The 818739-nt window shown below is 43.3% G+C and overlaps 16 protein-coding genes and 1 long non-coding RNA gene across 20 annotated transcripts in view; 8 read left to right on the top strand and 9 right to left on the bottom strand.

Annotated features, from left to right (window-relative positions):
* The window catches only part of med13a (mediator complex subunit 13a), an 84626-nt gene extending 30955 nt beyond the window's left edge, over positions 1 to 53671 (top strand). Inside the window, exons 4-30 of the mRNA XM_079356324.1 lie at positions 15843 to 15988; positions 22464 to 22664; positions 22755 to 22949; positions 23034 to 23196; positions 23886 to 23996; positions 26643 to 27392; positions 29848 to 30064; positions 34013 to 34043; positions 34421 to 34542; positions 35407 to 35497; positions 36836 to 37047; positions 38336 to 38532; positions 42060 to 42982; positions 43376 to 43543; positions 43897 to 44120; positions 44741 to 44930; positions 45156 to 45555; positions 45741 to 45972; positions 47196 to 47387; positions 48164 to 48387; positions 49110 to 49252; positions 49347 to 49505; positions 50375 to 50563; positions 50931 to 51061; positions 51238 to 51402; positions 52075 to 52178; positions 52419 to 53671. Of these exons, the coding sequence (XP_079212450.1) occupies positions 15843 to 15988; positions 22464 to 22664; positions 22755 to 22949; positions 23034 to 23196; positions 23886 to 23996; positions 26643 to 27392; positions 29848 to 30064; positions 34013 to 34043; positions 34421 to 34542; positions 35407 to 35497; positions 36836 to 37047; positions 38336 to 38532; positions 42060 to 42982; positions 43376 to 43543; positions 43897 to 44120; positions 44741 to 44930; positions 45156 to 45555; positions 45741 to 45972; positions 47196 to 47387; positions 48164 to 48387; positions 49110 to 49252; positions 49347 to 49505; positions 50375 to 50563; positions 50931 to 51061; positions 51238 to 51402; positions 52075 to 52178; positions 52419 to 52551 (6013 nt within the window). The 3' untranslated portion in view covers positions 52552 to 53671. The remainder of the gene's footprint in view (positions 1 to 15842; positions 15989 to 22463; positions 22665 to 22754; positions 22950 to 23033; positions 23197 to 23885; positions 23997 to 26642; positions 27393 to 29847; positions 30065 to 34012; positions 34044 to 34420; positions 34543 to 35406; positions 35498 to 36835; positions 37048 to 38335; positions 38533 to 42059; positions 42983 to 43375; positions 43544 to 43896; positions 44121 to 44740; positions 44931 to 45155; positions 45556 to 45740; positions 45973 to 47195; positions 47388 to 48163; positions 48388 to 49109; positions 49253 to 49346; positions 49506 to 50374; positions 50564 to 50930; positions 51062 to 51237; positions 51403 to 52074; positions 52179 to 52418) is intronic.
* A 3668-nt stretch (positions 53672 to 57339) lies between these two features.
* Positions 57340 to 77009, top strand: ints2 (integrator complex subunit 2). Of its 3 annotated transcripts, none has more exons than XM_079355545.1 (25): positions 57340 to 57633; positions 58395 to 58703; positions 59211 to 59349; positions 59940 to 60042; positions 61052 to 61165; positions 62017 to 62147; positions 62719 to 62889; positions 63102 to 63322; positions 63473 to 63598; positions 63787 to 63858; positions 64449 to 64563; positions 65030 to 65098; positions 65605 to 65739; positions 65837 to 66013; positions 66421 to 66535; positions 67240 to 67344; positions 68456 to 68620; positions 69390 to 69591; positions 71612 to 71737; positions 72126 to 72327; positions 72711 to 72992; positions 73567 to 73674; positions 73832 to 73937; positions 75086 to 75262; positions 76307 to 77009. In XM_079355545.1, exons 2-25 carry the CDS (start codon positions 58411 to 58413, stop codon positions 76486 to 76488), a joined length of 3636 nt encoding a protein of 1211 aa, XP_079211671.1. In that variant the 5' UTR covers positions 57340 to 57633; positions 58395 to 58410; the 3' UTR covers positions 76489 to 77009. The 3 variants fall into 3 exon arrangements, with proteins under 3 accessions (XP_079211671.1, XP_079211670.1, XP_079211672.1); XM_079355544.1 differs by lacking the exon at positions 57340 to 57633 and adding an exon at positions 57652 to 57972; XM_079355546.1 differs by lacking the exon at positions 57340 to 57633 and adding an exon at positions 58016 to 58165.
* A 5920-nt stretch (positions 77010 to 82929) lies between these two features.
* On the top strand, positions 82930 to 101577 carry LOC306831894. The gene is made up of 3 exons (XR_013780148.1): positions 82930 to 83422; positions 100900 to 101175; positions 101313 to 101577. It is a non-coding gene; the product is annotated as an uncharacterized lncRNA (long non-coding RNA).
* Positions 101578 to 106380: 4803 nt separating this feature from the next.
* Positions 106381 to 547473, top strand: auts2a (activator of transcription and developmental regulator AUTS2 a). Its single transcript, XM_079356142.1, is given in 21 exon segments — positions 106381 to 106473; positions 107518 to 107582; positions 228010 to 228732; positions 302563 to 302784; positions 363795 to 363896; positions 433385 to 433414; positions 510329 to 510377; positions 532429 to 532820; positions 532822 to 533036; positions 535205 to 535500; positions 537689 to 537927; positions 538945 to 538989; positions 540113 to 540208; positions 540336 to 540407; positions 541312 to 541341; positions 542320 to 542391; positions 543495 to 543636; positions 544085 to 544165; positions 544265 to 544348; positions 544493 to 544736; positions 544880 to 547473. Coding segments are annotated over 19 exon segments (3948 nt in total). The 5' UTR covers positions 106381 to 106473; positions 107518 to 107582; positions 228010 to 228444; the 3' UTR covers positions 546129 to 547473.
* Positions 547474 to 567155: 19682 nt separating this feature from the next.
* On the bottom strand, positions 567156 to 616535 carry cxadr (CXADR Ig-like cell adhesion molecule). Its single transcript, XM_079356156.1, has 7 exons — positions 615946 to 616535; positions 588111 to 588280; positions 581126 to 581330; positions 574733 to 574888; positions 574532 to 574654; positions 572224 to 572362; positions 567156 to 570297 (listed from the first exon to the last, which is right to left on the bottom strand). The coding sequence occupies exons 1-7, from the start codon at positions 616097 to 616099 to the stop codon at positions 570015 to 570017; spliced, it is 1230 nt and encodes a 409-aa protein (XP_079212282.1). The 5' UTR covers positions 616100 to 616535; the 3' UTR covers positions 567156 to 570014.
* A 1007-nt stretch (positions 616536 to 617542) lies between these two features.
* btg3 (B-cell translocation gene 3) lies at positions 617543 to 620626 on the bottom strand. The gene is made up of 5 exons (XM_079355543.1): positions 620533 to 620626; positions 618796 to 619001; positions 618549 to 618686; positions 618243 to 618435; positions 617543 to 618079 (listed from the first exon to the last, which is right to left on the bottom strand). Exons 2-5 carry the CDS (start codon positions 618966 to 618968, stop codon positions 617882 to 617884), a joined length of 702 nt encoding a protein of 233 aa, XP_079211669.1. The 5' UTR covers positions 618969 to 619001; positions 620533 to 620626; the 3' UTR covers positions 617543 to 617881.
* Positions 620627 to 623447: 2821 nt separating this feature from the next.
* On the bottom strand, positions 623448 to 645014 carry cUnh21orf91 (chromosome Un C21orf91 homolog). The gene is made up of 5 exons (XM_079354995.1): positions 644836 to 645014; positions 641860 to 641993; positions 628772 to 629254; positions 627681 to 627743; positions 623448 to 626145 (listed from the first exon to the last, which is right to left on the bottom strand). Exons 2-5 carry the CDS (start codon positions 641984 to 641986, stop codon positions 625955 to 625957), a joined length of 864 nt encoding a protein of 287 aa, XP_079211121.1. The 5' UTR covers positions 641987 to 641993; positions 644836 to 645014; the 3' UTR covers positions 623448 to 625954.
* Positions 645015 to 653733: 8719 nt separating this feature from the next.
* On the bottom strand, positions 653734 to 666873 carry ripk4 (receptor-interacting serine-threonine kinase 4). Its single transcript, XM_079356039.1, has 8 exons — positions 666496 to 666873; positions 663131 to 663422; positions 660840 to 660988; positions 660176 to 660225; positions 658180 to 658338; positions 657850 to 657965; positions 655518 to 655758; positions 653734 to 655428 (listed from the first exon to the last, which is right to left on the bottom strand). The coding sequence occupies exons 1-8, from the start codon at positions 666675 to 666677 to the stop codon at positions 654182 to 654184; spliced, it is 2436 nt and encodes an 811-aa protein (XP_079212165.1). The 5' UTR covers positions 666678 to 666873; the 3' UTR covers positions 653734 to 654181.
* Positions 666874 to 670643: 3770 nt separating this feature from the next.
* LOC306831862 (PR domain zinc finger protein 15-like) lies at positions 670644 to 675101 on the bottom strand. The gene is made up of 3 exons (XM_079356108.1): positions 675022 to 675101; positions 673229 to 673450; positions 670644 to 672109 (listed from the first exon to the last, which is right to left on the bottom strand). Exons 2-3 carry the CDS (start codon positions 673421 to 673423, stop codon positions 671573 to 671575), a joined length of 732 nt encoding a protein of 243 aa, XP_079212234.1. The 5' UTR covers positions 673424 to 673450; positions 675022 to 675101; the 3' UTR covers positions 670644 to 671572.
* Positions 675102 to 680513: 5412 nt separating this feature from the next.
* Positions 680514 to 695075, bottom strand: prdm15 (PR domain containing 15). The gene is made up of 24 exons (XM_079355723.1): positions 694961 to 695075; positions 694331 to 694370; positions 694149 to 694242; positions 692888 to 693041; positions 692632 to 692784; positions 691916 to 692024; positions 691468 to 691542; positions 691173 to 691379; positions 690423 to 690653; positions 689308 to 689402; positions 689142 to 689229; positions 688870 to 689037; positions 688666 to 688760; positions 687760 to 687891; positions 687097 to 687237; positions 686741 to 686904; positions 685747 to 685826; positions 685375 to 685494; positions 685102 to 685233; positions 684434 to 684517; positions 683676 to 683851; positions 683521 to 683601; positions 682810 to 683031; positions 680514 to 681751 (listed from the first exon to the last, which is right to left on the bottom strand). Exons 2-24 carry the CDS (start codon positions 694359 to 694361, stop codon positions 681215 to 681217), a joined length of 3369 nt encoding a protein of 1122 aa, XP_079211849.1. The 5' UTR covers positions 694362 to 694370; positions 694961 to 695075; the 3' UTR covers positions 680514 to 681214.
* Positions 695076 to 697056: 1981 nt separating this feature from the next.
* Positions 697057 to 717554, bottom strand: c2cd2 (C2 calcium dependent domain containing 2). Of its 2 annotated transcripts, XM_079354992.1 has the most exons (14): positions 716516 to 717554; positions 714947 to 715042; positions 712213 to 712338; positions 708773 to 708874; positions 708473 to 708589; positions 705069 to 705177; positions 702514 to 702622; positions 702358 to 702422; positions 702159 to 702274; positions 701891 to 702059; positions 700880 to 701121; positions 700510 to 700777; positions 700266 to 700302; positions 697057 to 699121 (listed from the first exon to the last, which is right to left on the bottom strand). In XM_079354992.1, exons 1-14 carry the CDS (start codon positions 716780 to 716782, stop codon positions 698935 to 698937), a joined length of 2010 nt encoding a protein of 669 aa, XP_079211118.1. In that variant the 5' UTR covers positions 716783 to 717554; the 3' UTR covers positions 697057 to 698934. The 2 variants fall into 2 exon arrangements, with proteins under 2 accessions (XP_079211118.1, XP_079211119.1); XM_079354993.1 differs by lacking the exon at positions 700266 to 700302 and having other exon boundaries at positions 716516 to 717552.
* Positions 717555 to 718189: 635 nt separating this feature from the next.
* atg101 (autophagy related 101) lies at positions 718190 to 720089 on the top strand. Its single transcript, XM_079356467.1, has 2 exons — positions 718190 to 718814; positions 719196 to 720089. The coding sequence occupies exons 1-2, from the start codon at positions 718563 to 718565 to the stop codon at positions 719598 to 719600; spliced, it is 657 nt and encodes a 218-aa protein (XP_079212593.1). The 5' UTR covers positions 718190 to 718562; the 3' UTR covers positions 719601 to 720089.
* Positions 720090 to 722950: 2861 nt separating this feature from the next.
* zbtb21 (zinc finger and BTB domain containing 21) lies at positions 722951 to 732573 on the bottom strand. Its single transcript, XM_079356125.1, has 2 exons — positions 732441 to 732573; positions 722951 to 728550 (listed from the first exon to the last, which is right to left on the bottom strand). Exon 2 carries the CDS (start codon positions 728546 to 728548, stop codon positions 725495 to 725497), a length of 3054 nt encoding a protein of 1017 aa, XP_079212251.1. The 5' UTR covers positions 728549 to 728550; positions 732441 to 732573; the 3' UTR covers positions 722951 to 725494.
* Positions 732574 to 735246: 2673 nt separating this feature from the next.
* On the top strand, positions 735247 to 750018 carry umodl1 (uromodulin-like 1). Its single transcript, XM_079356140.1, has 17 exons — positions 735247 to 735564; positions 735813 to 736055; positions 736315 to 736473; positions 737141 to 737271; positions 737429 to 737612; positions 738387 to 738527; positions 739906 to 740166; positions 740681 to 740938; positions 741333 to 741445; positions 741563 to 741782; positions 742406 to 742543; positions 742635 to 743950; positions 744099 to 744259; positions 745028 to 745264; positions 745565 to 745721; positions 745809 to 745893; positions 747783 to 750018. Exons 1-17 carry the CDS (start codon positions 735489 to 735491, stop codon positions 747968 to 747970), a joined length of 4068 nt encoding a protein of 1355 aa, XP_079212266.1. The 5' UTR covers positions 735247 to 735488; the 3' UTR covers positions 747971 to 750018.
* A 3898-nt stretch (positions 750019 to 753916) lies between these two features.
* map6a (microtubule-associated protein 6a) lies at positions 753917 to 775289 on the bottom strand. The gene is given in 7 exon segments (XM_079356132.1): positions 753917 to 754633; positions 757213 to 757323; positions 760869 to 761083; positions 761208 to 761421; positions 774094 to 774161; positions 774164 to 774465; positions 774468 to 775289. Coding segments are annotated over 7 exon segments (1374 nt in total). The 5' UTR covers positions 774784 to 775289; the 3' UTR covers positions 753917 to 754485.
* Positions 775290 to 781985: 6696 nt separating this feature from the next.
* mogat2 (monoacylglycerol O-acyltransferase 2) lies at positions 781986 to 794209 on the top strand. The gene is made up of 6 exons (XM_079355366.1): positions 781986 to 782006; positions 782087 to 782265; positions 791340 to 791544; positions 792125 to 792299; positions 792464 to 792663; positions 793857 to 794209. The coding sequence occupies exons 2-6, from the start codon at positions 782242 to 782244 to the stop codon at positions 794009 to 794011; spliced, it is 759 nt and encodes a 252-aa protein (XP_079211492.1). The 5' UTR covers positions 781986 to 782006; positions 782087 to 782241; the 3' UTR covers positions 794012 to 794209.
* A 9649-nt stretch (positions 794210 to 803858) lies between these two features.
* Positions 803859 to 817122, top strand: dgat2 (diacylglycerol O-acyltransferase 2). The gene is made up of 8 exons (XM_079355365.1): positions 803859 to 804039; positions 805697 to 805825; positions 806102 to 806209; positions 807981 to 808051; positions 811204 to 811408; positions 813496 to 813670; positions 814854 to 815056; positions 815620 to 817122. Exons 1-8 carry the CDS (start codon positions 804000 to 804002, stop codon positions 815772 to 815774), a joined length of 1086 nt encoding a protein of 361 aa, XP_079211491.1. The 5' UTR covers positions 803859 to 803999; the 3' UTR covers positions 815775 to 817122.
* The last annotated feature ends 1617 nt before the right edge of the window (positions 817123 to 818739 follow it).

Genomic DNA, 818739 nt, shown 5'->3' with positions numbered 1-818739 from the left:
CACTCTCCATTAGCATCAGCATCTACATGATCTGCTACGTACTCCAACTGTGCTGCAATCAGGAGTGTTGGATTACTACTCCACTGTATTGAAATAGTCTGTTGTTGTCTGGCTGAAAGCATCATTAACAAATCAAGCTGTTATGAAAAGAGGCCAGCGTGCATCAGCTCACATTACAAGAGCCAATCATACTCAATGAAAATGCAAAAGCTAGTCAGTGATGACGGCGCCCTCGTGCACAAACGCTGCACTTTTTCTGCTGGACCGTGTGGTCTGCAGCCGAGCACGTTCCTCCTCTGTTGCCTCGGCCCCGACGTTGGGAGGTGAACGTGTGAGTCCTGGTGCGCTGTGGCAGGCGGAAGCAGAGAGCGGCACTCTGTTAAGTAGGACAGTGCAGGATAAAGGGCCACTGCCTCCAGTCTGGGGCTAAAGCGCTAAATTTATCCCCTCCCTGCTCCCAGCACAACACACACACACACACACACACACACACACACACAGGGAGCCGGGGCACACACAAACATGCTCGTCAACAATCGGCATGCGAGCCAGTCCACACCGAGGGCGGTGGAAGAGCTGGCACGAGAGCTTTTTATTAGAATTATTGATGTAAGACATAAGAAATGCAGCCAAACTGAACTGAAGAGTGCATTTGGGTTTCTGCGACTTTAAATAGAAACCCTGGACCTCTCCGGAGTACACCAGCCGTTACACTGTGCCCTCTAACCCCCGGGCTTCCCTGCACTTCATCACTCTCTCTAGCAACAGGAGCTAGAGGGAGGCTGACCAGGCGCTGGGACCATGTGACGCGGCGCCCTGGATATATCATGTTGCTGGAGAGATCCTGTCCAGCAGATAAATACCACTCTTAAAGGAGAACACCAGATTTTTTCTTTGTCATGGCTCATTTCCTAAATTGCTGCACATTCACACATTATTAATTGCCTATTTCCCATTGCATGTCTTTAGAGTTGTGAGCGATGTGTTTTGCATCACTGACCTTAAAAGACATTTGTCCTGTTTGTAGCTACCTGCACTCGTTAGAACCACATACTGATCTGTGAGCTGTAAGTCAGGCATGACTCTAACCATCACGTTTGCATTATTTTATTTACCAAGATGTCAAATCAAAATATCAGGGTCAGAGCACTCAGTGTTTTAGCGACAGTAATCTAAGGCTGTGATTAAACTGTTATTATTGTGGAGGACACAATGTTATGTTAATGGCAGTGTAAAATAAAAGAGAGTGTCTGTGATGGAGTCAGAGGATTATTGTTTGAATGAAACAGAAAAGCCAGAGCGAATCATTAAACCTTACATAATGTTTGTTGGGGAGGTGAAGCGTGTGAAGATACGTCCAAGACGTCCCAGTAAGCAGATATGCAGATGATGAAAAGAGTAAAAGTTTCACCGCTCTGTGCTCAATAAAACGTTTTGGGTTTGATATCAAACTCTTATTTGCACAGTCAGACATGTTGTGGATCTGTTCCTTTTGAGCGTTAATGTTTTTTACATTTTAAAATACTTCATCAATCCGGAGAGACGGAATCACACACGTGCTCAAACGGGAGCTGTGGCCATGTGGAGTCAGAGTGGGACTGCATCAGAGCCTCGCTCCTTGTCACCTCCACGCTACTCGAGAAGTGCCCTGACACCTCTCCAGCTACCAGACCAACATCCGCATTTTGGCCCGTACCGGGACTTGAACCGGCAACCTCATCGGTATCCAACCAAAGTCCCTACGGACTGAGCTGCTGCCGCCCCAAAACTCAGAAACGGTTTCTTTACGTTCATGTTTATTGACTTCCCTCAGGCTGCACTTGAAAAAGCTATCATCAGAATCAGCAACATCCCAGTGTAGAGTTCTTCCCCTTAATGTATCTGGTGACACTTCATGTACATTTATAAATATGTCAAACAGTGTGAAAAAACATGGCTATCAGGAAACTCTTTACAAGATCTTTTTACACCAATTATCGCTCTTTCATGTCTTCTGACGCCAGCTCGAGGCCGCCACAGAACAAAGAGCGCGTCTCTCATTGCTTATGTTGACGGGCGGCGGCGTCGGTTCATGCATCGAGGAAATGCACGTGTGTCATCGGCGGCAGAATTCAAAGACGACAGCAGCCGAGTGGAGTACGTCATCGTTCATGTAGGAGAATCCTGTGACTTACATTTCCTCTCCGTGCTCTCAGGCCTCACAGCCTCCAGCATCCTCCAGCGCTGCACCCAGCATTCCTCCCATTCCTCCTCCCCTTGTGACCAAAGAGCGGCACAGCAGGCCAAGTCAGGGTCTGAGGAAGTCGTCATAGTTAATCTGTCAAGCGTCACTTGACCCTTTCCTCCAGCCCCCACTCTCGCTCCGTCCCTCTACTTTTCTATGATTCCTATGGTGCAGTCTTTAATCCACACGTTGAGGCAGATGGCCCCATTTAAAGCTAATCCCTTATATGGTGTCAGACCTTTCACCTCTGCTCTGTAGACTACACTGTCCTGTCCATCCTATTACAGAGAAGCTAGAGACAAACATTCCTCCAAACAAATGTGAGCTTTGAGCTCACTCCGTGGACCTAAATGCATCTCAGGGCGCCGTCTTTGTTTCGTTTGGCGATGAGCGGTCATCAGCCCAGACAACTCACAGCTCATCCTCTATATTCAACGGCCAATTGGTTTAACATGCCTTATTGTCAGGCTTTATAGGAGGGAGCCTTTGTGTTAAGTGTTTTTAAGGAGTGAGTAGAGAGGCAGCAGAACAAACCATACAGCACTGGACTACATTAACTGAAGGGAAGAGGAAGGTTGCTGGGTTTAATCTGGTGAGCACAAAGTCTGGAAATTGGTCTGTTAGCTGGAGAAGTGCTAGTTCACTTCCCGAGCACTGCTGAGGTGCCCATGAGCAAAGAACTCCCCACCCCACACACACACGCACGTACACACACACACAGATCATAACCGTTTGTCCGCTTGGGAAAATTTGGTGTAGCACATGACCACAGATTTGTGTGTGGCTTTATAGTTTGGCTTTGATACACACTTAGTCACACTGGCGTTACGCTCGTTTGAATAAGTTGGCCGAAGTAGCTTCACTACGTCAGACGCCGCCCTGCCCCACTGAATCTGTTGAGCGTGAACACAGCCATGACCAGCTGTACACACATCACAGGAGAACTACAAGATCACAGGAGAACTACAAGATCACAGGAGAACTACAAGATCACAGGAGAACTACAAGATCACAGGAGAACTACAAGATCACAGGAGAACTACAAGATCACAGGAGAACTACAAGATCACAGGAGAACTACAAGATCACAGGAGAACTACAAGATCACAGGAGAACTACAAGATCACAGGAGAACTACAAGATCACAGGAGAACTACAAGATCACAGGAGAACTACAAGATCGCAGGAGAACTACAAGATCGCAGGAGAACTACAAGATCGCAGGAGAACTACAAGTTCGCAGGAGAACTACAAGTTCGCAGGAGAACTACAAGATCACAGGAGAACTACAAGTTCACAGGAGAACTACAAAATCACAGGAGAACTACAAGATCACAGTATATATAATATATTGTATATAGAATTTGACCAGACCCTCTGTGCATTTCCTTGTCTGAGCTCAGGTTGTGATATTTTGGAGCGTGCCTGCAGCGGACTCGGTTCAGAATAGACTTGCAGCGTGTTTGAAACGGAGCGGAGCGTAGTGGTGCTGATGTCACGCAGCTCGCCGTGGAAACCTGATCGACTGGAGTAGCAGAGAAGTACGGGGCGGTGCGTGGCACTCATGGAGCGTGTGAGGGAGTGAAGTCCTTACCATTCAATGTGAGCTTGGCCTGAAACATGCTTACCTCGCTGTTCTTTACATGAAACCACTGTGCTTAATGTACTTTCCCTCCGGAGATGTGGAACACTAAGGAAACAGGGTGGTCTGTGAGATAGGGTGTTGTCAGAATAGAGTACATATTTAGACATTTAAACACACATCACACTGCAGAGGCTCTGACGAGGAGGAGCAGATGTGGCGTCAGGACAATGTTGTAGAGTGATTATGTGAACATGGTAATGAGGGTAATTACTAAAAATATTTTTGTCTGCAGAGTAAAGGTATCTGGCTCAGATTGAGACAGACTGTGTGTGTGAGACAGACTCTTGTGTGTGTGTGTGTGTGGGGGGGGTGAGCGAGAGTTATGGGGGCATTGTCTTCAGTCTGCACGTGGACACGATGGAACTGCAGAGGGGTCAGATTTCTCCTCTTTTTATCGACATGCCATTCAATCTCGTTCAGTTTTTTTTTTTTTTTGTCTCGTCTCTAAGTTTAATCCGACATGTCAGAAACGTCCCACAGAGGGGAATCAAGTCAAAGCGAGAGAGCCTCCATGAGAGGATGTGCCGGCTTTGACATGTTCAGTGTTTTCTCCAGCACTGTGAGCAGAGGCCAGAGCTGGTGTGTGTGTGTGTGTGTTAGTTTGGCAGCAGACAGTGCTGTTGTGTCCCAGTGGTCAGGTGGCGAGACAGTGGGGAAGATTATATCGCCCTGGAAATGTGTCCTCTAATTCGCTGCTGTTTTCACCTTGATTCTCTTTCATCTCCACTTCCTGCTTTATTTGTTTTATCTCACTCTGAAGAACACAACAAGGCACCTGCTTATTCCATGTCAATATGAACCATGACTAACACACATGAAGGTTTGTCATGCCATCAAATATTATGCTGACCATGCAGAGGTAATAAGCTTTAGCACGTGTTAGTTGTATTGATGTATTGACTTCTTGAACCCTAGCAGGAAGAAAAGCCATTTTCCTCCCTGTGATGAGGCAAAGCGTCCAAATATGTGGTTTAAATGAGCAGTTCAATCAAGCTGAAGTTGACTGCAACACATACATGTAAAGTGTGTAAGATCAGGTTCATGTGACAAACACTGAGTAAATCAGGATTGAGGTTTCTCCTCTGTGAAGTGTCTCCTGTTCAGTTCTGTTAGAAAATCACCAACGAGGAGAAGGACGACGACAGGTGAGGAGGTTATCGGGTAAAGACAAGAGCTGTCCTCCAGGTGGATCACTTCTTTTCTCTGCCTCCATCACTGAGCTTGCTTTGGTCAGAACTTGCCTCGTTAAGTTTACCGACCTGTCTCGCTCTCGCGTTGCTCCGTGTGCAGTGACACAGCTGAGGGTGAAGCGTGTTTGGGCATTGTACGGATTGCCTTGTGTGAGAGCGCCTTTGTAGACATGCTAAAGGTTCCTCCATGAACGCTCTTACACATCGTGAGAAGAGGCTCAAATAAGGCTTTGTCTACTATTGGCTGCCAAGAAAGTCTAATGTTGTTGACTTTTTTTTTAAGTTTGAAAATCTGGTTTTGCGTCTGCCCCTAACTATATCCTGCTGAAGGTCACTGAGGGGAGGAGGGGCTTATTGCATTTAAAGAGACGGAGCGTTCACAGAGAGCTACAGGATCACAAACCTCCTCTGCTGCTTCATGTTATATTTGGACCAAAGATGCTTTATTTAGAGCACAGGGGACAGATTTAAAAGGTGGATGATATGTCCTGGTGAATGTAAACAGTGATGAAACTTCATTTACCACGTTCGCGTTTAGAACAACAGTCTGCATGCTCCTTCAAAGAAAAGCCGTCACAATGGTTTGTTGGCTCGTGTCTCTTGCACCAGTGTTCACAGTCCAAACAGCCCGTCCTTGTTCATGCAGCAGCTGATTGTTATTGTAAGATTTAATTCCAGATACATTGTTTAATGTCGTGGTGCCAGAGACTGCAGCCCTGCCAGCACGCCGTGTCACTGCAGCAGTGCATGACCAGTCAAAACATGTTTACACGCCCTGGATTGTAACAACAAGCTGCTGCACATGGCACGCGTCCAGGTACGAGACTGACAGAGGTGACTGCTTCGCCCAGTCAGGAAACAAACGGCTGCAGATGGAACAGAGACTCTCTCCAGTGCGTGGGACACTTGCTCCTGCTCCTCATGCTGCTGCTGCTGCTGCTGATGATGGTGTTGTGCAGAGGAAGTGTACACAGGCCAAACGGAAGCTGGGATCTTACAGCGTGGCCAGCCAAGCCCAACAAACATCTGAGGAATGTCACAGAGCTGCAGCCTCCTCCCTCTCTCTCTCTCTCTCTCTCTCTCTCTCTCCCTCTCTCTCTCTCTCTCTCTCTCTCTCTCTCTCTCTCTCTCTCGCTCTCTCTCTCGCTCTCTCTCTCTCTCTCTCTCTCTCTCTCTCTCCCTCTCTCTCTCTCTCTCTCTCTCTCTCTCTCTGTTTCTCTCTGTCTCTCTCTCTGTTTCTCTCTGTCTCTCTCTCTCTCTCTCTCTCTCTCTCTCTCTCTCTCTCTCTCTCTCTCTCTACAACATTTTTAAAGAAGTGCCACATTACGCCAACCTACACTTAACCCAGCCTGTCTCCGCCAGAGGTGCTTTAAAGGCTGAAATGAAGAGATCTGATTTCAGGCTTCTTTTTTCAAGTATTGAGTAAACTGGCTTCTCTCATCAGAATCAGATATACTTTATTTATCCCCGACGAGAGAGGTTGGGTGTTGCTGTTTTATACTGAATATTCTCTTGAAGGAATGTAGGAAGTATGTAAAATATACAAATATATGAGAAGAAGAATACCGACTGAAGGAGTGGAGTAAAATGTTCAGGGTGTCATTTTTAAGAGTGTGTCTTAAAAACTCCAATAGCAGCAGGAGGGCATGATGAGGTAGTTTGGTCTTATTTATTAATGAGCAGATATCACAACAATGCTAAAAAACAAACGACAACCTTGTCAGTAAGTTTCTGATTAGTTAAAGGCTGTATTCACCTTAAAGGATGTCACAGTCACGTCACCTTCTAAAGAGCAGAAACAGTGACGGCTGATAAGATGCTCCATCCAAGTGCCGCTGATGAATCTAAAGATTGGCAGGAACACAACAAGTCCTTTGATAGAAAAATCTGCCCGAATGAATGCTTTCTCCCCGTAGAACGGCTCTCTGCTGTTACAGGAGTAAATGCACACACACACACACACACACACACACACACACACACACACACACACACACACACACACACACACACACACACACACACACACACACACACACACACACACACACACACACACACACACACACACACACACACACACACACACTGTAATGAGATGGTGATTCTTAAAAGGTCACAGCCATTGTTTGCTGATAGTTAAAACGTACAAAGTTGTTCCAAGCTGGTCAGCTGACGTGCAGGACGTTCATGTTTCAAACAGCACACATTAGCCTGACTCAGATGAACGCCCCTGCGACTCATCGCCTGCAGCCTGAACGTGACAGAGGTGTAACAGGGGGACCAAATGATCCTCACAGTGAAGCGAACAGGTCATGGAGGCGACGCTGCTTCAGCAGAGCCGTGTGGAGCTCCCGCTGTGACGTTCTGTAACATTCAGATGGAATTCACAGAGCTGGACACCAGACTTCCACCGTCACCGGATCAGTACGAGTGCGACGGTGTCGGTCTCTGCTGGTACAAATTAAATCTGTTATGCTCAGACTTTTTCAATGTTAAAATGTCTAAAATAAAAAAAAACGTGTGTGTTAAAGTGGCTGATGATGGGTTTTTGTGCTGCACAGCGGACCTTCCCTGTGACGCTGATAGAGGCTGTCAGTCCCACTCGGCTCCCCGCCGCCGCACAGCTCGCCGCTGCCCTTTGGCACCTCATTTCCATTTGATGCCAGCCGAAGGCAAATATGCCCACCTGCCCTCCTTTGTATGTGGCCCCGCTTCAAATCGTCACTGGATTATCTTATTGTCTCCACGCTGAGCCAAAGGCCATCGGCCATTTGCATCTGAGAGGTGGAGCAGGGGAGGGCTCCAGTGAGGAGTGTGAGCGAGGGTGTCGCTGTGTGTGGTGAAGAGGGAGGGAGAGAGAGAGAGAGAGAGAGGAGCAGATCAGAGAGCAGCCCTGTCTATTTGCCAGTTAATAGATGAAGAGCAGGAGGAGAGGGGAGAGAGAGAGGGAAAGGTGGAGACAGAGAGAGAGAAGATGATTAAAAGATCTTGTGGCTTTTTGTCAGCTTACAACATCAACCCTCCCTCTTCAAGTCTCCCTGCAAACATGACACAGACAGACAGAGAGAGAGAGAGAGAGAGAGATAAAAGATCCTGCTCATCTCGTTAATGAACATGATACGCCAACAACATCTTGTTATTTTGAAGGTTTTTCACTAAACGATGATTCATTTAATTAATCATCAAGCAAACAAATAAGTTGAGAAACACTCGCTTGCTCAGAGAAGAATATGCATGTCCATTAGCTCACTCTCCGTGAGCTGCTGACTGCTGATGATTTAATCACTCGCAGTATCTTCTGCTACTCAACGCTGGCCTTGGGGTTCAGCCTCTTTTTAAAGTGCGAGCAGTGTTTTGCTGAAGGGAAGATGACTCTTTAGAATCACAGACAGACTCAGAGCAGGTTGGACTGACTTTTAATGGACACAGTGTATCATGGTGAAGTGCCCCCCGTGGGGTGCCTCGGGGCGGGGGGGGGATCTTTACTAAGATCTATCTAAATTGAGACTTTCAGCTTCAAACTTGTGATCCTTAAAGTGTCAGCACTGACTGCTTTCAGTATCATCCAATAACCAGTACGGTGCTTTCTTTAACTGCATGCCAGGCTCTTTGGGCACACTCACACTGAGCACGCTTCACCACTACAGTCCGGTTAGTTTGGACTCGTGTGGCGGGTGCTTCCATCCGTGCTCCCGCATCAGACACTACCTTCGTCCTGGCACGCTTCAAAGCGGTCTTCTTCATGCACGAGCACAGCGCGGTGTTATGGCTACATCTGACGATACTCGGGACAACTTTGTCGAGGTCCTGCAACCAAGACTTAGAGCACGGCGTTTTGTCCTTTTCACACTCTGCTTTTCATCGGATTTAGCCAATGAGATCCAACATGCTGAGTAATGAGCTTAAGACCTGCTGCTGGGTAGATGTTGTTTGTCGTTGACGGAGCGAGGCGTGTCGTTGTTTATGCTTAACTAAGCTTGTGTAGTGTACTTTCACTACACGCACACACACACACACACACACACACACACACACACACACACACACACACACACACACACACACACACACACACACACACACACACACACACACACACACACACACACACACACACACACACACACACACACACAGAGAGAGAGAGGGGCGTGGATGTTTGATCTGCCTCTCAGGGAGGATGTGAAAGTTAATATCTCCTAATTTGTGGAACTGCTCTTCTCAGATCGCACTTTATAAAACTCATCTGGGTCGAAACGTATACCGTAAATTCCGGACTATAAGCCGCTACTTTTTTCTCACACTTCGAGCACTGCGGCTTCTACTCCGGTGCGGCTAATGCATGGATTTTTTATGGGGGACAATGAGCTTCTGCCGCAAAAACATTTGACTTCGTCACGTCGGATCTTAATATCAGTCATTTTGCGCTTTATGCACGCACCCTCATGATGGAAAACACACGGAGAAATACATATGATGCAGCTTTCAAGTTAAAGGCGATCGACCTGGCTGTCAAAGAAGCTAACAGAGCTGCTGCACGTTAAGATGACACTGACAGCGACAACAGAGACTGAGGAAGTGAGTAATGAAGTCATTCTGAGGCAGTGAATGGATGGACTTTTTCTTGTGAAATATATTACGGTCATCTTTTTCATCAGCCGTGTTACAGACACCGTCGGCTAGGCTTCGTATTGTAACGGTTCATGTTGTAAAGTCAGTAGTTGATAATGTGTTCATAATTCCGATTATGTGGAGAGTCAGTGAATGCACCAGCGAGAACGTGTTGAGTGGCTGTATGAGAGAACGCTGGGGGAGAGAGTTGGATTGTTACGGCAAGTTATGTGTTGCTCTCTGCTGTAAACGGCGTGGTCACGGCCGACAGTGATCGGGTTATTAAAAGTTATTATTTGAACGCTCTTGTCGTCCTTTAATGTCCGTACGGACGCTACAGTATTTGCGGATGTTACCGGTAGCCTACGTCTGTGTAAATAGCTCTTGTTATAGCGTGGACACCTGCGGCTTATAATCAAGTGCGGCTTATATATGTACAAATACATTTATTTACTTATTTTTAGCCGGTGCGGCTTATATCCAGGTGCGCTCAATAGTACGGAATTTACGGTACTTTCTTTTTCTGGAACAATCAAGCAGTCTCCATACTAATATAACCACTTATCGAAAGGTAATTGTTGAATCCTTGTTCCCACCACAGCAGCTGTTTGCAGCTTTTCTGGTTTACTTCCCACATGCTGGGGTGTCAGGACGCGCGCTTGCCTCACCAGCAGTCACTGGATGTTTGCACAAGAATGGGATTTGGCACACAATGCGTGTTTGTGTACGTCACATGTGTGGACAAGACAGTGAAACCTCCCGCACGCCCACACACAGACACATCCAACAGGCTTGTGCAGCATTTTGTCACAGTACAAGCTTTACTAAATCCTCTTCCTTTTGTTGTGCCCGTGTGTGAGTCAGTGAGCGAGCCAGTGTGAGGTAACATGTCATGTGCCGTTGTTGTTGTTTTCATTGATGTCGAACGGCCAAGTGCTAAACTCGCACCTGTTGAAATGTGAGCCGTCGTCTCTGGGCGTTGACTCTGCGACCCGATGTCTCAGTGTTCAGTTATAACTCCATTAGATCATTAAAGCATGCAGGATGACTCTGTAAACAATACGACATTCATGCTCGTTGTGTCTACAGCTGGACAGGTTGAAGATCTGTGAGCTCATGTTTTCATTGGAGACGTCGAGTCATCCCGTTCGTCACTGCTGCACAGAAATGTGATCTTTGTTCACCGACGTATCATCTGAGAATCTTCTGAACCAATCATCTGACCCTGTGCCGTCCAGTCCGTCATAACGATAATCATCTGTGATGTGCTGTGATTTGTGTGTGATGTCGTTGTGTGTGTGTGTGTGTGTGTGTCGAGCCCTCTACACGTGCTCTGCAGACACAGACGTGTGTGAATGTGTGGTGTCGGGTTTTTCCCTACGTGTGAGACGAGACGTCTGCAGAGCTCGACAACATGTTTAGTTTGTGTTTGTATTTTTACCTTTGCTTTCCTTCACATATACTTAAACACACCACAGTGTTGGCACGATGGCCTGACGGTTTGCTTCTATACCGTCGTCATGGCAGCGCTCTTTACTTCACCACTGGTCAGTTGATTAATGTCACAGAAAAAACCTTTCCCCCCCTTACAAGACGGCCTTCATGAAGTGGGGTTGTAGCAGTTCGTCTGTCTTGATCTATACGTAGATAAAAGAAGAACTGATCAATGCTTTTATTTTGAAAATGTAACCAATTCTAGTAAAACTCAAATGATATTGATCCGTTTTTTTGATACCAAATGAAAACAATCCAACGTCGTGTACTTTCTTCTTTTTAACTACCAAGGCGAACTTCTTCAAGCTTTGATTCTTTCTTCACTATTAGTTTTCACTGCATCAGTTTGAAACAGGTTTTTTATTTATTTATTTATTTATTTTTTCATTTTTGTTATGCCTGCATTGTAGAAACAGTACAGCGGATGGAGCCTGAAATCAAGGGGGGGGATGTTCTGTGGAAAAGGAGCCGAACCCGTGCCGTCCTCTCTCAAGGAATGAAGCCTCTGTACATGGAGCACACGCACCAGTGTTAAATCATTGAAAATATAGACGAGCGTACATCCATCACAGTCCCTAATTTGATATTATCATGTTGACTAAAGATTCCTGATGAAGCCGTTTGTTGACGACACTTTGAGTTCCACCTTTGTCATAACCCCTCAAACAGTTTTTAGTCCATTTCAATCAAGGTTTGCCACTTCTTCTGGTGTTCTCCTTCACGCTGGGCTCATGCGGACTCCTGCCTGACTACCTGCTGTTTCTCACACACCCTCCTGTTTGTTGGTGTGACATGCCTTGCCCCAGGACTGGAGGGGGTTTAACACAACAAACGGCAAACCTTCAGAAGCACAGTGCAGTCAGAGCTGAGGACAGCTACGCTCTCAAGTGTTCGCTGTTCATATGCAGAACAGACAAACACATTCAACAAGGCACAACATGTAGAATAGCACAATCAATGAGAAAGTCTTTCATGTTAGCGAGCAGTACTTCCTCGTTCAGCGTGCTCACCAAACATGGGCCGAGTATAATCCTGCTTTCACTCCTTTGTGATGCGTTCTTAAAAATCAGCTCGTCTCAGATTAATTTAAAGAATTAAAGGAGTGATTAACTCTGACCTCTAGTGTTTAAAATGGGTACTGCAGTCCAAATTCTAAAGATTGTAGAGAGCTGTCTCCTGCCCCCTCCTGAGTGGATGCTCACACAGGTTTCCAGGTGTGGTGGACACTGAAGCTTCAGTGTTTAGCCAGCTCTGCATCGGTCTGTAAACCTTTCTGCGTTCAAACCTCTCAAAAGCATTCAGGAGCAGAAAGCTAGGAGGAGGACGTACAGGCTGCTGCATTGTTTTCGGATACCTCATTCATCACAAACTTTTTTTTCTCTTTTTTTTTCTGCAGATATTTTTTGTCTTACAAAAGTCCTTAATTCTCATTGAAATGATGATTTGTAAATCTATTTAGTTTGGTGATTATATGCCTAAGGCATCTGCCATAAGCTGAGCTAACAGCCTCCTTGCAGCAACACAGAGAGGACCTGGCACTTTCACTGCTGGACGACTCTGCATTATTTAGCCTGCTGCATCAACAGAGTGGCCTCAGTGAAAGGAGGGAGGTGGCCGTGTCTCTTCACGCAGTGCTAATGTCTTCAAAATGTAGCCTCAGACAAACCAGGTTTCTTCGGGTGAAGTTCCCTTTTATGTTCGGCTTAGTGAGCGGACACTGTCTAGAAACATAAAGAGGCAGTTTTGTTGTAAGAAGAGCGTAACATCCGATGAGAACCGCTTCATTTGTCTTATTTAGTCTGTAGAAGTGTTGTATTAGCTTCTGCCAGACGAGAGAGCGCCTCGCTGAATGCTCAGTAACTCAGACTGCCGGGACCTTACGTGAACTCTCCAATAAATTATTTTGCAGGGCCAGTGCTGTAGATTGTGTCAGCCAGTACTTACATTGAGGTGGCTTTAAGAAAAGCATTGCAACATGGCTGCTATACACAGAGTTAAATGGCTCTGTGAATGTGCATACAGAGCTGTAAGGTGTGAGAGAAGACAATCTGAGCATCGCCTCAGATTTCATGGCAGCAGCATCTCTGTGCAGGTTTAGGAAGCACTGCTGAGGATAACAAAGTGTCTCTGTTCCTCTGACTCACCTTCATTAGCCTGCTCGCCTCCAGCTGTAGAATATGGATATCATACATCCACAGCCGTTTCCTAACTAGCACCCACCACCTCATCTTTACAGAGTGTAAGATGAATGTCAAGCTCTGGGGGGCTTAGGGCATCTCTTCACTACGTAGGTGGTATTATCTTCTTGAAGTGCTCTCTCTCTTCATCTCTCTATCTGCCTCACTCTCTCTCCTCTCCTTCTCTTTAATCCTCTGCAGAGTAGGTGTGCCAGAGAGAGAGAGAGAGAGAGAGAGAGAGACTGATATTTGCTTAACCAAATCCTCGGAGGAGGCAACCCTCTTTGATCCACTTCCAAATTCACAGCGTCCTCTTCCATTTGGTCATCCGTCACTTGTGCGGCTGTCTCTCACGTTCTCTCCATTTGTGCGACGTGTGTGTGTGTGTGATTTGAAGTGAGTGGAAACCCTGCAGACAATGGCCTGCATTTTTCTCTGGAGCCCTTCTCTCCTTCTGTCTGCCTCGTCCTTGCTGGCTTTTTTTTCCCCGTTTCTTTTTCAACTTGTCACTTTTGTTGGGTGGCGTTGAGGTCAGACTGGCACGGACAGGCGTTGTTGGTTAGCAAAGGAGCTGTTGTGTGTCTGGTGTGTGTGTGTGTGTGTGTGTGTGTGTGTGTGTGTGTGATTGAGAGAGAGAGAGAGAGAGGAACTGATGTGGCTCAGCGGGTTGACTAGAAATCCCCGGGTTAGTCAGGGCTCACCCCTTTGTCTCACTCTCTCTGAGCAGAGGATTCTCACCCTCACCACCTGTGAGCACCGTCAGGTTCACACACCTTCGTCCTCAGATTGTCTAATCCTCCAGACTCAGATTCCTCACCCATTTGTGGCTGATAATCCAAACCCTATCAGCATGTAGACACTTAATTAATAAGTGGAGCAGTGGATGGCGAGCTCAGAAAGGATGGCAGACAGAAGCACAGTATGAAAGACACGGTGATGACAGGGACAGGACGAACCTGTTGTTGAGGATCAGAACACTTTGAGCGTTTGTTTCCAGCTATAGAAACATCTGAAAGCCTGTCAGCGGAGAAAAAACAACAAACGTGATGAAAAGACAAATCTGTCTGCAGCTTTGTAGCTTGTAGACTTAAAGGAACAGTGCGTGCCATGTCACACCTAAACACAGCAGAAATCAAGTTTATCGCTCACACTGGGCTCTCTGCTCTGGTCCTCACCCACAGAGTCCAGTTCATTTGAGGAGTGGGAGGACAGTAAAGTTCCCTGGTCCCGGCACCTTTTGGAAGAGGTGTGCTTTAGTGCGCTACAGTTCATGCAGGAGCTCGGGCACACGGCGACGACAACCTTCATCACAGCTTTATCTGACTAACATGACTCGCAATAAGTCATGTTCTCTGCTCCCATCCGTCCGTCAATTCAATGAGCTTTATTAGAAAAAAGGTGGTTAAAAATAAAATACAAAATGACATATAATTTAAGAAAAAAGAAAGTTTCTTATTATTATTATCACGTTTCTTCTTATTATTATTATTACATTATTATACAATATTTTACTAACAGAGCTGTGTAGGTGTACCTCGTTTTTTTATACAAGAAAAAACAAACAAAATAATTGTGATTTCATTTAACTTTTTTCATATATACAGATAAATAATTTAATAAACAGAGATGTGCAGGTTTATGTTATTGTTATTTCTAAATATAAGAAATAAATAAATAAATAAAATAAAATAAATCTGTCTCTAAGCACTCTTAATGGTCACATAAAGACATACCTGTCCTTTATTATGACGAGAGCTCTGCACAGTGTGAATGCGCTCAAACTCGTCATTGCAGGAGTCCTCCACTCTACACAGAGCTCATATAGTGAGCAGCAGTCCTTCTCCACACTCTGCTTAAAGTCATCAACATGTTTCATTATCATTAACAAACTTAAAACACGGTGTTATAACAACGTTACCACGTGGTAAAGCTTCATTTGAAGAGTTTAGCCCGGCTCATGCTCCTCGACCATGCAGGGTCCTCATCTTCGGATTTGTGATGGTTTTTTTTTTTGCCTTGCTCATTATCCTTCATTTCTGAGTGCAGCTTGTTTTCATGAATTGGACTTGTTAGCCATCTGTATGATTCGCTCCAGCTTATGAGGCGTCTCTGTATCACCGGAGGGCGTCGGGATTACTGGCTTCTTCTTTGTCTATCTGTTGCTGCATCTTCTTCCTATCAGCAGCGTGTGTCATGTTTGAAGCAGAATAACAATGTAAGGAGAGGCTCTATTGTAGCCTTTGACAAAAAAAAGACGACACCGGCTTCTTTCTATTCACACTTTCCCTCTCCCTGCAAACTCTTCTTTTCTCTCTCTGTGTGTGAACAAAACATGAGGCACACTATCTGATCTTTCCCCCCCCCACAGCCGCCACTTCTCCAGCTCACACTCTATTGGACTTATTCATTGCAGACAGAGCTTCTTTTCAAAGGTGCATATTAAAGCAGTGTGATCCCAAACCGCTCATCATGTCCCTTTTCTGTTCCCTCTCTCACAGTGAGCACCTATCCTGCGCCTTCACCTTCTTCTTGCACGGTGAGAGCAACGTGTGCACCAGCGTGGAGATCAACCAGCATCAGCCCGTCTACCACCTGACGGAGGAGCACCTCACGTTGGCTCAGCAGGCGTCCAGCCCCTTCCAAGGTGGGTTCACTAATCACTCCACGTGGCAGACGTTCTGAGGTACAGTTTCAGCCTGAGCGAGCCAATGAGAGCGGATCCTGATTGACCTCGGGGTGTCTTCATTCTGCTTCTGAATCACACTATTCCTTCAAATCTGTATCTGCTTAAACAATCAGTGTTGGATCTATGAGGTCACTTGGTGTTGGAGCGCCATGAAGCTTTGGTGAGACCAATAATGACCCTCGAGTCGAGTCTAAATCTGAGGATTTTAGGTCTCCAAAGAGCTGCATGTGATGCACAAACACACAGACCATCTGATTCTAATGGTTCATTTCTATATCTGTGTTCAATCTTCTTCTTGGAAGTCTTCGTTCCAAAAAATGAACAACCCTTAATGATTTGTAAGAACCCGGCAGAAGCCTCCTGATATTTGCACGTTTGCACACATGCCTGTAATTTCATCACTTTGCGATCGCTGCAACACCTGTCGGTTTTTCTGTGATAACTGCTCTCACATCTGGCGCCTCAGATTTTCAATCTTTTGTTAAAACAACTTCCCTCCACGCTTTCCTTTTGTGAGTTTATGACCTGCATGTGTGATGTTTCTGTTGTTGCAGTGTCCACCTGCTGTGTCTTATTCTGAGCACCAGCATCGTTTTCAATGAGCGCAGAGCGTTTGCAGCAGAAAGCAGCCGTTTGGAGGAAAAGTGCAGAGACATGCTGCTTTTTTCCTTCTCTGTGCGGCTGATCTGAACGCTCCAAATCTTTCAACTTTTTTTTTTAGAAAGGTGCTGTTGACATCACGTCACGCGTTCTTTCCCAAATGTAAGATACTCCCTGTAGTTTTGCCTCCTACAGATCATGTCTTGTGTCCACATCCTCCTCGCTCCGTGTCTGATCGGGAAATGAACATCAATTAAAAAAACATGCAGGAAAAAGTAACGGAGCCTTGTCGGTCGCACAGCTGCTGTCGTCCTAGAGACAGAACAGATGACAACGCTTCATGCAAGCACTCCCTTGTGTACAGCCAACACTTTTCTGCCCGTAAAAAAAGAAAACGCCACTTGGATACGGTTCCCACGTCTTTAAGAAAAGCTAAATAAAAAAACCTGGCCGACTCGAATCAGCTCGTGAAAGAGTTCTTTTATGAAGACCGATGTGCGGCAGATTCCGGGACATTCGGCCCGCATCGTAACCACGATACAAATCTCTAAAAAGTTTTTTTCTGGACACACATTTCAAGTTGTGATTCTGAGAATTTATTTGATCCACTACCACACAAGTTAATCTTCAAGGTTCAAAGACTCTCTCTGGATCTGATAACTGCAGGCTGTTTGTTGCCCCGTGTAGATAAGGTCGAATTCAAGGGGATAAAAACGCTCTCACTAGGAGTTCAACTCTTTCTTTTCTTGTAAACATTCAGTGCTGTGTACGTTCACTGATCTATAATAGTAGCTGTACGTCTGTGTTATTGGGCTCCGTCGCAAAGATAATACTAGTTCAATCTTCTGTCAGGGTGCCGTTCATTACCGATTGGCATGCAGCCAGTAAAAAACAGGAAAGCCTCTGTAGGCGCTTTGAATTATAGTGTCGTAAAATGTGCAGCTCTAATGATAATCCATCTCTGGCTTTGAATACATTACGCAGCTGTGAGCCCAACACTTTGTATTGTTTGCATTTCCAATCCTAATAAAGTTATTTTATGCTTTTATTTATAGTGGACAGAGTCAGAAACCAGAGGGAGAGAAAGAGAGAGAGAGAGAGGTTGGGTTGGAGCGAGGGCCGCCTGCGCAGTATTCATGTATCCTATGAGAAGATGCTGTATTCCTCTTGGTGGGCGGCCCGGGTTCGAATCCGACCTGTGGCTCCTTTCCTGAATGTTACTCTATCAACACTTTCTGCAGTGTAGACTGAAAACGTGACTTAACGAAATATGAATACTTAAAGGCAGGGTTGATAATTTCCTCCAGATAAACGTTTTGAGCTTTTGGTTGAAATTGTCTTTAGGTCCTGATAGTAATTAATAACTCATGTTCTCTGAAAAAGAAACGAAAACAAATCTGTTGCAGCTGTAAAAAGCGTAAAAACTTCGACCAATGTTGGCACTCGGAACACGTTTTATAAACCAATCAAGCCTCTCTACCCCGTACATGCACGAGCCCACACTTAAAGCATGAGCTGAAATCTGCTTCTGGACCAATGGAGCTCGTGCATGTAAGTGAGGGGGCGTGGCTTTAGAGGGAGCACAGAGGGGAGGGGATGGGTGAAGACGGAGCACTGAGAGGATGCTACTTTCAAAATCACGTTTGTTTTCTGAAATGATCAACTTTGCCTTTTAAAGGAAGTATGTGCAACTTTATTTGATCCTCTACATGTCACACCTGAGCACACGCGTGACGACACCTCCACCATCCTGAAGGCCCCGCTCTCCTCCAGCGACTCACCTCCGGCCCCCTCCCCTCACGTCCACTCTGAAGGACTTATCAAAAACAACACACCATAATAAACACGATTAAGTGCAAGCTATGAGCATAAATGTGCTCTGCTCGAGCTGCTACAACCTGTGCCCTGCATTGTTGTTAGCAGGCTAATGTTAGCGCTCTTTAGTTAGCTCGTAAAGCGTGATCTAAAGACTCTGACGTGACCTCCAAATAATCAGTGAGTATGTTCCTCTTCTTCTTCTTTCTAGTCCTTGACTAAAACAGTTTTTATACACAAGGGGAGGAGCCTGTTATCCCATCTATGTAAACACAGCTCTGACAACAACACAGCCAGCGGGACTCGAGCTTCTTCCTCACTGTAGACCAGGGGTGTCCAAAGTGCGGCCCGGGGGCCATTTGTGGCCCTTGAGTGGATTTTTTGTGGCCCTTGACTTCAAATCGAAGAATCAGAAGATTTTGGCCCCAGGCCTCATCAGATGGCATATTTCATTATTTTTTTCTTTTTCATGTTAGCGAGGGAGACCTATAAAAGCCTGACTATTCTTTCCAAAAAATTAGAACACAACAGTTTCCCACTGCAACTAGTTATTGTGTATTTACATTATTTTTTGATGTGGTCAAAATACTAAAAGTTCCTTCCAATATTAAAAAAAAAACAAAACAACCCTGTGGCCCGTGAGCGACTCTAACAACCGCAAGAAAAAAAGTTTGGACACCACTGCTGTAGACAGTCAGGACTCAGAGACACATTCACACAGGAGAGACTGGATTTCTGATGTTTTTACGTTCATCCTTTAAATGCTAAATATTCAAGGCAAAGATCAATACCTCCACAAACCAATCAGATTGAAGTGTTCCTCTTTTCTCCTCACCTTTGTTTGGATGGATGGGTTTCCTGCCCTCTCTGTACTCCCCCTCCTCCTCCTCCTCCTCCTCCTCCTCCTCCTCCAGTGTAATAACACTGATCACTTCCTCCATTCGCCTCAGTAATTCCTGAATAACCGACCCCTTTACTGTCTCCAGAGCTCTCCTGGAGGCTCATGATAACACCCTGGCTAGTTAAAAACCTGTGCTCGAATCAAATAACATGAATATTGAATCTTGTTGTATGGATTGCTTAAAGGGATGTTGATGGCTTCTGTTAGTCATTTAGGATGATCATATTGCTCCCCAGCCATCCACCAGTAGATTCTTACGTATGACTCATTTTATTGGTCAATGAGAATGCCTTCTTTCACACATTTATCATTATTTCTGTTTTCCTCTGCATGTAGCTCAGGTCTACTTAAAATTATCAGCGGATACACACACACACACACACACACACACACACACACACACACGTCCTCCGTATCCGCGATCAGATAACATTGCTTCAGTTAAACTGCTTACCATTCTTGTGGATAATCTGCAAATTGAACTATGAAAGTTATATTGATTCTCATTTTAGCAAAACAGCCTCAAGTGCCTCGTGTTCAAAGCCGCAGATTTATATGAACCTCAACAGGATTGTCTCGACGGCGTGTGTGTGTGTGTTTTACGATCAGCGCAGACTGCGTGTTCAGTCTCTGAGCACGGTGGACGTCGACATGCAGGTGTGTGTGTGTGTGTGTCACCGCCGCAGTGCATCTCCTCCTGGCTAACCAAGCGTACCGTCGAGGAAGGGTCCGACTTCCATCCCTCTTCATATAACCCCCCCCCCCCAACCTCCGCCGAGCACGCTTTACTGTGCGGCAGAACGCTCCGGCCGGCTCCAGGATGTGACCTCATAAAAGGGCGCAGAGTGAATGTAATGAACTCTCAGCCCATTACACTGATCTGAGCACATTTGACATGTCTTCAGGGAGCCGCAGATAGACTCGCAGTCAGAGAGAGAGAGAGAGAGAGAGAGAGAGAGAGAAGAAGAAGGGATGCAAGAGAGGGTGCGGCGGCGTGGTGATGGAGGGCGGGGGGGGAATGTAAACCATTTCAGTAATTGTGCAAAATTTGATCTCTTTTGCGCAGCTTGCCTCAGGTCTGAGGAGTGTGCGTTGCAGCCAGAAAAGCAGAAATGAAAGGAAATAAGGAGCGGAGTTGAATTTAATTAGGGTTAATATGATCGACCATGGCTGCATGTCGTTGTGTACCGCAACATAAATAACCTTTTGTGCTTCTCTCGGCGGGGTTGTTTCTGCTGAGGTTGTGTGTTCTGCAGGCGGAGGGGAAACTTCAGTCGGCTGGGCGTGCAGGATGAAGTGAGTCTAGACTGCACAATGAGTCATGTTTAAAGTATGAAAAACGCTTCACCTGCGTCGGGTAAATAATATTAGACCTCTAACTTCTCGTACTAATGCTCGACAGTACTTCAACTCCTCAGACCTTGGTACTTATCTTCCTCCACCACCTGCCAGGTGCTGCCTGAGACCACCAAGAAGAGTTGGATATACTGAATAGATGTGTTGAACCAATTTCCTCCAAACCTCCACGTTGAGTCGTCATCCTTGAAGATTTGGGTCCTGATTGATTTGGTGACCTGCGTGTTTACCGTGCTAACGGGTGCACAGGGCAGTGCTAACGTGTCACAAACACAACAAAGGAGCAGCTGGGATCTAATTACAGCACACACCTCATCCTGCAGCGGGGCTCTGATTTGATTTTACATGCAGCATGGTCATTTGATCCAAACAGACGGACAGCGTGAAGTTAGCTCACTCGCAGAAAAGTTGGAGGAATTCTTCCTGCAGCCGTTCAGCAAACGGCAAAACATATAAACATCTATCGAGTGCCCTGCTGATAAGTCACGGAGCATCAATAGGTTTCATTTCATGACCCAATCAAAAACCGCAAATGCATCTCATCTTCTCCTTTTTCATTTCTTCTCCTGCCAATATTTTTCCATCCTGGAGACTTGTCTTTGGTCCAGCCGCAAGATCAATACCTGAGGACAGAGGCCATCCAGTGTCGTAATGACCAGACAGACACACACACACACACACACACACACACACACACACACACACACACACACACACACACACACACACACACACCCTGTCAGCATGTTCCAGAGAGTAGCTCCTCATCTTCACATGTTTGATACACTCAGAGAAAGAGAATGCATGCATAACAAGCTGACAGGTTGTGAGTGTGTGTGTGAGAGAGTGTGTGTGTGTGTGAGAGTGAGTATATGCTTGTCAAATTGATATGCATATGGTTTCTGTGCCCACATATATGCATTATGCATGTTGTTTTATGGTCCAATCTGCATTCTCTGATGGATGTAGGCCTGTTCTATAAGCAGACTCGCGGGCTCTCCGTCTGACTCCCATATGTCTGTGCAGTCGAGTGTGTTTGCCGAGGAGTGGCCCCCTTTTTATAAGCCTCTGTTTATGGGCTCTGAGAGGCCACTGCTTGCCAATAATTGGCGTCTGGATTGCTCTGTAAGTATTCAGCGAGTCAGCCGGGACCGACTGGGTCCAGCAGTGCTCAGGGAAAGGTCAGAGCGCCGATGGTCGGGCCTGGAAGAAAAATGACATGGGGAGAGGAAAGCATGCAGGAGAAGAAATAAAAGGACCAACAATCAAGAATAGAGACATTAGATTGTTCCAAGATTGAAAAAAGATGATGGTCAAAGAGAGAACGCATGAACAAAAAGGATTAAAGGAAAGGCTAGAGGAAGAGGACAAGAACAAATGTGTAAGACATGACATTTTCAAAGGGGATTAGAGGACAAATAATAAGAGGAAGAACACGTGACAAAACATGAGAACGGTTAAAAACATTCATAAAAAAAGCATTTAAGGAAGAGGCAAAAAAAGAAAGTGGAGGAAGAATTAAAGAATTGGAAGTAAAAAAATATCAATGTGTCAAATCAGATCCTTGTGCCGACGTATGAGACGTAAACCATTGAACTGCTCGAGCCGTATATCAAGGATTAAAAGGAGAAAGATGAGTTTGAACAGCTGGTTTACCTCGCCGCTGCTTCACGGCTCGTCATGGTGACGCTTCGATGATGTCATCATTCTGATTCACACCATTGACTCTTCCGCTCCTCTCGTTGCTCTGCTTCTCTGCAGTCATCCTGAGTCCTTTCGGCCTGAACGGGACACTCACCGGCCAGTCGTTCAAGATGTCAGACCCGCCCACGCAGAAGCTGATTGAGGAGTGGAACCAGTTTTATCCCATCAGCCCCGGCGCCAAGGAGCGTGCGTCGGAGGACAAGGCGGAGGACATGGACTGGGAGGATGACTCTCTTGCCTCCGTGGAAGTCCTCGTAGGTGAGTGGTCTTAATCTTTGTGAGCTGACCCGCCTTCAGTTAAAGCTCCGGATCCTAAACAACCTGTGTGTGTGCGTTTGTGTTTTACAGGTGGTGTGCGGATGGTTTACCCAGCATGCTTAGTGCTGGTGCCCCAGTCAGACATCCCCGTTGTGGCCCCTGTGGGGTCCTCGCACTGCACCGCCGTCTACTCGGGTGGCCACCAAGTGCCTGCGTCCCAGCGAGAACCCGCCATGTCTCTGGTGACCCTCACCCCTCCCACGTCGCCTGAGGAGGCGCACACAGGTAGTGGTACAAAGACTCTCGTTAGATCCCAGTGTGACGCTGTGCTCTTCGTTATTCAACCTGTCGTCTTCCGTCTCCCTGCAGTGGACGCTCACTCGGTCCAGAAGTGGGTGAAAATGCCTTCATCGACTGATGCGTTCACTTTGGACAGAACGAGTCATCATGGAGGAAAGATTCCTCGCCGGCTAGCCAGTCACGTGGTGGAGCGCGTTTGGCAAGAGTGCAATATCAACCGAGCCCAGAACAAGTAGGTCTAACCAAGACACGGATGCATGATGCTGTAGATGAAACAGGCTAGAAGTTTGGGTAGTGTTTGAATAAAATAAAAATAATTACCTCCTTTTAAGTTTCTAATCTGTTATATTGTTTGTTTTTAACCCTGCATGTGGCTGCTTTGTAATTCTATGTTTTATATGGTTATCTTTTTAACTCTGCTTGTAAAGGTCTTTGGGTTTTTTGAAAGGCGCCCAGGAATAAAATGTATTATTATTATTATTAATTCGTACACTCGACTACCAGAAAGTCCTCGATAGATGCAACAATCAGGAGTAATTAAAGTGCGGGATAGTTTCAGTTGTGACCCTTTGGTCTGTACTTTTATTCACCATCAGTGAGTCTGACACATTGGGAGCACGCCGGGATCTGCTGCCTCTTGACCAAGCACAGACTGTCGGCTGGAGTTAGCCGTTAGCTCGTCAGCCAAAATATTCCCGCTCCAGGCCGGGGTGATGAAATCAGCCTCAGCACAAAGCTTGTAGCATTCACCACTGTGCAGCAAAGGATCATGGGAAAGTGATGTGCTCAGTTAGAGGATTTTAAATGTGTATTTTAAATGTACATGAACCGGTTTATTTTAAATGAGGTCGTTGCTACGCTTTGTGACTTAAAATCGCCCTCAACAGAATCACGTCTGAAACCTTTTCTTCTCCTCTGCAGGCGGAAATTCTCCGCAGCGACCAACGGTACCTGTGAGGAGGACCTGGCGGAGAAGGTGGGAGCCTGGGATTTTGTGGAGCCTTCTCAGAGGTCGTACTGCAGCTGCTCCAGGTCAGTCATTTCCCATGTGAGCGTTCAGCCAATGCAGCTATTGCTCTGCTCGTGCTCAAAGTCTTCTCAAAGAGGTCCGCCAGAGTCCTCGGAGCTTTAAATACCGGCACAGACGACTGAAGTCAGCGAAAATATCTGCAGGTTTTATCCACGTCTAGACCTTGACAAGCATATTATTCTTCATACTTTTCAATTTATCACTATTTTGTAAATGACAGCTGCGGCCAGCTGAAACCTCCGCTCGGCTCTTTTGTAAGTCACGCAGTTTTATTCCCACTATAATTGGAGGCAGAAGTAATAGTTTGACCTCTGATGGAACGCTCGAGGGAAAGTGTGCTGCTATGAGGATGCATGTTGAAGCTCTTAACTGTGACAAATGAAACATGTCCAGTGAGTTCATATGTGTCGGCTTAAAGGGCAACGCTCCCCTTTAACGTTCATGAAGGGTGCCAGGACGCACGGAACAGGAAGAAAACTTTGGAGCTGTGACGACCAAGCGACACTCATGCAAGAGTTGATAAACACGTTTATTTTTTCAAAAGCATTGAATTGTTTGAACTTTTTAACAAACCTAAATATCAAACATCTGCTGTGATGCACTTTTAATCAATGATTTTCTGGTTTATTCATAAAAGATTTTTAATAACAGAACGACAAAGAACAAACTGGAAGTTTTCACTTTGAGCCATTTTCAGACTTGTTTCTACTGAACTTCTGTAAAGTAAAAGATTCACCCTTTTTTTTTTTTTTTTTTTTCCATTTTAAAAGTTGGCTGTTTTTTATTGGTGCAATTAATGCTTCAATATGAAATGCTGACAAACGCTCTGTCCAAACCGTGAGTGCAGCCGCCACATCACACTGCATGAGCAGTTTGAACGCTCACATCCATTCATTGTTGCTTGCAGGATGTGAGGATACAGAGTGATGCAGATCAGGCTGTCAGCGCCATCAGCTCATCATCAAGCAGAAGACTGTGACATGGTGTTTCAGTAAATCGAGCTTCCGTCAGCTTTTCACTTAGACACAGTTGTGACCATCAGATTTCTTCAATCTGTGCAGACTTGAGACCCAGTGAGCTGAATGTTTGACTCCACATGGGAAGCCTGAACCAGTCTCCTATGATACACTACCAGTCAAAAGTTGCATGTTATCATCATTTTCATCCAATTGTTTGACATGTGTTTCCTGTAGAAATAATGAAGTGGATACATTCAAAGGCATGCACTTCTTTCCAAAACAAAAATCTCATTGTTTCATTTTCATGGTTTAAATATCTACTCTTCTAAAATGTGTATAATAGTCAAAATGAAGAAAACCCTTCTGTTCAGAGACGTGCCCTCGAACCTGTCGATCTTACAGCAGCTGTATTTTAATAATATGTAACGTACTGTATTATTGATGATATTCTTACTCTTGTGTGTCCAAACTTTTGACTGGTTGTGTATCTATAGTAATATCTGAACTCTGACTGATGGTGGATGAGAAAGATCTTGTAAAGTTTTGGTGTGTTTTGATTGGTTGGCAGCTTGTGCGTTTGGGCATATTTCCACCGGGGAATCCTTCGCACTCAGCTTTTTTTTTTTTTTTCTTTTTTTTTTTGTCCACCTAGAGGAGAGGAAAGCCGACTTGGACGGCAGACGAGAGCAGAGTGGATTGGGCCAGTCAGCTGGAGCATGTTAATTTGTTGGCAGACGGCCAACACTTTGGCGACACAGAAATGGGAAGCTCTGTGCGTTGCCAGTTTTAATGGCCATTAGCTTTGTTTTGTAGATGGAAGCCTTCCATATGTCTGCTTATCTTGACATCTGATTGTCAGGACACGCTAGTAACCCTGCTATTAAAGAGACACAGCATCCTCGTCAGCACCTTAATGTGGAGCTGCAGCAGTTAGCGGAGTGGTGAGATAGAGACCCAAAGATAGACGGCAGTGAGTGAGTGGTTACAAGAAGCAGGAGAGGAGTTCAACAGATCTTAAAACCTACAGTTGGCTTCAGATGACAGACTGAAGTCACAAACTAGATCAGATCTTTCTATTTTGTCTGCCTCCCTTTTTATCTTTATTGTGTTTGCAGGGGTGGATAAAGGTCTCCCCTAAACACACCAACTGCAGCCTTTATGTGAGGAGGAGATCACTCTTACCGTTTGTACAAACAACACTCAGATTGGTCTATTCTCACCCACTTCCTCCCCCTGCCTGTCTGCTCGATGTGCAGTTAGCATTAGCCCTTAAAGTGTGCGGTGTGCGCTGCGTGTTTGAAAGCAAACAGCTGAAAAGTCTCTGTGAACATGCATGAAAAGGGCTGAAGAGTCAGAGAGCAGGACACAGAAATATAACCTCGTCACTGTTTGTTTACGTCTGACTTGGACTTAACTTGTATTGCTCATCATGATGGTTAAGAGTCCTCAGGTCATATGCTTGCTACTTGATTTGATAGGAATGATTTGTGCTGCCATGTCTCAGGTGACAGCTGTGGGTCGTGTTGATGGTTTTTAGTCGCAGCAGATGTTGAAAGGATTTTAAGTGAAGCAGCACAAGATCTCTGTGCATCATGAGAGTGAACCTGCAGCCTCTCTAACTGCTCCCGCTCTGTGTTGTGTCTGCCATGCCTTAGTCTCACCGCATCTCCTTCTTTTTTTCTTCTGCAGATTCAAATCAGTGAAGCAGCGAGCAGGCAGCACCCCCGGACAAACTCAGTCTGCAGGACAACCGTCCCAGCTCGCGACCAAGCACAAAGCCGGGGGAGAGAAGCCGGAGAAAGGTGACAAGCAGCAAAAAAGACCTCAGACGCCGTTCCATCATCGCAGCCTGGCCTGTGACGAGGCCTCACTGGAGACGGAGACGTCAGCCGGACAGAGGTTAGCCATGAGAGGCCAGGACGGAGGAAGGTTCACTACGATCCGATCAACGGATGTCTCGACCATACAAAAAGCCCCCCAGCTCCACAGTGGGGGGGTCAACACAGGAGCATCAGAACAGGCCAACTCCCCACAACCCCCGCCACTTAGCCCTCACCCCTGCGAGCGTAGCGAGGAGTCAGGAGAGGGCATGAAGAACCCTTCAACCCCCAACAGTCAACACTTTTACCAGCCGCCCCCGGAGCCCTGCCTGGTCGGGTTGAAGGGTGGCGGCGAGGATCCCAGAGGGCAAGAAGGTCTAAATCAGCACTTCCACTCCCATCACTCCCACCCTGGAGGTTCCACCTACTCCGATCCTCCTGAACCCACCGTGTACGTGGGCACGGCGGTCAACCTGGAGGAGGACGGCTCGCACGCCCCGTGGCGGTTATTCAACCTCCCCCGCAGGAAAGAAGCCGAGCTGCAGACGCCGCTGCTGCCAGGGGACAAACTGAGGGAAGAGGCCTTGGCATCGCAGGACAACTTGGTGTCCGTTACAGAGTGAGTGACACACACTCTGTGATGCAAAGTGTTTCTGTTTCACACACACACGCGAGACGGCGCACACTCACAGAGTGACAGAGCAGGAAGACTCAGCATTTCAGCCGTGGCCACTGTCGACCGTTCACTCCGGGAGCTTTTAATGTCATTCTGTGCTTCATGTGCACATGCTGAATCAAGGTAGCTGTCGAGTCTGCAGATCTTTTCCAATCCAAACCTCCTCCATAAAAGCTAACAACGTCGGTATCGAGGACGGTCATGTTGGTGTTTTGTCGCTCGTTTGTATCTTCGGTCATGCATACAGCTACAGCAGCTTAGTTTGCACCATCATTCATTCTGTCTGTCTGTCTGTCTGTCTGTCTGTCTGTCTGTCTGTCTGTCTGTCTGTCTGTCTGTCTGTCTGTCTGTCTGTCTGTCTGTCTGTCTGTCTGTCTGTCTGTCTGTCTGTCTGTGTGTGTGTGTGTACTCTCAAGGCTTGTTAGGATTGTTTTTTACGAGACGTGTGACATACTCATTTTGAATATCATAGTTATGTTATCTTGAGGATACACATCACACACTCGTCTTTATGTAGAAGAAAAATGCTCACTGCTGTGAGAGAGTCAGACATCCGTCTGGCTAGTGGCTAATGCAAGCTAGCAGCATGTTTTCTGATCACACACGAAGAAAGACTGGCTCCTTATGAACGTTTGGATTCTTTCTGTGTACTGAGCCAGTCAAACCGTCTTTACGTATCAGAGGCTCAAGTGAAGATATGGAAATGAAATCTGAATGATTGGAACCTTTCAAACCTGCTTGAATAAATAATAGTAATGATAATTGATTTGATCCCAGCCGACTCCCCGCCTTCACTCCTCGGTGTCAAAATGTACCATCGTTGCACGTAGCTGCACACAGCATGTTAATCTCTCGCTATGTGCCCTTTGACATCATACATCAGCAATGTGCAGGGCCAGCACTACTCATCGATCCCCAAACACACACACACACACACACACACACACACACACGCACCTCGGCCGGGAGAGAGTAATGGTCGGATTAGATAAAGGAAAAGCCTCGGCTATTGTGATACAGTTGAAGCTGAATGTTGTCTGCAGGCTGTCAGTTTGGCAGGCACAGAACAAAGACTGGCACCAAGCAAGGAGGAGGATCACAGACGGGGGGGGGGGGGGGGGGGAGGCTTGTCCAGTGTGAAGACGGGCAGAGTGACCAGCAGGCCGTAGGGTGGCCGTAGTGGGAATTAGCAGAGGGGGGTTACGCAATCCCAAGGGGCCAGCCGCATGGAAGGGCTATTCTAGTGAGCTGTAATCCTCCCGGCCGTGCCTCTGAATGGCGGCTAATCTCTGGGCCAGGCCACTGCGCACCATCACCTCACATCAGAGCTGCACAGGCATGACGAGAGGACAGAAGTCCAGAGAAATACAGGAGAGCAGGGAGAGCACCAAAGTTGGGTCAGTCCCTCCTCTCCTCTCCTCTCCTGAGCAGCCAGCGATTCTTCCTCTCCCTGCTCTGTCACATACATGGAAGAAGTAGGCCACAGTCGGAGCCACAGAAGAGGTTTTCATGTCCCAGTAACAAGTGATGAATGCGTCTGTCTGCGAGTGTACGAGCAGTCAGTGTGGCAGTCTGCACGTCTCCATAAATCTGCTAGAAATGTAATTGTCTGACAACAAACATGATGCGTCCACTTCTGCTGCATGACAGCTGTCACCATAGTTTGCAATCGCTGCCATTTCTGTTTCTGCAGATAAATATGGCAGCTACTATGACATATGAGATCAGGCAGCGCCGGCTCCAAAACAGAGGAGTTGAGGAAATGTGCTTGTTAGTTTTCTACTTCTCCACTCACGTTCCTCTCTCCTTTTATCTCATCTGATCAAACGATAATAAGAATGCTCTTTTGAAGCAGTCGCTAAAAATGTCCGAGATGTTTTCATCTGTTCACTATAAAGTGGAAGTCTTGATTGTTACTAAGGTCTAAGCATCTTTCATGGTTTAGGTCTACTCTCAGACACCGGAACTGAAAAGTTTAAAGGGAAAGACGACATGTTTGACATTAATGTTTCACTCCTATTGATGCTTCTAAACTTGGCTCTAACTTGGGCTTAATCTCTGCTCCATCCAGCATCAGGCAGCTGTCTTGTTTATCAAACTGAGCCCCTCCGCCTTTCTTCGTGCAGACGCTCCGAGTGCTTGTAGTTGTAAATCTGTTGATGTCACAGACAAACTCGACAAAACATATTAAAGGCTGTTCCCTGTATGTTCTCTGTGTCGTGTACCAACATCCTCCTCGCTCTGTGTCTGATCAGAGCCATGGTAGCGAGGACGTCATTTTTTATGAAACTCATCATCCAGACATAAGTAGAAGTGCAAGCATCCCATGCGGTTTCCACATGCACACATGATGACGATGCTGACACCTCCTCACACCTCCTCTGCTCCCGCTCCTCAGGGTGATGTCCACGTCCAAATGGCCTCTGAAGGTGTCTGAAGAACGGGTCCAGATGTATCGAGCCAGGAGGAACCAGTACCTGTCTGCTGCCATCACCGACGGCGATCACGAGCCCGAGGTGGACCCTTACGCCTTCGAGGAAGGAGATGTGAAGTTCACATTCTCGAACAAGAAGGATAAGGGAGGAGGGGAGCGCGAGCCAGGAAAGAAACACAAGGTAAGGAAAGGCAGGAACGGGAGAGAGCTGGATTATCGCTCGTCTTTTAAGATGCTCGGGTTATCCTGTGCACAGATGGAGGTCACGCAACATGTTCTGCCATGGTTCCGCTTTTATACTTTGTCCTCCATATTATCAACTGAATGTTGTGCAGATGAAATGAAAACAGGTTTTGTAACTTGTTTCCATAACAACAACCTGCAGTCTCTTTCTATATTGGTAAATATTACCTAACATTCAAACATCTGACTGCATCTCCCCCCAAACACTCTTTCATCGCTTCATGCACCTTGTTCACTTTTTACATGCATGCATATGTTTTATTTTATGTTCAGTTACTCCCGCCAGCCTTCACGTCGGTGTTTTGGTGACAGAATTTTCAAACTTAAACTATGACTGAGACGGTAAAGCTTTGGAGTAGGGTTGTCCCGACACAACTTTTTCACCTCCAATCCGATACCGATATTGCAGCCCTGAGTATTGGCCGATACAGATATTGATCCGATACAATATCAGCACGAATCACACATACTTTCATTACTTATTTTGTAGTGTGGAAGGTTAGAAAAGGCAACGATCCAGTGATGTGACTCAAACAGAGAACAACAGTCAGCAACAGCAGATATGAGAAAAACTGACCCATGTATTAACTAATTGTTTATTTTTAACTTCAATATAATATCTACAAGTGAATAAAATAAATAAAAAATAAATTAGAAGACCCTGAAAAATCACCTAAATAAATCCAATAGAAACAAATGATACTTTTAAAGTTTGTTAAATGGTCTGCTTATCGGAGCGCTTATGTCAGAGATTTTAGATGCAGTTTGATAAAATCCAATATTTGTTTTCTGGCTGATATCGGACCAGTATCTGATATCTATATCGGATCAGGACCCCCCTACTTAGGAGTGTGGCGTGGCTCCTCAGCCCAGCTAAACAGCAAACAGGGGGTCTTTGGGGAGGGGGGAACAGTGAAAACCAGGCCTGATGTGTTCGTCACTGAAGTACTATTCCAGTCTACAGCCATGGATTGTACTTCAGTCGTTTTCAGCACAAAGATTCGATTTTGATTAGTCACCAAAGAGCTTTACTTCCTGTTGGGATATTTATAACGCTTGGCGTCCACTTGACGCTCTGACATCATTTCTTTGTCGTGACTAGTTGAGCTGAAAACAGTCCTCGTCGAACTTCACTCCACCTGGAAATAAGCCCAACACACACGCTGGGCCTTTTAAGTTTGGCTGCGAGCGATCCAGTTTGCAGCCACACCCCATTGGATTTACTGCTCGGTGCTATGTAGCGTCCCTAAAAGGCAGCACGCAGGGTAACCACTTCATCCATCTTTCCTCACAAGTTGCCCGAGGGTAAAAAAAAAAAAAGATCAGGGAGCAGGCAAGGTAGAAAAATAGGCCATCAGCATCCTCAGCAATACTGCACTAAAAATAAAGCTGCAGCCGCTTTCCGCACGCATCCGCTTTCACTGCCCAAGTCGAACAGAACAGGAAGCTATTCCTGAATCACCATTGTTAGTGGAGCCCAGAGGAACACCAAAATGGTTAGCTTGTCCAATTTCCTTAAAGTTGTTTTGTTTTTCCTGTTTGATCTGCCCTCTCCCTTCGCAGTCCTCCGCTCTGCCTCTGAGGTTGTTGGCTCCGGCTCCAGACAAGGGCCACCTGTTAGCTTGGGATCGCCCCCAGCATTGAAAGAGAGACTGTGTGTGTGTGTGTGTGTGTGTGTGTGTGTGTGTGTGTCTTCACACAGCCTGCAGTCGAACCACGGCAACAAACTTGGCTCACTGGACCATTAAGCTTAAAAAGCACACTCAAATATTGTGCTTCTCTTCCGTCCCTGTGGTCGGTGCTGAAAAGTGAGGGTGAAGGAAGCTCCCAGTGGAGAGGAGAGTCTCTGAAGATCAGTCTGTGCAATGGAGCCGTTCCACTGTCTGCTTTATGTGCAGTGTGTGTGTATCCACCATGTGTGTGCAGGTCTCCCTCACAAATTTTAATACCTTTGGGTTTTGGCCTTTTATGAGCATCTTTTACTCTCTGCAGCTGTAGGAGGCATAACCTCCTCCCCGTCTGATGTGGAGTGTTTGCTCTTTATAGATAACGTCAGTGAATAAAGATAAAGGTTTGGATTCCTGTATGTATCCCGGACCTTTTCACCCTTTCTATTGCAAGCAGGTCCGTACTTTTAAAGCGTCACAAAACAAAGTGCGACGGGCTGTCCTGACTCAAAACTTGACGATTGAAAAGGATTTTGCAAAAAGGTTTGGTTATTTATTTTAAGCGACACATATCCAAAATCTAAAAACGAGTGTTGTGTTTGAACTGTAAGAAGCTCAGTGTCTGATGTTGAACACATGCACTCTCTGGCTGTGTCGAGTCGCCTCACCCTCGTTTAAACTCAGTTAAACAGATACAGGTGAGAAGTGAGCGACATGTTGGCATGCAGCCGCTCACATGTCACTGGGTCCCTGTGTTTGGATCAACACGTCTGCAGCTGTTTCAGCACCTGAAGGAAAGTGGTGTCCAGTTCACAGCCAGCCGTGCTCTCCCTCCTGTATATGTATAAGAAACAAACGTGCAAAGACCGGATTGACAATATATCAACAGGCGGGAGGGGGGGGGGGCCTTGTGTGAACCGTATGTACGCATCTTCCACAATCAGTCTGTAAAATCTTCTCGCTGGAGAGTTATTGACCTCGCTGCAGGCCATGTGACATGAACTTCAGAGGAGCATTAAGAACACCATCATACAGAAGCTGTACATCTGTGTCAGCGGCTGAACGAAGTGAGACTGAGGATAAAGGTGATTTGTTGCTTTCACGCCGGCAGCATTGCTGTCTTGCAATAGTACAGTACTCATCATTAAATCTACCCCTGGCTCTTCTTTCATTCATATATATATATATATATATATATATCCTCCTCAAGGCCTCTGTATTGATAAGGGGTTAATGCATCATTAGCACCTATAGATTGTGGCCTTGCTGTGGATTTTGTGCACCGCTGTGGATCGGTCCTTAAAGGGAGGAGGATTAAAGTCTGGGTTACTCTGAGAAAAGCCCTGGAGCGTAATGAAATCAATGGCCGGGACATAACATTCCTGTTCCCCAGCTAGGATTGCTCAGTTCGCAGTGTGCCACACAACCCATCACACACGCGCGCGCACACACACACACACACACACGCACACGCACACACACAGAGGGCCAGTCCTCCCACATATTGACGTCTTGGTTGGAGCCTAACAGGCCATTCCTTGGATCATGATTTCACTCTGATCCACTCTGGAAATCTCATTTGCTACAGTGGAGGCAAACAGACTCCTTTCTCTGCCCGGCTCTCTCTGTCCCATTTTCTCTTTCATTATTGTGATTATTTTTTTTGTCATTATTTCTGCTTCATTTCTTCAAAAGAAACCACAGGTTTTTTTGGGGGGGGTTTTTTGCATGGTTGTTCGAGGTTACTTATTTTCTGTGTATTTCCTCCTTCTGCTTTTTCTCCCAACTCTGCTCCATGTGTTTACATCGATCTTTGTTTAAGCAGTTCGACCATTTAAAGTGTTTAAATCAAGAAAAGAAAGAGTGGAAATGGGACTAGAGTTCAGTCATTGTATTTTGATTGAATATAACAAATGAAGATGTAATAGATCTGTGGACTCAGTTTCATAATGCTTTGGTTGCAGCGTACCTCAGAGTAACGTGATGTTTGTCTGCCTAACGTGGGTGATATGTCATTCTGTGAAAGAGAATCCTGATGAGCAAAGTGCACACAGGGAGGAAGAAGCAAAGTTAAATAATTTGGAGAATTAAGACGGCGTAATCCAGGCATAGATCGAGGTGCACTTTCATATGAGTGAAAACACTGAGAATGTATCTGCATCGGGAGCTTCGATTGGTCCGTCTGAATCTGACCCTCTGAACTTTCTGTGTCCTCACAGGGTGAAGATGGAGGAACAGGGCCATCGGATGGTAAGCTGCTTCTTCCTGCTCTGATTTGGCTTCTGTGAGAGAGAAAGTGAAAGTCAAGTTGACATCCTCAGAGCTGCAGAGCGAGTTACGTCTGTGTACCTGCAGAGATAGAATTAAGAAACACAACACACAATTAACATTTACTCTCAATAAGTTTTAACATTAACCCCATGGAACGCATCCGTCATGCTGTGGGCATTTTATTAATTGAATTTAGAAGCCAATCAGCAGCCTGACTTGATTGAATAGAGATGATTGAAGCCGCTCCTGGTGACCGGCTTTCACAGTTTTATGCCTTTCAATTCTCGAGCACTCAAACTGTAGACAAGAATTCAAACCAAGATGTCGGAGTCTGAACTGTAGACGTGTCTGTGTAGATGCTCAGCGGGCAGCAGCTCACAACCGCATGGCCTCCACCAGCCTGATCCACGAGACGGACCTGGTCGTGTCCATAGACGACCTGGACAACCTCTTCAACTCGGACGAGGACGATCTGGCGGTTAGTAGACTTTGGCTCACGTATCAATCAGTGTCTGATTACATAGAGTGGTTTGGCACATTGTGTGTGTGTGTGTGTGTTTGAGTGTATTTGAGAGAGTGAGAGAGAGACTATGCCCCCCCTCTGTAGTTAAATGTCACGTGTGAGACTGCCATGCAGCCCCGTCAGGTGAGAGGATTATAAACGGGGTCGTATGCTGTTCACACATGCACAAAAACAAAATAATGTGGTTCAGTTCGTAGGATGAGCTGCACGTGTGAACCGAAACAGCAGAATTGTTCCTCTGGAGTTCTTCCTGTCAGCCCTTCAGTAAAATGTCTGCAGGAATTCGTTTGAGCGGGAAACAGTCCGGACGATGCAACGCTGTCGAGCAGACGGAGATGATGACATATATAGTATATATATATCACTGTACCTGTGGGTGAGCGATGACATCACTGTGATCATGACGGAGCAGCTCCACACTCCTATCTTCTTCACACTGTTTTGTTTATAACGTGTCCAATAACATGAAGCATTGATAAAGATGGAGAAAAACTTCATGCTATGAGGGACAAGTGTGAATAATACATTTCAAGAGTGGACTGACGTGAAATTTTCCAGAAATGTTCGGGAGTGCACGCATGACAAACAACTTTTTATGCCTTTCATTTTTAGAGCGATAGGACAGTGGATAGAGTCAGGAATCAGGGAGCGAGAAAGTATAAGGAATAACATGCAGGAAAGGAGCCACAGGACGGATTCAAACAGCCCCCGTAGAAGGGCAGCGTGCACTAACCACGAGAATACCAGCGCCCTGTTACCTGACTCTAAGAATTACCTGAATGATCAGGTGATAATTCACTTTGTTTCTGTCTTTCGCAGCCCGGCTCCAGACGAGCGGCGAATGGAACAGACGAGAAATTTGGCAGCAAGGAACCTAAGCCCTCCACGCTGGACCCGGTCTCCTGCATCAGTATGTGTCTCAGCGTCTCTTTACACTACAAGGAGCCTCAAGTGTTAAACTCAATCTGATCCCTGTGAGCCTCTTGAACACACTGAGTGGTTGAGATTTTTCCACAAGTCACTTAGATTTAAACACAGTATTCCCCACGCTCGTAATTTCATTTGCTAAGTGTAATGGCTTTTTATCCTTTATATCCACTAATTAGAACTGAAGCTTCTAATACTAATGCATCACTGCTGCTCAGCCTGCTCCTGGCCCCCTAGTGGTGGAGAGTGTGCGTCAGAGTTTGGAGCCAAGTCTTCATTGAGCTGCTGTCATTCATTCTTCTTTGACGCTTTCTTTGCTCACCCTCCTCTGGCCTCAGAGTAGCATCCAATCTGTTTAAACACACCTTTAGCAGACAGTATCTTCAGTATTATTTTCATTTACTTATTTATTTATCGGTGCTCGGGGACTCTCACGGAGAGCTAAAGAGAATTTAAGCACACTCTATATTTTACTGAGAAGCAAATTGGTCTCCCATCAACCCTTTTGCTTCCCTTTTATGAAGCGATACTGTGCAATCCTGACTCATTTAGCATGAAGACGGTTTGTTAGGCCCCTGGAAGCGTCTCGTAACTACACAAATGATTGGCCGTGTGTATTCCCAATATGGTGTCTTTTTATAGAGAGTGGAGTTGGCTCGTGAAATATAAGCAGTATAAAAAGAAGTCTGCCTTTACTCCTCTTTGAACTTTGAATAAACATCTCTGACAGGCACTGTAAAAATTCTCACTAATATGCATCTCCAAAGCTACGAACAACGATTCAGCAGACATGGGCAAGATGCCTGTTAGACCCCAAGCCGTCCAGGATGTATCCAGATGTTCTGTATTTACCTGTAAAATGATACAGATATTTGAAGGAAAACCTCGACAGTCATACCTGCTGAAGTAACACATCTTATACTGCTTTGTTATTTGAATCAGTGCTTCTCAACTGGTGGGTCGGGACCCAGAAGTGGGTCGCAGAGCTGTTTCAGAGGGTCGGAGAGAATCACTCCCATGATTCCCCACCAGCCTCGACGTCATCTTTTATTGTTTTCATTGAGAGCCCTCTGGTGATGGCATTTAAATATTCTGCATTTCAGATAATAAAGCCAAATATCTTTAAGTTCAGGCTCTCTCATGATCATGTAAAGCAGTGTTATAAGTGTGTAGGTGTAGTGATACACCTTCAGAAAGCTGCATATTGTCTTTATTCTCACAAAACACTTCTAAGCGTGAGGAAGGGAGAAATTAAAAAATGTGCAGTGCGTCTTTGTTGCGGACTGATCGCTTCTCTTTTCTCTCCCCCCCTCCCCGTCAGGTTCAGCAGACCTGCACCAGATGTTTCCCACGCCGCCCTCCTTAGAGCAGCACATCATGGGCTACTCGCCCATGAACATGTGCAGCAAAGACTACGGCAGCATGGAGCCCAACACGGGCATGACCATGCTGGACGGCACATCGGCTCTGGGTGGTCACTTCAAGATCGAGGTGGAGGAGAGTTTCTGCAGCCCCAAGCCATCTGAGATCAAGGTGGGTGCAGCGTCTCTAAATCTTCCTGGTAATATAGAAGCGTAAATAACAACTGATTGAACCGACGGGGTTAGATTTACAGCCAGAGCCAGTTCATGTCCGAGTGAGTGATTATTGGTTGATGTATGTTCAGAGTCAACTTCAGCCGGGGTCAGACTGCACGATTGTTCACTGTGTCGGATTAGAAGATCACAGAGCCATATGTTTAAACTGTGACTTAACATGACAGTATCCGACCAATGAAGAAAGAGGGGCGGGGCTAGAAGACAAGGAAAAAGAAGATTGTAAGCAAAATAAAAACCTTATAGTTGCTCGAGCTTGAGAAACATTTCCTCTAATAGTCCCCTCTGGCAGCATCGTCTTCACCATTCTTCTTTCATGTCTCTATTTTATTGTTTATGCTCGTGACTTTTGAGCGTGCGGCACTGTTCTCATTGGTCAACCTCACTGACGTATCGTAAAACATCGAAGAAGGCAGAAAGAAAATCCAACATGTTCAGACTTTCTGTCAGGAGGTCGTGAGGCGTCAAACCCCACAGCTGCTGCATCAGCCGGTCGTCGAGCTCATAACAGGAAGTCTGACCTCGACTGAAGACTGTCAACCATCATACCTGCAGATCCTTACAAGTTTGTGATATGAGAAAAAGACGTGATTTAAGATAACATTGTTCAGTATTGCGACGATGATGCGACCTGTTAGTGTCTCATGTTTCACATAACAGCTGTGTTTCCAAGATGTCCCTGAATCCAAAATCCAAACAAAACATCCTTTAAATTTGCTCCACTTTGAGAGCTGCTGATATCCTGCTTGAACTTCATCTGACTGCATCCAAATGTTGTGAAATCATGGCGATATGTTCAGACTCCTGCAGCGTGCGTGTTGCCTGTGCAATGCTCATGTCTGGTTGCTTCAGCTCTGACTGAAGACCTCCAACAGTAGACCTGAGGACGGTGAAGGTTTGACGAAGTGTCCCCTTGAAGTTCAGGCTGCAGAGCTTTCAAATGCTCTCACAGTCACTTTGTAAAGGTTGCCATGTTTAATTATTCATTTATTTATTATTATTACATTTTATCATCTGAAACAGAAGGGACAGGCTCAGCTGAGACTCTGCATCAGGCAGTAGTGATGGACTCTTGTGACTGAGGTTAAAGTAATGATTTATCTTGTGTGTGTGTTGCTCTGTTCACCCTGTGCGTCGCGTCTCTGATGATGTCACCTGTCTCTGTGACTATCACTACAGGTATAGTTGTTTCACTACCTTTTTTCTCTCTCTCTCTGTCTCGGCAGGACTTTTCATTTGTGTTCAAGCCAGAGCTGTGCCAGGCCTTCGTAGGCTGCTCCATGTTCGCCCCTCTGAAGACCTTACCCAGCCAGTGTCTCCCACCCGTCAAAATACCAGAGGAGTGCATCTACAGACCGAGCTGGACCATGGGCAGGGAGATGCTCAACCCTGTGCCTATCATGACCTTCCTCAACAAGGACAGGTATGTAGCTGTTATTCTTCTCCCAGGCTTTTAATGAGACGTCGTTTTATTCAGAGAACTCCTCAGGTGTTGATCTGTGTGTGTAGGCAGCAAACACTGAAATAATCCAGTTAAATCACAGCTGAACAGAGATGCATTAAATGACTCCAGTGGTATCAATACTGAGCTCTCTTCTGCATGCCTTCTTTCTATATATAATGGCCTGATTTAAACTTCTTTCCTAATATTTATCTGCTTGAATAAGTAACTCGCTCCCATGAAGCCGATGCTGTGGTGGCTGCTTTTCGTGCCGTGTGCAAGGAAGCGTGCGCTGCGACTCTGCTCCCTCTCGGTCCACACACACCCTCCGGTCTCTCCCTGGACACCCCCTTTAGCAGGCTGCTCAATTTCCCATGCATGGCTGCCTCAGGCGGAGCCGAGAAATGAGTGCAAAATGCCTTCTTGGTGGAGGAGGAGGATTATCACTGGAGTGGCGAGATGGGGCCCCCACAGCGGCTCCCTGCCAGCTCGCCGCTCAGAGCAGCTTGGAGTCTCTGGTATATCTGTCGCTGTGCCTTTTAACGACACACAGCTACACCTCTGCTGCCGTCCACACACACTCCCACGTGGGAGTCTCTTATCAGAAAAGTCCCAAACAAACCTTTGAGTTTGTGCTTTTCTCCATCTCAGGCAGGTCACCTCTTATTATTGTAACGTCGACCTCTGTGTTGTTGCATCCAGTCCTTGGGAGCACTTTCTGTTTCAGCTTTGAGCTTTGTCAACTTGACTTCACATGTTGACATTTTTTACATGCATGAAATTCTTAATGAAACAATGCAGGTTAACTGAAGAACACATCAGTCTAAAAACGAGCCGCTGCCAGGCTGCTTTTTGGGCAACAGTGACGTCACTAAGCTCAGCCGCCATCATATTGATTCTGTTACGGTGTTATATTTGTGTCTGTAAGTTCACATAGTGTTTTTGGCGTTTGGAAGGCACGACACAGCGGGGGCTCCACACACACACACACACACACACACACACGATGCTGCGCTCCCCTGCTGGCTCAGCTGAAAGCGTCTCCCTTCTGTTACTCCTCCTGGAGTTTCTCCTGCGAGACCCCGAGAATTTTTTTTTCCTGCAGCAAATCCAAGTGTGCTGATGTGAGAGCGCAGCAGGTTATTATCAGGAAAATTCACCTCCAGCTAATAAGAGGAGGTGGGGATGTCTGCATGAAGCGGCTAAGAACTGTGAGCACGTAATGAATCTGCTGCATGATGTTTATCTGCAGTACGTTCTTCTCTGCTCGTGCATGTGTGAAAACAGCTAACTGACCAATGACTGAAAGTCTTCCCATGAAATGTGTTAAATTGATTGTCATTGGGGCTGTGCTCAAACAAACATTGAAACATGTCCTTTAAGTTAAAATGAACAGAGATCTGTTTGTTAAAACCAAACGGTGAACTCTGAGCTTGGAATGAATCCTGCAGGTTCATGCTGAGCCGGCTAATGTTGACTGACTTTTACATAAGAAGGTTTTTTTTTTTTTTTTAGTTAATTGCAACTGGGGGGACATACTTAGGCCTGGTGATTATGAGGATTCTTTTTATAACATTTCACTGTTATTACCGTACACTGGAGCATGACAGAGAATGTAGAGCACAACCAGCAACAAAGGTGGTCCAATAAAAAAAGCAAATAATGAGCCCTACTCATATTAAAGGTATTAAGAAGTGGAGTGTGTAATTGGAGTGCTAAGCCTGGTAATATGCAGGGAGGGAGAGATGTCCGCAAGCTTGGCCAACGTCCTGAGAATCATGAGGCGAATATCTTCTAATGTTATGTTTGTGCAGCTTTAATGTCTGCATCCAGACTTTAGGGGCGTGCTCTGGCTGCAGGAGAGAAAGTAGTGCTGGGACTTCCTTTTTAATGGGTCCGTGCCAGGAGTTGTTCCCCACATATAGCCAGGGACACGATGTGCTCACCCTCATCCCTGCTCTCTAATACTCTCTCTCTCTCTCTCTCTCTCTCTCTCACACACACGCACACGCACACACACACACACACACGCTTCCCCTCTGCTTCCTTACTGTGGCTTGCCAGCCCAAAAATAAACCTCACCTCAGAGGGACGCTTGTTGAAATGTTTATTGAATGTCTCTCTCACTCGCTCCTCCTTTCCCCCCCCCCCCGGTCTCTCTCTCTCTCTCTCTCTCTCTCTCTCTCCCTCTCTCTCTCTCTCTCTCTCTCTCTCTCTCTCTCTCTCTCTCTCTCCCCCCCCCCCCTTTCTCTCTCTCTCTACATCTTTCTTCCACATTCTTGCTCTCTCATGTGTAAGCGTGCAGTTGGAGCCCACTCTGTTTTTCTTTTTTTTTTTTGCTTTTTTGTTGTGGCCGTGCCCCGCTGCCTTATTGCTCAAACTGTCTTTACAAATGCAGAAAGACAGTTGGATTATTGGTACATTGTTATTTGAAGCAATGTACCAAACGTTGCTTTTCAGGGAAGACCTGGAAAAGCAGCTTCCTTCCTTCCTTCCTTCCTTCCTTTTCTTGTGCTACAATTAGAGGAGGAGTGCATCAGGACCTCTGGGGAGAGCTTTCTCCAAGAGTTTGTTACAGGAAATTATGTGAATTGACACTGGAAGCTCTGATTACAGACCTTAATCTTATGCACCGGCCATTAGGGATCACTTCTAATCGTCCACATGGCTATGTGGGGATCACAGGAATCCTCTTAATGACCCCTGGACTCTCCCCGGCCCTCATTTAAAACCCCTAAACAGTGCCGCTGGCTTCCTCCTGTCCAACACACTTCCTAATGAATGATGAAAGAATTTTAAAAAGTAAAGAAAAGTATTGAAAAAGAAAAGACAAGGCAGTATGGGAAATATATGTTCCAATCTCTTCAGCCCCCCCTCCTCCCTCCAACTACTATATATAAGAAGTGTTTGGCATTGCATACATCGCACAGTCATTCATTTGCATTGCATACAAACAAATGAGCAAATTGTGTATTCACAGCTCAAAGATGTATCCAGAGGAGTCGTTAGTCGAAAGGTAAACGGTCCAGCTTGTTCTGTTTCTGTGTTCAACATGTCAACAACGTGAAGGGAACATAAAACAAGCACAGCTAACGAGACATTAGTGTTGTAGTCGGGACCACACCAGCCAAAGACCAAGACATACCCGAGACCAGAGTGCTTCGAGACCAAGACCAGAGTGTTGAGTGGTCGTGTCACTCTCAAAGACGTGATGCCGTAAACACGGGGGGGATAAAAATCCAATCCTTCTTATCACAGTAATGACGTATCAGTGCTGGTCTTGACCTGTCCTGATTAAAATACAGAGGTCGCCCAGAGAGCGAGACCAGACCGAGTAAAGATGCTGCGTGGACGGCCCGTGTCAACAGTTTGACATTAAAACATCTAGTAAACATGAAACGTCTGTTTGTTCTCTGCTGTCAAACATGTTTGAAAGAGAAACTGTGAGTCCTGCTCGTCGTACTTTCCCTCCTCTAATTCATGTTTGTTATTGTTCCTGTCTTCTGCAGTAACATCCCCAGTGTTGGCAGCGCCTTGGATCAGGACTACAGTCAGACCTACACCCCTCAAACCCACACGCCCTTCATGTCAAACAGTGCCCCACCAAGCAACAGTGGTGCGGGCATCCTGCCTTCACCCGCCACCCCGCGTTTCTCTGCACCCACCCCACGCACGCCACGAACACCACGCACGCCTCGAGGCCCCTCCAGTGTCCAAGGATCACTCAAGTACGAGAACTCGGACCTCTACTCACCAGCGTCCACGCCCTCCACCTGCCGACCGCTCAACTCTGTGGAGCCAGCCACCGTGCCCTCCATCCCCGAGGCCCACAGCCTCTACGTCACCCTCATCCTGTCGGAGTCCGTCATGAACCTTTTCAAGGACTGCAACTTCGACAGCTGCTGCATCTGTGTGTGTAACATGAACATCAAAGGAGCCGACGTCGGCGTGTACCTGAGCGAGCCCGTCGGCGAAGCCCAGGAAGCCTGCAGCTGCGGCTTCAGCGCCGTGGTCAACCGGCGATACGGCAACGGCTCGGGCCTCTTCCTGGAGGACGAGCTGGACATAATCGGCCGCGGCTCGGACGTCAGCAGGGAGGCGGAGAAGCGCTTTGAGGAGCTGCGGCTCTCGTCGCTGGAGAAATCCGGAGTTGGGAGGGGCGACCGAGTCCCAGACGAGCTGATTCTCCTCCTGCAGGATCAGTGCACCAACCCCTTTTCACCCATTTCCACGCTCGAGCATGACATCGTGACGCGAGGGCCGAGCTGGGCTTCCGGACCGGCCTGCGTGAGGGTGGAGGAGAGGGACTACCACAGCGACTGCTACATGGCTCTGGAGCACGGCAGGCAGTTTATGGACAACATGTCAGGCGGCAAAGTGGACGAGGCGCTGGTCAAAAGCACTTGTCTGCACCACTGGGACAAACAAAACGGTGAGGAAAATAGATGTGTAGCTTTTTCATGTGGGCCAAAAGTGTGTGAATATTTATGATGCGACCTGCGAGTTTGACTTTTTTTATGCTCTGTTGTATTAAAGCGTTATCACACTCGAGGTTGAGATGTTCTGAATATCAGCACTGCGGCCGAGTGCCTACCTCCAGTGTGATTACTTAATTATTCATCATAATGTTCTTGTGTTTTTGAGGGTAAACTTTCACTAAAAAGTTTCTTAAAAAATACACAAGAATGATGAACTCGAACTTAATGAAGGACCTAAAGATGAGAAACTCGCCTCCACGTCTTCCCTCGTGGAGTTTCTGCAGCCGGAGGATGAACTTCCTCATGTTGTCATTAATCTTTAGCTTCCTGTTTCCTCTGTCCTCCAGCGGTGGACGTGAGTGCGCTGTGCTCTCAGGACGTGCTGCGGGTGCTGATGTCCCTCCAGCCGGTTCTCCAAGACGCCATCCAGAAGAAGAGGACCGTCAGGTCGTGGGGCGTTCAGGGTCCCCTCACCTGGCAGCAGTTCCACAAGATGGCTGGACGGGGCTCTTATGGTAAAGCTGGGGGCAAACTTAGTTTAGGTTTATCATCCAGTTGGATTGTATTTAGATCAAATCAGTGTTCTTTCGGATGAAGCTTTTGTGTGGATGACCACCGGGGTGATAACGTGCACGCTGCATGACTCTGTGTCTTTTTTGGGTCGTAAAACTGAGGATATTGTCGGATCAATAGGCAGTGTGGTCCGTCTGCTGTGCTCCAGATGTCAGCTCTGCTGGGAGGAGCTGTCACGTCGTTTGGTGACCTCACAGTCTGATGAACAGCAGAGGGTGGAAGAATCAGGGAGGGAAGCTGACACTTTATCTCTCATCAACACGCCTTCTCCTTTCCTCCCTCCTCACCTCCTCAGGCACAGACGAGTCCCCCGAGCCCTTGCCCATCCCCACCTTCCTGGTGGGTTATGAGTACGACTTTGTGGTGCTGTCTCCGTTCGGTCTGCCCTACTGGGAGAAACTGCTGCTGGATCCTTTCGGCTCCCAGCGGGACGTCGGGTACCTGGTGGTTTGTCCTGACAACGAGGCTTTGCTCAGCGGCGCCAAAAGCTTCTTCCGTGACCTCACAGCTGTTTACGAGGTAGGACACTTTGACGAAGGGTGCAAACACGCCAGTGTTGGTGCTATCCTGATATGACACCGAGGCACCTCTCTTCTTCTCTGCTTTGGTGCTAAACTGAGAACTGTTCCTCCTGTGGAAATACCTGGAAATCAAACACTTTATTTCTAGAATGGTTTTTTTATCCCAAGCTAGTGTTTATGTACAGTAAGTCAACAAACAATAATATTACCTTTAATTAAGAACCGTTTCAGCGCTCCAAGTATTTACACTCCAGACTTTTCTTTTTATTTTATTAGCATTGTTTAACGTGTTTGCATAGCTTATTGTGATTTAATTTCCAAATGCACAACCTCCCTAAACACCTGCACAGCCTGCACGTCAGGTCTGGATGCAGGATAGCCTCGAGGTTATGTCGTGTGTCTCATGTACTGAGGCTATAGTCCTCGTCGTGTCCCCCCCGAACATTTCCTGTCTCTCTTCACCTGTCCTGTCCATCAAAGAGCTCTCTGCACATGGAGATATTTATGAAATACTTATAAAATAATTAAATTATTATTATTATTGTTGTTGTCACTCCTTTGTACAATGTAACTGCACTAGGTCACACTTTCATCGTCTTCACCCGTGTTTCTCTGCAGTCGTGTCGACTGGGTCAGCACCGGCCCATCTCCAAAGGTTACCCTGATGGCATCGTCCTCGTCGGTGGCAGCGGCGCCAAGAGCCTCGTGGATCAGCCAATCAGTGAATGGTTTCTAAAGGCAGCCAGCGGCAACAGCGACGCCTTCACTAAACTCAAACTCTATGCACAAGTGTGCCGCCACAACCTCGGTACGTCATTTACAGTCTGCTGAATGTCCTCCTTTGACTCCACTCAGTGAAGTTCTGAAAAGGCTCGCTGCAGAGGGCCTTGACTATTTGAGCACACTTTAATTCTCTGAAGGTGAAGTAGATGTGGTTTGAATAGAATGTTTTTTATTACCACCAAACTTGTTCATTAATAAAAGTCTTTTATTGCGGTTTCTCTCCCTTTTTTTTTTTTTTTTTTTTTTATAGCTCCATACCTCGCTTCACAGCCATTGGACAGTTCCCTCCTCACGCAGCCCACTCCCCCAACCTCATCCAGCCAATCATCATCCACACAACTATCTAACTCCACCTCCAGCTCGGTCGGCCCGGTCAACTCTGCGGGCTCCTCAGTTTCCAGCAGCAACAGCGGCTCCACAAACGGCTCGGCGTCATCCAACAGCCTGGTGACCTCCTCGGGCCAGCCTGGCAGCGGGATGCCGCCTGCTAAGCCATCCTCCTTCCCCCCCTTCGGGAGCATGAACAGCCAGGGCCAGGGAGGAGCCCCCCAGAGCGGACAGCTGGGGCAGCAAGCTGGTACTCAGAACACCGGCACCTCAGGGGACAACTCCAGCAGCCAGGCCCAGGGGCCCACTGAGCCTCCTGAAAGGTACTTCAAGTCTGAACACCTTCCATTCAAAACCAGAGAATCCCTTCATGAAATCCTATCAGACATGTTTAAAATGAGATGTTTACGCTCTTAAAGCTGTGTGTACACTGGACCTTTTGAGTCTTGACAAACGAGGACAAGATTAGTTTTTCATACTTTGTGTCCGCGTGATGTCATGTTCTCAGCACTTTGGAGCGAGAAAAGGTCGGCGTGCCCACAGACGGGGAGTCGCACGCCATCACGTATCCGCCTGCCATCGTTGTTTACATCGTGGACCCTTTCAGCTATGAGGAGGCTGACGGTGGTCAGGGCCCCGTACCCGCCCACTCCAGCGTGTGGACGCTGGGTCTGCTACGCTGCTACCTTGAGATGCTTCAGTTCCTGCCCCCACATATCCGCAACTCTATCTCAGTACAGGTACGTGACCAACCCCAGAGAGCGCCGTTTTTTTTAATGCCAACCTCTTTTTGTTAGCTGCAAGTCGATCGCTCCGCAGTGCTTAAGAGATAAATGGTCAGTGGCATCATTAGACTTAGACTTCCTTTGTTGTCATTCAAATTTGAACTTTGAAGTACAAATGAGAACAAAATTTTGTTGCATTAGCTCGATGTAGTGCAGGATAAAAGAGCAGCATCAAGTATTTTCATAAGGAATGTTGTACATACAAAATAAGGTGCAGATATAGAGTCATGGCTTATAGCAATAGCTGTCACACCATCATCATCATCATCATGAGCAGTTAAATAGTTTCTGATGACTTACTTTGTTTGTTCCAAACTCCTTCACGGCAGTGCTTACATTTTTCACGATGTAATTAAATAATTAACCCAATAAATAGAGAAGAACTCGTTATTTCTATAAATATTGCCAATGCTGCAGTATTCAAGCTCTCCTGTGGGCTTGAGTGGCACCAGGTCGTCAGCATTTGAATGGATAACTGTGCTGTGACTCGTCGTCTCTGACACTGTCCACATGGTGTCAAATGCTGCCGAGGTTCTTTTGCAGCCATTTAAGGTGGAAATTGAAGAATTATCCTCTGATTTATTCTATGATATAGAGAAATCAAACAAACAGAATTTCAGAGCCGTTTTGCAAATTGCCCTTGAAGCAAAATTTTTCAGACTCAGGATTTATTTATTTTTTTTTCACTTGAAGCCCTGCTTCCCGATGTTCGACCCCGTGACCACCTTGACTTTTTACCAGGCAGAAGAAGCGCTGGCTGTGCTGAGAAGAAAAGAAATTGGTGCTGTGACATTCAAACATGCACACGTCCCAGACAAACTTCTGTTTGTCACAAAATGCTGATTTACTTAGAAGTAACACAACTCTCCCCTCTCCTTCATCACTTATCCATGTACATCACGGTTGTCTCAATGACTCTGTTGATCATTTTATTGTGACTCTGTTTATAATGGCAGAGCAGAGGGAGTGCAGTGATTTGTCTGACAGGATGAGATTTTACGCAGGGAGGCTTCTCGGCTGTATTTCAGACAATCAGTGTTTTAAGGGGCAGCCCTGAATTTAAATGCAGAGAACTGTGATGATGAAGGTTATTGTACTGTATATGTAATGGATTTCTAGAAATGGTATAAGCTTGTTTCCTCATGCCTTACATCTGTTGTTTTTTTTCTGTCCCTCAGATCGTCCCTTGTCAGTTTCTGCTTCAGCCAGTGCGAGGGGAAGACCGTCACATCTACGCCCAGCACCTCAAGTCTCTAGCGTTCTCTGTTTTCGCTCAGTGCAGACGGCCACTGCCCACCTCCACCCACGTCAAGTCACTGACGGGCTTCGGCCCCGGGCTGGCCATCGACACGGCACTGAAGAGCCCGGAGGTCTGTAATCTGACCAGAGTTTTAGAAGTTTCATGCTCAATTGCTTTTGACAAAACTCCTGTAAATCAGAGAACGTGGTCAGCCTGATGGAAAGGTGCAGCTCTTCAGCGTCCTTTCAGGCGAGAGTGTTAGCATCAGCATGCTAGCGTTGTCCTCTGATCGATAGCCATACAAACAGAGCCTGACACTGCGGCCTTAGCAGCAGCCTCTCGGTTACTTTCAGCTCTCCCGCCAGACATGAAGCTGACCCGGCATGACCCAGCCTGTTGCCCCGGCTGTGTTCAGTCTGCCGCTGAAAACAAAGAAGGCAAAGAGATAAAGAGTTCTCAGTGCTAACCATCCTTGTAGTTTCTTCTGCTGGAACATGACCGAGGGAGCTCGTAACCTTCTGCTACTCCAGAGTTTTCTTTCCATTATCTGCTTGGCTAGCTCCCTGAAACCTCCATAATGGGATCTTGACTCCTGGTTTAGACAAAGGGGTGCTTCAGATCAGGACCTCATTCTTGCAGCCAGTGTTACTGTTTTATTTGAACACATTTAAAAACCTCTGGACGGGACACTGGGAACAAGACAAAGGACAGGTTTGGCCATAAAGTCAGTGAGGATGTGAAGTGAGCTGTAATTACTGATAAAAGCAAAGATTTCCAGCAGCCTGTCATGCAAGTGTCACATCTGGCTTTCCACACATTTCTGTTTTTTTTAAATGTATTTGAGTAGAAAGGTTGAGCATTCCTCCCTCGTCTTTTATCCTGACGTCTTCACTCTCCAACCTGCAGAGGCCGGAGTGTCCGCGTCTGTATACACCTCCGTTCATCCTGGCGCCGGTGAAGGACAAGCAGACGGAGCTCGGCGAGACGTTCGGGGAGGCGTCGCAGAAATACAACGTGCTGTTCGTAGGATACTGCCTGTCACATGACCAGCGCTGGCTCCTGGCTACGTGCACTGACCTGTATGGGGAACTCCTGGAGACCTGCATCATCAACATCGATGTTCCCAACAGGTACCCCCTCCAGCATCTGCACAGTGTTCACACCTACGAGCCTCACTGACACTCCCCACGTTATAAGAAAGTCTTTGGGGCTGTGTTATGGAAGTGTCCTCGCATGTTGTTTATGGTGCAGATATTTTTGACCTTTTTGTCCTCTACTTTTGTCTGAAGACGAGATACAGTAAGGTGTGGCAGAGATTCACCGTGAGGGATGTTTGGCTGTGAAAAGACAAGAGGGAGAGATAGAAGGCCCTGCTTTGTACTCGGTGTTTACCAACATAGACGTAAATAGAAACCTTGTCCCATGGACGAGGCCTCGTGGAATGAATCTGTCATCTCCTCGCAGACTGAAGTTACGAGGAGCAGCTGATTGAGGGCTATGAATTGTTTCCTCTCTGGTTCGACTTCATCGTACTCTGTCACTTTAAAGTGTTGTGACAGCTACTTGATATCATTTAATCTGTGAGTCCCTCAAGTTCAGTCCCAGCTGCACCACAAACGTGTGTGACCTTACTAAAGGTGTGGGACGGCTGTCATCACCGCTGGGGAAAGTGTCTGCTCTGTATCAGTATCATGCTAGTTGTCAGTTGACACTTGTCGCTCAAGTTGAAATTAAGCCCGAGTGTAGCAGCACACGACTGTCAGTCGAGAACATAAACCCGCATGCCTGACTGATTAGACTCCTGACCTGAAGTGCATGTCTGAATGTCTGTTTGTCCGTGTGTGTTCCACAGGGCGCGGAGGAAAAAGGGCTCGGTGCGACGCTACGGCCTGCAGAAGCTGTGGGATTGGTGCTTGGGCCTGGTACAGATGACATCAGTCCCCTGGAGGGTGGTGATTGGCCGGCTGGGCAGGATAGGGCACGGAGAGTTAAAAGGTAAGAGGGCCGTCGTGCTGGCAGCTTTCTAAACTGTGTCCACAGTGTTGCTCTTTTCTTCACCCCTGTGGCTCTCCCTCTCCTGATGTTTCAGACTGGAGTATTCTGCTGAGCAGGAGGAACCTCCAGTCACTGAGTCGCCGTCTGAAGGAAATGTGTCGCATGTGTGGCATCTCCGCCTCGGATACTCCCAGCATCCTCAGCGTGTGCTTGGTTGCCATGGAGCCCCAGGGATCCTTTATCATCATGCCCGGTACAAAAGATTATATCCAAACTTGGAATCTTTTTTTTGAACTTACACTTCTCGCCTGAGTCAGATTCCTCCACTGAGAAGGCAGCGCTGAGGTGTGAAGGGTCTGTGTGTGGACGTGTGTGTGTGTGTCTTTGTGGGGACGTGTGTGTGTGTGTGTGTGTGTGTCTGAGGTCTTGATTGATGGCAGCAGCATATCACAATGCATGTCCCCTCCTTGTCCGGATCAGATTGATGGCAGGGGAGATCATGTACCTTTCGCTCATAAAGCACTCCCTCTCAGATGGCCATTGATCTGAGCGCGCTGTGATGGAGAGGCGGATCAATGGGTTTATTTTGGGAAACGAGTGGGGGGGATTTGTCGGCGCATCATAGCGGGATTGTGTTGAGCGATGCTGGGCCGAGGACATCTCCTTCCTGATACGCTCTCCGCGCTGAAAGAGATTAGCAGGGCTGTGTTAGCCTCAGATGACTGTGACTGGAGGGGGTTTACATCACTGTAAGAGGGAATTTGAAAATGGAGAGGCTTGTTGGCTCTGAATGTAACAGCTGTTTTAACATTTAAAATGTAATTTATTCATTGATCATGCAGTACATACTAAAACACTACTTTCTCATCTTCCTTCTTTAGCGCTATTTGTTCTTTGTTTGGTAACGCGTCTCTGAGTTTTCAGAAAAGTACAATAAAATTTATTATTATAAGTACATGGAGCGATTTGTTTGGCAGCATTACTAACTCTCCTGTTTGATGTGAAAACCCTTCAAAGAGGCAGAAAAGAGTTTCCTCACACTCGATCCAAAAATACTTTGACACGGATTCTCATTGAATGGATTGTTTGCTGACCCTGCCCCTCCTTCTCTTCTCCTTTCAGACTCGGTTTCCACGGGCTCGGTGTTCGGCCGCAGCACCACCCTGAACATGCAGACGTCCCAGCTGAGCACCCCACAGGACACCTCCTGCACCCACATCCTGGTCTTCCCCACCTCCGCCTTCGTCCAGGTGGCCAGCTCCAATTACACCAACATCGACCCCAACATCGACATCCTCAACGCCACCACGGGTCAGCAGCGCTCCCTCATCTATCATGCAGTCCTTCTCTCCATTTGTGTTTAATTCAGTGTGGCTCAGCCTGTTTGCTGGACTTTAACGTGCTCACTGATGTTAAAGGGAAATGCAGCGATTACTGAATCTGAAAGTCCCTCCTGTTTTTACTCTCCGGTCTATAAAGAGGCTGTTTTTCTTAAAGTACCTGCTGAAATACTTTGTGCATTTAGAGCACTTTCAGACATTTGCAGCCTACCCCATTGTGCAAACATGTTTTTTTGCACCAGAAAACTCAGTAAAAAAAAAAGACATAAATCACAGAATAGCATGGTCGCTCCGTTGTTATTCCTTCCAGGGCTTATAACCCCTCTCCTTCTCCTCAGATGCTATCGGGATCTTTGACCTGCTGGATCAGGAGAACGAGTTGGACCCGGACATCATCAACATCTCGCCCAACACTTCACCTGTGCACTCGCCTGGCTCTCACTACCACCATGGAGGCGATGGCAGTAAGGTGGGTTAAATAGGTCCTCCTCGTATAACTGCTTGTTGCAAAAACAAACTAACCTCAGATGGACGTCAAACGTCAGTCTCCCGTTCCCTTGTTATTAAAGGCGTGTGATAAAGCAACAACAGTGTGATCCCATTGTTTAATGTGTCAGCTGACGTTGAGCACCCTCCTTGTTTCAGGGCCAGAGTACGGACCGCATGGAGTCTCATGAGGAGGTTCCTAACCTCCTGCAGCAGCCTCTCGCCCTGGGCTACTTTGTTTCCACGGCTAAAGCCGGCCCGCTACCCGACTGGTTCTGGTCGGCGTGTCCGCAGGCTCAGAACCAGTGTCCACTCTTCCTCAAGGTACCAGCTACTTTTTAAATGTGTATTTACAAGTTGTTGTTTTTTTATTGTCGCCTTTTAACTTAAGAGCACAGTGGCAGGAAAGAAGGTTCTAACATAGACTTCCACTTTCTTCAAACTTGAACTTTACAGTGCAGATAAAAACAACATTTTGTTGCATTGGCTCATAGTGCAGAATAAAAAAACAGCAGCAAGTCCAGGGATTTTATTTCCCCATGCAGAAGTATTAGAATCCTTTTTAAGGAGAAATGCTTTCAGACATGATTGTGTTTGTTCAGTCACGTATTAAGACATAGCCTGATTAGCTTAGCATGAAGCATGAAATCAGGTAGAAGCGGCACCTTGACAGCACCCTCCTGTGTTTCTGCTGATCACCTGAAAGTTAGCTGTGCCATAATGGTTTAAGAAAAAGGACATTGGTCATTCAGAGACAATGAATATGCTGAAAGTAATATCTTTGTGACTGCTCTGCTGCGGCACGAGCGACAACCTTGTTTCTGTTTCAAAAAGAAGAGTGCACCCATATCCCGTGCGTTTGGAGTTTGGCTGCAGACTCGCTGCTCCTATTCCTGCTCTGTATAAATCAGCTGTAATCATTGAGATGAGATGTACAGGTAATAAAAGGTTGATAAGATGATTGTAATGTCATTGACCCTCCCCTCTCTTTCTCAGGCCTCTTTGCACCTCCATGTGTCTTCAGTGCAATCAGAAGACACACTACTGCCCAGCAAACACTCCCACCCCCTCGACTCCAATCAGACCTCAGACGTACTCAGGTAAACAACAACACCACACACATCTGGGGGCTTTTAAAGTGGGGCTTTTATTTTGAAACAAAGTTCAAAAAAAGCAATGCCAATGTCTCATTTTGAATCATTCTGCAAGATGTACTTTCACAGTTTGCCTCTAAAGGGTTCAGTGTGTTTACACCATCCTTTGTTAGCTGTCTCAGTGTTGGAAAAGCAGCTCATGAACAAGTGATGGAATAAATGCCTGTGCTCTGTGTGCCTGCATAGATATGTGCTGGAGCAGTACAACGCCCTCTCCTGGCTGACGTGTGACCCGGCAACACAGGACCGACGATCGTGTCTCCCCATTCACTTTGTGGTGCTCAACCAGCTGTACAACTTCATCATGAACATGTTGTAACCAACGTTCACAGGGAGGAGGGGGTGTGTGTGTGTGTATGTGTGTGTGTGTGTGTGTGTGTGTGCGTGCGTGCGTGCAGTGCAGGGGAACCATTTTCAGTGGAGAGGAAATCGAAGACTCTGAAGGGGGTTTCATGGACACTGAAGAAAAAACTGCAAGAACCAGACCACATCACCGAGCTGGATCCTGCTGCACCCAGACAGGATTTAGACGGCTGTTTTAAGCTGAGGCGGTCCTGCCCCCCCCCCCTTTCCCCCTGTGGCTGTTACTGGAGGAGACAGTCCTGTCTCTGTGAATTTAGAGACATGCACGTAGAGACAAGGGAATAAAGAAGACGGGGAAATAAATGATCGTGAGAGAATGACAAGTGGGTTGTCATGATATGTAGCATGGCAGCACAGTCCCTGGCCAGTCTGTGTTGGAGAGAAGAGTCTATCTGTAAAGTCATCGGAAGAAAAGGGACAAGTGTGATCAAGGAAACACTCAAGAATGGATCTTTAGATTTTAAGATCGAAAGATTCCTTTTTATTCCTTTGGATGAAATAGTATCCAAAAGAAATGCCTGCATCTATCTTATTTATTGTAAGTTTTTAAATGTATCATTTGTCTTATTTCTTAACCTCTTTTATATATATCTATATATATAGATATATATCTATATATATAGATATATATGTATGAAATGGAGAAGGTTTATATCACCTTCGGGCTTTAAAGCAATTGGTCTAAGATATATGTAATCGTCTTAATTAAAAAACAACCAGGAAAAAAAAACAGAAAAATTAACTACGGTCCCAGTAGGTTGCTTTTAGAGTATTATTTTTTGTAATGGAGACAGAATATTTGTATTGTTACCATGTACAGAAAAGTCAGAGTGGAAAATTATGTTTTCATGCCTTTGAGCATGACGGACTTACAGCAAAGCTGTAGCTACAGAGGACTTGTACAGCAATGAACTTCACTGTGTTCAAATAAAGAGGTACATTGTTGTATATAATATTTTATACCACACATTTAGACACAAAAACCAAACGGCAATATATATAAATAATTATATATGGACGCCATGCCAGCAGCTGGTGGTGTGGCTTCTGTTTTAGGAATAAAGTGCGTCAACTTATTTCCCTGTGCTTGTGGTTTTTGAGTTTTTGGGAGGGGGACTGACTGATGTACAATCGCACAAAGACGCCCACAGAGGAGGAGAGGAAGCTGACGTCAGGTTTTTAAAGGGGAGAAAGAAAAATTTGAGCCAGTGTCTAAAAGCAGCCGTCTCTATGGCAGACGTACCGTCACCTTTTCAGCACATCCTCTGGATCAGTGGTTCTCAACTAGTGGGTCGAGACCCACCGAGCAGTTTTCAGTGGGTCGCTTACGTGTGCCTGGAGGAAAAATGCAGTCAAAAAGTCTCTGAAGCACTTTTTTTCCACATTTTTATTTTCGTTCAGTTACTTTCCTCTATCATTCTGTTTATCGCCTGAGCTCCAAACGGCACAATTTCTCTTTAAATAAATCTGATTGTTCGAAAAATATGAGAAATTTGGTGACAGAGAACCACTGCTCTAGATTTACAATACCTCTCCTGAATCTGTTCTGGATATATTTAAATCAAATGTGTGGTGTGAATAGACTTCAACCAGCTGTGGATGCTGTGAGCTGTCTGGATGTCTCCTGTTGAGAGGGAAAGTGTCAAAACATTGCTCTTTACATTTGAGATTTGCCACGACTTGTTGGCTTGAGAACCTGACCACCATGTATTTGGTCTTCTCTTGAGTGTAGATAAAGACATTCAATATTAAATAAAACCTTGAAAATCGAATGTCAGTCCAGTGCTCTTTTTGGAAATCGTGGTTGTTTGCAGCTTCTACTTAACAGTAACTCTGCAGGCTTGTTACCACGCTCAATTCACAAGTGGGGAGAGCATTAAACTAACCCTGCATAAACGTGGAAGTCAAACATCGTACTTGTAAATTGCTAAGCTGCCTTGGGGTCTTGTACCAGTCGTAGTGGTAGCAGATGGTCATTTATTCATTTGAGATACTTTTGCATTTTCCTCGCTGCTAGCAGCCTTTAGATGCACGGAAAAGTCCCGCTCCGTTCGCTTGCTCTCTATAGTGCCCTCAAATAGGGTGGGGAAGTCAAACTGAAGACATGTTAGAGTCTTAAAATTTAAGAGACGATCTGTGAAAAGTGTTTGTGGGATGAATGATAATGTTCAACCCACCATGCTGGAGGTGCAATGATAATTCACTGTATAGATTAAATGAGCTGCAGAGTAATCATCACCAAATAGTCTAGGTCATCAATGATTCCTTTTCATTAAAGCTGGTGATATTTCAACACAATTAAGCACAAATTTTATACAACAGAGTAAAATCTAAAATTTCAAGATTAGGTCATAACTTTGCAAGAATAAATTTGTACAAATTTAAGAGTATAAAGTTGTTGATTTACAATAATAAATTTCTTAATTGATTTAAATTCTGCTATTGTTATAGAGGACATTCTCCCCCGTCACCACCTTTTCAATCAGTCCTCTGTGATCTAAATTAAGTTGCTGTGCTGATCTTTGGTCCAAATATATAGCATGAATCAAGCCCCAGAGGAGGTTTGTGACTCTGTGGAATTTATTTATTTATTTGACCAGAATCCCACTGTGACATCACAAGTGGAGAACATTTGAAATGGAGCATTTTTCTCTGTTTTGTAGAACTTATGTAGACCACAAAAAAAAGGCCTGGACGGGTTTATTTTACATTTTGTGGGTAGATAGACACTCAGGTTACCCAAATAAATGTTAAAAAACACTGTCAAAGGGGATTTTTCATAATACGTCCCCTTTAAAATTATTGTTCTCAAAGGTTGTATCAGATGAGAAGCCATCCATGATGAAAGATGAACAATTGAAGACATTTCTCTGCTGCAAAAGAGACAATTCCCTCCAAGTCAATGTTGTTCTTTCTTTGGAAAAGCCCCAGTATACTGCAACATCCTTTACAACTTTGATCTTGTAAATTTACAACTTTAATCTGGAAACCTCAGATTTCTTCCTCTCAATGTGGCCCTAATAGTCCTTTGAACATTTAAAGATTAAATAATTTTAAGATTTTGTAAATGCAAAATGGGAAATTGTTCTTCTAACTACTTGTCAACATTTTAAAGGATAGAAAATAAAATATATATATACTGTTACATTCATCGCCAAATAAAATAAGACCTTAGTCACAACCATTGAGCACATTTGATTACGTTGCAAGTAAACTTTTGTTCATAATTAATTGTTTAAATTACTGCAGGATAATCAAATAAATAAAGTAGGCCTCGGAAACCGGAAAGATCAGATACAAGAGGTGTTTACATTTTCATTTCATTATCAATAAAGGACAGAAGAGGATACTGTCCAAACATGGGGAGTAAATAACGAGAGGAGAAAGTTCTTTTTTCCTATTATGTTTACTTGAGAAAAAGTTTAAATTTAAAGAGAGAAGATAAAATACAACTCAAGGACAAATTTGAAATTAAACTTTCTGAAGTTTCAATTCAGTTCTTGACATTTTGAGTTTTTCGCACCATTTCTATTTTTCTCTGAAAGTGCACAATGGAAAAACCTTCCTTGTTCATGTGCACACAAACTTCAGACCACCCCTGCACAAGTCCTCGTCAAACCACTTCAGTCCAAAAAGTCTGGACACGCCCCTGTCCCAGAGATCTCCCTGTGCCCACTAATTAAGACCCCTATCAAAGTATTTTATGACACTGGCTGCTCTCTCCATATTGAGAAAGTAAAAATGCTCTACCAGCCATGACTCTTTAATAAAGCACACACAAGCTTTCTATTCAAAAGCATTAGTCAAGCATCACACTCATTCCCATAATGTGTCATCTCAGACTCACAGTGCAGCCTGAAGTCCAGGCTGCAGAACTGGACGATGGTCCTGCAGAGCTGGACAATGGTCCTGCAGCAGCAGAGCTGGAGGATGGTCCTGCAGAGCTAGAGGTTGGTCCTGCAGCAGCAGAGCTGGAGGATGGTCCTGCAGCAGCAGAGCTGGAGAATGGTCCTGCAGAGCTGGAGGATGGTTCGCAGTAGCAGAGCTGGAGAATGGTCCTGCAGCAGAGCTGGAAGATGGTCCTCCTGCAGAGCTGAAGGATGGTCCTGCAGAGCTAGAGGGTGGTTCGCAGCAGCAGAGCTGGAGGATGGTCCTGCAGTGCTAGAGGATGGTCCTGCAGCAGCAGAGCTGGAGGATGGTCCTGCAGAGCTGAAGGATGGTCTTGCAGCAGCAGAGCTGGAGGATGATCCTGCAGCAGCAGAGTTGGAGGATGGTCCTGCCACAGACCTGGAGGATGGTCCTGCAGCAGCAGAGCTGGGGGATGGTCCTGCTGCAGCAGAGCTGGAGGATGGTCCTGCAGAGCTGAAGGATGGTCTTGCAGCAGCAGAGCTGGAGGATGGTCCTGCAGTGCTGGAGGATGGTCCTGCAGCAGCAGAGCTGGAGGATGGTCCTGCAGAGCTGAAGGATGGTCTTGCAGCAGCAGAGCTGGAGGATGGTCCTGCTGCAGCAGAGCTGGAGGATGGTCCTGCAGAGCTGAAGGATGGTCTTGCAGCAGCAGCGCTGGAGGATGGTCCTGCTGCAGCAGAGCTGGAGGATGGTCCTGCCACAGACCTGGAGGATGGTCTTGCAGCAGTAGCGCTGGAGGATGGTCCTGCCACAGACCTGGAGGATGGTCCTGCAGCAGCAGAGCTGGGGGATGGTCCTGCTGCAGCAGCAGCAGCTTGCCTCCAGTCAGTGTCAGTGCTTCAGTCAGTCAACACCCTCCTCACTGTCACACTGATTCAGTCATTCCTGCTAAAGTAGGCCCACGTGGGTATGCGGGAATCATAATAGACAGGAAGGCACAAAAATATCTAGACATTTCTATATATCTGCCAGAAACAGCTTAGCATAGAGGACGAGCTCCTTTATGCCACTGACTTAGCTCTCCATTATAAGGTTAGCTGTTGTCGGCACACATCCGAGTCCGAGGTCTGAATGCCTCCATGGTGACACTTTCTCTTTAAAAAAAAAAAAGACTATCACCTTTATAAGTGAGGTAAGATTATTATCGTCCATTTCACTCATTTACATTAACTGTTTTTTATCCAGTAGAGGTGGACAAGGGATCAATATTGTCTGTCGAGTTAGCCTAGCCTCTTTTGCTAAAGCTAAGATAGCTTAGCCTACTTGCTAAGCTAGGCTAGGCACCTAGCATGCTAAGAGACGCTATCGGTAAAGTAAATAAAGGCTAGCATCGACCAGTTAGCTTTTAGCTTAGCTTCCGAGGCAGTGCCGGCTTCATCTCGGGTCCTTGCTTTCGCGAAGGATGACCCCTTGAACATTTCCGATTTGTACTTGTTGCCTGCTATCATATTTCAAATCAATTTAACACAATGTAAGTGAAGGTTAAGTCACGATTTTGATGCAGACTAGTAGTCTATTAACTATTGGCTAACTTTAGCACAGTTAGCATCAGTGTCACTTCCCCGTTGGTTAACTGGTCGGTTGTTATGAGAATAACCACTTTGATATTATGAGCTTCTGACTAACCAAACTTCTTGACAAACCCACTATATAATTATTGTTTTGTGAGTGTAACATTCTAAATGCATTGTCGCTTTGTAACTCAGTTTTCCTCTGTCAGTGGATCTCTCTTTGGCTTTCACAGTTTGTGTAAAGTTTCTGCAGCTTTTTCTTCATGTTTCAAATCATTTCATCCTCTCAACACCCACACTGGATGTCTGCCTACGTCTTTTGCAGTATGCAGTCTCAGATTAATCTCTTTTAAACGTTGTGTTTTGCCTTCTTCCCTCGCAGGTTTTGCTGCAGAGAGATGGCAGACAGTGCAGGGCTGCAGTTTGTCAGCCCATACGCCTTTGAGGCTATGCAGAAGGTGGATGTGGTGCGCCTGGCTGCTCTCAGTGACCCAGAGCTCAGGCTGCTGCTGCCCTGCCTGGTGAGGATGGCTCTATGTGCTCCAGCTGATCAGAGCCAGTCCTGGGCTCAGGACAAGAAACTCATCCTCCGCCTGCTCTCTGGAGTAGAAGCTGTGAACTCCATTGTGGCTCTTCTGTCTGTGGACTTTCATAACTTGGAGCAGGATGCACGAAAGGAGCAACAGCTGAGGTATACTTACTTGAACGCTGTTCTTTATTAAAGACGTGCTTTCATTTTTTGATTATAAACTATATAAACTAAAAATTAATTACTAATTACAGCTTGATTGTCAAAACCACCAAATGAGTTAATTTTATATCATACAGTAGTTGTTCTTCAACCTCCTGGTAATGCCTGAAATGCAGTATTGATGATTACACTCACTGATATAGTGCAGGGTATACGCAGGTATACCCACTTCCACATAATAACCGAGTACTTGAATTGCAAAACAAATGCAAAAAATATATTTTTAGAAACCACTGTTTAGGCACCAAACAAATACATCATTTATTCTACCTATACTCTTCTTCAGAATAAGAAGGACTTGAAGGCATGGAGCTGATTAACAAGCTTACAGTACTTATACTTTCGAGTTGGATTGCCACTGTTCAAGCCCATGCAGACATTTCGGGATCAAATTCTGTGTTTGACCTTCTCCAGTATACTCACCATGCTCCATCACTTCCCCTCCAGGCACAAAGCAGGCGGCTCCAACGGGGAAAGTATCCTGGTGTCCCAGTTACAGCACGGTCTGACACTGGAGTTTGAACACAGTGATCCCCTCAGAAGACTCCGTCTGACCCTCAGTGAGCTCCTGGCCATCATGAACAAGGTAAAGTCAAAGGTCCCAGTGGTAGCCAGATCATCACTGACATCATGGTCTAACTCAGATTGAATTATACATGCTGGTTTTATTCTTACATGAAATACACATCATTGCAAGATGACAAGAAAATTAAGAATCTGTGCTGGAAGAGGCAAACTGATGTCATAAATAAAACTTGACGTTGAAGCAGTTGCCTGTTGTTTTATACAAATTTGGAAGAGATATCTTAAAAGCTTAAATGTTAAGAGACAAAGTTGTCAAAGTACTAAGACACTAAATTATAAAATAACTCAATATTTCGAAGGGTCTTTCTTGAGAAATGGATATCGGATGACAGAAACAGGTCAGCACAGAGTTCTTTATTTCATATAGCACTCTGTCACTGGTGATATGCATGAACCTACGTCACATCTAAAGTCGAATTCTGTTAATTATTTTATCTGTTAAGTGTGAAAATTAATGAATTTAATGAATTAATAAATTTCTTCATGCATCAAATCACCTCATTCAAATCATTAAAACGTAACATTTCAGAAAATGCTGCTTTCAGAATGATGTGATTGATTCAAGTTGTGTGTTTCTCCTGTTGTTTCCAGGTGGCTGACTCAAATGGAGAGTTTTTCCTAAAGTCGTCCGAACTCTTTGAAAGCCCCGTGTACCTGGAAGAAGTTGCTGATGTCCTTTGTATCTTACAAGCAGGTACTCGACTCATTTCATCGTCTTATATACGAACATGCTCATAGCAACAATCTGTCTGTCATATGATTTATTTTATTATTGGCTTTGGTGCTTGACTCCCTGTCTATTCTCCTATACACAACAAAAACACCCGGCAGTGCGCAAAACAGTAAGATGACTCGCGTTTTAAAAAGTTCCACTCGATGGTCCGTTTTTACATCTGCTGATCCACACAAGAAGTGTTCATCATCCTGAACTATGAGTGCAGGACAGCATCGACAGCTGCAGGAACAAAGAGGGCATCAGTAGGCTGAGAAGCCTCACTTCAGTCTCTCTCTCTCTCTCTCTCTCTCTCTCTCTCTCTCTCTCTCTCTCTGGTCTGTGGTCTCGGTGGTCTGCCTTAGCATCATCTGTGTGGGAAACATTGGAACTAATATTTTTTGGTCTTCATATTAATTTTATTTATTTATTTATTTATTTGCACCAAAAAAGACAGTTACACAAAAAAAGAAATCATTAAACAAGAATAATAAATGTGGGAGAGGTTAAAAAACCCAATATGGGCTTAAAAAAGGACTTCCCCAAGGAATATAGAAAATAAATCAATGATAACCATAAGAGAAAGCAAAAAAAACAACTAATAACAATGATAATAATTAAAGAAAGCAATACAAGTGCCATTTTAATAGCACACACTTAAGTCAGAAATAGAAACATAATTGGATATGTTCATTTATAACTTGCAATACAATTCAATACTCTGTTGAAATAAGGTAAAAATGTAGAAATATACAGTCCATTGAGGTTTAGAAATAGCTACAGTCAGGTCATCTGACTCTGTCGTGAGCGCTGCAGAAACAGCAGTATGACAGCCTTAAACTTTGGGAACGCTGTGAGCCAGGCCGACAGAGATGATCGGCGTGGAGGACAGAGTGTTCCTCGTAGCTGGAGGCGGGGCGGTCTGTTCGCTGCTGATACACACACTCTGCTCACATGATGAAAGTCCTCACGGTGCGTCTCTTCTCCTCAGAGCTGCCGTCCTTGCTGCCCATTGTGGACGTGGCAGAGGCTTTGCTTCATGTCCGCAATGGAGACTGGTTCCTGTGCCTGTTGGTTGCCAATGTCCCAGACAGCTTCAATGAAGGTATTTCATCTGTTTCCTAACACTGCACATGCTGTCAGCTGATGATATGAGACCAGAGCTAGCCTCACATATGTGGAGGGGAATGCAGAAGCTTTCTCTGATAGGTGAGTTGTCACTTCAGAGACATTGTTACTGAGTAGTCATCGCACATTTCCTCTGAGTTGTGTCGTCTCTGCTCTACTTCCAGCCGTGCCACACTGGCCCCAGGGGTGCATGTATTTGTCTCTGATTGATGATGGACATTATTGTCTCGCTCTGACTCACAGAGTGCACCGTCTTTGCTTTCAGAGATGCATTAGGAGAAAAGGCCTGTTGTCTCCAGTGCCTCCTTATCACACAGAGGGCCTGAGCTAAGTCAATAGCATTTGAGAGCGTTTGTGTGCGTTATGTGGCAGTCGACATCAAGGAGTCCTGTTGGCCTTGTTACAAGAACATACCTTGTTTTGATGAATTGAAAGTGAAATGAATTGATTTAAAGGGTGGCGTGTGGGAAATGGTTCTGTCTGGAAGCATCAAGGTTTGTCATGTTGAACCGGAGCTGGTCCCCAGACCTGACTCCAATCACTCTGTTAGGCTGTGCCCCGAAATATATATATTTATGGGTGCTACAAACTGCATGTTATTTTCACTTATTATCTTACATGCACTCTATTGCACCTTTCATACATTTTGTGTTTTTATTATTTTTTATATTTTACATTTTTAAATTCTATGTTATTTTGTTATTTAAGCTCTTGCTAGTTTCATTTTGCACCGATACACCAAGTTAGATTCCTTATATGTGTAAACGTACTTGTCAATAAAACCCGACTCTGATTGTGATGTCTTATGGAGCCTTTGTGTCTTCGCAGTTTGTCGAGGTTTGATCAAGAACGGAGAGCGTCAGGACGAGGAGAGTGTCGGTGGTCGGCGTCGGACTGAAGCTCTGAGGCAGCTGTGTCAGATGAACCCCTCGCAGGCCCTCAACATCAGAGCCATGGTGGTCAGTTAAACTGTTGAAATGATCACGGGATACTAAACTAACAGCATCATTACACCTAACTCAGAACAAGCCAAAGTTTGTCCACTTAAACCTCAGCGTTCATCAAAGCAGCTTCATTCTGAAGGGAGCACATTACTGCAGAATTAATTCTGACTCTTTAATTATTCATGAGTAAACTGAGACTTGTTAGCGCAGTTTTCACGTCCTCATCACTCGCTGTGAAGTGCTTTCATTTTAGGATGTTTGTGTTTCACGATGGTTGTTGACAAGTTGACTGATAATTTGCAGAAACATGTTTTCATAAAAACAACATGCAGAAGATGTAAGATAGAGATTTTTATAATAACAGTCTATCAAGTGACCGTTAATAGCGAAAATAGCGCTCGTGCTAATATGGAGCACCACGCTGTCAAAGAGTGCGACACCAATATTACACCAGCGCGTCAGCAGGACTCGTACTCGTATTCAAAATGTCCTGAGAGGGGTCAAAGAACACTTAAATACAGAGCTTAAATGAATCCATCCATTAGACTCCTCATGTTTTTGTCATTTGTGCTTGTTTGTTTCCCAGGTGGAGGAGTGTCACCTGCCTGGTTTGGGAGTGGCTCTGACTCTGGACTATAAACCCGATACAGCTGATGAGGCAGTCAGTCCTCTGGTCTCTTATGTCAGCGGGCTATTGCTGGGTACCAACAGCAAAGTCCGTACATGGTTCAGCATGTTCATCCGCAATGGACAACAGGTGAGGGGTGAAGGGACGACAACTAAAATAAGTTAGAAAATGAAGCTCGATGAATAGTCTATATGCACACCTAATATTAAGATAGATCGGGTCCCCGTGTGGGGAACACTGCATTTACTGTGCACATGTGCTTAACCCTGACCGGTTGGAGTCTTAATGTAAGCACAGGTGTGGAAGCACTTGACATCTAACTGTCCCTTATTCCCTCTCAGAGGAAGCGAGAAAGCAGCTCAGTGCTGTGGCAGATGCGCAGACAGCTGCTGTTGGAGCTGGTTGCCATCCTGCCCCGCTCACGTAGCACCCACATACCTAATGACAATGGTATGGGAGAGGACGGCGGCTCGGGGTACTCGGGCCTCAGGGAGGAGCATGTGGTGAAGGCCAGCGCTCTGCTGCGGCTCTACTGTGCCCTGATGGGCATAGCAGGCCTCAGGTAGGTCACAGATCAGCCTGAGCCCTCCTGATAGTCCATGTCATTATAAATCTGATATCTGAGTGTTAGCGTGGTTTGGTTTTCTAAACAGACCTTGTAAGCTTGTTGAGAGATGACATCGATAATATAAGCAGTGTGATTTCCCTGCAGACCTACAGATGAAGAGGCGGAGCAGCTCCTGCAGTTGATGACCAGCCGGCCTCCAGCCACTCCTGCAGGTGTTCGCTTCGTCTCACTGTCATTCTGCAAGCTGCTGGCCTTCCCCACACTGGTCAGGTACGTAAAGCCAGTCGTACCTTCTCCTAGGTAGCACAAGTCTTATTTAGCGAACAGAGGAGTTAAAGGTAGATTTGTCTGCCAGTGAATTTCAGCTGCCAAACTTCTGCATTTAATACCGCCGTTTAGTTCCAATAAGTGTAAACGATATCCTCTCTTTGTGTGTGTGTGTGTTTGTGTGTGTTCAGCACTCCAGAGCAGGAACAGCTGATGGTCATGTGGCTCAGCTGGATGATCAAAGAAGAGGAATATTTTGAGAGGTAAGACACAATGCTGATAAGCTTTAGGGAACAGACTTAACTGTGTGAATAAACTGCTACGTGAGAATGTCAGCCCTTCATTTTGCTCCGTTTTCACATCTGCACTCCTCAAAATGTCTACATCATTTCTGGAGGATATTCTCCTCAATGCAAAAAAAAGAGAGAGAAAAACCATTGGGTCTGTCGGGGGAAACTCCAGGTGAAGTCTTGAGTTCACACATACAGCTTTTCCTGGAAATATCAGGAGATGTTCATGTGTGAAAGCATCATCAGATGCTTTGAAAAGAGGAGCTGATCAACTTAGCAGATTGTTTCTATAGTGTATTTTAAAATGAAGTTATTATGAGCTGTCTTAGAAAGAATTTATACTTGTTTAAGTCCACTCGAGCATAAATCCTCTCAGAGGCTCAAAAGATTGAATCTCTGACTAAAGGGACTCTTATATATATGTGTGTGTGTGTGTGTAGGCTAATGCGACTGGAGTCATCGCTGTGTTCAGTTGTTCAGTTTCTGTCCTGTCGTATGCAGGATTGATGACAAGTCTGTTTATTCACTCGCCCTGCATGCATATGTGTGTGTCCTCCTTACAGTGCTGCGGGCGTATCTGCTTCTTTTGGAGAGATGCTATTACTGGTTGCCATGTATTTCCATAGCAACCAGCTCAGCTCCATTATCGAGTTGGTGTGCTCTACTTTGGGGATGAAGGTAAGGTGGTAGGTGGGAGGGAGGGGGTGATCAATACATCAGTCTGGCTGACCAGCTGCTCGCCCCACTCCTCCTCTGCAGCAGGCTCACAGAAACACTGTATCCCTGATGAAACGTTGCAGCATGCACATATCTACAAAGACACTCCATACCCCGTGGCCAATTTGTTGTTTTATGACTTATTAAGTGCACTATTGTTTCCTGCCTGCGTACTAAGTAGTTTGCCTGTCTCAGTGTATTTTCCACTAAGATGTATAATGTAATTGGATTTAGAGCCTGTTTTGTTTCCTCCCCCGGGGCAATCCTCTCAATTCAACGTTGAGCCTGCCATGTAGAATTTTCTAATAAAGTATGAAATGGAGGGTGTACAGAATGCAGCTCTGTTGCCTTCAGGTGGTTTTCACTCACAGTAGGCCCCACCATTATTGATGTTCTCCTTCTTATTGTTGCCCATGTTCACTCACAGATTGCCATCAAGCCCAGCTCGCTGAGCAAGATGAAGACCATCTTCACACAGGAGATCTTCACAGAGCAGGTGCATACGTTTGGACTTGAGCTTGTATATTGCTTCTGACTACTTAATGTGCACTCCTACACAATCACACCCTGTTGGTAGAGGCTGCCGTGTAAAGACACAATTAGAAGCAACTCATCCCATTCAAACACATTCATACACCGCTAACGAAGCAGCATCTGATCGTGTGACAACATGTGTATACATCTTAAGTTCAATTCACATAAATGTAGACGACCATCGTTGTACACAGAACAGTTTGGTCTCGTAACTTCTGTAGTTATACAAGTGTATTCATGCACTATTGGTAGAGTCCATCATATCCCAGAGGGCATGTTTATATCATTGATATAAAATGTAAACACTGTTGTGAGAGATTTAAAAAAACTTGAGAAGTACGTCTGTTTATTCATTCATTGACTTCAATTCCTGAAAAAATCCAGGAGCGCAGTTTAAAAAGAGATTTAAACAGTTCTGAATGTGTTGAGGGTTAGCTCTCTTTTTTTTCTAATATTTGTGCTGTGTAGGTGGTGACGGCGCACGCTGTGAGAGTGGCAGTGACCAACAACCTGAGTGCAACCATCACAGGCTTCCTCCCCATTCACTGTATCTACCAGCTGCTGCGGAGCCGGTCCTTTACCAAGCACAAAGTGTCCATCAAGGTAGGATCTGTGCAGTTCATGAGAAATAACTGCTGGGTGTGTTGTGACTGCGTAGAATATTTATTTCGCCCTCTGGTCCTCGTGTGCATTTTTGCAGGATTGGATCTATCGACAGCTCTGCGAGACCACCACACCCATTCACACCCAGCTGATTCCTCTCATCGACGTCTATATCAACTCCATCCTCACTCCAGCGTCCAAAGCCAACCCAGAGGCCACCAACCAGCCAATCACCGAGCAGGAGATCCTCAATGTCTTCCAGAGCTCCACTGGGGTGAGTCAGCCTTTAGTGCTTTATACAAACTATATAAGCCTGAGCAGTTTCATGCAATCATGGGTCTGTTTGGCTTTAACATATCTTATCATGCTTCCAACCAGGATGCAGAAAACCCAGGCAGAGCAGACGTTATCATGAAAACTTTAATTGACTGTAAAATCTGTGATATTCTGGAATTTGCCTGACGTGAAAAGTATTGATTGACTGATATCTTGAATATTTTAAGAAGAGATTCATAACATAGCATTTTAAAAAGGAAATAACCAGGATCCCATTGCCAAGAAGTTAACCAGATGTCTAAGGATGATCGATGTCCATCACTCGCTGATGATTCAGAGCTCCTCTGAACTCTTCTTCTCTGACCTCTTGTGTTCTCTTGGCTTCTCTCACTCTCATTCGGTTAGCAAGGGGAGGCTAGTCGAGGAGGACGACATCGCTACTCCATCACCACCCAGCTCCTCATCCTCTACTACATCCTGTCTTATGAGGAGAACTTGTTGGCGAGCACCAAACAGCTGGGTGTGTACACAACAATAAATGTGTTTCATATTACTCTGGGCTTTTGGCTCGCTTTCTCTCCATTTCTTATTTCCTTATCAACTGCCTGTCTAAAGTGCATCCATTGTCATCTCCTCCACTGAAGGAGGCATTGTGTTCGCGATGGAGTGAATTAGTGAGGCGGTTAGAGGAGAGACGCAGCTTTTTGTCCTCTGTGAAGTTTTAGAAGATGCTCTCACTCTGCATGTGCAGCCATTCATCCTTTTTCTGAACGTCGGCCACTTCTTTAAGAGTAAATTGGACGGCTGACAAAGAGCCAAGCACAATGGCTGCTGAGGCTGAGCTAACTAGGACAGCTGTAGGTTAGACTGAGCATTAGCAGTTAGCCTAGTCAGTGTTTGTTCTCTCCCATGACGAGCTCTCCTCTTGCCCTTCATTAGGCCAGATTTATGTGAGGGTTTATGCCCATCTCTTTAATTGCTCTGTTTACCCAAGTGCTCCCGCAGCCTTCAAGGAAGGAGTAATGAAGCCCATCAGCAGTGGTAATGAACCTACGTCAATGAAAAATCACCTCTGCTGCTCTAAAAGATGGTCACAGCAGCTCAGGCGTCCTTAAAAACACTCATGCTCTGTCTTATCCTTTTCTTACTTAACGCTCTCACCCTCTTTATGTCCTGTCTCATAGTCTCTTCACTTCACTCACACTTTTGTCTCTTTTAACGTAGCCCTGATGCAGAGGAAGCCAAAGTCCTACTCAGCAGCTCTGATGGACCAGATCCCCATTAAGTACTTGGTTACTCAGGCCCAGGGTCTGCAGCAGGAGCTAGGAGGTAAGTTAGGTTTCTTTATATCCAAGTTTGAATGTAATAATGTAGTGACGTCTGCAAGTATCAATCACATCTGTTACTGAACGAGATTGAAGTTGTAGCCTCTATGCTTTATACTTAACTTGTATTTGTAAAGGAACCATGTGCAATATTAAACATAAATGTTGCCGTTTGATGTATTGCACCAGAGTTAGCTTAGAGCTAGTTTACATCTGCAGCCCCTCGGTCACAATTAGAACATCACATAGTAATACAAAACATAAAACATGTCTGTAACAAACATAGCAGATTATACACACACACACACACACACACACACACACACACACTACATTTAAGTGTTACTGTTTCTCTGCAGTTATTAATAGCATCGGGACCTTAGAGACAGCTCTCTCTAATGTTTTTCATGTGGACTGCAGTACTAATTTTAAACACTAGGTGTCAAAGTGACATACTGCTCCTTTAAAGTGCATGTAGTAGTCACACATGTTTTGTCAGTCTGGACTTAGCTCTGTAAAACAGCAAAGAAGGAGCAACCGCGCTGACTGAGAGAAACTCAAAATGACCCTTCAAAACAAACAAAGAACACAAATTAAAGAGTGACTCACGAGGTCTCACTTTCTCTTCTGCTACTAACTCAGCTCTCTGATAAATTAAGATCCTGATGAATGAAGTCTTAACACACATCGGTGTCTATGATTGGACTTGAAACAGTAAGAAAATAGTCAGCTGAAAAGTTGTATAATCGTGCCAACAGCCAGCTTGTGTTTTTAAGGTACAACAGGAGACTTTTTAAGGCTGGATTTAATAAAACAGAAATTGGACTTTTTTTGGAGGGTGGGGGTGGGGTGCAAAACAATTTCACACAAAAGAAAGTTGAACTCTAAACCACACATTGTATAGGCGTTGTAAACTTAAAGATAACTCTCTCTCTCTCTCTCTCTCTCTCTCTCTCTCTCTCTCTCTCTCTCTCTCTCTCTCTCTCTCTCTCTCTCTCTCTCTCTCTCTCTCTCTCTCTCTCTCTCTCTCTCTCTCTCTCTCTCTCTCTCTCTCTCTCTCTCTCTCTCTCTCTCTCTCTCTCTCTCTCTCTCTCTCTCTCTCTCTCTCATTTCAGGTCTGCACTCTGCCCTGCTGAGACTGCTGGCAACCAACTACCCCCACCTGTGTCTGGTGGAGGACTGGGTGTGTGAGGAGGAAGTGACTGGTACTCTGCCCCTACTGAGGAAGATGATGCTCCCCAGTAACACCTGCAGATACACACAGAGCCAGCTCCACCAGGGTAAGGAGGGAACGCTACAAAGATCTCATTTTGATGTAAAGCAGCATCTGTGATATCAATCTGATGCAACGTGTGTATCTTTGCCTGAGTGTTGATATCAGTCTCTTAACATTCAGAGATCTTAATGTTGTGTAATTCATTTATTTTCCCTGAAAGAAACCCTGTGCTTAATCCTTCAGGGGTTTACAGGATTATGCTGTAATTGGCTTCTTTGATAAACATCCTTGAAAACAGCAAAAGTGCTCCAGATAATCATTAGGAGACACCATTATGAACATTAAAGCACCAAACACACACCCTGTATACACATTTGTATTTTATAGTTTATGTTCATAAACACAACTGTTTGGTTGAAATGCATCCAGGGGGTATTTAAAGGCTCACGGTTGCATTACAAACGTCTTGCAAAAAGGTAAATAACTGAATTATTAATGAAAAGAAAAGTATCGTATGGATAGAACATTATCTCGTCTGCATTTTATTAGCAGGTGTACAGGGGCTTTCATCTGAATTAAAAAAGTGTGTTTAGTTTTTGCAAAACTTTCTTTTTCCCTTCTGCACTTTCAACATGTCTGTTTTCAGCATGTATTGATCTCTAACGTAAAAGGAAGATGATTCTGTACTCTTATATTCGCCACCATGCAGCATAGACAAATGTTCCTGATGTTTCCACTGTTGGCACCTGAATAATCTCTCAGGGGTTGGCAACACAACAACGATCCTCCAATCATGACTTTAAATAATCATCTTTTTCTCTCTCGCTTCACAGCCTTCCAGAAGTTACCATCCAGCAGTCCCAGGCTGATGCGGATCCTGGAGCACTTAACGCTGCTGTCCCCTGGAGACCTGATCCCTTATGCAGAGGCCCTCACAGCCAGCATGGCTCTGCTGCTGGAGCCCGCTGTGCCTCGACGAATACTGCAGACCCTTAACAAGCTCTGGATGGGACTCAACACCGTGATGCCTCGCAGGTACGCGCTCTGGACGAGGATGGAGAATGCTACTGTGACAGCGTCCAGTGGGGACACCATTAAATGTCACTTTGGAGTTGTACACTGTGGTATTAGGATATTTAAGTTGTTTACATTGTGACATTTTATAACAGAATGGAATGATTTAAATGACGAGTAGATTTGTTATATCAGTCTTTGAGGGGTATTTGTACTTTTTCAAATCAATCAAGAAACAGTCAGTATCTTGTCTTTGCTTTGATCCTGTATTTGATCATGTCTATAAACCCCTCTATTTCAGCCCTGCTCAGAACAGCCTGTTTCTGTGTCTGTAGCTTTAAATATGTAAATGAGCTGTCTGGCCACGCCCCCTCTCTGGAAGAGCTTGAGTGTCAGAGGCTTTCTCGCTCCATGTCCTATTGTTTACGGTGAGAAGGCAGACTCAGAGGGCAGAACAAACGCTGCGCTGTGGGAGTGTCACCCACCTGGGGGAGGGGCTACTGCCCTTTGTGATGTCATCTCTAAAGGGCCTGTTTGAGCACACATTCTCTGAAGAGTAGAGCGAATTAACTTTTCTCATCATCATCGTCAGAGAAACATGGTGAAGTGTGTTTGCATAAAATGTGACCTTTAACCTTCATTTAACCAGGTTTGTCCCATTGAGATTAAGAACCTCTATCCTAAGGGAGACCTGGCCTAGTCAGGCAGCAGCAAAAACACAAAGTTACAGACAGAGACACAAATGGAGACGAAGCACAATTTAGAAAAACACTGACATTAAAAGAGAACCAGCTAGGAGTCCAAAACGGGAGTTATTTGTTGAAGCAGTCGAGCTAAAACCAGCGACATCCTGTAGAATCTGCCTCCAACTCTTTTATTTTGGATTTAAAAACACTGTGGGACACCAGCTCCTTGAGTTTAAAGTCAACAACAGAGTCCAGGCTGAGGCAGCAGAATACCCAGAAGCCCCCTGACTTCTGTGTGCATGAAGAGAACCTGAGAACATAAAGAACACTGACCTGTACTTTCCTGCGTGTGGGAGCAGACCCAAGGATTGCTTTACTGTATATAATACATACTTCATAATATAAAATGATTTCTAGCTGATCATATTTCAGTTGGTTTCACTTCGAGTAGCACTTGACTCAAGACCGGGTAGATTTCCTGGGGGGCCGAGTAAACGGATTAAAGGAAGAGCTGTGGAACAAGACGTGTTGCCCTTGACCCCGGGCTGCTTGCTCAATGATTATTGTGTGAATAGATCTGAAGTATTGAGCCGGGCTACTGTGTCATTCTGTGTGAACTCCCCGGACAGGAGAGGGGTGACCCTCCCTGTGCCCTGGGGTCCACAGAAACATAGTTACCAAAGCTCTGAGCAGACATGCCATCGATCTGAACCAGAACTGTAACAAGAAGAGGTCAGGGCGGCAAAACTGAGAAAGACTTCATGAGGGAGCTGCAAGGGACTGAGGCCTCCTCCTTCTCTTTTCCCCACTCCCTCTCGTAGTATTGACTGATGCACAGGGCTGGAGCAGAGCCTCTGGTGGATCATCTGTTGGAGGAGGGCACAAGTGCCAAATTTCACACAGATCTAGTGATTGATGCGAGCAGCAGGAAGGCTAAGAGCTCCAGGAGTACCCTGCTGTTTATAGTTTAGTTATGCTCTGATAAGATAGATGAGGGAAGCTGCCACGGGCTCATTTATGTTCAACTGAAATGCTGAACTCACTGGACCCGTCCTGAGGTGTCCCGTGTAACGTTTCATTTGATCTTCCAATACAATAAATCCATCGTGAAAAGGTGGGCAGTTATTGATTGGATCGGCTTGTTTATAGATTGATTTACCTCCCTGTGCTGCCAGTCTTCTTCTTTATTAGACTTCACTGACGTTTGACATCTCTACTTTTAAAGGGTTTTTTTTGTTAAGAATTAAGTTTTGATCTTTGTGGCCACAAATGCAAAAGATAAAGCGTCAACCTTTCCCGTCACTTATGGACAGTGTGATGTGAATGATGGCTGAAGCGGTGCGTCTGTGTTGCAGGTTGTGGGTGATGACGGTGAACGCCCTCCAGCAGTCGGCCAAGCTGCTCCGGCAGCACACGTACACTCAGAACGACCTGATGGTGGACCCTCTCATCGTGCTGCGCTGTGATCAGAGGGTGTACAGGTAACGAGTCAAACGGCTTGTTCACGCACTCGCTGGAGTGTGCGCCTCATCCCTGTGAAAGAATGTTTTTGTACAATCTGTGAAGACGTACGCAGTTTTGAACCATATCTACCCACACAGATTACCGCGGTTATGACTGAGAAAAACAGGAGTAACAAAAGTGTGAAACCTCGGGAAATAGTCAACTTAAAAACACTTTTCATGGTTAAATGGCCAAAAGGAAACAAAGTGAGATACTTTAATAATCCATTCATGGTGCTTAAAGAACTGAAGCCCCTGTGTGATCATCCTCTTTATTTATATCCTGCACATAGATTATTTTAGGCAGAGCTCAGATTTAACTTTACAGCAAACAAAATGACAGATTTCTCTTCTTTGTGTTTCCCAGATGTCCCCCTTTGATGGACATTGTCCTCCACATGCTTAATGGCTACCTGCTGGCCTCCAAAGCTTATCTTCACTGTCACCTGAAGGAGACGGCCGACTTTGATCGTCAGAGCCTGACCGTCTCAAACCCGGGCGCTCCCGGGCAGCCAGACACGCCAGAGGTCACCAGGGAGGAGCTAAAGAACGCCCTTCTAGCTGCACAGGTATTTTTTATCGCTAACAGACAAGCAGTACCGCTAATAAAAAAAAACATTTTAAAAACTCGTGCTGCAACGCATCGTTTTCCTGAGTTAGGAACTTCTTCGTCAGTTTACAGATTTGATTTAGCTAATCCTTTAAAGTCATAACACGGACACGACAGAGCGATTGTGTTGTTTGATTGCTCATAGCTGGAGCTGGTCACTCTAGGAGCCTTGCAAAGCCTTGTTGTCTAACTTAATTTAGACAACAAATGACATGTGAGCACAGCATCCATTTTCACAGCATGAGGTTTGTTTTGCAATAAAACAGCAATAATTGAATTCAATCATATCAAAGAACAGGTCACACCTATGCATTGTAATCGCTCGTTTCTCTCTAACCCCAGGACAGCGCAGCGGTCCAGATCCTCCTGGAGGTGTGTCTGCCGAACTCTGAAGAGCAGCAGCTGGGGGCCAACGCGGAGAGCCTGCTAAGGAGCATCAGGGGCTCCGCTCCAGGAAGATCCAAACAGGGAAGCCTGGGGCCAAGAGCCACGGGGAGCTTGGAAAGCCGAGAGCCTGAGGGATGCCTGCTCAGCGACCTTCGGGAGGTGCAATGTCTCATCTGCTGTCTGCTGCATCAGATGTTCATCGCCGACCCAAATATTGCCAAGTTGGTGCACTTTCAGGTAACAGAGTGAGGACAAGATCGAGACAGTGTGAAGGCCGGCAGGTTCACAGATATCAGAGTGTTTTAAAAAGAGGCTTGATACAGGACCAAAAGGGACATGTGCGGTTCTTGACCCTTTGGTGTTTTTCACAGCCTCTCTGACATTCATGCATGACTACATTTTCTTGCATCCCTCCAAGTTTTGCCCATTAGAAAGTAATGATATCATGCAAATGCCCTTTCTCCGAGTAGTTGAGTTGATCGTGCCATATGGCTGAAAATACCTCCCAGTCAGTTATTCGAAAAAAGAGCCAAGTCATGCTGACCCCATTAGTCATCACATTCTGCCATGGCTTTAGTGGTGAGTGGCTGCAGCTCTCCCAGGAGTAACAGACGGCCATATGGTGGACTTCATCAAACCAATCCCTCCTCTTTCACACTAATCCGCCCTCGTCCAAGCACAAGCTGCTGTTTGCATTCAGCACACTGGTTTAACGTAACAAACGTACACTGCTACATGATTGTTTATCATTCTTGGGTTTTATGTAAGATATTCATTTCCTGTTTCTACCCCTTTAACTCTCCTCTGTCAGGGTTACCCTCAAGCTCTGCTGCCTCTCACTGTGGCAGGCATCCCCTCCATCCATATCTGTCTGGACTTCATCCCAGAGCTGCTGGCCCAGCCCCAGCTGGAGAAGCAGGTGAGCACCTCCCTGCTCCACTAGCCTCCTCTCTCATCTCCTCTTTTATTCCTGGCTTTCAATCACAGACTTGCCTTCCTCTTGTGCCAAAGTATCTCTTTACACTGGTGTGTGGTTGTTGTTTTTTTTAAGAAGATGTGAACATGTGTCTCTGCAGATCTTTGCCATCCAGCTGTTGTCGTACTTGTGTACACAGTACGCCCTGCCCAAGTCTCTCAGTGTTGCCAGGTTGGCGATCAGCGTCATGGGGACCCTCCTCACAGGTCCGTGATTTTGTCTCAACATCTTTTACACAAAATATGAACACACACAGAATCTTAACTCCCTGCTAATACAAGGCAATACACAAACCTCAGAAACTGTGGACATTTGTACCCGAATGTTATCTTAAAGAGCTGCCACACAGCAGACGGGAACAACAGCCGATGAACCTGATCATGTCTGAAGACCAATCCCAAGAGTATCAGATAGCCACAGTTTAACCTGAGACGGCTTCATTCATGGTTTTAATTTGCAGGTATTTTTCTCCTGGAGACGATGAAACCTCTTTGGATAATTATTATTATTATTATTATTATTATAAACATTTTGAAAGAGGGCCCAGAATAAGAAGCGGGCATCTTAAACACACAGTATGTAAATACCGCCATTAGGGGGCTTGCAATCGAAACAATAGCAAAAGATGACGTTTAGGCTGGTGGGGAATCATGGGAGTGATTCTCTGATTCTCCCTCACCCCTGTTGAAAACAAACTGAGTTAAAGGCGAGCGGGCGAAACCGACCTGAGGAAGAGAAAATGTTTACAGACGAGCTAACGTATCCGTGTGTAAGTGACGCGATGTTTATATCAGAGCAGCACAAACCGCGACCGTGCGGCAGCTTTGAGGAGCAGCTCACGCGGTCTTTGATCTAACATCCGATGTTTCCATGGCAACGATAAACATGTCATATCTGTCATGGCAGCCGCCAGATAATACACGGGGCATTAAGGCTCTAAAATATCAGATTTCTCAGTGTTTGATAACTGTTGGAAATATTTGAGGTAATGTAAGAACTCAAAAACAAAAATATACATCGAACATATTTCAATAATTTAGATGTTTTACTGTAAAATAATGAACCTTAAACTTCCCGTTAGTGCTTATTTATAAACCCTTCTTCATTAACATTTAACTCAGCAGCATCATTATGACGTTATGTAAAACTATGTAAATGACTTAACGGATCACTGAGGGAAGAAAGACAGGGAGTCTCTGTTAGAGGAGGTTTTCCTCACATTCTGTCCTGATCCTGTATCCCTTTATTGGGCTGCCCTCCTCTGGCCTCTGACTGTTATTACATCATCCTGTGTACAGTGTGTACCGGCCTGTCTGTTGTTTATGTCCCTCTCGTGCGTGTTCCTGTCTCTCAGTGCTGACTCGGGCCAAGCGTTTCTCCTTCTTCATGCCCATCCTGCCGTGTCTGGTGGCGTTCTGCCAGGCGTTCCCTCCTCTCTATGATGATGTGGCCGCTCTGTTGGTGCAAGTGGGCCAAGTCTGTGCGTCGGACGTGGCCACCAAGGCCCGGGACATCGACCCTCTCGTCGCTCGTAAGTGCTGTTTGCTCATTTTTTAATGTTAAAAACACCGAAAGCAATCACTCAGTGAGGCTTTCTAACAGTATGTGATACATTAAGCACATGCTTTACAACACTTCCTTTGATTGAGTGATCTATTTGACTACCAGAGTAAAAGCATGACATGTTTGTGTATTTATCATGGAGATCAGGGAACAGTAATATATTTGAAATTAGTTGAAGCTATAAAGGAAAGCTGCATTAGAAACGGTAATAGATCCATATTAAAAGTTAGCCAGTGACTCATACTGACATTGACATTAAATGAATGTGGATTGATCAGATCAGCACGGCGCCTCTGTCAGATCCCCGTGGAGAACGACGTTTCAGCAGCAGAGTTTTGTTTTTGTCCTTGGCCACCAAACCGATCATTCTTGTAAATATTAAAAACTCTCATTTGGGAGTTAGTTTCTGATATCACAAAGCCAACAAACACACAGACTCCAGTCAGTAACAAACTCAGGAGAGGGGGCCGTAACAGTCCGCGGATCTGAATCATTCAGATTAAACACAGCTCCAGTCTGTTTTTTTTTTTTTTGTTATTTTCTGTTTCTCAGAGTGAAGCCTGTTCAACATTTAATAAAGCTTATACACCCGAGGTCCATTTTTTTGGTCATTAAATAAATTAAAGGAAGTCACTTTTTTGGGGACATTTATGCCTTATTTAGATAGGACAACGGACAAGAGACGGGAAACGTTGGGAGAAAGGGTGGCTGGGATGATTTAGATTGGCACACCCACGATGGGATGGATGACTGATCTCATTTAAATACCTGTGTTTTTTTACCTGTGGAAGGAAACATTCTTTTAGTTATTTATTCCTCTCCATGGTGACACCTTGTGCAGGAACATTCTGGTTTTAATGTGTACTTGGTTGAAAAACTGCCAATAAATACAAAGTGTAGATAACTAGATTAATCACAGTTTGAAATGTTGATTATAAAAGTATACTTACAATAAATGATCAATGTTGAAACAGTAACGTGAATAAGAAGTGTGTCCTTCCTGCTGCTTCAGGTCTGCAGTATTTGAAGGAAAAGCCTCAGGGAGCCGTGGCGTCAGGAGGAGCATCATCCAAGCTCACATTGCCCCAGAGGACGGCGGAGGAGCTGGGCGGAGCTGACCCGGACGTCCAGCTTTGCTACTGCGTAGAGGCCACCTTCATGGACATCATCAGCTCCACCCTCCACGGACTATAGAGCAGAGGGGATTATTATTATAAAGGAAGAGGACAGACCGGACTTACATTAACGATGAATCAGAGCCTTTCACTGACCGCGGTAACGCTTCTGAGGTCAAGGTCAACACACAAAGGTCATCAAAGGTCAACACACAGTCTGACCTTCATCAAGGCTGTCAGACTCATAATGTGCACATGATTCCACGTGCTGTACTGGAAACTCTTTGTGAGCTCTGTAGTCCGGACTGAGGTCACGCACTGACCGCCATCAGGCTAACTTCTGACGCCCTGTAAATAAACTGTGATTGGCTGTTGAATTAGAAAACCTTGGTTAATAATGGGCTCGCTCACAGTTTGTAGAAAGTAAAATATTGAAAATGATTGAGGTCCATTTGTGTTTTTACCTCAAGGCATATTTTTCTAAGATCTACATGTCGACCTTTTCATCAGCCGATGAAAATACAAAAGGAAAAGTTGCCTTCTAATAATATGTAGAGCTTTTGTACTGTACTTGTTTGTAATAAAACAAAAAAACAACAACTTTGGAGGTGCGCAGTGACGTTCAGATGTACAGTGTGAGTGCCCTCTCGTACGACTGTCCCAAGTTTATATTGGACTGTGTCCCTTCCTGTGCATGTACAGTAAATAAAGACAGATACTTGACTGACTTATCCCGGGGAAACGTGACCTCAGGGAGGGTAATACCCTGCGTCTCTAATCTTCCTACAGTTGAGCGTGCAGCCTTGATTGGTTAAGTAGCTTCAGATGAAACACTTTAGACTTCATGGTTCAACACAAACAGTGTGAGAACTCGGTCAGTTATTAGTCCAGGATGAAGTCAGTGACATGTTGAAATCAGCACCATGGACAGCGCTACACGGCAAACAACCACATGAACCACAGCAGCAGTTATTCTGCTCTGTCACACGTGAGCAAACATTCACTATGTAACACTAACCATGTCGACCCACAGCTGAGCATGACAGACGCAGGAAAGCAATTTACAAGAATCAAACAATTTACACTATTAGTCTGCATTAAGAGGAGGAGAGTGACTCGGCCTACTTCATTGATTTATTACATCATACCTGGACTTCAGCTTGTGTATTTCTTTTCTAGTTCTCTGACTACTCAAAGTGCTTTTACTCCCCAGGTCACTCGCGCATTCACATTCAAAAGTGACCAACAGAAGTAGCTAATCCATTCATACGCTGCTGACGAAGCAGAGGGAGCAACTTGCCGTTAAGTGTCCTGCCCAAGAAAACGTCGAACATGTTGCTGCACGAGCTGGGGATCGAATCCCAGACCTCCCAGTTTAAAAACCCCCGTCTCTACCAACTGAGCCACAGACACCCCTACTTGAAATTTAAAACACACTCTATGCTTCTATATGTAGGCTACAAGAAATTCAGTTTCTTTTTCACATAAAATGCTGTTGATATTTATTCTCGTTCAACCCTTCAAACTGCAATAACAGTCAAAGAGCCTTCTCCCCTCTTATACCATCAACTTCCCTCAGTTATTACTTCACATTCATCCATTTTTACTGCTGCTGCACTCTTTATATCCTCACAGACATTTCCCAGTAATTCACCAGAGGGCAGTCTTGCCATACTTAAAGCAGCAGATCCATCCTGTCGCGCTGACAAACCTTCATTAAACCTACGTTTAGAAGTCAGCAGTGAAGAATCGGAGCACGCTGCTGGACGTTTGCACACACTGGATTCAAATATAACACGGTAGAACAATACAAGTCATTATTTAAATGAACTTCCTTCTTTGGCCTCGATAACAATGAATCACTTCTGAGTTAGCAACCAGTGCAATGATAAACATCAGAAGGAATTAAAACGGGGACAAATGAGGAAAGTCAGAATTATGTAAAATCGTTCTCTCGTAAAATCTTAAAAGTCATTATTACTAAACAGAAGCTCAAACTCAAAATGTTATGTATTCTTATATGAGAAAAATACTTGAGTGACTTCCTCCTCATCCCCCCCCCCCCTCTGTTTTTCAGACAAGCTCTGCATCAGTTTGTTGTTCCTCTGCTGCAGTTCCTCGACGCTGCGAGTGATGCCTGGAGCGAAGTACGGGTGAAATCACAGAGCAGTTTTGTTTTCTGTGGCGCTGCCGGTGTGCTTCTAACATCGAGCACCCAAAAATAAAAACCCTTTAAAAACAAAAACCCTGAAAGAAAAGGATGCAGAGGAGGAGGTAGAAGAGAGTGATGTGTTTGTCTCTGTTTAGTATGAAAACAGGAAGAGGGCAAGTTCAGGTGATGTTCAAGATTTCTGCAGGTTTAACCAGGAAAATAAAATCTGTTACACTTGGGGTTTTTTATGTGACGGCTGCAGCAGTTTATTTTATGATGAGACACAAGCTGTCAAAGCTGAATGCTCCATAAGCAGGAGGATGTGGTTTTAATTCAGCAAACAAGCTGAGCTGCTTGAGTTGAGAAAGTGACAGAACTCAACACTGATTTAAAAATAATCTCGTTCAGGGATTCAAACGTTGAAAACTACATTTTGGTAGTTAAGTGAATGTTTGTATTGAATTTAAAATGAAATGTTGTTTTCATTTTAGTTGTATACTCGGGTTTGTTGTGCATTGTGGTGCCCGTGGGACTGTGGTCTTGCTGAAGTCTTTTTCAGGGACTTGCACATTTGCCAAAGATGTGTAAACACCAACCGTATTTTTAAAAAACAACTTCGCAACAAGGCTAGTACGTCTTTGGAAATCTCCAGAGGGAGGCACTTTAAAGGATTTCTTAACGCACTTAGTAAGGTATACACTAGCTCCAGCTTGTTTTGAATTCACAGCGGAGCTCTCCCTGCTTCTGTTAGCTGGCTCTTAATAAAAGACGAGCCCTTCAGAGCTGGCAGAAAACACTACTTCAGCCTGTTTCAAGAGTCATCGAGGTTAACAGAGGATTCTTCTCCTCTCGGCCTCAGAGGCTGTTTGACTTTAAAAAGGTACTTCAGGTTTAAAGCAGTGAAACACACACTCACTACTGCTGAGCTTTCTACGCATCCTGCGATTCTCTTTCTTCCACTCTCTGAGTGTTTGACTTCTAACACCTGATGCTTGAATTGAGACCAGAGGTCCTTCAAACTGCTATTTTAACCCAGGACAAAAGCCCCCTAAAGGCGTTTTCACATCTGCACTCCTGAAAATATCTACCGGTAGATCATTTCAGGAGGAGAATATACTGGAGACAGAAAAAGTTCATCAAACAAACACTTTAAAACAACGGGCTGTGGATGCTCGCAGAGTCATATTTGTTGTTAATATCTCTTAATCTTATCAGACGACATGATTGTTTTGCTTGTAAACGGATGCATGTTGTCTGAGAGGGGGAGACGTTAAAGCACCGTGTGTATGTGTGTGTGTGTGTGTGTGTGTGTGTGTGTGTGTGTCGTATGACAGTGCAGTTGCACCCAGAGACATTTAGTGGGCGCCGAAGAGCACCCAAACCAACTCCCTCAGTTTGTAGCTTTGATCTAAAATAAGTACAAAGACATAGACCTGTTTTTACAAGGCTTCCATGCACAACAGTCGTGTGTGTGTGTGTGTGTGTGTGTGTGTGTGTGTAGGTGTGTGTGTGTGTGTGTGTGTAATAAAAGACGTGTAGGATCCAAAAATAAAGTTAAAGCTGAAATGCCCTCCTCATTATGTTCCCTCAGTGCTTGAGGGCGTTTAACACAGCTGTTTTGGTTGATATAGTTGTTGGCCTTACACTTGTTTCAGGCAGGAGGTCAATGCTCTCCGACCTTTCAACAACATCACTGACCACGTTAGTGAATATTTGTTCTGCATGGATGAGTTTGTTCTCTCTTCCTCTAAATTTCCTCGGTGTGAACAGCAGCTTGTCTGGCTGATCAAAAGAACAAGCAGAGACGAGTGAGACGCTGCGTTTCTCTCAGATCTTCCTGCGCCTCGACTTCGTAGCGTGTAGAAGCTGAGGGATTTGATTACACGGAGCAGGAGCACTTTGTCAGGCCTGAATGCATTTTTCACAATGTGTCGCTGGGAACAAAGGGACTCTGTAAAAGCTTTCATAACACCCTCTAAAACTTTTGATTTCCCCCTCGGTTGAGCAGAAAGCGTCAGGAAGACGGCGGTTTAAAAACTAATTGGCGGCATGTCAGCGGCGTATTTACATTTTGTTCTTTTAAAGATGCAATTAATTACAAGAGATGAAGAAGTCTGCAGGGGGATGAGATGCGTCACATTGGTTGCCTTCCTCCCAGCAGACTGTCTTTTTTTTTTTTGTACTGATTTAGGCAGGCGTGCCAATTAACCACAGACTAAAAAAGACCCAAAGCTGCCGGTTTCAGCAGGTAAAAGAGGCTCACATTGAAAGCGTCTGGCAAGAGATGCAACACACAGACACACAGACAGACAGAAGAATTTGGTTTGAATACTGTACACTTGCTTTAAGCTACACCAGAAAGATTAAACAGAAATGTTTTCTTTCAAGAGTTTTGTAACTCCTGGAAACTATTGCAAATTTAGACGAAGCGACTTAATAAACTCTAAGTGCTCAGTGCAATAATCCAGGAGCGCTCTATGCTTCTGGTTTTATTGCCAAATCATCTTATCTCAACGAAAAGTCCGTCTTTCATCCCCATCATCAAGCAAGTAGACTTTTGGACTCTTTTTTCAATCACTGAAATGACAACAAACCGGGATTCAGCCCCAGCGTCGAGTGTAAAATCCTTAAGTGCTAAATGTTCTCTCCTCTCCAGAATCAGAATCAATCTTTTAGGACAAGTATGTTTGCATACATGAAGAATTGAAGTTGGTGCTTATCAGTATTAAAACCATAGTCGGTAAATGAGAAGAAGGTAAATAGCATCTTACTGTGAAGACGATTGAAGCCTCTGGAATCTCAAAGGTACAATCGCCTCCTAATCGTGTTATTCACTAAGAAGGTCCACGCCAAAACCATTTACGTTTAAGATGCGATATGTAATGATAGATTGTATGAATGATGAGACAGATGAATATATGCTATGGTAATGATGATGATGGAGGAGGACGTTGTAGGTAGGCTGGTCTGGAAGGATGAACTGACTGCAGAGTGGGGGTTCTGTCTCAGGCGTGGTTCTGCCCGAGCTGATCATCGGCCCCAAAAGAGTCCGATTTAAATGTAGCTGAGTGTGAGACTAAAGTACATCGGTATCGGTACGGTTGTTGGAGTGGGAGTGAAATGCCTGAGATGACCAGGGTCCAAGGACTTGGTCGAGAAGCTTCCTCTGGCTTCTGTTCGCGCGGCGCTCATGAGGATGGAGGGAGAGAGTTCGGAGGAGTGCCTGAGAAGTGCAGGACTCTGTGAAATTGTCTCTGGAACAGAGGGGAAAGCTGTTTTCCTGTCTCAGTGAGTGAGAGCGATTTGTGAGGTTAAGGCCTGAGCTGCCTGCCTCGTGTTGATACGTTTGTCAGAGGTTTGTATGGATGAGACAGGAGCTGAGGCGAAAGAGCTTCCCAGCTGATCTGTTTTGTTTTGACAGAGTGTGAATGCGAGAAACTAAAGTGTGGATGTGGATGTCGGAGGATGAGAAGCCTGAACACAACGAAGGTCAGAGATGAATGGAAGAAGCTTGACGGCCATCGGTTCCTATTTTCTTTTGTCTTGTATGTAGTAGTCTGTAATTACTTGTTTATATTTGAGTTATTTGTAAATATTTAATGTTTACGTTGTACAAAGACAGCGAAGTCTATGGAAATCAGATTCCTAAAACCTTTGATACAAGGTTATGTAGGAATGAAAGACAGAAATCGTTGCGTTGTAATGACAGGTTTGAATAAGGAAGTTAACTCGGCTATGTGAGTTAGAATAATGGAGGATTTATGGATGGTTGGGCTGGTTGGACAGGCTGAGCATTGGTCGTAAAGTTGCAGATGGAGGCGAGTCCAGCGAAGGTGGTTCTGAAGAGCGATATGTTTTAAGCATTTCCCGCCAGTTAGCTAGGCAGGTGATGTACTGGGAGTGAGACTGTTAGGAATGATGAAGCACTCAGAGGATCTGATTTGAGGATTTAACTAATGTGGGGCCGAAACCGTGAAACTAATGATAGATACACATCGGACCTAGAGTGTCTGAATTTATGAAAGGAGAAAGAGGCCATGTGTTGGCGGCGGCATCATGGTAACCCGGAATGTGGGCTGCTCTGAGGATGAAGAGTTGATTAGTCTGAGCAAGATCTGCACAATGGAAGCCCTGTGACATCACATCTGACGTTGTCAACAGTGGCTACTGTGATTGTTGACTTTTACTAAGGTGCTTTAACTGTGATGGATCAACCATGTCTTTGTACTAAGGATTGAATTTAACTGTAGTCGAGCTTGTATGAAAGAATGAAGGAAGGGTAGAGGAAAAGGATGAAGGGTGCAAGTGCTCAGGGATTTTGTGAAGCCTCCGATTGCTACTGCTGCAGGTAGTGACAGGTGGTGACATCACGCGCAGCGCTCCAATGGACCGGAAAGTGCGGGATCCTTGAAGTTCCCGGTTTGTTTATAGATGAACAGTATTGGTGGAAATCCTAGTTTTATACCGTTACGGTGGATTGGAAGCCCTTCGTCTTTGAGCAGCAGTCTAGTCCCTGAAGCCGAGCTCGTTTTATAAACATTGAGCCGGCATATAGGGCACTATGATGGACAGCCGGCTTCTGCAGAGCGCGAGGAGGAGATCATTGGTTACAGGTGATGTGGCTCTACAGGGCTCCGGTTTGGGTGTCCCGCTGACGGTGGAGAAGAGGCCGGGGACCCGCTGGGAGTTGGTGAGATGATTTCGGGAGGTTTGAAGAGATGGAGGAGCGGCGGTTTGCTGGGCACGGCTGTAAAACGGATTTACATAATACTGAACTGCTGCCTAGCTGGATGGTAACCGGATTGGACAGCTCGTCGTGCAGGTCTTTTCGGAGTCGTGTGACTGGAATTCGTAATCCATGGTGAGTAAGCTCTTTCGTTGTTTCAATGCGGTCAGCGTGCTGCTGGGTCTGTCTACGTGTAGAACTGAGACAAACTGTGTGGAGTAGGATGCTTAGAAGGCAGGCTTGTGGTACTACATTATTGTCACTGAAGTTCACAATCAATGAAGTACGAAAAAAGTATCCGTTTTCATATACTGCCTTTTCATGTGGTCCCCATGTGTGCAAAGTCTGATGTGATTGGCTGGCCTCATCTGCTGTGTTGTAATTGGGAATGCAGACTGTTGCTCTGAGTGGAGCAGCATGTGAATGTTCTTGCTAAAACGAGCCAATGGGCTTGAATCAGTGACATGTGATATCACACTTCACTGGAAATACACTGAAGAGCATATAAAACCAGAGAAAGCAGAATATGGGACCTTTAAAGTTTCTTGAAATGGATTCTTATTTAAGACAATTAGCATGCGTGATACTTGTGCTCATGAAAAGCCCTTCATTGCATTTTGCTTGTGAAATCTCGAAATAAGAATCTCATTTGGTCTTGTCAGATGAATGTGGTTTATATGAAGTGCAATGCCACATTTTTGACTTGATATTGGATGGATACACCTGCTTGATTTGAGTTTTAGTTGTGCTGTCTCTGAACATTTGTATTCGTTATTAAAGACACCCAGAGTATCTAAATGAGACTTTACTCTGACATGAGGCTCTTCTAGTATGTCAATGTATATGTGCAAAAGCTTTACTTAAAAAAAACAAACAAACAAGAATATTTTCAAATTGGGTCGGCTGTGGCTCAGTTGGTGGTGTCATCTCAACTGGAAGGTCGAGGGTTCAATGCCCAGCTCCTGCAGCCACATGTCCGACGTGTCATTGGGCAAGACATTTAACCCCAAGTTTCTCCCGCTGCTGTGTATAAATGGGATTCCTTTACCGTTTAGCATAAAACATGGACAATATATCAGTTGAAGGTGAAATGACTAACTCTCTTCCCTTCACAGTGAACCTAATAATAGCCTGTATGTACCTGTGCCTCCGGCGGCTGGCCTCCCTAAACTTGCACAGACTGACTCGTGTCACAACAACACAGCTATATTAGCCCCTGTCATTCCTTTCATACTAAAACAGAAAGTGAAGCTGTCAGAAATATCCTGCGGTAAAAAAAGGATTTTTCTTGGTTTTCTTCCTGTCCCTCTCCCTCCAGCAAACACTGCAGCTGCACAGCTTCTTTAAAAGCAACATATGCTTTTGTACGTTGAATACATTAGTCATAAGGGGAAGGAAAGAGAAGCCGGGGCTGAGACTGAAGTTTCTGCAACAGCATCTCGAATGCCCCACATTTCCTCTCTGGCAGCAAGTACGGAAAAGTTTGAGAAGAAAGGAAAAGTTTGAAGTGGGAACATAAAAAGGAATAATGCTCGATACCTCGGGAGCTTGCTCGCTTCTTGCGTTCCTGTGAAGAGCAAAGAGGGCCTTTTAAAAAGCTTGTATAATTGATTCCACCCAGCGGTAACCCAAGGCAATCACCTACCTACCGCACCAAAAGCTGTGTGTAAAGAGAGCCTGTTTTTATGCCATCTTTTTTATTGGCTTTCATCTGCGAGTGTGAATAACCGCCGAGTGAGGCGAAGCTGAATAAACACTGTCTGAATAGGTGATTGATGGATCAATTTGGGTCCCCGCGTTTCCTCATGCTGCTGGTGGCATTCACCATGATTATGTTGCCTGTGGTCGCCGGCCAAAACACAGTCCTTGAAATGAGAGTGTGTGTGTGTGTGTGTGTGTGTGTGTGTTGGAAAGCATCCAGTGCCTCCTCAGCCAAACAGATGGCTCCCCATGCTGCAGTCATATCCATATTAATGGCGTGATTACAATGCATTACAATCCAGAGATCTTGTCATTAACGGTGAGATTTAAAAAGCAATTATGGATTTTGATTATCCTCTGCTGCAGCTATAAGGTATGTGCGTTTGTGTGTGTGTGTGTGTGTGTGTGTGTGTGTGTGTGTGTGTGTGTGTGTGTGTGTCTCCTCAGCTGAGCTCTGTATTTAGCCTCCTGTCTGACTGTCATCTAATGAGATGAAACGGTTTCTGCATAAAGTTGGACGGGAGAGAGAGGAGAATATTGCCACAGCTGTGTGTGTGTGTGTGTTTTTCTGTGTTTGTGTGATATTATATTTTTAATAGAAGAGAAGCAGAGTGTTTCCTTTTCCCTGCTTTAGGTCATTCACAGAAGAATTATTAGATGTTCGCCATAAATGAAAGATTATAACCTCCTTCATTAGTTGCAGCACTTTCATACCTTTTTGAGGAAAAATTTCACCTGAATGCTCTTTGATATATCACAAACCAAGTAGCATCCTCTAGTGTTCAAAAATGAGACAGAAAACTGCAGTTCCTAGAGTGTCCACATGGGGCTGGCTCCGAAATCTGAGTCTCCATTATGAGCCGAATGAAAGTGCCCGTTTTACAGCCTGTATAATGTGTAGGTAGTCACTCATACCGAACATGATCTCAAGACAAAACGCAGGTGAAAGAGCTGTTTGTTTGTTCAGACCCAACATGGATCCATCATGAGCAGCATTTAGTAGAGGGACAGTGGAAAGACTTCCTCGTGCAGAACCAGACTGATGATGAGCAGACGTCTGATGAGAGTGCTGGCCTTGAAAGACGTCCAATAGAAAGAGATGCAGGAAGAAGGAAAGGGACAAACACAACAACAACAACAACAACAACGAATGAGATATATTTAGAGCTCCAGTGTCTGTGATGACGGTAACAGTATGTGTTGTAGTAACAGTCACATGTTGAATAAAGGGCTTTCACGCCAGCAGAAGACCCCTGAAAAACTCCCTAAATCCAAACAAAGGTCAAAACTGGGCAGGGAAAAGCCAAGGAGGGAAAGACAGGAAGGCTTGAAAACACAGAGGAGATGATGACAATCTGACAGAGGGCTCTACACTGTATATACAACATATACACAGGTGTGTTGGGACAAAAGGCCGGAAACAGACCAATGGCAGGAAGTGAGAGCAGAAATGATACAAAACAGGAAGTGAACACAAAACATAAATAAGTAAACAGGATATCACAATGTCAACTTTTTGTTCAATAAACTTATTCAATCCCCAACTATTTTATCCAACATACTAAACAAGTCAGTGTTTAAATGATAAAACATCAGAATTTATTCTGCTCCTATCATCAGCCTTCACGCCTCTTCATCTTTAACCTTCCTCATGAGAGAAGTGACTCCATGTACATTCTGGTTCCCTGACATTCAACAAAGATAAAACCCAAATGTAGACGCACCAGCCCCCAGTTTGTAGAGGGATCTGATAAAACCCATATCTATTAAAGTCCTTGATAAGAGAGCAGCACTATTAAGACTCCATCTCACCACATCCAACATAACTAAAGGGAGAAAACGGAGCGTAAGTGGAGTTAAGTGAATGTTTGACTCTGTGTTGCTCGTTTGAAGAAAGTGTAAGTTTAAGACCTTGTAAAGGGCAACAGCGTTTTACTGATGAAGAGAAGCAGATGGATAGCTGTGTGAAAATCTGATCCTATCTTTTACCTCCGCTCTGTTATTACCTCAGGTGTGAAATCCTTCGCCGCTCACATCGGAGAAGCAAGCGGGCGTGATCAGCTGTGAAATTGTATTTTTTTCTGCTCTCCTCCCCCTTCCCTCTCGCTGGCTCAGCCCCCCCCCCCCATCCTCAAGAGGGATGGCAAAACTGCTTTTTTCCGTCGCCTTGAGAGTAAAAAAGTGTCTCTTCCTGCTGCGAGGTAACTTACTCGGTCGCATGGCTAAATAATTTCTGCCCGGCTCTTTCAGCTAATAATGAAAGGATCAGAAACTCCTCGACATGGCAGCAGACGTGCTCCTCCTGTCATCAATCAAGACATCTGACTTCAAACGGCACCGGGCGACTTTGCTAACGTCGTGCTGTAAGAGCCCAGAGAGAAAATGAATCAAACAAAAACCTGAAAAGCTCCATCAGGGGACATTTCAATTGAGATGAAAGAGCAGCTAAAAGGTGCCATCTGTTAACATCACATGCTAGTTTGAGCACATTTTAAAGTGCACTCTGTTGCAGTCAGGTGTCTTGAGGCCTGCTCATCTAATCCTTTGCAGATCCTCTGTGGGGTTCCCCCGACACAGAGACGCCGTGTTTCCTCTGTGGATTCCCCAGTGAGAACGTATCACTCCTCAGCACCTCTCACCACTGCCAGAGGGGCGGGAGAGCGGCAGTTTGCCTGCAGATTTATGGCTCTTACAGTGCAGGCCTGAAACATGTAACAGTGCTGAATTACAAAACCCAAAGGATTCCTCCTCACATACCTGAGACTTGTTTTACTCTTCAGTATAATGACTTTGATTCCATTTGAGCTGAACGCATCGGAGATTGTAGGAGAATTTCTCCAGGGGTTGGGCTTTCAATTTCTAACACCAAAGGTGAACGGTGGTTCTCAATTGGTGGGTTGGCACCCAAAAAGAGAGTTGCTGAGCTGTCGTCATTGGGTCGCGAAAGGTTTGCATGGGAAAGAAAATAGAAGTCTATAAAGCACCTTTAAAAAACATCTTTGTGTTGTTCCGTTTTTGCTCTGTCACATGTTTTGGACTGTGAAGTATTGAACCATTTTGATTGGTTGAGAGATTACAGAAATGTGGGTCGTTATTACTCATGGATGAGTTGTTGGTAGGTCCTGAGGCCGGACCAGTCGGGACACGTTACTTTTCCCAGTCATGCCCCTCACAGACTGGGATGTTTGAGCAGTGTGGTAAAGTCAGCGTAAAAAAGGTTTCATAGACAAGAAAGCTAACTTTTGTTGTGTGACTGCTTATCTGTGTGTGAAAACGAAAAACTAAAACACTCTGTAACTTACAGTAAAAAGCAAATGAGGAGTGTCGGCCATACAGCAACCATCGTCAGCTCTATTCTTTTAATCTCAGCGCCCAAGCACTTCAGTGTGCTCGGTGGGTTCCAGAGCACACAGTCAGCACTTCTATGCTAAAATCAAAGGAAACAGCAGGTGGACACAGGCCCTGCTGATCCCTGTGTCGTGTGCTCACATCCTCCTCGCTCGTATTCCGTGTCTGGTGGGAGACGTGGTAGCGAGTCAGTCGCCATTGTTAAGCTCATCATCATGACAGTCGGAGGGAAAGGCTGCTCTGTTTAATTAAACATACATCGCAAATATAAAACATACAGTGAAATGCTACGGAGCGGTGTCAGACATAGCTACCTTTTTTAATAAACTGTTGTCATAGAAACCAGGCACCGCTGCATCATATTGTTGCTTTGATTGATTAGTTAATAAAGCATTGAGTAGACATTTATAACAGAGTGTAAGAAGGTGTATTTCTGGAGATGTATGGACCACAGTGTTTTTAAAAGAGCTTGTTGTCATGGAACTCTTAATCATCATCACAAAGATGTCATAAAAACACAAAACACCTGAACAGACCGAGCTTCGAAGTATAGATTTTCTGTAGAGAGTCTTAATAAAACTGAGGCCCAACCACAGGATCGTTGTGTGTGTGTGTGTGTGCGCGCGCGTGTGTGTGAGTGAGCGAGTGAGCTTAAGCCATTGGTGAGTCTCTCATCCCATCTGGGATTTTCTTCTTCTTTTGCAGCATAAAATGTTGGAGAGTCAGACGGCCGGCAATAAATCTCTTCCACATGAAAATGTTTCTCTGTCCTGCAAGTGCAACATGAAAAGATGTGATGTATTAACACCAGCAGGGACACATTCACGGGATTTCAGGACATACACTAAATATGAGGACTGAATCCATCCATCTATCCATCCATCCATCCATCCATCCATCCATCCTTTGCTCTGAAGTCAGCAGAAGACTCTTTTCTTTTCTAAATTCTGATCTAAATAACACCAAACTGTGTTTATGTAGTTCTGTGGTTTTGTCTAAGTGGTGTTAGCTGTGGAGTTAGTGTGTGTAACATCTATACCTGTACATTACATGTCTCCGTGGTCGACTTCATGGTCTCCTACTCCTTTCCCACTTCCAAAAATGGAGGCCTTTGACTTCAAAGATCAAGATGAGATGATTAAAATGCAAAACAAAAGGATGTCCATGAACCACTGGGTCTCATTATATTACTGCTTTCATTCAGTCTTTGCTGTAGGAACATTGAAATCTCATGAATCTGCTACAAGGTGCATTGAACGCATTATCCTACACATTTCTGCTAACCATATTTAAGTCAAATGTCTTGGTGTCTTGAGGGGCCGGTGCCCCACACAGCCTTTATAACAAATAGCGACCGCTCCAATATGATCTCTGAGGACCTCACAGCAATGCTGCTCTCCTTCTGCTGCCACCATTACTGACACTATTGATTATGGCCCTGGGAGTGATGATAGCATTTGCCTCCTTCCCTGAAGCGGAAGCCACAATCACACCGCTGTGTTTCCCAAATGATAGACTGTTTGAAATGAAAGCGGAGGTGAGGGAGGGAGGGAGGGAGAGAGAGAGAGAGAGAGAGAGAGAGAGAGAGAGAGGAGGGTTTAATACAGCATGGTTATTTCTTCATAGCAGCAGAGGAATGTAACTTTGCTGTTGGCTGTATTAAGACACAGGGTCATGGTGTCAGAGTTCTGTCAGAGGCAGCAGTGGAAACACGAAATTGGTGTAATTGCCTCTTTGCCTGTTTGAATTACTAACAAGGTAGCCTGACATTTTCAAATAGTCCTGATTGCAGAGAGCTAGCGACACCCAGGCAGCCGAAGCCCTGTTAGCCGCTGCTTTAATATGATACAAGGGACAGCCTGCTTGTGCACATGGAGAGCATATTAAAAAAAACAACTGAAATATCATCTGGAATGTCTCATAAACAGGAGAGTGAAGTTAGCATCCCTGTAGGACGCACACACACACACACACTGCACACCAGGTGGCTCCTTGACTTAACGAGCACAGTGGAGCAACAATTAGCTGCAGACCTGAATCAGATGGTGCTTTTCATAATGGCAGATTGGACCAGTAGGACCGTCTTCTCGAGGGAAGACAACAGATCACAGTCGCAATATAGAAGGATTATTCGTCAGCTTTACAGCTTCTCACCACTTCCACAACTGGGTATATAGCATTTATACAACATTTCAAATATGACTTCAAAAATCTGCTGCAGAAACCAACAAGTGATGGCAACGAGACTTGTTCCATTTTTATATAAAGTCAGTGAAAATTGATTCACTTTGTTTTTGATATGAGATTTATTGTGAGTCTGAAAGACATGATTAATATATATATATATTTTCATTTAAAGTTCATGTTAGAAGAAGTGTGTGTGTGTGTGTGTGTGTGTTATCCATCATCTCAAAGACAGCTGCTGAGCCAGTGAGGCCCTTCAAAGGCCCAGATGAAAGGCTCGGCTCAGCAGTCCAAACACTGACATACGCTGCTGTGCATATGTAAGTACTGCCGAGCGAGCAGATGGAGGACGGCGTGGACAGGTAGCATCGGCAGTGAAGAGTGTCCATGTGTGAGGCTGAGGCACGGTCACTGCTTGATCCTGAGAACTTGAATGTGACTTTAAGCTCTCTCTTTTCACACGTGCATTTTCATACACATCTGCCACGCCGAGCTGCTGAGTGTCCAGATGTTCAGCACTGCACGAGAGCAGCCCTCTAATGAGCACAGCTGATGCACCTCCGCCTGTCATGGAAAGAGTGAAGTAATGAAGGGCTATTTGGTGCTCCATCGCTGGTCACCACTTACTGACCAAATCAGACCAAAGAAAAAACGTCTCGGCCTCAGAATGAGTAGCTTACTCAATAACAATGACTTTACTTTGAACTAAAAGGCCAATCAACATGAAAGATATTGTAAAAGAATACCTGACTGGATCAAGCTCATGGGCTCACCTGTGACCATAGACTATATGAAACATGGATGTTGTCTCAGTGACATCACCCATAGCATTTTGAGGCCAAATGATGGCTGTTGCTGCACCAGAAATACCATCACAACCAAACCATAAATCAATATAGCAACAGGAAAAAAAGGTTTAATAGTTTTGGGCCTGATCCTCCTGACAAACAGCTTTCATTTAGTACCCACCTTTCCATCAACACAGCTGCACTTAATATTATGCAAATGTGCACAAATGGCCTTTTTGGGGGTTTTAAAGGTTTCTTTACTGGTCTCTGCACTAGAAAGCCCAGGGACCAGTCTTCAAATCCTGTGTTGGAAGTTTGTGTTGGAAACGCAGCTTTTGATTGACAGCTAGCGATGGCGTTTTCCTGGCATGTTAACAAACACAGTAACATCTTAACTTGTGTAATCTCATTAAAAGCAGAAGCATCGGCTGCTGGCTTCCTCCCAGCTCAGTCAGAGCTGCAGGAACATAAAGATGAAGGAGGCAAGATTACAACAGCTGAACACACTCCGGCGGAAAACTTTCAGATGAACAGACAAAGCTGAGATAATCACATCGGTGGCTACTTCTATTTACATAGCTATCCATCTTCGATGGCTGCAGCGTTGCTTTGTTTTGACCAGCAGAAGTGAAAAAAATCTTCTCTTTCAAACACAACAGTTGCTCTCTAAACATAACCAATTAAGATGACGGATGACTTGCGCCTTGGCGAACATCCCACGAGAGACACGAACATGCAGCTCCAATGACAATACAAACAAAGAAAAACAAAGAACAACATTAGAGAGCAAAGTGGAACATCTTTCATCCTGGGAATTTTGCCGCTTTGATTCCCTCTCCATGGTCGATTGTTCTTTATCACGCCTGACACTCAGTTCTATTTGAAGGGATTTGTAGCCAGGGGTTTGATGCATAATGGATGGAGGCTGTGCCTTATGGGAAGATGAAGGAGAGCCGGGGAGGGCGTGCCGCTGAAGCTGATTGCCTCTTATTGAGCACAGGCGCCCTTGGGATCGTGGTGATGAAGCGCTCAGCATGCAGAAGCACTGCACTGTGCCATGCAGCTCACTATGACCTATATGAGTAACATGGCGTGCTTCAACAACATTCATTGTTTTCCCCCAAAAATGTATCGGCCTTATTTACGGCTCCATGACACACATCGCATTTTCCTTCCCTTACTTCCTTCTTAGCACATAATCTTTCTTTCTTTCATCATTGGAGGGTTGTCCAATTTTTTAATAACCAAAAATTCTGAGCGTACTCTGCACATTGTTTAAAGGTGAAATATGTAGAATTTGGTTGCTAATTTCTGACGTGTAGAGAGAATCACTCCCATGATTCCTCGCCAGCCTCAGCGTCATCTTTTCTTATTGCTTTGATTCAAATCCCCCTGGCATCGTATTTTACACACCACAACATTACACAAAGGATGCCAATGTGTTTGTGGGATTTAGACAGCATCACATCACATCCACTGTCACCTGTACTCTTTGTCAATTTGTAGAGACAAAAATAACTTTTGCATCATTATTAATGCAAACTATTGCCACTAGTGCTCCGTAAGAACATTTTTATTAAATAAATAAAATGTGAATTTGTGCAGCTGAAAGAACATCATCATCATCTTGACTTCCACCAGCACCCTTAAGTGACTGACTTCGAAGCCTATTCAACAGTCACCAAATAATGTGTCTGTAGCACTGTATCGATGGCATCGGCTCTGCTGTAATGCCACTGCAGCTTTGTTTTCTTCTCTTACATATGTGCCTCTTCTCCTTCTTTGCCCTTTTGTGCTTGCAGGTTTAGGAATTATTCTGCCTGGGTACATTTTTAAGAGATGCCTGAAGGACGAGAGAAACATCAATATTTAGCAACCTATGATTTCGAATGAACCATGTTTGCACTCTCTCTTTCTCCTGAGGCAGCTTTGGGTTAAAAAATGTATCCAAAGAGAAAAAGGTAATGACCCCTGATGATTTTATGACTTATCTTTATCTTTCTGACATTTTTGTTGTGACTTTGTTCTTTGGGACTTTGTCACCTTTAATGACAGCTGGAGAGAAACAGGGAATGTTAGGGGGGAAAAGTAGAGGGGACGACATGCAGTAAAGGGCCGAGGTCTGATTCTAACCCAGGACTTCTGAGGTGTGGACTCCAGCCTGGTGCGGGACAAAACCACTAGGCAATCACTGCCTCCAATGTTTAAAGTATTCAAAAAATAAAGCTCATTATAATCATTAAAACAAATTAAGCAGTTAACAGTGTTGAGAAGAGCTTCAGGAAACCGAGCCTTGTATTGATTAAGCCTTTAGCAGAGAAAGTGAAGAAAACTTAATGAAAATAGACTTGACTGAGTATTCTTTCTCCTGAGGACGAGCAAGCAGAAAATCTAACATCTGATTTTATTTTTGTAAATGTATATTATTAAGTGATTATTCCAGGGCCTCACATGTGGGGCCCCTGACGGCTGACAAAGCGGGGCCCCAGCTGACAGCACTCACTCTAAGCATGGAATGCATTATTCCTGTGAAGTTCAAAGTTCGTCAACAGAGATACATGAAGATGATCTATCTGTCTATAGGAGAGAAAAATAAACGGGAAGAAAGAGGAAGAGGAGGAAGCGTCAGGACACTTGCAGACCTAAAGGTAATGAATGCTGGTTGGAGGGCCCCCCCCCCCCAACTGATTGTTGCCCAGGGGCCCAACAGAATAACCGCTGCCTGTTGACTTCTGGTTTCCTCCTCTGCTGTATCTTTTCATGGCTGTTCTACCTCACACAAACATCTTTGAATCCCCACTCTGCTAAAATAAACAAAATCAAAAGGAGTTATTTTCAGTGGTGGCAATAATTGATTTTCAATTTCCTCCGCCATGACTGCTTCATTTCCTGTGACTTAGGCAATTCTGTGTCCATGACTGAGTCTGCCGGCTGCTGTAGATCAGGAGGATGACAGCTGTCTTCACCTGAGGCCCTGTTCACTGACATCAGGGAGAAATGTGCTCTGAAGTAACTCCTGGGCTTCAGAGAATTCAACATTTTAACCCTTTAAATAATTAATGATATGCACCTAATAGTCTGGGTGTAGTTTTGTTCAAGCTTTCATTTCCTTTTTTTGTTTTACTGTGTGACAAGAAGGGCTGTCAGGGATGATAAATAAAATGTGTAAAATATGGCAGATAATGCAGAGAGATGACGACTAAAGCAAAACAATAAAGACAGAAAAAAATAACAAAGACCGAAAGACAAAAAAGAGCAAGAAGATCAAACAAACATAACAAAATCTAATAAATAAATGAGAATTGATACAGCTCAAATGGTCACAGGCTGGCGTACAGTAAGACTGGATCTGAATGTAGGTGCAAACATGCAATGAAGAGGCTGGTACAACAATAAAAAAAAGATTAAGGAACCAAGAACAGATGAAACGGCATGAGGAACCCACAACCAGTGGCGATTCTAGAGTTGGGTCCTGTGTGTGTGTGTGTGTGTGTGTGTGTGTGTGTGTGTGTGTGTGTGTGTGTGTTGGAAGAAGATAACAGGCTTTTATAAAGGCAGCTAATACTTTAGAAAACCAGCAAACAGACAGAGTATCTCTGAGGCCTGGGTGATTTTATAAAGACATCATGGTTGAAGTGACCGTGCAGGTGAGGAGTTAAACTGGGTCTCTGTAGGGTGACAGGAGCTCCTATTAGGCGTGGTGTGGCGATGGAGCTTTATCATGGAGCTGCTGCAGAGGGATAAGTGGGAGGCCATTTGTCAGCTGTAATGCATGGCTCACAGCAGTTTTAATCAAAGAGCACTTTGTCCTTTTGACAAATGCTCTACTGGAGAGGGATCAGCACTACGCTCGGTGGCCGTGTCAGATGGCAGGATTAAATTCAGGTTTAGTTACAGTGAGACTGAAAAGTTTTATATTTTCTGTTTCTCTTGATTTTCTGAGAACATGAGAAATGTTTGGACGTATCACATACGCTGCTGCTCTGTAATGTACGCATTTCTAGAGTTTGGAGAACACATTTAAGGATGTTTCTGGGAAATGCAACAACATCATCACTGGTGCAGGTATTAAAGAGTCAGTGTCTAAGGCGTGCTACACACTCGAAAATTTTATAAGCTTAAACAATTTTTAAAAACCTGCCATATCACAGACATGTTTACATTATAATCTTCCAAGTCATTTCCATAAATCCACAAGCTGGTCTTAATATTTTACTTGGCTCAGGGCATAGTTGTGTTCATGTTCTCTGCCATGTTTGTGAGCTGTAAAAGGATGCAACATCTGATTGGTCGATGCTCCCCGGCCTTCTTGCTCTCATTGGCTCTCACACCCACTTACTCACTCACACACTGATGGTAGAGGTTGTATGTGTCCATAAATGTTAACTAATCCAGTCATACAGAGGAACTTGGGGTTACGTGTCTTACCCAAGGACACATCTGACATGTTGCTGCAGGAGCTGGGGATTGAACCTCCGACCTTCCACCACAGCAATAATTCTCCAAACTGTTTCTGTTTTTGGCTTCATGAAATTTTCTTCTAATATTTTCAAGTAGTTTTAGCAGAACAGAATATTTGATTTGTCTGTTGTGGAGTGTGTTCTGCTTTTTGTTACTGTGGCTTTATGTACTCCATTGGTCAGGCTCTATGTTCTTTATGCATTTATGATATCTTTTAAACGGCCTTTGAAACTGCGTCCTATTTCCGTTACCTCTCTGGGGTATCTCAATCCATCTTTGCCATTATCCAAAAAGATAAAAATCTCCAATGAGGTGGTTAATCGTTAGCGTACTCTTCATCAGTGCTTCGAGTCTGACTGAACGAGAGGCTGTCCTCCGAGTGTCTGTGTGCTTTGTGGAGGTCCAGCCTGTGATTAAACTGGAAATGGTGAGTGTGAGAAATCAATATTTGAATTCATCTTCCAGGTCGCAGGAATGTATCAGGGGTTGTTAAACTAATTGTAGTGAAAGCGGCACAGCAGCTTTTCAGACACATAAAATGAGTCATTGTTTAAATGGTCCTTTTAGTGGTGCGTCTGCAGCAGCCATTAAACGCTGCAGACAGTCATTAAGCTGTGTCTCATTTCTTGTCAAATGGAGGTGTCGATACCTCTGATTTAAGATGAAGACGTCAGCTGATAGAAAACACAAAGGGGTCTCAGCCGTTAAGAGTAAGGGGCTCTGTTGACCTGATCTTCCCCTGTCCAATTCAAACACACAGAAGACCGCCGACACAGACTTAAACTGTAGTCCATGCTCGGTATAACGACGGGAGGTTTCATATTCTTCTTCATGATCTACTGCAGTGTTGTTGTTTCTCACTGCTGATAAAGGAAGTGTGTTGTTCGAAAGGAACAGCAGTTTACAGGATCATTTACATGCGTTTCCTGCTGAGTGAAGCGTGTCCTTGGCCACATGGTGGGGATGTTTGCTTGTAAATAATCTCTGTAGCACACATGATCACTGGCTGCTCAGATGGATCTCTACCTCTATGAAGGGCCTTTTGATCAACTTCCTTCATTCACAGAGACGCTGGCTCAGTGAATTAGCATAATCCTTTGCACCTGAGAGGCTCATCCGCAGTGTAAGAAAAAAACGACACCATGTTTAGATGACGTTTGGGAGTAATGGTAGTTCCTCGAGTGAAAAACCTGAATATTCAATAACTACTTTTCCAATCTGGGATTTTATTTTGCAACCTGTGGCCATTTGGAATCGATGTCTTGTTTTTTAAAGGTCCAATCAGTAATTCACTAAGTACTGAAGGAAATGACAAAGTGTCCCTCCTCCGTGATCAGACGTAAAGAAAAACATGCTATGTTGTTTCTAATAAGCTCCACAGCAGAAACCTGCTCAAACGAGGATCAATAATTAGAGATGCTTTATGATTTGATTTACAGAGTGATGCAGAGCTGGCTAAACACTGAAGCTTCGGGGGAGACAGCTCTCTACAATGTTTTGAATTTAGACTTTTATACACTAGGTGTCAGAGTTATATATTGCTCCTTTAAGCTGTTGAGGAAAAAACATCTCTATCTCACTGGTTTTCTTCAGTTTACAACAATAGGAAGAAGACACTTTTTAAAAAACTGGACTAATTGAAAGTCTTTCCATCAATCGCTGAGGGACACACTGTGAGATACCTGTTGTTAACAAAAAGATACACCGTCCCAAAGGATCCCCATTATTCTCCTGCCTCCTGTGTTTCCATCGTATCAGAAGCAGCTCTGCAGTCTTCAGCCCCCTCTTTGTCGATGATGCAGCCTAATTGGCTCTTTCTTGTGTGGCGACAGGCCCCTCCGTCTGCTCAGAGCTCTTACATAAAGCATTTACTAATGCAAAGAGGGTTTCCTTCAGAAGTGTCTCTGATGCTCCTCAGGGTTCAGTTCAATGGGACTGTCGGTGCAGGAGGACATCAGGCCCGTAAAAAAGACTTCCTGTCTCTAATATTCACTCATGCACAAAAACACCAGTGGATAAAAAGAGAGATGAAGATAGCCTGGTGGTTATGACATGCGCTCCATGTACAAAGGCTGTAGAGCTCGTCACAGGGGACCTTCAGTCTTCTATGAAGGGAACTAAAGGTGCAGAGATTTGTTATAACAGAGGGTCAGAAGTGATCCTTTACAACTGGAAATAGCTGTTCTTCTCCACGAGTATATGTCCCTATATGTTCCCCTCAAACTACTGTACTGCTCTCCTTAATCAGTTCAGAATGTAGCCAGTCATCCGTGACACGGTCTCTTGCAGCTACTCTCAGCAATTCACATGAAGTTCTCTTTATTTTAATTTAGGCAGAGCCTGATTTGTTTGAAAGGTCTACGTTAAGTATTTCTGGTCTTACAGAGAAGTTACAGTAAAGGAATATGAATGCCTTGGCCCCAGAGGAAAGCTGTCCAATCATAGAAGAGGAGTACTGTAGCCAATTGTTGTCCTGTATACCACGGTGACTGTGCCCACCAACTTCCTGCCACAACTAAGCAGGTGTACATGTAGCGGGAGAGCGCTAAGCTCCAGAAAAGTAATCACAGCTCAGCCCCATCAAAACTTAGATTCAGACATAGTGTCTCCTCATAGGCTGGTATACTGCACGTACAAGCAGAGAAATGTTCAACATGAGCGCTGCATGGTTGTTTGATGGGCATACACCGCTCTTCTACATCCTTCACAAGTGTCTCACTTGAACTACTTGCAGCTTGGATTTTTATATTTTTAAGCAAACTCTCCTTTCATGTCAGGAGAGCAGAAACTCTTTTGCCATTTTACATTAAGAGCTAGTCCACATGATTTTGAGGCAGATTTTTTTTGTTGTTGAGATATACACGTTTTCTTCCATCCGTTTTAAAAAAGAATGCCGTCCCACTTCTCAAAAACATCCTCATTCAAATGAATGTTATAGCTGTCACCAGCACGCCAAGCAAAGAATGATGTCCTTGACTTTAGTACCATCGGACTGTGTCGTCCCTCAACCTTCATGCACGGCCTGCTCCGACCTCCAAAGGACGGGTAGACAACTGAACGCGAGGAATACAAAGGAGAAATCCGTCCTCCACATTATCCCATATGCTCCTTTTTAAAGTGGCTTGAGATAACACTTGTTATGAATTGGCACAATACAAATAATGATTCATTGATTGATTGACATCATTGACAATGACCTGTTAATTTTCAGAGTAGTCCATTCAGGTGCTGTCAACTAAAAACTAAAAATACTCGTCTCCGTGTGGGCGAGGCTGAAAACTCTTTTGTTCCAGCTGCGTCTTTCTGCATTAAAAAAACAAGACAGTAAAACTTCACTCTTTCATTCTCTTACATTTTTGTTTACACTTGTTGGCCTCTCTCCTTTCTTGATGAAGTGGGTTGTACAAGGTTGAATGCACTTCTTGTAAGTCACTTTGGATAAAAGCTTCAGCCTTAAAAAAAAAAAAAAGAGAGAGATATATCTCTTCCCACCTCACAGAATCCAGCTGTAGTCACAATTAATCACTTGTCCACAAGCTGCCAGTTTACACTAACTCTGCTGTTGCCTCGAAATAAATTGAGTAATGACTTATTGATGCTGTAAAATGTTACACACAGCACGGCAGCTCTGCAAGCAGCCAAGCAAGGCAGGAACAGAGCGCTTTACAAGCTACAGAGGTTTCTACATCCTAATTAGAATCTACTGCGGGGCCTTTGCTCAATAACAAAGCTTCTCTACCTTTGAGGGAAAACACAGCTTCCTCTTCCTTCAAGGCTCTTTAATCTCATCCTCTTGTTTCTGTGTTGAAAGGTGTCGCGGAGGAAGATGTAGCAGCAGCGTGACAAATACAGAGAGGGGCAAAGATGTTGACACAGGCAGCTATCAAAGACAATCACATTGTTCAGACAGGAAGCGTGTCACCTCATGAGGCACTCTGCCTTTTATTTGTTCACCATGACGCCTCTCTTTGTCTCAGAGAAAGCAGCACAACAGAACGTCACCTTGGCGTTTAACCTAAACTGTTGTTTCACTAACAAACACCATCCCAAGAAAGGTAGAGATCCAAATAGGTGAATCATAACACGCACGGCAGAGACTGAAATGATGACTGAGGTTGGATGATGGAGAGATGACGATAACGAGGAGGATAAATGAAGGAGATGAAGATATAAGGACGAGGGTCAAAGGATGTGGGACCAAGGTTAGAGATGAAGTATGAGGAAAAGAGTCCAGAAATGGAGGATGAAGGGATGAAAGGGTCGGGAGGTCAGGGTTGAGGGATTAAGGTATAAAGGAAAGGATAAATGAAAATGGGGTACAAGGATACGGATAAGAGTCAAGGGGTGAATTAAAGGTCCAGGGATGACGGGATTAATAAAAACACAAAGTGCTTTGATGTACACATAAATGCAAACACCAGTTATAATATAAGACAGTTTACAGCAGGCGGTTTACAAGACCATAAAACAATTTTAGTGAAGAAGAAAAAGACGACATCACATCAGTTTATAAAATCAGAAAGTGACTCAAAGTGGTGAAATAGAAGAAAGCTGGTAAGAATACACAGTTAGCAACGGTCAGAAGAGTATAAGACTTTTTAAGATGGTTAAGAATGTATGAAAAGAATAAGAACAATACAATGAATAAAGGAAATAAAACGTTTATAAAATGTAAGGATTAGCCATTAAAAGAAGGGTAAAAAGAATAACAATAAGAAAATGAATAAAAGAAGAGAAATATTAATTAAAAGGGGGGAATGACACAAAAGTGAGTCTAATAAAGTGAGTTTTAAGGGGGATGTGGGTAACAGGGTTTGTTTGTGAACCTAAAGCTGTTTAACTGTGAGGACTAATGTAGTGCTTTATCTGTCATATTTTCCAAATCATATTCTAGTATAATGATTGTATGTAACTGTAATGTGTGTTTAATTTAAAGTGTCAAACAAGCAGATGAATGGAGCGAAGATGGAGACATATGTTCAGCTTTTTCTCTTCCCCAGATTCCCGAGTGATGAAGTGTGAGACATAAAGGAGACGTGAGCTGATATTCTTAGATATTGTGGGGTTGTACAGCTGATTTATGCGTCCTCAATCCTTTGAGATCTTCCTGATGTCCTATTTTCTATTCAGGTCAGCTGGAGACGGCAGGTGATGGATGTCAAGCTCCTGACCGGCTGGTTGACTGGAATGACTAAAGCGGGCAGATTTAGCTGAAAGTAACTGTGGAGCAGCAGCAGCAGCAGCAGCTGATGCTTTTTGGGGTTGTTTTTAGTGGTCTCCAAACTGACTGAAAATGTGTGGCTCTCTCTAACAAACAACAGCTGAAGTATAACCTTGCATAAATAATGTCGTCTTTGTAGTTCTCTGCAGTCAGTGAATCTTAATGAGCTGTGTGGAGACTCTACAGTAAGTTTCCCTCTGAGTCTTTAACTGTGAGTTAATTATCTGATCATACAGTTTATGAAGTCCCTAATAAGAGGAATCAAATCACCAGTCATTCTGAACATAAAAAAACCCACGTTTTGTTTTCCTCCTGAATGCAGCCTGTTGGAGCTAAAGACATGAAAGCTGGATTCAGATACACGTGCAGAACCAGGTTGAGCTTTTTGAGTTAACGCTGACTTTATTCATAGTTTCTGCTGCCAAACCCCAAGTATTTCTTTATACTGAAACTCAGAATGAGCTGATGGATAATATCAGACTTCAGACTTTAATTCCCTGTGATTGGTGCAAAGATTGTCTGTCGAGCGACCGCTACGATCTCCGTGCACATAAATAAACTCCTGCATCAGGATGTCTGTTCTTCAGTATTTCATTCCCACCCTTTGGTTAATGTTGTGATTCTGCTTAAATACACATCTTTAAAATAAAGGCAAATATGCTGAGTTATAAATAGTAGAATCTGTTGCTTTGTCCGGCTTTTTCACCTCATAAGACCTCCCGCCCCCCCACCTCTCCGACCCGGAAAGGTTCCCACTGTGTGTGAATGACAATACCGCAGGATTTTAGGGGCAGTCTTCCGGAAATTCTCAAGAAATTTTTTCAGGAGTGCATTTGTGAAAACAGCTTTAGTCTTGTCAGATTCATCAAAAAAGCAACAGCTATTGTTGCTTTATTTAAAAAAAATGGTGTTGTTAAAAGTCCGACACACTTTCTAATGGCTGAATCTGTTTGATTTCCTTTCTAACACCCACATTAGACGTTTTGTGTAACTGCCTTTCTTGGTGAGACAGCAGCAGAGAAAATGAAGGCAGAGCAGACTGTCACTCACTGATCAGCTCACTGCCTGTCTTCATCTGCAGCCTAATGATTTCCCCCTGGCAGCTGATTGCTTTTTATTACATGCTGAACACTAATAATCCTGGAGAGAGCCTCCTCACACAAACACGAATCAAAGAAAGATGTCTGTTGACGTCTGACAGCTGCGTTCCTCTCAGGATCACTCCACCATGTTGAGTTTCTGCCAGAAGAAACAGAAAGAAAGCATTTGATTCTCATGCAGCGTGGGGAGGGGGGGTGGGAGGGGGGGTGGAGAGGGACAGCAGTGAAATTCATTAATTCCAGCGATTTGCCAGTCAAAGCTTCTCATTTTTCTCACCCGGACCGAACATAAACAAACACAATCATGTGCAAATGAGTCCAAATGAGATGTGACAGTTCTATTGGGCTTAATTTATTAGCAGTGATTATGCAGGCCTGCTTTCCACTGGCAGCCGGCAGAGACGAGAGAGCGTAAATAAAAGAAATCAGCAGCTTTATGGAAAGTGGATATTATTAATAGTGATGGCTAAAGCTGCTGGCATGATGAGATTCATTAAAGCACTGATCTGCTCAGTATTTTATGAAAAGAAATTACAGTTTTTCACTCCTGGAGAATTCAATCCACAGTCGAAATGAGCTTTTAATGTCCGGCCCCGGGCGCCGCCGTCACAGCAGGAGGTAGATGTACACTTTGAATTCTTCAGGTTTCTATATACAAGCACTTGACAGAAGCTTGATGGAGAGTGGGCGATAAACATTGTAGTGTAGACATTGTTTGTACGTGACTTCACCAATTTGATTTTGTTGAATCAGCAGAGCTCGGCTTCAATCAATATTTAGTTTTATTCGATCAGCAGATCAGAGAAAACCGTAAAGCCGTTTTCACGTCTGCACTTTTTGATCATTGGAGGAGGAGTGCTCCGGATATTCTCCTGACCTGGCTGTTCACATGCACCTCACAGAGGGATACTATCCCTGACAGTTGGGGGGGGGGGGGTAGTTCAACAGAATCACACTATCAACAGAAGAGTGGAGAAGAATATACTGACTAACAGAAAACATGATGCAGCTGTTTATTACCTGCACGTCAGACAGTCTGCACCATGCAGCAATGCAACTCAACTCAGCTTTATTTATATTGCACCTTTCAGGTATAAAACATGCAGCCCAAAGTGCTTCAGTATAGAACACACAGAACAGCAATTATTTGTATTGACAAAAAAAAGAAAAAAAACAAATAATAGTAATCCCCCCCCCCCACGCTGTCTAGAGATGAATTCTCCTGATAATATTCTGCTGCGTTCTCACATCAGCTCACTCGGACATACTGGGGGTCTGGTAGGAGAAACTTTAGGTGAAGTCAGAGCTTAAAATGTGGCTGTTTGCGTTCACATATCCAGCCTCACTGGGAAATATCAGGAGTTTCTCAGGTGTTTTCTGCCAGTCTGAAAGCCCGATATGCAGAGTTGATTCTAGAGCACAGGGGGGCACTTTTGGACAACAGCAGTTGGGGGGGGGGGCATCTGTCCTAAAGACGGTATTCCTCTTCATTTTTCTTTCATTGACAGATTTTGGTTTTCACAGCAATAAAGCTCGTAGCAGAGCAACAAGAGAGCATTATAGAGTGAGAGCTGTCAGACGGGGCCTCCTTAGGGAGGTTTCCTACTGTCATTAAGCACTTTGCACACTGCGCTGGTTTGTCAGCCCTCAGGGGCCCCTATACTGGTCCGGGGTCAAAGCACATCTACCTATATGTCTGTAAAAGACAACTAATGAAGCACACAGATTTAAAACGATCTTATTATCATCCCACAGTCGAACAGATCGAAGACATCTTGATCTGTGAATGTGTTTATCCAGGTGTTGAATTCACCTAATTAGCATGAAAACACAAACATCAAGCAGAACAACTCTTAAAGAGCTTTAATTAGTGGTGTGAAGATTCACAATACAACACACAGTGTGCTCTTGTTCCTCTGTGTTCACATCTGTTCAAGCATTACACAGTCAGCTACATTTGAGGATAATTGTCGAGCTTTAACAAACAGCGCTTTACAAGCAAATCTGATCTGTGTCTTATTATCATGAGCCACACAAAAAAACAACCTCAAAGCTTTAAATAATGAGAAAATCAGACTCTGAGGGAATCAAATGGTAATTGAGATGTTTTTCTCTGAAATATCTAAATAAGTCTTAATGTTCTAACAGCACTGGGTATGCCTTCATTTAGGCTCTTAACTTACTGTACAAAAAAACGTTCATTTGTCTCCTTCCAAAGGTTGAAAAATGATTAGTGTTAGTTTATGGACATTTGATGATACAGGTCATTATTTTGACCTGCAGAAAACGACCCTAATAGGGTTTGGTTTCAGGGACAATGTCCTATTTAATTTTGGGTTCAGGCTGTAAATGTTCATTTCTGTTCTTTGTGACTTCATGCAGCCAGCCTCAAGTGGACGCTCAATGAACTGCAGGATTTTTTTTAGCTTTTTGGGCTTTGGCTTCATTTTTTAACAATGAAGGTTGCCGCTTGAACAACACAGCTCTAAAAAAAATTATTGTCATCCAAAACACAAGTGCCTCCAGTCCTCTACAGCAAACCCATTAAATCTGTCCAGACCTCCTACTATGTTTGCTCTGCATGTTTCACAGTAGATTCTAAACTAGCTGAAGGGACCTCTTCCAATTAGTTTAGATCAAAGGAAAATTCTCTTTCTGATAGCTAATGACGACCTTTTTGGATCTGTTCACAGTCATTGAGTAATGAGCCTGTAACCAATGCCGTAAAATCCATTCCATGTTCTGATTGTGTCAATCTAAGGCGCTAATTGAATGCTGTCCTTCAGCCACTTTTCATCAGTGAAGAGCCCATGCTGCTGGAGTGATTTGGATATAATTTGCACAGCGAGAGCTTCAATCACCAGAGACAAACATTTTCCCTCTCATTAAAGAGCACATTAAAGATTATCTTCTCTAGTTGCCACAGTGACTCTATCTAATATAATTTGCTGGAAGTGTGCAGAGAACAATTTCCCCGTGTGATCCTGCGAGACTTGTATTTTTCTCCGCTCTCTTCTCTCTCCTGCTCTCTCTTCTGCAGTAAGTGAGTCTAAAGAGACCTCTTTGATCTCGTCTCAATACTCCAGACTGCATTTAAATCACAAGGCGGACTATTTTAAGAACAAAGCTGCCATCGTGCTGAACAAGGGAAAAGTGGATCTCACTTTTATTCCTACCGTTATCCTGTCAGAATTAAATGTACTGGAGAGCAAGGGGAGGCCGGGCTTATTGCAGTGTGTCATCGTGATGCTTCATTTGACACATTAAAGTTTGACTTTTGGACAGACAAAGAGACAGAGAGTAAAAATGATTTAGAGTGTTTGAGACTTCATCATACCGTTGAGTTGAACTTCATAATCTGAAGGTTGCCAGCATAGACTGTAAATAAAATGGATGAAGCCTGAGGTCTCCCTCCTGTTATTGCAGGGGGCTCCGGAGGATCATCGGCGGCAGCCGCCATGTTGGAAATCCTGTCTCAGCCTAATTTTCAGCTAATCTAACGACAGGCTGAGAGCTGGAGCTGAGGCGGGTTTTAAGCCTCTTGATGAACCGTTACATCACCTCAGCTATGCACCTTACTGTGGATAACAGGTATCGTTCATCATTCTAAACGGAGCTGTTTAAAATAAATTCATCCCCCGTACAGCATGATAATAAATAATCAGACTTACTTCCTGTTTTCTACCAGGCTGTAAACATGTTTATTTATGCTGTAACAACGGCTGTTTTGCCAGTCATGTGTATGTGACTTCCTGTGTTCCTGCAGCAAGCCTCAAGTGGACGCTCAGGTTTGGTTCTGTGTTTCGTCTTGTTTTAGTTTTCATTCTTTTCTTACTGTTCTATGTTTATGTGTCCCAGTGTTGATTGTTTCCCCTTGTGTGTATTAAATGGTAAATGGACTTGAGCAATTCGGGGGTTAAGTGCCTTGCCCAAGGACACATCGGACATGTTGCTCGTAGGAGCTGGGGATCGAACCCTCAACCTTCCGAGACGGTTACTGTGTTTCCCTGTGTCCTCCTATGTTGCCTGTCCTGTGTTGTGTTTTAAGGTTCCTGGTTTAGTGTTTTAAATCTAGTCTTTAGTGTTTCCTGTTTTATTTTGTAATTTCTTGTTCAGGTTGTGTTTTCACTGTCAGGTTTTACATTTGTACTTGTCCTCAGTGTTCCTTGTGTTTCCCACCTTGTTGATGACCCTGATTAGTCTCACATGTGTCATTAGTCTCACCTGTGTCTGATTACCTCATGTCTATTTAGTCTCTGTCTTTGTTACCCTCTGTGTCAGTTCATTGTTTGTAGTCGGTCTGTGTCGTTTGTTTCCCTTTGATCCCTGGATTAACTTTGTTTTTCTCCTTGTGCTTTTTGGACATCTTGGATTATTATTTAAGTGAGTTTGTTTTTGCCTTTTGTGTGAATAAATCAGCTCCTTTTGTTTTACCTGCGTTGGGTCCTCCCTGAATTTCCCTCGGGATCAATAAAGTATCTATCTATCTCTATCTATCTATCTATCTATCTATCCTCCCCTGTTTTTCTGCCCGCACCCGTGACACCTAGTTACAGTTACAGTTATCAAAAAGCAACTGAGTTCCTAATTGACTTAGTGCATGATAAAAGTAATGTAAGCTATGCTGTACTTAATATGCTTTTCAACCCTCAGCTTAATGTACACATTATTTACTGTGGCTGATTTGAGCTGTGACAACTCTCACAATTCAAAGAACACTATAGTCATTCTCAGTATGTAGGTATTTGACTATTTAAGTCCCTGAAGGCAACAGACTGAACTGTTGTAAAGTGCTGTTAACATACCCATCTATAGACAGATCCTAGGTAACAGTGTTTGGAATCTACCTATAGAAACACAGGCACATACTACAGACACGAGTAACAGCATACACAGTGAATCTTAAATATACCTGTATCAATACTAGAGTTCATCAGGTAACAACAGGACACTGAGTCTAAAAACATAATTTACACCAAATAAAACTCCTCATGGTCACTTTACATGGTTGAGGACGCTGTGAGATGAGGGACACACTGTAAGATGTCTCTCGCCTTAGCTACCGCTCTCTGACTGAAGGTGGTTCAGGTAATTTAACCCCAATGATCTTACTAGCACCTTTAATGATGTGTTGCAACCCATTTTTTTTGTCTCCTATTGAGAGATTACAAACCTGGTGATTTTAGGCCAAAAGTAAGAACAGACTCAACTATGGAGAAAAGTGTCATATGAAGTGTATTTTAACTAAACTACATCTCAGCAGTCTATGAGTGACACCACCTTATCAAAGGCACAACATCTTTCCACCAACCTTAAATAAAGGTTGTAATAATAAATAATTTGTGAAACTCACCTGAACTAAATGCACTTTGTTGTTGATCCTGCTTTTTAAGATGACATTTTTCTGTTTGTCCCTTTTTTCCTCAGCTCATAATGAAAGCCAGTGTCCAGGTGAAAACTGTCTCAGTGCTGAAACCACCTTCAATGCTCAGGTCAGTGACATTTATTTATATCTCAGGGTTAATTGGGAAAATGTTTGCTTTGATTGCTAAATCCATAAAAAGTATGAACTATATATAAATACACACTTTTACATGAAAAACTCTCGTGTACCCACGTTGATCAAAATTCTGAATCATGTTTTATAAGGCTGTAATGTCACGGTGTGTCAATATGTTTCTACACGTTGCATTATGGGTAATGTGCAATGTATGTTGTGTGGATTTGCATCGCTGTGTGCCTTTCTGTTGACATGTGGATGTGTTTTTATTTGTTGAGCTGAATGTCTGGCCCTTTGACTCACATAATGATCCTAACTTGTGTTCTTGATAACATTTCTGGATGTGTTGACACATCCCCCCCCACTGATACCATTGTTGTGTCGTCTCAGTGAGCAGCAGTCTGTATTCATGTTCTCATCTGCTCAACATGCTTTACAAACATGGTCACCATCTGAAAAGCTTCCTCCTCTCTGTTTTCTTCACGGTTGCCCTTTCAAAAAAAAAAAAAAAAGAAAAGAAAAGAAAGCCAGCAAATATGCCATGAGAAAGGTCACAGGGATCTGAATAACATTGCAGACTTTCAGAGCCTCTTTCCTGCTCGACTCCACCGCTCAAAAATCAGTCTCTTCCTCTTCTGCACCTCTCCAGGTACAAAACGTATCTACAGTGAAGTGGGATGCTTGTCTCTCCTGTCTATTCATCACACTCACACACTCTTGGCACTGTTCATTTTGCTGACTAACTGACTGCTGGCGGAGGCTTCCTCGCTGTAAACACGGAGGGGGTTTGTTTAAACTGGACGAGGGATGGAGGCTCAGAGCCACAAAAAGCCTCGCTCATAAAGATGCAGGTGTTTAACAAGGAGAGTCATGTAATGGATCTTTGCTGGTAGACACACTGAAGGCTGCCTGGGGAGAAGAAGAGACGCAGAGCACATGGGGGCAGTGTTGCACCACCTGTCACACTTCCTTCCTTCCAGCCTCCTCCTCCCTCCTCCCTCCTCCCTCCTCCTCCTCCTCCTCCTCCTCCCTCCTCCTGCTGACGTGCTTTTTATCCACCTTGCTGCAGAGCCATAAAGCGTGCATCATCCACTGTGGATACAAACAGCTGTCATAGATAACTAATAAAAGATTGTAGACATTATACTGATGAAATGCAGGTTTATGTAAACTATCATAATAAAAGGTTACAAACAATGGAAAACAAATTGACCAATATTTAAGATTGTTCACTTTAAAAAAAAAATATCCACAGATAGATTTGAGGAAAAAAAAAACATAAACTCAAGTAAAACCCTCCTGTTTAGAAAAATGTTGCAATAATATGTAACATTTATTTGAAATTAAATTCTGAATTTGCCGACACTTAATATACAAATGATAAACACCTCACACCGCACACCTGAGTTCATTTGGGAGCAACATGCACCAACAACTAATTATTCTTACACACAATTATTAAGACTTTTCACTAAATAAGATTTTGTCACTTGCTGGTACAGGTACACTAAACCTTGGTTCATGGATGTGTTGCTTCAGTGCATGCTTGATGGGTCCCTTTAACAAAGGTAGGTAGGTAGGCTACTATGCTTGTTATATGTTGGGGCGGCAGTAGCTCAGTCTGTGGGGACCTTGTGTGGGATCCGGAGGGTTGACGGTTCAAGTCCCGATGCGGCATATATGTGGGCACAGAAACCATATGCATATCAATTTGACAAGCATATACACACACACACACACACAACCTGTCAGCTTGTTATGCAAGTGTGTGTGTGTGAAAATAACCACAATTAAAAAAAAGTAGGACACTACAGATACTTCAGAAGAAGAAATAAACCTTTCTGTACCACTTTCCTTCTTACCATCCTTTCCGTCTTGATCAAGGCCAGGTTGCCGGTCTCCCCCCCCCCCAAAAAAAAGCTGTAAACAATCCATACAGCCTGTCCTTACACACGTCTCTCCCACAGGTGTTGTAGTCTGCTTTGGTGTATCACAGCGAGCGACTCTTCTGCCTGTTTTTAGCCATTGATTTGTGACCTGAAGCTGTGCTGTTCCCCCAGCAGTCTGAGGCATTTCTCTCCTCCTCGCTCTCTCTTTTTCTCTGCTGCTTACTCACCACGAGCCGGGCAGGAGTCACCCGAGGACAACCGCTGCGCCAGAAGACGGCAGTCGGCGGGAGGGGGGCTGTGTGTTTCATTAAACATGACCTCAGCTCTCTGTGAAAGAGGCAGTTCAAACCCACGGCATGTACATTCATTTTGCTGCCGCTGCTTCAGAGATAGAGACACAAATTGATTTAAAAAAAAAAAAAAAAAGCTTCAACAGCTGTGCATCTGGATGCTAATGAGAAATGGGATGTTTGCTAAATAAACTCAGCAGGAAATATTTCTGGCTGAATATCTCCTGGAAGCCTGTGATGAATTTCCTCTTCATCATATGCTTTTAGTTTACATCTGACTCGTAAATATTTCTATGAAGAGACCCCGGGAGAAACTAATCCTTAGATTCATGACTACATGGAAGGTAAAAGAGCCGGCGTGGGGTTGCTTCATGTAAATCCTAGCTTTGCTTAGCACTCACTTTAACTTGTGTCTTTGTGGACTGAAATGTAATGCGACCATTGACCTCTCTGTCTCTGAGACATCCCTGAGGGAGAAAAGATTCATCACGGAGCAGGATTAGAACAGACGGCTTACAGCCAGCTTCAATGAAAGGGATGACACATCTGAATCACATTATTATATATACTGTATGTTCCCAACTGGACAGAGCTGTGTTTCGACAGAGTCTTCTCCCTCCTTATGTTCATTCTTTCACTCTGTCACTCAGTCTGTGACAGCCCGCCTCAGGCTGCTTCATCTCAAGGGTGGATGGATTTAAAGATACTGAAGGATGAGGGAGCCGGAGGACTTGATTTAAAGGCTGCATCATGTCCCAACAGACACAAAGTGAAGATAGAAAGAAGTCTTTCTGAGCAAAACATCTAATTAGACTGATTACGAGACGCATTCACCTGACAAGTCCAGACACACATCTTATTTTAAGATATAAAAATATATGAGGCTTGAATTGTTTGTAAGAAGAAAAAAGTAAATAAAGAACATTTATGTGTCGAGTTTCCTGAAATATGTGACGTATTTTAGAATTTAGACATTTCAAGAAAAAGTCAAACATTTCCTCGACCTGTGGCAGTTTGTTTGTCACACTTCTTTGGGTCATATCAGATGATACATATCAATCAGACTTGAGCTTGTACAGTTCTTTTCAGGTCACACTGACACATTCACACACTGATGGTCGAGGCTGTTGTGTAAAGAGTCCAATAGAAGTAACTAATCCATTTATTAACATTCAGACGTCGGCGGCTCAGCAGCGGGAGAACTTTAGGGCTTCAGTGTCATGCCTAAGGACACGTCGGACATGTTGCTGCCGGAGCTGGGGATTGAACCCTCTATCATTGAGCCACAGCCGTCCAGAAAGTAAATGTTTTTTTAAATGAAGGACGTCACACTGGAAAATTGTGGGACCAAATTCACAGCCAAAAAGTTCAAACTAAAAAGCTCCTTTTAAGTTCTAAAACCTCCATAAGAGATTCAGATTGTAGAGAAAGTATAATGATAGTTCGACTTTACTCTGAACAAATATGCAGTAGAATATACTATAGTAATGGTTAAGGTCTTTTTACCTGCTTTTCTTTAATGTTAACAAAGAGTGAGGTCCTCTACCTGCTTTTTGTAAAGTGTCTGGAGATAACACTTGTTATGAATTCACACTATACAAATAAAGATTGATTGATAAAGATTGATACTTAAACTGGAGCCTCTTCTACTGATTCATGCACCGCCTCGATCTGATGTGTGTGATTTTCCTGTTGGAGTGTTTGATCACCTGCTCGGGTCACTTACCGCCTACTTAATCCTCTCTAATTAAAGAATTAGAAGGTGGTATGAAAACTAACAGACCTCTCACTCCTCCAGGACAAGAGACGTCCATCTGTTCCATCAAGCTTAGCCCATAAAGGCACAGAAACTCTTTTATGATCTGCTCCCACTCCTACTGTAATATAAATACAGCTGTCGGCTTGAACCCTCCTTTTTGCTGTGGTCACCCGTAATTAAACAAACAGCATTGGCTCGTTACATGACTTTGATTTGGGAAACAGTAGGCTGTTCACGTAGGTGTCTCTGCATTCAAACTGCATTCAAAGATTACGCGCCGTGCTTCAGCTGGAGTTTGTGGAAGAGAGCGGTCGACTCTTTTAAAAATGAGCTGATTTGCACTTCAAATTTTACTTCTCTCATTTTCCCTGGCACCTCATCACCAGAAGGCTTCACAGGATGTTTACACTGCATTAAATATTGATCGTAACAAGTCATTTAGTCTCTCTTAAATTACTTCTTTTTTTTTTTTAACGAGCGTGCCAAAATCTGCCAGTGGAGCGTGATGATTGTGCTTATTTCCACAGCAGTTTAACATTTTCAGAGCATCTGAAGATCTTAAAATGAAGATTTTAGAGATTTATAACTCTTGACCAGAGATGATCCTTGAAATGAGTTTTAATTTGCTTTGGAATAAAGTAGAATTATTTGGACCAGCTGGCTCTCCTCCACTTGTTTCCTTCAAAAATAAAATTTTAATACCCAATGTCAGAGAGAGAAACTTTGTGCAGAGTGAATACACAGAAGTGACGACGTGTTTGTCTCTGTATTCCTCTCAGGATGTCTCCCCTATCTCTTTTTGCAGTGTTTTGTCCAGAAAGCCAATTTTTTTTCTCTCGGATATAGCAGCTTCCGAAGTCCAAAGGAACATTTCCTAAACCTAATATCTCACACCTCCAGGGACAGCCAGTTTACAAGTTGAAGCAGCTTGATCTGAAAAAGTCCCTGCAGGCTGTGGCTGGATCTCCGTACGTCAGCACAACACACTCACAGCATCGACAAAATCCTCACCTGCAAACCAGCGCTTTGCATTTCAAAGTGTTAAGGATGCAGTTCTGTTAACTTTACTGGTGGTTTATAACCCAACAATTATTTCACTTTTGGTACAGAGTCCAAGACTTCACACTTCTCCTCCTCAGTTAGTTGTGGAAACAAAATGATGGTGCAAATTCTGTGTTCATCCACTTCAGAAGAATACCGGTTGCTCTCCAGACAGAGCAAATATCTCCCTCTCTGAAAAGCCACAGATCAGTTCAGAGAGCAGACTTTTCAGTAGCCTTAACCCTTCAGTGGGCTTTTCTTCAGTCCACCTCAGTAGACTGAACGTTTCAACATGGATGCTAATTTCTGGGTTTTGTGCAGTTTGGTTCGGATGCTTCCTTTCAGTAAACGAATGTTCAGTTGTTAATTATTTACATGCAGTGTGAAGTTTTGTATTATTTACTGAGCCTAATAAAGAGTAGGTCCTAACAGGACAGGCTGTGCAGCACCCTCTAAGACTTTGGGTCACAGAAAGGCACATGTCCTGAATGGGGAGCATTTTGGGTGGATAATGGCTGTTTTTGAAAATTCCTTCTCTACTACTAGTATATTCTCAGTTGGACAACGTGCTGAATGCAGTATATTTGTTCAATAGCAGTATGCAGGTCTGACTTCTGTGGTTATTTTGCAGTATTTGGCTAAGCTGGTTTTCGGTCTGAGGAATGAGGAAGTAGCCCAGAAGATAGCAAACACAGCGACAGTCTGAAAAGGCTGACGAGTGATTTATTTAGATTTTCATGAGTTAGAGAATCAAAAAAATGTAATTGGTGGTATCTTTGTGTGGTTGATGAATTCCTCTGTTATGATCGACGTGGCTGTCCGTCATTTCCATCTCTTACTTTGCATTTCTGTGAAACAATATGTAAAGGGAGAATAGTAAGATGCAGACCGTAAACTTTTTCATAATCAATACGACATCCTGTTTTTTTTTTTGCCATACAGCTGATCTTGCATTTGCTCACCTACTGCATTCTACTTACTGTATGTACTTGTAGTATAGGAGGCGGTTTTGATAAAAACAGCCTGCGGTCAGTGAGAGAGCCTCTCCATCTTCAATCCCTCAGTGCTTAAAGGGCTTTGAAGACATTTCATTCAAGCCTTGAACCAGTCTTGCAATAAGTTAGTTAGTTGACTGCAGTTAAGATGAGTAGCATGATGCAGCAATTTTGAATACACACGTTCTTCTTTACAAGTATTGCAGACAGACAGCGTGATGTGATTGCTTCTCTTGTGGAACAGTAGGTAATTAATCAGCAGGAGGATTCTCCATGGCATACATGCTGCTTACTGTCTGAGACGTGCTGTAATCATATGAGACGACAATAGAAAAAGACTCATGAATATTCATTAGATAAATGTCATCCACATCAAGTGCATATCAATATGTGTGAAATTAAACTTGACATTTTCTTGTAAGCATCCATTAACAGTGGATCTAAGGAGTCAATTGGACAGGGACACGTCTCGTACTTTCATACATTCGATTTAAAATCAATCTCATTATAAAAGGAGGATAAAAAATGTGTGCGTCAGCCACTACTTGCCCCCCCCTGAGAAACATTTTGCCCATAAAAGCCCAAAAGTGGTCTCTTCAGTGCCACTATTCTATCAATACTCTTATTTTCAGTGAGTGTGCTTATTAGCCAATTAAAATGTTCTTGATATCTTTAATAGGAGCATTAGCAGAGGTTTCCTTACATGAATGAAGCTGCTGTTTGTCAACTTCAAGCAGAGTATTTTGTGCCTGCTCATTTTACAGTCTCTCCTGGTCGCTCGCCTCTTACGTGTTTCGAGACGAGAGGACACCACTGGGAGTCAGCGTCCTTCATTAACACTCCCTCTCTAACTCACTGAGCGGGGTCAAAGGTCAAACGACTTATATGCTGCGTCAACAAGTGCTGCCATCTGCCTCTTCATTAGCTCGGACACTTAAACTGTGAAGTGGGGTCACTAAGGAGCAGGACGAGAGCCGTGTCTGCTCACAGAGTTTATAGAGGGCTGAACTTATTGTGTGGGCTGCATGAGCTTATAAGACAAAGACAACATATTTCAGCTCTGCATGTCTCTCTTTGCAGTCATAACGTTTAACGTTTAGCATGTAAAAAACCCAGCTTGTGTCCATTTACATCATTTCTCTCGCCTATGTCTGAACAGCATGTAGACACAGTGGTGATAGTTGCAGAATGCTGCATCTGTGGCTCAGAGGTAGAGCGGGTCTCCGTCCAAATAAGACCAGTAATTTGATCCCCTGTTCCTGTTCTCGCTGAAGTGTCCTTGGGCAAGATAGTGCAGCTCGAATTACTCCCAAAGGGAAATCTACAATGTGAATAAGAGGCTGTGCATAGCGTGCGAATCCGTACATAAAAAGGATGAATGTGATATGTACTGCACGCTGCCTTCGGTGGTTTGAAAAGTGCCTTTTTTAAGTGCAATCTATTTACTGTTTCAGTGTAGAATTGAAATAAATCAGACGTGATGGGCCGGGCACTGGTCAGCCTTAAGTAGCCTGAAGTGACAGTGGAGTAAATCCAGACACAGTCTCTGGGGAAGGCAATAAAACACACCCAGCTGTGTGCGCCTCTGGGTGATGAACCAAGACAAAACAAGACTGGCTTATTTTCCAAATATGAAACTGTGTTGTACTAAACCAAATCAAAGGATCCGGCTGATACTTTTGCAAGCAGCCCAAAAGACATCAGCCCTACTTGTAATAGTAATGTATGTAAGTATACCTTAATTCTGAGGTTAATGCAGGTGTGTATGTGGGCACCTTCTTATGCACACACCTGAACACTGAGTCTCTCTCAATTTAGTAATATGCCACATTGTTTCCTTCACTGGCGTTGCTTTCTCGGCTCTCAGCTCCTCCCAGCGAAGAACTGAGGGAGAGAAACAAGGAAGAGACGTGAGGAGGCAGGAGAGGAGTTTACCAAATGCTAAATCCTACACGTGCTGGCTTCACCTGCATGACATCACTTATTCATGATGAACTGACATTAACTGACATTAACTGACTGTCAAGGTCATTTAATTTAAAAACAAACTATCTTTGTATCCATCCGTCTTTGCATCCTTCCTCCCTCAGAAGCCTCCCCCTTCCTTGATCTTTGACACTGGGTAAGTTTAAGGTATTTGAAGATCCGTCCTTACAGTGGAGGGCGAACAAATTCAGGACAAGTCGTGGAGAATGTCTGCAAGGATGCACAAATGAATGTAACGAGAAGCACCCATGAAGAGCTCCTTCTGTATGCCAGCAGTAAGGCCACATTATCAGACTGCAAACACAGGATATATCTGTAACAGTGGAAGAGGTGAGGCCGACAATTTACTGCTGATACAGAAGCAGGAAGGGGGGGATGCGGTTTTTAGAAGTTGACCCAGCGTAATGGCCTTCACCCCACCACCTGGCCTGATTTAACAGAGTCATGGCAAGGTGAGAGAAAGAGAGAGAGAGCGAGCGATATTTCCCTGCCTGGCAGGACATGAGTGATGGGGGATGAAGATAGCGCTGATGGAGGGTAATGATTGTGATCTCTCCTTCTCTCTCTGTCCTGCTGAGTCTGTGTCTGGGTTAATGGGAGTCAGGTCAGAGGGGGTCCAGGGCCTCAGTGTGATGGTCATCTGGTTATCTGGACTGACTCATGGTGAAAGGTGTGGATGTTATATAGATAAGGTGGTCACTGCATTACTCTCTAAGCTGCAGGTGGATGGAGGCGATGCAGAAAAGAGACAAACCCGGAAATGAAAAAGTTAAAACCATCCTTAATGTGGAAAGGGAATCTCGCTCAGCAACAATCATGTATGTGAGTATAAATGTGTAAAATTGCATTTTAGCTGCTAATCCAGCGAAAAACAAGACAAAAAGACGCTAACTTAGTCACAAAGAACACGAGCAGAGCAACTTTTCTGTGCCCCATTCAGCGTTTTTTTAAGGTGCCATTGAGCAGTCCATTTTAATCCTAAACACCAGATCTCACAGGACACACATACAATCAAACCTCTCAGTGCTCAGACAGAAAACATCTCTGTCTCTGTAAATATGACTCTAGAACACTTTAACATATCAATGTTAGAACAAATATCTGAATGACCTCAGATCAGGTAACGATTACTTAAAGTGCTTTAAGACTGCAGGTCACACCTGTTCACACACTGATGGGAGAGGCTGCTGTGTTAAGTGAACATCAGAAGTACAGTAACTAATCCATTTACACACATTCACACACGTCTGACGAAGCAGCGGGAGCAACTTGGAGTGAAGTGTCTTGCTCAGGGACACATCGGATGTGTAGCTGCAGGAGCTGGGGATCGAAGAACCGGCTCTACCAACTGAGCCACAGACGCCCCGTCTCTGCCATACTCGGGTGAGGAAATAAACTGTCGTCATAGGCTGAGGGAAGCACAGGTGTAAATGCAGTTACACTGGTAGTCGAGCAGAAAATCAGCCCTCATTCTCACCGTGTGACTGCCAAGCTCAGAGGCCGTGTCACCTCGATACTGCTCCACTGCAGCACGTCCAGCATTCCTCTCCTGTCTTATGTCATTAGGAAAACAATTACTCTGCTCCACATTCCTCCTCTGGACCTACAGTCACAGCTGCCATAAGGCTGCACATGACCAACACGTTGATTGAAGTCTGCAGGATTGTTTCTGTGCACATTCAGTAATTAATTCAGTTCAATCACTTTCATCTAGGAAGAAAACGCATGAATTTGAACTGTATGCATGCGACCTTTTTCATTTAAGTTAACATCTAAACCTAAACCCCATTAATGAGTCCATGCACAGAATTTCACTTGTTTAGAGTAAGTTTGGGACTGCATGTTGGTGCATTGGTAAGCTCTGTTGCCTAGCAGCGATGAGGTTCCTGGTTCAAGTCCTCTTTGCTCAAGGCTTCTTTGAGTGGAGTTTACATGTTCTTGCTCGTTAGGTTAACTGGTGATTTTAAATTGCCTGCAGGTGTGAATGTGTCTGTTAGCTCTGTGCTTTACAGTCCAGGGTGTAGCTCCATCTCTCGCCCAATGACCGCTGAGGTTGGAAAAGCGTAACAGATAACGGATGGACGAGTCGAGTAAGTTGGACCGCCGAGATTTGGCTTCAAAACGCTCAATAAAAAACCAATGGGTGACGACACTGAGACTACTTCCATTTTTTTATCTATCAGCCCTGACACATCAAGCAGACGGCAACAAACTAGTGGAGGCCAAGGCTGCCTGTGGCGTTGTCTTGGCCAAAGACTGCAGCCGACGGCCAACCACCACGTACGTTCTGCACGTGTAAATGCGTAAAGTAAAGATTCCTCTCACTGACCGCTGACGTTGATCCAACATGTCAAATCAGCCAAAAAATAGGCAGACGGGGTCCAACAGATAGCAGATCTCAGAATCAATCAAAAATAATCAGCATTAAGATATTTGCTCTAATCAAGCAGGACTGACACCTCTGTCCTCAAAGGAAAATGTGACACGAGAATGATGAGTGAAGAGACAAATAGACTTTTCTGATCAAAAGTCAGTTCTAGTATAATGCTGAACATTTAGCCACCGTCACTCTCGCTCAGAACCCGACTGGCACAGATGTGTGGTGTGTGTCAAAGTGAATCAGAACATCCTCAGCTCCTGATGGGGAGAGCGGTGTGGACTGTCAGGAGGCTCCGCCACACCCAGTGAGCGTGCAGGTGTCAGAAAGCATCTCGCTCACATTAGGAGCATGAAGTGTCACTAAAGTGTCTCCCTGAGGCGGGAGAGCGCTGAATCAGCACAAAGCTGAGAAAGATCTGAGGTGAACTCTCCAGTGATCAGGAGCTGCTACTGCTGTGCAGTCAGCTCTTTTATACTTTCTTTCTTCCATTTTCAGATTTATGTTTTTAAAGAAAAGTTAGAATCTTATATTGTGACACGAGAAAGTTTAGTGGAAAGGGGACGTAGCAACTTGTGTTGTAAAACTCAAAATCAATGTTCGTCTCGAGATCACTTCTTAATGATCTCGTCTCAAAATTAAAATCATTTTTCCTAATGTGATTTCATCTGATGAGTTTTTATCCTCACTGGCACAAACTGTGAGTTTGAAAAGCGGCTCCTTCTAGACGTTGAAAACGATACGTGATTGACAGGTGGGTGTGATGTAATTGGTTCCTCTTTGCTCCGTGACTGATCAGGGAAATAAACAACCTGAAATAAAACAGATTCAGTAAAAAGTAACAGAGCAGTTTGGGTCGTCTTGCTGTCAGACTGTTGTCATAGAGACAAGACGGATGTGCAGCGCTTTTCTGCTCCATGTGAAGGTTTTTGAGCACACAGCGAGCGCTTTTCTTCCTGGAAAAAAGGCCAGGTAGACACAGGCCTAATGTGGTAATCAGCCCTAATCTGCTTCTATCAAACCTTTTTCCTCCAGTAAGACGTCAGTGGAGAGCTTGAACCCTCGTCTTTCTTCTTCTGTCTTCATTACTCAGCCTGACTGAGACGAATAGGAATCTGAAACTGCAGACTCAGCGTGAAAGGAGATATTTTAATCACCAAATTAGAGTCATTTAATTAAAGCGCAGCTCTGTTTGTTCGCTCAAACAGGCAGCATTACACAGGGCTGTGGGAGATTCGTTTAATTTGACCTTTGAAGCACTTAATAAACTTTCAAAATCATGAGCTTGAAAGGAAATGAGATATAATTGAAAGTCAGCACTAATAGTCATCAGACTGAGGATTTGTTATAAAAGTGGATCTCTGACTGAGGATCAGTTCACTCAAAGAGTCGAGCAAACAGTCAACTATGGTCGTGTCCTAAATCACACACTCATTCCCTACATCCTTTTTAGAAAGCGCTCTGTAGTGGGCTACAGTGCACAATTACAAAAACCCATTTTGGACACTCCTCTGGCCACCGATAATATCATTGATGTCGCACAGCTAAATGTGCAGCATGACGACGGAAAAAGTAAAAATAATAACGGCATGAAGTTCACTGATCAATAGTTATTGATGAAAAACGATTCTAGAGGCGACACCTGCGAGCCAGTTCAGCCTCGACAGCTTGAGCTGCACTGATTTCACACCTTACCCGTCATTATCCACAATCAGCAGATAACACCTCCATCCACCTGGCTGTTTTTTTAAGATGTATCTCCCTCTCTTCTTTTATTGCTTGGCTCTGCACCAGTACTGCACTCTTGCTCAGTCCGACCACCGACAAGCCCAGCATCCATCTGACTGGGGGGTTTAGGGTGCCATGCTGTCACTCCATCATCCCAAGGGCGGGCGTGGTTCATTAGAGTCAGCTTCCTGAGAGACAACAGACTGCTCCTGCAGACGTGTGTCCGAACACGGCTCCCACTGTGTCGGCGAAGTATCAATGGGATGAGTTATCAGTGTGTAAATGTGTAGATGTGACTTGATGTGAAAAAGACTAAAAGCGCCTTACAAGCTCAAGTAGTACATCTAACATTTACCATGAACTCCTCAAATGTCTGCATGTAAAATAACACTTGGAGTGAGATGGTCAGAGCCTCGACGTCAAACGGAGACTATCTTCCACTGCTGAAATAAATAATGCAAACAAATGCTAACCTGACATGTCTGATCCTGAACAGGCTGATTCCCAGCTTATTCAGTTTGTGACGGATTTAGAGTTTCTGAATAGCTGATTTGGATTTTGGCAGATTCTGAAACATTGTTACTGTAACTATGATTAACGTTTATAAAACGCTTGTTTCAATTACAAAATGATTTGAAACTTAAACTTCTCTCGTTGGACGCTTTTAAGAGGAAGTGAAATTACTTGGAGGCAGAGACATCTGGCTGTAGATGTTCTTTGATATGTTTGTTGATTACCCTGAAAAACATGTTATTTTTGACCTTTAATTGCCTAAGGATATATTTTTGTGTTTGTATTGTTGGCTGCTTGTTGTCTGTCTGAAACTCTGTTACTTGTGTTGCTGCTTGTCTTGTCCAGTTTTTAACATTTCCTGGTTAAATAATAAACAGACAGCTGTTAATAATAAACAGCTTAACTGGTAATTGTTAAAACTACATGAACATAGATGACCATCTTTGGCTCAGTTGGTAGAGTCTGTCATCTCTTGGGAAGGTCATGGGTTCGATCACCAGCGCCTGCAGCAAAATGTCCAGCGTGTCCTTGGGCAAGATACTTCAACCCAAATCACGTCTTACTGAATGTTATTTGTAAATACATGACGTCTTCATCTGTACATCTGTTCATTTTCAGTCAGTCAGAAGCTATAATGTTTCCTGCAAAGGGATTCAACTCACAATAAGTCAAACTTGTTACTTATAAGCACTAAGGGTTTATTCTTATTGCTCGCTCGCCCAACCCTGGAGTGTATTAGAGAGGAAGAGAGAGAGAGCGTGTCTGTGTCAGAGGGACGCTCGAATACGTATGGCCCGTGTGGATGTGAAACAGAAACGGGTAGATGTACTTCACTTGACTTTAATCGGAATGACTGGAGTTTATCCTCCAGTAGATTAATGCTGTTTCGCCTCTGCTGCTTTAGCTAGTGTGTGTGTGTGTGTGTGTGTGTGTGTGTGTGTGTGTGTAGCTGCCGCATTAGTGTCTGACATAGTTTGGAGGTCCAACCGTTCACTGATCAAGGCCAAACAGGTTGAAAATCGGCAGATTCCAGTTACCAGCCAGTCAATCGGTACACCTCTAATTATCATGGACTAGAGTTTACACTCTCTGGCAGTGTGTGTTCGGTATTCATGGCGAGCTGCCGGCCCATTGAACTACAGCTTACAGATGGCTGGCCCTGAGCTCTCTGCTGGCTCCTGGAGCTCCCTTTAACTGTGGTACTTAATGAGCGGTCCTTTAGCCCCTGGTGATGCTCTGACCTGAGAACAAAGTTGATGGTAATTGGCTGACTCTGTGGTGGCTGCATACCAAACACAATCTGATTCTTAAATTGGCCTTTTTGAAACAGACTAAGCAGAAGTTTGTTTACAGATTTGCACACATTAAACCAAATGAATGTTTTCTTGCTTTTGAAACTGTGTTTGCAAAAGAGGTCCAGATGAAGGGCAGCCATAAAGCTAGTACACTGTATCATTAGCTGCAATCAAAATATCCCATTTCCACTTAGCTTTTGCTGAGCTCTCAAAGTTCCAATTCCCAAACCACAAATTAAATATTCAGTAATGCTTTCAACTCAATTATGAGCGCTGTGCAAATGTAGTCCACGAGGTTTTGGTATCGCGTGATTCCTTGCAGATTCAGGTCCTGCCGTCCCTCCTTTTCCCTGCCTCATGTTGACAGTAATGCCTGTCAGCCCATCCGTCTGTCACACAGGGTCGACTCAGACCGCCGAGCTGAGAGGATCTCTCCTCTTACAGGGCATCAGAGGGGGAGAGAGAGAGAGTCTCCCTCCGATCCTCCAAAGGCTCATCAGATAAGACACGGGTAAAGACACCGGAGAGTCTCTCCCCGGTGAGAAGAGATTTCAGCTTTCTGTGTGAACCGTCTCTCTTTCCTCTTCTGGTTTATGCTTTCTTTATCCTCTGTGTGTGTCTCCTGCTGGCTGAGGGAGAATCCTCTCCTCCCTGGGGGAGATGATGGAAGGGGCCTCAGTAGTTCAGAAGATAAACAGCAGCTGTTAACATTTGAGACTGCAGGCTTTTGGACTTTAACGAGTTCATTGTGTGAAGAAATCTGCACCGATAGTAAAGACCTGTGTTTCCACGTCTACTGATCAGGGTTCAATGTTATTAATGCTATACAAGAAGTAATTTGTATAAGCACAGTGCTGGTGCAGTACAGAGAGTCCCAAATGGGAGCTACTTTCCATCAGAAGTGAACTCATGGGGATTTGTTCAGCATATGTTGGAGTGTTTGTTGCTGAGCTTTACTGCAGGATTAAACTGAACATCCTGCACAGTCTTTAACGAAGCTCCAGCTTTTAGATCATTTACAATCTTGGAGCTTGCACAGCAACACATGATGTTCTATTTTTAGAGGGTTTTTTTCTCCAATCTATTCAAAGGCTAAATAGTGTTACATCTCAACATCTAAGAGCAACGGGTCTTTTTATTTTCTGTCCAAACAAGGAAATTGACAAATAGAAACCAGCTTTTAACCCCTTCACGCCTACTGTCGCGAATTTGCATCAAACAGCTTCCGCCATCCTCCACTGTTGGTTGATGCACTTTCAATACATACCTAGGATCCTTTTGCAAGCATTAGTTTGTCATAGGACCAGTCGGAGACAGAACAACCTCCGTTCGATGTGCTGTGTGTGTGTGCTATTTTTATGTACTATCTATTTGTGCTGTTTTCAAATAAACGTTCTTAACTTAATTTAACATCTACTTGTGAGCAGAAACATGTGTAAAAAAAAAAGTTTTAATATTTGGAAACAAATTGAGGTGTCAAAGGGTTAAAAACATCTTCTCATTACCGTTTATGTCCAAAGAGGAAGAAAACCATGAAATCTGTTACCGCAGTTCTGAAAGCAAGAGGCTGATCACTTAGAAAGAGTCACGATCTGTTATCATTGGATTCATACTGACCAGCTCCAAGTTTTCTCCTGGGATTTGAACCTTTTTGTTGTTGTTTCTAATGAGATGCTTGGCACTTTGTCGTCTCTTGCTTTCTGCTTCCAGTCCAAACAGATCTATTGATTTTTTTACAGTTGTATCTGACTTCAGCTTTTTAATACAGCTGATTGGCTGATTGTTTTAGCCTGTAAGAAGCCAGTTAGTTTCTGTTTTTCGTGTGGTAGCTGTGGCTCCGTTAGTAGAGTCGGTCGGGGGTTTGATCACCAGCTCCTGCAGCAACATGTTCGATGTGTCCTGTGTGCAAGACACTTAACCCTGAATTGTTGTTGGCATGTGCATGCTTGTGAATGGATTAGTCCATACAGATGATCCCTTAACACAGCAGCCTCTATCATCAGTGTGTGAATGTGCAGGTGTGACCTGCTGTGTAAAAGCTCTGTTATCAGAATACTGGGAAATAAAACTCCAGCCTCAGGTCCATTTACCGTTTACCATTTGTCCGGCTTGTGTGTGACCTAGTGCTGTAAAGCCATAAAAAAGAGAGAGCATGATCATACTGTATTCTGTCTGTTAAAAGTTGTTGTTCTGTTAAATTGACACTAAGAGGGGGGTCGTGAGTTATATTAACATAAAACATTTAAAATAGCATATATCAGTTTAACAGGTTATGTGTGTTCTGCTTCTTGCTTTTCTTTTTTTGTGCTGTTCTAATGCCACATTTTGACGCACTGCATATATTTCAGGTAAGGTATAAATAATGCTTCGTCCTTCAGAGTCAAGCAAGTGAAGCATTTATCACAATTCAGGAGAAGAAAACCCAAAGAGAGAGGATAAAGTTTTTGCAGCGCAACAAAGAAAGACTTCAGCATGTTCGGGTATCCAATACATGAAAAGAGACGGGAAGCATTCCGAGTCGACAAAGCCTGAGAGTCTTATCCTGAAAGTTAGAAGAAAGGATGTAGCTTAGTCAGGTAGCAGACAGGGAAACAAACAACTCAAAGGGAAACGAGGCTGTAGCTGTCATGTCTCTGCCCAAGGCACTGACTGGATTTCTGCAACTGCTTCAAATAAAAACAGGATTGGTTTTCTAACCAAATCCACTTTGTCACACTTCACAGAAACATCTTTTTTTATTTTTGGACTATCTCAGTGTTTTTGGGACACAGTATTAAGATGCTTATTTTTCTCTCTCTCCTCTGACAGACATGTTAAAAACCTGCCTCTCTCTATGAAGACCATTTGGGAAAACCACAGGATGTACCCTAACATTTTTTTTGCAAAGTGCAAAATTAGCCATGATAGCATCACGGTAGTATTAATCCAAATATATATGTTATAGCAGGAGCGTGATCTTTTCCTTTTTTCTTCTATTTACAGATTCTTTATTAAATGTCAAATCTGCACACACAGATGGAGATATTTCAATCAGGAGACACAATGACATGAGTTTTATTTGGTGAACTGGTGTAGGTGTAAACAGATGAGTGGCCAACTAAAGCATGCTTTGAAACATGAAGTGAGAGTAACCTGGGAGTCCCTCCTCCATCTGTTCAGATCAGTCTCATTAAGCTGAACAAGTGGCCGACTGCTCCTCCACTCAGTGAGCTCTCTATAGCTCGCAGCCGACCGCTGTACCGGGCCAATGACTACATGAAACCTAGCCTTGTAGAAAATGACTTAAGAGAATGCAGAGCTATGGTAATGGCTCACTCGCTCGCTCTCCGGGTTGTCACTTAACCCCAGTCCATCCTGAAAGAAAAGGCTGTCGTGTGCATTCAGTACTTTTCAAATTGTTTGCTTCCTTATGGGTTGACTAGCCATGAATACACAGCAAAAGTCAATAAACAAATGCCTGACCTCTTATATATGTATACCTTGTTTTGGCAGCCGACTTTTATGGCGGCCTGATTAAAATAAATAAGTAAATAAGCCTGACAGCTGGCAAGCCCACTGCAAGACGTTTGTGTCAAAGGGCTGGTTAAAAATATCTATTCATCAATGCATTTCAATTATTATTTTACTGATTCAATATGGACTCAGGGAAATTGATTTGTTTTTCTTTGTAATGATGCCCCTCTCCGCTGGGATTATCCCTGATTGGTACAAAACTTGGACTAGCTGGCTGAAAAACTGACTTCAGCTCAAAAAAGGCAGTTCATTTCTTTAAAATATTACCTGTTTCTAATCAGAAAAACACGCTGATGAGCAGAGGTGAAAATGTTGGGAGTTAAGGCCATCGCACAATGAATCTGTAACTCCTTTAAAATATGTGGTTACACTATAGAGAGCAGCGTATCAAACTGGACATCCTGAAATACACCTGGAAGTAATCGGCTCTTTATGAACAGGAGAAACTTTCCTCGCTTGTCTTGTTTTCACATGGACGGACCCTGTTGTTGTTTTTTTCAAATAGTGAGTGAAGCACAAAATCATCTTCATGCTCGATCACTCTGTGATGTGTTTTTCCCCCCATACCGTGTATTTTCTGAATTAACACATCAGACTCAGTGTGCAAAAAGATTGCATGATCTTGATCTCTGTGTGCAAGGATCCAAAAACTGCGTCGGAGAAGAAACTGACTCAGTGTGCCTTTAGTCATGGAGCATGTTTGGAAGAGATGTATTTGATTAAAGGCAAAGTCCGGCGTGGATGATTGGCTCCCTCAATGAAAATGAGTGTTTAAAGGGGTCAGCGAGGGATGTGGATGACGTGACTGTCCTCAGAAGCCAGAGAGTAAACTCCGAGTAGACGGGATGTGGAGAAGAGTAAAATGACGTTATTGGAAATGTGATTACAACACCGGTTTTTCATTGAAAACACATTTCTTTTTCTTCGGCCTTTCTCCCTAAAGACACGACGGCAGGGCGGAGGTTTGCTTTCTCAGAGGAGGGAAACCTCAGCTCAAGTTGCCTCCACCCTCCTGCACTTTCTTTGAGAGCAGGGTGTTTGGCGATCATTGAGAACGACTGCAGGAGTGTTGCAGGAATGGCAATGAGAAAAGCTGCCTTTCTTCTCAGAGTCAGAGGAGCTTTTCTTAGCCGTGTTTTTTTTTATACTGCTTCTCAGCAGGTGGGTGAAGTAAAGGCTGGTTTCAGAAAAGTCAAACTTTTGGTTATGGATGAAAATCACCAAGACTCCTCACTGCAGTCAGGCTGCTTCCTGCTTTCAGATAGTTATGAAGCTTTGATTTTTATTATTTATTTATTTAGTTATTTTTATCGTTTCAGTGAAATGTTTTCCCAAAGCTTCAGAGAGATTAGCTGGTTTGGCTTGACCAATACCAAAGACTTCCTTGCCACGTGGAACAGGTTTATTTTAACACCAGCTGTGTAAAATAATACACACTTAGTGCAGCAATTTCATGCCGTGCTTCTACCTGCACATCTTCAAAGGGCAAAAAAAAATACAGCGGACCACATGGATGCTCGAGCTTAAAGTTTGCCTATAGCCTGCACAAAGTGCTGTAAGTGCTGTCAATTTTTTTAAATCCTTTAACCGAACAGTTATGTTATTAAAAGGTCTGTGAGCCTAACACAGTAAAGGTTTTAACAGTGTATGAACAGGAGCACAGGTAAACACTCACCTCTCCTCAGCAGTCTAAGGAGATGTAGCGCAAAACAACAGGATGTGACATCATCGAAACAGACGTAAAAAAAAAAAAAAAAACAAGCTCCCAAATAAAATATAAAAACGCTTATAGACATGTTAATACGGGAGAGAAATGTGGCAAAATGTGAATTAAAGGACATATTTTTTGGTGAATTATAAATCATTACGACACACCTGTTACATCAACACTTGACCTCACCTTTGTGTTGTCTCTTTGATGATCATGTTCAGTAGATGAGGCTTTACTTAAACACCTTAAACATAAAATTGCAAAGGACACTTTACAAGGTTTTTTTGGTCTTCTTTTTTAATATATGTTTTATTCATCCATTTTCAGTTTTATAAACACACAGCACAATAACAATAAAATGCCCCTAAGACAAAGAGGAAGGCTTTTTTACTTCTTTGGAGAGAGCGGGGAAAGACCTGCAGCAAAGGCACCATAGGCCGGGATCAAACCCGGGCACTCCGTGTCGAGGACCTCAGCCCCTGCGTCAACCACCATCCCATCAGCACTCCACTTTACCATGCTTTTCTTTGTTAATGCACAAGAGCACAACCTGCACAATTACTTCTGTATAAAAGCATCAACCAACCCGTCGTCCTTTACTGCTCACCTGATTCTTCAACAGGCTCACTGTTAAAAACAAATAAATTCACCCGTACCACAAATATTGCTTCAAAAATCCTAAGCCTTCCTACCCAGAAGCTCTCACAACTCCACTCCAGAGCCCTGACTCACAGAGCACTCACCATAGCCCCCTCTCGCCCACTCCATCCACTCTTTTTATTCCACCATCGGGTTGGAGATACAGAACCCTGACCTGGAAGAGGGCATACTTCAAAAAGAGCTCCATCCCCTCAGCGATTGAAGCCCTGCAAGCTTCCACGCTGTCTGGCCCCTTCGTTGTTATGTGTTTCTTCTACCTGCTGTTACATGTTTTCTTCAAGTGTACCAACTGTGCAGAGCTGTGAGAACAAATTTCCCCTTGGGGGACAATAAAGTATTGTACTGTGTTGAGAAAACTGCAGCCATTTTTCTGTCCCTGTTTCTTCTCTGTCATGTCTGTGGTAGAGTGATTTTGTAATCATGGTTTAATTAGAAAGGGGAAGCTCGGCGTCTCCTCTCTTAATGATCAACAAAGCAACTAAATTGTCAAGCCCGTGGAGTGTCTAATGGGAAAAGTTGGAGGGCCTCTGGGTGGCAATGCAGCCAATGAGCCGACGGCGTCGAAAGAGAGGATCATGAATCTTCACTCTGAGGCAATTACAAAAGCTGCCAAAGAGGACATTTCTGCTTTCAATTGACTTTGTGCTGGAATGTCATCATGGACCCCCAAAACTCCTTGAAATGTGAGAAAGTCAGAAATGATAGGGTGAAGATAAAGACAAAAGCACACAAGGATTCTCCACTATATGCTTGAGGAGCCGCATGAAGCAGTGTGACAGATGTGGCTGGAATGGGGCTAATATCCACTGAATGCCATTGCACTTTGGGTAATGCAAAGCAGCTTGACATTTAGGGAGCTGAGGCTGTGTGTAATTGGAACTGTGGCCTTTCGTTGGCTACTCTCCTCTCATTCTGTCATCACAGAGCCAAGAGGGCACACCAAGAAAAATACTGAGCCGTCCGAAGAAACAACTGAGAGCCAAGTCGGGACAAATTGGTCACATCTAATACCTGCTTTTGAAGTGGAGAGGGGAGAAGCAGACTCAGTTTCTCAGTAATGGGCAACAATCACACAGAAGTCCTCTAATAGTCCAGCTATCCTCTTTCTGTCAACAGTTGTTCAAACTCTATTTCCCTGCTGCCTCTTCTTATCTATGAGCATCTTCTGATGCATCCAGTGCTTTTCCTCTTACGAAGAAAATATGAATGCGTCTTATCTGGCAGCCTGTCGTGTGTACAACTAAAGCTGCTTTCACACATGCACTCCAGAAAATATCGAGATCATTTCAGGAGGACTGCTCCGGAGATTCTCCTGACCTTGCTGTTCACAAATGCTCCTCTATCCCGAGACTATCAGATGGGATATAATATATACGTCACTCCCCCTTCTATTGGCCTGAGGAGAATTCTCCAGAGAATGTTTTTTCACATCAGCCCACCCCTTACAGATCAGTGCAAAACAAGCTGTCATTAAAACAGTCATAGTCAGACCTGTTGCTGTGAAATAATCCTGGAACTAAACTGTCAATGTGAATGAACACATTATTTAATTTAAATGATCTATGCACACTCTATAATATAAATTATATGACTACCTCATGTTCACTTCATCATCCTTTTACACTACTCACCACTGCACTATTAGCCTTGTATATATTAGTCCTAAATTACTTGTTTATATTTTTATTGAAATGTTAATATTTAATGTCTGCATTTGACAGCACAGTCTACCAAAGTTGAATTCCTTGTGTTTTAAACATACCTGGCGATAAAGCTGATTCTGATTCTTATTCTGAAACTCTGGATGAAGTCTGAGCGATAAATGTGGCTGTTTATGTTCACTCGTACAGCTCGTCCGGGAAATGCCCTGAGGTTTTCAAAAGACTTCTGCACGTGTGAAAGCCCTAAAATAGATCATGTTTAGGAGGCACAGTTGGTCGAAGGTTCTCCACAGATCGTTAAGCTACAGTTCTCTGTTGAAGCGTTCAGGTGAGCTTACAGTGCGTCTGAAAATAGTGCTGTGTACTGTAGGGCACAACAATGTCTACTTTTTATTAGATTATTAGTTAGCAGCAATAAGCCCAATCAAAATGAATGAATTAGCCGATCAACTGTACAGCTCAGAAGATGAAAACAGGGAAGTGACAGTTATTCTGAGTCTTGATAATGTTCAATCTTCCAACATTTAGAATCCTTATTTTTCCTGCTTTTATTGCAAGCATTGTTGTAAGCAGTTAACTAATAACTAACTTGGGCTGCTGTGGCTCTGTGATAACGTCGGTCGACTCTCAACTGGAGCGTCGGATGTTTGATCCCCAGCTCCTGCAGCCACATGTCTGATGTTTCATTGGGCAAGACCACTAACCCCAAGTTGCTCCAGCTGCTTCTTTGGCAGAGAATGCATACGTGTATTGGTGGATAGAATTAACACTGATGGTCACTTTCCATGACAGCCTCCACCATCAATGTGTGAATGTGTAGGAAAGCGCTTTGAGTCGGCTTTAACTCGAACGTGTGTGCTGCACAAATTTGGATTAATTCAAACAGTGAAGACACAACGCCTTGATAACGTTTGGGTTAAAGAAAAAAGACATGTTTTTAATCAGGCAGCATGAGTCCGAAAAAAAAAAAAAAAACACCATCTCCTCCATTCTGAAGTCATTTTTGTGAAGCAGCACACGGAGCAACAACACCTCTTCATTTAGCTCTGTTCAGTTAAATGTGTCCTCTCAAAATGTCAGAAAAGTCATTTTAATAGCCTCATAAAAGGGCAATAAAATGACATGAAACTGCATATTCTTACATGATCCCACCCATAAACGATCATGTCGTTTAACTGCCCCCTCTCCCAGAGATGAAAGGGCGAGGGGTAAAAAAGGATTTACTGCCTTAATGATCCAAGTGACAAAACGCTGAGTGTCTGGAGGCCGCCACCGTCCATATGTCATCTCTGAGGAGATGGACCATTTTAAAGAGAGAAAATCAAGGACAAGGAGGACGATGAGGGCTAAAGTAATACACACTTGCACACGCCTCCGAGCCTCAAGGCTAGTGTGGGCAGGAGGTTTAAAAAGCACCCATCATAGCAAATGAGATGACGTCAATCGATATTGTTATTGCAAAACATCAAGCATGAGTCGCAAAAGCCATGGCAGCTCAAAGATTGGGAAATTTGTCCGAATAACCCTTTGAGTGAGTGGTGGCGTCGATAAGTTTATATTTACTGCTTCTGACCAAGTCGGAGCCTCGCCCACCTCGGCGATTTCAGGTCGGCCTTTCTGCCCTCGACAGAATACTTGTAGTAACCAATAAGAGCAGCAGACTGGATGTTGCGTCCAGCTCATAAAATCATGTTAGCAAACAAACACTACTGTGCCATAAGCCAAGTGGAATATGAAAAAAGATGACCAGCTCGTGGAATTATGGCAACAGCACGAGTGCCTTTTATAAAGCCGATGATATTCCACCATATTTGTTTTTCTTCTGTTTTCACGTCAGATCACGTTAGAGATCGTGAGGCCTGGTTCATATGTCTTTAAAATGATTAGATTAAGATTAGAATACTGTCTAATATGCAATCCCCTTTCTAACATTTTTTGACACTGGCTTGACCTCTTTGATTTAAAACCTCCAATAAAATAACATCAGTGGATGTTAGTGTTCTGCAGAAAGTTGCTATCAAAGCTCAGAATCAAACAGTGGAGGTTTTGTTCTGTATAAATATTTCAACTCCTCCGCCTGTTGGCTTTCCATCAGTCGTCTTCACTTCCGCTGAAGGCACTGGAGCAGCTCTGCTCACTGATGCTGTGTGAAACCGCTGTGTAAAATACACAGTCATTTCCTCCCACTGTCTTGGATGAGGGTTGTTAGAGTCTATGACCCTGTAATTCCCCCTCTCGCTCTCGGAGCGGCCCACCCAATCACACTTTTACAGACTGCTCCAGACTCCCGTAGCTTGGTTCAATTCTTCTCAATTTCCCCCCCCGTCTGTCAATATGAATTGAGATCCTACGCAGATGGCCCCATTGTGGCAGTCAAAATGATATATTATATTCAACGTGTGTCATATCAAATTACCTGCGGGGAAACAGCTCATATAGCATGCCAATGAAACGTTGACGGTGCCCAGAGGCTGTCACTGCAATGAGTCCAAAGGGACGCTGGTGGGAGGACAGACTGGCTCTGATGATGAGACGCTCTTTGTATAAACTGTAGTAATCACAGCACGGTGTAGCCGCCACATTGTTACACCTCCTCTCTATCAAATCTAATTGCTGCTGGCTAATAAATTAAAACAACAGGGGGTGAAGGCCCCCCCCCGCCCCAACGACTGAATCAATAGTGTCCCCTCTTGGCTGACAGCTTAATCGCCTGTACTGCCTGACCCAACAAAATAAAAAGCCCATTGTGCTGGCCCAGCACATTTTCTCCTCCCTCTCTCCCACTCTGACCTTGCTAAAGCCAATAGACTCCTCTCCTCCTCCTCCCTCTCCTCCGTTGGTTTCTCATTCAGACGACGGAGAGCAGATAACACATGTAATAAGCGTGTCCATCCTCTCCATCGACGGGACTGCCGATCCAAACTAGTTGTTAATAAAGAATGGGTGCTTGACTGAGGCCGGGCAATGATTTTCACCCGATACAGATATTGATAAGAAATTCAAAAGAGTCTGTTGTCGCTACAAATCAGGCCCAGTGCTGGTCCATTGTTTGTGTGGGATTGTCTGTTGTGCTTTGGCTGGTTGCAGAACAAGGAGTGACCCCTGTGTGAAATCGATGCAGCTTTCTGAGAGCAAAGCTGATTTTTCACTTGGCTGCCTTTTCAGACCAAACAATCCAATCTGGCCTTATTGGTCTCACGGTTGGTGTTAAGGTGATTGCAGCTGATCTGGTTTGTTGGGTAATGGAGCCAATAACATAAAGCTGAAATCTATGGCCGTCGCCATGTTCAAACCGGAGGAAAGATGTCAATACTACACATACAGGGTGGCTGTTGCTTAAACTTACTGTGTATGACGTGATCCGTCAGCGCCACACAACATGCTGTAGTTCACTGCCATTCTAGTCGTTGTGTTTCCAAAGTGAGTGCTGCAGTCCGTCTCTACAGCGTGCCACTGTTTTAAATGGAGTGTGCTGCAGGTTCGCTGAGCTTAAAAAGTATGACAAGCCAGACAGGAAATCACACAAGGAAACGCAAAGAGCGTCTGGTCAATTTCAAAATAAAACACAATATACGGACTCATGATCATATTTTTCAACACTTTGTTAACATTCTGTCAACACATGAATCAACATCACAAGAAAAAAGCAGCACGATGTGCGTTTGTTTGTTTCTTTATTCCCTCGTGATCTTGTAGTTCTCCTGTCGTGTGTGTACAGCTGATCACGGCGGCACCCCACTTTACTCACGTTTGGGGGGCATCTGATGTAGCTGAACCATGGCGCTGACAGACTGCGGCATGCACAGAGTATCTATGTCTCGATGTTTCAACCTCAGACTTTCAACACCCTCAGCATCCAAAGTTTTTTGGTACTGCGTTCAAAGTTGCGCTCACAGTTCACAGAGTTCAGCTTTCGAAACATTCCTCAATGTCACTTCTCCCTCGCTGATAAAATCAAAATCACGAAGAATTGGGAGTTATGATATGATCATTTTTGACAACAGCAGAGGAGAGAAAACTACTCTGACTCGTCTTTTCAAGGTAAAATTTCAAGGTCTCTGCTGCCAATGCCAGGACACAATTCTTTTCAATGGTTTTATTTGTGGTATTTCCCCAAAATCAATACAATTTTAAAACAGACATAATGGTTGCTACCAAGGGATGTGGAAGTGCTGTGAGCTTACTTTTGTAGCATACTAATCACTGGTTCGTGTTTGCTGCCAGCACAAAAGAAACCAGAGACATATGAGTTATGCATGTTCAATCTCCCATAAATGCAATTTGAGTGGTGGAAAAATAATAATTCCTCGGGTTCCCAAAGGATCCACATTGTGAGGTCAGAGCTCAGGGCCTAATATGTGGACACGGGCCATCAGGTCTCCACTTAGAGTTGATGATAACAGAAGAAACATTGTCTCTGCAGTTCTCACAAGAAGAGGCTTCATTATTTGGATAAAGATTTATCACATCCTTCTACCTTCAATACTATGATGCACGCGGAGAAGGTGACCAATGCTTGTGTTCTTGCTGTTTGTTTTAGATGTCCCTCGAGATGCTTTGAAGTGTGATGGATCAACACGACTTGTGAATGCAGTCGGCTCTCCTGGGTCCACAGATAAAAGCGTAGTCTGATTAAACATGTTTACTCTCCTGCGTCTGTCTGCACACCCGCCTCTCTCTGCTTGTTCTGCTTCAATTAATGCCCCGCTAATTCTATAAATATAACAACAGCTTTAATTAGGCCTGCCTGTAATCTCAGCAGCGTGGAACAGATTGCCACAGGTAAAGAAACACTCCATACAAAATGACACTACAATCTGCCCGGGGGGGGGGGGGGGGGGAGGGGGGGGTTGAGGTAGGAAATGAAATGAAATGGAGCGATAAAATTGAAATGCGATCCCGACGGAAATTAGCATGCTGAAATGGGCCTGAAAATATTTATGATCCCGCTGCAGCTGTTTGTTTGTTCATCATTTTTAGTTTTTTTAATTACTGCGGCTGCCTACAATACCTCATTCAGGAGGGCATTACACATGTGTACTTAGGTGTTCACACACACACACACACACATACACACACGCAAATGAGAAGATGCACAGCAAGATGCATGGTAGCTTATTAGCAGGGGTGTAACAAAAGAGAATAGAATGAGATATGAGATGGGGGGGCTTTGTAGTGTTGCCAGAGTATTGCATGTTTCTTAGAATGAATTAATGACATTGTGAGCTGCGATGTTGTTATCGTGGCGTATTAGAAAAGCTCATAAGTTTGACTCTAAATTAAATTAAGCTCATTGAATGACCAAGAAATTTGAAATAAGTAATATTCAAAGTAAATTTTTTGGTCAATTTCTTCTGATAAAATGAAATTTTTATGCAAATGTTTTTAAATGTCAGATAAGATGTATAATGAAGTTTTGTGTGGAGAATTGTAAAAAAAAAAAAAAAAAAGGTCCTTCTTCAAACACAAATGTTGATTGGTAAAGATTGATTCGTATAACTGATGTGTAACATTTTTCTATTGTGGTGATTTGATGTGCAGTCTGACCTAAAAGCACACAACACGAGTAACCATCAGTGATTAAATCAGCGTGTTTCTATGATTCCTATTAGAGTATCCTTACTGCCTTTAAGTGACAACGCGATCTGACACATTTCTATTTTGTTTCTGTAACTCTCATCGATGGACGAGGAACAAGGGGGCTCTGAAACTCGCTTTTCTCACTCAACAGAGTTTGTAGGTTCATTTGTGGAAATAAATGTTAATTAATTAATGACATCCACATCTGTGATTGAAATGTTAAGCTTTGACTTGTATCGACCCTGGATAAAAACTGCGAGCTGTCTATGAACAAGCCTCTGAGCGGTGGGATTTAACGCCACACTTCTGTTTGTCCACCTTCAAAATAAAAGCACCAGATGTCACACTGAGTGCGAGAGGAAACAGAAATTCACAGAGCAGAGAATTAATGGATGCAATGTGGACAAAAGCGTGTGATCATGTGCAATGCAACATATTAGCCAGCACTCTCAAACAGGTGATTAGATAATCAGGGATTGCATGATATTTAAAAAAGTTCAACTTTTGTACTCCTTGAGCAACAATATCCAAGCTGCCAGATTGAACAAACTCCGATAAGGGAACAGTTTGGAAGAGAAGCAGATGGTGAACGATGAAATAATTACCCAAAACTATTCCATGTAATCACCTGACACGCAACAATTCAAAACTAACCCGTTTGATTTCCTAACTCCACATGTTGATCTACGTGTCAGTATTAGTTCCCAGATACTGAGGAGTTTAAATACATGGGTAGCTAATGCGAATAAAAGGTCAATTATACAGAATACAGGGGTGGATATGACTTTGGACCCGTCAGCTGAGCTGTCTGAGAGTTTGTTAAAAGGAAAATGAGACATTCAAAGACACAGCAGTGTCCCTCTTTTACATCACTGAGACAACAGGGAGACACTGAGGACGACTATCTACGGGGAGCCTGAAGGGACAAAATAGCAGACAATTATTCACAGAACTTATTCACATTGCAAATAACACGTTAACGTAATCACTTAAATATGAGCACTTCAAAACCTCTCATTCGATGACATATTTTGTTAATCACTAAAATGAATTACACAACACTGACTAAAGTCTCTTTCAACAAGTGATTTACTCAACACACAACGTTTGAGAACAGAATGTTTTGGCAGTTTTCTTGTTGGCTGAACGCAAACATGCATATTTATAATGCAATGTGTTGTTTGATGATAAAAGAGAATATGTGTGCTGAGAGAGGATGTCGCGCTGCGGATTAACTTTAGTTTGAGTACCAGTATGTAAGATTTCTGCTGAATGAAATGATAAAGTGAGCTTACCATATGATCAGACATGAAGGAAACATGCTGTGTTGAAGTGCTGGCTTCTCTGACAACGATGCAGCAGCCAGTATGTCCTCCTTCTAACTTTAGATTCTGCTCCTGAATGCTCTGGATTTGTTTGGCCATAGAAGGTAGGCGCTTTGAAGGCCCCCCTCCCCACACACAGCCGTTTTGGACGCCCCTGGGTTTGCCAGATATGAGATCAGTTATCAGGTCAACAGGTGTCGCAGCGATGGAAGTGGGCAGTGGGCAGTGGAACTGCTTCAGATAGAAGTGATTGTACCCGAGCTAAAAAGCCTCTGCATGTTTCTAATAAGCTCCAGCAGCAGAAAGCTGCTCAAACTAGGATCAATGTTGGAGATGCTTTTGAAACATGGAGAGAGGTTAGAATGCAGAAAGCTTTAGAGACCGATGCAGAGCTGGCTAAACACTGAAGCTACAGTGTCCACCACATGGCAACCTGCGTGAGCATCCACTCTAGAAAGGAGGGACGGGGGGAGACAGCTCTCTACAATGTTTTTTTTATGTGGACTGCAGTACCCATTTTAAACACTAGGTGTCAGAGTTACATATTACTCCTTTAACTGTAGTTAAACACTTAAAAGTATCCTGCAAAGTGTTGAAATGCCCGACTTATTAGAGATGTGGTTTCCACTTAGATCCAACTAAATACCATTCACATTCTTCACATCTGTTTATGTAACTTATAAACAGCAGCACAACCTTCACCGATAGAGCATCAATGTTTGGTCAGTGACATGGAGCATCCTGGTGGAAGTACGAGCAAGTGCACTGTGGTTGATAAATTTCCTACCATAATATGATACAGTGAGGCATTCAATCTCGGTAAAATCTTTACTGCCAGTCAACTGAAATGACTCCATAATGGTTCGTCAGACATGCAGAGTGCATGCCCTGTGCTATCACATTCTCCCGTTTTCTGCCCAAACCATATATTGCATATTCATGTTAGGATTTGCAGTCATCTCTCAGGAATATCTCTTGAACAAATTACACTCTCTCCCTCTCTCCTTCCAGCCGAGCTGCTCAGTCCACATTGGCTGAAAACACAAAAAGGAATTTTCATATCGCACGAGCCCTCTTTGCTCTCTGCATATTAATTCACCAAGGTCACAGAAAGTCTGTAACATGTTACGTTACTCTTATTCAACACTCCTCGAACCAGAATGGCCATCTTTAGTAGGGTAAGCTCAGCTCTGGCGATCATGTGGTGATTAATATTCATAAGTACAGAGAGGAAAGGAACAGCCTCGTTCTGCCTGCCAGCTATTTCACCTGATCCTACATGGGTTTTATGTCAATGTCTCAGCAGCTCCGTATACATTATTGAGATCAACTGGGAAAGTTGGAGGACATGTGTTCCCCCACAGATGTTGTAAGGGCTTTTAGCAGTCATGCTTCAGGTCTTTTGCCTGTATGTAAAAATACTTTCTTATCCGCAAGTTTCCAGCTCAGTAATCTTTAGGTGATATTTCTCTTAAGGAGAGGCTTTTTCTGATGTGTGCCACTTAAACAGCCAACCAATCACTTGTGGGCACCTATTTGTCACTCCTAAAGTGGCAGATCTCTCCATGGCCTGTCATTTTTCAAAATAGGATGTTGTGTTTCCCTCTGGTGTTATTTCTGGAGCATATCCTCCAAATGTTTTTTTCTGAATTGGCATTGAATCCAGGTGACTGACTATCATCTTTGGGTTCAGCAGTAGCTGTCGTTTGAAGTGCAGACGTGCCCACAGAAATGGCTAAATGAGCCTTATATGTTTTAATTGAAATAACGTATAGTAGTTGCATTTGATCCGCAGTGTTAGCACTAGCCTCCATATTAGCTCCCTCTGCTCAGCTCCCACTGGCCTTTGCAGCCGACTGAAATAACTCTGTTAACAAGTTCTGCTTTTTTAAACTACTTAAACATGAGATCATGTTTGTGTGGAAACCTGCACTGAATAACTCTGATTAAATATGTCTGTACCACTGCTGCGTGACTCATTCAATGAATAGTTCCAGTTATGTGCGCCAAATGATGAAGAAAAATAAATCCTGAATACTAATTGGTGACCACTTATTGGCCAGGAGGGGGCGCTGCAGAGGCAAGCTGCTAACAAAAGGGATGCTTAGCAAGTGATGCATAAAAAAGGAGACACGGTCTGAAGGTTATTGGAGGTGTACAGCGCACTGTAAATCATTTGGAGAGTGTGTATGTGCACAGCTCTGTTCAAATATTAACACACCATCTCAATAGCTATCTTAATTGCATGAAATATTTCATGCTGGCTCTTAATAAGACATTCATTTTTTAAATGAATGGTAATGGCCTTCGGGCATAGACCTGAACCTGTCAGCTTAAAGTCTACTACACTCTCCTTCGTGATTCATAGCGTGTTTCATTTCTGCAGCTTTATAAAAATCAGTATGCTGTAGAACATCATTACTGCATGTGAGCTGATATGTTTATGGCTTGTATTTCTATGAAGTTTGAACCATATTACCAGCATTAAACTCAGCATGATCTCTATGTTGTATCTAGTCTTTCTTAACATTCTCCAGATGGTAGAGTAAGTGCTGATGTTATCAGAGCCTCAAGCCACAGTACTGTATTCCTGCCAGTCTACACACACTGACAAGAAAGCCCATTAAGATCAGTATCAATGTCCTGGCAGCCCAATATCCATGCAACAGCCTTTGTTAGGAGTCAGCTGAGCAAACTTTGAGCCATCGCTTTGCCTTTGTTGGACACGCCCCTCACCATCATGTCAGTACTCATTGGTCTAACCAACAAACCCAACCAGCCCACATTAGCAGGTGCCTCATTGGCTGATATATAACTATATTAGATTGGTTATGCATTTTTATGTATTTGTTTACCTTTTTTGTGCATTCACGTCATATTGCTGCATGTTGTTAAATGCAAATCTCAGTTACTAAGCACATCTTTTCCTTGGAGCTCCTGAGCTCTCTTAGGTTCCTCGGGATCATTGGTGGACTTATTATCAGCCCTTCTTAAGATCATATTTAAGTTATGTTTAAAATTCACTTCTACAGTGTTTTTGAACATTTATTTTGGTAACCTGCGTGTCTACTGACCCACAAATTGTGAAATAAATCCACCCAGTCCTATGCTTTGTGGTCAGCATAAGTCTTAAAACAGAGAAAAATGCTCAGCTTCTAATGTTCTCATTTTGTGACATCACAAGTGGGATTCTGGTGGCCTCTCCACCCCCATCCTCGAGAAAAACTTTTGCACTCGTCCGCCATTTTTACTCTCACTATTGAAAGAGTGATGGGGTGGGAGGATTGCATTTAAAGAGACACACATACCCAAGTGGAGCGTTCTGAGAGAGATCTGGTTTCTACAGCACCTCTGGTGCTTGATTCATGTTATATATTCAATTTATCTATTTATTAGAGAGGCAACATCTTCCATCTGGACATGTTATACATAATGCAAAACATGTTAGTGTCAACAAGAGTCAACTTTTCACGTGGTCGGTCAGTGTTGATTAACACGGCAGGTGACACACTGTCTTCCACCCTGGTTACACGCTTCTATCTCAGACTCCTTCGTTGAAAAGAGGGTCATGCCGCATGGCCATCAGCAGCAGTTAACAGCATGACCTGGCTCTGTACACATCGCATAGTTATGCATCTCTGTCACCCTGGCTCCTCCACCACTCCAGCCCCTGTCATTTCCACCTTACATCTCCCACTGAGTCTCCTTATTAAAATGCTGAAAGGGCCACAGGAACATGGCTCTGCTCAGAATTCGCTCTCAGTCAGATGCAGGCTTTGAATTCCATGTGCGCCACTGGGTCATCTCTTTTGTGCCATTCCTTTGGGTAATAAGTAATAAAACACAAAGAGATAGCATTTGGCCTCCTCTCCGTGTAACAACCTTCTCTTTTCATAGCAGAGCCTGTTATTCTCTCACGGGTTTGATCCATTGTTGGGGCATTGTTGTGTACCGCACGCTGGGAGTGCTTTTACACTGATTTGCAATTGCAGAGTCATTTTCATGCTGGATTCTGTTTGTGTGAGTGTTGATGCTCTGGGCAAAGAGCTTATTGGTTTCTGAGTTTACACCAACAGCTCTCTTGTTGGTGTAGGGAGTATTTTTTTTCCTTACATGGTGTTATCCAGTCTCAACGATACACAAAGAAGCTTAACAACAGTTGAAACCTTTTTAGTTTAGGGTCTATGTAACAACATTTGTATGTTTGAGATTACTGGGAAGGAGACACTTCGAGCCTATAGCCAAGCAAAGCAGAGTAAACCCAGAGGTGAGAAACACTGAAGCCGATAATCTGGTTCAACACAACTCAAAGACTGATTCACAGATTGCAGTACAGCGAGACGCAGACAGATATGGCTTGTGTATCATTGTAGGTGTGTATCATTGTAACAGACACTGTGAAAACTGTGTGTCTGTGAAAATCACATTTTAGCACTACTAAGAAGGTATCGTTCCCACCTAGTTTATTGGCTTCTAGCGTGTTTTTTATACTGCAGCAAATTGTCTGTTTCATGCAGCCTGTGCATGAAAGACAGAATCATTTCATGTTTTAAAATAAGATCTGTACTAACTCATGAACCCCCTAATGAATTAGCCCTATATATTAAAAAGCTTTGATCAGTTAGTGTTTTCAAGCCTGCTGTCAAACCCTCCCTACGTGCCACCCTCTTCTCAGAATACAGTTGACGTGTGGCCACAAAGAAAACAACAAGCGCACATAACAAACCAGTGGAGAGAAGAAACGTGTTAGTGAGTTCGTCTTGCAATCTATGGTTCAGAGTGTGTTGATGTTCATGTCTTATAGAAGAACAGTGTGTAATAATTACTTGATTCGTGACACTTTGTATAGATAAGAAATCCAGATTGACTCAATTTAACCGCCTCTGTCCCTCCCTTCATTATGTGCATTACTAGCTCTCCTCCGCCGTGATAAAAAAAACTCTTTGAACTCTAATGGCCGCAGTGACACTCAGATCCGGTGGCAGCCGTCAGATACGGGCCACAGACGAGCAGTCAAGGCTGACATGTTTGGTTCATATCTGGAATCCTCCAGCACGGCGTGTTCGCTTTGCATCAACAGTGCCAAAGTCATAGCTCATTAGTTCGGATTATAGAGCTCTGCCAGAGAACAAGTGCCTCTCCAATGTTATATGACTACTAATACAATACTGAGAGAAATGCCAAGGCTTATTAAGGACACTGCCAAGGCAAGATGTCTTCATTCAGTTATCCAATGCAAGGACTTTGGAATATGTTTTTGCAAGAGAAATCCCTCAGTGTGTTGTTTTTGCTAAACTGCTATATCAGTGACTAATATTTGCCTTGCAAGCAGTACATGCTTTGTGAGTGTTATAAGCAGGAGTAGGCAGAACAGATGGCTTGCACAAACATTATCTGAGGTATGATGAAGGTTTTTAATTTCAAACTTGAGTGAACAGTTATGGAGCACAAGGCAAATCCATACGGCAAGAAAATCACCCTGTGTACCGACAGTTAAGAGTCTCTGTTCTGTTTGTTCAGTCAGTGAGATAAACAGAGCAATGATAGGAGAAGCATATTGGGCTTGTTTTTTGGGGGGGGGGTTTTGTAATGAGGTGTTTATGTATTGTCGTCAAGAATTTAGTGGAGAAACAGATGACAGCAGATCCAAGATCTGTTTGGATCACTGCCCATGGTTCAGGTTGCACAGGATCATCATGTTGTGTAGGGACTTTGACTCCCTGTGCAGTCTCAGTTTAAGTTGTGCATGCATGCGCCATAGAGATCCGATGTACAAATGTGATGCTTATTCAGACTTTTTTAAAATGGGCTTATGAAAGTCGACATGTACTCTCAAACCTCTACAGATGATGCAAAACACAACAGCATAACTGGTCTCCAAGCTATCCAAAAGGGCACGTCACCCCGCTGTTCATCTCCCTCCACCGAGGCTCCCAGTTGCTGCTTGCATCGGATTTAAACCTCTGCTGCTAGCTTAAGAAACAGCAGCACAGACTGCTCCTCTTTACCTAAACTCTCACATCCAGGTCTGCACTCCCTCCCGCCCATTATGCTCTTCTGATGAAAGGCGTCTGATCCTGCTTTTACAACAGGGCCCTAAGTCGCTAACGAGAATCTTCTCCTCTGTCGCCCCCCCGGTGGTGGAATGAAATACCAAACTCCATTCAATCTGCAGATTCCCTTTTCACCTTTACCAAAAAGCTAAAGATCCAGCTTTGTATAATGACCTACCACTTTAATGATAGTGATGATGAGGATCGGGGTGAGGATGATGATGATGGTGTTGATAGTCAGAAAAACACAGCTCTGCCTCTGTGCACCACCTGTGTTTCCAGTCAGTCCTAAAGCTGTTCGTTTGCACTTCCCTTGACGTCGTCCCCTCTTCTCTAGATCGTTCCTTTTGTTGGACTACCCTCTGATGTTCCTCACTTTAGATAAAAGCATCTGATAAAGTGAATATAAAAAATTACACCGGTATATCTTTAATGAGTTATGATAACACAGGTCAGATGTTTTGGTTCTGTCCTGGATACATTTGTAAAATAGCCATTATAAGCAGCCAGATTCCTTGTTTTCCAAGCAGTTTCATTTCACCAGTTTAATTTCCCCCTGCACCTCGACATCCAAGGACTCATGAAAGCGCTCTCATTAGTGGCTGAGTTGCTTCCAACAACACTTTCAACACAGTTTTTTTCTTGGGTGGTGCTTTCTTGTTACACTGAGCCCTGGGTTAAAAATAATGATCAGCCTAGTGCTGCTTCGCTCTGTATTTGCTAACAAAGAACTTCACACAGCGCTCTAGGAAGTACTGTGCTTCGCTTTATTACACTTTTGAATACGATGCTGTTGAAAGTGTAGCTCGATGCTTTTTTTCCCCTGCAGGGCATGTTTCTACAACAACCGAACATGCAGTAAAAATAGCACATGAACTCTCACAAACATTTACCGTGACAGCCATTATGATGGAGGAGCTTGCGGGCGTACTTGATGCGTTTTTATGACCCAACCCCTGGCATCCAGTGCATTGACGGAGGATTAAAAGAGGCATACTGCAGTAAGATGCAGATTGGTGCAAGCAGCTGGCCAGGCCCCTCGGGTGCTGTCTCTCCACCTGGAGTCTCCTTCAGGCTTCACCTGTTGTTCCCGTGGAGAAGAAGAGCACTTCCCCACTTATCGACTGTCATCGAGCTTCGTGTAAAAAGATCCAAGTTTGTTTGTCTGTCTATAATAATCATAATTAAAAATGTTCTTTTAAATGTAAGGTGCGCTACAAATAAAATTTATTGAGAGTTCACTCAACATAAAGGCCAAAAACCCCACATTGTGATCATGTAGATTCTAACAGCTGATGTTTTTGGAGACTTTTGAGGGGAAATGAGCATAAAACACACAAAAAGAAATGAAAAGAAACTAAAGTAAGAGATGAGATACAATTTAAAGAAACATGATTACTTTAAAATATGAAATGTGTCGCCTTCGACCGCAACACTCTACTCCCCCCCTTATCTCACATAAAAAGGTTTGTTGTGATTCTGCTTTTTGAAGAAGACTGTTTTAGAAGAGGAGCGACTGCAGAGGAAGAGGTGGAAAAGGTTTTTTTTTAAAGTTCCCATAGACAACTCTGTTGAAGTGTACCTCCAGTGCAGAACTGTAGTGTACCGGAAATGGCAGAGGACTGATTTTATTCTATGTTGCTGGTTTTATTAATCTAATTGAACTAAGTGATTGTACACCTACTGTTTGGTAAATTCAGTTTCTCATGGAGCTCTGAAAATGGCCTTAAGAGCTGCTTCGGACAGTTTTTCTCATCTTCATTTAACGCCTAAACGGTTTTGGCAGTGAATTTCAATATGGTCACAGAGGGGTTTTCATTCCTTTGATTTTGCAGACTACATGGATACCTGAGGACAGGCACGGCAAAACAACGGGGCAACAAAACTGGTCCATTTCAGATTTTATAGAGCAGCTATTGTTTTATATTGTATTCCATTATCGCGAGGGGTGGGGGGCGGGGGGGCTTACTTTAGTGGCTCAGCGAGCGCTGATTTTCTGCCCATGCACATCACATTCAATAAAGTCCAGCTTCCCCTCCTCCCAGATAACGACAGAAAACCTTTCTCAGGGCTTTTAAACACTTCTAGGAGACTTATCTATAGCCCTGATGGCCCGATACTCCATTTCAGCTCTGCACCCCCCTTTTACCTTCTCATTGATAAAGTGCTAGTCTTTTATTAGACCTGAAGCTGGCAAGGCAGCTCTTACGGGAAATATCTTTTTTTTTTTTTTAAATGGGTTTAGAGGGTACAGAGAAAAGCCATCTGAATTATACAAGCTTTCATTTCATAAACTAAACATCCTCCTCCTCGTCTCTGGTTCCCAAACACCGTCTAAGCAGACAGCGTTTTTAAATGTGCCTAATAAAATTCTTGTTTAAGTTAATGTTTCATTAAATTGAAATATAATGGTTTAAACAGTGTCATTTTCTCTGCTGTCTTGAAGGAGCCCGAGCTGCTATCAAATTGTGTGTGTGTGTGTAGAGTGGGTTTATTGACACTTAGCCTGAGAGGAGTAATTGGAGCGCTGAAGAGAAATGAGAGCGAGGGAGACGGAGAGATAGAGGACAGAGAGATGAGATAGAGGGTCTAATCTATGGGGTGTCAGCACCAATGCCAGATGAAATCCACCACTGCTCTGATGAGGAAAGGCCTTGAGGTGCAGATCTAATAGGAGGGATTGGGAGAGAGAGATGGCTCCAATCTGCAGGTCAATCCTTCTCAGGATTCCTCCACCACTGAGAGGACCGCAGGATGATAAGAGAAGCAGACTCAGGAGATCCTTCTCAGCTAAAGCTGAACTATCACGAACCATGTGGACTGTGAAGAAGATGCAGTCATGCCTCTCTTTTTTTCTAAAACTGAAGCCAATGCAACACCTGCCATGGTTGTAAGTGTTATTTAGATTTTAGGTAAATTCTGGATGTCATGGCGGCTCCGTCTAGTTCTCACAAACTGGAGCACAAATAGCCAAATGGTTGTCTTGTGCACCCCATTTACAGAGGCTGCAGTCTTTGTTGCAGCAGCTGTGGCTTCAGATCCGACCTCGGCCCTTTGCTGCAGGTCATCCCACTCTCTCTCTCCTCCCTGCTTCTCCTGTATCTCTTCCGCTGTCCTCTCTAATAAAAAACCCAACAACTTTAATTCTCCAAAAAAAAAAAAGCCAGAACATAGTTCTCAAATCCTTCTGTGTCATTTGAGGTTTGGAGGATGATTTGGGATTATCGAGAAATGTAGACATTATTTCATTATAAACCTGTCATGTCTATGTCAGCGTGAGGTTACTGCAAGGGGATACATGGAGGATGGATGAGGATGGAGAGCGTGTACAGAGCAGGCCGTTTGCTGCATCTTGAAGGAGCTAATGTTGTTATCTCAGGGAGAGTACCTGTCACTAATCTCATTGTGGTCCTTTCATTCTCCCTGTGGCAGATTGATGTTGAATAATCAAAGACGGTGGTGCCCAGACAAAGCATGAGGCCACAGGGATTAGTTCCCGTCTAGGAGACATTGATTTGGTTTTAGTGCCCACAAATATTGATGGACTGCTGAGTGAGGGGACCAAAACACATGACTCGGTTTTCTCCCATAACCAAAGCTGTTTATTTTCCCCTCTGGAGTCCTGTGCTGTCGTTCAACCCAAGAAGAATAAAAATCATCAGTGCTGTGGATTAATCATAGCTGTGCTGTTTGTGTGTGGCCCTGGCAGGCTCCGGAGAAGTTGGTGTGCTGCCATGTTTGCACACTAACTGGCAGCGCAGAGGGGCTGAGGACCTTTGATGATCAGTGGAGAAGAAAAAAAGCAGAAAACCCTCTGAAGGAATGGCTTTCATCCTCTCTCTCTGTATCTCTCTATCAATCTCTCATGATGATGATGTGCAGAAAGCAGCAACACAGAATCACAGAGGAGAGCTGTGAACTGCCTTCTGCAAAGAAGAGGGTTTTGTATTCCCTGCGTATACAAGCTGCACATTCAGAGTGCTCAAGCAGATCACTCATTCTCACTACCTTACCTTCAGGCTATGCCTCATTGTGCTTGTTTATGTGCTCGCTCTGCATGTGGTTGTATGCAAGAGTGTTTGACGCCATTCTCAGCTCGTGTGTTGGAAAAACTGCCAATCTGCCTGGGGAAGCTTCAATAATTGGAATATTAGAGTGATTCCCTGGGAAAATCAGAGGCTACATTGAGCGAGGTGACTGTGTCCTTGAATCGCAGCATTCCTCTGTTGTCCTCCCACCTTTCCCCAGAGTCAGTTCAACACAGGAATCACATAATACATCCGAGCAAAGCCTGGGAATAACATACCTCAGAGGACATGCTAGTTAAACCTCCAAGGAAATTAGTCATTACTGTGGACTCCCCTTCCTTCCTCCCACTTGCAGGTTTAATGTCATTACAGTTCAAACCTGGGCTTCATCTGCAGCCTGCTCTGTACTGTGAACTGCCAGTCTCTCTCCAATGGCATCATCGCTCAGCCTCAACGGTTGGCTGATTGAGTTGCAGCGGTAATGGCAGATGCCTGTCAGTCTCACCGAGGCTGACGGATAGGGTTCAACTTCAGGGTTGGCACCCACCAAACAAAGAGGTTAGAATAACTGAACGCGACTGTTAGGAAGTATAAGACACTAACCTGCACAGAAGATTGACACTGCATTCAATGAAGAAAAGATCTATCTTATTAAATTGCAGCTTTATATCTTCCGGCATCTGGCAAAGAGTGTTTTCAATTTCATAGCCAGTGAATTAACATAAATGTTCCTCAGGTATAACTGTGTGGGGTGGATAAGATGGAGTACAAATAAAGTTGAGCCAAATTACAATGAATCTAGCTCCTTCAAAACAAATAGCTAATTAGGTCCGACCTGAGTGATGCATCGCTCTAGTTTTGAATTATAAAGACTAAAGCCCAGTTCTGATCACTCACGAGCAAATCTGATCACATTATAGCTTTCTTTTTGGCTCAAGAGTTAAGAATCTGCTGTTGAGTGAAGAAAACCCATTAGTTAACCTTGCTAGGTAAATCATAATGAAGCATTGTATACCAATACCACTTTCTGATTTATCCTCCACCCATCAGCGACACGGAAGCATCCGTCACTTTAAAGACAAAAATGAACTTACACAGACGCGCTGTGCAAAAGCAGGACCTGTGGACAGGCAATAATATTGGAAAGATGTCAGAGTGCAGCGACTGCCCCCACTGGGGCACTGCCTGAGCTGGTGAAGGTTCAGTGCCTTGCTAAAGGGCACATCAACAGTGCTCGAGAGGTGGTCTGCCACCTCTCCAGCTACCAGACCAACTTCCATAATTTGGTCCACATCAGGACTTGAACCAGCGACCCTCCGGTCCCCAGCCCAAGTCCCTACGGACTGAGCTCCTGTCGCCCAATCCAACCCATTTGAATCCAACCTCTGTCCTTTGGTCCTCCCCCCTCTCTCTCCTACAAACCTTTTCTGTCTCTCTGCAGTTGTTCTATCCAAGAAAGACAAAAATACCCTAATAATAAACTGAAACTGAGGTCAACAATATGAGGCCATGATGAAGTTTGTGGTATTAATGGCAAGACTTTAAAACTTACTTCACTCCTGACATGACCTCAGTATTTATGTGTTTGAAAGTATGCAAGAGTTATTTTTGTTTTTATTAAACCAAGACAACTTTGGACTACAACATGCAGCACAAGTGCAAAAATAACTGTCAAAGGCCAAAGCCTCTAATGGGTAGCTGTCGGTTCGACATGCCAGGCAACTTTGACTTAACTAGCGGGTTTCTTTCTTGTCTTCTGTCTACCAGGGATGGCCTGAAATAATGAATGCTTTATCTAACATCAAGGAGAAGAAAAAGCTTATGCTGTAGTACTCATGCCCAATTTGTTTGAAGATATAGTTTCCCTGCAGACCTCTAAACTGCAGGAACAGAAACATCCTTTCATTCTTGTTCAAAATGCTTTCACGTATCGCCCTCATCTTTGGCAGGCTTGTTCATTTTGTTCCTGACAGATAAGAGGGCATTCATCTTTTGTCTTTGTCGAGTAATGAAATGATTAAGTCAATTGAAAGCCAGCCAAGTTTCATTATGTTAAGAAAAAAAAAAGAAGAAGAAGCTACCATGCCATTAAAATATGAATCCTTTGTGCTCTCTCTCTATCACAAGAGTGCACAATTTATGAGATGACACTCAGTCTTGCACTGACGAATAAAGAATATAGTAAAGGAGGATAAACCTGGAGACAATAATATATTCACCAACAGTCCATTAGGATCCATGTACATGTACCGTATTGGCCCTGGCAGGGGCATGGATACCAACTTCTGTCTGGCCTGAAGTTGTTGCATACACATGAATTAATCTAATCTATCCATACTAATGACCTGTATTTGTAATTGACACAATGCTGCAACACATCTTCTTAGCTTCCTTCTTTGAGGACACAAACTTTCTCACACTGTCTAATTTACAAAAATACTGCCAATGTTGTGGTGCCAAAAACATTGCTACTCAGTGCTTTGCAAGCCAAACAGTGTGCAGACAAGAATTTCCTTTTCATTACTTTAAAAGCTAAAACAATTCTTTCAATCCAGAATGATACAGAACCTGCAGCTTACTTTAGCCTCTCTGGGTTTTTCTCGAGGAGTTCTGAATCGTAATTTGACTGCACAACTGTTTGAAGGGCAAGATCATGGATCTCCATTTACTCGTGCTTTCATTGGACAGCAGCAGAGTCATGGTGCCTTCGTCTTCCCCACAGCAACCAGGTCAGTCGTGTCTGGAAGCACAATTCTGATACAAAAAAAAATCCTTAAAACAATTTTGCATGTTCTGTATTTAAAGTCTAGATTTAAAAAACAAATCAATCAAACAAGAAAAAAAAAACACACCAATTCTACCTTCCCAGACAACAGCTGTGAAACAAATTGGTTTGGATGAACAACAAACGTGTCATTTTACAAAAGGTCATCATCAGCCTCCCAATTATGTAAAGGTCCACTGTTCTGTTTGTGTGTCAGTCGCTCAGCCTTGGTTCAGTGACACAGACAAGGCTGGCAGCCATCACTCCAGATGACATCCAAACCCATCTGTCCCCCTGCTCATCATTAACCCTGCTGGCTGCGTCCCGGCCGCTGTGCTGACACAAGACAGATGAGCGCTATGGATGAGGCTTCCTTCTAAAATAACTCGCTGTGTGTTGACGTATCCTCGCACAGACGAGGGGTGGCGTCATAGCTGTGCACGTTTCATGGTCAGCAGGAGCAAAATACTTCTTTTGTGTTTTGTTTTTTTCTCATAGTGCTTCACTGTCACAGCCTGTCGAGGACGTCTTTAGGCTGGAGTGATATTTCTGTGAGGGATGATGGGAGGATTTTTCTCTACAGCGCCGTGCTGTGATGATGAAGACTGCAACATGATGAGCTCGTTCTAATAGGTTTTACTGCCATATGCTGGGATTACACGTTTGCACAATCACACATTTCACAGTCATGCAGCCATTATACTTCATTATCTATAATCTGCTTGAAATCTAAATCTGCTGTAAATCTTATTCAGTTTATTTCTATGTTGAAATCAATCAAGCAGCTACAGCACATTTCATCAGCCCTGTAGAGTTAAGCTGTTTGTCATCCATAAATCGAATGCAAATTGAACAAACTTTATACAATTATAGAGGAAGAAAGCACAGTAGAGCCTACAGGTGCAGATGCTCTGCTGGTGGAGGTGTTGTTATTGGGGCTGAGCAATAGAGCAGTAAAAGTGCCGGCAATGATGGAGTATTAAGACCACCATCTTAATTAGACCACTAATTGCAAGGAGGTGTTGTCAGGTGTTTGTGGATAATGATGCATGTCAAGTGTGAAATCAGTGCAGCTCAAATTGTCTCTCTGAACTAGCTTGCAGGCGTCGCTTCATTAGCAGACATCAAAACTAAACTAGACCGAAACTGTAGCCCAGCAAATCACTGTGATTGAATTCAGTAACCCTCCAAAGATATAGACAATGTCCTTTGTTTTTGTGGCAGCTCTGCGACATGATACAGTACCTCACTGGGGAACCTGTATGCAGATCATTAACATAACAGTATTTATTACCTGAAACTGCTTTACTGAGTGATTTTTCAGAGGGTAGCTTTATTTATTCATTCTAAGTAGAAGACGTCTTCAGATAATTTGCTAGAAAATCTGAAAAAAACGGAACAATGAACACTCAAATAAAATGTTTTATTAAACTAGTTGAGCTTCTGGAAACTAGCTGTGGTTGTATTAGTGGCAGCTTGGATCTCTGGATGAAGAGCTTCACGGACATGTACTGAACTAGCTAAAACGGCTCTTCCTGTGGTCAGACACAGCTCATTTACATATTTAAAGCTACAGACACAGAAACAGCCTGTTCTGAGCAGGGCTGAAATAGAGGAGTTTATAGACATGATCAAATACAGGATCAGAGTGGATTTACAACAAGACACTTCACACGTGTTTTGAAGACTGACACTTATTTATGCTGGTTGAAAAAAAGGACAAAATGTCAACTTTGAATATCATGATGTAAAAGATATTATTATTTAAGTGTTGGCCATTATCTAACATGAAGATTTCCTGATAAAAAAGTAAGTCATGATGTGAAACACAAGATTGATTTGTTTGTTCTTAATAAAGAAAATATTTCTTCATCCATCATCAGAGGCATAGGATTAGGAAAACAACTTTGAATTTGATTGTTCAAATATGCTAATTAATTAATTTTAACTGATTTGACATCAAGGACATGTGACAGATTCATGCTGGACGACACATGAGAAAGTAGGTGGACCATTTCTGCAGATTAATTTACAAACTAAATCCAAATTAAACTAATTATCTTAATGTGGAACAGTGTTGCAGAAAATAAAACGACTGAGAGGAAGAGCGGCAGTCTAATGAGGAAAGCCTGCCACCAACCCTCAACATTTTATAAACCACTGACGAGGATTCTCCCCAGGTGTGCTCTCAGCAGGAGTCTACTGATGGCCTAAATTGCCAACAGGTGTGCTGCTCCTCATACACCCAAACATCCACCAGATGTGTGTGTGTTGCATGTCTGATAGAGCTCCGTGCTCCCAATGATGTATGTGGTATAAAACAGTTATAAACATAACAACAAACATGCAGTTATTGTTCCTAACTTCAGAGGCTGGATGAGGTGGCTGTGCTTGGATTTGTTTCCTTCTTTTAGGTTTTTGGCTTCTATCATGGTTATGCATTTTCATATTTTGTTGACTTAGTACATTGAAATACAATCTAGTGTTTTACTCTGAAAATTACACATTGGGACAAACCCTGCATGCACGTAGTGTTGGACACATTGTGAAAAGGGGTTTCTGGCTTGGAAAATGAAAAAGAAAGTTAACACTAGAAGTCGGGAAACTAGGGAAATAATTTTGTGTCTGACTTGCTGATTTGAAATCATGTTCATCATCACATGGGGGGTAAAAGACGTTTTGTTAATTTCAAGGTACTTATGAGACACACATCTTCTTCATAACATCTAAGCTGTTTGATGTTACAACATTCAGACTTTACAAACTGGGAGCATGTGAACACTGAAGTCAAAACTCAGAAACTAGGTCCCTCCGAGGAGGACATGAATGCAGCACATGTAACAACTATATTACATCACTCAAACACTTATTCTTCCACAAAACAACAGTGAGTGACTCATTAAAAATGCAGCAAAAAAGGGAATAAAAACGATTCATATTTGGTGCCATTTCTAAACGAGCAATTTTCTGTCGTCAGTTTTTCGTTCAGCCTTTAAATGAATACGAGGAGTGAAAGGCTAACGGAGAAAAGGTAAAGAGAAAAAGTCCTGGGAAAGAAGAGCTCGTCTGACATGTAGAGGGAGTGGTTAATGGTGAGAGTGCTCGAGTAGAAAAACGATCTGCCATTGACAACACGTTACTTTCAAGAAGCTGTTCAATAAATGTCAGGACAGTATTACAGCTGTGATTAAAGACATTTAGCATGTTCAGACAGATGTATTCGAGCAGAGCAAAAGAGGCCTGCCCTGACCCCACTCTTCACTATCCACAGAACTCTCTTCCAAATGTCATGTAGTTGTAACTGTCGAATGAAAGACAGAGTCATAATATGCAGGATTTCAATCTTTCTGAAACTGTTGAGAAATGTTGATATGAGGATTTTACTGAAGTACAAATGCAGACTTGGTTGTGGACATTTACATCAGGGACCAGAACCCACAAAATAGTGGGCAATTGCTGTTGTGCTCCGCAGACAACATGTTTAATAACAAAGGTTCTAGTGTAACAGAATTATGAGCCTGACTGATTAGTTAAATAGCATTTCATTTGAGTCGCTCTCTCTCTCAGATCGATCATAGATATCGGACGATATATCAGTATCTGATTTCACTTCCTAATAACAATATCGGTATCAGCGCCAATAATTCCATATCAGTCGAACCTTAGCTAAATAGATACATAGAGTTAAACACTAGCATACTTACATTGTTGTTGTAGTTCAAAATGCGGAGTCAACTCTCTCCGAGTGGCAATTATCAATGCCTCAATTAAAACTGACATTCTGTATCCCTATTCATACGGAGCCAATTACTGTGTGGCTTCATTCTTTGAGGAGCGTTTTGTAACCCACATCACTTGCTGCCTTTCATGTGAAAGGAATGCTTTTATGCTGATAATGGCGATAAACGCGTCATCCTCTTGTTACTCCTCATTGAGTCTAATTCACACATTCACCTCATTCCACTAACTGGCAAGTCAATCTCTCCTGCACTCCTGCTAAGTGTTGTTGATCTGTTCAAGAGGCAAACATGAGGAGGAGGATTCACTTTAGCTGGCACTGCACTGATGGCCAATCAAGGACTCTCATCATAACAGGCAGTGCTGGTTCATCCTCTCACTGCTTATTTTTTCACTCTAGAAGAAGTGAAAGCTGAGATTCAACACGACACATCAATGACTCAGTCTTGATGGTAAAGCTTGAAAATACAATGCGTGGGTGAGAGAAAAAAACAGGTGTTGAGACAGACGTACGGTAATGGAAGCTTCAAGATAGAAACTCTTGAACAATATAAACATCCATGAAGAATTCTTGCTAAGAAACATCTCAACCTTTAAAGGTCCAAAATTAAGTAAAACACACTTCATCATGTTTTTACAAACACTAATGTGTCTCGAGTCTTTCTACAAACTCACTAAGTATTATAAAAACTTTGTTTTATTTAAGCACTTGTTATTTTAGCCTTGTTTTTTTCTTTCGCACCAACATTGCTCGTATTCCTCGTGTATGTAAATGCACTTGGCAATAAAAGCGATTCTGATCCTCAAAAAGTCCATACTCTTCTGCCTGCTCCACTTTTCAGACAATGTGCTCTCAAACAGGCTGTTTGGAGATGTTCCCTTCATGATATCACAAAGGGTAATAGCCCCTCCCCCCAGGTGGGTGACACCCACACAGCTAGGTGTTTGTTCTGCCCTCTGAGTCTGCCTTCTCACCGTAAACAATAGGACATGGAGCGAGAAAGCCCGAGCCGCCCAGAGAGAGAGATATATAGGCATGATGAAATACAGGATCAAACTATGTTCACTGTAAAATGAATCATCATACGTTTTCCCTCCGAAGACACTCATGTGGCATTTAAGTGTCATTACAGCACAGTAGCATTACTTAACCTCGCTGAAGTGCACTTAGAAGAAATGCCTTACGACTAAGCCAAGAGACCATGAGTTGACCCAAGTGCAATCTTTGCTACTGTGAATTCGAACAGTCAGAAGTGAATGTCTGATCTGTAGAAAAAACATTTTTAGCCTTTTGCAAGTTCCTCTGTTGAGCCCAGTTGGCTCAGTCTGCAGCCCTGAGCTGATCGCTGTAATGACTTTGCTAAGAAAGTGGAGCAGAAATCAATATGATGGCCTTCGGTGCTTATAATGTGTGGATGCACTCTCTGGCCTCTGGTTTACTGAGAGCGGAAACACTTGCGGTGTTCACTTATATGATTGTATCCCTTCCAGTCTCAGAAGAATTTCCTATTAGTTATGTAGTCTCTTCTTTTACTTTTTAATCTCTGAAAGATTCTCATCACATCGAGTGGATCAAAAGTTGAGTGTATACATAATGAAGCTCTAAACATTCAATGCAGACTGAACTGGGAGAAATAGGTTTACACTGCTTGACATTTTGCATAAAGTAAGACGGATGGATCTCATCCAGTCTCCATCCAAAGAAACTCCAACACTGTGGACCATTGTGCTCAAATATAAACAGGGTGAAGGAGGTCAGCAGACTGTGGGCGAGAGGCCATTAGAGACAAGACAGTAACAGTGTTTTATTTAATCTCACAGTTTTTATCGTCTAAACCATCCATCCGTCCTCAGCTACCTCATAAGACTTTTGTTTTTTCACAAAGTTGTAACATGAGACGTAAAGTTTAGCTGTTCAGTTAAATTACGTTTTCATATAGGTTTTAAGGCCCCCCCCACATGGCCGTTTTTGACCCTCCTTTGCTTTGGCAAATAGCAAATCAACAGGTGTTACAGCGATGAAAGCAGGCAAGAGAACATGTCCATATATAAGTGATTGTACCCGACCTTCGGTTAGAATGGAGAAAGACTTACACAACGATGCAGAGCTGGCTAAACACTGAAGCTTCAGTGTCCACCACATGGAAACCTGTGTGAGCATCGACTTAGACAGGGATGAGACGGCTATCTCAAATATTTTGAATTTGGACTGCAGTACCCATTTTAAAAACTAGGTGTCAAAGTTACATATTGCTCCTTTAAGTTAAACATTTGCATGACACTGCATTTTACACTTTTGCTTCCTCTTCTTGGTCTGAGTTACAGGGTCAGATGCTCTCCCCCACCCCCTCCTCCTTCAATTAAAGCCTTTGATCACTTTAGATGTTTAAAACTTGGATTAAGGATTATTTGACCAGCGTACAAACGTTGGCAGCTATGAGACTGTATGGACATGGGTTGGAAACCAGAGGCTCCCCAGTTCAAGTCCTGGTGTGGATCAAGTTTTGGAATTGGTTTTGTAGCTGGAAAGGTGGTATTTCACTTCTTGAGCAATGCTGATGTGCTCTTGAGCAAAACTAATATTCCCAGTTGAACCAGACAAAATGTAAACATAAGCACAAGCAAACACCAGTGCAGTTTTTTAAAAATGGAGAGAGGTTTGAACGCAGAAAGGTTTACAGATTAATGCAGAGCTGGCTAAACACTGAAGCTTCAGTGTCCACCACATGGCAACCTGTGTGATCATCGACTCAGAGAGGAAGGGGCCGTCAATAAAAGCTTTTAATGTAAGTTTTACGATAATTTGATTCAAACCAGTTTCAGTTAAACAGCAGACAGACTGTAACAATGTCTTCTCAAGACAATATATTATGAAAGTGTACCAGTTGGACTTGCATGTTGAACTAAAAAATGGCAACATCTCTAAATTCACTCTCAGCCTTAAACTTCAGAAAAACTCATTTGGATGTAAACTACACCAACACAGTCCAAACGGTTTCTGAGTTTTCATGTTAAATGGCAAACTCTAAAGAGTAACATTAGATTTCAACATTGATTCCATTCTTGACAGGCTCAGAGAGACTGTGGGAGTGTTTCCTGTTTGTGGATACTGGCATTATGTCAATAGTCCTGGGCAAAGGTCAACATTTAGTTTGATTTTTTCTGGTAAATGTTTCCTTTAAACTGCAAACCATGGCAGCTACCAAGAGAGAAGAGAGATTAATGGCAGCAAGAGCCAGAACACCAACATATTACATCCTGGAGTGCTTGGGGAGTGTGTGTGTGTGTGTGTGTGTGTGTGTGTGTGTGTGTGTGTGTGTGTGTGTGTGTGTGTGTGTGTGTGTGTGTGTGTGTGTGTGTGTGTGTGTGTGTGTGTGTGTGTGTGTGTGTGTGTGTGTGTGTGTGTGTGTGTGTGTGTGTGTGTGTGTGTGTGTGTGTGTGTGTGTGTGTGTGTGTGTGTGTGTGTGTGTGTGTGTGTGTGTGTGTGTGTGTGTGTGTGTGTGTGTGTGTGTGTGTGTGTGTGTGTGTGTGTGTGTGTGTGTGTGTGTGTGTGTGTGTGTGTGTGTGTGTGTGTGTGTGTGTGTGTGTGTGTGTGTGTGTGTGTGTGTGTGTGTGTGTGTGTGTGTGTGTGTGTGTGTGTGTGTCGTATTGGGTGAAGAGGGTGGAAGAGATTTCATTCTCCATCAGCTCCATCTTAAAGTTCATGTCCACCTCGGTCGGGTCTCTGATCAGTCAAGCAGAAATAGAGGTGCAGTGGATTCAGAGTGAGTGAACTCAGTGCAGTGATTTCAGTATGCTGCACAGATTCTTCAACACAAGCCACAGTATGTTAACATATTCTGAAAATAAATGGTTTAACACCCCTGACAAAATAAAACAGATTTGTATAAACGGCTCAGTCAGAAAAAAAGACACAAAACAATCCATTGCAGAGAGTGAGTTTAAGGCTTTAAAACAGCAGAAAAGTTTACTTCCTGCTGAGTTTATTCCTTCCAGTGCCCTCTAGCAAGATCGAAATGTGCAGTGATAATCTTAAACAAGATTCAGGATAAGACAATATTCACTGGTCAAAAAATAAAGGGAACACTAAAATAGTACAGCCTAGATCTGAACGAGTGAAGTATCCTTATTAAATACTTTGTTCTTTACATTGTTGAATGTGCTGACAACAAAATTGCACTAAAATGATCAATGGAAATCAAATTTATTAGCCAATGGAGGTCTAGTTTTGGAGTAACGCTCAAAATTAAAATGAAAACCAGGATTGAGGATTATTTGACGTGAGCGGGAGCTCAGTCTGTACGGACATGAGTTGGGGACCAGAGGGTCACCGGTTCATGTACCAGTATGGACCAAGTGTAAAATTGGTCTTGTTGCTGGAGAGGTGGTGGTTCACTTCCTCAGCACTGCCGATGTGCCCTTGAGCAAGGCTAATATTCCCAGTATTCAAACCAGGCTTAATGGAAACATAAAACACCTCTGCAGCCGAGAGTGAAAATATTTACAAGACACTGAATGTTTCTCAGAATATGAAGCTTTGATGTTAAAATCAGACAAGCAGAACAAAACTCATTTTAAATAACATCCTAGATTCTATGTTCAATCAGCTGAATTATTCATTTAATTTATATGATATGCTGTTATTTTAAGGAGTAGTATTTTATCCTTTCACGTTCAGATTACCCACTTCACACACAAGGGGTAAAAAAGATGTTCTTTTCTCTCTGCAGGCTGTTTATTTCGATTTGTGCAATGGTGTTGTTACCGCAGAGACAAACTGCACCACTGGCTCCTGATAGAAATGAACTGATTGATGTAAATAATGCCCTGTCCTCTGACTGAACTTGTGCACACCGGAGGATGTCAATCATTCACGTTGCACAATATAAAGTACTGAGAGAGAGAGAGAGAGAGAGAGAGAGAGAGAGAGAGGTAAAGAAACACAGCAGCGTCTCTGCAGCCATGAAGAAGTCTTATACTGAGCCCGAGTTTCATAATAATGCAAACAGACTGCGGGCTACATATTTACACAAACAGGGGCCATAAAAACAGCTCTCCAGAGTCATTTGTGCTCAGGGCAATGTGCTCTCAAGGAAAAAGATTTATTCAGCGTCATTATGTTTGCATGGCGAGGCTGCTGCAGCCATCATTTCTATTAGACACTTTTCTGGCCCATTAAACCTCATTACATATTGATCCTGTTCCTCAGGATGATCATGTGCCATTTATTTCCATCAGTTCCACTTCCACCTCTTTATTCCTTCATTGGTCATAAAGAGTCATTGAAGGAGCACAGAAGCACTCATTTGTTCTTTAGATTACAAGATAGACATTTTGTCTTCACGATGCTTGTCACTGCTTGCGTGCCACTTTGAGTTTTTTTACAACCCGTGTCAGTCTGTGCTTTGTTGACTTTAAATTATCCTGCAGTTACAACTGAACAGATACAACAACATAATGTCGATGTTTCTGCTTTGTGAGAATATCCAATAACGATTGTTTTCTATCCTCATTCCCAAATATGATTCTCTGATTTATAGTGAGGAGCTTATTCAGAGCGTATTTCCCCCCACGAGATGCAAGAGTGCATTTTGATTCTCTCCTTTTCCCCCACAGTTATTGGCTATTGGACAGTTGCCTTAAAAGCACTATTTATAAAATATGCATTTTACATATTTTCTCTTGCTACATTAATGCCATCGTTACATCTGCATATGGCCAGTGCAGCGCTTTGCATCTCTGAGGAATACAAATAAGTTCTGTTGTGTTCTGTAGAGGTCTACTCCTACATGTTGTCCAATGTTATGCCAGTTTGTTCCATTACAGCAATAAAGACTTATATATATCGTTTAGCATCATGCAGATACAGAGGCTTACTGTCCACACTGCTTTGTTAAATATCCAATTCTCAGTGAAGTTTAGTTTCCCCTTTGTAAACCCTTGAAGGTGGAGAGACAGAGGTGTGGTGCTGAGGCAAAGCACAACGTTAGCAAAACAAGATAACAAGCTATGGTGAGGATGAAAAGACAAACAGACCTATCCTGTCTGACATTCCTAGCACAATGTCGAGCTCTCTTCTTCCTCATGTACCGTTAAGGACACTCCAATAGGAAACAATGTTGTTAGGACATGCATGAAACAAGCTTGATTCCACTGTTTCCAACCGGACCGTCTTACAGCTAGCGAGCAACGCACTGCGAAGTAACGAGTCATTTTGACCTCCAAACCCATTTTCTCTTTTCTATCGCTCGCACAGACGCATGGTAGAGGAATGAGGAATAAGAGAGCTGGACGAGATGCTGCAGCGGAGAAAGCTTTTTTTTTTCCTTCTTCAATTGTTGCTTTTATTGCTCGCCAGAGTTTGTAAGATTTTCATGCAGAGAGGAGATTTGGGGGTCTCAACAATATTCGTATACTTGACTATAATGTTGTACTTTGACTTGTTTCACCTCTGTCAACTCAAAGCACGTCTCTGTTCCTCCACCACATCACTGAATAAGTAATGAGTACACTGCAGACAGCGACTACTGTATCTGCAACATGCAAAATCTGACAATCCAGTGCTGTTAGGGATTGGAGGGTTTTTAAAGAATGTGCACAGACATGTTAAGATTTTAGATTTCATAAAGGTAACTTTTATGAGATGAGACACTTTAACTTTCACGTGAGTGAACTCAATGTTATCCGAGGGACACAAATGTGCTGACTGGTTCACACAGCACGATTTAATCAACTGGTTTTATCGCGCCATGTGAAGTGTATTTAAAGAGCACATTTCAAAAAGTGTTTCACTCAAGCATCATGACATAAGGATAACGACATGTAATATAATTACATTTTAAAATCCTTTCTATTTCAGTTCTTTGATGACAGCCTTGGTTTGAGAGCAGGAGAAAAAGGGTTTTGACTGCAACATTATTCGCTACAAAAACTTTTTAATAAACGTATTACAAAAGTGATATTACGTGCCAAAGATTAACACTCCTTGAAACATCTGCCGCAGCCGCCTGAATTTTAAAACATACAGTAGTCTGCATCATGTAATCATCCTGACCTCTGGAGCTGCAGCTCATCTACACCTCCTGTAGATGTGATACCTGATGTTGTTGTATTCAGACACATTCCAATCTGTAAGAAGATACATATTTGCACATCTTTATCCTCACACTTGTAAAACATCTCGGTACAGGCACCAAGAGTCTGATTTATTGAAGCGACTGTATTCACTGTACTGCTCTCTGCTTCTTGCCGCCACTTATTTGTGTCCAGTCCTCGATTTTCTTGATGGGGTTTTTCCTGCACTTTTTCTCCTTTAGCAACCACGCAATTTCCCTTCGGGATCATTAAAGTTTCATCTCATCTCCTCTCCTCCTACATAAACCTGTTTTACGCCACATCCCTTTTTTTTATCAGGTGAAACTCTCTTTACTCTCGTCTTGTTTTCCTGTGGACGGACTGAGTTGTTTTTTTTCAAGGAGCGGAAGAAGCACAAAATCATAGCTTGGCCACTCTGCGTGATCTACGAGGCATTTTGCCTTATACTCTGAATTTTCAAAATTAATAGAAAAATGTGTTTCAGTTTCAGTGTGCAAGGTGCCTTTGTCAATGTTTGTTTTTTTTTTTTTTCAGAATACAGATCCAAAAAAATGGCCTCAGTGTGCAAAGGCCTTTCATCTCTCTCGAGAGTGTCAGGGGTGATGCACATACTGTACATACTCTCTAGTTGAGTACCATCTTTTCAAAGTGTTAACTGCATGTGAGGGATCAAAGCATATCTATATCGATCTATCTCTAAAGAATGAACACATACCTAAGAACGACATGGCCTCATATATCGGTATCAGATTTTTCTCCCCAAATATCCCATGTCAGGCCCTTGAATTGCCCTCCCAGGGACAAATAACGTTTTTTGAATTGACTTGAATTATGATGGACTCATTCTTAGAGAGCCACGAGAGGCCATTGGAGAAATTTCAGTTATTGGCACTTGAGAATTTGCTGCAATATTCCACAACACCAAAAAAGACAACAGTGAGAGGTCTATCTGACCACTGAACACAACATCTGGAGAGAGATCTCATATGTAAGATATAAGAGGACTTTTACAACTCATAGTGTAAAATGGTAAGAAGACCTGTCTTCTGCTGAGTTTAATTATTTAGTCTCAACCTTTGTAGTCTGTTGGCCACATGATCAGCTGCCCACAGCGCGGCGTGCAATGATTTTTTTCTGTGCATGGCAGGAACATGAACACTGTGACAAACCCCTCATCGGTCGTTGTTGCTGTCAAGGTCTCTGTCTGATGCCACCTGGCTTCTCTCAGGGGACATAATTTATGATGCTAATGAAATGTGAGCATGCATAGGCCATCGGAAAAGTAGGTGATGAATCTCCCGCACTGAGCTCGTCATCCATCACAGAGTCCCCCCCCCCCCTCACCAAAGGAGCCCACAGGAAGCCTGGGCCTGTTCCTCTCTGATTAATGTTCAGACTGATGCACCTCCAAGATTATCTCCTCTGATCGTGTCATCTCTTTGTTATTGCTGCTGCAGGCTTTCTCTGATTAGATCATGGACTCAGGGCTCTATTTTAATACAAAGTCATTGGGAGACATATTTGACTTTGCCTAAAGGGGAATTAAATCATTGAGCAAGAATAACACATGTACCCGTGCACTACAAGACTGTTCGACAAACCAGATTTTTCTGCTGCTATTCCCTCATTTGACCTGGCTTTTTTTTTTCCATTAGACAAAAGTTTAGTTACAAGCAGTTATGTCAGATAACTTCTATTGTTTAAATGCAGATTGGATCCATTCATATTCACTCAAAGGCTGAACATTTGAAGAGACAGCAGGGAATTTTGCAATTACATTTTATCTGAGAATGTCTGTTGCTTTGTGCACTGGAAAGTAATTTTGGTCAGCGGAGATTTGCAACCGGAGCCACGGCTGCTGAATTTAAACAGTGTTTTTAGTCGTGTTTATTAAAGCTGAGCAGTGTTTATCTGCGTGAAAGAAGTTTCACCCTCCAGAAAGGCTGCTTCAATGAAAGGTGCTTCAAATGAATGCAAATAGATCCTCCCTCTCTCTCCGTCCTTGCCTGTCTGTCTCTGGACACATTTCATTTTTCATGCAGAGGGAAAAAAAGATGTAAGCAGAGGTTCCAGATGGCTCTGTGGTGCAGGATTTGTTTATTCTTAGCATTGGAACCACGCACCATATTTTACACAGCCATAGCTTCAGAAGACTTTATGATAACTATCATAAATAAACAGTAAATTACAAGTTAAAAAACTTTGGTTAGTCATTTTACAATCAATGAAATGTTAATGTTTACTAGTTATAAGTAAGGTTTACTCACGCTGGGCCCATTCCACCCCCCCCCCCCCCCACCCCCCCTCGGCCTTACCTCTGTACATAAGATCGTCATACAGCACATGCTTGGCTTCGGAATTATGAAGCGTGCTCATTTTACTAAAAAGACAGGCTCAACAAAAATTAAATAAAAGGGACGCAAGGTCGAGTCTGCACATCGGTAACAACACAGAGAACATAACAGCGACTTTACTGACTTAGTGTGGGACTTAGTTAGAGTCATGTTTAGTCAGATACACTGACTAAACACTGTGGAATGTCTGCTTAATGAAGGCTGTCCACGTTGTGTGTTTGTGCTCGTGCATGAACTGAACCGTGCTGAGACACACCTCTTCCAAGTGTGCCAGAGTCATCTGACTCTAATTAGTCAAACGAACTGGACTTTGTGGTCGAAGCCTTCAGATTGCCTAGTGTGAGTGAGCCCTGAATGATGTGATTTTTGTTATATTGTATAAAAGCTACTAATAGACATCAAAGATGATTACGTACTAAACGATTAATTGAATGTTTTTTTTATTGCACACATCGTAACACTTGATTTACTGTATTAAAGGTATGTGTAGAACTGCACGCTAGTGTTTACATTAAAAATATCTCATTTAAATTAATAATGGACTAAACCTTTGTCATATGTATTATTACATTAACATTGCATGACCTCTGATTTTTCCAGAAGTTATCAAAGGCAGAGAAATCCATCATTTTGTACTTGACGTGCTTTGTAGGCGGGCGCCATGACAGACAGGAAATGTTGATCATTTTCAAGGAAACACCGGATGCTACGCTAAAGACCGCTGCATAAGCTAGCTCTAGCTGCTGCGATAAGAATATAATGTAACTTATACTTGGATACATTGAATATGTTTCAACACTGAGTTTTTCACGCCCAGGCCTCAGAAAAAAGGTTTTTGTTCTTCAGTGTTTCATAATTTACTTTGTAGTCACGTTCAGTGTTGTGTCAATCCTGCCTCTGTGAGTGCAATCAGATTGACCCTCCTATATACTTTATCTTAACCCTGTGAAAACGTCATGGGGTTAAACTCAAAAGGCTAAAACTAAATCCAAAATGTCAAAAAACTTGGGGAGCTGCGAGGAATCACAATTAACAGGAGCATGGAAGATACAACAAGAGTCACGCGTGATATAAGACAATAACCTGAACAGAATGGAAGAAACACTGAGACAAGTAGACATGGGGGTAATCAGACACAGGTGAGACTGACGACACAGCTGCAGATAATCAGAGTAATCAAGACTGATGGGAAGGTGATCCAAGTGAAGTATTCCGCTATCTTATATAGCCTACCTTATATTTTTATTCACACCTCGTGGTTATTCGGATTTTTTCACCAGTAAGAAGGCACAGGGGAAATATTTTTAGATGATGATGTCGGATTGTCAAAACGAAGCCATCGCCGTTCCCTAAGTCCTTTATGAATTCTCCTAACACCTTTCCTTAAATAAATAATTTTGTCGTTCCTGAAATTGGGTCCTCCTCTCTGTTTTTTTCACAGCTCCTGAAAGTTTTTTTGGGGGATGACGTTAAGGCTGGCTGAAGAGCTGATGTATCCAAGTATATGTACATGACTTTTTTATCAGAGTATTACAAATAGCAATAGAACGGCAGCTTTCAGTATAGCAGCTCACACTTCCTTATGTATTGCTCCTTGACGTAATATCTGGTGTTACCACGGTAACAATAAACACTCTTTCATGGTGGCTGCCGACAAGACACACCTAACTGAAAATAAAGAATTTCTCAGGTTTGGATAACTGTTAGAAATATTGTTGATGTCAGTACTCAACCCAAAAAAAACCCCACATGGGTTTAGTTTTAATTAATTGAGATAATTTTGTGTAAAACTACACTAAAATTCTACATATTATACCTTCAAAGCATCTATAATATTACTTACATCACTAGTTATGTCAATAATACGCTGTTATTGGTTTGTAAGTAATCTATAATTAGACAGGGATGCCTGTTTGACACTAAAAATGAAGCTCTGTTTAACGCTGCATATTGATCTGCATGTGGGATGTGTAAGGATCAGTGTTTGCATATCTAGATATTTTTCTATTTAACTAGCTAGTGTTTCAACATCCTTCTCCTCACATCTGTGTTTACTGTTATCTGAGCTGCTGTCCTCCAGTTTCCCCCCGACACCTTGTCTTTGCATGAAAAAGAAACACCGCTAAGCTCTCCTCCTCCATTCCTCCTCCTCCCTGCCGCTGTCACCTCCAATAGCTTTTCCACCTTGGCGTGATAAAGTGTCGGGCTCTGCCCCCGCTGCCCTCCCTTCATGAATGCAGACTGGTGAGGCAGCAGAGGAGAGGGGGGGGAAAAAACAGGCACAGCTGGTGAGCGAAGAGAAGAAACACTTTCTGCACACACTGTGGAGGAAGAGCTAGTGTGCTGCACAGCAGAAAAAGTAAACCACTCGGAAATTAATTAGCTGCAGTCAGAATGGTAATTAGTTTGAAAGTGCCAGGGATTTACTTTGTGTGAGATAAACGGGGGAGGAAAATTGAAATCAGTGAAGGAACACAGAGAGCTAAAGGAAGCGAAGGAGTTGTCTTCACTTTTCTCTCAGACAATGTCGTACATGCTCATCTTCAATCTTCTGCCAGTCTTGTTACAAGGTTGGCCCACATTTCCCAGTTCTGTCATGTCGCAAACTCTTTGTACTTGCACAACTATGCTAATATTGTTTCTGAAGATACAACGACCTTGAGGCTGACACGAATTAAAGAGCGTGAGGAACATAAAACAGCCGTTCCCTTGTAAACAAATTTAAATGAATTCCAGTGGAAATGAGACGTGAAGGGGATAAATCTCTCATCATTAAGCACTTTCTTAAAGCCGCGTTTGTCGATAATGCAAACAAGCAGTGACTGCAAAGAAGGAAATAATTACACACTCGGTGATTGGAGCTACAATGATTTGCAATCAACAATCATTGAAACGTTAATAATGTTTACTAGTTATTTATTTATAAGGTGCTCTCACACTATGCCCTCAGGGTTTGAATAATTGGTTCAAATCCTGAGGGCTCTGCAGACCTCTGACTTCACTTCACCCAGGGTGTCTGTGGCTTATTTGGCTTCCCTAAATGTAACAAAACACAAAACACTCAGCGGTCACACCCCGCTGGTTATTAACTTGATAAGTCAACCGATGGTTTTCATATGCATGTCTTTTTTTTTTTTAAACTCTATTTGTCCCCGTGGGGCAATTGCGCACCAAGCGTTCGGCCACAGGAGCAGCGAACTGCATACACCCTGACAGAGCAGGGGGAGAAATTCAGGGTTAAGTGTCTTGCCCAAGGACACATCGGACATGTTGCTCGCAGGAGCTGGGGATCGAACCCTCGACCTTCCGGTTGAGAAACGATGACTCTACCTGCCCTGCAGTCTCCATACAGGAGCAGAGTTTGCAGAATATATCAATGACAAGTATGCACATGACTATTAGCAGCAGAGTCACATTGATTAAAATCCTGAAGAAAATATAAAATCAATTAACACTTTATCTTAACCGAGTAACACCTGAAGCTGGACTTCCAGGAACATTAATACTGACAGTGAAGATGATAACGTAGCCTGTATTGGTGTATGCTATTAATTTAAGCTGCTGTTCAGATGTCATGAAATGAAGACTTTAAAAAGTCTAAATCTCATGTCTGACACCCTCTCACATCTAAACACAATGTGTGAAGACTGGGAATCTTGCAGACTACAACGAGATACCTTTTGAGGTTCTTTGCCATGATGCACCTGGTCATCATTCACAACGACAACCTTTGATTGGAAAACCAAATAGAGGACGCAAGTGGAGAGAGCAAGAGTTCTCTTTGACATGTTTTCCCTTTTGTACCAGGAAAGAAGACTGAAGAACACAAATGTGGACCGGAAGATAAAGATTGAGTTCTTATTCCCGGTCATAACCAGTCCCCAGTGAGTAAATGACTAGACTGCTTTTTTGTTCTTTACCACTGTCTGATGGTGCAAAGGGGAGGACATGTCAAAGAGACGCTCTTGCTCTCCACAAGATTCTCCTCTTTTCCAACAGACCAGGATATCTGCATGCTCCTTTTCCTCCCCGCGACCTTTACAGGTTTTCAGCTTCCTGTACGGTGCTTGCGACACTGCTCCTATTGGTCATTGACAATGGTCACATTATTGATCGACACAACATTATTGCATCAACATGACTAAAAAGTTGCATTAGAACACATCGCAAAGACTACAGCTGACTGCCATCACCACCTATGTTCTGCACATGCGTGAGAGGAGATAACTCTTCATGCCTGCAGGCGTGATTAGCGTAGTCCGGTGTTATGTTACCAGACCATTTTCACAACGCTGTAGGTCCCTCTAATCTTGAATACTGTCTGTGAAAAAGTCGTATATGGTACGAGCGTTGTCAGCCTTTGTTCTTTGAGTGGACAAATAAAAGAAGAGACAGAGGCGACAAACAAGGAGAAACCGCACTAATGTGTGAAAGCGTTACAGCGGCAGGCTCAAGTTGCTTTCCTGAACCTGGGTCAAGATCTGAAGATAAAGGAAACCTCCGAACAGCCAATCAGAGAGATTCCTCTCAACGACCACACTTGCCCTGTAACATTTAGAAACAGACAAAAAATACAAGGCCAAAGGGTAGCGACAGAGTCGGAAAACCTCAGGCGACGACCGCTCACCCATGGTCCAACTCGGAAGCCAACGATCTCCTTGGTGTGTCAGGGCCTTGAGGCCTAAGGCAGGATAGCCTTGTTCTTTTAGATGGCGTTCCCACAATGTTGAACAAAAGTTACAGCAAATAGAAAAGTTGAACATAGTTTACTGCATGCAAGCAACAACAAGCTGTGTCGACTTGGGCACACTGATTGAAATATTGTCTTCACCATGTTGTACCAGCCTTGCACTTCTACACACGCTGTTTTCTCCAACCTCAGGATGTGGTTCATGCAGTCTGTCAGGCAGCCAGCTATTCACAAACGCACATTATTGCTGTGTGGGTGCTTACATAGAAATTGTACTCACAATGACTGGTGGCATAACTCTATTTTACAGCAGTCAGCCCCAGCCTGTCACCTCGTACAGAAGGAAATTGTAAAAGTGAAAAGTATGCTGCTTGCTGACACATTCATAACCACTTCAGCTTTGAATAGCTGTTGCAAAACACATCATTTATCAGTTACTATACAGCTTACACAACCACTTTTATATTCATTCCCACCACAACCCCCTGCTTGTAATTCTTGCAGCCGGCAAAGCTGTTCCGTAATCATTGTAGTAATTTCTCATAAATGCTTCTCGAAGGAGTTCTTGTGAAAAGAGGGAGTGCTTGGTGACATTTTTTGCAGACACCAATGTTTGTGCATGAATGTGTTTATAGATTACTTTGCTGTGCAAAAACATCCTATATTCAACGACAAATTAATCATGACTAACCTCTTTATTTGGTAAAAAATGTGATTCAAAGACAAACCCCCTCCCTGTCCTCACTTCTTCTTCTGTCTTATCTGAGCAGCACACAGACATCATCTCTCATCATATTCAAGGATAGAAACTATGAATCCATTTCTTACACGTTCTAAATGAATAACCCATCGTGCATTATGTGGTTTGTTATTGGGTCAAGTAGACAGACCTGGACACAGTTATGATCAAAGACTAGAGCTTGGTCGTTTTCAAAAACTGGCATGATTTTGAAAAGCAGCATTTCCTCCGTGATCTCTCAAAAGCCACGCCTCTCACCTGCAGGAAACAGGGAAGCGTGATTGGTTCATGAGATCGGTACCTCGTGGCAGACATCGTTTTTGTACAGAGTTACAGCTGCTACAGATGATGGATTTTCTTTGTTCCTTTTTTTCAGAGCACATGAGTTATCAGTTTCTTTCAGGACCTAAAGACAATTTCAACTAACAACTCTGAAAGTGGATCTGGAGAAAACAACCAACCCTGCCTTTAAACACCAGCCTGTTTTCTGTGGCAATAATACAAAATTGAAGATAGTGCAGAGAAGTAAAAAAAAAAAAAAAAAGCACCTGAAGTAAATGTGTCAGTGTGAGTGAAACCAGCCAGCCAGCAGCTGTGACAGAGAGTCAACACAGACCAAACAGAGACGAGCCTCTGCAAAAGGACTAGCACAGCCATATGACACAATACTTAGATTCCACATGTGATCATATTGTTCTGTTCATAACTGTTTCCTGTCATGGAGGAGAAATGTTCAGTGCAATGGAAACTATAAAGCTCGAGTGCCACATTGCAGAGTCCAGAAATACGCAGCCCTCATGTGGTCAGCCTGATGTCACTAAAATGATTGGATCTGGTTTTTTTTCTGTCCAGTCCGGATTAGGAGCGCTGAATACAAAGAAATGCATTTCAGACCTTCGTGATACACACGCACGCACGCACACACACTATGACATGACAGCATTAATGCACTTACTGTGTAACCCTGATGGATGACACAGGAGAGTGGAGTTTTTTTTCTGTTTTTGGGAGAGCCTATCTTCTGCAAATTCAAGTGAAATCATCGCAAGCCTTGTTCACACTTTCACAAAACTCCTGAAACACTGAATTACTGGATGAAGTTTGAGTTGCATATCTGAACACAAACTGCTGAAATTTTCTCTCAGATTTTTCCCTGCAAGCTCCTCCAAGTATGAGTTAGCTGATGTAAGAGCACAGCAGATTATTGTCAGGGGGAGGTGACTGTGACTGATGCACGACCGTAGACTGTCTGCACACAACCAACACGTTCTCCATGCACGTAGTTAGGCCGCTGCATTACATTTCCGGTCCACTCTTTTGTTGATATTGTGAACGTGTCAAAGTGATGATAGCATCGATATAAAGTCATAACATGCATGATGTTTTATATTTGGTGTTGTTTATGTTGTATTAGTTACCTGCCAAGGGACTGCAGTAAATTAGTAAGTAAATTAGCCATAGGCTTGCTCTGTTGCAATGCTATAAATGGGAGCATTTATGTTTAAATTGCACATGGTCCCTAACAAATAAAGTTACATAGAAATATTCTCAACTGCAACAGGCAGATTTTTAGTTAATTTTCTTAAAGTGTGAGTGATCACAAGCAGAGCAGCAATATCTCTGCTCATTATCCCAGTTTGTATGCTGCCTTTGTTCACATTGTGCAGTAAACACTCCTTCAGTGTTAACCTCTCCCTGCTCCTGCCTCAGTTGTGTTTTCCCCTCTCTCATCCCTGCCTCTGTATTACAAGCCTCCTGATTACTGACCTGGGTTGTGGTTAAGAGGAAGTGACAGCATGATGAGTTCTAGACAACACGTAGCATTCTGGGTAATGCCTGTATTTGTAGCCCAGCGGGCCGAGCTATAACACTTACCATTTAATAAGCAACGGCCTGCAGGGAGCCCTGGGCTTATTCATCCTCCACTGGCTTTCTGCTGAGCGCACGGCACTCTGCTGGGAGCCGGAGCGGACCAGTCAGCTGTGAGACTCTGCTGGCCAAGGACATAATAACAGAAATGGACTGGACTGGGGTAGCAGTGTAGCTTTCTGTATGATGTGAATCTCTGGTTTCAGTCATGTGTGAAACATGACATCATGTTTAATACAACGGCAGTCACTTTTACATGTGCTGAACGGTCTGTTGAGCTCCTGTTTAAACAGACTTGAGGTTAACACTGTCATGCATGTCTGATCTCTAAACACTTGTTTGCATGAATAAACCAGCAGAGTGAGCTCTGCTTCCTTCTGCACACAGATAAAATGTTCGGAGAGGAAAACATATAAAACGTATAAATATGAAATATTGGATGCAGCGTACTGAGTAACTTTTTAGCTCAACTCAACACCTCTTCAGATTTGGATGTGCAGGTTTTCTCCATTGTTGTACACTGTACTGAATAAAGCCCCATGTCCACCTAGCTTTTTTTTTTTTGTGAACCACCTTTTTTTTTTTTCTACTGCTTTCAATGGTAGAGAGCGTTCACAGCAGAAAGCGGTCACCTGAAAAAAATGTACAGCACCGAGCACCTTTTTTTTTTTTACAAGTACTCTGCAGTTAATGTGCGGGCACTCCGAGCACTCAAGCTGAAGATCCTTCAGCTTTTCAGAAAGTTGTGTTGATGTCACTGGGGCAGTTTCCAAATGGATAATATTCTCTGTATTTTTGCCTCCTCATTGTATCTTGTATCAAAATCCTCTTTGCTTCATGTCTGCTGAGGGGGGGGACAAAAATCTCAAAGATAAAACATGCATGAAGAAGTGACGGAGCAGTGTCTAACCGTTGTCATAGAGACAGGGTGGACGAGCAGCGTTTTTCTTCTCAACGCTCAGCCAGTGCTTTTCAAAACTAGGTGGACACACGACCTAAGACAACTAGGATTTATTTGTGGTCTTGCTACAATATTTTTGCAACCTAGTTTTTGTTGCAACTTTTTAGATCTGACCTGTTTTCTTTGTCACCTCGTCTTTAGCCTCTCCTTTTGGATACCATTGCCTGGGGTTTTTGGATTTTTGTGTACCGACCCTCCCTGTATTCAACAGATTTCTAAACTGCCTTTTGTCTCCCGAGTTTAAATCTTAACCTTGAGGCCATGTCCATGTCTTCTGGCTATGAATCCCCAAATTGACTTTCACATGCATTGATGAGTGAAGTGAATGTAAACCAACCGGTTAAGTGCTGGAAAACACTATCTGTTTAGTTACAGCTTTTCTTTGCCGTAGAATTGATGGCATGAACAGCGAGCTATTTTGGGAGACTGAAGGTTTACCCCAACATGTTGCCTTGGTTAAGCTGCCAGATGATGCTCAGCTTTTAGCCACTCAGTATTCACAGTAGAGAGTCACCCTGGGAATCCCTTTTAGTCATCGCCCATTTTTTTCTGCTCTGATGTCTCATCTCTCCTGCTGTCGTCGCTTGATGCCGCCTGTCTTTTCCTGTCCATCCTCTGTTCTTTCGCCCGGGGCTACACCTCTCTCCTCAGACAGAGATGTGATGGCTTCTGCTCGTGCGTAGCAGAGTGATGGAGCTTTTTGGCGGCGCGGCAGATGTAGAGTAAAAGCAGCTTGTCACACCAGGTACTTTCCCCTCTTTCTCTCGAACAGATGGCAGATTTGCTATCACACGCCTTTGTCTTCATATCTGAGGGAAAGAGACGGCTCTCGTCAACCACCCAGAAAAGGTGACAGCCAGCTATTGTCTCTTTTCTCATCGGTGATATAACATGAAATCAAATTCCACGGCATCATTGTAATCATCTGCTGCAGAAGTACATGTTTTTCTTACTGACTGCTGACAGGGCAGAGTTAGTCATCCCTTTGTCCCGTCATTTATCCTCCTCTCTATTTTCTGGTTTAAACTACACGGGCAGATAAATGCTTTCCACTTCCATCTCGGCTAAAACTCATTACATAAAAGCTGTTCTTTTGCACTTTCCCTAAGGCCTGTTTCCTCTTCTTTTCTGAGAGTACTAAGGACAAAGCTCTGCGATGAAAAATCCTGCAACACCATGACTTACAGGCCATAATCCTCTGCTCATGCATTGACAAGACATCCTCTAATACACAGTGTTTCTCTCTCTATGTAAAAACGATGTGGAGAATGGGGCTGAATTTCTTAATGCCTTTTATCCTTTGTTCTCCTTTAAGTTTTATTTTCCTCGACAGACTCTGGCATGCTGTGCTTCTCCTCTTGTAGCTATAATTAGATTAAGTTCTTATCAGATGAAGTCTGTCAGTGGTTCACCTTGTAAGCAGGTCATATCAGACGTGATGAAAAAATTCTTTCAAAAGCAAAAAACTCTCCAAACAAAGGTTTGGAAATATCTCAGGTAGAGGTTAAGTAGATGGAGGTTTTACCAAAGGCTTATGTCTGAAATGTATTTGACCTGCTAAACCCGACAGTGCTCGGAGCTCACTTCCTGTTTATGATCAAAAGGCCCAGGAGTGCCTGCCATTTTTTTTTAGATCCTTCCCATTATGACAAAATGGAAAACAAGCTCTTTGTTTATTGTACTTTGAGCCTGATTGTATATCCAAGACATCCACTGCTTTGTCACTACACTTGTTTGTGTATTGATCCCAGCTGTCATTGGGCAAGAGGCGGAGTACACTGTACGCTAGTCAATCACAGGGCTGACAAACAGACACAGAGAACCAGTCACTACTTGTTTTTATTCAACCTAACAAGCATGTCTTTGGACTGTGGGAGGAAGACGGAGTAAACGGAGGGAACCCATGCATACGCGGGGAGAACATGCAAACTCCACACAGAGAGGCTCCAGTCCCACAGGGATTCAAACCAGGAACTCTTCACCGTGAGGCAGCATCGTTAAAACTTGCACAACCGTGCAGTAACCTTAAGTGTCTTTATAAAAAAACACCAAGAAGCGCAAAGAACTGTATCTAGTTGTACGTTTATAGGGCGTGTAATGTTGAATAAATACCAGAAGTGTCCACTTGGGGCAGAGGAAAGGGAAGATGGGCCAAACAACAACATCAGAACTCGTCCAGTAGATGAAAATCAAACTGTGTATCAAAGGGGTTATAAGGTGTAAGAATACAGGGCCGCAGTACGGTTAACAACATAGTCCCAAAGGAAAGGGCTGTTCACGCCATGGTGAACTGGTGGAAATATCCATGTGCTTTAGATAGATAGATAGATAGATAGATAGATAGATAGATAGATAGATAGATAGATAGATAGATAGATAGATAGATAGATAGATAGATAGATAGATAGATAGATAGATAGATAGATAGATAGATAGATAGATAGATAGATAGATAGATAGATAGATAGATAGATAGATAGATAGATACTTTATTGATCCCGAGGGAAATTCACCATATGGATATTTTTTTCACCAGAACGCTGCAGGGCTGCCAGCAGAGGGCTGCTCTCCAGTGCCAGGAGAAGAGAACCAATGTAGAGGCTTGAAGCAGTCCAGTAAAAATGAGTTTCTATATGAAGTCTAAAAAGATTTTTTGTTGCGATGCAGATCCGGCTCCAGCGTGGATAACAGCGAGCTATAAGCGATTGTGAGTTCTTTTTTTGATTCTTTCACATGATCCTGTTGTTAATGCGGGCCCAAATAAAAGTGAATAAAGAGGACGGAGCACTACAGGTAGACTCCACTTCTAACTCTTCTACTTCGTTTGCTAAAGTAACAAACAACTTCCCCATTATTTCTGACAGTTGAGTCAAGCCTACAGATTTCAAAGAGACAGCGACACTTCACCTCCGATGATCCAGCGTAAACTCTCGACGAGAGTTGAAACCGAGGATGAAATCTGAATTGTCCTCAGAGGTTTTTCAAGGTCTCGTTGCACTATTTTGTCACGTCTTCATGAATGATTGCTCGACTCTGTCTGAGCTGAAAGAGATTGAGCTGAAAAGACTCTCTGAATAAACCTCTGACAGAAACATACACCAGCTGTCTCTTCCATTCAAAGAGACACCGAAACGACTATAAAGGTAATAGGCTGCTTTGATTATTCTGAATAGACCCGTTTTGACTTTGATCGATGGGTTCTTTTTAAAACAACAATGACACGTTCCTCTTTACAGGACTCTCCTCCTGACAGCAGTTAGTGCGGCTGTCACTGCACTTCACCACAGGTCTGTCTTATGCAGTGCAACAGGCTGAAATCTTATCACAGCGAGCCGGGCTAGAAGGAGACTCTGCAAAGATTAAACAAGGATACAGCGTCTCTGCCTCTGACACTTCACAGGTTTCTTTACAGCAACACAGTTCAAATACAAGCTGCATCTATTGCAACAATATGGCAACTTATTGTGGGATCAAATCAAGCATATCATAAAAACAACCAGCCAACTATTTACAGTAATATTGGGCTATAAAGATGGAGGAATTAAAGAGAAGAGGAAATCATGTTCCAGGGATTTATATCAAGAATCCAACCAGCTGTTCCACTACCTTAAAATATTGCTGGGATCAGAAACATGATCCAACTACATGATCCGGAGATGTGGAACTCTTACATGCATATGTGTCAATTCTTCTCATGTTTCTGAGACAGCAAAATGCAAAACTCAACCTCAAGGTGTCCTCTTTATATGCAACTGTGTCCTTTTGACCAGTGTTTGTTGAACATAATCAGTCGGTTAAAACAACATGGTTTGTAGGTCTGTCTTGGGACATACATAATAAGCTGCACATGCGCATCTGCTCAGCAAGAAGCTTCGACTGAACCTGCAGAAGATGGAAAGACTTAAACTGATCTCACAGAGTCATGATGAGAGTTTAACGCCGTTGGGAAATTAATAAGGAGTGTGTTATTGGTGTGGTTCAAAGCTGGAATGAAAAGCCATTTTTATCTTCATAAATCACTTTCTGAATGATCAGTCATAAATTTAATCAAACAATACTGAATAAATATTTGGGAGATTTGATCAAGCACCGTGCTGAACCAATTAATTGAACATTTCTGGCTCCGAGTAGATACAGTATTACTGTAGATGCAGGCAAAGATGCACATGTGAGAGAAGACAAATACAACCACAACTACACACACACACGCACACATGTCCTGAGCAGCTGATTAATAAGAGCACAGCCGGAGGCATTTACCATCACTCCATTATTCAGTTTGATTATCTGGAGGAAATGATAGAGTATTAGAGCTTTTAATGACTTTGCTATCCCCTTGTGTATTACTTGCTGATGAGGACAGTTTTAATCATCGTGCTGCGCTAACTCTGTCCAGCATCAAAGCAGCATATTAATGCAATGTGTTACAAACTGTACACAAGCACAGGTTAAAGGGCTTCATAAGCAGGAAAGGAGCGACAGGGGGATGCAGGCAAATTAAAATCCATGATTAATACGCTGATACTTTGGAGGGGCTGGGAATTCGTGCTATTGGACCTTTGGCTCTGTTGGCAGGGAAAATTACCGTTCCTGCAGGGTAAATAAGATAACATGTGCGGACATCGTTTTCAATCCCTAAGGTGTGACAATTAATTTTGTACACAAGTGTAAAAAAAAGGACAACACAGCAGTCTAAAACACAAGAACATGACACGAGCGGAAAATGTGCTTTCTGTCTTGGCATGGGAGTTTTTGGAGTCTGCTGTAAAAGAGAATTCGTCGAGGATTTTTTACATTGTATTTTGGAACATTGCAGAAAATAAGCTCTGTCAAACACACATTTCTGATGGGTAGCTGTTTTGTTCGGCTGGATGATCTTCACGGATGAACATCATTTATATGATGTTTGAAGCGTTAATAAAGCCAAGAGAAGTAAAAAGCTAATGTTATGCTACAAGCTAATTTTGACGTCATGACCGTTATGCTTCATCGATCTGTTCAGCGGTTTTGACAAGCTAGCTAGACCGTAGCGTAATAAGTTGTTAATGAACCAAAATTTGCAAGAGCACTGAAAAACATGACTACAGGCTGTAAGGTCGTGAGAGAGTTCCCAGCGTGATGACATTTAATCTCCCCGACAACCACTGTAGTCTCATTTAGCCACTTGTTAGCAACGGCCATTTTAAGTACGCGTAAAAACTTTAAAATTCACAAGTGGGGTCTTAGCTAACGTAGTTTATCTTGTCTAATAAAACGTCAACATCTCTTTAGCTTGTGTTAACCACAGACCTTATTTCAGGCTTCTAACCACAAACCCATTTAAAATCCACATGAACTTTTAGAGTTTAGACACCATGGCACTAAAATGCTAACTCACTTCCTGGTTTTAGGACTCATGTGCCAGTCTATGAAACAACCGAACTCAAACCTCTGAAATAAAACATAAACAAAACCAAACCATGACACCTCCATCACTAAACATTAATTACTGATCGATTACTGTGAGCTTCAAGACTCTTTCATTTCAGCAGATTTGTTTGGTTTCTCTTTAGACCTTGGTGGAAACGCAGACAAGAATGGGCTACAAGACACGCCTGGACATTTTAATGAGTATATTACAGCAGTTTTGGCTGCAGTACTTAAATTAGTGCATAGCTTAAGTTAGCATTCATAAAAAACTATTGACATGTATGCATGTATCTAAAAAGCCAAACCATCTGAAAACATTCAAAGTTGCAGTAAAATGATTCTTTTTACAGCTGTTGGACAGTCATAGAACCATAACTGTAATGTTAGTTATTACTTAAATTGCCGCTATAAAAGCAATCATGAGCTCCTCTATTAGCTGGCCCAATAAAATAGCAGCTTGCTGTAAAATCCTGGTCAGAGGCCAAAAGTGTAGAAAAGAGACTCGTCGCCAGCAGAATTTGCACTAATGGGTGCAGGGTCATAAGGCCTGCTGTGAAATGAGCTGGAAGAGAAGTACTCAAACTTTAAATCCACATTCTGCTCATTTCCATGCACAATGTTGGACTTGATGAGATTCATCTGACCACGAGGGAAATTATTCACTGTCAGTTAACCAATATGATGATTTATGTGATCAATGTTTTAACAGTTGGATCGTAGGTAGATAACAAGGATTTTGCTTAAATTTATGGTGAGCCAGAAAGCCTCCTTTCAGAAAGAAAAGGCACAAAAAAGAGGAGACACAAAGAAAGAAATCTCCTGCAGTTAAACATTTAAACAGTTTAAATGAAAACAAATATATCCATGAGAATTTAGAAACACATTCGCCAATTTAGCAAGAAATGAGCAACTAACTGAGAGCAAGCAGTCCCTGGTGTTTAATAGACGTGGGCTTGTGCATGCATGGGATAGAGAAGGAGCAGGGAGACAGGGAGGCGTGAGTGGTTCATCAGATTGGTTCCTCTGGCAGATACTGGTTGAAGTTTTTACAGGCTTACAACTGCTACTGATGATGGATTTTTTCATTCCTTTTTTAGGGCACATGAATTATTCATTTCTGTCCGGGCATAAAGAATATTTCAACCAACATCTTAAAAAGTGTATCTGGAGGAAATGACCAATCCTGCCTTGATTAGACAGAAACTGAAGGAACTTTTCCTCTCGTGATGACCCGTGTCCCGTGTTGCTACTTTGTCCTTCTGTTGCACATCCTGGTCAAGCCAGGGTCGTCATTAGGGGATGAGCTGCACCTGGTCCTGGTGTAGTTCTCGTCCATATAATCTTCAGACACATGTTTTCTCACATCCTGTGTGAACATCGCTCCACAGCTGTTTATATTTTTTTACAATTTTATTCATCATGTTGGAGATAAACTTTGTTTTTGGTTTTTTTTCTGGGATACCTACTGTAGTCTTGGACCACTATATTTCTTGCAGCATAAGCCCTCCAAACGTGGGCTTAACAACTATTCATGCTACATTTTACAAATTGGCAACAACCTCTTGTCTCTCCTGTCACAGGTTGCGTCTGAATTATAACCACCTGATGGAGCTGAAACAGACTTTCTTAGACTCGGCTCAATTGGTGTTTTATTTTATTCCAGGTACGTGAACACTTTCCTGACACGCCATGTTTTACACACTTCATCTTGAAATAACTGCGCACAGGGAGAATATGACTCCAGCTCTCTCTTTTTATTCTCCTGCTCATAAAAAAAACACACACGCTGCGGTGCTTCACCTCAGGCGTGTGTGCCATCATCATAAACATATCTGAGCAGCAGCAGAATGATAATGAAGCCCCGTACTGTAACGACACACGGCGTCCTCGTCCCTCTGCCACTATGATCTCTGACTATTATAATGATGGAAATCTGATATAATTGACTGAAGGATCATTAGACTGCCTGAATGTGACATCCATTTACACAGGCGAAGTGATGTAGAAGGTCATTTTGTCAGTTCAGTCAGGTGGATGTGTAAGCGCCCTGACAGCGGCGCCATGAGAGGTTAATCTGAGGCTCCCTCACTGGGACAGAAGGCCAGGAATTAATGTGACACCTTAGTGACAGTGGTTTCCTTAAATTAAAAAAAGGAACCAGAATCAATTTTCAATATGCAGCAGCCTGGTCTGACCTACACTAACAGGCTGCACCCCTCCCCCATCCTCCTCGCTCCCAGCAGAGTGTGTTAAATCCAGTCCAAGCGCCCGGCTTGAATAAATCTGCATTCAATTAAGGGATTAGCCTCTGTTTAAACATGGCTTCCTCTCTTTTCCAACTAATCCGCCAAGTGGGTGTCTGTGAATGACACAACGCAGCGATTCAATCCGTGTGTTTGAAATGGTTTGAAGACGATTTGAGGGACGTGTCCCGTGTGTGTCTGAGAGGGGAAATGAAGATCTTTAGTGGTAATACAATGAGGAGGAAAATTAAACAGGTGTCATGTTTCAGGTGTTCTGACAGGAGAGGGAAGAAGGAAACCTAAATGTGTTGAATCTGCAGGGTAATAAATCACTGTGGACAGCCTGGATGTAAAGTAAAAGAGCTGCCTGAGTCCCAGCAGCACATTATGTTCGGTTAGGAATAAGGATGTCAGACTCATTTTTGGTTGGTTTATGTTTTTCCACATCTCCATGTCTCTCTCAATAGACTCAAGCAGTTTTCTTGGCCATGTGTACTCTCATCCTCATTTCACCTTCTGATGTGGAGACATCTCCTTGGGAAATGAGTTCACTATCATTAATTTGTACTCCTGACCTCATCTTTTCAGAGAGCTGACGAGCACCACAACTGCATGGCCTCAGCCTGTCTTGTGTCCCACATTGATCCATCAGCCCGTTTCCTCCTGCTGCCTATTGATCAGATATTACAGTGAGGCCCCCCCCCCCCCCCCCCCCCCCAAACAAAAGGCATTAAGAAATTACTTTTCGTTGTCGGTTAATGAGGTTTTTTTTTTTAGGAAACCCTCAAAGAGAAAGTTCTGATTGTCCCTGAGATCTTGTGTTGTTAGGTTCTTGTTGTTTTTTAAAGGTTGATTTTGTAGCTTTTTGTGGCTCGATTTAGAGACGGGACAGTGGATAGAGTCAGAAAACCGAGAGAGAGAGAGAGAGGGGAATGACATGCAGGAAAGGAGCCACAGGTCTCCTGTCTCACCGTGCACAACAGATCTGCAGAGTACAGGATGAACGGTGAGAACCTGTTGAACTTTCCATAACTGCGAGTGTCAAAGCGACAAAACGACACAAGACTCTGTTCTACTGTGCCGACCTTACCTACCTTTAGCAATGCATTGATAAGTTATAAGGCGTGACATGAACACCACAGCTTCTTCAGATGATCCTGACTCTGTCACCTGCACCAAATGCGTGCGCCTCTCTCTGGGGGTATTTTGGATTCATTTTTGTACAATGGGAGGAGGCTGGGACGTGATGTCAATCTTCATGTAACACACAAAACACCCAGACAAGTGTTTGCTTTTTGTGCTGTGGTAACAGCCGGAATCACTTTTAAAGCAACAATTGTTCATTGTAAAAAAAAACAAAAAAACGACCCTTTTGAGTGTTTAGAGCAGGGGTGCTCACACTTTTTCGGCATGGGAGCTACTTATAAAATGACCAAGTCAAAATGATCTACCTAATAACATGCAAAACATATATTTATTTAGAATTTAGCTCTATACCTTTATATTAAGTGTTTGGTATAGGTTGTGGAGACACAGAGAGAGAGAGAGAGAGAGAGAGAGAGAATGACTCTGGCCTTTGTATGTAACTGGGTCCTGGTCTGTCTCATCCTCTGTTGAATTTTTTAAAATCAAAAGTCCAAGTATACTACTGAGTCATGATTACTGATTACTTTAACTGTAATGCCATGTTTAGTTACATTATTACTTAATCCACCCAAATAATATTATTGATGGATAATTCATACTGTGACTGAACATGGCCTTGAAATATTCCGATTCATTGCATTTCCTTTAGTTTTCCAGCCTAAGCTACATTTACATCTATTTTTTATCTGTTTCATCTGTCGGCTCCTTCACTGTTTCTCATTCTCTTAGCTTATTACAGTTCTCACCTTTCCTCCTCTTTGCCTGATGATCCTCTGCCTTTCTTGCTACAACAAATGATAACTTGACTGACGCAGCCTTTTAACACTACGTTACACATTTTAATATTCATTCAGCAAATACAGTCACATCGCGACCGTCTCTACTTTGGGTTTTAATGAAATGAAGCTTAAGAGGAAAATACGGAGGCGCAGAGCACTGAGCCGTTTTTTTTTCATAGTGAGGACGGACGATAGGCTGACGTCTACTTTATAATGCTTTGCAATCTACCCACACTGCCTTCGCGATCCAGTCGATCGCGATCGACGTATTGAGCACCCCTAGTTTAGAGGATCGAATAAGAAAGCAGCTCTGAATGTCAACACGTTGGATCACCATGGAGCAAACCAGATAGCGATAAAGAGGGCGAAATATTAGCTATTGTTTTCAGGATCGTCAAACAAATTTGAAACAACTTTGATGTGTGAGTGTGTGTTTGAGTGTGTGTCTGTGTGTAGGAGTCTAATGGATGAGATTGGGCGGTTGGAATCCTTTAATCACCGTGCCAATATTAATGGAGCCTGCTGCTTTAGGCCCCGCTACAACAGCACTTCAGCTTTCCAATAACAGCTAATTAATAGAGCCCCTATCTGTGGAGTTAAAAGAGTGTCACACTCGATTTATTTCTTCGATACTACACCCTATAGTGTGAGGAACTGCGCCTGCACAGTGCCCACTCAACACACACACACACACACACACACACACACACACACACACACACACACACACACACACACACACACACACACACACACACACAGACAGACACACAGACACACTCATACTGCAAGAAGAACAAAAGAAATGTCCAAATGTCCCATTCAAGCCCCACATTGGCATAATGACACACATATGTTGACACATTTCCATGCACTATTGGTGTGCAGCCGCAGCAAAAAATAACATACATAGAGTAGATGGACACACACACACACACACACACAAACACACACACTGACTTGTCCTCATGGAGAAGACAGATCTCTTGAGCCGTAGCCGACATCATGTACTTAGCGTGTCATACAGATGTCACAGCGATGTCTGCCGCCCAGAGGGTGCAGCCAAGTATGAATGGCAGAGCCTGCAACGAGTTCCTCCGTCTGCCACAGCCAGTGGACCATTTCAAACCCCCCCACCCCCCGTGAGTTACTGAGATAAGTGCCTTCAAAAGCCTTGAACACTTCTGTGTGTGTGCGTTTAGCTCCTCGGCTGGACGAACACTACATCAGACGGCTGTTGATAAAAGATGTTACATATTCATTTACACACCAAAAAAAAAAAAAACAAGACTATCCTCAATTTATTTCATGTCAGGAAACGTGTGGTTAATTTGAAAATGTGTGTGTCAGACACAGTAAGAGAAAGAGAGGGAGGAAATTAGTCAAGCCAAGAAACATTTTTCAGCGCTCCTAAGTGGCCTGAAGATCTCTTGAGCACTTAAATTCACCGCTGACATTCATCTGTATTCAGCTGAACTTCTTCATCCTATTAACTTATTCATGCTGTAGAGCTGCCACAAGGCTCGCTCTCATTTCTCTGGCATTTTCAGTCCCCGGCTTTGAGAAAAAAAAAAAAAAAAAAAACATTCCTCAAATTCTGATAAATGATCGCCCTGACAGCGCCAGACAAATTGCTCTAAGACGACTCGGAGCAAAAACAAAACACAAGAAATGCTAGGAGTCATTCAAGGAGTAGAAAAAAACAAAAGGTGTTCCTCTGAGTAAGTGGCAGAATGAAAACAGTCACTTTCCTGCTGCAGTCGTTGGCATGCACACAAGTGTGTTGCAATGACACTGTAATGGGACCTAATGAACCATTATCAAGGGAGATGATGTGCAGCCTGGATGTGGTGTTAATATTGATGACAGAGGTGAAGGTAGCCACAACAACACATCAGACCACACGTCACACCGCGCTGCCCCCAGAGGCAGGAAAAGACCAATTAATTACTGACTGTTGGTTCAATGGCAATTAGCCTGCTTGTAAGCTGGTTTCCAATCCACTCCACACCATTAGTTTCCTCCTCTCAGTGCCTCCATGCAAACCTACTTCAAGAACACTGAAAACCACAAAATCACTACAACGTCACTTAAGGGTCTTTATGTTGTTAATGGCAAGGCACTGGTTTCATATTGTTGTAAACTTTAATGGTATACGTTTTAAATAGAGCATGTTAAAGCTCAGGTACATTTATGCAAGTTCCTTAAGTGCAGTTCCTCGAGTGTCCACATGAGGCTTGCGCCCAAAGGCAAGTTTGCAAAGTTCTGCTAACTCTATTAGCGTCTTTTGGCCTAATATATCAAAAACCGCATTCAGGGAGCAGCTCAGCTAAGGCTCTTTGGGAAACGGATCACAGCAGCTACCTGACCAAAAAAAAACTATCTGCCAGGCTTGTAAGGTACTTTTTGATAATAATAATAATAACAATAATAATGAAGTATTTCCAATAGCTGTTGCTGAAAATTGTCCAAGCTGGACTTAAATGCACTCTTGGAAAAGCTATGTAACCATGGGTTGAAACTGAAGAACAGAAATGTGGGAACAGGGAGAGAAACTATGCGCAGAGAGAGGTATAGGACGCCAGAGGAAATGAGACTGGCTCGGTATTAAGGCAAAAAAAAAAAGCAAAGAAGGAGATTCAGTCATCTCTTGGCAGAGCCTCAGTGGAAATGATTCTGTGGAAGTTTCCTGTAGCATTAAGATACATCACAGGGAAATATCTGAGGCCAAATATAATGAAATCCTACTGCGGTTGTCTTTTGTTGTGGGTTATAAAAGCCATCCTGTGTTTATGTGGCGGATTACGGACTCTGGTGCAGTATCTGTCTCTGAGAGCCGAGCTGAGCAGCTTAAACAAATCAAGTCTCTTGTCAACAAGACCTCTGGTTCGTCCCACCTTCACCTCAGAGAGATCTGTGCTAATGAGACACAGGGAGCATTACACTTGTCGAGGAGCTATTCCTCAGTTCATTTGAGTTCACCAGCAAATGGAGCCTCAGTTGGTGATATCCAGATCTGCAGGATAAACCCCCACTGTGGATCTCATTAGATTTAACTATAGAGCTAATTAATCCCAGATTGTGAGCTTTTTTATAAAGGCAACAAAGGGATCTCTGAGCACGTCTTTCTTCTCAATAATAAACAATACTGACTTAAAGACTGAGTTTGAACTTTTGTCTCGCACTGGCTCAAGGGTAAAAATGTCGTCGTCAACATATGAAAACTCTTTAGAAAAATGTTTACAAGTCTGCATCATCTTTTAATGCACCAACACAATAACTGGCCTCGTTCTTTTTTCTTGAATCCAACATGCAAATTTTTGAAGAAGATTCTGGGATTCATCATGACACTTTTGTCACTCAAAAGTGTCACACTCTTACTTCACATTTGAGTACTTGGACAAAATTCTAGAAAAATCTAAATTAATAACATACGTGTACATCAATTAGTTTCTTGCATCCCATGCATCTTTTTGTGTTCCTGTGTAACCATTACTCACACTGCTGATCTCCTGCAGAAGTACCTGTTCTTCCCAACTTCTTCTCCAATAGAAGTCCGTTGCTAAACTGGCTCTTTTTTTAGCGCCCTGTTGGGCAACTCCACAAAAGGAGAAATTGTCCAACACTTAAAGAAATCCAAAATGAACTTTTCATTTGCTTTGTTTTCTTGTTAGAGGTACAGTAGGTAGCATATCATGTGGCATCATCATGACATACAGTGTTAAGAAGAGGTAGTTTGCTTATTGAATTTTGTGAGACCAGTTTGCATCTGCATCAATCTTGAGGCGTATTGTCAGCCGTGTCGTTCATGTACTTTTGTCTCTCACCTCCAGCCCATTGATAGTGATCGAGCGTCTGTATCTGTGTGTGAACCACGAGCTGCCGAGTGCTGCAGATGGTCTGTAATCTGTGGCTGTCTGACTGTGATGACTGAGGTGCAGACCCGTTTGATCCATCTCTCCCGTGGGTGCTGGTTCCTCTGGGAGGCTCCATAAGGCCGGCCTCTTATCATCTGGTTGAGTCAGAGCATGAAGGACTTCATTAATCCTGCACAGAGAGCTCCCAGGTGTTGGATCAACAGGAGGAGGCGAGACTCGCACGCCGTTACCGAGGACACAGGGGAGATGTGTGTCCCACAGGTGTTCACAGAGGACACCCAATGGATATGTAGAGAAATGAGTCCACACAGGAAAAAGAATGGGTATTTGATGTTTTTTTTTTGTTTTTTTTAATAAACACCAGCTGCAGGATAGTACTGAACATCAATGAAAAGATTTTAAATAGGCTACAATGAGCCATACTGATAATTCATTTTGTATCAGAATCCTCACGTGTGTACTCTCTGCTGGGTTGCAGCTACTGTAACACAGGTCGTACTTCTCTGTACTTCCCTGACAAAAAGCTGTTTTTGTTAGGCTTTTATTTTGAATTGTGTTTCTTAAAGGAAAAATCTGCAACTTTTAGATCCAGTAGATGGCGCCCTTGAGCACCAATGTGAAACCAAAACTAACTGCTGTTTGGTCACTTCTCCTCCGTACTGAAGCCTCCGCTTTCTTCAAGCAGCACACCTCCAACCACCCTCCCCTCGCGCTCGCATGTAGTCAAGCACAAGGCTGAGAAAATTGTTCCCGGCCCGTGTTGTAATTACCTCAGGCCGACATTGTTGTGTTAGCAGGCTAATGTTAGCACACTTGAGTTTGCAGTTCATAGCTTCACGCTGCATTGACACAGAATAAGCGTGAATTAAAAGCACTCCTGTAACATCCAAATAATCAGCCAGTATGTTCTTCTTCTTCCCTCTAGTCCTTGACTAAAACAGCTTTTATACACAAGGGGAGGAGCCTGTTATCCCATCTATGTAAACACAGCTCTGACAACAACACAGCCAGCAGGACTCCAGCTTCTCCCTCACTGTAGACAGTCAGGACTCAGAGACACATTTCCTGTGGATGTGCTTGGTTTATGACATATTTATGTGTTAAATGTTGAACATTCTGCCTTTTAATGTGAAAGGTTAAAACACTCTAATGCACTAATGTTGGATCTCAATCACATCAGAACCAACACGTTCATACTGACAGCTCTTGAGAAAAGAAATAGTTTTGGATTGGGCTTGTCGAAGAATCGTTTTGTGTTTGTCTAAAAGAAAAGAAAAGAGAAACCATTCTGATGTCATATAACATGCATGATGATCAGCTGTCTTATTAAAAGCGTGAGAGTGGAGTTACCATAACAGCAGCTACGAAAATGACTAATGTGTCCACGTTGGGTTCACATGTGGCTACAGGTTGTACAAGACACTTTTCTATCCCACAGACCCTTTGACAGCACACACACACACATGTTCCCGGTAATGAAGGCACTCTCATGCCTGTGTGTGTGTGTGTGTGTGTAAAGCTCTATGTGTGTGCATGCTGCGTTTGAGCTGAGTAGCATGGTGATGTATCTGGGCCGGCCACCTGTCTGAGAGGCTGACAGGGGTGTTTTCTAATCTGACAGGTAATCTGCCGGTGACAAACGACTTCCAATGACACCCCCCCACCCCACCCCCCACACACCCCGCCGCTCCAAACCAACCTTCCTCGCTTCTCAGGCCAAAACTGAATCAGTCACACGTTCGAATCATCTGCAGAAACTAGCCGACATTTGATCGTGTAACAAGGAGCTGCGTGTGCACCGAGCAGCCTCTGAAGGCCTCTTCACCGTGCAGCTAAACATCCCTCCTGATAACAGCCTTATTAAGCTGAGCCTGTCATTATTTACATGATGTCTGATTTATATTGCCTGCATCTTAAAGGGAATGCTACATCAAAAGTCCCAGGAGGATATTTTTCGTTAATGTAAACTCTAATAATATTTACACACTGATGGTTATAAAAAGCCTGTTTCACTGGGGAGTCGATCCCAGTGTTTCTCTTCTCTTTAGATCTGTCTTCATGGTGTCTCTTCGGTTATATAAACAGCCTTTACATTTTCCTCCTGTAGTTTATTAAGAAACAATGATCTTCCTTCACTGTGTGATTGACGACTTAAAGACAACACGCTGCGTGTCCTATACAGCATGGTGGCGAGCTCGTGAGCAGCCTCTGCGTGACTCCTTGGGGAAATGGGAAGCTATCACACGCAAAGAAAATGGAACAAGCGAGCCACCGATTCTAAATGTACTCCTGCAAAGGTAAATTGCCCTGGGGAGGTGAACCACCACCAGTTCATTCATCCAATTATGAAGCGGCTAGGCAACAAGAATCTTCTCTAATTTTTTAGTTTAATAGCTGCTTGAGGTAGCTGTGGAGGGTTTTGTAGGAACTGCTAAATACTGTGGATCCCCCTAACGCCTGAGTTCAGGCCATGACTGGTAAACGGTTCATATCTAAGTTGTCCTGTGAGAGTTTCTTTTTTTTTTCTTCACAATATCTGGCACAAAATGTAAAGAACATGCAATTGAAGAACATGCTCTGGTGCTATTTTCTTATTTATGGGAAATCGGAAAGATCTTTAGGTTTTCTGTCTTTGGTGAATATGTGGGTGTATTGTGAACAGAACATGCAGCAGGTACATTTTAATGTTTTTGGGAGGAAACTACAACTCCCATTGCCGACAGAATTTGGGGAGTGTCATTTCCTCCCCACACTACACTACAGCAACAGTAAATAAAAAAAATCTGGGATCTCATGCACACACCTCAAGTTTAGTATTGCACAGGCTTCAATGGGAGGGAGGTGTTTTGGACAGCCATACTTACACTAAACCCCTTTATAGAGTAACCCAGCCTTGAACATTCAACAGAGCTGTTGTGCAAAAGACAGGATGGTTGGCAGCGAGTACCTCTTGTCACACATCCTCATCATGTTGTACGTTTATTCCTGTTTTAAATCACGAAGCTGCGTCTCACACAGACGGGTTTAATCCACCAGCTCATTTATGTAGAAGCCATTACCAGATGTGGGCTCGCTGCAGCAGCTTGCCCTCTCTCTTCCCTAAATCTCGTCAGCTTTGTCTGTAAAGACTTTTGTGTTGATTCTCTCTGTGAACACTGATTTTCAGAGGTGACTATCTGATGTAGCGGAGTGAAACTGCAGGGCTGTATTAGCAGCCATTCTTCTAACAAAGCATTCCCAAGTGTTCAGACAGAGCTCAGCTTCATCTTTTCAAGCAGCCTTAAATATTTCTTTCCTTCGCTTTTGGCTTTGTAAGATGGCTTATTTCATTTACATATATGGCGAGCAAATGAGGCGGTGAAATTAGAATAGAGAGAGAAGCCAAAGTGGTTCCAGGTGGTGCACTGTGATTTTAACAGGGGTGGAATAATTGGATGTATTATGAAATCATAAAAGATTCATTATAGCCGTTATGCAGGAAATGGGATGAGAGCGAGGCTGTTTGTTCTCTGTGCTGTGCATGTGCAAATCAGACGGCGCACACACACACAAAGACACACACACACAAGGATGTGTAACACAAAGGAGGGAGTGCGAAGCGGTGATGTGACCGTTTGTGTTGAGTGGATCTTGTAAATAAAGGTTACTTCTTCTGACTCCATTATCGCTCTTATTACCAACGTTGTTTTCACTATTATGTTTACCTGAAGCTAACACGAGGAAGATTGATACGGAATTATTTTCCTCTTTTCTTTGTTGTTTGTAATAAATAACGTCACACAGAGAGCCTGTGTCCACTGACAGTGATGTTTGCTCTGGCTGCACTCACAACCTCAGGCTCACAGCGACTCTCACCAGCACTCACTGTTGCTAGGTGAGGGAAACCAGCTTAAAGTGCTGTGTATGCTCAAAATTGGCTTTTATTTCTTTAGATTTCACTCAAAAATCATAAAGCGCCCTGCTGCTGCATTGGCATGAGCAGCAGCTATAAATCTAAAAAGAAAAAAAAAAAAGAAAAAAAAGACAACTGTATATATTTATTGAATCAGTTTTCACTTTACTCACCAGGTTTTCATTTTCTTTTCAAACTATTTAGGTCATTTAGGGTGCAATGTTAGCATAGTGGTTAGTGTGTGCGTGCCACATTTGCTGAGGCTGTGATCCTCCAGGCGGGCGTCCCGCCTCCTAATAACGTCCTGAAGTTTGTCGTTTACAGCCTTGCTCTCATCCCATGTGATGTTTGTGCCACGTAAACGCAGTCCCGTCTTGGTCCATAACATCGAGACGTAATGCTCGTTCATCTGATTAGCGTCAGTTCAACAGTAGAAGTCACAGCCGCTTCTCTCTGGCTCAATCCAGCGCTGTGAGCCAGAAAATAAAACGTGTTTGTGTGATTTACTTGCAGCGGTTTGTGTAAAATGTTTGATGAAGAACAGTTTGCTCTCGTTTCTGCAGACATCTGTTAATTATGAAAAGATCATCGTCAGATTATCGTTGATGGGAGTTTGAAAGACAAGAGCTTAAATTACGTCTGTTTTTGACCATACAGATTATTTTCTGTATATACCGAAGCCTTCAGGCATGCCATTGGTCAATACTGTTCAGTCTACAGTTTTAATACAAACGGAAATATTCACTCCTCACTCCAGCGTAAGTTCAGTCAGGAAGACTATTGTCGAGAATTTTCCTTGCGGTCGGGTCTATCTCTATCTCTATTCTGCGCCTGTCATTGGGCAAGGCAAGTTTATTTATATCGCGCTGTTCAGACACAAGGCAATTCACAGTGCTTTACAGACATAAAAACATAAAAACAGAGCTTAAGGAAAGAATGCAACAAAAAAAAAAAAAGAAACAAGATAATAAACAGGACAAAAGAAAGATCATAGGTCATAAAAAGACAGAAGAATGTAAAAATACTCGATAAAGGAACAACTGTTACAATCAATCAATCAATCTTTATTTGTATAGCGTCAATTCATAACAGGCGTTATCTCGAGACACTACAAAAGCAGGTAAAGGACCTTACTGTTTGTCTGTTAACATTAAAGAGCAGGTAACAAGACCATGCTCATTGTTATGTTTACAAAAAGCAGGTAAAGGACCTTACTTATGGCTATATTACAAGAGCCCAGCTTAATCCGTCATAGCGTGGCAAGAAAAAACTTTAACAGGCAGAAATCTTCAGCAGACCCGGGCTCATGACGGAACAGCCATCTGCTAAACTGATAAAACTGATACAACTGTTGAAACTATTAAAAAGCAAGAATGTGTTGCAGTAAGGCAGTCAGTATATTTCTGATTGAAAGCCTGAGTGAATAAAATAGTTTTAAGGCCTGATTTAAAGGAGCTGAGGGTAATCAGCTGTCCCATCAGCCGTGCTCATCTAACCGATTGCATGGCATTCCTGCGTCATTGTCAGTCTATCAACGGTCTATTCCTCTTTTAAATATAGTTCCTTCATGCTGATGTTTCATACGCCCTCCACCTCCCCATCACTGCCAATCTTTGCAGGATCATCATCCATCAATTCTTCACCCATCCTGTCTCCGGTCTGAAAACATTTCACATTTCCATGCAGAATATGTAGACCTGCAGGAGTCTACACACATTCAGGAGTGCATGCGTGAAAACTGCTCATGGTCAGCTTAAATAAGGGTCATCCATTAACTATCAATGATAAATACAATTAATTGAAAGTTAGCTCCATAAGCTTTGGTTAGATCCACCAAATCTTCCTGTGTTAGTTTCCGTTTGCTGAACACACACAGGCAGAGAACAAGATTAGCTTAATATATGAGACCATTGTGCATCTGTGGACTGTGAAGAATTTATGAAAGCTAATTAAGTCTTGTCGCTTTAATAGGCATGGAGTATGTTCATCATTAGGAGACTCATCACATATTAATTTCCGACCTAATTGTGTGTCTTGCTTCCAGCTTTGGTCCAAAAAAAGATCCTTGATAAAAAGTGCAAAGCTTTTATCTGTGCTGTAGCTGGTGTCTCGTCTTATGGTGGCATACAGTAAATGAGTGTTATAATGTAATTTGGAGAGTCTTGCACACAAAACCGTAACAGCACAGAAATCGTACAGGAAGAACACGTAACAGTTGACACATACATTTAGCAGAAATCAAGTACTTTTTCTGTAAATGTGTCTCTGATTCCTCACTGTCTACAGTGAGGGAGAAGCTCAGGTCCTGCTGGCTGTGTTGTTGTCAGAGCTGTGTTTACATGAACAGGTTGGCCGACTCCTCCCCTTGTCTATAAAAGCTGTTGTTGTCAAGGACTACAGAGAAGAAGCTACGAACGAACTCAAGTGTGCTAACATTAGCATGCTAACACAGGACATAATCGCAGATAGAGTCGAGGACATGTTTGTCTTCTGTCACTCCTCTGTGCGAACGTGAGTGGACTGAAGTTGGAGGAGAGCAGAGTCTTCAGTGTAGAGGGGATGTGGCCAAACAGTTTGTTGTAGTTTCATGTTGGTGATCAAGGGCTCTGTCTGTCTGTCTGTCTGTCTGTCTGTCTATCTATCTGTCTGTCTGTCTGTCTGTCTGTCTGTCTGTCTGTCTGTCTGTCTGTCTGTCTGTCTATCTATCTATCTATCTATCTATCTATCTCATTTTTATTATCATCTGATCAGTAAACAAGCTTCTATCAGGACACAACACAAACCCTCTCATTGTTATGTGCTCAGTATGACTGCAGGCCAAAGATGTGCTCTTGCTGTGTGCTGAGACAAACAAACGTTTCTGAATAAAACCGATGATCCCTGAAGAGGTGCGGGGGGTTGATGTGGGATCTTGCTCACGTCAAACAACCTTTAAATCCCGCCTCCAAGGCAACTTAAAGCTGAACACATACGGGGGCTCGACAATCACCCGCAGCTCATTGATTCCCAAAGTTCCCCTGAGCTAAGCATTAAGAGCCCCTCTTTAATATGCTGCTGAATTATCAGACCAGACGAGTGCAAGTGACTCTACACATGTATTCTAATCCTCAATTTAAAAAATGCATTTCCTGGGGCACCGGCAGCTTAGAGGTTAGTGTGTGCGATTTCTGACTCTATCAACTGATCCATCTCGAAATTGAGGCAAAACCCAAAATAAACTTTAAAAAAAATTAACGATATAATATTGGTATTATATTTTCAAAGCACGCCCAGTTTTCTTAAGAGTTTTTTTTCTCACCTGTTAGAAAAAATATATTTTCTTGCTTTCATTCAGTATTTTTACAATACTGTTTCACCTGTCACAACACCTGGCCATGACATTCATTGTTCCGTGAGTGTTGACAAGAAAGGGCTCCATGACGCAGATTGTTCGCCTGTCACACTCACGCTCAGCTTCTCACAGACTTTCTCTTCCATGTTACCATGTCGCAGTCTTTCCTGATAAAATGGATATTAAAAGGGTCTCATCTACTTGAAATAGTTTCACGGATTATTGGACTTCTATACAATGTGTTACTGGAGATCAAAAGTTATATTAGAGGAGGATTTTTGGCTCTTGTCTCAAATTTGGTGTGCAATGTCACAGGCTTGACCTAGCACTGTATAGAGCGTCTAACCACAGACCAGCTCGAGACTCATCCAACCATAACTGTGCATGGCTGTTCAAATCCAAGACCTAGATTTCTGTGGATTCATCTAGCTACAGTCCCTTTACACATGGTAAATGCTATATGGACTCGAGCTTGTCTCCCTCTTTCTCGTCTTCTAACTACTCAAAGCGCAAAGTAATTCATTAAGTGTTTTGCCCAGGGTACATGTGGCTGCAGGAGAGGGGGGGGACTCTCGACCTTCTGTTTGAGAGACGACCGACTCTTCCAACTGAGCCACAGCCGCCCCGAGCATTGTTGTGCATTTACGCTGCAGCTTTATATGGATGCACCTGTGGAGTAAACCACATGCACAGGGACTCACAGTGCATGCCTCAATCAGAGCCTTTTGCACCTGAAGAAAGTCCAAGATGGACTAACATGTAACTATTTTATAATTATAAAATTGTGATTTTATTCTAACAAGAACGACCCACACAAGACTTCTGTCTTTTATCTGTTATCATTCTTTGTGTGCGGATCCTCTTCTGCTTCACCTGCTGTTCTATGGAGCTCATCGTTAGCACCATGCTGTCTCTTAAAATGGTATTAACTCCTTTGGTTGCATTCTTTCTTTTCTAATTTGCACCACCACACACATCTGAGCTCTTCCATCCAGTACACCTTTACTTAGGATGCAACCTTGCCAGCTCTGATATTTACCATTAACATTCTGAACACAATCATGTTTTGCTTTCTGTCTGTTGGCCTGCAGTGGTGCCGTTAGATGCCCCTCTCATAACTCGTAACATTGATATGTTGGCTCGCACTGCTCGTCTGTCTTTAGCTCTGGCTTGTGGGGGCCATTAGGGGCCATGTGATGAAGTAGTTTGTATCAGGCATGTCAATACCTGGAGCTAGCATGAACGATCTGTTGAAGGAGATGATGCTGTTTGGGGTTGTGGCCATTGGTTCCCTCTTACAAAATGCCTTCAATCCCCTTTTACTATACGATGTCAAATAGCAAAAATCCAACTGACAACACTTATATAGGACCTTATTTTTTATAAACAGTCTTATGATTTCTTTATCATATATTTTTTTCTCTCACTCCTTCTTCATTCATTTGAGTTAGTTTGTCTGCATAGAAATAGAAGGTATAGATTTCCACATGCATTGATAAGATAAGAGATAAGGGAGAGTCTGCAGCCAAGTGGTTAGTGTTTGTGGCCCTGTGTGCAGAGGCTGCAGTCATGCAGGCAAGAGGCCCGCGCTCAAATCTGCCCATTCTCCCACGTCTGACTCTATACACTGTCCTGTCCCTACATGTAAAAAATGTCTTTAAAAAGACATTAAATTGTTTTAAATACAAATCATATCAAGGCTCCATGACTCCTCTAGGGTCCCCTGCAACCCCCCCGAGGGGCTGGGCCCCCACTATGGAAAAAAACTGGGTTAGATATACCAACAGAAAAAGGAGGAGGGCACAGAGGGAGAGATTTTTTCACTGAACCTTCATGGGTTTTTTTTAAGGCAGCAGTTACATGTTTATTCTATACACGTTTTAAAAAGTTTAACCATTGAGTGATTTCAAATTACAGCACGTTATTTAATAAAGAGTTGAACTCCTTATAATCAGACAGTTTTTAAAGCAGCGTCTTCTGAGAAATATATCTGAAACATCTGCGATGGAAGATAAAGCTTCTCCTGACTTCATAAGATGTCGCCTCTCTCACGCGGCAGGATTTATGCTGTTCAAGTAAAGTACCAGGAATTGATTAAGTGAACATTTCCCAGATAGTGCTCAAGTGTTTTCAGGGTGGCGTTGGAGAAAAGCCAAGTGTTCATGACACCTTTTTATAGCTTTTACAGATTTCTGCACAGACAAGCAGCCGTAAACATATGACAGAACCAGCTGCTGTTTTTCACACACTCACATAAATCCTCTTCATGCGCTCGTTGATGTCGTCCTGCTGCAGCGTGCATGTATTAAAGCAGGAGGTTGAATCTGGACCGCGCTTGCTGTTTTTGTTTCCGACTGATGTTCACACATTTGTTTTCCTCTCCATTTATCATTGCACGAGTTGTAGGACAACACGAGAAGCTTTCGCTGCGGCTCGACGGCGCGCAGCAGGATTTCACCGGCTGTAATGTAAACAATAACTTTGATGTGGTGCTGCTGGTATAAATAATTCATTTCATGAATGAACGCACGGGGGATGGTGAAAGGTCAGGGAGAGTTTACGCAGCAATATGCAGCAGATGGAGGGCAAAAAAGCAAGAGTGAATTATTTAAAAGGGGAAGTGACAGTTTAGTGACAGAAGGACAATTCAGATTTAATCCAGTCTACCGAGCGCGTCCGCCGTGCAGCGTATCTCACACGTCTTCAAGGACCCGAGAGGCAAACTTGATTCAATTTAACCTTCTGTCAACTTTGTTTAATTCACTGTTTCAGCTCAAGAAAACTGGGCCTGGCGGGAAAATGTAATATTGAGATTAAGGACAATATATGGAGTTAAACTTTCTGAATCTAAACAATAAGAAAACAGAAAGTGTTCACAGTGTTCTCGGCCCATTCACCTCCAAGAGTTGTCCTTGTTTCAAATATCTTGTTGCCCAGAAGTTTGCTTTGTTTTTAAAGAAGAGATGACCCAGCATTGGATGCCCAGGCCTTCTATTTTGTTGGTTTCGATCAGATATCGATGTCATGCAACTAAACCTAAGGGTACTTTCTTATAGGGCTTTGATGCATCTGCTGCCTGTGGTATAAATGCTTATGGCTGCAAAAGCTAGAATAAGGCTAATAGAAGACCTAACCTGTTGCAGCATTTGCTTCACATGGCGATGTGTCATTGCCTGAACCAACTTACTGTGCTAGCTACCAACTACAGCCCAACCGATGAATCGGCGAGACGACATTAGCATATCAAATGACTACCAATATTGACTAACTCTATCACAGATATGCTGTGATATTACCAGATTTATTCACAAGATAAATGTCTTTCTCCATCTGTCACCAGCAGATGGCGCTATATGAATCACAAAAAGCATCATTCTTCATTCTCCGGAGTGTTGAGCGGTGACACACGTACATGCACAGTTATTTTCCAGTTCAGTGACCATCTTGTCTTCATTCTTCTTGTCCTATCTTTTCCACAAGTGATAACTGCATTTGAGGGATAAACACGTGTATATCTATATCTATGTCTCATACAGATCAATCATAGATGAAAGAAGGCCGATTGAAGAAGACTACAGGCCGATTTAGCCTTATCTGATTTTTTCTCATCCAAATATCAATATTGTCAGCGGCCCAGAAGATTCCATATCTCACAGTCCAAACATTTCCTCCCTGCTCACCTCTTCACCTCGACTAATCAAAACGGTGGCTCCCCATCCAATGGGTGTCCGACAAGTTAGGATGGTAAAACAACTGACCATCGACGGTGCTAGAATAGTATGGGGTCTAATATTCTGTTATTGTGACAGCCCTAAAGCATTGTGGGTTAATGATAATGAATGCTTTAATTACATGCCAGACAGAATTTGAAAGCCCTCGAGACAAGCTTTGTTAATTTGCATTGTCCCCATAAATGTAAAGTAAAATTCAATTCAAAGGATAGGACCCGTGCATGTATAAACACAAACATGCACAGCTGCTGATGTAATCAACAGTTTGCATAATGACTGCTTAGCAAGCCACACAGTGACAAACTGCAAATGTGATATCAATAGTGGAGGAAGTAATGACTAAACCAGCCTGCCGTTGAGCCGGCAAAACAGTTATCAGACAAACACAATCTCCACTTGATAGCAGGATTGTGAAAGCGAATTCCCCATTGATTTCCACTGACATGACCATACATACTGTAGCGCCGAGAAGAAACAAAGCTGTCTGTCATGCAATTAAATCTATAGCAGGGGATCGATTCTCCACGTCGGCAGAGAGGCTGCACAAGAATAACAGAAGGTGCTCTCTTCCTCCTTTCTCATAAAGCAGCGTAACAAAACCTCAGCAGTTCACTCGATTGCTCCCAGTGTTCACTTTCTCCAGGCCCTTTAACCTGGAGGGAAAGCTTGTTTTTGTGCGTCACATGAGTCTGTATACCTGCATGTGTCCTTGTCTGTCTGCTTCAGCTGCGATCGTGTGCCTGTAACTCAGAAGAAGAATTCTGGACACATGTCAAGTCGTTTCATGTTTTATGAGGCTGAGGGCTTGTTCACAGTGTGAGCTGAAGGCACAACAAGGGTACCTGTCACTTGATAGCACACCTATTGTGCTTTCATTTCTCCCAGTCATGTTTCAAAGAGGAGCCCTTAAGAGATGGAGGGAGCAGGGAAGGAGGAGGAGGAGGAGGTGGATGGTCTGAGGGAAGAAAAGTGGAACCACCTTTCATCTCTTCAATGACAGCCAAAGCGAATAATTGACAGTCAACGCTCAAAGTGAATGAAGGAATCATTTGGATTCACAGCGTCTCAGGCAACTAAATTTATGTCAAATGTTAAGATCCTCTTTTGGCTGCCCCTTGGTTCATCTTTTATCACTTACATTAAGATAGACTTTAACAGTGGGCTCCTATTTGAACTGAATTTTTCCTTTAAGAAGAGACACATTCCCACGACATCTGAGGACTTAACACGCATTAATAACGTCATTTCTGCTGTTCTATATCCTGCATGAGATTTTACAGTATTTGTTGTCACCAGCCTGTAGCGTGACTTTCATAAGTTTAATGAGTAAGTGTTAAATCTGCTGTTCCTCCAGTGGCCACTTGAGGATGGTTCCAGGTTCGAGTCAGTCCCTATAGACGTCAATGTTAAAGAGGCTGAATTAACAGAGAATTTGAACATTTAAAACAGTTTTGGTCCTCAAGCCTTATGATAACTTATTAACACTCAAATCAGCAATGGTTAGCTGCTCGCTGTGATGTGTGACACGTCTCTGCTCCACTTTATGGGATGACAAGGCGCTTGTGCCTTTGCTAACTGTTCCTAGTTGCTTTGCTAATATTACCCTTGCACTGATTCATTTATAAAGACCCAGACTTTGGAGTCAAGAGTTTCTCTTCTCTGCAGAAAGACACAGCCGGCCTTACTGATTTAGATAGTTATTTTAAGAGACCCATTTTGAGACCTTTTTTTCACGGCAGGTGAAGGGAGAGTTCCCACTCTTAACTCCTTTAGTTTAAGAAATCATGATCTTCATTTGGCTCCCACCAGTAATTAGCCGCAGCCACAGGCTATTAAGCTTTGATGACCTGGCAATAAAAAGGTTAGTCAACTAACCCTAACCCAACTGGTGACATCAAGGTGGTTAGGTCCAATATTACAGCATACGACTCATACAGGACAGTGGAGAGAGTCAGAAATCAGGGAGAGAGTATAAGTATAATAATGGAGCTCAATCGTCGTACTTGCATACTCTATAATGCATTATATCTCTTCATGCAATCCAAAAGCACAAATCAAGCAGTGGTTCTTGCTGTAACATTATTTTGTGAGCTTCAACTTTAATTTGATAGTGATAAAGACAAGCATGTTTCCCATAATTACAGCCATGCAGGAAGGTCTCACAGCCATCGTGTTGAAGCTGTTTATTTCACCTCAGAGTTGTTTGCATGTACTTGGTTTCATTTACAGGGTGATAATAATGAGGGGCTATAATAACAGCAGGTTACCGACGCTAATAAAAACAAGCAGCTCTTGATCTTGTCGAAGCTGCCGTTTTGATGTCAGAGAGCCCTGAAGAAGCTAAATGAACCAACATTTCAACTTTGATCCTTGATAAACACGACCAAGAGTCTACAGCTATGCTAATGACTGTGAGAATCCATTTACAGAAACAACATGGAGCTGCTGTTAATGACAATTTGGCATGAATTCAAACAACGTTTACGCTTAGAACATACAATTAACCCCCAATTCACACAGTCACGGAGTGAAATCGCAGCAAATTATTCAAACATGCCTGTAAACGCTGCCACAGGGTAGGTGTCACCCCTTACCCAGGAGTTCCACCAGATGCGTTTACATTGCGTGTAAGCTTGTTGTCCCTTGTCCGTCAACACCGGCAGGCTGCGTTTTTCGAGGGCACAACACAGAGCAGCACCGTCAGACGGCTGGAGTCCCGAGACAAATGAGTTTACGTGGCAATAACCGAGTCAAATGTGTGTGAAAATACGATCTATGTGAGATAAATCCAGTAAACACAAAAGGTCATTGTTTCAACCATCGAGACGGAGGGTTTTATTCTGAAAATAAATTGGATGATGTAGTGTTGTTTTGGGGTCTGACTTCCTGTCCCACTTGATCTGCTTGGTTGTTAATTGATGCTCCGTGCTCCGGCAAAAATAGAAGCCTCTTGTATCTGCTGCAGAGGGCTCCAGACTGCTGGATCTGGGGCAGAGCTGGGACGCAGCGAAGTGGAGCCAGTGAAAGCACACACATTGACTGAAGTAAAAACCTTAGACCAAAGGCAATCCATATTTAGTTTGAAAGATGTCTGCTCATAATTCATAGAGCTGAAAAACTGGAATTTTGTTGGTGGCACTGGATGAAAATCTGAAAATTATGACTTAAGGACATTATTCAGCAATCCTCCTTGAATGCATGAACTTTATATCTGTGTTCAGAAACTTCAGTCTGGACCAAAGTGCTGGACTGACAGGTTGCCCGACTTCTACACCCCCAGAGCATTTTCACAAGCAGTTCCCTTTATAATTGTTTTCCATTCTGAATGAAGTCACCAAAGTGTTCAGCGGGGTTCATCGCAGCTGTTGAACGGTTATTCACAGCTATTTGCAAACATCTGTCTGTTCTTTTATTCATGCAAAACATCCCATAACACATTCTTTTTAGTTTGACTCTCTTCTTTAGAGATCATCCGAGACTCCATATGCCCACAGTCAGCATCTGATGAGAACCGCGTTGTTTAAATGACGAATCATTGTGACATCTCACTCATAAACTGACTGACTATACCAGCGTACGCGTAGAGAAAAAAACCCCGACTCCCCTCCAGAAGCTTGGAGGCTGACCTGAGGGCACATGAACAACATGCTCTACATCCCTAATACCCTCTGAAGGAAGAATGAAGCGATCGTCTCCTTCCCTGCGTTCGTGCAGAAGACTTAAAGCTCCTTAGGCAAACACTGAACACTTATTAGGAAAATAAGTAGATGACATTGATAAGGCACTCAAGGGTGCTTGCAAAATCCCTTGACATGTGTCCTTGTTCTTGTTAGTGCATTAGACAGTCGCAGCTCTGTATTATCTTGTATCAAGAGAGAACCTGTAATGCTGGAAGCTCATTTGCCTGCTTTTTCTCCGGCCTAACAGCACATTACAGGCCTTGAAATATAATATGCACGCGTTGCAGAGGGCTCTTGTTGCAGCTCCCTCCCAATTGTAATTTAATCCAGAGTGCTTTAAAGCCTTTATTGCAAATCATCCGCTTAGCTATTAGGCCGAGTTGTAACTGCCGTATTTATGGATCATAAACAGTGTTTTGCTTTCAAACGCTAATGAGCATTATGCACTATTAAAACAAAAGGGCTGAGTACGTTTTGGCACCGCTGCAGCCATAGATGGTAGAAGTTGGAGGATTATTCAAGATGACACAGAAAGCCTACTTCTTGCTTTGTGTTCACATCATAAGTTCTGTTTGCTCTTTATGTTAGACGACTGCGTGGCATGAATAATTCATCAGTTTGATTTCATGAGCGATGCGTGTTATCCATCATGAGGCACATAGCTGACCTGATTGACAGGTGGGCAGGATGTGATGGTTCGTTAAGAGGTTTAAAACCCGCCTCAGCTCCAGCTCTCAGCCTGTTGTTAAATTGACTCAAAGTGAGGTTGAGACGGGATTTCCAGCACGGAGATCGCCATCGATGGGACTCTAAAGATCCCTGAAGTAACAGATGGATGACATACTCAGGCTTCGTCTTTTAACTATGGATTAAATACAGCAAAAGGTTCTTTATACACATCATTTTTTATATGTACATTAATATAAAAAAAGATTATTTTTTCAGTTATAATTGAACCTTTTATTACCTAAGTTTAGAGAATTGATGCATCTTTAACACGATGAACATATTTCCTGATATTATAGCTTTCATGTGTAAATTTACATCAGCAGCTACGATACTTGGGTTGTTTTGATCTATTTTGACGTGCTGTTTCACGAAAACAAGATTGATCTTGTTATATTGATGTCATCATGTAGATTTAAAGACATCAGCTAAACACACTTCACGGTTATTAAAACCATCATTCACCCACTTTAAACGGCACTTTTAAATCATCCTCCCCGCCCCAGCATGCTGTCTGTCAGTCTGACAGGCAGAGTGTAGTTCTCACTTAAATGCTGACAACTGTAACACAGACACATTTTGGATTTATGGCTAATGGCTGAAATATCGCAGAGAGCTCAGTGCATGCATCATCTCTGCACATCCCTGAAAACACAGGAGCAGATGACTTTCAACTCCAGGAAGCAAGTCGGGGAAGAGAAACAAGCTCTTAGCATCCTCTTTCATGCAGCGACGAGGATTATTTACAGTGACAGCAGCATATTTCTCTTCCTCAGTCGCTCATTTTTCTCAGCTGTTCGCTCGTCAGGCTCGGCGCTGTATTGTGGGTGAAAAGCCTGGCGGCATCAGGATCTGTGTGAAGCTTCACAGAAGTCAACAGGGAGCGCTGAGTGATCTCCTGGAAGAAGATTTAAACTGTGAGCTCTTTAATGTGTTTCTGGGGAAGGCAGGCAGGTGGGTTTACCGGCCCCATCGTCTCCCCTCCTGAGACGATGGAGATGGTGCTTGAGATGTGAATAAATTAGGAGTGAGGCACTGTGTTGATGCTCCAGGAGATAACCTGGAAAAGTGGGGAGAGATTCTTCTGCAAATAGTTCCCTTAGGTGGGAGCCAGGTGAGCAAAAGCAACCCATTCATCTTTGCGCGTTTAAGCAAAGCATGGTTGTGATCTGAGCCTGGGGCACTGCACTGGTGATTTATTTTCATCGTCTTCCCTTTGGGTTATTTCTCCTTTTCGCTTCTTCACTCGATTGCTTTAGGAAAACTCCAGCTTTTGAAATGCAGATCCAATAAAGCTCAGTGTCAATACAGGAGCTCTGAAGTTAATTTGATTTAGCTAAATTGCTTATACGTTGAAAGTAAACATTGATATTTCGTCCAACCGCCAAAATAAAAGCCTAAATGTCTCATTAAAAAACAACAGCAAAAATGCAAATGAAAACCATCTCGGAGACTTCATCAATAATTCATGAAGTGTTCCCTTTAGCAACAACAAATCAATAGTATTCCCCATCCCCATTGTGATCTCAGGGAGCCGTGTGTTTCTGCAGAAGCAAACAAAACATTAATCCGCAGTAAGAGCGAGTGAAGGGACATGCATCAACTTCTCAACAACATCTGCAAAGATCTTTTTTTGGTTTCTTCCGCGAGTTGACAAATCAAATCCTCAGTCATAGAGGACCCCAAAGATCAAATTCTTCCATCACATCGCTACGCTTTCGAGCTTTCGCTGTGTCACTGCACACACAGCAATCCACCAGGAGCTAACGGCTCGACAGGCCGTAAACTTTAAGAAACAAGTCTCAAAAGGACTCTTCAGTGTTCATCATTTATGAGGGTTTTTTTTGCAGGAGTAGAATTATCCACAGGGGTCTCCTCTCCCGAACAAACAGAGCCTGTGATTAAAACACAAAACAAAGACTGAAAGCCGGAAATAATCTGAATTTTCGAATGCGCTACTCTGTCAGAACAAAGTAACAGCTAGAGCTTTTATCAAACGACCAAACCTGATTCGACTGATAAGGCAGTCTTTTGACTATGACAATGTGTAGCCCTAACTTTTCAGGGCCATCATTACTCTTCCACAAGCTGATTTTTGACAGAGATCGGCTTGTTTGGAAGTGATACATCAGCCTAATATTAACAGGGTGATGCTGGCAGAACCATATGCTTCAGACGCCTCATCTCGAGCCGTGCAGATGTTTAGTATGCATGATCTCGCAGTGGAAGAGTGATAGCCGTCTGCCTCGGGCCTTTAAAGCTTTTTACAGCCTCCTCCTCCTCTGTGCATCCCTATCATCCCTAATGATTCACTCCGGACCTGATCTGAAAACCAAATCCCGATGCAAGCTTCTGAATATGCCATTAAACAAGCAACAACACATTATGCCCAGGGTCAGTCAAAGCCATTAGTGGAATTGGATCAGTTTTTAGGTTCATTACCTCTGTGTGAATTGGATGGCCTCATTGGAACAGTTTGCTCTGCAGTCTGCTCCTGTTTAAGCCAGACAGCACAAGTGCTTTGGCCTATTAAATACATACTGTACTACACACGATATGTGCTAAAAGCATTAGGATTAATTAGATAGTGGGCTTTACTTTAGCCCAGAATAAGGAGCCTTAGATGATGCTATAAAAATTCACCAATTACACGTTAGCACAAACCTTCACATAGTCTGAAAATTTAAAAATTATATATATTATAATTTTTTTTTTTACAAGACGGTAAAACAACAAAGTTGTTTCCTTCACCAGCTGAGATTTTCAACATCATTGCATGTTCCCACTTTCATAATCTTTAATACATCAAAGAGAAATGACACATGGATCAGCGTCTGCAACACACGGAAGAGACACTACAACAATGAAGTGATGTACTTAAACACGTGGCTTAAAGGGAGGATTTTTTTTTGGGGGGGGGGGGGGGGGGGGGGGGGGGGGGGGGAGCCCGGGTTCGCGTCCGGCCTGTGGCTCCTTTCCCGCATGTCTCTCCCCGCTCTCTCCCTGATTTCCGCCTCTACCCACCTTCCTGTCTCTATAATTAAAAGAAAGGCCAAAAAGGCCAAAAATATTAAAACAAAAATGTAATTTTTCAATTTATGGGAGACCAATCTGTGTTGATGGTGAATTTAGTTTAAGAACCTCCACAGAGGGAGGATAAATTAAAGTTAAACAACTTCAATAACAGAGTGGATCACATGCAGATGTGTCTGTGCACCATGGCTCACTGGTGAGTATTATTCTGCAGAATTTACTGACACCAGATATCAACCTATGAACACGTAGAAGTTGGAACAAGATTTTCGACTGGGCTATCGACGAGAATGATCATAACACCGAATATTATAACGTACTGTAAAACTCTGAAGAAAAGCCCAGTCCCTTCTACTAGCCTGGTGTAGCCGCACGCTTTGACAGCAGGTGCCAATTCCAGGTCCCTATGCATGCAACTTCAACTTCAACATGAGTATCCCTGAGGGGATTTGGTTTGAAGGGAGGTGGAAACAAAGTGCTTCTTACAAGTGATTCAACCAGGTGGGAATGACACTTCAGGCTGTTGAGTTGCATCATTCGTCCAGTCTTTTGTATCGAACAACAAATCCATCCTATTCTGTTCAGACTATTAATTTTTTTTGTCAAGAGGCATAATTAGTTTATTTATCAGTGTGAGATATGACAGCTTGTAAGTGCTCATATCAGACTTTAAAATCTGCAGGTTTGTTTTATTGGTGGCAGAGGGACAGGATTCCTGATCCCCCATGGGGCGCCCCGCCTGTCCCCGCCTGTCCCCGCCTGTCCCCGCCTGACGCAACACCAACTGTATGCATTGGCTAATGTAGCCTGGAGCTGCTCTGTCTTGAGCAGAATTGAGGATTAGGTTACAGAGATTTAGTGAGCTAACTCCTCTCTAACTCCACACAGTCACGGCTTTCTTTTCGTCTCCAAACTTGCAGTCTTCAGATCCACTCGATGTTTGTCAGATTCTTCACATCTCCCTCTGGAGCTTCAGCCTTTGCACACGTTTTCTCCCCCTCTGCAGTCGTACTCCCGAAGACCTGTCAGCTGACTCTGAAAGTCGAATGGAAAAGGTTTCCCCTTAAATACTGGTTGTTGAGAAGAAGCTCAAAGTCATCATTTAACGAATCACAAAATGACCCACTGTCCGCTCACTTCTTAAGGTGCAATCAGTGATACTCAACAACAAACGCTGAGAACTGTTAGACATCAGTGACATCATTGTTCACTCCGAAGCTGTCAAAAATGTGATCGCTCAGATTTATGATTGCGTGGGTGTTGAAGATTTCGTCTTTAAAAAGGCGTCTGAGGGGGGAAACGTGTGGATGCAGGCCCAGCTTCACATGAACATTATGTTGTTTCAGTTAATCTATGCAGAGCGATTCACGCGCTGCAGCTCCAGCGATCCGCTCAAATGCACAGGCACTTACAGAAGCATCAGTCTGGAAACACACATCAACGTGCTCACATGAGCTGTGTGTTGACTGTATCGCTGGAGAGGGAAGGATGATTATTTTCCAAAGGTGTTAATTCTCCCAGACAAGCCATCACTGGAAGACTGATGCGTCCCCATGGGTGCTGCGATGCCTAGAGTTTACAGTGTACACGTGTGAAGATGTACATGGAGGACTGTCTGTCTATCACACATCACAGCAGGGGAGCTATCAGACTGTTTAGACACATGCTGTGTTTATGGTGTAACTCAACATGGTTAACAATCAGTCGAGGGAACATGAAGAGATTTCAATTATACTGTGGACAGTTACGTCCACCTCTCATCTCGCTTTGTGATGAATCACCTTAAAGTTCTGGTGAATAGTTTTTTAATGAAACAGACTGAATAACATACTGATGTCTCTGTAGTACCTAAAAAAGGAAACAAGACCATCAGCAACAAGATTGATTATTTGGATATGGTTATTTTATTTGTAAACTATTGCCGCAGGGTAGGTGTCAGACCGAGTGATGAACAGCATGCAGCAGAAACAGCCTTTCTTTACATGGCGGTGAGTGATGGACTTGACTGTTAAAGACAGCGGGGTGAGATTCTTTGTTGAGGAAGATTTCTTACGGTACACGTGTACAAGACAAAACCTGCAAAGAGATACGAGGCAGCGCTTTGTCATGTCACAAACCGAGCTTTAAAATGAGATTTCATGATCTTTAACTGTTAAACACACCGGAAACAACAAAGGCTGAGGAGGTTTGTCTCAGTGGTATAAACTGGTTTCTAGTTTTCGGTGAGATTTGGACACTTTTTTCTTTTCTTTAACCCAAAAAAGTAATGTGCTGTTAATTTAAAAAATAACATGTTGCAAAAAACCCAAATTGATTGATTGAAGGCAAGGTTTGCTATTCTCGAACTAGCATTATTTTAAAAGTAGCATTCTCTCAGTGCCCCATCTGCACCCACCCCCTCCCCTCTGTGCTCCCTCAAAAGCCACGCCTTTCACTTACAAGCATGTGCACCATGTATCCGGAAGCAGACCTCAGCTCATCGCTTGCATTGTGTAGAAACGACGTTGTCTCATGTCTCATTCAGCTGTAAGTCAACTGACAGTATAGACTCAGTGTAATCGGTGGCATGCTTTGAGTGTGGGCTCGTGCACTCATGGGGTAGAGAACGAGCAGGGAGACAGGGAGGTGTGATCGTTTCATCAGATTGGTACCTTGAGGCAGACATTGGTCGAAGTTTTTACAGAGTTTCAGTACAGCTGCTACAGATGATGGATTTTCTTTAAGGGTTTTTTTTTTTCAGAGCACATGTTATTCATTTCTGACAATTTCAACCAAAACATCAAAAAGTGGATCTGGAGAAAATGACCAAACCTGCCTGTATCAGCAAATGCAGGTGGCAACAAAAAAACTGTGTATCCAGTCAGGGGAAAAGGGGGAGCCATTTCCAACTTGGTGACCACCATCAGTTGACTTGAAAAGTCTGCTTCAGAAACCGATGTCGACGTCAACGAGAGCTTGAAAGCTTGAACATTTGTTTGGGGGCACCAGTCCACGTCACAGCAGCCATGCAAGGTTCGATTCCAACCTCGGCCCTTTGCAGCGTGACATCTCTTTACTTTCTCCTCCCTACATTTTATTATATTAACATGGACATATTTCAAAGGTTGCTGAACATTTATTACACTTGGAGATGCAGCCTCGTACTCCAGCACATACCTCTGCAGTGCTGTGACAGAGTGACATTTCCCTCGTCGTCTGCTGCTCTGCAGGAAGCTACACAGTGTACCGGGGAGCAAAACAAACACACATGCACCAATAATAACTCAACTTGTTTTATTCTTGGCAAGATCATCTTCTATCAAGCTCACATTGTATGTGATGGCTGACATGTATCTCCAGTTTATGTTTCATTCTCGCAGCACCCCGTTCTACAGGGTCAACATCTCCTTCTCTTTTCCTCCTTCATGATGAGTAAAAAGGGTTGTCAGCTTCGCCCTATCGCAGCAGAGGTCAGCGCACTGAACAGACAAGGGCAGCAGCAACCTTTTCATTCAGCTCCCAGCAGGTTGTTGACATGAATCAAAGCATGAGGCCGGCTAAACAGGACAGGCAGGACATGACACACACTCAGCTTGGCAGGGACATCCACAGTGGGGGTCTTTTTCTATTAACGCACCCATGAAACTTGCATGACACACTGTCAAATGAATAGTTCCCTGTAAAGTGTTATAAAAGACTCATTTCTGCTCTTGTGTATTGCAGGAATTTTTTTTTTTTTGTAGCATACATTTTTTTAATCTTCCATTCTTACACAAAACTCTGGATTTGACAGCACTAAAGATGCTTTATTTCTTTTACTGTTTTAACGTCATGCAACATGTACGAACCAACATGCACCGTTGTATTATGCAGCTATTCCAAGCCTTCCCTTCTGCTGCTTTGTTTCCGTCTCTGTCACTCCTCCCACCTTTCTCTCCCTGTGCTGCTATCTCTCTCTGACAGTTCATTACATTAGCAGGGCTGTGTAGTTCACACACACACACACACCTGGCTCAGTCAACTATAGCTGTAGCCCTGTCACACACACACACACACACACACACACACACAGGTGGGGGGCGGGCAAAGGTTTGACAGCAGACAGCGGGCTGTTGCTTAACAGACAAGCGGTGAAATGCATGGCAGTGTAATTGCAATGAAAGGATAATTTGACAGCAGCTTTGTTATGATAGCTTGCAATTCTTTCACTCTGACACATACACATTTAGAGCACACGCTGCATACAAATGAGGTGCCAACCTCCTTCACAGATGTGGACTATATTGATGTTGGTCCATCGCAATCAAGCCACATAAAATCCATTTCAATGTCCAGTTGAAACCTGAGAACGTATGGGGAAGGTTGAAAATGTGATGAGCCGACAATGACAAATTTATATCTCTAACAGAGCAGTTAATATGATTTCCCTTCTCTTAAAAAAACTGTCACACCAGATCAAATCCCGTCGAGTCAGTAGCCTGTACTGCAGAAAACAACATGTTGTAATGCTGCTATGTGCAGATGACTGAAAATCAGGTGATGGCTCTCGACTGATCTGTGTTTCTCCTACCATTCACTTGGAGTGGTTGTCCACCATGGGAGTGGGGACCGGGCCCTGGAGTCACTGGTCGAAAGTGGGTAACCTGTGTGCTGAATTAATTTAGCCTACATGATCCCAAATCAAGGGAGTCACTCATTCACACTATGGAGGCGTGTGCAATATTTGGCCACAGCTTTTGTCCCGTCCGTTTTCTTCTCACCGCTTTTATTTTCTGTCTTGGGGGAAGCCAAATTGTTGCACAAAAGACCCTGAGGCGTCCTCGATTTCCAAATCTACCTGTACAGCTGCTGACGCTCACCATATCATTGGGATTCATTTTACAGAGTACCGATGTGAACCTTGACACCTTTAAATGGATTTATCACGATCAATCTTTACATCTCTAGTTGTTACATCCCACCGCCAGTTACATCCGTTGACAGTTATTTGAAGATAATAATCTCATCATTATTGCCCTGCTAGCCCCTTTACACCAGGCATCCCTGAATATGTTAGACATCATGTGCATATGACAATATTGCTATCAGTTGAATGGATGTTATGGGTTATATATTTCATAAAGTTATTATAACAGCTCCATCTTGTAAAATGGAAAACTTTTCAGGTCTGAACAACTTCATGCTTTTTTGTCTTTTTGCTTTCAATTCTCATTTCATATTTTCTGACAACACAATTCATCACTTCAAACGCCTTATTTAAACAATACCCGTGCGTCATTGCTCATAAAAGAAAGAGCTCTGCATACCAGTCAGAACTACCTGCTTTTTTTATTTATCTTGTCCTGTTTTCCTCCTCTCTTCTTTCCTGAAGAAAATGAAGCTGTCTGGCTTGTGTTTCTGTGTGCAGACTCCTGCTCTACTCAAGGACGTGGATAAAACTGAATAAAACATGACTGACATCTTGTCATCTCAGAGAGGACGGGCTGAGAATGGGAAAGGAAATGGAAAATCTCCACCTCTGCTTATTTGTCAGCATGGACGTAAAAGAAAGTGGAAATATATATATATATATATATGCACTCAGATGAAGCCTGAATGTACATTTCAGGCTGCAGCAGTGTCTGATGGGAAATTATTTCAGGCTACAGGAAGCACTGAATGTGATAGGGAGTAAAAAGAGTTCATTACTCTCATCTTCCACCACTTCTTTTATCTATCTGATCACAGCTTTCTTAAGCTTATACATTAAAGTACAGCTCCTCCGATTACTCAGCTAATTACCCGGCCTTATTGGGGCTCTGTTAATAGTAACACTTGTTGTTTCGGTAATCACACTGTAATCTTCTTCTCATTTTAACCCAAAGCTGAGCTTCTTCCTTGTTCATCATGCTTTAACTTTAATCACGAGTCCTTGTGTTGCATTGTTCGGTTCACTGTTTCTTGAAGATATAACACCCCTCTCGGTTGAAGTGGCTTGATGTATGATTTTTCTCTCAGCATCCTGAACGCACTGATCCCCCAGTAATCCCATAGAGCTAAAGACATAACCTGCCATCAGATCATTGTGTTTACACTTTTACTCAGGGATACACGCACACATGCAGTAAAGCCAACAAAGAGTAAATGCGACTCGTGTTAAAACACTTAAAGCAAACATATTACCCATCGACATGTTCTGACAGTAACCCTTATCGACCATCGACAAGTCGTTGCAAATTACACCAACAAGAAGATCCATATCTGGGAAATGGAAAAAAACTGAGTTTTAATACATTTTCCCACGGACATCTTGAACTCTGACATCCTTTAAGGTAATCAACACAAAATATGCTTGCATTCATTTATAGTCTAGTTGATTCCAGAGAGTCAGATCACCTTTATTTTACAGTTAGATGCGATTGAAAGAAGGCCGAGATTAGATGATCTGAGTGGACAAAGCGTGGAATATGTAAAAGGAGGTCTGAAATGTAGCTGGTAGGCAGGGTCAAGTGTTGCTTTGTATGTAAGAAACTTGGAGATCTTGTAGTTGTCTCCAACAAACCACAATGAAAATAATGGGTCGCTATGTGGGTGTTTTGGCTATCCTTTCAGTATCGCTGCCTCATCTCTTGTGCCACCTTCGGTCAAGAGATTCTGGTTCACAAACCTAGCATGCATCCAAACACCAGGTTAATGGGATTTATTTTTGAAAATGCGATACAATACATCTCAATGCACCGATGAAACACTCGTTGGAGGGCCCGTCTGCCTTTGGTCCAACACACTCTCAGAATAAGCTGACTTTGTTCTATGACCATGTTCATTTCTGTTTTTGTAACAGTTAAATTATTTTGTTTAATTATAATCCTCAGGATGTATACTGTATATCATAAAATCATATTCCCCTCTGTCTGCTTGGCTCTGAAACGTGCTATCCTCAAGTCACTGAAAAACCCTCTAACAGCTGTGCTTCTGACCTTACAAGCGAGACGGCGAGACCTCTTCGAATGGAGCAATTAAAAGAACAGCGGGATATAGATTTCAGTTGGCTCCGATAAATGTGGTTGGGAGAATTATAATGTGTGTGACTAATGGTATGCTCACAGTGTTTAAGCATGGTTCTCATTAATATGCTAAGCAACCGGCGCGAGCTTTGTCTCCAGCTCTGTCTCCAGCTCTCCTCCTGAGATCTATTGTTCCAGGCTGAGCTCAAATAATTCAGCCTCTCTATAGTACATATGGGTGGACATACCCACTGAGATTTTACACACTTAAAATGACTTTTACACGGTGTAACAGAATATCACACAGTGGCTCAAGCTGCAGGGTCTTGTAAAATTTCCCTGAATGATATTCATTCCAGACATAAAAGGTAGGAGAGCTGGATTTAAAGCTGCATGGGAGACATTTGATGGAATCTAATAATCCCCAACATCAATCCATCAGAAGTATAAAACAGCTACAGCTAATGATGGATGGCTTATTGATAAAGTCACACAGGGGTGTTCACCTTTGCTTAAGACCTGCACTTCCAACATTTTCTCACTCTGAACTAAAATAACGGTTTGTGCAAGGAGTCGTAGTCAAGTCAGCACAAGATAAACTCACAATGTACAGTTAGATTTCAAGATAAAGCCGTCAAGCAAGCAACAATAAACATCACTTTTCATCTTCTCTTTCCTGGCACATTCAGTTGTTTACATGTGATAAACTTTGCAAAACAGTTGGAGGGTAGTCACGTTTAGACAACAATAATGATGTAAACGATAAGGTCAAAGGTCACGTATTTTTCTCCTCTACAAACAGTGTAAACAAGTCTCAGAGCTCCTCAAAACGTGTGTGAAGTGTGTTGTTGTAAATCCACTCTGATCCTGTATTTGATCATGTCTATAAACCCCTCTATTTCAGCCCTGCTCAGAACAGGCTGTTTCTGTGTCTGTAGCTTTAAATATGTAAATGAGCTGTGTCTGACCACGCCCCCTCTCTGGAAGGGCTCAGGTGTACTCAGTGCTTTCTCGCTCCATGTCCTATTGTTTACGGTGAGAAGGCAGAACAAACACCTAGCTGTGGGAGTGTCACCCACCTGGGGGAGGGGCTACTGCCCTTTGTGATGTCATGAAGGGAAAATCTCCAAACAGCCTGTTTGAGCACACATTTTCTGAAAGTGGAGGGGGCAGAAGACGAAGTGGATGGACTTTTCTCATCAGTAGGGGGGTTTGATGGACTCGGGACACATATTAGTGTCAGAACAATATGGTGAAGTATATTTTGCATAATATGTAACCTTTTGACTAATTAACCATGAGTTTATGTTGGTTATATAAACATGATTTATTGTTTGGCTGATGAATGAAATAGAGTAATATAAATAAATTGACTAATGTACAGTACGTCAATAAAGTAACCTGACCCTCACATCAAATCTAAAAACCCTGTGCCAAGAAAAGACACTATATTTGTACCTGAACTGTCAAACTGTACCTTTCACTGACCGGGCTGCTGTTTTGACGACTTGGGAATGAAAACAAGGATGCACTAGAGTCTGGCAGAAAGAAAAGACAGCCTGCAGTATTTCTGCTTTCTTTGTCAGGTTGCACCACTTCAGCGTCTGTCTGTCACAGGCAGTCAGTCCTTTCTGTTTTGTCGCCTGCCATTCAGAGCTGTGCTGTGTTATTTCCAGCACTCCTCTCAAACAGGGCTCGAATGTAAGTCTCAAGATAAAGTACACCACCATCTCTTTCTTTCATTTTTTGTAAGAGGAATTTATTAAAGCATTAAAACTCTCCAACCTTTAGAAGTGAAAGAGGGGCAGCGGATAATTACAAGCTGTGTATCTGATCACAACCTCCACGCTCATCAGATGAAGAGCAAAGCTATACATACTGTGCACTTTACATAAGATCTGAGGTCGATCACCATGGTAACCCCTGATGTGGTGATTTCAAGGAGTCAAAGCTGGTTAATAGAGCATAATTTGCTTTTAAATTATCTGCAGAGTTTCCCTGTGCAGATTGAAAAAGTCAGACGTTGTGTTAAATGTTAATGGAACTCTATAGAAGCACTATTTAAAGGATTTTATTGCATGTTTCATGAAAAGGTTTGCTCTATAAATCATTAAACATAGCTTAAGAAAAGATTCACAATTGATTATATGCACACTTTAGAAAAGATAAGATACCTGCTCCTATTGCACTGCTTTGACGAGAGAAATTTAAGGTTAATGTTTCCATCATGATATGATTAAAGGTGAAGCAATTGTGATCCCAAGCTTTTATTCTGTATCTTTTGATTTCCTTTACTGTTTGCTGAGACACTTGTCCCTTTGACATCGCTTTAATACTTCAAGACCGTTGTAATTAGCAAGAATCTGATCCTTGCTGGTTGCTCCTATCTGCTACTATGCAACATGTTTATCCAGTAAAAAGTGTGAAGAATGTAAAACTTCTGACATTTTCAACATTTCAGCTCAAGATGCAAACGCAGTGCTCGTAACATTTGGCTGAAGCTGCCAATAAAATCAAGAAGAATGCCTTTCTTCCTTTTCAGGGCCGCCCTGTGGCATAGGCAATATAGGCAAATGCTAGGGGCGCCATCCTCCATAGTGGGCACCAGCCTCCATTGGGGGTGGGGGGGAGAGTCTGTATAGAAGCTGGCGCCCCAAGTGAGCGAGGAAGAAAAGTTGAAGATAAGAAGAAGAAATACAAGTGAAAATGTGTTTGAATAAGACTAAAAGGCTTTATATTCTGCTCCGTATTGACCTGGCGCATCACGGCTGCTGGCAGGGGAGGAGGGTGACTTATTAGAAGTGAGTGACTCTGACCGCACAGATTAATTTCACATTATAAACGACCGTAATGTAAAAATCAACAACAAAGTGACTGGGAGCCCAGGGATGAAAAATAAATATCTGAAGAAGACACAAGCGGAGAGGTAACGAGCTGCACGGATCAATGATTTATCTGTTCAGCTAACTTGTTATGGATGATAGTAGCCTTAGTAGATCCTTACTCCTAATCAATAGCTCAAGTTAACATAAGTTATATCCACTGTACTTTCATTTGATCATTCAGGTTAAGAAAATAACCAATAATAAGTACATGTCTTATTCTTATGTTGTTCCAGGCACAAAACCATCTTCTATTTTTATTGACATCTTTGTGTACTTAGTTAGCTTTCACCCTAAAACGTTTATTTTCGACCTCCTGTTGTCATCAATAGTTTGAAGCTCTTAAGAGTATTGATGTCGTAGAGCATGAATGCATTTAGTGCTTACTGATGGATATGTGTGCATGGTGTAGGTCTGGTTGTAATGAAAAACGTTTGGGCTCACCTGAGGTTTTTGTATTGCTCTGTATAGAAAATTACGTTTTGTGTTCACACCATATTATAAGTTGCCTATTGTTTCACAAATACTCATCTTCTCTCTCCAGTCCCAATTTTAAAACATTTACAACCATGCCCTGCTGTCACTGGGCCTTCTGTGAACACTTCTGCTCCCTGCACCAGCTTGATTGATAATGTTTGTTCTGTTACACTGGAGATTTGAAGTTATTTATTTTGTACATCTTTAAGAATTATTACCATTTTGTTGCCACTTTTCTTTAAGTGTACAAATATTATCTTTGGTGGTCAAACTGGCTGCAACAAAAGGAGTGACTGAAATCTGGCCCTGGGGCACCAACATGGTTAGGGCTCTGCTCCTTTTAATGACATTCGCACCCTCATCATCGAGGACCAAACCATCTTTATTTGGTTGCCAAAATACACTCGCAGCCTCTCTCTCCACAAGCGCTCCCAGTTGTTTTTTCACCAAGCTGCACTGTGAAATGAGTCACTCGGACATCAATATTTCTGCTTTTTTGTGTTCAATGTGACAGAACAAAGAGAGAGTAATGTTGCTTCTGCTGAATCATTGTGTAAAAAGAGCTACTGGCTTGAAGTCCATTGTTACGGTGGCTGTGATGGGGTACACATGCGCCCCCTAGAGGCCTGCAACTGTTTTTAGACTTTGTATGATTCACGTCTTATCTGTATCAACGTGTTAATTTCGCTGTCTACAGCCTGTTTTTGTTGTGCTTCTGTTGAATTTGTCCTATTGAGTTTTGATTTGTCTTTTGTTTTGGGTTCGTTGGGCTGTTTGCCCTTGTCGGCATCAATACAGTCCTACTTGGCTAAGTTACTTGGCATGGTAGAAAAGTTGAGGCCAACAAAGTCAAATAAAGGAAGAAACAGAGATCAATGATTGAGATCGATAACAGCCAGAAGCTGCTCAGTGCCTTTCTGTCACTGGAAGTAAAGGCTTCTGTATCTTCATGAAACAATTTTTGTTTGTTATTTCAGGAAGGAAATCTAAGAATGACAATAAATTAGCAGTTTCATTGAAGTTGAAGTCTTAGGCTTAGAAATAGGGCATCTCTTACTGTGTAGTGAAAGGTTCCTCTGTAGAACAAGAAGTCCCCTGGAGTCATATATTAAACTCACTTCCACCATTAATTCTGTCGGTCTGGGACACCTATTGGGAAGCATTTCAAGATGTGTAACTTAAAAAGTTGTTAAAAAGAAATGTTGCATTTTAGCTGCTGTCCCCCCCCCCCCATGTGCCCGCTTTCCTATGATTGGCCAGCTTGGTGTGCAGTTCTTGAAAGAGCTGCCAGATGAGCTTGCTCTGATACTTTGCCTTGCCCTCATTCGTTGGCAAAATCTGGCGTCAGGTTCTGGCAAACTTGGAAAGTATTTGCAATGTCTCATTCAGAGCAGCAGGCAGCCACAGCAACAGCCGAGTGTTTCTGTAGTTTGGTTTGGAAATCCAACGTGTAACCCTCTATGTACTGTAAGTATTTCAACATGGACCAGCAGAATAGGTCTTTAATATTTAATTACATGTTCTGCTGACGTTTCAAATTTTACCAGCTGGAGAAGCATATAAACAGAAGTGGTCGGCGAGCTTACATGCTCTGATAATAATGTATTGTCAACGAAACAAATGTAGGTAAAAAAAACGTCTGTAACCCCAATTAGCATTGCGCTGTTAGAGTCTTCTTGTTCTACATGAGTGGGTGTCTTTGCCCTATGCCTTGTTTTTCAGGCAGCGGCCGTTATCACGAGTAGAGCACTTACTGTAAGGAGAAAAACAAACCCTCTTAGAGACACTTGAACAGCTGCACAGTTAGCTGTTTTTACCTCATGTGGTGCATTCCAGCAGACGATGCCACAGTCAGCAGGGTAATCTTTTTTATCTGTTTTGAGATTTCCACACTTGGTTCGGTGCAGAGAGGCTTTTGAAGTGTTTCAATGTCTACCAAGCTAGCAGAAAGAAAAACCTGTGAACCGTGTACCTGTTCACTCACATAGACCGCAAGGTTAAAGAAATTTGACTTCCTTAAAGTGTAACTCTGCGGCACCTCACCTTCAGAATGAATCACCTCACTGTGCTTTGATGCATGGACACGAGTGTTTCCCTCTAACATTTTGACATTCTTGCTCGAGCTGATTTTGCTTTTCTGTGTAAACAACTCCATTAAAAACAACTGTTCTTCTGAAACCTCTGAAACCACCTTTCTGTTTAAAAAAGAAGAGTAATGGTGGGGCACTGGTAGAATAGTGGTCAGCGCGCCTTGATTTAGGAACCTATCAACGGTCTTATAGTCATAAACGTCCAGAGAGGGCGTCTTTACTTACTGTGGTCTTCCTCTCTGGAACAAACTTCCTGCTGACCTGAGGTCCATCACTACTGTCTGTGCTTTTGAAGCTAATCTCAAAATATTTTAGGCTTCGAGTGTGTGTGTGTGTGTGTGTGTGTGTGTGTGTGTAATCACTTGTGTAGGTATTGATGTTGGCTTTGAGGTGCGTGAGATTGTATTGATTTGAATTCTGTATCTTATTGGTGACAGCAGAAACATTGAGCTTACCTGTAAAGAAACGTGTGTTATTGATAACATTGCTTTTGCTATTATTGCACATCAGTCTAGTGATGTCTTTAGTGATGCAATGTCTGATTTGCAAATATCCTGTTCTATTTTTAAGGCCGACGCTGCTGCTATGTGTATTTGTTATAAATTTAGCTCCAACTTTCCATGACTGCTTTTTGTCCCTCCCGCAGCGCATGCTTTGGATGTAACCGTTTTTTCTCTGGTCTACATTCTGCGCCTCGACTTCATGAAGGATTTATCAGGATTTATGTTTCATGATGTCTCTTAAGCAATCCTTGCAGCCCGCTCTTGCCCATGCATCAGTGTGAAACAGTTTGAACAAATGTTGGAGTGAGAGTAGGAGAGAACTGTCCTGACAGACAGTCATGGGATACTTTGTTTTGCTTGATGATTTATAATTCTTTACAAGATACTGAGCCTAAGGTGTGTCTATTGAATGACGGCTCCCAATCAAACCTTCCTCTAACTGCTAGTTGAACAATTTAGCCTCATTTGACCTCCATCCCCCACAATCCAAATGTAATTTGTGCTGAACAGAGGTCAGTCACTTCCTATTAGCCAAACGACATTTTTATAATTTAGATCCAAATTAATTTGTTCTGCAGACTTCCACAGATTTGGCTCTCTCCCTGCGGCTGTCAGCTCTTGGCATGCTGCTGCATGAGGAAGGAGCTGATGTTGTAAATACTTCACAGTCTTGTCATTTATCTCAATAAAAAAAGAAAGTGTGCCCTGAGAGTATAGTTTGACTAAACTGCAGCGCCGTGGAGACACAGATATTTTCAGCAGCTGGCATATGGAAGCGATCGAGGCCGAGACATGTTGAGGCTTTACAGATGGAGCATCTTGTTGTTCGCGAGCAGTACACATTCTGTAAAGACTCCTGGGAATATTAGAGGAGGAGAAACAGCTTGGCTTGTTTTCTAACTTTTTCTGGAGCCAAAGACGTGTAAGTCTCACAAATCCACTTTTAATAGTGGAGATAAGAATGGCCATCATGGTAAGAAATTATTGTTCATTTTTTTAGATTCATTTTTGGGATTAAACGTTGACAATGATCTGTCAAAATTACCTTTAATATTACATATTATGCCAAATATACTATCATACTTTTCTAACTCTGTGTCCCTAATCTGCCTTCAAACCCCCTAACGATGAGAAAAGTCCGTTCTCTCCGTCTTCTACCTGCTCCACTTTTCAAAAAATGTTTGCTCAATCAGGCCATTTGGAGATTTTCCCTTTATGACATCACAAAGGGCAGTAGCCCCTCCCCCAGGTGGGTGACACTCCCACAGCTAGGTGTTTGTTCTACCCTCTGAGTCTGCCTTCTCACCGTAAACAATAGGACATGGAGCCAGAAAGCACAGAGTACACCCGAGCCCTTCCAGAGAGGGGGCGTGGTCAAACACAGCTCATTTACATATTTAAAGCTACAGACACAGAAACAGCCTGTTCTGAGCAGGGCTGAAATAGAGGGGTTTATAGACATGATCAAATACAGGATCAGAGTGGATTTACAACAAGGCACACGTTTATTGACCTCTGAGACTGAGGAGAAGAATATGTGACCTTTAAGTGTTGAAAACTACACATTTCTCTTTGCATAACTTGCCTATTTGACATACAGCTGTTGTAAGCATTTGCATTTGAGAACTTTTAGTTCAAGATTTTAGATTACCAATACAGAGAGGCATTATAGCAATATGGTTCTTCTTCTTTAAATTTTCTAATACAGTATAAAAATATCCTGAGACATGAATCGTTCTATGTGTCTTCATGTTTCTGGTCTTGTGCCTTACAGAATCCAGCCCTCCAGCCTTCCATTGACTTGGGTCATATGTTACACATGCATATTTGGTCCTCTGAAGTACATGAATAGGAGCTTTGAATTGCACAGAAGAAATGTGCTCACAAATGCATTGAACATACAATAAGCGTACCATGAACTGAAACATGAAGAGCGAGTCATGCAGTGTCACTGCAGCAGCAGACCAATCTGGCAGAAGTCTAGTTTTTTAAAGCTTGTCTCCACAGTTTATCTCTTTCAGAACTATAGTTTGTTTATGGACATTTATTAGACACATGATGGTCAGTTTGTAGGTATAAAAAGAGGCTGAGCTGACACTTTCTGTTTATATTGTTTCCTTTTGTTTTACATTTTATGGCGCTTTGATGAGGTAGTGTATCATTCTGGCACCAAATAAAATCCTCAGAAGAAAAGTATACTGCAGAGAGATCATCCTTCTGATCCTCATAATCTGTCCAAATCCTCGGTAACAATGCCTCTCCATTATTGAAATGGGGAACTTGAGCATTGAAACTTTCATCCTCAGGAACGTTCTGCTCGTTTGCGCGAGCCACAGATGCTGCATAGACCATTGTCTTTTATCACCACTAACAATTTCCATATATATATTACATTGTGTGTTTATGGGCACCTAATGAAACGCGTGTTGTAAAAGCAGAGTCACCCCTGAGGTCCGTCTGATGACGACAGCTCTTTCAGTAATAGACTCCTCGGGTAGGTGGGCTGCTGAATTAATGACTGTAAAACGACTTATCTCCAATAATGCAAGGCGGCAACTCGTTTCAGAGGAAGAGAAATGAGAATCAAATGGAGCTGTAGTAAATTCACCTCCCTCCCTCCTACCCTTGCTTTCTCCTTTTCCTGTCACTTTGACAGCCCCCGCTCATGTGTTGGCCCCCCAAAAGGACCCCCCTCTTCCCTTAATCTCCCCCTCTTAAAAGAAAAAAAAACATCTCATGTCATTTTGTCTTTTACAATTCCACTTCATTTGGAGGCTTACAAATTCTATTAGGGTGATCTTGTGTGCGTTGCACGGTTGCTAGAGGGGAGAGAGAGGGGGGTGGGAGGTGGGACAAGCCCTTAATGCTAATAAACGAGCTCGACTTTGCCTCCCCTGCCCTGTGAAATGGGAGGTAGTAGGGGCCGGGTAATTGGAAAATATCCCTGCCTCCCTGTTCTGGATAAACCCCCTCCTCACACTTAGACATATACAGACTTCTCCAGCACTAAGCAATGCACCCACCTTTCTGCAGGATGAAATACAAAGTCCTTGGTTTTCCTTCAGAAGTTTATAAAGGGAAAATAACACAAGCTAGTATAATTTAAATAGCCTGCCTATGATTTGATATGAAAAACGGCATGTGTCTGCATGCAATGTGCAGCATTTAGGGTGCAAAGCTCAATTTGACTTTGGTAGCCATCTTCCACTCTTTTCTTCTGCATCCTTTTTCTCTTGCCTTTTCCGATTGTTGTCCAGCACATGTTAAAAGCGTCACCTTAATTTCCAATGTAAAGTATTTGCTAAAAGTAGATGTATAAGTTCACTACCTTCAGGAACAGAGGGGGGTCTCCTGTCAGTAGGATTGTTATTTTAGGGGTTGTGGGCTGAAACATTGGGGAATCCTTGTCCAATCCTCTAATGCAGCACCAAGGAACTACTTTCCTATCCCTTCATGCAGCACCATCAAGCAGCACTATAGACGCCTAAAACGGCTTGTTCCAATTCAATTGGTCTCTTTGGAGTTTCATTACTCATTGTCTGTAAAAAAGACGTAGAGTCAATGGAAAGTAACAAGTGAACAAAGACTTTCTTGCTTGTGGTAATGTAGAGGGAAAAAATGAGCATAGTGTTCTTTTTTAAAGTTCTGTCTTGAGAAATGAGGACAGAAGGCAGCGCAAGTGATCCATATCTGAAGCATATTTCACACACCAGGCAGGCCACAGGCCACATTTTAGCATTTCATTTGAATCCTTCATTATTCATGACTTTGACATTGTAACAGCAGAAATACTGGATCACATTCCCCAAGCTCGCCGTCCCTCTGATGACTCGGCATGACTTCATTATGTTGGAATTGAAACCACATGCTTCATTCAGGCCTCTGCCGTATTTAACACGACTAAAGCATGCTGAAATCATTCTCTCTCATCTCAAGTGGCTGAACTCCATGTTGAACTTGTCGTCTCATGAATTAGTCAAAGCTGAATGTTTCTGTAATTGAGCCGTAGATGTACTGCTCAAAGACTTCTCCCTTTATGTTTGCAGCGCATACATCTCGGACAACATTGTTAGTTAAAAAATGTGCCGTTGGTTTAGTGGGTCAGCTATCATTTTCAATATTCCTTGTTGTCAGTCTTGAACGTTAGCGAGCAGCAGTGTTTTATTCTGGCTCCACAACGCTTCACTTCAGGTAAACATATCAGCATGTTGGCTTTGAGTTATTTTCTGTACCCATCTCCTTTTTATATCTTTTCCTTGAGAGTATATTTGGAAGTGATTTTGGTCTATTTACACAGATGACAGATATGGAAGATTACAGTACTTCTCAAACTGCGAGGCAAGAGAGAAAAGATTACTTAAGTGCGTTGACTGCTGAAAATAAAGAATACATGAGGAAATGAGCTCCTCTCTGAGCTGGAACACACAGTGAAAGGTCATCCTTGGCATTTCAAATGAGGGGGAGTTCATAAAGAGACATTCAGAACAACGGACATCAAACCATGGCTTGTATTATAAACTGAACAATTCAGCCGTTCAACAGAAACATTCCTATTTTGCCACAGTTTATTCTAGGACTGAAAAGATCCTTTCAAAGCCAACTAGTGCACATTTGTTTGTTCTCTTCAATAGGTCCATTTTTACACCAGATACTCTCCCTTTTCATGTTTCTGTGAGAGACGATGGCTCTCTTCTTCACAGGTCTAACAAGCCATCATATTTGTGCCTGTACCATTCATGAAACATGTACTTAAAGCTGATAGTGACGATGAAGTACCTGCCAATGGGGAAGTAGTGGTTAGTGTGTGTGCTGTGGGAGTGCCACCTACCTTTTTTTAATGAAAGGTTTATTTTGGGGTTTGATATGGTGGATAGAGTAAGACATCGGGGACAAAAGATTGGGGAAGGCAAAGGGGAAAAGGAGCCACAGGTTGGATTTGAACCTGGGCCGCTCGCCTGGAGGACAACAGCCTCTGCACATTGGTCGTGTGCACCAAGCGACACTGTAATAAAGACTCTTAATTGACTCAGATTGCGTTTACTACAGCCATGATCTGATGGTTATGACAGCTGCATGTGACCTGTCTGTTCACCTGGCACCAAATGACCCATAACACCATCATCATGTATATCAGTGACATAAGGTAGTCACAGCTGGCCTCAGGTATGTTGACGAGCCCTAAACACACAACTATGTTAGATTGTAACAAAATAACTTATCTGGCCTCCCGTTCGGAGTATTTAGCTTCTATCCTCCTGACGTTACCTGCTGCATTGCTGTCGATGCTATGGAGGAGCAGGGGGCCATCTGTGGGCTGGCGACTGATTGTGAAACGAATAGTCTCATTTACGTAGCTTTGCTACCCTCTCCTCCTGTTTTTTTCTGATCATGAAAATACCAAAGGAAATATTAAATTCTGTTGTTTGCTCTTTTTCATTGCTGTTGTCAGTTACTGTAGCATCACCCTCTCTCAGATTCATCCTACAGTAAATCCCTTTTTGTTCTGGAACTTGGACATTTACCCTTCGATGAATATATTACCTCCCACACAAGAGCTTTTGGAGTCCCCACTACACCTTTGACGAACAGCATCAACAAATGCAGGTTTGTCAAAAGAATATAAAAAAAGAAGGCAGTAAGAAGACTAAATATTACTTCATGTTACAGCACAGGTACAGATGGGAATATTTAAGAGAGGACTATTGTTCTGCACTCATGCTGCGAGTAATAAGGGCTATTATAGAGCTTGTAGGCAGACCCGTAGAGGGAGAGAAAATGAGCTGAGGATCTCTCTGAGTGTAATGCAAGTTGAATTGCTGGGTACTTATAGCTACAAAGTGTCATTACATCCCACTCGAGTCTCCTCCTCTTCTGACAAGCTGAGATAAAGATGATGAAGCTGAACACAAATAAGATAACAGTAGAAGATAGTAACTGGCAGCTGGGAGATAACGTATATGGATGTTTGTTTCTATTTGTGCATCGGATTCTCTAATTACAGCCATCTGCTGTCTGTTTTTAAACACTGAAGAGGTAAAAAAAAAAACCAGGGAGGGAAACGGTGTTTTCTGACTCGGCTATTAAAGAGAAATGTGAATGTAACAGCAGATGCACGTTTTGTTTTTCACCAAGGTAACACCTGTTGCTGAATGGGTGGCCTGTGATTGACTTCTCCTGGAGTTTCATCCTTTAACAAGCTCTTTTCAGGTGTGCATGCTTTGTTGAAAACCATGTATTTTAAACCTTTAAATAGGCTGATTTTATTGTAATATTTAAGCAAAGTCTTCACCAACATGTCCTTGTCTCTTTAAAGAGAGTTGGTAGCATAGTGATTAATGAGTGTGCTCCTTATAAGGGGCCTGTTGTCTTCAAAGGGGAGGCCTGGGTTCAAATCCAATCTGTGGCTGCTTTTCTGTTTGACATTTCCCGATTATCTTTCATTGTTAAAGCACTCGCCAGGGATTGTGGATTTTTTAAGGTGTTTCCATCAAAGTTCTCCAGGTAGCCAGGTTTCTTTCACAAAAAGAAGGGGAATGATTTCTTTATTCCTCCCTCTTTATTCCTTCTCAAAACCAGTTATAATTTCAGTATATACAGTGTGCATGTGTTGCAACGATGCTGGTTTTTTTTGGTACTGATATTGTAGCCATGTGGTCAACATAATTCAAAGTGTGTTCAGTCAGACATTGTACCTAAAGAAAGGCAAGAAATGATACGATTTCTCTGGAAATACCAGCCCCATTTCTAGTGGCTCAGCCCTCCGAGCCCGAGCACTGAGACAGAGAATGGAGCTGTGGAGGCAGAGAAAGTTCGGGTGAAGGTGTAATTAAAGCTGATTATGGTGAAGGCAGAGAGGAGGGGAGGGCAGCACATTTGTCTTCCAAACCTAATGAGTGGAGGCCGCGAGAGCTGCACTAGCTGCCTTTCGCTGTCGTCTCTCCTCAGCCCTGCCACTTTGTCACAAGGACACTCCTTCTGGAAGATGAGACAGGGTCAAGTGCATGTGGATCCCCTGGTATTATTCTTACAGGCCACCGGGGCCCCTTGTTTCACCCGGGACTAGGAATTGAAGCACTTTAGCGAGCTCTGAGGCACACCACTCAACCTCTGCATCATTAAACCAGGCTAAAAATACACAGCCCACCCATGGTTTCCCTCCTTCATAGAGCACTGCTTCATTGCAACACAAACTCTGTCACTGACTTCTGTTCATGCAAGCTTTGACGAGTGTCCTTCTCTTTCATTCATCTCCGTGAAGACAACCCCAGAGCCTCACAAAGTCACACGGTTTGTGTTCACACAGTTATTAATGCTCATCCCATGGGCTTTAATGGACTGAGAAATCAATATGTGTTAGTGTCATGCTGGATTGACAAACGCTACAAGGCAGCCACTTTGTGCACATGATGGCAAACCACCGGTATGCATGACATATCTACGGCTGAAACGGATCACTTATTCTCACAGTTTGTCAACAAAGCACAATTCATAAAAAAGGAAAACATTCTCACCAAGATTAATGAAACAGCCACAAGGGAAATCTTAAAATTAGGGCTGTAAAACATGAAGATTTTTTAATGCTAATATTCGATAGTTAATGCAAACCCTAATCGTATAATTAATCGTATGCATAATTGCATGTTTAAAAGTAAATGTTTTCATTTCCCCCCCCAAAAAAATGTCAGGCTTTTATTTAGAATGTTTGAGCTTTCTGAAACTGAGAGGACTGTACTTGCTGTTTGAAATGAACCCTTCTTTTATTGTAAAAAGTAAAAATGTAAGAAACTGGTTGGTCAAAGGTTATGACATTATCTACAACACTTTTCCCGTTTGGTCTCGCAGAGTGCTGGATCAGATTCTGGCTGCCTTGGGCAAGAGGCAGGTTACAACCTGGACTGTTCACCAGTAATTGGTAAATGGATTTGAGCTTGTATAATTCTTTTCTGATCTTCTGACTACTCAAAGCTCTTTTACACCACAGGTCACACCTACACATTCACACACTGATGGCAGAGGAGACCACCAGAAGGAACTAATCCAGGAGACACATTCATATTCCATAGATGAAAGAGTGGGAGTAATTCATCGTTAAGTATCTTGCCCAAGGACACATCGGAAGTGTTGCTGCAGGAGCTGGGGACCCTCAATGTTCCGGTTGAGAGACGACGATGACTCTGAGCCACAGCTGCATGTGAATCCATGAAATGATACATAGCCACACTCAAATTCACACCTACGTACAATTTTAAAGTCTCCAATTAAGCTAACGAGCATGTCTTTGGACTGTGGGAGGAAGCAAGGATACCAACCACTACATCACCCTGCAGCCCTGACATTAACATAACAAGGGAGGAAGGAAGTGGTTAGGGATCCCAATCTGTCGTCAAACACCTCAAAGGAACGGTAACAAAGGTCAATGTGTGATGTCATAAGGTGGATATTATTTTGGACTCGTCAGCTGAGTTTGTTAAAGTGAAATGAGACATTGAAAGATGCAGCGATTTCCTTCTTTTACATCACGGAGACTACAGGGAGACACTGAGGACCACTACTGTATCTACGGTGTTCCTAAAGGGACAATAAAGCATCCAATTAATGGCAAAAAAAAAGGAATCAGACTGTAATTAATCGTGGTTAAGTAGTGAACAGCACTACTTAAATCGTTTTTTAAGAGTCTGACCCAAGCTCTATAATTTGAAATAAAGACTGTCCCATTTCCTTCGTGCAAATATTTGGTTAAATTAGTCATAATTTATGGATGCAGTGTTGTTGCTCAAGCCAAGAAATCACCGTGTTTATTTCACTAACTCTGAGCAGACAGGCGATAGACTTGCTTGAAGCTTACTTGGGGGTTTTTGTGCTGCTCTTGGAACATGTTCCTTTACCTCCTTAAATCAAGCTCAACAGGTGAGAACAAAAAAATGTTTATTCCTGGAATGTAATGCTTTCCGTGAATTTAGTGTAGCTTCACTCTTACATAATAATGTTTCTCCCTCAAGGGCAGACAAATATATCAGTACAGTAAATCATGCAGCATTCATGAATCAGCTACAGAACCTTTTCTCAAAATGTGAAACACGCTCACATCACTCACTGTACAGCACAGCATTGCTTCTTCGATGTGCTGTATAACTGTGACGCTCCAGGTGAAGATAATACCTCTAATTAACTGAATAATGTGAGCGCAAGGATTTTTACGACTCAAAACAGAGAGCATGAGAACCGTCCTTGCAAAGCTGCCTCAATGATTCTTTTAAATGTCAAAAAGATAAAAATGTTGAGGAGTTGAAAGTTGCATTATTTATTGCTACAGAAGGTCAGGCTTCTCTGTTAGGGATTTTTTTTTTAAACTGGGAGATGAGTCAGGTGGCCCTGGGTGGCCCTGAGGTAAAATCTTTCATTCTGCCTTCCTGTGCTCCCTGGAAATATCGTATTTACCGTATTAACGAGTCATGAGCACAGAACGAACCTCCAAATTCGATACTAACAGTGGGACATTTGGACGTTTCGATGATACCTGAGTTGCGATGTTTGTGTGAGGTTTCAGGGCACGAAACATGGTGGAAAGCTCACACACACACACACACACACACACACACACACAGCCTGCTAATAAGCCTACAATAAAGGGTCTATAACAGCTGAGCTGTTAATGCACACACTTTATACGGAGGAAAAAGTTCTCAGTGCAGCAGCCGTGGGTTCAAATCTCACCTCACCCCTTTACTTCATGACATCTGCCTCTCTCTACTCCCAACATTTCCTGTCTCTCTTCAGCTGTTCTATCAGATAAAGACAAAAGCCCCAAAATATCTTTAAAAAATAATTAAGCAATTCAGCTATAGAGAATCATTATTATTGGTATTGTTATTGTTATGACGTTGTTTTAGCTCATAAATGAAGTAACCACATACCTGATGTGTACTGTTTCTCATTGTGTCGTGAAGCACAAAGAAGCGATGCCATGATAAAAGCATCTTATTTTCTGACCAGAGCACTTTAATGCGTTTATCATTTCGACTGTGCCAACAATGGGACGTACGATATTTCCGTGGAGCACGTGAAGGCAGCATTAGTGGCTTTTATCAAACACGCCTGACACCTGAGCTGCACATTGTAGCGTAGATAATAATGGCTTCCACTGGCATGTTGCATCAAACTCAAACTTAGCTTGGACAATAGAAGGATGTCATACTGAATTGAAACTCTCAGCTCAGACAGTTTTTTGTTCTTCTTGCTGAGAAAAAAACATTTCAACAGGTAAGTGCTCGCTTTCAGGTGCCATTAGCATATTTTCACTTTCCCGAATATTCCAGTAATTATACCAATACACGCACATTTCTACAACTCTATATTGACAGCTTCTTTGGATATGATTCTTTTTGTTCTGTTCAACAATTATATAAAACATTTAATGTTTTCCCATATACGTTTAACATTTTGTTTTACTTGTAAACCAAAGTTACAATTACTCACAATATTTTTTGCAAACAGTCAAAGTGTCAGAGGAAGAATTTCGCTTGAATATTTTCAGTTGTGTGTAAACGGGCTTTTTGTGGCTCACACTCCGATATTTGATATTCTTCTCTCTGTTCATTATAACTCCAAGCCCACCAAACAGTCCACAGACAGACAGCACTATTTGCGCTGAGGAGGAAGCGTGCAGCCTGTAAAGCGGCACTGCGGCATCGCCGTATCACTGCGCCCCGGTCCCCCTTCTCCGGGATCCTGAAGCTCGGATCTGGGGAAGAGAGGAGGCGGAGGAGATACCCTGTGGTTTTCCTTTGCGGGATCTATTTCGCCAGCTCCAAAATCTTCTTGTGCTCTATGTTTTTTTATGGTGACCGAAGGCCTGCAACTTGTCCGGACGCTCCCTCCCCACTCGCAAGGGTTTGCATTTCTTCGTTTTGCATGACGTGTCTTGGAGCATAAAAGAGAGAGAGAGAAAAGAGAGAGAGAGAGAGAGACAGGGTTTGCTTTTGTTGTGTATCTTTACAGTGGAAAAATGAAGCTTGGAGAGCCGGAGCAGGAGGCAGTGCCAGTCTCGCTGCTGCTGCTGCTGCTGTTGTGGGCTGGACTGGATTACAGAGCCTGAGATCTCTGCTGACAGCACAGGCAGCAGACAAAAAGGGACTGTGAGCAGCGCAGACAAGGGAAAGAGTCTTTTACTGAGCTAGAAAAGCCAGGGCGAGTGCGAGAATGCATTTTTTCTTCTTCTTCCAAATCAGCGGTATTTGTGGAGCTGTGTGTGCAGAGTGAGTGTATCATTAGACAAGTGTTGGCACGGGGCATCAGGTTAGAGGCATATGTAGAAAAAGCTTTAGGACCGGTTTTATAGTAAAACTGGATTTACCTTTGTTTTTTTTTAAGAAGGCAAAACATCTGCATGGAAGGAATAATTTTGCATAGTTAAATGTTGGCATGTTGGCTGTTTTTTTTTTTGGATGTGCCTTTGTTATCTAAGCCATTTTTTCTTGCAAATGCATGTTTTGAACCTGTGTGACTTTGCTGGGTGCAGCTGAGCATTTTGAGGACTACATGCCTGCTGCAGAATCCAGATGAGCTACATCACTTGACAACCTGTGTCCAAGGAGACAATGTAAAGTTGAGGGTGGTGGTTGACTGTGACAGATTGCTTTTGGTTTGTGTGCTGATGCAGAAAAAGGTGTGATTCCTCTGGGTTTCAGATGCCCCCCCCCCCCCCCCCCCCTGCATTTTAGAGGAATGATTATTCAGAGAAAGGCTTCATAAAAAGCCTGCAGTTTGTTGATTCAGTTTTTCCTCTTCATTGAATGCCTTCTCCATGATGTCATGGATCAGAATTGATATTCTGGACACATAGAGAAGCCATATGTGTTTCAGACTACAATGACTTTCAGTGGCTTTAGGCCTAGACTGGAGGCTATGCCTTGAGAATGATCCAGAATAAGCCTGCAAGCTGTTGAATGTTGCATCCTGATATCATAAAGCAGCCAGATGCCTTCAGTGTCAGACAGTGCAGGTATGCTCTGCTAAGCTTTATAGTTCAATGCAGGTTGGCATTTCAAGGGGTTTTGACATTTGTCTGGATTTCTTAACAGTGTGTGTAAAGCCTCAAGGACATTTCCTGTTCAATTAGGGCTGGTTTTTATTCCTGAAAGGGAGAAATACCTGTTTTTCATGTGTGTAATGTTTGAGTGAAGGTGATGTTTTGAAAGAAGCGAGTGCTGAATTGAGACACTTTGTAGAGATTCATTTCTCAACTCGTTCATTGATGTTTACAAGTCTGAATGTGTTTATTGAAGAAGAGACTATATATGTGCAGCTCAGGTTTAAACCGTAAATATTGACGATGTAACCACGTGCATTATCAATGCAACTTAACTTGTAATGTCTGTACTGACGTGTGCTGTGACTTAAAACAAGTGTGTTATATGAATTATTACAATGAGCCAACTAACGAGGAGGAACAGAGCCTTGAGCCAATTGTTCTTAATGCATTTGATTTGATTACAGCTGTATTTAAAGCTCAAGAGCAATCTGTTTAAATTGCAGTAGGACAAGTGGCAGAGTAGCTCTTTGTGTTTGCATGTGTGCAGATATATAAACTCTGCATGCTTGAATAAGCAGTGAGCTTCCAAAAGCAACAAGTTCATGTAGGGAGGTGTAAAACACAGAATAGCTTAGTCCCAAAAAAAAAAAAAAAAAAAGCTGCGTAATTAATGAAAGGCATTGAATCATTAAAAAGACAGTCTAGGTTACAAGCTTTGCAAAAGCTTCAGAGACACTTACAACACGTAATCATCTCATCCTGGGGTGTAATGACATGGCAGCGTAAGAAAACACAGTATGCTGCGAATAAAACATTTAGCCTGCATGATGTAGGATGGCAACAAGCGACCACACAGTCTGCAGCACCTTTTGGAAAATGGCTCATTGACTTAATGCACAGTTGAACTTGCTGAGTGAACATGTTGCAAATGCGTCGCTCTCTCTCTCTCTCTCTCCCTCCCTCCCTCCCTCCCTCCCTCTCTCTCTTTTCTCCCTCTGTCTTGATCTTGCAGGAGGGAGAGTTTGCTGACCTTGGGTGAGAGGAGCAGCTTTCCAGGAGAAGAAAGATGTGGTGTCACCTGCTCAACTCCCCGTGGCGGGACATGTTCGCTGAGCAGATATTTGCTTTAACTTGAAAAGCTCTTCCTCTGGCAGAACTGACAGCTTGGTGATAACGTGTTTAATAGATCATTTTACACCTCGGTCGTAGGATTTGATGGACCGCCTTTGGGGATCTTTTCTTGGAACCTAGCTTGGTTCAGTTGCTACTGCAGAAAGGCTTCATCTGTTGGATATTACATGCTTCCCTTGGATCTAACACTTTGCTAACACACGATTGGATATTGTGGAGATTCTCCTCGGGGTTTTATTGTTCGAGTGGAGGTCAAGAGGAGACACTGTTAGGCTTGCAAAGAGTCTGATTCTCTGTATCAGGAGTGTTTATCTGGATGTTATCCATGAAGGACATGGATGGCCCTCGATCCAGCGGCATCCGCAAGAAGAGGAAGTCAAGGTCAGCGAGGGACCAGGAGAGGAGATCAAATGGGATAAGGAACAACCACGTGAAGGGCTCCATGTTCCGCTTCTCCTCCGACTCCGAGCGGGAGGGCAGCAGGGAGCCCTCTTCGTCCCGCCCTCGACCTCCGCGGAGGAAGCGAAAGGAGTCTACTTCGGCTGAAGAGGATATCATCGATGGATTCTCCATCACAGGGTTTGTGACCCTGGAGGCTCTGGAGGTAAGTGCCCTTTAACTTTCCCTGTGTGTGTGTGTGTGTGTGTTTTAATGCTGGGCTTTTGCTTTAAAAAAGAAAAAGAAAAAAAAAAGTGTAAAAATCGGCTGATTATTGTTCACTTGTCTGTGACTGGGCCGAGTGTTTTGGCCCTCGCCTGCATGTTTGGCTGCTGTGTGTGCTGGACTTGAACAGATGTAGCTTTAAATGTAGCACTGCAGCCAGAGATTCCTATCTGTACCACTGAGAGCCTCTTATCATTGTTGTTGTGTGTGTGTGTGTACTGTTCTGGATTTGTTTTCCCAGCCAAGCCTTCCACCAGATGAAGAGATGTTGAGCTCTGGTTGTACTGGCTGTTGTTCCTTTGTACACTTTGCGGTGAAAAAGCAATTTGATCCATGTTACAGCAGTTTATTCAGAGTGCGAGTAATTTATTGTACACCGGCTCTCCATTTTCCCTTGAATGCAAACCGGGCACAGGCTGCCTTCCAACGATATAATTCTGAATTATGACTTACACGAGCAAGCATTTTATATATATACAGCACATCTGCTAGATTTTTCTATTACAGTAACTTGCAGATAGCAGAGAGATTAATGGAGTGGTGTTTTGGTAAAGCTTTGAGCCGGCAGGAATCTTCAGAAAAAGTGTAGTGCTGCTCGGCATTGATTACTGTTTCTGTTTTTTTTTTTTTTTTGGACAATTCTCTTTTGTTCAAACACGCTCAGCCCTCTTTGGGGGTCTTAAATGAACGTGTGTTAGAGCTTTCACACACAAAAAAACTCCTGACCCAGGCGAGCTAGCGCTTTATACCTGGTAAACACTATATTTGGGATTATTTTTTCCAATACAGATATCGGTATTAGGAAGCGAAATCCGACACTTAGGAATCAGCCGATATCGTTCTTCGATTCATGTATTGTGTTTAACCCCTTAAATGCAGTTATTAAATACTAAAAATATATATCATAAAGATGAGTCTGTCCAGCCTCACCTTGATTCAGCTGTAATAATCTTCGTTCAGTGTTTGGGGAACATTTAATTTATTTTTTATCCTCTTGAAAGTCCTCCTCACTCGTCCATGCAGAGCTCTTTGAAAGGCGAGAGACAATAACTTTTATCTTTACAAGGATCCTGTCTTCGGATTCTTAGAAAAGAGAAGAAGTCCACACTTCAGAAGCTGCACATGTGCAGACTCGGTAATATTTCCATATATGGATGTTTTTTGTCCAGGACTCCGTTCTTAAACTCGCTCATGGATGTGCAAGCTGCTTTGACATTTTTATAGATTCTTCGAAAATGTCCTGATTCGAAGAAATGTCACCTGGAGCGAGTCTTTGTACTTAGGAAGCTTTGTGAGCAGCCGAATGTTTCCGTCCGATTTCAGGAGCAGCCCTCCTGAATCTTTCTCAGGAGTGTATTTATTCAAACAGCCTTTGCTTTGATTCTCTTCTAGAAAAATGATTTAAAAAGCACACATACTTAGTTACTGCACTGAAGGAGAGTTTTCAGATCTTCACCTGATACACAACTTAAATCTACTTTTTCTTTATTTTCCCCTGAACTGAGAAATGGTGTATTGGAAAAATATCCAGAATTGCTTCCCAGCTCTCATGTGAGAAGCTGATGTTTATTTCTTTACTAATTGATGATTCACAGTTGATGACATCTTAATGATGAATGGTTGCAGGCTTGTTGTAGCCACCTCCTATTCAGGATGTCCCGCCCATTTAGACAAACTTTAAGCCTGGTGAAAGTCTGTGTTTGTAAGTTAGACGAAGTACAGGAGTTGAACTGAATTGACTTTATTGTCTTCCTGGGAACATTCTTTTCCACAGCACCACTTCCTGTCCAAACAGACAAGTTGCACCAAAGAACGTACACCTGCAAAAAACACAGAGTGTAACACAGAGTAAGACAAGACGAGAGTCCAAAGTTCCCCTGTGGCCTGTTTCAGCGAGGCCTTCTGTTTAGAGCTGCTATGACAGCCGGGGTTTACCTGGATACGTTGCATCTGTTTAACAACCTGAATGTCAAATATCCTCCAGTAAAGATGATTACATCACTTATCCATCATTTGCACATCAAACATGACAGATGGGGCGGCAGCAGCTCAGTCTGTAGGGACTTGGGTTGGGAACCGGAGGGTTGCCGGTTCAAGTCCCGGAAACTGGTTTGGTAGCTGGAGAGGTGCCAGTCCACTTTCTGAGCACTGCCGAGGTGCCCCTGAGCAATGCACCGAACCCCAAAACTGCTGTAGAGCCCTCACTCTGAGAGCTCTCCATTAATGCACGTCACGAGGACCCTGTTCATTAGACAGAGTGTAAACTGAATTAATAAATTATTATGTGTGTATACCATTTTTCAACTTGCAACGGACAAGAAAGAGACGCTTGAGCGCTTTGTCTGCCAGGACTTGTAGCTTCATAGAAGAAAAGTTCAGATGAAAACGTTGACCAGTCGCTTCATGATCACGTGTGTGTGTGTGTGCTGGTACTCCAGTGTGAGTGTTTGTGTCAGACACTGTGACAGTGTCTTAATACTCCTGCGAGGCGTGAACAGTATGGAGGTCAGTCTCAGCTCGTCCTGCTATTATCAGGCTGACTGGCTCTTTCTAACATTTGCAGTGTGATAGTGATCAGTGGTTGGCTGCTGTGACCCGTGTGAAGGATATGAACAGAAGCACTTGTCCTCATTGTCCCCTTTTGTTAGTCAAATCATCTGCTTTTCAGTGTCCTGTCACCACTTCCTGTCATGTTTTTCATTCCTTTGCTTCAGATTTACAGTTTTCAGCAGTCACAGGCTCGTTCTCTTTCTCTGACCTTGTCTCTGTTGCTCTCTTCGTGGTTAAAACCTCTATTCACAGTTTTGTCGAGCGACATGACAACTCAGTGATATCAATGTGTGGACAGTGAGTTGGGCTTTGTGCCTTCATTGGATGGGACGGTGGGTAGAGAAGTTGAGATGAGAGAGTTAGGAAAGGAGGTCGGACTGGGAGGATTAAATCCTCCGTACGAGAGACTCGACCTAACCGCTAGGCCATCTGTGCACTTGCCTTGGACATTTTGTCCAGATTTGTCATATGATTCCAAGCTCAAATTATGCTTTTGTCTTTATTTAAAAGTCAGTGAAGATTCAAACCTTCAATTTGTTTAATCAGTTGGAACATCTGAAATCCAAACTAATCGTTTTAGTTTTCAGTTTTTTACAATCAAGCAGCAGATCCTTGAAACAAGAGGCTGGAATCAGAATATCTTTGGCTTATTTAACTGGAAATTTCAACTCAAGGATTTATGGATGGTTGATAAATAGATAAGTTTCTTTTTCCTGACTTTAAAAGTCTGGTTTCTCCTTTTCAGTGAAGGGAAAAAGAGACGGAGGTGTTAAACAAACAGGGCTGTTGGATCCTGAAGGCTCGTGACCGAGACATTCAAATGTCTGGAACTGTGGATCAATCCAGTAAACGTCGGCCTGAATAAGAATGAGATCCCACCTCAGTTAACCACATCTGAAGTGGCCCTGAGCGAGCCACTTGACCTGCTGCTTGCTTTCATTAAAGCTGTTCACAGGCCACTGATGGAGAACTTTTTTTTTTACCTGGCTGCTCTCTGAGCCGAGTCTTTAGAAGGGGGGGGGGGGGGGGGTACAGATAAAGTCCTAATGTGCCAGGTTGAATGAGGAAATCTTTAAAGGACTTTGATGTTGTTTATTCAACTTTGAGGACTCAGACATGACCAATCATCTCCAAGCTTTTAAACAAATTTTGTCTGAGAGACCCTGACTGCTAATTCTTTTTTTCAATGTTTAATTATGTTCTTTTCAGCAGAGTTTCCATGAAAAATACCTTAAAATCTAGCGTGTAAGATGCACTTCTAATACCATTTATCCATCTAAAACATTGACTGTGTCTCATATTGGAGCCACCAAGATACCAGTGTAAGATGCTGATTGCAGCCATGCCTATTCATTGTGTATTGCAAGCTGATTACAAGCCATGCTGTGATACACAGTGACGCAGATGGAGCTCACTGCGTGACTTTTAAACATCTCTTCTCCGTCAGTTCAAGTGGGATGGCCTTCTTTGTCCACCAGGAGGCTGCAAGGCCATGCTCGGGCTCCTCCCCTCCTTCATCAGAAACCCAATCACCCTGAGAAGTGTCGATTTTTAGAGTTTGCGTTCAAATGATCAGTTGTTGCGTTTGCCTGCACAGAGCTGGGAAAAAGGACCTTCGTCCACTCTGCACCTTCCCCATTGAACATGCTGCAAAAAAACCTTGAAAATAACTGAAGCCTTCAAATCCAAGCTGAGCACACATGAGACGACCTCCTCTACTTGTAACTGTTTTTTTTGTTTTGTTTTTTTTTTTGGTAATTTTTTCATATCTGTCTGTATGTTGTAGCTTCTACAGGACTCCCTTGAAAAAGAGGTTTTTAACCTCAATGGGACTTTTCATGGATAAATAAAGGTTAAATGGATCATGTATGTTGTTCAGTGAATGAACCTATAGAGCTCTCTTTTGATTCAGATACTCTTATATTAAAGTGAACGAGTGACCAGCGGAGGTGGGCAGAGATTCACAGACTGTGGGTCTGTTGTACTTCAAAACTCACCGCAGGCTGAGAGCTGAACGAGCATGCTGCAGCGAGAAGGAGTGCAGACTCCACAAAGTGAAAACAGATGGTAGTGAAAGAGCTGCACATTGTCGACTTTACTGAAGACAATAGAAATCATCATGCGGGAGATTGAAGCTCGGCGAAACCCCTCCGAATCAACGTCTTATACACCGCTGTGACTTTTATCTCAGGTTTTACAGAACTCTTCATATCCGTTGTTTCTGTTCTCCCACCACACGATGTTTAAAGACTCAATAGAGTGTATATAGGGAACCATGCACAGGAACATCACCACACAGTGGCTCTTTTTTCAGTCTGGGTAAAGTTAAATTGTGATGAGGTCAGACCCCTGGAGGTATACGCGGGAGCTCTCCATCTGTCACCACAGAGCTGCAGAAACACGGCTCCCGGGCCTGCTTTCATGTGCACGCTCATATCTCAGCTTTCAGTCCTCTCTGAAACGTCCGTGATGAGGCTCTTGGGATTCTAAAGAGGTTGATGTTCGACAACATACTGTTGTCTTGATGACTTGTTTGTTGGTGTTGAAGCTTGGAGGGGATTGGCCCATGAGTGTTCAGGGCGCACACCCCATGTACGGGGGCCGTCAGACGAGGTTGGACGTCCCGGGTTCAGATCTTGCCTCATGTCATTCTCCACTCTCTGTCCAAAGAGACGGCACAGAAAGTCCAAAATTGACGTTCAACAAGAGGTAGCCGCCAACAAAAGTGACCACGAGTCTGCTGGATGGTATTGTGTCGCTGCATGGTTGTGCACTGACGGGAGCGACAGCGTGGTGGGCAAACTTTACGAGTCTCCAAATGATTCTTCACTGTTCATTGTTAGCAGGCTGCGAAGAGCTATTCATTCTGAAACAGGACAGAGTAATACAAGCAAATACATGATTCCAATCAGTTCTTCACAGATCCTTTTCTTGATTAGATGAAGGAAGTCAGGAGCTTTTTATGTTCAAGTCCGGACTTCGTCAGTGTTTGTTGTAAAGACGTTTTTAAAGGGAGTCGGGTCATCGACAGACACCTTGTTTACAGAAATGACCGATGAGCTCATTCAGACGTGTGTAGACGGTAGAGAAGGTCTCTGATCTCAGCTCCTGCGATATGACATTCAAAACAACATTAATGGGAGTCAGAAACACTGACAGGGTAATTGGTTGAAAACATTTACCGGTAATCCCAGTATTATAGGAGGTTGGCGTCTCTCTGAACTACGGGAAAAGGAAATAATAAAAGTCAAAGCTTTGTAGTGCTGATTTAATTGACTAATGTGGAGTTTAATGTTTGCTCTCTCTCTCTCTCTCTCTCTCTCTCTCTCTCTCTCTGTCATTTTTCAATATATAACACAATAAACAAACTCACAGTCGTACACTTTAGACGTGTGCTAAAGAACACGAGAAAATCTAATGCACCTCTGATGGATTTCCCCCGCTCGATTTAATGTTACTTCATATCTTTACGCTCAGGGATTTTCCCCCGACCTAAACCCTCTCACTTCAAATTGAGCGAGAAATTGCAGAGACGTATTGACGATGTTCATTCATTGTACACAGATCAAAGTGCACAGCAGCAGCAGTCTTTGAAGGAGTCGCTTCAGATACAGATTTTTATTAGAGGAGGCCCGAGCAGCAACCTATTAGAGCACTTGAAGAAATTGTTAAATTATTGAGTGGCTGCTCCTTTAAAACCTTCGCTGGGAGGGGGGTCTAACCTCAGCTTGCTCCTACTGACAGGAATGAATTAAAATGTTTCTTAGCTTAACCTTTCACTCCGTGTGACTTTTTTTTTTACAAGGTGGCCATTTTCCTCTGACTCCAGCAGCAGCTCATTCGCTGTCACAATTTTGGACACAGCGGCACAACATTATGAGGAGGAATCTCACACTCTACTAATCTCACTACTTTCTTCTGGAAGCTTCTGTTTCGGCTTTCAGTCAAATGAAAAAGGAGAACCAGCTGATTTTGATGATTCACTTTTTAAAACGAGCACACACGTAATCTGAGCTCTCACCTCACGAGTACTATCAGACCTGCAACGTTATTTTGATATTAATATTGTAATCTTTTTAGAGCCTGACTGATTCATCGGCCAGATGATAAAATCAGCATTAATATGACTGTCGGTATCAGCTAATATTATGGGACGTGTGCACCGATGTTTATTTATTTACCAGTCGGAAAGCATTAAATTTGAGTACCACTGGATTATACTAGCACTTCTCTGTCACCTGCAGAGGGAGAGAGAGAGAGAGAGAGAGATAGATAGATAGATAGATAGACAGACAGAGCTTTGTCATTGTAACAGAAGTACAACAAGATTACATACTGCTGTGCACTGATCCGCTGTGACTGTGTGCGCAGACACTAGTTTCTTCCCTAACATCTCGAGGGAAGGCGGGTGTGCGTCCGCCTTCCCTCGAGAGCCAGAAGAAAGAACACTAGAGGGCGCTCTAGTCTCCAGAGTGTCAGGTGTAGTTGCACGTACAGATCAGTTATTTTCCAGTTGAGTGATCATCTTCTCGTTGTCAGAAATCTTTTCTACCAGTGTTTGATATTGGAAGGATCAACACTATAAATGTGCAAATCTATCGTTTATAGTTAACGGCCCCGTTAACCCCGTGTCGATCGTGCCCTTCTTATTTTCTTAACAACAACTCCATGACATCAGTGACAGACATTCACGCCACAGCACAATGTACATGCAAGACTGAACTACCAGGCTTACTGTTATCCTAGCTCGCTAGTGGTTGAATGCTAATTATCTAACTCCAGCTAATTGTTGATAAAATTCATCATTTTTATTTGAAATATGGCTCAATGATCCTCAAGATTTGAAATGCTCCATTGTCTTTATTAGATGCTCATAAATTGGGAAACCATGAGTAAATATTTGGATGATGGAGGTCTGTCATTTTTTATTCCAAGTTTGACCGCGAACCGCTGTGCTCTCTGAACGGTCGTTCTCTTCAGAAGGTGATATTATGAATAAAGAGAGAGAGAGAGAGCTGCACTCGATCCATATCAAGTTTATATACTTGTGTTTCTGAGGAATGATATTAAGAAATAAATCTGTCCCTTTGGATTGTCATCAGGCTGTTTGGTTATAGGCTCATCATTACGGTAAAGCTTCCCACCCAGAGCATGATGTCAGAAACATGGGTCCTCGTGTCACTCAGCAGGTTAACTGCACTTCCTGTGATAATACACTGAATAGCACAAAAGCAGCTCTTTGTAAATCAGTACATTTGCAGTGTCTGTTCCACCATTATTTTGCATTTAAACGTTTAAAAAGACTTCTTTATTCTCAAAGCCCCACAGAGCTCCTGCAGGTTCTGTTGTTGCTCTTAATTATTTCCTTTCCCCGACTTCATTTGTTACACACCATAAAAGCAGAAGACAACACATCCGACACGTGAACAGCACACAGAATAGAGGTGGAGGACTCGAGATTATGTTCTCCAGACTCCCTTTTTTTTTTTCTTTTTTTTTTTTTTTTGTGAGTCGGCCTCGTCTCAGAATCAAAGTGTTTTCACTTGGTCTTGGATTTTAAATGTTCAAGACAACGACTGGCTCCTTTCTCATGTTATTGCTATGATTACAAGAAAAACACCTCTTTCTAAAACAGCAATTAACTCTCCCCCCCCCCCCCCCCCCCCTTAAGTACACACCTCCAGTTTGTTCTTCTCCACTCTCTAGTTTATATTGACATTCTGTTGAACTACACGTAGCACTGATACGAAGGCAGATATTCTCATTACAGTGTTGTATAAGGGACGTTTTTTTGAGCTGATTGATCAGTTTGTCTCTTGGTTAGTTTAGCACTTTGTTACACTCATTAAGCAACATTGAGTTTCTCAACTAAAATGTTCCTCCAGACGACAATTCTTACTGCATTCCTGCTGCAGACAGTAGAAACTGATAATCCCAGGTGTCAAGCAGAGAAAATATTTGCATGTTTTTTTTATTTTTCGTCTGAGTTCCCCTTTAAAAGTTTTGGTGTCATTTACTCCCCAGACGACATTATAAGCTATTAAGATAAGCGGGGGAGTATTGTTGTGAAGCAAGGCTATAACCTGAAAAAAAAACAAAAAAAAAACGTTCCTCTGCAGCATGTGAAAGAAGAAGACAGAAAAATCTGCTCTTAACAAGCGTTTGTCTGTAGTGATTCACATTGCATCAGGTTGCATAGTAGCAGTGGATCTGATGTCATGCCTAACTGCATCAAACAGCAGACGTTGTAGCCGCACCAGAGAGTAAGAAGGTAGTCAATCGATTACAAAGAGCTTTAATGCCTTTCACCGCTGGCTGACAAAAAGTCCATAAGAGAGAAATGCATAAACCATGTGTCTGCTGGACGTTGTTTTCATAAGAGCGGGGGAAATCCTCTGCCTGGGCTGCATCCTGCCTGGTAACATTTCATTTCAGTACCACGGATGCACCACCAGGACCTTGTTGTTTCAAATTAAGTGCCTTAATCTATTTATAATTTCTGCAGCGCCCGTCCATTATTTAATTTTAGGCACCAGCTTCACACCCATCTGTCACGCCCACGCCGGCTTTGGAGATGTGACATCCTGAAGCCGGGGCACGGAGCAGCATCACAGCTCATGGATTCGCCTGAGTCACTGGTGCGTGTGGGTGGAGGGTGGAGGTGGTGAGCAGTTAGGAGATCAACCAAATGATTATAGGTTCATTGATAAGTCGTCAGACCTTAAAATAACTAATAATGGCCGGCTAATTAATGGCTATCGACATTTAAAGAGGGGCAGGAGTTCAAGTCTCTGGTGTGAGCGGAGAGGATCAGCAGCTGGATTAATGTCAGCAAAGGCGCTCGCTCTCATATTGCCAAATGAAGATGATGAAGCGCAGTTTAACAATGTGGTGTTTTTTCTCGCATGCTGTCTGTGGGACGATGCTGTCAGCTCGCCAGCCTTTAAAAAAACAAACAAAAAAACAATGGATTTTCTTTGGCAGAGGCTTCAGAAGTGTGCCTGCAGGAGGACTTGTAAGTGCAGCCACATTGATTGCTTCTTGTATGAAAGAGGTTAATTTGAAATCAAACGTATTGACAGTTTGTTTCCAAAAGAACCCGAATAATAAGTAGATAAATAAGAGCTGCAAATCAAGCAACGCTCCTCTTTAGGTTTCACAGACAGACAACATGAAAGATGAAAGTGTAATATTGGACATTTAAAGTGAAATGCAGGTTGATGGAAAAAGGACATCTTCAGAGAAAGATGCGAGAATGAGACTCATCATGTCAGGCTGCCTGAAGGAATGTTTTTGTGTCGTGAACAATACAACATTTTCAGCCTTTTAATTAATTTCCACCTTCCACACATACATTTTTTTTTTGCACTACTTTAAAAGGCTTTTAATTTATTTCCAACTTCAAACACAGTCATGCTTAGTCCAGTCACTTGGTATTAATGGCAGGGAAATCTAATCTCGGTAATTGCATTCATTTAGCTGTACTTTGGAGTTGTCAGAGTGATGAATGGTTTGCATGAATTTGCTGTGACAGTCCAGTGAGTGACATATTAATGAAATCAAGTGTCATCTCTGGGTGTGTAAATAAACCCCTCCAGATGAAATCATCCGCCTGTTATTCAGGGTTTTTGTAGGTCAGACACAGTCGTTGATGTTACTGTACAATCCCACAGTGTTCAGAAAAAACACTTATTGAATTACTCGACCTTCAGCCACACTCCAAAGCTCGTCAATACTTTTAGTCTATGGACAATTACCCACTGAAATCTGAAAGGAACAGGTGAAGCACAGAGAAGCAGGGGTCAGATTTCATTTACACTTGAAGAGGGAAAGGAGAATTTACGTCTAAGACAGGTAAAGCAAAGCAGATGACTACAAAGACGATGAAGGAGAGTTTTTGTTGTGGATTTAGTCAAGTTGAAGGCAGCAGACGGGATCACATAGTAGCCTCTGTTCAGATTACTCATCTTTTCTTCTTCTGTGTCTGTGAACTATGTAATGAATTCAATCACAGCAACATCTACACACACCGCCTCACACACTCTTACGGTCCTGTTTCCTTCCAAGGCAGTGATCGCTGGTTTGTTTCTAAATTCCCTCTTTTGACATGACGAGTTTGAAGAAACAATATTAGTTAAAAAAAGTAAGTTTTGAATGTTGTTTCAAGAGGCTCATTATTCTCTTTTTGGTGTTTAGTACGTTTGCTGCCTCACTGACCTCTCACATAGTCCGTCATTGGGAACTTAATGGAACTGACGTTTTGGCTTTAATGCAGATTACTTTATAAAACTTGATTCATTTTCAAACTGAATGTCACTCTTCGTTATATACGTATCCTTTCCCAGAGGATTTCTTGTTTTCTTGCTTTGATAGCATGGGTGGTTGGATTGTAAAGTCATGGAGCAACAAGCCATAACGTCCAGGTGTAAATACTTAAATATTTATTAAAGCTCTGATCCATTCCATTGAGAATCATTCATTGAGGTCACATTTTTCTCTGTTTGCAGGTTTTTATTCCACATTGTCTCACTGGCAAACACTGATGTCACATGACCATCTGTCACTCGTTCTTTGGAGAACACAATACATTCGCATTCGTATGAACTAAGGCAAAGCCGTGTGAAATCAGGGGAACCAAATGGGTTGATTTACCTTTTCTAACTCACGCGCCCTGTTAGCTTTGCTGACATCACTGTGCTAGCGCTTGTTTGATACTTGTCTGGGCTCTCCACAAACTTTCGAGTTCCTATCCTTCATTCTTTGAATTGTAAAATATTCAGAGCCTAATCATGATCAAGGAGGGAACCGCCAGTTTAGTATTTCCATGAAGGCTCTTTTTGCAGCTGGAGTAAACATGAGAAAAGGGCATTGTGTGGTGTAAAAACCAATCTCTCCCAGGTCAGACAGAAGAATATTTCTTGTTTACTGACGGTGCTCGCAAAGACCGAGTGCCGCTGTAGAAGAGATTTATAAATGACAAGCAATACCAATGAACAGGGAAGCCTTCCATCAGCTTATGTCTGCATTAACAGCTAATCTCTGGCTAATGGCACAGCCAGAGTGGCTGAAGAACATTGGATTAATGGTTCCACCTCTTTAAGACCTAAAACTGCCTGACATTAGTTAATGTAGCACACGGCTCTGAAACGACATCTCTGTGTATCCTTATCCAAGCATTAGCACGGAGCCGAATCACATCCTCCTGCTGATGTAATTGACTTTTTTTTTCCCAGCTCATTCTCCGGGCTCAGGCCATTTTCTTTGCGTCTTTTTTCTTGTTTTTCTTCCCGCAGCTTCCAGTGACAGGTGAGAAAAGTAAAAAAAAAAGAAAAAAACAAGAGAGATGTTTGCGGGGGCTCATTGTGAAATGCCATCTCTGAAGTCGAGCCGTGGACCAGCCGCACTGCCTCTTTTGTGTGCAATGGCCCCCATGATGATGCATTTGGACAGATTTTTTTCTCCCTTGAGAAGAGACCCTTTTCTTGCTTCAGTGCACAGAGAATTTTAATGGTGGTGCAGCTCGCCGTGTGTTAGCATGTGTGTGCGTCTCTTTGGGCCCTTATGGACACAGAGATCTCTACCTGCAGCTTTGAACCTTTGATCCCCCTTCTCTTCTCTGATCCATCTTTCAAACGGCGCCAAACCACGACTGTTACCATTTCCATCTGCCTCCGCTCCTGCTCCTTCTGATAAGCTTTGCTAAATAACTGCACTGCCTCGGTTCTTTTTTTACAATACTTGTTTGCACTCGCATGAATGCCAAACTCTAATCCATAAACACATGCTTTCTGCAGTATTTAGAGAATTGGCATGTAGCGTAGCAGCTAATACCAAACAATTAGCTCTGCTCACAGCACCTTGGTTTTCCACGGGCTTGGCTATGAGATGCAGTGTGCAGTTCCATGTTTTCCAGGTCAAGTGATATTGAAATACTAATTAAAGGCTCCATGGCTGTGTCTCAGCGTGATGTCATCCCCCGCCTCGGCCCATGGAAGCGACTGCTCCAGATGCTCAGCAGGAGGCTTTCTGTGGACTCAGATTGCTTCAGAGGAGAGTGACTTAGTTTTTTCACTCAGATATTTTCTCATTCAGCAACCACTGTGAAAGCGGTGTGGAGCCATCCACTTCAGGAGTGATCGCTTGTGAAGCAGATGGAAACATTTAGCTTTTTTTTGTGTGTTTTCATTTGATTTCCTTCAGAGTGGGAGTCCAGGCATGTTGTTCCAACTACAACGTGCTAAATGAAGCCTTGATACTTTCAGCTTGAACATAAAATCAGAGGAAGCTACGTTAGGTCAGGTGTTCACCAACACACCTGCACGATATGAGAAAACTACGAGATGTGTGATGAATAGACTTTAGACTTTTTTTTAGACCCCGAGGGGAAATTCTTTTTCACCAAAATAGTCCAGTTTTAAGGGCTGCGCGCCGACAAAGGGTAAACACAGGAACATACACGCGGGACAACAGTGGATACACTGCATATGGTTATGGGGGGACTGAGGTGGATTTTTATTGAGGGCTGAAATGATGGAATAATTCCATCTTCTTCACACTTATATCAAAGTATTTTAACCATTTATCAATTACATAACATTTTGCAATGTACCATTTTTCTGTCACCTTGAGCAAAAACCTCGGACAGTTGATTTATTCCTCCATCCTTTTCGACCAGTGATGTCTCTAACTTTTAGACGTTTCTGCTGTTTTAGTCTGATCAGGTGTTTCTGGCCTAATGGCACAATAACAGACACTTTTTTAAAGTCAGTTTTCTCGTTGCACATGTCCACTTCAGGTCTACAGAGCACCGTGATGACATATCGATGTGATTTGTGGGTCAGTGCACAGATGGAGACATGCAAGTCACAGTCCCACAACAGCTTCAGTTGCTGCATGCACATGCATTTCTTATGATGGAGCATGAAGGTACAGGCTATCCTGTTGTAGCTTTTACATGGGTGGAATATTAAGCATGAAAGCCCAGGCTTAGCAGGACGGATGGAGGATGACAGTAATACTGTATTTGAAAGGCATGAATCCTGTGACAAATGCTCCTCTTGGGTTTTCCTGACAGCGTTTGGGGAATAGTGAAGGGAGAGTGGAGAGTGCACGCCTGTCGGCAGCTGCGTGCTGCTATGTGTCAGATGTGTGAGGATGGAAATAGATATTTGGTATGGTCCTGTCATTTACTGCATTCAGAGAAACGTGACTATTTGTGCTCGTGCGACTAAAACTGGACTTTTAAGATGCATTTAAAAACATTATTCTGACGAAATGGTGCAATTGAATTTCTGAAAGTCGGACTAATGCGGACTAAGTAAAGCGTTTGAAATGTAAAGTTGTCCATGTTTTTAACTGTTGGACATACAACCACCTCTTTGCCATTTTCACACTTGATGGGTTGAATAACATAAATGTCCCGAAGGCTGAATCTATCAACAGACTGGGTAATATTAACACAGCATATCACGGCCGTGGTTCTAATCTAACAGACAACACCGAGACTCTGTGCAGACTGCAAGATAGACAATGTAATGATCAGTGTGGAGCCATTATATACAGTTCAACAGGTCATAAATTCCTTCCCACTTTGGATATTTCTATACATGGTCTGGAGAATCACATCACCTTTACTCTTTCAATGTCAAACCTCATTCTACTGTCAACTGAGGCCATACATTATACTTTTGGAATACTTCATATGACATGCTTCTCTTCAAATATGGTCATAGCTTTTCAGAATAGATCGCAGTCTGCTGACAGCAAAGTCACCTCTACAAAGTGTAACCAAACTGAACGTATTCCTACTATCAATACTGAAAGGTCAGCTGGAAGATTATCTAATAGTTCCTTTGGGATTAGTTTCTTCTGATGGACTCTTTACCATCAGTGCGTGTGAATGTGTCGGTGTGACCTGCAGTGTAGAAGTGCTTTGAGTAGTCGTAGTAGTAGAGTAATCCCTCGATGCATGCACACTGGGACGAGGACAGTATTCCAGCCTAACAGCCAAATCGAGCTGCAGTCGTGGGTTATTGTTTGTCTACACACATCGATGCACCAGCCTACAGATGTCTTCCTCTTCTTCAGCAGAAAACAATTCCATCCAATGAATGTCAACATGCTGTTTTACACACAATCACTTGTTGCCTGTGCGTTTAATCTTTCCTGTTACATATCTGTGGCCTGTCGGTATGTTGAGTGTTGGATTCTTTTCCTGTGCAGATTTCCTGGCAGGCACATCTCATTTAAGATTAAATGCAATTAATCACTTCAACACACCCAGGGAACAGACTTGGCTGACGGTGCACGCTCACAGAATGACAAACAGGATCTTCACATTTTCTTCTCCTTTTTGCAATGTGCAGGAGCAAATACAAGGGATAATTTTTTATTTATTTATGAGTGAGGTCCAATCTGTGTGAACTGCAGTGTATGTGTCTGTGTTTGCATAAATATGTGCCACTAAGTTTGTGTGAGGGAATATGAGAAAGAGACGCTGCGTGAGAAAAGTTGGAAAATACCCATGATAGAAACGAATGTGACAAGTGTGTGTTTGTGTGTAAGCTTGTGCGGCTCCGCTCCAGAAAGCCAGATGGATCTGGAACTGTCTACCCCAAATGAATACATCGGCTGGTATTGTTCTCAGTAAGTGCTGCTCAGCTCGTGTGCCTGCTGCTGCTGCTGCTGTGGGGAGGAGGAGGAAAGAACAGATCCCACAACATCACATCCACAAACAGCACATCTTAAGAGCAAAACCGCTGTGGAGACGAGTTTGTGTCAGGATGACTGTGTGTGTGATTTTATAACAATAACCACAGACTTGTCATGCTCTTATGAAAGGGAATTGAATTTCTTCTTCTTCTAATTGATACAGCACACACAAGGCGCCACTTTTGGGAACATTCTTCAAAAACAGAACAGCAGTGCGATCCTGGATTAATTACATTTCTGCATGGTTTGAAATTAGCCGGATTGTTATGAGCAGCGTGCTACTGGCAAAACAGAAATCTGTATGCTCCACTTGATAAGCTTGGGATAATTAGTAAACATGGGAAAGCAGCGAGCCAATTCAGAGATATTCCTCAGACTGTGAGGATATTCGCCAAAAGCATAATATTTAATTTGAGTCTGGTCTTGCTTTTTATAGTAAGGAGGTTCCCTCTTTATTCTTCTGCTGTGCTGCTGTGACCATAGACTCTATTAGTGTTGTAGTCAAGACCACACGAACTGGGACCAAGACATACCCGAGACCAGAATGCTGCAAGACCAAAACAAGACGTTTAGGGATCGAGTCCAAGACAACACCAAGACCAAGATCATTTCGAGGACTACAACACTAGACTCTTTATATAATAGACACAACCATTGGTTTGTTTACTGCTCTTTTAAAACATAGAGTTGATGAAGTCAATTTCCATTTAGACATCCCAACTCTGTGTTTTGTAGCTAGAAGTGTATGGAAGTCCTGATATGAGCGCGGTAAAGTAAGACCAGACGTTAATGGAAAGTAGTTTTATTTTAGCTGTTTATTTCTGCTATAAAGTTAAACATTTTAATATGGAGTCCAATAAAGATAGATTCACCTTTAGAGCCAGCCTCTAGTGGCCACTTGCGGTAGTGCAGTTTTAGACCCGGCAGTGTTGGCTTTATTTCTTTTGCAGCCTCCTGACTGCAACTGATGGAGCCTTCATGCCTCCTGTGTATTTGGTGAGTGGACTTGGATTTGTTTTGTGGTCGGTTGTATTCTGACTGCTCAAAGTGCTTACAGGTCACATTCACCGATTCACACCACATTCACACACTGAGGCTGCTACGACAAGTGCCAAAGCGGCTAACAGAGCTACTCCATCCACGTGTGGCTGGTGTCGCAGCGGGAGCCGTTTGGAGTTCTTCCTTCTCCGTCACTTCAGTCCCCCTGTGGCGTGTTTTCATTGAATCTGTGCAGGAGTTTAGAGAAGGGGTGGTGCACACTCAGACAAAAGGTGCTCTTATGTAAATGCCAGCACGATCTGTGTTGATGTAACACATCCCAGGGTGTGCATAAACCATTTAAACACACACACACACACACACACATTACAAACACACACACACATCTTGAGCAGCTCTAACGCTCAAACAAGGCAGGGTTATAGGGAGGATTTAGTTTTGCCAGCTAATAGCAGGGTATCAGTTGTACTGTACAAGCAGTGAGTGGAAGCAGCCTGCAGGCTATCCACACAGGCCTTATCAGTCAGCCAGCAGACCCCATGGTAAGGTATTATGTTTTCCACAATGCTCTGCTGTGTTTTCTCCTGTTTGAGCAGTTTCCCCGTAGTGCAGGCTATAATAACCCTGGGCTGCCAATTACACAGAGTGAGTGTGTTGGTGCTGCTGAGGCCTCTATCATCACATCCATCGGGTTGAAATGCTGGGGGCGGGGGCAGGGGGGGAGTAGTGAGAGTGAAAGTGAGTGATTTCCTCAAGCTTAAATGAGCAGGTCCAAACTGTTGCATTTACAAGATTTTTACTCTGAAAATATGAATTTAAGAGCAGTTATCTCGCTCCCTCTCCATTTATCTTCTCTGCAGGATCATTTTTTTCATGAACTCCCTGATGCTGTCTGTTTATCAGCAGGTAAATCTCTCTCTGACACATCGATGAGCTGTTTCATTCAGACGTGTGAGGATGAACTCGACGGCATCTTATTCCTTTTACTACTCCTTCGTATTTTGTTGTTATATTCTGTCAAGCTGTACGGTACTGTCAGATTATTCCACACGGAGCTAAACTGGGACACGGGCAGTTTATAGCTGCACAAATGTATTCAAACAAGTCGGAAAAGCTGCACTGATTTATTTCGCTGTTGATTAAACTGCTAATTCTTCACGCTCATTTTTTTTTTGTATTAGCAACATTAGAATTTGAGATACGTGTGTAACATTTGGATGTTGTCACCAGGTGTCGTTCTTGTGGTAGCTGCGAGGATGGATCGCACCGTGGCCTCGGTGGAAGCGGAAAAAAATGATAGCGCTTTAGCGATTTTGGTCCTTTGGCTTCAGGATCGACGGTGCCGGGTAGTAAATGAATCGTGCAGAACTTCAGAGTGACATATAAACGTAGTTAATTTCACAACTTCAGTATGTGTTGAAACCGTTTTATGAACAATGAATGAGCAGTGTTATTGCACGAAAAGGAAAGGACGAGACCCGCACACCAAGACGCTTCTGTTTGAAGGATTTAGAAAGAGATGTTTCAAACACGTGTCCTCAGACTTAAAGCTGTCATTGGTGAAGCTGTGTGATTGTCCTCATGTTGTGTACGTAAACCTATTTCCAACAACATAAAGTAGAGAAAGCAGAGTCTTTTTGATTTCATTATAGACTTGAATGATAATAACATCTGAAGAATAATATCTATATGATCAGGGCGCCGGATGACCTGGCAGTTGTGTCGGGTGCCTGGTGTGTGGAGGCTGTGGTCCGTGGGTTTGAGTCCGACCTCGGCCCTCTGCTGCATGTCGTCTCTCCTTCCGGCGTTTCTCCTGTCCAACAGAGGCAAAGAGGTCCAAAACAAAACTTCTTATCTTTCTCTGCAAAACTTCTTATTTAATTATTCTTGCAGATTCTTCTGTTTCCATTTGTGAGTCACACTGTGTGAGTTTTCGACTCTCTGTAAGATGTACAGTTTGTTTTCTCGACCACACTGGTAAATGTCAACTCTCTGTCGGGCTGTTGTTTTCTCCCTCTCCCTCTCTCGGTTTCAGGGTGCATAATGTCGCCCTGCCTGGCTTCCATTTCAGCTCAGAGATGAAACAATCAGCTCTCTGTGAGGCTGAAGATTGGCTTTCAGAAATATGTTGTCACTGTTGTTGTTGTGTGAGGCAGCAAAACAATCTTCTGTGGAGAGACTCCCCCATCAGTCTGTCGGGGTGTTTTACATACTGTTGTTTATTGTCTGCTCGGGATGAGAGGATATTTGCACGACGGTTAGATTAGATTAGTCAGATTATTCAGAAGCAGCATTTAATGATATTCAGAACATCTCATGATCGTAAGAAGAAGCAGGTTATAAAACGATTTTCTCCATTGTTTAGAATGAATAAACTTTCACTTGAATAAGGAGTTTGCAGATCTTCCCTTTAAAGAGTCTGTCCAAAAACAAAACAACAAAGTGACTCCAAAGCCTGAAAGTTCTTTGAATGTTCATCAAGACCAGACATGGACTCACGTGCTGACAAACTTCCCCACCAGGACAAAGATGTGTGCAGTATCTGATGTTGTCAAAGTTGATCTTAAGCATTGTGTCCCTACCTGGGCAATAAGCCTCTCCAGAGAGAAGGGGGGGGGGGGGGGGGGGGGGCGTGAGCCTCTGACAGCTCTGAAGTTTTCGAATTAGATTCACACATGTTCACTAGAATAATTACAACACATATCAGATAGTTTATTTAGTGGTCTGTTGATAAAACTGTGTAAACATGAGTTTCTCCTCACGTTTGTTTGTTTGTTTGTTTATTAATTTAGTTTACAAAAATAATATTAATCTCACAGAGCAGACGCTTCGTAGCAGATCAGCAGCAGCAGCTTCTTTTTCAAACTGTATATAAAGAAGGGACTCCGATGGGAAGACATTTCTCATGACAAAGAGAAGGATCCCATCTACCTGCTCCGAGTCCCTTCACTTCCTGGCTTCCTTACACAAACGTACCGCAGAGGGAATACCACGGGAGGACAGGTGAGAATACACAAGTTTAACCTATAAACTTATAGAGCTGAATGTTTAGTACTTTGTTTCTGTTTTTCAAATGACCTATGAGATTGTTTCTCTGTGCAACAGAGGAAGGGATCAAAGACTGACGTTCAGCTTACATATCGGGAGTTGATGACTCATGGTTCCTTACTCTCTTCTCTTCAGTAAAGATTTTGTATCAGGCCGTGAGCACTCACGAGGTTGACTTGATTGTCCTCCTCTAAAACACACAGACTCAGTGCTGACTTGTTGGCTGCCTGTCCTCTCTCTCTCTCTCTCTCTCTCTCTCTCTCTCTCTCTCACTTTCAACCTGTGACAAAGCCTCACTTAAACAGATCAATCCACTCGCTTGTTCCAACTCCTGTGTTGTTTTAAGCTCTTAATCCAGCCTGTCTTTATGCTGCAGCTTCATGAGATTTAGCAGATGTGCGAGCCCGCCTGCAGCCACAAGTGCAAGTTTATTTCAGGGGTGGAGCGTGTGCACATCCTCACAAAATGTCTCCTTCGTTTACGTTTTCCGACTTTGACTCGTGTGTGTATGAACATCAGCGCGTCAGGAACCATTTTGGTTTATAGGTTGAACATCGACATCAGCTGACATCGGCCCTGTTGCCAGACATTATCATAAGCCTTTCTGCAAATGATGTGGATGTGCACTTATGTCAGTAGATGCTGATCATCCATTGTGTCACATTCATTTAATGCTGGCGAGCTGGTGTGGTGAAACTGCTGATTCAGAGAAGAGGGGGGAGAAAAAAGTCGTCTGTGTTTAAGACGCACACTCTCTCTGGGAAAGATCGCCCATTTGAAAAACCAAATCCATTTCCACTTCAGGCTTCCCTGAAAAGGTCATATCTATGGCAGACTTATGTTAAATTATCTGACATCTTTAAAAAAAGCATGTGCTTAACGTGCGTCCCTGTAACCTCATGTTCGTTACCGAGTGAAAAGGGTTCGGTGCTCTGGAGGCACTTGACTTTAGATAAGGCAGCTGGCACGGCTCCATGTGCAGTGAAGGTGATTTAGTGCTGCCTATGCAGCCTGTGAAACATTCAGAGTGGAGCACATATAGAGCGTCGCTCTGCATGTCTCCTGAGGTCTGTACATTAGAACACAGCGTCACAGCGGAGCGTGGCTCTGTGCTGCACTGATGCTTCTACAGGTAGGGAGGGAGAGTTGGGGGGGGGGGGAGTGCTGTGGGTCCTCCTGCTTGTCAACAGCTCCTCAGAGTCTGCAGGGTCGTCTTCGTCATCCTGACTCTCCCACAGGGCTCAGGCTTCAGCTCTGTGCCGGAGACACATGCTGTCTGCCTCTCCTCTTCCTCCTCCTCCTCCTCCTCCTCCTCCTCCTCCTCCTCTGAGCTGCTCTCTGTGAAATGAAGCATTGATTGTCCCAAAGCAGACGGAGCTTCACACATAATGATATTGCTGTGAACAACCCAACCTCAGTTTTATGAAGCTTAGACTAACTGAAATTGACGAGTCAGCTGTTTTAGACCTTAAAAACAACATTTGGATTCCTTAATATTCTGAAATCTTTGCTCTGTTCTTGGAGTCTTGAAACACCGTCTGATGATGAGCAGGTCAAAGCTACACATTGGTTATGGAGCGGGACTGCCTGTGCTTCCCTTTATCCTGGCCCCAACAGCTGCAGCATCCGTTTTTAAAATGTCATCTTAGAAACATACAGATGATTTTAGGGTGGGGGGGGAGGGGGGCTTAAAACCACCAACCTTCTCTGGTCCAAACAAATCCAGTCCATTCAGGAGCAGAATCTGAAGTTCGAAGGAGGACATACTGGCTGCTGCGTTGTTGTCGGAGAAGCTTCCATGTTTCCTTCATGTCTGACTCTGATCATAAAGCTTTATCATTTCACTCACAACACAGCTCACTGAATGGTCCTTTTAGAATTATCATATTATAATCCATAAACCAACCAATCACCTCACAGCTGCCCTTGTGTCCTGTTTCGTGCTTTAATTTCAAAACGTGTTGTAGATAACTTAGTGTTGGACCAGATAAGAAGCATCACGCTAAGGGAGCGATAAATTGTGCTCATGAAAAATGAATTAAAGAAAACTTAGCTTCACCATGAGTCATTATCAGGGTTTAATTGGCTGTTTATCTTTTTTGAATAAAACTCTAATTTCTGAGCTGATAATGAAGTGTGAACAGTCATCCTTTTGTATTGTCAGAAGGACGACACCATCCAACAAGATAATGATCTGAATGATTGTGTTTGCGTCACATTGTTATTACAGAGCCGTTTGCCGGGCTGTTCATTACAAGTGATGAACAGTCTGCAGAGTGGCACGCTGCTGAATGCCCGCCAACAGTTTGGTTAAACAGCTCGCTTCAGAGCCGTCCAGGGAGAGCGAGGTACAGCTCCCCGGGACACGTCTCCAAATCTGTCAATGACATGCACAGAGGAAAAAAAAAACACACACCCACCCTCGCACACGCACTGGAAAAATACACACAGAGCGTACTGCACGCCAAGTAAACAGTGAGGATATGAACATTTAATTACAACAGTACAAGTGTGTCTCATTTGCAGCTCGCTTTCAGTCTTACTACAGCGAGATAAAGACTCAAGCACTTTGGCTGAAAATCGTCGTTGGCGTTTACTTTGACTCCAGCACTCACCAACGGCCCTGATTGTCTTTTCTTTTCCTGTCCTTTCGTGACCATGAGCTTCTTTTTGCTCACTTGCAGCCTTTATTAAACGTTTGTAAAGTACTGCATGTTTGAGTGAAATGTGCTTTTTAATTAGTTCTTCTGTACTGTGCAGGGCTCGACTTAAGTGACGCTCATGAGAAAGCATCCTGTGTGCTGTGTAGCACCTCCAGATAACACTTAGTATGTATTGGCACTTTACAAATAATGCTTAAATTTGTGAAACCCAGGAGCATCCGAAGGTGGTGAACAGTTTACACATTGTATGGATTTGTCAAATTTGCCTTAACATAAAGTGTGTCGGCTTTTAAGAAAATGTTACCTGGATGAGGTAAAGGTATAGAAATGATGGTCCCGGGTGGTCTCCACATAGCATCGTTGTAAATCAGTAAGGCATTGCACATTGTAATCAATCTGACAATGACCTGATTTCTTCCCCTTTGACAAAGAAGTTCCTCACCAGTGGAAGACAAGTTTAAAGTTTAAAGTGTGTTAAAGATACAATCTGGAGAGCAAACTGCCAGGGGGCGCTCAATCAATACTTAAATAACTTAAATCATGTTTAATCATGGGGAATCATGGGAGTTCTCCTTGTGACAAAAACGACTCTTTAAAACAAATGTGCTGTACAGCAGCAGTGTCAGAGGCGTTTTATTCATGTTTTCTATCGACCAGAAGAAATGAGGAGAGTAGATGAGCGAGGTTTTCCTTGACTGTCGATTGTTCCGCTGCAGCTTTTTCACTGCATTAAAGGGCTTGAAGACGAGAACTGAAAACTGTCTTGGTAAGCTCATCAGCACATGAAGCCAAAATGACCTTTAATCTTTTATCTTTCCATCTCTGAGTCAAAACCAGTGAAAGTAAAAAACCTTGTTTGGGGATGCTGTCGAAATTCAGTCTTTCAAGATGTCGCCATGTGCAAACATTTTCACCACTGCAAGACTTTAAAATTCTGAAGTTCCTCTTAAAACCATCTGGATGCTATTATCGTAGTTCAGGCTTTTTTAACGTTAAAAACATTGACAAAGTTACCATATTTGGTTCAAATGCCACATTAACAGGATCAGTGACGTAGGGTGATCTCTTCTGATTGGCTGAGTGAGGATCACATGCTTCTCGACCTTCCCGAGGCGCAGAATGGTGGCCGTATGTAATGTGTATGGAAATTACCAAAAATAGTGACTTGCCCGATTTAAAAGGGCTAAGCCTCTTGTCCCGCTGTCAGCAGAGTCGAAGGTTTGTACATTTGCATGCCGATTAGGACTGGGAGTGAGAGAGACTGAGGGAGGTTCACAGATGTGTGTGTGTGTGTGTGTGTGTGTGTGTGGAGGGAGATTGTAATTAGATGCGAGTGTTGGCCAGATTTAAAGCCCCACTGAGCAATTAGTTCAGCGCTGAGTGGTTATGTTCGACCGTTTTCATTAGCTGTCGAGGAATTCAGCGTGTGAGTCGGATCAAAAAGCGTGTTTTTTCTTTAAAGCTACTGTTAATTATGAACCAAAAAGCACACAGATAATGTCGAGCTGAAAGGAATTAACAGCGTTATCTTTGGAAGTGAACAAAACTGAAAATGTTTGCACTGATTGTGATGATCCACTCCAAAAGCATATCCGAGGCAATGACTGAACATACGTGCAATCAACTCATCTTTAGCTTGATCGGCGCTTCAGAGACGCAACTTTTTGAAACTGTGATTTTTACGCTCAGCTACACAAACGCTGTGTTCAGACGGGAGGATCACACATTGGGTTATAGTTTTTCGTCAGGTGAATGGGACAGTAACCTGTTCTCCAAGAGGCTTGAACTTGGCAGCTGTTCAAGTGAAAACATGTCCGAATGTTGCCTCACAACAGGAAGGTTCCTGGTTCGAATCCCCGCCTGACTGGCGTCTCTTTACATGGAGTTTGCATGTTCTCCCGTACATGCATAGGCTCTCCCTGAGTCTTCCTCCCTCTTGGCTTCACTGATGACTCTGAATTGTCCGTAGGTGTGAATGTGGCTGGTTGTCTGTCTCTACATGTCAGCGCTGTGATCGACTGTCAGCCCCACATGACCCCGAATAGGAACAGCAGTTTAGAAAATGAATAGATGGATGGACGTCCACGTGTACGCGCTCACCAGCCACATGAGCTTGGATAAAGTTAAACTGATCTTTACGTGCCATCCTATGCCAGTTCTGCTAATACACATTCAAATGTCACAGCGCTGCTTATGATGATGTAATGACCTCCTCTGGTTAAATACTGTCACACGGAACCTATCACAAGTGTGACAGTGTTAACGATGTGTGGTTGCTCTCCCTTCTACACCTCATTAGAGTGGAGTACTTGTAAACCTTCAGATGTGTTTATTAGTTCAACATGTTTCTCGTGATGTGAACTCTCCGATGAATGAGGAACGCTCTTCTCTTTCATGCTGCCGATCAAGTTCTTATGTATGCAGAATGAATAGGGAGCCAAGGTTAAGTTAGCTTTGAAGCAGTTTATCTTTTGGTGACTGACGCAGATAAAAGCTTGAATTAGAAGACATTCAGAACATCAGTTTGACCAGGAAGTGTCTGAAATGTGACTTTAAAGACTTTGTCCTCGCTTGCAGCTCTCAAGGAGACAACATTTACGAGCTGCTTTTATCAAGTGTCGTTCTCTCTTTCAGCGTTGGATCTTTAACAAAAAGGGATATTACATTTTACAAACTGGAAAGTACAAATGCAATAACTTCAGGATATTGTCTTTTTCCAGGATTTCCTACACTGTTATTTTCTTTTAAATCATTTCTAATGTAATGATTAAGTTGTTCTGAAACATCCTGTTATTGCAAAGTTTTTTATCCCAAGAATTTAAGATAACAACTGGTAGAGGAAACAAACCTAAAATGATCACTTACAAACACACATTCCTTTTTCTTATTTGGAAAAAATAAATAAATAAAAAATAATATATATATATATATATATATATATATATATATATATATATATATATATATATATATAGTGCAATGTATAGAATATAAATAAATATATATCAACATACATTGCAATCTATAAAGTATAGTTATAAATATAATATGAATAAAGATATTATATTATCTATATCTATCTATATTTGAATACCCCAAAAAGGGTCTAATATGGGACTTTTTATCCGTCATGAGCACTCAGCAACATGTAGCAAAGTTACAGTGGCAAGAAAAAAAGTCTCAAGACAAGTTTGCCTACTTTGTATTTGATTTGTGGAAAAACATGGCTGTGTGTTTCCACTATGAAAGGCCAGTTACGTGGGAATGGTTCTGCCAAAAACGGTCTCCTGAGAGCTCCACTCTTTTTCATGTCACAGCCGTCCATGGGCCTCAGTGCTTATCTTGCTCACTTAAAACTAAAATCCACAAGTTTGCTACGGTGCCGAGCACTCAGGGCTGCATGCAGCACAGAGAGCTGAGTGCTAGTGAGCGACATGGGAAGGATATTTCATATTTGAAGAGTCATATTGAATGATAACTCTTTTAATGACTGTGCCGAGCAGAGCTCTACATGAGAGGGCTGTTCAGACTCGTCGCTCTACAGGCGAGCTGAGAGGATCAATTCTGTGCAGAGCTTTCCGAATCACCTTTATTCACAGGAAACATCATGAGTCATCCACGAGAGTCCTCTTTGCTTTCTGCAGGTTGTCTGACTCTCTGGCTGTCTGCGTGTTGTACCGCTCCGTGTGTATGTGTTGTACACACTTGTTCTTGATGTTGCAAATGTCAAATCCAGCAGAGCCAGAGCCTGAAAGCCAGAGTTGTTGAATGTGCGTCTTTCATCTCTGGGTGTCAGAAAAGAGCTGCTTTGCAAAGGAAATCAGGCTTTTGGCAGACAGATCTGTAAAGTATAATCAAGAGATGCCTCGGTTGGAGCTAGTTATCGTGCCTCCAGTCTGCCAGCCCACATTCTGTTGCTGTCACAGTCATAAATATTCCTACGCCTCTCGCAGTATTGAAGGAAGCAGTGGAAATACAAATGTACCGGCTCTTGAGATGGTAGCGGAGAGTGTGTTATGGCAGTAGCGCACAAATGACCACTTGTGACTGCTGTTCTTTATTAATATTTCCTCTTTGGACCTCATAGCTCTGCAGAGCGCCACACGTTTTTAAAGTTTGTCAAAATAAAAAAAGTGTTTTTTTTACATAATGACCTCTAATGTGCACGTTTTAGTAAAAACATAAAACATGTGCTGTAGTCTGGAGGGCTAAAGTAGACTGTGCAGAGATCCATGAAGGTGCGTGTTGAACGCGTGTAATTCTTTTATCTGGAAGTGAATCAGGAGAAAGCAGTATACAGTGAAGTGAAACCCTCCAAAACTGATTTTAAGGGTTACTGAATCTGTTCAAACTACGGTGCTCAGATGTATTTTCCTGCTGTTTTTTGTATCTTTTAAGAACCTGCTGCAGAGAGCAGCTTTAGCCTCTGCTGCTGCGTCTGACACAGGCTAATGCTAGTTCATATGGGTTAATGCCTTCATACAGCTAACCTCCAGAGACTGTACCCGTGTAATGATGTGCTGCAGGAGTGTGGAGCCTCTGTATTAAATTAGCCTGATGGTCTGTGGTGGAGTGAGTCAGTGGGTTACGTCTGCTGCAGATGCTTTCATTCAGTTCATGTGTGTGGAGGCCCATCATGTATGTAGCGTATTTTAGTCTTTGCTGTGTGCAAACATTTTGCCTCAGCTCGGGCGAGTTGAAAAATGTGGGACAGATCAGAGGCATCACTCCCTCTACGTTTACAAGGTCAGCTTAAGAGTCAAAGAAGGAGGTCAGAGTGTGGCAGCAGTCAGGACAAAGATCAGTCAGGATTTGACATTTGGTAGACTTGCCAATAACACAATATTCACTTCCTTTGGTGTTTAAAGGACCAATGTGCAACTTTTTGATCCAGTCGATGAGCACCAGCGTGAATCCACCTCGGCTATTCTGCAGTCTCCGCTCTCCCAACCCCTCTCCACTCGAGTTAGCACAAAGGAGCTTTAAATTAAAATGTATCTCAATTAAGTGCAACCTGCGAACAACAGTTCTTTGCTCAAGTTGCATTTTTGTGTTAGCGGGCTAATGCTAGCGTTCTTTAGTTCGCTCGTAGCTTCACATTGCACATAAATTGCCCATAAGCAGAGCATGTTCTTCTTCTTTTCTGTAGTCCTTGATTAAAACAGCTTTATACACAAGGCTGTCCCGTGCACGTAAACACAGCTCTGACAACAACACAGCCAGCAGGACTCGAGCTTCTCCCTCACTGTAGACAGTCAGGACTCAGGATGCACACACGCAGGATAGACTGGATGTCTGCTCCGCTTCAGAATTTATCTCTGCTTTCACCCTTCATCGGGCAAGTCACTATTTTTGGTAATTTCGGTACACATTACATACGGCCACCCTTCTGCACCTCAAGAGTCGAGAAGCATGTGATCCTCACTCAGCCAATCAGAAGAGATCCCCCTACGTCACTGATCCTGCTATTGTGGCATTTGAACCAAATATGGTACCTTCGTCAAAATGTACTTTTCTAAATGAAATTTAAAAAAAAATGAAAAATGTTTTAACAGAGATAAAGTTCTGTTATGTTCCCCTATAACACTCTGAGGTAGAATTTTTGAATTTCAAAGTATTTTAATGAGTGCCTTATAAAGGGTTAAAAACTTTACTATTGAGACAGTTTTAATACATTTACACATAACAGTGTCACATGACCTGTGAGTGTTTGAAAGGCCTGATTTCATGTCTAAATTCTGCTGTGTTGTCCACTGATTAAATGATGGTGGAGAGCTTTACATAACCTGGAGGCCACACACTCTGAAAGGCTACAAATGTTCAGCCGAGTAAAGAAAGTAAGATGTGTTTAAAGGCCTGCTTTCTTTAATTCAACCCTAAACCAGCCTTTAATCTCTTCTACACATTGAGCGACATCTCCCTTTTGTTCTCTTCTTTTATTTGTGATGGAAGAGGCGCTGTGTTCTCACCTGTCACACTCCTCTTTGTCTGAAGGCAAACACTCACCGCAGTCGGGGTAATTAGACTGCTTAAAGACCCGGGTTGTAAACTAAATGAATGTGTAGTGGATCTTTTCCTCCCTTCACTAAATACATCTTTTAACAACAGTAATTGATATTGATGCGTGCTGCAGGAAGTGCTCCTAAATCACCGGCAGGGCGAGGGGACGGCTCTAGGTTTTAATGCGAGTCGTGTGTGAGTTACTGCCGCCGTCTTTAATGATGTGTTGTAGCCTGGCGCTCCTGCTGGGGGGGGTCTGACATGCCTGATGGATGAAGTGGTCCTGATGTGCCCTCCTGCAATCACCTGTGTGTGCTTCAATCAATAGTCCATTAGAAATTCTGATCCGCTCTCTGCAGCTCGGGAGGAATTCATCTCGTTTGTTTTCGCTGCAGGTTTGTTTAAGAGTAAATACATAATTATTCAGTCACAGACACATGCACATGTTTCAAAGTGTTTTCTGATTAATGCACATTTGAACTGGCCACTTTGTTCTTTTTTGTTCAGTGTCAGAAATCTCCTTTGTCTCTCTGAGCAGCAGCCAATCTAGTGAAAAGCACAGGCTGGTCTGTGACGCTAAATTAGGCAGTAAACTGCAACACACACACTTTTGGCATGTACAATATTTACATTTCGTACTGTGCAATATTTATTTTATATTTCTGCAACAGTATACATTTCATACTGTGCAATATTTATACTTGTATATTTCTGCTATAGTTTACATTTCATTCTGTACAAATATTCATTTTATATTTCTGCAGTATCTATTCTTAATGTATTATGCTGCTACCTGTAAATAACTCTGACCATACAAAGTCCATAGAGTAACTTTTTCATATTCTCCTTGTTTTGTTCTTTTTAAGCTGTGTGCACTTTAAGATGAAGCCAAATCGTTTTGTTATATAATTGTATAATGACTATAAAGGCATTCTGTTCTATTTAATCCATGTACTTGTCTTTGCACTGGGATGTGCCTCATGAGCCGGTCAACAAATGAATACAGCACTATTCTAATCAGTTGAGGCCCACTATGCCGGGCGTCATATATAATGCCTAAACTGCAGTGGTTCTGACCCGGGCTCAGGCTGCTCAGAGACGAATGGCTCTACTCAGTCATAACCATTTTACCACATGCTGGGAGCCTGAGACCCACGAACGGGTTATACTTCCACCATGATTCTGTGCTTCAGCAATGATAATTATTACGACTAATTTACCCGCTGACAGTCTGTGCATGCACCGGGAAGCTGCAGACTCTGCTCACGCTTTTATGGGATCAAAGAATTGATGGTAAAACAGAGAATCAGACAAACCGCACGTTGATTCGTAGCTTTCTTGTGTCTTGTTGAGTTGCTTGGAAACAAAAGTGGCGTTCTCCCACTAATAGGCTGAGGTTAATGAAATCAGCTCTCTGTCAGCCCTCAGGTGCTAATCTGCACTTCACTGAACCGATTGAGGTAAACGAGGGGAAACGTGCCCCCCCCCGAGCTCTGAATGACAAAAGCCTTCCTAATTGTGATTGGATTAAGAGGAGATATTTAACTCCCTTTTTCAGGAAGGCGTCGATATAAAGAGACAGCTCGGTGATTTGTTTCAGAGAAGAGTATGACACTCTGCTGCTGTGTATGTGTGATTCCTCATGATGCACGTTGTCATGTCTCTTGTATGTGTTGTGATTGGAGGAGGTTGTAGTGGGCTGTTTGACATGGAGGAGGAGCAGGAGTAGGAGGAGTGCTCTGCTGTAGATGCACATGACTGAGTACAGATGCATGGACTGAAGTATCCCTGCTTTGATCCTACATTAAGAGTTTGTGCATATAAACATCATATCCCGATTTCAGACACCAGGATACGCCGTTATTCCTAATTTGGACAAACCAAATGTTGCTGCCTGGAGGACTCTGATAGGAAATGGGATACTGTGGCATTTATACACCTGACAACCTGCGGAGACGTGGCCTCCGCCAAGTGATGTGACAGCAAAACAAACATGACCATAGCAGTGAGAGCGACTGACTTTTGGAGTCATTAAAAAAAAGACGTGTGTTTTGTATTTCGCCAATTTTGGCATTCAATAGTGCTGAGCTCCAATAAACAATGGTGGTGTCATTTTTCTGTGCGAAAAAATAAACATGACAGGCACAAATAGGAGGCAGTATGTGAAACTGGGATACTAGTGTTTATCATGTATGTGACTCAGCAGGTTTCTCTGTGTGCATGCTCGGACTTTTGAATGTGTTCGAACCTCACGGTGTGATGTTCTAAATTTATTTAAAGTTGATTTTTTTGTTTTTTAAATTGCAGCACGAGTGCATGTAAGTTTGAACACATCACACACATGATGAAAACCAGGGTAAGGCTTCATAACCGGGCTGCTCAGGTCCATTTAAACACACTGATGGTTTGCTTTTTGGAAGGACGCTGCCTGAGACACGGCGAGTGGAGAGGAGGAAAAGAGGAGTGTTTGTTTTCCTAAGAGGCTCTGCTCCGAGAGTGGCAGAGACGAGACGGCTGGCAGACAAACAGACGGGTGGACGGACATACGGACATGAGGAGAGAGGGATGAGTGCAGCGGCTGACTGACAGGCAAACATACAGAGAGAGAGAGGCAGACAAACTAACTGACAGTGCGGATATAGAGTGGAGCTGAGAGCTCGTCTCAGAGCGCTCAGGCTCAGTTGGTGAAGATGGACATCTCATTCCTGCTGCTTTACACACTGTGTCAAACCTCAAGGAGAGCGAGGCACAGACAAAAGTGTCTGTCATCTGCAGTCAATGAAAGAGGAACGTCCGCTCACAACAACAATATCCTCCATAGCTTTTTAAACTTCACCTGCAACTCATACAAACCAAATATCCACGAGTAAGCACTCGAGACGTTCGCTAAAGCTAACATGAAAAAAGCCGACACCAACTTGACTATTTCAACTGCTAATGAAAAAATATAACTGCACATAGAAATGGCTTCAAGGTTTTCACCTCAGAGCCTGGCAGTTTTGAGTGTGTGAAAAGGATTAGAACTTGCACTCTCCACAGTGTCATGCGGTGATGCACCTACAAGCAAAGTTACTTTCCAGTTGAGTGACCATCTTGTCTACGTTACATATCTTTTCAACAAAATGTGTGTCTCAGCATTTGAGGGATTAACCCAACAAATATGTGTATTTCTGTTTCTATCGATATAGATCTAAAAAATCAGCTGATTTATCCCTATGGGATTTTTTTCACTTCCCAACATCTGCAGAGTCCTTATTGGTCAAGCCCTACTTTTCTGGTTTCTATTACAGGAATGCACCAGCATTCATGTTTTTAATGAAACATCAGCTGGTGCATTCCCATTCCTCAGTGTGGAGACATACATACATGCATGACTGCACACACACACAGTGCATGTGATGCCTTCTCAGCCTTGTAGGTAAATGCAGTATCTGTTTCAGCTGTGAGCAGTGATGCTGAGAGGTGTGACTTTAAGTTTGATGGCAGCTCGAGCAGCCCAGCGCGCGTCACCGCTCCCGCCGAGCGCTCTAATTACAATTTCAGATGTGTGATTCCCTGCTTTCATCACCCCGCGTCCTGGCATCCATCAGAGAGAAGCCCCCTTCTCTGCCACCTCCTGCCCCCATGAGACACACCTGTCACATGTCTGCTGTCATCACAAGGAGGGACAGCACGGGGGAAAACACCAGCCTGCAAGTTACTGCTGATAAACATGCATAATAAGCTGCACATTTCGCTGTGATTACACAGGAATTAGGCCACATATGGTTTCACTGTAATGAAGTCTCATACAGTAACAGATGGTTTACGACAAGCTTAATGCCAGCATATGTTTGTAGTCGGTTAAGGCCTTCCCATTTTAGCTGGACAGCTCCCCCCCCCCCCCGCACGGACCTCTAGAGGGAGAATTAGTCCAACACATTCAACAGATTTTAGGAAAATGGGTCAGAGAACTGTTGAAATGAAGAGAAGTTTGTTCTCATTTTAACCTAATGTTTATATAAAAATGCTTGGACATGTTGTCCCTTATCGAACAGTGAATCTGCAGCATGATTTCTTTTTTACTCCACGACTCCTTCAGCTTTCATTGTTCAAAAGTTTTTTTTTCAACTCAAGACAAACGTTGTCTCCTCGACATAACAACGTGTTTAAAACAGGTTACAGCTTTCCATGAAGGAGTTTTACATTTAGATCAGCCTCTCTCTCTCTCTCTCTCTCTCTCTCTCTCTCTCTCTCTGTGTGTCTCTCTCTCTCTGTCTCTCTGTCTCTGTCTCTCTGTCTGTCTCTGTCTCTGTCTCTCTCTTTGTCTTTGTCTTTGTCTCTGTCTCTCTCTCTCTCTCTCTCTCTCTCTCTCTCTCTCTTCACTTGTCTGTAGAAGCTCAGCATGTTCATGTTCAGGTTAGTTAGTCCCTTCTGTGTTCTGTTAACAGGAGAACTTCTCGTCCTTGCAGCTTAAAATCAGCCTCTCCAGCAAACACTTGGACACTTTCCTTCATAAAAATGGACGTCAAAACTTCACTGTTAACATTTCTTTTTGGTTTAATTTCTTTTTGTTCCTGTAGACATCAGAACTTCTTCCCCTGCAGCTTTGATATTTCTCTGCAGTGTGATGTGGGCTTGTGCTTAAGTTGTAAGCCAGCAGCTGAAGACTCCCCAGCTGTTGTTGCAGATTGTGCTGCGTTCGACTGTGTGAAAGAAATATCATATCACTCATACATGTTATTGCAAACTCCTGCTGATCAATTTCACACCCAGCTCTCTTTTTTTTTTGTTGGGGGGGGGGGGCTTTTTGGTTTTATTGGATAGGACATCTGAAGAGTGACAGGAAGTGTTGGGAGGAGAGAGAGGGGGCGATGACATGCGGCAAAGATTTGAACCCACGGTGACGAGAAGTTAAGCCTCTGCATTTCGGCTGCGTTTCATAACTGCTGGGCTTTCTGGCACCTCGTCCATCAATGATTTAAAGTGTATTGTCTTCTTCAGGTCTTACTGAAGCTGAGGTGGAGAATTGAAGTCATAACGGGGGCCTGCTGGTGTTCAGCAGTGCAAGTCATGCTGGAACACGTCTCCTCCGTCTCATTTGTTTTTCTTGTTGTTTTCACTAAAATGGAAATGTTCACTCAGCTTGTGTGGATGATAAATGATGACCTGTCAAAACTAATCAGAGTTGCCCAATTTAAAGCCAGTTGGCAGCGCTGACTTTCCAAGATTTTTGTAAGTTGGAGTTTTTGCTGGAAAAAGCCACAACACGGCAAACGTCACACATGCAGCAGCTTCAGTGGAGCATGAACACAAGAGGCTGGAAAGTAAAACATGCTATGCTGCCAGTCATCATGAGTGATGTTTTAAAATAAAAAAAACTGTTTCTGATGTAGGCTAGCTTTTAAAAAAAATGTTTCATCCAGTCCAGTTTTGTCCATGGTATTATAGGAGAGGAAACTGCATCACATCGAGGGATGTTTGAGAGAAGTCGATGAAGTGCCAACGTAGTCGTTTTGGTTTGTTCAAGTAGACCGACACTGGAGGCAGCTGTGTCGGGTTAATCTGGTTTATAACTGCTTTAACTGGAACAATGCTTCACCACGTTCACCACAACATTAAGGCTGGCCACACTCCAATTCAAAACCAATTCAACATAAAATAGTGGCAGGGTGATGTATGGTGAAATGTAAACATGCTGTCCATTCCCTTACTGAAGAATCACATACACAGGTTATCTAAAATTGCATCTGTAGGGCTGATACCTGTGAATGTTTGAAATAAAAACAATTAATTTGGCAAAACAAGTAAACAATGACTACTGACATCAGTTCGTGCCACATTAGTACCGACATCAAGTACTGCATTGGAAATGTCAGTGTTGAAAAATGCATCTGGGTTTTTCCCAACATAGAAACCATTGATGGTCAGCAACGCATGAGGTTGTGTTACTTTAAATGACTGAGGACGTGCGACAGGCAAGCGTCTCTGTGAAATGATATAGATGGAAATGAATGAGGATTCAAAATGAATTGCAGCAGCTTCTGGTGTGCAGAGTTAGTCTGTCTTCAGATGGATGAGAAAATATTCACGTTTGTTTCTGTATATGCAGCAAAACAAAACAAAGAAGTCCACACCTCGTATTTATGATCATAAGTTTGATTATTTTTTTGGCTCAACAGCTGAAACTGAAACGTTTTGTAACGGCTGATATTGTTTCTTCAAGCAGTTTTGCATAAACTGAGCTGATTCATGGTAAATGTCATCTGATACTGTTTCTTTGACTCTGACTTTATGAAAACATTTTTCTACATTAAGAAGTTCTCCAGAGTTCTTTCATCATTGTTAGACTGCATGAATAGAGACTGATGCTACCAGTATGGGTGTTAACTTGTTCAAGGAGACGAGACCATCGTTCCCTGTTGACTGTGTAGCTTACAGCGATTCGAGGCTTCCCCTCTCCTTGCTGTGCTTTGTCCTCCACTGACATGTGGACTGGTCTTTTACCCTCCTGGGAAGACGCACGACATCTCATTTGAGGTGTGAATTACACATTTGGAGACGGAGCACCTCCCACATGGGTGGAGATATGATTGCATAAACGGTGTGGAAGCAGCACTGCAGCCATCACAGGTTAAACAGACACAGACTCTGCAGAGACGAGACGCACAAGCTGCTTGTGTTTCATCCTTCAGTTTTATATCCTTACTGCACAATTACTGATACAGAAAACATTGTTTTGTGATCTTAGGTCCTTCCAACCATCTGCCGCTTGTTTGTCACAATAAAATCTTTTTTTTTTTTTTTAAACATTTTCTTCAGAGCATTCGTTAGTTACACGCCGTTATAGCTGACAGCTGTCTCTGTAATGTTTACCTTCTCGATTTGACCATCCTTAGGTGACAGGAAACAGGAAGCGTGTCGACTAATGCGATACAGTCTAAACTTTTTTATTTGATTTGTTTTTTGGACATTTTTGCCGTCATTAGATATTAGCAGCTGACAGCACTCGCTCTAATGCTCTGCTAAGTGTTGCAGCATTATTCCTGTGAAAACAATGAAGGAAAATGAAGAGGCGTTATCTGTCTGGGAAATAATAATAAACGCTAGTTGAAGGGGCCCCCAATGAGTTTTTGCCTCGGGTCCCAACACACCCTAAAATCGGCCCTGATTGTAATGTGACTCTTGCAGTCCACCGTCATAGCACCATGACAACTGAAGAGAAGATTTCCTGACCATATATGTGAACAGTGTTAGGCTCAGTGATGCTTTCAAGTGACAGGAGGAAAGTGCAGTTGTTATTATTAGGGCTGTGAAGTTAAGAGTACACAAGACTCCAGAGAACAAACCAAAGGACTGAAGGTACTGATTGGCTTATTTCACGATTACAACGTCTTCAAACATTTGTTATCTTCCTCTCCACGTTTTCAAGTTGTGTGTTGGATGAAGACGAGTGAACTGTCGATGTGTGGCAGCTTTATCTCACTGTTTCTCATCAGTAATTATCTTGTGCTTCACCGACCCGTGCGCTCAACACATCTGCTTACACAGCCAGTGAAGTCGGTGTTGCAGACATGAGGCAGTGTCTTCTATAACGACGGCGACGCGAAGTGTCAACGCGTCGGTAATTGTAGAGTGACTGTTAATGATTTACGGCTGGGTTCACCTGTCATTTACTAGTTACACGAGTCATGATGATGCTAATTTCAAAGCGCCGTGCTTAACTGTCTCATCAGATGACGGATAATGTTTAAGTCAGATGAGACGGTTTGTCTTCCCGCAGGATGCATGCAGCCGCAGTCGAGCACATTCGTTGTCTGTGTTAAAGAACGTATCTGCGCAGCGCCGAGCTGAACGCAGCGCAAGGTCGCGCTTGCTCACGGCACTCTGTGACATCACCTTGGAATGTCCAATGGGAGGGAAGATCAGATCACAACAAACAGCGTCCCTCTTTTCTAAACTCTACAGAACTACCGGGACGTCGGAGAGGAGTATCTAGTTTGGACAGAAGCGGTGGTTTTACCGCTGCAGCTCATGGACGAGCCTGAACTCTCTCACATCCTGTCGTGCTCTGAAGACTTCATGACAACACACACTCTCTCCTCCTGGGCTGCTCGTCTTCATAGTGGACAGATATAGACACACTGAACATCCAAAATGTAGCTATTTCCCCGACTGTTGTTTCGGTCACCTAGCAACGTGCGTAGTCGCTTTGTTTTTGTTTGCGCTCTAATCCGCAGAAAGCGCATTACTTTGTACCTTGTTCTTTTTTTATTGATAGTGATTACAAAGTTGTTGAACATGACTTTCGATCCTAACATGCTTTGTCAACTTCTACCTTTATAACGAACCACAGGTCGGATTCAAACCTGGGACCCATGGGTCGAACGCACTAACCACTAGGCTACCAGCGCCCGAGATTTTTATATAACTATTTGTTAGAACGTTTTGTGATTTCACATGTGAAAGATGAGAACATACACAGGCATATGTAATCACACAGATTTAAACTTTAAATGATGCTTTGGGAAGATGATTGATTTCCACTCGTCTCAGAATTCCTAACAATAGGTTTTGTGAAGTCCCAACCTGTAAGGCAGCCATTCATCTCACTGAATGTAAGTCAGCGTCAGTGTCAATCTCACACGCTGACACGCCGACACCCTCACAGTCATTTTGGTGAGAATTTGGCAGTTCATTCAGATGCAGTAAGTCTTTGACTTCTTCTGTCTTTGCTGCTGCTGCTGTGCTCAGTCGGAGGGAGAGTGTAAGTGCCAGCCTGGGGCTCACGGCTCTGTCCCTCCTCTGCATCCTGTCCTCCTCCTCTCAAGGACAGAGCGGCTCTGCCACCAGCACCAAGCTGTCTGTCTTTGTTTCTCTCTCTCTCTCTCTCTCTCTCTCTCTCTCTCCCTCTCCCTCCCTCCCTCCCTCTCTCCCCCATCAGGTCGTGTGCTGGCAGAGCAAACAAGCCACTCAGTTTATATTGCATTAATTGGCAGCGCTGTGATCATTAAGAGCTCATAATCCCCGAGTAACTATTTCTTTTTATGAAGAGCATTGCTGCTGTGTCGTCGGGGCCTCCTGCACACAATCAAAGACATATGTGAGTGTGTCTGTAAAGTGTTGTGATGTTGTGAGGAGAGGAGAGGAGCACTTTATGGGGCTGTCTTGACCCTGTTATCACACCGCTTATTACAGTCTGTGAAGTTGAAAAGAAGACTGCACTCACACTGCGGCTGCAAAAGTTTCCTGTTTATAGTTCTTAGAAGGAGAACTAAAGTACTTAAAGTGCCTCAGACATAAGTCTGAAGTGATGCAATCATGCAACCAAACACCAAAACACAGGTGACACTTTTCTCTGCAGGTTTTGAGAAATCTCTGCACCTGCACACGCTACCGTACCTTTGCATATTTGACCTTCGTATCTCGTGCTCTCCTATAGAGAAAAGGGTTAAATAATATTCACCTTTTGGTGAGAATTATTGGACCAAATATTGATTCATAAAAATGGACTAACTATGTATTTTATGTTTATGCATTATTCATATTGGTCATGAGAAAACGATGCACATTGAGAGAGACGTACAGTGGATACAGACACACAGCAACATAAATAATTTTGCATGATTTGGCAAACTTATAGCAACAATTCTAACAGAATGAGTACATGATTGTCTAATATTAGGTTTAATCGATAGTGATAGATTGATATAAATATGCACATTTATTGTGTTGATCCCTAAAGTGCAGTTATCAAACACTTGGTGACAAGTGTTGTCACCTGCTTCTGTGTTTGCATCTCTTCAGACCCTTATTTTTTTCAAATTCTTGGACGTTTGTGTGACAGATGAGTGCTGTTTGTTATTCTGATTTACATTAAGACTTTATGACCTTCCCGACAGGCTCGGCTTGTGTGCTCTGGTCTAATGACCCAACTCAAGTCCTCATCATCAGGATGCTGTACCTTTCACTTTTCCCTTCATGTGCTCAGGGTTTTTTTTCGTTTTTTTTCACACTGCACTTGTGTTCCCTCTCAGCTGTGACGGAACGGTCGTCCTGTTATGATGAAGACAGCTCAGTGGCATGACTCTCCTGTTTCAGTCTCACCCTGGGCTCTGTAACTCTTCTAAAGACACAAACAGCTCTCTCGCCTCATGGGGACGTTTTAATGGCTGCAAACCACACATCCATCTCCTCCTCCATGTCACCTTCAACAGGCCAGGAGATGCATGTGTGTGTGTGTGTGTGTGTGTGTGTGCGTGCTTGTGCGTGTCAGGGAGAACACAGCCAGCCCGGGTAGATTTTTCATTCCTGAGCCCTTCACCCCTGGCAGCCACAACAGAGCGTTTCATCTTCCTCTTCATTCGTCTTGGATACATACAGCCGAGGAGAGCGGGAAAGCATAAATAATGCACTTTATACCACCAGGCCCCCAGACACTCTAACAATGCACACAGGCTGTACAATACAATCAGCTGATGATGCATGGCTGCTGTTTATGTCTGACCACTATATGTAGCTGTATAATATCAAGCTGAAGGATAAAGGCCCGCAGAGTGCAGTGATGGCGGTGTTTTAAAGGCAGAAGCAGTTTAATGTTGTAATGGTACACAGTGGTGTCTTAATAAGAACACACAGGGCTCCTTATGTTGATGTACCGTAAGGCTACACTGACAGATCTGAGATCAGATTTAGGTCAATCATTTCAGCTGGTAAAAAAACATATCTTAACACTTTCAATGGAGGCCACAATCTTCACCATTAACTCGTTTATTATTAGCATGCTAATTAGTAGCACACTACTCTCTCTCTCTCTCTCTCTCTCTCTCTCTCTCTCTCTCCCTCTCTCTCTCTCTCTCTCTCTCTCTGATCGTGTCTTCTCAGTGCTATATAAAATAAACTTGAAGAGCACTAAATACACTTTGCATAGTGTGGCTATTATAAGGTAGAAGGAAGCGAATGCATTTTAGGATCAAATTTCATGTCCATCCGCAACAAAGGAGTGTCACCCACCTGGGGGAGGGGTTACTGCCCTTTGTGATGTCATGAATGGAAAATCTCCAAACGGCCTGTTTGAGGACACACTGTCTGAAAAGTGGAGCTGGCAGAAGATGGAGACAATGGACTTTTCTCATTATTGAGGGGTTTGTAGACAGACTAGAGACACATATTCATTTTGGACAAAATTGGTGAGGTGAATTTTACAGAATATGGGACCTTTAAATTACTTAATGACAGGATGTTGTGGATTTGGGCTTTCTAGGTTCTTTAAATGGTGTCCAGTATCTAAATACGTTTGTGATAGCACCAAGTTAAATTTGACCTTTTGGCTGATTGAAGTCAACGATGTGGGAGGGAAAACTTTGTGCTGAGCGAGAATCAATCAAGCTGCTGGTCACCAGTCTGACAGCTTGATTGTGGGAAAAAAGCTGTGTTTAAGATGTGAGAAAACAATGATAGAGAACAGACAGAGAGACAGTCTGTTTCTGTTCTGGGCAGCAGTTTGTACCACTGAAGTGTTTTGTGCCATTGTTCTGTAGTACTTTACTTTATTGAGGCTAGAATATGTGCACAATTGCACCATTAATATTAGCTAATCCGTTACCTTGTGTGATTCAAAGACTGTATCTTGAGTTTGGTCTTACAGCTCTCTCCATCTTTGTCTTCTGCAGCGAGAAAGGGCCATACTTGGAAAGGGTTACAGATGTTGAAGAGTGAGGGGTTAGCGAATGCTAAGCCACAAGCTAATGCTATCATTAGCTGTGTTTGCAAGATTTCATGTAAATTAGAGTTACTGAGATAATACTTCGACAGAAATGTTTAGTTTGTGAAAACTTGAACATGTGACTCATACAGTGTGTTTTACTTTAGCATGACAGTGAAGAAGATGTCAATGGAGTCACTGTGGTTGAGATTTGTCAATCTGTGGTTGTAGTTCTGGTAAATAGGCCTGCTCTCCGCACTCTACTGCCAGGATGTAAACAAGCACAGGGACAGAAAGCATCTCGTAGGAGCAGCATGGTTTGGCAGTGTCTTGATCCTGAAAATTACATATGCATTACATCATTTTCCAGCAGACAATTTCAAATACATGGCATGAAATTTTGTCTGTTTTCTTGGTCTTTTGGTGCTGTGATATTTATATTTCTATATTTTATAGACTGCAAAAATTACATCTCTTACAGTGAAAATAGTTATATTTTTGTTTATACCCTGCCATGGTTCACGGGGGGGGGGGGGGGGGGGGGGGGGGCAAGAAAAATGCATGCAGGTGCAGGACAAAAAACCTAAAAAAGACAGAAGGGTATGCATACTGCTCAGCTCCCAATGACCAACTTTACTTTAAATAGGCCAATGTTTCAATCCTATGGCTCCTCTAGGGCGACTGCAACATCATCCTTAATATCATCCAGAGCAGTGTGCATCCACCACCACCTTCAGCAGAGGCATGTGCATGCTAACCTGCAAGGAGGACCAGCTGTGATCCCGTGTTTAACTGGGTTCAATAGAGCTCAATCACAACTGTTTTCTGAGTGTTTCTTCAAGCTAAAGCTAGCCGTTTAGTCTGAGTTTATATATGCGTTAAATTGACTTACAGTAGCTTAGTTGAAATTAGATCATTCTTAGTTTTAAGGCACTTTTACATCGACTTAACTTTATGCAGACCTCTTCTATACAGTCCATGTTTTCACTGTTTTCCATTCACACCGTGTCATCCACCACCACATCAAGAAAGCATGACTCATCAAAACTCAACTAATTTGTCTGATTGGAGTTCAAGTTGAAGATTTCATAAATTCCTAAATATTTTGACACAGAAGAGGGATTAGAGCCGATCAATCAGCCCTTCACTGTGTTGTTTCATAAATAAAGTACCAAAAGAAAAGCTGCAGTGTCATCTGCACTCATCCATCATCACTCCCTGCACTCCTCTGTCAAACTGGGACCCAGATCTGTCTGAGATAACAGTTCAAATCAGTGCACAGAGCTGGTTTCTTTGAAAAGTTTCACAAAGTAGTCTGAGAAGTGTTCATAAACCTGACCCTGTGTTTACACTGTGAACCGTGGTGAACTCGTAAGCGGTGATATTTTCTCTTTCTGTCAAGCTCGTCTGTTGAAGACTTGTCCACAGCATCCGACAGTTTGTCATGTTGAGTCTTTCAGTTCTTTAAAGCTGTTGTGAGGGAGGTCTGTGTGATGTTGACGATGTTGTTTGTGCTTTAAAGTTTGCTCGTGTGTGTCATCTCCTTGTATAAACGTATATCTCTGCTCATGTTTCCAAGCCGTTTCTTGTGTTTTGTGTGTTTTGTGAAACGTAGCGAGCTCGCAGAGCCCCGCTGGCTGGCACACATTGCTCGGTGATGGTGAGGGTGTGTGTTTGCATTGGCAGACAGCTCTCTGCTGCGGGCTGATGGGACATGACTGTCAGCATTAGCAGGAGGTGCTTTTCATTTGTCTTCATCAGGGACTGAGACCACACAATGAAGGGATGGCTGCGGAAAGTGGAAGGACAATATCACCTTATTAGAGGACCCACATCTGGGCAATCTAATGAATTCACACACTCATATGTTTGCACACAATCAACTCTACACACACAAACATTAAGAAGGCAGCTTTTTTCCTCTACGGTCACTGTCAGAGAAACTTAAATCATGGTTCATCTTCTGACGTATTCCAGGCTGAATATTGTATAACGTTAGGAACAATATGGGGCCTTATTCAGTAGAACAACGTACTAGATAACAGCTAATTTAAGTGCTCAACATTGCACCACCATGTTAGCACTTCCTGCCTTGTGTAAGCAACAGGAAGTGGCTTAAAGCTAGAACTAGCTGCTGGCTGACTGACAGAAGTAGATGGTTTTTTTTAACTCGTAATGTTGCCAGATTTTGAGTAATGTGATTCTAAATAAAGTCACCTTTACTGCCAAATGTTGGAATCCTTAAAGCCGTCTTTCTATCCACATCTTTTTTATTTGTTTTACTTTAACAAACATTAAATGGCTCCTTTAGCCCACTGTGGTGCGATTTCAAGGCCCGATATTAACGACCATGTGATGATAAAATGTCACTCAGCGTAATGGGGCCGGGAGTTGATCCAACAACAGTGTGGAAAGAAAGAATGAGTTAGTGCCTTCATACTGCTTGTGTTGCACTGTGACATCGACTTGCAGAAGATCTGTGAGGTTTAAAGCTTTTCATCCAGTGTGTCGGAGGCTTCTGTTATTCAGCACCTGCCTGTGAACTTTTCATTTGGATGTGTATGCTACACCTTGTTATGCCATGGGAGGTAATAAACGACGTTTCCAGATCAATATGTAAGTACAAAAATGTGAGAGGGCGGAGCTTTGTGACGGCGTTGTTGCCCAATCACAATCAGAATAAAGATTCTGTTTCTACCAAGGTCAAACATCTATAACGTTTGAGTATTTATTCTGCAGACACTTAAGAGGATCTTATCAATGAGAACGCAACCAATCAGAAATAATCTGTTCCCCGAGTCCCACACAGAAAGCACCTTTATTGTCTTTATTTACAGACTTTATTTTGAGCCTTTTTATTCCAGGAGATGTCTTTGTGTGCCTCCATGTGTGAGAGGTCCCATCAGATCTCTGTGGTGAGCTTCATTAGCGTGACAACAAAGATTAAAGATCCTCCGCCGTCTGCTGCTCGACAACGCAGCGCTAACTGTGACACGCATGTTACAAAGGCCAAGCGAGAGGATAAACACACTTCAAAGATGGTGTATTTTAAGAGCAGACTGACTCTTTCATTGAAAACGTGAGAAAAGGGAAGAAACATGTTTGCATCGTCACTCATTGTTATTCAAAATGAAAACTTGAGTGAGCCGAAGAACAGCCGCTGCTTCATGACTTAAGAACTGACTGATTGTAGAGTTTTTTTAACAACAGAGCCTCACAGTCTGCTCCAGCTGGTGGATCATCCTGTCATGGATTTCCAACCCAGTTTGAACCCTGCAAGCGGATGGTCCATGAATCCTGTGTGTCTCAGTAATTATTAATGATGAAATAACTCACATCACCGAGTGGAAAACAAACATCACCAGTTCTCCGTCAGCGGTGCTTTTCACAAAATCAGAGTACCTCATCTCGTCTTTACCGTGCACTCACACTGGCAATGATTGGTGTGCTCAAGCACGCTTCCCCCTCGAAGTCCATTTTGTTTGACTCGTGTGAATACTCCGTTCCATGCTCAGGCACAGGACACTTCCTTTAGAAGAGGTGTGCTCCAGTTCATGCACGAGCACGGTACCAAACGTGGCCAGCCATCCGCTACCAAGAAATCCTGTCTTCTTCCTGTAGCTGTCTAAAAACCAAGAGCTGGTGCACCTTTAATCAAATGTAAAAAAAATGTCAGAAACAAGATTAGTGGATTGCTTGTCCTTCCTTTGTCAGTCATCCTCTACCTCCAGAGAGAATGATGGTAACTAAAATATCGAGGTTCAGGCTTCTGTTTGGACTGCTTGTGTGTGTAATATCTGTCTTGTGTGGCTGCGTATGTTTGCAGTCTTGTGGAGTATATGTGTGGTTTTTGTTGGGTTAATGCTTGAGAGTGCATCAGCATACAGAGTGTAATCCTCCCTCTGCTGAGGTCTCGACCTGCAGACTGTGTGCACACCAAAGAGAAACACCAGACTGAGAGTGTGTTTGTCCTGCTGCTCTCTCCCTCCCGTTAAGATGGCCTCTTTTGTGCTCGTTTCCTGTTCTGCTCTGGCTCCTGGACCCTCCACATTCAGGTTCAAGTGATTTTCACAGGGCCTGGCTGGATGTGAATTAGCCTCCGTTCCAAGTCAAACACAGGTAATGAGCGGGATCCAGGCGAGAGCACAGACAAAGTGTGTCGTCGTTCCCGCCCACTCCCTTTTTGTGAGAGCGCTCAGCGGCTGCCGCGCTGTTTGAATGGCTCCATCTGATGAGGGATTCTCCTGTTAATCCACCTTTAAGACATCCATGAGTCCATCACAGGACAGGAGGGACATTTTTAAACATGAAAATGGCTGCTTGTGACGTCTCCTCCTTTCTCCCTCTCTTCTCTCTTTACCTCTTTGTTCCCTCTCTCTCTCTCTCTCTCTCTCTCTCTCTCTCTCTGGTTCATTGTGCTCTTGTCTGCTCTCAGTAAAATCAGTGATGCATTGTTGAGCCTGCACACTCTCTGATTGATTTCTCCCTCTGTTTTCAATCTGTCTGTCAGCGAAGCTTAGCGTTTTCTGCTCTCCGATCCATACACTTGTTAAGTTCCCAATTTCTGCCGGCTTATAGAGCCATTTTCTCCCCGTGCAGGAAATGCACTTTTGGTGATGGAGCATTATTCAAATGCATCAATACGTTGTAATAACATTAGCACTTCAAAAAGAGCACAGGCCTTTGGTACATGCAGCAGTCTTCAGGCTTGTTGCCTGACTGAATATCAGATGCATTTGACTCCAAAGAATATTTAGAATAGAAAAGAAGAAAAATCAATGAGACAAAATGAGGATATGAAAGTACCCTGTTCTTTGTTTCAGTCCGACTGTTATCTCTCTTTAACACTTGCTGCAGCCCGACGAGCAGCTCTTTGAGTTCCCTCTGTAAAGCATTTCCTGAGGACGCTGCTTCATGTCATCAGCAGCTGTCTCGTCTCCTGGGTGGAGTTTCTCTTCTTCTTTGCAGTCTTTCTCTTAGCCGCACACGAAAACATGCAGGTTAGGAGAAACAAGATAAACTGAAGTAGACAACGCCATAAAGGCTATTACTTCTTAAATGTCTGGATCTCCATTTGACAAAAATAGCACTAAAACATAATTTGAGGATAATCGGGCTGATTCGAGGTTATGAAAGCTTTTACAGCTATTACTGAAAATACTCTCAGCACATTGAGCTCTGGTCTCCAAACTCCTCAGCTGTTTTCACACATACACATCTGAAAATATCAAGATCATTTCAGGAGGACTTTCTCCGTAGAATTTCCGGACCTTGTTGTTCATATATGCTCCTCACTGCGGTGAGGCAGGAGTGGGGGGCCAGTGCTCTCCTGAGGGATGACGTGGAAGTCGCAGTACACTAAACTACACTATTATATCAGCCTTTATATCAACGCTATGGAAGGACAAAATCAACTTCTGAGCGGAGAAAAACAACATGGAGAAGTGAAAACATAAAGCACAGAGATCTTAGAGGTGGAGTGCTGCAGAAAAACTACGAGGGGTCAGGTAGAGAAACTCCGGGTGAAGTCTGAGCGAAAAATGTGTCTGTTTGTGTTCACACAGACGGCTCCTCCGGGAAATATCCCGGGGTTTTTCAGGAGATTTCTGCAAGTGGGAAAGTCCTGGCACAGAGCTCTGAGGTTAATAGAGAGGTGAATCTCTTGAAGCAGGACGGTTGAAATGGTAATGACCCTGCAGAGGGCTCATCTTTGACCACAGGGACCCTCAGAGGAGCCCGAGGCAGCAGAGCCCCTGAACATGAATGAAGCAGCAGGGACTCGTTCACACCTGCACTCTGCAGTGAGTGCAAGGCTTTTATTGAATGCATCTTTGGAAAGAACTGGTGACACGAATGGACACATCACTTAATCATCAAAGCAGTGGTTGGATTAAAGGAACCTGCTGTGTTAATATCGTAAATAGATTCTATGTAAATGAGCAGGGTTTCACTTAACCGCAACAAAAGCTCTGTGTTCATCCACCAGTTAAACTCTATTCAGATTTCACCACCGTCTGCCAACGAATAAGCGCCTCGAGAGAAAGGCGGCGCCACAATAAGAAAACACTGTCCAAGATCAGCTGGTGAAAACACACGATGGAAGAGCAGCATGTGGAGGAACATGATGGAAATACGGTTATAATGTTGGAGTGAAACATGTGGGGGTGCATGTTTCAGTCATGAGGCGTCTGCATTAATGGGAATGTCCTTTTATAGACAACAAGCCAAGTGCATTCTGGGTGTTGAAGTATTGGAACCCTTTGGGAAGAAGGGAATGACGCAGCTTTTTGTCCTGCGTCTTCTGTGGCTATGTAGCACCGATTCCACCTTTCTACTTCTAGACATCGTAGTTTCATGACAGGTCTGCACTCCCAGCGGCAAATAGCATTTAATAGAACTCTGCTTTTTTAAATAAACACTTTTCAGCTCATTGTTTTAACGCCTACAGCTTGATTAATTCTGTTTTGATGGATTGCTCATGCCAGCAGAGTGTTTGGTCTACAGCTGATAAAACATTTTAGTTTTCTTTGGATGATTCACCAAAAAACATCAAATATGTCACAACAAGTTTCCCTCAACGTCTCTGCTCGTATTCATCAGACATGTGTCTCTAAAAGAAGACAAAAGTGACGTCTGGTCGTGTTTTATTTATAGCTGGTGAGCATTCAGAATGACACAAAGAACACGTGACGTAACAAGAATGACACAGCAATGTGGATGCTATGATGCTACGTGTCAGACAATCTCAGCAGGAACGAAAACGCTCAAAGAACACAGAAAACACACTGAGCAGTTTCATTGCATGCACTGAGGCTGCACTGGTCCTTCCCCTCCTGCTGCTGTGATTTTTCCTCCCGCCTTCACACAGCGGCTCACCCTTTCCGAGGGGGCTGGCGGGAGGTATGCTGGGTAAAGTCAGGGTTAAAACTCATATTTGCAGTTCATCCTGAAAATATGAGCAAGTTGTCTGTAGTTTTTACACATCTGAAAACACCATAACACACAAACACTGTGGTGTTCCTCAACTAAAGTGATAATATCCTTGTAATCTCTACAAATACCAGCTTGAATGAAAATATTAGAAATTGAAATACTGTGACGCTGAACAGATGAGAGCAACAATTAATTGAACTTTTCACTTTGGGATCAAACCCACGTCCTCTACAGTGTAAAACAGAGGCTGAATCATATTTTGGGGTTTTGACAAACAGAAAATGTAACTCGCTGCGACACAGTAGACTGAGCAGTCAAGGATGCGCTGATCCAACCTGGGCTGAATGTAAGAGGTTGTGTGTCCTTGAATGACCTCTGAATGTGATTCAAACAGTTGGACTGTACATTGTTTCTGTCCGTCTGTCTCTGGATCCTTGGACGGCTTCCAAGCCTCTGTGGTGCTGTGGAGGAATTCAGGTCTCTGTTAGTGTGTGTGTGTGTGTGTGTGTGTGTGTGTGTGTGTGTGTGTGTGTGTGTGTGTGTGTGTGTGTGTGTGTGTGTGTGTGTGTGTGTGTGTGTGTGTGTGTGTGTGTGTGTGTGTGTGTGTGTGTGTGTGTGTGTGTGTGTGTGTGTGTGTGTGTGTGTGTGTGTGTGTGTGTGTCAGTGCGTGTGTGTTTTGCCAGACCCATTGTTCCCCTCACCCTTACTTACAGCTGTGTGCTCTCAAACACACACAAGAAAGGGAACTCAATGTGCCAGGCGCTGCAGAACTGCACAGCTTAGCCTGGGACAAAGATGACAGGGTGTGTGTGTGTGTGTGTGTGTGTGTGTGTTTCCGTGTTTCCACCTACGAGTGTGCATCCTGTTTTGTCTGACATGCAGGGACAACGTTTCTTTTTTCCCTTTTCCTCTCTGAAAGACTTTGAGCGACTCGACTTTCAAGTCTTTTTTTTTTTGTTTTGTTCCAAGAACCTCCTACATCCAGTTTCACGTTTCTCTCCTCTCAGAGTCCCTTCACACACTGTGATCTTCACATGACAGCCTTGTACTGCCTGTGTGTGTGTGTGTGTGTGTGTGCTGCTGAAAGCCTCCCATCTTTCATCTGTCTACATTAGCACAGCAGTGAATGCATGGCTGCATGTAACACAGCTCTGCAGCAGTTTGTCGCCTAAATGCTGTTATTGACTTCAGGAGCAGATTTCACTAAAAGTATCCTCGGACTGCTCCCATCTAGTCTGACTGGTCAGTTTGTGGCCGTGTAGTGGCACGTCATGTTGTACACATGTACAGAGATACTCTCTTGCTGTCTCTACACTGCTCCCACTGTTCACCTAACAGTTAATTATTCAGATATCGATTATGTCACATTACTTGATCAATATAACTATTCACACAATATGTTTAGCTGCCATCCTGACACAGAGCTCCAGGATGTTTTCTCTTCAAATATTCGTTCATTGTCGTTCTACACCAGATGGATTTTGCAGTCTGCAAACTACCATCACATTTAGCAGAGACAAATCAAGCGTGAGTGGAAGTCAGACACACAGTCAGAAAAATAACTGTGGACCTGTTTGTTTATGTGTTGATAGGGACTACATAGAGTTTTAGACCACATGCAGGACATCGTATTACCTTGCACTGTCGTGGGGGAATGTGTTTAATTACTGCGGTCTCTGCACTCCAGCTGATTGGCTGTGCTCTCCATGCAGCCGGTGGGTGAGGATGGACGAGGATGCTCACAGATCTGGTGGAATTGAGAAGAGTAAAAAAAACTCCCCTCGCTTTTGAAGGCCGTGTGTGGGATGGTTTTGCTACTTGTTGCGCCTCTGTGCTTGCGCCGCTGTTACAGCACGCCGCTGTTACAGCACGCCGCTGTTACAGCACGCCGCTGTTACAGCACGCCGCTGTTACAGCACGCCGCTGTTCTGTGAATTCTTCCCTTTTAAACTTTAGCATCTTTGGCGACTAGCTTTCTGGTGCTTTACTGCAAACGCGTCGTCCCAACTTTACCGCATTTCTCAACCGGTTCCATTAGCACACTGACAGTGAACACTAAACAGACGGATGCAAGGCGGCCATCATGTGCTTGCTTAAACAGTTAAAAGCAGCTCTATCTCTGTCCATATGCTTAACTCGGACGTCGTATTGTGTCGTATAAATGTCATTCAGTGTGTATTTTTCTCCCCCTGAGATCTTGTGCTCGTCTCTGTCGGTGCTACAAGCCACCATTTACTCACAGAAACATTTGTCCGTCAGTCTTTTTGTGTTGACAACAATGACTATGAAAATATGACCCACGCTAAATAACAAGTGTAGAGAACAGAAAGGAGAGTAGGAGCACTTGACCCTGAGCAGACGCGTACTCTTATCGGACCTCATGGGTTTCTGTAGCCATGAAACGGAGATGTGAAGTATCTGTTGAAGTCCTGGACTGTTTTTGTCTGGTCAACCTGCTCACTCACGTTTCCTCTTACTAAATGCTTGTACGCTTCTCTCTCTCACTTCTTTTCTTCCTTCAACCTCATTCATCCTTTTTCTAAAGCTGTGAATTTGAAGCGCTAAATACTGTAACAGGAATGTTGGCATACAGCGTTTTGCACTTGCAGATTTTCTCCCCCCTTATCTATCGCTGCTTTCACGCCGCTCAGAGAAGCTGCCCTTGCTTTGTCTTAACGTGACGACCTTTTGTGTGATTTCAGCGGCACTGTGCCAATCGCGTACTCTCACCTGACTTTTAGCTGCGACTTATCCCTCTACGTCTTCCCGATCCTCTCATCGAAGCCTGTCCTCTCAGTATTACTGAGCACGCCCAGTATCTGTGACTTTGTGATGGATATATGACAGGTGACGGGTGGCACAGATTTCAGGAACAGACAAGGTGTCACGGCTGCAAAGTGGCGTCTCTCCTGCAGACTGATCGGGGAAATCTTGGCATCGACAAGCCATTAGTTATGCTCAAACACAAAGCCCAGACATCATGTGCTGAATACAATTGCTTTGATAATTTGCTAACCTCTAAGTGTGGAGGAGGCGAGTTTATCCTCGGCTGACGCCTCGTAGCTCTTCCGGCTAATCACTGGTGTTGAAAGCTGTCATCTGTGTTTAGCAGTGACCTAAGGGGGAGCTTGACAGGCAGGTGGAGGGGCCACGGCCGACTGTCTGCAGGGCCACAGCGTCCTGGCCTTCTTTGGTCACTCAGCCCGTCCTCTCAGGGGACATTAACGCCACAGAGTGAGAGCGGTGCTGCAGGGCAACCTCACAAAACGAAAAGATTGGCAGCTCCTTAAAACGCCTCTGAATCCACTCCGCTGCAGATGCAGAGACAAAACCCACAGGAACCCGGCTGGAAAAAGCTGCAAAACTCACATTCCCTGTCAGTGCACTGTACATCAGGCCTGCAGTGCATTTTCCAGCAGATTCTCGCAGGCTGTAAAAGCAGTCATTTCCTCTGCTTTATCCAGTGAGCGCACTCCCATGAACACTTTGTGCTTTGAGCTAAATCGGGCAGCCAGGCATGCATGCATGGTGGAGCCGGAGGGAGAGCTGCGGCGAGTGCACAGCACTTTGAGTGGTTACTGAGAAGTGGTTTCCCCCATAACCTTCTATCCGACAATAACTCTCCACAGGTCACTCGAGATAAAGATCAAATCATTATGAAACATTGAAGATAAGTGATTGTATTCTATTTTTATTTAAATTTCTGCAGCCTTTTAAGAGCTGAATGTTTCATTCGGCTCAGCGAGTCTTAAAGCACGCTAGGTGATATTGTGATTTTTAAAACGTTGGCCCAATTAACGAACGCACCGAGATATGACACGGTACACTTTCTTGTTCCCTTTAGGAAATATGTCTTATACTTCCACTTCTACAAAACAGCCTGGCTGCTGGCACTGACTCTGCCTTTCCTGTCCGTTTTCTCTGATCTGTCTGCAGTTTCTTCTCTTCTCTGTGATTTCGAGCACCAAACATAGTTTTGTTTCTCATTTTTTAGTTGGTTTGGCTTTTGTCCGTAAGAATGCACAAAGACGTTCTGTGGGTGGTTGTTACGGGCCGTGAGAGCTAACATGGGGGGGGGGGTGTCTCTCACTGTCGTTTGATCCTGAGGGGTCGTCGACCTCGAGGAGTCAAAGTGCACACTTTGACGTCCATCGAGTTTTTTAGGCTGCAGTTCAAATCTGGACCCAGTCACAATGCTATCCAGAACCAACTTTATGTTGTTGAACTTGTCTGTATTAAATAACCCTAACCCTAACCCTAACAGCTATTTAGTGTAGTGTTTTGTAATTATTACCCCCCAAGTAAAAAAAAATCCCCTCCCCTGGTATCGCCACCCTTAGCCGAGAGCAACACTATGCAGGGCCTCCATTTTGAACATTTCACTCCTACCTTGTGCAGTAATAGTATTATATGGTGTTAACTTGTGCAATAACATGTTTCACTCTATGTCCACTGTGTGCATGACAGTGTGTTTGTTTTTTACTAGCTCTCTGTTGTATCTATGTTTTTATTTGTATGGAATTGTGCACAGTGTGCTTCTGTTGTTGACAGTCTTTGCTCTTTGCTGCTGTGACAATATACATTCCTCCATTGTGGGATGAATAAAGGAATATCTTATCTTATGTCTACGGGGAAAACTCAGGGGGCGGGGCTTATTGCATTTAAAGAGACGCACACAACAAAACGGAGCGTTCAGACAGAGCTGGTTTCTGCAGGGTCACAAACCTCCTCTGCTGTTTGATTCATGTTATATTTGGACCAAAGCTCAGAAACACAGATGTTTCATTCAGACCTCAGAGGACTGTTTGAAAAGGTGGAAAAGAGTGATAATATGCCCTCTTTAACAGTGAACTTTTTTGAATAACTAGTGAAGTATAATTTCTTTGTTTGATTTGACAGTCAGCTGTTGAATAGCCCCAGATGTCAAAACACATAGCACAAGCTCCTATAGTACAGGCTGAATGTAAAACATCACAAATAAGAGGATGTTCTGGGCATGCTCCTGATGGCCTTTCCTCAAACTGGACCTTGTTGAATTTAAATTGAGGGTGTATTCACACCTAACTTGTTTGGTTCGCTTGAAACGAACTAACACCCTGGTGCGGACCTTTTGAGTAGGTGTGAATACAAACCATCGAACTCAGGTGAGCACCAAACAGCCGGACCGAGACCCAGCCAAAGAGGTGGTCTCGGTTCGCTTCCAAACGAACCCTGGTACGGTTCGTTTGAGGTGTGAAAGCAACCAGACCTCAGTCCGACCCAGCTCTAAAAATCGTACGGCTTTTTGGACATAACAGGCTCCCGTAGCCGCGCGCATTAAGGGAAATAATTGTTTGGTTAGCAGCACAGTGTTCTTGTTTGTTTGCCTACTTCTTTGATATAAGACGCAGAGGTAATCTTTAGTCTATCTTTCAGACACTTTCACTGGTGTTTCATCGCTCTGTTCTTTTATTATCCAACACATTTAAATCACAGACTATGAACAGAACAGCAGCAGTCTGATCCTCCTCCTTTCCCCTGCGCCACATACCTCATTTATAACCTCGGCCACAATCATCATAACACCGGTTGATTGCCCGCACATAGATCTACATTTTTTACACAATTACATATTTTCGTACCTGAACTAAATGGATGAAATTGTTGCTAAAATGTTTAATACCAGCGAGTGCAGCATGCAAGTTCTCCATTATTTTTTACTTTCATCTTACGATTACGGCTTTACCCCGCCCTAAACCTTTTTATCCAATGATTGAACGATCTTCGCACACATGTGGTTTTGTTTATGAATTCTGGGCCTCTTGCGAAAAGTGCAATGTGAAAACAAACCGCACCAAACCAAAAAAGAAACATTGTATTTGGTCCGAACCAAAGAAAGCGGACTAAAGGACTTCAGTGTACATGAACAAGCCGTGAGAGAAGAAGGGATCCCAGCAGGAAGCAGACTATCTCTGCCTTTGTCCTTCTCTTTGTCTTTTTATCTTCTTCACACTCTGTCTGGATCCTCTCCCAGACGGTGTCCGCAGTCTGTGTGGATAAATATAATACACACATGCGACTCTGTACAACCTGTCAAAGTGATTCATTTGGCTGATTAATGACGGGGTAGTGAAAAGTGTACGGTGTAATAAAGAAAGAGGGCGTTGAGGTAAAGATATTTTCCTCATCTGAAATATTTCATTAGCCTGGCTAATTAAAAAGTAGGGTTTTTTTTCACCTTTTGTCTGGGTGTATTAATTCCCACTCCTGCTTTACACAGATGTGTCTCTCTGTCGAGACTCTTCAGCTGTTGCTCAGCCTCGCTCTTTATTCAAGCAGCGCTAAGTGTTTTGATTTAGTTTTAATGAATGCTAAGCGGCGAGGAATGGATCGAGCACTTAATTGAGTCATATATTTCTCCTCTGCTAAGAAAGACACATGACATATCAATCTATTTGTCAATATTCAACAGGCTACAGCTTGTGCTGGGGTAATTACATTCTGCTGGATTGTGATGATGCAGGAAAAAAGGCTGAGGAGAAACGCACTCCCAAGGGAACACATCACAAAGGCTGGCTCAGATAACATAATTATACAGACTGGTATCTGGTGTTCACATCTGCTAACCTTAGCGCTGCTTCACTGATGTATTCATGTTGACATGCCTGCTGTTGTGCAGTGAGCAAGTATACTGAAGGCAGACCTGAGAACAGTTTCTATGTGAGCTCTAAGGGCGACAAAAAAAAAAAAAAAAGTGCCAACCTCCAGCGTAGAAAAATGAAGCCGACGTAGAGGTGCAGAAAAAAATGTCCACTGATCCTCATCAGCTTAGCACAATGATAATATGCTTGTTTCACAGCATGAATAAATGTGATAAATTATGTATACTAATATAATAATGTATATAAAGCTGCATAGAGGATGATTATTTTGAACTCATAGGTTCATCATGTCCACAAAAAGCCTCATAAAATCAGATTTTTCCAAATCTGATTCAAACCACTTCATGAGGTGGTTTCAAATCTGATTCCTACAGATCCGACTCAACCTCGGTTGTCTTGGCGTGTGTCTTCTGTGACAGTGCGACACCTTTAGAAAATAACAATGACGTAGATCTGGCAGGCCTGAAGTTCACTTTGGTCAGTGAAAGAAAACAGCGAGAATCAAAACAAACAAACAAGCCCGCGGACAGACTGCTCCGTAAAATTGTTTGCATCAGAAATAATCACACTTCTCTGTCATCCATTTTGCTGTTGTTTTTGCTGGGCATTTCCTGTTACCATAGAAACATCAGACCGCGTCAATACGGACAGGCAGATCAGATCTGGTCACCTGCAATTTGTGATGTGGACAGTCATTCAGTGATATCGGATTCTGATAAACTACATGCAGCCAGGTGATAGGCTAATTATTATACACATAAAGTTCTATTGAACTGATTAAGAGGACAACTTGGCACGTTGGATAGACTTTATAAAAAAGTATAACCATATTTTAGCTGAAAGTATCACAGAGATTTGGATACAGTTGACTCGCCTCCGTAAATATATGCAAGAAGGAAGGAGGTACAGCTAAGAGTTCTGCACGAGTTCTGCACAATTAGGGGCGTGGCTAATTTGACTGACAGACGGGTGAGTTGTAGCCAGCAAAAGTGTAAAGATGTGGAGCTCTGGCATCATAAATAGGCTGATCTCTGTATTTAACACTCTTTTCTCTGTTCATCTTTTCCCATTGTGATTGAACTTAAAGATCAGCGGAGCAAACGTCAGGACAACCTGAAGCGACTTTGGATTTATCATTTTTTCTCTGCCTACTTCCACTTTGATTCATTTCCCCAGTAGTTTGAATCATGTCAGACATCATGTCCGTGGCTCTCAGCTTATCTTAGAACGACAGCTAGATGAATAGAGTGCAGATTTAAAGTTATACAAAAGAATTCGTAGTGTGGCTCATTGATAAAAGCACCAACCTTACAAGAAAAAAGCTTAAATTGCTTCTGATGTCCTTTTCTAATCTCTGGTGCGGCCCTGAGAAGAAACATTTATCAGGATTAATATTGAGGGAGGAGGAGGAGGACAGAGCAGTGTGGGAGGTGAATACTAAGCAGCTAGTGATGAGTGTTGTAATTAAAGCAATAGTGGCAACGTGTTGCATATTCATCTTCTTGTGACAGCTCGTTTGAACTGATCTATTCTCTAACCTGTGTTGATCATCATAAAAAATGTTTTTGAAACTACAAGAGGTGGATAAGTTAACTGCTTTTCTAAACCTTGAAGCAAAACAAAGGGAATGTATTGAAAGAAACTGAAACTTTGAATGACAGACGATGAGTGTGTTTACATCGTCCGCCATGCCTGAAATCCTGTCGGCCAGCTGAAGGCTGGAGCTGAGGCGGGGTTTAAGCCTTCTGATGTAGCGTTACATCGTGCCCACCTGTCAATCAAGTCAGCATGTGAGCCTAACTATGGAACCTGGTGAACCGGGATGTGAACATGTGACTCGACGCTCGACCATCTGCAGTACTTTGCACTTCCACATTGGCTTCATTCGTGATGACCGGTTGTTGCAGCTTTGTTAACATGGACCTGAGTCTGCTAGTTTTGGACCTTATCCCAGTTTTCATCACATTCAGACTTTACACACATCCCTGGTTACTTATGCATCCGTATACAGGATGCATGTTATTGCCCGTTTCTTTTTTTAAACAGAAACCACAGCATTTTTTTAAATCTGTGAAAAGTTACATACTTTATTTTTCTGTTGTGCTATGATGATAATTTTTCCACCTCGGGCTGAAATGTTCCAGTCGAAGCCACTTCAAGCATTTCTCTATTTGTTTTTGTTATAATGGTCAACACAGATAACATGGACTTGACCTGGGTCCAGAACTAGCTCGGTCTGTAGGGACTGTGTTTGGGACGCAGGTTCAAATCCTGGTGCACACCACCGTGAATTCGGTTTGGCGGCTGTCGAGGTGCCAGGTCACATCCCGATTGCGGCAGAGGTGCCTTTGAGCAAGGCACTAAAGCTCTAACTGTGGAGCAGCCCCACTCTGACATCTGTCCTCAGGTCCTGTGTGTGTGTGTGTGTGTGTGTGTGTGTGTGTGTGTGTGTGTGTGTGTGTGTGTGTGTGTGTGTGTGTGTGTGTGTGTGTGTGTGTGTGTGTGTGTGTGTGTGTGTGTGTGTGTGTGTGTGTGTGTGTGTGTGTGTGTGTGTGTGTGTGTGTGCGTGCGTGTCTCTCAATAACAGAGTGTGAACCAGGATTTCCCCTCAGGGTTGATCAAGCATGCAAAGTCATTTAAAACATTTCATTGAATGTAACTTCATCTGTAATTGAGGGTGTTTGTGTTTTCATCCAAACGAAGCAAAGTGAATACAGCACATATCAAAGTGATGGATATCCTTTAATCACAGTATGTTAAATGAGTTACAGGGATTTCCTTTCATCAAATACAAAATGCATGAACTGTCTCAGTCAGAAACAGGAATGCAGCGCTGACTCCGCCCTCTCAGAAGTTATCCAGGCCCCATTTGTTTGTCCACTGTCATCCTCCAATTGGTTTGTTTTCTGTGATTTGAGTGTGTCGCAGAGCCAGAACAGCTACCACTGACGGAGAAGCATCCCTCTCCTGGGATTTCCTGAGAATGGAAACTAGAAATACTTCATTTCGCTCAAGCTGTGGCTTTATAGCAGCAGCTCTCACTCCCTCTGACTCCCCTTCTCCCTCCACCTCCATGATTCACAGCAGAAAATTGACTGAGGAAGGGAGTGAATTGTGAAGTCTTCCAGTCTTGAATGTGCCACTCTGCCGCTGACTGCCAAAACCTGACTGCTGTCGGGCCCTGAAGCAGAGGATTTTATAAAGAGAAAGTTAAAGCAGCTGGTTAAATTTGCTCTCTTTTCTCCTCACTGGTGTTCTGTTAATGTTGTTTGAACAAAAGCGGCCCCTCCGCGGGCTCTCCAGCCAAAGAATGGCTGTTAGATGAACCCAGCAGGCTTTCACAATGAGCCCCAGCTTCACTCCTGTTGCAGTCATGCCTCCATGCTTAGACCACCAGGCAGTAGGTGATGAAATCTCTCCACATGATCACACCTTTAGTTCTGTTTAAACATTTGCTTTAATCCAAGCAGAGGTGCAACTGAAACCACATTGAATGAGCATATTGGGGAAAAAAAGACGACGTAAACATCCATGCCTTCACACTCCCGGCTTTCATTCCTCCACTCCTCAGACCAATGACGTGATGCTTCTTTCGGGACGCCGTGGCTTCAGACAGAAGAGTGCATGTTGCTAAGCAACTGCGGGCACAGGGAGAGGATCATTAAATTGCTCTGATGCTTACTCAGGAACTCGTTATGTGTCTGAGAACTTGTTGCTTCAACCTACAGTGAATAAGAATCTGACCTCATGTGAACCTAAAGTCCCCTTTTAAAGTGCAGCTCAGCATCCAGACGGCAGTGATGTCACCTCAGGTCACTAAAGAAATGATCGTGCTGCTATAGAAACACATGACAATGTGTATAAAGAATTGAATGAGTGGATGACGGGGCAGCAAACTCCGAGTTGCAGACTAAGCAGAAAAAACAACCATTCAGACTTTTGACATTAAGAAGCAGCACTACCTGACATCTACCAGCTAGCAGCTGCCTGCCATGTGAACTTAATGTTAGCCTGAGGCAATAACACATAACAAGTGTGCTCAGGTTAGCATCTCTACAGCGGGACGAAGCAGTATGTGAATTGTTGCTACTGATTTCATCTTCTCTCCCTGGTTTCTGCTTTCTTTTATTAAAGATAAAGAGTCCATTATCTTTAGTTCAACAGAAAACTCGAACCCTTACTCATGTTTTATTTGTTCGGCCTTTTTGCCTTTATTAGATATGACAGCTACAGGGAGAGAGGACGACATGCAGCAAAGAGCCGAGCTCAGATTCAAACTCACGGTCGCTGCGATGACGACTGTCGCCTCGGCACATGGGCCGCGCGTGACACCCGCCGGGTGCCCCTACCTTTCTTGAATTTAACAAATCTATTGTTGTGTGAACTGCTGCTCTGACATAAGTTTGTCTTTTGAAAATTGGAATCAAACATAAACCAGTTGTACAACATTATGCAAACATTTGGTTTTTATCCTCGTCACTGGCGTTAGGAGAGACTTAGGCCGAGCCTTCCACAGGCGGAGCTTAAGTCCCTGCTTGTCCATTTCTCCTGGCACCTTTAGAAGCCTGCAGGCACTTAATAACTCAAACCCAAATGTTAGCCTGTCTTTGAGTCCTATTAACTGAGGTAATGTGAGGGGAAAATGTCACAGCATTATATATCTCATTTCCTCCAGCTTTACATTTCCTCCCATGAGGAAGCTGCGTTGCATTAACACAGTTTATCTCATCTCAGTAAACATCAGGATAAATCAGTGGAGCACACTGTTTGTGGAGGCAGGAAATATAGGTCTGCATGCACAGAGAGTGAGCAGGGGCTGCAGCTCACCAGCCAGCAGACACCTGCACTATTTATAGCCCACGGACATTAAAGCCAGCAGTGTTACATGAGCGCACAGACATGCCCGTCTGCTGGTAATTAGAAACCGAGTGGAGGCTCACCATCACCACAAAGGAAGAGAGGGAGATGCACGGGGGGACGATCCAGAAGACTCCTCCTGAGCTCCTCAGCTGGTTTCACATTGCAGATCTCCACTACAGGCGTTCCAGGATTAATGACGTGCAATCCAGGCACTTTTTGGGGGGATTAAGAGCTGTAGCTAAGCTTGTGTACCGAATACAGTTTCCACGCAACAATTCATTTAAGTTTCTCTCCTGTCTAATGCAGCCCATTGTTGCCGTTACTGTAAGCTTTGTAAGAAGAACTCTCGTAGAGGCAATTTAAGCTGCAGCTTACTGTGCAATAAAAAGAGGTACAAATTAAGAGTACGTATAGACGGGACAAAACTACTTCTGAATATAGCTGTCCTGCAAAGTTAAACAATAGAGGGAAAAAATGGCACCTCTGTGGCTCAGTAATTTCCACTGCTTTAGGTTGCACTTGGTGCCGTCATTTCCACTTTGTGAAATACAAGGGGCTCTTTAAGTTTTACAAGCTTTAATGCTAATAAGAAAAAGCAGAGGCATACATTATTCCATTAGCAGACTGACTGTAATCTAAGTCGATTAACCTCACACAGTTACTTTATTCAGTTCCATTCTTCACCGGCTGTGTTCAGGTGTTTTAAAGGATCATTATGCCACACTCTTATCCTCCATAAGATATCCTCTTGCGCAGACGATTAGAAAAATCACATAAATTAGTCAAACTGTGAAAATAGTTTGTTGCAATTGTAAGTGATTTGTTCAAATGAAAACACCAGCTGCACAGAGTGGGAGGTCTGTGTGTGACTGTGATCCAGATGTTACAGGAGGAGCTGAGAGGGACACAAATGGGCAATTAAAATGTTATTGTGACCATCTGCTGATGCACATCTGATATTAATGATGATAAAAGTAATAATAATAAACGTCAGATCAGCTCAACCAAAGCGCCTTTATTTCCACATGAACTGACAAGCTGTGTGATGTACACACAGTGTTTGTCCAGACAGCGTCACAGATAACGCTCCATTTAAAAAAGAAAAGAAAAAAAACAGCCACTCATGTTTAGTTTCTCCTCGTCCTTCTCTGAGAGCTGCAGAGTCGCCCGAGAAGTGAAATCCAGCAGAGAAAATAAAACACACGCTGACGCAGCCTGTCATTACCGGCTCATCGCTGACAGCTCCGAGCGGAGAGCTCCAACACAATAACATGCTGAATGTGTAACAAAGGCTCCGTTTCACTGCAGCCGAAAAGTTAGAAATATATCCTCTGTTTCAAAATGAACCCTTCAGCAGGAGAGGCATTGCAAGTCCTTGATTCCTGAGCTGTATTGATCTGCTTTCTTTGGTCTGCTTGGGTTGAAATTGCCTTGACAATGACAGAAATTCTGAAAAAGGTTAAAAAGGAAATCTGTCATCTGTAGCAGCTGTAAGTAGGGATGTTACGATTCACTCAACTCCCGATACCATTCACGATACTCGGTTCACGATGCTCGGTTCACGATGCGATTCTCTCACAATTTTTTTTTTTTTACTAAATTAGACAAGAAAAAGATTCCTTTAATTTTTTCATGAAAACACTATTGCACCTCGTCGTCTCTTTGGCTCGTGCACTCATTTGGGTGAGCAAGGCTTTGAACAGGCATGTTAGTGTGGTATAACACCTGCTTGTTACAACCAACCACCTCTGCTCTCCAGCTGCTGACGCCTCACGACATAACTGTGATTCAATTTTCACACTACCGATATGAATCTATTTTTAAATGAATCTTTACATCCTTATCTGTGAGCCTGTAAAAACTTCAACCAATGTCTGCCATGAGGTAACGATCTGATGAACCAATCACACCTCCCTGCTCGTGCTCTACCACGTGTGTGCAGGAGCTCACACTCAAAGCGCTTGTGCACGTGAGGGGCGTGGCTTCTTACACATCGAAACCTGAAAGAGGGGAGAGAGGGGAGTGACTTCCAGGGAAAGGAGCCACAGGTCGGATTTGAACCCGGGCCGCCCGCTGAGAGGACTAGCCTCTGCACAATGCAATCTTACCGCTAGGCCACCTGTGCCCCTTTGTAGAATGAATATAAATATAGTGACAGGCACAGTGATCGTCAGCAGCACACCCTCTGTGCACCCGTCATTACATTCTGCTCTCACTTTGGTTCCTGCGAGCAGCAATTTGTCATTTTCTTTCCTGCCCTTCGGAGCTTTTCTTGTAAATCAGTCCCCACTGCTTGTTTCTTCAAAGCTGTGTGTTTTGACACTGAACAGATTTTTGTTGTCACCATGTTGCCGGCGTTGAAAACAAGCAGCGCCATGATGAGTTGTGTGTGTGTGTTTGGCGTCCATGCGAGGGTGCCAGAGCTGCTGGCTGTTTCCGAAATCTGACTGCGATCTTGGCACACGATGCATGGTGTTTGAACAGTTGGACCGGTGTTGCATTCATGACGGCCTTTAATGTGATTTTATCGGTCACATATTTGCCACGACTGTGTTTTTATCAGAGCTCGTTTAAGATGTGAACGTCTGAACGATGTGTGGCTGAGGATGTCACTGAGGAGGATGTACAGTAACTCTTTGAGTTTGTCAGGACTGCAGAGGTTGGTCGCCATGGTAACTTGTGCTCAACACCTGCTGGGGTCTTCCTCAAGAATACATTTTTCCCACTTATTTGCAATATTGGCAGCTGTGGCTCAGTCCGTCGTCCCTCAACCGGAAGGTCTGGGTTCGATCCCCAGCTCCTGCAGCCACATGTCTGATGTGTCCTTGGGCAAGACAATGTGTATAAATGGATGAGTTACTTCTGATAGTCTCAACAGATCCAATCGTGAAAGAATAAAACAAGAAAGAGGATAGAATAATTAAAGCATAAAGTAAATGTGAAGAAAGAAAGCTGTAGGAATTAATCAATTCAGATCTTTGAAAGTGGAATAACACAAAATAACAGAGATAAACTCTTGTAAAAATATATATATAAAATAATCTAAAAACAATTCATGAAATAATTTGAAATTAAAAGCCAGATTAATAAAAAGCTTTCAGAATAACAGATGAAATATTGTTTACATATTTGAACTGTGTGAATTCAGTCACCAGGGCGCTCTCAATCTAAACGACATGCGATGACGTCGAGGCTGGCGGGGAATCATGAGGGTGATTCTTCCTGCGACTCCCCGACACTGAACCCCGATGAAAACGAACTCTGAGTCGTCCGTAGTGAAGACGAGCGAGCAATGAGCGACCTGAGGAAGAGAAAATGTCTACAGGCGAGCTGATGTGTCAGAGTAGAAGAGACATGATGTTGTTCTTCATCGCAGCGGCACACACAGCAACAGAGCGGCAGCTTTCAGGATCCACTCACGCTTCATCATGTTAGTTAGTTAGATGCTTTATTGTCCCCCTGAGGAGAAATGTGCTTTAGACACACGAGAACATAGAGCTCACACAGAGAGCACAGCATAACACAAACGTCTGTCTTCATGTCACATATGTAGCAAGGAACACGTGCACTCTTTCTATTGCACACATACCTATACAACATCATTCACTTTGTTGCACTGATTTTTATTGCACTCCCCTATACCGTTTCATTGCACAGTCCCTTTATGAATCTCTCAATCACTATTGCACAGTCCCTTCATGAAATGTAACATCTGGTGTTTCCATGGCAACGATAAACGTGCCGTGTCTGTCATGACGGCCGCCACAACAAGACACATGCCCCCACAACAACTATGAAATAAATAAAACATGTTCCTCTGGCTTTCTCAAACTGTATTTCAGGTAATGTAAGTACTCAACTAAACAAATACATGTAACATGGGTTTTCTTCATGTGATGCAAAAAGCGTCATATTGCATCACATGAAGAAAACTTCCAGGCAAAGTAAAACACATTTTTCTCGTCTCAGGGCAAAATGAGGGTTGGATTCACGACCATTCAACACTACTACCATGTTTCTAATGACACACAGCTTCATGTAAATGGGTGAAGTATCCCTTTAAATGAGATATGTCGGTGTAAAATTCTACGTACTGTACCTTTAAATTCACTGTGATTGTTGGTTAAATGCTGTACTGTGTCTCTGCAGATTATAAATAACTGTCAGTGTGTTTGGCCTTGAGATAATTCCTGAACAATGAGCGAGTTATCAATCAGCTGAACAAATTGACCCGACCCACAGAAAGTAACAGTGACTGTCAGAATCCAATCAGAGCTCTCACCCGGTGCAGTCACCGCCAGCAATCTGTGCGCTTGTTTAAGCCAATGCTTCATTTGCCTTTACATCTGTCAGCAATTAGGTGTAATTATTTCACCCGGCGAGGGCTGCTTCAAAGGAAGAAAAGCTTCCCACTCTGCCCTTCAGGCAGCCGCTCATTCACCACATTATTTCTCTCTGACTTGTTTGTTCTCATGTGATGTCGACAGGCTGCACCTCATCTTGTTTCTGCTATGCGCTTTGCTTATGCAGGTTGTCGCCACATGACTGGTGTGCACGTTATCGTGTTTGTGTTTGCTTTCCAGTGAAACCCCCCTTTTTTTTATTATTATTCCTTTGATTCGTTCCCCCAGCAGACGACCTGCCGGCTGATGTCTGAATCAGTCGAGTAACGGCTTTCACAATGAAAACACATTTCTTCCTCTGTAACACAGCAGCACACAAACACTGCTAGTCTACATCTCTGCACCCATTAAATGGCCACGGTGCCGGCTCTGCTTACCCTGTGATTAACATGAAAAAAGCCAGCCTGTATCTGCTCCTCATGTTTATTTAATCAGGGTAAATGTTGTGCTTCTTGTGGCTCATGCTGAATATGTTTGTTTTTCATTAAGTGCTGGCGTCTCTGCAGAAGGCCTGATTTCCCTCATGTTAAGATGAATACTGAAAACACATGCATACACAAACAAACACACACACTTATGCAGCGTCACAGAAACAAACCGGCATGAATACAGATCCGTTGACCTTGGCGCTCACTGAGATCTCTTGTTGCCAATGTGGGGAATGTTGCACGGCCGTTTTTTGGCGACAGTATTTTTTTTAGGAAAAACTCCAGCATGCCTCCTGCTCCAGGCCTGCTGTGACGTTGCCACTCTGCACATTTTTAGGCATGATTATCACGGACACAATGCGGCCATTTGATCTCTATCTGTGACGGGATGTGTGGCCTGCGCTGCTTTGTTTTATTCAAGAAAATCTGTGGTTGGTGTTTGTCTGAGGACGCCCGATAAGACTGACGGACACAGACGAAACCAGCCGGGATCTCACATTCCCAAAACCCCCAGGGATCCTGCCCCCCCAAACACAGATCACAAACCTGTGTTTGTTGAAAAGCCCAACACAAGCAGGAAATCAGATCGCCACACACAGGACATCCCCTTGTCTTTTTTTCACACACCCTTTTAGAGCAGGAAATCAGCGAGCCTGCGTGTGTATGCGAGCAGCGTTGGCATATTGAAAGTGGTATCTTCCTGTAAACAGTGTTAACATGTGTAAAGATTCCCCTCATTTGGATCATGGTTTTCAGGATGACCATCATACTTAAGTGTCTGAAGGTGTTTTCACACTTCACACTGAAAGCCCTCTTCGTAGCAGCCGTGTCTTAGAATCCGATGCTGCTCCTCTCAGCTTTTCCTGGTTCACTTTGACTGTCCTGTCCAAAAAAGGCTTAACGCCCCACAAATATCTCTAAAAGAAAAGTTCCTGAAATGTTTGGGGTGCTGCGTTTGGGATCGCAGCAGGTGATATTCAGAAAAGTTCCCCTCTAGCTATAGCTTTTTTATGTGTTTCATTGACCTCTCCGCTCCTTTTATGGTATAGTCCAAAACCCTATATTCAAACCTTCTCATCGCGTTGCATTTGTTCACCACTGAAGTGTGTCTCTTTTTAAGTCCGCTCAGACAGGACGGGTCCCCTGTAGAAGACTTCATGTGACATTTTCTACAAGTGTCCTTTATGTGAGAAGAGCTGGAAGTGGTGTTTGAGACAGCATCTTCTCCTGGAAACAGTCGACTGAGGGAAAGAATCAACGTGGTGATGGTTTAAAGAATGCCTTCATAATACACTCTTGTGTTACTCTTGTAACATCTGAGCGCTGACGTTTAGCCATCTCCGACTGCTGTCATCGTTTCTCCTGCTACTCTGTGTACGAGCAGACGAAAACCCCCTGCTGCTCTTAGTGTCGTCGTGACAAAGAAGAGAAACGAGTGCAGGTGCACAAACATGTTGGAGATGATTCTGTCAGGAAAAAAAAACAACGTGCCCTCCTGAAAAACTCACCGACACCTGCTTTAGAAAACTCAGTGTATCATGTTCACTTTGGCTCATGTGCAAAAGAAAATCCAGCAGGTGTGTGTGTGTGTGTGTGTGTGTGTGTGTGTGTGTGTGTGTGTGTGTGTGTGTGTGTGTGTGTGTGTGTGTGTGTGTGTGTGTGTGTGTGTGTGTGTGTGTGTGTGTGTGTGTGTGTGTGTGTGTGTGTGTGTGTGTGTGTGTGTGTGTGTGTGTGTGTGTGTGTGTGTGTGTGTGAGCGCCTGCAGCTATCCTGAGACGCTACAGGAAGTAAAGAGACTTATTTCGAGAGTTTTCAAAGAGGGAAAATGGAGCCACATTTTCTGTTTCATTTTTCTTTGTGTTTCTTTCTACACGTTTCCAATATGTGTTTCACTTCAAACTACAGTATCTAGATATAGTGCGGTAAACCTCTTCTCACCATCAATGCTCTGGTTCTCTGTCAGGTGAAGACCTGTACTCGTCTGTAAGTGTCCATTTATCGTCTTAAAGTTGTCAAAGGAACCCCGTCTTTGAAAGTTCGCCCCGCTCACGATTTGAGATCTACAGTTCCTTTATGAGAGTTGTAGACCAACACAGCATGGCTGTCCTGTACCTGGTTTTTAAATTACTAACACTTTGGTGTTGTTGGAGTAGTGTTCTCTCATTTTCCAAATGTGCCATGCCTAACAAAAGGAAACAAAAGGGGGGGGGGGACGACATAAAAATGCTCCAAAATGAAAAAGAAACAAATAATGAAACGTGGTCTTTGGTCCACCCATTCCTGAGACATCTGAGACTTCCCTGCTGAAGGCACAGTCTCCTTGACGCTCAGACAGCTGCAGGAAAATCACCCAAACACGTGGCATGTTTAGGAGAAGGGAAACCCCCACTAAGGACCCACGACACTCCGACAAACGCAACGTTGTGAAAATCACCCGACGCTGGTGTTCTAGGTGCACAAATTATTTATCGACCTGTCCAGTAAAAAGAAAAGACTCATTTAATTATTAGCTTATGTTTGCCAGTAAATACACTGTATTTGCTGTTTTTTTGCTCTTCTCTGGTCAAAGCTCTTGTTTCCACTACACGTGTCGTAGTCCGTCTTGCTTTACAACGGAGCACGCTGCAAGCATGCATCAAGCTGCACAGACATGACATCACACATCCTGTTGTTTAAAATCTCTCACCGGACTGGAAGATCTTTCTTTGGGGGTTCTCACAAAGATTCACCGATCCTTCCCCGACGCAGCAGTTATTGTCTTTCTTACTCAAATGCTACGTTCCTCTGAAGAGATGCCTTCAGTGTCTGCTTGAGACGCCGCGGGCCACCACAGCACACCGGTACTTGAAGAATGAGACGAGGCTGGCTCATAAAACCAAACTGAACTCACATTAAGCTTTATTGTTTCATGGAGACCCTTTTGAGAGCTGCTGTTTGGGTTTATGTTGTCATCTATTAGAGTTTCATGACTCTGTGTAGGAAAACAAAAGACAAAACACTCTGTTCAGTATGTAGACTACAGCTGCAGGCGGACCTTACTGGTCCTGTGAATAACACGTACACTGTACTGGGCGTCGGTCGCCGAGCGGTTAGGGCGTGCGCCTCCTGAAAGCGGTTGGCCCAGGTTCAAATCCGGATTTCAAACCCAGACTTTAGCTCCTTTCCCGCACCCTGATGTCTCTGTCCCTCACCCACCTGATGTCTCTGTCCCTCACCCCGCTCCGGTACGACTCTGTGCTGCCTCGTGCATCAACACCCGCAGGCTGCACACTTAGAGCTCAGCACAGCTGGTGTTCCTGTGGTATTCACACACGACTGTGCGAGATAAAACTTTGTATGTGGTAATAAACCATGAAAAACCCTGATTATCACAACAACACACACACATAAGGTCATTGTTCCTGAGGATGTTTCAAAGTTCTTCCAGTGACTTCTGGTAAATCGATGTGCCGTGCTCCGGCGTCCGTCAGATGACTCCGGAGTGATGCTACCGTGACGGGCAGAGACGGACCCAGCACGCTTCAGGTTGGATTTAGTAGTCATGTCCCACTCTGTTCACCGTCCTATCTCCAACTTTATCAGATGTGTGAAGCACGGCTGAGGTAGATCTGAAAATGAGAGTCTCACTGCAGCGTTGTGTCTTCAAACCGTTCCTCGATCGCGGCCTTGAGACACGTGCAATCAACTAAACAGAGTCAACCTCTCGACACTCACGCTTCTAAGTTTTCAAAGACATAGCTGCAGAAGGTCCTGAATTATTTCATCCAAATTTCCAGCAGGCAGGAAATTTCCTATTTTCTGTCTCAAGGACTTTCTCAAACACTTGATCTCTTAAATAGTCAGATCTTAGTCGATTTTAAATGTTGTATTTGCTTTTTAATTTTTTATGTCTTGCACTCTTCAAGTCTTCCCTGCATTTGTATTCAACCCTGAATTTATAAACTGCTTGTTTTCAGCAGGGGACATGCAACCTCTTCCCTTTTACTTTCCATTCTCATTCAGGAGGAGCTGCCGCCCCCTCACAAAGCTCTGGGGTATTGTGGTCTCGTCTGATGTCTTCAAGCTGTAGGTCAACTTGTTGGATTGACTGCTGAATGATTTATTTTTTTTCCTTTTGAAGGACCTTGCTCTTTCTTTGAGACATTTTTGTAAGTAATCACTTTCACTCGAGTTTCTTTCTGCCTGCTCGAGGACGAGGCTGAAATTCAGCATCCAGACACAGATGTATGGATCCTCATGTCTGTTAATAAATCACCCCAAACATGAATATATGAGTGCTTTGTAATTCATCAGGCCAACATAGTTTTCACAATTTATTTCAAGAGCTTTTACCATTTAGGGGATTAATTCAGTCCAACAGAAATGTTTGTTTGATGTTTGAGCCGCAGACAAATTGACTGAAACAAATAAGATTCTCTTCACTTCACAGACTCTGATGTTAGCCGGACATTTTCTTCTGGCAGCAGACACACCTTCCTTACAAGAGTTTCTATTTTACAGTAACAACAGTCATGAGAATATTCACGAGTCGTTCTACGGCTGTGGCTCAGTGGGGCACTAAGCAGCTCCGTCAGCAACGTGTCAGAAGAAAATCACTGTGGAAGAGTTTTTGTTGAGAAGAAGTTGCAGTGATCATTTCCTGTGCGTTACAGGTACCCGATGTCAGACAGGCTGCCCTTTCATACATGAATCATTGTTAGAGCTGGTATGTCATTAGCACAGATGATGCTCCACCTGATTTTTGCACACTGTTTTTTAAAGCAGGGGACTCGGACAGGAAGCTCGGGAGCGACTGTAAACTCTCCGGCAGGTTTTCAGTCGCTCGCCTGAAGGTTGACTGAATGTGTTGAAAATGAAAAAATTCACACTATTCATTTATTTGGCCCATTAAAAAAACTGTGAAGTAGAAATGTTTTCTTGCTGTAACATAGCTGACTATGTGGCAGATATTCACGTTTTTTTCTTGGACTTTGATTTAAGTTTGTTGATAAGCATTGGTTTGTTTCAATTTCACATGTATACAAAGCAGCTTAATTCAGCGGATGTTTGCAGGCGATGTCATGCAAGAAGGTTTTGGCCACTTTTAATTGTTTGAAGTAGCTCTCAGATGAAGAAAGCTTGGAGACCCCTGCACTAAAGCTTTCTGATATGTGATTGGTCGATCACTGACAGTAAAAAAACACTGAGAATCCCGACCTTCACATTGAGATTAAACGTTTTCACTGTGAGTCTTGAAACAGAGAAGATTCCCCGTAAATGCACTCAGTGTCGTCCATGATTCTCACCTCAGCTTGAACCATTAAAACTACACTATGTGATTAAGCTGCTTCAGTCACACCTGTTACTGGTTACTTCACCACAAACACCAGCAGTGAAACAACCTAGCATTTGTTACCGTTGACACTTCGAGCTCTCTTAATGCCATTTCACACTGAAGATGTGATTATCAGGTCAAGTGCTCCCAGAAGAGCCAGACACAACTCGCTGCTCAACTTAAGCAGGTGTGTGACGTTAATGTGGGCTGTTGTCCTGAATCCTGGAACACCCCGAGGAGAGATTGTACCCTTCAGTCTATCAGCATTCATTAGAGCTCTACTTATTGTTTATTTTGTGTCTCTGTGTGAGTGTATGTACTTTGAGCTTTAGGAGCATCACAGGAAGAAAGATTCATTAAACCTGGGGCGCTTTCAATCGCTCCATCCTCTCTCTCTCTCTCTCTCTCTCTCTCTCTCTCTCTCTGCTGGGAGCTCAGTTTGTGTAAACTAATTAAATTGTCTGAGTGAGATGAGCTGATCACAGTCTTTTGATCAGCCTCTTGGAGGCCGGTCTGTTTGGAGGCTGAGATGCCAGCAGGCTGTGGGAGAGCAGAGGACTTCCAGCTTGTTTCATACGCTGCTGTAGAGGCAGAGTTCAGAGTGAGGCTGCAAACAGGAGAGCGTATCGGATAAGATTAAAACTAATGTAAGAGAAAAGACTGAATGAATACACTGATGGTGGTCTAAATGACTCTGCTTAAAGCTTATGAAATATTTAACAAAAATAATGTTTTGATCATGCTGTAAAAAACCCCCCACAAAACACACTTGATGGACGGATGAAGTCTTAACACAGTCTGTTAACAAAGTGCTGAAACAGAAACAAAGCTGGCTAATGACAGGAGTGGTAGAGATAAAGATTTATTTGAGCAGCCATGTAGGAGCTCAAAATGTAACCACGACCCGAAATGGTTTTAAAAAAATGAAAAAATGTAACAAAATGTAATAACTGATCAATAATGTAACAAAATGTAATAACTGATCAATAATGTAACAAAATGTTTGGATAATGTAACGAAATACTGAGTTTAAAACATACTAACTTTTTGCATCAGTTTTTACATTATGGGGCAGGTTCAGGCTGAACCCTCTGGTGTTCATCGAGTGTCCAATTGACTCTGATTGACAGGTGGGCGCGATGTAACAATTTATCAAGAGGTTTAAAACCTGCCTCTCTTTAGTTCTCAGCCTGTCTTGAAGTTGACTGAAAGTTAGGCTGTAACAGTATTAGGACCGCCTTCGATGGGACTCCAAAGCCACCTGAGGCACCCAGGCTTCATCTATTCATATTTACAGTCTCATGTTTAACCTTACTATTCTGCGGGAAATTCTCCAAATCACTGGCCATATGTTATTGATGTTTTCATCAATAACCTTGAAAAATCCTCTTTTAACACAGACTCTTTTAACACAGACTCCATCAAACCTCACAAATCTGAGCTCCAGGCTCGTGGGACCGTTCTGTATCCACTCTGTTTGTTTCCAACGTTTCTCTTTTTAGATGCTCATATAAACCCAGCTCTGGGTTCTTTTACCCTGCTGCTGGTACATCACACCACGAGCAGCTTTAAGCTATTTTTCAGGAGAAGGAATGTCATGCAATGTAAAGTTAACATGTTGTTTTTCACGTTCATTGTTAAGGGGACGAACATGCACAGACTCCACGAGGCGGCGAGTGTTAACCACAGCTGCTTGATTCATCTTCTGATCATACGCATCAGTTCATTTCACTTCAACCTGACTGTACATGTGTGAACATAGACGCACCGCTCAGCAGTTATTGAACACTTCAGCGGAAACATGGTGGATATTACTGAGCAGCCTCCTCACAGTTCTGCAGCATGTAGAGTGTCACTTCACTTTTGTAATAATCTTCACGCAGGGCACGATTTCAATCGACTGCGAGAGGCTTCAGACATCCTCAACATTTTATACATGCATCTGAATAAACTTCTTTATTAACTCTTAGTAACATATTCACACTTCTAAGACACAATCATTTCCTGCTGTACGAAGGAATTGTGTCTTTTATTAACTCACTTTAAAAATCCAACTATCCAGCTCTCTAATTAAAATAAATGTAAGAATGTAGAAATGCAAGTTAAAACAGTTTGTCTGTAAAAAATGAGAACGATAAGAAGTGATTTTTAATTATCTAATGTTTCGGATACAACACAGAAAACAATTTCAGTGAAATCCCCAAACGTACCATTTAAAACAAAGCTGATTAAAGCAGCTGTCCTGCTGATTTAGTACAGACACCTGCAGGCATGCTTTGCCGCTAAATGCTACATTATGATTACGCCGTACACTGCCAGACAATCACAGTAATGGAAGCTAGTGGAGAGTAAGCCATATTGAGCAATTACTTCTTCTTCAGAGTCGTCGTAAGTCGCTGAAATGAGGAATTTGTGTTGCTATTGTTCTGAGAGCGGGCAAACATAATGTGCATCATTTATTCCAAGCAATCAGTTGTTTGAGAGGCTCAGAAGCATGCAGAAAGCTGACACAATGGAAGCTCTTCCCGGCACCATCATAACTTTGTCACTTATTCTGTGCACTGACAATACATGTCATGTTGCATTATTTGCTGCGGATGAGTGTGGGCGGAAAAGGCAAACAAGATTAGCTGATGCGTGTACTTGTTTTCCTCCGAGTGAATGGAGGGTCTTTAGAAACGCTTTTAGTGAGTCAGTGCCAGTAGCACACCCATCAAGCTCATCCTGCTGTCAGCGGTGCACATCTCAAACATATTCTCTGCAGGCACGCTAAGGCGCCTCCAAGGTGGTCCTGAAGCGCTGCGGCTCGAGATGTGCTGGAATTATTTACTCACCAGTATTTTGAGGAAAAAACGATGAACAGTGCTCTGTGGTGTCTGGACCGAAGGAAACATCCTGCACTGAGGCAGGGTTTGTGCAGTTTATTGAGGCTGTTGACTAAATATAAACAGTGATGTCTTCACTGAGTTGTATGAGGTATCTATGAATAAAAGTTCCAGTGTGAGCTGGAGTCACAGATTGATGTGAGTTAAATGTTATTTAAGCACCAAGACTCAGCACAGCTGTCTATAATCTGTATCAGTAACAGTTGTTACAGTACTCTATGTTTAGCCCTGTTGATCACCAGCCAAACTGAAGAGCTACCCTGCTGTTGTTGCCAGGTTTGTCTTTTTGACAACAGACCTGCCTTATTCAAACGAGTTATTAACGTCCCAGTCAGTTGATGCTAACTCCATTAAGAGGAGAAAAGATGAAACGCTGATAGCAATGCACAATGTCATGGCTAACATCTTTTGACAACTAGCTTGGTAGCTTCAGCTTGTCAGATAATACAGAAGTGCTGCTAATATATACCGAGCTGAACGCAAACTTTGATTAAAGGCCAGAAGCCGAAAAGCGTCTGACTAATAAAGTTAATAAAAATGATCTTCATGTTACAAATGTCTCTGGAACTTTTCGACATCACATTATATTGTGAAATGAAGATTATAATTGCAGCTAAAACTTTATCTGTGGGATTGTCTTGACTGTATACTTCTTTTTTTTTTCTTTTTCTATTATAAAGCATTTTATGATGTATATCATTTAAAGGTGACATATTCCCCTCTTAGTCAGTGTAAATAAGTGTCAAAGCTCTTCAAAACATTTATGTGAAGTTTTTTTTCTAAATCCACTCTGATCCTGTATTGGATCATGTCTATAAACCCCTCTATTTCAGCCCTGCTTAGAACAGGCTGTTTCTGTGTCTGTAGCTTTAAATATGTAAATGAGCTGTGTCTGACCACGCCCCCTCTCTGGAAGGTCTCGGGTGTACTTGGTGCTTTCTCGCTTAATGTCCTATTATTTACGGTGAGAAGGCAGACTCAGAGGGCAGAACAAACACCTAGCTGTGGGAGTGTCACCCACCTGGGGGAGGGGCTACTGCCCTTTGTGATGTCATGAAGGGAAAATCTCTTTATCTTTATTTATCTTTAATCCTCCTGCTCATATCCTCTTGGTTAAAAACAGCTGTTATTTAAGGCTACACATCAGGCACACATGAGAGACATCAGTGATGTGAAAGCCACAGCCCTCCTGTTAAAGCATTGCACATGTATTGACACGTCATTAGTGCAGCTGTGGCAGCTTTGCACCTTCTCTCCCAACAGCCAGCCTCTTCACTGACGCTGGCTCCGCCAGCTTAAATATCTCCCTGGGGGTATTAAACGCCAACAGCTCTATGGTCCACAGTGGAGCAAAACAGGTCAGCGCTTCAAATAACAAAGCTGATTTGTTCCATAAGTTTTACTGTGGGCGGCTGTGATACATTACACAGTCTCTCAGCAGCAGATGAGGGCTTGTATTGATCAGCCGTCAAGCTGTATAACCCCGTGTGTGCTCCCTGCTATATCAGAGCTGTAGCACATCGGTTTGTTTGCAGGATCCAGTTTTCTCCTTGAAAAGAAAAAGTCTTCTGATGTAGTTTTTTCATGTGCTGACGGGAGAAGTGAACTGAAGTGTTTTGGTGTTTCTTGTTGGGCCTCTGCTGTTCTGCCTCCTGTTCTGATAAGAGCCCTGCAGATATAAACACAGACTCAAAGGAAGCTCGCTCTCATCTTTGTCTTTGCTTCTTTTACTCCATGCCAGGCCTAAATGTTGTTCAGAGGCTTATAATTTCATGTCAGTTTAAACCGTTGAAGTATTACTGTGAATGAAATCACATCATCACAACTCACTCGTAGCAGCTCAACTTCAGGAAACTGTACTCGCTCGCTCGAAGTTAGGAGGATTTTGATGAACACAAAGGGCAATCCTGCAGTTTTGACTGCAAACTGATTTGATTACAATTTGATCAATAATATTCTCAATGTTTAGAATAAATACTGCTCGACTTCTGCACATCAGCTCGACACATTCCTACTGCCGGTTTCCCAGAGCCGGCTTTACTCCGTGCACGCATGCGCTCTGCCCCGTTTCTAGAGTGTGAGCATACCCACATGGTTCACAAAGATAACAGGAAGTTCATCCTCTACGCACCTCGAATGCCAGTAGAAAGTCTCATAGTATTCAGCACATAAGTATTTCATACAGTGTCAATCAAAGTGCTGGACCAGCCTCGCCATAAAACCTATATCCAGGAAAGGGCTATTGAGACAGATGGTGTCCCATTTGTTCTCTTTCCTCTTCCTCTCTTTTTTTTGTTGGCCTCTGTGTTGTATTTCTCTAAATGAAAACCAAAAGACCAACACCTTCTTTTCAAAGCTCGAGTTTTTATTCGTCGTTGCTGCGTGTGAGAAAGTCTTGTGATATTGCAACGAAAACTTTCTGCACGAGTGTTTTTCAACGTGGAGTTAAGTCACTGCTGTACTTCCTGTACAGTGGACATTTGATATGTCAAATCGTGCTTTAATTAGTAGATACTCAGCTCTTTTCTCCATGCTCTTGAAAGCACTCATGAGATATTGTAGTTTCCTGAACAGCTCACACAGGCTCTAAACATAAGCAGACGTTTGTTCTGTTACTCAAACAAGCTTTTCTCTCATGTTGTTGCCTTTCTAGAAGAACACGACGCTGAAGCCCCAGCAGTGCAGAGACAACCAGGCGGGGCCGCTGCTCAAGAAAAAGCCAGCCAGAGTCCCTAACGGCTTGAGCCTGGAGTCCTGCAAGAACAATTACCAGCAGCAGCAGCAGCAGCAGCCTTCCGGCCAGGAGAACAACCCACGTCTGGCTCACACACAAGGCAAGAGGAAGAAGAAGCACCTGAACAAGAAACACAAAAGGGTAAGTGAAAGGCCTTTCATCTCTCTGTTGCAGTGTTTTATCACATCTGTAAATGTTGCATTTTCTCCATGGGCCGAGACACATTTGGATGCTGCATTGTTGATATGCAAATGTGTCGAAGGTTTCAAGGAGCAAATGAGAGCGGAGTGCTTCAGCAGTGGTTTGTCTGGTTTCTGTAATGAGGGCTCAGAGGTGGGCCCTGTGTTTAGTCTCTTTGTGGTACTGTTTCAATGAAGAGGAAGGTCGTCACTAAAGTCAGTTGTTGATTGTGCAGCAGTGTCTGTCTGTGGAATCACAATGGAGCCAGTTTGAGCTGCTGAATCAAATCAACCATTAAGGTCAAATGAGAAAAAAAAAAATCTGTTGGAGACTGAAAAAGAAGTGGGTTTACTACCTGCACTACACCACTGTTAGCAGAGGTTAGCACAAATGTCAAGAATCAGTCAGGTGAGCAGCTGTGTTTGTGTCCTTGTTGTGTCTGTCCTCCTCTGCTGAGTGGACAAACTCCCTCACACTGTGCTCATTTGTCATCTGAGCTGGCCTTCCTGTACTTCTGAAAGGCTCCTTTTTTCTTTACATGACAGACAATGTACAGCAGGCGTGTGGATGCAGGACACGCTGTGTGTATGGTGCAGACCTCTGATGGGAGGGTCACTGCTGCGGTGCGTGTCTGTCGTGTCTGCTCCTGTAGCGGCTAATGGACAGATGGTGCTTCCTGCCAGCTTCAAGGTTGTCTTCTTCTGCCCTCGTGGCTGCCCAGCGCAGACCGCCCTGCACGGCCTTTGTATGTCAGACAGTTACATCCCTTTCAAATGTGCTGCGTGGTATCTGTTGCTGTGGTTTTCTTTGGTTTCCTGCGGTACTCTGCGGTCGTATGTTCTGGTCATAAGTGCCGGTTTAGTCTTTCAGAGAGAGGGATCTCCTGAGTGCACACTCAAACACGCAAACACTCCCACGTGAAGCTCTCAGACCCAGACACATCCACCACATTCTCACTGGCTCTCTGTTTCACACCTCGTCCTCCACAGATGTCCACACACACACACACACACACACACACACACACACACACACACACACACACACACACACACACACACACACACACACACACACATCACATAAATAGCTGAGACATAACAGACATACCTTATTACACCCCCACTCTAAAATAAAGCTCATGATTATGTGAATGATAACAGTCATGTGTTTGGCTTTAAGGTCAGCTGCAGCTCTGCTGTCTTTGTTCTCTCCTGCAGGATTTAAGACGGAGCCTCTAACCTCAGTGCAGGAATATTCTTATCTGTCACACTTTACATGCAATGTGTGCATAATTGAAGAGATGATCATCGGCACTCATTTTTGTCCTCTGTGAAGAGGAACAAGCTGCAGAGTTATCCAGCGGAACTATTATCTTTACTTTGGCAACTCTTTAAATAAATGCTTAGTCTTTGTCCTCCCACAAGGTTATATTTTAAATGTCAAAAGGTCTGTCTCAAGGTTTAATTCTCCATTTATCAAACGTACAGCCCGGCCAGAGAGCGCCTGTTATCAGCGCTTTTGTTAGCGCAGACGCTAAGCGGAATAAGAAATGAAGAGAGAAAGCGAGGGGAATTTTGGTGCTGAATAAAGCAAGAGATGGCTTTTACTTCCCACTTATTTTTTGTTTCTCTTCCAGCCGAGCTCGCAGAATGCAGCAAATGTGTTCGATCTCTGGCTCCGACCCAAAGCACTGAACTATGAGATATTGTAGGCTCAGGGGGGAAAGGAGAGAAATGTTTATAAGAGCCTCTGACATATTGCCTCACGGTGAAAAAGAGACCGGATAGAGAGCGCTTCTGCAGTGATGGATGACATTAGAGTTACAAGTATTCACCTAACCATTCCGTCTAGATGCATGGGCCTCACATCCTATTCTAAAAGCATTGGATTTTTGTGTTGGGCAGGAAGAATGGTGAAGAGTGAGTTATGACTCCAGTCAGCATTTTACTGCCTCTGGCCACATTTACATGACAACGATCCACTCAAAGCATCTTTAAGAACGTTCAGATGATGTTTTGATAAAAACAACTTAAAACACTGTAGTACACATACCTGGCCAGTAGTTGGCGGTGTGACTTTGTACTGAAACAACACACGCATGTGCACGTGTCTCTTTCCTGTACAGGGCAGTGAGGTGTAAACATACAAACATTTCAATCAGCATTTGGCTGTGTATAGAGTCTGTAGCAATGTGATCAAAATGATGTTGCAGTAAGTCAAGACGCACTCCGTCAGGCGTGACGAGGAGTGTAGTCCACCTCGTCACACCTGACTTTTTACTGGAACTGTAGTGCCCGGGTGCAAAACGTCTCAGATTTTTCGAGGGACTGCGTTGTAACAGTTTATAGGACGATGGATGTGGTGCATCCACCACTCCTACCCTGAGCTTCTTTTGGTCCTTTTTAACTTCACAATACCGTTCAGCAGGAAAGGTCCCGCAGTCAGTGAGCTCTTCAAAGTCCATTCTGGCTTTGTGCTGGATTTGATCAGTCTGTGAGCTGGACTATAGGTTTGGTTGAAAAACAATATTCAAGATGTTAAGAAGACATTAAATGTGTCAATGAACAGAAATATATATATATATATATATATATATATATATATAGTGTGAGAGAGAGAGAGAGAGAGAGAGAGAGAGAGAGAGAGAGAGAGTCGCATTGACCTGCTTTATGTAACATATTCATTTCATCAGTCTTGTTTTCAGCAGCTCATCATCAAAATATGAAACATTTAGAAACCTGGAGTGAAAAACATTTTGGCTCTGTTTGCCTGTTTGTTTATTCATGTGTCCCAAATGAGAGCTCAACACAGGCTTTGACAAAACTTAAAAAAAAACAACCATGAAATCACAGCATTTAAATATAACAGAGACGGGCCCAGAGGTGGTGCTACCTGCAGCTCACACACATCTACCTGCCTGAAGTGGTCTGACTTGCAGGATTGTTGGTCCGTGTGTGCTGGAGGTTGTTGTTTCCTGTTCTGGCCCCGTTCAGCTCACCGTGTCGACGTGGTGTTTGGTGCTCCGTGCAGCAGCTCTCGTGAACAGAGGGCCGTGCTGTGAGGCCCATCTGCTCGGAGTCTTCGGCGGAGGGGGAGACGAAGAGTGGCTGACAGGAGGGCTCAGGTCTGACCTTCCCCCTCTGATCCCCCTCACCCAGCCGGACCACCTGTCTGTCTGTCTGTCTGTCTGTCTGTCTGTCTGTCTGTCTGTCTGTCTGTCTGTCTGTCTGTCTGTCTGTCTGTCTGTCTGTCTGTCTGTCTGTCTGTCTGTCTGTCTGTCTGTCTGTCTGTCTGTCTGTCTGTCTGTCTGTCTGTCGGACACTTGACATGCTGTGATTTATATCAGACACCCTGGAAGTTATTTGCTCTCCTATTCATGGAATATTATTCATCACGTCTCTGCTTTTCAGTTCAGACAGTGATTGTGTAATACATCAAAATAATTGAGTTGGCTGTTTTTGATGTCAAACTTTCTCTAAACTCCACAGGTCAGCTTTACATCTAGTCATCTGTGAGAGAGTAAAGTGAGAACAATGTCTGTTTTAATGTGAAGAAAACACAAGGTGTCCTCTCCATTCTAACAATGAAAGCTGCTCATGTAAAACAGTAAAGAAAACACAAACTCACTCATCATTGGTGAGTCAATAAAAACCCTTCACCACTCAGCAAACAAGGGTCATGTTCAAAATAAATACATCTATAAAATTAAGATACATAATAAAATTGTAAAAAAATAAAACAGACGAACCTTCAAACATTCAGAGCACGAGTCAAGAGCCGTTAAAGAAGACATATTATTAAACTCTCTTACTGTTTTTCAACATGTTTGTGCAACCCTTCATAAGTCTGACAACACAGACAAATGCTCTGTTTCTAATGTGCTCAACAAACTTGTGACTTGTTTATGGGTAACGTTTTTCAGTTCTCCACGTACTGATAGCAATATATTTGTTATCATAACTGATAGTGTTGTTGTTGGTATTATGTGTAAGGCTTTACAAAGCATTGCATTTCATCGTGCTTCACATACAAACAGGAAGCAGCAACAACTGTCAGGTTTTCAAAATGAGATCTTTTAAAATGTGAAAGACATTTACTTTTGATTAGTTAAATGGAGCTGCTCCATCTCGTCTGAACGTCGTCATGGAGACGATATGTGGACACTTCTTACAGTTCAGTCTGAGTGTCTTCAAAGAGAGACTTGGCGAGCTTTAAAGTGAGGTTGATCTGCGCCGTCAGTCCGATATTCGTTATTTACATTATGTCATTGTTGGACCTGATACTGACATAACATCGGCTGTGTCCCATCTCTAATTTAAAGTGGTATGCACAAGTCAAACATGGAAACTGTCATTTATATAAAGAAGCCTTTATGAATGTTTTCATTTATGTCACTTTTAATACAAAGTTGACGTTTGCGAAGTCTCTGTCATGACAACATAACCTCTCCATGTGTTTGACATCAACATGTCATAACAGGCCTCATCATCAAGAGAAGAGAGACAATATTAGCTGTGTCTGTTACCATGACAACGGCCTGTCATGTGTGGTTAATGTTGACATGGGCTGTCATTTTAAAGGTGTCATGAATCATTTCCTCGACTTCAAAGTGCAGTGGGAAACTTTGAATCAGTCATTAAGAAGACATCCAACCTAAACATCAACCACACGTGACTGAACGCGTGACATTAGGGCTCGGTGTTTTGTTGTCATGACAACTTCAGCAACATAGATTTTTTTGCACAAACTCTGTTTTGCCCGGTGAAACCACACAGAAGGATTCAGGTGAAGCAAAGCAAGGCTTCACAACTTTCTGACCTGAAGTGTTTGAAGACAACCAGGACGAGTCTGGAGGAGCGTTTGTGCTGCTTGGTCGTGCTGTTATTGAAGCCTGCATGACTGCAGTAACATGTATGATGTGGGATGAAATTGTTCAATATAGTGTTGATTATATTGCCTGCATGAAATAATGGCATGTTTTCATTAGAGTGTTGCCTGTGTTTGCAGCAAGACTTCTCTCCTGAAGCCAAAACAAGCCACAGAAGAGCATCAAGATTGTGCAGAAATAAATAGATAGATAGATAGATAGATAGATAGATAGATAGATAGATAGATAGATAGATAGATAGATGATTGTTTGCTCACTTACATTACATCTCACCTGGTGTGTTTTTGTACTTCAGGCTTTCTTGCATAGAACTGACATAAAGTTGTGGGAGCTACATGAAGTATGGTGGCGATGTGAATAATGATGCTGAAAATCTCCTGCAAAGGTCTAAACTGACAGGATTTTATTTCGGTCCTTCTTCCGAGTTCTTTTATTAAAACCATAAAGTAAAAGCCCGCCGCCACTTCACAGCTGTCTCCATCCGTCACTCATGCCTGAATGTGTGTGAAAAGAGCCGTGGACTCTGGCCTCGTCCCAGCGGTGAGGAGTAATTGCTGTAGAGACAGCTGAGCGGTGTCTCGCCCCGGGGTTTCGAAGACGCCTCCTTGAGAAGCTCAAACACGGTCAGCCAGTCAACCAGGGGACTCTGGTGTCTGGCCTCTGGCTCCCTGAATCATCTCACAGGAAGGATCCTCCATCCACCTGCCCTGATGGAGAAGCCCTGCCTGAGGCCTGCTGGAGGCTGATCTTTCATTCAGCATCCGTCTCTTACCTGGACTGAACTCCAGTTTCAACCTGCTGCTGGCCAAAGATGTGATGTGATGTGATCAGCACTAATGGCAGATCTCCCGGATACTTAGTGTAGTGTATGTGTAAATATTTGGAGTGAAGTATTTTGGCGGGGGGGAGGAGGGGGGGGCTTACATGCCTCTCAATCTGCAGTGAAAATGTAATATAATGTTCAGCTCTTTCAGCTTTGCGGGTCACCCTTAATAAGCTTATCCGCTAAGCCAATAAGAGATTTGAAGAGAAGCAGTGTCCTGATTGTCTGATAAGATGTTGAATCCAGTCTGGTGGGGGGGTCTTCGCTGTGGGCAGGATAATTGTTCCTGTCACAGTGGTGGTTTACAGCACTGGATCAAATCAAATCCAATTATGACTGCTTGTTTTGTGGTCTCTGTGCTTGAGTGACACTGGAGACATCAGCTGGTTAATATCTTTATACATGTGGGGGGATGACAGGTCCATGTGCCGTGTTTAGTGTCTTCATGGACAGAGTCATAGTGTTTACATGTCTTGGTATTTAGCTTGCTCAATCATTTACATTGAAAAACTTGCACTTTGACAGAGAACAGACCCAACCTCCCTCTTATGTGGTGTCAGTTTAAGTGTGTGTGTGTGTGTGTGTGTGTGTGTGTGTGTGTGTGTGTGTGTGTGTGTGTGTGCTGGAGGGTTGAAGATTACATTGACTACAACACTCATCTTTGTATGCTTTTCGGTCTTCTCTGACACATAGGTGTGATAAACACTTTTGTTTTTGGATCTCTGAATCCTTATTGGACGTTCACCACTCCATATAAGGTCTGTGCTGAACTAGACCGCCGGACCATACGCGCTCTTCTGTCCCACACTCTTCATGTCTCTTCACTCTGAACTTGGAAAACCTGCCTTTAGTTCTTCTGCCAGATATGTAGATTTAGCAAAAGCTGCAAATACTTTAGATTACTAGTGTGCAATCATTTCCCACTGAGTACGATTCTTTGTGTTTTGTTTTTTGGAGAGTTTTCAGAGTGCGTTTAGTGTGCAGTCTCAGTCATAAGGCAGGTGGTCACAGTGGGGAGGAAGAACAACGAAACAGTCTAAGAATCATCCAGAAAGCAGCTCCTCATCTTTGGTCTGTTGTCTTTGAGACGTATCTGTGGCGCTGGCCGACGAGCCTTTCCCCTAATAGGCTGCCAGCTTATACAGGCAGTGTGGGAGTCTAAATAAAACGAGCTGTGGACAGAAGTGAGACACTCTTGTTCTGGGAGATGTTAAAGCAATCAGAAGAAGGTGTCTGGATTAGCTCCAGCTCCAGTACAGCAGTTGTGAAAAGTTGTGTTGTGTTTCGCAGCACTGGGTGGGAAATGCGTTCCTCACATCACCTCCAACAGGTGCTCTATTCAATCATTGGTTACGAGCTAGTTAGTTAGTTAGTTAGTGTGAGTTGGAGCCAATTGAATCAGCCTTAATTCAATCACAGGCCCCTCCTCTACGTTAGCTTATTAGCACCTGCAAGCCACTTTAAGCTAAGCGACTTAGGCTAAAGGAAGCAGTGGCCTCTACACGAGAGTGGGAATGGCTGAGTCAGTGGAAATGACTTTTGATTAATCAAGAGACAGGAAGACAGGTGAAGTGGAGGCAGGTATTAATCCCTTTTGGAAACTTGCTTCAATGCCCACTAGTCTCCTCTCATAGTGCAAATGTATGTGAAACTCTAAACTGTGACATAAACAAAACACACATTATAAAACACATCAAGTAAAACAGTAAGAGTAAAATCACTTCCTGGACGTGGTGGTAAACATGTTTATACCTGCTGAAGAAGTGGGCTTTATGATGCTTATGTCCATTAAGACTCTGAATAACTAGTGTTGCAGGATGTTCAAAGAGGTGGTGAAATATTTCTAGAATGAATACAATACGTTAAATATGTTTGAGCTGTTGGAAGGTGCGTACATAGCTGTAGAAATGATCACGTGGGATTTCTGCTGTCGTGCGTTCTGTTCTGTGGATGTCTGTGATATATTGTCTTTGTCACTTCAGAAAAAAAAGTACAGTCCGTTTTTTTCCTGCAGGCACATTATTATGTCTTATCTTATTGCATAAATTCCACACATGTGATACAAAATAGTCAAATTGTGGCTTCAAAGTATCCACTACTAGTCAGATAGGAGAGTCTTAATGTTACCATAGCAACATGTATGTGGTATCATCCCCTGTTCAGAGCTCCGACGTGCACTTTGGACTCACATGTCACTCTGATTGTGTTGGTCCAGCGTGACATGCCGGACCCCCTGCAGAGAAGTGTTGCTGTATTAATGTACACATTTGTCTGAGACAAGTCGACTCCTTCCTGCTGGAAGCGCTCTGACAGCATGTTCACACCCTCGCCGCTCTAACTACACACCTCCAGCCCGCCTTGTCTTACATCTCTTACTGACGACTTGCGTGCTTTTACCACGTCCCCTCCGCCCGCTGCCTGTCTGCAGCTTCAGCTCCTGATGCTGTTTGACAAGTCTAGGCCAACATGTCTTCAAAACTTGTTAATGTTTTTTCTTTTCCCTCTCTGCTCTCAGAAACCTTTTCTTTTGAAGTGTCACTCTTCTTGGAGGGGGGACGGGCAGAAAGGAGGGTGGGGGTTGGACTTACACGCTTACAGTATTTTTAAACCGAGTCATTTTATCACACTCGGAGGAGGAGGCTGCAGAGAGGCAGTGCAATAAACCCCCAGAGATACGACATCTCCTGTCGCTGTCCACCCTGATGCTGGCTCTTACTCTTGACAACCCTTACAGTAAATTTGTGAAAAATGAAGTGGCCACACTTTACACCAAAGTGTTGTCCCACTTAAAGCGAGGGCTCATCTCAGCTGTCAGTCAGCGCCGGGCAGAGGGCTGGAGGTGTCTGAAGAAGCGTTTATCAAGGCTGTCCAGCTCCTGCCACACAGAGAACACTTGAGAGCTGCAGAGCGACTTACATCTAATCCGATCTGCTCCACTTTACAACACACAGGCTCACAGATGAAAAGATAGATCAAATCCATCTGGATTAGGATTTTTTCACCCTTTAAACTGCTTCTCACCAAAGTCACAGAACTCTGTGGGGCTTTATGTAACTTGGGAGGTTCGCCTTGCCCTCTTACTAAAGCCAGAAATACACTGTACAATTTCTAGACCGGTTACATAATTTCCTGCCGTTATAGACGATTTGGCCGTACGACTGTTCACGCTAACTCGAGCGAGAGCAAAGAAAAGAGTTGACACCAGGACTGTTTTTGAGGTTTGCAACATGGCAGACAACATCTGAAAGCACCTTGATAACAGCAGGTGGGCCTGTTTGATGTGTCTCCTTATTCGTTATGATTCAGCTGATAGTTAGCTTGTTGTTATTGTAGATGGTGTTTGTGTGTGTGAGAGAGAGAGAGACAGAGACAGGGTTTATGCCGGTGTTTGTTTTTAAATGGTGAGCTTATAAATGAATTGAAGAGGCAGAGATCTGACTTCAGCCTCTCTCGGTGGGAGTTTCACTTCTTGTGTTTGGTTTTACGATTGTCAATACCGACTTCTGATTTGACTCAGAGAGAGGACTCTCAGGTCGTCGAAAATCCTATAAGCCAAGTTATTTCCTCGTCTGTGTCTGGAAATGCCCTGGGTTGATGTTGATTGTGAAGCCTTTTGCAGATATTCTATTATTAGTTGGCAGGTCTTAATGTTTTACTGGGCATCAATTTTTAAAGTTGATCAAACACCGACTTAAGTTTGGACAAACTGACGAGTCTAAAGGTAAGAAAAAACTTCAATCAATCTTGAGCACGATCTGTGTGAAATAGTCTGCAGGGAAACAACTTGTTTTTGTTTACATAGTGTGGCTAACATAAACCATGCTAGCACTGCTAACCTTCGCTCCTTCCTGCAGGTTAACGTCCACACCCCTGTGCTTAATGGTCATGCGTTGCCCTGGCTGATATCCTAGTAAGATACCCAGCTTCAACAAGATGCTCTCTGTCCACGTGTCCGTTTACATCAGGGCAGTAGAGCCCGAGGACAAGGCGCATTAGCTGGGGCGACAGCCAGCCTGCTGCGTTACAGCATGGACGTAATATTTGAACCACATTGTGGACAAGATGCAACACCACTGCTGATGTGTTTAACCGCCTAATAATTCTGTTCTTAACTAACCAAGGTGACATCATTTAACCCTTAAGGTGACTAAACACACATTCTGAATGTGCACATTTAAGCAATCTGAATCTAATCTTAACAGCATAATATACTAAATGTGCTGCAGCCTCATACACATTCACTGTGTGCTCTTCATTATGTTGTGTATGCAGCTCACTAATGGGCTTTAATAAGGAGAATAATTGGTCGAACCAGCTTCTCCTGCTCCTCTTTCATGCTGCCTGCTCGCTCTAGAGGTAATTGCTCTTTAAATATCAATTAGACGAATCCTGCATTTGAGTTCAGATGCATAAAACATTGGTCTGTACACAGACCGATGTTGTAAGTATGGTCCTGATAATAACACAGGGTTTCTCAGCAGGTCTGCCTTTTGCTTCGAGTCATAAAAGAGGAGGTCATGGAGCAGGTGCTGGCTGAGATAGTGGAGTGTTTAAGGGGAATCAAAAGCTCATGAAGTGAAATATTCCCACGTGTGGGGAAACCCCAACTGCTAAAGTAACTCCAGTCTAAGAAAAGGACATATTGGGGGCTGGTTTTCTACCCAGCGTGAGCCCCACTCAACCACTTTCTTCCAGTCCTGACCGCCTGCTGACCTGCTCCTCCAGTCTACCTGGGAGTGTTGACTGAGATGTGACTCAGCTTAACAGGCTTCGTGTTTTAAGCTTTTTGGAGTGTTGAAGAAATCCACAGTGAGATGCACGCGCTGTCTTCCTCTTCCTAATATGGCTCTGTCTTTTAAACGTGCTCTCAGAGGGGATTTGTCTACTCAGGGAGAAGCCCTGGACTCCAGAGGCATCACAATCCAGCAAACCTGTGTTTAATGGGAAATGATATTCAACCCTTTTTTCCAAACGTTCCCAGTTTTGTTGACTTCTGACTTATCAAGTTGTTGAGTAAAACCAACAGTAGAGGCAAACATCTCTTCAGATTTAGCTGCTTCACACAGCAAAGACTCCAGCTTACTCAACACTCTGTCATTAATTACTAAAGTGTGAATGCTCCTACAAAGAGTTTAATCTTCCAAAAAAAGCACACTGAAGACATGATTAGAGACAATTAAAGGTTAAACACATACTGTAGTAGTGCTCATCATGATCATGAACAGATCTTACTGGTTTAAAAAACATAATGAGGACTTTTAGAGTCAGATAAAGCAAACAAAAAAAAGAATTTAATGAGCTGTTATTTTTCTTTCTCCCTCATCAAACCTTGGTGAAATCTAGTCGGCTGAATCATGTCCCAGTTTTTTCACTCTGCTTCTGCTTTTAATTTTCCTTTGCTGACATGGATTCTTTTTGCATCTAATCCTCACAAAACTATCGAGCTAATTTCCCCATCAATCTTAATGAGAGTAGAGTGGAGAAACAAATCCAAACCTTGATCTGCAACTTTTCCATTTCTGCTACCATTTAAGAAAATATGCAGGATATGAAAACGTGTGTCGTCACTCCATTACAAACACAAGACTGTGTTGCAGCTAAGATAAAGCATTTGAGTCTGACATCTCTGAACTGGATGGTTAAGACACTTAATCCCAAGTTACTCCTGCTGCTTTCTCAATTGTGTCTGAATGTGCGTGAATGAGAGTAGTTAGTTCTATTGGTCACTTTCCACAGCAGCCTCTACCATCACTGTGTGATACCTTCACGGTTTGTTCCATTTCTTGAAGATGACTCAAACCAAAGCAAGTTCTTTTTATGACTCCAAAAACTTGGAGTCAGCGATCATGCGCTGAGCGACTAAAGGTGAGGTGAGGAGAAGAATATCCAAAAGCTGAAGTCATTACCGGAAAGTCTTTCTTTCGCTCTTTCATCAGATCAACTTTCCCTGATGTGGTGAAAAAGCAAATACGTTTCCCTCCATCGCCTCCTGCCTCATGTCTCTGCCTTTGATATCCTGCCACCTTATTACTTATCACCTCCTGCTCAATGTGGTTCTTCCCAGTGATTCTTGATTTCGCTCAGCTCACTGGTGATGTAACCCTCAAAGTAGTGCCATGAAATTGAGTGTGATAATGGAGGATATTGTTTGCATGATGTAGGCTATGCTCTTTTCTGATAAGGGCACTTTCATGACTATTATATAATTACTACATGCCATCTAGCCGCTAACTGTCTGTAATTTCAGCCTTCGTTACCCGGCCTTCTGAAAACAGATGAGTAAGAGTGTGAAACCACAACACAGAGAAAATAAAGAACTACTAAGAGATGGCTGGCACATATTTCCAGACACCATTCGGCCTTTGTTTGTTTTTAATAAGTAAGGGTTTTCTCCTCAAGGCTTCGTCTATAAAACGATTAGCAGGTGTCTGGCTTTTACCGAGACTTCAAACAAGGTAAACGTATTTTTACTGCGTCTTTTATCCTAATTAGGAGAGTCTCTCTCAGCTATCAGTTTATTTAAATCTTGAGTGGAGTGAAATATACTTTCAGATGCAAATCTTCTAAGTGGATAAATGGAGGTGAAGAGAAAGCAAACCTGCGTGTAAAACGGCTGCCGCGACGCTAAATGGAGCTATCAACTTTTGGAGCAATGGCTGGGAATTGCAAATAGGGAGGGAGCTGTTTTGCATGTGATTTGCACACAACAAAAAGCACAGGGCTTTACATCTGCTCCTCAGTACATCTTGCACTCAGTAGAGTATTTGTCAGTAACTTTCCAAAAAGTAAAAATAAGAAATCTGCAGTCCAATGGTAATGGTTTACAATCTATAGCCAATCTCTGTGTGACCTTTGTAAAAAACACCGTTAACCATTAAAAAAACACAACTTGCAGCACTGGTAGCCCCAGCGGTGAGTGTGCGAGCTTCATGTTTGCTGTTGATTGGATAAACAACCCTAGACTATAAAGACTCACTTCTATCATCTTTGGAGAGTTGGTATGGATGTGGCCTTTTGGAAATATCTCTTTATTTAGGGTTCATGATTAAACTAGACCTCTATATGGGATTACTGACGACACACACACAATCATAGGTCTTTCACCTTACTGTTGTGTGACTGTCATGGTGCCCTAAAAAATGTACTAAAGGACCAAAGCCTGGTGACGTGGGTGTGAACAAGCTGTTAGGAGGCGACGAGTTAAGCCAAATGTGAGAGGCTGACATTTGTCATAAAACATCAGAAGACATTCTTTCCATTTCAGTGCATTACATGAACTCATAATGCACACACCCTGCAGCACATTTCATTCAGTTTTCACACAGCTCACCATATTTTACACAATGCCGTCTCTGTGACGAGCACCTCCACTTGAATCCTGACAGATCTCTCCAGAGACGAGGATAAGACTTATTGTCCTTTCACCTTGAGCTCAGACTCCGCTGCTCTGTCATCAGATGAAGCTTTTCTTAACCTGACACACAGGCAGCGAAGAAAAAAAAATCCGTATTGATCCTCTAACCTTGCAGGCCACTGGATAAGAAGGAGAGCTACAGATGAAACGTTTAATGTACCGTCAGAAAAAAAGAAAAAAAATGGATGTAGTTTGTAAAGGAAAGAAAACTGTCTCCTGCTCCTGCACTGCCAAACACAATCAATTTCAGATTTGAGTGCAAACCTAATGGTATTCTGTTTCTGAAAAAACAAAGGTTGTGTCCCTGGTGCTAACTCAGATCCATAAACAGTGAGGTATAAAAGGAAACGGTGAAATGTGTTTACTGTCAGATTTGGCCCAGATTAGCAGATGGAGACAGTTTGTCAGAGAAACCCGCAGGGAGGGCCAGACTCCGTCCGCCTCTCTTCCTCTTCGTCCTCCTGACAGTGCCAGCTCTCTGCCACCGCGGGCTGACGAGGTGGCAGCCTCAGCCTGCTTTTTCCTGTCGTCCTGGGGCAGTGGGAGAGAAATAGCCATCTGTCATTTAACCCACACTGTGGGCATTGTCTGCCACAGGCACATTCAATCTTCCTGAAAACGTCTATACATCTGAGAGGTTCAAAACACAGCTTGAAAAAAGTTTGAACAAATAAATCTAGTTTTCCTCTTTATAGTGTGTCACTCTGCAGATGGTGCAGCTGTTAGGTTTCACCTTATGTACAGGGCAACAGTTCTCCCCTAACCCAGGTTTAAGTCTGATCCATGGCTCATTTCCTGCATGCCATTCCTATCTCTCTCTCTCTCTCTCTCTCTCTCTCTCTCTCTCTCTCTCTCTCTCTCTCTCTCTCTCTCTCTCTCTCTCTCTCTCTCTCTCTCCTTCTCTATTGAATGCCCTAGCCAAAAACAATAAGAAGCTATATAAGAAAATAAAGTCACAATACTCACAACAGAACATGAACAGATGAGCTCTGAGTGTTCTGTGCATTCAATAAATAACACATTGTTTTATACAATATCTATTAGTAAAGTTGATTGATTAATTAGCAGCTAAGAGTGTAGCTTGAAGAAGATGTGTCATACTCTCTTTGATCATTGATCATGTCAGTATTGAACACCTATTGAGTACTTTTGTGAGATGTGTAAAACCTCCTTATTTATCTGATCCTAAAAATAGTTGTTGCAGAAAAAAATGTAAGTAAGCTTCCAGGTGTTCCCGAAACATCAGCAAGGGTGGGCTTGTCCGACAACTTCTGTCCATGCTGAAGTCAGTTCTCAAGAAATTTTGGTAATGTTTTTTTTTTTTTTTTTGCTTTTGTTTGGTTTAGTTTGAGTTTATTTAAATATGCATCAGAATAATAGATCTCATTTAAGCTAACTAAATCAATGTGAAGAAACTAGCGATCTCCAAACAAGCATTTACCCTTTGCATCTCTACCCTTAAATCATATTGTTCTATTGAACTGAATTGGTATTAGCGACGGCCTGCCTTTAAATGGTTTTATATCGTGGCAGAGTCCCGATGATGTCACTGTAATAACATTTTACAGACCCTGAACTCAAACCATTCAGTGTCATAAACTTGTGACATGTTGTCTTATAAACTCTGGTACGAGAGGTTGACTTGGAAAATCCTCAGTCAGAGCCAGCCCTGCTGATTGTCCGGTTTTAACTGGACTAGAATCCACTGCCTGAAGGTTTATCTCTCGAATATTAATCCACTGTGTGAGACTCCATTATATGGTTTCCTGGAATAAACACAGCATGTCTAGACTGTGTCCTGTCCCAGACACAAACCTGTGTGTCTGCCAGGAAAGATGCAATAATTGAAACCCGGAGCAGAAAAGAAAAGACACACAAACAATGGGTTCACTCCCTGTGTGTGTGTCTCTCTCTGTATCTGGTATTTTGGGTGCATAAACTGGACGGGGATTGAGCTGCATAACTGGCATACTGGGCTGTTTTTGTGATGTGCTGGCACCCTCTGCTGCTAGCTAAGGAGAATGCTTTGGACCCCCTTATTTATGGAGGAATCTCATTGAAGTTATACCACGAGAGTTCTCCTCTTACCTTCCACTGCCCTGACTTTGGTATTGCTTGACTTCTGAATTGCATCTTCCTTTTTAATTGGCTGCAGTACAGCTCGGCAGAGGTAATCTTTTTCCACTTCCACAGGGCAAAGGAGAGAGATTAAGCAGCAGTAATGTAAAACGGGGCTGAAAGGACCAAATGGCAGCTCAGCAATTTTCAAAAATGGACTAATTTACCCTCAAATAGTAAATTTTTTGAAAGGGCGCGCTCAGAACAAAATGTGCCATCATTAAAGTGCAAACCTCTGGGCTGTACCCCACAGGCCAAAAGGAGCTCTCTGCGTGCTTCATTCAATGTCGACACACTGGCACACATGCTGATACTCCCACACATCCACGTGTTCCCTGTCTCTCTTACTCTCTTATTACTGTCTATCTCACAGCCAATTTGCTGTAATGTTCTGTGATGCTCTGGAACTGCTCGGCCATAATGAAGCTAAAATAAGTTGAGCTTATTATACAGTTGAAACTAAGCAGGGCTCGCTCGCTCTCTCTCTCTCTCTCTCTCTCTCTCTCTCTCTCTCTCTCTCTCTCTCTCTCTCTCTCTCTCTCTTTCTCATTGCACGGCCACATGCACAACAATCATTTCTCCAGCAAAAATATGCCACTCTGCAGAGATCCACTCTCAGGGACACACAGGCTTGTTAGCTGGGAAGCCTGAAGCGTCGTGTGTGTGTGTGTGTGTGTGTGTGTGTGTGTGTGTGTGTGTTTTGTGGCTGTCTCCTCTGTGTACAGCACATATCCCATGTGTCTGAATGTCACACTTCAGAGCTAACCAGCGTTAATGAGCAAAAAATATTGCAGCAGGAATCCAAATTCTTTTGATTGTCCTCAGCGGCTGAAACTTGTTGTTGACATGCAGCGAACGATCAGCAGGTGTGTTCGGTCTGAACCACAGCGTTACATCCCCATGTTGGTGTAAACGATGCATGTCTCATGTTTGGAACGACATAAATGATGAGATTAAAGGGCTTCATTCTCGAGTCAATATGGTGATTTAGAGTGACTCTCTCATCCCTGAGTTTGGTTATGATTCCAGTCAGTTTGCATGAAGTTTATATTAAGTATATATTTGAGCCATCTTGCAGGACAGATTCCTGCAGAGGTTAATAAAAGCTGCTGCTGTTAATGAGGCTGTTATGTAATTCTGAGGCTTCGAGCGGTGGAAAAATAAACCTCAAACTCTTGAGCGAGCAACACATTTCACTGATACTCATTAGGACTCCAATCAATGTCATGTTGATCTTCCATCAATAAGTCAATTATCCTCCAAACCAGCGGTTCTAAACTGGTGGGTCGGGACCCAAGAGGTGGTCGCAGAAACATGTTTCAGTGGTGTTTGTTTTGTTTCTTTGTTCCATATCATGATCGTCATCATCGTTGGGCCTCTGGATAGTAATGACTTATTTTAACTTGATATATATTAAAGTCATAGAATAATGAAACGTGTCTTTTATTTACCCTGAAAAGATGCAAAACGTCTGAAAACTGAGAATTGCAAAACATTTCCCAATTGGCCTTTTCTCAATAACACAGACCACATTTCCTTCCAGTGTAACTTTGTTATGTTCCACTGGTCTGAATAAACTTTCATTAGAGATGTGCTGATTACACAACCACGTGCAGTTCCTGTTACGAGCTACGAGATCCACTTTGTGCAGGAGCCATGGTACGATGTGATTCAGTGAAATCCCACACGCCCTCACATCCTGAAGGGTTAAGAGCAACCATCATTATTTTTGAAATACACGTTCCCCTTCGCTCAAAAGGTGAAGCTCACACCGATCAATACGGCTCTTCTAATAGGATCTACTTTTCTTCCTTTTAACCCTGCTTTAGATCACTTTGATTGCCCCTCTCTCACCCTCAGCCCCCTCTTCACTGCTTCTCCCCTTGATTCAAGTGTCTTTGCTTCACTGCTCCTCTTCGAGTTGACCTGCTAAGAGATGGCTGCTTTGATGCTTTTATGCTGCATCTTCTGCTCCTCCGACTCGCCTGCAGCTATACAACACGCTCTCACACCAGAGTGTCAGAAGAGATGCTGCAGAGAAACAAGTGAAGCAGCGGTGAGAGTGTAATGTGTGTCAGGGAGCATTCACTGCACACACGTACGAGTTTTGTGTGTGCGTGTGCGTGATCTGTTGCTGTTTTCTTGAAGGTGAAGGATGTAAAAGCGATGTGAGTCAGAGGTTAGCACGGAACATCTCCCTCTCCCTTTGCTCGCCCCCCCCCTCCCTGCCCGCCCTGATGCATCTCCGCTGTCAATGCTACACATGTAGTTCAGAGGTTATGATCAATAATTTGTTCTTTGCTCTCAAAGAGACACCGCCCAACCTCCACCAATCCACAGTAATGGCCGTTGCTAAGGAGCATGGGTAATGGGATGCAGTCTATCTTTCAGGCCTGTTTGGAAGTTTTTATTGGGGCTGCTCCTACATAAGAGCCCCTGTGTGGATTGTGGTAATGGGCATGCTCTTCATACTCTGGCATCATGAGTGTTATAGCAGGGAGGTCGTTATCCTCTGGTCTCATGCTGACTTATCCTCTGCCATGGAAATAAAAAGGCAGACGATGGATATTTTTTGCATATAATCACAAAGAAGTGAGCCAAAACGGATGCAGCATCAAGACGACACACGTGGTATTTATTAGTGACCTGGCACAGTCTGAACTGAAACGAGGAGATGAAACGTGTCATCGTGACCTTTAAAGGTTAGTCATGTACATTTTTAGCCACATTGGTAGAGTTGGGTGATATGTTCCAATTACAGCAGATACTGGACGAGGTTCAGACTTATTTTATGATAAAGACAACATTAACCCCGCCCCTCCTCTTTTCCACCCCTGACACTCACTCTCTTAATAAAGATGCAGAGCCGGCTCAAACCATTTTGGAGCTTTTGACAAGATGAGATCACCCCTTATATTACAGCCAGTTTGACCACCAAAGACTATATTCATCCACTTAAAGCAAAGTGGCATAGGGCTTTATATTTAACAGAATTTATTCATTTGTAAAATAATAATAAACAATACTTTGAAGCAAACAAATATGGAAATAACAAATACTAAATGTGTCTTATATATAAACAATATATACTGTATATAACAATAAATATAAAAATAAATGAATAACTAGAGTAACAGAACAAATCATGGTTTACGGGATGATTTTAAATGTTTTATGATGTCATCTGGAGAGAGAAGAGGAGCATTTGTTAAACAATGGGTGTTTTATTGTATGGTGTGAACTCTATGTATTATTTTCTCTCCAGAGCAGTACAGAAACTTTGAAGGTTTTCCTTAAAACCAGATCCAAACCATGAAGACACACGACGTATCTATCAGTGAGGACTTCTGTACAAAATGCATTCATGCTCCACGACATCAATACTCTAAAGGAAAGAGCTTCAAACTATTGACGACAACAGGAGGTGGAAAATAAACATGTTAGGGTGAAAGCTAACTAAGTACACAAAGATGTCAATAAATATTGATTATAGATCAAGATTATAGATAAATATGGGTTTTGTGTCCCAAACAACACAAGAACAAGACGTGTATTTCTAACCTGGTTATTTTATTAACCTGAATAATCTTTACTTTTTGAAAGTGCAGTGGAAATAACTGATGTGAACTTGAGCTAACGATGAGATTACTATCCATAACGAGCTAGCTTACAACATATAAATCACTGATTACCTCTGTGTCTTTTTCAGATTCCTCTTCTTCTTCTTTTTTCGTCCCTGGGCTCCCGAGGGCTGTGTTGTTGTTGTTGTTGTTGTTGTTGTTGTTGTTGTTTACATTACGATTGTTCAAAGATTTGATATTAATTGGAACAGTCAGTGTCACTCAGTTCTAATAAGTCACCTGCCCTCCTCCTCTGGGATTCTGCAGGACTTGATTAAAGACGTGGATCATGAGCGCTAAGATCTACAGTTAGTGCTCCATGTCTACAGAGGCGCTACTCGTCAACAGGCAAGGGAGGCGAGTACTTGGGGCCCCGGTCCAGCTGGGGATGCTGGGTGAAGGGCCCCACCACATGTTAGAATTACCTCTCCATGTCTATATTAGTCTTCATGATAAATGAAGTAATAAAAAGGTAGAACAAATCAGCAAAGGAGCCACAGGTCAGACTCAAACCTGGTCCATCCGCTTTGATGACTCAAACCTCCAATGAGGCAACCAAACCAACCGTGAAGCCAGCAGCATCCCTGGCTTTAAAGTTTTAATCATCAACCCAAACACCAATTCAATGCAATTCAATTAAAACAACTTTATTTGTCCCTGGGGGGCAATTCAAGGGCCCACAAAGCAGCAAATGAATGACAGTGCATGTGCATATAATCCTCTCGGAGGCTCTTTCACTCCGCTTGTTTAGGCTAGCTTCCCCCTACTCACGCAGAGCAGCGGTCCCCAACCTTTTTTAGCGCTCCGGACCGCCACCTCGCTCCTTTGTTGTGCTTTTTTTCCCCTGTTGAATAAGTAACTGTGCGCCTACAAACCTCAGCATGAACAAAGTGTAGAGGCCTGTATAAGTGTCTTCCACCACACCGAAGGGGAAAACATTGTCAACTGTTTGATTTGTTACAAGACCAACAGAAACTGAAGGACTGTGATGTTGACGGAGCGTTTTGTCTCCCACTGGCTGGTTTAAGGTCTTTGTTGTGGCGTGCAGTGCCATTTCAGCACAACTTGGCAGAGCTCTTTTCTTATCTTGTGTGGCTTTTAAGTGAACACTAGAAGGATGCCATTGAACCACTTTCTGCACCGTGTTTTTCTGGCTTCCAGCTGCTTCCAGTACTTGTTTTCTCATGACTCACTCCATGTTGTTCATCCTTACAATCTCCTCCCTCTCTTATTTTATCTGGTAATCATTCAGAAGTGTTGTGGTCCAGGGCGAACATGTAAACGAGGTCCTGGCTAGCATCCCTCAGAGCTTCCAGCCATCCTGTTTTTAAACCTCTACCTTCAAACTTCCAACTCCCCTTGTCCCAGTCTGTGAGCAATTAATGTGTGTTTATCTGTGTTTCCTGCATGCATCTGATCCGTCCACTGACCGCTGCTGGGACAGCTGGCTCTGTGGGCCGCTCTGCTCGTACAACAGGAGAAGAGAGGGTGAATGCGTGCGAAGGCGTTCAGACAGGGAGGAGGTAAACTGAAACACGATGGAGCTGGCATTGGCTCCTGCATCTGTAAGTCATTGGATCATAGAATCACTTCCCCTCCTCTGTCTCCTGTGTATCTCTCTCTGGAGTCTGTTTTCCCTCGTCCTCAGATGGACCCCTGTTCAAATCGCTCCACCGGCTTGTTTTTGAAAATGTGTTCCAAATGAAGTTAGTGGCTCTGAAATCTGACACAGTGTGTGTGTTTGTGTGTTTGTGTGTGTGTGTGTGTGTTTTCAAATTGGGTGTGTGATCTGGTGTGTTTGCAAGGTGTGCCATTTTTTGCTTTTTGACATCTGTCTGCAGTTATTTGCCAGGCCTTCAAGGTCAAAACAAACCGAGACATAGCCCTTAAAGCAACAATGTGTGCGACTAAGTTTATGCAACTGCACGATTGTAATGCAATCATCGTGCCTCCTCTTCTTGGACAATGTGCATGTGTTGACTAACAGATGCACAGAAGTTGTAAGAAGCCAAAGAACGACGTCGACTGAGTGACACTGTCAGAAATATTCATGGATCTGAATCTGCAAACATCTCCAGCCCATTGTTTCCAAACTCAGCACGTGTCCTGGTCTTCAGCTGTTACTAGGATGTCTGTAGGCCGTGGCTAAGTGGCTACATTGGAGAGGGTCAGTTTTGCGTGTTAGTTGAGATGGGTTTGTTAGTTTCCAAATGTTTCAAGCTAACTTGGAGATGGACAAGGAAAGGAACTTCTTAGCACAAGATGGATTCATGTCTTTGTGTGTAAACCTGAAACATGGTGTTAGAATCCAGGCTGTGTTGAGGCTGTTGGGTTTGTGCATCATTGGAGTCCAAGACAACTTTCCAAAAGTGTTCATTAAAGTGGATCAGATCGGATTTTATCTTATTGTAACCCTTCCACATTTATTCATGTTGAATACATGTTTTATGTGCTCAAATGTTGTTGTTCTTGTTCCTTTAGACTCCTCAGTGGAGCATAGAGCAGCAACCACGCCGACGGATTCTGCTTGGAGCAGTGTTCTTCAGCTGGGCCGTGCTTAAACATAGATAATCTATAAATATGTTCTTTTTAAGGACAGATGTAAAGTTTGATCGTAATCAATCGATTCAAAGGTGTCAAGGTTCACATCGAAACTGAAAAATGAATCTCAACATTGCAGTGAGCGTCAGCAGCTGCAGAGCAAGATTTAGAAATTGAAGACGCATCACGATCAAACATTTTGGTTTCCCCGAGACAGGAAGTCGAAGAGGTGAGGAGATAACAGACCAGACATAAACTGTGACTAATTAACAAGAAGAAGGGGAACTACACAAATAGCACAACCAACATTTAATCGACAGCACAATGAAGCTCCGATCACCTCCTCTTGTTGAGAGAATCAAAACATTAAAAGGCCAGACTACACTGACGAGCAGGTTAGCAGCCCGCTTCACTCAGTTTGTCTACAGTCTCATTTTGTTAAAAAATCGTGAATCACTACATCCCTATTGCTCTAATTTATTTAAAGAGAATTAGTAAATCTAAGTGGCCAATACATCAGACTGCACCTCTGAGGAGGAGATACTAACTCTGCACATTTTAACTTGTGCCAGTCAGAGCACTCCTCCCAAGAGAAGCCATTCGAGCCATTACAGAACATCATGGACTTTAATAGAAGTTCCCTCACTGGGTTGCAGCAGAAGTCATTAGTGCTCAGGCAGCCGGGTGCCATAATCCCCAGTATTAGCAGGAGGAAGGGGGGGCCGGCTGTGGCCTGGATGCAGCTCGGTCCTGCGTTATCTCTCCATCAGAGAGAGTCAGCTTCATCTCTTCTATCTGTGTGTGCAGAGCAGGAAATGGCCTTTTGTGTTGCCAGCAAATACAGCCTGCGGAGAGGAAGAGAAGGAAACATGCACCGTGTCGTGCCATGTCGGGCCGCTGCCTCTGAGTTCGTGCAGCAGAATGACAGAGAGAGAGGGGGGGGGGGGGGTTCTGAGAGCAGCAGACGCAACCAGATACTGGAGCCCTTTCCCTCCCTCTCTAACCTTCTTAATCCAGGTAGAGGCTTAATGTGGGGGGGGGGGAGTATTGCTCTCCTTTCTCTCTCGCCATCCCTTTCTTTAGTCTCTATTCCCTCCTTACATTTGATTTTATAAGACGCTCATGCTGCATTTACCAGAACAAAGCTGTGTTAGCCCCGGAGAGCTTAAAGATTAAAGCAACCTCTAAGAGCATTTAAAGACGTGCAGTTTGGCAGCGGGGCTTTGTGTTGTCTTCTTCATACTTGCTCTCTTTTTTTCATGCCAGCAGGTTTAATGGAAAAATGCAGGAGGGCTGAGGCATCGTAGCTTCTCGAGGGGGGCCGAACATCTGTTGGAAAAAAAAAAAAAAAGAAAAAAAAAGGGGGGAAGAAGACGAGTTTGCCGCTCACTTAAACCAAGCAAAACAAACACAGTCATTTCCTCTGTTGCACATGCCTACATGTGTCACGCACAATAAGGACACACTTGGCTGAGCATTTACAGGCAACAAAGTCAAGTGCACAGACTCAGGAATGTCCATACACACACACACACACACACACACACACACACACACACACACACGGACTGAAACAAGTCTGACTTCACCTCCCAGGAGAGGCTGCTCCTCCAGCGGGGATGCGTGTGTGTGCAGGCAGGCAGCTCCGGGCCTCTGTTGAGCATCTGATGCTGCTTCTCAGCTCAGCCCTGTGGGACGGACGGATGCAGCAGGGGAGGAATCCAAAGGAACGTACCATCAAACCACATATACCTGTGAGACGTTTCCCTGTGATAGAGGCTTGTTCAAAAAGTGGAGCATGAAAACCTCTTTCTTCCCCCTGCCTGCTGATAAATCCGTGCAGAAACAATGTTCCCTGCCCCTGTGCTCTTCCACTCTGCCCTGAAGTTAATTGTTCTGATATGCTTGCGTTGCACTCTATGTTTATTGTTTAACCAGAGATTAGAAGATGACCTTGCACTTTGCAGCGGGTGTGTATTATAGTGATTAACGCATTGTTTTCAGAGCGATGACTTCATCTTTTCACCTGTTTTCCACTCGACATGAAGATACTCTGAACATGTTGCTTCGGTTTGGGCAAAGCGGTGGTCACGGGGGGGGGGGGGGGGGGGACGCCACCAGGCTCGGGCATGTGTGTGGGAAGTGAACAGGCAGGCAGGCTGTCACTTAGCATCACAGCAGCACAGACTCCCGGTGGCTGACAGGAGGAGAGCGGAAAGTGAGAAGAGCTGCGAGAGACGAGGAGAACACAGGAGAGGAGCAGCCCACACATACACCCGGCCTCCAGCAGCCCCGGGTCCAGGAAACCTGCTGTTTGTTTTTCTTTTGATTAGACCAAAAGCTGAAGATAAGCCCACCTGACAAGACTTCGCTGCAGGCCTTATGAAGAGAGGATCCGAAGTGAAAGAATGCAAAGAGGTGCAGGGGCGGGTTAAGGACTCAGGACAAAAATAGTCCGAACATGTTCACCCTGTGGGCTGCAGATCAGTACATCAGGTGTTTCTTTCAGTTCTCCTCAACAGCTTCTGTCTCTCTCCCAAAAAAATACTCACATGGTACACCTATATGTTTTATAAGCTAGCGACTTTTCAAGCGAATTCAGAGTCTCCTCCAAGGTCTGATTGAAATCCTGAGAGTTTTGGGCGTGTCGGTCCTTTGGTGTTAAGAGGGTCAAAAACTCAAACTGAGATGTTGATAGTCTTGTTCTACTCTTGGCATTAAGATAAATCAAACATGTTAAATACTGTTGCAGGACCTTTGTTGTTTTTTATGCAAACTGTCAACAACCAATAGGAGCGATCCCGCCGGCACCAAACAGGAAGCTGTGAACTTGTGGTGCAGAAGGGAGAACACGCCAAAGAGGCATTCTTCATGTCTCCACCAAGATCTCCTTATTTTTGTATTCCTGCTTAAAAGATGTGAATACCAATCAAGTGCATGATGGGAAATAATCTCTGAAATAATCGACTTGTAGTCTTGCAGTTAGGGACCCTGAGAGATCCCCAGTCTTTGCAGAGGCTTACTTTAACACTCTGAGTTGATGAGAGATCAAAGAACACTTCACTTTCCTCCGTGTAACACAGACCCTGTGGGATCCAGGAGCTGGCAGACTCGTCGAGCCTCAGTCAGAAGTGACACGATCCCACACACGGCGGCAGCAGTGTGTGTGTGTGTGTGTGTGTGTGTGTGTGTGTGTGTGTGTGTGTGTGTGTGTGTGTGTGTGTGTGTGTGTGTGTGTGTGTGTGTGTGTGTGTGTGTGTGTGTGTGTGTGTGTGTGTGTGTGTGTGTGTGTGTGTGTGTGTGTGTGTGTGTGTGTGTGTGTGTGATCTGAGCCCTGAGCTCTGAGGGGAGTGGCAGAATGTAAACATTGTGTGGGTGGCCCAGCCTCGGCTCTGCTCAGGCAGGCTAATAGCTTTTTTAAAGGTCCAGTTCATGATGTCAGACTGCAGCACCATGCTGAGAACCCTCCTGGCTCTCTGTACACAGTGCTTTCATTATTCAAACAAATGCCACGCTCTCGGATGTAAAGCAGTGCAGACAGATGTGGAGACGTGAGGTGACTTTCTGTGATTTAATGCTGAATGGATGTGAGTTATAGTGATGTCGAGCCAGCACACCCTGTGGAGGAAAGCGAGCCATATAACTGAGTTTATGACGTCATATTTAAATGCTGGTTTAATGGCTTGAACGTTAGCAGTGAGGATAACTGTGTTTAAGTTACAATTGGTCCTTTTTGTCTGAATTGGACAGCTGAAGAGACGGGGAACTCTAGGCTATGAGAATAGCCTAGAGGGGTTTTTTTGCATTATTTTTACTTGAACATATTTTCAGATCTAATAATTTCAGGGATTTTTAAATGTTCTATTTGAACTTTTCTTTTCTTTCCTCCGTCGTGATGCTTTTGGTGTCTTGTTTGAAGCACTTTGAACTTCATTGTTGTTGAAATGTACCACAGAAACTTGCCTTGCCTGGGCGCACTGAGCAGTACATGGTGAACACATCTGAGCCTGTATAGTTCTTCTCTCGTCTTCTGACGAGAGCAACAAGGAACGAGAACGTGTGGCTCACGACAGATAAATCCATAAATCATATTGCTGCATGTTTGCTTAGCTTAGCAGCTCGTGTGTCAACATGTTTCTGTTGTTTCTGCTCCAAAATCAGCCCAACAAAGTAGTTTATGTACGTTTTAAGTTCTGTTTGAGGAGAGAAGTCGAGCATAAAAAAACCTCCTATCTGCGTATAAATGAAGGAAAAATGATTGACATTGATCTTTGTTGGAAAACATGACTGAAATATGTCAAAATGAAGGTTTTGAGTGAGTTACACTGGAAGAATGAGTGTAACAGGCGTAGCTGCACAACACCTTTAAATGTTGGGCTCATGCAGGGATGAGCTGGATACACTCTGAACTGCTCTTAACTGAATTTGACAGCGTTTTGGAGGCACATTTGTTCAGCCGTCTGTGTTCATTTGGCTCGCAGGAACGCGGTGTCTTTGGGGTCAGAGCAACATCAGGGTCTGCTGTGTGCAGAAATAATAAAGCAGACAGTGTTACTCTACAGAGGGCAGAGGAGCGGCAGATTGAAATAGATACAGAAGGGGGGGTTAAACGAGGTCGGGTTGAGGGAGCATACAAAGAGAGCAATAGGAGGCACCGGGGGGAGACATCGAGTGAAAAAAGGGAAACATGTGAAAAATAAGGGAGAGAGAGAGAGAGAGAAGGACGGACAGGAAAGTTAGAGGACAGAGCGAGGGGGAAGGTGAGGGAGGGAGGGAGGGAAGGAGGAGGCTGCTGCAGTCTTTAGAGTTCACCATCTCTCCTGCACTGGCATCTGCCACCGCCGCTGAACACAGCTGAAGCCCATGTGAGGAGCTCTTCTGTCAGCCGTCCAAGCCCCACACACACACACACACACACACACACACGCGCGCAGCGTACACACTCCGAGCTACAGCACCAAGTCGAGGGAGTGGAAGGAACAGTAGCAGGCTTAGAGGCGAGAGAGAGAGAGCGAGAGAGAGAACGAGCAGGATAAAATAGCAAAAACATTCGAGTGTCAGCCCGTCGCACCTTTCACATCAGTCCTGCTCAGAGGAGTCTGAGACTTCCCCATCGGCACGCTGAAGCAGTCAGGAAAAGACGGCAGAAGGATGATCAAGTCCAGCTGGTTTTATGTCAAGTTCAAATACAACGAGAAGGTAAGTCCATATGTTGAGTTATTTCACCTCTTGGCTTCATTTCCTGGCTGATATGTTGAAACATCTGATGCCGATCGAAGCCTAAAAAAGTGAGAATATTTGGCCGTGCATCGTTCCTCTTGATGCTGTGGGACAGTCTGTGAAAGACTGCGATTGTTTATGAAGTGAGAAACACTTGAAACACTCTTTCTAATGATGTCAGATAATATCCTCACACATTCACTTAATGCCATGAAGCCGTGAAGCCTTTCAGGCTGAAGACTCCAGATTAGCCTGATGTTTCAAACGATAGGTAATTGACTCTAACTTCCTGTAACGTGTGACACATCAAAAGACCTGCGAGATACAGTTTGCACTGAAATGCTTTCATCCACTTATCAAAGATGTCGGGTTAAAAGAAATGAGATGTCTTTGAATGTAGAGATTGAACAGGTTTATAGTTTCTGTTTTACTTTTAGATGTATTAACGTTGTATTTTATTTCTGATCAGAGTTTCAGTCTGTGCTCTGTAAAGCATGCACGTCTGTGTGTCTGGAAGAAACGCGCCGTATCATTAAAGTTGAGCTGAGAAAGAAAAGTTTTGTAGGAACTGCGACGTATGATGAGGTCGTGACCTCGCCTTGTGATGCACCTATCAAGTCTTAAAGCAGCGTGTGATGTCATCGTCTGGACATGAGATCCGCCAGCCGGTGTAATGAGGCTGTGAGTGGATGACGGCGTGAGCGCCGAGCCAGCAGCTCACAAGTGACGTCTCTGCCGGTGAGAGCAGCGACAGAGTGACCATGACCTGCCGCTCGTCTCCGTCCACGCCCCCTCAGGATCATCAGGTCCTCCATGTGGCCGCGCTGCAGGATCAATAATGACATCACATTATATTAAAGACAGGAAGCAGAACTGTTTTAGTTTTGGTCGAGGTCAAACCTCTCATGGTTTGAGTTATTATCAGACGTAAGACTTTAACCGTGAATGTCTCTCACGCCGTCAGAATAAAGTTTATAGATTCAGAAACAAAATTCTTCACGATGAAGGTTATTGTGGTTGTGTTTGTTTTTATCTAGTTGAAAGTAAGGACTGTTTCACATCAGGGAGCCGAGCACACTTGACCCCAAAGTCCAGTTCATCTGATCAGTGTGAACACAAGCGACCACACCGTGGTGCCCGAGGCCCTGTTTGATCCCTGCCACACAGGTCCGCTTCATCGTGTGAGCGGTAGATGTGGACGTAGGAAGAGGGCCGCTGTTGGCGTCAGTTAGCAGGATGGACTCGGCCCCTGAGTGGTCTGCTTTTTCTTCTTCTTCTTCTTTCTGCTTTGTGATGGATTTGCAAACTATGTGAACACCTCCACCTGCTGTAATGGATTCTACACATACATTGTTGTTAACATGAATGCAGACCAACAGGGGGGAGAGAGGTGGGGCGAGCGATCGTACTCGGGCACGGTACAAGACAAGCCTCAAGATCTCTGCTTCCATCTATTCTCACATTTTGTAGGAATGAGCCTTCAGGTGTTTGAAAGACATCTGCTCTGTTTTTTTTTATTGATTCAAATTATTATTTTTCTCCAACCTACCTCAATATATTCCCCAAAACCAGAAAGAAAATCCTCTTTTGAGCTTCATCTCAGTGATTTTGTTAAACTTTTAATCAAACCATTTGTTCCTTCTGAAGTGTAGCGATGACTCCCGTCCTCTTCAGTTTGTGTGGGATGTGTTGTGTTCGAAACAAAACCATCTTTGTGACTTGCAGGAGATAACTGAAGAGGTTGCTGTTGTGTTGGTCGCCAATGACGACAAAGACTATTGATGTAAAACTGGGCGAAACAACAATAAAGACAAAGTTCAGCGAGCTACAGCACGAGGGCGGCTCTTCAGTCAAAAGTGGAAGTAGAAGATTGGTGTTGTATTTATTTGTCCTCTGAGCAGCTGCTCTTAACTTCTTTATGCAGTCAGAGTTGTGTGAGAGGCGTTCCACTTCACATGGTTTAAGAAAAAGGAGGATGTTAAAGGAACTGAAACCTTAGGAGGGGAGACGAGATGGTTTGTTGATTTCTGTTTCCCTGCTTTTGGCAAGAAAAAGAGTAAAGACATTTAGCTGTGACTATCAAGCTGTTCTTTTTCAAGCGTCATTACTGACAAATATTTCTCATTCACATCACTTGGATCGATTGCAGAAAGCCCACACTGTATTCGTACTGTGAAAAATACAACAGCTACGAATGCACTTATTCTCCCTCTGAGGTGGTCTGGCTTTCTTATGCTTGGATACTTTATTCTTCCATCTCCGTGTTCCCAGTCAAAAAAAAAAAAAGACAGCATAAACAAGAACAGGATGTGTGTGTCGGAGTCTGGAGCAAAGGCGAATGTTTGTCAGAGGAGGAGAAGAAGAAGAAGAAGGGCACATGCAGCCGTCGGCTCTTCCTGCTCCCAGCTGTCCCGTCGGAGGAGCAGGCCGCCTCTGTGTGATTAACTTTGATTGACAGACACGCTCTGAGCAGCATTCAGATAGGAAGTGACCTTAAACAAGTGCTGCCATCTTTGACTGAGTGCTTGTCCGTCCTCCTCCCACGTCCCCTGCTCCCTGTAAAGAAAGGGTGAGAAGGGCACGGAGCACGGTGGCTTCTGGGTCAAGCACTCCGGGTCATGCGACTCTGGGGAATGAGTAATCGCTCCCCCCCGTGTGTGGGCTCATGTCCTGCAGAGAGACAGACAGACAGAGAGGGAGGCTGGAGGAGGCTTGTATTCCTCCACAACACTGAAGTCTGCTCACAGCTCTTTGTCCTCTCAGTATGTGCCAGGACCCCCCAGTGGGTCAGTGCTGGGCCTGCACACCCACAGAGGACTGAGTGCCCTGTGATTGGTACGTGAGTGCTGTCTGATCACAGAGACAAGCATGCATATTTTAGGGCGTTTAACTGCTGGCTGCACGAGTGTGGAGAAAGGAAACATCCGGATCTTCCAGCCGCTGATCAAACTGAAATCTTTTTATTTCATCTGTCATGACTATGGCGACACAATGGTTTACCTTTTCACCAGTGTGATGTGCTCACATGCGATATAACCACCTCCTAGGATGTGCAGTATCAAGCAGTTTTTTTTTTGCTGCTTCATGCAAAATGAAAACTCACAGATTCTCATTGACAACACTGGAAGGTAATACCTCTGTTTACCACACCTGAAGTGCACCTGTTTCCAAAAGAGCCGTGAGAGAACAGTGGAAGCAGTCTGTGCACGGTGGCTCCTGACGACGCTGAGTTGATACTTGAGGCAGGCCGTTCCCTGCACGCGGCACCTTGTCTGTGCTGTGCATGTTACACAGCTTCACCTGCAGCACACACACACGCTACCATGTGTGACTGTGTCGACCACAGCGGGGATTTAAGTTACAACCACACGGCTGGTCATGCAGAATGATTCTACATGTGAATGCTATAATAGATATCTGATGACATTCTCTCTATAGATCGATGTGTGAAGTTTATTCTGGGCCTGCTCTCTGAGAGGTGTGGTGATGTTTGAGAGATGCTGACAGAAGGCTGAGCTTCTGATTTTGTGTTTTTCCCCCCAAAGGAAAAAGAGCACTTTTTTTTATTTATTTATTTTATTTTTCTCAGATTGTAGTTTAGTATAGCTGTAACTCAGATCTCCACTTGGAAGAACAAGCCTGCTACATCACGCGCTCTCTGTTACTCAGGAGGAGAGATTGGTCACTGAGTTTACATTTGAGCTCACGTCTGTTTGTTCTCTATAAACAGAAGTCATTCCTTCCCGTGCAGAACGCACTGTAGTGATGCATTCATGGTCCAGCACTCTGCAAAATATTTATCTGCAGGTTGTTTTATTTTGCATCGTATTTCAGCATTCAGACCAAAAGGCCTCTCTTATGATACCAGAGCCTTTAAACAAACCCGAACATTAGCTCTGCCTCTGATCCGTCGCTGCCGCTCAGTGTCGGATTTACTCTCCATCACGTTCATATCTGTCGGCTTAAATTCTTACCTCGGAAAATGAAACGCACACAGATTGAAGTGTCTGTACTGTTATTTTTAAGGCTTTGTTCAAACGTTGTCTTTTCCTTCGGCACATGTTGAACACTTAAATCAGTGCTGCTTGAATCAGACGTCCCGGCTGTGACAACTTCCCCTCGTGCTCGTTCTTTGGGCAGGAGGGCTGGAGCTTGTTGATCCTCCGTGTATTTACAGTACTGAATCGTCTGTGTACTGGGCTTGCTCTGTTAAATAGCAGGGGGTGAAGATAATGACTGTAATGACTGTGAAAACAGAGAGTGGGCTGTGGGTTATCATTAAGGCTTGTTGCAGCATCTGATTATGCTGCAGTATGTTGCATGAGTGTAGCAACATCTCCTGGGTGGTATAAACTCAGCTACAAGCTTGAAACCAATGCTATGCATTCCTGCTGGCCAGTCTGCTCTGGGTGAATCTTATAGAATAAAATCTTCCATCAGAAAACCACGGGGAGACTTTTGTCGTCTGTTTTTTTTCTTCTTCTATGTTTTAAGGCCGCGTCTGTCTTTTGTGTTCGCTACGGAAGATTCCTCCAGTGTAACAATCCCTACGTGGCAAAAAGCTGCTTCCTGTCGTCAAATAATGAATGAGTTTATAGGCATGAAAGTTTTATCCCTCTGCCCATCCATCCACGCCTAGAGGACTTTAATGAGAGTTTATTGGAGCCATTTGAGCCGAGACGCTTTAATTTATTTATGCTTAAAAGCTGCAGCGGTAAGGAGCTTATGGAACTGTTGACCCCGGCGAGGCTTGTCGCCAAGCGGGCCCTGTCAGTTTTTTTTTTTTTCTTCCTTCCTTGCCTACTTTCAGACACATTGAAATTCTAGCAGAGCATCGCCACAGCTTGCCGAAGGGATTACTTGTAAATCCCTGCAAACTCCAGATGTTTTCCCAGGCAGCGCGCAGCGAGGAAACATCACCCAGCCCCTGTAAACATCTGTCAGACAAAAGCCTCCGCCACAGAGGAGACAACAGAAGCTTAGAGGGAGTAAAGGAGCTTGACTAGTCAGATTTTCACTCCGTTAGATGTGTTTGTTCATGAGCAGCTAAGTGGTTTTGCGGGGCGTCTTGTGTGCCTGCTTATGCTAAGCTTCAAAGTGGACGAGTCTAGTCGAACTGAAACGTTTGTCGGTTAAACAGACGAGGGGGCTGTGAGAGCAGGACGCTAATTTAGCAGATCTTATTTCCAAAGTGTCTCTAAACTCCGAGATTCCCTGAAGGACCACCAAGAGAGAGAGAGAGTCTCACCATCACTTTAAAAAAAGGCCGTTTGAAGAAGCGCTACACGACTGCTCGTGCTCATTGTGATGTCACTTCTGTTTGTCGCTCATTTACAAGCTAAATATCCCCACATCATGCAGCTTTAGCTTAAAGGCAGGGTAATCAATTAGGGTGGGTAATTTTCTCCAGATCAACTCACACTCAAAGCATGAGCTGAAATCCGCTTCTGGACCAATGGCGCTGGTGCATGTAAGAGAAGGGGCGTGGCTTTAGAGAGAGCACGGAGAGGAGGGGGTGAGTGAAAACGGAGAGGATGCTACTTTGAAAATCATGCTAGTCTTCAATAATTACAACAGTTTGCTTCTGATGAGGAGATTTTCTTTGTTCCTACCTGTATCTAAAGAAAATGAGTATGACCAACCTTTAATGTGACATGTTCCAAATGGGGTGAGTGAAGTCTGGGTGTCTCTGCTTAGACTGCTGCCCCCGCGACCCGGCCCCGGATAAGCGGCAGAAAATGGATGGATGGATGGATGGATGTTCCAAATGTTTTACGAATTTTAAAAATGATGTCTTCATGGGGCGTCTTACTTTCTCTCATAAACGGGCTGAAATCTCAAATACCATACTGTAGTGAGCAAAGGCCACCAAACAGAAACATAAGTTACTAAAAGAGCGACACAGCTGCACTTAAACTGTAGCTGCAGGCTCTTCTGCACACAATGTAAATCATCATGCAGGGAGACATCCAAAAATCCCCCAAAAACAGACTGCCTGTTATATTCCAATTTTGATTTATATTCTGGATTTGACGGTAATGTCCGGCATCATTGTCCTGTAATTTAATGCTGCGTTTAAATGAGTGCAGCTGTTCTGTGTTTATACGTTTAAGGAAAGGCTCAACTCTTCCCTTCCTTCTTTCTGACAGGCAGAGACCTTAAAGTACCAGGGCGATCTAAAGCCACAGGAGCAGTGTGTGTGTGATGTAAGTGGCAGTTGCTGCTGGGTTCGTGCCCCAGGCAGGCTCTCATATCCCCCCGCCATGTTTGTGTTAATTTGCTGGATGTAAACACAGTGAGCGCTGCTGCTGCCTCGGAGTCTCTGCTCTCCGGCCTCGTCGCTGACACACGGAGCGAGAAGGAGAGAAGGAGCGGTGTCTGGATCACTGAACAATCGCAGGCCGGAGAGAGAGTGGGAGAGCGAGCGAGCCCCTCAGTGGAGCCACTGGGGACGGGCCTGACAGATGGATGCAGCGAATGACTGCATGCTTAGCCAGCTGGAAAGACAACTTTCACCCACACAGGCTGTAAGCTTTTGCCTGTCGTCTTTCATCTTCTTACACAACCTGGAGCTAAGAAATCAGATCTGTGTGTCCAAACCAACATATATACACTTGATTTTAATTTCAACATGTTGTTTTAAAGAAGAAATAATAGTACCTACTGGAGGTGCCACTTGGCTTATCGCAGGCTTCATATTAAACTACTTAAAATCAGCAGTTCAAAATGATCTTTCCTCTGTGGTTTAAATAAATCTGTTGTGCCTACAGGATTGAAACGATCCGGTGCCTCATGAGTATGTGCAGTAAAGGGCTTTTTCTTCTTTTTCTTAAAAGTTTAGAAATCCATCGGTCAGTGAAAGCACATTTAAAAATGATTCTTCAGTGTTTGTTATTCAAAAAAGATTTGACCAGCAGCTGCTCCGTCCACAGACAGTTTTCTCCTTCCAAAGAAGAACGACCTCGGCACTATCGAGAGAAAAATAAATAAAACACATCAGAAAGAAAAACAGTAGAATGATAAAAATCAGTGTGTTTCTGATTTGTCTACGGTGGTGGTGGGTGGAGCCTGCTGTTGCCATGGAAATGATTACTGCCTGTGAACTTTGGTTGTAGGCTGCTTCCACTGAAGTTCACAGAAACGCACAAAAAAAACCAAATTACAATAAACAACCTAAACATGTGTGTGCTTATTTAGAATAAGCATGTTGAACTACTGTTTGTTGGGTCTCGTTGGAATCGCAATGCATTGTGGGATGTGGAGTTCCTTCACTCCTGGAGAAAATAATGTTCATAGTTTTGTACATATGCTTTTTTCTTCTGTTTTCCAATCATTTTTATGTCTTTTTAAATGAAGTGTTTTATAGTCACACGTATCAAGGTCGCTGGTTGGCTTTACAGGTCACACGATTACTATCGATTTTCCGAAATGTAAATGGTGGATCTGAATTGGAAATTGACTTATGAAACCAGAGCTGCTGATAAAGAGGGCAGTCATTGTTGAGTTCAGAACTGACTAAAGGGGAGCATATAAAGCTGCAGGTGTGTTTGCCTCTTTCTCTCCTCAGAGGACTCTCCCAGAAGCTCATTAGCCCCAGATAAATTCCCACAGGAATGCTGCTCCTGTCTGCTGTCTGCTGCCCGCTCCGAGCAGCTCTGGTTTCAGCCTGCTGCTTGACTGGGCACGGGGACTGTTCCCATAGCTGAGCCGCCTGAGCCGACCAGGCAGACCCCGGTACCCCCGCTCAAAGGACCCTCTGTTGTCCCGCACACGCTCACATGCAGCGAAAAAGGTCGCCTCGCACAAACACAGAGAGGCAGCCTGGCAATGTGAGCTATGGGAATGTCACAGATTCATGGACGGATGGATCACATGCTCGCAGACTGCTGGGGAGCAAAGCCCAACAATCGCTTTTTGTCTGGATGGAAAATCTGCCAGGAGAAGAAGTCTGTCCTGGCATGGAGCAAAGAAACAATCCTATGGCTTTTCCCTGCAGCCTCTTTCTGAGTGAGGCTTGGCTTCAAATCTGTCTGAGTTGGCCGGCTCTGCAGAACAAATCTACATCCACACATGGACCCGCTTCTATGTTAAAACACATGTCTCCATGATTTTTTTTCCATCAGGAAACGGGAAAAGTTTTAATGATTTGTTCTGCAATGCCCATCCAACCAACTTTGTCTGCATGCAGAGAAAATCCACCGTACCGTAAGTTGGCTATTTCCTGAAAACTTTTACCCACTGAAGAGGAGGAGGAGGGGGAGGAGTGAAGGAGAGCGGGCCAGAGGAGAGTGCATATCAAAGCGAAGCAGCCATCTGTCAGCACGGGCAGCAAACAGCTGGTGGAGGAGATGCAAGATGTCTGAACAAAGACTGACAAGATGGAAGATGACAGGAAACAGATTTCCCTCCTTTTTAGCCCTCCTGCAGGAGAAGAGGTTGACCATCCGACTTCTGTGATGTCTGCTCGTCTCCAGATGCCGGCTCTCCTCGCCTCCTCTCATCTCCTGTCCTCTAATCTTCCTCTACTTCTTTCCTATCCTTCTTTACCTTCTTCTTTTCTTCTCTTCTTGCCATTCCTGATCCTCCCATGGATTGTTACCTTGTCTCTTCCCTTTTTTCTTCATTTTTCCCATCCTGATCTTCTGCCTCTAATATTTTTCTTCGCTCTCTCTTTTCCCCTCCTGTCTTTGCCTTTCCTCTCCTCTCCTTTCCTCCTCTCCTCTTCCTTCCTCTCCTCTCCTCTCCTCTCCTCTTCCTCTCCTCTCCTCTTCCTCTCCCTTCCTCTCCTTTCCTCCTCTCCTCTCCTCTTCCTCTCCTCTCCTCTTCCACTCCTTTCCTCCTCTCCTCTCCTTTCCTCCTCTCCTCTCCTTTCCTCCTCTCCTCTCCCTTCCTCTCCTTTCCTCCTCTCCTCTTCCTCTCCTCTCCTCTCCCTTCCTCTCCCTTCCTCTCCTTTCCTCCTCTCCTGTCCTCTTCCTCTCCTCTCCTCTTCCTCTCCTCTTTATCTTCCCATGACTTGTTACTCTACAGCTTCAGCAGTCTGCACCCTGGCTGTTTAATTTGCTCATTTGCATTTATTTTTGCGCTCAACGAGAACAGAGACTTCCTCGTCTGTCATCGATGCACCCACCGAATTAAACTATCTCTGCTGGAATTATCATGAAATAATTAATACATGATATGCTTTAATTATACTTATTATGATAGCATTTACAGCGGAGGAGTTTGACTTTAGAGGAGGCTTTTTGTCGAACCTAAATATAACATAGTGTGAATTATTTAGCTTCAGTAATTGACCCGCTGCAGCTTAAGCAGATACACATCTCTGCTCTCATTTGCACAGATAAATGAAGCGGTGTGCGTTAAGTAAATTTTTCGGGGAATGAGCGCAGCGCGGCCGTGTTAATTAGTGTTGCAGCGTCAGCCTCGTTACATCAGGTCCTCTTTTCTCTCTCTACTTAGCACAGTCGATTCCCCTTTGTGGCCCTTTTCCACCCCGCACTGTTAATCTGAACAGAAAATGCAGTCTACTTCTAAATAGGGCACACTAGCTGCAGTCATTAAGCCCATTTTCTGCCATATTAGAGCTGCTGAAATGTGTGCGAGGGAGGGAGAGAGAGAGGGAGTGTTTTTCCTGCTCCCTCTGTCCACAGTGGGATGTGTGACATTGGCCGGTGTATTACTGTAATGACCCTAATTGTCTAATCACTCTAATATGCGGTTGCTGCTCTTGGACATGACAAGGGCAAAGTGGGCTAATAAACAGTGATTACTGTCACTTGAAATCAGCACATAGAAGTGAAGGAGGAGGAGGGGAGGTGATGTTTGCTGCTTGGGGACAGTCCCCCCCCCCCCGTCTTCTCGCCTGTTTTGACAGACAGACGAAGCATGGTGGTGGTGAAAGGTCAGCGTGTGGTCGCACACAAGTGATGGAATGACAGAGAGAGAGAGGGAGAGGAGGAGAAAGAGCTGTCATCTCCACATCTCGTCCCCTCGGTAGGTTGGATTGACAAGCTGTCAGCTCGGCCGCCTCGTACTCTGAGGAACAGAGAGAAGACGAGGAGGGAGCTCGCTCTCCCCAACCATCTGCCTCTCTGCTTTTCTTTACCTCACTCCGATGAAAATCGAGTTTTTACAGATGAGCTGAGGACATTCAAGTGCTCGTGACACGGCTGTAAATTGTTTGTCCATCCGTGCCATGATGGACAAGTTTGTGTAGTCATAGTGATGATGCAGAGTTTTTGGTTTTCTTAATGTGAACAAGCTTCAGCTTTTCCCTTCATTTCAATGTAACACTTTGTTAGCATTCGTAGTGCTATGAAGGTGTAACATAGCATAAAGAGACCTGCATGCTCATGTTTCTTTTTTCATACATGCACCATATTGCAGCGTGCAGTCTGCTGACCGCACTCTACAGAGAAAATCCAATCTCACTTTTTTTTTTTTGCGTCTTTGAATGATTTTAGCTGAAGGCAGAACTCAGCCAGAAACATTCAGTGAAAAGTCTCTATTTGCACGGTTTGGGTCTGGTGAGATGGATGTGTTTGTGTCTGCGTGTTTGCAGCTGATGTTTAATGCACTGTCTCCAGGCTACGAGGGCCTCGTTTCAAAGCTCCCCAGAGACCAGTTAACCCCACATTTCCTCCCCAGAGCATACGATAAGGACCACAGCAGTGTCTGTGAGAGTGTGTGTGTGTGTGTGTGTGTGTGAATCCTGGCTGTATCTTCTGGCGAGCAGACTTTCTCTACTGTAGTCGGGCACTCCGATAGCCTCCATTCATTATTCAGCTCCACTCCAGCTGCACAACACCCCCGAGCAGCTCAGAAATAAAACAAGGTTAAGAATTGGCATGAAATGTGTCTCGGCGGATCAAGTGGTGGTGGTGGGGGGGGGGGGGGGGGGGGGGGGGGGGGGGGGGGAGGTATGAGCCTTTATCTGAGCGCCATCTTTTATTAATTGCCCTGGTGCTTAGACTGCGAGCTTCTCCGTGATCATTAATGCATGTGCGGAATAACGTATTTACATGTTCTTCATGCATTATGCATGTGCAGGGAGGAGGCTGCAGTGTTGTGGCCACAGGTCCTGTGTTTTCTTTTCCTGCGTGTGTCTGCGTGTAAGTCTGTGTGCCTTTTACATCAGCTAGCTGTGAAATCCACTCTCTACTAGGATCCTTCGCCAGTGCTACAAGAAAGCAATAAAGCGTTGGACAACACGACTAACACACAGGCACCTTACGGCCTCGGCTGTCTGAGAGAGGCCTCAGTGTTTGACTCTAAATCACTGATATTATCCAGCAAATGTGATCGGCTTCAAATCGTGTCTGTAGTTTCTCGGCTTCTCCTCAGAGGTATTGAGCGATGATGTAGGTTGTCTTCTCTGTGCAGCTTCGCATGTTACAGCGCTCGGAGGTCACTACAGTCTCACCTTCTGATCCAGCCCTAATCCAGATGGACCAGAGCGTCTTCTTCAGGGTTTCGACTCACCAGACAGACAAGTAAAAAGCACAATCCGGTCACTTTCAAAATAAAACACTATATTTGAAATTGCGCTCATATTCTTCCTGACTTTTTTTTAACATTTCGTCGAATCAGGAGACAAACAAAGACAAAGCAACATCACTTTATTCCAGCGTGTTCTTGTAGTTCTCCTGTGATTTGTGTGCAGCTGATCATGGCTGCGCTCCCATGTCAGTTTCAAGCACAACCACACACCTCCCACTCCCCCTATTGGAAACACACCTGGCTCCTGCTGTTCCTCCCATTTGTGAACAGTTGGTTCTGTTACTACTCAAAAATGTTCATTACCTCATCCTGCATCACTGAAAAGGATCAAATGATTCAGAATCCAGTTCCATGCTTTAACTATGTGACCTGTATCTAGTTATGCCCTTTACTGGAGATGAGGAAAAATGACAATGTGCTTGTATCTATCGGACCACATCTGGAAGTATAGGAGGATCATCCCACGTAACATGATGTGTAAGCTTCCCCTGACTCACAGTGGGAGGGAGAGCACCTTCCTCTTGACCTCTTCACCTCCATGACTGATCGATCGTGCCCTCTTATTTATTTACTTTCTGTACTTCCTGTTTTCTGAACTCCTGACTTCATTTCCATTAATCCTGACTCAGCTGATGGAGGTGATATCGACCGACGGCTCACCTCTCGTTTAGCTTCTGTTCAGAGTACACAGTGTGTAGCATTATTTCAGACCTGATGTAATTTGTGTTTAATGATTGTTTGAGATAAGTGCTGCTGTGCTTGGTCACTGTGCTGCCTGACATCACAACCAACTCTGCTGGATAATTACAATTGATTTAGATACAATTTAATTCATCTCTGCTACTTACTGCAGAATCACCCAGTGACTGTGTGTGGGCAGGACAAAGAACCCAGCTGCATAAAAAAAGACCTTTCATTCATTTTAATCCACTTTTATGAAAATGATTATCTGGACCTTTAAGGTACTGAAACAAAACAACAACCCTAACCCAACAACGATACAATAACTCCTTTCTTTGTGGTTTCTCTTCTGACTCTGAGGCTTGAAGGACTTATTTCGAGTGGTTTGGAGCCAACATGCTTTTCCTTTGAAATGTCATGTAATACATGTAATGAATCCTTCTAACGGGAACTTGCACATCTTGTTTTGCTTTCCTTACCTATTTGTGTTTTTTGGATCCAGCACCCACTGACGGACGTGTTTGTGTGTCTTTTTTTTTTTTCTTTTTTCAAAGGTAATTTTATCCAGCATGCACTTTTTGTTACATTAAATAAAACGGTCATTAAACCTCAAACAGCTATTAATAAATCATGTACTCTCAAACAGAGTCATCATCTCTCGCTGCTGCATCCTGTACGAACTCTGACCTATCACTGCAGTGAGGTCTGGATGGAAAGTAGCCAATCAAATGCCTCCTTGTGCTCTCTCCTTGTCGTGCACCGGCCTGCGCTGAAAGCGCTTCACCGCCGGCGGAGATATTTCACGACTCCTGGAGGAGGGCGGAGAAAGCTCTGCTTGAATGACCACAGCTGCCTCTCCTTATAGCCGCTCGCCTTGCTGAAGGGCGAGCAAAGAAAGAGAGAAGCATTGAGAACGAGAAAACTGTCATAATGCTTTTATAAGATGGACACGACTGAGGGAGTTTAAGGGTAGCTGTCTCTGTGTTTGTTTGTTTTTAACATTCAAATCAGTTTGATAATGTTCAGTGTCCTTACATTCAATGAGATGTTGAATAAAGTTAAAGGTGATAAGGTCCTCTCCTCACTCTGTCATGGAGCATGTTCCATCAGCACTGAGGATTCTGATCAGCTGGTTACATTTAAAAAAAAAAGTCCAGCTTGGTTTTTAGCCCCAAAACAGCTGAAAAGTGTTTATGAGACGCACAGCCCTGTGACTGGAAACTGTGTGTTTTTAATCATCAGGTTTGAAGACACACATGTGTTGCCTGATGAGCTCCAGGTACTGGGCTGAACAGAGAAAGGTCATGAAGGTAGCGTGTTGCATTCACAGAGCCGAGCTTTGTGTGATGCAGCAGAAAAACAAAAGTGCTGAAATCTGAACGGCACGTTCTCCTCCGAGCTTCCTTCACTTCTTTCTGCTTGATGATTCCAGTTTTATGGGACACCCCTGCTTGTGCTTTTGGAAGATTTTAGAGAGAACTTTTTTTTTTTTCCAGGTTTAATCATTGAACTTGGAAGGTGTGAAAATGGACGTGTTCAGCCGTGTGTTTCCGAGTCCCTCCTGACTGACAGAACTTTGCTCACCTTGAAAAGTGCAGCGGATGTTTTTGTGTTCCTTCACAGTTTGACCTTGTAGACATTTAGCATTCTGCGTTAGCAGAACAGAAATGAACGTCTCCATGTTGGCTTCTTAATGAATCCTTCTGACACACAGTACACAGGTGAAGTGTAAATAAAACATGCTGTGTCTGTGTTGCTGGATTTGATGCTCGTCTGTCTGTTAGTGAAAGCCGCAGCGGAGAGCAGAGAGCTGCTGCTGCTGATGTTCTCTTCAGGTTTATTCATCCTAAAGAGCTTTGGAGTGTGTTGTTGTTGTTGTTTGTGTTTATGCGTGTGCCCCTTTGCCTCCTTCACGGCGTTGAAGAAAACAAAGGCATCCTCGCTCCCTCAGACCTTGATTGCAGTCATTAGGATGCACGGGCGCTCCCGGTGTGACGGGGCCTCTCCTCGAGGGGATTCAGCTCGCAAAGCACCGCCGCTCGCCTGTTTTTAATAACAATCATCTAAAATCGCTGCAATTAGCCCGCAGCGACGAGGAGATGGAGAGTGGGAGGATGAGGAGGGGGGGACTACATGCTCCGATTCACTGAACCTTTCCAATGTCAGCTCCTCTTTCACATGGAAAATTCAACAGGGCCTTTGTGTTCATCAATTATTAGCCTTGAAAGTTAAAAAGATCCATTGTGTATTTTTAATCAGAGTTATACGGGCAATCTTTGAACTGATTCCAAGTCCCGCCTGAGGCTACGAGCAGAGGTAGCCCCCTCTTCCATCCCACACATCCCCTCCAAAAACACCTCCTCAGCTCTGTGTGTGTGTGTGTGTGTGTGTGTGTGTGTGTGTGTGTGTGTGTGTGTGTGTGTGTGTGTGTGTGTGTGTGTGTGTGTGTGTGTGTGTGTGTGTGTGTGTGTGTGTGTGTGTGTGTGTGTGTGTGTGTGTGTGTGTGTGTGTGTGTGTGTGTGTGTGTCAGAACATCCACCCTGTTGCACATCCAGAAACCAGACGGCTGTTTTAAGAAGAGAAGGTAGAGAAGGCGCTCGCTCATGTTGGGCTGAAGCAGGCCGAGTGTTTGTGGGATCAATGAATCGATAAAGATGTGATACGCTGAGGCTAACCGAACATACAACACTCTTCAGTGTGTGCGCTCTTTGTGAGCCTTTTACCTCCAAGGTCTCTGCCACAAGCCGCGCTGGTCTACATTATGATACTGTACTTGGAAACACTTAGACATTTTAGCTTCTCTTTAAAGACATTTTAAAAACGCTGAGATATTCTGCTCTTTTCCTTGGAACGTCCTGCATTGAAAACCAGCTCGGAGCTGCCTCAAAGCCACAATTATCCACTATCTGAGTGTGGAGCAGAGATTTCAGACAGCAGTGGTTCTCAACTGGTGGGTCGGGACCCAAGAGTGGGTCACAGTGCTGTTTTCACTGGGTTGCAAATGCATGCTGAGGAAAAAAAAACAAGCTTGTTTTAGTCATAGTTTAGTTTAAATAGGACTGACTGCAGGGGGCGCCAGTGGTCTAGTGGTCGTCGCGAGCACTCCAAGTGGGCTGCCCTGGTTCAAATCCGAACTTTCTCTCTCTCTCTCTCTCTCTGTCTCTCTCTCTCGCTCTCTCTCTCTCTGTCTCTCTGTCTCTCTGTCTCTCTGTCTCTCTGTCTCTCTCTCTCTCTCTCTCTCTCTCTCTTTAGCTTATGATTAATCTTACCATAAGACTTCAAATAAAGGCACATCCTGATTTAAGGCCCCGCCCCTTTTACCAGTCTGATGCTGCTGCATGTTTGACAGATAACAGCAGATCTCAGTTAGAGGTCCCTGTGAATTTAATGATGATACAGCAGTATGCATGTTGGCATGGGAGGGCTTGTCAATCTCGCTTTCTGGACTCTTAATTTGCAATTAAATTAATCTGAAAGGTGCTATAAAAATAAAGTATATAAATTAATTTGATTATCAGAGCAGCCTTCATCGATGAATTTGTTTATCCATGTCCTCATAAAGACGACAAAAGAGTTCTGATGCAGTGACAAAATATCAAAGGAAATGCATTCATCAGTAAAACCTTTCAGTTTATTAATCATTACAATCTGTACTTAGTAAATGACTTCAACCATAAAATGGTATATATATATATATATATATATATAAGGCTCCACCTACAGTGCGTTGAATCCCATCCTACTCAAACCTTCCCCGTGGTGTCACACACAGATTTGATGCAGAACAATATAAGACGAGTGAGGGACAAGGTAAAGAGCAATGGTATGTAGGACGGGGGAGACACGACGATCCACATCATGTGTATGTTGCAGGTTCCTGTTTGTAATAATTAAGATCAGTGATGACCAACTCCAGGTACAGCTCCACATTCATACACACGCAGCTTATTGTAGCTTTATTCTGATCATATTGTGACATGTATTAGTGATTATACAGTTACTGGTGTGTGTCCAAGCCTTTGACGTGCAGTCAGAGTATTACACAGCAGGTGGTAAAGGTAGATGATGTGTCCGTCTGCCTGTGAGGCTCGATCACAGTGTTTTGACCTGAAACCTTCATCAGGTGAAGCTCTAACCTGAACACTAATACTCCATGTCTCTTCTTTCACCTGTGGACGTTTTACAAACTCAGAGTGTCAACAAGCCGTCACGGTCAAAATAACATGTCGTGACACTTCTGCAGCTTTCCACCCACGCCACAACAGTTCGGTCGTTTTTGGATTGAAATGAGCGTGTGCCGTTCTCTGGCTTGAATCAGAGCTTCAGTTAGAACTAAAGGTGACATGTTATCACACGGTGACAAACACACACAACCAGCGAGCTTCAGGCTGTGGGTGAATAAAACTCAATCTGGACCATAGGTAACGCTGGCAGCAGGAGGAGAAGGAGCAGTCAAACCTGAATGTTGCTTCATGGGAGACGAGGAAGAGTGGAGTCTTGTGTGTCTTGTGTGAAATGTTCAAAGTGTGTTGTGTTTTGTTCGAACTCCTCCCCTGCTGTCCTCCTTCCTCTCCTCCTGCTGATGTGTTGTCATGTAGCACCACCCACAGGTCATCAGGAGGGTGACAGGCTGCTCTGCTGCACATTCAGAGGCAGCCGCTCTGTTTTCACGCTGCAATATCAGCTCTGAAGGCGCAGGAAAAAAACTACTCAGTCACACAGAGCGAGACAGAGACAGAGAGAGAGAGAAGTGCCCGCATCATTATTCCTTCTTGTGGGACGGGGAAGGAAAGTGCAGCGTACACCAGAGAACTCAGCGCTCGCTCTCAGATTCCGTCTTTGTTCAGGCGGTTGCTGAATTATTTACCCGTGTGTTTAAAAAGACGCTTGAGGGAATTTCGACATTAGCTCTTCGGAGCCCACACACAAGTCTTTCTGGCCTACAAAAAGCCTGGCATTCTTTCATAGAGTGTACTTTAAGCACACAATGGTAAATGGGGGAAGACAAAAAAAAAACCCGAGGAGGTAAAGCTTGGATGAGAAGCGTTTGTGAGCGTGTGCTTTTTAAATGCGCTGGCTGCTTGTTTTAGCCTTGTTCTTTAGCTCGCGCGGCGCTCTCCTGTGAGACGCACAAGGACGTGAAAGCGGTTCACACCCAAACTCCCCCAACACTTCCCGCTACTTTTAAGATTGTACTCAGCTTTGCATGTTTCCCTCTACTTGTTTTCTCGTCTTTGTCTTTCCTATTGGAAAAAAAAAAACCTTGTGTCGTTCTCATTTGCATTCACTGAGCTGCTCCATAATTTATAAAACAAGTACCTTTACACTTAAAGTGTGGAGCTGTGTGAGAGGAGCATGCACACACACACACACACACACACACACACACACACACACACACACACACACAGTAGGTTAACATTTTGACTATTCGATCAGATTAAATAGAAGCTGTTTGAAGGAGATGATTTCTGGTCAGGAGTGGAAATCACAGATTTTATTTTATTTTATTGTTGCAATTACATAGATTACACTTTCATTTAGTTTTTTCTTAATAGTCAAGTTTTGTCTAACTTAGTCTAAGGTAAAGATTTCTGAACCATTTATATTTATTTAACCCCATGAAGGCTTCAGTGCGTTGATCACACTGAACTGCAGGCTGTCACTGGAACAATGAATCATGTGACAACCTGAAAACAAATGTAGTCCAACCCAAGTGAGTGCAAACATGTACTATCATGCTTTATAGTGTAGCGTTCAGCATGCAGCACATTCAGTGTCTATGAGATTTGAATGTGAAGACATATTTAAGTGAAGTGAAATAGCAATGATTACATCTTCATTTTAAACCCCACTGACCTCGCCTTCAAATCGTTTTTTAAAGTACCTAAAAGGGTTAAATGCATCTCTGTATCATATGGAATCTTTCCAGGCTGATTATTGAGATGTGGTGAGATGCTCGCCCTCCTGCAGGTGTGTGAAGCCCTTCATAAATATGTTGTTTTGTTGAAAGCGATCCCAGCCTTGACCAAGTGTCTGATGTTCTCACTCTTCCCTCCATGAGCCAAAACAAAACCTGCTGAGAGCGACATGTTTGGTCTACCTCGGCGTGTGATACAAGCTTATCTGAGCACACGTGGATTAGCATTGGAGGTTGCATCACTGTTATCGTGGAGACGGGTCAGCCTACAGTAAAGCAGGGCAGGACATCTGTCAGCCTCAAGACAAAGAAAACATGAGCCCACCCAAACTAAATTCTTCTCTTATCAGCGGACACTCCCTCTCTCATTCCTCTCCAAATAAATCTGCTCTGAAGTCGAACTTCATCTTATCGTGCAGCGTGATGGACAAGGTCTCGTGATGCAGGTTATCTCTCTTTTTATTGCTCATTAGCCACAATAATGTGGGAGCTGCCTCTTTCACCTGCTTCTTGGCAGGATAATTGATTGTAGCTGTGGAATATGTGTGCTGCAGCCAAAGCTTGAAAATCTGCAGTGATGAGTCTCTGACCCCTTGTTCCTGTTGCTGCAGAGCTGAAGTCATGCACATGAGTCATGAAGTTTAAAGCTACGAGGCACAAACACTTCCACAATAGAACAGGAACAGAGCTGCACCGTCAAACTCCCACATTTCTTCCCCGAGTGTTTCTTTGATTAGGCCTCAGTGGATTGTCGCTCCGCTGCTTATATTACGTCTTCATCTCACACCGGCCTGTTTGAAATGATTAGAACAGTTTTGTTCCAGAGAATGCCTCAAGTTTTCAGTGAGAAACTTCGGGCTGAGAACCCAATTTCCTTCAGCAAACTCAAAAAGCCACAGGCAGACTTCTACTCCTGCAGCGCCTGCTTTTTAAATTGTATTTTATTCATTTTTTTTGTATGCTTTCACCAAAATTGCCACACTGAGGCCTGCAGAAATAATTTTCAGTGTTTTCCTCAGGGGGGAGGGAAAAACACTACACTTGCATTTTTTGCTTCTTTCTTTTTGTCACGGCGACAACCGGGGGGTGAGCACAAAAGGGAGTCAAGCAGCTCAGTATCAGCCGTGGTTTCCTGAATAGCCCAGTGGGAGCGCGGGAAGTCCGGGCGCATGCAGCCGATCGGCGCTGCCCTGAAACAGCCGCCATGCTGCGAGGGAGATGGCTTTTCTCTGCGACAGTCAGACTGTGAGCCACGGGCCTGCAAATGAAACAGGGGGAGGAGGGATGCAGCCTTTACAGATTTGAGGTCCCTATTTCACATACCGGGCATGTCCGCTGCTGTGGAGAGGCAGAGAGAGAAAAAAAGCAGCGATGGATAAACAGACAAAGAGCTGCAGATAATTCTGTTGAAAATACAGCAGCGTTGTTTCCTGCTGTTTGTGAATTCATCAGACCCCTCGCTGGGCCACTAGTGATTTCTCAATATATGCAGCTCATCTGATGGAGATGTGTAAACTGGGTGTATGGTTATGGATGGCTGTGCAGACAGATTGTTTGCTCAGGGTTCTCTGTGGTCCTGGTGGGTGGGATCTGCCCGCATTATCTTCCAGTGTTTTCCACACAAGCTTTATTGAGTTCCCAATTACAATGCTGTTCCTCTCGTCTCGAGCTCACCGCCACTGCTGCTGATCTGACCTTGCATTTTTGTGTTTCCAGGCCAGTCGGCCTATTAGGCAGGCAGACAGCGAGGCAGACTGACTTCTTCCTGCAGCCTCTGCTCCTGCAAGACCCTGCTTAACAGGCATCAGGCTTACACACTTAATGCTAGGGAGGGGATTGCGGGCTTAGCTCTTAGCTCTCATCGCTGCTGACATTGTATCAGGCAATACGAGGCTGGACCGCTGCTGCCTTGTTAGCCCTGTCTGGATTGGCTTTTCCTGAGTCTGACACTAATGTCCATTGAGAAGGGCTTCTCTGAAATGTAATGGAATGGGTAGAAAGAGCTGCTGTACATGTACCACCATGTCCTGCTCGTGTGTTTCTCCTCTCCCGCAGCTCGCCTGGCTCTGTGAACAACAGAGGACGGGGCAGAGAGGAGGCGCTTGCAGTAGGTGGAGCTCTTGTGTTGGAGCTGACTCACCTGCTTGTGAAGGACACGACAGCTGTGACTGCCTCTCTGTGTGTGTGTGTGTGTGTGTGTGTGTGTGTGTGTGTGTGTGTGTGTGTGTGTGTGTGTGTGTGTGTGTGTGTGTGTGTGTGTGTGTGTGTGTGTGTGTGTGTGTGTGTGTGTGTGTGTGTGTGTGTGCGTGCATTTGTACACATCCCTTTCAGAGTGCGTTCCCTGCAAAATGCAAAGATAGCATATAACAAGAGATTTACAAGCCCTCTATACACACACACACGCCCCACACAAACACATAAAACACATTGTCAGTGTAGAGCTAATTGACAGCTCTTGATGGGTGGGACAACAATGCCAACTGCTTCTGTTTACATTGGGCCTTATTAGAAATTGTAATGGGACTCTTATGCTTTCAGCGAGTAATGGCTTGTGTGTGTGCGTGCTTTATTTACAGCCTGCAGACACGCACTGCCTCTCTCTCTCTCTCTCTGCACCCTGACATCTGTACACAGGAACAAATGTCTCCCCCTCTTACCCTGCCTATTTCCCCTTCCTCCTCTTACTCTGTTTTCCCTCCCTCCCCTCTCTCTCTCTCTCTCTCTCTCTCTCTCTCTCTCTCTCTCTCTCTCTCTCCCTCTCTCTCTTTCTTCCCTGTGCTCCATCTCCTCCTCGCAATCTACCGCAGGCCCTCCATCTCTCCGGCCTGTCAGCGTGCTTTTTCATTTGGCTTGTTGCTACAGGGGGCTCGACGCTGGCAGATTACAACTCGGCAGCCAGTCATTTTCGATTTATCAGAGCCCCCCCTCCTCCCTCCCTCCCTCGCCTCCCTCAGCTGGCCACACTCACTACCTTCGTCGGCATCAATCCAGACATGTAGCAATTCCTCACCCGACACACGCTCACCCTCCCCTGTTTCCCTTCCACCATCCATATCTTCCTCTTTCGATCAGCGCGGAAAATTTAGCTCGCAAGCCCCGAGACAAAGAAAAAAAAAAAAAAAAAACAAGAAATATTGTGGCAGTGGAAGCATTTAAGTTAGAGAGGCAGCAAGTGCTGTATTATTACTTAGGCCTCTGTCAGTGGTGATGACCCGGGAGAGTGGAGAATATCGATCGCGTGTCACTCAAGGCATTCAGCAGATTGCATTGACAAAGCTTGTCGGGGCCTTTAATAGCAAGGTTAGCAGCCTTGGTCGAGACCCAGGAGAAAACTCTAACTGTGCCCTATTTCACGGTGGCTTTTAACCATTCCCTGGGTCCACACGCTGGATTGATAACAGTAAGGAAGTAATTTTACTCTCATAATTGCCTTCCTGTGGTTGACATTTGTGGCCCTCAGCGCCTGTAAAAGTGCCTTTCCAAGAACAGACGAAAAGAGAGCCGGCATTGTCTGGGACAGAAAATAGCTTCACATGGACAAAGATGTGGTCCACTTAACAAAACGTGGCGAAGCAGGAGAAAAAAAAAAGGGGGGGGGGGGTCTAAAAGGGGTGTACAAGTGTGATTTATGAGTTGAAGGAAGTCCATTACTCGCTAGAGGAAGCCCAGACCAAAACACAAACAGAGTGAGGGCATGGCTTGCAAAGAGGGTCACGGAGTAATTCTTTTGCTCTGCCGAGATCGCTGATAGCTGCTGAAAGCGCCGCATGTCAGAGCAGGAAAAAAGACAAACTCTCAAGATTTGGATCAGCCTGTAATTCTCAACATAAATAAAAGCACTAAACCACCTAAATAGTCTCTCTTTAAGCCAAGTGATGTGGAACTGTGCTGAAATGTAACAGGTCCCCTGTGTGCTGTTGTATGACTTCCACGCATGTGGGGAAGCAGTGCAGTGAGTGCTGGATGCTGTCAGCTCTACACGCTGCTGTGTGAGACGAAATCAAAACACAGGATCAGATTTGACTTCTTTTATTTCCACAGTAAAGCTGTGCCAAAGGGGAAAGAAATCAGTGTTTATTTTCTTTGGTTGCAGTCGTGAAAAGTTTAGTGAAAGTAAGCGAACATTGTGATCTTGTGTAAAAAGCATCTCTCACTGAACGTGCCCTAGTTACTGCTGCTGCTGCTCACAGCCTGTTCAAGCAGAAACAACTTTACAAAGTTGTTCCAACTTTTTAAGTGGTGAAGCTGAAACTGTTTTTCAACTACAAACTGATGTAGATAGTTGTCTCATAATTGTGGAAAGTCCTTGACAAAAGCCCAGAGAGAGGCTTTTTTTCATGCAGCAGCTCAAGTTGTTAATTTTGTTCCTACTCCCCCAACTCAGTTCACAAACTCCCATCTGACTTTGGATGTGGTCTCCTTGTTTAATAAAGGTTGTTGGTAGTTCATTTCACTTACAGGAAAATATAACTTGAGCTCTCATGTCTGGCAAACTGAGGGGCGTCCAAATTTGATCATGTCTGATCACAGAGGAAGAGAGCAACATCATTTCATTCATTTTTTTTTACATATTGCTGCTTTAACATTACAGTTAGATCAATCCTTACAGGACTTCACCACTCTTGTTTTTTTTTTTTGTTTTTTTTTTTACAATTTATCATCAGTTAACTCTCAGCAGCTTGTGACAATGTAAACATGTTGTTTTACTTTAAATATCAGCCATCCAGATTGTCACCAACCATTGTAACCTCCCCAGTCATATTCTCTTTATAACACAAGACTACAAGCTTTTAAAAATAATGTATGTCCAAAGTTGCACTTTAAAGTACTTAAAAATGGAGGAGCAAACTAAAATAAAATAAAATATGTGAAATGTTTGTGTTTACAATTTAAAGTACAAAAATAAAAACAATATGCTTCATTGATATGCAAAAGAAAACGACTAAAATGACTAAAAAGTCAGTTTTAGCACAAGTCCAGACTCTTAAGAGGGCGCCTGGACACGCCCCTGCTAAACAGGTATAAAGGGCGGGAAATGAGAGCGTACCTGTGAAGCATGCTGGTGAGATAATCTCATATATACAAATGAAAACCTGTCTGACGTGTAATGTCACTGTACATTCTTTAATTATCAGCTGTATAAATAACAGTATCTACAGTAGTTATTCAACTGCCTGAATATGTTTTACTTGTGATACTGATATTTCCCACAGCATGTGAAGGTAGCACTGAAACAATACACAGTCTGTCAGATCTATTACAGGCACATCCCAGCTGCGTTTTTATGAGCCGTCAGATGAGAGGGAGTCAGGTATGCAGTCCATGTGGTTCCAATATAATGTTAATGGACGACATTCTGTCATCATCACAGCTTTACATACGAGCTCCAAAGAAGTACACTGTGTTGATACAGTACATGCCAGTAATTTCCTGTCGCTGACATCCTGATTATTTTAATTACAGTCATGTTGTTTGGCCGTTTTTTTTTTTGTTGCCTTTGGCTTTCTGCTGTCTCCCATTACCAGTCTGTTGGAGCAGCCAGAGCAGATGTTTCCAAGCATACTGTATATACTCCTCACAGAGCGGGCAAAGTCAGGCTGCTATTTATACAGTGGGAGCGTAGCACTGTCTTGTTTTTATGACCTGATAACAGCAGATGTGAATTTCAGGAAGGCGACAAAATGAGGACGTTTACAGCGGGGATTAGTGATAACAGCAGCGGCCTCGGGCAGACACCCTGGGTCATCCAAATAGGAAATGTATATCCATCAGATTTTACAGCCCCCTCTAATCCCCCGAATAGCAGTGCAGATGGAGCCGTGTGCAGGTAAGATGAGACGCTATCGGCCTTGTTGGTTTACTGCTGCATGCAGGGCGCAGCCGCTTGTAGACTTAATGGTTATGTCCACCTGCTGACCAGAGATCAGCTTATGACCCCATAACCTTCACTTAAAGATCCACTGGGTTATTAGATACAGTCGCTGGATGAGAAATCACTCCACATATGCAAACAGTTGACACCACACAGCTTGTAGTCCTCAGTATTGGTATTCAGTTGTAAAACCCGGCTCAGACGACACCAGATTCAGTTTCCTGTTTGGTGTAAACATAGCTCTGCAGCACTCACCCTCCTGCATTCCTGTCCCTCGTTCTGAACATTCACTCACTGCATGACCTTATATGTTATACAGTTTTTATATTTTGGGGCGCCATGGTGAACGACCTAAAACGTCATGTGATTTCGTAAGATCTCACGTGATCTCACACGGATGCAGACAGCTGGTCGGGGAGTCTTTAGTTTTCTCTTTTTAAATCTTAAAACGGTGTTTTCAAAGTCGAGCATGAAGAACAGCTTCTCTAGATATGATGATCCCAAAGATATATTCATTTATTTGCTTTATAGATTAAAGAAGAAAACATTTCGAGGCCAGTCCGCGTCTCTCCCATGTCCACAGATCGGCTGCGTATAGCACCATGTAAAACTGGCATCACGCCTTTACAGCTTCACCGCGCTCGCCAGTTAGCTCGTCTCTTTACTGTTTGATACACACGCTGATGCTAAGAGGAGGAAGAGGACGGTGATGGATGAAGCTGAGGAGAGAAAGAGACAGATTCCTGCAGATATCATTCATAACAGATTCAAACGCTGCATCATTAAGGGGTGTCATTGTTTCTCGTTTTACAGCTGTACAGACTGCAGAGAGTCGTCTCACTCAAGTTACGTCTCAGACTTGAAAACAAATGAGTGCATTAATCCATCTTACACCAGAGGTTGTTTCTACAGCAGGCTGTCGACGCTATCAGTGATATTTGCACAAAATCTGCTAATGTTTATGTAAGTTGTCAGCCCACAGGGGTCTTTGGATCCTCATAACGCCGCCCCTCTTCTTGTCAAACAAACAGTGCCTGAACAGGAGGAGGCTGAACAGCAACTTGTGTTTCACAAAAGTGCACCAGGCCGAACTTCTACACATTGTTGCTCAAAGCACAAACCCAGAGATTGCTTCAAAATTCAACAATAATATGCTAACTAACATTAGCTATAAGGGGCTAATCTCTTTACATTGCATATCGGCACTGTCAGCTCCTCTTGCAGTTCTGCCTCATTGAATATTATTGTGCAGTTTGTGAAGTATAATGTAATCGTTGTGATTTGAAATCTTCGATATCTTGCATGTTTGAAGTCACTGAGGCGCAGCTCTGATCAGTCTGTGTGTAAATTCAGTATGAATATTTGACCATTAAACTCCTCACATATCCAAACATCTGCACCGAGAGACCAAAACCAGAATCCTCCTGAATCTGTTTGGATGTCTGCATGAACCGGCCAAATCCTCCTCGTGTGCGTCTGAAGCTACGGTGATGAAAATCAGGAAGTGATGTCATGTTTTTTTTTTCTCTTAAAAGATTACATGGGCAAACATTTATTCTTTAAATGCTGGTCTATGCACATACGTCCTGTAGTTCTGCTTCTGTCTTGTTTTTTTGAACAATTGCTTAATGTGTGTCAAATTAAATCACAGACATTAGAACGTTTGTTGTTCTAATGCAAATGTAAAAAAACATCATTTCGTTACGTGTTTAATGAGGCTCTTTTTCCCCTTGAGGACTTAAGTGGAGTGTTTGCAAATGAATCTTTATAGCTTGTGAGTTTTCCAGCTTCATTTTCTGCATTATTTCCCAGCCAGCAGCTCCTCAGCGCCTCAGGCTGGAGCATAATGACACAGCTTTGACCTATTTAGGTCGTCTCTCCTAAGTAGCCACACGGCGCTCGTCTGGTTTTGAACCCTTCCTGTCTTCCTCCTCTTTCTGAGAGGGTGTAGTTTAGCATTTTCCCATCTTTTTTTTTTTTGGAGTCCGTCACGGTGAGCACTCTGCTGCTATTCCTGGAACATAAAAAAAAATCCGCCTTTCCCTAAACTAGAAGCGTTTGTCTATCATATTACCACCGCACATGAGCCGCACACAAGGCTTGACCCAGTGTTAAGTGTCTGCGCTAAATTTCATTGCCTCCATCTACTGGAAGGCCTGCCAATATACTGGCAGTGAATTCCTGGAGGAAAATAAATGGCAATAAAAGAGAGAAATGATAGCCCCTGCAAGCCGATAGGAGAGGGCTTTTTCTCTGCTCTCTTTTTTTCTTCCATACTTCTCTTTATTGAGGCTGGCCAGCCTGGGGAGCCGTGATTTGGCACACTGGCTGTGGCTTTAGTTGGATGGCTCCCTAAAAGGCAGTATTGAAGTAACGACTCAGAAGCACAGATTGAAGAGCTGGGGAATCATGTAATTAATTGCACGCACATTTCTTTGATGAGTAGTTTATGTGGTGATGAGCGCTCAACTTGGCAGCTCCAAGGGTCGGCCCTCGCATCCTTCCTCCTTCAGTCTCCCAGTGTATTCTGGGTAGAGTATTCTCCTAGGTTTGCTGTTTGCCCTCTGTACACGGGAAATGTTACAGCTCATGGAGTGGGAGTGTAAAGCGGGCAGGAAGGTTATTTTACGGCCACGGTGGGCTACTATAACAAGATGTTCTGATATGATCTGAGAGAGTACAGGTCTCCCGCTGCTCTTATATTTTACCCCCACCCACCACCACCACTCACTTTTCCTCCACCTGCTCAGTTCATTATTAAATCTGGGAATTGTCCCCATAACTCAATCCAGCCGACTACAGCATTATATGACCATTTGTGAGGAGGGAGAAGGGTGATTGCAACGCAGGGCCGAGGATGGATGTTAAAAGCATATTGATTTGTCTGTAATGTCGTCATGGATCAGAGATTTATGGCGATATGGAACTGCAGCCACGATGTGCAGCAGCCTCCAGCCTGCAGTAGAGGAAATGGTATCCTTCGGATGACTGATGACATCAAAACAGAGCTCTCAACCACGTTCACCCTCCTCGCCTCATCCCTCAGAGCCTGCGCTTCCCTCCCTTCAGTCCTACTCCCCGTCCTCTTCTCAGGACGCTTTCACCCTGCGGGCTGCAGTGACGAGGTCCGTATCTGTGCCTTGGCGTCACGTTCCTGCACAGGGGCAAGAAAAGCATCCTCTGGGGTCTGAGAACGTTCAGAGTATGTGCATTTGGCATCGCTAATCTTTCCCCTGCTAGAAAAAAGATTCAGACATGGTCACTGGAGATCACCGCTGCTCAGTGATGCCAAAGGACTGAAAGGAAATGAGGGCTTCTCCACGGCTGCATACCTTAATACTTTACTGGCTAACTGCATAACTGCAAGTGATATCTTAGACATCGGGAGACATCAGCTCACGTACTTTCACGCTGCACGCTCATGACTTCTTTGCAAAACACAAAGCTAAAAAAATCTGGGGCATTAAAGGCCAAGCGCTGATTCTCGGTGACAGCCTGTGAGCGAGGGTGGCAGAGAGGGTTATGGGTGAGGAGGGTCTCAGGCAGGGTTCCTGTCTGTGGCGGTTAAAACAGCAAGGCCTCTGAGCAAGCACAGGGTCATAGCCCGGCCACGCTGGTGGGCTCGCCCACACACAGCCACTGTCAGACAGATGACGTGGGGCTTGTTGTCGCCCCCTCACAGGCCCTGACAAACCCTCAGCTCCTGTTTTTTTGTTTTTTTCGTTCCATATCATTCTCTACAGATGAAGCCCACTGCGAGTTAATCAGGCCCAGCAGTTTCCAAATGCTGTTGTCAAGCAGCCTGAGGTGGTTTTGTCTCTCCATGGGCTCACTGTGAGGCTGATGTGATGTACAGGCTGGTATAGAGACATAATTAGCTATGCTTAATGTGCTCTAATGTTTAGCTACGACGTCTCCTTAGGCAATACCAGAGTGCCTGTATAAAGTCGACGGAAATTCTTCAAGTTGTTCATTTTAACTGCTGAGTCGTGAAGCTCCCAAGCACTTTAATAGCCCCGGTATATAGACCTGTGAAGGCAGCATAAAGGAGATATTCAAAGTGTAGTCAGTGGAAACCAAGGGGATTTGACAGTGCCGCAGGAAATAGACAATTTATTATCAGCAACATAGCCTGGGTAGTGGATTATCTATAAAACTTTCATGGTCCTCCCTCAGTGGCAAGCAGCCATAAAACTTCCCAAATGAGGGACTTGTTAATTTACTTGTTAAAGCAAATTAAAAATTTATAAGCGCTTTTAGGTAAATGAGATCCTCTTTCATTGCTGCCCTTGTGGGATTCTCTCTGCCAGATCCTGAGAGGACAGGTTAGCTGTTCTGAAAGCCGCAGAAGAACAATAAAAGCCGTTAAATTGTTCCAGGTTTTATTACAGCCGAGCTCCGCAGCTGCTGTTGTGCGTAACTAAGGGAAACCAGGAGCTGATGGCTATCCCACTGAGGCCAGTACAGAAAACTGAGCCCAGTTCTCTTCATTTTTTTTCTTCCTCTTTGTGGGATGAGGGATGGGGGTTTGGGGGGGGGGAGCGTTGGCTGGGCCAGGCGGTGTTGTGTATGGCTCTGTTTAAAAAGGCCTTTGTGGTTAGAAATGTTAGCAGGCCTACTTTTGTGCTTGATTGCACTGGGTCTGTAGTGTGGCCCTCGAGAATAGGTCAATACACTTGTAAAATTCCACGATGGCAACGGTGAGCACTATTCAGTAAGTGAGGAAATAATTGACTGCACATGTTCCAGACGATGTTGTAATAGCGGGTTTAGCAAACTTCTCAGAGGAAGGGTGTTGAATGAAATACTTGGTCATGTAACTAAACTCTTAAAAGGGTGGTCTGTGTGCTCCAAATGATTTATAAATGTCTTAATACAATCATAAAACAATTTGGATTAACACTTGATTCTGATTGGTTAACGACAACATTCTGCAGTCTGTTATTTCTGTTAAGTATCTGCTTCAGTGACGAACAGAACCAACCTGATCTCTGAGAAATAAGAGAAGTAAACACAACAGAGCTGAAGGACGAATTTAAAGAAGACCCATGAAGTTAGCTTGAAGTGACGAGGCCATTTTTAAAAACAATATGTCAACAAACTGAAGTGATTACAAGTGTTTACCTTGGTGGTCCGTGCGGTTTGCTAAAGTTATCCTAATTTTACACTGAAAAAGAAACTTTAGTCTGAGTTTTGGAAGCAACGCTGGCTTAAGTTTGCCTCAAGTCGTACTTTTAAGATGTTAGCGTTTCTGTTTGGTAAACGGTAAAGAGACATGAGTTTGTATCACGCTTTCACACCACAGGTCACACCTACGCATTCACACACTGATGGCTATTAACGTTAACTCATTCATTCATACACCGCCAGCAAAGCAGAGGGAGCCACTTGGGGTTAAGTGTCTTGCTCAAGGACACATCTGACATGTGGTTGCAGGAGATGGGGGGTCGAACCCCGACCTTCCTGTTGAGAGATGACCAAACCCAACCGCTGTTTTGAAGACTTCAGATGGTTTGTTCATCATTTGATCCTGTCTGCGGTGTTATACATTCGAATATCTTAAGGAAGCTTTCACAATGCTTTGGACACAATTCCACTCACCAGAGGAACTAAAAACACAAATCTCTCCACTGATTTAAAAATCAGTCAATAACAAACAAATCTACATTTTGCATCATTGTCCTACATTCTCCTGTTCTGCTTTCTTTACACTCCTGCGCCGTTACGAGCAACATCTCTGTAATGAAAAACAGTCCTTCCTGATTGTGCCCTTTATAATGAATGTTCTTGTATTGTTAAGACAGGCCCTTTTGTTGCTTTGCTAGACATCTCAAGATAAGCATTTGTGAGGCGTACATGGCATTCAATAACACCTTTGGTATTTCATGTGGCAGCTCCAATAGTGCAGCTGTGAGCTTATCTGCACGTCGTGTTTGTTTACTTGTAACCTTCAAAAGAGATGTGGAGAAGCAAGGCGTTTCAACTATTCCTTCCACATGTTATGACTCTTTGAAATTCAAGAGTTTCAGTGAATAGATGGCTTCTAAGAACACAGCTTTGGCCAATGCCAGTCAAGAAATGTCGTTCTTCTGGCACATTATTAGAATCCTAATCCTCACTAAACTCCATCGTTCTTGAAACTGTCCGTGTTCAGTGTCCATTTTTCTTTTCGACTCAGAAAGCAACATATTGGTCTTAAGCAGACAGTTTGGCGCCACCCACTCTCACACACTCTGTGAACCTGTGTGGCACCTTCGGCCTTTGGCTTACAACCTTGTCAAAAAAGCTTTTTATTGAATTATATATATAAGAAATGGTATTTTGTATACTAACAACAACAACAACAACGTGTGTCCCCTGTGTTTCCAAAGGCAACGCAGCCCTTGATCAAACCACGCTCATTGTCCCATTGAAAGACGTTGCAGAGGATGTTCAGTTATCAGCACTGTGGCAAACTAACAGTTTGAATGTTTGTGAGGAACTTAGAAGTGTGTTCCTTTTTTTTTTTGTAGGAAATGATTTATAAGATGTGTAAAGTGATTTCTCGTTCTTGTGGGCTGAACTGTCTCATGCTGAGCTTCGAGCTGCTCTCTCCCAAAGCGTCACGCTGGCTGCTGATTGATAACAGTTGTTGATTCCACACTTGAGTAAATCCTGACTGGTAAGAGACGAGAAAGAAGAGAAGTTTATCCCCTAACACAGAACAGATTGCAGTAAACCAGACATCACTCTGTGGAAATTAATGGCAGATGCACTTACTAGTAGTTTAAATGTTTCATTAGATGCTAATGTCTTGCTGTGCCTTTAATTGTTGTGAAATTAGCCTCTGGAATATTAAAACCATCTGTTTATCTTCCTGCAGGGCCAGTGCATACCCAGCCTGTGCGCATAAAGGGAAGTTGTTAAATAATTGTATCCGTATGCCTCAACCTGCGTCTTAATTAATGCCTTTATGCTAGTGCATCGCGTGGGGCTTCTGCACACACACACACACACACACACACACACACACACACACACACACACACACACACACTCATCGCCCTGCACAAGATGATCTCTGTTATCAAAGTGTTTCAGCAAAGGGCCACTGACCAAGTCGAGCCAGCAGGGATTTTCTCTGGTGTCGTGCCAAGTTTAGGAAGCTGAAATGCTGTCATAGTACTGCTTTGTTCCGGGTTTGCAAATCATATTAAACCAGATACCGATATTAGCGAGAAATGAGATATCAGCCGATATCTTTCATAGATCTATCTTTGATCTGTAGAGGTCGATTTGAAATAGACTTAAACACACATTTATTGCCACAATAACATACAGTTACACTATGTACCACACAGTCCTTCATAATAACACATTTTATTAGTAAAACTCTTTTGTAAAGGTTTACCATTACATTTTAACTGAATGACATTAGTGCTCTTATACACTATTTTACTTATTAATGACCACTTCCAAACATATACATGGCACTTATATCGACACATGTCGTAGATAAAATTAGCCGATACTGATAATCACGTGATGTGTGAATATTGGCCAGCAGATTTATGAGTCTAAGTTTCCTGCAGTGTTTGTCTCTGTGGGTCAGCCTATGAACCTGTGCAGGGTTACCCTGATACCGGCTCCAATAGTCGAGCTTTAAAACCTCACTGTCTTGTGCCATGATGAGTTGTTGTTGTTTTTTTTGTATTTATCATATTTGTTGTATAAACTCGTAATATTAGATTTGTCCCTCCTGGTCTTAACTTCTCGTTGTCTGTTCCATTTGGTATAAATATTGAAGGGATGAAGTCTCTAAATATGATTTCATGGCCTGGAGTTTAGCACAACATGATAGCAGCACTTTAGCTGCAGCCTGAGGCTCCTGAGGAAAATGTCTGCCATGTGAATATAGTGAATGGTGTTCATTAAAGAAGGTTTCAACTGGAGCTAAGTTTAAAAGGCAATAAAGATATATAGAATGACTTACACGCGGTAATAAGCGGGAGTGATCAGATCAGCATTGATGTAGCAGAGGTTACAGAGACACAGGCCTCTCTTTTAGATTTATCACCAGGCAGCAGGTCATTAAATCTCAACTTCACTTTTTGATAGCATTGACCACCAGCAGTCCCTCCATTTGCTCAAGTTGTCTATTAATCACGCCATAAAAAGAAATGAATCTATCGTCTGAACCTCAGAAAGGGGAGAGCGGAAGAAGAAAAAAAAAACACAATTCACAGAAGTAATTTAAGGGAGCTCAGGGGGAAATTAAAGGGAACAAGTTGAGGGATACGTTTTCAAATAGCTGTGTAATCAGGTCCCGAGCTAATGTAATAGCCCTGAAAGATGAGCCGCTCTTTATTGGAACATCTTTATTAGACTTCAGACATTACACACTTTTACACTTGTGCAAGATTTTGCATTTCATGGAGCACTTTCCCTGTGATCAGCCAGGATACCAAAGTTGTGATTATGTGTCTTCAGACTGCAGACGCGCGCTGGGCGATATATCGAGTTTTTAAGATACATGGATATATCTTCAAACACGATACAGGGTGAGACAATATAGGTAATATTATTATGGTTATGTTTTGTTAAAATATCTGTTTATTTTGAGATGCAGAAAATTGATTAATTCCACAGATTAATTTTTTGTGACTGTTGATATGAGACATAGCGATCACACATCGAGGATCGCCATTCAGCGAAAAAATATCGAGATATGAGTTTTGGTCTGTATCACCCAGTCCTAGTGCAGACTCACTTTAATACCACGTTGATTATTAAAATGCAAATCTTGACATCTTGACCACACATGCCTAATTTTATTCTCACCGTGTATCAGTGTGGTTTTGACTGTAAGCGTGTGATTCAGGAGTCAGCAGCAGCTTCCATGACGATTTGTTTTGTGTGTGGGCACATTCATAAATGCATGAGTTTGCTGGCGTGTGCCGCCCGGTGTGTTCAGCAGGGACACAGTCTGGTTAATAAATATTATAGGTCAACATGTTTTTGATGAAGGAGCTGCAGACCGAGGCGTAAACATCATCCCTCGCTCTTTCTTCAAGGATCAGCTCATACAGACCAGGGTGGAAGAGATATTATTCCCCTTTTCTCTCGAAAAATATGTAAACTCCCCTCAGACAAACTGGCATTTAGGAGAGAAAAGAAGGGAAATGCGCCCTGGTTTTTGTGGGAATAGAATGCATTGGAGGTAATTAGTGCTATCACAGCACAGGCCACTGGTGTGCATGTCTGTGTGTGCTTGTGCCACATTTGTGAGCTCATCACAGTCCTCTTTTCAGCACACGTAGACAGACGCACACTGGTGCATAAATGTGCACACGCAGACTCAAACAGGCCCATCATGCCTTCCCAGAGCTTAAACTCTCTTATCACGTTCAGCACTCTGGTGAATCCAAGCGCCCTCCACCCATCATGCAAACTCTCCCGCGGAAGAGCTTTCCTTTCACACCGCTAATGGCCGCAGAAAAGGGAACATTTTCATTTTAATTACCAGCTCAACTCAAGGGTTCTCTCAGTATTCCCCCACCCTGTGGCCTTTCATTGCTCTTAATATCAGCAGATACCTGTGAAAGAGGCTTTATTATAATATATACTGAAGCCATGTCCATTCCCTGATGAGCCAGAGAGCAGAGCGCCAACATCTTCCAGTCCAAGTCCTTTGTGTGCGCAGCTCCACGCTTTGCTGTTCCTTTAAGGTGGCGGAGCAGGCGTTGCATTCACTGATCCTTAAAGCCATATTTTTATGTTCTTTGAAATGAAACCTGCAGCGTTCGTCTGGTCTGGAGGAAGCAGCATGGGACCTCCAGACAACATCAATCGTAGACTTGGACCGGCAGTACGGGCCCCATTTCCTCCCACTCAGCGTCGCGATCCCAAGAGCCTTTTATTGTTCTCCTCGTCTTGAAGGGCCTCAGACGCGCACAGATTGGCACGTCCGCCACTTTATTCTTGTCATTTTGCTGCATCTCGAGCAGAGCGTCTCGAGGATGACACTTCGCGGAGCTCCTGCTGCCTCGACATGTGGTGTCTGCCTGGAAAGGATAGCGGCTCCATTTGAAGGTTCTGGAGGGGTCTTTGTCCCTGTTCTCTGTATCGTGGGCTGAGAGGAGTCTCATACTGCGAGATCAGATGGCGTCTATCATTGGCAAGCGCCGTGATGGCTGTTGAATAGGCTCAGAAACATGACAGATTTACAGGGACAGCGCTGCAGCTCCTGCCAGCTCTCACATATTCATGAAGCCGTTTCTGTGGGATGTCCTCCCCCAGCCAGATTTCTCCATGTAAATCTCCAAACTGCAGTGTTAACAGTCCTGCTTGATGTTGTTAACCTTTTTGTCCGCTTGTGTTATGTGTTTGACAGCTGAAGCCGGGGCAGAATAACTGTAAGGACAGCGACAGTGAGAGCGTGAGCGGAGGGTCCAAACCGTCCATCAGGAGCAGCTCCAGAGACAGACAGACAGATGTGAGTACACAAACAAATGATTTCCACGTCTTCTTCTTAAGGAAAAACTCGAGGTAAATAATCACACAGATAGATAAGCACATAGATTCAATCGTTTATATAACGACAGTGTAAAACAAAAGAGAAGGAAAGGTCCAAGACAAAACACAAATCAAGTCATCTGTTGAAAACTTCATTTGCTCAAACTTTGGTTTCAAAGTCCTAATTGCCTGGCAGCACTTAAAGAGGCTTTGTGGAGTTATCTTGTAAACAAACGCTTTGTTTACAGTCATATTTCCTCACCAACAGACATTGTTTGCATCCTTGAGCTCTAACAAACATGGTGGATCTATTTCATTCCTCACAACATTTGCGCAGCAGATTTGTCGTTCCTGGCTTCTCTGCTGATCAGTGAAATAGTTAGACATGATTAGCATGGACGTGTGCCCAAGGCAGCTACAGGACACAAAGAAAAGAGTTAAAAAAAACCTCCACCAAGCACCCTTATTTAATCCTCCAATCAGAGGAGAGCAAGGAGACACAAGTGCAGTGAAAGCCTCCGACTATGTCAAATCCACAACAATAGAGTTACTGACTTATTATAGTAACGTGCTGATAACTGACATTTAAAGGTAAGTTTTTGTTTTGTATCAATGTTGGTGGATCACCTGCTCAAGCACTGATTGGTTCAGACTGGGTGCCATTCAAACCCAGAGTCCATTCTTCAGACTTCACTGTCCATCAGTGTCAAAAACATCCAAATTCTACTCATGTTTTAAATTGTCATTTTCTAGTTCTACATTTTTACAGTCTGTACAAAGGAACATGTCCACATGGACAGTTAGACACATCCATTGTTCACCTTCATGTCACCCTCACTTAACAGTGAGGAAATGACACGGTACGACTGACTGTAAAGTGAAGTTCGTCTGGTCAATCTGGACTTTTTCTTCCAGCACAGATGTTGTTAGCTTTGCTCCAATTTCATGATTGTGTGTGTGGCCTTGCAGCCAAAGTATTTGAATGGAAGAAAGGTAAGTTGTTCATCTCATGTTACCTACTTTCAACCACAAAAAAACTCAGCCCAAATCAACTGTACCACAACTTTTAAAGAGTGTAAGTGCAGACTTGAATCAGTTAAGAGCTCTATATAACTCAGACATACACTCTCTCTCTCTCTCTCTCTCTCTCTCTCTCTCTCTCTCTCTCTCTCTCTCTCTCTCCCCCTTCCTCCCTCTCTCTCTCTGTCTCTCTCGCTCGCTCTTTTACCATCTTTCACCTGGAGGTTTTTTATAACTGATACAATAAAAGACAGTACTTACCGAGGTCCTTGTTCCTCCTGGAGGAGCTGAAGGCGAGCATTAACCGGCAGAAGAAAGAGCGCCTGTGTCCCGGCGCCCTGTGACATATTCAGGAAGTAAAGCGAGTAGTCTCCAGGGACCTCTCTGCCAGACAGCAACCCCTGCACTTTGATTTGTGTGGAGAATCGACAGTGAAGCGATCAGATAACTGGCCATAATTAAAGCTGTCAGTCGGGAAGCAAGCTAGTCTTTGAGAAAGACACGGCCGAACAACTGGAGCAAAACTGATTCTACGTGTAGCTTTACGATGCTTGACTGGGCATGAAATGAAATAAGTAATTTGATGTTGACAAGAGAAATTGAAATGATACGTGCTGATTTCTGTCAGATTGCACTGTGGTGACTGGGTTTTATGAGACCAGACCAAATGTATCTTCAGAAAGGAGCTTTGATCGCCAACAAATGGATGAATAATATGCTTAACTGTGTCTGTTAGAATCTGCTCTCAGAATCCCTTTTTTCCCTTCAAATAAGCAATATATAATATGGGAATGTAATCTGGACAGGGATATGTCAAAGCTCGTGATACAAGTTAGTTTTATAGTAACAATATGTTGTAAAATACTTTGATCATATTTAATGGTTCCCTAATCAGGCCTTCCAGCTCTTCCTCTTTTTTGTTCTGTTTTTGTCAGTTGTGACGCCCCTGTCTTTTGAGATTGTCATGACAGACACAGTATGTTTATCGTCGTCATGGAAACACTGGATATTACGTCAAAGACCTTTCAGGACAAGACTCGGTGGGCGCTACATGCCGCGCTCAAGTTCATTCTCTGTCTGTTTGTTGCTGGGCGTGAGGGCGTACCTCGGCCCCATCCAGCTGACCAACTTCAGCGCTCCGTGAATCCCGCACATTCGTACGACCAATAGGAGGGAACATTGACATGACTGAAACTATTCTTCTCCTCCAGTAGATCATGATAGAATGATTGTACTTATAGCTGCATTGGGCTGGATACAAGCGTGTGCAAGAATGCATTGGTTACTACATGTTACTATTCACATGCAGTATCTTTTGCTTCATGCACTTCTTTAATCACTGTTTGAGATGTGTTCATCCTTTGCAGTGTCATCTAGTTGGCCTCATAGGCTGACCGTTCCATCCAATAAGACGACATCTTGGTGATGATTTACACTTTGACTCACTGCACATGAATGAAACGTGAATACAAAGTTATGTCATGCCATGATCTGTAGTCGGGACGCTAGTAGTCATCTGTAGTCAAAACTCTGTTTGAATCCTGCTTTTTCATTTTGAATATTGTGAATAAAATGATTTAAAAACCTAAATAACCTGCCAATAATTTCAAATTACACCTTAAGTAGTTTCAGAACTTCAAGGTAGAACTATACTCTTGTTGTTTTCTCTCTATAATCAGTTTTACCTGAAAGGCCTCTCAGCACAGTACCGCTTCCCCACAGGAGACCGAGCGTGTCGTCAGAAGGGCCGCTGAAAGCTTGGGAGCATGAAGACCGACTTCATGGCCCCCCTTGTCACCTCAGACAGTTGCACAGTGTGAGGTTTCATCTCAAGTCCCTGCAGGTTTGTGAACAAGTCCCCTCCAGCCATGCAGTAAAAACCCACTTCACACGTTGCAAGAGGTGCAAGCCGAAGCTTTTGTAGCAAAGCTCTTTTCCTCAGACCAGAAGAAGGTGGAGGAAGATTTAACAAAAAAGGAAAAACAAAAAATGCTTGATGTTTTATTTTATAATTCAAGAAAACATGTAATTGACTTTGAACAAAATAGTTACAGTTACGGTCCAGGTTATAATTGCAGGCCCTGCTATGGTAGTTGTTGTGTTTGTTCTATTTCGGTTGTCGCACACTAACTGGATGGCTCGTGCGGTTTAGCTGCAGGGAGAGGCTCCCTCACTGCTCCCAGACAAAGAGAAAGCGTCCTAGTCACTAGTATCAGAGAGCAGTGTGAGACAGGAACCCGCTTTGACCGGAACTCTTCATTAGACCAACAGTTCGCTAATGGTATTTGCTGTAGCACTCCCTTTCTCTCACAGAGCAAACACGCTCCGATGAAGCAGATGAACCGAGTTTACCGACCTGGCATTGGCTGGCAGGAAGGCGAAGGCCATCAGAGGTCAGGCCTGGCAGCCTCCTCTCTCCCACATGCCTTCCCTCCTCACTCCGTCCTGCCAGCTCATTAAGGCCTACAAATGGCACATCAGCTCGCCTGTGTTTGCCTCAACCCCAAACCCCAGCTAAATTGGCAGGCTTAGCCACATTTGCTCTGAAGCGCTGTGCTCCCTTTTGGGTTCGTTTGAAGCTTGACATGGCAAGCCCCCCCCCCCCCCCCTGCCTCTCGTGTCCCCCCCACCACACCCCACCCTTTCAGTCTGGGTGGCAGGCATAGAGGCAGACAGCAGTCCTTCGTGAAGGGAGTCTGCTGGATCAGGGAGGGCTGGGAGCTCAGGATGAATCACTCCTGTTTAGTCTCTGCGGCTAGGGGTGAAATGCCATCATTACCCGGCTGCCTATCAAATAAATTGGCAATTACGGGCCTGGGATTGCGAGTAAACAGCATGTTACTCCTTTTTTTTCCACCCAAGGCTCTTGATGAGAGGCGGGTGCAACAGAAAGAAGCTCTGGAGTAGTGGGTCAGAGCCCGCCAGTCAGCGTTAGCCAGCCTGATGAGAGGCACAAGAGGCAGGCTGTAATGAATGCACCCCTAGAATTCAGGGGTCGTTTGTATCGTCAGCCAAAGCTTCCTGTTCTTGTATCCTGCTTTAGCTTTTCTACAGAGTCAATTCTGCCTGTCAAATGGAAACAGATGCACTGCAGTCTAATGGTTTTGGACAACGCCTTTTAACAGTATATTGTGTGGAAAAACTGCTGGAAAATAAGGTAACACTTCATGTGTTGGCCTGCTTGTATGTAGTTTACTATTATTAATATTGGCGCTCAATTGGTTTTACTCCGGTTTTGCTAGCTGGTTTTTCCATCTGACATGAAAATTGGAAAATTGTGGGTTCCTGAAATCCATACTCGTGTGTCCTGGCTGCACTCACACGAGAAGGTTTTCTTGCGGTGAAGTCTTTGAAAGTTGTTTTGTAATGAAACATCTGGAAGTGATATTGTTAAAAGTCAAGCACGTCGTCTTCTCGTGCTTTTGAAGCCGTTTCAGCCCAAACACAGCCAGGGTCTCTTTAATGGCTAGTAAAACTGCTCTCAGTTATTACTGGCTTTCAGATTAAACCATGACAGCCCATTCCAAATGTGCATGTGGTGAAATACTCAAATAACAGCTTTTGGAAAGGGACGTCTGTCACAAAGTGTATTTGTTGCTGTAAAAATCACTTTTATGATTTTGTTCGTTGGAGCGAATCAAAGCTGCACAGAATGTTTTGTCCTTGACCCCTGAGTACTGGCTTTTCCTTAAGCTTCTTGTCTGAACTGGATCTCCCTGTCCATGTGAACCGCTTATGTAATGTGATCGGAGCTGGTCTACATTACACTTTGCCCGTCCCACCTCCTCAGTACATTCTCCAATTATTTCCTGACACTCTGATGTAAATGAGGTCACAGTCCCCCTACATGTCCAGATACACTGTCCAATTTGCTCCGACACAGAACTTGTAATTGCTTGCATCAATTATCCGTCTGCCTCTCAATAATTTGAAATGTTTCCTATTAGAGACAAGCATTTAGATATGGAAGAAGGAATGTTGTACCTATAATTAGCTCATTATCATAGCTCTGTACTCTGCTCAGGCTGCTGTGAAGGTAAAAAATGAGCAGCAGATTTCTGTTCATACATCACTTGGTAAACCCCCCAAAAACAATGCATCACTAGTAGATACATTAATCTGTCTCTAGTGGATAGAGTTGGAAATCAGGGACAGAGAAATTGGGGATTGATATGCGGGAAAGGAGCCACAGGTTGAATTCGAACCCTGGCAGCCCTCTTGGAGGACTTTGGCTTCCATACATGGGGCGCGCACAGTAACCACTAGGCTACCGGTGCCCCGAGCAGTTTGAATTTTAAAATCTGTCTGTCAAAGTACATAAGGATGAGTTGCAAGACCTGCTGGGGCTAATGCTAGCCGATGTGTTTGTTTTCAAGTCAAGATTCCTTTCCGTTGGTTTTCTCCAAACAAGCTGATTTACTAATACAACCAGTCACAACAAAGTTACAATTTAAAAAATGAAAATAGATATTTTACATTTAAATGCAAACAAAGCTACCAGCGGAGCTAACTAATCTCTGCAAAGGTAATTAGCCAATCACTGTCGAGGATTTTGAGGTGTCCAATTCAATTTTAAGGCCCTCGCCCTGGCCACCCCTTAGATCTGTCCCTGCATACAGTGACACACTTTGAAAAGCAGATGATTGCATACCCACACATGTAACTCCAACCATCTTACCCATATTCCTATAACAAAATTACAAGCTCTTGGAGAATAAAAAAGGATAAAGCCTTACTTTGAAAGGAAGGTATTTTTAAGAATATAAAGGCTGGAGTACCTTTACCTACTTTTGATTTTATAATTGGAACAATGAAATGCCCATTATAAGAAGTCCTGACAGGTCGAATAGACCATTAACTTGTCAAAAAAAGTTGAAGTGTATTCTAATGCTAAAATGTAAAGCTCATCCACCCTTATGAACAACTACCAACCAAATAAAGTGTGACATGATGACCTAAAGTTTGATTCATGCTATCTGGGGTTCATAATAAACAAACCCAAACAAACCCAACATGTTTCACCTCTGGCTTCCTTAATCTCCTTATCTGTCAAGCCTTTTTTTTTACCAGTTTAGAGATCATGTCCACAATGAGAGCGTCCTCCCTTTTGTCCTTTATTTTTTAAGCAAGGTCTTCTTGTACTGACAGTCAGCTCAGCAGAGGATCCAGACACAGATCCCTTGAATTGCCTCCACCTTTGACTCTGAATCACGCTGATGAATTGGCTGTCAAACTAGGAAGTGGCCAGATATGCTTATTACCACCTGGCACTCCAAAATCAAGCCCTTTCTTCTTTGATCTCCCTCTATTTTGTTTCTCTTTCTCACTGACTCTCTCGTCGCCTGCAGTCAGGGTGTCAGGGACAGATTGTGACACTTTGTGACACGGCAGTCGGGCAAAATTATTCAGCGGCTCCATCGGCCTGCCAGCGCGCCAACAGCTGAATGTCCATCAGGGGCCTGTGAGGGGGCCCCCGCTGAATGGCTTGTCCCTACAAGTGCTCAAGGCATGACTGCCCCTCTTCACAAGTGTTTAACTCAGACTCTGCATAATCTACTGTCCAAAAATATAATCAAAAAGAGTGAGGCACAGTGTGTTTGTGACCTCAGAGAAGCCCTTGGGATCAAGATATCTGGCTTGAGTTTACCCTTCCTAATTATTTACCATACCTAGAGGCCGAGAACACAAAACAAAGGATTTGGAAGAACTGTGACCTTTACTGTCGCTATGTTCCTGTACACCCAGCAAAATGAGGCTCTTTAATTGTTGCAATTGATACAAAGCGAGGTCGCTGTGGTAAATACAGTTCAGGCCGATGCTGACTGAACGCAATCCCTCAGAGCTGTGGATGATAAATCTATTCTCATGGAAGATTAATGGACTGGAGGACTGGTGTTGAATGTCATTGTTGAAGGTTGAAAGTATTGAGCGCCTGAATCCTATCCATATGTTTTCAGGAATGACATAAATAGGCTCAGCCGGAATCCATTTTGACTTATCAAGCTTAAACCAGTGCCAGAGCGGCGTTACACTTGCCAAGTATCCAGGCTCCGAGGCTTCTAATAGCAAATCCTATTCCATATAATTTCCACTGAAATTGGCCATGGCTGTGTGCTACCTTCCTGTTTTTGCTTTTGCCATGCGTCCTGCAGCTCTTGGCTATACGTCTTACTTCCGCATTCTCTGTAACCCGACCTTGTAGCCCCAATTTTTTATGTCATAGCGGGCTGCGGTGAGGGAGTCTCTCCTCTCTTTGTTCCAGCCTTTTCAGCATGGAGGCTGTTCCGGTGGGGTAAGTTGAATAAGTGGAGCCCGGAGGAATCTCTACAAAGGTCTCACTCTGATTGGATGCATGCAGAGCCCAAGGAGAGAGTGAGAGAGAGATAGAGAGAGAGAGAGTGCGCTGGTTGCCATAGCAATGAGAGTGGGAACTGGCTGCATGCAGGAGAAAGGGGAAGCTGTGCTTTCTTTTGTGATGGGAGGTCTTCATCGGCTGACATTCCTTCTTTATGAAAACACACCAGCCAACGTGCACGTAAACACAAACACGCAAATGCACGCGAACGGTATTACACGCACCTTTTTACCCCCCAAAGAGAAGCCGAGTGAGAGTGCATACTTCAATCACAATGGCCTGGTAGGGGTGTACTCGGGCCCAAGCTGGGAGCCCGAGAAAACACAATCAGACACACCAGGAGTCCAGAACAATCTCCGCCTCATAAACATGATTACCGGCCATTCACTGGTACGTATCACTTACTCTCCTGAGCCAACAAATCATCCTGACCCCCTCCCCTTGCTCGTCACAGCCACTGTAAACAAAGAAGAGACGGAAACATCTCTCTGTACATATAAAATCTCTTCTTCAGTGCATGCATCTCTATTTGACTTGGAGCATGTTTTCTAATTATTTAACCCATAATATACAGGCCACATGACTAACCAAGGGTTGATGCAAAGCTCTCCAAGGAGCAAATGTTTATGTTCATTTGTGTGTTTTATGTATGTAAGTCCCTGGTGTGTGTATGTTTGTACCAGGGAGTTTAGCTGCAGGGTAAAGAAGCTGTGTGGGAGGGTAGAGATGTGTGTGTTTGTGTATGTGTTGAGTTGAGTCTGAGTTTGTTTGAAGGGCACAAGAGGCTGAGTGCTGTATGGGGATTACACAGTAAGGTCTGCTGGTTCATGAACCGAGTCTGATCTATCATGTCTATAGACCGAGCACAGCATATGAATATGCATTTGCTCTTTTACCTTGTTGGGAAAACGCAGCTTAAGATAATGTGTTTTGCAGATTTTGAATATTCGCTCACCTCCGTACTCTAAAACACTTTGTACTTTTGAGTTGCACAACTCTCTGAGGTAAGGGCTGTTTACAGTTTTGTAACAGCCAAAGCTTCATATGTGACCACAATATTGGATTTTGTGTATGCTATATTGTAGTTCCAATGATCAACAGGCTTTAAAACTTGGATGTTTTTTGGGGATTTTTCACACATGCACTCCTTCAAGTTTCTTAAAAATTTCAGGACAACTTCAAGAATTTTGATCAGATTGAATAGAAAGGGGCATATAATCTCAGCAGGTTTGAAATGTCTACGTTCATGCTTTACATCGAGGTCAGTGCCACCAAAAATGTAGCAAAAAAACCTTGAAGCAGGAAATCATTCTGCCAGATTACCTGAATCACATTTGACTTGGTTCCATCGCTACGTTTCTCCAACAATGGACTGAAGTATAAACAGGATGCTAAATGTTTGCTCTAGAGGAATAATACCAGTGATGTTAAAAACTTTGGTAAGGTTTACATAATAGAAAACTTTAAACTTAAAAAACTGAAATCACTGCTTTGACTATTTTTTTTGGTGCTTTATACAAGCAGACAAACCCTGTAAATGTGGACTGTGGAAAAAGTGAATTGTGATTGGTAAGCATCATTCAGAGAACAGAAAAGTGATGCCACACTGAGTCTGGGAACATTTAGTCACTATAATGTTTTGCACGTGTATTTGGTGAGCCCATGTTTTTCACTCTGACAGATTGAGTGTAACACCACTGAATCAAAGCCTTTCTTTCCCCATGTGCCTCAGATTGGCATGTTCTGTCTTATTCAAGGCTGCTGTGTCCGTCAGGGTTACTGTGAGGCATTGAATGTCACATCACTTCTATTTCAGAAGCCAGCACAATTTCCCTTAAACCACAGTGCAAAAGTGCAGACAAGAAATAAATAGATACAGAAGAAAGATGGACAGGCAGACACATAGATATACCAAGAAAGACAGAGCGATGGTACCTCTGGAATAACAGCTGCACAAGATTATTCCAGAGACATTATTTCCCTCTAGTCGTGGGCTTAAGTCAAATTTGGAAGCGAAATGAAATTGCCAGCAGTGAAAAACCAGACTAGGTAGGAGTTCATGAGTAGAGAAATAACATTTTCATTTGTTTCTGCCCCAGTGGGAGATGAGCTGCCTTTGAGTAAATAGAGGAAGCTATGAGCAATGATTTTTTTGGTTGGCGGGATATTGTTTTAACGTGCACTTATCCATCTGCAATCTATATGTCAGGCCCCGGGAATCCACAGGATGGCCGTTCTGCTGTTGTCTTTATAACACACAACCGTCGGCCTCATCTTGCCTCCAATCGTGTCTGTTAGTATCCCATTTTCACCGGAGATTCGGTCCTATATGTGGTCTTTTTTTGTTAAGAGCAACCAGCTGATGCCAGTACTTTCTGAAATCAGACTTTGATATTGAGCCTCGTCGTGATTTGAAATGAAAATTCGATCCAAGCGTCTGAAATTGTCATCTGTCCCTGCACAACGTAGAGACTGCAAGTACAAATGCACTTACTGTACAGAATTGTTTTTTTTTTACTCTGTAATAACAACACATCCAGAGTTGTGTATTCTAGGATAGAGTCTAGGATAGATATAGGTTTTAGTCGATTGCTTTTGTTTGCCAGAGTTGTTGCATTGTGTTCCTCTGTCTTCCTGTTGTCTTTAGAGTAGATCTACATGAGACTTCTTATAGAGTGTAACATGCTACATATGGCTACCAAATGCCATGTGTAGGGGAATTGGAAAGGTAGGGGCCTTAACATTGATGTAAGCTCAGGGGATTTGGGGCCAATTTGCCACACCCATGTCTGAGATGTACTGTATACACTTGAGCTAATTTCTTGCCGTTTTTTGCGAGCACCATGACTGCTTGGGTATATCCTATTTGTTTTGTGTGTGTATTGTAGCTCCTAATACTTGAGAAAACAATATGTCACAAACAAATCTTTGTTGGTGGACACAATTCTTTTATGACATTTTCTCATATATCTTGCCAACCATCTGATATCCATCTTTTAATTTGAGGAGCCATGTACTTCTGGGATTTTCCGACAACAGTTTCCAGGCACATGGGTTTAAGGTTGTGCAATCATCTCACTTAAGTGTGATTTGGTTTCAAATAGATATTCCAGGGATTATTAGGGGATTACTTCTACTTGTGTAAACTGCAGCTGTCAACGTTTGTGACTGTCTGATCAATGAACAGCTTTCCATATATGATGGCTCGCCGCATTGAAGTTATTTTAATGGTGCATTACAATTCCTGATTAATCTGCAAAAGCAACGCTTTGATGTGGAGCTGTCAGCAGTGATGTACTCCCAGGTGATTACATCTACTTTATGTCATCCACTATCAGCCAACACATAAAGCACTTGTCACATGGCCCGTTCTGATTGTGCTTGATATTGACACTAGAATTGAATAAATGTACGCAATAAGAAGATTAGTCTTTCCCAAGAGGCGTTCGTCCCTCTGTTGCATTCATTCCTGTCGAGGCTTTCTTAGCCTTTTGAGACTTATTTGAGTTGGACAAATCCCATCTCTGACTACATAATGTGTCAATAGAATGAAGCGATGACTAATCTGCTGGCCATCTCAGGTATGTGGAGCTGCGCTGGTCTCACAGTGAAGAAAGGGTGAAATTGCACTTGGCCTTTTCATTGGAAAAAGTTCTGCATAATCGCAAATTCGCTCCATTTTGCATTGCAAATGTGTATCAGTCATACCGGCCATGACATATTGCAGATCCGTGCCCTCAAGAGCAGGATTTCATCTGTAATATAATGACATGTCACCAATTACATTTGTCTCTGTCTTTTTCTTCCATATCATCCACCACGATAATAGAACCATGGCAAATGCAGAAGACACAACTCTTCTTCTAGTATTTCCGAGAGTGAATAAGCTCAGCCTGTTCTCATACTGTATTTTAGGTGTTGAATAACAAAGCTTTTTCATGGACAAAAGTGAACAAAAAAAAAAAACCCTTCAGATCCCTTATTGTAGATGCAGGGCTTTTTAAATCGAATGAGGTCTACACCAGTCAGTGTTAAAATAAGCTGCTCAGAGAAACATGACTTTCACGGAGGAGATTTAGCTACTTTTATGTGAATCCATTTGAAGTACTGTTGAAGCCTATTACATAATATTTTCCATAAAATGAACTATGTATTTCCCCCTTAACCTTATTAATGAGTTCATTTTACTCGCTCTTCTGTGTATTTGTTGGCTGATATGTCCCCCCGTGTCTTCTAAAGTGCGCCTCTATACTTGACAGTGTAGCTCGTTGTTGTGCACGAGTGTAAAATCTCTAATAAACTAATTAGACAATCAGCTCAGACCTGTTTAAAAAGAGTCACATCAGCTGTGTTTGGGTAGCGGTGAGAGGTCAAAAGGAGCAGCATAGGCCCACATAGTACAGGGGATTGGATGGGATTAACCTTGGCCTGCCCCCTTGGCCCCAGGCCCAGTATGTCCAGGAAGAGTGGAATTAGCCAAACCAGGCAGGGCCATCTGATTCCAAGCCCTCATCCAATTACTGCCTTATCTCCCAGCCAAATGAGATCAATGCATTGGAGGGCAGGGAGACCTGGCATGCTGGCCAAGGTGCGATAATCAGCAGTAGGGAGCACGGCACTTAACTCCCTTGTGTCCCTGAGAGAGCCAGAGCATGTGTTAGGAGCACCACTCGCTGCCATTAGCTCTCAGAGCCTGCTGGAGCCTGACCCGCACTTTGCATGAGGACAACCTGCTGTAGTGCATTTAGGCATCTTAGCTTTTTGTGTTTGAGTACTGCACTTAGCAAGGTGAATAATGTGCATAATTACAGTTTTCCCTCTTATCCTTGGCAAATCTACCCGGCAGATTACACTGCAGCTAAAAGGCAAAGAGAGAGAAAAAACGGTGTAATTGCTTTTTATATGCATTGCATATAAAAGGCACTTTTAGGCATTTCACCGTGGTGAAGAACAACCCTGCACAGCTAATATAGTCCACTGCTAACTCTCTTGTCAATTAGGGAGAAAAACAAATCTTTGACGTTTGTAGGTGTAATTATGAGAATAATTAACCTCTGTGTAAGCCGTAAAAGCAGACAATTTGGCTCTCCACCTGCACTTCTTGAAATGTAGTCCCATTTGGCTGAATGAGATTCTAATGCTTAACGAGAGGCCTCATTTAAATGGAAACGTTTCATGAAGAATAGGTTTCATCCTGATATTCATGTTCTCATCTTGAAATGACTGCAACAACTTCAAAGTATACTGCAGGGTTTGAATAACAGACATATATACATATCTGTATTAGTTTTGTAGTCAAGACCACTCTAACCGAGACGAGAGATATCTGAGACCGAGACAAGAGCAGGGATTGAGACCCACGGTGTTGTCTTGATCTGAATGCGTTATAGTGGATAGGATTAATTGTCAAGTTAATTTGTTATAGAAACCAAGGAACTCTGTAAGTGTGCTTTACAGAGTAAAGAGCTGAAACAGACGTGGTTCATCACATACTGTAAGTATAGCATCAGGTAAATTGACAAGAAGTTTATACAGAGGCTCTTTTTTATTCACATGTTTTAGTGTCTTATGTTGGATGTGAGAGCCTGAAATATCACAATAGCCTGAAATGTAAAAAAAAAAAAAAAAAAAAAAAACATGTAATAACTGTTCAATAATGTAACAAAATGCTAAGCCCAAAACATAGTACATTTTTACAAAATGTCACAACTTGCTACATTTTAGGTCAAATATTACATTTATGGGGCAAGCAAAATATTTATTTTTCCTAATAATGTAATAACTTGTAAGATTTTGATCGTTTTGGGCTCAGCATTTTGTTACATTTTCCATCAGTTATTACATTTTGGGTTTTGTTGTACTTTTTTTTAAAAACATTTCGGGTTCTAACAAGCCTTGCACCGACTGAAATGGCTGCTTAAAAATGTTTGGTCTCAGTGTAGAGCATGGCTGACATGTTTTTTGGTTGTCCCTGTTATTGTTCCTTTTGGTTTTGGAATTTCAAATCTGTTTGAATAGAGGGTCAATAATGTTCTCTAAATGAATATATAAGCAGAATTTACAGCCAAGTAGTCTTGACTGCACTCCTGCATTGTGAAAACACAACAACCCTTTTTAAGTGCTTTAGTTTTTGTGAAAACATGAACTCCAATACTTAAACTCAAGTCCTCATCTGACTGAGATCCACTTGTATTGGAGTCATATTTAACCAGGGGACTATAGTAATGAAGCTATCGATTTTAAAATGTGTCATCAAAATGAATGTTGTGATAGAAAAACTCTTTGCTGGCAGAGTCTTTAGGTGATCTAAAGCTCTTCGTATTTATTCCTGATACTTCTGCCATGCCAGTGATTGTATTGCACCACTGTTGTGTCCCTCAGCCATCTGGAGGACCGTTCTGTGCCCGCAATATGGCCGGACAGGGACCCATTCTGCTGAATTTATGTGCGGCCATTTCTCCTCATGCTTGTGTTCCGGGCACGAGTATCCATCGGAGAGCGATAGGTGGTCCTGAAAGAGTGTCTGTCCTCAGCTGTGGCCGTGTGTCCTCGCTCCCTCCCACCTGTCCCCGGCTGCTCCTCCTCTCCTCAGCCCAGTTATATTAAAGTCCTCTTAAATTCACCACAGCAGGCCGCCCGCACAGGGAGAGCCTGCATCACAGGGGCCCTCTGACAATCAGCACCCGGCTAGTAAGCACTAATGAGCACTGGGAGGGGAGGAGAGGGCGTTGGCGGAGAAGCAGCAGCAGCAGTGGTGGGTGGATGGGATTGGAGGGGGTTGTTCGGCTGGCATGTTGCTGGGCCGGGTCCGACGCAGCGCTGACGAGCTTCCAGGGGGCAGAGCTGCAGTCAGTTTGGGAAAATATCACAGCCCATTAGTTAGGAGCAATGAAATGAAGTCAACTTCTGGGACTCCATTAGGCACGCTGCGCTTAGGCAGACAGCGTCCCTGGGTGTGATGTTGCTATTCTGGAAGGATTGAGCACAGAGATATAATTGGACTGGGGAAATCAAGCAAGTTTCAGTGGTCCTGGTGGGGCTCTCAGACTGAAAATGAGAACACAGGCCTTTGTATTTTCCCTCCCTCTCCCTGTTAGCTTTACAGCTTTTTGAAAAACCGGAGTAAAAAGGCAACCAGTATGCTTGGGTTTTTCTTTTCATTTTCCTCTCTCTCTCTCTCTCTCTCGCTCTCTCTCTCGCTCTCTCTCTCTCTCTCTCTCTCTCTCTCTCTCTCTCTCTGTCCTCTTTTCTGATGCTGTCTCCCTCTATCTCAGCCCCCCCTCCTCTGTTTTTCTTTTTTAGATTTAACCATCTGCTTTAAATTCTTTCTTTCTTTTTTTTTTTCCATTTGTGGCTCCCGCTCTGGCTAACCCTAAGCTAAACAATATGCATTTATTCATCCGCGCCTTTCTCTGAGCATTGATGAGACTGAGGATTGTGCTTGATAATAAACACGGCTTAGTCTAACACAGGCTGCTTGCTAAGCCTTGCTAAGGCTGTTTACTGCAGATCAGTGCCAGCTAACTCCATTAGTTTGGAATATACAACAACAACCATGAAACCAATGCCAGAGTATAAGCATGCCATGTTTTCCCCTCTTATTTCTCCAACGACGATGCGTGGATAGCTGGCTGACATTTTGGTTCCTTACAGGCGCCGCTCGGATGTAGATGGAGCGGACAGGCCTCAGTGCTTCAGGTAATTGATGTGCAGTTTTTAGCACCATCATGGGACGTCTCCATCCCTCCAATTTCCAGCAGGCACGCCTCACTTGGTTTGCTCAAAAACGCTTGACGTACTCTGACCGAAATAAAGGACATTTTGCCAATTCTCCAAGTTAATGTACTTCACAGCAGCAGCAGTCTATCAAATTCTTCTTGTGCTTTCAGTTCATTGGCTGGTGAGTAATTTGATGGAGTTTCTAATGGTATGAAGCACATGTTCACAGCTCTTTGTACATCGGTTAGTGACAATTAAGCAATGCAGTATTACAGCGAGGGTAAAGAAATCTGGTGTGTTCTGCATTACACAGAAGAGGACTGTAAAGTAAGCCAATTATCAGGTACTTACTTATCATAGGTGTTTCAAGGGATTGTAAAGAGATCAATTAGGATCCATCCGTGATCCCTAATTGGTTTTGTGAGGGATTGATTAGTATAATTAGATTATTGGAGAAGATTTTTTCAGTGAGACAAGGATACTGTCTGTTTACCCTGAATACCTTTTGGTTTTCTGCTTAAAGTTGGTGAAGGCAACTTTAGAGAAACCCGAAAGAGTGAGCCAGAAAGAAGTCCAACCAGCCCTTAAGATGCTCCACCCTCAAAACACATGACATTTTGGGGCGTTGTACTCAGCAGATAATGCTTGGCATTAAAGTTGCCAATTCCATGTGGAGCCTGGTTGACTGCCTTTATAGCCAGCTGCAAGTGGCCATAAGAGGTAGTGCAGTTGTTTGCACTTTAGATTTGGCCTTTTCTTCTTTTAGCTCCTGTAAGGTTACTGCTTGTGCAGAAGAAATCCAAAGAAAACCAGAGATAAGTGCAACTCAATCAGTCAATCAATCCAATGACATTTCTCTTGTGCAGCTCGCTCGCTAGCTTTAAGGCTTTGCATAAAGTCTGCACGGGCAGAGAGCTTGCAGTAAAGGAGGTAGGAGGTAATCAAGCACATACGCCATCAAATCATTTCTTCTGGTTCAAATATAATGATATAAAAGACCAATTTCAGGACTGCCAGGGATCTGTAGTTCTAATCAATATAACAAGGTGCTTCTTGAATAACACACTGTAGCTTTAATATTTTCAAAGAGAAACCAACGCTAAAAGAATTAAAAAGCTAACACATGCCTTTCTTTCTTTCAAAATCATTATCTTCATATTGTTCTGAGTTAAATTCTTGACAAATGAGCCTGCTGCATCTCTCCTGCCCTGTCTCTTTGTCCTTTCTATTCAGAGAATTACAAGCCCATGGCAGCAGAGTGTTGACATTTGTGCACCTCTTGGGAACACATCACCATGAATGTTATCAGCACCTTAAAGACAGCCCTCAGCCTCAATACATCCCCGCTAGGCGCTCCGCGTCCCTTCCTCAAAGGCCACACCCCACGTCAACCTTCCACCCCTGACCTGTCTGCCCGCCTGAAGAAAGAGCCTCTGACAGCTCCTTTGATGGTGGGAGGAGCGGGGGGGGGGGGGGGGGGGTCGGCTTGTAAAGAATAGGTGAAATGGAGGGTAAAAAGGGGGCCAGCCATTTGAAATTTCTGCAAAGAGATCTCATCAGCCTGCATTGGCTGTGCCCTCTCATAACGTAGCGTTACAGCTAGCAGCCTCTCCCGGGTCCAGGCCTCACAGGGCGTCTCAAGTCAGCCCCCCCGCCCTCCTCTCTGAGTAACCCTCTGGAACACATCATCCACCTCAGTCCCAGCTCTGGATTTATTCCCCCCCTAAAGCTGCCTTGACAGGTTTGTTATCTGTTCACCCGGTCGGCAAACCCTGGAGAGTCGGAGCACTGGCAGTTAGGAAGGGGAATGCTACAGGAGAAGCAGGGCAAGTAAATGTCAAGTGAACCGCCTAGGATGGATATTATAGCTTCTGGGGACCACAGACGGAGAAAGACTGAGGGGGGGGGGGAGAGAGACAGAGAGAGAGGGGGGGAGAGGTGGTCCGTCCCTTATGTGTGTTTGACTGCTCACTGCTCAAGATGGCAGCCTTTACTGAATCCTCTCCTATTGATGTTCAGGCAATAAAAACTCCTTATTCCTTTACACAGTTAAATGTTATGCGTTTTAAAGAGCACAGTTTAACCCTGTACACAAAACACCTGACAGGATTGTTTCCCTCTCAATCCTTTTATTTGACTTATTTGTAATAGAGCTGACGCTGACTTCACCTTTGTATTGAAACATTTAAAAAGGCAAATGGTTTACATGTGTCGTATTTTGGCAAAGGACACAAATATGCAAAGGTTAACGTGGCAGTTATTGTAAAAAGGCATCAAAAACAAACGTCTTCTCTTGCCTCAGTGACGTTTAATCGAATTTTAAATCTGTGTAGCACATGTCGACTTTTTTACTTGTCCTCTCAACTTTTCTTCACACACTCCAGCTTTAATATAAAACATACCTGTCGGAGGAAGGATCTGTGCATAAACAATAAAACAAGCACAGATGATGTCACGCTGAAGGACTTCTCATATGCTGTTGTTATTAAAAGAAAAAAAAATATTGTCGGTATGACTCACCTTTTCATGAAAAACAGGACTCCTTCTGCTGAAGTGAATCTTCTCTAAAACTGTTTCCCGTGGTGCGGATGTTCATATACAGCCAGTTTAACTCCAAACGCCAAATGATCCGCCAGCAGTCTGACGTGGTGTTATCGCCACCTGATGGATCCGTGTGGGTGGAGCGGGATCAGAAATATCAGGGGTTTGATGTCAGCCGAGAAACCGTCACATGCTTTCTTTACTTTCACATCCCAAAATAACTCAACTCCAAGTCTTAAGTAAGACTCAAGTGTTCATATAAGAAACAAACTTGAAATACAGAAGACGTCAGATGGGTCCGTATTGTGAAACCAGAACTTACCAGCAGGGTTTATTACATCCATCCTCTCTGTCTTTGACTTGGATGTTTCAGTTCCATCAAAGTGAAATTGTCCAGCAGCGTTGTATGTTCGAGGAATCATCTTTGTTTTTGATCGAGGAATCCCAACCAAGAGGCGGACAGAAGCTGTCAGTAGACGAGGGGCCCAACACTATGAAAGAGCCTTTAGCCTGAGAGAAACATTATCTACTTCTTTCAGAGAGGAAAGGGTATTCAAAAAAAAAAGAAAAAAAAAACTCAATACTGTCGGTCGATCTCAGTGTCCTGACCTTTCTTTAAAGATAAGAGAAAAAGGACTTTATTGATCCAGCGTTGAGGTGAATGTTCCCCATTGCAACACCTGAAGGAACTGTAAATAAAGAAGAGTAAATAAGTAGTTGATCAAAAATGGAAAAAGTCTTTATTACATATACACTGTATACCGGGATTAGCAATTAATAGTGAATACAATACACAGTGAGGCAATGCAAACAATACGATACAATATAATACTATACGGTACGATGTATTACCATACCATGTGAGCTGATACGTAGCCCCCAGTTGTACACAAACTCAACATGTTCACCTTTCACGATCAGATGGACGGAGAGGGTATTGCACAGAATATTCCACAGGTAAACACACATGTTGATATGATTCAAGTCGATGAATGGCGACTTCAATATTAAAACATATTAATTAGACTGTCGTGCTCGATCTCAATTTAACCTAACAAAGATCCAAACAAAAGCCTTGCTTAACTTAGCTTTAATGTTTAATCTCACTCAGGAAAACAGAGAGGCAGCTGTCCTCCTCTCCCCACTGATGCCTCATGTCTTAATCCCTGGATCCACTTCTTTTATTATGAAGACAGTTAGTTTGTTCAGCTCGGCACTTTAAGTAAGCATTGTTCTGTGTTTCAAGAGGCAGCTTCATGTTATAAGAAAACCCCTTAAATCTGCTTTTAAATATTGAATGAGCTCAATTAATAATCAATAAAATGGAAAACACTCCCACAATGATATAAGTTATCAGCTTTACCTGATCCATCTTCTCTCCCAGGGGCCTTGCACATCACTGCAGTGCTTATGACTGTTTTTTGATACTCCCTGTTTGTAAACCATATTTATCATGTTTGGGTGGACAAACCAATTTATCTGTAATGCAGCCCTCCCAAATGCAATGGCAATTTAATAAAGTTTCATGCATTCCCCTCTTAACAGCATTTACAGCGGCGTTATTAAACCTGTCTGCTGCATTCCCTCTCATCCTCTTTTTGACCACATAATCTTGTAGAGAGGAATCCTCCGCTGTATTTTGGGAATGAGCTTTTCCGTGCAACAGGGAGTGGATTTTCCTCTTGATTAACGGACTCTCTAATAGGACTTGTCACAACTGTCTCACCCTCTAGACTTCCAGCTGTATTTATGCTGGTTTTCTGGTGCCACATCATACCCTCAACCTTTTATTATTATTATTATTATTTACTGCACGTTTCCTGGTTAGTTTTTGCTTTTTCCTTTTTCTATCTCTTCACATGTTGTTTCCCTGATGCCTTCCCTCACTCTTTCAAAGGAGAGGAAATAGGATCTAAACTGTGCGATAATTTCTTTGGCCTTAATTGCATGGCTCCAGTGAAAGCTTTGCTGCTCCCTCCAATCCTTTTAGAACTACTTAAACGTTCCGCTTGGGTGTGGATTAGTGGATAATGGGCCCAGCAGCAGGCCAGGTACAAGCTATTGAAGTGTTCCTCAGATAGCCTTGGCGGGCCCCCGGGGGTGGAGGGGGGGAGGGTTCATTGTTGGTGTGACAGTTTGGCTGAGTGGATTACATGCAGTTTAGGGGACTGTATTCGATTGCGTCTGTACCCAATTATCCTCTCCGATTGGATTGCAAGTGAGTAAACTCCTGTCCCAAATTCCAGTGCACCACAGGTGAAGCCTGGAATCCGGCATGTGCGGCATTCCCGGAAACCACGAAGCCTCTGCACCCACAGATGGAGCAGTCATGTTCACAGTACGATATGATCGGGGAATTCAACTTACTCATACGTCCTTTCCCAAATACAAAAACCAACATGGATTGATTGAGTGTTAAACTATTCTGCTTTACCATAATAACGATACTGTACATTTCATTCAAAGCATGTTATAGATAAACTGTCCTGCTTGCTATTTGTAAAAGCCATCTGTGGATTAAGTCCTGATCACCTGATGAAGTCATCAAGGTAATCTCATGTTGGCTAACCAATAAGCCGGTGTGCAACTGTATTTTTGTGTTCCTATATTAGATATTAAAAGTGGCGTTTGATGCCTAGCACCCCTCCAATACTGAGTCAGAAAAAACTTTATCTTTGGTTTTTGTTTTTAACCCTGCATGAATGTTTGCGTTGCCATGATCACTGTAGTTAACTAATCCTAACCTGAAACCAAGCTGTGTCACCTAGAAACAAGCTTAGCTAACTTAAGTGTTGCCAACACAGACAATAGAGAGGATGTCTCTCAACTCACAACTGAATGTACAGAGACGTTTTAATCACTTGAACTGTGATTCACCATCAAAAAAAAACTATAGGCCCCATGTCCACCTATCATCAGAAAAGCCCTGACTCTGGGCTTTGGAGCGCCCGTCCTGTCAATTAGACAAAAAGTTACTGGCACTCAGAAAAAAAACAATAGGTGGACACGGACACTCAGTTGCTATCAAATGAACTTTAGCATTATTTCTTTTTTTCGACGTGCCCTTGGGCAAGACACTTAACCTCAAGTTGCTCCTGCTGCTTCGTCGGTGGTGTGTGAATGTGTATGAATGGGATTTGTTACTTTTGATGGTCACTTCACAGCCACCTCTGCCATCAGTGTGTGAGTGTGAGCATCAGTGTTTCGGTGTGACCTGCGGAGTGAGTTGGTAGAAACTTAGAAAAGCATTGAACAAGCTCAAGTCTGTTTACCGTTTACGTAAACACGACGTTACAATCCCTCCCAGGTGACCCAAGGGCAGTGTGATGTTTGGCCCTCAGTTGCATTGTGGGGTATTTTAGGATCCAGTTTTTTATTGTAGCTCATCCCATTAATCCGACAAAATGTGGTGGATTTTTTGGTTTGAAGCATTCGTTCTTTCTTTTTGTGAGTTGCCAGTTTCATTAGTCATAGTTGTATTCATGCAGTATTATGCTGGACATATCACGCTTATTTTGTATTTCAGTGCAAGTTCAGTTTGAATTCATAATACGAAGTTTTCAGCCTCCAACTCGTGAAAGAAAGTTGAAAATAAAATCACCCACATTCACTTCTGTCTGATTCTCCTCCGTCTCCGGTTTGTGTCATCTTTCCAGGACTTCATCGAGTTGTCATTCATGAGAATATCAAATGCTGCTCTTGAGGAAAGAACACTCTGTCCTGCCTCTCCAGAATAGTCTGCTTGGATAATGGATGACTTTTACAATCAAATCAGATTTGTGCCATATTTGAGCCACTCCATTTGTCCCCACTGTGTTTAGTGAATACATTAGAGAATATTTTTCATCCATTAATTGTGTTAAATTTCTTCTTTTTTTTCTGTGTGGGTGCAGACGCTCATTTGGATTCGCTCTTTAGCAATCAAACTCTCTGTTTTGAGAAAACTGGAAAGAGTTCCTTGATAACGGTTTATAAGTTAGAGACATGTGATTTAAGCCGAGAGTCAGATTTTTTTTTTTTCTTGCATGATTTTATTTTGGTCACTGAATCTCTCCACGCTGGTTATAAAAACATGAAAGCTTCAACATTTTAAAGTTATTAGCTCAGTCAAACTTGTCTTCATGGATTGTGGGTTTTAAGAGCTGTGTTCTATGTAACGTGTTGTTTTTTAACTGAATATAACAGATTGTTTGAAACAGCAAAGTCACAGTGTCCAAATTTAGCCCCCACCTGTCGTCGTGTCTTGTTTTGGGAGCTGTCAGAACATGCTGTCGCTTTTCTCCTCTTTTTCTTTTCTTTCTTTATTTCCTGCTGGAGACTTTGGAGTGGATAACAATGAGTCCCCTGGCTGTGCTCATCTGATTCCATCAGGAAGAAGAGAAAAGCACCACAGCGCCTTGGGAATATTGTGCCTGAAAATGGTAATTTGCCAGCCCTAGCAAATCCTGGGAGAGCGGGGAAGATGAAGAGTAGACAGATTTCACTCGCTTTATTTATTAAATTTGATAACCGGTACAGGCCTCCAGAGACTCCAGAAACATTCTGCTCGCTGTCATTCGGGAGGAAATGGAGAATATGGAGGAGATCCGTCAAAGACACACTCCCGATCGTTCAGTAAGCCTGATGTTTGACTTTCAAGGGTCCACATCGACTGTATTATAGACCTGTTAAACTGAAAAGGGTTTGATAGATTGAAGGGATAGTTCAGATGTCATTTAGTGGGATTGTTTGAGGTAATCAAAATTCAGTGTAGGAGCGCTCCTTATTAGAGAAGCTGAATACTTACACATAAACTAAACTCTTAACTAGTAAAGCTTTGGCTTGATTCAGGTTCCAACTCAAAGTCAAATTAAGTAAATATCATATTCACACACACACATTCACCTGGACTCACTGGAGATCACACTGTTCTCTCTGGAGCTGTTGAATGCGTGTTTGTGTGTTTGCAGTAACAGAATCATTTTAAAACCACAGCATAATGTCTGCTCGACACTTCCTGAAGAGCACAGTTGTAGCAGACCACGGGAGCGTGAGTGCAAAATATAGAAGTGAAGGAAACATCCATTTTTTAGAGCTAAAAGTCTGTACACTCTGGGTGATAACATTTGCCTCTCGTCTTCACTGTAAACAGCATTTTGTCCTTTTTTTAACCTTTTTTTGCTCTATAAATTGATTATCAGCTGATAACGGTAGTCGAGGGATCAGTGGGAGCATCCCACGTACGTAGGCTACAGTCCTCCAAGCGGGCAGCCCGGGTTAGAATCCCTCCCGTGGATGTGGACATTCTACACAGGAAATGGCTGAGCTGTGAGAGAGTTCAATAATAAAGTTCACATTTTTAAGTGATCCAAATTTTTTAGTTGAGACTTTTTATTAAACTGCTTTGAAGGAACGTCTGTGTTCATTTTGTGGTCAAACCTGTACCTCTTATCCCCTTGATAATTTTGTCCTGCACATGCTCCCTAGTTTTTTTTTTTTAATAAAACTGTCTCTTAATACTGAAATGTTCAGTCATCAAAAAGCTTTGCTGTAGAAAATGAGTCTGTAGCGTGATGTTAATTACTTCTTCTGACTCCCTGAACTCTAGCAGCCTTTTCAGGATTTCAAGATTTCACTGCTCTTGGCTCTTGTGGTCTTGTTTGTTTTTGTAGCTCATGAAGAGTTATCAACATTAAGAACTCTTCACAGGAGCTTCAAGTGGCTACAGAGCGTTTAGCTACAGGTTCTTAGCGATACTTAGCCTTTCTGTGTGTCCTTACACAAACAGGCTTTTTCAAACAGCGACCTTACTGAATGGTATCTGCTGGAGGTGATTCAAAGATTTTTACCTGGTCTATATCAGCAACATGTCTCAAATTCAAGCAGTAAAAATATGTAGACCGGGGTCAATATTCTGAATTGATTTGTATGATCAAATAGCATTTTTCCCAAACCTGATGTCTATGAGGGACAGCACATAGTTGCCTCCCCTGGGCTGGCCTAATGGTAAACAGGAAGTAAGCTAATTGATTAGCTGACTGCCTGTGTTTGGTGTCAGGCGAGCAGAGAGGCCACCTCCAGTCTCCACTCCCCCAGGCTATTATTTAATACAGCTGTGTTGTTCTCAGTTTCCTCCTTTTGTCCAGGAAAAGCTCGCTGGCCTCTCGGTCCTCAGAGGCCTCCTCACTGACACTTCACACAACTCGGAGAGGAGGGGGACGAGGGGAAACATAGCCACAAAGCCATACTTGAGAGGTATCACTTTGCAATCTGCCCGTCTCCTGGCTCTGGCGTCTCATTTGTTCTGTGTGCTGATGTGCATCAGGGTTTCAGGGCAAGGTGATAGTCTCCAGGGACGAGTTGCAAAGGAAAGTTACCTGAGTAGATAAGACGGGGAAAGGGGGGGGGGGGGGGGGGGTCCAAATCCTTTTCTGCACTGTCGATCTTTGTGTTTCTGCAAAAAAAAACCAGTAGCAGCAGTTAAACAGTGGCGCTGCAGAAACTTGACTGCAAAGCCAGAGGTCCTTGAATGGGCTGGTTTTGAATGGCCAAGGTCTTTTCAATGAGCTCCGTCTGAATAAGAAGGCTTTGTGCTGCTCCTCTGTTGTTATCAGCACGGCTGGCTCTGTATGCTGCACGAGTAGCAACTCTCATAGTAATGTTCTCTGATAACACTTGTTTATGTTTATGGTCGTGTGGTGCAGAAAAAAGCTTTTAGTTTCCAAGTCATAAAACAAGTGGGTTACCTCGTGAAATGAGCGCTTTAGAGCCCTGCACGTTTTATTGTGGTTTTACAAAATGCACGACATTTAGTGCCACTGTGGTCTACCATTCATGGCTGTTATAGAAGTGAGGATGTTGGGCACACCTTAATGCTGGTCGCCATCTGCCGTCAAATAACTTCAGAAGAATCAGTGTAACATTTGTTGTTATGCCATCCCAAATACATCACTGAATACATGAAACATGGATGCTCTTACATTGAGAGACTAAAGATGATAAACAATCTCAGGGATTGATTCACTAAGAATTTTCCAAAAAATCGTTCATGTTGATCTGATATCTGCTTCGTCTCAAGGTCTAATTCACAAATCAAAAACCGCTAATGTTATTCAGAGGTCAAAGCCCCCCAGAAAGCTGCTGAAGGGAAAATCTCTTCTTTGGGTTTTCCTTCCAAAAATGGGATTTTGTAGAAGTTCGGTCCGAGCATCAAACAACAACTGATCAAAACACGGAGGCAACTGAGACGACACCTTCTCTGTACTGTGCAGCTTCTGTTGCTGCTCAGGTGGGCGGTTCCACAGTTATGTAAAAACATCACGTGAATACTATGTATTAAAAAGGTGATGAAGGAGCTTTAGGCCTGACATGTAGTGACCCGCCAACTTAAAGGATAATTGTCTATTTTCCTCTAAAAATGATCATAAGATGGACTGATTAATAACATACACTCAGGACAATGTGTTGAGGATATATATGATCATTTTGTCATTTTGTCATTCAATCAGATTTATTTCATACTAGAGAACCCAAACTCACTCTGACCTTCATTTGCTTCACTATAGACTCTATACTTCCGACCACACAGTATACGTTACACTATTAGCCATGTACTGTACATACACAATGAGGAAACTGTAGACATAGTGAGTGATTGACATACAACACCTGGCAGCAGCTGTAATGTTTAATCCCTCACACTGAATCCCTGAGCCTCTCCCTTCTTCAGAATACAGAAGCTCATACAGTTTTTGTAATTAACAAATCACAATTTAATCCGCAGTGCATGACAATTCAATTTGTTGATTGCCTCCCCTCCCTCCACCCTCCGCTCATCATCTATTTAGGAGCGAAAAAGGGAAAGAAAAATAATCTTATTGAATGTATTAATTCAACATGATGAATCCTGTATTCAAGTCAGTGGAGTGAATAATTAAAATTAGCTGATAAAACTTTCAGCAGAATTACTTTGCCGAAATTGCTGAACAGATGTGTCATTTTAATGAAAATCCACAGCCAAGCTCCTTTCCTCTTCCCCTCTGTCGGATAAAAGTATTATTCCCCCGGCACATTCTTAATTTGGTGGTAAATACACTCGCAGCCGTCTCTGGGAGGGTGGGAGGAAGCGGGTGGGGAGCGAGAGGAAGAGCAACTTGTCACACTTAGTAACTTGATTTCTCCCCCTGCATGCAGTAACAGCTATCTACAGTAATTCACAGCACTCCATTGTTGCAGCGAGTCCCAAGGAGGACTTATTAAAATGCAATAATCTCCCTATTTAAACAGAAACAATAACCATTAGAATTCCCGCAGATCTAAAACAGAGCGTAAGCCCCCATCTGCTGTGAATGATTAGATTCTTGACGAGGGAATTTAATTTGCAACATTCAAAGATGGGAATCTGAGCAGATCCGTCCTCCGAGGCTCTCACCCTCATTCTTATTTGCCTCTCGCTTTATTTGTCTTTTTAATTATTTATTTAGCTGCCACTAACGTTGCTCCAGAGAGAGGACAACGGATGCATTCAGGCTATACAACAGCATCCTTTGCTGAGCCATTGGTCTCTGGAAAAGCTCCGCTCAGTGGTTTAACATGCCGTCTAAATATATGATCAAGTACATATGGGGGAAACAGAGTACAGTGTAGTTTTAGGTCGTAGTTCAATCAGCTATCCAAACGCCCGCCCTCTTTTATACTCTACCTATCTGTCCTGCGACCTGGTGGCAAAGCAGAAAACGTTTGATTTTTGTTCCATGTAAATATAATCATGATTCATCCTTGGGCCTCCTTTGACCATTGTTTGGTCATTTGATTTGTATTTTCTGCCTCCAGTTAGGCTATGATCACCTCCAGCCTTTATAGAAGGTAGAGATGGAGAGTTTTTATTTAAGGTTTGATCGATTTCTACACTGTGATAGCAAAAACCACAGGTGAATTCCCTTTGACCAAAATTTGATTGACTTCTTCTGAAACCACATAATTTAACAGTGGGGAGGCATGACCATATTTGGCTCATAAATTAAATGACTTGTTGTATTTTATCTGAAGTTGCACCCTGAAAACAATCCTACATAATGCACCACAATCAGTGTTACGGGTGATCATGGGATACAGTAAAATCGTTTCTGACGTAATGTTGATGCTTCCAAAACGATCAGATTGTACTGACTGTTCACTCAGAACTGTTGGTGAATTTATTGAACAAAAGCTGCAGAATTTGTACTTTTGTATTTTTTCAGACGTGTATATCGACATTTGAAGACTTTATCAAATATGACGGGTAATTAGTCACCGAACCTTTTAGCATGGGTTCAGTCAGATAACGTGACACTCACAATGTGAAGATTCTCACACTCAGAGTTTAGGAGCCACTACAGGTCGCACTTACTTTAAAGGCCGGTTCCACAGCTTGTCTCCAAAAATAACTTCTGATGAAAAAATCTCTTTTCTTTTCAGTGAAGGTGTTAGTCTAAACTTGTGTTTATAATCAGCACTCATGCAATCTCTGAGTCTCTGTTCACCTATGCTCTCAAATCTTGATGATTCTTGCACAGGTGCACAGCTTACTGGAGGTATCCTGCTTCACTTTTCAATTTAAGAGAGCGAGAGCATCAATCCCTAGAAGCACAGTGGTTCTTCATCATTTCCCATGACTGCCACAAAGGAGAGGTTCACCCTCCATACAGCACCCCAGCAGGCTAAAACGTAGCAGGTGCACTGCTAAATATATATTAAAAGTGCCTTACTCTGCAAGTTGCTGTATTCCCGTGGGCTCTGTGCACTACTGATCTCTCTGCCTGGTATCATCCATTTCTGGTAGCAAGTGTTCCGAGCCAATCCTAATTCCTGTCTCTGGTTAGCGGAGTGCCCCAGAGACTCCTGATAATGAGCTGCAAGGTTAAGAAAAAACAGAGTGCCAGTCCCAGAAGGTGTTGTTGAGTTATGGATGGAGGATGGGCGGGGGGGAATCCATGGAGCCTCCAGAGACCCAGTTAGGGCCAAACCTTTGGCAGAAGGCATATTATTCCCCAATTTGAAAGGAAAGCTGTGCCATTTTGAATCACAGTTAATTGGTACTGAATGGAGGAAGAAAGACCATGTATTTCTTCATACATAAGTCCCTGCAAAAAGATCCTTTAATGTGCTATGAGCACTATGATTTAAAAACTAATGGACTGGATGTGCTGGACTTGTTTTATATCACACATTACAACAGGAATCTTTATATACCAGCAACTATTCAACAGGGAACTGACCTACAGTAAAGGTTAACTTCTGATAAGTTGTACTAACGCTACCTAACATCAATTTACAAAAAGGATACCGTTTACTAAATCTGCTACAAACTTGAAGATAAGCTCACCGGTCAAAATCACAAACGATAAAGTATACATGCTTATGCGGTAAGGCTCAAGCGGCAACCTCCAGTCTTGAAAAATAAAGTCTATGTGGAAGTGCAAAGTCCACTTGTGGCCGGGACATACAACATGCAAACGCTGTTTTTACAGCATGAGCTAAAATGTTTACAGCCCGCTGCTGCTTAGTTATTGTCATCGCTGGCACACACTGTATGAGGAAACTTTTCTTTTCTAATGGCTCCATTTTGATTTTGAAAACGATACGTATTAACCATACAGTAGTTTGGCGTATAGCTGACATGACTGACAGGTGGGCATGATGTAACGTTTCATCAAGAGACTTAAAACCCGCCTCAGCTCCAGCTCACAGCCTGTCGTTAGGTTGACTCAAAGTTAGGCTGAGACAGCATTTCCAGCATGGTGGCTGCTGCCGATGATCCCCTGCAGGAACAGATGAATGACGTCACTCAGGCTTCATCCATCAATATTTAGAGTCGATGACAAGGCAAAGAAAATACTGAGATTAAACCTTCAGTTCAAACTTTGACACCTTTGCATTTATTTCTCTCATCATGTACATGATATATTAAAAGATTACAAAGTTTGGTTTCGCTTAGTAAATACAAACGGTTGCTAGAAATGTGTTAAATACGTGCATTCAATAGCACTTTGTTTTCAGATTGTCTTGTTTATCGTTGATTGAGCTCGAGTGTGATTTGGTTTGACAGAGCTGATGTCCTGTGTCAAACATAACTGAGCTCCTTCTATGAGAGCCTGTGGTTTAACGCAGAGGCGAACAGTTAAACACGTTGATTCTTTGTGAGTCCTGATACCTGTCCGAATTGAGGGAATAAGTAGGGAGGTCCCTGAACACCACACAATGTACCATAAATCTGTGTGTGACGGTCCTGGATGTTAGGCAGTGTCAAGGTTTAAATGGGTCATACAGTGAGTAATTGCACTTCAGGCAAGTAATCTAGTAAAAGGTCATCTCTTTCATGTGTAAGAGAGCTTTATAACCCTTTATATCTCCATATGAAAACAGCCTGCAGCATTCAACGCTTGAATGGAACTAAATGATTGGTCAGTGTCTGATGCTTGTCTACTCATGGTTGAACTTAAATACGATGATTGTTTTTTTTTTTTTAATGCCATCTGCATTACTTTGTGTGAGTTTATTTTTTATTTGAGTACCAAGCGAAGGTCAGCCATTTGGACCTGTGTAATATTTATTATAAGCTGCTATCCTTCAGGTAAACACCATTAGTAGCTTTTGGTCTTCTGGTATCAAGAGTAAAAATCTAAATGTTTCACATTTGGATGTGATCTTTTACTCTGCTGCGTCTTTCACTGAGCTGCCTGTGCGAATTCTCTCAGAAAATGTGGTTACCTAAATATTACACGTATTCCTTTGATGAATTATTCTCCTTGAATACCACTGTCTCCTTTAATGTTGCCTGTTCGTATTCTGCTCATCCTTCCCCTTTCAAGATGAGCGAGGACAACAGCATCCAAATCAAACAGATGCCATAATGGATCAACTGGTCGAATGCTGCCAGTGTGCCTCGAACATTTAACTTCACAGCCACTATGCGGGTTCCTTCTGTTGACTCACCTGAGTTTTTATGCAGTTAATTGATGCAGGCAAAGAATTGGAAGTGTTTTCTGTAAAGGTAATGTTGTGAAGCCCTGTGGTGACTCTGCCTAATGAGGCTAATTTCCCATTGTGGTTGTCCAATCCAGACAGGCCTTTCTTTTGATTGCTTTCATTAATTACAACACACCGACTGCTGCTCTTACAGCCTGTTAGAAATGGCAGCAGATGAAAAGCATTACAGCTAACAGAGCTCACAGTCAGGAGAACGCAGAATGACACACGCATGCTTTATAAAACAGTTCAAATACGTTTCATCCCTATTAGTTTTCCTCGCTTGCATTCACTGTGGGCTGAGGTTGTACAAGTAGTAGCAGTGGTGTAGTGCCGGGTAAACGCAGGTATACAGGGTATACTCACTTATTCAATCAACATATACCCACTTCTAAACGGCGTGAAAGGAGCTCAGTCCGTAGGGACTTGGGTTTGGAACCAGGGAGTCGATTCATGTCCCGATACGGACTAAAACATGGAAGTTGGTCTGGTAGCTGGAGAGGTGCCAGGGCACTGCTGAGGTGCCCTTGAGCAAGACACTGAACCCCCCAACTACTCTGGTGTGCTCCCTAGCAGTGTGTAGCAGCTCCACTCTGACATCTCTCCATTAATGCAGGTCCGAACGTCCTGTTTGTGCATGTGTGTGAGAAGCATGTTTCTAAAATAGTGATTGATTGACAGTATTCAGTAGGATGCAGCAATTCCAAGAACAGGTTGATGACCCTCCAGTACTCTGTCTCGACTCGGCTAGTACACACTGACTTAATATGCAAGAGGAGTCTTGTGTCCCTGTTAGTAGCAGAGGCCTTTTATCTTCTGCTGGACGGGACACTTAGGGGAAGAATGAAGAGTATGTCCACTTCTTTAGGCACCACTTGAAATATAAAGTGAAAAAAGGAACTTGAAGTCTTGACATCACAATGCATAAAAACGGCAATTGACTCTCTTCATTGGAATGACTGAGGCATAGCATATTGACAATGACATAATTGATTGACCCTCCTAATATTTCCACCCAGGATAGATAAGCTGATGGCGGTACACTGGCTCATGCATTTAACTTCAGTGTCGCAGAAAGTGGTGGAAAATCCACTCAAGCTTCACGCTCTTTAGGAACAGGCTGTTTCCACAGACATTTGGCTGCAGCGCAGAAAATAGGAATGAAGGGAGGCAAGCAAGGGGAAAGACAAATTCTTGACCTGATTTTTGTTGGTTTGGCGACAATGAGAAAGATAAGTGGTTGTGACAGTTGTGAGTGATGTTCCTCCACTGGCCTGTGACTCTGCTGCGGCTAAATTGACACCGTTGTCAAACACACTTTTCACGACGCCCAAATCTCCTGTGAACCGTCTAATGCGACAAATGGGAACCCTAATTCTTCATTAACTGGGAGGAAAAGGGAGATTTGGTCATGTAATTTTCTCCTCACTGGCTTCTTTAAAGATTCCAATAACCAAGCAGTTACAGTTGACTGAACAAGAACTGCTCCTCCTCCACCTTCTCCATCCCACCCCCTGTCCTCTACCCCCTCCTCTTCTCCACTTTTTACAACATCGGCTCGCCGGCTGTGAAACCTAGTGATGCTTATAGCCAGACTTATTGCCATGGTTATCTTTAATGACTTTGAAATGTATTGGCCTCGTTAATAAGCCGCGAGGTTATCAATTCCTCTAATTAGGCTGTGTGCTCCCCGAAGAAATTTCACATTAAAGAGCCAAAAGATGAGTTGGAGGCGAGGGACGCTCTGTGGCGAGAGGTGGGGGGGTTACAGAGCGGGGTGGGAGCTAAAATTCAAAGTCTTACTTACCCGGTCCGAGAGGATTAGCATTAAATCACTGTACCCCCACCACCCTTACTTTCTTCCTCTCCCCTTGAAAATCACTGTTTCACTTACACATTATAGCTATCAGCGGGTGTGTCTGTGTGTGTGTCTGTGTGTGTGTGTGTGTGTGTGTGTGTGTGTGTGTGTCTGTGTGTCTGTGTGTCTGTGTGTGCGTGTGCAGGAGGGGGGTAATCACAGCCGGGCAGGGCCGGGTGGCAGTAATGGGACATGAGCACTGCTGAGGTGTGTAATACGATCAGGAGTTACTGTCACAGGGCACTGATGTGCATATCTCTGGCTGACATGTTGAGGCCGCGGCGAGGCCATTTGGCGAAGCTTTATGTGGCGTTCACGGGGAGCTTCAGTCAGCCGCCAGCGAGGAATATTGGCCTTTTAGATGAAATGGATGCCTGCCTTCTGTCTCTGTCAGTTCTTTGAGTCTGTCAGCTTGGCAGCTATGCAATCATCAGATATACAGCATGCATGCACAGCTTAGAGTGACAGAGAGGCTTATTTATGTAGGAAAGAGTGCAGAGCAAGGATACTGTGCAATTAGTCAGTCAAATGAAGATATTTGCCATCTAAATGTTGGTATTTATCTATGTAAATATACAAACCAGACAGCAGCAGTTCACTATGTAAAGTGTTACTCCATTTAACTCTTGGAGGACTGCAGAGGATGTGAACGTGCTCTGTGATATGAACAGCTTTCCAAAACAAGCACCAAGAATTTCCAAAAAGGAAAACGTCTATGTTCACATGTTTAATGGTTTACATCATTGCTTGTTTTTTTAAGTAAAGTATTTCAAAACAAGGTTACGCCATGTCTTGTAAAATGTGTTCATTTCAGCCTCCTGCATCTGTTGTGTTTGTGTGTGCATGTGTATCTGTGATCTGAGCGTGCTAATAGACACGTGTCCTCGTCCTTACACAAATGTGAAAATGGAGATTAACTGTAAATGGCTCTGATTTATTCGTGCCGTGGCCCCGGCAGCCAGACCCAGCCTCCTGCAAATTTATAGCCAAACGTCACTTTTACATGATGGGTTTGTAACAAATATCTGCTGCATATTGTTAAATTAATCTTCCATTTAAAATTAATGGAGTTAGACTCCCCAGGTTCAATGTAATTTGGTGTTCACGGGCAGCGAGCAACGCAGTGTGAATACAGAATGAGCCGAGGCCAAACGGCCTAATCTTCCATCACCTTGAACCTGAGAGGAGAGGACGCCTCATCCAGCAGCAGCTAATGAGATTGTGCTCACCTCCCGGGAGAAAGACGGGGAGGGAAGGAGGGAGGGTAGGTTAGAAAGATGGCGGGGAAGAGGATGGATGTGTTGAAGCATGCAGCGGCTGGATAAGGTGAACAGGATATGAGGTGGGAGAATGATGGCCTAACTCTAAAAGAAGGACATAAAAATGGAGGCTGGGAGATATATATAGCAGGTGCCTTATAGCAGCTTGTAGTTTTTCACAATGCCTCACCACTTGTCTTATTTTCCTCCCATCTAAGTGTTGCTGCAGGACGTGGCTGATGTATGTATGAGAGAGCCGCGGCATGTTGAGATGAAATGAATTCTATATCATTATTTCACAATCCTCAGCCGGCCGTGACAAAGACAGAGGACATATTTCACCGTTAAGGATGCGGCACTCAGCAGGGGTGTCTGTCTCTCCATAATTCATAAAATGAGGAAATGTTCCCCTGTGCAAACCAGACCACATTATTGTCAAGGAAACCACAGGGTATACAGGCCCTCTCTGCTACCATCGTCTTCTCTATATGGCTGCTGCCACATGTATGCTTATATCCCTGTTACAGGGGGATCTGGCAGCTCATGTGTGGAGTATAAATCAGATTTTGCATACACAGTAAAGCTCCCTAATTCCTCTTCCCGCTGTGGATACTTTCTTATAATGATTGTTTTTGCATCGCAGTGCCCTCCAGCAGACGGTGGCAGCAGTGTGAGCCAGTGCTGGACGGAGCTTTGCCAACTTTTAGGGCTCATATCGTTGGTTTTGGACGGGGTTGGAGCTGTTCCGGCCAACTGGGTGGATTAGCAGCTCTGTCCTGTATAGCACAGCGCTCAATCCAACGATTGTCCCTCTGTCAAAACCACAACATTCATAACGCAGTCGTCAATCCCGTCTGCGTTGCATAAAGAGAGTGAAATCCCTTTCCGGGATTGTGTGTGATATTGAAGCTCCAGCGTAGCTGTGTATCTTTATAGATCAAACAGAGTCAGTTTAGGAGGACAATGAATGGCAAAAATAGAACTCTGTAATTCCTGGAGGTTTTAGCTTTTCAATTTGGAACACAGTAGTATATTAAAGCAGATTAGAATGAATTGTTAGATACAATAGAATAATTATTGGTTCTTGTGGTCACATTTTCATACATAATATGACCTAATATAACTCCTTTAGCAAGATGCAAGAACCAGACGTACACCTCATCCATGAGCAAACCACCTACTACAATTAACCCAGTCTATCTATTTTGTCCACAGGGGGCGTCAAAATCGACTGAAAATAGGTTGATAATAGCTTCTTAATTATTTATAGGTCAACTTCCCTTTCACAATAAATTTTGATTCCAACTGTTCACGTTTAAAGTATTAATGCAGTTGATATCATCCATCAGCTCCTCGACACTCTATAGGCATGATAAAGTGCTCATTTAATGAACCAGTGAACCAGGACCCATGCTGTTCACCTGCCTCTGATCACTGTGCTAATGACACTCTAATAATGTTATTCATCTCTGCTCAGTTCCACGTCCTTTTCCTTACTCATCATTAATGCATTTTCATGGCTTCATTGATTGACTCTTTTTCTTCATCATTTCCTCATCTCATCTCATCACACGCTAAGCACTTTGTTCTCCAGCTCACTTTGCGTGTTTCTATTTTTTCTTGGCTATGTATGGATTAATTTACACACCCACACACTCGTTTGTTTGTTGATCCATTCATTGATTCCTTTGATTAACTTAATTGATCCCGTGTTCTCATTCTCCTGATGCCCAAGTACAATCAATGCATCTCTGTTTGCTCGTGTTTTTTTGAAGCTACGCAGATCAGAATCAGTTGTATTTATTTCATTAAATAATAACAATTAGCTAAAAATAAAACAGGTAATTAGATAATAATATGTATATGATTAAATAAGATAATAAGATGCCCGACTTGATCAAAAACAATGTGTATTATGTTATTGTCTCAACGTGTAAGTCAAGCTAATGCTGGGTATGATCTGCTGAATAGTTGCATGTTGTTGATCGCAGATTTTTTATACCTTATCGATATTTGAGTTTAACCATGCCCATAAAAGTCCTGCATCAGTGAAGATCATAAAAATTGAAATCACAATATTTCAAAACAAATAATTCCTCATGTTTTATTATTATTGACATTAGACCCTTGACTGCATTGTTACAAGGCTGTTGTGGACTTGGGTTTCCATTGGCTTTAAATGTCACGGCAGCTAATGAAACCCACGGAGGCTGCCACAGTGTCATCCCTCTCGTCAATGTGTCACAATGATCCTGCCTCTGAGCAGTCACTTGGCTCCGGTTCATACCTGTCTCATTTGAGCGATGGAGAGCTTCACTGTCTCTCTCCTGGGGGGGGGTTACATGTCGATGGCTCAGGCACCCAGCATTTACCCGACCAGGATTGATCGGGAAATAAGTTGCTGTTGACCAGCTTCAAAAAAAGATTAAAGATTTTGCATTTGTCTGTCAAACTGGACCAGCAGGCTTCACAGCTTCACCCCGCATGCTTCTGCTCGGCCTCCTCGGGCCAGGATGTATCGAGTGGACTGTAGGGTTATAAAGTTCCAGCTGGCAACATTTGTTTAATTACTTAAAACCATTCGATCAAAGCTTTTCAAGCAATTATGTTGGTGCTTTCAAGGCCCTAACACGGCAATAAATGGATTAATACAGCTGGACTCACACAGCTAGCATTCCCCTTTACAGGGTCGAAGGGGGGTCAGACACAAGTGTGCTGGATGCGGGGGTGTTACATTGAGTTTTCTCCTGAGCGGGCTTTGTGAACATAGACTGCACAATAGTCTCAAGCATTAAGAGCAGATAGCAACCTTGAGGTTGCTAAGGTTGCAGTGGGGTCAACATTGAGGATGGAGATAAGTAATATTTAGCTAAAAGCTTTAAACTCATATCCTGCAATCTCTCAAAGCTAGTGAGAGATCAGGGAGACAAACACAAAGAGGGAGCTGCAGAGTGAGCAAGAAGTAGCCTCACTCAGGAAACAAAGGCTCCACTTCATGTCTGCCAAGCCCCATTAGTCTGTTTGGATGTCTCTGTCATAAATTGTGACGGACAAAATACTACAACAGCTCTGCTCGGATAGTAAATAGAGGACTATAAAAGCATTACAAATGTTTGTCTTTGCCCTTCAGTGTTTATGCATACATCAGAGACGTGTGTGCATGAGAAGTGGATTCCTCTTGGTTTAAAACGTAAAGCCCAAGCAGATGACACTGTGCCCATTGTCTTATACATGACCTATGTATCATCAACTAATAGTTAAATATTTATATATGTTGATGCAGGTAAATAGAGAGCATGGACCTGCATTCTGATATGGAGCCAGGTGTGAAAATGAGACGACTCTAAATGTGTTCAAACCCTTGATTTTTGTCATTGTTTGTGCTTTTTGATGTCCTCGCAATTGGAGTGCTAGAACATTCATTGCTGTGTCTTAGTCATGTTTGTCCATCCTCAGTATGCAGGTAAAGTGTTGGGAATGGTTTCCAGACTGGAGACATTGCGCAGATGTCTCCTGGACTCAGGCGTATTATCCTCACAGAAACATGAACGACTGGCTTTCTTTGCACTCTCCACATCGTGCTGCTTTGCAATACAAACTTTAGTCTTTGGCATTGTATTTATTTGAAGAGTGAAATTATAACAAAGCATCATAAGGAAGCTGTAAACACAGCCTGGCAATAAACATAAAAAATAGTACAGGGAGATGGCAATAAAGACAATAGTGGATGCATTTTCAGCTCTTAGTCGAGTGACAGATGTGTGCTGTAACTTTTACAAGTGAACAGCTCTCACCTGAGGGGACGACCAAACTAAAGTTATGATGTCGGTTATCTCTTCAGCAACAACTCACCCTGACTGCTGACAGACATTCAATAACTGAGTATGTTAGTGAGACCCTCAACTTCTTCCTGTGTTCGGTTGTACAGTGTGCACCAACCCACTCAGTCTTTTTTTATGATTCTAAAGATGTTTGCTCCATACTGCCATCAGCCTACAGCACTGTACTTGATCCTTTGTATCTCAGTTTGTGAAATACAGAAAATAAACTGAAATAATGTTCAGCAGTAACTCTGTGAGACGAGCTGCTCTGACATGAACAGTGATCGTAGCACATCGTTTGTCACAAAACATTATTTCCCGTCTCGACGTGGGCTGTGAAATCAAACATCAAACAAGGAGCTTTGTTGTGGTTTTTTGACCCAGGTATGGATGAAACACTTACGATGAAATTCTGAAATTCCGTTCAACTTCTGAGATAAATTAAGGCTTGTTAGTGTCACGACCCGGCTCTTAAGGCCTGACAAAAGGAAGGCTTTCTCCTTTGAATGTTCCTGTTGTCCTTTCTTGCTGCTGAGGTGGACATTGGAGCAGGCCATGCATGACTGAGGATGGCGGTGGTTGTGGGTCGACACAGTCCGATGGTGGAGACTGTGTTTGACTGTTGACTATTCAAAGACAGCCTCAAAATTCAAGCTCAAAGCTTCTTACAAGCTTTCAGACGCTGAGTTCACACATCATGCCTGACTCTGACGAGCACATTAAATATTGTATTTATCTTATCTCTTGTCAACAGGGAATGGACTTATTATTGCAGCTTCTCGCTGCAGGCGTATACATCTTAAACCTTGTTGTCGTGTCACTCCTTGTCATGTCACGTCACTCATTGGAGACATAACCTTTATGTCAGATCTTAATCAGATTTGGAAATCTTCTGCCTCTTTATTTTCATCCAGAAACCTGCAACCATCTTCATCCATTTCTTTTCCCCAAACATCACCTTTGGCTGTCTCTCTGTATTCACATCTCTGCAGCCCTGAGCTTTCCCCTCGGCTGTTTTCAGACAACGTAGGAGCTGCAAACATCCTCATTCCACACTGAAATACGTACTACTCTGTTTTTGACATCGAGGGGAATTAATAGAGTCTTTGGTTAATGTCGTACAAAGAGACAAATGTTTTTGGAAACACATCAAATCTGTCCTAAATTGTTGACTGATTATATTCACTGAATAATATTTGTTCTTATTATTTGAAACAGATAAATGCTTTTCAAATGAACACGCACACAATTTCACCCAAACAGACTTCATTTAAATAATACGTTAAACAGTTTTGTCACATTATGCATTTGCTGTCCTTAAACCTTATATCATCACAAACATTATTGTCACGTCTTTGTTAACAGCTGGAGGTCCGTTCATTGTCTCATTGTTACGTTGTTTTGTCTTATAGTCATTTTATTTGTTATACTATGTCATCCCCAAAGACTACAATAAATCACAATGTTCCCTATCAATAATCCTGCACAGCCCAGACACTGAAATGTCTTAATGCCCATTTCTTGCCTCCTTTCCGTAGATTGACAGAATATTTAATGGTGTGGGACCCTATAGATTAGGCTCTCATAAAATATTTGCTTCGTGCTCAAGTCTTGGCATTGTGCTGTTATTTGATAATATTTAACTCAAACTGTTGGTATAGCATCAGCAGCATGTGATAATAAAAGGATGAAGCTGTCCATGCTTCCTCAAATGACCTCCTCATGTACCAATGAAGAACTGTATTTCTTTACCCAGCGACCAAACAATGTCCTCATCTCCTGTCAGATTTTACCTCCTTAATCCCCCCTTTTACTTTCTTCATCTCTTCCTTTTCCGAGCCTCACAACTTTGTCATTTAACAACCTTCCTAATGACTGGCTCTCGAGGGACTTTCCGGAGACTAAGTGCAGATTCACATTTTAAAATGCAGGATTAGCGGTGGCATTCTCTGCTGCCAAGAATGGATTTTCCCTGGAGCCCTGATGGTGAAGTAGTTAAGCTTCTCGTTGAGGCCCATCCAAGTTCTGGCTCTTTCCTTCTGTCTTTCACGCCGTACTAAAACTGCCAAGAGAGTATACACAGAGATTTCAGTCCTGTCATACAGGAGATTAAGTCATGACTATTTTAATTATTTAAGATCCTGTCTTTCTTTTTAGTGGATGAAGAAGACTTGCAATTATTGTGGCATCAACTACAAATTGATGAACATGTTTTTTTCTCTTATCAAAATGACTGGAGTTTGATGTCAAAGTAAAATACTGACCAGAAGGTTGTTTAACACTTGGTGGATGTAAACTCCTCGTAGAGGGAAGAATGTATTGTGTGGCTTGGAGCGAACAGCTTCTCCTCAGCTTACACTGGGTTCAAAAGGAAATAGGAGGAAAAGGGCCTTGAAGCATTTATGAGTTGTGACGGATCTGACCAAGGGGAAAACATCCCTGATCTGATTGTAGAACTATGAGTGGATCTGCCCCGGTCCCAAGATGCTCAAGAAGGCTACAATTAGACCAGAAGCCTCTGCGGTTTTCTTAATTTATACCCCTTGCTGCTGACGCATACTCCTGTCCTGTGGAAAATACTGCAGCCTCCCCCAGTGAATAGCTGGCGGGTGACAAATAGCTCCTGCTTTACACTCCATTTGGTCTGAGGCAGCTCACACCCTCCTCCCTGTCTTCCCCGCTTCCATCCTTCCAGCCTCCGTCATCCCCTGCCCCTCCTGTTTCCTCTCCAGGCACTGACCTTTCAGATGATGCCTTTCCCGGCCTCCCTGGCCAGTAGCTCTCCTGGGAGCTATAATGGACTCAGTGTTAATTGCCTGTTGAAGGACAGAGGCAGTTCTGCACAGGCTGATTGCAGACTCCCTTGAGAGTACAGCTGTCTGTTTGTGTGATTGTTGCTCTAATACGGCACGGCTGCATAATTCATCCCGCATGTGCCTACACATGTAGACAGGCCCAGTGCAAAGGATGCATGTGGATCACCAGCAATTTTAAAATACACTGAACTTCTTTTGTTTATTTTTCTGTGGAGAGACACTTTAAAATGTCCTGATGGTGCAAAACAGTGCAAGTTTGCGATGTTAACATTCAACTATTATAACATCTCACAGAACCTTTTAAGACCTTGTTTCTAAGAACAACGTGTTCTTTTACATTTCTATTACAAATGTATAAGAATAAGATAAGATAATACCTTATTGATTTGGTTGAGAGATGTCAAAGTGGGGTTGCTACACGGCGAGCGTGCCAGGGCTGTTGGGGTTTGCCTTGCTCAGATCACTTCCCGCCAATTCTCTGGAAGTAATATGGCACCTCTGCAGCAACCAGACCAACCACCATATTCGGTACCCCTCTGGTTCCCGACTCATCACTCAACTGGAACTCCCATCTCACTTAAAAGTTGTTCATTGGACTAAAAACTTCGATCAGCACACGGACAAGGATGTGTCAGCTGGACATCCATTCACACTAAATGCTGACTACAGCTGAAGGTTTGGCTACAACATAAGTTGCCTGTTGTTCCCAGGATATAATGTTGTTAGATAATTACTGATGATTTCTAATCATCAGTAATTTAGTTAAGTAGTTAAGATATCAATTACTCCTCTGACAATTACAATCAAAAACATGGATATACTATTGGTGGAAAAACACAGACAGCTGAAATTTTCGCAGACGTTTACTGACATTAACCTTGGTGCTTGTTTGGACTGTTTTTGTTGTTGTTGCCACGCGCTCATTTACCGAGAACCAGTAGATATTTAAGAAAGCAAATAAACTAGGGCATTGTGTTTTCTCTTGTACTACTTGTATCCCATTTTAGGCTGTTTTGGAGGAGAGCATTGAATCTGTTGTTGGTACAGGAAAAACAGCAATTGTTCTTTAGCCCAAGCCTACCCTTACCAAGTACAGTAACCCTGGATTTGGTTCACATCAACTTGGCCTCCCCCGAGTGGTCTGGGTGTCAGCCTAATCGCCACAGACAAGAACCAGGGAGGAGAGATTTATCACCCACTCCCTGGATTATTCTTTTATCTTTTATTCAGGGGATTTGAGCTGCATGCGAGGCTAACTCCCTCAGACCTCTGATTCTTCAGGGTCATTGAATAATGCTTGTCTACTGTGCTGCCTTTTAGTTAATACAGCCCCTTGTGTACCACAGCCCTCAGACAGAGGCACATCTGCAGTAAAGAAAATCCAGACATCCAGGACTGTAGGTTAGTGACGGGAATCAGTCCATGTGCTGCAGTCTCAGTCTCGGCCTTGAGGGTGGCCTGTTTTAAATTTCAGGTCTTGTCTTGGACGCATTTGAACTTGGCCATGTCTCAGACAAAGATGATTTAAAGTTCAAGATTGATAAGATAACAATTCCATATTGTCTGATTCCTAAAGTCATTACTGTGAGTAGATTCAAAATGACATGCTTCCCTCGTTGCTAATATGACGTATTTTAGACCGTGAACTACTTTCAACGGCAAGCTTCCTGTCCAAGTTAACAAGCTGTACACATAGGGCTAAAACAGTGTTGACTTTAGGGTATAAGTGGACAAAGCGTTTGTTATTTCTATGCAACTTTTATCCTCGTGTTCAACACGAATGAAGAGGCGATAATGAGCGATGTAGCTAATGTTTTTAAAGTTAACTTCCATCAAGGTCCAATCATAACAGTCTGATTGAGAAGATCCTTTCAGTGTCAACAAAAATGATTTTTACCAAGTCAACTCTCGTCTTTGTTTGGTGATATAATCCTTTCTCTATCTCGCTCACTCAGTTCATATATCTGTCCCCTGCTGGGTTCTAGAAACTCTAAAGAAACAAACACATCAACACTCTCCTGACTGAAGTGTTCTCACATCAAACTTGATTTTAATGTTTGTGTTTTGGTAAGAAAATGAACTAGTAAATGAGTGCTGTTATGACGGTTGTTGGTTTTCAGATCACATTTTTTCGGGTTTGTTTGCTCAAAGGAAATAAATAAAAAATTCTGAACATAAGATTTCTTAATCGGTAAGGACTTTTTATAATTTATCAAAACATTACCTATGATGCTCTAACACCTACACACATACTGTATATGCTGCTTGAAAACAAATCTATATCTCCCTTGTGTCCCATGAAAATGGAATTGTTTTGGATCAATTGGAGTTTTGTTTTTAAAGCTCCACACCTTTGTGAAAATGTATAACGCAGTGTGAGCCTTGCACTTTTCTGGAATTGTTTGTTCCCTTGCTTGAGTGAGTTCTTGGTCTTAACTTGTTTTCAGTATCTCAAAGTCTCTTCCATGTCCCAAGCCAATATACTCTGGTCTTACTTATGTGTCCGTCTTACCTGTAAGTGTGTTTCTACAATAACAGAGTACGAAGCAGAATTTCCTCCTGAGGATTAATAAAGTATATCACATTTAAAAAAAACAAAAAAAAAGTTTAAAAAAAACAAAACTTCTCAGGTCATTGTGGAGAAGAAGAAACTGGTCTAAAATTGAGCTTTTAGGAAAATATTTTCAGTAGCGACCAGTTGAAAACCCACACCTGAAGAAGTGCCTCAGTGTGCGTGGCCGGTGGCTGGACCTTGATCTCCAGGGTTTGAAGATGAAAGTGGGTTCTATGAACCTACTGGCCAAAGAGTGATTCCTGCCAGATAAGAACCCCCCCCCCCCCCCCCTTCCCAACCCCTTTCATCCCCTGAACTGGGCTGTCACGGTGAGCCTGATTGGCCTGAACAGGCTGCCTCGTGGGCAGAGCGGGCCAAGAGACGGCCGTGCTGGGGATTTGTTTTGACGTGCTGCCGAATTCCCTCCAGCCATCAATGTGGAATTCTCAAGAACTGTGAGACCTGAATATTGACCATGACAGCCATAATCGTTTTGCCACAACCATGATGATGGAAATGATAGCCTCCAGACTCATATTGAGCTATAGTTTAAAGAGCCATATGAGGAATTTATCCTGGTCATGCCTAACATTCAACTCCTCAGATTACTAAATCTAGAGTGTAATTCAATCAAAAATAAAGGAAAAATGTTGATGTATTGAACTTCCCTTCATCTCCCAGCCATTCTCCAAATAATTGGCTCACTAATTCTGTAGTTCCAACTTGTTTCCATCTTTGCAGTGTCCATTATGGCCTCCAACCACCGTCATAATTTCTAATATGTGTTTATCTTTTCAGGGGAGAGCAGCCGTAAGTGCCTAAAAACAGACTTGCGTCAACTAGAGATGCTTAATGTTTTCCAAATCCGTTTTGGTTAAGTGGACATGATAAATCATTTCCATTACGCACATGACTAATTTTTTTTAATTTAACCGGGGATTCAATTAGCTGGTGTGTGATGGGAGAACTGGGGGAGGAAGAGAGGTCCACCAAGCTACATACAGCAGCATAATCACATTAAAAAGCCATGAAGGGGCCCCTTGGAAAGACCAAGAAATCACCTTGAGTTAAAAAGAATCATTTGAGACATCAGAGACCTTAAACTCAGCCTCAAGCTGTATGATAGGACTTCAATATTATTGGCTTAGAACAGAAGACGGGACACACACTTATTGTGTAACTGCCAGTAACGCTGCAGGTTTATCGTCATTTCCATATAAGGACACGGTCCAGCTGATAGCTAACACTATGAATAAAAGCTCAACCTAAACGTCTGCTTTAAATAAACCTTGAGTTAAAAAACAAAAGAAAACCTGATAAAAGATAACTTTGTTATGAACCTTGAAGATTTTCACCAACCCGCTGTGTGCCCGTCTTTCTTGGCGCACGCAGCGACAGACAGTGAGCGAGAGTTTAGCGTCCCCATGTCGGCGTGATTGTTGTTTTGAATGTTTCTGTGTGTTCTTATTTTATGTTATTATTAACCTATCCAGGCACCTTCCATTCAGACCTGCTCCCCTCTGAATCCTGAGTTTGTTTTTAGTGGGGGAAAAATTGTTGTTGCTGACCAAAATAAACGTAATAAACTTACATCACAAATTGACAAGTCGAGCAAACATTCACTACAGCGAGGTTGGAAAAGATAAAGTTCAACGCTTTAAAAATATCATTAAGTCACTGCTCGCTTTTTTCCATTACACCAGTTAAAGGAAATATGCTGCAAATGTTCTAAAGGGACAGTAAATCTAAAGATCACCTATAAGGGCAAATAAAGTAAATACATATTCAGTGTACATATTGTCATATTCAGTTATAACTTCCACACTGTTTGAATTTACAATTCTGCATAAAGTGAATTGAAAACATGATTAAGAAGGAACTTATACTTTCTGTAGTTCTTTTCTGAAGTGCTGTGGCACAAAAAAAACTACATCTCACTTATTGAACTCCATTCAATACGACTTTGACGCGAATGTGTCCCAAACCCGAAGGTCTTTAAGAATCCAAAGTTAAAATGAATAATCTTAAATATTACCAAAGCTTCTTTGAAACAGTGTTCAAGAAACAGGAAATACTTAGGAGATAGTGATGTTAATGTCGTATAAGGATAGTTTTGTGTATTTCTTTTTTTTTTTCATTTTCTCGCTGCTTTGTTGTGACATCATGTTACAGCTCTTGCATGGCCTGACATGCCGACTTGTGTAGTCGAAGGTTACGAATCTAAGCCTCACATCTTCATTTATCTGCAAGCAGTGTTTTGATCATATGGCTTTTTGTTGTGTGTCTGAGTGTAAAATGATCTCATAGTGGGCCTTTTGTTGGGGCTGTTTGTTATATTAAATCTTCTACTCACATTCATTTTTGATGACTCTGCTTTTTAACTCCTTTCTTCATTTATACTCCAACTCTTTGCATGCTCACAAGTCAGACTCAAATCCTCGTTCCTTTGTGTGGTAACTACCTAGAAATCATTACTGTGGTCGAAGAAAAAAAGTAGATTTGAAAGGAACATTTGATTTGTTCCCCAGCCTGTTTTTGTTCGCCACATGCTTTTAGTCTTTCCCTCCTGTTCATGGGGCAAATTGCGGTAACGGTTGTCGATCAGGGGAAAGTAGAGCAGAGGTTGGAGAGGGTGACGGCTTTTTGTCTTCAGTCAGCATTACCACGCCTGTTTAGTTTTTTGTTAAAGCAATGGAATCCATCAGCAGCCTCCCATAAGAACTGTAAGAAAGCTAATAGCAGGTGGCAGTGGATGTGAAATGGGCCTTTGGACAGGGCAGCCATGGAGAGGATAATGCAGCCTTTCAGGCTCTCTCTCGCAGGGGCCCCTTTTGTGCCCAGAGCTGACATGCTACTTCACTGGGCCTCCTGAAAAGGTCCATTTTGTTCAATTTGTCTAAAAGCCGCTGACTTATGTGACAATTTAAAGACTTTGGATGTTAAAGTTTCCTTAACCCGCCGACTTCTGAATGGCTTTTTTGTCCTGCCCTGTGATCTGTCCGTCATTCTCACATGATCACACGAGAAAGAGAAGAGAGTGCAAAGCTGCAGAGTGGGCACCCCGGCGGGAGATCCTCACAGAAGCCCAGGGCTTTCTGAAGAGGCCCCGATGACTTTAATTCAGTGGAAAGTGTGAGAACTGGAGGAGTGAGGACACTTGGATTGGGTTCCCAGTTAGTTCCGGCAAATGTGTCCATTTCCTCATGAGGTATACATTATTCAGCAGCACTGATCGACTGGACTGACTCCACAAGCGAGCCAAATGGGACTCTTGGCTGCTCTGGAGTTTTTTCTTCCATACAGGAAAGTCTGATCCCTGACAAGCTTTACAAGTGTTCAAGAGCCATAGACTACATGCTTGAGCTGATGGGATGAAACACTTAAAGTGAGATTTTGAAATAATTACATGATGACCAAAAAGAATGACAGTCTGTGGCTTTGTGGACGGCTTTTGTGGTTTTTTTAACCTGAGGGTGCCAGTATTGAACCAGAGAACAGCACAGGATTATTAAAGTTCAAGCAGCTATAAATTCCTTTTACGGGTTCAATAGCTGACACTCAAAAAGACTCCGAATGTGCATTTACATTTTACATGCCCACATTTGATTTCATGAATGTAAACTAATGTCCTACAGGTGACATCAATTGTAAATTATGTTCTAAACTTTAAGATTACCCACGTTCCCCGGCGAGTCAGCCAACAACAGTTCTGGAGAGGGTCCATTGTGCATTCAATGGTCTGGACATGGATACGGTGACATTAAAAGGTAGATCATCCCCAAAGAGCCTTGTCCGTCTCTCTGACTTGTGATTAATTATTACTGGCTAACCGTAGACCTGTCCCTGATGCACTTGCAGAACAAGAGCCGTACAATGGAGGTGCAGTGAACCGTTCAAAGCTATTATGTGAAATGAACACCCAGCGCAGGTAACCTGAAATAATGCAGGAGGTTAAGGTTTAAATAAAGTCCAGCACAGAGGGGCGATCAATGCAAGGTTTAACATGCCAAAGTAAAAAAAAGAAGTGAAATACACTACAAATATAGTTTGAATATTATATGCAAAATAAAACAAATGATGTTTGCAGAAGGCTGCACTGACCTGCCAACACAAACAGCAACACACTGGTTCTTTCTCTTTGTGACACAACGACAGGAGGCAAACGCAGACCCAGAGGAAGGTTCAAATAATCAGTCCTTTATTCACAAACGGGTTCGGTACACGGGTGGTTAGAAGAGCAAACAAAACAGAGGAGCTGGCGAAGGTCGACAACGATAAACAAGCAGGGGTCAAAACGAGATCAGATACAAAAAACGCTCGGACACAACTCTCTTAAAGTGGCATTAGTTTTTATGGAACAGGTGAAAGGGGGCTTGTTAAGTCAAAAACCTTTCTTTAGTTTCAGTAATGACCAGTGTGACCAAAGCTATGAGGAAATAATAAATTGTCCATCTCTGTCACACACTGTATGTTTGTGAACGATGACAACAGACTCCGTGTTGCATTTTCAAACTGAAATCTCTCAGCTTCTCCTTCGTTGTGCAAAGGTGACGACAGTGTACCTCCATTATTAACAACCTGCAGAAATGCAATGTAACAGCTCACAGACAGAAACTCTTCTGAAGTTCTGTTTGACCACAACTGGTTAATGATTTACTATCGTCTCTCAACACAGATTGTTTCACATCATGGTCAAGCTGGTCTTCAGGGGACACTTTGTTATCTGTGTGCATCTTAATGGATGTGTTGCACTGTGGCAGTGAAAGGGTTAACTGACAGAGACAGCCTTTGCCTGCTCTCTTGGCGTTGCGATTCATCTCAGAGGCTGAATATTTCATGTGGTAATTAAAATTTGTAGGTCATGTCTCCTATGACACCTTTTTCTATTGATATAGGGAGAAAGCAGCGGAGCGTCGATTTAATTCGCCTCTTCACCCAGCCCAGATTTAAAGGATGAAGGGTGACATTTTCCCCCGTTTTGTAAATGAATGCAATTGATCTCCCTAACAAGAACAAAGTTAGGTTTCCAAATACTGCATGATAAAGAGATTAAGCCTTTAAATGGATTTCCAAAGGCAATCTTTATTGCAAGCCCTAAAGTAAGGGCATTGAACTTTCAATTAGAATTTCTAATAGGCTATTGACTGGAATGTATTAAATGTTGCTACACAGCTATATAGATCCTGAGAGGGGATTTCTCTCGATCCAGGGTACATGACCCCAGAATCCCTCAGAGTGGGATGCACAAACATCCAGCACAGTCACCTGATGTGTGTGCTGATCGAGTGCAGCATGTGTTTTCTCCATGAGTTCACATGGTTGTAATCACTAGACGTGAAGGTGTTTACTTTAAACAGCATTACATCTGCCCACCTTTCTAATCTATGGTAATTTCAGCAGAGCCTTTTGATCCTTGCATGCCCTTATTTGGGGTCAGGATTCCTTTTTAACTCCATGTCAGCTTAGTTCAGTCTTTTCATTGGTTAAGCTTTGATGTCTCTCCAAGACCTTTTGTTTGTCTTAATTTCCGAGGTTCTTCGTCTCCAAGCACACGAGCTGTTTCTAATTTTCTCTGATTGATCTCAGGGTCTGAAGCCCATTTAATTGTGTCTAATGCCATATTAACTGTTGTCAAAATATTTTCCCTTGTCATCCTAATTCAGCTTGCTGCTCCCAGAGCGGTGTGGTCAGGGAACGTTACATCTGTTCCTCATAGCCTCTGCTTCATGCTCTTCACTTTTTCCGTCTCACAGACTTAATTTTCTCCATCTTTGTTATTCTCAGCCGCTCTTTGTTTCTCTCTGTTAAGTACACATTGTAGCTGCAGGTGATTACAAGCTTTCGAGAAAGCGACATCAGGATATAATTCGTCAGGGCCTAACAGCCCATTCTGTTCTGAGGGGGTTAACATTCTGTTTGTGTTACAGTGCATTCAAACTCTAATTAAAACAACATTACATTCCCCATCTGCCAATCTCCCATAATCTTCTTTAATTGCTGTAATTAAACTATATTTACATGTGCAAAATACTTGTAATTTAGCAAATTGCACTCTACACTCTGCACATTTAATCAGCGGCGCTGCAGAGGAATGGAGTGATTTCAGTGTTTTGATTTCAGCAGTGGGTTGGTTCTGACGGGGTAAGTGGACCTCTGCCTGAGGTCTCACAGAGGTTAGGAAAACACGCCATCAGAGGAGTATTGTCATTGGGATCTGATTGCAGCTCGTACGGCTAATTATAAGCCTTGAGAAGCCAGGCAGAGCGAAGGTACGTGTGTGTTTGTGTGACTTTGTATGTACAGCGTGTGTGTTCAAACAAGCTCCTGCAGCCTGGTGTACTCACCGCTGCGCTCCTCGTGATTGACATCAACCAATCCCTTTCGTTTATTCAGAATGCAAAGTGAATTTGCAGTTTGAGGTGTATTTGCCATCCAAACAGAGGGAACCGGGATGAGGTGGTAAATACCTGGGAATTAAACCTGCAGCTGGCGAGGCAACTGCTGCTGTAATGAAAACGTCAAGGACTGGCTCGGGCTGAAGAGGAACAGCATGCTTGCTTTCAGATTAATGGTATTAGATAGGGATTAATCGAGAGGAGGGAATTTGTCAAGCTGTAGCTTTATATTAGCATCGCTAATAAGCTAGCTGTTTATAATACTCAACAAGATGACAACATATTTTAAAGACTTCCTCATGGTTTATTCAGTCGTTACAGCTAAATACTGAGGCGACAAGCTGTCAACTGCACAAGCCGATGTTGCTCTGCTGTGTTTGACGTGTTACAGTCATAAGAATAGTTAAAACCACTCTACACCAACATCCTCATTCTGCATATCCAAAGTAAACCTGGTCCACGTCAATAGATAGATGTTGAGAGAGCCCCTACACGACGACAAACCAAGACAGGTTAAACCGTTTTCATCCTAAAGAGTGTGCAGAGCAACAATCTGACCAACACAGCACAACACACACCAACAGATTCATGAACAACCAGAGTCCAACTGTGAAAGGTTGAAATCTTGCAAAATCTCTTTGTGCTTAAACACAACAAAAACGTAAACAGAAATGGTGGCAACAGGAAGGACGACTTAGTGATCATTTCTGGGCTTCTTTTTACTAAAGATTTCCAACAAAAGTCAAACTAGTTGAAATGGCAGAGACAGTGTAAACATGGGCTGTACATGCTACAGTGCAGGCTGCCATTGTTTGAATGTCAGCCCGCTTCCCAATTGGCTCTGGTTTTGTTCCACGTGACAATCTACTGACTCGGCTGTTTCCAGGGTTCCTCAAACATCACAGCTGGATATGAGTTCATACATTTTAAATATGTTTGATATAAAAAATTTAAAATCAGTGCAGCCACAGGCTCCAAACAGATCAAATCACTCTCCACACCTCACAGGATACACTAGAACCATCAAATAATCAGGACTTTGATTAGTTTTGTTGGAAGGGGAACCAATAATCTGCCTGAATATCCGTCAGTGTTTTAATTGAACAACATCGAGCACCTGAAATGTATTTGAGGTTAGTTTGAATCGACATTTGAAATGTTATCTTTTAAGTGTCGGTAAATTGAGCTGATATTGGGTTTGAATTCGGAGTGCTCAGGGATATTTATCACATAATTAATTCCAGATTTCAATCCAAGATTAAGTCATGCAGCTGCTGATTGGCCGATCACACCCTGTGTTGTAGTTATCCGTGTATCCATGATTATCTATTTTCGAGAAGCAGAAATTAACCGGTCGTTCGGTAGAGTGTTTTTGTATAATTACAGCCTGAATCTCACCAAAGCTGCGTGTGAGAACTTTGATACGGATAGACCATTCACTGACCCATTGAAATGTATGATATCATAACACACTTTTTAATGCTGCACTCTGCTGATTGTCACATGCACTGGTGTTTCAAAGATGAGCGAGGCAGAGGATGACCGCAGTGTGACTGGCCAGGACTCTTCGGCTTTGAGGACTTCTCTTGAAAACATAAAAGTCTACTGTCTTATTGAGGTTTTATGCTAGCTATGAACGTTTACTTTCAATCACACTTTTGTGGAACATTTATATCATATGCTTTTTTACTGTTTCAAGTCTAAATTTCCAAACCTTAAAGGTTTATTGCCCTACCGGGCCAGTTGGTGTGGAGGTCATTTCAGGAAGCGGTCCCAGTCTTTCTGTCTTGGCTGTTTTTGAGCAGTTAGCATTAGCCATGTCCTCTTGGCCTAATTACATGCAGTATCTGTGTGCCGGGACGAGAACAGCCCCAATCCATCCAGATGGAAGCCGATGTAACAGCTCAGCAGTTTAGAGTCAGGGGTCCTGCCCTGAACAACCTCCCCCCCCCCTCCCACCTTCAGACATCATCAGGTGGAGGCAGACCTGGCAGGAAAAAAAAAACTGACACTCAGGTAATTGGCATGCTTTTTGCAAGTTTCTGAGTCCTGCAAGAGCTGCTTATTAGCTTCACGGCAGCAGTATGCACATCATTAGGACACAGCACAGAGGAAAGGATTTTGCAGAAGGGAACTATCTGTACCCAAACAAAGCTTATAGATTCAATGTTCTCTTGATTTCAGGGAACGCTCTTTTCTGGGAAGTCATTGTAATAGACTTTCCCCATGTTCTGCTAACTGAGGTTTTAATTGCTCATCCTATTACTGCTGGTTTGAGTCTGACGCACCAAGCATGGTTTCATGTGCTTTGCTTCAATATTAAAAGGCACCCGTGCCTTTCTGAGTCAGAGAAGACGTTTTAAAGGGGAAGTGGCCAGCGGGTAGTACAGAGCAAATGACGATGGACACAGCCCCAAATCCTCATTAGCTGACACGTAGTTCCTCTTAATTAGTTTCCATTCACTGTAATTAGCATGGATGAGGCTAATCATCTGATGTGGAAGCAATCTAACGCTCGAGATACAGCGTCCTTGGTCTCACTTTCATGTCGGGTTCACAGATGTTCTTTCTCTCCAGGTGCTGTTCCTGTTTAGTAAGCTTTGTGCGAATGAAAGGCAGTATTTGTCAGGCTTTTAAAGGTGACGTTTTATGTCTTTAAAACACACAAATTAGAAATTACAGAATAGGAAATGACTTTCCTTCAGACATAAAAGGCTTAATGAAACAAGAGGCAGGCCAAATATTATTTTGACTGCCTTTCTTTACCCATTCAACGACCAATAATTCAACTTCAAAACAAAGAGTATCTTGGAAGCAGGAATCAAGGAATGTCAGTCTAGTTCATATTTTGACAACACCAGTTTCAAGGCCTTACAAGAATGAGCGAAGAAGGAAAAAAAAAAAAAAGGATATTGCATTGACAGTGCTGTTAAGTTTGAGGCTGATGTCTCGGATCAAAACAAACGTGCGTTGTGTAACACAATGGAGCCCGACCACAAGCACAACAAAAGCAAGTGATTGAGGATTGTATTGTTGGAGGCAGCTTCTGCAGCAGAATGATTGATACGCGCTCTCTGCCTGTCAAGCCCCTTGAGAGAGATATTCCTCCCACTAATGCTGCGTCTGCTGCCAATCATCCTTTGTCTTCCAGTGGTTACAGAGCTCCAAGAGCCTCCATTTTTCCTCTCAAGCACATGTAGCTTTCTTATTTTTATGAAGCCTTAGACGACTGAATGGAGGATCATACGGTTGATGGTTGACTGATATATAGGGTGGGGTTACACAGGATATGAGATTTTGATTTGATTTTCTGCCTTGTGGAGTTAAGTGTTCTGTTATCTTGCGTCTTTATTGATACCACATCCAGTAAGTGATCTTCCTTAGATCTTTAATGTGTATCCATTCACCACAAAATGTCCTCACACATAATCTGTTGGCCGCAGACAAAAGGATGTGAACACTGGCCAAGGCAAGATAGTAAAAACTGATTTTCTCAGAGCGCTGAGGGCCTTTTAGAGCTGTAGTTTTAACCCTGATCTAAAGCAGAACCCTGTTTATCCCCTCCACTAAATCTCATTACGACAGTGATTATTTAAGACTGAGAAGATCTGGATTGTCCCACAGTAAATTAGATGTGTGTAGACCAAACAGTTTCATATAACTAGCACTTTAACATCTGTCTGTTGGTCTCTTATTTGTCTGTATCTTATTACTTCTTTCCTAGTGTGCTTTTGCCTTCCTGCAGGATGGATCGTTTTTTTATGAAATGGAAGTGTTTGGCATGAACTTTGGCCATATGCCTGTAGATTTGCCAAGAAATATTCAGAGCAGCTCTTTACTTGCGCCAAGTATTTGGCCATCTGCTTAAGTCTTTAACCAACAGCATCCAGGGACTTCATCAAGCTTGAACTGTGAACGCAAATGGTTTTCTTCAGCTCCCAAATCAAGCCCGACACTGCTGTGCAGATTTACTGCACTGGCAACTCCAAGCGATCTCGTATATATATTTTATCATGAAATACGTATTTGCATTCATGGGATTTGCACCTGATGACAGCCAGGTTTTCCCAGAGCTGTTTTTTTGTGTGGTTAAAATTGAATTATAGTTAAATTAGATGAAGTAGTCTCTTTTGAATGCTGCTAAATCACTTTCTGAAATAACACAGAGTCAGACAGGAAATCTATTTTGGTTAGTCTGATGGCAAATGTTAAGTATCTGAAAATGAGGGTGCAGACAAATTGATGAAACAGCTTCAATAGTAATTTCCAGAGTAGTTCAGCTTTAGTAGTTCTACAATTCATTTAGCAGACGCTTTTATCCAAAGCCACAAAACATCAGAGAGTAAGAACAACTCAAACAAGGATCCAGAGAGGAGGAGACATTGTGAGGAAGTGCCGATGAACAGATGTAAGTCTGATCGGACACGCAGGTGCTGACAGACATTGCACAGAGGCAGAGCACTCTACACCTTGACGTTATACTTTTTACAGGCCACAGACAGACTACTCTAACGTAGCCGGCTAGTTAAGATTGTGCTGCTCGTCAAATCGGCAGAGGAGAAGAGATAGCTTTTATATGGGGGTGGGGTTCATTATGCGGCACACAGGACACCATTATTAGCCCCATTACACACACTGACAGCCGCACATTCATTCTCCTATACCTGCTTTTTAAAGCCACCCATAAATAATGAGGGCTACAGCTAGCTGCCGCGTGGAGGAAGGGAAAAAGGTCATTAGAGACCAGGCCTCCATTTGTCAAAATTATTTCATACTCTCAGGTCACAAGGAGGGTTTTGCTTTAGTTAATTGTAGATCGGACGACTGAACATAAATTTCCATTAGCAATCAATTTATGAGTCTCTGCAGATTCTACCCCTAACTGCTCTTGGTTGTGCGGTCAATGCCAGGTATATACCAGACAAGAAACATTGAAATGTTGACACACACACACACACACACAATGCAATATAAAGTCAAATCAAATAAAACAATAACCATTTAATCCATTACTTTTATCATATCGATTGGTCCATGTAGATTTTTCCATAGAAAGTCTTTATATTGAGGCTAGGTCAGAGTGGATTTGAAGCCTCTCCATTGTGACGTGGAGGTCACAGTACCGTCGTGGTTAAATGTGCTCTGACTGGTAATCGGTGGTGCTGTGCAGTATAATTACCCCGCCTTTTATCAGAATGACCTCTCTGACAAACTTCCCTGGTGGAAGGAGACACCTGAGAGCTTCCACACTTCCTATCTGCCCTTGTTTTATCGAAGAGGCCCCGCCTGAATGGATAATAGAGCCCCTGTTCTCCCCACAGACGTATAATGGAGGGTGGAGTGGTCCTCTTTGGCAGACTGCTGCCTCCTCCCTGCACTAGAGAAACCAATACCAGGCCTATCGGCTGATATATGACACTAATACACAGGCTGACTCAGGCCCTAAACAGAAGAGAGGGATTGTTCCAACTTTCGACTGGCTGTTGGATCCATGACTCACAGGTACCGCACTGTCTGGCCCCTGAGACCGCTCTAATTGCTTTACATCTGTACAAAGGTTTCTTGTAATCGGGCCTTCTGCCTCCATTTGTCTTCCTTTCAGTCTCCCAGTGAAGGCCTTAATTGGTCTTAGTGGGGCTTTTTTTTCCACTGAGCTCTTGGGCCTGAGCTAGTAGAAGACTCTTACTTGGAGGGTGGGGGGGAGGGGGGGCAGCGGGGTTTTCTGGCTGCTAGTCGTCAGGGAGGTTGGAGAAGAGAGGAAGTCAATACTTCTTTTACCTTTAACACTTTAATTAATGCTCTCCTGACAGGCTGGGTTTTTTTTCTGCGTTGCTTCGCATGGGGGGGTTGAACTCCTGGGATCTATACAAGAATCAAGACTTGTACGGATTTGTGAAAAGACCTCCCATAGAGTCTCAAGTGGCCCATCGACATGTTCTGAGAATCAAGAAGAATTTGTGCCTCTGAGCCAGCGATGGATGTGGCCAGAGGATCCCAGGAATGCCTCAGGTGAAATCTCTTTTAATTTGGCACAAACGTCCACTTTTGACTCCAGGATAAACAGGTTCAGTTTTGGTGGTCAAGTGCCAAAAGTCACAGACAGCTCCCATTTTTAGCAAATCCCCCAAGGTAGGGCTTTGCTAAATAGTCAATCGTCACATCACAGAATGTACCATTGTAAGGTAAATAAACTGAGGGCCTTATTAGCTTGATGTAATACAAAGCTCTTTGAGAAGTTCACAGAAAATTACAAATAAATAAGATTTTTCAGCATCTCCCAATCACTGGACTGTCCGTAATCCAAAACACTTTCCTTGATGTCAAACTGAGAGAGGACTAATAGAGCGTACTTACAGTTCCCAAAACTAAACAGTATTGCTTTACTCTGGAACCGAGTCTGTTCGCCATCAATCTCCACCCGTCTGTATTTGCTATCATTAAACTACTCGGGACTCTGGAGTGTTTACTCGTAGTAAAGTGCTGCTGTAAGCTGAGGCAGATTCCCACAGCGTAATGTGACCTACCTCATTTTATCTGACGAGACCCTGTTCACACTTGTTTTAGCCCACAGATTACATCTCTTGTACATCGCTCCACAAACCACATTTCACATCTTTAATTTAAGATTACATGACAGGTTCCTGGCTCTGTGCGTTCACTCCCCTACTAGCCAAACGTAAGATATTTAATCACCAGAATATTACTATGCCAAATTGTGCTGCTGAAAACCTGACTTATTTCCCTATGATTACCTTCTGTTCTTTTTCTTGGTATAAACCTAATTATTTTAATGATAGTAGTTTAAAAGACATTTTGACACCAAATCTTCCCCCTTGACAAGAGACGCCTCTGAATTTTGTGCTTTTAGAACCAGCTTTGGACTCGAATCAGTGAGAGTATTTGCATCTAAGAGTTTCTCACATCAAGTGAGTAAAGGAAATAACTTTGAGGGGCAGCTCTGAGTTGTGAGCCCTCTCCTCTGCCAGGTTCTGCTCTGCTGTGCTCCCTGCATTTCCTGCTGACTGACTGATATGAAGCTCTGCTGCCAGGGCTTAAATAGCAGCTGTAAGCGTCCAGCTGCTCCCTGCCACGCTCCACTTCTCCCCAGATGGCTCCGAGACGTTCCAGCAGCCCTCCGGAGAGGCGCTCATGAGGAAAGTGTTATGGAGTGGCTCTCTGAAACACCAGGGAGCATCCCTCACCTCACCACAGCCGCCACCCTCCTCCTTCTCCAACCCCACGGGCCTGATGCCCAAATCATGGGAGGGCTGCTTGTGCGGCCTCGTTTGCCAGCTTCTTAACGGGAGGCTGCACAGATGGTGGTGTCCGCAGTATAGGCCAGCATGCAGCAGGGCCTGGAGGGGGGTCCTGGAGGGAGCACATGCCATGCCTGGCCTTGAATGCCACTGATATATCCCAAGAGGAGCTCTCTCTGGCCCTCAGCAGATCACCAGCAGAAGTCTGGCGAGCTCCCTCAGCTTTGGGACACTGTGGTGATATGTATTTCTCTAGCCACGTGTCCGTCTTTTTATAAGTGGGTGGTTTCAGAGCAAACCCAAGAGAGAATATGTTGGGTGAGAACAAGCATACTCAAAGTCATTGTAATGTTCCCTGAGCACTCAGTGTTAATAAATTATGCCAGCTGTAGAGTTCCAGGCCTGCAGGCTCTTACCTCTGCTGTGTGTTACAGTGATGAATGGTACATCAGCTTCACAGCACTAAAGGAAACCGCTGGGTTCACTTCAACCATGACATTGCCCGCAGAGATAATATCAGGTTTAACATATCCTGCCCCGAACACTGCTCTTAAAATACACTTAGCTTAAATGTACCCTGAGGAGATTTTGACCACTAGTGGCCACTGATGAGCTGTGACTAATTTTGTGACACAATGTTATAATAAAAGTTAGAGTATGTGTGCCAGTCGAGAGATAGAAAACAAAATTGTCTTCAATGGAGCAGATTCCTGATCATTTGAAACCTAAACAGGGAATCGGGGAAATACATGGTTTTTAACCTACCTGACCTAAAAAGCCTCTGCATGTTTCTAATAAGCTCCAGCAGCAGAAACACTGCTCGAACTAGGATCAATGTTGGAGATGCTTTTGAAAGTGGAGAGAGGTTAGAATGCAGAAAGGTTTACAGACCGATGCAGAGCTGGCTAAACGCTGAAGCTACAGTGTATGGGTAAATTCTGTCTCTACACATGTTCCTGAGTTTATTTAAAACAAAAACCCATTCAGATGGTCAAAAGTTATGACTAGTTGCTGAGTGTACACCCAGTATAAGACATATTTGGGCTTTCTCATTTGTGTTAGGGATCTGGCTGCACTCTGAACCACTCTTCTTTTCTCTTCTTCACCTTGTTTTTGGGCTCAGGGGAGAAAGCTTTAAGGATGGATGCAGGACTACTATTGCTCTCAGCAGGGGGCTTGAGTCCTGCTCTGCTGACCCCACTGTTATCCTTGTCTTGACAGGAAACATACATCATAGAGAGGCCTCTAATGTGAAACACATTCCACCACAACCTGATCAAAGCCAGGCTGTGTGGACAACACCGTGCCCTGTAACGCTGTATTTTGACCATATAATTGGGGAGCAATTACAGCTGACAAAACACTGGAGTGATTTTCTCTTTTCCTCTCCCTCGCTGCCTCCCCCCTCTCTCCTCCTCAGTGTCTTCAGGCTGTAAGAAAGCCCACAGAGGCCTTGTCATAAACTATGTGGGATATTGTGTGCTGAGTTGGCTTGAAAGCTTTTGAGTGGAGCTGAAGGTTGGTCAGATTTTATTGGAGTATGATCGCTTACTTAGAGACACTATAACAACACACAAAGGCAGCAGCGACAGCAGTGGTTCAAAGTAAACTCTAGTGCACCCTAATGTCGGACCCTTACTCACTGAAAAACATCCGTCACACCAAAAAGCTTCAAAGTGTTTTTTATTTCAGATTGATTGAGTCTCTTTTCACACCATAGCTTGCTAAAGTTCTCACATTCTTCACGGAGGATGGCAACACACGACATGATTTTTAGACTTCAACTGATATTAAACAAAAGCGAGCGATCCAAGATGTAAGGAAAGTTTCAAACATTGTTTTAACATTAAACGCGGTGATTTGTCCAGAGCTCATGACTGCACACCTGTTGTCTGTCGTGGCAATTCTACAGTCACTGAAACCTGCGTGATCCAAAGTGACTTCAGAAAACGAACAAATGGAGGCCTATCAATGTTGTCAGCTGGCTATGTTGTTTGTCTTTCATTAGACATTAGAAAGGCGCTCATGTTGTTGCCATTAAAAAAAAATAGATAAACCTTCAAATCTGCTTATACAGCACAAAATAAGTGTCCCTTAAATCCCAGCCACTGAGCTTTTGATGGATGAGAAAGTCGGAAGGATTACTGTGTCGACACATGCGTTGCAAAGTGTTGGCAGTGTGGCCGAGGAATAGAGAAAGAACCTCTGACAAAGCCAAAGACGTGGAGATCTAACAGATGTTACTGTTTTCTTGTGTTCCAGTGGTGGTTGCCACAGATTGCATGGGCAAACATTTTGATCCATGGGTAGTCTTTCATTCTGAAGCTCTCCCCCCTGCTGGGCCAGTCAATATGAACATGAAGCCTCGGGGCCCGAGCTCTGTGGTATTCTGCTGTTCAGAAATCAAACAGAAAACACATGAAGCACTGCAAAACAGCACAGTTGGACTGAAGTCTGGAAAATAAGCTCCAGCACAGGGGTACATCAGCGCTAATGGTACTGTGGATGGTTTGAAGGTGCAATATAGAGATGTTAAGACTATGTTACTGCAGCGCTTTTATCGCGGTAAGGTTTTGCCAAATGAGCTACGCAGAAACTATCTTATGTGTGAGTTTAGCAATGTTTCTGTTGTCCTGTCATGATTTGTGGAGCCATGTTTGTTGTTACAGGTATCTGGTTTTGTAGCTAATGAGGAGCATTGTGGAGCCTGCAAACCCATCGACAAGTCTTTTTTTAAAGTCGAGACAGGTCATTTCTAACAGCAGATGTGCTCAATAAAGGGAGCAGCGAGGTGGCCTCAAATATCGCTTCTGTTTGTACCTGTTTTCTCTTGTCAGGAGGTTAATTCAGCCGGAGTGACAGAGGGAGGTTGATCAAGCTCAAAGCATGACTGTTCTGCTGCTATGGTGGGAGGTGGTGGATGTCAGATGGTCGGTCCGTGGCTCTCAGCCTGCCATCGTGCTCCACCACTTAGCATGCTAATTAATCCCAACCAAAAGGCTGCGTCAGTCACCCCACGCTCCACCGGGGACACTCCCACTGGGCTCATCCTGCTTTAATTGAGCACGCTTTTCAGAAGCCCGCTGTCCCTGGGATTACATTAGATCCCTCTAATTCACCCAGCCTGCCACCAGCGTGGGCAAAGTGAGCACAAGAGGGAGGGAGCGGGATGAGAAGAAGAGCTGGGGAAATGTATAAATAAACCAAACAAACAAACAAAAAGCCAGACTGAGTGTTTGTTAACACCCCTGGGATGAAAACGGAGGTGAGTGCAGGAAATCATTAGCGCAGGAGAGTCAAACTAGGCTTGTTTGATCTCGCTGATGGAGAAGCAAATGTAATTTAGCGCACCGCCAGTAATTTGTTTAAGCAGTTAGCATGGGTTCCTTTTAATTTCATTTTGCCCGGCATCAGTCTTTCAAATTAAATATTTTTATTTTGAACAAAGTGGATCTCTGTGCGCCTCCAGGCTCAAAGACCAGCCCTCAACAACAACTAATGTTTATTCATCTTTGCTTGTTTGCATGTGCGCTAGACAGAATCCTGACAGGCAGCGTGCGGTGTCAGCTTTTATTTGACTGCTTTCGGTATAATGAGGCAACTCAGATGTACGCTGCGACAGCAGGATAACAAAGTGTTTTTGTCACTGCCGCTCTAATTATTTGGAAGACGGTGCTGAAGCAGCTGCATCTGTTTTTGGTGTCCCACCTTATGTCCTCACTCTGCTGAGAGCTGTTGACTGTGCATTCTGTTTATGGAATCAAGACGCTGTTTTCAAACCAAGCGAACTTAACAGCTTCCAACTAATGACATCCAGCTTTCACTGAAAATATTAAGTGTGAACTACACAATCCTGTCAGAGTTAATTTGATCAAAGACTCGCAGCTGACTGCAGCGTGCCTCCTCACATATCAGCTCACATAACTGATTTAACAGATGTGATTTTTATGAATAATTCAGTAATGGGCACTCAGGGGTCAACTGTGCAGGTTTATCTCGCCCTGTCAGGGTGCTGACAATTTATTGCTGCTCCCACCCGTAACACAGAGCGGCTCTGTGCATGCGTCAGGACCTGCTAGTCTGAGCTCAGGTGAGTGGGCCAGAAAGAGGAGTCTTATCAGCAGGAGATGACGAGGACAAGGTTACTCTGGAGCAGCTTATCAGGTCTGTTTTCACACCATGTGGAGCCCGAGCAACTGCTTTTAACCAGTTGCAACGATTTGATGTGTCCTTCTCTGGGAAGAAGGAGGCACAAACAGAATCACTCCGACGATGAGCTGCAAACTGGAGAAACATGAGCCGCCATTTTGAATGCCTTTAACAAGACTATTGTTTTTGTATTACCTGCAGAAAAATCCCTTTGAAATATTATATTTTTTCATTATTATATGTGTTAGCCAGTTGGAAAGAATAATTTGCTTTGTTCATACTTTTAGATTTATTGTAAAATATCTGCAATCTTCACATTCAAATCTCTTACCAGAAGTCAAACTTCTCCAGAGCGCTGCATTCCGATCTGCCACTCCAGGCTGATAAACAACATGTGCTCTAATGTGAGGGAACTCTGTGTATCTCAGCTGTGTCTCTGGCACAGCCTGCAGGGGTTGTTAGCACTGACAGCGCCGGTCTTTATGCATGAGACTTCCAGGCAGATTGTTGGCAGAGCGGGGCACTTTCTCTCAGGCGGGCGTCATCTGGCTGCGAGCCTCACACTTTTCTCCTCCTCTTCCTCACCTTGTTCCCCTTCCTATCATGGCAGGCCCAGAGAAGTAGCTTCATGCAGCCCTATAATGATACGTGGCGAATATGGAGCACAGGGGTGATTGTTAACGGCGGCAGCTGTGCGGATAGCCTGGATGATGGAAAATCAGTGGGACCTCATTTTGGTTTGCCAGTATGAATATTAATGGCTCGTTTCCAGGCCATGGCTAATGATGAGGAAAATTCCCTAATAAAAACTTGATGTGATGGGCAACGACCCGCGGGGTCACTGGAGACAGTCAAAGTTAATAGTGTGCCATCAGGTGTGAGGAGTTAAGTGATTAGAGGCACAGAACCTAATCCTGATGTTTTTCTCCCCCACAGCCGTGAGTCACAGGGGGGGGGGGGGGGGGGGGCAGGAAGGAAGAGGGAGGTGAGAGGAGCAGATGAGGTTTATATCTCTTGACAACACAAGGTTGCAGCCTGTTGTTCAGCATCCACCCAACACACGCACGCCCTGAATATTACAGTCATTCTGGAGATGGCAGACAGAGATCATTTTCTGCAGCACTATTACATGCAGTCACATCATCGTTGTTCTCACATTTCACACAGAGTGAATGGCATCTGAAAAAATATATATTGATGTGCTATGACAGGAATAACCAACTCAATATTAAAATGGTGTTTTTTGTTGTCGGACTTGTCAGATGGATATTTCTCTTGGATGACAAAGAGAAGTGACACTTCTCTCACAATAAGAAGATCCTGACTGAAAACTATTATTTCAAATCTGAGAGGACGAAAGATTTTAATTGCTATAAAATTGGATGCTGATGTCTTCTTTCTTTGTTCTTGTATTTGTGGTTCATCACTCTTGCTTGTTTTACCTTGAACATTTGAGGAGAGCCGACAAATAGAACTAAGATTAGAGTTTTTGCAGTTTGCCTCAGTGGTGGGAGAACATGCATGCTGCTGCTCAAGGCGGACATACTGGATCAAAAAGTTGCAAACTGTCTTCCTAAATGTTGATCTGGAGCAGTTAAAATAAACATCAGGGAAAACCAATCAACTTCATTGTGCTGTTTGAAGGCCGGGCCATTTTTTAAAACTAATATGATTTTGAAAGTAGCATCCTCTGTGTTCTCCGTGTTGACTCACCCCCTCCCCTCTGTGCTCCCTCTAAAGCCGTGCTCCCTCTAAAGCCACGCCCCCTCACTTACATGCACTAGCTCCATTGGTCCAGAAGTGGATTTCAGCTCATGTTTTGAATGTGAGCTCGTGCATGCACAGGGTAGAGAGGCTTGATTGGGTTATGAAACGTGTACCGAGTGCAGACATTGGTCGAAGTTTTTACGTGTTTAAAACTGCTCCAGATGATTTACTCACCGATTTACACATGAATTATTAATTTCAGTCAGAACGTAAAGACAATTTTAACCAAAATCTTAAAAAGTGTATCTGAAGAAAATTACCTACTCTGCCTTTAATGTATGTCATGAATTAAAAATCTGTCTAATAATCTCAGATTAATCCATCATCTGCTTTGTTCCTGAGCCTCCTGTCTGCTTATAGACGGAGCTCAGAGTTGAGGTAAGGCTAGGTGTGTGTGTGTGTGTGTGTGTGTGTGCGTGTGCGTGTGCGTGTGTGTGTGTGTGTATGCGCCTACACTTGGATTCTGCAGCTGTATGTCATGTTTGTTGTTTTCTTCATTTCTATCAGATAACCGGTAAACACTTCCCGCCCCCAGGCGCCTATAGCCTGGAGAAATGTTGAGATGTTTCTAGAAGCAGAGATACTAAAGTCAGTGCTTGTGTAACAAATGGATTATTTTGAGAAAGCAAAGTGCTGCACCTCAAAGTTCCTTCCATCCCACCTTGGTCCTTTTCAGATGTGTGTGTGTGCGTGTGTGTGTGTGTGTGTGTTAGGTGGGTGGATGGGACTGATCAACAGAGAGCTTTACCCTGCGGCAACATCTGTTTCTGCCAAGCATCACTTTGGTACTACCCTGCCACAACTCTGGTGCAAATGTCCTGCCTTCCTCCACCCTGCAAAAACTGAAATTAACACACGTACGCTGAACTCTTACGTCTTCTGAACAAAACTTTTCATCCCAAGCATGCCAAGAGTGTGAATGTGTCTGTTTGTGATTTCAGTCGCAGTGGTCCTTGACACTCCTTTGCTCAATTTGCTGGTGCTATTAAAATAGAAATCATTGGAGGTTTAACACAAGACAACAATAACACAAAGAGTCAGGGCGAGAAAATCTCTCAAATATTCTTTCTGTTCACTTTGGCACAGTCCAGCCTAATACAAGATCGAGAAAGAACACACTCCAGAGTATTGAAACCCGGCTGTAAAGTTCTTATTATCTGTCTCCTATCACCATCTTTAGCCCTGATGTCCCAGAGACTGGAATCCAGGGCTTGTGGTCAAGTTGAATATCTTCTGGACAGAGTTTAACATTTGAAGGGAAATTGCCTTCAGATGTTGGCCTGCTGCATTTGGCTCGTGCTGCACATGCGGATCAGACCAGGTTACAATAATCCAGACAGAAGTCTGATCCTCCCTGACGAAACAGTCTTGGCTGCAGATGGAGACGTTCGCCTTACGTGACTGTAGAGACCGTCTCAAACACTCGCGCTGAGCTGTTTTCTTCTCTTTGTGTTTGTTTGAGGTCTTCTCTTCCGCTATATGACAGCTGGAAATCAAGCAGATGCTGGGGAAATTAGATGTTCCATGTCATCTCCGCAGAGTTCTGCTTATTTTAAGGATCCGTCCCAGTCTGTCATGTCATCTTGAATTTCCACTCGCTGAGCTTTTGCATGCATGTTATTAAACTGTCTTTTACGAATACGTCTTCATGAAATATGTGTCTGCAGGACTTCTTTCTTAAGTAAAGTTATCCCAAAGTTTATCTGAGGTTCAGTTGTGGAAATGCATGTTCATGGTTCTAGGGGTTTGAACTGCCTGAGAGAGGTAGATCATCATTTACATGACGTGTCTGTGACAGAGCTGCATTGTCGGTGTTTCTGCATCCTCACATGTAGACTTGAGCTCGGTCATACATTTACCCTGCTAACATAATCCCAACATGTCAAATTCAGGAGCATGGTCAGTGGCCCAACACTTGATTGAGTCACCATCAGGTGTGTTCAGTGGTCAAGTCAGCGATGATAAGTATGTTCAGTCTTCAAAGCAGAGCAGTCAAGTCAACATCAATATATTAGTATTGTCTTGTTTGACATGCAAAGTGGAGCGGGTTCACAAATATTTCAGATTTAAAGACTTTTTGACGTCAACAACACTCAACTAAACCGAGCATCTCTCGTCATTTAAAAGAGTTCAGATCATTGTCAGTAACTCATGTAGGCCTGCATTACTTTACTAAAACTGTAAACTACTTACCTACTACAGGCCTGCTAGCCTCGCCTGACCTTAAAAAAGAAGCTAACATTGTCTTTCAACCGAGAGTGGAACCCTGAGTGAACATCCCATGTTCGTATTTCTCAGAAATAGCTGCTGACTGATTGACGAGCGCACAGCGCCCTGAGAATGAGCTGCAAAGATAAATGTCTGTGAAGGTTATCAAGGTCATCTTAATCAGAGGCTTGATCCACAAATGTGCTGCACTTTCAGGTTTTCTCTCGTCTCGTCCTCCAAAAGGCTTTCCTGGTTCTAAACTGCTGAAGAGATGCCTCTGTGGATCGATAGGTTGGAAATGGTCATTGCAGTGAAATGGGAGTCATTAATGGGCTGTTGACCTGGTTTCACATGGAGTTGTTGACACTCTGGGTCATCCGTGAGTCACAAGGGTCAGCTGAAGAGTCACATTTTGAAGTGTTGAGCGACTAACCAAGCTGCCACATGTGATGAGACGAACCAACATCGGGATTGTTAAAACTTCTCCAGAAAGAGTCTCAATTCGATTCTCCACGTTGGCTATATTGATGATATTTATTTGTGTGTTGTAAGAAAGTAATTTGTGAGTGTATAGTGAGGGGGCCTCCTGCGTCGGCTCCGTGTGCCAGAGCAGGTGCTGTGTAGCAAACCCTGAGCTCATCAGTCTCCTCCTGCCCGCCTCTATTTGTTGTTCCTCAATTCACAGTGGCGTACTGGCAGACTGTGTAATGTGCGAGTGAGGCAGAGAGAGGGATACAGAAGGTGTGAGTGGGGGATTTGAGAATAAGGATGGCACTGATCCTCATTTTACCATCCTGGTCTTCCTCTCTTCACCGTGAATAATGTAGCGCAGTCTCTACCCAGCGGTGGACCAGGCAAGCCGCCGCATCAAGCTGAGGTGGAGAGTGATGCGTCCAGCTTGGCGAGTGTCACATTCTAGCCTCACTGCCCCTCCTCCATCGTCCAACCTGCAGAGAGGGGCACTGCGCTCCAAGATGGCAATCAAGGCTTGATTTGCCAACACATTTCCAATGATTAAAATGTAATTAGCACAAGCGAGCACCTCCTCCCCAGCTAATTTCCACGCACGCTGTGACAGGCAGGCGGTCGGCGGCACCCAGGCCCCAGCAGCAGATGGAGGAGGCTGCAGCGGGAGGGGAGAAAACCATTTTGCCATGCGACTGTTTGCATCAGAAAACCATCAGGACGTGCAGCTATATCGGGAAAGGAGCTGTTAGGAGGAGGAGGGAACGAGGAGCCCTTGACGACAGCGCGTCAAATTGGCTCCGTCAGAGCTGACCCTGGCAATGGCTGCCATCCTTCATGCTGTCTCTCCAGCTCCCAGGCATGCAGGCAGGTTGGCGTCCTCCCCCAGCTTTAACCCCTTCAGCCATCCTGCAGGACAGCCTGGCATAGGCTGATAAACAGACACCATCCTGTGTGCAGCAGGGCGCTTTAATGAAGCCCGTATCAGACATAATTAATTCTAAGGTCATGGATAGCAACCAGCAGAACTGGAGGCTAATGTCACTCATGGGGGCGACAATATGCTCCGAACACACATCCAGACTTAAGAAGACGATTTAAATAAACATTTCAACAAATATCTTCGACACAAGTCGTTATTTTCTCGATTGATTTCACATCTGTTTTTTCAGTTTCACAGAAGGTTATGTGGGAACATGGCATACTTGCCTTTGCACGCATCCTTGTGTGATGTGGTTAGCCCTTTGGTGCAGACTTTTTTTTTTTCCCTTTGTCGGGCCCAGCTTCTTCTACAGACGATAACATGGCCGCGTCGTTTTGCATTCAGCCCGTGGCTCCTCGTGTTCCCCTCGTACTGGGCCAGTATTGCTTTCAGCTGGAGAGGATTTAGGACAAGAATAATTTACTCCTTATTTGAGACCAATGTAAACAAAAGGCTCGATGCTTGGACTGAGCGCAGGGAAATTTGTAAGAGCACTCAGCCAAAAGAGAGGCCTGGCTGAGAGCGGAGGGGCAATCAGAAGTGCTCCGGATACAAGCCAACATCAACAGCTCTTAGAGCTGACGCTAATGTTTGACATTCCTGTGTTACTTAAACTTAACACCAGGGTCTAGCTGTACAGTATAATAGTGGGCCTGTGTAAATAGCAGAGGGCCTGGGTAGAGTATCAGTTTTCTTTGTGAGCCCCCTCCCTGGTCTAATGGTTTCCTTATTGGAAGCGACTGTGGCTTTAAATAAGACTGCATCAGCCTGTCGGAGGGCGAACTCCACTCGTCTCAATGGCACCATTGTTGTTGTGTTTTCTTTCTTTAGTGTAATGTATTCATTTCAAACCCCATGTATGTATATATATATATATGGAAAGCATATGTCTTTTCATCTGAAACAGCCTCTAGAGATTGGTTTTAAGTGCTTTTGACATTACAGTTTGTCATCGCTCTGCAGATTTCATACGTATGCACCCGTCAGAAGCAATAACGGCGTTTTTGAGCTAATGCTTAGCCTCTAAAACAACACCATCCCTCAGTTAGTAATGACATGTTCGAACGCTCACTCAGTGTGTTTCCTATTACCTCGTGCAAAGCCGGGACTTTTAAGCTTTCCGTCTCGGTCTGTCATGTAAAAGTCAGTCAGTAAAAAAAAAAAAAAGATACAAGGAGGGGAAAACTGTTCATATGCAGGGATTTTTCTCCGCCGCCTCAGGTTGCTTTATGCGCGAGGCAAAGCATTAGTGCGCTATGATCACTTATCAGTGAGTGACAGCTCCGACTTGTTTGTATGCCAGATGTGTTTTTTTTTTTTATCTTTTAGGGATATTATTATTTGTTACTTTCTGCTCTGTACTCGAGAAGCGACTTCATGGGAGCTTTGGCATCTGCTCTGTGAGGATGATCAAATTGGCTGCCCTCTCCTGTCAGCCCTGATCTCAGTGGTTTTTTTACTTTGCTCATTATAAAGGTATTTCCATTTTATTAAGTTTTCCCTTTTTGTCGCTCTTGGACATTTGCATACCTCTATTCCTAGGGAGAGAAAAAAAATAATGACAGCAATTTCTTTCCTTTTCTCTCTCCCCACCAGCCGTGAGAGTGCTTCGTTTAGTGGCACCTGTGAAAGCGACAGGCACGGGGATGAGAAGTGAAAGAGAGCAGTTGATTAAATCATCATCAAGTCGCAGCACAGAAAGTCAATTCTGCTCGCCGTCTACAATGATATCCTTTTATCTTAAAGTAATGAGCTATGGCACTTTTGCATCGGGTAATACGATGAGTTCCATTAGCATGTTCCATTTGCTTCACAAGCAAGGGCAAGTCATTCCAGCCGGCTCCTATCTCGGCAATCAAAGCAATTGGCTGCACAGCCAGCGAACGGGGGTGGGGGGGAGAGAGAGAGAGAGGGGAGAACAGGGAACATGAGAAAGAAAAGGCTAGTGGAGTTTTTTTATGGATCATAACACAGAGGGGGGAAAAAAAAGAAAAATGATGTCCATTATTTGAGCCCCTTTGCATGCCTGTGCTCTCAGTGTGCCGCACAGGCAGAGAAGCAGCTAATGAGCGCACGGCTGCATTACTGCTGTCACACTCAGACAGGCCTGAATACATGGAGGCAGTTTAAACGGCTAATACTGAACATCCACCATGTCTGCTGCTGCGTCGGTCTGTACCATGCTGAAGGCTGAAATATGCATGACTGAGTTTCACACTATAACAAACTGTTTGTTTTTCGTGATCCTCGTTATTACTCGTCGACTACAGTAATCAATATACAGATGATAAATAGTAATGAAGGAACGATTTCACTGATTTAACAAAACATTCTGCTGTTGGAAACGAGAGCATGTTTCAGGTTTCAGGTCAGGTTTCAAACTGCATCCATAGCAACAGTGAACTGTGCCGCTTCCTTTAAAGAGGCCTGTACTTGGCTTTTATGATGCACATTAGATTGAACATTGAAGAGGAACAAGGTGAAAGGGGCTGGAAGAATAAATGCAGAGCACATCTGTTACAGCCTGTTGACATTTTCTCTTCCATTAAGCAGTCCTCGAGAACGTTCTCTCTCATTACGGAGTTATTTAACATGTCTGCTTCATGTGTCTCCTTCAACTTGATGTCTCCAAACTTGTTGAAGTAATTTGTTTATTTTGAGAGTTCTAGTGGCTACACCTGACTACAGAGAGGGTCAAAGCTGACAAAGCTGCAAAGCTTCATTGTGGGTGTTTTGGCATCCTCACATATAGAGCTGAGCTGAGCAACACATTCACACTGCTAACACAATTCAATGATTGATCTGATAAGTTCAAAGTCCATTAAAGTTAACTATCATTGTGCTAAGCAGCAGTTTTACTGAATGAGAAAGTGTTTCCCAGGAATCTCAGATTAGTTAAACGCATCATATTAGTTTCTAATTCTTGTGTTTCTGGTGACTGGAAGAGGAACTTAAGCTGACATGTCCAGTTTGAAACAATAGCAATAATTAATATCTGATAAATAAAGAACTAAAAGTCATTTTATGATTGTACTAAAGGTCTGTTCTTCATAGTGTGCTTTAAAAAACAGATCTCAGAATCGAGTAACCTTGACCTTTCTTTATTTACAAACGAGCTTCTTTTTTTGAAATAGCAGACATTCGGGTGTTATCAGTATTTGTTTTCCCCTTATTTATTCCTCCAGCTGACTCTCCATAGGGAAGCTGGTTCTCTGCACAATATATTAAAATGGGGGAGGAATGTTGTGGGTGTCGGAGAAAAGAGAGTGAGAGAGAAATGGAGAGCAGGGGAACGTCTGAGGAGTGTTTGCCCAGTGCGTTTATTGCCTCTGCATAATTTATGAGCTGCTGGAGCTGACCATCATGGCAGTGTGCCGCGGGCAGCCCCTGGGGCCGTGTGGGACAGGCCTGTAAATTGGATGCTATGCTCCTGCTGAGCTCGCAAGGCCCTCCTTTTCTTTTCTTTTTTTAACCATCCAGCCTCAGAAACAGAGCAGCCACAAGCCTGGGCCAGCTACCTCTGAGCTCTGCAGGCCCCAGATCAGCAGAAAACACGAGATGGCAGCAGAAAAAAAAGGGAGGGGGGGGGGGGGACAGTAAAGCTTTCTGTCGCTCACTCCCTGCGCTGTCAATCATCTCACCCCCTTCCTTCACTCCCTCCCTGCTTTAATCGACACCCACCAACCCCTCCCTGCGCACACACACACACACACGCTCCCTGTGCCAACCCCTGCCCATATTCCCCCCCAGTGCCTTCTTCATTACTGACTCCAGTGCTTCTCTGCACCTCAGCCATATGCACCACGTCGAGGGCCGCCAGTCACCCAGCATCACACTAATTAGTTGATAAAGAATTAAGTGGACCTTGAAATTGAAATTGGAAAGAAAAAATCAAATCTAACCACTTTTTTCCCTGCCTCCATTACAAAGTTCCCTTACCTCATGTCATTTCTGCATTTTCCAGCCTCAAGCTGAAGCAGACATTGTGGAATTATGATTCTAGTGGCGGTTCACGTGTCGAGATTCCCGCTCCGCCTGAGTTTCGCATACGCCTCAATGTTAACAAGGGCACCGCCGCTTATGAGGAAGCCGCTTTGTTTCCCATTCCTGCGCTTGAGTCTGCTAATGAAGTGATGATATTCACACTGAATATGAGTATGCCACATGTTCGTCATGAAAGCGCTGATAAGATGTGCCGTTTGCAAAGGTGACTCCGATTACGGCGCTCACATGTGTGAAAGCAGAATCATTAAAGAACAAAGATGGAGACGCATCATGTCTGATTTCTTACTTTTGGTTTCTTTCTCTTTTCTCTCAGGGGGACACAGAGAGCGACCAAGACGACAAGGTAAGTCTGCTGTTTAGAAATATTTTATGAAGCGAGCTTGAGTCGATGAGGGCCTCGTGTATTTCAGGAAGATTCAAATATTAGACTTTCTTTAAGGCAGGAAAATTAATGTAATTAGAATTAAACATCTTGTTAATAAGAAAGTGAAAGCTTTAATTAGCTGCACATTAATTAGAAGTGACTTAATGATGTGAAAAATCTACATCGAACTGTTCTGGCTTTTTAGGATTGAGATGACATTTCCATGAGAGCGCTGTGACAGGCAGGGCTGAGGGCTCTGTCTGTATATCGCTTCATGTCTCTGTCATCTTATCTCATCGATTTGCATTCATATCTGGTCTTTTCATCACTATCAGAACTCCTGCTTTAAAGAGATAGTATCTCCCTGTGATGTAACACCGACCTTTATTTGCAAATAGCTGCATGAATTCTGTAATTCTACATTGAACTTGAGCTTGTTGAACTGCTGGGGTCAAAGGTCAGAGCGGGAACTATATGGAGCGTGCACAGAACACCAAGGTCAGTTCGAGCCCAGTTGAGGTCACATGCAAAGGTAAATGGACCCCAACCTGTTAGCTAGCTGTGTTAGTCCAACTCTGAGAAATTCCACTCAGGCAGATGTTTACTGCACCTCATGATGCCAGTTATAGTCTTTTTTTTACATCATGTGAACGCACTGGGTGACTCTGGAGAGAAAGGTTATAGTGTCTTTTGTCTTTTCTCATCTTGGGATTGTAAAATCAGCACTAATTAAAACAAAAATGAATAGAATACATAAATAAATGAAAAAGTATACAGACCTTTGTATGACTGAGAGATACTTGGTGATAAAAAACAAAATAAACTAACATTTGCTTTGATTGATTTGTTCTCGTAATGGCTGCCACATTTGGTCAAAGTACCAAAATGTTGATTATAAAGTCATCTTTATTGTCCATGTGCAGCTCTGTATATAATACTCAGGTATTCACAGTTGGAACACACCCCATACATTTTAAGAGCCGCCATATTTCCCAGTGACTTCTACTTAGAGATCTGAATCCACTCTAATGATTAAGTAATGCCATTTGCTAGTAGTGTTTAGACTGTGCAGCAAATTGAGTCATTACTCAGAGTTGTCGATTTAAATTGCTCCTGTCTCGGTGGCAATTCCTTTTTTGTTTCAGGAAGAGAGAGAGCTCACGGTAAGCTGTAATCCTCCGGTGACGGTATTAATTCACCCTGGCTCACGTTACGCTCCTGATGAACAGCACCAACTACACCTTCCTGTCATTGATTAATCGTGTGTTAAAGTAACACAGGAGTGAATTAGTAAATAGGGGACCCTATGACAGGAGCTGACTCCTGTGTTCCTCCTCAATGCGGGGGGTAATTGGAGCTTCCACTCAACACTTTGACCCCCCCAACACCCCACCCCGCCTCCACCCCTATCTGCTGCTGCCAGGCGCCGGGCACACGACGCCCACTGCGGCTGTTGTCATTTGCATTCTGTGGGCAACGTGGTCTACTTTACAACACGGCAGCGGAGGAGTACGCTGGAGAGCTGAGTCGTTTTAATGGGTCAAATGTATTCAGATGAGGACAAACGCGGCTTATTTAGTTTTCCTTCAAAAGCAGGAAATGGAAAAAGTGTTCCCAGGAGAAATCACTGTTCTGCCTGGTGTGGAAGGCCTGTGCCGTGTCGGCGGGAGCTGGCAGCCTCAGATAAGAGACAGCTATTCGCATCTCAGTGTACGTGTGCACACAATCCTGCCCCTGTGTGTGTGTGTGTGTGTGTGTGTGTGTGTGTGTGTGTGTGTGTGTGTCTGCATGTTTTAGGAAACTGTCAGAGTATTTGCTCATTATAGAAGTGACCTGATAGATAGGCCCCCTCCAACATGACATGTTAATGGCATAGTGGGAGACAGGTTCGGAAGCAGGCGCACTGTAGTTTGTTTTCACACAACGCTGGTCTATGTGTTATCATTAGCATCTCTGCTAACTGTGCAACACTGTGTCCTTCTGTCAATCACTGACACACATGACCCACATCACTAACAGTACTGTGCAGACTCCATGTTTGTTTCCAGTTGTTCTGAGATTCATGGTTATTGGCTAACAAGATCACCAATATGAATCAAGTCCTTTCTGGATTTCTGATTTTAACAGGAAACACACAAACGTAAGATGTCGGATAACACTCTTCTACCTGCAGAAAACGGAAACTTAAAAAAATCCTCAATATGTGATAAATGTAACGAAAACCTGTCTTTGGAGAAACCAGCAACATCAAGCAACATATCTACGTATCCAACTCAAAAAAATCTCCTGCAAACACATGAAAGTTTACTGCTTTTATAGAAATTTTACAGAAGAGTACTGAAGATGTTAACTTCCAGTCCCTGCAACTAGCTCACTAGCTCCTGCTTGTACAAACTCTGCTCCTTACATGTAATGGTAGGTAATCAGTCACCCATTGGTCCCTGAAGAGGGCTCATAAAGCCAGAAGTCATCGCCGTATTGAATTTGTTGATTCTCTGTCTATCTTTTGAGAAATCTTGTAGCAGTTAAAGAGCTGAAGCTCAGGCGGGGTTTAAGCCTCCTGGCACAGAGCTGCACCGCGCCCACCTGTCAGTCAACTCAGCCACGCCCCCAACAATGCCTTACTATGCAAACTCTTAGCTTGGATATGATTCAAATGAAATCTTTAAAAAGAAGTCAACCCTTTACAGCTTGTAATCAAAGTATAATTAAACTATAGACACTAAAGCCCTTTTTAAGCAGGCGCTGAATATGTGTATTTCTGTGGGACATGTTGGGTTTTCATTGGCTTTTGTTTTCAAGTGGCCACTAGGGGAACTGCATTCTTTTGCAGTTCCACATTGGCTTCAGTTTTGTTTTTGTTTTTTTTAACACTGGAGGTTGCCGCTTGGTTTAGTGCATTTCTAGTTTTGTCTGAATTCTTTTCATCTGCACACAAATGTAAAATGCATTTGTTGTGTAAACGGGAGGATTTGCCTTCTTTTGTAGCATTTACTGTGCAGCAGGCTGCTCGGGAATCATTTGGTCTCTAAACTGGCAGTGTCATGTAAGCAAAAAGTCCCTTTAAGGGTCCAAAAACCTGCTCTCAAAGCTTGAGCTCGTCATGTGGCATGGCCCATCTTCTGTTCCTCTAACACAGTCACTCAGCCAAATGTGCTCTCTCACTCGTCCTCTCTACACTCTGTCCTTTTGGTGGGTGTACAAAGGATCAGGTGGTCATTTTTATTAGGTGCAGGCTGGACCGGCCTGTTCATTTGGAGCAGCTTGTTCTCTGTTATGATGCTCTGTTTTACTGGCAGGGAAGCCCCCTGAAAGAGCTCCACAGCCTCAGGTGTCTTTCATGTGCATCTGCCAAAGCCCCAATAACATTACCTTGTTTCACGGTGTAGTTAACACCAACAGGTTTTCCACCACCTGAGACCTTTTAGGGGAGCTTTGAAACATCCCCTAAGCTCCAACATGTGTTTCATCCACAGCTCTGATACCCCCTATGAACCCTGTGGGTACAGACTTCAGAATCATCCTTTATGAATGTTAATGCTTCTTTTTATTTCTTTTTGCAAAATATGTTCACAGAAACATTCCTTGAGCGTTTATCTATTTTATGACAATTGAGCTGCAGCACATTTCTACACCTTGTCTTAGGAGCCTTTGTGATACTGTCAAGAGCACTCATGCACTTTCTCTGTCTGGATTGCTAAAGAGATTTTTGCTGATAAGTGGCATCTTGAAACTGCCAGTCAAATATTTTAGTATTAATATCAGCGAGTGCTCGAGTGCTTTCTCCAGCTTAGCTGTTCATCAGCCGTGTTTCTCGGGCCCTTTGGTGAAGACAATGACTCCTCGCTGTAATCTGCAGGACTTTATCACTCAGTAGCTTTTTTTTATTTCTCCTTCCTTCGCCTCTGGGCTTTTTTTTATGGAACCACACCTTTCCTAAGTGTTATTTACTCGCTCTATCAGCAGGCACAAGCTGTAAATGCCATTTTGAAAATGCTTTGCGTCTTATTAATGGCCATGCATCGGAGTGCTGTAATTTGCTGCGCTTTGCTCATATTGGAGGCGAGGGATCTAAGTGGGTGCTTTAGAGCAGCTGAGAGAACCTGTTTGTCCTTGACATAAAATAAAGATCTGAACTGGTAATATATTTGCTGTTTCTCTTCTTTTATTGTTTTGCTGTGTTTGCCCTCAGGCAATTACAGCAGAAGAGTCGAGTTTCTCAATCACTCGGCGGCACTGTACATAAAACCATTTTATATCCTCCTCCCCCCCCCGAACCCTCCCTCTTTGCACCGCAGTGGGGAGGATGAGTAATAAAATGGAGAGAGCAACTTGTCAGCGTTAAAAGATTATGTGTTTTGCCCCCTCCAAAGGAAGAGAGTAGTGTTTACAGGCTTGAGTGGGTGCTCGCTAGGCCGAGGCTGAGGCTGATTGCACTAGAGTACCCTGTCAGCCAGTGATTTGTCATGTACTTTATCATCCTTGTCAGTCTGCAGAGCGTTGTCATAGGTAACGTTCCCGCCCGCCCCCTCCTCCGTTCGTGCTTTGTACCCAGTCGGTGTAGGAAATTTGTATTTACTTTGGGGGAGTGTAATTTGTTCCTCATGGATAATATGACCCTTAGCGGAGCCGGATCACGGGTTAGTTGAAGTGATATTTTCCGGTAATGGTAGTCGTACATCATGGCTGTCAGGGCGGGTTAGGAGGCGAGCACATAACAGCTCCATTTTAGCACTGCAGGCATCTGGGATTATTTTCCATAACCAAGTATGACATGACCGCTCTGCAGAGTGCATTAAATTTTTACTAGCTTTTTTCCCTCCCCCGGCAACTTCTGTGGCTTTTCCCCCAGTCTGGGTCTCGGGGCTGCCACATTGATGGATACCCCCAGAGTCCCAGTAGCCCTGGCCAAGGTTAGCGGGTGTCACAGACCTACACCGCTCCCCTCCATCCAATAACTGGCAAATCCCTGCTCCCTGTGAGCAGCGAGCACACAGCACTACGGCTCACTGCTGCAGCAGTCGCCTCAGCACGCACCCGCTAAACAACCAGAGATACAAAGAAAAGGAAGAAGCACATTCCCTTTTCAGATGTCATGAAACAAAGGGACTGAGGAAGATTTGATGCTTCATTAGATGGAAGATTTTTTTGCAGATGAAGGGCAGATTGCCTGGTGAAGTCCATAAATTCTCGATAATAGTCACATTGAAGGGCATTTACATGGAGACTTGCAAAAGATTTTTTGGGGGGAATAATTTTTTTTTTTTTTTTTTTTTTTTTTACGGATAATTGAGGTTTTTTACTGAACTGTGAGCCAGAAAGCTAACGCTATGCTAGCAAGGTTCAAAGTCAATAACATCATACAGAGTTGACTTCAAGTTATGTAATATGACATCGAATTGGAACGACTGAACGAGCTAGCTAAACAGGCACATCGCCACATATAAACATTAAGGTTTTCAAATCTTGGTGTTGATCATCAGTGTTTACCGTTGCTTGAATTAAGAGGTCCTAGCGATCACCATGTGAGACAACTGCTAATGTGATCCACAGGTTCGGAACGGGACTGAACTTTTTGCTGCCATGGTGCCACATGTGCCATCTTGTGGTGTTCAGGGGTACTGAAGGAACGTACTGTTGTGTTGTTCTTTTCAGTTTCCGTTCTTCATCTGCACACAGTCACCATATCACCGTAGATCAGACGGTTTCACCAGATTGACTTAAAAGGTATCCGCTGTTATGATATCAAAAAGCTTGTGTACCTGCAGCCAATTAAAATTGAGTATTCATTCAGACAATTGTATAACGCACAAGATACCAGATTGTGTCCTTTAAAGCCATATTCAACACACAAAGAGAAATGATGGACCCACACTTCAATGAATAAGGATCCTATTCACACAAGGCGACGCTTGCAAACAGCGTTATGCTCCTGAGCTGATTACTTTCCTTTTAATTCTTTCCTTCTCCTCTCTTCTCTCCCCCACCTTGATTCTTCTCTCCTTGGCAGCAAGGTCAGCAGTGTAAATGCCACCTCTTGCCATTGACAAATGGTCGCCCCCTCTGTCTGATAATCAGCAGGGTCTCAGAGGTGGACGAGCAGGCGGAGCTCATTAGGGCGCCACAGATGAGAAATTAATGTGGAGGTTCCCGGCCTGGCAAAGAGCCGCGCTGATGGGCCCGGGGTGGGGGGGGAGGAGGGGAGAGGGGGTGTTGGATGGATGGACCCTGTCTGATGGATGACCAGGTCAGCAGGCAGCAACACTCCCCAGACAGTCCCACACATACACAAACATATACACACCCACAAGCCTGTCCTCCCCCCGGTAACCTCCTCCCCCCCTCCCCTCCCCCCTCATAGTGCAGCTCATCCTGCCTCTCCGCCCAGCAGCGCAGTAATGACACTGCAGAGCACGAGGCCACAGGAGAGGAGGTCAGAGGAGAGACATTTTCCCCTCCGACTGACATTCTGGTAATTGAATGGAAGCGGCCTAATTGACTCAATTTTCAACATTCCTCTTTTTTCCCCTCAGAAATAAGATGGTGACACGAGGTGAAAATGTCAGCCTGTCCATGTGATTCAGAGCTTATTTATACGGCATGTCTGTCAGGTTCTGCTGCTAACAGATTGCATCTTATTTTGTCTTCATTTACACTTGTGCCTGGTGAGGTGATATATGACATTCTGGATGTGAATTACCATTACTTCTATTTTTAGCGTATTTTGACATATTTGGGTAATGTAGTTTAAAGCCAGATTTAATAATTTTTCTCCCCTCGTTGTAATGCAATAATGTGCAGGCTTTACCATGTCTAAATTCAGTAATCACATTACCAGTCCTTATCAAACAATTATCCTGTTACTTATGTCACTTTAAGTGCTTCAACTACCATTGAGCACTGGTCAACATATAGGAGGGAAGCGGTGCAAAACAAGTACCATCAAGTGTGTTGGAGAAGTTGGATCTAAGATCTGGGGAGAATGGGACAAGCTGACCCACTTCCTGTTTCTTAGCACACATTATTTCTAACCAGCTGTGTGGAGAGAGACACATGAGGTTCTTCACCCAACACCCGTCACCGAAACATTTCATCACGTTTTATTATTATATCTAATCAAATGTAACTAAATGATAGATGGACTTGAGCTTGTACGCCACAGGTCCACACCTACACTCTCTCACACACACACACACACACACACACACACACACACACTCACTCACTCACAAGTGAGCATCAGTATTAACTCATCCATTCATACTCCACCAAACAAAGCTCTGAACTGCGAAGCTGCTGGTTGACAGACGACAGTTATTCACTCAAAATGTATTCACATATAGTTTATAGTTTTAGGACTATAAATCAAACTTCTACAACAGCTGTGACTTCAACTCTAACTTCAATTTAAAACAGCTGTTATGCAGGAAGCTACTTGTGCTGCGTTGCTGTAGCTTATTTTGCTACATATCCCAAAAGCTTTCTAAACTTCAAGGTTCATTGGTTGTAGAGTTACGAGTAGCTTGGCTCAATACTATACTGATTATTAAAGTCAGGGTGATGTTGTAGTTGTAACACCCATTGTCAGTGCCTTTTTTTTTTTACTATATTCCAATTAAAATTATTCAAAATGTAATTTGACACGCTGTAAACTAATAAACTAAAGTTTAAAAGGATCCCCATCTCCAGCTCCAGCAGGCTTTGGAACTATTTTTCATTCACTCAAAATCTAATCCAGAAAGGAAAACATTTTCAGGTGCTTAAAAGGTGAGACCTCGAAGAGATCAGACTCGCAAGGATCGCACGTGTGCTTTCTGTGAAAATGAGGGTCGGAGAACAATCATGGGAGGTTATTATTACTTTCCATTTCATTCAGATTTGTTCCTTTACATTGAACATTAGTCGACTTAATGCGAGTACCAGTGGCTCTCATCTTTGTTCAGTTGCTTCAAGTCTTTCAAAAAGTCTCCCGTGTGTCTCTTTTCCCAGAGGCTGCAGGATATTTAAATTCGAGCTCTGTTGAATATTTGTTGAATGGTTGACAGAATGCAAGTTATTAAAGTGGTGGTTGAAGTAGTTAGACCCATGCAGATTACATTGACACAGCCCTCTAGTGATTATTATTGTGTGGACACTCAAACACACGTTTTATTCAACATCCCCTGGAATGCAATTTAAAATGATTTCTGCGTCAATAAAATAAAAAAAATTTCTGCTTCTTTAAAGAAGACTTTGATTTCCCTTTGAAAGCTCCCTGCGTGGACGTGTTGATGTTTGAAACACAGGAGCGTTGAAGGTTTACCTCTTACCTTGAGACGTGATATTAAACAAGCCCTAATGTGTTGCACACGCCTCTGGAGTGCACGACCTCACCATTCATCTGTGGCCAACAATAAAAGCTAATAATGCACACGTTTGAATAGGACAAGGTTGCCAAGTCCTTGAAATTGAATGAGGGGAAAAAAAACAGTTGCAGCAGTGAATCATGTTTTAAAGGCAATGATTCAATTCCCAGCGCGAGCTGAGAACACAGGGAATGGAAAATAATTCAATCAGCAACAAAAACCATAAATATGCTGTTTGACTGAGACGTGCACTCCTGTGGAAAGAAAAACCATTTCCATCTTTCCTGACCCGGAAAAGAAAAATGTCTCAGGCAAATTGTACACATCTATCACAGACTTTATGAGATTGGCCACACACACGCAGAGGCTGTGGAGTTTTTACAAAACGGCATTTCAAGAAAAGATAAAAGCTGTACACGGTACGTAAAAGAATATAGAAACATGTGTGAGGGATTGTCTTTAATCACGAGGATGGAGAATGCATGGCATATTATTCTAGTAACTGATTGGACTATATTCAGAGCCATCTGTTCAGCACATTAACTCTCCACATACCTTTAATAATGAAACTGTGATTGTAACAGAAACACTGAAATTAACAAGAAGCTCTAAATACCAGCGCTGCTGTCTCACATGTTGAGTCAAACTAAATGACATACATTTTTGATGACGTTGGCCTAACAAGCTTTCTCCGTGTGTTGCCATTCGTCAGGTGCAATGACAGAGGGCTGCTGGGTAAGGCCGTGTGCTGTGCTGTTTTTGTGTATGCAGAGCCTTTCAGGTCATGTTAGGCCGGCGGATTTGTGGCCGATCAAGAGTGAGCAGCTCGGGTGTCAGTCCTCATCTCTATTTATGAGGCAGTTTTGCCAGTTACCGGTCTTTAATAATGCATGGAGGAAGACCTTGGATTCAAACCAGTGTCTCTGGAATCAGGCCTCGCTTTTGAAAAAATAGAAATGTGGTTGTTGTTATGCAGAAAGCCGTTTGCAGCTCTTATCTCTTTTCTCTCACGCACTCTCTCTTCATCCCTTGCTGTTTCTCTCTCTCTCTCTCTCTCTCTCTCTCTCTCTCGCCGCTCAGAGCGAGTTCTCCGACATGCCAAGGTTAAACTTTCTCTCTGCGCCGGGCGGATGTCAGTCAAGGCCCAGCTCACCTGCACATAAGCCCCCCCAGCAACAGGGCCACTGACACTCACAGAAACCTTCTGCCCTCTTATTGCCCTTTTGTCAAGCCGATGATTTCTGCAGACAGCTCGCTTGAAAATTGACTGGCTGCTGGCTCTCTGTGTTTGCACTCTCCACAGCAACCTCAGCTCACCCATGGAAAATGGCTTTATCCCTGCAGCCAAGGCAGAATTCCTCTTTCTGCGATTTGTCAGATGGCAAAAGCAATCCCAGTGCCCTCAACACAAAGACTGTAAATGAAACCACATTAGCAGGGCTGCAGACGTATGCTGAGACTTTAACATAACACTTTTCCCATTCTGATACCTTTACATGACTTGAGCTTTGGCTAATTCCGAGCTTCTGTCAGTTAAAACAGTAATAAAATAATGATAACGTGTTTGTTTTCGCAGCTGTAGGCTACACGGCTAACCCTCTATGGAGGTGATTCGATAGAGAACTGGAGGGTCGCCAGTTCAAGTCCTGGTGTGGACCAAAATATGGAAGATGGTCTGGTAGCTGGAAACTGGTAACTTCTCGAGCACTGCCGAGGTGCCACTGAGCAAGGCACTGAACCCCCACCAGCTCAGGGGGCGCCTCCAGTGGCAGCAGCTGCCGCACTCTGACATCTCTCCATCAATGCATGTCTCTAAAATAAAGTGTGAACCAGAATTTACCCCTCGGGGATTAATAAGGTATATAAAATACAAAAAAGAGGCTTTAGACGTCTTGGCTTGTTGCTTCTGCGAACGTCCTGTGTCAGCCAGTTTAGCTTTACATAATCACTTCATGTCGCTGGATCAGCTTAGTCAGTGCAGAGACACATGTACAGAGGCTACAGTCGTTGTTACACTGTCACTACAGCTTTCCTAATAAAACCAAAAAAATAACATCTTTCAAAAAAATAACTGACACTGACTTTTTGAACACTGGAATAATCTCTCAAGGAACGTTAGGGACATAGTGTTTGAAGTCCTGGACTTAAGATGGAGTACTATATGCTTAAAATATTCTCACTACTGAAGTGGACCATCTCCCAGGTCTCCTGCTGAGTAGACCACCAGAGGCAGTGAGTCAGTGAGTCCTAAATGAGGAAAATAGAGAGCAGGCTTGTCAGTATGACAACGCTGTCCCAGCATGCATGGCGGCAGCCACAAACAATCCTAATGACATCAGGGGCTCCGAGGAGGGGCTGCACGCTGTCGGCTCCTGGGCTAAGTCCGGCCCCCTTCCCCCCCACCCCGCCCCCCCACATCCTTCCCTTTGCACCAGCCTACTGCTTGTTAGAGGCAGTGTAATTAGGTGGCTGAGCGTGTTGCAAGTAGCCCAGGTCACAGAGGCATGTCCAACCCTTGTCCTGATTGCTCCTCTGGGAATTATTGACAAAACACAAGGAGCATTGCATGTTGGGCTCTAATTATGTGTACAAGACATACCCGGCCCTGGGGAAATTAAATGAAATTCCCCAGCTTTGATGGGTCCTCTACACTCATGGGATCCATTCTGGTTCTTATTAAGCTCAGCCATTGTCTGCCTTTATGGGGCTGCAAGGCACCAGCTAAATGCTTTTGAGTGTGTTTCTTTTCACAGTGGCGATACATCAATGGCTCCTGCTAGAAAATTGCCTGTCGATTGGGATCTGCACTGAAAAGAGAGCGAGCAATAAAGCAGGGGTTGTATTTAACTAATGCTCACTAATATCGTAAATATAGGGTGTGAAATGGAACACCTGCATGTTGTTGTCACGTGTAATCAGTTCCTCGTCACTGCAGCTCGGTCTGAGCACATCCAAAAACCTCCGCTCTAATTCCCCTGGCCCACATTGCGGACAGGAATTGATAGTCTCCCGCCTGTGCAAATGAAGTGATAAGGGGTCTCACCCAGATTACACAAGGCCTAAGTGGAGCTGAGGAAGCTTATGGAGATGAATGAATTCATGAGGCTTCCTGACAGATTCTTAAGAAGCAATGTAATGAGGGATAAATCAAACAGCTACCATTTTGCCTCTGAATGATTTCAAATTAAAGCACAGGGAGAGGACAGACCTCCCGGGAGCCACTGAACTTAAGTATAGAACCCTGGCCGACCCTTATGTATATTTCTCTATCATTTGCACACGCTAATGGCTAATGTAAAAACGGGCTGCATAAGCAATAAATACTCTATTCCTTTTGATTCAGCACAGTGGGACGTTAGCTTGTCTTTGAAATGGCAGACGGCGGGGGCAGGCCGAGTGCTAGAGGTCTGCCCACACAGCATTAATAATGTAGCATATTATGTTGTAAGATAGAGGAGCAACCTGACCGATTTTGGAGAAATCTATAATTTTTCTCGGTGTAATAGCTGTCGCTGTGCCTTGCTCTAATGTTAAACAGCGCTGAGTCATGGCTACCTTTCCATACAAACAAAAAATGTGTCGTTATGTGGGGTCAAAAGTGTTTGTTTTTCCATTTATTCTAGACCAATTACATTTGAGCAGACGTTGGCTGTATGAATAAAAATAGTCCATATTGAGTTAAAGAGTTGTGATGCATAAGTCTGTAATTCCAGAGTCCATTGGCTTAAAGTGTCAAACTTTGAACATTAACCAGCAAACTGCAGTCTTGGCACAAATACTTGCCGATGTAGAAATAATCAATTAGTTAAATCTAGAGAAATACTCCTTCTTCAGTGAGCTGGTCAGTGTCTGCAGCCGACCGCTAACTTGAGACCGCTAAGAACGGAGGAAGAGTTGACAGGTGAAAATGTCAACTGGGTTGTTTTCTGTATCTACATGCATACTGGACTTTAAACATAATCTCTTTCATGCACCCTTTGCACATATTGTGATTTTTATTATTTCTTTATATTTAACATTTAAGTTCTAGTATTAAGTACTCGTAAGTACGTTTCCTTATTTTGCATGTTAACTGTTAAACAATACACCAAGACAAATTCCTCAGACATGTAAATGTACTTGGCAATAAAAAAAACGATTGTGCTTCTGATGTACATGTGTGCTGCGAGATTAATAAAAGGACAAATTATCACTCGATGGCGATGCCAATGACAACTTGGATAAATCGTGTGAGATAAATAAGATGATAAATTGCGTTTGAGGGCGATAGCAATGGCTTACTGTTGTGTTGCAGGGTTTCTTTTTAACCAGTGCATTGCTCAATAATAATTGATAAGCATGATTAGATTGCTCTTTAGGTGGCTGTAGAGAACAAATAAAGTCTACAGTACTCTTGGGACCAGTGCTGCCTGCTAAGATCCTTCTTATTGACTAATCATGTGAAAGTAAAGCAGACAACAAAGCCCCAGAGAAACATTTATGAAACAGCTTCATACATGAAAATGTCAGGTGACCTTATTGACATGACCTGCTCACATATAGCTCTCTGCTCGATTTAGCACGGTGCAGAGCCAGCTCTGGATCAGCCCAGTCCACCCAGTCCCACATGCCCTGTGGTTATACAAACAGCCGGCTCACCGGAACAGCAGGCGCACACATCAACTCTGGAAATGTTACCAAGACTAGCAGTCAGAGAATAATTGGCAGGAGATGCAGATGTGCTAGCTGCCATGCTGCGAGGCCCAAGAAACAGAATATGATGTGTTTTGAATCGCAAGTGGAGGTGAGTCACACTGACACTGCTGCCTGGTCTTAATGATATTTCTGCTTGGCAAAGCTAGACAAGCAGGGGAGGGAGGCGGAGAGTGAGAATGTCAGCGTGTAAACTAATGTGAGGATGGCATTTGTTGTTAGCTGTCATGCGTCGACTCGAGTTATGTGATTTAGCGTCTCCATTCGGAGCCCAGACAGCGATTTCATGTTGTTAATCAGTGGCTGGCATCATGCGGCCTGCGTTTATCCTCCTCTTCTTTAATCCACCTCCTCATCTTCATGCACAGGAACATGTTACGAGCTACCAAAGTCCTAGGCATACAGTTCTAAATAACAAAGCAAAAGACATGTGCCCTTTGGGTGGTGAGATAGCTCATTACCTATGAGCGACCTTCCATCTGCACTCATGGCTGCTCTGGGAGCCATTATGATTATGATGGAAATCTCACAAGCCATTACTGGGAGACAGCGCAGGGCTCACTGCAGACACACTAATGGACTCATTTGTAATTGGGAGAGAGGGAAATGACTCCGCGAGCTAGCAGCGGCTTTGTTTGATGGAGTACGCTGGAGCGCGTGCTAGATTTGACAAATGAATACGGGGTTAGTTGTCTATGTGAACCAAACTGCTGTGCTTTCATGATCACTGCACACACACACACACACACACACACATACACACACAAATAGCATCCTTCCTTTTTGTGTGTCCAGCAGTGACATTAATCCCTGGGGCCCTTTCATATTCTCTTTCGGTATGGGGGTTGGGTTTTAAGATTTCTTTGGGACCCCACAGGACGAGATATTAAAGAATGCATTTCTTAGACGTGATAATGGCGTTGAGATTGACTGGTAGGAGATGGGTGTAGGTGTGTGTGTGTGTGTGCAGAGGATGTCTTCGCCTATGTCTTTGGATTAATAGGAAAACTTGTGCTGGTCCCTCAGTGAATTATTCAAGTCAAGTGAACAAGAGCATGTGGAATCGTCAGTAAGATTAAAGTGCACAGCTTTATTGGTTGTTTCTGCTCGTGTCCCCGTGAATCCACTCGTGCCGTAAACACACACACAGCATTCTTTACCCAATAACTTCTATCTTCTCCTCGCAGCATATTTCTGCAACATCTGGGAAGGAAGCATCTGAGGTTTGTTTGCAGTTTCTCATTATTTTAATTAGCTGATATTCCGTGTTTCCTTCTCACATTGTCCCCACAGTGCTGCTCCGCACATTGGTTATGGTTATTCTAATCCTCCTGGAATTGGTGCATAACAAGCAAATCATAAGTGCTATTGTGGGAAAATATTAGCTCAGCATGAGTTTACAACTATAACAATAAATGCTTTTAAAACTGCGAGAAATTGGCTCCTTTTATAATTGGTGTTGGAGTGGAAATACAGAGCAAGCCATGAAAAGTATTTAGAAAAACATTATGAGCAGTCGAATAAAACACCAATAAAAACGTGAAGAATGGGCCAACATAAGGAGTTTTTACTTACATGCATTGTGCTTTAATTTGCATTGTTTTTTCATACATTTACATATTTTTTTTACCATCTTCCGTCTTTTGAATGCAGGTACATTTAGACCTTATGGCTCCATCTGGGGTGGCTGTGGATCAGTTGATGAAGTTAGTCATCCCTCAACCGGAAGGTTGGGGGTTCAATCCCTAGCTCCTGCAGCTGCGTATCCAATGTGTCCTTGCTCAAGACATTAAAACCTGAATTGCTTCAACTACTTCATCGGTAGCATGAGAATGTGTATGAATGGAGTTACTTCTTTTTATGCATATTAACAAGCATTTAACATCACAAAGAAGAACAAGAAGTACAGTACTTATTTAAATATGAGTTAAGAAGTACATTTACATATAGAAGGAATTTGTCTTGGTGCAAAAACAGCTGACCTGCAAAATAAGAATAAAATCTAAAAAAAAGTACTTAAATAAGATAAAATAGAATATAAGAAGAAATTATAAATGTATGAAATAGAATTTAAAAAATGTCAATAACTCGTGTTCAAAAAAAGCTTTAACTGGGCAGTCATTTCCGTCATGTAGACATGCTTTACTTTCTGTTACTGTTGAGCGATCATGGTAGTAATCATCAACAAGACATGTAGTATATAACATGCCTTAAACATGTGTTCAGGAAATACATCCAATCAAAATAACAGAGTGTCCATGGGAAGGTCCATTACCGAGTTATTTCTGATAGTCACTTTACACGGCTGCCTCTGCCATTAGTGAGTGACTGGGTAGGTGTGACATTATGTGTGAAAGAGATGTGAGTAGTCAGAAGACCAGAAAAAAAATCGCTCAAGTCCATTCGATGATCATGATGGACCAAGGTTCAAATATCAATCAAAGTGCATAATCCCTTCTTAGATAAACTCAGAATGTGTCATACGAACAAGAACAAATACTACGAGACATCATGTTTAACATTGGCATTGCTGGGAACTGTAATAACAACACAATATTGAATGATTGAAAACCAGGATTCTGGTGCTAAACCTCAGCAATATGACCAATATGACCAATATGACCATACATCACAAGCTTTAAGTTTGAATGATGTTTACCCAGCCCTCCAAAAAGGAGGCAAATGACGACATTGTGACACGATTCAGAACTTGTTTTCACACTGACATCAACTAATTGTTGAACACAGTTGTATTTCTTAACATATCAGTATAAAAAGTGAGCAGCTAAGCTCCTGAACAATGCATTAGAATCTGCATGACAGCCTCTCTGCGCTGCTAGTCCACATCCTATCCATTAAACCAACAGGACATTTAACTGCATGTTGATACAAGGAAGCTCCCTCAGCAGGAACCTGACAGGACCAATCACAGAGAGGGATGGGACAGAGGTTATGGGAGGGGAGGGGGGAGCTAATAAGATTGTCCTGACCCAGGTGATTTATAGATTCATTTGTGTGCTTGTTTAGGAACCTGATCTGCATTATTCATGTCCACAGAGGAGCAGTAGTGAGGACATTAGCTGGTTAACCCCTGCTCAGGTTAGGCCACATTATTTTAATGGCCAATGTGACGGTGCAGGACTCTCAGCCCGAAGTCAGAGAGAAGGAGAGAGGAGCAAGAGGGAAAAGCTCATGCTTTATATATATATATATATATATACACAGAGAGAGAGAACAGGTGGGGCAGGGGTATTATTATTCAATTACATGTGTTAACAATAAACAGTGCACATGGCTTTAATGCTCACACGAGAAGTATAATTGGTAACCGAATGCCGAGTGACTTCTGACCGCCACATGCTCCATTATTTATGTCACACGCCACCTGTCATGCATATGGTGCGAACAAGGCATCCCATGTTTTCATGTGTGCATGTAATTATTATTCATGTTTGCAATAATTGTGCCTTGTAGTCATAAAATAGACTGCAGCAGTTTTGACATGACGCCATATTTGTCATCGTCTCTGCAGATTGATGTGACAGCTATTTGTGGCACACCAGTGTGCACACAGGAATCTGCTACAGAGACAATAAAGACAAACTTAACGACGACACTACAGCATCATGATTGTGGCATGATCGTTTTTGGACTAAAAGTTCTGATTTTTTTTTTTTTTTTTTTAAATTCAAAATGTGCTCCAGTGCCTGATTCACAAAAGGCTTTTCCAGTTTTTTCCAATCACATGAGCCACTTTATTGGAAACGTTGGAGGTAAGGCAGGACAGGTATTGGAGGGTTTTCCGTGAGCTGCTTTCTCTGGCTGCTTACAGAAAGGAAGCTATCTTGTATCAGGTCTGTGAAGACTCAGTCCCACAATAAACTGTGAAATGTGCTACCTCTCCACCCAGCTCATCAGCTCGGCCTACATGTGGACCGAGTTGAGCTCTGTCAGGATGAGAGTGCACTGCACAGCTGTGCAGAGAAGAGAGAGAGGAGATGCTGACAGCTCAGCTCCACAATCGGACAAAAAAAAACAAAAAAAACAGAACAAAGCGCTCAGTGCAGAACTACTTTAAAGACCTTGTTTACTTGAATATTACCACATTACATTTTGTATTGCAGTTATCATAACAACCATTCATAATATAGGTATTCACATATCTACCTTTCAGTCCCCTTCTCCGTCCTCTTTATTTCGTCTAACCAACAGGATGTGACCTTTGGCTTCAAGCCTTCACATCAAAGTAAAAGTACAACAAGAAAGAGCCGATCCAACATTCTGCCTGTAACACAACTCTAAGAGGATGTGTTGGCTCCATAATAGGATCCTTTTTCTCTTACAAATGGCACACAGCACTCCCCAGTTTAAGTTAAGAGGAAGATTTGATCATTTTCCCTCATCTTCCTGGTGAGGATGATCGAGATCCCTCTGTGCTTTTCGCTCTGCGCTCTCTCTGGGGAGAATGCCATCATGCAGAAAGAAAGACACGGAGAGCGGCAGCAGCATATGTCTGCCTGTGGATGTGACGCTGACAGGCCGGGCTTATCGTCTCTGCAGCTCTTCACTACAAGCGTGATTACGGCTGACAGCTCCGACTGCTGATAAAAGCAGGAACATTAAAGAAAACAGAAGAGGCGAGCAGTCGACGCTACCAGTGTTTCTTCTCATCAACCCCCCACAAGCACGCCGCCGCCGCCGCCTCCCCCTTCCCTCACACCAACGGCTCGCTCTATTCCTCATCTTCCCAGTACCCCACGCCAGGGTGTCAGAGCTGTCGAGAGCGGGAAGTGACATCACAAGAATTTGCCAGCAGTCTCGAGGCTCATCATGTCAGCGGCAGCCTGTCTTGTGTCAGGCTTCCCCCAGGCAAGCTGTGATCCAGCCCTCGTCTCCTCACATCAAGACTGCTCGCTGAGGATGGGAGGGAGGGGGAGAGAAGAAAATTAACAGAATGTTTTTCCATCTTGTTAACTGACAGCATCGTTTGTTAGAGCGCTGTCTCAGCAAGCCGAGTGTGGCCGGGTTTCAGATTGGCAGAGGGAAGAATTGGCAAGTGAAGGCCTGGTGAATTATTGAGTTTGGACGAGGTGTCAGAGCAACCCGATGCTTTGCGTGGGTTTCCAGAAAGCATCTGAGGTGTGAGAGAAGAACAAACGAGGAGGAGTGCTTGATTAAAAAGCTGCGAACATCTCAGGGGCATCTTCTTCTTCTTCTTCTTTTTTTTGGGCCGTCCTGAATATTTGTTTGTACGTCTGAATATGTGTGCATACTAAATATATAATCACTTTGAACATCCAAGTTCAAGAAAACCGTGCAAATGCTGTGTCTTGTTTCTTCCAGAACTACCTTCTAGTTTGCCAGAGTGAGACACAGCTTCACGAGTCATGGAAAATCTGCTCCATCTCCTGGGTAATCTCCATCCCACAGATCTGGCCCTCTGTCAGCTCATTTGGACGGAGAGCAGGGCCGCCTCAGCAAAGAATGCTTTTGATTCTCTTTTCATTTATTTGAACTGATCTGCTGTGATTAAGAGCTCCGTGTCTCATTATTCTCTTCTGGAGAGAAGCGGGGCGCTGCCTTTTGCCAAAATATTTGAATGATTAGGGCCCAGGCACGGGCCATGCCAGAGCGACGGGAAGCATTCACTCTGCTTATTAGATTCACTTAAATGCTGTTGTAAATCATCGCTGCCGGTGCATGCTGCCAGGCCCAGACTCTTGTTCGAGAAGCTTCCACTGCCAACGCCAGAACACGGCGTGGAGCCACGAAGCCGCCGAGGCCGTCCCTGTGTGCTGCTGTTTGTTGAAGCTCGGCCTCTGCATGCAGCAAAAAGGCTTGATTGACCAGTTTTGGCTTCATTTCCCCGATGAAAATGCAATTAATCAAGCAGCTGTAAGACGCGGATGAGTCTGAGAAAGCTGATACTGTTGAACGGAGATTCAATCCAGCAGACGGCAGCTGGAGATGATTTCTGTCTCCGAACTGTAATTTCTTAAGACGTGAGTAACAATGACTTCAACTTCAAAGCACGGAAACATTTATGAATACAAGGACGCTATTGTTCAGCCAATCCAAATCAATCATACCCAAAATAAGTGAAGTGTTGAGTGTGATTGTGGCCGACAGACTGAACAAGTGCCATTAGAACGAGAGTAAAACCTGAGTGTAGTTCTATTGTTCTGATATATTCAAGATTGCAGAGTGAAAGGAAGAGGGGGAAATGGCAGCTTGCTAAGTACTTAAGGAAAAATACTGGCTTTGGTCTTTCAAAACACCCCTGGAAGCTCAATCAGGCCTTCTATTGTGGAGCATTGTCAAGAAGCAAATGCAACAAATCAGAACGTATTGTTCCTCGGGAGGCGTAACAAGAGCCTTTGAACCCCAAGCTCCGCTGCTCTGCTCGTGCCCTCGTGTGTGACAGTATGACTTCGCCACCCTTTTTTATTCATGTCACCCGATTCTGTCATGAAGAGCCGTCAGTAGTGAGATGCCTTTTTTTTGTTGTTGTTGCATAAACCATGAAGAGTGCTTCATATCTGATAAAACAATGAAGCCGTAAGTGTGGCATTTATTTCGCCGAAGCGTCTCGTTTTTTTAGGAACCAGATGATGAAGCTTGAGATGAACGGGTGTCTCTAAAGAAGGTTGCACTTCCACTCCTTCTGAGGCTAATAAATTAGCATGTGAATACTGAGGTTTTATCTGATCTTACTGTACCCAAGCACGTTTTTAAGCCCCAAAGTCCAGTGTGTTTGGTGCTCTTCTTTGGCTCTGACACAGTTGGAAAAGGTGGACTATTAAATACCATGACTCATGCACAAGAACGAGGAACGCAACCTTGCCATGAAATATAATGGATGGCTACATTGCATCAAGAAATCCAGGAGTTTAAGAGGTTTGACCAAAACAACTCAAATAAGCCACTGAGTAGCAGGCATGTTGTTAAGAAGGGTCTCTATGGGGATCGACTCACTTTGAGCCTGCCTCAAGTGGCCACTTGACGTATTGCAATTTTGGCACTTCCATTTCTGGCTTCATTTTTCAGCTCCAGATGCTGCAGCTTGATTTGTCTGCTGAGGCAAAGTTCAGCATGTGAGGATGAGAGAAACATGGGCGGGGGGGGAGGGTGTGTGTGGGGGGGGATCTCAGTCCTGACTGGCCTATAAACACTCACTACTGGCGTTGGCTCGACACAGCTTGCTTTCCAATAAATGCTGCGGTGCAAAGGAGGACAGATGAGGATCATGAGGTGTGACCGGGGCTGGGGAGGAGGTGGGATAGAGGCAGAAGAGGAGGGAAGGGGACAGGCAATTTAACAGCAGCTGCGACTCAGAGGAGGGGGGAGATGTATGGTGGCCAGCCAGCAGAGCAGTGGAAAACAGTGGTCCAGACTAATGATCCACAGCCTGATCGTTATAGCCCCCACAGTAAGGATGGGCACAAGGCGCAGTTCCCTTGAAATCAATTCCCAGGAAGCGTATGAGTACTAGCTGTAAATCATGGCGCTGTGGAAGGATGGATGGAAAGGGGGGGGGGGGGGGTTACAGAGAACTGGTAGAGGGGGGCTTTCTCGGGTGGATAGACGGAGCATGAAGGGGAACTCTTTCCATCATAAACCCTGAAGGCAGAATTACTCGTGCCCTCCCTCCCCAGCAAAAGCAAACCAATGATGTGGCGGTTCCACCTTCTCGCCCCTCAGCCACCCCTCTGCTTGATGGCTCCATTGGAGGTTGAAGCAGAGATTTAGAAAAGTGTTCTCAAATTGATTTATACCCCACAGAAGAGCCCCATCAATCCTAATATGAAACTAATGAAATCACTGGCTGTTGAGGTGGAGATGTGCAGGTGTGCATGCACGTATTTATGCGTGTGTGTGGGTTTATGTTTGAGTGTTGCTGTTGGGGATGGGGGGGGGGTTAGAAGTCACTTTAGAAACAGATCTTAATAAAGTAGGCATTGATCAAGGAGAGTCCAATGATGACAAATGCCAAAGCTCTTGAGATAAACAGCCCAAAGCCACAGTACAGTCGACCTGCGTGTGGTCAAGGCTGCCCAGAATCTCAGTCTTGATTTCATGCGGCTTTCTCTTGGTCGATAGGTTTCAGTTAAACCGATGCTTTGTATTGAGTGTTTCATTTTACACCTTATTAAAATCATTTATTGCCAGCTTTTGTTAAAATCCCAATTCTGGATGGCCAATTACAGCATGTGACAGTCCATTACTGAAGGAATGAAAGGCTGCTGCTACAGACTGATACTGATCTTAGGACCATTTCCAATCATATCAGTGCACAGAAAGGCTTCCCGTACATTTAACGCCACCGGCTGACCCTCTTCCATCCAGGACAAAAAGACAGAGAACAGAAACAGGATGGACAATTTAAAACAACCTTCATCAGAGAAACTGAGAAAACTGCAGAAGATGTGAAATTATTCAAAACACAACACAGTCGAGACCATGGTGGCTTTTAAAGACCGGTTAATGGGAGAGAAATGTCAACAGACGTCGTCAGTCACATGCCCTGAAAATCTCAATTAGTAGTTTGTGGTGAATCATGCAAAGACTTTCACCGTTAAATGTCAAATATAAAAGCTTTGGAGGGTAAATTTAACAAAGATTTAGTTACTTTGGATACTGTAGGTCCAACTGGATTTTCAGGGATGTTTTATTATAGAAGAAATGTTATATGTTTTCAATCAATTAAAGCTTCTGATACGAGATACCTTTAATGCGTGTTTCAGTGTCAGATATGAAGTTTCTTTGTTTATCGACTGCAGGGATTTAAAGCAGGTGGTACGATTGACAGTTAAAAGGAAGCAGAATTCATTTATTTTTGTAGAAAAAAACCTCTTTTATTATTTAAATAAAAGTATCATTTAAGATATAAGACACACCACTTCATCCACAGGGGTCATCAAGACCAACACAAGACTTAAGATCCTCCCTTCAAATAAATCCCTAATCAATCAAAAACTCTTGTATGTGGTCCTTTAACACATCGCCTGTAAAAGTAGGACATCTCTTGGTGTCTCACGATTCGATTCTTGGGGTCGTGATTCGATTCAAAAGGATTCTTGATTCAACGTCTGAGTGCGTCCGTACTTCAGGATCTGCTCCAGTCATCTGTTTGACTGGCTGAATGTCTTGCTGCTCCGTTTGGCTTTCCACTGAGTTAAAGAGCTAGCCTTAGCACTTAGCAGGGAGTGACTGATTAACCTTTTTTTTTTCTTTTTTGTTTTGGACATCTCAGATGCTAAGAACCACATTTTTTGTTTCTACCCTTGAGTAAAATGTCTGTTTGTTCATCTGTTTTTTTGGGGGGTTTTTTAAAGTAAATACTTTGAGTCAGAGCCAAAACTTGAATGCCTCAGCTCTGATAAGTTTCCAACTGATGGAAAATGATTTTTAAACCAGCCTCGTATTGAAATGCTTTGCAGCGTTTGTAAATGCATCTTTACTGTGCAGCTCCAACAGTGTGAGTGACCAAGTCATGACAAATGTCTTCTTGAGACACTTTACAAAAAGCAAGGAACAGACCTTACTCACTCTTATATTATCTCCAACCACTTCTCTGTAATCAATCTGATCCACGAGCAGCATTTACCATGCTATCATGGAGAAATGATGTCTGAAATTAGGGATGTGTTTGAGTAATCCTCACCTGTATGACTGTTACTGATGTGCTTCTGATCTAAGTGTCTATCAGTTCAAAGACAGTGTGTAACTTGTATACACACATTTAAGGGAGAGAAATGTGTGTGTGTGTTGCGCTTATAATTAATCAGGCCACAGCTTCATGTTTCATCTCCTCCTGCCTGTAAGCTGGAGCTCCCGCTGCTTCTCAGACGGTGCTGGAGCCCTATCAGTTTCAGCAATAACAAATGAAACCACCCCCCCCCCCCCCCTTTCTATTTTTTCTTTCCCACCGTCGTTCTCTTCACTTCATTATGCAGGCAGACTGACGCTATTTGACAGAATGTACTATCTGCAGCCCCCAGCTGCAGTCCCCCTCTCACTATCGCTGCATCGCTGGCAGCTTAACCCCACTGCTGCCTGCCACACTGAGGCAGAGAGGAAACGCTGCTGTCTGAGGAGAGTGGGAGGGAAGAGAGACAAAATCCAACCTACCTGTGTGGATGTTGGTGTTTCTGCATCAAACGCCTTTTGCTTTGTACGTCATTTTGGCACAGCCGCTTTTCAGATGTTTTACAGTCGACAGAATTAGCACGTGCCGTTTGATTGGCTTTGTTAGCTGTAAAAGGGTCAACAGTACACACACGAATACATCAACTGCACACATAGATAGACAGAGTCTCAGCAGTGCAGATTTACAGTATGCTCGCTGAATTCTTCAGCCATTTTGTCTTCCTCACAAACAAATACCCGTAACAAGACACCCGTCCGGTTGAGTCTCCGGAGATCTGTAAATGAGCTTAATGACGGAACAAACAAACAAACAAACGTCTTTACGGGTGAGCCAGAGAGAGCTGCAGCTCTGGAAAGCTCAGCATATCTAATTTGTAGGTTCATGTCTGTGCAGCCAGTTTATCAGTGTTATCTTGTGCTCCAGATGATTAGATGTGCACATGTAGCATTAGATACAATGTCAACAAATGCACTTGGGGGGGGGGGGGGGGGGACGCTTCATTTATAGAACCTGTGAAGCAGCAGACACTGGAGACAATTGAGCGACTTAGTTAACGTTTGTTTTTTGTTGTATGTGTGTCGACACTCTGCCACGGGTTTTGGTAAATCACCTAAACTTTTTCTTGTGTCTTGTCAAAATTGTCATGTTAGAATCGCTCGCGGGCCACAGGTTTTGTTTTTTTAAATCATATTGAAAGGAAGTTTTTGTAATTTGACCTTCAAAAAAACTAATTACAGTGAGAAACTATTTTATTCTAATTTTTTTTCTAAAAAATAGTAAGGCTGACCCTTTGATAAAAGGAAATTAAACACTTTGATTTTTTTGCTCTTCTTTATCAGTTTTTTTTTGTTTGTTTTTATCAGAATTAAGCCTGAACATGTTTATTTTTTATTAAAAGCTTTCTTTATTTACCTCAGGTTAATAAAGGGTTAAACAACAGTCTGCTTGTTTCCAAAAATATGTTTAGGTTCATTTTCATAGGAAAATAGTCAGAGCTGTGAAAAAAGAAAGAAAAAAACATACATTGTACTGAACATTTTCTATTTTATGAATCTCTTTCAGCCCTCTCTAACATGAAAAAGAAAAATAACTAAATATGCCATCTGAATGAGGCCTCGGGCTAACATCGTCTGATTCTTCGATTGAAGTTGGGGGCCGCAAAAAATAGCCTCAAGAGGCGCAAATGGCCCCCGGGCCAAACTTTGGATACCCCTGAATCGAAACTCTTCGAGCCAACGAAAGAGCATGGAGGAGATCTGAACTGCTGTCTGTGTAGATCAGGCTGAGTGTGCTGGTCGTGGTACTTGGTGGTGAGTCACCCACAGGCACTGCTTGAACAGACGGGACAGTTGCATACGTTCAGGTGAGGCACGTACACCTTCACATTGAACGCAGCACGTAAGGAGAGGCACGAGGTTTCGGGCTCACTGCCGCTGAATTCAGGCTTCAAGCTAGCTTTAAGCTTGGGTTTGTGTAGCAGCGCAACACTCTCATTGGATAGAAGTGGCTGTGTCTGATTTTATGCATTTAGCAGGTGAAATGATGAGAATCTGAGAAAAGAGTTGATTTTGTGAAATAAATCCTAAATAAACGGCCACTTCGACTACAAACTGTGTTAGCTTATCATATGCATATTGCGAGCACTAATGATGTCAAATCATAGGCATTGTGCCAGCTGGTGCATTGTGGGTAGTGGCAAAACGAGTAAGAGATTAGCAGTGACAGGTCTTCATTGCCTGGACTTGGCTCTGGTCTGTCTCTCCCAATGCGTGTTAACTGTCAGGTGTTGAGAGCCAGACTGCCGTTCAAGTTTTTTTTTTCTCCTTCTGTCTGCTTTTGATTTCTTTTCCCCGAGGTGTTTAAAAAAGCAGCTTGATTGTTAGTGACAATCAGCCGCTCTGGCCGCTTTTGGGCAGAAGGTTTGATTTAATCGCGAGGCTGTCATTTATTATTCCGCAGCGTGCAGCCGCCCCTGTGAGGCTCGGGCCTGATCAAGCGCCTCCGAGCTGTCCCCAAGATCTCCCTCTTTTCCCTTCTCCCCCGTTATGTCTAAATCCTCAATACAAATCGCAGTGTTTCGGCTCTCCCAGCGGGGCCTATTACTGCCTGTGGGGCATTAAAGATCATTAATAGTGCTGTCAGAGACGGAGAAGGAGAAAGGGAGCGAGGAGAAGGGGAGAGCGGGGAGCGGCAGTGAGTTGCTTAGCTGCTCATAAATGGGAAATTAATACATCTGCTTCATTAATGCTGCCTCGTGTTTGATGTTTGTTAGCTGGCAACTTTAATGATGTAGGTTTGAGCCGACGGGGCGCTTGACTAAATTTGATTCCCCCAATTAAGTAGTCAGGCTTCTTTTCTTTTGGGAAAATGGTTGGAAAGGAAAAACTGCTGCCTAATTATGGACTCCAAACCTTCAGTTTTGCTTCTTGTGCTCTTTTTTTTTTCCCTCCCTCTGTCTGCTTTTTTTTTTTCTCCTTTTCTATCAGTCCCCGTCTGTCAGACACTGATTGCAGCGACTCGTTCATCAATGACGGCCTGCGTTACAATGTTTACGGTCTACTAATCAGGGGGAAATATTTTATGCAGCGCCTGCAACTTTCCTAATCATTAACATTAGCAAGATACTGTATGTTAATTGATATCTTGTGCAAGGTGATGATTGTCAGTCTTAAGTGCAAATCATGAAATTAGCACTATCAAGGCTCCAGACAAGAGCAAGTGCAGCTTAATCGCAGCCTTGGATATCGAACACGCAGGAAACATAAAAGCTTGTGAAAGCTTCTTTTTATGCACGAGTTCCACCCCTCTACCCTTAAAACAAAAAACCACTCACAGTGCATGAAAAGAAGAGAAACACATTCATCCTGATGACTCGAGGCTCTAGCTGAGATCAATTCTTATGAACTTAAAAACAGAGCTCAGAAACAAAAAGTCGTCCTATTCTGAAAAACTACTGATATGTATCTGTGCATTGTTCACTTTCTGTTGTTTCAATAAACGTTAGAAGGACGAGCACATTTATTTATGCATCACCTCGAACAGCAGCCAGTTATAAAGTGAGTCAAGGTCTAACAAAAAGGCCTCCCAAAGCAAACATGAAACACCAGATAAAATACACAAATTAAAACAAACAAATGATAAACCCCCAAACAACAGAACAGCAGTCTGCACTTTAACACGGCTTGTTTGTAATAAGAAACCACATTTCTATGAGTTCAATAACCTTTTTACATAAACATGCACTTTATGCATCAGCATGACTCAACAAAGTTCACTGCTACTCGTGATTTTTGGCTTGAAAAGAACCTCATTTCATGCCTGCTTGAGCAACAGATTAAAGTTTGTGGAGGAAAAAAATAAATGGAGTTTAAAGGTTTGTACTTCAGATACCAGTTAACCCAAAAGATGCTCAGAGTAATAATCCAAACAATTTATTAAAGGGGGCAAAATCTGTTCTTCTTTTCTCATGCTGTAAACGTATGAGCTGAGGGCGGGCTCAGTATACCGTTGATGGTAATGTATTTATAGATAACAAGTTTGTATTGTTTTGAAATCACTTTTTCTCTCCACATACAACAAATACAAGATAACTTCAAGGGTAACTTAACCACTGAGTTTCAGCTGAAGAGCATTAACCCTGGAATAAAAAAAACAACTTTTCATATCAAAGTATCGACATGGACAGGACTGTGGGGGGGGGGGGGGGGGGGGGGGAGCATTGTTGCATTCGGCTGGTCTTGTACACATCAGGAAATATGCTTCTGAGCTAAAACATCCACATGAACACCTGCTCAAGTCAACTCAGACATTCAGGAAAGAATTTGTCCTCCAACTTCATGTCAAATTCAAGTTCATCATCAACACAGTGGGCAACAGATCTTTTCTTAACGTTAGAAAAAAATGTAGGTTCAGTTTGTGTAGTCTGTGAGTGAATCTTCTGACATATTGGCTATATGTATTTATTAAAGGTTTATTTTTGTGCTTTTTATGCCTGTCTTTAAAGATAGGTCAGTGGATAGAGGCAGTAATCACGAGAGGGAGAGAGAGGGAGGGAGAGAGAGGGAGAGACGAGGGGGGGGGGGGATGACGTGGGAAAGGAACCACAGATCGGATTCGAACCGGCAGCCCACCCTGAGATCCACAGCGTCTGTTCATGGGGCATGTGCAACAACCACGAGGTTAATGGCGGCCTTCGTTTTACTCCCTTGATGTGATGTCATCAGAGGCAGATACTGACGCCTCCAACTACAGTGAAAAGACACGCTAATGTCAAAACTGCACTCAACCCATTTGAACATCTTCACCGCTCAGTGAATTATTCAGCGCATCAATACCTGCAGCCCGCGCTCTATAGGAGCGTGTTGGCCCGGGGCGAGGTGTATGCAGGATGGCAGGCAGAGGAGAGCATTAGAGGGCCTGGCCTCAGGCTGTGCAGACCTGGGACTAATGATAATAGTCGCTCTTGAACAACCGGCCAACTAAGCACTTTATTCTCTCCTCCCTCTGATCCTTTCACAGACCTGGCACATTTTCTGAGCTGGATAACAAAGGGGAAATGTAGTTGAATCCAAATGTATGCAATGAACTTGTGATCTTACCATATGAATATAATGTTCTATACTGTAGCAGGGGTAATGTGCCTGTGCATTCACTGTGTAATATATGGTGTCTTTGTGAATGCCCCTCGGCTTCTTCAAAAGACTCACTGATTTTGTTCCATGATAGGTTTTTTGAGCAAAAAAAAGAAAAGAAATCTGCCTGAGTAAGGACAGAGAACAGTGACCAAACCAAGCTTGGAGCCAACAACACAGCCTTTAGTTCTTCTTTCAGAAATGGCAAAAAATCCTATATTCCTGCTGAATTCATTTTTCTACAAAGAGACGTGCTGTGTCGGGCTGAGAGCATCTGTCCTGATGCTGTGGTCATTGATCACATGTAAATGACCATCCTAAAGGAGCAAGCTTTGGTGCAGATGATTCAACAAGATGTAAAGAAATTGATTTCTGTTCTTCGTTTTATCCTTTGTCCATAATACATTTTGTATTTAACTGCATGAGAAATATTACACACCATTGTTTCCATCATTAACAGTAATGTCATCGCTGCAGGGTAAATATGCAGTTATGTAAAGCTCACACTTCTGAAGTCAGTTTTACATGCCACAACTTAAAAACCCAATGTTGGGCATGTTGGTGGCACAGTGGTTAGTGCGCGAGTCTACATGGTTCAGACTGTGTATGCTACTGCTAGCTGAATACGAATCTGTAGCCAAGCTGAGGCCTTCACGGGTGCAGCCCGCTGGTTTCACAGTGTGACGAGTTCATTACCTTTTCTGACACAATATCACAACAGCACACTGAAACCCATGTTTTCATTTCCAATGGATTCCTCAGGACCTTCTTGACCTTGGCTGAACTTTGGGCCCAAAGCATGTGATGAACACTAAACCCAGCTCCAACTCAGATGATCTGGCTTCTAAAGGATTTATTCTTACTGAACAAGTGTCTATCTGTGTAAAAGCAGTTATGTCTGTAAATTGCATTTTCTCTAATGACGTTAATTTAACCATGTTTGCACACTTTAGCTTGCACGATGTGTTGCAAACCAGCTGATTACAAAGACACCAGTGGCCAATAAACCTAAAAAATATGAATCCCAAAATGCATCATTATTAAGTCCTGTATGTAGCTAATGTTGATTTTATTATAATCATCACTCACTGAAGTCAAGCAGAAGTCAAATGCTGCTGGCCCGTTTTGTATGACACAGTGTTTGTTGGATAGACTGCTTTTAAAATGAATCAGGGAACAAACTAAGAGTATACAGAGGCCGAGGCTACTTTTCCATACACCACTACACTCACACTTGCATACTTAAGACTTTGACTTTCAATTTTCTGCTTATCATTTGTAGTTTTGGTGATTCCCTGTGAGATACACGTTGTGTAAGGAAGAAGGAACAAACCTGTTCGAGCAGTGATTTCTTGCTGATGCATAACTAACATCTATTACCAATGTAAATGAGCCGCCGACTTTGCTATTTAAATGGGAACAAAGTGGAAAAGTGCGCTCGCAGGCATGCTGAGGGAAGACGAATGGAGCAAAGAGGGAAATGAGAGCTGCACACAAACAAGCCATTATTAAACACATTTCTTCTGTAAGCTGCTTTCTGAAGAGCATCGAGCCTAGAGCACTTTTAACTTGCCAAAAACAAGCTTCTTTTTTGTGCTTTGAAATCAGGAGGTAAGATCAACGCAGGATAAAAAGCTCAGCACACAGGAAAGCAGAAGGGCGCTTTATTTGTTTACCGCGCGGCAGGCCGAGGGCGATAGTCAGACTCCTCTTCATCCACAGGAGAGCTCCTGCTTGGCGGCAGCGTCGATGCAGCACATTGCCTCCCACCAGCATCGCACACAGCACCATCTGCTAGGACCTGTTGGCTTGTTTGTTTTCCAGAGCAAACAGCAAATCACTTCTTTCCTGTTCCTGCTTTTTACCATATGCCACTGCCTGTGTATCAGAGCGAGGCATGTATATTAATGAAGTTAATCAAAGAAGCACACACAACCACATCTGCCAGGGGAATTTTCAAATTATCACACCCGCTGGTTGATGCATCACACTGCTCCCTCACACTGTGGCCACCTATGTATGTAGGTGAGACAGGAATAAACTGCAGTGGTATTGTATGTAAAACTGTAATAACAGAAGCAAAAGTCACCATTTTCTCAAAAACAAATTATTTTTTAGTAATACACAAAGTTGGTGCATTTATCCTGCATGTGATCAAAAATGTAACTTCCAGGACAGCCACCATTATTCTCTGAAGTCACACAGCTTTGTTAAGTTTTGCTGCTGTGTTCCAGTTTTCAAATCTTGTGAACTTCAGGAATATAAACTGTTGTAAGCTGTTGACATTTAAGCCCTTTTGAACTGGTCAGGGGCGCCGTGGCTCTCTTGCTAGAGTCGGTCATCTCTGAACCGGAAGGTGGAGGGTTCGATCTCAACCTCCTGAAGCCACATGTCCAATGTGTCCTTGAACAAGACGTGTAGATGTGTATGAATAGTTACATTCTGATGGTCTCACTGCACAGCAGCCTCTGTGTGACTGTGGAGGTGTGACATGCGGTGTACAAAGAAAATCAAAGAATCGACATCAGACCATATTTCAAAGGTTGAATAACCTATTTAAGCTAACCTAAAACAGCCGCTAACGGGAAACGTGACCATTCCTAGCTTACTTTAACATTAACTAGCTTGCAGTAAAGTAATAATTAGCTTTAGCCAAATGCTAACATTGGCTCTTTGATCCTTTCATTAATGCCAGGGTAACCACTGGATTCACCACTGGATCAGTTGTCTTATTAGTTGTCGATCAATCTGGAAGCTGTGCTAATGCTAATGTTTAGTCAGATTTCCTTCATTTATACAATTTGCAACCCATGTGCAGCATCGTGAATGTGTAGCACTTGAGTCCTGAGCATAATGTCACAGTGTGAATGTGGTGGCATAATTCCCTCTTGTTAGCCCTTTGTCGTGTTATGAAACTATGCTTAAAAGCTTAACCTATGAACTTGCTGCCGTCGTATAAACAGCTACACGTCTGGACACATTGTTCTGTTGCATCTGAATGTTTTATTTCTCCCATGAAGATAACAGACAGTTTTGACAAGACTTCATTCTGGGTTTAAAAGCACAGCTCAAGGAGACTCTGGTGTCAATGCAATTAGCAGCTACGTTAAACCGCAGGAGTAACTCAGCTAAGCAGTGCATACCTGCACAGATGGCAAATTATCCCACTGAAACCCACTGAGCCTGTCAGGTACACATGGTGGGCTGTTGTTGCAACATGGTCGACCTAAAGTTTGTGTTTAGAGAATAATTAACTTCACTGTGTCAAAGGTAAGTCTGCCATTTTTATTATCACGTTTACAGACACTGAACTGTATGCTTTCTGTTCTTCAAGTGCATTCAGTACATTTAAAACATAATCAGCAACCAGGAAATGTTTGAATAAGGAAACTGAAAGCCGTTTGATGAATCGAATAGTTCAGGAACTACAGAGTATGTGGGGGAAAAACTGAAGACATGGAAATCTTATTTGATCCTAACATGATTCATTTGTTTTTCATGCAATTTATTGTAGAAGACTTTGCTTCTTCCTCCATCATTGACTAAAAGCCCCTTTAAGTAGACACTCACACCAGGCAGTTTTATGGCTGTGTCTGACAAAAATGACTCAAAATAAGCCACATATTCCTTTTTTTATTTCTATTTTCGAGTTCACCTGTCCTGTAAAGCACGCAGGGTGATAAAGTATAGCCATGCATGTGTTGCATTACGAGGCTTTGTAAAAGAGGTGCGCAGGCCCGGTTTATCCTGGAGCGGGGGAATGGAGAAGGGGGCCATTGTGCTTTATCGGGACAACTTTGCCAGTTTGAGTGTGCCCTAAGATCTTAAGAGACAAACCTCGAGCTTTGAAAAACACCATAACCACAGAATTTCATTTTCACACGCTGTCTTAAAATGTACAGAATCGTCGTGCATGATCACTGATTGTACAAATCTTTCTGTATTCGTTCAGTTTGGGTACACTCTGAAGAAATGATCTTGATATCAGCAGACTACAATCTATTCTGAGTAGCTGTGACCATACATGAAGAAACGTATATCATATGTAATGTCTCTGAAGCAAAATGTACTGACTCGACCAGCAGTGTAATGAGAGACTGTTCCAAATAGATGCTTGACATTCTAAGAGTAAAGGTAATATGATTCTCCGCACCATGAAGAGTGGAATCTAAAGCTGGAAGGAATTTATGACGGTATGTAGCGGATGCACAGTGATCATTAAACTTGTCTGTCTGTCTATCCTCCAATCTGTCTCTTGTGTATATTGTCAGACCCCCAATTGAGTTATGCCGTCTTCTATCATCCAGTCTGTTTTATAGATTCAGCGTTAGGGACATTTAGTTTAACCCCTTATAATCACCCTGTCCCTCTTTTCCCTCTCGGGCGTTTTGTGTAACCATTTTTTTTATTGATCAGTCTTTTTATTGTCTTTTCCTTAAATTACTGATTAAAAGTGACACTGGAAAAGACAACTGCTCCCGTTCACTCTCTCCTATGTCAGTGCGGTGTGTCACTGTTAGCGTACGACTGTGCTGCGTGTTGATTTGTTCCTTCTTAGTGCATAATTACACTTGTGGGTTTGCTGAGGGGGACATAATTTGATTGTTCTGCCTGTCACTCAGTATGAAAGTAGACAAATATGAAATGACGTGATTGAGGTTGTTTAATTATCGGCTTTGGTCGGACATAATCGAGGGCATATTTTGTGAAACTCTGCATTGTGGCTTTTTCAGTCCGTACCTTGCCAACTTTTCCACCACAATGTTTCTGTAATACATCTTTAATACATCTCTGAGAGAGCTTTGTTTTGGTCTGGGGTTTTGCTGATGTTGTGGTTGTTGTCATGCAGCATCTGTTTAATTCGGAGGTATCTGACAGGCCTTTTTTGTCAATAAAATCTGCTCAAACATGTGCATGGATTCGGAGGAGCTTACGTAACAGTGCTGGACCAACGTGTCTTTGCCTCAGGCTGTGTCATGCATGATTTCCTACTTGATCCCTGCAGGAATTTTGGAAAAAGAAGGCATCATAATGAAATACAACATTTCGGTAAAGCTTAAGCCCACACCAAGGTAGATCTGAGACTGACAGGAGGTCTGATTCATGGTCTCCTCCTGGGTCCTTGCCGATGAGTCAGTCAGAAGGTCGGCAGGTTTCCTGGAGCCCGTCTAACCACCTTTGAAACCCCCCAAAAACCTAAACTGCTCTCCTTCCATCGCCAAAGTTGTCTAGCTGAAGGCAATGTCCTAATCCATCAAGGTCGTGGACTAGCATCCCCCGCTCAGATATGGATACACTGTGGGCTGTCTGGCAAACACTGACCTTTTGTTAACTTGACAGATGGGTTTATAGTTTCTCGACACAATATTATTTCTGACATCTCGATCGGATATACGCAGAAGCATGGTGGAGAAATGATTTTCCTTGCACAAAGCTACTGACAATAAAGTTACAGTTGGAAAATAGTAGTAACATGTAGGTGTCAAGGCATTGATTACACACTCCAGAGTTGTTTTTGTCCACAGCTACCATGTCTCCAAGAAGCCCCCTCCTGCAGCCCTGCAGCCTCAGACATTTTAAGGACAAGCTGATGCTCAGATTTCACTCTTAAACTCCCAATCTGCAGTGCACCTTCGTTTTAATCACATTTCTCTCCAGTCTGACCGATATGAGCCTCGGTGTAGGCTGAGGGAGCGGGATTTAGATAAGATCACCCCGTGGTCTTGCCCTCACACTGTCTCCCCCCTGATGACCTCCGCCTCCGTGGTTGGCTCGTCAGCTTGGTAGTCTGCTGCCGCTCCACTCCGCTTCAGGCGAGGCTACTCAGTGAATCAGCCTGCATGTTCAAACCCGAGGCCAGGGGTCACTGTGAACCAGTCCAGTCAACATTTATGACACCCCTACTGTCAGGACCCCGAAGCGTTTGGTTTGCAACACATAATAAAGTCTGGCTGAGGACTCGTGCAGCAACAAAAGAAGAGCATGTTTGCTCACATAGCTGTCTCTGAATTAGGATGGATGATATTATTTGGATTTCTATTTTTGATAAGAAAGTGATGAGAAAGTGAAAGCTTCAATGATTCTTTGTGTTAAAAAAGTGCTTAAAGTCCCTTCATGAAATACATCAATCACTGTTGTCATCTTTCCGTTAACTGACTGTTTCTCAATTCAGACAGTTTGACAGGATACTGTACATGACACATTCAAATTTGATGAAAAAACTTCGGTTTCAGATGCAATAACTGCAATACTGCAATTTGTAATAATGACAAAAACAAACCATTAGCAACTCCCATGCACAATAAGCCAGTTGCTTTTTATCTCTGAAGCAGCCCTATATGCTTGATGTCGAGTTTATAACACAGTTTGTCACAGAAATCGAGAGACTATAAATCTACCTCCAGTCCATGTAAGCAAAAGTAGCATCATCCAATGCAGAGGTTAATGGCGCAAAAGACTAGCTAGGCTATGCTAGGCTAGGCTAGGCTACATTAGTTTATGTTATTTGTAACTATATAAAGACTTGGTCTACAGTTTGCCTCATTTCACCTTTAACAATCAGCTGCGTAAGACAAAGTTGGTATACATGACAAAAACAATAGTGCCAGAGAATAGACAAGATTAAAAAAAAAGATACCACCTGTTAATACAAGACAAGACAACCATCAGTCATCAACCACCGAAAAACAAAAACAAGACCTTCAAAAATATAATCACATCACAAAACAGGATGTATGGAAACGAGATGAAAACTTCAGATATACATGTATATTATATATGAAATAACACAGGGTTTCAGAATCATACATACCCAGGGGGGAATTTGGTTGTTGCCGTTGCTCTAAGACACAGCAGAGCATAAAGCTATATGTTGGTGCATTGTGAGACATAGCTGGGATTTATTTAGACTCAGTATGTTTGGTTGACAACCTGCTCCAGCATATTCTGTCAGGAAATTAACTGGAGGCTCTTTTTAACACTGTGGTAAAGGCTCATTAAACAACCCAGATGGTGCTTTCTTGTGGCATTCTAATAATAGCACAGTGTTTTAGTTACCATCACCCCGAAGGCCTCTGCGCCCCATCTCAACATCTTCCCTCTGTCACACACACTCATGCTCACACCCTTAACCCCGGCTTTGACAGACTGAGCGCAACAATAACCACGTGCCAGCTGATGCATGATCCATGGGTTTGACCTGCTGACCCCAACACACATTGTTACAGCCTGTTTACATTGTGCAAATTGACAAATGTTTTCATGAGGCCTTTTAACTGGTTCCCAACATGCTCCCCACGTGACCGCTTTATCATCTTCCTCTCGTTTTTTTTCACACTTTCTCTGGATCTGATTCATTCCCCATGTAATATTTGTTGTTAGCTGAAGATTGTGTGGAAGTACTGATAATACAAGAAAAGATATAAGGAAAATAAGAAGTGTTATAAAACATAAGAGAAAAGATGTTGGAGAATCTGAGGCTTCAGTATGGGACACAAAACAGAAGGACATTATTCATATAAGAAGGTGCCAAAGTATGTACAAGACAAGTTAAAGGACTTCAATTACTTATCTTTATTAGAGGTAGTGTTGTCTCCTTTCTTTGTATTGGTTAAAAGGCTTTGCTTTTCTGAAAAAGCTGCACTTTTGACCTGACTTTAGGGGATTTTAATCCAAGTTTCTTCACAAAAAAACTCCCTTACAAAAGTCGACATCATTAAAACAAGTCTAATAAAAACATTTGAACCATGTTGTGGTCTGGCAGATTGATACTTACTGCTGTTTATCATTAGTGTAATCACATGTATTATAAAAATCCCAGAAAATAGAAGTCTAAAATCCCTCCCAAATCTTTGACATGTTTTTGTTTGCTGTCAGAATCTGAATCTTTATTTTAACTTTTTTTTCCCAACAAAGAATCTAAACGATTTCAATTTTCAGTTGTTTCTCATTTAAAAAAAGTAAGACAGCAATGTATATTTGTGTATCATCTGCGTAACATGATGATATAGTATTTTGCAGAGGGAGATTATATTCGAGGAAAAGAAAGGATTGATGCAGGAAGAATCTTTAGGAAGACAACTTAAAGGCTAATGTTGTAGCATAGGATGCTAGTAGTGTAAACATGTAACAGCACTTCAGTATCATTCTGAGCTAAATGTCAATCAGTCCATTATTATTTGTATAGTGCCAATTCATAACAAGTGTTATCTCGAGACGCTTTACAAAAGAGCAGGTTAAAGAGCTCATTGTTGAGAAAATGGGATTGGGGAGAGATTGGATAGGATGCAGGAAGGATATCGCCTTTTTATTCCTCCACACTTCCTTGCCACTGAGGCGGAGGACGGAGCAGGCCGTACATGGTGGTGGCTGGGCGTCAGGAATGTCGGGTAGTAGTAGTGTCAGATCACCTCGATAAATGTGCTGCAATGTCAGCCCTATTTCTTAAATCAAGACATATGTTGAATCCTGTTTTTGTAAAAAGGCTGATAAAATAAATGTCACGGTTTAAAATCATGACTAAATCTCAAATATGTTTCTATTTCAGTACAAGACAGGAAAAACGGACTGTTCTATGATGTTCTGTTGTACAACATATAATTGAAGAATAAAATAAAAAAAACAGAAACAAAACGGTAAAGTCAATGACATAGAAAGTGCTTTGGGTTTTTTTTCGCTGACAAAGATGTATAGCTGCGCATCATCAGCGTAACACTTATATTTGACATTATGATGAGTAATTATTGTAGCAAGAGGGAGCATATATGAAAAAGAGTGATGGATGAAATGTGGGCAGCAGAAAGAGCACATTTATATTCTGCCCGTGTTCTTAGACATTAGGAGGGCATCAAGGTGCAAATATGAGTCAGACAGCTCTCATAATGAAAGAATCGAGGCGCGTTATGAAATAAGTGGAAGTGACCAATGAAGAGAGACGCGGCACTGGCTGCTTTGAATTCCAATTACAGAGACCGATAGACAGAGGGAGCGAGAGAGAGCGAGAGAGGGGGGGGGCCTTTTAAGGTCTTTCTGGGTGTTATGGGGTGCAAATATGGAGCCAGAGCCTCACATAAAGGTCAGTGTGGCAGAGGTTGGCAGGTCATGGAAAATAGACTCAAGCCTCTCCACTACATCAAAATGAGGAGATGAACCTGCCACTACTCAAATAGATGAATACATACCAGGCTTTCAGCTCCAGCCCTGAGATGTCTGCGGTATCTCCACAGAGGGGCGACCGGGGTGAAAGGGAGCTGCGAGGACCACTATTGAAGAGAGTGGATTATCTCATGAAGGGAAATCAATTAGAACGTAACGGTGGACTGTGAACATTTATCCATTTAGCTTGACCACTATTGAATTTCCATGATGGGCTTTGACTGTTCAGAGGGAGAGATCAGAGTTAATGGCGATTGTTCTGCTCTCCTCCAAATGTATTATCTTGCTTTATTCAATGAGAGACACTTCATCAAACCAGAGAGAGCCCTGAAGCCTATTGATAGATGGGCTTTGTGTGGGGTTTGAAGAAAAAAGATGAGGCATGGGGGTTGAAGGCTGGGGGGAGTAATGGGAGGGAGTGTGGGGTATTTTGAGGGGGAAAGGGGGGTGTCACAGATGTCCAATCCTTTGAAAGAAAATTAAACAAGTACCTCATTAGCCAACGCTCCAGTGCTCCCTGGAGGTGGCCACTGAGCCAGGCTTTTTAATGAGCTGGGAACTTAAACGCTGCCAAAGTTTACCCCAGCCTTGCCTTTCTCTGTTAGGCCACTGGGAAGAGCCGTGCCCTCCCCCTTCGCCCCTGGTCTCCTCCAAGCCCCCCGCCTCACCCCGGCCCTCCTCTTCCATTGAGGGCCGCTCATGCAGAGGAGAGAGAGGCACCACGCTGATTCCCTGCCTTTCAGCTCCGGAGAGGGGGATAATGCTGTTTTTGTACCACGCATCCAGAGGAATTATGTGCGCTAATTTGATTAGGGGAAGATTTGATTAACTGGAAAATGAGGGCTTTGCTTAGACTTTCACACGCTTAATTTATCCCTTGCAAAGCAGACGCAACATTGTGTCATGAAACTCAGAAGGCATATGAGAAGCCCATTCACCAGCTAGATGGCCCTTTCAGACTTAACAATATCTAGGACTGCCACGGTTCAAAATGGGATAATCAGTTTAGAGCTCTTTGCCTGGCCTCAGAATACAAATTGCATTTGGCATTAACAGTGAAAAGGTTCAAAGGATAATGAGGTTAATGTAGCAGGGAATTGAGCTAAGGCAGAAAAATTTCAGAAGAAAATGCAAAAGTAGTGGCTTTGTTGTACAAGCTGGATGTGAGGATTTTATTCCCTTCTGTGATTTATGTTTGGTGATTCCTTCTACTGTTGCTAGGATATTATGACAATGCTTTGCTAGCAGTTGTCAATCAAATTACAGTATGTCAAACACAGTGTAAAAACAGTCCAAACTGGAGCAGCATTTAACACATTTACATGTTAGTGCAGAGCAAAAGGGCCATTTTCCTATGCTGCTTTGAATTCATTTAGTACTTTTCGCTTGTCTCTATGATCCCTTTGTATACCCTAGAACGGCCACAGGGACCGAAAAGAGCTGGATGCTTTGTTATTTCTCCTTTTAACACACAGCCATGAAGGTCATATTACTGCGCCGTGATGATTACATTAGAAAGAAAAGCGACTTCTTCTGGGAGAGAGAAGGAAAAAAGAGCTACAGGCAGGCTTGATCTTTTTTTCTGATCTAAAACCCTACACCGAGTGACCTTCCCCTCTGTCTGCCTCCATCTGCCGTCGGTGGTTCTCTATTTTAAACAAATAGCTCTTTTATTTTACACAAGGATTGCCTGGATTACCTTTTAATAAGGGCTTAGCCACTCTCTGCACAACATAGCAGGCCCGGCCGACTCCTGCCCAGCCCGTTATTATCTTCAGCAAACTAAAAGCCCACGTTCCTTGAAGAGCACATATGAGCTGCATGTCTGCTGTTTTTTTCTTGTTTTAGTGGTCTGTCACACCGCCAGTGTGGAAGCTTTGAATGGGGACACTATGGAAGCCAGGAATTCATCTGAAAAAAAAAGAAAGAAAGATGAGAGCGAGAGCGAGGCGGATAGAGGGATGGAAAGAAATGTGGATACCCAGACAGATGAGCTGTCTCCTGTTGGACTTCACTCCATCTTCCCCATCTGTTCACCCCCGTTTTAATTAAATCTACCGAGATTAGGATTTTTTTCCCTCTCATGCCACCTATTTCCTTCCTCGTTCCCCTCTCGCTGCTTCCCTCCATTGCTGTACGTGAGTGCAGGTGGGTCGATGCCAACGTCCACTCATCTCCCCACCTCGCTGCCAGCTGCTAATGAGAGCGAGCCAGGGTGGCGAGAGGACTTTGCCAGCCATTATGAGCTGTTAATGAGGAGCATTGGAAAGAAGGGCCTGGCCTAGGCCTGCTGCCATCAGCCGCTGCAGCCTTTATCTCCTACACACAGACACACACACACACACTGCATGTATACAAACATTCTCACTTATTCTGTTACAAATGCATACATACCATCACCTTACAATGAAGTTGCACAGTGGAAAATTAAATTTGTTTCTTGACACCTCGAGAGACGGCATGCTCACACACCTCATGGCGTTCCACAAAGCAGCGTGTTTTAATGAGCAAGTTCCCAGGTGACGTGCTCATGTTTGGTTGGCTAACCTCACACAACCCTGAGCAGGAGTCCACTGTTCTTTGCTATTGACACGGTCCTGGCAGGTTACACCCCCCCCCTTTCCATTACTATAATGGCCTTCACATGAGGTTCATTTCTCCTGGCCAACCCCCTGTCAGCCAGTCTCCATGAACTTCACCTACTCTTGGCCAGGAGAGAGGTGTCTGCTGAACCTGTTGGCCGTGTGACAAAGAGGGCAGGCTGCAGGAACGCTGTGAGCACATTCTCTCTTTCCGGGCTGGCACAGGTGCCTGAAGCTTTAGCCAGTCCTGTTGGGTAACTGTGAGCCAAAGCACAAACTCACAGCGGCTTCTTCCATCCAAACACAAATTAGCAAAGGTGCTGAGAGGTGGAGTGAGGTCGCCCAACTTTTCCTCAGTGATGTCATGTAATCTCATCAATAAAAACTGCAAATTTAAAAGTACACATATGTTCTCCTCAAGTAAGATTACAGATACTTGTTTTAAGAGAGCTACCGTAAAAGGCGAAGTACAGATTCAACGTCTTTATTTCAAATAGCAAAAGAGGCCCTTAACTGTAAAATCATTTAGCACGAGGTCCTCTCAGCTATTTCAGTACAAATACCTGCCGACTGGCTGCTGTAGTCTTAAACCTCGCCAACTCCGCCAAACAACTTGTAGTCAAACCTGGATTCTGTCCTAATTGTTTGTTGCATGCTGATTTATGTTCAAGAGTTCACTTTCCCGAGAAGAAACACATGTCTGATTGTTGGTTGTTGTGTCTTTTCACCTCTGCTTTTTCAGAATGCCATTAGCTGTAAGCACTCCTGGTACCTGTTTTAGTTGACAGATGGTTCCCTTTGCACAGCGTTTTTGTTTCTGGTGACAACTTTCATTAAATAGCTCACAGTGAAAACAAACATGTTCTGGCCTTGGACGTCTCAATAATTCCTGCTCCTTCACTTTTCTACTGATATTATCTTCTCTTTTGTCTGTTCCTTCACCTCTACTCTTTACTTCACACTCACTCTCTGCTTCTAATTCAATCATCTGGCATTTCCTTTGTCTCACCATCCTACGCCAAGCAGCACTTGTGCTGTTGAGAGGCTGATGCTCGCTTGGTGCTGATATATATATATATATTGTGTATATATGGGTTTTTTTTAATCACTTCATCTGTTTTAACAGCCCCTCGGGTTAAGAACAATCACATCACACTTCTCAAACCAAGGTCACACTGGTTTAGAAAGCAAACACAGAATCATTATCTTGTATTTAGAGACTCAATTTGTTTATCTGCAGCATCCCTTCTTTGGGCCTCATTGTCTTTGGTTAGCCGTTCCCTGGAAGCCACTTCAACAATTCAAGACTGCTTCATAGCCAACGGATATGTGGTGAACTCCTTTGGGATACTCGTTGGTCCTCAGTGTCCTCTTTTGTCTGCAGGTCAGTCAGAAGGTAGTGAGAGGAAACAGGCCAGAGATGAATAAAAGCTAAATCCCTGTCAAATGAGACCCAGGATCATATTTGAGTTAATGCAGTGCTTTGTCATACAAGATGTGTCATAAACAACTAAAGATGTTTGAAGGTCAGAAATATAATGTTTTTAATAAACGTGATTTTCACATTTTAATTGTTATAGAAGCTATTTGAAACTGGAGTAACAATATGGTAAGATATGATACAAATACAGCACATGTTGAAATGTGATGTGGGCAGCTGCAACCGTAGTTGTAGAGTTGGCCGTCTCTCAACTTGGAGGTTGAGGGTTCGATCCCCAGCTCCTGCAGCCACATGTCGAAGTGTCCTTGGGTAAGACACTTCACCCCAAGTTGCTCTTTCTGCTGCTGCTTCAGTGAACGTTTATGAATAGATTAGTTAGCACTGATGCAATCTTTCCACAGCAGCCTCTGTCATCAGTGTGTGAATGATTAAAGTGACGTGGTGTAAAAAATGCCATACAAGTTCAAGTCGATTTAATACAATCTATGTTGTCTTGTAGTCTCTCTAAAGACAGTCATCGTATCGTGTTTCTGGACCAACACAGAAGCGATGTCTTTGTGTCTTTTAATAAAATGTCGAGAAGGTAGTGAACTAAACAAAGCTCCAGGTGGTTTGATAAACCCTGACACAACTTCTGTCAGCACATCTGGAATGGTGAAAACACCAGGATGTGATGGACCTCACACAGAGAAATACAATGATCCTGCATTTCTACTTGTGCAAATAACACCAGTGATCACAATGTGACACACGTTGCTTTGCTATTGATCTGAGCACAGAGTGAGAAAGACGGCAAGTCATTGTGAAAAACCTTTTGACGACAAATCAAAAGGTGTTTTTGTATATTTATTTGTCATCAAAGTGGAGGTGGTGGTTGATTCTTTCAGTTGCTCGAGCATGTATCTTACTCAATACTGATGGTAAAAATGCATCTCTGTATGAGACAATAAAGTTTCGGAGGCGTGCGTGTGCCAGTTGTGACAGACGGTGGCGAAGCTGACGTTTCCACGGTGGTGATTAATATCCATTCTGTCACAATGGGGAGGGAGAGATACTTGACTGCAGTGACAATAAAACAAGTGTTTTCATCATCCCACAGACATGCGCCCCGGGGCCAAACAGCTTGCACATCCCATGATCACAACAGGCCGATTATGGGCTGTGGGTGCCATGGTTCTCTCAGTAAACTCCACACTTGAACAAAGTATTGGGTTTGCAGTGTATAATTAAGATGTTGACAGAAATAAGCCCTCGTCTTGTTAGTTGAAGACATGAACTGACAACAAATGCAACAATTTATTCTTTTTATTTCGGCGTACTTTTTCTTGCAGGGCGATAAAAACACTTACAGGCATCCTAACAAAACAAAAAAAAGACAAATTGTGTGCATGGCAGTGCTACCATTTTACGCCTACCACCACCAGCAGCTCTAACTGGAAGGCAGGTCTGCTGTGTTAACACAGAGAATGTTTTCATACTAGCTGCCTGGGATCTTTGCTTTGTCTGAATAGAAAGTTAAAGCCAACTTTTTTCTTTATATCAAGGGAAACGCTACCTGGTCTGTCAAGGCTTTTACACTTTTCACTCTCAGTGTTAAGAGCGTTTTCTGAGTAAAGAAAGGCAACAGGACTCAACAATGTGAACATCAGTCCTCTTTTGTTGAATCTCTTCTCCTTTGCCTCTTCTCTCGGTTGCCTCTGAGGCATGTTTGCATGTGTCAGAGAGGTCAGGGTGAGCCAGTGTGAGAACACAGCAGAAATATTCAAGAAGATTCACTGCAGGAAAGTGGAAGTTTATATCCTGCCACTGGCGCTCCAACGGTGCACTCTCTACACCCATAATGAAGCTGCTTCTTTATGAGTACTGATGAGTACATATGCTCCTGTCTTTATGTTTTCTGTCTGCCCGTATGTTCTTCTCCGCTTTTTTGTTGATACGTTCAACATGTTGCATTGATATACATGCAAATATTATCATCAGTGCATCGGACTCTGCCTGGCCTGGTCATTCTTTCTATGACCACGCCCCCTTTCCGACAGGGTAAGTCTCCCGCTCTGAAGTTCATGTGTGAACAAGGCAAGCAACTCAGGAAGATTTGAGAGACAGATTTCTGACAAATGGTAAGACATGTGTTTGTGAAATTATCAATAGTAGTAGTTTGGGGAAGAAATTCAAATAGTGCAAACAGTGTCTGTTATTGTGAAACCACAGGGTGGATCCAGCATGATTAGGCTTTTAATCATGTCAAATCCTGCACGTCTTTTTATGTTTTTGATCTCAGATATGCAAACGCTACCATTGAGATTCTGACGTTCCACATTACTCCTGTTCGTGACCCCTTCTTCCATTTAGTCATTGTTTTCTTTTGAGGTCCTTTTCAAAGTGGATAATTGACAACAACAGCAGCATGAAGTCCAAACCAAGGCCCCATTCCAGCTTCAAAGCTTCCTCACGTCCAAAGGAGCTCAGAGTTAAAGCCTTTGCAAAGCGTCCAGGCAGCTTCTATTCCTTTCATGCACATTGTGAATCATTGATTCTTTGGTCGATTGTTCTAGTCTAGTCATCAAGAAAAGCCGGGCTGGTTCTGCCAGTGGTGTGTGCAGCTGTGTGTGTGTGTGTGTGCCTCTGTGTAAATGAGTTCCAGCTAGATTGAGCGGAGGGTTTTAGTTCTAGGCAAGGCTGAGCCCAAGGCGCAGCCAGAACAGGTTGAGTTTCAAAGGGGCTTATCGGGGGAATTAGGCAAGCCTTTGGAGTTTGAGCATAGCCTAATTCCTGGTGACCTTTCCCTGGCTCTGGTTTGACTTTTTCTGGTGATCAGCAAGTGCTCTAACAAGCTTTTCCGTCTGTGTGGCTGGGGATTACTGTGGAACAGCCGTGCCCTCCCCTGCACTCACAAGAAGCCATCTGTAGAGAGAGAGTAGGTGAGCGAGAGAGAGAGGGAGCGAGAGAGAGAGAGAGAGGGAGCAGAAGAAGGGAATAGCCTGAAGGGGCATTGTCATGCCTGTCTGTGTGTTGGTGAGGATTCTGCGCTTGTCAGAGTTGCCTTTTGTGACAAATTGTTATGTTTTGTTCCGCCATTTTTAACTGCCAGGCGCTGGCATGCCTTTCAGCACATAATTCAAGCTTTCATGGACATTTGAATGATTTTTCTTCTTTTCAAATGGGAGTCGAACTTGTTTTGTTTCTTTGGGGTCTGGAGTATCACTTTGATAATTATTTCACCTTCTTGTCAGTGCAGAGGTTCGGATTATCATAATTCATCCAAAGGATTCATTCGAGTCTCAGGTAAGGGCGTACTTTCTTTCATCCTTGTTTTGATTCTTGATTGAAAAATGTTGGCTTGTAAGAGGCGGGGAGGTGCACAAACTTTCCCCTGATGGCTTTTTCAAAGAGGTTTGCTTTTATATAAAATAATAATTAAATAACACTTAATGCCTTTTGTTTGGCTGATGAGTACATATGGTTTAATCAGGCGTTATGTCTTCTTTTCGTGAGTCAATACACTTCTTTGTAAATGAGCTGTTATGTCATCTGATTGCGTTCATTATACTTCCACAGATGATCTTTGTTCAGAACCCCCCGCTGTGTTAACAATTGAATTGATTGCATTTAATCAGAGCACTTCTGAATTAATTATGGAAACAGAGAATGTCACATCACTTGTAATTAAACAGTAGCTAGCTTGTTGACTCAATGAAAGAGATAGCAACGCTCCTTTGACTCATTATGCTAGTTTGTGGATTACTCGAGTGCATCAGTGCTTCTCTGTGCGTTCTGTGTGATTGTGATCCTCAGTTGACTTTTTCTGCTCTGAACCAGACAGTGAGCTGTCGGGATATAATAACAGCATCTGCATTTATTATTTGTGTTGTTTATATAAACTTACATAACTATAGCGGAATATTTGTGTGCATGTCGTGTATTTCATTACAGACGCCCTAAGCGGACATGCATCGAAACATTTTATGCGATTCAGTTTCTCAAATCACTTTTTGATGCTTTTCAAGACGTCAACTTTTTTTCGATCTCGTTATCTGGGGATCAGAAAGCTGGACTCAATTTCATACGTTTTCATAAGATCTCAGAAATGAATTCTTTATACAGTATAATCAACACCAAGTTTGTGATGTGAATACGTTGGTAGACAGAAATGTACTTGTTATCACAAGAAAGCTGATTAAAAGAGAATTTACAGATGTACTGTATGTCCACTGCGTCTGTAGTTCACACAGTGTGCTTTTTTTATGCCTTTGAAAAACCTCAATAACCCAAACTTGTCTGTCTTGTCTCTTTCTAAAACTATTTCAGAGACAGGTGACGGTTGCCATGGTACCATAAACTTTTTATATGTTACGAGCAAAATCACAAACTTCAATACCTGTTTCGTTACCGTGGCAACAGAAACAGAATCCGAGGCAAACATATAAAGAAGGTGTCCATTGGGAAAGTTACTTTAAAAAACCTTGCAAATGTATGTGTGCAGTTGAACCAGTGTCACCTGTTCTGCTCGCTGTCTGTAAGTACGAGACAGAAAGTTTGTCTATTTGTGAAAAACCAGGTGTTAACGTTGAGGAAGACGTCCAAACATTAGTCAAGTGATTCGTGTGCTCCAGTGTTTTCTTCTCTTCTGTCTTGAAGAAGTTGTCCACTGAATCATTTTAAGAACCGTCAGTATTTGCTGACCTGTGAATTAGATTAAATCAGCGCTGCTCTCCTCAGGGTAAAATATGACTGCAGATATGAAAATGTCCAAATATTTGACACCATGCCTGAGACACTATACAGATGAAACTTTCATTGTTGATTGTAGATTACAGAGTGACGTTACAAACTATGATCATAAAATAAAATGAATACTTTTGGCATGCATTTGTTGAAATTGGCTTTTGTTGTGTTGAATTAACCAATTAGTCAAAGTTTATGTGTTTGTCTGGTGTTTATAAGGACATAAATCATCATGATTTTATACACGGAAAAAAGCGTCCAAATTGTGGCAGAGCTTAAACCCTGAAGCAATTGTTTATCACTATTTACAGTGTTGATTAGCATAGCAAGTATTTTGTCTAATTTGGCCTGTAAGGCTCGAAGAGACACACCGTACCTGATTTGAACCTCTCAGGGTATTTTGTTACCTGCAGTCTAAGAATAGAAGCTGCCTTTAAAGCACAATTCAGGCTTAAAGAAAGTCTCGTCGAGAATCCAAAAACGTCAAACGCTATCTTTATTGATAGACTTCCTGTTAGCCATGGAACAGTGCATCAGCAGGTGTATCCCTTTAAGAAACCTCCATGGACACAAGGGTGGGGAGAGAAGAGTCTCATCATCATCATCATGCAGGAGTCATCTGGGTAGCCTCTCCTCCCTCTCTACTGCATTATCATAAAAAGTGATTTAGGACTGATTGATGCAAATGGCCCTCTGTTCTTTTCTATCATTAACGGGCCCTTCGCCGTGGCCACAGGCGGTGATTAAAGCTGTCATTTCCAGCTACTCATTAAAGGAGCGTGCAGAGCCAGGGGAGGGATTCAGAGAGGGCTGGCGAAGTGGAGGGGAAGAGAGGGAGAGAAGGAGGGAGAGACAGACTGAAGGAGGCGGAGGAATAGGGGCTTTTTTTTTTTTCCCCCTGAAGAGAGTGCTGTCTGTTGAAACTGTATAAAAGAAGAGGCCCATACAATGTTTTCATAATTGTTGAATTCCCCAAAGTCTGTCTTAGACCGAGGAAAAGTCTGTGGTCAGAATCCATTATAATAGCATCTTTTATGATTCCCCAAATGCTTTTTGAGTTTAGGCTGCCAGTGGGGTTGCTTATGATAAAAACAAGCAATAACAAGCGACTGTAGGGTTCAAATCGAAGTCACTTTACAGTTTGTATTAATTTCACATTTTGTGTGGAACTGGAAAAAGTTATGACGCACATAGACAGTAAAAAAAAAAATCAATACAACTCTGTTTTATATTTCAGTTTTGCTGCCGGCTATAAATCACAAGCAGCGCTCTCAAAGAAAGTGAAAGTGTTGACAAAACGAGCACAACAACCCCAGATAGTGAAGTGTGTCTGCAGCCGCCCCATGACTCCTGGCGAAGACATTACTATGTGTGTGTGTGGCTCGCACATACACTTGAACATGAATGTGTGTGTGTTTGTGCGCCGATAGGAACCTTATCTTCTCTAATGTGGGGGTTCTTGGCTGTGAGGCAGTGAGATGTGAAGCTCCAGCTGAGCTCGCCTCTGCAGGGGCCCGCTATACCGCCATGTCCTGGGGACCTGCGCTAATGGCCTGGGGAGCCCTTACTGCTATTGTGCCCAGCAGGCTTACTCCCCCCCCCCCCACCCCACCCCACCCCCCCACGCACATATAAACCCCAAGCCACCTCTCGCCTCCTCCCTACATCTCCTTAATCTTTCATTATGATTCACTTTCTCTCAAATCACATGCTAGCATCGGAGTCAGGGGAGCACATGGCAAAGGCAATGGGACGAGGAATCGGCAAAGACAATGAGAAAGGATCAGTGGGATGAATTTCATGACATGATTCCGTGCAATGGTGTCCTGACCCTAGATTCCATTGCCCTCTACTACACTGAAGGTTGGTTCCCCCTTCTAGCTGCTAGTTTATCTTACGAGTATGCTCCGGGTCTCCGATGCACCACGCTCAAACGGCACACATCTCTTCGCTTCTCTCACTCTGTTCCGCCTTGAAGTTATTTTAATGCTAGACAAGACCAAAGAAGCGCTCTATAAATACAGTCCTTTTACCCTTTACCACATGTGCTTGAGTTTGACAGACAAAAATGGCTTGAACTTAAATGTGGTGGATCGGATTCCCCTTATGTGCGTCAGATGTTCAAACTCTACCGCAGGATTCTACATATGAGTAAAGTGTATAAACCCTATAGTATACCCAACCGCACTTCACCTTTGACCTCTTCTGTGAATGGCATGTAAAAGCAGCTCCCTTTCCTTTCTGACACAACACAGAGAGTGACGGATTACTTATTTACACTTGTGTTGTAGCTTGGAAACCGACATTGTGGCTCTCATGTGAAGCAGCAATTAGCCAACAGATGAAAGTCCATTAATTACTTGACCGGGGCAAACGAGTGGCATTATTTAAGGGGGAGTTACAAGTAACGTAAAGAATCTGCTGACTTAGCTGCCATGCGCGTGCAAGCTCCATTTTAGATTTCTCTGCTGTTGCTGTGAAGTCAGGTAACATATTACAGAGATCACAACAATGTGCTTCGTGGTGCAGTGTAAGTCTGGCTTGTTTTGTAACCAACATAAGTTAGCAAGCACTTATAGCATGCCAAGGTTATTACTTATTTAAACCACAGCCATGATCTGAACATGCTGCTTAGTTGTATGAATGTACTCTACCTGTAGAGAGTCTATTTCTCCCTTAGAGAAAATGGGCCTGCTTTAAACACAGAAATCCCAAATACATTAATATGCAAAAAAAAAAAAAAAATCAGGTCTTTTTATGCATACTCTTTGCCCATTAAATTTAAAGTTATTTTGTGTAAAATGGTTTCATAATTGCCTTTTTAAGAGCCACACACACACAGGCATCTGTTAAAGAAAACCAGCACAGCATTGTCTATTGGAGGTCTAATGGTGCAATTAATTTTGTTCCGTCTGTTCTGGAGACTTTTAGAGAACATTTGATTTTTTTTTTTCTCCCCACTTGCTCTCTAAACTGGTTTTAATGAAGAATATAAAGCGGTTCCTTGGGTGTCTCATAGGCTCCCAGCAGTCGGTGTATTTGACATTATTCTAGTGTGGCTGAATGGAGAGAGCAGTCTGCCCCCTGCTTGGCTCCATGTTGACAAGCCAGCAGCTCCCTCCCAGGGCTGCTGTAATGAGGAGCTATCTCCCTCCCAGGACTCCGCTCTGGACCGAGCAGGGGCTATTACACAGTGGGCATTAGTAAAAGAGGAAATGGAGGGTCAGAAATAGTCATCCATCCTCCATTTGCAGCCTTGACCCCACCTTAACATGGATGATGTCATGTGTCAAGTCATGCCACATGGCTGCTCGAACCTTATCCTCACAGGGCTTAAGCTCTCCAGGTGCCAAGGCAGCTGATGTGACATTATTACTCTGTAGAAGAAGCCTGCAGGGCCTCCAGGGACGCTCCGCAGACTGTGGTGCCCACCAAGGGGAGGGGCTGACAGGGTCTTTATGACTAGACACTCTCCCTAAGGACCACTCTAGAATAAATTAGCATAGCCACAACTCTTCTAACATAATGTGTTTGGACATGATGGGAGGCTGCCCCACCCCTCATCCCTCCCAGAGGACCTGTACATTCTGTGCTCAACCTTATCTTCTTTGAGCATTAAAATACATGATTGGACCTCCGGGGCACGCTCAAAATCTGTCCTTTGTGTGCATTCATCTCGGCATCCAGCCAGCGAATCAAAGAGCATGAACTCTGCAGCTGATCCCTCCCAAAGCATGGTATTGTTTGTAAGTCAATAAGCAAACTAGTCCATCCCATACATTTTTTTGTTTTTTATTGTTTCCTGAGCCATTTTCCTGCTGTTTGTTTGGTGGCTGAATGCTATCCAAGGGAGGAAGGGAGCATGAGAGCGAGGGGGAGAGTGGCTTAGTGTAAGACGCTAAATCCCCGGCTAAAACACGTAGCCCTCAGGTGGTGCAGCTTCTTAACCTCAGCCTGCTCGGTCTGATAAGAATGTTTCTTTGTTGTTGGCTGGAGAGTAATGCAGACTAGCTAAAGGCTATTAAACCGAGCTGAGTGTTGTTAATCAGTAGATTTTATCACCCTGTTGGATGTTCAGAACAGAAATAAATGCAGGTATGATGTTTTATGAAATCAAGCAAGGCAATGAACAGCTTTGTTTATACACAGCCAAGGTATGTCATGATCTATTGTCCCAAATCCCCTCCTGGGATGACACTGTCTGTGACCTCAACACTATATTAAAGAAACAGCTTCACAGGAATTTGCCATGGCCTGTTCCAGCTGTTTTTAAGCAAGTTAAACTCCCAGCTGCCAATGATTACCGCCGGGGACCGTGCCTGGAGCTTAGCCGACAGTCCCCTTTTGATTAGCAATTATCCTGGAAAAAAGCGAGAGGAAACTCAGACGCTCAGCAGAACATGGTTCCAACCTGTTTTTCCATTTACTAAACCTCTGTCAGGGCAGGCAAAGGTTGCTGCGGTTCACTGGGGTCCACAGCACCACTTGGCTTTGATTCTCCCATGCCGGCCCAGATGTTGGGATCTGGCTCTGCGGTGCTCCATATGGTTCCACTTACTCTCCGGGGGAGGAAAATAAATGGTTTGTTTTTCTATTGTGGTCTCAGTCATTACGCACTTATAAAACCGGCTTTTGAAGATTAGAAACTTGTGCCTGCGTTGAGCCAGATATAAGCTGGCATGTTAGCGTGGAATGTTGCCTTTTTTCCTTTCAAGCTCAGAGTATTTTTCATGAGTTCAGTTTTATACTAACAGGAACACAGATTAGTACCGCTGAAGTACATCAGCCGTTAGTTTTGATTGTAGTTTTAGCTGTTTCTGGTCTGCTCTGTGTGTACTCAACCTTGGGACACTGATATTTCAAAGCTTGGAGCTTATATCCTTTGCCAAATAAGTACCTCAAACCTCTTATATAAATAAACTCTGGAATATGGAGCCCCGTCCAGATACTGCCAAAGCTTTTTCAGCTACAGCAGGTCAACGAGGCCAACGAGTTAATAAGAAATATATGTTTTAGATGTTGAACCCTGATAAACATTTCAAGATTTAATAGGTTTTTTTTACCTTCTGGTTTAACTTTTTCCATTATAAATATTGATAACACAAGATTTGATCTAGAACTACCACACCTTGGTGTGCTCAATTGACCCTCTGACCCTGATGAGTCTGAACTCCTGCCAGCTCGGTGAAGGTATTTCCTTCCCTCTGTTTTCATTCCAAACTGCTGCCTTCAGCTTTATTTGACTGACAACAACTTTTGTTTTGCTCTGCGGTGTTCCATTGGTAATTACTTGATCTACGCTCCCACAGCTCCACTCAGCACTTAGGGAAGTGTTGCTTCTGCGGGGTAGCAGGTGTTCGCAGCCTCGAACGCCCTGACCTCTACAGGGTTAGTCGTCTGTCAGTGGGTGTCAGGCCTATAAGTAAGACTCGGGTCACTCTTCTTACCGAGAGGTCACGCATCATGCGCGCCATGAAAGGAAGAAAGGGGCCAAAGATGAGAGAGAGGAAGATTGACTAGAGGAGCCCTCCCCTCTTCAGATTTCTTACCTTGGACGTTTTTCAGCTCTTGAACAATGAGAGCACATCTGGCCTCTTCTCTTCGGGTTTGTCACAGTTGTCCTTCACTCTTGAAAGATATGGCCTGGGAGAAAAAAACAGGAGAAAGACAGCCGAGGTTATTCTTCACTCACTTTGACTGCTCTCAAAAACAGGAGTCTTTGGAACTTTGATGTTTCCTGGGGTACAGCTGCAGGCAATGTTGTGTAGATCAATAAAAAACTGCACAAACAATCATTGTAAAAGAAGAATTCTCATTTTGTTCAGATATTTTGTGCGGGCTTTAGAAAAGGTGGTTGCCCCGGTGCTGTAAAGATCTTGAACTCAGCTCTTGGATTTGTTCTGGAAGCAAGAGAAAGACAGACACAGCTTGTTTTCTCTTCTTGTTGTGAAGTAGGGACCTATTGTTTTTATTTTTTGGGAATATTAGATTAATTTCTGTGGCTCAGATGGTAGTGTCGGTCATCTCTCAACCGGAAGGTTGGGGGTTCGATTCCCAGCTCCCATGTCCAATGTGTCCTTGGGCAAGACATTTAACCCCATGTTGCTCCAACTGCTTCATCGGCAGCGCATGAATGTGCACGAATGGGATTAGTTACTTTTAGATGGCCACTTTCTCCAGCAGCCTCTCCCATCAGTGTGTGAATGTGTAGGTGTGACCTGCGGTGTAAAAGAGCTTTGAGTAATCAGAAGACGAGAAAAGGGCGATCGAAGCTCAGGTCCATATACCAAAATAACAGCAGTGAAACTTAAGCCCTTTTTACACTGCGAGTCTGCAACAGCGCCTGAACAAAACTCTCACTTCGGCTTTGTATTTTTACATTGAATCCACAACAGCATCGGTGCCACAACATGCACGCCATCATTTTACATTGTAGCCCCTGTTACGCCTCTGTTACCTTCTATAGTAAATCAGCTTAAGCGCCTCTTTATCATTTACATTGACAGCGAGATGTTACAGGCGTGTAAACATGCTTGAACTGATGATATTAAAGAGGTTTTATAAACTAGATGTTCAAAGATCTAGTTTTTTTCTGTAGCTGTTTTTTCTCCACATTTCCGAGCAATGTGATGTTTTCATAATAATAAGCCAGCAGCATGATACAGCTTCAAAAGTGTAATAATTAAATAAAGTGGTTTGACAAAAATAATTATCCTGTAAAGCAGCGGATCTCAAGTGATCGAGCCTCATGACCCACCAACTACTCTTTCATGGAAAATAAAATACATTTCTTATATTTTTGAATCAGAAAAAAATGCATGAAGAAGAAAGGAAGGAAACAAAAAAGCCCTTCATAGAATTTTTGACCAAATTTTTCTTCCTGGCCCACATTGGCAACCCACTTTTTGGTCCCATTCCAAAAGGTCCCTGTTAAGAACCCCTGCATTAAAACAGTTCTCAAACTTTTTCAGACCATGGACCTCTTTCAGGTGAGACATTTTTTCCAAGGACCCCCTCATTATACATACATATATAAATACAATGCAATGATCTGTTGGCACAAATTGAAATAAGCGGGATTATTGGACAAAATAGCTGACTTTATTGTTGCAAGAGGTTCCAGTTTGTAGATGTGCTTTTTCAATGTTACAGCACACCTTTACACATTTTTATGAATAATTCCACGGACGCCCAAGTTGTGATTCACTGACCCACTTTGAGAATCACTGCTTTAAAGGACGCTGCCTATAAAGGACCCCGACGCTGACTCTGTCTCAGACGGATCCGAAATGAGACAGTCGGGTCTACAGAGAGTTCCTCATGTGTGGACCAAACTGTTCCCGCCCTTAGCCTGTAGTTTTTTATTTTACCAAGAATTCTTTTTTCGTTGTCATGCAAGATTTCTCTTTTCCAAGAGAGTCATGGCCAGCATAAAAGTGAACAGAGAACAAAACACTGACAGAAACAGAAAAGACATCAATAAACAGCAGAGAAACATGAGCATACACTGTTCCTTCATCCTGGTTTTAGAGTCTTCCAAGCCAACTCAGTGCTTTATAAGGTGTCTGCAGCTCAGGCCGAGACGAGGGAGAAAACACACAAAAGCACATTCACCAAAGTTGGAGCGAGTTCATGAAAGGACACGATGAGTCCATCTGATCAAAGGTTGAAAGCTGCTGAGAGCTTTAGGAATCAGCTGAGAATATAAATAAGAAGTTCATGTTCTGTGTCCTTATAAAGAAAAGTAGCAATGCTCCTTTCTTCAGTCGTACAAGAAAGACAACGCTGCTCCCTCATAAAGGACCAGGATGTGTATGAAACACCCAAAGACCAATCACAATGCATCATGGCACAACATAGTCTATGCTGCATTATTGTTAGTTACTAAGTGCCGCCCGAGTCGTCTCGCAACCTCACGAGCTGAACCAGAACCAAAGGCTGCATCCTTAGTCGGCTGGGCGAAGAAGGATGTATTAGTTAGCTGCACTGTGGCATTATCCGTCTTTAAATGTCCCCCCCATGCAGCTCCTTCAATGGGACATTGTGGTTTATATAAAGATATCATTGTTAACGTCTCACATTAGGTTTAAAACTACATATAACTGAGCCTGGTCAGTGTCCTCAGTAAGCTTCACATGACTCTGGTGTTAGTTACAAATGACAAGACAACCGTACGGTGTCAAGATCATCTTAACATCCTGATTTATTCCTGTCAAACTTCATTATTTTTAGACACAAGGCGGCTGACGGACTCCTTTCAGCCAAATTGGCAACTTCTCTTCTAAATTAGAGCGCCTTGTCAAAAGAACAGAGAGGAGGAGAGATGTAGCCCATCTTCATTAAACGTTCTTTAATTGGCTTTGTAAGGAATAATCTCCTCATCTCTCTGAGCTCCTTGCTTGGCAAGACGGTCCCACTCATCTGTCAAAACGTCAGCCGGATCTCAAAAATGAAAGCGACACATGCCAGCAAGTTGTTCAACACTGTGTACAAACACTCCAGATCCCACTCCAGCAGAAAGGCCTGTCATATCCACGTTTCAAGGAAATTAGATTTTTAGGTAAGCACAACCATTGTGTGCAGCATTCCTCTGAAAGTTTTTTCCTCTTCTTCTTCTTGGCTTTTAATCTTTAAAAGACCCCGAGCTTTGAGTAAAGGCACATTTACAGTCATCACATGGCTTTTCTTCTATTGTTGGTGAAACACTGACAGGATCCGCAAATTTTGAAGGCCCTGGAGCGCTTGTGTTGTCAAATTGAAGCGTCGGAGGTAGAATTGCTGCCCACCTGCGTAGCCCAAACGTTGCTCCAGGGTCTCGCCTTGATGTGCCATGGAAGACGAGAGTTACCAAAGAAAACATTTGGCGTGCCCTATTCTGATTAGCAGACAGCGGTGAGATCTGCGCTCGTCCTTCGCTGAGGCTTTACGCAGTGACAATCGCTCACCGAGGCCTCCTGTAAAATAACAATGAGCGACTTTCCAGCTTGTCTGTCTATTTGCTCCATTTCCTGTCTCACAGCGTTCTTTGTCTCTGTAGGCCGCACTGTATCCCGGAGCTTAATAGACTGTAGAGGTCTCAATTGAAATTGTGAATGTGCCCATCAGAATGTGTAACCTTGTCTGCCCCAGGTATTTAACACAGGACATCAGAAGGCGATGGCTTGACCGAGGCATGTCAGGGACAAATGAAAAGCTATTACTGGAGACATGCCTTTGTGTGTGTGTGTGTATAGTGTATTTGTGTGCATGTGTGTGTGGTTCTGCCTCCAAGCAATCCCTCCAACTCAATTTCCAGCCAGTGCATCAGTCCAAGCAGGAGTGACATGCGATGGCATTCTTTGTTTATCGACTCCAGGGCCAGGCTCTTCATGTCTCTTTGTGTCGCTGTCATTGGAGCGGTAAGCTCCGGAGGACGGATGGAGCGGAACGCGGTAATAACAGCGGAAACGTGTTTGATTGTCAAGACAGCTCCGGCTCTTCAGGCGAGGGCAACGCAAGATACAAGACTCATGAAACCTGACAGCTGTTTAGATAGAGAAGAAAGTAGAAAATCAGCCTTCACCGTCACTCTGAAGGAACTTGACATTTGATTGTCGACACACTTCACCACATTTCACTGTAAAAGTTGTATGTCACATGCTCACAGTACACTCTTGACTTCTGCAATGTGTTGTCTGTTTTTTTATATGAAAACCAACTCCACTTAAGGCCTTTTTTTCCTATTTGCCTGCAGTGAAAATAAATCCTTGAACTGTTCTGTGGTTATATGAAGTTAGCAGAAGATACTTCCTTAGATAAAAAATAAACTGTCTCCGATAATGGACAGACCCCTTGAGAAAATAAGAATACATTAAAGATTCACAAAACAGGTTATTAGCTTGGCATACCAGTTAATTTGCTAATGATTAGATTAGGAAGAGCAGATTGGTTAGCGAGAGATTATAAACTTGGCATCTGTTATGCTGGCAAGCGCAGGTCTGATCAGATAGTGTTTTGGTGTGCCAGGTACTGGCCCCAAAAGTTAAGTAGCCAATTTAGCTAGTCTCTTGATAAGATGCATAAGGCACTGCCTTGTTTTAATTAAAGTTCAGCTTCCTACTTCGTTCCCACTCCACCTTTTATATCTTTTAAATTGTAGCCTATTACTGTACCTGAATCTCAGCAGGACCTAATTTTGATCTTTTTCACTTTGCTTTACTTCTGACACAAATTAATACAGCTGACTGATTCCAATACCCCAAAAATAAGATTCATCAAATGTGAACAGCTAAAAAAAAAAGTTAAGATGAAGTTCTGTTAACGGACACAGCCCTAAAAAGAGATGACTTAAATGGGTTTAAAGTTGGCAGAAGTTTCTTTGTTGTGGTCTGTTTAAGTTGTTCTGCTCATGTCGGCGGGGTTTTTGGTGAGTGTAGTTCATTAAGAGTTTGTCTGACTCTCTTTTATAATGCAGCTCCTATATGACAAGACAATACGTGACAAAAAGCTAAGAGGAAATTAGCCTCACATGCTAGTGGTCAGTTAAAGAAAAGAGAAGCTCGAACTCATCTGATTAATGATGAGAGATTTTTATGGCCCCGTGTTGTTTGCCTTTGATACCCAGCAGCATACTTTTGCTCCACTTAATTAACCAAAAGGCAGATAAAGCCGGAGTGAGCCAAATAGGCACAAGTAAACAGTGATTAGCATTGTTAGCTGGTATTAGCATTTTATGTAATTTCCTTATTCCTGTAATTTCCTCCCACTTTGTCGACATAATTTTTTATTAGAAATTCAATTATTTGTGTCTAACACATTTTCACATGAAATAATAACTCTAATGACTCAGGAAAAGTTGCATCTGCTTCTGTGGGCAAAAAGAAACCTGACCGCCATGCACAAGTTGACTGTTTCAAACATCATTAGCCATTTAAGGGAATATCAACTAATGGAGTTGTGATAATGCACATTCACATAAGATGGATCCATCAAGCACTCAGGCTCATGAGGCCCCTGTGTGATTGATCCTTAATCAATATGAATGCAGCCCTGATTTCACAATGACATTACACAGGGTTGTGCATGTTGCTGCTGTTTCCGGTGGAGTATGGTTGCAAAGCTCTTCTCATGCACACCGAGGGGGAGAGAGAGGACACGCCAGGCACTTTGCTTTTAATGAGGATAGCAGTGAACACACGCGTTCCCCTGTCATTGCACTAAAGAGCTTGATTGCAGATGCCGACGCTGCCGATGACAAAAACGACATCTGTGAACATCTGCTTTGGAAATTGAAGCTGGCCTTGGAACGGAACGTTGACTTTGTTTTCCGCCTTCATGGACCAATTAGGGCTAACAGATTTTCACAGCCGGATCAATCTGAAAACAATAACGGCATTGCTGTTATTTCTCTCTCGTTTGATAGCTGTGCCACTGCATTGTGCCCATTAGCATTACAGAGCAGCAAGCCCCCCTGACCTCCACAACATCTTCGCTCAATCTCACATACATCCCTGGAGATGCTTTTCCCTTTAATCTGGAGAACACACAGGCCATGCATGCATTTGTGTGTGTGTGTGTGTGTGTGTGTGTGTGTGTGTGTGTGTGTGTCCTCCCTTGCATCCTTCTCTCCGGCATCCTTGCTACAGTTAATTAACAGTTATTAGCGTTAGCGCAGAGCACCGGATAAGATGTCACAAATCATCAAGTCTCTAGGTGCAGTTGCAGCAATTAAGAGCTCTGTCGCACCTTCCCTCTCCACAGTCATTTGGTACGCATCCAGGTTCCGTTTTAGACCTGAAAGCACTAATCAAATCATATCTGCTCTGAGATTTTGTCATCATTATTTCAAGCCCTAACGACGTGAGACGCCCAAATCAGCACCTCCCCGGGCTCAGACGTCTGTCTTCAAAACAATGTGAGGCAACACTGTTCCGTGGTGTTAATGGGGAAAAATAACTCCTCAAAGTACATTTTCTATATGTACCTTGCAGCCTTTTCTATACCCAGAGATATAGCTGTACGGCGAGAATACAGCGCCCGGTCAAGTGAATGTGTGTAACTTTTTGAAAGAGAAGGATGTGTAAAACTTGGCAAGAGCTGGAGCATCAGATTAGCAGTTAAGCTGCTGATTTTAATGCAGGCTGTGTGACTCCTGTGCCCCAATCAATTTGTCATCACTCTAACAGGAAACTTAATTTTATCCGTCTCAGTACAGGGACCTTGAGTTGTGTTCCTTCATGTTTTCAGCAGTGAGTCCTTTATTTATTTGCTTTTAATTGTGGCACATAAGCTTTGGCCTCTTGATGTGTTGAAAGAAGTCTAGAGCAGTGAAGTGCTCCTTAACAGTCAGAAAGGTGAAAACTGTTGAATGAACAGCAGCCGCTTCGAACTTAAGCTTGTACATTTGTATCAAAACCATTTAAAAGCATTTATCTTCAGGTGCTTCTGCAAAGACTGAAGTGCTTTAAACTGTAGCACCTTTTACAAAGCCATCGGCGCCATGAATGTATGTGTTAAAAAAAGAGAAGACACAATGAAAGGTCGAAGGTCAAACAGTTTGAAGATGTTTTATAAGTAACACCAAACTTCGGAAAACTTCAGCAGACGTACATTATATTTACTCCAGTTTCCCATGATGAAGAGTGATGTCTTGTTGCTGGTTTCCTGTGATGAAGGATTCATTGATCCCATTATTTAGAGATAAAAAAGCTTGTTTTTCTCTTGATACTTTTCTTACAGTGTCGGAAACTAAACTATAGGCAGGTCGCTGTGATAAACCAGACTGAGCATGCCATGCTGTCAGTGCACACACCAAAGATGTATGAGCAAATCACAATTTTAAGTACTTAGGAAATCGCATGCAAACGCTTGTAAACGGTCTAACTTGCAATAACTTGAAATAAAACTTGCAACAATTCATTCATTGGAAATAAATTCTTGTTAGACGGTGTGCACACATTTCTCTATGAATTTTTTATGGAAAGTGCAAAATATTTTTGTTTAACTACAATAAGCTTGTTTTAACAGTTTGTACTTAAGTCCCGCCTCTAATTAGGCAAATGGCCAATTATACATTTAGAGTTTAGGATGTCAAGGTTCCTGTCAGACCGAAGTCTGATGCTACTGTTTTCATATCTCCTGTTTCCCTCGGGGTGCTACCATGTTGTTAAATATTCACAAAACAATAATGAAGTGTTGTGTCGTTGTTTCTGCAGTATGAAGGTCCATCTCTGTTTTGTATATCTGTATTGTTTATTGTTTTGACTAGGAGGGATATTTGGAGTAAAAGTACGAGGTCTGCAGCTGTGTTGTGTGAAATTCCCTGGTCACATGGTTGCCTGCTTTGTCTGTGCTCAAGTAAATGAGAACACAACTATATTAGAAACACCCAAAGTCAGTAGGTCCTGCATTAGGTGACTGTATTGGCTTGTTCAGCTTCATCAAGAGCTTCTCTGTCTCTGTTTACACCTCAGTCACATTCATGTCTGCCTCTATAATGAGTAAACCACTGATTACTTTTTAATCAATTGCAGTTTAAGTTCAAACTTTTGATTTTTGTGCGGGGCTTTTTTTCAGCTTTTCTCTTGGCCTTTGTAAAAAGAAAAAAAAATAATAATAATAATTTGTGCAAACTCTCCCTCCTCCTCTCCAGGGTCGCCTCCCGTCAGATGTCAGCAAGATAATCACAAGTTAGCTGTTGTTAGAGATGACACAGGGGCTGCCATCGATCAGCAGTCACGAAGCATCAGCTACACAGAGAGAGGACGACAGGCAGGGAGAGACGGCATGTTTAAACAGGACACTTATGAACCGAGCGCTGTGTTTCACTTCCATCTGATCTCTATTTGTGGATTCTGCTTAAAAATGTGCATCTGGACATGCGGCACCTGCCTTTGGTATTAGAAGGGTTCTGGGTTTTTTTTGTGTGTAGTCGATGTACTGTCATCCACCAGCGTTTCAGTGCTTACTAACCGCTGTCTGCACTGGAAGCCCCAAAAGTTTCCCATCACTCCCAGAAGCTTCAGCATATTGTTGTGATGGCTGATCGGTTCCAATCAGACTGAGGTGAGACGGGCTGCTGATGCAGGACTTCAGAGTTTACCGGCGTACTCGTACCCTGAGCTCCTGTACTTTAAAGAAATGTGTCAAAGAAAAAGCTCAACATGGCAGCTTGCAATAGGATTGTTAAAGAAAAGCTTTATAGCAGTTTTCAGTGTTACAGTCCAATCTCATGCAAACAACTGTCCTCAGTTACTTGTCCTCGTCTTGTGGCTGTTTTGCATCTTTTTTTTGCCACATCTCAAATCGATATCACTGTATTGTATCCTTGTTTTGATTTCTGAAATAATCACAGTAGCTCTCATTCATTGTGCTCTATACAAACATGATGTGTACATCATTTTTTATTGTCAGTGATGTTCTAATTTTGTTTTTCACCAAAGAGTGTTGCATTGAGTAGTTCAGGATCCATCTAACAATCAGTCCATCCCTCCAGCCACCAATCTGTCAATCTATCAATCCATCCATCTATCTATCCATCAATCCAGGCTGTACCTTTAGTAATGAAAAATACAATTAAAATGATATCCCTTCTTTATTGACACAGTGATCTTTTGTACACAAACACTAGAAGGTGGTTTCAAAGTTCAAAGTTCTGTTCTCCCCTAATACAGTTTGGCCTCATTACTTATGATGACTAAATTTGATTAAATTCCACTTTTCTATCTGTGCATCCATCCGTCTGTCTGTCCCTAATAAAGGTCTTATCAGACACTGAGGGAACGGTTTCATTTCCCTTCATTACAGCCGGCACTGGAGAATCATTGAACTTCAAAGCTGCTTGATTGCATTATCGGGCATTTTGTGTAACACAGGAGTAATCTATGTAATGTGATCGGGAGCGAGGCCAACATTTCAGCACTGATCTGGACGGAGGGAGAGTGGAGATCAGATCTGGGGTTTGTTTCTCTTCCCCTATTTAAACCAATCTACTAAATATGACTGAACTCTTTTGTTTTCAGAATCATTCGTGCTTTTAAAAGAGCCGCTGAATAGCCTTCCAGTTGTTGTCAAAATACCTCAAATCAATGTTTGATGGAAAGGGTGGAGTGAAAGCAATCAATGTGTGGAGGGTTAAAAAAAGATCAACCAGTTTGTGTTCGCTGTATGAGCAGCAGTGTTCTTTAGTTGTCTGTTTTTGTTGTCCATCATGTAATTTGATGATTCGTTTCTCAATCACTTCTCTGATGTGTTGTCAACTTCGTCTACAGCAGACAAACAGAGCAGCAAATAGATTCTGTAATTACGGCTGAAGATGAAGCAACTAAAGGTACTGTAGCCAGCAGTTTTATGAAGATAAAAGGGACAGGGACATGGATTAAATTCAAGTGACCACCTCTGATGAATATTAAGCTAATGTGGAGGTGCAGATCCTTAGATGGCTGCAGAGGCCCTGGAAGTCACTGTTTTATTTTTACAGCAGAAAATAAACATGTTTACAACCGGGTTTAAAGTCTGAATAGCTAATGTCTCTTTCCACACAAGCTGTTCTTTTTTAATACCTCTGCTCTGATTTTATACAGGACAAGAGTTACTCATAATATGGCACACAATTTAGGTAGAGACAGCATTTCTAATATGGCGACGGCCATCGATGGGCTTCAAGTACCCCTTTCCTCTCAACGAGGCATTGCCCATGTGTATTAACTCTCTGCTTAAGTGTTATTGTTGGTGTGTCTGACTCCTTCAGGATACTGCATCTATCAGTATCGGGGTTTGTAAGTGGACTGAAGCAGTTTGAATTTCTTCATCTTGCTCATGGAGCTGTTTGCTCCACTTTAATAGCGCACTCCAAATAAAAGAAAAGAGCCTTTAGATGCCACATTATCATCATCTGTTAGTGTTACAGGAATGGAGCGTCTCGTAAGTCGAAGGACTCCAAGTTCAATTTGCAGCAGCTCATTTTTTAAGCCTTTAAACATCTTTATAACAACCTACAAGCATGCAAAACTCAAGCCCATGGTTTAGACGGGTGATGCATGTTGTCACCACTGAGAGAAAAATAATCTAAAGTAAACTGTGTGTCTGGTATTTTAGGACTTTTTTCATCATGTAGCTGCTTTCAGAGGTCAAACACTGACAATCACTGTTTATCACTCCGACAATCATTATCAAGATCATCTGCGGATAAAGAGCTATAAAAGATTTCTAATTATAACCATTTTAGAAGCGGTAATTATGGGCATCATTAGCATCCATCATTATGTGTAAGTGGGGCCACGGTCCAATAAACGAGTGTTCGTCCTGCATTTTATCTGCAGCTCTCGCATCGTCTTCTCAGTATGCTGAGAGGAAACATTAGAGGACGCTTCAGAATCAGGGCCAACTTAAACACGCCTGTCTAGTCTGCTGTTTTCCCACAGGCCGACCGCTCGCTCATTCATTTTTAAACAGCTTCCACAAAAGGCTTCACCCCCCCCTGTGGTTCAAATCAGTGTGGAAGAGAGATCACAGATGTTGATGTTAGAGAAAGAGCGGTTTTCTTTTTTCTGTCAGCTTAGCACAAGAGTGTGGACAGTACGTGAATGTGAGGAATATAGGTTGAAGGACAGTTCACAGCTTGTCTAAGGGAGCAGGAAAAGCAGAGCTGCACTGAAAAGAAAGTGAACTGAGGAAAGTAGGTTACATTTAACAATCCCTGCTGATAGCGATCCACCTGGTATTCACACCTCTTATAAGACATGGCTCCAGCTGCAGGCCGGCTGATGTTTTTATTCTACGCTGGAGTCATGCACGATGTCTCAACCACAGATTTCCTTTTGGATGAATTAGTAATGCTAAAAGATTCCATTTCGTCCGTCTAAATGCTGTGTGCAGCGCTCAACCTGGTTAATATAAGAAGCCACTCAATTTTTCATGCCCACGCAAAGTGTAGCCTTCAATTTAACATGCGCTTTTAATCCATGGGAGTGCTAAATTGCTTTTTAATGTCGATGAACATGGTGTTTCCAGAGTAACTCGTAAAAAATGCATCAGCAATATGCAGAGCAAATCACTTCCAGTGTGGTTTTTTATAGGGGTAAAGGAACAAAGCAACACCACAGCAAAGAGGAGCGAAACCAATATGTTGTTTTGACACATCTGTCACCTCGGGGGTCTCAGGAGGGCACCACCCGCAGGCTGTGAAGATGTGTGTGTGTGTGTGTGTGTGTGTGCACGAGTGTGATTAATTGCGTGTCTTTTGTTTCTTTTTTTCTGTCGTGTATATTTACAGAACTACAGACATGCAGATTACGATCATCAGCATACAGCTTTATATTTGAACACATGGTGATGGGTATGTCATGTTTGTGTTCTCTCCATGTGTGGGCTCATGGGCAGTGTCAGATGTTATTGTGCCTGCAGCGCTTAAGGCTGACAGGTGTTTGCAGGCCTCTCCGGCCCTGTTAAGATTCCCCTGCAGACCGGAGGCTTTAGTGGAGGCAGAGCCTGGACTCCATCGAGCATGACTAAAAGACGCTCCTCTAACATCCCCAGTCACAGAGTCGCTGAACTCACACCAAATGACTTCCTCAGGGTCGACCAACCGGCCGCCCTATGCTATCACGTAACAATGTGGCCGTCAGAGCAGAGTAATCAGTCGACAGCAGAGGATAACACAGCAAGAGATGCTTCGGCTGACAGAGCCCCTCAGTAGCTTATTGTGGAAGATGAAACAAGATGAAGACGATAAAAGAACATCATTAAAATGTGATCAAAAATGTTTCAAAACTCGATTTCCCATGCCATCTTGACGGTAATGACAATAAATGTTTTATGGTGATATAAAGTCTTTTAATTCTGTGCATAAACAGATAATATGATGCGTTACTGCACATGTAAACAGTGATGAAGCAGAGGAAATGAAAGGTTTGTTGTTGCACTGTTGAATCTCCATTTCCAGTCTAAAGCCTGTTTTATGCCATCCTGGAGCACAGTTCACTTAGCTTTCAATACGGCGTGAATCAAACATGTTATTTAACAGCAAACTGTTCAACCCCGTGCAGGAAACTGCAGTTTCTTTCAGTGAACCGTGTGTGTGCGTGCGTGTGTTTGTGTGTGTGTGTGCGTGTGTGTGTGTGTGTGTGTGTGTGTGTGTGTGTGTGTGTGTGTGTGTGTTAACCTGTGCAGCCAGGCGTGTAAGGTGGGGTCAATCTGTGTGTGGTTGTACTACAGCTTTCTCTGTGGGTAAGCGACGCAGCCTGTCCCTGTTTCCAGTGCAAATCCTCTTACAGCCTGAGTGTGTGTGTGTGTGTGTGTGTGTGTGTGTGTGTGTGTGTGTGTGTGTGTGTGTGTGCGTGTGCGTGTGCGTGTGTGTGTTTGTATGTGTGCTGAGCAAGACAGAGCACAGACAGCAAGATGTCTCAGATCATCTTGTTGAAGCTCAGTGTTGGTAAACACAGTACATGGTAAGCCCAGCTGAGACGGGCTCTGATGATTGGGCTTAGTGCTGGCTGTGGAATGGTTCCCCCTGAACGCTGAGGTTCAGCAGACCTCACTGCAGATGACGGATCAGATCGACTGCAGTTTAAAAAGAACTAAAAAGAATGAATTTAATTATGTACACACGCTCTCCAGAACTTGAGCACTTTGAAAGAGGAAGAGAGGAAATCACATGCTGAAGATGCAAACCCATACGTCAGTGTTTCGCCACACACACTCGCACAAACTTTGTGCCTCTCTAAAAGCAAAACAACCTTTCAGGTGGATAATTCAGCATCATTACTTGGATAAAAACAAACATCCCCTTTCATAGAGTGTCTCTGACACTTTCAGTAAGAGAGCACGCTCTGTGTGTGCCCTGGGATCCTGCGTCCACTTGAATAACCCCACGGTGAATGTGCTGCTGTCAGGCGGTGAGCAGGGCAGCCTCACAATGTTCACATTTAGGACCCAGAGCTTGACGGCGGTGCAGAGTTTCGAGAGGAAAGCGTGGAATGCATCCCGCGGGCAGATGCGAGCCGCTCTCAAAGGCATCTCTATCACGGGCAGACAAGTGAGGCCTTATGTCGCAGTCGCCTGCCTCAGAGCGGCATGTTCCGCCCGATGCCCTGCGCCATGCCAACGCGCGCCCTCCTGGAAATCTACTGGCGCTTCCCTGCTCTGAACACGCGCGCCAATCTGACGAGATTGTTTACAGCTCGCGCGACGTCGTCGCTGCTTCAGTGAGATCCTTAAAAGTGTTTGTGCGTGCTGCCTTTGACGATAATGAACAGAAATAAGGGCGTGGCAGAGCTCTAATGTTCTTTCATCCGATGTCTCCACACTGCTCCTGCGACATCCTGCAAAGTCTTCTGTCAAACCTGGTTTACTTTCACTGAAGCTGCGTACCAACAGCTTGATTATGAGGCAGACATGACAGCCACGCTCAGGTCTGTCTTCAGCCGGTGGCCTTTTATCGATACTGACAGATAAAGAGCCCTGTGATCTTTTGAAGCACGAGGCACTCGCGTTGATTACCATCCCTGCTGATAGCGCTGCATGCTAATCATTGTAAACATCATGTTGTGGCTTTGACACACTTAGGCTTATCTGTAATTGGTGTAATTGTTACCAGCGTTTAACGAGATCGTCTTCCAGATACGCTGAGTGCCATAAGGGCCCGGCTACGGTGGAGGCTTCCTCAGATCTGCCTCGCTGATGGGGGCATTAGATCGACACCGACTCCTCTCGCTGTGCTATTAATGAAAGGAAGCCACGAGCCAGAGCACAAATCCGATAAAAGGGGGCTGGAGATGAGGGGGTCATGAAATATTTAGATATACAGGGCTTCAAAGAGGAAGAGGCCTCCCGTTCTTGTCAACAGTCAGACCCCCTACAGCCCAGTCATGGCCTCAGTCTCTGGCCCACAAGCAGCTCCACATGTAGGTCACTAACCGTACAGCTCATTTTTCTGCTGTACGGATACCACCGGTGGGGGAGATTCACAGATGGAATTGCTCCTGTCTCCAAACACACACTCACACACAGACGTCTCCTTGTTCATCCAGGATCCCATGTTCTAGTGTTACACAGAGGGGAGATGATGGACAGAGGGGTGACCAGGTCAGGGACGATTTCCAAGCGGGCTGTCTCAGCGGACTCAAACATGTTCCAACTCTCTCAGATCCTCTTCTTACACGCTTCCCCAAGCACAAGCACAAGTAGAGACTTCCTTTACCCATTTTATCTCCGTCCTTTTCTCTTTGCAACACTTCGATCTGAGTGACAGCCGACATAGAGTCCCCTCCCCTTAAAAGTTCCACATTCATACATATGATTAAATTCATAACACTGATTTCTAACATTTCCATATGAACAGTGATACCTAAAAACGTGACGAGTGTTGTCACAAAACCAACATGTTGACTTTGATACAAATGCCAAGTTCAGTGAGCCAATACTGGGATCCTGGGATGATCCTGGTTCAGGATGTCCACAAGGGTTGGACACATTTTGGAATTCAGTTAATTGACAACCTCCAGTTTAAAAAATATACTTATAATTATTATTAAACGTTTATTTGCAGATACGTAATCCTTTCATTTCAGAACATGCTCCACGCCCGGCCCCGGATCTGACTGTGCCCCAGAGCTGGTCTGGGGCACGACTCGTGCATACCTGAGTACAGTCTGTGAGATGTTTGAACGTTACCGTGCTCAAACACAGATGTGGACTGCTATGAACGGCTGCTGTTGCTTTAACAGCGTTGTTCCATTTCGTCCTCTGAGCTGTGCGGAAGATTTGGATGTGTGAAGAAGATCCGTCGAGGGCGTAACTCTAACCATGAGGCTACTTTTAGCAGGTCATTGTTGAAGGATATGAATATATGACTCAAGCAGATATTTTCTTGAAAACATTTGGTCATACGAGGAACGATTAAGGAGGAGGCAGTCGGGACCACCTGCTAACAACAGTGTTCCTGTCCACACTTCTTTGAGATCTCTTGTTCTTTAAAGTGCCAACCGTCTTGTGTTCTTCTTGTAAAAAAAAAAAAAAAGTTCTCGAAGGGGATATAAGAACTTCACATTTCTTTATTTAGTCCCCCAGCAGAGAGGCAACTGCAGACAGAACAACGACCTTATTTGGCTCAAGCTCTGCAGAAATGCAATTAGAAACCCTTCAATGGCCGACGGGGGCCTGGGATGAGTAGGCGAGAGTCAGAGAGAGAGAGAGCAGCGACAGAAAGAGAAAAATGAGAAGGCTGGGGGAGGGCGGGCAGAGACCTCCCTGCTGTCTGTCAACCTGCTGGCTTTTGATGTCCGCGGCCCATCTTGTGTCCCCCTAGAGGGCCTATCATCAGGCCCCTCGCTCTGAAGCTGCTGAGCGCGCAGAGAGCCTTGGAGAGGCTTTTTTGAGTGGAGTTTGGGGGGGAAGACCGGGGGCTGTCCCCGTCAGTGCCTGACAGAATGGCCTTGACGGAGTGTTTCAGAGACCTAATCCCTCCGACTGCACTCCTCCAGCCGGGCGAATCGCTCGGGGGGTCTGCAGAGGGTCAGAGAGGTTTTAATACAACGCCTTAGTGGTGATTTCCTCAGTGCTTCCCTGTAGTCGCTCTGCTTTAAAAGACACAGCATGCTGCTTCTCTTCATTCTTTATACCTCCCTGCTTGGCTCCTTCCCCCCCTCCCTGCCATGTATGTCTCTCCTCGTCTCCTCCTGTTTTGTTTTCTTCTCCTGCTCTCTTCCTTTCTAGTTCCTCCTCCTTTATCTCCCTGCCTCCCCTTGTCTCCTTGCTCCCATCGCACCGCTCGGAAGAAAGAAACAAAAAAGGGGGAAAATATTATCCATGCCAGCACAGTTGCTCTCGCTCAGTATTAAGTCGAGGCCTCACGGGGGGTTCCAGGACCGCGGTTCTTTGGTTGTAAATGTCTGCTGGGTCTGCGCACATATAAAGACATGCAGATTAGGAAGAGAAATTAAAGCTGGGGGTTCGTTATGCAGTGGGTTATCGGTTAAGACTGTTCAGTCTGTCGGCGATGTGGACCCACTGTACGGCTTCAGAGAGAAAATTGGGGTCAAATTAAAAACAGGCTTCTAATCCTGCCTTCTTTGTCATCGAGATCAAATAACATCACAGCTCGATGAGGTTACACGGAATAAGCTCGTCTTTGAATTTGCTTGACAGAAAACACTGAATCTTGTTTATCCCCTTTTATTCCAGTCATCCGTTTGCAACACGAAGAAAAAAAAGAGAGAAAAGTGCAAAAGAAACACTTCCAAGGACATGGACATGATGTTACGATGGAAGAAAACATCACAAACAAATGATCTTTTAAAATGCAGCACATTAAAATTCTTGCTCGCCAGGGTGGATCAAAAATGGAATTCATTTTCTCGCTTCATTAAATCTCTGTGTAAACGGTGAGCGACACAGCTACAAATAAGGACACAGATTTGGCCTTTAAGACAGACTGACTCAGGTTGGAGGATTTGTAATTACACTGACATGAAATTAAAATGTTCAAGGTAGATTGTGCCTCCTATTCACAGTGGTGTGTGTGTGCTTGTGGTGCATGTTTTGAGGCGGGTAGCGCATATGCTCCTCTCCGTTAGAAGGGGAGGCTTTGATTGACTGCTCTGAAATTATCCATGGCATCGCAGCCCGCAGCCCACATTCCACGGCAGTGTCTGTAATTTTGGTGAAAGGGTCTCCTATTTCTCTTGTGACTATAGGCAGAGTGGTGTAGAGGGGGTGCGGGTGTGTTTCAGAGGGGTTGCATTAGGGGATACAACCAAAGAAACGGAGGCAGGGAAGGTTAAACCAATTTTCTCGGCTGCATTGTTTTCCCAAGCGAGTCCCAGGGCAGTCACATTAGAGCGACGGTCAGTGCAGTTTGTTCCCGCTGACAGGCCGCCTCTTTCTGCAACCACCATGTTTACTGGATCTGATCATTGCCTACCCGATCCAGATAATGTCTGCCATTGATCTGGCCATTTATCTTAAACTCGTGCGGAACTCCAGCCTGCTTTCAGAGACCACATGGGAGATAAGCAGACAACATATTCACGGCTGGCTTTTAGCAACCGGAAGAAATACTTTTCAGCCGCTTCCTTGGATGACCTGATGCGACTTTCATATCATCTCGGCTCAGGAGGTTTTATTAGGATCTGCTTTCAGAGGTATCTTCATCAGATCAGATAGACGCTTTCATCCCTGCGTCCGTCAGTCTTCCCAAACGTTCCCTGGATGTCAATCACCCACTGTGTGATAAGTGGGAAAGAAAAGGCTCCTTTTTTTGGGCATTATTTACAGGTTTAATATTTTAAATTATGTCTGGCACTGAAGATGGAGATTCTCAAGTCCTTAAATCTCTCATTCTCTGTCTGGATATTTGATTGATGCAGTTTAACAGAGAAGACTGTCGGCTTTTCCAAAGGCTTTTTCCACTTTTGGCATGCTGTGGTGTCCCAGTTTGTATCACGGGACTGGATGCTGGATGCATTTTTTTTTTCTCTTTGTCTGTTTGGTGTGTGTGTGTGTGTGTGTTTGCATGCACGGCCATGTGTCATCCCCACATTAATACAAGCAATGAGTGACAGATTAATTTATGTCTGGCTACGTGTCTGAGGAATTGGGAAGAAAGGGCCTGTCAGCGCTGCTTGTCGGGAGGGGGTAGAGATTAGAGCCAGTTGTCATTGACAACCCAGTGCAGGCTCTGCGAGATAAGGTCGGATGTAATGACTGTGAAAAAAATAAAAATTAATTTAAAAAAAACATCCTCACTCCGCCCTCGAAAGGCAGGGAGGAGAGAAGATGTTGGCAATTGTGAGTGTGTGGGCTTGTGTGTGCAATTAGAAATATTTCACAGTGCTTGGATTGCACCGCAACATTTGGACATTTCACATCTTAAGAAACAAGGAGGGTGTGAACTAATCCCGCCCCCTCCCTCTGACAACACCAGGGGTTTTGTTTTTTTTTCATATTTTTCAAATGAATGTTAAACAGGATTTATTTCGGAACATGTTTTTATCGAACATTATTCATTTACTTCCACTCGTGATTGTGACCTTCCACGGTTTGATCACCTGTCATACACTGCTAATTTAGTGTATGTGCGTCTTAAATCATCCACGTGCAGAATAAATATTGATAAAAGATAAATCACCCGGCTGCCTTTTCTTTTAACCAGTATAAATAAAGTATGTTGGATGTTGATGATTTTCCTTTTGAAAGAATGATCTGAATGTCAGGATGGAGAGTTATGTGGATCTGTTTCGATCAGTTGCGTTGTCACGGCTAACACAACCCTGGGATTTTAACCATGTCTACGGCTTACCTGACGCAGTCTTCTTTCAGCACGGCGATGCATCACTCGCTGGACGAGCTCAACACGTTCTTCTCCGTGTCGATATTATAACACTAAACCAGTGACAATAACTCAAGACACTTTTGGAAGTAATAATAAACAGTCTCTTCCAAACTCCATGAAGCATCTTCGAAGCTGCCCGTCTCACCTAATCAAGACGGTGGTTTCCCAGTCATTGGCCATGTGACCAGACAGGAAGCCCCGCCCCTTTACTAGCTTGACAGCCATGCCATACAACCTGTTGCTGTAACAGCACGCGTTAATCATTTCACCAAGTAACCTTGTAGCTCATGCATTACTGATGTCAATTCTATTTTAAGAGCACGAGCCTGGTGGTGATGTTGGTCTTCGGGTCAGTCAGTCCCCGTTTTGCTGAACAGTCATTGGATGGATCGATGTCCATGAAAGTTGGAACAGATGTTCTCGAGCTCTCAGTGGATCGAGCCGGATAACTTCAGTGTGAATTTCAAACAGTGCCACCTTCAAGTCGAGGGATTTAACTTGTACTGTGAATGAGTCAATCCTCTACTCCGATAAGTATCCCCTTCTGTCACAGTCATGGTTACCAGAGGATGAACCCCCCTGACAACAGCGTTCCTATAATATTCCTGCAGGGCCACCGCTGTGTCCTGTAGGTCGTTGGGTCGATTTATTTGGGATAACTTGTTTGTTTTTTTTTTCTCTCGCAGCCTTATCAGGTCAAAGTTATTAAAAAATGTAGGACTAGGAGCTCTTCTTGGACCTTACCATGCCTTCGCTTCAGGTGTGTTTTGGTTTGGGATTCGAGTGGACAACAAATCACTGCACAACTTCAACACACTCTCCTCATAACACTTTCATTGCCTGTGTTGTCACAGCAGGGTCAGACCTGGAAACAAACTCTACTGTTGGCTCTGTCTGGTGTTTGACAGACAGTTATTGGAGTTTTTGAGTTCAAAATGAACAAGAATCAAAAACATGCTTAACTAGGGACTTTTCCACTGCCTCAACTGGTCTTCGTATTTCGTGTTCATCTGCCTTACATGAAGCTGTGTATCATTAGAAACATGGTAGTAGTGTTGAATGGTCGTGAGTCCAGCCCTCATTTTGCCCTGAGACGAGAAAAATATGTTTTTCTTTGCTTGAAAGTTTTCTTCATGTGATGCAAAAATCGTCATATTGCATCACATGAAGAAAACTTCCAGGCAAAGAAAAACATATTTTTCTTCAATGCACTAAAATCAATGTTATTTCCTGACAGTGGACTCTGATTTGCATCTTTCATTAATCCTGTATTCCTTTATTTATCGCTGAACTAACAGTATTTTATATTCACAGACGTCACTGTGTGAGAAAATGTTTCTGTCACATCCTCCCACCTGAGATTGTGTGCTTTACCGCACGATGATGACTCTGTTCAGCGTCGTTAGGAACATTATTTTTCTTCCCCTTTTTCTGGGCTCCGCATCCAATCTGAGTTTAAATCATGAGATTTATTTTTTCCAGGCCATGTAAAGCAAAGACAGATCACTCAGTCCACATGCAAATGTAATAAGAGCTTTTAACATATTACATCGGCAGCACTCATGTTACACTTATCAGTAATATTTCAAACAGGGGTAGATTTGGCATAATGGCAGGAAGGCTCATAAAGGCGAGCCGGTCCCTTGTGATTGTAATCTAGGAGAGAGTTCCTGTAAAATTAAACCCTGGTCGTGGAGGCAGAGACAAACATGCCTCTGCTCTCTTTGAAGTGGAGAATCAGCCTCCAAAAAAAAAGGAATAAAAGATGACAAAATGTCAGTGTGAATCTGATGGTCTATAGACACAACTTGCGTGCCCAGACAGCAATTACTGAGAAACATTTCATGCATCCAGACATTGTGTTTGATCTCATTCTCTTACACAGACAACGTTTTTCCACGTGCAGGCTTCTCTTTATTCTACATATGCGTTCATCTCTGTCGTCGTTTTATTGGTATCAAAAATAATGTGAAGTGAGACATCCGGGCGCTGATTGTTTGGCAGTGTGGCAGTAATCACAGACTTGCGGTCGCTCTCAAATCTGATAATGACCATTCAAAATGGAGAACAGCAGCTCGTTCATGGCTGCTGCTGCTGCTTCTGCTGCTCCTGCACGGGCCCGAGAAAAAGGACTGGTAGCCATTTTCTGTCGTTGCAGTCGTATAAATACATATCTTGAAGCCAGCCATGACATGCAGCTGAAGCATAAAACACAATGCGCCCCTTGATGTTTCATCCCAATCACCACTTCAAACGTAAGAATCCCTCTGATCTAATTACATGTATCCACAGTTAGTACATTGGCAACTAATTTTAGACAGGATTTACTGCGTTTCTCAACCCTGGTGGTGTACAGCTGCATAGTTTCACTGGAGATGATCAAACATTTTTTTACCCGCAGCTGAGTAGAACAGAGAGCCGGAGGTTAATCACTCCATTGGTTAAGACCCAAAGAAAACCCAAATCTACAACCTCCTATAAGAGTGTCTCATGACATTGATGGTTAGCAACTTTGAAGTATTATAAATCATTTGTAGTCCTATTTAAAGTTGTTGTTGTTGTTGTTGTTGTGCTTTTATTACAGTTTTTGCATCACTGGTGTTTGGGGTTTGGCATGGACGTTTTTTTTTGCTTGGATGGTTATCACTTCATTTATTTTACAATACAGAGACAATACAATAATAATAATAATAATAATGTAATAATAATAATACAATAGACAGTTACTCTTGTTTTTTATACCCGATGTTAGCCTCGCCCGCAGGTGAAGTATTGACGTTTGCTGAAAATAAACGACTGTAACGGGTTTAAAGTGTCAATTTTGTTTTATTCTCGTCTGCTGAGTTTAGTGTTGGCTGTATTTCCAGAGGAATATGCTGAGCGTTGATGGAATGAGTTAGCTCCATATTAATATAACATAATATAACTGTCATTTGGCTACTAGGCAGGAAAAATGACTCGGTCCAAATATGTTCAAGCGATGTTACGTTAACCATCTCCAGTACGTGATCCGTCCGAGGAGCCCTGATCAGTAAAAAGGTTACACAGAGTCATCGGCAGTTCACAGAGGCTTTGCTGCTGTTCATGCAAACTGTGCTGAGTGTCTTCTATCTTGTAAGACTCGTGGTGAACTTTTACTGTTTCATAAGAACAACGTTAGCGTAGGAGGCTCGCGAGGCGCGCATGAAGAGATTGGAATCAGATTGTCTTGTAAAGGAGATATTAACACCCCTAGTTGATATGAATAATTTCTGTATACTTCTGCTTCCTTCCGATGATTCATCCCCACAGGCTTGAGAAATGGTTTAAAATGCAAACTCAGCTGTTTTTAGATCCCGATTCCAATGTTTATTTTACTCAGATTTTATATGGGACTCAACTTTGATACATCATGTTTGAATTTAACGATTTCAAGCCAGATTTACAGAGGCTTGAAGTTGTTGAACGCACAACGTATTCATCTGTGAAGCATACGAGGATCTATATCAGTGGGCCTCTTATTAGATGAACGCTGCTCCGTCTCCCAGGCCCTTTGTGACCACAGCCTTTATCCTCTGTAGCTGAACCAAGTGGCTGCATCTTAACCTGCAGGGGCTGCCTGAGGCCTGCCCACCCTTGATGGTACTTCACATTTTTTTGTCCTGCTCATCAGTGAGCAGTGAAAAGCTAAGCCAAGCATGTTGATATATGGACAAATGATTCTGTGCCAACAACTCTTTTTTTGCCACTAGACTGACAATCTGTAGAAAAGTGTTGTTGATGGGTTAGGATTTGTTTTCTCAGGTCACTGTACATCCAGTTTCCCATGACTTCATGTTCGTACAGCCAGTCCAAGCCAGGCACCGGGCCCTCGTTCTCTCAGTGTATCTGAGGGACGGATTAGCATCTCTGCTATGAGCTAAGTCTGTTTTCTGCTCTGTGGGCACTTCAGCCAAACTGGCGGGGAAAGTCTTCACAATGTGACACTATTGTATATCCATTGACCTCCCTGCTAGTGGGTTAATGCTCATTAGACAAGCTATTGGAAGCAAGGGTTTGCACGAGTAAGAGGATTTTCCAGGAATGTACAGCATTGGATCAGGATTTGTCCAATGTGAAGGATGAAGGCAGAGGGATGACAAGGTTGCCTCTCCTCTCGGATAAATATGACTTTCAGGCCTGAAGTGTGAACCTTTTCAGGATTGGGTTCCAACTTAAATCGGTTTGATCCCATTTAAAAAACAAACTCTGGAATCAAAACGGGGAAATGACCTCTCAGTAAAAAATGAAAGCTGCCTTGTTGTCGCCTTGTGCAGACGGAAAGGGTTGTAGTTAAACTCTAACCGATTAACGCCTGCAGGTTGGAAGCATTACAGGTTTGACAGTGGTTTGTTATGGGGTTCTCATAGCTCCAACGGAAGGCTAAATGACTATGACCTCCCTTCAGGCCAGCAAAAAGTGGCAGAACCAACAGGAAGAAAGCGCCTGTGGGCTGCGAGGAGGTGCACGCTGCTCATAAAGGAGCGTTTTGTTTTTCCTCCCCTCACGGTAGCAGCACCCTACTGGGAAATTCATTAGGGGCTGACATCATCTCACTCAGTGCTGCTGAGTGAAAGAAAGAATATCATTCTGCCTCCGCTCTCCCCTCCCTCCTCGGCTTTCTCCTCTTCCCTCTTGTTCTCTCCCTCTCTTTCTTTCCCTTCTTATCAAGCCGCGCTGCGCCGCTGTCTCCCCTTTTGCGCGCCATTTACGCAAAAGGTAAAGCGCTTAACGTGCACCTCTGCAACCGAGCTCGAAGCATTTTCGGAAGCCCGAACAAGCATGAATGTGTTTTTCTACTGAAGGAGCACGACTGAGGTTGAATTCAAGTCCGCCAGGAAATCAGGAAGTGGGAGGACCCGAGCGTGAAGGCAAGCAGTGGCGGCAGAAGCGCTCAGCAGTCAGTCGCTGGATGAATGGGAGCTTGTCTGCTGCTTGGGAGCGGATGGGGAGAGGCTCTTGTGTGCCCACAACCTGGATCCCAGAGAGCGCGCTGCAGTCCGGCTTTGCAGCTGAACACGCAACGACAACGGGCTTATACCTTGTGAATTGTATTGCTCACTTCATGTGATTCCGTCCCTCTCCTGTACTCTACTGGCAGTGCGCTTTGTTGGATCGGTTTGTTCCGTAGGACGCAGCCCCCTCTCAGCCAGCGCACCGATACACAAACCCTCCCGGATCCTGTTTGCTACCTCTCACGGATATTTCCGACAGGAGAATAAAACGACATCGTGTCAAAGAAGGGAGAGAAGCTGGATCACGGGATTTTTCCTCCTCTTGTCACCTCAGTGCTGTTGCAGCTCTACGCGGCGAGACACATGGTTCCCTTTGTCCAAAAGGCGCAGTAGCTTTGTGAACGGCTTTGGGCTTTTTGATTTTCTTGGAAAGGCTTCTTCTTCCCCCCCCCCCCCCCCCCCCCCCTGTGCATGGCTGTACTCAGTTTAAACGGAGTAGACTTCGCACGCCTCTTGTTTGGATTATATGATGTGAAAAGCAGAATGTGAAACGCGACCATTACTACCAGACCGAGAAAGTAGTATCCTGACTTATCTGCCTCCTTGCTAACCTTTCCACATCGAAGGTATGCACGCGGGCTTCAAACAGCCTATAATCTAATATGTCATTGTGTGTGTGTGTGTGTGTGTGTGTGTGTGTGTGTGTGTGTGTGCGCGCCGAATGGCCCGAAAGGAATGTGTGTGATTTATGCGTGTGTTATTATTTAAATGCTGCCCCTCCTGCTGTCATTTATTCTGCAGATTTCATTGTTTACATTCTGCCAGTCTTGCACTTGAGATTGCATACCTCATCCATGAAGGGGTTTGATATCTAATAATCATAAATCCGTTTCTTTATGTGCCATATTTCCAGATTTTCTCATTTGGATTTTGTTTGCGTCTTCTAAGCAGCAGACATGCGTCGAGAAAAAAGGCAGGAGTCGCTCACAACTAAGCTGTCACTGGACGCACAAATTAAATATTCCTCATTATTTATCCTATAAGGAAATAAGCACCCTGCAGTAAACTCGCATGCTTTAAGTTGTACTTTGTTTTTTGTTGGGGTTTTTTTGCAATATTGCATGAATTCAATCCGAGGTGGAGGACTAACAAAGCCAGTTATCAAGAAATCTTTTTATTCAGGGGAACCTGTCTGCCTGTCCTCCTCACATGTGCATTTAACCGTTGCTTTCCTTCCCACGGTTACTTTTAGTAAAACAATAATAATTCACCCAGCTGTCCTGTTTGAGACCGTTTTAACCCCTGACTTCCTATTTTCCGCTTTTTTGGCCTTTTAAATGTAATTGTGTGGTTGCACATTTCTTCTCAGCCAGTGACGCTCGTGGTGCTCTGCAGGGGAGAGCTTGGGGAAAGGATGCTTGTGTTTTCACGGACCAACAGTGCCACCAAGTGGTCGGACACTGCAGATCCGCTTGTTTTTGTTTCACTTTGGTATCCAGTGTTGATTATTATGCTGAGGGTACCAAAGTAATACCGGAGATAATTTGAACATAACACTGGATATGTTTGGCTTCAGTGGATTTTAATTAGACCTTGGAGGTTGTGGAAACTGAGAGCATAGATGTAGTCAACGGTCAAAGATGAAGCCTGAATAATTAGCTAACACATCCAATAAAGCAGAGTTAAGGTTCATGGTAAAATGACTGTTTGGTGAAAGCCTGATAAAATAGTTATTTACTAAACAACAATGTCTGCTTATTGAGCAGACATAACAGAAATATCAACAACAGGGGAGAAAGCCTGAAGCAGAATGATGGATGAAGACACAACATTCAAGTTTGATGCATTTCTCTTTGTGATATTTTTCTCAATCAGTTCTCTTTTTTCCCCACAGGTTTCCGATGCCACCTCAGAGAAATTCTTCAGCACAGCTGCAGTTAAAGGTAAACACTCTTTTTTTTTCTTCTTCTGTGTTTAAATGTGACGTAATGGTGCAGGTGCATTTTCGTTCCCCTGCTGTTATTACCATGTCGAAATTGTTCTGCGTTGGCTTGTTGCAGCTGTTGTCATATTTGTGCGTGATCATGTGGAAAAAAAAAAAAAGAAGACATCATTCACAAGGCTGGTCAAGTTTAACAAGGAAGCAGGGATATGATATACAACCCTTTTTACGATGTCTGTCAGTGGTGAAATCCTGTGTAACGAGGGGTTTCTAGTCTTTACGTGGATGTAAAGTCAGACGAGATGCACTTTTGTTGACCCTCTGTGCTGAGATCCACCTGAAGCCAGAGGAGGAGGAGGAGGACGAAGTCGGGGCAGGAGCGGTATCTGTTCATGGCCTCAGTGTACCAACACCACATGTGACCTCATTATCAAGTCACTACTTTGCTGTTAAAAGCAGCCCCATTTTCTGCGGCTCAGGGATAATGGAGGTGCCCTGTGTGAATGGACATTCCTCTTTAATGGTGGGGGTGGGGGGGGGGCTGCAGGGAGGCTCTGAGCATTATGGGGTTATGACCCCACCCAGGGGTTTATCAAAAAATGGGGCCTATTGCTGATGATAGCCCCCCACCACGCAACCCTGCACTTTCCTCCGTGTAGATCTTTAAACACATTTCCCACATTCTGGCCTTTGATTCCCTTCAGGGCTTGATTTGTGGCGTCCATTGGGGAGGCTCAATGGCCATGCTTGACAGGGAGGTTTCCTTTTGAACGTGCTCCTCTGTGGACTCATTTGGTTCCCTTGAAAGGATTAAGGCCCCTTTTGTGCAACCTAAATCAACAGAGGGGCCCCCCTCTATCTTCCTCTGTGAAAGGACCTGACTGGGGAAACAGTACACAAAATATGCTTTCTTGCTCTGCTGCATGATAGTCCACTCTCTCTCTCTCTCTCTCTCTCTCTCTCTCTCTCTCTTGGTCCTCATTCCCATTTGAATACGGCTTCTTTTACCACCTCTGTCGCCCTCCTCCTCTCGTGCCATATGCTAATGCCTGCGGCTGCTGCGAAGAGCGAGTAAAGGCATCCAGGTGCTGGGAGAGCAAGGACCGCTGGTATTTTTATAGAGGGCGTTGTTGAGATGAAATGAGTTGGTTGCGTTTTTTGTCGGAGGAGATTACCATTACTCTCGTACAACCAAACCTTTGTGCACACCGCTCCAACAAACATGGTGGTAGAGGCTCGTTTGTGGGGAGATGTGTGTCAATATTTGCAGAAAGGCAGGTGCAGAAAGGCTCCACTTGTTTGACGGTTTGTGCGTTATCGTGTTAGCACAAATAAAAAGCTCATTTGACTTGAAGAACAAGACTGAAATAATAGCAGAACCAGCTCCTGAACAAAGCAGTGGCTAGCTTATTTTAGTGAGATCTGCACTGAAGTGACGAGCTATGACTACGCTCCACAGAAGTCAACAGATCCAAACGTGATGCTGCAGAGCAACTTGCACATGATAATCAACTCTTCCAACTGTTGAAGTCTTTGAAAACTTTAAACTGTGTTTTAAAAAGCAGGCCCAATCCCCACAAGCATTCCCTACGTCCTCCACATGATGTTTTTCTTGTTTTTCTTTTTTTTTTTTTGAAGCTATCTTTGTTTATTGAGGTCAAACCACATTTTGGTCAGACTTTGCCTGGTTGCTTACATGGAGAAAACCTTGTCAGTAATGTACGTATCGCTGCGTACTGTTGTGAAGTGACACACAGTTTTATCTTTTCTGCGCGGAGACAAACTAAATAATGTGTCTGCATGCAGGATCCTATGGAGGAAAGCCTCTTTAATAATGCTTCTGCTGAAAACATGTCAAACAAAAGATGTTTAAAAAGATGCATGCCCGACATCAAACACTGACAAAGTTAGTGGATGCATAAGTTAGGACATGTTGACAAACTAACTGAGTGAAAAAAGAGTATCAGGTATAGTTTAAACTTTTATCACCCAACATATAATCGTCCTATTAAAGACTCAGTGCCACTGTTCTCACTGATACTGGGACTGACTTTGACAAAGGTAAAACATGAATATGCGCTGAAACCACAGAGCATGGAGGAGGCCATTGTAATTCAGCTGCACAGCGGCTTTAGTAATGACTGACTGTTGGCTTTTTTTTCTCTGCAGCGAGACTGGAAATCAGCCCAGGGCAACGTCAGGTCTCTTTGAAGCCTCAGTGCTGGTCCCTCATCTTTTAATCTCACTGCCTTCTCACCTACTCAATAATTACCGTGTATTTTTCATGCTCCCTCAAAAGACACATTGCTTTTTTTTTTCTCTTTCTATTTCTGCCCGAGGCCTACACTGCACTCTGAAAAGAAAATCCACTGATTAGAGAGTGGCCTTTGTGTTTGCAGACGTTGATTTGTTTTCTGCCCGTCTTTGTGTCAGCTTTAACTCGGGTGTCGTCGGTGTCAACTGTGCTCGGTCGTCTAATGTGAAGCTTAAAGTCCCCATCACTCCCTGCTTGCTTTGCTGTTTCTCTCTCTCTCTCTTGCTCACTGTGGGCCCAGTTTGCCCAGGATTGGAATTCATTAACCAAGAGTCATTATATGTTAGCTCTAATTAGCGCGGTTGTCGATGTGCCTGCAGGTGTCAGCTAGCTCACCTGATTCATCGGCTCTGCAGGAGAAAAAACAGTGATCTAACAGATTCTCTTCAGTCCGTAGGCCGCCCCAGTATACAGCTTGTTTAGAGTTTAAGCTGTTTGTAAGTTGCCGTGGGTGGAAATCAGTAACCAAGCCTTATTAAGTCCGGGGCTGTTGTCCAGGGAGCAGATTGAAGTGGCGGGCTGCACAGATACTGAAGATGACAAACCAGCACAAAGTGTCACCACAAAGGCCTGCAGACAGATCTATCAAATGATTAAAGCCGTGTCCCAAGGCGGTAATATCTTGCCACACAGTTACATTCCCGTCCTTTATGATAGTGTCAATCCTCAAGCCGTCACGGAGGCTCAGCCAGCTCATCTGAGAGCAGAGAATAAGCTCACTGTGCATTGTTTGTGAAGCATCGCCCCTGCAGCAAGATTAAGATCACGCTGGATGACATTTAAGAAGCTCCGCAGTGCCATTTATCAAGAGTGGGCTTGGAAATTCACTCATCAGTTGTTCCTCTAAAGATGGGATCTATTTAGTGAAGGAAGTATTTTGGGCCTTGACAATAGAAGATGCAGGAATGAAGAGCAGATTACAGAGTGTTGCAAAACCCTTTGACATTTCCACATTTTACTGAGCTAAAATCAAATTTAAATAAACTTATGTTTCTTATTCTTAACTTTTAGCATTTAATAAGCTATAAAAGCGACTTTGAGTTTTGTATCATAGATGTGTGTGAATTAAAAATTGCACGGGTGCATATATTATTTTGTGTGCTGCCGTCGATTTGGATACAAACTACATTTTGTCGAGTATTTGACATGCAATCAAAATAAGGTACATAGTGTATTTAGAGAAGAGCCGTCCAAGAAGCAAACGTGTGGGATGCATCACTTCATCTCTACACCAGATCTGAGTTGCACTCTGAACATGTTGGTACATCATCCACCCCTCATTTGATTACATGCATCCCCAATAATATCCATTCAGTTAAAAATAAAACACAAGGACAAGTTGGAGGCAGATGAAGAGTATTAAAGACAGTGTACTGCCTCTCACCTGCACAATCATCTTTAACCATGCTCACAACTAGAAACAACTTCCTTGATTTATTGGAGTGTAAGCGGCTTGAGATATAAAGTAAGAGTCGGTTTGGTGAAAGTATTGGAGAAAGCAGTCCCTCATGAAATGTTTCCTGCAGCTGTGAGAGCGACCTCAGTGCGGGGGTGAATTGAAGTGCTACGTGTCTGATTCTCAGTTTCCCCTCCCTCTCTTCTCTGCTCTGATTCCACCATGCTTTACTGGAGTTAATGTGAAAATGAAGCGGTGCTACAGCGAGACCCGGGGCTGACGCCAGCGTGAAGAGTGCTGCTGGTGAAGTGTGTCGGGCTTGAGTGCGTCTGTCACCGGGGGGAGAGAATAATGTGCGATGTGGAAGGTGTAATTTTCAGCGCTGATGGCATTGTTTAAAAAAAATAGCGGAAAGACAAAAGTGGAGGTGAACTTTTGTGGCGGATATCAGAGCTGAAGAGCTCCCTCGATTGTCATCGAGAGCTCTGCTGGCAGCGAAATTGCCTGTGAGCGTATTACTGGTGTGTGGGAGGGAGCTGAGGGCTTGTTTTTCTCTCTCGGCTTCGTTCTCTGAGAGCTGGACCGCTGATAGATGGAGCTGTGTGTACTTCCAGGCCGTGGGCCGCCACCTGCTGTAATCTCAAGTGATATAGAGAGCAACAATCACGCCACAAATCACCCGGGCAGCTCCCTAACTCATTCAGCCGACTGGAAAGAGGAGGTTGGCCTTTCACAGCAGCAGTGTTGGTTTACTGCCTGGGGCTGCCTGCGCTGCCCTCGTGCTGACCTCTGCCGTCTGTGTGGGTTTGTGTGTCAAGAAATGAGGGCTGCCTGTGGAACTTGACCTGATGCTCAGTGGAAAGATGACCTGACTACTGTTGGCCTTTGGTTTTGCGTTGAACGGCTGCAGTCAAGGACGGTCTTTTTCCCTGCCAGGGGCCGGGAGGTCACAGAGAGGTCCCTCCCCACCAGAGACATAACTCCTGAAATGAGCATTGTTGTTGTTGTTTTTAGCTCAAACACAAGCTTAATTCAAATCAAAATGCTCTTTTGATATTTAATAGTCCTCGCATGCTTGGAGTAATAAGACAAGGATCTGGGTCTCCAGGCGTTTCCCCCCTGCTCTCTGTGCTTCTGTTGGTAACCAGTCCCCTGCTAGGAGCATTTAATGCATCTCTAAGGGGGGAAAGGAAGCTCAATATCCTGTGCTCCACTCCCTCCCCCACACCCCCCCAATCCCTTCCTCTCCATGGCTACAACTACAGAGAGAGAGGCTTTATTTCATGAGCATGAAAGGGGCCGCTCCAGCCATGCTTCATGTGCTGACACAGCCAAACAAAGGTTAACAAATCAAGGATAGCACTGGCTGATTTACTGCCCCACTGTGACAATGACCCCCCCCCCCCCATGTCTGCAGCTTACATTTACTGCGTCTGTCTGTAGGTGGAGAAATATGGCAGCATTTGCAACCGTGCATTTTTCAAAATGACATTAAAATGTGTTATTGATTGCAGGTCGTTTGCCCTGATCTGAGCTCTGAATTATCAGTCTTCAAGACTTCTAAGTTTACTTCTGCAGCAGCATGATATGCACCTTTTAATGTTTTATATGAAACTTTCTATGAAGGTAAAAGTGCACACGCTCAGTGTGCGATATGCATTAAAACATCATGAAGAATACATAATCCTGACAAAGATAGAAAAGACTCTAAAGCGGTTTTTAATGGCAGGAACTTTCTACAGGAACTGAAGGAGCAGGTAGTAAATAAATGCCTGGAGACTTTTGGGACCTTCACCTTGAAAAAGAAGTGAAGCAACGATAAAGACAGCTCGCACACTGAACTCAGAAAACGTATTTAACCTACAATAAGTACCCCATCAGGAACTTTTCCGAGGTGGGGGAGGCTTTCTAAAAGTTCCGGGGTTGTCAGGTTGAGGCTGAAAAGGTTTGCTTGGTCCAGTCTAATGTTCCTAATTATCACAAATATTCTAATGGCCGTTGAAATGCAGAAAACAATATGATGTAAGAAACCTTAATCCTTTAAAAAGTAGCTCCTGGATCCAGTTTTCCGTGGTGAAAAGAGCCTTACAATATGTCTTGGACTGGAAACAAGTACAGCATTCAAGCTTGTACGACATAACCAGACCACTATACATCCTGGATTATATCACTCATAGCACACTTCACGTCTGTTTTTCTACTGCTATCCCCCATTACAGTCATAACACATGCAATCGGGACTAATTATGGAACCTTTGACGGATACATATCTCAAGTAAATACGGACTGTATCTCCAGAGGTCTACCTGCTGCCCACTTGGTTGGAGTTTGTTGATGGAGGATCAGATTTAAAGAGATGTTTCTGCACGGCTCTGTTGGTGAACACACACAGCAGTGTGGGCCCGTCTCCCTCCATCCCCTCCAGCTACACAAAGAGGTCATTCAGAGTTTGTTTCCTCAAGTCCCGAGGTTAGAGACTAAGTAAATCCATCCATCTTAATGCACTTATTTCAGCACCGGCAGAGCAGCAGGGGGGCTGTGTAAACACTCCCATATCCGACATGCCACGCTAAAACCCAAAGAGCCTGGAACACATCAGGCCGAAATGAAAGGTCTACATCTCAAACACAAACATTTAAATGGGCTGCACTCCAGAGATCAAAGTCAAAGGCCTTTAGTTTTCCTCCCCCTGCCACACTGAGATATGTGGAGGTTTAGCAGCCAGACAAACGTCTGATTGGTGAGAAACTCGATACTGTACATGTCTGTTTGTCTGAGGTAACGCTCTCTGGCATGTTTTCTGTTGGTCTTGGGGAAATAGACCGATTTTTGTATGCACACTTAGTTTATTCAGGGATATTGGATCCAGGTTAAAAGGACAATATTGGGGGTAAAAATGACAATTATAATGATACACTGCTCTGTCTTTGTGTACCATCAGCATAATGGTCACATCAGGCAGGCACTAAAATCAAGCCCTGAGGAACACCACGTGTGTTTGAGGGGGTGGGGCAACTACTAAGATGGAGCACTTTCTTTCAGATAGATTGATGACGAGCCTATTGTATGGTACCAGCCTTTCCAACATGTTCTCTTAGTCGTGTCGTCAATAAATAACCGGAGTCCCTTTCACAGTGAGCATCATCCTTTGTGAGGGCTTTGGTTGTCCTGTGTGCTGGACATATGTTGAGGATAGAGACGCTGCAGACAGGTGGAGGTTGATGTGTGTGGAGAGGATGGAGCTGATAAAAGCACCAGTCCCCTCTTCCCAGGAGGATCCCCCCCCCTCTCACCATCACCAGTATCCACTGATCCACTGTGACATCAGCCACTCTCCTGCCAACTGTGCTGCATTAACAGGGTCAGAGCAACACACACACACATACACACACACACACACGCACACACACACACGCTCACACCACTTACTAGGACCCAGCCATTCCCAGTCCACTGTTGGTGTGTTCAGGCCAATTATGCCTGTGTCAGTCTTTGGTCCCTGCGGCAGAGGTGACATTGCCAGAGAGAGGGAGAGAGAGCAGCCTTAATGAGGCCTCATGGTGGCTAAGAAATGTGTGTGCGTGTGTGTGTGCGTGCACACGAGTGTGTGAGCGAATATGTGCATGCATAACAGCAGGAGTGCTGGCCTGGACTGATCCTCTTTTCTATCTCCCACCTCCGTGTGTGTGTGTGTGTGTGTGTGTGTGTGTGTGTGTGTGTGTGTGTGTGTGTGTGTCTGACAGTCTATTCCCTTCTCAAGGTCTTCCCCCCTGCAGCTATTTCCATCACTCTGCCTCTCCAGATCTCAATGTTTTGAAGGAAAGCACCACAGCCTCATCATTTCCTCATTCAATAAGCAGATTTCGGTTCTGGTGAATAACTTGAGAGCCGTGTCCCAGAAAGGCAGCCCAGCAGCTGTGCAGACACATGTACTGAAAAGGAGATGGGATTAACACAGCGGATAAGATGTTACTGTTCGCTGTCCAACCATTCAGCCCAGCGGTGCCGGTGTTTAAGCAGCATGACGCAGGATTTGGTCTCTGATGAGCGTGCTGAATGACGACCCCAAGTTTAAAGAATCACACATTTTGAAATATGTGGTCACGGAAGGTTATACTGGATAGATGATGCTAAAGAGACTTCCTGAAGCGTTTCAAACATTTGTTAGATTGTTTGAGCACGGCAAGGCGTCGACGTCGTGTCAAAGCTCGTCTTTCTGCAACGCATAAATGAATCAGCTCAGCTGCAGTGGCTAATGTTTTGTTTTTTGGGGGTTTTTTTTGGTTTTTTTGCATGGCATTTCTAATTGAAAAGTTGTATTTGAAGTGTTAGTTTGAGAAAGAGGCAGCGGTCAAGACAGATGTTAATCAGCTTTTTTTACACCTCACTTAATTGAATCGATTGACCATAAATATGAATTCAAAAATCAAAGTAGCTGAATGCTAAAAAACAAAAAAAACAAAAAAAAAGAAGAAACAATCCTAAAGGGGAGAACACATAGCAGTCAGATAATGATAGTTTGAAACTTGGCTGTTGCCAAGCAACCCAAACATTCTCCTTACAGAGAAGCTGGGATCGGCAAGTTACTTTCAAACTACACCTGAGTTTGAGTCAGACCTGATCTGGAGGGGGATTAAAGTATCAAATGTTATGCAAATGAACATTTTCATTTGATATTGTAAGTAACATGCAATAATGAAAAATGATGTTATTTTAATCAAAGTTGTACAAGAATAATCATACACACTGTACCTTTTAAGGGATAAGGTAAATCACTTCAAATACAGCATACAGATGACTCTTTGGTTCAGCACCATCTGAAGCCATGTTACAGCTGTGGAGATGACATAGTGACCCTTCTGTTTCACTGTCCACTCCTGAGCAGAGGAAGTGAAAGTGTAAACACACTAACACAACCTCTAAGAGAGACACTGAGCATGAGGACTCTGATCAGGGTCGATGAAAGCCAAAGCTTTAATTGCTCCCACAAGAAAGAGGTTATCTTTTTCTCTCCCCCCTTCTCACCCGCTCTGAGTCTCATAAATATGCAGGGCAGAAATAAAGCCCCGATGAGCCACAGGGCAGATTAGCGTGGACTACAGAGCAGGATCCTGGTTTGTTAGCGGCACTCCACAGATCCTTCTGCATGTGTTTCTGCTCCACGCACACATCCCCTGGCTTTCATTTGTCACAACCCACCTTTCATTATATTTCCACAGGCCGCTGGCTGCTTAGGGTCAGGGAGGGCTGTTACTGCAACACCGCCCCCTGGTGTTGAATGGAACATCAAGATAGTTCAGCATGAAGAGGGTTATATGTGTTGCTGAAATATCTGAAAGAATGCATAATCCTTTTTCTGGCAGGTGAATCAATATCATGTATTTTTGATTTTAGTTATTCAGATACATTTTTTCTAAGTTTTCTCACAAACTACTTTAAGCTGCATACTCTTTTCCCCTCACACATGAGGCTGGCTCTGCCTCTTTCTGCTTCGCTCCTCCTCTATGTGTCTGCTCTGTTGTCTTCTTCATGCAGTTGTTTTAAATCTTTTTCACAGGAGCAGGCGAGCCATGTTGTGGCGTGTCATAAAGTAGCCATCGACACCAGAGCTGTCCCGTTACTCAATAAAACTCTCAACTTAAAAGGCAAAAGAATACAAACGCATTAAGCACAACAATCAGTTTGATGATTAAAAGGACAGAAGAGTTTTCACCTGGTCAGGTACTGGAGGCGTCGAGAGGAAGAGGGGGTCAGACATGTTGCTTTTTTCTTGAATAAAAGCAACACAGTTTAATGCAAAATTAGGTTTCTACTTTGCTTGGGTGGCTTTCAGTAAATCTGGGTGGCCTCCCTTTAGTTAAGTCTATGGGCTGGAAACAATGGTAAAGTTGTAGTTATTGACGTGTGCATGCATGCAAAGCTCTGTACCCTGGAAAGTATTTTTAAAGCATCTGTATGTGATATAGACACAGTGCAACAAAATGTTCCATTTCATCACCATGCATTGGTTGATCATCTCTGGCTTTGGCGGCTGTTCACAACCGCCTGTCCAAACCCATCAACATCCATTGGCCTGTCATCATCTGTTACAGATTAAGCTTCTCCAGGAGGGGGCTGTTTGATTTCGAGGTTCCAGAAATCCCCACTTTATTCCACGTGTTGGGTTTTTACTGTAAACACTGTTGTACAAAAACCAAAATCCCACAAGGGATTGCTTTTTCAGGCCTTTCAATCCAAAAGCAAACGGGCCGTTACGCCAGTGTGGCCTCCACGTCTGGTTTAGCTCTTAGCGTGCTGAAACCGGGGCTCTGCTGGGCCATTTAGAGCCAAAGCTGGGAATCCGTGTTTGGAAGCTTTTTCCCCCTAAACCCTGCGCTCAGTCGGTGCACAGTGTGGTGTTGTGATGTATGAATCCCCTGGCCATGCATGACACTAGTGAGCCTGTCTGAGCCCATGTCTTCGTGGAGCAGGAGGCTGCAGACAGAGGCTGCATTGTTCCCCTGAAGTAACCCAAGCTCAGGGCAGCCGCTGCCCGAAGGGGGATATCAAGTTGTTCGCTCCCCACCGACACAACAATCCTCGCTTAAGCTCCGAGGCTTGATGAGGGAGCAGAGAGGCAGCTGACTGTTTGGATGACGGGGAAGTTCAAATAAACAGCTCAAATCCCAACCAGCCTCCCCTACACTCACCCTCCCACAGCAGCGGCTCATCACTAGCACGCTTGCCAAGGGCTCTCAGCTAATTTGTGGTGTTATTTTGGAAAGCATGTTGATGTGGCTGCTCTGAGGTTTCCCGGGAAAGAGTTCTGTGAGCAGAGAGAGAGAGAGAGAGAGAGTGTTGAGAAGAACGGACGCCTGGTTGCATCTCCCCCCTGTTTTTTCCCGTCTTGTGAGGGATGGTTAAGTTTACCGCCACATCAGCAGACCACACAGCATTTCCAGGCAAGATGGAAGAAGAAAAAAATGGAAATGGGAATAAAGGCAGAGGGAGGCAGCCATTAGCAGCTGCGTTTCTTCGTTGGGTGTCCTGCTAATCCGACTGCAGTGAAACTTGAGTGAGGGGATAAAGAGACAGCACTTGATATCAAATCTGCCATTTCTGTAACGTCAGTGAAGATTTGAGAAGAGAAAAAAGCTACATGCAAATTAATATTCAACCACATTGTCAGTCATTTGATCCTAACATTCGAGATTATACCTTTCTCACATGGTTTAAGCACTCATCGAATCTGAGCGTGGCAGGCAGTCTGTGTGTGTGTGTGTGTGTGTAAAACCAGTTGGCCCCATTTGAAAGAGAGTGAAAGGGACCCAGACTGATGACTCTCTGGGGACAGATTTCTCTTTCCAGCCCTCCATGCCTCTCTCCCTGGTGAAATCATGGCGGTGTCAGTGTGTCAGCTCGAGCTGTCACTCTCCCCATTGCTGCGAGCCAAGAGAGGGAGAGAGAGAGAGAGAGAGAGAGAGAGAGAGAGAGGTGGGTGGGGGGAAAGAGCAGGAGCCGGAGTGCGAGGGAGAGAGACAGAGGGCTTTTTCTCCACTTGACACAGCGGATAAGCAGCTTCAACAACCCTTGATGCAATTGGAGAGTCTCAAAAGAAGGAAGGAAAGAGCCAAGACTGTCTGTCACCTCGGAGGAGCCAGCTGCACACTTAACAGATGACAGCCACCAGCAAACCCCTCCTCACTGCTTGGTTTGGTACAGTCCGCTGGGCTTAGCTGACAGGCTGACAGGGCATCATGGAGGACAGGCCAACACTGAACAGATCCATTCAGGGGACATAAAGCTGCACCTCAGCCTGGGTGGCAAAGGACCTGTTGACTGGTACAGTTACTGCGTGTGTTTGAGAGAGTGAGAAAGAAGAAGGTGTTTATGAGCCGCGTTTGCTCTTATGGGCATGTGACTGTAAGTGAGCTGTTGGCATGTCTGTGTTTGAAGTGTGTTGGCCCAACATGCGATTGTCTCTTGTTCCTCTGAGCTGCCACAGTGACTGACAACAAACACATGTCGCAGTGCCACTCAGTGAGTTGTTGTCATACTCAGCCTGCATTTTCACGAGTGAGAGACTCAAACTTTCTGTGTCAGAGCGTTGATACATGACTTTAATGTTGCACTCTTTACACTCTGTAACAGCAGAGGTGTCTGTGTGTTATGTCTGGCCTGTAAATGCAGGATATTGTTCTGTGATTAGGATTAAATGAGCTAACATTAGATTTTAAAACTTTCGACATGTTCCAGCCTCCAGTCAGAAGCATTTAGCCTCTCACCTAGCACATCGTTTAGCAAGAAAACCATTTCCTTGAAGGATAAGCTGAGGTTTTGTAGTCGCAATAGAAGAGGTGAATTTGGATTTTAATTTACAAATCAGAGTTTTTTCCCATCTGCAAGTCACCATATTGACTTGGCAGCTTTTTTTTTTTTTTTTTTGGCCACACTTATGTTACGTAGGAGAGGAAGTTCCAAGATGCAAATGGTAAAACAAGTAGGAATATATATATAACTATTATTAGCATACTTCTTAATAGTGTTACTGGTAACTGGCAAAAACATACATTTTTAGCTGATGGATATTTTTTCAGTTCAGCGCCAAATAAATTACCAGATACTTTTCTCTTGTGGCTCTTTATCAATATGTGGCTCTTTATCAATATGTGGCTCTTTATCAATATGTGGCTCTTTATCAATATGTGGCTCTTTATCAATATGTGGCGTAATGTCTCTCCAGGTTGACACTACAGATGGTCTTTCAGTGGCCGATCAAACAGAAAGGGTTTAACTTCTGGAAAACGGCAGTACGGCTGTTTAAAAAGGAAGACACATCTTGTCATTCTGTGCAACCAGCCATGCTTCTGACACACACAGCCTTTGAACTGTATTGTTTAAATAGACATCGTGAAGAACATATATTGTGTGGACACTGTGCGGTTGATGTTGTAAAGTGGTGACAGAAGTTTCACGGCTGTCTGAGGACTTGAGCTGTGAGCTGACGTGGAAGTTAGCGAGGGCTTTTTCAGCAGCCTGTACGCTGCGAGTCTCTCCGGGGAACAACACGCACACACAAACAAAGATCGGCCTCCTACCATTTCTCACTCCTCACTAGTAGAGATATCAGACCCTGTGAGAAGTCCCATCAGCTGGCTTACGTACATGTGACATGTTTGAGGTCAAACAGTCTGCCTCACTCCACAGCTGCCATGTCTCTGGGTGTAGTTTTACACCGCTGTGACAGTGTTGCTGAGGACTGGATGGATCCTCATTACACGCTGCTGTTGTTTCAAAGCCTCACTGAGCCCGGGCATGACAGCCAAACCTGCAGAGGATCTGTCAGCCGCGGGCAGAGAGGGTCCCCCTGAGGGCTGCCCTGGCAGGACAAGTCTGGTCCTTTTGGCCGGCTTTCCTCTCAACCCTTCTGTTGGTCACCTGTGCCAGCATGCCCGTCATCAAGTCCCTGACCCAGCTCTTCTCCCTTTACGCTCCCTCCAGCCTGACCCCACACCCTAAGGGATATATAAAGATTTGTTCTCTAAAGGGGAGCTGGAAATGGGACACCCTGCAGCCACTGATCCCACAGATACATCCTCATGTGCTTGGGGGACCGTGTCCAAACATTTCGGCCCCAAGGAGCCAACTAAGGCAGCAGATTTTCCACATGCTGCTGGGGTGAGAAGTGAGCAGTGAGAGCCAGACACTGAACAAGTTAAGAGCCATTACAGGAGCTGCTGTAATCAGAGCTACTGTGGGTTGAGGAGTGTTTGTTGCTGCCTCCCGCTTTCAGTAAATGGATTCATTATGACTGGGAAGGCAGGAGACAGAGTATGAATGGAGCTCGGATGGATTCTAGCGAAGGTAGGAGACGGGACAGAATGAGTTGTGAATCTTTTTCTGTGACTTTTTTCTTTTCTTTTTTTTTCTCTCGTCGTCGCGTCGTTATGAACATGTGTAAACTTCTTCTCTGTGGTCTAGCATCTGTCAGAGGAGCTCAGAACATTCAGTGGCTCACTAAGCCCAATTACCACAGACTGTGAGCATTTCACAGAGGATCACATTTACACACGCTCTATCTTTAAATGGTGCACCGTTCACCATGACATCACCATCCGCACACATGCGACTTATCTTTATAAATGTGTATCTGCACACGAGTCGGCCTTCACAAGTTGTAATGTGAAATTCCTAAAGCAAATGAGACGGGCACGACATATAACAACGATGTAACCTCCGTCCTGCTCTCGGCCTCTTTCTTTCTCGCACCACTTGCTGTGCTGCTGTGGGAGCACAAGCTGGTATTCTCACTGGAAGACTCCACATGTCGCGCTCTCGCAGCCGGAATAGTTGGCCTGCTAAACTTATCTCCTTTCCTTAACCCACACCTTTATTTCTGTTTCGCTTCCCACTCCCATTCTCCAGCCCACCCCTGGGAGTCGAGCACTAATAAAACAGCTCCAGTCCAAGACCCTCCACACAGAGGGGGGGGGGGTCCAGGTTGTGTAACCCAACACCTCTCTGGGCTCCAGCTTTAGAGAGCTGCTGACATGACGGAGGGTCTGTGAGAGCCAGCAGGGGAGCGTCCATCATTGTCAGGCCTCCGACGCCCTGAGCTCTCATCTGGAGCATGTCCAACACGAATGCCTGTGAGCTGTGAACTCATTGCTGTAAGGTGCTCCGACACTCTGGAGACTCTAGGGGGGTATCACAGAGTGTGCTGTTACTGTCTAAGAGCAGCTAATGCTGTTAAAGTCTTCAGAGCTAAAGGGAGGGGGGGGGGCGGTAAGGAGCTAATAGACTGTAGATTCTCAGGAGGCTTTGGTGATGAGATCAGGGAGAAAGCTTCCCCAGCTAACTTTACCCACACAGGGTTTCAGCTTCTCTGTGAGCTGACACCAGCTGACCGAGGTGCAAGTCGCTGTTCTTCGACTCAGCAACATTCGACACATCAAAATGAAGGCTGTCGCGTTTGACATCACAGACACAGAGAGGCCCGTTCTTAAGCAAAACTTCTCATTTAAAGTTTAATGTCTGTTGAGATGCTTGGTGCCTCACTGTCTCATAAAGATTCATCCTTGTAGTATATCTTGCGGACACAATGGCGTCATATTTTTATCAGTGAGAGCTTCTCATGCACGTTGTTTCACACTGACTTTACACATTGCCACAGTTTCCAAACTTTTATGCTTCGGTTACTTTCTGATGGCTCGTTCTGGGGAGGATCAGCTTCACCCAGCTGTTCTCCCTCTGCACGTAACATTGGCCTAACATTGCACATTGCAAGCAAGTCTTAACAGAAGCGTAAATATCCGCCTCGGCTGGAAGCATGTAAGCGACAGTTTTTACCCCTTTTGCAACCTGTGATTTTTGTAAATGCACCACAGTAGAAAACATGAAATTAGGCAGTCGAAGAAAGGCCCCAATCGACGACATGCCTCTTCAGTCCTCCAGGTGATTTGAGCGAGAGAAGGAGGAGGAAGACAAAGTGTGTGAACATTGTTAGTTTCACACAGGCAGTACTTAGTGAAAGACTTGTTATCAGACTCATTTACAGCGTGCAGCTGTGTCTAATAAGCTGTGAAGTTTGTTGTAAAGACACAAACACATGGAAGAACAAACAAAGTAAAAGACAGTGTGTTGTGTTTTGGCCCGGTGAAGCCGAAGCCTTTACGAGCGTGTGCAGGCGAGTGAGAGTGAGCTCTGACAGAAACTTGTCGGCCTGCTGTTTATTGTTCTCGTCTGTGTGGGAGGGAGATCTGTTAAAGATGTCTGCCATTAATGCGACTGCAGGCTTCATTAAGAACAAATAAACAGTGCGCAGTCACTCACCGAGGAGCTCTTCAGGGAGCATATGCTGTCTTAACCGCTGCTGAGGTTAGACACTGTCAACACTTGCTGCTCAATTGCAACTCTAATTTTGTTGTCAAACTAAATATGGAGATAGAAGAAAAGCCAGTTTGCACAGTATTCCTTTATTTTCTTTTAAGGGATGTAATGGTTTCCAGACTCAGGCCTGAGGGAACATTTTCTTTTAAAACATCTGAATTACTGGAGACTGTGAATATATTTTGAGGGGTGGATTTTATTCCGTAAGCTTCTGGACGCCCAGTCCAGTACGGAGGGAGATCCTGATTATAATGAATGTTTACTGAGACACACCAAAGCGAAGATTGAATTCTCAATGAGGACCAGGAAATTCTGGCTCAGCACAGTGTGTGCTTTAATTGATTCAACTTGTGCAAACAGTCGCTCCCTCACGGTTTATTTTTCTGTTTTCCGAGGAGAAGCAGGATGATGATGTGTGCAGAGAGAAGACAAAGCAAAGAGCAGAAAAAACCCTCCTAGCAACACCAACATTGTCAGAACACAGTCTGAATATCCTCACAACAAACGAATCTCCGCCAGAATCATGATGCAGGTATCAGAAAAATGCTCCACCTCAGCGGGAGTTTGGTAAATCTGTTACCTCTGGAGGGCCGATGTGAGCAAAGAGAGGTTTAGGCCTGAGTCTGCTCGCTGCGTCACATCAGGGAGTGGGACAGAAGACGCCTCGTGAAGACACAGAGCGAGATGCAGAGGCGACGGCGTGTGAGTGGAACTCGAAGCCTCTCTTGTCAGCCATGACTGACAGCTCTGGGTTTGCAGTTGTCACTGCTTCCTCTTTGAAAGTTCTCGTAGTAAGTTCACCGAGCTACATTTTCCATCTCCTTCACATCAAGCGTGGCGCTGCCAGGGCAGAGCTTTAAGACTGCCAATCAAAAGAGAAACTCATTTGCTCATCCAAATCCACAATGCTTTAGTACAAACACTGTTGTCCATTATATCATTTTCGACAGAATATTCACATGCTGATTATTATTCTTTGTTTAGCTACAGCATGGCGGCAGCGCTCCATGGACAGCAGAATTATCAGCACATCTTTTCTACTTCTCAAGGTCTGAAAATGGACCCCGGTCTACAGAAGAGGATTCTGTTGATTGCTCGATAGTCCTATGTGTTTTTCCTCTGATGCAACATCAGGTTGGCATCTCTGGTTTGGAGTACAAACATCTGTTCCCCTCAGGATAGATGAAAGCTACTTGTTCACCTCTGAATGTTTAATCCAGTGTTTCCAGTTCTGATTTGGACCAATAATAATAAAAAATAATAATCGCCCCGTTTGACATCAGCTTTAGATTGAGCTAGAACATAAATGTTAGAAGAAGAAGGTGATTAGTGGTAAACAGTACTCCTACAACAACTCCTGATGAGGTTGTGGTGCAAAGGATCCGGTTCTGTTTCTATGGATGTTTGCACATTTCCATTTCTTTTGCAGCCATAGAGTATATAAACAGCACAGAAAGACAATCAAACCCTTGCTTGTCTCCCCCCCTCATGACCGTATTAACAGCTTAAGTTGTAGCACGGTTGTGTTTGAGGTCGGACCTGCACTCTGCACACACAGCTTACCTGTCATTGCATCATCTTTTGCCCCTCAGACCACGGTGCATGATGCAGAGCGAGCTGCGATCCCTGCTGACCTGCTGCTCCACCCTGACTGCTCGCACCTGTTTTCCTTCACGCTCTCAACAGTGACACAGCTGTCACCGTCCACAGTGCAGCGACTGCATTCACAACAAGCAGACAAGCATGCAGAGAATGCAGATCAGCGATGTTGACGGAGGAAGGACTGCCATTGTTCTGGGCATTATCGGTTACTATCTTTGTTCCTGCTGTGTCCACGGTTAACTCAGGTCACAAGCACTGACAGGTTGGCAGACAAAATCCCTGATGGCAACAACTTGAAACCAGGCAACAACACAAACCAAACAACAAACAATATTGATCAATTTTACACAGTCATCGTAATGCCCTTTAAAGATCACATTATCTGCATGTCAGTTTCATTAAACTATTTCACTTTTTTTTTCTTGCCAGCCCTATTACAGAGTCCTATTTCTGTTGTTTGACCATAGGTTGCGCTTGTATGTATCAGTTGAACCCTCTTTCATTTTTGAGCTGAGTGCACAACACCTACAGCTGTCGCGTCTCGTGGCTCCGGCTATGTGTTAGCTTGTTGGTTTAGTGTGATTGCAGCTATGCGACCCCTGACTGCATGAAATCCCATAAATGAGTGTGAAGGTTCAGAAGACATCGGGGCTCTATTTCGAGGAGGATGGCTGACGGCAGGAGGCGAAGGCTTGAGATGTCCCAGAGGTCTCAACAGCCATCAATTTGTCAGGATGTATTCAGGCCTGGGTGTAGGCTGTCATATCCACCCACACTCACATGACAGAGAGAGAGAGAGAGAGAGAGCAATGAAGTCGTTTTGGCCAGAGTCGGGCGCTAATGTGTTTTTCAGAAGGAAAGGTTCTGCCAGTCACACTTGTAATAGCTGATGTTGTTGGCACTTGTTTGCTAATCATTTATATGGGCCAGGCTGTATCCAGGGATGACATTGAAATATAATAGGCTAAATGAATCTCCTTATGCTCTGCAGCCAGGGCCCAACACCACAATAAACTTCCTAATGCTCTGCAGCTCACTTTGCCAGGCCTGCTGTCTCTCCCTCTGTGGATCACAGCGCTGTGCAAAGATGGGTTTAAAGGTTTGTCTCACACATGGCTGCAACAATCCAAACACCTCAGTGGTGAAGGTCGATTAAGCCACAAATACACAGGGACTATTAACCCTGCAGGCTGGTTGTTATAGAAGCAGCACAATTAAAACTGCTAACAGTAAATACAGCTGTGTGGTGCTAATGAGCTGTTGTCCTTTGCAGGACAGAAATAACAAAGGTGAGATGAAACATGGATCATGAATAAAGCCAAAAGAAGTCTGGCACGTCGTGTGGAAATACATGAGGGGATTTTATCCTTCAAAGAAACCGTCCGCAGGGTGCCATTTGTTTGTGCACGTCAGAGATGTTCCTTAAACTGGAAGGCTTGTTGAAGAAAGTGATTGGGATTAACAGCAGTCAATGATGCTGAAGTAACATGAGACGAAAACACGCTAGCAGCCTCGATCCCACGAGGTGGAGAAGCTGCAGAACATGGGGAGGACGTGATCTGCCTGTCAGCCTTTCTAACCATACATGGACCCTTCTCTCCTTCCCCTTCTTTTGACTTGTACCTGAGTGTGTGCCTTCTTGTTTTGTCCGTCTCTCTCTCTCTCTGCCTCTTCAGAACAATGTGTTAAACAAGTTCACAATTATAAAAGAATTTTTTTTTTTTTTTCTTTAAATCACAATTGTGTGAAACGTTGTCCAATCCATGTTTGGCAGACTGTGAATCTGTGGGAGACTTCAGCGTGATTTGAACTCCAAGAACAAGTGTGGGGAGTGAACGCTTGCACAACAGGCTAAGCAAGAATGAGATGCTTACATGCTAGCTAGCTAGCTAGCCTGTTGCTCCTCCTGTTCAGGAAACTGTTTGGTCATGGGGAAAGTAAAAGGTAAACGTTTCATTGCCCCAATTAAAAACCGCCAATCAAGGTGATTTTTATGTTTTTTGAGGAATCGGTGTATACGTCGGTCAATGCATGTAAACCTTACACGCGTGTAAATGTTGCACTGCTCCATTCCACTCCCTTCTCAGAGAACAGAGTTTACCCTTCTACTAATGATCACATGCTGCGGTGTAGCTTTAACCATGTAGGGAGATACAAATCAGGAGTGGAGCTGGTGTGCAGCTAAAGCACTGCGAGCAGGAGACGGCTCACCCTGGGATAATGAGTTATCCCCCTAAGCTCCTCTCGGGGTCCCCTGACATCCAGCCTTAATGAACGGCTTTCCTGCACACACACACACACACACACACACATGCAGCTGACCCTCGTGTACCCCTTTCACCTCTTTAATCCGCCCTCTAGCTTTTTGCCGCCCAGACTAACCCACAGGCCTCATTCTCCTCTCCAAAGCTCGAACAAGCAACACGTACTAGTTATAAAACCAGAAAACTGGTGAAACGTTGAAAAGTAGCAGAGCTCCATATTTCTTGAGTAACTCGATCGGGAATTGCGCTTATTTGTTTCCAGGGATGAAGAAGACTGACAAATGAACCCTCGTGGGAGAGGAGCTGGTGTATGCTCTTCTCTTCTTCCTCCCCGCTCCACCCGGCCCTGGAGTCTTCATTATGACCAGAATAGACACCTTCTTTTTAGCGTGTTAGCACATTCTCAAAACAAGCTGTGGACCTCGGGGACTGAGAGGTGCAGCGGGAGGCTTGAGAATTGGGATTTTCTGCTCTCCCCGTCTGCCACGGTGGAGTTGTTTGCCAGCAGCAGTCTCTCTCTCTTTCTCTCCGCCTGTAAATGCATTTGTGAGTGGACGAGATTGACACGGGCGAGGGAGATGGATTTAATGGCTGCTAGGCTTTCTTGATCATTTCCCATCTTTAGAAGCAACATTTTACTCGAAGGTCACACTCAGGGTGGGAAGCTCAAATGCAATTTAATGTCACAATGAAGTGTTTGCATGTGGTTAGATTTCTAATGTTCTATGTTAGCAACAGCTTTAGGACACATCTCTTAAATCATCAATCTTGCAACATGAAGAAGTAGAAAGAAATAGTTCAGTGCTTGAGTTAGCTGTCGTGTTGGAGCTAATGAGTTTGCAAATATTTTGTCTTGTCTGGAATCATGGCTTATTATGGTTATTTTATGTTTACATCCCCTTTTTATTGCTGGTCACTGGGGAAGCATTACATGATTTTTTTTAATTGTCAGATTTTTAACGTTTACTTGCAAACCTGACCCACACAGCAGTAACTACATTTTAACACAAGAGTTGACCCTTAGCATGATGTCATCATCTGAACAAGCTTACGATAAATTGTTGAGCATTTTGAACAGGGGTGTGTTTTTCTGTAGATACAGTTTCTATGTACTTTAGCTGCATTGTGAGGGGACGTCCCGTCTTTGTGTTCGCCCATAGACTCATTCACATTCAACATTGCAAACTCGTGTACTCGTTGTCCGCTGACAGATGTCACTGTGATCTCTCACACACACAGTCAGGACTCAATATCTGTTATTGTAGACATTGATTGTGATCTGGCATCAGGAATTAACTCCGCTGACCCTTCACTACAATATCACATGCACCTGGTGTTGCTTATACCCCACTAAGCATTTTAATGCTAATGGACAGAGAGAGTGTTCGAGCCCTGTCAGCTCAGCCTGCTCCCGGGGGAGTCAGTCAGGAGGGAGACGGAGGCCCGCTGTGACAGCCTGCTGTCTCAGCCCAAAGGGAACTGGGTCCCATCTACACCTCTTTGGCAGGTAAAGGATTTAGCTGGCTTCCCTGAGGAGGAGGATGAAGAGGAGTCCTTTCTCTTGCCCTTAACCCCCTCTGAGGCCCGGGGAGAGTTAATTACAGTTTATGTATGCACTGTCATCCCCCATGAGCCTCTCTGCCTCTCGAGCGAGCTGACTGCTGATGTCTGAGCACTTTGTTCTGTAGGAGGAGGTCCCTGCAGAGAAATACCCCGGACAGAGCTTATTAGCTATTGTTCTGTGTGAATGTAACATTGTACAGCAGTTATTATTCTTTCTTAGGATTAATTCACACTTTGGGCATAATGGAGTCCAGCCAAGCCTCTTGGGGCAAGTCATTAATCCTCATGTTGTCTAAATGTGCGCCTGTACTAAATCTTACATGTTACAATTAATCTTTTAATGGAACTTCCTTTTAATATGTAACGGGAGTCCAAACAACACTTTGAATGTTATCAAAGAATCACTGTACAGTCATGTAAATCCAACATTTTACCTTGAATCTGTGTGCTTCTACTTGTTGTTGTTCTCTGCATTTAAAAGTCCTGTTTTCAATCCTCATTAACGAATCTCACTGCAGCTCGTCTAATTTGTCCTGCAAATCGATGTTCTGTCATCCAGAAAAAAAATAACCTTGAAACAAAGGTGAGGAGGGTTTATAGTTTGACACAACATGATTTAGTCTGAAGGAGAAAAACACGTTTCAGCTGTGTCGTTTGTCCCCGGGGACGGTGCTGAAGGCTTCAAACCCCAGCAGGGCGTGGCCTCATGGAGGGAACAGAAGGAAAAGATTTGTGTGTGTGTGTGCGTGTGTGTGTGCGTGTGCGTGTGTCAGTTTTAGGGGGCGCATGTCAGCTCAAAGAGCACACACTGAGCATGTCAGGAGTTTACAAAGGCCTGTAGCGCTCATATTTATATGCTCAGTCTTTGTTGGAGCTGTGCAGTTCTGTTAGATCCAAATCAATGAACAATGTTGGAGCAGCTGATTTGTTTTCTTGGAATTGTTTTTTGTGTTTCTGTTTTGTTTTGTTGTTGTGCACCTCATGCTAGGATGTAAGTATTATATTTAAAGATTATTCACTCTGTTTTCTCTTTTTGTTTTCTCAGTTCCAGATTTTGGCCTCCACGTGCTCTCCACCAATGGCAGCCAGGAGCCTCACGGCCCCGGCCTCCACAAGGTGTCAGGCCTAGAGCGCAGTCAGGAGAGGAGCCAGGAGAGCTGCAAGGACCCGCAACCCCCTGCATCCAGCATCCCCAGCAAACCTCTGCCACCCCAAGCCCTCCCCCTGCCCCTGCCCCTGCCCCTGACCCCGCTCCCACCCCCGCCTCCGCAGCCTCTTCAGCCTTCTGTCCCCCAGCCCCTGTCCCCTCTTCGGACCCAGAAAAACGGCCCCTCCCAGGCCCCGGCCTCCACACACCTGCCCCCACGCTCAGAGGCTCTTCCCAGGCCTCAGACGCCCGCAGCCCTGCCTCTCGCCCAGGGCCAAGAGCCCTCGCCGCCCCCCCCCTCCCCGGCCCCAGCACCAGCCTGAACTGTTGTCCCACCCCCGTCCTCCGCCAACGCCAAGCCTCCACCCACACCCTCCATCCCCTGCCCTCCCCAGCCACCACCCTCACCAGCAGCACCCCAGTCAAGGAGGGCCCCACCGGCCCCCATCACGCTGCCACCCTCGGCCTCTTTCTGCCTACAACGGCCTCAACCTTAACGGTCACAGGTAAGAAAAAATCCCCACACAGCCACAAACGAGTTTATTACTAAAAACAGTCACGTCTCTCATGTCCTCATGCGCTCTGATGCAGAAAATTGTGTGCAGTGCAGAACCGACAAACCTCCATATTCACACACACTTGAAAATACTAGAATGTCTCTCGAGCTGAAAGTGCGCCTGATGCCCGATCAGTATGTAAATTGCTATCAGGGAGAGCTTCAAGTCCCCGAGCCAAACAGCAGCACTGATTATTAACAAGCGAATAAAAAGGGCCACAGAGCGCTCTGAGTGGCTGTGATTTATTAGCCACCCACATTATCATGGAGGCTGTATGTATATATATATATATATATATATATATATATATATATAAGGATTCCGCCCCTCATCAGTTACAGCAGCAGTGTGTGAGAGAGTTTGGTGCAACCTTGACTCACTCCCATTAGGGTGTGTTTTTTTATTTTACAAAGGAAAGGTTATTTATGTAAAAGAACATGCGGTGAGCACACGGTAAAAGCTGTGTTTTTCCTTCCTTTAAAAAAAAAAAAAAGTACTTTCGGAAGCCATTAATATCCCATGTTCAAATATAACATTATCAAAGACAATATTCACAATAATAACTCTCTGAAAAATGACCAACCTCAATCGATCTAGAAGAATGAAATTACAACATAAACGGAACAACAGCAGGGAATGGTGTAGTCAAGACCACACTAACCAAGACCAAGACATTTAGGGGTTAAGACCCAGTCAAGACCAAGACCAAGACATTTAGGGGTTAAGACCCAGTCAAGACCAAGACCAAGACATTTAGGGGTTAAGACCCAGTCAAGACCAAGACCAAGACATTTAGGGGTTAAGACCCAGTCAAGACCAAGACCAAGACATTTAGGGGTTAAGACCCAGTCAAGACCAAGACCAAGCAAGAGCAAAAAAAAATCCTCATCTTGTGTGTAGCGCACGTGTCACTCACTTAGACGGTTGCTGCGGTAACCAGGGGATAAAAAGTCAAACTGCATATTCATTGAAGTTTTTTTTTGTTCTTTTAGAAAGAGGCAATTTCCTTCCAATCAGAGTTATGACGTCGACAAATATCCTCTCAGTGATTGTCCAACATTTAAAATACGGAGTCTGCCCAGTCTGAGACGAGACAGACTGTGATTCTGAAACCTTCAAAAAGTGGTCTTCATTTGGAGAACTACAACGCGAGCAGAGAACTCAGACTTCTGTCTTCCCTCTCCTCGTGTAGTCGAGGACCGACAAAACTTCACTTAGTTTTCTTTTAGTCTTACATATTTCAGGGATTTTTTTGCATTTGAAGATACTCTTAAGATTCGACATTACAAGTAGTATAAACACTAACGTCTGCTCCCGCTTGCTCATATTTATTACAAAGTGCAAAAGGTTCGACTTGACAACAATGAAGCAAGAAGCCGTGTCCTGTGTTTGTGTTTGTGTGTGTGTGTGTGTTGAGAAGCTCTCTCCATTAATGCTGGACTCTAGGATAGCTCCTTCAAAGCCCATTCAGTCTCCAACAACAGCCTTCCCTCTCAGGCTCTCAGACTTGGCGTGGCCTCCCTCTGCCAGTGCCAGTTCCAGCAGTCTGCCAGTGCACCAGCAGAGCCTGGCACCCTCTGTGAATAATCACGGCCGGGGCCCGCAGCAAAGAGCGAGCGCTGCAAATGAGCTTTTAGGCTTAGTGCACAGAGCTGTGGAGACGCAGGCTCTGCGACTGCCCCCGGGGAAAACCCACACACACTACAAAACACTGTTTGCTTACACACACCCTCTCTGCCTCTCGTCCCATTTCCGATGCACATGTTCACTACCTGGCTGTGGAGGAAGTGCCTTAACAGAAGCTGTTCAAAGACAGATGCTCGTTCTGTTCTGCTTGCCAGCGGTGGTTTATTTGCATGCAAGGGTGTTGTGAATGTGGTGTTTTTCGCGGATCATGTTTGCCCTGGATTCTGTGAAGCACTAGGGAGAGGCAGGGAGGCGTCTGTTAATGGAGGACAGTCGAGGTGTGAAAAGAGTGTGCTGGGAATTGCACGTCGGAGCAGATGGAGACGAGGAGATGTGGAGGAACAAGTGTTAATTTTCTCTGATCACGCCTGGCTTAACGTGGCTCCTTTCTCAATCTCGCCTTTTTTTTTCTTCTCCCTCTTTCTTCACAGCAGCAGCAGGAGCAGCACCCCAGGCACCAAGCCCCAAGGGCCCCCTACTCCCTCCCTGCACCTCCCCCACCACCCGCCTCCTCCTGTGGCGGCCGCGGCAGCAGCCTCCACTTTCCCCCTGCCCCTGGCGGCGAACCAGAGTGGCCCCCACAGCTTCCCGCCTGCCTTGCAGTCCTCGCCACACCCTCATCACCCCAATATGTTCGCTCCTCCAGCGGCCTTGCCTCCACCACCGCCACTAACGTCTAGCACCCTGCCAGTTCCCGGACATCCTGCTGCTGGGAGTGCCTACTCTGGTAAACATCAATGAATCAGTCAATTAAGCAAACATGTTTTTAAAGCACGACAGCAGCGGGACAAAGGTCTTTTATGAGGTACAAAGAAACACTGCATGTGAACATTTACAAGGAATAATGAAAACAAAACAGGAAGAGACAAAGGAACAAACAGAATTCATTCTTGCCCCCAACTGGTGAGGCAGGGGATTGCACTTATCGATGACTCGTTCTAGCTCACACTCACAGCTGAATAAAGCTCCCAAAAGGCGTAAGAGATATTACAGAGAGTTCCTCACTCCAGCAGGCAGCAGCCACATGTTTTCAAATCAGAGCAATTTAAATAGATAGCGTCACTTTCTCTTCACCTGAGACAAGATGTCGTCTTTCTCTCTTTCATGTTTTCTCTGATAAAGGAAAACGCCAAAAACAGCAACGTGAATGAGTAGCATACGTTAGTGTGGAAGCTGAGCTTGTAGACGGCGCGCCTACTCGCCACTAAGTGGTATATGAAGATCCTTTATGTGTTCGAGCCGTCATCCAGGTGCACAGACGCAGTGGCTGTGCATAAGGAGAAGGTACAGGGAGGTCCTTTTTTATCCAGTGTCACATCAAGACATATGAGAAGTGCGAGAGGAATCATTCGAGAGCAGAATTTGATATAAAAGCGTTTGATGTGCAGAGACAGATGAACGGACAGACCGTTACCATGGTAATTATTTAAAGATACAAACAAGATATTCCACATGTACTGCATGCCCGGGGTTTTGTATGTTTATGGGCGTGTGGACAGCTCAAGTTCACACTCAGTCCATCATGCTCTGATTGATCGACTGCCACACCAGTAATATCCACCAGCATGTCAGGCCACATAGCAGAAGCCATTATAGACCCTGTGCACATTTCCTTGCAGTGGTGTCGAGCTAAATGTCAGGGTCAGTGTGAAGAGAGGAGGAGGAGGAGGAGGGGCTCACATTAAGCGGCGTTCCCACAACTTCCATTTACACCTGGAATGGCGTTCATGTGCAAGAAAATCAATGTGGTCAATATGGGACAGAGCGAGCTGGATGTTGTTCAAAAGATACTAATGAAATTTTTATGAAGAGCAAATTCCACCCCCCCTACCTCCCCCACCTCCTGGCTCAATAAAACCTGAAAATTAATGCTGAAAATATTGTAGTGAGCCACGGTGGAATAGGAAGGATAAGGTTACTCAGGAGGAGATGTAATCTCTCAGGGCAGGTTCTGTTGGATTTAGAAGAAAAGCCAGTGATTACTTGAAATCCATTCTTTCTCCACAGGGCTGCACAGAGGTTATTAGAACAACAGATGTTGTAGTCTCAGAGGGGCTGTAGTGTATCAAATCACAGCGTTTGACAGCTTCAGCAGTCAGGCAGCTCTAATCAGCCTGAGCCTTGCCTTAATTCAAAATGACATGCTGAAAATTGGAGCCATTTCCTGACCGTTTCTTTTTCTTTTCTTTTCTTTTTTTACTGTGATGGCATACTTTGTTCTCACAGTGGATTAAAGGCTCCTTCGCTTGGTTTCTGAGCTGCTTCTGACAAAAGGAATAGTTCAGTTTTACTGAATTAAGAGAAAATGTAGACTTTTGTGTTTTCTCTAAAAACTTGAACCTCTGACCTCACAGCCTAAAATAAGTAATTTAAAAAACTGCCAATATGAAGGAAGAAACCATAGACTGCAAATATAAGAAATGAAGCTTCTCATTGAAAATGTTGAGCCAATAGTGCCGCATGACTTTATCTTGTTTTTTTTATTTAGACTGGTTTAAAAAAGTTGTCCAATTTTATGCAAACAGATGAAAAAACTAAGAGTGCTTTAGTATTAATTTCTTACAACAGTAAATGTTTTCCTTTTGATTGAATGATGGTTCAAGTCTTCTCTCACACAGCATGATGGTAACTTCTGCCTTTATAGTTCCCATTAGAATAAAATGACAGATAACGTGGGGAATGTTTCAGGTGTCTGTGATTGAACGTGTCATTCAGGGAGACAGATGTTCAGTGCATTCTGACACATTCACAAACTATGGTCAAGTTTGTAGCGAGTTTGTGGTTTTCCTAAACAGCTTGTTGACGTCACGTTGATTTGACACGACAGTCTGAGTTCTGTCGTCTTTGTTGCTTACAAACTCTTAAATGTCACCTTTCTCAGCTCTCATCTTTTCTCCTTTCCTTTATTTCTCCAGAGCAAGACATTCTGCGTCAGGAGCTCAACACTCGTTTCCTGGCCTCTCAGAGCGCCGATCGCGGCGCCTCGCTCGGCCCTCCGCCCTACCTGCGCACTGAGTTCCACCAGCATCAGCATCAGCACCAGCATCAGCACCAACACACCCACCAGCACACCCACCAGCACACCTTCACGCCCTTCCCCCACGCCATCATGCCCACCCCAGCACCGCCCATGGTGCGTACCCCTGCCAGAAATGTGAGGATAAGTAGAGCACCCCTGAACTGGGGATTTTTTTCTTCTTTAACTATCTTCTTATGAATTGTTTGTGTGTTAGAGTGGGCGGGCCTGGCACCTTGTACTGTACTCGTGAGACTGAAGATTTCACACTGTTTAACATGTGCGTGAGCAGCAACACTCGCTAGACTTGCAAGTTTTTCTGTGGCAGCATTTCAAAGATGACCACGTCCGTCCACGCAACAAAGACGTCTTTATTCTCCCAGAAAGCCTTTCAAGTGTTTTCTGGCAAACTCTTGGACTCAAGACCTGAGTCGCTGCTATTTTCTAAATTGGCAATAACTCGCCTAAAGCATGCTAACTTCAGAGCCAGCACTCAGAGCATAATACGCTTAATTCATTCTCAATTTAATGACGTCATTTGGGTCCCGTTTGGGGGTTTTTTATTACTGGCAAATGCTTTGCGTTAAGAGCTCCGCTGTTTGTCAGGGGAGCCCACAGGCAATGGGGTGGCTGGACCTAAAACTCACACACGCCCTCACACACACACACACACACACACACTCTTAACTGCCTGGCCCACGGAGGGTTCACTTGGCTCTGATGATGCCTCAAAGGCAGCATGGCGAGGCCTCTGACAGCTAATGAGGCCATAAAAAGCCTCTTTATGGCTGCAGTGTTTAGTCTTGACTGGGGAAATGTTCGCCCTGAGCCCGCGCTGCACCACTAAAAGAAAACCAAATGAGACGCAGAATCCACGCTAGTTTACAAGGTCTTCAGATGATCACACAAAAAGGGGAGGATGAAAACAGGCTGGTTTTGGGGAAGTGGTTGAACTTTGAATTCCGGCTGACATTTGAAATCTTCAATCATAATCCCAAAAGTAACCGTTCTAGCCCTAAAATACCGTTTGTGATGAGTTTTGTGTCGTCCTGAAACGACCCTGAAAGAGCCCAACCCTGTTTCAGTGCATGAATATAAAATGATGATCATGTTGTCTCTATCTTTGTACTTAGCTGTGTTTTATTTCTCCCACAGTTTGACAAATTCCCAACAAAGGTTGACCCCTTCTACAGACACAGTGTGAGTTTCCATACTGTGTAATATGTGCCTGCAGAGCACTCTTTTGCTTGCTCATTATGCAATGTCAGCCCATGCTCGTTAATGTTATAGCTCTGAGAGAGTGTGCATGTATGTGAGAGAGAGAGTCCATGCAATCGTTCATCTGCATCTTAATGGACACTGTGAGCATCCTAGTTGTGCCATTTCACCCTTCAGCCACTGCCTAATGTTCAGAATAATGAATCTGTGTTGCACACTCGAATCTTGGAGCACAAGATTTATTGTGCATGCATGTTATGGTGAATTTGTTGTGCGTTGAAATTACCGCAGAGCGAGACATTTGCTGCATTAAACTCAATGCTCTTCATTTGTATTTGTCCGCTTGCAGCAGTGGCTTCCTCCTGATCATTACTTACATATTTTAAACATCTCACAACTGCTCTAAGACTCTAATATCCTAAAAATCCTGTAGATGTTGCAGCATGTTGCTCGTTTGTTTATTCAGTGCTCTCCATCAGATTACAGTATTTCCTTGTTGTTGTTATTAAAGCAGTAAATACCCGGCAGCGATTTCCTTTCAGTAAAATAAACTGATTTCTTAAAAAATATGATGCACAAGGAAACACAAGTTGCATTTCAAACCACACAGCATATCCTCCAGCTTTTCCAATAACGCATCCTGGCAGCCTGACTTTGAATAATTCTGTTGCACCATCTGTGATTAAAGCGAAGAGAAACAAGAAACACACTCCCTGCATTCGCTCAGGCAAATATGATTGACAAGAACAATTATACAGAGTAGTATTTCTCCACAGGAACATTTTATGGAGGCCTTGAGCTCTTGTTTGGTTTACATGTGTTTTGCTTGTATTACAACATCTTAGTTTTCATATCAAAGGAGTGTTTTCCCCTTCCTTAAATCCACCGGGAATGAGCAGCTAAATTTTTTTTTTTAAGCTCGCAGTTTGTGAAACATGAAGGCAATTCCTCTTCTAAGCATCCTCAGAAAAAAAACAAAAACAAAGTGGATGTTGACATGTTTGTTCCATCTCGCTCCACCGCTTCATGAAGCTGTTGTCCTGCATTTCACTGACGGACTGAACCCGCCTCACGCCTGATCTTCCTTTTCGTTTTTCTTCCACAGCTCTTCCACTCATACCCACCGGCCATGTCTGGTCTTCCCCCCGTCATCCCTCCAACCGGGCCCTTTGGCTCGCTGCAGGGCGCCTTCCAGCCCAAGGTAAGACCTGCGGGGACTCAACCACACACCCACGTCCTGAAAAAACAACAACACAGACGTACAAACTGACAGGAAGGAGTTATTTACAGAAAATGTTGTTTTTCGATTTGTGCCTGCCGCTCTCTAGACCTCAAATCCACTCGATGTGTCCGCGCGACCTGGAGCCGTCCCACACACGTTCTTACAGAAGGACCCAAGGGTGAGCCTGAACACGCATGCAGACTTCAAAACAACAGTCGAAGTGTGAAAGTAAACTTTTATATGTGTTGCATAAGCCTGCAAGTGGTCACGTAGAGGTTTTTATGTGTAGATAGTAGTGAGGCCTGTGTTCGCTGGTTTAGCTCAGTAAATGAACGTGCAGCTTTCTTGCTGTTCATTCAGTTAGCTCATAAATTATCTCTGTCTGATAAGATCATGCTGCACAGCGGTGCGGAGGGCGACGCTGCTGCCTCACAGCAAGGAGGTTCCTGGTTTGAATCCCAGTCTGACAGGAGCCTCTTTGTGTGGAGTTTGCATGTAGTGCGTGTGTGTGTGTGTGTGTGTGTGTGTGTGTGGTTCTTTCCTCTCCCTCCCACAGTCCAAAGACATGGCCGTTAGGTGAACTGGTGACTCAGGTGTGAATGTGAGTGTGGCTCCTGGTCTGTCTCTACACGTCAGCCCTGTGAACAGTCCAGGGTGTGTCTGATGTTTTTGTCTGAGGCTAAGGTCATGTGGTCGTGACCTCACACGATTACTTAAATTGCTCAGTGAATTAAAACTTGGTTTATTGTTTCCAAACGGCTCGGTCTTTAAAGAGCTTTAAAGCAGTCGTTGAGTCAACACAACACGGGTTATACATTTTTAAACACAACAATAATGTGCATGTGTTAACGGCTTCCCTTCAGCTGCTCGCTCTGTGTTGGTTTGTCTTCAGAGGGTCACGCAGAGGGAGGCTTGTTAAACTCAATCATGTGTTAATTACTCCTGAAATGCCTCATTTTAAAGGGAAATTTTAACATTTTAATTGAGTTCATAATGAATGCCTCACACTGAGACCAATTACAGGAGATTTGATTGACAGCTAAATAACTCAACCCTTTTTTTTTCCCTCTCCCTCCCCGTAGCTAACGGATCCATTTCGGCCAATACTCAGGGTGAGTGCTCGCTCCCTGCGGAGTCTGCTGCACACACACACACACACACACACACACACACACACAGACAATTACAGCCATATTGCCATAAAGGGGGTTTTGCTAATGGAGTAGATAGTGTCTGTAATTAAATGAGGGTTGCTCTTGGAGGCAGGGAATAAGAGTTTATACCACAACAAAGCTCATTTGGAAGAGCAGCGCGTTCTCAGCATGTGCAAAGACTTCCCTTTAAAATGCTCTTTACAGTATTTCTACTTATAAAGAACCAATAAAATCACACCTTATTACTGTACCTCTGTCACACAGCATATCTTAAAGTAATATGAGAAAGAAGAGACCAAATGACCAACATGTTGAAATAGTTTTTAGAATTGCTCGACCTTGATTCAGCTCTCTCAGGCTCTCCTCATCATAATCTCCAGGGCAAGTTTTTCTGTCACTATCCGGCTTCAATTGCGTTTGAATATCTTTGAACGCAGCGGAGAGAGGATGGAGATAAATGAGATGTTTTCTGTATAACCATATACACCTCTAGCATCGCTAAAAGCCACCAGAGTAACATTGAAAAATTCAATAATTTAACCGAACGTATACGGGAGTTTATTGTCTGCTGCTTCCTTGATTTGTTGCCGTTATTGTCTGATTGTGTTCTTCTGAATTAGTTCAGACGTAAGGCCCCTGGGTACTAAGAAGGGGTCCACATTAAAAATACATGAACGGGTTAGGATTCACCTAATCCTGACTGTCTAATGAGTCGTCTGTTAAAAGACCAGGTGTGTGCTGCTGTCGAGCCGTCTGTCTATTTAAGGTGGTCGTTTGATGAGAGTCTTTACGAACGAGCCGACTGAAAAATGTTTAACGATCTTAAATTTATTCACACTCCAACCGTGTTTTATCGTTTCAACATGTAAAGTGTTGCACGCTGTCTTCTATTTTTGATCTTTTATGAGCTGACAAAGTTTGTTTTTGTCTCTACAGAAACCAGGGAAGTGGTGTGCAATGCACGTTCATATCGCCTGGCAGATTTACCATCACCAACAGAAAGTGAAGGTGAGGACTCAGCTGACTCCTCTCTCTCTCTCTCTCTCTCTCTCTCTCTCTCTCTCCCTCTCTCTCTCTCTTCCTCGCTCTCTCCCTCTCCCTCTCTCTCTCTCTCTATGTCTCTCTCTCTCTCTCTCTCTCTCTCTCTTTCTCTCTCTCTCTCTGTCTCTCTCTCTCTCTGTCTCTCTCTCTCTCTCTGTCTCTCTCTCCCTCTCTCTTGCTCTCTCTCTTTCTCTCTCCCTCGCTCTCTCCCCCTCTCTCTCTCTCTCTCTCCCCCCCTCTCTCTCTCTCTCTCTCCCCCCTCTCTCTCCCTCTCTCTCTCTCTCTCTCTCTCTCTCCCTCTCTCTCTCTCCCTCTCTCTTGCTCTCTCTTTCTCTCTCTCTCTGTCTCTCTCTCTTTCTCTCTCTCTCTCTCTCTCTCTCTCTCTCTGTCTCTCTCTCTTTCTCTCTCCCTCGCTCTCTCTCTCTTTCTCTCGCTCTCTCTCTCTCTCTCTCTCTCTCTGCTTTGAACCCAACCTACAGTTAACACAATGTGATGTTAGCTGTGTCCTCATTCCACACTCTCTCATTAATGTTGTATTTACTTTATGGTTTTGCTGTTTTTACAGTTGGTGTTTAAAGAAATGATGACACATGTGAGCTGTGCAAACTCGCACACTTTGTTAAATATTGACCAAACTGGGGCGGAATTCTTCCTGCAGCTATTTCTTCAGGATTAGTTTAATTTCTTAATAAGCACTCTTTCACCACCTGTGCACAATGCATTGTGGGAGACTAGTTTGCTTTGACGCTGACCTTAAATCAATTTTCATGGTTACTTTATTAAACTTTAGTTGTCTCTTTTCCCATGTAAACTCATTTCAGACTAACATCTGGCTCAGAACAGACAGGGAGTAACCGCGAGAAACATACATATATATATATATATATATATATATATATATATATATATATATATATATATATATATACATATATACACCCCTCATAGTTATTCTCTCACTTGTAGTGTGCTGCCTTGCATCACTGATACAAAAGATAAAAAGTCTTCACAGATTCGTTGTTTTAGGGGGTTTTACATGTGCGTCTTTCTGTCGGTTTGCCGTCTTCCAGCAGCAGATGCAGGTCGACCCTCACAAGCTCGACTTCGGCCTCAAGCCCGAGTTCCTGAGTCGACCTCCGGGCCCGAGCATCTTCGGTGCCATCCATCACCCCAGCGACTTGGCAAGGCCCGCCACGCTCTTCTCTGCTGCAGGTGAGTGTGCGTCAGACCTCTGGGTGAAAAGATTGATCGATGGTTAACAGCAGTGACCTCTGACGCACGGCAGTCGATTCCTGCCGCTCCGAGTCAACTTGTCCGCTCTGATTATTGTTACTGAGTTCAGCCGTGAACGGACTGAGACAGAAATAGAACACCATCGCCCATGAGGGAGAAATCACACCAAGACCTGTAATGTCAGTCGAAAAATACACAGACTTCTTTTATGTCAACCGTTTGGCTATGAGCACTGAGAAACAGAAAAAACAAGGTGTTGCTTTTAAAATGACAATTGGGACTAAAAGAATCTTACGCCAATCAGCGAATGACTTGGACTTTAATTAGTGGCCTGAATGCTAACCCATCCTGGAGGTTAAAAATATGAATAAAAAGATCAATTATAATCTGATTATAAAGGGTTAATGTCTCTGTTTAATCTCCTCAGGGCCCACTCACCCGTCAGCAGGTCCTTTCGGTCATCCGCCTCACCACCCAGGAAACTTCCTCGCCCCTGCTTCCCACTTAGGTAAGAGGAGCCTTGAGTTTAGTAACTGTCGATCTTAATGTGAAATAAGCAGATGAAGATGTGAAGGAGTTTGTGGTAAAATGTCTCGTGTTCCTCCAGAACCTTTCGGTAGACCTACGTCGTTTGGAGGCCTGGGGACCCTCAGTTCATCGGCCTTTGGGGGACTTGGGAATCCAGCACTAAGTGAGTTTTAACTCGATGGATGATACTTTTGTTGCTCTCTAAGCAACAGAATATAATACGTTATCTGATGAACACCAGAGCAGTTTGTTGAGATACAAATTTAACTTGGGTCCTTCCGTGTTTTTCCGCGTGTTGAATCCCTAGCAGCTGCCAACTCGGTGTTCGGCCATAAAGATGGCCCCAACGCGCAGCAGCACTTCAACAACAACGGCAACAACGGCCACCAGGAGCCGTGGAACCGCCTGCACCGCACCCCGCCCTCCTTCCCCACACCGCCACCCTGGCTGAAACCGGGAGACTCTGAGCGGAGCGCGTCAGCCAGCTCGCACGAGAGGGACCGAGACTCTGACAAACGGGACTCACTGAGCAGTAAAGATGACAAGGACAGGTAGGTGTTAACAAAGATGAGAAGTCGAGTGTGAGTCCAAGATCAGAGAAGGGTGTGGTGTTTGTCTTAAAAAATGAAAAACGACACATTCCTACGTTGTGTTTTTGAACTACAGGAGTGTCCTTTTCCTTCTTTGTTCCCAGGGACTCCGTTGAAAAGCGCCATCCGAGCCATCCATCCCCTGTCCCTGTAAACCCCATCAGCCTCCTGGGACACAGTAGGCCTCCTGAGCACCACAGGAACCACCTCCTGCCTGCTCCTGGAGATCCTCAGAGGGACAAGGAGAACAAGTCCAAAGAGCGAGAGAGGGAGCACTCGGACTCGTGGAAAGACAACGGCACAGACGACCACAAGCTCAAAGACAACCAGCACAACGACAAGGACACGCCGGTCATCCTCGACGGCCGAGTGTCAGACGACAAAGTGTCCAACAGGGGGACGCCGTCACCGTACATCCGGCAGACCAGCCTTGAACGTCCAAACAGCGGCCTGAACAGGGAGCTGCTGGAGAAGAAGGTGGAGCTGCCATACGAGCACCAGAAGAAGAACAGTGAGGTGAAGGTGAAGGAGGAGAGGAAGGAGGAGCAGGAGGGAGCAACAGAGAGGGTGATTGAGCACCCACCACAGCAGGCTCCCTCCACCCCAAATCTCCACCCTCCCTCCTCCATGCCTATGCCCATGGGCATGGCCGGCGTCCACCCCATCAACTCCATCAGCAGTCTGGAGAGGACTCGAGTGGTGGCGCCCTTCATGGGTATCAGCCCAATCCCTGGAGCCGACAGGTTCCCTTACCCCGCCTTCCACTGGGACCCCATGAGGGACCCATACAGGGGCCTGGACATCCATAGACGGGACCCTTTAGCAAGGGACCTGCTGCTGAGGAACGATCCTCTTCACCGGCTCACAGCACCGCGTCTGTACGAGGCAGAGCGCTCTTACAGGGACCGTGAGCCCCATGACTTTAACCGAGAACACGCCCACTCGCTGGCCCTGGAGCACAGGAGGGAGCAGGAACGTGCCCATATGGAGGAGCGAGAGCGCCTCAACATGCTCCGAGAGGACTTTGAGCATGGTCGCCTCCACCCTGCAATGCACCATCCTGCTCTTGACGGACACCTGCCACATCCCGCCCAGGGCCTCATGGCTCCTGGACTCCCGGGCATGCACTACTCGCGGGTCAGTCCCACGGCAGCGGCCGCAGCAGCCGCGGCCGCAGCAGCAGCAGCCCATCAAAATGGTATGCTGAACAAAACCCCGCCCACTGCCTCTCTGAGTGCCCCGCCCCCTCTTATCCCCACGCTGGGTGCCCGGCCTGGCTCACCCAGACGGACTACTCCCCTGGGCACAGATATCAGAGACAGACCGAATCACAAAGACATTGAGGCGCGGTGAGCTGAGCCTCACAGACTGCTGCCCTGTGCCTCACTAACACTGAACTCACCCAGCACTTAGCTTTGGGCCAAGCCAGACTGTAACATAGCTGTGAATAACTTATGTGGGCTAAGACACGCCCACACATGAATTGTTTTTGTATTAAACTACAAAAAGACAATAATCACAGAACAACAAACTGATTTCCAAAGGGGTTTTTTTGCAGTTTGCTCTGGCTTTTTGTGCTCATCCTGGCTCTTGTACAGCGTTGTGGAGCAGGATCGAACGCTCAGATTGTACAGGTACTTCAGCACTGAGAGACAGCAAAGTGTGTAGAATATGTGTACAGTTGCTGTGCTTGCTCTGTATGGATTAAAATCATGGTACAAATATGCAAAAGGAGTTTTGAAAGCTTTACTTTGAACACATGTAAATAGAGGAGTATTTACAGCCGTTATTCAGAATGTGCTTTTTGCAGTTTTCCTTTTCATTCATTCGGTTAAAGCAGCTGATTACTAACGTACCACCACAGACCCCATACTCAACTATGCAACAAGTATCTGGGCTCCCTTTTTCTGAAAGCTGGCCTTCCCATCACCAGTGAAGGACAGAAAGCTGTATTCTCTCCACAACTCAGACTTTAAGGCAGATTTAACTGAACCACGCAGGGTTCGGAGGGAGCAATTTGGACTCAACCGCAAAGAGAATGGGCTTAAGTCAAAGATAAATTGTGGTGACAATCCGAGAGACAGAGGATGGAAGGATGACATTTCAAAGGGTTTTAGATGAAAGAAGCCAGCAGCACAAATGTTTAAACTCCTCCTGATTCTTCCATGACTTTTTACCACCAGTCCTGTTCTGGGGAGAATGCAGCACATTAAACACCCTGACAGCACATCGGCCCGATTGAAGGAGTGTAAAGTTCACGTTTTGGAAATCGTTTGCGTTGATCAAACAGTGTATTCAAAGTGCTTTCCTCAGTTGTTGTACCCACAAAATCAAAAGACAAAAAAAGCCAGTCTAAACTCTGGACACTTTGTTTCTAATGAGCAGAGATCTATTTTAGTAGTCCACTGAAGGTTTAGTTGTGCGCTTCAAACTGTGATATCATGTCGTGCAGTGTTTTTTAATACAACATTAAAATGTCCACCGGAGCCATAGTGGTTAGTCGACGCGTGTTGCAAAAAGATTGTTCAATGAGAAACTTTTTTTGCTGTTTACCATGTACAGGGGAAAAAAATGAAGTCTTTCTAGATCATGTACAAAAATGAAAAAAAATGAAGCGACTGAATCTTCAGCATGCTCCTCATTTAAACTTGTGTTATGTAAATTGTGCCATGTTATTAAAAAATGTGTACTAACTCTGTCTGTGGGACTTTTAATCCTCCAGCTCCATGCACGGAGCTCAGGTAACGTTTCTGTTGAAGAATCATACAGGAAGTCTGTTTGGTGCAACTTCACTGTCGAGGCTCGCTCCCCATCACAGAGCACGTGCGTTTGTTGGACTAGAAACCAGAAGAAGACCCACGTCCAGGTCCCATGTCCACAAGGTTCAGCAAAGTGTAAAACAGTGAAGGGAAAACTTTTTGCATTAGACGCATAACTTGACAGATAACTTGACTGGTAAAGCTTCTAAACATGAGATGATATCGGTGAAGACATAGCCATCACTTCTTGGCTTCATTCATCACCATGCTCTTCCATCTCCAGTCTCAGCCGTTGTATCAAACTGGATTGTGATGAGCTAACTAGCAGGTACCTTCAAGTTGAATGCACTTTTCTCGAGGAACCTGCTGCCTGCTGCCTTACTCACTGAACACTCAGTAGTGCTCGAAGCAGGTGGCAGGAGCGATCTGCGGACATGGGATGTTACACCATTCCCCCTTGTTGAAAGTTGTTGCGCTACTAGATCAACTTTGGACTCTACCTAACAACCCGTTCTTTCTGATCTCACCTGAATCTTTAAGGTTTCAAATTTGAAATCAAGTATTTTTAACTACCTTTTTTGGCTCTAATTAAGTAATATGTACAAAAGGTTTTGAAATGGAAGAATCCCCACCTTGCAGCCCTTGACCAGTCTTTAATGGACAACGGATATACATTTTTTGGATCAAATAAATTCATATAAAGTACATCCTCAAAACGTTCTTTCTTCAAAGGAATGACAAGAAGAGGAAAAGAAGAGCTTTATTTACTGTATATAGCACCTAGATGTTTTTAATGTGCTTTGACAGAATAAATATTGAACAGTGAGACCAAACAGAGAGAAGCCCAGACAGGATGGGAAAGAACAAAATGTAAATACAAAATGTCTTTGAGAATAAAAGTGATAAAACAGAACATTCTTAAAAGGCTTTTAGAGGAAGAAATGAACAATGGCTATAAAGAGATCAATAAATAACCACAATATACGACGATGTGAAGACTGAGAGGACAATCACATCATAGGGATTAAAAATAGATCAAAAGATTTGGCACAGAGACGAATAATGAGGAGGAGGGTCGCAGAGAGGAGCATAGATTGCAACATGGGACCAGAGTTAATGCCTCTGCTTGGATGAGCGGACGAGTACAAAGAGAGAGGGGCGATCTGAATGAATGACTGCATGAAGTACTGCATCTTTCTGCTTGAACTTATGATGAGCTTCATTTTTGTTTAAAACAAATCATCCTCGTTAAAAGGTCAATTTCTTCTGGCTTCTTTTTCAACAGCGTTAGACTGCTGACTATACAAATGTCACAATCAAAACGTGTTTATTTGTATAGTACCTAATCGTAACAGACGCAGACCCAAAGCAGCTCAAGGCGGTACTCTGTGTAATATCATTTATCTACTGAGACTCAACAAACTTGGCCTCGCGCCTTAAAAACAGAAACATGCTCTTGGCTTCTGAGCTAGCGAACATTTCGCAATTAAACTTAAGAAATGTGGCATTTGTTAATGAATGTAGGAAGGTCATTTAGAGGTAAACAGATAAGATATAGATTTTGCAATATTAAGATATCAGCTGTTTTTATGAGTTGATATGATGTCATTAATTCCCCTTTAGATCATTTAACATCAGTCACAAAATTAGGACAACATTTGACTATAAAACAGCTTATTACAGACTTCCTGAGTAATTTTAAAGTTATGAAGTTTTTGAGATTTCTTACTTGAGAGAGTCACCTAAAATCATTTGTCAAAATACTCTTGACGTGCCTCAGGATGAACACCCATAATTTCTGAGCTCTCTGCTGCAGCACCCATGTGTGTAGACGTTTAATAAAATAGCTTGGTAACAGTTAAAACTAGAGAAACCCATCATGCATCACTCTGCATCATCTGCTTGGACAAGTGAGGGCCTGTGCTTAGCTCAATAACAGGGCAGTAAACATCAGCAGCCTTCATGTGTGAATCATGGCACAGGGCTTGTGTATTCATCAGAGGATGCAAGAGTTATTGACATTCCCATTACGCTGAATAACCACGGCATTCATGCAGCGCTCTCTGATTTATGTTTAGCACGGCATGCATCAATCACATGTTGGCTTCATCACTAACTGCTGGGAAATTGTGGTTTGTCTGTGTTTCCACCTGCCAAATGAACGCCTCCTGCTTCAGGGACTGACTCATTTTCATCTCAGACCTGCATGCATTATGTGATGTTAGGACAACAAGTGGTGTTTCCTGCTTCTGATCAGGAGAGGGCGCCAGATGGCAAATAATAACTCACAGACCCTCAGTACAACAACTACACAAATGTTCATGTGATAATCTTTTCTTTGGACTGAAAAAGAAAAGATAATCTTTTCTTTGAACTGCCACACACACACACACACACACACACACACACACATATATATATATATATATATATATATATATATGTGTGTGTGTGTGTATATAAACATACATACATACACACATATCATTGACATAATTTTGTCTCTATATCTATGTATCATATATACATAATTGCATTCTTACATACATACATACATACATACACACACACACACACACATACATACATACATACATACAAACAAACATGCATACATGCATACATGCATGCATGCATACATACATACATACACACATCTATATATGTTTATATATATGCATATATATATATGTGTGTGTGTGTGTGTGTGTGTGTATGCATGTATGTACGTATTTCTATATGCATGGAAGCATGTATGTATGTACTGTTACATTAATACATATGTATATGAATATGTGTATGTATGTATTTATGCATGTATGTGTGTATGTGTGTAAATACGTACGTATGACATATGTTTATTTGTATGTACTGTTACATACATAATTGTATGTATGCTTGTACACACGTACAAGCATCCATACATGCATACATACATTTATACATACATACACACACACACACACACGTATGTATGTATATAAATGCATATGATGCATGCATATATGTATGCATTTATGTACTGTGTATGTGAGTGTATGTGTATGTTTATTTGTATGTACTGTTACATACATACATACATACATACACACACACATATCAATGAAGTAAATCAGTCTCCGTACACACACACATTACATACACACACACACACACACACACACACACACACATATATACATACATACATACATACATACATACATACATACATACATACATACATACATACAAATGTGTCAATAAAGTAAGTCAGTCTCTATCTATATATGTATTTAAATGCATATGATGCAGACATATATGTATGTGTGTGTGAATATTTTTTTGGATGTACTGTTGCATACATACATGCATGCTACATACATACATGCATACATACATACATACATGCATGCATCAATACATACATGCATACATACACACACACGTCAATGAAGAAAATCAGTCTTCCCACACACATATGTACATACATACATGTATACATACATACACACATACATACACACATCTATGTATGTATATACATACGATGCATGCATATATGTATGTATCATGTATGTTTATTTGTATGTACTGTTACATACATAGATACATACATATATGTTTATAAATGCATATGATGCATGCATGTATATGTGTGTATGTATGTATGTATTTATGTATGTGTGTATGTATGTTTGTTTGTTTATGTTTATTTGAATGTACTGTTACATTGCATACATACACACATATCAATGAAGACAATCAGTCTTCCAACACACACAAACACAAACATATATATCCATACATACACGCACACACATATCAATGAAGTAAATCTTTCTTCTCACACACATATATACATACATACATGCACGCTATGGATGTATATATATATGCATATGATGAATGCATATATGTATGTGTATGCATGTATGCATGTATGTATGATGTGTTCTTTTTTTTATACCGTTACATGCATACATACACACACATATCAATAAGTATGTCAGTCTCTATCTATGTATATAAATGCATATGATTCATGCATATATATGTGTATGTATGTGTGTATGTATGTATGTATTTATGCAAGTATGTGTGTATGTGCGTAAATACGTTTGTATGTACTGTTACATACATTGTTACATACATTCTTGCATGTACGCTTGTACACATACAAGCATACATACACATCTATGTATGTATATAAATGCATATGATGCATATGTGTATATGTATGTGTGCATGTTTGTATGTATGATATATGTTTATTTGTATGTACTGTTAAATATTTACATACACACATACATACACACACACATCAATGAAGTAAATCGGTCTCCTCTCACACACACACACACACACACACATATATACTACATACATACATACATGCATGCATGCATGCATGCATACATACATACATACATACATACATACACATATATCAATGATTTTTTTCTCTCTATATATCTATGTATCACATATACATAATTGCATTCTTACATCCATACACATACATATACATCCACACATCAATGAAGTAAATCAGTCTCCCCACACACATATTACACACACACACACACACACACACACACACACATATATACATACATACACATATCAATAAAGTATGTCAGTCTCTATTTATGTACGTATATAAATGCATTTGTATGTATGTGTGTGTGGATGTTTGCATGTATGCGTGTATTTGTGTATGTATGTATGTATGATGTGTTTATTTGTATGTTCTGTTACATACATACATACATACATACATACACAATCAATGAAGTAAATCAGTCTCCCTACACACATTACATACACACATACATTACATATATACAGGTATACGTACAGGTATACAAACACAAATAAATACATATATACATACATGCATGTATTCATTCATACATACATACATCCATACACACATACATACACACGTATATGCTTTCATATATACATGCATACATACATACACATATATCAGTGATTTGATTTTGTCATTATATATCTATGTATCATATATACAGTACATAATTGCATTCTTACATACATACACATATCAATGAAATAAATCAGTCTCCTCATAAACACATCTTCATGCATACGCACGCACACACGCACACACGCACACACGCACACACGCACACACACACGCACACACGCACACACGCACACACGCACACACGCACACACGCACACACACACACACACACACACACACACACACACACACATACATACATACATACAGAAATTTTGTTACACAATCAAAACATTTTTAGTGCAATTTTGTCTTTATTGGACAGGACATCTCAAGCGAAACAGGGAATATTGGGAAGAAAGTGTCGGCAGTGACATGCAGCAAAGAGCCACGGCAGTCAACATTACAACGAGGCTATCGACACCCCTGATTTTGAAGTAATCACTCTGGGAATCACTCTGCAATTATAGAATGTTGCACACATTTTTTGTTTGGTTTCATAGGATGAAGAATTGACCAATTCATCCTAAAAGTAGGGAGCCAACTATTCAGTGCTGTGCATGTGTATTTCAGAGACATTAGAGACGGGACAGTGGATAGAGTCAGCAATCAGGGAGAGTGAAACAGAGCGGAACTACATGTGGGAAAGGAGCCACAGGTTGGAGTCGAACCCTGGCCGCCTGCTCTCCAGGGCTTTAGCCTCTGCACATGAGACCTGTGAACTAACCACTGCCCCAGTGGTGCCCGTATAGCTGTTGTTTTTTTTGGGGGGGTTAAACAGAATTTCTTTTGGACTTGATTGCTGGATTCAGGTTTTATTCATTTGATTTTTGTACCTGTTTTAAATGGTTTTGTTTTTTTCACCTCTGCGTAGAGCACACTGAGCGCACTTTGTCATGAAATGTTCTCTTTAAATAAAATTGCTTGTAAAATTATTTGGAAGTTGCAGCTCTGACTCATGACTTTGACACCGTTACTCTCTTTAAACAGCATCTCTAAATATGAACACAAGGTGGCGTCAGTGTTCACTCCTGCACTGTGAGCTGAGACAAAAGCAGACACATATACACAACACACACACACACACAGTTTCAGATGATGATGTTGTACAGCAGGTGGTAAACAGAGAACCGGTCTGACAGGTTGATTTCCTCTGTCCAGCAGCAGCAGGTTGTTTGGTAGGTTGTTGGCATTTGTCTGGTTTGACATGAACGGCGTCATCACACATGCAGTCAGACAGGCACAGCCGCGTGGCATGTCAGATGCTCCTTGCGTGTCTTCTGCTGGTGTTTGGGCTCAGCTGAAGAGCAAACAAAGGCCTCTCTCTTGTCAGCTGTCTGAACCCTGAAGCCATACGTTTATCCCAAACCTGAGAGTCAGCCGTCGCCTAACAGGTGCCACACCTTTCTGTGCCTGGGAGCTCACATGACGTCTGCAAACAGAAACATCTGACGCTTCAAAGATACAGTAAACTAAACAGGACTCTGGGAAATGACTGAGGCCTGTGTGATGAAAACAGATGAAGGATCGTCTACTATGAAAGAATTCAAAGTACCTGGGACACACCTACAGAGAAACCTAATGAATTAAGTCAACATCCTGCTGTTACATAATCATGCCCATTTACACGAAGGAGAGAAATATGATGTCTGTGTTTGATTCAATACGTTTTTGTACTTCAGACTTTTATTTCTCGGGTTTCTTCAAGAAGTCCTCTACGGTAACCTGAAGAGTTAGTAACTCAGTGTGATGGTTGTTACTTCTGGAATCAATGGTTTACCTCTGGTTAGGGTTAGGGTTAGGGTTAGGGTTAGGGTTAGGGTTTCCTGGACAGAAATGAAATGAATAAAAGATTACTGCTCAAAGCGACCTGGTGGAACAATAGGAACTATTGTTCAGTTGTATGTTGCTGCACAGACCTGTTCTGCAGTGACACCCACAGGAGAGAGGGAGAGGTGAAAGATGTTAATGTGTACGTCCCAAGTTGTTCAGATAAAATCACATTTATCACCAGGCCTATCTTCATGTACATTTGCTCAATTCTAGCTTTTGATGTCCAAACTGAGCAAATCATTTTAAGATTCATCGTACTTACTGTCAATAAGCAGTAAAGAGCAGGGTTTATGAGCTGACAGTTATAGAAGTCATGTAGAGTAAGGTACTAATAAGTGCTTAATAATGACTAACAAGTAGTCAGTCAATCAACTATTTAATTGTTCATTTTGTGACCTTTATTGAAAGTGTCACCAAAAATGGTTTCATACTTTTTCTTGTGTTATGGTTTATTGTTTTAAACTAGTTTTCAATAAAACAATCTTTATTTGTACAGCACCAAATGTATTATTTTGAGATGCTTTACAAAAAAAGCAGGAAAAAGACCTCACTCATGTTACAAAGGAAATATGGGATAGAGGAGATGAGACAATATGGAAGGATATCTCCTTTTGTATTCTTCATGTTTCTGTTGTCCACACTTCCCCTCCGCTGAGGTGGAGGTCGGAGCAGGCCGGGCATGAAGGTCGGCGCGTTTGTGGGGACGACACAGTCTGATGGTCGGGGCCGGGCGTCAGGGACGAATAATGGTTTTAGTTTTTTTCATTATTAATAGGATATTTAACTTCATATTTCCTGCTCAGATAAATGTAAGGTTCTCTCTCGTAGATCCTGCTCCAATTCTGTTCCTGTCTCATTTTTATTAAAAATGGAAAAAGAAAGTTTTACATCTTATCGTGGCGTATAATCAAAATACAATTCATTGCTTTGTCCTGAATTTCCATCAAACTGTTTCTTGTTTCACATTGTGTTGTTTTAAACTTGTTGTTTTTACATCTTTTAAGTCGTCTTCGTCTGGAGGTAAAGGGTTAATGTTCGGTGTGAAAAGATAATAATCATAAGAGAGAAGAGGAATTCAACAACCTGTGATACGCAGAGATCGACTCTCCTCATCCGACTGACTGAACATCTCCTCCATCATCATGATGTGTTGTATTACACGCCACTGGTTCCAACGGATACACTTCCCTGTTCTCCTGGAAAAAGAGCAATTATGTGGAAATGCTCCGAGTCTTTTTCTCCCTGCTGACAGCAGCTCTAATCACATCCAAACAAACGCACTCCTAAAAATACTTTCCTCTTTATTAATGGGAATTCATCCTGCTCTCAGTGGGAGTGTCCCCCCGGTGTTTTCGCTCTCATGAGAAAAAGCCTATAAACCTACAAACACGAGCCCAACACTGCTGCTGCTGCTGCTCCTTCTTCTTCTGCTGGGATTTAACCGATGCTGCTCAGGCCGACTTCTAAAGTCTGTAAAAAAGAGGAGCTCAAGAGCAAGTATTGGCCTTAAATATGAAACGCTGTATAAGCTCACAGAGGATCTAACCTTCTGCTGAACCCAGAGAAATTAGCATAATGCTTCAGACATATGTATTCAATATAATCTTTTCACCGGCTGCTCGCAGTGGTCAGAATGAAACGAGCTGCTCTTCACGGTGGAGACGTTTTGTTTTTTTTCCAGAGGAGAAGATGAGGCATTACATGTCTTAATTACTGTGTAAACACATCCAGACTCCAGGTTCAGGTCAGCTGGAGCTTTACACTCTTATCTAAATATGAGATGTGTTTTCTTGACGGGTTAGAGATCCTTCTGATCCTCCCACATGCTGTTAAATACGTTCATCTGCTGTTTGATTTGGACTTAGAACAGAAGATGACTGACGCCTTAAACCATGTGAACGGTAACATGCCTGAAAACTGGAGTAAAGGGGAGGTCAATATGTCACATAATATGATCGTCCCAGACTTAAAGGTTAACTCCTGCACACTTTAACTCGCACACAAATGGTGTCTCCACATTGCAAAGTGCCTCCACTCTCTGAAAGTAGAGGGTCCCTTCGCTCTCTTCCTACTTCATCTGATTCCTTAAGTGTGGAAGTGGCGTCATTAGCCTGACACTCCAACTCAGCTGCGATCTGCACGATGGCTCAGTAAATAATACAAAACTTTACATTGCATGTAAACAATTGAACAACTTCAGATTTGAAGGGTGCATTACTCAATCCCGCCGCATAAGTTCGTTTTGATTTGGAGCCGCAGGTGAAGTCACATCCATTTCCTGAAAGGAAGCATCCAAACCATACTGCAAAAAAACCTGGAAATTAGCATCCATGTTGAAATGTTCAGTCTCAGGCGCATCCACACAATGCCCACTGAATGACCACTAGGGGTCAGTCTACTGAAACCATCAACTACTCTCTGTACTGAACTGTGACTTTTCGGAGAAGGCTCGCCATTTACTGGCAATCTTTCTGGACTAGAACCAGGTAAACGGTTTGTTTGAATGGGCGGGGCATCTTACATAGGAAGTTCCTACAAGCCTGCAACCAATCATCTTTACGAATCAACAAAATAACAAACAAACACACGTCAGCTTTCCAGCTGAGAGCACACTCAGACAAACTGAGAGGTGGTTCCCGACAACATGTCACTAAAATTCCCCAAAAGTCAAATCGTGATCCAAACACAAAAATCAGAAACGTTGCAGTTGACCAAAGTTCAAAATAACCTGGTGGGGTAAATTCACTTTACCATCTCCTTGGTCACAATAATCACCAAAATGCCCAAAATATTCACAACTTTGGTAAAAGTGATTTTGATCCTGGTACATCATGTGCTAATGATTCCAGTTTGTAATCCGCTAATGGTGGAAGCTTAATGAAATCAGAGGGTGCAGTGCACTAAAGCACCGGTTCTCAACTGGTGGGTGAGGAACCCAAAAGTGGGTCACGCAGGAGTTTCCAGTGAGGAGTGCCTGTGGGACAAACGGTGTCAAAAGGTCTATGAAGCGCTTCTTTAACAAGATTGTTTGATTTCAGTGTCTTTGTTCTGTCACACGTTGTACTGTCTGAGGTCCAATCTGCACAATGTTTTGTTAAATATAATGTTGTCCATAGCAGCAGGCCGTAAGCTGCTTAAATTAGTCCATCAAAAGAAGCAGAACATGAACTCACAGAGCAATAAATAAAGTGTCTCCAACAGTGAGAGCGAAGCTGCTTCTGTAACGCTGTCTTATCTTGACTTAAGGCCTAATGGTTTTTTAAAAAAACAAGTGAGTAACTGGAAGTGCAGAATCTCCACTAAATATTTAAACAAAAATACAAAAACAGAAGCTTACGTGTGTCAACATACTTTCAACAAATTGCTCTTAAAACAACTCAGCGCCTCCTCTCTGAAGGCAGGAATGAAAACACAAATGTTGTTCTGAGACATGACCTCCACAGACAGACGCGCAGCTTCAGTGAGACAGAAGGAAGCAGTGGATCACTTGTTTCTCACAACTAATTAAGGCAACAGCCTTTCTACCCAGAAGGCACTCTGGAGTCCTTCAGACACGTTACAGTTTTGCTTTCTATTTGCTTTTCTTTTCTTCTGGAGAAAGATAGTCAGGGTTCAAGATGCTGACCCAGATAGCATCCGAAGGGGAAAAAAACAACAATGCGGCTGAATCCTCTTGTTTGTGTTTACTTCATTTCCTGCAGCACGGTGTAGGACGACCTTCACACACACACACACACACCTCCAGCAGCAGGGCCTCATTAGCTGTGAGACAGAGCTCCATCAGCGTGGACAGATGAACTTTAATTATTGCAGGAGCTGTTTTTCCCGCACCACCACGTCTCAGTCAGCCAAGTCACGTGGAGAGCTGTATTATGTGAATGCAGAGTATGTACAGAGTCGATATTCGGTGCTCGAGCTCTGACCTTCTCATTTCTGGGAAGCAGGCACCAACAGGTTCAGCAGAGCAGAGACTGAGAGAATGATTCACCTCCCTAATAAGGCTTTGGATTCAGAGCACAGCACCAGCCTTTATACTGTGTGTGTGAACAACAAGAACAACTTCTCCTCCAGATACTTCAGACAATGAGGAGCAATGGACACATCAATCTGAACGCTATAATCCACTAAATATATCGAGTGGGTGGCAGGTCACTCTGAGTCACATTTACGAGAAAATAATGACCAGCCGACTTTTTTAATCTTCTGAAAGCCCTAAAATGTCCAAACCGGGACCTGCACAGATGTACAGTCGCTAATAGCATTAATAATGGCCATTTCTTTAAGTGCACCAATTTATCATCCCTGTGAGTCGAACATGCTAAGGGCTCTCAGGATCAGATATAGATCAAAATTGTATTAATAACACACACGTGCTTTCCCTGAAAACCATTTAAATGTCTGCTTAGTTTTTTTTTAATAAACACAACATACTTGTGTCCTAATGGAAGAGTGAAGAGGCCCCTCACCCCGATGACGTCCTTATACCCTACTGATGAGTGACATGACCACCGCAACCAAAACAGTCGTGCAACCTAGAACAGACTCAGGCTCCATAGACTCGAGATAGCCTGGTAGTGACGGTGACTTCCCTCTGACCTCCACAACTCAACTGAGTAGACTGATGGGCAGCCAGAGCCAGGACATTAAATCTTGTGGGGGTTTTTTGTTGTTGTTTTTTTTTTTTCAAATTAAAAAATCATACACAAGTATGTAACATCTTTTAGATATTTTAAAGTCTTGGTTCATCATTTGCTCCAGATGCATGTTGTAAGATGTTGGTTTAAATTGTCTTTAGGTCCTGACAGAAATTAATAACTCAAGTGCTCTGAAAAAGGAACGAAGAAAATCCTTCACCTGCAGCAGCTGTACTGTAACTCTGTAAAAACTTCCTCCAATGTCTGCCACGATGTACCAATCTGATGAACCAATCACAGGCCTCCCTGCTCGTTCTCTTCCTCTTGCATACACGAGCCCTCACTGAAAAGCGCGTCACAGATGACAGTTTATACTGTCAGTTTGTCGTTGGCTGTTGTGAGTAGTGAAATAGCCAGGGTTTTTTTTTTTACATGTTTTATGACTAATGCTCGTGTTTACTTAAAGGGATACTTCACCCATTTACATGAAGCTGTGTATCATTACAAACATGGTAGTAGTGTTGAATGGTCGTGAGTCCAGACCTCATTTTGCCCTGAGACGAGAAAAATATGTTTTTCTTTGCCTGGAAGTTTTCTTCATGTGATGCAAAAAGCGTCATATTGTATCACATGCAAATGGGTGAAGTATCCCTTTAATGCTGAAAGAGACAACATAGGTTCTTCACAGTGCGAGTGATGAGCTGAGGTCACTCATAGCGGGCACTCGTAAGTGAGGGGCGTGGCTTTTGAGAGCGCACGGAGGGGAGTGGGTGGGTGTAGACGGAGCACTGAGGAAATGCTACTTTCTAACATCACACGAGTTCTCTAAAACTACCAACCCTGTGTTTAATGTTACACAGTGAAATCGAAGAGATGAAGGAGAAAGTCCCCACAGACTGGTCAGAGAGTCTGGGCTTGTGAAGTAAAACGAAAAAAAAAAACATGAAGTTATTAAGGTCTGGAGTTTAACAGCATTGAACAGACAAATCGGTAAGAGTGTGTGTGTGTGTGTGTGTGTGTGTGTGTGTGTGTGTGTGTGTGTGTGTGTGTGTGTGTGTGTGTGTGTGTGTGTGTGTGTGTGTTCTTCAGCAGTCAACACAAGAAGCAAAAACTGTCTGTGAATATGAAAAAAGAAATACATGTGCAAGAACTTCTCAAGGGACCATGACCTTCTTTTCTTTTCATCTCTGTTTTGTAAATCTACATCCTTCATCTCTCCCAGTAATCCCACTGAATCCTTCCAAACAAACCAGTCCAGATCCTCAGCCTTGTGCAGCACCTGTGCCAGTCGGACTGCAGCATGGAGGGGAGGAATCAGACGGTGAAGGTGGTCGGGCTACGTGTCCAGCATGGAGAAAAGACATCGTCTAATTGCTTGGCTGGAAATAGCCTGAGCTGGGTGGTGTGTGTGCGTGTGTGTGTGTGTGTGTGTGTGTGTGTGTGTGTGTGTGTGTGTGTGTGTGTGTGCGTGTGTGTGCGTGTGTGTGCGTGTGTGTGTGTGAGAGTGGGGGGGGCTACTCTGCCTGTGTGGAGGGAAAAGGGATTACCCCATCCTGTTAAATCAGCACCCTGATCTTTGACCTCGCTGTGGCCACTCATGATGATACGACTACACATGGACACACCCGGGCGGCTCTCGTATGAACACATACATGTGGAGACACACACACACACACGATACATCACTGACATGACTGAGGCAATAATAGAGATGACCCCAATCATCAGAGGGAGGAAAAAAGGGAAACTGAGGCGCGCTTCCTCACCAAGGCTGCGTTTTATCGCCGGCCTCCTGATGACATGGCATTGGAGGTTGATCACCTATAATCGAGTCCAGCCAGGGTGCAGATTAAAAGTACAAATCACATTGTAAACGACTGAGTTGAGTTGCTGTTTGTAACCTCCATCTGGGACTGTGAGGTGTAAAACACAGTGCTCCCTCCAGTCTCTACTACAGGGTGATAACACAGAGATAAAAGAGGCCAAAGATTAAAGGAAGCAACAAACGCAAACACTGAGAGAAGATATTAAACCAGGAACAAAGTCAGAAGACGACACTGAAGCGATAAAATCTCTAGTTGGTTTCAGGACTGTTTTTGAGCCACATTTTTGCAGCTGCCATCTTGCTTTTTTTCTGGTCTGGAGTTACCGTTTGTTGACTTGAAGGTGGATAACAAGGTGCAGCTTCTTGGGCATCACAAAGACAACACAGAAGTGCAACAGGCTGCAGTACCTTGATTGTCCACAAGGCTTTCTCCAAAACAAACTTGTCAACCCCCTTGTTAACACAGATTTGCAAAAAAAACTGCAGTGTCCAACTGAGCATTTAAACAACAAAATTAATGTTTACTTCCTGGTACAGAAAATATTCTGGGTCTCAATATCTTGTTGGTTAAATTGGATTTTTAAATACAAATATAACCGACAAGTAAATATGCAAGCTGTGCGGGTTAATGTACCAACAGGCTCCATCGCACTCTTCTATCCAAACATGCTCAAAATAACAAATGTGCTCACGACAAAAAAAGATGCAAATCTTGTATTTTACGACTTCTACCACTGTGACCCTCGTTTACTTATTGAGCATCATGCTGTATTGAACAACATAAACTGTAAACTCATCATTAGGGAAATGTTTACGGAGGTAATACATCAACAGAGAAGTAGGGTGACCTTGCAATCAGCGGTGTCGCAAGATTTGAAACAACGGCACGCTGAGGGCAACTCCACATGAGCTTCGCGTTTGAAATCCTTAATTCTACAAGACTTAGCATAAGCTGTCTAAGCCCATGTAGCTGGATGAGAGGTCTTCTGGTTTCTCTTTTCTTTCTGTCCTCCTCCAGTCTCTTCTGGGAGCAGGTGAAGGTGAACCTCTGGTGGCCATCATTTTGGGGCGTCGTCTGAGCTCAGGCAGCTCATTCCTTCACTCATGCCACATGCGATGCTCCTGTCAGCGAATGAAATGTCACATCTGTTGATGAGTGCCATCTCACTGATCCATGAAGCTCAGCAGACAACATTTCCCCAGAGAGCGACGGGGATCTGGAGATAATGAAACGTGAACATGATGTTCTTGGCCTGAGCATAATCTCAGCGTGCATCCTCTGCTGCTCGGCTCTTCTCCCCGGAGCACGAAGGGGAAGGTCATCCATCAAAAGTCACATATTAGTCATCGAAATGTGAGTGGAGCGAGGTCGAAACGGTGACCCTGTGGTACGCTAAGATGCAGCAGGCGTAGAGGTCGGCCCTCAACAGATGACTCCATATCGACCAAAGGCAGCGGGGTGGGAGCGGCGGGGAGGGATGCTGGATGGTGCACCAGTGCTATCCTCCTCCCAGATTGGGAGAAGAGGACGGCTGACAAATGAATACACAGCAGCTGGGTGAGCCCCATGAGAAATGTGGGCAGTCTGCAGGCAGAGCCGTCAGTTGGATGACTGGACCCGGGTTTGGACTGAACTCCCTCTCCTCCACCGTCTGCAGCCACAACATACGGGTTGTTCAAGGTGACGCACGGTTGAGTGCAGTGAGCGCTTCCATGCTGACACATTGATGCTGTGCCTCCTTTTCCGATTGCTTCTCATTTGACATGGCACAATGACTGTGCGTTTAAAGTTCAGACTGTCAGCTCTAATTTAAGGCCCGTCTCAGACAGACTGGTTTGGTTGTTTAAATAACTACTGGTGCTTACGTACCTTCACACGTGTTTGGCACTTAAGGCACTGGAACTTTGGCTTTCAATAATAAAAGTTTGGGGTGCTGGCGGCCTGTCGGTCAGTTTGTGCACCCCTTGTTTCAGAAGCAAGTTTTAAATCTCACCTGTGGCTCTTTTACAGCATGTTGATCCTTCCTCTCTTTCTCCCAGATCTCTGACTCTATCCACTGCCTGGTCATTCTTTAATCAGTGTAATGAAGCTGTAAACCTCGAGTCAGGGAGATCAGAACCAGAGGAGGAAGCAGAAAAATTATTCACTCTGGTAATTGAATAATGACAAAAATGTCATAAATCTTTGCAATAAATTTCACAGTTAGCGATTACCACGCACGTTAACGTTACATTTTACTAACCTTTTTGCACCTTTGTTTTTCTTTGTCTTCATTAAAAAGGAGTATTTTTTGTCGCTCTTTAGCCCAGTCATATCAATAACAATTAATATTGATTCTCCCACTTTTCAAGATAAAAGAACACAAAGTCCTTTCCACAGACAACACAATCAATTATTATTATTGTTATTAGCATTAGTGTGGGTGTCTCCTCTCTTCTATTTTTTTAACACACACATCATCTCATTTACTGAGATGCTTCTGTGATAGCTATAGCTAGCACCTAGCATATATGCTAGAAAACAAAAACACTCCTTAACTCCTCCAAAGATCTTTAACAGCTCAAAACGTAAAAAAATAGTTTAATGTTAATGTTAGATTCTACTGTCAAACACAGATTTAGCAATGATGACAGACATTTGAATTCATTTCCTAATTCAGTACTCCTCGCTCATAAAGAGAGTCTGTTGAAATGGTCGTTTTTGACCTTATTGACAAAAAAATAAACTTTCAGACATTAGTCTGCTCATTTTTTTCAGTGCATTTACTAAGTAATTGCAGGTTTATTTCCTTCAGCGTAGTGCATGACCACTGCTTTTACACTCAAGTTTAAAATACACAACACAAAAACATACTGTATGTTTGTAACTCTATAGTTCTACATAAACGTGGAATGAAAAATCTGAACTGATACCTTCAATACTTCCTAATTGTCCAACAAAATACATTAAAAGGTTATTAAGGACTTGGGTTTCCAGCTGCCCTCTACTTTGATGATCTTTAAAGTAACTTGGATTCAAAGGAAACGATCATTTAAAGGTAGGACTTCAGTGTCTGTGAGTTTCTCTTCAAAGTACCAAGAATCTGCACTCAAACTCTAATCTGTGTTCATCATCTAAATACAGCAGCGACAGGAAACAACAGGGACCAAATCCAAAAATGTAGCTCCTCATTCATTCATCCGACGAGGCTGTAAAAGCCAACTGTACGTTCACATCATAATCTGTGTCATTTTACATCCAAAGTGCTGGGAGCGACGAGCCAAAATGTTAATGCACTGCTGTGCCAATGGAGCTGATGGAGCTCGCGCTTCATGCATATGCATACTCCTCCATCCAACCCAGAAGTCCCCCTGCAACCCTCTCCCAACCTGACTGTCTAAAAACAGCAGCGGGCTTAACGCCTGTGACAGCAGACGTCACAGCGGAGGAGACCCGAGCTTTTAGAGGCCTCTTTTGTTAGCAGGGAGCGAATCACGCTTTACAAGATAAATCATCCCGCCAGCAGCCGGCTTAGACTGTGTACAACCAGATAAGGTTGCCAAGGAAACCCTGCCGAGGAACCAATGAGATTTTTTTTTTTTTGCTATACCAGTCTCCTTGATCTGTGCAAACAATTAATACCTCTCTCCCAGCCAGGAGAGAGGAAGAGAGGGGGCGCTGGGGAAGTGGGAGGAAGGCACAAATCCCCAGGTGCTTAACAGAACTCGACTTTCTCCTCAGCTGATGTTCGAGGTTACAAAATATGTCACAAATGGATATTGCACAGAGAGACACTGAGGGATGATGTATGACTCTCTGTACATTAATTCAATGAGAGAACAGCGTTTAGTCCATAAATCTAATGTGCAGCACACATCACTAATGTCCTTTTAATGAATGTTTTGAATGCACGGCCATAAAAGTGCCATTACATTACCGACACATCCATTTGTGGGACGGCTGTGATTGTGCAGAGATGGCCGCAGAGCTCTGAATAAACCCGGCGTGGAAGAGGAGGCCTGACGTGCAGAACTGCCGGGGAGCCATTAGGATCCGTGAGTGACTTCGACGAGCCGCAGATCAATGCTCCAGGGCCCTATCTATTACTGACATCCAATTATAGCAGTGGACGTCCGCTTAACACCACTACTAAGTGCTTTAGTCTTTTTATTGACTACCTGTCAGCAGCCTGCACGCAGCCCAGCTATTGGCTAATAATCAGCAATCGATCTATCCTCACGTCAGATCAGCAGCATGTTGTTGAGTGTATGAAAAGTGTGACGAGGGCGACGGTGGATGTCGCCCATGTTGCAACATGTGCACGTGTCCCTCAGTCATCTACCAGGCACTTCCCATCATTCAGCATGTTAATTAGAGAGCTAATTTTGTACATCTTTGATTAGCGCTGGCTTGCAATGAAAGTAATTACACAACACATTAGCTACAGGGGGGGTAGGGTGTAATTGAATAAAAGCTAAGCAGATGCTGAAAGGAACATGACGCTAAGATAAACAAACAATCTTGTAAATCACCTCGGCATCATGCTTTTGACATTCGTTCAGTTTTAAGCAGCCTGCCACAGAGAGTGTGCAAACATGTTTAAATCACGCTAAAAATGTTTTAAAGACACTCATGTTGCATCGTCTTCCTAACATCAAGGCCAATGCCAACCGGAACTGATGACCCCATAAGGATAGGATCAACTTTATTGATCCCCAATGAGGGAAATTCAGTTGTAAGAGCAGCTCAAAAACAAAAAAACAGGAAATATAAAAAGCATCAACAGCGAAAAAAAAAGTAAAAAAATAAAAATGTTCACATTAATTAAAGAATAAAAAAATAAAATGTAATTAAATAATACTAGACAGTGTGCAGCATTAATGATACTGATGATTATTATACAGTCACAGGTGGTTAAAGGACCTGTGGGTGGGTGTCTGAGGAGCCCCCACAGTGTCATGCACCCATCTCCTCTGCAGAGTCCAATAACAAGCTGCATATTATACACAGCTATAATGTGGTGAAAACTGTGGAATGACCATCGAGAACAAATGGGACATAAAGGGAATCGTGACTGAGCAGAGGCGTTGAGAGCTTTCAGAGCCGAGGAGAAAAGTTAGCACGCTGAAACAGCAGAAGAAGACTGGCTGTGGTCCTACAAGCTGGTGACCCGGGTTTGAATCCGACCTGTGGCTCCTCTCCCTCTGTTGTGGCTTTAAGAAGAAATAATGTAACAGAAGGATGAGATGAGAACAGAGTTTCTAAGTGGTTGTGAGCGATGTTGAAGAAAGGAGGTTTTTTGGAGTTTCTTGAAGGTGAACAGTGAGAGGAGTTCCAAAGAGTGGGATCGGCCCGGTCCATCCAAGTACCAGCGGTTAGGTGATGATGATGTGTGGATGCTCTGGGGGATGGGCAGCCAGTGAAGGACGGGTCTGATGTGGTCACAGTTGAGGGAGTGTGAGCAGACGAGCGGCGGGGTTCTTGAGTGTTTTGGATGAAGAACTGTCGATGAGACTTGCTGTAGTCCAGTCTGAAAGTGACGCATGCCTGGGTTACGTGTACAGTACCTTTTCTAAAACGTACACTACAGAACCTTTCCTGACTTTACTTGAATTTGTTCTTTCAACTTTTCCTGACAAATTAAATTTCATTACTTTTAACTGCTCTGAATAAGTTTAGACTTTCTTTTAGAAAACTTCTTTTTCATTTGATGTTAAAGTTAGCCCTATAAATGAAGTCTGTCACCAACTATAATTAGAGAAAGTGCAACAGGGGGTGAAAACAAGAGGCCGAACAGTTCTCCTCGGTCAGGTCCAACTTTAGTGTATTTATGCTGCTGCTGAGCGACGGGCAGTGGAGGCAGCAGGCGGCAGCTGTGCCATTGATTAATTACAGTCATTAGGTGGTTAGAAAGTCACCTCACCTGGTGTTAGGGGAGGAATTTCCCGCCTGATTAAAGTTAATCACAGTCAAAAAGCTGCAGGAGGCCGAGTCCCTGGGGAGCGAGCAACGCTGGAGAGAAAGGGAAATCGAGTTTTATTCATACTCTCGTCCGCAGCTGTGAACGCCACACTGTAAACAAACAGAGCTGCAGAGGGTTTTTTTTTTTTTTACATTTCATGGACTTTTATTATTCAAAAATACAGCACAAAAATACACACAAAGAAAAGAAAAAAAGTGGTTTGCACACAGTGTGAAACCTCGAAGGAGATCTTCATACAGTATTAGTACGCTGATTTCAAAGCTACAGTTAATATTGTTAGTAGTTAATGTGAGCACACAGAGGGACGCCGCCGTCCTCACAGCTCTGTACAGTTTGTCAGCAGGTGAGTCTAACTATCCTACAGGGGCCCATCCTGAACACACTCCTTTCTTACACGCACACACACATACACACACGCGCACATACACACACACGCAAGAGGAGGAGGAAGTGATCTTAGTTTCCTTGGTGTTTAGAAAACATGTCCCCTCCTCTTACATCCTTCAGCGCAAGTCACAATCACACAACACTGACACACACTTCACTCAGACACACACACACACTCTGCCCCTTCTTGACTGTTTTTTTTTTTTTTTTAAAGATATAATTTGCCAAGCACAGCACGGCAGAGCATCACATTTACAAACAAACATCTTCATCTTTTGTCGTTCCACTGTGTAGTGATTAGATAGGGTTACTTCAACAGGTTATCTATACAAACAGTCAGAACCATGAACAGAAAAAAACAAAACACCAATGTACTTCATTTTAAATAAAGTTTAAAAAAAACAAACCGTGAAGTCATGTTTTGAGATATAAAAACAAAAGCTTTAAGACAGTGAAGATGGTTTTTTTTAAGCTATGTTTAGTATGTTTGAGGTGTGCGTGTGTGTTTCTGTGTTCGTGTGTGAAGTCCAACAGAAACGATCGATGTTCTCACTGTGTGTGCTGATAAATAAATTGTTCTAGCTCAGGATGATGCTACTACACATAGCTCCAGCGCACATCTGTTGGTTGCTATGACACAACTCATCCAGGGCAACAAGGCACAATAGAAGCTAGTACGAGTCCAGCTGTGAGGCCTGTACAGAGGTGCACTGAGGGGGGGGGGTTTGTATAAGGATCAAATAAGGAGTAGAATAAGGCTTCAGAGAAAAAACTTTGCACTTAAAATATCGATTTAGCTGCAGACGAGATGTCGGGTTTCAAACTATGAAACAATGGACGACGGTGGATGATTTGAGAGTTGAATAACTCGCACATTAAAGGAAGCATCCGATAGCAACGAACACGGAAAGACTGAGCAGATTTTCAAGAGTTGTTCCAGGTCCACCATGTTTTTGGAAATCCCCCTAATACGGCCTGAAACCTGGGATTCTGTACGAGCAGAATGCAAGACCATGAACCGGTCCAGGACAGGAATTAGCCCTGAAGAAGATCAAGTAGTAAGAGGAAAGAATTCTGCTCCCCCCCGCCCTCCAAATAAAGACGACAAAAACAGGAAGGGTTGCAATGTCACTATCAAACCATCATGGACGTCACCAGCAGTTTATCTGAAAGATTCAACACTGCCACGCTCGAAGAGGATCTTCTGTAAACGTCGCTACAAAGTGGAACAGAAGAGTTCCTCCCGTGCTCCGGCTGACGGGATGCTCTCTGCTGCCGCTTACATTCGCTAAGGTTGTTTTTAGATGAGTTACCTTATGAGTCATCTTAGATGTAGTGAGTCATCCCACGTTGATTATTTACTACGTTTAAAAAAAGAAAATGAACTTGAAAGGGTTCAAACACGAAAAGAAAAGAAAAAAAAGTTTTAAATGAGGATCTTCCACAAACTGAGAATTTAAGATGAGTAAGAAAAAGCCTCTCCCTCTTCTCACCTCAGTCTATGCCGTCTTATTTCAATCTTTTCTTACCTATTTAAACACTTCACTCGCAGGTGATGAGCTGATTCATGTTTTGAAAAGGCGTAGTCATTGTTTTATTATTCCTGACCCTGACATCAGATTGGTATTGAGTTAAAGGAATACACAGCTTTACAACGTCCCTAATATGGCGTTTCACATTCGTTCCTCTTCGTGAACGCAGCCTCGACAGCCTTCGTTAAAAAGTCCAATTAACACTCCGAGAGCCGAGCGAGGTTTCCTTCAGACCACAGAGGGAAGGTTCATCAAGACACTGGCTCCTTGTAATGCAAATGAGGGGGATTACACACGTTTGGGGGGGGGGGCTGATACTACAGATGATTAAGACGTGGTGTTTTTTTTACCTAACATGGCGTGTGGAGGGGCAGCGTGTTCTGCTGGTCACGCGGGTCGGGGGGTCTGTTCACAGTCAAACTTAATCAAAGCAGATTGTTCGGTGAACCTTGCTGTACAGCTGCCCCCCCTTAGTTCCACGTACACTACCTCCTCTGAGGTCTGAGGGGGGGGGGGGGGGTCTTTTATTGTTTTTTAAGCGCGGTCAAGAAGCAGTAATCCCCCCAATCACAAGAAAAGGCGGTCTAAACCTCCCCCTAATCAGCAGCCAATCGTGAAGGCTCCAACCTCACACTGCAGCCACACTGGACCATTCAAACAGTGAAGAGCTCAACAGGAAACGGCCGACCTAAATCCTCCAACTCAGCCCAAGAATTCATCAAATCTAAAGAGTGAAGAATCATTTTAGGTTCAAATTGTAGAAATAAACTCATGAAAAATATCGTTATGTAGGCATTAAAAGACGACGGCGAGCTACAGTTCGCATCTCCCTTTCACACACACACACACACTTATCCACGCACACACACAGCTGCAGGACGATACAAACATGCATGCATACGGCTGCACAGTTTGGCCAATAAGAGTCCTGGACCTGTTTCAAACATACTGTTTCTCTACAGCAGGGGCCATCTATATGACGAAAGAAAAAAAACAAAACATGCATTCATCTATGTACAATATAATTTGTATATTGACCATTCTGCTTCATATCCACACTAACTCATTTTTCTGTGACAAAGTCCATGGAGTAAAATTCATAAAAGTTTTTTTTCTTCGTATTTGTGTTTGATAAAAAGTTAATGTGCTCTGTTGTGATTCCAGTAAAACTCATCTCTTCTCAGCACCACAGCAGAGCCGGTCTTCATAAGAGGACTAAACTCCCATTGTGTAAATAATGAAGAGCTAAAAGTCAGCCCGTCTCCATTTGTTTAAGTCCCACTCCTTTCCTCCGATCCCCCCCCCGCCCCCCCTCGCTTCACGCCCCCCTCAGGCTAGACGATGGAGCCGTCCCTGTTCTGTGCAGGGATCATAACGGCGATGGCCCCCATGCGGCTGAGGTTGGGACCCGCCATCTTAGGTGCGGTGGGCGGGGGCAGAGGGGTGTGGCTCGGAGGCCTGTCGTACTCCTCCGATGAGGGGATTTTGTCATACTGGGGCTTCAGGGCGTACTCGTGCAGGTTGGAAGGCGACATGGAGCCCAGAGAGGAGCGCTGGCTGCCCACAGTGAAGCTGCGTGCCGTGGAAACACGACTCTTGGGAGGAGGGACGTCCTCTCTGAGGGGAAACAGAAAAAAAGAAGAAGGTATGTTTAGACAACAACAAAGACTTAACTCACTTTTATTAACTCACTTCAACAAGGATGAAACTACAGAGGACGGATGAAACCTTGTGTGAAAAAGTGAAGCCAAATCAAGAGCTTCTTAAATCTCTTTACTTTCTAATGACCACCAGCCCGCACGAGGATTACTGAAGACGTTCATGATCAATAATATCGTCATTGAAATCACTGGCCCACCACAGTAACCACTGGCCCCACCGTGGTAACCACTGGTCCACCATGGTAACCACTGACCCATCACGGTAATCATTGACCCCACCACAGTAACCACTGACCCCACCATGGTAACCACTCACCCACTATAGTAACCACTGACCCCACCACGGTAACCACTGACCCCACCACGGTAACCACTGACCCCACCACGGTAACCACTGACCCCACCACGGTAACCACTGACCCACCATGGTAAACACTGGCCCACCATGGTAACCACTGGTCCACCATGGTAACCACTGGCCCACCATGGTAACCACTGGTCCACCATGGTAACCACTGGTCCACCATGGTAACCACTGACCCATCATGGTAACCACTGCTCCACTATAGTAACCACTGACCCCACCATGGTAACCACTGGCCCCACCATGGTAACCACTGCTCCACTATAGTAACCACTTCCGTTAGCATTGATCAGCAGATGAATGCTAACAGAACCCGCGCTACAATCGATCAGTGTACGATCCTAGACTGTGACACAGACGTGTGTGAGGTCACCTATGAAATGTTGATGCTATTTTTAGGCAATATTTCAAGCCGTCCAATCAGCTGGTTTGCAGTCTTCCAAGGGCGTGTCTGAGTCAGCGAGTCAGTTATAATAGCGAGCCGTGGACAGGTCAGGGAAATGAAGGTGGACAGGGACTTTCTCAGGTGCTTTTAACCGTAATACAGCTCGATGACACTCAGGCAGAACAGGCTGCAGTGTAGAGCACTCGCTGCACACACAGAGGAAAACAATGAATACTGAAGGAGTCTGCGAGAGTCATTTCAAGAGCGAAACATGATTGGACTCAATAAAGAGCCATAGATAATTGGAATCGGCCCGTTTGATTGGTCGGGGCTGCACCACACAGACTGGTAATAGCCTGGAGCGATTGCAACCAAACACAGTTATGCCCTCCTCTCCCTCTGCCACCACATTATCAACTAATAAGCAGCAATAATCCAGTTAAATGCTCAATCAAAGAGAGCCTGAGGGGCCGCAGCTTGTTTAGTCCACAGCTTCCTCGTGTTTTTTTGTGTTTCACAGAATGTGTGCGTCTGTGTGTACCACACAGCACCAGTGGTCTAATCCTCTTTGTCCTACAACGAGAGCAGTGTCACATTGTGGTGTCAGACAGATTCAGCCCGCAGCAGAGTGATAGTAAGCCCGCCGGTTGTACTGAGCTCGCAGGGCCGGATGGAGAGCAGGGGGGGTTAGGTGGTGGTGGTGGTGGGATGGGGAGGAGGGAGGGAGGGAGGGGGGGGGCAGCCAGCAAGCAGACATGACACAGAATCCACAGAGCAAACAAAGCTTTCAAACTGATTACCACAGCTGTTTATTTGAGGAAGGGTGAAAAAAGAGAAACGCTGATGGAGAAAAAACATTTTCACGGCTGTCGAAGCTTTTGGAGATGTGTTTTTGTGTGTGCATACTTACGTGTGTGTGTGTGTGTGTGAGATGACCACAGGTTATTCTACGTGTGCAGCTTGGAGTATTTACTGCTCAACAGTGTAAGCATATTTTATTGTCACACATAATCCAGTTTTACAAACCTGAGACACATTTCTCATCACGGAGCTAAGAGACTAAATATTCCTCGATCAAAGACGGCTTTTCTTTATCTGTGAGCAGAGTCTCATTGATGTTTTAGAGAGCGTACCTGATCTCATTGCAGATCTCCTTCTCATACTTCTTCCTGTGACGGGCGCGGCAGCAGCAGAAGAGGATGATCGCAATAATGAGGAGGATCAGGAGAACTGCAATTATGGCTCCTGCGATGATGCCTGCAGTGTTGGGAGCTGGACAAAACAGGGAGGGACGGATTTGGTTAATGTTAGAGTGGATACATCACAAAGACTTCAAAACTGGATGGATGGGTTTTTATGGAGAGGAGGGGGGGGGGGGGTACTTGGACCCTGATAAGTGGCTGTTTGTGATGCAACAAATGAGCAAACATTACCATCTAGTACTTATTGTCAGCTTATTACACAGAGAGAAGTTTAAACACATTTAATTCTTTAATGATTTTCTGCAATGCTCATATTCCTATGTCCTAATCCCAAATGTCCTGTTTTTGTTTGCTTTTTTATGAGTCTCAGTTTCGTTTCATTAAATTTGTAGAAAATGTAGAAAATATGCAAATGGGATGGATTTATAGCTCCCTGAAGGGCAATGAAGGAGCATAAAGCGAGGGAGCGTTCACATTTATCTGAGGTTCTGCTGCGGCAACAGAACAAACTGTGTCTGTGATGTAAAGTCTGTTATCCGCTGAATACACAAGAAGTCCAAGAAGAAACACAGTGGACTGCGTTTGGCCCTTTGTTGTGAGTTTTGAACAGAAGTTGGATCAAAGAGAAGTGTCAGAGTGAGGGCGAGCTCGAGCTCTTCTCTGACACATTCTGCAGATTATAAGGACGCTAACAAGACCGCGGTCCTGAGCGAATTAAATCCAAACTCAGTAAGAGAACCAAACAATGACAGGCGAAGCCAAAGTTACTACAAAAACACACTTAAGTGTCAGTGTTATAGTATTAAAGCGTCTTCATGCTGCGGCGCTCTGAGACGACAGCGCTGTCAATGCGTGCTACTGAAGCTCATTTGTTGTTCAGGAAATACCCAAGACAAGCGAGTTTGAGCTCCACATGTACTGATAAATCTGACTCCTTCACATATACAGGAACAGTACATGTTTACATATACAGGAACAGTACATGTTCACATATACAGGAACAGTACATGTTTACATATACAGGAACAGTACATGTTTACATATACAGGAACAGTACATGTTCACATATACAGGAACAGTACATGTTCACATATACAGGAACAGTACATGTTCACATATACAGGAACAGTACATGTTCACATATACAGGAACAGTACATGTTTACATATACAGGAACAGTACATGTTCACATATACAGGAACAGTACATGTTTACATATACAGGAACAGTACATGTTTACATATACAGGAACAGTACATGTTCACATATACAGGAACAGTACATGTTCACATATACAGGAACAGTACATGTTCACATATACAGGAACAGTACATGTTCACATATACAGGAAGAGTACATGTTCACATATACAGGAACAGTACATGTTCACATATACAGGAACAGTACATGTTCACATATACAGGAACAGTACATGTTCACATATACAGGAACAGTACATGTTCACATATACAGGAACAGTACATGTTCACATATACAGGAAGAGTACATGTTTGCACTTCAATGGGATTTCCCCCAGCAGCATTAAAATGCAATGATTACAGCTTGTAAACAAACACTCTGCCACAAACATTAATGTCACTCAGGAGGAATTTTAACATTACTCCAGCATGTTAGCTTAGTGTGCATGAAAAGCCTCACTTCTGTGATCTCACATTAGTATTATGAATATGAAATATTAGTCAATTACATTGAAAAAAACCCAACCCTTATCCAGCAGAGCAACAGGTCAAAACTATTGAGTGCATAAATAAATGGTCAACATGGCAGCTTCTTTAAAGAGAAGTCAAAACATTTGAAGGACTGACTGGCTGCAGTAAGCTCCGCCTCCTCCATGTTAACAGATGGGACATTGATCACACTACAAATTCAAAATGTTTGGATTCTTAAACATGATTCCTGCCGTGATAGTTCTCATTGTGATATTTATGTCAACGTTTTTTTTTTTCCAGAGACGTTTAGTTTTTTGGCGCTCTAAAAAAAAAAGGGGGTAAAACACCATGATTGACATCTCTGTTGACAAATATTCCTCCTGTTGTGCTGTGTGCAGACAGAGTAGCAGAGAAGAAGAGGAACAGCATCAGGAAACATGACAAACACCGACATCAAACTTTCCTTCACTGAGAGTCGGCTCTGCCGGGGATTTTATGGATCTGACTAATCTTTGCAGTCGATGGAAAGTTTGCTGTTTGACTTAACTCAAAGTTATTTAGGTACTCACGAGGCGTGACGTTCAGATGCAGTATACAGTCCTCAGTGCCAACGCGGTTGGCGACGGTGCAGCGGTAGGTACCAGATGCGCTTGAAGATGCGTTCCTCACATTCACTGTTCCTCCAACAGGATCTGAAGTGAGAGGGAAGACGGTGTTAAACAGGAAGATGAGCCCGATGTAGACCAGAATGCTTCGGCAGTGTGCATTACCCAACACAGCGGAGGCAGGAAGCAGCTTGTTGGGACTGGTCTTCTCCCAGCTGTACTGCAGCGGGTTGGTGCCCTCGTTGGATATGCACCTCAGAACGACGTCTTTGCCTTCCTCTGTTGGGCCTTCAGCGTAGCACCGGGGCTTGGATGGCTTCACTGTGAAGAGAAGAAGCATAAAGATTTATAGATGGACATCTTCACTTCAAATTTATACGCAGACAAACAGCTTCACAAGCAGCATTCAACACAAAGACAACAGCACATGTTCAAAAAGGAGAAGGCTTACGTTTGAAAACAGCAAACATAACGAGGCGGTTGCATTAGCTGAGAACATTAGAATCACCCTGCTGTTATTTTTCAATCATTTATCACCACAGACAAGCTCAGTCTTTCATGTTGTAGACGAGTTTGTGAGTTTTCTGTATTCCCTGAAGTTGATTTCCCTCTCTTGCTCAAAGCAGCAGTCATCAGCATAATGAGAGCAGTAATCAGAGTAATTGATACAGCTGCTGTCATTACAGGAGCTGTCACTCAGGATAATTGTGAGGGAAGATGTGTGCAGTGTGCTTATTGGACAAACAAACACGCGCGCACGTGCACACACACACGCGTGCACGTTCAGGGTTAAAGAAGGAGGCAAAAACTCAATCTCGAAGGCGAGAGTGTGCAAACACTGCTGGGTCAGTCAGAGTGTTGGCAGGAGACGAGGTGGGGAGGTGAGGGCGGGTTCAAAAACAAACAGCGCTCGAAATTAAAAACAGACCGCGACCAGCGAAACCCAGACGTGCTGAAGAGAGGAGGAAAAGGAGGGAGGAAGAATAGGGTAAAGAGACGAGTGAGGGGGGATTTTTGACGAGACAAAAATCTGTGTGCGCTTTGAGTTCCCTGACAGAAAGCTGACATCATGTCGGGGTAATAATGGGCTCTGTAACAACAAAAACTCTCGAGTGGGGTCCTGCAGATCTAAACCAGGTGTCAGGCTGGAGGCGGGGGATTTGGGATTAACAGTAGATGGACAGGACTGAGTGCTGCTGCTAATCTAATAAACACACACAGGGTCAGGATGGAGGGGGCAGCATGGAGAGCGGGAGGGCAGAAAATAAGCGAGCGCTGACGGACAGATGGTAGAAGAGATGAGGGCCAAGGCTGTGCGGGCCGTGTTGCACCTGCACTCGCCACTCAGTAAATGTCAGCCAGCTATGACATTTTTGAAGGCATCTTTTTAAAGGTGAAAGTCAACTTGACGCTGTTACACACAGCTCGTCATATCAGGACTGATGCCGGATGAGCAGATTTATTTGTTTGAGAGATGAGGTCAAAGAGGAAGGTGACGGAAGCTGGAGCAGCACGGAGCGATAAAGGGCAGAGCGACGCCGCCGACCTGGATCTGTTAAACGAACAATGAATTCTGATTTACGAGTTGCACAAGGCTGTCTTACGGACGAGATAAGCAGAGAGGGATTGCTATATTGCAGGATTCATTTCGGTCACGGGGCCAAAACTTCAAAGAGTGACGACTGATTGTTGAACGGTGGAGCTAAATATCAGTCACTGGCCGCATTAGAGACAGGAGGAAAGGATAAAAAGAGATTTCTGCTTAGCTTTCTGAATGGGATGAAGTCTCAGGCAGAGCTAACTGATGGTCTGCAGAGTAATTATAGGAAGGTATAAGTGAGAAAAATGGCTCTAAAAAGTTTTTAAATTACCAGCCAATTGGTTACAGTATTCATGAGGCTCTCTTTATGACGGTACCTTTCATTCTTTTGTGTCTGTTGTAGAAGGGCCTGAGGAGGATTTTTAAAGGAGGTAATTTAAAGTTTTACCAGCAGGTTTTTCTTAATTTGTCAGGACTGTTTGATATTACGGGGCTGATCATGTTGGATTGGAGATGCAGAGCAGAACGTCGTCTGCATACAGGGAGCGCGCCGAGTGCAGTGACTGACACAGCCGTCGATACCCTCGAACTTCGCAGAATCACACGAGTACAGGTTCAACGGTGGGAGAGCTAATGGGGACAGAGGTCATCCTTCAAGGTTGCTGATGGAAGCCATGAGTAAGCTTTTCATCATCGTTCTTTAAAAAAAATATTAAAAGGCGCACTTTGTAGTTTTGGTTGAGAAATGTAAAAGTTGTACAGATTCTGTGGTTTGTGTTCAGAACTCGATACTCAAACTGTCCTCAGCGCCTTGAAGATGAAACGCTTGGTGAGACGTGTTGGTCGAGGGCCAGCAACAGTCAAACTACTCTCCTCGTAGCTTTTTAGCTTCGGGACCCATTTTCTTTCCTTTGAATAAAGTTTGTGTTTTCAGTTCAGAAAAATGTAGAATCGTTTCTCTTTTTCAACCAAATCTACATCGTGCACCTTGAACTTTCAAGGTAATGTTGCCATCAAATCAACATTGCATCATTAACCTGTCTTATCATTATTGCCATCATGACCATCACATTATTTATTTCACATCTTTGTTTATGCAGCAACATCCATCTAGATGACACTTTATTTTGGCATTTAAATGTCAAAAAACCAATCAAGTCCTGTGAGGTAACTTTGATGTCCCACAGCAGACATGTTTTTTTTTGGGGTGCCCAGAAAAGGTTGGAGCAGAGAGTGAGACTCAAACCCACGGCTGCTGCGATCAGCACTTTAGCCTCTTTACACATAGCATACAACATAACTGTCAGGCTCACATTTTTCTGCTGCAATCTTTAGATAGACTTTTTTTTTAAAAACTGAAAACGTAAAATAAATATCTGAATGTAAGTGATATCAGTACAGGTGGGTTTTTTTCAGAAACACTTGAGAGAGTTGCTGACCTGCAGAGTGGAACTGCCGCTAGATACTCTCCTACTGTTAAGTTCAACGTCCTTAAGCAACAAGAGGAGAATACACAACGAGGGATGCAACAGCACAACACGTACACTGCAGGGGTCAGCAAGTGTGTGTGTGTGTGTGTGCGTGCGTGTGTGTGTGTGTGTGTGTGTGTCTGCACGAGGCTGCGTTTGTGACAAGCCCGAGCAACACCCGTGTGTATCGTTTCAGGTGTGTTTACTCCTGTGTGCACACACATGCATGCACGTCTCTCCGTGTTCGGGAGACCATCCTCCTTGTGACAAGATCAACCTGAAGGTAAAATGCAGAGCAGGCAACTTGTCCTTGCCTCTCCTTGTCAACGTTTCCTTGCCAAGAACACCTCTGCCCCTGGGGTCAATAGCTAGCAGTCCGTCAGCTCTCGTAGCCTCCAGCTATCATCACACACACACACACACGCACACAGTCACACACGCGCACACACACTTCATCCATACTGTAGCTAAATACAGTACGTCCGCATACATTTTAGACACTAAGCTGATGTTGACATCTCGAGCTGGATATAATCAATACTAAAAATCTAAATCTATTTTGGGATCGAACGAAACACTGGTGCTATTTTTTAAATGACACTTTTCGCTGCCTTTTTGACTCACCGCATCAACACTTTATGATTCAATATGGTGAAACTTGTGACGTGAAAAAGGATGATGTGCACACATGTTTATTAGGCAAAGAAGAAGATGACACAGTGAGATAAAAGAAGAAGAAGAAGTAGAAGACAGCAGGATGACGTCAGGCCGTGTTGAATTATGTTTGAAGGATGGAGCGTCATTAGAGGTGAAACTGAACAAAGACTAAATACAGATTTACCTTTTTGGGGGCATTTTAAAATCTTTAGTTAATCAGATACTGCGATGTGTCATTATACAATAGTCTTGCAATACATCAACTAAATATTGCAGAAACAATTTACTGTGAAAATACTGTTCTTGTGGGCCAGGTGTTGGGCACTGTATCGTTGTATAGAAGAAGATGTACTTTATTCATCCAGGGAGTAAAACTCGGTTTAACACTCCGTTATTGAGTCATGCTACACACACACAGACACACACACACATCAACATAAACACACAGACACACACACACACACATCAACATAAACACACAGACACACACAGGATTCTATGGACATGCACCAATGGAGAGATGTCAAACAGAGTGGGCTGTCCACATCTAGTAGTGTTGTGACTATACCTGCGATCACCTTACAGTATCACATTTTGGCATTAAATGGAAGCAGTGGGACTGAGTCAGACAGAAAATATTGATTGACTCTGCGTGTCATTGTGTATGTTAAAAAGCAGGAAGTAAGGGAGGAAGTTGTTGTGGATGTTGCCCTGAACGGGAGAGCATTCAAACACAAACAGTAACGAGCCATTACAGCTTACGGATGAGCAGAACAGAACAAGAAATGAAAGAGGCATAAAGACAATCAACATTATCTAATGTTCTCATTGTGTTATATGCATTTGTTTAGACATTTGTGATGAGAAAAACTAAAAGACATTTGAGTTGATTTCATGGGATGTTTAGAAGCAGGCTTGAAAACCACTGAATCATCAGCTTCAGGTTTGCCAACTTTCTCCCAGTGAGGAATGTGGAGCTGCTGCCAGGAGGCAGAGCTGAAACAGTTTATGTTCAAGCACACATGCTTTAGTGATGGGGTCCACTGATTCCTGTTGCTTCTGGTCGGATCAATTTGTAATGTAAAAGAAAAAGAAAAAAGAAGCCTCCCACAGGATTTATTAGAGGTTCATAGGTCAGCTGTAACCTATCCACGTCGAGCTGCTTCATGGTTCACGACACTAATACTGCAAAACTTGTTTGTTTTCCTTCTGTGCACCGTGTATTTCCAGTTGAGCTGGTCGGTGCACTTCAGCTGCTTCTACACACATGATATCATGTCAGCAAGCACAGCAGCCATTTTCTGAAAGCTGCCCTATCTTCAGAGGAGAGATAAGAGCGTCGAGATAACAGCCTAATATGCAGCTTATCCCACAGCACAGACTGGTGAAGCACACGTGGGTTGTTTTTCCCATATGCAAATACCAGCCGGGTTTCGGGGAGGCGATTCACTCTCGACAGCATTTAGTCAGTTGACCGATCAGCGAGGCCAGTGTGTGTGTGTGTGTGTGTGTGTGTGTTTGTTTGCCTAGGGAGTAAATCATGTGACTTTTACATGACGTGTCACCCCTCTCACCCCGTGCAATAAAACAAAACAAAAAAAAACAGCTGAGTGTATCAACTCCATATCTGAGGTCTTACTTTCATTTTAAATAGACGGTATGACAGTGATTTCACAGCTTGACATCATTTATGCTTCTATTGATGCACCTGAAGAATTATGATTCAGAATCCTGACGTTTTTCCACAGTGTTCCTTATCGATCAGTTTATTGATTAACATATTTTCTTACATAAATAATCTTTCTCAAATCAATCTCATGTTAAATGGATCAAATCAATCAAATACAACCTGTATGGATAAAGGCTTATAAAGCCTTATGGCATCATATATATGAAATCTCTTAACGAATCAGTAGCAAAGTAGTGCTGCTTGACCTGGGACGTTTCTGGGCAGGGAGCTGTTTTCTCCAGCCAATGAGAGCGCACAGGTGAGTTTAGGAGTGGATACCATTCAAACCGGTAAATAAGAAAGCTGCAGATGTAGCAGCAAAGAAACTAAAATCATAGCGAGGGGAAACGACAAGCAGAGTAAGCTTGTTCCGAAATGGGTGATAACTTGTGTGGGCTTTAACCCGCAGACACAGATTTGTTCTGCCTCCTGTTGGACGGGCAGGTACCAAACACCGGTGGTTCGCTCGTACTCGTGTGCAGCAGCTTGCAGTGTTACAAGCAGTAAACGCACACACTACGTCCTGCAGGGAGGGTGAGCTTCTGGGGACTTTGAGCCCTGGAGGAGGGGTCCAGTTTGAATGTTGTTTACAAGCTGCTCAGACAAAGGCTACTGACTCCACCTTTATATTAAATCATTCAGTCATATAACATTAAAGGTCTGATTATTGCATCTTTTTTGGAAACATTCATTTGTATTAACCTGCAAACCTCTTATTATTAATGTTATAAGAGGGATATGAATCATTTCAGTATTCAAATACGGTAAGTTAAATTCCCACGTAGGCCCATTTAGACGGGGTTTAAAAAAAAAAGAGCAATCATAAATGGTGTTAGTACTTTAAAGAGTAGAAAGGACGACCACGTTATCGAGTGCAGGAACAACCAGAATGACTGTTTTAGACTATCACAGAGTATCTCGGGTGAAAGCAGTAGTATCACAGCGGGGGGTTTGCTGCACAGCCTCTAGGAAGGTTACACGCTCCGTTTTAGAAGGGATTACATCAAAACAGCCAAGGAGGGCAAAGGCCGTGTAATTTGCTGCATTTTCACTGAGTCCACAGAGAGAATTTAGCCTCTAAGGCGGACACACACACACACACACACACACACAAAGAGTCCTAACTGAACACCACAGTGTGTTCGCTGGTTTGTTCCACTCACCCATGACGATGAGAAGCATCTTCTTGCTGCGGATCCCGGGAGCCTTCTTCACCTTACATTGGTAGGTGCCCGAGTCCGACGACTTCAGCCCCGTCAGATTGATGGAGGCGTCGCCGTTCTTGGGGTCGGCTGAGTTGAAGTGGACTCGGCCCTTCATGGGGGGGTAGTAGTCTACGTAGGCCCTGTCACCTGAGTAAAAGATCACCTGGAATTGGAGGAGAGGTGAAGAAAGAGAGTTAAGACCTTAAACCTACTTAGAAATGACAGATCTGCTTTTAAAAAGAAAAGGCCTTCCGGAAAACACATAAAAAAAACCCCAGAAGGCCTTGAAATGACAGTTGTGAGCTTTCTGAAAGCAAAGGCTATGCTCAGTGAACCAACCAAAATATATGGAGACAGAGAACCCCCTCTCTTTTATCTGTGCTGTGCCCTTCAGCCTGGCAGCCGGTGCCGTTTCTGCCCTTTCTGTGCTTAAGAGGAAAGAAGGTGGAACAAACAAAGCGTCCACTGTGGAGCCAAATCAACACCTGCTGTGTCAACAAAGAGCCCCCAATTCAGTCCAGCCATTCCCCCCCACACACACACACGAGGTCTTAGACGTAGAGGAAATGCCTGGAAATAAAGGCCAGGTGAAGCTAAAAAGAAACTCATCCATTCTGCAAGTAGTTGGGAGTGATGGAGGAGGGTAAAAACAAGAGACACAAGGAGAGAGAAAAAAAGCACCAGGAGGGTGAAAGAAAAGCAAACAATGAAAAGAGTTCTCATTCTCTTTCAGAAACACTGGCTCATTCTTTCACATTTCCTCTGAGACTGTCATCAACAGGCTTTTTCTGTGCCACCATCAACACCCGGCATACACACAGCAATACCCCAGGGTGGAGAGGAGGAGGAGGAAAGAGGGGTAGGACTAAACATGGCAAGGGGTAGAGTGAGAATAATGAACCCATCAGAGGAGGCAGAGCACTCAAAGAAAGCATGTGAGGAGCCACACAAAGGAATACAGTTCAGCAAGTTGCCTTTCTGCCCCACTTTCAGCGTAAAGAAGACTTCCTGGAGTGTGCTGTTCTGGGCGGCATGTTCACCTTGTACTTATTAGCCACATAAACAGGTAATGCAGTTAAAATTCCTCGCGTCTCTCAGGGGAGGGTAAACTTCCAACTCCATGGGGGGATCAGAACATCAGCAGTAATAACAGCAGTCTGTGAGATCAGTCCGTGCAGGAGAGGAAATTAAATTGCCTCGAGCTCAGCCAGACAAGAACTCTCACTAGGGCTCAAGCACTTCACAGGAGCACAGATGGGAGTGCTTACAACACATGCACACCTCTCGCCCCACCAAAAACAAAAAAAAAAAGAAAACTGAACAGCACAATAACCTTGAGATTCATGATCCAATGAAAAAAAAAATCCCATAAAGAGCCGGGGGACTGAAAATGAAAAGGGCAAACGACTAGACAAGCCGGCTGGGGCTGGAAAGGACAGACGAGCATCGCAGCTGTGTGCGTTTCATAACAGGTAGGACATTCAATGATACCACCGCCACCTGGCACGGGCTGTTTCCTCATGGAAAGAACGGCGCTCTAGAGGTTAAATAATCAGACACATGAACAGATGAGGTCATTGTCATGTGACGCCGTTGCTCAGGGAGGGAGAAGGAAGAGCTGCAGGTGATTTGAGATGCAAAGCAGAGCGTGGTGATACCCGTGTACTCTAAACAACCTGCAGAGCTGGAACAACCCTGTGCTTCCACACAGGCTTTTAACCTGACAGCGTAACGCACACGGAATAGAAAAAGATCTGCAGTAGATTTAATGACATAATGCAAGCTGAACAGTGCGTTTGTTAGGAAGTTCAACAGGTCTGAGTACATCAATTATATCGTTTCTATACAGCAGAGAAAAGCGACGCATTTCTCCACAAATCAACTCCGCGAGTTTTGTTTGTTTGTTAGACAACTACCTTTCATGTGGTCATTTTCAACAATAACATTGGACTGCGACAAAGTTAGGTTGCATTTACAACGACTGCACGAGTGGTGAAAGAGTCACTATTTATTTTTATTTTTTTTAACACAGACAGTGAAAGGAAATACTTTTTTTTACTTGGTGCAAAATGCCGATGCACTTGGTCATGTAGGTTATGTTATGATTTTACTTCCTTGTTATCTTTTGCTTTGGTGAAATGTAGCCAAACATAAAGGTCACATATCATGCCAAATACACTGCCATATTTTTGTGGCACTAATATGTCTCTAGTCTGTCTATAAACCCCCAATTATCATAAACGTCCATCCTCTTCGTCTTCTGCGTGCTCCACTTTTCAAAAAATCCTCAAACTGGGAGATTTTCCCTTCATGACATCACAAAGGGCAGTAGCCCCTCCCCCAGGTGGGTGACACTCCCACAGCTAGGTGTTTGTTCTGCCCTCTGAGTCTGCCTTCTCACCGTAAACAATAGGACATGGAGCGAGAAAGCACCAAGTACACCCGAGCCCTTCCAGAGAGGGGGCGTGGCCAGACACAGCTCATTTACATATTTAAAGCTACAGACACAGAAACAGCCTGTTCTGAACAGGGTTGAAATAGAGGGGTTTATAGACGTGATCAAATACAGGATCAGAGTGGATTTACAACAACAAACTTCACACACGTTTAGAGGAGCTCTGAGAATTATTGAGCTTGTTGAAAAGGATGATAAAGTGTAACCTTTAAGCCTTACAATCAATGCACGCACCAGTGATTTTATGTCAATGACGTGACTTAACTAGAGATACATTACTGAGATTATTGGGTTTTGAAAACTGCAGAAATGTGTCTTTTATAGAGCAAAACCCTGCAAGGTCAAAAAATAACTGCAAATAGAAGAATGAAGTTGTCCTTCAACGACGACGGCAGCAAACAGTCTCATGACTTTACCTCTAAAAATCTTCCATTATTTCTCCACACGCACACGTTCCTGTGGCAATATCGTGAGCAAACAAAAAGGTTCTGCCAGTGCATTCAAGGACAAAAGATACTCTTCATATCAAATGAGAAAGAGCTATGTGTTCATTCCTTTTCCGTTCACACTGTTAAGACTCAGTTTTCCTCATTGTTCTTACGGTGGTGTTTAACACTCGGGGGCACACCCTCCTTTCCGCTCCGTAGCCCGGCAGCGAGAGCAAAATGCAAATGACTGTTACTGTAGGCATGACTGGCATCTCTCATTCAGTACCAACAAAGCAACATGTATAAGCTATGCTCCCCCCACCCTCAATAAAAAGGCTGTGATGATGTGCCCTGGATATGTGTCAGATGAAGGAGGCCACATTTCCCAACAGATACTTGACAGAAGAGATTATCACTTTCCTGTGGCATTCAAGCCGATTGCATCAATGCAAAGGAAACGCCGACAGACTATACAGCTCATGAGCATGAATAAAATATAAAGAGTGAAGGCTCATTGTGAAGAACTGTGATGTTGTTGTTTTACCTTTTCGTTGTTTTCTCTCTTTAAATAACCCTAAAATATTTGCAAGCGAATGTATTCTTAGGGTTAGCTAGCGCTTGGATATCCTCATGGTTGTTGTGCTTTTATTTTATGTACTTCATTTCCATAAAGTCCAAAAGCTTTGCTAAAGCTCTCCTCACAAATGCACAGATATTGAAATGTTTCAGTATCAGAGTGCGTGTGTGAATAGAGTTTCTCCGTCTGTTTCATTAATCCTTCTTCCTGTCTGCTGCACATCGGACGTGTGGCTGCAGGAGCTGGGGAACCCGTCCTGGTTGGGTTCAGCACGTTTGTGTGCCACGCAGTGATTTCACTGAGCATTTATGTAGAGAACCTGTGAATGTCTGCTTCTTCAACATATTCAAGGAACATGGCATTATTTTTCTTTTTTTGAAAAAGCACAGATTACTACATTTGCTGTTTTAGAGAATAAACTGTTTCATAGACGACGACGAAGAGAAGTGTATCAGTATGTATATCTTTTATAACATCTCCTGCTTCCCTCGATGGCACACCACACTTCCCATCTTTCGACTCGCACAAACAGCACTTCAAGTTCCCACTTACATGAAGCTGCTGACTGATCCAGCCCAGTTCTCCGGTTAAAAGTGTGCATCTGATCTCGGTTGTTCCTCTAGCAGACAGAATTTTCTCATCTCAGGCCAAGAGAGCAGAGGTCCTCCATGCTTTCTGAGCATTTTGAAGCCTCCAGCTATACACTTAAGCCCTCATTCTCATTTCCTTGCCCGACCTCGCAGCTCTGGTCCTGGCAGATCGGCCTAATCCCATTTCCCACTGTCACATATATTAAAGCAGGCCCCTTTGAATTAACATGCGGCTAATTACAGAGAATTTACCCTGACCGTGATTCATACTGGTTCAAGGCTATGCTAATGTGAGCGTGTTTGAATATATAGAGAATAAATGTGAAGGAGAACAAATATGTTCAGAGAGAGATGTCTGGCCCGTTTAAATTCCCAACAAAAGGTCTGGCGACATTCTTGGGTGTGAGGATAGACCTCAGCCAAATGGCATGTAATAAAGACAATAAGCAGTAGAAGCAGATGACATTTGATATATTTCTACAGCTGCAATCATTAAAGAGGGAGGAGAGGCCCGAGTGGGGAACCACTCGAGCTGAGTCCCTGTTGCATCATTGACACACAGACAAGTATTAGGGCCGGGCCGGGCCGGGCCGGGCCAGTGGGGAAGAACAATGAGGATAAGATTTACTTCTATATCCATTTTTACATTTCTCAACATGCACAATCAAACAACTGTTTCTGATTTTTTTGTTTTATTTTTGCCTTTTATAAAACTTTACACACACTCAGAAAACTAACAAACTGAGCTTCACTCAGACTTTAAACCCCATCACTCCTGCCAGATCCCTTCAATTTTTTTCCCCCGCAGAAAATTCGAATGAGTCGATGTGAGAGCGTATCAGGATACGGTCAGGAGGAAAGGGTGGTGATGTTTATATCCTGTGACTTATTGAAAGACTGCATAGGCTATCTGCATGCGACCGCTACGACCTCGTGATTAAACGGCTGCATCAGGTTCTCTGTATGTGCTCCTCCACTCTTCTGTTCATATCATGATTCTATTGGACTACACAGCATTGATTGAAAGGCAAATATTCTCACTCTAGAGTCGTTGAGCGGACTCTCTGGCGTCGTCCACTACTTCTCATGTCTTACCTCAGGAGACCCCCCGTCCCCCGTCCCCCTGAGAGGTTAGGAGGATATCCTGAGCAGTCCTCAGTATAAGCTAATTCTAACCAGTTCACTTTTTGTTGCTGCTCTTTTAACGCTAAATAACAAAATCTAACTCCCCGTCTTCGCCACTGACGTATGTATGTGTCAGTGTTAAATAGGAAGTGGGAGGAGGGAGAAGTAGATGGAGATAATTGGAGTAGGCTGACCTGGGCGAGAGAGTGGATGTGGTCAGAAAGGACAGGGGTTGGATGACAATGACAAAGAAGACTAATGATGAGCCTGTGACCTATTTCTGACATTCGGCCACAGAACAAGTAAAGCCACAGGATACGGGCGAAGGAAAAAAAAGAAGAAAAAAAAAGGAGTGGAGGAGAAAGGCAGGGCAGGTTTTATGACAGGTGGGAGATGGGGGAGTGGAGAACCATGGGGGAGGACCACACCACTGGAATTACCTGAAGAATCTGACTCTGAACCGCCCGAGGGAACGAGGAGATCCTGCAGAGCGGTGCAGCCCTCCTTTTCCATGGCTGAGGGCCGTGTTGGAAAGGAAAGACTCTGGCTGTGATACAGAGAGCTCCCATCCCTCCCACTGTGCCACTGTGAGAGCAGCGCAGGGAACAAATGCTCAATCGAGGTACATGTGGCTCTCATTTTATTTGTCTTCCTCTGCTACATTGCAACAGCTCAGGAATGCACACACCGAGCACACAGGCTGGATTGGATATCACCTCTCGCAAATGGTGTTTTGCAATTGTTGAAAAATGTGAGCATTCTGATAACCACCTCGTTCACCTACTGAACACAGTTTTTGACTCACTATTGAGTCGAACCGATGAAGTTTCTCTGTCGTCTTCAGCAGCCAAGCCGCTCCAATGAAGTTAGTTCAGTTTCCTTTAATGTTTAAAAGGTTTCTGCCTGTGGCCTGAAACTGTTTACACAGAGATACTCTCCTCTCCACAAAACAAAAACAGACTAAGGACATTAAACCAGTAAAGAAAAACAACAAATGTTTCCTGTTGGAAATCGGTGTTTCTTTTGGAGCCTTTCATAAGAAGGGGTGTCAGGAGGGGCTGTGCTGCAGCTAACGTTGTTAGCTCAGTTTTTATACCTTCATTGGAAAGATGGGACAGTGGACAGGCCAGAAATTATGGAGAGAGAGAGACGGGGGGGGGGGGGGGGGGGGGGGGGGAGAGATGACATGTAGGAAATGAACCACACTGTTATTTCAGTTTCGAGGTCAGAACTCAAACAAGCGATTAAAAAAAACTTTGCATTCAAGCAGAAACAATTGATTGGCTGTTGCGGCGTGTTAGTCCACAGTATTTATGCTTTAAAGATTAAAAACGTTAAATCATCTAAATCGCTTGACACATTTTCTGCAATCCCTCATCGATACCTTTCTATTGCACGACCTAAATTCCCCTCTTGCACAACGCACCAAAGCTTTGCAGCTACGTCTCATCTGATCAAACCAAACATGCGTACACACGCACTAAAATAATTGCGGATAATCACAGTCTTTCAACGTAACTTCAGTTTTTGGCGCATTGTCTGGCAGTGACAGAATATCTGAAGCTAAAAACGGAAGATCAAGCTGAAAAATATTCAATCAACTACGAACAAAAGGACAAGAACAAAGCCCAAATTCTGTGAATGCAGCTTAATGAGTGTGCTATATTAAAGTCGGGCAGAGATCACATGACAGCCAAGTCTACTTTCATATGCTGTCTTTGTAGTAGAAGTGTTTTTCCAATGTTGGCAGGGGAACATTTAGACGTACCACTTTGTCCTCTTTCTGGTTGTCGGAGGATAATATGCTCCATTCGATGTCCAGCGGTCCGGCGTCCTCAGCGGCCAGAGAAAACTGACAGTCCAGCTTCACACTCTGACCACTGGCCTTCTCTATAGACGTCTGTCCTGTAGTCGTGATCTCCAGACCAGAGGCCAAACCTGCACAGAGACACAAAGAGAGAGAGAACTGGTGTCAAAACTCAACAATAAAAACGACTACACCTGCAGGTCAGTAAGGACAAACGAGTCCGAGCTCTTAAAAGCCAATCAATGAGGTTCTGCAGTGTTTTTCTTATTTATACGAGTTTGTTCACTTTGAAACATACCGAGCTGATCCTCAGGCAGCTGCACTAAAACACACACGACAACAGACAACGATCTTTGTGAAAGAGCTGCTGTGATGAATAATTGCTTGAAGCAGCACGTGTTCACTTCATTTTTTTTTTTTACCCGTATGACCATGTTCATTTTTTAACATCGTGTCCGACAGAAGACACCAAATTGCAAATCGTTGTAGAGACGTACTTTGCAGGAGCCACTGTCCAATGTTTTGATACAGGAAATATGTCGCTCATGAAATAAATATGGCTACATCTTGTCTGAGAAGAAACTCTACTTTAAATATACATGATGTAAATCAGACAGCGTAAAAAAAGAGAGCAGAAGGCAGGGATGTTGAAGGTGGGTGGGGGGTAAAAAATGATGAAGAGAAAAAGCAGCCCATCACCAAACTGGAGCAGATTCTTAAGCATTTATTCTTAGAACAGAATAAACATAAATTCCTGGTGACATCAGCTGGGTTAAGATTCCCCATTCAGTGAGAGATTTAAGCCGCGGCGAGGAACACAGTCCATAGAGAATGGAGTTGTCACATGCTGCCTCGACACATTAAAATCCTTCTGACAGCTTGCCACCTTCCGCTCAGCGAGCGGGGAAGGGAGAACAGCTTTAAAGAAGATAAATAAATAAATAAAAGAGTGAGAAATCACCACAATATGCTGCCGCTAAAAGGAAGCTGCAAATGTGTCACACTTATCACGTCGCGACTAACGACACCAAACGCATGTAAGGGGAAACGTTGTGCTCATAATGAAAGACAATCGTCCCGGGCGTCGGCTGCATCTCCTTCACCTGCCTCTAATGTGCAAAGATAATTGTTGAAACATGGAGCCTGTAAACACTTAACCTCCTTCTCTTCCAGGAAAGCTTTCTTTTTTTTTTTTACAGGTTTCCATAAAAAACAAAGTGCATTTAGAATACTGTTTACAGTGCACTGTGTTTGTTGTAATCACCCTTTAAACTCAGAATCATCCAACCCAAGTGGACAATAAAAAGTCTTCACATGGACAGAAGTGCATCCTTACAGACAGATAAAACTCAGTATATTTGGAACTAATGTGGGCTCTGGGGTTGGCACAGTACAGGACTTTGATTCAGCCACAAAGCTGGAGAGTATTTCCCAGTCTGCACTTCAGTGGGAAAAAAAAAGAAAAGACAAGGACATCCTGAATGACAGTAGAAAGGTTTTGCAAAAAGCTTTCCTCCTCCTGTTGCCATCAAACTCGATTCTCTCCGAGCCTCGTCAGTTCTCTGGGAAAGGAAACCATCATCCACGAAACACATCTCTCCCTCACAACATCGAGTGCCAACAGGCGTCTTTCATGTCTTTCTCACTTTGGGGATACCTGAATATACAGCTGGCATTTGCATTTTTGTTGGACTTTAATGCCTATTCAATTCCCAACGCCTGCCAATGCACACATTTAAATGTGACATGAATATCGTATAATGAATTACAGTGTGGATCTGCATTATGTAAGCCGATGTGCTACGGTGCAGACTGCATGTTTGGGAGGTCAGCAGGTGCAGAAGTGTGACCATGACGCTCTGAAACCTTTGAGCAATTTCTGCACACGTCCACTTGGATTTTAATTTTTTTTTTAAGCCTGGCATGTTATGATCAATTCAGTAGAATAAAAGTAGGAGAAACGTCAGGCAGACGACAAAATAATTCAAATCACAGTCTGAACTTTTCACCCCTGAGTCTGTTTACTTTGTAAAGGAGTTCAGAGAACAGTCTTTACTTGAATAACGAGCCAGAGAGGGCGAGGACAGTAAAATAAACCATCAAAATGCGGTACTGTGATGTCAGCTTCGCTACTATCACTTTATTCAACCCCGACTTCAATTCTTTCTTTTGCAGGACAAGGGAATCCAATCCTGTGCTGTGATTGGCTCAGCTGTTTATCTTTGACTAGCAGATTGATATCCAATGTTCGTATTGCACAAACGATCAACGTCACAAGGTGTTTCGCGTACTTCAGAGTGACAATTAGCACCAATCACGCGCGTTGATTTGAAATGCTTAGGACGGCGGATATGAGAGACGGCACTCTGCAGAACATCAAATAGTTTGTCACTTTGTCAGATTAAAACCGATCTTCAGTATGAGTGATGTGAGGCAGCTCCCCCTCTGCCTCTTGTTGGGATTGGACTTGTGTGACGCAGAGGATGCAGCCTGCTGGCTGTGTGAGGAAACCTTCTGGACCTGCTTCTCTTTAGTTCAGCCATAAAACCTGCCTTCCCTCTGGCTGTGGTAGGTAAAGACACCCAGCAGCTTCCCCACACACACACAGATGGAGAAGAGTGACAGTCTCAGTCACACCCACTATTGTTGAAGCGCGGCGCCTGTAAACATTTGATACGGTTGCGAAGTAAAAGCGTAGTTTTATTCCCAGGCTTCCGGTGCTGCAGCTGGTCGTTTCAGCCCACAGATTCTGACAGACGCTCTTGATGGGAGCGATTTGTTGCCTCCAGGAGCGCCACCGGAGACGGGGGGGGGGGGGGGGGGGGGGGGAATACAGAGACAACTGAGATATGTGTCCATCACTGTCAAAACGGTAAACACGGCTTGGCATCTGCATGACGAAAAGCAGCGTCAATTCTTCAAGCACTTCAAGAAGCAGGGCCATTTTTCAAAGTTGTTTGAGTAGAGAGTGGAGAGAAAATTACATTCTGGGAGAAAAAAAGAAAAGTACTCAGCTGGAACTGTTTGTCTTGGGGATGGGTTTCTCTGACTGTCTGATGTACCTGTTAAATAAATGACAGACCACGGAGGCTTTAGGCAGCATTTGTTTGAATAACTGCTCAGCCACAGGCCTCTTTTATTCAGCCGAGCACAGATGAAATATAGAAGCTACATTTCAGGATGTTATCTCTTCCACTGGTTTACTTATAAATCTGCCCATCTGGTGGCTCAGGTGACAAGAGGAACAAAAACACAATGAGAGTACTTTTAAGGTCAACTCCACGTGAAATCATCACGCACGAATCTATCAGCTGGCTTTATCCAAACATGGCAAGTTTAAAAAGCAGGGCTGACAGAAAATGTCTGGAGATGCTGTTAAACTTTCTCCACTCTGATTTAAGGGGCGCGATATTAAAAATTGTCGTTATGTTAATCAGTATCAATCAATCTTCACTTGTATGAGACGGGATAAGATGTTCATCGTGTTCCTGTTGTCCACACTTCCTTACCGCTGAGGTGGAGGTCGGCGTGTACGTTTAATTAATTCACGACACGCACAGATTGAATTTTGTAATAAAAAGGGAAAATGTCAATTTATTACCTCAGATGGGAGAGAAAGTAATGTTCAGCTGTTTAATGTCACAGGGATGCACTGTTCTGATTTATGATAAGAAGGCGGGTTATTTCTTTGTTTTCCCCTTAAAAGCACGTTTGCCCTGCAGACACTAACGATACATGAAGCTGCATCTTTTTTACATTCTGCATTTCGAGATTCTTCCCAATATACAGAGAGCTGTTGGCTGGTTTGTTGAAAACCTGCATCAAATCAAACAACCATTTTGACAGTCGTTTTGTTATGATGAGTGCTGGAGGTCTAAACATGTTTTCTGGTAACTCGATGTGACGTCGACGTTTCCACGTGCTCGTCATCAAATCAGATCAAACGCCAGGCGCGGTCCTGATGAGGCAGCTCTGCTTATCGCTCACTTTGTCGTTAGCGTGAACGTCACTGAGAAATGTGCAAACTTTGCTACGCGCTTAAAAATCAAGGAATTAAACCGTCAGCAAAGATTTCACTCAGATCAATTAAAAACATTTTATGGATGATCATTATCTGCAGCCTTCTTTTACGCTCTGTCGTATCACCCAGATGGCCGTCCTTTCCACAACATGCAAATCATGATAATGGACATACAAGCCATCAGTTTAATCATTTCAATGAAAAGTGAAATGAACGTGCTCTGTAAACACAGGAAGACAGGAGATAAAGATTATGTGTCCAGCTGAGCACAGTCACATCGAAACCAACAATGTGACGTCAGGATAAAAACTGATTGATCCACATAAAAGCCCCCAAAGTAAGTTTAATTTAAAGCATCTGTGTGAAGTGTAAAGAAACTATCAAAGTTCACCAAAGCAAAACCCGAACTGTTCGACTTTTTTTCTTCATGTATGACAGACACCGTGACTCCTGGAGAAACAATAAGTTTTAAATCCATTTGAGATTACAAGTGTTGGTTTGAATGGAAACAATCTCTGTTTTTGGCCATGAGCACCAGTGACTCACGATGTGAAACAAGCCTGTTAGTGTGCTTGAAAAAAAAAAAAAGGGGCAGCTCGGGGTTAATCTTTAACTTTCAGCTTTCAACAAATACTGTACACACACACACACACTGTGTGAACTCTGTCGCATGTGACTCGAGCAGAAGTGACTTCACCGAGCTCAAAGTCTGTGCTCCGCAGAATGACGGGCTTACTGTGGCTGTGACCGTCAGCCTTTATTTAGAGTAATGGCAGCGGAGCTTAAGTAAACCGGCCTTCTTCCTTGAAGGTACTGTAATGGGATGATAAGTCAAACAATCATTACAGTCTGAGGAAAGCATGAGAGATAGACTGTAGGTAAATGCAGCCATGCACAGACTCTATTTGAGAGTGTGTGTGTGTGTGTGTGTGTGTGTGTGTGTGTGTGTGGTGGGAGCACAGTGGGCGGAGGAGGCCTTCTGGCTAATTAAAAACGGCGTCTTAATAACCATTCGTGGCTGCTTGTGTCTCCACCAGTCTGACACAGCACATCCCAGCGTGGTTATCTGGGTGACCGGGAATGAACACAAGGAATTTAGGGTGTCAGCGTGCTCCGCCCAGTACCCCCCCCCCCCCCCTTACTCCTCTTCATTCCCGCCTGCCTGTCCTCCTCTTCACTAACACACCCCTGATTGTGTGGTGCCAGTCCCTCGAGACTTCCAATTCTCCCCCGTCCTGCTGATTGTAACCCCCTCCACCTCACCCACCCACCCTCTCTCTCTCCACCTTTGTCGGCATACAATGGGGAGTGAATCCCGTCTCCTGGCAACCAATCCCTCAGAGAAGGTTGCCGTGGTGCTTAAGAGACGGCATGAGGGGTAGAGAGAGAGGTTAAGTAGGTGAGGACAGAGCAGCGAGTAATGAAAAAGGAAAGTTAACGTTACCTCGCAGCTCAAGAAAAGCAGAGTGAAAGACAACAAACGGGAGCTCAACGCTGTCAAAGTGAAGCATCTCTCTCAATAAGCCATGTGCACACAACGAAGGGTTTTAACAGAACTTATCATTCTGATTGAAAAGAGGAACTGATGGATGACACTGTCGAGAAGAAGAAAATCAAACGATGGAAAATATGACAAACAGGAACTCTCAAGTCATTTACTGTTTTCACCTGCACGTTACCGACAAGTTCAAAAACTGCAGCGTGTAGTGTCTTCAGCGTGTAGTGTCTTCAGCGTGTAGCGTCTGCAGCGTGTAGCGTCTGCAGCGTGTAGCGTCTGCAGCGTGTAGCGTCTGCAGCGTGTAGCGTCTGCAGCGTGTAGCGTCTGCAGCGTGTAGCGTCTGCAGCGTAGCTAACAGTTTGTTTTTTTTACAGGGCAATATTCACCGATATATAACTTTATAATACGAGCGCTTTCAGCAGACTACGCTCAGAGTGAAAGACGCCTGATAAAGAGAGACATTTTAAAAATGTAACTTTGGCATATGGTCTATTAACAACAAGCACTGGAGGATCAATTAAACAAGTGAACAGGCTGCATAACTCCAACCATCAGGAGAAAACACTTAAGGAGGAGCTGCGAGACGAGCTACTTTTATTTAAGAGGAAAACGTGTTTTGTGTTTTATTATCTGCAGAGATGTCCTATTCTTCTTCAACTTTAACAAAAGGACTGCATGTCAGGAGAACTGCTAAAAACCTTTTTATAAAACAGCTTCAGGTTCAGCTTTCTTTGCGTGACGTAAAAATCGTCATATTGCGTCATATAGAGAAAACGTTCAGGCAAAGAAAAACTGATTTTTCTCATCTCAGGGCAGAATGAGGGCTGGATTCACGACCAGTCAACACTACGAAGTATCCCTTTAAGTACTGACGATTAAACTGATTGTTTTGTTAACATTGTTTGGAGAACAAGCGCTCACTTTTGTCACATTTGTATGTCCAATAATGTATGCCCTTCGGTTCTATTGTAAAGTGTGACTGTGCTCAAGAAAAGAAAATGCAGACTCTTGTTTTTTCTTTTGTTTGCTTTTTCTGTTCCAAAAGAATGATAATGTCTGAACTTTATTATGGATGCTGCATCAAGTTTTAGTGCAACATAAAGCTGAAACAGCCGCCTTGCTCTCTGTGATGGCGACAGTGTTACTCAGGAACTTTAAAACAAGGCTGGCATATCTGTGCTTCCTCGTTTCTTATCCACTGACATTTACACTGCTACAAATATATCTGCAATGAGCTAACACTGACCAATCCATGAGCCTGTTGTAGCTCTTGTTTGCAGTCACAGGAGATTAGTTTCTCAGTGACATGTACATGGATTTCAAAGCATGGATAGCAGTTACTCAGAAGTGTTTTGTCAGAGGTCTTCAAGGCAGACATGAGGTTAAGCTGTGTGCTGCACACAACAATAAACCCTGAAACCAGGAGACAGTTTGACAGGCAAACCTCTCCTGACCCGGGCTAAAGACCCTCAGAGTCTTGGCAGGGACCACGGTGGCTCATAAGCCTCTTTCTCCCGCCTCTGACCTTAGAGAGCATCCTTGGGAGTGAAGACTGAAAAGCCAAGTCTTACCACGAGGTGACAAAGGGGACGGCTATTTCAGGCTCACAACACAACAACGACAAGAATAAAAACTTGGCTGCATGACAGAGGCCAATGAAGGCGAGACAGGATTTACCTTTGTTTACCATCTTCAAGGTTAGCTATTCTTACAGCACTTACTCGCCATTTAACCTTAGTGGCTATGAAACCAATGACTTAACACGTAAGCCAAAAATGACCTCTGTCTGTGTGTGTGTGGTGGGGCAAAGTGAATTTTAAGAGTATAAATGCAGGTTTGATATCATAGTTGAGCCTCCTGTTAAGTGTTAAAAAAAGACTTCTGGAAGGTGATGGCTGTGTTTAAAAACCATCTCTGCAGACTCCTTAAAGGAAATGGTGGGTTAGCTTTGATTGTAATCTTCCTGCACTGAGCACTTCATGTGATACAGTGTTTCATGTGTCGTCTGAGTCAGAGGGAAGGAAAATATTAATTTCTTCCAGTCACTCAACAGTAATTACAAAATGCTTTGCTATTCATATTATGCTAATTTGTGAGCACACCTACGTAGCCTGTTTCCTCTAAAACCTGTAAAGTCAATGCTGATTGACGGCGCAGAATCTTAAGCGTTTTATGATTAGAGGAATAAACTCCCTTCGCAAACAAATAAAAATCAGCCAACAGCTTAAAAAACCAGACAACCCACGTCAACAATGAACACCAATAAAGATCCAAAACCACCAACAGAAAGCACCCACACCGGGTTCACACAGCCTCATCGTTTCCTTTTCATTACTCTGTCGTATATCAGTGTTCACATATATATCTATGAACTGGATGACAACTACAGGTGGGGGAAAAATAATTCAATTTATGTAAAAACTGAGAATCTTGTCGTCTGAGATTCTGAAGATTCATGACTTGCAAAAATCACTCGGTCACTCCCTGCTACGTGTAAAGGCTAGCTCTTTAACTCAGCCGAATGGAGCGACAAGAAATTCAGCGAGTCTCACAGATGACTGGAGAAGATGCAGCATATCGAATTCAATTCATGAGACACCCAAAGGTCCCCAGCCCTGTACTGACAATATTTCAAATATATTTTAATTTCCAAAACTGTCCTACATTCTTCAATTTATGTACATTATACCCAGAATGATATCTTTCGATGTCCATCTTAAGCAGAAACATGTCTTCGTGTTGTGTGGGCCTTTGAATTGTCCCCCGAGGGACAAATAAAGTTTTTTGAATTGAATTGTTCTTTGCTCCTTCAAACACACACACACACACACACACACACACACGAACAAAAACTATTTCCAGCCGAGTGAAAACAAAGCCTCTCATCCATGTGAACAAAACCATTTGAAGAGTGTGGACATTTCTTGCCTTGACTGGCAGTGATGGTGGGATGAATGTGAGCAGTTCATTATGGTAAAATTACAGTCTGGGGGAGCTTATGAAATGGGGAAATTAAAAGGCACAGACGCTCTCGTTCATCACAAACAGTCGGACCAATCCCCCGTGACCGTGCAGAGGAACATCAATTATTTGGGGGCGCAGCGGAGGATAACTTCATAACGTGGTCGCCGCTCAAAAAGAAGGCTGTGAATGCGAGCGCCAGTGCCCCCGCTGGAACGATTCAATTTGATGCCGTGTGGGCGGCCTGAGAGCTGGCGAGCTGGGCGGCGGTTTATTCAGTGTTGCAGAGGTCTGGGGCTGTGGGGCCGTAGTGATTGTGCTGTAATGCAGCCTGAAAGCTCCACTTGCCACACAGAGCCGCCATCAATTCCCAGCCCGATGACCTGAAGGCTCTTTTGACATAATTGAACATTAAATGATGAAGGGGTGACGAATGACAGGCACTTCACCCAACTGGCTGAGCGTTTGACAGCTTTTCGACGAGCCCGTGGGGGATGTGGCTGATGCTATTGCAACGGATGTCCACAGCCACCAATTTCTGCACACGTCCATTTTTATCAACACTGACAGTGACAATAATTCTGATTTAATTACTTTTATATGAAAGCCAGGGCTTACCAGTAATCCTTTTAGTTCTTTTATGTAAATGAATCCCCGCAGACTCTGGGAAAACATTGTTATTTTTAGTCGTATACATTGAGATTAGATTTGTTTTTCACAATTAGGCTGGTTAAATCTGATGTGAGGGAATAGAGGAAAAGCAGGGTGGAAGGACCGACACAGGAAAAGGGAAGGGAGTCCTAAATTCACACCGGCTTGTTTGCAACCTCACAACCCCGCATCCTTACACAGACGCATTACAATCTCAGCACCTAATATTTCACCCTGCTTAACTGAGACACTCCTTTTGTGAACTCGAAGCAAAACATTCTCCACTTTAAAAATCAAGATGGCAGCTGATGTTAAGACGAAGTGAATAATGTGCAGCCCTCATTAGTAACACTCGATAATGCCGCTTTAGGAGGTAGTTATTTGTGGCCATGGCGACTTTACGGAGGAATGAGTTCTCTTCATATGGACTCTCTCAATCACGGCTTTAAGATTTGTGCTTCTTATTTATAGAATATGAAAGCGTCTGACAACATGTAGGATGGTGGATTTAAGCAGGTACAGCTTATCTAACCCCCTTTGCCACCATGAATAACCACTAATAGCCTCCCAGGACTCCCCCCCCCCCCCCCATCCCCCTGTGAGAGAGGGAAATTTATCTAAAGAACCCTGAAGAGTCAGATAAGAACCTCCAGTGTCTGTGAGACCTGTGGAAACACACACAACACACACACACACACACACACACACACACACACACACACACACACACACACACACACACACACACACACACACACACACACACACACACACACACACACACACACACACACACACACACACACACACACACACACACACACACACACACACACACACACACACACACACACACACACACACACACACACACACACACACACACACACACACACACACACACACACACACACACACACACACTTACAAAAAGGACTGTGTCCTTTAAGATTTGTTGAAGCCTGGGGACAGAGTGAGATGGGGACAATATGGGGGGCCGGCTGTGCCGTAAAGCTGATAGGCCGGACGCCAGTCCAAGCAAGCAGCACACAGATAGTCTGCTGATATCAGCCCGATGGGGAAACAAGAGAAAATGTGCCAGTGTGAGCAGGAAATTAAACCCAAAAGAGAGGCAGGGGGACACGAGCGCGCTCTACGAGAGCTGTCTCAGAGACGCTCTCGAGCGCCTTGTTTATTAAAATGCCTGCCTGTAGATGGGACACAGATGAGAATTAAACTTGTAACAGCTCGAGTATTTTCAGCACCCGGAGATGCCAGAAGAGTAATTACAAAATCATGTCCTCAACACTACGACGGATAAAACATTGAAGAAGAAGAAAAAATGCTCCCTGCGAGCAATTAGGAAACACGTGAAGGCAGAGTGTGAGACTATAGAGATGGTGCAAACTACTAATATGTCACACACAGGGGTGGTGAGGGGGGGCGCTCACTACACGCAACACATGACCCATGATAAACAGCATCATCTGTCAGGGAATTGATAGCTATGCTGTCGATATTACAGTAAAACATTTTTGACAAAGCATCCCAACAAGGTCTAATACAGTCAGCGTCCATTCAACTCAACAAGTGTACATTTCATCTGTCTGAATAAACAGCTGGAAAGGCTGTTTCTGTCTTTTATGGGGTTTGTAATCTGCTAGCATACGACTTCAATGTCTCTTCTTCTTTAACCCTCGCTGTCATCTTCTTCTTCTTCTCGTTAACTTCTGGCCAATGGAGTCTGGAGTCATGAAAAATGATGTGGGAGTCAAACTCGCATTCTTCTTATAATTAAAATATCGATAGTTGGTGCCAGTGTGTCAATGGCTGCATTACAGAGGACAGGATGATGATATTGCCAAAAAGATGTTTTGTACCGACCCTAGCCTCACACACACACACACACACACATCAGGATTCTGTGTGTATTCAGATTGACAACAGTCAGCTATTTGTTGGACAATGCCTCACGTAGGACAGGAAACGATATATTGCTAAATGTTGCGTTGAGACTTTCACTTTACTTTTCATGTGGACACCAGACAGGACGTCCTTCTCGTGGTCTTGTCGGAAAATCCTGCTTTTATTCCCATAATCTGGACAGGGGATCAGAGGCTGGCTGCAATCACATGTTGGTGATGTGATGAGGCGCATTTGTGATCACATCCCAGGTGGTTTGGGAAACAAAAGCCAAAAGCATGTGCACAGAGGACAGCAGGCTTTTTTACATTTGTATTTCATTTACTTGTAACAGGATTGGGTTTGCAGTAGTAGATTTACACCAATTACATTACTTGCTCATCGCTACCAAGTGACGTAACGCCTCTCCTTTGTAAGTCGGACAACACGAACCTGCATGTGTCTGCTCCCTGCAGCAGCAGAGTCACGGAGCAGCGGGAGTCAGATTTCACTTATCACGTGAAGACAGCGACCAGAGTTGACTCACAGCCATGGATAGAGGAAGCTGACCATCAAGACGATGGCAGATGATCTGACATTATAGATAAAAGTCACGCTGCGCTCACGCTGATTCAGGCAGACGACAGACGGCGGGCAGAAAACACCTTCTGGACATAACAGGATAAATACACAAACAGTCGGAATAAATTGGCAGGACAGCAGATTTTTAGCTTTGCGTTTAATCGCTGGTGTTTTCTCTGTGTGTGTGCGAGTTAAACAACATTTAGTGCTATGTCAATTTTTATAGTTGGCCGTTCAAGATTGTTTTTAAACCTTATTGATAGAGGATTTTAGTCATCTACTTAGTCGAAGTTTGAGGCTGGTTAGGTTGCATCAGAGTCCCTCAAAAACAAAAAAACAAAAACATTGTATACATGAAACTATAATGGAAACATTCACATGATACCAAGTTTGCTTTTTTGAAGTCTGAGGCACCCAATATCAAGTAATTGTTTTAAATCCCCAAAATTGCAAGCAAGCACAGGGCCTAATTGCACAAATACATGACGCTGTGGAAACATGCTATCTGTGTTTGGGTTCAAATATGACTGAAGAGCTGGAGCCTTTTAAAGCTTCTGTGCTGTGGATTATTATGGGCCTCCGGTTCCAGGTCGCTGCTTGTGTGGTCGACCGTTTAGCTCACAGTTATGAATTTGTCCCCCCCCGGGGGGGGGGGGGGGGGAATCTACTTTTTTGAATTAAACAACAGAGATTGTGTTGCAGTGAATAAAAAGTATTAAAGAAACAAGTCATTCAGGGTTTTTATCAGTTATTCATCAACATAACCAGTTAGGAGGAGAACTCTGCTCATCAGGTCTTTAATGTGAGCTCATTTATTTGCAATGAAGAAATCTTTACCAAAAGTCAAGCTACATAAAATACAACTAGCAGCAGCTTAGCTTCCTGACGTCCGATGGCTCTAAAAAAACATTCACCAGAAGCAGATTTTGTGTTTTGTTCACGAGTTCACCCTCTCGAAAACGACTTCTGGATTGCAGTAAAAGTGCCAGGATATTGTGTGTTCTGTGTGGTCTTTTAAATTGTCTGGATTAATCAGTAAAACTGGTGTTGTCACCTCTGTAGCAACAAGTTGGAGCATTTCCTCGATGTGGCAACCTCTACACTTTCACCACCAAGGATGCACATAAAAGTCAGCCAGTAGTGACTTTATTTTTCCCTCTTTCATTTAAAAAAAACACACAAAACACATGAGGATTGTGCGAGGCTGTTGAAAGTAATGATGTGTATCAAAAGAAAGTATTTGTGCTGTTAGCTTCCAGCGGTTTACTGTGTAGCTGAAAAATGAAAGCCACATGTCTCAGCAGGGTGCACAAACAGGGCGTCTCTCTCTCTCTCTCTCGCTCCTGACACAATCAGGAGGGGGCCAGCCATCCTGCGGCCTATCCTAACCCCCCATCCCCCTAAAACAAATAAAGTGTCTGATACAGACCAGACCCCTGCCGGCGCCCCCAGCCTTTGTCCAGGTCCCGGGGCACAATGCCAACAGTGATTGGAGACAGGACCGCTGATCAAACACGGAGACACAAGCGCAGCAGAGTGCAGCGACTTCATTCAGACCGTCGATGGACTCCGAAGGTTTTAAAACGTTGGATAGGATATGTTACAGAGCTGTTTTTTTTAGAGGACACAATAACTGACATTACTGAGGAAAATGTTTGTGTCTACAGGAGCAAACAATGGTTTCCCACCAAAGTGCTTCATTATATCGGAGAGGTGAGCACACACAAAGTGGGATTAAAGCAGCAGAGCGTGAATATTAAAGTAGAGCGTTCCCAGTGAAACACAGGGCAGAATTAAGGATTAGAAAAAAAAAAGAAAAAAAAACCTTTCATGGGCTCCTACTAACAAGCCAGGTTTTCAACACCATTAGAGATGGAATTTGCTGAAAGCTCACAAACTCCTCAGGAAGGGAAACAATTTCACATTTCTGAAATTTCCCAAGCTCAGCGATTTCATGTGCTCAGCAAGAGGTGGACTAAATGTTTCCCAGCGCCGGTGTTCCCTTGAAGAAATGTAGAACGTGAGAATGAACGGGGGCAGGTTTAGCCAGTTTTGTCTCACTCACTGATAACAGAGTCCTTCCTCATACCATCCATCCATTATCTGTCCCACTCACACCAGCACGGACACTGGTTTGGTATGTTGGCCCAGTCAACTGAGGACTTTTATTTTCACAAGAAAAAAAAAAAGTGCTCAGGCAGTGAATCCACTCAAATGTAGGTAATGTAAACACCTACGCAGAGGTAAAGGCTCTCATGGATGACTGCCAAACCACTACAGGGATTAAGGTGGGAGGCCTGGCTTTGGAGGAGAGGAAAAAGAAAAACGACTGAATGAATTCCTTCGTTGTGCAGCGAGCTTTAAAAAGTTGAAGTCTCAACACTGAACACTGTGAAATAACCTTAATGTAACACTAATATCTCCACATGACCTAAAGAAAAACAAAACAAAACACAAAGACTGGATCTGTGATAGGGCTGTGGATTTCTAACGACACCATGATAAGAGACGATCACGAGACAGAGGTCACGATACGATGCATATCGTGATAAACATTGATTTTGTCCAACAGAATTCACTACAACAGCTGTTTAGGATAAATCACTTCCATTCAGGTCCCCAGAGATCCCAGATATCCATGAAAATATTTGAATCCCAGAGCCATGGATACGATGTGATCGTGAACTGCACCGTCGGTCAATCATCTTTCAGAACTGTCATCACAGCTGTGCAGCCACATCGATCCTGTAACATCTGCATAAATGTATGTGGAAGGAGCACGTGACGATACATTGCCATATTGATTTTTTTTTTTTTTTTTTTTAGAGCACAGCCCCAGTCTCCACGGTAATCTGCAGGAGTGATTTATAGAGCACAGTTCAGAGTGCATTTGTTTCCGTTTTCCTGGACAAAGAATCACAGGGGGGTCGTATATGTGATGATCAAAACAAAGCTGGGGGAGATTTGTTTTTCCAGAGAATACGACACATGCACAGATGTTAGGACAGGATCTGCAGAGGGACAACGGTAAAGACATGAATGAGAAAGATTAACTGGACATACTTTTTCAGCCTGCTTGTAAACAGATGGAGAGAATTGGACATTTGAGTGGCTTCAAAACCAAATCCTGAAGTTGGCCTGTTTCTCTAATTCAGGTTTGTTAAAGGTATAATTCACTAAATGAAAACATCACTAAACATTGTGTGTACATTGGGGAGGGTCATCATTGCCGAACACAAGCTTGAAAAAGTTTGCTCACATCCTTCTAAGTATCACCATTACGAGGGATCATGAGCTTTATCCAAAGAATAACTATCAACAAGCTATTGATATCCATTCTGCACATGGCTGAGATTAAAAAAAGAAAAATATCAGTCAAAAGCAATGAAGCGGGTCTGATAGCCCGTTTGCGTGTCCAATGTACAAAGGCTACAGTCCTTAAAGAAAGTGGCCCGGGTTCGACCCTGAGCACTTTACCCGACTCGCTCATCCCTGTTAGCGACTATCAACCGTCCTCCTCTCCAATAAAAGCCCACAAATAATCAAAAGGATACTCGCTACCCAGATGAATGTGGTGACGATTCAAGCAAAGTCAACTTCCCATGAAAGCATCTTCACATCTGCTTCCAAGATGAAAGACAAACAACTTTCAAAGTATGTCGTATTTCATCTCCAAAATCTCCTTGAAGCTGCGATGAAGTGATTCAGGTATGTTGCTTTCGCTGCTTCTCTCCTGTTTTGCTGCAGATTGAGGCGTCACCTCTGCCTGTGGTGGATTCACACTGTAACCTATTTTCCCATGCAGTGCAGATGCATGTATGGCTGTCAGCTAGTTTGGCCGGGAGGAAGACAGTGAGTCTGCCTTGCTCACGCTTTCTCCTCCAGGTCCTCGTCTAAAATTAGGTCCCAGCCTGAAGGTTATCGCATGATGTTGGTCTTTTGGAGGTTGGTTTAAAAAATACTATCCGAGTCCTACATTTTACGCACAGAGCCTATTTTATTAAAAAGATATCTGACTGCAGCTGAAAGCACCCCGAGGACTCAGCATACTGACAGAGGACTTTGCAATAAGTGCTTGAACATCAATTCCTTTTCAAATGCATTTATAACATCCCTTCTCTCTAAACCCACTCATCCTGTCCAGAGCGCTCCCGACACGGCAGAATGAGGTCTTTGTGAAAGTGTAACAACACAGACAGTCCCTTCCTGTCCTCTGTGTGCGAGGGAGACGCTCCAGCAGGACATCAAGATAAGGCTGCTGTTAAAAGATCACAAGACGGATAATCCCCACTCTTCCCTTTTATTTTTCTACGCTCAGGCGCTGAAAGAGTCCTGATGTTTCCAGGCTCCAGTCTCTTCCCCACTCAGAGGACTCTTGAAGGCAGGTGTAGTAAATGCACCTGAGTGTTGAGCCCTGTAGGAAGCTGCAGGCAACGACTGTCAGTTGTTGTTACGGCTTAAGCAAGACCGCTGGGTTTATTCATGCCTCTAGCTCGCACTCTCAACCCCGACATGAGGAGCAAAACAACCACCCTTCTCCTACATACCACATTAAATGACAAGATGCGATTGGGAAGGTTAAAAATAACTCCTCTGCACTAGTTCAGCTTCCCTGCAGAAAGACACAATCCTACTATTTCGGTCATGGCGGTATCTTTTCTCCACGTTGTGGGGCTCTTAAACTGTGCATGTGAGGAGGCTTGTCAGACTCAAGGAGTCGAGTGGAGAGCCTGAGCAGAAGAAATAAATGCAGTAAGCTCTTTAAAAAAAAGGCGCTCAACTCTGGTTCAAAACGCGCCGCGAGCTGCAGCCCGTTAACAGTTTGTTATTCTGACCCTGATAAGTCTTCATAGGCTAATTATACTTCTAAACAACTCGAGCGGCTGCTAAAATAAAACACAGAAACCTCAGAGAGTTGATTACTGCAAAGTGGACTCAAACAGCTTCAGAAAACATAAAGCCCAGTGTACATCGACATATAGGTTACCACCACATTAAATCGATCTGCAGAGCATGAAATTGCTTTTGAACCGAAGAGCAGTCGCTGTGCTATATTCTGGATGGAAAAAAACCCAGCAATGTAGAGCTTTTAATAAGGATGCAATGAAGAGTCCGACCAGCCACGCTTAAAGGACTCACACGCACATCTTCTCTTAATCTATTTCAGTTTTTAATGCAACAAGAAATATGTGAACAAATACTGTATTTATGATAATCTGTCAGAGTGAGATGAATAATCTTCATCATTTCAGTCCCTGATTGATACTCTGTCTACAGTGACACCTATAGTTATTGTGCTTAAATACTAACCGCCATCTGCAGAGCGGACAGGAAGTGTGACATCAACAGGATGAGCTGAGCTGAATGACACGCCGCCTCGCTCTCCTGTCAACACGATCTGCATCGAGAAACAACGTCGGACCAAAAAGAAGTATTCTGAACTGATGTCTCGTTTTATGTGTGTTCAAGTTTCTGTTTGTCGTCAGAGTCGAGAAAAACACGTCCACGTTTAAGATGAGGTCACACAAAAGGGACAAAACCACAAAATCCACAACAGATACGAGATGATCATGACGAGCTCATAAAGCAGCTCAGTCTCCGTTTGCTGCTTTAACCCTCTGAAACCAGATTTATCCTCATGAAATAAAAAGTATTTGAAATACGACATTAATGTTGTTTCAATAACAAAACAACATTTTAAATTAAACCTCAACGTTAAAAGCTGCACTGGTTTGCAGTTTTCAGCTACACTCACATGTAGCTTCTGGTTTATGACGTTATTGAGTGATTTGAATAATTAAACAGAAATAGTAACACACACACACACACACACACACACACACACTGACTAGTTGCCATGACTGTATCAGTTACACCTTCAAGACTGGCTGATCCCCGACCTGTGTGGGAGATCTGATTAGTGCATCCATGGAGACAGCTCATGTTTCACATATTGCTGTAAAAGTCTTTCTTCCCTTCATCACGTTTGTTTCCACGCAATAATAAAAGTCAGGCGTTCACTCAAAAGTAGACACGAAGTGATCACAAGCATCAAATGTCAATCCATGCAACTTCTAGATTTCCACTTCAGGTGCAGAGGCGTGGACGGCTTATCATGACGGCAGGACATGGACACAAACACGCCTTGGACCCCGACCTACAGAATGCTAATATTTTACTCGCACTGCACGCGTCCTCGCTAAGCAGAGTTACCCTCACGCGTTCGGAAATGTTTCACTCGATAGCCCCGAACAGCAGGAAAGCATCTGCAGAGAAATATTTAGAAGAAGACGAGAGACGCTTCAGAACCGTTTCAATTGTTTTCTCTTAACTTATTGTCTGTGAACTGTTTTTAAATAAAAATAAAAAAACCCTGACATCTGTAAAAGATGACGTCCGTTTAGTGGATGTAATGAAAGGCTTCAGTCTGAAATTGCCCTGAATTGCCCCCCGGGGACAAATAAAGTTTTTTTTAATTGAATTGAATTGAAACCTGGCATACGAGTCGACTCAGCTGACATCTAAAAAAGGTCTGACCTCTGAGCTGTCTAGACGGGCAGCCGAACGCGGTTCACAGGACGTCCTGGACCAGGCTGGCAAGTGCATGAGATCAGAGGAAGTAAGTGAGCAGCAGCACATTGACGACAGAGCAGCGTGTTAAAGACTGAACGGATTTGAAGATGATGCGGGTTAAAACTGAATAAATTATTGACAGCAGGTTAAAGATTTCTCGTCTATTGGATAAGCAGCTATCACAGGATAGTGCGCCGACATCTCTTCTACTAAATCCTAAAAAAAAGAAAAAAAAAAAGAAACCCATCGTTTGTTACAGAAGAGGGACCATGAGAGGGTTGTTAAGTCAAAACTAATTTCACACAGACTTTGAAAATGTGTTTTTAAATGTCATCCAACCCTTCGACGGCTGGTCAACAAAGTAAAGACGCAGTTGATCTTTAAATGTCAGGTGACTTTGTAGGCAGTCTAAAGCTTTTTATGTGTCCCGAGAATGGGCGGGCGACCGTCTGCATTAGAAACTTCCTGTGTAACTCAGATAACCGTTTAAGCTTTCAGATCAAGGTGGGGTTTTTTAAATCTTTATCAGGAAGGATTTTAGTGTTTTAGAAGTCAGAGAAACGAGCTGATCACAGCTCTCAGACCTGAATTATTGAACACACACTGATTTATTTCAAGGTTGGCAAATTGATAAGAAGGAGAACGTTTTTAGTTGATGACGTCAGGTGACATTGAAGGCAGCTCGACTTGTCCTTAATCAACAAGCAGCAGCTTTTAGGAGTTGTGTTACAGTTTGAGCTGCGGTGAATAAATCAACATTCGTCTGTGTCATGTCCTGATGTAAACGTCCTGGCACAGAGGGACTCATTGTAGGAGAGATGTCCTCCAACCTGCTGTGGTACGGGGCTTTCCTCTTCTCATCCCAATTATCGGCCAATCTGAGAAGGCGAGCGAGCCACACAGCTGTGTGTGTGTGCGTGTGTACTCGTGAATTATACATGAGCTCCATTAAGACACTTAACAGCTGGCTCCTGACAAACTTAGCAGCAACAGCGGCAGCCTTGGGGTCCCTGTGAAGCTGCTGATTAAAACACCTATCATTAATGTTGGGTGGTAATGTGCCGTTTGACCATCATAAAACGGACAGCTATTTTCAGTTCCATCTCATCTCTGGAGAGGTTAACTGAGCCAGCTGCTGGTTTCCTCGCACGCCGGCGAGACGCACGATTCCAATTAAACGTCTGTTGTGGCTTGCTGACCTCGCTTAGGTTCAGTAGCCGAGCTTCTCCAATACTCTATAGTACAAGAGACGTCCTGGTGTGTCACACCTACAGATCCAAGCCAGACCTGGGAGTAATAAGCAGAGACATTAATGAATGTTAGTGGAGGAGAGGGAAGTGACAGGTCGCCACACTCGCTCTGAACACCTGGTTGTCAAACACAAAGTGATGAAACAGAAGTCATTCAAACTTTCTGCATGACATCTGAAATCTCAAAAAGCTCACGTTTCATATCCAAAACTGTTGGATCTGCATTTCTTTTATTTTTCACCATCCTTCTGACATTGCAGTGGAGTTAAAATATGCATGACATCAGGCAAAGGGTGAGACACGGAATCAAAACTCAGCATTTACACAACACCCTCTTGCAGGGGATTTACAAAGGGGCGCTCACGATTCCACATTTTACATAATCCCAGGACTTTAGCCGTAGCTATGAACTTAACTTTCTGTAATTTCTGTTTACTGTTACTGCAATGACCCCGTTTTCCCGTACGATAAAAGTTTCATCAGATCTAATCTCGTGTAATGCTCTTGCATGAAACAAAGTGTTTCCTTGAATTCAAATTGTAGAGCGAGAGAGAGAGAGAGAAAAGAAGGAGATTACAGGAGGACATTTTGCCAAAACACACCAGCTCTTCCTAAAATAAATAAAAACAAATCCAGCAGCTGGAGAGAAATATCCATGAATACAATTCTTCATCACAAAATGTGTAATGACACATTTTACATTTATCAGAGCATTGCAGTGACTGGGATTTGGATGCTACACTTTGCTATGATGTGATCTTTGATACCATTTGGATTAATTGTGCAGTCCTCGTTCCCTCGCTGCTATCTAAACAATGCACAGATGTTGTAACAGATATACAGCCGCAGAGTTAAAACCTACATTTTATATGTAATCTCTTTACAGATTTAAATTGCAAGGACTTGTAGTCTGCGGCTTTCTTCTGTTTTAACAGCTTGATTAGAAGGCAACAAATGTCACATGAAATTGGATTTTCTTGGGTCTAATTGTGTGTCCGCTGGTATCAATACTCCCTCAACGCTCCTAACGAGATTCAGCCTGCATCATAACATTTCCCTACACAACCGCTGTGATGTAATTCTTCAAGCTATAACACAAGCAATCATGGGGCTGTAGAAACTGTTCAGGCTCGGATCCTGTGCGTGGCAACAGGCATTTTGTTTCCTGTGGACAGGAGTTATGAGCAAACCTTTCAAATGAGACATGATGATCAAACATCAGACGGAGACAAAGAGACTTGAATGTCAACCCTGCAGGGAGACAAATCAAGTGGGACTGAATCAAGGAAGAGGCTCTCTACACACACACATTTATTTTCCTCTTTCACAGTCGTCGACAATGTGTAATGTTTTTCAATGAGATAGAGGTGCTATAAATGGCTCCTTCAACAGCTGCTTTACCCCCTCCTCCTCCTCCTCCTCCCGCCAAAATTCACCCCACCTTCTGCTTCTGTCGCTTATTTTCTGAGCCGTAGTATTTTTCAAGATTAGACACACAATTAACTCTAATGTTCTTAGCGGCGAGAGCGGGGGGCTTACTGCTGGAGGAGAAAATATAATCATCTTTCCACAACTCGGTTCTGTGTAAGACAATGCCTGGACATCAGCTGATAATAATGTCACATGCACAATGCTATCTGCAGAGTGATGCTGTCAATGGATGTCACAACGTAGGGCAATAAAAGATGAGCTGTCAGAGTAAATTGTTAGGTCTGTTTTGTACATGATAACGTGCGTTTCCCCCCCCCCCCTCCACTGTGCTGCCTACGACTAAGCCCGCTGCTTTAACAGTGCTTTAACAGTGCAGGAGGATAATCTAACAGAGGCTCAGACGTGTGCAGAGCTGAGCTGACCCCTACCTAGCAGGTAAGCAGCAGCAGCAGCCTGCACACCAGCGCCTGCAGATGCAGCACCCTGGGGACCTGCCTGCCACGCCGCATATCTTCCCACCGAGATGAGACGCTCGCATGCCGTGAGAATATCATGCAAAACAACACAGACAAAAAGAAACACAAGTTCAGGCAAGAAGCAGAGGTCAAGTAACACATCAGAGAGTTGACTTTGGGAGTATATGCTAATTCAGCAGAGCAGAGATGTGCATTGGAGCAATTTCCCATATTAAAGTCGTCCGAATTAATTAGTGTAGAGCACTCCAGTACAGGCAGGAAGGAACTGATGGTTTGCGAACTGGTGTTGTCATGGATACGGGCACTTACTTTCTAAAACATGCAGCATTACTCAGCCACTATGTCCATCAGAGGGTCTTCAAACTTCAAATCTGTTACGACCCCATTTCCTCAGCCGGGTAAGAACGGCAACCTAGTTAGCATGTTAGCACTTTGAGTCTCACTGTGCTAACCTCACACACGCTCTTATCTCACTAGCTTATGCTAACACTGCTGCTAGCAGAAGATATGATGAGGAATCGCTTCCTACCTCTGCACATTGTTTTTTTTTTACTTTGGTTTCATGTTGTCATAAAAAAAAAAAAAGTTATTTTATGAACCTTTAACGTAACTATTCACTCAACTCACGATACGATTTATTTTTTTAAATGAAACTGAAGAAAAATGACTAAAAAAAGATTATTTTCATTTTTAATAAAAACATCTATACACCTTCGTAATGTCTTGAACTTGTTTGAATGAGTGAGGCTATAAAGCTGCTTGTAGTCTTTGCAGCTACCATGGTAACGCCTGCTTATTACATCCAACCACCTCTGCTCTACACCTCTGAGCTGATTCTCACCATATTACTAACAGGATCCCAAATTAACTTTTTGATTCACCGGTGAAGGTGGCAGGTAGTTAAAAATAGTGTTTTTGTGTGGCATACACATCTGTTGCTGTACATTTAATTGAGAAAGCATTATGTTCCGTCTATCACAGATTTAAGATTCATGAATTTCATCAGATCAGGAAATTTTATCAATTTAAAAAAATACATTTGCTTGCCATTATTTATTAAACAGGAAGTTCCCAGACCCCGCCGCTCTCCTCTGAACATCCATTAGAGAGCAATACAATATTATTACACAAAACAAGTTCTCTCTTGATTTATCTATGACAACATTAGAGCCTCATTATAAATCAGCCTGCTCATTATTAGTGTGCATCTGGGTACATTAAGTTATACACACTACCTGCAGTGTTTATAACTCAGCGCTAGTTCACAGAGCTCTCTGACATGAACTCACCAAACAGAAAATCTACCCATATTTTCATTTTTTAAAGTATCGATGTGAACCGAGGAAACTTTGAATGGATTTTTAGCTGGCTCACGATAAGTCTTTACATCCCTACTGATTAGGTTCTTGCGTTGCCAGCATACAAGCATGTCCGTATTATTTAGTCCAATTTAACCAAAATACTGGTCACTATACACCATTAAAAAATAAGAAACACTGGTTTGTATACGATAGTTCAAAGCCTGGTTGATCAATAGTTTTTCTTCTTTTTAATGTTGAACGGTTTGCAGCATCATTTTTCATGATGATTATTCTGCATTTTGTAACAAACTCCTTCAAACCTCCTTGTGCTTTTCTGTGCCGTTCATCTGCAGAAAAACGGTACTCTGGTTCATTTGAGATACGAGGTATGTGAAAAGCATTATTATCATCACAGTGAACAGCTTATTTGTCACACAGCCCATTATTCCTCATCAGGAGCAGAGGGCATTGTGGGTGCTGCAGAGCTAGGCATGAAGTGGATAAGTGATGAATGTGCTGTTGGGCTGTTTATCGCCCTATCAGTGCGATGCCATGATGATGACCGATGGACTCAGGAGAGCGGGGAGAATCAGCGCTGCACTGACCTTGTTTTAACTGATAGGTTACATGAACACAGAGGAAACGTCTCTGCCTCAGCACCGTCACTGTTCAACAGAAAAATCTGAAGATACGAGCGCCGCTATCTTCTGTCTCGCTCTCATCAGCACGCTTTATCAGATCTGGGTCATTTAGTCTGCTAACGTAAACAACTTAAGAATTATCAGCGTTTCAATGATAAACAAAGTGCATTAGAGTCTCTGTCTGACGTCTTCCTGTTTGTAGGCTTTTTAACTTGTAAAACTATTCTTCTCCTCTGCTCCAAAGCAGATACCTACACGAGCGAGCGGCACTGATTTGCCACCATGGATCTATAATGTGCAGCCACCTGATAACGACTGTTTCGAGGCGGCGAAGAAGAACCGTCGAGCTTTGTTTGGGTTTCAAAACTGTTTTGAAACTACAAAACGGCGATGGTTTCAGCTTTTTCTGTGTTCATGTCGGCGTAGATTTGAAATATTATCTCTGATATTCTAAGATGGCTAATTGGAAAAACAAAACAAACTGACCTAGCCCCAGGTCGAAGCAATAAGCCATGGTCCCCTCGTCCCCCCACATACACACTAAAGCGTGACCTATAAGACACTAATTAGTGTCCTTTAAACAAAGTCCTCCAGAGAAAAGCTCATTGGACATCATTTGCATGTCTCTTGTCACCTGGTTCAATGAGCGGGTCAATACTGCAGCGTGTCAAGTGTCACAGAAGTTACGAGACGTAAAAATCTGTCAATGTAACATTGACTTTATGGCCAACAGGATTCCAGCAGATTCTTGCCAATATATCTCTCGGTAAGAATTCTTTGGCAGCAGCCCAGCGTGCATTTTTGCCCCATACCTGTGAGAAGAGAACGAGCTCTGAATACAGAGCGGCTGCACGGCCATTAACAGGACTCAGAAACAAGCAGCACTATTAATCATTTTCACCGATTCTCTCAAAGGCAGCGATTTGTTCATTCAGGTATTCACATATGAAGTAGAGGGGGGGGGTTACGAGCCTTTCACGCTCCCGTGTAAGTGTACAGGAGTTGGCACAGAACCGGCATGCTAAAATATTAACGTCACAGGGCTGTGAATATTCATGCCCGCTTGTTCCCCATCATGAAATTGTGGAGGGCAAATGGAGCGTCCCCGGAGTGTGATCGGATTCAACTTGTTCCCGTTTCATTTCCAAGGACAAGTGGCTGCAGGCGGAGTGGGTGGCTGCAGGCGGGTGAAGCTTTGGCTGCAACGTGCTTCACACAACAGGAGGTAAAAAGGGTTTTTTGACTGCTGGGTCATGACAACTGACTGTGACCTGAAGTCATTACTGTCTGCATGGGGCCAATGACAATGGTTTAGTTCATGTCTCCACAGGTCTTTTAGAACAGCACAAGGCTGTAACTCATGTTTAGATATCCAATACATCTGCAGCAGCTATTGTAACAATCTAAGAGGGGAAAAAGATGACTGAATACAAGCAAGGGGAGAGTACATTTCAAAAGAAACCAGAGTGCATACACACACACAAGTACAACCCCTGGATCTGTTTTCAAAAGGTAACCAAGCAACCAGCTCCTCTGGTTGTCGGCTTATCAGGTAACTGTTTTGCGCCTGCTCCGAGGCTCACCAGGTTTTTGTTTACCCGGGGTCGGGGGCTTCACTCCTGACCCGAACAGAAAAGAGTGGAAGGGCGGGCGGGACACTGGAGAGGTCAAACAGTAACGTAGCACAGAAAACAACGATACAATATGGAGTCGCTGTCAAAAGAACATCAACTGGTGTCTGCTAATAAAACAGGAAGGAGAGGACAGACATACCACACAGGGCAGACTGACAAACACAGTATTTCATGGAAGACACAGATAAGATGGGGAGTAAATAACAGCATCTTGCGTGTGTGTTCAAAGTCTGATGAAGTGAACCTGAAAATGTTAAAGCAGCTGTCACACGTCAGCTTTTGAACATTAGTAGGTAGTCTCTTATAGTAACGTCTCCTTAAAAAAAACAACCTCACCTGAGGGAATCTGAACGGTAAAGCGCTTTAAAGCACTTCACACCTATACTCATACCATTAAAACATTTATGGTTTTAATTTACCATATAAAAAAGAAACATGTGCACCTGCGCAAATAAGATGCAGTAATCAGAAAATGGGATACTATTATTGATCATGTATACAGGGATATAAATAACCAGGTTTGTCTGTGAGCATGTAACCATCATATCCTGAATATGATCAAAACCGGGATACGGCATGTATCGTGTTTCAGTTTAACACATGCACTCAGGCTGCAGAAGATCACTGTGGAGGCATAAACCCTTTTAAACTGATCTGTTGTGAAACCCTTAACTCTCTCTATAATAAAAAGCCTCAAAAATAATTAGCTAAAACTCCCAGAAATTACATCACTGTGAGTCAAAACGCCAGTGGAGGGACTGGTGGACCGTTGAGTCTGCTGCCAAGTCTGCAATAAATTAACCTAAAGCAAGGGAACAATGCCAAACATTTCAATCGATTTCACAATAACATCCAATAACGACAGTGAACACTGACTAAAGATGACTATGATGTAAAGGAATGCTGTTATTCCAACTTCTTTAGGCATTGTTTGATATGAAACGTCATGCAGCATGGTCAAATGGAGCAAAGAAAATGGAGCAGAAAGATCCGACTTAGTTATTGGTGCATTTAAGAGAGGTTTGCACATTGTTGTGTACTTCTCCGCCATGTTAAAAGAATGCTTCGAGTCTGGCAGAAACTGTTATTGTCTGCTGGAGTGGAACAGCGCCCAAATGACGAGGCCATGATGCCATTAAGATGGTAATGAGCCCGAACTAGTGGACACAACAATGTGAGTCAGGAGACAAAAGAGGGCTAAACAACACACACACACACACACACACACACACACACACACACACACACACTATGTAAACCTTATATTACCCTCAGTGCCCCAGCTTTTTGAATGCAGAGATGTGCTGGATGATACTTAACAAAGAACTACTTCATTACATGCGGTTTTTCCACTAATCAGCATACTGGAATGTCATTTCCCTGACCTCTGGCTCCTGTGGCTTCCCATGAAAACCTCAGAAAATATTCCAATAACTCGGCCACAGATCGACACCAAAGGACGATCCTGTTGCAAAAGTTTCACATTATTGTTGTGAGTGGGACGGGGAGGAGCGATCTGCTGGTTTCACTCTAAATACCAGAACGCTAAACAGCCACGCCCATATGTGTTCCACTGACAATGAACAGAACAAGAAAAAGAAAAAAATTAAGAAACACACCTACGGCATTATCATCAGCATCATTATGAGAGATAGTTTCAGGACTTTATAATTACAGGAATATATACAGGAACAAAAAAAAACATTCATATGCTAAGTTTCATGTGTTGCCCTGATAGCTCACTATCAAAACAACCACGAGATTTGAATTTAAATCAGTCCCGTCCTTTTCTGTATAAAAAAATGTGAGATTTGTTGATTAAATAAAAAAAAATCCTGATTGATTTCTTGAGTAATGCAGCTACATAAAAAAGAAAAAAAGATGTGCCCAAACCTGATCATGGGTGTCCTTTAAGATGAAGATTACCCCAATTTCAACTTTAAATAAGCACAAGTAAAGGAGGTTTTAAAAGAACTATATGCTGATCAAAGGTTTCTGTAATCTACCCACCTGCAGCATGAACAAACAGAAACCTTCTCAGATCAGGGTCAAAACATGAATCAAAATAATGGCGCTGAAACCAGAAAGTGTGAATATGGAAATGAACCAAAACAAAGAAGTTAAAGTTAGATGTGATGGCATTAGATTAAGAGGAGGGGGTAGGAGGGAGGTCAGCAGATGGCAGACAATAAAAAGGGCATCACTTTGAAGTCCTCCAGCCACAGGTTTAAAAAGCGGATCAGGCTTTATTGTGTTCACACGGCGGAAGAAACACCGGTCAGGAAAAATCCTCCACCGTCTAATTAACGTGAGAAAATAACCTGGAAAACATTTTGAAAACTATTCACTCGCCTTATTGTGAGAAAACTCACCGATAATGCATTTTAAATGTCGAAAAATGAAGCTTAACCAAAACCCCATTCACAAAAAGCTAACTTTCATTAAATAAATGTTATTAGTTTTATAAGTTTGTTTTTTTTAATTCGCCTTTTCCCCCCTGGAAATCAACATTAGTGATTCATTAACAGTTTGGGGTTAATTAAAATGTTGTTTTAATGTGCTAGCTAACCCCAAACTGTTAAACTGACCTTGCGTCAGAGAAATGTGTTTACGTGTTTAAAAGATGAGTTTTATTTCACCTTTCAGCAGGTAACTCCGACAAACTTTTAAGGTAAACATAAATTAAAGTTAAAAGTGTTATTAACTTGTCGAAAAGAAGAAGAAAAAAAAACGGGCGAGTTGCCATGTCAACGCTTGTGGCTAACGTTCGAGCGCGTGGCTGACCATACAAGCTGTACGTAACTCGCCGCTCGTCTCCTCAGAATCAAAGTAGTCTGAACACATCGTCTGGTTTTTAATTAATTAAACTTCTTACCTGTGAGCAGGCTCAACAGAACCCAGCAGCAGACCCGGACTATCGACGGCTCCATTCCTGCTCCAGATATTCCACTTCTTCTTCTTCTGCTGAAAGTTGCTCCGAGAACTTGCGCTGAATTCGAGTGAGAAACGGCAGCTCGACCGACAAGCATCCAAACTCCACTCCTCCTCCTCTTCCTCCTCCTCCTCTTTCTGCAGGTGCACAGCGGAGCGCGCCGCAGGCTGTCACGTGACACACGGAGCTCCGAAACAAGAGTAAGTGTCGCCCTCTGCCGGTGGGGAGAAGAAGCTGCACAGTTCCCAAGGTGCCTTGTATGTCAATCTCGTCCAAGCTCTTCCTGCCCTTTTTTAAAAACGACTGGAACACGTTGAGAGCGGTCACGTACATAAACAAAAAATAAATACATTAGATATTTATAGTATTATATATTATTGTTAATATATTATCACTTTACACTTTCATGATTCCTTAAAGGGGACATATTATACCCTTTTCAAACAGTCCCCTGTTGTCTAAATGAAACATCTGGGCTGCGCTTTGGTCCAAATACTGTATAACATGAATCAAGCACCAGAGGTTTGTGACCCTGCAGAAACCAGCTCTCTCAGAACGCTCCGTTTTGGTGTGTGCCTCTTAAACACGATGACCCCCCCCCCAGCTCAAATGCATTTACAGTGTTTTTATATTCTTGTGATTAGTTGTTATGGCATTTGTGTTCCGTCACATTTGTAATTTTTTTATTTTAAATTGCAATTACTTTTATTTAACCAGTCAATTCTAAAGGAAGGTGAAGCAATTTCTGGTGCTTTACATTATCTGTATAAAAACAAACGACTGTCTCTATTCGACAGTCATCAGAGGGTCATCTTTTGTTACCTCTCTGTAGAAAAATTGTAATTTAAGGACAATCAGATTAACCAATCACGCCTCCATGCTCGTTCTCTACCCTTGGCATGCACTAGCTCACACTGCGTCACTGATGACAGTTTATCGTTGAGTCGACTGAATAGTGTTTAACATGTAATCACAGAAAGTGCATAACTACAGATGTTGATTGGGATTGTAAACACCCTCTTTTAGATAAAGATATGTCAAGTTTTTTTTCTGAAAGCCACAAGCTCTTCTCTTGCTCCTTTTTGAATTAGCTGGAGTACCGTCCACAGGTGTTCATATATTTTGTCAATGTACGTTATACCATCTACAGGAACTCTTGACCTGTCCATGATGCAACCAAACCATGTAGATCGTTAAAAGGTTTTATTTGACATGATCACTGGTGCCACATAAAATAAGAAATGTCTATGAAAAATTATTAATGTGCCCGAAGTAGTTTAGGATTATACCTAAATAATATTAGTGTGCCTCTAAACATGATCCCATAATGAACATTAAACCATTTGAGTAGCGCTACAAAACATTTTCACGTACTGTATAAACATTTTTCCCATCCGAACAATGTGCCACAAACACCCACAAAACACGCTGACACTCTTCTCAACATGTCAGCATGAAGTTAAAGATAAACAAAACCACCCGAAGAAAAAGCCCAACAACCTTCAAGAAACTCAGAAATGCCATCAGAATAAATAAAGCATTATGATGCTTGGAAATCGTGTTTAATAAAACTTCATAAATGTTTAGCCTATACAATTCTTCACTAAGAATAAATAAAACATTTCATTACAAAAGGACACTAGGTGGACGTCCCCCATTGTAAAAAACACATTACGTTAAGTCTACATGTGTAGTATTCCACTTCCAATATCTAATTTAATACAAGTGATATATTTAGACTAACAAATGGTCTAAAGTGCAAAACGTCAGTCAAAAACATTATTTGAGCTATAAAAATTATTCCTGTTTAAAAAAACATTGGTCAGTCAGTCGTCCTCAACTTGTCTTCAGTCCATTGTGATCGATAAGCACCATGATTCTAACTGTAGCAATGTGCCAGATGTTGGTTAGTGTCCCAGTATCCTCCTCTGTAGCCTGGAGGGACCCACAGGGCGGGCCTTTGAGTGTGTGGAGCTCTGCCGCGAGGACGGAAAGGGTAGTGAGGCTGTGGAAACACGGGAGCTTTCCCTGGTGTCATCTTCTTAGGGTGCCACGTAGGAGCTGCAGGATTCATCGTCTGAAAAGAAATGAACAAGTAAGCGTCCATCACTGACTGCAACACAGGAAATCCTTGTCCTCGACCTCTTAGGCTCTCATGAACTGAGAGCAGATGCAAGTAGGAACAAAGCAAGTAGGAATGTTACAGAAAAACGAGACCTACATTTCTTATCAGTCCATACCTGTTTAGCAGTGCGGCTGCTGGGGACAGTCAGGGGGGAAGTGCGCATGCCTTCCTCATCCGATGACGAGCCTGAGTGATAGTCTGACGTCACCCTCTCCAAAGCACTCGTCACCTTCTTTGCCACATCTTTGTCCTCCTCCTCGTCATTCGAGAAACTGGCCACTGAGAAGAAGGGACTTTGTTCTGCATATCTGAAAACAAGAAACAAACATACAGTTCCAGTCTGAGACGGATTCATGTGCACACTAGGCCTGCAATATGCCAAACAAAGCATTACAACATTTACATAGCAACAAAGTCTCACCTGCAGCAGACATCTCCAGGGTCCACCCACAAAGTGAGTTCATGAGGCAGACCCAGGTCCCTGTACTGAACCCCGCTTTCATGACAGGCCCGAAGGAGCTCTGGATCCTGCCTGTGAAGCCTGTTGACTCTGATACACCTGACGTGCACACAGAGAGAAAAGTTCTGGTTTAGATATCACATAAATAAAGTGGGAGGTTGTCTGAAGCTGCCTTCCAAGTTACAAGTATAAAAAGACAGATCAGCACCTGTAGGCCTGGCCTTTGCTTGGGTTTTCAGGGTACCAGTGACCCTTGAACTTTTCCTGCAGAGCGACAGCCAGCCTCTCGACGAACAGCTCCACCTTCTCCACCTCCAACTTCTCCCCTCGCTTCACCAGCCTCTTCAGGAAAAACACCACCGCTGCGATTTCCCTCCTCATATTTCATATGCGTTCATCACGTCCTTGCAGCCTCTGTAAGCAGAACAATAAATCAGATGAGCAGCAGCTCAGTGACGACAGAGACCCAGTGTTTTTTGACATTTAAATGATCTCTTATTAGATTTTCTAATGGTTAGATTTAAGCCGATTATCGGGGATGATGAGGACTGACACATTTGGTGAGATTTTCTTGTTCTCATTTGCATTAATACAACTTCACGACTGATAGCAGATATCACTATATCTAAGCTAACACACAGACAATGTTTAAACTGAGCTGTGTACAGCCTACTGTACTCCGCTGTTTACCACTCACTGGTGGTGTAATGATGCATGAACAATATTTCTTAAATTACAAATACAAAGATGGATGAGTGCAATCCGGGTACATGTTTCCAATTATGTCTCCACTTTCATGCTGTGCTGAAAAATGATGCATGTGTCGGCTAAATCATTTCAGAAACATCACTGACTCAGCCCAGGCTAAGTGACACAGGTTACTCCTGGTATTTCTGCAAAAACACTTGCACAAATCGTTTTTTTAATTAGCCGACAAACTGTGAAACGTAGTGATCATATCCCTTTGTTAATGTTTTTTTAAATACGGAAATTATATGGCGCTATGGGTCTGAAATAAAGTATAAAGCAAAGTGTCATGAAACAACGCTACACATACAGGTCACACAATGGATTTCTTCTACATTAAAGATGCAAGGGTTTTTTTTAAAGATTGAGCTAAATATGGGTGAGAAAAGATTCAACAATTTATTTTTAATTAAACGAAAAAACATTTGTAAGAGAATTGTATTACTTTCAGAAAAGTTAAGTAAAAACAGCAACTTTAAACAGATTGTTTAATTTCCCCCCCTAGAAACTTTCCTCTATTAAATAGAGGTTGAACCCACCCGTTTATAGCTCCCTTTCATCAAACTATTTTAAATTTTTACATTGCACTTCAACTTTACGCTCATCATAAAACTACTTTTTAAAATGTTAAATCCGCTTTATTTTAAAATATTTAATTGGACTATTGTTTGGTTAAGCGATTTTAAAAATAAATTAAATACTTTTCATGATATGTTACAGAGAGTCTTGACGTTGCCATGGTGATTAATCCAGTAGTGTTTTGACTACAACTAACGGTCTGTCTCAGAAGGCGGGCTGTGACGTAGAATTTCCGGTTAGCCACGCCACACACACACCACAATAACAGCACTGATGCTCGCCGCGAGCTAGTTGTGCTAACGCAGTGTTAACGTGGGATGTGTTAAAGAAGCCCAGATCGAGTAACCATTAAAGTCACATCATTCTCAATGTAATGCATTTAAATATGTTCTCGTGCCACTTGTAAGGACATTTCGCGTATTTCCTGAAGTTAATATTAGTCTATTAGCATTAGCTTGTACGCTTGGTTAACGTTCATATCTACATGGGGCTAACAAAGACATTAACGGAAACACATTTAAAAACAAAAGTTAGAACTTATGATAATAAGTTGTTCTCATAAATCCGTTAACGTCAAGACGCACATGTTTTCATAAAGTAAAGCAAACAGCCGACCTACCTTTCCAAATAGTCTCCCTCCAGCATGTGGCTCAAAATGAATGGTGAGGCGGAAGTAGCTCCAGCCAGCCCGCTAATCAGTAGTCCCGCCTCCGCTCGCTCCCATTGGTTGTAAACAAATCCATGCTGAGCATTCATTGGTCAATTGTTTACAACTATGACTCACCGTGTGTCATCGAGTTGTTGGCTTCAAATCTGAAAAACCCCCTCTACTCCTCAAGGTTAAATATATGAAGTATTTATGAAATGCACACCAAAACATGTCTTTGACTGTTATGTTGCATGATATCCATCCACTGAACATATGAAGATTAATTTTGGATTATCATTTTTCTTTTTGTGAAAATTTTGATGAAACATTAAAGAAGTCATTTAAATTAAATTGTAAAGTTAATGAGATAAAAATGTGTATGTTTTAAAAACAGTCATGTTCACACAGTTAAAATGATTAACATGTAATGTGTTGTAAAAAGAATATCTTAACTATGGAGTACATTATTTTATTATTTATATTATCTGCACAGTTCTCCTCTCCCCTTTTTTCTCTTGAGTGAATTCAATTCAAGCTTTATACTCTTTATGATTTATACAAAAATAATTTAAAAAAAAACACACATCAAAAATCTTTTTTAATACCATCTGTCCAAGTGACTTAATTAACTTTTTTGTTGGAGTGGTAAAGGGGCTTGATTGAAGACTGGGAAGAAGCATGTAAAACAATCATCAGGACAACACAATCAAAATATTTGCCTGGAAAATAAACTTGAAGATTGTCTCAAAACAATGAAAAAAATGGCATAAAAATGCATTTGATCATGAAGCGCTGATTGCTGGAGGGATGTGTGAAGCAGCAGGTTTATTGTTTTTGAGTCTTGTCCTGTGTAGAGACGGTTTGAGAGGTTGGTTCTGGAGAAAGCTACACGTTCCTGTTTCACCTATACAGGAACAGCTGGATCCTGTATTATATCAGGTATCCGTCCAGCAGGACTGGAGAAGGAGCGACATTCATGTTTGTATGAAAGAATCCACAGGGCTGCATCAAAGCAGACCACACAGAGATGGATGGATATAGAATATATATCTATGAAACAAGAATCATATAGCTGAGAAACAGAGAAGATGAGTTCACAAGGAACTGAAAGAAACAGATGGAGTGGAATAATTCAACATAAATTAAAAATATTGAAATTAAAGGATCCTCCCTGTCCTCACTAAAACACGTTTCAATGTGCCCGGATGATAACAACCTGCAATAAAGTGATTAAAAAACATGTTATGCAGATTTATGATGTGAAACTCAGTGGACAGAAGGTGTGTATAGTTTTAGGGTGATGGCCTAGTGGTAATACTGAACAGTTGATTAGTCTGTTGGGACTTGATGTGGGAACCGAAGGGTCGCCGGTTCAAATCCCGATGTGGCGACGGTCAAAGTTGGTCTGGTAGTTGAGCAATTCTGAAGCAGCCAGTGCTCAGGTGCCCTCCGGGAGCAGCATGTCTCTGTAAACGTAATGTAACACCAGAATTACCCTCACAGATTAAAAAAGTACACACAATTAAATCAAATCAATTAAGTCATCCTCTGCAGGGGCAGGATTGAGCCTGACCTCGACTCTTTGCTCTACATAGCCCCAAACATAGAAGGTACAGTGTATTATCCAATATATTCTATCAAACATAAACATCATGTAATGTGGTGACTATTGATGGTTGGAGATAAGCAAACCAAGCTGCATCCAGCACTTCTGCGTCCGGTTAACATTAAGTTAGAACTTGAGGGAAAACCACGATCCCTCTGAAACCAGCGACACACAGTTCAGTATTATTAATATTATATTATTATTATTATTAAGTATTATTCACAGGTATAGTGTACAGCTGAACAATCCTGTGAACTGTCATTAAAGTCATGTTTATTCTTTAGTTCTTATTTCTCCCTTTGTGTTCGATGTCTTTTGTCTGTTAGGAGCTCACTTGTATGACTGTGATTTATATCCAGTGTGCTTTATTAGGAAATTAAACACAGAAGATCATTAATACATCACGTGCTGATCACTTACTGTGAAGCTGGTGTATTTCCCGGAAATGATCTTCTTCATCGGCACTTGAGTGGTTGTAGTTGAAAGGGGTTTTTTGTCCACAAGGGGGCAGCAAAGGTTCACACAGTGCATCACGCTGTCAGTTACTGAGGCATGATAAGCAGGTGAAACGTTTTGAACGGACTGATTTTGTTTATTCATTGACGCTCGAGTTCAAACTTTAATATTTCAGTCTTTGTCTTTTTTCACAATATTCCTATAATGTAAATGTTGGGACGATACTGCGGGACTGTTTTGTTTTAAAGGTGGAGTTAGGAGGGCCAGGTTTTTTTTTTTTAAATCATGCAGTCATAAATAACTGAAGACTTGTTGATTGTTAAACGTTTTAAATAAGTGGGATTTTCTGGCACATTTTCACCAAGGTGCACAGAGAGAGAAAGGCTTGAAATGATCAGAAAGCTCCAGCAGCCTCTGTAGTGTGAAGATCAACTTTATTAACTCACCAGACCAATGAGTTTCAGCCTCTCACCTTCATCAGAGCTCTGACCAAGTTTATTTACTGTATTTATTATCATTAGTTTATTTGAATCAGGAACATTATACAAAAAGAAGAGAAGAGATGCGTCATACCAGATGTAGCTCTGTTGTCACTGGGCAGGTGGAGTGTCAAAAAGATGGAATTAAATGCAGTGAAATTGAAAAGATTTTTTTAGGCTGTGTCAACCTAGGGATGCAACATTTGCAGTCACAGTCTCCTTAAATAGTTTGCATTAATATTAATAACCCCGCCCACTCACACACTCACAGGCAACACTGCAGCACCAGACCTTTCACATCCCGACAGCAGAGTTACAATCCAGAAGAAGCCACAACATGTAGTAAAAAATATTTTTATTTGATTGAAATATTTTACAAAATCCAACCTGTCACTTAAGCACAAACCACACAGCCTGTTTTCGGTCCTTGAACAAACAGAATAAATAGAAATGCATCACAGGACACAAACGCAGCCTCGTTTACTTCAGAAAACGAACAAACAAAGAATCAAGTCGATAAAGGAGGGAGGTACAAGTGTAACAGGTTTACTTACATCTCCAGTAAAAGAAAAAAGAAAACCACCAAGAGAGAAAAAAAAGCAAAGCTAGGCAGCCTGCGGCGCGAGCCCAGGCATGTTTCCACACGATGCAAGAACACAGCATTCATAAAAACACACATTAAAAAAAACACGCACACAACTGAGGATCAAATGAGGGAAGGTTCCTCTGAGGAGCAGAAATCTGAATACTCTCAAATATCCAAGCACACTGAAGACTGATACAAACAGATGAAAGATTCAAATGAAGCTAAAACCTTTAACCCTAAAAAAAAGGGTTGAATACATTCAATCTCTTACAAAGAGAAACAGTGACAAAGCTTTTCTGAAGCCTCTTTGTGGTTGTGACCTCGTCCTTCAGCGTTTCATACTCGACTCGCTCTGTGACTCCTCGGAGGAGAACGCAGATCAACTAATATTCTTTCAGATATTTTCTGCTCGATAAGGCTTCTGATTTATTTCTGTCTTTCTTGCATAGGGTTCCTGAATAATACGACTGCAGGCTTTGATACCATCCCTTCCGTCCTTCTTTTGTCTCCTTTTGTTTCTAAAACTCAGGGACCTCCGGAGGCACAGTAGACTCTAAACCGTCGTGTTCTTATTGCTGCGACATCTCGCACACATCGATGGCGAGTCCATCCTGGATCAATATAAAAGAGAAATAAAACACAAACACGGCACGTGTGCTTGAGAACGAATGATGTCCGACACTTTGAGAACAAAAAGACAAACGTTCGTTATCACTCAGCCACGTGTTTGAAATCAGTTTGGTATTGCAACGTCCTCTCTTTAATTCAATCTAAGTCAAATGCTTGATGTTCACACATGAACAGAAACTATTCAGACTTTGGTTTGGCAGCTGGATTTTCTCTTCCATCAGATCAAACTCTCTTCTGCTGATGGCGCTCGGTTTCATTTAGAGCTCTGCGGACAACTTGTGCTTGAAAGCTTTCGGACAGAAAACAAGAATCAAGTAAATGTCAGCGGCACTAAAAGCTCGGATAAAACCAAAGAAAGACACGTTTTCTCTCGAAACATTCACAGGCTTTGTTAGTGCTGCTTGATAAACTGAAGATCCCCACACAGCCAGGAAAGCTGCGTCAGCTTCAACACTTTGATTGGTCTGTGTTGCTTTAGCTTAGCTTAGCGTCGTATTTAATTGAAAAACTCAGGAGTGCCATATATTTAAAATTCATTTTCATTAAATCTGTTAAAAAGTTTTCTTTCGATCTCTATAGAAATATTTGAATAAAACGCTCTGACAAATCAAACCTTGAAGATGTTGATTTAAATCTCCGCCCACAGTCCACCTGCTACACGCGTTTCAGTTGCGTGGCTTTGGCTTTTTCTTTATGATAACACGTATCACATATATTTATATATTTATATGTAAATGTAGCTAACTCTGCTTTGGCTCTCGCAATTCCAGCTTTGAATGTTTTGTTTGTCTGCACCCTGATTCCTCCAAACTTGTGTTATTGAAAAGAAAGGTGCGTCTGTAAGGATGATTCACATTCTTCACACGTTATTCCACGTTGATGAAGACATTTAAATGTTGGACACGTCCTCCGTCTCGTCTCATCACGGTCTTTTCCAGGGAAGGATTAAACTCTGCTTTTGAAGCCTTTGTGTTTCTTTGAGCAGCTCAGAGGAAAATATGAAATGGTGTTAATTCTTTCCCATTAGGAGAGCAATCAAACACTACGCTCGGCAGTGAATGAACATGATAGACATCGGACAGCTTACCCAAGGCTTTAGGTTATCCCCCCCCCCCAAACATGTGCCTCTTAATGCAGACTACACACATCTATTTTTTGTTGCAATGCTCATACGGCCGTTGCCCTGTAATCTGCAGCATTCATCCAAGCTGTGTTGTCAAATACTGTACACACCATCAGTTAGCGCGTGGAGGCGTCCAAACAGTCGGACAGGAGCACACACTCAAAGTCAAACCAAAGAAAACATGAAACCAAAAGGAAATCCTTGAAGTCAGATTCTGCTTTCAGTCGAGACGCGATCAATCTTTGAAATGTTCTTTTTGTCCTCAAAAAGAACTTCCTCTTGTGCCAGGACTCATCTCCGGCTGCTATCAGAGTGCATTCTGGGTAAATGAATTGCAATTCAGCAGTTTGTTTTAAAAAGCTATTCCACATGAATCACCACTGCAACCACGAGAGAAGAGGCGGTGTCCAACGTGGATCAAACGCCACCGTGTCTCCATGCTGTGACGTCACACAGGCAGCATGGAGGCTTGTTCAGACAGTTTTGTTCAAGGGTTCCTTCGCCTTCACTTCTCACTCCACAGGGCCGCTGCTGCCGCCAACGCCGCCGCTGCTGCTAGCTTTGACTCCGGCCCTGCTGATCTGCAGCCACGGCAGCTTGGCACAGTTCTTGAAGAGCTGCTCGATGGCAATGTGACGCACGTGCAGCTCTGACGCCAACGAGTCTTTTTCCTGCACAGCAACGGTCAGCTCCTCAAAGACCTCTGTGTAGGGAGAGAGCGAGAGAGAGAGAGAGAGAGAGAGAGAGAGAGAGAGAGAGAGAGAGAGAGAGAGAGAGAGAGAGAGAGAGAGAATGAGAATCAACATTTACGTAAACAAAGAGGAGAGACAAACAAGATAAAGGGAATCAATAGCGAAGATTAATGAAGGAGCGGAGAGCAAAGACAACATGGCAGACAATCCATCAGTGTGAGATAACAACTAATCAAACTTTAGACAGAGGTATCAGGAAGGACGTTGGTTTTCTCTGATAAGACTGTAGGTCAAAGGTTACATTACTTTTCAGACCATGAACCACCAAAACTCTAAAGTCCCACCTTCCAGACAGCGACACAGACACACACCAACAAGAACACAAGCAGCTGTAACAATAGTGAACGTAATAATGATACTAAATAATAAGAAGGGAAGGGAAGGAGGACAAGAAGAAGACGTTCTGCCTTCAAGCTGAAGTAGAGGCATAATGAGGGGGCAGAGTGACCGGGGGGGGGGTCACTCTGCCCCCTCATTCCACATCCCCCACTGAGACCTCTCCTTTAAAGCATGTCCATAGGATCCTGTTTGTGAATGTGTGTGTGTATGTCAGTGTTCATGTTCATTAAACAGAGTGTGAAAACAATTTTCCACCTCATGAGATCTATAAATGATTATCAATAATACTTGTGTATTGGATGTGGACAAACTGAAGAGCAGAGCTTGGTGTCGAGGAGGCTCGTCATCAAACAGCACGGGCTCTCTTTAGTCAGAAGTTCTGAACAAACTGTCTCAGAGCGCTCTGTGACAGCAGAGAACAGAAGCTGCAGACACAACTTCATACTCAGTATAGTTAGGATGACTTTTTAGTCACCAAACGGAAAGTGCAACTGTTCACCGATCGTATCTGCTCAGGGAAAGCTCAAAACTGAGTCATGTGTTGTCCTCCTAAATATTTTAGAACGAGCTTTCATCATCCTCTTCTGTCATGAGTCGTGATTGTTTGTGACTAAGAAAGTGTACGCCACAGGACTCCTCTTGTCAGAGGAGAATGATCAGAGGCTTGCATTGACTCCTGACACAAAGCGGAGTGACGGTTTGGTTAATCTGGTCCTTCACTGAAATGAAAATAACTGTGTGGCTACATGATGATGGGGATCTTCTAGCGGCCCTGTGACAGCAGCCGAGGAGCTCGCGTGAGACGGGATGTGAGGTCCTGAGCTGTCACTGTAGAACACAATGAGTCCGAGTGAACAGACAGGCAGGGTGTGCGTCACATGGGAGGAGATGAAGTGTTGAGCAGAGAAGGCCTCCAGTGTTTATCAGGCCGGCTGCATTAAGTCTCCTCTTCTGAATTTGTAACACGACGTGTGAACGCTCTGTGCTAAATCTGCTTTCACCTGAAGGCAAAAACTCTTTGAAGGACATTCACAAACACGAGCGGATCAGATGGAGGGTCCTTTTAAAACCGTCATCATCCAAACTTGACGTCAGAGTCTGGTTTCTGCTGCCGTTATGAAAAACACACAAAGTGAAGATGACTTACTCTGTAACTGCATCAGGAGCTCGCCGTTCAGCTGATGGAGATCGTCCACACTCATTTTAGTCACTGAGAGAAAAACACAGTTGGGATCATTGACATGGTCTCCATGTGGAACGTTTCACAAACACACTCATCATACATAAACTCTGTGTGTAGATTGATCTCTGTATGGTCTACACGTCTGAGTTCATATTTTTATACTTATGTTTCATGAGTGATAGTGTGAAGGAAACACGAGGTTATGAGTCAAATGGAAGTTGCTTTTGGGTATGGTGAATTAACTTAATCATGGGACACTGATGGCCTAGTGGTTAGGTCGCGCCTCATGTACGGAGGCTGTAGTCCATCGTGACCTTTACTGTGCCTATGATACAACAAATTCACTAGTCACTGTGTCTGTACACGAGAGAAGAGTTTGATACCATTAGAGAAGTCTGTGCTCATTATCAGCTTTTAATACTGATGTGATACGAGGGCGCCAAGAACATTGGCCGTCACAGGTTTATAAGACAAACAACTCTACTGTGCACAGAAGAGGACGAAGGACAGAGCGGTGAGGAATGTGTTTCTGTTTTGTCTTCTGACTGAGAAATGCTCCGAGCTTTCTGAATTCTTGGAGAGTTCAGAGATTAGGGACGACCGGCACCGATCCAATCCAGGTAACGGATGTCGGCCCGATCCTGAATCTAAGAGGTCGATCAGGTATCGGTGACTGACAAACTTCCCACTGATGGAATGAAATCAACAAAACACTTGAAACCACGTCACAGTTTGTGACCATGTAAATCATTTCTAAAGGCGTTCTGATTGACTCCTACATGAATGTATGACAACACTTATCAAATGAGTTAAAGGACGTAGAAGTTATGAGCTTCACCTCAGATACCCGCAGCTATGACCTTACAGAAAGACTTTATCAGTTTACTAAACTGCACAGTGCACTAATGCACACACAGCTTCGGCTGCTTTGCACATAAATGATTTAGTGTGACAGCCGAGGCTGAGTGATGCTTTAGTGGTCCACAGACTGTAGGTCTCATTGAGCCATTAAACGCAGACTCAGTTACTAAAGTAAAACATGTCTTGGTGCTTACATTCGTCTCTGCTGTGTCCCAGGTGTCTGTGCTGTCCTCCTGACGATGCTTTTCGGATGTGTGTTCTGCCATCAGTGGACCAAACGCCAGACGACGACTCCTGCAGCAGCCCGAGCTCCTCCGGCGTGTGACACTCTAACATTCCCATGGTGTAGTCTGGCAGCCCTGTAGCTTTGCACGTGTCCCAGCGGGGCGTGTACCTGGGCACCTGGGCGTCGGACTGGGGGAGCAGCTTGCAGTCACTCTGACAGAGCAGCTTGGCCCCCCGTCTGCTGGGGCAATTAGAGGGGACTGAGTCTTTGTTCTGGGCATACTGGATGATGCGGTTCAGTTTCTGGCTGAAGGCCAGCTTCATGCCCTCGTAGGAACTTCTGGACACCTTGGAACGTGACAGCTTCTGGTTGGCGATGAGGTGACATTTCTCGAAGCAGTCTCTGTGACCTCGCAGGGACTTAGAGTGCAACAAGGTGGCAGAAGAGACGCCTGCAATCACACAGACAGAAAGCAATGAGTCAACAAGTGAAAAAACAAACCGTTCATCATAATCACTTTCAACTGACAGTTTTATTAGAGAGCCTCCTCAGATTTAACCGAGTGTGATTTCCTTTAAGCTGTGATTTATTTTCCAAACACTGTGTTGGCTTTTTATTTTCTGTCAACATCTGATAATGTTCCCACTCAATGGTTTTATTTAACTCATCTTTACATTGCACATTGTAACATGGACTTCAAAATAAACTCCATAAATAAATAATGTCATCATGTATTATCTTCACCTGGACTCAAAAGATTCAGGCATTCAAAGCTCGATAAAGAAGGTAAATAAAACAGTTGAGAAGAAATGAACCAATTATCCAAGCAGAGAAATGCAACACTGACCCACTGAACTTGTTGCAGCAACTAAAAGTAAATGAGTATGAAAGCGAGCTTAAACTGGCAGATTGACCTGCAGCGATCTCTGAGGGAAAGCAGCTTAGTGAGCAGTGGATTAGCCAGTGGAGCGTTGAGATAGCAGGGATAATAGATTAACCCTGTCTCCATGCATACACATCAAGCATATTTAGAAATGTTAGCAGTTGAACAGAGAGAAGCAGCACTTTCATTAATATTCATTTACTCTTTTTTATCTACCTGTCCTTGTTCATTAATATGGAGATTCAGAGACGAGCTCTCCTCTTTGAAAAGATTTACACTGTGGGAAAACGTAACAAAGACGTCTGAATCCATATCAAAAGACGTTTTAAACGGACGGTGAACCTTGATCCAAACCAAACAACCTCAGCCTCTCATCAAAGAAAGCAGAAGTCACGAAATGCAATGGAGGAGCTGAACTGGGGATCACACTGAAACGTCCGTTGGTAACAGTCGTAAAATGCTCAGCACACAACCTTCTTTATGGACATGAAAAAATCCGACACACAGGAAGAGCTACAGCAGCCAGTTAGTCTGAAGTGTTCTGCTTGTATGTGAAGACCTTGACCACTTTGTTCTGTGAAACACTGTTGTAGCTGTCAGTGAGGAAATACTGAAATACAAAAGCGTTGGGAAGCCAGAGTGAGAGTGAACCACAGGAAAAGTGTTCATCATAACGGTAACATGATATCAATCATGTGGACAGAGGTTGACACTCAGCTGGCAGACGGCTCATTGGACGGCCTGTGCCTTAAAGACACAAATAAAACTCAGGAACCCACAAAGCTGTGCCATTCTCACCCTTTTGCACTTTTATAGTGCATCCATCCTGGCATAATGTTGGTGTCCAAGTGTGTCATTTTATATTGCATTAAGGAACCAAAACATGAAAATAAGCAGCAGGAGCATCACCATCACACGCACTCGGCACATCCCATGTACAGAGCATGGATGTATAATAGAAATGGTTCAAGCATTGGAGGCGGAGCCCCATTCATTCCTATGAAAGCTGCTCAGTGGAGCATAAAGCAGAAACAGTCCGACTTCTTCCTGTAACAGTACCCGGGCCTTCAGCATTATTGGGCCCATGGAGCATGAGCACTTAGCGGCGCAGTCCTGTGGCTCTGATGCACTTTCATTATGTCTCCAAAAATATCTCAAAATTCATCTTTTATTTTATTTTTTAAACTTTTCTGACATATTTATTTTAAAAATAATTATTTAAGTGTTTGTATTGGGATGTTGTTGTACCTGAAAAAACACATTTGTTGATTTATACATGTCTCTTTCCCTATGTAAGCTTAGTCTTAGTCTTTTTTGGGCCCAATGACATCATGTGACGCTGCAAAATCATGTTCAGCCAGCATGCAGTCCTAGAGGCGGGCGGCCTGTGGTCAACTCCAACCCCTGGCTCCTTTCCCACATGTCATTGCCCATTGCCTGGCTTCCTGCTCTATTAACCGTCCTGTCTAAATGAAGCCACAGAAATATCAACTTGTGTTGTATAATTGAGGTTAAGCCGTTTTGCATTACCTTTATAATGGTGAGAAAATGTTTCCTGAATCCAGTAAAAACCAGTCACACTGTTACCATTTTAAAATGCACAGAGGAAATTAACGAGAAGCAAGTGGACCCAAATCAAAAATAACCTTCTAGGAAAGTGGAGCAGAGCTTGATAAACAAAGAGATAGTGGATGTGAAAGAGAGTGAAAAGTGTGTTTGTGCAGGAGATGGCAGATGAGGCTTTAGTGAACGTGTGTGCACAGGTGTTTGTTGGTGCGATGGCCTTCTTCTCAGGGCCTACATTTCTCAGCAGACAGGCGTGCGTGTCAGAGGCGGAGGTGAGAGGATTAGTCACTTATTGTCTGTATAGATTTTAGAGCTCACTCGGGGACGTTCACAACCGGCCTCTCTCTCAGCAGACAGATGAGCAGAGGAAGCAACAGGTCATGACTACAACATGAACAGCACACATTTGTACAGACAGACACCACCATTACAAGCCATCATGAGAAGTGCAGATAACGGACAAGACAGTGAATAAGAACCTAAACTAGGTGACAGAGTTGAGAAACTGTAGTGTTTTTTTAAACCTCATTTTGATACAATCCCTGAAACACACATTTTTACTATTTGATTAATCTCTTCTTTTCAACAAGAGACTTTATCAGTGTCACTTCATTAGCAACCACATATCCTGCCCATATTTGGCACCTTCCTGTCCAACAGAGGAGCAGGCTAACTCTACGGCATTTCGCCTCACTGTAACTAAGTGATCTCTACTTTGCTGCTCAGTCTACGTCCGTCATATTCGGTTTAAATCACGTCCAATCGCTGACTTTTATCCACTCCTAAACAAACCTGCACACTGTGATTGGCTGGGGGAAACACAGAAAAGTCCAGAGTCAACCAAAACAAACAAAAAAAAATCAGAATCCAGGCTGAGGACAGAGTCCCTCCGACATGTATGCACTGAATCCATCTTTAACACCGGTTAAACACTGATTATATTATCCGTAGAGGAGTAGTAGAGCAGCTCCAACATTCACTTTAACATTAATAATAATAAAAACAGACGTATGGCGGAGACGTGTGTGAAAACCAGGAAGTGTCACTCTTTCAAGTGTTAAACTTCACGTTAATCTTCTCAGACAGTTTTTTGACTGAACTATTTTCTCCCAATGTTTCCATCTCTTACATGTCTTTTGAAATGTTACTTTATGCCTGCAGGATATCTCGGCAAACCACATATCATAGTACTCATATAAACATGCTGTGGGACAGTCAGCACTAATGGATCTCGTATGCCTCAGTATATAGGAAGGTTTTAGCTCATTACACAAGTGTATTTGCAGGGCTATTCTTAGCATATATGCATATTGACCCAAGTGCTAAGAAAGACTTAACTTGGATTATATTTGGGAAGGAACCACTGCATGTGTAAAGGATTATAGATTTTTGTATTTTTTTTTGCGAACTGAGTGGCCAATAAATGTCTTCACTTCACTCGTAGCTGTCTGTCAAACAGCCATGTCATAATCCGATCAGTCCCAGTCTTTTGAGTGTCACAAAAACACACTGACTACCACTTTGCAGAGTAGAGAAATCATTGGCCCACATACAGGCCAGAGCACCACCAGCCAACGACCTCACTCCAGCTATAAGCAGCTTAGCACTACTGTCTTTCATGGCTGTGACGACACACACATATATACACACACACACACACACACACCCCCACACACAGACAGGCTATTCACTGGAGGTGAATTAACATTGTTCTGCTGTGACATCGAACACAACAACATTGATGAGCTTGTTTTATCTGCCCTTTTGTGAGGTAGGAGTCAAGGTCAATCTGCTGCTCAGTGACTAAGAACAATAAAAAGAGCTGGTATGTCGTTCCAGAAATCAAATACAGATACTAAAGCACAGCTAGAATAAGAGGAGCCATAGCTTCAATCAAAACAGAAATCAAGTAGCTCTGGTTAATGAAAATGTGCAGACGTTATGTTAAACAAGTTTTAACACTGTCACAGTGCAGCGTAATACTGACACCGTCCGTTTTCCTTTGCTTTTAGACTCATGGCCTAATCGTTAAACGTGTGTGCTGAGCATGGACACAGGATCCATGAAACCCTTCAGAGGAACTGGGACAAGTGGGGTAGAGGTCACCAGTGGAAGGGCGTCAAATAAGGCTGCATGGCACAGCTTGGAGGCATGTGTAGTCAAGCAGCTGGACATGGACACCAACATGCAGCTCATAAAAACAACAGTGAACTCAACGACATGTGAACTCTAACCGCTTTTTAACAAACACATTTTCAGCTTGAAAATTATGCAAAAAAATCTGGAAGAGACAGACGATATGCTCTTTGGGATAAAACCTTCATGTCCCCTGTTTGTACCATTACAATATTTTAACAAATAAATGTGCAAAAACAACAACAACAACCTCTCAAATTATACATGACACGTGATTTATTTACATGCAGAGTGAGATTTGGACATGTAAATTCAATGAACCTGATAGCGATACCATCTGTTTCGGTTATTTCCCTTGAAGATCTCTGAAACATGAAAACAAGCTCTGCACAGTTGCACACACACATCGGCTTTATTATGCCAAATGGGGATTTAAAAAACATTGACATCAACAGCAGAGACAACAATTAAAAGTTAATAGAAAGTGTAAGAGAGATCCAGCAGGGAAACTTAAGCTGTGGCTGCTGTCTGGCCTTACCACTCAAGGAAGGAAGACGATAACAGCCTTTAGTAAAGTAAATGACACTGTGTCTGTCAGAGGCTTACAATGTAAATATGTTCATTTAAGGCTTCACAGACAAACAGAGAAAGGGCCAGTCATGTCAGAGTTTAAGACAAATATTACTTCTATTTGAGCAGATAACATAGATTAGGATAAACGCTGCTTATTCACACAAGTTTAACAGCCACATAAAAAAGGAAGCAATTAAAAAGGAAATTCTAAATAAGTCGGCACAGAAGAGCAGAACGTTCAGAAGGGTCAGAAAATGTCAGGACGTCCACTGTGTTCAAACATACAGAAACCACAGTCAACAGAATTAGGCCTCTCTGCACCCCAGGGTGAAGAGTTCAGCCTCAATGAATGAGCCGTTTATGAGAGCATGCTACAATAGCCTCTGTCGAGCAGCCACCAGAATCAGCTCTGACTGAATCATTCCTAACTCTTGCTGCAAGAATGTTCTGTTTATTTTTTCACTCCACACGTTTGCATTATGTAAGCAGATGAAGGAATGGTGGAGCAGGAATTAGCTTCACCTGACAGCTGAACAGTCTGGCCTCTGACGAGCTGTCAAAGGAGAACATTGGAGGAAAATGTGCACGTACAAAATTGAAGGTTAAAACACAAAACTAATGCACCAGCATCAGATCTCTCAGGGTTTTAAGAAGCCCAGCTTGTAACATACCATTTAAAAAAAACCTCTCTGGATTGATTTACACTGCACTCAACACTAATTCCTAAAGCGTTCAAGTCAGATTAATATATTAAACTGATATCAATGTCACATTTAGTGGTTACAGGCTCAGACAGAAAGACAGCTATCCCCTCAATGTTTTAAATACAAACTTGAAATGTTATTAATGTCAGTGAAAGAATAAAATGCTTTCTAGCACGTTCTAAGTAGAAAAGACACGTCGTGGTCACATTCTTAGTCCCCAAACAGGAGTGTTGAAAATGCACCTACTCTGCCGGGTTTAACTCTTTTTCTGCTTTGTGTACTTCAGTTCTTGGTTTTAAGCCTTTCGTGTCTTCAGGACATGAAGACTCAATATATAAAACAGAAAGGAGTGTTCATACTAAACAATTGTCAAATAGTGTCTCATATTTATGCAGTCTAGGAGACAGCTGATTTTAATCATGAAGAATCCTGTGCAGAGTTAAAGAAAGAGGCCTGTGCTGAGAGCCATGACCCAGGACTAGAGCAACTTATGAGGACATACAGAAGATTCAGAAAATACATCAGTGCTTTTTTTTTGTCAAAGCAATCCCCAGAGAGTAAGCTGCTTATAAAAGGCTGGACATATTTTACACAGAGGCCGAACTATGTGGTGCTCTGTAAGCTGTGTAAATTTAAAGTGTGTCATCATAGGAAAATTGGATGCAAAAGCATCCTGGATCACTTTGCTCAACAACAGCAGCAGCAGCAGCAGCAGCAGCAGCAGCAGCAGCAAGTCCCTCCTGTTTACTTTTGGCCCCAAACAAGCATGATACCTTCTGACTATCACTGCTTGGTTTGTTTTCATGTTTATTTCCCCCATGTACAAATGTATTCCTGCTCTGCTGCTATGGAAGCCTAATGTTACCAAAACATACAGCATGAAGTTTCTATTTAAAAGATTGATATTATCCGTTTACATTAACACAACCAGTCCTAATGTTAAGTTTAGTAAACACCTATAACGTCTATACTGTAGTACTCAAATGGAACCAAAATCTGCAGTTCAGCTTTTAGACCTGACCTAAAAACCACCATCAGGCTTCATGTTCATATAGAACTATTTTATTTTACATGGAAACATCTCTCCATGTTCACAAGCTCCTCCTCCTCCTTTTTATCACGATGATGGTGAATATGTTTATTTGCCTATGGCAGGGATGTGATATTGGGATGTAATGTGTGTCGAGTGTTCACTTATGACTGAAGAGCTGTCCACTTGTTCTCAGATGAACTGGGACACATTTTAATAACAGGTGAGGTTTCAGTTTTGGCTGGATGTGAGGTCTGACTCTTGTGCCTCACTTAACATAATAAAGGTCTGGTTTTGTGTGAGGTTGCACAGTCATTGAGAAAGTACATTTTTGTTGGAAACACATATTCCCAGAGCATGAATATGCTTCATCACTTCAGGGAAGAAGAAGTACATTAACGGGAGCAGAGCTGAAGAGGCTCTGGGTGATCTGGTGTGTGACGGCAGCAGCTCTGTTGTTCTCTGCTATATACTGTAGTGTTGACGCTCAAGGCTGTGTTACCATGTGTGCTACAACGCTCAGATGGTAAAACAAGAAGAATGAAAAGAAAGGTCTGTAAGTAAGAAAAGCCCAGTTCTGAAGCGATTGAGCAACATATAAATAGACAAGTTCTGCTGGGTGCTTTCTGAAGGAACCAGCACACAGGCCAAAGCAGTTTCCTGAGGAAACAACCACTTGGAGATAGAACAAAGGCTCCGCTTCCTGAACATTTATCGTGTCTCAAACTGCTCTCAACGATTTTTCACACAGACACTCTTCACATTCTGCACCTGGTGCTTCTGTGGGCTAGAGCCTTGGTAGGAAACAACCCTGCACCCTTCCAACATAAGCGCCATGCCTTCATATTCAGCCTACTGGAATCTGAAGATGATAAATCGTTTTTTTGTTGGTTTTTTTCAACATGAATTGAGCAGGTGTGCAACTTGGCTGTCTACCTTTACCTGAGAGTCCTGTGTGTGTCAGCAGCTGATGCTGACAGAGACAAGTCTGAACATCCCCGTTACGTGCAAACCTCTGAGCAGCGCTTGGGGGGGAAGTGGTGGGTGGAATGATTCTTTAAGTATAAGCAGTTAACTCATAATGGGTTTGCCCTACGCTGCGACAAAATGACACAGCTGCCGTCTGTTCAAGCTGAGCAACACCACAACAGCAAAGTGTGGTTCCAAGAAAATGTTATTTCAGACATTATAAGAAACACTCCACTGGTTTTACACATGAAGTTTAATTGAATCATCATGGGGGGGAACTACTTAATCTGCAAATAAGGCTGTATAATGTTGTTTGTGACTCTGGAGGAGGTAAAGTCTGGAGATAAAAAAACACACATATATGGCTGCAAGCTGAGACGCTGATAACGTGAGTTCAGCTTTTTGCAATAAACGTGGCTTCTTGGATTTTAAGATTCCATCAGTGGTAAGCATTCACAGATTTTTAATGAGAGCTGAATTATCCGCTTGGGTCTCTTTCATTACAACACAAACTAACAAAGTAAGTAAAACCATTAAAAACACTAAAAGTTTCTCCCAAAAATCAGTGTCTTTCCAAGCTCCGCAGACAAAAGCAGCCGCTGGCTTCTATATAATTGACAACACATTACAATTTTTCTTAAAGAATTTCCTCATCTTTTGAAGGTAACAGAAGTTCACTGTCAGTGGTGCTTCCATGCACATTAACTGTACTCATCTTTCTCTGCTCTAAAGAGGACATCCCCTTTCATCACTGACAGCAATAACCGCAGACTAGCTGGCTATAGTGACTTCTTCTGCTGTGTGACAGTCTGTTTATTCCATCTATATAAAGAAACAATGTCCAATCCTTATAATTGTCGTCTACATGGATTTTATCCTCTCTTCTTGTGATTTGTTTAAATCCTTTATGCCTTTTTTTGATACGATAGTGGAGAGAGAAGGGAGTGATATGACACAAAGGAGCCACAGGTCGGACTTGAACCCGTGTCAGGTGAGAGCTAACCGATAGGCCACCTGCGCCCCAGCAGTGCAGACTTTTAAAGAAGTGGGTGTTTGGGAAGCTTTACGAGAATTGAAATCAAGTATTTTTGTATTCCGCTGCATTGATTTTTTAGTAATCTATCTTTGGTGTAATACTTAATCAACATCTCTTCAATGCAAACAAATGCAAGGTCACATGAAACATAAAGAATTCAGAGTTAGGGAGATTTAATACTAACATCCAATCAAATATACTGTGTTGACATGAGAATGATGTGAAATAGTGAGCAGTTCATTTAAGTAACCGTGCAGGTGAACTGCTTTGTCCCTTTAAACTTCCAGTAACCTTTTCTTACACACGCCTTTCCTGATAACCGTGCGATGACTAATGTTCACAGCCTCACTACGTCTAAAAGGATTTACATGTTAATGGTAATATTTATTCACTATGTATTTATGCATTAAATCCTTCTCAACATGAGAAATAGAAGTATTTCCAGCAGGATGTAAATTCTCGTGCAGGGTCTCTATGAAACCCTTCCTTTTGAATAGTCAATGCCGGTTAAAAGGCTGCGTAGATATTCTTCGGGGTGGAGAGACATTTCCCTTAACAATCCTCATAAAAATAGTCTATAATTCTGTTGAATACTCAGTTGGTGTAGAGCAATAAATACTGAGAGTCTTTATCCTTCGTCTGGTGCGATATACCCTCCTGCTTAAAAAAACAACAACACAAGAAGCCATTCTGCATCAATTGCTTCTTATAAATATTCAAAACCAGCAGCATAGATCAAGACGGCGATGAATATTCAGCAGCTACATTTCAGCCTCGAGATTGCATGATATCGTTGGTACAGAAAGAATCTGGGAGGTTGTTTTTTGGAAGCATTCTTTCCTTTTTAGACTTTATGCACACTGCGTGCACATTGGACTGTTGCTCTTCTTTACTGTAATAAAGGATGACACCAGACGAATGACAAGTGTAGCTTTTATGAGTACTCGAGCAGTCAAGCAGCCACACGGCTCGGCCTTAGTGTCCAACCAGTCGTGTCTAAAGTGACCACATTCAGCTTGGCGAGCTCCTCTCCCACCATAATTCGCTCAGCTGCATCAGAAACACGTGCATGTCTGCAGATGCTCCCCTTCTCCCCAGACCCCACGGTTACATAACAGCCACTTCACTGCCACACATACAGTAGGCTCTAACCTAAAAACTAAACCTCCAGAATTTCACAATGGTTTTAATGCCTTGAGGAGTCTTGTCTGTTACAAACAGTAACATGGATGCTTGTTTTCATCCTGGCTGAATGGAGTAGAGCTGAAATGATTCCTCAAGTAATTAGATTTTTTTTTTTGCGTCATCAGAACTATGCTACGAGTATGAAACACGTTTAATGTAGCTGCAGCTACCTGCTCCTCTCTCTGCTGCACGCTGAGTCTGACACACCAACAGGCACTTCAGCGCTAATGCACACACATACACACACGAGCACCGCTTGGTCGGCTTTTCTCCGTGTCTGCAGCTAACATAGTACGTGAATCGTATCGCGAGTTGAGTGAATCGTTACCTATGACAGATCATACGTGCCCTGCACTGCTCGCTTCCTTTAGTTGAGAAAATGAAAATCTCAGCGAATGTTAAGTTTAAAGTAATTTTATTGATATTGGTCTTTTCATCTCAAAAATGTTAAGTTGGAAAAAAGAACATGATTACTATTTTGCATGATGTGAATGCAATAAACTATATTTCATTCTTGAAATTTAAAACTGTTTTTGTCTTTATTAAGTGCCTTGTCTTTTTCATATTGTATATTTACAATTAAACTTTAATTAACCAAAGTATGATTTATTTGATGACTCGATTAATAGATCGGGATATATAGAATACTCGATTACTAAAATATTTGATAGCTGCAGCTCTAAAATGGAGCAATCAAGAGCACCCTAAATCAGCCCAAAAGGCAAAGGTGACCTTGAACACATAAAGTCATCAGTATGTTTAAATATGACGCTTGTGGGCGATTTAGGAAAGGGTAAGATATTAAGTTGACCCTGAAAAGTGTTGCAAAGTGAGCAGTGAGTATTGAAGTTGTAGTTAGAGGCACTACATGCTACATGCTTTCACAGATAAACAGTTACATAAGGAGCGTTTAGAAGAAAAGCAAAGCAATAGTTCTGTATGACTTGATGACGTCCAAAGTCAAGAGGAAGACAATCTTGGCTGAACAAATTCAGCCATTTACTGATCTGCACAAGTAACAGGAAAAGAAAAAAAAATGTGCCTCATCCTATCAGAATTGAAATCAGGAGACATCCTGAGATTGCATGAAACTAAAGTGATTAAACCTCAATGCAGGTCAACTTTAATTATAGAAAAAATAAAAACAAGCTCCTTTTGCTTAACTTGTTCAGTTTTAGACCTACACAAGAATCTGTTCTGCTGCAGCCTGCACCAACCTGAGGGACCATTGACATTTTACAGGGGAGTTCGTGGATATGGCCTTAGTCACTTCACCAATTAGTTTCTGAAGACACGTTATGAAACTTAATGCTGGCAGATGTGGTAAAACGCTATCTCAACCCTTAATCTAGAAGAGGGCAAAGAGGTGGAGCTGTGACAGCCTTAAGTTCCCCGGCAAACGTTTACAACCCCCCAGTCACTCAAACTCCTAATTAGGCTTCACTTCATTTTCATGGAAACAGATGAGACACCCCCTTACAGTGTTAACCAATACAGAGATAAGGCAGTAAAAATGTTTATTTCTGCTGTGAATATGGATGTTTACGTGAGACCTTATCAAGGTTCTTTAGCTTTTGCAGCTTTTGTTAAGACTTTAGGAACTGCAGTTTGTGTGTGTTTTCAGTCTGTATTGGTTAAAGGGACTGCTGGGATGTCAACACAGTGGCTCCACCATTCAATCCCTAATTTACTCTGGATCCAAATATACAATATGCCAGCACACTGTCGACAGTGGTAGGAGGTTAAGACAAACGTTCCACCTTTACACGGCCTGTTCACACATCATGCATGTTTGTTCAATAAGTAGTAAAGTGTTTAGTAGCAGCTGTATTCAGGCTTCTAGCGTTGATGGATGTCTATGCCAGGAAAGATAGACTACCTCATTCTGCCATGTTTAGATCATTTTATGTTGAATGAAGATTAATGAGCTTGAAAGCACTAAAAACACAACTTTCAGTTGAGTAACTTTCTCTGTTTGCACGTCTAAGACTGAAGACTAAAGAGTATTTTACTGCGCACAAAGAACAGGGTGATTAATCAATACCCCCCGTATCCAGTTCTTTTATACCAGCACAGAAAAGAGCTATAAATCTTTTATGCATATGCATTTCCTCCCCCTGTCAACTAAATGATATACCACTCTAGGAGTTCTTAGTCAGCTTTATGATGCTGATGTACAATTCGCACACAATCATGCTGCGCGCACACACACACACACACACACACAATTCTCCAATCTCCATCGCATTATACAGCCTTTGTGAGATCTGTGAGACGAGGGCTGAATGAGAGGCACATCTAATCCCCCTCTGATTTCCCCATTCTTCTTCAAATAGGCCACTCGTTAATTAAGAGACGAAAAACTTCAAACACATGCTCTTGAGTTGGAGTGGCACATCAAACAGGAGAATGATAGTGGCCTGCTTAGAGAGGGCTTTGGTCCAACAGGCCCATTACCCCGCACATATATTCCATACAATGTTGGTGGAGAGGATAACAGGAGAGCGTGTGTGGAGCCAGGCAATCATACGAGACGTCAACAAATATGAAAGCTTCTGAGGCTATCTCACAGCTCAGATGATCAAAAAGTTAATCCCCCGTTTCTGCAAAAGTCCTTTATTGTGTAATGGAAATGCTGAAGACGCTTGGCAGCTAATCTATCCACAAGAGACTGTTTCTATATGAAGCTAGCCCTCCAAAACACTTAAGATGAAGGTGAATTTTCTTTCTGAATGTCTTCACACAGACATAAGTAAGTGTGTGCATGGTTGGTTGTTAAAATGCATGGAGAGGTCACACTGTGGTTAGAAAAACATCATTAAGAAGTCAGACGGCATACTGTAACCTTCAGGTGCTTTTAGAACCTCAGACAGCACAAATACACTGTATGTGAAGAGCTAATTTCTCTCTACATCAGTGTGTTTGCTCTTCTTCATGGTGAACAAATAGTCACTCCCCCTCTTCCGTTTCTTACCTTCAATACTCAGTTCAAAGCAGACATGGCAGAAAGATAAGGTCCCCGTGTCCGTCTCCAGCTTGCAGACACTGCAGATATTGTCGTCATTCAGATCGATGTTCACAAACTGCTCCTCTTCATCCATGCTGCCTCTGGGAGAGGAACAACCAGTTAAAAAAGAGCACATGGCTAAATATCAATACAAAACCACCAGGCTTCATTTTTCTAATTAGGTCACACTTTCAAATAAACTTATTAAAAATGCATTTTTTGATGATGTGAGTGGGAGGGGATATGTTTATATCTATTTATACACATTACAGTAAAAGAGGAAGTGTTCATTTTAAAAAGGTATTTAAGCCGTTCTAATAAAATCCAAGGGCTTGTTTGGTAACTGAAATCTGATGTCAGCAACAAACAAACAATGCAACACATGCACTTAAGATTGTATGTATGACTGGAAGTAAAAGTGGAAAGGTTAACCTCAAAACATTTAACACATATACTAAGATGTAATGCTTCTCAACGGAGCTTCCTCTGGATTTAACTGCTTTGCTTTCAAAAACTTCTTTGCAGTGAAAGTCATGCGAGTACATACAGTATGCTAAGACTGAAATATGAACAACAACAAGCTGTGGAGAAGAACTCTGTTCAGCTGTGTAACGTCCATAAAGTCTCCACCGTCAGGAAGTAGAAACTGGTCAGAGAGCAAAGGAAAGATAAACATCTGACCTGGCGTCTTTCTCCACAACACATTTGGTAATATTGGTCACAGTGTGGAAATCATATTGCAAGAGACCATCATGTGGTAACTCAGCTGTCATCAATAATCTAAATATCACCAAATGGTCTGACTAATAATGAGTTTTTGAGGTAAATACTCAAACCAAATACAGAGGAGGGATAAATTACAAAACACAGATCTGGTCGCACAGATCGGACATTTCTGAGCTGACACTGATTCAGATCTTTTCATGGGATTTGGACAACTTGAGCCATGAAATGACCATGCAAGGGTGGCTCCATCCTTACACAAATCAATCATCAAGGGGCTGATTCACATCGCTTTATTTGCTGCAGTGCAGACAGTGCTGACAGTATATGGAGTCAGAGAAAGCTCTTAACTAATAATGTGATGGCAGCCTTTTAAAATCTCTAGATGCACATTTCCTCCATTAGAAGTTCTGTGAATAAACCAGTGCATATCAGAATATACAGTGATAGGCCTGTTTTGCCTGGCGATATAGTCACTAAAATATCTCAGGCATGCTCTGTTATCTGTTATCATTCGTATCTGGGAAACGAGACACCCTTCTACATTGACTATTTATTTTGGCTATTTATATTTCCCTACTTATGCCAAAAGAAACAACCAAAAACAAATAAAACCTGTCACAATTTAAGGCCCAGTCCGTTTCACTAGCCTGAATTCGCTGCATGTATTATTGACACATAACGACCAGTCACTTTTAAAGGCCCTTTTGCATTAGTGATAATAATCTAGCAGATTCCAAATGTGGAGAAAAGCAGCAAGACAAAAAACATCTTCAACATCCGTCCAAGAACAACATAACCAGCTGTGCAGTAGGATGACATACTGTCTTAAAATGCACATTTGTGATTCCCCCCCCCCCAATTATTTCATTTGAATACATTTTATCCCAAACAATAGTTACACACTGTAGACAAGACAGTGTTTATAATAGTTACATATACATTTTAACAACATCTTTGCTGAGGTTCACATTCCCCTCCCCTCCAAAGCCCAGTGAAAAGCAATATCTGGATGACATTAAAAGAATGTAATGACATCCAAAGTTGTCTTTTACTAAATCTGTTTGTGGATATCCTAACGCTGTGCAAAGCAAAAATTTAACATAACTACTGGTTACAGTTTTATAGTATTCACCATCTTTGTTGTGTACAAGTTTTGTTGCAAAGATCAGAAAGCTCCGGCAAGAGAGCCTCTATATGAACTTTATTAGACTGATTTTTTTTAGCTTTTCAGTGTCTTTTCAGGGTCCACTATGTTTGGTTTGAAAATAGATGGAGGTCTGTCTGGTAGAGGTGGGAAAAATGGATTCAAGAAAAAAATTGAGATTCTTCTCTTTTTTTAATATATAATATATTATTGTTGTATTTTGCTTTTTATCTCAGAAGAACACCAAATAGAGCAGTAAGGAATGACTGGAGTCTGTACTGATTTATAACAGACCTTGAATCCAAGGATCAATGGATCCAGAATCGTTTCAAATCAACAATCGATTCTGAATCTTATCATGACCCCAAGAATCGAAATCGAATTGTGAGACACCCACAGATTCCCAGGCCTCCTATCTGCTGCTGAAACACACACACACATAACTATAATATATATAACAAAAAAATACCTGAACAATGTAAATAAATACATTATTAAATTATTCATGCTTTGTTGTATTCACGTGGAGTAACAAGTGGCTAAAGATGCTCCCTGCTGTTTGACCACATCACAAAGAAACTACGCAGGTCTGAGGAAGCACACTTAACATGTTAAGGAGTTTTCAGCTACTCTTCAATGGAAGGTTATTTAATCTGCATTGCATCGACTCCAGGACATTTAGGGTTAAACACTTTAGTAGTAACGGTGCTTTGTTGGCGGACGGAGGAAGAACACAGCTCCGCTTGCCTTTAAACTTTTCCTCGCTTGAGTTACAAACACAAGTTAACGATAACCGTGTTTTTTTTTCTTTTCACTGATAGCAGCTCAAAGTATTTAAAGCCAGTTGGACGTCACTTCGGCTGTAATAACTTGGTAATGTGTCTCTATGCACGCCGTTATTAAACAAACAATGCGTGCTAACAAGAAGTGAAGCTAGCAGCATCCTCCGAGTAACTGCTCAAGCTGATTCGTGACCGTTATTTTCCGTTGGAACACAGCGACGTATCCTGAACACAAAAAACCCGGAAAGGCCATGTCGCTTATTTACAAAGGTAGCACTTTATGAAACTAACCTCTGTCCTAAACGGGTTCTTCACACCGCTTATTCCTTTTGGCGTGGACGCCTCAGTTCCTTCTTCTTCTTCGCCCTCAGTGAGCACACAAACATCGGCGCGTCACGGCGAATCCACTGAAGCTACAGGAGCTCGTGCTGCGTTCAGGTGCTGCTCGGGGTTTTTCGCAGTCGTGAAGTTGTTCATCCGACTCCAGCGTTCTCATGTGATTTCAAATTTGTAAAGTCTGAATGTTGTAAGAACAGCGCAAAAATATAGTCGAAGCTACGATGAGGGTCAGTGAAATGTAACACTTAAACTTTATATTTGAGCAAAATAATTGACTTGCAATGGGTGAATTAACAAAATAAGGATGTTGACATTAAAAAAAATGTGCTGACGCCCAGGTGATGAAGATTCAGACGTCAAGTCGAGAAGTCAGGTACCTAATTCTTTTCCGAGTTTCCGATTTTTTGTTCCGACTTGAGCAGAGCAGGTTTTCATGTGCTTTTTTTTTTAAAAACTTGGAAAGTATTTTTTTTCCCGACGTGTCCGACATCACATGAATGCCGCATTCTCGCATTCTCTCTCCCCTCACCGCGGAATGTACCACTAGTATATGCAAAGGGGTGGACGACATTAATCACATCAATTTATTAAATAATGTGCGGGTTATTTTATAACATTTACATAGGTGTTTAATATTTCTAAAACACGTACTTGAAATTTCTAAATTAAAATACATCATAGTAATTAAATGAGTTGCTTCCTAAGCACTTGCCGTGAGTACACCTCTATAGTTCAATAAAGTGAAATATTCCGAACGTAATCAAAATATTTCCACAACACGTTGTTTTGGGCTTTAAACACTCCTTATGAATAGGCACAAAGTATCCTATATTGAACATTTACTCCCTGTTTAATGTATTGACTGTGGTTGTGCATCTTTAATGAAGAGACATCTACCATAGTCAGTTTTTACTTTTTGTTTTCATTCTTCACATGAAGAGGCACGTGGGGAATTCCCGCGACAGATGGAGAGGAACAGCAATCATATTATGGCTCTGTTGTCTAATCGTTTACCTGGCCCTATCGTTTCAGTTTGGGCCCACTTACGGATCCTTTAAAAGTTGCAACTGTTTGAAACAGTCTAGTTTAATAGTGGTCGTGTGGGAGGTTTTAGCCTGAAGGTGGGGAATAAACCAATCAAAACTAAATACATGTAACTTAATCCTATAGGCCTACACAAAAAAATAGCCTGTCCAAAAACTGAATAAAGTTTCTATTTTCATCTTCATAATGAACTACTTAAACTTACTTTTGTCTCAGGCACTGTGATTTGTAAAGATGTTTTTGAATTATGTTGTTTTCCAAATTGTCAGTTTTTACTGCAAATACTAATACTGGCATTGTAGCTCTAAGCCTCTTATTAATTGTTGTCGCTTTGTTTGTCTTTATCTCTCTTATTCCTACATCGCCCTCTATCCTTCTTTCCAAGCCTGTCACAATCTTATCAGATGACTGTTCATCATGAGTCTGGTTCTGCTTGAGGTTTCTCCCTCTGAAAGTTTTTTTTCCTGTCCACTGTTGCATAATGTGCATGATGGATTAAAGTTGGTTCTTTGTAGATAAAATACTGAGTATCTTTTACCTCCTATTTGTAAAGTGTCTTGAGATAAAATGTTAGGGATACATAAGACACATAAGACTTGATTTAGTCATTTAAGATAAAAACAAAGAGTAGCCAATTATCAAGAAATGGAACAACAAGTATGCAATGATTATCAGTCCTCTATGCACAGTATGTGATGCTGAAATGTCTGTCAGTAAAACTCGGATTCACAGTCACAACTCACAGCAACATATGCATCCTATATTGTTGTCATTTATCCACTGAGAATTTAGTTTGGCGGAACTGCTCGATCAAATTAAACAACACAAAGAGCTATGCTGTGATACTTTATTGACAGCTGTTTTGTGTGTGCCACACACAATCTTCTAGAAGTGAAGAACCAGCTTGTCGTTTTTAAAGAGTCCTCTGTAAAATGATAATATGCAGTGAAAGCTCAAAACAGGCCTTGTCATCCAGAAGCCATTAGCCTCTGTTGGTGGTTTCCTGTAAACTGCAGCTGTGTGTCGTATATGCACTTTATATATTCTGTGTGCTTTATGTGCTGTTGTATTTCAGGACAAAGAAACCACTCTGTATTTAGACTGCAGATAACCTGAAAAAAAATCTTCACCATGGCCTGGCATGGAGCTCAGTAATGATCCTCTGAGGTATAGGCTCTTTTAAAGAGTTTGCGCCACCTCCTGGCAAAAGAGTAGCATCACAGCTATGTTTTAGATGCCAGGAAGTTAAATTTCAGCTGTTGCAAAACTAATAGTGCATGGCCAAAGGTTCTTTTTGTGTGTGCCGCCCCGTCCTAGATATGTGACCCATTTCTACATCTATGAAGATGATTGCACAATTAAGTGAGAAATAAAACAAACAACACACTAAATTGTTGGTCCATAACTGCTCTCTGTATGTCATGGAGAAGAGAGCAGAAAAAAAGCCAATTCATAGGCTGCACCTTCTTAATGTGCTGCTTGTCTTCAATCAAGGCTCCCTTTGTGTGGCCCTCTGGCCCCTGCAGCAGACGTCATTGTGTATCTGAATCATACAATTACACAGAGGCCTCGTGTTTGCAGGCCAGCAGCCCAAAGCTGTTATCAAAGACATTCTCTGACATCCCAAATAAACAGGAAACCCTAGATGAAAACATTTGAGGACTTAAACTCTGTTTTTTGAAAAAGAAGTCCTTTTCAAATCAACATGAGCTCTACTTCCGTCCAAATAAGCAGACAGCATGATGCATCATGATAGTGCTTCTACAGGTCAGACTTGATTTGTAATCGTGAACTCATCAATGGTGCCAAAACCGATGTCATGTGTACAGATCCTGACACGCTGCTCCATGAACACACAGGACAGGAGGGTGACAAAGAGGCAGCACACTCACAGAGATGATTAGCCTGTCACTGTGGACTTTAACCTTTTCGTGCTTAGTGATGATGCAGCAGATTTTTCCTCTTCATTACCTTGAACTTTTTTTACATTTTTGGCAATTAAGAGTACAGAGTCAGAAGCCCAAACTGGCCTCAGGGTTACAGTATAGCAGTTTGAAGTGCATGTGACCAGAGGAGAGGAGTGATCTGCATGCAATGGAAAAGTGTACTTGAACAAGATTTGTTGTAGCTTGACACGTGTTTAACTTTATTCATTTATGAACGTTGATCCAAGAAGTGTAATTAAGTTATTCTATATAATTAAACAACAAACAGTTTGGTCATTAAAACAAGAATCTGTCTGAAAGTTAGCCTAAAAGGAGGGTCAGGTTTAGATAGTTGATGGACTTGAGCTTGTATCGCTCTTTTGTAATCTTCTGACTTTTTAACTGCAGGTCACACTGACACATTTACACAATCACACACTCACATTAGAGGCCACTATGTAAAGTGTCCATCAGTATCAGTTAATTCCGTTCATACATATTGATACATCGCAGATGAAGCAACTCAAGAGTTGGGTTAAGACTCTTGCCCGAGGACACATTGGCCATGTGCCTCACGACCCTCCGACTCTACCGACTGAGCCACGGCTTCCAAAACATGGAATGGACAATCTTATCTACAATCTTACTTGGTTTACCTGCATTCTAGTGTTCGGACAGAGTGTGTGTATGTGTGTGTGAGATTGATGACATTTTCTCCAATACAAACCTGACTCTCCTTACACTGTTCCATAAAAAGTGGAGTTGATTAAAATTGCGTTTTATGTTTGAACTGAAAAAAAACAACAACAAAAAAACACCTTTGGCGGAACATTTACTTAATGGTTGAATTTTATGTGGGACCTGATTTCATGTGGATTTCTCCCTGCAGGCACTGTGTTACAGTTCGACTTGAATTGGTAGCTTTCAAACCAGCTCCACGATAAGTAACACAAAGAAATGCTCCCTTCATAGTGACGAACTTAAACAATATGCCTCTCACGTTTATTACTGATTTTCTTTGCGTGACAATTACAATGATGTTATCAGCTGTCACTTTCTGTGCCCTACATATTCTTATCTACCCCTAGCTCAGTGCGCCCACATCCATGTTTACACCCTGACTCTGCAGCCACATGTTGCAGCTTGTCTCGCATTTTATGAGCTTCAGATCTCGTTCGGCGAGTTCTGTGAGGTTAAAATAAGAGTTGAGGGAGACAAAAAACAGCCAACAGCACTCAGCATGAGCTCTATTCACCCGCCAACCAGTCACACAGCCTGGAACAGATGTTTCCTTTGGCTACTGCTTTTGTTTTCTTAGAGGCTGCTGCTGAAGTGTAATTGAGGACCAAAAATAAATCAATGTCTTTTTAGACAGATTTGAATCTGATTTTTGTTCTGATAAAACAGGTTAAAGCTCTTAAAGTGCCTTTTTATTCACCCCTCCACCCTGACAAGGGTCTTGCATCACATCAGTAATTGTTGTGTTGAAATTGAGGGCTCAGTCGTTGGTCCGTCAGAGCTGTGAGGCGTGACTCAGCCAAACGGAAAAGTCCCCATCAGTCAAACAAAGGTGAAGTCAGACACCTGGTCTGACAAGAAGGACGTCTCACAATCCTCCAGACACTTCAAGAAAATGATTCGTCCTGCAATAAAGTTTAGCGGCTATGTTTTTTATGAAACTATATACACATGTACGTATATCAGAATGTATTTGATAGATAGATAGATAGATAGATAGATAGATAGATAGATAGATAGATAGATAGATAGATAGATAGATAGATAGATAGATAGATAGATAGATAGATAGATAGATAGATAGATAGATAGATAGATAGATAGATAGATAGATAGATAGATACTTTATTGATCCCAAGGGAAATTCAACATGTGTCATTGACACTTCATGTTGAATATCACTTGATTGTACTTTTTTAATTAAGGGGCTACTGTTAAGATATTTCAGATTAAGGTAACCATGGTGATTCGTTGATCTCAGTACTGCTCAGCTTCAGTAAAGTCTCTTACAATCTGACAACAACATGTATGTTATCGGGTGTATTTTCATTTCAAACCTTGTAATCATTCTCCAGAAAAGTATTATTTGTTGAATGCTGGATTCATGTGTCAGAATCACAATCAACATCTGGTTCATGTATTTAGATTGAAACGTGCAGGAAATGTGTCTTATTCATTGTTGTTGTTGTTGTTCTAAGCATCTCCAGCTATTCCACCTTCTAAGCCCAACACAGTCTAAGCAGACGTGTCTTCATCATGGGTCTGGTTCTGCTCGAGGTTTCTGCCTCTTTGATGTTTTTCCTCTCCTCTCTAACTTTGCTAAATGTTGCCTCGTGCTCATCATGGATTCATGTTCATGGTTTTTGTAGATGATAAATCACAGAGTAAGGTCTTTACCTTGTAATTTTAATGTGTAATGAAAAAAAGCTCTTTCACCATTTATAACATATTAAAACCCTTTCATATTTGTATCTACTTGTAAATACGACACAACAGTGTTCATAAGTGTCCCAAGAAAACAAATCCACAGAAATATTTACAGCCCGTTTCAGTTTCAGTCTTTCTTAGTTTGCCCTGATCTCAGTGTTCTTAACAGTCTGATTTTGTATGGCTGTACTTTTTTCTTGTGTCTTTCTTTCATTTTTTAAAAATCTCTATAAAGACCAGTTTATCAGCTTTTTTCTTGGAAATCGTTTGACATATAGGAAGCATTGTTACAAGGAAAGCTCCTGATTTAAAAAACCCCTCCTTCCTTCTGTTCCTCTGCAGTCTTTCCCCCAGGCTGCTTTTCTTCACCTGAGGCCAGGTGACTAATACGTTAGTGGGGACTGAGCTAATCTACGTTCCTCAAGATGTTATGCACGGGTAAACGCCGAGCTGACGAGAAATGATCAGTCAGTCAAGGAAATCCATAACTATGTCAAAGGTACAGACAATCAAATGCAATGTAAGTGTCGAGTCATGTTTTACTAAAACAACACGTGGCTCATTTCCTGAATGATTACTGATGAGATTAAATAGGAATAACTACATCTCAATACAACTTCATCTAAAGTTATTTGTGGGGTTCCTCAAGGCTCACTGTTGGGCCCATTATTTTTCCTTCTTGGACATCAATCTTACAAAGTATTTCTAAAATGCCAAAACATTTTTGTTGTTGTTGTGGAAGGAAGCACACATTGATTTACAAAGAAGAATATTTGAAACCTGTAAAGTGCTGGTCTGAAAAACTATCTCCCAAATAAAGCATGGCTGCAGTGATATTCTTTGATAAACAACAAATAAATCCTCAAACATAAACTGATACAGACTCTGAAATAGTGTCTCAAGCCAAACTTTAAGAACAAATATAAATAATGTATTCAGCATGTCAATACTTTTTGAGTTTAAAAACTTGGTGGAAAAACAAATAAATTCCCCTACTTAAAAACAGAGTTATAATAAAGATATATAAGAACATTATTCACTGCACATGTCAGTAAATACCAAAGTAAATATAACTGGTTTGCAAAAAAATCAGGACAAAGAGGAGTATACTGATCCAGTCTCTTGAATTGTGACCAGACCAAATGTGAATTTATACATTAAGGATCATATAAAATAATAAGTAATAACATAATAAGTACATCACCAAAGAAAAGGGGAGAGTTTGTTTTTTTTACATGTACATTGGAAGGCTTTTTTGACTCTTTGGAACAAAACGCTGGTAATAAGCAGTAAAGTAAAGACTGGTTAAAGGGGGGGGGGGGGGGGGGGCTGCTACCTGAGAGACAGGACAGTGGATAGAGTCAGAGAGTAGAGAAGGACATGCGGGGAAAGAGCCACAGGTTGAACCCAAAATGAGCCTGGAGGACCAAAGCTTCAGTTCATGGGGCGCACGCACTAACCAATTCTAGTGACATTTTGAGAACGCACAGCAGAGAATAGACACTTCATGTACTGTGCTGTATGTTGCTCACTTGTCTTATATCTTGGTAAACCGTGTTTGCTTGAAAACCGATCATTTAAGTAAGATGTAAAGTCTGATGTAAACACACCCGAACAAGAAGCCTCTAGACCACTAAAGTAAAATGAAAGTGAAAATGTTTGACAGAATTTTTAAGTTTCATGATGTGGGGATCTATTTGAATCATACCACAATTTTCATGCCCTGATTCACATTACACAATGACAAAGGTTCCTGTTTTTTTTCATTGCATGAGAGAAGTGTAGCCCGGAATGGAAAAGCACAATGCTGTATATTGTCTCTGTAAAACACAAACCAAACCTACCAGTCCATCACAGATAACAGCAGTCTTGACAGGAGATAGACAATGAGATTGGGCAACAGTGCAGCCTTTATTTCCCTTCAAAACTCGAGCTGACACATCACCAGGCAACGCGCAGCATAGAGCAGCGTGTACACAAAACACGGGGCTCAGATTAAACACGTTTCACCAGGCATTTTCTTCCCTCTCTGCAAACACGTGCTATAAAAACAGGACTATTACCATCACCAGCCACACACAATCTCCAATTACAAAAAGCCGAGCCCTTCAGGCGTCAGCGATGGCATGTTGGTTTTTGTGAGTGATGAAAAATTAAAGTGGTCTTGAAGGAATTAGCCAACAGGCTGGGTTTGCAGGTCGATCATCAGCTACCCCTTCTCCCCACCATCCATCATCCTGCAGCCTGTGATCCCCCTCAGGGCCAGTTCCCATGCTCTGTGCCAACCTGAGCATGCTCTGTGGGGTCTGGAGCGTAGACATCATCGCCATCATAATAACAATAATGATAATACTACAGGTGAGGCTGCAGATACAGACATGCTGCCTCTGCCTGACGTCCAGGTTGATAATTCATGTGCACACGCAGGTGGAGCTACACACCCCCTCTGAGGAACACCGACTAAAATGAGACAGGCCTTCTATTTGACGCCTGCAGGAACAGAAAGATTGCATGGTATTATATAACAACACATTTGTTTCAAAGTTGTCTTCCATTTGTTTGTGGTAAGGAGTTATAAGTGTCCTTTTTCCTTCCTTAGCGTTTCATTTCACTTACTCTTTTTTTTTTAAAATGTTAATACGTTTCCACCGTTTTCAGAAACAATAGACTTAGATTTGGTTAAAACTCGAATACAGAGCTCAAAATTACAGTCTTATCTCTCAACTACACGTCAAACATGCTTCTGTTTTAATGAGCTCAGCCAGAGTCAGCGGTTCCAAATTAGCCACAGTTATAGATCAGTATGCATGGCATCTACTTTGTATTTGACATCTGAAGCAAAGTTCAATGTACCTGTCCCTGTAAAATAAACATTAAATTGAATAAATGAACAATCAATACTATTGGTATTGCAAAAAAAAAGCCATAACATGATGGTGGCCTATAAAGAGACTCCCACAGTGGTGCAGAGGTCAGCGATCAGGTTCCTAAGGACCTCTGTGTGGAGTTTGCATTGGTGGGTTTTCCGTCTTCCTCCCACAGTCCAAAGACTGACTGGGTAAATTGGTGACTCTAAATAGTCTGTAGTTGTGAATGTGAGTTTGATTCGTTGTTTATATCAGCCCTGTGATTGATCGGCAAACAGTCCAAGGTCTACACCGCCTGTCGCCCAATGACAGCTGGGATCGAAGTGGTAAAGATAAAGGATGGATGAGAAAAAAATAAGTCGTTTTCGTTGATTTTTCTCTCCTGGAAACTTCTCTAAAAATGATATTTAATGTAAGCCTGACAAGGTTTTTGCATCATGTGGAACAATCATAAGGAAATACCTGTAATTGAACGAGCTTATTCTGTCCTCTCATTTACCTTGTATATCAGAAAGTGGCAGATCAATTTCCTGATCATGAAGACAAAAGGCAACCAGGTCAAACATGGAAAGGTTTTAAATGGTTTAATGGATGATGATGAAGCACTGATATGTAACAGGTACAGAACACTGAATGTCAAACTTCTTTTTAAATTCCAGCCACTCTGATGACCAACGTTTGTGCTCTATTAAATATAGCCTACAGGAAAACCAGCTGCAGTTCAGTGTACTTAAAAAGTCCCCACAAGTCTCAGCTGTCCTCGTGAAAAATCGTGTGCTTGAGTAAAAAAAAAAAAAAACGGTGCTTGTTAAGTAAAAAAGTAAACAAAGTTTGAATTCAAACACAACAGAGTATTTTATACTTTCTATTTACAGTGTACATATTTACATCAAAGCTTTCTGACAATAAGGAAAGGGCATTTAAGTCCTAAAAGAGTCTCTTAAGGTCGGAATGACGCTAGTAGAGAGGAGTATCAAAATGGCACAAGTGATAGTTCTCGCAGGGTCTCTGTTTTCGTTAGCAGGGTGCTGTAGCACACTGTGATCCACTCGGTTGTGGACAGTCGTCGTGGTGCTCCGTCAGTTTGAGGATGACGACTTTCCTCTGCAGGGGTTTGATCTCCGGCTGTGCGAGCTGCTCAGCTGCTGGCGTCACTGAGCTGTCAGCAATTAAGTCCTTGCAGTCCTGCGGCAGCAGCATGGTGATGATGTTCGAGTATCCGCCTTGCACTGCCAGGTGTAATGGACTGAGACCGTGCTCGTCTAACAGAGCGCCACCTTCTGGGCAGTGAAGGAGCAGCTCTTTCAGGACTTCACAGTGTCCGTTCTCTGCTGCCAGGTGGCCAGGGGTGCGAAGGGCCTGGTTGGACCTCTGGGGTTCTGCTCCTTCTTCTATTAGCATCTTTACGGTGGCTAGGTGACCTCGCTCGGAGGCCAGGTGGAGAGGAGTGAGTCCCTTGGCATTCTGGGCGTGGATGTCCGCCTGGTGTTTGATCAGAAGGCGAGAGGTGCTGGTGTGACCCGTCTCTGCTGCCACGTGTAGAGGTGTGTTTAACCCGGCAGACACAGAGTGGATATCGGCTCTTAGTTCAATCAGAATCCTCGCCACTCTGTACTGCCCCCTTTGGGACGCGAGGTGTAGCGGTGTTCGTCCATCTGTTGTCTGCCCGTCCACGTCTGCGCCTGCTTGCTTCACAAGCAGCTTCACGATGCCCAGATGACCCTGCCAGGCTGCGAAGTGGAGCGCCGTCCAGTTGTCTTTTCCCTTGATTTGAACATCAGCACCGCGGCTCAGCAGCACTCGGATCACGTTCTCCTGGCCGTGCTGGCAGGCCACATGAGCTGGCGTGCGTCCCTGGCCATCGGCCTCGTTGATGTTTGCCCCGCGGTCCAGCAGCAGGCGCGTGATGGCCTCGTCCCCATTCTGAGCAGCCCAGTGCAGAGCAGTATACTGGTCCTCGTCCTTGGCGTTGACGTTGGTACTGCGGCGACCCAGCAGGAGTTCCGCCAGCGGCTTCAGGTGCCGCTCCGTGGCCAGGTGCAGAGGGGTGGAGCCGCGGCTGTTGGCAAGGTTGGGGTTGGCGTTGTTCAGGAGGAGGAACTTGACAGCCTCTTCGTTGGACACGGTGATGGCATGATGGAGTAGGCTACCTCCACCATCGAGAAGGAGATCTACATCCTGAGGCTGGAGGATCTTCATCAGCTTGGCCGTGTCTTTGATTCTGATGGCCTCGCAAAGTTTTCGCTTCTGGACCTCAGCAGAATCTAGACCGTGAAAAAAAGAAGGAAGAGTTTGATGCGATCGTACATTTAATTGAAACCGTTCCAGGTGTCGGTCTTTGATCAGCTCTTACCACATGTGCTTTCCTTCTCAAATGACAGTGTGATGGAGTCTTGGGAGGAGAAGGCAGAATCGGCTGAAGAGATGCCCGACAGTCTCTTGCAGGTGTTCTCTTTGCTGTGGCAGCTCTCCTCTTTCACCCGATCAAAACTCCTTGAAATCCCAGAATCCACCTGGCTCAGCAGCTCAGTCAGGCTGTAGTCTTTTTCCGGCAACACGGCTGACTTTGGACGCACAGGCTTGTTGTCTTTAACCTGTTGAAACAAATAGCCACAGATGATAAGCATACTCGAGCGCTGCACATTAGGTTCATGGTGAGGCATGCAGGGGACCCACATAACCAGCATTGTGCTCTGGTGTCTGACTCGGTTAGGGAAGCTCAAATGTTTTCCAGTTCAAAGCTGGAGGTGGGTATGAAACAATTATTAGAGTTTTTTTATGCTTTCTTTGGATTCAGCTAGTTTTACCTCAGGCTCAAATCATTTTGAGCACATGCATTATGACTACGAGTTCCTAAATGCTTACATTAGTGGTAGCTAACAGGTTTTTTTTTTTTCTCTCATTCTTTTTATTTCAATTTTAGATGTCAATCAAACAAAACAACACAACACAGTGCCTGCAACTGGCATCAAAACAAAACAGCAGCTCTGAATACAATAAACACAAAAACATAAAATATATGAGATGGTGGATGGGGTTTACAGTACATATATAACACTTGCCAATCTAATTCAGTACAGGAATCCTTTCAAGAGGATGGCCGAAAGGTCTGGCCCAATGTAATCCAAGTACGGGCGCCACACTCTGTAGAACTGGTGGTAGCTAACAGGTTAATAAAAATGTTCTTTAACTCTGTCTGTCTGTAAACTTTCTCATCAAACGTAAAGCTCTGAAATAAAAACAGATTAAGGACGCTAACATGAATTAAACCTGAAACATCAGTAAGACAACAACAACATTTGGGCTTCCCAATTTGAGTGTGACATCACAGCAACATGGCCGCCATGGGACTATGTTCTAAAAGAAGTTTTAGTTTTTTTAAATGAGGGAACAAAATATGCATACAAATGATAAAATGTGAATAAATGACAGGCAGTTAAAGGCTGACGTTAGCTGTTGTAGAGTACAAGGAGGAAATAGAAAAATGTTATGTCCACATATTACGTTCAAATTTTCTTTGTCAATCTATTTTGACAGATTTCCTTGAGATTTATGCTTCACAAAGCAGTGAGCGATCAGGAAGGAAATGTCACCGCTGCTCTCCCCAGAAGCAAAAGGGAAATCGCACACTGACTGTTGGTATGGAAATTATTTGTGTTATGTTAAGTTATGTCCAGTGAAATTCCTAGTAAGTAAGTAAGTGTAAGTACACACACACACACACACACACACACACACACACACACAGTCACCTGTGATGAGCAGGATGTTTGTTTCAAGTCACGTCCACAAAAGGTGGCGACGGAAATGACACAGCAGCTCGCAGGTTAAACATCCGTCAACATTCCTCTTTTGTGATGCAAGTGTTCCTCTTGATCAAATATTTACCAACTTATGACTTGGAGAGTCATTACCATGTCTGGAGAGCGCTTAAGAGATAAGCCTCCTTCTTGTCTGCGTGTTCAGTTAAATATTAATTGAAACGCCATGGACTCACTTTTGACCATTAAAGGAAGAATGACGGTCGAGCAAAGCGAGGAAACATAGGTGGGTCACTGCTGTGTGTGTTTTTAAGAAACTAAAAAAAACATAGTCTTTGCTTTGTCATCATTCAATAACAGGTTTACACCACAGACTGTAAATATTTATGGACGAAGCCTGAGTGACGTCACCCGTCTGTTACCGCAGGGATCTTTGTAGTCCCATCGATGGCGGCCTCCATGTTGGAAATGCTGTCTCCAGCTAACTTACAGTCATCCTAACGACAGGCTGAGAAATGGAGCTGAGGCGGGTGTTAAGCCCCTTGACAAACCGTTACGTCGCGCCTTCCTGTCAATCAGGTCAGCTACGTAGCTTATTGTGAATAACTCTTATCCGTCATATAAATCAAAACTGGTGAGTCATCAAAAAGTTCACCGCCGGTGCAGTGTGTGCCCATCGAGACATGATCTAATCAGACCTAGTTCATTTCTTTAACCAGGCTGTAAAGATGTTAATGCCTGCTATTATAAAAGGACTTTTTTGAATGGGTGTGACTTCCTGTTGTTTCGCAGCTAGCCTCTAGTGGACACTCGACAAACTGCAGGATTTTACACCTTATTTTCCACTGCTGGAAGTTGTCGTTTGGTGTACACGATTAATTTAGTTCAAATGTCTTGTTAAAAAAACACAGCTCTTTGTTGTACCTGGTCACTCGTGAGTGCTTTGGGGGACGTCGGCTCGGGCTCAGATGTGGATAAAGTTGGCGTCTTGGGCTCCTCCTGAGGTTTAGAGCAGAGTTCCTCAGCTTCAGATGTGATTTCTGAAAGGAGAACAGCTCCAGGTCAGGTTTCAGGACCAACAGGGAAAGGATTAGAGAAGAATAAAAGCTGTACTAAAAGCAGGAGACAAAAACCCTGATTTAACGGAACGGCTGCTGTTCAACCCGCAGTGTCTCGTTAAAGGATCCGGTTACTTGTTCTCAACACAAGAGGAATAAAGGTTGGCATTTGTTGTAATGGAGAGGCAGGATTTACCCTGGAAGCTGGGTCTGGCATCAGGTTTTATGGCCCAGCAGCGCTGCATGAGACTCAGGAATCCTGCACAGGCTGATGGTCTAGAGCGAGGCACTGCACCCAGGTCTGGACGGACCCCCTTCACCACCTTCACCATGATCTGAAGGATGTTATTCTCTCCTGCAGGAAGAAAAAGAATCACATACGTCACCTTCATAACTCTGCACATTGTGTTGTATCACTCATAAATCCAGCAGCAGGAGCAACTTCGGGTGTTTTGCCCATTGGACAAGTGGCTGCAGGAGCAGGGGATCGAACCTCGGCCGTCCGGTTGAATTCATACATCTACCTAATCATCTAATAAACCAAATATTTTACAACAAACACCTAAAAATAAGAAACAATAAGTACGTTAAGTTGTTTCATGTTTGTGATGTCCATACATCTGATTTACAGCTTTAACTTCTCTCAGTTTGTATATCAAATTGATCAAATTTAAGTCATGATGTTGCTTTAGCATGACAACTTGATCTATAGCGCTACTCCGGCGCCAGCTCCCGTATAGAGAGTCAGTTATGCACAATTTATCACCACCTTCCTGTGTGCTCAGATAAGGGAGTGGGTGCTGTCTTTTCCCATGGGAGCAGCAGGTAGAAGCTCTCAACTATTCCTGCTGTGACCTCTTTGTATCAGCGTGTGGGATCAGCCCAGTCAGTGATTCAGAACAAACAGGTAGAGGCCTTAATCACAGGTACTTCATCTCCCATTGTGGCCTTAATACCCTCTGCAAGGTGGAGGAGGAAGATGGAAAGGGGTGGTTGCCAGGTCATTCTTCGCTTTTTAATTAAGTCTGGATCAACGTGGGCGGGGCTTGTGCCCACACAGAAAACCCTCATCCAGACTCTGGTCCTTAAAAAACAAAAAAACAACTGCTATCTGATACGCCTGGGAAAAAAAAAAGACAACAGTGTTTGCCAGTCTGGCCCTGTTCAGCTGCACGCTCAGGAATTTACAGAGTAAACAAATACAGTAAAGCACCTGTGCACACACACACAAAGACACACAAACACCTCGGAGCGTTCACCTAACGTTACTCCTTTACCGGAAATTATGAAAGGCCATCTCTCCGAGGAAAATGCTAAAAATAGAGGAGCTAAAGGAGGAATAGAAGCTAAAGCTCAACATAAATCATATATACGAGACGCTGATTGGAAAGTGGAATTACCTCATAACTCTGACAAACGTTGGCTCGTTATTATTTAAGATATTTGTTACTAAACGGTCCAGCCTCAGGACGTAACCATTCTACAGAAACAAACATGTTTAGGATGCTTCGGTGGCTTAGCGGTTAGTGCGTGCGCCACATTCCCTGCATGTCATTCTCTCTTCCTGCTCTCTCCCTGGTTTCTGACTCCATCCACAGTCCTGTCTCTAGAGGAGAAATCAATCACAACAAATGCACTTCACAGACTTCTGGACACAACTTTTTTTTTTTTTTTTTTTCCAGGCACACATTCACGACCCATTGGATCCACCAGTTAAGAACCACTGATTGAGGGTATAGTAGTGCTATAAATACTAATCCAGAATATGTGACCCATTAGGAATAATTGCACAGCCTTACGAAACGGTCATTGCTCTTCTGCACATCTGTACGAGCATGTGACAAACTGAAATCACAGATCTCGACTCTCTTCTTTGTTTGTGTGGTTTGTTGTATTTTCAGCTCGTCGTGTTTTTTAAGCGGTCGAGTTCAAGATTGAACTCGCTTGTACTGACTTCTGTTTTTACACGTTTGATTGAGTCTCAAACAACATTTCCGTGCGAGTTGTTGTGTATTATCAGCTCTGGTTGTTTGTAAGTGCTTAACAAATAAAGTTGGATTGGACTGGATTTCTGTGACATGATATTATTTCTAATTATCAAAGTGATGACGTATCAAGAGTTAGATTTGGTCTCAGAGTTTTTCCTTTCTCTCTCATCAGTAACTGGATTCATTCAATTCGTTTTCACTCACCTTGGTACGGTTTCTTCTGCGTCAGGATCCCCCAGATCACAATGGAGAAACTGGAAAAGAGGAACATTTCAATTATAAGGTGGAAGGGAGGAATATAGAAAACAATGCGTCCAACAATATGACCTTGTTTTATTTTATTTATTTTTTTAAATTGAAATGCATAAACTGAACACATGAGAGTGCATGTAACTGAATGGAGTTTTGGTTTTAAATACAGTATATTAACAAATATTAAACAGTAAAAAGGACTTGAGTGTATTGTTCTTGTCTTCTGTGTGCTTTTAGGTCGCTTCGATGTCAAGTGACCATCAGTTTAATCACATTCATTCATTCTGCTGATGAAGCAGTGGAAGAAAAAACGGGTTCAAGTTGAGAGAAGGCGACTCCAACATCCACCGTGACTTACTCAGTTTGAGACGACTGACAAGGTTAAATTTGTTCTTTTTTTTTTTTTTTTTAAAGGTAAAACATGGAGGAACACGTTTGATTCCAACATGTGATCATTGACGTTGATTGATATGAGTCATGAGACTTTTATTTATGATGCGTCAGAAGAGAGAAGCAAACATTTTTCCCCCACGATATAAAAACTGACATTTTTTCCCAAAAATGTTGTATTTTAAAAAGGACAACAACAACAACAAAAAAAAAACAAGGCGCTCACCTGTAGACGTCATGCTTGGTGTCTGACACTCTGTCCTTCTGGATGATGCTCTCAGGCGGCAGGTAGGCGATGGTGCCGCAGAACCCGTCTCTGCTGATGTCATCAGCCCGCGACAGGCCGTTCCAGCGGGCCAGGCCGAAGTCAGAGATCTGTGAAAAGAAGAGACCTTTAAACACATCGAAGCACGCTTCTTTTCTCATGAAGCATCGTGACACTGATGACTCAACTCTGCCCTGTGAGTGTGACCCGCTGCTAAGCTCTTATTAGTGCTGTGATGAGGGCAACGCAGCCATGTCTGAGCCTGCAGCAGAGGAGAGGCCTCCACGTTAAAGAGCGCACACACCCACACACACACACACATAGTGACAGGAGGCAGATTGAACAGGAGCTGAATTAATCCTGTCCAGACAGGCCCAGGTGAGGTGTTTACATCCAGGTATTGAGCGTTCCCAGCCCTCGCTCTGCTAAAACAGACGAGCTGCTGAGAGGTCGGCCGGCACGGAGACACCTGTCTGCCCACAGCGCCTGCTCGCCTGTCAGCTTTTACAGTCAGAGACCAACGAACCCTCCTCATGGCTGAAACACTAAAACTGTTTAAGCAACTTTAAAGCAATTTAACAGCATAAATCATTCAAACACTGTAGACGCCGACGTCAAATACGTTTTTACTGCTGCCTTCTCAAACGTCTGCTTCAGTTTAAGTTCATTCTTAATTTATTTATTTGAGGTGGCAAACAAACTGATACATTTTTAAATTAGTTGCAAATAAATGTGAGAAATTGTTTGAATATACAGCACATATAAGTTTTACTTTTTTCAGACATTGTTAGCTTTTTTTTTTGGTCTTATTTTAGTTTTTGGTTCAAAATAAAGCCTTTCATTCATTCACAAGCTCAATCTTAATTATTTGACATGTATTTCCTTTCTAATATTGGAATATGTTGGACTCTTATGTCTTATTTTTACTGTTTCCCTTCATGTTATTATCACAATGTGTTTGTGTGGGTTCTCTCCGGGTACTCCGGCTTCCTCCCGCGGTCCAAACACATGCTCGTCAGGTTAATGTGTGTAAGTGTGAATGTGAGGGCGACCCCGATCGAGAAAAAGAGCTTTCATTGACATATAAAAATATTCTTTGGTCGCCACGATCTTTAACCACACGACACCAGGATGAAGTGTAATGCTGTGACTCTGTCTGTCCTCGTCCACTAAACCGATGGTAAAAAAAATCAGATGTGTCAAAATATGAAATATGACATGTTGTCCCTTTAGGACCCAACATGGGGCCACAGCCCACCTGCCAGTCATTGCATTAGTTCATATTTCTGACGCTCAATCTTTAATTGGAGGCTGAATTTAACATGTTTTTTTTACTGAAACTTAACCAATGATTTACTGCAGTGGTGTCCAAACTTTTTTTCTTGCAGGCCAAAATTGTCGCGTTAGAATCACTCTCGGGCCACAGGGGTTTTTTTTTAAATATTGGAAGGAACTTTTTGTATTTTGACCTCTTCAAAAAATAATGTAAATACACTAATAACTAATTGCAGTGGGAAACTGTTGTGTTCTAATTTTTTGGAAAGAATAGTCAGGCTTTTATAGGTCTCCCTCGCCAACATGAAAAAGAAAAAAAAGAATGAAATATGCCATCTGATGAGGCCTGGGGCCAAAATCTTCTGATTCTTCGATTTGAAGTCAAGGGCCACAAATGGCCCCCGGGCCGCACTTTGGACACCCCTGATTTACTGTCTGAGTCTGCAGGGAGCCGTTCAGCAAAGGTGCACAGTGCCATCTCTGTTGTTAATTTAATAAAAGTTCCATCAATTCTGACAATAATTTTACTTCATGTCAATTAACTGCATTAAAAAAAATATATATTATTATTACGATGCGAAGCTGACGAAGACTTTTAAATCGTGCTTCAAAAACAGTCACATTCAACTTCATGTTGGTTTGTTTTGCTGTGTACGGCAGAGGAATGGTAGTTCTGAGTTAAAAACCAAAACAACATGAATGTTGGTTTTAAGGTAGAAACACGACAGCGACACAGTCTGACGACAAGGAGAAAGACGTGAAAATGATGCTTCAACAGCGCCGAAGAATAAACAAAACAAAACAGAGAACAGTGCACTTCTGTTTGGTTCAGGGCTACAGTATATTAAACCTGCTCATAGACTCGTTTAATCTAACAGGCTGTGGATGTTTTTCCGAGGGGGAAACATTACTGAAAGAAGTTGAGAGCCACCGGTTTGGATTATTTTTTTTAGAGCGATGTGCAGATAACTCCTCACCTTGACATGGTAGTGGGCGTCCAGCAGGATGTTGGCCGGCTTCAGGTCCAGGTGAAGCAGCGGAGGGTTCATGCAGTGCAGGAAGTTCATCCCCACGGCGGTCTCGTGGATGATGCGGAAGCGGAGCTCCCAGGGCAGCGGTTCGGTAGCCAGCAGGGTCTCCAGGGAGCCGGTCTCCATGTACTCCATGACCAGGCCCTGAGGGTCCTCACAGATCCCGTACACGGGCAGGATGTATCTGAACTTGGCTGCCTCCATCTTCTTAGCCTCCTCCAGCAGCTCAGAGCGCTCCCTTGAGGTTTGCAGAGTCAATGATTACATGATTATTATCTTACATTTGATTGGAGTTGGTGAAGCAGAGTATTTTGCTGCAGTTAAAATAAGAGTAAACAAACCTCTCTCCCTGAAAGTATTTCAATTTGGCTTGTTTCTTAACCATGGACCAAACACTTCTCACACAAGCAATAAACTCCTGGAAATATCTTGACATCTTTTCGGGGTGAGCTGCAAGTGTGAATGCAGACAGCAGGTTTTTTTAACCTGCCGGCCCTCTAGTAAAATAAAACATCCTCCTTAGAGATGTGAGTGCATCTGGAAATTCAGGAGCATTTACTGCTAACGAGTGAGCCGGGGTTATGGTAGTGAAGTTTATGTTCATCGCTCTTTCAGTTACACTGTGAATAGTTTCAGTTTCACGTAGCACTGAACGCTGCCGTCATAGCATTCGACTTGGTTGATTCATTCGTTTATTTCAGGGACAGTTTTGCTGTTTTGAAATACTCTTGAAGTTTTCAGGAGCGCATGTGGAAAAGCGGCTCCAATTTTAAAAGTGCAGCACAAACAGAACGACTTAAACGTCTATTCTTCCAATGGCCAGCAGGGGGCGACTCCATTGGTTAAAGAAAAAAGAAGTCAGATTGATCAAATATTACTTCAGTAGTTCTTTTCCTCATGAATTGATCATCCTAGTCACTAGCTTCAAGTACACAGAGCAGGTTACTGACACTGTGCTCTCTTTAGAGACAACCCAGAAGGATGTTTTCTAAAAAGCTGCCGTCAACAAACTCCAGTCCAAACATCAAACATAGCTCCAAAAACAAGATGGAGATGAAACCTACTCCAAACTCAAAGCTTCATATATGAACAATCGATGTTTTTAAGAAATACTTCTACATCCACAGGCTCGCAGATTTGAATCAAACATCGATTTTCTTTTCCCCTCACAGCTGAAATATTTGTCCTGACTTCTGTTGTGACCTGAATTCCAGCACACGTCACGTCAGCCTAACTGAGCTCCCAGCTATGCAAAGTAGCTCCAAAAGAGGCCTCCTATAGGCAGACGTCTATCATTAATTTACCAGCGCTCATCCAAACTATATGTTTTGCACTTTTCTTAACTGTCCACAGTTTTTTTTTTTTTTTTTTTTTTAAAGGACATTCCAGGCCGGCCTTGCATGCATGAGGAGAGCGTTAAACAGAGCTCTTGTTCACTGTTGCTCAACCTTTGCTTGACTCTTTATCAGTCCTCTGGGTCCGCTGACATACCTCAAACACAAGGCTGCAGGTCAGTGCTGACCTCAGAGCACATATCTGCAGCTTTAAACATCAAAACTCTTAATGAGGCCGATGAAAGAGATCAAATATGCTTCAAAGGCTGAACTAGAAGGATTTTCCCACCCTTGATAAAGTGAAATGACATGCACAGAAAACGCTCAAAGTGCACAAAGTTCATCAGGTTTGTTGCGTCTTGAAGTTGTAGCCTCGATGGTTGTCCTTTAAATGTTTGCACAAATGAAGGAGGCTCAATCTTCCTGGCAGCAATAATCAAGCCTGCTTAGGAGACAGGGCGAGCATTTGTTTGCTAAACCCTCCATCTAATCCAAAGTGCTCCTGAGCAGCTCCTCAGAACCAAACAACAATGTCCCCGCTCTAAGAGCCAGGTCGGTCAGACCGGTCGGACAGCTTCTCTTATTGTGTGTGCCACACAGCGACAGCCTTCTGCCTGCAGCCTGCAGCCCCGGCACACAAAGGCAGCTTTGAGTCCGTGCTGCTGGATGTTATGCGCGGGTCAATGAAGGCTGTGGTCTAATGGCTGTTTATGTACTCTGCAGATGTTTGAGGATGATAACATCTTCGGTTCGGGGTCAGCGGACGCTTTAAGTTGCACGACAGGTTTAAAGAAGATGTCAGGCAGCTTTTTTTTTCTTCTGTTATTGGAAATGATGAAATCACCACTTCATGTTTGTTCGCTTGATGTTTTTGAGGAGTAAATGTGTGTTTTGAGACGTTTATGGAGGATAAGGTCACAATCCAGCTTCCAGCTGCACACACACAGAGAGGATGTCAGGCCTCTTCTGTTTCAGGACATGTTGAAATCTCCACTTCCTTTGCCGTTCATTTTGTTGGTGATCTTGTTTGACATGTTGTTGTGACTGGATGAGAGATCACAATCTGATGCCAAGCGATCCGAACAATGATCAATTGGCAAAACATTAAATCAGGTAGCCCTGTCTCTTGGCTTAATCTCAATCTGTTAACACTTTCGTTATATAACAGACGGAAAGAGTGGAAACTTCCATTTCTGCCCTGCCACAAGGGTCAACCATCAAATACGATACAAACACATCAGGACAGATGACAAACACACAAAAAGACATTAAACACTCTTCTTTTGGTGCAGATCCATGCAGCGCAAAAATAATTAAATTGACGCAAAAATCAAAAGGATTTTAAAGGGATTGTTTAGTTTCTGTTGTTGCCTTGGAGGGTAATAGACCACTTTGCTCCCCTTATTATAATACATCCATTTACATCAGCCCCTCCCTGAGGCAGACTCATGAAAACAACAGTGCAGATTGAGGGGGGGGGATCACAGGTGAAGCTTTCATGTTCTGGTCATCGTTCGAGGATGTTAGTATGTGTGGCCCAAAGCAACGTGGACTCGCTTTAACCCCCCCCCCCCCCCCCGAGGACGAATCAGCGTCTCTGCGTCTCCTCATATCTGGAGTTAAACATCTCAAATGTGGCCTCTTGTTGGCTGCTGAGGTTAGCTTTATGGCTCCAGACTGACAGCGAGGGAGTGACTCACTCACAGTTCATAAGAGTGTTCACCTTTCAAGGACTCAGAGCCCATGACTTTTGCCCCGGATCAGTCATGATTAAAGCTGTCTGTCTGTCTGTCTGTCTGTTTTTAGGTCATTAAACTTAAAGAGGAGAGAGCATGAAATGGATAAATGTGTACAGCTGGAAATAAACAGGAAGAGAAGAAGAGTGATCAGGGCTGTTTAAGAAGTTTAAGAGGATCTGACCAACACTCCCTTATCACCAACATCCATTCAAAGTTTATCTATACGTGTGTAACTTACTTATCATCCATATGAAGGCAGGGAGGGCACTTGATAGCCAGCCATGTTTTCCACTGTACGTGCCGGACTTTGTATACTTGTCCAAATCCACCTGAGCCTATTTTCTCCCAGCTGCCAAACTCAGAGCAATCAAAGGTCCTTAAAAGCCCCATTTTCCCGTGAGGAGAATCCGGGACGTCCATATCCGTGTTGGGAGACCCAGCGGCGGGGCGAAATCCTTTCCTATCCGTCTCCAGCTCACAATCTGAGTAAGTGAATACACACACACTCCGACCTGCTCGTATGTGAGCTCTTCCTTGTTTTTCCTCCTGACAAGCTCAGAGTGAGGTCCCTCCCTCTCCTCAGGTGAAAAAAGAGAGGTGTGGCCTGCTGCTGTGACATCACTTCCTGGTTTAAAAAGAAAAAGAAAAAAAACACACGCACAGGAGAAGAAGTGGAAAAGTCCACTCAGGAAGCCATGCTGCTACAGTTTGCCCTCAAGTGCCAAACTTTCTCACATTTCTGCGGTGAAGAGGAGACAATGATGTGTGTCACGATCCGGAGGAATGTGTTGTTTCATAAACACACCTCAGCTCCACTGTGCAGCATTATGCAGCTGAAGCACCTGAGGTAAGAAGAAGGGGACATTTGGGACGAGGAGGAGGAGACGAGGGGACTCATCTTCTCAGCACAGAGACGATCATCACGTCCTATGAAAACTAAGACTTTTCCAGGACAATGTGATGCCTCTGTTTAGTTGAGAACGTCCTCTGCTCGTCTTATTGTTGATCCTGACAGACGTGGAGTCATGATTAGAACATGAACACTTTAGTTTGGGCCACAAATGCTTTTTTTTTTTTTAGAATAAAGACGTTTTTCTCCCATTTTGAGGGACAATTGGACAAATGCGAGGAGGAAAAATCAGACAGAAAATAAAAGGACCCTCTTATACTCACTGAGCCTCCTGCTACTGCTGCTTTTGATCAGTCACTTTGAAAGTTTTTTTTTTGGGGGGGGGTGTTCATTTTTTTTATTTTTAAGAGAAAAGACAGTGGATAGAGTCAGGAATCAGGGAAAGAGCGTGGGGGGGTCGACGTGTGGGACAAGAACCTGAGGATTTGGGCCGTCTCCGATTGGAGGACCACAGCCTGCGCACAACAACCACTACCATATAAGTCCATGTATTTTTCTTTTTTTGTCAATATATTTTGCTGAACTGTATTGCAGTGAAAACAGTTGCCTCTGGCTTCCCATATCAGCCTTGTGCTAAGTCACTGTTGACTCTGTCTCTCATATTTAAATCAGGTTACCAGGAGGACGAGGTTTATTAAAGAGCGAGCGTACACTTGTCACCTTGCAGATCTTTTAGGTGGGTGTCACGTCAGGCTGATGGTTCATGTTTGTCCCTGCAGCTCTGCATTAACATGAGCAGCAGTTAGAAAGTGAAAGGTGTTCTGCATGTGAGAGCGGGAGGAGTCCAGCCCTCGTTTAAAGTGCAAATGTCTTCTCTCGGGTGAAATCATTAAAGGGGCTGTCATTGGTGTGTTAATCAAATCGGCTCTTTTCATCTGCAGGAAAATAAAACAGGACGGTCAACTTTGAGTCAGTGTGATGGAAAATTTCGTCTTTAGTTTTTGGGTCGAGTGAGTTTTTCTGGTTTGAGTGAATAAGTCGGCACGTGTTCAAATCTATAACAAACATTTCCCTAACAATAACGATGGTGACACCAGCACTCAGGAAACATTTCATCCTCCCCTGGAAAAAACACACAAAATGAGCCAAAGAGAACAAGACAAGGATGTGTGTTTTGTACCCAGAATCACTCAGATCTTTGGAAAAAAAAAAAAAAAACTGATTGAAATTTAAAGTGTTGTCACAGCAAACCGCTTTTGATCGATTTGATCATCAGGCGTATCTACAAAACGCAGGAGGGGCAGGGAGCTGACGCTAACACTAGCGTGACGGCTCGGTGTTCATCTTTCACTGAGATTATCAGCAGCCTCTCAATAAACAAATAAACCAGATACTTAAATATTGATCGGCACACTGAAGGAGTGAACAGCTGATTGGTTCTGGGTATCGGCTAAATCACAAATTCAGGATCACAGTCGTTATCAGGGAGGAAACGATGGATGGTGAACGTCTCTGAGTGAACGGATACGTCAGAAACACAAACACAGCTGAGAGTTTCACATTGAATCACAGCTTTTCACATTTCGTCACGTCAGGATTCATCGTTACAGGTGACGTCAGCTCAGGTATTCTGTTTTTTTATTTGTGGTGAAGCCTTTTCCATTAAATGTGAACGTCCATGTTTTTTTTTTTTAAAGTCCCATTAAAAAAACAAACTGGGTGTAATCCAGCATTGCTGTTCAATGTTCATTCATCAGCCACCTATGTGATTAAGTTATTATCTGAGTATTAATTACTGAACTTCATCTTCCTGTAAAACCTCTGAAACGTCTGATGACTCATCCTGCAATCGAGGGCGTTAACTTGACCAATTAAAAAGCTGTGCTGAAGCTAACAATCCAATCAGATTCATCCTAACGTTAGGTCCCGCCTTCAGTCGTGTGATATATTATTATTGGTCCTATCCTGTTTCAGTTGTGCTGCTCGGGGGGTCCCTGTTTTTGAGTTGGGATTGAGTCATTCTTCCCACTTCGGTGTGTTTACGTGCTTTTAGTTCAGGAAGTCGGAAAATTTCAAAACAGTGAAAAACACGTGGAACGTCTCAGTTACACGTTATATTTGAGTTGATGTGCAAAACATGAATTAATAAAAAGGATCTTAACATTAAAACAAATATTGCGAAGGTGGAGTGAAGTCGGCAGGTAGTCCTTTCCTGCAGGCGTTCACTACACTACACTAAGACTCGATGTTTCCGACGCCACATGAAAGCAGGGAACGTCAAGACGATACGATACGACACTCTCGCAGTTCAGTTTCATGTTTGACCGACACCAGCTCCTAAAATCAGGAATCCTGTTTTTTTCCCTTAGTGGAGGAGTTCGGTTGACTCTTATTGGCTGTTTTGATCTACTCAGGTGTATTCATCTCTTCTTAAAGGGATACTTCACCCATTTACATGAAGCTGTGTATCATTAGAAAGATGGTCGTAGTGTTGAATGGTCGTGAGTCCAGCCCTCATTTTGCCCTGAGACGAGAAAAATATGTTTTTCTTTGCTTGAAAGTTTTCTTCATGTGATGCAAAAAGCGTCATATCCCTTTAATCATTTTTGAACTCTTTGTGAAAAGATGTTGCCAGTCTTTATCGCCCTCTGCTGGTGTTTTTATTTTATTTGAATGAAAGCATCGAGCCCTGTGTTACAGCTCGAGTGCTTTAACAGTTTGAGGCAGAAACACAAATCCAGAAACAGGAGTGATGAATCGGATTTGAGAAATGTTCCTGAATGTGTCACAAGTGAAAGTGTATATTTGTATTTCCTGTGGAGCTCTGTGTCTCCATACCAGCGGTGTTTGGACTCACTATCGTTCAGAGAGGAACAGATATGAGGATTATGAGGAATTTAACATCTGTTTGTCTTTTTTTTTTTTTTTTTTACCTACTCAATGTGGTTGGTGCTTTTTATTCACTGTTTAAATAACCGGAAGAAAAAAAAAAAAACAATGCTGCATTACACTGGAACCATCTAGAGCAGAGGTCTCCAACAAGGGGCTCACGAGTTACCACCAAGCAAATCCAAAATGTAAAAAAAAAAAAGAATAAAAAATTATCTACACGATGCATAAACGAAACCTCACTTATAGCAAACCGTATCTACTTACTCTAGTTCTATCTAATTAGAGTACAACACGCTGGTCGACAGCATGCAGTGTCAGAAATTAACCCATTAAAAAGGTAAGAATATAATATTAACATAGACTGCAAATACAAAATAAAAATAAGGCTAGTCGCAGAAGCTTATGAGTTGTTTTATTTTTGAAATCCTATCAAAGTTTGGAGACCTGATCTAGAGGACAGGTCAGTGAATACGGACTCACTGAGTTTCTACTATTTATACTACAGTATGTAGAAAGGGACAAAGAGCTTCCGTCCTCTCGGCCAGGTCAGTCCTGTGAAAGTTGATCTCAATGGGTTAATATCTGCTTTAATTCAAGAATTATCTGAACTGTTTTTGGAATTTGTGTTGGTTTGTCAGAACGTGGGACGACTCAAGGTGCTTTTACCCTGCAGGACACGCCGACGCATTCACACCCTGATTACGAAGCAGCGGGAGCAAGTCGGTGTTAAGTGTCTTTCCCAACGACATGTCAGACATGTTGCTGCAGGATCTGGGAATCGAACCCTCGACCTTCCTGCAGAGAGTTGACAACTCTACCAGCTTTTTTTGTACTTTTCTTGAACTTGAAAGGAATTGTTTGTTATTTTTAGTGATTTAAAGAAAGTTAAAATCACACGTGTCTGTATGTGACAGACAACCTTATTTAGACTTTGCAGGATTTAGAGCAGCCGAAATGTTCCCCGCGTGATCGTTCAACACAAACAAACGATAAAGTAACACAGATAAAAACAGCAGGGTTTTTTAAAAAAAGGTATTTTTTGAAAAAAATAACAGTAGAAAAAGGTTTCCAGTATTCATCCAGACAGTTCAAAGACAATAATTACAGTTTTACAGCGTTTGAAAAGAACATTTTATACATAAGACTCTTTAAACCGATCCGCTGATCGTGACTTCACACATGATCTGGTAAACAACGTTTCACTTTCACTTCTTTTTTACAGTCCGGTACATTTTCAGATTGGATTTTTGAAGCAGCAGATTTGTGTTCATGCAGGTTTTAAAAAGTGAAAATAAGGCATTTTAAAGTTCATCGTGTAGCTTTGGTTTAAAATGGAAAAGATTCAGTCTTTTCTTTTTTCTTTTTTTAAATTTCATGGCTACGAATAAAAGCCACTTTGTTTTTTGTCAATAAAAACCTCTTCATTCATTTCATGGGGCGGAGAGGCATCCGTGTGAAAGTGATCGAAGCTTTGTACAGTTTAATAGCGAGTCTACTATGTTACAGTGTGTGTGTGGGTGTGTGTGTGTGTGTGTGTGTGTGTGTGAGGTGACCTGCACCTCCGTGCTCTGTGTCAGTAGCTGAACATCTGCTGGGCCGAGCCGCTCTGCTGCTGCGGGGTAGACGGTTGGCTCTGGACGGACTGGCCTGGATCTTGTCCATGATTCTGGCCGTCCTGACCCTCCACCTGACCCCCCTCCAGGACGGGAGTCACCTGGCCCCCCTCAGCTGCAGCTACGGACCTCCAGGCCAGCGTTGGGGCCTCCAGCTGGTGGCTCAGGGGATTGACGAGCGTGGTGACGTTAATGAAGTGGGCGACAGATTGCTGCGCCGCTCCTCCGCCCGGTCCCACCGTCTCTGGGACGAGCTCGGCCGGCCGGTTGTGGATCATGGCGGAGCCGCTGACGGCGTCGAAGGTGACGGTGAGAATGGAGTTGTCGAGGGTGAGGGGCCGGTCGCTGGCGGTGAGGTGACCTACAGCGACGGGCTGCAGGCTGGTGAACTGTGCAGGGGCGTGGCTTGTGATGGGTGTGACCGTGATGTTGGTCAGACCCACGGAGCTGTTTGGGGAGGAGGATGAAGGAGCGTTGGGATCAGCCAGGACCACCACCTGAAAAATAAACAAATATTTGTTGGATATCAAAGCAGAAGAAGAATCACAGCAGGAAGACCATTTCAAAGAATTACAACAGACCATTTGTTTACGCAGAAGTATTTTTAAGGTCACATTCTGTAAAATTCACTTCATCATGTTTCTCTAACATGTGTCTCGAGTCTGTCTACAAACCCCCCAATGAAGAGAGAAGTCCATCCTCTGTCTTCTCCGGGCTCCACTTTTTAGAAAATGTGAGCTAAAACAGGCCATTTGGAGAGTTTCCCCTAATGACATCACAAAGGGCAGTAGCCCCTCCCCCAGGTGGGTGTTTGTTCTGCCCTCTGAGTCTACCATGTTACTTTAAACAATAAGACATGGAGCGTGAGCGTGGTCAGACACAGCTCATTTACATATTTAAAGCGACAGACACAGAAACAGCCTGTTCTGAGCAGGGCTGAAATAGAGGGGTTTAAAGACATGATCAAACACAGGATCAGAGTGGATTTAAAACAAGTTCTCCTAAGTGGTCTGCACTAAAGGGGTTTCCCCCCCTTCCCCCCAAATGAGTGGTGGGAATCATCTCTCCGATTGCTGGCAAAACGACCCTCAGACTGACGTGTGGGAAGCGCCAAGAATTATTTAAATTTATTAAAAAAGAAGAATATGTGACCTTTAACTTTGCGTTTACTTGATGTATCAACTTCTCATGTATAATTATAACTTCTAATGTACTTGATGCTTCGATGTTTAGACACCTTCTGTCAATCAATCCGTTTTATCATAATTTAACCCACTTCAGTTTTATTGGAACAATTCATTTGATGACACCTTGATAACTCAGGAGAAATGATAACATAACCCGTTCATAAAGGTCGTTAGCATAACTAAAACAAAACCAGTCCCCTTGAAAACAGAACCACGACTGTGTTAACATAATTGAACAACATAAGTTCACATAAGCCCCCCCCAATCTGGTTTTCCATCAGCAGGTTTTTGGTCAGCTGCTGTCTCGGGGCATCTGGCAACTCAGCGAACAAACCTTGGGCTGACTTCTTATTCTCTTTTGAGAAAAAGCAGATCAGACATGTTATGACCACGAGAGGACCAGCGTGTTGTGAAACACTTTGTCTGTACCTGTTGGATACTCTGCACAGCAGAGCTCGTCTCCGTCTCGTCTCCAACGATGACGGCGTTGAATTCAGTAATGGATTCGCCCCTCGGCTCGGTGAAATCGGCGTACTCGTCCGACTTGGAAAGCTCCGGCTCAACCTGGACTCTCTGCTTCTTCTTCGGGTGTCGAGAAGGTCGGCTGAGTCTCTCGTGAGCCATGCCGTCTTTCTCCAGAGTCAGAGAGGGCTGAGGAGGAACGGGAAATATATTTCATCAGAACACCGAGACCGTGATGAGAGTCCACTTCAACCTGAGATGTTAAAGAGGACGTATTCTCCCCCTTCTCAAACACTCCCCTCTGTGCTCTGAATGATCCAAGAGGTCCAAATATAACATGAATCAAGCAGCAGGAGGTTTGTGGCCCTGTAGAAACCAGCTCTCTCTGAACGCTCTGTTTCGGTGTGTGCGTCTCTTTAAATGTAATAAGCCCCGCCCCCTGAGTTTTCCCAGTAGACATCACTCCTTCGCTAGCGAGAATAAAAATGGTGGACGTGCACAAAAGTTTTGCTCTAGGTGGAGTTGATGGGTGGAGATACCAGTGGGAGTGGATTTTATTTTACCAGAATCCCACTGTGACATCACAAGGAGAGCACATCAGAAACGGAACATTTTTCTCTGTGTTGTCCGACTTATGAAGACGACAAAACAAAAGACGAGATGAATTTATTTCACATTTTGTGGGTCAGTAGACACTCAGGTTACCCAAATATATGCTCATAAACACTGTCAAGGTGGAATTCTCAGAATAATTATTTGTTTTATTTCTACAAAAGCTAACATATCACGCAGGGCCAATTAAATACAAGTTAAAAGGAAAACAATATGCAGGGTGATTTTTCACGAGTCACCACACATTCTCTGGCGGTTCATGATTTATTGATCATAAAGAAGTTAGGAGGAGTCCTGTTTAAGGAACACAAGACACTGTGATGCCAGGCGTTAGAATCATTTTAGCCTCTGATTCTCTCATTGTGTAATGAAAGTCAGACTTCATGAGTGTTGCACGCGGCCCTGGTTCTCTCTCAGGGTGGAGGAGGGGGATTTAAAAGCAGCAGGTAGGAGGAAGAAGAAGATTGTTGGGCTTTCTTGCTTCAGTTTAGCCAGGAGACCACCGATGTACCAAATTATGTATTTTAAGGGGGAGGTGCTGGAAGTGTAACATAAAAAATGTAAAACTGTACGGTATGACAGAGAAAGCTACGGAACAAAAAGATGTTAACTTCTGTTATCACGGAGGATCTTCTCTCCATCTCATTCGGTTGTATGATCTGTTTTCATGAAGTGATCACTATTTTCATTGCTTTAAATCACTGCAAGCAGCATGTCCTGTGACAGCTGCTATATAAGCAACCTTTAACCATCAACATGGTTACTAAGGCCTTGTACACACGTAGCCGGGTTTTTGTAAAAACAAATATCCTGACCCCTCCGTCTAGAGAAAAAAAAAAAACCATACGTACACACGACCTCGTTTTTAGAAAAAACTTCATCCACACGTAACCGCAGGAGTGCGTTTTTAAGCACATCCAGACTGTTTCTTAATGTAAACACAGGTCGGTCGCATATGTGATGTAAGAACATATTTTGTTGCAGGCAGTGCAACTTTTTGAAACACAAAACCCCGGCAAACGCACAACAGAGAATTCGTAAATCTTCACTTTGGTCGGAGGTTTTTAAAAGTTTCGTGAGGTACCCGGCTACGTGTGGGCGGGGCCTAAGAGAACGATCCTAACCTTGTTATTGTGACGTTATCTCACCTGCACAATGCTGATGGATGAATCGTTGATGGTGGAAGGTTCCTGAAGATCGTCAAACTCATTTCTGCGGTGAAGAGGAGACAATGTGTGTCACGATCCGGAGGAATGTGTCGTTTCATAAACACACCTCAGCTCCACTGTGCAGCATTATGCAGCTGAAACACCTGAGGTAAGAAGAAGGGGACATTTGGGACAATGAGGAGGAGACGAGGGGACTCGTCTTCTCAGCACAGAGACGATCATCACGTTCTATGAAAACTAAAACTTTTCCAGGACAATGTGATGCCTCTGTTTAGTTGAGAACATCCTCTGCTCGTCTTATTGTTGATCCTGACAGACGCGGAGTCATGATTAGAACATGAACACTTTAGTTTGGGCCAAAAAATGCTTTTTTTGTTTAGAATAAAGACGTTTTTCTCCCATTTTGAGGGACAATTGGACAAACGCGAGGAGGAAAAAAATCGGACAACGAAAAATAAAAGGACCCTCTTTTACTCACTGAGCCTCCTGCTACTGCTGCTTTTCATCAGTCACTTTGAAAGTTTTTTTTTGGGGGGGGGGGGGTGTTCATTTCTTTATTTTTAAGAGAAAAGACAGTGGATAGAGTCAGGAATCAGGGAAAGAGCGTGGGGGGGTCGACACGTGGGAAAAGAACCTGAGGATTTGGGCCGTCTCAGATTGGAGGACCACAGTCTGCACACAACAACCACTACCATATAAGTCCATGTATTTTTCTTTTTTTTGTCAATATTGTTGCGAGCTGCGTGGAAGAATGATTCAAAGACGAGCTTTAGTCTCAGTCAATGCACACTACCCCAAGCAAGTGCTTTTATTTGGACAGAACATGAACAACAACAGCAGGACGTCATTAACTTCAATATCCCAAACACTCATGGTTTGCACCAAAGTCCCGAAAACCCATAATGCTTAGCAGTATCAAATCCCCGCAATTGGCTCTACGATCGCTACATAGCCCCCACCTGAGGAGTCAGTCGTCCCTGGCGACCCCATTACCCACAACAAAGTCGCTCAAGCGTTTAGGCTGCTTCCGGGATCGCGCGGACCGTGTAGGACCATCAGGAGCCGGTTCAGGTGGAGAGTCAGGGCATGGAATGCTGTCATCATCTCCCTCATTAGCAGCCAGTGGAGAAAGAGGGTGACATGGGAAGAGTCTCTTCTTCTGGACAGGGCAGGACACCCGCGCCTTGTCATAGGCCCTCTTCTGCCGGACACTGGAGTTTGCCTGGGCCTGGCGGGTGTGGTCATGCCCCACATGCAGACACTCCCTCTGTCTGCCGAAGTAGTCCATTTCTTTTCCGCTGGCGATCTCCGGTTCCAGCGGGGTGTGAGAGTGCTGGGTGGGTCCCATCTGGGCGGGGCAGGCCTCATTCTCCTGCTGTTCCTTCAACTGCTCAGCGGTCAGCCTGAGCCACCCCTCTCCATCGCTGATAGGGCAGGCAGCCGCCGCCCTCTGGACTTCTTCCTCCTCCTCCCCCTCATTACAGTCAGCCGTGTTGACAAGTGGTCGTGGAGCAGGTCGCGTAGGCTTTGTGGAGAACACCCTCTCAGCTCGTTCAGCTTCATGCAGCGCCTCAGTGAGGGACCAGGGCATAGCCAGGTGAACATGCTGGCGCAGTCTCTCAGGTGTGAGCCCACGTAGGAAGGCGTGCAGGGCCAGCTCCTCCTGGGCAGCTCTATGGAAGTGGGGGTAACCTTGTTGGGCATACAGCTGCACATCTGCGGCGAAGTTGCCCAGGCTTTCTCCTCCCCATCGGTGACGACTGGCCAGCTGGTCTCTGCCGTGATCCGCGGAGCGCTGCTGTCCAAACCGCCTCTGCAGAGCTGTGGTCAGGTTGCTGACGTCTTGCCGTTGTGCTAGAGTCGGGAGGTCAAGGAGCACTTGAACTGCCTTCCCTTCCAGCGCCAGAGCCAGGTAGGTGGCAGCTTCCTTGTTGTTCCAGCCATTATGCAACACTGCTAGTCGGACTTGGGAGAGGTATGGCGCCAATGGTGTTGTCCCGTTATATCGTGGCAGCTTGACTGGGGACTTCTGCGCCACCACGGGTTGTGTTAGACCTCCTGTGATCGATGATGGGGGAGAGCGACGATGGGCGTTGATCTCCGGCAATATGTAACCAGGATCCAACACGGCATCAGCCTCCAGGGGGCGACGAGGCCACGGTGCGTTGGAGCCATCTGGAAGCTCATCTGCCGGCAGTATGTCTGTGGGCACGCTGCTCATCCCGAGCTCGAGAGCGCCATCTCCCTCTCCCTTCATGCGCGACCATTCTTGGAGGGTGACCGCTCTCTGCTTCATCGCTTGCTCATTCTCCAGGGATTCTTCTGCTCTTCTTGAAGTCCCCATCCCACTTCTGACACCAACTGCGTGGAAGAATGACTCAAGGACAAGCTAAAGTGTCGGTCAACACACACAGATCCAAGCTGATGCGTACATTAACACAGCACATACAAAATAACAGCACATATTAATAACTTCAATACCCCTAAGACTCATGGTTTACAGTCTTTAACACCCATAATGCTTTGCAGCATCAAATCCCTGCGATTGGCTCTACGATCGCTATAATATATTTTGCTGAACTGTATTGCGGTGAAAACAGTTGCCTCTGGCTTCCCATATCAGCCTTGTGCTAAGTCACTGTTGACTCTGTCTCTCAAATGTAATCAGGTTACCAGGAGGACGAGGTTTATTAAAGAGCGAGCGTACACTTGTCACCTTGAGAGAGAAAATGCAGATCTTTTAGGTGGGTGTCACGTCAGGCTGCTCAGTCGGCACGTGTTCAAATCTATAACAAACATTTCCCTAACAATAACGATGGTGACACCAGCACTCAGGAAACATTTCATCCTCCCCTGGAAAAAAACACACGAAATGAGCCAAAGAGAACAAGAACAAGGATGTATGTCTTGTATCCAGAGTCACTCAGATCTTTGATTAAAAAAAATAAATAAATAAAATAAACTGATTGAAATTTAAAGTTTTGTCACAGCAAACCGCTTTTGATCGATTTGATCATCAGGCGTATCTACAAAACGCAGGAGGGACAGGGAGCTGACGCTAACACTAGCGTGACGGCTCGGTGTTCATCTTTCACTGAGATTATCAGCAGCCTCTCAATAAACAAATAAACCAGATACTTAAATATTGATCGGCACACTGAAGGAGTGAACAGCTGATCGGCTAAATCACAAATTCAGGATCACATCAGGATCGTTATCAGGGAGGAAACGATGGATGGTGAACGTCTCTGAGTGAACGGATACGTCAGAAACACAAACACAGCTGAGCTTTTCACACTTCATCACGTCAGGATTCATCGTTACAGGTGACGTCAGCTCAGGTATTGAAGCCTTTTCCATTAAATGTGAACGTCCATGTTTTTTTTTTTTAAAGTCCCATTAAAAAAAACAAACTGGGTGTAATCCAGCATTGCTGTTCAATGTTCATTCATCAGCCACCTATGTGATTAAGTTATTATCTGAGTATTAATTACTGAACTTCATCTTCCTGTAAAACCTCTGAAACGTCTGATGACTCATCCTGCAATCGAGGGCGTTAACTTGACCAATTAAAAAGCTGTGTCGAAGCTAACAATCCAATCAGATTCATCCTAACGTTAGGTCCCGCCTTCAGTCGTGTGATATATTATTATTGGTCCTATCCTGTTTCAGTTGTGCTGCTCGGGGGGTCCCTGTTTTTGAGTTGGGATTGAGTCATTCTTCCCACTTTGGTGTGTTTACGTGCTTTCAGTTCAGGAAGTCGGAAAATTTTAAAACAGTGAAAAACACGTGGAACGTCTCAGTTACACGTTATATTTGAGTTGATGTGCAAAACATGAATTAATAAAAAGGATCTTAACATTAAAACAAATATTGTGAAGGTGGAGTGAAGTCGGCAGGTAGTCCTTTCCTGCAGGCGTTCACTACACTACACTAAGACTCGATGTTTCCGACGCCACATGAAAGCAGGGAACGTCAAGACGATACGATACGACACTCTCGCAGTTCAGTTTCATGTTTGACCGACACCAGCTCCTAAAATCAGGAATCCTGTTTTTTTCCCTTAGTGGAGGAGTTCGGTTGACTCTTATTGGCTGTTTTGATCTACTCAGGTGTATTCATCTCTTCTTAAAGGGATACTTCACCCATTTACATGAAGCTGTGTATCATTAGAAAGATGGTCGTAGTGTTGAATGGTCGTGAGTCCAGCCCTCATTTTGCCCTGAGACGAGAAAAATATGTTTTTCTTTGCTTGAAAGTTTTCTTCATGTGATGCAAAAAGCGTCATATCCCTTTAATCATTTTTGAACTCTTTGTGAAAAGATGTTGCCAGTCTTTATCGCCCTCTGCTGGTGTTTTTATTTTATTTGAATGAAAGCATCGAGCCCTGTGTTACAGCTCGAGTGCTTTAACAGTTTGAGGCAGAAACACAAATCCAGAAACAGGAGTGATGAATCGGATTTGAGAAATGTTCCTGAATGTGTCACAAGTGAAAGTGTATATTTGTATTTCCTGTGGAGCTCTGTGTCTCCATACCAGCGGTGTTTGGACTCACTATCGTTCAGAGAGGAACAGATATGAGGATTATGAGGAATTTAACATCTGTTTGTCTTTTTTTTTTTTTTTTTTACCTACTCAATGTGGTTGGTGCTTTTTATTCACTGTTTAAATAACCGGAAGAAAAAAAAAAAAACAATGCTGCATTACACTGGAACCATCTAGAGCAGAGGTCTCCAACAAGGGGCTCACGAGTTACCACCAAGCAAATCCAAAATGTAAAAAAAAAAAAAAAAAAAAAGAATAAAAAATTATCTACACGATGCATAAACGAAACCTCACTTATAGCAAACCGTATCTACTTACTCTAGTTCTATCTAATTAGAGTACAACACGCTGGTCGACAGCATGCAGTGTCAGAAATTAACCCATTAAAAAGGTAAGAATATAATATTAACATAGACTGCAAATACAAAATAAAAATAAGGCTAGTCGCAGAAGCTTATGAGTTGTTTTATTTTTGAAATCCTATCAAAGTTTGGAGACCTGATCTAGAGGACAGGTCAGTGAATACGGACTCACTGAGTTTCTACTATTTATACTACAGTATGTAGAAAGGGACAAAGAGCTTCCGTCCTCTCGGCCAGGTCAGTCCTGTGAAAGTTGATCTCAATGGGTTAATATCTGCTTTAATTCAAGAATTATCTGAACTGTTTTTGGAATTTGTGTTGGTTTGTCAGAACGTGGGACGACTCAAGGTGCTTTTACCCTGCAGGACACGCCGACGCATTCACACCCTGATTACGAAGCAGCGGGAGCAAGTCGGTGTTAAGTGTCTTTCCCAACGACATGTCAGACATGTTGCTGCAGGATCTGGGAATCGAACCCTCGACCTTCCTGCAGAGAGTTGACAACTCTACCAGCTTTTTTTGTACTTTTCTTGAACTTGAAAGGAATTGTTTGTTATTTTTAGTGATTTAAAGAAAGTTAAAATCACACGTGTCTGTATGTGACAGACAACCTTATTTAGACTTTGCAGGATTTAGAGCAGCCGAAATGTTCCCCGCGTGATCGTTCAACACAAACAAACGATAAAGTAACACAGATAAAAACAGCAGGGTTTTTTAAAAAAAGGTATTTTTTGAAAAAAATAACAGTAGAAAAAGGTTTCCAGTATTCATCCAGACAGTTCAAAGACAATAATTACAGTTTTACAGCGTTTGAAAAGAACATTTTATACATAAGACTCTTTAAACCGATATGCTGATCGTGACTTCACACATGATCTGGTAAACAACGTTTCACTTTCACTTCTTTTTTACAGTCCGGTACATTTTCAGATTGGATTTTTGAAGCAGCAGATTTGTGTTCATGCAGGTTTTAAAAAGTGAAAATAAGGCATTTTAAAGTTCATCGTGTAGCTTTGGTTTAAAATGGAAAAGATTCAGTCTTTTCTTTTTTCTTTTTTTAAATTTCATGGCTACGAATAAAAGCCACTTTGTTTTTTGTCAATAAAAACCTCTTCATTCATTTCATGGGGCGGAGAGGCATCCGTGTGAAAGTGATCGAAGCTTTGTACAGTTTAATAGAGAGTCTACTATGTTACAGTGTGTGTGTGTGTGTGTGTGTGTGTGTGTGTGTGTGTGTGAGGTGACCTGCACCTCCGTGCTCTGTGTCAGTAGCTGAACATCTGCTGGGCCGAGCCGCTCTGCTGCTGCGGGGTAGACGGTTGGCTCTGGACGGACTGGCCTGGATCTTGTCCATGATTCTGGCCGTCCTGACCCTCCACCTGACCCCCCTCCAGGACGGGAGTCACCTGGCCCCCCTCAGCTGCAGCTACGGACCTCCAGGCCAGCGTTGGGGCCTCCAGCTGGTGGCTCAGGGGATTGACGAGCGTGGTGACGTTAATGAAGTGGGCGACAGATTGCTGCGCCGCTCCTCCGCCCGGTCCCACCGTCTCTGGGACGAGCTCGGCCGGCCGGTTGTGGATCATGGCGGAGCCGCTGACGGCGTCGAAGGTGACGGTGAGAATGGAGTTGTCGAGGGTGAGGGGCCGGTCGCTGGCGGTGAGGTGACCTACAGCGACGGGCTGCAGGCTGGTGAACTGTGCAGGGGCGTGGCTTGTGATGGGTGTGACCGTGATGTTGGTCAGACCCACGGAGCTGTTTGGGGAGGAGGATGAAGGAGCGTTGGGATCAGCCAGGACCACCACCTGAAAAATAAAGCAAATATTTGTTGGATATCAAAGCAGAAGAAGAATCACAGCAGGAAGACCATTTCAAAGAATTACAACAGACCATTTGTTTACGCAGAAGTATTTTTAAGGTCACATTCTGTAAAATCCACTTCATCATGTTTCTCTAACATGTGTCTCGAGTCTGTCTACAAACCCCCCAATGAAGAGAGAAGTCCATCCTCTGTCTTCTCCGGGCTCCACTTTTTAGAAAATGTGAGCTAAAACAGGCCATTTGCAGAGTTTCCCCTAATGACATCAGAAAGGGCAGTAGCCCCTCCCCCAGGTGGGTGTTTGTTCTGCCCTCTGAGTCTACCTTGTCACTTTCAACAATAAGACATGGAGCGTGAAAGCCCGAGCCACCCGAGCCCTTCCAGGGAGGGGGCGTGGTCAGACACAGCTCATTTACATATTTAAAGCTACAGACACAGAAACAGCCTGTTCTGAGCAGGGCTGAAATAGAGGGGTTTATAGACATGGGAATCGTCTCTCCGATTGCTGGCAAAACGACCCTCAGACTGACGTGTGGGGAGCGCCAAGAATTATTTAAATTTATTAAAAAAAGAAGAATATGTGACCTTTAACTTTGTGTTTACTTGATGCATCAACTTCTCATGTATAATTATAACTTCTAATGTACTTGATGCTTCGATGTTTAGACACCTTCTGTCAATCAATCCGTTTTATCATAATTTAACCCACTTCAGTTTTATTGGAACAATTCATTTGATGACACCTTGATAACTCAGGAGAAATGATAACATAACCCGTTCATAAAGGTCGTTAGCATAACTAAAACAAAATCAGTCCCCTTGAAAACAGAACCACGACTGCGTTAACATAAGTTCACTTCTCCCTTCTGTCCCCCCCCAATCTGGTTTTCCATCAGCAGGTTTTTGGTCAGCTGCTGTCTCGGGGCATCTGGCAACTCAGCGAACAAACCTTGGGCTGACTTCTTATTCTCTTTTGAGAAAGAGCAGATCAGACATGTTATGACCACGAGAGGACCAGCGTGTTGTGAAACACTTTGTCTGTACCTGTTGGATACTCTGCACAGCAGAGCTCGTCTCCGTCTCGTCTCCAACGATGACAGCGTTGAATTCAGTAATGGATTCGCCCCTCGGCTCGGTGAAATCGGCGTACTCGTCCGACTCGGAAAGCTCCGGCTCAACCTGGACTCTCTGCTTCTTCTTCGGGTGTCGAGAAGGTCGGCTGAGTCTCTCGTGAGCCATGCCGTCTTTCTCCAGAGTCAGAGAGGGCTGAGGAGGAACAGGAAATATATTTCATCAGAACACAGAGACCGTGATGAGACACGTACACACGACCGCGGGAGTGCGTTTTTAAGCACATCCAGACCGTTTCTGAATGTAAACACAGGTCGGTCGCATATGTGATGTAAGAAAATATTTTGTTGCAGGCAGTGCGACGTTTTGAAACGCAAAACCCCGGTTTATTGACATCCACAAACACGCAAACGCATAACAGGGAATTCGCATATCTTCACTTTGGTCGGAGGTTTTTAAAAGTTTCGATTTCGATGCCGTAAATCTGAGTTTTCGAATGGATGAAACTTTGTTTCGTGAGATACCCGGCTACGTGTGGGCGGGGCCTAAGAGACTTAGACTGAACTTTATTGATCCTTTGGGATGTCTCCCTCAGGAAATTTAGGAGAGAGCTGCTGGAGAGGCAGCCGTCGCTCACTGCGCCGGAAGTAGTATCCTAACCTTGTTATTGTGACGTTATCTCACCTGCACAATGCTGATGGATGAATCGTTGATGGTGGAAGGTTCCTGAAGATCGTCAAACTCATCTATCCTCACAGACACCACCTGAACACGAAGGAGAACAAACGACATGTCAACGTGCTCGCTGCAGGGATTTCGACATGACTGTCGTGACTCACCTCGGGGTGTTTGCGTCTCAGGTGGCGGTTCATGGAGGCCCGTGTGGACACTTTGGTCCCACAGAGGTGACAGGACTGAGCCTCCACCTTCTCGTGGGTCAGGTGGACGTGTTTCTGCAGCATGTACTCCGTCAGGTACTTCTTATCACACGTCACACACGTCCAAGTCTTACCCACTGGAGAGAGAGGGAGAGAGAGAAACCAGTTTAACCTTTAGACCAACACTGATGTGCTTCTAACAGTGGCCTTCTTCAGACCACCAGCTGAAACACGTGCTGACCTCTTTCACTCGTACTTGGTGAAGTTGTGCCAGAAAACTTGACTTTGCTTAAAGTGATACTCAGATAAATTTTTTTTTTTACCCGTGATTTCCCCGAACCTCCAACCAAGTTACCATTTTGCACGTGAAAGATAAGAAGAGCTTTCATTTCTTCTCGCTCTGACGTGAGTGTGAGTTTCCAGCAGGAGTATCTCGAACACTCAGTCAAACATACTGAGCAAATACAGCCGTCTAAATGGATCCAGTTCATGTCAAACCCAAAACACCTGGAAATATAAGTACATAATCAGAACCCCCCCCCCCACCCTTTGAGTTCCTTCTGTCTTTAAGTGGCTCCTTTTATATTCCAGCTGCAGAGTCTTGCAGCGTTGCTTCTCAAACTCTTTAAATTCGGAGGAAAGAGAGCTTCATGTCTCCCATAATTAGCTCGTCTCGTTTGTTTCATCCTGCAGCTGTTGTCACCTCCGAGCACACTTGCCTGTGTGGATGAGTTTGTGTGTTTCCAGCGTCGTCCTCTCACTGAACGTCTTTCCACACAGCTCACACATGAAGTCCTTTATTCCTGCAGGCAGACGGTCCAGAGAGTAAACACACACACACAGCAGGACAAAACACTCACACTTTAAACGTTGTTACTTGTTAGCCGTTTTCACATAGTGTCCTGACCAGACTGTTCACATATGCTCCTCACAGCGGGAGGCAGAACAAAGTCCGCTATTTAATGTTATAATGAAAATATCTGCCTTTATATCAATGCAATGTGCAGTTCAATGGATTCACAACATGAACAAACAGCAGAGACGAACATACTGATGAACAGAAAACGTGATGCAGCCTGTTAATGATGTGCACGGAGATCATAGTGAATATTCTCTGCACAGGATATAATAAACGTCACTCCCCCTCCCGACGGCTCGAAGGAGAATTTTCTGCAGAATATCCTGCAGCGCTCTCACAACAGCTCACTCGGACCTGCTGCAGGAGAAGCACGAGGGTCTGACGGGAAAACGTGGCCGTGTGCGTTCACACATGCAGTGTGAAAACTCTTTAAGTCACTTCAGTTCAGACAGAGATTTTTTGAGATAAGGTTTCTCTGAATGCTTCTTTGTCTCTTACATTTTCAACCTGCTCCACATGTAATCTCACCCGTGTGTCTCTTGTAGTGTTTCAGCATGTTGACCTTCTGGGCAAACTTGCGGTTACACTCCTTACACTCGTACTCTTTGATGCCCTTGTGAAGCTTCATGTGGTGCCTCAGAGCGTGCTTTGTCTTCATGCCTGCACACAAAAAAACACTGACTCCATTAGACAACAATCCAAACGTGAGGTCATGTGAGTTCATGGTGCAGGAGGTGACACGGTGAAATGACATGATGAGTTATTAGGATGTGTCTGATGCAGCAGCGGCGACGTCCTGACCTTTTCCGCACTCCGCACACAGGAAGTCTCTGATGTCATCGTGGACCCTGAGGTGCTCCTTCAGCATGTCCTTCCTCGCAAATGATTTGTTGCACTTGTCACAGCTGTGGCTCTTCACCCCTGAAGGATCAGACAAAGAAGTCACACATAACCACGTGGAATTAAAACGTTTTGTTTTTTTAAATCGTCATCGTGTCTCTGTACTTATTTAACCGTTACACACATTGCCCCAAAATATCTCATCGTCATGTGAGCAGGTCAACAGGACTGTAAACCCTTTCTGTGGGTTTTTTTTTTCTAAGTAAATTTTGAAGCTGTTTAAAACATCTGATGATGAAACACACGAGTGAGAGCTCACAGGACGGTGCTCACCTGTGTGGATGATCTTGTGCCTTTCAAGGTTACCGATGCTGTTGAAGATCCGTCCACAGACTTCACATGGATGGATGTATCTGTAAAACAGAGGATTACTTTTTACTGCTAACCAGAGCTCTAACACGTCCTGACATTAACCTTCTCCGTAGTGACACACTGAGGGCATCACTTGCTCATACACTCTCGTTACTCGGGTGCAAACGCGCTTATAAAAAATGGTCGTCCTGCTCCGCAGCATCCACATAAAGACGACGAGCTTAGATGATGAGGGAAGGAGGCGAGAAAGGACAGCTCGAAGAAAAACCACAACAGGTGTATCCTCGTCCTGCGGTACAGCGAGCTGCTGACGGCCTAAGAACGATTCATCAGCTGACTTTAATAATAATAGTCAGGTCAAAGTCATATTTACAGACGAGAGATCATATATTTTTACATTACACAGAAGCACAAAAGCTTTCATCATCACTGGAAAGTCTGAGCGTGACATCTCGAATAGCTCTCTCTATAAGACTCCTTTTGCAATAAGGTCAATCTGCCCAGAACGGGGCCAAGTTTCCCCCAATGGCTGATGCTTATCATTGAAATTTGCACAAACGGCACCAAAGAAGGCGCCGACGCCCAGACGCCATGGAGTGTATTTAACCCTTTGCACATGTTTGGTGGTTTAGACGTCGTCTTTTTTGCTCATTTGCGCAGGTTCAGCAGGGCAAATCCTTCGATGAATCAGATCCTGAACTCACGCTGGACGTTTATAAATTTAAAAAAAAAAAAAATGGACTCCTTTCCTGATCTCGTTTTTCTTAATCACAACTTAAAAAAGTCTCTTTGATATTTTGAATAATAAGTCTCTGTGGGTTTATCCCAATCCTTACATTGTATCTTATTTTGAAAGGACACAGCTTTACTGTACTAAAATGAAAACCCTTGAAGCAGACTGTGGAGGATTGCGTGCGTGTCTGCGTGCGTGTCTGCCCCCCCCCTGTGGTCTTACTTTTGCACTGCAGGGTCAGGCAGCTGCTCTCTGTGGATCACCAGGTGAGCGTTGTAGGTGGCCTTGAGAGCGAAGCGTCGGTTACAGATCCCACAGCCGTAGCCTCTCTCCTTGTGCTGCTCCATGATGTGCTTCAGGTACTCTCTGCCCTTTGCAAACGACAGCTGCAGACACGAGAAGTGGGACGACGATGAATATGCTGTTGGCTATGGTTTGGGTTGTTGAACAGCGTATGCTCATGAACTGTTTGGTTAAAACTCAAAAAGACAAAACATTTGATCCGGTCTGAGTCTCTGAACATTCAGATAAAGTAAATGTTTATGTGTTGAAGTCCGGTCTATCAGGACAAAGCTTACTTGACATTTCTTGCAGTTGTATTTATGGTGCTCTGGATCGTCTTCCTCCTCATCGTCGTCGGTTTCGTCGCTGTCATCTGCAGAGATGCCGATCTTCTTGATGAAGCCCTCTCTCTCCTGCTCGTCCATCAAGGCGATGTCCTGGAATAAAAACAACCGACAGATTTGAATGATGGCTCTGTTCCTCACACAGTGACAAAGCCTGATTAATCAAATCCAACATCAAAGTCCATCCTCTCCGTCTTCTGCCTGCTCCACTTTTCAGAAAATGTGTGCTCAAACAGGCTGTTTGGAGATTTTCCTGTCATGACATCACAAAGGGCAGTAGCCCCTCCCCCAGGTGGGTGACACTCCCACAGCTAGGTGTTTGTTCTGCCCTCTGAGTCTGCCTTCTCACCGTAAACAATAGGACATGGAGCCAGAAAGCAGCGAGTACACCAAAGCCCTTCCAGAGAGGGGGCGTGGTCAGACACAGCTCATTTACATATTTAAAGCTACAGACACAGAAACAGCCTGTTCTGAGCAGGGCTGAAATAGAGGGGTTTATAGACATGATCAAATACAGGATCAGAGTGGATTTACAACAACACACTTCACACACGTTTGGAGGAGCTCTTCCTGATAAATGATAAGAAGTGAATCTTTCTCTTTCGTGCTTCTTACCTTGAAGTGGACATGAATGTGATCTCTCAGGACGTCCACACGGAAGAACTTGCGAGCGCAGATCTCACAGGTGTACTTCTTATCACCGTGAGTCAACAGGTGCTTGTTCATGTTACTCCTGCAGGAGAACACCTGTACAAACACACAAACACACACACACACAGAAGAGGTTTAAATGAATTACTTCAGCTCACACACGTACAAATTTATTTTTCTATCTCTCGGACAGAAAAACAGTTTTGACTTCCTGCTATAGACCATTATAGTTTTGGTTTCTGCTGTGTGTATGTACCTCAAATGATAGTGAAAGTTTTTACATTTGAATAAATCACCATTAATAACTATTTTAAATCACATGTTAGAAATTCTTTCCTTTTTTTAAATATTTAAATACAGATAGGCTTTTATTTTGAAATGTTGTACTGGCTTACGTCCTGATTGAATATATACCTCCCTTTTTTGGGGGTGGGGGTGCAGGCTATTTATGCCTTTATTTTAGAGACAGGACAGTGGATAGAGTCAGTAACGGGGAAAGAGAGAGCATGTGGGAGAGGAGCCACTGGTCGGTCAGTCTCTCTCTCTCTCTCTCTCTCTCTCTTACCAAGGCCCCACAAACCAGCTTTTATTTTGAAATGAAATAAGGAACTTCCAGAACAACTCAACCAAGGAAAAAGGAACCTGTTACTGATCAAACTAATAGAGGTCGATGTGTGATGTCATCAGGTGGATATGACTTTGGACTCCAATGTGAGACATTCAAAGACACAGCAGTGTCAGTGTCTTCTCCATCACTGAGAATACATGGAGACACGGGGACCACTATCTACGGTGAGTCTGAAGGGTCAACAGGGACCTTAATTAACAACTATAAACGGGTTAATGGTGACAGCCTCAGTGTGTGCTCACCTTGCCACAGATGGGACAGGGTGACGGCTCTTTCCTGTACTTGGTCCCTTCTTCCCCGTTCGCCTCCAGCTCCTCTCTCTTCATGTGCTTTGATCCTGTACAGACGATTCAGCAAGAAGCTTTTAACGCCTCACAAAATAAAATAAAAAACCATGTAAAGACAGACCAGAATCTGGACGTTCAATTCCCCTGAGCTCTACTCACCCACGCCGTGCCTCCTGTGGTGCTCCTGCATGACGTCTTTGCGGTAGAACATCTTGTTGCAGATCTCACAGGAGTAGAGCTTCTCACCGTGCTTCTTCTTGTGCTTGGACAGATTACTGTTTGTGGAGAAGAACCGCGAGCAGATGTCACACTGAAACGTCTTGTCATCTGAAAAGAAGAAGTAGAGATTTGTGAGAACATTTTATTTTGAAAGGGCGTTGAAAAATCAGATAGACTGAAGAGCAAACAAACACAAAGAAGGATCCTCTCACCTGTGCGGCAGTTGTGAAACTTTAAGGCATTTTCCAGGCGGAAGGATTTGTCACATGTGTTGCATCTGTATTTGTACTCCAGGTCGGGCTGTGGGAGCCAATCAAATCACTTCATATTGTTTAACAAGCGATTAACATGCAGAGGAAAAGATGGATTGGGACTCACCATGGTCTTGCTGTGCTTGTAAGAGATGTGCTGCTTCAGACTCTCCTTACGGCTGAACAACTTATCACATTCGTCACATTTGAACAGCTTATCGCCTGAGAGAACAAAACAGGAGCGCGTCCATGACACCGAACATCCACGCAGCTCAACTTCTACTTTACTCGGCGAAAAAACCCCAAAAACATTTGAAAGGCTAATGTGACAGAAAAGGTCAGAGGCTGTGAATATAACGGCCTCAGAGAAACGACAGTGATCCTTGACTGATGCTCTTTGACAGGATAAAGTGCTGAGTCATGAAATTTAAAACAGGTCACTGTTAAATATTAATAAAAGTCAAGAGTGCAGATTTTAACACAGTGAAATACATTTAGCGTTAGCCGACATGCATTAGAATGCATGTGTACCTTGAATTTCCCTCGGGATCAATAAAGTATCTATCTATCTATCTATCTATCTTAGACAGAATCTGCTGAAGGGAGCAACACAGCCGAGGTCAGATACAACCTGGAGCACGACCAAGAGGGCTTCAGCGCACGCCAGAAAAAAAACATAAAGAAAGCGCCAACAAGCTGTTTATAACTGAGTATAAAAAGAAGAAGTCAAGACCGGCTGGTTTAGGTCATAAATGTATCAGTGAGATATTTGACGCTCTGAACAAAGGGAACGACGCCATGACTGACAGCTCTGTTGACAGCTGCCGCTCCTGCAGCGCAGCGTGCCCCCGATTAGCAGAGAGGAAAAATAACACGAGCTGATCTCTGCTCGTGTACAAGACGGAGTTGGAGGCGTGTCTTCCATCTTTATCTTACACACCACGCAGGCTGCTCCTCTAGTTTGGCTTTATTCAGTTTGTTTGTTTCTATCGCTAAGTGATTTTGGTGTTTTCCAGAGGGTGTGTTTGAATAAATCCGAACACTAACCGGACATCACCCGAGATAAGAACACAAAGTGACCGGTGAAGGCTTTTATAGAAATACAAACTTGCGTGTCGTGTAGAAGATTAAAGTTTTAGGAGTCGAGGTCCATCAAAGAGTCGACGCAGACTGTTTAAGAGGACGTCTGAGCCATGACGTGACAGAGATGATGCATCGTTAAAGTGACGTGCACGCTCGTACCATGAGATCTGATGTGTCTGTTGAGGTTGCTGCTGTTCTGGAAGACTTTGTTGCAGAGCGAGCAGCGGTACACCCTCTTGTGCTCTCTGACTTTGTGTCTCTTCAGGACGGCCGGGCCGTCCGTGGCGTTCGACGTTCTGCTGCTCTCTGCTGCGCCCGTCGTCCTCATCGTCGTCGTCGCTGCCGACCGTGACGCCGTCGACTCTGAGCTCCGCAACGGAGGCTTCACATCTAAACGCATCAGGGAATCCAAGGTCAGACAGGAATCTGAGCTTTGTGAAATGGGAATATGGATGAAACTAACGCTGGATCTCTAAACTCATTTTTGACCAATTAAAAGCTTTGTCGAAGCTAAAGATCCAATCGAGTTCATCCTAACGTCTCCCGCTTTCTGTCTTGAGTTTGGCTTGGTAAAACGTTGCGAAGTGTCATGTTTGACACTCTTGTTCGGCTCCATGTGACCTTGAACTAGCATAAACACTGACATTCAGAAATATCAGGCTAGCACTACAATAAACACAATTAGAAATTTTTGTTATTGGATCTGATGGGGAAAAAGTTTGACTTTATAAATGTATGTTGTCTCTATGGTCGAGTTTCCTGCATTTGATTCTGAAGTATAAGAACAGTGGAACAACAAGTGTCTCTGTTTCCTGATATAAAGGTCTAACTGTTGGGTTTCGTTGCAGGATGAGGCTCGTCTGAATGTTTTGTTCCTTTGAAGAAGCTCGTCTTCCTGGGCTCTCTCACCTTTGTGTTTGCTGGCGGCGGCTGCAGCTCCAGGCCTGCGTCCCTTCGCTCTCCTCCCTCGGCCCGGTCCTCTCCTGGGAGGAGCTGGTGGAGCTGCAGGAGGCGGGTCTCCCTCCTCCTCCTCCTCCTCCTCCACGGGGCCCAGGCTCTCTTCGACTGGAGACACGGTTACTGTCTTTACCTCATCGAGATGACTCAGCGTGCCGCCTGAGGAATCAGAGTGTTTGACCATGACACAGCATAACCGACTGAAACCTCACGAAGAAGTGTCTCTGGATGTTTGCAATCATCCCACCTGCATTCCTTTCTTTAGCTGCTGATGGCATGTGGGCGCCGGAAGTGTCTGAATTAGCAGACGAAGGCGTCTCATCTACAATAAGAGAGAGAGAACGAGTCATTAAGACTCCTGAAGCTGATATGATGTTTCACTGCAGTTCGGTTCATGCAATTTAACAATACAAACTGAAGGATCATTTCAGGCCACGAGGAACACAATCAGAACCAATGCAGCCGCATTTCAAAATAAAGTCACATGTTGGATGTTGTTAGCTGTTAAGACATCAGCTGAAGTTAGCGTACAGTCCCTTACCTAGCTTGAGTTTACAGTTTGATAGCGTGATGCATTACGTCAGGAAGAAGATGGAGCGACTTGTCCGCAGTTTAAACCCCGCCTACCGAGTGAGCGTACGTCTGGCTGTGTCAACTTCACCTCACAATAAAACCTGAGCCGTGATGTCAGCTACCTGCCGCGGCCGCTAGCGGTGGAAGCGGAGGCTTCAGCATGGGCCTGTCCATCTTCTTGGCGTAGAAAGCTCCATACCAAACCCTCAGCTCTGATCCAGGCAGCACGTCCTGGGAAAAAAAAAAAAAAAAAAAGGAAGAAAGCCCCTTTCAAAATAAGACATCAGGACAAGTTAGAAGTCATTAGAGAAGAAATGCTTCCAGTGTTTCCCACAGGGTAACGTGAGGTCAGTCCTGCCTTAGGGTGTTTTTTTAAAATTAGGTCTGGTTGTTTAATAAACTCTAAATTAATTTAGTTTTTGCAATATTATAAATAAATAAATCAGGTCAGCCGGCCCAGGTATCGACTAGATGTGGGGAAACGCCGTCTCAAACTGGTCTGCGTCGCTACTTTTCCCAGCACAGCTTGCGACACACAGTGAATGGGAGCGACAGTGACTGCAATCACATTCATGACTTAACATGTGTCAGCGTTTTTACACGGGTACACGGGACGCTCCGCTGTATACGACACAGCCAACTTTACATGATGAAATACATGAAGTGACTCGTCTAAACCAGATTTTAAAGGTGATCACTTTTTCTTTTATATCCTTTGAAGCGTGCAATAAGAATGCTTTTCTATGTTTATTTGTAAATAATTCAAAGTGATGTTATTGATGAACGAGCTGAATGATAGGCCGTCATCATCAGCAGCTCTGACAGCGGCTGGTCGTACCTGTGAGGTGTTGAAGTACACGCCGTCGTCCTGCTGGTAGGCCGTCAGATTCTGGTGTTTGTGGTCTCTGGCGGGTCGCACCAGCATCATCCAGTTACAGTCTTCCTCACTGCTGGAGTCGAAACAAACCACCGACCCGTCCTTCTGGAAGATCTGAGCGTTGATGGATCAACAGAGAAAAGAAAAGCTATCACAACCATCCTTTTTTTTTTTTTCAGATTACAGCTTCGACAGTGTCTTCTTCACACGTCTGCACCTTCAGAGGAAACGCTCCCTCTCTCTCCAGGTGGAGGACCCTCTTCGCCTCAAACGGCCCGAACCGGGTCCTCTTGACCAGCCGGCGCAGGACAAACACCCCCTCCTCGCCATCATCCGCCGGTCTGATCTCCAGGCTGTTTGGTAAAGACGACCTGAAACAGAGGCAGAGGGGTTTTTAACCCTTTGATTACTGAGTCAGCCACAGAGACACTAAACCACCTCCTCATTCGATGTGTGAGCGTTGTGGACGTCTGTACGGAGAGCACCATGAAGCCTGTTTCACTCCGTTTGAATCTTTGAAACATTTATCAGCCAGTCCTGTCAGACACAGATTTATTTACTATTTACTTTTATGATTGGCCAAAAATATAAGAGGATCGAAACCTTGCTCCAATGCTCTCTACATGCAATTCAGTTTTTTGTTTTAATGCAGAATAGAAAAAAACTTTATTGTTCACCAAAGGTGCACATTAGGCTCTCCAGATACATGAAGTATAAATACATTCAGTTCTGTACAATGATTTGAATTCGAGCTGCAGTACCCACTTTAAACACTAGGGGCCACAGGTGCATACTGCTCCTTTAAAAACATAATGTCTTCATTTAGATCTCTTTTGACATTTTGTGACGTTAAGAATCGCACTTGAAGGAGGACTTTTTAAAAACGGTGGCAGATGAACTGAGTTCAGAGGCTCAAACTGGCAGAAGAGGAGGACTGGGAATGATCCGTTAATGTCTACTTCCCGGTCCCATCAGGGATTTGTTTTCTGTCCACTACTTTGTCTGCCGTTGATACAATCTTTAAGAGTTTATTCTTGAATCCAAAGTTCAGGTGGATGTAACTTTGTTGTCTGTGTGCGTGCGTGTGTATGTCTGGCCAATTAAGATAATTCTGATCCTGTGACAGAAAGGACATTTTTTTTAGCTCTATTTTGATTCTTAGAGGGGAAAAAACTCTCCAATGACTGACAGCCAATAACATAAAAAATTGACCTTACCACACATTGAATAATGGCGTTTAATCCTATTGAACTTTGGTTTGCCACATTGTCAACGTAAAATGAATAAAATCGCGTCCGATCATCTTTACAATATGTAACATTACAACAATTCATTATAAAGTAAGAAGTGTATGAATTATGACACACTGTCCATCTTTTTTGCGGTGACGGTGACTTACTGAGATGTGCTGCAGATAATGCTGCGGGTGACGTAAACTGTGGCGTGAAGTTCACACGGCTCCACGACTTTTCACTCACCTGGCCCGGCTGAGGACGAAGGAGTCCTGGACAGTCACCAGTGGTCCCAGTTCAGGACACTCAGAGTCATGGTACTGCCCACAGTCCTCACACCCTGCAACACACAACACACCTGTCAACACACACACACAGAGACACACACACACACACTAAACACTGTCAGAAACTAAATCCATACTTACAGATCAGCTCATCTGATGTCTGCTCAGCCATTATGACAACCTAAAAGATGGAAAGAAAGGGAAGCTTTTACATATAATAATAAGTATCTGGACATTAACAGTGATAAAGACATTTGGATTTATTTATTTTTTATACAAAGGAACTTCTTGTAAGAGTGTGTTTGCGTGTGACTGAACTTCAGAGGCTGGATCTTAACAGTTAATCCGGGACAGTCCAGGATCCCTGCATGCATGAGACCTCCGACATCAACACAATTTGATGTTTTGTGACAACAATAACCGGTTTATGTTGTAAGCGGTTCAATGTGTAACGTGCATGTTATCATATGCAGTCCGGGCAGGAGAAGGAGATCCAGGATTTGAGTCGTTCCCAAACTCCAGCCGGGTTTTAACTCCGATCTGAAGCGGCTCCTCTTCTGCAAACTGTAACAAAGAACAGGCGGCATGGCGGATGGACCGGAGACGCAAACCACCAAACCGGAGTCGACGCTCTTGAACGCCTCGCAGACGGCCTGGAAGGCGGCTCGGGAAACCCCGGAGCGTCCCGGACCAACCCTCTGCACTTTGGCTACAAAACTGCGTCGCTAGTTTGTCGAGAAGCGACGCACAGCGGAAGGAAAACACGTTTACCTTTTCTGCAAGAGACCCTTCATTTATCGAATCCTGACTCCGGGTTCCAATCCGCTCCAGAAACGGCGCAGGACCGGAAGCGAACCCAGACTAGTGCATGATGGGAACTGTAGGCGTTGCAGGCATGGCTCGTACATGACCTTACCAGGCAGTAATTAGACCAGGGGTGCCCAAACTTTTTTTTCTTGCGGGCCAAAATTGTCACGTTAGAATCACTCACGGGCCACAGGTTTTTTTTTAAATATTGGAAGGAACTTTTTGTATTTTGACCTCTTCAAAAAATAATGTAAATACACAATAACTAATTGCAGTGGGAAACTGTTGTGTTCTAATTTTTTGGAAATAATAGTCAGGCTTTTATAGGTCTCCCTCGCTAACATGAAAAAGAAAAAAAGAACGAAATATGCCATCTGATGAGGCCTGGGGCCAAAATCTTCTGATTCTTCAATTTGAAGTCAAGGGCCACAAAAAATCCACTCAAGGGCCACAAATGGCCCCCGGGCCGCACCTTGGACACCCCTGATTTAGACAATTAAACGCTGCACTTAAGTTAGCTATACCAACAATCTTTACCGTCAAGTTACTTTTTTCAAGCTATTGACTGATGAAGTACTGATGAGGTGTATTTCACATAACGCATTTATTCACCAAGTCTACACTGTTTATACTGTATGTAAAAAAACAGAAAAAAAGATGTGCAGAGTGTACATAAGTAAGGCCCCTTTCACAGTTAGTGAAATGCACAATGCATGAGCTGCAGTTAATATTTGGTGACCGAGTGTCTTACTGTTTAACTTTAATTCCTCATTTATAATAATCCCATTCTTAGTAATAATTATGCTCACGTAAATCCATTCAGAAAAACTTAAATTAAGTGTTCTCATGGTAAATAAAATAAAAACATGATGAAATGACACTGAAGAGAAGTGAATTCAGAGTAGATGACACTAATAATGCACTAAATGCTAGAAGCTGATACTTCGTAAGACTTCAAACATGCTAATCCTAATTTAAAGGTCACATATTCTCCTCCTTTTTAACCAGTGTAAATAAGTCTCAGAGCTCCTCAAAAGACGTGTGTGAAGTGTGTTGTTATAAATCCACTCTGATCCTGTATTTGATTATGTCTATAAACTCCTCTATTTCAGCCCTGCTCAGAACAGGCTGTTTCTGTGTCTGTAGCTTTAAATATGTAAATGAGCTGTGTCTGACCACGCCCCCTCTCTGGAAGGGCTCGGGTGTACTCGCTGCTTTCTGGCTCCATGTCCTATTGTTTACGGTGAGAAGGTAGACTCAGAGGGCAGAACAAACACCTAGCTGTGGGAGGGGCTACTGCCCTTTGTGATGTCATGAAGGGAAAATCTCCAAACAGCCTGTTTGAACACATTTTCTGAAAAGTGGAGCTGACAAGACGGAGAAGAAGGATTTTTCTCATCATTGGGGGGTTTGTAGACGGATTAGAGACACGTGGTGGAGAGTATTTAGCATAATATTTGACCTTTAAAACGGAGTCCCTTTTACTTTGCTTCAGTCTATAAAATGACTCCGCCTTTATCCGGGACAGATGTCAATACGAGACAAGCTTAACTTTAACACAAACATCAGGAACAGCAAAGACGGGAGAGACTATGAAACTATAAATGTACACCAAAATGATATTTAACAGTGTGCAAAAATTTGGATATTAATAAAACAAATTAAATGGCGAAGCAGTCAGATTCTTTAGCTGCGTAGTTGGTTCGCATTATTCTTCCTTTCGTGGACACATTTTTATTTTTTGTGACTTGCTGCTTTTTCTCACGTTTGATCCACAAAATATTTCAACACTAAATGCATCGGGCCTCTAATGGTGACCTGCCTTTTTTGTAAGTTTTACAGCTGTGGTAAAATATTAAAAAAAAAATCACAGTGCAGTTATTGAGAGGATAAATGTTGTTAAATTAGGACATGTGATCTTAAATCAGCAAAGTGGGTCACTTAACTTCCTTTAATGAAACGGCCAGCGTGTAAAATAAAAGCAGTGAAACAGCACATGGAGATAAAGGAAAAGTTGACTACAGTGTGGACATTTAAGGTAGCACCACAAACTCAGTTACTCAATCAATAGTTTATTACTGGAAATGAAATAAGATATGTAGATTAGTTACAATCCCTGTAGGGAAATGACTGAATTCCTGCAACAAATATTTCTGCACACAGAGCAGATGCTAATAAAAAACACATCAGGAAGCATTTTATTAATCACATCGAGCTCCGACTGCTGACTGAATGCACGACAGGAGCTGATGCCTGCAGGCTTCATTTTATAAAGTAAGGAGTCTGACTCTGAGAATGATTTAAACACCCTGGTTTCCCTCCTTCTTCTTCCTGCTGTGACAATGTATTCCTAGAAAACAGACCATGATGGTGGACCAGAGTGTGGCCATGAACAGCAAGCGAGTGTTTGTTTCTTTAAATTTATTTCTGATAGTCTCACAATGTAAAAACACTCTGTTACCAGATATGTTATGTGCATAGGCTTCTAGACTATGGACATGAGAAGATGTTGCAGGGACACAGTGGCCTAAAGTCACATCAAGTCAAGGAAGAAGAGAGCTGGTGATGTGCTCAGAATGACTGTAAGGCGATCTGTCCGTCACGGTGAAGCATCATTTCTCTTAGAAACAGTAGTTAAAATGATGTACAGACAAGTCTGCAACAAGCTGCTTAAAAAAAATGAAATACAATCATTAGCTGGATAAAAAAAAAAAAAAAAAAGCAGCCAGGGTTATCGATTTGCTCACAAATGCATTCACACTTTGTCTTGTTTCCGAAGCTACATCTTTAAAAACGTTAAAACAAAGAAGAAAAGACTGAAGAGCTGCAGGGTTGACACGAGGATACAGAACACATTTCATTAGTGCGTAAAGCGACGAGTATGGCCGAGTGTAACGTCACAGTCCCTGGATTAGAAAGGTTCATTCATTTCCCTTTTGACACATTAACAACCCTGCTGATAACAGTAGTGTGCAGGACGGAAGACAAGGAAGACGGTTGCATATCTTTGAAAAACACTGCAGAAGAAGTAAACATAAAACACTCGCGTATAGCTGAACTTTGAGCCACAGTGTCACTACTTCTTTCCTTCTGTTTTGGATGGTTGTTAAACTTGAGTTTGTCGCGGGGCGTTGCATGACGATCAGATTCTACCGTGTCTGAAATCTTTGTTAGACATAATGCTGACATTTTTCTTCCCCTTACTCCTATTTTATGTTCATTTCATACAGCTGTTTCCTGACATCTGGCATAATTAGGAATACAATTAGAAGCATTTCAAATGAATGGATATTAATACTATATTTCATAGTATTAGTGTCAAAAAAAAGTAGTTGTGTTACTATCTCCCACTTGGAGTGAAAGGATCATCTCCCTTTGTGAATTTAAAAAAAAAATCTCAGTCACGAGTAGCTCCTGTCATTGCACTTTAAATTAAAGGTACTGAATGTGCAAATCATACAAACGCCACTCGTCTCTTCATCTTTGGTCCTGTCGCTCCACCGTAACAAAACGTACGGTTTGCAGCAGGGAGAGTTTCCGCGTCACACTCAGTGAGGTAAAGAGTTAGAGCCCACACCGGCAGTCTCTTCTGTCGGTAACAAGGCCACAAAGCGATTTAAAATAAAAAGTTCAAAACATTGCATAAAGTCAAATTAAAGAAACGTGCTATATAATATCTTCTGGAAGCCATTTATCCAAGACTGGAGACCTTCATCCACACGTGCACGCACTTCCTTTTAGTAAAAAGGAAACAGCAGCTTTCCCATTCACAATGCATGAGCTGCAGTATGCAGGCCGGGCAGTAGGGGGAGCAGGTGAGCCAGGAGGTTTGCCAGTGCATGTCTGAGGTGGAGGTGGTCGCTGCTGTAGGAGGGGGGGGGACTGATGGCTGAGCAGAGCGGGTTCACTCATGTGCTTCCCCCGTGGAGGTAGAGCCGTTAGCTTTGCTCTTGTTCTTGCTCTTGCGGCTGAGCATGCGGCTGATGGTTGCCGTTCGGCTGGCTCTCTCCACCGCAGCCGGGGACTCCAGGTAGACCAGGTCGTTGTGCGACTGGCTCATCCCCGGCTCCTTGCGCTGGTGACGCCGCCGGAAGAAGAGCTTCGCACTCTTCTGCAGGAAGCTGCCTGTAAGGGAATCGACAGCAAGTGTTGAGTGTGACTTTAAATAAGACTTCTGGCACGTGCCACATTCACTCGCATCAGCCTATGAAGGAGCAGCGAGTTCAAAACAGCTGAAGCAGCTATGGCACAGAAATTGTGTTAAAGGCAAATTGTTGGTTATTGATTGTGAAAAAAGGACAGGAAGTGTAGGAGGAAGGTATTACAGCGACCTCGACTTGCTGCTCTAATGTTACTAAATGATGCTCATGATGGATTAATGTTAAGTCCTGGTAGGAGTAAGGTCTTTTCCTGCTCTTTTGTAACATATTACAAACTCATGAACTTGAGCACGCTTTTTTTTTTTTTTTGGGCATATCTTACACATGGACCGTACATACACATTCAACCAGTACAGATATTAGTTTGTCTTAATGTGGCAATATTTTGGCTGTTTTTATAATGTTGCTTTGTTGATTTACTTTAACAGGCGTTTTCACAGATGCACTCCTGAAAATATCTAGATAATTTCAGGATGACTGGGCCAAATATTCTCCTGACCTGGCCGCTCCTCACAGCGGGAGACTATTCCTGTCGGGCGGGGGGGGGGGGGGGGGGGTCTCCTGAGGTAAGACGTGAAGTAAAAGAAACAAAGTGGACGTAGCGGATGAAGCAACAGATGCTAGAATGAAAAAAAAAATTGCTTTTCTGTCGATGCTAAGTGTAGTTCAATGGAAAAACAAAAGAGTGGCGAAGAACATACTGACAAACAGAAAACAGAACGCAGCCGTCTCATTGTCGTAGCAGTGGCGTGCAGACAGTCTGTGCACCGTGCAGCAGTCCTGCTGCATGCTCACAGCAGCTCACTTGGACTTAGTGTTCACACATGCAGCTCCTCCTAGATACATCCAGAGTTCTCTGCATGTGTGACAGCGCTATACGATCTAATCTGTTCACAGAGCCTAAAAGCTCCTAGTCAGTATAACATACTGCACGTGCTTCAATCTGAATATTCACAGGACTCTGTGTGTCTTTGTAAACCCAGAGTACTTGGATAGGTTTTAAACTCGAGAAGCTAAATGATGTGCTACCGTCTAAGTGACTTCAAATAGTTATCTAGTCTACTGACAGCTACAGGAGACTACACACAGAGGACGAGGCAATGACTTACTCTTCTGGACATAATGTGAGCTTATCACTGCTTTCCTCTAAGACGGCAGTGATGACAGTTCGAAAAGAGAAAGTTCAAACAAAGAGAAAAAGAAAACAGACGGAGGAGCAACAGGTTACATTTCAAACAGCCAGAAGGAGGAAACGTATGACGTTCTGCCTGGAAGACAAAGTGTTGTGGAAATAATGCTTCATCATCCACAGGTGTCTGTGGGTTTAGGTAACTCCGCCCTGTGAGCTCTCACCTCTGGTCTTCTTGCAGCTGGCCTCAGACACACACATGGACAGCGAGGTATGGTCGAGAGTCTCCCCGGTTTGGCTCTCCCAGTCGTCGGGAGGCCGGCCGATCCCACTGGGCCCCTCCTGGGGTTCAGACTCATCTGGAGGGCTGCTGGCCCCGGTCGCTATCGCCGGGGTTACATCTTGACTGGAGCTGCCCTCTGACATGGAGGCGTCCATTGCTGCGGCGTAGCCCGCCATCAGAGCGAGCTCATCGTCCTGAGACAACGGTGTCTGGGAAGTCCAATTGTTTGAAATCAATTCCTTGAACGGTGACGTTTCATTTGGTTAAACAGACGCACATTCAGCTGTCTTGTGTGTCAGCTACATTCTCACCTTTGCGATGCCCGAGATGATGATGGTGCTCTTCTTCACCGGTGACTTGAGCTTCTGTTTGGCAGACTGGTGCAGCTGTCTGATGGCGGCCTCGGCCACGGGGTCGGTGCCGTTGAGCATCAGCAGCTCAGTGTCAGAGGAGGACAGCGCCTTGTTGACCGTGAGCCCCAGAACAGACGGCTGCTCGGACACACGACGACCCGACAGCTTGGGCTTGATGGACGCCGCTTTAACGGCGGGATCTGAAGGAGCACATCGTTTTTTAACAGGTGATGTGGGAAGTTGAAAATATCTTACAATATGACGACATGCAGCTCTACTCTTAACATGACCGATACATGTCCTCAGAAGAACCTTAAAACGATGTTAGTTTTTTTAAGCCGTCAGAATGACCATCAACATTCAAAACATTCTTCTATTTATTTAATGTTTGATAAATTAAACATCTGATGTGTCATAAAATTTCTCCTTTGTGATGTTTAGTTTAAAAAACTTTTTTTTTATTTTTCTTTTACAAGTTTTATTCGTCCTTCAATTCTCTGAATTTCATTTAAAACGCACTATTTTAACTCGGGCTGTTAAACCATTGAATTTCTTAATTTGACAAATAATCGCTGAATTTCCAAAGTTCATTAATTTTAAATGTCATTTCACATCTAAAAATTAAAAATGGTTTAAATTTAAAAACACGTTTTGAATTTTTGAACCGTCTTAAACTAAGAGTACGTGCTGTTTAAATTCAACCATGCTTTTATTTTGAAATAAAAAGGATCTTCTGGTAGAGAGTAGATTAAAAAGGAAGTGGATAGGGGTTCACAAGATAAACAAACAACTTGAGATGTCATCATTTGGATCTGACTTTGGACTGGTCAGCTGGTCTGTCTGAGAGTTTCTTAAAGTGAGTCCTTCTTTTACATCTCTACAGGGAGACACTGAGGACCACTATCTACGGTGAGCATGAAGGGACAAAAAGGGGGTTTCTACGTGTCGTCTTAGTTTGAGTGGCTGTACCTATGGTGAGGCCAGGAGGGAGCGGGCGACCAGGCTTGCTTTTCACCGCAGTGATGGTGGTGACCACAGTGCCGCAGGGCATGACTGTTCGGTCCATCTCCACCCTCTTATTGGAGGCTGGGGTCGGAGGGTGCCAGGACCTCACCTCACTGGGCTCCAGGAAGGTAAACTAAAGGACACAGTTCTCTTATTATCCACGGGTCATACACATGAAGAAGAATGAGCCTTGATGTGTTGATGCTAAATCAACATGTGGTAACATCCTTACGTCAGTAGTAAGTGATCCAGTCACTGTGTCTTTGGTCATGAGTGCAAATGTCTGCTGTCCTTTGGGATGCTTCTTTACGAGATCGAAAGGCACGGACACCTGACCAAGTAAGGAATCTGCAAGAGAAGAAAAACGCTCATGAGCACTTTATCATGTGGCGGCACGGCGACGGGTCGAAATAAGCAAGCCATGTCCTTACTCTCTTGAGGTTGTCCATCATTCATCAGGTGGATATTGAGCTCTTTTGAAAGTCCATTTAATTCACTGGTGAGAAGAAGAAGAAAAAGGTTCGTTCTCAGGACAAAGAGAGAGTATGCATCATATCAAATAAAGATCTGTGCAGTAAAAAACGTACAAGATGAAGGGCTGGTCCCAGGCAGGATTGGTCGTGTTCTTTAAAACGGAGGTGTTAAACTTCTGTGGAGGATCGTCTAACTTCAGCACACAAAGAGGATTCACGCTGCCTGCAAACACAACACAAACACCGTCAGAGACACACAAACATCTGCTCCACTGCGGGGAGGTTAATGATGCTCGGCCACTTCAGCTGCTTCACTGTAAGTGGGCGAAGACGAGGTTTAGCTTACGCTGTAGAAAAGATGAATTATGCAGAGGTTAGAGGACGCTCCTAAAGTAACAGTGAGAGCCCGTCCTCAGCACAAACAGATAAATCTGATCTTATGGAGCCACGAGCCAGGCTCCAACGCTCCGACAGCACCTCGTCTTCGTGATCACTACATCAGCAGAAGCTTAAAGACGAGAGCCAGATATCAGCAGACCTGCATGTTGATTCATTAAGATATATTGGGGGGGTTTTCCACTGATAAATACGTCCTTGTTTCTCCCTCTTTTTTTATTTTTACAAAAACATGTAATGCAAAATAACATTGCACAGGTTTACTTAGCATTTATGTCATCACATTGTGTTTCTAGCAGCGTGGATTCAAACTCGCAGGATTGTGTGCAGCACATGCACAGTAGAATATATTTACTTTCTACCCTCTGCCTTCAAAGACAAGACGTTTGTCTCTCACTGTGCAAAGACATACGACACAGGCTCATCTAATATTTGACTTAGTGAATGTTTAAAGAAATTTAAATAAAGCAGCCTTCTGGGTAACTTCAGGCTTTCATATTAATGCAGAAAAAACTTTGCAAATTAACTTGGAACACGACTATTTTCATCCTTTCAGTCATTATTACACTTGATGTTGATCAGCTTTGAAGGTCTTCCACAACTTCCTCACTGATCGGACATGGCTAAACACTGAAGCTTCAAATCCCATTAGGACTGCAGTACTCATTCTAAACACTAGGTGACAGACTTGCAGACTGCTCTTTTAAGTCCATCTCTGTTTTTCTCACCAGAATGTTCTTTTAATGCCCTTATCTTGTCAGTGTATCCACTATCCACTGTTTAAAACTGTATTCATATAAAACCTTTTAAGTTTGTTTTTTTTAAATTCTAGGTTCATAAAATAACTAGATGGATCACAACATAGGGAACGTAGGAGTTCCTCCCCTTTTAAATCATAATCTTTTTAAAGAGGGACCATCTCTGGAGCAGCTCTGGCTTGTGGCACTAACAGGAAGTGTCACAAGTGAAACTCAGCTAAGTATCTCTCTTCTGCACTTGAAGGAAGGAAAACAGATATTAAAGTGTGAAGTGCTGTGTCATGTCTCTGCTGAACCTTATCAAGTGTTGTGCAGGACTTAAAGAGGGATGTCTGTAAACAGATGTGAATGACTCAACGCTGACATTACCCAAAGACAGTTGATGAAGATCAGACGCTTCATCACATGTCGGCATGTTTTACAGGAAATCATCGACTTCAAAAACAACATCTCATCTTCTAGTTTCATGTCTGACAAACACCCTGGTGATTTGTTTCCACTCTCAGCATACGGGATCCTCACTAAAGTGCGAGTCCACCATGCTGTAGTGATGTAGTGATACTCATGTGGGCGTTTTAAAACCGCACTGCCAACTTTGTTCAGCTTTGGCCCACAGATTAGCACCTCCAACAGCCAGCTGGCAAACAAGCACTGCTTCTGTCAGCAGAGTCTCTGGACAAAAGAGACAAAAGGCGCCACTGAGGCAGTCTCTAAAACAAAATACATGTATGAGATAAGAGGAAAAATTAATGAATTTAATGTTGATCAGAGAAGATTACTTAGTTATTTAAAGAGTAGAGATGAGTCCTAATATTATGAGAAAGGGATCTGCTGGACTTCAGGTGATGTGATAGGATGATGGGTGGAGTTTAGAAAGTTAGAAGGATAGCATCTTATTAACATAAATATTAAAGCTGTTGCTTTAAAGTCGCTTTCTGTACTTGATAATATACTGCGAGAAGAAATGCTACTAAAACGAGTTTATCAGATTAAATCTTTACAGCAGGTTTACAGACCGATGCAGAGCTGGCTAAACACTGAAGCTTCAATTCAATTCAATTCTAAAAACTTATTTTGTCCCCGGGGGGCCATTCAAGAGCACACAGAGCAGCAAATGAACGACTATGCTAAAACATTTAACCAATCAACAAAGAATAAAGTGTCAAAGAAGAATAAGTGTCAAGAGTGTTAGCACAAAGTTGGAATACAAAATTACAAAGTTAGATACAAGGAAGAGCAGAGAGCAAAGTGTCAAGATATTAGTACAAGTTAAAAAACACAAGTTATATGTGAACAGACGTATATGACGTAAACACAGTGTCGCAAATTGGGGGGGGGGGGTTAAATTTGGACTGCAGTGCCTGTTTTAAACACGTGTCAGAGCTACGTACTGCTCCTTTAAAATAATAGTAGAATTATAACTGTGACAAGAACTGATAAGTGAGGTCGGGTTCTTGAGGAAGAAACAAAACACATTGGTTAAATCTGTTTCAAAAGGATTTTAGTGAGTCCAACCTGCAGCATCGTCCTCCTGATTCAGTGTCACCCTGATGTTCTTCACCAGCAGCTTCCAGTCGTGGGCGCGGGGGGGTTTGGGGGGTGAAACCACGCTGTTGTGCATTGCCTGTTGAAAATAAAGAGGGGTAAAAAGTAAATGAATGTTGATCTGCTGGGTGCAATATTATCAGCAAGAACGAAAAAAAAAAGCCCTGTTAAGACTTTTTCTGAAAGACGTCACAACGCGTCACCGAACAGCTGTAACTAACAGTGTTTCAACAGTGCTGGTGAAGTGTGGTTTTTCATATTCTAATTGTCATTTTGAAAGCATAATATGTTTTCTTGTTGTTGGTGTTGTAATTAAACCGTTACTACTTTAGGTTTCAATCATTCAGGGGAGGAGCCGACTGGCCCGTCCACGTAAACACAGCGCTCACAACAACACAGCCAGCGAGACTCCAGCTTCTCACTCAGCGTAGACAGCCAGGACTCAGAGACACATTTACCCAGGAGAGACTGGACTACTGATGCATCCACGTTTAAAATGTCCCACAGTCTTCCGTTATATTTTACATTTGCATATCTCTGTATATGTGTAGTATCTTTCTCTTTGTGTGGTTTAAATGTCTGTGATAAACCCCAAACAGAAATGTAAACATACTTTGTATGCTGCAAGATTTACATATATATATTTTTTTAAAGGCTCCTGCTGAGGGGAGGAAATTTAGAGGTGAATTAAAGTGTGTGTGCAAAACATCCTGTGTGATGAAACTGCTGGTTTGAGAAAAGTAAAGTGGTGATCTGAAACCATCGAGGACAGACGGTGAGCCTCCCCATGATTTGCATTGTGGTTCATTAGACCACTCAGCTGAATTTGCATCACAAGTTTTCCGTTTTACTTTGAAGGTCCAGATAAAATGCTGGGATTGATTGATTTCCTGGCCAGGTTTGACCTGAAGGCTTACTGGTATTAATAGCCCTGAAAGGCTCCTCTTGTAATTACAGGGATTCAGGTGTCAGTGGGGTAATCTGAGCTGCTGATGTAACTATTAGCTGATGAGTAAATGAACGGCAGAAAGCCGGATAGCCGTGTCAGCTACACAATGGCGTCACATGATAGCAGCTAACAGCTAACTAATAAATTCATCAAAGGAGAAAAACGTGACACAAACAAAACCAACGCTGGAAGACATCCAGCAGTTCATCTCCTCTGTCACTGACATCATGTGACTCTTCATTACAAAAACTCAATCCAGCTTTGTTTCAGAGAAGGCTGTGTGCGGCGAGGAGAAATAGATATGCTCGCCGTACCGAACCGCTCGGTGGAAAAAGGGATTAAAGGACCAGTAAATCAGGAAATAAATCGATCATCTAATAAATTATTGAAACCTGAGAGTCTGTTGTGTCTCAGCGGTCGAGCCTTAAGTCTGGTACACATTATTGGACGGATGCATTTACAATGAACACGGCAGCACGTGTCGTGTTTTCTGCAGGGCTTTACAGGAGGAGTCAGGAGAAATGCAGTTTGTAAACAGACTGGGCCCCTCCTCCTGGATCATCGCCACCAGAAACGCACACTCACTGTGTACCGACATTATACAGTATTACATCTGTTTTAATGGAAAGGCCGATAATTTGTCTGGAACCTGCAAGTCCAGCAGAAAACAGACAAAACTTCAAACCCACGAGTGAAAGCCGACCGAAGGTTTAGCTTCGTCATTTCACTTCACTATGATTACATTTTCTCTTCTTTGCTGGTTTCAATCGCGTCCAGTCACTGATTCGTGTCCACGTCTAAACACAGCAGTGCCCTATCATTGGTGAGGGGGGTGGATGAAGTAATTGGGAAAATAGCCACAATCATGTCAATAATAAGATGAATCCTTCCCCCTACCTGTTCCCTCCCTTTCTGCATACGCTACTGTGTACCAAAACATTATAACTATACAACAGGATGGCACACTTCTCTTGTGATTCTGTCACTCTGAAGTGCCATGTGTGATGTATGGAGGCTCAGAAGTGATGAGTCAGCAACCTTTACTTCTGTATTTTGACTTTTTAGGAAAGCGCTAGTGACTCTGTCTTTACCTTCCAGGAGCCAAACGACACTTTACGAAAAATATGACGACATTATTATCACATAAAAAAAAAAAACACATGACATGGCGTGATGTCTGGGCAAAGGGCGCCTCAGTTAAATCACGTCTGTAAAAGCACACCAGCATAATAAACTCTTTCTACATCAGAGCAGGATTACACGCTCAAGTTGATTCAGATTTCACACTTTCATGCCGACACAGTGGATTAAAGAGTCAAACATGAAGGCAGTAAGCCTTGAGAAAAAAAATACCCATAATGCTCTATGAAGGCTGAGATATGAAAGAACAGATAAAACCTGCAAAATCTGATCTATTGGCCACCAGGGGGCAGTGAAGAAACTGTGCTGAACACAGTCGAGACATGAACGTTTTCAAAGGGAACTTTTTCAGCAAACAAATGTTTATCTAAATATCATGAAGTTCAGGTTGAAAGTTTGGTGTACGTTTAACTATTTGTCACAATTTGACTGGTTGGGCTTCTTCTTTCTTCTAAAACATTAAAGCTCACATATTCTACAAAATCCACTTCACCACATGTGTCTCTAGTCTGTCTACAAACCCCCCCAATGATGACAAGAGTCCATCTTATTCATCTTCTGCCTGCTCCACTTTCAAAAAACGTGTGCTCAAACAGGCTGTTTGGGGATTTTCCCTTCATGACATCACAAAGGGCAGTAGCCCCTCCCCCAGGTGGGTGACACTCCCACAGCTAGGTGTTTGTTCTGCCCTCTGAGTCTGCCTTCTCACCGTAAACAATAGGACATGGAGCCAGAAAGCAGCGAGTACACCCGAGCCCTTCCAGAGAGGGGGCGTGGTCAGACACAGCTCATTTACATATTTAAAGCTACAGACACAGAAACAGCCTGTTCTGACCAGGGCTGAAATAGAGGGGTTTATAGACATGATCAAATACAGGATCAGAGTGGATTTACAACAACACACTTCACACACATGTTTAGAGGAGCTCTGACACTTATTTACACTAAGGAGGAGAATATGTGACCTTTAACATAAATTGCGTTGCCATGATAAGAGCCTGGGATAGCAGCTGTTGTTGAAACTAAATGTGACACTCCAAACAGCACCAGAATGTGTTCAGCTTTAATAAGTGTGTTCAAAAGAAGGTGTTGAAATGAATCATTGACTGAAAGTTTGAACATTAACACAAGGGCAACAAATAAAAGTGAAACTGATAGTACTTTAAGGTCTGATCGGTTACGTTTTCGTTATGTGACATGACGGACTTGCACACACTTGTCTGCTCGGTGTTCTTGTGCTGCAGCTCTGAAGATGTCATACATCAGAAATGAGTCCTGCACTCACCTGGACCTCTGAGGCCTGAGCGGGCCTGCAGCTCAGCAGCACAGAGGGACGCGTCGCAAACAGCAGCTGCTTCAACTGCTCATTTATGGCTGCTACACTGACAGTGTTTGCATTGTCCTGACAGAGAGGAAAATCAAGTCAGCAACATACATCAACCTTATCAACTGTCTGTAGGTTAAAAGAAACAATATGCACCACAACTTAAATGTTCATGTTGTTTTGTTCACTCGTAAAGTAACTTTTATTTCTTGTTCAATGAAATGTATTTAAACAGAGAGCAGGTGAAGGTCCTAAACGTACCTGTGTGAAATTGGGTGTGACTCTCAGCTCTACTGGCCCGAGGTGAGACACGCCCCAGCTCACCTTCACCTCATCCTCAGCTTCTTGCATCTGCAGATCAAGCTGATGAACACAGACGAGAGAGAAAATCAAAACACTTCACACGAAGGAGACTGTAGTCTCTGTTTGCCTTCAAAAATCACAACAATCAAACATGACTGAAGGGCCACTGATGCATTATGGGAACTTTGTGTTTGTCCACGGACCATTCAAGAGTTCACCAGTTGAACCAGCTCTGCACCAGCCGCTGGTTCACTTTGGTGGAAAAGTGTTTCATTAAATGAATGATGTCTTTTACATCAGAGAGTAAGAACAACACGAGCGAGGATCCACAGAGGAGGAGACAACGTCAGGAAGTGCTCTGAGTCTGATCGGACACACAGGTGCTGACAGGTTCAAGACAAGTTGTCTCCTTGTAACACAGCAATAAGTAAGGTCTGTTTACCTGCTTGTTTGTTAATGTTAACAGACATAACTACGGTCCTTTACCTGCTTTTTGTAAAGTGTCTTGAGATAACACTTGTTACGAATTGACGCTGCATAAATAAAGATTGATGAAGTCGTGCTGCTGTGTTTCGGATCATCTGCAGAGAAAACAGTGAACATGTGTCTGAACAGACTGAATACATAAATAAAAGGTAAATGCTTTTACACTGCAGGTCACAGCTACACAATCACACACTGATGGCAGAGGCTGCTGTTTAAAGAGCTCATACCCATTCATACACCGCTGATGAAGCAGCTGAAGCAACTCAGGGTGAAGCGTCTTGCCCAATGACCCATCGGACATGTTGCTGCCGGAGCTGGGGATCGAACCCTCGACCTTCCTGTACCCGCTAGTACCATACGCGTCTTCGTCATCTAAAAAGTCCCTCAGCTTTCATCTCATCAGGAGCACAAGAAACTGGTCCCAGATTCAACGGACAGCTTTGATTGGCTGATACCTTAACGTGCTGATTTCATCGAACATGCAGTTATTCTTTTTTGTGATCTGATGTGAGAACATTTATGAGATATGAAATACAATAGGAGACTGTGTGCCTGCTGAAATCTGTGCGGGTCATATCGGTTTTGTTGATTTTCATTTCTAAGTGAAGCTTTATGCTCTCATTTAAACGACTGTCTGTTTACTAAATAGCATAAAAAACCCCTGAAGCTTCCCTGAGTCTGTTTTAAATCTTCAAAAGACAAAAAGCGGTGCCAAGGCCTTTAACACCGTCCTAACAACATACAGCCGATTTACGCAACAGCTCTCAGCTCAGCCTGACAAACAGGACAAGGGTTAAGTAGAGGAGGTCACAAAGGTGCACGTCAACACCTCGCTCAGCTGACAGAGAGAGAGAGCGAGAGTGACAGGAAACGAGAGAAATGCAGAAAACAGAGCGGGCCATCCTGTCCCAGCATGCCTGGAATCCAGCGTTACACTGAACAGCCGCCTCTGTGATGCCAAACAAAGGCGTCATCAGAGGAACACAGCGCTCCGCTCGCTCTCCGGCCTGAGACACGCCATCTATCACCGAGCGACAATGCTGTTCTGAATTTCCTCTCAATGCCGCTGAAGCCCCAGCGCCACCTTGGAACACGTGACCCCGCCCCCCTAACGACCCGCAGATGATCGAGCATGTTTACAACTCCATGTAATCAACGACTCGGCTCACGACTGTCATGTGATCATCAGCACGCTAATGATCCACAGAGAGCTCAACTTCTAGCTTCATCCAGCAGACAGTTTACAAGTGACGAAATCTATCAGCAGGTGAAACGTCTTCAAGGTCTGCTACCTGGTCCAGCTGCCTTTGAGTCAAGCCTGGATTCACCTTGGAGGAGATACAACTGATCACAAATGTTAAAGGAATATACAGATGCTGGGCCGAGTCAGAGCGCGCACCGAGGAAAAGACTCCCAGCCCCGAAACCGAGCGCTGACGAAGGTCCCAGCTTCCTCCCCTTCTTCCTGTCGAACAGACAGAGGAAGCTGCTGGGTCATCACCACTTGGTCACTGTCTAGAAACTGACATGACAACACGAGGATGAAAGAGCTTTTTACTCCTGGTGACGTCCAGAGAATCACGTCTCCTTCTTTTATCGTAGCACACAGCGAGAGGATCTCATTGGCCGGCTCGTTTGAACTACTGGGTATACTGGTTTAGGTGAGAGGGAGTAAGTGGGCGATATAACGATCTTAGATGGTGAAGGATTTGAACATGTGGACGATCTGCCTTAGAACCGTTCTGATGCGTTTGTTCTATCACACACTGTTCCTCTCCTCTTTTGCTCCGCAGCATCTGAACATATAAGCAAAACTTTTTTTTTTTTTTAATTTTTTAAACAGAACAAACTTATCAGTACAGTTTGTGTACATTGACAAACATGGAAGTGGACAAACTGGTCATACGGCTCACCTCTAAGGCAGAGCATGCTGAAGGTGCAAAATGACGGATTAGAAAAAAAAAAAAAAAAAAAAAAAAAAAAAAAGTCCACTGAACTTATGACACATGACCAGAGGTCCACAGGTGATACTAATCCTGTTTGAATAATGCCAACGTCACACACATTATGCAAACTTTGAAATGTGACATGTCACAGCTTTTGCTGAAGCCACGCCCCCTTCCTGTTGTGAAACCACACAAACTCATGCAAATGTTGAAAACTGCAAAGTCCCTCATGAAAGGTAAACAGGAGCAGGAGCAGCAGCGGTTGCCGTCACACAGAGTCAGACCGGACTATTCCAGCACAGATCAGTGTAGCGAACAAACAAACGGGCCGGTGGATGGATGGAGACGTTTCAAAGAGCGTTCCAGACTAAAGCTGCCACGATCAGACTGAAAGGGAGACGAGAGGCTTCCTTTATGTTCCTGCAACAACAGCTGATCCACAACCAAAACAAAACGGCCCGCCGCTCTAATCCTGACTGCAGCCTCACGGCCTCTCGCTCTGCGGCGTGCTTAGCTCACAATGAGCTCAGGAAGGATGAGAAGCACCTTATTGCTTTATAAATAGCCTTTAATACAATTGGCCTGTTTAGCTGCTTTTATCCAGGCACACTGGTGGAGAATTAACAGTGAGCTAAGAACAGAGTGAAAGCTAAGCTCGGCTTCTTTAACTCGACTCTCCCTCCTGTAAACACGGCCCGTCAGACTCAACTGTTATTAATGTGATGCATCTGTGTCGGCCATTAGTCATAACTTCAGGGTTACATCAATCATGAGCAGACCGCAGCATGCCAGGCGCCTGACAGCGACTTTAACGAGGTCTTAGGGACTTGATATGCCGACCTTTTAATCCAAGTCTTCAGCCAGCTGTGATCTGACGCCGGGCGGCGCATCACGTTCAATAACAGCGCTCGTTAAAACTGAACCGCGGCGAGGCGTGACCCTGCGGTTTTATTTGTCGAGCATTTACCTGCAGCTCCAGTGGGGATACACACACGGTGTATCTGCGAGGACTCGTCGGAGACGTGGACGTGGATGTGGACGCCGCGCTGATGGAGAACTGAAGCTGCTCTCCGACCACGCTGCAGGAAGCCGCCTGAAGGGGAGACAGAGTGACGCGTTAGTTCAACAGTGTGTTGCTCCCCTGCTGTCAGTGTTTCTCAGCTTTGATTCTCGATGCCCCGAGTCCCAAAGATTTGCTGCACAATGGTCACAAATCGCCCCCGGCAACCATTCCCCATTTTTGTCATAGTGAACAAAATGTCAGCTTGCATTTCCCCATCCTCTCTTCTTTTCACACTTTTGAAATGCGCTGACCTTGTTGCCGAGAACAGGCGGATCCACTCAAATTCAAAAACATCTCACAGAAGCAACTCGGGTAGAGGTGACGAAACGAGACGACTCCCAGGCTCACATGTGAATGAGACGTTTTAAGATATTTTATGACCTTCAATCTTTCAAATCAGCGAGTACGTCTTCGCTGCAGTCGGCGCTTTGAATCATAGAGATGATGAACATTTCAGCTTGACATGAATCCGTCCGTTCTTTAAACTGAACGATGAAAGAAAAACAAAATCAGAAACTTTCGAAAATGTCCCCAAATATCGGAATCAGAATCAGTTTATTGATCCCGGGAGGAAATTCGGTTGTTATTGTTGTTCAAAAACACAGTACAGAAGTAAAGAAAGACTTCAGAGCTAGTTTAGATATTCAGAAGGAGCTGCGTATCTGAACCACACGGCTTCAATCCGCCGGTATCATTTCTGCATGACGTCACGATGAGCCGGGGATTGAAAGCATCGGGGAATGTTCAGGAAAATTCCCTGCGAGTGAGAAGGGCGAGGATGTTTACATTTTTAAACCAGGTGACTGTGAGGCCGCCTGTGGGATCTTTGTACTCATTTACTGCTCGCCTGCATGTTCTTTCCATCTCATCAGTCCATACTGCGGATACATCTAAGTACATGGAGCGATGATGCACAAACAAAAACAAACTGTTAACAGTGTTGGACTCTCAAGAAAGGAAAGGAAACGTGACATTTTGAGACACATCAGGAAAATGCAACTCTGAAAGATTTCGGCGGCAGACTGTCCTGAAATGTTCTCGGGCGTTTGTGTAAAACTAACTGCTCATACTAACGTCGCTGTGTGTGTGTGCAGTCTCGAGTAAGGAACGCTCGGCGCTTGGAACTGAAATAAAAACAAGTGAGATGAGCTTCCACCAGAGAAGTGTTTGCCTCGAGCGGCAGCAGCAGCAGCAGCTCACACTGAGCTGAACTGTGAAAAGTGCAAAACATGTGTACCAGCTTCCAACGGCACTGTGAGCACATTCAAGCATCTGCGAGCCCCATAAATCAGCTTCACGGCGCTGGAATGCTTCTGCCGGAGAGAGTCGTCACAGGAGGGTGAAGTGTCTCGAACCACAAACCTTTTCATCCCCCCCCCTCGCCTGTCACTGAGCGTTCCAGGGGAAACCTTCACATAAACATGTGTTAGTGCGTTCCTGCCTGCTTCTCCTCAGCGCTGAGCCTGACAGCTATGTAAGCCTCTTAGAGTCCACACACACACACACACACACACACACACACACACGGTCCCTGTATGGGGGTAAAATAAGCCTCTGTTCATTAAACTCCCTGCACTCGACAACGCAGCACCTGGTATTTCGGTCCGTATCGTGATGATCACAAAGAAAGGGCTGAGTTTGCAATCGCAACTCGACAAAGCCGACAGCAGCGACCCAGAAAGCAATCCGCCCCATCCGAGCTCTAAAACCAAAAAAAAGCCCTGTGATGTGATGTTTGTTTACAAAGTCTGCAGCAGGTCGGTACGTCACCTGCACGACACATAACAAGAAGCATCATGGAGGAGGTTTTTTTTTTTTTTTTTTGCATGGTTTCACTGTAAGTGAAAAGCGTGTGGAGCAAGAAGCCGAGCAGATCCATTCAACAGATCCAATGAAAGTGGAGACGAGCATGCACCACAGACACAGAGTTGATGAGTCAGGTCTGTGCAGCGCTGGTCATACACTCGTTTCCTCTTCACTAAATGAAGGAGGGAGAGATTGATTTGCTTGGTCGATGGAGGACATAAACAAGGAGATTAGAAATCCATACACGTCTGCTGCTGAAGTCAAGATGGATGCCGAAGCTGCCGTGGAGAACAGAGTTTAGTATTTTGGGAAGAGGCAGACGCAGCGCCAGAGATCGACGAGAAGGCAAGTGATCTGGAAGTCTCCCAGAAAATAATCGTTGAGTGTTGGCAAGACAGAAAAGGAAACATCTTTAGAGATACAGTAAACAGAAGTGAGGGCCGATAATGGCAGCGTCGTGACCTCGGCGACACGAGCTACAAACGCATCTCAGAGAGCAATATGAACTCTGATTCTGTCCACCTAGACCAAGCACCCGACCGAGCACGCAAACATTTAACCAATCACATTCAGCCCCAGTTAAGACGTCAGCTCGCCCCGGTGTCGGTGCTTTCAGTTCAATGTCAACGTGAAAAGACGACTATCAGCCGAGAAGGAGGGAGGAGCAAAACGATGTGTTTGAGTAAAGCAACAGCACTATTTTATAAATCAGAGTTAGACTCATAAGCAACATGTAAGACATGATTAACAGTTATCTATTCATGCGAGATCGTTCTGATGTCGTGCAGATCAATTAAAAGCTCAAAGACGTCCTAGTATACGTTGATCGTACCTTGTTCCCGGCAGACTTCTGGAAGCTGGACACTTGGCCGACGACGAGCTCAGAGGCCTCAACATCATCTTCATCAAATGTTAACAAAACCGAACCCTGAGGAGGAGGAAGAAGACAAAGCACAAAAAAAAAAAAAAAAAAAAAAAAAAAAGGAAAAATAAACGTCAGTCGCTGGCAGTAAATGAGCAACGCTCCATCACAGAGGCAACAACATCGCAGACGATTTGGACTTGAAAATCCCGAGCAAGCGAGAAAATACTGGATGAGACGTGGTGCAAGAGTCTCACTGGAGCTGTAACTCTGCTAAAGGTTGTTGAATGCAGATAATACAGCAGAGAGTAAGGTCCTTTCACCGGGTCCTCGAGATAACATTCGGTATGAATTGGTGCCATACAAATAAAGATTGATTGAGTTAAAGTGGGCTTTGCAGTATATCACGTTATTAATAAGCATCCATGTATTTTCAAAGCTGATCTATAATCCATCATGTAGGTTTTAAAATGTCTTTCATTGTCCACGTTTGTCTTCATGCTGTTTACACGTTTCTTCCCGTGTAATGACCTTAGAAACGTCGACCTGCTGTGTGAGGCTGTGACGACACGTTTCCCTCTGGAGGACGATCGTACAGTAATGTCTGATTATTTATTCTGTGCAGCCATCACTTTCCTCCTTATCTCCTCTCACTGTCCGTCCCTCTTTGCTCTGTATGTTGATGTCACTTTTTTTTCTGTTCGTGTTGACAGTGTTCAGCTCGCTCATACATCATTTAGTTTTCTTATCCTGTACAGAAAACAACACTGAGATGCAGCATATGGTACATGTTGCACATGTGTTTTTTATCTGTGTTGTCCAGCCATAGGGTGAAACCTAAAAGTGCGTTAAAAAACTGATCATATAAATTTAAAAAGAGGGTTTTCATGTCAAGTGCTGCAGACAATATTTGAGTGAAAGTGTCGAGTTCAAAGACAGGAGAAGTCTCTCCTCGACGTGTACACCTCCAGGACCCCGAGGGGTGCAGGTAAGATGGTGGCTGACTCCTCTCACCCTGCACATGGACTGTTTGAGACTCTCCCTCTGCGCTCCATCAGGATCAAAACCTCTCGCCACAACATCAGTTTCTTCCCCTCAGCTGTCAGCCTCATGAAAAGCCCCCCCCCCCCCCCCCCCCCCCCCCCCCCCCCATAACACAGACTCATCAGCCCCAGTCAGAAGATATCTAATGTGAAAGCTCAAACTCATTGTTTATGCGTTACATTAATGCTCACTGGATTTTAACTTTATTTTCTCTCATGCACCCTCTCTACATTGTTTTTTTATTTTTATTTAAAATTGACATTTTTTAAATTTTATTTTATATGTTAGGTCATTACTTCTCATATTTAACTTTATTTTAAGTACTTGTTATTTTAGCTTAGTTTTTTCTTTTGCACCAATACATCAAGACAAATTCCTCCCATATGTAAATCTACTTCTGATTCAAACATCGTGTCATCACAAGGTGTACGCTCACTCTTTATTGAAGTCACCTGCCTGCCTCAGTTCAGTGTTCACCGTGGTCATGAGACTCACCCCACGCTTCCTCGCCTCCTGGTTCAGAGTCCTGCACCAGACCCGTCTCCACTGAGTCCTCCAGCTCCTCAGGGACAGAGCCCATCCCAGCAGAGAGGCGGCTTCCTCCTCATCCTCTCCTGCACCTCGCTCCTCTCCTGCACCACGCTGCTGGAAATACTGCACGAAATACAGTAGCAAGGTGACGAGGGATGCGATGAAAAGTGTGACCAAACACAGCCACTGCGGATCCTCCAAACCCAAATAGGAACTTTCGAAGTCGGACATTCTTCGCAGACGACGACGATCACGGCTTAACACACCTCCTCTGAGAAATCACCTGGCTACCTCATAGCATGCATAAGTCCAGGGAAGGGCTAAATCAATGAATGCAATCACCCGCAACTGATATTTGCACTAATCTCAACCCCCAATGTAAATGTGGTTTATTGTTATCCATGTTGCAGAACCGAGCTGCAGTCTTCAAACACAGTGCAGAGGTGTCGCATTGCCAAAGTTAATTAAACAGACCAAACACATGATCAAACCTTAAAAACGGTGCTTCAAATTAACCTGCAAAAGAAAATCTATCTTCTCCCTCCCCTCAATGAATATGGTCGTTAGCTTTAGTTAGCTAATCTTCGCCGCGGTTCGCTTATTAACTAGCTATTCTTCGTTAGCTAAAGCGGCGCCGAAGTTTCCCGAAGGTGATCATCTCCGAAAGTCTGACGTTAAACTCCTTCAAATATCATCCAGTTTGTTGAATACGTGTCCCGGGGAAACATCCTGGGATGTGTGGAGTGGAGTCCTTGCATCTCGACTTGTCCAACTGCACAAACTTGCTTCTCGAAACGGATATGTGGCACAGACTGTATCTCCCAGAAGGCACCGCGGCAAAGTTGTAGTCTTGTGGTCGCCATAAACAAGGCGAATTTCAACAACAGAAGCTTTATTTGTGTTTTTTAACCCAGTGAAATTGTTATATAATCAAGAATACAATCCGGTGCTTCCGTAGATAAGAAAATTTCATTTCATATCCACAGTTAATTTTATTTTTAAAGCGGCTGTTTTGAATGCCGCGGCTTACCGTAGATCGTCAGGCTATGATCATGCTGCATTCAGGGGTTGTCAGAATAATCAGAAAATGTGTAACTATTCCAGTTAACGCCCCCTCAAATTAGAAAAAAAAAACCCGGAAAGTAAAGGAAAATGTTGTTACTCATCTCATAGACTTTTTGAACTTGATGCCACGAATACATATCACAGACGACAATCGATTACATTTAGATGGTAATCAACTTTAATGGCTATATATGACAGATAATTTTGGCCAATATTATTATATTTTCGTCGAGTTGTTACCGAAGCAATTAATAATAATTATTATTATATTGTTGGTTTTATGTCACATTAAAACTTAAAGTTCGTAAAAACACTGAAATCAGAGGAACGAACTTTCTATTGTGAGAACTCCGAGCATTAGAGTTGCACGTGAATGCAGGGTTACTGTAAAAAGTTTCCTTGTTGAAATGGATATGTGACAAAAACAACATATCCCAGAATGCAACACGGAAAAAGCGATTTAAAAAAAAAAATGTTTTCTGAGTTCTAAAAAAAAAACTACGAATCTGTCCAGTTACTTTTGGGTTAAATTGTGATTGTAAAATTTATTCTGCTTGCTCTATCAACAAAGTAACCCTTTATTTACAACAACAAATTATTATGAAAGAACTCAAACGGGTTGGTTTGAACTACACGACTTGCCGTAGTTTACTCCGCGTCATCGTGATTTTTCTAACAAACACTGAGCTCGTTTGCTAGCTAGCCCATATAACAATGCCTCCATACTTATTCCGTACATACATCACCTGGCAGTAAAGAGTCTTGATGAAAACAAAGACTATTTTATTTACTTAAACTCTTGAACGCGCAGTGTGAATCAAGCTCCGCCCCCTTCGTAGAGGTAAACAAACGATCTGTTCGTGTTTGAGGTGACACAGGCTACAAGCAGCCATATCTCCCCCTGCCTGTGTCGTCGCTTGTAAATGGAAATAATTATACTTTGGCCATGAACTGCCGCTCGGAAGTGCTCGAGGTGACCGTGGAGGCGAGGCAGGTGGAGGAGTCCATGCTGGCTTTGCTGCACACCATCTTACTCCACCGCAGCACGGGCAAGTTTCACTACAAGAAAGAGGGCACGTACTCCATCGGCACGGTGGGCACACTGGACATCGACTGCGACTTCATCGACTTCAGCTTCGTCAGGGTTTCATCTGAGGAGCTGGACAGAGTGATCAGGAGGGCTGTGTCTGAATTCAAGGTGATTGTTGACTGTCATTGCTTCTGCAGGCCTGTCATTTTAATGAAAGCCTGCAGAAACCACACGCAGCTTCTTATGATGCCATGAAAAAGTATGAGTATGAGTATTCAAGTATCGAAAACGATACTTGAACCTCGTCTCAATGCGTCTTAAAAAGGAACTCAACTAGACTTAGATTTTCGGATTTATCCTGTGTTGTATGTGTACATTAAAACTTGGATCAGGTTGTCCTGATCCAATATTGGTATGAGTTCAATATCAGCCGGTATCGGCCAATACTCAAGGCTGAAATGTCAGTTGATATTGGAAGTGAAAAAGTTGTTTCGGGACATCCCTACTTATGTCTGTTGTAAAATTAAATTGATGTTTCCTTGGTTGCAGGATGCATTAAGCATCTCAGGCAGTGATGGCATGGGGCAAATCTCACTCGAATTTTACCAGAAGAAGAAGTCCCGCTGGCCCTTTTCTGACGAGTGCATCCCATGGGAGGTGTGGAGCATCAAGGTGAACGTGGTGAACCTGGCCAACGAGCAGGAGAGACAGATCTGCAGGGAGAAAGTGGGCGAGAAGCTGGGCGAGAAGGTCATCAACGTCGTCGAGGTCATTAACCGCCACGAGTACCTGCCGAAGATGCCCACCCAGTCCGAAGTGGACAACGTGTTTGACACCAGTCTCAAGGACGTCCAGCCGTATCTCTACAAAATCACATTTCAGATCACTGACTCTCTGGGCACCTCTGTGAGCACGACCATGAGACGGCTGATCAAAGACACTCTGGCACTGTGAGGATGCTCGAGGGGGAAAAAAGATGTGGCTGATTCATAACTGCCTCCAAAACATGGAAACACACGGCAGAGTCGGCAAAGCGAACTCATCTGTTGCTTCTGATTATATCTGCTGTAGTTCGGTCATTGTTTGTTCCTTAAGATTCTTGATTATGTCGTGTTGATTTCACATACATTTTGTTTTTATGAAGTGTTCTCTTCATCGTTATCCTCCGACCATCTAGGAATGCAATTATAACAGGGAGACGATAAAACATTTATATCTTTTAAATTCTTCTAAAGTTTCGTTGCTGAAGTCAAATGTGTAAATTATTGTTCATCTTAAGCAATAAATGTTTTAATTGCAAATAATGGGTTATTTAGTCGACAACTATAGCTCCTTCAAACTAAACATTTACACTTTTATTCTCACATTTGAGGCGCTGGCAAAGAGGAAGTCACAAGACATCACCATGTAATAAAAAATAAATCCTATTTCTCTTAATGAAAATGCTGTTGATGTGTTTGGGGGGAAAAAAAAAACAAAACATTTCCTCAATTTCCTGCCTGCACACACATTTTTAGAGGTTGTGACCTCACTCACAGCTCGGACAGGATTTCCAGTTTACAATTTTTCCAAATTAAAGCAAACGCCTCCCAAGTTCACTCCTTAGTTTCCAGCAAGGAATCGTCTCATTGGCTCTCAGCTTGAAAAACATCCTCCCCTCCCCTCGACTCGAGGTCGTCGACCAACAGGAAGACTTGTGCGTCCGTTTTCACGTGGCTCATTTCCACAGGTAGATAAATCAACAAACTGAACTATTTGACACACTGCTCACTTTGATGGTTGGCTGCTAGTTCACTCTGCTCTAGCAGAATGTATGCCATGTTTCTGTAACACAAATATTTAAACCTGAGGTTGGCAACTTCAGAGAATCCAGCCAGATCAAGAAACATTTTGAGAGTTTCCAAAAAAAATGAAACAACATAGAAGAAGTCCTCAGGAGAGCACGTGAGAGAGAAGTGCAGCACACGTTCATCACTGTCCCCATTAACCTCTCTTTCTCTTCAAAAATGAGGGCAGAGATAGTACGGTCTCTAAGAACTGACATGTCACTAGTGAGACAGAACACAGCACAAATTTATTTTTTATCCTTAACTTTAAAATACGTCCCATTTTGGGCGCCAGGTAGCCTAGCGGGGTTACATGAGGTCAACTCTTTGTCATTCCTCACTTTCTCTCTGCCGTTTCCTCCTTCGTCTCTTGTCCTAGCCTCAATAATTCCAGCCTTATTTGACCCAAAACTGAACATTTAGGCTCTTCTTGGAGTGACTTCTGCCTTATTACATCTGAATGAAACAAAGACCAGAACTTTGGACTACATGTCCAAAGAAAGTGATTTCATAAAGACAGATTTCACCATCGGCAGAGTTCATAGAAAGGAAGGCCACTGTATTATTATTTCCTTCAGTGGTAAATAAAAGATTTGTTTGCATGTCAAAGCCACTGATGCAGAATTACCATGAAATGTTGCGTTCATGTGGTAACAGACACGTTTCCGAGGTGTAAAATGCACGTGATGCACCTGCTTAAGTCGGAACAACAACTTGAGAAAAATGAGATGCCCGACTCGCCAAGTTGGCGTCATATTTATCATCACATGTAGGGCAAAATATATTCTGTTAAAGGAAAGGTAAAGCTTGTAAAGTGCTTTTCTAATCTTCTGATCACTCAAAGCTCTTTTACACCGCAGGTCACAGCTACACATTCACACAGTGATGGTAGAGGCTGTTATATACTCCCAGTCTAACACATTCACACACTGATGGTAGAGGCTGTTATATACTCCCAGTCTAACACATTCACACACTGATGCTAGAGGCTGTTATATACTCCCAGTCTAACACATTCACACACTGATGGTAGAGGCTGTTATATACTCCCAGTCTAACACATTCACACACTGATGGTAGAGGCTGTTATATACTCCCAGTCTAACACATTCACACACTGATGGTAGAGGCTGTTATATACTCCCAGTCTAACACATTCACACACTGATGGTAGAGGCTGTTATATACTCCCAGTCTAACACATTCACACACTGATGGTAGAGGCTGTTATATACTCCCAGTCTAACACATTCACACACTGATGCTAGAGGCTGTTATATACTCCCAGTCTAACACATTCACACACTGATGGTAGAGGCTGTTATATACTCCCAGTCTAACACATTCACACACTGATGGTAGAGGCTGTTATATACTCCCAGTCTAACACATTCACACACTGATGGTAGAGGCTGTTATATACTCCCAGTCTAACACATTCACACACTGATGGTAGAGGCTGTTATATACTCCCAGTCTAACACATTCACACACTGATGGTAGAGGCTGTTATATACTCCCAGTCTAACACATTCACACACTGATGGTAGAGGCTGTTATATACTCCCAGTCTAACACATTCACACACTGATGGTAGAGGCTGTTATATACTCCCAGTCTAACACATTCACACACTGATGGTAGAGGCTGTTATATACTCCCAGTCTAACACATTCACACGCCGCCAACAAAGCAGTGGGAGTAATTCCAGTTTAAGTGTCCTGCAAAAGGACAAATCGGACATGTGGCTGCAGGAGGTGGCCATTGACCGCTGAAAGACGACAGACTCTATAAACTGAACTACAACCACTGTTGATGTTAAGATACTTTATATATGTACATGTATATATATATATATATATATATATATATATATATATATATATTGCACATTGACTTTCTGCTAAAATATAACAAACTCACTGTCTTATTATCTTCCAGTTTTTTGGTAGTTGATAAAGCATTCCAACTTTCCAAACTGAAGTCACACGAAGACACTGAAGTCCGACTTCACAACTTTAAAACTGGGACCAACCCGAGCAGAACATGAATAAGGCAAAAGACGAGGAAAAAGTTCTGCTGATGAAGCTCGTTCAGACAACGTGAGGCTTAAACCTTCAGCTGGCTTTCACCTGCTGACTCAGAGTTGGACTGCTTTCTGTTGGACGGGCAGGCACAAGACACAGCCGCTAGCTTGTGCTAACATGCTAATTTATCAGCTTTTCCATCACAATAAAAGTAATATTCTCAGGTAGCCTTTCGTGAAGGTTCGAGCAGTGGGCCAGGAGGAGGAGCCTCTCGAGCGTCTCTACTGACTCCTCCTTTTAGTCAAAGTGTAACTGTGTCAAGATGAAATTAAGAACATCAACATGTCAGTTTATAATAAGTGTCATCAGTTGTTGAAGTTGTTCAATAAAGACCTCGATCAGCGGTTGTTTGTTTTGGTGCTGAAAAATAAAAGGCAAATACTACAGATGGTTGTAGATATATATACTCCATTGTTACTCTTTATTACAGAAATTAAGCACAAAAAACTGTAGAAAACCCTAAACACAAAACAGCTGCAAGTGTCCAAAAGCAACAATAAAGCAACCGATGCAGATACAAATATTCATTATTGCAGTGAGAGCACAGAATACTAAAAAGATCAGACTTTTGTTTTCTAACAAAATTGGTACAAAATCGAAGATACAAACACTCCCATATACACAATTGTAATCATTTCTGTGAAACTTTCAGAAAGTTTTTCATCACAAGAAATTAAGAGCACTATCATTATCACAGAAGTTCTCCAAAGACTCAAAACACAATACAGCTCACGGCGCTCATCGATGAGAGGAAAAACAAATCCCAATCGTTTGTGTGAAGCACTCTTTGAATGCAGCATCTCCCAAATACGTCACACTCTTAATAATTTATAACAAAGTCCTAATCCATCTAGCTGAAAGCAGAAAGTATATACTTGTACAAGAATACAATTGTGAAACAGCTGGAATACAATCAAAACACATTCGTTATAATCTTTGCTTCCTTTCTCTTCACCTTTAAAAAGCCTGAGTCATAAGTCATCTGAAACTTTGTTGTGCTTTTTATTATGTGAAATAATAGAGGCTAAATATGTTTAATGTTGCATAAGGCCATCACTGTAAAGCTTGGTTTATTACTATTCGTTTCACTGCACAAAGCAGAATATGTACACGCATCACCGAAGCTGCACTTTGGTGGCAGACTTGTGAAGCATGTGTTGTAATAACTTAAATTATACATCAATTGATCATGCATTTTTTCATTTTCTATGATTTGAATTAAAGCCAACATTATGACATGACACTATGTTGCACTGTGCTTAAAAGAAAGCATGTTATGAATGCTTTGAGGGTGATCTGGATGACTGAGAAAAACATCACACCCATTCAGATTTATTCCTATTTGATGTATCAAGTCAACTCAGGCTCATGTTGTCACTGACAGTTTACCAAATTCCACTTGTGTTCTGGTTAAAGCACCTTTTACTCTTTTTTTTTTTTCAACAACAATTTACCCTTCAAGGGAAAAAAAATCTTCTGACATAATTGCACTGCCTCATTCATTTGAATCCACATACTTTGATAAACCAGTTGAACAATAAGGAAGCTAAATGTTAAGTGCTGAATAAAGCAACCGAAGAAGGCTACAACATGAGATGCTTAAACAACAACAACAAGGTGTCTGGTTTGTGTTTCATGTAAAGTGTGTGAACTCACTTTACAATCAGCATCTTTTAGGTCTTCTTCAACCATTTAACGAAAAGGCAAAACATCAGAGAACCAATGCAAACAATGCAGATTATTTTGGAGAAAATAAAATGTTGGGCCAACACTCTGCAAGCCAACACTCTTTAACAGATTCAAACTGTTACACAAAGTGCATATTGAATACAATGTTCAGGCCACCAATATTATCTTAAGGGATGTCACTCACATCAAGAGATAGATCTGATACAAAAGCGAAAGCACTACTTCTTAATTCACCACCAACTTCTGAAAAATTTAAAGCACTTCACCTACAATCAGAAAAAAAAACAATGTTGAGAGTTGTTCCTGTTTTCATTGTACCGTTTCTTCATGTGTTTTACAAGCATGAATCCAATACAAATGACAGAAGATTGGATGTTAGCATTTTTTAGCAGCCCCTTGAAACTGGAGCCATTGAACTATACACGTCATTGTTTAACTTTTTAGACTAAATGAAGTGACAATCTCTTCCACTTAGAGTAATTTAGTTTGCATTTAAACTAGTGATACACTATATATGAGTTATTTTTAGTGGCTCATCAACAGTAGTTACAACCATAAAGACATAAGGTGAACTTAATGTGCAGACCACAGTTTTTAAAGTCTAATTATAAACTGATATCAAGCAAAACAAACTTTATTTTAAAGGTCACATTTTACCATTTTTAACACTTTGTTCATCGGCATGATCAAATACAGGATCGAGAGGTTGGGGGAGACTTATTTGAACTGGTTGAGAAGGAGTATAATATGTGACCTTTAAGTGCACTGACTGGTGAGCTTGTCTTTACCCAATATTACATTGCAGACTGCATCTAAGGCATAACCAATACCGGCACAGGTATTAGTACAAGTATTGGTATCGATATTGGTAACGGTGTGTATAGTTATTAGAATTGGAACAACTTTTGTAGAAAGCGGTACGTCTGAGTAAAGATACAACTCTGTACCTTGTTTTCTCAACATCACCTGCACATCATTACAAGTAGACAACTAAAAGATTTAAAATAGGTCAATGCTTTATGTCTCATTTGGAAAACAAAATAAACCATTTAAATTCATCTCATCTCACAGAGGAATCTAGCACTTGATTGCACATTCACGTTTACACCTCTACTGAACATGTCCACTTTAATATATGACATTGGAGGCAAGCAAACAAGCTATACATTCAAAGTCTTGAATTTGTAGGCTGAGGTGTGTTATTTCTTACATTGTCTCTCAAGAGGAACTACTGCTTGCCTGATGCTTACATGTGGCTGTGACTTTGCTCGTGGCTCCAGAGACTGAAGGCCGTCTTGAAGGTCCTGTGGCAGAGTTTGCACATGTACTGCCTCTTAAACGTCAGAGCAGAGAGAGATGGAGCGTGGTAAAAGAGGGTGTCTGATTCCTGAGGGCCGACTGGATTCTCCATGCTGTTGGACCTTGACAGAGGGCTGTGGCTGCTGGATTGGCGTTCAAGTTCAGGCCTCTTCGTCTTGTTTACTGATGAGCTACAGGGCTCTGGGCTGCTGGACTCCTCTGCCACTGCTGCAGCCACTGGCACTGACTGGGTGGACTTTAGCACGGAGGCCTGTGGCGAGTGGCGTTCGGAGTTCTGAGGGGTTGTTGGAGGGGATGGAGATGGAGGCGAGGGAATCGTGTCGATCTCTTTGGCTCCAGGTTCGTTAGCAGTCGACATGTGGGACTGAAAGTGACTCCAAAGGCGAAAGTTGGTCCTGAAGGCTTTGTTGCAGATGTGACAGATGAACGGTTTTATGTGGCAGAGCAGCTCCTGGTGTCTCTCCAGGTCTTTGCGAGAGCTAAAAAGATTCCCACATTTCTCGCATGGCCACACGCCAGGTTCCTCGGGCCCAGTATTTTCTGCATCGGCATTTTCCATCTCACACACCGCTTCTTCTAACGGCTCTTCCTTCACTACCAGTTTGCCGTGGTGCCCAATGCTGAGATCCTCAGGCACGTATGACGAGGAGTCTTCCGAGTCGTACATCGGTGGACCTGAGGAGTCGCTGAAGCCGACGGTCTCTCTCGACCTCCCGGTCGCCAGCGACTCGTCTTGGTAGTGATCCACTCTGAGCATCTCAGAAGACTCTTCGTTGTTTTCTTGTTCCTGCAGGTGAATCTGGTCTTTAACAGTCATCATGTTTTGATTGTGGACCTCAACCTGGTGACGCCATATGCTGAAGGACGACTTGAAGGTCCGCATGCACTCCAGGCACGTCAGTTTCTTGTATTTACAATGTGCTTCGTGGTCCCTCTTGACCGTTGGACTGGAGAAACGGAGGCCACAGTAGGGACAAACTGTTGCATGTCGACAGCCCCTCTCATGGTCACCTTGTTCGAAGAGTGAAGAAAGCTTCATGTTACAGAGTCTACAGGCGTAAACACCGGCCTCTGAGTCCTTCTGCTGACTGATTTCATCGTGTTTCTGACAGAGGATGCTCTCGTCTGCTGTGTCCTGATCGGCTTTCTCAGCAGGATGTGACCTTAAATGCTGTCTGTACAGAGACTGGAACACAAATACTTTCCCACAGTATGGGCATATATAGCTGGGCCTTGATCTCTTTTTGGTAAGCGCAGGAGACTGCAAACTCTGTTTATTCCTCTTTAATTTCCAAAGCAACGCTTTCTTTATTTCCCTCTCTCGCACCATATCTATCAGCTTCTTTTGAAATTTCTCATCCAGTACAGACGAGCTGGAGGACGAGGCTGGGTTCTGCACAACACCGTGCTGAGTTTGGCAGTGAGTCCACACTTTGAAGTTGGTATGGAAGCGTTTATGGCAGATGTCGCAAGCATATGGCTTCTCAGGGTTGTGATACATATTTACATGGCGATGTAAGCCAGCATTGGACCTGAAAACCTTTAAACAGTTCCAGCATTTGAAGATTTTGTTCGGCGGCGGCTCCACATTGTTCTCGTTCAAGTCGTTGCTTGCGCTCTGAGGTACTGTCGGGTTCTCATCAAGTGTCAGGGGGTTTTCTTTGAATATTTTGCTCTTCTTGAACGGGTACCGCCTGTTATCTGGCCGGTCCCTTCTTTTCCCAAAAGAATTCAAATCTTGCCTTGAACCTTGGTCATAATTTTCTTGCAAGTTTTTAAGATTGACAGGCAACGCATCTCCGACTGTTATCCTGATAATGTCCATGGGGTCCGCCAGTGGACTGCTGGGCTCAGCTTTCACACTGAGCTCTCTTTCTACGTCATACCTGCTGTGGTACTTTGACCCGAGAACCAAGGGAGATATTCTTTTTGAACTGCCGTTGTGAGCAGATGTTTCGGGCCCACATGCCTTGGATGCCATTTTAACAACCGATTGTTCACGGTTTTGCAAACCTTTGAGCTCCAGTGTTGGCGAGAAAACTGGAACGGGGCTGTCCATGGACAAAGACCTTCGGAGGAGGCTTTTAATGAGTGGTCCGCTCCGGTCAATGGTCGGACTTGGCTCTCTGGTCTGACCTTGAAAGGACACGTTGGAGTGATAGTGGTGCCCCTGCTCCTCTTCTTCCTCTTTAGTGTCCAGGTCAATGGCAGACTGCAGTCTGATGTGCTGCACTTCGGCATCACTGAAGGACACTGAGGAAGTCAGCTGGGGCCTAACAGATGTGATGTGCGATGAATTCCCTTTTAATATAGAGGCATACGGATAAGTGTACCTCTTGTCAGCAGCTTCGGACTGCTCTTCAGAAGATTTCCTGCAGATGGATTCAGAGTTTCTGACTGATTCATATGCGACGGGTTCAGAAGGAGACGGCGTTGATTCCTGTGTAGAGTGTGGAGGCGAGGCTCTCTCCGATGTCTTTCTGGGATAACTTGAGCGAGATGGCTGGGCAGTCTCATTCCGGACCCGACACACAATGACGCTTCTTGTCTGGACATCATTCTCTTCCCCTTCAGAGAACGAAAGCCTTTTTCTGGACACACAGTAGGATGCATGAGGCCTTGTGGACACAATGTTGGTGAGGAAAGGGATTCCAAGACTGTAGCCCAGCTCTTGAATAGCTGCCAGGCTGCCTTTGTCCACAAAAAGTGAGGAGGAGTAGATGTAATTCAGAACAATCTCGAAGGCGTCAGGCTCACAGAAGTCCAGGTTTACAACTTTCAGGGATTCTGCGTCCCTCCGTGTGAACAGGGTCTGGAAATACTCACTGCTGGCAGCCAGAACACTCTTATGAGCCTGGTACCTCTGGTCAGCGACAACAAGGACTACATCGCACATCTGACCCCGCAGGCGCTGCTCATTGAGGACCCCCAGCACTGACAGGGCATGGGAGGGGTTGCTGTAATGCACAAGGCTTTCCATGGCTGAAAGACAGGACAAGAGGATGATATTAAAATGCATGCTAATAACAATGTGAGGTTTATTTGTGCATATGGCTGCATTGTTAATAGTTATGAGCATGAACAGACACACACACACACACACACACACACACCCTTCTTTTGTTCACACCTGTGTCAGAGGAATCATCCTCTGTGAGCTCCCTTTGTTATTTCTTTATGTAACGTATAAATTACCTCATTTTAAATATGATCCTATAAGCATCTGCATGAAAATGAATACATTATTAGATTTAATTCACATGATGTTGAGTCTTTATATGTTTCCTACAAGAAACATCTCTATTCATCCTGCAGCTTTTTAAGATCTGAATATTCCCTAAAAGTCCTGTAAAACAAATAACAGCCTAAAGAAGGAGCCCTCTTCTAATGAAACACTTTAACCTCACATTTATTTAATGTTTATGCATTAGGACGTTGAATCAGAGGTGTTACATTTGATATAACAGATCGTTTCAGCTGACAGTAAAAACAGAAAACTCCATATTGAATTTCTGACTTTATTTTCGGATTGCTTCATTAAGCTCCTATGTAGTGTACTATCAACCAAAATCACAGTTAGGGGGCGCCGGTGGCCTGGTATGGAGGCTGTGGTCCTTCAGGCGTGCGACGCAGGGTTTGAATCTGACCTGTGGCTTCTTTTCTGCATGTCGTTCCCCACTCTCTCTCTCTCTCTCTCTCTCTCTCTGACTATCGACTGTCCTGTCTCTAAATAAAAGCACGAGAAGCCCAAAAATGTCAGCCTAATAAAATCACAGTTAGTGTGATCTCTGATGTGAACAATCATCATACAATAATGAAGATAATAATACAATATGATTTCCAGTAACCCTAAACCAAAAGTTTACCCTCATCACTGAAATATGTGGTTCAGGCATAACATGCCGGGTTTCGTTATTCCTTTTTTTATTTCAATAATGATACATATTAAAGACTAAATGAGTTGAAAGGAATGACATCTTGATTCTCTGACAAGGATTCCTTGAAGTTAAAGTTTTACCATTTCATTTACACTTTTAACACATAATCAAGGACAGCATGACATCACCTTCAGTCAGAAGTTATTAAAAAAATGCAGCTCGGTCAAGCTGCCCTCAGTGACACAGTCTGAAACAGGAAGTTCAGAAAAAGTCTCCCTGAAAAATATCAAAAATTACCGCTGAAGCGCCAAATAGATTTCACATGGCTACACAAAGGCCAATAAAATATTTTTTAAATTTCTCAATTTCCTGATCAGATAAAATTATTTAATCTGTGATTGATTCAACAGAACATAATGCTCCCTCAATTAAATGCACTGTAACAGACATGTACAGTATGTAACACAAAAACACCATTTGTCATTTTGGCCGGTGAAAAATATGTTTGGCCAGTGAATTTTTTCATCTACCTGCCACCTTGGCCTGTGATTCAAAAAGTTAATTTTGGACCCTGCATACATGTCAAGACAATTACTGTTTGGAAAGTAGCAATTACTGTGTGACAACATGTATTACAGTATGATATGAAAGGCCTCTATTATTTACTCTGAAGCCACATTACTGTGCAATATAGGAGGCCAGGAGACCTGTTGTTTTAGGAACATGATCCTCATTTATCAAGCGGATTCTGCAGGAAAGCAGCTTATGAAGAACAGCGATCCGAAGCACACTGCTGAATAATTCAGTCAAATCACGTTACGAGAGAAAAACAGCCGATGAAACAGCGTCGCTCGTGGACTGGACTCTGCAGAGTTAGGATATCGATGTCATAGTGTCAGCGTGGGATAACGGAGGAAGAAATAAAAGACAGCCTATGAGCTCAAAGAAAGCTTGGGATAATATACCAGATGATTACTTTAGCTATCTTAAAGACAGCGCCCCCTAGAGCTCGGGATGACCTAGCGGTTTCTGTTGTGTGCCTGAAGGCTACCTCGCCACAGCGGCCCTGAGTCAAGTTCAGGCCTCAGCTCTTCCAGAGGGAGGTAAAAACATCCTTCAGCCTGAGTTTGTTTTTTTAGTGTTGCGCACATCTTTCCTGTATTTTCTGATTGTCTGTGTCTGCTGTAATCTTCAGATTCGATGTCTTTATTTCACAGTGTCTCGTCATCATTATGTATGTCATTTCCTCAAAACCTAACCAAGGACGACGACTGAAAATTAGCCGTGTCTAAAAGTCCAACATGCTACGATACATGTACTGTTAACTGGTGAATAAATATGAGTCAGTAGCACACTGAACTTTTGTTTTATTGTGAGTGAACCATGTGTTTCATCTGTAGCTTCCTCAGATCGGCCCATCCCAGTGCTAAGTGAAGCTGAGGAAGCTGCAGGCGAAAGTTACTGTGCCACAGACATTTGATTTCAGAGTATATTTCTGTGACTGTGAATGTACTGTTGGCCATTTTGATAAAGAACTATCTTTAAAGAGTTAGACATTTCGATGGTCATTAAAATGTTGCTCCATCGACAAAGCTCAACGTGTCCTCATGTGTTTGTAGAGTTCTGTGTAGAGCTGCTCGATCAAGAAAAATCACAATTACTTTGAATGATAACGATAAGTGATATTACAGCAAAAAGTCAAAAAATGTACGATACGAGAATTAAGAAAAAGTTGGTTCACCTAATTCTTTTCCCAGTTTCTGCGTAGTCGATTTTATTTGAGCAGGTGTTGTTGTATTTTGCAACTCTGCAAAAACTTTTTTCCGATGTGTCCGACACCTCATGAACGCAGCGTGGTACCTTTGCCTTTTATTATGTTTTTTTTTAATGCCGTTAGGTGTCGAATTAATTGTAGTATAGTTGCAGTGTAGTATAGGCCAAAGACCCACAAAAACTGTATGAAAAAAAAAAAAACTGTATGAACTCTCAAATCATTCTGTGTGACGTCACCAGCAGACGTAGGACACCCTGACAGCAGCAATGTAGTGCGACCATTAGAAGTTACTCATCCCATTCATACACCTCCGACCAGGCAGCAGGAGCAATCCAGGGTCGAGGGATCAAACAATGACCTAGTACCAGTTGCATAAGCCATATGATTTTCCGTTTTTGATTTTCCAAAGCCTCATATAAGATAATTAAACAGACACGTCGCACATAGACACATTTATTTCGAAAATGTCAACCGGAAGTCATGTTGCCATCATTGACACTTGTTAGTTTCTATCGCATATTCTTCCAGAAGTTTCATTCATTCTTAAAAATAAAGAACCCCCACTTGCCCACGTCTTTGTGCAAACTTTCAGAGAGCGTTCACAGCATTGTGAGGTTTAAAGCGTTCAGCATGGGCTCACCTGCACCAACATGACTGATAACTTCACAGCAGAGACACACAAACACGCACAAGCTTTCGGTTACGATATTAGTCATCATGCAGTTTCTCTTTTTTTTTAAGTGTGTGGCGAGAAGAACCGAGACTGTCTCGGTTACCGTTTTACATTTCTACTAAATCAAGGGAGGAAAAGTTGAGCGCCGTTAAAATTGACTCCCGGAATGAACGCGCGCGCGCACACTCGTTACAGACAAACGGACTGTAGGGAGTGTGTGTGCGCGTGCGTGCGTGTGTGTGTGTACCCCGCCGCTTCCCCCGTGGTAGACGTGGTGTTTTGTTTTTGTTTTTTTTCCTGTCTTAACACGGTTCAGCCCAGCCTGCAGACACGGCTCGGTTTCTGGCTGCAGAAACTGGTCGTAGCTGGTCAGGTTTCACGGCTGCACAATCCCCCCCCCCCCCCCCTCCTCCTCCTCCCCCCTTTCCGAGTTACGTCAGGGAGGAAAAGGAAAAAGCGTCTCCTTAAACTGCACTCCACCAACTGTATTTCAGCCTCACTGCTGATTATTCCTCCCGCTGAAGTTTGGTATTCTGTCCTCACTTACCCTGCCCGTCGTCAGGACGCTGTTTCCGCCTCACAGCCGGGACTTTATTCACTGTTGTGTGGATTTCTGCGCGCTGGTCGTGATTCCATCCATCTTGAATTTGACGTCATCCCACACCAGGGATGAGGTCATCGCAAAGAACGCTCGTCACGTGCACCACGCACTGATAGGCTAATAAAGGAGCAGGGGGCGGGGCCAACGGAAGACCTGACGCTGAGCCTAATTTAAAGGGACAGGTCATATTTTCGTTTTTTTTTTAGTTCTTTTATTTATTATTATGGACATTTCAACTCTTTTTTTTCAGTGATCAGATTATTGAGTTTGCAAATGCCTAACGTACCCTGAAATCATGGGCAGAAAAACAGCCTGTTGAGCTGAGCTATTTTAAGATACAGGAAGCTCCCAGAGACTCCACTGGTGAAGGAATGGGCCAATGCAATGACTGAAACAGCATCTTATGAATGCATGCATTAAAGTGACAGTCAGGTGGAGGATGGGTCTCCCTGGTCCTGAAATGTATATAAAATTGGACGATCAAACCCTGATGGGATCCTGTAGTATCACTTATCTGTGTTTTAGACTTGATTTGTCCCTGCTATGATATGCATTGGGCTCTTTATTAGTTGTGTTATAATGCCTGATATAGGTAATGCCATGTAGCAAGCCTTTACAATATTCTATAAAAACATTCAATAACAATTCAATAAGATTTGGCACTTTCAGTTTATAAACAGCTCTTCCAGTTAGGATACGTCAGAGTTTTAGAATTCAGTTCAAAGTAGTTTAGGTTCCTTGTGTGCATGTAATGTAATCACTGTTCTTTGGACCCCCCCAAAAACAAAAATATATATTTTCATCAATTTGATCATCAATTGTTTTTCATTAATAACACCACACATTTAAACGTCTCTTTCCAGTTATAAACTTGACATTTGTTCTTTTAATATCCCAACAAGATAAGAAATACACACACAGGTTCTTACTAAAACACTCATTTATATTAATCCAATAAATCCTCATTTCCACTATGGTCCTTTTCAGTTCGGTATTGTAAGTACAATATGGTATACATTAAGTAGTGTTTCCACAGTCTAAAGTTCGTACTGGTACCAAAATACCTCATCAGAACTGTCCTTCTTTTTTGCTATCCTTCTGTCAGGGTGCCAAGTGAATCAATCCACCACTAAAAGCTGCAGCTAGACACACTACAGTCTGTTGATTGGACGGGAAAATACCCACTTCCTGTGCAACACTGGAAATAAAGGACAAAGACAAAACATGCCTTGTTTAAATATTCTTTGAATTTTGAGAGTAATTTCAAGATTGTTTTTGTTTCTGGAGAATAATGTGCAGACCTTCCCAGAGATCATTGATCTTTGTTTGATTTGACGTTTTTTTTCTTTTTCCTTGAATTAATGGCGGACTATTAACTGCGTGATGTCACACTGCTGTGATGTCACACTGTTACATCATCCTTGACGAAATCTGAGATGGTCATCCTGCTCGCCTACCAAGTTACTTTCCTTAATGTGTAAAAATATCTCTCCCATTTAAACATTTCAAAATATTTCAGTCGATTTCATATTTCTAAGATGTCGAGTTGTTCTGTTACTCTTCATTCGCCCCTCACACAAAGTCTTGAGTCACATTATCTCATTTTTAAAAAAAAAGGAAGAAGAAAAATAAATATCAGTGAAATTAAGTTTGTAGGTGTTCAAATCCGGTTTAATGTATTCCACCCAGAAGAGATTATTTTCAATGGGTTAGATAAGTTACAGATTTAATATTCATGTAACTGCATGCCCCCCAAGCCCCAATGAAACTAATTAGTTTTGAGACTGAGCACCAATCCGGTACAGCAGTAGGTTTGTGCCATCACCGGCATCCACTGGGAACTCGTTGCTACGATTCTTTCACCTGCAGGCTTCTTCCTGGAACGCCTCATCGTGGGCAGTTACCTGTATGAGAGCTCAGACGTGGCACTAGCTGCGAAAGCTCTCAAAAACACGAAAGAATGAAAGCATGTTGTTTGAGTTAATTACTCTATGTTATAGTGTTGCTGTGCATCACCGTGGTTGACTCAGCCTGTTGGCCTGCAGCCTCCCTGCATCTGCATGCTCCAGCGTGTCAGCATGTAACCATCCATTATCTGTTAATGACTGAATGAAGTGTAATCAGGCACATTGTCACACCTCATTACTATGAAGGGACACCATTATACGTAGTAATGACTATATACATGTGATGCAAAATATGCATGCAAAGATTCAGGAGAATAGCCTACTACAAAAAAAGGAGGAATTTCTCATGGAGCTTAAAATGATTGAAACATTCATAATGTCAAAGTGACGATGACAGACTCCTGATGTCTGTTTTTAGCACAAAGCTGTGACAGCCTAGGCGTCCCGCTGCTCCTCCTTATAATGAGAATGAAGACATGTGGGAAAATGGCAGGGAAGTTCTCACTCCTCCATTTTTTGACACTAATGGCCGACACAGGCTGTTAAAGCCAGCAGCAAAGCGAGCACTGCTATGGTTACCTGTGTGGAAACCGAGTCATTAGGGACACGGACTCCTCTCTCTGCCTGGCATCACAAACATGTTTACCGACCCTGACAGAAGCAGCAGAGAGTGAGGGAAATGCCAAAGATGTATTCAGCTGAAAATAAAAATATGGCCTGAGTTTTGTTAGAGAAAGCCATGTAAGATAAAGTTGCTCCTGTCTTTTTTATGCACTGACTCATCAGCTTGTCATGCCCCCATACGTCACCACAAAACAAGAGATTTTTTATTTTTTTTTTAAAACAAATGCTCCTTTCAGCACGCTCACGAATCTAATCACAGATATCACATGGATTAAACTGAAAATCTACCATCTGGCTGCGATTATTTGTTTGGTCCATCAGGGACTGATGTTGCTTCGAGGGGAGGAGAAAGACAGAGCCACAGAGGAGTTGGTCTTTGAGAGCACACACTCTGAACAGTGAGTTAGCATCATTTCAAAGAGAAACATGCACCTACAATGTGGTGGATTCTGATCTGTGAAAAATGAGTTGGATGCTCTCCATGTGGGTGGCCGCAGCCCTGCTGGCTCTGTGTATGGGAGAAAGCGCTGTGCTTGAAGGTAGGCCTCTACGCAGATGATGGATTAACATAAAAATGGATGCATTTACAGAGCAGGAAAAAATATATATTTCTGAGGAATTACAGGTCCTGATTTGAATACTGACAGTTATGTAACATTTTTTACATGCTAATGACTCATTTAGGGTGTACAATCTGATGTTTATATGCAGCCAGAGACAATCTATCGAGGATATGCAGCCAATAGTTACATTTCATTTACTGGATGTCTTTTTTTTTTCATTTCAGGAATGAGCCAGCCTGTGTCCGGCTTCCACCTGTGTAACCACAACGAGACGAGGAATGTGAGTTTCCTGGCGATTCACAAGGTCCCCTACACTGTGACAAAGCAGTGTGGAGACTGGCTCCTGCTGAAGACATGCACGGTCAAACTTTACAGGATGCTCCATCAGACTGAGTACAGGTCAGTGATGGAGGAGGTGACCAGGTGCTGCGATGGATACGAACAAGTTGGACGTTACTGTGCCCTGCGTGAGTTAGCTGCACACACAATCGTTCTCTTTGTCAAACGATCACAAATGGCAGCTCCCATTCTTTTGTTTCTGGTTAGATTTGAAGTGTCTTTGCACAAGTGTTGATAGATGTGGTGATGTAACATCGCACCCTGAGTGACGAGTAATCTGCCTGACCTTTCAGTGTGTGATACCAGATGGAAGCACAGCAGCCACACTGCTGCAAACGTCTCGCTGCTAATATACGGCCTGTAACGTGTTATTTCCTTCAAACCAAGCTGTAAACAGGAGCGGGGAGTTTACTGCCAAGCCAGGAATTTGTCCAACTGCAGATGGATTGGATTCTGGATCTGAGGCCTGTGAGTGGGACATGGACTGTCCAGGCTGGCAGAAATGCTGCCACAGATTGGATGGTTATCTCTGCACCAATCCTGCACGTTAGTATGCTTCCTTACTGTTTATTTGGATTGTCATTAACTACTATTGTTTCTTAAGTGAAGTCAGGCCCTTGTTTAACCCAGATTTAAAATAAGACCAGACCAGACAAGACCAGGACATTTAGGGATCGAGACTGGAACAAGATCAAAGCAGGGAGAGACAGAGTCAAGATATAAATATTATTGTAAAAATGGTTGCAACCATAACCTGCGATAAAAATCTAATTATGAATAAACTGAAGTTATTCAGTCTTTTAGGAAGGCACATTTTCCTTCAGTGTCGGTCTTGATTTAAAATCCCAAATCTAGACCTTAAAAGTAGTCTTGAGTCGGTTCTGAGACCAAGACTGATTTGGAGAACTACAAGAATAAGAAATGCACTTACTAAGATCTGAGTTTTTGCAGTGTAGTGAGAATGATTTGTGCATACTCAATTTAAAATATGTGATGAGATACTTCAGAACAAAATTTCTAACTTGAACAAAACGATTTTATACCGCTGAATTATCGTAGCTTCTTAAAGGCAGGGTGTTGACTTTTATTTTGTTTTTGTTTATCTGCAAATCAAGGGACAGTCTGCTCTTTGAGTGCTGATATTGTTACTTCTAATCCATTTTAGGGGATGGATTTCACTCAGTGAGAAAATCTTGTTTTTTAACCCTTCCAGGTCCAGCTAATTACTCTGAGAGTGGAGGACATCGTTTTAATGCAACAGTGACAGTGAAGGCAGATTACCAACAAGTAATGTCCAAAGAAGGAGACGGACACATGAATCACATCCGATTACTACAAGCCATGGTGACTGCTAACACTGACGCTTCTGCTACAGCTACTGACACTGCTGCTTATATAACAACTGTGCAGCTGAGAGATTTCTGTTCATTCGAAATGACAGAAAAACAAAGATATGCCGAGAACAAACTTGTCAGAGTCATTTTCTGTCTCTCATTCAAAGGTAACTGGAGCCCTGCAGGTGGATGTTTCTGTTTATTACCTCGGCTCTCAGCCTGTTCATCCCTACAGAACTGCCACCTCCCTGCTGATTGAATTCAACAGCACTCTTTCCCTGCACGATGTCACCGCCACGCTGCATCTTCTCCTCGTCTACATACAGGAGGTGTCAGCCGTAGCAGTGGAAGGTGAGCAGGTCTGTTTTCTCTGAACAGCAGCTCTCAGTCTACCCTTTCTGTAGAGGAGTTACGTTCCTTGTTTTCAGAATGATTCACGTTGCAGAGGACACGTTGTGCGGGAAAAAATGACTCAGCCGGACCACAGTTTCCTTCTCCCACCACTTCTATTTGAGTGACAGTCATCTGTGGGCTGTTTCCTGCAATAGCGGAAAATATAACATGAGAGCGTGTGCATTCACACACACACACACACACACACACACACACACGCGCGCGCACACACACACACACACACACACACACACACACACACACATGCACCAACACACACAATCCCACACACAGATATGAATCACACATCCAACATACTTGCTACATTTTTGAAAGACAAAATAACAGTGTAGAAGTCATGCATAAATTCAAACTCTCTTCCAGCATTAAGAGCAGACTTAGTGTTATTATTTCCAGGCACCTTTGAATGACTTTAAAACAAAAAGAAAAGTTAATCAAAGACAACTTACTGTTTTTATTTAAAGTCAAACCTGAAAACCTTAAAAGCTGTTTATACAATTTCACAATCTGCTTACTTTAAATGAGATGTGTCAGATATCTACTGAGTGAAATGTCGCTCTCTTCCTCTGTGATCAGTCATGAACATGAACATTACATCTGTAAATATAACGCCTAAATGCCTTTCCACATAATGCAGGGTTTTTTTATTTAAATATCACCTCTCGTTATCAGTCCTGGTTAATCACAGCCTTCCTTCATGTTTGATTGCAGATATAAACGAGTGCACCCAGCCCGCTCTGCATCAGTGCTCCCTTCACGCAGACTGTACCAACACAGAGGGCTCCTATCACTGTACCTGCCTCCAAGGGTTCGAAGATCTGGACCCCAACGTCCCTGGAGCCCATTGCAGAGGTCAGGGGTCAGAGTATGTGTTAGCATGTGGAGAAAAATACGAAGCGGCAATTTACTGACTGAAGCCCTGAAGGTCAACTGCAAAAACATTTCATAGAATGTAAAAAAACATATCTAAAGAAACAAAATTTTTTTTCCAACTCAACAACATTTCACAAAACAAGCATGTACTGCATATCGCGTCTGACAGTAGTGTGGCTGCCAGTGGGTGGTTATTTCGCAGGATGCCAGGAACAGCTAAGCTGGCTTCTGGTCTTGGAATGAGGAAGAAAACAACAGCCCAGCATGTGGCGATTCTAGAGTCAGTTGGGGCCCTAAGCAAAATTCACTGGGGGCCCCTCCAACCAACGTTCAATGCCATTTTGTTATGAATAAAAAAAATCAGCAATGGCACACTGAGCTGGGCTCCAACATCACATTTTGTCAGATGGGGCCCCCTAGGGAGGTTTCCTACTGTCATAGTGAAATTTGCACATTCTGAGCCCCTGCAGTGGTTTCATATTTGTCAGTCCTCAGGGGGCCCTTTGCTGGCCAGGGGCCCCAAGCTGTTTCCTGACTTGCCTGTTGACTAGCAGCACCTCACAGCCCGGCTGACAGCTCCAGTGTTGCATCTTACACCTAGAGGAAGAGCCTGACATGTGATTCATGGTGGTATCTCTTTGTGGTTCGGTCTGATTGTGATTATTTCTCCTGTTTCTGTCCATCATTTTGATCTCTTGACACAACATTTTGCATTGTGGCAAGCAGTATGTGAGGAAGACTGGTCTGATTTTTCCTTAAGTAGTACACAGCTGGGTGTTTTTGGAAAACTGCAGATCTCAAATTCATTCTCATACTGCATTTTAGCCAAATCGGTAAGTATTATTAGAAGGTGGTTTTTCAAAAAACAGGTGTAGCTAGATACACAGGTGAGGCGGGGGTAGCTCAGTCTGTAGGGACTTGGGTTGGGAACCGGAGGGTCGCCGGTTCAAGTCCCGGCACGGACCAAGTCCGGAAACTGGTCTGGTAACTGGAGAGGTGCCAGTCCATTTCCTGAGCACTGCCGAGGTGCCCCTGAGCAAGGCACCGAACCCCAAAACTGCTCTGGAGCGCTCGCTGTGGGCAGCCCCCTCACTCTGAGACCTCTCCATTAATGCATGTCACTAGAACCCTGTTTGTGCATGAGTGTGTATCTCGGCCTATGTGTGTGTTAGACAGAGTGTAAAAACTGAATTTCCCCTCGTGGGATTAATAAAGTGTAAATTATTATTATTATTATTATTATTATTATTATTATTATTATTATTATTATATTATGAAATCAAACACTCGGGCAGGAGTCTCAAACCTTTCTTTTCTTTCATTTAAACATTGGCTTCATCTTCTTTTTTCTCCCAAGATGAGTCGACCACCACGGAGCCCTCGCATTCCTACGTTCCACCCATGAACACAACCTACAGCTCAGCCTCCAACACCACACAGGAGCCTCTGAAGATCGGCACCGTAGGTTCTGTCTCCTCCACAGAGATCATCGTGACTGCAGATCTGAGTAACGCGAGCAGCGTCTCCTCTTCTTCACATGCTCCACAGTGGACAAGTCCTGCACCTCAAACCACAATGAGATCCACCGTGGAGTCCACCCAGCCAACAACCACGTGCTGTATGACATTTCCTTTTTATCTCAAGCTTTTAACCCTAACAAATGCTTTCCTCTGAAGAAGCAGTTTAGGAAGTGCTAATAAGTTTGACATAAGTCAATATAATATTAGGTACATTTCCCAACAACGTTTGGGAACAAAGTAGAAGTTCCCAAACGGCAGAGCAGCAAGATAAAGAGTCAAACAGAGGGCTTTATTCTGTAATGTAATCTTTTTCAAGGAGGCCAATTCTACAAATTATTTAGCCAACGCTTTTATCCAAAGCGACGCACAACAAGAAGTAAGTAAGAGTTCTAATCAGCATCAAATCCATCCTAAATATCAGGTGTGTCGGGTCTTTAGCTGTTTCTCAGAGGTGCTAGGGACTGCAGGTAAACCGGAGTTTGGTAGTTTTGCTGTTCCACCACGGGGGGGCGACAGAGGCGAAGAATCTAATGAGTGTATTACCCAACAATTTATAAATAATAACCCCTGTTTTCGGTCCCTTCCCTCATTATCCACCACACCACCCTCCAGCTCCTCCAAGCATCACCAGCGCATGGTCGGCTGAAGTTACTGGGACTTCCTTTTCCGTCTACTGGTCCGGCCAGTCTCAGACGAACCAGACTTACCAGGTTGTTGTGAGCAAAGGGTCGGACGTCGTTCATTTTTATGGAACCAGTGACACCACGATGGAGGTGCATGGACTCCAGCCTGGGGTGCTTTACAACGTAACTGTCACACCTTGTGCCTGTGGAAGCCAAGGGACAACTTTTTTTATATCTGTCAAGACTGGTAAGAAGAGTGCAAAAAAGGAATATAACTCTAGTGACTTGTCCTCTGTATCTTTAGTTTTATATAAATACTTAATATTGTGTTTCAGCTCAGTTTGTGCATTGAACATTTGTGTGGTCCAAGCTCATATCTAACAGTTTTTGTTGAGTTTACATGAGTTGCAACATGGTACATTATGGCATTTCTGCTTTAACTGTATATCTCTTTAATTTAAACAACAGCCTCTGATTTTTTTTGTTTTTGCTTTTATAATCAAACTGGAATTTTATGATTATTTAAAAAAATAAAAAATAAAAGTATGGCAGAAAATACAAGGACAAGACTTCCTCATGAACCTGTTGGTCCAGAGCTGGAGATTAATTGCATAAATTGTGTCTGTTTTTTTACTCCATAGATGCTCAGACGCTAGACGCCACAGCACGACTGACTAACATCAACTTTACTGCTGATCTGCAAAACACCAGCAGCCAGGCTTTCAGAAACCTCACTGAGAGTTTCACAGATGAGGTACGTTTGTTACGACGACTATCAAGTGAGATTTTACACTCTGTAAACATGTCAAGTACAAAGATCAAATAAGCATTCTTGTTTGTGTGTTAAACTTGCGGATGTGGTCTCCAACAGATCTACCAGTCGCTCTCTGCAGAGATGAAGGCCATGGTGGATTCAGGCCTGGTGAGAATAGTGATCAAGGGCTTCTCTCCGGGGAGTGTGGTGGTCAACTTCTCCCTCATTGTCATCCCAAGTCAGACCCAGGACATCAGTAATGTGTCTGCAGCTGTGCTAAACTCCCTGATAAACAGCACCAAATTCACTGTGGATATTAACAGCACAAGCATCAATGGTGCGTCTCTCTTCTTTCCCTCTTTCCTGTTTCCTCTTTGTCTTTATTGTGTGTCAAATTTACCAAAAGAAGGGCTGGTGTTATCTAACTGTAGTTATTGTCATTAATTAAGGCTATAAGTTAATGCATACACTTTTTTAAATCCCGATTATCGTATGCTATTTTGTCCCTTTAGCCTCCCCATAGATAGTCCTCCTCAGTGTCTCTGTGTAGTCGCAGTGATGTAAAAGAAGGACAAGTCCAAAGTAATATCCACCTTCTGACATCTTCTGAATTTGTGAAATAGCGGAATTTCAAACATGGAATTAAAACTTAATAGTTAGTGTGTTCGAACACGATTGTCGACCAAAATATACCGATTAAATCGTGATTTTATAAAACGATAAAATATTTTAGTTGATTTGTTGGCCTTCTGCTTGTTTTATTAACATATTGATGGATGGAAAGTGAGGTATGACATATTTATTCATATGAAACCGAAGTATTAAATGAAGCAGAGCGACAGACACTTTGTGTTATTGAGTCCAAACTATCTTTAGGAATATACCGAGAGTACGAAACTAAAGAACAACATAAAACCTCCCTTACTGAGCCAAGCATTCTACTTTTTTTTTTTTCCATAGATTTTGATGAATGTGCTTCAGGGGAATATGACTGTTCCCAATGGGCTACATGCACAAACACCTGGGCCTCCTACACATGTGTCTGCCTGGATGGATTTATAGATCAGAACACAGAAAGGCCAGGACGAGCCTGCCAAGGTAACGCTTCACAATGTTCATGTAAAGAAAATACTGACTCTGCAAAGATTACTGTCACTGAATGATACAAGTTTTCTGTCTCGTGCTGCAGTCAAATCTACAGAGACAACGGCTTCTGTGACACCCACAATATTCTCTACAGTTAGTACGAGCCCTTTCTCTCAATTAACAACCCAGGCCAATGATGTAGCTTCAACTACCTACCTACCTACAACTACCACTCCTACACCTACAACTACAACTCCTGCACCGACAACTACCACTCCTGCACCTACAACTACCACTCCTGCACCTACAACTACCACTCCTGCACCTACAACTACCACTCCTGCACCTACAACTACCACTCCTGCACCGACAACTACCACTCCTGCACCTACAACTACCACTCCTGCACCGACAACTACCACTCCTGCACCTACAACTACCACTCCTGCACCTACAACTACCACTCCTGCACCCACAACTACCACTCCTGCACCCACAACTACCACTCCTGCACCGACAACTACCACTCCTGCACCCACAACTACCACTCCTGCACCGACAACTACCACTCCTGCACCGACAACTACCACTCCTGCACCGACAACTACCACTCCTGCACCTACAACTACCACTCCTGCACCGACAACTACCACTCCTGCACCTACAACTACCACTCCTGCACCGACAACTACCACTCCTGCACCGACAACTACCACTCCTGCACCTAAAACCACTCCTGCTCCAAAAATGGTCACTTCTGCAATTAAAACTACCTCTCCTGCAACCACAATCATTGCATCAATAACCACTACCCCTATGCCTAAAACCATCATGACCTCCCCAACACTCAAATCAACCACAACTGCTCCCAACACCACCACTCCGGCACCTACAAAAACCATTTCCACCCCCAAAACCCCCACTACTGTCGCAACAACTTCTTCTTCGACCACCACTACTACGCCAACTACCACTCCTCTGACCAGTACTCCAACAATGACAGCGACAATCAAGACCCAAATCACAACCGCTATGGTCCCAACAAAAACTGCTCTTAAAACAACTACTGCCCCTAAAAAACCGACGACTGCCCGTAAGACCTCCAAAACTCTTTCAACAACCACCTCTACTACAATGGCATCCCCTGCTTCTACCCCTAAAACCAGCCCCACTATCATCTCTACAACCAGCTCTGCTGTGCTGAGCACTCCCACCAATGCCTCTGTACTTGGGGCCATCTCGGCCCTGTGCAGGGCTGCTGCCATCACAGTGACGATTGCCAAAGATTTTCTTCAGAGCGCCAACATCAGGGAAAGCACTCTTTACTTGGGACATCCTGAATGTGGCGTAAATGCAGACAATGCCACTCATGCAGAGCTAACCGTGGCTTGGAACGAGTGTGCCACCAGACTCGTGCAAGTAAGTTTTCTCTGGCAACTGGGAAACTTTAGCATTTTCAATGGTCTGACATGTTTTTAAACACACTATGCTCTCAAGTATTTAGTCTCAGGAAGTTTGTATTTCTTCTGAATTAACCCAAAACGGCCTTCAACATTTGGCATTTTAGAATGAAACCTTCTTCACAGCATCTGTGACTTTGTTTAACTCCATGGATCCATACGTCTTACCCAGTGGAGCAGCGGAGGTTCCAAAGGTACGACTGGAGGTTCCTATCGTGTGTGCCTACACGAAGAGCATGCTTATCTCCACTGACTTCGGCCCCATAGGGTATGATTTACTTTATGTTGCATGCTTTCACTTTTTTTCGAAGAAGCTGTTGAAATGCTTCCAAGAGAGTCACATAATCCTCCAATGAAATGGTGAGACCGATGATGATGCACATGCAGCCCTATTTATCCACCTCTACCAAACTGCACTCATATGAGCTAGTAAGTTGAAGTAGCTGTATTTTAAAGTTAGCTGATATCTAACGGTGGCTAACAGGTTGTTTTAACCCTTCGTACCTACCATATTTGCACTTTTGCAATCTGTTTCTTGATGACGCTGATGAAGGCCACAAGTTGAAATGCATCAGTCTAATTTGTTATTAAAGTTGATCTTAGTACTTCAAGTGTTGCTGGAGCTTATTGACCTCTTCAAGTCGTTTTAACTGGACCAGATTTCCTTTATTTAGCTGCTGAACAATTAAGAAATGTTGATATCTTTTTAATATGTCAGATACCCTAAATGACAAATTATGAGTTACATGATTTCCGACCCTGTTTGTAATGTCAAAGAATCGATGTGTGAATGTGACAGAATGCAGGTTTGGACCTGGATGCTCAACCATTTGTAATCAATGAACGATGAAAAGAGACAAAAAGCCAAAGTGCAATTAAGACTGTATTTAAAGACAAAAAGAAGTAACCAGTTTCCCACCATTATCTGCAGTCTCTGCTGAATAGAAAAGTTTCTCCTCCAGAACAAAGTCCTGTTAAACACTTTTCATTAGTGTGTTCCTGTTGAATAGATTTTTTTTTCCTCACCTCTCCTCAGGTATGACATGATCAAAGATGTCATCACGGGCTCGGGTGTGTTCCAGGTGACAGTGCAGATTATGAACGGCACGAGACCTCTGCCGCACAACTACAGCATGTCGTCTGAGGAGGATGTGGTGGTGGAGGTCAGCCTGAACACGTCCTCCGAGCAGATTAAAGTCGTCATCACCAAATGCTGGGCCACTTCCACCCCAGACTCTGCAGACACCTACAGCCACACCTTCCTGGAGAACAGGTCTGCTTCTACCTGCAGCTCCAACTATTCATGAGACCATTAGTATGACATGCACTGGGGTCACTTGTTGAGCATGTGTGAGATATCAAACATTTATACATTACCACATCTGTCCTCTGCGGTGGTGTTAACTACTTTTTCTCCATGCATCTTAAGCCTGCTGTTTTCTTTTCAAATTAAATATTAATGTAATTTTTTGTGGCCCTGGCAACTGATGGAGTGGAGGTTGAAGGTGTCAATGGCTAAAATAAGAAAATACTGCTGTTTCAGGATTCTTACTTCCTTGTTCTCTGTCCTCAGCTGTCCCCTGAACTCTTTCACCAAAGTGCTGATAAACGGGAACTCCAGCACGTCACGTTTGTCTGTCAAGATTTTTTCCATCGTCGACCTGGACGTCATCTATCTGCACTGCCGTGTCCAGATCTGCGTGCAAATGGGACCAGATACCTGCGTGCCCGTGAGTACATCGTGTCAAATAGTGAATCTTATTGAAATTGATTTTGATTGAGACACTGATTTTCTTTTTAATCTGGTTTTCTGGCAGGACTGTCTTCAAAGATCAGCTCGCTCTTTAAACACGATAGGGACCACTTTGGGCTCGTACGGACCGATACTGAGGTCCGACGAAGGTGAGTACTTTTAAACAGAATCAGAAATTATACGTCATGACTCTCCTCCTGATGAGTGCCCCTGAAAGGCCCTGATGCACATGACACGTTCAAGAGGATTCAGGATCTCCAGGTCCACACATTTGACAGATCAGGTCTTTTATGAAATCAGCTCACAGTGGGAGAATATCTGCCTTCACTAGAGCTATGTGCCCATTTGTAGCTTTTAGCAATATTCAAAAATTTCTTTTCCAGGGAGCCCTTTATAAAATCTGTTTAGTGACAACAGATGAAAATGAGCCTTTTGGCTTTATAGAAATGTTAAATATGCATTGTCCCTGTAAAATTTAGAATAAAATCTGAAATAAATCACAAAATTAAAAAAAGAAAATGCTATTAGCGACCAACTTCTGTGTTGATTGAACCGTATTCAAACTCAGATTATGGACGAGTCGAGGCCTGGTTTTCTGCTCCTTCTTAAGATTTAATTTGACAGATGTTCCTGTGATGTGAAGTGTGCTAACAGAGATCTGATCAGGACGTCCGAGGCACCTGATTTTAAATCATAAACATTGAGCATGTTCAGTATTTACGATGTGATCTCCTCTGGAAGGAGAGCTGAGAGCAGCCTGCGGATAATCATGAAGAACCAATCAATAGCCAATTGGGAAGCGAACTGCAAAAAGAAGGAAGCATAACGACTGGTCACTTCCTGCCGTGCTCTGACATGTAAAGCCCATCTTCACGCCCACTCGGCGTGTTTATCCTTAATCCTTTTTTAAGTAGTCTTAGATAGGGGCACTGATGGCCAGAAGGTATGCAGTTAGTGTTCACACACACAGAGCATGTTTGAAAGGAGCTTTAAATACTGTACTGTAGCCCCTCCCTTGTACCCCCCCCCCCCCCCCCATGAACCAGGACACAGTCTGACATCCTCTGGTAGAGCTCTGCTGACTTTGAAACAGCCATCCAGAGAAGATCTGTCCGTCCCTCGTTTTATTTCTCTACTCGAAACATTCTTTAACGAAACACTTTGATTCTGTGATTTTGTTTTATCTTGTGTTCTTGAATTCTATCTGCTGTGAAACACTTCAGTTACCTGCACTGAAAAGTGGAAATCAAATATGAGGACCAGAGATCATTCACCTCTTAAAATAGACACTGTATTTACGTGACGATATCTCATAATTACAGGGATCCTTATGAAAACTTGCAAAGTCTTTATAGACATCTGCAGTGAGGAGTACAGAGTCTAAAAACACTGGATGCCTCTGCGTTACGATTTGAATCTAAAATGTGATTCCAGCTGAGGCAACGATGACACTTCAGTTTCCACACTCTGCTCCTAACAGGCCGACTGAACAGATGTCACGCTTTTCAGGATCCATTATAAACTCGAGCACATTTTAAAATCTAAACCGGCCATCTATCTTTTGAAAGCGGTGCCGTCTCTTACATTAGTCTGCTGGAGAGGAGAGTTTGAAAAGCTCACATAAAAGAATCAGTATTCAAGCGTGGAACAAATGATTCATCTTTGTGATGGACTCATGGGTGGATGTTAAAAACGTGAGCTTTTTAAAAGTGTGCCGAGCAGAAGAATTAGTTAGAAATGTTTTTAAAGGAGTCATATGAGAAATCCACTTATACAGTGTTTTTGAACATTTGTTTGGGTAACCTGAGTGAGTGTTTATTGACCCATAAAATGTGAACTAAATCCATCCAGTTCTTTGTTTGTGGTCTGCATGAGTCTGACAAAACAGAGAAAAATGCTCCAAATGTTCTCTCCTTGTGATGTCACAGGGGGAGTCGAGTTAAATGGATCTTTCACTTTGTGTTCGTTGTAACCAGTTGCTGTTGATACATCACACACACGATGCCTCTTGTGCTTAAACCAGATCTTATTCTTGCAGAGTCCCTGGAGGAGGACTTAAACACTCTTCACATAGCCGGGCTTGCCTGCCTTGGAGTCGGTATTTCACTCTTCTTCATCATCGGGTTCGTCTGCCTCTTCTACTACCAAAGGAACCGAATCGGACACTACAACTTCAGCAGCAAACCCAAACAGGAGAACTTCACCTATCTGGTGTTCAATACCTAGATCTACTGCAACGCTCAAAAAGAAAGAAGACATTTGGTAGGCTGATGACTTCTACTTACCACTGGGTGTCGCTGTTGCATCATTTATACATTTAGTATGAAACATTGCAAATCTTTGCACACTATAGATCTAACAAATTACAGATTATATTTACATTTCATCTCCATGATATTGAATATCGATGTACACTGGAATATTACATGTAGAGTCTTTGATTGTTCCTCAATAGTTAAAAATAGAGACCAATAAGGATGAAATGCAACACTTTGTAATATTAGAAGTTTTATTTTTTCTATTGATAAACATGAAGACCATACCTGTAGTGCATTATGGGATTTGTAGTGCATCCTTAAAGGGGACATATTACGAGAAATCCACTTCTACAGTGTTTCTGGACGTATATCTGAGTAACTAAACCAAACAGCTTTGGAAATACATTTTAAACATCGAGAAAAAAAAGACAGAATGTAAAGAATCCAGCTGAGGGGGCACTCTGTGAAATTTTGACTTGATTTTCGAAATTGTATTGCAATTTAATTCTCGTCTTTTCAGAAACGAATCCCCCCCTTCATCATTTCTTTCTCACGCCTATGGCTCTAATCCTCTCCCGTAAAATAAGGGAGAATAAAACGTAAATTAAGTACTGAAAACTTCAAAGTTAGAAAACAAAATGCTGTTTGTTCAGGCTTTATTTTCACAGTGGGATAAAATGTCTGTTTAACAACATTCAACCCAACAACAGTGAAACTCCTCACGAGCACCTCTTCACACAGACGGACACTTAGGCATGAAAAATTCTCTCACTTGACTTTTTACCAACAGTGAAACATAAAGCACTACATATGTGGTCTTCTTAAAAAGCCTTACTCCTCAAAGCTAAAACAGTTTACAGAAACATGAGATGCTATTATAACACTGGAGCGCAAATGTACCAAACTGACCTCAGATTATAAAAAGCACCCATGAATACCCGCTGACTATGAAGAATGTCTCACTGTGTTTGACGTTTGAATTTGTAGTGGAACAAGTTTGCACTAAACCAGCTTGTTTTACATATACGCTGACGTATGTGTGGTCAAATATGGTCGTGAAATATAGAGTCTGCAGTACTGTTCAAGCACAGTTATCACTTTAATTTCTTTTAGCTGCTATTTTTTTTATAAAAAACTCAAATGTTTTTTGTATAATTGTAATGTGTGCTGCATGTGAAATATCTCCTGTTTTTATTAGATTTACTCTTACTGTGATGTAAATGTTTTGACAATGAATAAATGTCCTGTATGAGTTAAGACATAAGGGGGCGCTGCTGACATGGTTTTTCCATTTCCAAAAAAAAAAACAAAAAAACAAGGTAAGATGGCGTCCTGTGTGTATAGAGAGATGCCATGTTTACATTTACAGGGGAATAGAAAAGGCACACGATGACAGAAGCAAGAATTGCATTAAAGGTGACTTTTTTAAAAATCTTATTTTGATATTTTGGGTGGGAGCAGTGAAAAAAAAAAATGAAAAAAAAGATCTGGAGCGAGTAGAGTAGAGCTAAAAAAGGAGGCTTTGACCCCCACACTTCCCATAATCCCACACTGTTGACAGTAGGGTCATGAAAGCAGCTCCTGGACTAGAGGCGGGTGTGAATACTAAACAGGAGAGGCTATTCTCTCTTTGAGAGGTGGTCCCCGGAGACCTGCAGGCAAGGAGGGCTTACAACCATCTGGGGGGGGGGGGGCTTCACATGCTCCGCCTCCTCAGTAACCCATTCAGCCTCACCGTCGGAAGAGGCCTGGCAACCCGTCACCATGGTAACAGCACAGTGCAGTGATGGATGGAGGGAGGGAGAGAGAGTAACCAGGATCAAAGGGGAGAGAGGGAGCGGGGAATATTTTCAGTTTAAAAGCAAAAAATTGGAAAATATTCTTTTACTATTAACTGTAAAACATTTTCAAACACTTTCAGGTTTTTTCTTTTTAATGACACAACTGTGCCAGATGTGTCAGATGCACTGTACTGTAAATACAGTGATGTCTGCAGTCTGTTTCATTATTTATAGCCTTCCCTCTCTCTCTTACAGAGTGGCCATAACCAGCAACAATCCTGTTGTTAAATACACAAAACAAACATCCAGGGGGGGATTCCTATATTCATAAATCAGACTGAGGAGATTGACACAGGAGGAGAGATGAGTTTTCCCACTCTGAGCGACTTTATTCCAGAAAGCAGCTGAGACACATCCCTCTTAATGTCTGCAACATGATCGGAGTCTCCTTCCTCCTCCATCTGTGTTCATCCAGGTCAGGGAGCATGGAAACACACTTATCCATCATGCTCTATGAGAGGTGTGTGTGTGTGTGTGTGTGTGTGTGTGTGTGTGTGTGTGTGTGTGTGTGTGTGTGTGTGTGTGTGTGTGTGTGTGCGTGTGTGTGTGTGTGTGCGCTCACTCGCTTAGGTCATTACTAATTAAACATGCTGATTGTGTTTTAACAGAGCAGCTCAGGAGGGTTGTAAACTCTTTGTCACTGAATCAGTTTCATTAAAGCCTGTCGGTGCTTTCATTACACTCACTTCAATATCTCTCCATCTTATTCAGTACAGTAAAAGAGATTAGTTTCTCCTCCACTCAGAAGTTTTACACACCATTGTGATTTTTTTTTTTTTAACTGTGCTATTCTGATTTCTTTTTAAAATTATTATCTATAACTCTAGAAATCTGTCTGTGTGCGTTAGTTGATTTTCAACACAACCATTTTTCCGATGGAGGTCAGACTTGGCGGATGTATTGCTGTGGATCCAAGGAAGTGCAGTACTGATTCTGTAGTTTAGATGAGCTTATATTGCTGTAACATTTTAAGTGGTTTTGCTGCGGCACGCTACGATAGAATCAAAACGTTCCAGAAACGAGGGACGAGAGGAAACACGCACAAGAGAAGTTATTAAGATCGCTGAGTCGACCGGACGGGACGCACTTGACATTTCAACGCAAGTTTATCATTTTGCTAAACTATCTTTTGTACTTCTACCCTTTTACGCAAACAACACACACAGAAGGAGACTCACTCAAGGTCATGGTATTTAGGTACGCGCTAGCTAACCGTTGCTAACAAAAGTGTAACAGGCAGTGTATGGACCCAACTGCAGCACGACAGCACACTGGCATATACAGTCACACATACCTTCCTCTGAAAACAGGCAAACAAGAACCAGAAGAGGCTGAAGCAAGAGTCGTGGTCGGGGACAGACGCTGAGGTAAGTCCCGGGGTTTTGACGGAGAAGGTGAGTTCAAGACAAGCAGGGGCGGTAGCAGGAGATCTGTCTGAGGGGACACGCTGGAAAGACAGGCGTGAATGCATCGATGATCATGATGAATGAAACAGTTTGGAGCAGCAGCTTATGGAGCGGCCTGATTACTGATGAGCTGCAGCTGAGAGAGCAGGTGAGCTGATGAGGAGGGTGTGGCTGACAGGTAGAGTGAGAGGAAGGCAATGGAACAATACTGAGAGGCAGAACAGGGCTGTGACAGAAAGTGAGATAGAATCCCTTTTCTTCAAAGTTCATTTGGGCCCCTTGGCTGAACACAGACCTCCTGATCCTGACCAGCCACGTTCTCACCAAACACATTACAAACAAGCACCTTCTGAACAGGAACTGCACGACTGAGTCTACTTAAAATTGTGCGATGGATGGATTTGCTCATGAAGGTATCACAATTCCCCAATCAGATTTCTTTCTTTCAGCGAGTCTTCAATTATCAAATCTGAAAACTGTAAAAGTCTGACAGAGAAATGAGCAGGGCCTGTGACGCGTATCTCTCTTACTTACAAACAAACAAACCAGAAGTGATGGTCATGCACTCCCTTGGCCATGCTCTGTGTGGGTTTTGAATAATTTGTGCGTATTTGATGAAGATGGCTGACTTCCTGATTAAGACTGACAGATTGAGTGTTACGTCCGCCCCTCCTCCCCACAGTGCTCATTAAAGACCACAGTCTCTCTGTGCACACTTACAAGATTCACTGACATCTTCACGAGACTCAATATCTGAAGCAGCCAGCTGTATTTGCTGTGTCTGAGTGTGTCTGAGTGTGTGTGTGTGTGTGTGTGAGGGGTAATCTGCTACACAAACATTCCTTGTTTTTCACAGTTTCTAATGATGGCAGCAGCAGGGGGGAAAATGAACTTGGAGACAGAAACAGCACTTTCTCTACATGAGAACGTTAAAGGAGCTGCTTGGTTTGTTCTTGTCCTGTATCCTTTGTCTAAATTTCGCAAGCACTGAAATACTTGTCATGAATAAAAAATGAGAACCTGCATTAATGGGGCACCATAAAAAAAAAAGTTGCCAAAAATTGCTTCCAAAAAAATGCGTCTTGTCCTTTTCTAGGAAAGTAGGTGAGTAGTAATTCATCACTCTTTTGTTTTCTTGCCAACTTGGACGTTGAACAGAGTGCAGAGTAATAGAACCAGTCATTTTTGGGGTTTTTTTCAGGGGGGGGGCAAAGCAGTACTATTGATCTCTTTGCTTGTCTTGTACTGTACATGGTTAAGTGTCTCACATTAATAACGACATCCCTTTATTTAAATTGTCTAACAAGCAACTTACTATGAATCGATGACGTGGAAATGACGACGATGTCATTGGAGACCTACCTGTGGGACAGGCAGTGTTATCAGATCTCGTTAGAGAAAAAAGCAACCAAGTCTATGGAAATAAGCCCAAAACAAGCGACTCGGCTCTTCTAATTGATCATATTTGACAGCGACTTCACAGAAAAACGAGCCCAAAGTCACTTACAGGCATAAAGAATAACTGTACAGAAACAGGGGAGTGTCCAGAGGGGTATATAGGAGTGGCATGGGCCCCCTTTGAAATCTGATTGGACACCCAATTCTTGCCTTGTTAGAGGCGGGCCTTAAGTTCAAATAAACAATTTCAGCTACAAGCTGCTGGTAGTTACTCTGTATTTGATAGCACAATTTTTTTCCCCCAAGAATTTCAATTGTAGAAAAGTAGTAATTTACATTCATATTTTAAACAAGAGAAGTGCTGAGGAGAGGAACCATCCATAGAGAAGGGGGAGCGAAGGCAAAATTAAGAACTATTTATTCAAAACATTTCCAGACTACGATTTGGTTTTAGTTAAACACATTTTTGACATGATTGCCGTTTTTCAAGTACCGTAAATTTCGGACTATAAGCCGCTACTTTTTGTCGCGGTTTTTAACACTGCGGCTTTTAAAACGATGCGGCTTATTTATGGATTTTTCTTGCGGGACAATGAGCTTGTGCCGCAAAAACATTTGACTTCGTCACATCGGATCTTAATATCAGTCATTTTGCGCTTTATGCACGCACCCTCATCATGGAAAACACACGGAGAAATACATATGATGCAGCTTTCAAGTTAAAGGCGATCGACCTGGCTGTCAAAGAAGGAAATAGAGCTGCTGCACGTTAAGATGACACTGACAGCGACAACAGAGACTGAGGAAGTGAGTAATGAAGTCATTCTGAGGCAGTGAATGGATGGACTTTTTCCTGTGAAATATATTACGGTAATCTTTTTCATCAGCCGCGTTACAGACACTGTTTGATAAAGGATTTACAGTAGGCTTCATATTTGCGGATGTTACCAGTAGTACGTATTTCATTAAAAGTTAAAAAAATGTCTTTGTGTCACGTCTTTCTGTGTAAATAGCTCTTGTTATAACGTGGACACCTGCGGCTTATAATCAAGTGCGGCTTATATATGTACAAATACATTTTTTTACCTATTTTTAGCCGGTGCGGCTTATATCCAGGTGCGCTCAATAGTCCGGAATTTACGGTACTTTAAAACATTTTTTCATACATCTTCTTTTCAAGACTATAATTGAGCCAAGAAGACCTGTATGTTGATACTCTATCTAACCACTTTTACAAAGGAAAGGCCATTTATTGTGCATTATTATTTGTGCAGCCTTGCTTGATGTCCGTGCCTGGGTTGGGCCCTCGCAGTCTAAAAGTCTGGACACGCCCCTGTATGGAAATAATGTTTCCTTCCTCTGATGGTCTAATTTGCCTTTATAGGTCATAAAAAAGTCATCAGTATTAACATTGAACTTGTCATAATTTCAAACCGCACAGACTCCTGTTTGAAAAATGACGGACCATACAACAAAAACTACAGAACAGAAAATGCAATCTGCACGTTATTTATTTACACTAAAACCCATCAAAGTACAGTACAGTGTTTTTAAATGTTGTATAAGCACTTAATGGTGTGGTATATCGAATAATATTGACATATTATTTTTAAATTAATTGCATGAAACCTGAAAAAATGATGTAGCACCTTTGTGACAATGCCGTGAATCAAACAGCCAAAAGCTGTTTCAAACATGCGTTTCAAATGTGTGTGCTTCTTTATTATGTGGGGTTCCCCTCTTCACAGCACCCATCTTACTTGCAAAAACTAGACATTTACAGCACAGAGCCTTGGTCTGTGTATGAGGTGTTTCTGCCTGCGTCCTCTCAGGCAGAACTAGTCAGTCTGGTTCCCATCTAGGGCAAAGCGTACGACTCCTCCGCTCCTCCGGGGCTCAGGTCTCTCCAGCAGTGGTGATGGTTCTCCTCCAGTAGCACCCTGGGAATGATGATGACCGAATCGGAGAGACTCGTCCTGAGCATCTCTAAGAGGCAGCACATGGTTAAGATACCAGAGAGGAAAGAGACAGAAAGAGACACACAATGAGGCATTTCTCTCAGGCAGAGATAAGTCACTGGGTAGAGTTAGGCTGAGCACCCTGTGACCGCTCATTTCAGACGAGAATATAAATCCAAAACGCTCCGACATGACTTTGGGGCTTCTTTGTCTGGATGATTATCAGAAATATTACAAAGTAGGCTTTAGGGCGATCCTGATAGGAAGAAGTGGCCGATGAATCATGTGAACTAAAACTCTAAAAACCTGATTAGACTAAACAATCCCTTGTGTTGCGGGTATACACATTTAAAATGAAGTCTATTTTTAACATTGCGTTAGACGGCTTTGCGTTAAGATCAATACGGTCCACTGGTTTAAATCTATATTTGACTGATTCAATTAATCACAGTGAAATTACAACGACAGGACGCCGATAACACCATGAGGGTCTCGGGGTGCTCTGGGAAATTAAAGCCACGAAAAGCAAAAAAACAATCCAAATCACATTAGATTAGTGATCATTTAGCATTTCAAATGATAGTAAAAGTTGTTAACATGCACTTACAAGTTCCTCTGAAATGTGTCTTTCCAAAGCAGATCGGCTTCTCTCATTCCACTCATACTTACCCTTTATTTTACATCCAAGCTAACACTCAGATACTCTAGATTAGGTGCAGAGTCTAAACATCAGATTGCAGGTCCAACAGAAAACAGTGGCAGCATGCTTCAGTGACTTTGAATGAAAATAAAAAAAACAGTGGAAAACTTGTGTCCAGTGAGCTAAGATGCAATGTGGTACAGTTCACACCTTGGGATTTCTAGAGTTGTTCCGATACCGATATGAATATTGTTATAATATATTACTAATCATATATGCACTGATCTAATGGCGTTAGTTATTATCAACGTGTTCCCCTCCTATAGGAAACTGTGCTGTACTAATCGCAAACCTTCAAAAGAGAACACATTTTAAGGAGTTCATTATGAGACACTTGGCATCAACAACAAAGCATTGCTAACTAACATCTTGGAGCCTGCTTTGAGTGGTTGTGAGTCGAGCTACCGCGAAGGTTCGCCCAGCTTGGGTCAAAGAGATCCGCTTGTTTTTAGGTTTGTAATTATTTTATGTTCCAAAATAGTAGTTTGTTATCAAGTCCCGCTTGGGGTGGCAGAAGGCTAAGCTAATTTCTAATTGTCCTCTCAGCTGATAGCACCTCAAAAACCTGCAATGCAAGACACCCAGGAAACTAATCGAATGCCTAAACCTCAGCTGGATCATCACGAGGTGAAGCTGCAGAGTTTCTTCTGGAAGTAGACCAACTGTAAATCGATGGCCTTGCCTTCCCTGGTCAGCGCCCTCTCCAAAAAGAAGATTAAGCACAATGAAGAAATATTTGCTGAGGCTGCACCGACCCATCTGTTGACACCAATATTGATTTTACTTTCGTGCTACTTATCTCCCTGTTTTGGGGCAGTCTGTTTTCTGGCATGAACCACAGGCTCAGACTTGAGGTTACTCACTGAATTTTGATAAGGCTCAGATCCACCTTGACATCCTGCCCATGTAAATAACAATCAGAGTCTAGACAAGGGAAAACTCTGTGGCAAACACCCACTGGGAACAGTTAGAAATAAACACAAGATACTTGTGCCCTCATGAAAAGGATGCATACTTCCTCCTGTTCATTCCTCCTAGAACTTATGTTCCACTGACAAGTTACTTAACCACATGGCCCGTGGTAGATGTTGTTCCTTTAGACTCGTAAGTGGAGCATAGAGCAGAAACAAGACCCTTCCAACGGATTCTGTTTTTCTTCAGCTGGGCCCATGTTTGCTCGAGGTAGATACCGAAACCCAAATAGCCTTGCCACCTTCAACAAACCCACGCTCCATACATGCGAGCGCCAGGTTTTGTCAACTAATAGTCCCAACAACCCAAACATGTAGCGTGCTCCATGTCAGCACTGACTGGTTCAACGATAACATATGACCACGCCCTACAAGGTCACGCAGGTTGAGGAGGATACTGATGTGTTTTCGGACCGTAGTTGCTGGTTTCAGATTGGTAGGTAGAATCAGCCTTCACAAACGGTATCAGGAAGGACAAACGGTATCGGAACATCTCTAGTGGTTACATGAGTGACCTGCCTGGGAAATGAGTGGATTCTCCATATCTCACCCCTCGCTCGAGGTGTCATTCAGAACTCATGCAGAAGAGTGTGTGCATAACAGCGGAGGCTCAAGGATGGTTGGAGATGGACTGGACTTAACCTGAGGCCTCCTTGAGAAGAGGCACCTTAAGGAACCTTACATGTGGGATGAAACGGCAGGCAAGTCAAACAGCCCCATCCAACCCTACTACTCTAGTGTCCATATGGAAGAGAAAAACAGAGGTGCTATGACCTGAGGCGTAGACCAGAGATAATGTGGTGGTTCACCAGAAAAACAAAAACTGTGCCACTGTAATAGAAAACAAACGTAAATCACATCTCTATGAGCATGTATGAATGGGAATGAGTGGCAATAGTGGCTCTGTTTCTTTTCGTTGCTCTGGTGATCGATTACCTGGGATTGGGTAGTGCACAGCCCCACAGGTGTTGCTTTAGAGTCTGCACCCAGCCAATATCTCGGATTGGCTGGCAGAGTTGTATGTAGTGGTACTGTTTTAGCACAACCCTTCAAATGAATCAGAATGTCACTCATTAGCACACGGCAAATCGGACACAGCATCATCCAAACGTGACATCGTCAAATACTTAAACCATGATACCAGTATGAGAAAGAACAATGTGATCTCAGCAAATGTTATATCACACATTTGTGGCAGTTTTTTTTCTTGCGTGTGTGTGTGTGTGTGTGTGTGTGTGTGTAATGTTTGTATTTAAACTAGAAGCTGAAGAAGCGCAAGACATTCAATTCTGGAATAAGTGTCTGGACATCCTTTCACATGCATGTTGCTTTTCAAATCCGATGACTTCTTGGAATATATTAAAGACACGATGCAAAAACATTAATATATTCTTCAGGTCACACAACATGCACGGGGGTTTACAGAGGATGCCAGAGCTCATGCCAGAATGTAGCGCAAACTAGGATAAGCATAGAAAGAAGTTTGTGAGAGCAAATTCTCTTCCATGTGGATTCATTCTTATGTTTGTCTCACAAGGACAAAGACTGGGACAGGAAGGAGAAATGCTGACAGATACCTGCAACCTCTAATCTCTTACAAAAAAAATAAAAAAGCAAGTAGACACTTTTTCTGCTTTTTGCATTTATTTGTTCATTAAATATGAGCAAGCAGATAGAAACACAAGCACGTCACAGTCAATAATTCCTTTTTTTTTTTTGCCCAAAACATAACTTTTTCTTCACCATACTTTCTATCCTTATTGGCCTATTAATCACAAAGATAGCACAGGGTGTGTAATGTGCTAATCACCATTTACATTTACTGCACCTATAAGCCCCCTCCTCCCTTGTGTTTTTATGATAAAGAGTCCCCCCAACCAAAGGCTGCAAAATGCTACTGAGGCCTCCCTGATTGGGCTCAGCTTGGGTAGACGATGGGGGTTGTGGAGATGTTTGCTTTCTCAGACACCACGGCAAATAGAGAAGGTTTAGGCATCCATTCAAAATGGAGAGAAGGGACGCTGAGAAGCAGAACTCATGAAAATGTAAGAGGAGCACGATGATGAAAAGACACAAAAAGTGCTCTTCTTGTGGTGAAGAGGCCTGAGAATATGGCGTCTCTTTCTTTCTACATTTATATGCTAAGACTCAGAGAAAGTATAACTGGGTGTAGCCCTGTTTGACATGTAGACAGGTATACGCTATATATACACACGGGAGCTTAGAATTGGTTTAAACACAGACAACAGAAACTTACTTCATGTTCCCTTTTTCTTCAACACATCAAACCAACATACTTTTCCAGCCCGTGATGTTTACGAGAATCGAGCAGAACAACATGGATTCAGAGACAGAGAGTGATAAACGGTGGAGTCCACAACAGAAGGAGTGACACCAATGTGCCATCACTGTGTCTGTACTAAGATGTATAAATAATCACAATCAGAGTTATTGTTTCCTATGACTTATGTTGGTACATAACTTTACTGCTTTTCTCTTCAGGTCGTGCTGATTAGTCGCTGCATAAAGTAAACAACAGGGTATAGATCTTATCTTGGGATAACGTGTGCAGAGAGCTGTAGTCCTTGTTGCAGCAGCAGTGTGCTTAGTTAACTCTCTACCTGATGAAGATAGAGAGTCGCCTGTCTTCTCATTGATGTGAAGGTGAAAAGGTCTCATGATAGTGTCTCACAGCGGACTCTGCCTCCATGGATTTCCTCCCCGCTCTTTAAAACAGGGAGAGTCTCCTGCTGTGTGAATAACGTACTCAGGTAGACTTTTAGGGGCAGCCTGTCTGAAACTATCAGGAGTGCATGTGTCTTCTGTTTTAGCTGTATCACTTTTGAACATGGTGTTGAATACTTGCAGGATGCACACTGTTCTATCTACAGGTGAAGAGATCTACATGTTCTAATAAACAGGCATTGAAACTTTAGTCACAGGTAAATAGAAAACGTATGTGGGCTGATATTGGAGTTTCGTGAGGTGTTGGACTGAGGGAACGGGGGGGGGGGGGGGGGGGCGGGGGTGATGATGGATGAAGGTGGGTTTTATTGGCATTTTTTTGTTGTTTACTTCATTCACAGGAGATGAAAGTCACTGCAGAGTTTGCATTCAAACTCGCACTTCAAGGTAATTTAAAAACATGTTTTTTTTTAACATTGTATACGGGATTATACTGCTGACTTGTTTTCATTTGATGTAATGACAAAAACGTGGTTAATGGTTATAAATAAATGTGATAAACAGCAGAGAGTTGTCGATCATGTCTTTACAACCATTCAGCTCCTTCTTTAAAGGTGATGGAAGGAGCGCCATTCAGCAGCCATTTCAGCCGTCTGCTGTCGTCCCACTGCAGTCTAATCACATTGGCTACGGTCACCCTCGGCAGAGTGCGTTTCAAAATGTGTGTGTGTGTGTGTGGGAGTGCGCGCTCACGGCTGCTGTGCGGCTTTGCAGGGGGCTCAGTGTTGTTCATCATCACTTGGTTGGGGGTGATTATGCTGAATTATGGTCCTTTAGACGGACAGCTCTGTAGTCGGGATACAACTTAAACCAGTCCACTCAACATGTACAGCTCCACTGAACTCACCGCTCTCTGAGTCTGAGAAATGTTGTTACTCGAATATTATACCGTCACTACGACTGCACAGCAGCAGCAATACTCATCTGCTTTGCAAATGACTGGTGATTCTGCATAATCAGTTAAGAGGGACCCAGATGGGAAGTTGGTAACAAAATAGTGAATTAAACTGTATGAATGGGTTTCACATGGATGGTTACGACAGCAGGTTCCTTCAGATGAATTGACAAAATCTTTTTTTTTTGCAGCCTACAACACAGTTGAAAATGAGACACTGGATAAGAAAAGCACATTTAACAAAGCATAATGACATTGCCCAACACCCACTTTGAGCTCCTCCATTAACAGAGAACAGTAGCAGAGATGAGAACAGCAGGTACAATACAAGCCATGGACAAACCAAGCAGGGCATTTATCAAAGATTTTCAGATTTGCTGATAATTTTTGCACATCCAAAGAGCCAATCTGATCATCTTCTCTCCAAAACAACGGAAAAAAAAAATCCTTGATAAAGCCAACAAAGCAATCTGCTCAGCTGATCAAAGCCAACACTTCAGAATTGCTTTTTCGGCTTGTGGGCCCATGCAACAAGAGCCATCCATTGGCTAACAAGGCAGTAGCCATGGCAACCTGGAGATGGAGGCAAGCAGAGCAGAGTGGGGGGGGGGGATAGGCTGCATCGAATCGCTGAGGACGAGGATGCTCCCGCCCACTCGTCACTATAGGGAGATGATAAAGCATGAGGTGGGCGGAGCATGTCATGTCTAAACCCCAACATTTCATTATTGTTATCATATTGTTATTGTACAAAGTTAGCAGAGAGGTAGTGAGAGAGGACAGAAGAGAAAGAATGAAGTGACTGAACGAGAAGAGGAAAGAGACCGAAGGGGAAACAGAGGGAAAGATGAGGAGAAAAAAAAACATTCTGAAATAATTTTGCAGCCTCTGTTTGTTTTTCCCCCAAAATAATAAGAAGTAAAAAGGAGAAGTAGTGCTAAATGGTTTTTACTCTTTTGCCTCAGCCAGTTTGTTGTTCATCTCTTTACTTTTCTCCTTGTCCCCCACCGCCGGCCGGTTCTCGGGTTGGTTCTCCGAGCTCGTCTTCTTGGAGCCCCTCAGCGCGGCGCTCTGCTTATCTTTGGGTTTCTTCGCTGGTTTGCCCGGGCCTGCCGCGGCGGCTCCAGGCTTTTTGGGTTTTGTGCGCAGGGCACTATACCTGTCAACCTAAGGATGTCAGACAGTGGACATGAGATTCCTGAACGAATACCTCCTCTAATCCAGTCTTTAAACTGTGATGAGATGAGCGTGAGTATTCCCTCTGTGCACACTGAGAAAGGTGTGTTCTCACCTGTTTGATGGGGTCTATGTAAGGCTCGCTGTACAGACTGCGTATCCTCCTCCTGTCGAGGGCTTTGTTGTCAGAAGGCCGCAGCGGCACCTGACCCTTATAGGTGGCGCTGTAGCTGGTCTCTCCAGTGGTCTTTCCGTCCGGGGGCAGGTACTGGGACTTGGCCCGGATCATCTTCGCGGGCTTCACATCTCTGTAAGCTTTGTACTCGGAGCTGTGTGGAAAGAAGGAAGTCGACTGTCATGAGAAAAAAGAGCAAATATCCAAACATAACTGTTGAAATGTTCCTTTCATGAAAAGATTGAAGACAATGCTGATCATCTTATATACATTATATACGTTCTGCTTTATTGATAGGACAGCTGAAGAGAGACAGAAAACACAGGGAGAGAGAGAGAAGGTTAGACATGCATCAAAGAGCAGAGGCCGGGCGATCAGAGGACTCTACCAACCACGCGGAGCTTTCTTTGTACATTTTGCACCAATTTTGCACCAATGAGACTTTAAATATGGGAAATGAGGAAGCTGCTTTTTGAAACAAATAACAAAAACAACATTATTAAACACTCAGAGACCACTCAGCTGTGACGCATGCTCTCCCACCCAAAGAAACATGTATCGTGCAGTCAGTGGTGTCGAGGTTCGTGCACACTCCCAAAGTACGCCCGCTGTACAAGCAAGGAGCTCGGGTTCAAATCTGACCTGTGGCTCCCCATTGTCTCTGTCTCCGTCTCTCCCTGATTCCTGACTCTAACCACTGTCCTGTCTCTAAAAAAGCAGAAAAAAATGCAAAATGCCGTTATAAAACTGTAATTTGTAAAATTGTATTTTTCAATCCCCTCAGCATTTTGCTCCATATTAATGTTCTGAGAACTGCCTTTATCAGCTGATAACATCGACAGACTGACATGTCAGACGAGCTCTGATAACCGCTCTAGAACCGCTCCTGCTGCTGTGTTTATTATGTCAGCTCATAACGTAGAAATATTAGTCTGGTGCAGATATCATGACACACGTTTTCTAATCCCAACCGAGGCAGCTGCATGTACATGGTCCCTGAAAACTAAACTCATAAACTAAACTAGAGCTGGACCATGAATTGCTGCATTAGTACAGTAGAGCGGGGGGGGGGGGGGGGGGGACTCAGAAGCCCTCATGCAGCAGTTCTGCAGAAGGTCAGCAGAAGCTCTGTATCAGCCTGATCGTGTTCAAACACACCACACATGTAGCTTAACGTCAGCTACATATAAGATGATATATCAAACTGCTTCACTTTCTCTGCCTCCTTCACACCGCTTGTTTCTCTGCAGGTCCCTCTCCATTATTCATTTATGAACATGCAGCAAACAGCCATATGTTCCAGCTACAGAAACGGTGCTGATCACCAATATGTCCACAGCAGCTAACTCAGACGGCAAAGAAGAATTCATTTGATCATTAGTTTCTTTAAGCCTTCTGTGTTCGTCTTTTCTCAACACGTCACACAAAGAAAAGCAGACAAAGAGCTCCATGGAGAGTCAGACGCTCAGCTCATTAGGTGGGTTTTTCTAAAAGGAGCTTCGTATGTTTAGAAATGTTTGTTTGAGCTTTATTCTGAAAATAACAATTCATATGATAGAGAAAAGATGAGTTGCATGTTTGGCTTGTTCCTCCATCGCTTCTCCCGTTCAGAGGCGGGGTTACACCCTGGACTGTTCGCCTGTCAATCACAGGGCGTTCACATTCAAACCCATAGCACCGATTCAGAACACGTTACCTTGAGATGCTTTACAAAAGAGCAGGTAGAAGATCTTACATGATTCACATCTACGGCCAGTGTGGAGTCAGCAGGTAACCGAACCAGCGTGTGTTTGGACTGTGGGACGAAGCCGGAGAGAACCCACACATGCACATGGAGAGCTGACACAGGGGAGTCGAACTACGAGTCTCCTCGCTGTGAGGAAACAGCGCTAACCACTGCACCAGCGTGCAGCCTGTTAGTGCTGGTTAATGTTTATGAAACCTAACGAGGATGTTCTTTAAAAAACGACTCGTCTCACATTCAAATACAAGCCAAACATCTAGAAGAGGACAAGTATTTACACCTACACATCCCATGCAAGGCTCTGAACAGTAACATGTTGTTCACTGTCATCACTCCTTTGTAACCACACGCCGTGAACCTGCAGCTGATTACAGATGGAGGACAGGCCGCTCGCTGCTTTGGGCCAGTAAGATGACACCCATCGGCCGTCGCCCGTGGCTCCAGTTCTGTCACAAACAAAGTCAACTTTCCAACACAGCACGACTCAGTGACATCACCGAGAGAGAGAGAGAGAGAGAGAGAGAGAGAGAGAGAGAGAGAGAGAGAGACGAATGCAGACGAGTCCAGTACACACTTTGTGTGTGTGTGTGTGTGTGTGTGTGTGTGTGTGTGTGTGTGTGTGTGTGTGTGTGTGTGTGTGTTAGAGCAGGACAGCTCTATATTAGGTAACAGCTCTCAGAGTGGACGGAGGAGACGAGGCTGTGAGAGCGGAGACTCGTTAGAACGATGTGTCGTCCAAGTCCGACTGAAGGACATCCAATCAATAACTGTTCAAACAGTGTGAGAGCGCGTGCTGCACGAGGCGTTGATTTAACATGTTTTAATGTGTTACACTGAGAGCGTGAACATGGACTGAAGCTCATGTGGGACGTCTGTGTTCTGAACACAAATGTTCTCAAACAGAAGTATTCTCTGGACTTGTGAGTCTTGTTTTTTTTAGTGAATTTCTTCCTCTGTGGTTTTTTGCCTCGACCACGAACCTGTTGGTACAACTGAAGAATAAACCCAAGACAAGACAGAGGCTGTCTGTCTGTCTGTCTGTCTGTCTGTCTGTCTGTCTGTCTGTCTGTCTGTCTGTCTGTCTGTCTGTCTGTCTGTCTGTCTGTCTGTCTGTCTGGCTGGCTGTCTGTCTGTCCCATAGATGCACTCCTGAAAACACCCAGATAGTTTCAGATGGACTGCTACAGATATTCTCCTGACCGGACTGCTCACATATGCTCCTCACAGAGGGACATTATCCCTGTCAGATGGGAGGGGGGGCGGGGGGTCTATAGAATGAAGACCAGGCGGAAGTAGCCGACGAAGCAACACAGTTGGCTATACGACGCTATAAAAACGATATTTACCTTTATATCAATGCTAAATGTTGGTTAACGAAGGAGCGAGGAAGAACAGACTGATGAACAGAAAACACGATGCACAGAGATCAATCAGTCGTGTGCATAGACAACCGTCTGTGGGTTTGCACCCTGCCTCCCATTGGCTCAGGGTGAATTCTCCAGATAAATATCCTGCTGCGTTCTCACTTCAACTCATTCAGACTGAAAGAGTGAAGTCTGAGGGAAAAACATGAGTCTGTTTATCTCCTCCTGGAGTTCTCTGCAGGTGTGAAAGCCCTCAGTATGTAGTACTGTAGTGCGCTCTAAATCATGAGACTGATTGAACTCTGTCCATCTCAGTTTAGACCGTTAGCATGCTGCTAACATCAGATTATTAGCAAATTGCACGGACTTTTCTTCAAAACTTTGTGACTATAAAAAAATGACATCTGACATTTAGGAATGATTGAACATGTTTTCACACTTAGGCCTCTTCATCTTGTTAGTGCCCATCAATCTAAACTTTAATGAGCTGTCAGGCCTTCACAGCTCAAATGTTCAAACGCATTAAATGTCATCTCACTCAACGGTGAAAGGATCAGCGATATAATACAGGCTTGTGATGGGGGACTCTGCTTCCAGTGTTCCCTCCAGTGTTGTGGAGTAAAAGTCACACAGAGACCTTTTACATAACAGGGCTGAAGTCCACTTAAGGCTCCAATGGGCCAAGAAGCCACAATGTGAAGACAGGTTACACAACGACGGCCGAGGCCGAGGGTATAAAGCACACGTATGACACCGGAGGGTGTGTGTGTGTGTGTGTGTGCAGAATGCAGAGACAGAGACAGATTGTGAGTGCAGGCAGGGGTCACAGTGTGAAACACCGGCCTGTACTGTAACATTACTGCCATTCATGGACATGAGACGGCGTAACAATCCAGCCTGTGTCTCTGAGCTCTGAGCCGTGCACTTGTTTAAAATCAGTGTCTCCTGGTTCAGCGCTCGTCGTGTCACAGAGCAGCATCGAGCTTCACGTCGTGAGCGAGGAAACACGACAGGCTGGCGTTCACGTAGATGTGACCTCACAGACACTGAAGGCCTCAGACGTCCAGCTTAAACCTTCACCTGTTTGGATCCTCATTAGCATAAAGTAGAAGCTCTTCTTTACATTGTGACAAATCCAATGAGCACATTCACAACACGACATCTGAATGTTACACAACTGTGGTGAAACCCAAAGGACCAAATCACACAGGAAGTCAGAGAACTCAGAGGAATCAGGCAGCGACTCATTCTGTAACATCAAAGTTCAATCACGTCTTCTCACTGAAACTAAATCATTGACTGTAATTCAGTGACCCGCGGGCCGAGGTGGCCTCGAGGCCGCCCGCTGTAAGGACTTGGGTTTGGAACTGGAGGGTCGCTGGTTAAACTCATGTTGGGGTCTGCAGCTTCAGGGGTGCCAGTTCACCTCCGAGGCACTGCAAAGGTGCTCCTCAGCAAGGCATCGCCAATTTGCAAATTTGACCTTGCTGGATTCCTAAAGTATTTATTTATGGGTTGGACTCTACTCAAAACTGAATCTATTCACACACAAAACACGAGGAGAGAAAAGCAAAAAGCATTCCCTCCTCTTCTAAAAGTTTGTGCTGTTAAATGATTTATTAATAGATTTATTGTTTGAGTGACATCATTGGAATAAATCATGTGGAGGGACAAAACAAAGTTGCACAAAACATTGAAGAAAAACTACATGAAAGTTTATTATAAAAGCTCCAGGGCTGCTTCTCTTATTATTAACATTTCTCTGCTTCATTATGTTGGAAGACATTTTCTTGTGAGTCACTGAGGTCCAGCCAGCGCTGAGATTTCTTCCTGTGTGACTAAATCTGCTCTGGAGGGCTGACCCCGCTGACCCGCTGTGGTGAAGAGAAAGTTCCTCATCGCGACGGCCAAACGCTGGCACTGACAGGGTGGACGCACGCCAGAGTACAGCACCGCTGAGCTTCACGCAGCCCTGCTCTAACACGGCACAATCTGGACCTCTGAACCCCGGGACGAGTCACACAAGAAATATCATCAAGACAAAATTCTCCGTGCTCTGGGGTCAGGCAGTGAGCGACTCGTCCAGACGGATAATCACAGTTACACTTACCATGACAGTTCGTTGGCCGGCCACGGAGAAAAAAATTAATAATGTGAAAAAGAACTTCTACTGTGAGTTGACCTCTTCAAACAGGCGGGATGATAAACGGCTACAGGAGGAATAAAACATAAAACACACATCAACTGCACATCACATACAGAAGAAGAAGAAATACTGCAGCCAATCAGGAATGAAAACGTCTTCAGCACAACCCTGAAGGAAATCTAAACAGGTGGAGGAACATTTAAAAACCAAAACAAACCGAGGTAGAAAGAATGCAGAATTACAATATACAAATAAAACAATTAAAAGGATAAGATTTAATTCATCCCAGTCTGAGATCTTTCCTGATAACCATCATGGTGGCCAGTAAAGCGACTGAATGTTGATCTTCTCTACTTGCACTGTTCAGCGATTTCATACATGATCATTCAAAGGACACTCACTCACACACACACACACACACACACACACACACACAGACACACACACACACACACACACACACACACACACACACACACACACACACACACACAGGCTCAAACAGTCGTGACCTGTCCAGCCTTTACTGAGACCTGAACCTGCGACCATCTTTCTGTGACCGTTCATATATATATTAGTATATGAAGAGAAAAATAAGGTAAGGGGTCATCGAATGAAATACATAAGAATGTAGTTGATAAGAGGATGGATGACGATGAAATGACACCCAGTGCAAAACGAAGATATCAAAACAATCGCAGAAGAAGAGAAACAGGAAGGAGCGACGATGAACGACAAAACTCGTTCACCGTGTAGTTCTGAGCTCCTCTTAGTCACACATCTTAGTGGGATTTGAACAAAGACAATGATAGACATGGGTGCATGTCGATGTGCTGTCAATCACTGCTCAGCTGTCATGTCCTGTTTAAATAAATCAAATAATGATCTGCATTATGTGCAGAGAGGACAGGGCTCTACCATGGATTCTCTATCTGTTCTGCTGAAGGAGCTTTCCACCTGGCAGATATTGGGTGAGTATGCTGGAGATAAAATCCTCTTCCAGACCATCACAAAGCAGAGTGATGAAGAGACGATCTTGTTTGAATAAAGACAGCTTGCACTGGAACATGAGGGGCGTGTCTTTCCTTTATAACAATATTGTTTTTGTTCGACTTACACTAAAATCTGGAGAACAAACTGTGTATAACATCATAACCAGTCAGTCTATATTTGGGTGTTTGCAGTTTAAAAATGGAATCCGTCTCTCTGTCAGAGCAAGCTTTGAAACTCTGTGAGCCATAAATAACATCTGTGCACCGACGTCTCTGATCCCACTTCTTTTTCTTCACTCGTGCTGATCCGAGACAAACGGCTCGCCTGCTTCTCTCACTGTTTCCCGGGGAATCAATGAGCCCACGCACACTTCCTCACAATGCTTCCTGGTGTGTCAGGTGGGCCTGCTGGTCGATACTCCCGATCTGCTGGACTCATCGCTATCTCTCCCCTCCACTCTGCAGCCTCTCAAAGGAAACATCTAGTGCGAGCTGGAGGAGCATGTTGCTGTGTCACAGGGATCCTCACTGTCATATTTGTCATCTGTAATCAGATCACTTGAAAATGAACCTCTGCTTTAGTCTGCATCAGTGTGGTTAGTGTTTGTGGTCCTCCCTGTGAGGAGCATCAGGTCCTCCGGAGGCTCCTCTCATCAGCATCACACCCTTCCTAAATGGATCTTATAATGGACAAAGTAGCAGATCATCCATTTCTCCTGTGTGTTTCCAGCTGGCAAAGCTTCCATCTCTCCCCAGCAAACTTTACACCTGACTGTTGGACCCTGTGGAAAGACTGTTTGGGGCCCCCAGACCAGCAGAGGGCCCCTGAGGACTCACAAACTCAAACCAAAGCGCAGTGGCCCGAAATGTGCAAATCTTGCAATGACAGTCGGAGACCTCCCTCAGGGGGGCCCCCCGTCTGACAGCGCTCACTCTCATTAAGCTTTGCACCCATTATTGAGGTGAACAGCACATTGCATTGATGAATGTCGACAGAGACAGATTGAGAGGAATTATCCGTCTAAAGGAGAGAAAAAAGAGGAAGAGATGGTGATGAACACACTATTGATTTTTGCCGAGGGCCCCTACAGACTCTAGAATGGCCCCTGCCTGTGGATATAAGAGACTTCCCCCTGGGCCTCACATCATGTCTGCTGGAAACCCTGAGCAGCCATTAAAACCCTCACAGTGGACAATGCTTGTTTTTTTTGTTGCGTGCTTTTAACAATGACGTTTGTCAAAGTTTCCTCTCAGCTGCGGCTCGGTGACATAACTCCTGATTCATATCCGAGAGACATTTCCTTGAATTAAATTAACTGTAATCAGATATGATTAAAGCAGATTAGATGGGTTACATAAGACGGAAAGCTTTGGCTGGCAGAGATCTGAATTGATGCAACAAATGAGTGCAGGATATCAGCGCAGATCTACAGTCACCCAACAACACACCGCAACTGAACCGCGGCGGGTTTATTTTCAGGGAGCGGAGGAATCAAATCGAACGCTTCGATGAGAGAGCTTCAGACATGTCAGATAAGAACCCGCCGCTTCCTTCTTCTTCTTCTTCTTTTTTTTTGTGCGCGCATGTGTCTGATTCGCCTCCGTTTCTGCATTCGCCGCTCGTCAGTAGGAACACGAGGCTTTTCTGGCTCCCTAAGAGGATCATTTCTAAATCCACCAGAATCCACTGGCCTCTTTACAGTCCAGTGTCTGGTACCACAAGTGCACAGACTAAAAAAAGGCACAAGTCAGGTTTTGACGCAGCCAAATGATGGAGGGTGAACAATTTAGAAAGCCGAGGTCGGACAGCTCCACCTCAGGACTGCATGATGATACATGAATCAAATGAAAACTTCAGTCTCTTCAGTCTCTTTCCTTCCCTGAACTCCGTGAACCTGCCTCAAACTCTCCGTCATTTGCTGCTAGTTTTACCTCCGATGTGCTCTTTTATAACTCACCACGTAAGCATAATGGAACAAATACAGCTGCCATGATGAAGAATGGCCTTTGTCTCTTACAGCAGCGCTGCTAGCAACAAGAAAACACAAACAAAGACTGCTGCAGTCACTGCCTCAGACTTATTGTCGTGCAGAAAAAATGGCATTTCAAACATAAAGCAGAGAGCTGGCAGTGAAAGGAGGGCTGCAGGAGACTTGTGACTGCAACATACAGTAGTATACAATGTATTCAGCTCAACGCAGCAGTTCTTCATCATGAAAGAACTCGAGCTGCCTTTAGCATCTCCCAGGTGCTCTGGAGACAAAGAGTCTTTGTGTTCAGCAGAGCTCTCTGTGCATAAACACAAGTCGACAAAGTTTATAAAAAGGGGAAAATAGAGCTGAGGGAGCGACACTTCCCTGCTGCAAAACAACGGCAACATAAAGACGCCTGAATATACAGTAGCTCCCAAAGCCAATCTGCATGACGCTGCAGAGTGTGTTTGTACTCAGACGAGCTTCAACTGCACTTAAAAACAAACAGAAACCATCAAAACAGCCAGAGGAGCAACATCCATCCCATAATTCACTTTTACCGCTGCCCTCATCGCTGTGTGATACGACGCAGGAGACTCGATCAGACATGTGACGATCATGTCTTCATCCTTTCCACAAGTGTTAACACAAACACATCAGCTGATACATGATCACGATCTGATTTCTTTCCTCCCCAACATCGATATCAGCCCAAAACAATCTCACATGGCTCGGGCCTCAGTTTGTCTGCTTATTAGTCCGTTCTCTTTTTCCTTGCTGTTTTCAGGTCTGTCTTGTCAATGAGATCTGAATAAGATGATGTCATTACATAAAGGTCACATGACTGCATCAAGTCTCATTTGGTAGTGTTTTGTTGTAGTTGAGATGTACTGATTCGAGCTGCAGCGGTGTCTCGTCTGACAGCGTTTCCATCAGACAGACTCTGATAGCAAAGTTTCTGCCTGAGTTAACTTGTCACTCTGACAGAGCGACTTCTCCGCAGCTCTGAATCCTCAAATCCTTTTTTCTCAGCTCTAAAGATTATCTGATGATATGATAACGTCGGCGGCTACAGAGGAGGATTCAGGCGTCTGATGTCTCCGACAGCATGTCTGATGGCTTCACAGCTACGTGCAGACCTGCCGGACACGGACAGCTCAGAGACACGTGGATTTGTGAGGACAGTTAAAAGTCTCATTAACCAGCGGGATCGTGTCTTTTTTTATAAATAAATAAAATAGATCTGATTACAGAAACAATATTAGATAAACGTACAGACTCATCAGGATCAGGTGGCATTAGCTAAATGTGTCAGAGAGCCTGGGTTTGGAACTGGACGGTTGCAGGTTCAAGTCCTGGTGCAGACCAAATCTAGAATTTGGTCTGGTACCTGGAGAGGTGCCAGACCACTTCCACCAGCAGAGGAGCACTCAGTGTGTGCAGCCCCCCCCCCCCCCCCCCCCCCAACTCTGACATCACTCCATTAGTACATGTCCATAGGATCCTGTTTGTGTGTGTGTGTGTGTGTGTGTGTGTGTGTGTGTGTGTGTGTGTGTAGCATGACTCAATAACAGAGTGTAAAAATTGAATTTCCCCTCACTGGATCAATAAAGGATACAAGAACATGGACTTTAATAGGACGCCAGTGTTTTACACTGACTCTAACATATCTTGTTCTTCTTGTCACGTATGATCTGCTGCTGATATGCACAGTGATGCTGAAGGGCTGATACACGTCTATTCGGCTGATTTACCCATTTCACTCTGAGGACAGAAAATGAAGACCCCCGGCTGGCCCAGGTCACCGTAAAACAGCCCGGATTTAAACGGGGGGAAAAAAGGCCAAAGGGAACAAGTCTGTGTGTGTTAAAGTCACATTTACTTCACGGCCTGATGAACGATTCCCTCAAAGACAGAAAACACTCTGCGCCTGTGATGTTTCATCATCAGGATTATTAGGCCCAAAATACTTCAATCCAAGCAAACCACTTTAAAACCACTAAACAGTCAGGATAACTACCAGACAGTTTAAAACCTAAGTATTGACATGTTTTTGTTGTTGTTGGATATTCTTGGGTTACAAAATGTCAGCACTAAAGACGGTCTGTAGTTAATAATCTGTTATTGTCCTGTGTCATACGATGGAATTAAAAATAAGACAAATATACCAAGAAAGTTCAAACACTCAAAAGGCCTGTTCTTCATTTTGCTGCATGTTTATGTTTCCATCATGTCATGACTCTGATTAAGACTCAAATAGTCGACGCACTGATGTAATAACGTTCTTCACTCTTTCCCTCCGGCCTGTTCGCCTCCTCCTCCTCCTCTCCTCCTCCTGTGCTGCAGGTAGGTTCATGTAATGAGGAGGCGTGGCTACCTAACCAGCACCTGGGTCCAATGTTCAGTCATTATAGAAGCTGCCACCTCCGTCTGCTCAGGGACATGTTTGTTTACTCCATCTTCCCTTTTCTGTTCTGTTTATCACTGAAACTCTGCAGCCCAACAGTAAAACATCAAGGATTTATTTTTCTAATGGTTTCCACTCGTGTCGGCCAGAAGAAGACAAATGTACGCATGTATTAATGTGTGTCCACCACCCATGGTATTAACCCACAGCTGACCTGCTTTGAGTCTGCAGATGAAGACACAGACTTCACAGGGATGCTGCTTGTCACGATGCAGCTTTTTCCTGCCGTGTGTGTGTGGTGTGTGTGTGTGTGTGTGTGTGTGTGTGTGTGTGATGCCCCCCCGGCAACACCCTGCTGACTTGCTCATCGACCCAGACAGGACCGCAGGGCTCCAAACATCTGTATGACCCACTCACTGAACTCACGGAGCCAATCACAGATCAGCCCGAATAACACAGAGCCCTAAAACGATGATGTGCGTCCTTTTATGTGAATCAAACACGACTCTTAAATACGACTCTGTAAGGTGACACCCACACATCCCAAGTGTCCCTCAACCTCACTGTCTTGGCGAAGCACAAATACAACAGATAATATCAAAGTACAGCTTCAGGACTCGTGCGTTACAGTTATTGTGACGTGCGTGACTCGATGCTCATCCATCCACCAGTTCCCATCATCCTCGGGGGGAACGTTGCATAATCACACAGAGATTAGCCGCGTGGACGTAAACATCGAATCCACCTTGACCTCTTTCATGTCATCAAACCTGCTGTGTAGAAAATAGACATGAACCGCTCGGCCTGGTGTTAAGAAAACACGCCTTCCATGAGTTTGGGAAACAGCTGTTTTCCTCAGATAAATAAGTGTATTACTCACCCTCAATTAACACTTGCACAGTGGAAAGAGGCCAGCAGTGCAACAAATAACAGAGCAGATTTTTTTCTTCTTATTGCAAGTGTTCCTCGGAGCCGAGGCCAAATCAACCATTAAATACGGTTTGTCCAAGGACCTCAAATTAAAAAAGAACTTCATGAAAATATTCAGATAGGAAGTGTGTTTGTTGAGGAAGAAGGAGCAGATTTATTTTTTACTTTAGGAACAGAGGGTGTCCTGTGTGCGACAGAGGCAGAACTTAAGTCAGGTAAAAAATAAAGGTATTGCAAAGGTTATGAAGTAAAGAATTAAAGATGCAATATTTTGTGAATGAAATCATAAACTGATCTGAATAGATGATCAGACATTAAGGAAGCATACTCTGCAGCCAGTATGTCCTCCTTCTAACTTTACAATTTGTGGGCAGAAGGTAGGCGGGGCTTTGAAGGCCGTTTTGGACGCCCCTGGGTTTGCCAGATATGAGAGCAGTTATCAGGTGAACAGGTGTTGCAGCGATGGAAGCGGGCAGTGGAACTGCTTCAGATAGAAGTGATTGTACCCGAGCTAAAAAGCCTCTGCATGTTTCTAATAAGCTCCAGCAGCAGAAAGCTGCTCAAACTAGGATCAATGTTGGAGATGCTTTTGAAACATGGAGAGAGGTTAGAACGCAGAAAGCTTTAGAGACCCATGCAGAGCTGGCTAAACACTGAAGCTACAGTGTCCACCACATGCAGAGCTGGCTAAACACTGAAGCTACAGTGTCCACCATATGCAGAGCTGGCTAAACACTGAAGCTACAGTGTCCACCACACGCAGAGCTAGCTAAACACTGAAGCTACAGTGTCCACCACATGCAGAGCTGGTTAAAACACTGAAGCTACAGTGTCCACCACATGCAGAGCTGGCTAAACACTGAAGCTACAGTGTCCACCACATGGTGACCTGTGTGAGCATCCACTCTAGAGAGGAGGGGGGGGGGGGGGGACAGCTCTCCTCAAAATGTTACCTATGGATTATAAGTGTTATTGATTCAGTAAAAAGCTTGTCTTCTTTAAGTCTCTTATTTTGAAGGAGCATCACAGAAAATATCAATAATGCAAGAGTGCTTCATTGTTTGGAAAAAGGGAAACTGGCCTATTGTTCAGCACTCTTTTTCCTCTTTCTATTATTTTTAAACAGTACCTGTGCAAACCAATTATAGGCACAACAGTTCAATAAGCAGGCTAACTGTGGTATCAGTTTGGACCCTCTGACCCCCCCCATGTGCGCTGCTTCTGCACCTGTTCAGTGTTGACCTGAATGACCGTCAGTGTTTGAACTCACTTGTACGAGCTGCCGGCTGTGATCTCTTCTTTAATCTGTCGATTCACAGCATCTGCTGCCGCCTCCCTTTGCCCTCTCCCTCCACCTTCGGGACCACCTTCTTCACCCCCTCCTGTTTACTGGACTTCTTTTTCCTCTCCTGGCCCTGGAGCAGGTCTTTCTCCTGGACCTTGTCAGCTATCGCGCTCTTCTCCACGCCGCTGTCCGCATCCGCCAGAGCCAAGTGTTTTTTCTCGTGCCTGGACCGCTCGTCGGATGCAGGTTTGGGTATCCAGGGGTGGTCGTACCTTTTCGGGATGGGCCAGGGCTTGTAGTCCTTCGTGTACTGGGACTCGCCGTTGAACGGTGCCTCTGGTCCGTGGTACTCGTTCTTGGTTTACAGCTCGGTTCCGGTCGCACGTTCCAGTGCTTAAAGTCCTCGCGCATCACCGAGCTGCACATGCGCTCCTCGGAGACGCACCTTCGCGGCGCGCGGCCAGCTGCCGGGGTGCGGGAATGTGCGCGAGACGGCTGCGTTTCTATGGCGACCCGGGCCTGGGAAGGGTGGAGCGACGGCTGCAGCTGGATGTGCAGCATCTCAGAGACGTCCGTGTACTTGGTGAAGACCAAAGGCACCGCAATGTCAGCCTTGTCCAGCTGGTTCCAGAACCGGGACATGCAGCACGCCCTGCTGATACAGGGCCACGCCATGATGGGCTAAGAGAGCTCCACAAGCACACAACCTGCACAGGGTCCAAGGTGAAGGAAAAAAGGTGTCACACTCCACTCCTGACGTGAGGGAAACAAGATGTCCGTGTGCCAGGCTGCACGGAGAACCTCTAATATTTGTGACGGTTCGACACGTTAAATGTGACAATCACGAAGTAAATCCATAATGCATCTAAAAAAAGACTCAAATCTGACCGAGTTTAAAGACAAAAAACAACCGAAGCGACGTTTGCTCTGCTCCCCTCTGTGTCCGCTTCGTCCTGCTTCATCACTCCACGGCACCGCAAGAATCACAGCCCCCGCCCTCCTGCTCAGCATCCCGAGACACCAGAGTGGAGCCACCGAGGAGGAAAACAACAAGTCACACGCAAAAATAAAAGAAGTTCCGGTTTAAAACATCAATTCAGAGCCGTCTAACATTCCTGTCAAACACACAAGAACCTACAGTTCTTCAAAACACACCCAAAACCCTAACCCTAAATAATATATGTAATAGGCTGGCTCTTCACATTGATGGTGTCCGGATGAATAATCACACAATTAGTTCTGCTGCTTTTATTTTGAAGTGTCAGTCCGTTACATGTCTATTTACCACACAAAACTTGATGTACTTTAGGTCTAGGTGATTTCTTTTCTCTCTCTCTCTCTCTCTCTCTCTCTCTCTCTCTCTCTCTCTCTCTCTCTCTCTCTCTCTCTCTCTCTCTCTCTCTCTCCTCTCTCTCTCTCTCTCTCTCTCTCTCTCTCTCTCTCTCTCTCTCTCTCTCTCTCTCTCTCTCTCTCTCTCTCTCTCTACGTACAGTGCGTAGAGGTAGCCCAAAGGAGGAGGGACGTTTGATCCATCCATCACTGAACACTTTGATATAAAATCAAATCTTTCAAAACATGAACACAAAGAGACTGCTGCGCCAAATGTCATCTAAAAGCTCATGTAAGGAGTTTTTTTTTTTTATCTTGATGGGAAACGAACTTCTATCAATAAATTGGCATCTACATGAGCAAAAAAAAACAAAAAACAGCGATATAATTAATGTGTTGTTTAAAGCCTGTGAGTGATTTAAAGTCGCTGCCTTTGTTTGCATTTCCAAAGTAAAGTTTTGCAGCGAGTTATTGGGAGTTAAAATGATGCAGGATATATTTTGTTGTTAAAACGGAAACAACTCAGAAATTGTTCAGTTACCAATTTGTCCACAAGGGGGCGCCAAAATCAAAACAAACGTCCTCAGGTTTTATCCGAGAACAGTGGCTCCCAAAGTAGGGGGTTGGACCCTCTGGGGTTCGTGATACGCTGAGAACGGGGGACATCATCTGTGTGTCTGTTTTTTTAACTCCTTACAGCGTGATATGTTAAGTTATCACTATTTCTATTATTATCAGCTATATTAACATGTTTTTCAAGCATTTAACAGTAAACATTAGTTCAGTCTTGGTCCTGATTCTGTCTCACCCTGCCTTGGTCTTGGTCCTGATTCTGTCTCACCCTGCCTTGGTCTTGGTCCTGATTCTGTCTCACCCTGCCTTGGTCTTGGTCCTGATTCTGTCTCACCCTGCCTCGGTCTTGGTCTTGTCTCGGTCTCACCCTGCCTCGGTCTTGGTCTTGTCTCGGTCTCACCCTGCCTCGGTCTTGGTCTTGTCTCGGTCTCACCCTGACTCGGTCTTGGTCCTGATTCTGTCTCACCCTGCCTCGGTCTTGGTCTTGTCTCGGTCTCACCTTGACTCAGTCTTGTCCTGATTCTGTCTCACCCTGCCTCGGTCTTGGTCTTGTCTCGGTCTCACCCTGCCTCGGTCTTGGTCTTGTCTCGGTCTCACCCTGCCTCGGTCTTGGTCTTGTCTCGGTCTCCACCCTGACTCGGTCTTGGTCCTGATTCTGTCTCACCCTGCCTCGGTCTTGGTCTTGTCTCGGTCTCACCCTGCCTCGGTCTTGGTCTTGTCTCGGTCTCACCCTGACTCAGTCTTGGTCCTAATTCTGTCTCACCCTGACTCGGTCTTGGTCTTGTCTCGGTCTCACCCTGCCTCGGTCTTGGTCTTGTCTCGGTCTCACCCTGCCTCGGTCTTGGTCTTGTCTCTCTCTCACCCTGACTTGGTCTTGGTCTTGTCTCGGTCTCACCCTGCCTCGGTCTTGGTCTTGTCTCGGTCTCACCCTGACTCAGTCTTGGTCTTGTCTCGGTCTCACCCCTGACCTTGGTCTTGACTCAGACTGGGAGCACTCTGTTCTCAGGTAAGTCTTGGTCTCGGTTATTGTGGTCTTGACTACAACACTAATATTTGGGATTAAAATGCAGCTCTGTGCACAATAGAACTGATGATTAAAAAAGTTATTTTAATTGCTTATGATAAACGTAATCTTATTTTAATTTATGATGGCTCTAAGAAGTGTAAACTACTGATTCATGCTGAACTGCCTTTGTGACAAAGATTTTCCATTAGAGGCCGACTGTGCCAGCAAATAGTAGAATACATGAATAATGCCGACTCATCACTCAGCCCGAGGCTCTGTGTCGTATTGAGCCAGGATTTTTAGGCCATGAAAAGACAAGCACATAATCAGATTTGAGATTTTTCACAATGAAGGCTGACAGCTCAGTTTAAGAAAGAAACGATCACTCCAACGCTGTGAGGATTTATTCTCATGTATTTTGTATAACTCCTGTGATATTTGTATTTGTTTGTAGTGGATTTGCTTTGGTTTGAAGTTGCAGGTAATCTTAACAGACTGAGTGCTGAGCATTGAGTTAATGAGGTAATTAGTATAGTCGCACATCGGCCTTGAATAAATCAATTATTAATAAAGATGTAATCAAAACAAAGTATCATGGCTGTCATGCCCATTGGCTCGAGCAAATGTCAGTCTAATAAAAGCTAACGAGGTGAACAGATGGAAAGACAAAGAAACGATGTACAGAAGATGAAGGTGTGTGTGTGTGTGTGTGTGTGTGTGTGTCTCCGTGTTATTTATAGATAGATAGATAGATAGATAGATAGATAGATAGATACATGGATACATAGATACATAGATACATACATGGATACATAGGGCGGCAGTAGCTCAGTCTGTAGGGACTTGGGTTGGGAACCGGAGGGTCACCGGTTCAAGTCCCGGCACGGACCAAGTCCGGAAACTGGTCTGGTAGCTGGAGAGGTGCCAGTCCACTTCCTGAGCACTGCCAAGGTGCAAGGCACCGAACCCCAACAACTGCTCTGGGGCGCTCTCTGTGGGCAGCCCCCTCACTCTGAGACCTCTCCATTAATGCAGAGTGAAAACCGAATTTCCCCTCGCGGGATTAATAAAGTATATGAAAAAAAAAATGAAAAAAGAAAGATACATGGATACATACATAGATAGAAGCTGATAAAAAACATACCAAAACACTGTTTTTAAAGCGTGTTGAAAATTGCCTTGTCAGACGACCACCCAGCAGCAGTATTTACAAGGCATTCAAACATCTGTGTAGAAATGTCTCATCTTGGTCTCGTTTGCTTTATAACCACCACTGACCACCATTGTTGCAGCGCGAGAAGAAAAGAAAACAAACTTTTAAACTTGACATGCGAGTGCGTTTAAAATCTGTGCATTTCACTGACCCGTGCTTCACCATTGAGCGCTCTGTTATTCAGTGTTTCAGCAGCTCCCTCCTTGCAGGGTCAATGGTCAGATGTTGAAGATACGGATTGACTAATCAAACCTTTGATTGGGTCTCTGAGATAACAATGTCAGCAGTGGTTGATGGGGAGAGAGGTGAGAAATGTAGACTTTGGACCCGCTTTACTCCTTCTTCTTCTTCTTCTGTTTCTCCTTATCCGCCAGTTGCAGCGTCTCGGTTTGTCTCTCTCCTGTCGTGGAAACATGAAGATAGATTTTGCCCCTCTGGACACCCCGCTCGGCAGGAGGCTGCAGACGGCCGCAACGCTGCAGTGGGTCTACTCCTTCCTGGCCCTCGGTTAGTGTGCATGTTTATACACCAATCTAACGGAAACATCCAGAAATGAACGCATTGATTTTGTGTGTAGATGTTGATGGATAAATGGGGACATGTCGTTATTCCAACATGTTGTTCTCGCTGCTTGTTAGTGAGGTTTGATGGAAAATAAGAAGTAGAGAAGTGTTTTTCAGAAGTGTCGAGGCGGTTGAACATCCAGAAGAGGGAGCCAAACATATCCGACCTGAGCAAAGTGCAGCAGTCCACACAATGTTTGCCCTTTGATTAACCCTTAACTTACCACTGAAATGCATTGAAACAATCGCTAATGAACCTGTCTTTGCTCTGAAATACAGATGTTGCACATTTATGGTTACTGTCAGGTTCCAGATGTTTACAAACTGGATGTACTTTGACCACACTATTACATCATTTATTTCACAAGAACGTAGAGGTCTTTTAAATCTGGTTGGTGGGTTCACGGCTTTACACGTCTTATACAAGCATAAGAGCAGATTTTCTTTTTTTTAAGACTTTTTGCTTGCTGGGTTATTTTCTACAAAGTCAGACGGCAGCAGGTCATGTTCAGGTGGAACAGCTGATTGGAGACACAGGGAGGTGTGTCCTGTGTATCATCAGCTTGCTACCAGTAGCAATTCCAGATTCTCTTGGGGTCCAAAGTAAGAACCAACTGGGGGGACCTCCAACACGTAATCCTCTTCATCTTTCTTTGTTGACTTTCACTGACAAACTTGGGTTTTTCCAGAGATAACGCATGCAGTACTGAGCAAGGCCACAAGAGGGAGTCCTGTCAGATGGGTCCATTGGTAATATCATTGTAAAATGCATATGTGAAAGTGCATATTTTGGGCCACTGCTTTGGTTTAAGTTTGTGAGCCCTCAGGAGCCCTCTACTGGTATGGGGTCCCAAAGCACTTGCCTGTTGACAAGCAGTGCCATTGTTTTTGTTGTTGTTGTTTTTTTACAGTTTTCAGGTGTCGATCAAAACACAATTTTTGTCGGTCAGTGAAGAAGAAATATACACAATTTCAAATTGCTCCTGTTGTTGCATCAGCAGCATGTGGATGTGGTCTGAATGGTTTACTTTGACCCGCAGAGCCATTAAAGCTCAAGGTCATGTACCATTAAAGCTCAAGGTCATGTACCATTAAAGCTCAAGGTCATGTATTACTAAGGCTCAAGGTCATGTACTATTAAAACTCAAGGACTTTTATCATTAAAAAAAATTCCCTAAATCAGAAGTGGAAGAGAGATGATTTAAAAGATGTCAGATTGTGTAATTTCACCTCTCCAGTCACTGCAGAAGCTCTCAGGCAGGGGAGGCTGATGCAGGATAAAGACACATATTTTATCTTCTTAGCTGAGTCCCCACCCTGCCTGGGGGTCCTGGGAATCACTGACCTTTCAGGCAACAAGTTAAACAAGTCACATCTCATTATTCAACACTCAGCAGAGTAAAGCCAAATTTATCAAATTGAGACAGAAAAATATTGCTAACCACTGACACATTATAAGCAGAATAATTCCACCTCATTTACAACGACTGTCATTAAATACACACATTATTTGTCCCTTAACTGCACTGACCATTAACTTTCACCTAATATTTTTAAGAAAATATTGCTCACTGAACCCATCAGGCCCACAGGCAGTTGCATTAAAGGTCAAATACAAACATATATTTTTTGTTTTTCCTTTTCAATAAGTTCAAATAAGTCTCAAAGAAGTGTGTTGTTATAAATCCACTCTGATCCTGTATTTGATCATGTCTATAAACCCCTCTATTTCAGCCCTGCTCAGAACAGGCTGTTTCTGTGTCTGTAGCTTTAAATATGTAAATGAGCTGTGTCTGACCACGCCCCCTCTCTGGAAGGGCTTGGGTGTACTTGGTGCTTTCTCGCTCCATGTACTATTGTTTACGGTGAGAAGGCAGACTCAGAGGGCAGAACAAACACCTAGCTGTGGGAGTGTCACCCACCTGGGGGAGGGGCTACTGCCCTTTGTGATGTCATGAAGGGAAAATCTCCAAACGGCCTGTTTGAGCACACATTTTCTGAGGTTGTAGACAGACTAGAGAGACATGGTTGATTTTGCAGAATATGTGACCTTTAAAACCTCAGAGAAGGAAAAATATATTTATTTAAAAGAAGTACATCGGGGTCACCGGTGGCGCAGCGGCAGTGCGCGCGACCCCATATATTGAGGCTCAGTCCTCGCGAGCGGGCGGCCCGGGTTCGCGTCCGGCCTATTTCCCGCATGTCTCTCCCCGCTCTCTCTCCCCCTTTCCAACTCTATCCACTGTCCTCCCTCTCAAATAAAGGCAAAAAGGCCAAAAAATAAAACTTAAAAAAAAAAAAAAAAAAAAAAAGAAGTACACACAATTTATTTTATTGCATAATTTCTCAACCGTACTGTACTGGAGTGTGTAGAGAACTGCAATGAAGCAAATGAAAAGCTGCATTAGTGAGCAAACCCAGGAAGCAAACTGTACATGTCATCCTTTCCACCTGACACATCGGCAGAAATGTTCATATGAGGCATATCTCAACAAAAAAAACATGTAAACTTTTGAGTAACATTTGGGCAGAAATGTGGATTTTTTTTAATCTATCGTGGTGTTTGTTTTGGAAAGGAATTTGGCAGCTGACTGAGTGCGCGCAGAAAAATCAATAGGGCCTAAGCCCAAATAAAACTGCAAGACTGATAACTGTGAAATGTTAAAGTTTACCGGTATAAATCCAGCACGTTCTCAGCTCAGATCAGTACAGAACATATTCACAGTTCAGAGTGTGATGTTAGACCCCAAATGAGCTGCGGGGAACCTCAGAAAAAACATTTCATTAAGGAAAGTCTGCAGCGAGATGTGAAGTCCCGAGAAAAACCAAACACATTCTGGAAACCAAAGCTTTTTATTGGCTGACTGGCTCCTGTCGCTTTAAGTACTACAGTATGCTGATTTTTGGGTTAACTTCTACACAAGCACATCGTTTTGCATGTAACCACAAAGAGCCATAAAGATCCAAAACAAAGCAGGAGACAGTTAACACACCAACACACTGTTTTCACATGATGCTACTGCGAGTCTCCCCGTCAGCTCTGAGCAGGTGAAGCTACTGATCATAGCTCTGTGCATTTCATCACTCCTCGTTAGGTGATCAGTAGCGCTGTAACCTGTTGGGACATAAGGCACAGGGAAACATTTAGCTGTAAATAAAGAACAACATGTGAGTTGTTCTTTATGGATCCAGTTGACTATAACAGAGAACAAATGTATAAAGCAAGAATTATTATTATTATCGTGTTGGCTCCTTTACTTTTCTGACTTTCTCCATTTTTCTCTCTGTCCTCAGCGCCGACCTGCATCGTCCTCTTCTTCTACCTCCTCTTCACTCGTTTCTGGCTCATCAGCGTGCTCTATGCCGTCTGGTGGTATTTCGACTACGACACACCGTCACGAGGAGGCCGCAGGGTGCCATTCTTATGTCGCCTCAAAATATGGGAACACATGCGGGATTACTTCCCCATCAAGGTGAGAGGGCGGCTCGGAGACGGTTGGGTTTTTTTTTTTTTGAAGGGGCGAATCCAGACTTTTTGCACTGGGTTGGGGGACGTTTGTGTGCACAAAGATTAGGTAGCGTGTTTAATTTCTTAACTTTAAAAAGTGACAGGCAGATGACAAAAGAAGATGAAAAATGTCAATTTAAAAAATCACAATCATCTGTCTGAATGTCTTAGATACATTTGGTGACTACATTTTAGCACAACATGTAATGTTTTGATTTTTTTTTTTAAGGAGGTTGCACACATATTACTCTCCTATCTCCTCCAATGGAGAGTCTCCTATACTCTCCATTACTCTCCTATGCATTTGTGTTATAAAATACAGATGGAAAGAGTATTTTTTTACTATTAAAATTACAAAAGGTGGGGCATTAAATGCAAAGAAACTACCGGCAGCCTGTCGCTTAGTTTATTTTAACTTGAGTCCTGCCTCCGACAAGGCAGAAAGCTGAGCATTGTGAAGGATTTTGAGGAGGCACCCAGGGTGACTCGTTGAATTTCTAACCCTGTAGGTCAAAAAGAATATAATTACAGATTGATGCTAGGATTATTAAAATGTAGTTTGACCTCTGAGGCCACCGTCCTGTAAATTCACGTATCGAGGGTTTCAATCTTTTCATGTAAAAATAAAAATTAATTACATTTTGATTGATTTATGTTTTGACATACAATCAGCACAACTTGCTTTAAACAATCTGAATCAACAAAAATATATTTTTAAAAAAAGTTGAAGTAAGACAGTCAAGTGGTGGCTTCATTTTGGAAACTAGTGAGATTTGTTGTCAGACAAAAGAGCAGTTGAGTAAAAAATGTGTTTCGATAATAAGTGATTCAGACTGAATACAAAGTGTTCGATTTTTAAAAAGTTCCACTTATAGAAAAGGACCAACCCGCTGTTAGCTGGACTCTGACAGCCAGCAGATGTGAGAGGACTTTCTCTGGACAAGAAGGTGTCAAAAGTTCATCCAAGTATTTCATCCTCTTGTTAAGCCGTGAAAGTCTGTACAAATAACCTCTCGATGATCACACACACACAGAGGCTTTTTATTGACTTTATATTTAAAATTAACCCTAAGACTAATGTTGTGATTTCACACCCACACAAAAACTAACCTAAACCGAATTCCTCGCGCTGACTTTACTCAGAAGTAAATTTTCGGTGGAAGTCAGAGTGAGCTGATCACGCCTCTCGGATCGGCTCCAGGCCCCCGTCATCCAAAACGGTGAAAAGCGGTCTTGATAATGGGTACTGGACTGAACTGTGTGTACATTATACTCTCTATACTTGAGTGCACATTTTAAAGGAAACATGTGACTTCTACTGCACTACATTTAAAAGACAAATATCTCCTCTACATCTCCATGAATGTTTTAGTTACTCGCTTCTCTTGCTCTGCCATCTTTTTTTTTTTTAAATATGTTTGTCTAAATTATGTTGAGGTACTTGTACGTTGTACTTCTCAAGGGTGCAATGTATAGCAAATATACATATACATGTGTGCTATATATGCTATATATGCTGGGTGATAACAACAAAGGGAGCTTTAGCAGCCCCATGAGTAAGAACATTATGCACACTTGCAGAGTTGAGGAATCCTTGCATCAAACATGTGACTGTTCTCTATCGTTGTGAAGCCTCGCTGACTCATCAGGCATCTCCTTCATGCACCTGTCTTATAAATGTGGGAATGACTTTACTGGATGCCTTTGCATAACCAAAACAAATATTCAGTGTTCATGATTAAAACTGAGAGTCTGTTAGTGTCATGTCTGTGAAGTTCAAACCCGACTCTCCTGCCTCCCACTGAAGATGAATCACATCATTTAGTGAACAGAGGCTGCAAACACAAGTTACATCATTTCTAAGGACACAGAGAAGCTACACATAATGGATTATTAGCACTTAGAAATTCTTCAAAATGTAAAAACTTTGTGGAATTAGTTTTGTAACAAGTTTTTCTTGCAGAGACAACATTTCTGTTTTAGGTAATTATTAATTTCATGACAGGAAACGCAATGAAATGAACATCTCTGTGTGATGTGTCCTCTAAAATGTTTAAAACACATTTCCACGTTGTGCAGCAACGTCTTCGCCTGCTGAACGTTATATCAGTTTGGTTTGGATGCGTCGTGGATGTGTCGTATTTTAACACCCATAATGAAATGGGAAAATGAATGTGAAACGTCACTTCACACGCGTCTCCAAATCCAAAGAAACCAGGATGGATCAGGTCACGCGCCTTTCAGGTGTGAAGCTGTTTAATTGTTTATATTATTGACTGAGCCGTCGTGCAGATCACATCTGAGGTGGAGTGTCAATAACATGAGGCGCCACTTCCACACTGAACCAATCAGATGAAGAAGGAGAAGTCTACACTAAACCTTTTTTTAATTGTTCTGCCAAAAACCTTTGATTCAAAAAGATTATTCTTCACAGCGTGTTTGGGGAACTCTTGGGGAATTTAAAGTCCTCTTTGTACTCGTCACAGTTTTACAGACGTTCTGTGAATAACGTGCATCTTTACAAGGATCCAGTCTTAACTTTATGATTGTAAGAATTGCATTAGAAGTTTGTCACTACTCTTCGCACTTTGAAAGTTTCGTGAATACGACCACTGAAGTTTTCTGGGTGAGCTGCATGTGTGAACGCAAACTGGTATTTTTCCAGCATAAAAGTCTGTCGGGACAGCATGATGGACCTCAGGTCAGCAGGTAGTTTATTTGATACAGAAGGACCACATTCATAAAGTCCGCCTCTCCAGAATTTAATCATATTCTCAGTACGGCTAAAAGACCTCCACCTGATGACCTGAAGGTCCAGGTCAGGTTGTAGCCTGAGACAGTTGGTCATTTGTTGGCAAATAAAACATTTGACTGACTGTCAGTATTGCCTGCTCTCTTGCTGCCTGCCTCCCTCTAGTGGTCATGAATGAGTAGTGCACCAATATCATCTCAGGACGTTTTGCTTTGGATGGTGAAACGACCAAATCTTTCATAGTATTAGAAGGATGACATTTTGAATCATGTGAAAAGCACATCCGAAGATTACTCACATGAGCACAAACAACTTGACAGCGTCTACAGATCGACTCTGAGCCAGATTGAAACTTTGGACTGTGGCCTGGCTGATAAAACAGAGAGACACAACAACAACACCTGGTCTACAGCATTTCCAAACGAGCTCAGTTTAATTATCTTCAGTTCTATTTTTCATTTGTTCAGACATTAGGTTTATGGGGGAGTGGCCTATGAGTGCCAGGTGTAGTTGGGAAAAAGGCAGAAGAAGATGGAAAAGTTCATTATTAAAGCCAGAACTCTTTTTTTAAATTATTTGGCACTGATACAGAAATTCAGACTTCATCCTTAAAGGCTCTGACACACATCGTTGCCCGTCGGTCTTAGTTTGATGTAGGTGAGCGGAGGTCACCTTAGTTTTTGCGAGGTGTCTGGCTCAGTCGCCCCCACCATGTGCCTTTTTTTTTTTGTCTGATTCTGTGTTGAATCGGCGTTGTGAGAGGTATCTCTCTGATTGGCTGGTCAAAGGTTTCATTTATCTCCAGCTCTTGACACAGGTTCGGGAAAGCCCCTTTAGCTTGGAGCTGTAGTATCCGTGCTTTCACCCATTAGTGTGGCTTCTTTGCCTCTTCTTTTCTTTTTCCACTGGAAGCCCAGAGCTGACAACCAGTGGCACTTCTGGAGTCTGTTGGAGTTTTTGTTCTTTTATTTTGAAAACGAAATATGAAATATGGAAAAAAAAAAAAACCCTCCTCTGATATATTTTTTTAATCACACTGGACACTAAAGCAATGCAATGTGTCCTTTACTCCCAACACTAGAACTTTGTATTCGAGATAATAAAATAATAAAAGCTGAATATCTGTAAAGTCACATTTATTATGGCGTGGCCCTCTTGTGAAAGAGATCTAGAAATGGGTTGAAATCTCGTTAAAAAGAGGTGAAATAAAAAAAAGTACATTTAATTTGTGTGAACCGTTTGATAGAACATTCTCTTAAATATTTATCTCTTTCTTATGAATAGTAAAGTAGGTCAAAATGTACAAAACAAGCTGATGAATGACACACTCAGATTAAAATGTCTCCTGAGTTACCGCAAGTTTTTCATATTTCTGTAAACAAGACTCAACGTAACATAGTGACCTATATCTGTCAGTTTGACACCGTTTACTAAGTAACTTCTTACATCAGAAAAGATCATTTTAGATTTAAGATGAGAGAGAAATATGATATATTTTTACGACCTCCTCAAAGGTTATCTCTGCACATGTTACAAATAGATTTATAACCGTCTGAAATATCTGTTGGGAGATTTAAAACGAGATGTAAATATAAGAGCAGTAAACTGAAGGATAAAGATGAGTTGAGATAACGCACAGAATCAGTACAGTAAATCAGTGTGTAAATAAATCAGGAGAAGGCACCATCATAACAAGACGCTCAGTGATTACTTTTTAACAGCTGGGCTCTTCATATCCACCGGCTGACATTTTGTTTTATAATAATGAACCGCAGGTCGATCCTGCAGACACACCAACGCTAACCTCTGAACTTTAAAAAATGAAGCTGGAGCCTGCAGTTCCTTGAGTTTCCACTTGAGGCATGGCTGCAGAGTCACAGCAGAAACAAACATGTTTACAGCCTGGTTCGAAAACAAGTTCTGACTCATCTCTCTCGATTTTTAGAATGATGAAAGTTAGTCTTAATAACTTGCATGATGTAACAGTTGCATGGCTGAGTTGGAGCCATTTGTCAGGGACGCTTAAGACCCGCCTCAGGTCCACGTCTCGGCCTGTTACTTGGTTGAAAACATGAAAACAATGTTCTCGTCATTCCTCCTGCAATCACCATTCAGGCGTCTCTACTCGTCAGTGGGAGAGTAACTGTAATTCACGTCACATCTGCTATCGTGCTAATCTCTGAGTAAAGACGAGTGACAGCATCGCACAGTGAATTCAAACAGAAGAGAAACCGGCGCACAGCGTGACGTCGACACATCAACACCTTCAACGTCGTTTCTGCAAATCTTTTTCTGAAAGGTGCATTTTCAGCGACCGATCTGTGTCACATGATTTAGATGTTTTGTGAATGAGTTATCCCTGCGGGTTTGGATTTTCAGGTTAAGGTGTTTCCTGTCACTTCGTCGGGTCGGTTTGTGGGTTGTTGTTAGCCGCCTTACGGTGGGGCCGCGAAACAACCATAAAGATGTTTGAGAGATGACACGGAAACGGAACATAAAGAAAATGCAACACTGCAGATTAAGAACATCTGAAACCTTCCTGACACAGTTCAGATATGAAAACAACGCGGGACGTGATTGGCCGTCGGCTGTAGTCTTTGCGGTGTGTTCTAGTGAGACTTTTTGGCCCTCGTCATCAGGCGCCTTGCTTGATGTGTCCCAGTATTTACTGTATATGCTGTTTGCTAAGGTTTCATTCGACGGGCACTCTCCGCTTCCCGTCTGAGTCAAAATGATGCAACTGAGGCTCTGAAGCAGACTCGTGTTGTCTGGAGGCAAACTGTGCTTGTTGACCTCTTCCCTGACATTTTTGAATTCAGAAACCTTTCTTACAAAAAGACAAATAAAGCCGACCTTAAGAAACTGAATCAGATGGGCCCTGCATAGAGTGGTTATGACGCACGTCCCATGTGCTGTGGCTGTGGGTTAGAATCTGACCTCTGCCCTTTGCTGCATGTCAGCCCATACTCTGTCCTTCCATCAATTCCTGTCTGTCTTCAGCTGTCCTCTCCAATAAAGGCAAAACTGGACCAGAACAAGATCTTTAAAAAAGAGGAACTGATGAGAATAATCAAAGAGTGTAAGGTCAGAGATGTTAGAAAACGTTTGAGGTGTTAGGTGAATATGTGTCAGACAGACGTATAAGAACATGCTGCTAATTATGAAAATAAAAGTGGACACATTTCTAAGAATTAAAAAACACCCTCTGAGCATTTTTCCCACTCTCATGTACCGCTCTCAAAGTGAATCATCTCAAGGATCATCTGACTGTATGTCGCATTAACTGTGAAACAAAGAGTCAATGTGAGAGTAAAGAGGAGCAGTGTCCTTCAGAGAGGAGAATTAGTTTCATTGGTGAGTCTTCTTCCACCGTCACTAATCTCACCACCGTCAGCTCAGACTAAAAAGTCACCAGCTGACGAGTCCTCGATTGTTTATTAAGAGAAGTAAAGAACACATTTAGACAAGATGGGGACAGAATCTGTACAGTCCTGAAACACATACATTCATCTGCACGGGTTACATACTGTCGTCGCCACACAAGAAGAGATTATGCACAACATATTTGATGCTGAGTCACAAACATGATCGCACAGATTGTTGCATCACATTAATTCACAGGATAAACAATAATTTATGAATGTAGAAAATGAAACGTTATCCTTTATAAAGGGTGGGGGGGGGGGCGTCTTCTGAGGCAAAACATTTTGTTGAAAGAATGAAAGGGTGATCAAGGCTGAAATCAGGAGCTTTGGCCTGTTTGATTAATATGACATTATCAGATTATCAGTCTAAGGAAAGATCTTCAGTTATTACCTTCAGAGCAATTAGTAAAAGGGCGAAGTGGAGGAAAGTTGCAGGTAAGTGGGTCAACTCTGACCAAAGTCCTCAGGTTTACAAACAACAATGGGGTTGATGTTGTGTTGACAACCAGTCCGGAGGACTCTGATTGGCCACCAGTGAACAGCTCCTTTTGTTTTTAAACTGCGAGAGCCTCCACAAGAGGGAATCGAGACAATGATTAACTCTCCAACCCAAAAACAACACACTCTGTAAAGGTCAAAAATCTTGACCTGCTTCTTGGAAGCTAACAGTCGCTCTGATTGCTTTTATGATACAGGTGAGCCGTAAACGTACATGTCTGACAGGAGCGCTTTGTCAATGTTCAGGGAGCTTTCAATGTCATTCAATTCAATTTAAAAAAACTTTATTTGTCCCTGGTGGGCAATTCAAACGCACACAGAGCAGTAAATAAACGACAGTGCAGCTTTATTAACAATTACACAAAGGAAATAAAGTGTTGAGAAAAAGTAAAGTGTCGAACTTTAAATTACAAAATTTAATATATCAAAGAAGACTGGAGGTATAAAAGGAACTCGATCTGATTAAATATATATATGAAACAGACAAATTGTCAGGAAAGAGAGAGAGAAGTATTGAAAATTCACAGTGAATAAAACTTTTTTTTTAGCATGGCTCGCTGAGAATGCGAGCGTGAATTTTGCCCTGAGAGCAGAGCAGTGGAGCCATGAAATACTTATCAAACACACAGACACCAACAGTGAGTGGAATGGATTTGTTAGTTTATACAATCGTCCACAATGTGCTGCAGACAAAGCAGGCTTTACTCTTGACAACGACCGTGAGTACCCCTCATAGCAAGAGAGGGCACACGAACAAAACAATCCTCACAGGTGAGATACAGTATCTTATCTGGCTCTTTAGTTCTGACACTTCAGAGAAAAATCACTCAGTTACAAGGTGTGACAACAAACCCAAAGTATTACAGTGTTAATTATGAAGCAGCTTTATGAAGGCGCTGCAGAGCTGCAGTCAACATGAGGGACTGAGAAGTTCCCTGATTCCAACCAGATTTTATTCTGAGCGCTCAGAGGAGCAGCCACAGAGTCCCAACACCTCCACAAGTCACCTCCGATTAATACTTCATTATAAAACTTTAAAATGTACTTTTAAGGTACACGGTATACGAGTGGGAAAAAGGACTTTGAGATCCTAATTGTTCTGATATTCGTTTCAGGATTGAGTCAAATACAGCCTCGAGTCTGGTTTCTGCTTGATGAAATCAAGTGTTGTCTTGTTTGCATTCGGCATTAGCTTGAAGCTGTCGGTTGCTGGTCACGTACATGGCACAAATCACTTCTGAGGGATTTGAAGCAGAAGACAGACAGCAGCTACGTCCCCATGAAAGGTTGACCAGTAAACTTGAAAATGCAAATCCATGCGTGTCTGGGTGCGTTAGGTGCAGTTTGACCCTTTATGTAGCGATCTTTCTGTCAGTATGTGAACAGGTAAATGTGACGTGTTGTGGAAAAGCTTGATGAACGGTCTGGGAAAAAAGAAAAGAAAAGAAAAGCTTGCACAAAAAAAAAAAAGCTCCCAAAGTCGGAGGAATCACCATCAGACTTTGGGAACGTTGTCTGTCCTTAAAGCGTGAAGAAGTAATAAAGATTATATCTGTGATTCTGCTGAATCCGTTCATCTGGTCTTATTTTGGGCTTTATATGCCTTCATTTAGAGATAGGAGAGTGAATAGATTAAAACACTGCTGACAGAGAGAGAGAGAGGGGAATAACATGCAGGAAAGGAGCCATCGGCCTCTGCACATAGAGCACGTGCACCAAACACTAGAACCAACCAGGGCTCCACCAAAGTGATCCTTTTAAAACCATCATGAGTGAAATGTATTTTTAATCTTAAAAAGTACAAACTGGGCTCGTGCTACGAGTGATCAGGAACGACACAGACTGTTATTACAGACGCTCACACGAGCAACAGGAGCTGCAATGATCAAAGGTACGCTCTTCATATCAGTCTGCATACATGGACTTCTATGTTTGTGTATTTGATGTTTGCAGTAGACTCAGAGTGACCGATACGATCGTATGGGCAGAGAAAACACCAGGATCTGTAGAAAAACGTGTAAATACCTGCAGTAGAGTCACGTTAAAACAAGTCAAAACTGATCATTCTTGGTTTTGAAGGTTTATGAGAGGAGCTTTACGGTGTGCTGGTTGTGAATGTTTCCACACTGTTTGCAGAGGCTGCAGACTGGAGGGCTCAGGTCAAAGACAGAAGTTTAAATTGGGATACTGGAGCACGTGTTTGGGCTGCGGCCAGCTGGGTCACCATTATGCTGAAACGTCAGGAAAAATATCTAAAATAATCTCTAAAAAAAAACAAAACTCCGAATTTATTATTGTAACAGACTTGACAGGAAAAAAATTACATTTAAATTTTCACGTATTTCATTTATTTCCTCCCCTCAGTTGGTGAAAACCGCTGACCTCGACCCCAGGAACAACTACGTCCTGGGCTTCCACCCTCATGGCGTGTTGGTGGCCGGAGCGTTCACCAACTTCTGCACCTACGCCACAGGCATCACACAGCTGTTTCCTGGACTCACTACCTACCTGCTCATGTTGCCCCTCTGGTTCAGAGCCCCGTTCTTCAGAGACTACATCATGTGTGCAGGTGAGGGCTTAATCACACAACACATTCGATGGACTCTTCGAAAGCTCCTGTGAGGAGTTTCTAACTGGTGAGGTGTCACAAAGTGACTAACAAGTGCAACGGACTGAAATCCTTCCCGACTCTGCTTATTGGCTGCTGAGCGAGGAAGTTAAACCAAATCGAAACACATGCAGACGGAGAGGACGGGACACCACAGTAAGGAATAGACTCTTTATTTCGATCGTTGTAATCCAGGAAGAGCAGGGACCCTTTAAGTGTGTTGGGAGCCCTCCAATCAGAATTCACCACCATCATGTCTTCCTGTGTCGTACCTCACTTCCTCTTTTTTTTTTCACTACCAGAAAAAAACAAGATTTTCAGATGGGACCCCCTTATAGGGAGGTCAATTTGCACATTTTGAGTTCAGGTTTGTCATCTCTCGGGGGTCCCCACCGGCCTCGAGCCCACAAATGTTACAGAGTACAAATGTTTTCATGCTCAACAAGTCTAATGGTTATGACAGAAATCGGCGTTTTTTTATCAAATGTGTCTTAAATTTTGACCTCTGGCTTCAGTCCCTCTTCCACTTCTTTCACAACAGGTCTGATTCCTTCGGACAAAGAGAGCGCAAGATATCCTCTGTGTAAAAGAAAAGGTGGGAACGCCGTGGTCATCGCTGTTGGTGGGGCACCGGAGGCCCTGGACGCCCACCCTGGTACCTTTAATGTCCTCTTGGCCAAGAAGAAAGGCTTCATCAAAATGGCGATGGAGCACGGGTAAGAGCATCTATTCATCTCAGCTTTCACACAGAGGCTCATTCAACTCACGGAGAAGCTCCTGTGGAAATCCTGAAACGCTCACGGGATCAAAATAGATCCAAAATATTTCATTAATTAAACAACAGTCTATTCATTTAAAAAAAAAAAACATGTGTTTTCAGTGCTCATCTGGTGCCAGTGTTTTCTTTTGGAGAGAACGAAGTGTTTGATCAAGTAGGAAACCCACGAGGGACGTGGCTGAGGTGGACACAGGAAAAGCTGCAAAGCATCATGGGTATCTCCCTGCCTCTCTTCCATGCACGTGGTGTGTTCCAGTACTCCTTCGGTCTGATGCCCTACAGAAAACCCATCCACACTGTGGGTGAGTAAACATGATGCTTATTTATGGCCTACCACAGTACAGTACATCCTGTCTGTTCTTTATGTTTGATTTCTTCTGTGGATGCCGAAGAACTAGGTCAACTTCTCAACTCCACCAAACTTGATTTATAAAGCGCTTTTCATGCAAACGTGCTGCACAAAATATTTAAAATCACAAATTAAAGCAACACAGACGGACTGACAGTAATCAGCATTACGATGGAAATGTAACTTTAGTTTTATTGTTTTTTTTGTCAGTCAATAAATAAAATGTAAACGAAGCCGAACAAACACGCCTGTAAGCTTATCAAAATACTGAATTATTAGAGGGATTTTTGTGCCTTTATTGTGGAGATAGGACAGCTGATAGAGTGGAAAATCAGGGAGAGGGAGAGTGGGGAACGACATGCAGGGAAGCCACAGGTCGGATTGAAAGCTGCCCGCTTGGAGGACTTTTGATCCTATGATTTAGTGAAATTGATGACACTCCTGTTTTAAACTTCAGGCCATGACACACCAAGCAAACGCCAATGAACTAGTCGCCTTTGGTCTTGGGGGAAAAAAAGTTGCACTAAATGCATCTCAAAGACGACAGTCGACGGCCAACTAGCACGAACGTCTCGCTCATGCTTGAGAGAAAATAACTCTCCATGCCAGCAGGCAGCAGTCGTCTGTTGTTATGACGTAAGTCAGGAAAATGGCACTGGCGCAGTCATCCCTCGGTCTTTAATGGAAAAAAAGGCAGAGGCAACAAATAAGGAGAAACCGCACTGATGGGTGAAAGCATGGATGTTACAGCGGCGTGCTCAAGGGGCTTTCCAAAACGTGTGTCGAGAGATGGAGATAAATGCAATGGCTTCAAGACTTTGTCCACGTTTTATGCCTAAAATATCCATGCTCATGTGTTTCCTAAGCAGCTGTTGATTTTGGCAGAGGGCGTCCATGTCATCGAGTTGGCAAAGAAAAGAAAATCAGAGAGCGTTACAGGATTTGCCAACCGAAGGAGAGATGATGCCCAGTCTGCTGCAAACGCACCCAGCAACAGTTGCACAAATAGCTGAAGAGCATGCAGCCCCATAATGCTATCACGTGTTGGATAAACAGACGCCTTAGATTGCATCAAACAGACAGTATTGCAAATCATAAAGTAAACTGACCGAGTGTGTTGTCCTTCACCTTGTCACCTCTCTGCAGTCGGACGGCCGATCAGGGTGGAGAGGAACGAGAAGCCGACAGCAGAGGAACTTGATGCCCTCCATCAGCTGTACATGGAGGAGCTCAGCAACCTGTTTGACGAGCACAAGGGAAACTACGGAGTGGACAAGGACACACACCTGAACTTTGTCTAAAGTGGACTCGAGACGAAGAGGCTTTGAATGCATATTTATTTGTAAAGCTCTCAGGGGCTGCAGACTTTCTGAGAAGCTCTGTACACCAGACGTCCAAATGAGACCAGTTCTGCAACAAGACACCATGTTGTATCTGTTTGTTTTAGGTATGAGAGGACTTCTGTATGAGATATAATAAACAAGAATTCACCCTATTCACTTCATCGCCATTTTTGTGTCTTCCGGATGTTAAGCTCGTGCATGAGACTGTTATTAATCAGCAACAGACAAAATAACGTGCAACAACAATCAGCCAAAATCTGGACCACTTTTCAGGCCTAATTAGTTACTGATGGGTAAGTTAAAGAAAAACAACAACAACCTGCTGACCTCAGCATTCAGAACACGTCTAGCTCAATTAACTGTTAGCAATAAAATTTAACATTAGCTAACAACTTGGGAATATCGCACTATGGGTGTTGTTTATTGCAATATCAAATGTGTGTAATTTTTAGGAAGGATTTGGATGCGAACAGTCTAAAGTTTTTCATAAAAAAAAAAGAATTGTTAAGCTTTTATTTTGAATTGTTGCACAGTCCTCTTCTTGTTGCTTCTATTCAATCCTGCTTTTATTTTGAAATAAAGTAAGGGCCTTAAGGCTGACGTTCAAAGACGCAGTGAGTTAACTAGTTAATGCTGACAGCCCTAAAAGTCTGGATCAGACTTTAAATCATGAATTGGAGTTGTGACTAAAAGAGTCGGACTCGTGACTTCTCTGCAGAATCATGAGTGAAAGGTCAAATAGCTTCAGAAAGGTCAAATTATCCCGTTATTATACACTTAGCAGAAGAATCACTGTGCACTATACTGTCCTCTCAAAGTGAAGCTGCTCAAAGGAAAACTGACTTTAAAAGAACATTGGGGGCATGTTGATGAATGTAAGCCATGTTTAAATCCAGTCAGGGGTCCTTTCTCTCAATGAGTGGCTCCAAAACAGAAGGAACTATAACAGGAGGGAACAACCAGGAAAAGCTGCAGCTCACTGTGCAAGGACTTGGGTTGGGAACCGATGGGTTGCAGGTTCAAGTCCCTGTGCATACCAAATATATGAAGAAGGTCTGGTAGCTGGAACTCCCCGAGAACTGCTGATGTGCCCTTGAGCAAGACACTGCTCTTGGTGCAACATCCCTACTCTGACATGGCTCCGTGAATGCGTGTCCAAAGGGCCTGTTTGTGTCTCAGCTGTGAGAAGTGAGTAAAAAAAAATCCTGCAGAAAAATGACGTTTAACTTCTCATTTAAATTTTTGTTTTACGATTTGATTCTGGACATTTACGTGCAATAGAGCACAGAAAGTGACACTGAAAGATAAATATTAACATCACCCTCATATCTGATTAAATATAAAACCAGAGCCAAGAGACTGTGAGCTGAGCCGAGCATTTACAGTGAAAGGAGCCAAGAGGTCAAGAGGTCAAGTCTGGACCATGACGTAAAGGACAAAGCAGATCTTGCAGGTTTAACGCTTTTGGACGATCTACTTATAAGACAGTGATTTTTTTTATGATTATTTCAGGTTAGGGATGAAACACACAGACTCGCCACATAAAATTCCTCGGCATGTAACCGCAGCAGCTAAAATACGAGTAAGTCCAGCTGTCGGACTGGAGCTGGTTACCCTGATCGACCTGATCCATAAATGTTGAGCTATTCCTTTAATGACTGTCAGAGAGTGTCTGAAATATCACTGCTTAAACGAGTTCACATCGATGGACAAGATATGAAGTGAATGTATTGAACAGCACTCAACAGGCCTCTGCGATAAGTCGATCAGACACTCAATAAATACGACTATGTGTCACCTTTATTGTTTTATCATCGTTTCAATTCCACATTTACAGTTGAATGTCCAGTTGGGATCTCTCCGCGGGGCGATAAGAGCGTCTGTGAACTTTGTGAGACACTTCTATTACACATGGCACAGCTCTGATATTACCAAATGAACTGACTGGCAGGTTGGGCAATGCCCCAACTCTTTCATCACTGTCTGGACCAGATGTGTGTGGAGGGGTGTGTGTGCGTGTGTGTGCGTGGAGGGGTGTGTGTGTGTGGAGGGGGGGGTGTGTGTGTGTGTGTGTGCGTGGAGGGGTGTGTGTGCGTGTGTGTGGAGGGGTGTGTGTGCGTGTGTGTGCGTGGAGGGGTGTGTGTGCGTGTGTGTGGAGGGGTGTGTGTGCGTGTGTGTGTGGAGGGGTGTGTGTGCGTGTGTGTGGAGGGGTGTGTGTGCGTGTGTGTGCGTGGAGGGGTGTGTGTGCGTGTGTGTGCGTGGAGGGGTGTGTGTGTGTGGAGGGGGGGGTGTGTGTGTGTGTGTAGGGGTGTTGGACTGATAAAAGTGCTGACCAAAAGAAAAAACTTGCACCAATCGTGTGAAGCAAAAAAATAATTGTGAAAGTGGTTAATTTCAAAATAAAAGCGCATTTAAATGATGACAGAGAGAACATGAACACTCAGCTGAGCTGTCGGAGAGGTTTTTAGTGTTACATTGAGACCCTAACTACGGTGAGCCTGAAGGGACAAAACAGCATGAGATTCACATGATTAAAAAAGATGAATGCATTAATTTCAGACCTTAGTTAATTGAGATTTACCAGTTAATGCTATCAGCTCTAACAGTTATTCATCTGTCTTATACATCTCTAATGACCTGTTAATGTTTAAGATTCACATGTTGATACGTTTTTTTACTATCAGAAAAAAGTTAAAACTTTCTCCTGAAGAGGAAAAGACAGGACAGCGGATAGAGTCTACAATCAGGGACAGAGAGGAGGTGGGGAAAGACGTGGGAAGGATTTGAACCTGGACCACCTGCTTGTGGCGCCGTTAGTCTCGTGGGTAGTGTAGTGCTGCGCCCCATGTACAGAGGCTGTAGGGTTCAAATCTGACCTCTGCTTCCTCTCCTCCATGTCCTTCATCTCTGTCTGATTTCTTTCTGAGACTGTCCTGTCTCTAAATAAAGACAAAAAAAACAAACTATGTGAATATAGCCAATATTGTGATTATAAATCTCTCTGTACCGGGAGGAGAGTAGAGATCATTGATAGTAAACAGAACAGATCTATCAGTTTTATATCCTTAAGATCCTTGCAGGGATGCGATCGAAAAATCTGATGAATTAATCAGAGATCAATGTCAGTCAATCCTGTGGTGATCGAGAGCTGTGAGGACAAACTGTTGTTGATTGTTTGCCGTCACATCTCTCAGGTCAGGTGTTGACTGAGTCCTGCAGGTCAACATCAACACGGTGGAGTCAGAGGAAGCATCACAGAACGACTCATGTGGCTTCACTTGTTTCACAGGTCGAGGAGAATGAAGCGTATTTGTGACGATAGGTGAGAGCTCAGTGTTTACTGGAAGAACAACAAATGAAAGCTTGCAGGATAACAGAGTGCTATCTGCAGATGATACGCTATCTGCTGCACAGATACAGTTGGCCTCACACAGCACGCCTTATATAAGAACGTGTACAAACTCCACAAACAGGTATTAACTCATTACATTAATTGAGATCATGAATTACATAAAAGGCAATGTGAGGCCATGCAGCTTTATTCATACAGCATGTTTTAAGTTTTACATAAGGGAAGAAAGCACGAGAGCGACGAGCAGAGAAAAGTGGATCAAGCACTTTTCCTTTTTCTTCTTCTTCTTTTCTTTTTTTTAAAAAGTTGAATTTATTGAGAAAAAAAAATCTGAATCAGAAATAATGTTTTAACCTCCTGGTGCAGATTTATTTATTTGAGCTTCTCTGATACAGATGCATGTTGTCATGGGTTGGTTCTGTGTTTCGTCTTGTTTTGGTTTTAATTTTTCCTAATCTAGTGTTTCCTTTAGTGTGTTTCCTTGTGTCCTTCTATGTCTGTGTTACTTGTGTTTTAGGTTTCTAGTTTGGTGTTTAGTGTTTCTTAGTTTAGTCTGAAGTGTTTCCTGTTTTATTTTGTAATATCTGGGTTGTGTTTTCAGCGTCAGCTTTAATTTGTAATCCTCAGTGTTTCTGGTCTGTGTGTTTCCTGCCTGTCTGATTGTCCTGATTGTCCTCACCTGTGTAACCAGTCTCACCTGTGTTTGATTTCCCCACTGTCTGTTTAGTCTTCGTTGACTGTCGTGTCTGAGCTCGTCGTTTGATCCCTCTGCTCCCTGGATTTACTTTGTTTTGTTGGTTTATGGTTTTGTGTAGTGAGTTTTGTTTTGCCTCTTTCTTTTTGTTTAAAATAAAATAATTTTAGTTTTTACCTGCAAGTGGATCCTCCTTCCCTGTTTTCTGCCTGTAACCCATGACACATATAAGCATCCAGACCACGAGAAGTATACAGCTGATCGGAGTCAGAAGTGTACAAATATGAGATTACATTAAGATATAACACAATGTTGAACACCATAGGATCAGAATTTGGGCTTTTTAGTTTCTCTAATATAGAATATAAGCGTGCAGAAAATAGACATACGTCCAAATATAATATGGATACATAATATAAACGTGTGGTGGTGAAAGTGATTGAAAGACATCGCTCACAGAGATTTCTTCAGATTCTCGGATCATGTCCTGCAGACGATGAAGTCACCCAGTGTCTCTGTCATTTTACATGAAGAAACATTTCTCTCGAAATGTTGCACAACTGTCCAGCGCAGTGTTTCAGAGGAGGATAAAACCCTCCCCATCCTGACTCACTGTGCGGCCTTTTTAAACCCAATCATGGTTCTCACCTGTTCCCAGTTTTTTCTTCTTCTAGCAAATCACATCTTCCCCACTCTGCTTCAAACAACAAACGGGCTTATCAATTTCTGAAAATATGTTGCATTCAGGCGCTCCCCATTTAGCTCCCAGTTTCCAAGTTAGGAAGTCATTGTTCCAACTTTAGTGCGTTCACATTTTTATTTTATCTTGCGAAGTAAATGTAACGACAGCAACAAACGGCGTCTGCTGCTTCTGAGAAAACCTGTGACTGTGTCTCTATTACTTGTTAAATTTGATTAAAGATCAACATTTTTTACGAAACATATTTTGCATCATTCTGTCCCGAGCTCTTTGAGCTGTTTGTTACATTTTACATCTCAGAAACTCTTTTACCCAAGAATGCATGAACGTACTGATAATGCAACGTCTTAGTTTTGCACGTTTGGACTGAATAAGAAGTCAATTGTTGTCCAGTCTATTTACTGACCTGTGCAGTTTGTTTATTAATTTAAAATAAAGGACGTGTAAGTGCATCGGTTAAACAATGTTTAAAGTGACAGAGGAGCAGACTTATGAAGCTTCAGTGAGGAAGCCTTCACACTCGGGTCTGTCTCTCATTCATCCCTTTTTGCACACCTCCCCATCATCGCTCAATTATCATCCTTCATCTCTTCCCTTATCCAGTCTCACCAAGTCCTCAGCTTCACCTGGACTCCAATGGGGGGGGGGGGGGGGGGGGGGGGGGGGGGGGGGGGCGCTGAAGCGCTGAAGTATTTCTGTCAAGTCATTTCTATGTTCTCCATCGTCATCCATCATTTTCCTCATTCGCTTCGTCTCTTCTGATTGAACTTGATTTATATTGGAAAGTGGAGATAAAGGAAAACCTCATGACTTCAGTTCTGCAGGTAGAGAAGTTAAAGGTCTCTTCACCTTTGTTTTGGATGTGACCCAAGCTTGGAGCAGAGTTACAAGGACTGATTGAAGAACTGATGTGATTGCAAAAAAAAAAAAAATCAATAAAAACTCACAGTTCCTCAAAGTACATAAAAGCCTTGAAATAGTGCAGCTAAAATCACAGATTAAATGTAAAAGTTGGGCATAAACTTGACTGATTATATCACTGATGTCCCCAAATGTTGACGTTTCTCAACTGCAGCCTCATGTCAAGGACTGTATGACTGACTTCAATCCAAAGCAACCTATAATTCTTGGGCCGGATCCCATTCAGATATCTCATATCAGTTTCATGTTTTGGGATGAATTGCATCAGATACAAAGTGCAAAAACAAGTTTTTTTTTTCTCAGTTTAGAAAAGCTGCAGCCGTTTATGAATGATCCTGAAATAGAGAGCAGGGACGCGTCACGGTCTGTATGATCCTAAAGAAGCACGAGGAATCTTTTTTGCAAATTACCAAGAAACTTTTATTGAAACTCTGAACTTTTATAAGTTCAGCTGTGATGTAAGAAGGTGACAGAAATCAGGAGTCTGGCTGTGAAAAATGTGCTCCTAATTTTAGACCTGAGAGTCACTTGAAGCCAAAGCTGAACGTATCATTCCACTTAGCTGAAAGCTTTTATTTAACAAGTTCAGTTTTTAGTCCCTTTTATTTTACTTGAGTAGTTTCTGCGACTTCCACTGTGTTTTTAAAGTTTTATTTTGGGGCCTTTTTGTGCCATTATTACAGATGAAGGACAGTGGATAGAGTCGGAAATCAGGGAGGACATTAAGATGTGCCCTTTTTGGCAGGATTTCACATTTGTCTTTGATTTTTGTTTCATTGAGCATATTTTCATGAAGTGGACACTATTTCTCTCCTGGACACTTTCAGGCTGTTTTCGTCCTATTTGTCCTCGTCAGCCACCGTAGATGGAGGCTCACATGATGAATCTCAGGGCTTTAACGAAGGGAGAATCAGAAGAAACAAACATTTCTACTTTTGCACGAATGTTGAAGTCTCTTTTTTTGTGCGAAATGTTGAAAAAATAAAACCAAATGATCTGAGAAGACATCAAACTATAAAAGAACAATAATTGTTACGAGGTTATACCTTTGAAATATGAGGCCACAGCCAAAAAGCTGCCACATAATGTTACCTGATATTAAACAGAATTTATACAACTTGCTGTGTTTGTATAAATAAATATTACTGTATGTGAAAGCCGCTCCAGATATTTATTTTGCAGCTTAAACAATTAAATGATAATTGTATGTTTTTGTAACAATAAATGTATGACCATCTTATATACAGTTTGACATCAGATCATTGTCTCATATCTGCAGAATTATCTTCTTTTTTTTTTTTCTCAATCCAGCTTGGCACTTTGCTGAAGCGTTAACTGCAGAAGGAGGTCAGCTGTGTTTGTTCTCTGGCAGATAAAGTAGCTGAGTGTCTCGTCTATACACGCTGGCAGACTCATTAACAGGCAGGAGACACACACACACACACACACACACACACACACACAGAGCGGGACTCACCTGCAGGCCTGAACAGACTTACATAACACAACCAACACACAGCTGCCCACTGAGGTCTGCAGGGAACCACGAACAAGTCCAGCAGCAGCCAATGAAACCTCTCGTCAGTGTTATATGAGGAAAATGAAAAACGTCAAGCAAGTCTTTGATTTCAGACACTATAGCAGTCCGGTTCTGTTCAGTACAGCTTGGTTCAGTTTAGTAAACTCTGATCTTGCTTGCATTTCCACCGCCAACCCTGCTGCCCTTATTTGTTGAGCAGAGTGTGGAGAAAGCTGGGCTAGCTATGTAATAGTGTGACATCATAGCAGCCCAACACAGTGTAGCCCGCTATTAATTAAGTTCTACGAAGAAGAACATGGACACAGTAAATAAAAGGGACCCTTTAGGTTTGGATTGGTACCAAAAAGTCAGACGGCATGGATCCTTTATTCTGGTACCATTACCAACGTTACCAACCTTAGCAAACCGAACTGACCAGGACGGCTTGGTGGAAACAGGGCTTTAAAAAATTAGTACTAAGTCAATCAATAGAAGACATTCTGTGATTAGGGTTTCTGCCTCACAGTGACACGGTTCCTGGTTCGAATCCCCACCTTGATTCAAACCCAGACCGTCTGTGGGTCGTTTGTATGTTCTCCCTGTGCATGTATAAGTTCTCTCCGGGGACTTCCTCCCACAGTCCAGGTTCACTGGTGACTCTGAATTCCCCGTTAGTGTGAATGTGAGAGTGTGTCTCTTTATGTGATTGAGGGTTTAGACGCCTTGGTGACAGGCTGGATGGGCTTCAGCACTCCATGACCCTGAACGTGACTGGCGGTATAGATAATGGCTGGATGGATCAAGTGACATCACAAGACAAAAGTGTGACTAAAGCAGGACTTAAAGCTCCTGTGAGGAGTTTTTATGCAGTTATGAAACACACTGATGTCTCTTTATGAACTGTGAATACAAACGAGACCACACAACCATACTTTATCTAGATAATAATTTTAAATGCCTGAAACTTCTCCGCTCACTGCTAAAAATGGCACCCATTTTTTATTGCTTTTTCTACAGCGAAAGATTTGACTGCTGAGCTGTTTCGAGAATTTCGTAGAATTTCAGGACTTTCACAGACGAACGTGTTTCTAAGCATGGATGCTAACTTCGTGTTTTGATTTTGACAGCGGCAAGCCTTGTTCATTTCGTTTGCTGTGCGAAAGTACGGCGCTCAGTTAACGACAGTGTTAACAAAGAGGGATCAGCTTTTTTTAAGTGTTTTATCTCCAGGTGACCATCTCTGATGTCACTGAGGTCCACAACACTGTAGCTACCACCAACATTAGAAACATCTGCACTATCGTTTTGTATCCTGCATGAGCACGCTCATACTTTGTTCTGTATCTTTTTACTTGATCAAAATCACAATTTCTAATAAAAAAAATTACATTCTTGTTTTACTGAGCTGCCTGATATATTTTTTTTTACGGAAATCAATCACAATCTAAATTGTTTTACAAATGTCCAGAAGGAAACCAAGGATCCCAGTCATGTAGTATTAAAACTATAGGCTACATTCACGCTAACAGCAACAGCGGTCAAGCAGATAGCGGTGAAATAGTGGCGGGCTACGTTTGAATGAGGGTGTGTCAGAGGAGGGCTGCTCTCCACTGATTGGAGAAGAAAGCTTCTGTCAAAGCTTCCACCGGCTCGCGTCGAGGCTGGAAGTCATCTAATTCTTGGCATCATATCGTGAAATGATCCTGAGCTGTGCAGTGCCCTCTGCAGACTCATCCCTGGGTTTTAGTTTGGACATCCAGCATTGTAACATTACATGTGAGTGCTAAAATGTGGATCAGCATAATAATAATAATAATAATAATAATAATTATTATTATTATTTATTAATAATTATAAAAAAACATAATAAGCAAAACTACATTTCTGTTATTATTAATTAATAATAATAATAATAATAGTAATGATAATAATAATAAATTTTATTTATGGGCGCCTTTCAAAAAGGACCAAGGACACCTTACAAACAAGTTAAGAACAAACCATATAAAACATAAAAATGAGAAACTTAGAAGGAGATTATACATAACATAACATAATATTTATTAATCATTTATAGGATACATGCAAAAGAAATGTTCCAGTGCTGAAATAGAGGTTTATAAATAGATTTAAATGATATTATCCCACGCTATGTGCACATTAAAATTACACAGAGAGCTCGTCTTTTCGTTCACATTACATTTAGCCTGAATGTGGTTAAAATTATAAATGTAAGCAATCAAATCAATTTAAAATCAGGGTAAACTGACTTTTTATAGGCTATCAACCCTTAGTCATCTTTCACTCAAAGAGTCTTTTTTATTTTTAAACACAGTTCCTCTGTGTCCTCCCAACATAAAGATTCGTGCTGATTTGGTGAAGAGGTGAAGGCAGGGCTGATGGTCAAAACAAGGTGAAACCACGTGACTGCGCCCTTAAATACACAGAGAGAGGCTCTGCAGCGACACAACAGACACTGTCTCCTCCACCTGCAGACCCAGGCAGAATCCTCTCCCTGCACCCTCACACCTCTCTGCTCCTGTCTCATCCACGGCCTCTGCTGTGTGTGTGTGTGTGTGTGTGTGTGTGTGTGTGGCTCCTCCTCCCGCACTGATTAAATGCCCGCTGCTCGCCGCTCTCAGCTGCAGTTGACGGGGAGTCGTGTGAGCGGAGCTGAGGAGTTGGACTTTTATCATCCTGACAGCAAGCGAGCCAGCACAGTTTCTTCTCTAACACCAGCCGAAGAAGAAGAGATCAGCTATGAAGACCATCCTTGCTGCCTACTCCGGCGTCCTCAAAGGTAACTCCGCTCTGTGGGCTCATAAGTGTTAAAAAAAGAAGAAAAAAAAAACCCAGCAGTAAACAAACAAACATAGGTGGTCAAACAAAATTTCAGTTCAATGGGTCAGAAGGACAATCCACGCCGGGTTTGATCTGCCTTGGCCTGTTTTTATGCAAGTGTTTAGAAGTTTTGCAAACATCTCAAAGTCATAATTATGATTTATTCTGCAGAAATCCTCTAGAAGGAATGCGTTGTTTGATCACTTTAAGATTGTATATGTGCTGTAAAGAAACTGCAGATGCTGAGGAGATTTCCCTCTAACTGTAAGTGTAGCTCATTTAAAAAAATGCATATTAAAACTCTATTACAGTTTGACTGTATGAGGCATGCGGGATTGCTGGACATCTCCTTCTTTATACTGAACAAAAGAAGGGTGTCAGATCTTTCCATACTTTGACATATTTCATCATAAAGTAATTACTAATAGATAGTACAGAAAAGTAGGTATAGAAGCTCGCAAAAAAGACCGTCGGGCTGTCGGGCGTTAAAAGTTTAAAGTACAGATACATCTTGCTCTATCAGTACATCTGATTTCTTTGAAAGCTGAAATTGGCCCCTCTTTCACCTCAGTAGGTAACTCTGCGATAAATCCAGTCATATCCCAGATGTTGAAATCTTCCTTTAACTACAGCTTCACTCTAATAGGAGCGGTTTATTCCCTGAACAGGGAGTGTGGACTTACCTGCACCACTTTCACTGTCATGTCAGGGAAGTCTTGCAGCCAGTTTGGAGAGTGTAGAACTCAATGAATGTATGTGCATGGAAGACTTGTTAGGGCGACTCTTTCAGATCCTCTCTGCAGCTTCAGATTAGTTTAGAACAGATGCAGAATCATTACGGGTGTTTTTTTTTTTTTTTACAGACTTTCGGAGTCTAAAGCTGAACAACGAAGTCATGCAACTCTGCACAAATATCAGGACAGATTTCGATCCACCTGGTTGCTTCATGTGTGACTCGATAGTGTTTGTTTACCTCTCTGTTGGTTTGCTCTGGCCCCCAGAGGGACTGTTAAGTGAACAGATTAAGCCATCATTGTATCCTCACCAGCTCCGTCTCGCTGCAGAGATTACAGCAGCGATAGCCTTAAAGGAGTCAAGGCATCATAGGTGGAAGAGTCTCACAGGTACAAGCAGCAGCAGAAGGAGGAGGAGCACTATGCTGGGTTATTTTCAGTGTGCACTGATGGGATTAGAGGGCAGTGTTGTCCAGGAGGAGGGGGGAGAGCTCCTCTCTCATTGGCTCTCGGCAGTATGAGCATGTCTAGCTTTAGTTGCACTTGTGTGCGTTACTTTTTCGCTCCCGGTTCGCACACTGTGTCCTCACATGTAGCTGCTTGAGGCATGGCCTGCTGACTGAGGAGAGCTGGTGAGTAGCCAGAATCGAGCAGCTGACGCTTATCTTAAATGTTACCTGAAGAAATCGACTTCTTTGTCATCATGTTGCAGGAAAGCTTTGCTTTGGTGGTTTTTGTTAGGAACAAGAAAATAGACTTTTCATACACGTCTTTTCAGGCGTTTGTAGCTAACTTCTGAATCCACTCACGTGGACATGTGACAGCTCAGTAAAAGTGACCTTTTCGGCCCTGTTTTCACCTCATGCACCTTTCACCTTGCAGGCACAGGCTCCAGCATCCTCTCTGCCCTGCAGGAACTACCTGTAGCATTCTGGCCCTGCACGTCCAAGATGGAGAAACATCTGCAGGTGATCTCTGTGCTGCAGTGGGTCATCAGCTTCTTGGCCATGGGTGAGTGGGGGGAGTGTGTGTTTGTGTGTCATTTAAGCTGCAGGACAGCAGAGAAACAGAGAGGAGCTAACCTGTAGTCTCATTATAGTCTCATAATCAGAAGGTCAAACCTCTGAGCTGAACTCATACTTGTGTCTGCCTCCTGATATCTTTTCTGAGCCCTGAGCTGAATGTTTAATCTGTTCTGTCTTTTACACTAATTGATTTCCCTGTATTACAGAACCACTCATTTCTATTCCAATACTTGATTGTACTGTTCCTCCTCTCTGCCTCCAGGCGCTGCCTGCACCGTGCTGCTCATCTACATGTTCTGCACAGACTGCTGGATCATCGCTGCCATGTACACCGCCTGGCTCATCGTTGACTGGAACACCCCCAAACAAGGCAAGGCGCGAAACACTCTCATCATCAACAAAGTCGTTAATATGTCCGTTCCTACAGGTCAGATGATGCATATTTTAGGGCGATGAAAATGATGTGCTGATAAAAATGAATGGTTTAAAATGGTGTGACAGCACATGAATGAATGCTCTGAGTCCTCTGGGTTACCTAAAAGTGTTGGTTTATTGATTTGTAATGAACCAACAAAGATTCTATTATTTAAACAGGATGTTTATTTAGTTCTTAAATTCTTTCTTTTAAACATCATACAGATCACAAGTTGTTCTTACTCAGAGTAGGATGGTTATGATAGTCAATCTGCTCGGACAGGTTTTACTTTGGTCAAGACCAAAATATATGAAAAACGATTCGATGGAAAGTTGTAACTGTACCGTTCGGACTCAGACGGTCCCCACATAACTAACCTCTACTCTCCCTGTGACACCCTGATATTACCTTGAGCAACAGCCATTGGAAGAACACAGAAAAAACCAACACTTTGTGTAAAACTAATTTCAGCTTATGGTCAATGCTTAAAACATGTTAGCATGCCAAGCTAAACCACAAATATTAAACAATATAAAAGTACACATTTTTAAATGTGGATGGATACGTTAATAATTCTTTGGAAATTCAGTAATTCAACCATATGAACATGTTAGCATGCAGCCGTTTAGCAATTAGCAAATTAGCAATTTGTTCGAGGATAGTGCTAAGCTAAAGCACAGGCTGAAATGCTACCAGACCCTTTCATCCTTTTTTACATGTAATCAAATGGCTGAATGTGTTTTCTTTTATTTTTCTGAAACAAATCAAGTCGAGTCAGCAAAAAATAAACTATTTTAAGAGCCGAGTAATGATTTCAGTACTTTAACAAACACAAAATATATTTGATCCAACTCATCAAATATGTGCAGTTTCTGCTTTCAACACACTTCAGTGTTGTCAGTGCTCAGCATCCTAAAAGGACACACAGCGCTTTCATGTGTAAAGAGTTTAACTTTAAGATCTCAGTCACAGACCGATTAATCAGAACCAGAAAGGGTGAGATCTCTGATATTCACTTTGTCAACAACAGTGGTGAAGGACAAAAGTCTTCTTCCTCAAACGGTTTATCTCATTGTTTTTAAAGCTTCTTTGTAAAAATATCCTTGAATGAAACCAAACGTTAAAGGCAGGTTACGTAATTTTCGAAAACAACATGACTTTGAAAGTAGCATTACCTCAGTGCTCCGTTTTCACCCCCTCCCCTCTGTGCTCCCTCAAAAGCCACGCCCCCTCACTTACATGCACTAGCGCCATTGGTCCAGAAGTGGATGCACGGGGAAGAAAACGAGCAGGGAGACCGGGAGACTTGATTGGTTTATAAAACGTGCACCGAGTACAGACATTGGTCAAAGTTTTTACATGTTCACAGATTTGTTTAGTTTCTTTTTCAGAGCACGTTACTGTCAGGAACTGAAGACAATTTCAACCAAAATCTTAAAAAGTGGATCTGGAGGAAATTCCCTACCTTACCTTTAAGCACACAGAGCCCTGTCAAACAGAGTCAAAACTACAGATTATGGGTGCTGCCAGCGCAAACACTTAGATTAGTGGGCACAAGGCCATAGTGTGTCATTTTTTTTCGCTGGTCATTTCAGGCTTTGGATGAATTTACGTTCGCATACACATACATTCATTTAATATAACAAAATCTAGAAGATACCAAAATGTTTCTCAGCTCAGTTTTTGATGCAAAGAAGTGATTTCTGATCTGTCACGTTCCCTTCAGGTGGCAGGAGATCCTCTTGGGTGAGAAACTGGACGGTGTGGACGTATTTCAGAGACTACTTCCCCGTCCGGGTACGTAACAAATCAGTGTGTGTGCGAGTGCTTTTCTAATCCCATCCCAACACTAAGACAACCATAGAAAGCAGAGTGAAAGAAGATGTCATTGGAGACGTAACAGCCGTGATGTGCGTTGCATCACTTGTTATATAAATTTGCATGGGTGGTTAGTTTTGCCTGATTGAGCTTGTTAATTGATTTCCATTCCTGCACAGGTTCATTGATAAGCTTATCAGGGGTGTATGGCGTATCGGCTGTCGGCTCCAGGCTGTTCCTTGTCCTGTGATGATTATGATTAGGTCCAGATGTTCATGCTGAGTTTTAGACTTTGTCCTTCCTGATAGGCTAAGAAGCTGTGCTAGGCTTGTTTTGATCACTGCTGCTTTAGACGAGAGGACAAACCTGTGTGTGTGTGTGTGTGTGTGTGTGTCGGGGGGGGGAGTAACTCTGTTACAGTACAGTCGTAGCAGTGAGTGGCTACTGTCAGTGAGGAAGCTCACGGTCAAGGTCAGCGTGCTTTAAGGGAGTCAAGGCGTCCTCTAAAAATCTCGGCCTGAGTCAGTTTGCTGTCAGAAGCTTTTACTAAATCATCACTTTTCACAGACTGGAGCAGCATGCATTGTTTTAAAAATCAATTTCCCATCAACCACCAAGAAATCTACAATTCTAAGATTGAGCAGATACTTTTATCCAAAGCGACAAGCATCAAAGCTGAGCTACTCTTTCTGTAACCATTATCCGGTCCCGACTTCTCCAAAAGACGATCAGCTTTTAGCACAAACTCCTCACACACTCCTGCTCTCAGGCACGGCCTGCAGAGACTGTCGCTTGTAGGATGGAGAATGAGACACACAGACTCCTTCACAGACTTTCACATGTGCATGACCTCTGACCTCTTCTGGAAACATTACGCCGCTAAATATCCAGTGTTTCAGGGCCGATGTAGATGCAGTACGAGCATGAATGACGAGCAACAGGTTACTGGTGCAGTTCACCTAAAGGCCATGAAGTATCGCTACAAACAGTGTTTCTGAAAGTTACATATAACACCTTTAAGTTAAGTTAAGTTCAGTCAATTATCTGAAACCAAAGAAAAATCAAATATTCAGAAACATCTTCAGTGATAACAGTCGGTTGTTTACGGCATCGTTGTTCCTGCAGGTTCTTTCTCACACCTGTAGTTTATCAGGTTTATCTGTTGTTAACCCTTCACTCCTCTGAATGCTAATTAACCCGCCCTGTTTTCAACGTGATCTCTTTATCAAAGACAACCTGACAGTGTTTGTGTATAATCTCAGAAACGCTCTGCCCACCTCCTGATTTCTTTATCTACTGTACGGAGAGAGGAGACAGATTCAAGTCGCGCTCGCTGCAGCTGAACTTTGCTCGTCACATTGATCACTGTACTGTGCGTTCTGCGTCTCAGCAGCTTAATGTTGTCATTAAACAGACACTTGATGTCAGCTCTCAGCCTGAGAGAGTTTTAAAGGAAGCCAAAGGAGATGTTTGAATGACATGCCGTCGTTACACCTTCGTAATGACTGTGAGTGAGTGAGTGGGGTGGACATTTGAGGGATAAACACACAAAAAAGGGGGGTATCTGTTTATCTCGACAGACATCAGCCAATATATTCGAGTCATCGTCTCTCAACAGGAAGGTCGAGGGTTCGATCCCCAGCTCCTGCGAGCAACATGTCCGATGTTTCCTTGGGCAAGACACTTAACCCTGAATTGCTCCCCCTGCTCTGTCAGCTGCTCCTGTGGTCGAACGCTTGGTGCGTTAATTGCCCCACGGGGATAAATAGAGTTTCAAAAAAAATTAAAAATCTATTTTTTCTATCCCCAATACTGATATCGGCCCTAAAAATCCATATTGGTCCGGTCCCAGTATGCTTTGGGGTTGTTGATTTTTTTTTTCCTCAAATCTCTACGATGCTTAGCATAGACGCGTTATAATGTCTCCACCTTTTTTTTTTTTTTTTTCAAACCTTCTCACGTCTGGCTTCAGATAAAACAAAGATGGCGACTGTGTAATGCCTACGTCCACTTCTTTTTACACAGTCTCTGCTTTCTATCTCTGATGTGAAAATGCTGTTCACTGACCTAATCTTTTGATCCATATCCATCGATGGCTCCACGCCTGACTTATCGTTTGAATATACGTCAGGGCTCTGCCTTTATCTGTGATGAACACATGATGATTATTTATGAGTTGGAGGCAAAATGGTCAAAGTCTGAAGCGGCCTTTAAATCAAAGTGAAGACTGTAAGAAGTCAGCTGTGGGACTGTTACACTGAAAAAAACAAAGACTCCTCTGTCAGATTAGCACTTTTTCATCACAGTAACCAGTGACTCTTATCTCGTCTTCGTCTCTTCCAGTAATTATAAAAGCCATTAAATTCTGTGTGCGTCCTCCTCTGCCCTGTTGTAACCCCGGTGACAGCTGCCATGCGGGCCAGGTAGACTCAGCGGTGCTGTGAGGATCTTGAGTGTGATCTCTTCGGCTAATGCGATTATGTAACCGTTGTGTTTGAGGAGCGACGGCGTGGGCTCTGTGTACACATGGTGACGAGTCTACAGTGCAGAGTTGGAGCGCTCACCGGGACGGCTATGATCGAGCAGATCCACAACTCGATCATGAAACCGGGAGATTAACCTGACGCTAAAAGTGTGACGTTTAGGCCGTACGTTTGCCAACCTGAGCAGCTGAAAAACATTTATTCTGGGTCACTGTTTTACGACTGTGCATGAAGGTTGTGTTGGGTTCAAGTTGATAAGGATGTTCTCGTACCGCTGAGACATTATCTGTGCCACAAATGTACACAACACACAATGTGAACAGCCGGAAAAGTTAGTTAATGTGTGAAAGAGGCTGCTGCATTTTGTCTTTATGGTTGGAAATGTCAAAGAAAGTAAACTTGATGACATATATTTGATGCTTCACTCCCCACCAATATTTTTTTTCACTTAAAAACACTCAAACAGACAAATGATACAACAGTTCACAAAACCTTAATTTCTTATTATTTCTTTAATTGGCACACAGCTTCTGTTTTAGGCTTTTAGCCATTTTGTTTTCTAACAGTCTCTGATCAGCTGTTTTTGTGGTGCCCTTGGTATATTCATGAGTCTCACGCTGCTTCTTTTTGTGCCTTTTTGTCCTCCAGCTCATTAAAACCCACAACCTGCTGCCCAGCCGGAACTACATTTTCGGCTACCACCCTCACGGCATCTTCTGTTTCGGTGCTTTCTGCAACTTTGGGACGGAGGCCACCGGCTTCTCCAAGAAATTCCCGGGCATCAAACCCTCCCTGGCAACACTGGCCGGAAACTTCCGCTTGCCGGTCCTGCGAGACTATCTGATGTCTGGAGGTGAGAGGGCTGGAGAAAGTGTGGAGTCTCGTTTAAATTCTTCAAATGTCTGACAGGTTAGATAGATAGATAGATAGATAGATAGATAGATAGATAGATAGATACTTTATTGATCCCGAGGGAAATTCAAGAGAGGTTGAACGTCGGTATCTGTAGGAGGGAGGACCTTTGAACGTACTGCACTGCTGAAAAAGCTTCTGTTTACTTGGATCTGCTGATTTGACTGACTGATAGAGCTCTAGCTGTTCTGTTCTGAATGGCTGTTTGTTGTTCTCTTCTTTACCCATAGATACTGCACTTACTCTAAGGTCACTATAGGTTACATGTTAGGTTGAACATGTTCCAAAAGGTTTCATTGATAAATGTGACCACATAGTACATCTTTGCCTCCTTCTTAGGCCGTACATTTTAATGAAGATCTTCACAGAAGTTCAAGTGCTTTAAAACAACGTTTTTCTTTAAAATAGTGCACACGCATTGTTACTGATACATTTTTATCTGGCCATGAAACAGACTGAAAATCAAACTGGGTCTTTATGATCTACAAAAGCAGACCTGAACATCAGTGGCAGAAATGACTACTTGTACATTTATATTTTCAATGCCTGGTGTCATTTCCAGAGAGAGCAGCTTACAGTACAGGTGTCACCGAAATAGACCGTACTGTTTTATTTTCATGCCATTTAATGGAAAGACAGGATAGCCGGTAGAGTTGGATATCGGAGAGAAAGACACGGAGGGGAATAGCATGGCAGGAAAAGACTACAGCCTTTGTACGATGCACTAACAAGCTAATCGCTAAAAAAAAACAAAATCTCCGGTAAAATAAGAATTACTGTTTTTTTTTTTTACAAACTATGACTAAAACATTATTCAGGCTGTCTGTAAAGCTAACTATATTAAACGTGGGGGTAAAAGGGGTGTTGGATAGTCCACTGGTTATATTGCCCAGTTCATGTGCAGAGGCTTTGGTCACAGCAGCCGTGGCTTCCAATCCAATCTCGGCCCTTTGCGTCATGTCATCCTCTATTCTCTCCTCCCAACATTTCCGATCTCTCTCCCTCTGTCCGATCTAATAAAAGCAAAAAATATCCCCCAAAATCGCTGCAGATAATATCACTTAAACAAAAAAAAAAAACCTTGAAAATAATGAACCTAGAAACGCCTGTGAGGCTCTGAACTTCATGATCCATGTGGACAAAGTCTTATCTTAGTTGATCAAAAACACCCTGTGGCAGTGTAAAGAGACCTTTGAAAGAAATATGAATGAAGTCATTCCTGTCAATGAGGGTCTGATTTATGTTTTCTTAAGTCTATTTCATAACCAGTGTAAAACTAGGAGCTTTTGATGGTTGGGAATTTCTTGCTGCTCTGAATTAGCTCCAGTGTAATCAGCCACGTCACTTTTATCTAAGTAACTTGAAGTTCTCCCTCGCCGTCACAAAGATCTCATTAAGCAGACGCCTTTTCTTTGAAATCAACTTCCCATTTCTTGTCCTTTTCATCTTTTCACATCATGAAATTACTTTCCCCACTGATCTGTACATTTAAAGTGCAGAAAGTATGGATATTTCTTTAAAAATAAAAGTAGAACAATGGAGGATACTGAGGGCTCCATGTGATAGATAGACTCCAGGTAAAGCCAGGTGCTGTTAACGCCAACGTGGGGAAGCCGCGGGGTCATCTTCAGGCACACTCGCAAGATGGCAATTAGTTAAAGGTCCCATATTGTAAGCTTTTTACACCATTTAAAACAAGTCAGCTGTTTCTGTGTCTGTAGCTTTAAATATGTGCAATACATGCAGACGAGAGACATTTAAAAAAAAAAGTATAGATGTATTGAAAATTAATGGAAGGTGACAAAGTATTTGCATGTCTTTACTTCCCACCTCTGACTTCAGTATAGGTCAGCTTCTAAAGTAATAAACTTGATACTCTTGTCTCGTAAAATACCTAGAAAGACCTGACTAAGTATTGGAATCATTGCAACCGAAGTTCAGGACAACATGAAATATGTTTGATTAGTCTATACGCGGTGGGTCATTGTATGTCTTTACTGCTGTTTTAAACTTTTTTTCCCTCATCAGGAATCTGTCCTGTGAACAAGAACTCGATCGACTACCTGCTGTCACGTAACGGGACGGGAAATGCCGTCGTCATCGTTGTCGGAGGAGCCGCAGAGTCGCTGCAGTGCGCTCCCGGCATGAATTCTGTCACCCTGAAGAATCGTAAAGGCTTCGTGAGGCTGGCCCTGCAGAAAGGGTGAGCAAGCTGCACGGCACTCAGACACCTGCAGAAACGACTAAACACAACCTTGACCACTATCTGCTCTGACGCTTACTAATGTGACTCTCAGAGCTGCAGTGATTCAATGCATGAATAAATAAACCTTGAATGACCCCCCCCCCCCAAAAAAAAGAGCAGAACCACGTCTTTTATGAATCTGTAGTTTTGCACTTTTAGACGGATCAGACTGTCTGAGCTGGCAAGCGGGCAAACCTAAAGTTTCTAACTAACCCAAAGGAGCCAGAGTCCTTCTCAGATATGGATGTGGATCAATGTTCACCTCGCTTAAAGAAGCTTAGAGCTTAGAAACACAGACCCAGTTATGCAGATCTGGATTCAGAACAACTAGGTTAGCAGTCCATACAAGGGGTGTAAAATAAGTTCACTCCTTCTGGAAACCTTCAGGTTAAAATCCAATTTGTGCTTCCTTTCCTGCACGCCGTTTTTCACTTCCTCTTCCCCCGATTTCTGACTCTACCCTCTGTCGTGTTCATTTAATGAAGGCATAAACACCCCTAAAAAAAGAGAGCAGCTCATTAATCACGAGTTGTCTCTGTATAAATCAACAGCATTAGCATTAGCATTAGCATTAGCAGTAGCAGTGTGTTATTTAAGGAAAAGGTCAGTCAATGGATGTTTGAAAGCACTTCAAAGTGACGTCTTTGAGCAGTAATGAATTTACTCAGTTGGCTGCAGATTTTTGGGGCATTTAAGGGCAGATGGTTTCCTGATTGTATAAACTCTTTCATAACGAATAACTAGTCAAGACAAAAACTTGACTGTTCATCAACTGTACGGACTCACAAATGACTTTCTCTGATTTTTGTAAATAGAAAATGAAAACAGTGGGCCCGCCTGAGCAGTAACCTAAAATGTCTTAACTCGTGTAGACATACTCTCACTCACTTCAGTGTTTATGATAAATGTGCCGTTCCATTACAGGTATGACTCTAATAAAACCATAAAATTATCCAGGCTAATAACACATGTTATATAAACAGTTACACAACAAGGGTGCAAAGTTCAACTTTCAGAGAGTTGAAGGTGTTGTTGTTTTTTACATCCATGTCTGATAACTGATACGTTTAGAATCTGTTCAATCACTTCATAGAAATGTACATAAACGGGGTCTTTAGCTGAGCTTCTGGTGTTTCCTCAGGTCTGACCTGGTTCCGGTGTATTCCTTCGGAGAGAACGACGTCTACAAGCAGGTGATCTTCGAGGAGGGGACGGTCTGCAGAGCTATTCAGAAGAGGTTGCAGAAGCTGTTAGGCTTCGCCCCATGCCTTTTCCACGGATGCGGCCTCTTCTTCGGCGACTCCTGGGGCATCGTGCCTTATGGAAAACCCATCACCACTATAGGCAAGTGTGTCTGCTACACACAAAACATCTCTTCAACAGTACTCTGCTGCAGTGATATCATTTATTAGAGGACAATGAGTGACACATTTTGAACAGATAAGCAGAGCAAAGACTCTATTTGCTGAAAAAAGAGAAAAATTAGACAAATGCTGAAGGACAAAAAACTGCAGTTCCTCGAATGTCCACTAGAGGCTGGACCAAAAGATAAAAAAATCAGATTGAGCCCCATATTAAAATATTAATAACATCAGCATATTGTTTTTATAGACTGATTAAAAAAAACTGTTTGGTGTGAGCTCATTTGATTATTAGTGCACATTGGAAGGGGGACAGAGGGGGAGACTTAAAGCCTGCCTTAACTCCGCCTCTTTAACCAATGTGTGGCGCCACTGAGACTACATTAGTGATTTATACGCTCTATAGATGTTTGCAGTTAGTGAATAGCTGAATTATTACACATTTTCAGGGGTTTTAATTTTCCCAATACTTTCCTTACTTTGACTTGTGTGGTGTTGTAACACTTCTTTTTGTTCACTGTTTAACCCTCTCGTATTCTTTTACAGTTGGGGAGCCAATCACAGTGCCAAAAATTGAGGACCCCTCTGAAGAGATGGTGGATCTGTACCACTCGATGTACATCAAGTCCCTGCAGTGCCTTTTTGACAAGTACAAGACGCGGTTCGGCCTGAAGGAGAGCGACGTCCTGTGCATCCTGTGAAGAGGACCAGAGAGTTCTTCCTGTTGAAGCTCTGACGTGTGTCAGCATCTCCAGACCCCTACGCCTCCCCCTTCCTCACCTAACACCCCGCCCCCCCCCCCTCCTGTCCAATCTTGGTGCTTTGTTTGGATTATCTCTGGACTGCAGACTCTACACACGAGCACATTCGCTAAAGAAAACCTTTGCTCTCTGCATCATATTACACACACATAGTCATAGTTTCTCCTCAGGCAGTGGCAGGTTTGAACTCACCTCTCCCTGCTGCTGCCCCTGGCTTTATCAAGTCTGGCTTGGACAAAGCTTAACCAAATCACCCACTCAAAAAATGTGCCTTCTAATTTCTTTTTTTTTGAGGGGTTGAACTGTGTTATAAATGCAGAGGGGGTTACAGTCCACTAGATGGAGCTGGAGGGTAAAATACCAGACTGAAAGAAGTGCCAATAATTCTTCCTTTAGGATCCCATTGTATTCTGAATGCACAAACAATGCAAACCGAAGCTACCACATAAGGATTGGGATCATAAACCCAAAGATTAATTGAGCCAAAGACCTGTCGTATCCCCAAAGATAGCATGTATTTCTACTGTGTGTAAAGGAGGTATTTACCCAGTGGATTTATATTGTGAATGCACAATACATGTGTGCCTGTGATTTGTATTATGCCAAAAAGTATTAATTGTATTCTGTAGAGAGGAAAAGGCCAATGTCAGTGCTTGTCCCTCCAATGAATATTCCTGATGCACTTTTTTTTGTAATGCTGAACAATAATGCCTTTGAGAAGACATTCCAAGAAAGTCACAGTGCTGCTTGGCTTCCTTTCCCTCTGTGTCCTACAGGTGTTCAGGTCTGGATGGGTGTGTTTAGTCTATGCAAGAAAAAACCACAATGATGCCTTGAATCTGCCAGCATTTTTTGCAAAGTTTTGAGATGCAATTGAAGATGAAGTTTTGTGTTTGAAAAAATCTCGACGTTTGATGATTCGAGTTGATGGCGGGCGGATCCATTTGTAACAATGCCTCGGGTGCCAAATGAAAGAGATGGGATTGTGCTGGTCGTTTAACTGGTATAATGTTATATTGAAGGTTGTCACAATTACTTTTTGTAAAGTAAGAGTATGTGAGTGGAGAATATATCCCTGGAATCATTAAAGTAAGTATGGAGTCATGTAGATGGCTGGTAAATCACAAGACTGTCATTTCACTTCTGTGACTTCTTATAAAGAGCAGTGTAATCCATGTGCAATAATGCATTTGCAAGGAATAAACAGCGAGACCTGTCGATGTGACAAGTATACCATTACTTGTCTGCCAATATTTAAATTAAACTTTTTTTTATGTTTTCAGAAGGAGATGTGTGTGTTTTTGTCACTTCTTCTTTTTTGGACACATCATGACCTGCGGTGCAACGTTCTTGTTTGTCATGCTTCATCGTCAAGATACACACCCCTTACAACGTAACTGTCAGACTTTTGAAATCATGTGACACTCCAATGGCTGACAGTTTCATACTCGTAGGATCTTAAATTAGAGCTATGTGTTGACATATGCTGTATACGTGATTTAGATTTAGACTAATTTATCTCAGAAAGATAACTTAATTTCAGAGCCTACATAGTCGTCCATCCATCCATCCATTTTCTACCGCTTATCCGGGGCCGGGTCGTGGGGGCAGCAGTCTAAGCAGAGACACCCAGACTTCCCTCACCCCAGACACCTCCTCCAGCTCTTCCTACATAGTCGTATTAAAATAAATCAAGAGGAAACAAGCAGTCATGGCAGCATTCAACATTTATATCCACATGTTGGAAACAACAGTAGTAAGTAGATACGAACGTTGACAAGTGAGAAGCCAGGTTTTAAAAATCTGTATAAATCAAGACACCAGAAATATAAATAAACAACCTTAAAGGTTACCGTAGTGTGTAACCCTTGATATTATGAATACACGTGAGAATGTTGGTGTGAGCCAAATTGAAATCCTTCATAATGAAAGTTAACTGGTGGTTAAATCCACACTAAACATCATATTTTATGAATGACTTTTGGTAAGAAGTACAGTTCTGTATGTTGTGATGGATTTTAGCCTGAATGATTAGAGGATGGGGAGAGTTATAGTGCTGGAAACAGATCAATGTTGAACTGAAAATCTTTACTACTGAACATGTTAGGACAGTTTGGTTTATATACCCATGACAGATGATTCATGCAGCGCAAACTAAAAGCATTCATCCCTCTCTGTAAAGGTTAATGACCCTGTAGAGAAAGAATCGCTTTTAAACGTATTATGCCGCCACCTCGTGGTTGCTTCTTATATTGCACTTTTGGACATTTTAAAGATTATTCATATAGTTTCATAAGGTCACTGCAGCTCATTATTAGACAACTGTGATTTGACGTTTCAATAATGATTAAAATTTTTCACAAACAGACTAGATAAAAATCGTTTCTTTTTAAAATATCATCACGTACACTAGGACAAGCAGTAAGGCATATGACTGCAAATATACCCGTCACTAAAATGCGTCCTACAGATGGATTTAAAAACATTATACACATCTTTAAAATACTCTAGAGGAGCCAATATTTGTTGCATTAAGAGTACGTTTAGTAGGTCTATTTGTATTTGTTTTGTAAATGTATTTTTTTTTATAGAACCACAGACTTTTTACGTATTTGAATTGCATGACTTTACATTGTCATAGCGAATTTTTCCCTGCAATTTTGCAAACATAACTTTTACTGAAGATTTACGAAGTCTGGAGAAACGAGGATAAAAATGTTTCATTTATAATGGCTCACTCTGTTGCAGAATGGATACAATTTAAAAGTGCACTCTCTAACCATGGAGTTTGTTATTTCGCAAACAAACGAAACATTTCTGATCACATATTTTGCACTCAAATAAGCTTTCAATTTAACCGGTAGCTTGTTGCATTTAAAATAACAATTTTTTTTTTTGGACAAAT

Source organism: Symphodus melops (assembly GCF_947650265.1).
Source record: "Symphodus melops genome assembly, chromosome: 11".
NCBI lineage: Eukaryota > Metazoa > Chordata > Actinopteri > Labriformes > Labridae > Symphodus > Symphodus melops.
The sequence above is the reverse complement of the archived record's forward strand: the minus strand, read 5'-3'. Positions and strand labels throughout refer to the sequence as shown.

Bases quoted from the DNA above. Each gene is read 5' to 3' on its own strand.
- ints2 (XM_079355544.1), top strand. The intron at 66,014-66,420 runs GTGAGTCAGCCT...TCATTCGGTTAG, and splicing joins TCTTCCAGAGCTCCACTGGG to CAAGGGGAGGCTAGTCGAGG. The intron at 72,328-72,710 runs GTATTTTTTATC...CTCTAACCCCAG, and splicing joins ACGCCCTTCTAGCTGCACAG to GACAGCGCAGCGGTCCAGAT.
- ripk4 (XM_079356039.1), bottom strand. From the start codon at position 666,677: ATGGACGTCCCGGATTCTCCTCACGGGAAAATGGGGCTTTTAAGGACC. The intron at 663,423-666,495 runs GTAAGTTACACA...GCAAACCTCAAG, and splicing joins TGCCTTCATATGGATGATAA to GGAGCGCTCTGAGCTGCTGG. The intron at 660,226-660,839 runs GTGAGCGCCTTG...CCTCTTTTCCAG, and splicing joins ACCAAGCATGACGTCTACAG to TTTCTCCATTGTGATCTGGG.
- btg3 (XM_079355543.1), bottom strand. From the start codon at position 618,968: ATGAGGAGGGAAATCGCAGCGGTGGTGTTTTTCCTGAAGAGGCTGGTG. The intron at 618,436-618,548 runs GTGAGACTTTGT...TCTTGTTTTCAG, and splicing joins CCTGGAGATGTCTGCTGCAG to ATATGCAGAACAAAGTCCCT. The intron at 618,080-618,242 runs GTATGGACTGAT...ATTTCTTTTCAG, and splicing joins GCAGCCGCACTGCTAAACAG to ACGATGAATCCTGCAGCTCC.
- prdm15 (XM_079355723.1), bottom strand. From the start codon at position 694,361: ATGGCTGAGCAGACATCAGATGAGCTGATCT. The intron at 691,380-691,467 runs GTGGGATGATTG...CTGATTCCTCAG, and splicing joins AGCTAAAGAAAGGAATGCAG to GCGGCACGCTGAGTCATCTC. The intron at 689,038-689,141 runs GTGAGAGGATCC...TCTTCTTTTCAG, and splicing joins GTTTCACAACTGCCGCACAG to ATGACAAGACGTTTCAGTGT.
- dgat2 (XM_079355365.1), top strand. From the start codon at position 804,000: ATGAAGACCATCCTTGCTGCCTACTCCGGCGTCCTCAAAG. The intron at 813,671-814,853 runs GTGAGCAAGCTG...GTGTTTCCTCAG, and splicing joins AGGCTGGCCCTGCAGAAAGG to GTCTGACCTGGTTCCGGTGT. The intron at 815,057-815,619 runs GCAAGTGTGTCT...ATTCTTTTACAG, and splicing joins AAAACCCATCACCACTATAG to TTGGGGAGCCAATCACAGTG.
- zbtb21 (XM_079356125.1), bottom strand. From the start codon at position 728,548: ATGGAAAGCCTTGTGCATTACAGCAACCCCTCCCATGCCCTGTCAGTG.
- LOC306831862 (XM_079356108.1), bottom strand. From the start codon at position 673,423: ATGGCTCACGAGAGACTCAGCCGACCTTCTCGACACCCGAAGAAGAAG. The intron at 672,110-673,228 runs GTACAGACAAAG...TTTATTTTTCAG, and splicing joins CTGTGCAGAGTATCCAACAG to GTGGTGGTCCTGGCTGATCC.
- mogat2 (XM_079355366.1), top strand. From the start codon at position 782,242: ATGCGGGATTACTTCCCCATCAAG. The intron at 792,300-792,463 runs GTAAGAGCATCT...ATGTGTTTTCAG, and splicing joins AAAATGGCGATGGAGCACGG to TGCTCATCTGGTGCCAGTGT. The intron at 792,664-793,856 runs GTGAGTAAACAT...ACCTCTCTGCAG, and splicing joins AAAACCCATCCACACTGTGG to TCGGACGGCCGATCAGGGTG.
- cUnh21orf91 (XM_079354995.1), bottom strand. From the start codon at position 641,986: ATGGATGAAGAGGAGCAGTTTGTGAACATCGATCTGAATGACGACAAT. The intron at 629,255-641,859 runs GTAAGAAACGGA...GTGTGATTGCAG, and splicing joins CTTTGAACTGAGTATTGAAG to GCGTCTCTTCTGCCACCTTG. The intron at 627,744-628,771 runs GTAAGCACCAAG...TTTTTCTCTCAG, and splicing joins GGGACACAGCAGAGACGAAT to TGACTAAAATGAGTGTGGAC.
- c2cd2 (XM_079354992.1), bottom strand. From the start codon at position 716,782: ATGTCCGACTTCGAAAGTTCCTATTTGGGTTTGGAGGATCCGCAGTGG. The intron at 702,275-702,357 runs GTAAGGACATGG...CTTCTCTTGCAG, and splicing joins TGATGGACAACCTCAAGAGA to ATTCCTTACTTGGTCAGGTG. The intron at 700,778-700,879 runs GTGAGAATGTAG...TGGACTTCCCAG, and splicing joins TCATCTCGGGCATCGCAAAG to ACACCGTTGTCTCAGGACGA.
- cxadr (XM_079356156.1), bottom strand. From the start codon at position 616,099: ATGCTTGTCGGTCGAGCTGCCGTTTCTCACTCGAATTCAGCGCAAGTT. The intron at 581,331-588,110 runs GTACGTCTAAAT...CTCCAATTCCAG, and splicing joins ACCAGAAAGAGGACAAAGTG to GTGATCTTTTACTCAGGTGA. The intron at 572,363-574,531 runs GTGAGTACCTAA...TGTTTTGTCCAG, and splicing joins GCATCTGAACGTCACGCCTC to CTCCCAACACTGCAGGCATC.
- atg101 (XM_079356467.1), top strand. From the start codon at position 718,563: ATGAACTGCCGCTCGGAAGTGCTCGAGGTGACCGTGGAGGCGAGGCAG. The intron at 718,815-719,195 runs GTGATTGTTGAC...CCTTGGTTGCAG, and splicing joins GGGCTGTGTCTGAATTCAAG to GATGCATTAAGCATCTCAGG.
- umodl1 (XM_079356140.1), top strand. From the start codon at position 735,489: ATGAGTTGGATGCTCTCCATGTGGGTGGCCGCAGCCCTGCTGGCTCTG. The intron at 741,446-741,562 runs GTACGTTTGTTA...GGTCTCCAACAG, and splicing joins CTGAGAGTTTCACAGATGAG to ATCTACCAGTCGCTCTCTGC. The intron at 743,951-744,098 runs GTAAGTTTTCTC...TTGGCATTTTAG, and splicing joins GTGCCACCAGACTCGTGCAA to AATGAAACCTTCTTCACAGC.